Source organism: Alternaria burnsii, assembly GCF_013036055.1.
Source record: "Alternaria burnsii strain CBS107.38 chromosome Unknown 732, whole genome shotgun sequence".
Classification (NCBI taxonomy): domain Eukaryota; kingdom Fungi; phylum Ascomycota; class Dothideomycetes; order Pleosporales; family Pleosporaceae; genus Alternaria; species Alternaria burnsii.
Window position 1 is genome coordinate 1 of NW_024066113.1, and position 891,764 is coordinate 891,764.

At 50.8% G+C, this 891,764-nt stretch overlaps 311 protein-coding genes across 311 annotated transcripts; 155 read left to right on the plus strand and 156 right to left on the minus strand.

Moving 5' to 3' along the window:
• Window positions 1-3,904: 3,904 nt before the first annotated feature.
• Window positions 3,905-5,020, plus strand: GT037_005458 (uncharacterized protein; the record flags this gene model as incomplete). The annotated part of the gene is made up of 2 exons (XM_038930505.1): window positions 3,905-4,041; window positions 4,114-5,020. The coding sequence occupies 2 exons, from the start codon at window positions 3,905-3,907 to the stop codon at window positions 5,018-5,020; spliced, it is 1,044 nt and encodes a 347-aa protein (XP_038786194.1).
• Window positions 5,021-5,530: 510 nt separating this feature from the next.
• On the minus strand, window positions 5,531-6,466 carry GT037_005459 (uncharacterized protein; the record flags this gene model as incomplete). Its single annotated transcript, XM_038930506.1, has 1 exon — window positions 5,531-6,466. One exon carries the CDS (start codon window positions 6,464-6,466, stop codon window positions 5,531-5,533), a length of 936 nt encoding a protein of 311 aa, XP_038786195.1.
• A 105-nt stretch (window positions 6,467-6,571) lies between these two features.
• Window positions 6,572-8,997, plus strand: GT037_005460 (uncharacterized protein; the record flags this gene model as incomplete). Its single annotated transcript, XM_038930507.1, has 3 exons — window positions 6,572-6,833; window positions 6,888-7,035; window positions 7,095-8,997. 3 exons carry the CDS (start codon window positions 6,572-6,574, stop codon window positions 8,995-8,997), a joined length of 2,313 nt encoding a protein of 770 aa, XP_038786196.1.
• A 363-nt stretch (window positions 8,998-9,360) lies between these two features.
• GT037_005461 (uncharacterized protein) lies at window positions 9,361-10,587 on the minus strand (the record flags this gene model as incomplete). Its single annotated transcript, XM_038930508.1, has 2 exons — window positions 9,361-9,560; window positions 10,386-10,587. Coding segments are annotated over 2 exons (402 nt in total), but the record flags the coding sequence as incomplete, so codon positions are not given.
• Window positions 10,588-12,261: 1,674 nt separating this feature from the next.
• On the plus strand, window positions 12,262-12,777 carry GT037_005462 (n-acetyltransferase; the record flags this gene model as incomplete). The annotated part of the gene is made up of 1 exon (XM_038930509.1): window positions 12,262-12,777. One exon carries the CDS (start codon window positions 12,262-12,264, stop codon window positions 12,775-12,777), a length of 516 nt encoding a protein of 171 aa, XP_038786198.1.
• A 543-nt stretch (window positions 12,778-13,320) lies between these two features.
• Window positions 13,321-15,963, minus strand: GT037_005463 (uncharacterized protein; the record flags this gene model as incomplete). Its single annotated transcript, XM_038930510.1, has 3 exons — window positions 13,321-14,678; window positions 15,403-15,811; window positions 15,880-15,963. 3 exons carry the CDS (start codon window positions 15,961-15,963, stop codon window positions 13,321-13,323), a joined length of 1,851 nt encoding a protein of 616 aa, XP_038786199.1.
• Window positions 15,964-16,823: 860 nt separating this feature from the next.
• Window positions 16,824-17,598, plus strand: GT037_005464 (uncharacterized protein; the record flags this gene model as incomplete). Its single annotated transcript, XM_038930511.1, has 2 exons — window positions 16,824-17,533; window positions 17,592-17,598. The coding sequence occupies 2 exons, from the start codon at window positions 16,824-16,826 to the stop codon at window positions 17,596-17,598; spliced, it is 717 nt and encodes a 238-aa protein (XP_038786200.1).
• A 994-nt stretch (window positions 17,599-18,592) lies between these two features.
• On the plus strand, window positions 18,593-19,090 carry GT037_005465 (uncharacterized protein; the record flags this gene model as incomplete). Its single annotated transcript, XM_038930512.1, has 1 exon — window positions 18,593-19,090. One exon carries the CDS (start codon window positions 18,593-18,595, stop codon window positions 19,088-19,090), a length of 498 nt encoding a protein of 165 aa, XP_038786201.1.
• A 1,201-nt stretch (window positions 19,091-20,291) lies between these two features.
• On the plus strand, window positions 20,292-22,578 carry GT037_005466 (uncharacterized protein; the record flags this gene model as incomplete). The annotated part of the gene is made up of 3 exons (XM_038930513.1): window positions 20,292-20,418; window positions 20,477-22,034; window positions 22,080-22,578. 3 exons carry the CDS (start codon window positions 20,292-20,294, stop codon window positions 22,576-22,578), a joined length of 2,184 nt encoding a protein of 727 aa, XP_038786202.1.
• Window positions 22,579-23,296: 718 nt separating this feature from the next.
• Window positions 23,297-31,838, plus strand: GT037_005467 (histidine kinase hhk19p; the record flags this gene model as incomplete). The annotated part of the gene is made up of 10 exons (XM_038930514.1): window positions 23,297-24,513; window positions 24,565-24,613; window positions 24,669-25,435; window positions 25,482-25,506; window positions 25,559-26,881; window positions 28,413-28,701; window positions 29,306-29,602; window positions 29,656-30,570; window positions 30,633-30,796; window positions 31,554-31,838. The coding sequence occupies 10 exons, from the start codon at window positions 23,297-23,299 to the stop codon at window positions 31,836-31,838; spliced, it is 5,331 nt and encodes a 1,776-aa protein (XP_038786203.1).
• Window positions 31,839-32,675: 837 nt separating this feature from the next.
• GT037_005468 (uncharacterized protein) lies at window positions 32,676-33,686 on the plus strand (the record flags this gene model as incomplete). Its single annotated transcript, XM_038930515.1, has 3 exons — window positions 32,676-32,878; window positions 33,327-33,520; window positions 33,571-33,686. The coding sequence occupies 3 exons, from the start codon at window positions 32,676-32,678 to the stop codon at window positions 33,684-33,686; spliced, it is 513 nt and encodes a 170-aa protein (XP_038786204.1).
• Window positions 33,687-34,183: 497 nt separating this feature from the next.
• On the minus strand, window positions 34,184-35,128 carry GT037_005469 (uncharacterized protein; the record flags this gene model as incomplete). Its single annotated transcript, XM_038930516.1, has 1 exon — window positions 34,184-35,128. The coding sequence occupies one exon, from the start codon at window positions 35,126-35,128 to the stop codon at window positions 34,184-34,186; it is 945 nt and encodes a 314-aa protein (XP_038786205.1).
• A 1,130-nt stretch (window positions 35,129-36,258) lies between these two features.
• GT037_005470 (uncharacterized protein) lies at window positions 36,259-37,326 on the minus strand (the record flags this gene model as incomplete). The annotated part of the gene is made up of 5 exons (XM_038930517.1): window positions 36,259-36,324; window positions 36,372-36,499; window positions 36,556-37,018; window positions 37,077-37,136; window positions 37,189-37,326. The coding sequence occupies 5 exons, from the start codon at window positions 37,324-37,326 to the stop codon at window positions 36,259-36,261; spliced, it is 855 nt and encodes a 284-aa protein (XP_038786206.1).
• A 2,146-nt stretch (window positions 37,327-39,472) lies between these two features.
• Window positions 39,473-40,437, plus strand: GT037_005471 (sterigmatocystin biosynthesis peroxidase-like protein; the record flags this gene model as incomplete). The annotated part of the gene is made up of 4 exons (XM_038930518.1): window positions 39,473-39,602; window positions 39,673-39,913; window positions 39,969-40,240; window positions 40,304-40,437. The coding sequence occupies 4 exons, from the start codon at window positions 39,473-39,475 to the stop codon at window positions 40,435-40,437; spliced, it is 777 nt and encodes a 258-aa protein (XP_038786207.1).
• Window positions 40,438-41,268: 831 nt separating this feature from the next.
• Window positions 41,269-42,807, minus strand: GT037_005472 (uncharacterized protein; the record flags this gene model as incomplete). Its single annotated transcript, XM_038930519.1, has 1 exon — window positions 41,269-42,807. One exon carries the CDS (start codon window positions 42,805-42,807, stop codon window positions 41,269-41,271), a length of 1,539 nt encoding a protein of 512 aa, XP_038786208.1.
• Window positions 42,808-44,618: 1,811 nt separating this feature from the next.
• Window positions 44,619-45,052, minus strand: GT037_005473 (uncharacterized protein; the record flags this gene model as incomplete). Its single annotated transcript, XM_038930520.1, has 2 exons — window positions 44,619-44,806; window positions 44,869-45,052. The coding sequence occupies 2 exons, from the start codon at window positions 45,050-45,052 to the stop codon at window positions 44,619-44,621; spliced, it is 372 nt and encodes a 123-aa protein (XP_038786209.1).
• Window positions 45,053-47,720: 2,668 nt separating this feature from the next.
• GT037_005474 (uncharacterized protein) lies at window positions 47,721-53,387 on the plus strand (the record flags this gene model as incomplete). The annotated part of the gene is made up of 3 exons (XM_038930521.1): window positions 47,721-48,304; window positions 50,929-51,670; window positions 52,539-53,387. The coding sequence occupies 3 exons, from the start codon at window positions 47,721-47,723 to the stop codon at window positions 53,385-53,387; spliced, it is 2,175 nt and encodes a 724-aa protein (XP_038786210.1).
• A 1,809-nt stretch (window positions 53,388-55,196) lies between these two features.
• GT037_005475 (uncharacterized protein) lies at window positions 55,197-56,119 on the minus strand (the record flags this gene model as incomplete). The annotated part of the gene is made up of 4 exons (XM_038930522.1): window positions 55,197-55,268; window positions 55,319-55,433; window positions 55,483-56,017; window positions 56,077-56,119. The coding sequence occupies 4 exons, from the start codon at window positions 56,117-56,119 to the stop codon at window positions 55,197-55,199; spliced, it is 765 nt and encodes a 254-aa protein (XP_038786211.1).
• A 3,651-nt stretch (window positions 56,120-59,770) lies between these two features.
• GT037_005476 (uncharacterized protein) lies at window positions 59,771-62,191 on the plus strand (the record flags this gene model as incomplete). The annotated part of the gene is made up of 3 exons (XM_038930523.1): window positions 59,771-61,139; window positions 61,704-61,857; window positions 61,918-62,191. 3 exons carry the CDS (start codon window positions 59,771-59,773, stop codon window positions 62,189-62,191), a joined length of 1,797 nt encoding a protein of 598 aa, XP_038786212.1.
• Window positions 62,192-62,318: 127 nt separating this feature from the next.
• On the minus strand, window positions 62,319-63,338 carry GT037_005477 (uncharacterized protein; the record flags this gene model as incomplete). The annotated part of the gene is made up of 1 exon (XM_038930524.1): window positions 62,319-63,338. One exon carries the CDS (start codon window positions 63,336-63,338, stop codon window positions 62,319-62,321), a length of 1,020 nt encoding a protein of 339 aa, XP_038786213.1.
• An 829-nt stretch (window positions 63,339-64,167) lies between these two features.
• On the plus strand, window positions 64,168-65,016 carry GT037_005478 (uncharacterized protein; the record flags this gene model as incomplete). Its single annotated transcript, XM_038930525.1, has 2 exons — window positions 64,168-64,754; window positions 64,830-65,016. 2 exons carry the CDS (start codon window positions 64,168-64,170, stop codon window positions 65,014-65,016), a joined length of 774 nt encoding a protein of 257 aa, XP_038786214.1.
• Window positions 65,017-65,996: 980 nt separating this feature from the next.
• Window positions 65,997-72,633, minus strand: GT037_005479 (rap guanine nucleotide exchange factor 4; the record flags this gene model as incomplete). The annotated part of the gene is made up of 13 exons (XM_038930526.1): window positions 65,997-66,080; window positions 66,138-67,897; window positions 67,976-68,188; window positions 68,251-68,972; window positions 70,263-70,349; window positions 70,414-70,488; window positions 70,548-70,705; window positions 70,764-71,201; window positions 71,252-71,761; window positions 71,864-71,892; window positions 71,956-72,222; window positions 72,326-72,547; window positions 72,606-72,633. The coding sequence occupies 13 exons, from the start codon at window positions 72,631-72,633 to the stop codon at window positions 65,997-65,999; spliced, it is 4,593 nt and encodes a 1,530-aa protein (XP_038786215.1).
• A 21-nt stretch (window positions 72,634-72,654) lies between these two features.
• On the plus strand, window positions 72,655-74,237 carry GT037_005480 (uncharacterized protein; the record flags this gene model as incomplete). The annotated part of the gene is made up of 9 exons (XM_038930527.1): window positions 72,655-72,800; window positions 72,851-72,936; window positions 72,988-73,030; window positions 73,083-73,149; window positions 73,216-73,243; window positions 73,294-73,337; window positions 73,394-73,572; window positions 73,650-74,069; window positions 74,183-74,237. The coding sequence occupies 9 exons, from the start codon at window positions 72,655-72,657 to the stop codon at window positions 74,235-74,237; spliced, it is 1,068 nt and encodes a 355-aa protein (XP_038786216.1).
• A 2,173-nt stretch (window positions 74,238-76,410) lies between these two features.
• On the plus strand, window positions 76,411-77,850 carry GT037_005481 (salicylate hydroxylase; the record flags this gene model as incomplete). Its single annotated transcript, XM_038930528.1, has 2 exons — window positions 76,411-76,830; window positions 76,900-77,850. 2 exons carry the CDS (start codon window positions 76,411-76,413, stop codon window positions 77,848-77,850), a joined length of 1,371 nt encoding a protein of 456 aa, XP_038786217.1.
• Window positions 77,851-78,204: 354 nt separating this feature from the next.
• GT037_005482 (uncharacterized protein) lies at window positions 78,205-80,161 on the minus strand (the record flags this gene model as incomplete). The annotated part of the gene is made up of 4 exons (XM_038930529.1): window positions 78,205-78,628; window positions 78,695-78,773; window positions 78,817-78,912; window positions 79,132-80,161. Coding segments are annotated over 4 exons (1,629 nt in total), but the record flags the coding sequence as incomplete, so codon positions are not given.
• A 692-nt stretch (window positions 80,162-80,853) lies between these two features.
• GT037_005483 (fad linked oxidase-like protein) lies at window positions 80,854-87,944 on the plus strand (the record flags this gene model as incomplete). The annotated part of the gene is made up of 10 exons (XM_038930530.1): window positions 80,854-81,020; window positions 81,079-81,475; window positions 81,523-81,613; window positions 81,665-81,995; window positions 82,046-82,468; window positions 86,010-86,420; window positions 86,485-86,975; window positions 87,025-87,361; window positions 87,414-87,619; window positions 87,670-87,944. 10 exons carry the CDS (start codon window positions 80,854-80,856, stop codon window positions 87,942-87,944), a joined length of 3,129 nt encoding a protein of 1,042 aa, XP_038786219.1.
• GT037_005484 (uncharacterized protein) lies at window positions 82,582-85,496 on the minus strand (the record flags this gene model as incomplete). Its single annotated transcript, XM_038930531.1, has 6 exons — window positions 82,582-82,916; window positions 82,968-83,044; window positions 83,092-83,480; window positions 83,533-83,640; window positions 83,688-83,863; window positions 84,623-85,496. 6 exons carry the CDS (start codon window positions 85,494-85,496, stop codon window positions 82,582-82,584), a joined length of 1,959 nt encoding a protein of 652 aa, XP_038786220.1.
• Window positions 87,945-88,507: 563 nt separating the features above from the next.
• Window positions 88,508-89,434, minus strand: GT037_005485 (uncharacterized protein; the record flags this gene model as incomplete). The annotated part of the gene is made up of 1 exon (XM_038930532.1): window positions 88,508-89,434. The coding sequence occupies one exon, from the start codon at window positions 89,432-89,434 to the stop codon at window positions 88,508-88,510; it is 927 nt and encodes a 308-aa protein (XP_038786221.1).
• A 470-nt stretch (window positions 89,435-89,904) lies between these two features.
• Window positions 89,905-90,680, minus strand: GT037_005486 (uncharacterized protein; the record flags this gene model as incomplete). Its single annotated transcript, XM_038930533.1, has 2 exons — window positions 89,905-89,933; window positions 90,200-90,680. The coding sequence occupies 2 exons, from the start codon at window positions 90,678-90,680 to the stop codon at window positions 89,905-89,907; spliced, it is 510 nt and encodes a 169-aa protein (XP_038786222.1).
• Window positions 90,681-91,546: 866 nt separating this feature from the next.
• GT037_005487 (uncharacterized protein) lies at window positions 91,547-93,063 on the minus strand (the record flags this gene model as incomplete). The annotated part of the gene is made up of 4 exons (XM_038930534.1): window positions 91,547-91,716; window positions 91,870-92,371; window positions 92,579-92,643; window positions 92,706-93,063. 4 exons carry the CDS (start codon window positions 93,061-93,063, stop codon window positions 91,547-91,549), a joined length of 1,095 nt encoding a protein of 364 aa, XP_038786223.1.
• A 796-nt stretch (window positions 93,064-93,859) lies between these two features.
• Window positions 93,860-95,353, plus strand: GT037_005488 (uncharacterized protein; the record flags this gene model as incomplete). Its single annotated transcript, XM_038930535.1, has 2 exons — window positions 93,860-93,966; window positions 94,168-95,353. The coding sequence occupies 2 exons, from the start codon at window positions 93,860-93,862 to the stop codon at window positions 95,351-95,353; spliced, it is 1,293 nt and encodes a 430-aa protein (XP_038786224.1).
• Window positions 95,354-95,593: 240 nt separating this feature from the next.
• On the minus strand, window positions 95,594-97,684 carry GT037_005489 (uncharacterized protein; the record flags this gene model as incomplete). The annotated part of the gene is made up of 1 exon (XM_038930536.1): window positions 95,594-97,684. The coding sequence occupies one exon, from the start codon at window positions 97,682-97,684 to the stop codon at window positions 95,594-95,596; it is 2,091 nt and encodes a 696-aa protein (XP_038786225.1).
• Window positions 97,685-98,313: 629 nt separating this feature from the next.
• On the plus strand, window positions 98,314-99,622 carry GT037_005490 (uncharacterized protein; the record flags this gene model as incomplete). Its single annotated transcript, XM_038930537.1, has 3 exons — window positions 98,314-98,581; window positions 98,635-98,764; window positions 98,836-99,622. The coding sequence occupies 3 exons, from the start codon at window positions 98,314-98,316 to the stop codon at window positions 99,620-99,622; spliced, it is 1,185 nt and encodes a 394-aa protein (XP_038786226.1).
• A 1,203-nt stretch (window positions 99,623-100,825) lies between these two features.
• Window positions 100,826-101,092, minus strand: GT037_005491 (uncharacterized protein; the record flags this gene model as incomplete). Its single annotated transcript, XM_038930538.1, has 2 exons — window positions 100,826-100,993; window positions 101,060-101,092. 2 exons carry the CDS (start codon window positions 101,090-101,092, stop codon window positions 100,826-100,828), a joined length of 201 nt encoding a protein of 66 aa, XP_038786227.1.
• Window positions 101,093-103,238: 2,146 nt separating this feature from the next.
• GT037_005492 (trp-domain-containing protein) lies at window positions 103,239-105,839 on the minus strand (the record flags this gene model as incomplete). Its single annotated transcript, XM_038930539.1, has 1 exon — window positions 103,239-105,839. One exon carries the CDS (start codon window positions 105,837-105,839, stop codon window positions 103,239-103,241), a length of 2,601 nt encoding a protein of 866 aa, XP_038786228.1.
• Window positions 105,840-106,932: 1,093 nt separating this feature from the next.
• Window positions 106,933-111,995, minus strand: GT037_005493 (serine threonine-protein kinase gin4; the record flags this gene model as incomplete). The annotated part of the gene is made up of 7 exons (XM_038930540.1): window positions 106,933-107,091; window positions 107,759-107,777; window positions 107,830-108,043; window positions 108,204-108,485; window positions 108,540-110,515; window positions 110,567-111,313; window positions 111,367-111,995. 7 exons carry the CDS (start codon window positions 111,993-111,995, stop codon window positions 106,933-106,935), a joined length of 4,026 nt encoding a protein of 1,341 aa, XP_038786229.1.
• Window positions 111,996-112,828: 833 nt separating this feature from the next.
• GT037_005494 (uncharacterized protein) lies at window positions 112,829-116,081 on the minus strand (the record flags this gene model as incomplete). The annotated part of the gene is made up of 2 exons (XM_038930541.1): window positions 112,829-115,433; window positions 115,486-116,081. 2 exons carry the CDS (start codon window positions 116,079-116,081, stop codon window positions 112,829-112,831), a joined length of 3,201 nt encoding a protein of 1,066 aa, XP_038786230.1.
• Window positions 116,082-117,533: 1,452 nt separating this feature from the next.
• Window positions 117,534-118,864, minus strand: GT037_005495 (uncharacterized protein; the record flags this gene model as incomplete). The annotated part of the gene is made up of 2 exons (XM_038930542.1): window positions 117,534-117,632; window positions 117,689-118,864. 2 exons carry the CDS (start codon window positions 118,862-118,864, stop codon window positions 117,534-117,536), a joined length of 1,275 nt encoding a protein of 424 aa, XP_038786231.1.
• Window positions 118,865-121,558: 2,694 nt separating this feature from the next.
• Window positions 121,559-121,858, minus strand: GT037_005496 (uncharacterized protein; the record flags this gene model as incomplete). Its single annotated transcript, XM_038930543.1, has 1 exon — window positions 121,559-121,858. The coding sequence occupies one exon, from the start codon at window positions 121,856-121,858 to the stop codon at window positions 121,559-121,561; it is 300 nt and encodes a 99-aa protein (XP_038786232.1).
• Window positions 121,859-122,017: 159 nt separating this feature from the next.
• On the minus strand, window positions 122,018-122,248 carry GT037_005497 (uncharacterized protein; the record flags this gene model as incomplete). Its single annotated transcript, XM_038930544.1, has 1 exon — window positions 122,018-122,248. The coding sequence occupies one exon, from the start codon at window positions 122,246-122,248 to the stop codon at window positions 122,018-122,020; it is 231 nt and encodes a 76-aa protein (XP_038786233.1).
• Window positions 122,249-122,710: 462 nt separating this feature from the next.
• GT037_005498 (uncharacterized protein) lies at window positions 122,711-122,908 on the plus strand (the record flags this gene model as incomplete). The annotated part of the gene is made up of 1 exon (XM_038930545.1): window positions 122,711-122,908. One exon carries the CDS (start codon window positions 122,711-122,713, stop codon window positions 122,906-122,908), a length of 198 nt encoding a protein of 65 aa, XP_038786234.1.
• A 6,181-nt stretch (window positions 122,909-129,089) lies between these two features.
• Window positions 129,090-129,571, minus strand: GT037_005499 (uncharacterized protein; the record flags this gene model as incomplete). The annotated part of the gene is made up of 2 exons (XM_038930546.1): window positions 129,090-129,158; window positions 129,212-129,571. The coding sequence occupies 2 exons, from the start codon at window positions 129,569-129,571 to the stop codon at window positions 129,090-129,092; spliced, it is 429 nt and encodes a 142-aa protein (XP_038786235.1).
• Window positions 129,572-130,424: 853 nt separating this feature from the next.
• On the plus strand, window positions 130,425-131,451 carry GT037_005500 (uncharacterized protein; the record flags this gene model as incomplete). The annotated part of the gene is made up of 2 exons (XM_038930547.1): window positions 130,425-131,082; window positions 131,147-131,451. 2 exons carry the CDS (start codon window positions 130,425-130,427, stop codon window positions 131,449-131,451), a joined length of 963 nt encoding a protein of 320 aa, XP_038786236.1.
• A 626-nt stretch (window positions 131,452-132,077) lies between these two features.
• Window positions 132,078-133,074, plus strand: GT037_005501 (uncharacterized protein; the record flags this gene model as incomplete). Its single annotated transcript, XM_038930548.1, has 3 exons — window positions 132,078-132,687; window positions 132,746-132,890; window positions 132,954-133,074. The coding sequence occupies 3 exons, from the start codon at window positions 132,078-132,080 to the stop codon at window positions 133,072-133,074; spliced, it is 876 nt and encodes a 291-aa protein (XP_038786237.1).
• A 486-nt stretch (window positions 133,075-133,560) lies between these two features.
• Window positions 133,561-134,357, plus strand: GT037_005502 (uncharacterized protein; the record flags this gene model as incomplete). Its single annotated transcript, XM_038930549.1, has 2 exons — window positions 133,561-134,266; window positions 134,317-134,357. The coding sequence occupies 2 exons, from the start codon at window positions 133,561-133,563 to the stop codon at window positions 134,355-134,357; spliced, it is 747 nt and encodes a 248-aa protein (XP_038786238.1).
• Window positions 134,358-134,496: 139 nt separating this feature from the next.
• Window positions 134,497-134,930, minus strand: GT037_005503 (uncharacterized protein; the record flags this gene model as incomplete). Its single annotated transcript, XM_038930550.1, has 3 exons — window positions 134,497-134,652; window positions 134,701-134,811; window positions 134,865-134,930. 3 exons carry the CDS (start codon window positions 134,928-134,930, stop codon window positions 134,497-134,499), a joined length of 333 nt encoding a protein of 110 aa, XP_038786239.1.
• A 326-nt stretch (window positions 134,931-135,256) lies between these two features.
• GT037_005504 (uncharacterized protein) lies at window positions 135,257-136,324 on the plus strand (the record flags this gene model as incomplete). Its single annotated transcript, XM_038930551.1, has 1 exon — window positions 135,257-136,324. One exon carries the CDS (start codon window positions 135,257-135,259, stop codon window positions 136,322-136,324), a length of 1,068 nt encoding a protein of 355 aa, XP_038786240.1.
• A 317-nt stretch (window positions 136,325-136,641) lies between these two features.
• On the minus strand, window positions 136,642-138,258 carry GT037_005505 (arginase deacetylase; the record flags this gene model as incomplete). The annotated part of the gene is made up of 6 exons (XM_038930552.1): window positions 136,642-136,892; window positions 137,019-137,329; window positions 137,417-137,638; window positions 137,718-137,801; window positions 137,876-138,060; window positions 138,118-138,258. 6 exons carry the CDS (start codon window positions 138,256-138,258, stop codon window positions 136,642-136,644), a joined length of 1,194 nt encoding a protein of 397 aa, XP_038786241.1.
• Window positions 138,259-139,503: 1,245 nt separating this feature from the next.
• On the minus strand, window positions 139,504-141,119 carry GT037_005506 (mate efflux family protein; the record flags this gene model as incomplete). Its single annotated transcript, XM_038930553.1, has 2 exons — window positions 139,504-140,435; window positions 140,486-141,119. 2 exons carry the CDS (start codon window positions 141,117-141,119, stop codon window positions 139,504-139,506), a joined length of 1,566 nt encoding a protein of 521 aa, XP_038786242.1.
• A 1,276-nt stretch (window positions 141,120-142,395) lies between these two features.
• Window positions 142,396-143,502, minus strand: GT037_005507 (glycoside hydrolase family 76 protein; the record flags this gene model as incomplete). The annotated part of the gene is made up of 2 exons (XM_038930554.1): window positions 142,396-143,320; window positions 143,369-143,502. 2 exons carry the CDS (start codon window positions 143,500-143,502, stop codon window positions 142,396-142,398), a joined length of 1,059 nt encoding a protein of 352 aa, XP_038786243.1.
• Window positions 143,503-145,350: 1,848 nt separating this feature from the next.
• GT037_005508 (uncharacterized protein) lies at window positions 145,351-145,607 on the minus strand (the record flags this gene model as incomplete). Its single annotated transcript, XM_038930555.1, has 2 exons — window positions 145,351-145,431; window positions 145,485-145,607. The coding sequence occupies 2 exons, from the start codon at window positions 145,605-145,607 to the stop codon at window positions 145,351-145,353; spliced, it is 204 nt and encodes a 67-aa protein (XP_038786244.1).
• Window positions 145,608-145,887: 280 nt separating this feature from the next.
• On the plus strand, window positions 145,888-146,311 carry GT037_005509 (chaperone heat shock protein hsp12; the record flags this gene model as incomplete). The annotated part of the gene is made up of 3 exons (XM_038930556.1): window positions 145,888-145,936; window positions 145,996-146,085; window positions 146,145-146,311. 3 exons carry the CDS (start codon window positions 145,888-145,890, stop codon window positions 146,309-146,311), a joined length of 306 nt encoding a protein of 101 aa, XP_038786245.1.
• A 426-nt stretch (window positions 146,312-146,737) lies between these two features.
• On the minus strand, window positions 146,738-147,742 carry GT037_005510 (uncharacterized protein; the record flags this gene model as incomplete). The annotated part of the gene is made up of 1 exon (XM_038930557.1): window positions 146,738-147,742. One exon carries the CDS (start codon window positions 147,740-147,742, stop codon window positions 146,738-146,740), a length of 1,005 nt encoding a protein of 334 aa, XP_038786246.1.
• Window positions 147,743-147,925: 183 nt separating this feature from the next.
• Window positions 147,926-149,054, plus strand: GT037_005511 (uncharacterized protein; the record flags this gene model as incomplete). Its single annotated transcript, XM_038930558.1, has 2 exons — window positions 147,926-148,256; window positions 148,306-149,054. 2 exons carry the CDS (start codon window positions 147,926-147,928, stop codon window positions 149,052-149,054), a joined length of 1,080 nt encoding a protein of 359 aa, XP_038786247.1.
• Window positions 149,055-149,528: 474 nt separating this feature from the next.
• Window positions 149,529-151,525, plus strand: GT037_005512 (4-coumarate-ligase-like protein; the record flags this gene model as incomplete). Its single annotated transcript, XM_038930559.1, has 4 exons — window positions 149,529-149,625; window positions 149,705-150,409; window positions 150,505-151,133; window positions 151,223-151,525. The coding sequence occupies 4 exons, from the start codon at window positions 149,529-149,531 to the stop codon at window positions 151,523-151,525; spliced, it is 1,734 nt and encodes a 577-aa protein (XP_038786248.1).
• A 975-nt stretch (window positions 151,526-152,500) lies between these two features.
• Window positions 152,501-153,594, plus strand: GT037_005513 (uncharacterized protein; the record flags this gene model as incomplete). Its single annotated transcript, XM_038930560.1, has 2 exons — window positions 152,501-153,393; window positions 153,438-153,594. Coding segments are annotated over 2 exons (1,050 nt in total), but the record flags the coding sequence as incomplete, so codon positions are not given.
• A 77-nt stretch (window positions 153,595-153,671) lies between these two features.
• On the minus strand, window positions 153,672-154,202 carry GT037_005514 (uncharacterized protein; the record flags this gene model as incomplete). The annotated part of the gene is made up of 1 exon (XM_038930561.1): window positions 153,672-154,202. The coding sequence occupies one exon, from the start codon at window positions 154,200-154,202 to the stop codon at window positions 153,672-153,674; it is 531 nt and encodes a 176-aa protein (XP_038786250.1).
• Window positions 154,203-155,003: 801 nt separating this feature from the next.
• On the minus strand, window positions 155,004-156,311 carry GT037_005515 (uncharacterized protein; the record flags this gene model as incomplete). Its single annotated transcript, XM_038930562.1, has 1 exon — window positions 155,004-156,311. The coding sequence occupies one exon, from the start codon at window positions 156,309-156,311 to the stop codon at window positions 155,004-155,006; it is 1,308 nt and encodes a 435-aa protein (XP_038786251.1).
• A 790-nt stretch (window positions 156,312-157,101) lies between these two features.
• Window positions 157,102-157,884, plus strand: GT037_005516 (60s ribosomal protein l24; the record flags this gene model as incomplete). Its single annotated transcript, XM_038930563.1, has 3 exons — window positions 157,102-157,152; window positions 157,284-157,427; window positions 157,486-157,884. The coding sequence occupies 3 exons, from the start codon at window positions 157,102-157,104 to the stop codon at window positions 157,882-157,884; spliced, it is 594 nt and encodes a 197-aa protein (XP_038786252.1).
• A 1,133-nt stretch (window positions 157,885-159,017) lies between these two features.
• GT037_005517 (uncharacterized protein) lies at window positions 159,018-162,324 on the minus strand (the record flags this gene model as incomplete). The annotated part of the gene is made up of 2 exons (XM_038930564.1): window positions 159,018-161,912; window positions 161,962-162,324. 2 exons carry the CDS (start codon window positions 162,322-162,324, stop codon window positions 159,018-159,020), a joined length of 3,258 nt encoding a protein of 1,085 aa, XP_038786253.1.
• Window positions 162,325-165,300: 2,976 nt separating this feature from the next.
• Window positions 165,301-165,818, plus strand: GT037_005518 (uncharacterized protein; the record flags this gene model as incomplete). The annotated part of the gene is made up of 3 exons (XM_038930565.1): window positions 165,301-165,347; window positions 165,397-165,528; window positions 165,587-165,818. The coding sequence occupies 3 exons, from the start codon at window positions 165,301-165,303 to the stop codon at window positions 165,816-165,818; spliced, it is 411 nt and encodes a 136-aa protein (XP_038786254.1).
• A 667-nt stretch (window positions 165,819-166,485) lies between these two features.
• Window positions 166,486-166,974, minus strand: GT037_005519 (uncharacterized protein; the record flags this gene model as incomplete). Its single annotated transcript, XM_038930566.1, has 1 exon — window positions 166,486-166,974. One exon carries the CDS (start codon window positions 166,972-166,974, stop codon window positions 166,486-166,488), a length of 489 nt encoding a protein of 162 aa, XP_038786255.1.
• Window positions 166,975-168,229: 1,255 nt separating this feature from the next.
• Window positions 168,230-169,875, minus strand: GT037_005520 (uncharacterized protein; the record flags this gene model as incomplete). The annotated part of the gene is made up of 3 exons (XM_038930567.1): window positions 168,230-169,596; window positions 169,657-169,719; window positions 169,779-169,875. 3 exons carry the CDS (start codon window positions 169,873-169,875, stop codon window positions 168,230-168,232), a joined length of 1,527 nt encoding a protein of 508 aa, XP_038786256.1.
• A 2,194-nt stretch (window positions 169,876-172,069) lies between these two features.
• Window positions 172,070-172,778, plus strand: GT037_005521 (40s ribosomal protein s8-b; the record flags this gene model as incomplete). Its single annotated transcript, XM_038930568.1, has 3 exons — window positions 172,070-172,074; window positions 172,127-172,195; window positions 172,244-172,778. 3 exons carry the CDS (start codon window positions 172,070-172,072, stop codon window positions 172,776-172,778), a joined length of 609 nt encoding a protein of 202 aa, XP_038786257.1.
• Window positions 172,779-173,608: 830 nt separating this feature from the next.
• GT037_005522 (malate synthase) lies at window positions 173,609-175,421 on the minus strand (the record flags this gene model as incomplete). Its single annotated transcript, XM_038930569.1, has 4 exons — window positions 173,609-173,666; window positions 173,749-174,533; window positions 174,584-175,008; window positions 175,058-175,421. The coding sequence occupies 4 exons, from the start codon at window positions 175,419-175,421 to the stop codon at window positions 173,609-173,611; spliced, it is 1,632 nt and encodes a 543-aa protein (XP_038786258.1).
• Window positions 175,422-176,520: 1,099 nt separating this feature from the next.
• GT037_005523 (uncharacterized protein) lies at window positions 176,521-177,151 on the minus strand (the record flags this gene model as incomplete). Its single annotated transcript, XM_038930570.1, has 2 exons — window positions 176,521-176,838; window positions 176,894-177,151. The coding sequence occupies 2 exons, from the start codon at window positions 177,149-177,151 to the stop codon at window positions 176,521-176,523; spliced, it is 576 nt and encodes a 191-aa protein (XP_038786259.1).
• A 1,735-nt stretch (window positions 177,152-178,886) lies between these two features.
• Window positions 178,887-179,177, minus strand: GT037_005524 (uncharacterized protein; the record flags this gene model as incomplete). The annotated part of the gene is made up of 1 exon (XM_038930571.1): window positions 178,887-179,177. The coding sequence occupies one exon, from the start codon at window positions 179,175-179,177 to the stop codon at window positions 178,887-178,889; it is 291 nt and encodes a 96-aa protein (XP_038786260.1).
• A 2,822-nt stretch (window positions 179,178-181,999) lies between these two features.
• On the minus strand, window positions 182,000-182,310 carry GT037_005525 (uncharacterized protein; the record flags this gene model as incomplete). Its single annotated transcript, XM_038930572.1, has 2 exons — window positions 182,000-182,074; window positions 182,176-182,310. The coding sequence occupies 2 exons, from the start codon at window positions 182,308-182,310 to the stop codon at window positions 182,000-182,002; spliced, it is 210 nt and encodes a 69-aa protein (XP_038786261.1).
• Window positions 182,311-183,844: 1,534 nt separating this feature from the next.
• GT037_005526 (uncharacterized protein) lies at window positions 183,845-184,330 on the minus strand (the record flags this gene model as incomplete). The annotated part of the gene is made up of 2 exons (XM_038930573.1): window positions 183,845-183,987; window positions 184,051-184,330. The coding sequence occupies 2 exons, from the start codon at window positions 184,328-184,330 to the stop codon at window positions 183,845-183,847; spliced, it is 423 nt and encodes a 140-aa protein (XP_038786262.1).
• A 1,009-nt stretch (window positions 184,331-185,339) lies between these two features.
• GT037_005527 (uncharacterized protein) lies at window positions 185,340-186,213 on the plus strand (the record flags this gene model as incomplete). Its single annotated transcript, XM_038930574.1, has 2 exons — window positions 185,340-185,624; window positions 185,674-186,213. The coding sequence occupies 2 exons, from the start codon at window positions 185,340-185,342 to the stop codon at window positions 186,211-186,213; spliced, it is 825 nt and encodes a 274-aa protein (XP_038786263.1).
• A 593-nt stretch (window positions 186,214-186,806) lies between these two features.
• GT037_005528 (uncharacterized protein) lies at window positions 186,807-188,666 on the minus strand (the record flags this gene model as incomplete). Its single annotated transcript, XM_038930575.1, has 2 exons — window positions 186,807-187,082; window positions 187,131-188,666. 2 exons carry the CDS (start codon window positions 188,664-188,666, stop codon window positions 186,807-186,809), a joined length of 1,812 nt encoding a protein of 603 aa, XP_038786264.1.
• Window positions 188,667-189,308: 642 nt separating this feature from the next.
• GT037_005529 (amidase family protein) lies at window positions 189,309-191,348 on the plus strand (the record flags this gene model as incomplete). Its single annotated transcript, XM_038930576.1, has 1 exon — window positions 189,309-191,348. The coding sequence occupies one exon, from the start codon at window positions 189,309-189,311 to the stop codon at window positions 191,346-191,348; it is 2,040 nt and encodes a 679-aa protein (XP_038786265.1).
• A 759-nt stretch (window positions 191,349-192,107) lies between these two features.
• GT037_005530 (nudix family protein) lies at window positions 192,108-192,696 on the minus strand (the record flags this gene model as incomplete). Its single annotated transcript, XM_038930577.1, has 2 exons — window positions 192,108-192,538; window positions 192,642-192,696. The coding sequence occupies 2 exons, from the start codon at window positions 192,694-192,696 to the stop codon at window positions 192,108-192,110; spliced, it is 486 nt and encodes a 161-aa protein (XP_038786266.1).
• Window positions 192,697-194,023: 1,327 nt separating this feature from the next.
• GT037_005531 (synaptic glycoprotein sc2) lies at window positions 194,024-197,101 on the plus strand (the record flags this gene model as incomplete). The annotated part of the gene is made up of 8 exons (XM_038930578.1): window positions 194,024-194,039; window positions 194,351-194,426; window positions 194,499-194,561; window positions 194,610-194,732; window positions 194,779-195,616; window positions 195,667-195,727; window positions 196,175-196,390; window positions 196,440-197,101. The coding sequence occupies 8 exons, from the start codon at window positions 194,024-194,026 to the stop codon at window positions 197,099-197,101; spliced, it is 2,055 nt and encodes a 684-aa protein (XP_038786267.1).
• A 1,678-nt stretch (window positions 197,102-198,779) lies between these two features.
• On the plus strand, window positions 198,780-202,233 carry GT037_005532 (heme peroxidase; the record flags this gene model as incomplete). The annotated part of the gene is made up of 2 exons (XM_038930579.1): window positions 198,780-202,122; window positions 202,208-202,233. The coding sequence occupies 2 exons, from the start codon at window positions 198,780-198,782 to the stop codon at window positions 202,231-202,233; spliced, it is 3,369 nt and encodes a 1,122-aa protein (XP_038786268.1).
• Window positions 202,234-202,981: 748 nt separating this feature from the next.
• Window positions 202,982-205,096, minus strand: GT037_005533 (uncharacterized protein; the record flags this gene model as incomplete). The annotated part of the gene is made up of 5 exons (XM_038930580.1): window positions 202,982-203,539; window positions 203,591-204,073; window positions 204,129-204,655; window positions 204,711-204,907; window positions 204,957-205,096. 5 exons carry the CDS (start codon window positions 205,094-205,096, stop codon window positions 202,982-202,984), a joined length of 1,905 nt encoding a protein of 634 aa, XP_038786269.1.
• A 930-nt stretch (window positions 205,097-206,026) lies between these two features.
• Window positions 206,027-206,964, plus strand: GT037_005534 (uncharacterized protein; the record flags this gene model as incomplete). The annotated part of the gene is made up of 2 exons (XM_038930581.1): window positions 206,027-206,480; window positions 206,546-206,964. The coding sequence occupies 2 exons, from the start codon at window positions 206,027-206,029 to the stop codon at window positions 206,962-206,964; spliced, it is 873 nt and encodes a 290-aa protein (XP_038786270.1).
• A 1,006-nt stretch (window positions 206,965-207,970) lies between these two features.
• On the minus strand, window positions 207,971-208,951 carry GT037_005535 (flavoprotein; the record flags this gene model as incomplete). Its single annotated transcript, XM_038930582.1, has 1 exon — window positions 207,971-208,951. The coding sequence occupies one exon, from the start codon at window positions 208,949-208,951 to the stop codon at window positions 207,971-207,973; it is 981 nt and encodes a 326-aa protein (XP_038786271.1).
• Window positions 208,952-209,499: 548 nt separating this feature from the next.
• On the minus strand, window positions 209,500-210,126 carry GT037_005536 (uncharacterized protein; the record flags this gene model as incomplete). Its single annotated transcript, XM_038930583.1, has 1 exon — window positions 209,500-210,126. The coding sequence occupies one exon, from the start codon at window positions 210,124-210,126 to the stop codon at window positions 209,500-209,502; it is 627 nt and encodes a 208-aa protein (XP_038786272.1).
• A 1,060-nt stretch (window positions 210,127-211,186) lies between these two features.
• Window positions 211,187-212,268, plus strand: GT037_005537 (tetraspanin tsp3; the record flags this gene model as incomplete). Its single annotated transcript, XM_038930584.1, has 4 exons — window positions 211,187-211,231; window positions 211,287-211,315; window positions 211,373-211,901; window positions 211,957-212,268. The coding sequence occupies 4 exons, from the start codon at window positions 211,187-211,189 to the stop codon at window positions 212,266-212,268; spliced, it is 915 nt and encodes a 304-aa protein (XP_038786273.1).
• A 674-nt stretch (window positions 212,269-212,942) lies between these two features.
• Window positions 212,943-213,242, plus strand: GT037_005538 (uncharacterized protein; the record flags this gene model as incomplete). Its single annotated transcript, XM_038930585.1, has 1 exon — window positions 212,943-213,242. One exon carries the CDS (start codon window positions 212,943-212,945, stop codon window positions 213,240-213,242), a length of 300 nt encoding a protein of 99 aa, XP_038786274.1.
• Window positions 213,243-213,423: 181 nt separating this feature from the next.
• Window positions 213,424-215,439, minus strand: GT037_005539 (uncharacterized protein; the record flags this gene model as incomplete). The annotated part of the gene is made up of 2 exons (XM_038930586.1): window positions 213,424-215,030; window positions 215,076-215,439. 2 exons carry the CDS (start codon window positions 215,437-215,439, stop codon window positions 213,424-213,426), a joined length of 1,971 nt encoding a protein of 656 aa, XP_038786275.1.
• Window positions 215,440-216,219: 780 nt separating this feature from the next.
• GT037_005540 (uncharacterized protein) lies at window positions 216,220-218,328 on the minus strand (the record flags this gene model as incomplete). Its single annotated transcript, XM_038930587.1, has 1 exon — window positions 216,220-218,328. One exon carries the CDS (start codon window positions 218,326-218,328, stop codon window positions 216,220-216,222), a length of 2,109 nt encoding a protein of 702 aa, XP_038786276.1.
• A 1,833-nt stretch (window positions 218,329-220,161) lies between these two features.
• On the plus strand, window positions 220,162-220,389 carry GT037_005541 (uncharacterized protein; the record flags this gene model as incomplete). Its single annotated transcript, XM_038930588.1, has 1 exon — window positions 220,162-220,389. A coding segment is annotated over one exon (228 nt), but the record flags the coding sequence as incomplete, so codon positions are not given.
• A 7,613-nt stretch (window positions 220,390-228,002) lies between these two features.
• On the plus strand, window positions 228,003-238,077 carry GT037_005542 (uncharacterized protein; the record flags this gene model as incomplete). Its single annotated transcript, XM_038930589.1, has 13 exons — window positions 228,003-228,210; window positions 228,269-228,425; window positions 231,591-231,688; window positions 231,756-232,593; window positions 232,640-234,100; window positions 234,155-234,521; window positions 234,585-234,845; window positions 234,901-234,981; window positions 235,036-235,065; window positions 235,114-235,236; window positions 235,660-235,694; window positions 236,965-237,452; window positions 237,509-238,077. 13 exons carry the CDS (start codon window positions 228,003-228,005, stop codon window positions 238,075-238,077), a joined length of 4,716 nt encoding a protein of 1,571 aa, XP_038786278.1.
• Window positions 238,078-238,930: 853 nt separating this feature from the next.
• On the plus strand, window positions 238,931-239,403 carry GT037_005543 (uncharacterized protein; the record flags this gene model as incomplete). The annotated part of the gene is made up of 2 exons (XM_038930590.1): window positions 238,931-239,192; window positions 239,249-239,403. 2 exons carry the CDS (start codon window positions 238,931-238,933, stop codon window positions 239,401-239,403), a joined length of 417 nt encoding a protein of 138 aa, XP_038786279.1.
• Window positions 239,404-240,640: 1,237 nt separating this feature from the next.
• Window positions 240,641-241,050, plus strand: GT037_005544 (uncharacterized protein; the record flags this gene model as incomplete). The annotated part of the gene is made up of 2 exons (XM_038930591.1): window positions 240,641-240,821; window positions 240,863-241,050. The coding sequence occupies 2 exons, from the start codon at window positions 240,641-240,643 to the stop codon at window positions 241,048-241,050; spliced, it is 369 nt and encodes a 122-aa protein (XP_038786280.1).
• Window positions 241,051-241,406: 356 nt separating this feature from the next.
• GT037_005545 (caleosin-domain-containing protein) lies at window positions 241,407-242,326 on the minus strand (the record flags this gene model as incomplete). The annotated part of the gene is made up of 4 exons (XM_038930592.1): window positions 241,407-241,528; window positions 241,580-241,792; window positions 241,855-242,121; window positions 242,173-242,326. 4 exons carry the CDS (start codon window positions 242,324-242,326, stop codon window positions 241,407-241,409), a joined length of 756 nt encoding a protein of 251 aa, XP_038786281.1.
• A 1,620-nt stretch (window positions 242,327-243,946) lies between these two features.
• On the plus strand, window positions 243,947-244,456 carry GT037_005546 (uncharacterized protein; the record flags this gene model as incomplete). Its single annotated transcript, XM_038930593.1, has 2 exons — window positions 243,947-244,229; window positions 244,284-244,456. 2 exons carry the CDS (start codon window positions 243,947-243,949, stop codon window positions 244,454-244,456), a joined length of 456 nt encoding a protein of 151 aa, XP_038786282.1.
• A 354-nt stretch (window positions 244,457-244,810) lies between these two features.
• GT037_005547 (uncharacterized protein) lies at window positions 244,811-249,962 on the minus strand (the record flags this gene model as incomplete). Its single annotated transcript, XM_038930594.1, has 9 exons — window positions 244,811-245,091; window positions 245,157-245,236; window positions 245,286-245,566; window positions 245,630-245,791; window positions 245,843-246,668; window positions 246,892-246,923; window positions 248,029-248,998; window positions 249,050-249,446; window positions 249,500-249,962. 9 exons carry the CDS (start codon window positions 249,960-249,962, stop codon window positions 244,811-244,813), a joined length of 3,492 nt encoding a protein of 1,163 aa, XP_038786283.1.
• Window positions 249,963-250,477: 515 nt separating this feature from the next.
• GT037_005548 (uncharacterized protein) lies at window positions 250,478-252,159 on the minus strand (the record flags this gene model as incomplete). The annotated part of the gene is made up of 3 exons (XM_038930595.1): window positions 250,478-250,483; window positions 250,737-250,807; window positions 250,857-252,159. The coding sequence occupies 3 exons, from the start codon at window positions 252,157-252,159 to the stop codon at window positions 250,478-250,480; spliced, it is 1,380 nt and encodes a 459-aa protein (XP_038786284.1).
• A 375-nt stretch (window positions 252,160-252,534) lies between these two features.
• GT037_005549 (uncharacterized protein) lies at window positions 252,535-253,380 on the minus strand (the record flags this gene model as incomplete). The annotated part of the gene is made up of 1 exon (XM_038930596.1): window positions 252,535-253,380. One exon carries the CDS (start codon window positions 253,378-253,380, stop codon window positions 252,535-252,537), a length of 846 nt encoding a protein of 281 aa, XP_038786285.1.
• A 625-nt stretch (window positions 253,381-254,005) lies between these two features.
• On the minus strand, window positions 254,006-256,679 carry GT037_005550 (uncharacterized protein; the record flags this gene model as incomplete). Its single annotated transcript, XM_038930597.1, has 5 exons — window positions 254,006-254,691; window positions 254,753-254,844; window positions 254,894-255,137; window positions 255,225-255,880; window positions 255,928-256,679. Coding segments are annotated over 5 exons (2,430 nt in total), but the record flags the coding sequence as incomplete, so codon positions are not given.
• Window positions 256,680-258,059: 1,380 nt separating this feature from the next.
• On the minus strand, window positions 258,060-258,986 carry GT037_005551 (uncharacterized protein; the record flags this gene model as incomplete). Its single annotated transcript, XM_038930598.1, has 1 exon — window positions 258,060-258,986. The coding sequence occupies one exon, from the start codon at window positions 258,984-258,986 to the stop codon at window positions 258,060-258,062; it is 927 nt and encodes a 308-aa protein (XP_038786287.1).
• Window positions 258,987-259,741: 755 nt separating this feature from the next.
• Window positions 259,742-261,540, plus strand: GT037_005552 (t-complex protein 1 subunit gamma; the record flags this gene model as incomplete). Its single annotated transcript, XM_038930599.1, has 4 exons — window positions 259,742-259,766; window positions 259,819-260,100; window positions 260,152-260,742; window positions 260,792-261,540. 4 exons carry the CDS (start codon window positions 259,742-259,744, stop codon window positions 261,538-261,540), a joined length of 1,647 nt encoding a protein of 548 aa, XP_038786288.1.
• A 664-nt stretch (window positions 261,541-262,204) lies between these two features.
• GT037_005553 (dna repair protein rad7) lies at window positions 262,205-266,089 on the plus strand (the record flags this gene model as incomplete). Its single annotated transcript, XM_038930600.1, has 6 exons — window positions 262,205-262,254; window positions 262,363-262,771; window positions 262,846-263,259; window positions 263,356-263,455; window positions 264,121-264,206; window positions 264,245-266,089. The coding sequence occupies 6 exons, from the start codon at window positions 262,205-262,207 to the stop codon at window positions 266,087-266,089; spliced, it is 2,904 nt and encodes a 967-aa protein (XP_038786289.1).
• Window positions 266,090-266,548: 459 nt separating this feature from the next.
• Window positions 266,549-267,686, minus strand: GT037_005554 (protein transport protein yif1; the record flags this gene model as incomplete). The annotated part of the gene is made up of 3 exons (XM_038930601.1): window positions 266,549-267,262; window positions 267,329-267,576; window positions 267,638-267,686. The coding sequence occupies 3 exons, from the start codon at window positions 267,684-267,686 to the stop codon at window positions 266,549-266,551; spliced, it is 1,011 nt and encodes a 336-aa protein (XP_038786290.1).
• Window positions 267,687-267,966: 280 nt separating this feature from the next.
• GT037_005555 (signal recognition particle receptor subunit alpha) lies at window positions 267,967-272,772 on the plus strand (the record flags this gene model as incomplete). The annotated part of the gene is made up of 6 exons (XM_038930602.1): window positions 267,967-268,188; window positions 268,281-269,235; window positions 269,289-269,966; window positions 270,496-271,210; window positions 271,259-271,333; window positions 271,398-272,772. 6 exons carry the CDS (start codon window positions 267,967-267,969, stop codon window positions 272,770-272,772), a joined length of 4,020 nt encoding a protein of 1,339 aa, XP_038786291.1.
• Window positions 272,773-272,879: 107 nt separating this feature from the next.
• On the minus strand, window positions 272,880-274,450 carry GT037_005556 (mfs general substrate transporter; the record flags this gene model as incomplete). Its single annotated transcript, XM_038930603.1, has 3 exons — window positions 272,880-273,711; window positions 273,765-273,888; window positions 273,949-274,450. The coding sequence occupies 3 exons, from the start codon at window positions 274,448-274,450 to the stop codon at window positions 272,880-272,882; spliced, it is 1,458 nt and encodes a 485-aa protein (XP_038786292.1).
• Window positions 274,451-276,171: 1,721 nt separating this feature from the next.
• Window positions 276,172-278,876, plus strand: GT037_005557 (duf-domain-containing protein; the record flags this gene model as incomplete). The annotated part of the gene is made up of 3 exons (XM_038930604.1): window positions 276,172-276,347; window positions 276,399-277,552; window positions 277,603-278,876. The coding sequence occupies 3 exons, from the start codon at window positions 276,172-276,174 to the stop codon at window positions 278,874-278,876; spliced, it is 2,604 nt and encodes an 867-aa protein (XP_038786293.1).
• Window positions 278,877-279,386: 510 nt separating this feature from the next.
• Window positions 279,387-280,216, plus strand: GT037_005558 (uncharacterized protein; the record flags this gene model as incomplete). Its single annotated transcript, XM_038930605.1, has 3 exons — window positions 279,387-279,464; window positions 279,521-279,578; window positions 279,633-280,216. 3 exons carry the CDS (start codon window positions 279,387-279,389, stop codon window positions 280,214-280,216), a joined length of 720 nt encoding a protein of 239 aa, XP_038786294.1.
• A 145-nt stretch (window positions 280,217-280,361) lies between these two features.
• GT037_005559 (carboxypeptidase-like protein s1) lies at window positions 280,362-284,155 on the minus strand (the record flags this gene model as incomplete). Its single annotated transcript, XM_038930606.1, has 3 exons — window positions 280,362-282,224; window positions 282,277-282,488; window positions 283,471-284,155. The coding sequence occupies 3 exons, from the start codon at window positions 284,153-284,155 to the stop codon at window positions 280,362-280,364; spliced, it is 2,760 nt and encodes a 919-aa protein (XP_038786295.1).
• A 2,447-nt stretch (window positions 284,156-286,602) lies between these two features.
• On the plus strand, window positions 286,603-287,895 carry GT037_005560 (uncharacterized protein; the record flags this gene model as incomplete). The annotated part of the gene is made up of 3 exons (XM_038930607.1): window positions 286,603-287,086; window positions 287,133-287,157; window positions 287,202-287,895. The coding sequence occupies 3 exons, from the start codon at window positions 286,603-286,605 to the stop codon at window positions 287,893-287,895; spliced, it is 1,203 nt and encodes a 400-aa protein (XP_038786296.1).
• Window positions 287,896-289,048: 1,153 nt separating this feature from the next.
• Window positions 289,049-289,444, plus strand: GT037_005561 (uncharacterized protein; the record flags this gene model as incomplete). The annotated part of the gene is made up of 1 exon (XM_038930608.1): window positions 289,049-289,444. One exon carries the CDS (start codon window positions 289,049-289,051, stop codon window positions 289,442-289,444), a length of 396 nt encoding a protein of 131 aa, XP_038786297.1.
• A 3,086-nt stretch (window positions 289,445-292,530) lies between these two features.
• On the minus strand, window positions 292,531-294,513 carry GT037_005562 (uncharacterized protein; the record flags this gene model as incomplete). Its single annotated transcript, XM_038930609.1, has 1 exon — window positions 292,531-294,513. The coding sequence occupies one exon, from the start codon at window positions 294,511-294,513 to the stop codon at window positions 292,531-292,533; it is 1,983 nt and encodes a 660-aa protein (XP_038786298.1).
• A 1,406-nt stretch (window positions 294,514-295,919) lies between these two features.
• Window positions 295,920-296,231, plus strand: GT037_005563 (alpha beta-hydrolase; the record flags this gene model as incomplete). The annotated part of the gene is made up of 1 exon (XM_038930610.1): window positions 295,920-296,231. One exon carries the CDS (start codon window positions 295,920-295,922, stop codon window positions 296,229-296,231), a length of 312 nt encoding a protein of 103 aa, XP_038786299.1.
• A 249-nt stretch (window positions 296,232-296,480) lies between these two features.
• GT037_005564 (uncharacterized protein) lies at window positions 296,481-296,966 on the plus strand (the record flags this gene model as incomplete). Its single annotated transcript, XM_038930611.1, has 1 exon — window positions 296,481-296,966. The coding sequence occupies one exon, from the start codon at window positions 296,481-296,483 to the stop codon at window positions 296,964-296,966; it is 486 nt and encodes a 161-aa protein (XP_038786300.1).
• A 1,876-nt stretch (window positions 296,967-298,842) lies between these two features.
• On the plus strand, window positions 298,843-304,799 carry GT037_005565 (tryptophan synthase; the record flags this gene model as incomplete). The annotated part of the gene is made up of 10 exons (XM_038930612.1): window positions 298,843-298,890; window positions 298,941-299,028; window positions 299,090-299,160; window positions 299,221-299,453; window positions 299,501-301,258; window positions 301,311-301,337; window positions 301,803-301,846; window positions 302,043-303,430; window positions 303,481-303,825; window positions 303,876-304,799. 10 exons carry the CDS (start codon window positions 298,843-298,845, stop codon window positions 304,797-304,799), a joined length of 4,926 nt encoding a protein of 1,641 aa, XP_038786301.1.
• Window positions 304,800-305,372: 573 nt separating this feature from the next.
• GT037_005566 (uncharacterized protein) lies at window positions 305,373-305,757 on the minus strand (the record flags this gene model as incomplete). The annotated part of the gene is made up of 2 exons (XM_038930613.1): window positions 305,373-305,375; window positions 305,428-305,757. The coding sequence occupies 2 exons, from the start codon at window positions 305,755-305,757 to the stop codon at window positions 305,373-305,375; spliced, it is 333 nt and encodes a 110-aa protein (XP_038786302.1).
• Window positions 305,758-307,195: 1,438 nt separating this feature from the next.
• Window positions 307,196-309,591, plus strand: GT037_005567 (uncharacterized protein; the record flags this gene model as incomplete). Its single annotated transcript, XM_038930614.1, has 4 exons — window positions 307,196-307,505; window positions 307,555-308,155; window positions 308,200-309,002; window positions 309,053-309,591. The coding sequence occupies 4 exons, from the start codon at window positions 307,196-307,198 to the stop codon at window positions 309,589-309,591; spliced, it is 2,253 nt and encodes a 750-aa protein (XP_038786303.1).
• Window positions 309,592-310,030: 439 nt separating this feature from the next.
• On the minus strand, window positions 310,031-311,999 carry GT037_005568 (uncharacterized protein; the record flags this gene model as incomplete). Its single annotated transcript, XM_038930615.1, has 4 exons — window positions 310,031-310,288; window positions 310,570-311,235; window positions 311,299-311,433; window positions 311,487-311,999. Coding segments are annotated over 4 exons (1,572 nt in total), but the record flags the coding sequence as incomplete, so codon positions are not given.
• Window positions 312,000-312,825: 826 nt separating this feature from the next.
• Window positions 312,826-313,821, plus strand: GT037_005569 (uncharacterized protein; the record flags this gene model as incomplete). The annotated part of the gene is made up of 1 exon (XM_038930616.1): window positions 312,826-313,821. The coding sequence occupies one exon, from the start codon at window positions 312,826-312,828 to the stop codon at window positions 313,819-313,821; it is 996 nt and encodes a 331-aa protein (XP_038786305.1).
• A 1,209-nt stretch (window positions 313,822-315,030) lies between these two features.
• Window positions 315,031-315,990, plus strand: GT037_005570 (uncharacterized protein; the record flags this gene model as incomplete). The annotated part of the gene is made up of 1 exon (XM_038930617.1): window positions 315,031-315,990. One exon carries the CDS (start codon window positions 315,031-315,033, stop codon window positions 315,988-315,990), a length of 960 nt encoding a protein of 319 aa, XP_038786306.1.
• Window positions 315,991-316,808: 818 nt separating this feature from the next.
• GT037_005571 (uncharacterized protein) lies at window positions 316,809-320,565 on the minus strand (the record flags this gene model as incomplete). The annotated part of the gene is made up of 4 exons (XM_038930618.1): window positions 316,809-318,523; window positions 318,639-318,953; window positions 319,529-320,040; window positions 320,384-320,565. The coding sequence occupies 4 exons, from the start codon at window positions 320,563-320,565 to the stop codon at window positions 316,809-316,811; spliced, it is 2,724 nt and encodes a 907-aa protein (XP_038786307.1).
• A 643-nt stretch (window positions 320,566-321,208) lies between these two features.
• GT037_005572 (phospholipase d1) lies at window positions 321,209-328,647 on the minus strand (the record flags this gene model as incomplete). Its single annotated transcript, XM_038930619.1, has 2 exons — window positions 321,209-321,459; window positions 322,950-328,647. The coding sequence occupies 2 exons, from the start codon at window positions 328,645-328,647 to the stop codon at window positions 321,209-321,211; spliced, it is 5,949 nt and encodes a 1,982-aa protein (XP_038786308.1).
• An 869-nt stretch (window positions 328,648-329,516) lies between these two features.
• On the plus strand, window positions 329,517-331,275 carry GT037_005573 (uncharacterized protein; the record flags this gene model as incomplete). Its single annotated transcript, XM_038930620.1, has 2 exons — window positions 329,517-330,571; window positions 330,693-331,275. 2 exons carry the CDS (start codon window positions 329,517-329,519, stop codon window positions 331,273-331,275), a joined length of 1,638 nt encoding a protein of 545 aa, XP_038786309.1.
• Window positions 331,276-332,283: 1,008 nt separating this feature from the next.
• On the plus strand, window positions 332,284-335,076 carry GT037_005574 (uncharacterized protein; the record flags this gene model as incomplete). The annotated part of the gene is made up of 7 exons (XM_038930621.1): window positions 332,284-332,360; window positions 332,417-332,689; window positions 332,754-333,025; window positions 333,053-333,084; window positions 333,168-333,533; window positions 333,585-333,725; window positions 333,772-335,076. 7 exons carry the CDS (start codon window positions 332,284-332,286, stop codon window positions 335,074-335,076), a joined length of 2,466 nt encoding a protein of 821 aa, XP_038786310.1.
• A 1,201-nt stretch (window positions 335,077-336,277) lies between these two features.
• On the plus strand, window positions 336,278-336,490 carry GT037_005575 (uncharacterized protein; the record flags this gene model as incomplete). Its single annotated transcript, XM_038930622.1, has 1 exon — window positions 336,278-336,490. The coding sequence occupies one exon, from the start codon at window positions 336,278-336,280 to the stop codon at window positions 336,488-336,490; it is 213 nt and encodes a 70-aa protein (XP_038786311.1).
• Window positions 336,491-337,650: 1,160 nt separating this feature from the next.
• Window positions 337,651-338,920, minus strand: GT037_005576 (uncharacterized protein; the record flags this gene model as incomplete). Its single annotated transcript, XM_038930623.1, has 4 exons — window positions 337,651-338,168; window positions 338,306-338,384; window positions 338,518-338,771; window positions 338,830-338,920. 4 exons carry the CDS (start codon window positions 338,918-338,920, stop codon window positions 337,651-337,653), a joined length of 942 nt encoding a protein of 313 aa, XP_038786312.1.
• A 2,882-nt stretch (window positions 338,921-341,802) lies between these two features.
• GT037_005577 (uncharacterized protein) lies at window positions 341,803-343,537 on the plus strand (the record flags this gene model as incomplete). Its single annotated transcript, XM_038930624.1, has 3 exons — window positions 341,803-342,007; window positions 342,073-342,204; window positions 342,258-343,537. The coding sequence occupies 3 exons, from the start codon at window positions 341,803-341,805 to the stop codon at window positions 343,535-343,537; spliced, it is 1,617 nt and encodes a 538-aa protein (XP_038786313.1).
• Window positions 343,538-344,419: 882 nt separating this feature from the next.
• On the minus strand, window positions 344,420-345,175 carry GT037_005578 (uncharacterized protein; the record flags this gene model as incomplete). Its single annotated transcript, XM_038930625.1, has 1 exon — window positions 344,420-345,175. The coding sequence occupies one exon, from the start codon at window positions 345,173-345,175 to the stop codon at window positions 344,420-344,422; it is 756 nt and encodes a 251-aa protein (XP_038786314.1).
• Window positions 345,176-345,637: 462 nt separating this feature from the next.
• Window positions 345,638-349,015, minus strand: GT037_005579 (uncharacterized protein; the record flags this gene model as incomplete). Its single annotated transcript, XM_038930626.1, has 1 exon — window positions 345,638-349,015. The coding sequence occupies one exon, from the start codon at window positions 349,013-349,015 to the stop codon at window positions 345,638-345,640; it is 3,378 nt and encodes a 1,125-aa protein (XP_038786315.1).
• A 670-nt stretch (window positions 349,016-349,685) lies between these two features.
• GT037_005580 (uncharacterized protein) lies at window positions 349,686-349,901 on the minus strand (the record flags this gene model as incomplete). Its single annotated transcript, XM_038930627.1, has 1 exon — window positions 349,686-349,901. One exon carries the CDS (start codon window positions 349,899-349,901, stop codon window positions 349,686-349,688), a length of 216 nt encoding a protein of 71 aa, XP_038786316.1.
• A 706-nt stretch (window positions 349,902-350,607) lies between these two features.
• GT037_005581 (uncharacterized protein) lies at window positions 350,608-351,246 on the minus strand (the record flags this gene model as incomplete). Its single annotated transcript, XM_038930628.1, has 1 exon — window positions 350,608-351,246. The coding sequence occupies one exon, from the start codon at window positions 351,244-351,246 to the stop codon at window positions 350,608-350,610; it is 639 nt and encodes a 212-aa protein (XP_038786317.1).
• Window positions 351,247-352,094: 848 nt separating this feature from the next.
• GT037_005582 (uncharacterized protein) lies at window positions 352,095-352,461 on the plus strand (the record flags this gene model as incomplete). Its single annotated transcript, XM_038930629.1, has 2 exons — window positions 352,095-352,117; window positions 352,170-352,461. The coding sequence occupies 2 exons, from the start codon at window positions 352,095-352,097 to the stop codon at window positions 352,459-352,461; spliced, it is 315 nt and encodes a 104-aa protein (XP_038786318.1).
• Window positions 352,462-353,045: 584 nt separating this feature from the next.
• GT037_005583 (pseudouridylate synthase 3) lies at window positions 353,046-354,854 on the plus strand (the record flags this gene model as incomplete). Its single annotated transcript, XM_038930630.1, has 1 exon — window positions 353,046-354,854. The coding sequence occupies one exon, from the start codon at window positions 353,046-353,048 to the stop codon at window positions 354,852-354,854; it is 1,809 nt and encodes a 602-aa protein (XP_038786319.1).
• A 209-nt stretch (window positions 354,855-355,063) lies between these two features.
• Window positions 355,064-355,690, minus strand: GT037_005584 (uncharacterized protein; the record flags this gene model as incomplete). The annotated part of the gene is made up of 1 exon (XM_038930631.1): window positions 355,064-355,690. The coding sequence occupies one exon, from the start codon at window positions 355,688-355,690 to the stop codon at window positions 355,064-355,066; it is 627 nt and encodes a 208-aa protein (XP_038786320.1).
• A 211-nt stretch (window positions 355,691-355,901) lies between these two features.
• GT037_005585 (gpi15 protein) lies at window positions 355,902-356,657 on the plus strand (the record flags this gene model as incomplete). The annotated part of the gene is made up of 2 exons (XM_038930632.1): window positions 355,902-356,265; window positions 356,320-356,657. 2 exons carry the CDS (start codon window positions 355,902-355,904, stop codon window positions 356,655-356,657), a joined length of 702 nt encoding a protein of 233 aa, XP_038786321.1.
• A 313-nt stretch (window positions 356,658-356,970) lies between these two features.
• Window positions 356,971-364,468, minus strand: GT037_005586 (mfs general substrate transporter; the record flags this gene model as incomplete). Its single annotated transcript, XM_038930633.1, has 8 exons — window positions 356,971-357,594; window positions 359,962-359,998; window positions 361,178-361,786; window positions 361,842-362,284; window positions 362,337-362,590; window positions 362,642-362,892; window positions 363,744-364,289; window positions 364,389-364,468. Coding segments are annotated over 8 exons (2,844 nt in total), but the record flags the coding sequence as incomplete, so codon positions are not given.
• Window positions 359,764-360,418, plus strand: GT037_005587 (uncharacterized protein; the record flags this gene model as incomplete). Its single annotated transcript, XM_038930634.1, has 4 exons — window positions 359,764-359,876; window positions 359,931-360,064; window positions 360,123-360,213; window positions 360,274-360,418. 4 exons carry the CDS (start codon window positions 359,764-359,766, stop codon window positions 360,416-360,418), a joined length of 483 nt encoding a protein of 160 aa, XP_038786323.1.
• Window positions 364,469-365,346: 878 nt separating the features above from the next.
• GT037_005588 (zinc carboxypeptidase a 1 precursor) lies at window positions 365,347-366,865 on the plus strand (the record flags this gene model as incomplete). The annotated part of the gene is made up of 2 exons (XM_038930635.1): window positions 365,347-365,905; window positions 365,958-366,865. The coding sequence occupies 2 exons, from the start codon at window positions 365,347-365,349 to the stop codon at window positions 366,863-366,865; spliced, it is 1,467 nt and encodes a 488-aa protein (XP_038786324.1).
• A 267-nt stretch (window positions 366,866-367,132) lies between these two features.
• GT037_005589 (uncharacterized protein) lies at window positions 367,133-368,221 on the minus strand (the record flags this gene model as incomplete). The annotated part of the gene is made up of 1 exon (XM_038930636.1): window positions 367,133-368,221. One exon carries the CDS (start codon window positions 368,219-368,221, stop codon window positions 367,133-367,135), a length of 1,089 nt encoding a protein of 362 aa, XP_038786325.1.
• Window positions 368,222-369,225: 1,004 nt separating this feature from the next.
• GT037_005590 (isocitrate dehydrogenase) lies at window positions 369,226-374,920 on the plus strand (the record flags this gene model as incomplete). The annotated part of the gene is made up of 7 exons (XM_038930637.1): window positions 369,226-369,293; window positions 369,363-370,234; window positions 371,038-371,176; window positions 371,275-372,141; window positions 373,544-373,897; window positions 373,950-374,449; window positions 374,496-374,920. The coding sequence occupies 7 exons, from the start codon at window positions 369,226-369,228 to the stop codon at window positions 374,918-374,920; spliced, it is 3,225 nt and encodes a 1,074-aa protein (XP_038786326.1).
• Window positions 374,921-375,419: 499 nt separating this feature from the next.
• On the plus strand, window positions 375,420-378,461 carry GT037_005591 (uncharacterized protein; the record flags this gene model as incomplete). Its single annotated transcript, XM_038930638.1, has 1 exon — window positions 375,420-378,461. One exon carries the CDS (start codon window positions 375,420-375,422, stop codon window positions 378,459-378,461), a length of 3,042 nt encoding a protein of 1,013 aa, XP_038786327.1.
• Window positions 378,462-378,768: 307 nt separating this feature from the next.
• Window positions 378,769-381,873, minus strand: GT037_005592 (uncharacterized protein; the record flags this gene model as incomplete). Its single annotated transcript, XM_038930639.1, has 4 exons — window positions 378,769-379,646; window positions 379,700-379,774; window positions 380,228-381,244; window positions 381,291-381,873. Coding segments are annotated over 4 exons (2,553 nt in total), but the record flags the coding sequence as incomplete, so codon positions are not given.
• Window positions 381,874-382,363: 490 nt separating this feature from the next.
• GT037_005593 (pentafunctional protein) lies at window positions 382,364-387,193 on the minus strand (the record flags this gene model as incomplete). Its single annotated transcript, XM_038930640.1, has 2 exons — window positions 382,364-382,390; window positions 382,442-387,193. 2 exons carry the CDS (start codon window positions 387,191-387,193, stop codon window positions 382,364-382,366), a joined length of 4,779 nt encoding a protein of 1,592 aa, XP_038786329.1.
• A 641-nt stretch (window positions 387,194-387,834) lies between these two features.
• On the plus strand, window positions 387,835-388,598 carry GT037_005594 (uncharacterized protein; the record flags this gene model as incomplete). The annotated part of the gene is made up of 2 exons (XM_038930641.1): window positions 387,835-387,873; window positions 387,924-388,598. 2 exons carry the CDS (start codon window positions 387,835-387,837, stop codon window positions 388,596-388,598), a joined length of 714 nt encoding a protein of 237 aa, XP_038786330.1.
• A 1,663-nt stretch (window positions 388,599-390,261) lies between these two features.
• Window positions 390,262-393,981, plus strand: GT037_005595 (mfs general substrate transporter; the record flags this gene model as incomplete). Its single annotated transcript, XM_038930642.1, has 8 exons — window positions 390,262-390,484; window positions 390,532-390,911; window positions 390,959-391,014; window positions 391,080-391,554; window positions 391,607-391,980; window positions 392,809-393,266; window positions 393,618-393,889; window positions 393,940-393,981. The coding sequence occupies 8 exons, from the start codon at window positions 390,262-390,264 to the stop codon at window positions 393,979-393,981; spliced, it is 2,280 nt and encodes a 759-aa protein (XP_038786331.1).
• A 1,620-nt stretch (window positions 393,982-395,601) lies between these two features.
• Window positions 395,602-397,014, plus strand: GT037_005596 (ribose-phosphate pyrophosphokinase; the record flags this gene model as incomplete). The annotated part of the gene is made up of 1 exon (XM_038930643.1): window positions 395,602-397,014. One exon carries the CDS (start codon window positions 395,602-395,604, stop codon window positions 397,012-397,014), a length of 1,413 nt encoding a protein of 470 aa, XP_038786332.1.
• Window positions 397,015-397,757: 743 nt separating this feature from the next.
• On the minus strand, window positions 397,758-399,454 carry GT037_005597 (ribose-phosphate pyrophosphokinase; the record flags this gene model as incomplete). The annotated part of the gene is made up of 6 exons (XM_038930644.1): window positions 397,758-397,814; window positions 397,872-398,386; window positions 398,437-399,023; window positions 399,075-399,093; window positions 399,221-399,357; window positions 399,405-399,454. 6 exons carry the CDS (start codon window positions 399,452-399,454, stop codon window positions 397,758-397,760), a joined length of 1,365 nt encoding a protein of 454 aa, XP_038786333.1.
• Window positions 399,455-400,998: 1,544 nt separating this feature from the next.
• On the minus strand, window positions 400,999-403,605 carry GT037_005598 (zn-dependent exopeptidase; the record flags this gene model as incomplete). The annotated part of the gene is made up of 4 exons (XM_038930645.1): window positions 400,999-401,074; window positions 401,128-401,298; window positions 402,019-403,427; window positions 403,483-403,605. The coding sequence occupies 4 exons, from the start codon at window positions 403,603-403,605 to the stop codon at window positions 400,999-401,001; spliced, it is 1,779 nt and encodes a 592-aa protein (XP_038786334.1).
• A 2,815-nt stretch (window positions 403,606-406,420) lies between these two features.
• Window positions 406,421-411,449, minus strand: GT037_005599 (isocitrate lyase; the record flags this gene model as incomplete). Its single annotated transcript, XM_038930646.1, has 8 exons — window positions 406,421-406,778; window positions 406,829-407,381; window positions 407,437-407,779; window positions 407,831-407,986; window positions 408,035-408,306; window positions 408,537-408,749; window positions 409,532-410,064; window positions 410,110-411,449. The coding sequence occupies 8 exons, from the start codon at window positions 411,447-411,449 to the stop codon at window positions 406,421-406,423; spliced, it is 3,768 nt and encodes a 1,255-aa protein (XP_038786335.1).
• Window positions 411,450-412,869: 1,420 nt separating this feature from the next.
• Window positions 412,870-413,859, plus strand: GT037_005600 (uncharacterized protein; the record flags this gene model as incomplete). Its single annotated transcript, XM_038930647.1, has 2 exons — window positions 412,870-412,920; window positions 413,236-413,859. Coding segments are annotated over 2 exons (675 nt in total), but the record flags the coding sequence as incomplete, so codon positions are not given.
• A 2,222-nt stretch (window positions 413,860-416,081) lies between these two features.
• Window positions 416,082-416,890, minus strand: GT037_005601 (d-tyrosyl-trna deacylase; the record flags this gene model as incomplete). The annotated part of the gene is made up of 5 exons (XM_038930648.1): window positions 416,082-416,162; window positions 416,266-416,459; window positions 416,552-416,594; window positions 416,642-416,829; window positions 416,884-416,890. The coding sequence occupies 5 exons, from the start codon at window positions 416,888-416,890 to the stop codon at window positions 416,082-416,084; spliced, it is 513 nt and encodes a 170-aa protein (XP_038786337.1).
• A 417-nt stretch (window positions 416,891-417,307) lies between these two features.
• Window positions 417,308-419,352, plus strand: GT037_005602 (ccr4-not transcription complex; the record flags this gene model as incomplete). The annotated part of the gene is made up of 3 exons (XM_038930649.1): window positions 417,308-417,562; window positions 417,612-419,185; window positions 419,292-419,352. 3 exons carry the CDS (start codon window positions 417,308-417,310, stop codon window positions 419,350-419,352), a joined length of 1,890 nt encoding a protein of 629 aa, XP_038786338.1.
• Window positions 419,353-420,918: 1,566 nt separating this feature from the next.
• Window positions 420,919-422,563, plus strand: GT037_005603 (uncharacterized protein; the record flags this gene model as incomplete). The annotated part of the gene is made up of 5 exons (XM_038930650.1): window positions 420,919-420,989; window positions 421,159-421,695; window positions 421,747-421,764; window positions 421,822-422,100; window positions 422,317-422,563. The coding sequence occupies 5 exons, from the start codon at window positions 420,919-420,921 to the stop codon at window positions 422,561-422,563; spliced, it is 1,152 nt and encodes a 383-aa protein (XP_038786339.1).
• A 2,342-nt stretch (window positions 422,564-424,905) lies between these two features.
• Window positions 424,906-426,413, plus strand: GT037_005604 (ifrd domain-containing protein; the record flags this gene model as incomplete). The annotated part of the gene is made up of 3 exons (XM_038930651.1): window positions 424,906-425,102; window positions 425,214-425,488; window positions 425,536-426,413. The coding sequence occupies 3 exons, from the start codon at window positions 424,906-424,908 to the stop codon at window positions 426,411-426,413; spliced, it is 1,350 nt and encodes a 449-aa protein (XP_038786340.1).
• Window positions 426,414-427,222: 809 nt separating this feature from the next.
• On the plus strand, window positions 427,223-428,503 carry GT037_005605 (peptidyl-prolyl cis-trans isomerase d; the record flags this gene model as incomplete). The annotated part of the gene is made up of 3 exons (XM_038930652.1): window positions 427,223-427,235; window positions 427,316-427,383; window positions 427,457-428,503. The coding sequence occupies 3 exons, from the start codon at window positions 427,223-427,225 to the stop codon at window positions 428,501-428,503; spliced, it is 1,128 nt and encodes a 375-aa protein (XP_038786341.1).
• Window positions 428,504-429,220: 717 nt separating this feature from the next.
• GT037_005606 (rho gtpase activation protein) lies at window positions 429,221-434,209 on the minus strand (the record flags this gene model as incomplete). The annotated part of the gene is made up of 3 exons (XM_038930653.1): window positions 429,221-430,692; window positions 430,742-433,784; window positions 434,165-434,209. 3 exons carry the CDS (start codon window positions 434,207-434,209, stop codon window positions 429,221-429,223), a joined length of 4,560 nt encoding a protein of 1,519 aa, XP_038786342.1.
• Window positions 434,210-434,269: 60 nt separating this feature from the next.
• GT037_005607 (uncharacterized protein) lies at window positions 434,270-435,343 on the minus strand (the record flags this gene model as incomplete). The annotated part of the gene is made up of 1 exon (XM_038930654.1): window positions 434,270-435,343. One exon carries the CDS (start codon window positions 435,341-435,343, stop codon window positions 434,270-434,272), a length of 1,074 nt encoding a protein of 357 aa, XP_038786343.1.
• Window positions 435,344-437,411: 2,068 nt separating this feature from the next.
• On the plus strand, window positions 437,412-438,829 carry GT037_005608 (uncharacterized protein; the record flags this gene model as incomplete). Its single annotated transcript, XM_038930655.1, has 6 exons — window positions 437,412-437,426; window positions 437,482-437,568; window positions 437,632-437,692; window positions 437,741-437,803; window positions 438,007-438,286; window positions 438,415-438,829. 6 exons carry the CDS (start codon window positions 437,412-437,414, stop codon window positions 438,827-438,829), a joined length of 921 nt encoding a protein of 306 aa, XP_038786344.1.
• An 833-nt stretch (window positions 438,830-439,662) lies between these two features.
• On the plus strand, window positions 439,663-441,616 carry GT037_005609 (heme peroxidase; the record flags this gene model as incomplete). The annotated part of the gene is made up of 2 exons (XM_038930656.1): window positions 439,663-441,496; window positions 441,552-441,616. 2 exons carry the CDS (start codon window positions 439,663-439,665, stop codon window positions 441,614-441,616), a joined length of 1,899 nt encoding a protein of 632 aa, XP_038786345.1.
• Window positions 441,617-443,340: 1,724 nt separating this feature from the next.
• On the plus strand, window positions 443,341-447,302 carry GT037_005610 (leptomycin b resistance protein pmd1; the record flags this gene model as incomplete). Its single annotated transcript, XM_038930657.1, has 3 exons — window positions 443,341-443,613; window positions 443,666-446,947; window positions 447,000-447,302. 3 exons carry the CDS (start codon window positions 443,341-443,343, stop codon window positions 447,300-447,302), a joined length of 3,858 nt encoding a protein of 1,285 aa, XP_038786346.1.
• A 561-nt stretch (window positions 447,303-447,863) lies between these two features.
• Window positions 447,864-450,094, plus strand: GT037_005611 (uncharacterized protein; the record flags this gene model as incomplete). Its single annotated transcript, XM_038930658.1, has 3 exons — window positions 447,864-448,790; window positions 448,854-448,937; window positions 449,027-450,094. 3 exons carry the CDS (start codon window positions 447,864-447,866, stop codon window positions 450,092-450,094), a joined length of 2,079 nt encoding a protein of 692 aa, XP_038786347.1.
• A 560-nt stretch (window positions 450,095-450,654) lies between these two features.
• Window positions 450,655-451,368, minus strand: GT037_005612 (uncharacterized protein; the record flags this gene model as incomplete). The annotated part of the gene is made up of 3 exons (XM_038930659.1): window positions 450,655-450,827; window positions 450,885-451,059; window positions 451,114-451,368. The coding sequence occupies 3 exons, from the start codon at window positions 451,366-451,368 to the stop codon at window positions 450,655-450,657; spliced, it is 603 nt and encodes a 200-aa protein (XP_038786348.1).
• A 908-nt stretch (window positions 451,369-452,276) lies between these two features.
• On the minus strand, window positions 452,277-452,978 carry GT037_005613 (uncharacterized protein; the record flags this gene model as incomplete). Its single annotated transcript, XM_038930660.1, has 1 exon — window positions 452,277-452,978. The coding sequence occupies one exon, from the start codon at window positions 452,976-452,978 to the stop codon at window positions 452,277-452,279; it is 702 nt and encodes a 233-aa protein (XP_038786349.1).
• A 505-nt stretch (window positions 452,979-453,483) lies between these two features.
• Window positions 453,484-454,108, minus strand: GT037_005614 (uncharacterized protein; the record flags this gene model as incomplete). Its single annotated transcript, XM_038930661.1, has 2 exons — window positions 453,484-453,698; window positions 453,751-454,108. The coding sequence occupies 2 exons, from the start codon at window positions 454,106-454,108 to the stop codon at window positions 453,484-453,486; spliced, it is 573 nt and encodes a 190-aa protein (XP_038786350.1).
• Window positions 454,109-455,768: 1,660 nt separating this feature from the next.
• GT037_005615 (uncharacterized protein) lies at window positions 455,769-457,631 on the plus strand (the record flags this gene model as incomplete). The annotated part of the gene is made up of 3 exons (XM_038930662.1): window positions 455,769-456,365; window positions 457,079-457,136; window positions 457,189-457,631. 3 exons carry the CDS (start codon window positions 455,769-455,771, stop codon window positions 457,629-457,631), a joined length of 1,098 nt encoding a protein of 365 aa, XP_038786351.1.
• A 435-nt stretch (window positions 457,632-458,066) lies between these two features.
• Window positions 458,067-459,149, minus strand: GT037_005616 (uncharacterized protein; the record flags this gene model as incomplete). The annotated part of the gene is made up of 1 exon (XM_038930663.1): window positions 458,067-459,149. One exon carries the CDS (start codon window positions 459,147-459,149, stop codon window positions 458,067-458,069), a length of 1,083 nt encoding a protein of 360 aa, XP_038786352.1.
• A 315-nt stretch (window positions 459,150-459,464) lies between these two features.
• GT037_005617 (actin actin-like protein) lies at window positions 459,465-460,967 on the plus strand (the record flags this gene model as incomplete). The annotated part of the gene is made up of 4 exons (XM_038930664.1): window positions 459,465-459,956; window positions 460,030-460,485; window positions 460,533-460,847; window positions 460,905-460,967. Coding segments are annotated over 4 exons (1,326 nt in total), but the record flags the coding sequence as incomplete, so codon positions are not given.
• Window positions 460,968-462,812: 1,845 nt separating this feature from the next.
• On the plus strand, window positions 462,813-463,280 carry GT037_005618 (uncharacterized protein; the record flags this gene model as incomplete). The annotated part of the gene is made up of 1 exon (XM_038930665.1): window positions 462,813-463,280. One exon carries the CDS (start codon window positions 462,813-462,815, stop codon window positions 463,278-463,280), a length of 468 nt encoding a protein of 155 aa, XP_038786354.1.
• A 1,293-nt stretch (window positions 463,281-464,573) lies between these two features.
• On the minus strand, window positions 464,574-468,959 carry GT037_005619 (transcription elongation factor spt6; the record flags this gene model as incomplete). Its single annotated transcript, XM_038930666.1, has 4 exons — window positions 464,574-464,833; window positions 464,894-468,527; window positions 468,575-468,739; window positions 468,780-468,959. 4 exons carry the CDS (start codon window positions 468,957-468,959, stop codon window positions 464,574-464,576), a joined length of 4,239 nt encoding a protein of 1,412 aa, XP_038786355.1.
• A 1,228-nt stretch (window positions 468,960-470,187) lies between these two features.
• Window positions 470,188-471,699, plus strand: GT037_005620 (dual specificity mitogen-activated protein kinase kinase 2; the record flags this gene model as incomplete). Its single annotated transcript, XM_038930667.1, has 4 exons — window positions 470,188-470,469; window positions 470,522-470,679; window positions 470,734-471,262; window positions 471,313-471,699. The coding sequence occupies 4 exons, from the start codon at window positions 470,188-470,190 to the stop codon at window positions 471,697-471,699; spliced, it is 1,356 nt and encodes a 451-aa protein (XP_038786356.1).
• A 648-nt stretch (window positions 471,700-472,347) lies between these two features.
• GT037_005621 (uncharacterized protein) lies at window positions 472,348-473,343 on the minus strand (the record flags this gene model as incomplete). Its single annotated transcript, XM_038930668.1, has 2 exons — window positions 472,348-473,254; window positions 473,303-473,343. The coding sequence occupies 2 exons, from the start codon at window positions 473,341-473,343 to the stop codon at window positions 472,348-472,350; spliced, it is 948 nt and encodes a 315-aa protein (XP_038786357.1).
• A 528-nt stretch (window positions 473,344-473,871) lies between these two features.
• GT037_005622 (uncharacterized protein) lies at window positions 473,872-475,098 on the minus strand (the record flags this gene model as incomplete). The annotated part of the gene is made up of 3 exons (XM_038930669.1): window positions 473,872-474,231; window positions 474,293-474,568; window positions 474,622-475,098. The coding sequence occupies 3 exons, from the start codon at window positions 475,096-475,098 to the stop codon at window positions 473,872-473,874; spliced, it is 1,113 nt and encodes a 370-aa protein (XP_038786358.1).
• A 944-nt stretch (window positions 475,099-476,042) lies between these two features.
• On the plus strand, window positions 476,043-477,710 carry GT037_005623 (u3 snornp-associated protein utp7; the record flags this gene model as incomplete). Its single annotated transcript, XM_038930670.1, has 1 exon — window positions 476,043-477,710. The coding sequence occupies one exon, from the start codon at window positions 476,043-476,045 to the stop codon at window positions 477,708-477,710; it is 1,668 nt and encodes a 555-aa protein (XP_038786359.1).
• Window positions 477,711-477,932: 222 nt separating this feature from the next.
• On the minus strand, window positions 477,933-480,487 carry GT037_005624 (duf-domain-containing protein; the record flags this gene model as incomplete). The annotated part of the gene is made up of 3 exons (XM_038930671.1): window positions 477,933-478,469; window positions 478,521-480,325; window positions 480,376-480,487. The coding sequence occupies 3 exons, from the start codon at window positions 480,485-480,487 to the stop codon at window positions 477,933-477,935; spliced, it is 2,454 nt and encodes an 817-aa protein (XP_038786360.1).
• A 768-nt stretch (window positions 480,488-481,255) lies between these two features.
• Window positions 481,256-482,545, plus strand: GT037_005625 (uncharacterized protein; the record flags this gene model as incomplete). The annotated part of the gene is made up of 1 exon (XM_038930672.1): window positions 481,256-482,545. One exon carries the CDS (start codon window positions 481,256-481,258, stop codon window positions 482,543-482,545), a length of 1,290 nt encoding a protein of 429 aa, XP_038786361.1.
• Window positions 482,493-487,068, minus strand: GT037_005626 (argininosuccinate lyase; the record flags this gene model as incomplete). Its single annotated transcript, XM_038930673.1, has 7 exons — window positions 482,493-482,603; window positions 482,770-483,322; window positions 483,401-483,764; window positions 484,054-485,343; window positions 485,413-485,467; window positions 485,793-486,208; window positions 486,663-487,068. 7 exons carry the CDS (start codon window positions 487,066-487,068, stop codon window positions 482,493-482,495), a joined length of 3,195 nt encoding a protein of 1,064 aa, XP_038786362.1.
• A 1,003-nt stretch (window positions 487,069-488,071) lies between these two features.
• On the minus strand, window positions 488,072-489,671 carry GT037_005627 (polyamine transporter; the record flags this gene model as incomplete). Its single annotated transcript, XM_038930674.1, has 3 exons — window positions 488,072-488,355; window positions 488,410-489,106; window positions 489,171-489,671. 3 exons carry the CDS (start codon window positions 489,669-489,671, stop codon window positions 488,072-488,074), a joined length of 1,482 nt encoding a protein of 493 aa, XP_038786363.1.
• A 1,075-nt stretch (window positions 489,672-490,746) lies between these two features.
• Window positions 490,747-491,227, minus strand: GT037_005628 (uncharacterized protein; the record flags this gene model as incomplete). Its single annotated transcript, XM_038930675.1, has 2 exons — window positions 490,747-490,756; window positions 490,818-491,227. 2 exons carry the CDS (start codon window positions 491,225-491,227, stop codon window positions 490,747-490,749), a joined length of 420 nt encoding a protein of 139 aa, XP_038786364.1.
• A 682-nt stretch (window positions 491,228-491,909) lies between these two features.
• Window positions 491,910-493,947, plus strand: GT037_005629 (polysaccharide lyase-like protein family 4; the record flags this gene model as incomplete). The annotated part of the gene is made up of 2 exons (XM_038930676.1): window positions 491,910-493,687; window positions 493,740-493,947. The coding sequence occupies 2 exons, from the start codon at window positions 491,910-491,912 to the stop codon at window positions 493,945-493,947; spliced, it is 1,986 nt and encodes a 661-aa protein (XP_038786365.1).
• Window positions 493,948-494,083: 136 nt separating this feature from the next.
• Window positions 494,084-496,976, minus strand: GT037_005630 (nad-binding protein; the record flags this gene model as incomplete). Its single annotated transcript, XM_038930677.1, has 5 exons — window positions 494,084-494,353; window positions 494,408-495,290; window positions 495,611-495,729; window positions 496,048-496,893; window positions 496,944-496,976. 5 exons carry the CDS (start codon window positions 496,974-496,976, stop codon window positions 494,084-494,086), a joined length of 2,151 nt encoding a protein of 716 aa, XP_038786366.1.
• A 948-nt stretch (window positions 496,977-497,924) lies between these two features.
• On the minus strand, window positions 497,925-499,650 carry GT037_005631 (uncharacterized protein; the record flags this gene model as incomplete). Its single annotated transcript, XM_038930678.1, has 3 exons — window positions 497,925-498,097; window positions 498,162-498,263; window positions 498,348-499,650. The coding sequence occupies 3 exons, from the start codon at window positions 499,648-499,650 to the stop codon at window positions 497,925-497,927; spliced, it is 1,578 nt and encodes a 525-aa protein (XP_038786367.1).
• Window positions 499,651-502,335: 2,685 nt separating this feature from the next.
• GT037_005632 (uncharacterized protein) lies at window positions 502,336-502,857 on the plus strand (the record flags this gene model as incomplete). The annotated part of the gene is made up of 1 exon (XM_038930679.1): window positions 502,336-502,857. One exon carries the CDS (start codon window positions 502,336-502,338, stop codon window positions 502,855-502,857), a length of 522 nt encoding a protein of 173 aa, XP_038786368.1.
• Window positions 502,858-503,016: 159 nt separating this feature from the next.
• Window positions 503,017-505,004, minus strand: GT037_005633 (uncharacterized protein; the record flags this gene model as incomplete). The annotated part of the gene is made up of 4 exons (XM_038930680.1): window positions 503,017-503,985; window positions 504,296-504,781; window positions 504,837-504,906; window positions 504,958-505,004. The coding sequence occupies 4 exons, from the start codon at window positions 505,002-505,004 to the stop codon at window positions 503,017-503,019; spliced, it is 1,572 nt and encodes a 523-aa protein (XP_038786369.1).
• A 396-nt stretch (window positions 505,005-505,400) lies between these two features.
• GT037_005634 (hit finger domain-containing protein) lies at window positions 505,401-506,049 on the plus strand (the record flags this gene model as incomplete). The annotated part of the gene is made up of 2 exons (XM_038930681.1): window positions 505,401-505,474; window positions 505,527-506,049. The coding sequence occupies 2 exons, from the start codon at window positions 505,401-505,403 to the stop codon at window positions 506,047-506,049; spliced, it is 597 nt and encodes a 198-aa protein (XP_038786370.1).
• A 229-nt stretch (window positions 506,050-506,278) lies between these two features.
• On the minus strand, window positions 506,279-510,111 carry GT037_005635 (glutamine synthetase guanido kinase; the record flags this gene model as incomplete). Its single annotated transcript, XM_038930682.1, has 6 exons — window positions 506,279-507,659; window positions 507,727-507,913; window positions 507,977-508,064; window positions 508,532-509,299; window positions 509,351-509,607; window positions 509,676-510,111. The coding sequence occupies 6 exons, from the start codon at window positions 510,109-510,111 to the stop codon at window positions 506,279-506,281; spliced, it is 3,117 nt and encodes a 1,038-aa protein (XP_038786371.1).
• A 930-nt stretch (window positions 510,112-511,041) lies between these two features.
• Window positions 511,042-512,099, plus strand: GT037_005636 (bacilysin biosynthesis oxidoreductase bacc; the record flags this gene model as incomplete). Its single annotated transcript, XM_038930683.1, has 3 exons — window positions 511,042-511,088; window positions 511,269-511,808; window positions 511,859-512,099. The coding sequence occupies 3 exons, from the start codon at window positions 511,042-511,044 to the stop codon at window positions 512,097-512,099; spliced, it is 828 nt and encodes a 275-aa protein (XP_038786372.1).
• Window positions 512,100-512,868: 769 nt separating this feature from the next.
• Window positions 512,869-514,771, plus strand: GT037_005637 (aldedh-domain-containing protein; the record flags this gene model as incomplete). Its single annotated transcript, XM_038930684.1, has 3 exons — window positions 512,869-513,063; window positions 513,113-513,531; window positions 513,583-514,771. The coding sequence occupies 3 exons, from the start codon at window positions 512,869-512,871 to the stop codon at window positions 514,769-514,771; spliced, it is 1,803 nt and encodes a 600-aa protein (XP_038786373.1).
• An 863-nt stretch (window positions 514,772-515,634) lies between these two features.
• On the minus strand, window positions 515,635-516,174 carry GT037_005638 (uncharacterized protein; the record flags this gene model as incomplete). Its single annotated transcript, XM_038930685.1, has 1 exon — window positions 515,635-516,174. One exon carries the CDS (start codon window positions 516,172-516,174, stop codon window positions 515,635-515,637), a length of 540 nt encoding a protein of 179 aa, XP_038786374.1.
• Window positions 516,175-516,595: 421 nt separating this feature from the next.
• Window positions 516,596-518,436, plus strand: GT037_005639 (atp-dependent rna helicase sub2; the record flags this gene model as incomplete). Its single annotated transcript, XM_038930686.1, has 4 exons — window positions 516,596-516,827; window positions 517,253-517,669; window positions 517,718-518,078; window positions 518,130-518,436. The coding sequence occupies 4 exons, from the start codon at window positions 516,596-516,598 to the stop codon at window positions 518,434-518,436; spliced, it is 1,317 nt and encodes a 438-aa protein (XP_038786375.1).
• Window positions 518,437-523,514: 5,078 nt separating this feature from the next.
• Window positions 523,515-526,219, plus strand: GT037_005640 (meiotically up-regulated 72 protein; the record flags this gene model as incomplete). The annotated part of the gene is made up of 5 exons (XM_038930687.1): window positions 523,515-523,551; window positions 523,722-523,842; window positions 523,895-523,935; window positions 523,989-524,421; window positions 524,470-526,219. The coding sequence occupies 5 exons, from the start codon at window positions 523,515-523,517 to the stop codon at window positions 526,217-526,219; spliced, it is 2,382 nt and encodes a 793-aa protein (XP_038786376.1).
• A 1,168-nt stretch (window positions 526,220-527,387) lies between these two features.
• On the plus strand, window positions 527,388-529,380 carry GT037_005641 (glucokinase glk1; the record flags this gene model as incomplete). Its single annotated transcript, XM_038930688.1, has 3 exons — window positions 527,388-527,811; window positions 527,860-527,939; window positions 527,989-529,380. The coding sequence occupies 3 exons, from the start codon at window positions 527,388-527,390 to the stop codon at window positions 529,378-529,380; spliced, it is 1,896 nt and encodes a 631-aa protein (XP_038786377.1).
• Window positions 529,381-530,166: 786 nt separating this feature from the next.
• Window positions 530,167-530,889, minus strand: GT037_005642 (uncharacterized protein; the record flags this gene model as incomplete). The annotated part of the gene is made up of 1 exon (XM_038930689.1): window positions 530,167-530,889. The coding sequence occupies one exon, from the start codon at window positions 530,887-530,889 to the stop codon at window positions 530,167-530,169; it is 723 nt and encodes a 240-aa protein (XP_038786378.1).
• A 739-nt stretch (window positions 530,890-531,628) lies between these two features.
• Window positions 531,629-532,021, minus strand: GT037_005643 (uncharacterized protein; the record flags this gene model as incomplete). Its single annotated transcript, XM_038930690.1, has 1 exon — window positions 531,629-532,021. One exon carries the CDS (start codon window positions 532,019-532,021, stop codon window positions 531,629-531,631), a length of 393 nt encoding a protein of 130 aa, XP_038786379.1.
• Window positions 532,022-532,157: 136 nt separating this feature from the next.
• Window positions 532,158-534,122, plus strand: GT037_005644 (inner membrane magnesium transporter mitochondrial precursor; the record flags this gene model as incomplete). The annotated part of the gene is made up of 3 exons (XM_038930691.1): window positions 532,158-532,868; window positions 532,921-533,549; window positions 533,606-534,122. Coding segments are annotated over 3 exons (1,857 nt in total), but the record flags the coding sequence as incomplete, so codon positions are not given.
• A 307-nt stretch (window positions 534,123-534,429) lies between these two features.
• Window positions 534,430-536,407, minus strand: GT037_005645 (replication factor c subunit 5; the record flags this gene model as incomplete). The annotated part of the gene is made up of 6 exons (XM_038930692.1): window positions 534,430-534,542; window positions 534,597-534,758; window positions 534,821-534,922; window positions 535,151-535,590; window positions 535,639-536,261; window positions 536,321-536,407. 6 exons carry the CDS (start codon window positions 536,405-536,407, stop codon window positions 534,430-534,432), a joined length of 1,527 nt encoding a protein of 508 aa, XP_038786381.1.
• Window positions 536,408-537,244: 837 nt separating this feature from the next.
• Window positions 537,245-538,159, plus strand: GT037_005646 (uncharacterized protein; the record flags this gene model as incomplete). Its single annotated transcript, XM_038930693.1, has 1 exon — window positions 537,245-538,159. One exon carries the CDS (start codon window positions 537,245-537,247, stop codon window positions 538,157-538,159), a length of 915 nt encoding a protein of 304 aa, XP_038786382.1.
• Window positions 538,160-538,844: 685 nt separating this feature from the next.
• On the minus strand, window positions 538,845-540,704 carry GT037_005647 (fructose facilitator; the record flags this gene model as incomplete). Its single annotated transcript, XM_038930694.1, has 1 exon — window positions 538,845-540,704. The coding sequence occupies one exon, from the start codon at window positions 540,702-540,704 to the stop codon at window positions 538,845-538,847; it is 1,860 nt and encodes a 619-aa protein (XP_038786383.1).
• A 104-nt stretch (window positions 540,705-540,808) lies between these two features.
• GT037_005648 (uncharacterized protein) lies at window positions 540,809-540,997 on the plus strand (the record flags this gene model as incomplete). Its single annotated transcript, XM_038930695.1, has 1 exon — window positions 540,809-540,997. One exon carries the CDS (start codon window positions 540,809-540,811, stop codon window positions 540,995-540,997), a length of 189 nt encoding a protein of 62 aa, XP_038786384.1.
• Window positions 540,998-542,228: 1,231 nt separating this feature from the next.
• Window positions 542,229-542,715, minus strand: GT037_005649 (ribosomal protein l37ae; the record flags this gene model as incomplete). The annotated part of the gene is made up of 4 exons (XM_038930696.1): window positions 542,229-542,292; window positions 542,387-542,511; window positions 542,575-542,654; window positions 542,706-542,715. The coding sequence occupies 4 exons, from the start codon at window positions 542,713-542,715 to the stop codon at window positions 542,229-542,231; spliced, it is 279 nt and encodes a 92-aa protein (XP_038786385.1).
• A 960-nt stretch (window positions 542,716-543,675) lies between these two features.
• On the plus strand, window positions 543,676-544,680 carry GT037_005650 (uncharacterized protein; the record flags this gene model as incomplete). The annotated part of the gene is made up of 2 exons (XM_038930697.1): window positions 543,676-543,865; window positions 543,914-544,680. The coding sequence occupies 2 exons, from the start codon at window positions 543,676-543,678 to the stop codon at window positions 544,678-544,680; spliced, it is 957 nt and encodes a 318-aa protein (XP_038786386.1).
• Window positions 544,681-544,913: 233 nt separating this feature from the next.
• GT037_005651 (uncharacterized protein) lies at window positions 544,914-545,847 on the minus strand (the record flags this gene model as incomplete). The annotated part of the gene is made up of 2 exons (XM_038930698.1): window positions 544,914-545,716; window positions 545,769-545,847. 2 exons carry the CDS (start codon window positions 545,845-545,847, stop codon window positions 544,914-544,916), a joined length of 882 nt encoding a protein of 293 aa, XP_038786387.1.
• A 337-nt stretch (window positions 545,848-546,184) lies between these two features.
• GT037_005652 (nad-binding protein) lies at window positions 546,185-547,175 on the plus strand (the record flags this gene model as incomplete). Its single annotated transcript, XM_038930699.1, has 3 exons — window positions 546,185-546,225; window positions 546,294-546,346; window positions 546,397-547,175. The coding sequence occupies 3 exons, from the start codon at window positions 546,185-546,187 to the stop codon at window positions 547,173-547,175; spliced, it is 873 nt and encodes a 290-aa protein (XP_038786388.1).
• Window positions 547,176-547,852: 677 nt separating this feature from the next.
• On the plus strand, window positions 547,853-549,103 carry GT037_005653 (uncharacterized protein; the record flags this gene model as incomplete). Its single annotated transcript, XM_038930700.1, has 1 exon — window positions 547,853-549,103. The coding sequence occupies one exon, from the start codon at window positions 547,853-547,855 to the stop codon at window positions 549,101-549,103; it is 1,251 nt and encodes a 416-aa protein (XP_038786389.1).
• A 1,302-nt stretch (window positions 549,104-550,405) lies between these two features.
• Window positions 550,406-554,776, minus strand: GT037_005654 (2-methylcitrate dehydratase; the record flags this gene model as incomplete). Its single annotated transcript, XM_038930701.1, has 11 exons — window positions 550,406-550,782; window positions 550,836-551,110; window positions 551,159-551,280; window positions 551,334-551,391; window positions 551,448-551,579; window positions 551,631-551,719; window positions 551,771-552,506; window positions 553,145-553,542; window positions 553,591-553,775; window positions 553,832-554,609; window positions 554,663-554,776. 11 exons carry the CDS (start codon window positions 554,774-554,776, stop codon window positions 550,406-550,408), a joined length of 3,264 nt encoding a protein of 1,087 aa, XP_038786390.1.
• Window positions 554,777-555,572: 796 nt separating this feature from the next.
• GT037_005655 (uncharacterized protein) lies at window positions 555,573-556,415 on the minus strand (the record flags this gene model as incomplete). Its single annotated transcript, XM_038930702.1, has 3 exons — window positions 555,573-555,575; window positions 555,646-556,103; window positions 556,157-556,415. The coding sequence occupies 3 exons, from the start codon at window positions 556,413-556,415 to the stop codon at window positions 555,573-555,575; spliced, it is 720 nt and encodes a 239-aa protein (XP_038786391.1).
• A 305-nt stretch (window positions 556,416-556,720) lies between these two features.
• On the plus strand, window positions 556,721-557,058 carry GT037_005656 (uncharacterized protein; the record flags this gene model as incomplete). The annotated part of the gene is made up of 2 exons (XM_038930703.1): window positions 556,721-556,942; window positions 557,011-557,058. The coding sequence occupies 2 exons, from the start codon at window positions 556,721-556,723 to the stop codon at window positions 557,056-557,058; spliced, it is 270 nt and encodes an 89-aa protein (XP_038786392.1).
• A 245-nt stretch (window positions 557,059-557,303) lies between these two features.
• GT037_005657 (uncharacterized protein) lies at window positions 557,304-557,546 on the plus strand (the record flags this gene model as incomplete). Its single annotated transcript, XM_038930704.1, has 1 exon — window positions 557,304-557,546. One exon carries the CDS (start codon window positions 557,304-557,306, stop codon window positions 557,544-557,546), a length of 243 nt encoding a protein of 80 aa, XP_038786393.1.
• Window positions 557,547-557,805: 259 nt separating this feature from the next.
• GT037_005658 (wh1-domain-containing protein) lies at window positions 557,806-559,808 on the minus strand (the record flags this gene model as incomplete). Its single annotated transcript, XM_038930705.1, has 3 exons — window positions 557,806-557,834; window positions 557,887-559,549; window positions 559,599-559,808. 3 exons carry the CDS (start codon window positions 559,806-559,808, stop codon window positions 557,806-557,808), a joined length of 1,902 nt encoding a protein of 633 aa, XP_038786394.1.
• An 810-nt stretch (window positions 559,809-560,618) lies between these two features.
• On the plus strand, window positions 560,619-563,482 carry GT037_005659 (uncharacterized protein; the record flags this gene model as incomplete). The annotated part of the gene is made up of 7 exons (XM_038930706.1): window positions 560,619-560,794; window positions 560,845-560,953; window positions 561,004-561,049; window positions 561,156-561,319; window positions 561,375-562,469; window positions 562,702-562,777; window positions 563,238-563,482. 7 exons carry the CDS (start codon window positions 560,619-560,621, stop codon window positions 563,480-563,482), a joined length of 1,911 nt encoding a protein of 636 aa, XP_038786395.1.
• An 87-nt stretch (window positions 563,483-563,569) lies between these two features.
• GT037_005660 (glycosyltransferase family 15 protein) lies at window positions 563,570-564,956 on the minus strand (the record flags this gene model as incomplete). The annotated part of the gene is made up of 5 exons (XM_038930707.1): window positions 563,570-563,573; window positions 563,641-563,721; window positions 563,766-564,198; window positions 564,263-564,348; window positions 564,406-564,956. 5 exons carry the CDS (start codon window positions 564,954-564,956, stop codon window positions 563,570-563,572), a joined length of 1,155 nt encoding a protein of 384 aa, XP_038786396.1.
• Window positions 564,957-566,702: 1,746 nt separating this feature from the next.
• GT037_005661 (uncharacterized protein) lies at window positions 566,703-567,192 on the minus strand (the record flags this gene model as incomplete). Its single annotated transcript, XM_038930708.1, has 2 exons — window positions 566,703-566,909; window positions 566,977-567,192. The coding sequence occupies 2 exons, from the start codon at window positions 567,190-567,192 to the stop codon at window positions 566,703-566,705; spliced, it is 423 nt and encodes a 140-aa protein (XP_038786397.1).
• A 1,141-nt stretch (window positions 567,193-568,333) lies between these two features.
• Window positions 568,334-570,901, minus strand: GT037_005662 (fre ferric reductase-like transmembrane component; the record flags this gene model as incomplete). The annotated part of the gene is made up of 2 exons (XM_038930709.1): window positions 568,334-569,925; window positions 569,974-570,901. 2 exons carry the CDS (start codon window positions 570,899-570,901, stop codon window positions 568,334-568,336), a joined length of 2,520 nt encoding a protein of 839 aa, XP_038786398.1.
• Window positions 570,902-573,997: 3,096 nt separating this feature from the next.
• GT037_005663 (mfs transporter-like protein) lies at window positions 573,998-575,792 on the minus strand (the record flags this gene model as incomplete). The annotated part of the gene is made up of 3 exons (XM_038930710.1): window positions 573,998-575,159; window positions 575,207-575,566; window positions 575,632-575,792. 3 exons carry the CDS (start codon window positions 575,790-575,792, stop codon window positions 573,998-574,000), a joined length of 1,683 nt encoding a protein of 560 aa, XP_038786399.1.
• Window positions 575,793-577,894: 2,102 nt separating this feature from the next.
• On the plus strand, window positions 577,895-579,982 carry GT037_005664 (uncharacterized protein; the record flags this gene model as incomplete). Its single annotated transcript, XM_038930711.1, has 1 exon — window positions 577,895-579,982. One exon carries the CDS (start codon window positions 577,895-577,897, stop codon window positions 579,980-579,982), a length of 2,088 nt encoding a protein of 695 aa, XP_038786400.1.
• Window positions 579,983-580,083: 101 nt separating this feature from the next.
• On the minus strand, window positions 580,084-580,911 carry GT037_005665 (phosphoglycerate mutase family protein; the record flags this gene model as incomplete). The annotated part of the gene is made up of 2 exons (XM_038930712.1): window positions 580,084-580,663; window positions 580,733-580,911. The coding sequence occupies 2 exons, from the start codon at window positions 580,909-580,911 to the stop codon at window positions 580,084-580,086; spliced, it is 759 nt and encodes a 252-aa protein (XP_038786401.1).
• Window positions 580,912-581,462: 551 nt separating this feature from the next.
• GT037_005666 (uncharacterized protein) lies at window positions 581,463-582,184 on the minus strand (the record flags this gene model as incomplete). Its single annotated transcript, XM_038930713.1, has 4 exons — window positions 581,463-581,527; window positions 581,583-581,766; window positions 581,794-582,078; window positions 582,128-582,184. The coding sequence occupies 4 exons, from the start codon at window positions 582,182-582,184 to the stop codon at window positions 581,463-581,465; spliced, it is 591 nt and encodes a 196-aa protein (XP_038786402.1).
• Window positions 582,185-583,144: 960 nt separating this feature from the next.
• Window positions 583,145-584,050, minus strand: GT037_005667 (uncharacterized protein; the record flags this gene model as incomplete). The annotated part of the gene is made up of 1 exon (XM_038930714.1): window positions 583,145-584,050. The coding sequence occupies one exon, from the start codon at window positions 584,048-584,050 to the stop codon at window positions 583,145-583,147; it is 906 nt and encodes a 301-aa protein (XP_038786403.1).
• Window positions 584,051-584,360: 310 nt separating this feature from the next.
• On the plus strand, window positions 584,361-585,058 carry GT037_005668 (uncharacterized protein; the record flags this gene model as incomplete). The annotated part of the gene is made up of 3 exons (XM_038930715.1): window positions 584,361-584,416; window positions 584,507-584,564; window positions 584,612-585,058. 3 exons carry the CDS (start codon window positions 584,361-584,363, stop codon window positions 585,056-585,058), a joined length of 561 nt encoding a protein of 186 aa, XP_038786404.1.
• A 505-nt stretch (window positions 585,059-585,563) lies between these two features.
• GT037_005669 (c-5 cytosine methyltransferase) lies at window positions 585,564-587,611 on the plus strand (the record flags this gene model as incomplete). Its single annotated transcript, XM_038930716.1, has 2 exons — window positions 585,564-585,984; window positions 586,029-587,611. The coding sequence occupies 2 exons, from the start codon at window positions 585,564-585,566 to the stop codon at window positions 587,609-587,611; spliced, it is 2,004 nt and encodes a 667-aa protein (XP_038786405.1).
• Window positions 587,612-590,886: 3,275 nt separating this feature from the next.
• GT037_005670 (uncharacterized protein) lies at window positions 590,887-591,771 on the plus strand (the record flags this gene model as incomplete). Its single annotated transcript, XM_038930717.1, has 1 exon — window positions 590,887-591,771. One exon carries the CDS (start codon window positions 590,887-590,889, stop codon window positions 591,769-591,771), a length of 885 nt encoding a protein of 294 aa, XP_038786406.1.
• A 466-nt stretch (window positions 591,772-592,237) lies between these two features.
• On the minus strand, window positions 592,238-594,021 carry GT037_005671 (uncharacterized protein; the record flags this gene model as incomplete). Its single annotated transcript, XM_038930718.1, has 3 exons — window positions 592,238-592,541; window positions 592,595-592,643; window positions 592,707-594,021. The coding sequence occupies 3 exons, from the start codon at window positions 594,019-594,021 to the stop codon at window positions 592,238-592,240; spliced, it is 1,668 nt and encodes a 555-aa protein (XP_038786407.1).
• Window positions 594,022-595,186: 1,165 nt separating this feature from the next.
• On the minus strand, window positions 595,187-596,368 carry GT037_005672 (saicar synthase-like protein; the record flags this gene model as incomplete). The annotated part of the gene is made up of 2 exons (XM_038930719.1): window positions 595,187-596,032; window positions 596,081-596,368. The coding sequence occupies 2 exons, from the start codon at window positions 596,366-596,368 to the stop codon at window positions 595,187-595,189; spliced, it is 1,134 nt and encodes a 377-aa protein (XP_038786408.1).
• Window positions 596,369-598,013: 1,645 nt separating this feature from the next.
• Window positions 598,014-599,045, plus strand: GT037_005673 (uncharacterized protein; the record flags this gene model as incomplete). Its single annotated transcript, XM_038930720.1, has 2 exons — window positions 598,014-598,173; window positions 598,240-599,045. The coding sequence occupies 2 exons, from the start codon at window positions 598,014-598,016 to the stop codon at window positions 599,043-599,045; spliced, it is 966 nt and encodes a 321-aa protein (XP_038786409.1).
• Window positions 599,046-600,514: 1,469 nt separating this feature from the next.
• Window positions 600,515-603,606, minus strand: GT037_005674 (uncharacterized protein; the record flags this gene model as incomplete). Its single annotated transcript, XM_038930721.1, has 7 exons — window positions 600,515-600,627; window positions 600,841-601,748; window positions 601,797-602,367; window positions 602,431-602,634; window positions 602,695-603,021; window positions 603,072-603,270; window positions 603,322-603,606. The coding sequence occupies 7 exons, from the start codon at window positions 603,604-603,606 to the stop codon at window positions 600,515-600,517; spliced, it is 2,607 nt and encodes an 868-aa protein (XP_038786410.1).
• Window positions 603,607-604,008: 402 nt separating this feature from the next.
• On the plus strand, window positions 604,009-605,643 carry GT037_005675 (uncharacterized protein; the record flags this gene model as incomplete). Its single annotated transcript, XM_038930722.1, has 1 exon — window positions 604,009-605,643. One exon carries the CDS (start codon window positions 604,009-604,011, stop codon window positions 605,641-605,643), a length of 1,635 nt encoding a protein of 544 aa, XP_038786411.1.
• A 536-nt stretch (window positions 605,644-606,179) lies between these two features.
• GT037_005676 (uncharacterized protein) lies at window positions 606,180-607,243 on the plus strand (the record flags this gene model as incomplete). Its single annotated transcript, XM_038930723.1, has 5 exons — window positions 606,180-606,530; window positions 606,578-606,665; window positions 606,719-606,809; window positions 606,854-607,089; window positions 607,140-607,243. 5 exons carry the CDS (start codon window positions 606,180-606,182, stop codon window positions 607,241-607,243), a joined length of 870 nt encoding a protein of 289 aa, XP_038786412.1.
• Window positions 607,244-613,309: 6,066 nt separating this feature from the next.
• Window positions 613,310-615,406, plus strand: GT037_005677 (phosphoglycerate mutase family protein; the record flags this gene model as incomplete). Its single annotated transcript, XM_038930724.1, has 2 exons — window positions 613,310-613,760; window positions 613,818-615,406. 2 exons carry the CDS (start codon window positions 613,310-613,312, stop codon window positions 615,404-615,406), a joined length of 2,040 nt encoding a protein of 679 aa, XP_038786413.1.
• A 659-nt stretch (window positions 615,407-616,065) lies between these two features.
• Window positions 616,066-617,038, minus strand: GT037_005678 (pyrroline-5-carboxylate reductase; the record flags this gene model as incomplete). Its single annotated transcript, XM_038930725.1, has 2 exons — window positions 616,066-616,943; window positions 617,005-617,038. 2 exons carry the CDS (start codon window positions 617,036-617,038, stop codon window positions 616,066-616,068), a joined length of 912 nt encoding a protein of 303 aa, XP_038786414.1.
• Window positions 617,039-617,520: 482 nt separating this feature from the next.
• On the minus strand, window positions 617,521-620,608 carry GT037_005679 (fad-linked oxidoreductase; the record flags this gene model as incomplete). Its single annotated transcript, XM_038930726.1, has 4 exons — window positions 617,521-618,325; window positions 618,388-618,596; window positions 619,670-620,423; window positions 620,472-620,608. 4 exons carry the CDS (start codon window positions 620,606-620,608, stop codon window positions 617,521-617,523), a joined length of 1,905 nt encoding a protein of 634 aa, XP_038786415.1.
• Window positions 620,609-621,286: 678 nt separating this feature from the next.
• GT037_005680 (nucleotide-binding domain-containing protein) lies at window positions 621,287-622,677 on the plus strand (the record flags this gene model as incomplete). Its single annotated transcript, XM_038930727.1, has 2 exons — window positions 621,287-621,496; window positions 621,565-622,677. The coding sequence occupies 2 exons, from the start codon at window positions 621,287-621,289 to the stop codon at window positions 622,675-622,677; spliced, it is 1,323 nt and encodes a 440-aa protein (XP_038786416.1).
• A 52-nt stretch (window positions 622,678-622,729) lies between these two features.
• Window positions 622,730-625,215, minus strand: GT037_005681 (uncharacterized protein; the record flags this gene model as incomplete). Its single annotated transcript, XM_038930728.1, has 5 exons — window positions 622,730-622,828; window positions 622,877-623,238; window positions 624,289-624,603; window positions 624,653-624,930; window positions 625,166-625,215. 5 exons carry the CDS (start codon window positions 625,213-625,215, stop codon window positions 622,730-622,732), a joined length of 1,104 nt encoding a protein of 367 aa, XP_038786417.1.
• A 1,096-nt stretch (window positions 625,216-626,311) lies between these two features.
• GT037_005682 (uncharacterized protein) lies at window positions 626,312-628,104 on the plus strand (the record flags this gene model as incomplete). Its single annotated transcript, XM_038930729.1, has 2 exons — window positions 626,312-627,881; window positions 627,932-628,104. 2 exons carry the CDS (start codon window positions 626,312-626,314, stop codon window positions 628,102-628,104), a joined length of 1,743 nt encoding a protein of 580 aa, XP_038786418.1.
• Window positions 628,105-628,579: 475 nt separating this feature from the next.
• On the minus strand, window positions 628,580-630,924 carry GT037_005683 (uncharacterized protein; the record flags this gene model as incomplete). The annotated part of the gene is made up of 3 exons (XM_038930730.1): window positions 628,580-629,824; window positions 629,871-630,432; window positions 630,482-630,924. 3 exons carry the CDS (start codon window positions 630,922-630,924, stop codon window positions 628,580-628,582), a joined length of 2,250 nt encoding a protein of 749 aa, XP_038786419.1.
• A 635-nt stretch (window positions 630,925-631,559) lies between these two features.
• Window positions 631,560-634,122, plus strand: GT037_005684 (uncharacterized protein; the record flags this gene model as incomplete). The annotated part of the gene is made up of 3 exons (XM_038930731.1): window positions 631,560-632,073; window positions 632,121-633,182; window positions 633,230-634,122. The coding sequence occupies 3 exons, from the start codon at window positions 631,560-631,562 to the stop codon at window positions 634,120-634,122; spliced, it is 2,469 nt and encodes an 822-aa protein (XP_038786420.1).
• Window positions 634,123-635,307: 1,185 nt separating this feature from the next.
• On the minus strand, window positions 635,308-635,830 carry GT037_005685 (uncharacterized protein; the record flags this gene model as incomplete). The annotated part of the gene is made up of 2 exons (XM_038930732.1): window positions 635,308-635,591; window positions 635,737-635,830. The coding sequence occupies 2 exons, from the start codon at window positions 635,828-635,830 to the stop codon at window positions 635,308-635,310; spliced, it is 378 nt and encodes a 125-aa protein (XP_038786421.1).
• Window positions 635,831-637,048: 1,218 nt separating this feature from the next.
• On the minus strand, window positions 637,049-638,845 carry GT037_005686 (acid protease; the record flags this gene model as incomplete). The annotated part of the gene is made up of 1 exon (XM_038930733.1): window positions 637,049-638,845. The coding sequence occupies one exon, from the start codon at window positions 638,843-638,845 to the stop codon at window positions 637,049-637,051; it is 1,797 nt and encodes a 598-aa protein (XP_038786422.1).
• A 1,240-nt stretch (window positions 638,846-640,085) lies between these two features.
• Window positions 640,086-642,864, plus strand: GT037_005687 (uncharacterized protein; the record flags this gene model as incomplete). Its single annotated transcript, XM_038930734.1, has 3 exons — window positions 640,086-640,161; window positions 640,209-640,223; window positions 640,274-642,864. 3 exons carry the CDS (start codon window positions 640,086-640,088, stop codon window positions 642,862-642,864), a joined length of 2,682 nt encoding a protein of 893 aa, XP_038786423.1.
• A 375-nt stretch (window positions 642,865-643,239) lies between these two features.
• GT037_005688 (uncharacterized protein) lies at window positions 643,240-644,430 on the minus strand (the record flags this gene model as incomplete). The annotated part of the gene is made up of 1 exon (XM_038930735.1): window positions 643,240-644,430. The coding sequence occupies one exon, from the start codon at window positions 644,428-644,430 to the stop codon at window positions 643,240-643,242; it is 1,191 nt and encodes a 396-aa protein (XP_038786424.1).
• A 601-nt stretch (window positions 644,431-645,031) lies between these two features.
• On the plus strand, window positions 645,032-645,910 carry GT037_005689 (atp synthase subunit mitochondrial precursor; the record flags this gene model as incomplete). The annotated part of the gene is made up of 3 exons (XM_038930736.1): window positions 645,032-645,205; window positions 645,304-645,621; window positions 645,704-645,910. The coding sequence occupies 3 exons, from the start codon at window positions 645,032-645,034 to the stop codon at window positions 645,908-645,910; spliced, it is 699 nt and encodes a 232-aa protein (XP_038786425.1).
• Window positions 645,911-646,786: 876 nt separating this feature from the next.
• On the minus strand, window positions 646,787-650,974 carry GT037_005690 (batten s disease protein cln3; the record flags this gene model as incomplete). Its single annotated transcript, XM_038930737.1, has 7 exons — window positions 646,787-646,916; window positions 647,368-647,864; window positions 648,495-648,845; window positions 648,997-649,281; window positions 649,564-650,014; window positions 650,063-650,798; window positions 650,857-650,974. Coding segments are annotated over 7 exons (2,568 nt in total), but the record flags the coding sequence as incomplete, so codon positions are not given.
• Window positions 650,975-651,448: 474 nt separating this feature from the next.
• On the plus strand, window positions 651,449-655,181 carry GT037_005691 (uncharacterized protein; the record flags this gene model as incomplete). The annotated part of the gene is made up of 4 exons (XM_038930738.1): window positions 651,449-651,866; window positions 652,390-652,539; window positions 652,601-654,188; window positions 654,233-655,181. 4 exons carry the CDS (start codon window positions 651,449-651,451, stop codon window positions 655,179-655,181), a joined length of 3,105 nt encoding a protein of 1,034 aa, XP_038786427.1.
• A 1,455-nt stretch (window positions 655,182-656,636) lies between these two features.
• GT037_005692 (fructose--bisphosphatase) lies at window positions 656,637-658,116 on the plus strand (the record flags this gene model as incomplete). Its single annotated transcript, XM_038930739.1, has 3 exons — window positions 656,637-656,808; window positions 656,860-657,446; window positions 657,493-658,116. 3 exons carry the CDS (start codon window positions 656,637-656,639, stop codon window positions 658,114-658,116), a joined length of 1,383 nt encoding a protein of 460 aa, XP_038786428.1.
• Window positions 658,117-658,721: 605 nt separating this feature from the next.
• GT037_005693 (uncharacterized protein) lies at window positions 658,722-659,575 on the plus strand (the record flags this gene model as incomplete). The annotated part of the gene is made up of 2 exons (XM_038930740.1): window positions 658,722-659,273; window positions 659,348-659,575. The coding sequence occupies 2 exons, from the start codon at window positions 658,722-658,724 to the stop codon at window positions 659,573-659,575; spliced, it is 780 nt and encodes a 259-aa protein (XP_038786429.1).
• Window positions 659,576-660,192: 617 nt separating this feature from the next.
• On the minus strand, window positions 660,193-661,734 carry GT037_005694 (alpha-ketoacid dehydrogenase kinase; the record flags this gene model as incomplete). Its single annotated transcript, XM_038930741.1, has 5 exons — window positions 660,193-660,256; window positions 660,310-661,325; window positions 661,374-661,570; window positions 661,616-661,644; window positions 661,685-661,734. 5 exons carry the CDS (start codon window positions 661,732-661,734, stop codon window positions 660,193-660,195), a joined length of 1,356 nt encoding a protein of 451 aa, XP_038786430.1.
• Window positions 661,735-662,855: 1,121 nt separating this feature from the next.
• Window positions 662,856-663,499, minus strand: GT037_005695 (cytochrome c; the record flags this gene model as incomplete). The annotated part of the gene is made up of 3 exons (XM_038930742.1): window positions 662,856-662,975; window positions 663,032-663,222; window positions 663,484-663,499. The coding sequence occupies 3 exons, from the start codon at window positions 663,497-663,499 to the stop codon at window positions 662,856-662,858; spliced, it is 327 nt and encodes a 108-aa protein (XP_038786431.1).
• An 884-nt stretch (window positions 663,500-664,383) lies between these two features.
• On the plus strand, window positions 664,384-665,408 carry GT037_005696 (uncharacterized protein; the record flags this gene model as incomplete). The annotated part of the gene is made up of 4 exons (XM_038930743.1): window positions 664,384-664,626; window positions 664,689-664,772; window positions 664,825-664,838; window positions 664,955-665,408. The coding sequence occupies 4 exons, from the start codon at window positions 664,384-664,386 to the stop codon at window positions 665,406-665,408; spliced, it is 795 nt and encodes a 264-aa protein (XP_038786432.1).
• A 262-nt stretch (window positions 665,409-665,670) lies between these two features.
• GT037_005697 (uncharacterized protein) lies at window positions 665,671-669,283 on the minus strand (the record flags this gene model as incomplete). Its single annotated transcript, XM_038930744.1, has 5 exons — window positions 665,671-666,194; window positions 666,595-667,850; window positions 668,196-668,236; window positions 668,597-668,703; window positions 668,758-669,283. The coding sequence occupies 5 exons, from the start codon at window positions 669,281-669,283 to the stop codon at window positions 665,671-665,673; spliced, it is 2,454 nt and encodes an 817-aa protein (XP_038786433.1).
• A 1,083-nt stretch (window positions 669,284-670,366) lies between these two features.
• GT037_005698 (required for respiratory growth protein mitochondrial) lies at window positions 670,367-671,119 on the plus strand (the record flags this gene model as incomplete). The annotated part of the gene is made up of 1 exon (XM_038930745.1): window positions 670,367-671,119. The coding sequence occupies one exon, from the start codon at window positions 670,367-670,369 to the stop codon at window positions 671,117-671,119; it is 753 nt and encodes a 250-aa protein (XP_038786434.1).
• Window positions 671,120-671,989: 870 nt separating this feature from the next.
• Window positions 671,990-677,413, minus strand: GT037_005699 (mapkkk protein ste11; the record flags this gene model as incomplete). The annotated part of the gene is made up of 5 exons (XM_038930746.1): window positions 671,990-672,703; window positions 672,755-673,117; window positions 673,653-673,786; window positions 674,507-677,166; window positions 677,217-677,413. The coding sequence occupies 5 exons, from the start codon at window positions 677,411-677,413 to the stop codon at window positions 671,990-671,992; spliced, it is 4,068 nt and encodes a 1,355-aa protein (XP_038786435.1).
• Window positions 677,414-679,396: 1,983 nt separating this feature from the next.
• GT037_005700 (uncharacterized protein) lies at window positions 679,397-681,265 on the plus strand (the record flags this gene model as incomplete). Its single annotated transcript, XM_038930747.1, has 3 exons — window positions 679,397-680,128; window positions 680,176-680,278; window positions 680,328-681,265. 3 exons carry the CDS (start codon window positions 679,397-679,399, stop codon window positions 681,263-681,265), a joined length of 1,773 nt encoding a protein of 590 aa, XP_038786436.1.
• A 490-nt stretch (window positions 681,266-681,755) lies between these two features.
• On the minus strand, window positions 681,756-683,723 carry GT037_005701 (uncharacterized protein; the record flags this gene model as incomplete). Its single annotated transcript, XM_038930748.1, has 3 exons — window positions 681,756-682,247; window positions 682,476-683,021; window positions 683,079-683,723. 3 exons carry the CDS (start codon window positions 683,721-683,723, stop codon window positions 681,756-681,758), a joined length of 1,683 nt encoding a protein of 560 aa, XP_038786437.1.
• Window positions 683,724-684,539: 816 nt separating this feature from the next.
• GT037_005702 (non-specific serine threonine protein kinase) lies at window positions 684,540-686,165 on the minus strand (the record flags this gene model as incomplete). Its single annotated transcript, XM_038930749.1, has 3 exons — window positions 684,540-685,737; window positions 685,789-685,959; window positions 686,014-686,165. 3 exons carry the CDS (start codon window positions 686,163-686,165, stop codon window positions 684,540-684,542), a joined length of 1,521 nt encoding a protein of 506 aa, XP_038786438.1.
• Window positions 686,166-689,165: 3,000 nt separating this feature from the next.
• Window positions 689,166-692,722, plus strand: GT037_005703 (uncharacterized protein; the record flags this gene model as incomplete). Its single annotated transcript, XM_038930750.1, has 2 exons — window positions 689,166-691,473; window positions 691,521-692,722. The coding sequence occupies 2 exons, from the start codon at window positions 689,166-689,168 to the stop codon at window positions 692,720-692,722; spliced, it is 3,510 nt and encodes a 1,169-aa protein (XP_038786439.1).
• A 560-nt stretch (window positions 692,723-693,282) lies between these two features.
• GT037_005704 (uncharacterized protein) lies at window positions 693,283-694,361 on the plus strand (the record flags this gene model as incomplete). Its single annotated transcript, XM_038930751.1, has 2 exons — window positions 693,283-694,221; window positions 694,281-694,361. 2 exons carry the CDS (start codon window positions 693,283-693,285, stop codon window positions 694,359-694,361), a joined length of 1,020 nt encoding a protein of 339 aa, XP_038786440.1.
• A 128-nt stretch (window positions 694,362-694,489) lies between these two features.
• GT037_005705 (uncharacterized protein) lies at window positions 694,490-695,267 on the minus strand (the record flags this gene model as incomplete). The annotated part of the gene is made up of 2 exons (XM_038930752.1): window positions 694,490-694,716; window positions 694,772-695,267. 2 exons carry the CDS (start codon window positions 695,265-695,267, stop codon window positions 694,490-694,492), a joined length of 723 nt encoding a protein of 240 aa, XP_038786441.1.
• A 906-nt stretch (window positions 695,268-696,173) lies between these two features.
• Window positions 696,174-699,201, plus strand: GT037_005706 (uncharacterized protein; the record flags this gene model as incomplete). The annotated part of the gene is made up of 2 exons (XM_038930753.1): window positions 696,174-696,293; window positions 696,352-699,201. 2 exons carry the CDS (start codon window positions 696,174-696,176, stop codon window positions 699,199-699,201), a joined length of 2,970 nt encoding a protein of 989 aa, XP_038786442.1.
• A 1,956-nt stretch (window positions 699,202-701,157) lies between these two features.
• On the plus strand, window positions 701,158-701,877 carry GT037_005707 (uncharacterized protein; the record flags this gene model as incomplete). Its single annotated transcript, XM_038930754.1, has 1 exon — window positions 701,158-701,877. One exon carries the CDS (start codon window positions 701,158-701,160, stop codon window positions 701,875-701,877), a length of 720 nt encoding a protein of 239 aa, XP_038786443.1.
• A 620-nt stretch (window positions 701,878-702,497) lies between these two features.
• On the minus strand, window positions 702,498-703,094 carry GT037_005708 (upf0041-domain-containing protein; the record flags this gene model as incomplete). The annotated part of the gene is made up of 2 exons (XM_038930755.1): window positions 702,498-702,822; window positions 702,937-703,094. 2 exons carry the CDS (start codon window positions 703,092-703,094, stop codon window positions 702,498-702,500), a joined length of 483 nt encoding a protein of 160 aa, XP_038786444.1.
• Window positions 703,095-703,386: 292 nt separating this feature from the next.
• Window positions 703,387-705,457, plus strand: GT037_005709 (uncharacterized protein; the record flags this gene model as incomplete). The annotated part of the gene is made up of 6 exons (XM_038930756.1): window positions 703,387-703,469; window positions 703,544-703,650; window positions 703,706-703,779; window positions 704,106-704,201; window positions 704,263-704,495; window positions 704,986-705,457. The coding sequence occupies 6 exons, from the start codon at window positions 703,387-703,389 to the stop codon at window positions 705,455-705,457; spliced, it is 1,065 nt and encodes a 354-aa protein (XP_038786445.1).
• Window positions 705,458-705,493: 36 nt separating this feature from the next.
• GT037_005710 (uncharacterized protein) lies at window positions 705,494-705,754 on the plus strand (the record flags this gene model as incomplete). Its single annotated transcript, XM_038930757.1, has 1 exon — window positions 705,494-705,754. The coding sequence occupies one exon, from the start codon at window positions 705,494-705,496 to the stop codon at window positions 705,752-705,754; it is 261 nt and encodes an 86-aa protein (XP_038786446.1).
• A 2,067-nt stretch (window positions 705,755-707,821) lies between these two features.
• GT037_005711 (c6 finger domain-containing protein) lies at window positions 707,822-710,264 on the minus strand (the record flags this gene model as incomplete). Its single annotated transcript, XM_038930758.1, has 3 exons — window positions 707,822-709,788; window positions 709,834-710,001; window positions 710,093-710,264. The coding sequence occupies 3 exons, from the start codon at window positions 710,262-710,264 to the stop codon at window positions 707,822-707,824; spliced, it is 2,307 nt and encodes a 768-aa protein (XP_038786447.1).
• Window positions 710,265-711,472: 1,208 nt separating this feature from the next.
• Window positions 711,473-716,317, minus strand: GT037_005712 (uncharacterized protein; the record flags this gene model as incomplete). Its single annotated transcript, XM_038930759.1, has 1 exon — window positions 711,473-716,317. The coding sequence occupies one exon, from the start codon at window positions 716,315-716,317 to the stop codon at window positions 711,473-711,475; it is 4,845 nt and encodes a 1,614-aa protein (XP_038786448.1).
• A 335-nt stretch (window positions 716,318-716,652) lies between these two features.
• On the plus strand, window positions 716,653-717,259 carry GT037_005713 (ubiquitin-conjugating enzyme; the record flags this gene model as incomplete). Its single annotated transcript, XM_038930760.1, has 3 exons — window positions 716,653-716,705; window positions 716,763-717,034; window positions 717,084-717,259. The coding sequence occupies 3 exons, from the start codon at window positions 716,653-716,655 to the stop codon at window positions 717,257-717,259; spliced, it is 501 nt and encodes a 166-aa protein (XP_038786449.1).
• A 6,675-nt stretch (window positions 717,260-723,934) lies between these two features.
• On the minus strand, window positions 723,935-724,227 carry GT037_005714 (uncharacterized protein; the record flags this gene model as incomplete). The annotated part of the gene is made up of 2 exons (XM_038930761.1): window positions 723,935-724,045; window positions 724,108-724,227. The coding sequence occupies 2 exons, from the start codon at window positions 724,225-724,227 to the stop codon at window positions 723,935-723,937; spliced, it is 231 nt and encodes a 76-aa protein (XP_038786450.1).
• Window positions 724,228-725,106: 879 nt separating this feature from the next.
• On the minus strand, window positions 725,107-729,006 carry GT037_005715 (general substrate transporter; the record flags this gene model as incomplete). Its single annotated transcript, XM_038930762.1, has 4 exons — window positions 725,107-726,555; window positions 726,611-726,744; window positions 727,419-728,040; window positions 728,101-729,006. 4 exons carry the CDS (start codon window positions 729,004-729,006, stop codon window positions 725,107-725,109), a joined length of 3,111 nt encoding a protein of 1,036 aa, XP_038786451.1.
• Window positions 729,007-729,890: 884 nt separating this feature from the next.
• Window positions 729,891-736,012, minus strand: GT037_005716 (elongation factor 3; the record flags this gene model as incomplete). The annotated part of the gene is made up of 9 exons (XM_038930763.1): window positions 729,891-730,318; window positions 730,383-730,653; window positions 731,103-731,248; window positions 731,310-731,518; window positions 731,576-731,679; window positions 732,488-732,503; window positions 732,564-732,601; window positions 732,663-735,293; window positions 735,344-736,012. The coding sequence occupies 9 exons, from the start codon at window positions 736,010-736,012 to the stop codon at window positions 729,891-729,893; spliced, it is 4,512 nt and encodes a 1,503-aa protein (XP_038786452.1).
• A 1,702-nt stretch (window positions 736,013-737,714) lies between these two features.
• Window positions 737,715-739,109, plus strand: GT037_005717 (uncharacterized protein; the record flags this gene model as incomplete). The annotated part of the gene is made up of 2 exons (XM_038930764.1): window positions 737,715-738,103; window positions 738,251-739,109. The coding sequence occupies 2 exons, from the start codon at window positions 737,715-737,717 to the stop codon at window positions 739,107-739,109; spliced, it is 1,248 nt and encodes a 415-aa protein (XP_038786453.1).
• A 4,576-nt stretch (window positions 739,110-743,685) lies between these two features.
• Window positions 743,686-745,019, minus strand: GT037_005718 (uncharacterized protein; the record flags this gene model as incomplete). The annotated part of the gene is made up of 3 exons (XM_038930765.1): window positions 743,686-743,886; window positions 744,760-744,820; window positions 744,862-745,019. Coding segments are annotated over 3 exons (420 nt in total), but the record flags the coding sequence as incomplete, so codon positions are not given.
• Window positions 745,020-745,558: 539 nt separating this feature from the next.
• GT037_005719 (uncharacterized protein) lies at window positions 745,559-745,788 on the minus strand (the record flags this gene model as incomplete). The annotated part of the gene is made up of 2 exons (XM_038930766.1): window positions 745,559-745,593; window positions 745,650-745,788. The coding sequence occupies 2 exons, from the start codon at window positions 745,786-745,788 to the stop codon at window positions 745,559-745,561; spliced, it is 174 nt and encodes a 57-aa protein (XP_038786455.1).
• Window positions 745,789-746,079: 291 nt separating this feature from the next.
• On the plus strand, window positions 746,080-746,400 carry GT037_005720 (uncharacterized protein; the record flags this gene model as incomplete). Its single annotated transcript, XM_038930767.1, has 1 exon — window positions 746,080-746,400. A coding segment is annotated over one exon (321 nt), but the record flags the coding sequence as incomplete, so codon positions are not given.
• A 1,336-nt stretch (window positions 746,401-747,736) lies between these two features.
• Window positions 747,737-748,994, plus strand: GT037_005721 (c2h2 conidiation transcription factor; the record flags this gene model as incomplete). The annotated part of the gene is made up of 2 exons (XM_038930768.1): window positions 747,737-748,139; window positions 748,195-748,994. 2 exons carry the CDS (start codon window positions 747,737-747,739, stop codon window positions 748,992-748,994), a joined length of 1,203 nt encoding a protein of 400 aa, XP_038786457.1.
• A 6,409-nt stretch (window positions 748,995-755,403) lies between these two features.
• Window positions 755,404-756,658, minus strand: GT037_005722 (uncharacterized protein; the record flags this gene model as incomplete). Its single annotated transcript, XM_038930769.1, has 3 exons — window positions 755,404-755,820; window positions 755,883-756,014; window positions 756,077-756,658. 3 exons carry the CDS (start codon window positions 756,656-756,658, stop codon window positions 755,404-755,406), a joined length of 1,131 nt encoding a protein of 376 aa, XP_038786458.1.
• Window positions 756,659-757,251: 593 nt separating this feature from the next.
• Window positions 757,252-758,013, minus strand: GT037_005723 (fmn-binding split barrel-related protein; the record flags this gene model as incomplete). Its single annotated transcript, XM_038930770.1, has 1 exon — window positions 757,252-758,013. One exon carries the CDS (start codon window positions 758,011-758,013, stop codon window positions 757,252-757,254), a length of 762 nt encoding a protein of 253 aa, XP_038786459.1.
• Window positions 758,014-758,862: 849 nt separating this feature from the next.
• GT037_005724 (40s ribosomal protein s30) lies at window positions 758,863-759,287 on the plus strand (the record flags this gene model as incomplete). The annotated part of the gene is made up of 4 exons (XM_038930771.1): window positions 758,863-758,914; window positions 758,968-758,975; window positions 759,108-759,212; window positions 759,264-759,287. The coding sequence occupies 4 exons, from the start codon at window positions 758,863-758,865 to the stop codon at window positions 759,285-759,287; spliced, it is 189 nt and encodes a 62-aa protein (XP_038786460.1).
• A 722-nt stretch (window positions 759,288-760,009) lies between these two features.
• GT037_005725 (uncharacterized protein) lies at window positions 760,010-760,561 on the plus strand (the record flags this gene model as incomplete). Its single annotated transcript, XM_038930772.1, has 3 exons — window positions 760,010-760,033; window positions 760,084-760,441; window positions 760,491-760,561. The coding sequence occupies 3 exons, from the start codon at window positions 760,010-760,012 to the stop codon at window positions 760,559-760,561; spliced, it is 453 nt and encodes a 150-aa protein (XP_038786461.1).
• A 752-nt stretch (window positions 760,562-761,313) lies between these two features.
• Window positions 761,314-766,010, plus strand: GT037_005726 (uncharacterized protein; the record flags this gene model as incomplete). Its single annotated transcript, XM_038930773.1, has 7 exons — window positions 761,314-761,618; window positions 761,667-762,127; window positions 762,185-763,310; window positions 763,357-764,360; window positions 764,411-764,763; window positions 764,828-765,458; window positions 765,517-766,010. 7 exons carry the CDS (start codon window positions 761,314-761,316, stop codon window positions 766,008-766,010), a joined length of 4,374 nt encoding a protein of 1,457 aa, XP_038786462.1.
• A 509-nt stretch (window positions 766,011-766,519) lies between these two features.
• Window positions 766,520-767,472, minus strand: GT037_005727 (urease accessory protein ureg; the record flags this gene model as incomplete). The annotated part of the gene is made up of 3 exons (XM_038930774.1): window positions 766,520-766,997; window positions 767,055-767,195; window positions 767,306-767,472. The coding sequence occupies 3 exons, from the start codon at window positions 767,470-767,472 to the stop codon at window positions 766,520-766,522; spliced, it is 786 nt and encodes a 261-aa protein (XP_038786463.1).
• A 941-nt stretch (window positions 767,473-768,413) lies between these two features.
• On the plus strand, window positions 768,414-769,460 carry GT037_005728 (uncharacterized protein; the record flags this gene model as incomplete). The annotated part of the gene is made up of 2 exons (XM_038930775.1): window positions 768,414-768,675; window positions 768,724-769,460. 2 exons carry the CDS (start codon window positions 768,414-768,416, stop codon window positions 769,458-769,460), a joined length of 999 nt encoding a protein of 332 aa, XP_038786464.1.
• Window positions 769,461-771,523: 2,063 nt separating this feature from the next.
• On the minus strand, window positions 771,524-772,503 carry GT037_005729 (uncharacterized protein; the record flags this gene model as incomplete). Its single annotated transcript, XM_038930776.1, has 2 exons — window positions 771,524-771,946; window positions 772,000-772,503. The coding sequence occupies 2 exons, from the start codon at window positions 772,501-772,503 to the stop codon at window positions 771,524-771,526; spliced, it is 927 nt and encodes a 308-aa protein (XP_038786465.1).
• A 1,630-nt stretch (window positions 772,504-774,133) lies between these two features.
• On the minus strand, window positions 774,134-777,767 carry GT037_005730 (l-aminoadipate-semialdehyde dehydrogenase; the record flags this gene model as incomplete). Its single annotated transcript, XM_038930777.1, has 3 exons — window positions 774,134-776,067; window positions 776,115-777,385; window positions 777,433-777,767. 3 exons carry the CDS (start codon window positions 777,765-777,767, stop codon window positions 774,134-774,136), a joined length of 3,540 nt encoding a protein of 1,179 aa, XP_038786466.1.
• A 622-nt stretch (window positions 777,768-778,389) lies between these two features.
• GT037_005731 (uncharacterized protein) lies at window positions 778,390-780,324 on the plus strand (the record flags this gene model as incomplete). Its single annotated transcript, XM_038930778.1, has 1 exon — window positions 778,390-780,324. The coding sequence occupies one exon, from the start codon at window positions 778,390-778,392 to the stop codon at window positions 780,322-780,324; it is 1,935 nt and encodes a 644-aa protein (XP_038786467.1).
• Window positions 780,325-780,418: 94 nt separating this feature from the next.
• Window positions 780,419-781,509, minus strand: GT037_005732 (uncharacterized protein; the record flags this gene model as incomplete). The annotated part of the gene is made up of 4 exons (XM_038930779.1): window positions 780,419-780,852; window positions 780,900-780,947; window positions 780,999-781,395; window positions 781,438-781,509. The coding sequence occupies 4 exons, from the start codon at window positions 781,507-781,509 to the stop codon at window positions 780,419-780,421; spliced, it is 951 nt and encodes a 316-aa protein (XP_038786468.1).
• A 1,035-nt stretch (window positions 781,510-782,544) lies between these two features.
• GT037_005733 (uncharacterized protein) lies at window positions 782,545-782,832 on the plus strand (the record flags this gene model as incomplete). The annotated part of the gene is made up of 1 exon (XM_038930780.1): window positions 782,545-782,832. One exon carries the CDS (start codon window positions 782,545-782,547, stop codon window positions 782,830-782,832), a length of 288 nt encoding a protein of 95 aa, XP_038786469.1.
• A 2,746-nt stretch (window positions 782,833-785,578) lies between these two features.
• On the minus strand, window positions 785,579-787,083 carry GT037_005734 (uncharacterized protein; the record flags this gene model as incomplete). The annotated part of the gene is made up of 4 exons (XM_038930781.1): window positions 785,579-785,882; window positions 785,936-786,737; window positions 786,786-786,921; window positions 786,982-787,083. 4 exons carry the CDS (start codon window positions 787,081-787,083, stop codon window positions 785,579-785,581), a joined length of 1,344 nt encoding a protein of 447 aa, XP_038786470.1.
• Window positions 787,084-788,222: 1,139 nt separating this feature from the next.
• GT037_005735 (fad binding domain-containing protein) lies at window positions 788,223-790,087 on the plus strand (the record flags this gene model as incomplete). Its single annotated transcript, XM_038930782.1, has 3 exons — window positions 788,223-788,530; window positions 788,586-789,075; window positions 789,131-790,087. The coding sequence occupies 3 exons, from the start codon at window positions 788,223-788,225 to the stop codon at window positions 790,085-790,087; spliced, it is 1,755 nt and encodes a 584-aa protein (XP_038786471.1).
• Window positions 790,088-791,160: 1,073 nt separating this feature from the next.
• Window positions 791,161-792,917, plus strand: GT037_005736 (ring finger domain containing protein; the record flags this gene model as incomplete). The annotated part of the gene is made up of 2 exons (XM_038930783.1): window positions 791,161-791,417; window positions 791,468-792,917. 2 exons carry the CDS (start codon window positions 791,161-791,163, stop codon window positions 792,915-792,917), a joined length of 1,707 nt encoding a protein of 568 aa, XP_038786472.1.
• Window positions 792,918-793,206: 289 nt separating this feature from the next.
• On the minus strand, window positions 793,207-794,455 carry GT037_005737 (arginine n-methyltransferase 2; the record flags this gene model as incomplete). Its single annotated transcript, XM_038930784.1, has 2 exons — window positions 793,207-793,365; window positions 793,421-794,455. The coding sequence occupies 2 exons, from the start codon at window positions 794,453-794,455 to the stop codon at window positions 793,207-793,209; spliced, it is 1,194 nt and encodes a 397-aa protein (XP_038786473.1).
• A 688-nt stretch (window positions 794,456-795,143) lies between these two features.
• On the minus strand, window positions 795,144-803,032 carry GT037_005738 (uncharacterized protein; the record flags this gene model as incomplete). Its single annotated transcript, XM_038930785.1, has 10 exons — window positions 795,144-795,206; window positions 795,263-796,204; window positions 796,254-797,527; window positions 797,696-798,065; window positions 798,145-798,222; window positions 799,231-800,326; window positions 801,235-801,925; window positions 802,595-802,756; window positions 802,816-802,939; window positions 802,994-803,032. 10 exons carry the CDS (start codon window positions 803,030-803,032, stop codon window positions 795,144-795,146), a joined length of 4,839 nt encoding a protein of 1,612 aa, XP_038786474.1.
• A 348-nt stretch (window positions 803,033-803,380) lies between these two features.
• GT037_005739 (uncharacterized protein) lies at window positions 803,381-803,973 on the plus strand (the record flags this gene model as incomplete). Its single annotated transcript, XM_038930786.1, has 2 exons — window positions 803,381-803,624; window positions 803,798-803,973. 2 exons carry the CDS (start codon window positions 803,381-803,383, stop codon window positions 803,971-803,973), a joined length of 420 nt encoding a protein of 139 aa, XP_038786475.1.
• A 553-nt stretch (window positions 803,974-804,526) lies between these two features.
• GT037_005740 (uncharacterized protein) lies at window positions 804,527-805,060 on the plus strand (the record flags this gene model as incomplete). The annotated part of the gene is made up of 1 exon (XM_038930787.1): window positions 804,527-805,060. The coding sequence occupies one exon, from the start codon at window positions 804,527-804,529 to the stop codon at window positions 805,058-805,060; it is 534 nt and encodes a 177-aa protein (XP_038786476.1).
• A 680-nt stretch (window positions 805,061-805,740) lies between these two features.
• On the plus strand, window positions 805,741-808,313 carry GT037_005741 (uncharacterized protein; the record flags this gene model as incomplete). The annotated part of the gene is made up of 3 exons (XM_038930788.1): window positions 805,741-805,964; window positions 806,003-808,149; window positions 808,201-808,313. The coding sequence occupies 3 exons, from the start codon at window positions 805,741-805,743 to the stop codon at window positions 808,311-808,313; spliced, it is 2,484 nt and encodes an 827-aa protein (XP_038786477.1).
• A 559-nt stretch (window positions 808,314-808,872) lies between these two features.
• GT037_005742 (uncharacterized protein) lies at window positions 808,873-811,097 on the plus strand (the record flags this gene model as incomplete). Its single annotated transcript, XM_038930789.1, has 5 exons — window positions 808,873-809,217; window positions 809,268-809,665; window positions 809,716-809,723; window positions 810,277-810,355; window positions 810,626-811,097. 5 exons carry the CDS (start codon window positions 808,873-808,875, stop codon window positions 811,095-811,097), a joined length of 1,302 nt encoding a protein of 433 aa, XP_038786478.1.
• A 437-nt stretch (window positions 811,098-811,534) lies between these two features.
• Window positions 811,535-814,140, plus strand: GT037_005743 (dna binding protein sart-1; the record flags this gene model as incomplete). The annotated part of the gene is made up of 2 exons (XM_038930790.1): window positions 811,535-811,654; window positions 811,957-814,140. Coding segments are annotated over 2 exons (2,304 nt in total), but the record flags the coding sequence as incomplete, so codon positions are not given.
• Window positions 814,141-815,246: 1,106 nt separating this feature from the next.
• GT037_005744 (uncharacterized protein) lies at window positions 815,247-817,107 on the minus strand (the record flags this gene model as incomplete). Its single annotated transcript, XM_038930791.1, has 3 exons — window positions 815,247-815,573; window positions 816,338-816,553; window positions 816,607-817,107. 3 exons carry the CDS (start codon window positions 817,105-817,107, stop codon window positions 815,247-815,249), a joined length of 1,044 nt encoding a protein of 347 aa, XP_038786480.1.
• A 1,404-nt stretch (window positions 817,108-818,511) lies between these two features.
• Window positions 818,512-820,362, plus strand: GT037_005745 (mfs general substrate transporter; the record flags this gene model as incomplete). The annotated part of the gene is made up of 3 exons (XM_038930792.1): window positions 818,512-818,557; window positions 818,620-819,989; window positions 820,042-820,362. 3 exons carry the CDS (start codon window positions 818,512-818,514, stop codon window positions 820,360-820,362), a joined length of 1,737 nt encoding a protein of 578 aa, XP_038786481.1.
• Window positions 820,363-821,835: 1,473 nt separating this feature from the next.
• On the plus strand, window positions 821,836-827,685 carry GT037_005746 (low temperature requirement a protein; the record flags this gene model as incomplete). Its single annotated transcript, XM_038930793.1, has 7 exons — window positions 821,836-822,261; window positions 822,309-822,775; window positions 822,830-823,990; window positions 824,049-824,133; window positions 824,258-824,358; window positions 824,930-826,031; window positions 826,966-827,685. 7 exons carry the CDS (start codon window positions 821,836-821,838, stop codon window positions 827,683-827,685), a joined length of 4,062 nt encoding a protein of 1,353 aa, XP_038786482.1.
• Window positions 827,686-827,868: 183 nt separating this feature from the next.
• On the minus strand, window positions 827,869-830,214 carry GT037_005747 (uncharacterized protein; the record flags this gene model as incomplete). The annotated part of the gene is made up of 5 exons (XM_038930794.1): window positions 827,869-829,334; window positions 829,383-829,751; window positions 829,826-829,885; window positions 829,939-829,977; window positions 830,025-830,214. The coding sequence occupies 5 exons, from the start codon at window positions 830,212-830,214 to the stop codon at window positions 827,869-827,871; spliced, it is 2,124 nt and encodes a 707-aa protein (XP_038786483.1).
• Window positions 830,215-831,276: 1,062 nt separating this feature from the next.
• On the plus strand, window positions 831,277-834,210 carry GT037_005748 (uncharacterized protein; the record flags this gene model as incomplete). The annotated part of the gene is made up of 1 exon (XM_038930795.1): window positions 831,277-834,210. The coding sequence occupies one exon, from the start codon at window positions 831,277-831,279 to the stop codon at window positions 834,208-834,210; it is 2,934 nt and encodes a 977-aa protein (XP_038786484.1).
• Window positions 834,211-834,900: 690 nt separating this feature from the next.
• On the minus strand, window positions 834,901-835,899 carry GT037_005749 (ring finger domain containing protein; the record flags this gene model as incomplete). Its single annotated transcript, XM_038930796.1, has 3 exons — window positions 834,901-835,002; window positions 835,052-835,398; window positions 835,452-835,899. The coding sequence occupies 3 exons, from the start codon at window positions 835,897-835,899 to the stop codon at window positions 834,901-834,903; spliced, it is 897 nt and encodes a 298-aa protein (XP_038786485.1).
• Window positions 835,900-836,372: 473 nt separating this feature from the next.
• Window positions 836,373-842,473, plus strand: GT037_005750 (p-loop containing nucleoside triphosphate hydrolase protein; the record flags this gene model as incomplete). The annotated part of the gene is made up of 13 exons (XM_038930797.1): window positions 836,373-836,416; window positions 836,469-836,488; window positions 836,555-836,605; window positions 836,656-837,376; window positions 837,562-837,636; window positions 837,685-837,897; window positions 837,947-837,995; window positions 838,060-838,241; window positions 838,299-838,369; window positions 838,420-838,453; window positions 838,512-838,628; window positions 838,675-839,769; window positions 839,860-842,473. 13 exons carry the CDS (start codon window positions 836,373-836,375, stop codon window positions 842,471-842,473), a joined length of 5,286 nt encoding a protein of 1,761 aa, XP_038786486.1.
• Window positions 842,474-844,939: 2,466 nt separating this feature from the next.
• GT037_005751 (uncharacterized protein) lies at window positions 844,940-845,174 on the plus strand (the record flags this gene model as incomplete). Its single annotated transcript, XM_038930798.1, has 2 exons — window positions 844,940-845,104; window positions 845,154-845,174. The coding sequence occupies 2 exons, from the start codon at window positions 844,940-844,942 to the stop codon at window positions 845,172-845,174; spliced, it is 186 nt and encodes a 61-aa protein (XP_038786487.1).
• Window positions 845,175-848,812: 3,638 nt separating this feature from the next.
• GT037_005752 (uncharacterized protein) lies at window positions 848,813-852,677 on the minus strand (the record flags this gene model as incomplete). Its single annotated transcript, XM_038930799.1, has 4 exons — window positions 848,813-848,823; window positions 848,878-851,881; window positions 851,932-852,306; window positions 852,354-852,677. The coding sequence occupies 4 exons, from the start codon at window positions 852,675-852,677 to the stop codon at window positions 848,813-848,815; spliced, it is 3,714 nt and encodes a 1,237-aa protein (XP_038786488.1).
• A 577-nt stretch (window positions 852,678-853,254) lies between these two features.
• On the plus strand, window positions 853,255-855,505 carry GT037_005753 (carbohydrate esterase family 9 protein; the record flags this gene model as incomplete). Its single annotated transcript, XM_038930800.1, has 3 exons — window positions 853,255-853,587; window positions 853,680-854,583; window positions 854,796-855,505. 3 exons carry the CDS (start codon window positions 853,255-853,257, stop codon window positions 855,503-855,505), a joined length of 1,947 nt encoding a protein of 648 aa, XP_038786489.1.
• A 492-nt stretch (window positions 855,506-855,997) lies between these two features.
• Window positions 855,998-857,787, plus strand: GT037_005754 (rab proteins geranylgeranyltransferase component a; the record flags this gene model as incomplete). Its single annotated transcript, XM_038930801.1, has 4 exons — window positions 855,998-856,071; window positions 856,130-856,248; window positions 856,298-857,284; window positions 857,459-857,787. The coding sequence occupies 4 exons, from the start codon at window positions 855,998-856,000 to the stop codon at window positions 857,785-857,787; spliced, it is 1,509 nt and encodes a 502-aa protein (XP_038786490.1).
• Window positions 857,788-858,981: 1,194 nt separating this feature from the next.
• On the minus strand, window positions 858,982-860,316 carry GT037_005755 (plp-dependent transferase; the record flags this gene model as incomplete). The annotated part of the gene is made up of 2 exons (XM_038930802.1): window positions 858,982-860,197; window positions 860,243-860,316. The coding sequence occupies 2 exons, from the start codon at window positions 860,314-860,316 to the stop codon at window positions 858,982-858,984; spliced, it is 1,290 nt and encodes a 429-aa protein (XP_038786491.1).
• Window positions 860,317-860,609: 293 nt separating this feature from the next.
• Window positions 860,610-862,284, plus strand: GT037_005756 (dna-dependent atpase mgs1; the record flags this gene model as incomplete). Its single annotated transcript, XM_038930803.1, has 2 exons — window positions 860,610-861,114; window positions 861,170-862,284. 2 exons carry the CDS (start codon window positions 860,610-860,612, stop codon window positions 862,282-862,284), a joined length of 1,620 nt encoding a protein of 539 aa, XP_038786492.1.
• Window positions 862,285-863,078: 794 nt separating this feature from the next.
• GT037_005757 (uncharacterized protein) lies at window positions 863,079-864,443 on the minus strand (the record flags this gene model as incomplete). The annotated part of the gene is made up of 1 exon (XM_038930804.1): window positions 863,079-864,443. The coding sequence occupies one exon, from the start codon at window positions 864,441-864,443 to the stop codon at window positions 863,079-863,081; it is 1,365 nt and encodes a 454-aa protein (XP_038786493.1).
• Window positions 864,444-864,996: 553 nt separating this feature from the next.
• Window positions 864,997-867,859, minus strand: GT037_005758 (diphthamide biosynthesis protein 1; the record flags this gene model as incomplete). The annotated part of the gene is made up of 5 exons (XM_038930805.1): window positions 864,997-866,243; window positions 866,302-866,562; window positions 866,915-867,334; window positions 867,384-867,474; window positions 867,572-867,859. The coding sequence occupies 5 exons, from the start codon at window positions 867,857-867,859 to the stop codon at window positions 864,997-864,999; spliced, it is 2,307 nt and encodes a 768-aa protein (XP_038786494.1).
• Window positions 867,860-868,990: 1,131 nt separating this feature from the next.
• Window positions 868,991-869,491, minus strand: GT037_005759 (uncharacterized protein; the record flags this gene model as incomplete). The annotated part of the gene is made up of 1 exon (XM_038930806.1): window positions 868,991-869,491. One exon carries the CDS (start codon window positions 869,489-869,491, stop codon window positions 868,991-868,993), a length of 501 nt encoding a protein of 166 aa, XP_038786495.1.
• Window positions 869,492-870,461: 970 nt separating this feature from the next.
• Window positions 870,462-872,244, minus strand: GT037_005760 (uncharacterized protein; the record flags this gene model as incomplete). Its single annotated transcript, XM_038930807.1, has 4 exons — window positions 870,462-871,533; window positions 871,585-872,012; window positions 872,071-872,178; window positions 872,230-872,244. 4 exons carry the CDS (start codon window positions 872,242-872,244, stop codon window positions 870,462-870,464), a joined length of 1,623 nt encoding a protein of 540 aa, XP_038786496.1.
• Window positions 872,245-872,584: 340 nt separating this feature from the next.
• Window positions 872,585-873,199, plus strand: GT037_005761 (duf-domain-containing protein; the record flags this gene model as incomplete). Its single annotated transcript, XM_038930808.1, has 1 exon — window positions 872,585-873,199. One exon carries the CDS (start codon window positions 872,585-872,587, stop codon window positions 873,197-873,199), a length of 615 nt encoding a protein of 204 aa, XP_038786497.1.
• Window positions 873,200-874,839: 1,640 nt separating this feature from the next.
• On the plus strand, window positions 874,840-875,315 carry GT037_005762 (uncharacterized protein; the record flags this gene model as incomplete). The annotated part of the gene is made up of 3 exons (XM_038930809.1): window positions 874,840-874,874; window positions 874,923-875,227; window positions 875,281-875,315. The coding sequence occupies 3 exons, from the start codon at window positions 874,840-874,842 to the stop codon at window positions 875,313-875,315; spliced, it is 375 nt and encodes a 124-aa protein (XP_038786498.1).
• A 1,884-nt stretch (window positions 875,316-877,199) lies between these two features.
• Window positions 877,200-877,598, plus strand: GT037_005763 (uncharacterized protein; the record flags this gene model as incomplete). Its single annotated transcript, XM_038930810.1, has 1 exon — window positions 877,200-877,598. One exon carries the CDS (start codon window positions 877,200-877,202, stop codon window positions 877,596-877,598), a length of 399 nt encoding a protein of 132 aa, XP_038786499.1.
• A 335-nt stretch (window positions 877,599-877,933) lies between these two features.
• On the minus strand, window positions 877,934-880,072 carry GT037_005764 (uncharacterized protein; the record flags this gene model as incomplete). The annotated part of the gene is made up of 2 exons (XM_038930811.1): window positions 877,934-879,914; window positions 879,960-880,072. 2 exons carry the CDS (start codon window positions 880,070-880,072, stop codon window positions 877,934-877,936), a joined length of 2,094 nt encoding a protein of 697 aa, XP_038786500.1.
• A 979-nt stretch (window positions 880,073-881,051) lies between these two features.
• Window positions 881,052-881,871, minus strand: GT037_005765 (polysaccharide lyase family 3 protein; the record flags this gene model as incomplete). The annotated part of the gene is made up of 3 exons (XM_038930812.1): window positions 881,052-881,252; window positions 881,312-881,545; window positions 881,596-881,871. The coding sequence occupies 3 exons, from the start codon at window positions 881,869-881,871 to the stop codon at window positions 881,052-881,054; spliced, it is 711 nt and encodes a 236-aa protein (XP_038786501.1).
• A 3,000-nt stretch (window positions 881,872-884,871) lies between these two features.
• On the plus strand, window positions 884,872-886,031 carry GT037_005766 (uncharacterized protein; the record flags this gene model as incomplete). Its single annotated transcript, XM_038930813.1, has 2 exons — window positions 884,872-884,903; window positions 884,954-886,031. The coding sequence occupies 2 exons, from the start codon at window positions 884,872-884,874 to the stop codon at window positions 886,029-886,031; spliced, it is 1,110 nt and encodes a 369-aa protein (XP_038786502.1).
• Window positions 886,032-886,827: 796 nt separating this feature from the next.
• On the plus strand, window positions 886,828-888,255 carry GT037_005767 (uncharacterized protein; the record flags this gene model as incomplete). The annotated part of the gene is made up of 1 exon (XM_038930814.1): window positions 886,828-888,255. One exon carries the CDS (start codon window positions 886,828-886,830, stop codon window positions 888,253-888,255), a length of 1,428 nt encoding a protein of 475 aa, XP_038786503.1.
• A 914-nt stretch (window positions 888,256-889,169) lies between these two features.
• On the minus strand, window positions 889,170-891,108 carry GT037_005768 (bzip transcription factor; the record flags this gene model as incomplete). Its single annotated transcript, XM_038930815.1, has 4 exons — window positions 889,170-889,557; window positions 889,606-890,776; window positions 890,860-890,898; window positions 891,054-891,108. 4 exons carry the CDS (start codon window positions 891,106-891,108, stop codon window positions 889,170-889,172), a joined length of 1,653 nt encoding a protein of 550 aa, XP_038786504.1.
• Window positions 891,109-891,764: the final 656 nt, after the last annotated feature.

Genomic DNA, 891,764 nt, shown 5'->3' on the forward strand with positions numbered 1-891,764 from the left:
CTAACCCTAACCCTAACCCTAACCCTAACCCTAACCCTAACCCTAACCCTAACCCTAACCCTAACCCTAACCCTAACCCTAACCCTAAAGAAATACAATATTAATAAAGATATTACTATTCTTCCTTTAGTATAGCTATAAAGTAGAGCTTCTATAGCTTAAGATAAGTAATAAAAGAGGACTATAAAAGCCTGCTAAACAGCTTTTAAATAAATAAAAAGTAGTAGAGATTGCGCTTAAGCTATAATAAGCTGTAGAGCTAGCCTAAGTAGAAATAGTAGTCGCCTAGTAAAAATAAGAGAGATAGGCGAATAAGACTTAGAAGGAAGCACAGCGCTACTAAGTAAGTAACAAAGTATAGCTAAAGCTTAATTAGTAATATAGTATAGAGCAAAGCTTAAAGAAGCTTAACTAGAAGAACACTAAGTATATAGTAGTAAAGGTAATTAATAGTTACTTAGTTAAACTAGATACGCTCCTAGGCCTATACCCTATCTTTTACATTAATTAGTTAAAACTTACTAGTAGCAACCTGCTCCTAAATTAGGTTTAGAATAATTATTAACTACAGCCGCTATAAGTAGAGGGAGAAAATAAATAGAAAGTAGAAGATATTATAGTAGAAGAAGTACGCCGCTGTAGAAGAAGGCGTAAGCTATATTATAAAGTAAAGTAGAAAGAGTTCTACTAAATAACGCTTAAACTAGCAGAGCTACTTAAGGACGCTAAGGTAGTAGATTATTAGGAAGCATTTATAGAGGCTAAATAGGATAGCAAGGGCTGCCTCCTAGAAGGGTTTTAGAGAGGTAATATAGTATTACTATAAGAAAGGGGGTATTATAACAGGCTAAACGCCCTTTAGACAGCTCCTTAATAGAATTTTAGTCTACTTATAAAACTTAGGTGCTACTTTAAGCACCTAGATTCTCTGTATATTATCTAAATATTACTTAGATAATAGCCGCAGGACCTAGAAGCTATCTCGTGCACCTAGACTATACTAGCCTAATTATTACTTAGGCAACTAGCTTATATATAGATAACTACGTAGCTAGGAGCTTAGTTCTCTATTAAATACAACTTCTTATATACCTCGCGATTGCTCTACAAAGCGCAGCTCTTTATAGGGAATAGGCCTATATCCTGCAAAAATCTTAATAATAAAAACAAAACTAGCATATTTGCTAATGCACAGTATATACTTAGAAGAATTAGGGCGACAATTGTATTAATCTACTACCTAGGCTATAAAGGCACGCCTAACGTTAACAGTTTTCTAACTACAGTTATTAATAACATTAGCGCGCAATAGAGGCTTTCCTAGCAAATTTACAACGTTAACTATCCTAATAATTAGATAGCGATTAGCGATTTTTAGTTTAAATAGGTAAAAGACTTCTTTATTAATTTTGTTACTAAGAATGCTAAGGACCTTTGCTAGGAAGCAATTGATCTTGTCTGCAAAACATAGACAAATAGTGTAGATACTAGTGTACAGGAAATTCTTAACGCTCTAACAAGCTTAGAGACCTAGATAAGTAAGATAACTATTAATATATCTTTATAGTTTTGATTGCATTAGACTATTATACAAGGAGTTAAGAATATACAATGCTAGCTATTGTTATATCTATATACCTTTATCCTATAACTAAATTATAATAAATAAAAGTTAATAAATATTGCAACTGCTCTGTTAAAAGGACTAAGACTTTAATTTCTTTTTTATACTTGTCTCTAGCACAAAGATATAGTTAATTATTTATATTTATATAGATCCTAAAGTTTCTCTAGCTATACCTAATTAACAATCTACTCTTATATAAACCTGTCTATCTAGTTGTAAAAATCTAAAACAGCTGTTATTAGAATAGTTAGCTATCTAAAGTTCTGCTATAGACTAGACTAAGTATTCCTAGGTATAGTAGTAACTAGGTTATATCTTACGTCCGCAACTTTTAGCAGGCGGAGGTTAGGATCTTATAGCACTTAAGCATCCGCTAATAGAAAGATAAAAGTACTCTAGTTGCAACGTTAAGTCCCCCTTATTAGCTAACCCCTACTCCCTTCTAGATATACATACTAGACGTCTTCTATTATTAATCTATCTAAAGTAGTAAGATCTAAACGCGTATTAAGTTAAAACTAATCCTATACTTTTGTAATAGCAGCAGGCTCTTTATCTACCTCCTTTAGTTTAGTAAGGCCTTTTCTTACGCTATTAGTAATATTTTTAAGCAGCTTTAACTACTATCTATTAGACCTAAGGCTATAATATATTCTATAAATCGTGTAGCTCTAATACACTAGGAACTGTTCTTAATCCTCTTCTAGTCCCGCGATCCTATCTTTAGGCTACTTGTAGAGGTAGTTAAGAAATTCTATAATAGTTTCTATAGCAGCGCAGAAAATAGAGATAGAGAGTAGCTTATATAAGTATATACGTATAAGTAAGTATTAAGTTGTAATTAGCTTTCTAGAAAGGCTAGATAAGCAAAGGCAAAAAGATTAAGAAAAGCGACTTTTCCTGTATATTAAGATAATAACGTAAGAGATACCTGTGCTGCTCTGCGCTAGCACTAAAATAATTCCCTACCCTACCTAAGAGGATGTGCGCGATCTAAGTAGGATCGCGCTTATTTTAGTAACAGGTGTATTATAATTATATCGCAAGTTATATATAGTATAGACATTTATTAAATTCTAATGCCTAAAACTACAATCTAGACAAACAGACTTATAAGAAGGCCCTTCGCTATAGTTAAGTAGGTTAGGCCGCAGTTAGATTCTTATAATTTGCGGCTAAAGGCGCAGGCGCAGGCGCAGCCGCGAAAGAGGCAGACTAAGGCTATGCTATGCAAGCTAGCGCGCAACTCGTTTTTACCTAATTAATATATTTAACGCAATCTGATATAAAGACTCTAAAGCTAAGGATTAGAATGTTGTACTACTGTTAGCTAACCTTTCTTTTTTTGCGACTTGTAGAGGTATTTATACCCTAGTAGTATCTGCTCGAAAGACAGGCGTACACAGAGCAATGCAGCATTATGGAGCTCAAGCGAGTTATGCATGTACCTAGCTACTAGTCGGGCGGCTTCCCCCTAGTGCGATGGTTTTGGTGGCGATCGTGTGGTATTCCTATCTATGCCTGATGCTAAGGTACATAGGATGACCGGGGCCGCGCCTTTGTAGGACTAGCCTGCTAAGGCTAGTTATGTGACACCTAGCAACTCTTACAGCACAAAGATCCTACATCAGCGTTGACGTGATGAGGCTATGCTTTTTGCGCGTCCTTGGTTCAATTCACAACTAGCATCCCTACACTATAGTGCAGTTGCTCTAGTTGCTAGTCGCCTGCTCTACACACAGCGTGCGTCACGATTCAATCTCACACCCGGCTTCTCTGGAAGCAGCCAGATCTCGAATGAGCTGTAGGCCTCCATCGCTATTTGCCGTTGCCTCCCTAACCACATGTTAGTTGTCAGTCATTATAGGTGTCCTCTAGTAAATGCATCCAAAGCACTAAGGATATACTCCTCTGTATTGAATAAGCACTTCGTACACCAGTACAATATAAGCAGTGCTAGTAGCGAAGGCATTAGTAGTGTTTGCGCGGGTATTAGTGTTGGGACTGTGATAGGTAACTCTTGTAAGTCCTGCCCCCACCCTTGGCACGACTTCTCATTACCTCGGTCTAATCTTCGGCTTCACTCTCCCGCTGCAATCATAATCACTGCCATGTCCACAATGCGATTATCGGCCGTCTCCACAACGCGATCATCCCAAATCAAGGTTAGATGGACGTCCTAGAAAATGTCTGCGCTCCTATCGGGAGGCTCTCGAATTGTCCTCAAAACTCTGTTCCCTTTGCACGCGCCTGGCGAGCGAATCGCGAAAGGAAACTATGCTCGTTAATAACGTCTTCTCTCCAAAGCGCATGCTTCGCTATGCATTAGGCTACCTCGCATGTTACACATTCGGTGCACAGGCGGACTGTACCACGCACCTGATTGTTGATACCGACATCTTCAGCGACGTAGAGTACGTCTTGATCGCCACAGTTTCCCTCGCGACGAAGTCAAAAGAATCTGCCATTTAACATATCTGCAATAGTGACGTCGCAGCCCTCCTTCTCGCCGCCACCCTTCCCAACGTCTCCCTCCTTGCCGTCAACGTGAACTATCCCTCCGCGTATTCCCCGCTTGCGGCTTCCGCCGTCCTGAACTTCTACGGCCACCCAAATACATCCATTGGCATGCGCCGCCCTTACGCCAATGAGAGCTTCTTCGACGATTGGGCGTACGAACTGGGCGAGTACACGTCGAAAGTGGCATATCATTTTTCGGGCGGGTCGTTGCCGTGGTTCAAGCCTGAAAGGTCATGGGAGCCCGTGGATCTATATCGCAAGAGCCTGGCGGAGAGTGCGGACTCGAGCGTAACGATCGCTTCTATTGGCTTCTTTGACAACCTCTCCGGGCTGCTGAACTCGACTGGTGATGCGTACTCCTTGCTTTCTGGACCTGAACTCATAGCCAAGAAGGTCAGGAAGCTGGCTGTCATGGGCGGCGGTTATCCCTCTGGTCACGAATACAACTTCTGGGGAGATAATCCGCTCACCACGGCACATGTAGTGAATAATTGGCCCCGTACTGTACCTGTCACGTTCTTGGGCACTGAGGTTGGGGATAACGTCCTGAGTGGGGCCAAATTGACAACCGAGGGGACCAAGGGCGATTTGGTGACGGCGGCATACGGATGGTACGTGGGATACAATACCACGCGAATGTCTTGGGATCCATTGACTGTTATGTATGCGGTCACGGGATTGGGGTCGTTGTTCGAGTACGGGAACACTGCTGGATACAACCACGTTTTTCCGAACGGGTCGAATGTGTGGGTTGTTGACGAAGGTGTCACGAATCAGCATTACCTGCAGTTAGCTATAGATAATGTGACAGTGGCAGATAAGCTTGACGGCTTGTATTTGGACGCGGTGCGGCGGTTCAGTAAAGAGATTTGAGGGTTCTTAGATGCTAAGAAAGTAGACTTCGCAACAAGACCTGTCGAACGTGTTGTCCAATCTTTACGCAGAGCGAGGTCGCGAAGGAGTTCGCGAACGCTCAATATCCGGGGTTTCTCACCCGTAGTCCACTCCATACACCTGCTGTTGAACTCATCAGACACGCCCAACAAGGACACTGTGCAAAGGTGACACCGAATCGTTGAGCGTTCGGGCCGGGGCACAATTTGAATCAGCCGTAGTTGCTGTTCTTCGAGTGGATATTAAAGCCGGGTGCAACTTGCGTGACAACGTGTTGTCCTTCTGAACATACACATTACTCTCTTGTGCGGCTGAGCACCTTTGGGCTGATTTCAAGGGTTGGGTCTGAAAGGTGTTGCGCTGAGCAGAGTTGAGTGAGGGCAAACCAAGGAAGGCTAGGATGACCCGCTACTTGCCTGCAGGCCCCCCACTTATATCTCTAGAGAGCTAGACTGCCACAAAGTCAAGCTGTAGTATTGTTGCTCACTTCTACTGACTAACGTCGCGCCCTTCTCTGAAGTCAAAGTTGACTGTACCCCCTGTAACGTGTGTTCCTGGTACTACATAGCGACCCGATATAGGTCCGTAAAATACAGGTCCATTGTAGGCATGTGTAACGTGGCCATGGCTTTGCGACATATCGTTATGAGATGGAGAAGAATGCGCATCACTAGAAGCTCTGTGGATCTCCCTTTGCAACCGGGCAAACGCCTTCCTCCGACCTTCTCCATATATGAGCGGCATATGCACGTCGAAGATGCCCAGCAGTGAGTACGCTGCATCCTCTTCGCGCTTTGTCTTGCGTTGCCCTATCCAAGACATGCGTTCGTCAACGCTGAGTTGATCTAGACGGCGGCTTCCCTGGAGAGCCTCAACGCTGATCCCAGTAACACTGTGAAGTTCCTGCACCAGCGAGTATTTGTTGCCGAGCCGCTCGCCCTCAGCCGAAAAGAACTCAACTGACACTGGGGCGACTAGCTCCTGAAGCGTCCAGCCTCGTGTGAACCATTTGCTCTGCTGGAACGCAAGGTTCCAGTGTTGTTGGGCAGGCGTGCTGCTGGTGAGGCTACTGTTGAGGCTGCTGGTCGGAACGTCGGATAAGTACACGTAGCATCGGGTAGCGTCGCGATACCAGGCAAACATGGAGTTAATAGCCTCAGTCAGCTCTGCGCTGCTCGACTTATCGATGCAGCAAGTGTCGACCCAAAAGTAGCAGAGGCCGTCCTTAGCAGCCTGGTCTGCGCAGAATTGAAGTTTCCGGTAGCCGGTCTTGGTCGTGCCTGCATCTTGCTCTAGATCTGCAAAGGTGACCTCTTCCTGGTCTGGGCCCCAGGTGTGAGATAAGATGGCATAATCTGGGATGGTATCACCCACAAACTCCGTTAGGCTGTAGTTACCGCCGTCCTTGCGCTGCAGAAGACGCATGGTGCGTGGGCGACGTCAGAAGTTCAGCTCCAGACGATGCGTTCCCTTGATCAGAGGGGAAGAAACGACGATATGAGGCGTTGACAAGCACGAAGATGCTCATGAATGGCAGGATTTGAAGCGCCCAAGGCTGAGGCTGAGGCGCCCTTGGCATCCTACCAGCATGAGCAGCTGCAGGCCTTCTCTGCGATCTGTATCACATTCACCCCAATTCTACAAGATCACAAAGTTTCACGCAACCACCGTCTTGCGCCAGCCATGGCCAGCACGTTTCATGGAGCTATCGGCGCTCACGTCGCCATTCCCGCTCCACACTGCGGGCCTGGTGGGACGATGAACTTCAACTTTGGGCCTGGCCGAGCCGATGGTACCCTACCTTGGGATCGCGTCGCCATACTACCACCAGGCTAACACTCGTCAGGGCAAAAGCAGAAACCTGAACCTTTCTCAACGGTGCCGTTTGCACCGGACCCTGACCTTGTCGACCGGCCTGCGATCGCCGCCTGGGTGCGCGACAAGTGCGCGGGACCGGGCGCGCGGGCAGCGCTGGTGGGTCTCGGCGGCGTAGGGTACGTCGACGTCGCTGTACCGACTACACGCACGCTACAACACGACTAACAGACGACAGCAAGTCGCAGCTCGCCCTCCAGTACGCCCACAGCATTCGCGATGTCGCGCCACAGACGTTTGTGTTCTGGGTGCACGCCAGCACCCGGGCCCGGTTCGAGGAAGCGTACAAAGGCATCGCCACCCGGCTGGAGCTGCCGGGGAGGGACGATCCGAAGGCGAACGTGTTGCGGCTGGTGCACGACTGGCTGCGCGACGAGGCGAACGGACGGTGGGTGATGGTCGTCGACAACGTGGACGATGTAGAGACCTTCTTCCCGTCGCGGAAGCGCCAACGCCAGGGAGACGAGGGCGATGCTTGCGCCCAGATACCGCTGGCCACCTTCCTTCCGCAGAGCCGCAACGGGGCGATACTAGTCACGTCACGGAGTCAGGACGCAGCCGCCAGGCTAGTGGGAGGCTACAACAGGACTAAGGGAGTGCTTGCGATGGACGAAGGTGAAGGCCTGCAACTGCTTCGCAACAAGCTGCAGCACCCGCCAGTCGAAGAGAGCGCTGTAGACCTGCTGCGCGCGCTCGACTACATACCTCTCGCCGTCGTCCAGGCGGCCGCGTACATCAACCGACGCGGGCGCATGACAGTCGCTGGCTATCTAGCTGAGTTTCAGAAGGACAGCAAAAAGCGCGAGAGACTGCTCAAATGGGACGCGGGCGAGCTGCGCCGTGACGAGAGCGCGTCCAACTCGGTGGTGACAACGTGGCAGATGTCGTTTGAGCAGATCCAGCGGGAGCGGCAGTCAGCAGCCGATCTGCTGTCACTTATGAGCTTCTTCAACCCGCAGGGCATACCTGAATCCGCGTTGAGGAGACACAGCAGAGAGGCCACGAGGGGAGCGGGGTCGGAGGATCAAGAAGACCTGGACAGCGCGCTTGACGACGATCTGGCTACCCTGCGAGCATACTCATTGGTGTCGATGACAGCAGATAGTGACGTTTTCGAGATGCACGCTCTGGTGCAGTTCTGTACACGAGTCTGGTTATCGTCGTCTAGCGATGCTGAACAGTGGGAGAGGCGGTTCGTAGAGCTAATGGCGCAAGAGCTGCCTAACGGGGACTATGAGAATTGGGCCAAGTGCCAGCAGCTGCTTCCGCACGTCGAACCGCTCTTTAGCACTCAGCCAGCCAGCGAAGAAGCGTTGAAGGCATGGGCGCAGGTGCTTTACAACGTAGCATGGTATCTTAGTGCGATAGGAAGCTATAGTGTAGCGCATCAGTTAGCAGCAAAGGCAGTTGCCGCCAACGAGAAAGCATTAGGGCAAGAGAACCAGCTGACACTGAACAGCCTAAATACACTAGCGATTGTGCTGCACTTTCAGGGCAAGTACGAGGAGGCAGAAACGCTTCACCGGCGGGTGCTAGAAGTAGAAGAGACGCATCTAGGTGACAACCACCCCGACACGTTGATAAGCATGAACAACCTAGCAATAGATCTCCATTGCCAGGGCAGGTACGAAGAGGCAGAGACGCTTAATCGGCGAGCCCTAGAAGGGAAGGAGAAGAAGCTAGGCCAGGATCACCCCAACACGCTGAATAGCGTGAGTAACCTGGCATTAGTCCTCCAGGATCAGGGCAGATACGAAGAGGCAGAGATGCTGTACCAGCGAGTGATAGAAGGGTCAGAGAAGAAGCTAGGCCAGGATCACCCCGACACGCTGACATCTGTCTACAACCTCGCTATTCTCTTGGGCAAACTGCGCCGGTACCCAGAAGCGGCCGAGCTTTACCAACGAGCGTGCGATGGGTCCACTAAACAGCTTGGTTCTCAGCATCCATCTACTATCGTGTTTCGCGACAGCTTTGCAGCTATGCAGCAAGAGGCAATTGGAGCTGAATTAGCGCAAGGCGAAGGGCGGAATCGTGGAACAGTCGACGAACGCTCGACGCCTAGGAGTCCCCATTCTTAGTCCGCTCTATTCACTTGCTGTTAAAGTTCTCGCACACGCCAGATAAGAATATGTAGGCGATATCAGATCGTTATGCCTTTGGAATAGGGTACTCCTATCACTTGGGCCTCAAGCAATTCCAGCTGCAAGCCAACGTTGGAAATTGTCAGCGTTAGGTCTGGGAAGCTAGACTAAGAGCTGTATATACTTCACGTGTAATTCATATCAGAGTAGAAGTAAACGATATAACTTTGCTCTTGCTGTCCAAGTGACGAAATCTGCATAGAAGGATGAGTAGTGCACGTAAGAGGCATGTGTGTTATCACGAAAAAAAGGAGCTGACCACCGAGCTGTAGTGAAGATGATCTATGTGCAAGTGGTCTCTTAGACCTCCACACCTCGCACGACTCCCTCTTTAGCTAGTTTCTCTAGGTAGAACTCTGTTGCTGCGTTAACATCCTCTCTGAGACGTCTCCTATTGTTTAGAACCGTCTCTACATAGTCGATCGTAAGCTTAATCTCTTTGGCTACCCTACCAGCTGTCGTTGCCTCTTTTGTTGCGACGCTGATAGCGCTAAGCAGGGCTGTGTGTGCGCATTAGTTCAGATAATACTGTCACTTTACAGGTAGCCTTTGATGTTTCTAGTCTCTCGTCCATTCAAACGAAACTTATTATCCTCGTCACTCGAATCAGCGGAGAAGCGAAGCTTTCTCTCGTCCTCAATCGTTATTCGAGGCTGCAAAACCTTACCTGCTTAGCCTGCACTGCCGATAAGGCCCGCAATAACGAGATTGCCTCCAGAATTATTAACTGTGTATCGTCCATCTTAGTCTGCTTCTAGTTTCCTAAAGAGTGCTTTCTATATGTCTCGACGCGTATCAAGATTAGCGCGAGAATATAGGATTGCTAAGTGTATACGCGATACGTCCGCTTCGTCGAACATGCCGATTACATTCGTTGTCTGTGTATTATTTTAGCTCTCTCGTTCAATCTTTACAACGTTTGCTATGCCTAATATAGATAGCAGACCAGAAAAGTACTCCAGTGTACTCAGGAACGCTATCTTGCTCAGCAACCAATCCTGCGCAGCAACGAAGGGCAGCTGACATACCTGAGACTAAAGCATTATAGACGAAAGTTCCAGCTTTCCTCTGCTAGAGGTACACTTCAGCTTCGCCCAATAGTACGATTAACCCCACATATACGCTAGATCAAGATAGTAGGCAATTCGCTTCTAGATCTAGACCTCTTCAGTTCCAGGTCAGGAGTGATGATGGAGAGAAGAGGTCGACTAGTCTTTCTTGCGATACATTCAGCCGTGAACGTCTTGCCAGTTCCGGGTGCTCCTATATCGCGTGTCAGCCAAAGTGTTGTGCAACGAGACTGAACACGTGTTGTTAGCGCCTACCATGGAGTAGAACCACCCTGCCTCGGCCTTTTCCCCCAACGAAGTCGGCGTTCCATCCTGTGACCCATAATTCGACAATTGTTCCTCGAAGAGGCTGGTCTGCTGCCGCAAGCAGCAACGTCTTGTAGTAATCAATTATGATTAGCTCCGCCATAGGATCGTCCTCCTCTGACGCCAGAACGACACAGGTCATATTGAAGATGCCTATTGCTCATCAGCATATCGCGACTGTGCCGGAAGGACTATTCAACCTTACCCCACCGCCTTTTATTGTCAAGAGCAAAGACCAGCACGCGACTGGGTAGTTGGTGGTACTAGATATCGTCCAGCTGACATGAAGAAGTACACACCATGTCATTGAACATCGAACACAGAGGTTCTCCACAAGTGTTGACAGGCTCCTTGCCTGACGTCTTGAGAGATGTCAACAAGCTCTCTTTTGTTGATTCCAGATACTGTTCGTGATCAACGATGATCCCTTCTTCGTACTACACAAGTTAAGCGTGCTATCAAGTAGGCCAGAGATGGCAAGCCACTTACATGGAATGAGACGCCGTCATACTAGATTTCTTCGGCGGGGTACTCAGTGGATCAGAGATGATCGAAGTCATACGAGGGATGATGCCTCGTTGGTAGGCCTGCTTTTCACCTTCCTTTTGTTATACCAATAGCTATGCTCTTCGCACATCATTGATCATAGCGTCCACGGTCGATGAGGGTCGATCTGACGTTATTGGGATCATCTACAACTTGTATCGGTACAACAGGTAATTCTGAGATCGCTCTCATTCCTTTATATCTCTTGATGAAAAAGGGGTGCCTTTGTATGGTTGACTGGCCGTCGCTGTAGCTGAGATTCTACAACGACCACTCCTACTTGTCCGCAGAGGTCGCTCTATTAGAGCTCGAAGACGCCTTACCCTTACGCAAATAGTTCATTCGCTCTACAACATACCCTGGAAATTGTCCTCGTTCTTTGGGATCGTCATGCCTAAGCACAATCGTGCTAGGTCGGTAGAGGAGCCACAAGTAGTCGAACCTTGCACACTTCTGCGCATGCGTCTCAACCTCGGATTGAAACGATTCTGAAATAGAACGCCCGAACTGGGGGTGCATTCAGGAAAACCCATAGATGTTCACCAATCGCTCTGATGCATTGCACATTGCTCTGCCAGCTAGTTTGGGAGTCAATAGATGATATTGACGGATTTTCACCCTCACATGCGGCCAGAACCCGCTGTAAATCGTCACAGATGTGGAATACAATTGAGTACGGATGACCGAGAACGACTTCTTTTCCCCAGAGATCTTGCGCTGAGTAGTAAGGTGCTATGTTCGTAAACATGACAAGCAATTCTGGCGACAAACTTCTGATGGCGGGACGGGCCGTCCCGTTCACTCTATAATCGCGAACGAGCTTGGATACGTCGGAATCCCTGACGCCTTCGCATCCAAAGTTTTTACGGTTTTGATTGAGTCGTTGGGTCAGCGCTGTCCCCCACACCTGAGTTTTGACATCGATCGTAGCTAATTGTCGCCGTTCTACAAAGTTTTGTTCAAGCCCATCAAATGCTTCCCAGGCGTACCTCGCGATTCGTCTGACGGTGGAGTGGTTTCGATACCGCTGTGGTGAAGAGCGCTTTCAAGAAGAATGACATCAAAGAGAAGAAGTAGCCACCGGAATGATACGCCGTTGTTCCAGCGATTCGATATTCGCTCTGCAATCGATTTTGATCGAATCCATGAACTACATAATGCGCATAGTCCAAGCCAAGCAACTAAGATGACGCTTTACCATTTCCTGCCTAGCCTCGCCAAATCTCCAGATTTTGTTGGTCGAACGACGTGTCACTATGCATACACTTTACTTTACACCATGCCGCATCCCTCCGGTAGCCGACAAACAACTTCGCCATGGACGATCCAACCAGTCCCACCTCAGGCAGTCAACGAAATTATCAAGTTCATCAACGAAGGTCGCAAGGTCATGTTTTCCGGTCGTTCGTTACCACCAGACACTACATCCCTATTCAGTGACGGTAGCTGCTTTCTCGAAGCGCGGGACGGCAAGGATTTGATAGCCGTTATAGGCTACGTACGCTACGACAACCGGCATCCTCAACTCGACTACCACGCCGTGCGGACACTCGAAGTCGTGCGATTGTTCGTGCAGCCCCAGTATCGGCGCTGTGGACTCGCGGCTGAATTGTTCCTGAAACTCTATGAGAGAGCTGTCGAGGAGGATGTCGAATGTCTTTATCTGCATTCGCATCCGTTTTTGGACGGTGCGATTAGGTTTTGGCAGAAGCGAGGATTTGAGATTGTTCTTGTGGATGATGATCCGAAGTGGCAGACTACGCATATGGAGATGGCGCTGAAAAGGAGGGAGTGAATAGAGGGGCACTAAGCGGGTTTGTGGCATGAGATGGGAGACTGGAGGACGATCGACCTAGAACCGTGGGCGATGCTTGGCCACGAAGGACTTCGCAAAAGCTGGCTTAATATATCGCGCATAGTTGCAGGCAATGATCGCTCAAATGATTCATCGAGTCATTATCCATAGATATTACTAATCAATACAATTTAGATACAAGAATCGAGAATGATACTAATAGGCTAGAGTCGGGCTGACACTACAGCGGTTTTTGCGACCTCTGAAACTATCTGAAGTAACACACGCTAACTTCATAGAATCAGCACCCCGAAAACCTCTGGTTGCAGTCCGTGTCAGGTGCATACAAGGCACACGTATCTTGCTGTGAGCATTTCCCACCATTATCCGCCGCTAGCATCACTTTCTCATGTGAAGCTATGATGAATGTGCCTTGGTAAGAATGCCAGTCACTTTTACGTGACTCTCGGGGAAGCTCAATTGAATTACTGCTGCTCTAGCAGCTTACACCCTAGTATAACCTACACTCACATAGACGCGAAATCAGCCCAGTAAGTCCTGGGGCACTAAGCTGTTCGTCGTGTGCGCTTCAGCTGCCGTAAATCCCTCAGGCGTTGCGTACTCAGGCGGCGGCTGTTCCCAAACCTGATCATAACTCGGGGGTATCATCGGCACCGGCTCGTCTTGATCACCTCGGTCATGCTGCCCAGTCACTGTCCGAGACGTGGTTAAAGGACAAACAATGGTGTACGCCATCTCATCCATCTTCCTGTTTACCAGATTACCCGATGCTTCATCAAACACGTCTTCTCCGATGCGCAGCCAAATGTGCAGTCCACACTCAAGATAGACTGCGAACCTCCACTGTAGCTCATTCAGGTCACTATTGGATTCGTCAAGGATGGCATGTAAAATGTGTCCGCCTGCTACTGAAAGTGCAGTGCTGGCGTCAAGGGAGAGATCTTTTGGTCCCGAGACAGTGAGTGGGACCGAAAATCCGGAGCCATCGGAATGCATGCTAACAGGCGTATTTCCACGCCGCGTGAATGGGTATCTGAGCTTCAATTTCTCTCTCCCGGTTGCGAGTTTGCGCCTCTTCAGGATGCGTTGCGCGCTGGACATGGGCAGGTGACCGGTCGTATCTGGGCAGCCGGTGACAATCACAGCGGTCTCCTCCAGTACCCAGCGGATTTCGCGGGGCACGAGCCAACGCGTTTCAGTGAAGCGCATAGAATTTGTGATGGGCAAACTGAGGCCATAGAGCTGCAATGTCGTTGAGATTGTGGTATTCTTGGAGCTGAAGGTGGGGGGATCGAAGTTGGCGCGCACAGCGAAGGATGTGTCTGGGAAATACACTGTTCGTGATGGTTCCAGCCGTATTGGCTCAACAGTTTCGCGGACGATGCGTAGATCCTGGCTTGTCTGCAAGACCTTCCTATCCGGGAGAATGCAAGTTGCAAAGATAGCATAGGAGATGTTGACGGATGGAAGCATTGCCGTCGCAGGAAGGTATGACGGAATGTGCAGACTGAACTCGCACTTCGCTGTCTTTGATCCAGAGCTCTCTTGCGGTGGACCAACGGAACAAACACACAACTTCTCAGCAGTCTCGTAGTCGAATTGCTCCCGTTTCTGCTCTTTCTGCGATCCTATGAGGCCAAGCTCGCCCATCAGCGTCCTTGAGGCACTATCAGGTTTCATCTTTTTGCCCTTCTCCAATCGTCCAACTCTTGCGAGCGCAATTTGAAAATCGCATTGTGTTGGCACATTGCTGAATGACAGCGATCCGTGAAGGAGGGAATCTGATGCGCCGTCCGCGAAGACGACGATTGTGTATTCTACCGGAACTTGTAGCGCAAGTTTCGGTTTGCCCATAACGTTGATCTGAAACTGGGGTTGGTCTATCGCCCAGAAGTGACATGGGCTCGCACATCTGGGGAAAAGGATTGATCTCGCATGCGAGATTCAATCTTTCCTCGACTCAACAAGCGAGAACGTGAGTGCTGCATATGCCTCGGGCGCCTTCCGGGCCGCTTCCGCAAGAGGCAGCCAAGACTCACTGACTATGCTCCTTAGGACTAGCGTCAGCCATCCTAATCAGATGCGCACCTTCCATCGCTCGACGAGGCGCGCTATCTAACTTGTCTATTGAGTAGTTGACTCTCAAGTTGCGGCGGGCTGCTTACTAATGCTTAAGGTTGATAGTCCAAACAACGTCTAGGTAAGTTCCGGATTGCAGCCCAGAAGGTTGACGCCATACATCAAGGTACGGGTCATGTAGTGGATATCCTGAACGCGGAGCGAGATACTGGGGTGACTAAGTCCTCACTTGTGAAGGGAAAAATCCACGGTCAAATACTATACGAAGCTAGCACTACCGTACATAGTGAGTTGTAAACACCAAGGCTACATTCAGTGGGTTCGTTCCACTTCCCTAGTGCTTCTTCGCATCCTTTTCTCTCCTCTTTTCTTCAATTAGCGCATTGAGCCTGGAGAACGATGTGAATCCTTCAATAAAACACGTTCCCACCCATTTCCACCATACAGCGTCCATGAACGTGCATCCGTGTTTAGCCAGTTTCCTCGCCATGATGACTACTTCGACAGCGTGGATGGGTAACATACACACGAAGACAATCCAGCCAATTCGAGCAACAAAGCTTGCGAAGCCTGGCACGAGATATAACATGTTATCATAGAGGAGAGAGCCAGGCTGCCAGTTCGCCTGCCGCGGTAGTAAAACCATGGCCAACACACACTGCGTAAAGTTCCACAGATGCGCAGGGTGTGTGTATGCTGGGACAAATTTCGTGATAGGTATGTCGCTTCGTCCCAGTGTCTGGAGAGCATCCTTGTCCAGCTGTACAAGTCGCTCGCGGGCCTCGCGCATAGCCTTCATGGGTGGATCGAAGGCGATGACGGCTTGTTGACCGCCACAGCTGAAGACCATTTGATTTAAATCAATATCGACCATCTGCGCTGAGCGGCTGTGGAACATGGATTTGGAAGCGTAGGCCTCGACGTATCGGCGAATCTGCGGTCAATATCAGGATCGAAATTCGGACTTGACATCAGTGTTACCTGGGTGTGAGTGGCGCATACGGAGTCGTGATGGTCTGCATTCATGTGCTTTATGATTCGCTGCTTGGCGGCCACATCTGCGGCTGCGGAGTCTGGGGTAGTCATGTTGGCGATTTTGACGGTCTGATCAAGTGCGCTCGAAGTTCAGTCACTTGTTCGCTAACCGAAGTGTTGGAGGTGCTATAGACGCAAACGCCATACGGTGACTGCGAGATCGGCGCTTGTCGGCCCGGCGGTCGTCGGGGAAGAACTGGCGCGCCCCGCGATTGCGTCTTCCCAACGATGGTTAGCACAACGCTCATGATATTGAATCCATCGTGGGGTTCTCTTGAGGTTGCGCTACCTGAGGACTATTGTGCGCGCTACGAAGGCGCATTGGAAGTCTCACGCCAACACTAAGCGACCATTCCCGCACTCCATGGGTCAACGTTCCGCCTGGCCTACCGTTGGGCCACGGATCTTGTCAGCTCCATGTTCCGAGCTACGAGATGTCCCAAAGCGTTGATGTCAAGCGCGTTTGGCTGACGCGTTGCTCAATCCATCGCTTCTATGCTTGGTGAGCGCGCCAATGACGAGCAAGCAAGGCAGAGGCAAAAGAGCTTGCAACGCATCGGGCTGGACGCGACAGCCAGACCGGCGCAAGCACGAATTCAGGCCTAAAAGAATCCGGTTGGCAGCGCGCAGGGATGGGGTCAAGTTTTGGGACGACTCGTGGTGGGGTGGATGTGGGTGCCACATGGTGCGTCAGACTGCATGACGGGTGGCTCGAGCTGGCAGGGGTAGCAGGTACCTTGAAGCTCCAAACCGGTTCCTGTTCCCAAGCCGCTTTTCTCTTATTAACAAATTGCGCCGTGGCCCTAGGCTTCTAACAATTTCCGAAGCACATTCAATTCGGCACATACACACGCCAGTACTCTAACTTGCACTCCATTCCTCCACCCCAAGAACCCACACAGCAAGCAACAATGGCGGACACAGTCGAGGAGAGCAAGCAGTCTATCTCGGGAGAGGGAAACGCAGATGCCAACGCCTCGATAGGCGCAAAGGGCAGCGCGGAATCATCGAGTAAGAAAACCGAAAGGAAGACGCCGAAGAAGCTGGGCGGAAAGAAGCCTCAACAGCAGCCCACTCCTGACGCCACTCCTGCCCCCGAAAGCGATGGCGAAGGGAAAGCTGAGAACGAGGACGCAGAATCCAAGAAGCAAACCAACGGCGGCGACGCCGACAACGAATCCGACGCGGAACCCCAACAAGAGAAGAGCAAGTCGCAATCGAGACGCCGCCAGTCGCGTGGCCGTGGCCGACGAGGCGCAGACTCCGGTGCCGAATCTGATGCGCGATCCGATGTCTCGCAGTCTGGAGGCCGTCGCAACCGCCAGCGCCAAAAGAAGGGCGGCAAGGGCGGAGGTCCCCTAGACGACATCACCGAGAACGTGCCTGGAGCCGACGCCCTCAGTGGAGCCGGCGACATGGTCCAAAACACTGCTGGTAACGCCGTCAACTCGGTCGGTAACACTGCTGGAAAGGCCCTTGGTGGTCTCACTGGCGGCGGCGGCGGTGAAGAGGAGGGCGGAAAGGACGGAGGTGAACAGCTGAGACTGCGATTGGAGCTCAACCTCGACATTGAGATTCAGTTGAAGGCCAAGATTCACGGTGATCTTACGCTTGGATTGCTGTAAGTTGATTCTTCTAGTTATCCGTACGTTTGGAGCGCAATGCTAACTCGTTGATAGTAACTAGATATCGCACGAGGACGAATGCACGAAACGCATCGAATGTTATAATGGGATATCACCGTCGGCGTTTGCTTTGGAGTTTTGCATGTAATGTCATGACATGTATTGTAGTGCATACAACACAACAAATAACTTGCATCAACACAGTGTTCAACCCGTCGTGCTTGTTTTGATCGTGAAAGTCCCACACGATGCGCGTTGGTGCTCATTGCAATGTCGCATTCTTGGTATGACGTTTACCGAGCACTACTCCTGGTTATATCAGGACCAGGTTGTGTAATAATAGCTCTAAAGGGCCGAGAACATTGTAACGTCAAGTGCTATCGCAAGATGTACGGACTTGAAAACATCAACTACTGTGCTCTAGAAATCTCATGAGCCGAGTATTGCACAGCTACCTCGAGCTAGATCGCGTGAGCGGGCGAGAGCAGCCCCGCGATAAGCGACTAACGGTCAGCCTAGCCGCTCTTGCAGCCAGGAAACCGGCTACACTTTCGCCATGTTCGCGCGCGTCGTCAGCTTGTCTTGAAATGTCGGTCGAGTTGCAGTGCCAGCGCGCTTCACATTTTTCCTATACGTCATACAGCGGCTGTCAACCCGATATGGATGTCCGTCGCTCTATGTGGGTCTGACGTCAGTCATCAGCGATGCTGCGCGATCCGAAACGGTGAGACGGGTGGGCGGAACAGGGGTACGAGCTTGTAATGGCGGCTGCTGGCGTCCTTGCTTTTGGAGCTACAGAAGAACCCAGGCCGTTGCGAGTAATCTTGTTTTCGGAGTGGAGTCTGCAGGTGCTAGGTCGTGGCGTGCGTGGGTGTGTGGTAACCTCCGCCCTCTCTTGCTTGACCTTGGCTTGACTTCACATCTTGCTCGTTGTTGCTTTCGTACACCTCAGCTCAGCGCAATTCCCCTCTCTTCTCCAACAACAACACTCTTGAGCCGGATTTGCCTCCCACCACAACCCGAAGCCTTGCATGATAGCAAGGATACCCGACGACATGGCAGACAAAGACGGCTCCGACTATGAGAACCAGCCGCACGAGCGGTCGACGATGCAGCAGGAGAAGGCTGTGAACGTGTCGAAGAAGAACAAGCGCGAAGCCGGCCTCCAATCCGCGCGATCGCGGTCCTCATCGCGCCGCGCCCGCCGCCAACGCATCGAAGAAGACAAGAAGAATGGAAAGTACATGCACACGGCCTCTCTCGAGGCCCTCGAAGAAGCCGACGCAAACGGCGATCTCCAAAAGATGGGCATGTTCGAGCGTATCGGCCCGGACAGCACATCCATGGACGGTCCCGTCACATATGCGCGCGCAATGCGAGGCGAGATCCCACTGCGCAGCACCCACCCCGACGAGCCGTACCGCATGGAGCCACAACAAAAGGGCAGCGAGTTGAAAGACCAGGATGGATTGAAGTTGACGCTGGAGGCGAATTTGGAAATTGAGATTGAACTCAAAGCGAGTATTCGTGGTGATTTGACGTTGAGCTTGTAGTAAGTACACACCCGCCCTTCGCCCCTTTCGCTTACATCGAGCCAAAATGACTGTAACGTGCGAGCGAAAGCGACGAAGGTGTCTTTGAAGAAAAGAGATGAGCATGGACGAGTGCTAATTGGCATCACGCAGCCAATAACACAATTGTCGTTATCCTGTTCCTTGTTCGAAAAGGCATCTTCCGTTCGCTCGCTCTCGCTTCTCTCGCGCCGTGCAGTCTAGGCTCCGCATTCCCTCCGTCCCACACACTCTTCTCTTCATTTTCCATGTCTTTCCTTGCGCCAGCGTCCTGGCGGGTACACGTAGTAACTGAACTTAACAGCGAATAGTGCTTGATCCATGTCGCATTCCTCCTTCCACGACGTTACGAACCCACCCCGACCCGGCACCTACCGCGACATCGGGAAGCGTATGTGGAGGATACTATTGGAGCGTTCCGGAGTTCTTTTTGGCTGGGTTTGCGTGGGATTGAATAGCATATGAGAGATAAAAGAATGGATAATGACCACCATTTTACTGGTTCAGTGGGCTTCTGTGACCCTTTGCATATCACGAGTTTCCCTGGTACCGAGATACTGCTCCAGGATGTGTGATGTGGTGTTTGTGGTGGCCTGCAGCAATGCGGGGAAGTCGGATCTATCGCGACAGCATGACATGCGCAGGGTGGAGGGTCCAATGATGATCGCAATGTTGCCGATTACTAACTGATGGCAGGCCTGATGTTGTGCTCCATGCGATGAAATCTTCCGCATCCCTCCAGCCTCGCATCCATTCACTCCGTGCCGTAGGGTTGCAAAGGTTGTGGTTCGTAGTTTATGGATCACTACGCAGATACCGTCAGCATGCGCGATAGTCATTATCTCAGCAGGCGATGGCATAGCTTGTACCCTTTGAGTCGTTGGAGTTGTAAGCGCTTCGTTGGAGATGGACCCTCGTTACCAGCCATACACGAAGGTAGCCAGTGAGCAGCTGTGCAAAGTATCTCCACTCCACCATGTTCCTTCATTCACATCTTGGTAACGAATGACGAGGCCACAACGATAATGTACGCTTGTTTGTGCGGAATGCAGTATTCTCGACTGGCGGCTTGAGCGAACATTTTCCCTCCTCTGTACTGGATACTAGAGTCGCCTTCATTCTATCAGTCTCGTCGCAACTTCAGTACTACCGTCCGGACCACAGCATCATCGTTCCCGACTCCATGCGGAAATCTATAGACACCGCGAGAAGTGGTTTGGGCGCTTTTGTGACACGCAGAAAAGATCCAGAGGGCGCTGAGATCGTCGGCACACGGAAGTCTCGTGGGCGTATTAACACAGTCGCAGCTGGTAAGTCAAATGCTGACATACCAATGTTATAAACACCTTGGTCCTGATTCTGCGGTAGCAAGGAGACTCTGGAGTCGTGTCTTCAAGAGCGAGAAACGAACGAGCGAGGCAGGTCCGTCTGTATCGAGCGTCGTTCCGAGCGTCAACTCTGCTCTGGGTGTGACAGCGCAGATGATGGATCCTGTAACAGTACCTACATGTGATATCAACGCCTTGGCTGAAGATTGGAATGTCGGCTTGTTCCCAGGTTCCTTTCCTTCTGACGAGACTCTTCAAGATTTAGTCGTCAGCTCTTCCGACCAAGCTTCTGCCGACGACGCTGCCATGGTATCTCTTCCTCTACAGTTCGCTGAAGAGATGCAGCAGCTCGAAAGGAAGTCATCCCCTCGCACCGTTACCGATCCCAGCCCCTACTCAGAGTCCGACCTTTCTTGCGAAACCGCGTCTCCTCCCGGTAACACAGCCGTCAGCACCATTCACCGCTCGCTGTCACTCTTTCCTCGCACCTCTTCCTCACGCGCACACTCACCCGACTGGATACCCGCTCCTGATAACCCTCGCCGCTCGCTCGACACTCTCGCCATCAAATCCCGGCCAGGTTCGGAGGTGACCTCTAAACCTCACAGCGACATCGACTTACTAGTCAACAGTATCGAGCGATTCAGATTCACCACGCTCGTAAAATCCACAATCATCGACAACGTGCAGGACACACGGGATACCGTCTACATGACTAGCGCGAACCTGCTCAACATTGGATGGGACATGAAAAGGCTACTCGTTATCTGGTCAAGGATCACCTCGAACGCACCAGGCGTCGGCGTGCTGCGTGCTCTCCAACCATGGGTGCGTGTGCCCAGGAAAGCTATCGCAAAAGCCTGTGGGTTGATGCAAAACGGTCTGCAGACCTATCGGGATTGGAAAGTCATCTCGGATCACGCTTTGATGATTGCGCAACAGCATCATACGATTAGTGACGGGTGGTGGGCGATGCATCATAAAAGGTTCCAGGAGCTCGATGCTGTTGACCAACTGGACTTTGACGATGCTTTTGCACAGGTGGAGCTCGTTATGGAGAAGTATCTAGGATTCGAGAAGGAAGTTGCGGTCATGCGCAAGCCCGCTCCTGGCAGACGCGAACGTATGACCAATGCCACGTTTCCGTCTAGCGCGGTTTCCGTTTTCGACACAGCATCTCCTTCCACGGATGATAGCCAACCAGCTTCGTCGAGCGAAAGTCAGCGGCAAAGTTCAGGTTCGTCAACAAGGGACTGGGCTACCACTGCAAATCAAGCAGCCTATACCAGTGATGAATCAAGGTTTCCACAATCGGTATCGCGATGCCCAAAGACCAGGCAAGCTGCCGCGCCTTCCTCATTGTCATCAGCTTCATCGTCACCCAAGTCTGGAAAGGAAAAGAGAGAGGGACCACGATACACAACGTCCCACCGACTATCGTCACCTGTATCGTCGGTAGCAGGCCCTTCGTCACTAACGTCTTCGATTAAACATGGTCCGCGGTATCCAAAGATCCAGCAAGCATCGAAACCTATCGCAGTGTCACCAGCTCCATTCTCACCGAAATCATCAATGAAAGATGGGAAGCAATTGAACAAGTAAGGAGCAACTTTGCCCAACAATGATCGGTCAACTAGAGCCAGTGCAGAGACAAGCCGGACTACAAAGACTTTGCCAAGCTACATGCGACCTACGAAAGCGACTCGAAGAGCATACACCCCGCCTGTCAAATCTGCCACCAATACAACGCCAGCTACTCGATCGAGCCGTCTAGAGTTTGCCATTCGCGGCGAGCAGGCGAAGCGACCACCGACTGGCACGAGTACACGGCTTGTAGAAATCAAAGCTTCTTCAACACTGCCTGAACGCGCACCATTTATACTCTCCAAGTCGGCAAAGAGACTGGAGCCAAAAGACCTTCCCAAGCTAGACATGATCGATCACTCAGGCCCAATCCACGGACTGTATGTTCTCAGAGGTACTGCCCCGTGCTGCCCCTCTCAGCTGTGGACTAGCAGCCCACCGACTCGCTCCTCGACAGACGCGCCGCTGGAGGTCGGTCTTTCGGACTCCCCGAGATTTCCTCCAACTGATGACAAGGGGGATGCGCATGGTGTCGGTAAGATGGAGCTTATTAGGTAGAAGTTTCCAACAAAAGAAAAGGAGCAGTACACAAAGCACTAGGCGATACAGTGCAAGGCGTAGAAAGGGCATCTAAAGAGGTGGTTAATAAGTTCTCTGAAGTAGATAGACTTAGAGTAGAGTAGAGATTTAGCCTGAACGTTATCCAAACGAGTACTGTTGCGCACGCTGCGCATTTGTCCTTTAAGCTAACCTTAATCGCGCAAGCGCCTGCTATCAGTCATGTCAAGCTAGGAGGCTAGAACGTGGGGGATCGCTTTTTCGACTAGTGTAGATGCAGGCGATATGCTTAACCTGGGGTTTAAGAGCCTGAAACATCAACTGTGCAAAGTTGACGCATCAGCGCCACTTAGCTTAACAATCTTCGTTTAGAATGTGGTCACCATTCTGAGCGTTGGAAGCTCAGCACATCTCCGATAAGAAGAACACAAGTGGCGTGTCAAATCAGATTTGGAGGGCCTGGTATTGATACCATCCCGTGCATGATGGACTGGTGGCGTTGTTACATATATCCGGGCCTAGAACATGCTCTGCAGACCATTCGGGCCGACGTCCATCTTGCAATTCGAAGTCTAGAATGTTTGCCTCACCAGGCTTGAAACGCTTGCGCCACCACACTAGTGTGGTATAAGCGATGGATGCTATCCCCTCATCGAGATTTCACGATCGGGGATCGCTCACGCACTTCGTGCGTTTATCCAGCATTCTCGTCGTCAGCATGCATGAACCTGGCTCATCAACTTATTCCGCGTTTCTGACCCGCCCCACTGGCGACATCGATATCGACAACGACCTTCGGTACATTCGTAACCTGGATTGGGACGAATCAGGCATCGGACCTATCTCGACATGGCCAAATGAGTTATTGGTGCTCGTTAATCTTGCAATACATTCACCACAACCGCAGCTGTTTCTGCTAGGCCATGACTCGCGAATCCTTTACAACACAGCATACGGTCGACTACTCCGCGACCACCATCCGACCTATCAAGGAAGACCTATTCAGTTGAATACTGCGTTGATAGCGCAGGCACCAGCGATAGATCGAATCGTACAAAGCGCAAAAACCAAGTCTAAGCCTGCAAATGAAAACGATGTCCCATTCTTCTTTCTCAACCAAAATCAACTCGAGGAAGTCTTTCTTTCGGCCACGATGGTTCACTTGCCGCTTTCATTGGACGGATATCATGCCACTACATACGACACCACTGCGGCGGTTCTACATTCGCGCAGAGAACATTCTTTGTATTATATCCGGCATATCTGCGAGAAAGCTACGGATCTTGAATCATTTTGGTCGTCACTTCGCGATGGTATTTCTGCAGCCAATATGGATATAGCTTTCGCCGCAATCTACCATGCGGAATCGAGGGTCCTGTGTGACAAGAATACGGGGTACATATCCAAACGGATTGAAACAGGAACATTCAAGCTTGGAGGCACTGTTGGCTCTTTTCAAGGTCAGCCTCAAGCAAGCTTAGAGCGTTCCGATGGTCACTCTTGGATCAAGAAGATATTCAAAGCCGCCGACTTCAAGAATTTTGAGTTGATGAGTGCCGAGGACGGCACTTTGCCATCAGAAATGTGTCAAGCCTCAAGGGATCGATGCTACGGCGACGACTGTCGAACTGCTGTGGTTGTACCAAGTACCTCGGAGAAGGACACAATCCCCGCTGTCTTGATTCTTGGATTAGCACCGCGGCGGCCGTACGACCAGGCGTACCAGGTTTGGATAGAGACTATACATCATACCTTTGCCTACCATGTTGCTAGACTCTCTATGCTGGAGGAGAAGGCAATCGCGAAAGCAAACGATGAGAAAAGAGAATCACGAGCCAAGGAGATCATGGCCAAGGAGTTATTACTCAAAGAGCAGGAAGCCGCTTTGGCAACGGGTAAGGTTCAACGAATGCTGAAGATTATGGAAGCCGCCAGGTAAGCAAACACACTTTCCCATACCGATTAGATACTGATTCTCAATCATAGCGTTGGTGTCTTCGAATGCGACTCGTCGGGTACAGTCACACAGTATAACGTACGTGCCTGCAAACAGCTTTCAACGGATATCCCAAAATATTGATATTGCGTAGGAAGCTTTCCGCATGATGAGCGATCATGGTAATCGCCTTCAAACAAGTCTCCCGACTAGGCTACAAGACCTTTGTCAGCCAAGAGACCGGTGCATGTTTGATGACCAGTTTCGTGTTCTAGTTGCTGGTCACCCAACCACATTTTCAGTGCGGTTTCGAGGTGTAAACAAAGACTGTTGTCAATGGGTACTAATTGCATGCATTCCGGAGCTGAACGAAGTTGGCGATTTTATCGGCGTCTCTGGTTGTATGACGAATATAGACGCACAGAAGGAAGTAGAATACGAGGCGAGACGGAATCGGGCGGGAGCTCTGCGGCAGCTTCGTTTAACCGAGACAAGGCTGTCAAATTTCATCAGGAATGTTCCATTCGGTATTCTGATCATGGATCAAACTGGATTGACGTCGTTCATCAACGAGACCTGGTTACAACTCACTGGACATCCCAACGTACCCGTCCACGAGGTCGATATCCGTTCAGTCGTTCACCCTGAAGACCTGCCAAAAGTGGACGAATGTCTCAAAAAGGTGTCAAACAATGGACGTTTCGAAACTTTACAGATACGGTTGAACCAGTTGTGGGCTGGTGGAACCAAAGGCGTTATCAGGCACACATGGGTACAATTCACAGCATATGTTGAGACGGAAGATGGAAAGCACGGTCAGATTACCACGACTTTGACTGACGTCAGTGGCTTCAAGTTTTCTGAAGCTTTGCATCAGGCAAGATTGGAAGAAGCTGTACAAGCCAGGCGACAACAAGAGAAGTTGGTCAATCTCACTCCCGCACGTACACTCTCTAACATCTCACAGCTTCGTGGATATGATAAGTCATGAAGTATGGGAATTCCCAGAATTCATGTAGTTTGAATGCTGATCTGGCTTTGTAGATTCGGAATCCTTTGAGCGCGGTATTGCATTCCATTGATGCTCTATTCGGTCTCGTTTCAGAGTCCAAGTCGCTACTTGACCAAACTCCTTTGTATGAGCAGCCCTTCCGTCAGCTGCGAGTATGGAACAACGACATGCTGGAATTCGTGGACACTATTCGCTCTTGTAACACACATCAGAGGCGGATCACAGACGACATCCTGGTTCTTTCCAAGTTAGACTCGGAATTGTTTCTGATCTCGCCTACAGTATTTCACCTGGAAACCTTTGTACGACAAATTGAGAAAACGTTCGGTCCTGAAGCCAAAGAGGCCAAGATCGACTTCACAGTTAGCATTGACGATTCTGCCCAGAGTCTCGGAATCGAGTGGGTCAAAGCCGATTCCGGAAGATTCATGCAAGTCTTAACAAGTTTGGTTGCCAATGCCATTAAATTCACGAGGGACCAAAATGGGCTAAGAGACATCGATATCCGCCTTGGTGCAAGTTTGTCTCCAGACCTTCCGGCTTTCATCAACCTCAATATGGTCGAAGACACGACATGCGAAGATTCTACCGACAACATCCTACATGAAGACGAACTGTACCTATGGTGTAGCGTCAGAGACACAGGCTGTGGTATGGATACCAAAGGAATGACAAGGATATTATCTCAAGCCTCCCCCAAAACGTACAACAGGTACGGGGGATCAGGATTTGGGTTAGTCGTCAGTCGAAAGCTAGTGAAATTACAGGCTGGCCGGATCGGTTTCATATCAGATCAGGGTGCAGGCTCAACCTTCGTCTTCTCTGCCAAAGCGACAAGGACTTCATCGAACGAGCTCCAACTATCCCAGGGAATGGAGAAGAAGCTTTCTTCGGCCGCACATCGCTCCAAACCATCGCTGATCGGCCCTAATGAGAAGCCTCCTCAGTACAATATTCTTCTGGTAGAAGACAATCTCATCAACCAGAAAGTATTGAAGAATTCGTTACTGCGCCATGGCTTCTCCGTTCAGGTATCGAACAACGGTCTCGAGGCTATAACATTCCTCAAGACTACTAAGTGTTGGAATAGTTGCAACATGCAGTCTGAAACTCAGCCGGCTGTTGATCTCATTCTAATGGATATCGAGATGCCTGTAATGGATGGACTAGAATGTGCAAAGGCTATACGCGCAGCTCAAGCTGACGGAACACTCGGCAGACACATTCCTATTGTTGCGGTTACTGCTAATGCTAGACCAGCGCAGCTCGAAGCCGCGCTAGATGCTGGCATGGACGATACTATCGTTAAACCGTTTCGTATCACAGACCTAGAGCCGATTCTACATCGTTTCTTAGTAATGTAAAGCTAATAGATAGAGTTTAGGGTAGAAGTAAGTTGTAAGAGGCTAGACCTAAGTACTAAAACATGCTATGCTAAAAACCCTATACTTGTCTATCTTTATAATCGTTGAATGCAGCTCTGTACTACTACTCTCGGCAACTAAAAAAGTAAGTATAATTAGCGAACTACTAATTATAGTGCAGGATAGGATGTATCGTTAACTAGACCTGATATCTAGTAATAGCCCCTTACAAACAGCACTATTTAATTGAAGAATAACTCTGTAAAAAATAGCTGCTAAAGACTTTTTTCTAGTACCTTAGACAGCTAACGCTACGTGCTTAACCTCCTACTTAGAATGCTACTCTAAAATTTTCTTACCGCTGCTTATAGGCCTTACTAAAATAAGAGTCTTATTAAAAAAAACAGTGCAGTCGCTTGAGTGTAGGCATGTCATAGTATAGAGTTTGGCCGCGGCGAGGATGCCTCTTACAATATCACGATTAATGTAGAAACCTGCAATTACAGCCTTAAGCTAAAGACTATCTATGTTCTTATGTAAGCATTACCGCTCCCAGACTTCTTTCCCTCAAAGTCGGAACACGTAGCAGTTAAGAGACCATAGTGCAAAGCTAGCTAGGTGATGTTTCAACGATGTTCAAGTCTTTGACATGCGACGCCTCCAGAAAGGTTGAGAAGGCTTACGATGTTACGTAACAGGTGCTTCTGAGAGCAAGCTTAATGAAAAATCCTTTCATTACTGCTTCAATGACCTGTGTGCCCTTCCCATGTATATGCATAAGTGCTTGATCTAGCCTGATGATGGTAGTGGCTGCTGAGACGGTGATTACCACCCTCATGGAGCATCCTATATACTGACGTGGCTTGGCATATTTTGTCCGATGGAGATGGGAATTTGAGGCGATCATCCGTGCCGTTAGTAGAAGTTAAAGCTGATCTGGCAATTTAGGAAGGAAAACGGGGATTTTTGGAGCAAAGCAGCGACTGGTACGACGCTTCGGAAGTGAGCGCCAAAGACGAGTGTCCGTGACGCGAACACCTCTCGGCTTGCCGATATCGCGCTCCAGTCATCGATCACGCCCTGGCGTCTAGCGGTATCAGCGTGCAGGCGCAGGATGTTCCGGCGAGCTGCGTCGTTTTTGGGGTCCCCTCAATAGTTCACCAGCTTGGCTGGGAAGACCCGCACCTCTTCCGAGCTCTGCGTGTCACTGTCGTTGTTGTTATTGTGACATCACCACCAGTGCGCACTCGTACCTCACTCTTTGAGCATACAGCGATATTTAAGTTCCTAGATCAGATAGTGGACATTTCTTCTACATGCTTAGACTCGCAAACAGTATTTGAAATTAACTTAGCACGATATGCATCACAGATCACAGAAGCTTATCTCCTTAGTCAGGTCCTCAATGAGTCATCAGTACGCCCATAGTATGGGTACAGACCACCTCAGGCGCTCCGAACTCCAATTCTACCAGCAACTTACCGGGCTGAAGAAACTCCAATCTGACACTGATAGTAAACAGCGAGCCCTCGCTCCCATGTGTTATAGTCTCAGCCTTCTGCCTGCCGTGCTGCAGGGCAACACCAACGCCCCCGTATCTGACGCTCGTAGGCGAACTCAGACAATGCTGACCGGCCTGCTCTGGGATACACTGGAAGACATACGTAGTAGGTACTGGGAAATCAGCAGAGTATGGATCGTACTCGTCGCCGCAGCTCTTTTGGAAAAATTTGGGAGAGATCATGCCGAGGTGCGCGTAGATGAAGACGGTGTCACTGTTTTCTTCTTCGGCGGTGTGCTTCAACGCGAGGGTGACTGAAGTTGCAGCGTGCTTAGCGTAAGCAGGCACCCTGAAGTGTCCAGGTTTCTTGAGCGTCAAATCGTCGAGGTAGACATTCGTAGACTCTTCTCCAGCGGCAAATATATCAAGAATGCGTGTTCCCGTTGCACTACCTCTACGCTGCTATCAAACAAGCACACGGTCAATAACATAGAATAGGTTAATCAACAAACAGCTAAAGGCTTGAAGCTAACGTTCGGAAGGCGCGGAACGGCGCCTTGGCCTCGGTCCGACTTTTGAGCGAATGTCAGTTCCTTTCTAAGCATGAACTTTAATCTATTCCTGCTCTACTAGGAACTTCAATCTTAAATTCATCGGGTGTTTAGATATTCTTTCTCACCGCGGACATCTGGGGGCGCGGGGCCCGCGGATTTCGCGTATGTCCACTGTGCTCAACACCCGATTGGAGATTATAAAGTGAACTATAATGATACATCATGTACAATAAAGAGTATCTCAGTACTTCGTTCAATCTACTAAGATATTCGTTTGTCCCTGTCTCCTGAACACAAAAGACTGTTCATCATTCAGAATGCATAATCCCCACCTTACCACTCTTTTGCTATCTCTTCTAGCACCGTCTATCACGACAGCAGCATTGCTACCTAGGGCAAAGGCTGAACTCCAATCGTGTATTGCTTCGGCTGTTGGTGGAGACGCAACGCGCGCCCAATTTCCAGAGGAAGCCAACTTTGTTTCCAAAGACCTCAAGTACTTCAACTTGAACTATCAACACAAGCCTTTCGCTGTGACATACCCTCAGAGCGCGAGAGAAGTTTCCGAAATAGTCAAGTGTGCGAGTCAACATGACCGCAAGGTTCAAGCTCGAAGTGGGGGAAGAGATTTCCTCAACAGATGTATAGTCTTTCTGAGTTCTTTACAAATCTTAGCTGCTAAGAAAAACGGTTACTAACACATGCTTCAGGCCTCGGAGGTGCTGACGACGCAATTGTTATCGACTTGAAGAATTTCAACAAACTGAGTGTTGATGACAATACTGGCATCGCTACCATTGGTCCAGGCAACCTTCTGGAAGATCTCGTCCGAGGTCTCAATGATAAAGGACGCTACATGCCCCATGGTTCCTCTGCAACCGTCGGCGTTGGTGGGCACATCATGGTTGGTGGAATCGGTTACACGTCTCGCGACCTCGGTCTGTCCATTGACGTTCTCCGCGAGCTCGAGGTAGTACTGGCCAACGGAACAGTCGTACGTGCGAACAAGGACCAACACCAGGACTTGTTTTGGGCAATGCGCGGCGCAGGCGCAAGCTTCGGGATCGCGACAGAATTCAGGTTCCAAACGAAGCCCAACCCGTCCGAGATTGTAACATTCAGCTATAACTACACGACGGAGGATTTATCCATTCTTTCGAATGCGGTCAAGAAGTTCCAACAGATGATGGCGGATGAATCCATGCCCCGTAAGCTTACCGCTTCTGCTACTGTAACCAGGAATTCCGTTTACATTAGCGGCGCGTTTTTCGGTTCTAAGAAGGATTTTGACTCGATTGGACTGAACGATCGCTTTCCCGAGCCAAAGGAAAAGAAGTTGAAAGAAGGGGTGGCGTGGATCGACTATATGGAAAACCTTTTTCAAAGCGCCGGAGCGATTCCAAATCAGGCTTATCTATACGCGCGCGACACAGCCGTGGCCGACAACACATTTCCATCCGAGAAGGCTCTTGAGAAGTGGATGCAGCATCTAATGGCCAACAAAGAGAATTGGATGTTCATCCTCGATTGGTATGGCGGTGCTGTTAATGATGTTGCAGTAGCAGCGACACCATACCCACATCGCAATCTGGCGTATTTTGTCACATCTTTTCTCACAACAGAGAGTAAGTTGCGCATTGGACTGATCGCTACAAGATCATATTTGCTGACCTGATCACTCTTGTAGGCAAAACTAGCGAGGATTCTATGAAGTTCATTGATAATGCGTTTCTAACCCTGCAGGATAACATGCCGGAAAGGTACTTGTCTTATTCTGGTGTACCTAACGCGCGCCTGGATGGGACACCACAACAAAAGTACTGGGGGTCAAACCTATCGAGTCTCGAGAAGGTAAAAAAGGTTATCGATCCTAGAGACGTATTTTCTACTCCTCAGAATATTAAGCCAAGCAAAGAATAGCGCCAAGGTACTACCTAGCGGGTGGAAGCTAGGACTAGAGCTAGGGCTAAAGCTAGGGCTATGTAGAGCAGACTTCACGCACAGAGAGGCAGGCCAGTCAGTTATTGATGCTCGTTAATTCTGCAATACTTTCTCCCCAACCGCAGCTATTTCTGCTAGGCTATAATTCAAAAATCCTTTACAACACAGCATACGCTCAACTACTCCGCGATCACTGTCTATGCGCCCTCTCGGCAGAGCTAATCTGAAACAGTGCCACGAGTGGCTTGAGTCACTAAGGGATATATTCGGTTTCCTGCAGCTCATAGAGAGCCATGATATCGGGTCTGATCTGCTCTTAAGCGTCTCCGGAATAATGCATTCCTATCTTGTGGCCTGTCACGAGTTTACATGCATCTCATGGCTTATCGTGGTGCAGAACAGGTTCTGTAGGCATATAGTGATACTCATGTGCACCTAAGCACTTTCATATAGTGATCCTTCGCACGGACTGACAGGCTTCGTTTGCTTGAATGACCAAATTCGTCGTTCTACATGCCTCTCCAAAAGCGTCACCCCGAAGGTCAATCCCCTCAACACCAGCTTCCATCCACGCGCTAACGGTTACCCGAAAGATGCCGAGCTCTACACATAATCAGCGAACTCAGTGTCACGGATGCTACGTCCCCTGACTCAAACTATCTCATAGGGGGCTGCAAAGGTCGCCGCTAGACCAGATACGTCACTCAAAAGCGATGTCGGATGTTGCGAAGGCCAGGAACAGACGCAACTTACTCCAGCATGTATCGAACCCACAACACCCGCAAGGAAAGGCTGCTCGTACGGCGACTCTGGCCTGTTCTCAGATCAAACTCCGACTTATCGTTCTCTTCATGATTGCGACATGAGGAATGATGAGCTACACTGGAACTCCAAACGAGTAAAGGTCAGATCTCAGCGCGAAGATGCAGGTACAGTACAAGGCCGTCCCTGAAAGCTCTCGCAGAACGTGGCCCAAGATGGCAGCTATCCGACCATACCGCGAATGGTGGTGCACTCTACCTCTTGACCAAGTCTCCGATCATATTTCAATCACCAGTACTTGCCCATCGACAGCCACTTTCTGAGTAAATTGTCCTCTTCACCTTGGTCCAAGGGTAAGTTCGATCGTCGACCTAGCCTAGGACCATTAGGCAATCATCCTGGTTGTTGGTCGTATGGGGGCCAGCCCGCTGAGGGATCTGTCTTAGATATCAGTCAACACCAGATTCACAATACCATTGTACGGTGGTCAAAATCTGACCTCTTCTCTAATTCGCCTTCGACGGCAAATGTATCCTTGCCATTAGCAGCCGCATCACTACCATCAATGCAGCAGCACTATCCAATGCCTACCCAACATTTTGGAAGTGGCGCGCGATCGATCACGATGATTCATATACGGCCGATTTCGACTATAAGCGCATCATCACTGCCTTTGATACGCATCGATCATGTCGAACTGTCACAGCAGCTTCAGAGAAAGCGGCTGTCTCGCGCAGCTCAGCGAAAATGTCAAGGTGACATCTAAAGACCGCGTTCAGAGTCGCTAGCTGCGCTTACCGCTGCACATCCCGGGTCGTACCGTCATCGACGCGTCTCACCTCTCAGCCTCAACGAGCCGCACCAAACCAGTGCATTTCCATCGCAACATCATCTTACATCCCTGCGGAATTGCTCGCACCCGAATAGACACCTCAAACCGCCGCCACAAAATGATCCACTGCTATCTTCCACTTACAATGGAACGACCCCTCAACACTACGTTTCGCTCTGATTTGAACATCGTGCAATGCTCAAACGCGAACGCATCACGCAATGGAAGGCTGAGAGGGAAGAAGCGGGGTCAATACCGGATGGCATGCGCCGCGCGGACATCAAGCTCAAAGTGCGACGTGCGAACGAGACGGAGTCGGAGAAGGAAAAAGACTTTGTGGAGAACGGTAAGAGTGATGGTGGAAGGGCGATTGCGAAGACCCGGAATGCTTTGTTGGGGTATTGCAGCGCCTATTGAGGGTGAAAGGATGATGGCGACTACCAGTGAGGAGCTTGGAGTGGGGCTGAGTCGTGAACAAATCCAGAATGTGAACAGAGATCCATGATAACAACCACAATATACGTTCAGATTCGATCAAATTTTGGGGCTTCCCATATCCTACATACCCTGTCTATGTCTTATTGGACAATTCGGCGATGCGTGCGAAACATGGCAAGGACAGTGGCTGAGAGCAATATGATTGGACTCAGCCAGGCGCAAGCCACATCTACTGACGAGAGCGTGCGCTGGCTTCCGGTTACTGCCATGTAAAGTTTTTATACGCGGCCCTCGGGTCGTTTTCTTCGTCTGCACTTGAACTCATCTAACTGAATCATCACGCGATTCCTGTCGTATAATGTTCTCTCAACTCGTGAATCTTGCATCATTTGTGTTCTCCATTCACAGCGTTATCGCGCATTCCATCTCTGACGATTCGGGCTCGGAGAAGCTACAAGAGTCGTCTGCATTGGTTCAAAACAACAGATCCTGGTCCAAAGAGGCTATAATCTCCCTAGTTGGCGTCTTCGCAGCAGTCATCAGCTTCGTCATCGGTCTCGCATGGCCGAGAATAAGCAGATGGATGCGCAACATCAGCGGAAGTGAGTGTTGTTGTTGAGACTTTGCAAGAATACCTTCACTAATCGTATAGGTATGCGTGACGGTAGTGCGCGACGCAGGATGAGGAATTTGGAAGACGAAGCGAGGAGATACAATGAGTGGCTGGAGTTCAACGAGTGGCGTGAGATTAGGCGCACGGGTGCATAACTTACTGGATGATTTGAATGACGATGTTGAAATGTTGGGGGAATTTGTTCTTGAATTCATGCGTTTGGTATTAGCATCGTTCATAGAAAGTACAGAGCTGTAATCGAGGAAATGTTTCGCCTACGGGGTGCCTTAGCTGACGGAGCTCTCTTGACCGGTCCTCATGCATGCGCACGACGATCTTTGCAATAAAAGAAAATGCATCATTGGACGAGGAGCTTATTTCAAACATGGACCAGCAGAGATTTGTAAAACTTGTTGCAGCGTCCGAAGTGACACTAAAGCCTGCGAGATTGCTCTTTTCCAGTAATTCGTCCAATAACCACCGCGAGGCTGAAGCAACGCGCAAGAAAAAGAAACCGGCAGACGCAGCGGTCACGAAGAATGAATAATGGAAAATCAATGCTCTTGCATAGAGCACTTTTGATCATGTAGAAGGATATCGCTATGCCAATCCTTATTGTCATCTATTATTTTCACTTCGTCGCTACCTTGGTCTACTTTAGTAACTGCTCGAGAACACTGGCTGGAGTAATTTTCGGTGGTGCAAAGTCAAGAATCTCCTGACTCGTTGGTACAGTCGGAAGGGGGGAGTCGAATGTCTCATCTGCTGCTTCCTTCATCGTGGCGAGAAGATGTTTCAGCTGTGGGGATGCCGCTGCAAAATCATCCAGCATAGAGTTGTCCCTGAAAACAACGTTGTCAACTCTCGCTGCGATGCGATCCTCCACCATCGCCACAATTTGAGCGCCAGTAATACTTTCTGGGCCATTCAGTACGTATTTTGCTTTGTTGTGCTTTGCAGTGTCGTTCTCAAGTAATAGCTTCGCTGCAACCACGCTGATGTCCATGGGTTCTATGGCGCCGATAGGTTTGTCTTTGTTAGCCATAAGTCGGAGTGTGTCCTGTTTTCCTTCCCCATTTTGCACTTTCTTTATCATCTCCGCGGCGGACGACAACCACATTCCGAGAAAGGCGTTAGGTTGGAGAGAGGTCCAGTGCAATTTGTCGTAAGCCGAAGACTCGAGCATCTTTTCGATAGCCCAGTGTTGACGTGGATAATATGCTGGACAATCCGGACGTACGTTTGAAGCTGTTGTAGAGATTCGCACAACATACTGGACTCCAGCTTTAAGAGCTGCATAGAAGAAACCCGACTCCTCAGCGAATTGGTTGGGTTGGTTATGCGAGGCGATGAACACCCTTTCTACTTCATGTTCGCGGAGCCATTGAGATGTAATTGTAGGCCAGTTGAGCTCTACAACTTCGACGTTGGATAGCTTCGCGAACTCCTTAGCAGTAGAGCTGTTGGCTGAGCGTGTCTGAGCGATGATGCGATGTTTAGAGAAGGTTGAGCTGGCTCGAATGGTGTCTGATAAGAGTTCCACCACCCCACGACCCGTGTTTCCTGTTGCACCAACAATGAGAAAGGACGGCGACATAGCTGGAACGATTGTGTATTGAACGATAGATGAGACGAGAGAAGATAGCTTATTGGAATCTGCATTGTTGCGACTTTCGATGCAACTTCAATATGAAGAGTTCCGAGACCTCAAATGTTCGAGTGCCGCCGCAATTTGTCCGATTACTACTTTGCTCTTGGGAGCGGAGTGAGAGCAACTACTCAAGCGGCGAAATAGCGCCATCTCTCTGCAAACGGACGGCCGTGCCCGCGGAGCGGGGCGATCCTCCGATATTAGGCCGGACGAACATCTGCTAATCACTGACTACACGATCCCACACGTGCGATACGGCCATCAAAACCTGGTTTGAACGACATTAGGAATGACAACCAAGAACTTCGACCTTTTTGTCATAAACACAAATGATGCAATCAAACTGGGTTGTACATTGCAGCGCGATCGTAGCCAGGGTGATCGAAGTCTCAGGAGTGCTCTAATTCCAATACTGTCGTTGCACGCATTACATCCTATTTTTTTCAACTTGGGCTCGCTCCCGAGCTGCTGCAAGACCGACGGGTGCTGGCAGTCCTCTCTTGATAAACATTTGAAGAGACGACTATTGCGGATACATGCATCTGTTTATTGGAGTGATATTCCCTGGGGATGTCGTGGGGAGTGGTGCGAAGGTGCAGAGAGATCAATGGTATCGCGAGTCGGAACGTGGTGCCGTTAATATTCGCCGCAGGAGTCCTGCTGGGGCAGCCCACCAATGTCGGCGGCCGCTACCGCCGATAGCCTCGGAGTGCTTCAACACACGCAGTCGCGCATCTCAGTCCACGACGCGCTTTGTCTTCGACACGCTCCGAGGACCGATGAGAGACATGCGAAGTTCCCGTGAATTCGAGTGCATCCATCTGACAGAGAAGTAGACTTTGGTAGATGTCGACGCAATGCCTCGCGATGGATTACGACTAGCAATGGCCATACGAGCAGGTTGCGTCGCTGGCCGAGCTCACGTACACGGCCTACCATTCTGCATCACATCTCCATGAACACGACGGGAACACCAACATCAACACCAGCATCCATGCCTGCTACCGCAAATACTACATACGCCGGTCGCAGACAACTGGTTCCATACCAGTCACCATCGTCTTACCACGATAAAATCATCGCATAGGCATCGTTACAGGGTTGACGCAACTCTGCCATGTCGAGTTATTGGATTTGGACACCTGGAGGTTTCGTCAGCGTAGCCTCTCATCTTCCCGTTGATACTCACGTTGAAAGCCGTCGCATACGGGTCCCAACTAGGATCTAGGTGCGGCGCATACTCAATCACATTGAGCATGTAATTCAGCGGCTGCGCGCCGTAAAGTCTGCTGAATAGGGCATATGTAGCATCGAGACCTACGCCGTCAGCGAATGCGCCTTCACCGCTATACGAGCTTCTCCGCCAAACGTACCAGACGCCGTTCCGGACGTAGTCCAGATATTGCCATCCTCGACCCAGCGTGCCTGCGGCACCCACGTAACGTTCGGACCGCGCTCTGTTATCCACGTCCACCCAGACTTGTTCGTCGTCGCTCGCTTGCCGTCCAGAACACCAGAGCGCGCCAGAGTCGCACCGCCGAAGCTCACGCCGACCAGGTACTCGAGGGACGCATATCGCAACTTGACGAAGTCTTCCACGCTAGTGTTGTTCGTCTGCTCTAACGTCACGACACCGAGGCCACCGGGCACGAACAAGATATCAAGCGCCGGAGCGTTCTTAAAGTTGTGGGTAGCCTCGACGCGAGGCGCGATGACGTGTCCGAAGTCGGTTGGCGGCGCGCTGAAGTCGTCAGGGCCGTAGGGCTGCATACCAGCAGGAACCAGGCCAGTTTCTTCGGCGATGACGGAAAGGGTCATCTTGTTGAAGGCCGAGAGCTGTATCGACCATGTCAGCACTGAGCATCAAGCATATCGAGTGTCCTAGGCTTCATACTACGGTGAGAATCTCCATGGGACCAAAGACATCGAGAAGCTCAAATCCGGGAAAAATGACCTAATCATAGTAAGTGCATGATAAAAATTGTGACTTATTGAGGCAACTATACGAATCCCACGGAGAGAGTGCGCATGGAATTGAGCTCCGGCGTGAAGACGGGCATGGAGCTATTTCCTTCCTGACACATCATTGAAGGAATCAGCCCGGAAAAGAGCGCAACGCCAATCTTGAGAGCCTTGAAATGCATAGTGGACGGTGTTTGCGGTCCAAACAGTGATTGACAGTGGTCGCGATTGTCGCTGTTCTTATAGCAATACTCCCATGGAATGCAAGGGATAAGTTACCTCAAAAGTCATCTTATGCCGTCAACTTGCGCGATGCCGCCACCGCAATCCAGCCCTGCATTCCTTCCATCTCATTGCCCAATTGGCTCGACGCGAGCGATCGTTGCCGCTAGGCAAACCTGGTCTTGGCCCTTTCAGGTAACGACTATGGGGAGGAGCCCTCGGTCTGTGCCTGGCAGAATGAGCGAAACGGGAGCAGGCTTGCAGCAACTTGCTCATTCGGCGGAAGGAAGCACTTGTATGGGGGCCTGATGCTCAAAGTAAGCCTTTGACAGTATGCGTGAATTTGAGCACATTTGCGGAACGCGTGCGCATGTATCCTGTATGGCGGCCTTCAGTAATGATCCACCCATTCGATTAGACGCGCGACAGACCTGCGACGATGGTCACGTATATGTTTGCTTCCTCTGGCATTCATCTTGTGCTTGGGAACCTGAGGTTGCGGCGCTAGTAGCTTCGCCTAGCCTAACAATTCGTAAGCGGGATATTACACAGTATCCGGGTCACTGACTGTAGCTTCCTCTTCTATCTAGGTGGCATGCTTTCGGATCTGCTGGGGGTCGCACTCGGTAGGGGTCCCAGTACGTCAGTATTAAAGCATCGATTGTGAAGCTTCACGTGTCTGCGCAACAATCCTTGCAGGCGTCGATAGGTAGAAGTTCACGAGTCACGTGAAGTCAGGCGATATGCACCACTCGCTGGCCGGCTAAGATACTGGAGAGGCTTCTTGGAAATATCTCTAGCTGTACTGGCCACTGCTTTGCTCCACTTATCATCATCTTCTTGCTCAGACGGCGAGATCAACGTCAAATCCCAGCAACGGTATGGGTGATCGCCTTGGATTCATTTTCGTATTGCACGACATATTCCCGTTGACCCGGACTTGTTCATGGACATCCGCTCACCACTCAGCACACCCTCGCAAGCATCGCGCTGCCGAGGCCCACGCCAACCGTATCCTAGCCACGCATATCTCAATCCAACGAGATCATCCACACCGGTATCGTTGGCCTTCTTCAGCATCGCGACACCCAAGCCACCGGGCAATAAACATCTCTCGTTTAGTATTGGAGGGCTTGACAGGTCGCGAAACTGCCGAGGTACAAAATTGCGGGGAGAGTGTTTCGCATCAGTCTAGGATGAAATCACAGCTGTTGGATCGGTATCTGCACTATACACCAGCTGACGATACTAAAAGAGATTCGTCGCAATCAATATGGTTGGCCCGGTGCCTTCATATGTTCAGAGCAATTGACAGTTGACTTAGTAGAGAACACTCCAGACCAGGTTAGGCATGCCGCAATTCAGCGACAATACCCAGGCAGATTGTCGCGAATAACTGCAGGCAATATTGCTTTCTGTAAGCTCTCGATGTATGCGAATTGGCTCAACTCGTCGAATGCGGGGCTTCAGTTGTACGGTGGTGAGAGTTTTGAACATTGCGCAGTGCCGAGTCGAGTTTCCCTAGAACATGGCCGACTAAGAAGAACCTGGTACGTCATCTCTCATCCCAACACCTATGGACATGTCCTGTAAAACAGATCAGTGTTACCTGCGCATCAAGAGGTTAAAGCATGCGACCCACTTACTAACGTGTGCCGAGGTCGTTGTAGCGTACGTTAAATGAGTTGTGGCTTGTCGGTTATTAATTCCGAACTGCCAAGTCCTCGAGTGTTTCTTTTGCCTCTCCTCTGCGTCTCTCTCAAGCACATCCCGGCGAACAATCAAAACATTCACGTATCGCATCTCTTCGTCGACTTTGCGAGCCGAGGCACGCAACATGGCGTGGTGTAACGTCGTCGAGCTGTGGGGAACGAAGGCCGGCGATGTCTATCATGAGTTTCACGTCAGGCAACGATGTGTGGCTGCTACTCGAAGCAAGCAGATATATAACTCGACTTTGTGCTCAAAGATATCAAAGATACCAGCAGAGATTACTTCAAAGCAATCACTCTTCAGCGGTCAGACTCTGATATCCTTTCGTTAGCATCCATCTTGAAGACCCCTTCTGATCTCATTGGTCTTTTCATCCTCTCGTTCAAAACCATCATGAAGCTATCATCAGTTATCAGTTTCTCGGCCGTCTTTGCGTCAGCCTTGGCTTTCCCTACCTATGGCAATGTCAACGCCCGCCAGACCTGGCAGCCCAGGAATTGGACGGCTCCGGGTCCAAATGATGGTTAGTCGACTCATCTGACTGTATATCTCTGGTCGTGATGAGAACATCCCACTGATGAATGACTCGACAGCACGCGGTCCATGTCCTGGTCTTAATACTCTCGCCAATCACGGGTACTTGCCGCATAATGGGCGGGAGATCACACGCGATATCCTTGCTGATGCAATGCTCAATGGTTTTAACATCGCCAAGAGCGATGCCATCATCCTCTTCTCACAGGCCGTACGCACCAACCCGAAGCCGTTCGCACGTACGTTCGACCTCGACACATTGGGCCGTGAGGGCGTACTGGAGCATGACTTCAGCCTGAGGTAAACATACTATCCTTCAATTTCTTGACATTTCTGACGTGTCAACCACATATAGTCGATCTGATCGCTTCTTTGCCGACCCTCTCCCATTCAATGAAACTGTCTGGGCCGAGACGGCGTCCTTCTTCAAGACCCCGGAGATTACCATACAACAACTAGCCGACGCTCGCATGGCACGACTCGAAACATCGAAGCGCACTAACCCAGAGCACAAGACATCGTTGTTGGCTGATGGCTTCAGTTGGGGAGAATGCGCGTCTTTCTTTGAAATCATGGCTGATGGTACCACGAGCACTGTGAGGAAAGACTTCATTGAGTACTGGTTGCGTAAGTTTCAACATTCCTTGCGCGGATTCACAGAGATTGGTGACTAACGTGCGTGTGATCTAGGAAACGAGCGCCTGCCTACTGAGATCGGTTGGACTCGCCGTTCGACTGTCATGGAGACTAGCGAGCGTACCAAGTTCACACGTCTTTTGATGGAGGCTGCTGGCCAGGGCACTAGCCTTTCCTCGTTGGCATGAGCCACCTTTGCAGCTTGTAGCTGACTTCTCCTGGCAAGCAGCCACATCGCGCATCCAGCTCTTGAGGTCAGTATCTGAGCATGCAGGCATGTAGATTAGAACATACGCTGGATCAGACGTCAATTAACATGTATACGTGAGTGGAGTCGTATCGTGACCAAATCAAGATTGTATGACAAACCTGCACCATCCCCACTACCTTGATTCGTTTTGTAGCACTTGCCATGCCCCTATGCACTCCACTATTCGTGAAGCCTCTTTCTTGTCTGATGCTGCCTGCGCTATATCTCGCCTTACTTGACTTTGAGACCGTGTTGAGAGACCACCTGCACCTCCTCTAGGCTTGTGTTCCTAGCTTTCGGAGAACGAAAGTAGCTTAGTTATGTAAGGGATACAAGTCGGCATAGCAGAATCGATGCCGCTTACCTCCGCCGGCACTAAGGAGAAGCACTTGTGCAGCACTTGAGAAGGATAAAGTTCGCTTTGCTAAGGAAAAGTGGCTGGCTCACTGGGTTGGTTGACTCAAAAGTAGGATACGTTACATAAAGCTATGCTATACTGCATACTTTCTAGAAATACCCTACGAAAACGTACGTTAAACTAATCATACTTTTACTATAGAGCATTGAATACATTTCTGGACTTTGTACATCCTGAGTAGTGAGCGTCCTCACTAGCTTGTCGAACAGCTGGTCCAGCCGCTGCTATCGTAAGCTTGTGAAAAGAATGCATTCCTCATTGCGCCACTCGCCTGTAACGGATTGAGGCGAGCACTCGTCAAACTTGTCTTCGCCACAGTCCTGGTGAGGTGTCAATTCGTGCAGACCAGCTCTATTGCCACGTCACAGGTGCAAACCTCACAAACTTGACCATCAAGCGATTCGCAAAATCTCCAAACCTCCCCGTAAACCCCAGAAAACAGTCCGTACCCGGCTGCGCCGTCCACGTAGCCCACTGATCCCCTTGGCCAGAGTGGGTCTGGTACTTACCCTGATTCGTGACTATCGTAATCTCCTTGCAAAGCCAGTCGTCTGTTGAGTAGTGCACGCTTACCTCCTGTATCACTTGCGACATGTTCGAGAAATCCCACATGCCATTGTCCATCGAGCCTCCAGGATCATTGGTGAGAAGCGTCTCTGTCAACCCGTCAATTTCATACTGGACCCGCGTGCGAATCGTGTTGATGAAATCGCCCGACCAGACCTCGATGCCGGTGACACGCCTTTGACGCAGGATAGCGTTGCTGGGGACATTGTCGAAAGGATTACCGCCCGAGTTACCGCCAGCGGCGGGGCCGATCATGATGGCGTAAGATGCTGCGGGCAATTGGATGTCGGTCGCCTCAAGAGGTCGCTGGCTATCCTTGGAACTCCAAATCGTAGGCACTGGTGGGTGGGCATGCTCAACGTCGTCCTCAGCATCGTTCTGCCACTTGTCGATGGCGTCTATGTACCCTTTGTACGTGGTCTGACGAGCGTCGAGTGTATTGTCGGCTGCTCTGCAACCATATACGTCATATATAGCACGGACTGTGGCAATGCTGTCCAAGGCATGCTGCGCGGCCACACGGATGGTTCCAAGGCCCTTGGCTGGGTGTATTCGGTTGGCGAAGATTGATCGGAGCTTGTCCACGTTGGTCATTGTTGGACGCCCCTCCACGGTATTGTACGACTGTGTCGTGAACTTGAGGATGACCGGGGCGTCAAGCTCGGCTGTACCAAAGTCCAAGGCGAACTGCCCGATGTTGTTCGCGTCGGGCAGCTTACCATGACTTTGGCCAAAGATCTTTTGAACAAAGGAGTATTTGCTCCCGGTATATGAGCCAGCGTTCGTTATAGTAGTGTCCAACCTTGCTTGGAGGCTAAAGCCAGCAGTATGAGCACTAGCTTTAGCGCTGTTAGCGAGCTGATCGCGCTCCTGAATGGTCTCGGCATCGAACTGGTAGAATGCAATGTATTGGCCTCCGAGCGTGGTCGTTGCAACAAAAGAGTCGCCACCGACAGAGTAGAGGTCGTTGGCAGAGTCCAGAATCCATTTGTGGTCTTCACTGAATTTGGTGCCGGTGATTTCATCTGTTCCGAGGGTTCTGTTTGCCACGACCATGATGAGAACGGAGGTTGTCGACTTGGCGAATGAGCGCGTGTATTGCAATCGATCATCGAAAGAGCCAAACGAGCAGTTGGCTTCAACGCTCGCGTCAATGCTGAGAGCCGAGCATACATCTGTCATGGATGTACAGACTTGGATATTCGCGTCTATTCCCCCTCCGCGTTGTTTCGTATCCACTTTACCCGTGACAACGGTATCGCAGCCCTCATTTCTGAACGAGGAAAAGCCTTGACCGACTGCTGTTACGGCTCTGGCGGACATTTTGTGCGACAAGCGAACGATCTGATTTTGGGAAAGCGAAGAATTCTGAACTTCTTGATAAGCAAACAACAAGGGCCAGGAAGGATGAGTGTCTGTTGGCTTCTTGAGGCCTTCTTCTCGATATCACTGGGCCTTTATACACGTGGGTAATGTGCAGGTTGACCTACCCCGCCAGCGGGAAACAGATCTCAGCCGCACCGTCACTAACAAGAGGACCTTATGAAAGAAGGTTCATTGGGTCCGACGCGATAGCTGCACGACGACGCCAGCTGAGAAGGTGAGAAATGGTCGAAGCCAGACCTAATGCTCTGAAGCGCTTCGGCTATGCTTTGGAATACTAGAACAAGAGTATTAATGCACAGAACTTCTTGGTTTGCTAACACTCCGATGAGCAAAGCAGACCCAGTTCGTAGTTGTACAAAACAACAGTTTCGTCACACTCTTTTCCCCACGTTTTCCTGCAGTTAAGAGATGGGATGAGACCCTAAGGGCTGTGGCTTCTTATTGCGCTAAACTGCAGCCACTATCATGCTTTCAGCTGAGCGCAACGCACTAGTGCGCGGAGAAGGTCTTTCTGTTCTTACGGCTATCAAATCCCAGGAGTGGGCGGAGTATCAGCTTGGGGTGCATAGGCAAACCCAAAGTCTGTGCTAGAAGGCTGAGCGCTGTTATACATACCCTTGCTGCTCAGCCTTGTACAACGGTGAAGATATCATGTCGCGCTGCGAGTTCTCACTTTCCGCGTGCAACGCTTCAATCACGACAGGCTAAATATAATCTCCCTATAAATTGTTAAAGCTGAGTGCAGAAAGAGATTGGCAGAACGAGTAAAGACGATGATCATCGGCACAGCTAGATCACGACGGAGACCTCAGCTGAGCCGCAGGCGGACCAATTGGACCCCACATCTACCGCACCCACTGGGCCGTGAGTGGCGTAAGGCTTAATCTAGCCACGGCTGATAGGCGGTACGTAAGCATGAAGGCGAACGCGGGTAGGGTAGGCCAAAGACATCGCGCACAAAGAAGGACGACAAATCAAGACTTGCTTTTTTAGTATCTCTGAAACTTAGCGTCAACGTGAGCTTAACGCTAGACAGTGCTCGAAAAGATTGCAGCGAGACAGAACCCGCACACGATAGATATATACAGGTAATCTGACCAATGACCAGGCCGATCCCACTCTTCGGGTGGTCAGCGAAGGATGCCACATTCCAGAGACGTGCTGGAAAGCCGCGTGAAAAACATACGCGAAGACAGACCCAGTACCAAGGAAGATCATATCAACGGGAGTTATATGTCCGCGGAAACGAGCGGGAGCTGTCTTGCAATATACACAGTACGGTTTGTGCCTTGAACCATGACACCATCAACCCTACAAGCTGCGGGGTTGCAGATTCGTGTCAACGTGCAACTCGGCGCTCGGATCGACATATCCAGATTTTGGAGCTGCTAGCCTGCGGGAACTTAACTCGACCAGCTCGTGAACGCTACTCATCCAAGCCCCCCATGCCCAACAATACGCCGTGTTTGGAATATCTCGTCCTCAACGAAAATAGTGCCTTAACGCAACCAAGGGCCGAGTCGACTTGAGGCTCTGGAATAGGAAGTTACGATGTAGATGATAGGTAAATAGCTGTTCATGTACGAGAGGAACGAGTGAGTAGGTATTTATTTAAGCGTCATCCAAAAGATCGACTAGATAACGAATGTGTGTGTTTCTTGAAGTTCATGGCGCGCCCAGCATGATACACCGTCACGTAGTGGGCCCTGCCTACAAGTAACAGGTCACTACTATTGCCGTCTCAGCACTCAGAAGCACTCAACAATAAAAGACCCGAAAGTGTAGTTCACCCAGTCTCCCACCTCCGCAAGTCCAATCGCAAAATCCTCGTCGCCATTGCAATCATTGTTAGTGTATAGGCGCACCTCGCAAGTGCCGCCGTTCGTCCTGTCGACGAGCGATATACACGCTGAGTTGCTCGATTGATAGCAGGTAGCTTGAATTGATCATCAGTATCCGTCCTAATAGCACGCTGTCAAGGTACGGTAGGGAACGTACTTTCTTGGCCACGGAGGTGGGAGCCAAGTTGCACTCTAGCGCCACGGCAGCCGCCGCCGCCCTCGTTGCCAGTTCCCGTGTACGACTGGTAACTGGCGCCAGGCGTGCCTTGACGCTTTTCGATCACTCTGGCGCTAGCGATACCGCAGGCGACCAGGGCAATTGCGAAAGTTCTGAAGTTCATATTTAGATGAGTGAAGCGGTTGTGGCTTGTGAATGTGTGTATGTTTAGAGGAAGTGAAGATAGCGTTACTGGGTGGCGATGGGGCTGTACTATATATTCCTTTACCCCAACATCCAGCTTGGCCGAGCAGCAGATCACGATCTCTTCTGATACCTCTCGCAATCAGACGGCTTTAGCCAGCCGAGCACACTAGCAGGTCATGACGTATGAATAGTAGAGGGCAGATATTCGAGCTATCCCGTTGTGGGCCCGAAGGGGCATCTCGATCTCTGAACGACCGCAACTAATACCACCTATGTAGTGTGTCGTCCGGTTAGCTCTCCCTAGGAAACACAGAGATTCTTGGCGCAACTAGCGTTAAGTAGCTGATACGGTGGTCTGAGTAACTAAACTAGTGATCAGTGTGATTAGTGTCATCAGTACGACCAAGCAACTGAGCATGGGTGAGCGCAACGAATTTCCTTAGTATATAGAAACTTGACAATGTCTTTGATATTGACAGTTTGAGTTATTGTTCATAGTTTCTACTTAGGATTGGACCATCTACTTATATAATGCCTGATGCGTTTATCCTCCTTTCTAAGAGATGCAATTGCGATGTTCCGTCCATTCCTAGTATGTATTGTAGATCATCTCTTTGGCGCTACGATATAGCCGACTCTAGTTATATCAATGACGATATTCCATCGTCATGCCATTAGGATACTTGCGGTTTGGTGTTATTGTGGGGTGCGATCATGAGCCCGAGACTTTTACAGATGGGGGCTATGCTGCATCGTTACTTGTGCTAGTTAATGCTGGGCATGAATATTAGTAGTCTCGAACACTGAGCCCGAGCTTAGCTCATGACGGTGATGCAGATGGGAATGTCACGAAGTCTTGCTATTGGATTGCGTTTGCTCCTTGATCGGCATTCTATGTTACGTAGCGGCTACCAAGCCTATGGTGGAGACAGAGTATGCGAGATCATATCGCGGGGAAGTCGCCGGATAGACTTACCCGCCTGATGTCTATCTGCGTTGTTCTCCGCGTACGTTCTAGAAATATACAAGCTTAGCACAGGACTCAAGGCGCTAGAGGGTTAAATACCAAGTCCGAATAGAGCAGCCCTTGTGCTGCAGTATTCCCTAGCGGTGTTCTCCACGTACGTACTCAAACTCGTACAAGATCAGCAAAGAACTTCAAGCACTCGAGAGATTACGTTCTAACTTCAGACCGGCGTAGATGATCAGTGTTGGCGCAAAGGAGCTTGCTGCCAAGTGGAACAACGGACGTCACTAAGGAACGGGCGGTCACATTTGATGTTTTCCAGCAAGTTTTATCGTGTCGGTACCGAATGGAAGACCGGCACATGTTCCTTGGCGAGAATATGCTCTTCCTCTTACGGCAAGCCGAAGGATCGAAACTTGTATACGCGCAGCGTACGCCAAGGAAATGAGAGCGAACTTACTTAGCCAGTAATTGCTCCGGTATTCTTCAACCCTTGCATACCTCGATCTTGGAGGACTCGATACTGTATCGGCTCTATCCCCCGTCCCTCAGGCCCGGAAAACCCCCTGCGCCGGAAAATAAGCGAGGTGCTTCGACTTTAAGCGAGCATCACTGTGCGCACACAGGGAATCTCTAGACAGCCTTCGTAGACAGTGTACAGGGCATTCTTAAAAGTATATCTAGCAGTTCATCTGCAGTACAATACAGTTGCGCGGTCGCTATAACGCCTGTTGCACAGAGGGCCTCATCCGAGAGCAATACAAAGTGCCTTTGATATAGCAACACAGCGAGGATATTACGGCCATTAACATACACCAGGACATTTTGTTCAATCCTAAAAGCCTTAGCCTCAGGCGACATGATCATACCAGCCTCGTGGGTGCTGTGGCGCGCAAGGAAAATACAACGTCGACCCCCTGTTAGAAATAGCGCACGTTCTGGTTTGGGGTTGCTGCATCAGCTGTGAGTGTGGCACTAGTATCGCTCTGGGGAGATGTACCCAAAGCGATAAGTGATTTGACAGCGGATGAGCGGACAGAGTTGATAGACACGGCAGCCTAAGGGGACTCGCCTTCGTCGCTTCGAAATGCATGACTTTGACAGATTTGATGTTAATCGAAGTCCGCCGTTGCCACTCGATGCTAATAATGAGAGCGTATCCTCCTGCCCGGCCGTATAATTATGTGCGAGACTGGCCATTTGGTCCTTGTTGCCTCCGTCGCATTCAAGACTTCCTTCCTTGTTCTTCGATCTAGACCTGACGTGATTTACGCACAGGCTGGCGCACAAAGGCTTTGGACCAACCACAGATGCGATTTCAATCCGTTTGTTCGATATTCTTCGTCATTTGAATGTTTCTGTGCGTATTTTTGATATGTGTTCCCGGAAACACAATTGGTTCGTTGTTCAACAGTCATTGTGGTACCACGGGTTGCAGTGGATAGCAACCACAGAGCACCCTTATGCAACACCATGGAACCCTAACTCTAATTAGCCATCCACAGAATACGATTCCAAAACCTATAAAAGCTTGCCTGGACTTTTCGCTCTTAGATATACAAATATTCTCACCCAAAATCATCTCGAGCGAAAGCGTTCACTAATACAAACAGCGCTGAAGGAAGTCAGGCCCTACGAAGTGCGCCCCCACCAAATGAACGACCATTCTACAGTCACGATGCGAGAAGCATGTGGCTTTAGGTTCATGGACTTGCCGACCGAATTGCGCTGGGACATCTACAACTATCTGCCGGAAATCGCTTACGAGCCCGTTTTCCCCGAGCCCTTTATCTGCAGCTGGAAGGTATATCGAATGCCAACCTCACTGCTTCAAGTCAACAAGACTATATACCAGGATGCGAAGCACCCCTCGGTACAGAAACAGGTACAGAAAGTTAATGACCCGTTTCAACCCAAAATCGTTCTCGGGCCGACGCACAAACAGATATCCCCTGTATACATCGCGCTCTCACGCACCTTCTATCAAGCCGGCAAACGATTGCACACAAATCTAGGTGGGTTTCAAGAGCTTGGTAACGAAATTGAGAATATAAGCCTCGAACTCGCATCTTGGTACAACGATACGTATCTGCATCATGTCTCTTTCCATTGGAAGCAAGGGAGCCAGCAGGAGACACAGGACAGCTTGGACAGGGAGGGGGAGATGTCCGAGGTTTTGACGTATCTGCCCCAGCATATTTCTGGTGGACACGAAGAAACTTTCGAGACCCCGACAGAGTGTAGGCCCGAAAGCCTGCATAGGTTTGTGGGGCAAACTCTAAGGAGAATGGCGATTTGGAAGACATGCGAAATTCGCATTCGGCTTTTGGAAGATCCTTATGGAATACTTCCTAGGCGAGGAGGGAACTCAGGGGAGTTAGAGGACTTGACGGTCGATTATATGATGTACGAAAGATTGGCAGCGATGGACACTGCCCGACAAGCGCTGAGCCCGGGGATGAGCCGCGAACTCACAATAGTGCATTTCGTTTGTTACTCCAAAAGTTACCTGGCGGAAAGAAATAACCATCATCGAAGGTTTGGCCGGAGAATCAAGATGGAAAAGCCGGGTGCGAGCGATTGGGACTTGTTGGACATGGCTTTGTCACTATGCAATTTAGACGAGCGGGTTCTTTTACATGAGAAGATACAAAAACTCAAGGATTATATATCGCGGAACTGAGGATTCTGCCGAAGGGATTCTATGTACCTAACCCCATCAATCTCTAGATAAGTACGAAGAAATGCATTAAATTTTGAGCATTCGACAAAGCACAGCAATATATCTAGAGACACATGCCGTGCATTATGCTTTGAATTCTGTACCGATGCCTATATACTGATTGCGACATTAGAGAGGTATGTGTAGGATAAGCCGGGCTTTTTGCAGTCAGCTCGCGTCCTTGATACGCGAAAGCCCTGGCAAGCATAGCTGCTGATGATGACGCTCGCATCGATCAGCAGATGCGTAACAGGACAGAATATGCCGACCATCGCGGTTTGTATTGCTTACTCAACACGTTGAAAGTTCCTTAATCTATGTGTCGCAATTATGTCTTTCCAGTGGTCGAATGCGCAGGTCTGTGTAAGCCCGACCGGCATTGCAATACCCTTACGTGACTGTCACGAGGTCTATGTTAGTATGAGGGTGAGCTCGAGCTGGAAGGCACCGTGAGTGGACCACCGACTCTGATGACAAACCTGCTCTTACCCCGCGCTATCCTGGACCTTGCATCTTCGCACCAAATACTGCAAACGACTGATCTGCAATTCTACCTGCGCGGGGCGATTCTCACTCGTGCTTTGTTCCGCTGGTGAGACTGATCTTCACCGATGGGGACAGTATCTTTTGTTCTTCTCATTTCTTTTTCTTTTGGCGGAATGTAGTCACGGATGGCGGACACTGTACCACGGCGAAGTCTGCGTCTACAGCCAACCACGCTGTACGCGTCGCAACGCCCTTCACACCTTCACAGGCTCCTATTAGTATACCAAGTAAACGTTACGTTCTGGAAGTCTCAGGCAACATGCTTGCTAGGGCCTTAGCAGAGCGATCGACGGATCCGCTTGTTTGGCCGACTCGCCTCTGGGGTATGTTATCGCGCCAATGCAGGCGCAGCAGGGCGTCTCACGAGGCCAAATCAGACGCGTGCCTGCTTTGAGCCCAATCCAAGGGTGCTCTCACCTTGACCGGAAATTTGAGGCGCAGCAGGGACTCTTGGCCAAGCCATTCCAGCCGCGTGGCTATCTTCAACCTTTGTAAAGAGCCGCTGTCCCAGACCAAGGGTTCGACGTTCCGTAAAGACGTTCATTTCTCATCCTCACACACTATCTTCGTTCTCTTTTCACATGGACTTTGTCGAAGCACCTTTTGGCGGAGAAGGTATCGAGGTACCCCTTGTCACGTCGACGGATATACGACCCGGCGAAGACAATGACATATGGATGTGGTACCACGACCAGAGATCACCTCTACGATACTCCGCGGCTGGAATGAACATCTCCAGCGTGCAGGGGGCCATAGCTACGTTCATCCAAGATTGGCTCTATTTCGGACTCCTCGCGGTTCTTTGCAACACTACCATCAAAGTATATGACTTTTCGACTCCTGGAAAGCACCATGGTCGGGTCGTAAGCTCAGAGTTGGTTCGAAATAAGATTATAAGTTTGCAGCTGAGCGTGCTGAAGGTATCGAAAAACGAGCGCGCGAACATATTAAAACGGCATAAGAGAATACTTCGGCGTGCGAACGAAGCAGCTCATCTGTTTGAGAAGCAGTTCAACGTGCGTGCAAGTTCGAGCGATTCTGTTGACCTGATACTCTTATCAGTCAAGGTATTAATTGGAACCATCTCCCGTTCTTACGATTGGACACGCCTTGAAAATTCCCAGCCTCGGAATGCAATTGGGTTAGACTGGTTCGATGTCGCCCATAGGCAAGGAGATCATCTAAGCCCTGCGGGTCGAGCTATCGAAGCCAAGATGACAGAAAATCGATGGTGTCTACATTAGATAAACAAAGTACTTTCCAATTTTAGCTATCAAGCGGCTTAACAGTTCGCCAAACTTCCACGACCAGGAAGCGCAATACTTACGCATGAGAACTGTTCCAGAGAATCATGCAGGGGCTGGAACTCCGATCCTGATCACAACAGCCCTTGTCATGCTACAGATGCTTGTACATGTCCGACTATCAGCATCTCGTCGGTAGAAGTAGCGAATATAATCCAAGGCGGCCACATTCCACTCATATCTATCGAGGAAGATGTGCATGGGAACCTTTCTCTGGAACTTCACACCCAGCGATGGTATGCATAGCTCTGTTCCATGATCACGACTCTTACGTCAAGAATATGTTGAAAGGACGAAGTCTAACAGCTGTCTAGGTATTCGGAGTATGTCGCTATCTCTCACGTATGGGCTGATGGTCTGGGAAATGCCTTCGAGAATGGTCTGCCAATGTGCCAACTTCGTATGCTCCAAACGTACTTTGTACACATCGCCAAAGACAGACCGACTATGTCCTTATTCAACAAGAGGACGACTAATACCCTCTTTTGGATGGACACATTGTGTATTCCAGTGCAATATACGCCTTCAGGAGTTCCTATGTTCAGCGACATCAAGAGAAAAGCTATCGACAAAATGAGCATTGTCTACTCGTCGAGTAGTCATACACTTGTCCTTGACGCGGAGATGAGGACGATACCCATGGCTGCCAATGACGCGACTAAGCTCGCTTACATCCAGTGTTGCGGGTGGACAACGCGATCCTGGACTCTACAGGAAGGCTGCTTGCCTCCCTCTACGATTTACGCTCTCTCAGACGGCATATTTTCTCATAAGGCTGCACGGCTCGCCATGGCTCAATGCACAATACCTGTCCGTTGTTTCCGTGTTGCGGATCCCGGCTCTGTAGCACGGCAAATTGATTCATCAATACAGCGTGAAATTTGGACATCAGTATCGCTTCGATCTTTCAGCATCTGGGATCCCTTCAAGCCAGAACATCCAAAACTCAAGGATCTCCTAGTGCGCGATAGATTTGCCCGAGTTTGGAATGAGCTACTTGATCGTGTATCGAGTCTACCTGCCGATACGCCTGCAATATTTGCCAATCTGCTTGGTGTAAGTGCTTACGAGGTACTGAAAAGGAATACAGAACAAGAAAGGGTAGCCCTGATCATCCGACAGCAGAATGTGTTGCCTATAGAGCTGCTTTTCAACACGGGGCCACGCCTACGAGGAAGATTGAGTGCGGATATTCCCGAGTCACACACTGGGTCACAAATGCTGCAGTGCGGTACAAGACAAGAAGACAACCCAGCACAATGGATCGAACTGCGAGATATCTCGGAGCCCCAAACGCGATCTTTCAAGAATGGTTGGGTGCCCGCCTCAATACGAGGTGACAAATGTTTACAGCCCCTCGTAGCGAAGTTTTATCTACGGGTTGCCGAACACTGTCTCCAGGTGCACGAAAACGGAATAGAAGCAGTTCCTTTCATGTATATGACTGAGGATCCTCTTCCTCCGATGTTGACCTTCGTGTTGGACTCTCAGTGCAGCATGATCAAAGGCCACATTACGGCACACACGAACCGCACTTTCATCACTATAGACAGAGTAGTCGATGACTCGCTGCGCGATATCGACAATCAGTCACAAGAGAGAGTACTTGGACACTGCTTTATGTATGATCCTGGTTTGATGTGGGCAATGTGTTGTCGCCGTATTGACTACGCTCCCGGATGCCATCTCTTGGTCTTGAGTGAGTCTGATGGACGCTTTACTACACGCTACAGCAGCCCAATCCGACTGAGTCGATACACAGAGCATACACAGGTCACGGAATTGATTCCAACGCTTGAATGCAAATGCACATGTCCTGATTGTCCAGGCACCAAAAACTATGTCGACATACTGTATGGTCAGTCGAACATTCTCATCCGTCAGCTCCTTCTCACCTTCTAAGACTATCTGGCTGACTTACTAGAAAGATGCTGACGACTTGGGGCCATTACTTACCGTCTCTTTGGACCCCCCCGAGCGCCTCATTCAAAAATACTGGTTCAATCCAGTTGCAATCTTTGCAACACATTATAGCATCTGGACTGCTATAGCACCCCATGGTACTAAGACACCGCCATATACCGGTAATACTCGGCTTATTCTCATTATACCTGCGTGGTTCATCATGCCGCTAGTGGTCTATCTCTATCAAAGTGTTATCTTGCAACACGTAGCGAAACGAAGATTCCTTGAGCCACTCAGCTATCGGGGACAACCAAGCTGGCCTTTTAGGTTCGGGGAAAGAAATCTCCGGCATCGTATATATGCTGCTTTGGTCGCTCATTGGCACATCATGCTCTTCGGTCCTGTCCTTGACGGCCTGTTTTGGATCATCCTAGTGAGATCTGGAAGAATGACTTTCAAGGGAACTTTCTTGTCCAGGTTCCAATTGCTCTTAACTCTTCTCATGGTGGCACAGTGGTACCTCTCCCTTGGGACTGAAGATCCAAAAGTCGTTTTAGGGAGAGATGCACAACGATTCTACATTTTTCTCATGGTCGTAGGCTTTGCCAGATTGGTGTACGACGCGTGTACTAACGGACCGAAATGGGATGTGTTTTTGCAGTATGTTGAGATATTTCTCCAATTCACTTGGGGGCAAAGCACTATCCCGTTTGCAATCAGTATGGCAAGGCTTACCGAGTCTGAGGCAGACTGTTATTGGGGCGAGTTTCGCACCAAACTTCAGGTGAAATGGAACGAAATTCGACAACAATGGAACCAAGTTCTCCGCCGTCGAGGAGCAAGAGGGGTTCCACAAGCGCGGCTCTAGATAGCGATGCAAAGATCCGGCTAGCAAATTCAAGCGCTCACTATGTTCTTAATGTTAATCGGTGATTATGCGAGTCTTCGAATGCTCTGTCGCTGTTCACCACTCAAAATGACTAACAGCAAGTCAAGCTTCCTGAACGCGATTGCTGTTGCCTATACAAGCTTGTTCAGGCATCATAGCACACGTTGAAGAACCCATGGTCGCAAAACGCACCTGCATGCCCTTCCAAGTAGCTTAACATCATGGATTTAGCGTGGCTAAAGCTCGATGCTCAAGTCGTATTATCCCGTGCCACTACGACGTGATCATGTCACTGACATTGAGGCGCGCGCATAAGCACGAGAAATATCGTTAGGAAGAATGAAACACAAAGCGAAGAGACGGCATGAGTGGCTAGAGATTGATTGATGATACAGGAATGGGTGCAAAGGCGCTTGATGCTCCTGATCGTTTGAGCTACTGGAAAATGGCACCTTGAGCTTGCTGTTTTGTAAACTTTGGCAACGGAGAACTGATATGGTGAGCAGGCATGAACCTGATGTAATCTCATTTAGTCGTGCGTTCCGCATGTTGACTCAAGTCCCAGCCATCAGCACGACTCTCGTCAATATTCATCATTGTAGCGACTCGACAGGTCTTCCTAGCATCCGGAATTGAGTATCGCTAGTCGGATCAGTTACTGATGCTGCTTATCTTCATGTTATCCCTGTAGCTGTGCTACAGATGTGGACAACATCGCGATCTTGGCATAGCTCCCATACTAATCGCTCAGCGATCCTTCGTCTATACAAACACTTAGAAACACCAGCATTATCATTTTCTATATTGTGCTCTTGTGCTGAACGTTGTCTATCGATATCCTATTTCTCGTAAGGAACGAACCCAGTTTGAATCGGAGCTACCCGAATTCTAGCCCTACGTCGGAATTTTAGCCTACTTGCAAGACAAGGCTTCCCTTGCTTTGATTAGAGAACTCAGGTGACATTTGTAAATGAGAAGCCCATTCATGACGGTCTGACCTCTTGCTGTTCTTATCCCGTTCCTCAAGTTAAAGCAGTTATCATGTCTTGGAGTGAGTCTAGAACCTCCTTGATAAAGTCATCTTCTTTCACAATGCTATGCCCGTCCAAATCAAGGCACCAGGACACCATCTATTCATACCTCTTGCCCATCTTGCAACCTAGTACAGGAAACCACCTTAAAAGGCTTTTTGCCCAACTCGTCGACTCGTCCTCATCTAACCCCTCGACAACGTCTTCTAGTGCTTCCCACAATTCAAATTCAAGCAGCAAGACACCTGCGCTATAGATATTATTTTTCTTTGTATGTCTCAGGCTTGTTTGTCCTGCTAGCCAATCTGGATGCCTACGAACATACGGACACCGGCACCATTACTAGCTTGGCACGTGGCAGGCGGATGTTTGCACTCCCGGGATTGATAAGCCACTATCATCACACAATCCCCCATGCATGCCAAGTCCTGCAGTTCGACATTTTAATGTAGTCATGGTACGGATGGACGAAACTTCGGTCGAACGTCTCGGCAGTATTCTTCGGCGCCTTTCTGCTTGCTATGCCCGTTTCGTCTGAGGCGCAGTGTGCTCATTAGTCGTAGAGGCAGCCAAGTAGCAGTATATCTACATGATTACGTCCTATTGCAGTATGAGGATTGGCTTTCAGTGATTTTCATAGTACAGTAATATCATGTTGACATCCGTGGACCTAGAGTTGTTGTTCGATTCTACCTACCGATGTGGAATTGAATGACCTTATGCTGGCATTGAAACCGTGCCTTTCTCTCCAAGAACTCTACCATGACAGCTCCTCACCATCAGGTCCCAGAAACTTTCCATGCGTAGTCTCCAAGGTGGCATTTTCAGTCTGTCATCGCTTTCTTAGCAGCTGTACAGTATGTGAAAGGCTTTACATACCAATTGCAACAAATCCTGGCAAACTTGTTCCACTGGAAGAGCTAGTGCTGTTAAGTCTGGACCCTGAGATTTCATGTCTTCAATTGCAGCCTTGGCCGTTTCTGTCGCTACCACACTGTATTTCGATCAGCACAAGAACAAGATCAGCGTGTACGTGTACTCACCCGGGATGCTGGGCCCATATCACGACATCCTTTTGCTCAAGGGACAGCCATTTGACAAAGAAATTGCCGAGCGCTTTGCTTGCGCCATATGCCGCTGCTGGAAGCATATTGTCCATAGTCGTCAAGCTCCCAACGATACTGAACATGTACATAAACTTTCCCTTGACAGCCTTCTTCGGTCTTCGCAACAACGGAAACACGGCCCTGAACAATTCCAGCTGACCGTACGCATTGACATCGATGAAGCGTTGGATATCTTGAGTTGCCATCTCGATGAGTTTAGGGCTCTTAATCACCATGCCCGCATTGGCGATAACTATGTCAAGGCTATCCAATTCGTATTCCGCTGTCAGAGATTTGATACCGCGTCTGATAGAATCAAAAGATGCGACATCGATCTCGATGACAATAAGTTGGGAACCAGAAGACTTTGGCAAAGACTTCAAACACTCAGCAGTTGCGACATTACGAACTGCTGCTATAACGGTAGTGTTTGCGCGACCAAGATATGCGCTTACAAGACCCTGGCCAATGCCTGGAGATGTAACGTTAGTATCTCGAAGCAGTTCTCAATGAAGGAAAATTCGGACGAACCGCGGTTTGCGCCTGTGATGAGAACAGTGGTTATGGACGACATCTTTAGATCTATCTAAGGACAATGCGCTGAGGGAAGGGTGAAGATGTCACAGCAGAATAGACATAGAAACATGTACAGAACATCCTTGTTATATACGCCAAACTTTGACACCCGCCTGGTGGTAATTTGTCCGGGTACATGTCGCTGCCTGAGGTTGAGATAGAAGAATCGTCTGAATCATGCCATAACACGGAGTCTAAGGACCAACGACGGAACTTTCTGAGGTCGGTCTCGGGGACACTGTATGACACGCGGTGGTAATGACTCCGGACAAAATCTCGCGAAGTCTAGCAAGGGACAGGAGGAACTAACACGCCGCTAGTAGGGGCTTGTTAGCGAGGCTGGCAGGGATTTGGTAGCCACGGTCCGCTTCTACTCCATGAATTAGCAATTCGACAGCGCACATCGCGGACGAAAATCTTAGGACTTGTATAGAAGTCACACTGTTTGACATAAGATGGTCATCAACCGTTTATTACGGCAAACATAAGCTGTTCTACACGCTACCGTATCCGTGCACGTGCCCTCTACATGTATCTACAATGTGCCAAGATCCCAGCTCACTGTTCAGTGACTTTAGCACGCTCCAGCGCGCCTGAAAGTCCAAAGAAGGGTTCAATATCCTAGTCCAAGAGATTCTGCTGCTCTCGCCCAAGACTCGATATCTTTCCCCTTCGTCTACGGACTAGCTGTAATCACTGCGCTGTTGTGTGCAATAGCATTTCCCTAAGGTTAATACAGCTAAGATTCATTGTCAAAAGGTCTATATTGGTCGATCATGAAACGAAACTTGTTGCCATTAGGGAGCAAGACAGATTCCGCATGCAAATATTCAGGTAGCAAATTCAAGGAGATACGGCAAACCATGCCTTAGACTGCCAATAGTATAGAGTAAGAGATGCGCTTATAGATCAGCCTTATCAGTATCATTTTAAAGCTCAAATCCTGCGCTTCGGGGTGTGTAACACCACGAGGATTATAATCTACAGCGCTTGCACTTGATATGCTTAGAAACGAGGTTTACGGGAAAGTTGAGAGTCTTAGTTAAATTTGGATCTTAAAAGTTTTATCTGCCACAACCTAACCCCGATCCATTTGCGTTGCATGTCCTAGGCATAGCAGAGTTGCACAAGATATGATACAACATCTGGGATACAGTGACAAGCTGGGTGGTGCAGTTATAGGAACGACGTCAATATCATGTTGTGGGCCGCCAAAAAGCTTGGAAATCGTAGGAAAGAGGCGTGTGGTTTCTGCTCTAGACGGTGGCAGGCTGTTGGTGAAGGAGCTGATTGTTCACTTGCAATGTCGCTCGGCTGCCTGATCTGACTAATCAGAGCGTGAGCATGCGCATCTAGACTGCTGCTAGTCGCAATTTGTTCGAATCAAATATGGATTTGGTTGAAGTGCGACGGGGGATGGACGAAAATAGACGATGAGACCGCCGTTACATGTCGTTTGGTGTTCTAAAATTGTTTTTCGCCCCACCTGTAATATTGACGCCACTCTCAGTGGTGCAACGAGGGGCGCATCGCAGGGCATCTGTGAGGCATTCCGTAAAAAGCAATGACTTTTGAGGGTTGATCGGATTCGCGTGCGGCCTCCCCGTTTAATGAGCATATCGCTTGGTACGTTGACATAGCGCGGATGTTCGTATTCGTGTTCAACGTTCTTTGTGCTACCTAAAGTTGGACTTTGTAGATTCACGCTGCCACGTAGTACATCTGCGAAACAGGTGCTAGAATCAAAACGAAATCCTATTTGGCATGCACAGTACATCCGACTATGGTTGTAACGAAGAGCAGGTCATAGGCGGATGGAGCTGATAGCTGCACTGAACTTCAAGTACCGTTGCTATCCATGATTGTCGTCATGCATCATGAATCCGGCAATGGTACCACTTTGCTCATCGTAGCTTGCAAACAAAACCAGGTGTGACAATCCGACAGCGGCACCTCATTGATGTGACGTGCAGGTGAGGAAGGAGCGGCATCACAAAGGATGCTTATGTGAAGCAGAGAGTCGGAGGCGATGCGGCTGAGGCCGAATGAGGCACGCGGCATACATCCCCACATCCGGAAGTCTTGGCACCGTGTGCGGGGAGCTTAGCTCCAGCTAGCGAGAACACCGATCATCTCCACAAGCGCGACGCAACGAGCATCGACACCAATCCTGTTTTGCTTTTGTCTCGCAAAATAGCTCATCACTTCTCTTCGAGTCACTCGCCATTGCTAGAAACATATGGACGCGTTCCGAGTGATTCAATTCGAGGGAATTCGTCCCACGATCGCGATCGCTCACGTGAGCATAACAGTGCACTCGATCCATGGTCGAGAACAGCTTGTATTTGTGAATGTCCTTCAGCTTACTATGTTAGTGTTACTCGCATACTTGATTTGACCGCCTAGTTGCTCCCCTGAAACACAACCTCCACCTATATCGACAAGGCTGTGTCTCGACGCTATGACGTCAAATTTTACGCCTCACCACCCGCATCGACCCGCGCTAGATTGACTGTTGAACTCAGTTGGTACCCTAACTCTCAAGCCGACCCAACGGCTATTCCTGCTCATACTCCTGTTATATCGTCCCGATTTGACCCTGTCGCGAACTCTCGATTTTACACAATCTTTCACTTGTGTGTCACTCCTGACTGCATATACAGGAAACTTTGACAAGGGGTAGGACAATGTTGAAAGGCGGCGCGTGGCGCGTTGCGTCTTATCCGACTTGATGTACGAACGTAATACTTCAATGGTGCACTACCAATACCTTCATCATCACAATCCTTGCGTACAAACCCCCCTATACCTACGATCTGTCGCGCAAGTTTGGTTTCCACAGATCGCACGGAAAGACCAGTTTATTAGTGCTAACAGCGGCTTAAAGTTTGAAGCAGATACGCTAACAACGTCTAGGTTGATCTACTTATCAAAGTATGATCGGACTCTGGTCGACCTTCAACGTAAACATGGTGCATGCTTAGATATTATTGCTAAGTATCTTGGTCTTATAAGAATGGATTTAGAGCCTTGGATTTGTACAAAAAGCAACTATGACGTCGGCGATACGCGATGGGCTATACGGATGTAGCGTGCAGCGGGCCGTTCGCCTCGATCCGCATCCTTGGCTATATATCGAAACACCACGACCCAGACCCGTCCAGAACACGCAATGCTTGAGGCACACAGCCCGAAGTACGCCCGCGGACATAAGCGCTGAACGATGCTTCCACCGAAAGGTCGTGCCTGGGGCGAGTGTATTTGGTGGCTGCAGGAAAAGACTCTTTCCAAGTTGTCTTGGGCCAAGCTGAACTCGGTAGCCTGGTATAAACGGTGAGAAACCCTTTTCGCCATGACTAGCGCTTCCGGAATAATGCTCCGATATGACACCGCTGCTTTGGCATGGTATTGTGTTTAGGCAGCTTCGGAAAAGGAAGCTGAGGCTGGACTTCTTCGGCATGCCCAGCTTGGAGCTTCACGCATGTAGCGGCCCACTTAACTATATATGTGAGACAATACCCCAAGCTTCGGCGACATCTTTTGACTGCAGGTATCCACTCCTGCCTTGGACTGTTTGGTTATCCCATTTCTCCTCTATCTCTTTCAGTTCTTCCTCTCTTCACTCCTGCTCCTTCTCTACTCAACAATCATGGAAGACGCTACCTGGAAAGAGACCCGACCAGGCCGTTGGGAGCGCGCGCAAACATACCTCGAGAGGATAAACATACTTACCCGAAACGTTCCAAACGCCATTGGCCGCGACAACTGGGCCAAGAATGCAGTAGCGAAACTCGAGTTCCATCCCGACATCAAAGATCCTGCGGGCTACCTCCGGACTGCTTGGAAACAAGTTCGCTACAACCATCCGGAGATTGCCGCTTTTCCATACAACGGTCGATATATTTACCGCGTCGGAGACGAACCTTCAATCGCTTTGTGGGTTTCGGCAACATTCTCCGTTGCTGAGGGCAAAACCGTTGACGAACTGCTGGGCCGGATCCCAAGGAACGAACAGATGATGTGCTACTTCCTTCCCGACACATCCGAAGTCATGATCTGGTCCCCTCACTACCGTGTCGACGCTCGCGGCGCCATCTTCTGCCTCAACCACCTCGTTGAGTCTCTGGCTAACATGAACCCCAACCTAGTCTTTGGGGGGTGTGCCAAGAATTTGACCCCGAGCATGGAGTTGACGCTTGGTATCGGGCACGAGGAAACACCAGAACTTGTAGCGCAAGCCGAAAGCCGTCTCGCAGCACTAGAGCCTCACAAGCCAGCTCTAGAACTGACACCCACTATCAAAGCGCAGAGGCCGGGATACACTCAACGGCACTTTATCAAGTTTTCCAAGCGGGATACAAGGACCGTCTTCGATAGTTGCGAGACTTCAGCTCTCGCTATTGACATCGCTCTGCATGCCGCCCTCATCAGCTCCGTTGCAAAACTCGCACAAACAAAGGAAGCGCGAAGCTTCATGGCCTCTTTCCACTCCAACCTCCGCACACTGATTCCAGAAGGCGCAGCTCCTGAGAATTCGCCCACGAGCTATACCAGCGTCATCACTACGGAGGTCATCGTCTCGCCGCAAACCAACTTCGACTCCTACTATTCTCAACTCGCACCCGTCTATGCTGCCGGCTATGCACCGTACTTGCCCTCGTCACCCTTCTTCCACAAGCGCCTCGAAGAAACGCTGCTTGGTTCCAACCACGGCAAGAAAGGCGAGGCGGACGGACAATTGCAGCCGCGCTTTGCATTCCTTGGCGAAGTAGATGAGCAAGTCTCCAAGAACGTCGGCGACGGACTGGTCAAAGTCAAGGACTTCTGGCTAGGTGCCGAGACCCTGACGATGCGCATGATGGTGCACACGTGGATATGGGAGGGCCAACTCGTCCTCAGCGTCTGCTTTAACGAAAGCTATTGGGATAGGGATCAGGCGGCTAGCCTGCTTGGTGGCATGCAAGATGCGTTGATGGAGGTTGCGCTGAGGAAGATATCGAGAGTTGACAGTGTATCAGGTTTAAGAACATCGGCACTAGATGTGGAAGATGCCGTGGCAGGACTAACGATATGATGTACATGCTTTTGTAACGGACCAACCATCGTGTGAGACAAACCTATAGATCCCTTCACTTCGCAGTAATATCACGGTTAGCAGATAGCGTAACAGTTACTTTTGCCTATTCAGATATATACTAAGTTCGACTCTCAATCAATATTTGCCCATCAACATGAAGATCACAGTTGAGTAGACGGCTTCATCGACATCAGTAGTGCCAGTCACCAACATTTCCGCTAGCGCTCTGAAACTCCGCTAGCGTGCTTGGGACCCCACAACCCCTGTCATCCAGACTGCGATCCCCGAAACTTTGCGATATAGCAAGTCCGCCGTCAGCGTCCATCGATGATATGCATGCGGAGTTGTGCGGTCGCTAGTCGGAGTAATTCTAAGAATGAGGAAGGGCAAACCAGCAAGCGGTATAAAATGGGCTTGACATCTGGAGCAGACAAGTCTCATCAACATTCCGCTCGCGATAGCTCTATCTACGTACGTACATCCATTAAACCACGACTGTGAAAAGGTACTTACGATACCAAGCAACGCAAAATGTCGGCACAACAAGAGTCTCTCAGCCACTGGGTCACCAAACTCAACGATACTCTATTCATCCAGCCCAACGATGAACTTGCTCTCGAGGCCATCAACGACCAGGTCGATCAAAGTCTTGTGACCAAGTACGTTGTCACTGAGCTCGTGAGATCAGCCAAGCATGTCTGACGCACCACTACTACTAGAATCAATCACGAAGTTTACAATTACGACCAATTCAAACAAGGCCTACAGTACGTTCGTAGCACTTGTATCTCGATCCAAGACGAGTTCTCCATTGTACTGCAGTGGGAGAACAAGGAGAAGCCAGATGGTGTGGTAGCGGTTCTAAGCAAGTGGAGGACCAAAGACAAGGCGTCGGGCAAGGAGACTACAAAGTCTAATGTGATACTTTGGGAGGTTAAATGGATCGATGGGAAGCGCAAACTTACAGGCCAAACAGAGGTCGAAGTCGCGTGAAAGTAAACCCAAATCTTACGCGGGCGGCTACACTAGCATAGCTTGGTCGAATCGACGCAACTTGCGCAGCGCATTATCTGCCCTACTGTGTTCTTATCGCACGTATACCCTTCGTTGCATGACGTTTCTACATCCCATCTAGCCCAAACCTCGCCACAAATTCCCTACCCAACCACCCCCTCGCCCCCTCAACCCCCCACAACATAACCATGATACAAACCCCCATGTCCTCCAAATCCTCCGGTCTCGCCTTCATAATCGCCTCGTCCCAGCGCTCGACCCATATCTCCAGATTCTCTACATTAGCATCCTCGCGCGCCCAGCGCCATCCGCTCTCACTCTGTGCACCCCACAGCGCTGTTTGCGCGGTAAAAGACACACGAAGATCTGGTGTCGGACCATCATATCCAAGTTTGAGGAAATTGTATATACCGCTGAGGACATGGGTTGTTATAATCGTTCGTCGTATTGATTCGGTAGTGAGCCAGTATAGCCAATTGTCCGACGAGTCGACCGAAATGTCCCTTGAAGAAGGCGAAGGAGAATGATGAAAACCTACTCGTGTAATAGGCGAAGAAGCCGCGCTGTGCCGCATTACCGCACCGCCGTCACGTAGCAGAGTCTTGAGTCGATTCGCCCATTGCAAAGTAACCGATTCATCGGCTTCAGCAAGGGCTCTGAGACGAACATCTCCATCAAAAAGGCGAATCATCTGATACAACAACAAAGCCTGCAGACCCGTAAGAAGCTCGATTTTCGATGCAGATTGCGCATCCGTGCTCGTGACAAGCTGCTGGCATTTGTGCTGCACGTGACCAAAGACCAAAGCCCGATTGGCTTCAGTCTTGATGCTATACAACGCACAAGCACTCATCGCATCTTGTAGAGCACTCGGACATGTATACTGGAAATGCATTCGATGTATAAACATGGTTTGAGCTTGTGAAGCAAAGCGACGTGGGATAGCTGCCAGGCGTTTCGCTACAAACTCTACTCGAGGCCGGATCATCGCTTCCGCTGTGTTGAGCGGTGTGACGGGAGGTTCCATACAAATCTTCGTACTGGGGATTTGTACAGCGACGCTGCTATCATTGCTACTACTGCTGTAGCCAAATTGGAAGGTGTCATCGAACGGCATATCTCCCATGTTGAAAGGATGATTGGGAAACTCGAAAACGGTATCATCTAGATATGAAATTGGTAACGATGCCATGAAAGATGTGTGGTATGGCTGCAGCTGCCAGTTGGCTAGTGGTTGAGCTCCGTCTATCGGCTCTGTCGGGAGAGGAAAGGAGTGATCTGCTTCTCCAGGTTGTATACTCGGCTGTTGCGGAAAGCGATTTCGCCCAATGTATTGGCATTCTGTGTTACTTGCAATGCAGCGTCGACATCTGGGCTGCATTCGGTCACACTTTCGTTTCGTTTGGATGCATTTTAGGCAGGACTTGTGGCGTGAAGCTCTGGTCGACATGCTTTCCGCACGACGTTTCGTTTCTGATATTGGGATGTTTGGCTTGATAGACAGTCGACTAGATCCAATTTCGTACGCGGTCTTGCACGGACAGATCTAACGGTTTGCGACGTGAGTGAGGTTGGTGGAAGAGCGGTGGAGTAGATTCAAGTCCGCTAGCTTATACAGTCTGCGCTAGCACGCGGAGACTAACCTCAAACCCCGCGTGGGCTACAAAGCTTAGCGGACTTTTACGAGGCGTGACATGGACTTTCCCATGACCAACCGTCGTGTGTTGGGCTGCCGAACATTTGTAGCCGACATCGTGCTGGTTGTGGAATGGCAAAGTCCGCATGTACTGATGGGTCCATTGCCTACCCTAATATGCCACGCATATAAACTGATGAGCATCTTCTTTCATCGCATCTTGTTCCACCAGTGTTCTCAAAACGCTCAAAACAATTACCACATCAGCCAGTCTAATATCTTTTCTGTTCAATCTTCGCCATTTTCTTCTCTTTTAGCAATGTCTTCCCCCCTCACAATCCTCATCACAGGCGCAAATCGTGGCATTGGCTTCGGCCTAGTAAATCTTTACCTATCTCGCCCTTCTACAACCGTGATAGCTACAGTCCGCGACCCTGCCACCCCTTCCACCAAAGCCCTCCAGTCTCTTCCCCGCGCACCAGCCTCCCACCTCATCGTCATCACCCTCGATCTCGCATCCACCGGATCCATCAACACCGGCATCCAGTCGTTGACAATAGAACACAATATCCACGCTCTCGATGTTGTAATCGCAAACGCTGGTATCGCAGGCACAACGCCCCCGTTACTCTCTTGTACCACAGCCGACCTGCAAACCTACATCGACGTCAATGCATTTGGCTCGTTGAAGCTGTACAAAGAGGTGCTTCCTCTCTTGCTGAAAAGCAAAGCCCAGCCCAAATTCATCTACATGTCCAGCGCGGGCGGCAGCCTGACCAGCATGAGCACCATCGTGCCGTTAGCGGCATACGGAGCGAGCAAGGCGTTGGGCAACTTTCTCTTCAAGTGGCTTGCGCTCGAACAGGAAGGCGAGGAGAAGGTGGTGGTTTGGTGTCAACATCCTGGGTAAGTCTGCTCATGTCTCCATCGATCTTGTTTTCTTTCCCAGATTTTCCAACGTGCTAACCTCCTCCACCCTAGTATGGTCGCGACAGACATGGGGAAAGCCGGCTTCGAGCTCCTCGCAAAACAAGGAATCGATCTGTCCGCGCACATCATCTCCGTGGAGCAGAGCACGAATGGAATCAAGAACGTGATTGAGAATGCCACTTTGGAGAGTACGAATGGGAAGTTCCTTGGTCCTGATGGTGGGGAGTTGCCTTGGTGAATGTAACTGTTTGGTGTAGACTGGGGCTGCCCGCAGTCAGGCAGCGGCAAGTACAGTACAACCAACGCATAATCTAGAAAGCGAAACTCTCAGATAACAAAACACCAAGGAAACATAAAAGAAGCTGGTATCTCTCCGGTGGGAAAATAGCGACGAATAAGCTTAAGACGACGGACAATATAACAAGACCAATGTATTGAGAAGTGAGAAAAAAAAATATGCTTTGCATTTCCAAAGATGGCGCTATATGATATGTGTGGAAAAGCCTCCATCGACACACGCACGCAAACAAAAGGAAAGAAGCCCCCCGCTACCCCCAACATGAACCGTGTGATAGTTCCCCGTCCTTCCCTCCGATATCCCCGATATATCAAACGCCAGTTCGGATAAAAGAGGTATCGTGCGTATATAACAAAAAAGGCCAAATGGGAGAGAACGAAAAGCCGGAACACACAAAGTGGATGTGGATGGTATCAATGACGATGAGGATGATGATGACGATGACAATCGTAATGCGCAGTAGCGCAACGAAAACAAGCAAAACAAGGGCCGTCGTTATGAGAAATGCTAGTATAACGAAATCCAGTCCCGTTCCAGGACAAATGGGTATATGTAGTGTAGATGGTGTTCAAGACGCAATGAGAGATGGCCCAGTGTGGTGTGTGGAATGGTGGAGTAGATGCGATGCGTAGATGCGATGTGGTGTAAAAGGTTTGAGATGGCCATACGATGTGCTCCGTGGTGTTGGCGCCTCTCTCAGATGCGCACGTAGTTGGTCGTGCTCGCAGCCGCTTGGTAATTCTGCGCCGGGGGCAGGCTCGGCAAAGACGGCAACGAGGGCAGCGACAAGCGCCCGGCTGTGTGAGGACCCTACACTTAGCTTATCTGATCTCAACATGAAAGATGAAGAACAAGAAAAAGCTAGCAGGGCCAAGAAAAGCTCGAATGGGTGGGTGGGTGGACAAGGGAAAGCGGCGGCACTAACGCTCTCGGAACCATCTTGCAATCCTACTCTTCTCATCAGCCCGGCCGGCTTCAAGATGAGTACTGCGCTCGTAGAGTTCCTGCTTCTCGTTAATATACTGCTCCGAACCACAATATCACCAACAGATGAAACTCACCTCATCATCCTTGTTAATTTTGATATCCAATATCAGATTCCTCACCTCTTCGCATCTTTGCCAGTTGGGATACGGCGTCCCTTGCGCCCTTTGTACTCCGACAATAACTTCACCCATAATTTCAAACTTGCGCCAGTTGATCCGCTCTTTACCCACAACACCACTTGGAGGCGGCTCTCTACTATCGCGTTTCCCCACAACACCTTCAAAGACGCTGACGCCAGGGTGCGGGGCCAACGCCGAATCCGTCTTCTTCTTGTCGCCGACAAAGGTGGAATTGCCTTCAGATGCGGAGACGAGATCGCGGCGGTGAAGAGGTATATATGGTATGCGCTCGCCAGAACTATTCTCCCAGGCGAGACGGTACGCAGAATGCGATTTCGTTTGGCCCATAAGGATGTCGAGTTTCCAGAAATCTTGATTGGTAGCCTGGGGCACTAGTTCGCGGGTTGCGACTAACCTCCCAATTGCTGTGCCGTTGATGCCAGCCATGACGGCACCCAGCATGTTGTAGTTGTTCAGCTTTCGAAGCTGTCGTGCAATCTTCATCCACTTCTCCATCATGAGAGCTCTGTGCTTTGGCTTGTCGCGCAGCAGTATGTAATTGGTGACGAGGTAGGCAACGTGGTTGAAGTGCTCGGTCATGCGTGTGACATTTTCGAGGTTCTTGCATCGTTGTTTCTCTTCGGCGTTTAGACTGACGTGGCGTACGAGGTCTCGTGGCCGTACCGAGGAGAACATGATCCAGTCTATCCGGGTAAGTTCCTTTGCGATGGCTTCGTCCGATTCGCCCATGAGCTGATGCCACTGAATCTTGGAGAGAGGTTTGATGGGGTTAGGTTCTAGTTGTCGGGCCAGTCGTTCGTTCTTTTCGACCTGTGTGAGGAGGATTTGCGATGAGCCCATGGAGCCGTTGATAGACGATGCGCCGCCTGTCACGCTGCTCCGAGCCACCGAGTTTCGCGTGGAACTGCTCATCGACATGTGTCCTAGCGCTTTTGAAAACTCGTCCTCATCAGAGTCCTCATCGAGGACATTGTTGTGGAATGTCGGGATATTTTCGTTCTGGTGGCGTTGGCGGTCGCTGCATGCCCAGTCGGTGTCGTCGTCTTCAGCGACCATTTCAAGATCGCGCAGAATTTCAGTTGCAGCGACGGAGAACTCGCGGTTCAACGCTAGCGAGGATGCGAACCTCCGGATTAGTCGACGCGTCGTTGGGTAGGCAAAGTCACCGGGGTAGTAGGCGACCCATTGTTGCAAAATAGACAGGTAGCGGAGCTGTGCAATGATGCGGATCATGGGCAGTTCTTTTTCCTTGTTCTGGATTTCGAAGCGTTTGATAATGGCCTCCAACAGCTGCCCCGGCGTGGCGAACCTCCGATACAAGGCCAGAAACACCGAGACGAATTTGGAGTCATTCTTGGACATGGGTTGGGCGAGAAGTCGGTCGACGAGCTGTTCAAAAGTGTAGCCATTTTCATCCGACGGCTTCACCGACATGATGCTTTGGCCGGCGTCCGAGTCCTGGTCATCGGATTCCTGGGAATCATAGCCGGGCGACTCTTCGGCGTTGAAAAAAGTTTTGTTGGCATCGCTGGGCTTATAACGGTGGCCCTTGACCTCGCTTGAGCCCCGTTGAAACCTCATGGAGATCTCCGAGCTAGCACGCTCGTGCTTGCGGCTCCAAAGGTCCTTTTGGGTGATTGATTTTACCGCGGAAGAGTTGGCCCGCCGCCGCGCCATGGACGCTTGGGACCTGGCTGCATGGGGTCAATGACTTGCACCCTGGTAGGGACATGTACGTCTGCATGTGTTACAAAAGGAAATGAACAACTTACGTCGCTTGGCCGCTATCGCTGCACGAGTGATGACGGACAGGCATCCTCGGTGCGTCTCCGGTGACGACTCGGACGTCTGAAACACGCTCACGTCTCCAATGAAGGACTTTGCTTTCTGCTCCACAACGGCCGGATCGACCTCGCGGTGGGCGGGGTGTTGATCGCACTTGCAGGCTACGAGGATAAAGGGTAATTGTGCCTTGGACAGTGTGCCTGGACTCGGTCAGCATGTCGCGTCAGCAGACGCGCGTGGTACGCGATGGCGGGGTACCGACTCAGCATTTCGGGAACCTTGCCCAGGCTCTCGTGGTTTGTGACGTCGTAGAGGGTGACGGCGGCGTGCATGCGTGGTGTCGCAAAGTCGTGCACCGTCTCGGGCCATTTGATGATGCTGCGGTCGCCCACGTGCACGTCGCTAAAGGCCATTTCGAGGAAGCGCACCATGTAGGGGGTGCCGTCGATTGTCATGCGCCGCGAGCAATTGGCCGTCGTGGTGGCTTCTGGCAGGCCGAGGGCGCGGCGGATGAAGGTCGACTTGCCTGAGCCCCGCGCGCCGATGACGGCGATGTTGAGGTCCTGCACGATGGCAGCTGCCGAGTCGCTGTTGGAAGGCTCCGACGCCGCGTCTTGCGATGGCTGGCGGTCCTTGTGGTGAGTGGGCGACAGCGGCCCCTCGGTGTCTGACGACGACTCGGCACTGCTGCCCTCCTCTTCCTGGGTGGAGAGGATGGGCTGGGGGAAGTGGTATCGCTGGAAGAAGGCATCGTCGGCTATCTCCTCGCCCTCATTGTCCTCGTCTGTGCGGTCGAGCTCGCTGGCGGGCTGGCCGTCGCTCTTGGGGACGTTGGGAGCCGAGTATGCGCGCGTCTTGATGCCGGGCCGCTGCGTCGTGGCGGTCGCACTGCTCTCTCTACGCATGCTGCCCTTGTCAGTCGTCTTTGGTGTGGGCTTCGAGGCCGGTGCGTGGACGGCCCTGCTGCCCCCGGTGGCGGGCATGCTGTGCTGTACGTGGGAAACTATGTACGGGCTGTACGACTACCCGGCGTCACGACAAGCCCCGGGCGCGATACGGACATTGGAGGATGCGAGCCTTAGGGGGGTGGAATGCGCGACGCGTTGGTGGTGTGGGCAAGCAAAGGGGCACCTAGCAGCTGTCCAAGATGGGGTTATGCACGTCGTTGAGGTCGTGTGTATTTCAGCGGGGAGAAGTCCAAGTCCATCAACTCCAACAGGGTCTAGCTCACATGCGCCGGAGGCGAGATGCGCGCCTTGGTCAAACCAGCTTAGCCCCCGCCCAGTGCATCATCCCACCACTCTCCACAACACGACACGCCTCCCCGAATCGGCTGCCTCTTGGCTGATCTCCATGCCTTTTGAGAAATGCACAATCACTATCCTCACTAAGACTGCGCACCTGTTCGGCCAGCGCGGCCCGCCTGTCACCCTTCATCTCGACTGGCCCGCCAATCATCCTCATCTCGACTTCGCGCCAATCATCGGCCCGTCTGCTGCCTCGTCGACTGTTCCGATTGGCGCTCCGATAGTGGTTTGACATATGCAACCTTCATCAACTGAACATGTCCAACACCGTCATCGGCTCCAAGACTTCCGCCGTCCTTGATCGACATGATCGCCAGCTGCTTTTGCATCTCTGACTGTCCGCTTCCCCACAAGCGGGGGGTAGCCACAGACTTTTGCATCTCAGCGTTGTGGTTGGACGACGCGCCCAACTCTGATTGTGACGCGCTATGCCACAGCTAATGCAATCCAATGTCGTGCACCACTGTCGTCGCCTTTCGTGGTCGCTTTTCTCCAACACCTCCAACACCCCCGTTACAGCACAGTCTTCACACGCAATCCTACACACAGACCTGCATTCTGTCATTTCGTGATAAATAAGGGGCGGCACATCACAACCACCCTGTCAACTTCCTAAACCTGATCTGGCAAACTCTTTTCAGAAAGCCCTGTCCCAAGGAGGAACGCGCACACTCCAGCACCTTCCCTTTGCACCTCGGCATGTGACTAGCTCGTACTATATGGATCTACGCCCAGGTGCGATATCTCCGACTGATCGGCGCTCAATTACACGTGTGAAGATTCTGGACAACGGATAGCGGACGGCTAGCAGCACCATTAACGGTCGGTTGATTATCCGTCGTATTATGTATTTCGACCACTGACGCCTTATCGCCCTGCCGAAAAAAAACCCTCCATATTATGTGCTTTGACGACGACGCTACCTCGCATACCCTAAGCAAAACAACCACCATTAAGATCCACCCACTATGCGCTTACAGATCGCATATTCGCCTGTAAATGGTCCTCATGGTAGTGCGGCAAGAACACATCCCGCCAGACCAGCTTCTCAGGTCTGTCCGCCGTCAGTACAGTACATGAAATCGTTCTTCAGATGGAGAAAGTAGACTTGAACTTACAGTTGGCCCTTTGGCTCCAGGTCGAATTTGCGGAAGACGTGACCAAAGCCGAGACGCAGCTCCGCCCAAGCGAGGCTACAAACAACCCGTGTCAGTTTATGAATTTATACCACGCCGACTAGGGCCCGACTCACTTGATTCCCAAGCACATGCGGGGGCCACGCGAAAAAGCGACAAGCCACTTGTCCAACTCTGCCGACTCGTCGAGCCAGCGCTCTGGCATGAACTCGTCGGGCTTGGGGAAGATGTCGGCGTTGAAGTGGACGAAAGTACTACCGCACGATACAATGGTCTAGAATGCAATCAGCCCGCGCATCTCTCTCTCTCCACAAAGAACAACGTGGGCGTACCTGCGGCGGCACCTCATGTCCCGCAATGGTTGCGCCAGTTTTCGGCACGATTCTTAAAAGCCCAGACGTGACGCCCGAACTCATCCTAAGCGACTCCTTGATGACAGCACTCAAATACGGCAGCTTTTCCAAATCGCGTACATTGGGCTCGTTCTCGTTGAGCAATGGCCATGCGCCTGACAGTTCGGCCTTGAGCTTCTGCATCTTCTCAGGATGCTTGAGCAGATGGAAAGCTCCTACCATGAGGGTGTTTCCGACAGTATCTGTGCCACCGAACATGAGCGCCTGGGCTTCTTCATACAGACTACCAGCAGAAGGGATTTTCTTGTCACGATGGGCCTCGGGATCCATCAACCGATGGTAGATGGTCATGTTGTGAGGAAGAAGTTTGAGCTTTTCCGGGTCATCGGTGAGTTCATTGATCTGCGCGGAGAGTAACTACAGTATATAAGTGGACCGCTGGCTGCAAAACAAGTTGGAGGAATTACCTGGTTAAGATCGATCATGCCCGCTGTCAAAGGGCTAAGCTTCTTGGAGAGGTTGGGTGGGCACTTCAAGATGAAGTTTTTGAACAGATCCGAGTACTTGAAGTACATACCCACGGGTGTGGCCGCCTCGAGGGCCACGACAATGGGTGCCTTGAAGTCTGGCTCGTCGACTGCATGGATGGATTTGCCGAAGCAGAATGTCGTTATAACGTCGACGCTCATGCAGCGAAATGCGTAGAACAAATCAACACTTTTGGCATCTTTGCTCCTCTTCTCAATGGCTGCACAGAGCTCTTTGACCTTGTTCACCAATAGCCCCTCTGAGCTCTCGATAGCGGCCAGCGAGAAGGATTTGTTAAGCACATCTTTCCGGTTCTTAGCCTCTGCATACGTGAGAAAACCGAAACTGGATCTGTCCTCGTTGAAACTTTGATAGAGTGTCGCTTCCTTGTCCCAGCGATTCTTGGTGTTGTAGATGTCGTGGTAGGCTTTTGGGTTGGCAAAGTGGAGCTACAACCGTCTCGTCAGTAAACACGTGGCGGCACAGTTTGGCGTAGTGGGGTGGCTGCATATCGCTCGCAGTCCTTGTACACTACACACAACACAACGTACCTCGTTGGGGCCAATACGAACAACATCGCCTATCACGACACAACATCAGCGTCTAAACATTCTTCCATGTGCCCGGTACCGAGTTCACGTACCGTACTGCGCATGCAGCTCAACAAGGAAGTGGCAAAAGGACCGGTTTGCAATACACTCAATGTAGGCTTTCCAGTACGTCGTAGCGCCGGCGAGGGGCGGTCCCGGAAACTTGGCCAGCGGATGGAAGTAGACGTTGTAGGTCACTGCGTAGAGCACGTAGGCAAACAGGGCAGTTGCACCCGCCGACAGCAGTACCGCCGTGGCGGGTAGGGAATGGTCGTCGGCCAGCATTGATTGGCGGAACAGCGTCGCCAGATTGGGCTTGTCTGGGAAGATGGGGTCGTAGTTAGTGGGAAGAAGATGAAGGTCGACCTCTCAGTAGTCGCGCATTTGTCGCTGACCCAAGCACTCGACTACGGCCTCCCCCACCTTCAACTTCACCCAAGGACAACTCTCCTGATTGCCTTGACCATCTGTAGCCAACCGGAGCACTTGGCAGGTAGCGCGCTGGTGCGGGTCGGTCGACGGCCTGCATGCGTGCATTCCGCCGGCGCAGAGCCGGAGGCCACACGGAAGCGGGTGCGCTTGGTGGAGGAGACAGAGAGCGCTGCTGGCCTGAACGGTTGACATCAGTACATAAGGTCACGCTAACTTATGACGCCCGCCGGACCCCGATATTGGATATACTGCCTTTGCCATACTCGCGTACCTCCCCACAACGACGGCGACGACGACATTGCTTTCGCGCAGACTAAGCCATGGCTGATATTGAAGCTCAGGTTGCTGTTGTGCGTCTTTCTCTCCCCCCCAACTCTCGATTTCTTCACTGGCGCATTCACAAACTAATCCGACAACTCCAGGACTCGGATGAAACCGACTCGGCATTTGGCGACGACTCGGCATCGTAAGTCTCTCCCGTGAGACGCGGAGCCGCCTTCTGACACGCTATCAAAGCGAGACCACGTCCCTCAAGTCCGCCGTATACAACTACAAGTACCGCAACGGCCGGCGATACCATGCGTACAAGGAAGGAGCATATTGTTAGCATATCCGCTCGCTGTACATCCAATGCAGTTCCTAAGTGGGCGCAGGGGGTCCGAATGACGAGACACAATCAGATCAGTTGGATATAACGTATGTTCTGCGACCCGTTTGCTTCTACGCCGTGTGTTGACCTGGACGAAAGGCATCATATCTGTCTCCTCTTGCTCGACGGCGAGCTGTTTTTGGCTCCGATCAAGGAACAGCCTATGGTATGTAATGATGTGCATGGGGGGTGCGACATGTTGGTACATGCTGATGGTTGGTCTACGGAATAGCATGTCTTGGATCTGGGAACGGGCACTGGTACGCACACAGTAGTCCGCCTGAGGCAACGCATGAGCTGACACATCCAGGAATCTGGGCTATCGACTTTGCCGATAGATATCCATCAGCCGAGGTCAGTGAACTTTGCAGCAGGCAGTTGAGTGAATATCACTTTATTGATGTGAACAGGTCATAGGAACCGATCTTAGCCCCACCCAACCATCCATGGTCCCACCCAACGTGCGCTTCGAAATCGACGACTTCACTGAGCCGTGGCTATTCAAGAAAGATCATTTCGACTTCATACACATGCGATCACTATATGGGTGTGTAGCGAACTGGGCGACCTTCTATAGAGAAGCACTGGAGTATGTGAAGCCCCCATACATCACCTTGGCTCGCCTGTTAGACATTGCAACAGCTGACCATACGCTTCTGTCATTAGTGCCCTCCAACCCGGCGGCTACGTCGAACAGCTCGAAATCAGCGTTGTACTAAAATCCGACGACGGCACCGTCACCTCCGATTCCATCTTCGACCGCTGGGGCAAGATCTCGCTCGAACTCGGTGACAAATTCGGCAAATCTCTCCGCACAGTCGACGAATCGCGTGCGGGGCTCGAAGCAGCAGGCTTTGTCAACGTGGTAGAACGGCGCTGGAAGTTGCCGGTAGGAGGATGGCCGGCGGATAAGAGGTTCAAGGAGTTGGGCCAGTACAATCGGATTAACTGGGAGCAGGGCATCGAAGGGTGGAGCTTGTACCTGTTGACGACGGTGATGAAGTGGAGTAAGGAGGAGGTTGAGGTTTATCTTGCGCATATGAGGACAGCGCTGAGGGATCGGAGTATCCATGCTTATCAGGAGGTGTAAGTTTATCATGTTTCTTTTGTAATGATGTTGATGATGGGTGGGGGAGCGTGGAATAAGAGGAAATGCAGGTTCAGGTGAGAGATGGCATTTTTTGCTAATTGATGTGCAGATCGCTGGTCTATGGACAGAAGCCGCCGAGGCCAAGGAAGGATGACGATGAGTGAATAGGTCAGCTCTAGAGCAAAGCGAATTATGAAGCAGCAAGTAAAACTCCGTGGTGCGTGTGAATGCCTATATGCTCTTGTGCCTCTTATGCCCCTATATGAATTTGCATTCATTTGAATATGCGTCCCGATGAAGCTTAACATGGCGCGTATATGCTATCTTGCATGCTGATGTGCAGACGCCATCGGCGCCGAGTATATCAGCGTGAGGTACTCGCGGGCGGTTGTCTCGACCATCAATAGCGCAACAGGCAGGGTTGTCAGCAAAGAGAATGCTGAGGGGATTCAGGAGACGCCTGAGAAACAACGACGTGTCGCATAGTTGTGCACATACTCAGCCTTGCTGTTTCCCGACATGTCTCAATTGCCACGCTTACGCCAGACCACTTGGAAACATGTGTTCCGTGGGCTGTGCCGACAGCTTTGTATTGATACACGGAGAGTTGCTAGACATGACTAGCGTGGGGGTTGGGGGTTACAGGCTGTAGTCTGAGCGCGCACCAATACATCGCAGCATGTTTGCAAGCGAGCTAGTGATAGCGTGGCTAAGGAAGCTATAATCGGATCTCGACTCCAATTTCTACTCCAACGCCAAGATTAGCCAAGGACGTGCCGTTTCTCGATTTGTTCTCTACTCTCATACATGGAACATGGAACACAAACATCCTGGAGGAGGGTCAAACAGAAAGCGAAAGATCAGCAAACGCGACGCTCTGACCCGTACAATGTGCACAACCGGAACAATATCCACCATTGAGAAAGTCAAAGATATCAGTAAGTCTTATGCATTGTTCGAGCGCCAGTGAGGCGGGAATCTTGGGTAGTCAGGACTACAACTTCTTTCAACTCCATCTCGAGACTGGCAAGGCGGCAGTAGTTCTGAGTGTGGGAAAAAGACTCGACGGCTGGAAAGTCATGACATTGCATTCGCATCGATTTGGTTACACCCAGAAAGCATTCACACGAATGTTTCTGTTCAGAGCAAACAGGATAGCCTCTGATGTTTTTTCCCTTACCAAGTCAAGAAGCCGCTACCTGGGCCACTTCGTCCTGGACTGTTCTGGCTAGGAATGCTTCCTTCACGTTCGGAATGAATGGCCAAGGAAAGACGGAGATTGAGCTGGAGTATCGAAGCAGCGGAGGGGCAGATGTCTCGTTATGTCGAGGTTCTTATGAAGAAGGAAGTTGGGTGTTGGATGGGGCTGAGACGTGCGCGAAGGTGCAGAAACTTGCCGAGCAATTTCACTAATCTCTCGTGTTTGGGTCGATCGCTAGGCATGGTGAATACAGGATGATCAGAATGGAACATATGGAGTGGTATGGCTCCAGCCTTGCTGCTAGCCAGAGCCATGGAGGAAGCCATCTCATGCCTTCAGGCGACTTTTAGAGAAGGAATGTATACTAAATGTAAACGCTTGTCAGGCCTGTGAACAGGTTATAGACGTGGCTCTTGATATATGGCAAGACGTTTGGTAGAGACAGGCTATCGTATCTGATACCATTTCCCCTCGAGCTGTAACTAGAGGCGCAAAAACTATGGGTGGTGCAGCTGTGACGCGGAGAAAGAGTCGCGAGCCATCTGTCGGAAGTGGTTGTAAGGGAGCTACCGTCCAACCACAATTTGAGCCGCAACCTTGACAACGCCGACGAACAATCTGAGTCTCTGTTTCTCCAAGTCGTCCGCTTGATCATTCCCTTCCGTCAACCAAAGCCACTACTGTACTTCGTCCCATCTGTTTGTTGCGCTGCAACTTGTTGTCTGGTCCTGCATCCGTTCCGATGATAACATCCGATCCGTCGATAAGACTCGTTCCGCAGATAAGGACCCACGACGCGCCACTCACAACTCCCACAACCCATACCATCGCCATACGAACAGGCATCCTCGAATAAAAAAACATTGCAAACATGGCGAGAATCCGTTCCGCAGATAACACTCTCCCAACCGTTTTGATCCGCGCAAGCAAGAGGCAGCCGAGTGGCTCGATCTGCATCGGGATCTAGGATGCTGCATACGCGGACTGAACAAAGTGGTAGATATTTATTAGAAGGTGTTTGAGACCCATAGTCGTTATACACTTTATCCAGATTCCGTTGCAAACTCTTTCACTTCTTGCAACCCAAGCAATTCAGCAACATAACCCCTTATCTGACCAACGCCATCCTTTACAGCATGGGCTCGATAGAGATCGGCTGGAGACGACTCAGCGTGGGCGTCATCGGAGGTGGCATTGGCGGATTATCAACCGCCATCGCGCTGCGCCGAGCAGGCCACCAAGTCACCATCTACGAGCGGAATGACTTCGCCGGAGAAGCAGGAGCATCAGTCTCATGCGCAGCAAATGGTACCCGGTGGCTACACGAGTGGGGAGTCGATGTCCAGAAAGGCGACCCTGTTGTTTTGAAGAAACTCATCAATCGGGACTGGAAGACTGGCGAGCCGGTCAGCGTCTACGATCTAGACGATTATGAGGAGAGGTGGGGATACGTCTACAACATGTTTCATCGCCAGTATATGCACAAGATGCTCATGGACACTGCATTGCAAGAAGAGGGGGATGGTACCCCAGTGCAATTATTGGTGAACCATCCGGTAAGGTTTTGTCCCATGCAATCACGGCATTTCCCTGTGCTACATTACCCTTCTAACATCATTCTGCAGTGCGAGAGTATAGACGTCGAGTCCAGCGAAATCACATTCTCCAACGGCGTCAAGGCACAACACGACCTTATTGTTGGAGCAGACGGCATTGGATCTGTCACACGAAAGCTCATCGGTGTCGTCACAGAAAAGCGACCAGCAGAACAAAGCTGTCTGCACGCAAACGTCATGACAAAAGACGTCCGTAAGCTCGGTCTCACAGACTACTCCCTCAACAGCGCAATAGAGTACTGGGGCGGCCAAGAAGGCAAGTGGGACAAGATCGTCTTGTCCCCTTGCAACGGCGGCGAGCTCCTCTCCTACTACTGCTTCTTCCCCCGCGCCGCTGGAGACTACACAAATCACACCTGGGGCGGTGCCGATCTTCCCGTCGAAGAACTCCTTGCGCCGTACCCTGAGCTCGACGCGCAGGTCAAAGCTCACCTCGCTATTGGTATCGAGGTACGGCCTTGGCGACTCTGGGTGCACCAGCCCTATCCCTACGTTGTCAAGAACGATATCGCGCTTATTGGCGACGCCGCACATCCGATGATGCCGCATCAGAGCCAAGGTGCCTGTATGGCAATTGAAGATGCAGCTGCCTTGGGTATCCTCTTCAACAAAGACTACTTCAATGGAGATGTGAGAGAATCACTCGCTGTTTATCAGCAGATTCGACTGCCTCGCGCGACCAAAGTTCAGGCTTCGGCTGCCAAGGCAGCGTACAATATCAATGAACGGATTGGCTTTTCTAGCAACACGTCAATGTCCAACTACAAGGTCGAGGATGAGGCGAAGAAGCTGACTATCGAGGAGATGAATGGTTACGACATGTACAAGGATATTGACCAGGCTTTTGCGGAAAGGAAGGGAAGGACGTATACGGACAAGTACATCAGGGGTCTTCCTTTTGGGCTGAAGCTGTCGAATGGAATTACAGTTGATGGTAATACAACATTAGCAGCACCGTAGCATGTGTTGGATTATGTTGATTAGAGTAATAATACCCATTGTTTGCCTTGAAGCTCCATACTCTCCCAGAGAACCTCACAGTGCCTTTTCTTCAACTGCGAACCCTTGCTGGAAAGTCGAAGACCTCATACGCTGACATGCCAATTGCCAATCTGTACTCCACTGTCTATAATACGGCTGGTAACCCAAGAGACCCCCAATCCACCTACCCACGACGATTCCTAACATTCGAGCCAACGTCCTCGAGAACGGGATCCAAGTAGGTAGCGATATATATGAGCCACCCGCATCGAACATCTAGTTTCTAATTTAGCGCTTCGTTCAATCCGACCCGAGCCGCAACACCCAACTTACTGACATGACCTGCACCATGCTCAGCGGCTCTCCGTGCACGAACACCGCATCCTGATAGCCGTACCAGTTCTCGAAAAACAGTTCGTCGAGCTTGTACGTCTCCGCCGTATCCTTACCGCTCAGCAAGAAGCGCGTGATCGTTTGCCCATCTCTCTGCGCCGTCGGATATAGCCTGTGATTGGTCCACGGCTGGATCACAAACTCGCCATCAGCTGGGGTGATTGTGTATTCTACGCCGTTACACTCGACTGCCAGATAGCCTTCAGTGACGGTAATGTACTCCTCTTGATAAGGGTGGAAGTGAAGTGGGGGCTTCTCTTTCCCGAGCGAAACGAGCTTGGGATGGTCAAGCAGGAACGTGACGGAGAAGGCGAAACACCGATTCGGCAGGGCGATGGTTACCGTGGAAATAGCACCGTCGAAACTTTGGTAGGGGTGCACTTACTGTCAGTAGAGTTGTCAATCGGCCAAAGGAACGAAGCCAACTTACGCAATGACTGGCGTGCGCTCGGACAGCTGGTGTTCTGGTATGACTGTGTCTTCTTGAGCCATACTCGTTTGTACAATCGCTCGAGATTTTCAGATGGGGTGACGGCTGCTATCAGGACGTACTCGTCATACGCTCAAAATCTGGGCATGAGGGGTTTTGCATCCAACCCTGATTTAGCTCACTTGTGATGACTCCACATTCTAGATGCATAATGACCCCTGTTTTTAATACGTGAGACGAGCTCAATGCATCTGCATTATCTGATCCGGTTTCGGAGCTTGTGCAAAGGTTGAGTATGTCAATTTCGCTCACTACCTAGACATCAATCCCGTGAATCTTCTATACACATCATTTGCAGCTGAACTTGTGTTCCCCTAATCAATATCCGGGGGAGGCTAATCGCCCTCCAAACAATCTTCCGTTTCAGGTAGAAATACCAGCAGTTGCTGCCGAAATGCCTGTCCACTCCAATGTCTTTGCCCAGATTTCTTCCTGCACCGTCTCATTCAAGCTGTCAGGAGAACTAGTGTCTTCCTTCAGTAGAGTAAGAAATCCGCGGTAGCCCGGAGATGCCTCGTTGACCGCTAGTTTGGCGATATCAGTGCCGGCCTCGCTCGAGGTGCGCATGGTTGGGTCCATAAAACGAAGCAGTGGACGCAGCGGCCGAATAATGTACTTTGACATCATCTGGACCATTGCAGGGGTATTCACACGCAGTGCTCGAGAGTCACTCAAGTTGCCAGGATTGATAGCCACGGCAGTAATGTTTGAGAAACGAGGGTTCTTGGAAACAGTCAGATGGATTTCAGATAGGATGGAATCATCACAAACCTTTTGGAGATGTCTATCTAGCGCGTACATCCACATCAGAATAGCCAGTTTCGAGAGAGCGTAGCGATTTTGTCCGTGGGCCATGTGATCTTCTGGCTCATCTGCAGGAGGCTTGGCTAATTCGTCCAAGTTGGCAGGTATCCTTGGCTTTATCTTTTCAAGAGCATTTTTCCCAGGCCAATGAGCGTCACTAGTAAAAAGAACGATACGACCACCGTCTTTAGCAAAGCTACCGAGCAAGCGGAGAACGAGAACAGAGTGGGCGATGTGGTTGACCTGAAATGTCTTCTCATAGCCATCGCCTGTCATCTGCATAGCCGATGCCAGATTCCAATAAAAGGCGTTGGAAATTATGCTCTCTAGCTTCGGTACTTTTCCTCCGGAGACCTCATCGACAAGCCTCTCCGCAAACTCGTGGACGGCAGTAAGGTTTGAGAGATCAAGTGGGCGGACGGAGGAACTTGCGTCTGGATATTCTGCGAGTGCCTCGCGGAGTAAATTGGTATTCGCATCTGCATCGGAAGTGTCTCGAACAGTGAGTATGAGGTGTTTGTCTGGATGATGCTGCAACAAGTAGCGAACTGTCCAGAGAGCTGCGGAGCCATTAGCGCCGGTGAGAACAATAGTACCAGACATGGTGAGCGCGAACTCGAAAATGTCCTGTATGTTAGCGAGTCGGTAGCGGCGGTAGTGACGGTGGAACAGATTAAGAGGATGTGGCTGCGCCGCGTTCACGCATGAATAGAACGTAAGAGTGGAGCACACTAGTCCAGTGGGGCGTCAGGCTGACATGTCGGGGTACCTCCAAGTTTAGGCAAGGTGGCGGCGTTTATGCGACTTCTGGGGTTCGAACAGGAATCGATAAGCTCCCGCGGCTTTTAATCTATGCAGTCCAGCCCATTGACTGGCCCACACTGTGCCTCTCGGTCGACCACCGTTGATGCAACCGTTCGTGGCGAAGTGCAGTTGCGATGCATGTCAACCAACACCAAATCACTATCACGATAAATGATCATCGACCAACTATCGAGTTTGTGGCACAGTAGTGGGTAGGCGGCTAAATGCGTTGAACTCCTGCCGTAATCGCTATTGTGAGACTTTTTGGTCTTGCGATGGCTTCATGTAAACCTGCCCACGATCGGAAAATCTCTACTTGCGCTCCACTCACCGGATATGAACAGTCTTTTTCGGCAAGCGAAGCAACCCTAGCTGGATGTCAGCATTGCTATTTAAAATTTGCATGTTAAACCATGTAGAAACAGACCATATATGATAGTAAGTGTGGGACTTGCGTCTCTTCTCTCGACAGGAAATACCGATCAAATTAGATGATGTTGTGCAATATCCTCGTTCTTCTTCTTGCATGGCCTCCGCTTGTGTTTACCGCATCTTTACGCACCAGGCAGGATGCTTGTGGAGACCTCAAATCTTTGTTGCCTAGGTCGACAGTACTGAGTTCAGATTCGACATTCCACAATCTAAGTACTGAGAACTGGTATGAACAGATAGTCGAAAAACAAACGTGGAAACATGCTGATGATAACCTAATCTAGGTCAGCTACTGCATGGGGAACTCCGTTGTGCATTGTGCAGCCGCCTTCAACGGCTGACGTACAGAAAGCCATCTCGTATCTGAGTTCGTGGCGCGTGAAGTTTGCCATACGATCGGGAGGCCACTCACCATCGCCATTTGCCGCAAACACAGATGACGGCGTTCTGATCGACACCTCGTTACTAAGCACCAAAGAGTATAACGCAAAAGATCAGACGGTAAAAATTGGGACTGGTTTGAAATGGGGAGACGTGTACAGTTACTTAGACCAGTACCAAGTGACAGTCGTTGGCGGCCGGGTCTTAGACGTTGGCGTTGGCGGCTTGATACTTGGAAGCGGACTTTCATATTTGTCAGATCTCTATGGCATGGCTTGTGACAATGTGGTCAACTTTGAGGTAAGTTGACGCGTCTCTCTTTACGGAACAATATCTTACTCTTGTAGGTGGTCCTCGCAAATGGCTCTGCAGTAGACGCAAACGCCACACATCACAAAGATCTTCACAAGGCTTTGAAAGGTGGGGGTAACAATTTCGGTAACTAGAAACCACATCAAATCAAGTCACCATAGTCTGACAGCCATACAGGTCTCGTCACAAGCTTCACTATGCGCACTTACCCCATCTACAAAGTCTGGGGAGGAGTGAAGATGTATGGCCATGAGCAGATTCCGGCACTATACAAGGCGTTAGCTATGTATCAGGCCCAGCCGAGGAAGGATCCATATGCGAACCTCATGCTTCAACCTTTCGGTACCAATGAGAGCCTAGGTGCGATGCTGAATATGGTTTACCTCAAACCTGAGGAGTCGCCAGCCGCTTTTGACTCCTTCTATGATATTCCCACAGTATCAGATGCAACAAAACTGCAGACCCTCAACGACATGATCAGCGGCCAAGTTGTGCCTAACCTTCCACGGTAGGTTTCCGCCGCTTCAATCACTCATTTCTTCAACTAACGAATATCAGATGGGACTGGCACGCTACCAGCTTCACTCCATCCGCTGAAATCTACGAGAAGATTGACTCAATCATATCGACGGCACCTGAAGTCGCCCAACTCAAAGCGTTGACCGGTGGCACACTTGTCCTTGGATTTCAACCAATCTCATCAAGCCTCGTGCAAGCAAGCCGCGACCGAGGCGGTAATGTTTTGGGCCATGACAAAGTGAATCAAACCTGGATGGTGCTTGACATAGGTTGGTGGAGAGAACAAGACGATGCCACTGCTCACAATGCAACACGTGCTCTGTTGCAGAAGATCGAGAAAGTGACCAGGGCGAGTAACTCGTACATTCGTTACATCTTCATGAACGACGCGAGCTGGGATCAGGCAGTCCTTGCCCAATATGGGTCTAATAACGTCGGATACATGCGTCAAGTGCGGGAAAAGTATGATCCTTTATATGCCTTTCACGACCTAGTTGGTGGAGGCTTCAAGCTTTCTCTATCATAGCTTCGAAGTAAAATGCCTATTGATATAGATTCAATTCTCATTCAGAACTCTACAGCCTTCCCGGCCGAGAAGGTGCTATGTCATCCAGCTCAATGTACGACCCGTCATTCGATTGAAGCAATGATTTCTCAGGCGTCTGCCTCCTCGGCTGACAGTCCTGGCTCTCCGGATGACTTCGTGTTCTGGAACCCGAGCTGGCCGTAGATGAAATGGACGAAATGGTCGCCATGACTCTATGCATGGCACCCTGTACCATAGGGTATAGTGCAGGAAGTGCTGCTCCAATAAGAGCAACACTGGGCTCGACCTGGGATGGTATCCAAAACGTTTTGCCGTACTCGTCAAATTGTGGCGGAACAAGAGTGCTCATTTCGTATTGTAGCCCTGGCATTTTGTTACTTTGGGTCTCATGAATACTAGCTGATAAGAGCTTACATCTGGGATCGATCTTGGTGTATCTCTCCATTTGAGTGACAAATATGGCGAGCTTATATGCTGCTGTGACACTTGCGCTAGTGGAATTTTAGCTTGGAAATCGAATTTCAGGAAGGGAGCGTACGCTGCACCGCATATGAAGATTGCAATCACTCCGATACGTTTTTTCACAGTCATTTGAAGTTGAGTGACTGGATGTATCGGGAGAACGAGGAGAATTATATCGAAAGCCATGCTTGTGCTGAACAGTGCCACTTGCGTGTAATAGTAATACCAGTCGTTCATGTATTTGCCTCGCTCTAGCGGCTGCCAGATTTTGTTGAACGGCTTCGCGATGAAAGCCGGAAGGATCATGTACACGATGACATAGACTCCCTGTAAGACTAGCAAAGCCAACACTGTGTAACGGACTGATGTCACCGCTTGGCCAAATATTCGGAGGTAAAACATGAGAATTGATGTACGAATACTGGCTGACATGATCGGATAGAGCAAAGTGGAGCCGACAATTCCCTAGTATGAATCAGCTGCGCGGGGCCATAGGAAGTGAAGAAGCCACACGCACCTTGAACCATACCACAAACTCTCCCAACGTTATCTCCCATAAAGGCTTGCCAACGCCGGCGTTGATGTTTACATAAAGGGCCATGGCTGTCCATCCTGAGTACAGGAGCTGGTGTTGTGAGCATAGATCATGAGACTTGGGCGTGTGCAACTCACCAAAGCTGGAATGATCGCATAGTCGTCGTATCCGATCGTGCGCGAAACATACCGGCACCGCAGTCTTAACAGAGTCAACGCGATGGATACAAAACCAAGCACGGTGATTCCAGCCACAACTCCATAATGCCGATTTTGGTTGTTGACAACGGTGGGTGGCGGTATCATGCCGATAACTCACTACAGGTGCAATTGAGTTGATAGTCTGTCGAAAGAGTGAGACTATACGTCCATAACTGACAGGACGGGGTTCCCGATAATCTCCAGACCTCAGAGCGCGCGTGGCCTCGGGCCTACACCCCCGTGCAAGGCGCGGTCACCGACGCTTCGGTCATTAGCACGAACGGGGACTAGATCTACCAACAGAACGTTCCGAGATTACAGCAATGTTGCACCAAGTTTTCTTTGTTCGGAAGGAGCACAGTGACCGCCCTTGTCGGTCTAGATTACCCGGTAAGCGCATGGGGTCAGCACGGGCAGGCTGGCATAAACGGATGGGACCACCCGCAGAGCGCGCTAACGAAAGTGATTGGCCAGACTGAAGAATCAGCCCATCTGCGGCGCACATGCAGACCTTCAATAAATTGGAGGGCACAATATCTTGCAAGAATGTTATTTTCGTTAGCGGACTCTACACGTGATCAAGCAGAATTGTCGAATTGACACTATATGCCGTCATCTTTCGTATCAGTCTCCGCTTGCATGGCTCTCGAAATCAGCATCTTCCAGACCTTGGGTGATGTGTTTCATTCGCCATGTTGTCGGTAAGCTAGCAACGGCTGAAATTCACTCGAAGCCAGGAGCACGAGCGATCATGGTCACGTACTCGGAGAGTAAGCCACCCGCGATAGAGCCACCAGCATACCAAAAGCCTGTGGAGAACCACCACCAACAGCTTTGAGAACTACGGAGATCAACATAAGCGACCATAAGACTGAGAAAAGCTGTCGTTCCTCCCACACTAATTATGTAGTAAAGGGCGCCCATCCCAGCATAATACCCCATGTTCCCTAAGGCTGCTGCAATCATGGCGACGATGAGCCAGAACACGAGCTTGATATTGTACTGAAACAACACTGCCATGCTGTAGATACCAGCAGCGACGTCGTCTTCCAGATCCTGGAAACCATATACGCTGTCGTAAAGCATCGTCCACAGTGTACTCGCTATGAATAGCAAAAGTAGTGGTATGTCGACTTGGCCGGTCTGGAAAGAGTACGGTTCGACGTCAAGTGCAACTGCGCCGACCACAATACCCCACGAAAGACAAATTCCAAGGACGGTCTGAGTCCAGTACGTGTGCCGCTTTGCGTACGGGTAGTAAAGCCAGGCGAGGAAACCAGGCGCACTGAGAATGGTGTTCTTGGCCACGTCTCCTTTTAGCAGGGGTAAGAATAGGGCGGCGCACACAGCCTGGGACGCACTGAATATCAGCGCTGCACTCGGCGAGACGGCACCACGGGGAATGGGTCGATTGCGCGTGCGCTCAACCTTTGCATCCAGAGGCGCGTCGATCAAGTCATTCCAGATGTGGATAGCGTTGGATACGAAGAAGCTTGCACCAAAGAGTAGAAGGGAGGCGTAAGCCACTTCAAAGGGCTCGGCCCGCTGTCGAATCGCCGCATATAGCAGGCCGAACGAGTGGGGGATGTAGATGAGAAAGAGTCCAACTGGTGGGCTCAGGCGGGCGAGCTGAATGTACGGAAGCCACCGCGCAGGGACATAACCCAACCATCCCGTGCTGTGATTACCGCCGTATTGATAGGCCAGGGATTCTTTGGGGGCCACTTTGAATTTTTCAGAAGACATGCTGACAAGAGAATGACGTGAGATAGTGTGGACAAAGTGAATATACTGCAGAGGGTGTCATGTTTATACTGTGGGCCGAAGCCGACTGCTTGCTTGCTGCATCACTTTTGGAGTACATGCCCGTACCGACAGTGTTGAGGTGCACGATGCAACTGATATGGAAGAATGGAATAATGCGTAGCCTCGGACATCATAGAGTTGCAGCATGCATTGCCGCGACTGGCTTTGCCGTGCTTGGCGGTGGGCCTTAAGCTGCCGCATTCGTAGCCTCCTCCGGCACAATCACGGAAACCAAATTATCTATCCACATTTAGCCTAGCATTAGATACAACGATGCCGCAATGGTGGCGCTATGACAGCCTGGAGAACGCAGGGTCACCACCCTTCACCATGACTCTATCCCACATGTCAGATGTCAGACGGGATTGCCGCATAAGCCACGAATGCGACAGCTGTGCTTACGGCAGATGGTGCCACATATATTACAAACCAGACTCCCGGAACAGTCCTAAGGCTTCTAGCACGGCGCGGTCACTACGATTACGGCGCAGTCAATATCATGGTTACACTTCACTGCATTGGATACTTCATTGGCGCCAGCGTGATAGCAGCTACTTCCGCATCATTTCTGCCTCGTGTCGACTCACCTCGTTCCCAGTTGACAACCGACGCATTAGTCGCTATGAATCATCCCATGCCCAGCCCAATTCCTAGCTTGGTCCACTCTCTCGACCTTCCTGATGGGCAGGCTAACGCCGTTCTAAATGTCTTCAGTGACTACCCTGCCGTCGATGAATTCCTGACTGGAAAATCCGAGGATGGCTCGATGCTGACCAGTGCAGCTTGCGCAGTACTGAAGCTGATCCTAGGAGAGACCAAAGTAAACTCAAAGCCTGTCAACGCCACCTTGACGGACGATAATTGGTTAGTCTCCATCATGCTTGGACTTCTGCCTCTGGACTTTTTGGGTACTTACCTTAGGTTACAGGTCACAAACATGCTGGAAGTCGCCAAGCTGCGTTGTTTTGGCCGAGAGCAAGAAAGATGTTTCTGTGGCTATGATGATTATCAAGTTTTTCAAGCTCAAGTTCGCTACGCGCAGCGGAGGACACTCACCGAACCCCGGATGGTCGTCGATCGGTGAAGACGGCATTCTGATCGATCTCCAGAAATTGAACGCGATCAGTGTCAGTGACGACAAGAAAGTCGCTAGTATAGGACCTGGCCAAAAGTGGGGAAAGGTTTATGAGGCCTTGGACTCGTATGAACTAAGTGTGATTGGAGGACGTATTCCTCAAGTCGGCGTAGGCGGACTGATACTTGGAGGTGGCTTCTTCCATTTTTCTGGAAAATATGGCCTTGCAGCAGACAATGTAAAGGACTTTGAGGTCGTCCTGGCGGATGGATCTGTTGTGAATGCCAACGCCGATTCCAACAGTGATCTGTTCTGGGCTCTCAAAGGCGGAGGACCCAACTTCGGTAAGTCTCTGACTGTTCGTGTAGGATTATTTTGCTCACTGAGAATCAGGCATTGTTACCAAATTCGACATGTACACCGTGCCTGTACATAAGATATGGTATACGGTGTCTGTCTACAGCTCCGATAATGCTGTGGCCTGCATCGACGCCTTTGCCAAGTGGCAGGAAACTGCATCGTCCGACTCCAGAGCCACCGTAGCGATGATCATTGGTCTCGATTCCATCACATTAGGGTTCCTCTACGCCGAACCTGAAGCGCCTCCCGACATCTTTGCTGCCTTTGACAACCTGCCCGCCCCTCTCGCCGTTGCAGTTCCGCCTACGACTGGCACTGTAAACATTCTGTCCCAAATATTAGCATCCACCTCTTCCTCTGAACCTATGCGGTGAGCTTCTCAGACACTAGAACGTGCGTCCATCCTGCTAACCAACCCTCAGTCACGATTACCGGGGCGTTAGCTCGGATGTGGACGCTCAACTTTACAAAGACGTCTACGCCATTTGGAAAGAAAAGGCGACCGCCGTACATGCTGAGACAGGCGCAAACATGACATTCGTGCTGCAACCTATCACCGCAGGCTTAACTGCAGCTAGCAATGCCGCCGGTGGAAATCCCATGGGTATTCCTGAGAAGACGCACCAATGTAGGTCACATCCATACAGCCTCTCTTTTTATGATCTAACAAGATATCAGGGTGGACTACGCTAGTTGACTGGACTGCTGCCGCCGACGATGCGGCAGTGCGCGCCGTGCCCATTGCAGTCACTGATACCATGAAGCAGCTCAGTGAAGAGCGTGGTCTTGACATACCTTTCATCTTCACCAATGACGCATCGCGCGACCAGAACCCGATTGCATCGTATGGTGCGGCCAATGTTCAGAAGCTCAAGGAGGTGGCGGAAAAGTACGATCCTGGAAAAGTTTTCCAGAACCAACAGAGCGGTGGGTTTTTGCTCAAAGATCTATAAGAATGATGATGCTAGGGGCAATGTGATAGAGATGCTAGTATGAGGTAGCGCTATCCATGATAATGGTCATCCAAGACGACTCCCCCCGTTCAATGCATTCATCGGTACTACGGTAGCCTACAGATAAGCAGCTGACCACAAAAGTTCCACCAACCTCGTCTCCTTTCAGTCTTTTTCTTCCCTCTTTGTCTTTTCCTACGATACCCTCATCTTACTCGTATACAGTAGCCATTTCGACAACACCGAAGTCACTCCCACCTCCCTCGAACTCACCCCTAATTGTAGGGAAACCTTTATAAGCTACCTCTGTCTCGTGTCAAATCACCTCGTCCTTAGTTGACTACAGACGTGCTCATAGTTGTGAATCGTCTAATGCTCAGCTTAGTTCGCTCGCTCTCCCGGACTTCCTGACGAGCTGGTTAATACCGCTCTCAATGTCCTCAGTGACTGTTGAGGTGCTCTCAAGAGTCCCCACCTATGCGTAGAGCACGTCCTCACTTGCAAATGCATACTTCCCTCTACGCTGCTGTAGTGTATCTACCTTTTTCCTAGATGATCTCGTATCAGATGATGCAGATCGTATCTTCCTGACTATCCTTGAACCAATTTGCCATCAGTTCGTACCCTCTTGGTCCCTTAGATCTTATTGTTCCCACTCGATAGTATCGCTTTGGCCCATCTGCAGGATGGAGCAACAGAGCTCGTACATCTGGTGCTCTTGTTTCACCGTCAGGCTCAATCTCAAAAAGAAGCATCACAACGAGAAGGTCTAGTCCAGCTTTTCGGTCATTGTGAATCCAGTCCGTGACGATGTAGAGACAATCGAGACCGGGTCCCAGATCTTGGAACCAAGAATTTGACCATTCACCGCAATTGCTGCGTTTATTGTTCATTACCCAAGTTGGCATCGCAGCCAATTTCCCGCGGATCCGGAGAAAGCCCCCAGAGATTTGTCCATATGGATTCTCAGAGTCGGTTTCAACGCCAACATCCACTACAGTTGCTCTGTGCGTTATTCGTCGAAGATATTGATCGGAAGATCTCGTACTTCCCACATCTTGGCACGCTGCCCAAGACCAGGATGGGGCAACATAATTACGTTGTCGAACATTTTGAAGGTAAACATCGAGTCCGCGTGCCATCGTAGGACTAGAGCTGTACCACATCAAGCCTTCCAGTAGATCTCTTCTCCAGAGTCCAGCAAGATATTGATCCTGTAGTGCTTCGCCTACTATGCGAGCCAGCCCGGCAATAGCGGAAAGGCGATCCTTGTCGAATGTTACCGAGCGATGACCGTAATTGTTGATCAAGGAGTCCCAACATTGATAAAGTTCTCTGGCAGAGATACGAGATTCCTTAAACTTGGCTACCTGGTCTAATGTTGTCGATGTCGACATACGCCCGGGGGCTTTGTCTCCCTCTGACCATTGGTATGTGGCACAAGCAAAATGCACCTTGAAGCTTCCGAAAAGTAAGAGTCGAGTTGACATTACTTGTTCCTGATACGTCCAGCATCTATTACTCCACTTAGACGATGAGTAATCCCATCTATACTTGGTGCAACCTAAATCGACATCCGTCCTTGATCGTAGTCGAATTAAGTAAGAACCCTTGACAGCTTTGTTTAAAGTAGACTGAAAGGGAACTGTTACTGCAGGTGCTCTATTGAGGAAGCTTTCGTGACATGAATTCGAGTTGAGGCTGCAGAATGTGACAAATGCGTGGCGATAAACCAGATTCATCTGAGAAGATTCGTGTGACCAGTCATCCTTGTCATCTTGTATGATGCAAAGAGCGTCTATCCAAACGTAACGAAGACCAATTGCTCTTGTGATCGCGATGGCATCATTTGTGGTTGGCGTCATGAGTTCGTTGGGCAGACTTACACACATGTGTTCAAGAGATGCTTTTTCGGTTTTGAACTGCGACTCGGCATCTTCTTCGTCGCCCCAGCAGTAGCTTAGTGCAGCATACTTTGGTTGTTTAGTTCTGCAGATGTCAGAAGAAAGAACCAAACGAGGGACATCAGATGCGTCATGACCGACGTCTATAAGCCTTGTGGGTATGAATGGAGATGGGATCCAAGGGTGGCATTTTGACGTGCAGTGATTGAGAAATCGACGGATTGTGCCGATATTGGTGGGGTCCAAGTACGAATCTACACGCGCAGGTGGAGCTCCTAGCCATTTGTCGCAATCTACAGATCCAACGATTAGTCTGTACGGTCCAGAATTCATCTGGGGAACGTGACTTACTACTGTCTGCTTCAATATGGAAAAAAGCTTGAATTTCTAACCTTTTGTCATGCCAGCTCTGATTGGAACGTGGCGAAGTCGCCTCCACTATCAAGCCTCCGATACCTTCGTCAACTAGCGAAAGATACGCAACCAGATTCAGCGCACCGTCGTGTATGATACCGGTTCTTGCCTCTTTCGCAAATGCGTCCTCTAGTGACCTGAGTAAAGCTTGACAGAATGGACAGCCGAGCTGAGAGGAATGGGATAGACGCGGCATGTCAGGGAGGATGTCCTCGACCTTCCAATCAAGGCGGACCAGTCGGTAAAATGAAAGCTCCGGCGGACAACTCCGAGGGCGTGATTCGATCCGAGATTCAGGGAAACGAAGTCGTGCAATGCCATCTTTGTTTACTACTTCCTGACCCCCAAGTGCAAGATCGTCAAAGCTGAGAAGTCTGCAGCGCTCGCAAAGGGTGCCATTTTTCGTTGAATCACTCATCTGTCCAATAGTCCAGGGCTCGACAGAGGCGACAAGTGATCAAAAAGAAATGGAGTGGAAGACAAACAGGTACAACACAATCGTACTAGAAGAATATTGAGCCAGACGGACTGTATGCGAAGTTGGTCGGAGTATAGTTGTTTGCGACAGTGTTGCCCAAGGGTCTATGGTGGGGCAACTCGGCAGCGAGCTAGCAGTACCGGTGAGATTGTGGCATGGTTAGGCAGCACTTCCACTTTCCACTTTGCTCCAGTAGCCGAACTGGATCAGCCCAGCATCCTCAGCCTGGTCTTGCGGCTCGTATCATCTGCTCCAGACAAAGACGCCTTACTCACGCTCACATGGATACCTTCCCTTCTATTGAAATGAAGCCTTGATTTTCCAAGGCTTAAACAGCTGATATGAAAAATGTCAGCTTCCTCTCCATGGTGAAGGGATATGTCAAAGACAAGTAGACAATCTATCGAAAATCGGGAGACTGGTTTCGACCGTCCCAAGCTACGCCAACATCTTCCCCGGCATCGACCACTTTACCTTCAACCCCGCAAGGCTTCCCTCAGATGATAAGAGCAGTGTATGGACTCGCGGGGCATGCACGAGCCAGCACACCAGAGATGAGATCCTCACATACTGAATCACCAGTAACGAGATGCTAGAACCCAGTAGTCGTGAACAGTAGATATCGATCATCAAGCGCACCAGTGCAAGTCTGCATAACACACGTCTCAACCCGACAGCTCAAACAAGAGCACTATCAGCACCACGACAAACACACGAATACAACACATCACAATCTATTCATCATATCTCCTTCTACTTTCGCTAACAACCTAGCATATCTCCTCCATTCCAACTCCGCATGCCATCTATTTGTTCAACTCCTCAGCCCTCTTCTTAAGCTCCTCCTTGCTCTCAGCCTTGGGCATGCTATCAGGAACAACAGGCCCCTTTGAGTTGTGAGCCTGGATATCAGCGTGGTTCGCGTGCGAAGAGGCGGTCGAGTCGGACGACTCTTTTGCGATCTTATCGGTGAGGCCTGTGTGGGACAATGACTTGGTCAGCGTTGTTTCTAGGGTGAGAAAGGAAGAGGAAGGGCCAGTCAACGTACTGCCAGCGGCACCTTGCTCAACGGGGTGGTCAGGCATGGTGGTTTAGGTTGATGTGAGGTCTTGTTTGTGGGGTGTAGGACCGCCGATGTAGAGAAACTCTTGACAGTACTTGTTGGCCCTGTCTTGTACGTTCTGTTCCTTGACGTCAAGGTTACCAACGTCTTGTTCGAGTGCTTCGATTTCGGTTCTGTCTTCCTGCTCGGTAGTGACAAGGTCCGGTAGACTTTGGTAAAGGGTTTCTAGTCTTTGCTGGTAGGCTTGTAGGACTTGAGGAGAGGGCTGGGCTGGAGACGACATGGTGTGGGTTATGTAGCCGGCTAGAGGTGCGTAGTACGCAGCTGCGTGATCGGTGACGTAGGTGAATGTGGTTGGGAGGGGCGGGGCGAGACAGGTGGGCTGGAGCTGGCTGGAAGGGGCAGCTGGCGTGGGAGAGGTGTTGATGCGGTTAGTGCGGGGGAGGGGCGGGGTCTTGGAACCCTGGTTCTGTTGGACGTAGCAGCGCAGGCGGAACCACACCCAAGACGCCTTGTGGAGACTTGTACCATTGTATTGATGGATAAACAGGTTGCTCTTGATTTCCCACTGATAGTACTGTAAGCGGCCGCGAGGTTATTTAATACGCTGTTTTTCCGCCGGAGGCGTTGGATGTGGCTGTGTCTCCTCGTGATCCTGGGAGCCCGATGTTATCACTCCCGTAAAGACCCCTGTCGCATACGCAGAGAAGAGAAGAGATGAATAGCTATCATTCCGAGTCAACCTTGGGACAAGTATATACGTTGAACTGCTTACTTGACCAACATCCAAATCAGACGAGAAGGGATAGAACTGTGCTCGCAGAAGCGTTGGGAAGCTTGCTGCGCGGTAACTGTTCTCATGCTCAGTAGAAAGGCCACCCAACGTCAAGGCACAAACTTACTATACATCCACATCTTGGTCCAATGAGCCACAGCAACTATTAAACCGATAACGGCGGTGTCCGTAGTCATTGGGCGGACAGTATTTGTCTTCGTCGCTTTACTCGACCCGCGACCCCGAACTAGACTCCAAAGGTAAACCAAGCAAAGCATCGCCTCAAAGCCACTGATGGAAGTAACACCAGCCAGGACGGTATCATTGTCTATCCAAGCTTGCTCGCCGTACAGGTTGTCGATGGCAGCCCACTGGCCCAAAGGCTTGAAAGGAGCATGCCATTTGTGGCCGGGCAGGCTGTGGGGACGAAGGTTGGTGTAATACATGTCGTAATTTATCGAGATAAAGTTCCAGATAAACCACATGGTTATTTCAAGTCGGGGGTCATGAGTGAGTATCATGGTCAAGGATGAGGAACATGTTGTACAAGTCTTGCTTTCAGTCGACGGCGTTGTTCTACATATGCTCATATCGGATATCGGATGGATGGTGGCCATCTCTGCCGTTCTTCCCGAACAGTAGTCATTGCACGCCTAGTTCACGGTGTACTACGAGTGATTGAGAGAGAATAGGCTCATATTCCCCGCACTCTATACAGAATATTGTCGAATCCATCGATGGTCAGCGGTTTTGTGCTCATGGCGTGCCACGCGTACCTATTCCCCGCTGTCAGCTTCACCACCCGCCAGATCACCAACAATAGAAGGACTATTGCGCGCCATGACCACGCTCCATCAACCTTTTTACTCGGATCCTCGATACGCTACAGATACGTCGTAACGGTTACGCTTTATCGCGGGGAATAAGAGGGAAAACGATGCGAAACGAGGATTAGCGGCTAACTCAGCCACCCAACCGCGTAGACAAGGGTGCTTGGCCTTCTCCCGCCCCTTCCAAGCTTCACGGACGTTTCGCCTTGGTTACCCGTCGTCATTCAAGGAGCCGAGTCGACCAATGCACAAACACATGTACAGGCCACCTGCTGTTCACCTCGTCCCTTTCCTGATGCAGTGGGATTTCACAATGACATGAAGCACGTTGTGAACCGACGATCGTTATATCCCCATCTGTAGCCGTTCTACCCCATACCCGGCCTTTGCACTCGCGACTCCCCTTAAACCCGCTGGCCGGAAGGAATCGAATCGAAGACATTACCACGCGATGCCGTCGCTGTTCGCGCATTCGCTGTTTGCGCGCCAGAATCCCCTGGACGAGGCGAGGATCACGCTCAGCTCATGGGACAATTGTATGGCCAAGGCCTACTGCAAGTGCGTTGCATCAGCCCTCTGAAATCCGACAAGCGGACTAATCCCATGCTCACATGCAAACAGATGGCCTGTCATTGTCGCAATCATCGTCGGAAGCCTCATCCTCATATCCGTAATTACCTGCATAGCGCGATGCATATGCTGCGGCGCCGAGTTGGCGTGCTGCTGCTTTCGATGCTGCACCTGCTGCTGCAGTGGCAGTGGCGGAAGAGGACACAAGCGCGTCAAGAGCGACCCAGCAGCCCAGTACCCCACGCCCTATGGTGCGCCTCCTCAGCCGAATCCCTATGCCCAGAACCCGTATGCTCAAGCACACGCCGCTGCGCCGCCCGCTCCGCCCATCGACACCCGCCCAATCAACCAGCAATACCGCTCCAATGCCATGCCGACATTCACTCCGCACGCCGCCGCCCAGCCCGAAAGACCCCAATTTGCCACGTTTGATTCCACGCGCGCTGTTGTCAATGAGGACGCCCTACCTGCTATGCCGACGTGGAAGGACGGACGCGACGTGCACGTCCAAGTAGAGGAACAGCCTGTGCCGCAGAAACAAGGCGATATGGAGCTGGATAGGCTGGACCGTAACGGCAGCGTGACGAGCGGATCCATGGGAGGGGGGATGGTGGCAGCAGCAGCAGTACCAGCGACACGACCATCTCCTGGCCCAGGCAGGTCCCCGGTATCGCCAGTAGATAACTACGGTTACCCTCAAGGTGGCTACCAGAACGAGTCCTTCGTCAGCGAAGGAGCGCCGCTGAACAACCAGGGAGGATATGGTCGACCGTATGCACAACAGGACGAATACAGGAGAGGATCGCCAGCCTACGCTGCTGGTGATGGTTACGGTCAACCACAGCAGCAACCATACGGCCGTCGCTCGCCAGGCGCAGCACAAGCCTACGACTCGCGAGACCAACTGAGTCAATACAACCAGCAAGGCCCAGGCGCATACGGCCAACAGGTCCCGCAAACCTACGACCAGAGAGACTACTACGACGAACACGTCGACCAGCGCTACCAATCCCCCTCACCACCCGCCCCTGCAAACCCTTACAATAACAACAACAACTACAACAACTCCGATCCTTACACTTCCAACCCATCCCCCTCGTACCACTCACACGAAAACGATACCTATACCCCTCCCCAAGCACCAGCTGCCCTTCAGCCAGGCTACCCAGCAAGCCAATCGACAGATCACGCTAGTTTCACGAATGCGGCGCCCGCGTACCCCGGACAGAGGAGTTATACGCCCGTGGGCGGAAGCGTCGCTGGCGCAGGAGGACAGCAACAGCAACAGCAACCGTATCGTGCGTTTTCGCCGTTGGCGACGCAGGGGGATCATGTGCAGAGGAAACCTGTCCAAGGGAGTTTTAGGGAGATTTAGAATTTGATATTTTTCTTTTTTTGCTTTCGTTAAGGACTTGGTATATTTGATGAATTGAGATACCCATTACACATTAACAAACAATGCGAAAATGGGAATGCAGATGAACTGACTGACCTCCATAGAACTTGTAACCTAGCACTTTACATCTCCTAGTCCCCAATCCCATCGTCGCTAAAGAGGCAGAAAATTTGCCACGAACAACGCGCGCGCAACTGCGGCCGGAAAAAACTATGTTGGTCAAACAAACTGCCCAAGAAAAGGATGATTAGGCCAAGTCGCTCCATAATACCCAGCCATCATACCGAAACCATCCAGATCAAAAGAAGCACTCAGGTCATTGAAGCCCATAGTACCATCACCACCACCACCTTCCATAGCACCCACACCGTCATTTTCACCATCACCATCACCTCGTTCCTCACTACCACCACCACCACCACCCGCCGCTCTACTATCCGCCGCCGAAGCAGCAGCAGGCAACCCCAAGCAAAGCACCTTGTCAAACAACTGCGTGATCCACGGACTCGCATCCCAAGTATCCCTCGCAGCATGCAGCGCCATTTTACAATTCATCAGTCCAGACACGCCCGCGCGCGCCACAAGCGCCTTCTGGCCAGTAGTAGTACCATTCGTCTGCATCATGTAAAACACGACGGAGGCGACGAAGAGACCATGGAAGAGCTCATGCGGCGGGAGCTGGCCGTCATCCGTCATGACCACGTTACAAGACACGGAGGCGATTTGCTGAGCTGCGTCGCTGAGCATGTCTTCTTGAAGTACTGCTGTTGTTGCTGTTGCTGTTGCTTGCTGCGAGAATGGAGAAGCTTCAGGAACAGAGATTCCGTGCTCGGGTACAGTGGCGGAGCCAATGGAACTATGCACATAAGCCAAGATGACGTTGTGATTATACAAGATGCGCAGCGTGGATACGAAGACGTTGGAATGGGTACTAATGTGATCCTCCCAGGTGAATTCCCCCGGGAGCTCCCTACGCCACGCAGTCATCATTTCCTGCAGGGAAGCAACCGCAGGAGTACCTGCATCCTGTTTGCGCTTCGGATTGAATCTCACGGCGATGATGTGGCGGAGAAGAAGAGCCAGCTTGGCTGCGTGGATTTGGTAAGCGCCCGATTGCTGCGCAAGAGGACTACGCATGCACTCGACAAGAAGAAGTGACGAGTCGGCATCATCATCGTAGACAAAGTCGTCCCGCGTCAGCGCATCCACATCGCACTGCTCCAGATGTATGCGAAACGGACGGCCGACTATGGACGCGCACATGGCATCCCGGATGACCAAGATCCACCAAAGCCGCTTAATCAGACTGCGGTCCTGGCTCGCGATATTCGCCCCAGCCATGCTCCTATGGAACCCAATCGTCTCGGCAATCGTAACGCCCGTGCAGATCCAGGTATAAAAGTTCCAGTAGTGGCTTGGACCCCCGCCCCAGAAACTCATCATGATGCATACTTGGACGGCGATAATCTTGTTGCCCTCGTAGCTCATGTCGAAGAGGGCCTTGGCTTTGTCGTAGAAGGCGCTTCGTGCGCGGGTGCGGGTGCTGAAGCCCGCGCGGTGGATCATGGCTAGGGGGCAATACGTCGCTGACATGAAGCAGAGGGCGTGGAGGAGGATCCAAGGTATGCGCCGGGTTTTGTGCTGTAGGACGAGCTCAGAAGGGTTGACAATGGGGTAGAGCGGGAAGACGCGCTCGAAGAAGACGCCGATGAGTGCGTCTACAGTCTCATCTGGAGGCGCAGTGAATGCCTGTTTTGCTTCGAGGAAAGCGAGTTCTTCTGGGCGCATGCCAGGTGGATGCGTGAGCTTGGGGCTCTCAGTAGCAGTAGCAGCAGCAGCAGCAGCAGCAACGGCATCTTGGTCGCCGCAGGGAGGGCCCGGGTGGTGCAGTTGGTGGCGATGAGCGCCGCCTTCTCTGAGGTTTTCCAGGACGATGCCTAGAGGAAACGCTTCTCCGATGTAGGTTATGGAATGCTTGTTTAGAACATCTCCGTTGTTGTGGTAGCGTTCGAGAAGATGGTCAAATGTGGCTGCCCAGCTTATCTCACGGTAGGAAGACGCACAGCCTGTACTTGGAGTGCTCGAAACGCCCTCGTCCTCGGGCGGTGAGCGCTCAGCAAACTCAGCGGTACTCGCGGTACCAGCACCAGTACCGGCATCATGTACAACGGTAGGAGAACTACTCGCGGCGGCAGTCGAAGCACTCACAGCGAGGCCAGTACTTCCGGAAACGTCTGTGCAGCCTCCAGCGGTCGGTCCTTGGGGCTTACGCCTCGGCTTGCGGGTATAGATGCCTCTTCTCGATTGCATCAGCGTGCATCCAGGCAATTGTCTTTGCTCGCAACGTGTACAAGGCGTCCCGCGCTCACTGGCGTCACACTTGACGCGCTTCTCGTGACATACTCGACAGGCTTTTGCGGCCCGACACCTGGTAGGAGCGGTAGATCGCGCATGCGGTTGCGGTTGCGATTCCGGCTGCATGCTCATTATCCAACGGAGGCTAGACGCTCTTTTCCAGTCCGGGATTCAGAGATTCCTTTCGCTGGACTCATGATGGTCGTGGTGGAGGTTTGCTTAGCGCCGGTTACTTCGGGTTCTACATACCGGCCTAATCACTAACCGGTCCTGACCTCCGGCATCATGTCGACTTCCGGCTATCCTCAGCATGAGCAAATCCCGGTTGTGGCAGCAAAAAGGCCTCGAGTTGAAGATGCTCTGATGTACGATGTGCATGTCCGTGTTACAAATCAAACCCGAGAAGCTAGCAACTGACAAATCCACCTAATCGGTAAACGTCATGGTTAACCGAGATGCTATCAGAAGTCGATTCGATATCACCTAGCCATCGCTGCACGCAGAACAAGTAACATACATATACGGCTAATAGTTGCAGCAAGTTTACACATCATCGATATCTTGTCTGCTTTTCCAACGAAACCATGTCTCACGCGCTGATCTTTGGAGCCTCTGGGATATCTGGCTGGGCGCTGCTCAACCAAATCACAACGTATCCTACTCTGACTACCTTTTCTCGAATCACTGGTCTTTCAAACAGACCCCTCACTCTAGATCAAGCACAGCTTCCAGCCGACTCGCGACTGAATCTTGTGAGCGGGATCGATCTGACTAAATCGGTCCCTGAGGTTGTGAGGTTGTTAAGGGAAAGGGTCGAAGATGTAGAAAGCATCTCGCATGTTTTCTTCACCGGTAGAATCTTCCCATGGAACCAGACAACGTCACAAGCTAATTCCACTTGGTAGCATACATACAGACTGGGGACTTTGAAAGCCTGAAGAAAGTCAACACAGACCTCCTGAGAGTTGCCATTGAAGCAATAGAACAAGTTTCAACCAAACTCGAATCATTCGTTTTACAGACCGGAGGAAAAGGGTAAGAGAACCCGAGCTTCATACTCCATGCCCATCTTCCCCAGCATCACACTAACACAATCTTCCACAAAGCTACGGCCTGGAATTTCCCGACAAAGTCAACATTCACGTCCCCCTCCGCGAATCCTCACCTCGCATCCCCGAACCCTACGCCAGCAAAATCTTCTACTACACCCAATACGACCTCCTGGCTGAAAAGTCGCGCGGAAAACCCTGGACGTTTACCGAAATCCGACCCGATGGCATCATAGGCTTTACACCCACGTCCAACGCAATGAACCTATCCCAAGGCATCGGTCTATACCTCTCCATCTACAGAGCCGTACACGGCAAACACGCCGTCGTAACCTTCCCAGGCAACGCGCGCGGATACCATTCTACGCACTCTGATACGTTCCAAGACGTGCTTGCCAAGATGGAAATCTACGCTGCGACACACGCCAAAGAGTGCGGCGGTAACGGCCAGGTATTCAACGTTGCTAATGGCGCAGCACCTGTTACCTGGGCGCAGATATGGCCAAAGCTAGCTGAGCACTTTGGTCTCGAGGGCCAAGGTCCTCCTGCTGCGCTTCGTGATACCACTGCTGCGACTACTGTTCCGATGGAGAAGTTTGTCAGGGATCATATCGAGGCGTGGAAGCTGCTTGCGAAGAAGCATGGGCTCAAGGAAGCTGTTGTCGATGAGCAGAATTGGGCGTTTGTGCACTTTATGCTTGTACAGTTTGATTTTGATAGGCAGTATGATTTGAGGAGGAGTCGCGAGGTGGGATTCATCGAGGAGATTGATACGGCGGAAGGGTTTTTCATTTCCTGGGAGAGGATGAGGAAGGCGAAGATTTTACCGCCCGTAGAGGCGTAGATAGACGTGTATACTAGGTTATCGAGATTGCTGTGAACCTTGATTTGTCTACGCGTGTCAATTTTCCGAGGCCATTTTCCTTCACCTTTGTTCCTGTCGATCGCTGGCATTGTAATATATAAGATACAAGGCCATCTTCGCTACTTGGACCCAGTGCTCAGAATGGTGACTACATCTCCATCTGTTCGTCTGTTTACCCTCTTCATACTACCTCGCGACCGTCCACTCACTAGTTTGTACCACTTCTACTCGCGTGAGTCTACGTGAGATACAGCACAACATGCTTCATCGCCACATCTCTCAATATCTATTGACAAGATAGCAACCAACGTCCTAGAGATGATATCCATCTGTTCCGCGAGATGCGACAATAGGAGGTATCGTCGCGCAGGAATCATTGTAGAATGTTAAGGAATGTGGCGCAGACGTATAGAGTTTCTGTAGTGGACCAAGCTCCCGTGGAAGGCGTGATACAAGCGCATGCGCTACCATCCCATGGCGCAGACGCTATCGTTTCCATCATGTGCATCGTCAAGTCCTGCAATGCAACTCTAAAAGCACCCGCGGAGAGGAAATGGGGGCATCTGTATTGAAGAGTAGTACCATAGTTAGACAACATCGGTGAGTGCGCGAACAAAGATTTGCGTACGACTGTCGTGAGATCGTGAGATCGTGAAGGATACGAAGTCCTACGGCCGACATCAACAACAGTATTCACAAAGGTAAAGGTAAACAAGTCGGGTATTATAGTGCATCCATTGAAAGCTGGGGGTATCTATGCGACAGGTCGTGATCGATCAAGAATGATTTCCTCCACGTCCCTAGCACATCCATCTCTCGCAGACGTTACGTCAAAAGACAAAAGGAAAAAAGGTTTCGCTGGGTGGGATAGTCGCTCAAACTCCATGCAGTCCCGTCATTACCACATCCACATCCTTCTCGTACTCGGGGTATAAGGTATAAAACATCCACACAACTCTTCAACAAACAATCTTCGCTTGGTCCGTCACTATCGCTGAGGAAGCCCGGTGTCGATAATGCAATCGCGATATCGTCGTACGACCTTGGCAGTGACGTGCTCGTCCAATCGTCCGTTGTAACAGCAGTCCGTGTTCCATTCAGTAATACCCGAATCTCCTCATGCGCCATCCTGACAAACACGCGTGTTCATCAGTACAACGACAGGTGAGAAACGGGTCCACACTAGACTCTACTAGTGTGCGTGGTCCTTCTCCTGCCGCCGCCGCCACGGCCGCAGGTCAGGCAGCTGATGATGATGCCGAAGAGGGAGACGATGGCGTTGATGATCGCCTTAAGACCAGCAGCGATGGCGTTGACAATGGCCATGATGCAGTTTCCGATGGTGCGGAACTGTTAGGATCGTGTTAGCAACTCGTTTACATGGCAAGGAAGCAAAAGCGAAGGGAATATACGTACAATCGACTTGATGCAAGATACTACGGCACCCATTGTTGCGGTGTTGTTCTTATGTGTGTTTTGGTGATGTTATTGGTACGGGTGGGTGGGAGAAGGTACTTCGAGGTCGAAGGTAGAGTTGATTGTTTGTAGGTTCGTTGTTAGATGGTTGGTGTGTATGTGAGTAGAGAAGGTCGACAAACAACAAAGACCCTCTCACTTATAAGCAGTCGCGGCTACTACTGTGGGCAAACAGCGACTGCCCTTGCATAAAAGCTACGTCACACCGTGTCCGTGCCTTCCCTCACCTCATCTTCGAACACAGGCGCCCTGTGCAGACGAAATTTCCGTTCAAACTCATCCTGCAGGTGACTCTGGTATGGGATCCGCAAACAGCCAAGCGTCGACAACGTCAGTGTGCAAAAAGTCAGGTTTGCTCACAAAGTGCACCCCAAACGGCAAAGATGGACATTCGGCGCGCTCAAAGCAGTCGCGCAAAACAAGGTCATCCCTGGTCGGTACGGTCGCGTGTGGGGCGGGCGCCACAACCTTAAGGAAGCAGCGACGTCACCGTTGGTCCCTGATGCAGTAGCGATCGAAGAATGCCGTGGCTGGGCCATGCAAAACACGCAGCCGCCTCTCACCATCGCGATGCCGCCGCGCTCAAAGAAGGTAGACCGACCTCGATAAGCCGCCTAGATGAATGATTCAGATTGATGCGGCAGGGCTAACTCAACGTTGTGCGTCGCAACAATGTTATCGTGCCAACCACGCGTTACTGCACCCCCCCTTCCCCTCACCTGTAGCCATCATGTACGCATACGCACCCATATTTGATCGTCCAAAATCCCCTACATGCTCTTATCCGGCCTACGGAGCCGTTGCGAGTTGCAAGAACCCGTGTCCTGTGGTCAGCAGAGCAACCGTGACGTAGTTCTGTGGCGCCCTGTGTCCGATTTTACTCCAGTCTCTCCACCTCCACCCGCTGAAGAAGTGACGCCACAGCTCCAGATTTCGCCAACATGGGTCGTGACATGAAGCAATCTCTGTAAACAGGGCAACGGCACACGATTTTTCTAACGCAATGTCTCACCACCTGCAAATCTTGACAAGGGTGGGCCACGGAGCGCAACCTTGTCATAGCCCCCCCTCCCAAATGACCTGGCACTGGGCAGTCTGGACCATGATTCTCTATCAAGATTCTTGGCTCCCGCACAACATCTTGCACGCCATTCTGGAAATAGCACGGCTAACCTGGCATCGGGAACAATACAGAATGCCATGTTGCCTTCTCAAGTCCGATGCCCAGGCGCGTAATCTTGCGTTCAATCTGTGTAGTGCCTGTTCGTCCCTGTCGTGGAGATTAAACAGCGGCAGGCGAGTATCCAGTCCCCCCAACCAGAGCTTCTGCAACAAGATTTGCTAGGCTGGGATGCGAAGAGCGGGAGGAGATTGCCAGCGGCTTGACGCGACATTATCATGATTCCCCAAGAGCGTTTCAGGATTTATTGTTTGTAATGCCGCGAGCCGTCTAGCGCTGGTGTTGCTGTACGCCATCTATGGATCCCGCTGTGGTGTGGTGTGGCTGGTGACGCCGTCGCATGCTCGCGCAACGTCAACGGCGGCCCGCGCCTGGTTCCAACTTTTCTTCTCCGATTTTTCGCACTGGCATCCGGAGTTCTGCGCATAGGTGGAGTCAACCACCACATCACGCACGCATGCATGCACTGACCGCACCAAACCTGCTATGAGCGACGTAATCTTTCATCATTATATCCTTATCATCGTTACTTGGCACATTCGCCTTTGTGTGGCTACCCGCCATCCGGATTTGTCTCGTCATTCGTTGTTCGTTATTCATACGCATCGTAAACATACCATATCCAACCTCTCTAAATCATACACCAGGACCTTTGTCTCGTCACCCAGCCCGACGCAAGACACTGCTGACGCTCTGTCGCTGAAGCAGATGGAAAAGAAGATGTGGCTCGCGTGTTGCTGTCAAAGATTCATGGATGTTCATGTTCAGTGCTGATGCTGTGTCGATGTGGAAAGGGAAGAATCTATCGGGCCCTCCACTCCCGTCGTATCATACTGGGTTAAGCTGATGGAAAGCTGTTTGTTATTTGACGATGTACTCGGCTTGCGATTCTCTGCTGCTGATGTTGGTCGTATGGCTGCTCTGCATGATTTGCTCGTCTTACGCCGAAGAAAGAGTCGGAGTGTCTGGTCGACTTTGGTAGGTACCGAGAGGACTCTGGTGTATATCGATAGTCTTGTTGCTTTCCTTACGAGTTGGAGTCTGAACGTCGCTCAAAGCCCGCTGACGTCCTAGACCCATCGGACCGCTATAATCCTGTCTGCTCCAGCTTGGACGATGCTGACGGGCAGCTCTGGGTAGACTCGAGTACGACGCTTGCGAATGAAGACTTCTCGTTCTGTTGCCTTGGTCTGGTCGAGCTGCATTGTAGCTACAGTCTTGCTGTGGCAGCAGGTGCTCAGAGGCGGAACCAGCGTTGATCTCTCGCATGAACTCGTCATCTTCATCTTCGAGCTTGGCCATTCGCCTTACCTGCTTGACTTTGAAGTATGGCGTCTTGGGTACTTCCGGGGCAGAATGGACCGACACCGCACGTGGTCGAGGGGTATCCTGTTCTGCAAAGTCCATGTGCGCGAAATACTTCTCTCGTGTAGGGGTCAAACACGACGAATTGGTCTCCTCTTGGTTGCGCATGATGGACATGTAGCTTGAGACAACTCCGATCAAGATGAAAATCATCACAGCAATCGTCAGAAATCCCTGGATGACGATAATGACGATGCCAATCACCGTTGTCGAGATGCGGGCGACGCCGAACCGTGTGTCAAAGGCTGCCGAAAGCGCTGTAGTAGCAACCTTACTGAAACCAAGAAGATACATAACCATGACGTTGAGGCGCTGTCCTTCGAAAGGCCGAAGAATAACAAAGTTGGCGAATGCGACAATTTCAACCACAAGGAGTCCAAAGACCTGGACCAAGGGCTGAGTTGATGCGCCGGCGAGGAAGCCTGCTCGAATGAACTCGTAGAAAAGCCAGACAACAAAGAACCACCAGCGGCTTCTCCTATAGCGCGAGGCGAGCCACCCGAATCTTGTAGTGTATTGCTCATCGGCATGGATTGACATGGTATCCGCCATGGCGTGTATCGTCCACCAAGGAATCGTAGCAACATATACCTCGTCTTCAGAGCGCGGAATTTTGCTGTTCCTGGAAATGCTGATCCATGGGACGATCTTGCACACTCTTTGCCTTGCTATGTTCAAGCGGTCGGGTTCAGAGACATATTTCCCGATGCGGAACCTGGAGAAGCAAGCGTAGGCGGCGATGCTGCCGATTCCGAACACCACCGCAACGAAGACGATACAGGCCACTGCAACAGGAGCAGAGAGAGCTAGGTAAGAGAACTGAAACATTGCGAGGAATGTCAACATGTAGAACCCGATGAAGACGGCGCGCAGAACAGATAGCATGGTGAAGGCAAGGTAGTGACTCCTGAAGAATGCTAGGCGCTCCTTCTTGACCACGCGAATTCTACTCAGGCCTTCGAGGACAATTTTCAGGCCGAGTATGGAGACGATAACGCATGCAATCGAGATCAAGAACCAGAGCAGTCCAGTCATGAATGCGTTGCTCGCTGGGATACGCTCCGTCGCAAGAGTACCAGCGAATCCTGAATAGTTGCCTGGAAGTGGAAGCCCAGGTTTGACTGGCAGTCCGTAGTACTGGAACCCGCTGCTCGCTTCGACGGACTGGCGCTTCGATAAAGCAGCTTGAAGATCTAGACCCGGAGGAAGCACACCTCGTTTGTATATCTGATGGATGTCGACGCCGCCCCCAAGATTAGGATTGTCCTCACCCGTACCCGCAGCACCGACCTGCGATGTGTTTCCTTTGTTCGAGCCGATGAAGCCATTGATCATGTTCTGCATTGGCTCAGTGTATATCATACCTCCGGCCCAAGCATAGTTGCTCCAGAAGCCCACGAGGACACTCGGCCAATTCATCGAGAGCGCGCCGCTGTAGAAGATGTGATGCCAAACGGCAAAGACGACTGAAACCGACGGTGAATGTGCGTAATGCTTGCGCATATCGGCGATGTCCGATTCATAGGCAGCCGTGGCGAACGAAGAGAGGATGGCCAGAAGAGTGAAGACTCCTAGCGTTGAGCTTGCAGCGCTCTTCTGCTGGAATGTGTAGCCGTTGGTGATCTGCGCAGCGAAACAGCCAATCTCATTCTGCGTCGAGTTGGAGAACAGCCGAAGGATAGCCTGGCCTTCAAAGTCGGGGATGCTGAGTGCAATTTCTGGGATTCCAGCGGTGTCGTTCTGGTTGATCGGTATGATACCTGCCGCCTCGATATGAACGCCAGCTCTAACGGGACAGGCGCTGTTGATGTTGGCGTTGCAAGGGTCAAAGGTAAGATCAAAGCGACTCTCTCCATACGCATAAACACCAATGTTCATCATTATGTCCTCTCTGCGGAGCCCAGTCTCACCTTCCAAGTGGAAGACGATGGTCATGTTGTCCTTGTAGTAAGCGGCATCAAATCGGGTGACGTTGATAGCGCTCTCGCCTAGGCAGTCGCCGTAATCGGCAGTATAGAGAGATGGCTGCCGGTCATCTTTGACCTTCCATTTCTTGCCATTGACGACACCAATTACCCATTTATCATCCTCGTCTGCAGCTGTAGAGCTTGCCAAGAGGACCAGCAGCAGCAGGTAGACTACCAGGGAACGAAGGGCGAATCCTTGTCTATACATGTTTCATCGATACGTTGGGGCGTGTAGTGTGGTCTCGGTATCTTTCTTCGTGGTTATGCGGGGGGAGGTAGATCTGGACGCGAAGCAATCGACGAGTTTGTCAGTATGTGGCGCAACACTCATCGTTTGCGGAGACCACAATAAGTGCGAGCCAACTGAGGTGAGTGACAGACAGCGGTTTGGGAAGAAAGAGTCTGACGTTGACTGTAAATGGTCGAAGCAGAGTATGCGAGTTCAGTTGTGTAGCATGGTAAGCGGGTGCACCATCGCCGACTTCCAGGCAACAGCAGCAAGAGAGTGTGCGAAGAGTGTGGAGTGCGGAGTGAACACTAGGAGACTCAGTGACTCAAATCATACTGGTCTAACGCGGTAGGCGCTGCAAGTGTAAGAAGGCAAGAGCTATTGGGGACTCGTTAGATACGTCCTATGTCGCAAGCGCAACCTCCCATAATCACAACATGCCTATTATAGCAACAAGTGCTCGGTGCGAAATGAACGATTTCATTCATAAAAGAGGCACTTTGCTTCATTGGACGATGCAGCATTGCGACGCTCAGGTATTGCGTGCTAAGCTTTCCTAGCTGCGTTAGCGTGTGTCTGCCACAGTCTGATAACAGCCGTGGTGACAGTGTCACAGCATCTCGATACTAACAAACTACGAAGCGCCGCAGTATGCAGTGAGAAGCATAGAGCCTACCATGAAATCATCACCGTGATATTACTGATCATGTATAGCCGTCTCGACCACTAAGCAGCATCGCGCCACTTATGTAAGGTGCGGAATTATTCCCTCGACGCCCACTAGCAGAGCACATGAATACACTACACCGCACCAAAGAGTTGAACAACCAAAAAAAAATAAGAAGAACGACAATTACACAGTCGAATACGCAAATACATAATTTGTATATATATATATATATATATGTGTGTACACAACTTCTCCCCAGCGTTCTTCTACCAGCATCAATTCCAGACACCCACCCACTAGTCACAAACTTCACATCTCCCTCAAATCAACAACGTCAAAGCAAACATGTCTCCCATTTCTAATTTGCTGTCCCAACCAACCTGGCGAAACATCGGCCTAGGCCTAACCACCACGTTCTTCGCCCTTGGCGCCCTCTCTCTCATCCGCCCCACCACCGCCGCAGCCGCCCTCGGCGTCTACCCCACCACCCCCGAAGGCCACACCATCAACCAAAAGTCCATGACCTTCCTCGGTATACGCGATGTTACGGTTGCAACCAGTCTGTTTTGGTCAGTAAGGTCACTGTAACGGGATGAAGAGAGACAGGTACTGACTTAATATACCAATTTATAGGCTTTACGCCAGGGGGCAAACGAAAGAGACGGGTGTGCTGATGTGCAGTTGGGTGTTGGTGTGTGTGACGGATACATGGGTTGCAGTAGAAGGATTGAAGGAAAGAGGGGACAAGGGTGGGATTGTAGTGTTGGTTGTTGGGGCAGTGGTTACGGCTGTGACGGGGCTGGGACTGTTGGGATCGTGATCGGAGGATGGTGGAGGTATCTGTGCAAAGCGGAAGCCCATCCAACCACGAGTAGGCGGGGCGATCAACACGGAAGCCCTAAGTAGTGAAGTTTGGAAACAAGTGCAAAAGAGAAAGTATTACCATTACGCATTAAGGTGTTATTCCAGGACGGGTACTCGTGTAGGTAAACCAGTATCAGTCCATCCAATATCTTACAGACATTCACATGTCAAATGAAGAAGCACGTGAAGGATTGTCTATCTGTGTCGTGTGCAGGAAGAATCCCTTGCATCCCTCCTCTTCATTATCCTGCCATGCTCACATTATGCATGTGGTGCGAACGAAATACCCTGATCCAACATACTGATCCTACCCACAACTAGGAAGAAGTATGCTATCTGGTATCCAAGCATCCCCATTCCTTACCTCCTCCTTCACTGAATTCCTTTCCATTACTGTTGTTATCTCCTCGTAGTTTCCTGCTCTTGGTATCCTACTCCAAAACCGCCATCATGGAAGCCTTCTTCTCTTCATCCTCAACCAACATGCAGCGAGCGCGGCAGACGTCTTCGACGATATCGACAACCTTTCGAAAACTGGAGGCTGCGCCGCGGGTCTGCGTGAAGCGTGCGAGGCAAAGATTCGCTCGGCGTCCGTGTTCGAGTACGACGAAGAGCTCGACGACAAAAGTCACGGGCTTGATTTTGAGATCTGTAACACGTGGTTGTTAGCAAGTGTCTTTCAAGTAGCAACACAACAAATGCAGCATTACATCGCCATACGAGCTCAGCTTCCAGCAACTCCACCTCGAATTGCCGATCTCTGAGACACCATGCGCTAAACATGAGACACGCTCGGGGTAGGTACTTACGGTTACTCTTGTCAATGCGAGCGCTGATGGAGTTTACTTCGCGATCCAGCGATACGTCCTGAACGCCGAAGCGCTGCCAGTCGCGCAGCAGATGGACGAGATCCTGACGAACTTTGCCACGGCCGACATGGAAGCAGAGGGTCTTGCTCGCCGGCCTGATGTGGAGAAAGCGTGATAACCAGTTCATCTGGATCTCTGGTGGACCGGCACGAGCATTATCGTTGTTATTGTCGGATCCGATATCAAAGTTGGATGAGATGGAAGATGAGCTGAAGTTGAGTGCTGAGAATATATCAGTATGTGAGATGGAGTCAAAATGATGGCATGTATGCTTACCCCCCAGCTCCATAGGTCTCTTGCCCTTGTCATCCTTCAACTTCTTGCCAAAGAAGGCAAAGAAGCCTTTGCGAACAGACTCGCTCTTCGCAGTGGCTGCACTACTATTGCGCATAGGAAACTCGCTTCCAATACTGCCATCTGACGGCTTGTGGTCATCTTTTGTGTTACCGATGTTCGCAAAGGCCATACGATCATTCCTCTCCTTGCGATCATCGAGACCTTGCCATGCCTCCGGGATCTGGAGTAGCGAATTCGACTGCTTCTTCTTTACTTGGTTCTCTTTTTTCTCCTGCTCGCGCTCCTGTTCTCCGGTGTTGCGACGAAACCATAGCGACTTCTTCTTTTTGAGCACTGTGTTCTGCTTTTCGAGGGCGGGAGGGACGTTTTCCGTAGATAGAGCCTGCAGATCATTCTGTACATGATGGTATGGCTGAAGGATGGGTATCGCAGGCGCTTCCTGTGTAGCTTTCGTCTTCAAGCTTGCACCACTGCGCTTGCGAACGTTCAAAGGGGCAATGCGGATGGGCGATCCATCGACGATACGAATAGTCTGCGGCAGCTCGGTCACCACACGACGGCCTTGGGGCCTAACAGGGTCAGTGACAGCTCGTTGCTTGGGAACGTGAATTTCAAACCCATTTCCATTGTCAGACTTTGCCTCCTCAGGAATCACACGAAGCGACCTAGGCTCCGGAGACCTGACAGGAGCGGATACTATACGCTTGCCACTGACTGCAGGCAGCATCAGACGATCGAGGTTTTCAAGTACGTTGTTGATCCGCGCGGTGCTATTTTCATCCTCGTTCAATAGCTGGGCTATCTCTTCACGAGTCGCCGCCAGCTTTCGCTCCAGGAGAGTATTGGGAGTCTCTGCCGGGATCGGAGGCAGTGGCCGATCTCCAAGAAGCCCCTTGACACCAGGTGTGGCACCCAAAGTACTGCCGCCAGAATCCCGGGTGTTGGAGAATGAAGTCGGAGGGCTGTCATACTGCGAGGCGTCGTGATAAGCATCTGACCGAACGCTAGAGCCAACGGAAGAAGAATTGAAAACCACGTCCATGAATTTGTCCAGATCCTGGCTGAACTTCCGAGCCTCTCCTTCGATGTATTTTGTAGGACTCTCTGGCTTTCTAGGCTTCAGGCGTGGCGTCTCCGAGCTCAGAAGGGTCCTCGGCTTGGGGGCTGAACGGATCGTGCTCGTCTTGCAAGATGGCCTGTATGACCCAATAGACGTGTGGGGTCTATGAGATATATGATCGACAAAAGATTCAACTTCAGTCTGCCAACTGCTAACTGTGGCCGCGGAAGACCGACGATCGCGCAGATGCGAAAAGCTCACACCTCGCTTTCCCATGCCAGCGGAGCGAGCAATGACAGGTGGACTACTAGGCCAATGTGAGCTCGCAAGAGAGGACCGAGACATTGAACTCCTCTGAACCGAAGGGGCACGATGAGAAGAAGGGATGCTCTTATGAGAGGGAATGCTTCGCGTAGAGCGGCGCGACGTTGCAGAGCTATGCTTGGAGTTGTTCCGTAGTGCCTGAACGCGTAATGATTTTCCCTTTTCATGACCCAGAGCAGTGGTAAGACGCGGGTTGCCGCTGCGGCTGCTGTGCCCCCGGTGAACTGTAACATTTTGGTTGAGCGGTGCGTCTTCTGGAATGGGAACGATCGGCTGCCGTGAAGCTCGGTATGGATCGTAGCTAGCTTCAGAGACAGGCGACTCATAGAGGCTGTGCTTCGAGTATAGATGCTCGTTGTTCAATATTGAGTAGGCGGACTGCGAACGCTTGTGGTCGTGATTATTTGTGGGCAGCTCATTCATATCATTGCGTGTGGGCGAACGCCGCGTATTGTGGTGATGGTCGCTGTTGGAATGAGCTACGGCATAATGCGCGCTCGGTTGGTAGTTCTCAAGCTGGTCGGTGTGGTATTTTCTCAACGCAGAGTAGAAATACTTCTCCTGGTTTGCTCTGCTCGACGATTAGCAGATGCACATGTATATTGTGGAAAAAGCTGCTTACTCTTGACTCAATAGCTTCTGGATCAGAACCTCCTCCTTCTCGCTGTGCCAGAGCGTGCGCAGATACCGCAAGATCTCACGATCGACGGTTTTGCGCTCTAGATTTGTCCATTCTGCAATGGCAGGGAGGGGTCCAGTCCAGTGATTAACGTTCGCGTTCTCTCCCATGAAGTTTAGCTCTTGCGAATACTTGCGGAGAAAAGGATGGTTCCAGATCTCATCGATGGAGATGCGACGGTTTGGATCAGCGATCAGAATCCTCCCAATAAGGTCTTGAGCTTCTCTAGAGATGTTGTCCGGCATGATATACTTGGCCGCTGCGATATCGCGAAACAGGTGCTTCAGATCACGATCATCACCAGAGTAGTTGAAGGGAGGCGTGCCGGTGAGGAGGACAAACAAGATGACGCCGCAGCTCCATACATCTGCCTTTCCTCCATCATAAGATGTAGTCTTGATAACCTCCGGTGCAGCGTAATGAGGGCTGCCGCAGGGTGTGGTAAGCTTCTTGCCAATGGGTTGCAATGCAGCCATGCTAAAATCGACAAGCTTGACCGTCATGGTATCTCTGTCCAGCAGAATGTTCTCGGGCTTGAGGTCGCGATGGTGGATATTGATACGATGGCAGTAGATCAGGGCCGCGATAATCTGGCGGAAGATATGGACGGTATGGATCTCAATCAGTCCATGCTGCTCGTGGATATAGCTGAACAGCTCGCCGCCTTCGACAAACTCCATGATGAGGTACCTGCATCACGTTAGACGAATCCATGTGGTATGCGCGGTGTGCGGAGTACTTACAGCTCATCGCGGTTCTCCCAGATATCATAAAGGCGGACGATGTTGGGATGATCCAGCAACTTCATAATGCATATCTCTCGTTCAAGGCCAAATGGAATCACCTTGCCATCAGGGTATAGTGAAGACTCTTTCTCAGCACTCTGAATGAGGTTGGCCAAGCTCAGGGCGCGCACTTTCTCTGCGGTAGCCTTGGAGATGATCTTCGCGGCGCCATATTGTCCTGTGCCGCTGTGCCTGACAAGCCGCACACGCGAGCAGCCACCTCGTCCAATGGTCCTTCCCAACTGCCAAGGACCAATGTGTGTTTTGCGGCGGCGATTTGAATTGGAAGCATTGGTGCTTGCATTGGATATCTCGGAATCGCGCTTCGGATTGTGAGGTCGACCTTCGTGGGCTTGAACAGCGGACAGACGCTTGTTTTCTGGCGAAACGTCCTCGTGCCGAACCGAGAGCGTACCATTTGGAACTATAGACTCGTTGTGAGGAAGCGGTGGAGGCGACGAAGATGCATAACTGTCGCTGCGCTTTTCGTTGCCTCGCTGGGGACGTGGGCCCTCATTTGCGCGATTGGTGCCATCACCGAATGCGCGTCGACGCGTGGGCGGGCGACCAAGGAAGCTGGAATCCATGTTCTGTACAGAAGCTTGCAGTTGTCAAGACGGGCGTCCTCGAGTAGTGCAGCTGTCTTGCTGTGATGAAAAGGTAAGGCGAAGACCAAGATATGAAAGACGGTAAGTTGAGTGTCCAAGCCAAAAAAAGCTCGCAATGCGTTGTTGAGGTAGTCGAGCTCGCTGTAATGGGTGGGATCAGACAAAAGCCATGACTGGGTTCTGTTTGTTGTTGTTTATCGCTATTGACACTGAGGGCGCTCGCTCGATCGTTTGACCGCCAGCGAGTCCGTTGACGAGGCTGGTAAAGGAAAGACGGCTAGATGTGCAATGCCAAGTGAGTCTGCTCTCGCTCCAAGAAGCTAACAGGTAGATGGATGCATACAATGGACTGGCTATGCAAGTGTCGATGTTGGAGAAGAAATGGACGTTGCGAGGGGAGACTTGTGCACAGACTGGTCCGGCAAAGTGCAATCGGATGCAAACGAGGTCGCGGCAGGAGCAACAACAACACCGACTACAGCAGTGGCGACGAACCTCACAATGAGGAAAGCGTATCTTGATTCCTATATCGGATGCGAACAGGACTTTGGAAGTGTGGCGTCATGTAAATGGACCAGTCATTGTGAACGATACCAGTCATCATAATCCCAAAGAAGATGAGATAGGTGAAACATCCGGCCGATAGAAGAGACATGAGATGACGGTCGAGATAGTGGTCTTCTCTCATCTATCATAGCACAGTGTTATTCTAGAACCTTCTCATGCAATTCGTTCGCTTTCCTTGAGACATATTCGATAGCAGCTCTTGACACTGACCGATATGATGCGTCAGATAAACCCCTTAAACCATTTTAACAGATGAAGATGACGTCTACAGCAAAATCTGTTCCGAGAACGTTGGTTGGCATTTCGTCAGTCTCGGAGATGGGTTCTAGATCTGGGAACAGCTCCTGGGCGTCATAATCTGCTGGAGCGTCTCCGATATCCGCACTGTAGAGGCCCTCAGGTCGTTTTTCCAAGTCATCTTCGTCCGAACTATCAAAGCCAGATTCATCACTGCAATCGTTTGCAACCTTGTCGGCCTCCTTTCCAGTATCAATATCACTGGCCTCTTCGGAGGCATGTTCTGAGCTAGAGAAATACCCCTGAAGACCTCTCTGAGAACCAATGTAGCTTGGCTGGCGTGGAAATACATCGGGCTGTACGCATTTCCAGCAAGGATCTGGCCCTAGGATGTGGAAGTTGTAACCCTTCTGCACCGCCAAAGTCGCCGCTGCAAGTCGGGCCATTGGATTTCCAAAAGCACGAAGAACACCAGCTCCAACTGGTGCGTCTAGAAAGGCTCTCCAGCTATCGACGGCCTGCATGTTATTTGGAAGATGGTTCTTCTGCTTCCGTTGCTCGGCATTGTGATGGCAGTTTCCAAAACGCAGCCATGTTCTCTGCGCCTTCATAATGTCAACGTCTCCCACCCATTCGCCACCATCGTACACAGAGACGTTCGTTTCGACGAAGTATGCTTCCGAGTCACGGTTACCGCGGGGTTCGACGTCTAGTGGAAGCTCATATCCGGTAAGAGACAGATGAAGAGACGTGGCCGAGAAACTGTCCACAAGATCCCCATTGAAGGGCTCGTACTCCACAACGTACTTGTTGAAATCATATTTCTGCATACGAGGGTCGTTCGGCGGTATCAATAGCGCGAATCCAGGCCTACCGATATTGCCTGTCAATCGCGTGATGAGGTGCTTCGAACTGAGTTTTGTGGGATCTTCCAACATTTGCGATGCCACAAATATTGAGTTGTTGTGTGATAGTGCTAGTACTCCTTCCAACTTGTGCGGCTCTAGCTGGATCTCTCCAGTCTCAAAGAACGCCACAACAGTGAAGGCGCGAGTTATTGGACTTGGAGGTGGCGTTTTACGTTCAGGTTTTCGGAAAAGAGCGGACCAATGTGACTCCGGTGCGGGTTGCGATGTTACTCGCAAATCGATACAGGCCCCAGGTAAACCGTCGTATATCTCTTCTACAGAACTCAAAGCCTCCAGACTTCTGTAGAAGTGGTCATGGAGGGCTGCCTGAAGTTGTAACCGTCGAGTCAGTCTTGGCACCTTGACGAATCCGTCTTTGTGGAGTTGAAGAAGCCCAGCAAGCGTTATTGTGTTCCGCGAGAGTTGAGGTTTATCGTGTTTGACAGGCCGGTAAAGAGCAGCCCTGAGTTCATCGCCACACACAAACTCGTACTCCTGTTCGCACATGTTTTGATCTGGTGGGAGCTTGACTGTGCCGTGCTCTCGGAGCCCAGGTACTGTTCGAAGCGATGAAGGGTCTAAGAATGTGCCATTCATCTCTGCAGATTCCAGATAATCGAAAGCACTAGCTTGTTCGAGGGATTTGTACTCGTTGTCAGCTGCCCAGATTCGGTGTCCTTGATTGCCAAAGGTGAAGTTCTCGATTCGACGTCTTTTGTGTCCAGATTGCTTGCTGGTGATGAATACAGAAGTGCAAAGGAATCCAGCTAGTGTGATGCTTGGTTCTTCAGCAACATGCCGCATAGGTCTGTATCGAATGACACTCCCCTTGAGGCTGGATCTGTCTGGATGGTTATGAGCCCACCATCTGAGAAAGTCAATTCGGCGCTGTGTCACATCGGTGGTAGGGAAGTTGACCAGATCCATAAGCCACTTCGTGTTTGTTAGGCCGAAGAGAGGAAGCGGATGATTCTCATGGTTTGCCAAAAACTTTGGACAACGGCGAATGCCAAACATGATGAGAGCCATTCCGTGCTTCTTCTCGAACTCGCTCGCTCGTTGGAAACTCTTACAACACTCTGCCAATGAAACTAACCAATTCAACTGGCGTTTAGCTTCCGCCACTCTTTGGGGAGGTCTGTTGGTAATCATAGAATCACCAAGCAGAATGATAAACTGCATCGCAAGATCGAGATCATTCTTCTCAATATCCCACGAAGACAGCACACTCCCAAGTATAACATAACGGAAGTCTGCATAGGAGACTTGAGAATCTTTTAAGCCATGGCGACGCTCTGCGTTGACCGCGTTCCCGTAGAATCGCATATGGGCGAGTGGAAGAGACCAATAGATGGCCTCGTCTGGACATCCTTCCCTGCGCCCCATGCCTACTGTAATCATCCCTCCAGGTGCGATCAATCCGTCCTGCTGAGGCACATGGTAAGTCCGAGTTCCCACCCCTAAGACAGTCATGTCTGGATAGAGGTGCCAGGAAAGAAGACCTAACATTACGTCGCCATCATTGATACGTTGAGGACGTCCGAGGATCAAATCATTCATTGCCTTCATCGCATGCTTCCAGACTGCCATCACGGAGGAATATAGCTCTTTATCTCGGGATACTGGCAGATTCGCCCCATCGATCACCAGTCTCAAATTCGTTTGCTCGACTTTCTTGACACTGTCTGCATATTGAAGCCACGCCCTATGTGGTGGCTTAGCTAGTCAGCCTTTTCCGGAAGAACGTAATTACTCACCTTGCACTGGCGTCCCATTCATCCAGCTGTTTTCTCTCAATATGGATCATAGACGCAGCTAGTTCGTTCGCGTGTAGCATCGTAGATGAAGCCACCTTTTGACTCAGGATGGATTTCCTTTGCTGAACAAGCTCCTGCCAGATGGAGACTGCTTGTGTCCTTTTCCACATGCGGGCCAGCAGGCATGCAAGTAAGTGCATCGTCACAGCCCCATCGCCGGAAGTCGCCGCAGCCAAAATACTTGTACCATCTGCACCAATGTAGTCCGCAAAAGCCCCGTTAGCACTTTCCTTGGAAACAACCGTCTTTTCTGATGTCGCTATCTCACTGGCTCTCTTCCCATATGCTTCAACTAACTCAGGGACAACGGGAATTTCTGATGCAAAAAGGGCGAGTAGTTTCCGAGCTGTGCTGTGTATCATGCCGTCCTCTGCTTCAGCTTTGCGCTTTGGCGAGAGGCTCGAGCACAACCCCATAAATTCCGGGGGAGCTTCGAATCTGAGCATGGAGAAATCCAGATTGATATTGACCAGTGCTGCTGTGTTTTCCTGGGCTATATGCATGATAGCGTTCGTCAATTTGCCAAAACTGGCCATCGTTGCTTCCGAGCCGCTCTCTTTCGCGATTGAGCAGGTATGACAAGATGAGTTGAGTCTATGACAGGATTTCTTATAGATCTCTGGAGCTTGAAGTTCATCGGAGCTCTGGGAAGTCTTGATGAAGGGGTTGCTGAAGCGTGGCTGTGTCAGGCATCAGGCTGAGAGAGCAGTCTCTCGACCCCGCGATATGTGCCAATGATGCTGGCGAATCGTGCGGCAATACCTGCACAAACCTGCAGTAGGCAAATCTATATGCATCATGACCAATTGCATCTTGCTTTCATAGATCTGATGAAAGATCATTCGATTGAGAAGAGAAAGAAGATGAGATGAAAACACGCACCCTGTATTGCGCGTCGTGATGAAGAAGGTGAAAGTGAGGTAAAGTAAATTCGAAGTTCGCAGGTCAACGCGTCGTGCGCCTTCCGCACCGCGCCATGCTGCCCCACGGGTCCGCCGTACCAAACTCGCTGCCAGCCCCCGGAACCTGCCGATAACAACGCTCGCACACAACCGGGCCACCCAGCCACATGGTTCAGTCATTTTTTCCCATGCACTTAACCGTCTTGCGTACCTAGCACATACCAAAACCTTAATGCAGCGACCGCTCGTTCAAGAACATAATGCAGATGTTATATCCCATACTTACTGTGAACGGCAAGATTTTAAGCAACTCACCACAAAATCACACCGCACTTTTGCTTCAAGGTTGACTGCGAAGGGTTTGAGTTTTGCGACAAACGGGATGTAACAAGGCAAAATGGAGGACAGGGTACATGTGAGAACGAATCAGGAGAGAACATGAATAAATCATAATGTGTGTAGTATTGTATAGCGGTATCATCCCCCTTTTTCAAAGAATGCCCAGCGCTCGCTCTCATTCCCACTCTCTTCCGGCAGCAATAGGACAGCTACGGTTCCGCGCTGCGCATGCCGCTTGCCGGAAAAAGCGACTGCAATGGGGAAAAAAGCAACTCTGGCAGCATACAACGGGAGGTTCCTGTTCGTCCGCGAAACATTACACCCGCAGTAGCCCAGACACCAGGTTCCCCTATCACACACAGACCGAACCCAAGCCTGAAACCTCCTGTCCAAAAACAAACAGACAAGTGACGTACATACAACAACAACAACCGAGATGAGCAGGAGCCAGTTCCCCACGTGGTACCTTCATAGATACAACGAAGAACAAACAAAGATAACATAATAGCGACAACAGGTTAAGAGGTATCCGCGATCAAAAACAAAAGTTGGCCCCGTAACTCCCTTCCTTTCCGCGTTCCGTTTGTTCCGTTTCCCAGGGTAGTCCAATCAGAAAGGAAAATAAAGACGTGATAAGACATGCATAAGTTCGTAGCGTATAAGAGGGTTGAGTAAGTAATACAAGAGAAGAAGAAGTGGAGTAGGAGCTGATTGCTTCCAGGTAGGTGACGTCGAGGGTCGATTAGATCAATGTGATTTCGAGTCTTCAATCTTGGGCGACGGGGTTTCGCGTTTTGTGTTGTCGTCCGCGCTGGCCTTCCCACATCCCTTGACGAGGATATGTCGCTACATCAACTGTTAGCATTCATTCCATGCGCAACTTTTGTAAATCGCGGACATACCTTCAAGGCATCCTTCCTCGAGAAGCTCTTATCGCAGTGGTTGCAGGGAAACGGCTTGACGGCGAGATGGATCCGCTTATGCCTCTTCAAGTCATGGTTGCGGTTGAAGCTTTGTGGGCACTGATCGCATTTAAAGGGCCGGTCATTGGCAGCGGGCTGCTGATGTTGCGGGTGACCCATGAAATGCGGCATAGCGGCTGCATGGCCACTGTTGAATCCAGGCATCATGGCTGGATGGCCGCCGACCAAGGCAAGTCCGCCATTGGGGTTTTGAACGTTGGAAAAGACAGGGGCCTGGCCGCCAGCGTATTGAAGCGGTGGTCTTTGTTGGTATTGGTAGGGTGATTGGGAGGGGTTATTGGAGGGGATCGAAGGGATTGAACCTTGAGATACGGCGGGAGACATGCGGGGCATGGAACCGCCAGCGCTGATGGGGCTTTGTTGTTGGCTCAGCGTTGGGGAGGGTCCAGTAGAGTAGGGGAAGTTTGAGTGTTGCGGAGTGCTGGCAGTGTGGTAGCTGTATGTGGGGGTTGGTGGTTGGGGTGGCCTAAAGGAGTCCTGACTGAGGGCTGGTGATTGTTGTGGTGCCGAAGAGGAAACTGGTGTTTGTGCGCCCATCATCTGTTGATGGTGGTGTTGTTGGTGCTGCTGCTGCGTGGATATCGAGGGCATACTCGCTCCGTTGGACGAAGGCGTAAAAGGTGGAAGTTGCTGATTCATCTCATATGGTGGCGGATTCAGCCCTTTTCCCAGTGAGTCTTGTCGTCCGAACTGGCCTTCGCTGCGCGGCGGAGCAAACATACCTCCACGGGCTTGGCCGTATTGGTGCTGCTGTTGGTGATGTGCCGCCGGGTAGCCGTAGTGTGCCGCCGATCCCTGTGCTGGCGGAGAGTAAACATACTGTCCATTGGAGTATGCCATGGCTGTCGAGTACTGAGCGTTGCTTGTGGAGACAGCTGATGAGCCAATCACATCACTGTGAGTTGTGTTTGGCGGAGTCAACAGGTTTCCAATAGTGGTCGGAGCCTGCGATGATTGTGATGTGGTGACGGTATTGGTGAAGGGATATTTGTGCATGGGTGGTGGAGGAAGCTCAAAGCTACCTAGTTGTTGGGCGTGAGGTCTTCGCGTTGCAAAGCTGGGAGGTACACCCATGGGGTCACTCCCAGGATGCATGGAAGACGGATGAGCCACGGCAGCAGCCACGTTGGCGGTTGTGTCTCGGGTAGGTCCTGATGACCTACCTGCTTCGGATGAGGGAGGACTTGGGAGAGATTGCAGCTGTGACGCTGCAAATGGCGAAGTGTATTGAGCACCAGACCAATACGATCCACGTGAAGGCTGAGAATCCACAAAGGGCAACGAGCGGCTCGTAGCTCAAAGGCGTGATGTAAGAGGAAGGGGCCTCTAGTCGAGAGGGACAAAGTGCAGACGATATGCAGGGAGTGGAGGGAAAGGGATTTTGTAAAAGGTCCTCCTAATACACAAATACCCACTTGGTCTATGGATTTGCGACGGTGTTCCCGGTCTACTCTCCCGTCGCGTCAGACGGTAAAGGGCTGCTCCGAGTCTTTTGAAATGTTGCAATCGAACGAACGGCCCCGACAATGGTACCTGCGCTGGTTCAGGCGGACAGTGATACCGATAGACGCACGTATGGCTGTAAGTACTCTAGAGAGTCTCAGTGACTGCGCAGCGTTAGTGGTGCTCGTCGTCGCAAATCGAAAAAGGAGGGCGTACAAGAGATCAAAAGCAGATACTCGTGGAACTGTGGTGTTCTTTTAACACAGACTGTTCGGTAGGGCCCGGATTCCTGGTTGCGCAGACGTGGTGCTACTGAGGCGGTTCCACAGGATGTGTGTGTGATAGCTTAAGGCTAAAGGTAGTGAGTCGTCTACTACGGTGTTGTCGTCCGGCTAAGATGACAATGCTCTGGATTGGCCGTGGTAGTCCTGCTGGTACTCGACCCGAGATGATGGATAGCAGTGTTGCAAGATGTGGTGTTGTATGTTGACGATACGTCCCACTGATCTTTCGGCGGCGGGGGAAGTGAGCCTTGTGAAGTGCTGGTGGTGGAGTTTGAGGCGTGTGGAGCGGCGATCACTCCTTGTTAAGCTCGGGACCTGGGCGCCCTAGAGGAGCGATGGCGGAGAAGGCTGGAACCTGGGTAGACTAAAGGCTTTGTTACCGCGAGTGAGTGGAGAGCGGTAGCCCTCACGTATATGTATGGCGGGCTAAGGATGTCAGGGTAGGTGGGCTCGCGTGGCTGACTGGCGCGCTGGGGCTTCAGGAATATCAAGGGCTCAACCAGGCGATAGGGTCCGTCCAAGCGTTTCGAGGATCTGGATCGGGATGGGAGATGAGAATTAGCACGAAAGCAAGCCTCAGGTGAGCGGGCGGGAGCGCTATCTACAGGCGCACTTTGTCACAATAAGGCAACGCAAACGAGGCACGGCAGAAGCAATGCGACGAATGAATGACAAAACCACACCGTTCAGGTTCAGTTTAGAGAACTAGTCGAGCATGGGGCCGCACACGACAATGCATAACCAGGGGGGGTGAAAGCACCCACCGTAGCCAGACCCTGTCCGCAGACCATCTGTCGGACTCTGCTGGCTTGCGGGACGGCTTGGACCAGCAAAGTGGAGGGCAATCGCTTGCGCCGGCCCGTGGATTCAGGACATCTGATTATCTCATATCACACTCGCTGATGAGCAGCAAGGTGTATGGCCGTAGAGCCCGTCATGTCTTGACCTCTAGCACGTTATGACGATGAGTGGCGCAAAGTGGAAGTCGGGCGGACATGCGGCTCCTCCCCTGACCCAGACTCGCGGCACGACAAGAGACAGGCAAAGGACAAAATGCTTTTGTCTTTCCCAAGTACCAAGGGTTAGGAGCCTACTGACACTCTAACGTGCGTCGGGACTGGCGCCAACAGAACCTGGGAGAGCCTGTTGGTGCACGGACGTGGTCTAGCCCAGACAGTGCCGGGGGAGAGACAAAGCACTTTCAAAGACGACCCTTACCTGGTTTGCCCAAGCTCGCCGTTGATAGAGGCCAATCGCCGTTACTAGCAGCGCTGATCTCAGAAGAAGTCCGGTGAGTACGTAGCAGAAGCGCTATGAGACAGGACGTGAGCGCTTCATTCAGTCGCAAACCCCATCACGCTGCATTGTCGCGAGCCTCAGCGTCAAACATGGTCTCGCGAGAAACAGCGTCCAGCTGGGAAGTGCTTATCCCTGCAGGGATTCCAGTTCGGCGACCATGGCTGCAACCGTGCTTCTACCGCTCCGCGAGTTAGCTGACGACATGGCGCTCTGAACGAGCGGGCTAGCGCTAGCCGAGATGGAGCATGACTGCGAGCTGCACATGACGAAGTGATGGACTACCGTGCGCTTAAGCAGGCGTGTTTCGACGGCGGGATGAAAGAAAAGTGGGAAGTGTGCTAGAGTATCGGATCGACATGGCACCCGTTCCCTGTCGATGGTCATGGCCGGAACCGACCAGTTGCGGAGCAATATCAAGACGGTCGAGGCGTCATTCCGGAAGGCTGCTGTTGGCCCCGAGTGTGTAATCATTGGCCTTTGGGAGGGTGAATTGTCGGGCTAAAATTAGACGTTCTACTATATTGCCTACGGCACGTGTGCATCGCAACAGGCATGGTGCAATAAGCAGAGCATTAGATACCCTGCCCAAGTCAATCTCTCTGACGCCAGTCCCGGCGCACCGTCGTCGTACATTCTACCTAGATGAGTGGATCACCACGTGGAAGTGCATATTCGGTCCATTTTGCGCGCGTCTGGTGCCGTCTTTTGAGTCTTAGAATTTCCGTCGCTGCAAAGCCTGTCGCAGCCAGCGGGCGTCATCCTTTCAGCCTCTGTGGAAGCACAAGGCGCCGGCGGCTCCAAGTGACAGCTGCTGCACAATGGAAAGACCTGATGGAAGCGCTGCAAAGAGGCTTTCAAGGCGTTCAAGATGCATGTGTAGATGCTGTGTCGTTGAAGCCTCTCCCAGCTGCCCGGTTTCGCCTGGTCGCCAGTTGGCCAAGTGGCGGAACGACATGGCGACAAGGAACTGGGGAGACGACTCCGCGGTCGATCGGACTCTCGGTTCGTCTGCAAGCCAGGCCATCTGGTGCCGTGTGGTTGTCGGGCTGATGCCACAGACCATTGTTTTGGGGTAGCCGCTGCGAAGCCATGCCCGTTAAGCTGTGCTGCAGGGCCAAGACAACGCAGAGATCTCGTAACCGCAGCCGATGGCCGGCTCCTTCAGCGCCCTCAGCGCCCTCAGCGCCCAAGACGAACTGAGAGAGGCTGGTTTGGTGGCTTGCTAGGCTTGCTGCTTCTCCCCGTCTCGGGTCGCGGTAGGCGTCACAACGTGGATAGCCCTGGCCATGTGTCTGCTTCCGATGGTGCCAGGATGCCGTATGTTGACAGCTGCTGCGCAACAGAAGGTGCAGAAGGAAGCAGAAGGAAGCTCATCACATTGCATCGGCATGCTCCCTTTCATCTCAGCGTGTTTTGTCGCAAGTGATAGAGTGGGCATTTTCGTGTAATCCATGGCGTCCCGGCCCAATCAGGAGGATCGGTAAGCGAGGCCTCCGCGAAGGGCAGTCGCGATCTGAAGCTGACCGGTGGTGCTTTCCTATTGCGCTTGCATCACACATGGCAGCGTACCTCGAGTAGAAACGTGCGGCATTCCCTCCTCTGGATCTGCGATACGCCAAACTTATTAGAGCAAGCCATGCGCAGACGAAAGCTGGGATCGCTTTCTGGCATTGCTATCCCGGTCCCAGCTGCGAATTATCCCCTCTGCCGGTTCTTTCGCGCTTGGCTGAGTAACGAACTCTCTCTATGCGTGCGTACGGTACCCATCGACCCCACCCCATCGTCATTATCTCAGCCTTGCCAGCTCAATTTGCGTCTAATTACCTGCTAGATGACGCCGGCCGTCATTCTCCCACGGTACGTATCCTCGTGACTATCAACGCCAAACCTGCCCAGGCTACCCTGCACCCCCCCTATGCACTCAGGTGCTTCATGTCTACCAAACATCAGTCCAGACCAGCAACGTCCTCACGGCCGTCACCTCCGCCAGGCTGGCCACGCTAAGATCTCGCCCGTTCAACCTTACAGATCTCTGCACAAGCGTCTCAGACGTTCGGAGTGCCCGTGGCTCCACATCCTTGGCCCCCCTAACACGCGGGCTGCTGAAGTTTAATCGTGGTCCCGACTCGTACTAGCGTCACTCGACATGCCCCCCTTCCCCGTCACGGCCCAGCCCAGTCAACCGACTCTCAACCCTGGGACGGAAGTCTTGTTCCTAGCCGACGACGCCCACCCGCATGCCTGGGATTTTCTTTGCGCACAACCAACAGCGCGATCAAAACTGCCTTTCGCACTCGCTCTCTCTTCCAATTTGTCCTTTGATACCGGGGCGGCGGCCGCTTCTTGAGCCGCATTTAGTCATTGCCCACGCTCTGCGGCACGGTTGCGGCATCAAGTGTTCTGAGCTTCACCAAACCATCTCATAAACGTCCCACACTCCTTGAACGATATCAGGACCGCTATTATGCGCCGTCGTCTTGTGTAAACCCTTTCTACCACACATCCAATACCAGCCGGGGATGCGTTTTTCCGCCAACTTCGGTGACAATCGACCGGTCACCGACGCGCGACTCGCAACATCTTGATCGTGATGAGAAATGACATGTTATGCACCCCACGTTGCTAGAGTTTACAGCTTTGGGCTCGGCACCTTCTCCTGCGTGCTGCAGCCGTCACACCAGCCTACCTAAACTTTACCACGCGCATCCCAGCGCCGCTAGCCTTCGACTCGCCAAACCCTGCCTTACACGGTGTGCTCGACGCGGCCTTGCGTCAAAGCACGTTTGGGCTGCCCCCCATCACAGCGCTCCTTTGTAATTACCAGTTCGTACCATCACAACATGATTTGTCTTCTTCATGTTCCCCGCCTACGCTAAAATCAGAGTTGTTCCATCCCCCAACGCCTGGAGCCTCAGCCGCGTAGACCGCCTGGTTCAACATGACCTCTTCCTCTGCCTCTGTCAATATTCTCCGTTAGCGCTCAATACTGATTTCCCCGAGCATAACACCGCAGTGACTGTTTTGTCAAAGGAACGCGTCTGTGCTGCGGGTATTGAAGCCGTGTTCGGCTCTATGCTCGACCGTACCTGCGTCAGTGATATACAGTCAAACACAAGTCTCTGTGGCGGCGCCATCATCTACACTCCACATCGATGATCCCGTTGATCGTCCCTAGGAGCGTTGTGCTTTGCCTGGATGAGCGCGCCAGACGTCGTGTCCGCTAGTCCCGACGCCCAGCGCCCGCAAAAGCCATCCCGTCTAGAAGAGCGCCACGCATCCATGATGTACGCAGGGTAGACCGTTGTCGAGGTTTTTCTTCTCCGGAGCATGGTCTGCATTCGTCTTGGGGTGCTGCCGTTGAAGGCTCAGGCTCTCAGGCCCCCGAGGGTCCAGCCACCAGAGCAGACTATCCATGACTCGTTCTGGCCGCGCGCTTCTTCATCAAATCCGACGAGCATACGATAAGCTGCTCACGGAAGGATTTGCTGATGCTTTAGGCTATAGCTGCTGACGCCTTTTCGACTGTCAACCAACACCGAACTGCGCGCGTCGCCTGCTATTCGCACTGTCACACAGCCATTGCTTGGATATCGTCACTCGCTGGGATCGATGCGATCCTCCTCGCTTGTTCGCGCGTAAACATTGGTGGAGAACTTCTGATCTGGAGAAGCGCCAATGGGGTGGGTCAATATTTTGCAACTGCGGAAACTGGCTTCCTACACACACCCATTTTTCTTTGCATAATCCAAGCCAATCATGACGGATCCACTTCCAGGATGTTTCATTCTCTCCTACTTTTCTTGAAAGAGGCATAGGTATCTTGATGCTCATATGTGTCCAATGACCTCAATCGCACGTGCAACTCAACGGAGGGCCATCTCGCTTAGCGAACACGAGAAAACATCAGACCATAGTGGCCTTGTGTTACAACACCTTTCTGCATGCAAAGGTGGTTCTCGTACGGCCCAATCACACTGTTGTTTGCTTTTTCTTTCCACTGCTTTTATCGTGTCCTGCAATCTTCCAGCCCTAGGCCCCCTCAACAACTAAACGTTCCTTGTCCAAAGCCACGTAATTCGTCCGATTCACACATGGAGAATATCCTCCTGGGCATCAAGACTGCACGGCATCTGCCTGATAGTTGCCAGAAAAAAAAAGCACTTGGAGGGATCCACCGGCTATCTCAATGCCGGTCGAATGAGATAACCGAGATCTGTCTCCAACACTTGATGGTCACACCGGACGCATGAACATGACAGAATGACCTTCCATCGCACGACGTCAACGTCTCTCAACTACCTAGTCTCTAGTCTCACCATTCACATCGCTTACGCTTACTGCAGCTTACTCCTTCCATGTGCATGGCATTCACACCATCACTATACATAAGCACTCCCGTCTGACATAACAAATCTATGGTACGGCAGTGTGGGAAGTGCGGCTATCTTTGTTTACCTTGCTTAGCTTGATTGTGCTCGAATCTGAATGTGACTGCATTGTATTCGCCGTCAGACATCGACAGCAGGAATCGCCAAGAGACGGCTGGCGATTAGGGAATTGGTTGCTACTGTGGTCTGCGGGGCGTAGTGCGGATTTGGATGAGAGTAGAGGGCGCTTCGGGCATGCAGTCCAATCGAGAGCCTCGGCCTGGCTTGGGACGGTCGCGCTTAAACGTGTTGGTTTTTGTGCAGGGCAAACGAACTACCAGTCGATGTGCTTGTGAGGTAACATATCGAACCATGACCGGCGGCAGGAAACATGAAGATATGTTGGTGAAGATGGCGACGAGAGCCAGTCGCATTTCGTTCCCAGCGTTCTTCGGATGCGGCGCCTCACCCTTCGCCAGGGCCCAGAGACTTTCCACACCGATGAGGCTCTGCTTGCGCTGCTGACGCGACGGCCCATACTGAGACCGTGTTTCTCCTTGTAGACCGGATGCGTAAGTTTCCTTGTTGACCGATTACGCACATCCCCGGGCGCCTCATCCATACGAACGCAACTCCGGCGTTTTATACGAGAAGGCCGCTTCCCACTAATCCTCCTCCATCGCCATCACATTCCATACATGTACTCAGCTTACTCTGCCGGTACGGAGTTCGACAATGCATAAATGTCCTTCATGTTACCGAAAACAGGTAGATGTCTTGGGGCACGAAGTCCATCGAGTGACGGACTTGACTGTCTGACTGCTCTCGTGTTTGGTCGCTACATTCTTACAGGTCACGTCATGTAGCGATCTCCTCGAACGTGGGAAGTCATCGAGATGATGCATTGGATATTTGGTACGGTACGCCACAGGCCCCAACCTCAAGTTTCCGTCGCTTCGGGGGGCGGAGCGTCCCTCCCACCGCCATCACCGTGCTGGCTTACTAGCACGCGCCACAAGTGAGCGGGGTGGCGATTGTGGCAACGTCAGTGCTTGTATCAGTGCGTGTGTACTCCGGAGGAAAACGACCCCTCGGCGCTTGATTACAGGAAGTGGGTTGACAGCTTTTGCAACACATGCAGCGAGCATGATCTCGCATACTGTGGGTTGCGGACAGGTCATGAGTTGTAGAATGTATTTTTTGACCGACCAGTGGATGACTTGGTGTAACAACGGTATTTAGGAAGCTCAGAAGCTAGATGAACACAAGATCTTCTTGGGTTTGAGTTACAAAAATGCGAAAGGTTCTGAGCTCCTACTCAGCGCGTCCGGTAGGTCTTTTTGGAATCGCAGACTAGGTTGCCATATCCAAATACAATAGAATGTAAAGTATGTGGTATTTATGTACGTCAACCCCATGTGTTGAGGCAGAGGTCAGGGTTTTTTTCGTGCCATCTGCACATGGTGTCTTGAAAGGAGACGTGCTGAGACGACATGGCGTAGGTATTGGACTTTTTACAATGTGAAGGAATCGGCGTATGCGATCTCACTCATGAATGCTTGGTCTCGAAATTTGAAAGTTGTTAGAGCATACGAGGCCAGGTATGAAGAGTATCTGTAGTCATGTTCTGGCAATGGCTGAATACAGAGTGTGTAATGGAAAGTTAACAACAACTCAAAACGATAAGTTCCATACTCCATGAACGATCTCGACAACACATGGACCAGTCGACGGAGTGTTTTGAGATATTCTTATAGCATCGAGTGAGGGGCGGAGAGCTCTTCCGATAGCCGTCTGAATGTTTAGGTGGTGATCAACTCGCAAAGTCGTTCCAAGCTTCCATCAGCTTCTGTGTATGATTGAAAGCGTGGTTCGCAGCTTCTTGTTCAGTGGAGGACATAGGCCAGAATTTTCGTGTTTTGAACTCAATTGAAGTGCTTCAGAAACATCCCGGCAACGAGAAGCTGTTTTTGGTTCTCCCTTTTGCAGATTGGAAACATGAGGTTGGGTTTTGTCATTTTTAGAAAATCCGGAAGGAGGAAGAACACAGTAATGTGGTAGGAGATACTTTTGTAAAATGGAAGACGCAGGTGGATGATGAAGAGGAACAGAGGAAGCTTGTTGCTGGATTTTTATATCATAGAAACCACGCTAGCGGCCATGAACATATGCAGCGATAGTTCAAAGGCCACTTGGACAGCACATAGTGCAAAGACTGCGTAGCTTTTGTGACCGTTTCCTCAAATCATCGCCCACTTCATCGCCTGTTTTGGACAATCGAACGGCCGCTGCGTTCTCTTTCGTGACAGATTTGTCTTCATAGAAAGATATTCCAGATGTGGTCGGACCGACACAGGACTCATGAACCGAACCTGGCTTCGTTTTGGCTGACTGGAAAGCGTATTGATAACCGAAACTTCTGAAAGACGAGGAAGAGCATGTTAATTTGCCGTCGGAATTTTGGAAAGAATAAATGTAAACTAAATGGTGTGGAGCAAGAAGATGGAGTGTTCAGCTGGGTTTTATAACGCGTATCAACAGCACTAAGAGTCATGAAAAAAAGCGAGAATAATTTCTGGCGAAGCTGTCAGAATTTACGCTCACATCATTGCAAGGAGAGTCCAATATGGGTAGAGGCTGTCATCCTTTGGATCCTTTTTTCTCAACGCATTTTGTCGCATTATACCTGAGTTTTTGCGTATATTCGGAAAGGTCACAAAGATCATGAGTGTGGACCATCGGCTTTTTGGATGTATCATGGGAGCAATATAGGCTTCCAAAAGCCTGTGCCATTTTATCCATGCTTCATATCTTGTTGACTTAATTGGAAAGCGGAAACACATGTAACAAGTGTCTCAACGTCTAAGACAAATGTTGTAATACTGAGGTGTAAAGAGAACATTTTCCCAGCTTGCGAAGATTGAGTGTTGAGAACACCACGGTATATAGATGCCGGTGGTATGGTTGACCATTGTGTTCGCTCCAGTTTTCTAAAACGGGCATCATACTCGTATCGTCCTATTCACGTTCGTGTCGACAGTAGGCGTATAAGCAATGTCCCTACCTTAGCTTTCCTCGGTGTCAGCGCAAACTACTACGATGCCCTAGACCTTACCACCATCATCACCTAACCCAACTAGTCTCAACCCTTAATCATCTTTCCCAACCTCTCCCCCATACAAATACCGCTCCATACGCTCGGATCTCGGATCTTACTACCAAACTGTCTCATCACAAAGCTTCCTCCATCCAAGGACTTACGACACTCATCTCCGAACCAAGACACCAACCAGAGTCCACGGGGTACCCCTCACACAAGCCCGTTGCCTCATCCCTTCCACCGTGCGACTCCACGCCTGGTGGTCCATGTCTCGTACTACCATATTACCATAAGCCCGCCTCCATGGACGCTCGCACATACTGCCGGACACGGAAAAGTGGCACAAGATCGCTCGTGTAACCATCCATAAGGATCGCTGGGAATGCGATGTGGGAAAAGGCGCTTACGCGGGCTAATGTACCAAAGGTGATGAAACATGCATCTTGTGCATATATGCGAAGGTGGAGGTAATGCAATGTGTGTCGTCACGTCGCTTTTGCTTTTGGAAGAGGCGTTGTGGGAAATTTGTGGAGGGTGGTGTGAAGTATATTGCTTTGTAGGACGAGATTACTGGAGATGATCAGTTGCTGGGCGGCTCGAAGCGCTTCGAGTGGTGATGCAGTTGATGATGTATATGTGGCCTGGTTAATCGGATGCATGATATCTTCTGCACGCTGTGGTTTTGTGATTTACAAGTCTGCGAGATCTCGTTATGCATTCGTAGTGACACCGAGGCGCTCGTATATTGTCTTTAGACCAGGTGTATACCTTTGAAGAATCGATGGGTGAGCTACATGCATCATGATTTTTTGCCAACTTCCCGAGTTTCACGGATTCGGATCTTCAACATGCACAACATCTAGTTCCTCCATTTTAACGCCATGGAACATCCTGATCTGAACAGGTTAGCTCCCGATACTACAGGACCATCTCCACAGTCATCACATACATTCATTCCCAACAAATCCGGTGGCGCATCCCCAAACTCGCCCATCCGTGGATCAAACCAAACCGCACTCCCACAACTGCCACAGAACCTATGCAAATTCCTCTTCCCGCCAAAAGAATAGTCCCTCAATACCTCCTCACCGCTCTTTACCTGTAGCTGCGATCGCTCAGGATACACGAGCAAGTAGCCGTTGCGCGTGCAGATGCTGCAGTTGCACGATACGACCTTCCACTCAGCAAGTGGCGGCGAAAGCAGAACTGAGTACTGCACAACACCGCAATGGCAACTCGCTGGGTAAGTCTGACAGTTGTGTGGGTTGAAGACAGGTAAGGGAGGCTTGGTAGGTGCGGGATCGGTCATGGTTGGAAACGTTGGAAGTGATGGTGGTGCAAAAGGTGGGGTTGACGCAGTAATAGAATAGCTATAGGTACGTTCGCTCTGAGAGTGTGAGGCGAGTGTTACATATACTTTGTTTGCTATGGGCACGAGACGGCGACCGGAAATGGATCTTCATCGTTGCTAGACGGGAGCTATGCAAGAGAAGGGAGGTGGTTAGCAGGAAGAAGTCTCCGGTTCCGAGTCACGGCGAGTATATGTTTCCGAGACCGTTGGTGTCGTGAGGTATACGGGAGATATTGTTAGACGTAAAAAGATGTACTGCCGAGGGCAGCCTTATGTTGTGGTATAGTGATGTTGTAAGACGCGTCGTTGTCTAATAGCTTCTGGGGTGAACAGCGCGGTGCATGTAAAGTGGGAAGAAAACATGTCGATTATTTCATGACATCCTCCACTAGCATGGCGTCAGTTTTGGAAGATCATGCGAAGTTCATACAACACGAGCATTGCCATCTAAAGAAGGACATGTATACCTTCAGGCACACGGTGTTTAACACGCTTGAACGTAGTGTTGGCAGTGTCATATGCAGTGAGTAGACAGCGAACGTATGCATTAGGGCCAATGTGTAGAGGCTTGGGTAGTGTCGGTTGCTTAAAACATCATTGGGCTTGAAAATGAACGCGTCCCAAGGGTATAGAGATGTGGTTGACAAAACGATGCAGAACACGCAATCGAGGTGCCCGCCAATGCCAAGCCACTACTATGCAGCCTCGGTGAAGACATCCCTGCCCTCAATTCGCGTCATCTTCATGATCCAAGTCCACCAGATCTCAAGCTCTCCAATTGCTGCGCCTGGGCCAGCAGCGAATCGCGAGCATGTCTCAAGCGCGCCTTCTCTATAGTCGCACCTTCTTCAACACATCCTACCTAACCTTGCGCCACAACTTCTTCTCCACCAGCTACCATGCGCATCACTCCGTTCCCCTCCCCCTCCAGTCCCGAATCCGCTGGTCCTACTTCTGGTACACCAGCATCCTCGCCCTGGGAATAACAACAGGCCTCGGTGCCCGCCACTTTGCCGCGCCACTCGGTCTCCCTGAACCCGGCTCTCGAGAAGACGAGCTCATCCTCGACTCCCTCCGCCGCGACATTGATGCCATAGAAATAGTGCAATCCCTACGCTCCCAGTCGTACAACCTCCATACCGACACAGCCTTGCGATCGGGGCCAGGCTTGACGTCTTCGCCGCCAGGTTCGAGTCGCAAGATATCGGCGTACAAAGGGTGGCTAGAATTAGATTTAGGTTTCGGGAGGGAGAGTGGGGGCAAGGAGGGGATATTGGGGGTTATGAGTGGGACGAGGGGGTTGGGCGTACAGAGGGCTTTTTGGAATGCCGAGACGAGGGAGATGGTGGCTGTGGTTTGGATAGGGGGCGGATTGGCTGGGTGGCCGGGCGTTGCGCATGGAGGGGCTATTGCGACGGTCATGGAGGAGGTTATGGCGAGGATGGTCAGGGGACCTGAGGGGGTTATTGGTAAGTATACGGCTTTCAACGACTACAATCGTACAGAACAAAGTCGTGCTAATGCAGGAGACAGAACCGGTCCATCGTCCAGACTCCCTCAGTGTAACCTACGCAAAACCGACCTACAGCCTTGATTTCTACATACTCCGCGCGAGCTTCTCGAAACCCGATCTCCCGCAGTCTGAACCGCCACCAGAACCTGAAGCGGAGCCTACAAAGAGCTGGCTGGGCTGGTTGTCGCCTCAAAAGGATCTTACGAAGAAGACTGAGGCTTCAAGATCAAAACAGGAGATCATTGCGACACTGGAAAGTGTGGGTGGGGATCTGTGTGTCAAGGCGAAGGGCACATTCAATGGGGCTAGTCCGTCAATAGCATAGATGGACGACATACGTGAGAAGCCGCGTCAATGTCAAGATGCCCAATAGCAAAAGAGTCAGGTGAAAGTGGATGCCACAATGCGGTGGACTCTTGTTCGTACGTTTGACGACCCGAGGACATTGGACTCTCCAGCAAACTACCGTCAACTTTTCACACCTGCCAGATCGGAATCTGGATTTGAGCCTCACAGCAGCGTCAGACATGTGGAAGATCCTCGTTTTACAGGAGTTCGGATCTGATAATGCTTTCAAATGAGGGAACTCGCAAGTACAAGGCACATACTCGGGTCCAACAAGCCTCGTCCAGTAAGCGCATAGATATTTACTCCGCCGCTTTGCTCCGGTTCCGCTCAATGCCAATGACCGCTTAGGTAGTATCTTGTCGTCGCAAGGGGACGTCTGGACTAAACGCGGACGAGCTATTGGGACACATCGACAAGCAAACCACCAAGTATGGGGTACCTAATCATCAAGAACGTACTCCCAACCTGGGAAAGCCATCCGACTGTAGCAACAAAGATCGCAAAACAATAATTGCCATATCGAAGTCTAACAAATCGGCCTCGTCCCAGCTCATACTTCACTTCTTTCCTACTCTTCCCTTCTCGCCGCACAAACCCAGAAACATGTCCACCACCGTAGCAATCGCTGGCATAAGCAGCCGTCTTGCTCTTCTCGTCACAAAGGCACTGCTGAAACGATCAGACGTCTACATCCGTGGCTCCTGCCGCGATATCAACAAACTTCCCGCCGAGCTTAAAGCCTCCCCCCGTATAGCCCTGATCCAAACCGGACCCTACGACAAAGAGAATCTTCGTGCTTTGATCGGCGGCAGCGACGTGGTAATGTGTGCCTACTTCGCCGACGATGAGACCATGCTCTCCGCGCAAAGACTGTTGATTGATCTATGTGCAGAAGCAGGTATTGCCCGGTACATAGCCAGTGACTACACAGGCGACTATCGGAATCTGGACTGGGGCGATTTAGCGATTAAAGAGCCGATGAAGCATATCGCTGCGTACGTCGAAGAGAAGCAGGGTGTGGAGGGGATCCATATCCTCGTTGGCCTTTTCATGGAGACGTTCCTCGACTACTTTGGCGTTGTGGACAAAGAGGGAAAGAAGATGAGTTACTGGGGCAGCGGAGACGAGAAGTGGGATCTTACGAGTTATGAGACGGCGGCAGAGTATATCGCTGCTGTGGCACTTGATCCCGCCGCTACGGGGTTCTTCAAATGTGGGAAATATAAAGTCGCCATCTTGCAACGCTCACTTTGCTGACAAAGGAATTCTAGTCCGAGGCGAGCGTAAAAGCGCCCGTGAACTAGCCGCCGACGTCGAATCCGTACATGGCATCAACCTCACAATGGAATCACGCGGGCTCTTGACCAATCTGGAGACAAAGTTGGATAGGAAAGGAAATACGGAGAATATACTCGAGTAAGTGCTCTTTCCTTCTTTCCTCTTTCTTCAAGTAATGGCAGCGGTCTGATGGACATTTAGTGCTAGCGTATACTTTATACTGAGCGGAAAGATTGGGTTGGGAGAGGATGTGGATAATGGAAAGTATCCTGAGGTGAGACCTGAACGGTTTTCTGATTTCCTACGGAGATACTCTAGATGATGTGGTTCTGGTATGAAAGACGCGTATTGGACTGGCTGGGGTCCGTGGTCATATGTCGGTCTAGTTGTCCACGACTAGACCGACTTCCGCCAAGTACACAGAAAGTTACTCAGAGCTCCTTTCTGTAACTTGTACAAGTCGAATTCATAATCTTGTACAGCGAAAATATACTCAAACATAGCCGTGAAATACATAAGCATTGTTTGTGGCAGTTTCATGGTAGCGTAAGTGGACTGACTATAGCGTGACTTGCCCTTGTAGCCGACTTGGGATTCCGAAGTTCCGATGCTTCGGGATATTGCCAACCAATCAAGCGCATCTGCTTTATAATTGTGCCATATGCCCCGGAATTTGCCGCGGATGACATATGCTTCGGCGAATTTAGTGACAAGCAGCAGTCTGTCCCTTGCCATCTATTCACGACGCACACCACGCGACTTACCTACTCTCCTCACAGCCCTCTTGGATCCTCGACACACTGCGGCCATGTCACTGCCTCGAACCACGGCCGCCGTCGCGCGCTCCAGCTCAACACTCTTACGATTCGCCGCCCCGTCCTTCGCCCCCCGCAGGTGCCCGCAATGCGCGCGGACGTTTGCCTCATCGATACCGTACCGACAGTCAGCTAAGCGGCAGATGCAGACAGCGACTGCGTATCAGCCTTATTCTCTGCACCCCCAGCCGCCACCACCGAGAAATGCTGGTGTGCCCGACACATCGATAGCGGGTGGAGCAGCCGAGGCAAACAAAGCGAAAACCCCACAACTACCTCCGCAAGAGCACGTCGCAGCGACGCCATCCGAGCAACCGAATGTGAGCATACCCGAGGGCGAGGCACAGAAGTCGCAGCAAGCGCCGGGTTCCAGCAAGCCTTTGCGGCCGCGCCGCTACAACTTCGGTCCGCGGAAAGCGACTATCAAGCTATCGCCCTCGGCGGTGTCGCACCTCCGCGAACTTCTGGAGTTACCGGAGCCAAAGCTTATCCGGATAGGCACAAAGGCAAAGGGCTGCTCAGGACTGGCGTATCACCTCGAGTATGTGGACAAGCCAAGCCCGCTGGACGAGCAGGTGGAGCAGGATGGCGTCAAGGTTTTGATCGACAACAAGGCGCTCCTGAACATTATTGGCAGTGAGATGGACTGGTTGGAGGACAAGCTGAACGAGCGATTCATTTTCAAGAACCCCAACATCAGTACGTCTTACTCTAGCATGATACGAGGAACAGAAGCTGACAAATTTTAGCTGAGCAATGTGGTTGCGGCGAGTCCTTCAGCGTATCATGATACCCTTACGATTCCATCACTATGCATTAGAGGAGCATTACCGGCGTTGCATCTTGGGCGTTACATATACATATGGCATAATTGGATTATCATCATCACAGAGTGTAGTGCGCTTGCTACGTCATTCTCGACACGATATTTACATCCTCCCTGGCTCATAATCAAAGACCTTGACGCCATTCGCCACTCCTCCGGCGAATTTGACGAATTCTTGGTGCGCGGGATCTTTGTACACGTAGTAGTCGCGGTCCTCTTCATTGTCAAACTCGACTACGAAACCGTGGGTCGAATTGCCCTGTGCATGTTAGCAGCTGCAAGGAGGAGCTATGGGAACTGCCTTTACGCTGTGGCCTTCAGGGCTATTGTTCTTGCCACCAGAGAAGGACTTGATGTATGGCTTCTGAGATGTTGGGTGAATGCATTGGTCTTTGAGGCCCAGCATACGATTGCACGCCTATGAAGTGTTAGTATATGTATGATGTATGTTTAGATGAATATAAGAGGTACTTCTGAAATCTGGTCTGGAGAAGCCGTGGGCTTCCATTCGAAAAGTACAACGTGAATGATTGTCATTTTGGAGGTTATTCAGTTGCTTTGATTGAGACAGAATGCTGGACGTAGTGACGCGGTGCATGTGTAAAGAGGGGCACTCGACTTGGTGGGCTATACTTCGGATATAATGACTTCGACGCTGCTAAGCTCCGGGGAGCTGCCGCGTCGATTGCGCGAATAGCACGACCCGAGCGAAACGATCCCCGCCTGAAATACTCAACGACCACAGCATTGCGATTAATGATGCCACGACCTTTATGAAATAACTCGGACCCATATTTACATTCAATCTCTCTCGTCTATGCCCCACCCCCTCAAGCCCGCAGCAGCCTTGTACATCCAACACCATGGTGAACGCGACAGCTCTCCCCGAGCAACTCATATACTTGATTATACGCTTCACAGCGTCCATACCCGACCTCCCCCTCTCAATCCACACACCTCGCACAATCGCAACTCTCAGCCTCAAACAGCTTATACGGCAACACCTCCCGCCCGAACATGCCTCGGCGCGCCTGCGTCTGATCTACGCAGGCAAGGTCCTCGCGGATACGGATCCACTGTCTAAATCGCTGCGCCTCGCGCCGCCACTCGCGCCGCCTCCAAGGAACGCGAAGAACAGCAGCGGAGACGGAGGAGGGGAGGGAAGCAGCCGGGCCAACAAAGGGAAAGAGCCGTTGAGGGAGACACCAGCGGTAGAGTATGGAACCACGACGGAGATGATCCCGCAAGATGCAAAAAAGTACTACATACACTGTTCTCTCGGCGATGCATTATCCGCGTCTGAACTCGCTAGCGAAGCCACACTCGCTCAGAGTACTGACATGGCGTTGAAGTCGCAGCACGCAACCTCATCTACTACCCCTTCTCAGCGACGCGCAAGTAGTAGTAGTGGTGATGCAACAATAGACTATAATGCCCGGCGACGTAGCTCCACTGCTACTACTACCGCAAATACAGCGAATACCGTCCCCGCGGCACAAGGCTTCGACAGACTACTCTCCTCGGGCTTCACGCGCGACGAAGTAGCTTCGCTCCGCGCCACTTTTACCCAAAACCTTTCCTTCACACATACCCCCGACACCATGCCCACGCCCGCGCAAATCCGCGTCTTGGAAGATCGCTGGTTGGACTCGTCCGCCAACGACCCTTCTGCTTCCCTTGCCAATCCTTCGGCAACTGGAGGAGGAGGAGCAGGTGCGGGTGGAGAAACTGGCTGGGGCGCGGGCTTCGCGGTAGAAGAAGGTGGGCTGGACGATATGCTGTATGGGTATCTGACGGGCTTCTTTTTCCCGCTGGGCAGTCTGGTGTGGGGGTTTAGAGAAGAGGGGGTTTGGACGCGCAGGAGGCAGGTTGCTGTCGTCATGGGCGTTTTGCTGAATTGTGTTTTTGGATTTATGAGATGGGGCGGGTAGGTCTCTGCATGCACAAGTCGACGCGTACATGGAAAGGAAGAAGAGTATCAGGAGGATATGGTGTATGCACCAAGGGGGAGGCCTGGTCACTGGGACGATTTATGCTTATTGCTTAGGGTATACCCTGAAAGGCATTGATTCGGTGTCATCGTCATCATCATTGTCGTCATATACATGGCTGATCCAAGTCTGGAACGCTTCTACCACAATCGCGCTCAACGCATCATACCCAACAATTCCTTTCGGTCACCAGCTCCACACTCAACGCCTGATATCTACATCATTGCCCATGCTAGCCTATCCTTCAAGCCCCCACTTTACAACTCGATCGTCTCCTTCTTAGGAGCACCCATGTAGCTCAACGGGCCCTTCTTAACCATCAAAGTCATGACCTCGTAAAGTGTATCCGCAGCAGCCATGGTAGTAAGCTCAGCATTGGTATCGTAAGCAGGAGCCACCTCGACGATATCAGCAGCAATGAGGTTAATACCCTCCAAGCCACGGATGATAGTGCGGAGTTCTCGGGTTGTCCAACCACCCGTCTCAGGCGTGCCAGTAGCAGGAGCGACTGTTGAGCAAAGCGTCAGTCTTTTGTCGGTCGAATCGAGTAGACCAAGCCATGTCCCCACCTCTCAAGTCCCCATCATAATCACAGCCACAATCAACGTCAGACCAACCAACAAATTAAACTTACAAGCAGGATCAAGAGTATCAATGTCGATACTCAGATACACGGGCTTCTCCGTGCCTACCCTGTCCTTGATCTTCTTGACAATGCCATCGATGCCAATCTTGTCGATTTCGCGTGCCTCGACAATTTCAAAGCCGCAGTAGCCGTCGTTTTCGTAGTCGGAAGGGCCCGACAGCGTGGTCCGGATGCCGGCGTGGATGTTGGTGTCGTTGGCGAGCAGGCCTTCTTGTGCGGCGTGGAAGAAGTAGGTGCCGTGGTTTATGCTGGCTTGTTCCGAGGGGGCGCCGCCGAAGACTTTGGGACGCCACGTGTCGCTTGCAGGTGTTAGCTTGTTGTGCTATCGTTGTTGAAGGGGTAGGTGGAAGGGAGTGAGAGAAAGCATAGGGTGGATTGAAGCTTACAGATGGCTGTCAAAGTGGATGACGGTGATGGGACCGTATTCACGGTTGATGGAACGGAGGAGAGGGAGTGTGATGGTGTGGTCGCCTCCGAGGGTGATCAAGCGAGGAAGTGTAGTACCCTTCTTTGAGGGACCGGGCTTGTCGGCATGGGTATATGGTTCGCGGCTCAACAGCAAGTTGTGACCTTGTTCAATCTGCTGAAGCGCATATCCGTTGTCGTACCTGCACACATGACCAAATCAGCATCTGCTCGCTCCCGATCTTACTCGACAAGCTCACGAGATGTGGAAAAGCAACTTACGAAGTCACAGGAATGTCACCACAGTCGATGACCTTGGCCCATGAATTAAAGGGGTTCGCCTCGAGTGGGACGTTGTAGCCACCACTAAATCCAATTCTGCGTGAGCCTTTGATTCACCCCAAAGAAGTAAGCACATGATTGCTTGCAAGGAAACATACTAGAGATTGAGGCGGCGAGAACCTTGTCTGATACCGCTGGGTCCAAAGCGAGCACCCGGGCGGTACGATGTGCCAGTGTCAAAAGGCGCACCGATGAATGCAATGTCAAACTTTGTGTTGCTAGACAGACACGGGTGGTAGGGGAGACGACCGAATGTAGAAATGCCAGAGAAGATGGAGTCGGCCTGAGCTAAGGTCAGTTACTGCTTGGGCGCGTCGTCTCTCGAGTTGGAAGCGCATACTTGAGTTCCACCGTCGCCGGGAAGCGTGTTGTACCACAATCCCTCGTGTGGCCCAGCCAATGGTTCTTGGTCGTGGCCGTGGTCGCCGTGTGCAGCTACAGTAGCCGCGAAGCTCGCAACGATCGCAGGAGTGAACCTCATATTGCCGTTGTTTTCCAAGGTGTTGATGCGGCAGAGAATGGAAGGGGGAGGGAGAGATGCAGAAACAGATCTGGAAAACTGCGGAGAGCTCGCAGTATATAGCTCGAGATTATGGTCGTCTTCTCTATCAGTTCCACCTTGACCAGCTCGCGTTAGGTAAACTGCTTTTAGGTAAATAGCTGTTAGGTAAACAACTTTTTTGGAGCTACCCCTGCTCCATGATGATGTCGTCTGCAGGCATAGCACCGTTGTGCCTCCAATCGGTTAGTAGTTTCTTGGGGAAGCTTCAGGCCTCGAGGTTGGGTTGATGTGTGGTGTAATTCCGGAGCTATCTTGTCTCAGTGCAGAGCTGGAAGGGTATAGAGATGAGCTTCCAACGAAGATGGACCAGATTCTCTTCAGCATACCGCGTCTAGCTTTTTGTGTAGACTTTGAGAACACCGTGATGGTCACATCAACTTTCCTACCTCCCCCTTGTTCGATACATCCGAGCGACCTCATTCTACATTGCCGAGGAGTACATGCACTGGCCGTTGCTGATCGATGTGGATACTCAACCCCGCCATGTACAATGACGAGGATCCCAGATCCATGATTAGAAAAAAGCCGGGGAAATCAGCCAGTAAGCTTCCCCATAGACGATATGTAAGAACAGTATTCAGCGACTCCGATCTCTTGGTATCGCGTCTTATCTCAAGCGAGTCAAGACCTGTATGATCCTACGCTACTAATGCATGCAAGTGCGTCTCCGATGCGTTCGTTACGTAGTCTGCAGCTTTACATGTTCTACGTAAAGGTCTTTCGTAGCTGTTATACAGTGCCTGGATTGGCTCGATAAGAATTGAGGTGACCCGGATGCATCCCAAGTACGATCTCCATGGCAGGTTGGGCGGTCAATTGACGAGGCCCGTCTTTAGTACATGCAGCAAGGCTGGATACGTGATCCGCCCCAAAGTCACGAAAGCGCCTAGATGTTTTATTGAGAGGCAAACTTGCCGTGGGGTACGCAGCAACTGGGTAGCCGTGCGGAGGTGGTGAGGCGATGAGAAGTGAGGTTCAGACGCGGAGACCAGGATTCAGATACCGGCCGCGCTAGCACCGTTCGCTTAACGTATCGAGTAATATTTGGCACTTCTTGCATTAGTCGTACCGGACAGCTATCTATCTCTATTCCGTGCGCAATGTCTAAGGAGCGTTGCTAATACATCCGATGCGATCAACCTCAACCGCCAAAATCTGAGGCGACTACCTGTGTACCGGCGCAGCTTCCTCTGGAGGAACGCCCAACTCTGCCCTGTCATCTGAATCCATTCTTTCGAAAGCTTTCTTGACCTGGTAATCCCAGTTACTCCAAGCAACAATCGCCCATTCTGCAAATCCGACAAGGTACAACGCGATGCATTGACCGACCCACAAACCGCCGAGGCCCCAGCCGTGGAAAGCAAGCCAGATGCCCAATGGCAAAGCTCCGCAGTAGTAGCTAACAATGTTTACCGTTGCTCCAATATGTTGCCTGCCCATGCCTCTGAGAGCTCCGCCACAACTGCCATTGAGTCCGTCTGCGATTTGAAAGAGCGCGACGTAGGGCATTACTTTTGCAGTGAGCTTGATGACTTCCACGTCGTCGTTGAAGATCTTGGCATAGAAGTCTTTGACTCCCATAAGAACGGCCAGCACAAGTGCGCCGAGTAACATGCTGAGGACGGCGGCTGTGTTGGCAGCTCTAGCTGCGCCTTTGGCGTTCCTTGCGCCGAGAAGGTTTCCGACACGCGACGAGGTAGCAACACCAACTCCGAAGGGAATGGTGTTCATGACTTGATCTGTAGTCATGATAACACTCTGCGCAGCCAGTGGTATAGTGCCGAGCTTTCCTGCTACAAGCGCAACAATCTCAAATGCCCACCATTCTGTACCGACGTGTATCACGCCTAGGAGAGCAAGTCGGGAGAAAGTCCAAAGGTTCTGCAGGCACTTGCGATCCCAGCCTCCCCAGCACTGCCACCCGTCAACGAAGCGCGCATATGCGAGCAGCAAAAGGAAGGATGCCCAGTATGCAATGCCGGTTGCAAGTGGAGCGCCGAGTAGTCCCATCTTGAAGGTGTATACGAAGAGGTAATTTAAGCCGGCGCTGAGGGGAGAGGTAATGAGGAGGACATATGTTCCAGGTCTCATGATTTCTGAGTATGTCAGCTTGAGAGTACAGCCAGCGTAGTTGACATGGACTTACCCTGGGCCTGCATGTATTTCTTTAATGCTTCAAAATATATGTAACCAATACCACCTGGAGCGAGCACGGAAAGGAATCTCGCCGAGTCTCGAGCTATGTAGTCTTCTTGACCGAGAGCTTTGAAGAGTGGCTCAGAGCAGAACCACACGATAGCGATCGGTATGTAGAAGAGCAGGAGCATGACGTACGCTCGTTGGAGAATAATACCTAGGTCATGCGGGTTCTTGCTGCCTGTGAAGCTGGCAGACGCCAGTGTGTCGATCGCGGTCGTGCCACCAAGAGCGACGAGCCAACCAGTCGCCATGGCGAACATGTACGAGAAGGCAGCGGTAGCCAATGCCTCTGGTGAGAGGCGGCCGACAATGAGGACAGATACTGTTTGCAGCGAGTTTTGCAGCGCGTATGCTACGACCACTGGCAGTGATCCTTTGAGCAGGATCCAAAACTCTTGGAGGACGAGTTGGGTCTTGGACGCCTGTCCATCCTCGAGCTCGTACGTTTCACCCGTAGACCACTCCTCATGCCGCGAATCCGGAAGAAGTGATGTTCGTTCGTCGGGCGTGGCATCGTCCTGCGTCGACCTTTTGAAAAAGTCTGGTAGCCAGGACCGGTACTTGTTTGCTTCGTAGCCCATGACGAGAGTCGCGTGGATCAATCGAAGATGTGTGAAAAGTGAAGAGGACTTCCAGACAACAACGAGTGATATGTATGCTTCGAATCCCTATGATCTGGCTCCTGATACCCACACGATGCGAAAGGCAAGAGAACAGCAAACCCTACATCATACCTCCGGCCGCAAGCCTCAAATCCTCAGATAGACCGAATATGACAACACTTCTGACGATACACAGACCTCAAAACCGGTGTAACCGCGGGCTTATCCAACCTACCATGGGCTGCCATGAGCTGTAAGACCTGCAGCTGCCACTCATTCTTGCTGTCGCATGTAACTTTTGGGCCTAGTTGGATTGCAGAAAGATCGGGCGTATCTGTGAGTAGGACAGTGCGCTGCAGTACAGTAGTCTTATCGAGTTGCATTGCGCGCCGTTTTGACTAAGGCTCTTCGGTAAAAACGTTTTTACGTGAGGCGAGGACGTCTTCGGTTCACCAATTGGGATAAGTGCACTTGGTGGAGCTGGGAACAACGTTGATACCGAGCTCTTGGGCACACGGCTGGCGGCGCTGGTGGAAGTGCCGGATGACGCCGATGCTTCCCCGCAAGAATACGTGCTGGACGATGAAAACACCGGATATGCATTCTGAAGGGGGTACCCAATGCCAAATGGTTACCGGCAAGAGTACGCAGATTCATCGCGAGAAGTTTCGCAGTGTCTAGGAGCTTTCGGGCGAGGATTTGCTCGAGGTCTAGCGAATGTGCCGTTTACGTGGCGTAGATCATGCAGTCTTATCTTCCTATTGGTCAGCTCTCACAAAAATGCCTCATGTATCCACCAATTATCTTGCGCACACGGGAAAAAAGGGCATAAGAGACGATTTTTATCCCCATCATGCAGATGGTAGTATCTATAACATTATAGCATGAAGTGATTTGCACAGTCCGCATCAATCGATACAAGAGCAATGCATCACCCCCAGCACTGAGCCAAGATCGATGTGATGAGCAGAGCAAAGCATTACTAAATTTAAAGTTCAGAACGAAGTAAAAGAAGCACGCTGCACAGGCACAAGATTTGTAAATAGTCATCATCAAGTTCGTAATTACATTAAACAAAATTCGTGTCCTTTCAACACTCCATCTTTTCCAACCCTCACGATACCATCTAGCGCCAAACAGCCGCTGGCGTGGGAAAACAGCGTTCCAACCGAACCCAAACCAGAACAAAAAACGAAAACGGGGGTATAAAACACAACCAAGAAACCGCAAGACAGTCCCCACCACAGCAGCACACCTACGGGTCACCAGCCAATGCAGCCGCAACCATGATATCAATCCCACTCGCATGCGTACTGGGATTCCCATTCTTACTGGGCCCCTGCCACAAATCCACAATTACACCACCATCAACCCTCGGCTGACTCCTCGCGGCATTCGCGTTCCTGTAGAAGAACTCTTTAACCCCCTGCTGCGGCGCATTCTCATAAAGCGTCGATAATCCCCGCACATACGCGCCTTTGAATTGCGAGCTAACGGGGTCGAGAGGTCCTCCAACAGGTTCAGTGAGAATACCGCTTCCATCGCTGAGTTTGGTCGTCGAGGCCACAGCGAGCTTGTACGCTTCTTCAATGTAGTCGCCGTTGTTTTTCGCGCGGGCAAGTTCAGAGAGGCCGGCTAGGACGATACCTTGGTTGTATGTGAAGGTTGTTCCCTTGGGTTTGCAAGTCGTGGGGTCGATGCCATCGTTGATTAATTCGTCGCTGTTGATCATGCCAGATTGCTTGAACCAGTCCCATTCCATTGAAGCCCAGTTAGTGTAGTCTTCTTTTTGTTGGCCGTCGACACGGTTGGCGATGTGGGCAGCAACGGAGAAAAAGAGCTCATTGGAGATGGCGGCAACATAGTCACGGTCTTTCGACCACCAGAGACCGCCGTTGCAGGGCGTGTTCCACCCTGTGGTCATGTCTTCGAAGATGTCTTTGGCGGCATTGAGGTACTTGACGTCGCCCGTAAGATCGTAGGAGGCAATCCAGCCCATTGCCCACCAGCCTTCGTCGTCGTAGAACTTGTTTCTCCATTGCGTTGCGCCATGCTGGTTTGGGGATTTGGCGAATGTGTTGGAGACGATCATGAGGGCGTACTCTTTGAAGGCAGCATCTTGGATACCAAATCGAGCGATGGCCTCAATAATGTTGCCGGACTGCCACCATAAGTCGTTCCTGATTGAAGTCAGACATGCCGGTCGCGCGAAGTGGAAAGCTACTTACCATAAGCCAGTATCGTAGTTGTACCATTTTTCTTGCAGAAGTTTGATGGCAGTAAAGGCGTCGTCGGCAAAAGTGTCGGCATGCGCAGATATAGAGTAGAGAAGAGGTACCAACAACGCTGCGAAGAACTTCATGGTGGATTAAGCAATAGCGATAATAAGAATTATTGGGCTACTTTGAGTCTTGAAGAAGGATGATTGCCTTATGAGGAAGTGACCATGAGCGGAGACGACCCCGTCTCTGTTTTATGTTCCCAACAACCGCGGTGGCAGCAACGGTAGCGACCTCAGCCTCGAAACTTTAGGCAGATGTATCAAGGAAACGGACTGTATGTTGGCGTGTGAGAGCGATCCCAGTAGCGGCAGCGGCAGTGCCACAACGCCCAGAACTCCAAGAGAGTACTTTATACAAGCAAGACTGTGCGCAGTACTGACGTGCCTATGGCACTGTGTGTAGCATGAAGTCATCCCTGCTCTTACTACCCTCGAGCTATTGTTAGAAGCCTGTGGCACAACCAGCGAGGCGGCCTTGGGATTGTCAGGCATGGAGACTCATGCGGGCGAGGGCCGTGGGCGAGTCGATACATGTGATAGACAGCATGCCCATACACCAAACGGTGAGGTTTGGTACTGTACAGCGGTAAGTAAAATTAGGTTTGTCGGAGCCTGATCGACGTGGACCCTATCATGAAGCGACTATCGTTTAAGAGAAGCGCTAGAGCGGATCTGATCTGAAACACGGGGAAGATAGGATGGAAAACCATTTTGTACGGCAAATAAGGGAGATTGAAGGTTCATTGGGTGTTTATCTGTGATATTGCCTGTTTCGTCAGTTAGCTTGTGGCTTGTGAAGAGTTGCCCAGCCTCACAGACGCCTGCATGCAGGAGCATCGCGTGCGGCAGACGATCCTTTGGTCGAGACTTTGCGCGACGGCGGATGCACTACATATCGGCGATACTTTCGAGCACTGAGGAGTCTCGAGTAGATGCAACCCCAGCAAGACAGTTGTCGAACATTGTTGGTGCTGCTCATCAAACAAGAGCTTCGGGGTATATTGACAGCTAGCACGACACACTCGGTGTTGGCAGTTTGGAGTGCCAGAGACGATCTTCGCCAGGCGCTATCGATGTCTGTTGTGCCGCGTCGCAGGCATTGTCTGAGTTGTGCGCAGATTCATCCCCAAGGATGATCATAGTCGGCCTGGTGAGACGGCCGCATGTACCTCGCCGCACGGCAGCATGGGCAATGGTAAATTCTCCGATCTCAATTCGAGGCATCAACGGCGACCATGAACAGGCCAGTCCTTCATCCTATTGCTACTGCTGTGGGACAGACTCGGTGTTGAGCGCGTGGTGGTTGGCAAGACTCGGCTTTACTGCTGACGCTGTGAGATTAGCCAAGGTCCACAGCAAACAACGCAGAGCTCAACCACGGATAACGGTCCGCTCGTGCAAAGGACAGTCGATCATGATTGTGCGCAGCATGTGCACATGTTCAATCCAGCGGCCAAAGGATGGGTCGTCACATTGACGATGTTGACGAGATGAAAAGTGGGTTCTTCGCGACAAACGTCAAACAAGTTTTCGCTCAGCGGCAAAAGGCCAGAAATAGTAACGACTCTCATGCGCTCCTGCGTGGAGAATCACTTTCCATTTGTGTGGGTGCGAGCGGGATGATAGAGTAGAACCTGGACGCGTCGAGCTCTGTAAGACGACTATACGCGTCTGTTCGGGCTGATGTGGCGTAGCAATGACGCTAGTCACGTGTTGCGTGACTCGTTCGTGCCACCAACCTACGTCAGCGGGGTACTGCCCCATTCAACCTTCCAACTGTTCGCGTACCCGACGTTGGCAAACAACGGCTTCTGCTGCGGAGTATGGCTCCAGGCTAGAAGTAGGGCGAGGGGATAGTCTACCAATATCAAGAAGGTACTGAGGCTAACCTGGCGCTACCAACTATCTATCTACTACGCTACCAACTATTCACTTGAAAAAGCATTCGCAGCTGAGGGGGAACCGCGGCAGCACATGCCCCTCGTTCCAACTTGTCCAGCACATCTTAACCTTTAGCGGGGCAGTAATCCTCCTGCGGCAAACGATCTGGAACATGTATCCACCCTGAGCCGTGGCCGGATGACGCGAATGCCATGCAAAGGCGCCAGATTGCCATCAATCACACAGTGCGGAAGTAGTGATCTACCAATCGTGGCCGTCTGTGGCGCCTGCAAACTGGTATACATCCTGGCAATTCTACCATGTGAAGGAACAAGTAACAGGGCCCACTGAACATTGCGCTGCCCTCTCTCATCCACACCCTTTGCAGCTGCTCGTCTGGAGACATATGACGTACGAGTGTCATGGTGCGTCACTGCAACCTGAACGACGCAGAAAGGTAGCATATAAGAGTGTCTCTGCTGTTTTCTCTTCGAACCTCCATCACACAATCAACTCTTACACTCCAATAAACTACAACTACCACTTCCAAACCTCCAACCAACCAACCAACCACCAACAATCAACATGTCTGACTCCATGCGCAAGGGCCTCGGCGAGCAAGCCTCCGAGAAGAGTAAGCTCACTCCCCATCCAAATATGCAGTCCAGGACAACCATCTGACAGCTATCACAGTCACCCCCGACTCCCAGAAGTCCACCACCCAGAAGGCCAGCGAGAGCCTCACCGGAGCCGGTGACCGCATTGCCGGCGCCGTCCAGCCTGGTACGCTACCTCCCCCTTTCCCTTTCTCACATCGAACACGTACTAACATGATCCACCAGAGGGCCAGAAGTCCACCGGACAGAAGCTCGGCGACGCGACCCGCTCCGGCGGCGACGATGCGTCCAACCAGGGCCAGGGCGTCATGAAGCAAGCCCAGGACATGGCCAGCAACGCCGGCCAGAGCATCTCCGACACCCTCTCCGGCGCCACTGGCCAGAAGAAGTAAAGCACATCTCTTCTTATTTGCCTGGTAGCCACGATGCCTTCTTCCTCTTTCTTGTATGGCATGAAGACCTGAGAATGGACCAACATGGTATTGCGATGGATGGAACGAAACATACCCTTTCGGCGTGAAAGCCGCGTATCTATATACCCTACCAATGAATGAAATAATGACTTGATCAAACATACTGGCACCTTTGCCGTGACTTCTTGTACAATCGTTCTTTGAGCAGGTACATATGAGTGCATGCTTCGATTGTCAACATGTCGCGAGGAAGATGTTCTCTCGAGCATAACAGCGACGTTTGATCTGTAGTGTTGTGCCACGTTCACCATCAGTGCGACACGACGTGAAGCTTCATGAGCATTTTCAAGTCCCATCGTAGGCGCCACCTAGACGTGGACGAGCTTCTTGATCAACTAGCCACGCCTACAAGTCCTCATCTTCCACCTCCTCCATCGACACATGGTTAAGCTTATTCTCCGCCGTCCTCGCTTCCCCAGATATACCCTCCATCTGCCCTTGCGCCTCCGCAGCGATCATCTCATACTCGGCTTCTTGCACCGCAGCCTCGGCCACCTGTTCTGCCGCATCTTTGACACTTGCATTCTGCACGCCCTTCAAGAAGGCGTCTAGTTCTTCCTCGTCGGCCGATTGCGCCGCCGTCCTCTTCTCCGCTTGCTCTTTGCCTGCTGCCGTCGACTTGTTGTCCTCCTCCTTCTTTTTCTCATTCATATACCCCTCGTCCCTCAGCTTGTCAAACTCTTCCGGCTCGAGTAGGCGTCCCTCGCCCTTTGCCAACTTCATCTTCTGCGCCACGGACGCGGGCATGAATTTGGTTGCTTCCTTGCGCAGATCGCGGACTTGGGGCGCGGCTTCGTAGACAATGGTTGGTTTCTTTGGTTCGGGGGCAGCGGCGGCGGTAGCAGCAGAAGCGTCGTCTTGTTCGGGCTGGAGGAAGCGTTTGGGTATTGGCGGTGGTGTGTCGCGTGGCATGGGTATGCGCTTCACGTCGTCGTCTGTGTCACTACTATCCATGTCTTTGCGCTGGCCGTCTCGTGATCTCTTGCCTAGGACGCCGGCGCGCCGGTCTCTCTGCTCTGCGCCCCTCTCTCTGTTATCATCGTTGTTGTTGTTGTATTGTCGCTCTGGTTTGAAGACTGGCGCTTTGTCTCCCAGCGCGGCGCGCGCCTTGTTCACTGCTGCGAGATCCTTCTCCAGCTCCTGTAGCCGCTGTCGCTCATGTGGCCGTATGGTGCCGCTCTGGTCGAGTTCTTTGAGGTTGTCAATGTCGCGCTGTATGCGATGTGGGTTTCGGCGCGCGAGTTTCTCGTTGCGCTGGGTCTGGAGGTTGGCCTTTTGCTTGCGGATCTGCTTCTGCTTCTCGGCCTTTTTGGCTTCTTGGACGGGGTTGTAGTTCTTCTCCTTGGCCATTTTGACGATTCGAGGGTATGTGGAGTAGTAGTAGTAGTAGTAGTGGCAGTAGTAGTAGTAAGTGTCGCATGGAAATTGAGAAACTGGGGACTGACGTAAGGTCCGTGCTTGAGCCGCGGCGCGTCGCGAATGGTGGCCGCAATTGCGCTCGCGAGCATCTGAGTGAGACCAACTACCCTCTCCATGTTTGTCCCAAGAGCGCTGAGGCTCAAAGGGGTCCGCGAAAAGCCGCGACCCAGGCCTGTCAGAGCGCCCGCGGAGAGCGATGGTGATGATGCGCTGGTCGAGGCCATGCAGAAGACAAGTACAAACTCACCTACTTACCAGCCAGAACAGATTGAAGCCAAGGCTGCAAAGCCCGGATCCAGGTTCACTACCAAGCCCGTCACACCGGAGTACATTGGCCAGCTTGCTGCTGGCATCGAGCTGATCTTCACCGACTATGCGCACCAGGAAGAAGAGCGGGCCAAGTGGCTTCAAGACCACTACAGGAAGGTCGACGGGGAAGACAAGTGTACGTAGACCCGCATCTCTGTGTGCTCCATGGCTGACTTGCAGGCCAGACATTCACCTTACCGCCATGCTCGAACACCCCAACATCTCCTCCCTCAAGCCCGAAGCCTCCCAAGTCCTCCTCCAACAGGCTCTCCACGACTATCCTTCAAAGATTCTAGAGACCTCGAGCAACAGCTACTACGTCCGCCGCAAGCCCTCCTCATACCCGCCAAAATACCTACCCCACAACTCATTCCACGTCACCGATGACAATGGCCTGTCGTTCTGGGATCAGCGGACAATATATGTCGAGCCGCATCTCCGCAACATGTGCCCTACACCGGCAAAGGTCGCATACTGGCTGACACAGCATGGAGCGCTACGGTCCAAGTGGCTGCCCATCCAAGCAGTCCACACGCTCTGGAACAGCTGCGCTTTCGTCGTCTTCAGCGGAAGTGTAATGCACGACGACGTCTGGCAAAAGTGGAGAGAGGCAGACAAGCCTGAGAACTGGAAGATCATGACCAAGGTCGAGCATACCAAACGTACTGCCGAATACGTTGCATTGCTCGAGACACAGAATCCGAGAGGCATGCGCAAGAACAAGATTAGTGAGAGCGAGCTGCCTGCAATTGCGCGACCAGCTGTGCTTCCTATGGCGGTGGAGATCGCTCCTGTTGCGGAACAGCGGCCGGCCAAGAGCAAGCGTAAGAGACGAAAACCAAAAAGGTCTGGCAAGCCTACCGGGGAAGATGATGTCGACGCAGACGATGCTGAAGATGCACGCGACGAGCCAAGTGCTAAACGCAGAGGATGAACAGCGCCGTTCAGATCGTACACTTTATATGCACACAGCGCAAGTCCTCGCAGAAGGCGAGCGAAACAAACGGTACATAACGCGAGCGGCGACACGAGCTGGAGCTGGACGTGTCCCAGCTGAATAGCTTCAAAATAACGGGTCCCGATTGGGAGCAGCACCATGATTGTTGATCTACCCCAACTTACCCCGCTTACTCGCTAGTACTGACATCTCAAGTTGCCGAAGCCACCGCATGCATCGTCGACCACTCTAGATATGGGGAGTCCGTGGACCGAGGAAGGCGCTGAGCTATGTGAGGGCCATTTTGCGGCTACTTTAGTAGATGGTATATCTATCCAAATATACCAGTTGACGACAATGGCTGCTCGTGATATCATCGACTATCCCAAGCACCTCTGTCTTTGTCTGTCGGACCTTGTCTAGTGTACTTGTGCCAATCTTGTTCATTTAATAAAGAGCTTTAAAAGTGCCATGACGACCGTTGTGGAAAAAACACCCACTGGCACCATATACCGCGCTGCAAAAGACTACCCAATACCCGACCTCGACGTCTTGACACTTCTTTTCGGTGAGAAAACAACTACCTTTATATCATAAAACTCCGAACCACCCTCCTAGAAAACTAACGATACTCGAAAAAAAATCAGACTCGGAACACAGCTATGCCAAAGCAAACAACACACTCCTGCACGTCTCGGCCGCCAATCCAGACCAGGATGTGCTAGACAAGTCACGCGCCCGCACCCTCACACAAGCGACTTCAGCTGCGCTGCGCAAACACTTTGGCATCGGCGCCCACGGCACGGGCAAAGATGTAGTCTCTGTGATTTCCACGGGACATTACTTGTTGCCTGTGCTGGCGTACGGCGTCATTGGTGCTGGGGGCATCTTCTCTGTCGCATCGGCTGGTAGCACCGTGGTTGAGCTGGCCAGACAGATACAAGGTGCCGGAAGCAAGATACTAGTCACATGCCAAGCTACACTGGAAACGTCCATTAGAGCTGCCGAGGAGGCTGGATGGGGGAAATGCGGTGGGGGAAGGGTACTGCTTATGAGTGAGGAGGGAGAGTGGGGCTTGAGAATCATAGGGACTGGTGATGATGATGGAAAGGCACAAGAGAGTGCGAATCTGATCGACCGGGAAGACAAGTTGCCGTGGATGAGGATCGTGGACAGGAAGGAGTTGGAAGAGAGTCTGGTGGTGCTGATTTATAGTTCGGGGACGACGGGGTTGCCAAAGGGTGTCAAGTTGAGTCATAGGAATTTGGTAAGCCAAGCTGTTACTACGGGGGATATGATGAAGAGCTGGATAAAGGAGAAGAGACTGGATTTCGAGTATAGGACCATTGCTCGTAAGTCATGGCCCATGTTTGAACGAAACAAGGCGGAGAAGAAGAAGATGACCGTGCAAAAACATTTTTACTGACTTTTCGGAATTCCTGATTAGACTTGCCAACCGCCCACATTGCAGGTGTCCAAGGCTACCTAATCAACCCCTTCTACATTGGCGGAACCGTCTACTGGATGCCCAAATTTGACTTTTCCCAATTCCTCGCCTACAACGCACGGTACCGCATAACCTTCTTCTTCACCGTGCCGCCCATCTACCTACTCATCGCCAAGAGCCCCCTCGCAACAACACAATTTGCGACGCTCGAGCTAGCCATCAGCGGCGCCGCCCCACTAGGAAAAGACCTCCAGTACACCGCGAGCCAGAAACTCGGCGGGCCCGACTGCTTCATCGACCAAACGTGGGGCCTGTCCGAGACGACGGGTTCCACGACGATTATGCCCCCGGGCACGCACGACGATACGGGTTCTGTGGCGCCTTTGATACCCAATATGCGCGCGAGACTTGTCGACGATAGTGGTGACGACGTTGAACCCGGAACACCCGGAGAGGTGCTCGTCAAAGGCCCTGTGGTATGTAAAGGCTACTACCAAAACGCCGACGCGGATAAAGACGCTTTTACATCTGATGGCTGGTTCTGCACCGGCGACATTGCCGTGTTTAGGAATGGCCTGTTTTACGTCGTGGACCGGAAAAAGGAACTCATCAAGTATAAGGGATTGCAGGTAAGTTGGGAAGTTCGGACCGTGCAAAACTGCACTGCTGCTACTATTGAACAGACTAAAAAGCTGACTTTGTATACTAATGTTGTTAGGTCGCGCCTGCGGAGTTGGAGGCTTTGTTACTTGGTCATCCTGACATATTGGATGCGGCGGTCATTGGGGTGCCGACGGATGACGGCACCAACGAGGTACCCAGGGCTTACGTTGTCGTTGGGGATAGAGGGAAGACTGGGGCAGACGAGATTGTACAATTCGTCAAGGAGAATGTGGCGGGGTATAAGCAGTTAAGAGGGGGTGTCATTTTTCTAGATGAGATTCCAAAAAGTCCGGCAGGAAAAATCCTGAGAAAAGACTTGAGGGCTCGCGCCGAGAGGGAGAGGGGCGCGAAGTTATAGAGATCGGGGGTTTTTCACGATGAAAGAAGTTGGGATAGGGGTCGTTATATCAAGAAGAGGCTTGGCTGTTATCGGTAGTGCCTATACCAAGACAGAGTAGTGATATTGACTCGTTCATGTGTTGTGAACAAGTGATACTGCAAGGACATTCAGGCTACAATATAGGGTTGTTGTCCAGGTTCTACATGTAAGAGACATGTATTCGGGACTTGTCAAGGTGCCAGTGTGCAATTAGGCGAAGTCCGTTTTCTGGTGATCTTTCCGACATGCGCAGCGTTACAAGATTGCGACACACAAAACCGATCCGCATCTCAATAAACACAGATATGCATCCGAGCTTGCCATGTAATCGTAATATCGCTGTGTACTGTGGTGTCTGTATTGTCAATGTTGTGTGTAACGTAGCCCGCAACCAGGAACACGTTGTGAGGCTGTAGAAGGCACTGAGGGCTAATTTCAGGATCGTGTTCTGGCGGTCCTTGTCTGCCGACAGCTTCGGGCTGATCACACACGCGGTCCGACGATCAGCTTCTCTACCAGTGCTGCTCAACACAATTTCAGCGATCGTTTTCAGGCTTCAAGTCGCTTTCCGAGTACAAAAGACGTGGTGGTTGCTAAGCTCGCCCTGGCAACATGCAACGCACTTCTGACGCCTTCCTGTTACGCGGAGGATCTCCGAGCCTACCAGCGTAGAGTGACCACGCTTCGCCATTTCAGGAAAGAGATGTCTCATAGCGTATCTCGACTGGCCCGGCACAACTTACCAATTACCTTAACAAGGCATACACGTGGTATCAGTAGGGTGAACCGCAGTCCCGCCGCGTATGACATCACCAGAAGTAAACACCGTGTACCTTTTGTGCATTCCTCCCGCCCAAGATCAACACATTCCGATCCACCGATCAAGACCATGGCTCGCATAGCGGTATTTGCTCACCATGACTTCATATGCTTGTGTCTAATACTCTTTTCTAGGAACAAAACCAGAAGATCAAAGAAGTCCTTCCTACGGTCAAAACCGAGGCGGAACAGATCGACCAGATTGCGAAGATAAGAGGATGGTTCCGCCCAAAGGAGGACAGCGCTTACTACCCGTTGATCCAAGAATTCCTCAACGAGCAGATCGACGCAAAGGAAGCGACGTCGCGCATTCTTGTGCCAATCGATGAGAAGATCAAAGACGCCAAACTCGACGATGTAGACTTCATGGACCTTTGGAAAAGCATCATTCACTCGGCAAAGCGATTGACTTTCCGCAATGGCGCACAGGTAAACCACAACATGCTGGTCGACCTGGTCAGCGCTTTCAAGGAGCATTCCATACCGGGCAATGAGCAATACAACTACCTCTACCAGGAGATGACCGACTTCGGCATGGCCTGCCGCGAGGCTCTCAACGACTCTCCAGTAGCCCATGACGGCTACATCGACCGAGAAATCGAAGCCTGGGCGAATATGAACTTTTTCTTCGCCCTAGTGGCAGGCAAACACATCCACGACCTCTCCATGTACGCTCTCTTCGCATTACGAGAAGCACTCGAGACGCCTGCTATCGACGATCCAATGTCGACCGCCAACCAAAAGTACGATGCCAACGTTCCTGCGGCTGCAGCCTGGATACTAGGCTACGGCCACGACCTCTTTCGCATGGAGAAAGACCTCACGCCCTCGGATCGCAAGCAAGGCAACCCAGGCCGTGGCGGCGAACTCTGGAAAGGAAAAGCCGAGTTCAGCAAGGAGAGATGGGCATTCTGGAAAGAACGTTTTGCAGCGATTGCAGACATGGAGGGCGTCAGTGAACAGACCAAGATCGATGCTAGAGATGCGATAGAGGGCATGGAGAGGAGCCAGACGTATGAGCACATAAGGTAACTATCTGTAGAACCTGGCAGTGCTGATGCGTAGCTATTAGATTTATGTTTGCAGAGCAGGTACGAAAGGAAGAAGATATCGAGCGGCTTGGAGGAGGATTTCGTCCGTTGGGACGAGGAGCTAAACGGCAGAAGGGGGAAAGGATAGCGGACTTGAAAGCTAAACACGATGAGATTGTCGTCACATCATCAACATAACTCCAGATACTAGATATAGAACGATAGTCTTTTTAACAGTCCAAATTGATTTCCGATGTATATATCGTCTTCAAAACCTACGCCTTCGTGGTCGCACCTAGCGCCTCCACACCAGCATTCGCAACACTCAAATCCTGCTCCACACTACCTCCACTAACACCCACGCCCCCAATCAAGATACCATCAACGTAAATGGGCAGACCACCCCCAAAGGCAATCAACCCGCCATTCGTATTCTGCACATCATACAGCGGCGCACCAGGCTGCACCGCCGCATACAAGTCCGCACTCGCATACACGCCGTTGAACAAGACAGCCGTCCTTGCCTTCTTCTGGCTAATGTCAATGGAGCCCAGGAACGCGTTGTCCATGCGGTGGAAGGCGACGAGCAGGCCCGAAGGGTCGACTATGGCGATGTTTTCGGGTATCTGGAGCGCCGTTGCGTTGGCGGTGGCGCCTGTGATGATGGTTTGGGCTTGGGCGGCGGAGATGATGTGGCGCTGGGCGGGCGTCGTGCCGAGTCCGTTTGTCGTGTTCATGGTGGCGGCGGCGGAGCTGAGTGTGAGGAGACTTAGGGTAGTACTCAGGATGGTGGTGAGGAAACGCATTTTTGAATGGAAGAGTGGGAGGGTTGTTAAGGACAGGGCTTTGTCTATAGTCGGCAACTTGCAGTTTATTCTTCTGCTAAGGTGTGGGTAAGGGAGACGTGGACAATGGTTGGAGATTTGAAATTCCCGTTCTTTTCTTTCTCTCGAACTTGCTCTGCCGTCCCGTCGTGTCCTTCACTACTTATACTAGGTACGTATACGTACTCTTTCCGATTTGGTCGTCTTCTCCGACCAGAAACCTCTCTACTCCACTCCTGCCGTCTTTCATCTGCAGGTACGCCCCGGACCTCGGTCTCGGATCAGGCCTCCCATGCTGGCTTCCAGATTTTATGAAAAAAATCTCTCTTCCGCTTGCTTGGATTGATTGCTAACAATGGTGCATCCCAGTGTTGCGTGGTCGCGGCGGTCTAGTTCACCGGAGACAAAAGATTTCAGGGTGTAGTGTGCGGGGACATGCTCTCAAGTGGTGGGTCGTTTCCGCTCGTTAGGCTTGTTTGGGCATGGTGATCGAGCATGGCGACCGGGCCGGACGTTTTAGCGTCGGATGCTAGGGACCGATCCGATACTCCTGTCCCTTCGCCGTGGTTGTGCGGGCTGCGATAACTTGACTCGCACTGTGCGACGTGGGGCTCTACAGCATAGTGATAGTGAACGGTGGTGGCGTGAGGTGGGACGGGCTGCTGGTATTTGTGTTCTCTGGTGTCTGCTTGGGACTATCGGCGGGAACGGGGTGTCGAAATCGGGACGCGCGAAAGTAGTGCATTGTGAGCTACAAGTGGTACGGGTATCTCAAATCAAAGCTCAGAAATTGCAATGCACGTCGGTGACGTGCCGGGCCAGCCGGTCATCTGGCGTTTCTCCTGCAGGCATATGCTCGATGCGCACATGACAGAGTCGGCATTCAGGTTTCTTCTTACGCTTTAGCTGCACAAACTCAATCCACACAACTCGAAACATTTCGTCAATCTTCTCTCTTTCCTCTTCATCGTCAATCAACCCCAGCAGCCCACCAATCTTTTCTTGCATATTCTCAATGTCTGTTTCTTTCTTTTGTGCAGTCTTGACCCATTCTCTGCAGATGGCATTCTGTACATTAGCAACTTTGAAGCGCTTGAAGTTGCCCGTCATGATGGTCGAGAAGTGGGTTGCAAGTTCTGCAGCATAGTTCTCGAGATGATTCTGTTGCTCTTCCGCTGAATCCCAGAAGAGATTGAGAGACAGCCAAAGGTCCATGTTCCTTATACGGTACACGTATTGCGCGGCTGTAGCTATGAAGAAGCCGCATGATACTGAGGTTGACGTATTGAATATCATGTGAGACCAGAATGGTGGAAAAAGAAGAGTTTGACCTGGCTTCTGGATGATGAAAATACCATGTTGCAGTTCTGCGAGGATGTCCAGAGCAACACGCGAGGTGTTAGCAGCATGCATCTCCCCATATGCTTTGCGGAGGACGTCTAGGTTTGTCTGCAACGGAGGATACGTAAGCCATACCTTCGAACCGGTCAAGAGCGTTGTGGAGAAATGATGGTCATGATATTCCAGCTCGAAAACCTCACCTGCAGGAGCGACCGTCAAGAGGAAGTCTGATTGACCTAACATACCTTCACTTTCCCATCCCGGCATCCAGCGCCATACCCGGTTGAAGGTAGGTGACTGCATGTGTACGACAGCACCAGGATTAGAGTATGTCGGCATTTGAATATTGTCAAGCAAGTGCATGATGGCAGTTGCGTCGTCGTCTGGTGAGCCGCGTGATGGTGCAAAACGAAAGTGGTTTTCGCCTCCAATATCGTTCTTGATCGCATTCTCTATTGACGCAGGGCTAGGAAGAGAGCTAAAGGTGAATGGTAACTCTATAGACAGATTTGGTGTATCCCATGGGGATGGGCCGAATACACCGTCTTTTTCTTTGCGAAAGTGCTTTAGTTCGTCCTCGTTGAAGGGATGAACAAGTCCGCGTTGGGCCATCTCAAAGGCGAAAGCTGCTCGATGGTCGACTTGATAGCGTTCAAGCTCGGCCATGACGTCAATCAGGTCTTGGTTGTGTAGGTCAGAGCTAGTCGTGGCTGTATCTTCGGATACGCGCTGGGGTGTGGACGTTGTCATGACTTGAAGGCTGCCAGAATTGAAGTTCAAATTGTTGTCTTCTCGCAACTGCAGATGATTAGTGGCAGCCGTGACAGCTACTCTACGCGCAGAGAAATCCATAACAAGTTGAGTCTCGCAAGATGATACCGGTGATCACGATGGAGGGATATCTCTCTTGGAGTGTTGACTGGTATAAGACTGAGCTCTAAAACATGATTGCTTCGGGCCTCACATGACAAGTGAAGGTAGTTGTCGGTCAGCTAGTGCCACAGGTTCTTGGCAAGGTGATTCACTTGTGCCTTTTGTATCAGCGGTGTCGTAGCGGGGTTGCTGCTGCCTTGCGCCAGCCACGTTTGGCTCCTTGCCATTCAACACCATACTCACGTGTAAGGGGGCGATGTCATCGTTTGGATCGTTCTTAGGGTATCAACAGGACGCGTACGTTGATTGTGTTGACCAAACAACGTTGGTATAGAAATGCATGAATATCGTCTGGAACACTGAGGTCCTGACATGACGTGGAAGCGACGAGCTAGCACAGCGACTGAGCTTGTCCAGATACTGCAGGCTTCCTCGATACGATGATAGAAGGGGAGAAACTAATGAAAGTACTTGTGGTGTTCGCGTGGGTGCAGGTCATCTCGATGTCGCTGCGCGCACCAGCCACCAGTCACCGCGCCAAACGCCAAGAGGCTAGCTTGCTCGGGCTTAGCCCGCCCACAGGTCTCAACACGGAGTTGCAATATTGAATTCGCGACCGACGACAACCCCACGACTAACACACAGGTATCACGCCAACACCGCCAACATGCGTACCTACGACGATTCCTTCAGCGGTCAAAAGATCTACCCGGGCAAGGTGCGTTACATTGCCCCTCCACGTCACGGCGCCCGCCCCCCAGATGTCGAAATCCCGCCATCGCGACGGCAACAAGGCGGAGGATGATGGAACATGACAATCGGTCGGACATTTGCTGATGGCATCAACAGGGCAAGCTCTACATCCGTGGTGACAGCAAGATCTTCCGTTTCCAGAACGGAAAGTCCGAGTCCCTGTTCCTCCAGCGCAAGAACCCTCGCAAGATTCACTGGACCACTCTCTACCGAAGGGCGCACAAGAAGGGTATCTCTGAGGTTAGTCGCTGCAGTTCATGTACACGATATGCGCCGCTGGGAATGTTTGGAGAGGCAGCAGACTATGACATCAGTCTACACTGCGGACAGGCTTGACAAACACGCATTCTCAGCGGCCATCTCCTCTCAATTCCATCTCGAGGCGCACTCGCTAACCACCTTCGCCCAACAGGAAGTCGCCAAGAAGCGCACCCGCCGCACAGTCAAGCACCAGCGTGCCATCGTCGGTGCTTCGCTCGACGTGATCAAGGAGCGCCGCAGCCAACGTCCCGAGGCTCGTTCCGCTGCCCGCGCCGCCGCCGTCAAGGAGGGCAAGGAGAAGAAGGCCGCCGCCGAGTCAGCAAAGAAGGCTGAGAAGGCCAAGAACGCCGCCGCATCCGCACGAGGCAACGCCGCCAAGGTCAGCAAGCAGGGTGCCAAGGGTGCCGCACCAAAGGTGCAGGCAAGGACTCGTTAAGCTGGGTTCGATATGGCGTGCATAGTCTGGGTTATGGCTGGTTTTTCGGGATGACTCGGTGTTCTTTTACTCTCTTCCGATAAACATACCTACGGAAAATGGAATGAATGGAATGGCATCATGGCTTCTTCACTGACTCTTTGGCTTCGGTGTGCCGGGCTCTGTCCATGTTAGCGTCTGGCGCCATAGGGCAAATGCAATACCATGTCCTCACGAACACTGCGAAAGAGCTCGAATACCCATGTGTATGTATAGTACGACAAAGGAACCTGGGCCGTCATGGCGAGAGAGTCATGGTTGTGTGGCATAGTCTGGATACATTTGCACATCCAGCCGATACAAAAAGTAATCCGACCACTAAGCATACCTAAGTATCCGAAATGATCTGTTCCGCGTGTACATAGTGCTGCTGATCTCTAGCGTGTTATGAACCTCAGATAGAGAGATGTGGAGTGCCAGTGTTTGCTCACCGTACGTTTGCTTAACTCGGTGTACATCGAATGTTGCAGCCTCCAACTCTTGCGCTCTCCCCTGCCTCACTTCTACAGTATACTACATTCAGTCATCATACCACTTCACGAGCTATCTATATCGTCAGCATGCTTTCAAACAATACCGTAGTACTTGCCGCTATCGCGGCATTACTCATTATCGGTGTTGTCACCATCATCAGGATGCATGACCTGAGCTCTATAGCTTTCGAAGATAAGGCACATGACGGAGGCAGATTCCCTCGAGGTACCAGACACATCATACTATCAGTCAATAATATGCTAACACTTAGTCATTTACAGACGTCACGGCGGATCTAGCTAGTGCGCGTGCTCAAGGTCGCCCTGATCGTGGTAGCCACCAACACATATGTCAAGGGCTTCAGGCGGCTGGAGGATCTGTTCCGGTAGCATTCCCGGTAGTATCGATCTACCACAAGCGTCAAGTACGTGCACATACACTCTGAGGGCTCTCAGATAGACTAATGCGACATAGTAAAACATCGTCACCATTTACGTCAATGGTGAGCCACGATACAGTAAGACAAAGCCTAGGTCAAACAAGAGAGGTAGCATGTAGTAAACGATGTACCTTCTTTTGGAATCCATGTTCTAGAACTCCAATCGGGTCGTCTTTCTCTATCAATTAATCTTCTCTATCATCTTTCCTAGACGATCCATAGCAACACGAAGTGAGTATGACTGCAGCATCTCAACTATGTTCTTGTGTTCTCTTGCAAGATCCCACGCTGTCTCTCTTTCCATGTCAACATGGTTGATGTTAACATCGTTGGTAGCAAGCAGTAGCTCGACTACGTCTTCATGTCCATTTGATGCTGCCATCATCAACGCCGTCTTTCCTTCGTCATCAGCCGCGTTGATGTATGAAGACCTAGTGGCTGGTTCAATGTGTCTATGACTAGGAATCCCCTTCGTAGACTCCTTGAACCAGCTGCTGACGCTTGCATCGTAAGTAGCAAGCAAGAGCTTAACTACATCTTTGTGCCCATTCAACGCTGCCATCATCAACGCCGTCCGGTTCTCAGTATCCGCCTGACCAATATAAACCTTACTATTGCCAAGGAATAGCTGAATAATATCTTTGTCTCCTTGAGATGCCGCTGCCGTCAGTGGCGTCATCCCTCCCATGAGCGTTCCATCAAATCCAGTCCTATCATCGTTGAGCAGTAGTTTGATGATATCATCATCTCTTCTCTTCAGGGCCCATTCGAGCGCTGTACGGCGCTCACTGTCTCTCGCATTAAGGTCAAGTTTGTCGTTCTCGAGGAGTAGCTCCACAATGTCTTTGTCTTTTCTCCTTACCGCTTGGATTAGTGGTGTCAGTGTTGGTTGAATTATTGACTCTTCCGAGAAATCCCAATCTACTCTTGAAAAACCGCCTCCATCGTTGACGTCAATGCCAGCTTTAAGCAGTGTTTCAACAGCATCTCTGTCTCCATGATGTATTGCCCACATCAGTGGCGTATGTAGGGTGTATTGCATTTCTTCGATCTGACCATGAGGTGTCCTGTGTTCTTGATACAGCAGATTGAGAAGTCTCATATTGTGCTTAGCAGCCCTGCGGCATTTCATGCCAGAGAATGTATCCAGAGCTCTCAATTCCGAGCGTCGGGTTTCGATGAGGTTGACAGAGAGCTTGTGAATGCGATGGTCTTTGCCCGAGACATACCAGATATGATCTTGCCAGTATGTCTTCGCATAAGCATAGAACGTAAATACGTGTTCTGGCTTAGCGTTTGAAGAGCCACGCGCTTCTGCGAGAGTTTTGCTCAAATCGAATGTAGGTTGCTTTCTAGATCCAAGAAGCCTCATCGCGAGTTGACGAGTACTCGAAGACCCCATGGTGCTTTGCAGGATCCTTGAAGGTGCTGATCGTGCCATGATAGGACGAATTGCGGTCTTGGTCATCTGAGTTTCGAAGACACCGTATGCAAGATAAGTGATGACAATATCCGCCATAGTTACCTGTGCGTCTTCGATAGTGAACCCAATATGTCTCGCATCGTCAAGGCCGTGCAGGAAGTATTGCTTGACGCTGTGGTGTACAACTCGAACAGTGGATTCTTCCTCATCGACTGTTAGAAGACATCCACAGTAAGCTAGGGCTGAATGAACATTGTTCAATAGTCTAGACGGATCCCAGGTCGTGTCGCTAGGAGTAACACTCAGGGCTTCTCTCAACTCGCCAGTCGTCAAGGGCCGACACGCTGTCAACACCAGCTGTAGCGTCTTTGCTTGAAGGGGTCGGTCAGGACTCCCCGACTTGTACAAGATCCGTGTAAACGTCTCTGAGAGATTCTGAGGTAGGTCCGTCAGTGCTTCACGGATATCGTGATCGGTCTTCATACCACACAACGACCGGATCTGAAGAGCTGCCCAAAGAAACATTCCCTGTGAACCAGCTACAAGCGCATCCTGTATGTCGATGATCAAGGTAGCATCTCCGATTGTTAGCAGCTCTTGGTCCAAGCAACGACGCAGGTCGGCTTCAATGAAGGCGTCAATATCTGGGTTCTTCTCTGGCAACGGAACGATGCGAGTGGACAAGAGATGATGTGTAATCGACTGCAGACCGTTGTTCGGCTCCACGCGAAACGAAGCACAGACCAGGACGTTAAGTTTCCCTTGGATCTCCCCAATTGCTTGCACTAGCACCCTTCTCTCTTCGTCGTCGCATTCATCTAGTCCATCTATGACAAAGTACGCTTTATGATCAGGAGGGTAGCCTTGGAGGATGAGTTCTAGTATCTTGTCGGTGTCACCGGATGTGTGAGTATCTTCGCAGGTATCCAAGAGTATCTCATGATCATCGACAGTCCGTAGCAATTGCCGCGCTAGCGAACCAAGGATAACGCGTGCTTGCAGACTTTCTGGGATATCGTGTCTGCAGAAAAAGTACGTTACCAGGGGTCGCTCTTTCTCAGTAGAGAGGTTGAGGTCGTCTACAATGTTCGCCAGAAGTACGGATTTACCAGATCCCAGCTTGCCTGTACAAATTAATGTGCAAGAATGCGAAGAATCTCTCCACTTTTCGTATTCCACAAAATGTGTATAAAGCGATGTATTTCCGGCCTTTCTTGTCTGCTTCCACACAATTTCGTGGTCGTACGTAGAGCAGAAGTCAAGCACTCGGTTCTTCGTAGCAAACTTCTGCTGATGCGACGCAGATTTGAACATTGACCGAGATAGAGCTCTAAAACCAGAACTCTCTTGGGCTTCGTTAAATTGCATCTCGTTTGTGATCGACAATGCCCATTTGTCGAGATCTGTCCGAAATGCTCTCAAGTCTCCGTCATTCAAAGATGATGTGAACTGTTGAAGAATCGATTTCTGCCCGAAATTGAACAGATAACGGCAAAGTGCGACGACTACAATGAAGTATTCGGAAAGGTACGATTGTAATTTCGTTGATTGAGGATACAACACGCTTATCGCTTGGTGGCGTGGAGTGGATCGTCCGATATCCATGAATATCGACGATAAGCTGTCTACGTAGTTGGACATGCTCACAATCGACTGCACTCAGTTAGCAGTTGATTGCAACTGTGATGTAATAAATACCGACCAACAAGGACATTCGCACCAACGACCATACACCACATGCTATCAGGTTCTGCGAACCTCCAACTACAACATCGCCAAGAGCAGCAAACTGCTGGACTCCTTGCAGGAAGTTTGTGAATCGTGGACCGAAACATTGACCACTGAACTTTTTGGACATGCGACGATCAACTTCGGCCGTCAGCCGCATCACATCGCTCGGAGTAGGTGCCGTCGAAACCGACTGCGATTTCAGCGTGCGAAACGTAGTTTTTTGCTCCTGGGTCAGACTGGCTTCGAACTCGGAGAGTGCCTGAGCGAGGCGGATCTCAGGCTTGAGCGACGAAGCCTTGGCCGAAGCCTTGGCCAGAGCTTTAGACACGACCATCGCGCTCGAGTAAGAGCGAGATGACCATACAACGACTGTGTGTTGCCAAAGCAGCAGGATATCAGAGCAGAAACAGAAGAACAGTCGGAGGTACCATTGAAGGTTCCAGTAGGGCCTGGATTGGATCCATATGACGGCGGTAATATTCTGGATACGAAGCTGTAGCGCAGTCTGATACAAGAATTTCTGCGAAGTCCGACATGAAAGAAGAAGCAGAAAGTGCAGAGATGGAAGCAGGCTGTGATATCAATGACCAGGCTGAACAACAGCGCAGGTGCTGCGCACAAGGCTGAACGTGGCTGCGCATCTTAGCCACAACCCCGCTTTTTTCTCGCATTCGCGTTGTTGACGATATAGGTCACTGTTGACCATCCCACGAGCGTTTTGCTTTCGAAGAAAACGCTGTCAGAGTGAAAATAGATAAAATGCAAGTGAAAAAGTTGATGAGACCATTGAGCTGCTTGTCCCCCATCATGTCAGGCTGAAAGGAGGCTAGCGCAATCACGTGGGGATGACGTGACGACTCTCCCAAAGTCGAATCTTTTGACAGCACGGCACGCGGCGACGGATTATGATGCCTATACTCCTATAGAGTAAATGCAGCCCTATGTATGTAAGCTCGGTGGCTTCGGCGACATAAAAGGTTGTAAAACCTGACTAGCCTACCTAGGTACTCCCACAATAAGCGTCACCTCCACATCGGGCACTACACCCACGTTAGGTAGTACTCTACATTCGGCCATAATCAGAGATCTTCACGCCCTACACCGGTTTGCGCCTTTCTGTGATTGAGGGATCCTTGAGCAAACACCGTGCGTGTAAGCGCCATCTTCGTGGCGTCCGCGGCTTCCGGAAGTACCGCATTTGAGATACTGGCAGTCGTCACACCCAAGAATTCTGCTTAGGTCAGGTCGTTCGACTCTGGTACATCTGGGGAACGGGTAATCTCCGGGAGCATCTGCTGCTCCTGTTGTGAACGGCAAACTAGCCTTGTGCGGTAGTGATGAACTGCTTGTCGTCCCCACATGTGGTACGACGGTCGCCGAAGATTGGGAGGTCAAGTCACCGGCGGTGTAGTACAACGGCCGTCAGCTAGATTATGGTAGCTGCGATCGAGGGAGTCCCCTCAAGGCGATTTACGCGGTAACCGCACGCCGGCGGCCATCACGCTACCCTACAGGTGCTTCTTGGTGGGGACACCGAATCAATCCATACTGACTGTTGGATGCAGGGTCAGACAGAACAAAGTTCAACACACTGTGCAGATCGAATAGGAAGACCATGTTTTTTGCAGGAAACGCGATCTCATCTTTGTTGCGCAACTCTTCCGAGTCGCCATCGGGAAACTCGTGTCGACTTAGGTGACGTTTGCTGACTGTCCGGAAGGCACTGCCTTGCTAGGAACCTTCTCTTTCCAGATCCGTGGTCTTATCCTGTACGTGCGTGCGAGGCCTGGGGCACGTATATCCCGAGGTATCGCCCACTGGTTCAAAGTATTTACGGTCACGATGCAAATAGTACGTGGAAGCAAAAGCTAGTGCCAAAAAGACCTAGGGATTAGTTCTTCGGACCGACCTCCTATGTAATACGCCTTGCCGAGCAAACCTAATTTATGACAAGCATCTGTAGCGCGACGCGGGTACCGTGCTCCCGACCCGCAGCGCCACGAAGAGCCTCAGTTATTGCGTATTATCTCTTATTTCATTTGTGCTCGTACCGGAATGGGTTCGACATGTCGACACCATGGAGACTGGCAAAGCAGAAGAGCTTTGCCACTACACGATCGTTCGATTTTGAACTGATAGTTCAAAGGACTCGTACAGCATCGTGAGTCCAGCTCCGCTCGCTGACATAAAGGAGTTGTCCTCTTCGTTCGAGGGGTGTCGATCATCTCTATTGTTGTTGCAGAAAACTGGAGAAATCTCGACTCATCCGCACCCGTAGCCTGGAATTCGTCCTCTGGTACATGTGGCCCATCAAAATATTATCCCGAGAATCACACGATCAGATAATATGCAGAAGAACTTCACCACGGATTTGAGGTCCAGGAAAGTGATTAACGCCAATGTCCAGCCCAATGATCCAAGCCTCCATGCCCAGAATTTGATCTACAGTATAGTGGCAGTATGCTCGCATATGTTCAAAGGAGTACCAAATGTCTTCACGACATGACTGCCTACTTTATCTGCTTCTCCAACTAGAAATTCTTTCTAGATTACTCATCTCTCCTATCTTTCCTGCTCTAGAAGTGCAGGAGGCTGACTGTCACGCGCCAAGTGGGTTCTGGTGCTCGACTTTCCAGTAAGGCCGCCTAGTGCTTATGGTGGTAAGCGAGGTGAACAAGCCTAGCAACGCAACACTGGTACTCATAGTTAACTCATTTGAGAAATCGAAACGTTCATCTTCCACACCACAATACGAGATGCGGCCGTCAAGTGTCACGTAGTTGTAGTCCTGGCTCGTCTCAAGCAGTACGCATCGATCAGTTTGAGCAATTTACTAGTTACTAGTACGGCTTTGGGCTGGGCAGACAACACTTCATCTCTGGTCGAATAGTCAACCGATTCAAACCAGACTGAGTAGCGAGGTAAGGCTACGCAATTAGGACTCACTCAACTCAAGATACACTCGTGGTGGCGATCGTAAGACACCACGGCGAAATTCCAGTTGGTCTCTCCGCACTGCTTGTAAGAGCGGTGTCAACTCTCTCGTACATCCAGGGTAGGAGCACGATCGTGGAAGTTGAAGGCGATGCTCCGGAAATGGCCACGCACCGCGGTGCTTCAGAATCGGTCCTCTACGCTCGTCAGCTTTCCCTCGATCGAGGTGGCTACGCTGATGGAATGTGTATATAACACCTCACGGTTCACTTCTTTTCAACTCATCACAGCAATCAGCTTCAGTCACTCATTACCACACTCTCTTTACCAAACCCACATTCCTTCAGATCTCTCGATCATCCCAACCATCTTCAAAATGCACTTCAACTTCTCTACCATTGCCGTGGTCCTCGCCGCCATGAGGTATGCAACATTCACACTATCTCACCTACCTCGCTAACCCATCGAATAGCGTCGCCGTCGAGGCTGCCCCCAAGGGAGGACGTGGCCGTGCGAAGGCCAAGCAGGGTGCCAAAGACCACGCCGGCGACGTCGCTGGTGGTGCCGCCACTGCCGCTGGATTCATCCCATCCACCGCTGGCAAGTAAGTTTAATGCCCAACTGCCTCCTCCAGCAATTCTAAAGCTGACCGTACGACTCAGACACGTGGCTCACAACTGCTGCGTCAACGACGGCGGCTGGCAATACAACGCGCGCGCTGCAACACTCACCGAGACTGTATGCAAGCAGTTCTCCAGCGCTCAAATGTACAACAACGCTTGCACTGAGGCTGCAGGATCCGGACCTATCTCTGGCGATGCCTTTTACAATGCTTGCAAGAACGCGGCTCCTGGCGACAATACTGTTGGCGCTGGATACCGCGCTACCTGCTAAGCAGCCAGTATAGCTGTACATTCGCGACGAGCCGCATTGTTCATCGACGGGAGAACTTGAAGAGATGATTCAAGAGATAATGAGGCTGGCGGGTTAACTTTCAAGTCACTCCTTATGCTACTCTATGGAGTGGATATCTATCTTTATCTTTAGTACTTAATACTAGGCGTTGTTTTGGAAAACTTCGAGTCGACTTTTGCATGTGAGTGAATAACTTGGGTGATCATGTGGAGTCAGCTCTATCACATGCTGAATATGAAACATCACCAAAGAGCTGATTGTATTCACAAGACGTGGCCAATACAGTGGCTCCGAGGCAATCAAGTCATCAGTGTTCCGTCTTCTCCTAGCATCTTCTCAAAGCCTCAGCCAGAAGGATCAAAACGATACAAGCAACACAGCCAGAAGAAAGCAGAAGTGTTCAGATATGATCATAGTATTATTGTCCTCCACATTACCCAGTATCTCCCTAATCTCAACTCAAGTCCTATAAAACGCCTCGTAATCCCAGTGGTATATGCGCATCCCAAAAATCACTTTTTGTTTCGCCCTTTCCCGGGGTATCTGCGCATCCTAATATCCCCCAAGAATCACTTTTGTTGACCGATTTCCCAATATTAATATGCTCTGATCTTCTCTCCCCTAGAAAACTTCGCAAAGTCGTTTCCTAGTTGTGGGGAGCACCGTAGGTGTGCTCGTAAGCATTGCTGACGCTCCTGTGGTGCTCAACAATCTTGTTCTTGAGTCCCTTCCAGGCCTTCTGGTAGTTCCTGGGTCCCTCTTGCGCAGCCTCCTTCTCCTCAAAAGTAGCAGGCGCAGCACCGACGCTCTTCCTGGATGCCTCGCCGCTCTGCCTCGGGCTACTCGCAGTAGATGATGAGCGAGATGCGGAGGGAGAGAAGTTGGGGCTGTAGTAGACGGCAAAGGCAGAGTTCATCTCTTGGTGGTGCTTCTTGAGGGCTTTCCAGGCCTTGGAGGCGTTTGTGGGGTTGCGCTGTTGGCTGGAGGTGGTGGAGGCGTTGCGGGAGGTTTGTGTGGAAGATGCGGGGCTGTTGTAGGTGGATACGGAGCCGCCGTAGTAGGCGTTGCAGGCAGCGTTGATGCTCTCGTGGTGGGCCTTTGCGTGAGCCGCGACGGAGGAGAGGAAGTTGGGCATTTTGGTGGTTGTTTGTGTTGGAGTGTTGATCGATGTGATGTTGATGCTTGAGATGCGATCGAAGATTGGTAGTAATGGTAGTAGTAGTTGCTTTGCTTGTAGTATGCTTTACTGTGCTAATGTCCTTCATCCTCACGTACCCACCATCCCCTTTATACTCCCCCAGCCTATCCCCCAGAATATTCTCTATGACACTTGCCAAGCATCACCGGTCACACCTTACATTCAAAACTCTTCGCCAAAATTTTAACAGACCACACCGTTGCGCACGCCCTGCACATGTCGACGAAACGATCGTGAGATTCTGTGGCGTCCGCCGCTCTGATTGGCCACAGGGCTGACAAACCCATAGAATTCCTGTCATCGAACACCTTAACAGGGCGTGAGAGGGTCCGTGCCACGATCATTATGACCACCAGGTGTCCACGCCCTACCATGGTGCGTCTTTTCCGAAGGCGCGCCGGAGCGTTTCCCGTCGGCGGCTAATTTCGTCAGGGCGCATCGTGTGTGTAAAGGCGCGGTGACGAGTTTTCGGTTCGTGTCCTCCAAAGGCAGTCTTCTAGCAGCTAACGGCATGGCGGGGGAAAACTCTGTTATTGGCTGCCACGCTTCGTCGCACCACGCTGTGTACCTGATCCACGCAGGGCCTTTCCCGCCGCCCAGTTGCCCGTCGGATGCCAAGTTTGCTTCTGTGCTTTTGGGCTAGACTCTGCTGTTGCACTGGGAGTGGATGTTTGTACGTAAAGTCGCTGTTTTACCTTGTGCGACATGTCCGTTAACTGTTAGAAGAATGCCTTTGGAGGTTTGGCGACGAAAATTTGATGTTTGGTGAGGGCGCGCCCGCGTGACGACGATGTGGTCGGTGTGGATAGGGGGTGATGATGTGACAGCAGGTGAGTGATTTTCTGCAAGCTCACGATCGTGTTCACAGATCCTTCTCGATGGCACAAGCTGTCATCTGACTGTCGTGATCGTGAGTCTTGCGATGTGCGACAGACGATGACTCTGCGTTCATCAGCTACAATACTACGCGCATTACGCAGCGTCAGCGACCCAGCGCCGTCTACATCAACGTGGAATTGTCGCAAACATCAGCATGATACGAGCTTACGTTTGTCACCGAATGGCCGACCAACGATGCAGCGCAGTTTTCGTATTCTTAGTAGAGACTCGCAAACCAGACGCCACCCAATGCAAAGACAGGTCTATTACGCAAACATCTATAAATTCAATGCGGAGGAATACGCGACCCTGTTCATAGTCGGGTTGTGAGAATCCCCACACCCCACCAGACCAGCAACAGCAAGCCTGCCGGCCAGCTTCCTGCGATCGTACTATGGGCTCGTACCGTACCAGCGATAACCGGGCCTCCTGTGGGGTACAAATAGCCGTTCGACTGCCCGTGATAGCTCCCTCCACTTACACCGCACCCTGTCCCCAACGGATCTGGCTCCCTCGTCAATGTGGCGATTGTAGTAATGGGTTGAAGGGTTCTCGTAGCTCCTTGTACGACTACAGCAGTTCCGCTATGATCTAGGCTCAGCGTCGTGCCGTTTACAGTGACGGGGGCGCCGCCTGGAACAAGAGTTGTACCAGGACCCATCACAATGTAGCCAGCGCGATTTGGCGTGTAGATATGATTTCCGTAAGTTAAAGCAGCTGCAACTGTGGTATATACGTTGCCAAAGATCGGGGTGATACTGGTCGTTCTTCCGTTGACGATGAGCGCTGTTGCGGAAGATGCGAGGGCAAGTGTTGTGCCAGATATCGTAAGTGGTTCGCCTCCAGGAAGAAGGGTTTGACCTGCGATCACGTACTGTGTCTGCGAATTTGGTGCGATGGTTTTGGTACCAATAGTGAGTATTGGTGGAAGTGGTATCGGTGGTTGCGAGACGGGCACATCCGTAGCTGCGGACTGGAAAGGCAGCAACGAGATGATGGTAGTACCAACGACGATCTTGGTCTTGCCATCTGAGGTCTCGATCGCCACAGGTGTGTTTCCAATGGTAACGGTGTCGCCAGGCGTCAGAGTAAGAGAACCCCCTACTACAAAACCACCACCGCTTGGGTCTTGATCGACGACAATGTCGGACGCACCAGCCGATATCGTTACCTGCGGAGGTCTTTCCGTGGTTGCTTGCGCAGGCGCTTCTTGGATAGTAGAGCCATGTTGTTCTCCGACCGGGGTATCAAGCCACCCTGTTGCAGGTATCTCATATACTGGCGAACATCCTCTGCATGGCCGTGTAGAACTGAAGTTGGGCTCAGGAATCTCATGATGGCCATTCGGGTCTCCAACCTCCGTCACGGCTGGTGGGATTGGTCTTAGGCCTTGAACTGTCGATATCATTGGTAGCGTCCCTGTAGCATTTCCTTGAGACGAGGTTGATATGGTTGTCACATCTGTTAGCAATGCGTATGGCGGGTTGAGTGCTACGACTGAGGATGGCAAAGGCGCTGTTGTGACGATAACGGGTGAAGGTACCGTCAGAGCTATGGGCCCTAATGTGGAGGACAGACTGCTGAGGGTAGACTGAATAGGCCGCGAAGGTATCAAGTTAAGAGGGCGTGATCGGACAGCCGGCGGAGGCGCAGCATTTGTTGATGTACCAGAGTTAGAGTCTAAGAGGTAACACACGTTTCGTCAGTCATCGAAAACTGGTGTTCATCAATGCAACTCACTTGGCTCCAATATTATTGAGTTCAGGCTTCCCGCTGCCGCTGCCGATCCATGGTCGGGTAGTTCTTTCTCAGATTAGCACAACAGGTTTTTGTTTTTACGACCACCAACGTCCGGCGCCTACCCGCTGATGGTAGTGCAGATGTAACACCTATCCAAATAGCGCCAAGGCACAACAAATTGTACAATGGGAAATCGATAGCAGAGCAGGTGATGCGCATGGCAGTCCTTGGAGATGGATATCATCGGGTCGTAATGCGGGAATAGTAACCACGAGAAGCAGGAAATCTGCAGCCTTACATTTCATCCAGGTGACAGCCCTTCTCAATACCTGATACGGAATCTAAGCAAGCATAGAAAGAGGATGAATCGTAAATCTCCGCGTTCTACATATACCGAGGAAGTGGCCGGTGACTGAGATAAAGACTAGAACAGTGGTACACAGCATCTACTTAGATTGCTATTGATTAGACTTTCATAGAAGCTGGGGTCGTTATTGTGCCGATTGGAAACGCCCGAGTGTGGAGATGGCTTTACCCGGAGCGGGAACGCGATATTATACGTCAGCTGGACGTTGGCCAGCGGCTGGTTCCTTCTAGGTAGCTTAGCGAACCTTGACCCTTGTCCAACACTCGACTCTGCTGCAAAGCTGACAGCGTTCCCCCATGAACGAACGAGTCGCGATTGCGCAGGTTTTGGTAAATGTCCACAACCAGGTCGAACGGATTCCAGAAGCAGGGATCATGAAGAAACGCCATGTGGCCGACCAGGGCGCCAATCCGTAAGTGATGTATGCTGTCTTCGGTGCGTGCGGCATCTCATGATCATCTCGACATGACAGGAGCTAAGCATACATGGTTAGTCATGTTCCATGGTACTAGTGCGTACCTACGATCTACAGTTTAATGCTTTTTGTGCAAGCTTTCTCGACGACGAACTAAAAGTCCTTTTCAAAACTTAAATGCAGTCAATGGACTTCCAATGCAAACACGACTTGTCGACACAACATTGGGTTTGCGGAGAGACCATGCGAAACGCTCGGGACGGGTGGCGTGAACGACATTCACCCGGATCCATACAGGCGGCAATCCTCCCATGCAAAACCAGACACACATGGTAAAGATGTGTAGAGTATGTTTCCAGGCGCCCGCTAGAAACGTCCCTCGTGGCAACCCACAAATCAGCGGACCTGCATTTGTCGGTGTGCTCTGGGCTTGATACTATCTGGGCACGGAAAGGTCTTTGGAGACTTGATGTTTTGATCATGCGGCTGCTTTCACGGATGATAGCGGAAGGTTCATGCGTGTAGCCGGCGTATGCCTCGCTCCCGATGTCGCTCCGAGCTTTCGCATAAGGAGTTATGTTGGTATGTTGAATCGGGGGGTGTTGTTTGGATCACCGGCGTTAACGTTTCTTTTGCCAAATTCAAATTTCGTATAGCGGGAACAAAGACGATGAAGGGTGTTCATGATTGGCCTTGGGGACCAGAGGCCGCTGATCTGACCTACCTGGAGATGACAGCATCGACAACAGCTCCTTCGAGACGGGTCGGTTGCCGCGTTGCCGTATACAACAAGAAGAATTGGTGAGATCAGCAGCATCAGTAAATATCGAGGAAGATACAACCTTAGCGTGCCACGTGCGGCTAGCAGCTACGACACTCAGAGATCGATGTAGAAAGTTGCAAAGCAGCAATTCGGCATAGCGGTTGATTGTAGAACTCTTCATAATCAAGAAGGTACTGCCCGCCCAGTTGGTGACTCCTGACTGATAGCTAGGTCATTGGGTTGCAGTCTAGTGAGCATCTCAAGCTGCTATCCTGATGCTGTAATCAATGCCACCAACCGTAGGATGCGATGCCGCTCAGTTGACAAGAGATAGAGGTTCCGGTGCCGCAGCTGCATCTTTCTTGATTTTCATCGACGCGGGATCTGTGATGTTGCTGGCAGTAGAAGGTAAGGGCTGGTGATGGTCCGACTTATCGATGGGGGCGGCGGAGCGCGACTGCCCACCACCTGCTCGCTTACTGCTAGCGTCCCTTGGCACCAACGCAGCTGCGAAAATGAGTTTCGCGAATTTCCTCTTCGTCTTCTGACAAGCGCCAACTAACCCTACGACAACACAGATTGCACCAGGAGACCCGACATCAGGTACGCTCTACAGAACACGCTCTATTCGAATACTCGGAGCCGTTCAGCATTGCGACACTCGAAGCTGCCCCGCGACTGGTCCGCCGCCGTCAGACGAAGTGTATGGTCGCACGCGAGCCGTTCGATATCTATCCTTCTACACCTGGCTATACAAGGCGGGGGGCTCTGCGGGCAGTGGGAGCAATGTTGCGGCTTCATTCAACTGCAATCGAGGACAAAGGCTAATTTGATTGTGTCGGACAGCGTCTTCTGAACAACCGCAATCATGGGGTATCTATTCTTCCCTCACCCTCAGTCTTGTACAAGCACTAACACCCGCCAGTATCTCACGAGACTCTCGCCACAAGCGTTCCGCGTCCGGTGCGAAGCGCGCATACTACCGCAAGAAGAGGTATGCATAACCCGATCGCTTCTCTAGTCATGTCTAACATGGCTTCAGGGCTTTCGAGAAGGGCCGCCAGCCTGCCAACACCCGTATTGGCACAAAGCGTGTTCATCTTGTCCGCACCCGTGGCGGCAACCGCAAGTTCCGTGCCCTTCGTCTCGAAGCCGGTAACTTCTCCTGGGGCTCCGAGGGCATCGCCAAGAAGACCCGTGTCATCGGTGTCGTCTACCACCCCTCCAACAACGAGCTCGTCCGTACCAACACCCTGACCCGCTCCGCTATCGTCCAGATCGATGCCGCCCCCTTCCGACAATGGTACGAGGCCCACTACGGCTCTTCGCTCGGCCGCAGGAGGCAGGTCAAGGCCGGTGAGAAGGAGGAGGACAAGAAGAAGTCCAACTCGGTCACCAAGAAGCAGGCCGACCGCTTGAAGAATGGAGGAAAGATTGAGAACGCTGTTGAGAAGCAGTTCGAGGCCGGTCGTCTGTACGCCGCTGTCTCTTCCCGTCCCGGCCAGAGCGGTCGCTGCGACGGCTACGTCCTCGAGGGTGAGGAGCTTGCTTTCTACCAGCGTCTCCTCAGGAAGTAGAGGTGATATTTGGGGCTTCTTCGGTGCATTGGTCAGGTCAAAATGGGTGTTTAGTCATGTATCTGGTCTGCATAGTCGCGGGACACTGAATGCACGAGGCATCATAACGCCACTTCTCTAGATACCACGAGACTACGATGAAATGGGTTTCAAATGTTCATGTGGAGTCTTTTTTTCCTTTACGTCCATTTTGCTACCACTGCACACCATTCATCAGTTCAACATCATGAAGCTGACATACCACATCAACATATGTCCATCACCGTCGCTCCCACGACGTTCAATCCGGTGACCGAGGTAAGAATTTTATACATAGTGCACCATTAATCATCATCATCACTATGCATAACTTCCCAAGGTGATCCCATCGCCCTTTCACATGCCAACCCCTCTTTCTTATCCATGCCAACCACTCTTCACCAAGCCCCATCCCTACCATCCACGCACTCTTTCTACCCGACAACCTGGATCATGCACCTCGGCACACGTTTCGTTTCGTCACATCTACAGCTTCGATGCCGCGACCGGAGAACCGACCTATGGTGGTAGCCGCGTCAGCTTAGATTCACATGCTTGAGGTTTTTTCTACTTTTTTTCTTGTTTCTCAGCGCAGCGGCGGTGTGGGAACGCAAATGTAGTGCAGGTAGTGTTTATGACAACAGCAAACATGATGGTGGAACGCTTCTTTGCATTTCTTGATTTTAAACACAACTCTTTTCTCTTTTTTTTTTCCACTTTAGAAAGGTCTGGAACATTGGTATAAAGGTTTACAAGGATAACAGCAAAGTGGATAAACTCATGATAGTAGAAGAAAAAACCATGACAAAAGACTACAACTTGGAGGCTCCCTTGGGCGGACCTACATTCGTAATCTCATTGTAGAGCAGTCTGGGCATATAGTTAGCACATGAATCCATCTTTTACCATTGGCAGTCCAGCTCATAGGGTGAATGGAGAGAAAGTCACTTACGAAGTCAAAAACTCGGCGTAGTCTTCACCAGTCACCTGTCCCTCAAAGTACTTCGCAGCAAGATGGAACTTGTTGCCCTTTGGCGCCTTATCACTCAACGCCTGCGCCTGCTCCTTCAGCAGCTTGAGGGCGTAGTCCTTGGTCACCTTCTTGCCCTCGGCAGTCTCGACATTATGCCTAGTCCACTGCCACAGTTGTGAGCGTGAGACTTCAGCGGTGGCGGCATCTTCCATGAGGTAGTTGATGGGAACGCAGCCTACGCCACGGATCCAGGCCTCCATGTAGGACAGCCCGATATCGAGGTTCTTGCGGATACCGTCTTCAGTCACTTTGCCGGGGACGTTCATGTTGAGGAGGTCGTTGGCAGTGATGTGGACGTCTTCGCGGCGGACGTGCATCTGGTTGGGAGCAGGCATGTGCTCGTTGAAGACCTCGCTTGCAATGGCTGCGAGGGCCGGGTGGGCGACCCATGTGCCGTCGTGGCCAGCGCGTGCCTCGCGCAGCTTGTCGGCCTTGACCTTGGCCATGGCGGCGTCGTTGGCGGCTTGGTCGTTCTTGATGGGGATCTGGGCTGCCATGCCGCCCATGGCGTGGACACCGCGCCTGTGGCATGTCTTGATGAGGAGCTTGACGTAGGCGTCCATGAAGGGTGAGGTCATGGTGACGGAGTCGCGGTCGGGGAGGACAAAGTTGGGGTTCTGGCGGAAGCGCTTGATGGTACTGAAGATGTAGTCCCAGCGGCCGCAGTTGAGACCGGAGGAGTGGTCGCGGAGCTCGTAGATGATCTGGGAGTAATTAGTCAAAGCATTGGATAGAAGTAAGAAGTGGGACATACCTCGTCCATCTCGAAAGCAGCGGTGATGGTCTCGATCAAGACGGTACCACGGATGGTTCCACGCCTCATGCCGATGTAGTCTTGCGCCAGGTTGAAGACGTCGTTCCACAGCCTGGCCTCAAGATGCGACTCCATCTTGGGCAGGTAGAAGTATGGTCCGGTTCCGCGCTTGACAAGCTCATGTGCGTTGTGGAAGAAGTAGAGGCCAAAGTCGAACAGTCCACCCGAGATGGGCTCGCCATCAACTGTGAAGTGCTTCTCCTCCAGGTGCCAGCCTCGCGCACGAGCGATGAGTGTGGGCAGTGTTCGGTCAGTGCGGAGCTTGTACTCCTTCTCGCCTTGCTTAAAGTCGACTTGCTTGCGGATGGCGTCGTAGAGGTTGAGTTGTCCGTTGATCATGTTATCCCATGTTGGCGCAGATGAATCTTGGAGACGTTAGCTGTCATTCCCTGCTCAAGGCGATGATGTACATACCCTCAAAGTCGGCCATATATGTCCAGACATTCGAGTTCAGGGCATTGACAACCATCTTGCGATCTGTCGGGCCAGTAATCTCGACGCGCCTGTCAACAAGACCCGGCGCTGGTGGTGCGCCTTTCCATGCATCGTTCTCGCGGATGTGCTTGGTCTCTGGGAGGAAGTCGAGAAGGTTGCCCTTGTCGAGCTCAGCTTGTCGGATTACTCGTCGCTGCAACAGCGCTTTCCGGCGCTCATTGAATGTGCGGTGGAGGAGCGCAAGGAAGACACAGGCGTCCTTGCTGAGGATGTGACGGTTCTGGTCGTTGAGGTCGCCGAGGATGTTGACCTCTCGTAGAATACTGTCGGCGCTAGCTGCCATTATGGAATATGTATATGTTCTTGTACAATTGATGAATATCTTCAGGGTACGAGGAGAGGAATGCAATCAAGTATGCAGCGTGCGGAGAGGGCTGGGCGGCCGGTAGATAATATATTCATGATACAAACGTCACCCATCTTGACGTCTGGGCCGAGGATCATCTTGCGTCGGCAGACCGATGCAGGCTAGTCGGCTGGCCGTGAATGGTAAACTCCAGGCCCAGGTTCGGGGGAGGGGAGCTTCGAGCTTGTGACGATGCCAAGTCCCGAGCGAAGATGCGGGGATAACCCAACCCGTTAGCACTAACTCGCCCGATCAGCACAACAAACCCTGACGAACAGTGGGTTAGCAGACGATTAAACGCGATAAATGTCTGCGCGATATCGCCGCAGTAATGATTTTCACGCTGATATGTGGATAGCAGAGGCTGCAGGCGGACTGCACCGGCAATTGACGGAAGTCGCGATGCTGATGCTTGATAGCAATCGCGTTGCCGACAGCTTCGCCGGCCACTTCCGATGGCGCATCCAGGTATGTAATCTTGCGCATTCTTACCACGGCACTTACACAATGATGCTGGAGTCTAGCGACCTTTTTATGATTCTCAGTCCTGATCATTAGCGGTAGGCTGTGTCGATCGCTGAGCGAAGACGTCAATCAGTCGTCATTCGCACATGGCAAGTATAGCGGGAATAACACCAGCCGAGCATCGCAGCACATGCAGAAGAAATGAACTAGAGCGCGTCACACAAGACCATACGATGAGTGCTTTGCCCTCTGGTCCGTGTCAATGAGGAACAGATATAATGCTCTCAGGCGTGGCCGAGGTATGCCTAGCACTCAAAACCTTCACAGTGTTAGACACACATGGTAGAAACGTCAACAGCATGATTGCTGCAGGTTACGTCTTTTTATCATGAACATGTATTTTTTGTAGATCTCATGATAGAGGTATGTCGCATCTTCGATAGACATTGAGCCCATCAGTGCGCTCTTCAGTCGCTTTTAGCTAACCTCTCGTATAGGTAAGCTGGTCACGAAACATACTATGTCCCTTCCTCCATCACCATCAAGCACACAAAAGCCTCGTTGCCATCCTCTACACCTTCGTCACCGCAATCTCGAACGGAGTGTTCGCATCCTTCAAGCCCCAAGAACAAACTCCGCTTCCACCACAGCTTCCAGAAAGGTTCTCCCCAACCGCAAAGTGTCCCTCCGCCTCGAACGACTCCGTGAACGCCTCGCCCCGATACACCAAATCGGCTACGTGCGTAAATTTCAGGTTGAAGTTACCGGTTGCGAAACCACTGCTTCCCTCAAGCACGTTCATGACCCAGTAGCCCTTGGACGTGGCATCGCATGGCCAGGTACGGTCGAGGGGTGACTCGCCCTTGGTGTACCATTGCGCTTTGCAGTTCTAGGCTCGGGTTAGTGGAGGTATTGGCATATTTGGGAGAAGAGGATGAACATACGAGGCCTTGGCTTCCTGCTGGCACGGTTACGTTGCTGCCATCAGACTGTGATGTGCCGAGGTTGATCTCATTGGGGTCGGTCACGGAAGCTGTGATCTGGGCCCATGGATAGCTGCCGGGCCGTCCCGACGGGCTATAGGAACTCACGCTCGTGACTTGGAAGTCTTGAAGCGTACTTTGACGGGCTGCGAGCGGAGATGCCGCGGCCGAAGATGCGATTGCCAGAACGGCTGCGAAGGCGGTTTGTGTGAAGTGCATCTTGATGGTAGGTTTTGAAGTGCTGACCGTGAGTGTCCAGCAAAATGGAGCTTCAGTTTGGCCCTTCTTATACACAATACATTGCTTGAGGCCTCCCAATTTTAAAATCACCATCACCGTACATCCGCCTTCCCGAACGAGTATCCACGATATTCCGTCAACCAGGACCTTGACAGGTTGCCTTGCATTAGTCACCCCACATTTAGGCATCCCGCGCCTAATTTTAGGAAGATCTACGTCAGTGTACCGGAATACGATACTCTCCGCCTCGCGATGCTGGATTACTGATGCTCGTATGATGCTTTGTAGAAAGTGGTACGACATACATGTATTGAGATGTCGAGCGCGATTCTGTCCTTTTGTATGGACGACCGTGGGTAGGTGTATGTCGATACCAATGGTTCCAATGCCTGGTCCATTAGAACTGTGTTGCACAATATCGTACTCGGGAAAAGCAGCATCCACACCGCCTTGGTATCTCGTACCTGTCCGGCCTTACACATCACGTCCTCAACCTTCAGGCAAAACAAGTTACCGTTTGAATTGTGGTCAACGCAGTGCAGCGTACACGAGAGCAGCTACGCAGAGCATATTTTCCAAGAATGCTTGTCTTCTGCGAGGATGAGAGCGCATCTCCTAGGATAGCCAAAGAGACAAACATCATGTTTGTTGTCCGGCAAGTGTTATACACCATTAGTCTTCTTTGAGTCCTTCCTCAAAGTCCGCCACCGCAAACGCCGCTCTTCTGTTTCTACTTACCGCACTGACTTTGAAACACGTCTAGTGGGGTGTCCTTGACGGGACACGGATCGAGCATGAGTGCTGAACGTGTTAAACCGCTACCTCCGCCGCCCGCCGCCCGCCGCCCGCACCGCCCTATGACCCTCCGTATCCTCTCGTAGTGTGATAGAGGAAGCACATCAGAGCAAGTTATCAAGATGACAGCGCAGGGAAGGATCTCTAGCAAGAGTTTGTCTTGCACTCTCGCGTATCCTTTGCTCAGAAGTAATCTACGCAGGATTAACTATAGTGGAGACCAAGTGCATACAAGCTGACCGCGCACAAGCCGCTAGTGCGCAAGATAGCGATACAAAGCTTGCATTCGACCGTTGGCAGGCCTTAATCACTCTTCATCAAACGCTATTACACGAGCATCCCAACCTTTTCTTAGCTTATCAGCAACTTTCTGCCTTGTCTGCTCTACGACGTTCTGCAGCGAACTTTCAGAGAACTTGTTTATTGTATACCAAGCGAGATAACGTTACAAGATGACAGCCCGACAACGTCCTTTCCATCCACCCAAACCGATACCATTGGCACAACGACGATCCCGACTACGACGGTGTCCCTATGCTCCGCCACCTCCAGTTGCCTTGTCTTAAGGAAGAAGGCTACGTTAATATACGTTGCACATGGTTCTTGGGCTGCCTCAAGCGACTTTAAGCCTCTTACTGCCTCCACATCACCATCAGACACACTTTAAACCTGCAGTTTCGAAGCTAGCTTTCTTATGTGTCCCTTCAACGCCCCACCTCTTCCGCTGCCCAGGCAAACCCCGCTTCAACGCCTCTACCTCCTTAACGGCCAACCCCTTCACCTCTACCCCATCAACTCCAAGAACTCGTTGAATCTGAGACAATCTTCGTATCGCTCTTGAAGCCGCCGTCTAGCCTCATCTTGTCGTCGTATTCTTCTACGCCATATCCCAATCACACAGTCTTCAGTACAGGTTAGCTTAGCTTAAGCAGAGTGCATTTTGAGATGGTGTAAACTCACAGTGCAATAGCTTATATAAGAAATTGCGTACGGCAGGTGAAGCAACAAGCACACCAACAAAGATACCGATGACTGCTACGCAAACACTAACTAGAGTGAAGATATCTTGTCGCGACCATCCCGTGGGTACTCGGTCAGATGTTGCAGAACTTTGTTGACTGATGAGGTCCGCACCACGAGCAGCTTGAGTGGGAAAGGCTACAATCAAAGCGACTTGGAGTAAAAGACTCGCAATGACAAGGGGCGTCATGTTGAACTTGAAGTCGATGTCCTGTGTCAAGAAGAATGTCAAACAAGAGGAACGAAGAAAAGGCATCTTTTAAGTCTAGGGCGACTCCGCGACGTTTGAGACCGACCAAAAAGCCAAAATGCGGTAGATGCGCTCTATGAGCGTCATTTTGATTGGATGGCCCCTCACGAAAGCGGGCTCGGTCTCAAAAGCAGGCGCAGCCAACCCCCCTGGAGATCAGCAGTGTTAGTACCCGGTCCCCCAGATGCGGCTGGTCAGCGCTTTATCCTTGGCACATCCATACCTGCAACAGAAAAATAAGGGTGCTTGTGTCGCTGACTCAGTGGCTCAGCGGCTCAGCGCGTCAGATGCCTACTAGAAGTAACTTTCAATGTCTGTATCACTGCCTTGAAGCACAAATTGCGATACTAGATGTAGATGAGTCTACTCATTTTCGCTTCCTCCACACACTCACTCGATCAACCACGCCGCATTCATGATTTGCTTGCCTGCACTTCTCCAAGATCCCTGAGATCACCTACAATCGTATCGTACTCGTCGCGGAATACCTGTCGCGCGTTCAATTTTTGCGATGCTGAATCCAGAAACAGGCACCGCTGACCTTGATCAAGACGACGGCCAAGGTCGAAAGACATTGTTCGAAGAGGGTAACAATGTTCATTTGCTAATGAAAAGCTATAAAGTTACAGAATGCCATGACGCGACCGATGTATGCAATGCGAATTCATTGTTGGGAATCTTCAATGCGAAGATGAGGCAGTTCTTCCAGAAATCAATCGACTACCATTACCAGTTAAGTTTGATTGCCACTGCTCACTCCCCCTCATGGCCCGGAACTCCCTGAAGTTGAGATACTCGATATAGTCTTCTTGCAGACGTCGCCGGGCGTCGTTTGCTTGTCGTTCGGCGTCGTCTTGTTGTCTTCGAACATTGTCTTGCCGTCGCCTGGCGTCTTCTTGCCGTCGCAATCGCCTGCGTCGTAACTGAACTGTACAGTCTTGTGTGAAGAAGAGAGTTAGCTTGAACTAAGTATGCTGTGTTGAGTGCGGATTCAGCTTACGGTGGAAGGGCTTGCACAGCCACCTGCGTAATCCTGGTAAGCCAACCAGCAGACCTACCAGGATGCTCGCTATCGCTACACAGACGCCAATCAAGGTGAAGATATCCTGCCGCGACCAACTTGTTCGGGCTGTGTCGCCCGCGGTTGAAGATTGGCCATCGCGGACAGAAGGTATGGACACCGCTTCATTGCATAGAATGAACCAAAGCGCAAGCACACCAACAATTGATGTCATGACTTTTGCCAAACAATGATATATGTGCTAATCAGAGTAACGTCAGATGCTGGCAATGTTCCCCTCCAAAGCGCCTGGGCGGAACGATGCGTACGAGAAATCAATCAGATTGCGAGTCTGCCTTAGCGAACGAGTTCGCGCAGAGGACTATAGGGGTGATTTAAGGGAGAAGCGATGGAGGAGATCATGTAGATGAATTAGAGGCAAAACGGTAGCAACAGGTGCAAGCGTGTTTGAGTAGATTACCTGTTTTGATGTAAGGTGAATATTGTTCTACGGCTCGCGGATCTATATACGCAACTTTCACGACCAGGTGTGTATGGCATCTTTTGTTCTGTGGCTCGGGTAAGGTGTAGAGCTGGAGGACGCCCGGGCTAATCCTGCACACCCCGGTCGAACAGACTTACCATATCGTCATCCCTAGAGTCTGGGTCTGTGCCTTAAGACTGGTCATTCTCACCTGGCTGTCGGCCCAGCGCCACTGACGGCCGTGCGACCTATCAGCGAACATTTCGTTGGCATCGCAGCTGCTTTAACCACATCTTACTAGCTCGTGCTTGTCGGAATAACCCGCCTAAACATATAAAACCTGCAAGTAAAAAAGAAGACGAAGTCGTTTCCTAGCATTCTGGTATATATAATGCAGAGTTGACCTCATGACGCTCGAGCTTGTGGTTAGCTGATTGTTTACAAAATCCCGTACCGCCACGAACTGTTCTTCGAAGCCAATGGTATCAAGCCATCCGTGACACCGGGGTAACGAAGCCCCGAATTTTTTCATCGTTGCTCATTCGTGGACGGCGGCCCCGCTGCCTCGTGTCGTTTCCCATGAATATAACATTCTTCGAAAACACCCGCCAGATCACACTCACCCAGTCAAATCCAACAAGAACTCACCCAACACTATAGCGTCGTTTTACAAGAAATCTTCATGATTGTATCTAAAATAAGACTCAGAAGCCTCTGCGCGTTGTTAGGAGTTCATTTTATTCGTGTCGCATCTGCCGATGCACCTCTCGACGGTCTCTCCTCTCCCAACCCTCGATGTTAGACGGCCGGTACATGGGCAACTCGTATCCTGGACAACGGCACCAGAAATCTAGCTAGACTGATAGTGAGCGGGAGGAGGGCGATGGATCTTTCGATGAGTGTAGAAATATTCTATTTCGACCAACTTTGTTGATGCGTGTAAAGGACGTTTGTGAAAGTCCAAACCTTCATCGTAGAAGACGAGAAACAAGTTTTCCAGGAAAAAGTCAAAGTTCGTTTTGTCCATAGAATAAGCTGACAAGGTTTTAAGAAACGAAGCAAAGAAGCTCCTCGGTATCTGTACATGCGATGCGGAACCGACCCTCCCTCGTCTTCGCGTAAATGTTCCCGTGAGATTTCGTTCTATCTCCTTCAAGGGCCATCGCCCACACTTCTCTTTTCAAAATCCACGAACCAGCACATTAAATTATCATATCCATGGTCTATTACCCACCACTTCTAGGAACTCGTTGAATCTAACATAATCTTCGTACCGTGCTAGCATTCGTCTTCTAGCTTCGTCTTGCTGTTCTTGCTGCCGTATCCTTCTGCGTCGTACTCGCATCGCGCAATCTTGAGTGAAGAAACAAGAAAGTTAGCTTACGTAGACTAGACAGTATACATGCAGATGTGGTTGGCCTACTGTAAAAGGGCTTGCACAACACCTCGCGTAATTCAGGTGATGCGACTATTACGCCAATGAAGATTCCAACTATTGCTACGCAGACACTAACAAGGGTAAAGATGTCTTGTCGCGACCATTTATTTCGTGTCTGGTTGGGAGTCGGAGGTAGTGAGTCGTGTATCATGTCTCCATGGCGTGGAGGTGGGGCCGAAAAAGCTCCAATAGGGGTTGAGCAAAGGATGAAGGCCGCCACACGCAAACCTGTCATGTTATTATCCGTACAGTAAAGTCCTTAGATTGCGTATATGGTGTAAAACTTGATAATGATCAGAAAGATATCTAGAGATGAACTGCTGCGATAGAGATTACAAGCCGGAAAGTCGCGACCTCGACGTAATTACATACACCTGGAATACCTAGATAGTTATAAGGAACGGAGCGGTAGGGCTTCGGAGGTGGATGGGCGCCATCAAGCCATCGCTAGTAATAGTGTTAGCCTCGCCTCAACCCGCAACTCAATCTTGGGTCGAAATGATACGCGCTTGCACGTGCAGGTAAGCGACATGCATGAGAGTGCCTGTGCCATGGAGTCGGAGAAAACCATGTCAGAACAGGGAAAGTACAATACAATCAATCACCAGAAGCTACTAGCGACAAAGTTGCGACCGGATATGTTCTTTGACTGGGAACAGCGTCGTCTTGTTGACTGAAAAGCTGCTTGCATCTGTCTCATTTGCGGTACGCAACTGTGATCGATATATAGCAAGGGAAAACTACCTCTGGTAGTCATATTGACCAAGACTGTTCGATGCCCAGCCACCATGTAGCGCACTGAGAGAGACTTGCAATCTTAGTGGTTCAGTGATGACGGTCATTTCCATGTTAATTACGATAGAATTCAAGATCTTCTATCGCGACTGATCTTTCTAGTTCTGCAAAGCTAAGGAATCTTCGTGGTAGAATGTCCCTCTAGAATGCGATGAAAATGTCACAGAGATGATTGTAGCCGGACTTTTGGAAAGATGAGGGGAGCTCGTGTGTATGGTAAGGGAGGTAATAATAGTCATAGCTGGCTGCCAAATTAGGGCTTCTAAACCGCAATCCAGCTTCGTTGTAGGAGCGCGTCCTGGGTGCCTGCCCCTTTGTCGTTGTTTCGTACCCAAAGCGACCGTTCTCCCCTCTCTGACACGGCTCTCACTTCCTCCCAACACACGTCCACTTCACGTCTCACTACATTTTGCCCAAGGCGATAGATCGCCCAAACCTAGACATCCTGACATTCTGGAACTCAGGATGCAACAAAAGTAGCGTCCTCCCTCGTCCATTTGGTGATAGACAGTACTTGCTTTGTCTCATGGGGGTATGGGCCATGCGGGAATATTCAACTTTCAGCCTCACAGCGCACACCAAGGGAAGACGCTGCAAAATTATACCATGTCCTCGAGCTATATCGGTTCCAGTCTTCTTGAAAACCTTCCTGATACTGCATCTTCAAGCGCTACGCACCTCTCGATGATGCCTTCGCGATGGCGATCATGCCTAACGCATGTGCGATGCGACGAAGGGTTCAGGGACTGTCTGTCGACTTTGCAGCAATGACTCAGCACAGAGTGATAAATGCTCCATCCAACATGCTTCATGCGCTACGTCCTAAGGTCGCTGAACTCTCAACTCCTCGCTCCCTTGTAATTGTAACCTTGCGACCATAAGCTTAAAACTCAGTATCCTCCCTTCCGCATCTTCAATAACTCATTGTAACGGTCTTGTAGCTGCCGATGAATCTCTCTATGATCCTTCCTCTTCCAATTCTTAATGGTCGAAGGTCGATGTCTCAGCGGCCGTGTCTCGAGATGGTACAATTCTGTTTCTAGTCAGCTTTTATAGTTCCGTTCCTAGGACAGATAAATAAGAGAGAGATCCTTACTAGGCTGCACACATTGCGTGAACCAATCAAATGGTCTGCACAGCCACTCTCGTGTTTTGGGCGACCCGACGAGAACGCCAAACAATCCGATAACGACAGTGACAACACCAACACACACACCGACAAGAGTGAGCACGTCCTGTTTGGACCAACGCTGGTCCATGGCAGGGGTGACGGCCACACTTGGATAGCTTCCGGCAAGGGAACGAATGGCAATTGCCAGTGCATTTATGGGGCAAATCTGGGCGAATAGGACCATAGCGAGTTTAGAGACCTGCATGATACTGAAAATCACGTGGGATGTGCCGTTGGTGGGCAAAGGTTGCTGACTGCCTGTAGCACGTATTGAGAAAATTCTGGATGTTTCGATCTAGAGTGCTTGGGCATCGACCGGATGGTCCGCAAAGTTGCAAAGCAGGCAACCGGGCAACGGGTGCAAAAGAGGGCAACAGGGCAGCTGGGGCTAAGATATGTGGGAACTGAAATGATACAAGAAAGCTATGAAGTGCATAGCAAATATGGAAAGCAGGTGCATATATGTGGCTCTGCTTAGAGCAGGCAGATGGATCCGCAGAATTGAGAGAGCAGGCATATGGGTCCGCAGAATTGCGAGCAGGCAACTAGGCAACCGGAGAGAACCACATAGAGATAGGGTTGCTCGCTTCCTCCCGCAGGGAGCACCATGACTGCTTTAAAACTCCCGGGATAACGTATACTACATTATTCACCTCCTTCTAATCGTTGTAGCACTGTTCGTCGTAGCACACTGTCGGAACAGTACATGTGAATGGATCAGGCACGTGCTAATCACATGATCATCATATGATCAGACCTCTGGTATATAGACCTCTCAGAGCTAATCAACTCCGAGGACAGCTATCTGATCAATAGACTCTATAAACAACGATTTGATCCGGTCTTCTTGCTCCAACACAAACTCAGTCCACAAAGATTCTTTGGCCACTTTTGCAGGATTCACTGAGCTATTCCAAATGCATCACAACCAGTCGGCACCCCGCAACCTTACCGATCAGAGACTTGACATGACATGGATTACGTGGCGACTACCTCAGGTCGCATACTCGATGTCTGAGGCATGAACATCAGGAATACTCACAAGAAGAGATGTAAGCCGTTTTCAACTCTCACTGAAAATTGATTGGCGACACGATTCGGCAAACATTGTTCAATAGTCGTGTATGTTGCGTCGACGTTTATAGGGCTGCATGAGTGTAGGAGTCGTCATTTCGGCCGGCTTTTAGGCTGCACTGCATCAATACAGATTACAGATGATCCGTGAACTGCCCTCGCCCCGTTTTACCGACGTTGTCGCAGCTTTGTACAAACCACAACACCTTCCAAAATCATCAAAAGCTATCATTTGGCACGGCGATATCATTATGCAAAAAACGTTATTTGCAGTGTTGCTTGTCTCGACTGGCGTAGGGTTTGCCTGCGGTTATAGCATTAGCCCAAACTCGCATCTGCTGCTTAACGCAGATCATCTCGCGGCCCCACGCCTCAAGTGGCAGACTCCACTTTCGACGAAGGACGACAGGTCTACCGTGTTGAACGTTCGTGGAATGTTTGAATGCAATGAGAACACGCTAATGTGCTACCCAGTTTGATGACATCTCGACGACTGACGGACAAGCGGCTATTGAACTTTACAACGGTCTTCTCTTCGAGGGACTGACAGTTGTCAATGTGTCCGACAGTAGCCTTCTTGATAACGAGGATAGAGATTGTGCAACATCACACACAAACACCCTAGTCAGCTTTTCATACTCCGAAGGCCAACTTCCTCAGATCAAGATCGGAGCAGCACACCTCAACGACAAAACGTCGTTGCCCATGTTTGATCTCTTGTCCCTCTCCATCAAGCCGCGTCAGAAACGATATTCGGACCCCGTGCTTATCAGATATAAGTTCTGGCAAATACAAGACGGCAAGACCGAGACGACATATATAGACCTGGTCTTTCATGGCGTTGATCACCACGCCATTGCTCACGTTGATTTCGAAAGGTATGGGTATACCATCAGAAACCTCACCGCTTTCGAGATTACTGTAATGGAGAATGATAAGATGGACTTTGCATTTTGTCTGGACGATCTGGGCGTAAGGATCCATAACACGACTGGCGGTAAGGTAACTCAATAAGAGGGGTTGTTGTCATCGATCAGTAGGAAGCAGATACGAATAGTTGACACTCGTAAAGAATACGTCCATACCTGACGCTATCAAGATGTTCTATCGGTAGGAATTGTTAGGTTTTGTGCATATGCGTTCGCTCGATAGTCGCAAGCCTAGTGCTCCGCATGCCAGATATGGCAGTGCGGTAGAAACGACATTCTCGACACAAATACGTGTCAACATAACGAATATGTGTTCTAATATGATCAACATCTTCCAACGAGGCTGTACAGCACTTTTGCAAAGCTCTAAGTAATGTTTTGACCAGATGATTGTCGGAATCGAAGCTTCATTTGCATTTCGCCATCAATGAGAATGCTCGTGAATAGCTATGTTGATGTGTCATTAGCTAAACCAAAAGGTGAATGCATCGAAGCGGTGCTGTACCACCAGTTCCCAGATACCCCAGAAAGGCCTTCATGAAGACATTAGCTTTCTTTTTACCGATATTGATTGATGACAGTATGACCTTTGAATACGTCTCCAGAAGCAAGAGCGTTCCAGTGATTGCTTTGCTCCACTGCAGAAGCGTTATAGCGCAGGGGGATCAGTAGGGGTGCCTATTCGTCAACCCACTCATCGTCATCGTACACATCATTGTACCAACCAGGGAGCTCCTCTTCATCAGCCGTTTGAATCATTGAGATCAACCGCAACATTGGATCCTGAGATGCATCCGTAGGATCCACTCTCCCTACAGATGTTGGGTCCTCCACGCCCCCCATCGCCCTCTCTCGTCCCTCGAGGTTTGGCGCAAGGCTGATGATACGAATCGTCTTTGTTGGGAAGAGACGAACGTTCCTTGCGGTCGTTCCATCACGCCTTTCACCCAGTGTCTGCCGGCTGTTAGTTTTTATGTATTTTTTTCGGGGCCTGATTATTACCGCATAAGTCGACATGATACAATCGTCGTAAAGTGCCATGAAGCTAATTGGACACGCGAGTTGCGGCGCAGAACTATTGAGGTAACAGTACGAGGATGCACGCCCAGTGGCTTGCTCTTCGAGGCTGATGCGATTCTTGCTGTCGAGCGCAACGACGTAGGCTCTGTTCATAATCTCAAACATGATTCGATGGTTGCGAACAGATAGCCAACCACCGAGGTCGAAGCTCGACCCGTCGGAGTCGCACTGTAGGATCTGACTATAACGTGCTAGGTTTTTACTCGCGTCTTCAAGTGCCTTGCGGAAGTCGGAACATACGAAGACACGGCCAAGCCGGGAGAAGCCCACGAAAAGGTTGCTGTCGCGGTCTAGCATGCCAGCACCCCATTCGTCCTCACTGGTATCTCTTCTGTCCTGGTTGGGAAGAGGACCTTTATTGAGTTGGACAGGCTTCAAGCGGGTTTTGCGGGGGTTTGATGCAGGAAAAATCGGTCTCGATGGGCGACCCGTACTCAGTGCGGCCAAAGCTCCGTTAGATCCAGGTCTATCGAGAGGTGGCAAGGGTTCGACGTGGTATATTTCCGTACATTGCGATGGCTGTAGCGTACCCAGAGCCTCTCCGGTCTTCTTGTCGTACACGTGGTAACCACGTGCTCCCATGGAATACACAACCACATCCTCGTTCTGATCGAGGTGCCCTACCGCGTCTTCTTCGATCTTCAAGTGCGTAATCAGCTTTGGCGGGCTTTGCTTCATGTCGTATACGAAGCCCTGGCCCTCTACTGAGACCACAACCAACGTCCAATAAGAAAGCTGGAATCCTCTTGTTTGACAATCGTGATCTAGAACAGCTGCGCGTCGAAACTCTCCTCTTGCTGCACCTTCTTGATCTGTTTGCCAGACTTCCACCGCGTCTCCTTCACGGTCAAATACGGCCATTCCATCTTGATACTCTAGATGCGCATACGGTCTGACGGCATCCTCAGAATTCGAGTCTAGAATTGAAGGCAACTGCCACAGGATGTCGCCAGTGTCCATATCAGTCACATTCAGTCCGCCAGCATGCGATGTCGAGATGAACAGGCGACGTTTGAAGTCGGCTTTAAACCGCCATACCGCATTATTGGTAACCTGCAGGATGGACTCTTGCGTGACAGGTTGCGACGAGGCCCAGTTGCGCGCAAGAAGCGTCTGTCGCTTGCATAGATCTTTCCATGATGTGAGGTTCTCGAAGAACTTGGAGAAGCTGGTGTAATCTTCAACAAACGAGAAGTCGCGTGCGGTGCGGGGTGGCTGAGAAGTCGTATGCGATTGCGACGTCTTAGTTGGAGAAGAGTAGATAGCTTCTTGGTGTGTTTCGTCGATGAAATGGTGCCAGGCGCGTGATACAACGGTAAGAGATGCTAAGGCTGAGACGGGTGTGAAATCGAGGATGCGGAGCACGATCTCCGGCGGGAGGACCGTCAGCGGGTCGGCAACAGGGCCCTTCAAAGCAAGTCCGCGACTCGTGTAGACGGATACAGGGTCCTGATTCATGCTCACAATATTGAAGTTGGAATGCGCTGCTTGTTGTTACGCACGATAATATTCTTGACGGATCAAAGAAATAGCTCTCCGGGATGAAGTCATTGTGGAGCAGTCACGTTCATGTCTCGTGGAACATCGAAAGCTCAATTGAGGACCAACACAACCACAATTACGACGATGGCATCTCGCTGCGGATTGCATCTTCATACGATTGAAGGAGAAGCACACAGGAGCATATGTTCAACTTCATAGTGACTACACGTGGGGTACCGCATCATTTTCGGAACTACATGGAAGCGCCATCGGCGCATCTCAACCGACACGCAAGTCAACATCCCTCCACATATCGGAGAGATTGATAACAAATGCCATACTGATGACTATGAACACCATCCGACATGCGATAAGCAACGAGTCGGCGATTTACATCCGGTTAGGCATCGATTGTGGAGATGCAGCCCGCATTTTGCCAAGTCACTAGCAGCTTCGGCAACAGCGTGGTACTGCTTACCATGAGCGAAAGAGGCATCTCTATATGTCCGGTTATCTTGGATATCATAGCACCAGAAATCTTGATACTGCCGAAGTGTATAAAACAGTCCTAATGGCGATCTGGAAATTCGCAGGTGTGCCGTTCACAATACGCTCACCATGGCGGGCCGTATCATCTTCTCCGGATTGCTGACCGCATCTCTTGCGTCTATCTCCGCCTTGGCCGCTCCGGTTGTTAAGAGAAATCCCTACAACTTTGTTCTCAAAAACCCCTACAGCGATACAATCTTCGAGCTAGGGAATGTCTCATACCTGGCAAATACCAAGTATCCGAAGGCGAGTGCTGGTTGCGCAGTTGCCGGCACATCTACGTCAATTCCGATCACCGTCATCAAAACCAACGAGACCACTATCACAGAGGATGTCCTGACGAGCATCGTATCGTCGTACCTCGAGGGTGACGACGTCTTCAGTCATGACTTCCTGGACGGGCTGTATCTCTCGTCTAGCGTCAAGTCGACCTTGGATGCTTCTGCCATGGAATATCTAGCAACCTTCAACACGAGCATGCTTTTCGTGGACTCTACGGTGACTGCAGACGCCTCAGCGAATAATGTCGTACTCCAAGCGCCCGTTGAGATCCCCGCTGGCCCATACCTCGCATCTGTGGAAGACGGCTCTGTAAGCTTTGCGACTGTGTACCGACTTTACCCAGATACTTACAGGACGTTCCTCTTCGGCGCCTACGATGCGAATGATGGAGAAGACAACTACAACCCGCTTGGCGTTTTCCTGCCCAAATTCTGGGATCCTATGATTCCTGTTCCTTCACGCATTTACTACTGGGATGACGACAGACCCCTCGCAGGCGAGCGTGTCGCGATCAAGGACTTGTACGACCTCAAGGGTCTACAAACCTCTGGCGGCAGTCAAGCATGGGCTTATATCACGCCTATCTCAAACGGCACAGCACCTTCAGTACAGCAGATTCTCGATCTCGGAGGTGTCGTAGTCGGCAAACAGAAGCTCGCTCAATTTGCTTCTGGTGCTAACCCTTGGGAATGGCAAGATGAGCACTACCCATTCAACCCGAGAGGAGATGGATGGCTCACGTGCTCAGCTTCTTCATCCGGTGGTGGCTGCTCCATTGCCGCGTACGACTGGCTAGATTACGCCATTGGGAGCGATACGGGTTCTTCCATGAGACGGCCAGCCGCGGTAGCGGGCGTATACGGCCAACGACCCAGCCAGGGCATGATATCCCTCGAAAGAGTCATTCCCCTAGGAGCCGCAACCGACACCGCCGGCGTCTTCTCCCGCGACCCTTACAAATGGATCAAGTTTGCAAAATCCTGGTACACACCCTCCCTCTACCAAGACGCGTCGATAACTGGACTGTCTCCCCTCTCCGTTCCAGACACCAACGCATTTCCCAAAACAATCTTATACCCCACCGACTACCTACCTCTCAACAACTCCGCCGCAGAACCCATCCTCCAAGACTTCATAGTAAACATGTCTCGAATCTTCAACATGACAGTCAAAGAGTTCAACTTCACCGCCACCGTACAAAACTTCTCCGACCCCATCGCTAGCAACTTTACAACCATGAACGCCGCCACCAGCGTGATAAACACATGGTCCGCGTGGACCGTCGTCGGAAAACCCCTGCTAACAGCTTGGGCCGCCCTCTTCGACGGCCGCTTCCCTCCCATCGATCCCGCACGGAGACCGGGATGGGCAAACTTCAATGAAAGCCGTACAAATCAGACAACTTACGACGCGGCCCTCGTCACCAAGAACACAGCTGTAGAATGGTACGAGCGCGAATTGCAATACTCGACCCCAGAGTCTTGCTCCGAGTCGGTTATGCTCTACGACATTGGCACAGGCGGTCTCCCTTCGTTTCGCGAAAAGGAACTCAATGACTCGCCGGATGCGTCGTATCTAGCTGTTACGCCGCCAACGGCGAAGATAACGGGTGCGGGTATCTGTCCGATTTTTGGGTGTGCGGATTTTACGGTGCCGATTGGGCAGGTGGCGTATCAGAGTAATGTTACGTTCCATGAGGAAATGGTTCCTGTGACGATCAATCTTGTGGTGAAGCGGGGGTGTGATTTTGTGCTTTACAACATGATTGAGAGGTTGGCTGATGAAGGGGTGTTGAAGAGTGTTAAGACAGGGAGAACGGCATTTTGATGGCGAGGGGATAGAAGAATATGATGAGATATGAATGATATGATGCGTCATGCTGAACCCACAGATGATTGATGTTAGATTAAGGGGGGTTTTAGTGCTGCTGTAATGATGTCGCCTCTAATGTCGAAAGGACCAATGCATGATTGGATCAGGTAGTTTCTAATGAAATAATGCAAGCATATTCACACGTTTTCCGTAGCGCGAGCGTGCTCATGGCGGTACTTTCTGTCTCTTCGGGCGTTGCAGTCCTTGAGGCATACTTTCCAGATGTCGCACCAATTGATGATCTCCGATCTGCATGCAGTCGCATAGGTCTGATGGCTGCGTAGATAGCAAGCGGCAGACTCTGCCTCGTTATGTGACCAACTGTTAATCGGCACTGGGCAGCGTTGACAGAAAACATCATACATTGCTTCAAGAGCAGAAACCGGGAAAGAGGACCGCACCAGTAGAGCGGAGATTGTAGCTTGGCAAAGCCAAATTGCATTGTTTGCGAACCAGACTGGTCCGGCGCTCTTGTAGCCCAAGAACGGGAATGCATCGTTCTACCTTTCGAAAAGCGACCACAACGCCAAATGTAGAGCAGACAGTACAATGCCAAATGTCTATGATTTCCCCCAACGCTTTTGAGATGCTGTATTGATGCAGTATTAGAAGAAGAAAAGACATGAACGTCTGCCAGAGGCCTGGGACATGCGTCCAGGATTCCTCGTGGTGGCTGTGTGCGACTTTGCGCACCTACAGGCACCCGTATACCATCTATGATCGATGCATGGTACACCGGTCCAGCGCATCGAGCAACTCGGGCCGTTCCGCCAAGGCCTGTCGCGCCTGGGTATAGCTGAACCAATTTCGATTCCGCTTGTGCTGCTCCGGCCATTGGGCCTCTTGCTTCTCAACGGTCGCCTCGAAGAAGTGGTACGAGGCCTTTGGGGCCTGGGAGGTGAGCTGGTCGGGTCTCCGCTTCTCAGGGATGAGGCCAAGGTCGTAGTTGATCTTGCATATTATGCCAGCCTCTTCCCAGGCTTCGCGTTTGGCGGCGTCCTGGGCCGTTGCCTCGTCCGTCTCCCAGCCGCCTTTTGGGAGCACCCAGCCGTTTCGCTTGGTGGACTGGATGAGGAGGACGTAGTACTTGTCGGCGGAAAGCGGGACAACACCGGCGACTAGCCGCTCGCCTTGGGACCCATAGCCTGCCGCCAATCAGCCGAAAGTTAAAGCGGTGAGTCTGGGGAGATTCGCGGAAGGGATTCAATTTTTCGATGCGAGTTGTGGGGGTCTCGTGAGCAGACTTACGTTGGTTCACGCGACCAGTGCGCGACTGCATCGACAGCTGCTGGGTAGCGGCCATATCGGAATATCGACAAGGGAAGGCGCGGAGATTTGCGTGGCACCGCTTGTATGCGACTCGCTCGACGCGACGGCAGCAGGCCTCAAGAATAGGCTGGGTCGGAAGAGCAGAGGCGAGCCAGGCGGTGAGGATGAATGGAGCCGAGCAAACAGCGAGAGTGTGGCTCAGGAGTGTGTGTGGGTGTGGGTATGTGTGTGTGGCTTCACGGGGGGAGTAGTAGTGTCAAGTGTGAAGGGTGAAGGTGTGGTAGGCAAAAGGGCTGAGCAAGGCTCAGTCCCGCGGATGACGGGGCTGAGGATGTTGAAGGAGCCTGCGAGCAGCAAAGAAGTTCGGCATGGTGGATGGATGTTTTAGTAGGTGGTTCGGGTCAGGGACTTTTTACGTGGAAACTAAGGGCTCGCGGAGCGTCACGCCTGTCGCCAAGGCCCGCCTGCAAGAGGAGCTTTGTCCGGGGTGTCTGCACAGAGCTGCACAAAACTGCAATCAACGGCAGCCAGACAGGGCACTGGCTTCACCTATCGGCGCACGAGACAGGCCGTCTACGGTCCCAGCTCGCAGCTCCAATGCGCTGCATAGGGAGCCGGCGGGGCACGCGAGACCAGCGCGCCGCTTGCAGCTTCTCTGTTGCCTGTCCTCTGGATGACGTACAGGCATTTAAACGGCGAATTGCCCACTAGAAAACGAGCAATTGCCCCCGTGTAGACGCTGATCAGAGTTTCTGGTGCGCGCCCTGCACGCTGTGATACAACAACCTTTGCATTGCTATTGTGTGTCTTGACCCCGCGACCGATCGCCCGTCTCCGCCAGAACATCATTGCCATCCACGCCCTGACCGCCCTGACCGACCCCGACAGTTCCAAGAGCCCTGATCTCTAGCAACCGGGCGTGGACAAGGAGCTATTATTCATTCTGCTACCGCCTGTCATCGCTCGCCGCCGCGACGACGCTCGAATCCGCCTCGGACCACTACCCCCACCAGCTCCCACGCTTATGCTGCCCTCATGCAGTCCAGTGTGACGCCTTTCGGTATGTTCTGCTCCAACCATTTCCCTGGGTTCCGGCTCGTGCCTGTCTGGCTGGACATGAACTATCTCTCAAGCTCCCAGCAATACGGACCTCCCATCTCAGACCCTGGCTATCAACGACTTGCTAACGGTCATTTCCAGGCTACAGTAGTGAGTCGTGCGGGTACTGCAAAGACGCATCGAATGGCAGTAGAACCGCCAACTCTCGTACGTGGATTTTCATAGTCATCCCTATTCGGTCATGGACGGATCGTCATGCCTGCATGCCGCTGTCAGAGCGGTCAAGCCATCTCACACGAACAATGGGCGTCAATGGGTGTCAGTATTGCAGCCGGCGCTTTTCTCGCCTGCATTTGATGTTCCGTTAAGGTTACCTGCCTCACGTGCAGCCCCGCGTCGCATGGAACCTCGGAATCTTGCCCGTCCCCAAGCGGCGCATCACTGCCAAGCATCGTCTATGTCGACTCATTTGCACGTCGGCAGATGTTGTATGATACAGATCTAGATTCTCGAGATTGATTGCATCACAGTGCATGTCCATCTCGATCATGAGCTGTCTGGTGAGCTTGAGCGGGGGAAGTCGGAATGAGGCTGCGAGCCGAGAGCACCGACTGACCTTACTTGATTAGGGGCGAGTTACTACTTCTCGTCGAAAAGCTTGACCGTTGAGGTCTACCAAATCCTCGTGGACCGCGGTTGGAGAAGGTACGACCCACTCATGCACAGCACATTACATACAGCGCTATGCCTACAATAGCAGCTGACAGTGGCTTCTAGATCTGGTACCATCTTTTACAAACCGGATGTGCTGCGACACTGCTGTCCACATTACACTATTCGGTAAGCAGGCTTGCAGTAACATCCTGCTAGAGACTTACCCGAGACTAGTCTACCCGTAGCCTCCTTCAAGCCCTCGAAGGATCAAAGAAAAGCCGTCAATCACTGGAATGACCATGTGCTAGGGGAGTCTTATATGAAAGAGGCTTCCAGGCTCTACCCGATATCCAAAGAGTGTGTCACGATATGGCAGAGTTGTTACTAGGCTGACCATCGCCAGGGAGAAAGCTCGGTTCAAAAACACCTTTGATCTCACTCGTGAGATTCACAAGACCGAATATGAGAATGTCAAACGACCGCCCGAGCCCGCACACCGCTTTGAGGTAACATTGGAGCCAGCAGCGTTCACGCTCGAAAAGTATGAGTTGTTCAAGAACTACCAGCAGAACGTGCACAAAGAGAAACCTCACGAGATCTCTCAAGCAGGCTTCAAACGCTTTCTGTGTGATTCGCCGTTGAAGCAGACTACCAGGACCGTCGAGGGCAAAGAACAGCTGCTCGGATCTTACCACCAGTGCTACCGGCTTGATGGACGGCTCATTGCGATGGGGATACTCGATCTGCTACCCCACTGCGTTAGCGGCGTCTACATGCTCTACCATTCCGACTACGAACAGTGGCAGTTCGGAAAGTTGAGTGCGCTACGAGAAGCTGCGCTGGCTCTTGAGGGCGGCTATCAGTACTACTATATGGGATACTACATTCATTCTTGCGTCAAGATGAAGTACAAGGGCGATTACAAGACTCAGCATGTTCTCGATCCTGAAACATACGAGTGGCATCCCCTCGAAGGTGAAATGCGCGCTCTGCTTGATAAGAAGCCGTATGTCTCCATGTCTAGGGAGCGTCGCAGGAAGGAGATGGGCATCGATGGAGAGCAAGACGATTACTCCGATTATCCCTATCCGACAGCTGCTGAGGCTGGCAAGGCTGTCAACAAGGGCGTGTCCTTGTTTGAGCTTAAGGTACCGGGCCTTATGACTGCTGAAGAGATTGAACAGCAACTCGATCTGGCCACTATGCCTATTCGCGTTGGTGGGAGGATGGCAGAAGCTCAGGTGAGTAAGCTGCTTATATGAAACGCTTACTCTGTATTAACTGCGTATAGGACCTGGTCTCTTGGGACGGCAGCGAGCTGAGGAATCCAAAGTCGATTAGGGGTGTTATTGGTGAGATGGTCGCGTGCATGGGACCGGAAGTTGCATGGCAGGTCGTGGTGCAGTTGGGATGAAGGGTATGAAGGCGCGTGTGGAGATGCATGTGCCGAACACGTATAGATAGTAGCGACCACTTGGCCTGCTCTAGACGAATGTCTGACGTCGAAGGCTTTGATTCATGATCTTACACACGTGCGGTCAATCTCACTCGCATGGTTTCCCCTAATGGCGAAGTGGCTGAACCCTTTGAGCCTAGCCTGAACGGGAGGCCGAGGCTGCCGCTCCGAATACCATCTTGCTAAATGTCCACACACAGCACACGCTGTCGCAGCACGCAACAATGTCCGACCTCACACTCGTCGTGCGCCCTCGTGGTATGCTTGTTCCTTGACCTATTGAGTCGGCTTCGGTCCGATTGAGTGCATCCTGGCGTTTGTTTGTTTGTTAACCCCTCCACAGGCCGTCCGATCAAGAACCTCCCCGAGACCATCACCGTCTCTGCGGATGCCTCGGCCGCCCAGATCTTCGAAGAAATCGCAAAGGCGTCCAGGTTCTCAATCCACCGATTGAGGGTCACCAAGGGCAGCGACGGATCGCCAATCAACAATGTGCGAGACGTGAAGGTTCATGACACGGGCCTGCGGAACAAGAGTGCTGTGGATGTCAAGGATCTAGGTATGCTGCTCTCTACCTCTTCACCAACAGACGACTGACAGTCTCCCAGGTCCCCAGATCTCATGGCGCACCGTCTTCATCGTCGAGTACCTTGGACCCCTCCTCATCCACCCGCTCATCTACTTCGGCCGCTCCCTCATCTACGGCACCTCAGCCCCTCCGTCGCAGCTCCAGAAGCTCACCTTCCTCATGTGCGTCGCTCACTTTGCTAAACGCGAGTTCGAAACCCTCTTCGTCCACCGCTTCTCGTCGGCCACAATGCCTATAATGAACATCTACAAGAACTCTGGCTACTACTGGCTCCTTTCAGGTGTGAACCTGGCGTACTGGAGTTACGGTCCCAACAGCCCAGCTGCTAGACCTTCCAACCCGCTTCTCACATACCTTGGTGTAGCGCTGTTTGCCATCGGCGAGGTTTGCAATTACAGCACGCATCTGACGCTCAAGAACTTGCGCCGCCCCGGCAGCACTGAGCGCGGTATACCCAAGGGACTGGGCTTCGATCTAGTCACTTGCCCCAACTACATGTTCGAGGCAATGGCGTGGATTGGCGTGGCGCTGGTCAACTGGAGCTTGAGCACCGTTCTCTTCATCATCGTGGCTGTGGGACAGATGGGTGTTTGGGCATGGAAGAAGGAGAAGAGGTATCGCAAGGAGTTTGGAGATAAATACAAGAGGAAGAGGTACGCTATTCTGCCTGGTATCTGGTAGGAGATACCTGGTAGAATGACGGTGTCAGGCGACAGGCGTGGGGCTACCAGCAAGATTGGCGCCTGGTGAATGCTTGGTGTTCATGGGCTCAAGCCAATGATGAAAGAGGGATGGTGTGCGGATGGCGGTGGGATTCAACCAGGATTACGGCGAGGCGCACTCGAAGGATGAGGACGTGAAGGCTGTCACACCGGGCTCAGAACGGTAGCACCTCCGCAGGTACCCGTATCTAGCGCGTCGATGCCTATAGGTACTAACCTCACACTAATACATCCCATCGTCCGTATGCTGAAGGGCGTCGTGGTGACGAATGCGTATGTGCGTGTGTGACTACGTTCGCGGATGCCCAGGTCATGTTGCTCTTCAACATCCTTTGTACATCCCAAGTCTGACTTGACGAACCTCGTGATGATGAATATGTGCTTGGCTGTAGCCTTCTGTACCACCATCCATCATGCGTAATTCCATCTTTGCTTTTTCGATTTGAGGCTTATTACATGTGCCCGCAGCGGCCACTCCCATATCGCCCCGGGGAACACCGACTTAGACCCTGCATAAGCGTGGGGAGGACAACACCCACCTGTCCTCTCTCCTTCGGTTTTTCTTCTATTCGCCATCATCTAGTGACGATCCGATTGCAATTACTCCAAGTCTGCAGCCGGATGGCCTGTCCTCTCACCACCTACCTACCATGTCAGAAAAAGGAGCTCACCGACAGTTTTGATCCAGTAAGGCTGAAGCAAGATGCATCGAGGGCCGCTGCCTGCAAAAAGGCTGCGACCGAGGCTGAGACGATACTTGCGGGCCCGCTAATTCTTGCAGCGCACCTCGGATTCCTGCCTACCAGCACGCATATCGGCGGTCAGCCAAACGACTCAGCCCAGCCGTTCGCGATCAGCCTAGCCTAGCTCAACTTCACTTGCCGAATGGGCTAATTGTATGCATTTCAATTGGCCATTTACTGCATCTAGTACAGCGGGCCACGGCTTGGAATGGGGGAGGGACCTCTCAGCTGTTGACGTTCCCGGCGCCGGTGAGAACTAGAGGGATTGCATCGCCGTACAGTAGACTATCCTTCAGCCGCAATTACGAATGCATCCTATCAGAATAATGATGTGGAGGGTATAAGAAGACTGAGGCTGACTGATTGTGCGACAAACCTATTGTCTCAAGCCTCCGTACTTGCCGTGTGAACAACTTGGTTCTTCTTTAGCGTTCGATCGTTGTTGCACATATACCCCTCGCTGCTTTTTTTTTGGTGGCTTACCTACATATAGTTACAAGATCAGACATCGCAAGCTCGCGTGCTATATATCTTGTCTATTATCGCGGTTTCTCGGAGCTTGTGAGGTCGCGTGGTATCTGGATCCTGACTGCAAAAGTCTGAAAGCGGAAATCACGTACGACTGTTTGTACCGGTAGTGGAAGGAAGCCCCACACAGAAGAGATTCAATTCAATGTAAGTACCATTGCATCACGTCTCTTCCTACAACCCTAGTCCAATATCTTTCTTCGGCGTTATAGTCGTTTCCTGTGCAATTCGCCATTCATACACGTATCCTCGAGCAAAGAAACCTGAGATATGACCCACCAAAAGGATCGTCGTCTTGCTTCGAGCGGAGGAACAGAATCAAACCTAGAAAAGTCACTAACGCGAACATCCAGCACATCCATCAACATGTCCGGTCTAGCTGCAGAGGCGAAAGCGGCATGGGATTCCCATGTTGATACCCGCACAGGAGCTGAGCCTCCCAAACCAGCTGACCCATCCGAACTCAGTACTATGAGAAACGCCATTGGTGGATCTTTCAAAGCAGCCGCAGCTCTGATTGGCGCCGCTGCAGCTCCACTTCCTGACCAAACTGGTGATGGCTCCAAGATTGCGCCAGAAGAGAAGGCCAGCCTCTACAAGAAGATTGAAGGCGGTCTTCGAGACATGTCTCATCTTGGCATCGAGAACATCCAGAGCCTGATGGAGATCCAGAAAGAGAAGATGCTTGGTGGATATACCGATGACAAGACATACCTCATGGAGGGCCTTATCCGGACCGCTGCCGCATTACCTGACGGGTCAAAGACAAGAGAGGCAGTGACGGGTCAGTTTCTGACCCAGCTATGGGGTGACTTACAGCACCCGCCGCAGTCATATCTTGGGGCAAAGTACCAGTACCGTGCCGCGGATGGATCGAATAACAGTCTAGTAAACCCGCAAGTCGGCGCGGCAGGAACACCATACGCGAGAACAGTCAAGCCAGACATGATGCAGACTCCTGCCCGTCCAGATCCTGGTGTTGTGTTCGACAGCATCATGACAAGGAAGCATGCTGAACTGCACCCGAACCGTATTTCAAGTATGCTGTTCTATCTGGCATCCATCATCATCCACGACTGCTTCCGCACAAGTCACGAGGATTACTCGATCTCGATGACATCTTCATACCTCGATCTATCACCATTGTATGGCAGTAACCAGGCCGAACAGGATATGATGAGAACTGGACGAGATGGAAAGATCAAGCCTGACTGCTTCTCGGAAGCAAGACTGTTGTTCTTCCCTCCTGGCGTTGGTGCTATGTTGATCATGTTCAACCGTTTCCACAACTACACGGTCGAGAACCTAGCGGCTATCAACGAACAAGGACGTTTCACGAAGCCTTCGAATGAAGTGCCAAAGTCTACCGGTGACGTCGAAGTCGACAAGAAGACAAAGGAAAAGTATGATGCGGCATGGAAGAAGTACGACAATGACCTGTTCCAGACAGGCCGTCTCATTACTTGCGGACTTTACGTCAACATCATCTTGATCGACTACGTCCGCACCATTCTCGATCTTAACCGGACTGACAGCAACTGGCAGCTGAACCCTCGCGCGGAAGTGAAGGATCTACCCATGGGCATTGGCAACCAAGTCTCTGCTGAGTTCAACCTCGTATATCGATGGCACTCTACAGTCTCTGATCGTGACGAGAAATGGACGCAGGAGATGTGGGACGGTCTCTTCGGTGAAGGTCGCGACCCCAAGACTGTCGGCAAATATGAGTTCCTTGGCCGGTTGAATGAAGTCTACAAGAAGACTGATCCTGATCCCTCGAAGCGCAAGTTCGCTGGTCTGGAGCGAGGTGACAACGGCACACTACCCGACCAAGGTCTGGTAGACATCTTGACATCGAGCATCGAAGACTGTGCCAACTCTTTTGGACCGAACAGAGTCCCTGCCGTCTTCCGCGCTATTGAAGTCCTAGGTATCGAACAAGCACGTACCTGGAATCTGGGATCGCTCAACGAGTTCCGGAAGTACTTCAAGCTAGAGCCACATAACACTTTCGAAGACATCACGTCAGACAAATATGTGCAAGAGCAACTCAAGCACCTCTACGATCACCCCGACAAGGTCGAGATCTACCCAGGTATCGTCGTCGAGGACGCAAAGAAGCCGATGGCTCCTGGTTCAGGCCTCTGTCCTTCGTACACCGTCTCCCGTGCTGTTTTGTCGGACGCCGTTGCGCTGGTCCGTGGCGACAGATTCTACACGCACGACTACAACCCACGCACCTTGACCAATTGGGGCTACCGTCAGGCTGAAAGCGATCTCGGCGTCGACAACGGATGTGTGTTCTACAAGCTCTTCCTCCGCGCTTTCCCACAGCACTTCAAGTACAACAGCGTCTACGCCCACTACCCACTGACTATCCCGTCTGCCATGCAAACCGCTCTGAAAGACCTGAAGAAAGACAATCTATACGACTTCAGCAAGCCAGTAGCAACATCACACCCTCAGTTCGTCAAAGAGTACAAGCTGGCCACCGACATCATGAAGGACCAAACAACCTTCAAAGTCGTCTGGGGCAAGGCCATGGAATATATAATGGGCCCTGCATCCGCCGACTTCATGCTTGCCGGTGACGGACCCAAGAACACTGCCTCCCGTCAAATGGTCAGCAAAGCACTCTACATCTCTGAATGGGACAAGGAAGTACGGAACTACTACACTCTCAAGACGCGAGAACTGTTGAAGGAAAAGAGCGCCAAAATCGCCGACTTCAACCAAGTCGACATCATTCGCTCTATCGGAAACCTTGCGCATGTCCACTTCTGCTCCGAGCTCTTCATGCTGCCGTTGAAGACCGCCGCACAACCCCACGGTATCTTCACGGAGGCCGAACTCTACCTTATCATGTCTTCGGTCTTTGCGCTCATCTTCTTCGACGCAGACCCTGCTTCTTCTTTCCCTTTGCATGTCAAAGCAAGAAAGGCAACGCAGCTACTTGGTAACATCGTCGAGAAGAATGTCAAGGCGATTGCAAGTTCGGGCTTCTTGAGCAGTATCATGGCCACCATCTGGCCGCAGGAAACCGTGCTGAAAAGCTATGGCAAGCATATGATTAAGCGGTTGTTAGAGAGTGGGATGTCGCCGGAGACCTTGACTTGGGGCCATATCCTCGGCACGGCGGGAGGCATGGTATCGAACCAGGGTCAACTCTTCGCTCAGACAATCGAATACTACCTCCTCGGTGCCGGCAAGAAACATTGGGCCGAAATCTCCAGGTTGGCTCAAGATGACAGTGAGGAGTCGTTTGAAAAGTTGATGCACTACACCATGGAGGGCGGAAGGTTGAACGGCGAAACAGGCGTCATTCGCGCCGTTGCCAAACCAACCTCCATCACCGAGGCTGGAAAGACGACAGATCTCAAACCCGGCGACGCCGTCTTTGTAAATCTGCGCACCGCCTCACACGATTCGACCATCTTCCCTAACCCCGATGAAGTCGACATCACCCGCCCACTGGATTCTTACATTCACCTCGGATACGGACCGCACCAGTGTCTCGGACTGCCAATGACGCGCATCACGCTTACGACGATGCTGCGAGAAGTTGCGCGACTGAAGAATCTGAGGCCGGCGCTGGGTCCGCAGGGCAAGATTCACAAGGTCGAGAAGAAGATGGGTCCGGGCGAGGAGAAGTATAGCTATCATGCTTATTTGACGGAGAATCAGGATATGTACTTTCCGTTCCCTTGTGGTAAGTCTTTTTTTTGTTTTGTTTTTTTAACTCGAGTACTCTGTTTCTACTTGTTTGATATGACATTTGCTAACTCGACGTGTAGCGCTGAAGGTATGCTGGGATGATTAGATGGTCTGGGATGACGGGGTTTGAATGTGAGGAGTACGATCACAATTCGTAGTGTACAAAGGGTTTTCTAAGTGCTAAAAGATATTCAAGGAGCATGGGAGTGTACTATGGCTTTCTCTTCAGTAATGTCCTTGTTAGCAGTCATATTGGATACCTGCCAGGCGTTTTGGTATCACGGGTAACAGAATGAAAGAAATGGGTGTTTGCCAATGATAGTGTTCGCCCTAGGCTTCCCTCTTCATCCTAATTACGTCGTACCAACCGCAGCACATTTGGCGCCGAGGTCTAGTCCGTGCTGCTTGATGACGTCCAATGTGAGATCGTAGAGCCTGTCGTGAAGACCAGGTGACGGTGAGACATTCACGATGATCAAATTCGACTGTCAGCTGTAAAACCTTTGAAAGAGTAAATGATGGGGAGAGTGGGTAGCTGTAGGTAGAGCAAAGACCAAAGCGACACGCGACATAAGATCCAAGTGCCAAGAATTATTAGAAGTGATCATAGAATGACGGCTACTGTCAATCCACGGTGAAGGTGAACTTGTATGGAGACAATGATCTCCCCATTAGTCTAGTTCTTTGCCTTATTCATCGTCCCAGCTCAATATGGACATTTGCACTCCATGTCTTGTGCATGTTCGTCACTGTCACAATTGACGGTCGTCATAGAAAGACGACACGCTAAAGGTCAAAAGGGACGCCGCATCTTCTTCAAAAGGTTGCTGCCGAACACGGCGATGGTGAGCATCTTAGTACGATCTCTTCATAGGCGGCACGCTCGCCGCCTCCTGCTCATCCAACGTGTTCATATTCACCGCCCTCGTTCCGAACCTGACCTCCTTCCCTACATTACTCTGCCACGTAAGACTATGTTTCATCCACTCTTCATCATCTCGCTCTTTAAAGTCGTCTCTTGCGTGCGCGCCTCTACTCTCCGTCCTTGTTAATGCCGCCTTGCTCGTCTGACTTGCATTGGTAAGAAGATTTCGCAGTTCGAGTGTCTCAATGAGGTCGGAGTTCCAGATCAAGGACCGATCTGTGACGCGTAGGTCGGTGGTGTACTTGTTCTCAATGTCACCGAGTTGTGTGTTGCCTTTGGATAAAGAGTCATGAGTGCGAAACACAGCAGTTGTAGATTGCATGGTGCTTTGCATAGAGTTTCGTAGACTGGATGTTGGCGTGCTGCCGTTGGACTCTAGGAAAGTGTTGATCTCGCTGATGGAATCGAGACCGATGTTGTCAGGAGCTGGGTGATGTGCTTCCGATGGCGAGTGATTGGCAGAGATGTGTAGTGCTGTCGCTCGACCCTAGGTGAATGTCAGCAACTAAGACTGGTCAGATGTGTTCTTAGTGCTTACGAAAACTACGATGTCAAGCAAGGAATTTGCTCCCAATCGATTCGCGCCATGCACGCTTACACATGCAGCCTCGCCAGCTGCATACAACCCTTGAACAACATCTTCTTTGCCACTCTTCGCATCAACATCTAGTACCTGCCCATGGTAGTTGGTTGGTATGCCGCCCATACAGTAATGTACTGTTGGTAATACGGGTATCGGCTCTCTTGTTATATCGATGCCAGCAAAGATACCAGCTGTTTCGGCGATTCCAGGCAATCTTTCCATGATGACGTCCTTTGGTAGGTGCGATAGTTGGAGATGTATGTGGTCCTTGTTTGGTCCACAGCCGCGGCCTTCTAGGATCTCAAGGTTCATAGAGCGTGAGACGACATCACGCGACGCGAGATCTTTCGCAGTGGGAGCATATCGTTCCATGAAGCGTTCGCCTTCGCTGTTGAGAAGATAGCCGCCTTCGCCACGAGCGCCTTCTGTGATCAGGACCTAGACTCGTCGTCAGTCGAGATAAGTCATGCTATCGTCGGTGTTGTGTACGTACGCCTGCGCCGTAGATGCCGGAAGGGTGGAACTGCACGAACTCCATGTCTTGTAGCGGTAGCCCTGCTCTCGAGACCATCGCACTGCCATCGCCCGTGCTTGTATGCGCGCTTGTCGCACTAAAGTATGCTCTTCCGTATCCTCCCGTTGCCAGCACCGTATTTTTGGCGAATATCCTGTGCGTCGTTCCGTCCTCCATGTTCATAGCCGTTATGCCAACGCACTTGCCCTCGCTCATCATCAAGTCCAGCGCAAACCATTCAATGAAGAACTGCACGCCTTCTTTCAGACTCTGCCCATAGAGTGTATGGAGCATTGCATGCCCAGTGCGATCTGCCGCACATGCCGTTCTATAGGCCTGTCCACCCCTGCCATACTTCAATGACTGTCCACCTAATGCTCGCTGATATATCGTTCCTTCGTTTGTCCGACTAAATGGCATGCCATAGTTCTCAAGTTCAACGACCGCTGGGACGGCTTCGCGCGTCATATAGTGGATGGCGTCCTGATCACCGAGCCAGTCCGACCCTGGCAACAGGATCAGTATATATTCCCCATGGCTTTGGTATACTTGCAACCTCACCCTTTATTGTATCGTACATGTGCCAGCGCCAGTCATCTTCTGTCATGTTGCCTAGCGCGGCATTTATTCCACCCTGTGCTGCGACTGTGTGCGATCGGGTAGGAAAGAGTTTCGACACGCATGCAGTCTTGAGTCCAGCTTCCGTGAGTCCTACAGCAGCTCGAAGGCCCGCACCGCCTGCTCCAACAACAATTGCACTGTAACGGAGTCAGCTAGAGGCGACCTGATCGATCGGAAGTTACTCACTCGTAGTGATGGTCAATGACCGTCAAGTTCTTGACATTTGGCCCATTCACTGAGGCGAAATTGCTCCGCTGTCTTGGGCAAATCGACTGCCGACGAGCACTGTACTGGTGGCGCGAGACGGCTCGCGCAAAGGCACGCATCATGAGGAGTGATGTACGAGAAAAGAATTCATTGGACGTTAGCTACAAAAAAGAAGGGACTTGTAGATGTCTAGATAGCAGATGCAAGTGTTAGCACCAGCCGCGCTAGCATGTAGCCATTCGGTATACCCCTCTGAACAGCTCATCCTCGGCTGTATAAGAATCGAAGGCGGAGGTCTGAGATGTAACGCGACTGGGGAAACTTCTATGACGGGTAGCGCCAGATGCTATCAGCTCCTTCCTCTGGATGTAGGAAGTCGGGTATAATGGTTTTATGGCACACTTGCGTTGCGACAAGGCGCGTCGCCCAATAAAGCTCGATGGTTTGCGGGGTAGACGAGTGAAAGCTGGAGATGCCCGACGCGTCGAATGTTCGGTCAGCCAAGCACTCGGAAATAGCGACGCTAGCCAATCGGTGATAATACATTACGCAAGGCAAGAAACCGATCACTTTCGTCGGCTATACGACCTTCTACTAAGACAAGCTCATCAAAAGCTCTGAGCATGCTGCAATGCATACTATCCCCAGAATATGCACCTTGTGGTGCTTGGCTATGGCAATTTATATAGCGCTAGAGTGTGCGCCCTTGGATGACGTCACGCGAGTACGGGCTATACGTAGCCAGAGCGAGGATGTTATGATTGCATACACCCAATCTTGATAAATCGAGAAAAGATCGAATACATGCATACTCGAATGTTCGTTGCTATTTTGTAACAGAATGAACGTAACATTAGTGTGCGTAGACAGCCACCCAGGTTCTGTGGTGGAGAGTTGAGGGCGTAGGAAGGGCTGAAGTGGATGCCACGGATACCTTGAAGCGATGTCTGCCATCTCAGTGTGCTACCGAAGGGCGAATTCTTCAGCTCTTTAAGATCTAGCTCGAGGACTTTACTTTATCTTGCTTCAGCGAGATACCATGGACTGATATGACAACGTCCTCCCTGATAACCGAGTGGGCAAAAGCCTGCCATGCAGACCAACTTGCCAACTATCCGCCTGACAACGTATCTACGCAACTCATCGTCATTATCGACCAAACGCTCTCTTCTCAGACCTCACCGACAGCCTCCGCTGCCGCGACGGCAAACCTAATTCAGTCTGAACACGACATAACCCACGGATTGTCATGCCTGATAGGCCTCTTCCTCTTCGCCGCTGGACAAAACACTAGTCTCGACTCACTAGAGCTCCTCGTATCCTACCTCGTCGAACTAGCCAAACGACCCGATGCCATCAACGAGGGCCCCGAACCCAAGGTATGGGACGAAGGCGGAGGCGTGATGCACGAGATACCATCCGGTGCGCCAATCATTGTGGAAGGAAAGCAGCTATGGGCCGAGTTACCGATGTTAAGTTGGAACATCACTGAATGGTTTCAAGGTATGTCAGATTGAACATTACTCTCTGTTTTCTCATTTGCAACGTCGTGAGTAACTGCAAAGTAGGACCTGAGCTGTGGACTCACAGCCATTGTAATCCAACAACACCAGAGGTTGCGGCGGCTAAATGGGTGGACATGAACAAGCTGATCGCGATCATCGCACGAAATCTTGATGCCCAGGTTCTACCATCACTCGCCGGTTACATTAATCTCTCCCGTATAACTTTGTCCATGGCACTGGAACATAGTCCCAACACACGGCTGGGCAAGAACACGTCGATACATCTACCCGCCGCTGCGTTATGGTTTTCGGTCGCGGGTGAGGAGCTGAAGAGGATGTGTGAGGCCGGCGAGCAGAAGATGGCTGCTGGAGATATTTGGGCAGAAAGAGTAAGGGATAAAGGGAGCGGAGACAGTGAGGTGGTTGATGTGACCAGATTACAGTTCTGGAAAGAGAGGTTGGCAGAGTTACATCAGATGTGAAGAGGTTTTACTGTCCCTTATATGCTATTACTTAGCTGTGTACGTGGCTTCGTCTACAGATATTCGAAGGTTATATCTTCCCTTAATGCCTGGGTACATACCAAATACTTGCTTCAGCTTTCTTCTGACAATCACTACTAAGTTCAACCTCGCAAGCGGTGCTATCGTCATCTAGTTTCCCAATATTTCCCGCTGGTGTTACTGGCGTTAGCGGCGTCTCAGTTACCACAGGTCTTATCCCAACACCTATTCTGCTAAGCTGTGGCTCTAGAGCAGAAAGGGTACTACCCACATTCTTGTTTACAGTAGGCCGTTTAGGCCGATCCTTAACACTTTGTTTCCTGGACAAACGGCGTTGGGGTATTTGAATTGGCATGCCGTTGTTGAACAAAGGAATTAGTTGTGTTGCGACGAAGGAATCTTTGCGTCTACTATCTCTGGGAGGGGACGAGGCGATGGACGTTTCGGTTGTAGAAACAGATGTCGACCTTGCTCGGCTGAAGGCTGATGATTTCGATGAGTCATCTGTGTACCGGGTACATCTCGATGTTGGACGGCTACCAGTCGGTGATTCAAGAGTGTACTTGGTCGCTAGTGAAACCAGACGGCTAGCATGCAGCGTCTCGTTTTCGTCGCACTCGAATAAAGCCAGGGGCGAGGGTTGTAAAGTGCTACGAAGGCTCAAGCAGTTCATCTCGGGTGGCTGTAGCTGAGTGCACAACAAGTGAATGTGTGGTAAATTGCTGAATGCCCAGAAAGCGCTCTACAAAGTGGTTGCCTGCACTTTCACCTTTGCAATCAGTAGGGCATCGAATTCCTTTCAGACAATTCTAGAACTCGCTTCGAGTGTGTTCGAAGGATCTTTATAGGATATTTCAGCACTTCAAACCATCTGTGAACTGCATCGTTGTCGTGAACCGACCACGTATCTGTAAAGTGAGTGAATAGTACGACTTGGCACAAAGCACACAACAATATTTTATCAATTTATCACGCCTTCGGTCTATTAAAGGGCCGCCCTCTGCTGACTAGGCAGAGTCACTTGTGAAACAACAACCTTCTTCCACTCTTCCTGACCCTTTGTGATTTCAGGTTTCCTCGCCTCATACTTTTTGGCCCAACTAACAATATCGTACGAATGCTGCAACTTGCTCGCCCAAGTCAAACAACTCCATTTCGAGTCTTCCTCCCATACCGGAAATATACCGCCGTCCTGGCTGACAGTCAATTTGCCTCTAGTACCACAGGTCGTGCACCCGATTGCATTCTTGCCATGCTCCGGTAGGAATTCGATCTTGGAGAGATGACAATGCGGACATGCGCCTACTTCTTCGTCGCCGAGATATTTTGCTTCGTCGTACGGTTTGCCCAATTCACTTGCGATATTCTGACCCATGCGCTTGGCCCGTGCGATAAGATCATCGTGTAAACACACTGCTCCGGATAATCCCAAATCCTGACCGATGAATTGATCTACAATCTTGGCATGCAGACCATAAAACAGCAAGTGCAGAGTGGGCAGAGCCATGGTAAATTGATCTGGTGTTGAAGAACCTCCCACTGCGATAAAGCCCAATACTCGCGGTTTTGTTAGTCGTGGGTCAAGTTTGCCAGGATTGAATGTTTTGCCAAATGTAACGTCGAGGGATGGTCCGCCAATTCTGTCCATGAGGAGTTTCAATGTTCCTGGAGGTTGGTGGCTGTACGTAGGTGTAGAAACAATGATTGCATCAGCGTCCAGGATAGCTTCGCGGACAGCAGCTCGATCGTCGGGCGCATTGTTAGAGGCGGCATTGAGTTTTGAAGCAAGGTCGAAGCCAACAGGGCTATCCAGAGGTGCTGGATTCGTCGGTATGGAAATGGAAGGAACATGTATCCATGACGTTGTAATGGTAGAGTCAGACTCGGCAGCTGCTGTCAAGGCAGCTTTGAGTAGGATCTCTGAGTTTCCAGACGGTGTGCCGTTTACGAGACCGAGTATATGCATTGTCTGGTTTGCTGGTTCTAGTCGGATAGTTCGACACAAATGGTTATCTGCTATTGATATATATACAGGAAATCGAGAGGGGCCACTGACATACCTCAGATGTGCGGTCCAAATCTAAGTCCGGTTTCGGAATGTGGAGGAAATGTGGTGGGGAAATCCGACCCTGCCCTACTGGTGTTGGCAATCGGCCCTGTTGCTGTAAATTAAGTTAAAGACACTGAGCAGCGTGGAGAAGATAAAAGGCACAATGTGTAAACTCTTTCCAAATAATCCATTGGATACAGTACATTATTGTGTGCCAACAGTTGCTTGACCAGAATGTCAAAAGGCTGGCTAATACCAGTCGAGATTAGAGTAACAGTGATAGCAACGCTCACCCAGGTATTGAACGCCGTCCATATGCAAACGCCAGCGGCTATCCATCCGCCCAGGCCATGCAATCTCGTCCTCATAAACCATAAATCCATAATCATAATACATTGATGTTGTGTCAGTTGCGCCATTTCCATGCCAAAACTCCAATCAATCCCAACTTTTTCATATCGCGGTCATCGTTGCATATACATGCCAGTCGTAACCATGACGTTGCCGTAACGCTCGTTAGCGCGCCACAAGTACTTGAGGAAAACAATAGCTTTCAGGTAAGCTTTCATAATTCGCCTTCGTCGCGCCCGATCGGCTTCAAGGATGCTGCGCAATGCCTTTGATACCGCGAAAGGCGATGCGACTCTTCGGGAAGGCGACTGGATAATTGCCGGCCAGGATGACGCTCGGGTAAGCGTGGGTGGGCACATGCTCGACGCCTCGGGTAAGAAAACATCTGGTGTCTCTGGCGCGTCGTTTAGTGAGACAGGACCGAATTCTGCGTCGAGAGCTTCGTATTCGAAGACTTCTGGAATGCTCCCGAGCGTAGGTGAGAAGGCAGACGATCGCGGAGTGCCGGGCTGGTGTGACATGTCGGTGGTAGACTTTTCTTTTGGCATTTGGTGCCCTTTCCGTGGTGGTGGTGAGGGACGAACAGTCTTCTGTCTGGGTGCGCGTGGTGAGAGAGGAATGGAGGCAGTTGGGGTAGATGGCCAGAGCGGAACCGAGAAACGCCTAAACATTGAACCCGTTTGTTTTGCTGATCCGTGATTGAGAAGAGCGTCGCATCGTGGCGGTGAAAACAGCAGCATGTCGAACAGTGAATACGTGTGACGCGCGGAACGAGTCTTACACGACGAGGCTGAAATCAGGGATGAAGACTGGGAAAACGAAGGAAAGCAGCGAGATGGCGGCAATGTGTAATAAGGCTGGTTCACCAAATTGTTAGTCGCGTATATAAACAGCAGATCCCCGTATCTGCAGGACGGAAAGGGCACTAGGCAATGGGGCCCAATGATATTAGCATACTGATGACGGTGATCGTGTGGACAAACGCGTTTGTTTTCGAGACAACACACTGGCAAGCCGCCTTCCCGCTGTCACACGAGCTGACGACGAGCTGACTCTGAGTGAGGTTGTCAGTCGAAACTGCTTGATATTCTTGGGTGCTTTGGAAAGCGTTCAATTTTACCCCGCGGCGGCATTGTGCGATTGTAAAAGAGGAATGACGTCGCTATGGAAAAGTTTTGGATCGAGAGATCGAGAACTCACATCAACCGGCGCAGAAGCCGCCAACGGTAACGCTAGTGCCTAGTCCAATCACATGCCACACACCCCTTCCCGTCCCCAGTTCCTTCACACCACCATTCACTGCTGTTACACATGGCTCGGGGTGATACGCCCTGCTGTGTAGCCGCCTGATGCAGCAAATCGCAGATTGAACGTGCATATCCTTTCCTACGTCACCGGGTAAGAAGAGCCTTGACATGTCGCTGTCGCTGTCGCTGTCTGGGCAGCTTACATGTACGCCGCGGGCGCTCTTTCCCTGGCCAGCTCCTCACCGATGAGCGCATGTGCTGGCTTTTGCACGTTTCAAGAGAGATGCAATAGGGAAGATTCGCGACAAGCAATCAGCCATCGCACTCTGCGCTCAGAATTATGGAGAAAGAACTGTAGACCCTTGTAGGGTCGGTCGTACCCAACCGCCTGTTTGGGATGCGGAGAAGCTATAGCTATACAGCTCAGAGCTCCTCATCCCACTTGTTGGCCACTTTCACTTTCTGGCTCACGACGAAATCCCTCATCTTTACTCTCCTACGCTGACGCTCTTGAATCTACCGAAACGACGGGGTAAACGTAAACACCAACGGCATGACGTACACTAGGAAGCAGGTCGTGACCTGCCTCAGTGTGCTAGTAAGTCCCACATCGCGATGCCAGCCTTGCACGTGCGCCGATTAACAATGTCCAGTATCTTGTAATTGCGACGGCACTCGCAGGGTAATAAACACCATGTTAACCGACGATGCTAGGCCCGCGCTAACAGTTCTCCACCAGCTACGCTGCCTCCCGCGCGAACGCTCGTTCTGTGCCCATCTCCGACACCTTGACCGGCTTCACTACGGCTCTTCCCATCGTCTCAGGCCTCCTGCTGGAATGCGGCTATGACTTTACGCGTCGACAAGAGCGTCGCCAGCACTTGAGCCGTGGCGAGATTCAGCGCCCGCCGCTTGTCATCATCGCAAACACGCTCATCTTCATCTACTCCACCGTCGTGATTACCCTTGCGGGCACGCATGCTGCGCCGCCTTCTGGCCTGGATTGCGGATTGCATGAGCGCTGGCAGACGCTGTTTAAGAAGAAGGATGCGAGTGCCATCCGCCAGATCCAGGATGCTTTCGAGTGCTGCGGCTTCGTGAATTCGCGGGACATGGCATGGCCGTTTCCAGACAAAACACACAAAGCAGACGCATGCGAAGTTACATATCATGGCAGAATGAACGGATGCCTGAGAGCCTGGAAGGCTGAAGAGCAGGTCATCGCCGGCATACTCATGGTCGTTGTCGGCATGGTCTTCATCTGGCAGGTTAGTCGCGGTGTCTGTAGCGTTGTGGGAAGCCGATACTGACATGTTCTCCTAGTTCGCCATCATCGCTATCCCTACGCAGAAAGAGTCGTGGCTGCATCGCATTGCACCCGAACGCATCTCACGCATGATCGCTGACGAGCGACACGGCGATGCTGACCCGAGACGTGCCATCGACTTCATGCCCGGTTACAGCAGCAATCGCTATTCCGACCGCATCGAGGAGGAGACTGAAGAGGCCACCGAAGACGGCCGGGATAATGTACGTGCGATCGAAGAGGGCAATCGTCGCCTTGACGGCGCCTTGCCGAGACACGTTGGCAGCGATCTGCAGCCCAGTGTTGAGAACGAGTGGGCGAGGAATTAGGGACTTGCGTCTATACGAGAGACGGTGGGATGCGCCTGCGGTCGAGACACTCGAGGAATGACATTGCGAATAAGCCATTTGCGCACGCTCTTGGATGACTTATGGTTCCGCGCATCTCCACAAAGATCGTCTCGTAACGGCGCAAAATCTGGCAGCCATATTACAAACCGTCACCACGAAGGACTGATCCTTTCGGGGCTAATGAATGAGTACAGCATACGCTAAACAGTGCATGATGGCTTCCCGGCATGGTTGCTAGGGAGGCTACACGGTAACAGGAAGTCTGAGATTTTATCCATTCGCTTCTTGTATCTTCCATGTATCATGGACAAGGCAGATTCATATTCTTGAGCAAGCAAGACAACGCAATGTTCAGATGACACCACCACTGGTGAGATTGTCTCGTGCATTGTTAGCCTTCAATACATATATTCCCCCAAGTCAACCCACAATGCATTCTAACACTAGTTTCGCTATATACTCAACACTCAACACAGCACTGTTCCCTTGCGGTATAATAGGCACTATAAACTCACGATACTGGGACTACTGACTACAAAAAACCAACTCTCTGACTAGCAGACTCCCTTCTCATCACACTCATTCTTGCAAACTTACATTCGATCTACCGACGAATTACCAAAACTATACTCAGCACTACATCAATGACGGACATGTCTTCCCCTTCCACTTCCAATCTCTCAGCACCTAGACGTATCCCTACGACTACTTTCGACTCCATCCTACCACCTGAAAAGATCTCCACCTGGGAGATGGAGGACGCGGCCGCGAAGAAGAAGCGCTCCTCCGCGGAGCTTGCTGCCTCGGCAAAGTCTAAGGCTGGTGCTACCGTGAAGTCGGCCTTGACCAAGGCTGATCAGTTGAAGAAGGCAGTAAGCACGGCGAAAGCGAAGCGGGATACTGATAAGCAGATCAGGAAGGCTGAGAAGGAACATCAGAAGGCAAGCGGCTGACGGGACGGCTGCGACGTAGTAGTCTGAGGAAGACTGTGAGAGAAGATGCTTTCCTAGTAATCTGAGTCATTGGTATTTTGTAAGCGAACATACAGCTGTGGGAGGTAGATGAATTTGATAATGACCGTTCTTATTCTGACTTTCGTAAAGGCTAATATAACGAATTCGACTGATACACCTTTCAAACAGCGGGTTCAATATCCTCCAGCATCGAAACCAGCGTCACATGTCCTTTTTCATTCGCGGTAGGAAGCGATGTCAGTCTTGGGTCATCATTCAGAGATTTGATACAAACTGAACCAGGCCACTGCCCTTCTCCCCAAGACTTGATCACTGTCAAAGCATTCGACTGACCCCTAGTAGCATCAGGCTGATCTGGGATTGCTTCAGGATCCATGGCACCGTTTCCAGCAGACATATCTTCTTCTACACGAGACTTTGTGTGGCCTTTTTCGGCGTTGTTATCAGTGTGTCCAACACAAGTAGAACCGAGGTTGGTACTCTGCTCACTGAGAAAACTACTCTCGTCTTCTAGAGCATTCGCGTCAGTTGGTTCGGATGTGACTGCTACCTCCAACGTGCTTCTCCCTTCGCTAGTCAGGTTCGTCGTGTCTGTGACCGCAGCATGCGACTCAAGTGGTGAATCTTCCAAGGGATGCTTCATATCGCTGTCATAGCCGTCAAGTACAGCCTCCGGACAGTCGAAATAATGTTCTGCCTCCAATGGATCCTCTGCTTCATCCTTCTCAGCTCCCTTCTTCTCGCTGGTGAGAGCTGGTTGGATAGAGCCACTGTCGCCAGTCGGAGCGAGTACAGGGAGTACAGGTAGTTGTTCAGCAAGCTCGATATCTTTATAAACACCTTCGGCGGTACCATCTCCCAAATCTCCTTGAACTGTAGGCTCATCATTGAATTTGGCTTCTTCAATTGCTCTCTCTTCCGCTTCTTCCTCTTGTTTGACCGCCTCCCTAGCGGCCTTTTTTCCTTTCTTGGCCTTCTTCGGCTTTTCTTTAGCCGGCTCATAGGTAGCATCAGATTCGGAAGACTTGTCTTCAGATAGAGTAGTGTCAGACCGATCTCTCCATAAAGCCTGAATCGCATCGGTACCGCCAACAAGGCTATCATACAATAGATCTAGGCTTCCGCTCACAGAGATCATGGGTTCTTGATGCTCTTTGACTGTGTTATCTAGCAACGAAGCTTCTTGACGATCCAATTCAGCCCTCTTTTCCGCAAACGTAGTTTTGATTTTGCCCAATTTACGGTTCAGTAAAGCTTTGTCGCTCACCAACTCTTCGATAGCATGCTGAGTCTTCTGTCGTATAGTGGAGATGAGGTTGATGCACCTATCGTCCTGTATGAGTCGCGCCAGTACTACAGCATCGGCAAGACGCTCTAAGAGTTTGTTCGAAGTAAGACGAGCTCGATGAACGGCGTCATGTCGTAGCTGAACAATTGAGTCTAGGAGACTAGGTAAAGGCTTACCAACCTCCTGCGCACTATTCAGACCACACTCTTTCTGGTAAGTAAGTAGGACTTTTGGCCATCGATTGAGTTCCACTGCTTCGGCGCAATCCCAGCCTTCTTTCTGCAAGATACCACCTAGCCGTTCCTGTGCGAAGGTGAAACAGGCCCTTTCAAGGGCGTATTGGACTCGAACAAGAATTCGATGCTGATCCCAGAGCGGTAAGCATACGGTATCGAGCGTCTGTGTAGCTACTTTCTCCCGTGTGTAAGATTGTTGTGTAACTTCCGGTACTGGAGGTGTAGTCTCAACGATCGCTTGAACTTGCATAAATTAGCTTGATCTGAATGATTGGTAAGTCTACATACCAGGTTCGCATGGTTTCTTCTCCACACTCTTGGGAACTTCTACTTTATCCGCTGTAACCTTAGGTACAGATGTGGTTGGTTGATTGATTGGAATTGGGGCCACCTCGAAGAGATCAGGAAACCGCAGTCTTGCCTTCGCGCTTGAACTAAAGATCTGGTCTTCCAACAAGGTCTTGGCCACCTCGCCAACGCTGTTGAGGCCATATTTCATAGTGAGCTCTCTGACTTTGATATCAGGCTTTTGATAATGCTTCTGAATTAGTTTGCGAACGGCTTTCAGTTTGCGAATGTGGGAGTCTTCTCCGACAAAGATGCCTTGAAAAGTCTGGTAGACGAGCTTGTCTGTAAGCGGTGGGTTAACCATCGTATTTTATACACGAATTTGTAGATAAGGACGAAGAAGGATCGCTGGCTGTGAAGTCGCTGTTCCAGCCTTTCTGTTTGGCTGACTATATGTAAAGGCACCCCAACAGCTGCGCCTCAATTCTGCCTAGGTGCAGGTGGGCTTGCGCATGAACAAACAGCAGGAAGCACACCCCACCTAGATCGATTGCCTGACGAATGACCGATTAAACTTAACACCATTCGTGTTGACGAGGCTCCGAGCAACTGACGTGGCTTTCTGCAATGAGAATAAAACAAGCGCTTTACAGATCGAGCACCAGCACGTTGCGCACTCCAGCTTGTACGAGGAGTCGTCACATTCTCATCTCCTCAGGTTCGCTTTGATCGTGCTTCAGGTAATGTTTCTACTGATACGTTGCGTCGCATTGATATGTCGCAGTCATCATCCGATAGTGTTCAATGGAGGAAAGCAGGTGCGGGTGCGGGCCGGCGGCAAGAGCCCTGCTGACTGCTGATCCCCAAAAGGCGCCGCTTCGGCCCCCCAGTGCTGGCGCCCCCTCACCTGATGCGAGCTCACGACATTGGACAACACAACGCGATAATCGCAAAGCGAACAGCACAACCGTGATCGCCTTTTACTCATCTCACAATTCACATATTGTTGTAGGAAAGGAGCGGTATGAGGTACATGCTGAAGGATTGTTTACCGGTATACATATTCTCTTGCATGATCCGGTATCGCACCGCCACAAAGCAGAGCCCAGCGCCTACATAGCCACCCAGTTGATATCATCGACTCCTACGCCGCAACGAACGTCGAGGTATCCCAGCCATAGGCCTTCTTCAAGCGCCGGGAGTAGATCAGAAGAAGTCGTCCCTCAACGCTCGCTTGATGCGGCCGATGAAGTGTTATGTCCCTGCGCACCGACATCTTCGCTGGGGGGACGAACGTGTATATAGAGCCGACTTTCGGATTGATTGAGAATCCCAGATCGATCATGGCGGCTACGAAGGCTTCCCATCGCACTGGACTACGTGCTGCGGATGACCTCGAGAACAGCGATGAAAAGACCTCAGCAGTTGAGGCCTTGACTTTGAAGGTGTCTTTCGACTGAATTGGCTGGTCACCCTTGGTACCTTGCGACGTAATTTCGTAGATTGAACACTGCGCTGGCCGTGTCTTTTCCTTTTGCTTGCGCTGTTGCAAAATTGATGCCGAAGCCTCGGGAGCTATCGGCGTGGTGTACTCAACCTGAGGCTTACTAGCTTTTGTCTTTTGTTGTTCATACTGTCGCTCGATGCTGGACACACAGCTCTCGACTAGATCCTGGTAGAGAAAACCAAGCTTCGTGCCTGTCTTCTCTACAATATACTGGTCGAGCGTGGAGAGGGCGCCTTCAGCCATGCCTGGCTCTAGCAAATTATCAATCGGAATAGCGTAGTCGCCAAGGTCTATGCCGTCCTTCAGTTGCCTCAGCTCCTTATCCAACGAAGCATAACCTGGCACAAACGGCTGACTCTTCTTGTGATTAGGCGCGGGTATCTGCGCGACTGACGAGAGAGACTGGATGAAAATAACGATGATGGCCAAGTCCCCTAGAGAGTCATACTCTCGTTCCGAAAGGTTGTCTTGTTCCAGTGGGTGAGCGCGATGGAGGTCCTCCAATTTTTGAAGCCATTGTGCAGCATTCGACCAGTTTGTCTCATCCTGGCAGAGTCGAAGCATATAATGTAACTGCGGATTCTCTACCGTTAGAGACTCAGGGCTTCGCTTCAGTGAGAGACGTGCGACATCATTATTCGACATCCGCTTGAACCACTTGCTGCCACCCATCCCCACGGCTACGCTCCGTTTGAAACCAGTCTGAGCGCGCAGATACTCCAGATGACAAGTATTTGAAAGCTCCTTGATGATAACGGCTTTGAACTGTTTGTCCGACGAGTCCTTGAACAGGTCCAAGAGGCGGCCAATGTAATCCCATGTGGCAGCCGCCTTGACAGCGCCATGAACCGCCTCAAATACAGAGCCGCTGATATACTTGTCCGTATGTACAGGCAGTATGCGCCCTTTCTCATCGGCAACAAGTTCTGGTCTACTGAAGAAGCAGAAGTTGACTTCATGGGCTAGGACGGTAGGCTCAGTAGAGATCAGGTTGATAAGGCCCTCGCGGGACGATACTTGGTCCTGCACCATGTCCGAAAGGTCTGAAAGGTCTAGTTTCTTTGAAGGTGCGTGTACCGACAGCTTCGCGAGGGCTGCAGTCGCGTCATCAGTTGGCTTCTTCGGCCGCTTGGCCTGGGTTCTCGTGGTGGATGCGGTGTCGAGGATGTCTTCGATGGCGATGTTCAGGAGCTGCAACAGGTTCATCTGTCGCATAAGGATGAGTTCGCCAGTAGCTTGAGGGACTATCATCTGGGCTTGTATAGCTGGCTTCATGTTTGCCAGAACTTCTTCCCGCTTCTCTGCGACAATCTTGACCGATTCGCCATATCCATCCTCTGTCAAGAAGAGTGTGTAACAGTTCTTGTATTGAGAGGCGTTGTTGAGTTTCAAGTCCCTCCTCTGCATCATATCAACTATGTGCGCATGATCTCCTGGTCGTCCGTTGAAGCCAGCCGCATATTGGGTTTGTAGCGGTGAGGTTGCTCGGTGCTTGAGCATGTCAAGGAAGAATTCCGATGACGGTGAAGCTATGTCGCGCAAGTTCCATTCCGGGATGAACTTGTAGACATTCTCTAGGCTTGTGTCTTCAGCATGCTTCAGGACAGCGCCATCGCGAGAGCCGGCCTGCATGATCTTCTTGCGTTGTTCTTGGCCAAGCGAACGCCACATTTCTTCGATTCGCGGGCCATGTTGTCGGTACTTGTTGGCGAGATCACGGTGTAAATCCTTGATTGTTTCGTTCATCTTGGTTCGTGCATGGGTGTTGTTGATAGAAGAATCGATTTGTCGGAGCTGCAATTATGTTTGGTGTTGAGGCAGGAGCAACGCTACAGTGCCCGTGCGCCAGATGATCACCAACGCCAAATAATCACCCCCACCACTACTACAACAAAACTTCAACGCGTTATAACTTAACTAATATAGATCTAATTTAAGAAGTAATTAAAGAAATTAAATTACGTAAACTAGAAGAATATTTCTTATACTAATAACTTACTAAAAAGTATAGCGTTAACTACTATACGCTCGCCTAAAGGTATAAAGGTCTAATAGAGGTATATAGTATAAAGTAGCTCTCTCTCTATCTATAATATAAGACTAAGCTTATATAATATATTAATACGCTTACTAAGCGACGTTTACTACCTATAAGAAAGATAATATAACGCTTTACTTTAGATTTAGCTAGAAAAGTAGTTTTAGAAACCTAGGTTTCTTAGTTCTTTTATTATTATCTAAACTATTTTATCTCTAGCTATAGTAAAAAAATAAGTAGACTTTACTATAAAGCTAATTTAGAAAGTAAGTATAGCTTATATTTTAAGCTTCTAACTAAAAAGATAGTAGAGTATAATTTCTAACTTACTTATATATTTAATATAGATAAAAAGGAGTTTTAACTTAAAAAAATTAGTAGAATAAAGTATATCTTCTCTAAAGTATATTAGAATAGAAAAAGAGTACGCTAACTACTAGAGAATAGCTTAAGTAAGTAGGTTACTATTATAGCTTATATTTATTTAGATAAAAGTATTTTAAGTCCTTCTCTTATTTTTAAAGTAGCTAATAGAGCTATATAAACTAGCTAAGTTAATACTATATAAGTAGAAAACTACTTAGTCTTTACTACGTTATTACTTTTTAGCTAAAGTAATAATAATATTAAATTATACTAGCTTAAAGAGGTATTTAAATAAGAGACTAGATAATACGCTTTAACTAAGTATTATTTATTACTTCTTAATAGCTATAGATTCTATATAACTATAAAGTTTATTAAGTATTACTATAATTATAAGATCTTATTAGCTATAAACCTACTCTACGCTACTTATACGCTTTAACTACTTAATATAGTAATATTTAAACTTCTAGTAAGCGCTTACTTAACTAAGTTAACTTAATACTTTTAAAATAGCTAAAGATTACTTAATATAACTAAAGAAGACTTCTTCTTACTCTTTTAGAGGTCTTAGACTAAAGTTTTTAAACTTTAGCTTATTAAAAAAGCTTTTAAAGCTACTAAAATACACCTACTTAACTTAGTAGTTATACTTAATAAGTTTACTAAGTAGAGGTGTTACAATCTACACCTAGGAGGAGACAGGGGTAAGCGTAATTACTTTAGAGGATTAAGCAGCACAGTTAAAGGATTATAGTACAGCAACTACGCTGTAGTTACGTAACCGCTTAGTAATAAGTATTACGCGCTAGTCTAGAAAGGAATACTTAGTAGTAAGTAAGACTAGTTAGCTAATAACTAAACTAGCACTATATCGCTTAGTAACGAGCACTTACACGCTTAGTACTAAGCGTAACACTTATTAGTATATAGCTTTAACACTAAACTCTTATAGCTTAGTATATTTAACTTAACTTTATATAAGACTCTAGTATTTAATCTAAAGATTATACTTCGTTCTTATACACCCTTATAATATTACATTAATCTACTAATTATACTATTATACTAACCTATCTATCGCAGCTTACTCTATCTCTAAAAACTAACTCTTAAGTTATCTAAAAATAACCTTTACACTTTAAACACCTTTAAGATAAGTAATATTATAATAAATACCCCTACTAATTCCTAGACCTCTAGAGGAACTAACGTTCGCGCTAATAGGCCTAACACCTTTTATAGTAACTGCTATAAGCTTAAAGTATAGCTACTCTAAGTTAACTAATACTTCTACTTTAAAAGAGATAAGATTAAAGATAAGGATAAAGTTATTTAGGCTTCTACCTTCTTCTAAAGAGACGCAGAAAAATAAGCTACTCTATTTATCTAATACTATATAGATACTACTATTATTAATAGAGGAAATATAAACCTTATAGAAGATTAGACTGTATTTAAGGCTAAGATATAAGAAGTATTTTTACCTTTTAAGAAGTCTATAATCGCTAAGCAAAAAATTTAGAAACTACAATAAACCTAATCTACTACTAACTACACAACTAAATTCTAACAGTATAAGACACTAATTAAATAGGACAATAACGCTTTAATATAGATATACTAATAAGGTCTTAAACTAACTATACGTATAGAACTTATAAGAAGTAGATTTAGCCTTAAGACGCTTAATAAACTTATAAATAAAGCTATTTAAGTAGATAATAAACTTTATAAGTTAAAGCTAAAAGAACGCCTATACACTAAGAATCGCGTACTCTAGGATATAAATAATTAAGCACGTTAAAACTCTTAACGCTTATACCCTAACTAAGAACGTTAGCAAAGCTACGTACTCTAAATTCTAAGATAATACAGGACTTATAGACTTAAGCCTATATACCTTAATAATCTTAATAAGAGACCTAGAAAGCTAAAGTTTTAGTATAATAAAAAAAGTAAGAAGAAGTTCTCTTACTACGCTTATAGTAAGGAAGGCTATATAGCATAGGACTACTAAAGCTAAGGCAAAGTAACTAGACAGTTAAATATTATTCGCTAGGCAGTACCTAATAACAATACTAAGAAATAGAATATTATTACTTAACTATATATTAAGTTAGACGTAGAAGATAATAAGATAATTAATAGTCTTAAAGACCTTACTATTACTAAAGTAAAAAGACTATCTTTAAATAAAGACACCTCTAACCTAGAGTCCTTTAAAGACCTAGAAGTTACAGAAATTAACTAAACTAAGTTTAGTAAGATAGCTATATTTAAAGAAGAAAACTAACTTTCTACACCCTATATCCTAGAAGAATAAATAAAGATACTTTTGTCTTAAATTAACAAACTACTCTAATACCTTAATAAGCTACCTATTAAGTATACTTATAAAATACTAAACATTATAGCAGCAATACGCTAGGACTTCTACAACCTATTCTACTAAGTAGAGTATAATAAAGAAAATCTCCCTATAGACATTATAAAATTCCTACTAATACTAGACAAACTTAACTAGATTAACCGCGCTATTAAAGTATAGAACAAACCTACTACTAGTAATAAGATAGAAGTTATTTAGTATCTAGAGGACCTAAACTTTAAGCTAAGCATACTACGCTAGTAACTTAGTAAACTAGAATATAAATACCCTAATACTAAGAACTAATTCTATAATAAATTTAAGAAATTTATAGAGTACTAAAGACTTCTTAAAGAACTTAAGATATAGAGTATCTATAATACTAAAAAACTATTTAGATAGGCATACAAAGCTAAGGCCTTATAGAATAAACCTACGTACTACCTATCTAATAGTAAGAAATAAGAAATCTATAAAGAAATTAAACAGTAGACTAATCCTTACGTAAGCAAACTAATAGAAAAGGAATATAAAACCTACTATTATTTTAGAAATAAAGATTTTAACGCTAAAATAGCTTATTTAACTATATAAATATAAAGACAGGCTAAAAAGCAAGAACGCGCCGCAGCTAAGTAATAATAAAATAACGTACAATAAAAACGTAAAGAAGAAACCTACTACTAGCTTAATTCTAGGAACCTGCTATATAGTAATATAAGCTAAACAGCGTACATATATAACTCTTATACTATCTACTACTCTAATAAATACAGTTTAGAACACTTCCTACATAAATACGCTAGAATACTAGTATATAAGTTTAAATAGTTCAACTGCCCTAGAGACTAATACACTATATACCTATAGAATAAGAGATATTATCTATACTTTTATAGTTACAAAGACCTATAAAAGACCCTATATATATATATTACGTAGTAGAAGACCTTAGAGGACAGAACTAGTATATAAGAGTATAACTAGCCCTTATAGCACACGTGCCTTAATATTAAGTATAAACTATACATCATCGCAAAGAAATTTTACAGTTATAGTATATAGTCTTTTTTAGATAAACGCTTAATACATCTAACTCTAGAAAGAAAATTAATAGTATAAACTTTTTAACACTCTTTACGCTTCCTATAAAGCTTAATAGAAAATAGATATAGGCATTAGTAGACTTAGAATTATAAGTAAACTACTTCTCTACTTAAGTAGTACTCTTAGCTAGACTAAGACTACTAAAGAAAGAAGAAAGCTACCTACTATATATTACTAATAGTTAGCCTATACTAAGTAGAAACTAGATTACACATAAGGTTACTAGAGTAACGCTTAGCATCTAAGACTACTATAAGAAGATTAACCTAGACGTCTTTAGATTAGCTACCTACAATATTATATTAAGACTTCTCTAGTTATAAGAATATAACTTATAAATTAACTAAACGTTAAAAGAGTTCTTATTTAAGTGCTACAGCTTAGACGTATCTATAAGCTAGCCTACATATCTAATAACTATAATAATAGATAAGAGGAAGATTAATAATATTACTAAAAGAAAGTAACTCTTAAATAAGAACAGCTTTAAGAAATAAAGGTTTAACTTAATAGATACTAGTAAGGTACCCCTAAATTACAAAGTTAGAGTACTAGAAAAACGTATAACTCCTAATATTCTAAAAGAGTATAAAGATTTTAAGCACTTCTTTATAGAAGTAGTAGATAATTAAAACCTACTAAAGTATTAACCCTAAGACTATAAGATAGTCTTAGAAGAAGAGAAGACTCTACCCTTTAAGCTAATATATTAACTATTAAAGGCAGAACTTAAGATTCTAAAAGAGAAACTAGAGAAAGATTTAAAAAAAGAATATATTAGACCTTTAAGCTTACTAGTAGGATTTCCTATCCTCTTTATACTAAAGAAAAGTAGACTACTATAAATATACGTTAACTACTAGAAACTTAATAACATTATAATTAAGAACTAATACCTATTACTAAATATTATAGAACTTAGAGATTAGCTATCTTAAGTAAAGATCTTTACAGTAATAGATCTTTAAGACAGATACTACCTTATTAGAATTAAAGAAAGTAAAGAATAAAAGACAGCGTTCTATATAAGATATAGATATTTTAAATATACTATTATGCTGTTTAGGCTTACAAACACCCTAGTAACATTTTAAGAACTTATTAACAACGTATTAAGAGTACACCTAGATATCTTTATTATTATATATCTAGATAATATTCTTATCTACTCTAAAAACAAAGAAGACTATATTAAATATATCTATACAGTACTAAGGTGCCTAGACTAGTACAATCTACGCGTAAAACTAGAAAAGTGTAAGTTCTATAAGAAGGAAGTTAACTTCTTAGAATACGTTATAGAGGTTAATAGAGTATATATAAGTAAAGAAAAAATTAAGGTAGTTAAAGAATAGCTAACACCTAAGATAGTTAAAGATATATAATTCTTCCTAGAATTCCTAAACTTTAACTAATAGTTTATTAAGGACTTCTCTAAGATTACTATTCTACTAACTAAACTTATAAGGAAAGATACTCTGTTTAAGTAGAGTAAAGAAGCTAAAAACGCTTTCTAAAAGCTTAAGAATACAAGTATAAAACTACTATACTTCTATATATTCTAAGTAGGATAACTACTACGCTTTAAGACTAATATCTTAGATCTTATACTAAGTAGATATACTAGTTAGATATATAAAAGCAAATAGTACTTTATTACTTACTACTCTTATAAGTTCTTAGGACTAGAAGAAAACTATAATATCTATAATAAGGAACTACTAGCTATTATTACGTACCTAAAGTATTAGAGAGTATACGCTAAAAGCTACTTAGAACTTATAATATTTATAGATTATAAGAACTTAGTTAACTTTATAACTACTAAGGTACTTAACTAATAATAGGTTTAATAGTCTAAAGAACTTAGATAGTATAAGTTTAAAATTGTATATATACTAAAAAAAGAGAATAGTAAAGCAGACGTACTTAGCTACTAATATAATATTATAGGAATAAAGTTAATTACTAATTCTGTATTACTTAAGTTTAATAAAGATAGATTGCTAAGACTAGCAAAGACGTTAAACTAAATTATAAAAATCGTAAGCAAAGTACTAGAAGAATTATAAGAAGTAATTATCTAATAATACTATAATAATCTAGTATACAGTTACTCTAGTATCGCAAGAACTATAGAACTTATTAAGTAAAACTATAAGTTTCTAAACATAAAGGATAAAGTTACTTCCTTTATTACTAAGTATACAGACTATTAGAAAAATAAATACAGTACCTACGCACCCTACAGAGAAATATAAGCAATAGAGCTACCTAACGCACTATAGTTAGATATCTCTATAGACTTTATTATAGGCTTACTAGTCTTAAGAGACCCTATTATATAAATAGTATATAATATAATTCTCGTAGTAGTTAATTAATTTATAAAGTAAGCTAAGTACATTACTTTTAAAAAAGACTTTACAGCAGTACAGCTAGCATACACTATAAATAATAAGATTATTAGATATTACAGCATCCTAAAGTTAATTATTAGTAATAGAGATAAGCTCTTTACTTTAAACTTTTAGACAATACTACTAGCTACAATTAGAATAAAGAAAAAGCTATTAACAGCTTATTATCTATAGATAGATAGATAGACTAAATAAATAAATTAAATAATAAAAACCTACCTACAGATCTATACTAATTAATAATAAAATAACTAAGTATTACTACTACCTATAGCACAAATAGCATATAATAATAAATTATTAGAATCTATAAAGCAAATACTATTCTACGTAAATTATAAGAGACACCTAAATCTCTTTATAAGAATATTTCCTAGTCTAAAGACAAAAGTAGCTATTACTATTACTAATAAGCTAAAAGAAGTATATAAGTTACTTAAGTAAGTACTTAAGAAGGCTTAACGCTAAAACATTTTATATATTAATAAGAAATAAAAAATAGCACCTTAGCTAAAAAAAGAGGATAAAGTTTACTTACTTATAAAAAATCTTTAGACTAAATAACTAAATAAAGAACTTAATAACATTAAAGTTAGACTATTTTTAATTCTTAACTAGAAGGGACTAGTTACTTATATACTTAACTTTCTAGCTAACGTAAAAATCTACTCTAAATTTTATATTAACATATTAGAACTTATAGATCTAGTAACGCTACTCTAGAAAACCTTTTATTTTAAAATAAAAAAAAACAGCGTCTTTAAAGTTAAAAGAATACTTATATATTAAAATAATAGTAATAGAACTAAATACCTAATTAAATAGTTAGACTATCTAAATAGTAAAAATATATAGGAACTAAATATAAACCTTATAAACTACTAACTACACCTTTAGAAGTACTATAGCTAGTAATAGAAGTATTAATTAATCCTATTATAGCCTATATAGCTAGCGAGAATTCTATACTAATAGAAGAAGTAGGATAATCTATCTCCTGCGCTATTTCTATTTTACTAGCTGCTTCTATGTCTGTAGCTAAACACAGCGTCTTCTTCTACGCCTGCTCTTCTACCTATTTTAGAATCTTCTTATTCTATAATAACTGCGAAATTACTGTTACTAGTAACTTCTTATTATTATCTACTTTCTTTTAATATTTATTACGCGTATAATCTAAAGACTTTTAGAATATATTTATATACGCATACTCTAACTAAGTATACTTAGCATATTTTAGATAAGAATTAGATATAACGTAATAGATCTTACTTTTAAGAAAGTAATAGTTATAAAGCGTTTTAGAAAGATAGTTAGCTTAAATAATCTTAGAGCTAAGGCGTAAGCGACGTTAAGTAGAAAAAGATATAACAATTACCTTACTTATAATATAGGGTAAGCCTTAGTTAATAATAGAAACTATAAATTAGTTATATAATTTAAGAATAAATCTCTATAAGAAAAAGATAGTATTATAATCTATATCTAGAAGAAGATAGGAGTAAGCGTAATTACTTTAGAGGATTAAGTAGCACAGTTAAAGAATTATAGCACAGCAACTACGCTGTAGTTACGTAACTACTTAGTAATAAGTATTACGCGCTAGTCTAGGAAGGAATACTTAGTAGTAAGTAAGACTAGTTAGCTAATAACTAAACTAGCACTATATCGCTTAGTAATAAGCACTTACACGCTTAGTACTAAGCGTAATACTTATTAGTATATAGCTTTAATACTAAACCCTTATAGCTTAGTATATTTAACTTAACTTTGTATAAGACTCTAGTATTTAATCTAAGAATTATACTTCGTTCTTATACACTCTCGTAATATTATATTAATCTACTAATTGTGCTATTACACTAACCTGTCTATCGCAGCCTACTCTATCCCTAAGAACTAACTCTTAGGTTATCTAAGGATAACCTTTACAAGAGGTTAGATTTAGAAGCTAGTTTAACTTCTATACTCTTTAGAGAGGATTAGCTTAAGTTAAAATTAATTATATACTATAAAGTAAAAGATTAGAATAGTAAAAAAGTTAAAAAGCTTTAATAAAGCTTATACTACCTTATAGCTTAAAATATACTCTTTTATAGTAAACTTAAAGGCCTTAAGTAATTTCTAGCTATTAAAAAAAAGTAAGAAACTAAATTTTATATACTATAGCTTAATAATTATCTTAAGTATTATAGGAGAGCTATTTAGTAGTTACTTATAAGCGTTAAATAAGCTCTTAATTATAAAATATAATAATAATAATAAGCTAAGCTTAAAAAGCTTTAAAAAGCTAAAAATACTAAGATTAAAAAAGTAACTTATAATTATAAAGTAAAACTTAAAGCTATAAAGCGTATAGAGTAGGAGAAATAGGTAAAAAAGAAGAAAATAAAGAAAGCTAAAAAGATAGCTAAGAAATAATACTAGAAGCTTATTAATAATACTAAAAAGCTTATAAAACTTTCTAAAAAGAGTAAGTAGAAAGCTTTAATAACTTATACGCTAGCTATAAAGTATTAAAAGCGTAGTAGTATTACTATAGCTATAGTAAGAGCTATATAGGTTATATAAGCTACTCTACTATATAGTTAATAAGATTAAACTATAATACTTTCTAGAAAAATATTTAAATAAGCTAAAAGTTTTATAGGCCTATATATAGTATAAATCTACTTTTATATAATTTTATTATAATTTATAGTAGCTCTATAACCTTATCTTGTTAACGGTATTAAATTGTTAGGGGTGATTATTTGGCGTTAGTGATCATCTGGCGCACGGGCACTGTAGCCAAGTTCCGGACTTTACCACATGTGGACGCACAGGCCCATCGTCCAATGTTGGACAGGAACAGCTTAGCGCTCTAGGTCATTGAATCCTACCTACCAGCATCACCCCTGATGCGCTTTCGACTGATGCAAGCCACGCAGGGCATGCTTGATGTACGGCCCGTTGCAGTCTCTCCTAGTATAGTACGCCTTCTTAAACACCTTGGACTGCAACACCTCTCTGCATGCCTACATGTATTAAGTCACAATCAACAAGAACACTCTCCATGACTACGCAACCATTCACGAAAGTGCTTCCTCGCCTACTTACATCTACGTTTGCACTGGCCATGGCCGTCCGAGCCACTCCTACTCTATCATACAAAAGCCTTCATCAACGGGATGTAACTATCGATACTCAGAATGGAGATCACCAATTATCTACGGAAGCGATCATAGGTGTTGTCGGCGTGGTAGTTGCCGGATTGGGTATTGCATCCACGCTAGTGTGGTCGAAGCGGAGGAAGTCGCGCGGTGGATCCCGCCGCAACTCAGAAGGTATGCAAATGTCGAAATTCCTCCACTTCAAGAAGATTGATCTGATTTGTTCCACCAGAATTGATACCCCCCAACCATCCGACGTACGGCGATGCTTTTACGCCATTGTACCCAATCAATACCTGGGCGCGCACAGCTAGTAATGGCGGCCACAACCCGTCGCACAAATACAATTATCAGATACGTTATGAGCGATTGACGGTGCAGCGCACGATGTAATGATCGAGCATCAACGAGTACTTGTGGTTTGCATCGGTGTTTCGGGGGTTTCGAGCGGTGTCGCGCTCTCAAGGATCTTACATACTGTATCGTTACTACATATTCACCTATCGCATTAGGACATGGACATGGTCTTCCTTGCTGTGAAGTTCCACACGCTCGCAGGTTTCACATTCTCACATCCGCGGCTTTCGTCTTGCTGACATTGCAGTCGTCGTTTCCGATCATGATCTAATGCATGGTGTCTATGTAGAATAAGTATGCTGTCTTGTTTACACTTACACGCGAAATGGACTCTTTGCTTGTATACGCAGACCTCAAATCATCAGGGCCCGTCTAGCCAAAGATCCTGTGGCTGATGCTGGTTTAGCGACGGCAATCTCAGAACCTACCTTTGTTACTCCCATGTTGAGAAAGGGCATGAAGAGACGACAAGCACAAACAGTGTAGATTACCACGAATGCCCACTGTTATATCCATCGAGCTTCCCTGGCTCCATCAAACCTTCGTTGGTTGTTGTATGGGGAGTGTGCTGGGTGTTCTATGGGATATGTAAAAGAGGAGCTAGTGCCTCGCAATTGAGAGCACACAGTGTGCTGGCCATTTGGACCGGTCAACCCTATATTGGTTAGCCCAACGCCTGTTCGAAGCCTCGCGAGCATAAACGGCTTGAGGCCTGGCTATTTGGTTGGCATGTGGCGTAAACAACATATTGGCATACGCGAACAAATCAGCATCATTCGTGGGAAAGCTTGTTTAGCAACGGGCGGGTCATGTCAGATAGCCAAGTCGCTCGGACGCGGGCATTAGATAGCGTTGATGTCTGACTGCGCAGCCACCACCCAATCACATCACGATGCTAATCCCGCATGGCCCAGTACACCATACTTCACCGACCGTTGATGTCCAACTGCGCAGCCACTACCCAATCACATCACGATGCTAATCCTGCACAGCCGAGCACGTAAAACTTCACGAGATGGTCCACCGTGGTGTAAGGAGCAGCAATGGGTCGCTACTTGGTAGCAGCAGTTCCGTCAGGCTCTATAGAATAAATGCTCAGATTTTAGTTTAAAGACGGCAATGGCCGCCAATTTCGGATCGAATCTATCGTTCGAGATCTTTCTAACCATCCTAGTCCACCTTCTTCGCAAAGGTCGCGTAGGATGTCATCCCACCTAGTTGTACTATCAAGTATACTAGTCGTCACCAGCCACGCTATCCCAATATACTCAGACACAAATCTCTGTCGCCGCGATGTAAACAACAGCAACAAAAGTGTAAACGACCGTATGTCTGCAGAAGCGATTATTGGTATTATTGGGGTGGTGGTAGCTCTATTAGGCATCGCGTCATCGTTAGCGTGGTCGAGGGCGCGGGGGAGTTCGCGCGGTCGATCCCGTCCGTCCCTTTCTCTCTCCACCACCGAAGGTATGCTTTCGTGCTAACACGCGCTCGATACATCCAGGAAGCTGACACGAATTTCACGCGCAGATCTACCGTTATCGAATCGTCCTTCGCACGCCTACCCTTTTGCCTCGTCACAACCGATTCAAGCCTGGCCACGCCCAGCGGGCGGCGACAATCGATCACCGCAGCACCAACAGTACTACTATGTGCAGTACGAACGGATAATGGTACATGGGGCGGTTCAATAAAGGGCGTCTGTTATCGGGTTGGGTCGAGGATTCAACGGCTTCCGCAGTGGGCCATCGGTTACATTGATTCCTTGCACTTCTCCGTCTTAGCCAGCGCATATCATTACAATCTAGTTGTTACGGTCTATCTTCTCTCCTTTGACAAGTAGCGCGATACTATTATCTTCTCGCACTCGAAACTCGGGCAATCCTATTGCTCGCAGGATAGCAGAAATGGCGTAAGAATTGACTGTAAGTTCTATGGAAGCATTTTCAGCCGTACACAAGATGTCCTCGAACACCGCTTGCTTCCTTGCTGTATGTTCATCTCTAGTTGCCTAGCATCTATCTGTCCAAAGGCTATCCTTTTCAGACAAATTCGGTTCGACGAGGCATTCTGGATAGTTTTCTTTGATTCAACTTAATATACTTGTTTACCACGATATGCTCCGTCTCTTCACCGCAGTTATTATCTGGTCGATAGTTCGGTGGCTGGCGGTGCAGTAAACACTGAAGGCGGCATGCTTACAGGCGATCATGACGTGCAGTAGATATTGCCATAGATGTCAACTCATAATATGGTTGAAGTTGGTAGTATATGACTGCATGTATCTGTACAACGGATCGAGCAAGGCTCCATACTTCCTACCTCGCACCATGCGCTATACATTGCCTGAGTTTCCGGTGTCTAGAATGAGAACGTAACTTTACTACATTTCATCAGAAGCTCAGCGGATCTGCAAGATCTCCAAACATGTTCAATCGTTGCAGCGTATTGCGGCTTAGCTGACAAGCCTGATGCTTCTTTTTCCTTGTGAAAGACTGACCGGTTTCTCTGATCGACCAATCGGTGCGTCCAGGTAGGTGGCCAGAGACAGCATTAGCGCCCGGGTGGGGTAAAGTCATGCATGTTCCTTAGCATGGTGCATGGATTTGATCCTTGAGAGTGTGCTGAATGTATGTACTGACGTGGCTTTGCGCCTTCGCAGCTGCTCAATCGGTAAGCGCCTGTGCGAGTTCATTTTCGCCGTCGAAGATTATGCGCCTTTTGGACATAACCGCCAATAAGAACTCGTCAAAAGCTTGTGAGCCTAGCTTGACGTAAGTGCGTTTGTGCAGCAATATATAGCCTAATGGTCGCCGATCTTCGTCGCGCATACTAAAGGAATCAGTGCTGCAAGCTTCTCATTCTCAAGAAAACGCATCTCGACTAGCATCACTGAAGCACAAAACAAACAGCTCCAGCCACGAGACTCGTGGACTATATGCATTGTCGCGCGAGCTGAGCAAGACAATATCCCATTCAACATTCAGATACAGTCTACTCTTAATCTATCTCTCAAGAACAACCAATTCTCCTCAGAATAAAAATACCGTCGGCAAGAAGAAGTGAAATTTTCCATGACTGTATCATCATCGGATCGTTGCACCATCTACCATCACATCGTCCTTGCCCGGCCATAGGGTCGCTCATCCAAATTTTACAGCCCTGGTCTTTCTTCAGTCTTGAGAAAGAGTCAAAAGACCATCAGTAATGGAGACAACTGGCAGTAATACGGCTGATCAGACCATGACACACATCACAAACTTGGGTGACCAAGTCGCCGAGCAAGGTCAAGAAGGTAACTATCCAAACTATTCTTCCTTGTCGTACTGGAAAGCAATGCCCCTTTACTAAACCCATTCGAGAGACAGATGAGTCGAAACTTGAACGTTTTCGAGAACAGGTCATGTCATGGCTTGGCTACACCAAGAAGCGAAAAAAGAAAACGGTCTTCGGAACACGAATGGATACGGCAGAAGAAGAGCATTTAAGATTGAGGAAGAAGTATTTGAAGGGTATCGGATGTTGGTTCTTCAAAACCGAACAATACCAGAGGTGGTTGAATGAAAACTGCTCAACCCTGGTCTGCCCAGGTATACCAGGCTCCGGAAAAACCATGCTCGCTTCAGAGGTAGTGGATCGACTCAATGACATGTCAAGCAATCAAGATGTCAAAGGATCAGTAGGTGTTGCTTTCGCGTACCTTGATGCGGAACACGGCGATGTTCGTTCGACTCTCGAGTTTATGACGCAATTAGTTAGCCAACTCGTGGAGAACTGTCCATGGTCAGACGTACTCCAGGATACGGGATCCCGGATACAGTCTACCCCATTAAGCCTTGAGGCCGTCACTGAATTAGCTCATGAAGTGGGCAAATTATACCACCAGGTCTACATAGTCGTAGATGCCGTGGACGAACTTCATTCGGCACATGAAGGTGTAGATGATTTGATCGCATACCTCCAGGATCTACGAGATAACTCCGGAGCAAAGCTCCTCTTCACTCTACGGGATATACCTGATGTTATAAAGCAGCTTTGGAAATATGATCGTATCGATATACAAGCAGACGAGGAGGATGTTTCCAAATTTGTAGATCGTGAACTACAAAATACCGATTTTAGGTGGTCCGTGGAGAAGCTTCATTCACAAACGCTGAAAGATAAGTTGAAGAAAAGCATCATGTTGCTTTCCAAGGACACGTAAGATACCCAGTTCCAATGTTGACTTCTACTGATTGGTAACCAGATTTTCGTTGGCAGAGCAAGCCATACACACATTGTCGACCGCTCCATTGGGAGCAGCTGAAGACTTTGTCAGGTCGCCCTCTACGTCATTCGTTCTCGATACTTTTTACCAACGAGAAGCAGCTCAAATCGTAAAGCAACGTGAAAAGTATGCAGTGTTAGCAGGTCAAGTCCTGTCATTGATTTCTTTCGCGAAAAGAAGTTTGACACTACCGGAGATTCATCAGGCACTTGCTTTTGACGTTAGTGAACAAAGGGAAGGCCTTGCTTCGTTGAATATCCATGAACATGAAGTGGATGATGCCATTGTCTCTTCCTGTCGGGGTTTGATTAAGACCAAATCTGAATCACAGGAGGTCGCTTGGGTGCATGACTCAGCTTCTGTGCTTGTAGGGCCTAAAGCATGGCGCTACTTTCAGTCACAGTCCTTCCAAAACTTCCAAGCAAAGCCCTTTGGAAGCTCTCAAGCAAAGCTCTTTGGAAGCTTTCAAGCACAATCCTTTGGAAGCTTACAAGAACGGCCCTTTCGAGGCTTCCAACTACAACTCGGTACTCCGAGTTTTCTGATCGATAAGCTGCAAAACATGTGTATCACATGTTTATCACACTTCGAGTTCAAGTCTGGGCCGTGCCGCAATGATGCATTGTTGGAAGAGAGGCTTACGAGATACCCATTTTACAGATACGCTTGCAGGTACTGGGCACAGCATGTTTCGCCCCTTGAAGACAAGGAAAAAGAACTCCTTTGGCGATTTCTTGAGGATGACCAAAGCGTAGCTGCGGCCTACCAGGTTTTTCTCGCCACTCAGGAGATGCCACGAAGTACAAGATTCAGCCAAGTCGCTCCACAAGGCATTACTGGCATGCATCTTGCTGCTCACTTCGGTCTTGATGGGATTCTCAATGAATTGGTTAAGAGAAGAGTCGATGATATTGCTGTTAAAGACAGCAATGGCCATACTCCGCTATGGTGGGCAGCTGAAGGCAAGATGAAGGAAACGGCTAAGATACTGATACCCAGAGATTACGAGACAGTCAGCTCGCTCGTTAGATCTGGAGACTTGGATCTTATACTGCTGCTCTTAGATGCAGAATATGATACCAACCGAAGGGGAGCTTGGGGAAGAACTCTACTACACAATGCCATCATGGAAGACAAACCAATCATCGCTCACAAGCTGTTGGAAAAAAATGCGAAATTTGACGAAGCTGACATCAATGGAGACACACCTTTGACACTTGCACTCCAGAAAGGCCAGCACCAGATAGCAGATATCTTACTTGATATGGGTGCATCTACAAAGAGTACCACCCTGGAGCAGTGGCGACAAGCATACAGTAAGCCTGACTGTCGCGTCATGCAGCTTACTAGAACTACGAGGAAGACTTCTCTCAAGTTCCTGGAAGGCGAACCCCAAGATGATATGGAAAGTACGGCCCAGCATCAAGCAATGAACCTATTGTAAGTCGTCATGATCATTCATAACATTACAGATATGTTCTCAAACAAGCTCAGTGTTTTCTCCGCACCTTCGTCTCCGGCATGGTTACAGTCAGATCGTCTGAGCTCATCACTTCAGCATGAAAGTTCTTGGAAAGGCCCAGTGATCACGTATGTGGTCGTATTGAAGTTCCCAGTAGCAACAACGATGGAACAAAAGACAGGATCTTCGTTGTCGCACATGCTGCCAATTGGAATTAGATGGAGCATGATAAAGGATGAAAACGCAAAAGCTGGATTCCGTCGACTGGCTCATTGTCACAACTTGCCGGATACATGGATTGCGGAAGAGATGTTACACATGTATCTCCAGCTTTTGAAGCAGATGAGAATAAGGTGGGAGGTGACATGCAAGGAGGGTGAATTGCACTTGCGGCACTTTGTGAGTTACTACGTACAACATTCCTAATGCGTAAACTTGACTAACTGAATTGCGCGTTTCAAGCGAGAGGAGATCTTGAATGCAAAGGGAGAAGATCTTGAGCTCACAGACCAGCTTCTGAAAGACGCGCAACAATGGATAACACTCCGCAGAGAATTAGCACAACATGTCACCGACGCAACTCAGTTTGTGTCCGAATATAATCGTCTTTACCAAGAAGAGAAAGCTCATGGAGACTGCCAAGAATTCTTGCATAAGTTCCGGTTCGATATAGAACAAGATCTGAACTCGCTTGATACCACGTCACAAAACCTTATTAACATAGTAAGTATAACATCATCTGCGTTTCAGACTCAGTACGACTTAAATTAAGAATCAGGAATTCAATCTCGTGACGATTCGAGAGGCTCGCAAATCAGTAACAATGTCAGCTAGCCTAAAGCGCCTTAGTTGGATTACAGTAAGTGGTCATCCACTTCTACTATTTGGTAAGACGTCGCTGACGCACCGCTAGTTCGTGTTTCTCCCAGCAACGTTCTCCGCCGTACGTGCACCCTAATCTGTATGCTAAATTGAGCTTATCTTATCAAAGAGTTTATTCGGAATGAACGTCGACATACTGAGAGATAACCCGAGCTGGAAATGGTATATACTTGTTGGTGGTGGATGTATGCTGTTGACATTCACAGCATGGCTGCTGTTCAAATTCACTACGGTGAGACCCACATAGCGGAGCTCATGGGGTGTTTGCTTACAACTGTACAGCTTGAGGCCTGGCTAGATCGCATGACGAACAATACGACAGCAAGACTCGACCGAGAGAAGAGAAGACAGAAGAAAGCGCTTCACGCGACTGTTCCATGAATACCTTGCGCTACACGCTGTATTGTTCCAAGATCAAGCTACCACATGGCACATTTGCAACGACAGTGATATTTCGTAGCCAAGATGCGACGGCCGTATCTTAGTGCTCAGGAAATGACTCGAGCGAGGTCTTCAACTCGCTAGATTAAGTCTGTGATCCTGTGGCTGGGTGGCTAGTGGAGACCGGTCATCTCATAGTTCCCGTTACAGTCATTAGGCATCGCAGTAGGCGGTATATCACGATATGTCTCGTATCTAACTAGATTCTCATCAGTTGCATGCGAACTCTCTTGTGCAGTCGAGAAAGATGTATGTTGCATTGACGGCTAATACTTCAATAATCTCGGGAGCCCCGCTGTAGACGTAAGACTAGGCTGCTTGATGCCCGCAAGTTCTCTGGGCGTGCTGGTTCGCGATTGCGCACGGCCTCCCAACACATGGTCGCATGTCAAGCGTAAAACCAGCTTTCACAGTCCTTTGCGCTTCCGTTGCTGATACAGTCGCAACTGATAGATACCGAATTGTCATAAGATGTTTCGATGACACAGGTTGCGATAATGTCTAGTCGCTCTTGTCCCAAACTGGTCAACAGCTATTGGAAGCCGTAAAGTTCGTCTCGGGCGACTATTGTCTGCTGTAACGTATGTGTAAATCCTATGGGGAGTATGGTTCTTTGCTCTTTTGAATTGCTAAACAGTCAACGAGGCCATGGCAAACTTAGCGCTCTTCATTGAAGATCGGTTCCTGGGTCGTAAACGTGCAGGCAATTCGAGACAAGGTATGCGGCAAGCCGACGATCCTAACCGAGGTGTACAACATATGCAGGCCGACATCAGAATTCTGGGATAAGCACCATATTTGACTTTAAGGTACCAAGCGAGCCACGGATACGTATGACGAGGAGCGAAGGACGAACATGAATTTAATGCTGGTCGTTTGTTGGGTCACGTCTACGCCGGTGTCCCTAGACGAAGCAAGCTTCGGCGCTTCTTACCCCGCAGACTATATTGGAAGGCCATATCTGGGGTCGCGGCGTGGAGATAGAGTGAAAAAGAAGCGGTATCGTCTTCTATCCAGTGCCAATACAGTTTAGGGTCAAGCATTCGTGGTCTTGGTGAGAAGGAAACGGGAGAAATTGCCGTGGCGGGATGTTTTGCCATCGTTAAACCTTCTTCCGAGGGTCGCGCACGGCGCTGGTGCCGGTCTTGACTTAGACGCTAGTGTAAATTACAATGCAAAACCTCCTCCGTGCTCCGCTCAGTGCTGTTGGCACCTATCCCAAGCACTCCGCCCGCATGTTCCCCACACCGGCGCGCATAGCATTGCGAAAACCTCCTCCGAACTTCATACGAACGCTATCTGGCCAATCAGCGAGCTCGACGAAGATGCTGAGAACGTTGACAAAAACCTCCTCCGAAGGTGCACGAGAATTAGTGATCTGCCCACAGCCAGTATAAAATGTCTTCCTCGCTGCGCTTCGATGGCTCATTCTGCATTTATCTTACTCCTCCCCCTTTATCCTCTCCATAAAATAGCATTTCCACTCCTCCCGAAATCACTTCAAGATGGCTCCTCACAGACTCCAAGTTGCCGTTGCAGGTCTCGGCCGCATGGGCGCTCGGCACGCCCTCAACATCTTGAACAAGACTCCTCGCGCTGAGCTTGTCGCTGCCTTCTCTCCCGACCAAAATGAGCTCAAATGGGGCAAGGAGCATCTCGAGCCATATGGTGTCACTCTCTACGATGACTACAAGAAGATGCTTGAGCACAAGGGCCTAGAGGCTGTAGTGATCGGCACAGCGACCTCAGTACATGCCGAGGAGACCCTCCAAGCTATCGAGAAGGACCTCCACGTCCTCTGCGAGAAGCCTCTCTCCACCAGCGTCCAGATCTGCCAGGATGTCGTTGACGCAGCTGCGAAGAAGCCACACCTCAAGGTCATGTGCGGTTTCTCAAGGCGTTTCGATGACAGCTACCAAGATGTTGCACGCAAGATTGAAGAAGGTGCCATTGGCCGACCCACAGTTGTCCGATCACAAACTTGCGACAGGCAACATCCCGACCCAGGTACGTAAAACAGTAGTCGATATATCGTGGAATCGGATACTGATTTTTTCGATCAGACTTCTTCGTCCAATATGCTGCATGGTCTGGCGGTGTTTTCGTCGACATGTCCGTGCACGACATTGACCTAACACTTTGGTACTTTGGCTCCAACGTAGTACCCAAGTCCATCTCCGCAAACGGTGTTGTTGCCATTCTACCAGGCCTCAAGCAACACAAGGACTACGACAACGCCGTCGGCATCGTCGAGTTCTGGGACGGCAGGATCGCCCACTACTACGCCTCCCGCATGATGACCCACGGCCAAGAAGATGTGACCGAGATCATCGGTACCGAGGGCAAGCTTACCGTCAACCTCAACCCCCAGAAGAACCTCGTCAACTACTACTCTAAGGCTGGCATTACCCGGGAGGTACCCGCCGATTACTGGGGTCGTTTCGAGCCTGGTTTCGTCAAGGAGGCCAACGAGTTCACAGCCGCGTGCTTGGACAACACACCAGTTCCTCTGGAGTTCCAGAACGCTGTCAAGGCCGTACGGATCGGAGCTTGGTTGCAAGAAGCGCTTGTCAGCGGAAAGCAGATTCGATTCGACGAGAGCGGCAAGCGTATCGATCGTGCGAACTTGTAGATTTCAATTTCAGTTATTACTATGCTGCATGGAAAATTGCAGAGCAAAAGATTTAGATATTCAAGTCAGTATTTATGGCCATGAGACAAAGTGATCAAGTCTCGAATGACATTACATGCCCTCTGGTCTTGGTACCGTCGATTATCATGTCCACGCATTCTAGAATCCCGGACCGAATAACCCATAGTGAAACGTAGATAATGCAGCAGCGATTCGGTCCATCCGAGAACTGATGTTTCTCAATACGACATTCTAGACATACGGCGATCATTCATCCGTTGCGGTCTTTGCAATACATGGTATTTTTTTATTTGTTCACCCTACATCAAGGTCCCGAGCCTTGGATTAATGATTTGCCTAGCTGCCGATGCCCTGGTTGTTTCATTTTCGTCATTGGAGCATTCATCTTTTTACCTGGGTACTGATCACGACGGTCCTGAATTGTTAGTGCCAATCAGGCTCGTGTGATGCAACACTATCCGCGCAACAAAAGCGCCATGTGCTGCGCAGGAGCAAGCATGCACAGCCGAGCTGCTTAGCCAGCCAGCGTCCATAACTTCTGTGAAGGCTAGTCGCAATCGGTTCTTGGGCCGAGCCTGCTGTCATCTTGAACGAATAGCATCATGTGTGCTAGCCGTAATTGAACACTGTCCGCGGAACAAAAGACGCGTTGTGCTGCGCAGGAGCAAGCATGCACCGCCAGGCAGCTGCTTAGGTACGGATTCATGTTCACTTTGAATCAAGATGATCCGGTGCATACAAAACATAAGGGTTCGACTGCGAGCGCATATCTCTCTGGCAACTTTCATTATCACATTCCGCTATCATGAGCTCATCAGTCAGAAACATGGTGATGTTACTCACCTGGACACAGCTATGCGCCCATTTGCCTTCCATCAACGCTGCCCCGACATTGCACATTGTGCGGCAGAACAAATCTCGTGTACTGAACAGTTCAGACGGCCTATCCATAGAGGCACTGCTAACGCTTATCGGCGTTTGCGTAGCCATAGTGGGTGTCGGGTTGACGCCAGTTTTGAAGTGGAATAGCCTGAAGAGGATGTGCTTGGCCCGCCGCTACCATCATCGCACCCGCTCCCGTCGCAATGATCCAGGTGAGTCTTCGTTTACTGTCCATGAGACTTGTCCGAATACTGATGATATGCTGTAGACTCGGCAATACACCTCGTTAGGCTCTCCAGACGTTCACCAGCTCCTCTTTCGTCCATCGACGACGTGAGCGACGATCAGATCGCACGACCATCACGCGTTCAAACTTGCCCTGCCGAACAACAGCGCGTATTGTTGCGCACTCATACACTCTGAAGGGCTTTCTAACGTCGAAGGGCTCGACAATGGATCTTTATATTGCTGGATATAGCGCTCAGGGTTCCCGGCATACTGCGAATACTTCACGACTTTGCGAACGGGTCTTTCGGGCCATGGGGCGAAAGAGCGCACGATATGACGAACAAGCATTTTGGTATCTTGTTTTCATCAACGTTAAAACTAATTATACTATCTTGAAGCATCCTCATGACCATGGGCTTCATGGCAGATTTTTGCGTGGTTCAGTGTGCATTTAGTGATGTATGGAGCTCGACACTCAAGACGGAACAGATACCAGCAATGACGTGATACAACTCCATCTATCTTAACACAGGATAGGTGCACGGGATTGCGGCTAGTGGAAAGTGGCGAAGCCAGAGCCGGCAAACAATGCAGTTTTGATTTTCCTACAGTGTTGTGCCAAATTCGCTTGACACCGTAAGATACGTGCCGCTGTGGGAGTGTGTAGCGATCTGACGATGTATGGAGCTCCACAGTCGAGGGTTCTGGTTTGGATACACTGCCAGCTTAACGCTTTTGTGCTCTCAGCTATTAGCCTACATGCCCCCCACTAGCTCGCTGCTGCTTCTGTGTTATCGTAAATCCCCGGCCTCGCTATATAACCGGCACTGGATGTAATTCTCTATTACATCCAGTGTGTAGCCCTGTTATATCCGGCCCCAGCGAGCCTAAAGGAAGCATCTCTATCGTTGCGTAAGCTGGTCTGCACAGACGTCTCGACAACGAATGGGTCCTTCCGAACACTTGCATGGTTTGGTGTGGGTGGCCTCCACATACGGAGTGCTTGGCGCCCGGTTGCCTGATTGCCTGCTCTCAATTCTGCGGATCCATTAGCCTACACATCTTGTTCTTACATATTGCTTGTGAGCTCACTATAGAAATGCTAAAGATTTTCATTGATATAAGAAAGCACATCGCCGTATCTACAGTGCTTTCAAAAACTATCACACTTGTCATTCTTACCACCGGGACTGCGCCTCACGTAAATACCTGCCAAACACAAAGCGTCGACAGGAGGCACCTCAGAACTGCTTCTACTCTGTCGCATTCCTACCGCATAGAAGACTTCTCTCGTCTTGAGAAAACAGAGATTAAAGACTGGCGAAGTACCTTTATCAAGCTTTCGCTTTTCGACAACATGCTTGTCCAACTTCTTTTCGTTAACTTTGCGTATTGCTTTGGTGTAATATGCGCCCTCCCAATTGAGAGTCCTATGCAACGAGAGCGCATCAAACGTTCGATCATCCAATCACAGAGCCTGTCTGTAGAAGCGGTTGTAGGAGTAATCGCAGTGGTGGTGGCCATATTCGGGATAGCGCTTCCGTTCATCTGGCCCCACTTGAAATCGAGGCTAGATTCCCGCCGCCATTCTCGCTCCCGATCCCGCTCCACAGGTACGTCTTGCCCCATGATTGCACAAAATCTCACAGGACACTGACAAGCCCAGCGAACTCCAACGTCCCACTCGTCGATCACCCATGGCAACACGCAATGCCGCATTCCTCGATCGAATCCCATGCGGCCGCCGGCCTAGGCGAGACTGAAATAAGCCGACCGCAACGCGCGCAATCCGATAATCGCGAACAACAGCGCGGGCTGATAAGGCGTACACTTACGTTCTGAGGGCATGGATATTATATGTATACTTGGGTAGTTCGGGCGCAGTATAGGATGGAGCTGCTTGCGCAAACAACGAGCGGGCACCACTAGTAAGAGAGGATTGGCGTGTATCGCAGGCTGTCCGTTAGCCAGTCGGGAGCCACAACTCACAGGTGCTGTCTTCGTGGGCAAACCTCAACCTTGGATACGTTCTTTTGGCTCTGTTACACAGGTCTTCTATCTCATTTCTTCTAGTATCCACTGAAGCATCGCACCAATGCGATCGATTAATTTAGAGCTTTCTCACGTTCGAACACAACGATCTCTTCTAGACGCAGCTCATAAGTGCGATAACCGGGATAGAACTTCGAGATTCGACTTCACGAAGCCTTCTCTCGTCTCTCAGCGAGTGTATAGAATATGCTTCCGTCGTAGATACCACGGATATCTTCCTTCATCATTCGGCCGTCCTCGGGCCATAGCATAATGTAGGTGGCAATCCCTGTAATCATTAGCAAGAACATTCATAGACAAAGAAACTGGCTCGACTTACATTCGAAGAAGGCACCACCCCAACCAATTGGGTCAGCAATGCATCGTTGTCCTTTGAGCACATTGCTCACGTCCCAGATCGTAAGGTAGTCCCTACCATCCGCGTATTTGGTGAAAATGTCTTCAAACCTCTGCGGCACAAAGCGCCCTTCGTGGTCATACGTCCCAGTGTCACTGCCATGCTTATCCCTGTGTACGTTCTTGAGGAAGATACCTGTTGAGATGGCGTACAAAGTCAGTGTATGTCTCACGTCGTTTGGAGTTGGGAAATCTTACGAAAGAATGGATCGGGCAGCCATCCAGAGCATGTCGGGTACGAAAAGTTGGAGTGGATAACAAACACCGCCACGATAGACAGTATGATACCGTAACCAAGCCGATAGAAGCCAACGAATGTATCCTGCGGCCAAAGGATGCCGTCGTGGTCGCGGTCAAAGAAGTCGCAGTGTTGTTGTAGAACGGTCTGGTGAGAGTGCTTCTCCTTCCAGCCCGGTGTGCCATCAGGGGATTCTGCTGATGGGGCGACATTCGCACGGGCAGTGCCTGCTCATATTAGCAATCTGGCGGTGATATGTGTCGTGGGAGAGCACGTACCTATGTGCTGGAGTTTTGAGTATTCTGAGTTCACGAAAGGTTTTCTCTGCTCAGTGATGGGTACATCGGGGATTGAGACCACCACTCCATCGTTTCCATTCGTGAGACGCTCGGAATGCCTCATGATTTCTGACATGTTTCTATTGTCGGGCATGTTGTCGGTAAATGTAAGATGGTAAAGCTCAGGAGCGAAAACAAGAGGGCAAATGAGAGAAATCACAAATATAATCGTGGTGTTCCGCGCTTGGACATCTGCATGTGAAAGTTACTTAGGTACCGTCATGTTCCGTTATCATGACGTCATGCTAGCAGAAACAGCCTTATCCCAGCCATGGAAGTTTCAAAATACGCTTAACTATGTAATCATGCAATCGTCATCCCAAAAACAATACCTGAAGCACGTCTCTGTGCTCGGAGCAGATTTCGCTGGTCAATGACTAACCGTGTCGCTAGCCAGAGATCAGCGCAATCGACATCTGCAGCAACGGCTCGCGCCGCCATTGTCCCGGCCAGCGAACCGGACAGCCCGCCAATATTGCGCATCGCGATATGCTAGCGGATAGCTACGGCATTGCGCTATTGTGTTGTATAAGACATGAAGTTGGTGATCATCACCTGTAATATTTGTCGTCCGTGTCGGTACATTGAGCACTACTTGCTGAACTCCTCTGCGGCGTGTCCAGGGCTTTCGCCAACTCTCCCAACGTTCCGCTATCTTTATGCGACATGTGCATGTTCCTAGAGAACTTTCCTAACACTGGCTTTGGCGACTGCACTATCTGCGCCAGCTACTGACCTCCGCCTTCTTGCCATGTAGAAAACAGATGGCCTGACGTTCAGCACCAGCATTGCACTTTCTCATGCATGTACACAGACGCCAAACTTTGTGAGCAGTGGGATACTAGATCTTTCGTGTTGGAGAACAATCAAGGCAAATCTTTGACGTTCGTATTGCAGGTTCTGGTGCAATACTTGAACCACCAAGGTCGACGACTATGCCTTAGTAATTAGGCGCAGTGAGAAGAACTTGTCAGGCAGGGCTTTGTCATAGAAGTCACCACCTACTAATAAGACGGAGCTTTGGCAGGTCGTGTTCCGCCATATTGCTTATAAGCTTCCCATGTCTCGACCAAGCCGGTTTGGGTTGTGATGAGTGTAGGCTGAACGACGCCCGTACGCGGTGTTGAAGCTTCGCTGGACTTGCAAATCTCGTTCTTTCTAGCCTTGTGATTCCTTCCTAGGTCAGGATTCTCTGATACTTTTGTAACTCAGCTTGTAGCGTATAACATCCTTAGGCATGTGCTAACGAGCTTGGCATCTTTCTCCTGATGTGAGGAATGTACATGCCCCCATAGGCCAAAATGCTTAATCTAACAAAGTACGTTCGTGCCTCTCATAGCTCGACATCTTGACCGGTCCCCAGTACGAACCGATCGCCAATCAGGAAGCGCGGCAACTTGCTTTTCATAGCGCCTTACTCGCTTCTACCCTGTCGCGACAGCTGTAGTGGTCTGTGACGTTGTTGAACTTTGCACCAATAGCGACAGCTCTATATTACCAATCGTAGTTAGCAGCGAAGTTCGCGAATTACTTCGCTTTCTTGGCGGTCATCCGCGCCACACATCCTCATCTGACGGGCGGTGCTCTGTGGTGTTTAAAAGTCGCCTGGCCTCGATATCCATGATACGATACAGTTGCAACGGTTCCACGAACATTGTTTCGCTTCTAGAAGACTGTTGCTCTTCACAAACTTAGCTCACTTCCGCAAATCGCCATGTCTTCTCTCTTCGCTCTTACACTAGTAATGACCCATTCCAGTTGGACCACCTACGCAGCCGTAATGCCACACGCCGCACGGCGAGACTCTACCGCTGTGCAATCTGTCCAATCACACGGCATGTCTACAGAAGCACTTCTGACGCTTGTCGGTGTTTGCGTAGCTGTTTTCGGCACAGCGCTCACTCTAGTCCTATCATGGCCTAGCCTAGAGGTGAGGTGGGGGCTGTGCACATCTCGACGGCCTCATTCACGCCAGCGTTCTCGTTCACTCTCTACAAGTACGTCTCCAGACATCGATTCGAGACTGGTTCCCCGACATTGATTGTGTATAGCTGGTTCTGCGATCGCCCTGGTCGACGTTCACGAAACGCTTGCTACCCCTGCCCATCCAGCTGAACCTTGGACCCATAGCTCCAACGGCGATGAAATACCACGACCGCAACGCGTTCAGTCGTGCTACACCGAGCACCAACATGCACTGATGCGACGCGCGCACACGTCCTAAGGCGTTTAGAGACTGGGAAGATCCAAAAGCTGTCAGGACTCTGGCGGAGACCCATCGGTAGTCTCAAGGCTTATCGGAGCATTGGTGGGAGCTTTTCAATGGGAAGGTGTATGATCTATCGCACGCAGATTGCGACAATCTTGTACGTTTAGCTGCTAGCTTGGCTAGATGTGCCTGTTCTCTGCTCTTACTCCTTGCCGTCCTTCTGTGCGGAGTAGAGAGACCCTAACCGCTTGGTCATTTGTCTGCCCGTGGTCATCTCAACGTATGCCAGATACATATTGGTCTTGAATAGTGAAATGATATGATCCCAATCACTTTACTTAACCTCCATCCAGGTCTCGAAGTACCTTATCATGCCGGAATGGGTTGATATCGTACTCTTCTCCTCAAGATGTCGAAGGTGTCTGATTCTCTGAAGTGCCAGATAGTCCCTGACAATAGCAACAATGCGATTGCTATTCCTTGTGCGGGAGCAGCGAGTATTCCTCGAACTACCAGAACAAGGCTGATGAGTGTAAATGATAGTGGGATGCCGATGAAGGCTTTGTAAGGTCGATGGAGATGAGGTTGCTTCACACGCATATGAAGAAGGCCCAAAACAGCGAAGAAGAAGAAGACGTACTCCGCTATACCTGTTTTCGAAGATCCGTCAATAACTTTCCATCCACACCAATGCGGTGCAAGCGTTAAAGCTTACCTATGAATGTGACAAGGGCGCTGAAGGTACCAACTAGTATGTATACTATTGTGAGGCAACCATTGAAAAGCATAGCTTTGCTATGGACAGTCAGACTATGTTATGGAAATGGTTGCTCATTGTACTCACATTGGAGTTTGCCAGAAAGGACCCTCTCCGAAAAGACTCAGTAGCTTTGAAGACAGGCTATAATCTCGAGGAGCTTCTTGTAGCTGACGATCTTGAGGTTGCCCATTCTGGCTGTGGCCATGTTCTGCAAGTAATTTCGGAAGATAACCCTTATTCACTGCACTGATTGTGAGTCTCGCACCTGTAAACACGTTGATGTTGATTGACCCTAGGCAAGCAACGGAGACGAGCAAAGCAAAAATTACGGCACCGGACCTGCCCAAAACATTTTGGCCGGCAGTCTGCATAGGCGTATGTTAGATCAGAGGATCATGTGCTGAATGTACAAGTCTCAAGGCACTCACCTCCGCAACTGTGTCGCTGGCTCCAACCACGTTCCATGGTATTAGGATGTAGTAGGACAAGTTGGCGCAAAGGAAGCATACTATGACAGCTGGGACCGCTGTGTGGATCGCGGCAGGTAATTCCTTGGCTGCATCTTGCATCTCACCCGCTACCATGTTTGCCTGCAAGTATTCGTCAGTGCGCGCGATTTGAAAGCCTTTCACAGCTCTCACATTGTCCCATCCGGAATATGCCCAGAGTCCGGCGTAGATCGCCATTGTGATTTCACCAATCTTGCTCCATTGAGAAGCATTATTCCAGTCGATGAGCGAAAAGTCCTCTCCTTCATTGCGATATTGAAACCAATTCTTCGTGATCCAGTCGCGGTTGGGCGTATTTGTCCCTGCGTGAAACCCAAACACGATGAACACAAGACAGCACACCAATAGCAAGGCCACTGTGAGCAACTTGATGATGAGGAAGACGTTCGCAAGACGAGAGGTTGCTCGGGTACTGATTGAATTGAAGAATATCATGACTGCCAGAGCCGATATGGCAATGATTTTGTTTAGCCAAAATAGCTCTTCGTCGTTGGCTGGCAGAAAAACCTCGGTCCAGTACTTCGCGCATATGATGCTCAAGATGGCCATGGAAGACGGCTTGGTGGCAAAGATCCATATCCAAGATGCAAGAAATGCCATGTAAGAGCCGTAAATCTCGTGGAGGTACTCCTGTAGGCCGCCATTCACAGGCATGGCCGCACCTAATTCAGCAAAGGACGCTGCTCCAGCCCACGCAACTGCGCCGCATATCGCCCAGATGATAAGCGATGCGCCCGGCGAAGGAGAGTGATTGTTGACCTGTGATGGAGAGGAGAACACGCCAGATCCAACCTGAAGGCTCACAAGCAAGGTGAAGGCGTCGTAGAATGTGAGCCTTGAGGCTGTGGACGGTGGGTGCTGATCCTCCGATGACCCTGAGTCACCGCTGTCAGAAGAAGCCGTAGTTTCTCTATCGATATCCATTGCGCGGTGGTTTCGACAATTGTGGTTTGTTGTGCTAGATTGCCAACTAGATGGTAGCGTGGAAGGGAACAGCCGCTCGGGGCGGGACGCAAACCGGGGGCGTCCGCGATCGGCCCAGCGGTGCACTCATGCCGCGCTTCATGCGCGTTGTTCGAGCACCAGATTCCCTCGAGCATACTCGCGAATTCATTGCTCATCGCCAACGACAGCATTCCATTTTTTTTCTCACTTGTGAAGCGCTTCCGCGGATGGCTTACCGATTTTGCTCAACTGTTTTAGCTATATTGCCCTGGACCGTTCAGAGTCACCAACGGAGTATCGGCGCAAATGGCGCAGTCACATTAGAAGTTGAGGTGTGCAGCAAGGTTGGCATCGATTTACTTCGCGATGGAGGCAATGCAGCCGACGCAGTAAGTTACTCGTACAGGCGGTACATCGCTGTCTGATTCCAATAGGCCATCGGCACAACGCTGTGTGTCGGTGTTGTAGGTGAGTAGGCGAAAGCTGTGTCGTCTCGTCACTATTGAGTACTAATAGTTGCTGCAGCAATGTACCACAGCGGGTAGGGAACTTCTCTCGCGGTCCAGGAAAGAGGCCGAAGCTGACTCTGATAAGCATTGGAGGGGGTGGGTTTATGAACATTCGTTCATCAAACGGAATCTAAACAATCGTCGATTTCCGTGAGACTGCTTCCGCTGCAGCGTTCCAAGACATGTACAACAACGATACCAAAGCGAGTCTTTTCGGAGGATTAGCTATGTAAGAACTCAGGCCTTCTCTGTGAAAATAATGTTGATATGTGCTTAAAGGTATTCCTGGGAAATTGCGAGCTCTTGGATACCTTCACACAAACCATGGACGCTTGCCCTGGGCATCTTTGTTTCGGCCGTCAATTTTTGAGTAGCATTCCTCGGATTCGCAAATGCTTGATCGTGGTTGTCTTGAGCACTGGTGAGATAGTGAGGCAAGGGCATGGTGGCCGGGTCTCATTGCATCCGATTGGCTCATTGCATGGTAGCGTCAGCACTCAGTCAGAACTGACTGATGGCTCGTCTTCTTGCCATTACCAGGCCAATTGAAAGTTTCTACACCAAGGCAAACCTCTCTACCAAGTCTCCATTACTCATCCACCCACACTCTCCCAAATCTTTCTCACCGAAAGGAATCTTTCCCAACCTCTCATATACATTCTGCCTTCCCTTTACTTCCGCAACAACAATCCCATGATAAGACACGCTCGACTCCCAGACTCCCTTATTCTCTTCTGCACGAACATGCTTCAAAAGCACCGCTACCCACAGAACCCTGCCCTTTGCTCTTTCCGCATGGTCTGCAGAATCAAAAATCAAATGATTGTACCCGCGGCTGTCCCCACTGGCGTTTTGTGTTCGTACCTTGGCTACTTTATAGTTTTTAGGCCATTCCACTCCCTCTTCATCTTTGCTAGCAAAGGGGAAAAGTCGTTCCAGTGGAGCGCTAATATCCAACTGCCCGTCCGTGACCTCGCCGAAAGGGTTCTCTTCGTTCTTCAAGTTGGTCCAAGCATCATGTATTGTGGCAAGACTGACCCAATCCCCCTTGTCGAATCCCATACCAGGACTAAACATGCCGAAAGAACCATCGATGGCGGCCCACGACCAAGATGGGGCGCGGTACGTGTCTGGGACGGTAGGATAACCGGTCGCCTGCCATATGAGTGATTGGAGGAGTGTGGAACGCCAGTGACCGGCGAGATATGTGTCGCCCGTGATGTCTTGGTAGGTGCGAGCGAGACCAGAGAGGGCAGGGAGCTTGTCCGAGGCATTTGTTAGTTGGCGTTTGTTGTAGTTAGATAATACGGAGTTCCATTGACGTTCCATGGGCTCTGGTTCTGTGAAATCGATCTCGTCGGAGCTGGTATCGTTCGGGATTGCTGGAGAAGAGCCGGGAGAAGTGGTTGGGAAGAGCGTATCCTTCCTGCCCTCCATCAAGAAACCGTTTTCACCCTTGAACCCACAGTAACATTCGAAGAACATCTCCTTGCTTCCAAAGTGCAGAATGCGGGGTGCGAGCCAGCGTTCCTGGAGTGCCCAACCTCGTTGGGTCAATGGCTCGTTCTTGAGTAGTTCGTAAGGACCTGACCAGGCAGGGAATCTAGTGACCTCCTTAGAATAGGGAAATACGAGCAGAGTTCCTTTAGTGCCCTCTGTGGAAGTATAGGGAAAGGATGAGTAAGTTGGTGCTGGGCGGGTGGGAGAAAAGATTGATAGACCGGCGTTCGACGAAGCGGAACCTGTTGCTGAGAGCATTATATAGGCGTTGGAGTAGACCGAAGACATCCGGGAGGTCTCGCGGGACCAGTCTGAAGAGTCGTCTTGGCAGATACTGGGGTTGTTAGTTCAATGCTGGCGATACGAAGATAGAAGTCTGACTTACCAGAGTGAGTCAACCCATAAGTATCCGATTCCCATTTCTCGTGCCACAAATATGGCATCCTGGAACGTCTCAGGTAGCCTGTCGATATCGATGCCCTCCTTGTTTGCTTCGATGTTTGCTTTCGTAGTTGTGAACGGGCTTGATTCGCCCCAGACGTAGCTCAGTGCTGCATAACGTCCTAGCTCTCCCTCCGCGGGCTCATGCAAGGATACCTTGTGGGATGCCGAGCTTCTTATATCTAGTACGCGAGCTGGAAGGGGTGCGGCATCAACATGACAGCGGCTATCCGTCCGCTGTTTATCGCAATCGCGCACCCAACTCAGAGCATGCTGAAGCGTGTGCTGAGAGTTGGGGAGAATCTTTCGTCCCCTGATGATGCTGGTGAGCGGGTCCTTATCTGTAAGGCTGTCAGCTTGATTCGACCATGTCACAAGCTTGTACAGAGCTTACAATCAACACAAAACCCGACGGCAGCAACAACCCAGATCTCGAACGGTGCTTTGGTATCAGCCGACACTATCATGAAGCCTCCAGTCTCACCCACACCCCTCACGCCGAACATCCTCCAATCTGGTCCTCCGCTCCTCTCCCTATAAGCACTAGTATCGTTCTTCGCTTCAAAAAACTCAGTTTTGAACTGCGCGACATCGCGTTGTACGACTGTGCAGATTGCGCAGTTGTCCGCGCAAGCGGCTTCTAGTGCCTCGAGGGACTGATGGTAAGGCAGCCCCAGAGGTTCAGAGTCATGTTTCGGATCTTCTCTGTCCTTCTTCCATCCGCCTATACGAAGCTTGTGAATGTTGGAGACCAGGGAAGGATATGTTTTGGAGGTTACAGGGTAGACAGTGTAATTTGGCGACAAGTTTGGGAAGTCGAGGATGTCGAACGACTGGCAAAGATTGCAGAGCGACATCTTGGATTTGATTTATCTCTGTTTCAGAGTTCTTTGATACTTGTGTGATGCTGAGGAGTGTTGGCGTTCTTGTTTCCTCCGCGGGCATCATAACTAGGCAGCCGTGGTGGCGAAAACATAGCAGGAGGCTACGCATGTCCGTTGGATCATCTATGCGCGGCATTTCTATTGGACGCCGAGATCTCGTGTGCGCCACGTTCGATACATGATTGGTGTTATTATGTACGTGACTCTGGCGAAATGGTGTCTTGTGATGGGTCAGTCGATGGAAGTAATCCTTGCTACACTTTTCCATCTTTCGATGCTTGCCTTCTCGGAATCAAGACGCACTCCATCATTCTTGTAGTACCCCAAAGGTCTTCACCGAATCCGATAATTATTGAATACTAAGATTGCTTCAATGCAGCTTGAACTCCTCAACCCTATCCCGGTTGCACATAACATACTCATCACACATGAAGAATGAGTTCTCGAAGTCCCCTGTGGACCTGTAACTCTCTGTGGAGATATGGCAATCACCACTGATAAGTGCCCAACTCCCATCCGACAAAGGCCTTAAAACGCAGGCCGATATGGCTCCCGATAATACACAGATCACATCCCCAACTTTTCCAGCACCCGGCACAATAACCAATTCACCGTTTTCTGTTAGACCTATCCTGCATTGCTGCATCGCATCTCGAAAATATGAGCTCTCAAGAACAACGTCGATTTCGTTATCCTGATAATGCTGAGATCAAAAACCTGTCGCTTGTCGAGAGGGTATAGACGTACCTCTTCCCACTCGGGACCAAAATTGCGGTGAAGGAATTCTACAAGTTGACAGCCCTTCATTGAGGACATAGCTACAACCAAGTTAACAGTGCTTGTATCGTGTGCGGACTCTGAGCTTACCATCCGAGATAGGGTTTCCTAAATGAGCCAACACAGTAGGGTCGTTCCACATACCTTCTGGGCAGACACAGTGCCTGAGAGAGGCGAAGTGGCAAAATAGTCTCTTCATCTGCATCTCGGCGTCATATAAATCATCAAAACAAAATGTTTGGCTTATGTCGATGATGTACCCGTAACGACAACCCTCGGCTGTCAGTGCTAGAAAGGTTTCGTGGCTCTTGTTTGTGAAGGAGTGTATTGCGTACTTTTGACTATAAGAAGCGCCAGGATCGCTCCGTTCCCATCGGAAATAATCTTGGCCTAATGGGAGTGCTTGAGACCAATCTGGAATCCACGAGGGCATCTCCTTGTCATGTGGGTGCCGAACAGCTGTGAGCAGTCGAAGCCCTAACACCGGTAACAAAAAGGTGCCGACGTGAGTATAACACTCCTCTACGCTCTGCGTGTAGTCGATTAGGTGATTCATCTGAGATTTTTTAGAGCCTATCAGGGACTTCAGAGCGAAGATTTTGTCCTTGGGGTCAGTGGCTAGCGATTGCCTGGTCGCGCACAGTCGGTGCCATAAGTTGTACTGCGATGTTGAGAAAGATTCCGGGGGCCAATTGATCCATTCCAAAGCCCGAGGCCAGAGTTCTCTCGTGGTTATGCCCTTGTTGTAACCGAAATACAACTTGAGGAGACTGTGATATGAGAAGCTAGCGGAGCCGCAGATAAACCTGGTATCTGTTTTGGCCCAAACTTCCTGCAAAACCCAAACTCTTGCAAACCACGGGTCTTTAAACAACGCTTCTAATAATTCAATTATGGTATCACTCGGTCGATCTCGATCGCAACGTCCTGTAAGTGAAAGGTCTTCGTCCACTGTCGCTAGTTCCTCGAACAGGGCACTACTATTTGTGTTTGCTTCACTCAAGATGACTATGACATTGGATGCGTAGTCGAAGATTCTGTCCATTATGCGAACCTGGCTGGCTCGTTCTTGAACATCATCCTGATTGATGCAGATAGCGTCGATCCATAGCAAGCGATCTCCACGTGTGCGCCGTAAGCGCCAGAGAGCATTGTAACAATTTTGGCCAACACATAGTTTTGTTGTATCGTGTTGGAAGCAGATGGTCTGCGTCTGAACGGCGCTGCCCCAAGTGTAGGACACTGCTTCGTATTCGAGAGACTCGTCGGAGAGTTGCGCATGTTGAATCGTACATCTGATAGGACCTGCATCCGTACCATCCAGACTTGGATGCAAGACAAGGAGACGTATCGAGTCGTCGTGCTGTAGTGACTGGTATCGATAGGAGCGCATATCAGGGATGAAAAGGTGGAGAGTTCACAAGTATTGAGGCTGAGTTTGGAGAAGTGTCAATGTTTAGGCAACAGCGTTGCCTCGCTAGTGCGCTTGATTGGACTAAACAAAGCTAGCATAATGCTGCATCACGAATGAGCTCGTTGTATCCGCAGTCTGCTCCGCCTCGAAGCTATACGTAGGATCCTCTATGATGATATGCATAGGAATCCCAGATCGTATCTTCCTAGGTTAGGCTCCAGTAACAATAGAGCTCAGGAAGAACCAGCTTCTCAGAATATCAGTCATATTGTAGTGTGTTGTCATTGACTGGATGCATGCTGCAGCAGTGCAGTGTCGCAAATGTCTTTTCAAGTTGCAACTAGTACTGTTCTATTAGGGGTTGGCAGTCAAGTACTCGGCAAGCGTCATCGGCGCGCAGCCAGTAACGGATTGGATTGCGTTGGAGACAGGCGCCATAACGTTGCTCTCAATGGCAACGTACGTGCTGACCCAGGCATCAACCTGCCAGTCCGGTACACCGTAGTTTGCGCGAGACGCATAAGCCTCCTCGATAGTCTCATTGTGGAACCGTACGTCGCGACCGCGAACTGCGCTAATGATCTCAGCGACGTCCGACATGGACAGTGCCTCACGACCAGTGACATCATATGTAACTCCAGCGTGCGGATCTGGGTCGGCGAGCACAGCGGCGGCGAGGCGAGCAACGTCCTCGCGGGCGACGATCGAGACGCGACCGCTGCCTGCCGGGCCGCGAATGACACCGTCCGCGCCGACTAGGGATTCCATAAAGTCGATGTAGGAACTGTCGCGCAGAAAGGTCCAGCGCATGCCGCTGGCCTTGATATATTCCTCCGTTACGTAGTGGTCGCGTGCGAGCGTGAAGACGGCATCTGGTGCAGCGGCTATGTAGGAGGTGTAGACGATATGCTGTACGCCGGCTTTCGCGGCGGCATCGACGAAGGAGCGGTGTTGATTGAGACGTTCTTCGCTCTCGGAGGCTGAGACCATTAACAGCGTGTGCACACCCTTCAGTGCTGCGCTGGCGGCGGCATGGTCGCTGTAGCCGACCTGGTGTACCTCGCTGTGGGGTAGTTTCGGCGCCTTGCTGGGAGTGCGGACCAAGAGCCGCTGAGGGAGCTGGCGGGCGGCGAGGTTGCGCGCAACGAATCCACCAACACCACCACTCGCTCCGGTGACAGCAATGGGGGTGACACTCATGGTGTCTGCCTTTCGCTCGTTTCAAGATAGTGGTAAGCTTGGATTTAAATTCGACAACAGCGAATCTGGCGAGCTCGTCGAGACAAATGAGGGCGTGCGGCTACGGCTGACAGCCATCGTGGTTCATATACGCCCTGTTGTAGTCCAGGTATCACATCCTGTAGCCCTCGTGATAATCACCTGCGGGGTATATCTGGCCGCGAAACATTAAGGTAATCCAGAGATTGATGACCTGTTGGCGCTGAGAAATACATCGAAGGTGAGTTCCGCCCAGATAACCCTGTTTCGTCCAGAGCGGAACCCTGCCGCTGATTGGTCAGGATGAGGCTGCGGTCATGTGCGTCGATATCAATATTGAGCTTCGTCTACGCAGCGCTTCAAAATATGATCATGTTTGTTCTTGAGTCACTGATTTCTTCATGATCCTGAATAAGTTGGGAACTTCAACGGGATATGATTGTGGGGCGTTTGTCGCGTTGCACAGTCAAGTCGCCGTCTCTAGATGTATGGCACGAGTCTCATCACGGCTGATTTTGAGGCAGAGCACACCTGCTGGTGATCGCAACAGGCGGACGTCCGCTGGCTACGATGGGTTGGTTTGCGCCATGCGGTCACGATATCCGAACTATGCAGTGATCCCGCCGTAAAGCTTCCCCTTCACTACTGCTCCCACCTCATCTGCCGAAAAGGCGCAATGGCCTATTTCATCATCGCCAATACTGACTACACCCCACTGCAACATCTTCTCGGCAATGCTTTCGTCACCCTCAACTTGTTCTGTCGGATGACAGGCTGCGCTGATAGCCAAACTACAGGTCCCTGCAAGCGGCATACCACGCTTGTATGGTATGTACCCAAACGCAACCATACTAATAATCATCACTCCGCCTAGAACTAACACGGCGATAATAGCCAGCGGCGAGTAACCCAAAGTCTTGAGATCGCGTCGTGAACTGGATCCGACTCCCAGGTCGCCATTGACATCGTATAATTCGATGGCTACCAAGAATATGCTTTGCGAAACCAGCCAGTGAAGCGTGACACTAAGTACCATGAGGGGAATCCCGAAGCGATATGGCAGTTGAAGGAAGTACGTGGATCGTTGAGCACCGGAAGGTTGACGAGTTACGCGAAGACCTTTGCGGTGTTGTGAATAAGTGACCCATTCATAGCCCATTAGCATTGCGGTAAAGAGGGAATTGTAGGCGTAATAAAGGAGTGAAAGAATGATTTGGGGGGTGTTGGCGGTAAGAACGTTACTGATCAAATCTGTTGACCGATAATTGACAGTTGCGCGAGGGTCAACAGCGCCTGCAAGGGTGCGGGCATCGTTAGCAACGTATTCAAACATGAGGCCTCACTAGCAACGTACCAAATGTGAACTCTTTGAGTGTTGCTCCGGCTGGTAGGTTGTCAATTCCCAGCTTGAGTAGATGGCTAACGACAGCTAAAGCCAGTAAAAACCTGGTCAGCATTGTGAGTAAACAGCAAAAGTATCGACAGCATAACCCACATTGTCAAAGTGATGCATCTTCTCAATTTGCTGGTGACATCTTTCCAACGGTATGCACCACCACTATACTGTCGCGGCCCTACTTTGTAGCCTTTGCCGTTCCTGAAGTCTGCCATTGAAGACAAACACATGTTTTTGGTCTCGACATCCTCTTTATCGAGAAAAGAGGCGACTGCGTCTCCCATCGCCATGAGCGGCTCATCATTGACACGAAAGGCGATGTAAAACATAAGACCAGCTTTGACTAGGGAAACTGTTAGACGATGTACGGCGTTGAGTCAATCTGCGCTGCAATTGCTACATCGAGAAAAAGGCTGGAATTTGGACTTACAAAGATTTAAAACAATGACCACAATCGCAATACCGGGTTCAAAGTGAATTTTGCAACGTGGTTCAGCTGGCTCACTCAGACAGCGTTTCACTGGCGCATCTGAGGAACTGCAGTTTTGGTCGTCGTTGTAGCAGATTTGTCCAACCTTCCACGGTTCGTTCTCAAGATTGTTCCTAATATTTTCGACCATATCTGAGCATGGTGGGCTTTTGTCGTTCAGGTTTTGGCACATCCATTCGAATTTGAGGCTCCGTTTTGAAGAAATAAACCAATCTTGTATCTCGAATTTGTCAGCCCAATATACGTGAGAGCCATTCATGAAGTAGTGATTCGTTGGCGAGGGTAGTCTGTCATCGTCGGAGACGAGGAGTAGATTTCTTCGATTGGACTGTATACTAGTGGCATACTCCTCGATGCATCGGGAAGGCGTGAGCTCTTCAAGGCTGTGCGCATTTGCTTTGCTCCAGAGATTGATGAGTGTGGATGTCACTTCGCTGGTATCGTAATCGTTTGTAGGTTGTCTCAAGGTTCTTGCGACTGGGGTCGGTAAGGGATTTGAACAGTGTGTGCACTGCTCATCAGTGACAAATGTTTCGTCTACAGAGAATACATAGTAACTATTCGTAGATATCGATCCATATACGGCAGAGTTGTAACTGACAAGCGTGAGTAGGAAGTACTTCGTGATGATTTCTGGACTTACACGAGATGTAGTGGTAGAGATGAAAGCCCCAGCAGGAGCCACAGGAAAGTTCTCCGTCCGCTGATATAGCTGAGATTGCGTATGCTCAGTATACCAACATCGAGATGTACGGCAGGCTTGCGGTTGTGAGCAGCGTCAATTTCGCTTCGTGTTGGTGCTGATAAGCACTGCATTGTATAATTACTTCCAGCCAAGATGATAGTACTAAGAATGTTGATGGCGAGATGGAGCCCAGTATTCAAGCGCTTGACGTAGACGCAATCCCCTTCAAAGAATACCCCCTTCTCGTCAGATGGGACAGTGAAACCTGCTATCGTGGCAGCGATGTTTATGAGAAGGACGATTGAAGCCCAAACTGCGAAGCTCAGTACACTAAAACGCCACCCAGAGAAACGAGGCCCTAGGTATCTCTTTGCAGCACGCCCGAGTCGCCCAAATATTGACTGCTTCTTCTTATGGGTGTATGGTAATTCGTGTGAGCTGCTTGAAGGGAGCTTGTCGTTATCGCCCAAGGTAGTAAGCGGTATATGCATCTTGGAACTGCCATCGGATTGCCATCGCGGCTGTATGGTGGGTCTTGTCGTAGTGAGTGATAAGGACGGAACAGGTTCAAACATTGCGTTTAATCGAAGGATGAGGATAGCCACATTTAGATTCAGACGAAGGAAACTCGAGAAATCACTTGCATCATGCAAGAAACATCTTATCTTGCTGTTGTTACGCCACTTTGGGGGCCATTTCTTGGCTACCAATCTGAAATGAATTACGCGCGAATCACAGCAGACACAGATGAAAGATGTAGCTTCTGATACTTTCAAGACTAGAAAGCAACTGTTTTCTTGCAGGCACCTGTGCCAAAAATTATCACAGACCCTTGTAGAGCCCAGTGGCTACCTCAGTCATCACAATGGCCGAATCACGACTTCGATCAACCTGCTGTGCAGCCTTCCAGTAAGCTATAGACGAGGGTCAATTATACCGTGGTGTTCTAGGCGACGATTTGATTTCGCAATATGTTTTCTTCGCAAGCGGGCGAAATACGTAGAAGCACAATGTCAACGACAAGCGCCAAAGAAGGTCCAGCCACTGGCCTAATCTCAATGCGCTCACTGGTCTTCACTGGAGGTCATCGTGTGCTCGCCAGATTTTGGCTGAGCGATTCTCGTAGGTTCTGAGGACCGTGGAGCTGCAAGAAGTTGTCAAGTCGTAAAGCCGCAGAATGAACTAGCTCGAAGGTACGATTTCGTCAATTGCGAAAAACCTCGGGAAAACCGGAAAGAATCCTCCCGAAAGAAGGGTAATCGCGTGTCAGACTTCAGCGGGTGGTGAAACAGGCATCCTTGGTGGTGCGCCAAAGCTCGCATTGCTGACAGCAATGCGCACAGACGGAGGCCAGGTAATTCGAATCATCCACACCGTTCGTACGAGTCAGAATCGTGTTGGGGAGAGGTTGCTGTCCGGGAAACGCGACGCCGCGTCGTCCGCGCGACATGTTCGCGTTGCTGAGGAGCGGTTGTTCCGGCCGACGCTTGGGGCAATCGCTCGGGGCAGTCGCTTCTCTGTGCTCTGGTTGTATCACCGCGGAAGCGCGTTTGATCGTGTTAAACGAGCGTAGATCCGACTGAAAATAGAAGTCTGGAAAATTGCGTGCCTGGCAAGGCTTCCAATAGTGGTGTGTTTACTTTGCGAAGCAAGAATGAGAAGCACTGTAGAGTAGCTTCCCAGATAGCGCCGAAATTACTAGTGGACGTGGTTCGAGTCTTCGGATAGGAGGGAAGTATATGTGTAGTCAGATTTCGGTGGAATCATATTCAGCGCCAGTTTGTGCAGGAAAGTAGGTGAATGATGATCATAGTTTCATTGGTTTATTGCCTGGTAAGTTTAGTGGCACGTGCTAGCAGACGCGATCGAGTATGTCTGATCAAGCATCACGGCGTAGGCATCATAATAATATAGTACATGTCAGAAAGAGTCACTTCCGGTGATCGATCCGATCCCACCACCAACGCCGATTCGCCGTAAAAAGAACCCACATCGAAAACCGTAAATCAATACAGCCGAAATGAAAACCGATTTGTGTTTTGTTGCCGTAAGGAAAATGGGAGGGAAGAGAAAAGAAGAGATGAGACGCGTCACATCTCCATCATGTCGGTGTCTGTAGTCGCCATAGGAATGTCGGCCACTGGTTGAGGAGTGGGTGTGGTAGCGGGTTCCGATGGCGTCAGTTGACGGGCATTGATGCGCTCGCCCTCGACACGCGGGGTTGAACCGAACATGAGGTTGCTGACTGTGCGTTCTAACGACCAGCCGATGAGCTGACACCATTGAAGGTTGTCCGAGAAGAGCCAGTAGCCTTGTACGCCGTGTTGTTTCGCGCGTACCAGATAAGCGTTGAGTGATTCCTTCTCCAGCATAACAAGGACATCGGTGAAATCGAAATGACGCTCAATAACGCGTGAGTATGCGCGCGCTGCGTCGCGTAGCTTGGGGTTTGTCATGACGTTCTTCCAGCCAACCCCGAGGGATGCGATGAGCGTGTTAATGGTGTTGCCTTTGTCGTCAATGAGCTCTTCGGTCTTTTGAGCATCCATGTCATTGAGGGAGGGGACTTCGATGTTGGCGGTTGGGCTCATCCGTACCGACTTGCGCGACACAGCGATAGGGCGGGCGGCGTCAGCCTTCTCTTCTTTTTCGATCTTCTCTTCGTACCAGGTGCCCGATTGCGACTCGGCTGCCATGCTGTAGCCAGGTTCTCCAGGGTAGATGAGCGTCATCCCTGGGCCATAGACAGGCTCGGGCTTGGGCTTTGAAGGCGACTGAGTAACGATTGATCCGGCGGGTAGGTTCTCCTCTGGTTCATCGACGTCGGCGATGGATCGTTTGCGACCAGCGGTGACATTGGAAACGGCGGCTAGATAGTTGAGCGAAGGCGGAGTAGGGTATTTGGGGCGGAAATTACCCATTGGTGATGCGGCGTTCTGGTGATGGGAGAAGTAGCCCTGCGGTTGCTGGGGCGCCAGAACGACGGTCGGCGCAGAAGCGTAGTAGTTAAGACCCATGCTGTGTGTTTAGTAGTTTAGTAACAATAGAGTGTGTGAAGGATACAAAGATCTGTCGTGGTTAAGACAAGACAGTGAGCATGCGACGTTCTAATGAAGTCACCAGGAGGGACAGTGATGGGGGGTAAGATGATGGCGAGATGGTGAGGCGCGATGGAGATGATGGGTGATGGATGTGGTGATGGGGGTGGTAAGATGAAGGAAACCGATTGAGGTGTGGGAGTGTTCAAGTTAAAGAACAGAAGAAAGGCTGTGTGCGGAAGTTTGGCGCAAAAAGAAGTGAGAGGAAGGAAGGAAGGTTTGGAGGGCACCACAGCCGTCTTGTAAGCTGCGCGCAAGTCCCGTGAGAGGCTGGCTGCGACGCGGTGAGCGGCGGCAGAATGTAGGGTAAAATAGTCCGGCGAGAGATCTCCAGGGCAAGTCTAGCGCGTATTGGCCGTCACGCGAGGTCTGGCTACCGCATGCGGCAGGCGCCAAGGCGCTGTGTAAGGCAGGGACGACCAGGGTGTAGGTGGAAGTTGCCGTCGATCGAGCTGGAGAGCATGACTCAGCATTGGCTGCAAACAAGTGGCTCAACTGTGGCTAGTACCGGTCGCAGATAATCCGCGCCGGGATAGTGGCGGCGCTGCGACGCGGTTTTTGGTAGCAAAAGTTAGTGGAGGAGCTGCAAGGCACCAGACGCAAGATACCCCACGCAACTCTGTGTTCGACCCCCTCTTCCTTGTACACCGTGCTTTGAGACGCCTTCCTTCAAGATGCAGGCGCCAGTGGTTGTTATGAGTATGGTTAGCCACCGATCTGAAGCTGCGACAGCCCACTAACACATCAACAGACACCCAGACCCCGGGCGGGGAGCGCCAGTTTGGCCGCAAAGCTCAACTATCCAACATCACAGCAGCTAAGACTGTCGCCGACATTATCAGATCATGCCTCGGTCCCAAGGCCATGTTGAAGATGCTGCTCGATCCCATGGGCGGTATCGTCCTCACCAACGACGGCCACGCTATCCTCCGAGAAATTGAAGTCGCACATCCAGCTGCCAAGAGCATGATTGAGTTGAGCAGGACACAAGATGAGGAGGTCGGCGATGGCACAACCACCGTCATCATATTAGGTGCGTACAAAGTGTGGGAGGAGAGAAGAGGCATGGATTAACAATCAACAGCGGGAGAAATCCTCGCACAAGCTCTGCCCCAGCTTGAGCGCAACATCCACCCCGTCGTCATTATCCAAGCGTTCAAGAAGGCACTCGCCGATGCTCTAGAAATCATCAGCGAGATCGCGGTCGAAGTCGACGTCAACAACGACGAGCAGATGTACAAGATCATCAGCTCTTCGATCGGCACAAAGTTCGTAACGCGGTGGTCGGAACTCATGTGTGGATTGGCTTTGAAGGCGGTGCGGACCGTTTCCCTCGACATTGGCTCTGGCAAGAAGGAGGTCGACATTAAGCGCTACGCACGTATCGAGAAGATCCCCGGAGGTGAGATCGAGGACAGCGAAGTTCTAGACGGAGTCATGGTCAACAAGGACATTACACACCCCAAGATGAGGCGGAGAATCGAGAACCCCAAGGTTTTGCTGTTGGACTGCACACTGGAATACAAGAAGGGAGAGAGTCAGACAAACATTGAGGTTAGCAAAGAGGAGGACTGGAACAGAATCCTTCAAATCGAAGAGGAGCAAGTCAAGCAAATGTGCGATGCCATCATCGCTCTCAAGCCCGATCTTGTCATTACCGAGAAGGGCGTCAGCGGTAAGTCACGCTGGTCATGTTTTGTTGCAATCATGCTAATATGGATTAGATCTCGCACAGCACTACCTCGTCAAAGCCAACATCACCGCCATCCGCCGAGTTCGTAAGACCGACAACAACCGTATCGCTCGTGCGACAGGTGCGACAATCGTAAACTCCGTATTCTCCGCCACCGCTTCGGACATTGGTACAGAGTGTGGTCTTTTCGAGATCTCTAAGATTGGTGACGAATACTTTACCTTCCTCACAAAGTGCAAGAACCCGAAGGCATGCACCATCCTCCTCCGTGGACCCTCAAAAGACATCCTGAACGAGATTGAGCGGAACCTACACGACGCCATGGGTGTTGCCAGGAACGTGATCTGGAACCCTAAGCTCTGCCCCGGTGGTGGTGCAACTGAGATGGCCGTCGCGGTCGGTCTGGGCCAGCGTGGCAAGTTGATTGAGGGTGTCGCACAGTGGCCATACAAGGCCGTCGCCGAAGCCATGGAGGTCATCCCACGCACGCTCATTCAGAACTCAGGAAACAGCCCGATCAAGGTGCTTACCCAACTGCGCGCGAAGCACGCAGAAGGCTACGAAGACGGCAAGCACGGTGGCAGCACATGGGGTATCGACGGTGATGCAGGAAAGGTTGTCGACATGAAGTCATACAACGTATGGGAGCCTCTAGCGGTCAAGGAACAGAGTGTCAAGACTGCTGTTGAGAGCGCTTGCCTACTTCTTAGGGTTGACGATATCGTCGCTGCGAAGTCGGCCAAGCAAGTGAGCGGCCCGATCGGCGGTGGTGATGATTAGATGTAGTCATGGAGGCACGTTCTGCGAATCCCTGCGATATAAGCCAGGAGCAGTCGCTATGGAAATAAAATAATCACACCTGCCATCATATGATGGTTCTAAACACATTCTCAGTGTGAAAGTATAACAAACAGCTACAAAGGTTGATGAAACTCGCTCATGGTATACACAAGCGGAACGCGGCACTTCTCTGAAAATGGGCATTTATTGCTAACAATTTTGAGAAAATGGGTTGAATCCTCCAGTAATCTTCAATACGTACAATAGTAATGCTGAGCCGCTTCAAGATTGGACGGCATAGACGATCCTGCCCTCTCCGGGCTGAGTGCGTCATGACTACCAGTAAAACCAGGCGCTGCGAAGACATTGGAATAAAAGATGCTAGATACTGGTATCGAGGCGAGAGGTCTTTCCATACACCGACACAAGCTCACTGCCGAGATCGCATTATCACATGTCATGTTTGCTTCGGGAGGGCTGCAGCTTCTCTCACTCGTGCCTGCCTTCACCTTATATTTGGCCCAAATCAAACACACACATCAATGGTCTCCATTAAGATACCACAACCTTGTCCTCACATCTGTACAAAGACTCTCGTTGGGATCATCTCAGCTTCAATCTTATCACAACTCCTCATACTCGTCTACAACACCAGTGGCTCACAATGGGAGGCCGCCGCAATATGCACGCCTACAATCAAGACGAGATCGACAGGTACGTACAACCGATCTCAGTGGGCGAGGATCTTCACTGTCACATAGACATTGTAACTGCTCACCGACACTTGCATCTTGACGGATCCGCTACTGACTACTCTCACAGGCTCAAGGGCATCCCGCTCCCCGTCAAGATCAAATGCGGTCGGTGTCACAAGAACCTCCCACAAGCCAAGTACTCTACCAAGCAGCTCACCGATGCGCGTTGGCAAATCAAGAACTCGGCCAAGATTTATAAGGCTATCAACTGTCAGGGATGTACTGGGCAGCAGAAGGTCGAGGTCGAGTGCACCATGTGCGGTAAAACCAAGGGCCTGGAAGAGTTTGCCAAATCGCAGCGTGCAAAGCCCGATACTGCCAAATGTTTCAAGTGTATCGAAGCTCAGCTTGCGGACGAAGCCGTCGACGAAGACCGCTATGAGAACTTGGAGAACGCTTTCCTTCCGGCGGACCACTCTAACGGCCAGTATCCTGAGTACTTCTCCTCGGCCACAACTGACACTTCTTCCAACTACGTGAGTTCCCGCGTGACTTTTATACGGCATCGGCACGTGCCGCTACATAGTGGCTTTTGTACTGACTTCCAAAGGGCGACGATGAATGGCAGACCGTCAATGGTGGAGATCGGCGCCCTAAACACAAAGACATGGCAGACGGAGGTATCGCATTGTCGGCTGACTTTCAAAAGGCTATGTCCATGACTGGCTCAGCAGACGAGAGCCTGATTGAGACCGAGTACACATACGCTGCTGCCGCTGGTCACGGAAAGGGCAACAGCGACGGCGGCTGGAGCGAACAACGCACCAAATCATGGCATACCAAGTCCAATGCAGCTCCCAGCACGAGCTCTGGCTTCAGCCCTAATGCTTACGGTCGTTCCGCTTCTTCAATCGCCGGTTCCGCTCACTCCTTCGCTTCCAGTGTAGCTGAATACTCCGATACTTCTGATGTTCGTCCCAATGGATGGGCTAAGATCCGTGCTGCTCCTCGCGGCCCTCCTATGGTATGTTTATCTCAATCATGCGATATGAAGGGATCCCGTTTTAAGAACGCGAATGACCTTGATGTGTAGCCAACACCCATGCTGACTGTATTATAGATGCCTATGGGTGACATTGCTCGACAGACTGGCTCTGACCTTGGTGCTTGGGATTCTGATGACGATGAAGAGGAGAATGATGAAGATGACGATGATGACAGTGATGACGATACTATCATCTAGTTGAATGATTTCCTTGTGTGAACAGGGAGGCCAGAGATGAAGGATACAAAATCAAGCAAGCGGTCGGATTCGGCAAGGCTTGGGACTTTGGGAATGGGTAGGCGTTGGAAATTTATTTTGTTCTACTGGGGTGACTTGCGACTATATGGCTGGCAAGTTTCCTAATGGAGATTGACGGGGCCGTCGTAGTCTTACAAAAAATTCAACTTTTCAATCGATGGCGTTACAGTTAGCCCCATACCTGCGAGGGTGAAAGTGAGAGACTTGTCAGGGGTAGACTAACCCGGAACAAGCAACCAATTGCCACCACGTGACTGCGCGACTGCGGATGCCCGGACCCCGACGCGCCTTCCTATCGATGTCTCACCCCACTCACCCCAAGCAGACTCAATCAGCACAACTGTTCCTCCGCAAACTTTTCGATCAATTTGCTCTCTTGAAAATCGCAAACCTAACAGGATAAGAATACAGAAATCATGTAAGTCAAGTTTAGGAATTCAAGTGAGCGAGCGCGCAATCCTGACGAGTGGCGACAGGACCGGACGACGACCTAGGGGCGCAGGCAGAGGTGCAGGTATTCGAGGGCCACATTCTGCGCTGACAGACTTTCTGGCGGTGAGTAACTCATATCCTTGCGACCAGGCTATACAGCATCTGCGCTTTGCGATATCAAGGTCGAAGGCGGCTGTGCCAGCGCAATAGCGGTGGCGCAAACTTCATATGAGAAGGTACTTGGAAGGTATATTTGCTAATCAGAAAATTCCAGGCGAACAACATCTCCGCCGCAGAGATCCGTGACTCGTACCAACAACGTGTTCGACAAGCAGAGCAAGACGCCGAGGAAGCAGAAGACAACGGCGAAGGACCGTCGAATGCTGGTGAAGAAGGCGAAGATGTCGAAGAAGACCTGCAAGCAGAGTCCTCTGCAATGGCAGCTGAACGCTCCCGCAAACGTAAACGCAATCAAGAAGAGGCCATAGCGAAGATAAAGAAAGGCAAGGCGGCTAAGAAGGCGTCAAAGAAAAAGAAGAAGGGCTCAGATGATGACTCCGACTTTGAGGACGTCATGGACATGTACAAGAAGGCTAAGCCGCTTCCTGGACAGCTGGAGAACTGCGAGATTTGTAACAAGCGTTTTACCGTCACACCATACAGCAAGGCGGGTCCAGAAGGTGGACTTCTTTGTACACCGTGTGGAAAAGAGATGGTGAAAGATGCAAAGGCAGAGAAGAAGGCAGCTAAGCCCGTCGTGCGCAAGGGCCGAAGGAAGATTGAGAGCAACCGCCTCGATGGTATGACTGTGCGCGGACCCAAGACGCTACAACAGCTGTGCATTGAGAAGCTCGCCAAACATTCCGAAGACATTGACGAATTGGGCGAGATGCCAGAGGGCATCATGAACCGAATCAGTGAGATCTTCTCGAAGAAGCGTGCGATGAACTCCAACACGATGAAGTTGTTCCTCCAGCCCGATATGCAATCGGTTGCAATTCATGAGGCTGCATACCTCGAGACTGAGGATTATGATCAGATCTTTGCAATTTGCCCATACGTTAAGCGTCTATCTCTTCGCAACTGTTGCCAGTTTAAGGACAGTAATATCGACTACATGAACGAAAAGGCGAAGGCGCTTGAAGAGATCCAATTATTGGGAGCTAACCTTGTCTCCAACGACAAATGGGCTGAACTCTTCATCGCCCGAGGCCAAGATTTGAAGACACTCAAGGTGGAATGGTTGGACGCCGCATTCGACGATCAGGTAGTAGAAGCACTTACCACTTTCTGTCCAAACCTTGAGCGTCTGAAGATCGAGCGTTGCAAGAAGATTGGGCCAGACAGCATCGACGCCATAGCTCATTTGAAGCACCTAAAGCATCTCACACTCCGCTTCTACGACCCCATCACCCGCGAGAAGCTCGTCCACTTGGTAAACTCCGTTGGCGCCAACCTCCGCACCCTGTGTTTAGAGCACTTCCTCGACAACACAACAGATCCCACCGACGACGTCTTAGAGACCATCCACAACAAGTGCCACCAACTTAGCAAATTTCGCTTCACTGAAAACAACGAGTGCACCGACGCTGGCTACGTCGATCTCTTTTCTGGCTGGGATAACCCGCCCCTCCACTACATCGACGTAAACTCCACTCGCGACATGGACAACTCTAACCCTGACGGCCCAGAGGATGAACCCATCGGCCTCGCTTCCAACGGCTTCCGCGCGCTGATGGCACATTCCGGCTCGCGCCTCGAGTTCCTAGACATATCTTCCTGCCGCCACATTTCCCACGCGACTTTTACAGAAGTCTTTGACGGCACCAAACAATATCCTCATCTCCGCGAGGTCAACTTGTCTTTCTGTCCCGTGGTTGATACGCAGATTGTTGCTGGTGTCTTCCGGTCGTGTCCTGCGATCAAGAAGGTGGTTACGTTTGGGTGCTTCCAGGTAAACGATGTGGTTGTGCCCAGGGGCATTGTGTTGATTGGAGCACCAAAGGCTCAGGATCAGATTGAGCAGTTTGGAGAGTTGGTGTTGGACTATCAGAAGGAGATTGAGGAGGAGAGGGGCCAGATGAGGGCGGTGGGGAGAATTATTCCTGTTGTTGGGTAGATGGTATGTTTTGAAATTGAGGGTCACTGGCGTGTATGGGCATGGCGTTATGGAAGGGGTGTGGTGTTCATGGTCACACGACTGGGTTTCAGAAGTAGTATTTCGATGATCTTGGGCGTTCTTCGCCTGTCTCAGTCGACATGATTTAGATGCACGTAGACTTCTCAACATGGGCATCTCTTGTAGCCTATTGCATTTGAGTTTCCACTCGCAAGATTTTTTTTGATATTGAGGAAGCAAATGCTGACGCTGAACGCTGATAAATACGTTTACATCGTGTTCCTCATATGCGTCTCTTTTCCTTGCGCAGGCTGTCTGCGTGCTCAGTCCTTTGATATGGGCTATCGCACAAGCGCATGGGTTTGCATGTGCTCTCGAGTCCAACCCGCAATCTGAATACGACATGCCTTGTCGATTCTCTTCCCAGTATAGATATCATCCCTCTTTTGAACACCCCACTCATACCTTGCTCAGCCAAATCATAAACCCAAACTGCACCACATAACTGTAAACGAACAAGAATTGCGTCCTCCGGCTCTTCTGGCTCTTTGAATCCGTGTATCCCGCTGCAGCGGGCGTTCCATAGCTATTCTGGGAGCTGATATCGGGCAACAGCACATATCGCAAGCTCCTAAGCAAGAAGAACGAGTTTGCGCTGAAGCAATACAAGAATATGACCCAGCCGACCCATGAGCTGCCAAACCCGATCCAAGTAGCCAAGTTGGTAAGAAGGAGCGAAACAATGACGTGTACGAATTTATAGCCACTATATGCGACGAGGTCGAGGAGCTGGCTTGAGCTGCTGATAGCGAGAAGGAAGGTGCCAGTTCGGATGATGAGAATTTCGAGCAAAGTCACGGCGATGGCAACGGTAGCCGTTGTGCCTAGGAGTTCGGGGTTGAAAGCGCCGCGCAGACCTGCAATGAAGGTTGAAAGCAGAATGTACGTCACCAGCGCCATGGTGGGGATATACATGTCTGGCGAGTTCACATCTTCGCGCGGGGGCTGGTATAGTAGCGCAGCAGAGGCTGAGGGGTCGGGCGCGTGTCGTTGTTGGCGCGACCAGGGGCGGTGCCACCATGGGATTAGGATGATGCGGAGTTTGGTGAGGACGTAGGAGTTTGTGACGTTGAAGTAGTGCTTGAGTGCGGATACGGAGACGAATCGTCCTAGCTGGGGGGCTGTCAGTACTTTGCCCATGCATCAGTGGGCAGGGTGCTATTGCATGCAGGTACATACGTTCTGTTCCATATAGTGCTGTCCGGCATCGACTGCGCTCTTTCCCATCTGGAAGCCTAATTGGGCAGTGGGGTCGTTGATGAAGCCGCCGAAGGACGGGTGCACGCCATATCCGCCCTGCTGAGGCGGCATGCCTCCTGCTTGCTGTCCGTAGCCATAGCCGCTTTGGGGTTGTGAAGGGGGTTGCGGGGGAGGCGGTGATCGTAGCTGGGGGACTGTGGAAACGTGTTGTGGAACTGGGTGATGTACTAGCGGGAGTCAGTATATGTGATGCGTTGGAGAGGCGAACAAAGACATGACGATACGTACGGGGTGGTGAATGCGCCGGTGGTGGGTTGCCGTAGTTGGGGCGCTGCATGGTTGCGCGTCGCGGTGGCGGTGGTGGTTGATGTAGCGAGTGTGGTTTTCAAGAATGACTACAGGATAAAGGAGACACAGTTTGGAGATGCGCAATTGGACACGTCGCCGTGGTTGTTGTTGAATTTCTGCCTTGAGCTGCGGTGTCGTTGGCACCTCCGAATTCCGACCATCTGGCAAGAGGCGCGCACGGCCGTTCGTCATAAGCCCATCGCCCACATGTGCCCGCCGCACCACCACGTCTCCCTTTCGCAACACTTGCCCCGCCCTTCACCCTCGCCATGTTGGACACTTTTGAGATAGTGACCACTTCGGGTGTCGTCTTGTGGTCGCGCACCTACGTCCCGGTCGGCGCAAACGTCATCAACAGTTTAATACGAGATGTCTTCATCGAGGAGCGCATACAACCCCAGTCCGAGGATGCCGGCTCCAAGCCTACGTACAAGAAGGAGGGATACACGCTGAAGTGGACGGCGGCAAAGGACCTCGGTCTCATCTTTGTGGTATGTCTTGCTGTGCCACGGCCAACAATGCGTGGCAGTCGAGGCACGGCGCATTGCAACATAGAGATGCACAGTGGCTGACTTCTCCACAGGCGGTATACCAAAGCCTGGTTCACCTCACTTGGGTAGATAAACTGCTTGACAATGTGCGCGCGCTCTTCGTCGGCCTCTACGGCGAGCAGCTCCAGACGGAACACAGCAGTGTGGTCAACTGCGACAAATTCGGCACCTACTTTGACCGCCAGATGCACGACCTCGAAGGCGCGAGCGACTCTGGCGCACCAAGCATCAAGCTCACCACTCCCGAATCGAGCACCGACAACGACAGCGCCGACGAAGTTGCACCCAAACCAGCCGCGCTACAGAAACCACAGCAGTCCCTGTACGATACGAGTGCCGATTCCACACCAGTGCCTACGCCAGATACTTCGCGGCCTAGCACACCTGGCCAAAGTCAGCTCCTGACAGGAAAGGCGAGGCCGTTTGGGGGCAAGATGTCACGCAGAGACAAGAAGAAGGCTTCGGCTTTCAGCTCGGCGCCAGTATCGTCGGGCGACGAAGCATCAGCAAAGAAGAAGGGCAAGGGCTCAGCGAAAAAGGGCAGAGTGTGGGGTGAATTTGGCGCAGAAGAGCAGGACGACTCTGTGCTCGACTATTCACAGTCAGATATTCAAGGCGATGCCTCTGGAAACGAAGCGCTCGAGGAGATCAGGCCAGAGACCTGGGGCCACAAGACGAAGAGGGGCGAGTTTGTGCTCAAGGATCTCGACGAAGAAATGGACGAGATCATCGCAGTGCAGAATGCAAAGAAGGAGAAGGAGGCGCCCGCAGCATCTGGTGGACTTGTAGGATCCAGTTTGGGTGCAATTGGTGGACTCTTCAGGAACGTAGTGGGCGGCAAGACACTCACCAAGGAGGCACTGGCAAAGCCCCTGAAAGAAATGGAACAACATCTTCTTCGCAAGAACGTAGCTCTCGAAGCAGCAGTACGATTATGCGAAAGCGTCGAGCGGGATCTCCTCGGCATGAAGACTCCAAGCTTCACCAGTCAGTCGGCACATCTAATTATTACCAAGCACGTATACTGACTACTGCAATAGCAATTGAGACAACCCTCAAAGCCTCCATGGAGAAAGCCCTCACCAAGATGCTTACCCCAACATCCTCCCTCGACCTCCTTCGCGAGATCCAACACACTAACGCCACCACATCCCGCCCCTACGTACTTTCCATTGTCGGAGTAAACGGCGTTGGAAAGTCAACAAACCTGTCCAAGATCGCTTTCTTCCTGCTCCAGAACCACCACCGCGTCCTGATCGCCGCAGCAGACACCTTCCGTTCTGGAGCTGTCGAACAGCTACGTGTCCACGTAGACCGATTAAAAGAGCTCTCACAGAGAGAAGGCGGACAAGTCGACCTCTTCGAGAAGGGCTACGGCAAAGACGCCGCAAACATTGCTGCCGACGCCGTCACCTTTGCTTCAAAGAATAGCTTCAACGTCGTCCTCATCGACACTGCCGGCCGCCGCCACAACGACCAACGCCTCATGTCTTCACTGGAGAAGTTCGGCAAACTGGCCAATCCAGACAAAATCCTCATGGTGGGTGAAGCCCTCGTCGGCACGGATTCTGTAGCCCAAGCAAGAAACTTTAACGCTTCTTTCGGCGCGGGCAGGAACCTCGACGGCTTTGTCATATCAAAATGCGATACTGTGGGAGACATGGTGGGGACGTTGGTGTCAATGGTGCATGCGACGGGTATTCCGGTGGTGTTTCTGGGTACTGGGCAGCATTATAGTGATTTGAGGACGTTGAATGTCGGCGCTGTCACGAGGTTGCTTATGAGCTGAGTGTATAGCGGGGTGATAGAGGCTTGTATTATAGCGAGTGTAATGTCATTAATCGTGGAAGTTTACGCTACGCTATTGAGTGAGATCACTCCCGCAGAACAGTAAATCTTAGCCTATCGGGTTCTCCAGCATACTTTGCACCATTGGAAATGCTGCTCGAGGACCAATGAACACCCCATTCGAAATGTCGATGCCCCTTGCCCCACCATCCACAAGGTCGGAGATGGAGGGAAACTCTACCGCATCGCTTGAACATTGGATGTACCTCTGGTAATTCGTTGAGAAAACATCCGTAGCTCGCCTTGACCTGTTAAAAGCTAAGAGCTACTTGTCCTAAGCTGTTTGTGATCGTAGGTAAGCGAGTGCCTGCATCACCTCGTGATCTTTATCCGTGGGCAGCAGCTGCGCTGCCTCATCGTGCTCATTACCGTACTTCATCACTCAAACACGAGAGGAAGCGAGGATGTCGTCCGACGCTTCCCTATGTCGGATTTGCCGCCGCATCTTTCTACCCGAGATATTCAATGTCGAAGAGGAGTACTCTACTGCTGTGGCTGACTACCTTCGGTCAGACACATTACCAGATCTGCCAGTTTTACATGAAGAAGCCAACAAAGGCTGCCCTTTTTGCACTGAGTTGAAAAAGCGTATCTCAGTACTTGATTGGCCAAAAGATGTTCGCGATGTCACGATTGGGCCTGCGACGTGGCTTCACGAATCGTTCTGGGAGTCAGAGCTCAGCCCGGAGCAGGAGGGCATCGTATTGCTGGAGGTGCAAGTATCCTGTCCAGTGACGCCACCACACACTCTCCACTTCGAGGTCTTTTCTCATGCAGGCTCGTTCGCGAGCACCTATATGAGAGTTAGACGACTACCTCCTTCGACAGACCGTTACTCTTCCGCGTGTATCGAGCGACTCGAGCAGATGATTTCCAAGTGCGCTGGGGTTCATTGGCAATGTGAGTCTGGAAATGAGGACTTTTGGCCGACGCGGGTCATCGACGTTGGTGCAGTAGATGACACGGCTGATCCGAGACTGGTGGTCACCTCCGGGCCTGCTTCTCGATATGTTGCGCTTTCTCATTGCTGGGGCAAGCCTGGGCCTGGTGTTCGGATGCTGAAAACGCTGTCGACTAATATACAGTCGCATATGCTCGGTATCCCATTGGAGAGGTAAGCTTACTACGTGTATCATAGCAAGCTACCACTGACAACGATTAGCATGCCACTGAACTTTCAGCACGCCATATTTGTCACCCGCGCGCTGGGATTGAGGTATATCTGGATAGACAGTTTGTGAGTTATTTCAACCGTAGCCACGGTGTCTGGGATTGTCACTGATGTCACACCTCTATCTTAGGTGCATTTTGCAAGACTCTACTTCAGATTGGGCCAAGGAAGGGGCGCAGATGGATAGGGTGTACAAATCCGCTTTCGTGACCATCGCAGCAACTTCAGCCTCTACAAGCGAGGATGGCTTCCTCGATTACATGCTTGCGGATCGAATTTTTACGATACCGCTACCGCGCCATCTGGATGGAAAATTGGCCGATGGGTTCCCAGGCACCGGAGCGACCGAATCCATTGTTGCGCGGTACACGGAAACGCGCGACACCCAACACATGGAGACTGATGTCGACGGATCGACTTGGAATGAACGCGCATGGACCTTGCAAGAAAGACATCTAGCGAGGAGAGTCATTCATTTCAGTACAAACCAAATATTTTGGGAGTGCCGAAGAGGTTTTGCATCTGAGTGTGGCTATAGAATCATGCGACTACCGGTTTCGCTCACTCGAACATATGGCGCAGATGACTCCTCTGAGGAGATCTCTGACGAGGACGCCGACGACGCAGCTTCCCCCCTTGCAAGATCTGGATCGGAGACCAGTGAGCGTTTGTCAACCTCTGAGGGCAGCGATTCGGAATCGGAGTCATGGGATCACACTCTAGCAACAAGGTCAGCCGTGTATTTCTGGTGGTTCCAAATTCTAGCCGATTACAGTCGGCGAAAGCTCACTTTCGCCTCGGACAAGTTGCCGGCAATCTCAGGTCTTGTAAAAGAACTCAATCATACCCTATTGACACAAGTCACCTATGAAGAGGATCAATATATTGCAGGCTTGTGGCTGGGTGCCCTGGCCGATTCACTTTTATGGGCACCCGAGGGTCCTGAAGCCATGACAGACCCCACGGACCCTGGTACTTATAGAGCCCCGAGCTGGTCGTGGGCTCGTTGGGACGGCGCAACCATTCCTTATTCTCGCGGTGGACGCTGGCCTGATATCCGTCCGGAGGATAGCACGATTGAGTACATTGGCCACGACGTCGAGTTGGACACTTTGAATGAGTACGGTAGTATCAGGCACGCTTCTCTGACACTCCGAGCTGGCATTGCGCAGATCGTACGCCAGAAGCGGTACACCGAAAACGATACGGCGGGCAGGACGATGGGCACCTATCACATTGCTCGGGAAGATGCAGGATGGACCATAGGCTTCATGACTTATGATCGAATCGAGCTCATAGGTTCTGAAGAGGCAGGCGAAGACCTTTATGTTATGCAAGTCAAGGTACATGAGAGTACATCCTCAAGTCCGAGTACTCGCTGCGGTCTTGTGTTGCGACTAGGCACTACTGCTGGCACGTTCGAACGCGTTGGCACTTTTCAGCTGGATGACGAGCATTCGGAGGCGTTCTCAACAATCGAAAGAGAAGTTATCACTCTGGTGTAGACCTAGGTCTCAATCATCGTTCGTTGACTTTAAATGAAGCTGAACGCTTCCAGTGCTAGGCCGGTGTCGGAGGTGTGGTCGCCGCAAACCACCTCTTCTCGAATGCTCTAGATCGTGAAGCGGAAATTAGGGTCCTCCAACAACACTTTCTCCCCTCGATCAGCCTTTGCGTTCTCGCTCCGAAACCATAAAGTCAAGACGCCAACCAACAGAATGACCAAAACATTGCACGCCATACACGCAGCAAACCCCGGTACGTAGGACGGCGCATCTTCCGTCCTGAAGATGAGAGCACCGGCGATGCCGCCAATCCCCCCAATACCCGTCAACGATGCCGAGCAGAATGCGCGTCGCCACTGCCCACGGATGTTGTTCGCTTGGTAAGCCATGACGCTTGGAATCGCGGAGTTGGTGCCCGATACAGTAATGAAAACACCAACGTATTGCGCCCAAGGGTTTGACGCGAAGCCCATGATAGGTAACCCGATGAGTGAAACCAAGCACAAGACCACCAGCACGGGACCTCGCGTCTTGTACTTGTCGCTGAACCACGCCGCACCGTACATTAAGAAGCCACTCGCGGCGTATGGGGGCGCACCGAGACATTGGCTCATCGCTATGCTGAATTTGAGCTTGGTGGACAGAATGATGGGTAAGAAGAAGGCGAAGCCATACGCGATGGTCGTGACGAAGAGCAGGATGAGTGCAAACGCGTAGATGTACCAGTCCTTTGCTGGCTCCAGGAACTTTTTCCAGGAGAATTTCTCTGCCGTCGCGTCGTTTCTATCGGCATTGAGCCGATCGATCACTACGTCAAGCTCATGAGGCTTGAGAAAGCCCCAGGACGGTTTGGCCTTTTCTTCGTCTGGAAATTTCACAATGAATGTGATGGCGAATAGCGCGACGCCGATTGTAATCACACCTTCCATGATGAAGATCCTGCAGAGCTGTCAGTGACGTGTCAAACGATGCTGATGTGCGATAGGACCGACCACCGCCATCCACGGATTCCCTGGACACCTTCCATCTGCTGTAGCCCATATGCAAGAATACCGCTCATTGCCGATGCAATACTACCAACGAAGTAGAAAACGCTGTAGCGCTTTGCGACCTCAACTACCTTTGATCAGCGCTTTGCAGACAAGACTTCAACCAAGCCGCATCATGGAGACTCACACTTCGTGTACCAGCATGACAAAAGGTAAAGACAACCAGGAAAATATCCACTCTCAAGCAACCCCAGCACCAACCTCAACGGAACAAGACTCTGCCAATTATTCGTGAACCCAAAACCAACAATGACCGCACCCCACGCAACGCAGATACCAGGCAAGAACAGCCGCGGCCCGACTTTGCGGCATACGATGATCATAAACGGCTGGCATAGGACGTATGTGATGAAGAAGCACAGGTTGACAAGGTTGTATCCGTATCCACGACTCATGCGCAGGTCGGAAAGCATGCCAGCAATTGCAGCGTTGCTTACGTTCTTGCGATCCATGAGACTGATACCATACATGGCGCCTAGGGCTGGGATTAAACGCCAGTCGACTCGATGGCGCAGCTTGGTTGCGAGCTTTAAGTCAATTGTGTCGGATGAGGTTGATGGTGTGGCGAGACCCTTTTCGAGGTGCTCGATGTGGTCGGCGGACCCGTCTTTGGTGGTGGTATGAGTCATGATGGTTATGGTAGATGGACTTCAAGTGACAAGTCGAAAGGGAGTCGAGTGGGAATTCAGTCTCGTCTAGTAACATGGATTACACCAAGAGACGGCACGTCATGCAGTTATAGACTCCAGAGAATCTCCAGCCTTTGGATGTTAGCATGCAGGTCATACGTTCCGTGCGCATGTACCGCGGCCTTGTTCGAAAGCTACGTCGCATATTCCAAGCATTGTAGTTCATGATTTAAGCCACCGCCAACCCATAGTCGACGTGTGACAGCAGCAGTACGATGATGCCAAGTAAGCCATGAGACCTCCAGCAGCGAAATGTTTTCCGTAGACCCACAACCTCCTAAATCCACGAAAGAGAACTGAATAAATGTGGTAATGATTGCCACAATGTGTAACGTTGTGTGCGAATCTGGGGTAAGCTTGCGGGGAAGATCTTGGTATGTCTTGGGCTGGTCTTGGGAGCGATCGCGAGGAGCGACTCATTTTCTGTGCTTGATGTAGATAACGAGGCTGTTTTGCTGCTGTTTCTAGAGTATCGTTGCCTTCTAACGCATATGAGTAGATATGTAATAGGACCACTTGGGAAAGGAGCAGGCTGTGGGTATTTCTCGAATTCCACCAAGGAGTCCACTTGTCGTTGACGTACTTGGTGGCCAACTGCAAGCGACTCTAGTGTTCTTTCTTTGCGGGCCTCGGTCATCGTCGTCGTGTAGTATATCAAGATAGAAGTCGGTACTAGGATCTGTGATATCAGAACGAATGCTGTTAATTAGAGATGCTGAACAACTGTTCACAGGCCTACATACAAAACCGCAGGCATCAGCGTTCTCCGCGCTCATAAGCGGGCCGCATTGGTTTAAAATAGCCCAGAAGACGTTTTGGCATCATTTGCAGATGTCTGACAAGAGGCTCCGTTGAGGGATTCCCAGGTACTTGCGCTTAGTTTCAACACTACGACAAACGCTCGGGCAACGTCAAGGATTCATGGGTAGGATTTATGATTGTGTAAAGATGCGAAGGAGAACGGGCTGAGGGCGTGGACGAATCGCAAGGAAACTCTGACCCACCTACTCCACGGTGGCGCAAGCCTATTTGTGGCTAAGTGACTGCGCCATAACACTTCGGGCAAATTTTGACTGTGAGGTCCCGCCCCATGACTTTTACTCAACAAACGTCTACCTCCAACAATGACAAACGAGATACCTTCGAAATTGCTCTAGGTTAAACCCATACGGCAAAACGGCAGACTAGATGTAGCGGACCCAATGCCCAGCACCTCTTGTTGAATACACTGCCTTGTTTTGCAGAGATTGCTCGAGTTTCGCAGCAGGACAATGACGACACCAGCGATGGCCCCCGCGTCCATGTTCGAGCTTCATCCCCGCAAGCTTCACGAACCATGCGCTACAGTCTTGGGTCGACGTAACCGGTACGCTAGATCGTCGTCTAACCTCTGACCGTCCTGCGTTCCAGCCTCCGATTTCGCGCGACCTGCCCCTGGTTCATCTCATTTGATCGGCCATGCGACTAGTCGGAACGCATGTGCCGACCATGTACTATGACATTGAATGTTTACGGGAAGAACGCCAAAGTTTGGGTGCTATGATGCAAGCGCCATTGGCAATTGCATTCAATACATGAAGGCAGGATGATCTGCTCGGGGGATGTTTTACGAATTGCATTCTCGCAGCGCAACGTCCCCTAAACGATCGACGTCGCCCGCCATGTCTCAACAGCAGGGAAGCCATCGTACCAGCAGCTCTTCGCTGTCTGCTATGGTATCGACGCTGGTACCATGTTTTGTAGTCGCAGCTGTTCTCGTGGGAGCCTTCTTTCTGCTACGTGCGAAGCAGAAGCGTTTGTATGCGCCACGAACATATCACGATGCGCTGCTCGAAGAGTATGTATTTCGATGACAATATTACCCAAACAATACTGATATTCGCAATAGTGAAAAGACACCATCAGCAGGCTCGAGTTTCTTTGGATGGACTTCGAAGTTTATGCATCTCAGTGACGAATACGTCCTCAACCACCACTCTCTTGATGCCTACCTCTATATGCGCTTCCTCAAAGTACTCACACTGATGGCATTTGTCGGTGCCATCATCACGTGGCCAATACTCTTCCCTGTAAACGCAACTGGTGGCGGCGGTCAGTCGGGCTTGGACATTCTCAGCTTCTCGAACATCGAAAACGAGGTGCGATACTTTGCCCACGCGCTCATGGCCTGGGTTTTCTTCGGATGGGTCTTGTTCCTCATTGGCAGAGAGATGTTGTACCTTGTCAAGGTTCGACAGGCCTACCTCTTGTCCACCTGGAATGCGAGTCGAATCTCGCAACGAACAGTCTTGTTCACCGATGTGCCAGAGAAGGACCTTTCGCTTGAGCGTCTTCACGCCATGTTTCCGGAGGTGGCACAGATTTGGCTGGTCCCAGATGTGAAAGACCTAGAAGATGATGTTGAGGAGCTCGAGAAAACGGTACCCAAACTAGAGGCCAGCGAGATTAAGTATATGGCAGCCGTCACCAAGCAACAGCAGAAAAAGAGCAACGAGAAGAACGAAGCCGACAAAGCATTGCGACCCACACACCGCTTGAAGCCTTTGATCGGGCACAAGGTCGATTCTATCGGCTACTACCGCAACCAGATCAAGGAACTGTTGCCCAAGATCCAGTCAGCACAACAGTCTCACCTCGCTGGCAAGGAGAAACTAGCCAGCGCCATTTTCATCGAGTTCAACACCATGGCAGCTGCCGAAGCTGCCTTCAACGACAACCAGCACCGCAGACCGACCAGTTTCTCCTCTCGACAGATGGGTGTCTTGCCGGACGAAGTCATCTGGAAGAACCTCAACATGGGGTCCAAAAACAGAATGATCCGACATTTCCTTGCAACCATTGCTATCTCAGCCCTCATCATATTCTGGGCCATTCCTGTAGCAGTTGTTGGTATCATCAGCAACGTCAACTATCTCACAGCGAATGTGCCATTCCTAGCCTGGATCGATTCTATTCCGCCTGTTATCCTTGGTGTGGTTACTGGACTTCTGCCAACTGTTCTACTTGCTGTGCTCATGGCATTGGTACCGATCATCTGTCGCTGTAAGCTACCAGTCTCGAAATTATTTCAAACTTCCTGTTGACCCTTATAGTTTTCGCAAAGCTTGCTGGCGCCACTACAGTCTCTGAAGTCGAACAGCAGTGCCAGACATGGTACTTTGCTTTCCAGGTCATCCAAGTTTTCCTCATCACGACCTTTACCTCCAGCGCCTCAGCAGTGGCTAGCCAGATCGTCAGCAACCCGTCATCGGCTATCACTCTGCTATCGAAGAACCTTCCCAAGGCTTCCAACTTCTACATCTCTTACTTCATTCTCTATGGACTTGCCAACGCCTCGCGATATCTCTTCAATCTGATGGGCTTGGTGGGTGTGTTCATTCTGAGCAAGTTTGCAAAGACTCCAAGAAAGAAGTACATGCGCTACGTATCTTTTACTGAGCCGTCGTGGGGAGCGGAATATCCTAAATGGACTAACTTGGGTGTCATCGCCCTATCATACGCGTGTATCGCGCCGCTCGTTTTGGGTTTTGCGACAATTGGAATCGGGTGCATCTACCTTGCGTATCGCTACAACATGATCTACGTTCACGACACCCATATCGACACCAAGGGTGGTTTCTACGCTCGCGCACTTGAGCAACTTATGGTTGGTGTCTATCTTGGAGAGCTTTGTCTTTTAGGTCTTTTCGGAATCGGAATCGGCAACAGCGTCGTTTCTGCTGGACCTACCGTGCTTCAGGTCGTGTTGATCGTAGCGACCGTCATCTTTCACATCATTATGAAACGCAAGATCAAGAAGATGGATCTGCTCGACGACTCCCACCATCCTAGCCAGCGAAATGATGCCGAAGCCGGAAGAAACTCAGAGGGCAATGGCATGCATCCTGGATATAGCAACGTCGGGCGCAATGACAGTAGGCAATCTGAATCGGCACTTGTTTCCACCTTCAGCGACGAAGGCCGCCAACACGTCGGCGCCGAAGCCGTTGGCATGGCACCTCCCTCCGGCGCACCACCGCAACGATCCATGCTCAAAAAGATATTCTCCCCTCACACTGCTTCTGCGAGCGAAATCTCTTCTTCCCTAACTACGCGCTTCCGCCACCCTGTCCCAGCGTACACGAAACAAGACGTTCTTGAGGCTTACCTCCACCCTGCCCTGGCTCAACGCGAAGAAGTCATCTGGCTAGCCAGAGATCAGGCTGGCGTTAGCAAGAATCAGGTTTCTGAGCTGACTGAAAGTCTGGGAAGCTACGGTGTTGAGGTTACGGATGAGGGTGCGGTAATGAATGAGAAGGGTAAGGTTGAGTGGGATGACAATAGTGTGAGGCAGGCGCCTCTCTGGGACCACAAGGTTGTGTATTGAGCTTTTCATTTGTTGGTGTACGATGGGGAACATCATGATGATTATAATGAGTGTGCGACACTGCCAATTTGTATTATACCCTCAGCTAATACTGTAATGAACATTCCATACGAAGGCTCCACATTCCGAAACTAGAAATCGATCTTGAACCCCGAGCGATGACTACACAAAACCTGGAGAACTGGTAATTACCTTCCAATCTAGTGCTGTGCCTGAGAGGCTAGTCAGACACGAAAAGAAGCAAGCCCACTGTATGCATGCCGGACGATCTCCGACACCGCCTAGTGGCCGATTAGTGCCAGCACTTACAATAAACAAAAGCTATGACGTCTTTGAACCAAAGACATAGAACTTGGGGAATGTGCCAACTTTCAAGGTACCTGAAAGCTAGTGCAGGCAGTATATCAAGGTCGCGTGTGATCATGGTGGTGGTTGAACATTCTTGCTACACAGCTTTCTACACTCGGAAACCACACACGTAACTTTTCGTCAACTCGCAAATTAAACATTATGCCTCGCAACGGAGATGGATCTGGTGACAATGGCCCCATCGAGGGTCACGAGCTACTTCATGGTGCTTCAGGCGATGTGTGTGTTTCGGTGTACTGAAAACACAAGTACTCCTGCTGACATGTGACCGACAGAAAACGCTTCAACATACCAAGCATGTAGCACCTATGCCCGAGCAGGAAGCAGGAGATGGTAGGAAACCACACAGATATATCAGCTCCAATCAAAAGCACTGACCTATTCCAGCCCTTCCCGGCATGGGCGCTGGCGGTGCCGCAGCACCCATCGCCGACGACGCGGAGCAATTCGGCGTCAACGAGCCCAAGAAAGACCCTCTCGAAGAGGGAGACGAAGAGCCCACGCCAGACCACCTAAAGACCGACACCTCGTCATCTTCTGCCAACAAGAACTCCAAAAAGCGGGACCAACCGCACCACTCCGCTACTTCCCCTGAGCGCTCTCACCTTGACCAAAAGTTCACCAAGCTGGATAAAGATGAGGTTAACATGTCGACTGCTAGCAGTAAAGGGCAGGAGATGGATGCGCGTGCGCAAAGGGTGGCTGACGCGACGGAGAAAAGCAAAGGAGCTGGGGATGAGATTGTGAAGAAACATGGGGGGCATGCTGACGTGGAGGAATTGCATGGCGCGACTAGTTTGGAGCACGGTGATAAGAGCAAAGACGGTGGTAAGGATAGTGCGAGTGGGAAGAAGGGTGGAGAGAGTGAAAGTGGGAATGGAGGTAAGGGAAGTGAAGGTGGTGAACTCAGCCTTGGAGACAAGGTAGCACGGGAACAGGCTAAGAAATTCGGCGCGAACATTGATGCTTAGGATCAGGAACAAAGAGCAGATAGTAGGGGATGCAATTACGAATCAAGATGTAATGTATGCTTCAGGATGCGGTTTTGGTATTCTACCACGGTTGTGAACACAAGTTGTATACCTAGCATCTATGTTCATGATTGACATTATCGGACTAGAGCGTCAAGCTCACGACGACCGACATGACCAATCCGGACCAGAACGTCCACGCACGTCCTCCGACCCTCGCAGCACCGCCTTCAAATTCTGGCAACGTACTGTTACTATGTTCGCCCGGTGCCGTAGCATTCCCACCACTGCCCGCACGACATTGCGCAATAACCTCTGGGAAAAGTTGCGTAGTGTTGGCGTCGACAACCAGGTACTGGCAAATCTCTGCCGAACCATCCAGAACCGCGTCGACCGTCTCTTCAGTACAAGAACTCAAATCCCAGGTGTAGCAGTACGTCAGTCTCTCGCTAGTGAAGGCGTCAAACTGCACATTAGGATCCGGACGGCCGGTGCTCATGTACGTGCTGCTCTCTTGCGTTCCAGCCGTTGACTCAGTTCCAGTTGCAATATCAAGATTGAACAGCGCACGCGAGAAGATCTTAAACGCGGTTTCTGGCTGGTATGCAGGGATCGCGTGACCAGCTTGGTATGTGCGGATATAACTGAGGTTACCGTATTGACGCACAAGACCCCCAACATAGGAGTCGTTGGTCTGGATCTCAGCATATTGCGCTGACGCGTAGCCGGCAGATCCAGTCCAGTTGATTGCCTTGGCGACAGCGTCACCGCCACCCCAGGGACAAGCGAAGTCCAAGTCTCCGTAGACGAGCGAGACTTTGATACCGTTGTCGAGCAGGAAACCGAGGTCGTCAAGCCAGTTGTCGCGAGGGTAGTCGCCAATGTCGCGGTATGCAGCGGAGGCTTGCGGTGAGCTGCCGGTCCAGTTCAGTGGGACGCCAAGCTCGGCTTGTACCCATTCGCGATTCAAGTATCCTTCGTGGAAAGGAGGGGGGAATGGAGGCGGCGAGGGGGTGGAGATGTCATAATAATCGCGGCCTGCGTACTGGTTGTATGGGGTGACGATGTTGGCGCGACAGTAAGTTTCAGCGTCTTCGCAAATCTCGTTGACACCTGCATCGATACCAAGGTTTTCGGGGTCATCTTGCGCCGCAGCGTCACGGCAGTTCTGAATACGCTCGAGACACTCCGGGACTGATTCGACCATGGCGTTGTATGTCGTTTCATTGACAGCTTCAAACCCGTATCCGTTCCCACGAAAAGCTTGCTCGGGGTAGTAGGGGTACTGAACGTAGCGGTCGACGCATCCTGAGATGAGAAGTAGGGTGTCAAGATGCATGATGTAGCCTTCTTCGCCAAGGGTACCATTCTCGATGCGCTGGTTCTGCTCTTCCCAGAAAGACATCATGGCGGGACCGTAGCGTCCACCATATGATTGAGCTGCGAGACTGATGCGAGTGTCGTTTGGCAAGTAGTGAGGAAATTCTTGGAACCAGGCCTGCGCAAATTCCCATGCTGCGACGGCACCGTTGACACTACCGAAAGCAGTATTATTTGCCTCTCGACTAGGGAAAGTTCCAGTGAGCAAAGTGGTGTTTTGTTCAGGCACGGGTGTAGTCTCGTTGAGAAGTGTGACCTCTCCAGTAACGAGGTCTCGAGTGATGTTTTGTAAGGTGTCATAAGAAAAGCCAACCTGAACTGGTTGGTCGAAATAGAGCATGTTCGAAGCTCTGTTCCAGCTCCACTCTGCCGGTCGAGTGGAGTTTGAGTCTGGGTTCGCATAGCATGGTCCATTCTCTTCCAAGATGCCGTACATGGATGAAGACCCGGGACCTCCATTCAACCAAATCGTAAGTGGCGCATTTGCAGGATCCTCGCGAGCTTCAAAGAACCAGAAGAAGCTGTTGATTGGATAATCCTGCCCTTGTCCCAGGTCTGCAGTTCCTGGAGGCAAGTAGACGTGACCAGAGAAAGACTTCACACCAGGCGTAGTTTCGCAGAGCGAATTCTTGATTTGGTCATTAGATCGGTAGAACTATCATTGTCGAAGATGTACAAACCTCTTTGTAGGTAATCTTTACGCCATCTCCAAAGCGCGATTCTAACACCTTGAGGCCAACTGGTTCCGCAGGAAATTGAGCCAAGACAGGCGCGGCAGATAACAGCAGCACGACGGCTGCGGAAGAAATGGTTGGACGCATGGCAAGCTTGTCAACCTTGAAGCTTGGAAATATTGTAGACCATCGAGGTTTATGTACCGACACGAACCGCACTATCGACGCCAATGACCTCCAAGCTTGACTCCATGTTCGCCAGCCTTGTTATCAGTTTTATTCCGAGTACAACCGGGTATCTTCATGCTACGCATTCTTGGCGATGGCTTGGGGTACCTTCGAAGTGGGCGGGTTGAACTTTGATTGACTACATCGGGAAGGTCGAAGAAGTCGTTGCCAAGTACCAAGTCTCGTTGCGAGCGGGGTGTTGTTGTTACGTGCGGTAGCGCGAGCCGAGCCTCGTCATCGTGCTGTAGCGACGTGATCCCACGAAAACCATCCATTGCTCAATCTCACTACGAAGGGCAACCCCCAACAGTGACCCAGGAAATAGCGATGTTGCTGGTTGACCCTTGAGGCTCGAAAGTGGTTGGAATATGCTTGCTCAAGGTATCGCATCTTTAAACTCTCCCTTCGACTAGAAGTAGCTAAAGAATTCATTTCAGAGCCTGTCTATCCATGTGCTCGATATGGGATTGGAGGACAGCTGAACCTATATCAGAATAGATAGTCTTCAACTTGGACCGCAGGTGGAAAGCTCCAAAACACTTCTTGTGCAAAGTCAGTCCACCATGGTTCTTAAAGGTATCAGCTGTCACACTTGCTGGATCCCAACTGGATCTTCGAACACACATTGCCATTTCCCTATAGTCATGTGATTCGAGGGTCAGAATTTGAGCAGAAGAAGCCAAATCGTAGAGCTTTTGGATGCTGAAGGGGGTTTCAGAAGCCGTGCGACGTGCTGGATAGAGATCATTCTCCAGGAGAAAAGAGATAAAAGAACCCAAAACCGTGGCTCGGCATTTGGGCTCCCATGATTCGTCGACTTGACAAACGAAGACGTGGATGATATCGTCCAAAATGTCATACAGGATATCCAGCATAGCCGAAATCGTTGTTTCCCGGATTTCCATCATGCGTGCTTCGACACTGGTTAGCACGTATTCGTATTTGTCCCGTTGAGATCGTGTTGAATCATACCGAGAAGTCCTGGCGGCATATACTTTGGAAGTTTCTGGCCATCGTCCATAATGGCATTGCCGTCCTCATCTAGTCCAATCTTCTTCACTATGAACCGGGTAAGGCGCTGGAAGCTGTCTTTGTACCCAAAGGTCCAAGCAACGTAGAACCAGGCAGGGTCGCATCGCTCTCCAGCATCCGTGTCAGGATAATGGCATTGGGCCCAGCCGTAAAGGTCCAAGAATGGCCGAACCAGCTTTACAATATCGTATCTGGCACACACGACTGCGAGTTCAAGCAGGGCGTCGATAGTAAGCCCATCCTTCCGAGGTATTTCATGAAAGCGCAGATGAGCTATCCGAAGTGCAATGTACAATGCATCTACTTCATCATCTCGCAGAGGTACCTCGATAGCTCCGTTTGCTTTCCGGTGTTTTTCGAACATGTCTTTCCATACCGGGCTGGCCAGGGTCATAGCCGTCGAAGACACCTGGACCGGCTGAAGAGCAGCTGAATCCGTACCGACCAATAGTGTGGCGTCACCACTATCGTCCAGAACAATCGTCGGCTGCAACTCCGAAATATCGACATGTCTGTCTTCCACAGATACAGCTACATCTTCCGATGTGTCGACCGTGCATTGTACTGCAGGTGCGGGTGTTCTCTCAGGGGTAGGACGCGCCCGGGAAAGGAAGCTAGACCACATAATTCAGCCTCGCGCTTGTACAGCCTAATTGTTGATTCCGTGCTGGCCAAGGTGACGTCTGCACCTGCGTGATTTCGGTTGAAGTGTGAGTGTGGCAAACTGGCTGCGCGTACAATGATGTGCACGCGTCGGTGCGCCCGTGGACGCGTCGGAGCTCGCGAGGCTAAAAGGCGCTACGGTAGCGTGAAGAAGTTTCAGATGTTCGTTCTGCGAGCGCAAACAAATGAAGAACCGACAACACAGATGACAATTACGCCCAACCGGGCTCCGAATCTACCTTCGCGCAATGCCACCGTAATGGAGGCGATGAGATCAATGCCAACCTTGCAGGAGTCAGCCTCGCCGAGTCGCAGCCGAAGTCTGATGCTTCCATAACAGGGCTCAACCCATACACGTACCCCGGATGACAGCATGCACGGCAAGGTACGACCTGCGTACCACCGTGCTCGTGCAACCCAGCCTCATCGCTATGCGACGACAGCCTCCCAACACAATACCTCACAGCTTGCATGAGGATTCCGCTCGATCACGCTTGGAGCCGGCTTTGGCATGACTCTTCGGCGTGAATCGACCTGCAAAACAACGCAAGCCACCTTCTGCTTGCACGCGTTTGACTTTGTGACAGCTTTGCAGCAGTGAATTTGGACAGAATTACGGGCGGGACCTCCGTGGTCAACAATTACTACTTTTACGGGATACTGAACGGATGCAGCTTACTGCAGCATATGGGCAGACTGGCCACAGTTCCTTGATGCAACATGTTACACGACGATAGTCTCTGGCGAAATGCAAGATGATCATCGTTGACCGCCTCACTGCATTGTTGACAACGAATCGTCTAGGAACCCGCTCACGGCAGGGCGATGTCATGACGCTGTTTTACCCGTGCACTGGATTGTTCAGGGAAAGCGAAAGGTATGTTATCAAGCCACTGGAACCTTTTAAAGCTGGGTTCGTGACAGATACGGACAATCGCGCTTGTATGAATCTGATATGCATCACCCTTTACTCAAGACGTCGACGCCAGACGACTCGGCGTTGAAACCACTGCGTACGCATCGCACACGCCACCACCGTGTCCTGCGTACGAATCTGTTTTCACATCTGGAGTCTTCCGTGCATGGAACGCTCGATACTGCATTGTGTCCATGTGCTGTGTGGATTTCAACAGCACGGGGAAGCACATTAAACAGGCGCGATACCTTGGCCAGCATATGGCAAGCCGAAGACGGAGACGCGGGTCCCTTCCGAAAAAGATTCGTCATCGTGTTGGCAAGACCCAAACAAGAAGGATCACACGTCGTCTACCACCTTTGTCTCATGCTTGAGGATCTCTGATGACTGCATTTACCCGTTGTGTCAGAACGACTCACACCCGAAAGAATCCTTCTGTATGTGAGAAAGAGTTGGCGGTAGATACATATCGTCTTTTGGATTGTCGATCGGAACATGGCGTCACGAATGCATTGTCGATCAAGTCCCACTATTTCCTCAAATAGTACTCTGTACACGGTTACACGGTACATATCTACGACAATGAAAGAGAGGTCATGATATGACTGCGTCTCGAAACCGATGCAAACCATGTTGCATCGAGAGGCGGATGAACCGGAACGAGTCAGAGTCTTGGGCTTCATTAGCAAGGACCTGGTGACCGTGCACGATGATCTCCTCATGTTTGGAATGCTCGAAGCGAAACTTTATCTTCTTGCCGTCGAATCATGATGAATTTCAAGCATCCGAAGTTGAGAAGATACATCAGCCTTGTTCAAAACCGCAACAGATTAATTGCAATTAACGAATGGGACCAGCAGTATTTCCTCCAGACAAGCGGTATCCAAGATCTGGTTCAGCTACATAATTCTACGAGCGCCAGCCGGTGGCTTAGCTTCCGCTCTGGCCTGACCAGTTTCTCGGGTCTCACACCTCAAAGTGATCATAGCTGCGGTCTAGCGCAGCCCCATAGCTTTTGATACGATGCACTTGACGTCGCCACGAGTGGTACCCAATCGGCACAGGCATATGGTTGATGTCCATGCCGGTAGCCTAGCGAGCTTGATCAGCGCATCACACCGTCCAGTAACAGTTGAACCGACATATCGGACACATTCTACGCCACAAAAAGCTTCCACGAGTATGGCCATAGCGTCCTAGTCATAGAGCATGCATTCGATTGCATTGGTTGTAACTCCTGCCGCCGGAAATGGCGAAAACCCGCTTCCATCCACTGTCCTTTCTGCATGCCTGCCAATACGATTCACAAAGCTCCAATGACTACTAACCAACGTCCCCCATAATGCTCGGAAACCAACGAAAACGTCAACACCAACGTCATAATAGCTCATACCGGCAGTACCCTGTCACATGAGCCGAGATGCAAGGACGTTGAGCTAACCGCAAAGCAGTGAACGTGGGAGCCCTGACTCTCAGACGTTCGGTACCAGTCTATGGCTTCAGCTTTCGAGTCCCCATTCAAACCCCCACCAATCGTCGAATGCATCTCTGGATCTCATTGTCTCGGCATCGGCAAGAAAATCCACAATACAGACCGGGTTTGTGCTGACTGTCTTCAACGGCACGATCCACAGCAACTGCGCGTGTGGACTAACCCAAACACTGCTGCCTCACTACTTGTCGACGAAGAAGCTACTCGCAAACAAGTCTTGAAACGCAACATCGAAGCTCGCGGTCGCTATCTCTGTGCCTTTGAAGATCCGGATTTCCAACACTGTAGGTGGCGACTATACGACTTGAATCTTCGCGGCACTCGACTGGACTGTCCATCCGTCCGCAAAAAAGGTGCTGCCTGTTCCAGGTGCTGGAGAAGACGTTTACGGAAGATCAGAATCGCACAGTACTTCACGCCGACTGGGCTATGTCATGAAGAAGCGAACAAGTTGGCGATAAGGTCGGCAGGTTCGGAGGAGGGTAGTGAGGGGTCAGACGATGACGTGGAAGGCTACAACACAATAACGAGTTGAACTGCACCAGGAAAAGAACTGGTAAGTTGGATCCTGTAGAGTACCGGCGTCGCTAACGCATGAAGTGTACCGCTATATAGCCTGCTTGTCATGCTAGCACCACCTCCAAAGCCTCACTGCGCGTTCGGTACTGCTTGCGGCTCACGTTCGGGAGGACAAGATCAAGGACCAGATATATGTTCTTGGTGTAAGAACATGAGCTTCGATGCCTTGTATAAGCAAGCCGAAGCACATGCGAACACACGATTGCTCAAGCATCTTATCGACATGTATATGCACCAGCTTGAGCGCGACAGCTCCGAACGCATCAGAAAAGGCTGGGCCTGTCTCTGTGCCTGTAAAGACCCAGAGTATCGCTTCTCAGCATGGCGTTGCGACTTCAATCCCCAGGACTCCCGCCTCTGCGGTACTGTGCGCCATCGTGGCCAGCTATGCGCGCGATGCTACCGCAAAGCACAAGAGCAGGCCTCTCCATGGCTTGTCGAATTTGACGGTGACCGATTTGGGTTTCCATGCGTGTTTGAAGACCCACGACTAAGAAGGCCCATCGACAGCAATTGGAAGATCGGACCTAGGAACCAGCATGGCGAGCCCGATCCAAGCTGGGAAAAGGACCCAAGGAGAGACGGACGCTGCGAAAGAACGCGATTCAAAAACCAGCTTTGCCAAAGATGTTTCAATCGCATGTGCGAGATTCGTGGGTTCGGCCGGTACTTCGATACGGAGTGGGGCATACTCCGTGGCAACTACGGTGTGTGATCGAGACACCGCTATCAACGGCATGATTTGAATGCCATATTTTATTGGTCACTTCTGCTACGTTAACCCTAGATCATCGACCAGGCTACCCTCTTGTCCAAGACCCAACGCATACGCTCATCGACTACGAAGGACCACGATCATCTATGGACACGCGGCTTCATTGGACACACAAGCAGCTTTCCACAAGCTCACTGCCCCAGCATAGGGACAGCGAAAGACATGGACGCTCGAAAGCTCTGCCGCGACAACTCCAGAAGGTATGCAGACGAAGCCGGGAAGAGAAAAAACAAATTGGGCGGGGAAACCTACTACATATGTATGATTAGCGCCGAGAAAAAAGCATTGGTAACTAGACGCACATCCGTGGCTTGCATACTTTCCAGAATGGGCCTAACGACAATATGTGGCGCACAACAACATTCATTTCAACAGGACCACCTGGTTCTTGTCGTAACAGCGATAGAAGCTCTGGATGCGCAGCAAGCGACTAATCATCTCATCGCTCTGGGGGTAGCGTGCAACTACCTGGATGGGTCAAAGTTCGAAAGAACGACTTCTTCGAAGAAAGGCTAGTGGCAATTTCGAGGCTTGCATACGTATTGCAAAGCAGAGAGCTGCGCCCGGAAACTCCCATGCCGCTCACGTTGGGAAGTTACAGTAGTTGGCTTGGAACGTCGCCGAACTGACGAATGTGGAAGAAGACCGACGTGGCGACATCGGAAGGTTCGATTCGAGGGTTCAGAGTTCTTTTTGCAGTTTCGAAATCAGCCAGTAAGCATAGGGCAGGGTTGTTCGCGGGCTGATGGCATGGGATAGGATGGGATGGGAGACGTGTCTGGCGGTGACAGGGCTGCATGTATAGTCCTGGTAGGGCTAACGGCATCTGCAGCAATGACTTTTACCAGCACGATAAACAGGCAGTAATTACAGATACGAACCGCTTCATATTTGCGATGATTCTCATTTGGAAGCGACTTGCGCACATGTGTCATTTAGATTGCTGAAGGGGCTGTTATATTGTCATCGTAAACCGTGGTACTTGGCAACGACCTTCAAAGCTAGCCCGCTGTATGTACACAAGAATGTAGGCAGTATCCTAACACTATGTTTAGTGTTACATCCTTAACCTTTCTTTTTTGTCTACCCTCGGATGAAAGACACTCTTATCTGTCATACTGCGAGGATTTACCGACACGACTTACATAGCCTGCTCAACATAGGGTACCACTTTATTGCCAGGTTCTATGCAGTTATAGCTACTGCAAAACGGCAGCCAACGCCGAAAGTACGCGTGTCACCTACAGCCTCGAGCCTCACATCAGATCAAAGAGCCTGTGTCTATATCCTTTCTGGCATTTTCCTGCTAACCAGTCTTCATTGTCAGGAACGTAATCCGATCGTGAGCAAGTTAGAAATGGTTCCATCTAGAAAACCTTGGGTCTTGTTGTTGTGGGATGAGATGTTGAGAGTGATTACTCGTGCTTGCCCACCTTTTCACCTACACATGCAGCGATTCCGGTGGATGTGGGTGGTTTTGGCTGACTGAGAGGACGTTAAGCAAAGTTTTGGTGGCTGGATTTATTAAAACGCTCTATTTTGACTGATCTATCGCGCAGGCACCTCAAGAAGAGAACACTAAAGCCAGCGATACGATATCGCACGCGGTTGACAATCGACTTTGCTGTAACCAAGCCTGGCGGATATTTCAAGCGAATCGGCTTCTTCGAGGACGAACTTGATTGTGATGCCGTGTAATTAGGAACCTTAACTGCATTCATCTCCTTCTTCTCAATGAGAGGATCTCATCCGTTACTCCAAAACCGAATTGTTTGCCTCGAACTATGAGATCATCCTCACCGGTGAGCTCACCGTATTGTACTCCGAAGCTCCTCAATTCTTCAGACATTTCTTCTATAGTTGACATTCCTTCTTCAACTATTTATTGACTCTTTACTGTATCGCTTCAAATTGCTATCATAACGTAGAAACAACTGCCGTCCGCTGCGGACATGAGATTTGTGCATGACAGTATATATCGTCAGCCAGGCCCGACAGTACTAGAGACGAAACGCTATCGAGCAACAAGCGCGTATTTAAGAACTTATACGAAGCGTTGATTATAGCTACGTATAATATCTAGTATAATACAAGACTTTACGTAAAGAAACATAGTTGCATAGATAAATAGTAAAAACTTTACAATAAGGTCTTTATATAGCTTTATAGCTTAAGAAGCTTAAAAATAGAATGTAAGTACTTTGCTTAGCACTTAGATTCTGTAGTATAATTAGTGTTATAGAAATTATAGTAGTTGCTGTAAAAAGACCTATTTACTATCCTACACTATCTTAGGTCTCTTTGCAGTAGTTACTTATGTATTTAGAGTAAGCATTACCTAATTTGTAAGCTAGTTGACTATATTCTATGTCTTAACTATCTGCTAGGCTTAAGCGTGTGCTTATTACCTAAGATTTCTAAGCTCTTGCAAGAACATAGCCACTTCTAAATCTAGTAGTCTACGCTAGCGCTCTCTCTCTCTCTCTTTCTTTTTCTTATTCCCCGTCTGCTATTTTCTCTACACACCGGATACAAGCTATCATTCAACCAGCCTGCTTCTTTGTGCGTGAAGTCTGCCTTATAGCTCTGCTGTATTAGGATTGTCTTCTAAGTCTGAGTTGGACGTCTTAAGCATCTTGTTGTCTGATAGTCTCTGTGTTAGGGGTCCCAGACCCTAGGCTATATTGTTCAGTGCAACCTTGAGAAATAACATCTTGTACAATGCGAGAGCAAACCGACAACAAGTCGTCGTACAGAACCGCCATCCTTCCAAGCCGCAGGAAAGCAGCGGCTACGACGCTCGCACGTATGGGTTGGTGGCCAATAGCTATCGCCGTCATTGGACATCTCAGTAGAGTCGCAGCGGTTGAAGCAGCAGGGATATGTTAGATAACTGAGCGATAGTATAGTACAAATGAGCCCAGCTCAACATAAAGAATTCTCATCTAACGCTACACCCATTACGGATGAGCTATTCAAAAGAACTGTGGCGCATGTGGTTAGCCTGTGGAAAACTTGCTTCTAGCATTATATCACGATGCTCCAGCTATCGAGTCGAATAAAGCATCCTCACGAAGGTTGGGTCCTCCCATACGGTCTGTCGTAGGATGAAAAGGAGCCTTGTTTTGGATCGCGATAGTGCCACATGATCAACCAAAAAATGGCGCAGACTGCTGTTTGACTGGTCGCAAGACCAGCGCTAATTGAAGAGGCAACCATATTGTGACATATAACCACTGTACAGCGCCTCTAGTGATAGATTAGACCGTAAAAGTGCACGAACTGAAGATTGCAAGGCGTTGTCGTGGCTAGAGATGCTGACGATGCAGGCTACACTACTTTCGGACCGCTATTGGCCTGACAGCGACACCATATCTACATGCTCTGTCGTTCCCAAGCCAGATTACATTATACGAAAAAAGGACAGAGACAGAGCCATCCATCCCGCAATGGCTGTTCGTAGAGCACTGTACAGACGCCCAGAATGCAAAAAGCCAAGTCCGGCTCGACATCATCGGCATGCACACGCTCACTTAGGGCGAGCTTATTGATGATCATATATACAATAAGTATATGACTGCCAAAACTAGGGTTATTCAGGAGTATTAAATAAGTGATCCAGGGTTTAGAAGGGTTATCCGAGCAGCAAGATTCACCGGGTCAGGGTCAGTCAGGGGTCTATATAACCTCCCATAGCGTCTTTCTTCCTCTCTCCCCCTTCTCTTTGTAACTTGATCCTGTAGCTTTGATGCCGGCCGTACACATAGGATGATATGATTGATTTGTAGGAGATGGAGGCATGTCCGACAGGAAGAGAACAGGCTGGAAAAGCAGAACCCCATTCTCATCCTGCATATTCCTACACTTCAGTGTGCCCAGCTTCTATCCCAGATATTTTGACTCGCCCAAGCTACGGGTGGCGAAATCTCTCATATGTCCTATTTCGTATACGATTATCACTAAACTCGCCTTTAGCTCAAATGCGCAACGGCACCATGACCGGGTAGAGAGTGTCGTGGAAGACGTGCTGCACCCAATTTGAATGAGCGACTTGAAGCAAACTTCGCTTCTATAAGCGTTTAGGTAGAGCTGTCGGCGTGTCTAGTGCCACTAAAATCAGGTCCTGGAGACTGTGGACATGCTATTCTCTGTAGGAGGTGACCGAACCCAAATTGGTTTCTGCCGACTGGCACAACCGTTGTCTCACTTGCAGCTATGCCCACTTGTGTCGTTCTCCCATATTCACCCCTACATTTACAGAAGACATGCACGCTGCGACTGTGACCTCAACCGCGACCCGTACCACTAGGCCGGGTCCGTTATTTACATAGCATAGTGTCACAGGCCAAGCGCCGTCGAAAGCCTTGTTACTAATAACACCATCCAATGACTTTTACATAAACTGGGCTACAATGCTACAAACAATGCAATACATGAATTTACACAATCTCCTAACAATTCTATCTACAATACCCGCACCCAACCGTGCGACAGCTGCCGGTGGTAGGGTGTTTGGCGGTACGCGATGCATGCCTAGGCATTGTAACTACAGCAACGTCTTCCTGACCCTAATTCTTAAACAATCTTAATGTCAATACCTTGAAGGTTTCCTTCGGCTCTCCAGCGCTGGAGAGTAGATATGTAATCAGTAATGCCGGCTCCCCAAGTACTGGCCCTTGCCGCCTTAGCCTGAACCTCAGGAGGCGCGTTTCGAACCTTATCCGCCTCGCCCTCCAAGTTGAAATAAGAAGGAGTACAGCCACTCATGCCACTAAGACCACGAGCGTAGTTGACGACCTGCTGAGTCCAGGCCTTCTCTGCTGCTAAAGTAGGCTCAATAATAACCTTCTTCGCGTCATCCAACTTTTCATGTGCCTTGGATATGATGTATGCAACATGTTCGGATGTAGCATCAATGGTGTGTATCAAGTTACCACTAATACCAATCTGAGCCGGGCCCACGAATATGAAGTTCGGGAATCCATGGGTTAAGACTCCGTGTAGGGTGCCCAAGTCATCCTGCCACTTCTCCTTCATGCTTAAGCCATCACGACCGACTGCTGAAAAGCCGCCCAGTGTATCTGGCCCTCCCCTCATTGGCGGCGCATAGCCAGTGCTCCAGACTAGAACGTCGACAGGATACTCTCTGCCTTGGAAGACTATTCCGTCTTTGGTCAATCCATCAACGCCCTTGCCCCCTGTATCGACAAGCGTTACATGCGAATAATTGAATGCTTTGAGGTACTCGTCATGAAAACACGGCCGTTTGCACCAGCTTGGATACCACGGTGTCAACCGCTGTGCAGTTTCCGGGTCTTTCACGGTCTGAGAGACACGTTCACGGATCTTGTTTGCACGTTCCAAATCGATCTTATGGAGCCATTTGACGTACGAGTCCAGAGCTTCCGGTTCTGGTGCTAGATGTTTTACTCGCGGACCACCTGCAAGGGCAGAATACGAGGGCATGGTTGTCCAGCCATCGCCTACCATGTCCTTTGCGCTAGATGTGCTAGGGTCTGCAGAGAGAAAAGCCGCGAAGTTTTCCTGTCTTTCTCGTTGCCACCCTTCCTTGTGTGCTATCTCTTTCTCCCACAAACTCGGATCTGTGGGTCGCTGCCCCCGCTCGCCTACAGCCGAGGGTGTACGCTGGAAGACATACAACTCCTTACACCATTCCGCGAGACGAGGAACCACCTGAACAGCGGTCGCGCCTGTTCCGATGATGCCAACTCGCTTGCCTTCAAGGTTTGTCAGGGATGGCTGTCTCGGTGAGCCACCAGTAATTTTGTAGTTCCAACGAGCCGTATGGAATTGTTCGCCTTGGAACTGCTCCATATTCGGGAGTTGGGGAAGTTTAGGGAAGCTCGCAAGTCCGCCTAACGTCAAGACAAAGTCGCTTCTAATTTTCAACCCAACCTGTTCGTTGGACGGTGACCGTTTCTGTGTCACATCGAGGATCCATTCGTGTTGCTCCTCACTCCAAGTGGCCGATTGAAGAGCGGTTCGAAAGGCTGCCCGATCCTTCAAGTTCCACGTGGCGGCCATCCTGTTTGCGTGCTCTCGCAGCTCATATCCGTAGGCGTATTTATGTTTGGGCATATAGCCAGTCTCCTCGAGTAGCGGCATGTACATGTAGCTTTCAATGTCGCACATGAGTCCTGGATACCGGTTCCAGTACCATGTTCCTCCAAATCCACCCGCAACGTCCACAATCGCAATGTCTTCAGGCTCGAATCCAGCTTGAATGAGACGGATTGCGAACATGAGGCCACCATAGCCGGCACCTAGAACCACGAACTTAAAATGTTGGTTTTCCTGGAGCTGCATTCCGGGAAGAGAGCCTTCCAAGCCATCAAAGATATCATCCACAAAGTGCTTGTACTGCTCTGTTTGATGGAGAGCCATATACTGGGATTGGCCTTCTGATTTGATACGCCTGTTCCGCTCGGCTTCATACTTCTGTTGGATCTGAGAAAGTTGAGCGTCAGAGTCATCGTGGTTGTTATTGCCACCAAAGGAAGAGGTTGTGCCTGTGGCAGCAGACTCAATGGAGGCCATGATAGGGAGGCAAGATATTGATTGAAAGGTCAAAGGGTAATCTTTTATAGAAAGAGATCAAGTGAGGTTGTACAGAGAAGTGATATCTAAAGGGACATAAATACTGATACTGAAGCACCAAAATCGAGGCACAAGTTTATTCTACTTAGCAGTTTCCAGATTGGTCGATAGTTCACCGGGCTGTATAGCTTCCAAGACGACAAACTTTTAGCTGCCCTGGTCTGTCCAGTTACCAGTTCGGCGCGATTATCAGATTCCTGACAAATGCAAAAACTTGCCTGACCTTACAGATGGTAGACTATCTGGTAGGTGATTGCTAATCCGCTCATTGCTATGCGACGTGCCAATGTAATTTAGCATAAGTTGTACGAAGATAAAGGTGCGAGCTTCGTACATAGAGTCTGTCCGGACCAGCTTTCACCAGCTCTTATGCTTACAGCAAAACACAACATAGATTTGTCATTCGCACAACACAAGTTTTTACTAAGTAAAGATCTGCGTTGCTTTCTCATCCTGGTTTCGGTTTCGGTTTCGGTTTCGGACCACCAAAGGAGACGGGCCGATCGCATTCTGCATCGTTCGTGTAAGAGGCTATGTGTAACGAGAACTAAGAAAGTACCTTGTGCTAGAGATTTGGACGCAAGACGCATGCCTTTCCTGAAAGTGCAAGATGCGCTAAACCTGCTTATAAGGTGCGCCTCGCTCGCGAGAAAAAGAACAAGAATTGTTCGCTCCTTACTACCTACGCCTGTGGTACTAATATACAAGCCATCTCTCATTATCTCTTGTAACGTGAGGCAAGTACTGTTGCCTACAGTTACGCCATCACATACAACCTATAGGTATCTTATGGAAAGTGAGTTCTTAATAAGAAGACCCATTTACCAGCCTATGCATAGGCACTGCAGCTGTGTTAATGCGGGTAATGTGACCTTGAGATGCTAATTGGTTGCGTGATACAGCTCTAGAGTCTTTTGTATGGATAAAAATCCTGGATGCTATCTCGCGGACCAATCTTGACGGCCAGCTAAGCCTTTACAGCATAACGTTCGCGCTCGAATATGTCTAGTCTGTTGATAACACTACTTTTAGAACAAAGCACCGCTCCCGCATGTAAGCGTACGAGTCACGGACGAACAAATGCTCTACCTGCTAAATTTCATGAAGTCATGCCAAAGGTTTGTCTCAACGAATGACCCCATTTGGACAAAACAAGACCGTCCCTTGGCATAGAACATCATCACAAGCTTCCGAAAGTTCCGCGAGCACCACGAGCCGTAGGTGCAGATGTATAGTACGCTCCCGATGGATATAAAGTACACATAGCCGCAGCAATTTGAAGTGTGCCTCTTACAACGGCTTTTACCCCTCTTCGTATGTATTTTCAACCACTATCGTACAGCAGAATGATTACGATAGAATCCTTTACCTCCCATGATATCACTCTTAACAATGGTGAGACAACGCACTACGACGAGGCTGGTTCCAAAATCGGAGTTCCTCTGATATTCCTGCATGGCTACCCTGAAATTGCGGAGAGCTGGAAGAACCAAATCCAATACTTCTCAGATCGATCGAAATACCGCTTGGTTGCACTAGACATGCGTGGTTTCGGCTTGTCCTCTGCGCCTACTGACAACCGGGCGTATGCTATGGAAGCATTAGTGACCGAACTCGTCGATTTTGTGGAAAAGCTGGGCATCAAAACGGCTATCTGAGTTGCTCATGATTGGGTTACTGGAGTTGCTAGTGCCCTCGCAGCCCATCACCCTGGGCTGTTTTTCGGGCTCCGCCTCATTTCCATTCCTTATCACTCGGTTGAAATCAGCCGGTTTCATTTGGTATCTTTGGTCAACCGAGACATCTACCCTGAGGACAAGTATAAGTGAGGCCAATGGGAATACAGAACATATCATCAGTAGTATTCAGAAGGGGAAGCCCGTTTGTTGAATGAGAATGCTCCTGTTATGATCAAGTGGAATTACATGAGCAACTTTCTTGTCAAATGGGGGGAACCAGCTATCACAAGTACTTCTCTCCAAATCGGGGGCGTGCTTGGCAACCCCGCACATCTGCCAGATATTCCACTTGAGGAGACTCTCCTTGACGAATCCCACAACAACAACCTCTTAACATGCTTCAAACGGAACGGGTTTTCCAACCCGATTGCGTACTATCTCAATGATACATTGAATGAGGAATATGCCGAGAGGTCAGAGAATAACGGAGTACTGGATTTCCCAATCCTTTTTATCGACACAAAACGCGACACTACGTGTACTCTTTCCATGGCACCGAAAATGGCAGAAGAGCAAGAGAGATATGTGGAGAATCTGACTTTTGAGACGATCGAAGCAGGCCATTGGCCACATTTGGAACGACCAGCTGAGATTAATAAGCTGATAAAGAAATGGTTAGTAACAAAGTTGGGATTTGTACTATTGCAGTTGTAAGGAGCTAACGCTCAGAGGGCTATTACATGTAAAAGGATAAAGCCTGATTAGAAAATCCTTAGGAATATCTTACTTATACGGGCAAGGGTACAGTGCACAATTGTTTGTGTTTAGCTAGGGCTTAGAAGTTCAACCTAAGCATTATATGAAGGTTCACCTAAACTGCTGTTAGTTGACCTTCAGTACTCTACAGATATTACATGGACAAGTTCAGGAGAATTTCTTTGGTACATTGACAGAATTAAAGCGACATACCTCGTCAAATCGGTAGTGCCTACAATACCCGGCGAATTCTCGAATACACAGTGGCGAAAGAAGTACGATAGGTGACTTGAAGAGACATGGTGCCATGTATGGTCGATACAGTTTTGATTGAGCTTACTTTCACAAATGAATTGCCAAATTGGCTAGCTATATCCATGGAAATAGATCAATTTCAGCATTGCACCGTGGTTTCATCTTCCCATGGTTCGTGGTCTACATTGAGACAACAACTTCGAACCACCTTTGCTCTATGGCGTGGTGAGATGGATGATTTGTGAAAACTGAGTAATGCAGGCCACCTAAAGACGCGGCGGGATAAGGCAAAGCTGAGTTACAGTTTGAGATCCTCGGTCGTCCTTCCAGATATGTTCTCCAGAAAGAGACTTGACTTGAGCGACTCGACATGTGTTTGTGTCGAGCGGTAGTGATATGATGGTCGGTGTAAGTGGCAAGGTGTCAGGGCCAGTGTGCCTCAACAGTGGTTGCTGCAATGACTGTTTGCGTCACTGTCTACCAACATAACCTGACTGGTTGTTTAAGCTTGCCGCCTTTGCTTTGGGCTTTTATGAAGCGTTTTGCTAACGAGTGACTGCAGCCAATCGTTGACGTGGATCATACGGTCCTTAGCGCGGGTCTTTCTCTCGAAGATACGATCGGCAGACGACTTCGGAATCTTGAGTATAGATATTGGAAGTATGGCGCAGATCAGGGGTAGTGGCGAAGATGTGTCTTGATCTTTCGGTCTGAACATACAAGCGCGCGAAGAAGATCAGGGACCAGTCTCGTGTTTCCTCTTCAATATGACGAACTCTGCTGCACGTGTCTCCACGCCCATCCCACCGCCATCCATAGCTGGAGAGGCGAACACCCCGAGTTTGGCGACCTCTTTGATTACACAGCCCATATGGGTGAAAAGCCCTGCGCATATATAGTCCGCTGAAAGCAATATGTGAATTCTGCTATGGCGCAGGACGTCATCAGGGTCCCGAGAAAGGACTTCCCTCTTATGTATGTTCCCAAAACGCCGACGTGATTTGGCATGAGAGAATGGAGAAGGCGGATACTGTGTGCGATCGCTGCAGGTCGGTCATGGGCGCAGATTTGTTTTTATGGTGTTTCAACGACGACGGGGTACGGTTAAAGAAGCTGGTGCTGGGGAAAATGAGGCCTTTGGAAATAGGGCGGTGGATGTTGGCTAATGTCAGTGGGGCCAGGTGTAGCTGCCCGGCGTTGCTGCCATGTGCACTGGACTGTGTCTTGTCAGAAGTTCAAGAAGGTCAATAAGATGGGGTTCAACGGTTGATGTTCGGATTGGGGTCGCAATGACGTGTATGAGAAGAAAATAAGGTGGAGTCTGGTAAGACTGGCTTCTAGAAGAAGTGATGTTCGCCCGCCTTCCCCGAACGGGCGACTAAGCCGGAGGAGGGGCATTACGCCGCCTTCGGCCTTCAATAAATTGCGGACACAAGACTCATACCAAACCCCGATTTCTCCGCGAGCCCCTACGACTGTGCATACCGTGACTCACAGTTGCTCTCATCTATAAGGAAGTCAGTTCCTGACTTTGATCTCTTGTCACACACTCCAACCTTTCGATTCGGTTTTCAGCATCATGGACGGCATCAAGAAGACGTTTGCGCAATGCAAGAAGGAGGGCAGGGTACAATGTGCAACCATCAGAAGGAAGATGTAGAGCTAACATGTGTGCAGTCTGCTCTCGTCACCTATGTGACTGCAGGTTTCCCTACCGCAGAGGAGACGCCAGACATCATGATGGCCATGGAGGCGGGAGGCGCTGGTATGTGCAGCGAGCAATTGCTATGCCAGATGGCACGCCAGCAGTCAATTGACACGTCTAGACATCATCGAACTCGGCATGCCCTTCACCGACCCCATCGCAGACGGCCCGGCAATCCAGACCGCGAACACAGTACGTTGACCCATTCGCCACAATGCGTTCGAAACTGTTCCTGACACCATGTGTCTATAGCAAGCCCTCAAGAACGGCGTCAACATTGGCAGCGTCCTCCAGATGATCCGCGATGCGAGGAAGCGGGGTCTCAAGGCACCCGTCCTTCTTATGGGATACTACAACCCCCTGCTCAGCTACGGCGAGGAGAAGATGCTGCAGGATGCAAAGGAGGCCGGAGCCAACGGCTTCATCATGGTCGACCTGCCACCTGAGGAGGCTCTGCGCTTCAGGAACTTCTGCCGCAGCTATGGGTAAGCCTGCTGCCTCGACAAGCATGCGACGAAGACTAACAAGACAGTCTCTCTTACGTTCCGCTTATCGCACCCGCTACGTCCGAGCACCGCATGCGCGTCCTCTGCAAGATCGCCGATTCCTTCATCTACGTCGTGTCTCGCATGGGCGTCACTGGCGCCTCCGGTACCATGAACGCCGCTCTTCCCCAGCTGCTCGAGCGCGTCCACAAATACTCTGGCAACGTCCCGGCTGCCGTCGGTTTTGGTGTCAGCACACGCGACCACTACCTGAGTGTAGGCAAGATTGCTGAGGGTGTCGTCATCGGTAGCCAGATTATCAACACATTGCTCAAGGCTGAACCAGGAACGGGCGCAAAGGCAGTCGAGAAGTACTGCGACGAGATCTGCGGCAAGAGCACCCGCGGTGCGCCTCGGGAGGTCGGTATCATCGAGACATTGAACGAGGCCAAGGAGCCTACCAACGTGCATGTCGACAAGGTTATTACCGACAAGGACACACCGGACGGTCCTGGCCTGGCTGATCAGCTGGAGATGCTCAACACTGATGACGCTAACGGCACCAACGGTACACACGAACAGAATGGATTTGACGAGAAGCACAAGTTCCCCGCACGATTCGGCGAATTCGGTGGTCAATACGTTCCTGAATCGCTTATGGACTGTCTCTCTGAGCTCGAGGAAGGTTTCAATGCAGCCATCGAAGATCCCAAGTTCTGGGAAGAATACCGTTCTTACTACGACTGGATGGGTAGACCAGGTCATCTGCATCTTGCGGAGCGCCTTACTGAGCACGCCGGAGGTGCCAACATCTGGTTGAAGCGAGAGGACTTGAATCACACTGGAAGTCACAAAATCAACAACGCACTCGGACAGGTGCTCATTGCCAGGAGACTTGGAAAGACTGAGATTATTGCCGAGACTGGAGCTGGTCAGCACGGTGTTGCAACGGCCACGGTATGCGCCAAGTTCAACATGAAGTGCACCATCTACATGGGAGCTGAGGATGTCAGGCGCCAAGCCTTGAATGTGTTCCGCATCAAGTTGCTTGGTGCACAGGTTGTTGCTGTCGAGGCTGGTGCTCAAACCCTGCGTGATGCAGTCAACGAGGCAATGCGCGCCTGGGTCGTCCACCTCGACACGACTCACTACATTATCGGATCTGCCATCGGCCCTCATCCTTTCCCCACCATTGTCCGCACTTTCCAGTCCATCATCGGAAACGAGACCAAGGAGCAGATGCAGGCGAAGCGTGGCAAGCTTCCCGATGCCGTAGTCGCTTGTGTTGGTGGTGGCAGCAACGCCGCAGGAATGTTCTACCCCTTCTCCAAGGACCTTTCTGTCAAGCTTCTCGGTGTCGAAGCTGGTGGTGATGGTGTCGACACCGACCGCCACAGCGCGACTCTCTCAGCCGGAAGCAAGGGTGTGCTCCACGGAGTCCGTACTTATGTTATTCAGAACAAGCACGGACAGATTAGCGAGACTCACTCCGTCTCTGCTGGTCTTGACTACCCTGGTGTAGGACCTGAGCTTGCCAGCTGGAAGGACAGCGACCGTGCCAAGTTTATTGCTTGTACAGATGCCGAGGCCTTTATTGGCTTCCGTCTCTTGTCACAGCTCGAGGGTATTATCCCCGCGCTGGAGACATCGCACGCCGTGTTTGGTGCTATTGAGCTGGCAAAGACGATGAACAAGGACCAAGACGTTGTCATTTGTGTGTCTGGACGTGGTGACAAGGACGTGCAGAGTGTTGCTGAGGAGCTGCCCAAGCTGGGACCCAAGATCGGCTGGGATCTGAGGTGTAAGTGACGTTTTTTTTTTTTTTTAACTACTATGAATACTGCTAACGAACTACAGTCTGAACGACGACGTTGTCTGTACGAGGTCATGATTATAGGTGTATATAGGTCGACGGTCAATGCAAAACATTCAAACAAGATTGGCCATGAAAATTGACTACATGGTGTTTGTGAAAAGTGAGGCTCAACAGACGATTCTTTTTCATGTATGATATCACACGTTGTGATTTCTGATTGGCGCAGGCAGAATGCGGGCCAGATATCCGCGACGATGATGCAGGTCGGGTGGTTTTGGGCAAGGATTCGAATGCAGGCAATGATTAGCCGCGGCCAGGAGCGGGCCATGGCGAAGACGTGAAGATATGGCACAGTAGAGAGGATATGAAGACTCATGCTGGGTATGCGTGGGGTAGTCGTGTGATGGGCAACTAAGACACTACCCGTTGCACAACCCGAGAGAGTGGTGAAGCGTGGGCGAGGTGTGGCTGCGGCGGAGGGCTGGAGCGCCAATCATCGGCCCATGTGTCTCCGACTGTGCTCGGGAGTGCAGTGACGAAAGCGCATCCACAATGTCCAGCTACCAGGCCGAGAAAGGTTCCGCGCCAATCCCACACTTGTCGATAGAATCACTCCATGCCGCAGTTTCCACGTGCTGCAAGCCACCTGACCGCCCTGCGAGCACTACGCCCTCTAGTCTGCCTACAGTAGCGTCTTCTCGCTGGAAGACTGCCATCCACCACCCTGGACGTCCTGACGCCTTACCGTGACGCTGCGCCCACCCAAGCTATAGAGCTCCAGGAACTCGACACACGCCCAGAACAGCCGCACAGGGAGAGCAAGAGAGAACAGAAGCGACGGGAGAAGCTCGAGCAGCTTCGCGAGGCCCAAGAGATGAAGTTCTCGCACAGTCTGCAGTTTAATGCTGTGCCCGACTGGAGCAACCACTACATCGCCTATAGCAATCTCAAGAAGCACATCTACAGCCTTGAGACACAGCTCAACCAGAAGCAGGCGCACACCGACGCCGAGTCGTCACCACTCCTCAACGGAGATGCCGACGATCCAGACAAGATCTTTACCAATACCCTCGACACCGAACTAGAGCGCGTCACGTCCTTCTACAAGCTCAAGGAGAATGAAATCTTCGACGAGATGGAGGCCCTGCTCAAGGACGAGGAGTCGTTCGAATACCACCAGGACGAGTACAATGAGGAGAATGAGAATGCGCCGCCGGGCAAGAAGATGCGCAGCGGGAGTGTGTTCAAGGCGATTGGCTTCCACCGACCGCGGGCCATGAGCGGGGCAAGCGGACGGTCAACAGATCACGGCGCAGACGGTGACGCATCCGGCGACGACTCCGAGGACGAAGACGCCGACGAGACTGCGCGGCTTCGCAAGAAGAGCCCAGACGGCCAGCGGCGACGAAGACGGACAATCGACGAAGACATGGCAGCCTCGCACGCCTCCTCGCGACGGAAGACAAGCGTCGCATTCGAAGACTACAACGACATGGCCTTCTCCGCGCTGTACGAAGAAGGCGTATCGCTGAAGAAACGCCTGGTTAGCGTATACGTCCTACTGTGCGAACTCCGCTCCTTCATCCAGCTCAACAAGACGGGATTCGAAAAAGTGCTGAAAAAGTACGACAAGATCATGGACCGCAAGCTCAAGAAGACATATCTGAGCAAATACGTTTACCCCGCCTATCCCTTCCAGCAGAGCACCATGGACGAGCTGACGCGCAATCTCGAGCGCATGGAATCCGCCTACGCGCAAATCGGCACAAAAGGCGACATTGCCGAGGCGAAGCGCGAATTGAGATTACATCTGCGCGAACACGTCGTCTGGGAACGGAATACGGTCTGGCGAGAGATGATTGGAATCGAGCGGAAAGCGCAAGCGGCGAATATCGGTATCAGCCATACACTGCTTGGACGCGATACCACGGGTGGCAAGATACGGCGGCAGGGCGACGACGTCGAGTCGGATATGAAGGAGGTGGATACGCCGATTGGGCGATACCGGTGTCCGCAATGGCTGCTCAGCAGGACGTTTTGGATCCTGCTGAGTTGTATTGCCGTGTTTGTTGTGTTGCTTGTTGTGCCCATTATGGAGGCGCCTGAGCAGCAGAATTGTCTTGCCATGGTCATCTTTGTCAGTTTACTGTGGGCTACAGAGGTACGGATCCTGTTGAGCGATTTTGATCATCGTTTGGCTAATTACCACAGGCTATACCCCTCTTCGTCACGTCCCTTCTGGTTCCTTTCCTTGCTGTGACGTTGAATGTCGTCCGAAGCGATGTCGAACCTCACAAGCGTCTGGAATCAAAGGCCGCAGCGTCATACGTCTTCTCTGCCATGTGGACGCCTGTCATCATGTTGCTGTTGGGTGGGTTTACCATCGCGGCTGCGCTGTCAAAGTATAATATTGCTAAGATGATGGCTACACTTGTTCTTAGCAAGGCTGGAACCAAGCCAAGGACTGTGCTGTTGGTCAACATGTTTGTGGCCATGTTTGCTAGTATGTGGATTAGCAATGTCGCAGCGCCTGTGCTTTGCTTCTCCATCATCCAGGTACGTCAACTTGTCGCAGAAAACGTTCAAGTCAAGCTAACCTTTCGCAGCCTATCCTTCGTAATTTGCCTGCCGACTCCGACATGACCAAAGCCCTCCTCATGGGCATCGCCCTCTCCTCCAACATAGGCGGTGCCGCTTCCCCCATTGCGTCCCCCCAGAACCTAATCGCACTGCAGAACATGCACCCGGAGCCTTCCTGGGGCATATGGTTCTTCGTCGCCTTGCCCGTGTGTATCATTTCCATCCTGCTCATCTGGGTCTTCCTCCTGGCTACTTTCCAACCCGGAAAAGGGCCGTCCATTGTTCCCATCCGGCCGCTCAAGGACAAGTTCACGGGTGTGCAGTGGTTCATTACCATTGTCACCGTCGTGACCATTGTCTTGTGGTGCGTCAGCCACCAGCTTGAAGCTACGTTTGGTGACATGGGCGTCGTAGCCATCATCCCCATTGTCCTCTTCTTCGGCACGGGTATCCTCACTAAAGAAGACTTCAACAACTTCCTCTGGACCATCATCATACTCGCCGCCGGCGGCCTTTCGCTCGGCAAAGCAGTCAACAGCTCCGGTCTCTTACACACCATTGCCCTTTCCATTACCGCTGGCGTGGAAGGAATGAGTCTGTACGGCGTCCTCGTCACGTTTTGTGCCTTAATTCTCGTCGTGGCCACCTTCATCTCGCATACCGTTGCCGCGCTCATCGTGCTGCCCCTTGTGCAGCAGGTGGGGCAGCAGATGCCGGAGCCGCATCCGAATCTACTCGTCATGGGCGCTGTGTTGATGGCGAGTGGGGCCATGGGCTTGCCGACGAGCGGGTTCCCGAATATGACGGCCATTATGATGGAGGATCAGAGGACGGGCCAGAGGTACCTTGCTGTCAAGCATTTTTTGACCAGGGGTGTTCCCGCGAGTATTATGACGTTTGGGGTTATTGTTACGGTGGGGTATGGATTGATGCTTGCGGTTGGGTTTTAAAGTCGAATGGGGGATTTTGTGTTGCGTTTGTAGACTGTTTCTTTCTGTTAATGAAGATCTATGGAGAGCATTTTTAGCGTGGGCTGGGTTGATGAATCGAGGCGTCGCGATCTTTTGATATGTTTGTGTTGTGAATACTATGATATGTTGCTGATTGTGAGGTCGTAGTGAAGATATTTTAGTCATGTAAGGTGTGACTCTTCATCGAATAAGTGATTGTTGGTGTTGGTATTGGTACCGTGCCCTGCACGGATGTGTATACTAATATGTATTATAGGAAATGACTCCATTCCGACCTACCCATTGTATGACTGTCTCTCAAAGGATCGTCGCAATGAAAGTGGCGTGCTATGCACAGATGTCTCTAGGTGACATACAACGCAAGGAAAACCACTACCTCATCCATCGAGCCTCACTTCTTTTCCTTGCGTACCTCGAGAAAATGTTGTATGAACGTCTTTCCATCTGCATAAAAAAGGCTCTTCAGATACGAACTTCCATACTTTTCCTTCGCTTCCAGACAATTGGCGCAGAGATGATCTCGGTCTTCGGCAGGGATACAAGCAATACGATTCACTTCAACGCTAGGGTTCATCTTTTTTAGCTCCATGTTTATCTTCCTCCTTACCTGTAGCATGTCGTCAGCGAACTTGACGTTGTCGCTGAACCGCTTTTGCCGCCACGCGCATGCATGTTCGTCATCTGGTTTGGCCCACAATGCCTCGTAGTCTGCACTGTCTCTCAAGGCTCGTGCGTTAGGGTAGTCTTCTTCTTCTATGCGCGTTTTCACAAGCTCCTCGGTCGTCTTTAATGCGATCATAGGATGAGATACTTGGCAAGCTTCGCAGAGGTCTAATCCTTCCTCTTTCGTGCCTCCATCTAGGACACAGATTGGTGATCCGTGTTTACAGTTAACAAGTGTTGTCATTTGCGTGCCGTAACTTGCTTGTGGTGCCATGGTGTGTACAGATGTGTGTCTTGGGTAGCGGTGAAAGGCCCTTCAATTTCGAAAATTGCTGAGGTTTAGATGCTACGTAAGTTTTGAAGATTTTCTTCGGTATATTGATGTTGAAGTTTCCGACGGCTAGTATGCTTTTCTGCTTTTCATTCTTCGTTATCGTTGTTCGCAGTTCTCTTTATAGCCATGAATATGGTGTGCTATGTATGAGTCTGTTGATGACTATCGAGAGCGGTGGACGACGACACGGTCTGTTGCTATGAGTTTCAGGAGCGAACGTCATACTTCCTTCCAATCAATGGGCTAGGAAAAATTCATGGTGTCGATAACTTAATGACCTTGAGGCAATGGAAGACCTGCGGCTGATCAATGCTTGATATCCAAGGCTCGTCAACGGCTTTTCATATGGGTAGTGACTACAGGTGACACAGAATCGTTGACGAGTATCGTGGTATGAATCATTTAAACACATAGATGATGATGCTACAACGGATATAGGAGAAGAAAGGGTATACGAGCGAGATGACTGCACTAGTCAAAGTTACATCAATGACTGTTAGTCGTTCCCGGGTGCAAGCATGCTTTACATCTCGCACGAGATGTTCATTCTCAGCTCATAGCCATCTACTCGTTTGCTTCTACTAGCGACTTTTCAGTTTCCTCTGGAAGGGTTACCAATCGAGTAGTATCTAGGTAAGATGCGGTTCTATATTGTTTCATAAACCATCAATCTTTTTCATCACTCTGTTCCTCTTTCTCCCTTCGATGCTTTGCTGCAGCGACATAGGACAAACAAGCCACGAACAACCTCCGCAATTCATACCAGATCCAAACGAGAAGGTGCCCTCAAACGGTTGATCCCGCCTGCCTAAGGGTATCTTTGCAGTACTAGTGAACGATATCCCGGATGATGATGTAACGATGGGCAGGCTTGTGTCGTTATCTCTTAATCCATGCGCGCAGTAGGCAGTGCAGACCTGCCACAACCACGATCTATGCAGCGCGAGTCATGAATCAAAGTATGAATTCGTTTTCGCAGTAGCATACTCGGGGTTGGTGTTGCGCAGTCGCGTCAGCCTCGCACGGGCTAGGTATCCAGGCGGGATGTATTTGGATGTCAGCTTACGGCCCCCACGTCAGCGCTACCCAGTGGGAGGTTCCTGCAGCGCCATTTCCGAGCTTTCCTGCTCCTACATGCTACCTAGCCCCCACTAGTTTGGTATAGAGCCAACATCGACATCCAGAATGCTGGAGGATCGTTATGTATTTAGCATCTACCTTGCGGATCTATGCAGGTAGCAATTGGCCAATGATATTGGAAGGTCCAAGTTGGAGCATAACCACGCCGTAAGTTAAAGTGCTTCTTATAAACTGTCTCCTTCTTGATGCTCTCAATTATTCATCCGAGACTACCGGAGAGCTTAATCGATCAATAACCATGGGTAACGGTCCTAGCTCACTACAGACAAATATCAACCATGCAGCGTACTTCTCCAACTTGAGGTCTATAGACCACGACTTGCAAACGATTACAAGTAACAGAAGTAGCTCTTCAGCGCTTGTTAGTATATCTGCAGTCCAGCCAGGACAGCAGACGAAGAGTACGAACTCCAATCCTACAACGCCGTTCAATTCATCAAGCATCTTGCAAGAAGCGAATCGTGTCCAATCTTGTTCGTCGAAGGAATTTATCCGGAGATCCACATTTTGGAAGACTGTGGGAGCCATCGCTGGATTCTTTCTCATAGGTCAGTCTCGTCAATTGCATGTACCAAAGTCTTTATTAATCTCCTCAAGCACTCTTCGCCGCGTTAGGACACTATATGCTAGTCAAGGGTCTAAATGGGACGCCTCTCGAGGCTAGCTTCCTCACCCAGACTCAGTTCTCGGCTGTCTCTATATTGTTAAGCACAATCTTCAAAGCTGCACTGACAGCCAGCATGGGTACGTGTTTCGCACAACACCTCTGGTACGTTTTGCGTGGAAAGGCGATGTCTCTTTCGATGGTCGAGATGCTGTTCGTAATTCGAAACGACTTATTCGCATTGCTCAGTCCACAAGGGATACGGAGAGCGCCTTTGCTGTTTCTTATGGCACTTCTAATCTGGTCTCTTGGGATCGCTGTCATTTATCCACCGGGTGCGCTCACCGTAAGCGTCAGGACTCAAGAGTTTACTGAGTATCACAACATGTCTATAATGAACCCACCCGTTTCACCGCAACTCGACTTTTCCGGAGACGAAAGCTTCCCTACTTTAAGCAGAGGAGACCCACTACACGGGCCTGACAAGGTCTTCTTAAACTTTCCACTAGATCCAGAAGTTCGAAAATCCATATCCATCGACAAGAGTTTATCACAGATCCCTTTGGATGCTGACATCCGACAATTCATATATAGGTCAGTTGAGTACTCCAGTAATCTAACAAAGGCTGAATCTATAGTGGACCTTCGAACCGCCTGGTGTATCTCGCACAGACTATAAAGAACAGCAACCAGATATCTACCTTCCCAAATCACCCAGGAGAGAATTCCACTTACAATTTGCAATTCAGAGGACCTCAATTCAAATGCACCACGTCAGAGTACAACATCACTCTTTCGGCTGAATACGATCCGAAGGAACTCATGGTACCCATCTGGGTATCGTCATGGGACGATCAAAAGCTTATCCATTCGTTGACACAATATGATATCAAAACATTCAATGCCCACTGTAGGTCCAACAATAGCCTAGTCTGGAACGCACATGCTGTGGCGAATGAGCAGGTCTGCAAATCTGTCTCCGTACTCTATAACGTCAGCGTCACATTTCCCGGGGGCGTCCAGACAGTGAACTACTCCATCAGCGATGCAAGAACTCTTCCGCGAAGAGTGGACATATACGATACAATCGACATCTCGGGCGCCTACGATGACCCGAATCTTAATCCGGGCAAATTGTATGGAATACAGCTTAGGCTTCCATCGATACCAGAAGCATTTGAAGAATGGCACCAGAAAGTATCAGAAGCTATTCCTATCTCTAATGAGTGGGCCATCCTGGACTCATTGATGCCCTTTCTTGATAAGACATATTTCCATTCGCAGTATCTGCCCTCAGATGCGTTATCGCCACCAGAGCTTTTGCCTCTGCAGCAGCCAATGGTTTTGGATGGCAATTGTCAACAGAAAGAGGAGTCACCGAATTCTACAGACGATTCTGTACGTGAGAGATGGCCGGGCTACCTCAATTATAGGTCCGATCGTAAGTGTGGTGACTGGCTTGTACGATTTCAAACACTAACCGGAATGAAGCCTACTTGAGAGGTTCCGTTTTCCACAAGTCTCGATACAACGAACACGAAGGACTCGACCCAAGACACGCGTTTAATCTCGCCGAGAACATGCTTAATGGGGTTTTAGCCAATATCACCATGTCTGCTATATCACTCGGCACCTGGTGGGACATGGTGCCCGTAACAAGCACAAGATACAGCAGCACATACACACTTAGTAATCCGCTCAACCTCGTCCTTCCATACAGTATCTGCCTAGCCGCAGCAAGCGTGTTCGTCATCATCTCGATTTGGTCCTTGTGGCGTAATCGCGCGCCTGCAGCCGATGGCGGCTTCCTTCAAATCATGTTAGCGACCGTGGGAAACACGGAGTTGAGTCGAATCATGCTTGAAGAAGGCGTAGCTACGATCAATGATATGTCAGATGAGCTGAAAAGCTCAAGGATCATATATGGAGAGCTGGTCTATGAGGACGAACTGGGGAGAAAAGGTAAACGATATGGATTTGGGACAGCAAGTGAGGTCATTTCGCTGGGAAGAGAAGATGAACGTGTCTGAAGTATGAGATTCTGAGCGTTTTATACAATGTTCGAGAAGTCTTGGAGACAATACGGAGTTTTCACCGTCCTTGCATCGCAAGTGCAGCGAATACAATATCTTCGAATACAACTGAAGTTCCAAGACGCGACGAACACGTAGTCCATGAGTGCGATGTAGACTTTTACCCTTGGCGGATTACCCTCACTGTATCTTGCCGCCCTGTCAAACCCGGTTCGCTTTCATTCTCATCCCGTCTCATCTTAAACCCTTAGCTAGCCATCCACGAACTTATGAACGGGATGATCGCCGCCGCCCCGAAATGCGGCAACGCAAACCCGATCCCGGCATGCTTCATCGTAACTAACCCATCCACGACTCCATCTACTGCCAACATCGTCGCCATCAGTGATACAGCTCTCACGTCCCCTCGCTGCAAGAAGATTGCTGCGATAATACCAAAAGTGAGGTTGCGACCACCCACGCATTGAACGAAACCGGATGCGAATGAGTCAGCTGGGACGGGCATGCCAAAACCGGCAGCGAACGTGGTGGGTGCGAGCAGAGCGAAGAGACCAGTAGATAACAAGAAGCCTGTTACGCCATAGTTGGCGAGGAGCTTGAGTTGTGTGGACATGTTGATTGGGTTTGCAAAGTATTCGTTATTGCTGTTGTGGGTGGTACTGATCTTGATGCATATGATAGCGCGCCAGAGATGCTGCAGAAGCTCGATGAATCAGAAGACAGAATTTAAATGATAGATAATGGACTCGTTCAAGAGGAGGGCAGTCGCAGTAAGGTAGGTACCATCGGGTAAGCAATTTGGACGTGACGTCATGACGCTCGTTCCTTTGCCGGGTCATCTCTTCTCCGACATCCCAATTATTACTCTCAACAAATGTCCACCTTGATTCAATCAGCCTCCAGGCGGTTATCGACGGATACAATGCCCTATGGTGACGGAAAGTGGATGCCAATGCTAGCTAAACGATCGATTACCTGTTGGCAGCGGGAGAGCCGAGACGCGCAGTAAGTCTTCTTGTGTTTGAAGACCTTCATGGCTGTCAAGAACGTGAAAAAAGTGGAGGCAGGTCCATATAGCTTCAATTCCGGTTGCAGGAAGTAGGGCATGCTATCACAGATCTTCTCCGCCAGAATCGAGACCGGATTTTCGTCTTCATCGCTTGCACAGTCGGAGCGCCGAGGAACCGCTTTGACGTTGCAACCTTTGATCTCGGCTATCGACTCTTCAATGTCATCCAGATGTTGTCTTGCGACGATCTCGAAAGCCCAACAATGAGTCAGGCTACTAGCCACCAGAACATTGGCGAACCACAGCGGCTTCCTATCTGAGGACTCTGCCTCTGGAGAATCGGGCTTAGGCCAGACCAGAGAGAATTTGGCCTGCGTTTTGGATGAGAGCTCCCAATCTTTGAGGCTTTTGATCATATACAAGACGTCATCCCGTAGTCGTTGCATCGCGACCACATTGGATGGCTCGGAGCGGTCTCCCAGGCCGTCGAATCTTTCCAGAAGAGCGGGAAGTTGGGTAGCTTTGTTGAGGAGCAGTTGCATGATGGATATGGGTACTGTTTCGAAGGGCGTGGTAACCCAGCCGTCTTGAGCAAGAAATGTCTTTCGTCGGTGGTGGATTGAACTGATCAGCTAAAAGGTTTCAAGGTTTTTATCAACTAACTGTTCTTGCGGAGTGAAATGGCGATGACCTACCAGAAGAGGCCGGAAGCCAACGAAGAGCGTGTGCAGGATACCAGTGCTAAACGGCTTCGGTCCGAGCCGTTCGATCATGGCTCCGACACCCTTTACATGCGTCGCCCAATCAGATCTTGCTTGCGGTATCACAATCTAGTCTAGTCAATACTGGGAAGAGCACAGGTTAGCGTACAGTGGAGACTTACGTTCGTTGCTGATAGGCACAATATCGCGACACAATGTTCATGTTGGAAGACACCCTGGGCTTCTTCGAGCGCTTTGCCCACCCGGCGAAGAGAGTCACCGTACATCAGAAGTATGCGGGATATGTTTCCTCTGGTTACGGATGCATGGGTTCTCAAGGCTGTTGCCATTGTCCTGATCGCGGAATAGAGGAATGGGCTGTTCTTTGCAGGCTCAACGACAAGTGGTAGCATCTCGACCCAGGCACCGCAGATCTGGTTATGATACAGGTTGAACTCAGCCGGTGCCTGGCTACATATGGGCGCAAAATGCTTGATAATAAAATCCACATCGTCTTCGAGCTCGTTTGGACTTGTTTCTGGAGGAGTGGTCGTTTCGTCAAACAAGTTTGACAAGGCACACAAAGCTGGGTGGCTGCCTTTGAGAACGTAGGCACCGAACACCCCTTTGTCGTCGACGCGTGTCTCTTGACATCCGGCACTAAAATCCGTCTGAGGCTTGGTAGGACGTGTCATTGCATTGATGAAAACAATTTCCTGTTCGTAACCACTACACGGAATCCGCCGGCGAATACATTGTAGGCATTCTGGCTGTTTCCCATCACACTTATGGATCTCAAGGGTTAGTATGCCAACATGCAAGGCACCCATTAGTTGTTGGTGGCGGGAACTTACAGCAAGCTTCCGAGATCTGCAATTCTGGCATACGTCTTTCCTTTTAGCCCTCATTGTTGGCTTATTCTAGCATAAAGCGATGTTGTGATTGGACCACGCAAGGTACGCTAGGAAATTATCGCCAGAAGAAGAGAAATGAGATGGCGGGCGCGGTTGAGATCTAAGAGTGGGTAGGGTAATAACCAAATAAGGAATGTTCTCTCGCCAAGGCTCTAATATGTGCTGCTTATGAGAAATAGGGCCGACTGTTTGCTTCCCACTCCGCACGTCTAAATGCTTTAACTAGCATAGCGCGGTGTCTCCAACGCGACAAGGCGAAAGAAGTTTCCTCAATGAGCCTAGGTTAGGTACCAAACATTTATGCATGGAAAAGAGCGGTGATACTAGCAGGGTAAGGCTCCTTACAAACTACACATAGTGTGAAACTCAAGAGATGGTATTTCCAAGCTCCTTACGATATTCGTAGTCTAGTTAGATGTAGAGTAGTTTTCGGAAAGAGGAGTTATGACTTATGGTCAACGGACAACAAGCGCACCGAGTGGAGATGGCCAGGAGACATATAAGTCCAGCAGCTGCTCCAAGATGGTATTCCGTCAAGCACAACATCTTCTACTTCCAAATTTAAAGCATTCCAGCCACTACCAACCCTCCAACAATCACCGTCAACATGACTACCCGATATGTCTCCGCTCATCAATCGCCCAACGGCCCTGGTGATCAACGTCCCACTGCCGATCAGATCGTCAGCGACGAACAACTCCAAGGCAAATGGTGGGACAAGACAGTTCTCATCACCGGTTGCTCCTCCGGGCTCGGAATCGAGACCGCGAAATCCTTGTACGAGACCGGTGCTACCCTCTTTCTCACAGCCCGCGACCTCAACAAAGCAAAGACCGCACTTGGAAGCCTGGTGGAAAGCGAGCGTGTCCACCTCCTAGAGCTCGACCTCAACTCTCTGGTCAGCGTACGCAAGTGTGCCGACACATTCCTGGCTCAGCATGACCGTCTCAACGTCCTCATTGCAAACGCAGGTATAATGGCATGCCCAGAGGGACGCACAGCAGACGGCTTTGAAACCCAGTTTGGCACAAACCATCTTGCTCACTTCCTGTTAATCCAGCTTCTTCTTCCCACTCTCGTCAAGTCGAGCACGGCAGACTCCAAGTCGAGGGTTGTCGTCCTTGCGTCCACCGGCCATCGCATGGGCGGCATCCATCTGGATAACCTCAACCTCGTGGGAGAGTACCACCCTTGGTCAGCCTATGGCCAGAGCAAGACATCCAACATCTACTGTGCGACCGAACTCAACCGTCGATACGCAAGCCAAGGTGTAAACGCATGGTCGGTTCATCCTGGTCTGATCTTCACTGGTCTCATGACACACATCGACAAGGATACGATGGAGGCATGGGATAAGGATCCTAACATCGGCAAAGCACTCAAGAGTCCGCAGCAAGGTGCTGCAACCACAGTCTGGGCAGCTACTGCAAAGGCTTTGGAAGGTCAAAGCGGGAAGTACCTCGAGGATTGCCAGATTTCTAGTGTAGTTAACGCCAATCCTGCGTCGAATGAGCCCGGTTATGCGCCTCATGCGTATGATGAAGAGAAGGAGAGGGCTTTGTGGGAGAAGTCTTTGGAGCTGGTGAAGCCTTTCATGGCTTAGAGAATTGGTTTTCGCTTTCACGTGCGTTAGATAGCTCGTCTTTACTGGATTCAAACACTACAATCCTTTAGCAAATCGCATATCTTATGTTGCTCAAAAAGGTCGCACTTCAGCCTCTATTCGTGCGGGAATACCCTTCCTTTCGCGAATTCTGTACCATAAGTGTCACTCTCTAGTTGAGACTCGGGTTAACAGTAGATGTATATTATAGCGGATCTTCGTTTCCTGGACGTGTTATGTTGTCTGCGCATCGGTGCATGTAAGATTGGCAGAATATGGCGCTGGAATTACGGAATCGCGCCGGTACGTCCGGCTACGGCGCCTGCGCGGGGCTTGGACTGCCCGATGCGACAGGCAGAGTACTTCTGGAGAATTACCTCATCTGGGTTTGCTCGCGACAATTCTCGTCATATGTCTGGGTCATTAAGAAATCATGTGAAGGAAAGTCATGTCGTGAGTGATTGAGTTCTGCAGGGCAATGACGGGTGGGGAGCGCGGGCGGCAGATGAGCAGTGGACCCCAGCGAAGCCACCGCTGAAGCTGTCGGTCCGCGCTTCTAGCCTTCTGCTTCCCCAACACTTCACAACAACCGACTCCTGACTCTCTTCCTCATGCACCGCACTTCCTAATGAAACGTGTTCCGTTTGTTATTGTGATGTCTTTTCGCGGAGTTTGAATGAACGCCGAGAGCACGAGACACTCTCCAATATGGCAGATCAGGCAACCAGCGGGCCTCAATTTACCATACCCTCTGTACTCATCCAGGTGAATTCGCGACGTTATTCAGCAACCTTGGCACGTGCTAGATCCTTGGAGGAAGCGCTAGTAAAAGTTTCCATTATAGGTTAGCTCGGCCGCAGTTTTAGAGGAACGCGTGAGACAAGGCGTACCAAGGCATCCTCCTTCAACATACAACTTGGATTGCTAAGCGGACGAAGAGTACAGCCATGGCTAAGTGTCAAGATTAACAGGTATGGTTGATCCACGATATTGGCGGGATTATGAAGCAAGTAGCAACAAAACGTTCAAGCGTCGCCAAGGCCCAAAAATCAATGCATGGTCGACCGGACTGAAAACAAAAGCACGCTTCCTTTTCTCATCCGGTCAGACAAGTATAAATAAGGAGATGGCTCTTTCATCATGAAATCACCTCAGTCCGACTAAATCAAGGCCTCAATCATCCACCGACAGTCGACTTCACCCGCCAGAATGAAGTATCTTTCCAGTCTCTCAACCCTCATGGCTTCGGCGCTCGCGGCGAATGTGTCGACAGTACACCAGTTCTCTAACGGAGAATGGCTCGAAAATATTGCTGCCATGCACAATGGCTCTCTCCTCGTGTCCACCATCGGCGTTGCTCAGGTTCACATTGTTCACCCACAAACCTCACCAGCAACATTCTCCACCGTCGCCACCTTTCCAAACGCGACTGGTGCTTTTGGCCTCACAGAATTCAAGAAGAATGTATTCGCTGTGATAGTTTCGAGGTCTGCACCAGAAAACCCGCCGACCTTACAGAACTACTCGCTATGGAAGCTTGATCTAAGCCAAAAAGAGAAGACAACGAAGGTCAGCATGATGGCAGAACTACCTGATATGGCTATGCCCAATGGTATGGCCACTTTGAATCAGGAAACACTGCTTTTGGCAGACTCCTGGTATGGAAACATCGCTGCATTCAACATCAAAACTGGAAAGACGGGAGTCGTTCTGGAGGACCCTAGCTTAGCGGCCAACTTCTCTGCACCCGGGCTACAGCTCGGTGCCAACGGAATCAAGGTTCATCACGACTATGTATACTACACCAACACTGCCCAGGCCATCGCTGGCCGCGTTCGTGTCCACCCGTCAACTGGCAAACCCTACGGCTTTTTCGAGACCGCGCGCGACTCTACTCTTACCGGTCCGGATGATATCTCAATCGCAAAGGATGGCAGTATTTATGTCTCTGAACCACTGGCGGCGCCACAAGGTGATAAACTTCAGCACATCATGCTTGATGGCAAGGTTACGACTGTTGCTGAAGGTGACTTGGTGGCAGGCACCACAGCGTCGGCATTTGGAAGAACAAAGAAGGACAGCAGTATCCTTTACTTGTCGACAATGGGCGGCTTTGGAGCAAATGGCCAGGCGAAGGCAGGTGGAAAGATCGTTGCGGTGCAGCTATGATAGCATGGCGCCGACGGAATGCAGTTTGAAACGGGTCTCAATACTTGGAGTAGAAATATGTTGATTATAGGTGTGCTATCATTTAGAGCGTAGTTTCAACATGAATGGAAAGCAGTGTACAGATGAGCTACACACTGACGGGTTGTGATTTGGCGTCGCTGATATGGGTGTAAAAAGGCAACGAACGAGATACTCCGAAACCTGGACGGAGGTTAAGCAAAGCGATTGAGATCATATCATTTCACTATTCAAGACCAATATGTATCTGGCATACGTCGAGATGACCACGGGCGGACAAATGACCAAGCGGTTAGGGTATCTCTACTCAGCACAGCATTCATATCCTACAGTCAACTTTGAGCATTTTCCTCAACACGACACTATCACCCACATCAGAGCTTCTACTTCGATTTTGACCGGGGTGTTGGTACACATGTTCATGACACCCAATATATCGCTATGAATACAATATTCACTACAAGATACTACTTAGATCGCCACGCAGAAACACGATAGCTGGTGAAGGGCCTGCACGCTTGGACCAGTATTGACAACTGTGTGATCTTCGCGGTTCGAATACAACAATTGTTTCTATCTAAAGATCAACCTTCACAACTCTTCCGCCTTGGTCGGAAGGATGACGTTTAGAAATGTATTTGTCTCAATTCGACCAACTATGTATGCATAGCCAGCTAGCCAGACTGCTAATATTGGCAATGCGTATCCTCTCAAATAACACTAAAGTTCTCTTAGAAATCACTATGCTAATCTTCCACCTAGCCTTTCTAGAAATCTAGATAATTTATTCTATCTACTTCTTAAATAATCAGGTTGTTGTCGGAGTTAAGAACCGAGTTGACAGGATTTCCCGAACTTGATGGAATGAAGTCGGAGAGGTATGCTCGTAAGCCGGGATCGCATGCATATACATATGTACCGCGAATGCCCCGTGTCAAAAGCACAGCATATATCTGAGTTATGAACCGCAGCAAGTCGTCATCGGAGTACTTTCTACCAAGTGCACGATTATTCTCCTTGCCCTTTTTGTCAAAGTACGAATCGCGATCGACATAAAGTCGCCTTCGGGCCGGATCGAAACGCAAGTCCAGCCCAATGATGACGCCAACATAGTTCAAATCATAACCCTGCACCGTGTGCACCGACCCTACTTCCTGTAGCGCATTGTCGGACGATACCCAATCTGTTGGCGTACTGTTCCAGCGGAGTCTCGTGTCACCGATCTCAACATCGAACGCCGTCTTGTCCTTTTGCGTCTTCCACTCCCAAGCATAGCCTGCAACCATGCGGGAAAGTCCAGCTTCATCATTTCGTTTGAAAATTTCATCACGCATTTCTTCAACAGTGTCGAAGGCGCGGAAATCGTATTCTCCGAGACTCAATCGTGCTCGCGGGACCGAGAGGGGGTTGGGATCAAAGATCCATCGAATGTAAGACACAAAATCCGAACCCGCTTGTACGCGCATCTGAGTGCGGAGCTGGAAATGCTGGCCTGTTGCACGCGTATCGGAAACGAGATCTGAGAGTAGCTCTTGTGGAAGATCGGCTGGTCGAACGCTCTGCATTGCGTCTAGAAGGAAGATCTGCTGCCTGCTCTTCGCCATAATCCAGTCAAGCTGCGTCTTGCTGAAATCGTCACTGCCAAAAAGCTCCCTTGTAATGGTTGTAAACTTCCCGTTGAGTACCCCTGATGGTTGATTAGCGCGCTGATTGAGTCGGTGGGTCTCGTCGACTATTAGCAAGTCGAAAATGCCGTCTGCTTCTCCTACTTGGAAAGGTGTCATGACCATGTCCGGATGGAGCCCGCGCGTCTTTCGGAAAACATCCTTGATTGTACCGCGTAATGACTGCTGCGGAACAACCAACCCGATTCTGCAATCTTGGAGGAGACGCTGATTAGCTGCAGTGAAAAATTCAAAGAACCGTGAGTCGCTGTTGAGATCGTCAAGCGAGTTGAGGGCTGCAATATCGACAAGAAGTTTGATCAAGTATATAGCCACGACCGTCTTTCCGGTACCTGGGTCGCCTTGTATTACGATCTTGCTTCTCCCGCCCGTCGAAAGATCGACAAAGAATCTGGTAAGGATCTCTTCGACGGAATCTGCTTGATCTTCCGTAAGCGCTTTATAAGGAGAAAGTTTGAAGAGACTGCTGTTCTCGATTTCTGGAATACTTCGAGTAAACACTCCTTCAGACTTGAGTTGTTCGAAGACAGTGCGAAATTCTGCGCGATATGCTCCTCTCTGGTAGTACTGCGCGTCGGTGATGCCGTTGTTTCGATTAAGTACTTGATTCGCGCCGTCACCAGCCATCATCCTGATGAGATAGGACTCCAAATCTAGACAGACTGACTTGTTGTATTTCTCATGCAGGATGATCCTAGCATTTTTCAGGTGTTGTTTAGCTGGTGTTTCGAGGTGTTGTCGTAATCGACTGACAGCGTTGAGCGATTCTCCGACGTAGATATCCCTCAGTACACTGTTTGGATTCCTCCCGCCTGGGTAGCCATAGTTATCTAACACATAAACTACGGGCCAATTCCCGTGTTTCTCATCTTGCGACTTCCACGTGGCAATGGCAGGTCTAGTGAACTCAACCCGAGCTATTTGGAAGCTTGTCATATTTTGTACTAACGCCTCGGGCTTTGTCCACGGGGTACTTCTTGCGGGTGACTTCGAGCTTTTCTAGCACAATCTGATCTGGATCGGCTCCAATGCGAATAGCGAGCAGATGACAATACGTGAGGACGTCTGCAAGTTCCTCGCGCACGCGCTTCGGTTCAGCGTCTGCGCTCCACTGGAAGCACTCGAGCAACTCTGCCGCTTCGATCGATATACTTTTCGCGAGGTTCTCCGGAGTGTGGAATTGCTCCCAATCACGCTCCGCGGCAAATGCCACAAGTGCGTCACGGACTGAGGTTTCGCCCATGTGGTGTGGTACGGGTTCTATGCCATTTGATTAATACACCTGCTAAATACACCAGGTTGTGACTTACGATATGATAGTTCAGCAGCTACTTGAGCGTTGTGTTGTAGTGACGCGCTGATGGAAGAAGCCTCGAGTCGACTATGATACGGTGGTTTTTCAGAAGCAGAGACGCTAGGGAAAGCTCCAGAAAGACAGTTGCGATGAGATAAGGGACAGGAATAAAGAAGGACAGATATGGGCGTATATATACTTCGATTCATGAGCTCAGCTCTTCACCAGAAAAGGCCCGTTATGGCGCTAACATACCCAATTAAACTGAGCCAAGGAGGAAAACCTGCAGCCACATCACACGTTCACATGCGATAGCGAGTAAATAAGTCGCTCAGTCGCTTCTTGCATTATTTATAGATATAGATAAGTACATGAGACACCTGTTACAATGGAAAACTCCGATATACCCCACTGCGACACTTTGTTCCTAACCAGCACCTCCAGCGCTTCTACCCCGTAGAGAGAATGTCAAGTGCTGCTTTCTCGCTACGCATAAACACCGCAAGAACCGGGAATGCACATGGTGCTCGAGAGAACGCACTTGCGTCGACAACACGGAGACCCTCTACGCCACGAACACGGAACTTGGAGTCAAGGACGGCATTTGAATCGTCATCTAGTCCAATAGAGCTGGTACTCGTGGCGTGATGACCACAGTTATTGTCTCGAATGAATTGCTCGTCATTGCCTTTATCTGAGTAACTGCCGTCGGCGCTGACACTGCCCGAACAGGTAGGCCAAATGACCTCATTTGGGCCAACAGGCGCTGCCACATCAGCATGGACTCGTCGGAAAAAGGCTACGGTTTCCTGGATGGCAGCAATATCCTGGTCTGCGCCCTCGTCGGAGAAATGACGGAAGTTGATTTCCGGTTGAGCTGTTGGGTCGGCTAACCGGAGCTTCACATGACCAGCGCTGTTGCTGCCGTGCATATGAACTGTGCGAAATCCAAACGTGTTAGGGAGATCAACGAATGACTGGTTCGGGGTTTGAGGCCAAAAATCCCGAACACCCACAGGTTCAGACCACATCCCGAAATCGCGCTCGCCAGTGCTAGAGTGGTTCGTCTTCAAAAAGAACATGCTTCCCATGATGCTGCCCTCGGCTTATGGGCCTTGTCCTTGTTGCCAGAGATCGTAACACGGGTCATTATGGGCACGAGGTGTGCATTTTGATCGAGGGAATCCCGAACCACCCTCAACACTGATGTTTTGTGCCGCGAGCCCAATAGTGGCAATCTCGTTATGGCGTTGCATGTTACGCCCGACTCCAGGGAGATCCGCCACGACTGATATTAAATGCTTTTCGATCGGCAGCTGCACCGATACCACTCAACAGAAGGAGTTGAGGCGTGTTGAATGTTCCTCCGCTAACGAGGACCTCTTTGCTGGCATACAATTGCTTGGTAGTGGCATCGTTTGATGCATTGTAACTCAGATCGCCTTGATAAATGCTCTTGCCTTCAAGGTACTCGACGTCAACCGCGCGGGGAGCAGTTCCGTTTACGAAATCTTCGAAGAGTACTTTGTTGGCCAAAGAGTTCAATCGAACTGCTAGCGGATATTTCTTCCTTCCCATAGAATCGACTGTCCTTAGAGTAGCGAGGACATGGTTCTAACGCTGTAACGACCCCAAGTTTCATTGGCGTGGAAGACTCCTCCAAAGAGGCCAATGGTTTGATCCCTGTCCGAGCGTAGCTGATTAGGGTCCGTATCGAAGAGTTGTTCCAGCTCATCAGGATTCTGTCGAACTTCGGACACCAAAGATCTGTATCTCTCCGACGACTGTGATGAGGTAGTGAATACCGTTCCATTCCCTTCGTACCATTGTAGGTGACCATCAAATCCATGTCCAGGCGTTCCGTTGGAAGATACGAATTCTTCTCTGTCTTCACGAAGATCTCTCTCATCCGTTCGGGATTAACGTTTACGTCAGAACATCTGTTTCCAAAAGTATTAGGTATTATCATGACTCACTTCCAAGAACAGTCGCCAGTAAGGGCTTCGATCTAACTCCAATTTCGTTCACTGGGAAGAATGATGAACCCTGCATTCACCAGAGTGGAACCTCCCAGGATAGCACCGCGAGGATGTTGGACACCGAGTATTTCTGCGCTAACCGGAGCAGAACTTCCGGGACCAACCCAAAGGTCTCCGTTTGGAAGTCGCCAAGTGAGTCGCTGATACCTCTTGGTTTGCTCGTTGTCATCGTAATGGCGAACCTAGAATGACCAGCCGAGGTTTGCGGGAATGGGCACTTCCGAGAGGACGAGAGCTTGCGTTCGTTTTTCGGCGCTCTCGTCATCGCCAGCTTCAAGCAACAGAGTCTTGAAACCGGCTTTGGCGAGGTTAACAGCCAATGGGCCACCACCTTGGCCACTACCTACAGCAATGTAGTCGTAGGTATCATTTGATCCTTGGGATAAGGCAGTAATAGAGCTAATGGTAGCAATGAAAAGAGCAGCAATAAGGCCTAGCACACCGTGGGTACGATTGGAGAACCGCGTAGTTGCTGCCACAAGCTGAATCGAGGCTTAGAAATGATGTAAGAACAATAGTAGAGATGAGTGATGAAACAGATATGAGAGCAGACGGATGTGGTTCTAGTTAAGCAAAAATCATGCTCTCCTATAATGAGTATTCCACATCTCTGACGACGAGCACCGAGAATACAAACAACGATACGGACGAACCAACACACCGCTACCCAAACACTATTGCACTCCTTAACACCGCTACCTGGGTACTATTGCACTTTCTGCGGGCGGACTTCTGGGTCATTGGACAAGTTTAGACCGTGATTACACAATAAGAGCGATCACTCCACCTGTACAAACAGAGATATAGTTGTCTACTTATTCGATCACAAATCAGAGCACACGTAGGTATACACTCAATGTATGGAACATGCGGATTCTGCTTGATCACGTTGATTCTTGGCGAAAATGAATTCTTTATAGGGATTAGTTCGACGAATACCTACTCGTGGGAACAAAATAGGTAGTTATGACGGATATTTAGTTCTGGGCCAAGCTGCCAAGTGTGACTTTGTGGAACAGTATACTACCGTGCGAGATTGTGGTCATACGATTAGAACAAATTATCCTGTATAAGAGATACCGCTGTGTCTTGTTGGCCTCTCTATGTACTGAGCAATCCACCGTTAACGTGTAAACAACCTTCTTCCAACGATTTGCTTGCGCATTGCGACGCTAACGTACCCACTAAGATCGGCCCTAGTAGACGACACTGTAGCAACATCACAGATTCTTATGCGCCACCAGGTGAAAATGGATCTCGTAGTGTTGGCAGGTTGCAATCGTTCCGTCGTTATCAGACATGTTTTATCCTCAGAGATAGACTATATGTGCAGGCCTAAATTTCCCATCTCAATCATCTTAGACAGTGCAAGAGAGTGCGAGAGACTCCGCTTGACTGTGGACGATACAAGTATGACTTGAGAAGGAGAATCACTTAAACTCGTTCTTGAATCTAGATCTATGAATTATAATTGTTGCCAACCCCCAACTTTCCAAGCAACATGCAAACAATGGTGTAAATATCGACACTAGGAAGAAAAAAGAAAAAGAGAAAGACATGAGGGAAGTTGTGCAAGACAAAAGATTATTGAGAAGGGAAAAGAGATGTATGTATGTATGCAAATGACGGCGCAGTATAATGCTTCCCACCCAACCTACCCCCAACCATGCAACAAACCAGCCATCAAAACTAGAGGAAAACAGTACAGCATGAAAGCGGAAACAAGAGAGAAAAAGAGAAACTAGAATACTCCCACTCAACTCCCATCGCCCACGCACGCTGTAAACAACATCTCGCAGCCACTTTGCGTCTTGCTCTCTCTCTCTCCTCCACACAAACCCGCCTCTGCCCTCGTTTAATTATAAATCTCCAACGGCGCAATCTGATCAACATTATACAACCACCCTCCCCCTCTCTCCTCACTCTCCAACCAATCATACGGCCAAAGCACAATATGTCCCTGCACCAACTCCAACAGACGCTTCGCATCCTCCTTATCCAACATGCTATCCGCATCTGTCGCGTGGAACTGCCTATTCGAGCTCTTCGTCGTCGCGCGACGCCGGGAACGTTTAGTGTTGGAGCGGTTGGGCGTACTGCTGTTTTGGTTGTGGGATTGGTTCCCGGGGAGGGCGGAAGGGTGGATCGGGGGTTCGGAAATGGTGACGCGTTGGGAGCGGTCGCGCATCGAGTGCGATGTTTGCGGTGGTCCGTTTGCGTTTTGAGTCGCAAAGTCCGTGTGGGAGGTGTGGTCGTTCGGGATGGGGGGTGGAGCAGGGAAGGTAAACGTCTTCTCTGGTGGAGCGGGGTTCATAGGCGATACCACCGCATCGTCAGCGGGTTCCGGGGCTAGCTTCTCGTTTAGAGTAGATCCAGATGCTGTTTCGACGTGAAGGCCACCGCGCGTAGTGGGTGGAGGCGGGCTTTGAGATTGCACGCGCTTTTCTTGGTCGTTGGCCCATTGTTCCACTCCACCCATGCTAGAGTGGTGGGTCGTGCTATGTATGCTCTCGCCATTCACTCGGTCCGAGTTGTTGGTCATCCTCTCGGTAAGTTTCTCGCCTAGGGCTCCGACTTGCTTTCCGACAGCACCAGCCCCCGAGGTGAACTTGCTTGTGAGGCCGGTCCCAGGCGGCCCAGTTGTACCTGGTGCATCCTGCTGTTTGTGCATCTGGCTCTTGTCTCCACCTTGAGATTTGGTGAAGCGTTCCGAGAATGCAGCATACTCCTGGTACTCTTTCCAAGTCCGGACCTCGTTATCGGGCATACAGCGGAAAACCTGGCGGAACAGCTTTGTGTTGTTCTCTGCAACTTGATGCCAAGTGTCAAGGAAGAAGGTGTCATTGATGGGGTCACGCATGCAGTCTTCGGTGACGATGGGTCGACGCATCTCCGAGAGAAAGGGATTGATGATTGAGGAGGAACCTTGGCTGACAGTTCGTTGCAGAGCAGGTGGACCACCAATATCGGTATCATCCAGAAGCGGCAAAGCAGGCAGCTGACTGAGTTGTGTCAAGCCTAGCTTCAGCGTATCCATACGGGGTAACTTAGGAGGCGGGAGGCCGGCATAACCGGTTCCGTCAGTTTGTGTGCTAATGGCACTATTCCGCGTACCAGTGGTACCACTACGCTTTCGGGTCTTGAGCGTCGCGCTCTTACGTGGCGTAGCTGCAGCACCTTCCGCAGCAACGTCGGTTACGAGTTTTTCATGGCCATGCTCGTCAATGTACGAGTCCCGGGCTAAGGTCGTGATAGGACGTGTCTCTACAGCTTCACGCATATGGTCAGCGCCCTCTCCACGAACATCCTTCATATGTGCGGAGTTGTGTTGAACGCGAGGATCCGCTGATGGCTTCTTAGTGCTTTGTAGATGGGGATTGTGGTCTTGCGCCCAGTCAAAGTCATGGTTGAAGCTGTGTAGCTTCTCCGCCTTCTGAATAAGCTCATCCTGCATCTTGGAGTGGTTCTCTTCCAGTTTCTCTTCGGTCGCACGCTGGGCTGTTGGCGATCCAGGTCCAGAAGACTCAGTCTGAAAGCCGACACTATCGGCATCAGACATTTGGCTGAGCATCTCCTCTTCAGAGATACAGTCAACGTCAACACCAAGATGCTCTCGCATGAGGCGCATGCGCAACGTGTGCGGGAACTTGCCGACCTTGTATGGCTGGCCGCCCATGTACGAATCGAGTAGCTCAGTATCGCGGATGATAGCGGCAATCTCAGAGTCTCGCGATCCCAGCATAGACCGCTCGTTGATGTTTGCGGAACCAATGATGGCAACTCGATCGTCAACGACCATGATCTTGGCGTGGATATACAACTGCTCTGTAACCAACATTTTGTTCGGTCCGATCTCGCCCCACGATCGGAGTGCGTAGAAGTTAATATAATCTTCCGGCTCGATGCCAGCAGCTCGCAACCGTCCGAAGATGGAGCCTTCGCCACGGCAGATGCTGTGATATTGACAGGTCATGATGAGACGAACACTGCTGCCTTCCTGCTCATCGACAGTGTTTTGGTAACCAGGCATCAGCGGAAGCATGATGCATGCTCTCCAATCCTCATCGTTGGCATGTGCGCGCTTGATGCGGTCGACAATCGCATCGTTAATCTTGTTTTCGATTTTCGTTCCCAGTACATCGCCACTACTGATGTAGAACTGGTTCTCGATATAAACAAAGTGCTCGGAAGTGGCAATCATCTGCACATATGCGTTCATGATGCTGTGCTCGACCTTGTTAGGCGTACCCAGCGACCAAGCGCAAGCAGAACGTAGAATCTGGACTTCGCAAGTTCCATCCAGCCCAAGAGCTTCGATGTCGGCTGGGTTGAAGTCGGGTGGTGGAAGAAGGAAGGGCGTGGGTCGGGAGGGCTTGCGCTGGCGCAACAGGTAATTCCACCGCTGTACAAAATGACGGGTCAGGTCGCGAGCTGGTTGACCCACAATCTGCATACCAACGTCGTGCCATGGCATTCTTGGGACTCTCGAGCGATCGTACATCTCCTCGTAGGGTTTGTCGAGAGCAAAGAAGTCTTGCACACGGGGGTTGGAGTAGTCCTTACCCGGCCACAGCTGGCAGTGGTCGGCATCTTTGGGTGTATCATCGAGTTCGAAGCCCGTAGGCTTGTCGTCAACGACAACGTGTTGTGGTGTATCCCAACGACCGAAACAAAGGTCAACACCTCCGCAGAAAGCAACAGTGTGGTCAATAACGCAAATCTTCTCATGATGAGACCAGAAGAATGTGTTTTGGCGGATCTGGTTTGGCGACCGCTGAACAAAAATGTTCGGGTGGAGATCGAGCAGAGAGAACTTGGAGTACTCAGAGTCAATAGGAATAGCGGCGCCAATGTTGCGGTACATAATCACAAAGATCTTGACACCTTCCTGTGCTTTGCGCTGGAGCAGTCTGTCTAGTCTCCACTTCTGACTAATGGCAGCTGGGCGACGCAGGTAGAGTTCAGGACTGAGCCACCAGTCGTGAATGTAGATGACATCCCGCGCCATACTGATAGCTCGAGACACATTCCACATGTAATCGCGACCGTCTACAAGCCATTGTGCGTAGATCTTCTTGCGCACAGGAGCAAAGCTGTCGAAGCGCTGGCGTTGAGACCATAGTGTGTTCTGTGACATGAAGTTAATGGACTCCTCAAATTGATGGAGCATCCTCTCGTTGCGAGCAAGCAACTTCATCTTGCGTTCAGCGTTGACCAGCTTCAATTGGTGATGACCTGTTGCGGATGCCTTCGCTTCGCTTGCAAGATCTCTGGCTTTCTTGTCTCTTATCCTAGCGGATTTAGTGTCGAGATGGAAGTCTGCGTCGACCAGGAAGACATCATAGACGTTCATCTCCTCGGGTGAATCTACACAGACAACGTAGCTGTGCCTTACCAAGAACCATTTCGGCCAGTGACGGTTCATCATGGCTATCTTAGTCCAGCCTTTCCTATTGTCAACGCCCTTTGAAGACTTGATCATCATGTAACCTTCCTTGCCGTGATAGCCGCCCTCGGCCGCTAGGCGGACACCAAGAGCAGACAGCTCGAGAAACTTGCAAAGGCGATTACTGTCAGGGCGGAAGATGAGATAGGTCATGAGACCTCGCAAGTACTGTTCCAGCTTCTTCCGTTGCCGGTCATGATGGGTCTGCTTCGCCTGTAGAGGCTGACCAGCGGCCCCAGCAAAACTGCCTTGTCTCGCTACGAGGGCACCAACAGCACCCTGGGCCTGGCTTCCACTTACGCTCGACTGCCTACGTCCAAGGAATGATGACTTCCCCCGCTTGGGTCTATTTGGTCGTTCAGTAGCGCTTGCGTCGCCCTCGGGTCCGCTTGCTGCTCCGCCGACTGCAACCTCTTCCTCTTCTTCCTCGCCTTCGTCGTCTAGAATGCCATAGCCGCGGAGTCCCCGAAGGTAGGGCAAGACACTCCTGGGGAAGCGCGGGAGCTTCGTCCGCGGATCTTCTTTTTCTTCCTCCTTTTCATTCTCGCCGTCTTTGGCGGCCTTGTCCTTGATTTCTCGCATACGATTAGCCGGACGGCTGCGGAAGGCGTCCTGCTTCTCCTGGACTTTGAATTTCAGGTGCAGATTTGCAAAGTCGGCAACACTCCTGTAGACTACCCATTTCATCCTAGTCAGACCGCTACCGTATTCCAATTCGATACGCAATGCAGTGTGGCGATCGCCCTCCTTCTTGGCAGGGCGGTCCGTGTCGGTGATGGTGACCTTGAGCTGCTCAAGAAGGACTGGTATTCTTCGGTGACCATGCTCATCGCGCTGGAACATACTCGCAAAGAACAAGGCTGCAGGCGCACCTGCAAGCAATTCGGCCATGAGCTCAGCGGACTTTGCGTGGTCGATCTGGCGTTCTACCTTTTGACGGTTGCCCAGAAGCTTGAGGCTGTTCTTGATCGACTTCCATTTTTGCGCGCTCAAACTTGACGTTCGCTCGCTACGCATGCGCCATGGTGAGGGTTGTCCATTCTCGCCAGCAGCACCCCTGAATGTAGTCAAGCTTCGCAAGTTGCCCGTAGGTCGACTCTGTCCTTCAGATTCTTCGGCGTTAGGGTCGTGTCTCCGGAGACCTCCGTATGAAAGTCCTCTCGCACTGTGCAGTCCGCGTGTCCAGGCGCTCTCCTTTGCGATGCGCGAACGGCCTTCGTCCTCTGAGTAGCCCTGGCGCTCGTTCTCGGGTATGTCATCCATGGTCGATCGGCGTAGGAAGCCCGGACGGGTCGAGGTGGGTGTCATGTTGGGTGAGTCACGCGAGAAGAAGCCACCGGTGGACTGCTTGGGCGTGGTAGGGGCTGTCTGTGTGCCTTCGCCCTCGCCATCAAACCAACGCCGGCTACTCTTCCGCCTCTTCTGTCTCGGTCTTCTCAAAGCACCCTCGCCCGCGCTTGATTCGCCATCAGCGTCAGCCTCGCTATCGTATCGCGGCTCATCGAGCTCGGATGTTGGGGACAGTTGGCCGTGAGGTGAGCCGCCTTCCTGGCCAGAGCCTGTCAGAGCACTCAGACTCCGGCCGTGTCCCTGGATGGGCGCTGCCAGTGCCCTCAGCTTGCCCATGAGGGACGAGCTCTGTGTGCTCCGCTCCTTGCCCTTTCCTTCGCCGTCTTCCACCTCCCATGACTGCTGCCGCGAGTTTGCTGCGGGCGGGTCGGATGTGAATGTGGCCGAACGAGCGAACTGCACGCTCTTGCGTTCTCGCGGGGCGTCGGAGAGCTCGCCCTCGGTGGGGTGTCGGGACATGGGCGCGAAGGGAGGGTAGTAGGAGCTGGAGGAGCCATTGGATATGTGGGACGAGGGTTTCGTGGCGCGGAGGGGAGCTTCAGCGGTTCCGAGCGGGATACTAGCCCCGTTCGCATTTGTTGGCGCATTGAAAGGAAATTCACCGGCTTCTTTGGTGGACAAGGGCGAGCCTGTTGGGGCGGATCGCATGATTTTGGGGGCGCCGTCTGAAGGTGCTGGGTTGTGTATGTCTTGTGTCTCATTCCGGGCCTGGCCTGCTCCAAGAGGAGGGAGCAGTCGACCCGAGTCATCTGTCCTTCCTGAGACTGCCGGCGATCTGGACCGAGGACTGCGTGCCATGGGCGAGGAGCTGGTAGAGCCAGCCATGGTGGTGACGATGATGATGACGGCACGGGGAAACGAAGGGGAATCTGGGGCGTCTTGTTCCGGCGAGGTCGCGTGGGGGAAGGTTGTGGTTGCTCAGCTTGTGGGTGTTTACAGCGCCATGGTGTTGACAGTAAACCTGCTGCCGTCACTCGTGACGATGGGATTGATGGGTATTTTTGGCCACGAGCAGGTGGAAGCGAGTTGGTAGTAATGTTTCTATGTCATCAGCAGTCGGAAGAAAAGAGTACACGCGGCGCAGCTGATCCGTGAACGTCTGGCTGGGTCCTTGCGCGGTTCGAGTAATCTCCCAGGTGCTTTCCCCAGTGAACTGTCTGGATGCGCTAACACTTTTGGCGTCAGGGGCCCTCTTCCGCCTTGCTGACCGCCTGCAATGTGTTGAAGCTCCACCGCACTGCACTCCGCAGCGCCCTGCATGCATATACCTGTAATCGACTCGGGTATATTTGTTATGTCGCTTTTGCATGCACTGCATCTTCCACTGGGGGGCAAAGCAAATTATATGATATCACCCTCGTGCTCTTGACGCCATGGCTGCACCCCGCACCGTACCACCGAGACTCCTAAATACGAGCGTACCGGATTCCCACCCGTACACATGATGGCCTGTCATCCCATACTGCTGTAAAACTCGCGTTATATGCCTACGCGCTATCACCAGCAAACCGCGTGGTTGTCAAGTATGCTAGACAATGATGTAGTTCTGCCGTCAACGGCAGCCTCGGTTCCGGAGGTGCTGCCCCTCCGCTTTCGCATCACAAGATACAAGAGACGAAGAGCCTCACATCTTCTTCCCCGGTTGCGCTAACCGCCCAAGCCCTCTTCATCATATCCATTATTCCCAACTCACCATGGCTGCGACCACGAATCCCCTGCACGGGACACAAAACTCGTCCGACCTCCCCGTCTCCTCCAAGACCATCACAATTGCTGGCATCCTCGTCGACGTCCACGGCCTAGACGAACTACCCGCATCCCCGTCATCAGTCGCATGCCTATGGCTCCTCAATCCGCGCTTACAGACCAAAGAGACCATGGCTCCGATAGCCAGGCGCGTCATCTCAACCTGGAACAAGCGCGTACAAGACGGTCGCGCCGGCATGCGTCCTAAAGGTCTGATCGCCGCTGCCTTTGACCAGCGCAATCACGGATCACGCAAAGTCGACGATCTGCACAATCAGGCTTGGAGAGAAGGAAATGAGACGCATGCACAGGATATGTTTGGCTGTTTCCACGGCACAGCAACCGACACCTCGCAACTCATCAACCATCTCGAATCCTACATCTTCACGGCCAAGGACAGTCCCAAGATCCAACAACACTTCGCTCTTGGTATCTCGCTAGGTGGGCACGCGACCTGGCATTGCTTGCTTGGGGATCCGCGAATCACTGCTGGAGTCGTTGGCATTGGTTGTCCAGACTATACGCGTTTGCTAACCGATCGCGCGCGTCTGTCCAAGCGAAAGACATACAAGGACACTACACCGCCTGGCAGTGCGTTCCTTGGCTCTCCAGACTTCCCACAGGCGCTACAGGATGCCATCGCCCAGTACGATCCTGCAGGTTTACTGTTGCCGGGCATGTTCAATCCTCTAGGAGATGACACGCCGCCTGACCAAGCGCAGCTAACCAGGATGAAAGCGCTAATCAAGGAGAAACTCCAGGGCAAGCGGATTCTAAACCTCAGTGGTCAGGCGGATAAGCTCGTTCCGTATTCGGCTGGTGAGCCTTTCTACAAGATCTTCAAACAGGTATTAGCCGAAGATTCGAGTCTCGACATTGTCTTTGAAGATGTGCTGTTCGAGGGCGTAGAACACGCGTTTCCACAGCCCATGGCTGATAAAGCAGCCGAATGGTTATGTGATATCCTGGCTACAGATGATGGACCTGTGTCCAGTAAGATATAGTGAATGATATACAACGGCGATCGAAGGCGTATTGAATGCCAAACGCGGCAACGTCACAGCATCTTATTGATTCTTCACGATACTTTTCAATTCAGTCATCTTGACACATTTGCTCTCTAGCTCGACTTTTATGTTTCTCCTTCTCTGCTACCAGAGGCCTCATCATCTTGCATTATCTTTCATCTCCATCTTAGTCTCCACTCGACCCGCCATGACGAATACTCCAGCGCCAAAACACAGAATCCCACGCTACCATGCCTTCTCAACCCCCGAAGAACAAGAAGCATTTATTGATATGGCAGACTCTCTCGACACTTCAGACAGCGCCGCTCCACCATCTCCTACCTTGACTGAAATATCACTCTTACATCAGGAAATGAATCCTAAACCCTGGCGCGACATTGAACCAAACGAATGTCCACATGAACCCAACAGCTTGCCTGGACCCAAGCATGACTCCAGCGGCCGACTGACTACCATGTTAACACTGTACGACCTGGCCATGTCATGCGAGGAGATCGAGGAAGCTGACTGGGACGAATACATCACACCTTACGAACCAGATGATCTAGAGATGCTGGAGCGAAGTTTTCCGAGGGAGTGCTGGCCTCCTGAGATAGAAGCATCGTGGCCGAATCTCATTGTTCTTGCGAGGTGGAAAACGTTGTCACAGGGCTCTAAAATCATTGTAGAGCATAGCTGATAGGTGCGACTACAGAACATTTAGGATTTGCTCACTTGTTCGACCAGTTCTGCTTGACCTGTTCCCTACGGTTCATCTGTGTTGCTTATTGATGTGATGGACGTGCTGGTGATGAGACGCAGGTACAACGCTGTTGATTTACACTGTATTGTATCGCGGTAGAAGTGTGTCCCTAAACATTTACTTAGCTTTACAGTATGCAGCTGTATATATACTTATTTATAAATTTTATTGATTGCGACCGAAGCCATTGAACCGTGGCGCTCAACGTCGACATTGGAATCTGTGTTGCTTATGTCCAGTCCGGTGTCGGTTAAGCGTTATGCAGCCTTGTGACGCATGTTACAACACCACCCCTATTGGCTGCAACCAGGCTTTATCGTGGAAAGCAAAAGCGGGGTAGTTTTACTGATACCATATAAGAGGCTATGCGATTTTGCACGTCTCGGAAGATAGAGTTCGTCGAAGAATCTACCCTAACGGTCCTGCCTAGGTAGGATGGCACAACCAACCTTTGTTAGACTTCTATATCTCCTCTTGAGATACATCCGCCTGATCATCCTTTACTTTAAAGATCATCATTTCGGAGGCTTGTTTTATCTACCAAAATTTTGCTGGATTCTGATACCCGGTCTACATGGAAGCGCAGATATTCTGCGGGCTTGCAAGGAGTGGTTCTTGGTAGGCGCGACTGACATAGAGTACCAATCCTTGCCTGGACCCACGTGGATTCGACTGCTAAAGATAGAAGCTGCATCGTCGAGTACTATCATCCGATGCTCTTTACGTCAGGTTGACTTGGATTCTAAGCCAAACTACACAGCGCTTTCGTACACTTGGAACCAAGATACCACCTGGCTTCGCGCAGCATATTTCCTCATCAAAAGCGCTATAAAAGATTACCGACAGGGTAAGGACGTCAAAATCAAACCTACGCAGAACACAAGTGAGCTTAAACGCTCACATATGGTCATTTGCAACGGTAGAGTCACTAAGATCCATCCTAATATGTACAATGCACTGGTCCAATTGAGACGAAGATCTGTAGGTGAATACTGGATCGATGCTATATGTATCAATCAAAGGTACCCTCGAGTCCAAGGAAGATAAGTCCTACGTGAATGCTTGCTGACAAGATTAGCGATCTTGCTGAAAGAGCGTCTCAAGTCCAACTCATGGGTCGAATTTATCGCGAAGCTGAATCAGTGGTAGTATGGCTCGGACAGATGTCAAAGCTCTCGGAAATGTCCATCGCCGTTTTCGCTGGGTCAACAGATCGAGCGTCAATGCCGCCTGCAGAATATTGGAATTGTCGGGAGGATCAGATAATCTCCACAGGTACAACTGCCGGCATACCTGCAAAGTACTATCGTTTCGCGATCCTAGGTGCAGCTACTGTCACTTGGTCTCAATGGTACGCAATATCCATGTCAAGATAAGCTGTTGAACACTATCTGACGTCTCATGTCTAAATTAAGGTTCATACGGACGTGGGTTGTACAGGAGCTTTGCTGGGCCAAGCAGGTTGTTTACCTTATCGGAGAAACAGAGATAAGCGTTGATAGTATCGTCAAGAGCTTCGAGGTGGCTGAGGAGTTTGTCCGTTCGCTAGACCATTCATTTGAAAACCTCATGAGTTCTATACTCGGGCCGCCATTAGCAGATGGAAAAGATGAACATGGAAAGTTCCGGTTTCTGAGGAATTGGGGATCCAAATTCGGTCCAGTCTGGATGCCCCAGATCTTCTACGGTATGTGAACTACTACCAAGACCCCAGAAACATTTGAGTCATCGCTGAAACTGTCTATAGTAAGTCCATCAGTCGACCAAAGTTTACAGTAAACAAGGCCAGTTTTGAAACCTATGTCGAAACATCACTGAATGTTATCTAGGCCCCGATGATGCTACAAGCGCGCGAACATTTTCAGCAAGGCAGAATGTGGACTCTCCTAGAATGGATGCTAGCATGTAGAGGTCGATCAGCCACAGATATTCGAGATCTGGTCTTCGCGGGTTTATCCCTTGTTGATCCCAAGGGCCTCTTGATCGATACGGATATCCTGCTGGAGGAATCCAAGTCAATGACAACGAAACCAGTCCCCGTCCTTACACGCAACAAGTACGATCCACAAACCATACCTCCTTTCGGTGTTAAGGCAATTGATCGATCATTTTACCAACGAAAACCTACTTCATCTATCAAATCGCCTTCCCTAATTCCTAACGGTCTGTGGTCGGCACTACGAGCGGACTACACCGTTGGTAACGCAGAAGTGTTTATAAATACTGCTGCTTGCTTACTAACGCAGTCCGGTACCCGTGAGCTACTCTCGATTGCAGCACGTACGAGCCGTCCTAGCGCGTACGATTCTGACTGGTGGATATCAACAAGCGACCATTCATTCCACGGGGACCTTCCGTCGTGGGCACCCGTGCCCGGGTCATGGACAGTATGTTTCACGTATTCAATCTTGAGAACCATCACTAATCGCTTAGTCTCACGTCAATGAACTTCTCGTGGCACAGAAGAATTCTGATTTCCATGCAGGTGGCGCGAGTAGGCAGCCTCCTAAGATCGCTCATGATGGGAGAATCTTATATCTGGATGTCGAAATTGGTGACCAAGTTGAAGGGTTCATCATTGATGACGACTTCATCGACACTTTCGCGCCACAACAACTGCGGAATCTTTTTGTCACGCTACTGAACCATTCGACGATGCATGGTAAACAAGTGTCTGCTATTAATGCTTTGAGTCGTGTTCTCCTAGGCGGCCAGGAACAACATTACCCCCAACTATATCAGCACGCGCCTTCGTGGCTTTGTCATACTTTGGCATCTGCTGTCTTCATCCAACTACAATTGGAGCGTCAAAAGCAATACGAGAATAGTCCTCGACGCTGCGACTACAAAAGCATGACCAGTGACAGCTTCGCAGATCTTTCGATCAACTATCATGAACAAAGGAACAAGACCATGGAAGACCTGCTCAATCTCTTCGAAGAAGTCCTGGTGACCTTTTCAGACCAGCCATGGCCAGAGTGGTCCAAAACTTCACGTAAGTTTGACATGGACATACACGTAGAATTTCTACATGAAATGTCTGAGGCAAGACAGCTCGATGCTCAGACCACAGGTGCACAGACAAGCACTCGTTTTGAAAGAGCCACCAATGAATTGCACGATGGAATGCAGTTCATGGAACGTTACATGAAGTACATGGAGAGCCCAGAATTTCCCTCTTTACCACCATACACGCCCAGCACAAAACATAAGCTGCAATCCAGGTTGTTCGAGCCTCAAGATCCAGATGTTCACACGCACCTCACAAAATTGGCCAGGTCAGCACTTGCCTGGCGAAAGGTCTTCTTCACAATAGGAGGACGTATAGGTTATGGTCCGAAATGGCTAGTAGGTGGTGAACCCGTACTACTAGTATGCGGTGCAGATATCCCGTACGCCTTCACACTACTGGAAGTAGACCGGCGATCCCGAGCGCGACAGCTCCGACTCGAACTTGATGAGAATGACCAGAGATACTACGAGATAAAGATGAAATTGCAGACAGCAAGGAAGCCGTCTATCTGGGAACCATTCGATGCCCTGTGGTATGGACGTCAACAAGAAAAACTGAAAAGACTCGACGAAAGGAGATTGGAACTACAAGACAAATACGATCAAATATTGAACTCGGTACCAAATTCTAACGGATTCGTGCTACAAGGCGAGGTATATATCGATGGCATCATGCATGGAGAAGATTTGGGAGTCGGCATAAAAGCGAGACTACCGATCGTATAACAACACAGGCTCTCGGTTTGTTTGACCATGAACAAGCAATCGAACAATGCATTCATAAAATGAAGATACATGCGGTCAGGGGGGCGGGCGTGAAAGGAAGGTTGTATGGCGTCCTGGATGTACAGCACATGATGCTTGGCTTCCTCATCAATCCTAGGCCATGTATCATCAGTATAACAGTCACGGAGATAGCAGATAAAGACACAATTTGTCAATTGCAGGGCTACGTAGTAGAACCATGTAATGTGTAGTTAGTACATTGCAAGGTAGATAACTCAACTTCCGGATATAACAGCCTTAAGGTCATCTTCGCTTGTCTTGGCAGATGTGTGGTAGTCAAATGAGTTCTCCACGACTTATCGATATGCAGCTCCTAATATGACCTCAAAGCGGCTGACTATGACTGGCGAGGAAGTTGCTAGACAAGTAACGCAGAAGCAAACGTGTGGAGATTGTTTTGTCCATCACTTAGTTGATACCAGTAGTGAGATTCAAGACTTCGCTTGGTATCTTCATTTTCGATGAGTGTCCTAAGGCAGGCCATCACTTCCAGGCAATTTCATCTGTCATTGGGGTAGGGTGCGAAGTTTCAAAGCTTTGGAAGATGTGGTCTTACGTATGCTCTTGGCATTACCTGTATACAGAATAAGTATAAAAGGAGGATTCACTTCGTCTTATGCAGTTGCATCTGGAACCCTCTATCGTGACGTCGAGAAAACGATGTGTCTTATTTACTTTTCTGCCCAGCACAATGGTCTCCACTATTCCCAATGCCCTGAAGGGTGCGGCGCAAACACAAGTAGTACCAGCTGGGCGTGGTTATGCTTTCACTGTCAAGGCAGGCTCTCACCTTTGCATCATCGATTTGCATGGGAAACAAGTCGTTGACATGATGGCATGGCGAGCTCATTATTCCTCCGATACAAAATGTGGGCATTTCTCGACTTTTTATACCAGATGGTTCTTTGGCAGCCAAGCCCCTCCGGCCGTTGGGCAGTACCTATACACCAATCACGCGAAGAAGATGTTCAAGGTCGTCGAAGATAGGTAGAGTCAAATTGTACGATATACAGTACATGGCCTGCAACCCTGCGCTTTATGCAGAGATTGGGAAAGCTGAGCATAGGAGTTGCGCAGGCAACTTTGCCGAAGCCATGACCACCTATCTCAAGGAAAACGTTGACCCAGACGCGGAATTCGAATGGTTTCAAGTTCACGACCCTTCAACGCTTTCCAGAACACGCCATACTACACAATCAAAGTTTGGAAGGACTCTAGCAAGCCGGGTGACTTCAAAGAGTTGGAGGTTTTGATGGCCACGGTTGTCGCTGTGAGATGCTGCCCGTACGAGGAGGGTGGCTTCAATGGTGGAAAGTCGACTGAGAAAGCAGTGAGCTGGCGGACGGCAGGATGAGCGTAATCAAATTGGTGGATTGGCGAGGGCTTGCGCAAGAGGTACATGGTGTGAAGGAATCGCTTCAGATTGGCCGTAGCTTTTGCTACGTGAATCAGTAGCAGCAAAATACTTGAAGTCTTGAATCCTTGGAACTAGTACATGCGGCCATGAATCACTGAGAACTAGGATACTCGTTCGCTCTGTCATATTTACTGATGCTATGTTGTTGCCAGTTTCCCGAAACAGGGAACAGTTTTCGCAGTTCAGGCATTGCTTAGCTAACCACCTAATCCAGCCTCACAACCATTTTAGCAGCATTTTGAGCTCAAAACACAAGATCGATCCACGTGTCCGTATTACCTTTTGTGGTCATGTCATGGCGAGGACGCCGCCTTTCGTCTCTGGCGACCTCAAACGCATGCAAGTTCAACAGTGTCTGGAACGGATACCCAGAATTGTTTGAAAGCTATAAGGCTTTCCAGTCTTCTAGCATAGAGTGTGGTCCCGCTTTCGTTGTAGAGGCTATATCTTACAGGTAAATTTTGGCAGCTTTGTACTCGAGAACCAGTCGTAACAAAAAATGGGACGGCTAGCGCGTCCGGAAGTGAACTTTTATTGGGAGCTGGATTCAGCACTGTTGCGGGATAGAACCCTGCAACAGGACTAATTACGCCGGATAATGGCATGCGTCCTTGATACGAAACCAGCACCGTGTAGACACTAGGACTAGAGATGCATAGATGAGATCTTGCCATACTTTCTTCTACTATAAAATTGTTAGAAGTAGGTCAAAGAGGGGTTTCAACGCTCACTTCTAACTTTGGCAGTTCATGTTGAATAATGAAGAGATTGCATCGATTTATAGACGGACTTTACTATAAGTCGTTGGGTCTGTTATGTGGTTGGGCTGTTGGTATATGGAATGATGTGGTAGGTAGAAAGGTACCTATGCATTTGACAACGGTAAGAACAGACAGATCTGAGCGAGAAGCAAAAAGACTGACTATCTACACTAAAGCTACGGCAGCTTTAGCGCCACCAAGAGGAATCAGGTCGCCAAACACAACCTTCTGTCATTCACACGATCCCGCCGTGTAAGCCTCGATTGCGTGCAAAACTAGCCAACACTAGCAATATGGTGGCTACACTCCTCCCGGTATGTTTTCAAAACTACTGGATTAAAAGTCTTCGACCTTTGGTGCAGCGGTCCTCAATTCGTTGTCCGGTGCACCCGGCCCAGGCTTTGGGTTGATCCTCCAATCGATCTCATCAATTTTCTTCCCAAACGGCGCATGCAGGCTTCTATCCCAGGCCAAGATAGGCGGTGGCAATGGCTCTCCTGCATACACCTCGTCGGCATTATATCTCCAAATCTTATTAACTTTGCTGTCAGGACCCGTGATAATGCCAGCCTCGACCGCACCCCAATAACTCTGGTCTCGCATCAATGGTTCTTCTTTGTCGCTGAATAGCATGTGCAATTCAGGCTTAGAATCCGCGGCTCGACGAGCCTGAGCAAAGGATAGTGCAAAGTTGGGTATGTGCAACTTGGCAGGGTTCGCCTTCTGATAGTCGGCCCACATCGAGAATGCAGCTGTGCCATGGTATGTATCATGCCAGTCATTCAAGTAGCCTATATTAGAGTCCTCGGCTGCCGAATCCTTGAATTTTTGTCGTTGAGATAAACCGGAGACCACTAGAAGACAAAGGGACGTTAGTCGTATAGCTTTGATGATCGTTCTCGCTCACATGGAAGTAAATCTGACGTTGTTGAGAACAACGAAGAAGGAAAAGAAGAAATGCGAACTGAAGGTGGAGTTCAAATATACTCACGTTCACCTGAATACATTAAGTATCCACCAGAGGCCGGTGGGAGTTGACCCTCCTTGACTTCTATATCAAGAAATTTGTTCTATTGTATTAGAGCATATTAGTTACACTGAGATAACAAACTGCGTAAAAGAGGCAAAAGACGTGCTAAATATGTACGTGCTCTTGGTTTGCACGCAATATGGTTATTTTGAGGGGTGGAGTCGTGTACATACCCATGCCGATAGCTCGGGTTCTTGATCCATTCCATTAGGTGCCGGACCAGTATATTTTGCGGGTGGAGGCATTAGAGGAACATCATCAGATGCTTCGGCGCCATCAGTAGTGTCTTTTTCATCCGAATTTTTCTTCTTTCTCTCCCTAATGGCCTTCAGTTTATCGTCTAACTTCTTCCTGAGGCCCTTCAGCATGCGGGGTTCGATCTCATTGTAGACGCCCGCCGTGTCAGGAAGCTTCGTACTGGAGATACCTGATGAGTGACAGGTTGGTAATCATGTCTAGTATGGTATCTTGAGGTAATAGCTCACCAGATTGAGGTACATCGATTGCTCGCCCGTACGTTAGCGAAGCAAAGTTACTGAGCAGTGCAGCGGCGACCAGTAGCGATTTCAGCTGCATTTTGAAGAAGTGCAAAAGTTCTGATAGGGACTAGAACGGCAAGAAATATCTTTAAGACGACACGAAGTCTACTTCGATGAATAAGAGAACGTGGAAAAGCTTGTCTGAGTGAAAAAAAAAGAAAACGAGGTATGTCCCTGGAATGCGATGCTAGAGAAAAATGGAGGATAGTGAAGGAGGTTGTCTGATGGATATCCACTGCTTGACATGGAGTACTTATACATTTCATAACACGGTATATGTGTTCGTGCTTGTTGATTATGGAAAATCCATGAGCTCGAAATAGAGTCTCATCTGCTTCGCCGCGTGAAGGATGAGGTTCTCAAACGCAGGTGGAAAGAATCGGTCCTGACGATGAGATAGATCACATTCCATCGTTTTTGACCAGATTTGAGATACAGTCATCTCGACCAGAAGGCGGTGTTGCTGGGCGCTAAATCCGAGGTTCCTTGGTATGTTACGGGCGCTGTGTGCGACGATCTTGGAAGTGGAGAGCAGGATCAAAGGAACAATAGCCATCGTCTTGTGGTCCAATGGATGCTGTTGAACTTGTTTCGGGTGTATTAAGTGATCTGACAAGAGCAAGCGCCGTTTTCTAGACCTTGAAACACCTCGCCAGAAGCGTGCATCCGAGGTCTGCAAGGAGGTGGCTAAATTAAGTAAGGCGCGACGCACAGGTCGTACCACACCTGCACCTTGAGGTGATTCCTGCATTTTGGCGCGGTCCCCCCTGTTCTATTGCCCTGTCTCACATCGCCGCTAATTGTGACTCTTTGCCACCATCATCTCTAGTGTGCCGCCCTCACTATCTAATCCGCCGTCGGTTTTCACAACAAGACGACCGTCCTACGTCCCTCTCTCCAATCGCAGAACTGTCTGCTTCACCGATATTGTGTTTTTTGATACTAGCACATCAAATCTACTACCTCTGTCCCTCCGTTCAAGATGGGCTGCGCACTCTCATCCGTCCCGTCACTATGCCGTAAACTTACCAGCAACCGCTCTCATCCCAAGGAAGCGGTCAAATTCAATTCAGCGACATTCGATCAGGAATTCAATCCATTCCCAAGACTCCCATACGAGTAAGATGCCTCCTATCCTCAACAAGCATTCAACATGGCACTGATCGTGGTACCATTCCAGGCTTCGACGACAGATATGGATTGAATGTTTGTTAGAGGAGAGTCCGCGAGTGTACGCTCTAGAACTTGCCATCGATCTTACGAATGAAGACAACGATACCGACATGTATATGCGGCCTACAGATGTCAAATTTGCTCCTGCGAGACCGGTCAATTATGGTATAAACGAACTACGCAATGGTATAAACGAACTACGCAACCTCATCACCGCCACCAATGCAAGTCGCAGGATTGGTTCAACTTGCCGAGAAGCTAGAGACGCCACAGCCTTCATCCTACCAGACGTATTCGAGATGAAAGCCAACGCGAGACAGTGGGCGGCATATTCTCAAAAACCACACATATTGACTGGAAGTTTTCGATTTAACGCTAAGCGAGACATAATCGGAGTGGTCCACGCTTATAGCGAGGAACTAAGGTTTGCTCGGACATGGACACGACGAGGCCACATACTTCCGAACGCCCAGATCATTCGACATTTAGCGCTCGACACATGCATGACTGAAGATTCACGCTTTCATAACATTTGGTTGAAATGCCATTGTGGAAAGCCAGATTGTGTCGTCTGCTCTAGGGACCCATTGCTACAGTTTCTAAGACTGTTTCCGAACCTGATGTCATTTCATATCTTGCAATACTCTACCACCTGCATGGCAGATGAACGGAGTTCCGAGGTGGACGTGGAACCAGTGAGCTTATGCGATTGTAAGAATAGCGGAAAAGGGATCGATCACGACTGGCCCATCTTCAGGGGCATGCCTGATAACTCGTATTTCGTCTCCTACACAGAAGACGGTGGTTGCTCGTATCCCGAGCTACCGCGACTGGCATATGATAGAAACCCATGGGGTTCGCGATGGCCATATTATGATACGCTGAAAGATCTCGACATTCGAATACTCAGGCGCGTGGAATTAAGCGGAACATGATCAATAGTAGCTCCTTCTCGATTTCCAAATGGTCTTACGTCTAGAACACATCAAAATGTCAATGAATTTGTGAGCTTTCGCAGAGCCTTCGCCGCTTCGTTTCATATCGAGAAATAACGATTACCAGCTCAAGAAACTTCAGAATAACATTTTGAATTGAGTCTTGTAGACTAAGCGTTATTTTTAACTTTGAATTTCATGGTGCATGTACCAGTCAGCACTATCTTGAGTACAGAAATGTCAGCATGCACAGTATTGACGCGCGCTTCCAGTTTCACATCAGTGCTTAACAATCCCACGGTACCTGAACCTTGGATTAATTCGGATGACCATACCTCAGATATGTCTTTCTAATCTTCGACTTGGCTGGGTATATTGGAGCAAGAAGGCCAAGAACGTCTGCGGATCCTTCCGGGCCTCAAAAACAATATTGCCTACTACTAAGATTACCGAATTTGAAGACTACGCCGAGGTTGAATCATGTTTCAAGGCCTTTGCAACGCATTCAGAATCTTAGAAATCATGTTTTGATCTCAGACAGCACAGCCCATTTCGCGGATAAGCCACTATTTATCGCTACGCCAAGCACTGCGAAGAGTGCAGAGAGACATCATCAAATTTAAGGCGTGAATATTTAATAGCTTCCTCAGTAGAGGATAGTGTGACAGAACAACACTTTCACAACATCAACAACTTCGGAGCATTCAGTTTCACACTTTCTCATTTCCGGTCGACAATTCTTTGCCTATACTCCGTCTCTTCTTCATTATTGCATCCTCATCAAATCGTTCCTTTTGTTAAGCTATTGATTATGGCCTTCGCAGCTGCTATGGGAGTCGATTTCGCCATCTCGGGCATCACCATGGCTGCTGCATTAGCACCTGTCGAGGAAAAGCCAGTAGCCCGTATAGGTATTGGTTCCACAATGCTTGATGCAACGGAGGATGCTCGTACCAATGGCGTTATGCCGAATCTTTACTTATACGATGTTCATGGCAAAATGTTTGCAAAGCACGGTATGTTTTGATCGGTTCAGCAGTCTACCTCATGGCAATCAGGGCTAATCTAAGGGTCCACACAGAATCAGGAGATCTCATTGAGGACGGAGTGAACAAGCAAAATGACTTCATTATAATAGATGGAGCAGAAAGGACGGCCGAGCCAGAGTACCTTACGATTCAGGCCCGGTCTGACGATGCTACCTGCGTCACTTGTACGTTTCGTCCTCTTTGCTCAATCAGGAGAACTAATCGCCTGACTCTTTAGATGTGACCGTGACAGGTGCTTCGGGCGCCCAGCGAACCTGGCACGCCGGTTATGTGAAAACTTGCCAGGAGCAGGGCGGTGGAGGTTTCTATTATCCTTCACCCAACACGGTCCCTGACACAGATTTTCGACCGGGTTGTGTTTGGCTCAGCAACGACGACCGCTTCATGCAAGCCATTTCCGTTCACCTCCCAAGCTTTGGCTTCCCTGAGGAAAGTCTGGCTGAGCAAACCGCAGAGCAGTTCAAAGATTACCCCCAAACGCTCTGTCAGGCTCCAGGCCGAATGTCTCTCTACAAAACTTTTGACGGCGAGCAACCGCAGTGCATCCCGTACTACGATAAGATCCTGGAAAAGTTCAAGGAGGCTGATGTGGACGAAGAAAAGGGCATAAACGAAGGCTTCGATAAGGACTTCCAGGCTGTGGTAGACGGACATACACTGCCACCACGAAAGTTCTTCTTCAAACCCTCCCGCAAAGCTATTTCCCGTGAACGCACCTGCGACTATTCTAAACACAAGCTGTTTAACCAAGAGATTCAACCTGGCAAATCACCCGTGGAAGATTCGCCCCAAGCTCGCAAAGAAAAAGAAGCAGCAGAGAAGAAGAAACAGGAGGACGCAGCAGCCGCTGACCGAGCAGCAGCGGAAGAACAGGCGCACAAAGACGTGGAAGACCAATTGAACGAGCAAGGACAGAATCCCAATGGAGCACTACCAGGTACCGGCAGTTTTGGCGGCGTTGCGGGATTGATATCAGCTGATCAGGCGGGCAAACCCGTGGATCCAGCGGAGGCAGCGAAGAATTTGGAGGAGTTCAAAGAGGAGCAGGCAGAGAATCCGCCCAAGCCTGCACCAGCAAGTACGGCCCCGACGAGCCAGCCGACCGGTGATCCAACTGCTGAGCCTATCATTGATATTAAGCGCCGGGGCACGCGCTCACTTCAACAGGGGCAGCAAGATGAGGAGATCAAGGAGATGCTGACGAGACGCGAACAGCTTCGCTTCAAGGGAGACTACTGCGTCGATCAGTTGAGGATCAGTCACCATGTGGAGCACAGTGCAAGCGAGTTGTGTGCGATGGATCGCTCATGGGGCCCGGATTTTGTTTCGGTGGTGGAAGGCTTGTATTGCGATACGTGCGAGAGAGATTTGTATCCGCTTTGTGCAAATGAGCATCAGACTAACTGCTTCAATATCGGTGAGAGAACTTTGAGGAGTTCAGAGAGCTCAAGGCAGAGCGTTAAGAAATATGTTAGTGTAGAGGTATGGCGCGTATGAACATGTCGCAGACTAGAAAGGAGGATACAACGCGACTTCTAGAATGTAGGTAGATACAGCAGAGTAGTTTATGCAATGACCATGGAATCTCTGCAGGCGCTCACCAAGCTATCCTTTCCCCACTGTAAATTTGTCAGCAATCCGCGCAAAATCCGCCTGGCCACCCACTCCGCCTCACGATATATTTGTCAACATCGCCATGCAGAGGCAACCCGGGATCACCAAGTTCGTCGACTGCCTGCACAAACTGCCTGAGGGTGGAAGCATAGAGCAATTAAAGCTTGACCGCCAGCATTGTTGTGAGATTGAGCAAAAGCTTGCCGCTCGGCAGTCAGCTCTCTATGTGGCGTCGTCTTATAGTTTTGCAAAAGTCTTCCTACATGCGTAGACGTGTTCCGTGGATGACTTAGTTCTGATTAGGGACGGTTGAAATAACAATTCATTCCCTTTGTGCTGCAGTCGTGCTTGCGCTCTTGTTAGCTGAGCTGTGAGCCAAGTTGGGCCCAAGAATAGTAGAGGTGTGCTAGATAGCGTTTAGATTGCTCTGAGATAACTTCCATTCGAGCACCCTGCATACATACTTTCTGAGTAGCTAGAGAATCACTGTGTGATTGTCTTACCCTCTTCTATTGCCATTCATGCTGAGAGTGCAATATGCGACTTTTCTGCTCAAGGTTATCAGAGACTAAACATCCTCTAATCGCTGGTATCGATACTATCCACACCAGTAGCCTCATACGTCTCCCATGTCCTTGAACCCAACAAGTTCATTGCTCATGACCCACAGCCTCTCCTCGCCCTCAGGGTCATATGTCCATTCTACGTACCCGGATTTCATGGGCCTCCATCCCTCTTGTACTGGCTTACTTATTTGGCAGTTATTCAGATACAAACCTCCCTCCCCTCCCACGCGTGCGCCACAGCTGCCCACACCGTGGTAGCAGCACCCTGCTCTGGAGTTTTTCGCGTGGCGGCCAACACAGGATCCTTGGCATAGGCATGCTCTGGGTGATATTCGCCGTGACGGAGCTGGAAGTTGTCGAACTTGAGGGGAAAATAGCGATGTGCCATTGATGCTACGCTGACTACGCGTGAGTGGAAATTGGGCCTGGTGGAGGCAAGAAGCGCAGGTTTAACGAGCTGGAAGAGCAAAAAGTGCGCGAGGTGGCAGGTGCCCACCTGCAGTTTAAACCCATCTTCAGTGGTGCCTTTAGGGCAGGACATGATACCGGCGTTGTTAATAAGGATGTTGAGTTGGTTGTTACTGGCGGCCAGGAATTCGGCGGCGAATTTGCGAACAGATGCGAGCGAGTTGAGGTTAAGGTGGGAGAGCTCGACCTTTCTAGGCTCAAGGATGTCGCTAAGGGCCTTTTTGCCCTTTTCGAGATCACGGACTGTCGCGAAGATGCGCGCACCAGTCAACTTGAGGGCGCGGACGGTCTCAATCCCTATACCAGAGCTGCAGCCAGTAATCAAAATGGTCTTTTCAATAAGCTTGCCATTGAGACCCTCATCTCTGATAATTTGCTCCGCAGTTGGGCGTGCATCGCCGGGGCCCTTGGGATTTGCGTGGACAGCAGCGTAACGCGTAAACTCGGGAGAGTTGTGTTGAGCTGGGTCAAAAGCTGGGAATGGCATGTTGCTGGGGAGGTGCAAAATCACACAACTTCAGCAATAAGAGATGTTGAGTTTGAATGTAAGAAGTATGATCGGTAGACTTGATATTGCGACTTGAATCGACAGTGAAAGAATGAAGACGTCTTATATAGTACATTAGCTCGGCAGATATTCGGTGGCTGCTGCCATAATGCCATGGCCAAGCGTAGAGTTCAACAAAAGATTCTCGAGTGAGAACGGTTTCAAAACATGTCGATTTCGACCTGGGGATGAGCAGATTCCCGTTCAGATTCTGATTAGATTAATACTTACTTCATCGGACGTGCACTTGATTATTATATGGACCGGAGTTTTTGGAGTTAGGGCGGACTTTTTTGTGCAACAATCGTAGGTAGCCAAGACGTTTGGTTGTCTTAGCTATCCAAAGACCAACCGTCTTCTCGAATGTCCAATGCTCAGTCCACCGGTACCAATTTTCATCTCTCAAACCTTTCTGCCTTGCCTTGCCTTGCCTGCAGTCCTAGTTTTATCTTCCACCACTTTGCTCTCTTCTCTTCGCGCGGTTTTGCTCTGATTTTCCATCGCGGACGCATGACGCGTTTTACGTACAGAAGGCTGGTTTGATGGTCCGGAAGTAGCCGTAGCTACGGAGGTAGACCTTTTGGCCTTGCCTTTAGCTGTGATATCGGATACGAAGGGTAACGCTTCGTCATCTTCATTCATATCCGCCTTTGTGTTATTACAAATGGTCTTCGCTTTACGCTTCGGGAGTACCCTGACCTTCGGGGCGGGTACTGGTTTTGGCACTAGAGGAGTGGGCGCTGCAGAACTGACAGCTGCCTTACACCCCGCCCGTGTTCGTGGTGCTCGTGGGCCTTTTGGACATGGCTTGAAACCGTATTTGTTCCTGGCTAGGGCGGCTTTAGGGGAGGCAACACTAGATGCTGGTGTATCCCTGCGGGAGTTCGTTCGACTGAGCGATTGGTTCCCCAGCATTGAGGCCTTTCTCTCAAGCTGGGGCTTCTTACTAACTGGGACGGAAGTGTCAGAGTAGTCTTCATGAGCTTGATCATCTTTGTAAGGTGTCTCAATGGTCTCTCGTGCGTCTTTGAAGTGGATATTTTGCTCTTCTGAGAGGTCTTCAACGTCTCCAGGCTCGCTAATTCCAGACGATGAGTCATCATCGCGTGAACCACTATGGCTCATAACAGGATCATCTTCGGCCGCCGGCGTGACGTCCCCGTTCTGGTCAACGTTCTGTGTGCTCGTTACTCTGCGAGCGTTCGTGAAGAGTCCTCTTGGAGGCGTGGTAAGTTCTGGTAATGAAGCAGGATTTGCTGTGTCTATCTTGGATGCTGGAGATGACTCTTCTTCTTCCTCTTCCGCTTCCATAGGTTCATTCTTTCGTCTCTTTGCAGGAAGAGCATCGGAACCCTCCATGATAGCCATTGCTAATGCTTTGGAGTTCTCTTGCGTCTCCATCAGCTCTGAAGTAGGTTTCGGCTCTGCCATGGGGGGTTTGACCATCTTCGGGGTACTACCAGTAACACCGCTACCTTCAACAGGAGCGAATGAGTTGTCGTCGTTGCCGTGTATGGCTGGTGATTGTTCAAAAGCGTTCGTACGTAGCCCGAGCTTACCCAGCGTGTCCAGCTTGAACAGCTGACGTGAGATAGGTATTATGTCTCGCTTCGCCTTCGAAGATCGGTCACGGTATTGAGTTGAGCTGAGACCTTGAAGCTCACGGTCGGAGACTTTTTGTCTGGATATTGATGGGCTGGGGGCTTGTTCAACTGGAGGAACGAACTTGCTGGGTGTCACTGGAACCTCAACGTCGCTACAGTGCCCTTTCATATCGGCATCGTTGCCTTCGTGATCAGAGCATCGCATCTCCGTATCACTATTCAAAATCATGCTCTGCGATTCTTCATCCGCCTCGTCCATAAGAGTGATTTCCTTCTCCGAATTGACTGCGCCACGTCTGGTCTTCGCGAACGATGGCGCAGTTTTAAATTCCAGCTCTTTGAGCGCCTTACTCCTCTCCTTGACGGCGTCAGGACGTGGCTCCGCAGGCGTACCTCTCCTCGCCTTCTTCTTCGGTGGGGCATCTGAGTCTGTCTCTGATGCGTTCTTGGTATTGCTTGACGATTTAGAGCGTTTGCGAAGGTGAACGGTCCGACCTTCGGGTGCTGGAGTTGGTGTTGGAGAGCCTGAAAGCAATGTGAATGGCGGTGAAGGATCTATACCCTTGGCCCTGTCTTGATCTTCTATAGACGAACTGCCTTCTACAAGATCATTCTTGGGTATCCGTCCAGCGGTTTCGCTTCGTTCCAAGTCGGGTGTAAACACCTGGTCTTCGGCTCTGGCGTCAAGTGGTTCGACTTTGGATGGAGATGGAAGCTTCGACGGCCTCTGAGCTAGCTGTGTCACAGATGTGTTCTCTTTGCTTGTAGATGCTTCAGCAGTTATGATCTCGAACCTTCCATCACCTAATGCATCATACTGAGACGCGAAAGGTAGTGGCGGCAGAGACGCTCTTTCCTTGGATTGCTGGGCTCGTAATGGGGCCTTCAGCTGTAAACTGTGTCGCATAGATACCTCATCGCTGACGGTCTCCAGGTATGGCTTGACGGAGTGAACGTTGTGATTATGGTATTCCGATGGCAAAAGCTCGGCAAGCCCAACGGGAGATATGTCGTCAGCTGCATCTCGTAACTGCGTTTGCCTGGGTCCATCAACGTTCTCTTCCCTCCGCGATAGTGCCTCAGGAGATTCTGGTGAACCAATCGAATAGCCCTCACTCAGCGCCGAGGAAGTGGCTTGACTGACCATTGTATGTTCAGACCCAATCTCCGGCGCATGAATGATCGGTGTGTCTCTCTTTGGTACGTCAGGAGCCTTGGCAATTTGCGCGGGGTTCACCAAGTCTGATCCGTGCGCAGTGTGGATACCGTGGTATGAAGAAGCTGGCGAGTAAAGAACGGTTGAGGCCTTGACTCCGTTGTTATGGTTTGGGCTGGCACAAGGTTTCATCTCGGTCGCAATGCCACCTGCGAAATGCTTTTCTTGGCAGGCCGCCGGCTCAGGCATCATGACTTTCCCTTGTTGTGCAGTAATCCCGCCTTCAATCGTAGAACTGATATCACCACATCTAGCGGCAGCGGCGATCGATACGCCATCAATGTCCATGTAATCTTGGGCCGCAGCATGTTTGCCATCGTCGATATGCGAATCTAATCCAACATGCTCGGTAGGTGGAAGCGACACAACAGTGTCAGTGACTTCGGCGACAGGCGCTGTATCGTTCGCTGATGGTAGGTCCCTTAACTTGAAAGTTCCATCTCCCGGTCGATCGTGCGGTAAGTGTGTTCGTTCAAGTAGATGCGCAACTTGGCCATTGGAAAGATCACGGTCTTTGTCTTGACCAATTGGGCACAACGTGCCAGCAATACTGTCAAATTCTTCCTCATCATGGATTTTGCTATCCAATATACCAGGTTTCTGCTCGCCCTCTTTATCATTCGACCAATCAAAATCTTCAATTTCCCGCAAGCCTTCCACCCAACTGTCTTCGAGCGGACTGTATGCGAGCGGGCTGTATGCGTAGTAGTCCGGCGGGTGCGTCTGGTCGTTGATTCGGCCATCGGCGTAAACAATCGGCGCGTCGTTTGTGTAACCTAGCCCTTCCAAAGACCAGACTACCACGTCTTTAGTGTCCGGCATCTTGTGACCAATCTTTCGAGGGAAGACTTTATAATCAACTAGCTCACCGAGGAAGTTCGTGCTATAAGCTAAAGTAGAGGGTAGGTTCGGGCTATTAAATGTGGCAAAAGATTCCTCTGAATCGTATTCCAAGTTCATGCTGTGGTGGAGGAGTAGATACGCGCAGCTGTTATGTAGAGAAACTGATCTTAAAGCGACAATCGTGTAAGCGGTGTTTTGTCGACCTGGGACCTCTTGCTCTTTCACGCGTCCAAAACAAGGTATCGCTGCCAGTGGAAACAGGCGCTTCTTTCCGTTATCTTTCCATTATCGATCCGGTCTTCGCATGCGCTCTTGGTTCTGTGACTGTTGAAATAAGTTGAAAGTGCAGCGCTGGACATCTGCAAGGTAATCGTTTGTTGTGAGCGACAAAGAACGTCACAATTCAGCAGTGTGCTATCGCGAGACCTAATTTGGAAAACTCAAAAAGTTTTTCGTTTGTCAACGTTACGTCTCAGAGTGAAGGTGAGTAGGTGAGAGCAACGCGTCCTCACGTGTTGACGTGGTACGGTGTGCCTAGCCGAGCAAACCACGAGAAGTGTATCATGCCTCACCATATATGTCACCAAAAGAAAGTTGAAATCGTGTACGTATATATTAGTTTGGTTAGGTCTCTAATTGCTGGTGGGTATCATGTTCAAGTCCCCAACGCCTCACCAGTCTTCCAACTCTTGCTCGGCCAAAGGTGATATTATGTGCAAAGTAGGTGTTGGAGAAGAATTTGTAGTTTAGGAAAGTCGCACATGCTTTGTTGTGTCGCCTGGGCTCGTCATATAGGTATCGCATTACTGATTGAGTTGCCCGTGTCCACAGGCAGAGCCAATACACTGCTGTGGTCAGTGCTGAATCTACAGATGTGTACGAAAAACTCACCTCTTTCCCGTATCAGTTGCGCAGCAGCAGCAGAGCAGTGACGCAGGCCAACAGAAGATCTAAGAAACATGAATAATTGATCGCGCGCGATTGAGGTGATACCTACAGCCATGCCCACTGTGACTACGAATCCGATAGTAGGTCCAATGACCTTACAATGACATGGGTTTTGGTCACTTTTCGCGTGTCCACTGTTAGCATAACGCGTAAGCTTTGGGCCGGCGAGTTACATACGTTCCGCACTGGAAGCACACGATCGGAAGAGGCACGAAGTCGCACATGTTGACAAAAGAAGAATAGCAAAAAAGATGAGAATAGCCTCTTCTTTCTTAGCAATAGTAGATGCGAGATGAAGTTCTGGACGTTGCCAAGTGAGGAGATGCGGAGTGGAGATAAAGACGTGGGAAGGCTGAAGTTGTGGTGCTTGTTGTCGCGCTAGCCTACGTCATCTCCGGGCGATCGCGAATCGGAGACACGCGTCAGCCACATCGTGCTTCTTCAATTCGATCCTTCGCATTCAACAACGCTTAGACCTGTCTAGCAAATGCAGCTATGTACAAGATGCATTCCCATGAACTTGTTTTCGGACACTTTTCTGACCAATGACTGGCAAGTGCCTGGTCTATATGAAGATCGGGGACAAGAGCGCGGCCAGCTTGTGAGCATGGCCCGCGTGCTCGGGCTTGTTTGGTCTTGTCTCTAAGACCTTTGTTGCGAACGCGCCGAAACGCAGAGCGTGGACGCCAAAATCAGGATCTGACGACTGCTTGCAGCCCGGTTCAAGACTCGCGCAAACCATCGTGAAGCGCTATCAACGATCAACCCTCTATCTCTCCACGTACCAGTTCCAGCTCGACAGTCCTCTGGCCTTCTCGAATCTTGCCCTTCAGGCCATCGTTATACTTGTCGAAACAAAGCCCCCACAGCCCCGGCTCGCCCTCAGTCTCAACTGCAATAAACCCCTCCCAACCCTCGAAAGTATACCGCTTCTCCCCGTTCGAGCAAAACCTGGCATCCCAAGGACCAGCTTGGCCCTCTTCTGCATCAACACGAAGTCCATGGCTAAGCTGGAAGATGTCCGAGTCGGTGTCTAGATATACCCAATTGAGCTGTGGCGGATCATTTGAGATGGTAGATACAATGCCTTCGTAATCCTTCTTTGGGAAAGGCAGATAGTATCCGGTGAATGGGTGATGTGCCGGTCCTTCGTATGTCGATAGCTCAACGTACAGTCGCCCTCCACAAAGTACGATTCGACTATTCTTGAACAACTCTTTGCGGTCTTCTGGCGTCCTCGCAGTCGCTCGGCATCGCATGTGGCACCTCTCGCCCTTCCAGTCGTCATCTTCGTCGGCAGCGGCATCGTTCTTCGCGTTCTCGGTTTGACTCTGTAGGGCGAGAACGGATGTCGCGGTCAAGGGAACTGTTCCCACAAGAGCCAGTAGGCCGAAGACCATCTTTCAAGAGTTACAAATAGTGGAAACAACAAGCTAAAACGATCATGAGGGTTGTGACTTGGTGTATAGTTACCAAGGTATAGCGTGTGCTAGCTGATGAGGCCTCACTGCTTAGGTATCTATCGTAAACCCCACATCACGACGCCAGAAAAAGAAAAGCTACCATACGCACCTAGATCACCTCGCGTAGAAGCCCATGACGAAAATCAAAATACGATTCCAATGTGGCTGCATATATGGAGTGCAGAAGCCAATCAGAGAGCTAGTGAGCGGATGGCTTCCGGTTCCCGCTCCACTTAGCTCCAAGATGATCGACATGATCGATAGTGAATGCCGGGGCCAATGACGAACAACAAACCCCATACGGCTGATCTGTGGAAATTCATGAGTTGCGACGCTGCTTTGGGCGAGACGCGATCACCCTTTTGAGAAATTGTAGTCGAAGCTACAGCATTAGCTGACCACTTTACGCATCTCCTGCATTAGAGCCATGGGTAAACTTGAATCGCATGCAAGCTCATGGCCAATCCAACACTCATACTCGTGAGGATCACCTCGCCGACCCGTAGATCGATGATGCAGCTTCGGCTGGTGGATGCGGGCACTTCGGACCTGTCCGTCTAGTACCTTGCGTCGGGAGGTTTATCAATCAATATATGCTCGCTCAGTGCTTCCAACTTTTCCATTCAAATCCCTCGATACCGAAGACGTGAGAACTGGCGTGGTCAGCACAACTCCCGCATCGCAGGAAAGCGACAATACCGCAATTAACTTTACCCCCACTACAACCGCAACTCACTCCTCCGCAAACCCCTGATAGCGAGATCGCACCGGAATCTGAGTTCAAAATGGCGGACAACCTAACAAAAAAGTGCGTGTTTGACGTTTTCAAAACCCCTTGCCACATTCTAATTCACGACCAGCTTGGGCGACACCGCCTCCAACGCAACCGGCGGCCGTGAGGGAGGACCCGGCGATACAATCGGTAAACTAGGCAACACCGCCACCTCTACAGTATCCCCAAAGAACAAGAAGAAGTCGAAAAAGGGAGGCAACAGCAATGATGAAGAGGATGAAGAAGCGAATGAGGGGTTCGGTCTTGACAATGGATCAGATGTAAAAGGCAGCCTAAAGGTGCATATCAAGTTGGATCTGGAAGCCGACATTAAGGTCTATGCGAGAATTAGGGGAGATATTGCCATTGGGATCTTGTAAGAAAAACATGATACAACAAGTATTGTTCTCGTAGAACTGTGACGCGGATGTTTAGACCTTCGGCTGTGATCGTACACACCGCGCGATTAATACAAGTGGCTATAACTCATAGCGTTGTTTCCTGTGTCAACATGAGGTTGTATCGCGCAGTGTAGACCTGACGATTGCAGTGACAAGACTAAGGCGTAAGTATCGTGGAGTGTAAAAGTGAGCACTCGGCGGGGACAGTGTGGGCAAGCACAACGTCAGTCATTTGGGTCGGTATCTACCCATCGTGAGATGAAGACTGCAAGATCAAGTAAGATCGCAGACGCAGCTGACTGATGAATGTGCGATGCAATGATCTACCCAGCCTTTCCTGCCTCGGCTAGACGCGCTGGACCCTGAACGTCAGGCCGCATACCAAAAATAATGCTGAGAGTCATCCACGATGTGGTCTAACAATGCGCGGGCCGCTACCCCACGCCTTTCCAGAATTCCAACGGTCACTGCATCGATTGTTCTGTTCGCGACGCAGCTTCCACAAGCTTTCGAGAGTTCCACGACGCGTGCAATTTCGGGAAGCGCGTGGGAGAAGAGGGAACATGGCGGGGTATGAAGAATGGTCACAACAGCAGTTGATTGCCAGGATACAAGAGTTGGAGAGGCAGATAGGAGGGGACGCACAAAGAGCTGCTGAACTGAACTCATCCTCGACAAGCGAACCGACGCCCACGCCTACAGAACCGCTCAAGCCATGGGAATTGCGCACAGCCCGCAAGGCATCGCCGAAAGCCTTCGATGCTTCGAAATACAGCACACGGTTAATCGCACTGAAGTTTGCCTACCTAGGACAGAAGTACAACGGCTTCGAGCATCACAAAAACAACACCACACCATTACCTACGATTGAGGAGGAGGTCTGGAAAGCGTTGGTCAAGACGCGTTTGATAAATCCGATACCCACGGGCGGCGACGAAAGAAGATATGAGAGAATTGATAGAAAAACTTTTGCAAAATGGGATAGGGAAGGTGCTGATGTAAACTGGGATGGCTGCGAATACTCCAAATGCGGACGGACGGATCGGGGCGTGAGCGCTTTCGGGCAGGTCATTGGAGTGAGGGTCAGGAGCAACAAGCCATTGCCAAAAGTTTCTGAGCCTGTACGGAATGCCGAAGGAGAAAACGAAGCCGATAACGAAGAATCAGCGTCGTTATCAGACGACGTCCAAGACATCCCACAAAAGCCGTTCAACGACCTTACCGACGAACTCCCATATATCCAGCTTTTGAACCGTGTGCTACCCCCGGACATTCGTGTTTATGCGTGGTGCCCAAACCCGCCAGAAGACTTCAGCGCTCGCTTCTCTTGCAAAGAACGGCGGTACAAGTACTTCTTCACCAATCCTTGCTTCGCACCTGTACCCGGATCCTCTGGGCAATACAAGACCAACACCAACTACAACAACTCCAAACCCGTTGCTACTGAAAACCAAGAGATAATGCGCGAAGGCTGGCTCGACATCGAAGCCATGCGAAAAGCCTGCAAGTCGCTAGTCGGCCTCCACGATTTCCGCAACTTCTGCAAAATCGACGCAAGCAAACAACTCACAAACTTCCAAAGACGCATCTTCCACGCCGACATTGAGGAAGTGTCCTCACTGTCCGTGCCAGGCTTCCTCTCCCACCCCGCTCTCTCTGCGCCCTACACCAACGGAGAGCAACCAAAACTATACTCGTTCACCCTTCACGGCTCCGCTTTCCTCTGGCACCAAGTCCGCTCTTTAGTCGCCATTCTCTTCCTGGTAGGCCAAGGTCTCGAGTCACCATCCCTAGTCCCCCAACTCCTCGACATCGCCGCCAACCCTCAACGACCAAAGTACGAAATGGCATCGGACGCCCCACTCGTTCTCTGGGACTGCATCTTCCCGCACGCGCACGAAGTCCGCAGCACCGAGGAGCGAGAACACGGCTACCAAGACCGACTCGAATGGATCTACATTGGCGACGAAGGGGGCAGCGAGCCAAAAGCCAGAGGAACAGCCAAAGGAGGAGGCCCTGCTACCATTGGTCGCGGAAAATGGGGTCGCGGCGGTGTCATCGACGATGTCTGGGAGGTGTGGCGGGGGAACAAAATCGATGAGACGCTTTCGGGGCTTTTGCTCGATAAGATTGCGAATTTAGGACAGTCGACGCTGGATGCGGAGGTGCCGGCTGAGCAACAGAGTATTGGGATAGCGAGGGGTGGCCCGAGAGTGTTTGATGGAGGGGATCTGGGCAGGGCCAAGGGAAATTATATGCCTGTGTTGCAGAGGGAGAGACAGGAAAGTGTAGAGGTGGTGAATGAGAAATACAGAGTGAGGAAGGGCATTCCTGATCGTATTCAGGCGAAGGATGATGATGGGGATGAATAGATGCTGGAGGGGTGAGACGCACGAGGGATTAGTCGGTATACAGGCCCTGCGGCTGGACTATCCGTATGCCTAATCGAGTAAAAAACACTTTATTGGGTATCATAATCTGTCGCAGTTTTCCCATGTAGCTTTGCGTTATACATGCACCGATACACACTTCGTCCCCAACCTTTTGCATGCCAATACACCCATATGTGGCACCTCCCACCTTAATCCCCGGTATTCAATTCCAAATCAATCTGCACACCGTTGCTAATCGCATAATCCGCACACGTAAGATTATCATGGAACGGCCTCTCCCCCTGCCTCTTCAGCATAATCTCATGCACCGGTCGCCCAATCTTTGCTGCAACCATGGCTTTCAACAGCTTGATGGGATCACTGGGGAGGCAGGGAACTTGTGTCTTGGTGCCTAGACGGTCGTTGATGGTGACGAGAATCATGGGCTCGGAGGGTGCAGCAGGAGCCGCAGCCGCAGCAGCAGCAGCGGATTTCTTTTCTTTTGGTTTGCTGTCGCGGTTCGAGTCGCGTGGTTTGTGGTCGCGCGAGCGGGATCGTCGACGGCGCTCACGGCTCGAGTCTCGTCGTCTGTCGCGCGACGTATCTCGGGGACGGCGATGATCGCGCTCTCGGTCGTCATCGCGTCTTCGATCGCGGTCCGAGTAATCTCGTGGTCGCCTCTCTCGGTCTCGGTCTCGGTCGTCGCGTCGTCTGTCTGGGTCGCGACGCTCGCGGTCGCCTTTGAATTTGAGATTGCTGAAGTTCTTGGGTTTACGTGGACCGGGGGATCTCCGGGGAGAGCGAGAGCGATCGCGGTCTGTTTTAGAAGAGTCCATCGTGATGGGCTTTACTCGAGAGGTTTGTGGTGCAAGGAGGAAGGTGGATTGGAGGTAAGCTCGTGTGAGACAGCTGGGTAGAAAACGTGACGATCTTATCGATAAGAAGCATGCTGAGCGCGTCATCCCGTTCCCCAGGCTTTCTCCCACCCCCACATTCCGCTGTCCATAGTTTCGATCCTCTAGTGACACTTGCTTATATTCCAACACCATGTTGGCACTCATTGACCACTTGACCTCTCCGCCGGCGCAAACATTTCACGTGCTGCAGCCAACGTCGTCAACAATCACATACACTGTCTCGACGCGTCCTGTTCCCAAGACACTACCCGCGCTCGCAAGGTACTATGCAGGGATATTGTTGAGAGTCTCACTAGGCATCATAAGCATACTATCACTATGGTCAAAGTTCTGTGTCACGAACGAAGCTCGATACGACCCAACTCTAAGAATGTGGAAAATGGGACATGGCGTGGAAGCGCACCTCGTCAGGCTCACAGAAGCTTACCAATGGCGATACTTGATACCTACTGCATGTATCATGCTCTTTCTGGTTTTTCGCCGCAACTACACAGGTACCTCGCTCCCCTGATCTCATCTTCTGGTTTCTAAGCTAAGGCAATCTACAGAAGAATCCCTCACCATACTCCGCGGCCTCGGTGTCCAGACCTCGACTACATCTTTGACGTATCTTCAGACGCCCACCACGCGCTTTATACCCACCACGAGCATACAGGACGTTTTTATACACGAGGCGTTCAAGGGATTTGAAGTGAAATTCTATCTTATGGTAGTAGTGGAGGACGAGGAAAAGGTCGTCGTTGTGTTTCCGAGATTGCTACCGAGAAGAGGGACGCTAGAGATCGTTTGGAGGGGCGTAAGAGGAGGATTGTGGGAGGACAGCATCAAAAGTGCAGACCGGGAAACGAACGTTGAGAGCAAAGCAGCGGGGATCGTAGAATCATAACATGAATAAAGCGCTCCAATACATGTCGTAACAACCGCATGATTAAAACCTCGTCTGTGTCCTACACATGCTCTGAGAGTTTGCGTAAGCCTCCTCATTGAGCTGCCGTAACATTGTATCCAAACCTCCAGTTTTGCTACACTTTTACATGCATCAGAGCTCCCCGTTTACAACAATCCGTCTGGTTGTTCCAGCCTCGTGGTATAAATCACGTCTGCTCTAGTCTTTTTGGTATCAATCTCGTCCTATCCAAACCCCAATACGCCATGTATCCAGACCCATACCCGTGCCCATTTTTCTAGTACCTATACCTAGTACTATAGTCCTTCGGCGACACAACCAGACCTCTGCCCTTCTTCGCCCCCCGGTATACCGTCTCAATGATATCAATAAACTCCTGCTTATCCTCCAACACCCAGTTCAGCTTGTTATTGTTTCCCGTCCCAAAATCACACATCATGTGCTTGTTACGGAAGAAGAACATGACAGTGCAAGGATCGTACAGCTCGTACATGGCCTTGAAATCGGGGACTTCGTCGAGGTCGCAGAGGTAGATGGCGCAGAAGTTCTTCACGCGGTCGGCGATCTTGTAGAGTACCTCGTCTTGCGACATGCAGTCGGGGTCCGAGTCCCGGCCGAAGCGGATCAGAACTAGGCGGTCCTCCTCGCTGAGGATGGCTTGGTCGACGTGCCATCCTGTGCGCAGGTGGGGGAGGACTACGGAACCCATGGTGGGTGGGTGCGTATGCGTGCGCGCGTGGAGTTTGGGTTGGAGGTGGGTGACGGTGGAGGATGAGAGGTCAGAGTATGCGGGGTTGACGACTCGATACGGCGCGTAGATTTGTGCTTGGTGCGATCGTAGGATAAGAATGGGCTGTGTGTCAAAGATTTTCGTATTGTTATGTATGCGCAAGTGTCGAATCAATAAATGGGTGTGCTGAAAGAAAGTTGCGTGAGGCAGCTATTGCGCCCGTGATCTAGAAAGTTCGGGACATCCCGAGATCGCCCCACCATCGATCGCGTTGCTCCTCAACCTCGACCTACAGATCTTCACTTCTCAGCTAACTTGTTACTACCCTTTACTTCTGTAGCCTTCTACCAACTAATATCGGACTAATGACATCGCTCTGCCATCGCCTCATCTTGTTGGGTAGCAGCAGACAGTCTTCGTATGCGGAATTGCACAAAAAAGAACATCTAGCATACTTACTGTATGGTGCCACTTTTACGAGGAAGCATGCACGTAAGACGCCTAGTTCACTGTCCTTGGCAGGCGATCATTTCGCCAACGCTTTTTTTTGTGTCTTCGCAACATCGTTCGGATAGCTCTGCCTGTCAGAGAATGAGCTGGCCACCTTAGGAGCGTTGTGCAGAGTTGCTAGTCAATGGACCTAACTGCAAAATGCTCGTCTTCCGGTCCAGCTGCCCGGAGCCCTCAAGTCTGTCCACAAGTGGGGCGCACTCTATCCTGATTGTTGAATTGAAAAGGGGCATTACCCAATCATAGCCCATCTATCCACGATGTGGGTGTGATGCGGGACGCCCCGACCCCCCGCACGGGACCGGTAAGCCTTAGCGGAGTAGGGTCTGTCGACGTGTATACAGATGCAAGCCGCCTCCATCACGCACATGTTGCAGTATTACCGGAGCACAAAAAGATTGAGATCTCTATGCACTGTATTTACAGTACCAGTGACTAGAGTCTGCAGGCGTATGTGTTCAGGATGCACGCCAGCACTTTACCACGATTTGACAAGGCATCACCAATGCTTTACACGACCATCCTAGGTCAGTCGAAAGGGTCTTAGCTTGACGCCAAAAATGTCGTTTAGAAAGATTCGCAGATAACAGTGGGTGGGTGCGTTTGTGCTAATCTAAATGCAGACATCTTCAGGTCAGAAGTGCAGCGCGCCTACTACAGTAATGGGTAGCTGAGGCCATGCATCACACCGAATGCTGATTCGCCCTCGCGGTTTTCGAAACACCCTACCATAGCCTGACTGTATAGCTTGGTTTACCCTTGATGAGCATCGAATAGTACAATGATGACAGCGGCGATACTATTTTACGAAGTTTGTCGTCGGTACTATTTCACGATGTACTCATCGCCTCGTACCCCAGGCTTAGACCATGAAGAGGTTTCATGCCCAATCCGGATAGTCGTACAGTTGCTATTGAGTCGGCTAGAAGCAACCTCAGTCCAACACAGGTCTGGCTACAATGAGCAGCCTTTATCATGTCTCAGTGGTCATATGCTTTCTCAATGATGACAAACGACATGATATTCGCCTGGTACTGCTTCTCGGTCCGATATCGTTTAACACACTGGCGTATGCCCACTGTATAGAAGTGGTTAGATCTATGCCGGTCACTAAGAGCATTGCGCCTTCGGACCGTCAGTGTGCATACCGCGATGGAAATCTAGAGCTGGAGACCCGACTTCACGCATATGAATGGACTTCTTGGTATAACATACGCTACACCGCTCTTCCGCTATATGCGTACTTAGTGCATCTTCTGGTTACACAGGTGATCGGTATCATGCATGTACTCAATAGGCCAGCCTTTTATACGACCACGCTGTAGAAAGCCACGATGACACTGGAAGGGTCCACGGTGCACTAAGTTCTCCCCAGAACTCGCATACGACATGACTGGTCTTGATGGGAACATTCACGATGACCAGGAGGGTGCCGATGGAAGGTATTCGGCGGCAATGATACAGACTTGCATGCAGACCGAAACACTATCCGAAAAGGCTGTCGAACATTTTCCAACGAAGCCTAGAGGTCGAAAACTCAGCCATCTGGCTATCGAAGTAGGCTTGGCGACTGCTTTCATAGGCTCGACTCTTACTTGGCTTTTCAGGCATCCGATCTTAACGAGTGACTTTAAGGGGTCTAGATCAGAATAGCATACTGTAGGACAAGAGATTGTCTAGAACCCTTTGGGAAGAAACGGAGTATGAGGAATTGCTTTTACCACCTTCCAACTCTACAAAAGCCCCCTCCGTTCCTCGAAACCTTTATCATTCTCACCATTATCTATTGAACACTACAATCAAACAACATATCTCACTCAACAACACCTGCCAACCAAAATCAAAATGTCTGACTACACCGGCCCCGGCATGTACGAGATTCTCCCCAAACACGCTCCAGAAATGAGCCTGAATGTCTGGGGTGGTGCAACAACTGCTGGCACGCCCATCAAGCTATAGTACGTTTGCTTCCCACGGCTAAACATCGCCATCTTGGACTGATCAGCTACTAGCCCGAGGACGAAGGAAGCCAAGAACACTCACTTTGAGATTGTATCGGCGGGGGGCTACTACGCTCAGCCTGAGAAAGGCGATCGTGAATATCACATCATTTGCGCAAACTCTGGTTTGTACTTGTGCATGAATGGTAAGCCAGTCACATCTTTCTACAACATATCTGTCCCGTAACACCCACATCTATCTAGATTCTGGTGGCAAAATCACCCAGGAAATCCGCCCTCCCCTTGACAACGCCGTCCGCTGGAACATTAGATACACTGGAAACGGTACCTTTGCGTGAGTTTCCTCCTTCCGCGACCATTTATGGGTAGGGATGTGACCTAACGTGTACTCTAGCATCAACAACGTCAATGGCCAGAAGAAGCAGCAGATCAACGTTCGTGGCGCTGGCAAGGACAGCGGAACAGAAGTGATCTCATACGCCATTACCGATGGTGCTGAGAACGCCCAGTTTATTCTCAAGGCTGTTGTGTACACTTGAGATTTGTCTGGATAGGTAGTGCGGTCGAGTTTGTAGGCCGAGGCCAGTGTTACGAGTGAAGCCAATTTCAGACTCCTCACTCGAGGTGTAACACGTAAGATCTGTCGCTCCTTCATCAAATTGATCCGGTGTACACGTTAGACTACTTTGAAATGACTGTCAAAAGCTATGTATCCCATCCGTGTATTGGTTTTGATAAGAGTGTCTTGCAACTAAATCAGATTGGTTACTCCACCGTATCAAAGTGGAAAAAACAAACTTCCTTTTAAGAATAATCCTTCCTACTACAAAAGAACATATAGAGAGCTATATAGATATAGATTCAAAACTTAGAAGACTACAATATAGTTAATCTTATTAGGTTTTCTTACTAGAAGATAATGTAGGCTGCAAGGTAAAACTTGTTATGTATATACCTGTTTGGGTTTTTCCTGGTATATGGTGACTCTAATTTCCGCTATGCAGGAGTATCTTACCTTTGCCTAAACTCAGAAGAATCAATTGATTAATTGTGTGATCACTGTTAGCTGAAATCTTTCGCAACCTAGCATTGTGCCTAGGTGCTATACTGATCTCTGAAGCTGAATACATTTAGTGCGCCTGATGAAATCACCTAGATTTTGTGAACACCCATCATGTATACATTGTAAAAGAATCTCACTCGATCATCAAAGAAGATATCGCTCCTTCTAATTGCGACATGCAAAAGGATGAAGCTACGCTGAACATCTTCTCGTAGATGCAAATTACAGAGTGTACCGGTAGAAAGGGCTCTTGTCACCCATAAGCAGCAACTCCTGCTCGGAATACCTCGCACGAATAGCGTCTTCACCGTGCTCCGCGATCAGCTCATCCCTCAGTCTATTCTCCTTCGCATACGCCCACCTCAACACGAAAGTCATGAGGATGGCGGTACAGCACATGGCCAAACTAGCCGAAAAGCCTGTCGTGTACTTTGGTGCTTCGCGCGAAAGATAGATATTGCTTCCCATGATACCACCCATGTTTCCCACGGAAATCAAGAGAGCCATACCAACAGCGCGCTTAGAAGATGGTGCAAGGGAGTTGCCAATCCAGGAGACAAGGCAGGTAAAAGGGCAGTATAGACCTCCAGCCACGGGGAAAAGGAAGCCATAGGTGATGCCAGGATAGGCGGGCTTAGGAATGGCCAGTTGAGCGATGAAGCCGCATACGGCAATGGAATAGCCTGCGATGATGTATGGGGAGCGCTTGCGTGTCAGATCGGACGCCCACGCAAAGATGAGGGTAAGGATAGCGGCGAAAACGTAGATCGGGATGGTCATGAGTTGGGCATTGGCACTCGTGTAGCCGAGGCCTTGGATGACAGATGGTACGGTAGCTGTGAATCTGTATAGAAATATCAGACATGAATCGGTAGCACAAATCGTTTTCGTCGACCTACCCATAAACTCCAACGGTGTTTCCCCAGAAAATAACCGTAGCAGCCCAAATCTTCCAGTCGGAAAGACCAGTGAGAATCTGCTCTTTGCTGATCTTATCGCTGTTGGTGGCTTGTCCCTGTCCAGACCCAGAATCGTTGGACAATCGGGAAACCAGCAAGTCGCGCTCTGGTTGGGTAAGGAACTTGGCGGTTTCTGGACTATCAGGGAGAATCTTCCAGATGATGAGCGCGAGCGCCACTGGGATCAATCCCTCTATTAAGAAGATCCACTGCCATCCGGCAAGTCCAGAGCGACCGTCGAGCTTCTCGATACCGTAGGCGAGCAACCCACTGAAAGCACCAGCAAGAGAGGCGGCTACATAGAAAACAGCCATACGACGCTGAAGTTCGAAACGGCGATACCAGAGAGTAAGCAGAAACGTTGCTGCGGGGAAGAAGCCAGACTGCGAGTGTAAGCATATGCTGTCAATTCTGGATAGAGCATTTTCCACCTACCTCTGTCACACCCAAGAAGAAACGTCCGGCAAGTAGCCCACCGTAGCTGGACGTAAGACCCATAAGTGTCATCACGAGACCCCAGCAGAACATCAAGATTGCCATCCAATGACTTGGGCGCATCATCTTGAGCACGATGTTGCTAGGTACTTCGAGTAGCGTGTATGGAACGAAGAATAAGGTGACTGCAGTGTTGTACTGGCTACCGTGCATTTTCAGGTCGTCCGTCATACCAGCAATCTTCGCGTTACCGACTACAACGTGTTAGTAATTCGACATGAATTCGTCCAAGAGCCTGCACTTACTATTGCTTCGATCGATGAACGCGACGAGGTAAAGAAGAGACAGCATTGGAACGAGTCTCATATCCACCTTCCTCAGCACACGGGCAGCCTCCTTCTCCTCAAGATCAATATTCTGCGCTTCGAGCTCACCACTGCCCGATGAAGTCGAGATCTTCTCCGCGACATTCTCGGTCTGCTGGTGCTCCGCGGAGAGCTTGTCGTGATCGAATGCTGTCGCCATGGTGTGATTGCAGGCGATATGGGAGAGAAAACTAGCAAGGCAACGCACGACTTCAACCCCGTGGGGAGCTTCTACCCTTTAATGCATCTCGGTAGAATGCAAAGCCCGAATCATAGCATCACAACGGCATACCTTCTTCGGCAACGTTACCCACCTAGCATGCATGCCTCGCCTCTCCAGGCTCCCCTCAACGCAATTGACCCTCTTGTGTGGAGGCGGATCAAACGTATCTTAGCTTCTGGGGTACCAAGCGGCGCCTTTGCGGGGTAGTTTTGGCGGGATCATCATGCACGGCGTCGGCACGTGCAGCGCGATCTGCATGTCGTTGTGACGTATGGTTCGACCATCTGTCAAGCGGCACAGGATTAACTGGAGATGTGCAGGGGCGCATTTGCCGATCTCATAAGCCGCGGTGTCGGTGTGGGCATTTGTTGAAGGGCCGGTGGTGGATTTGGCGAAGAGTTGCTAAGTGGTTGGTCGGGTGAGTCCCTTCGGCGATAGCCCGATGAAAAAGGAAGTCCTGTCGGTAGCAGCGCCGCCTACGCTACCTTGTATTATGTAGCTAATGGACATATAATGTCCGGAATCTATAACTTGTCGTTGTCTGAATTTAGTCCACACGACATACAAGACATATCGAGGTCTCTGCCAAATGTGTTGGTCGCCCACTACAAAGTGTTATTCGTAACAATTGAGGATAACAGAACCCATATGCGGAAAAGGTTCTGCCTCGAGACGAGGTAGCCACGCGCACAAGCAACCATAAACGCGATACTTGAACCGGTGGCATTTGAGCAATCCGATGCATGCCTGTATTTGACATGTTCAATCGCGCCCACGTTCGAGCCTGCGCAACTTGCGTTTCCAGACATGCCCAATTACATGAGGTTGCACACATCAGCTTGAGTTTTGGCACCGTCCTTGGTCGTTGTCTTTGCACATGTCTTTGCGACATCCTCCAGCACTTGCCTACACAGCTCCCCTGTCAGCGCACTACATTCAGCGTAATGATCGCACAGCATTCTCTGCGCTGTCTGTAATCCCTCATGTGGCATGACGCTCGCGCCCTTGCCCTTCTTGTCCGGGCCATGCTCCGCTAACGTCCATTGTCTCCTCAAATCCCTCTTAAGACCAAGGACCATTACAGGCAAGTTTTCATCGTAATTAAAATGCTTGTTCACTACCGGCAGCCATGTCGAAGAAAGCGACTCGAGCGACGCGCGCGAGGATATGTCGTAGCAAAGAATCACAAATTGTGGGTGCAGAAGCGTATAGTTCTGGGGTGAGGCCGTGTCGTAGAATTGCAGCCTGTACGGCCGGCCATAGAGTGTGATATCGAAGGCATACGGCTGGTCGATATCGCGCAGCTTGGGAAGCTCATAAGGTGGGAGGTCGTCGTTCTGAGGTTGCACGCCGAGTGACAGGCGACTTTGAATCATCAGCAAATGATACAAGACGTCAATCCACACGCTTTCGTCGCCGCTGTCGCAAGTCGCGCCGTACAGCGCGCCGGATGATAGTACTCACGACAAGAACGTCGACTTCCCTACTTCAGAGTCGCCCAGCAGCAGGACGGTAATCTCCGGAGGCAGTGAGTTATATTCCATCGCGAGTCGTAGATGCCCCGCAGGCACAATCAGATATCAAGGTGGTTTCATCTTTGCTTCTAGGAGAGTCATGAGAAGTGACGAACATCTGGGCGCGGAGATAGGCGTTAGCTGCACATGGTCTTGGCAACCAGAAAGCGTCGCTCCATCACTCGCTGCCTCTCCACTCCTTCACACAACCTCGCACATATGTCGCCCGTTCTACGAGACGATCGCCAGCATACTTAGAATTTGTTCGCGCTAACGCGACAGCAGCTAACTGATCAAGAGCGTTCGCAGCTGCTGCTGCGTCGCGCCAGTTTAGCGTGCATACCTGAATTACAAGATTTGGCCACCTGTTTCCGAAGCCGTGGCAACCACCCTGCTATACTATTATTCGACTATGGATATGAAGCGTTTGCGCCTTTCATGTTTGACAGCCTCGGGATAATGCTTATCTATATGACGACCCATACGACTTTGCAGCCACAATTACCTGTGCCTTGCTAACCCGCGTTCAGCAGTCTTGGCAACGCCTTCGACACCATGAACCAGGAGTCTGGATTCTTTAGAGCATTTCCGCATCCTGCTTGCCTACCACCAACATGATATTTTGCGTTAGGCAAAAATCCGTGTGGCCATAGCAGAAGATAACGATTCGGACCTGCTTAGAATTGTAGAGCATGTACGCCAGCCAAGTACGCTTGCTGTCTTGGAGTCTTGGAAACGCCATCCCCGATTACCGAATCAGGAAGCTGGAAGCAATTCTCTCGTCTAAGAGGCTGGCAATAGAAAGTACCAAGCAATCGGCTTTGAATAAATATCAACAGGATGGCGACAGTCTGTGTCTGCACGACTTGCAACTTCTACCCGTCGCAGCATTCTTACCACTGCCCGCCATGAAGGTCTCCACTCTCCTCGGTTTGCTTCCTGGCGCTGTTCTCGCGTCAGATGTCCTGAGCGTTGCGTTCTACGCAAAGGAGAAAAACCAGCTATACGACTTCATCTCGGCCAACAGCGAGATTGATTATGGCTGCCGTCCTGTTGTCATGGCTGCAGGTGGCGAGCACAAGCTGCACGCTGTCATCTCAGAGGACCATTTGGACCACTTCAAGCGAAGTTTGGATCCAGAGCTCGTTCGCGTTGAGCTTTTGCACAACATGAACAAGCGACAGACTGCAACTGCACCTATCGGCAAGGGCGATCGTTTCAAGGGTGGAAAGGTCGCGCCTCGCGGTCTCGGTACCAGGAAGCCCAGCGAGTACGCCCAACTTCAAAATGCCGGTGTTTTCAACATAGACGAAGTCTACACCGCCATGAAGGGTCTAGAGAAGGAATACGGCATGTCGCTCTTCACGACACCGGAAAAGACCTTCGAGGGGCGATCGATCATTGGTGGTGTTGCGAACAAGGCGGAGAAGATCAAGAAGGACAAGCAGTACATTTACTTCACTTCTGGTATGTCTTCGCTCAAAATCACATTTGAAGGATAGACTAACCTCCCGACTAGGAATTCACGCACGTGAGCGCGGTGGACCTGACAATCTGATCTACTTCGTCTCTGATCTGCTCTATGCAAACGAGCACCGCATCGGCCTGACCTACGGCAACAAGAAGTACACCAATAGCCAGGTCAAGAAGGCTCTTGGGGCAGGAATCGTTTTCATTCCTATGCTAAACCCGGATGGTGTGAACCACGACCAGGCAAACAGCAACCTCTGGCGAAAGAACCGCAACCCCGCCTCTTCTACGCCTGGTGTTCCTCTTAGTGTTGGTGTAGATCTCAACAGGAACTTCGACTTCCTCTGGAACTTCACTGAGAAGTTCGACCCCTCCGTTGCCCCTGCTTCAACGAACCCCACTTCGCAGGCTTTCTACGGCACTGCACCGTTCTCTGAGCCAGAATCGAGAGACATGGCTTGGGTGTACGACCAGTACCCCAACATACACTGGTACATTGACGTTCACTCCGCTGCTGGAACGCTGCTCTACTCATGGGGTGACGACGTCGATCAATCCCACGATCCAAAGCAGAACTTGTTCAACTCAGCTTACGATGGAAAGCGCGGTATCGTCGAAGACGAGCTGTACAGAGAGTACATTGACCAAGAAGACTGGGACAACATCCGTATCGCTGCCAACCGTACCACTGATGCCATGATCTCCGTCGGCGGCCGAGAGTATGTTCCCCAACAAGCTGTTGGTCTCTACCCTACTTCTGGTGCTACAGACGACTGGTCGTTCAGCCGCTGGCACAAGAACAAGAAGCTCACCAAAGTGTATGGTTACACCATGGAGTTTGGTTACCCAACCAACTTCTACCCCACAAGCGAGGAGTACATCCAAAATATCATTGATACTAATGCTGGTTTCATGGAGTTTATCCTCACTGCTGACGAGATTGGACTCAAGGCCTAGATCTGTAATGGTAGAACGTGGCTCACGCGGTAGCAGGGATGTGGAAGTGACGACATTATGAGAAACGAGAGACGATTTGTTGTAGCTGTAGCATTAAGAAGAGAGTATTACTCATTAGTCATTAATCAATTCGCTGGTAAAGCACGCCATGAGGGTATCATCGTACAGGATTATCATTGTTGAAAGATCCTAATCCGAAACTTTCACGGCAAACGCATCTTGCGGAAGCTCCGTACAGACGCAATGCCTCTTAAACGTAGCCACCTTCTAACAATTGTCTTTCTTTCGACTGCGTTCTTTTGATGAAGGAGGCTGCGTTTGTCGCGTATTCGTACTTCGGTTGCCGAGCGCTGGGGGTTGTAAGGACGATGGTGAGCGATCTGATCTAGAACTTCTTTGCGGTGTAACGTTCTGATTGGGAATTGAGTCGCGGTAAACAAAAAGCGAGCGTCCACCAATGGCTTTTGGGCCGTTGGAGCCGCGCTCATAGGAAATTCCGGTGTCTCGATCTTCTTCCCCACCTCTTTCGTCGTCTTCCTCAGCATCGGCATAGTCATCTTCCATATCCATGGTCGCAACACCCTCCGTCATTGCTCTTCCCTCCTCCGACCTAGTCTCTTCATCCCTCTTCTTCATCCCTTCAATCATCATCTCCGTCCCCCATCTCCTCCACGTCAACCCCAACCTAAACGGCCTCCTTCCTGCCTCCTTCAGACTTTCATACCAATCTTTGTGCTCCGTATAAGCAAGCCTTCTATCCCACTTCTTCTCCGGCGCCGGCGCCCGCTGCAGACTTGCAACATGCTCAAACAACATGCGCTGTGCATGCGTATTGATGTCCAGCAATTCGAGGATACTATCCTTGACATCTCTGTCGAAGCACAACCACTCTATTGTCGGTGGATGAGAATCAAGCCGAAAGCCGAGTGCTGAGCCGCCTAGGACGAACACGGATGGGAGGTAGCCGACTTCTAGGCAACCCGGAAGTAGCTCGTCGCCTGATGGGTCGGGCTTGGAGGCTAGTGGATCAGGGCCCAGAAGGTAGTTTACATAGCCGTGTTGCTGGCGGGTGAGTAACGAGCGAAAGTCTGAGACGGAGATGAAGGACGCAGCGTAGTGATATATCACGACATCGTATTCGAACTTGTGGTATTGGACTTGCTTTAACTTTGTACCTTTAGGTCCGCGGAGGCCTCTTGGTAACTTTGGAGCTTTGAGGCATTGCGACTGGGCCTTGGGCGGGTTGACTTTGGGGGTTTTGGTTTTGCGGCCTTTGACATGGTGGCGTTCATCATCTTCAGATGAATGGTCTCGCTTTTTCCTCTTCCGTTGTTTTGAGGTGGCTTTGGGCGACATGACATTCAGTAGTCGTTTCACACAAACTAGAGGTTAGTTGATGGTTGTGCGATGTGAAGACTTGCTATCCGGAGAATTGCTTGGATATATGCATAGCGTGGAGAATTAGATTAGCCTCATTGGGAAGGTTCAGGCAGTCTTCAGAGTCTTCTTCACCGTGATGGTGAAATAGCTCAGTAGAGAAAATAGAGGAATGCTGTACGAAGAAGCTAGTCGTTACCAAATTGCACTTTTGATGTAGCCTACCAATCTTAGGTCGCGGTCTGTTAAGAAAGCACCATTGTAACTCTTTGAGGCCGCTTTTGGTACCTAGGGTTGGACTTAGCAGAAGCAAGCTCCATCAAAGAAGCCGGCAAGATTCAGAAGGAGATGCGCCTTTTCGGTGCGCATACGCGTACTGCCCAAGCTCATGTGAGACTTCGGAGGCTGCGCATCTACGCAGCCAAGAGACTGGTGTCAATTGGGAGGGATGAGAGGTGGAATAGTGGGATATTCGTAGCTGTAGAATCAGCTGATCATCTGTATTCACAAAACCTGATACAGCCCATCAACAAGCCCTCTAAGGGGTGCACCACGTGCGTGTCTATTTCGCCACCTTGCTTGGATTACAGGCAATTTGCGTGAAGACTATTGTCATAAGTGATAGCTATAATTGAGAATCTGTGCGTACTTGCATCATGATGCTGTCTAGCGACGATCAACAACCACTAAGATAGTCTTCCAACAAAAAAAAGGTGGCGCTATGTTCAGTTATATCACATTCTTCTAAGGAAGTACGCAGTGCCCATAGGAGTAACCATCTAGGTTGTCTGTCCGAAAAGATTGTGGTCCTCGATATTTGAAGTCTCGGCAGATATTCAGTTCACTTATATCGAGTGAGAGTGGATATAGAGGTAAAAGCTGCACGAGCCAGGCGCGTAGCCTAGCTTAAGCAGATATTTCCATCGTTACTTGTTCGACCTTTCAATCTCCACTGCGACATATCGGAAACAACCATCGAAAGAATGTGGATCACAAGACTCTTCGGGCTGGTTGCCCTCGTCGTCGTTGTCACTGGCGAGATATGTCAAGAGTAGGCATTTGTTCCACAACCCTGGTACCTCTTAGGCTATGTGACACGATGACTGACTCTGATCTGTAGCTGCTTGAATGATGCCCAAATCGCGAGCAACCTCACGATACTGGAGCCATTAGATAAGTTGTTGGTCGCTGGAAAACCACAGCCGCCGCCACCTTCACCACGACCTCCGCCTCCACCGCCACCAGCAAGGGTCCTTCCAGCAGATGACCAAGTTTGGGGAAAATGCAGAGAAAAGGGATGTATGCTCTCATGGGCAATGCGCTACGAAGACAGCCAAGTAGGAACCTATTACGTTCCGCCCCGCCCTACAGCAGCGTCGCCGTACCAGAGTCTGAGTGACCTTGCGAAGTGGTTTTGGTTTCGGTGGCCCCAGGCCAACATAAGGGAGGAATATTTCGACTTGAACCGGGCTTGGGGCATCGGCCATGCACTCGAAGAACTTGGAGTTAATCCGTATGCAGATGAATACGAGGGAGGCGAGAACCGGGTTCACAGTGTTGACCACAAACTACCGCCCGATAACCCCTACTTCGATATTCCTGTCGCTGACCAGAAGTACAAGGTCAACGACAAGACGTACAGGGCCACAGCTGCTAGCTTTTCCTTTTCACTGAATCCGAAAGACGGTGTCATCATTGCTCTGAACCGAGAGAGCCCCAAAGCAACGGGAAAACAACAGGAACCACCAGTTCCAGATGACCAGATGCCGGAACTTACCCAGTTCTCTGATGTGGCGTGGCTGAGTTGGGATGATATGGTCAAAGAACAGAATGGCGATCTCAAAAACATTCGATATCTCATCTCCGTTTTGGTCGTCAATAGGGAGACGGTCTCAGTCGTACTGAGAGCATCGGAAAACAGGGGATGGGGAGTCGACGATTGGCCAGGTCATATATTCGAAGACGGGTCGCCAGAGATGCATGCAATCATGGGTAAGTCGCAATTGTTCCAAGCGCGTCTGTAAGACGACTACACGCCATTTTTTCTGAGCGATTTGCTTGTCATCAAATCTTGTGGAGCGTGCTGGGCTGTTGGTATATGTCTATCAACGTCTGTTACTGTAGCCTGGCTGCCTCGTAGCACAAGAACGTCGCTGCCATGCTCCATGTAGTACGGCGACACCCTCCTGGGCCATTCAAGGCTATCTTGTTCTTGATCTCTTATGAATGCGAAGATCTTCCCGCTGACTCATAACCAGGTACTCCAAATATGTGAGAGATACCCCTGTACGGATTGTATGCGAAACTTGTACTGACTTCGAACGCCCACTTTTAGGCAAGGCTTCGGGTATATGCTGATTCAGCACAAAGCGCAGCTGGGCAATTTGTACGTCAGCAAGATACAGGTCTTCAGATGCGAAACAGTGCACCGCAATCCATGTATTGTTGCACATGTATCGCAACCAGGCTCTGGTTTAGGAGGTGGTCCAGAATTGATCCCAAACGAGGGCGTTGCGGAGCAGTTATCAGTCAGAGGAGTAAGACGTGACGAAGATCATAATTTGGTTCGTACACACAAAATACTCGCGAAGTTATAACGGTGTGGAGAGCTATAACTTCTAGAATAGCCGAGAAGATCTCAGGAGAAAAATGGCCTTCCCTTGCTGGCGGAGAAGCTTCTTCCTCTAAGCTGTTCTCCATCTACGATCTAGTACTTCTTACCTCGAAAACGTAGTCGCTCTTTATCCAGTGAAAGTGAAAGTGATATTATACCACTTGCCTTAAGCGACGCACAGCTAAGTCTCTCTCACTTCCCAACTGTTGGTTCTTTCCTGTAAATACTCTCCAGCAACTATCACTCGAAAATATGCAGATCATAGGGTTCCTTGGGCCGGCTGCCCTCGTTGTTGCCGTCGCCGGCGAAATTTGTCAAAAGTAAGCATTCCCCACTACGCATCTCACCGCTATCAACACATCCCATCACCTCGATGTATGCTTGAGTACATGAAAGGATAACTGACTGCGACTTCTAGATGCTCAAGCGAAGGTGCAGGCTCCGTCGATCTCAAGATACTGGGGGCGCCAGATGCAAATTCATTCGTTATCGCATCGAAGCCAGATGAAGTTTTTGTCGCCGCCGGAAAGGGACCAAAACTAGCGACAGATGAAGTCTGGGATAGTTGCAAACAAAAAGGGTGTATAATCGAATGGTCGATGCACCACGATAGCAACCAAGTTGGACCTCATTTTGTACCCCCACAGATAAATGCAGAATCTCCATTCCAGACCGGGGAAGATCTCAAAACGTGGTATTGGCACGAACGCCCAGATAGCGAGATGGGCAACGAGGATGATAGCCAATTACGCGATGATTGGGGCCTTGACGATGCATTAGACGGGCTTGGACTTTCCTCGTATACGTACCTGCACGAGGGTGGCAAAAATCGAATCCTCAGCATGGCCCACGTCGACCCTCACGGCTGGTCTACAGCCGACCAACAGACATACCAAGTCAACGGCCAAACTTATCGGGCTACCGGTGCTGATTATACGGTGTCGTTTAATACAGGGGAGGGTGTTATCATTGGCTTAAGTCGCGAGGGCCCTGCGAGGGCCGCTCACCGTCGATATCCGGAGATTCCAGCAGCTCAAATGCCCAGACTCCATCAGTTCTCTGACGTGGGCTGGCTCACATGGCAAGAGATGACAAAGAAGGACGGCCATGATGCCAAAAATCTTCGATATCTGTTCTCTGTCTCCATTGAAAACGAAACAACCCTGTCAGTGTGCCACAGAGTATTCGTCAACAACAAGTACAAGAACAAACCCTGGCCAGGGCTTACATTGGAAGCCGGTACGGATGACTTTCACGCCATCTTAGGTACTCCGAACATGCAAGGGTAAGGAATACACCGGTATGAACTGTGTATGGGACGTACACTGACTTCGCACATGAACCTATAGGTACGGATATATGCTGATACAGCACAAAGCGAAACTCGGTAACATGTACATCAGCAAAATCCAAGTTTTTAAGTGCACCACAACCAGCATGGTCTGTATCGTCGCACACGTATCCCAACCACGATCCGCTCCATCGTCGGTCCCGGAACAGGGCGTTGAGGAACTACCATCAGGTATAGTAAGACGCGACGAAGACCACAACTTGGTCCGTACTCACAAGATCTTCGCGAAGTTATGAGGTGAGGGTTTCGCGTGGAAAAGAAGGACAGAAGATACCTGGACTTGTGGCCGTCGGTCGGGTGCGACTGCCCGGGTCAGATTTGGGTGCTGGGTCGCGATTGCCTTAATGAGACATCAGGCAGGCGCGACCCTTACTGGCTGAATTTGGGTCCTTTGCTTTCCAAACTCGATACTTTCTCGATCGTCAGTCCCAATTAATTCCGTCTCTTTTTCGCTTTTGAATATGCTTGATCCAGTCAGACAGCTCGATGCACGCCACATGTTGTAGGCAAAAGTAAATCCATGCTGCTAGCCAATGACACGACCTCTACGCGCATCACGACGAAGCGGATCCGGCAGCCGTGTGCCCGCATGTTGTTATGAGGGGATCCGAACGCAGGGCAGGATACTTACATATACTACAGCAGGCACCGCTGCGCGTCAGACCCAAACTTACATCGCTCAACCACAGAAACTCGCCGTCGATTGAGGATCAGCAGTCATGTTGTGCAGGCGTGCCTGCTTCGGTACGCCAGTACGTCAGACTCGGCCAAACGTCATATGCCACGGTTGCCCCGCGCCGTAGGATGAGGGCGCGCGCATGACAGCTAACGGAGGAACATCTGCCGCCGTCCCAGGCAATCAATTCGCGTCTACACGATGCGACCGTGGGGTATTAGCCGTTCCTCCGAGCGAGGTTCTGGTAACAGTTCCGGGCCATGTTCATCTCGCAGGCTCTGTGACAGCTTAAAGGCTTTTCCCTACCTCCTCGGCTTTCCTTACCCCGCTAGCGACTCAAACGACTAAGCCTGTCGTCCTATCAGCCGAGTATCTTCGCCGCATTGCGCAATCGGAACCGCGGCCGGTAGCGAACGAAACGACTTCTGGACGCCTTTGGATCTGCCTTTCCGAGGTTATACCACACCATCTATTAGCCATGAGGCCTGCGATTACAGCGCCCGCCGCTTTTCGCGCTGCAACCTCCGTTGCACGACTCCCTCGACGACAGACTTGCAGCTTTGCGACGCGTTGCTTAGCTTCCCCGACAGCTGCGAAATCGGCCCAGTTTTCGAGCCCGCGACGAACCACCGTAAACAGCGCCCCAACAGCAGCATCCAGTCTGTATACCCAAGTCGGACAGTACAGGATGGCGTCTCAGGCAGGAATCAAGAAGATCAAGGTCAAGAACCCGGTGGTGGAGCTGGACGGTGATGAGATGACCAGGATCATCTGGCAGGTCATCAAAGACAAATTCATCCACCCATACCTTGACATCGACCTCAAGTACTACGATCTTGGTCTGCCATACCGTGACGAGACCAACGACCAGGTTACCCTCGATGCTGCCGAGGCTATCAAGAAGTACTCTGTCGGTGTAAAATGCGCGACAATTACTCCAGATGAACAGCGCGTCGAGGAGTTCAAGCTCAAGAAGATGTGGCTGTCGCCAAACGGCACCATCCGAAACATCCTGTATGTCGCACATTAGGGCAATGGAAGAAGCATGGCTGACAGCATATTCTAGAGGAGGTACCGTTTTCCGCGCGCCCATTGTCATCCCCACCATCCCTCGTCTTGTTCCCGGCTGGAAGCAGCCCATCATCATCGGCCGTCACGCTTTCGGCGACCAATACCGCGCCAAAGACCGCGTTATCCCCGGCGAAGGCACACTTGAGATGGTCTTCACACCCAAGGGCGGCAAGCCTGAGGTCATCAAGGTCTACGACTTCCCTGCCGAGGGTGGTGTCGCGCAGACCCAGTACAACACTACCGAGTCTATTGCCGGTTTCGCACACGCTTCTTTCAAGATGGCCTTGGACAAGAAGCTACCTCTGTACATGAGCACCAAGAACACCATTCTCAAGGCATACGACGGAAAGTTCAAGGATGTCTTCCAAGAAATCTACGAAAGCCAGTACAAGAAGGACTTTGAGGCCGCCAACATCTGGTACGAGCACCGCTTGATTGACGACATGGTCGCCCAGATGATCAAGAGCGAGGGTGGCTACGTTATGGCCTTGAAGAGTGCGTGCACGTTTTGTAGCTCACGAAACTCCGCTGACATGGTTAGACTACGATGGAGACGTCCAATCCGACATCGTCGCCCAAGGTTTCGGCTCCCTCGGCCTTATGACCTCCACTCTCATCACCCCTGACGGCAAGACATTCGAAGCTGAAGCGGCGCACGGCACCGTCACCCGCCACTTCCGCGAACACCAGAAGGGCAACGAGACCTCCACCAACCCCATCGCCTCCATCTTTGCCTGGACACAAGGTCTGGCCAAGCGCGGTGAGCTAGACAACACACCTGAGCTCGTCGTTTTCGCCGAGCAGCTTGAGAAGGCTTGCGTGGACACTGTGGATGTCGACAAGATCATGACTAAGGATCTGGCCCTTGCGTGCGGAAAGAAGGACCGGGGCTCTTGGGTCACTACCAACGAATACCTTGATGCGGTCGAGAGGAGATTGAAGTCGAGCTTGAAGGAGAAGTTGTAGATGCGTAAAGGAATTGAATAGCTGCTACAAGGTTTGGATCAATATCCATTGGATAACAGCATGATACCTAGCTACCATGCAGACGGAAATCTGCTTACTCTTGGGCAGAAATCGATCATCCTCCAAGTAAATTAGGCCTGTGCATCTCTTCGTTTGCCAGTGAGGCGCGACGCATCTTTTTTTGGTATGGAGCTCGTGCCATGCGGTCTCCACCTGTTCCCGAAGCACGTTTCTTTTGATGAACTGGGTTCACGCTAATTTCCGATGATACCTAACTCCTCAAAAAGAGACGTGCCTCTTGCATGTCTCACTGCAGTATGCATATGCGGGACGATCTGATGTTTGTTTGTTACACAGCTGATTGCAAAACATTTGTCGCAATTGTTCTCTAGAGCTCTCTGTAGTTTTCTTGATTGGTGCATTTTCCAACAGTCCTGCGTTGAGCACTCTTGATCTCTTCAACAGTCGCTGTTCGTCTCATCATAGACGAAATCACATGATGGAGGCGTTCACTGATATCGATAGCGGGATCGTCACGACTGCAGCAGCTATGACCTCTAGTGCGAAGCCGACCACCACGCCAGCCTCCGTACCAAACAAGAACGCCGCATATACAGCCACCAATACCACTCCGCTGTCGTCGCCTAAAAAGCACGGCAGTCCCTCGACTCCTGATCAAACTCCATTGCGTCAACGCTTTCTGCGGGCAGTCTCTATGTCGCCTGCGATACCGTCTCGCCCATCTATGGAGCGCCGCAAGACTTCTGAGAAGGCGCGCGACAGCCCAATCGTAGTCCGCCATACACCCAAGAAGACAAACCAGCCGCCGATGAAGCTCGAAGTTGGCCAGGGTGCGTTCTATTTTTCCATTGAACTACCACCCAGTAAAATCACAAGCAAGAGGAGCGGGACGACGGGTAAGAGTGGGACGCCCAAGGGAGAAGAGTCGCCCACGAGGACGCGGACGCCTAGCCCATTGAAGAATGCGAGTCCGACGAAAGAAGACGCAGCAGGTACGCCCACAAGGACGACACGCAACCCGCTGAAGCGAAGAGAAACAATCCACCAGAGCCCAGCAAGACCCTTGTTTGTTACACCAACGAAGATGACACCCAAGCAAAACCCGGATCCGCAAACTCCAGCCCGGAGAACGCCCAGTCCACAAAAGACGTACAGCTCGGTGGATCAAAGCCCTGCCAGGATAGCTGTAGGGACGCCAAGGAGGAAAGTTCTGGGTGGCACGCCTGGTAGCAACCGACCTGGAAGTCCAGTCAAGCGATCGATCGAGCAGGACGACTCGCCTACAAATCCGATCAAGACATCTTCCATGTTGACGAACAAAGTTCAAACAAACCCGAAAGAAACATCCAGGAAACCGATTAGAGGCCTGACCAGTGTGGATGATGTACATGTTCCAAACGCAAACCTGATCGCGACTGCCTTCACCAGCCCACCACCCCGACATTCTGAATCCACAGAGCAGGCACCACCCCCAAAAACCAGCCCAGAGAACATCGGACAGCTCATGGCAAGCCTGATATGCGACAACAACAGCACTCATGACTGGACGTCTCCCCATCACGATAACGGAATAGTCTCACCCGTACCGACACCCTTGCGTAAGGCTGGAGAGAAGCTCAAACTAGGAGAGTCGCCCTCTTTCCTGCGCATGTCAGCCAATGAGACCACGACCATCACAAGCGATGACCCTGCCGCTGATATCATCAAAAAAAGATCCTTGTTTCGGCATGAACCTGCGTCAACCGAACCACAAGAAGGCCGAAACAAGTCGATTGAACGCCTATCGCCTAGACTTCCGGAGGAGGCCTCGTCATCTTCAATCACAGAAGATCAGGTGGCCAGGCTTGATCATACTGCAACCACGCCACAAGAATTGCAATCTGCCTTTCCATTACGCCAAGCTGATCCGGGATCCCCGAGTGCAATAAACGCGATGCGCAGGTCACCAGCCCCATCACGTCGTTCACTTTCATACTCAAAGCACAGGTCAGAAAGGCACCAGAAAGAATCGTCTCAATGGGAATACCAAGCCAGAGGGCTTGGAATAGACAACAGTCTACCAAAGTCTTTCCTGCCCGTGCCTGCAAGCCATCAGAGACGGGCAGGCACTGATCCAAGCGTGCTTCTGAAGACGCAGAAAGATACGGTAAATTTGGAAGCGACTATGTGCCGTTCGGCAGGAGTTGTCGACCCAGACGTTTGCGGACCTCTGCACCTGAACGAACTTCTTGATATGCCAAAAAGCCTATTCGTGAGAGATCAACAGGACATCGAAAGCCCAGGCACCGATGGCACACCAGAGTCTCTCAGTAGAGCCGACTCTGGCACCTCCTCGCTTCAGGCAGTGCAAGCAGATGGCGAGAAAGGCATTGAAAGACCAACAGCGACACCAAGAGTATCAAGTGCGCCACGCATACCGCGGTGGAAACCTGTTGGTGCAACGCCGGCACTGGCGAAGGATGATCGCGTTGCTACAGCCAAGCGAAAGGACCCTCAGAGTAAAGGTGCAGACAGAACGGTGGCTGCGGGAAGAGCTCGTCCTCGTGCAGGGAGTGCAGTGTCAAGACCAACCAAGTCTGGTACAGTGGCTAGCACGGCTCGTCGAAAGACGCTGGCGACGCCTGTCAAACCGACATTACCTGTTGAAGCTACCAGCCATAGCTCACCACACAGCCGAATACCGTCTCTCACGTCTGCTAATACAAAAAGCCCCATACCACCCGTACCAAAAATTCCACGAAAGCCTCTTCCTGGAACTTCGGGTCCCGGTAAGGCCGTTGCAGCGCTGAAAGAACGTTTACCAAATGTACCATCTGCACCCATCAATCCTCGCCCTGTCCCCACCCGAAAGCCTCTTCGTCCATCCGCTGTAGAACCATACAACCCATCAGCGGACCCGCGACCGTACGAACAGAAGTTCGCCAGTGCGGGAGACATCGCTGATCGCCTCGCGGGATGGCATAACGAAAATCGGAAGAAGGCTGAGGCAGATCGTGCCAAAGTCCCAACTAGGCCACTCAACAAGACTCCTGCGAGAACCCCACTGAGAACCCAGCCAATTGAGTCGACCACACCAGACGGCTCCCCTGACAAGAACCTCATTCTCCTCATGGAGACGCCGGCGTCCACTGAACCGCTCTCTCCCACCAAAGATGCAAAGTCAAGGCTGATCTCGACTAAGCCTCCGCCGCCAACAACACCCAAAGCCAAGACCCGCGCCCCAGCACCGGCACCAAAGACTCCAATCCCCAAAACTCCAGCACTAGGCGCCCGCAAAGCTGCTGTCAATGACCTAAGGCAACCCATCATGGCTGGCGCTCCCAAAACCCCAGTGAATCGCCGTATGACAGTCCTCGATCGTAACGCAACGCGTACACCAAGCAAAGATATCGTGAGCAGCCTAGATGCCGCCATCGACAGGAAGATTGCGGAGGATGCAAGGAGGGGTCTAGAGTTCACTCCTGGTGGAAACAGACTGAGGGATCTGTTGAACGCGAGGGACAGCTACTGTATTGAATGAGCTGCAGGAGTGATGGAGATGACGGTGTATGACTATCTTTCTCAAATGCAATCAGGGATGAATGGTCGGCATTTCATCACTCTAACCGCGGTATATCTTTGAAGGTGTAAATAGCATGTAGGTCCTCTCCTAGGGTGCATGTCAGGATTTCCTTATTCGGCAGTGTTGCAAGAAAGCGATATGCATCCGCAGTTAAACATCAATAGTAAACTAGTAATACATCGGTAATACAGTACATATGCTTAGAGTCCAAGCTATCGATCTGCCGTTGTTCTACCAGAGCTTGATGGCGTACGATATGGAAGATCTATACGCTCGCGTTTCTTGCAGCTTTGTTTGTCTCTTCCTTAGCAGCCAAGATATAGCGACGGCTCTTCGCAGACCAGACCCTACAAGCCTTTTTGACGGGTCCTAAATTCTTGGCGGTAATAGCCTTCCTATTCACACAAGACATACTCAGTCTTCCGCTGATGCACCTAATCTCAACACGCCAATATCCAATAGCTTGTGTCCGATTGACGAAGTTGTGGAAGATGCGGAGTTTCTCGAAATCACTGGCTTCAACATCGACCTTGGCACATAGCTGTAGTTCGATCCAGTCATCATAATGGGTAGAGTATGAACAAAATAATTCAATCCGGAATTCACGAATGTAGTACATCGTAGTGATAGTTTCTTCCCACGATCCGCCGTAGAGAGCGAGATCATGATAAGAGTTTTCCAGGAGCAAAAGAGAAAGCTCACGTCCCCATTTTCTTTGCCCCGGTGGAGCTGAATGAGTGAAAATGGAGAAGGGAAACATACTCAAATCCGTACGTAGGAGAGGAAGAAGATCGATTTTGGCAGTTGGTGTATGTACGTAGATGACGGAAAGGAAATCTCCTAATGAGGTGATTATGGAAGCAGTAAGAACCGGATCAGGGAGAGGGAAGACCTCGAGGTAGTACGAAACGTCTTCTATGTTAACGAGCAGTCGAGGAACTGTCATGTAAAGCGGCATAAACTCGCTGCGAAACATGCGATTTGTTTGGGCAAGGCCGATGTACTGGCGACCAGGATTGCGGTCCATCAGGAATAGGCCATCAAAATCTATCGTTTTCAGGTCCTCAGAATCGAACCAGCGTAAGCAGATCTCTTTAGGTCCTTCATCTTCGTTGATGGCTTCGTATATGCGGTTGCGCAGCTCTGCATACAACGTTAGCAAGATACAATGCTAGCAAACAAGAAGCAACACACACCACCAGGCAGCGCCAGGAAGCGAGAAGCTACGGCTGGCTTCGACGAATCGATCTCAGTCATGTCGGTACCCATGGCTGTACACATAGTCTAGCAGGAGAGCACAGTGTCTGGCTGGAGAAATACAGTTGAAGATAAGGTGATAGAGAAACGAGTCACAAATCTCGGCAGGAAGTGAGGTTACACTAAAGCGGGCACGGACACACGTTGAAGGTACAATCAAACTGTGCAACATTCACCTGGTAACTTAGACCCACTTTTGTTTTCATTATGGTGTAGCCTTGCATTTCTAGGTAACAGCTGGACCCACTTACAACTTTCACAATCATCCGTCAATGTCTAACTCGAGCATCAGAAGCCAAACAAGTCATTCTACACCGAGCTCACTTCCACGTCTTCAGCGCCAACTAGCTCACCCCTCTCATCTCTCTCCCATTCACACACACCCCAATCAGTCGTCTTACAAGGCATGCAGGCACTTCCGTCACCCAAGCTGCGACAAGCATCCACACCCAGCCCCCTAGTCTTACACCTCTTGCAGATAGCAAGCTTCTTCCCCTTCTTGAGCTCATCTCTCCAGTTCTCGTCATCCATGATACGGTAGTTGATGCCGTTGAAGCGCCAAAAGTCGTCGCTGGTGTACATCAGCTCTTCGACAGGAAGCTCTTCACCGTGCATGTATGGCGGGATAAAAGACTTTCCCGATGGAAAAGTCTCTCGCGAAACAAGGAAGTGGGAGTTTGTACTGTAGGATTTGAGCATCGAAGCGATCTTGTAGGTCGCTGCGCGGTCGAAGAAGAGTGCGCTCAGGAGGTGAGCTTGTTCTGTTGCGTCGACAATCTCGAAGAGGCGGAAGAACGAGTGATCCGAGAACTTGAGGTGCAGTGTGAAGTCATCTGCCAGTGTTCTTGGAAGACAGACATCTACAAGTGATGTGAGAGAGCGGAAGGCGATGTCGGATAACGAGCGCAGATCGTGACCAGAGTTGATTGAGATGGCAGAGTCGAGCATCTTGAGGGATCTGAGGGCTGGTGGAAAGCCGCTTTGCCGTAGGTAGTAGTACAGATGTGATTCAAAACCCAACTCGAGGTACTCTAGATCAACGAGGGAGCGTAACTTCTCAGCGCCTTCAGGATCCGTGTCGCGCGGAGTCAGATGGCCGACATGGCCACCGCAGTGTGTCAGACGGCGCAGCGAGTGTGCTTGCTTCTGCAACGCAAGGAGAAATTGACGGGAAGACGTGCGGCGTTCGGGGTCCATAGATGGTTGGCATTCCTGGAACACGTGGAGTCGCTCTCCAATTGACAGCTCCTTGAGAGCTTTAGGTAGGCTCAAGACTTCATCAAGGAACTTTACGTTGACGTTACATTCGATAAGCGTTAGAGACCGGAGAGGCGTCGTCTTGGTTTCCGATGCGGATATTCCAAGTTCTCCGTCAAAGTCCAAACACGACAATGTGATGTTCTGTAAGCTTGGATGTTTAAACATAGCAACGGCGCGGCCTAGTTTATATTTGTTGTCTCCCGAACCGTGTGCGTGTAGGGTCACTGCGTCTTGTTAGCCAGGCTCCTTCGTACCGAAGCTTCAACTTACATGATTGTAGCATCGGCAGCGTCATCGGCATTCCGGAGCGCGGATACACTGATGCTGCAAGCAAGTTTGTATAATCAATCCTTGAGTACCCATCAAAGTAGATGCCGCCGTGTTGCCATTCCACGTTGTTCGGGCAAGGACTCTCAATGTGCAGATGGCGCAGTTTACTCATCAGGCTCAAAAAGTGGTTTAATTCCTCTACGCCATCGCGATATGTATCGTTGTATCGAATAGCCAGATCTTGGATATAGTCCGTCCGGTCATCCCTTTTGTCAAGTGCTGTAGCAATGTTGCGTGCATGATCCCCTGTCAAAACCTCTAATTCCCGCCAGATGTAGGGTTCAACGAGACCTTGGAACCGCGTGCATGTCGCGGAAAGGCTACAAAGAGCGTCCTGGTTGTCGATGTGATCGATAATGTTGAGGAGTAATTCATCGACAAGGCGCAAAAGTCCGTTCTCAGCTGGGCCAAGCATAGTGGCTCCGGGTTCTTGACGTGCCTTTGTGAAGGTAAAACCGGAATGACGCGTCTTGCGTTTTTTGGCTCCTGCAAAAGATATACTTGGCATCCAAATGTTCCTGAACTAGTCCTAAAGTTGGTTAAGAGGAGTGCGCGGGGAGTATGTAGGTTTGATGATGGTCGTGCAGGCGGAGATAAAGTCGGAAGTACTTGCTATTCAGCCAACAGGACCCCGGGATGATGTCAGGCACTAGTACGAATAAGGTCTAAAGCACCACGTGAAAAGAGGCATCTGGGCATCAGCCCGATATCGTCTTTCGCTCTTCTACCACTTCATTCAGCGGATGACATATAATGAAATGCTGCGTGCTGTATAGTATATATACCATAGTGTTGGCCGTCCCAGTAGGTGAAGTAGCCACGTCAATGAACGAGATTGCATAGTCATAGATACATCTTGTGAAAAGCACATTTGCAGCAGTGTCTATCCAGCAAACTAGTACGCATGGATGGAAATACTGGTAATGACATGTGTCTCTTGTTGCATTCGATGCTAAGCCGAATGAACCCCAAATCCTATTGCATCAACCCAGGTGTATGTACATATCAACCGATTAGTCCGTCTGGTTGATTACAGCATCCTACTCACAGTCAGCGTTCGTTCACATTAGAGAATACGCATTCAAACTCACCCTAGCAACTCCATAAAGCGGCTTGACACCAGTCCAGTACTCAAACTGATGCACGCCCTGTCCAACAAGCACCTCCAACCCATTCACTGTCTTCCACCCATTATCCATCGCAAGCTGGATCAATGCTGTGACAGGCGGTTTGTATGCCATCTCCAGCAAAATTCTCTCTGGACCCGGTTCAACATCCTTGACACTCGCCTTACCCTTCTCGAACAACGTGCAGAGTGTTTCGCGGATAGCAGCGTCAATGGGTTGGTCAGCAGGAATAGTTCCGATGGCAACTTGTGGCGTGCTTTTCATGGATTTGACTTCTTCCGGTGAGCTGATCACATGTAAGTTGTATTCAGCGGGGAAAGCGTTCTTCAAAGTCGCCATCTTCGAGGGGTTGCGGCCGAGGAGGTAGATTGGTCCGTAGCCCATTTCCTTGAGTGCGTGGATGGCAGCACGACTTGTGCCACCGCCTCCGATAACAAGGGCGGAACCAATGCCCAAGGCACCTGCGTTACGCAGGATGAGTATCATGCCCAGGTAGTCGGTGTTGCGACCGATGAGGCGGGTGACCTCTTCACCAGTGGTATTGTCGACTGAGATCTCAGGGACGATGGTATTTAGGGCACCGATTGCTTCGACTTCTGGACCCAGGCCATCGAGATGGGGTACAATATCCTGCTTCAAAGGAATCGTGACACTTCCACCACCAAAATCTGGCGAACGGATGATGTCTCGAATGGAGCTTGCATCAGTAGTCTCGTGACGACCGTAGATATGTGGGAGTCCGGTCTCGCGGAACAGTCTGTTGTGCAGACGTGGGCTGGGACTTTGCGCAATCGGTGAACCGAAGATGAAGAACTTCTTTGACGGAATTTCCGCCATCAAAGATAGACCGCGGCGAATGTCCGCTGCTGATAGCTGACCTGGGGCGGCAGCAGAGGGTAGGAGTGGATGCGAGACAGGCGTCATAAAACCGTTGAGTATTCTGCTCAGCTTTCCATGCTCACCCATATTGATGGCGATCAGAGGAACGGGATGCGCAGTGTTTGCCCAACTCTTGAAATCTGCAAGCGCAAAGTTGTCCTGAAGAGAGCTAGCGACGCCAACAAGTTTGATGACAGTACCATACTGCAGCGCACGGTTGTAGTACTGCATCCACGAGCCATTCGTCCAGTTGAGTTCGCCTTTAGGGTCGTGGTGACTAGCGATGATTTCCGAGAATCCACGGGTCTCCGACACCTCGCGCAGGATATCTTCGGGCATAGTCATCTCCAGATCCACAAACTCACAGCCAAGCCGTAATGCTGTCCGGTACAGTACAAGAGCTTCATCGTATGCCTGGTCCGGGAATCTGCCGCCTTGAGCTTTTGTTCGCAATGTGAATATGACGGGTATGGATGTGACAGTCCTTAGTATCGTCAATTGTTCAATAACGAACTCTGGTGTGGGCAGGCCTTCTTGACCTTCAGGGTCCTCCAACAAGTCGACCCTAAGCTCCACAGCATCGGATCCGACAACTATTTCTGGCAACGTCTTGATGTAAGACTCAAGCCGGGGTGCAGATAAGCAGACGAAGAAGGAATGCTTCTTCTTCCTGAGCGCTTTTAAGGTGGTAGCCTTGCCGGTAATAGTGTTCAGGAAACGAGCAATCTCTCCTTGTGTCTGAGCAAGCCCGCGAGATCCCGCGACCTGACTGTGGAAGCGGTAGTTGCTACACTCTGTGTACCAGTCCTTCCTTCGCAGCCACACGCCCATGATATCGTCTACATATGCTGGGCGTGTCTTGTCGATTTGTAGGAAGGCGACTACTGCATTGATGTCTCGTGTGACAAGTAGCACGATGCCGCCACTCTTCTGATAGTCTACGAGGATTTTCCGAGCCTCTGGTGTCTCGACAATTCCACCGCCACAGGCAAAGACGTGTCCGTTGGGCTTCTCTTTGACAGTTTGTGCCAACATCTTCAGTTCCTCGCTTCGGAAGCCTTCCCAGCCCTGTGCCTTGATCAGTTCAGGTATGGTCATGCCAACATGTTCCTCGAGTGCAGTGTCCAGATCAATGAACGGACGGTTGAGCGCACGAGCTGCCCAACCACCAGCGGTTGTCTTTCCGGCGCCGCGCATGCCAATGATGAAGATGGACTTTTGCTCAGTTCTTGATGCAGCCTTGTGTGCGTTTGGTCGCGGCGGCAGCTCTACACCCGAAAGCTCGGTCTTGAAGATCTGATGCAAAGAGTCCCAGTATCCAGGCCATGTCTTGCCCGTACATTCCTTCTCAAGGATGAGAACAGGTGCTGGTGCTACCAATGACAGTACAGCGAAACTCATGGCGACACGATGATCATCATAGCAGTGGATACCAACTTTGGGAGCTTCGAGCTCATAAGCCTTTCCATCAACTTCGATACCATCGTCAAACTGCCTGCAGGTGACACCGAACTTGGCGAGCTCATCTTCCATGGCTTGGATTCGGTTGCACTCTTTGACACGTTGGTTCGCAATGCCATAGATGCGAGTGGTGGTCGTGCTGCCATTTGATGATGCCACTGCTGCTAGTACTGATGCTGTCAGGAAAGCATCCGTCATCGGTTCCATGTCGATTTCCTTGACGGCCTTCAACTCACCACGAGGCGGACCCGTGACGGTTGTGGAAGTCTTGGACTGTTCCACCTTGCAACCCATAGGCTTGAGGACCTCTACAGCAAATCGCGCATCACCTTGCAGGGAGCCAGATCCGATATTTGGCACCGTGCATGTCGTACCTGTGATAGCTGCGATAGCAAGAGGGTAGGTAGCGGAGCTAGCATCGCTTTCCACCTCATATTCAGAGGGGTTGGTGTATGGTTTGTTGGGAATGTGGTAGGTGTTGGGATCATTCTCAGATCTCTCGACCTGCACACCAAAGGAGGCCATCATGGCAATGGTCATATCAATGTATGGTTGAGAGATGACCTTACCGCCGACTAAGCGCAGTGTTACTGGCTTCTTGGAGTATGGCGCGCTCAAGAGGATGGATGATACGTATTGTGACGACACGTTGGCAGTGAGTTCAATCTCTCCTGTAAAGGAATCGGCACCGAAGCCACCACATGCTGAGATACGTAGCGGAAGACTGCCTTCGTTCTCTTGGTAGTCAATCTCCACGCCCATGGTACGGAGAGACTTGACGAGCGGACCAATGGGTCGCTCCTTCATGCGCGCGTTACCAGTGACAACTGTGGATGTGACGCCTTCGACAGGCTGGCAGAGTGCGGTAACGGAAGTCAGAAAACGTGCGGCAGTACCAGCATTGCCAAGGTAAAGCTCGTTACTAGAGGCTTTGAGGTTGCCACCGTTGCCTGTAACTACTAGCTCCTTGCCATCGTTCTCCCATGCGAAGCTAGCACCTTGCATCTTTGCCAATGCGTCCAGCATGACTTGTGTGTCATCCGAGTGCAGTAGATTGGTGATGCGACATGAGCCAGTTCCGAGCGCGGCAAGTACCAGTACGCGATTTGAGATACTCTTGGACCCGGGAGGCCTACATGTCACATTTAGGTCGGAGGGAATGCCGGGATGTACGGAGATGCTCGGTGATAGAGCAATCTTGATGTCGCGATCCTCAACCGAGCTAGCCTTCTTCTCATATGTCCTGCCAATTCCCGACAAAAGCACAATCTTCTTGGTCTTGCCTGCGTTCTTTTTGTCTACAGCCATGATTTTGATGAGCTCGTCTACGGGGCAATGCTTGTTGGCCGACCGTTTCCGCACGGTCTTGTCTGAGAGCGATGTAGGTAATCCGTAGCTCGCAATGCACTTTGTCAAGCGCGCGACTGCAGAGGGGTCTAGTACGCCCAGGTATCTGGCCAACTCAGCCTCCTTTACCATTCCTATCGCGACGCATTCTCCGTGGAGAATCTGGGGTGTAAGGATGGCTTCGTAAGCGTGACCGATCGAGTGTCCGAAATTTAGCAGATTGCGCAGTCCGCCTTCGCGTTCGTCGGCGGAGACGACTTCAGCCTTGACGCGTACAGATCCAAGCACTATGCGCTTCAGTATCGTGGCAATGTTGTCAAAGTTCCTGCGGCCATTGACGGGCTTCTGGTCGATGGCAGCCAGAATGGCATCGGCGTTGCCCTCGAGTGTTGTGAATTCCTCCTCATTCCAAATTGCCGCCGTCTTGACCACTTCGGCCATGCCATTGATGACCTCCCTCTTGGGTAGCGACTCAAGGAATTGCAGGTCGATGTAAATCCTCTCCGGCTGCCAGAAGGCGCCGACCAAGTTCTTGCCCGCAGGCACGTCAATGGCTGTCTTGCCGCCAATGCTCGAATCGACCATGGCCAGCAATGTCGTGGGTACATTGACAAACTTGATGCCGCGCATATACGTTGCCGCGACATAGCCTATCATATCCCCAATGACGCCTCCACCGAGGGCTATTATGACAGTGTCGCGCACACATCCCTGCGACAGCAGCCAGTCTTCTACTGCTGCCTTTGTATTCCGCGACTTGGAAGTCTCACCGGGGGATATTTGGTACGCGAGCAGACGTGGCGACGAGGAGAGCGAGGACGCGGCCGAGGCAAAGGCGCGCTCGAAGACGGGCGTATAGAGAGGGCCGATGTTGGTGTCGGTGATGAGGACGTACGTCGACGAGGGAATGTTGGTCAGCAGATCCTGGGCGATGTAGTTCTGCCAGATGCCGTAATCGACGACTATCGAGTCTTTGCCCAGGATGGTGACCTTGGTGGGCTCACCTTGCGCTCCATTGACGCCTGCCATGGTGGGCTGTCGCGGTGCGAGTCAGACTTCGCACAAAGAGCAGGTGCGGCCGCCAGATGCTAAGTTACAAGAACTGGGTGTACCAGATGGTGCAATGGGTTGTAAGTGAGTATCAAGTTCAGCACATCATGCCAGGGAGATTGTGGGTGTGAGTCAGGCCACGCAGTACACTTTTTGCTGCGTTCCTCGAAATCAAAGTGCACCGCTACCGGACCTGCATGGCCGACATGGGTTCCCCACGTCATCCCCCGACCTATCACTTACTCCCTTATTCTCTCATCCAAACGCCAAAACCCTGCGCCACAAAGCCGATCGGCAGCTGGAGACTACAATGTATCGCGCATCTCGAGAGATACACATGTGCATCGCGACCCTCGTACAGAGTTCCTTCTTGCCGTGACCCAGCGCGCGTCATGCACGTCGCTCGAAGCGCTGCAAAGCTTCACATATCGCATCGACACAGATTCTGAGAACGCCGGTCGCCGATTCCGCCGTCTTACGCTCGGTGCATGTTTTGGTTTGGAACCTGTAAGCCTACGATGAGTCAGAACAAGCAGCAACAACACCATGGAGCTGTTTGCTAGCTACATCCTCATCTAGAAATTGGGTGAACTCCAATTCAGACCTTCCACAGTTCCGCAATGTCGACTCCAGTCAAGGTGCTGGTGACTGGCTTTGGTGTTTGTCGACGTCTTTGATCCGATACGTCGCTCAGCTAACGCACTCTCAGCCGTTCCTTGATATTACGAAGAATCCGTCCTGGGAGATTGCACGGCATCTACCGTCATCCGTTACTGGCCCCAATGGCGAAACCATCACTATCATCGTACCAGCTGAACCCATTCCAGCAGCTTACCACAAGATACTGGCCCAGGTCCCGGTGTTGATCCAGGAACATGCGCCTGATCTGGTTGTGCATATGGGTCTTGATGTCGGCAGCGGACCCGGAGTATTCAAACTCGAACGGAGTGCACTGCGAGACGGCTATCACGATATTCCAGATATCGAAAGGCGCGTCTTTACCAGAGCAGACAACAAGAAACTGTTTGGGAAGGCATCATCGTCTCTAACAACTACTCTCGACATCGATGCAGCAGCCAGGATATTGCAGGAAGCTTGCTTTTCTCTCAGCCTCTCAACTCCGGCAGCTGCGCCAGAGAATGTCAAGGTCAAAGGCAAAGGCAAATCAAGAAAAGCTATCGAAGTAAGACTCAGCGATGATGTGGGCTCGTATGTATGTGGTTTCAACTACTACATCAGCCTACTCGAGATGCAGAAGCGTACCAGCAAGCGGGACGATGTCTTCTTCCATGTGCCTCAACTTGAGTCCAAGGAGCATATTCAAACTGCTGTGAAGGTGACGGAGGAACTAGTCCGAGCGCTGGTGGCAGTACGGAAGCAATAGAGAGTGCCACGTTCCTTTTCCCCTCTTTTCCCTTGTGTCGTTGCCATTCCAACGGGTTCTGTGCAACGGACGCATGGCAGGCAGGGATCTCCACGTGGAGTTGTACCGGTCAATCGGTGCCTTGAGTCTAAGTTGGCAGTCTTGATAGCTTAGTATCGGGTCTCCAGATCGTGGTGTGCCCTACTGCTGTGAAGCCTAGGGTGCAGTGACTAAGCGGATGCGCCTTCCAAGACGCGCTGTCCCTGCCCTCATTTTATCTACCATCAGCTTCGCCTCCACATAATTCATCGCACGCCACCATCGTCATTGTCAGCGGCGCCATACAACTACACATATTCAAGACGCTGGGCACCTGTTCGGCGCTTGGCCATCTTTTGCATCCTTTTGCCCGCTCTGCACACCAAGCGTGCTTCGTTATGAGGATGCGAAAGCGCACCATACCAAGCATCATCTTTCCGCACGAGGCGCAGCACTGCTGCAATGTTCCAATCCTTAACCTCGAATCAACGCGTTGATACGCGAGAGCGACGTACATTATCACCGATGGACCCGGCTGGGCAACGACATTGATGGGCCATCAAAGCGCCTCACGTCGCGCAAGAACTTATCACGAAGTCTCTACAGAGTAATTGGTATATCGCTTGACGCAAACCCGGCGAGCATGCTGGCTATTTTGCTACTGCCTCGCTTCATGAGCAACGTCAAACGCGCAAAGGATCACTCCTCTGTATAGCATACAGCCTGCCAAGGGCATGAACGTAGGCTAAGCACTTGGCGACTTGGAATTCGACATGACAACAACAACAACAACTGCGGAGTAAAGGAACGCAGCATTCGTGTGCGATCTCTCGGACTAGGCACTCTTCACCAAGTTGATAGCGCTCTCCGGTCGAATCATAGCTTGTTCATATCCCGGGCTCCAAGACATGCGGGTCCTCAGCATGTGTACACATGACGATGAGAATCACCGAGGCCGCTCTATCTGTTATTCAGATCCTAACACTCTATGGAAAGGTTCAGTTTATACTGTGATGAAGTAAAACAATTCTTTGGACGTAAAGAGCTTCGACGTGATGGAGAAGCTGTAGGTCAAGGACCTCGTTTTTGTACGTGTAGGCTATGTATAATAGATGCATAACACTAACCAGTATAGTATCCAGGGTTGCGACTACTGTTTGAGTGCACATCAACGGTGTGATGTTGTAACGTAGACGACGCGAATCTATTCCTACCAGGGACCTGGTCGCATTGAAGCGATCCACACTCGTCCTTGCCAAACTCAGTTTAGATCCCAAGAAGTCGAAGATCTTGGTCAACCATCATGATCAAACAAAGCTTGGAAGCACCGCAGCGGGAAGCGTCCAAGCATGCCAGGACGGAAGAACGGTTATCGGCACTTCAGCAATGAGATTTTGAAATGCGCTTCGGTCTTTCTGCCTGATCGATTGTCAACGGCGCGGCTCCGGATGCTAAGATCATGGCACCCCCATAATCCCCATGGGGCCGGCGCGACTTCCCCAAGTGTTCGGATTATAAAGTCCAAGACTGGTTCCAGTTCTTTCGGCACCGTCAACGACGATCGCCGCAACTCTACCTCTCTGTCGGAAGCTACTCTCCACTTCAACTTACAAGCGATAAAGTCGCCGTTTGTTGCATTTGCAGCATGAACAACCACGCCCAAGACTCCGTGGTCAACGGACCAGAGTTCAAGGACGAGAAAGCCTCTGACATATCGCCAACCCCGCCTCTCAAGGTAGAGGATGTCGAACAAAATGGATCAATGGTCGAGATTGATGCAGCCACTGAAGCAAGACTATTGAGAAAGCTGGACATTCGCATCGTACCCATGATCTGCTGGATCTACTTGATGAACTTCATGGACCGAGGTCTGTATACATCACTCATCCTCAGACCTCGACTAACGATCCTGTAGTCAACATTGGCAATGCTCGTCTTTACGAAATGGAGGCAGATCTTGGTATGGACCCAAACACCAACCAATTCCAGATTGCAGTATCTATTCTATTCGTCACCTACGTCATATTTGAGACACCTTCGAACCTCATCTTAAAGCGAATGAAGCCGGCGCGGTACCTAGCCGGTCTGATGTTTATGTGGGGCTTAGTAGCCACATTCTCAGCCTTTGTCACCAACTTTGCTGGGCTCGTAGCTTGTCGCCTTCTCTTAGGCATGTTCGAAGCAGGTCTATTTCCGGGCGTCATTCTCTACTTGAGTATGTTCTACAATCGGCGCAATGTCAGTCTGAGGCAAGCGTGGTTCTATGGCACATCTGCACTAGCAGGTGGATTAGGGGTGAGTGCAGCCTGTTCATATTCAATGAATGAGACTAACGGGCGTAGGGTGTCGTTGCGTATGCTATCGGTGAGATGGATGGCGTAGGTGGTTGGAATGGATGGTAAGAAATGTCCCCGTACGGACTGCATGTGAGACACACACTGACTTCGCACACGTTCGTTTTAGGCGCTGGATCATTGTCATTAATGGTATCCCAACCGTCCTAACCGCCATTGCTGTACCTTTTGTCCTTCCGAACAGCCCAGAGACCGCGAGTTTTTTGACCGAAGAGGACCGACGAAACCTAGTCTTGCTTCGCATGAGGGAGATTGGCCAGACGACAGCCGGTCAAGAGTTACTGAAAGAAGATGTTATGAAGGGTGTAAAAGACTGGAAGGTATACGCCTACGCCGTCGCTCAATTTGTTGGGCTTGGCATGCTTTACAGCTTCTCAGTGTTCCTACCCACTATTATCAATGGCCTTGGAGGCGGGTGGAATCGCCAGGTGGTTCAGGCTTTGACTATTCCTGTATATATTGCCGGGTTCATCACCTACGTCGCAGGGGCCTACTACAGTGATAAGACTCAAAACCGAGGCTTGTTCTGCATCGCCGGGCTTACTGTCAGCATGATTGGATACATCTTCCTCATCGCTAACAAAGTAAGTACCCGAATGCTTCGAGTCTAAACCTATTGTACTAACGGAGGCGTAGGGGCTTGGTCTCAGCTTCGCCGGCTGCTTCATCGTCGCTCTCGGTTTATGGGTAGCCACCGGTATCGCCTTCTCCTGGATCGGCGTGAACAACCCGCGATATGGGAAGCGAGCCTTTGCCAGCGGTATGCAAATTACCATCGGTAACTGCTCAGGTGTTGTGGCGCCTTTCTTGTACGCCGCCGAGGACGCTCCTGAGTTTACTGCTGGCTACGGAGCGACCATCGGACTGCTGGCACTTGGTATCGCCATCTATGTTGCGCTGCATCTCTACTTCCGGATGAAGAACCAACGCAAGCTTTCTGGTAAAGAGGATTGGAGGATCGAGGGGAAGACTGAGGAGGAGATTGCGGAGATGGGCGAGGATAACCCGAGGTATTTGTACACTATCTAGGGTTTTGTTCTGCTTCTTGTCAAGGTATCCAGACCTTGTGTTCGTTTCCTATGCCGAGATAAAGTAGCTAGTCGCGGTATCCGAAATACCTAGTAATTGATGAGAAGATTCCATTTCATGTATTGTTATTGGTGCTTGCTGCATTCACTAGTGTACTGCTTGTATAGAAACATCCTCCGAACCCAACACACTTCTACACAACAGTATTTCACGTCAAGATACCTCTCGCTTCAATTTGTAATCTGTGTCGCACGAGACGATACTATACCGCTTTCCAAAAGTCTTCTGGCACGCTCGACATCGAAGGGTCAAAAAGTAACGTCGCTATGAACACCTGCCTGCCACAAGCCAGTCATCCATCCCTGTGGTAACTCTTCTGGCACCTCTGGTCTCACAATTCGAATCTCGAGTCTTAGACACTGTCTGATCTTGTAATGCTACCTCCGTATATATCGCGCACATTCCATCATCTTCCACGACCAAACAAACGCCTATCGGTTGCCAACACAAACCACAAACAAGCTCCCCATGCTTGAAAAACCAATCCAGAAAGCAAATCAAGATCTACCCCGCAATCTCTTGGAACCCAATATCGCAGCATTCCGTGGCCAGCACAGCACTACCTCGAACTCACCCAAAGCCTTTACAACCTCATCATTTTCACACTTGGCTGTGACAACAAGTATTGTCTAGCAAGTTAAAAGCAAGATACTTGATTGCTCCGCTCTTCTCGTCGCCCAGATCCCCTGGACCAAATCCATTCAAACATCGAGAGCAAAATACATTCCAGTCTTGTGCGAAGACTTCAGCTACACCATAGAACCTACAGAGCACCAAAACGAGCTCTTTGGTGCAACGCACGATACAAAGCTTCGAGGAACAAATTGCGACGAGATGGAGCCAGTAGAACGCAAGTACGACGACTTCAATTCTCTGAATCGCCATAGTAGTAGGCACAGTTCATCGTCAAGCCAAACTACAGTCCTATCAGACAGATCCAGCTCTACACGGGCAGCTGATCAGAAGGAAGAACCGGATCCGCATGACAAACCATCCACCGAAAAGGAGGAGAATACTGAGGTAGATGACACCGAACGTCAGTTTGACAGTGGGTATGAAGGAGGTGAAGAGAGTCAAGGGGAAGGAAGTGAGACGTCTAGTCACACATTAGGACGGTCGGAGGGTTCCAGCTGTACTCTGGGACGAGTCAAGGATGAGGACCATGACATGAAGAGTGGTGAGAATGGGGACGAGCACACGAAAGAAGGTGTGTCTGATGACGAGAGTGACTTATTTGCACAGAGCTATCGGAACGGCAGCAGAAAGTGAGGAACATATCAACGGCCCTGCCAGAATAAATGGTGAGCGCAAACTTGCTCAGGAGCTTGGTGTGCTTGGAAAGTCTGCACATCGACCCGGTGATCTAAGTGGAGTATTGCTACGTATATTTGTGTGTTGATACACGCCGTATACGGTAGAAAACGAACGTTGTGATGTCAATCACTACTCCATAAAAATTCCTACGACATATCGATTACAACACTAAGAAGACGACGGTGACAAATAAGCCGAGCGTAAATGATCAGAGCTCTATATTGATGACGAAGGAAGAACAAAGTGATCATCATCGTCGAAATGGAGGGTATAGACTCTTTCGAAGGTCGCATCGCCAATTTACTTACTATGGCGATAGCAATGGGTGATCACCGCCGCCTTCTGTCTGTAGCCCTCTCCCAGAAGCAATGGCAGTGGACATGCAATCTCTTAGCATCGGAACGTATCTCCGCGCCAATGGTTCATCCCACGGAGCAGAAGCGGAAGCGCGATTTGTTCCTTTCGGGTAGGAAGCATGGCACTGTGACCCAGACGGTGCTTGTGAAGCAGATGACAGTGAGTGTTTGCATTCGTCTCTTTCTGGAATATGTCCTAAGTTCTTCCAGAATGGCTCGGCGGCTACACAGGCCAGTGGAGGGGCCTTCTGACGACGAAATCTTCTAGGCTGAGGCACATCTCGCTCCGTGTGCAAGCTTTGAGTACTCGGACATGCTCGTCATGCATCTCTGTAGTATCTTCAACGTGCACCAGACCGCAATTTCTCGACCACCAAGGTCTGTGCAACTTGTAAATCGTCTCCTGTCTTTTCCGCTTGCTGTTCGCTAACACCGACGCGCCTGACTTCGAGCAAACTGCGACATCAGTTCAAAGTGGCGTTCGTAAGCGAATTCACGGAATAATCCAGAGTGGAGGCGTTTGTTCGGAGGACTGCGTAGCATTCTCATTTGATGGCGTCGCACGGAGCTGTTCCCCGATGCCTTTTCTTATTTAAGGGATCAGACTAGTTGGTGTGTAGGAAGTTGGAAGACGTGAGTTGAACGGTGCGCAGGCGGTTGCGCTACGCTAATGGCGACTTCCCGAGTTCCCGCCTGCAGTTCACTCCTCTTTCCCCGTACAACCACTCGCCCAGGGCCAGCGGCAAATGCAAACATCAACTCAACATTCGCATCGCGTATATGCGCATTAACGCTCATTTACCGCCTTTGACAGCTTCACCCATCTCATTTCACACCAGATTAGCTTTGCACCGCTGACAGTACGTTGTGGCTGTCAGCCTTGGACGTTATGACGCACCTTGCAGGCACAGCCTCAACTCGCGTGTTGCAAGCAGCTTTCACTGCCCGCGTCATCTACAACTGTGATAACTACAACGCATCTACATGGGCATGCCATTTCTGTATGCATCAAAGGGTATACCATGAACGTTCTAGACGTCCGGATGCGCAGTGGCTCAAAGTGTACATGACAGGCGCGCGGAACCCCGCAAAAGTAATACCTAGCCGCAACCTTCACATCCGCCAGGCACAATTGGTCCAAGATGTTACCAGCGCCAAGTATCGGCGACCCCACGCGGGACCTCCAGCAGGCTCAGGCGCGGCAGATACTCCAAGATAAGCCCTGGATTGAGCTGAGGGGCGGCTGACTGCAAACGGAAGACTGCCGTGTGCATCAGCTGCAAGCTATAGAGGTTAGCCTCCAACCTTGTCATTCTATCGCAACATTGTCAGCTTTCTTTTCTTTCCTCCTTGTTTTTTGTCGGTGTGTATCTACACCCTCTTCTCTGTCCACTTCTGTTCCTTGATAATCAACACCCTCTTCCTGCCCTGGATGCGCTTCGATAATCGTGTTCCCATACAACATGACCCTTCGTCGATCTCGCCTTCTAAACCTCAAGCGGCCTAACGGATAGCGACACTGGCGTCAGCGGCTTGACCGCATTGCAACTCGACAATGCCATTACCGTTCAATCAGGAATCATGGATCTGGTATACGTGTGCTGTATGTATGATCGGAGCAAGATTGTGAGTACATCTTCTACGAACAATGCCATTCTTTCACATGCGAGAGGCGTCCTTTGCTATCAAGAACAAGGCTTAGCACGCGATGCGCTGGCGGGCGAGGCTGTGGCGTCCTGGGCGCATTCCTCTCGCCGGTCGCTTCACTCTCTACTTACTCGCGCCTCACGGCTAGCATTATGGGAATTATATTTTCGTTGTAACGTATTAGTCTACTTTCTGACGAAATTGCCATACAGAATTTCACGGAAGATGTTGTTCCGATCTATCAAAGGTCTCCAGTTCGATGACTGGACGATGGGTCTCTTCGTCACAGGTGCTTACACGGTTATGATTGTACTTGCGAACCGATGGCTGAAGGTTCAGTCAAACCTTGAACCCGAGAATTTCGACTTCAGCGCACTCACCGTGGACGAACTATCGAAACGAAGATTCGGGAGCAAGCTCGTGGTTGTTGTAGAGCAGATGCACATCGCTGTGATCTGGGCGTGCAAAGCATGTCTTCTGATCATGTATCATCGCATAACACGGACAGCTCTTCGCAACGAAAACATCGCCATCAAGATTCTCGCCGTTTACACAGCACTCGGATTTGTGGTCATAGAAGTCCTCTACTTTTCAGCCTGGTGTAGACCTTTCTCGGAGTATTATGCAGTGCCGACCAGTTCATTCCAGTGCAATGCCTTGGTTCATCACCGCATCACCAAGGCTGTCTTCAACATATCCTCGGACTTGATCATGTTGTGCATTGCATTGCAAATGCTCATCCGATCGCTCCTTCCTATGAAGAGAAAGATAATCCTGTGCGGCATCTTCTCTCTGGGTCTCTTTGTGGTAGCTGCAAGCATCATGAACAGCTACTACTCTTTCAGCAACCCCTACAAGGCAACTTGGATTTACTGGTATGTTCGAGAGTCGTCAACTGCCATTCTCGTTGCCAATCTACCATTTACTTGGACAATACTGAGGGAACTTTTCGAGCTCGGCAATTTCGACGAAGGAAATCCACCCCCGTGGTCCTATCACTCTCCACGCACAGCAGGAGGTCGGAAGACAGCACAGCTACTTCACCAACAGTCTGCGACAACGGGCGCACGTACCGGGACGAAGCGCTCACCAAACAACACCATTGGAAGTAAGAGCATGACTTTGACCCCCTCAAACATCACGCAAACCAAATCGCCAGCCCTTAGTAATATGTCCGGATTCGCCGACAAAGACCTGCTTGAAGAAGCCATATCACCTCACGACTTTGCCCCTGCAGTTCTACGTACTGCAAATGACGGCATTGTCGACATTGATCTCGAAGCAGGCCATGTGGAAGAAGTAAATGCGCGACCAATCTCTCCTGACCATACTGAGCAACGGAACAAGCTTGCTGCGGTTCCTACCAAAATCACCGAAGATGGCACAGGCGGCTTCTACGTCAACGACCATCCTATTCCACCACCGTCGCGAGTGCATCTCGTACTTTCCATGAATGGAACGCGAGACAGCAGTACAGCGAGCACGCATCGAAGACCAAGCGCTACATCTAGTATGATTAGTGCTTACACAGCAAGTCGGCGCGGAAGTGCATCGACGCAGGGTGCGGCGGCTGGACACACAGTAGGCGGAGGGAGAAGCGCGAGGGACCGGAGGGCTAGGACGAAGCTGAATGAGTAAGGTACTTGATGGACGAAGTGACGAGTGCGATATACCCCTGTTCAGCGTCTAAAGGCTTCTACCTTTTGCAAGCATGCTGCCATTTTGTCATAGTCTCATGATTCTAGCCGTATTAGATATACCCCTATAGGCGAATGCCTTGCTATATGTAGACAAGGACCTGTAATTTAATGTAATATGATGGACTTCGTCTCAACGTGTGTCACATAATCCTGAAAGCAGAGTCTGAAGAGACTACGGTCGTCCAAAATCCTACACGAATGACATACAACAGTAAGGAAGTAAAAGTGATGGCGATGCTAGCACCGCTCTCATGGCACCATCTCCGCATGAATGATGTAAAAACACCAAATGGGCACTCTATTCTGAATGTGATTTGGACTAGGAAAAACACACACAGTCCATAAAACTAGGCAAGTTTCTGTAGTAAAGAACAGCCTACCCACCCAACGCCAGCCCATGCACGTATGCCTATAATGCAACGTTCAGGTACTTGATATACTGCTCCTCAGCAGTCTATAAACAGGACATAAAGAGAATGCAAGAGCAGAAACACCACATCCATATCCGTATCACTTTCGTAATCAACAGAAGGTTGTAGCATCTCTCTAGCAACAGACTAGTCCCATTCGAACCACATTGCCCTATCTCTCACACGGGTTTTCAGTAGCAGGAAGTGAGCGTAGCATAGCGGGACTAATGGTACGGTGTCCGAGGAAACGGATATTCGATGAATACAGATACTAACTGTAATCGAAAAGCACGCTAATGCTCTCACCATGGTGAACACGTCGGATGGCCTAGAAGATCGTTAGCATGTATTTTCAAAGCTATTTTTCATGGGAATTTGATCTTACCTCAGCAAAGACATTGCCGACCTCGAGAACCTCCAGCTTGGGGCACTTGCTCTTGTGGTCCTCCTGGGGCACCGTGTTGGTCACAATGACCTTGTCTAGAGCACTCTGGTTGATACGCTCAATGGCATCTCCGCTCAGGATACCGTGTGTAATGAGGGCAATCACCTGTGTAGCACCTTCTTTCTTCAAGAGCTTCGCCGCGCGGGTAATGGTGTTGGACGTATCCGCCAAATCATCAACCAGGATGGTTGTGCGATCGCGTACATCTCCAACCAACATCATGGTCGCGTTTTGCCGGTCGTTGATCTGTGTGGGGCGGCGCTCCTTGTGAATGAGGGCAAAAGGCATGCCGAGAGCGTCGGCGATGGCGGTTGCGCGCTTCGCACCTCCAGCATCTGGGGAGACTACAACAGCTTGTTGGTAGTTGGGGATGTTGAACTGGATGTATTTGCGGAGGAGGTGACGGCCATAGAGGTTGTCCACGGGAATATCGAAGAAGCCCTGGTACTGTGGATCTGGCAGTCTGTCAGCGCGTTGTCTTGTACTTGGACAACATGTATCCTACCGTGGAGATCCATGGTGATGACGTGGTCAGCGCCAGCGCAGGTCAACAGGTCCGCGATCAAGGTACCGGCTTGAGCAACCCATTGGCGGTATCCGACCTGGGGCTCGAAAGCAGGAGGCTTGGTGGTTGTGGGTGCGCGCGTGAGGAGACCTGGGGTTGGGGCAGCCGTGCCGTTGGCGCCATTGGCTTCCTTGCCAATGTCGAAGTAGGCAGACTTGTCGGATTTGTCCGACTTGCCCGAGTCGACCGTCTCGGAACGCTTGATGCCGTTCTGCTTGACGGGGCTCGTGGGGTTCCCGTTGGCATGGCCGCCGTTGCGCTCGTCCATCTTCATCCTACTGAGCTGGTGGTGCAGCGCTGCAGAGCCATTGGTTATGCCGGCGCTTTCAGCCTGGCCTGGGAAGGGCGTCTGCGGTCGCGAGTCGAACGTGTATGTGCCGGTCCTCGAGCGCCCAGGCACCTTGGAAAGGGGCGCGCCAGTCTTGTTGTATGGAATGTCCGACTGTCGCGAGTAGGGAAAGAGCGGGAGGACGGCGGTGATGCGCTTCGCAGAGGCGGTACGGCAGGCGGAGATGGTAATGAGAAGTCTGTCGGACGGTCAGGCACTTCACTCAACTACACCATGAGGATGGGCCTACTCCATCAGATGGTCGTTGACTGCGCGCAACACGAGCATTAGCGGGGTTCTTGAGAGGTCAAAATGGCACGCGGGCGTCGTGTTCGATCCCAGGTGCGCTGCAGTACCGCTATGGCTACGAGGACAATGCGCCGGAGAGTTTCGTACCTTTACCGCCGCCAGACTGGATGATGAAGACATCCTTTCCTCGCACACTCTCCTCAATCTCAACGCGCGTCTCGCCGCCCTTGAATTTATCAAGAAGCACCTTGGCCTTGGGTATGCCGAGGTGGTTGCAGATAGTCCTATCGCCAGTTAGTCGGGGCCGCAAGCGCGTTCGACTGCGACCTACTCGGTGAGCTGCGGGTGAGAGCTTCCGCCCAGTACCACGATGTTCCTCATGACGACGGCTGGTGGAGGTGGTGGTGTGGGGAGGTGGTCCGTTACTTCGCGGCGGGCAGTATAGCAAGAAGAGATTAGTGAAGGAGGGAGCCTTTGGCGGAGAAATTCCTCTTATCGATAGAGGGAAAAGATTTAGTCGAATTTAAGGTTTCCGCCCTGGTAATGGCTGGGTGGAGCAGTCAGCGCTCAGGAATTGGGCAGCATGATGAAAGATGAATGGTTCTGTCGTCACGGGCCAGAGAGGTTTTCGCTTCTTTCGGCGGTTGCAACTTTTTTTGCCGAACCCATGTTGCTTTTCCCACGCCTCTCACAGCCGCTGGAATGCTTCTAGAGCATGCAATGGCTGCAGTCTGCATTGCATGCCACAGCAAGCACACCGGATGCAATGACTCAGGTTCCACGCGAGCTATACTCGCCTTTATCGCCCACCGTAGCCGTTTCACATGTACTGGTTGGCGGTCAGTAATTGCGCCATCCTCAATGGCCGCTTCCCTGGACCAAGGGAAGGGTCTGGTAGCGCCTACCGAAGTCGGCTCCCTCACGTGCCCACCGGACTACTACCCAGGAAGGCGCTTTCGGATAACCATACTTGGTTCCCAAATCCTCAACTTGCATCCGGTCATCCACGGAATGTGCCCTGCAGCGGTCACCCAATGTGGTACCTTGCGCCCTTCCTTTGTCTTTAGCCGGCACCAAGCGTCCACTATACTCGCAGCTTAGCGAACGTGCCGAAGATAGGTCATCCTGGTCGAATCAAATCCTCAAGATACGTCGTCAGACAAACACCAGGATAGATTATTGCTACACACGGCTATCTAGGAACAATGTTTAACGGCCATTCACATATTTCAGTCTTTCTTCTTTCCCTCATTACAATGCTTATACAAACCAGCTTCATAGCTTTGTCGAGGTCACCATAGCGTAACATGGCGACTACGGCTGCGACCTCGATACTCCTGATGCATCTCATACCACTGGTGTGATACCCTATCAATCCTTCTCAGAGTGTGTCAGGCAAGGTCCGCCGCATGTCCACATGCAAGCGGTTTACCGGTACCCTGGCATCTGTAGCCAAAGCAAGCCATGTCAGGTCGTTGCGCCAATCATCTCCCCTCTAGCATGTGCCTGTCCATACTGCACATACACATCCAAACAAGCACTTTGATTCAGATCAGAAACCATTTCACCTGATTCCATCCTCCCACCTTCCAACTCCACTATCTTTTCTTCCTTCCCTCCCACCCTTCCCATTCTCCTCCTCAGGCGTAAATAATTCTGCACTTAGCACCAGCACAGCAGGAACAACAGCAAGCGCATCGATAGTCCCACTCCTGCCCCTCTTACTCTGGTGCCGTAGATTCATCATCGCGTTTACTTCACGGGACTTTACAATGTCTCGTCGGATCCGCGGCCATTCTTCGCTGTTCCTGGAAGGAGAAAGTGTGGGGGATGTGGGTGAGGATATGGGGTTTGAAGCAGATGAGGAGGAGCGGTGTCGGAAGGGTGAGAGGGAAGAGAGGGTTCGGGAACGTCCTCGTCGTTTCTCAGTTGTCGTATCCGATGTACATGAGGCGGCGGATGTGGATAGGCGTGGTGATGCGGACGAGGTTGTTGGTGGTGCTGGGATGTGGGGGAGTGGAATGTTTATCTCTGTGTAGAGGGGGCCTTCGTACTGGAGGGAGAAGGGCTCGGATATTGTCGCTGTGATGTCTGAAGTTGTGGGTATCGGTGCATCGTGATCGTGCTGTGGGGTTGTGGGGGCGGAATATGTATCGAAGGTTGGAAAGGCCTCGTATGCATGCGATGCGGTATCCATGGCTGCAATCTTCTTCGTCTCTTGTCTCCTTTCAATCGACGGGTCTCGTGATAATGTACGAATTTCGAGATTTGAAGCAGACCAAGATCAGATGTATGCGAGCTCGAAAGCGCGGTAATTTGAAAGGCGTTGCGGCTCGCACAGCCTCGTTCAGGCAACCCTTTGTTTTGGTACGTCGACGCCCAAAACAACTCTCAGAACGACTGATGACCTCAGATTATTGAGCAAGTGACTCACTCGAATTGGTGGAGAATTGCCTCCCTCGTAACCAGTCCTGGTCGTAAATTGAATATGTTTTGTGGCGCGTGGAACGAAGTACTATCAGCTGCTGTGGTTCTCTTCTAAGGGTTCGCGGAACTATCAACCACGACGCGAACGCGTCTCATTCAGGATACATATACCAAACTAGGCGCTCCATTATCTGCACTTCAGCTGATCACAATAAGCCTCATTTCCACACGCGTGCGCTCAGCCGCGGTGTCGCGGTGAGAAGCTTTCGCGAGCCGCTTAGCCGATTCACATGGGGCTGTGCAGAATTCGTCGCGTATGGAATACGCCGCATTGGCGGCTGAGGAAGTAGTAAGCTCAGCCCAACATCAAGATAGTGCCTAGAAAGCCAGCGGGCTAGCACGAATACATCACTCATGATCAACGGGAGGTAAATGTGTGTGATCAAAATATATTATTCGTTTTATCATCGGTATCATCATCATTCACTATATACAAAGTGCAATCACCTTAAGCTTACAAAAGCTTAAGAGTGACCTTTCCGCCCTTGACACCCTTTCGGACGACAGGCTCGCGAACGCTCCTCTTCGCAGTGCCGTTAGCAGGCACACGTTCGGGAATTCCCTCCCAAGAGGTAGCGTAATGAGCGACAGCGGCAGCAATACCGCGGGAGTGTAGAAGCCAAGCCTCCTCGTTAAGGTTGGTGACGTTGTCAGCAGCCTGGTGGTAGTTCTGGTCAAGGATCTCTCCTGCGACGCCACCCCAGATAGCCTGCTCCTCGACAGTCTTGACCTCATCAGCACCGGTGGTTGTGCCTCCAGCAGGAATGTTGGCGTCAAGGAAAGGACCGTAATCAGAACGGCCGTTGAATTCGGTTTCGTTGCTGGGAATGTTGAGATCCTTGAAGTATCCCGCAAAAAAGGCCTCAATATCGTCACTTCCAGCGGGGCCGCTCAGACCGTAAGCACTGCCGTCACCGTCGTAGATCTGATGAACATAGTTGGGAGACGCAATCATGTCGAAGTTGAGGTAAGCGCGGACATCAAGAGCTGCCTCGGGAGACAGGCTTTCGACGAAGAAGGTGGAGCCGAGAAGACCGGACTCCTCGCCAGACCAGAAACCGAAGCTAACGGCGTTGTTGACGTTGTACTTGGCAAGAGACTTGGCGACGTTTAAGATAGCAACAGTTCCGGAGCCATCGTCGTTGATACCAGGACCAGCGCCAACAGAGTCGGTGTGAGCACCGAGCCAGAGCTGGTTGTTCTTGTCACCACACTTGCTGGTGGCCAGAACGTTGTTGGTGGTGATGACTTGGACGTCGGTCAAAACATCCAATGTGCCGGTAACGGTAGCACCGCCAGCGACCTGGGCAACGATGGCCTGACCCTCCTCCAAAGAGAGAGTCACACTTGCAACGTAGTCACCCTCAGGACGGGGAGGAGGACCAAGAGTGGCGCTGATTGTGCCTGCAACATTGTTGTAGATGATGGCACCTACAGCTCCAGCGCTTCCAGCAAGAGCGGACTTCAATCCAAACTCGCAGGTACCACGCGAGATGAGCGCAATGGCACCAGATACCTCGGCAGGGAAGTCAGACGCCTCGCAACCGAGGTTGTTGACGGGGACGATGGGTGCGGTGACGAGACCTGGAGTAGACGCGGAGTACTCGAGAATGGTAGAGTTGATCGCACGTCCATCGATGGTGAATGCGTTGAGGGTACCGTTCAACATGACGTAGTTGGAGAAGGGCTGGAGCGTAACATCGTAGTACGAAGTAGATTCAAGCTCTTTCTTCAGCCATTTGACAGTATCGTTGTGAGCCTGTCCTCCCATGATCCTGTTACGGGCTGGGTAGCTGTAGGCGAAGTCCTCAAGCTGCTGAGCACCCCTCATCAACTTCTTGATGGTGATGTCCTTCTCTAGAGCATCCTACAAAATCATCAGCATACATTCAACGTGACCGTGAAGAACCGGAGCTGCATACCTTAGTAACCAAGGGCTTCTTAGGGCATGGCTTGGAGTTGTGACCATCCTGGCGTTCCCTAAGCTCGGTAGGAATGGCCGAGGCGCCGACGGCGAGAGCTGCAAGACCGAGAGTAACCCTCATATTGACAAAGCTGTTCTATCTCGGGCGGTTGAGATGGTAGAAGCAAGCTGCAGCTGTGTCTTCCATCTGGAGTGCGGATTGCAGCCTTTATACATGTTTGCTGCACCGATCGACCGGTCGTGCGTGTGTAACCATGTACAAATCCCATGGACCTGTTCCCTAACCCGAGAGTGCAGCTATCGCGTGCAATTCTGCAGCAATCGCGTACACTCGCAGTCGTTCCCCCGTCTGCCAAGCATTTCAATATCGGCCATCTCTTATCATTCGCCAACGGCGACTCCACCGTTCATGCTTGATCCAGCAGCTGGTAAAGACAAGCTGCGCCAATGCCTGCTTCATTCTGGTAGATGGTCTGGGCAGCGCCTGGGCGTACCTGATAGTGGCGCTCAATTGCGAGATTACTGGGGCTCGATTGGAGAGCGTACTGATGTGGGTAGATGTCGGCGGAGGCAAGCTCCCTCCTGCCAAGAAGGCCGGATGGGTGCTCTTTAGGAAGGTGGCCACGCCCGGCTATGGGAACGCAGAAGCACAGCTCTCTAGCCTTCTAGAAGCGATTGTGTATCGCGGAACATCCGAAGGCCCTCATGGAGCTCGTCTTGTCGCCTCTTTCTCCAGGATTTCCATGTCGTGCGATTTGAGCAGGTCATCTGGTGTGGAATCGCATGTCGCAGTCGACGGCCAAAAGCACGGCATGCGTCCGCCGAGGTCCCTGGGAAACGGGGGCTTTAGCTGGCGCCGCACGGAGCAGCTGTTTACTGATGACACAAGAGCATCTCATTGCTCTACAACTCAAGAAGACTCAAGAAGAAAAATTCACATCGCGAAGATGCTTCGAAGACGATCGATATGTATGAAGATGATATCTGACGACGGGGAATGCGCGGCATATATATCTCAGAGCACCATGTTGTCCTCTTGGCGGCACCATGGCGGCTTGGGCAAGTACCCAAGATCTCATGGTTCTTGGACATGGCCTTGACGGCCTTGGAAGTGCTGAATAGCAGCGACAGAAGCTAAGCAGGTGCAATGTAAGGTTAATCTTGTGTACTGAACTTCCAGCGCTTCGATCAGAATATTTCACATCAAGGTTACAGGCTTGGTAGAATTCAATCTTGGGGAAAAGATGGTCATACTAGATAGAATATGTCGTGATATAAAACCGTTAAATGAGAAGGGAAAGTGAAACTGAGGCAAAGATATTCGAAGACGTTAAGGAGCAACTCAGCTAGACCAGTTCTACCGCGCATAAAAAGCCATATTATTTCTCCACTGGCTAGCGACATGGCAGAAGTTGTTCCTTGGTTCTTTGTTTACTTCTTTTTCCTCTTCTAGCCATGTCGCATTCATGCCCTCTAGCATCCTACCAACTCGCGGAGTCCAATTGTTCGACTCAATAATTTTCCCTTCCTGGTGCCATGAGTGGCTGAATACCCTGGTGCAGATGATAGCAGCAGGCCCCGTTGGAAAGGTGATGTCGGCTGCAATCGTTCATATTGGCACGTAATGATGCGGGTAGAGCGCGATCAATAGCGTAGAAGGCGTAACAGAGAGATATTGATGCAGCTCTGATACGACGGCTATTGGGAGGTCAAGTCCAGAGAGAAAGATTGCATTTTCAGTGCGGTACGCAGGATCCCAAGTCACGATTGGATAAGGTAGGGCTTGGCAGCTGCAGAGAAGTAGTGGCATACCGTTAGGACAGGTGTCTCAAGATAACGCATGCGAACATGTACTACGCGATTTCTTCCTATGAAATCCCTGAACTGCGTTGCCCAATTCGAAGCGGGCGGGTTTGTCACTCCTCGTGGTTAGAGCGTTTGACTGCCTCCATATGCTGTACCAGAGTCTAGTCTTTGTTACTTGACCGTGACCCTCCTCCGAACCCATCAGATGAAAGCACAGACATCCTTCAGCAAGAGAAAATTGACAATCCGTCCTCTGCTTAAGCGCAAAGCGAGAACCATCAGGCTTCAGTGTCATGGTATCATCCTAAAGAGACCCAACACTTTCCTTCCGATACAGGATATCGTCCGGTGTAAATCTGCCTTCTGTCCATGCAAAACTGTAAGGCGTGTTAAATTGGACTTGAACCCCGCGTAAAGGATGAGCTGGCACACGAAGCTTCCGTCCACCGCTGCTAGGTACATGTGGCACATGTATAGCTTATCCACCCTGGTTCGGCTCACCGTTACAAAATCGCTCGACATGTTTGGCCGCTTACTCCTTATGGAGGCTTCGAATATGTTGATATCTGCAGAAGCGCATCGGCCGTAGAAGTTGAGGTTACTCTCTGTTAGGGTTCTGAGGGATTGGGTTGCTTATGAAGTTTATTTGCGAGATGGGAAGATTATATGGCTTTCGGAAGGTTTTGCCAATTGCGAATCGTTCTCCTGAGGCGGCATCATGCGGTAGCCTCGAGTATGGCTTCTATGCCGTAGGCTGAGAGCCAAAGCTCTGGTCAACTTCGTGGTGGGAAATGTTTGGTAAGTCGTATCTTGTACCCCGGGCAGGAGAATATGACTGCAGCCTTCTTTTGGAATCAATTTTCGAATAGGGAGGGACGGGACGGTTTGTGAGTTGAGAATATAGGATGGCTTTGCAGTATCATATTAGAAAACGGTTTCCAGTGTCTACACCAAGCGGTGAACACTAGTAGGAGAAATATTACACAACATATGCGCGAAGGTAGACTACTGACGTTATCGGGTGTGCTTTGCAACTTAAGAGCAAATGAATACGGTTCGGTTGTAGTGAAAATATCTCAAGACTTTGTATATGTAAATTGCCCTTCTGATTAATGATTCGCCACAAATATTTACTTGAATTGATCTTCGGTAACACCCTTGCCCATAGCCGCCGTCGAACTTACACCGCCGGACACCATCTTCAGAAGATTGTCGACGTAGTTTGCTCCACTCCACTTCTGATGCGTAAGCACATCGACCTTGTTCTCCGCTTCTGGTTCCTGGATGATTTCGCCGTACGCCCGCATTCCCTGCTTAGCATATGCCTTGGAGAATGTGTCGGCCATAAGAGCGCTTTGGTGCAGACCGGCGAGCGTGATGAACTGCCAGCAGTAACCCAGTTTGGCCAGGCGTTGGATGTAGGTTTCTTGCTCGTCACGTGGCATGGCGGCTTTCCAGTTGAAAGAGGGCGAGAGATTATACGCCAGTCTATCAATATTGTTAGCATGGATGATGAAAACAGGAGTGAAGGAACATACTTCTGCTCAGGCCATACGGCATGGACACCGTCGGCAAACTGTTTTGCCTGCGCAAAATCAGGCAGCTTCGACTCCATCCAAATCATGTCGCAGTAGGGTGCATATGCAACGGCGCGGTTGATGGCGCATTCACAGCCACCTTGATATCTGTAGTAACCCTCTCTGGTCCTTGCGGCGTCCCAGTTAAAGTACACATCAACGCCAGTCAGACCTGCGGCGATGGCGCGTGCCTCTGAATTGCTCTTGCCCTTGCTCTTCTCCAGGAACTCGTTGATCATGTTCTGCTTGTCCACATGTACACCAGCATTTATCGTGTCAATCACTGCCTCATGGTAAAGCTTCAGGTTGGCTTCCTTGGTCCATGCATCTTCGATGGCCTGGAGCTCCGCGCCGTTCTTACCAGCTTGCTCTGCGGCATACATGAGCTCGCCCAACGGTTGAAGGGCGGGATTTGTGCAGCCTAGGATGTAATGGTGGTCGCGAGGGTCGATGGTCGATGTGATCAGGGTAGCGGCCTCTGAGTCGGTTCTGGCAACGGCAAGTAGGTCGGTTCCTGTGCAGCAATATGAGCTATGTTTGCAATCAATATTTGGTTGATGTTATCTTACCCATGATGTCTGCCTGTGCCCTTATGGCGACTAGACGGTTGATGTGCTCGCTGATAGGTACCAAGACCTTTCCAGCCATGTGTCCGCACTTCTTCGTTCCTGGTGCTTGATCCTCGATATGTATACCAGCCGCGCCCTTCTCTATGAAAAGCTTGGTGAGCTTCATAATAGCCGTAAGGCCTCCATGTCCGGTATCTGCATCCGCAATAATCGGTCGCAGGTAATCAACGCTTGCGACTTTCGCGCGGTCGGCTTTTGCAGTAGTCAGGCGCTCTTCGCGTTGCTTTCGGTCGTGGAACAATTGCGCCATAAAGAGGTGACCAACTTTGTTGGGTACAGTTGTCTAGGCATGTAAGCTTTCTTTCCCTTCTAGATATCAAAGAACTTGACTCACGTAGGGGTAATCTGCTAGATCAGGACCTGGTTCGTCGGTTGATGAAGCTGTTGACGATGCTTGCCATCCGGATACGTAGACAGTGTCCAAGTATTTCGCCATTTGTGTGACCATGACGGGATCGAGACATCCGTATGTAAAGCTGACATCGTTGTTCTGGATTTGATTAGATCGCATGGCTGGCATCATGAAGGAGTATCATACCTTGAAGCGGCCTTCAACAATTTCCCAAAGCTTCTTCGACTGGTGGTTGCTTGGGTAGGTGATCTTGAGATTGCCTCTCTTTGACACGATGTCTTCTGCCGTAAATGGTCTTTTAGTGAACCTCCATCTCGAATCTGACCACCATTGCTTGACCTCCTGAACTTCCTTTTGGAACTGCGCGTCCTCTGCGTCAATGTTCGACATCGCGATCAGACTTTGCGTTATTGGTAGATGATATATGAAGCTTGTGTCAATTACAAAACGTTGGATTCCTTTGGTCCAGTAAGTAGATAGGTATAAAGATGTGAGAAAGCACGAGGGAAACCTCTCTTTTGATAAATGACCAGCGATGACACAACACAGTCTAGCCTCGGTCTACCGTGCCACAAACCTGGGGAGCCAAGCTTATAAGTGTAGCATCAGCATCTCCCACCATCAAGGTTAGCACAATCCCAGCTCTACCTCTTAGCCCAAGAGCTCGGGGACAACCGGCTGAGCGCACCATTGGCCCGACTGGAGCATCCGAGGAAGCTGGCAAGAAGATCTAGCGTGGCAGTCATGCTAGAGCGTTGTTTGAGTTGCCCTCGGCCCAAGGGGAATTGACGTTCTGAAAGCATGACTGGTGTAGATCGGGTGGGGATGGGACCAGCGGAACCGTGACGGGGATGACGTTTGCCAATTGCTTGGTGAGGATGCGATCTCGTTCCAGACACAGCTGCATCTTCATTATCAACCCCTCTCATAACTCCATCTCGATGGACCTGAGACTTATTACACAACGGCACGCGACCGCCTGCAGCTTCACATGCTGATGTTTGTACTTTGCTTTCGTCTTTTGTGCATGTGAAGGCGCATGCTAAAACCTGGGGTCGCGTGTTGCTAGCGTCGCGCGGGTTTTACCTCGGTTGATCCTATCCGGAAAAGGCCAGAACCGCTATTGATCTGCAACTTTCACGGGCTGGCGTGTTCGCTGATTAGAGGGCTTTTGCTCGGAAACACGTGAGAGTTGTCATTGTTGCGTCTGGGATATTTCGGATAAGCCTCGCTCGGCAGCGACGACGATCCCGGCAAATGGTTGTGACGACGTCGCATACCAATGATCATTGCTGCCGTTACGGGTCATATATCAGTACTCTGACGATAACAATGATGGTTGAGATGAGATGGAAGATCTGCGTGCCTAACTATAACCCTTCAACGACTCGTACGCGTGGCATGAGTACACCAACAAGGCGCTCTTTACCAACCACCACCAACCCAACTGGTGTACTTCGAGTGCATCAGAGTATGCAGACCAATCCCTTCCTGTTACCATGTTTTCTAGGCATTTGGCTGAAAAGAAGCCCGCCGATGACCCACTCCAGCTCTTCAGCTGTTGTGCAGCAGTATAGCACAACACAACCCTGATCACCAAATCCACCAGGCCGACTATCTCCGGAAATCCGAAACAAAACCGATGTGCTAGAAAAAGCTTCGTAACGGTCCTTCTGTACTCACAAGCGTACTGTTGCCCGAAGAAACCCCTGACGTATCTATCCAACTCGGAAAATGGTCTGGCACGGATGTCATCAACGTTCACTGCGGAGCTTTGCGGCGTTACCGAGTATGCAGGGTCAGCTGGCGGACATCTCAACTTTTTCAGCAACCACCACCTCAGCTCGTCAAGATGGCTCCTTCTCGTTGGCGGCGTGTCCTTCTCTTCGAGGCGTATCGACGAGCGCTCTGAAAGCAGCAGAGGTAGAAGCTGCGGGCGACACATCCACAAAGTCCTATTCCGTTCATCGGTGAAGACGCACTCACGATCGATGGCCTCGGAAGTGTACGTGTAGTGAATGAGTCGTGAGTAGAATGCTGGTGTAAGCACGCGGATCTCCATGTTCTTCTTGGGCCGAACTCGACCGGATACATGTGTCGGGCAAACCATATTGGTGGGAACGTCGGGAATCGAGGCTTGGAACGTGATGTTAAAATCTACTTCCGCTTCTTCTACGAGCCGATGCAGGTAGTTCCTGAACACTTTATAAAGTGTGCTTGGTCTGTCAGCCGTGTTCATTCATTAATGCCATCGTACTTACATCTCAGCGGATGTGGGTAGTCGGCCAACGCTCGACGTCAGGACTTCTGGTCTGAACCACACATGCAGTTTTCTCTTGAAGAAGATCTTGAAAGCTTCTCTGATAATCCGCGGGAACGTAACGAACCCTACCCACCACCAGCTTAGGATGAACCGCATAGTTCCGAAGAGGCCCAATTGGTCAGTATCGATAGCCTTTCCGGTGGAGTAAAGGCGTGCTACAAGCTTCCCATGATCCTTGGAGGACTTGAGTGTGATAGTATTATCGATCATAGGGTTCCCGTAATCCACACACGGAAAAGGGTTTTGTGCCTTCAACGCATACGAACCCTTTCTAGAGTTAAACGGCGAGACATGGAAGTCTTTCATCCACACATCGGTAAACTTGGACTTGGCTTCGATAGGTACTTGTGATTCCTGGCCCTCCGAACCAGACGTCTGCTCAGAGTCTGATGTGCGTGGCGGGCTGGGAGGACTTGATCCGTCAAGCAAGTACATGCGCCTTTCGCCGAACGTGTTGTTGACTTCGAGTATCATCTTCTTGAGCTCATGCTCGCGATCGTAGACATACCAGAAGGAGACTGGGTTGAATGCGTAGCCGAAGAAGCGTGGTGCCGTCACCAAGTAGGCATATTCCCACTCGGAATCTTCGACATGTTGGGCTCTCAGGTACGTCCTCAGCTTCCAGTAGAAACCAAAAGCGCCACCGCCTCGCTCCAGATAGTCCTCCGCTCTGACACGTAGCCACCATCTACCCAAAGTTCGATCTTCTCCACTCGGAAACTCTATTCCGTTGTACTTCGTTCCGCTCGAGATGATGGGAAATCCACACTGGAGGTACGAGTATGCGAAGCCATGGCGTTTCGGGAAGATACGAGCATGTGTCGTCTGGCAAGGGAAGATCTTCGGCTTTGGTGTCTCTATTCGAGACCTCCACCGACTGATATCGGGCGGGGTTGCAGTTGTGCTCTTGCTGCTGAGGAAGGTGCGCCATAGGAAGAATGTGAGTATAGTAAGCGGCAATGCGACACTGGAGACTGCGTATATGACAGACGTCCTTTCGGCGCTACGAATCCAGCCCATCCATATGTTCCAACTCTTCAATGATGTCGCAATCAAGTTCTCCTTTGCCAACCAAGCGTATACGATTCCAGACACCACGCAATCCGTTGTGAGCTGGCGATCTTCATGACGCCGTCTAACGGTATACCCTCCGATCCAGATCGCGAGCAGAGGCCACACTCGCCACCCATCAGCAACGGCACATGGTAGCAAGAGAGTCAAAGGCGCGCACCCAAAAAGGGAAGCACCCAGACCGCGACGGCCACGTGCAATCTGCATTAATGGATGTTTCTGTTAGTATTTTCGTAACATTGAGGTGATTACGAAGGAATATTGTGGTGCGATAAATGTCAGATCGAAGGTGGTTTGACGCTAAACCATTCTCATGAAATGTATATGCAGGGTCAGAAAGATACCCGCCGCGAGTATTTCCCCATCTGGCTAATGTCAATACGAGAGCCGCATCTTCCGGGATACCAAATGTGTAGACCGGTTGTGACCACCGTCGCTATTGTTTGTTTGGACGCCGACTTGCAAAGCTCATGGAATAGAAAGGAGAGGAGGACGCCGAACCACTGATGGATGTGGGTCATGGTGCGTCATCAGGGTTAAGTGGGTCAGGAAGAACACCAACATGTGTCGACCGTCATCACTATACTTTTGTCCAACTGTATATTGCATGTTTCAAAATGCGCCAAAACGACCCTCATGGTCCTAGCAAGTCACTCTTTCCCGAGGGTATCCACCAAAGCACGAAAGAGACGTTTTATCTCGAGCGCGACGCGACGCGGACTGTGGACTACGCTAGAACCGGATCCTGGACCGGCGCCATGATTTGGAATATCGTTTCACACACAAAAGCAACAAACATGTAGAGAGAACGTCAGCAGTCTCTCCGAAAGCTCAGAGGCATGCGAAGATTCCGATACGAGAAGCTATTGTAACTATGTCGCCCGCCAAGATACAACTCCAATGGCTAGCATGAAAGAAGGCCAGGTAACAGTCAACTACCCGTAAGACGTCCTTCAAGTGACAGCGTTGCCCACCATTCAAACCCTCTTCACGAACATAACTTCTGTCTCCTCTACACTCGCACACGTCGTACATATAAGACGCCAAGCTGAGTAAAGGACGTTGGCGGGCCGCGTAGTGTAGATGTTACAGAAGAAACACACCCAACCGTCACAACTGGGGTCAGCTCTACTCGTGTTTTGGACAGAGAAACAGGCGCCAGGCTGCATAACGGCTCTTCCAGAAATATGCATCGTAGATGGGCAAGCTACATGTCCACAACGGCACAAGGCTCCTGGTGTGGTGGGACTAGGTCTGTTGTAATGGGAGCAGAGGTGACAGATCCACCCACGCTGTCTAGGATGTTTCGTACGGACATCTTTTACAGCATTGCGTACAACAGATGTTGCATGGTCTCTGGAACTGCTGGATAACCCGAGGATTTCTTGCTCTACATGCGGATTAATTCGAAATGCTCTCCTTCACCAAGAACTGAATGGAGGAACTTACTATTAAATGGCGGGTTCATGTTGCTCTTCTTAGATATGGTAGAGAATGAGGCGAAACGGGATTAGTTCAGAAAGGATCAACCGACCTATCTATAGACAAATATTGTGAACCCGAAACGTCATAATCACGCTCCAGATCTCATTAGAAAGAGAGCAAACACATGTCAAGACATTCCTAGCATGATCTCTACTCTTCCACGTGCTTGTGGTCATGTCTTGCCAGGAACTCTGTAGCTCATGCACATGTATAAGTACTAATAGTTCTTCATAGTCCCGGACTGAGAACGCTAATCAAATTGACAAAAGGGAAGTACTAGCAGGCCATATGGATCTCATGAGAAGTATCTCGCCCGATAGCACCAGTTACTTACATGCTAACTATACGGAAGAAGAAGACATCCTAGCGCTCCCGGAGCTACCTGATCAACGGACTCTAATATTCGCCGTTAAGTAATCTGCAGAAACAGTCCGAGACGTGAATCCCTCTTTCCATAACCCTGCTCCCTTTTTTTATCAAGATGTAGCAGGGCACTAACACCTCGCAGTCCGCCACCCCGCTCCGTGGCTGGGTCTGCCACCTTTGCGCCCACTTCAACACCCCCGGTACCCTGGCCTCTCCCAATGGCCCATGTCAAACATGTAACACACCCGCCTGTGACGCAGAATGCGCTGACGCAATTGTTACATCACGCGACAACCCGTATTGCTTAGGCTTCACTTGCTGGTATTGCAAGTACTTCTGGGTGTGGTCAGACTATGATGATGATGGTAAACCTATACAGGACAAAGTGCTATCGTGTAATGTGTGTGGAATCCTAGAAGAAGAAGAAGTTGTGTTTGTCAAAAGCTGGTTTGAGGAAACGAAGAAGCCGGAGCCAGAGATAGGACAGGGGGAGGAACGACTGTTGGTCTGTGAAGAGACAAAGGATAAAAAGAGCGAGGAACGAGAAGTGGACGATGGTGAAGGCGCATTTACTATAGTCGATAGAAAGACAGCTCGGCCAAAGAAGAAGGTCCGGAATGAGGGATTTGATGATGGCGATAATGTTAGATTTGCTGAAGTTGACCAGAAGAAGGCCAGGCAAAAGAAGAAGATACCGGATAATCTACTGGCAACTGGGGACATTCCGCAATATGCACTCAGAAGACCAGGTCGACCAACCAGGTAGATTGAAAGTCCAATATCAGATCTTTTGTTGGGTGACCAGGAAAAGTTTCCATTTGGATGCTCAGTAAGCGTGTGGAATCTGTTCATATTTGCCGCGGTATGCAGCGCGATACACTAAGCCTCGCACGTTGCAACCCAAATCGGGAAAATGGTAGTCGGGAGCATGCTTCCATCAGCGATGTAATTTTGAAGGGTAGAATCTCATATAAAGGTCTGGTAGCAGCCCCCAATGACTCCGAATTACTTCGGCACATCAATATTACAGGATATCTGCTGCGACCTCAGTCGCAGTGATGAGACACTGTCTTTCAGTGTTGTGCATTTTACGCAATGCCCTGGAACCGATACGGTATTCTGAGCGATTCGCAGCCCTCGGGAGCATGGAAGACGTATGGGAAGGCCGGAGATAGGAGTGTGTTGGTTTGTTGGGATAGACCGAGATCGAACATTTCGTGGGCCCACCAGAAGTATCCAGAGAGCGAGATCCATCCGGCACGATCTGTGAGGATTAGAAATATTGCTTGAACGCAGCGAGCGTTCAAGTACGGTTGATGCGACACTGTTTACCCTACCATATCAGAGCAACACTACCGTGATCTATTGGAGACCTTCAACCCGATCGAATGCGATACTGTCCCATGTTTGCGTATTCGCTATCCAAAGAGGAGGAATGGTGCAGGTATTGATATACATCAGTGGTGTATGTCACAGCATGCTATTTCGATGTCGATTTGCAAGGTCAATCGCGATGTGGTTCGTAAAGAAGCGCGAGAAGAAAACCAGGCTGACGATGAACCGGAAAGAAGCACCGAGGGTTAGACGACGCAAGCATTTCAGATGATAGAAGGGAAAGAAATGCGTAAGATCATAGGAGGACTGGAAGCCGTTCTGCCGAAGAGCGCCACAGATTCGGTGAAGATCGAGCGCACTACGAAGCAGGAGCAAAAATAGAAGTTGGGAAGTACGGATCAGGCGGCCCACTGTCGTGTATGTGTATCAGGCCAAACACGACCTGCAGAACGAACAGAGTCGCTGCATGACAAAGCTGCCAGTGCAGAGTAAGCCAGAGAGCAACCGAGGTGTAAGACAAGATATCAAGAACATTGTGGCCACGGCCCACTCCACGAGTGAAGACGAAGACCATACCGCTTACGACCTATTCATGCGTTCGTACAATCGTCAGCAACGATGCAGGCAATCTAAGGAAGGATATGTTTCAGACGATCCTGGGTGGTGTGTATCCTCTCATTGGAGGTAAGCGCCTGACCATTTAATCGAGATGCGGATATTATTTGGAAGCATCATATTTCGGACGCGTGGCGTTGATCAGAAGGCTCTAGCTTCAGTGGAACCTTTTCTGGCTCCGAGAGATATCGGTCAGCAGACAACGATGATAGTCATTATACTGTTGGTCTCGGAGAACCCGTCAGCCCGGAAAGCTGTACAACGAGCTCGGACGGGGGTGGCGACTAGTAGCCAAGTATCCTCCTGTTGAACAGTCATCAAGGAATGAGCTTTGAGCCCATCTACAAGCTCACCCCACTCGCGTTCGCTACCCGGAACGGCATAGGTATTCACTTGAGCGGCAGGCTATGGTATCATTCGCGGAAGCTGTTGATGGCCGTGATGTCGGGCGTATGCAAGATGCAATCCAACTGCATGTCGGCTAACAAAGCACAATGTGTCAGAATACTATGAACCCCTGTCTCCGGGGTGGAGTTACACCTAAGCCGTCTAGCCGACAGATCTGACATAAGCAGACATTTTGTAGAGTCGGGCAGCTATGCCGGGCAACATGGGTAGACGATGGTTGTATTTACCTGCCGCGTATATTGTGGCTGCTTAAGCAAGTCTCCCGTCAGAGACACGGTAATGGAATGGAGGATCGATCCGAGAAAGCTCGGAAAGGTATTGTGCGAGATTTGATTTGATCTCCGTTGGGTCGAGCCATGTTGACGTCGATCATCGTGGTCACCATGTCGGTAAACATACCAGATGCTGAGTGTATACTTGTAGTGTGGTGTGTCATATCATGCTGTCGGTGGGCGCATGTAGGTGATCTCGAATGTTGATCGTATTGAATTCTACTCAAGGCGTTCCATGGGTATCTGGAATTTATGCGTGACCTTGGTCATGTTGTTGAATGCAGGAAATCGGATATTTTAGTATGTCGTCCAAATGCAAACTGGCATGCTGCTTGCGGTCATTGACGTCTGTCGTCACTTATGTAGCTGCGTTCGGAGCCGAGCCACCTGGAGTTGTATCATCCATCTTTGGCGGATTGGTATCGATTTGAATAGTGACCTAGTCGTGCTTGTTAGCACGCGTAGGCGGCTGCGGCACATACTCAGGGTATGCAGTGCTCAATTTGCACTTGGCCATCTAGAGAGGTGTGGTCTCAACGTACCGGCCCATCATTGACTAAAGCAACGTCCATCATAGCAGCGAAAACGCCGTCTTTTACCCTGCCGGGCTCATATAGGGCTCCCACCTTGTTGTAGAAGGCTTGGTATAGTGTCTTGGCTTTCTCGCCGTTTGCGGATTGGTGGAAGTCAGGCTTGTTGCCTTTCTTCATTGAGGCCAACAGGGTGAATTGGGAAACTGAGACTTCTTAGCATGCCCTCTTTCGTAGCAACAGCGCCGCTACTGGCACCACCATGGCAAACTAAGAGAGTCTCGGCGTTTCAACCTACCACACAAAACCTCGCCATGGATGTCGGCCACGCTGCATTTCCACTTGACAGATCAGTCTTGAATCAAAAGAGGCAAGTCTGGCATCATACACGGCCTGGCGGGTCTTTGGATTCATCGTCCCAGAGCTTGGCCTTTAGTATCTTGCTAGCCATGGCCTCGACATCCTTCTCAGTGTCGTCTTTGGAGACGGCAGCAAGGACCAGCAACCCCTTGCCAATGGAGGAGACCAATTGGCCATCGACTGTGACGGAAGCCGACTTGACCCTTTGCAGCACGGCTAGACAGTGTTAGCATGGTCGTGGTTACGAGTGCATAGTGGCGGGGTCGGTACTCCTCATGATGGCGGGGTAGCAACTGCGCTGTGTGAGGAAGATGGTGGTGCCCCTCGTTGCGCGATAGCCTCAGGGTGATATGTCGAGACGCGTAACGACGTCACACATGGGAATTCGGACATGCAATAGTTGTGAGACGAGGCTGAGAAGACGTGGAACGCGTAGGTGAAACAGCGACGCGTGGGGCGATTGGTGGCTAGTGGCCGCACTCTTGGCAACTACGCTAGGCCAGCCCTGTGGCTTCGCGTTACCTATGCGATACCTCAACCTCCGCACTGAGCCCACGACAAACAATTCGACACTATTGCCGTCGAACGCCTTCATTCGCGCGATTCGACTGTCACACGGCGGCTAGCACCGGCACCGACGCAAACATTGCCGTAACCCTCGCCAAAGCCCTCAGGACGAGGCTCCACCACCGCCATGGCCGCACGGAAACTCCAGCAGGAGATTGACAAATGCTTCAAGAAAGTCGCAGAAGGCGTCGCGACGTTTGAGAACATATACGAGAAGATTATGCAAACGGGCAATCCCTCGCAGAAGGAGAAGCTCGAAGACCAGCTGAAGAAGGAGATCAAGAAGCTGCAGCGGTCGCGGGACCAGATCAAGACGTGGGCTGCCATGTCCGAGATCAAGGACAAGAAGCCGCTGCTGGACCACCGGAAGCTCATCGAGACAGTAGGGTGCCCGCCGTGGCCTGGCATGATGGGATGCTGACATGTGACAGCAAATGGAGCGCTTCAAGGCCGTCGAAAAGGAGATGAAGACGAAAGCATACTCCAAGGAGGGGCTGCAATTAGCGTCCAAGATCGACCCCAAGGACAAGGAGAAGATGGAGATGGTCGAGTTCCTGCAGCAAATGAACGAGGAGCTGGAGCGGCAAATAGAGACCATCGAGGCCGAAATCGAGACGCTGCATGCCAACGTAAAGAAGACGAAGAAGGGCGACAACTCCAAGGCGGAGCGGATAGCAGAGCTGGAAGAGTCGGTCGAGCGAAATAAATGGCATCAGTCCAAGCTGGATCTGCTGCATCGAGCGCTCGAGAACGGCAACGTCGAGACAGAGCAGGTCAAGGGAATCGAAGACGGCATCAAGTACTACGTGGAAAGTAATCAGGACCCTGATTTTGCCGACGACGACACAATGTACGACGACTTCAACCTGCAAGAGGAGGAGGCCATCTTCGGCTTGGGCGAAGGCCTCGACCAGGTCTCATCGCACGAATCGCAGTCGGTAGCAGATAATGACGAGTCGGACATACGACCACCAGCGCCAAAGCCAAAAGCGACAGAAGCTGTGCAACAAGCAGCGAGACGGCCCTCGACACAGATGAAGTCGCCATTACCAGCACTAGCAACGCTGCATACGCCCTTGCCTGGTGCCTCAAATACCACGGGCAACGCCATGAAGCCCGCGCCCATACCCACACGGACGACGGGTGAGCCTCTGAAGTACGCCTCGGCCGCCGCCGCTGCAGCTGCGAGTGATAAAAATGGAGTGGGCATTGCCCCTTTGCCACCACCACCGGGAGCTGCCGCGGCACAGTCAGGCCTTGCTCCTGGCGCACGCGCAAGTGCTACCAGTTCTCCAGCCATAACACATTCCCAACCAGCCGCCCGCACACAGCCAGCCGAATCCGCACAAGCATCACCAGCTCCCGCGGCAAGTATACCCGCTACGCCTGCTGTCGAGAAGGAGACGCTTTCGCGCGCTGCTTCGTCGGAAGATGCTTCAAAGTCCAGCAGAAGAACACCGGCTCCTGAACCTGTAGAAGAAGAAGAGTCCTCGGCTGCTACTCCGCCGTTAACAAATGGTGAATCCCATGCTGAAGACGACGAGGAAGAGTCAGTATATCACCTTCCTTCAAGCTTACAGGATCTCCTGGATTCCTTCGAAGCGACTAAAAATGACATATCCGCCTCTGCAACAAAACCTCCTGATGAGCGCATGCTAGCAGCATCCATGGCTACCGCGCCGGACTCTGCCGACACTGAGGCGCCCCGCCACTACCGTCCCCAGAATCCCTATCCGTTTACGCCCGCGCACTACCCGCAAGAGCCGTTACCAATCTTCGATGATCCTCGCCTATACTCCCGGATTGAGACCGACGCTCTCTTCTATGCCTTCTACTATCGCCAAGGTACATACCAGCAATACCTGGCAGCGAAAGCACTCAAGTCGCAAAGCTGGAGATTCCACAAGCAGTATCAAACATGGTTCCAACGACACGAAGAGCCAAAGGCGATAACAGAAGACTACGAGCAGGGGACGTATAGATTCTTCGACTACGAGTCGACATGGTAAGTACCTAATTCCGTCCACCAGCCTCACGTAGGGCTGTCGTATGACAAAGTCGCGCCACGCGGTGCTATTTCTGCACGTCATACAGAGCTAACCTTATTTCAGGATGAACCGAAGGAAAGCAGACTTCCGATTTGCCTACAAGTTCTTGGAAGATGAGCTATGAGCCGTAGGTTACTTTCTTCTTACCGACCCGCATGCTCGGCTTGGTAGTCGCGTTCTGTATCAAGTATTAGGTAGTCTTGGAATGGGTCCCATCTCGGGCGATATCTGTTTGCTCTTCGGATCCGAAACCTTCTCCTGTCCAGGCTCCGCTGCATACTGACCTTCACCCACAAACATCAGATCGACCATGGGTAGAACCATCTACGGTGAGACATCATGCATGGATCAAGTGGAACTTATTGAGGCTCACCTGCCAAGCGCAGCTCCAGCCCGCTACAATTTGACCCGCCAGGGGTGTCGTAGCGGTCTGAGCGCCGGGCGTAATCTGACATGATGTGGCTAACAGCTGCGGAATGTGCTCAATTGGTCGGCATTGGGTTACGCTGGATTTCGCCCCCAATCGCGTGGAGACTACAGGGCTGCAGGGGGAGGCTGGTCGCTCTCCACTGGCCGCCTTAGCGAGAATCCTTCCGTAACGTTCAAGCTTCCATTACGCCCCGTTACGCCCGGCAGCACTAAGTTGTGCATGAATTTGAGTTGAGCGGTTACAGCGTCAATCATTTTACGGCATTCATGAGCCGGTCAAACTCCACCAGGTTGCGGGTTAATTGACCCACTTACAACGAGCAGCAGGAATGAACGCAGAAAGGACACAAATGGGCGTTTGATGACAGCTAATCCGCTCCGGGACGAGCGGTCAAGCCAAGTTCGAATTCGATCGCATTAGAAGCTTCATCAGGATGGCGCTTGTTCCCGCAATCAGGCTGTCATCTCAAGTGTATTGAGCGTTCCTGTACTAAGACGTGATCAAGAGCCAACCAGAGAAGTGTAAAGCATCTCGAAACTCCCAGGCTCCAGCCCATATCATGCAGCTAGACAGGGGTTGAATCCTTCATCGTGGAACGAAAGTACGGGAGCAAGACACGCATGCACCAACAGTCACACAGCGGCCCATCCACCTACCCGCTTATGTGTTAATCGGTGAACTATGCCCATCATGAATCCCGGCACACAAAGATCAGAATACCAACCTGTATGCATCGGACTATTCTAGCTCTCTGCCTTGCCAAGCAATGACAACGACAAATGAAATAGTTGCTACAGTTCAATTAAAGTTGGATCGGGGCCTAGGGCAGTCGCCCTGCATCGCCATAAGACAGCGGAGACGACACAGATCTACTATTGTCTTCCGTTGTGCTTCCTGCTTCTTCACTTAGATCATTATTTCACCGCCCCGATCTATCCACCACATACCGCAAGATTAGGCCTTTTGATTCAGCTCCTACTTGATTTTCCGGTGTCGGCACGGGCACTAGTCGTTGTCAGCCCTATACCGATAGTCGTGTGGGGTACCACTACACTGGTATCGACTTCGCCTCGCCATCCTACAAATCCACCTCAGCAACCTTGGACTTCTATATTCAAACATTTGGCCTCTGGCGTAGCGTCACTTACACAAAGGAGATCAAATCTTACGAAAGATACGATCGCCACACACACCCGGCCGAATCCGCAACCCGATTTGCTTTCTCGCCTTACCACACTTCTACTTTTGTTCGTCATCACCATGTTGGTGCACTACGGCTCGCATGGAGATGCCTTTGGGCGCCCTGATAGCTCATTCCCTCCGAAGTACCTGTGAGTCTATGCAGTCCCGTTCATAGCATAAGCCGCGGGGTGGCAGTGATCGGTCTCCGTTCAAGAGCAGGAAAAGGGTTATCGCACTTATCTTGATATAAGACTCATGACCGTTCCACGATAGTAGAAGCATCAAAATCATCAATAACATCTAACCAAGGCTTCATAGGTCTCTTGAGCAGGTCCAACTACGGCCTCGAAGACACTCTTCAGTAACTAGCACGAGGAGATCATCCAGACCACAAAAACTACGCATCATCACTTCGCCCGTGGCGCCCGCCTATCGCCCTTCTAGTGCTACCACCCGTACCAAGAAAACAAAGTCGATACGTCCAAAGCAGGAACAACCGCCTTCGCCCGCCATGTCCGGATACAGCGTAAGTGTCACTCCAGTATTTACAGCAATCTTCGGTGTTGACTCGTATGATCAGTACTCCTCGTCCGACCAAGGTAACTACAGCTATCAAGCCTCTTATCCACACTCAGGAGTGCCACAATATACTCAATCTCAAATCAATGCCTATTACGCACAGTATCAACAATATCCACCTCAACCATACCAAATCATCCCAGACTATTATACACAACCGGTAACTGTTACACATACTGCTGGGTATCAACAACCAGTAGCCAGTGGGTATGATGTTGGAAGTTGGCAAAGTCACGGCGACGATCTAGGAATGAACACATCGCAAGGCCCAACTAGGTAAGCACTTTCCCACCAAAATTTCACACTATCATGCTGATATCAAAGCAGAAGTAGTAGCCGCACAAAGTAAAGTTCCTCCATTCGCTTGTGCGTTCATCAACTAATCATGCTCCCATTTCACAGAACATGGACCTGCGATATCCCCGGCTGCTCTTCCTCAGCAAACTTCACCCGCCTCGCGGACCTTCAGCGCCACCAATCCACCGTTCACGGTGTCGGGACTCCAGAATACCCGTGCAACGTGCCCCGCTGTAACCGCGTCGGTGACAAAGGTTTCACGCGAAGAGACCATTTAGTCGAGCATCTACGCAACTTCCATCACATCGACATTCCCAAGCGGAGGCCAGGAGAGAGAAGCGCATTTCCGTTTGGGTGGCCAGAAGGCGCGGGAGGTTCTCATCAGTGAGTCCATCCTTCAAAGACGGAGGAAAACAAAAGGGGGAGATGAGGAAGAGGAGGGCTGATTGGGTGTGCATAGGGATGACAGGGGTAGTACTGGAATTACAGGAGGGGGCGAAGAGACGATGGGGCATGCTACGGGTAGTGCTCAGCGTGTACGAATGCTTGGAGAGGTCGAGGGTGGGACTGTACGAGCATTGCCACAACGATCATCAACAGCAGCGATATCAACAAGAAGCCGTTACGCCGGCATCACACGAGGCAGGATCGCCAAATCACCGTCAAGAAGAGGAGGCAGAGCCGGTGGACGCAGCAGGGGTGGCAGTTCAAGTGCAGGCATCAGTCGTTTAAGCGCATCGTCATTACCGGCATTACCTCTATCAACATCCGCATCAACGTCGTTATCATGGTGGAACGTTCATCAAGAACAAGAATTGCATTCTTCATCAATTCAATTACAGAATGACCCACCACAACCGCAACGGCACCTCACCAACGCGGAACTTGCCGCACAAGATATGCTGCTTGGACTTGAAACAGACACCGGAGACTTATTTGGTGCACCAACCCCCTGGACCGGAGACTTATCCTGAGCGGTAAAGGTAACATTAGGCGAAGGGCAGGGTCTCGCTCGAGGTGGTTGCGGTTCGCATAATTTCCCTATTCTCTCGTTCATCGCATTGTTTTGTGATTTCTTTGATCTTTTGCATAGCATCGCGTGGTCAAGGCGGGGTATAGATCATGATCGGGCTAGCATGGCGGGCCTCGAGGGCGTTTTGGGAGTTCTCCTTGGTCTTGTACTTGCACTTTGTCCATTCGCTTTACAGTAGTACAATATCGAAACTAGTTCATGTATACGACGTGGTTGCAAATCGGACCGTAGTGCGCAAGGTACATTCTATACGAACAGACCAATTGCAATTGCGCATGAATGGAATCCAATATTCATCCGTTTAGGCAGGCACTCCACTCGCTACTTTGGTCGCGCATCAGATGCCTGAATAAAACTAGTTCGGTGGAGCTTGCCTATCGACATCGTGAGGGTCTCAGCAACGTTGGTAGGATCAACATCCTTGTTGACTCTGGTGATCGCTTTCGCGTAATTCGGAGGAACTGGATCCCGTTGATACCTACTCGCTATGGTGTTATATGCCGAGTAGAGATGTGTTGGTGACCGTGCCGCATAAGCCTCGCTTCACAGTCCTCCCCACAACAAGACAATGCGACATTGCGCACATGTGGGCTTTATCAAGCTGCTCGGTGCGGAGTGAATCTGGTAAGGCGTTTGTAAGCCAACAGAGGAGATCATATCAATGATGTGCAGGGTATTCGAGGTAGGCATTGCATTGCTGGTACGTTGACACTGTGCCGCCTAGGCGCATGTTTCTTACTCACTCCACGTTGCGGCGTGTGCCTCTGGTCGCCTTTTACCATGGTGTCGGTGCCGAGTCTGATCGGTTGGCTGGAGGGCGACGAGAAGCTGGGTCGCAATAGGTAACCCATTCGTTGGCGGTGCCCTGGAGTTGGAACATGGGGCTGGACATGGAGTTGGACATGGGTGCGGCACCAACATTGCCGCTGTCACGGATAAGCCGATGACCAGTGGAAGCGACATGCCTATACTCGGATCCAGAATACATGTATACACTTATGCGCGCAAGACACCGAACTTGTGATAAGGTTCTGTGCCGTATGTACTCATCGACGAAGCCCTGCGTCTTGAAACCCCGTGCATGGCCTGCCACATATAGACTAGAACCGAAGCTGAGGTTGAGGTCCAGCAATAGGCCGATTCGCGGGAAACGATCCGCTGGCACAGCTAAGCTCCACGTGGTTGTGCCACTTTCGAAATGCGTGCATTGCATGGGGCATCTGGCCTCGTGATCCTTTCATCTATTCATATCCATCTAGATCCTGCAGTGCGGCGAACGGTCGCGGTGCACGAACGTTGTCTGCGCCGTAGCTATTTCGAACGCTGAGCGGATATACGACCGTCGGGCCGCCATAGTTGAGCCGCATGAGCCTCAAAGATGTCTCGGAGGGCCTGAAGGGCTATTGAGGAATGTCTCGCCAAGGTAGGGCTGGTGAACGGGCTTGAAGAGCAGCCACAAGAGCCAGCAGCTGAACTTCCAGTTGAACTTCCATCTGCATTCCCTTCTCACGGATCAGTTCATCGACAACTTTGCGCCGTTCCGCACGTGTAATTAGTTTTACCGACGCGAGGACTACCGTGCCTTGCCAGCTGCTGTACCCATCCATGCCAAAAGAAGGTAGGTGTACATACGACCAATCAGCGACAGGGCCATCTGGCTTACACTCGACGGATGATAGGTAGGTACTGTCCAGCTGGCGCGTTCGATAGAGAACGATGTGCTTCTGTACACTACGGCAGTAGGAAAAGATACGAAGACAATGATTATGTGATTGCTCGAGCAAGGCAAACTGCAATGACGTAGGTCATGGTTTAGCGCATTTTGGGCAGCCACCGAGTCGGAAAGAGTCGTATGGATGAACATCTGACACCTGAACGTCGCCTCCTGCACACCCTTGGAACCAACGTCGTCCTACTTTTGCAACCTGTAGTTTGGTTGCCTGTTCCTCTGACTCATACTCATGTCTTTCAAACCTCACCTGTATCATTTCACACCTGATTTTACAGACTCTTTGCCGTTGCAATAACTGCGTTTTCACCCTGCGTTCCCCGCAATCTACTGCCAGCACGACTGCATTCCCCGCGGGCTCGAACAACAAAAATACGCCAAACTTGCCTCTCAGCAAGCCCACGCCACCCACAATCTACAAATCACGATGCGCGATCTCCGGAAACAGGCTCTTGAGAGCCACAAGACTATGTCGCGCAAAGCCCGTTCGCGCGTTGCATCTACAACTGCCTCGAAGACAACTTCAGCAGTTGGATCGCCAGCACAGTCACGCGCCGCCAGTCGCGTCCGACATGAACATGACTCGGAGGATGAGGACGACTTCAGCGACGGAACTGCTTGGAGGTGAGTTTGACCACGTCCATGACTTTTTATTCTTCCCCACATCGCGATCGCACCAGTGACATCATCGCTTCGCGACTTTGGTATATGAACACACACTAACATATACAACAGCACAGCATCCATCGACGATGTCCTCAACGGTGAGGACGTGAACATACCTGAAGACGCGTGGAAGTCTGAGCTCAACACGCGCATCGAGCAAATCACCAACCTCAAGCGCAGCAGCACCGAAGGCCGCACCGAAAGCTTAAAAGCATATGCCCACATTCTCAAGGCCCGCTATGCAAGGGATGAGGTCGAGGGGCATGTAGGTGAACTGGTGTCGTCGATGATTAAGAGCATCAGGCAGGAAACCACAGAGGCCGAGGTCGTTGAAGCCCTCAAAGGTATGAGACACGCGCCATAACAGGTAGACTTTACTAACGGTTGTAAGCACTGGCTGTCACCGCCGTAACTCTTGACTCCGATAGCATCTACGATGACGTGGCCGACCAACTCAAGCGATCGATACAGTCCTCTTCTTCCATTGCCATCAAAGTCAATGCGATCCACACCCTTGGCACAACTGCCTTCTTCGCCGGCGCCGGCGACGGTGAGATCTTGGATATCATGAACCTGTTCATCGAGATTGTTGAATCGGACGGCGCATCCATCGATGCACAAGACGAGGGGAACGTTGTGATTGCCGCGTTAGAAGAATGGGGTCTCCTTGCGACTGAGATCGAAGACCTGGAAGAGGAAACAGAAGCTGCAATGGAAGCTTTCGTCGAGCAGCTTGAGAGCGCCGACTCCGGTGTTCAGATCGCAGCAGGCGAGAACATTGCACTCCTTTACGAAAAGTCCCTTACCCCACAAGAAGAAGATGAGGACGCACCAGAAGACGAAGACTCTGACGACCCAGAGCACGTTCGGAACGGCGAGCGATTAGTGAAGCGCTACACCGTTTACCGAAGACAAGACCAGCTTCTACATACGCTCGACGAACTCGCCAACGTCTCCACGCGTCGAATCTCCAAGAAGGACCGCAAGGCACTACACTCGTCCTTTGCAGATATCCGCAACACTGTCGAGAAGCCTAGTCGCGGTCCCGCTTACTCCACGGCTCTACATGAGGAGACTGGCAAGGCCTATGGAGCGGGCAGAATGAAGGTCAAGATCAACAAGAACGTCGAGGTCCGGATCGACAAGTGGTGGAAGTTGCAGAGGCTAAACGCCCTGCGACGGACGCTGCAGGGTGGTTTCACTTACCATTACGACCAGAATGAGATGGTCTCGACGGCTCTTCCTTTCTCTATGTCTGCAAGGCGGTAATGTGGTTAGTTGGGGGTAAATCTTCTTAGTGTTAACGTTGATTTCACTAGTGACTTCTGTTATTGTGCGCGTGGATGGCGTTGTTGGAGCTATTGTTTCGTACTACAGCGAGAGATTGGTGAGGGAAAGAGGTAGACTGGAGCCTGAAGATCTGGGTACGAAGAAGCTTGTTTTATAGAGTTCATCCAGTATTCAAGTCAATCCCAAAGAAATACGCTAGACTTTATGCTAGCACAGTAACAAAACATAATGTGTACCTCGTAGGGTGCAGCATGACTATTATAGAACTTGACAAGAATAAGGCTCTCCGGATAGCAAAACGCATTTTGCATCCGTGACATTACCTGCTTGTTTGGGTAATCTTTGCGAAGTTAATGTTGAGGCTTGCCGTATAGCTTTCGGAAGATACGGCCACAATGGAGTCCGGGCATTGCCCCGCGTTGCCCCTCATCGCGAGCATCGCGTCAATGTTTACAAGATGCAACGAGATTCAAAGAAAGAGTATGAGGAGTGGCTGCGCATTGTAATTGGATAGTAAGAAACTAGCTGTCGTTAGTGATTTAGAAACTGCAATCAACCGGATTTCGGCTCTCCGAAATGTCGTATCGGTGTGTAAATGCGGGCTTGGCGCGGCATGAAGGTGTAGCTGTAGCTTCGTAGAAAGTTCTGGACAGCTTACCACCACCGTGCTTTTCTTCAGTCTTGCACATAAACTCCAACACTTTCAACTCTGTCAATTGCCCCAGTGCCATTCCCCTCGTTCATACTATTTCGAATTCCTCACACATAATCAAAGCGATTCAGCGACCATGGCTGACACTAGTAAGTAAAGTTACTTATGAAGCTCACTTCTGAGCTTTGGTGACCCAGAGAAAATTGGAAAGTATGCTAACAATATCCAGAGCGCCCTCGCGTCTTCTTCGACATCGCCATTGGCGGCGTCAAGGCTGGCCGCGTTGCCTTTGAGCTTGTACGTCGCCCAACTTGTCACGCAAATCCGCGCAATCCAACCAATTTGAACACACCATTAACAATGTGCACAGTACAGCGATATCGTCCCCAAGACCGCCGAAAATTTCCGCGCACTATGCACCGGCGAGAAAGGTGAAGGCGCATCTGGAAAGCCTCTCCACTACAAGAACTCGAGTTTCCACCGCGTCATCAAGGGCTTCATGATCCAAGGCGGTGATTTCACACAGGGCAACGGCACAGGCGGAGAAAGCATATATGGCGAGAAGTTCGAGGATGAGAACTTTGAAAAAGTGCACGACAAGCCGTTCCTGCTGAGCATGGCCAACGCCGGTCCAGGAACCAACGGCTCCCAATTCTTCGTCACCACAGTGCCTACGCCGCATCTCGACAAGAAGCACGTTGTCTTTGGCGAGGTCATCAACGGCAAGAGCATCGTCCGTCAGATTGAGAACCTCAAGACACAGAGCGGCGACAAGCCTTGGCAGGACGCTACTATCATCGACTGTGGTGAGCTTTCTGGCGAAGACTATGACAAAGCCACCGAAAAGATCTCCGACGCAACCGGCGACCCCTACGAGGACTTCCCCGAAGACCAGAAAGCGAACGCAGACGACGAATGGAAAGGCGAGGAGATACTCCAAATCGCTACAAAGCTAAAGGACATGGGCAACGACGCCTTCAAAAAGGGTGATCTTAAACTCGGCATCACAAAATACCAAAAGGGTATCCGCTATCTCCACGAATACCCCGCCCCTCTCGACGACGACCCGGCAGATCTCTGGCCTAAACTCCAGGCATTGAAGATTTCGCTATACAGCAACTCTGCGCTTCTTCAGAACAAGTCGGGCCAATTTGGGGATGCGGCAGAGAATGCGACAAAGGCGCTGGATATCGAGGGCATTACAGACAAAGACAAGGCCAAGGCGTATTTCAGGCGGGCACAGGCCAAGGCGGGCAAGAAGAACGAGGATGAGGCGCTGGCGGACTTGCACGAGGCGGCCAAGTATGCGCCGGGCGATGCGGCCATTGTCAAGGAGTTGGATGTAGTGAAGAAGAGGGTGCAAGCGAGGAAGGAGAAGGAGAAGAAGGCTTACAAGAACGCTTTCAACTTTGACTAGGTGGTTGGTTATGCGTGGAGGAAGTTGCTTCGGCCAAGTTCAAATTATGGACCTTGCGCTCGAGTGTGTAAGGAAATGGGGTGGGTTCAGTAGTAGAGAGAAAGACACATGACAGATACCAGTATACCTACTTACCCATCTATGACTATAATATCATTTAGAAGAAAAAAAAAGCTTTATACAAACCTTTAGTCATTGCGTACAGAGTAAAGTTTAGTGTTAAGCGATCAACATTGATATCTATGCGTAAACAAAACTGCAAATGCTATATACAAAAAAAAAAAGTTCAATAACAACAACGACAACAAAAACGGACTTTCAAGCAAACGTTCCCCCCCGTTTTGCCCGAAGAAAGGAATCAAACCGGTCATCGCTCTAACGCGCCATAACAAGAAAGAAAGGAAAAAAAAACACATCAAATCGTGCAGCCAAACCAATCACCGTGTATGCAAGCTTTGCCGACTTCTAGCCACCAAGAAAAATGGCTACACGTGTAGTAGGAACAAAGCTTTTCAACATCCAGCTTTTGAGTAACCAAGCTTTTTGAATTGCCTGTCCGAAAAAAAAGAGAAACAAAAGTCCATCCCTAGCAGAATGTAATGACATTCGTCACGTCGGACTTGCCTTGTCCAAAAGCTCCCCTGCACTCTTCCTCCTCTTGATCTCCCTCTTGGCCAGCGTCCTCGGACTATCACCTCCAGTAAACCAGCCATGTAGTCAGAACTCAGAGTCATCGCGATGATTGTCACGTTCCTCCCCGCCTCCTCTATCGCGGTCACGGCCTTTTCCTCGTACGCTGCCAAAGTCAACATAACCTTCTCGGCCCAAGGCGCTGGCCCCGCGTTCGGTGCTGCGTTCCCGTTCTCTGTCACGATCCTTGTCTTTGCCTTTATCTTTGCGGTTCTCTTTGTCCTCTTTCTTGTCTTTCTTGTCCTCTTTATCTTTATCTTTGTCTTTGTCTTTACGCTTGCCTTTTCGCTGGAAGGGGAGGACGCCTCGGAAGCCGCGTTCCTTCTTCTCTTTTGTTGCCTTCTCAGAGAAGGCAGGGAGCGCGGTTGTATATTCCTCTTCTGCGATACTGCCACTTTCGCTGCCCTCCATACTCTGACCGCCTGCTGAACGAGGTGGTCTTCCAACGAGGGAATTTGTGGATACAGTGGCAGGTCGCTGTTGTTGGTTGATGTGGGAATTGGGGTTACTGTAGTTAAAGGACTGGGTTGATGTGGATGTAGAGATCGTAGTCGTTGTTGTCGTAGTCAAGGCCTGTGGATAGGAGGGCGCGGGAGCCATGTGAATACCGTCGCTGGATCCTGGAGGTGTATCTTCGTTTGCCGATGCCGATGCGCTTGCGGATGCAGATGCGGACTGTGAGACATTTACCGAATCGTTTCCTGTTGGTGTATATTGACCCGACCATTGCTTCTTGGCGAATGGATTCGTGTAAGATATTGTGGCCGAACTGTTGCTCTTTAAAGAGCTTTGAGAAGCTGAGATACTCGAGTTTTGCTGATGCCGTGTCCGTGGTGGCGGTTGCATTGTTATGGGTGTGCTGGTAGACGAGGAGGAATAGTCGACATCACCATTGTTTGGAGACAATGGAGAATCCTCGATCTCTTCTTCCTGTATTGGCCCACGATTCCTCGTTGCTGCACCTCTAGACGTGTCGATCTGCGCACCTTGTAGCTGCTCGACTAGCTCCTCCCACTTGACACTCAGTGACGATGACGGCCGTTCAGCGGGTTCGGCGCGATTCAGGCAGTCCTTGGTGCGCTCGCTGAGAGACAAGCAGATGTTGTGGAAACGAAGGAGATCACCGTCAGTAGCCTGAATATCAGGCGCGCTTTTCTGGGTGTTGTCCAACCAGAGGTTGACAAGCATTGCGAAATTGCGCGAATGATCGATGAGGTAAGGAAGTGACGGGAATCCCTCTTTGAATGTCGGGGGCAGTCGGTGGAGAATGGCGATCGGGGTACTGTATGAGGGTGGTATCGGCGGTGCGGGTTGCGACGTTGTCGATATCGAGCAGATGTCGTCCAGATACTTCTTGAACTCTTGCCGATGTGAAGTGAGGAAGGTGTTCATTGGCTCCATCCATGCTTCTTTGGTACCGAACGAAGACATGTTTGCCAAACCTTGTAGGGACTTTGCAATGAGAGTGAACGTTCTTCGAGCTTTGACCTTGGGGTGATCTGGATGGACTGTTAGCGTTGGAGCGTGTTATAGACGGGGACTGTGCACCTTTCAAAAGGCCGAAGAGTTTCGGGTTCAACACCGCTGGGACGAAGAAGCGTAAGAACAGGAACCCAGAGACACTGCTGTACTGCACCGTCCGTAGGTAGTCTCCGTACCGATCGTCGGCACACGCTCTAATGTGTCTGAAGATCAACCTCAGTTCTTGCGGGCACCGTGACACGGAGTTGTAGATGGCTCGCCAGACTTCCTCGGTGCAGTTGATCAGCCGCCTCCAGTTCCGCTCCATTTCGTGGGGTGAGGTCACCTTGTTCGGGTCCACCTCACAATCAGGATCCTTGGTGTTGATCTCTCTCAGTTTCTCGCTCAGCGTTTCCTCTAGGTATTCTTTGCCAAGACGCCTCATGTGCAGGTCCAAGGACTTGGTAAGCAAAGTGTTGCCACGGAAGAGTAGGTTGGCCTCCAGCTTGGCATTGTTGCCCATGTCTCGAACGAAGAGCTCACGATCGCTTGCAGAACCAAATTGGTTGGCCATTGAGGACTCATTGGATTCACTTGATCCAAGTCTCTTGCTGAATCGCAAGCGGCTTGCAGGCGACTCTTTCAATGTGCCATCGATCTCTTCCTCAACAAGCGCGCATATCCACTCGCCAGCGGCCCCAGACACCTGGAAGATGTTCAGTAGGTATTCAGACAACCTCCTAAGCTCATTCGGGATCATCTGGGCAATCTGGAGTGTTATGCCGTTGGAAAACCGATGCAGAAGCTCGGAAAGTGGGTAGTAGTCGCGAGCCATGAGGATCGCACACTCCTCGCTGCTGACTTTGACCAATACCTCGCCGACGCTATTTCCATACATGTTGATGAGCGGCCACCACTTTTCCATCTCTTGGTTCGGGCCGAGGTCGTCCAGGTAGATATCCGTCTTTCCTATGGTCTGGTCGAAAGAGATACCAGCGTATCCGCCCTCGGAAACATATGGATCGGAGGCGGTTGCCTCAAACCCGCTCTTTTCGGTACGGTTGTAGCTTGGCGGCCGCTTTTTCAGTAGCAGTGAGGCGGTGTGTAGAGCAGGCAAGTCCAGAAACTCGAATTCCTCCCTCCAGAAAGGATTGTTGCCCTCGTTCTTGACCATGGTCCGCGAACGCGTCTCTCCATCTAATAGTACCTCGACGAGATATCCACCTGGATTGGTTGTGGCGGACGAGGACGGTCGAATCGGGGTTTGCCCATTGCTATCAGCAACCTTGGGACTCACGGGCGGAATCAGTTTTGCTTCGATAACTCTTACAAATAATGACTTCTCCATGCGGAACATGTCTTGGGTGCCGAAAGACGGCGACAGAGTGCCCTCGTCGGTCATGGCGCCGTCCGACTTTGGGCCGTATAGTTGTGGAACAGTAAAAGCACGTAGGAGGACTATCCAAACCTCGTACAGGACTCGTGACTCTAGCGATAGGAATATAGGTCGTAGGATTGTTAATGCAGGAGAAGAAGCAGCGGTGTACTGGGGATATATGGCAATGCAAAACTCGTTATCCAAAACGGAGGGATCCAATCGTTGAACGGCACATCGGGAAAGCTGGGAAAGCTGAACGGTAGAGACTAGGGTGACATCAGTGTCGGAGTAGAGCTTGAGCTCTCCATTTTCACGGAGTGTGCATGACACTCTTCGCCAGCGACGCGAGCCGTGGCTCTGGACTCTGTAAGCCTGGGGCCGTCCGCCAGCACCTGTGCCTTTGGGTGTGCCTGTATTGCTGTATGTCACACTTGTGTCCCAGTATATCATCTTGCCAACCTTGATGATGGGCGCTTCCTTCTTGGGCGAGTCTTTGAGCAGTGACACCTCGGAGTGACGCCTGCTGTCTGGGAGTCGGCGCTCGATCATGACGGGTGCCTGAGGCTTGGCCATTCTGTTTTGTATGCCCTTTGGACGCATGGGCGACCAGCACAGCAAGGCGGCAAACCACGAGTCAAACTCTTCCTGTGTCGGTGGGCGCAGATGGACCTCAAGTTTGGAGTTGTGGACAACGACATGGATGTATGCCGTGTAGGCCTCGCCGTCGTATGCGCTCTTGACATGGCAGCCACGTAGGTCGGGTATCAGGGTGCGGGTGTAGGACGTGTCGTTCTTGGGTTCGTAGACGAGACTGCCGGCCTCGTCGTTGATGTAGCAGTACGACAGCGCCCAGGGGTTCTGCTCACCTCTCCGGAAGGCCAAGAGACCCTGCATCTTGCCGCAGGTCGAGCGCATGAGGGCCTTGAGCTTCTTGGCATCTGAGGCCGGTACGGGCGACACCCACGACTCGGGGGGCACATTGGAGGGGGAGAGGACGGGCGAGGTGGAGCGGTGGGCCTGTTGTTGATGTTGCTGCTGCTGCTGCTGCTGCTGCTGCTGCTTGGAGAGGCGGCTGCGGCTGTTAGTGCTCGAGGTCCGGGGTGGGGGCGGCTGCTGCTGTGGTGGTGGGGAGATAGTGGAGATGTGGCCGATGGAAGTGACGACCGACTCCTCGAGGCTCTGGTAGTTGCTCTGGGAGCTGGCGACGGAGCCTATGCGGTGGCGGGTGGTGCCAAAGACGCTCGAGGGCGAGCGGTCGCGGGTGCTCCTCTCCTCGAGGGTGCGGGTCCGGGGCCGTGTCTGCTCGCGCGCATTGCGGTACTCGGAGTCGCTGGATGCGCGGGCGACGTAGGCTCGCGGGTTGCCGGTGCGCTGGGAGAGCTGGCTGTTGTGGGAGCGGGGGCTGTTGGGCGGGGACTGGAACGTCGTCTGGCTGGGGTAGCCGTCTTCGGGTATCGTCGTCGTGGCCGTCGACGACGTCGTGGGCTGCTGCTGCGGCGTCGGCGTGTCGTCGGGGGTGACGGTGCGTATCGTCTGGGGCTGCTTGCGGTACTCGTCCCGGGCTCTCTCGTGGGCATTCACATTGACATTGTTGTTGTACGGCAAGACTCCCTGTGCGGCCTCGGACGCACTCACCTCCCTCCTGTTCCTTCTCTGCTGGTCCATGGATGCGGACCGCTGCTGTGTCTTGTGCTGTTCATTGACACACGGCAGGCGGCCCAGCTCTTGCAGCAGGTAGCCGTTGCGCTTCGTCTAGGTCGCGGACAACGGTCGGGGGCGCTGCGAGACTGGATGTCGGTTCCGTATGGCGCATCGCATGCCTCGTTGCGCGGGCAAAATGGTCTGTCGTTAGGTAGTAAGAGGCCCACCGCCCAGCCCTAGCGAGCAGACATGGCACCCGGCATGGGCGAAGACTAGGAGACGGCCTTGGCGCTGATATCCATCGCCTAATCACCGCCCCGGCCCCCAGCAGCATACACAGGACCAAGCTGACGTCCACGGCGTCTGTGCCTGATTGCCCTCATCTATCCCACACACATGGCACACCACCAAAGCATGCCCATAGAGCAAACACGTAGATAATAGCATTGGTATCGAATAACTGCTAGAAAAAAAACATCGCCACATCGCACATGGATATCTGACCAACCAATAACCCCTCCCTGAGCTCCCAACATTGTCGAAAATGAAATTAAGAAGTTCGTTTCAGTGCATTCATGCGCAATCTCTCCACACCCTCACTTGAACGGAGGCTTATCAGCCGCACTCTCCTCCACACTCGCTGCGCTCAATGGCTGCGAGCGCGCGCCGCTAAGATCGCCCGAGTGCGTCTTGCGCAGTGCTTGTCGCATCGTTTCAATCTGAACTGGCAGCTCTTCGCCCGATGCTGGGTTGGGGCTACCGAGCACGATAGGGGATGTAGGACTTGCGGGTGACCGCGTGCGCGCCAGGTCCGCATGCTTGGGCGAGGCTGCTCCACTGGTAGTTGGCGGCGAAGACGCGGCAGACCTCACTGGCGAGGGCGATCGGTTCGCCGTCGACGATAGGCTCATAAACTGCAGAGCCTCGTTGGACGTGGCACCCAAGACTTCCTGTCTGTCGTGCTCGACGTGTTCTGCCTGCACCACGTCTGCGAATGAGATGAAGCTCAAGCGACGTGGATCCGCCGTGTCCAGTGAGCCGTACCCAGGCGCTGTCTCCGTCACCTCAGCATGGCTAGAAGCCACCGACTCTGTGTGAGGCAGAGGCGGCGAGTGCACCGAGTCGATTATGCTGCCCGCGACCGCAACAGCGGCTGGCTGATGCGCCGTGTGTGTTATGATCTCTACTTCGTCGGGGTTGAGGTGCGTGTCTGTAATGGCCAAGGATGTCGCATCCAGCGCGGGCGGTATGTGGTCTTCTGTCTTGATGTGTGCAGGCACGTCGGCCGAGGGTTCAGGCTCCTGTACGTTGCGCTCGAAGATGAGCGACGACGCTGGGCTGTGTAGGCCAGGAGAGTTGGAGCGGATGCGACGACTGGGAGATGCGCCGATTGGCAGCATGCGCGGGCTTCCTCGCGGTGACACTCGTTGTTCGGGCGGTGACATTGGGGGCGAGGGCAGCAATGTTGGCGTCGTGGTGGTGGATGCAGTCTCTGTTGGCTGTTTGCCAGCCACGCTCTCCTTCTTCCTGCCCAGGCCAAACAGCTTCTTTCCCTTGCTCAGAATGCTGCCATCGTCGGTAGCCTTGGTTTCGCTCGATGCGGTCGCGACGGATGCGGGCGGGTTGTTGGGCTGCTGAGGGGCTGCGGCTGTGTTGCTGGATGCGCTCATCATGGTCCTTTCTGACAATGTCGCCGTGTTGGAAACGGTGCAAGATGCGAGATGCGCGTCCGATACAAGAGGCTGCGATTCGGGCCTATGGCAAGCAATAAACCTGTCCTTGTGTCGTCACGCGGTGGCTATCGTCGCTTTCAAGGAAGTTGCCGAGTGGGATACACCCTTGACCTGCAATCAAAAACGGCAGTTGGGCGTCTCTTGCTCAACAGCGAACAATCTCAAACCTCCCAGTAGAGTGTTTTGATGGTATATGCACGACCAGGATTTGGATAGAGCTCAGTGTCTTGTAGAGCGTTGACAGTACCCGTGTTGACACTCTACCATCCCTCATACTTTGGGTTGTTGATCGTCACGTGGCGCTGACGTATGCGCACAAGGTTTCAGGGTCCCGAATAGCTCTCCTGTCTCCAGGCACATCCCTTAGTCTAATCTCGCCGTTCCCGCTATCCAATGCCTATCGCCATCTCACCCAACAACGACAGCTTCCAATGTGCGACGAGTCTCGTCCATGTTTCAAGTAGACTGTTCAATCTCACTTCCCTTCCATGACGCGACTTCTATGATACTGTGCAAGCACATCTAGTCGTTGTACGTCTGACTGGCTAAATTTTTGGTCGCTTGCTAGTTCCCTTCATGCGAACACATGCAGACCATTAGACGCTGGACAGACTCTGCGCTCCAGTCACGACCTCCGCCTTTCTTTTTCCATTGTGTCCACTCTATGGTTGAACCAAGTTTTCGTCATCGCTCAGCAGACTCTCGATTACCATGTCAACAAGATCCCCGCTCTCGATCGAGATTTCAGCATTACGTCGACAGGTCCAAAGACCTGACTATAGGGCGTGTCTCGTGAACAACGAGATTTCTCTTGGTCCATGCTGCAATCGTCTTGGCTTTTCCACCCAGTCAGCTCAAGATTCTGGCGCGGGGCAGCTCGCTTGGAAGTGGCTGAACCGCGAAACACCAACATGGACTAGCCGCGGGTAATTATATTCGATGGCATCCTTCCTCCCTTGCATACTTCATCCCTTGCATACACATCACAGGCCATCCTCGCTTCTTTGTACTTGTGGCATCGCTACCAACCTTTCTCGAGCTGACAATGACTTTGTGCGCAGAATCAGGCATTGCCGGTCGTTTCTTTCAGTCCATGAGAGACACGGCCACACGTCTCCGAAACTCGTGAAGATGGTATTTTACCGTACCTCACATTCGAAACCTTGTTGAGATGAAGAGCCGCTATCGACCACGCCGCATCAGCTTTGGTGATTCTGGTTGGCGGCTATTGATCCATCGCTCGGGAGCAGACACTTATCGCCTAGATGATCTGACACACAGGAGTCAGTATACGTCCAAGTCAGCTCAGTAGCATAACCAAACACCGTGCCGTACGGCAATGATAAGTTCCGTAAACGTGGTTACGCAAGGATAACCAGATGATGACAACATACAACGTGATCGGTCTCACAACAACTATGTCCATACTAACAGATTTTCGACACCTTGTACAAAGCTCAGAAACACATCTTTCGCCATCACAGCAACGACTGCATCGTCCGACATAGGTTGATCTGGCATGTGTACAGACCGACGGTGGGCATTAGTCGTAGGATCTGCGGATGCCGAGAAACGCCTTGTTCAACCAGTTTTGCGGAATCCCCATCCGTGGCGTCCTCGTGGCTCACTAGTGCTATCTCGGACGATGGATTCGAGATCAGCTAGCAAGCCTGGACCATGAACGGCTCGTGTACCCTCGTAAGATAAACCCAAGGGCATGTCCCCAGTCTTTCGAATCTGCAGCGTCCATTGCAGTTACTATCTGGACGCTCCATTCACATCTCGATGTTGGGCAATCATGGGTGCCGTCAAGGCCTTCTTTAAACCGTACGATTTACGACCTAAAATCTTGATCACGGAGCTCACTCTTGCGAGTCTTTCAACGATGGTGCTTGCCATTCGGTCCGTTTCCTCTCCATAACGTTTCGCTGACATCCGGCTTATCGATATCAGCTTCTTTACTCGGAAATGTATTGTAGGAAAAATCAGCCTGAGCGACTACATCATGGCGATCGCATTGGTGAGTAAGGAACCTGCTCGGCAATACGCGTTTGCAGGCATCTAATACAATGAAGCTCTTTACATGGGGGCTCTGCGCTTGTAACCATTACCAGCTATTTTTCGGTTCTGGTACGAAGAGTAATCCAAAAGTTCCGCCAACGGTGAGTATAGTGCTTTTGTCCACTGCTATCTCTGGTGTCAACATGCTGAATGAAGATCTGAAGGCCACAAAAGAAGAGACGGATGCATTCTGGGAGTATTGGCTGTTCGGGACTGTGGCATCATGTGAGCAATTGTCCTAGCCTGCAATGGACCGCATTAACCATCGGACAGGGTACGCATACCACATTGGCTACTTGTTCAACATGAGCCTTATAAAGCTCTCAATCTTGTGTTGTAAGTTATACGGCAAGTATATGCGATCAAGGGATGCGTTGACATAGTCACTTCATACTTAGTCTACCTTGGTTTTGCGACCCAGCGAATCTTTCGAAGACTCGTAATCACATCGATAGTGGTTGTTGTCGTAATCGGCATCTTTTGTATCTTCATCGTGGCTTTTCAATGTCTCGAGAACCCATCTGACGCCCTATCCCCTGCAATACTCTCAGGTTGGGGTGATGGTCACTGTTTTGACCTGAGGATCGTTCTCTATTGGCAAGCAGGCTGGAGTCTCGGATCTGATCTTTTCGTTCTGCTTCTCCCAATGCCGATTCTGCTTGCGCTGCGCATGCCAAGAGGCAAGCGTTTGTCCGTTATAGCAATCTTCGCAGTGAGTCTGCTCATTCCGATAGCGTCCGGAATACGACTTTGGAGCCTGTTTCTCCGGGCAAATAGCGGAGATTTTGCTCGGTACTATAGCGCATACATCATCTTCTGGTAAGTGGAGCGTCCCCACCACGTAGATACGAGGCGAATACTGATGCTATGTTGCTGAATATAGGTCCCAAGGTAAATTATACCTCTACGAAATGCATGTGAGACATTCGCTAACTTCGTATCTTCGCCTCTGCAGTCGAGATCAATACTGCAATAATGTGCGCTTCCGCACCATCTATCCAGCCACTCCTCAAACGCATGCTCAACAGAATACCTTGTGGCCGACCATCTCACAGCCCATCGTACTACTACGGCGGGCGTACTTCACTGCCCTGGCTTACTGCTGTGGAGATGGAGAGGAATCTGTGGAGAGACAGCATCGATGTCCTGGAGTCCCCAACTCGGACCTACTGTTCCTCTGGAGGCCATGCAAATGACCAGTATCATGATCAAATGAGCATTTCCCACAACACGGAAGAGGAGGACATTAGAGCTCGGGTTCGCGCGCTTTCATGTCCACAGACCGTATACTTGCGACCCACGTCACTGTCCTCTATATTTTCCCTCCCTTTACAGGCGAACAACAATATACAGGGTGGCTGATAATTTGCACCATGCTCGATGTTTTTGCTCAGGAGTACCTACCTGGACACACGAGATTCTAGCATGGCAACATGTGAAGATTGAGCGTAGAAGAATGCATTTCTAGGCTTTTCTCGCTTGTTTCAATCAGCAAACAAACCCTTTCAACTTTGCAAGTTTGGAAGATCAGCAACGAAACTCGTTCCGGAGCCAGCGGTGTAGGCAACTACTTGATTGCAGTGTGCGCACGTCCGACTCAGCCTTTAGGTGCAACATGAGAGCTGATTTGAACACCTGTCGCATGAGCCCCTGCTTATCCGTCAGCCACCAACCCTGCTCATTCTTGAGGGACCCGGTTCTCGGATGAGGTAAGCCGCCCCCAAGAACGCAGTATCGTGTAGCGTTTGAACATGCGATTGGTCTGGACGGGCCGGCCAATGTACCATTGTTCAAAATCGTCGCAGGCTGAGGTGACGAAATGAGCAGACCGTGAGAACATGCTAGCAAGCTGAATGGTGGAGTAAGATGTATAGTTAGTGGTTTGCAGCTCTTGCTCGTTTGGTTCGTGAGGGTGATCAGCCATTCGAGGGGCTGATACACATATTACACTCTCCCTTGCAAGAGCTGATGACCGATATGAATACCTGAACGCCATTGGCACCTGTTGCATTGGGGCTGATATGAAACCCCAGCCTTGTCGTTCCGATCGTGACGCAGAATGCGCGGCTGTTGTATGCACATACTGTCTTTCCAGCTGAGCTTTCTCGTATATCTTGTGTCTTTCTCTTTCTTGTATCGCATGTCTCCAAAATTCACCAAGCTGTCAGGAACTCATCTCTAATTGTGTTTGAGTCATGGGTGTCTCCAGCCAAAGCAAGCCTAAACCTTACATATACACGCCAGGCCTTCCGCAACGCGCCCTCATAGCAGTATTCCATGGAGTGAATAATATCATACCATGGCATAAGCTGCCTACCTGGATCGGTGTCCTCAACGTCGCCGCCTTCCGCTACGAGCTACGCCAAAAGAACCTGCACGATGTATACCCCTCTCCTAATGATCAAGGTACTCTTGGATGTCCACATCTATCTGATGAGCAGTATTTGCATACTCGCCACTCAGATGGTTTGTTCAACGATCTCTCAGCACCAAAGATGGGATGTACAGGTATGCGATTCGGCCGCAATGTACCTCGCGAACACACCGCAAAGCCAAGCGAGGAGGAACTCATGACACCAAATCCACGACTCATCAGTGAGCAGCTACTGAAGAGGGACAACTTCAAACCTGCAACAAGTCTGAACTTGCTAGCTGCGGCGTGGATCCAGTTCCAAGTCCACGACTGGTTTCAGCATGAGAATTCCGCCTCGGAAACGTACAATGTCCCGCTTCCTGAGGGTGACAAGTGGAGTTCGCCAGACGGCAGGATGAAGATTGAACAGACCCAGCCAGATGCCGCGTTATATAAAACGGACAAAACAGCTTCAGCATACAGAAACGTCAACACACACTGGTGGGACGGCAGTCAAATCTACGGCAGCACAGAACTCCGCACAACCGAACTACGCGGGCAGAGCAAAAACGGCAAACTCACTGTCGATACCCAGAAGATTGCTACCTTCCTCCCCCGCGACTCGAACGAAATTCCTCAAACAGGCTTCATGACAAACTGGTGGCTAGGTTTAGAAATGCTACATACACTCTTTGTCCTCGAGCACAACACCATCTGCGACGCCCTTGTCACTGCCCATCCTTCCTGGAGCAGTGAGCGCATCTTCGACACGGCCCGCCTAGTCAACTGCGCATTGATGGCCAAGATACACACGGTAGAATGGACACCAGCCATCCTCGCGCATCCCGTACTTGAGATAAGCATGAACGCAAACTGGTGGGGCGTCTTAGGCGAGCGACTGTACAAGCTACTCGGCCGTGTATCCGCCACTTCAGAAGCCATTTCTGGAATCCCAGGGTCGAGCGTAGAGCATCATGCTGCTCCGTATGCGCTTACCGAGGAGTTTGTAAGCGTGTATCGTATGCATGCCCTCATACCTGACACGATCGCTTTCTTCAGCTCCAGGACTGGGGAGCACAAGACCACACATCCCATTGGCGATGTCGCCTTCGAGAAAGCCAGAGCGCCTTTGGAGAACGATGCTTTGGATTTCTCAGACGTGTTCTATAGCTTCGGGGTCAACTACCCGGGTGCTATCACGCTGAACAATACACCAGACTTCCTACGCGATTTACACACTCCGGATGGCCGACACATCGATCTTTCTACCATTGATGTCCTCAGGGATAGGGAGAGAGGGGTTCCGCGTTACAACGCTTTTCGTCGGCTTTTCCACTTGGCACCTATGAATTCTTTCCTCGAGCTCACAGGCGGCAACAAAGTTGTTGCAGAGAAGCTGGCGATCATATACGAGGATGATATTGAGAAGGTGGACTTACTGGTTGGTTGTCTTGCGGAGCCATTACCGGCGGGCTTCGGATTCAGCGATACGGCGTTTCGGGTGTTTATCCTCATGGCGAGCAGGAGGTTAAAGAGTGATCGATTCATTGCGGGCGATTGGAATGAAAAGACGTATAGTAAGGTTGGCATGCGGTGGGTACAGAATGGGGGGATGAAGGATGTGTTGGGGAGACATTTCCCAGAATTGGAGAGCGTGCTGGCGAAGAGTGGAAATCGTAAGTTCAACTACATCTTTGAGAAGTGCGGAGAAGACGCTAACATGAGAAATAGCTTTTGCGCCTTGGACAATGAAAGACGCGAGTAAAAAGTATGAGGGAAAAGAGACTAACGCGTAGGCTGGTGGTAAAGGGCTGGGCTGAGAATTGCGTTTCACCAGTAGCCTCCACTCGTATGATCAACCCTTTTCTCGCCAGCAGTGCATGCAACAAAATGCCAGATGTTTCTACAACCAATTCATGACGAGAGCAGGCCCGGGTTGTAACCGTTAGTTGTGTTTCTTCAGTAAAGCGTATGATGAACTGTCTACTTGAGATCTTGCTGCTCTTTGATACATGTTGCTTGTGGGGTGCTGAAGGAGACTGAAATTGCTTTTGTGAATTGGGTGTGGGTGGCGAACCAAGATGATGGGACGGGCTGGACCAAGGGTTAAGTGAGGATTGATCGGTATAGCCATACTTGAGCATCGTCAGGAATGTGCGCCCTTGGTATTGTTCTCGTCTAGCGTCGAGTTACAGGGGCTGCATTTGGTTTTGCTAGGGTCAACATACCCTACCGAGTATGCATATGATGGGACAAAGCCTGCTCAAGCATTCCGTTGTCTGGGCCTGTCCAATCTCTGTGCCTGCAAATTCGGCCCCCTACGGAATTCGCACGAAACCCGCATTCAGCGAATCCCGCCGTCTTACACGCCCGGCGGTGCTGTATGTTGAGGTGTGTTTGATGCCTGAACATCGACGTATTCTCGGTGCCTAGAATTTGAGGTTTCTTGGTGCCTAAACGCCATGGAGTCAAGGATACTCGAAGCGTTGAGCGGTTATAAAGCCATGGCCCGCTAAAGTAATCCTACTTGCGTGGATTGGAAAAATGGAACATGGGTTGTGAACGTGGAACGTTTTGTAGAGGAAACCGCACTCCTATTGTTGTTGATGACGCAATAATGCCCAGCAACCGGCCACCAGTGATGGTTGCGCCGAAACGCGAAAGCATTTGCCATTATATGAGTGGTCAATAGAACAATACGAGGTACGCGAGGCTCAGGACATTTTGTAATCTGCGATTTTGCGCGGGGGATAGGGCAGCCCTGGGCTCAGCACCAAGCTGCTGGCATCGGCGGCATATGGTGCCCGAGCACCGGCCGTCAGTCCCACCCGAGACGCATCTCGCACTCGCACTCGTCGTATCCGGTCAATACTCTTGCAGCCCTGCACGCTCACCGCAACGGAAACTTATGCGTCAAGTCCGACTATGACTTTCGTCCGCTTTAGGCAGACATGTTTACTCCCGAGTACACTCGTATATGTAGTGCGTTTTCTTCTCTCAGCGCCTTCTCGATGTTTCTTCAACGCGAAGAACAGTGGTTGCCATCACTTGCTTAGTATCCATCGTATTCTCATACAGTCACACTATCGCCACTGGCGAACGCGTCATTTGTCCTTTCGGTACATTTAGAAGCCTCAGTAACTCGTTCACTCGTTCGCTCGTTCACGTGTTGGCGTTGCGCAATCACCCATCGTATCAGCCGTATCCAAAACCCCCCGGACGAAACGAGCCGCACGCGTCATACCAATTCGGGTGCGATATCCACCCAGCCGAGAAGCTTAGATCGCGCATTTCACCCCATTCAGCATAGTGTAACCCGGCTCGGACAACGGCTTGGCCTTGCACTACAAGGATCTCTAATCTTCTAGGTCCGTGAGTGGCGCGGTGGAGGATTCTCAAAGGAATTGCGCAGGACAATTGTCCCTTTCCTTTGCGACATCTCCCTAGGACTTCTTGGAGGTACTACCACTGCTGCACGCCAAGTATCAGCAACGACAAGACACGCTCATCGCCTTGAGCAATGGACAACGAGGACTCAGCAACGACGACGGGGACAGCCATCTCCGCGGCTATTGATGAGAAGCATGAGTTGCATGCGGAAAAGGAGGCCAGACCGCCCACGGCTGGTCTCAGTGATCAAGAGAAGGATATTATCGACAAACAGCTAACAGCACCTAACCTCACAGTTGGATATTTCTCACTGTTTCGATATGCAACTGCGAAGGACAAGCTCGTCATGGTTGTGGCGTTGATCGCCAGTATTGCGGCTGGAGCTGTTATGCCCCTCATGACTGTAAGCAGCTACCCGACGACTTGAATATATCACAATTAACTCTGATATCTAGCTTGTGTACGGTAATTTCGCTGGTAGCTTCACCAGCTTTTCAGTCGACGCTGTCGCTGCTGCAAAGTTCCAGCATCAAATCAACACGTATACTCTGTATTTTGTATACCTTGGAATTGGGTCGTTTACCACTTCGTATATCAGTATCTTGGGATTCTCTTATACTGGAGAACGCATCACACGGGCGATTCGAGAGCTTTACCTACGTGCCATTTTCAGACAGAACATCGCCTTCTTCGACTTTCTTGGATCCGGCGAAATCACCACTCGCATTAGCTCCGACATGAACTTGGTGCAAGACGGTATAGGTCAGAAGATCGGTCTCTTCGTGACCGGAGTGTCCATGTTCGTGACTGCCATCATCATCGGTTTTATACGATCGTGGAAGCTTTCCCTTATCATGTTGGCAGCAACAGCAGCACTCATCATGATGATGGGTGTCAATGGCACCCTGATGAAAAAAGCCCAGACACTCTCCATAGACGAATACGCCACAGCTGCCTCCCTTGCTGAGGAAGTCCTATCTTCAGCTCGCAACGTTGCTGCATACGGTACTCAAAAGCGACTCGAGACGAAGTACAAAGCCTTTGTGGACCGCGCAACTGTACATGACTTCAAGGCCAAGTTTTGGCTATCCATGATGATCGCTGGTATGATGGGTGTGCTGAACCTCCAGTACGGTCTTGCATTCTGGCAAGGAAAAAGATTCCTTGACGACGGGGACCTTGGCGTTTCCAACATCCTTACCGTTGTCATGGCACTCATGATTGCTGGCTTTTCCATCGGACAGAACCTACCGCATCTCCAGGCTTTCGGTGGAGCTACTGCAGCCGCTACCAAGGTTTTCAACACGATCGAACGAATTTCCCCCATCGACCCCGAAACAGATGAAGGCATTGTGCCAGACGACTTTGTTGGTAACCTTGAGTTCAGGAATTTGAAGCATGTTTACCCGTCTCGACCAGACACTACAGTGCTATCGGACTTTAACCTAGACGTTCCATCGGGCAAGATGATCGCGCTTGTCGGTGCATCTGGATCTGGAAAATCGACCATTGTTGGACTATTAGAGCGCTTCTACCTCCCGATGGAGGGCCAAATTTTCCTGGACGGTAGAGATATCACAACCTTGAACCTGCGCTGGTTGAGGCAACACATGGCCATTGTGAGCCAAGAGCCCGTCTTGTTCAGTACCACAATCTATGAAAGCATTTTGCATGGTTTGGTCAACACAGAGTATGCAGATGTATCGGATGACAAGAAGATGGAGCTTATCGAGAAGGCTGCCAAAATTGCTAACGCTCACGACTTCATCATGGACCTTCCAGAAAAGTACCAGACCAAGGTTGGAGAACGAGGTGGCTTGCTCTCAGGTGGACAAAAGCAGCGTGTTGCAATCGCTCGTGCGATCGTATCGGATCCCAAGATTCTTCTCCTTGATGAAGCTACTGCAGCCCTCGATACCAAATCCGAGAGCGCGGTCCAGGAGGCTCTTGACCGTGCATCGCAAGGACGTACTACCATCGTTATCGCCCACCGACTCTCGACCATCAAAAGCGCCGACAACATCGTGGTTATGGCCTTGGGCCGAATTGTCGAGCAAGGCACTCACCAAGAGCTTATTGACCGCAAAGCTGTATACGCAAGTTTGGTACAGGCCCAAGAGCTTACCTCTAAGATCAGCCCTGCCAACAGGATGACGCTTCTGGACGACCCTGACAGCAAAACAGAAAGCACTGCCAATGAAGAGAAACTTGCTTTGTTGCGAACCACTACATCCGCCCCTACAGAGTACCAGGCGAACAAGAATGAGAAAGAGAAGGAATACGGTACTTGGGAGTTGATCAAATTTGCATGGGAAATGAACAGAGGCGAGCACACTACCATGACGATTGGACTGGTGTTCAGTTTCCTCGCTGGCTGCAACCCTGCCATCCAAGCCATCTTCCTGGGTAACTCCATCAACTCGCTTCTATCTCCTGGAACGTCTCTCGGCGGACTCAACGTAAATTTCTGGTGTGGCATGTTTCTCATGCTCGGAATCGTCATTGGCTCTTTCTACTACGTGCAGGGTATGACTCTGTCAAGAGGATCGGCCAGGCTTGTTGGTAGCGTGCGAACACGCGCTTTTGGGGCTATGCTTCGTCAGGACATGGAGTTCTTTGACGGAGACACCGTAACTTCTGGCGCGCTCAGCAACTTCCTTTCATCAGAGGCTAATCGTCTTGCTGGTCTCAGTGGCTCTACTCTCGGAACGATTGTCAGCGCTGCTTCTTCCATTCTTGTCGCCATTATCGTCGCATGTTCTTTTGGTTGGAAGCTGGCGCTCGTGTGCTCTGCGACCATCCCACTTGTTATTGGCTGTGGTTACTTCCGCTTTTACGCCCTTACCCGCATGGAAAAACGAACCAAAGAGACGTCTGATGCGGCCAGCTTTGCTTGCGAAGCAGCCTCATCCATCCGTACTGTGGCCTCGCTCTCATTGGAGAAGTACCTTTTGGGTACTTACCACGTCAAACTTGCGGACCAGGGCAAGGGCTACTTCAAGTTCACAAATGTGTCGGCGGTGCTCTATGCAACATCTCAGGGTCTCAGCATGTTCATCTTCGCCCTTGTCTTCTGGTACGGAGGACGTCTATTGTTCAACCAGGAGTACACTGTCTTGCAGTTCTTCATAGTCTACTCGTCCATCATCAACGGTGCTCAGTCAGCTGGTGCAATCTTCTCTTTTGCCCCCGACATGGGCGAAGCTAGGGACGCGGCCAAGCTCTTGAAGTCGTTCCTGAACCGCGTTCCAAAAATTGACCACTGGTCGCCTGAGGGCATCAAGATTGAGAGGTTAAGCGGCAAGGTCGAGCTACAGGACGTACGTTTCACGTACCCCGGCAGACCTGACCATCGTGTCCTGCGCGGTGTCAGCCTGGCAGCCAAACCAGGTCAGTTCATTGCACTTGTCGGTGCCTCTGGCAGTGGAAAGTCAACGGTCATGCAGTTACTTGAAAGGTTCTACGACCCAACAAGTGGTGGCGTGCTCGTCGACGATGTGGACCTGAAAGACTACAACCTCCAAGACTACCGATCGCAATTGGCAATCGTCAGTCAAGAAACAACTCTCTACACTGGTACAATTCGCGAAAATATCCTCGCCGACAAGGAAGATTTGGGCGATGAGGCGGTGATACAAGCGTGCAAAGATGCCAATATCTACGACTTCATTACATCGTTGCCTAATGGGTTCAATACGCTAGTGGGTGCAAAGGGTGCTCTACTATCTGGTGGCCAGGTACGTTCCTCTACTCTCTCTTCTTCTCAACCTTCACTAACATCAGTTTCAGCGCCAACGTATAGCGATTGCCCGCGCTCTTCTCCGTGACCCCAAGGTCTTGCTTCTCGACGAAGCCACATCAGCACTCGACTCCACATCCGAACGCGTTGTACAAGCTGCCCTTGACTCCGCAGCACAAGGGCGCACCACCATTGCGATTGCGCATCGTCTGAGTACGATTCAACACGCTGACGTGATATATGTCTTTGATCAAGGCAAGATCGTAGAGAAGGGCAGACATGACGAACTGGTAGCCAAGAAGGGAGTTTACTTCGAGCTGGCGAAATTGCAGGCCATTGGAGCGCCGCAATAATTCACAAAAGCAGGAGCTTTTCTGCATGAATGGAGTTTGGGTATATATTTGTAATCATTTTCTTAGATCATTAGGCTGGGAACTACATAGATCTCTGGCATATAAAATGCCTGTCTCTCTGCCTATGGTAGAGAATGCTCAATAGCTAATGTTTTCACATCTTCGCTTTCGTGCTGGTGGATGTATTCGTGGGGTAAGTACTCCATCTGACACGTGAACGCGCGCGTCGCGATCTTCAGTTTAAAACGCGACTTCCGATGGCAAGCCATCATCCCATCCATCTGAAATGCAACATTTGCCTTGCGCCGCTGTCACCAAACCGAAGATGCAGTGTGAGCTATGTTGAGATGCATAACTTTGCCAAGCATGGCTCGAACCGAGCCATTCCTTCAGGCGCCCACGCCTCATCGCCTCGACCGCGGCCAGCGAGTCACGATGAATCATCGTTTATCTTGACACAGCGCACCTTTCGCTGAGGGCGCCTGTATCACATCCTCTTCGCAACACACATCGATATATTGTGACTCCGTAAAGGCCGTCCCATAGCGCCAGACCACGAGAATGCGCAACCCCAATGGCTGTCGCGTATTGCTCCTCCTCCTTCCACCCGGTCTCCTCCTTGCCATCGCCGCCCTAACCAATATCCTCGAGAGCATATCCAAGGACAATTTCGAAGACTACCTTGATCGCGATTGGCGCAGCGGTGGTCGCCAACTCATCCTATCACGCCCAGGCGGCACCGCCTCGAACGACACCACCGTGACCATAGACATCAACAACGTGCCCATATACGTCGTATTGGGGTTATGCATACTAGGCTATGGAGTTGGTCTGCTCAGCGCGGCTGGAATATGGCAGTTGAGGAGAACAGAGGGCACCGCGGCACATGAGAGGAAGTGGACTTGGGTTGTCTTCGTGGTCAATATCGTGATGGTGGGCGCGAGCCTGGGTGGCTTTGGTTATGCGACCTCAGTCCAAAGCAGCGAGAAGAACTGGCAGAATTATGAAGACGTTGGACAAGAGGACCAGGAGCATACGAGAGAGACGTGGGCATGCCAGATCAGTAAATTTTATCCTGATAGGGATTGGGCTGGTACTGCTTGCGGGACTACGAAAGCGATGAGGTTCTTGCTGATACCCATGGCTGTTGCTGCGCTATCGATCTTTCTCAGTCTGTGGGTTCTCGTACGTGCGAGGGGAGGAGTGAAGTGGATGTTTGGTGGGAAGGGGAGGTATGCTGGGTTTGCAAATGTTTATGAGATGCGACCACCTGGTCCACCATCGCCTTATGCTGGTCCACCAGGACAGCAATGGGTTCAGCAGCCATGGCCGACACAGTATGGACAGCAATGGGTTGGACAGCCCGTGCAACAGCAGTGGGCGCCGCAACCTTATCAGCCATGGGGCCCGCAGCAGCCTGTGCAGCAATGGGGTCCTCAGCCCGGGGCCCAACAGCCCGTTTCTCAAGTAACAAAGTCAGATGCTGCGGTAGAGCAACGTCCGGTTTTCGGATGAGGTTGCAAGAATGCGAAATCTTAACTCCTACTGCAGCGTTGCATGGCTTTCCCCTTCACTTATGATCTAGACCCGTTTCGCCTTCACCTTGAACCCGCCAAAAAGAGCAAGAGCGCTTCCGTAGGTCACTATTGTTTGGAATTGCGACCGCTGGGAGATCTGCCTAATATACATCTCAGAACTTTTAACATCTTAACGCAACCGTCTAGGCCATAATTGTCATGTCGGCAGGCTCTTCTCACGGTACGGCGCCATCAGCAGGCACTTCAACGTCACTCGACCTCCTTCGTAGGGATTTTGAAAAGCGATTTGGAAAAAGCGCCAATGGCGAGTATGCGAAGGACTTCAAGAACCAAAGTTATGCCACCAGCCTCGATGACCTCGATAGCAACGACGGTAAGCCTGCGCTACCATACGCAGTAGGCGCTACATTTGTTGCTCGCCGTCACGAACCACCTACGCCTTTCGGTCATGGCTACGATACTCCTTGGCCACCTTACAAGCCAAAGTATCTTCGACGACCGCAGATCGACTACTGTCTGATTCGACAGCCACTCGTAGGTCGTACACTTGATGAGTCTCGCGTACTCACGATTACCGGCACGATACGTACTGGTTATTCCTTTGGAGCTCAGGTCGTTTCCGTCAATGAAAATATAGTGGCGAAGATATACGACCCGCTATACGACGCTGGACGTGATTGCTATGACAACAAGCGCGACGTCGTTGTACTAGCTGACGGAGACTACTCACGAGAAGCTGCCGCGTACGAGCAACTGCGACGAAGCCCTAATACGTGGAGTCTGGTTCCGGCGTACTACGGGAGCTGGACAATTGAAGTACCTACGAAAGTGTTCGATCATACATTCACACGACATGTCCGCCTCATACTAATGCAGCATATCAAGGGTACCGTCATGAGTAGTGTCCAGCCTCAGTTGCTCTCTCGACAAATACGTTTGGCGATAATGGAGAAAATCTTAGAAGCTGAATCTCTCATCTTCAACACTGGTGTCCTGCACCGCGACATATCGCCCCGCAATATTATGCTCGTCCCTCTAGCACCAAATCTGTCGTTCAACGATCCAAATCTCCGTGTCGTTATCATCGACTTCAACGTTTCTAATATCATCTGCCTCAGCAACGCTTCCTGCCACGCCTTAAACAACCCCAACCCCGAATTTATACAAAGAAAATGGCCCGGTAAACTCCTTGGTCCAGTAACAAGGTTTTGGAATGCGATGGACGAGTTTAAGTGCATGGAGCGATGGAGATGATGAGGTTGTCTTTAGGGGGCGAGGTTGTAGAAGTTAGGTGAGCTTTTGATCACCGCCTAGGACATAGCACGGAATGTCCACTGGGGTGGCGCCGGGAGAACTGGAAGACGTTCTCGAAACCGAGCCATCGTCTCTCGCATCGACTTGTTGAATGCCAAGCTGATGGCGATGACCTGAAAACATTGGCCATCACAGTGGTGGTTCGCACTGGCTAGGACTAGGGAGCACAATTCATAGTCATGAACAATGACATGGTTACCAAGACATATGATCCGCTTTGTAAGAACGAAGGGCATGAGTACGGCCTCAAAGACGTTGTGTTTGATGCATACTTTGACTACAGCCGCAAGGCTGCTGTCCGTCACATATTGCAAAAGGCGTCAGCGGCACAACAAGCCATACCTAAATCATGTTGACAGTAACGACAAACCTCTATATGACGGATAGACAATGCTCGTATTATTTGATCACTCTTCTATTAGGTACTGTCTTGATGAAAAACGGGTTGCTTCCCACAGATCGAATCTCTACATAGCCATCTCTTTCTTGTCCGCTTACGTCTATTCGCAGCCTGTTTGGTTGAACTTCGAGATTGACGTCGCGTCGGACCCAAAGGCCACAGCGCGATCAATCCAGGCATCAATGCTGGCAGGTGCTGGTTGTCGCTCCCTGCTCAGGATGTAAAGCGTGCTCCAATTCTGCGTCTGCACAATCGCCCAGTCGACAGCGTAATCTGGACATCGACGTTAACATTGATGGAGTCAATATACGGCTCTGATAATTAACTTACCCTGTACAATGTAGTTCGGTCCGGGGCATTCTGGTGCCGAAGATGCGCCAGGGAAGCTGACGACGAAAGCTCCGCCAGCGCCATAAGCAGAGTCTACAGGCGTAGCGGTGCCGATAATATCGACAGTTTGTGGTCCAACAGTTGCGGTGTTCACAACACGCACTGTGCCATTGTCCTAGGTTCGCTGTCAGAAATGCTGGCTAAAGGTCAACATATCTCAAGAACGTACGTTGAGTGAGTAGTTTGCGGTTACGCAGCGTGCGCCTGCTGTGGGACCGAATGGTGTTCCCGCAACTTGGTACCAGGTTCCGAGATACGCTTCTAGATTGAACTTGGAGTCTGGGACGGGGTAGAAGCACGATCCATCATATTGTGCCGCCGCGACATTTGGCGTAGGGGACGTCTCGTTGTGAGAGGCTTGACGAGGGTGTATGAAGCCTGAGGCGGCTGAGGATAGTGCGAGGACGGTACTGGCGACGCGCATCTTGAGTTAATCTTGTGTAGTGTTGAGATTAGAGATTAGGGTATAGGTAGGATGGAGATGTTAATGTTCTCTGTGATGAGGACGTCCCTATGCTTTACTTGAACTGAAAATCCTGTGGCTGGTGTGGAAAACGTTGTTTGGTAAACGTCACCCCCAAGCCACTATACATTACTACGCACTTATCCACAGGCTAGACTTGTATACATGCGTGCAATCGCCGGTAGCTTTCCCGGGCCGACAGGAAAAGTCTTGTACACTCATCGGTAAACATGTGCTGCCAAGCATGCGGACTCTGTCCCTCGGTCAAATTGTGGTTGCGGAGGAGCCCGGCTCTATTTCTCATTACGAGATCTTGCGGATGTCTGCAACCGCAGCGACTGTTGGACATTGAGGTTGGTGATGTGGGTATGCGGACTGGGGTAAGCGATGGAATGGCTGGTGATGACGTATGTGTCGACCTAGGGACTTGGCGATAGAGCCGCATCTGTCGCATATACTTTGCACCATCACATGTCGTTACCGCGTATGGTCGTATCGGAGCCGTGGAGAGTTTCGGCTGGTACCGTCAATCGAGTGACTTGTTGATGTCGAAAGAGTGTCATTCTGGGCAAAACAGGCACAATCGGAACTTATACAACTACCTCATGGAACGCTCCTACTACGGCCTGAATTTTTGCACTTCACATAATGGGGTGTCTCGAAAATGTCGAATTCTCCCTAGCGGCAATATTCACCTGGCCAGATCACTGTCCTTGGCTTGCAATGCCCGAATTATCGTTCGCACTGGCATGAATCTCAAACTCATCACAGATCACAGACACGCGCTGTGGCATCAATTCACCACACTTATCTACCTGTCACACAGGTTTTCCCCGGTATCTGTAAAGCAAGAGAGAATTCTCAGATACCTATAGCGGGCTGCGGCCTGGCTCGCCTATTACCGCATGGCATGCTTCAAGTAGGAAGCCCAAAAACGCCAGACGCATCGAATCCCTTGGAACAGCCGTAACACGGAGCATATGAGGCTCGGAAAATGACCCGAAGTCTAAGAGCACGAGATGTTCGTAGTCGCAAAGAGCAATATACCGGGAGTCCAGCACCTCCGCCTCTTCAACGTAGCGTCGATCAATCACATTGCCTTGGACGATACTGGCCAGTTTGTGCGGACTCAACCATTTGATCATCATGACCGTTTTCGGCGCGTGCGTCCTTGTGAAACTCTCGTAGTATAGCGTTACCAACCCGTCACCTAGGTAGCCGTTGCGTTGCGCTAGTTCGGTAGGGTATCTTATCACGATAGCATGGTCTAGGGAACACTTGAGCCATATCCGAGCGGCGTTGAAGACATCGTCGGCTGTTTTGAGAGGTTTGGAAGGGGCTTCATCAGACTTCGGCGGGGTTGGCAATTTAGGATCTTGGTGGATGGGCGAATTGGGGTCTGCGTATTCGGCTTCGAGAAAGCCAGTGGCGGTATTGACGTAGTCTACAGGCGCACCGGTCGGTAGAATATGGAATATACTACGAGCTCTCCTGGGATCACGGCGCGGGTTGTCGAACCTTATCAGCTCTTTGTTCTCATGGTCAAGTGGGGACCGGTAGTCATGCGCCATGGGATTCGAGGGAGTGATTTGTCAATGAGATGTCGTACTCTGATATTGGAATAGCTTTTAGTTGATATGGAGTAATGTACTTCTTAATCAAGTCGAGTTGCAGTGGAATGTCGATCAATAGCGCAAGTGAATGTACATGCAACCACTAGCAGTGTGGGTGAGAGTGTAACGGGTACCACGCGCTAGCTACTATATCAACGAGAAGCACTTGACAGAGAACCCTCAAACGTTCTGATATGCTCGAATCAGTAAAACTTGATCAGACCGATAGTCGTTGCGCGCTGCGAGAACTTGAGATAAGTGGAGAAAGACACGGCACATCATCTATACGGCTCGATGGCTTGCGAGGTCAAGCGTAATGATCATGTTGTAAGAAGTGATGGAACTGCTACAAATAACGCCTACGCGCACAGCGCTTGACCCATAGCGCCTGTCGTGACCATGAAGCCCACGAATACCCTAAAAATAAAACAAGAAGACAAGAAAACAGGATGGAGTAGCAGACTTAAGCTTCCCTGGTCACGATGGTGACCTTGAACTCCGTGTCAGCCAACGAGCTGTCACCGCCGACCTTGGCACTTCCGATACCAGAACCCACGCCGTTATGACAGCCTTCTGATCCCGACTTCTCGAGCATGCGGGCGAAGTAGCCGTAGCAGTCTTCGACCTTCCAGAAAACACCAGCAGAGTTGTCAGGCTGGGTAGCTGGGGTGACATCGACTAAAGACTCAGTTAGTACTGTAAATACATGACTTGAGGGGTAGAGCCTTACACTTGATGTCCCAACCGCTAATGCTGTTTCCATCTTTGTCAACTACGTTGGCGTGCTGTGTGTTGCTCTTGGGGCCGTCAAGCGGGTAATCGACAGTTGCGGTGCAGACTGTACCCTTAGCGACGCGGTCTTGATAAGCGCAAGGAGGCATCATAGCAGCGCAGGCGTTATCGAGCACGGTATCGAGCTGAGGCCCACGCACGAAGCTGATCGACTTGTCGGATGTGGCGCATGTTGTGGTTGTGTCTGACGCGGGTTGCCAGCTATCATTCCCGCCAGTCTGAGGAGACTGTCGTTGGACAAGCGGTGCCGCAAATGCCGTGGCTAGGAATGTGCTGAAGAGGATGCTGGTGTACATCTTGATTGTTATTCCGGAGTTCAAGGCAAGGTGTTGTAGGAAACTGCCACAGTTTGATATACACCAGTAATCGTATGGTTTGCAAGTCGAGTGACGGGTGGAGCTGGAGCAGGACTTGGGTATATAAGTGAAGGCGTATCCAAATAGTAGGTCTTCACGAATCAATGCGCCAAGCCAATGATGTGTTGGAATTTGTGAATAGTAGCTCGTTCAACTACATCCATGAGGGCGATCGATGTTCTATATTACCTTGTGCTATGTTTTGCGCTAAGAGATAGAGTTGTTAGTGGTTACCGTGGGGTCGGGAGCATGACGGTGCAAAGTGTGGAGATACGAAATGAGGCATCCCCTGGTGGATGACGGATTGTTACAGATATCTCTTTGTTTCTGGTCGGACTTTACTTTGTGCCTTTCTTTTGTGGGCTTGACAGGGGAATGGCCTTGAACCATGTCTGCCTCGGGAACAAGAAACAAGGACGTATAAACAGACCTTGAATCTGTTGAAACAACAGTAGAGTTGTGTGCATAGCTGCGGTCCCTTCCAATCAGTTGTGGGGACGTTTGTGAGTTGAAATGGCCGGAGCGTGGGGTAATCTCTCTTCATCAAACGATCGGCAGATCTACCGTCCGTGCCAAAAAGCATACGCATCTTGCTAAGGATATATCATTCTCAATAGTTCTCAACTGGACCCCTAGTTGAGACGCGACGGTCCTTGCGCTCACCACGAACAGCGTTTGACTCCCAAAGGCGGCTGCGGATATGGCGCGCTCGGAAAGACATCACTGTCACCAACGTCATAGTGTACGGATATCGGCAGAAAGTCGGGGAGATGCTTGTTCGGTGGTATTGATGAAACAATGAGGTGCTAGGCTCTCACGAAGTTCCTCGAGAGTTCCGACCGAGGAAGCGATGTCATGTGTCAAGGCTTTAGTCCGCCCTTCATTTCCCTTGTCATGGGAATCGTCCAGACTCCCAAACACCATGACACTCAGCGCAAACAATGCTACTTGCCCTCACTTCATTTCAGATGCTGCAGGTTCTGATCAGTGGTTGTAAGTCACAGCTTCTGCCCGTGGTGCAAGCTCGAAAGGATACCACAGAGAGAGAGATCTGCACTTGATATCCGGCGAATGAGAAGGCCTATGCAACAGCTTAACAACAGCTCGCGAAGCCACTAGGATGCACAGAACTCTGGTGCCTAGGACACGGTTTATCTACAGAGCTCGTTCCATCTACAGTGTTACAAACAAAATGAATAGGCATTGAACGTTGGATAATCACAACATCCACTTCGACCCACAAATACATCAGCATCGCTATCTCTTCTTTCCGCGCGCAAATAGCTCACGCTCTTGCTGACATACAGAACCTGTAGAATCAAAGATTGAAGCTGTGATGTTATGATTCGTTGGCGTACTCTAGCCGTAAGCAGGATACTGCTTACAACAGCCGGCAGGAGGATTGCCAGCTGATTGGAGCGACATACGTTTAGGCGTACCCCGTTCAGCTTCGTTCGCTCATGAGGAGACGCCATAAGCAACGCCTATCATACATCTGCCTGAAAGGCTTCACTATACCCAGACTTCAATAAGTGCGGGCTATTACTCTGCATCTCTCCTCGATATTCCTTAAACTTATCATTTGTCACAAATTTTCAAAATGGATAACAGGGCTGATTCCAGCCTTTGGGCCGACACGCCCTTCGCCCTTCTCAAGATTCCTGGTCAGCCGGGTGGTCCAGTATGCGTAAATCCTAGTGTTCTCAACGTCGCTATAGAGATGGCAAACGTCCACAACGTCCTACTTCGCCCGCTGAATGCCATTTATCATCAAGCGCCCTTCATTAGCCTCCCTGTAGATGTTGCCGATTTCATGCTGTACGTTACAGCATGGGCAGATACGCTACACCACCATCATTCCCTTGAAGAAAGTTTGTTTTTTCCAATGGTGGAGAAGATAGCAAAAGAAGCGGGGATTGATGATTGTGAAGGTATCATGGGAGGGAACGTGGATCAACATCATGAGTTCGAGCCCAAGATAGCAGAGCTGGTCAAGTGGGCTGAAGAGGTTGTGGCTGGGAAGAAGACATATGACGCTGTGGAACTGAAAAGGCAGATCGATGACTTCGCCCCTATCCTGACACAGCATTTACATGACGAGATCGGTACCTTGGTCAGATTGGAAAACTGCGATGGAGAGAAGATTAAGCAGGCGATGAAAGAAACGGCTGATGAGGGAGCAAAGACAGCCGATCCGGTACGTACTCTAGACTTCTTAGTGATTTCGCTGTTGTAAAGTAGCGCTGACACTCTGTGAATCCAGAACCTTGTCATTCCCTTGGTGCTCGGAAGTATCGATAGAAGCTATCCAGGCAGCGAGAACTTCCCGCCCCTACCATTCTTCGTTCCATATCTCAACGCGTATTGGTTCACGCGAAAGCACAAAGGCTCTTGGCGATTCAACCCAAGTGACCACTGGGGTAATCCGAGGCCGCTGCACTTTCTCCAGTAGGTTGGAGTATTCGAACATATTCTCGCCTAAGCTTGTATGCGGAGTACGTCCTCACAGCTTTACCGCAAGCAAACAAAACTCTGCGTCGTCTTGTCCTATGGAACTCATCTCTTCTCCAGTTCCTTAAAGCGTGGTGGACAGCGACACAGAACATCCGAATGATATCAGGAAGTTGCACAAACATTGTGAAGCTAGAGCGAGGAGGGAGATTGGCTATGTGATTGGACGAAGCGGAGAAGTATTGTGCAAATGCAACGCGAAAGGTACCTAGTGAAATAATCCCGACTTAGACAGATATAAAGCGTTGGATCAGTTCAGCCTGCTAATTTTGTTCACTTCCGCCTCTTTACTTGTTTAGACTCCTTCGAGTTACCTCCTAGTGCTTTTAGATCGCCTGCTCTTTTGCACCCAAATCATTATAATCCAACAATACCTGTCTCAACCACTCAGATCTACAGCAAGTAATCATGCATGACAACTTTGCACCTCCTACCGGCCTCCTCGAGCTTCCTGGAGGTAAGTTCGTCGCAAATTGAGAGCCTAGATCGTTTCTGATACATATCACTAGAGATTCGCAACCGTATCTACGATTTCGCGCAAGAGCCAGATCAAGTCCGTCTTGTATACAAGCCGAGTCGTCACCACGAGCAAGTCAAACAAACTAGTCGACAATTCTTTGGTCTGACCCAAGTCTGTCGCAAGCTCCGACTCGAGCATCTACCTATCTACAATGTGCAAACCATTGTCAGCATTGATTGCTTGCATACAGCCTCCTATGTCGACACATTCATTCTTCCAGCTGGCGTGGAGCCGAAACAAGCACGTGGGAACCTGATCATTCAGGATCGGACCCCAGCGTATCACGTTGAGAGTGTCGAGGAGCAAATCTCTACGCAGGCTATAGCTGACCTCATCGCCCTCAGCAAGAAAAATCCCCAAGTCATGTTCAAATTTGACGACTCCGCTTGGTTCTACCCATTGCTGTGCACACTAATGCTCAGGCTACGGTGAAGGCCTCAAGACTAGTCAAAGGAGATAGGAATATGGGATATAGTCTGGGGACTATGCATAGGCTTTGATTTTGATACTAAGTGGAAAACATATCAGTTGTATCCATGGCTTTATGAAGAAAAAAGAAGACTGCGTGATGCAAGCAGATGCTGCACAATGGTTTCAATAGAAGACTGCTGCTGTTCAAGACGACAGCTTTAACAGAAGTGATGGGTTGTGTTATTACGATTCGAGAAGGTTAATTTTGAGGTCAAGCTTGTCAAGTAACCGCAATAGCGTAGTCGTTAGCTGCAAGGCTGTGGAGTGGAGTGAAGCCGCAAAAGCGTAGCCTGATAACATCTCAACGAATCTCAATACGTATATGGCCGCCTCTCCCATTGCTGCTTTATGACTGCAAGCCTAGATCACTTTGAACGTATGACCAACCTCGTCACTTTATTCGCCTTCGTGTTCTTGTTCCACCAACTGCTCACCTGCAGTGAGAACGAAGTCACACATCACGCCGTAATGATCCGAAACCCAATCCAGCTCTCCAGCCTCCATCATCATTTGTCTATGCTCTTCTGCTGCTTTGACGTCCATGCCGATCCTTCGAAACTTGATTGGATTTAGAGATCCGGTAAAAAAGATCTTATCCATTCTACTGCATCCAAATCTATCTCTCATGGCCTGTGGAACCTGGTAACCCCACGTGTACCCATTGTCACTATCCTCTTCACCAGGGCCGGCTCCTTCGCCGCCAATTAGAAGATAAGCATCGTTGAGATTATTTTCTTCGTGCAGCGTACGATCAAAGGGCTGAATGGCGTTGAGATCACCAGCTAGAATTGCGCTTGAAACACTATCCAGATGAAGGTACTGCTTCGCGGCTTTCATTTGGATGGGGCGGACTGGTGGGTCGGCAACCAGAGATTCCAGATGTGTGTTACATAGCCGCATGGTTTTCTGCGGGCCGTCGGGATGAGCCTGGTTATGGAGGATGATGTCGACGAACAGGCCATCTCGATCGAATTTGCTATACCAGGGAACTCGGAAAACAGAATCTATATACAACCGCCGATCTACAAGGGTTGTAGTCCCGTAATGAGGCCCTAACCAGTTCCGTGAGTCGATATCTGTGAGGTTGAAGCGTTGCTTGACCCAGGCCGAATCTCGTATTTGTTCCATGTCCGACACTCCCATCTCTTGGAAGAATATAATGATTGCGGACTCTGGCTCCGTCAACGATACCACATCATACAGATGATCTAGCGCGGCGCTCATACGCTCTTCTGCGAATGGAACGAGGATGTCAATGTTCCAGGAGATCAGTCGGATCTTTGTGGGGTGTACAGGTGGTTGTGATTCATCTTTCGGAGGAGATTCACCGGATGCCGCTGGTACCCAGTCATCATCTGGCGAGACGCAATAGTAATCCTGTTTTCTCGGCTCGTAGAAGGCGTCTTCACGTTTCTGTATCTTTGCAGAGAAAGCGGCAGCGGCAGCCTGCATGATGGGGTTGGGCTTGATGGAAGACATGTTTCTAGGAACTATGGTAGGTAGTCAGGAAGCAAGAGACGATGATCTGAGGCTGGAGACTGTAGGTCGCAAGCACACGATGCTGACAGAGAGTCGAAGACAGGCACTGCGAGACATGATGCTGATTGTAATCTTGATTAGTGCTGATGCGGGGCGTGAAGCACACGACTGAGGGCGAAGTGAGACTCGAAGATTCGATTACGGGTATGAAGCTGCTTGTAACAAAGCAAGCAGTAGCAGACTGCTGAGCAGAAGCAAAAGCGTGTCGCTGCAGGTTGCAGGTGATGTACAAGCGCCAGCACGTGATGCGGTGAGGGCACCCCTGTCATCAATGCCGAAGCGCGTCGTGAACTTCGCGATTCAGAAGGAGCTCCAAACTGGGGAAGCAGCCACGACCACAGCTCTTCGCCCCGCCAAAACGACCGTCCCTCATCCAACGTCGGCCCAGTCGCCCTTTCCAGTCATCACCCCCCAAGCCCGTCGCTGCCCCAGCCCCCCGCCATGGGCTCCCGATTACACAATGCTCCCATTGTGATAGACAATGGCAGTGGTACGATCAGAGCTGGATTCGCAGGAGAGGATGTGCCAAAATGCTTTTTCCCGTCATACGTAGGACGGCCAAAGCATGTGCGGACAATGGCAGGCGCATTGGAAGGCGATGTATTCATAGGACCACAAGCACAACAATACAGGGGGCTTTTCAAAATCAACTACCCATTGGAGCACGGCATTGTTACAGACTGGGATGACATGGAGCGGATATGGCAGTACGTCTACACCGAAGGCCTCAGGACTGTCAGCGAAGATGTGAGTTGGACCATGGCGGACGGTGCCTTTTGCTGCTGTTGAGGGGCATGGAGCTAACGATTCGTCCTTTCAGCACCCCGTACTCCTTACAGAGCCTCCTCTAAACCCCCGAGAGAACCGCGATACGGCTGCCCAGATCCTGTTCGAGACGTTTAATGTGCCCGCCTTGTATACTTCAGTCCAAGCTGTCCTGTCACTATACGCTTCCGGCAAGACGACTGGTCTTGTTCTAGACTCGGGAGATGGTGTCTCGCACGCAGTACCCGTCTTCCAAGGCTTCGCCATACCCAACAGCATCAGGAGGATAGACGTGGCTGGCAGAGATGTTACAGAACACTTCCAACAACTACTGCGGAAAAGCGGTCGCATCTTCCATACAAGTGCTGAGAAGGAGACAGTCAAGAATATCAAAGAGGCAACAGGATACGTGGCGCTCGACCCGGCCAAGGAAGAAAAGGACTGGTCAGGCTCGTCCAGATCCGAGGGCAAGAGCGTCGACTATACACTACCTGATGGCCAGAAGATAAAGGTAAGGTCAAGCCGATGAAGCATATCGGGTACTAGCTGACAGTGTAGATCGGAGCGGAACGCTTCCGAGCCCCCGAAATACTCTTCAACCCCGAGATCATCGGTCTGGAGTACCCTGGAGTGCACCAGATTGTTGTTGAGGCGATACACAGGACCGACATGGACCTCCGGAAAGCGCTATACGGCAACATTGTACTCTCCGGTGGTTCCACATTGACAAAGGGGTTCGGAAACAGACTGCTCCACGAGGTGCAAAGACTGGCGGTGAAGGACATGAGAATCAAAATCTTAGCACCACCAGAGCGCATCTACACCACGTGGACCGGTGGCAGCATTCTTGCGGGCCTCAGCACTTTCAAGAAGGTGAGTTCCTTATTCCCAGCATGAGGCTTTGGACAGCAGACTGACACGTGCATGCAGATGTGGGTAGAGAAGGACGAATGGCAGGAAAACCCAGACATCATCCACACCAAATTTGCATAAGCACCGACACGTTGCGGTCTGGCAACAGCAATTAGTCCGCACCCGTTTGTTCCGCCTCCGCATCATCTTTCGAGAAGGAGCTACATAGGCGCATCGGTAGCGCTGTTGCAGTTAGTCATGGAAACGAGGTCCCAAGACCTGGGGTCAAGCCAACCATGAGCGAAGAAACCTGGGGGCTGCACGCTTGGTTGGAGGAAAGAAGATCTACGTGTCAGCCGGTAGCCGTAGCTTCTAGACGGGAGAGCTACCGTAGCATGTTCCTTTCCCCGCATTCGAGTGCGTTTCTGTTACTTAAGCGCGAGCATGGTTCGAGAGTGTCGGTTAGGTAAGGGGTACGAGGGGACGAGAACACGTGCATGACAGGCGTTTGTGAGCGCTTTGGAATACCCCTATGATTATGAAGCGTACAGAATACCACAATTAATCCACTTGCGACTGTGCACACGGAGTGCGAAACTGCCATGTCAGTATCAGAAGGTTTGGGCGAATGAGTGTGCCAAGGATCGTGAGGTCTCGTCCAGTCTTGCCAGCCATGGTGTGACCACGGTCAAATCACCGATGCTTCACTCTGGCGCAATTCCACGCAATGTGCAACACATATTACACACAATGGCGAAATGACATGCACAAATGGCATTACCCCGGCCGCAGTCATCGCGTAAGCGCTGCAGGTACCTGATCACAGGGCCGGCCACGACAAGGGGCCACGTACATTTTCGTCACCGCAAGCACAGAGCCACCGCCGCCTAGACTTCACGATGCTCGACGTCATGCACGACGGGGCGTCCGGAGGCTCGGACAAGTGAGCTGATCGTGCGCGGTCACCAGGCAGAGCAAAACAGGGAGAGAGAGGCGGAAGTGGCTATTGCTTTTTTGGAAGACGCCACCAAACGCTCGAGGTTTGCTGTGCCTTGCAGAAGAGTGAATGTCGGTGCAGGCAGTGAGTTGTCAAAAACAGCAACACCAAGATCAAACAGGCAGTATCAGAATCTGCAACCGCTCCACGTCGGTTCTCCTCTATTCCAGGCACGCCCGATGGCAAGCGCAGAGCGTATGCGGCGTATGGATGACGCGAGCCAAACTTGAGACGCGTGAAAACAGCGAAAAAATCTCTTCCCGCCTCCACATTCTCCGCCGGGAAGCGTGTGCTGGCCATCGCGGAAGCTGGCACATGGGGCCCAGTTTGCGATGGCGTCTTTGCGTCAAATTTTCAGCCCATCACCTCAGCATGCTCAGTCACGCTTCGGCAAGCTGCGATGCGCTGCTGCGGTTGCTGCGGAGCCAAGGTCCGGCCTTTCGATAGCGTCATGGGCTCGATCGCTTCGCTCCTTGTCCTCCGCTGCACCTGACCATTTCCCCTGGCAATCTCTTACCCCCGAGAAACTAGATCCACCCAATCAGCGCATTTTGAGGGGGTAATGGTAAACTATTCATGGCGCTGAGAAATTTCCTACACTTGCGTTGTTAGGGGACGCATGATCCATTGACTGCCGTTAACTGCAAAGTGTCGCTCAGACTTCCAAGGCTTCTGAGCTGGCCTCGTGCGCGTTTGGTTCGTTTCGTGGCGCCGAAAAAAAGCTTGCGCGTGAGAGATTTTACCTGCCTTGCATTTGAGTAGTAAGAGGGGATCGTGATCAGTGCGAGGCTGCATGTTATATAAACCCTCTACCCCAGTATGTCTTGTTGTTGAGTACCATCGATCAGCAACCACTACAGATCTTCCCGGAGCCACTTAACATCAACGCTACCCCAGACTTTACCATCGATAGTCGCCACTTGACTTTGCTCCCATTCCATAACACTACAAACAACCTCATACAAGCAACCGCATACCAAACAATCAAAATGGTCAACTTCCACATCAACGAGCCTCACCCATCCGCCGGTGCTTACATGTACTCCGGCCGCGGCGGCGCTGGCAATGCTATGCGCATCAAGGCCACCGAGATCACTCCTGGTCCCACTGCTTCTGGCCCTGCTTCCCGCACCAAGTTGCCTCCCCCACCCAGCAACGCCTTCTACGCTACCGGTCGTGGCGGTGCTGGCAACATGAAGAAGTCTGAACGCGCCATCTTTAGCTTCGACGAGGAACTCCAACAGCAAGAACGCCTGCGCACCCAACAAGCACCCGTCTACCACATCGGTCGCGGCGGTGCTGGAAACCTTGTTGATGAGATGAAGCCCCGATCCCACCGCCAGAACTCCGCCTCTTCAACCACCAGCTCATCGAGCGTAGAGAGCGAGAAGGACGGCGTACGAAGGAGCATCGAAAACACCTGGCAGCGTCTGAGCAGGCAATTCTCTCACCAATAGAGAGAGTGCCGTTCAGTTCTTGCTTCCCGTCTTCACTTCTTCAATTCCTATTATCGGCATGAGAGCTGGTTCTGATTCTCTCATCATCATCTCTCATCAAAGCATTTCCATCAGCACGGCGTTCAAGGAGATTCTGCATCTCCAATTGTATCATACCACCAAAAAGTTCCTTTTACGACATCTTCTCTTTTCTTCCTTTTATAACGACATACCACACAACCATCGAGGAGCCAGGCGCCAACCTCCGGTCATCAACAAAAAGTTTATACCCGGAAATGATCGTCCTGCTCTTGCGAGAGAGGGCTTACTTAGGAGATTTTATACCCCCAAGCCAGTGAGAGGCTGGTGAGGAACAGGACAGTTGTCCAGCCTCAGTCTATAGTTTAATTGACATTTCAAATGTTCATACTTGTGTGCTACTTTGCAAATTGTGACTATTCAATGTAGACGCTGTGTTGTACAATCTTGATGCTACGTAATGCTGTGAAGTGTATATGAACAACAACAATCATCTTACAGCAGCAGCTCTCTTTCTTCAGTCACCTCTCTCACAGATCTTCTTCTTCGACAAGCACACCCTCTCCCCCTAGTTCTCATAACTCCCCACCGTTATGTTCATTAAAAGAAAGCCAACGCTCACCACAACCACGCGTCTCCAGCTAGTCTTCCCCTAGCGACCCAGAAACGCAGACTAACCATCATCCAGATGCCAAGCAGCGGCGGTGCCCCCCGCTCGCGGAATAGTCGCCGTATGGCATATAGCCTATTCCAGCATCTACTTTTGTGGCGTGCAGATCTAGATCGTCCGCCCCGCGACCAGGCCTGCATGCGGGAGCGAAGATCAAAGTCTGCATGCAAGTAGGGCAAGCCCAAGAGGATCCTGTTCACCGGAAACTGGAAAAAAGACCATGTGGAGAATTATGCAGGCGGGATCTGTGGAATGTGTAAACACTCACCGGAGGTATTTAGCGATCTAGCTCGTTCGCAAAACAGAGTGTACAGCAGGACGGTAACAAACATGTCTGTGAAGATAGCGACGATTTGTGATTATGCAATATGGGTACACGTAGCCAATTTCTGATGTCCGTGGAAAACGGGACTCCAAACCCAAGCGCCCTAGTATGAGTAATCTTTTGGTTGGCCCTCAATACAGGCTATGATGCATCCCAGGATGACTTTGCAAAGATGAGAAGGAAAAAAAAGTGACGAAAAGAGTCTACCAATACATGACTTTGAAGCCTTCCAGAACCAAGAGTCAACTCTGACTAGACCATGCAATTATTCTACGTTTGTTCAACGCCTAGGAGGCTGATTCTTGCCAGCCGCAGTGGTGATCAACATCTTGAAACCGTTCTTGAGTGCTACCATGTCAGGATAGACGTTCTTGTGTAGCTCAAACGCGTTCGGTACGACCTTGATAGGCCATGCACCCCTAGGTCCCTTGGCGCTCATCTGGAAGCAGATCCAGAAGTGACCGGGGTACTTGGGCATGCTGCAGAATGCGTACATGGAGCGTGAAGCGTTGGCCTCGCAGTAGACCTCTAGCCATTTTTCTGCATCAATGTTAGCTTTTGTTTGCATGTTCGGTAAGTTGTAAGATGCAATGAACTTACCAGTATCTTCTCGTGTGCCAGGTTGGAACTTCTCGTCTCGTGTAATTTCTGTGACCTTGCGTGCCATTGCCTCGACGTGGTTAACGATTAACTCGTCAAGATCGGAGTATGTGTGCTTCCCAATCTTGAGCTGCTTTCCGAGCGAGAACTGGTTGGGCTTGTTCATTTCAAGAACGTCAAGATGTTGGTACGAATTGTTGGACACTTTCCATGTGACGACGAGATGATCGAAACCCTTGGACGATGGACGGATGACCAGGTCGCCGGTCTCCTTTCCGCCCAGGTACTCCTCGGCTTGCATAGTGTTGAAGGAAAAGAAAAGAGGGTGGTTGACGACACGATTGGGCCGACCAGACGCAACTTCCTTCTCCTTTTCGGCAGCCTTCTTGTCGAGAGCTTCTTGCGCTTCGTCCCACTCGCCAGCTGCGCGATTGTAGGGCTTCTTCTCTGGTTGTCGGATAAGATCGTCCCGAAGCGACAGTTGAGCGGTGAGAGCTTTGCGGTTGAGGTAGACAATTCGTGCGCGTACGATCTGATTGTTTTGGTAGACATGGCGAGGCTCTTGTCCGCCACTGCCAACGCCTTCTGGGAACTCGGACTCGGAGACACCACCTTCGATGCCACATTCGAGCTTGACTTCAATGTGGTCTGGGAATGTGCGCCTGATGGTAACAGGTACAACCATACCCTCATAGAGGGTCTCCTCCGTCTCACCAGTCAACATTGTGAACATCTCGCTGCCAGATAAGAGTGCGAAAATCTGTCGAATTTCCTCGTAAGGGTTGTCGAGCTCAGCACGAATCGTCTCAAGCGTCGCGCGCTTACGCTGACCGAAATTCTTCTCAATTTCATTCGCGTAGTCTTCGAGCGCCAGGTCGTTGACTAGATCGGTAGTCTCTTCCCGCACCATCTTTCTGACGACAGCACTGGGGCCACCCTCGTCGGTCTCAGCCTTGACATCTTCCTCATCCATGTTAAGAGCATCGGCAACCATTTTCCTGGCAAGATCGTAATCTTCTGGATGTACACGGGTGTAGTCCAGGTAATCCGACGACTCCTCTGTTGAATCATAGGGAATATACAGGAAACTGGCGCAGTTCTGGAAGACCTTGGGGCCCATAGCCGCCTTAAGGTCGCGGGACTCAGATACACCAAGTAGATCGAATCGCGACAAGATCTCGTCGCTGTTCGCCTGGATGGCTTTGATCAAACGGTCGGCTTTACGAGGTCCTAGACCGCACACGTAAGGTATCAACTTAGATAGGTACTTGTCGTCGTAGGTCTCCGGTAAGTCGATACCCACAAGATTGACCATGTCTACCATGGCGGTTTCAAGTCGGTCGAGAAGTTTCTCTTGAGGAATCAAGGTTTGGTTCGGAATGAAGGGAATCGAAACGATGTCTTTGCCAAGCGATGCGTATTCTGCCAATGGGTTTTGCAGATATCGGCCAAGAGCAACGCAATACCTCGTTAGTGCGGGATACTTGGGGAACTCAGCGACAGCCCGAGCACTTGTGTGGTAAAGACGAGCGACCTCATCGTTGACCATAATAACTTCCAACGACTCGTACTTCTCTTCACCGGTGTCTTCGTCCTCGTAGGCCGGACCTGTTAGACCTCGCTGACCGATGATCTCTTGTATGTCCTTGTACAGCTTGCGTGTCTCCACCGCGAAGCCACTGACACCAATGACGTCTGGGCGGCGACGCTGTATTACGTCTACCAGCTTCTCGATGTCTTGGCCTTCAGGAATACCACGCTCTGCGTTCCCAAGTCGCATCTCGACTAAGCGGCCGTGCTCAAGAACCCGTCCGTCGTTCTCGACGTAAGCCCACATGATTGCGTCTCCACGTTGACCCTTGCCGTTGGTCAGGCAGAGGACGTTGGGTACTGATCCGAGAGGTGCGCTCTTCAGCTTGTAAGGTGCCTGATCAAGCTTGTTGTAATAGTTTTCTCTGGCTGATGCGGCAAGCTCGTCTTCGCATCGAGCGCGCAGAGTTTCCTTAACACCGTTCGCAATGAGATCCTGTAGCTTGCCTAGAGCAGCACCGAGCAGTTCCTTCCGAAGGTTGTTCCAAGTGTCGGAGATGTCGCTGACACCATCGGAGATGATCTTCTCTTCAAGTCGCGTCTTGAACGTGTTGTAGTTGCCCATGGAAATCTTGACCCGAACGAGACCTTCCGCCTCAGCTTTCAGCATCTTCAAGAAAAGATCTGGTCGACCCTGGAGATCCGAAAATGTCACGCCGCGGAGGTATTTGAACTCATAGTAAGGGTGGTCTTCTGTAATCTTACGCATGCCCTTGTCGGTGCGAATGCAGTCGATCTGAGCATTCTGGTAGAAGCTACCGCGCAAGTATCGGCGCAGACGCGAGCACATCTTCAAATCTTCAACAAACAGAAGCTTGGTGGACCTGAGAAGGGTAGCGCCAGTCTCTGGAGCTTCGGCCATTTGGTCGGCGAGCTCCTCAACCTTGTACGGCGGATCCTCGATAGTATACGCGCCTCGACTGGACCCGTCAACCCTCTTTGCGAAGTCCTCTGGTGTGATGCCGATAGCCTTGACAAATTGATTTGCCTTACCGCCCCGCAGCTTGTCGAAAAAGCTCCGGGCGTTATTGGCACGCTTCTGTGTTCCATTCAATTCTTGTCGTACTTCGTTAATCTCTTGCGAATACTTGTAGTGTAGATAATCCTGAAGTTCCTGGATCTCTTCGATAGTGATGGCTCTGGACGTCAACTCCTCGATCTCGGTATCAGTAATGTCAGAGTATACGCTCTTGAGGTTCTCGTAGTTCTGCCTGAGGGCGTCACGCTTCTCTGCGAAGGCCCTGAACTTGAGATCGAACTCGAAGACTTCCCACAAATCGGCTTGGTTGAGCAGGCGCTCTGGTCGTGCATCCATGGGGGGCGGGTTATCAATATCGTCGTAGTCATCGTTGTCGCTCGGTGCATGGATGAGGTAGTCTTTTCGATGGTTGAAGATAAAGGGAACCTCATAGTCCTCAAGATTGATGAACTCGAGAACCTTACGCACAGCCTTCTCGAAAGGTTGCAAAAAGTAGCGCGGAAGACCCTTCTTTGGCCACAGCATGTTGCTGATCCAGGTAGCTTCCTCAGTCAGGCGTGCTTGCATGTCCTCTGGTGTGAGCTCGATCTCCTTGAAGGATCTCCGGGCCAATTGCAGTCGCTCGGGAATGTCGGTCTCGCGGATAACGTTGTCTTCATCCGTAAGCATGCGCTCCTGCAATTGCGATGGCTCGAAAACATCTTTGAGTTGGAGCTCACGGCCTTCGCCAGCTTGCTCATCCTCTTCAGCCTCTTGCATCTCCAACGCCCAGTCGTAATCTGTGCCATCACCAAAGGCAGCCCTGTAGTCTTCCTCGGCGCCTTCGTCCAGACCAGCAGCTTGCAATCCTTTCGTGATCAAGTTTATGCCTGGTTGCGTGACGTCGCGGTCGTCTTCGATCTCGTCTTCGAACTTGTCGTCCTCAATGAAGTCATCAAATTCGTCGCCTAGGCGCGCGCGGGGCTCGTCGTAGTCTTCGTTTACTTCGTCATCGGAGAAGATGTCATCAACACCTCGAGACTTTACGCGCTCTTTGTGGCCACGCTTGAGACGCTTGAATCTCGACTTTCTCAATGTTAGCGATGTCGACAATTTAACACGGCATGTCTTACCTGTTCTTCCGCCGGGCGTTCAACCTCGACACCGATCAGGTCCAGATCCTCGTCGTCGAGGGCTTCCTCCTCTTCACGGTTCTTCTTCCTCTTTCTGCGCTTGCGCTTGCGCTCCGCGATCTCATCTTCTTCGTCGTCCTCGTCTGCGATGAAGCCTTCGCCTTCCTGGAAACTGGTTAGCACTTCCCGAGAGCCAAGTCAGTACGGGCAAGCTTGCCTGTCGCAGTCGGTCTTCATCGTCGTCGTCTTCCTCCTCGCTGGAGTCGTCGATGCCGTTTGTGCCATTTGTCTTCTTCGGCCTGGATTCACCGGCCTCGCCATCGAAGTCCTCATCCTCCTCTTCGTCGCTGCCTACATCGGCGATTGTGTCGAAGAAGTCCGCCATGGTGTCTTAGAACAAGGAGAACGCGTGAGTTGATGGTACTTTCTCGAAAGTGCGATGGACGATTTCGGCGAGCTCTTGGCTGTAGAGTGGGTATCGTGCTGCGGCGATTCAGCGAGAGGCAGATTCGGGCGCAATGGAGGTAAAGGAGAGAAGAAAGGCAGATGTCGACTCTCAAAGGTTCGCGCAGCCATCGGCCGCGTTAACTTTCGGCCGCACTGACGCTGGTCACGTGACACTGCGATTCGCGCTAGGGGGTAATACCAGCAGCAAAGCTGACCATGCCCAACTTGGCACAGCATGCTACAGCTACGGGCATCAAACACGTGGACTTGGCTAGTCCCGTCCCTTACGTGCATCTAGTCATGTTCTCAGGTAGGGTTTGAGAAGGATGCGAGCTCCAATGTACCAGGCGCTTCAGCAACGACTCAGACGCTGACTACAACACATCAACTGCTATCGCTCTTATGCTTCCGAGTAGTACTGGCAAGCGAACGAATGCGCGTTGCATGTCTTGAAAGCAAACGTAGTGGATAGATTCGCACCTTGTATATGCGATTCGTCTGCTGCGTCAGGCACATGCTCGTATTCAAGATACGCGCCTTGAAGTTCTGCGCTAGAAGCAGGTGAAGCATGGCGATGATGAACCATGCGAGTCTGAAACCTCCTGAACAAGGCATCGTGTAATGTGTATGTACTTATCAAAGGCTCGTTCCTTGTAGGACCCATAGGTTCGACAGCCTTCTTTTTCTCGAAAGCGAAGTTGCATCTTCCATCGCTTGCACTACCCGCAGCCCTGCAGAGTGAGTTGATAGACGTTAGACGCTGCGTGCTTGGAACCCCACCAGCGCGCCCCACTACCTAGCCCTCGAGACTGACACGACGACGACCTCTCCTGACTTGGTTTGCTGCCAACGACGCCTGAGACATTCTCCTTTATACCTGACCTCCGACTTTCCAATCGGTCCCCGCACCCTCTTGCCCGCGCACACTCGCTCGTCAGGCGCCCGAAAAAGGACAAACCAATAGACGCTGTCCTCCTTTGGGCTATTTCTGTGATTGGCGTACCATCGTCGACACAGCGTCGGGCGGCAAACTCGAAACCAGAGCCAGCATACACCCTCTTCTGCACCTGGGCTCCTTGCCTCTGACGACATAGTCCTCACCTTGCAGTCGCTGCACTCCCTCACCTGCACCTGCACCACCACAGCGCCCGGCGCAAACCTTCAAGATGGCTGAGTCGTCCTTCAAGCAGAAGACGATGAAGAGGAAGAACGTCAAGGGCCTAGCACTCAGCGCTCCCCCACCCAAGCCCGCTCCTTCCGCTGGAGATGCCCAAATACCCGGCGCCCGAGCCAACGATGAGAAGCAGGATACCCTTGAGATTGGTGTTGAGTTCCAGCTAGACCTGAAGGCCGAGGATCTGATAGTGCTGCGGGAACTGGGTCACGGAAACGGAGGAACGGTCAGCAAAGTGCAGCACGCTGCTACCAAGGTTATAATGGCGAGGAAGGTTAGTAGCAGGCTAGTAGGGCAGATGCGAGAGAGAAGACTGACAGGGGCAGGTCATACATGTCGAGGCGAAGAACGAAGTGCGGAAACGAATCGTGCGAGAACTCCGAATCATGCACGACTGCAACTCGGATTACATTGTCGACTTTTATGGTGCCTTCCAAAATTCTTCCGGGGACGTGATAATGTGCATGGAGTACATGGACGTGGGGTAGGTTCAGGGCGGTGCAATACGATAAGCTGGAGTTACTGACCGTTATACCAGGTCGCTCGATTGGGTCTCACGAACATTTGGGCCAGTCCGCGTTGACGTACTCGGAAAGATCTCAGAGGCAGTGCTCGGAGGCCTCGCCTACCTCTACAGCGCCCACCGTATCATGCATCGCGATCTCAAGCCCTCGAACATCCTCGTAAACTCAAAGGGAAACATCAAGCTGTGCGACTTCGGTGTCTCAAGTGAGCTGGAGGGATCTATTGCCGAAACATTCGTAGGAACAGGCACATACATGGCGCCAGAGCGGATACAAGGGTCTCCCTACACCGTCAAGTCCGATGTGTGGAGTGTTGGACTCACACTTATGGAATTGGCCATTGGAAAGTTTCCCTTCGCTGGAAGCGGCGATGACGACGAAGCTGGAGGCCCACAGGGTATCCTGGATCTTTTGCAGCAAATCGTTTTGGAACCCTCACCAAAGCTGCCAAAGAGTGATGCTTTCCCGTCAATTCTTGAGGACATGATTGCAAAGTGCTTGATGAAGGACCCAGCGGAGCGACCAACTCCCAAGGAACTATACGTAAGTTTTACAGGATTTTTTCTACGACGTATAGATACTGATCATGGCAGGACCATGACGCTTTCCTCCAAGCCGCAAAGCGCACGCCCGTCGACTTAGAAGCATGGGCCATATCCATGATCGAACACAACAAGCGCAAATCCCACCTCGCCCCTGCCGCACCCGCAGCGACCATCAAAGAGAAGCTCCGCGAGCGATCTCCTCCCCACAAGCGAGACTCCAGCGACCCCAGACAAAGAGTGGCCAACGGCGAACAGGAACCTGCACCCCGACGACCTTCATACCCTACACGGACATCGAGCAGCGGCAATGTTATGAACCTGCCCATGCGACCTGCGCCACCTGTAGACAGCCCAGGAAGTAGACCAGGGAGCAGGGGACCGTCGGCGAATGGGTTACCACCTCAGCCCAGGAGGTGGAACAGCGAAGTGCAATAGCTGGGCAAACTACGTTTGGGTACTAGAAGGCGGATCTGAGCGAGTATATAGAAGATTTCACGGGCATTTTGGATGGTCTCTGCTGGATGTTGGGACTATGTTTATCAAGTACAATGGTCAGGAGATTTCGCCTTGATGGCATGTTAGAAAGGAGCAGGCTCGTTGTTATTGCCATTCGACTAGCATCAAATATCAGTTGTCCATATCCCCATCACAGGTGCCATAATGAGATTATGACTAGCAGTTTAGAGCTGGGCAAGTCACCAACATTCACTTTTCAAGACACAAAGCAGTTTGTGTGCTCATAAGAATTGTCGTCGCATAGACTATGCATAGCCAAAGCGCACTTAGAACTTAAGAAATCGAGAGCTAAAATCACGATTTGAATAATTGCAGATGTGGCTCGCTAGCCTTCTTTCCTCATTTTTACGGATGGTCATAACTATCGAGAATGTTCCGCAGTCCTTGTTCTAACATTTTGCTGGTCACAGAGGGCACATACTCTTGCCAGCATTATCTACTGCGATCTGTGCATCTCCTGTTGCCATCGTAATTGCGTTCTCATCCATACCATGACCCTCAATCCCATTCTACAGTAGTATTGTGTCTACTGCAATTCGTTGCCATAGTAGCCGATGGACTCAGTATTTAGCAGAGCTCATCGAACAGCGCATGGTTTCTGCACTTCCTCCTCCCACTGAATCGTAACCTCTGGTACTTGCGAGTCTTTTCAGTAATATTGGCAAGATCTAATGGAAACCCTGCCTTATTGCGTACAGATTGCATACGGCGAAAATAGGCTTCTGTGCAGCGATCATCGTCTTCTTCCTCAAACGTTTCGGACCATTTGCACCAATACTCGAACAAGGATACGGAAGTGGTGTCATCGCCACAATTTGGGGGGTGACGCAAATTGTTTAGGGACTGTTCTGCGCGATCGCGTACGCGGTCTTTGACTTGGTTACGTGTCTCAATATAGGTAGTGATCCGAAAGAAGTCGTTTAGGAACGCTTTCCAATCGAAGGCAAAGGTCTTTCGGACAGTATCAACCATCAGCCCCGGAAGCTCGGCTTCATTGCAGTATGACCCGAGCGTGGCAGTTTGGCTAGCATAGTATCTTTCTCCGGATCTCTCTTCGAAATCTAGATCTCGAAAGGCCATCAGTCCAACCACAATATCCTTGCAGCAATCGCAATGAACCCATTCGTGATCATCTATGGGTATATCGTCATGATGAAAGTCGAATTGGAACTGCGCGCTGAACTGAGCTCGTGCACTGTCCTCGATAAGATTCTGGAACTGTATGCTCAGCACTCTGCAGTAGTAGTAGAGAAGGCGATCTTGATGCTGGGCGCGCCCACGAGCGAGCCAAGATATATCCAGAGTTGAGAGGCGTTTCAATCCAAACTCGTGTTCAGCTTCCGCTCGAAAGGTTTGGGAGACCTGCCGGCAAATGACCCAAAGCGTGTAGTCGTCGTCCACATGATGAAGGACTCTCGACCAGATCTCAACAGGCAGGTAAGGTTGTATTTGCTGCGCGATCACAGCCGGCCATCTGACGTTCATCAGGATTTGAGTTTGTGTTGGTATGCATCTCACTTACGGTGCATTGGCAGAGCCTGTGTTATCCAGAGAGGAGGTCATCGTGGCCCGGAATCGATCCGACTTGATCGCGGAGTAGGGATGTGTCGAAGAGAAGAGGGATAGAGGCGGCGCCTAGTTAGAGCCCTTAAAAGAGGACTTGGGTAGAAGAGCGCCTGCTGACATGGTCAATGCTGACATGCACTTATGAAAGAGCGACGATCCGTGTAATTATGCACGACGGCAGTGAATCCGCTTACGACTGCCCTGCCCATCATGCAGATACCCATGTACCACGAAGGTCTAGCCCGAGTGATGATTATATTAATGGGGATCTGTGGGCGTGGAGGTACGAAGTTAGTGGATGATTCACATAGTTCTCTTGTAGTCACAACTTACCTGTCCGGAAAGTGGAGCTTCTGTGTTTGCGAGATATGATAGCATCACTTTGATATTGCTAGAAAAGACTTATGAACCATATACAGATATAAATTCCATCGCCGAATGAATTCAAGCGCAGCGGAGCAGGTCGAATTGGATACAAAGGATCATCCTCCCCCATCCACACCGTGCACCTTACTCTAAGAGAGCTCACACAGCGGATCGGCCTTCCCTCTCATCGTCATCTCTAGGTGGGACCATACCAATCCTCATACTGTCCTGTCGCATGATCTGTCTTTGCTGGTCTCTCACCAGTCTCATGGGTCCCCGATAGAACGCCGACAACAGATCCGAGATGTTGAAAGCATCAACGACAGCACTGACCGGCCCTGCAGCAGGACTACCCTGTTGCTTGTATGGTAATGGTGAGAAGGCGAAGAGAAGAAGGACTGCGAAAATGGGCATTTCGCAAGCGAGGATGAGCGAGGCGAGGCCGCTGTTGATATCGTGGAATGTCATGTATTTAGTGGGTTTGAGCGCGCCATGGCCCGCGAGTAGGGAGATGATAAACTAGTAGTGTCGTCAGCATACTATACGCATCTTAGACTAAGCAAAGGAGTGTAGAACTTACCGACTGGAGGAAGTTCAGACCAAGAATACCCTTGAATGTCGCCAGCTTGAGTATGATTCGATGCTCCTTCAACAACTTCTGGTTGAACTTATAGAACCTGAGGGAACTGATGATAGCGACTGTGGTGGTATATGCGACCAGAATCGTGAGCCACAGGTGTGCGAAATGTACATTGTTGGACTGTTTGCAGTAGGTGCCGGTAGCAAGGGTAGCTGCGGTGGCAATCCATATGATGATACTGGTGGGTATGAACTGAAGCACGCCGTACCAAATACGCTGAGAAGTGTCAGATGGAATCCAGTTGTCTTGATGATGGGACAAAAACTTACTTTCAGCCAATTTGGACTGTTTTCTTTGAGAGTACCTTTGGCTCTCGCTCCTTCTCCGAATAAAGCGTCAAAGCCCTCACGATGCGAGAGCACAAGATCGCACATGAACAGCAGGAATGCCGATAGCGCGATGGAACAGCCGAAATCAAGTGAATGTACTAGGTATTCTCCTGCGTCTTCTTGCCAGACGACGAGAAAAGAGAACAGCGCCACCCATGGTACCAGTGACATGATCCGGATGATCTGTCGTTGTTGTATAGGATTCGAGTAGTTGAATGCATGAAGGGCGATGAGAATACCGACGATGATTGTGCTGAGGATGGCACAGGCTCCAGAGAGAATTGTTGCGAATTGGTGGAATGTAAGGTTACCGACGAAGGGCACAATCTCAGGGCCACGGGTATCCTCAATTGGACATGTCTTGGAGTTCTTTCGTCGCTCGAGATGGTTTCTTGCTACCAGTATAAAGGTATCCATAACCTGGCGATGGTACCCCGCTTGATAAGATGCGGGAGAATACAGCAGTAATGCAGAAAAATGTATGGCTTTGGTAGCAACACTGTGGAAGATAAAATAGAAGACTGATGAGGAGAAAAGAACACAATTGTTCCTAACGACTTGAGCAATATATACTTACAGTACAATGTTCATCCCAACCCAGCTGGTATATCCGCATAACGTAGTCACGCTTCAGGCCACCCTCGTGCTGGTGGCTGAGCCATACAAACCATGCCATTCACGACCACCGCTCAGAATGCCAGATAAAGGAAGAGCGACCATTGCAGCTCCTGTAAGCACTACTTGAAGCAGTCCTTGGCGAGGCTTGTACCTATCTCTAAGGTGCTTAGCAGACCCTTGACGCAACCCGGGCATAGCGATGAGGCGCAGTATGGCACAATCCGTATGATTCGCGGATAAGACATTTGCTTGCGTGGCAGGGCGCTGAGTTTGGCTAATGCTATAAGCCCGCAGCCGCCGTTCTCCTGCTGCGCGAAGGGCACCTAAATAGGTATAGTGCTGAGGTCTGCTCCAGGGCTGAGGCTTGCTGAGATACGATTGGTTGACGCAGTGAAGAAGGGGATCATGACGAACTGCATAACACAGCTCGCATTTCATGGAGGCCGAGCGCTACAATCATATCCGAGCGACGTCTTGCAGTTCGAAGAGACCTTTGAGATGGTTGGTAGTGTAGATCATGGATGCAACGCGAGAAGGCGCGGCCATCGCTAGCGTGCCAAGATCCCGAAGCGGTGAACATTGGCAGAAATAATTCTAGGATTGGGGCATGCGCGACCAAGAACGTTTTGCGCGAAAGAACCTCAGCGCATACACCCAGAGATCCCTGCCGTCGCAAGATTAATTGATAGGAAGACATATAACCTATCTCCAGAGAAAGCATCGCCGCTCCTTCTGAGCAGAACATGGCTATGGAACGCGGGCCTAAGCCCAGCACTTCGCAACCGCGACGCAAGTCGCAAAACGCAGCGCCCATCGACGACGAAGACATCCGTGCAGTCAAAGAATTCACCGAGGCAGCCACGAAGCAGTATGGACGCGGCGATCGCATACGACCAAAGTCAGTCAAGGACAAGAAGCTGCGATCCAACATCAAGTCGCTCGAGGCGAAGAACAAGCAGGCAGCGATAGAGGCGAAGAACGTCGAAGTTCTGCTGGAGAACAACCCTGGATTGTTGGAACCCGAAAACGAGCTGGAAAGGACATACAAAGTGCGACAAGATGAAATCAAGCGGGAGGTTGGTGTCGAGACGGCAAAGAAGAGCTTCGAGTTGCGGTTAGAAGGTCTTGGGCCATACGACGTATGCGAATACAGTCGCAATGGTAGAGACTTGTTGATTGCGGGCAGAAAAGGCCATGTCGCAACTTTCGACTGGAGAGACGGAAAACTCGGTTGCGAACTACAACTCAACGAGACGGTACGAGACGCGCGATGGCTACACACGAGTAATCAGAAGAACTTTGCGGTAGCGCAGAAGAACTGTGTCTATATCTACTCGGGCGATGGTGTTGAGATGCACAAGCTCAAGAACCATTCCGAAGCCACACACCTCGAATACCTGCCATATCACTTCCTTCTTGCATCGGTGTCGACGGCGGGTATAGTACGGTATACCGATGTTTCTACCGGACAGTCACTACAGCAGCTTTACACAAAGCTCGGCCCCTCAACCGCTCTCGCACAAAACCCACATAACGCAATTCTACACGTCGGCCATCAAAAAGGTCTCGTCACATTGTGGTCGCCCAACAGCGCTACACCCCTCGTCAAGCTCCTCCCACATCGCGGCCCGGTACGAAGCATCGCGGTAGATAGGTCAGGAACCTACATGGTCAGCACATCACAAGACCGACGCATGTCCGTCTGGGACATCCGCATGTTCAAAGAGATGCATCAACAAACGCTCCGTGTCCCCGGTACCACGCTCTCTATTTCCGACCGCAGCCTCACAGCTGTCGGCTTCGGCACGCAAACCGCCATCTACAAAGACGACCTCTTCCGACGAAACGCCGAGGACCAAACACCACCCATAATGCCGTACATGGGCTGGGGCGGTGAAGGACTAAACATTGGTCGCGTACGCTTCTGCCCCTTTGAAGACGTCCTCGGTATATCCCATGACAAGGGCTTCTCCTCCATCATCGTCCCCGGTTCCGGTGAACCCAACCCTGATACCCTCGAACCGGGCACCAACCCTTACGAGACCTCCAAGCAACGTCGCGAAACAGAAGTCCACGCCCTTCTCGAGAAGATCCAACCCGAGATGATTGCGCTCGACCCCAACTTTGTCGGTAACCTCGATTTGGCGACCAACGAGGAGCGGCAGAGGGAGATCAGGGCGGCGAGAGGAGAGAAGGAACCGGATAAGGTGGATATGCTGAAGAAGAGGGGTAAGGGTAGGAATTCGGCGCTCAGGAGATACCTGAGGAAGAGCGGGACGAAGAATGTGGTTGACGAGGAGAAGGAGAGGGCGAGAGAGGCGCTGAAGAATATGCAAAGGAGACAGATTGAGAGGAAGGAGAGATTGAAGAAGGAGTATGGTCCTGCGCTTGAGAGGTTTGCTAGGAAGTGAGCTCTAAAATGTTCGCTTGTTAAGATACCATACTGGCGTTGGGGGGATGAAAAGCATATTTTTCATCAGCATTTCACGGCGTTTATATTACTGATCTGGTATCCCTTGGTGGTTGATTGAGGCACTACGTTGAGAACGAACAATAAAACTCCATACCCATTTTACCTATCTAAAATGCCTAAAATGCCCATGATATCATAAAAGTCATTGATGCGTATTCTTCTAAGCCACAACAAGCTCAGGCACCTGTTCAGCCGACTGCTCCATCTCTCCCCTCCACGCCCTTGCACTCCTTGGCCACACTCTCTTGTAGAGACTGACAGCAACAGCATCCATAGGGCTGATCTTGCCATCAAAGGTGGCCTTGAAGTATCCATGCGTACCCAAACTCTCCTTGATGAAACCGCTCCTTCCACGCTTCGTCCATAGAGGCAAACTCTTGAACCACTTGACGTCGCCGTCGTTGAAGAACATGTAGCGGACTGTCACAACACGCTTGTTAATCTTGTAGGGGTGGCCGGTCAAGATGATGCGCTTAGCGATGATGCGGTTGGTGGAAGGTGGGAGAGATGTGCCTGTCGCAATCAAGCGGAGTGAAGAGGGATGGTCGGGAGAGGGTGTGTCACGTGTAAAGAAGAGGAGGGGGACATTGCCCCAGGTCAGAGGGCCGATGAAGGACGCAATGGCCGACTGGCCAGGGTGGAGGAAGCGGGAGAATTTGTGCACGTTGTTTGGTGTGTTTCCAGCATGCGAGAATAGCTAAGAAACGGTTAGTACTAAATGGTAAAGTACACGGTCGTAGTAACTTACTGGGTTAATCACTATCCTCCTTGGTCCGCACTGCACAATCATCTCGGTCTTTGACTTGATCGGTGATTCATGCTCGGAGCTGAGCAGAATGCTGTAGTTGCAAGCTGTGCGCTTGTGCTCGTGTCTGAGCAGGGAAAACATGGCCATTGGCCGTGATTGAATTTCCTGGAATTGTAATGGGACGCCGCGAATGTGTACGCTTACCCGAGTTCCAGGCTTGACACCACCAGCCCATGCTTCGCGCATGAACTTGGTCGCTGTGCGCTTGTAGTCAGAGATATCGAGCAACCGTTGCCACTCCTCTGGCTCGTATGGTCGATCCTCTTCTGTTTCCCAGTGGCTGTTCTTCAGACTCTTCAATCCTCGGTAACGGATCAGACGCTCTCGCGCGTTAACATTCGGGTGCAATTCGATCTCATCAGGGAACTCCAGGTCTTCATCCTCTTCGGTTTTCCTGGACCTCCGGTACTCCTCGATCTGTGCAATCTCGTCCTCTGGTGATGGATCTAGGAACATCTCCGACTGCGGGTACTCAGATGGTCCACCCTCTGTCATGGCCTTGCCATCAACATCCATGCCTTCTACACCGTCTGCCGGGTGCGCAGGCTGACTTTGATTGTCTTCAACGTCCATCTCGTCGAAGTCCTCAAGATCAGAACCTGAGTCGGACATGTCGTCAAGATACCATGCAGACTGGTAGTTACTCGTGCCCTTTGGCAAACGCCTCTGTTTCGCAGGGGCGACCTCCTCTTCCTCGTCTGAAAAGTAGTGGTGATCATCGAGTAGAACACCCTTGCGCTCAGAGGGGGCGATGGACGTTGCGTAGTTGGTAACGTCATCCATGAGGGTCTCTTCTGGAGCGAGATCTGCCAGATCATCCTGGTCTTCCGTTGGACGTTCTAGAGTATCATCGCCCTCTGTGTCAACAGCCATCTCTTCCTCTTTGTTCTTCTTTCTCACCTCCAGCGGTGCAGCGACGATCTTGTCGACTTGGAAGTCGCCCCAATCTCCGACCTGTACTAGCCTGTCGGCTTTCAGTCCAAGACCTCGGACAACACCGGTAATGACAACGTCGCCAGTACCGTCCTCACTGGCAGCTGCCTTGCCACCAGGCCAGGCAATATCCTCAATGAACATGTAGCTTCTCTGGTCTCTCCATCGAACACCCTTTGTGGTAGTTGTGCATAGCGATCGAACGAGGTTTGCGCCTTCTTGTCGGTTGTCGAGAGAGTAGACGCGCTCGGTGGAGGGTAGCCAGTGGGTGATGTATGATTTGAGCGAGGAAACGACAGATGGCCTGGCTTTCGCGGGCTCGACCTTGTCCAGTCCTTGAACGACGGTGAAAGTGTTTGAGATACCCTGGCTTTCGACCGACTTCAGTATCAGCTCGCCCTCTGCATCGACCTCTTCATGCGCCGACAGGATGAAGACAACAAAATCAGCGACACGGCAGGCGTCGAGAGCCGCCAAAAGATCTCTCTTGACGATCAGGTATTGCACTTTCTGCTTGAAACGGTCGATGCTTGTGCGCGTCCATCCTGCCTCAGGAACCTCCTCTTCAATGTCCAGGCTGGAGTTCAGGCTGCGCACAGCTGCCGCGGTAGACACGTCTGAACACAGCGGGATAAGAGCGGTGATCCTCGGCGCACCATCCTTTCCGGCGAATACGTTGGAGGACTTTGCGTGCTCGTGGTCCTTGTTGATGCGCATCTGCTTGGCGCGGTTGCGGCGGTCGATCTTGCTCACGACTTGCTGGTGGGGGGTCTTGCGGCTGCCGAATTCGAAGGAGAGGGAGTTGACCTTGCCTATACAACACAGTCAGCAAAGCCCGGCCTGGTGGTGGTGAAGGACGCACCCTTGCTCTGCTCCTTGAGCGCGCCTTTGGTGGCATGGCGAGACTTGAAGCCCTTCTTCTCTTTCTTCGTGGTACTGCGGTGGTGGTGCGATTGCGCAGCGATGGGAGCCATGTTGTTGCCGCTGCCACCTGATTTGAACCGAAAAGGAATGGACGCCACTTTGACTGTTCGGTATCAAAGACAGCGCTACACTGCTTGGTGGTGGAGAGTGGGATGGCGATAATTTTGACCCGTTATCGATAAAGGTGCCTAAGTGGAATAATTTTGGTTCCTCGGCTGTGGCGTCATGCGCAACATCCCTGCATCCCAGCCCTCGCTCTCCTCAACCACTCTTCGCCTCACGTATTACACTCTATGCATTGCCTCTCCAAGCCTGAAAATATACGTTTTGCTTTGAAAGTACATGTCCGATCTGTCATAGCCACAAACACACGCCTTCAAACATGCTATACCTTTGACTTCCGCTGACGAAGCATGTTTTGGCAGCGACCAGCGCATGTAATGGAAGAGCCTGAAAGATGTTCACTGTGCCTAAGCATTACACCTCGATGGCTAAGTCAAGACAAACCCCAGGATCACCGTTGACCCTTGGAGAGAGATGAAAACATGTTCTCAGCACAACGGTGGGTTGCGCAATTATAGCGCCACGAACAGGTTAATCAGGTAACCAAAACCCCTCTTGGACCCTTACAGATCGTAACTTAACGATGTTTACGTTACTTCACGTCATATAGCGGTCGAAAGGTCATGCTGCCGCTCCATGATTCTTAGTGTGCTCTCCTCGTTCCCTTTTGTCGTTTTCACGGACATTTGCGGTGGACGCCTGTGTCGCTTCGACTATTCTCGACAATATTGAGTCTATTGCGGGTGACTCTTGCGATGCCCATACTGTCTCAAGAGGACACAAACGAGCTGGATGCAGGGTCGACAGGGCAGACCTCGAATGCAAGCTGCCAGACTTCCGCTGCGCAACAAACCTACCAGCGCGCCATTCCACGCAACCCAGTCAATCCAAATCCCCCTTCTTCACAAAATGTTCAGCAAACATCCACTCAACGCACTCCAGTCAAGTCAAGTAACGATACCTCCGCCAACGCTCCAGCACCGTATCCCTTCGGACCGGATCAAATTGTGGGCCACCCTACAGGCTTACAATTCCCTCGTGATAGGGCAGATGCAGTCAAAGTTCTCGTTCGCCTTCTCTTCGATATACTGGTATACAGCTATGATGTCGACTTTCACGAGCTCCATTTCGCTCTCGCTGCATCTTCGCCGCATCTGTGCACTGCGAACCTCTCTACTCGAAACACCAGTCTTTTGAATTTCCAGGAGATGCGTGTTGTCCTCGAGTATGCCGATGCCGTTCATAAAGCATGCGAGGCAGTCATCGATAACACCCAGAGTCTACTAAGAGATGAGGACCGCAACGTTATTATCGATCTCATCATGCAGCCAGCACAAACCCTTGGGATCGATGTAGCTTACGTTTTCGAACAGCTATACGCTTTCCGGTCGCACAGATGCGATAGTGGGAATCATAACAAGACACTACTTTATACCAAGACATCATTTTGGACACGACGGCGTGGCCTATTACCTGGCAAACTGGGTATGGACAAGAATCAAAAACTACTTGCACGCCGACTTGTCTCTGACGATATAGCTGTTGCACAGCTCGGCACAAGATCCAACGAGGCGCTCGCACTAGTTCTGGGCAAGGCAATCAAGCAATACAACAAAAGGCATTGCAGATATGGAATGGCCAACATTAAGCGAGATGTATATGCTGAGCCTCCATTTGTGGCGTTGAGAAAAGAGGTCATGTGGTGGGAGCTTCTGCGAGAAAAGTCAGCCCAGGATGGGAGCCAGCCTTCAAACGTAAAGATTCAAGCAGACTGGAGGATGAGTATGCGACCCAAATACGGAATCGCCGAGCGACACAACCGGAAGTTAGACAACCGGTCCTATCATGGGATGGGCGGTCTGCCGACTGCGGCACCGCGTGGGAACAGTCATAATACGCGTAGGCCACGCTCTTTTCATGATCTACAAGCTATACAGGAACAATCTGAAGCACCGACCAGACCACAGTCTGTATGCAACATACGCTCATATATTATGCCTCGACCAGACGCAGCTTGTCGTGGGCTATCGACGAACTTTCAGTAGGTTGCGTCGACGCTGAGGCATCTGGGTGATGAATCGATGGTGCTCTCGCAGTAAGATACTATACACCGTTCGTCAAAGACAGTGAAGGTCCCTAAGCTCATATAACGCGCATGGATCACAACCAGCTCCACTTTCCAAGTCAGATTGCTACAAATACAATACAACCAACACCCTCTATTCCAACCCAAGAATAGTAACTCGAACTCCTATTCCCAGAAACATACAATTCGCGCTTCGATACTTTCCCTCGGTTCCTCTCCCTCAGTCCCCTTGACTCTGAACGCCGTATGTGGACACCTCCATCCCAGCTCCTCCCTCTTCGAGTCCAACCCCTTGAACACGACCATTTCCCACGGCTGCATGTTACTCATATACCACCACTCATGCTTCTGTCTACTGTCTCCATGACTCATAACATAATTCTTACTCTTATTCCCCGTGCGACTAAACTCCCTTAGTCTGACCTGATAGTCGCTGTCTGGAACGGTGGTCGCATCGCACACGGCCAAGGGATCCTTTTTCACTGTTTTCAAGGGGCGCCAGGCGCCGAGGAAACAAAACCGGGAGGATTTGGTGAAGAGGGTATCGATGTGAGGTGGGAAGGAGAGCTCCATGAGAGTACCTGATAGGGCGTCGGGGGAGCCTTCGTAGTCGACGTGTGGGTGGCCCGAGGGGATGTCTTGCCAGCGGCCTTGGGCATCTTGAATGCCTTTTTCTGTGGGGGAAGAGTGGGCACGGATGACATGGTTGAATACGTGGGCTGTTGATGCGCCGGTTCTGTGTTGTTGGTGGTGTTAGCTTCTATTCCTCTTTTGTTTCTTCAGTCCTATAATGAACCATGTACGCGGGTATTACAATTTCTTGGCTACTTCTTCTAGCTCAGGGTAGTATTCTCGCTTGACATCTTCTTCGCTGCTGTTACGTCCTACTCTCTCTTTGCGTGGTAATGTCACGAACGTGAAGCCGTTTACATCCAAGTCGAAGGTCTTATCGGCCTTGCGTACATCTCTGATCAGCATAGGTCGAGTGTATTCATCGTTGTCATCTAGATGTTTCGTTTTCCATGCTGATTTGGGGATTGGCACGCCTGTGGCAGGGAAGTAGTTGATGTTGGCGACGACGTCGGTGCTATGTGGGTCTGGCTGCATTTTGTGGGTGACAGACGTGGTTTTCAGGTCTCGTACAAACGAAAAAGTGTAGTTTGATTTAGTTGAAGACTCTATCAGACATATTCAAGATTGTAAAGTATGCATAGCCCTGTTCGCGGATCCGCGGAATGCATGATGTTACGGGTGAAGTGGGGTAAGCACATGCGCGTCGCTCAGCCCAAGCAACAGGCATCTATCATGACTGAGTGTTCCAAGTCGTATAACAATCGTTTCTCATATCTCATGATCTGAAATTACCACAGATTTTGTCTAAACCGGTTTTTTGGCGTTACTCAAACACATTGCTTCTCTAGAGAATCGCCTTCAGGATGTCGATCTGCTCCATGACAGCACTCTTACTTGTACCACCAGTAGCGTTCTTCAGCTCTACTGCACGCTCATAGTCTAAGCACTCAACCACATCGTCGCCCAATCGCGAGTCGATGCCCTTGAGCTGCTCCAAGCTCAGCTTGTCCATGGGTACATTCTCCTTCTCTGCCAAGGCGACGACACGACCAGAGATATGGTGACCCTCACGGAATGGTACACCCTTTCGGACAAGGTAGTCTGCGAACTCTGTAGCCAGCATCTCTGGGGTGAGCGCGGCATGCATTTTGTCGGCTTGGACCGTCAGGGTTGATAGGACACCGGTGGCGATCTGAATGGAGTCGCTGACCGTCTTGATGTGGTCGATGAGAGGCTCAACAGACTCTTGCAAGTCCTTGTTGTAAGTTGTGGGTAGGCCCTTGATGGTGACATACAATCCTGCCATGTGTCCGAAAGCACGGCCGCTCTTTCCCCGGATCAGTTCCAGGGAGTCTGCGTTCTTCTTCTGCGGCATCAGGGAGCTTCCCGTGGAGTAGGCGTCGGCTAGTCGCACAAAGCCAAACTCCAGACTCGAGTAGATGATCAGATCCTCCGCCCAGCGCGACATCTTAAGCATGAGGCTTGACCCCCATTGCATTGTCTCGAAGACGAAATCGCGATCTCCGACAGCATTGAGGGAGTTTGGAAGCAGGCCTTCAAATCCAAGCTCCTTGGCCATAGCATGACGGTCGATGCCGAAAGGGTTGCCAGCCAGCGCACCACATCCCAGAGGAGAACGGTTCACACGCTTTATGACTTCGCGGAGGCGCTCGAGTTCGGACGCGAAAGCGGTGGTATGTGAGAGGATCCAATGCGACCATCGGATTGGTTGTGCCTTCTGGAGATGTGTGTAGCCGGGCATCAGCACATCGATCTCAGCCTCTGCTCGCTGTACTGATGTCTTTATGAGAAGCTTCAGGTAGCCTTCTAGTGTCTTGAGCTGTTCCCTCAGCCATAACCGTAGATCTGTTGCGACTTGGTCGTTCCTGCTACGCCCTGTGTGGAGCTTTCCTCCAATGTCCTTGCCAATAATCTCGCTGAGTCGTCGCTCGTTGGCGGTGTGAATGTCTTCATCATTGGCCTTAACCTCGAAGGTCTTTGACGCCCACTCCTCCTTGATCTGTGCCAAGCCCTTCTCGATGGCAGCGAACTCATCGGCGGTCAGGATGCCAGTGTTCTTGTTGGCGCGAGCAAACGCGATTGAACCGGCAATATCCTCGGCGTAGAACAGACGGTCGTACGGTAGGGAAGCATTGTACTGCTCCATGACTGGGTCAAGGCCCTCTGTACGCGTCTCAGTATCCAGTCATCGCAAGTGTTTAGCGGTTCAATTGAACCATTGGCTGCACAAACCTGTGAAACGGCCTCCCCAAAGCTTGTTCTCTGCTACCTTCTGTTCTGAAGCCATCTTGAGTATATTAAGAGGATAGGATTTGTGCAATTAGATTGTGACTGTTTGCGCGTTCAAGAAAAAGATGACGCTCCGCATCGGCGGCAGGGGTGCGATAGCGCTAAATGTCGCGGGGAACTTTCCCTTGTCCCCACTTCGGCTGCCCCTCAACCATAGACTCATCACCAGGTTCACATACACAACAATCATGCATTGTCAATTGATGGATAGTTCGATCTCAAGGTATCTTGCCAGTTCATAAGTAGTATACTGGAACATAGAATATACGCTATCGTAAGCACCACAAGAAGACAAATACCCAGTACTACTGTTTGCTTCGAACCTTATCGAAAGCTTGCTTCAGAACATCGTGAGATAAGCGACGCCAGACGGGCTTTCTGGCAGGTGCGTCCTCGCACAACCCAGCTTCTAACAAGCTCAAGCTGTTCGAGTGGTTCGGGTTGTGTTTGAATGGCTGCAAAGCAACATGCAACTTGGTTACAAAAGAAGGCCCCAAAAGCTCAGAGTCTGGGAAATCACGTGTTAATGGTGACACCACGCTATCTTTTCGCTCAGGAACTCCAACGGACGAGCCTCCAGATTCCTCTCGTTCTGCTTTGGCTTCTAGGTTTCGTACAGTGCTAGATGTCGGCGGTGGGCGAGGCGTCGGATGCACAAACCTTTGTTGACGATAATTGACGAACTTTGGTGGATCTAGCACTGGCATCTTGGGCTTCCGGTTGAGCGACTTGCAAAATCCTGCGTTATCATCATGTATGAGAAATTGAAAGATAACTAATATCTATTACAGTTACCATGTGATATAATAAGGATCATAGTAACTGCAACTATACGAGTGATGTGGTTACACAATGTTGTCGAAGTGCATGGTGAGTGTTCAGGCATGAACATATCCTTCATGTTCTTTCTGTAAGTGCAAGGAAGCTGTTCAGACTATTGCACGATAGATTCCGGCGCTGCTACAGTATCTGGTCACTTGAAAGATTGAGTTATGAGGGTTGTCATTATTCATTAGATATGGCGTCAACGCCAGAAAATGCTAAACAGAACAACCGTGGTATATAACTTGATCATGTGAATCGCTCCCTTGTGCTCTCAATGCGCTCTAGAACTGCCATCGCAGCTCACAGTCCTCCCACAACAGCACCAAGAACACTCAGACCGAGCAAGGCTGAGACCATCCAACTCCTACCTCCACTAATCCTCATGCCGGCACTAGCATATCCTGCCTCGTCATCGTTCCTTTTCGCACCAACTGCCTTATCTGTATTGAAGCAGCCAAAAATACCCATACCACTCGCACTGTCCTTCTCGTATTCCTCCATTTTCTGTGCCAAGCAACTCTGGACGATATCTGGAGAGTCGGTGATGCAGTACTGGAAGCAGCCGTCGTTGTCTTCGGAATTGACAATGACCGGTGTTGACGATGTTGAAGGTGATGATGTGGTTGTGTCGGGAGCGGAGTATGTGGCGATGGCGTTGATGTGGCCATTACAGCATGCGTCTAGGATTGAGGAATTGGAGCCACCGACAGGTACCGCGCAGGAGGGGAGTGTGGTGGGTGGTTGGGGAACCGCGGTGAAGGGCTGGCAGGACATTGTTGCGTAGATAGCTAATTTTCGTCGAGCTTGATTGTGGAGAATTTGTGGTATTTGCCCGGAATGAAGTGACAGTGTAAATGCAGCTCGAATTGTTGTTGGTGATAAGACACGACTTGCGCGCTGTTCGAAATGCTCTCGAAATGAGCAGACGAGAAAACTCGAAATCGATGGGAAAACTCCGTCGCTATGCTGGGACTTGACTAAGGAAAGAAGCAAGTGAACTTGTGAATGAAACACTGAGTTGTTCACGGAACACACTCAAAAGAAAATAACCGAATGGAACTGACGGAAGGAAAGAAGACTGTTTGAGGCTGAGATTAAAGAATCATCATCGCAAAGAACAGAGCCTCATATGTACATTGCCATTTTCTAAGAATATCTCAAGTGGGTAGGCGGATGGATAGGCGGGTAGTTGACAGCGCGAGATCTAGCGTTACGCGCCGACCCACCGGCTGCGCGACGCGTTGGTTGGCTCGCAACGTCTGGTCGATTTACGCGCTAGAACCACGGGCAGATCCGAAACGATGTGTTCTGTCGTGTTTGAAACGTTCTTATGCTGGTTTAGGGTAGTCGTCATGCTTTGTTATGTCCAATAAGTGTGTTAATTTGCTGAGTACTCGGGGGTCACGTGTGAAGGATCGAACCATCCATTTCCCTTGCCGCTGCACAAGGCAAATATGGATAGCTAGATGGTGAGCAAGCCTCACTAGTGGCTGGTGAGATCGAACAGAGTTGCGGCTGTGCGGATTGATTACAACTTGGGGTCTGTTCAGTGCCGAAACCCGTTGCCTGGGTATGGGAAGCTAGAGAGACGTGTCCATCTGACTAAACACACCACAGTAAATGGTGCTGGATCAGCCATGTACGCGTAGTCCATACTCGATGAATGCAACAGTCAGATCTTCCAACCCCGAGACCTGAATGTAACATGCCACCAACACCTTCTGAGGCACGGGACAGTATACACCTTCCAGCGTAGGACCAGCTGATACAAGTAGCATTATTCCTGATCGTTTTCATCCTCGTCTTCATGCGCGGCTGCCCATGGGCTTCTCTTGCGTAATGACGCGCCTCTCCTTTCAAGGAAGAATGGTATGGGCGCTAAACAAATTGCGATTGCCATCAGCACAAGGCTTGCGTTCCTGGTGCCTACGTTCAGAAACAGATGTCTTCCGACCAGTGGAAATCCAGCGCCAGCCAGGTTACGGATAAGTCCAATGCCAGCAAGTGCTGATGCTGAGTACGTTTTATACGCGTCTTCGGTGTAAGTAAGGGTCATAAGGACTAGACCGAGCCGTTAGCGTCATATATTTGATACCAAACGCCTGGCTGACTTACTCAGGGTATAGAATGACCATCCCCAAAATGCACTAGCGAGCACTGCGAAGAACGGATGTATGTTCGGCGTTGCGGTGAGTGCAAAGGCCAAAAGGGAAATCGGTAATACGATAGCTGCCGGCTTCGCGTGGTGCACTCGCGCCTCAGGGACATCACGATGGCCAGCCTGGGACACTTGTCGTTGGTAGTACCGTTCTTGGAAGATGTTCGTGATCAAGCCAAACGTGATGCCTGCAACTATCCCTAGGAAAGAGATACCGACGCCGATGGTATCAAAGCCGTATCCATTTGGACCGAAGATCATGTGGAATGCGCCGTTGAAGAGGAAGCTCAGGCCGTAGAGGAATCCGTTGTAAAGTGCACCGAATTGCACGATAGCCTCAGATCCCAAGAAGCGGAATGGGCGTGCGAGCGCTGTGCCGAACAACTGCTTTGGTCCTCGCTGCTTCATCTCATCCGGCACTTCCAGCTCCTCGTCCCCTGTCTGTAGGCGTAACGCGTTCGCTCTTCGTAAGAGAATGACGCTATGTCTAGTCTCTCCAAGACTGTATAATGCAAAGACCATAACAAACCAGAAGCCCAAGCAGATGAAGAATATGATCCGGAATACAGCATGCCACGATCTACCTTTTGCGATAAACGAGAAAAGGACGAATCCAGTAGGACTGCCACCTGTTGCCGCCCAAAGAAACCATGACTGTAGAGATGAAGGTACGAGGTTAGTTGATGTTTCACATGCATTTCGTACAGGCACAACTTACCATGGCTGGCCCAGTGTCATGATGGTGAAAGAGATCTGCGATGGTGCCTCCAAAATTCGAGATAGTCGTAGATGAAAAGTAGCCTGAGAATAGGCGCAGGACTAGGAATGGGCCTAATGTTTCTACGTATGTTGTTCCCAAAAGTAGTAGGAGAAAGATGCCGTAAGACACGATATAAACAGGTCTCCTTCCAAAGTACTCCGAAAGAGGAGCCAAGGTCATAGGCCCAAAAGCCAACCCAAGGACATACATGCTTAATCCCAGAACCGCGACGCTCGGTGAGACGCCCATGTCTTTCGCGAAATCACTCGCAGCAGGACTAAAGCCACTTGCTCCCCAGGAGACACTGAGGTCTATCGGAACAATAGCAGCGACCATCAGCCATTTTCGCGCTTTCGACCAGTTCCGTGGGTCGTCTGGGTCGTCTGGCTCGAATGTTATAACTTTGGTTGGAGGGCTCCGCAGTAGAGGCTCACTCTCCCTCTGGAAGGAACTCATCATTGCACAAAGGGTGGTGTATCCGTACGTCCCCCCGCTGCGAAGCTTGGCTGTGTATTGTATGTTTTGACGCGTGTTGTTGTTGAATCGTGTCACAGCTTGCGGGAACGATTAGTCCGATGATGACGTAATTGAAGATAGTCAGAAGGCCCGGGCCGCTGCTTGACGACTGTCACATGCTCACCATCATCTTCATTTATCGATTTACTTTACTGAGACATGGCCCCGGGATACTAACAACAGCCTGATCGAAAAATAAATGACTACACTTTTTTTGTTCGAAATCGCGAAGCCAGGCTTCTTTTTCCTGCCGACCTCAGGAACAGACGGAAAACACCATATCTATTAAGTTCTACACTGACCATCCATTGCTTGTCACCGAATGCTGTGTAACCACTCCTGACGCACTGCATGTACTGTATCTGGGTAGCCTGCATCGGAGCGCAACATCCGCAGTCATCGAGCCGACCCCGCCCAATTTACCCAGTGCCGCACACAACACCACGTAGGCTATCACAGCTGAGCACGCTGGCTTCTCCCAAAATCAGATGCTATTTACACACCTGAGCATGATATTCATACTGGCAGTCGTCTCCACTGAAACTAAAGCCTGCGATCACGACGATCACGTTTCGTTCTTGTGATATCCCATACCTCGTGTAATCTTGAAAGGCCATGTCTTTCCACTATCCTTTGCTTGGAGATATTCGTCCTGATACCAACTAGCATATACCTCAAATTCTCGCAATTCTTGTACACCTGCAATACTCAACGGTGCCAACAAAACATGCTTATATGCAGCATCAACACACGGTGCCCAGATCACCATGTCTATTCTCAAATGCTCCAGTCCTTCCATTTTCGAGATCTCGGACCACATCAATGACCAGGACGAGGCATTGCAAGGTAGATCGCCCTCAAGGAAGTGACTCATCTCCCATGTCTCTTCGTATGTCCATCTCAGTCTTACGGAACGGATAGTCTAGAATAGACGGGGCGAAAGCAGGCGAAGCAGGCAGAAATATGCTGTAAGGTTGGGAATTCGAAATGTGTTGCATGTGTAAATATATCCTGTCGCCTAGATGTATCTACAACAATTTCAATTAGATGCTGCGAGGAAAGTGATAATCATTGAACATCACTACTTACGCCATCTTACACGACTTTGGAAATCTCAAAAGCTCTTGTGCTTGACCACATCTCATCTGGAACGGGACACGCCTGTCTCCGTCTTCACGAAGCTCAAGCTGAAGTTCTAATCTGTCCATGACATAGGCATATACGAGCCTTCGCAGCTCCAAGGGCAGCCTTCCGAAGAAGAGCGATTGCTGCTGGGGTAATATAATGGCAGTTGAGCCGATGTCGAAGGCATCATCTATCTCTGCTCTTGGGTCGGGGAGACGTGCATGCCACGAAGAACTAGTCTCTGCTCGCAGTCTTCTGAGATGTTCTTCATCCACCCGCCTTTTCTTTGGTATCATTCGTTCATAAGGCACGATGATCACCGTCTCGATGATGTTGTCCTTGAGGGCGCGCATGAGCGCCGAGGTAGATCGCATATCCGTATATATGGAGGTTTCACTACACAGCACCTACGCAGTTTGGATACATCTTGTGCTGGGTGATATCTCATGTAAGGGCTGATGCCTGCGCTAGCCCTGGAGGTGTGGCGTAGCATGCTGCGGATGTTCAGGACGGCTAGAACACGGAACATATTCGACTTACTGTGTCCATCGTAGTAGACCACTCGAGGCAGCCTATGATTACTTGCTTGGAATTGCAGAGAATCAATCGTGTGCATGATAACAAGGCCGTACCGGAAAGTAGCACATTCCTTGGTTCCGTCATGACTCGCCTAAATGAGAGGCTATTCATGGGTACCGCCCACAAACAACGCCCGCCTGCCAGCAATCCTCCACACCTTCTTGTGAAGCCATAACCACTCATAATCGTGTATTTAACATAGTCTGCCCGTGTAAACACATCTTTGGGAAGGCACGAAAGAACATGTGGGCCGGTTCGACTTTCAACAGACCCTGTCCTCGGGCGCTTTCCCACCGAAGGGCCGATTAGCGTCACTACCCCATAGCATTCTGTCCTCCTTTACCCCGGATTATGGCTGGGATCAACGAACTTGGCTTCAATTAATTTTCCCGTGTACCTGGATACGAGGTGTATAAAAATGGGGAGGCAAGTGCTCCCCAGGGCAAGCAGTGCTCGTTGGCACCTTCCATCTACAACATGCGCTCCACCGTAGCAACCGCGGCGGCGCTTTTGCTGCCTTCGACATCATGGGCTTTCCTGAATGCGAGTCAAAACAATCGGAGTCTGACTATCGCCAATGACCGGCTCGTCGCGTCGGTGAGCAAGACAAGAGGATATATTAATGTCCTCACTCTTGACGGCCAGAACCTCCTTGGGACGGAAGACGGCAACACTGGAGTTGGTCCATATCTCGACTGCTACTGCACTCCAAGTGGCTTTTGGACACCCGGCCGGGGCAGCAATGTTCAGTACCAGCTGTTCAGTGGCAATGATTCTACTGGTACCTCATATGGTGGTATCAGCATGGGCGAGACCTACGCTCCAACTGGGCAGAGGTTGGAGCAATACTGGTTTTTGAGAGAAGGGGAGACAGGCCTACACACCTTTAGTCGTGTGGTTTACAACAACAAGACCACTCCGTTCTTGCGCAATCTGCAGGAGTTCCGCACACTATTCAGACCCAACCATGAACCGGCACTTTTCACGCACTTCGTCACCAACGAGAAGTTTGCTGCGCCTCGCCCGGATACCGAGGGTCAGATTACTGTCCAGGACGCTACGTGGTATCTGCCCAACAAAGAGAGTCCTTATGTCGAGGGAGTAGGAGACTACTTCACCAAGTACACTTTCCAAGATACATGGCGCGATCACAAAGCCCACGGTATGTATGCCGACGGTACCGGTAGCGCCAATGGCTCAACTTACGGCGCATGGCTCGTACACAACACCGTCGAGACCTACTTCAACGGTCCCGTTCATTCCGATCTCGTTGTCGATGGCATTGTTTATAACTACATGGTCTCCAACCACCACGGCATTCAAACACCCAACATCACGGATGGCTTCGATCGTACCTTTGGACCCCAGTACTTCCACTTCAACTCTGGCGGTTCGCTCGAAGAGCTTCGGGAGGACGCAGAGCAGTACGGTCTTCGTCCAGAGTGGAATGCCGAATTTTACGATTCCATCGCAAAACACGTACCAAACCTCGTCCCAACATCAGGCCGTGGTACCTTCAATGCAAAGATCAACCTGCCTGCCGGAGCCAAGAATCCCATCGCCGTCCTCACAGAAAGCGGCCACAACTTCCAAGACAACGTCTTTGACACCAAAGCGTACCAGTACTGGGAGGACATTTCCCCAGACGGCGAAGTAACCATTACCCGAGTAAAGGCAGGATACTACCGTCTCACCATCTACGCCGACGGCATCTTTGGCGACTACTACCAGGACGACGTCTCTGTATCCGCTGGAGAGGAGACTTCCGTATCGGCAACATGGATTCCCGAATCCGCAGGCAAAGAACTCTTCCGTATCGGCACCCCTGATAAATCTTCTGGTGAATACCGCCACGGCTACGCTCAATCGCCCACGAAACCTCTCCTCACAGAGGAATACCGTCTCTACTGGGGCGCATACGATTTCGTCGACGAGTTCCCCGAGGGTGTGACGTACAAGGTTGGTCAGGACGATGAATCCCAGGCACTCAACTACGTCCACTGGGCTGTCTATGGTGGCAAGGCGAACTACGAGCGCCCGGTACCTGTGCCCGATCATCCATATAACTGGACTATCTTGTTCGATACACAGGCGAAAGAACTGAGCAACAAGACTACCGCTACTTTCACTGTGCAGCTTGCTGGTGCGAAGACGGCAGCAGGAAATACGGATGTGTTCAACGCAAGTGAACCGTACTCGAATCTACCTTTTACCGTCAATGTGAACGGCAAGGACCTTGAGCCATGGATCATTCCGTCAGTCCCCTTGTCCATTATACCTTGAGGTTGTTACTAATTGAGATTTCAGATACAACCAATCCTCATCTTGCGCTGTCCGCTCTGCAGTCATCTGCTATAATCTCGCACACAAGTTTCTTTTCCCGACTTCTATGCTGAAGGACGGTGAGAACAGTCTGATACTGAGCCTACCGTACAACGGGACAAACTACGAGAGTGCGTTGTTGCCCGAGTCGGTGTATGTACAGTATGATGCGATGAGATTGGAGGTGAAGTAGTTAGATCAGTAGGCAGGAATAATTGTATCATGGTTAGGACGTGTTCTAGAAGCTCAGCAACAATACAACTCCTTAATATGCACCGCTAAATGTACACCTTCTGTTTCTCTTTATCGACGTTGTCCTCAGACTGCCATTAAGCTACCTCCTCAACCATCCTTCCACTGAATGGCTTCTGGGTCCCCTTCTGCATGTCCCCAGCGAATATACTGCCAACGGGAGCCTGAAGCCATTCATTAGGAACAGCGAGCTGAGTTCCCTTGGCATTCTGAATGTAGCGTGTGAAGAGCGGGTTTGCGCGCTCTGGCTCATGTTCCACCTCTTCTCCATCTTCGTCCACGTTCATCATAGATTTGCGGCCACGTTTTGGGGGCTGTTTTTTGAGGAGACGATTGATCGTGTCGAGCTAGAGATGAAGATTAGTAGCTGTTTCTTCAGATAAGTGGGATAGTGGACGAACCTTTTCTTCTTCATTCCTCTTCTCACTGAGATTCTTCCTTCGCCTTGCCATCTCAGCCCTTCGCATGGCGTGTTCTTCAGCTGTGAGGTGCTTCTTCTTCTGTGCCTCGTTGGAGAGTGCCAGGAGTGCGCCATCGCCTTCTTCATTGATGAGAGCGCGTTGTCGCTTCGTCATTTTGGTGACATCAGGTGTCTGGTCGCGGCTGGCATCCTCGTCGCTGTCCATGTCCTCGTCCATATCCCCAGTAGGTGTGACGCCCATGTCGTCGTCTTCCTCGCCCTCGGCATCCTCGTCTTCGCCTTCTGCGTCTTCCTCGTCGAGGTCGGAGTCGGGATCGCTGAGGTCGTCGTCATCGTCGTCGTCCATGGCCATTTCCTTGGCCTCGACTTTGTCCTGTGCTTTTGTGAGTTTTATCGCTGGCGCTGGTTGAACGGGGATTCCTCTGTTCGCGTTTACGGTGATTCGGGGCGCTGGTGTGTCCTCCATATCGTCGTCTTCGTCCCCTTCGGCGTCCATGTCCTCGTCCTCGTCGCCTTCAGCGTCTACCTCGTTCTCGTCCGAGTCGTCGTCCACGTCCATGGCGTCGACCTCCTCGGCGTCGTCGTCGTCGTCGTCGTCTTCGTCCTCATCGTCGCTATCGATTTCCTGCACTACACGACTACTCCGTGAAGCGCGTTTGCCCGCGACTATGTTATTCCTGCTGACGCCTGCCTTTGGCACAGCCCCGCCGGTGGCCTGTCTGATCTTGTTGGGGGATGACTTGACGGTGAGGTGTATCGACTGGCGCGTCTCTTCGGGCGAGGAGCGCTGTATGACGGCAGCAGCAGGCGACTGGTTCGCAGTGCCGCGACGTGGGCGGGTCGAGGAGGCGGTAGGGGTAGCACTGGAGGGTGTTGTTAGAGCTGGAGGTGCGCGCGACCGTAGGCGAGGCATGATTGCAGCGGCGTATGGGGAGGACAGAGCAGGACCGGCAAAAGCGGGAGAAGGCAGATAGGAAGGATTGCGACGGCGTCAGATAGCCCGTTCGTATCTCCGTACCGCTGACGTCGCGCAGGGATGTGCAAGCGGGTGGCACAGAGGTGGTGGTGGTGGTGGTGCAGAGAGGGCCCTCTTGGGTCGCAGTTGCTCTTTGGGGATGATGTACTCGACGCGCTGCCCTTGGCGATGGGTGCAAGTCATTCGCTCGCCTTGTCAGCCACATACCTGGTGCTGTTTCCTCTCGCATCCCATCCGTCGCCCTCGGATTCGTCATATTCGGTGCTTATGCGTCGCATCCGTTTGGCCGCGCGATCTGCCATGTTTATGATTGGCACAGGGATATTCTGGAGTTTTGGTGTTATTCCAATTGGTAGGTGCGACGATTTTACGCGTGTTGGTCTTCGGCCATGTCCTAACCTTCAGATGGAGATTCGCCGGGATCTTCCCCAGGTGTCGGAAAGAAGCTAGCGTTGGCCCGTCCCAAAACATGTGAGACACCAACAGTGCTCTCTCGCCTCATCACATTATCACGTTCACAGCAGTGCATGGGAGAGGCGCGTGTTTCAGGCAAATTTATATAATTATCATCATTATCCTCAATTAGATGGAAGGGCTACCTCGAGACGCTATCCAGACCGACAGTTCCTGGTTTAGCCCCATACAGCCTTGATGGTCTCCTCGAAATCCTCCTTGGGCACACCCAGCTTATCGTTCCACAGACCCGCCGATGAAAGGTCACCTAGTTGATGCTCCTTGGCAAATGTGGCACCCTGGATCAAGTATGGGATACCGCTATAGTCTCCCGACTGAAGCTTAGCACGCCCTTGCTCGATGTGCTCCTTCGCGCTGGCCTTGTTGACGGTCCACTTCGCACCAGTGACCTTCTCTGCCGCAGCCAACACCTCGTTCTGCGTTGTCTGGAATCCACTGACGTATACGTATTGGTTCTTAGTTAGATCTGCGTGCTCGAGTGCCTTCACGGTTGTAAGGCCAATCTGGTGGAGGTTGGTCGCCGAAAAGACAGCCTCACCATCGTCAAAGATGGTCGCAGTCTTAGAGGAGCCGTCAAAGCCTAGGAAAGCGACCCTGAGGCCCCAGTCGAAGAAAGGACCGGTGATGATGCTGGTCCAGCTAATCTCCTTCTCCTTGCTCTTGAGGTAGTTGACTGTGCCAAACTTGGCCTCAAACACGGGCACAATGTCGCGAGTGCGCTTGTCGGGTGTGTTGCTGCCATACTCTGAAGGAAGGAAGCGCTTCACTCCCGCTGCAATGGCGGCATCGATCAACTTGTTCTGATCGCCCAGTGCCATACCACCAACAAGTGAGACAACGGCATCTTGGCCCTGGAATGCCTCCTTTAGGCTGTCGTGGGAATCGTAGTCTGCGCGGATGACCTTGACACCTGAGGGGAAGGTAGACTTTGACCCTTGGCGAGAAAGGACGGTTGTGTTGAAAGAGGACTCTTTGAGGAAAGCGTTCAAGATGGAGGGACCGAGGTTACCACCCGCCTAACGTTGTTAGTCCATGAGTATACGGGCAGTTTGGGAGAGATGCATACTCCAATGATGATGACGTTCTTGATGGCTGCCATGTTGAAGTGTTGGTGTCGATGCGTGGATAGACTCGGTGTGTTATCTGACTATAGAGTGTATAGTAAGTTGAAGAAATGGATATCGCTGAGTTTGTGATCTATTAAGGTGATGAAGACGACCTCTTATATATGTCGCGACGAAGACGTGATTATGCAGTCCTATGATGCAGGTACAAGGCCCCACATCCTCAGTTCCTCACTTTCCGCGTTGCTTTCAAACCCGCGCTTTACAGCCGCTATGCTTTGCTAATGTACGCGTAGACTAATGGCGTACCTGAAGCTTGTCGCAGACAAGGCATCCCTGCATTTGATACTACCGTTGGTCGGTAGTTGGGTAGACACTCGGAGCGACTCGAGTCCTCCGCTACGTCGCTCTTCGACGAGCAAGAATTGTTGCTTTGGAGTCGGACTACTACTAGCTTTCTTTTGCGCTGGTCATTGAGGGTCGGTTTAGTTTGGTGCACAGTATGGTTGGAGCAGCTTTGGAGCATGTCACTCTCCAGAAGCTTCTCTGTAAGCGCAGCACAGCTCGAGACCCTGTCGCTTGACACCGGTGCCGTAGTTACACCGGAGCTATCATGCCACTGAACCAGGTTGGATGCAAGGAAAAGGACGATGTTGTTGGGTGTGCTTAGCATATCGTGCGGAAACTCACCGTCGTGCCAAGACGCTAGCCAACCTTAGACATCCAGTAATCCAAGTTGTCCCTTTTGCTACTTTGCGCCGTCTCCATCAAATCACAAACGCAAAAACCAATTGTGCATTAAACTGCATTGATTACAAAGCTAAGCGTGTTGCAATTTGCCCGATTACTGTGTTTATGCCTCAACAGCCTAGAATGACCGCAAAGTCGGTCTTCAGCATCTAGACTGATTCCCTCGTCGACGCCACTTGCTGAACAAAGTTCTCGCAAACATAACCGCCTATTGGGAGAACAATCAATTCATCTCATGGTAACCAGATGCGACGTAGGAATGCCTTTTCCTGGTCTAATGAAGAGGTTTGTTCAGCCTCTACGGGGAGCAATCCATCGCAAAACCTAGCAGCAGTCCAATATCGACGGGTTTCAGCTGGCTTTTTGGCCCATTTCGGCCGCCGTGGAAGAGCCCATTTAAGATTTTCTTGAGAAGATTAGTATTTGGTAGTAAGATTGGCACAGAAAAGAAAGAGAAAGTGTTTACTTACCGGGTTGTGGTTTTCGAATCTTGCGAAGCTTGAAGGTGAGAAGGACGGCGGCTACATCGACCGGCGCAAATGAGTCGAAGCATTTGCGAGCAATGTGGAGCGCTAGTTCGATATCTCTATCACTCGTTCCCTGCTTTGTTGACTAAGTTTTCCGCAGATCCAGTGCTCGCTTGGGCCATTTCGTACTGCCTTCAGGATCGTCGAATTCTGGATAAAGCTCAGAGAGCCCAGCGTCTTTCAAGCTCTTCAGGGACGTGATGCAAGATCGATTGGCGATGTTCACCGTTCCTTGGGAAAGGTACTCGCCGTTGTAGAAGTCTGGCGTTTCTTGACGGAACTCAAAGAACTTTCGCGCTGGACCTTGTGGTAAGGTTGTCGACTCGATTGCTTCAAATAACCACAGATCTTGCGCAAATTGCCCTTGTGGGAATTCCCTAGTATCCACTACGCAAATCTTGATATCACCAGGCGAGGGCCATTGGCCTCTATAGATTGCGTATTGGATCGCGAAGAGTAACGAGCTTGTCCATGACATGAGGTTGTCGTTTGTAAACACGTCAAAAAGTCCTTTATGTAGATGTGTTTCCAAACAATCCGCTGCGACGGTTCTTTCTAACTGCAATAGATCGATTCGACCGTTTCCCGGCAATTCAACACGGCTGGCCGCGGAGGTTATCACACTGTCGTCGTTCGGTCCAGGGCTAGCCTCAACAAAGGTTCGGAAAAGGTACGTAGGAGCGTCTTCAATTTTGAGGGCCTGACTGTTGGGACTCAACGGTGGGTAAAACAACGTCGGCCCGTCAGGTGATTTGCTCAACACCATGGCCCAGAAATTGACCCAACTCTGCATTTTCATGCTGTCTGCTTGGTTTCCGTGCTCTTCTCCAATATCCATAGAATGAAATTGGCCCACCGAATCGTGATCAAGCAGTGGCTTCTGACCATCCTTTTGAGGGGAGTCGAGATATCTGCTGACATAAAGAGTCCCAGAGCGACTAGTGGCTTGCATGTAGCACTCTTCAGCGACCTTCCACAGTACGTGTTTTTGGCGGATAATACTTCTAATTTCCATTTCGAAATGGGAAAACAGTTCCTCGATTCGAAGTCGCTCGCGAACGGTATTCATGGTTTGCTCGCCAAGTGATCTTAGATGTATAATAATGGAGCTTTCAGTCACTTCCCTAAGCGTGTCGACGGTGGTTCTCAGGTTTTCGGTCATACCTAAAAACTTCTTGGTGCTCTCATGGAGAGAGTAAATCTCCGTGATGGACAGGGTACCAGGCACTGCATCTTCAATCAAGGGCTTGATGCTTTGCGCTCGAATGTTGACAACCTCAGCGGTCTCAGCAAGTTTTTCAACATCATCCTGGAAAGAGACTAGGGAATCGCTTATTGGATAGCCGATTTGGTTGGCAGTGTTCTGAGGCGAGTCTCTAGCAATATTGAGGTTGCCGAAAGAGATTGCGACATCTTCAACTTCGGTCGCCATCGCAGTATTTAAACTGGAAAGTGAGATTACACGATATACTCTTTTGTGTTCGCGAGAGAGAATCAGAGCGGGATTCACGTCCTCGATTTCGATTAAGTTGTGCTATTGGCTTTGGTATATGCAGGGATCGTCTTCGGGTGTTAGCAGTGACGGGATGGATGAGTATTCTGCTCCAACATTAGACCAAAGTCGTGTATAAAGATAAGAATACTTCTTGCCCACAAAGAATGGCGATAGAAAGTATACGTCAAGTTGGCTGCACATCACGTAAGTGCCAGGTCATCAGAAAACATCATACTTTCGATAACCGACGTAGCTGGCTGTCAGTGAAGTTTGTAGATCCGGCCAAACATAGAGAGCAACCCTCTTCCCTAATTCGAGCATATATCGATGCGAACCTCTCTGCCACAATTTTCCTTCTGCAATACTCTCATCAACAAGGCTGAATGACGTAAATGGCCGAGCGCAGCCGGTGAGTACACCGCAAATGCAAGAGTCAAGGCAACAGTTCAACTGAGATATTGACTCATCTTAATTCGTCCGGAATAAAGCGCGTGACATGTATGATTTTGCTTAGTGTGGTTACACAGCATAATCTGACCAGGATATTTATCGTGCAGATCACTGAGAACGGATTAGATGCCAAGAATGAAGGACCTCAGAGGCTTGAAAACCAGCGCTAGTGCTGCAGTGGTATTCGTGCACAAGACAGGGCAACGTTATGGGTGGTTCTTTGGAAACACCTCGGCACATCAAAAGACATCTGGGCTGTCACATATATAAAGTGCCCCTTGCTCTTAGTATGACAACCTTCCCTAGTGTTGAATCTTTACGCTACTAGTAAATCTGCTGATCGTTCGTGCTTGGTTAGGAGGCGTGAACGTCGCCGTGATGGGTGTGGTGAAAGTTGTGCTTGGAGGAAGGCTGGAGATATCGGTACATATGAGATGCCATGGAGGGAAGAAAGAACTTATCGGTAATCGGAGGAAAAATCGCAGTGCGGATAGTACTCCAGGGAAGCTACCAAAAAAGTCGCCAGTGGATCTGATTGAGAGACACATTGTTGAAGCTTCAAGTAGAGAGAGCGACAAGGTTTGTGAGTGTTATGAGCTCCTACAACATTTGCAATTCATTTAGTGGGCCAAAGTCTGGTGCTAAATTACTGCATTTGGTGGTAGATACCTAGGGCTGACGGATGTGACAGTGGTTGGGGAGTCAGGTCCCGACGGCGGGATACTACTGGTAAGTACAGAATGCGGAGGTGGATAGGCGATAAAGGGAATGAATATATTGGATAGGTGGCGCACCTACAGCAGGTACAATTCTGGTTCATGGACTGTAGGTGGGAGGTGGAGGATGCTTGGTCAGTGGGACATGTTCGGTCGGTTCTTGGAATCGCAGTCAATCTGTGTATAGTTTTAGTTTGTTAGATATGCAGGTTACGAAGCATCGACAACATGTCCCTGGCAGTCAGAGTTATAGACTATAGCGTGGCTGAGTGTGTCGAATTTTATTATTTATATATTAGCGCAGGTTTACTAAGAACCCTAGAAGGGTAGTGGTGTATGAAAGAAACCTTTGGTTTCTAAATACAAATCTAAGGCGTCCATTTGCGGAGAGCTGTGATGACGAAATAATGGCAAAGGACTATAATGGAAGGACGAGGAATGTTCATACTGAGCGATTGAGTGATCCAAATGTGCCTAGTGTTGCAAATGACAAGGCCGAGAATATGGCGAAGGCTCAAGTGAAGGCGCCATCTGAATCATTAGCTGGGGACATGATAAAGAAACTCTAATGAAGGATTGTGTCGAGAACGGTAATTAGGATGCCTGAGAGTGAGATCCGTGATTATTGTGATCTAGAAATTTTTGGCGTTAGGCTGCTGCTTTGGATTGGCGGTAGTGATGGAGGCTAATTCATGGCGTAGTAACTGGAGAAGCAAGTTCAGGTATTGGGGGGCAGTCACCATGGGTCTGGGCCCTTCCCGTATACCAATCGCAGTGCTCTCGTCTTTTTACTAGACTGTGTAGGAGTGTCTGCGTGCCAGTGGCGCAACTATGCAGGTGGTTTCAAATAATCTAGTATTCATAAGGTGAAGGCACCATGCCTTTTTGTATATTGAGATGCCTTCTTTTCGATTACAATGGGAAGAATTTGATGGAATTGATAGACTATGACGATTGTTAGCGCTTGAAAACAGACACGAGTGCACCGCAGATTTCACTGTCCCGTCCACTTCCCTCTCGATTCCATTCGTTACCTGGGTATTCCCTCGCCAGACCACTACGTCACATCGAAGAGCACCTTGCAGATAGGCAGCAGGCGTTGGCACGGAACAGGTGAAGTTGCAACAAATGCCCTCGCCCTAGGTGCTGTTCACTGCCTTAAGTTTCTTTCTTCGATACTCCCTCACTTTCTCACAACGACAACAGCAACAGCAACCACAGAAACATTACCCTACTTAGGTACGCGCACTTGGATTAGTGAAGATTGGACTTCGCGTAGCGATCAACATGAAGTAAATATGCCCCGCGACTCAGGACTTTTCTCGTTATCACTAAAACGTATAGCCCGAGCGATACAATTATCCAGCTAGTAGTCGCGCGATGCGTTGGCGATACCGAGCGTCTCAACGTTCACCGTGGCGTTCTTTGCAAAAGCTCAAAATTCTTCCAAAGCGCCATGAAGCCAGAATGGACCGACATGCAAGCGGGACCGAATGTCATTGATCTTTCAGTCGATCCCGTGGACATAGTCAGCGACTACATCAAATGGTTGTACTGCGACACTATACCAAACAAGCAGTACGAAGCAGTCGCAAATACATACGAAGAGAGGGAAAAGGTCTTTGTTGCGCTTGCAAAATCATACGTCTTTGGAGAAAAGATTATCGATGTGAGGTATAAGAACGCAGTGTTGCAGGCGATCTTCACAGCGCAAAGGGCGCTTCATTGGTACATGGGACCGGAGAGCGTTAAGATCGTTTACGAAGGTACCCCTCCACAATCTCCACTTCGACGCTTGATCGCTGAGAACGTTACGTACATGGCGTATGATGACTCAAAAGAAAGTGTTGGCTGGATGCAATTCTTCGACACATGTCCTAGAGAAGCTTTGGTTGATGCACTAAAGACCACGGTGAAGGTCCGCCCCGAAGATCCTGAGTCCAGGCCTGACGTCGGATCGTATCTTGAGAAAGAATAGATTCAAGCTGTCGCTTCTAGAAAGTTGTCGAAAACTCCGGAGTGGCTCAAATAGCGAATTAAACAAGTCCCAATCGGGGAGTGATGAACCGCTGTTATTAAGAAACAAAATCAGAACCTATCGTCAAAAGCGTGCTTACCTAATCCCAGGAACCTCTTTCTAATCTTCACTAGGCAACACACCCCATCGATCGTAGAACCTCCTCTTCACCTCATTACTCAATATATCATTCGCCTGGTTGATTTCTGCCATCTTTTCAGTCGCTTCTTTCTGTTCCTGCTCAGTGCGGCGATCGGGGTGCCATCTCAGACTCAAAGCTCGATGAGCTTTCCTAATTTCAGCCGCTGTAGCGTTTCGGGTAACACCGAGTACAGTGTATAGATCTGTGGTTGGCTGGACGCCTTCTGGTCGTGGAGGGACAGGACGACAAGGTGATGAGGGTCGGGTGTAGGGATACGAGGGAGGTGTTCGGTCACGGGAGGAGTTATTGAATGATTCAAACGCCGAGTAGAACGTAAAGCGGGGTGGTGGTGATGGTGGTGGTGGTTGTCGTCGGGTGTAGAAGACAGAAGGACGAGTACCAGAGCAAAATGAGGGCCGAGAGTCGGTGGTACGCGAATCAGGAGACGCGTAGGGTTCAAAATGGTCTGGTATTGGGGGATATGAAAAGTAAGTCGAGTCCGACGCGTAAGAATCATAGGCTGATGGTGGCTGGCGGCCTTCCGTGGTGTAGTAAGACTCACGAGGTGGATGAGTACGAAGATGGTAGGAAGACTGGCAAGGTGGAGCAGGCCTATTATGGCTTTGAAGGTATTCACAAAACCTATCTTGCAATCCTGTGGCATTATATCGGTAGTCGTAGGGAGAAGGAATGTATTCTGGAGTCGAAGAGTACCGAGGTCGTGATCTACTACTTTGAAATACCTCTTCAAGATATGCTGTAGTGGTCAGAGACATTTTGGCATTGTGGATCTGTATGACGTATTGAAGGCTGCGTTCTGAGGCTTCGTTAATGGTACAGCCTTCATTGCGGCAACAGATGTAGTAGAATTCTCGGAGCTGCTCTTCTTCTGCAGGTGTGACCATGGCTGTTGAGTAAGAGATCAGTCCCTGGAAACTAAAGGTCCGCTGGGTGATTCAAGCTGTCAGACGGGAAGTTTTTGGTTAATGTGTAAAAATCTAACAGTGGACTAGTCTGGCTTCTTATGTGGTCGGCGGTGCATTGTGAGAACCAATGCTGCTTCACACGACAACACCCTCGTGAGTGCTTCGGACGATCATTGTAGTCACACTCGACTTGGCTCAATGCATGGTTCAAGTGAAGGGATCTAACACTCGATGTATCAGCTTCTGCATCATCCTTCGGTGGTAGTATCGTTGTTCTGCATGCGTTGTATACACATATCGTACATGCCTCAATCTCTCCTCACATAGGTACGGGCGTCAAATGCCCATCCTTATCGTACTTCGCCTTGAAGAATGTATAACTCAATGTGACCGTCTCGATACCCTTCATATTGATGTCCTTTGTAAACTCCGGATCGATGTAGAAGAAGACTGGCATATCCACTGTTTCTCCTGCATTCAGTCTCTGCTCCTCAAAGCAAAAACACTGAATCTTGCTAAAGTACGGGGCGACCTGTCCAGGCGTAACAGAATAGGTGGCTACGCCAATGATGTCTTCCGCTGATTTGTTGGTTGCAGTATAGAAGGCGAGGGCAGTTTCGCCTGGGAGTACACGGACTTCGCGTTGTTGGGGAACGAATTTCCAAGGCAGGACGTCAGATACGGAGCCGTTGAACGTTATTCGGATACGTGGGTGGGATTCTACAGGCTTAAGACGTTCGGAGGGATCGACGGACGTATCGCCGCCGTGGGCTGCTGACTTTATGGGCTGGCCTCCCCAGCCAGTCTCCTGGCAGATCTAAGGAGCGAATTAGATTAAGAGATGTAGGCGAGACAATGATCTAAAGCCGCACCATCTTGTAGAACGGCACTGAGCCATAGCTTAGCGCTGTAAAGCCTATTATTACACTGAAGACATAGTTCCTAGACTATCGTCAGCAATTGCGCCCCTATCGAATCAAGGTATACGCATACATGACTGTCCGATTCTTTATCTTATACTGTGCATGCATCTGGTCCATTCTTGGCACAGTGCCATGCTGCCGCGCAGGTTTTGTAGTATTCAACCATCTCTGTGCGGTAAAGGCCGGGTTGCGAGCGCGCGGTATCCTAGTGATCGAGCGAGAGCATGCTAAGCAAGTCCAGGAGCCCAGCGACCGTGAAGGCAATTGTCGGAATGGCGATGCGACAGACATATTGTGTTGTAAGAGTCAATGTTCCAATCGAGGAAACCTCGGTGGAGTGATGAGCAATGGACCCCGAAGTTCGCCGCGGGATTTAGCCCGATTGGGAACGCGTCTCGGAGCGGAAAAGTTACCATCTGAACGCGAACGTCATCTTTGATACTCTCATCGCAAACATTTCTCCTGCAAATACCTGCGTATCAGAGATTCGCGATCCTTACCTGTTAAGACACGATGGCGGAAGTCCTCTGCGGCGTCTGCAACGCAGAGCCCAAGAAGTACAAGTGCCCGACTTGCGCGCTCCCATAGTACGACACCGTCCGCAGCGTCTCAATCATGGACAATTCTAACTACGAACAGCTGCTCACTATCATGTTTCAAGACACATAAAACAACGCATTCTGACACTACCGAGGTCGCCCCGAAACCAGCAGAACCAGTTCTTCCACAACCACCACCACCCGCCCCGATACCACGATATCTAAAGCAGCGCACCGATTTCTCCGTCCTAGCAACAAATCCGAAATTCCAAGCACTACTCAAGACTCACCCGATGTTACTGGCCTCCCTCCAACGCGTCTACGCCAAGACTATACAACCAGATCCTGAGGATGAGAAACGGCGGCGCATGCTGGAACGAAACGCTTTCCGAGGTCGGGGTACACGAGGGAGAGGCCGAGGGGGAAGAGGTGGTTGGAATAGATCGGAAGATAAGCAAGAAAAATGGACTCAGAAGAAGGGCGATAAGGACGCGATGGCCGAATTGAAAGGAATAAGAGACGGGCAGGGGAAAGAGGGAGAACAAGATGCCATAGCTGAGTTTGTTGGTTTAGTTGAAGAGATGTTTGGGAAGCATGAGAAGGATCCGATGGAAGAGGTCTGATGAAGGAGCTGCGGTACCAGGATCTCGCGACACCACACGGACAAAGCAGGCTATACCAACCGCCAGGATACACAATGGATCCCGCTAGCGAAGTGTGGCTTCGATGACAAACTGAATACCGGAAACATTCTTCCTAAAGCTCACGATTCGAACATAACCTGGTATCGATACGTTGGATTTTAGAACCAAAAATTTCCTCGACAGAGGAGCCCTTCTACATGTCCACGAGCTAGCAGGTATACTTGATATCTAATTCCACCTTCGGCACACCCTGGAACTCCTCAGGAACCACATACGAAATGTTGTAAAACAAGTGGTTTCTCAGTGCAGTACCATACGTCACGTTTTGCTTCACCAATCCCTCAGCCTCAACCTCAATCTCTACACACGGCAAATTCTCGAAGCCCATTACCTGTCTTCCAGTACCCAGCGTCCAACTGGGCGGCACGTTTGACAGTGCAAACGTGAAGATATCGCTTCCCTCTTGCGTGCGATTGGGGTAGCTGACGGAAAGGTGGTTCGGTGAGGCGACGGCATGGATCGACGATGCGGATGGATAGAGGGAGAAGAAGGTGTTGAGCGGATAAGGCTTATGCTCCTTATCTCCCGCCCAGTGAACGATAGCAGGAACGAATTGATCCCCTCTGTTTTCCTCCTCATCAAGCTGCTGTCCACCAATCATGAGCTCTTTGCTAATCCAACTCGTCACAACCCTCGCTTCTCCTCCGTCAAGGTCGTCATAAACCGTTCGATTCAGCCATCTTGCTTCCCCCACGAGGTCCCTTGCCGTAAATGCCTCTTCCACACCCGCAGGCAGTAGCGGCTTAACACCGTCGAGAACAAGGGCAATAGCCGCCCCCTGCGCAACATCGAATAACAAATCACTCTCCATCTTCTTCGGTTGCGTAGTCTTCTCCCTCCCCCAAAGTCCCCACAGAACCAACGACAAGACCGCAGAATGTTGCGTGATATCCCTCGTATAAGCCCTATCGTACGGCCCTACGACATTGCCCAAATATCCATTGTAATGCTCCGCCAAATCACCCATCATCCTAGGCAGAATGTAGTGAGCAGCCGTCGTCATACTAGAGTTGCTACCCCCGTATTTTATTTGCGCTCCCAAAGCCCATACATCGATACCATAATACGTTGGCGCATTGTATTCGCTCAACGTTTCTGCTCCTTCTCTCTGAAACAACTCTAATATCTGCCTTCCCTGGTCTTCGGCGAAGGAAGTAAATGTGCTATTCTGCCTCCTCATACCAATGTACTCGCATAGTAGAGCGCGCATCATAGCCGGATTCGTATACCCAATCGTCAGGTTATCGTCTTCAGTGGGATAAGACCCGTTTCTCCGCATGCTACCCACAGCCGCGATTTCGAGGCTATCCTCGATCGAAGTCACCAGTGGAGCGGATAGCAAGTGTGGGAATTCAGAGAGGATTTGGACGAGCTGGGTGCCGATGAAGTCGCGCCAGTTAGGATCGTAGGTCGTGTATATCTTTGGCGGATATAAACCAGAATTGGGTGTTGGATCGGGTTGGTCAGGAGATAGTTTGTATGTTCCGTACCATGGAGCATCGAAGTCGTCTATCATTTGACAAGCCAGTCTGTTGTTGCATTATTAGCCTCCGTTTTTGCTCTCCTTCTCTCTGCACACATATGCAATTTACATACATGTTCCTGATGGAGGCTTCTGCATGCTTTACGTCGTCTCCTTGGTTTCTGTGAAGCAGTCCAGCTACATACCAAGCTGTGAAGCGAACAGACCATGGTCCTTTATCGGAGTATTGGATGAAGTTGTAGGATGCGTCGTAACGATTGTCTTGAATATGCATGGACCAGTCGAAGAGATCTTGAGCATCTGAACAGCAGTTGTTAGTAAAAAGCGTCGAATTGCCGAGCCTGATGGCTTAGTCGAACGCACTTGAAGATAGTGCAGTATTGACGTGCTTTGTTGCTGCAGCACTTGCCTGCGCGGCGAAACATGCCGCTATGAAGCTGACTACCTTCATCTTGGTTTCTATATGATGTAGACACATGCACAAGATTCATAATAACATCTGTTTAAATACTCCCTTGGCTAAATGCACGACCAGACGGATAATTGTACCCGCAAACAAGTACCTCCGCATCGTGAGCGACGATCTACCCCAGACTTCAAGTTTTCGGCGCAGTGCCCGCCGAAGTGTAACTTTGTGTGTTCTAGTGAAGCTTGGAAGGATCGAGTAGTTGCATGTATAGTGTGAGTTCAGGTTGCCGCTAACGACGCAACCGGGAATATCTACCGGTTATATTCCCTTGTGTGTCTAGACTTCCGGGACTAGTATTGAATGCAACTCTTGGAAACGGCATTGATTGATGAGGGAAAATGCGTATCGCGGATAGGATTCTGGTATCTTCATGCTAAGAGTAGGTCACCTTGTCATGGGTCCCATCTCTTCTATCTCTCTTCGATTGTAATCGTGTAGGAAGATTATACCGTCTCGATATATCTTCTGACTTCCCAGTCTGTCACAGCCTCATCCCAGAGCCTAATCTCATGTTGCCTAGTTCCACCAAAGTGGTCCACGAATTGGTCGCCGAAAACCTCTCTTGCAACGCTCTCTTTTCTCATAAATCGTTCAGTCGCTTCTTTCAAGCTCTTCGCCAGTCGTTCACCCTTGTCCGCTTCTCCACCAACGTCTTCGCCCTTGCCCAGAGGCGGTATGCTAATCTCCATCTTCTTCTCAATACCCCGCCAGCCGAGGGCTAGAATTGCAGCAAGAACGAAGTGCGGGTTTGTGTCTGCGCCTGGTACACGGACTTCGAAGCGCGTGGCCTTACCGGATGAGGTAGGGGGAGAGATGAGGCGGATGGAAGCAGCGCGGTGCTCGAGACCCCAGGATACAGTGACGGGTGCCCAGAAGTTTTCTACCAACCGTTTGTAGCTGTTGACATTCGGTGCTAGGATAGGCATGATATCAGGAAGACCGTCGATCAATCCTGCTAGGAAATGTCGGCCAAGGTCTGAAAGATACCGGATGTCTGAGTATGGCGCGTTCTTGTCCTCTTCGCCTCGGTAGAACAGATTCTTGCCCTCTTTATCTACGATGGAGACATGCATATGTCCACTGTTTCCAGGGAGACCCTCGCGCGGTTTAGCCATGAAGCATGGTGTTATGCCGAATTTGGATCCGAGAGACTTGACGACAAGCTTGAACAGCGAGGCTTTGTCTGCCATTGCTTGAATTTCGCCAAATTCGAGAGCCTGTGTCATGTCAGTCGACTTCAGCCGTACCAACTAGTCTGTTATGCCTACCGCTTCGAAGACGCCTGGCCCGGACTCTGTATGCCACCCTTCAATTCCACAGCCGAACTGGGCGCATGTGTTGAAGATGCCGTAGTAGTATTCTTGGTTGTGGACGGGTCGCGTGATGCTATATCCAAACATGCCTTCAGTAAGACTTGGAAGCGAGTTTACAGGGTTCTCGCGCAGGAAGACGGCGGTGCTCGACGTGTTTTTCTCTGAGCCATCGTGGCTCTGAGGTGCGCGGAATTGGTAGAACTCGTACTCAGCTACCCCATGACACATCAGCTTCATTGACGACGCGCAGCACCCGCTCTTGTATTGGCAACAGACTCACCTCCAGCCATGGCACCGTATCCATTCTCCTTCAGCTTATCAACAGCGCGTTTCAACAGGCTTCTTGGGCATGCGCTAAGGGTCCCTTTGGTGTCTGGGTCGTGGAAACTGATGAGGAAGAAGGGTATGTTGTCCTCCCAAGGTATCCTCCGGAACGAGGTCAGGTCTGGTATAGCGAGCAAGTCGCGGTACCCGTTCTCCTTGTTCGAGATGGCCAGTTCCTTGAAGTAGGTCTGGTCATGCATGTCCCATCCGAAGATGACACTGCAGAAGCCGAAGCCGTCGTTGGCTATGCTGAGGAACTTCTTCTTGGCCATGAGCTTTCCACGCAACACGCCGTCGACATCGATACCCGCGACTTTGACCGCGATGTCATTTTTAAGCAGCTCGGGCAGTTGTTCGGCCGTCAGCGTCGAGGCATCGAATTCGGCGGCCATGGTGGTGAGTGCGGGATGTGCAAGGAAAGTATGCTGTTGAAGCTTACGACTGCAGACAAACGAGTGTCTTACAGAGGAACAAGTATGGCCGCGCAATCAGGTTTGGGGCAGATATCGAGCTTAACGGCTCGTGACGGTTCGAGTGCGATAGAGCTTAGGTGGGCCAATGAGGGGCGATCGGAATGCGGGCTGCGACAGATGCATCCAACGACATCATAGCCCTGCTTCCTGCATGCGCTCACAGGCTATATATTGCATAGTCACACGTGGGTTATCTCCCTTACGCTACATCCTCTGTATCTCCCAATGCGACCAAAATATACCCCTATGCGACAACCGTGATGATGCGCCGATATCGAAAAGCAAGGACGCACACACGTCATCCATCATGGCGGGGTAGTCTGCCCTACACTGTCTTTCCGCATGACGGCCGTTTGGGGCATGTATCGTGCACCATGGCTGTTCAAGCGAGGCTGCTATCGTGCACCTGCCCACCGCCCCTTTGCAAATTGCCCGAAGATGACAGCTGCCAACCCGATAGCCCTTATCATGGTCCATCCTATCAATGCAATGGGCCGATTTCGGGACCCTGGATTGTCTGGATGACTACCTTAGCTGTCCGAGACTACCCGTTCATCATCTTCCTCTCTTCGCACTCTGGATCCCGACACGCGCCTCATACGCCCACTCGCACTGAAAAGTCCGATTCATAGGTAAGTGTGGAGACCGATCAGACTGTTTGCGCATTTGGCAAACCTTCCCCATTCACGGACGGAGCGGAGTGCTGTCCTCATGACGCTTTCTCTAGTAAATATTAGTCATATTTCTACAGCTTCCACAAAACTTTGTCTTGCGCTCGATATCCATTGACCCCATCACAGCACCTTTACTACACCTGTACCAGCACAATAACCAGACCAAACATTCAACATGGGTCGTCTTGAAAGCAAGAACTGCATCATCACTGGAGGCGCTGGGTAAGCACCGATCCCGCACGTACCACAGCACATTTTCTATTGGTATTCCATACAACAATCTGTCATGTACCCATGTTCCTTTGAGGGCTTCAACGCCATCTTTCATATTCATTGATCTGGGAGCCAAGAGCATCCACAAAATCATGCTGCGACGGCCAACTGCCAACTAACGACACTTAGCGGCATCGGTCTCGAGACCGCCATCCTCTTTGCTCGGGAGGGCGCCAATGTTCTCCTCTGCGATATCTCCGGCCCGGCGCTGGAGAAGGCTTCGGCCAAGCTGAAAGAGATAGTCCCAGAGGCCAAGAAGGTCGAGACCAAGATTACCGATGTTTCCAAGGAGGCCGATGTAAAGGCCATGGTCGAGCACGTGGACTCATGGGGTGGTCTGGATGTCCTGTTCAACAACGCAGGTATAATGCACGCCGATGATGACGATGCTGTCAACACACCCGAGAAGATCTGGGATCTGACACAAGCTATCAACGTCAAGGGTGTATGGTTCGGCTGCAAGCACGCAGTCAACAGCTTCAGGAAGAACGGCAAGAAGAAGACGAGTGTTATCAACACCGCAAGTGTCGTCGCCTTGGTGGGTAGCGCAACACCGCAGCTTGCATACACAGCCAGCAAGGGTGCCGTATTAGCCATGACACGGGAGTTGGCAATGGTTCACGCACGTGAGGGTTTCAGATTCAATGCGCTGTGCCCGGCACCATTGAAGTACGTTCTTTCCGGAACGACATGGTATCGCAGACCACTAACAGCAATAGCACACCACTCTTGCAGGACTGGCTTGGTGACGACCAAGCTAAGCGTCACCGTCGCGAAGTCCACTTCCCTACTGGCCGCTTTGGTGAGGCCGTCGAGCAGGCCCAGGGTGTTCTCTTCCTCGCCAGCGACGAGAGCAGCTTCGTCAATGGTACCGACTTTGTCATTGACGGTGGTATGACCAGATGCTACACCACACCTGAGGGCGCGCCACTTGAGGCGCCCAAGAACAACGCACGATGAGCGCGTTCAGGGGTTTGGTTTACCGAGGGCAGCGGGAGAGAGACGACTTGTACGGATAGCAAACGGTACTCATGAGGGATGAATGATATATTACATCAGATATGTACGGGGCAAAAAGCGATAGACAATCTTGTGGCTCTTGTCTATCGCTTTTTGCACCGCCCCATTGGCAGCTTGCTCGTGTGGTATATGTGGCTCATTCGCCCGTTCTATGGGCTTTGCCAGTTCAAGGCCACAGAGAGAATCCGAGACACCCATTTTGAGCCTGCCATCAGCAGCCTTCTGGCACTTGCGATACATTTACCCTTGCTGCTAAACATATCGTGATCCACGACAGAACATGCGGTTGATAAGGGGAACAACGATAACACAGCAGCTCTCAGCATCCGATGAAGGCGAAGACTCGGCTCATGCATTTTATCATAGAAGCGTATATGGACGACTACTCAGCGCGCAAGAATGCGCTGAGTGGCTACGGGACTCTTTCCACTATAATCAACGCTTCTTCCAAGTTGCCTAAGAGCGTAAGGAGGAAGAGATATCCAATTCGCTCGGGCATGTCTGACCGGGTCTAGTTGAGGAGAGATGGCTGATTGCATTTATACGGAAAAGTGATTCGTTCGGTGAAGTTTGCCATGGTCGTTTGAAGTAGGAAACCAGGTTTCAGATGACCACGCGCCTTAGCGTTGGATCGCCATTCAGGGTCCAGAGCCAGGATGCGACTTTCTCGGACACGTGAGATCTGGCCGTCAGCCCGTCGTCAGCCAACATGGACCGCATCACAGCACGCGCTGACAACGACTTTGCTGTCGTCTTCTACGGCACGCTCTGGGTAGCTGCGCTCTCTCTCATTTGGTTCACTTGTCGCGCAGATCCCGAGGAGCCTGTCAAGTATGTTATTGACACGCCTGAGCAAACCAAGAAAGGATGGAAGGGCCAGGTGCTCGAGAAGCCTCAATTGAAGGTTTTTATACACCACATCCATTCCAGAGGCGGCAACTGACTTGTAGTAGGTATCAGGCTCATCCTTGATCCAATGCTACGCTCCTGCAACCGGTGAAGCTCTTGGGCGCATCAACCCCTCTACGGCCGACGGTATCGACCGCGCAATCGCCAAAGCCAAAGCTGCGCAGGTACAATGGGCTCAGACAAGCTTCCTCAGACGCCGCAAGGTGCTGCGCACTATGCTCAAGTTTATCCTCGAAAACCAAGAGGAAATTGCGAGAGTGGCATGTCTGGACTCGGGCAAGACTATGGTGGACGCGGCTCTGGGCGAGATACTGGTGACGGTAGAGAAGCTGAGGTGGACAATCAAGCATGGAGAGAAGAGCTTGAAGTCTGAGAGGAGAGATACCAACTTCCTCATGATGTACAAGTGGAACGAGGTCGTATACGAGCCGCTGGGTGTTGTCGCTGCTTGCGTGAGTTGGAAGTGAGTATCAAGCGCTACTGGAATTGATTGGCACGTCTAACATCCTAACAGCTACCCCTTTCACAACCTCATAAGTCCCGTAATCGCCTCTATCTTCGCCGGTAATGCCATTATCGTCAAAGGCTCTGAGGCGACTGCCTGGTCCTCAGCGTACTTCGCCTCGATTGCTACTCGCGCCCTTGAAGCATGCGGCCACTCGCCCGACATTGTCCAATCTGTCGTCTGTTGGCCTGACGTTGCCGACCATCTCACATCACACCCGTCAATATCACACATAACCTTCATCGGATCGCGACCAGTAGCGCACCATGTCTGCGCTTCAGCGGCAAAGGCATTGACACCAGTTTGCGTGGAGCTAGGCGGCAAAGACCCAGCCATAGTCTTGGATGACATCTCCAACAGCGACTTTAGGCGCATAGCCAGCATCCTCATGCGTGGTACCTTCCAGTCTGCAGGTCAGAACTGCATTGGCATTGAGCGCGTCATCGCCCTACCCAAAGTCTACGACCGCTTCATCGAGTATCTCACACCTAAGATCCGCGCGCTCCGCCCAGGATCCATACTCAACGGCTCTCCAGACACACCCATCGATATCGGCGCATCCATATCCGATGCAAGTTACTCCAAGCTCGAAAACCTTATCCAAGACGCCGTCAGCAACGGCGCCCGCCTCCTCGCAGGTGGAAAACGCTACTGCCACCCCGACTATCCCCAAGGCCACTACTTCACCCCTACCTTCATCGCCGACGTCACGCCCTCCATGGCGATTGCCCAAACCGAACTCTTCGCCCCCGTCTTCCTCCTCATGCGCGCCGAATCTGTCGCAGATGCCATCTCCATTGCCAATAGCACCACATATGCTCTCGGCTCCTCGGTTTTCGGCTCTTCGACTCGCGACCTCGAACTCGTTGTTCAATCTCTACAAGCCGGCATGGTTGCTGTAAACGACTTTGCTGTGTACTACATGGTTCAGATGCCGTTTGGGGGTACAAAGGGGAGTGGATACGGGAGGTTTGCCGGCAAGGAAGGACTGAGAAGTCTTTGTAATATGAAGAGTATTACGAGGGACCGGTGGGCTTGGGTAGGGATCAAGACAGGAATCCCACCGCCAATGGATATCCCGTTGCGGGGAGAGGGTGCTGGGGAGAAGGCGTGGAAGATGGCTGAGGGTATTGTTTGGTTGGGTTATGGAAATTTGAGTGGCAAGGTTAGGGGGTTGAGGGGTGTGATAGGTTTGTAGATAGTGACAGTGTAAGATGTGCTTGGACGAAGAGAGTATATAGATAATAGTATGACACCGTCGTTCGACATGAACAGTAAATCATATACATTGAAGTGCAGGGACTGTGTAGTATCGGCTTTAGTCTATAGTTTGATCTTGGAGAAGCTATTCATCAGAAACTAACATAGGGGTATCTAATCTCCTTCTAGGAAGTATTGACTTAGATTATCCAGCAAACACTATCGACATTACAGGCGGACACTACGGTTTTCCCATCGTCTCACCCAAGCCACCTGCTCTTTGAACTGCTGACACAACACCAGCATGCACTGGGCACATTACTTGCAATTACCCCAACGCCTGACCACTTACGGATGTCGTCAGTCACAAGGTCGACGTAGAGCAACAGATTCAGACCAAAGTTGGCGGAAATAGCTGGCAGCCTACGTGACCTTGAACATCTTGAGACTCTTTCCCTCGACGTGCAAATAGTACAGTTCGATATCGATTTCTGGTCGCTTGCTGAGCTTCGTTGCTAGCATCCTTATGCCTCCTATGAGATCTGCCGCCTCATTGTCGTTAGCGTACATAACACGCTTGCTCAGATCAGGTGGCAATATGCCAGCTACGGGATCCAAATAGTGCACTTCAAGTTGCGCCAGAATTGATCGTGCGTGGCGCAACTACGCTTGTAAAAGCAGCAAGAGCAGTTCGGTGTCGTTTACAGCATTATCCACGGTTTGCCGCAATATAGTTCGTGACTTCTCTTGCGGTGAATGAAGCGTGGGAAAGAGCTAAAGGCCGTTTGAAAGATGCTCCGAACCCATAGTTTAGTCGTTCATGTAGCGAATGAGGGATGTGAACCACAACGTGGAGTTGATTCAATCAGTACCCGTGATCAGGGTAGTGTCTGATTGTCGACCATCTTCTGAAGCAGATTTTGACAACGGAATTGCAGAAGTGGTCATCCTTTTAGGCTTCTTGAGTTGTTTTGTTGCGCCTACTGGAAACCGCTTCTTGCCACCGCAAATGAGGCAAGTAACAACAAGAACATCTGCCCAGGGCTTCCTACCACCCTTGCTCGGGTTTTCGAGTGTCTGACTAACAGTACGTCCAGGAATCAGAACGGTGTTACAGGTCTTGCACATGGAGCGCTTCAAGTCGACAGCGAGCCGTAGCTGACCTTTTCGCGATACTTGCTGAAGGTCGGATCCAAGCTCGAGTGCGAGCGGTAAATGTCTTTGGGTCGCGGGCGCATCGTGGGGCGGACTTTCTTTGTCTTGTGCAACATCAATGGCAAACTCGTCTTGGGTGGCCGTTTGCAGAGTCAGGTATGTGGCTGCTTGGTAGAGAAAAGTAGAGCGAGCATGCAGGTGTTTGTTAGGCATGCCCTTTGACTTTGGCGCCTTGACTTTGCTCATGATGATACCCGTGCTACCGTTGGATTCTTGTGCGTGAACTTGTTGTTTCACTGGTGAACAACGAGAGGTACAAGGATATGTAGGTGCTGCTCGCAAACATGGTTCGTGATTCAGCGCGGTCCGTTTGCGGCCTAGTCTAGCGCCCAGCAAGGCACCCCGAGCTTTTTACCTCGACATCAGCGACCAGCGACCGCTCTTGTCCACCGCCCACCACGAACCTCCACCGCCTCAGCAACCTCGTCGAATTCGCGTAACTGTGAACTCGCGAAACACTTGCTGATCTCTTCTTCTCGTAGCTTTTAGTATAATACCGCGCTTCGGCATCCTCACGACTCCACTTTGTTTGGCAGCCTTCCTTGCGACACGCGCAGCCGCCAACTCTACACGACACCAGCACTCTTATCCCAACACATAACTCATCATGTCTCACGAGGAAGATCTCATCGACTACTCCGACGAGGAGATCCAGACGACTGATGCGCCCGCCAACGGCAGCGCAGCTGCCAGCAAGGGCGGCCTCACCGCTGGTGACGCTGCAGGCGACAAGAAGGGCAGCTACGTCGGCATCCACTCAACCGGTTTCCGCGACTTCTTGCTCAAGGACGAGCTCGTACGAGCAATCACGGACTGTGGCTTCGAACATCCTTCCGAGGGTTAGTCTAATAATTCCCCTCAGCCTTATCCACCTACAAGCGTCTGTCCATCTACGAAACGAGCTCTGTCTACAATGCGCCCTGGTCTGTCTATATACGAGCGGAGTGGCGAGGGACCCAGTGCCTTCCGCTACCTACGAGCGTCGACGCGCACTGCATTATGGCGTGCGCAGCGGTATATGCATCAAGAAGCCTAGTGCTGCCCATTGGCTCACTTTCGTGGTCCCGAAGGACTGGTTTCCGAGGAGGAGTGCATGGTGCAGGTGTACAAGAGGAGGCACACCTTGAGCGTATGGGGAGGACAGACAGACTGGCACGCGCGCTAGATGGAATACCTCGGCTGCTCAAGATGGACGGACGCTTCGCTTCCCACGCTTCGTTTCGACCGCTTTAAAGACCTTTCTGACATAACGTGTGCCCTACAGTCCAGCAAGTTACCATTCCCCAGGCCATTCTAGGAAACGATGTCCTCTGCCAGGCCAAGTCCGGTCTCGGAAAGACTGCCGTCTTCGTTCTCGCAACTCTCCAGCAGATGGACGAGAAGCCTGAGCCTGGCGTTGCCACTATCCTGGTCATGTGCCACACTCGCGAGTTGGCCTACCAGATCCGCAACGAGTACAACCGTTTCGCCAAGTTCCTGCCAGACGTCAAGGTTGGTGTCTTCTACGGTGGAACTCCCGTCCAGAAGGACATCGAGCTCCTGAGCAACAAGGACACTCACCCCCACATCATTGTCGGTACCCCCGGTCGTATCAACGCCCTCGTACGCGACAGGCATCTTCGCCTTGCCAACCTGAAGCACTTCGTCCTCGACGAGTGCGACAAGATGTTGGACCAGCCCGGTCAGTGTACATTCTCTATTCCGGCTGATTCTTGCTAACACTTGACAGACATGCGCAATGATGTCCAGGCCATCTTCCGTGCCACTCCCCAGCACAAGCAGGTCATGATGTTCTCGGCCACCCTCAACAAGGACGTCCGCGTTGTCTGCAAGAAGTTCATGCAGAACCCGCTCGAGATCTACGTCGATGACGAGAAGAAGTTGACACTTCACGGTCTCCAGCAATACTACATGAAGCTTGACGAGAAGGAGAAGAACCGCAAGCTCAACGACCTTCTCGACAGCTTGGAGTTCAACCAGGTCATCATCTTCGTCCGTTCGACTCTTCGCTGCTCTGAGCTCGACAAGCTCCTTCGCGAGTGCAACTTCCCCAGCACTGCTGTCCACTCTGGAATTAGTCAAGAAGAGCGGTATGTACTCGACGGTTTTCGCTTGCTAGTTCAACACTAATTCGTATATAGTATCAAGCGCTACAAGGAGTTCAAGGAGTTCCAGACCCGTATCTGTGTCTCCACTGACATCTTCGGTCGTGGTATCGATGTCGAGCGTATCAACGTCGCCATCAACTACGACATGCCCGACAAGGCCGATGCCTACCTTCATCGTGTCGGTCGTGCCGGTCGTTTCGGAACCAAGGGTCTCTCCATCTCGTTCGTGAGCAGCCCCGATGACGAGGCTGTCCTCAAGTCGATCGAAGAGCGCTTCCAGGTCGAGCTCCCCGAGTTCCCGGAGAACGGTGTCGACTCCGGCACTTACATGGACAACTAGTGGTCACTAGGATCAAGTGACGGATGGGTGCGGGAACGGTTTTCTTTTGGACAGAAAGTCACCATTGAACTTCGATAGGTGTCGTTGATCGAAGTAGAACCGCTTTGCAACGATCATGAAAGCAACGGCGCAGGTGGTTCTTGGCTTCAAAGTCTGTTCTGTAATTTAGTTCTCAGAGGCAGCAGAGAAGCTATTGCCTCGCTGGGAGGAAACGAAGAAATTGATATATCATCTCCCGTCCATGATAAGCTCTGTTGTCCGAACATGACTAGTTATATGACCGTTGCTGCTACTTTTTGACAACGCCTGTATAGCTTGCTTACGTGTTCTTCTCAACGAGAAAAATCGACCTTGTGCACAGATGTTGATAACGTGATCTTCACTGGCAGACGTTCTAGCCTTTCCTCGTACGCGTCGGTGTATCTTGTTTTTCTTTGCTTCACACGCGGTGTTTCGGTTGGGCTCCATGGTCTTCGGCTCGGGCGATCGTAAAAGCAAGTGGTGCAGATCTCGTTTCAAGGGCTACTACGGGCGGGAGAAGTAAAGAGGAGAAGGCTAGATAAAATGGTTCATAGCTCTCGCCACCTAATTATAGCGGTATTGCGATTACTTTTGTTCAACAAGTTCACGTTCGAGGTGGAGCGACCGCACCTGCTGTGTTTTGTACTGAGACATTTCAGATGTTTGAGTTTAGAAAAAGTTCAGGTCAGAGAGGAGCTTTGCTTGTTGGGTCCCATCAGAGATAAAGAGTTGGTACGGGCAAAGGGTATGCGTTTTTGTTGAAAACTCGGACAGGCATGATCCCATAGACAGTGGACAACAATGTGTAGGGAGTAGACCCTTAATTTGTTTGTTCTACACATTTGCTACCAAGTCGCGTCTTGGATCATTGGCGAGCAAATGTACGAACTAACAGGATAAGGGTTCGAGTAGTGTTTCTGGGGAGCCACATGGCTTGGTGCCAAAGCGGTATCGACGTGAACCAGCGGTCTGATATCATCAGACTCTTTTTTGACGCAATATGTTATCCAAATGTCGTGATTTTGTCAAACTCAACAACGGTTCTTTACCACAAGAAAGTGTTTCTGAAACTTATGGAAGTAATGAACTTGCGCGCTCTGGCCAGGCTAGATCTTTGCAATTGTCTCTGGTGTACTCTGGTTAGGGCTTTCTAGTCCTATCAAGATTCTAGGGTCACGTTTGCACGAGACTGTAACGTGGCGAGGCAACCGTCTCCAGAGTCACTGGTCATGTCAAGATCTCAAGTCTCTTAATATCCAGCAGTATCAAGCTACGTACTTAATAAACATCAGCTCATGTTACAACCGTTTTGTCCGAAATGGCCAGACGAAAAGCCAGACTCGGAGCTTGTTCGCCATCTTGCCTAAAGGTCCATCCTCCACTTGTTGTATACTAGATAGATCTATATCACAGGCATTTTATAGCTTACCCACTGTGGATATAAGCACAGTAGTTTATCAAGAATTATGCGACGTTGGGTCAGCGATAGAAAGTTGGCAGGATGCCTGCTGGTCCTATATACTGGACCTTCTCACAAGCAAGGCTTGTTACAAAGGCTCATCTCGCTTCTGCATGTCGTGTGAGCATTGGCGGCGTCTCCGTACTTGCATGTAACCTGTCATTAAGATTAGATAGACGTTGGAATATGGTTGCGGAGCACGGCTGCGTAAAATTCCGAGCAAGCGATCAACGCCGCGGACCCCTTTTATACAAGGCGATTGGTGAGTTCGTCCTTTACAGAACATAGCCAGCATAAGGGGACTATTGGCATCCCTTTAGCCGATAACAAGAACTTAGCAAGGTTGGTGAGCGGTGTGCGCTGAGGACAAAGGTGAGAGATGCATGCTGCGTATCGCGACCACAATCCGCAAGGTCGGGCCCAACATTAGGCGAAGATCACCACGTTTCTATTTCGATATTTCTGTTAAGGAAATTCATGATGTGAAGATCGACGGCGGCGACCCAGTCCCTTGTTCGGCAGCCGCGCACATTACCGGCCCGCAGTGGCGCCACATGTCAGGAACAAGACCGAGGTGACTCGCTTGGCGGGGCGGCGTTCAGGAGCACGAGCAAAGGCGTCGGAAACGGTTAGTGATCTCAAAATGAGACATGGGTAGCGAAGTGTCGGAGGGCTGAAGCCGCGAAGATTTATGATTCGATAAGAGGTAACGGGATGCAGAGTCGTGTTTCAATAGATGCAGTGACGATCGTAAGACATGGAGTCAATTTGCGAGGACGTGGCAAGCTTTAGTCGCCTCTGTGCAGCAAGTGAGATTCCGAAGAGATAGCAACGACGCGCGATGAGTATGCGGTTCTATTTTGAGACTTGGGCGAACGTCCCTTCCGAAAGTGGTTTCCTCACCGGATATGATATGGTTTTGCGCTATAGGGCAGGGCTAGAAATCGCAATTCTCATTTCCCATACGCATGCCATCGCATTCAATCGCATTCACGTCGCGTCTCGAGTGTTGTGTTAGCGCGTACATGATTGCTGTGGGGGCGATTGAAACGCCAAACATCCCCGTACCCCGTGTATACGCCGCGTATTATCAGACGCAGCAGCCGTTGGACGAACGGCATGGATCTTAGTCCGACGCAGTTTGTTACGTCCGCGATGTTCTGTTGGCCATCCCAGGAAAACTTTCAACGGCGGGAGGATACGAATACGAGATCCCTTCTTCCAGGCGCCAGGGATGATGCACGAGGCGCGATTGCTTGACTAGGTTAAAACAATAAGCTTTTCAAGGAGATGTTACGGACGAAATGCAACAATTAACCCCCACCTGCTGGTTCCCGCTGTCAGAGTCAACGGTGCTGCATTGCAGCTTCTGTCGAATATCTGGTAGAGCGAGTATAGGAGCAGCCACGTAATTGCATAAAAAGGCTGGCTGTTGACATCTAGGGCGAGTGTGTGATAGCTCTAATGTCATTTGCAACGGAAGTAGCAGGAGTGACTAGGCGGTTGCAACTACAACTGAATGTCGTTAGGAAGTCGCGTGCGGTCATGTCAGAGGGCAGCGCTTCGAGGAAGGAGCGGTCGCGTCTGAAGCGAGATCTCGATCGCTGTGGATCGGGGGTCGACGGCGCAAGAGCGATGGTTTCGCTTGCAGATGAGCCCGCGCAGTGTGAATGTCTGAAGCATATGAATTGCAATTGTGTCGGTACAGATAGTAGCCGCTTCAAGCAGTGATCATTGACTGTGATTCCCGCATGTCTTGGCGAGATGTCCTATACAGGAGCAAGGCGCGGATCTGCTGCATGGTGCGATTTCACAGGTTGATGAGTGCGATTGACGCAGCTGGTGGCGTATTAGGATGTGGCGACAGCGAAAGCTAATGTTGTTTCGTGGATTGATAGGTTGCTCAACCTCAGACACGGCGACTGCTGTGTTGCTCATGTTGTGTTGGCACATGTACCCGACACCATGTCGGCCGCTCCAGCGATGGTCTGATTTTGTAAGCTCAAAGGCGGCTCGGGTGCGGGAAGCAAGTCGAGCCGTGCATTTCCAGTCGGTGGATTAGTCGCTGGTATTGTACAGTAGTGGCTCCGGGCGGAACTGCCGCTGGGTCGCGGTGAGGTCTCGTTGAAAAGACCGACTTCAAGCTACTGATCTGACCCACCGACTGGCTATTTCACTGCGCGAAGACTAGACTCGGAGCAGCAAGCAGCGGGCGTAATCAGGTTCCGAAAGGACCAAACGGCCAGGTGGAAATTAATACAAGGCTCTATCTGGCCGGGGCTGTATCTCGGACAGTGGCAGCCCCTTTTGGAGGATTTTCAGGCTGCCCGTTGAGAAATCAACCAAGGATGGAATTGACAGCGGTCGCACGGTCCCCAGTTCGACGGTGGAATAGGCGTTGGGACTGTCTGTCTTGGCCAGACGTAGCGAACGTCGACGTCAGACGCGCGTGGAGCTTCAGTGACGATTAGTTTGATTAGTGCTAGGACGGTTGGGGGTTGGCGCTGACGGTAGTGAGTTGTGTACCAGACGCGCAAACATGGTTGAGGCAGCGTGGCAGCGTCGTGTACAATGTCGAGGGCTACATAAAACTAGCCACGGCCGGCGCATTCTGGACGCAAGGCGCGAGGTGCAGCAGGTTTTGGTGATAGGCGAAGGCTTCAGATCGTCGAGTGCATGTGGGCGAAGCGGATCTCCATGGGCTGGCCGGGATGATGCCGCGCAAGCATCAATCTGCCAGGGCTGGCGATGTGGGTTTGTTTCTAGAGTTATTTCGCAACACGCGACGCTTGACAGTGTTTGCACTGCGACAAGAGACAATTAACAGCTGCCTCCCGCAGTGCACAACTTCTGCAACTAGGAGTTGGAGGGAGATCTGCCGTCGCAGCATCGCAGCATGGGCACGCCACACCGCGCATATGCCTTTTTATGAAGCAAAAAAACAATGACGACGGGCACGGCCCCGCCCATAATAAATCAGCGATGAATTTGGCGTCGACAGCGATAAGTGCAGGGCCTGTGCCCAAAGCATTCTAGTGGGCACCGGGCAGACAGGCAGGCAGTCAGCGGGATATCAAGCCAGTGCAGCTCTGGGTGGCAGCGCAGGCCAGCAACCTTGTCTACTACCCTCCAAGCCTCTACCCTCCCCCAAACATCTGCTCACTCTACTCTGCATTGCATCTTTGCTGCCTGCGTCCGCTCGCTTTGTCAGAGATTCTGCCGTGGAACCCGCGTCCAGCTGTGCGCTCCTTCTCACGCCGACCCGACTGCAGTAGTCGTGGTAGCTTCCCTCACCCTCCGCCGTCTGCGCCCGTCACGACCCAGTCCGTCTTGTCTTGTCCCGTCCTGCCTCTTACCCGCGCCTCTCACTTAATGTTCTGTTACGAGTCGCCCCAGTGATCCATCTCTCCAGGCCTCCGCACACTCGTTTCCCTTACTATCTTAATCGATAATTTCCTGCCGCTGTCTGTTGTTGCACGCCAATTGCGCTACATCGAAGCGCGCTCCGAACGCCAACTTTTTGGCTCTTCACCCTCACCTCAGCCGCTGCTGTTCTCACACACACCCTCTCCGAACACCCACCTAAGGCGACTTCGATATGGCTCCAGCAGTCCCCCGATTACGCATTCTGTCAGGTGCGTCATCTCCCAGCGGGCGTCGCACTGCAGCCGGGGGCTTCCACCGCCCTCGTCCTCGCACAGGCTCTGCTCGTCCTGTATACGCGGCCTACGCCCACATCTGCTTTTGCACCTTGGGCACTCGGCCGCGTCATCACCGCGACTGAATAATTGCTGACTCTCTGCAGTGGGCGGTAATGCTGTCTCGGCCTTCTTATCATGGCGACTGCAAGCAACAAATGCCTGCGACGTCACCCTCGTATGGAAGTCGGGATACGAGAGCGTTGCCCAGTACGGCATATCCTTCAAGTAGGCCATTCAACCAACCAACCTACTCCAAACCATCTCTGACAACCCATAGATCCCAACTCTACGGCAACGAGCGGTTCAAGCCCCATGCTGGTACGCTCGCCAGGCTACTCCCACCCCCAGATTACAGCTGACACCCCTCGCAGTCGTCCGCACTCCCGAAGATGCCGCGCATTCTTCCAAGCAGCCATTTGACTACGTCCTCCTTTGCGTAAAAGCCCTGCCCGATGTATACGATATTGCCAACATCATTGAGTCGGTCGTCTCTCCTCAGCATACGTGCATCCTTATGAACACTACACATAGCCTTGGCGTTGAATCATATCTCGAGCAGCGTTTCCCTACAAACGTAGTGCTTTCATTGGTATCCGGAGCAGAAATTTCGCAGCTTGGAGCTAGCGAATTTGAACACAAAGGCGCGACCGACATCTGGGTTGGTCCTGCTAACAAGAACGCCAACATCCCGCCGCAGATCCAGTCAGACATGGCTGAGGCTCTGGCCATGACGCTGAGCTCCGGACAAGTCGACTGCAAGGTCTCCTCCAACATACGACAGCAGCAATACGAGCGAATGATAGGGTATGTCATTTATTACATGGTCGCACATCATCAACTAACGTAATACAGTCCAATCGCTTTCCACCCTGCCAGTGTTGTGTTCGAAACACCCAACCACACTGAGTTGATGGAGAAGGTCGGCGTACGGGCCCTTGTCACTGGTGTGCTTGATGAGATGATTGCACTCGCCAAAGCCTCAGACTGCACATTTCCCGCCGACTTCCGGGAAACGACGCTTCAAGAGTTCACCCGCCCGCAAGAAAACAACAGCACTATGTGGATGGACTTCGAAGCAAAGCGGCCTATGGAAGTTGAGACTTACCTTGGATCTCCTTTGAAGCTCGCACAAGAAGCCGGTGTTGCTGTGCCTCGGATCGAGACTCTATACGCCACACTTCATCACCTCAACATCGTCAACCGAACACGCCCGGCTGCTCCAGTAGCTGCCACACAATCTCCTCAGAATGGCATGCAGCCACCTCCCAGACAATCCTCAGCACCAATGCCCCGTGGTCCCCCTGTCAAAGGCCCAATGATGAACGGCAACGGTCCCATGAACGGTGGCCCTCGCCCCGGAAGCCGTGCTCCTTCCATCAACGGAGGTCCTCCAATGATGCGTCGTGGCCCACCTCCAGGCCCCAACGGCTATCCCCCAAGGATGAACGGAGCCCCCAATGGCCAACGACGTCCCTCGTTCGAGGAGAACGGTAACTTGGAGGAGTTCTCGCATCTGATGCTCTATGATGATATGGTTCCTGATGGCGCTGTCAACGGAGGTCCTTACGAGAGCGCCGGAAGCTCTTCCAACAACCTGTCACTTCGCGAGCGAGAACTGATGCTGAGGCAGAGAGAACTGCAGATCAGAGAACAGGAGATGAATATGCGAGGCGGCCCGCCAATGGGTCGCGGTGGTCCTGGCCCAATGGGTCCTCCAATGGGACCCATGGGCCCTATGGGCCGTGGTCGAGGACGGCCTCCGCCACCCCAATCAATGGCCGGTTTCGACGACGATGATGACGACGGCGATGACTACTTTGATCCCATGGGCGGTCGAGGAGGTCCAATGATTGACCCCGACAACTTTGACATGATGAGCGTAACTTCGCGTCGCAACCGCTCAGCTCCTAGTGCTAAGCAGATTCGTAGCAACCCTGAAGGCGCAGGTTTTGGTCCTGGACCCAACAGAGGAGGACGCAATCCATTTGGGCGTCCAGGAATGAACAAGAATCGGAGTAGTGCTCGGTTGATGGCAGACGTTCCTGGTCTCCACGACTCGATCATGAATAACCCCCTTATGGGCTACTCGTCGGATCGCTACGGACACGTCGATCGCGGCGCTATGGGCGCTCAATCCAGAACCAACTCACTGACATCAGCTCGTCTAGATGAGCTCTCAGGTGGCGGAGGCTACGGTGCTTACCCGACGCCGAACAGCCGCCGTATGAGCCAGTCACCTGGCAACCCTCTCAGCCCGGGCCCGCGACCTATGGGCCGACCATCACCGCCAAACGGCTTCAATGGCATGCCTCCTAATGGAATGCCTCCCAACGGGCGGCGGCCATCGCCCCCTGGCATGGGGCAGCCAGTACCAAGACACCCTGGCCAAGGAAACGCGGTGGCGCCACAACAGGTTGAACAACATGCTGGGGTGAGCAATCTATACCCGCCTAAGTCACGTCCCCAAGTTCGCAGTCTGACTGGAAGCGCTTCAAATAGTTCCGCTAGCGCAAAAGCTGAAGATTCGACGGAAAACTCAGCGCACAGCAGCCAAAGCAGCCTCGGACCCCGTCCTCCGGTCGCGGTCCAGCAACAAGAATAATGTTCGACTCAGATTTGGCGGCCATTGGTTTTGAATGTTGATATTTTGCATTGACACTGGTTCAACTTGGGCGACATTGGCGAAATCATCTACTGGTTCTCGATCGACACATCCTTTTTCTTTCAATGACGGTCAGCAGAGCGGGCTGGACGTCTCTTTCATCACCTACTTCCACAAACACGTATACGCACCGAACCATCACCATCGGACGGACCACAATCCCAAGGAAGTCTGGGAGGCTTCATGGACAGCCAGCGGCCCGCTCAGATGGTGGATGTCTAATGACGAATAGAATTGGGCCGGGAAGGGACACATTTTGACGTACACAATCCGGCCTCACACGACTGGAGCCGTTGCTTTCGGGTTTTCTCTTTTGTCTATATCGTACATACTTGTAGAACGCTCTTACGGCGGCGGCGACAGCAGCAGCCTCTCCTTTTCTCCTTCACACACATACAGACTGTGGCAGCCCGCTAATCATGTTTTTCTTGACTGCATGGGTTTTCTGCTCAGTGGAGGTTGGGTTATCTTCCCTTACCACTTGCTTGCTATACTACGGAGTTTTCGATACATGCATATGGATTTTATTTGCTCGTTCTTTGTAACCATTCATTTCTTTTGTTTGCCCGAGGGGCGCAACCTATTCCCCAGTGCTGTGTATAACTACTATAGCTACACGAGCAGTAGCAAGTATCATGTTGGTGGCTGGATGGAGAAGCATTTCGTAGTTGAGCATATGTAGGCCGACGAGCAAAAAAGCAAGCAAGACGTTCCTTTGTTGGGAAACCGCAGCATGACATTGTGAAGAGAGATGCAAAAAACAAAAGCGGTTGAATCTACGAAGCTAGAATTGTGCCGCTGTCCCGAGTCAGCCGCCTACGTAAATCACGGTCAAGTACGTTGGCACGTGCTCAAACTCCTCACTTCACGATGCCGACGGCTAGACGACTGCTCGTTACAATCGCTAGCGCAACCAGCCGTGTGAACGCCTTCCTCAAAGAATGGCAATGTTCTCGTTCCGCCTTTAAACCAATTGCGCCCCCCTAACGTGATCTTGCCTCGTATCCCAACGCGTTGGCATGCAAGTGATGGTGTTCGTGCATGGTAATTGCATGCCCAAGCTTGCCTACCCCTCGTTCTCCGTCATAGCTGGACAACGCGGGGCAGTATGAGCATCAGCTCGCTGTCACGCTCCAATAAAGCCACGCGCCCACTTCAGAGCGCGACACAGAGCGCGTGTCCTGATCGACCAGGACCTACAAGAAGTCTTTTCGCGACCCACACGGTAGCCACCGTTCTCGTCCTGCTACTAGCGCTGGGTACCGGTTTCTTCGCACCCCACCTCCCACACGCCATCTTACGCACTGTTACCAACAAACAGGCTCCTTCCTTCACTCTCCGCAATCCGATCGTCCTACAGGAACCTGCTATCTGCCCGAAGCCCGAACCTCAGGTCGAATTCGTCGGTACTTTCAACACCCAACATAAGCGCAGCATGACACTCGCAGAGCAGGCGAAGCGCGTCGCCGCCGAGTTCGACTTCGACGACAATGCCGTCAACAAGGCCGTCAAGGAGTTTATTCGGGAGATGGGTATGCACGAAGACACAAGTTGGGCAATTGGCTGCTGACGACGCGCAGACGAGGGCCTGGAGAAGACAGGCACCGAAATGAGCCAGATCCCGACATACGTCACTGCTGTTCCCGATGGCACGGAGAAGGTACGGCCTCGATATGCGCGAGTGTTTGCTCCCTTCTGATACTGCACAGGGTCTCTACATGGCCGTCGATCTGGGTGGCACCAACTTCCGCGTGTGCTCCATCGAGCTTCACGGTAACACCACCTTCTCACTCACCCAGAGCAAAGTAGCCATTCCGCGCGAGCTCATGGTCGCAAAGACATCCAAAGAGCTCTTCTCCTTCCTTGCGAAACAGATCGAGGCCTTCCTGAAACTGCATCACGAAGAACACTACGCCGGCACGCTCAGGCGCAGAGAAGGAAAAGAAGGCGAACCACAAGATGAGGAGATCTTCAACCTGGGTTTTACCTTTTCGTTCCCGGTTCACCAGATAGGAATTAACAAGGGTATGCTGATGCGCTGGACAAAAGGTTTTGACATCCAGGATGCGGTCGGCAAGGACGTGTGCGCTCTGCTTCAACAGGAAATTGACGAGCTCCATCTCCCCGTCAAGGTGGCTGCTTTGGTGAACGACACTGTCGGAACTCTCATGGCACGCTCGTACACATCGCCCGGCAAGACCGGTACATTACTCGGTGCAATTTTCGGAACCGGTACTAACGGAGCCTACGTCGAGAAGCTGGACAAAGTCACCAAGCTCACCAAGGACAAGAACGGTGGTGTATACGACAAGTCGACTGGAGAGATGATTGTCAACACTGAGTGGGGCAGCTTCGACAACTCTCTCCGCACTCTGCCCAACAGCCCTTACGATGTTCAGCTTGACAAAGACTCCGTTAACCCCGGAATCCAAATGTTCGAGAAGCGTGTATCAGGCATGTTCCTGGGAGAACTTCTACGTCTTGCTCTGCTTAAACTGATCAAGGACCCTGCTGTTCCTCTTTTCACTGATGACAACTCGTCCTCGAACGATGTTCACAGCACCACACAAATCCACGACAGCAGCCCAATATGGAAGCAGTGGGGTCTTGACACGAGCTTCCTAAGCGTGTGCGCCGGCGACAACAGCCCTGGCTTCCGCATGCTGCGACAGACGCTCGACAAGGACTATGACATCTCCGCTGTCAGCGCTGAGGACGCAGAGGCAGTCCGCTTAATTGCTGGAGCGATCGGTCGCCGTGCTGCCCGTCTTGCTGCTGTTGCCATTGCCGGTACCATCATCAACACTGGTCGTCTGAACAAGTCTTCAGGCTCCGCTACCACGGAGCAGAAATCAGGCATCGAGCCCCCACGTGGAGACGTTGATGCCAGTGCAGGAGATGAGATTGACATTGGTGTCGATGGCTCGCTGGTAGAGTTCTACCCCAACTTTGAGGAGTACATTCGTGAAGCACTACGTGCGATACCCGAGATTGGTGCAAAGGGCGAGAAGAGAGTCAGAATCGGTATTGCGAAGGACGGATCTGGTGTTGGTGCCGCGCTTATCGCTCTTGTCGCTGGAAAGGTTGGTGCGCCGCAGTAGGTAAGGTGGCTTGAATGTTGGACGTATAGTACATGAGTGCTCTTTTTGTGTAAATGAATCTCGGAAATGAAACGACGCAATTTTGACAGCAAACAAGATTCTCTTCTGCCTAGTGCATTGCTACTTGTTATAGCATTCCAGTGCGACGCTTCCATTGTCTTTAGCTAATTATTTTGAAGGCATCCCTTGCCAAAAAAAGTCAATGACGCATGATGTTACATGTGGGCCCATCTAGAAGCGTGACTCCACCTGCCCCACCATCATCCTTTGTGTTGAGCTTCACCTAGTGACTGATTCACCACGCATAGCGGGTCTGTAAGATAAACAAACGACGATATATTTGATATTTGTTTTTAACTGCTCATCAATCAGATCACAGCCCGGCTGGCACAATTGGTTAGCGCGTGAGACTTTTAATCTCAAGGCTCAGGGTTCGGTACGATTATCCAACTATCTCTCTTCGAAACGCGCCACTAACAATAACTAGAGTCCCTGGTCGGGCGAGATATCTTTTTTGTCCACCTACGAACACTACGTCTCTACTCCTCTGCACTCCAATGTAGCCAGATAGAGAATCTTAATCCTTTTTTGCTACAGGAGTTTGGAAGCTTGATCATGTGGCGGCGCGGCAGTTACCTCTACACGCAGTTGTGTTTTGTCTGCACGTTTGATCAATGCCGTTGATTCCAATTACTGTAACGAATAAACAGATTGGTGTCTGTCTTGATGGTCTAGAAAACATGTTTTTGCCTACTATACTACGATTCAACAGTCTAAATAGCTGTCCTATTTTTCATGGTCAAGCATACGATGCTTGATCACCTCTTTCAGCTGATTCGCAGTCTTCTTACCCTGAACTGATAAATTGTCGCAACCTGAGTTGAATTTCTTCATACTTTCGAACGCAACAGCAGACAGGGATCGTGCACGTTGACGCTGCCGTTCCTCATTATCGTCTTGCTGCCAGGTTCGCAGCTGGTGGTATGGCAAAAAGTCCTCAAAGGCGGCATTCAAGCGAGGAGGACATGGGCTATTGTCAGACTCTGAAATTGGTGGTTCGTCATGTTGAATGATGGTTTCGGCTCTTATCTTCTGAAGTATCTCTCGCGCGGATTCTGGAAGTGGCTTGCGAGGGATAAAGAATGCTTTTCCACATGGTGATGATTGAAAACGGATCTCTCTTTCCACGGGAGTAGCCAGCTTAGCAGTTATGCAATTGTGACTAGCCTCTAACGCATGAAGGTTTGCCTTGGTCAGCTTGAGGCTGCCAAACTGTTCGACGAATCGACTTTTCCTCGATATCTTCCTAGGTACTTTCTTAGCTGTAGGAGATATAGTGGCATAGGCAGTACAAAAAGACTGCTCTGTGCCAGAAGACTCAACCTCTGAGTAACCAGACTCGTTTGATATTTCTTCCATCGGCCGATGTGTTCCCAAAGAGCTGGACGAGTGATCACCCCAATGTTCGTATGGTTCTGCCATAACATCCTGAAACATGAGTTTCGACATGGGTATAGCGCTTGTTGTCGTTGCTGCGGAAATTTCTTTCAGTCTCAGTTGAGTCCTCGCAGCCGAGTGTGAAGTTGCTCTCGAGTGACCGAAACATGTTGCAGATTTGTTCCGGACGATGGAGGCTATCATAATATATATTGAACTTCACGAGCTAGGTGATTTCACTGCGAGACAATATGCGATAGCAGCACATAGTCCCCTAGCGTCTGAAGTGACACACATTCTGCATTATCTAGAGTGAAGGCTACTTGTAACATAGCTCCCGGCTGCAAGGCCAGCCAGAATCGTAATATGTGAAGCTTTTTGTTTTAGTGTTCGTACCGAACCCTGAGCCTTGAGATTAAAAGTCTCACGCGCTAACTAAATGTGCTATTCAGACTGTGATTTAATTAGTTTATGTTTAAATGTAAGTGCCTGATTTCTTAAGCTCTTGCCGCCTCGTAAATGTCAACTTAAGCAAGAACCTGCTGTCAGTGTGACATTTCATCTCGCATAGAGTAGAAACTTCTGGAGTCTACAGTGTGTTATTTTCGGACCCAAATGTGCTTACTATCATGTGTAGCTAACCAAAGGTCCCAGAGGGAAGAGAGTGTCAAACGATTATCGTTCTTACTATAACTTCCTCCATTAGGGCAGATTTCGTATATCGACCATCATACCTAGACAGTCGTCTGTTCATCCGGTCGTGAAAGCTAGCGCATACTCGTTGCGCCAGGATGAAAGTATGCGTCGATGATCATAAGCTTGAATCATCCCCAACGTATCCCATACCCTTCCGCCACCAGCCCCAAACACCCATCTTTTGCATGCTAGCCCCGAAATCTTTTACGCTCTCTACTTCTTCCAGTTTTCCATACGTGACACCATCTTTTACTTCTTTTCCTTCAACTTCTTTGCCCGCAGGCTTCTTGACTAGCTGGAAGTCTTTGTAACGTAGCCTCTGTACGTTTGATACCCATTCTCTTACACCGGTCTCAGAACCTTGGCAGTACATGATGCCCGGACAGCCGCCATAACGTAGCAGAGCGTAGATATGACAATTCGATGCCGCAGCTTTGAGCTTGGCAACCTTTTTGCGGGAAGTGATGTGATGGGTTCGGATTAGAGCGTTGTAGATCGGTTGAGACATGCCATCTGTGTAGAGTCATCAAACTCAGAGAGTAGGCTGTATATTTAGACTGGTGTGTTTGACGCATGTTTAGAAGGCGTTCCACTGGTGGACGCGGTTGCACGTGACGTCACTAGCGCTAAACGATTTTCCAAGATCGCGGAATGCTAATGACGTGCAGGCGAGGCCTGAAGGATATTTCGAACGACTTCGACAACGACCGTATGGATTGCTGCCGTATACGGAACCCTGCGTATGGAAAGTTATGAAGCCTATTTTGCTTCATAGAGTCGCCGCCCCATCAACGTCCGTTCTGAGCTTCCTACGAGCTCAAGTCACCAATGCGTTCGAGCGGCCGTTGGCGCAATGCGCCCAGGTAGCCCCGCAACGACGCAGATACGGCACGAAGATCAGGTCACAAACACTGTTGGGAGATGCAGCACGCGGGGCGAACACGCAAGGTTGGAAGAGAGGAGTAGGCGCTGGAAGTAGGACATTCGCAACTTCGCAATGTCTCTCGGGCACGAAGATCTCGCAACCAGTCTTCGAGAATTCACTCGTCGCCCCACAGACCACTGCTCTCCCCGTACGAGATGTTGATTCTCAGGGCCATCGGAGGTTCTCTACAACTTCCACGAACAAAGCGTGGAACATCTTCCGCTCAGCAAAGATGCGAAGATTGGCCCAACTGCAAGCACCGCAACCGCCACCGGATGAATCATCTTCAGGTGCAACGGGGTTTGGAAGTAGCCTGGGACGTATAATGCGACCTACCAACGAACTCAAAATGCGTTGTACGGAACTTGACGAACACGGCAATGTAACGCTCGTTAGTGGAGAGTTCAAGAAGAGCGAACTTATCGCCAAGGTGCGCACGGCATTGGGTCTATCCAGACTATGTAGCTGATCATTGAATATAGTACGGTCTACTTCCTCGTGATCTTCGCAAGATCGATTCCTCGCTCCTCCCGCATATTCTCGTTCGACCTTCGGCGATCCTGATAAACCTCCTGAACCTTCGTGTCCTCCTGAAGCACAACCGCGTCCTTGTATTTGATGCATACGGTACCACCGATTCGAAGTCACAGTCCGTGTTCATGTACGATCTCGATCTCAAACTGCGCCAGAAAGAATCCACAATCAATGGTACCCTCGCCTACGAATTCCGAGCCCTAGAAGCTGTTCTTATAAGCGTAACACTGAGCTTGGAGAAGGAATTCGAAGGCGTCAGTGAACCAGTGGTTCGAGTTCTGCGAGAGCTCGAAGAAGACATCGACAGGGACAAGCTGCGGTACCTGCTCATCTACAGTAAGAAGCTGGGTAGTTTCGAACAAAAGGCAAGATTGGTCAGAAACGCACTGGAGGAATTGCTGGAGGCCGACGACGATCTTAGCGCCATGTATTTGACAGAGAAGGCAGAAGGCAAGACACGGGAAGAAGACGATCATACCGAAGTCGAAATGCTCCTTGAATCCTACCACAAGGTCGCCGACGAAATCGTACAAGCTGCCGAGAACTTGGTATCTAGCATCAGGAACACTGAGGAGATGTACGTTTTTCTACGCCCCTCTCTACCATTCTCCAACCAAACTAATTCTTGTATAGAGTCAAAGCTATTTTGGACGCCAACCGCAATTCCCTTATGCTTCTCGACCTCAAGTTCTCCATTCTTACCCTTGCAATCACTGCCGGAACCTTTGTTGCGGCTCTATACGGCATGAACCTGAAGAACTTTATCGAAGAATCCGATCTTGGTTTCTTCGGCATAAGCGCTTGGTGTACCGTGTTTGGTTTTATCGTCGCTGTATACGGACTTTCAAGGCTTCGTAAGGTGCAACGGGTCAGCATGTATGGTCATGGACCTGGTGCGCTTGTTAGCAGGGAGCCAACTAGACCAACAGTAGCTCCAGGCAATACATGGGGCCTTGGTGCATGGGGTGGCGGTAGTAGGAACGGAGTTAGTCGAGGGGATATGGGTAGTACGATGCCGTCTGGTGCACCAGATCTGGGCGGTATAACGAAGAGGGGTGACACGCTGGCAAGTGTCGTGGAAAGAGAAAGGGCGTTGGCAAGGAAGTTGGCCAAGATGGAACAGAGGGCTGATGACGCTACGAGACGGTAACGTGGGCTCATCTGCTCGTGTGGAAGGCATTTGTGTTTCTCTGATCTGTTTTTGATCTCTGCTCAGATATCCCTCCTCATTTCTTTACGCTTTTTGTGCGAATAACGTATAAGTCTGGCTGCATAGCGATGGCGTTTGGGACGCATGACAAGATGGGCATTCTTAGACTGGATACTCAAGTTGTATCATCATTGTATAGTAGTATGTATGCCCAACCTTGTTTAGGCTACCCTATCAATCAAGCAATTAGCGTGGCTTGTATTCATTTCTCGTGTCTCTTGATTTAGTAACGCGTAGTTTTCAGCTACTATGCGCCAATGTTTCGATCCATATCTTTGTTTCCACCGTATCCCTGTTCTCTCCTCTGCTTGGCCGCATTCTCATCGTCTTCGTTCAACGCTTCTGTACCACCGAATCCACCTGCTTATTGTTAGCTTGCCGTCCAAAAGTCATGGTGATCTGTTATTGGCATACTTTCAGTGTTCGCCTCACCCGTCGAACTTGTTGTCTTGCCGCCTGCCCCACCTTCTTGGATACTTTGTCCGTACCGGATCTTATCTGCCGGTGTGATGCCTTGAGTGTTGGGCGCGCCGGGGTCGGAGGTCTTCTTGTGCATTGAGGTGCCTTCTGAGGGGTCTGCAGGAACAGATGATTAGCAATTGCACAATAGAGGTGGATAAGAGGGGCAAACGCCATACCACCTAATTGACCAGCTTGCTTGGCATGAGGTTCAATGAAGGTGTGCACATCTTCGTATTGGTTTTGGTTCTCGCCGCCGGGCGCAGTGTCCATAAGCTTGTCTGACATATTTGCGAGTATGGTGAATCAACTGGTTTTGTGTGTATGAGAAGGTTGGTATATGACAAGGTACGAGATTGTTTGAATTGGGTGAGATTGTAGTGGAACTGAAGCTCAGAAACTCGAGGTATGGGAAAGCTCCATGCTATGACGTAACCACCAAACGCCGAACGCGAGACGCGCTCTGTAGCGCCAGAACACCCTGGTGACGACACATCAACTACGTTTACCCTGCAATCGAACCAAACATGCGAATTTGCGTTTATGCCGAATCGAAGTCGATACCCATGGCGTAGCTGCGTCAATTGTAAGCTTCAACCCAACTTTATCAAAGTGCAGCACATACCTCTCATACAACCTCATGTACTTTGCGACAAAAGCCTCTAGATGGAAGATCTGCTTGGCGCCCATCTTACACCTATGCTCATAGAATGCTGCCCACTTGATAACCTCAGGCTTTAGTGCGTCCTCGGTCAAGGGTATTAATTTCCAGGTAAGCGTTTTTATGATGGTTGTAGAGTCGATGCAATGCGATAGCAGGTCGTAAAGGGAGGCGCGGACTTGTAGAAGGCGTTGCGGAGATCGCTCCTCGACAATTTGGCGGGCGATTTGCTGGATGAGTGCTTCCCAGTCAGGTGGAGGAATATGTGTTTGGTCGGTGATTTTCTCGCTGGTGCTATGTTAGTATTTATGAGGCTTTTATGGGTCTGAAACATACTTCTGAGCGTGTACTGCTTCGAACATTAAAAGCGCCTTCCTCAAGTTACGTCCACTGTCCTTCGCTATCCTCTGATTCAGACTCTCCACATCTTTCCATCCCTCCTTCTTGCCCACTTTGCTCAGAACATCGCAGATTTCAGTCTCCGTCGGCGCCGCAACTCTCACAAGAAGCGTTCTACTCCTGATGGGTGCGATGATGTTGCTCGTAGAGTTTGCTAGTAGAATCAACCGCAGGTTGGGACTGTACTTCTCCATGGTCCGTCTGAGTGCTGCTTGCGCATCTCTTGTCAAGTGATCTGCCTCGTTGATCACAACCACCTTGAAACGCTGCTTCGCGCTCAAGTCGACCTGTTGTGTTTGCGCCACTTCCTTCAAAAGGTCTTGTACAACTACTCTGTCATAGTTTCCAACATCTGATGGTGTGATTTCGAGGTGGTATACAGACGCGACAATGTTGAACTCGAGCTTGCGGTTTGTGGTGGTTTGGAAAACGCGTGCATCGATCTTAATCTTCTCGACACCGGGTCCATAGAGCTCTTTGAGCGTTGCTACGATGCGTGTCTTCTTGCCTGCGCCAGAAGGACCGTATACGAGGAGATGTGGAAAGTCGCCGCTTTGTGCCTATATAATGTTGCGTTAGTCGCGTTTCGCCTACTGGACCATTTCGATGGTGTCCTTACGAGGGCTCGTAGACGATCTGAAAGCTCGGGGTGATAGCTGAGTGCTTCAAGATTGCGCGGCCGGTGTTTGTCTACTAGTAGCGCCATTGTTTGATTCTGTTGTGGGCGTGTCTGCGAAGTTGCCAAAATTGGTGGAGCGTGAAAGCCAGACGCGTCCCAACAACGCGTAAAGTGGTGGGCTAGCTTGGCAGTCCACACGTCAACGCCTGACCGCGCTCTACACCACCATTCACATACAAGATTTCTTTAACTCCTGAACAAGATGACATTATCTGCTCAAGCAGCTTTCCGAATGCGATATCCATGAACTGGACTGTCCTGTGAGCCAACATGCTGCAATGCCGCCATCGAATATGGCCAAGTGAAGTACGATTCCAAACCCCAGGTGAAGGCGAGCAAACGGACTATCTACAAGGTTCCTAGCGCCAATCAAACGCTGCTCTTTCTCGTGTCGGCACTTACCTGCGGTCAAGCGCGGCACGTCCTGAGACTTCTTTTCTCTTAAACATACAGACCGAGTCGCGCAATCCTGCGCGTAGATACTTAGGTATATATGGTCTTGCTCGTACTGCAACATAACCAGAACGAACAAGAGGACACTCACGTGCTGACAGAGTACCGTATTGGCCGATTCGCGCCTCGGTCACGCAAGTGAGGCGTTTCGTAGCCCCCACTGTCTAAAACACGGCTCTGTAACGCCCGCTGGTGAATTAGGCGACGATCAAGTTACTGACAAGGGCTCGAGCATAAGCTCCAGCATACGCAGCCAAAAGTATACCCAGTCTACTCGGGTAAGACAGGCTTGTATATGGGCATGTTTGGCCAAGAGCTGACCAATATTGTTACAGGAAACCTGAATCTAGGCCTGAATCGTCCAACCAAATGTCTTCAGTCGCGAAGAAAGACTCAGGACAGACGATCGACATGAATATCAACCGTAAACCCGGCTTCCGTCGCATCGAGTACCCCATTCCACCCAGTTCGGACGAAGAAGAACAAGAGGCAACGTCGACTGAGCTGAAGGAAGGAACCGACGCCTATGCAGACACACTTGTGTTACTCCAACGACTCCAGCACTCAGAGCATCGCATGGCTGAGCTCATGGCTTCGATGACCCAATTCATAAATGGCCAACGCGATTTCTACATATTAACCCTAGGAGTTATTGAGAACAACGTCAAAGACATCGAGGGGAAGACTGGGAAAGATCAAACCATCAAAGCCGACTTGAGCAGGTACATCGGTCGATTGATGAGAAGGACAGAGGGATATTCAAGAGAGATGGCAATAAAGGTTTTGCAGTTGAGTGACGCTCTCGGTCCATCAGCTTGTGACGTGGACGCTACACTCGAACGAAACAGTCGAGAGTCGTATGACTGGTGCAAGACAAAAACACTTGGAGAAGACTTCCCAAAAGACAGTCCAGTCATACCTCAAGCAATCGTCATACCAAACGCCAAAGGAGCCAGCTATGGGGTGAGTGATGTCTTCAAGAAAACGCAGGGATATCGGGACTTGGTCAACCAGGAAGACTCCGACGGCGGTTCAGATTCCGTTAGCGACAAGCTTAGCAGCAACATGGGTAGCTCTCCTACAAGCTCGGACGATGAAGCATCTTCGACCAAGTCAACGTCGGTTTCGATGAAGTTGAGGAAGCGGAAACCTTACCGGATCTCTGGTCTGAGTTCAACTATGCAGCCACCCGCACGTCCTGGCAAGAGGCAGAAACGTTCGGCCAACCACAAGATCAACGAAGAAGGAACAAATTCGGATTCCACTCAGTCAGACGATCAACGCGTGGTGCCGCCCAAACGAGCCCGCAAACCATATGCAAGGTAGAGTAAAGGCGGTCTGGCCAGCTTTCCCGACGGGTGCCACTCATTTGTCGGCGGTTGCCATTGCTCATTTGCTCAGCTTGATATATCAAAGAAGGCTCCATAAGGGCAAGACTACGGTATCAACTGGGATCAGATGTCGCAAAGCGAAGGCCATTCGATACTGATGTCACGATTGCCATATTTTGCTGCTGGACTGGTCAAGCCCGAGATGTACTTAGCTAAATGCTTCAGTCTGCAGTCAATTAGGCAAATGGATAAGCTCTATACCATGCTGGTGACAAGCTCGGCTTCTAGTCGTTGTTTCGCGTACGAGCTAAGGATTATAGGAAACCACACCTTATGCCTATTATTGTCACCACTACGCCAAAGAGAGGAACTAAATATCTCATTTGAGCTGAGTACTCTTTCCTACTACAACAAAGCGTATTAGAGCTATGTAGACATCTATAAAGAATCTAGAAGCCTACATTACTATTAATCTCTATAATCTCTCTTGCTAGAAGCTAATGTAAGCTGCAAAGTAGAGCTTGTTATCTCTACCTATTCGATTTTTCTCTTGTATAGGGTGTCACTATAATCATGCGAATTAATCGGAAGCACATCATGAGGGTTGTGATATCAATGTAATGAGAAGATCAATGGCTATGCTACGCTAATGCGCTATCAACTACAAAACTCTCTTCTTTCTAGTATTCCTTCGCCAACTTACTCCTTGCGCGGAGCATATGTCCATACTTGAACATGACGAATGGAATCAAACTCAGAACTGTTCCGAACATTGCAAGGATGAGACCTGCGTACTGACTGCCCACGTTGTGGAAGAATGCGCTCGCAAAAAGTGGCGTAACAGCACCAAGGGTGTTCCTCATCAGTCCCTGACCAGCGATAGCCGAAGATGAGGTCTCGCCGTAACAGTCGGCAGTGTACGAATATGTGCTCTCGAATACGAAGAAGATACCGAATGCGATGGGTGCGAGACCGATGACGGGACCAACCCAGATCAGGTATCCGTATTGCGTGAAAGAGTAGATGAAGAGACCGACAGGGAGCCAGACAGCGCCAAACATGGCACCGTAGAGGCGATGTTCGGGAACGACGCGAACATTAGGGTCTTCCTGTAGCTGGTTGTACTTGCGCATCTGGAGGTGATGGGCGGCCCATCCGAGGAAAGTACCGACGGCGAGGGAGATGTATGGGAGGCCGCTAACACCTTCAGACCAACCACGCTTCTCGGTGAAGGTGATAGGAATGACCGAAAGGAACAGGAAGACTACTGCCCAGCAGAAGGCAATCCACAGACCGAAGGCGAATACGACGGGTTCGGTAACAAGCATGCGGATAGCCTTCACGGATGAAGCCTTAAGCATGGACTTGACGTCGGGAGTGTAGATATCATCTTCTGCGACATAGCGGTCGTCCCCAGTCGCCTTTTGCAGCTGCTTGGCTCGCTTGTGTAGCTTAGCACCGCCACGAGTTTCGGGGAAGGCGACGAAGATGAGAATCAAGAGAGGAATGTTGGCGAGACCCTGAATACCTTCAACCCATCGCCAGCCGAGCGATTGGTCGATGAAGCCGGCGTAGATGGGGGCGGCGACAGTACCGAAGATGGCGACGAAGGCGAACATGGCCATCGGGCGACCACGCTTGTGAGGCTCGTACATGTCGTCGAAGGTTCCACCGACGAGAATGGTGCCGACACAACCGAAGAGACCGAGTAGTAGACGGAGGCCGATGATTGTGGAGATGTTCTTTGCGAGCGCGAGACCGATGAATATGAGCGAGAAGCAAAGGAAAGCACTGGCGTATACGATCTTGCGGCCGACAAGCTCACAGAAGGGAGCTAGCACCATGGGCGCGATGGCACAAGCGATGTTGAAAGTAAACAATCCAAGCTGGCCATAGATTTCGTCAACGCCGAATTCCTCACACATCCTTCCGATTCCTGAACTGTATGCCGTTGTCGCGAGACCGATGAAAAGCGTCATCAAGTTCAGCAATGTGGTAATACTGCGCTTGTACCAAGGATTCCAGTTGAACGGATTTTCTTTGTCGCCAGTAGCAAAGCTAAGGACAATGTACTCCTTGCCTTCATGGTTGACCATCTCAGTCAGCGTAAGAGGCATGTCGATGTCGACTCTCTTGATCTCGCCGCAGGCTGGGTCGATGTCTTCAACATCATCAGTGAGATGCTTGCCGCCCGCAATCCTTCCAATCATGAGTTCACCCTTCTCGTTGCGCAGTATCTCCGAGTTCATTGAAGGAGTTTCCTCCTTTCCGTTGGCTCCATTCTCTAGTTTGCTGTTCACTCTCGAGAGCAACGCGGGTGTTGAAGGACCTGTGTTGGCCGCGGTGTTTGCAGCAGTCTGGTTCGCTGTCGTGCCGGCGATAGTGGCGGCGATGGAAGCATTGCGTGGTGTGGTGATCGAGCCATTTCGAGGCGTGACAGGAGCACTCCGAGCTGCGTAGTATGAGTTCGCTCTTGACGCTGCCAGGGATGGAGGTCTCGAGGACTTGTGATTAAAGGATGGACCGTAGTACCCAGACATGTTGATCAAGATTTAAAGTGGGGAAGTCTTTGGGGAAGCAAAGAAAAGGACGCGGAGTGACGACCGTAATTAGGGACATATATGGTATTTAGGAGCGAAAGCAGATGTGTACATCCTGCTTATCAACACCGGCGAGGTACCGGCATCGTTGGCCACTAGGGGCGGTGTGGGATGGCATTCGCCCTATTCATGGCCTGACCGTAAACACCCGACAGGCTGGCACGAGAATGCTGAGCCGTGGTAAGGGGGTATCCATGTGTTTTCACATTCGACGTCATAGTGCCTGTGCATAACTGCTCAGCAGATTTGCTCGGTGCCGTCAGATAGTGTATCGGACGAGAAAAATCTGCTATCTCTAACGTGTACGGACACTATGCGCTCTAGCGTTCCAAGACTGTGAGAAGAGTTTGGTGTTGAGGCTCTGCGGAACTCCACTTAGTGGGCGGTCCGGCCGGCAGGATGGCGGCATGACGTCGTGTGTGGGTAGCCTTAAGCCAAAATTTGCACACTGCATAATACGTTTTAAGCAAGCCTAGATCTCGGGCTAATCCTCGGCAGCCGCGCGTGTCCGAGCACGCGTGCAACGGCGTTCAGTGGTCTGATCCAAAGGTTCCTCGTGTAAGACTTCAATCATATCGATCATCGTCGTATCGCTACCTCCACTATCTGCCTCACTATCCCACGCGATAGCATTGCGCGGAGGGTCGCTAGTCCTGTATAGTGTCAAACATATAGAACTGTAACACACTATGGATGTACCTTCTGCTCGTACCTGTTTCACTGCTGGGAGAATATCAACTACTGGGACGATAAGCTCTACTACCTCACACCTTCCCTATTATCTCTTTAGCATATCTCTTGGCAGGTATGGAGTTTGAAGAGTGAGACGGGATGACGTGGGACTGGGTGAAGCCGCGGACGAAACATCATGGATGGCTTGTCGAGAATTCAGGTCACATGTGGGTGAGTAGTGGTACGTTTGCATCCGCGCAGGCTAGACTTCTCGCAGTCCAATGACTACCCGTGGCCTATTGAGTCCGAGTGGCGATGCAAGGTATCGTGACCATGTCACTTTGGTTGTATGACCATGTCCCTGGTCAACGACGATCGCCGTTCTTGTAGGTGTCAAGATGATGACACTAACGCAGATCTTTTTAGTGAAGATGGTAAGCATGCCGACCACAACGGTACCGCTGTATACCCCAGGGATGTGATGGACCTGTAAGACTAGTAACATGACTAAGACCGATGAACAGGATATGAGACGACAGGACGAGCCGCAGAAAGACACGTTCGAACCTCTCACCGAATCAGCAGTGCATTCTTCACAACATTGCCGCAGGGCAAGAACAACGACAATATTTGTTTTGTCATGATGGTGCCATTGCTTTGTGTGAATTCCTGATAAACCCATGATCGTTATGAGACCGGCATCCGAATGCTGCAATGAGCCCTTTTATCGGATCATGACTGCCGATGCAGAGAAAACGCTCGAAGAACTCCACCCCAGTGCCCAATGTTCCCTTAAACCTCAGCAATCTCACGGAGACGACGGATCGTTGACCTTGTGGCGGCGGCAGCGGGAGTACTGTGGATGGCGGTTAGCACTGTTCTGTTCTGCACAGACATAGCGAGTCTTTCGACGAAGGCGTAAGACTTCGACGATGTGCGGGGAGTCTTACGAGACGGTGTAGGCTCCTCCGGCGGTGGTCTTGCGGCAGGATCGGCAGTTCCAGATACCGACGGCCTCACGCTTGACAGCGTTCTTTCCGCAGAATTGGCAGACGTAGCGGGCGTGCTGTGTGATCTATCGTGGGTGTGAGCGACTCGTTCTTCTGAGGCTGTACCGGGCTTGTCTGGGTGTGCGCACCTCCATCTTCTTGACCTGCTTACGGAGCGAGGCACCGTAACGGGTACCGTACTTTCCGGTGATGCCGACCTTCTTTGTGCCTGCAATCGCAATCAATAACTATCCATATCCAAGGGCTAAGGGGGTCGTACGCTTCGTCATTTTGGCGGTTGTATGAGTTGACGATGTAGATGGGTCAAGGTGTCGGATTCGTCGAGACTTTGCGTGGGTTGCGCGAAAATGCTAAGCGAGTGTCCACGTGATGTCGGTACCGGAACAACCACCTCCGGGCCTGCCAACACGAGAGCATAGCATTCCATTTGCTTCTCGAAGCGATATATATTGTCTTTACCGCTTTTACAATGAAGGCTAATAGCATGTTAGCATAATATAGCAGTGGTTTCTGTGCTCTGCATCTCTGCCGAATCTCGGATTCTGCTGATTCTGCCAAATCATCCCCACATCTTCACCCCAAAAGGAGCAATGTCCACTCCCACACAAAGAAATGTCAAAATGTCATATTCAGCGACCTAGAGATGGCACCCACAGAAGTCGCCTGACGTCCGCTGTAGATCTTCTCAAAGACTTCATAGCTTCGGCAGCTATACTTCCGCATCAGCTACCTAGGGCAACACGATGTCCCATTTACTCATCACAAACACAGGAGTCAACGAACGATGCGGCGCAGCTGCGCAAGATGCCCAAAGTCAGATTCTTTATGGGAAGCGCCCGGCTGCCTGGATTCCGGATCAAGATGAAACTGAAACAGCTGACAAGCAGCCCCGGGCGCCAACAGACTGCTAAAACCGGAAATACTGCGATCCTGCGCGCTTATCGTCTGGCGATCAACAAATATGTATTGCTGAGCTCTATTTTGGCGTACGGCTTCTAGGAGCAACAGCCTTTGTAGAGTTTGGGGCGCAACGGGTAGTTTGGGGCCGTGTAGGCGGTGCAAATGTCAGTCTTGGACTTGACCTGTGAAGAATGTCAAGATGGTCGAGGATGTATATATCCTGCAGCTACAGCTTACCAGAGAGTAAAGACGGTTGTTGATCGAAACATATCTGAGCCTAATTCTCCCCGTCTATCATCAATACCTTGATATCCCCTAGTCTGCACATCATGGTCATCCATTACCTCAGACATGCAACACTTATCGCTGCTCTCCTTACATTTGCCGTAGCCCAAGATGAGACCATCATACCCGATGATCTTCAATCTGGCTTCCGAACAGACGGCGACGAAGTGCAAGTCTCATTCACAGGTGATGCAGTAAATGGCTTCAAGGATGGAACGGTGTTTGAGAAAGAAGGTTAGTTCTTCATTTCGATATCAGGCTGGAAATCTTACACCTATTCAGCGGTAGCAGAAGAGCCTACATTCGCCCTTGGTGACAGCAGTGGCATCTCTTCTAGCACGCTGTACACGATCATCATGGTCGACACTACGTGTCCAGACTCTCGAAGACTCCACTACGCCCGCGCAAACTTCAAGTACAACTTCGAAATCACCAACATCAATACTACCTCTCCCGCTCTTCTTGACTACATCGCTCCGGGCTCTGTTGAAGAAAAGGGCGACAACCGGCAATATAGTTTCTTGATGTATACGAACCCCGGTAGGAAAGAAATCACGAATCTGCAATTGCCAGGAGATAATGAGGCCTTCGATGTTGCGCAATTTCAGAACGATAATGGATTGGGGGATGCTATGGCTGGGGTTGGTATGGTTGTGAAGCTTGGGGGTGAGGCCGACTGTACAGGCGGCAATGCAGAAGCGTTACCCAGTAACCTGCCTACACCGAGACCTGCGAAAAGTACAGCAGTCGAAGTATCAACGACATTGAGTCCAGAGAACGCGACTGCCAGTGTTGTGCCCACACCCGCGCCAACATCGTCAAGAAGCCTAGCGAACTCGAATACAGCGTTACTAAGCGACCTTCCTTCTTCGGCAGCAGAGTCATCGGCAACTGTCTCAACAATCGTTTTGTCCAGTGTGAATGGGACAATTTCTTCAACGGCTACTACTGCGGCAGAGCAAACGGCAAATGCTGCCCCAGTAACCATACGCTGCCAAAGATGGGGCATGGCTTCCCTATTGCCCATCGTCAGCTTCATATTTGTATAAGTAGTAGGGAAGCATGCAGCAATGGAACAACGTTGATATTAGTGTCCTTTCAGCAACCGCTTCGACGATATTCTTTTCATGAATTTACAGCGATTCTACAATGACCGACTTAGTCTCTTGACCAAGGTTTCAACACGCTCATAATATTCTTACGAATTACACTCTATGTCCGTCTCGCTTTCTGTTTTTGACTGTGAATGAGCCCCCGCCTACAGGATGACCTATCTTTCCAACTACTCCTTAACAGCCTCGGCGTAACTCTTGTCCAGCGACCCGTTCTTCTTAATCAGCTCCCCAACGACGAACGGTATGCAGTCTTTTGGACCATAGTATTTCAGATCAAACTTGTCCCATTCGCCTGCATCCCTCAAGAATTCTGGCGTGTGTCTCTGAAGTTCGCATCCACCCATGAAGAACGGCCAGCCCAGGATCGTATACACGAGTTGCATGAACCGGGCAGCCACTCTGCCTTCGGTCCTCCAAGGATTGGCCACGTGCTCACAGATCACCATCCGGCCGCCAGGCTTGAGAAGATTGTAGAGTCCCTTTATGGTTTGCTCGGGATGTGGAACACCGCAAAGCACGCGAGTGCAGCAAATCTCATCAAACACACCATCTGACGCCAATCCGCCTTTGCCACTGACATCCAGAATCCCGCTCTTATGCAATGCTGGGATTAGACTCTCAGGCTCCGCACCACAGAGCATAGCATGAAACTTGCTGCCGAAGCCCCTCTTCTCTGCGTTTTTTAGTAGTCCCGGATGCAAGTCCTCAGCTGGCTCCGCCCCATAAATAGCAGTGATAAGATCCGGGTTGAATCGCGAAAGCACTTCTCCAGATCCAGGACCTATATCAAGGACCACACCTTTGCATTGGCCCAAAAGAGAGAATGTAGGGCCTGGCATCTCGGCAGACATTGCTTGGCCATTGTTTTTCCAGAGGCGGGCGAAGCCCTTGAAACGGAGTTTAGTGAGATTGAAAAGGGTGAAAGGGCGCCAGTCGTAGAATACAACTTCAAATGCTGCCATGAAGAAATCTGAGTATGAATTAGTATGACCCCTCCGAAAGGCGGGTTTGGCACAACTCACTATATGCTGCAATGCAAAGTAGTATCGTCGGGCGAAGAAGCGTCGGGATGCGTTCGCCCAGCCATTCCGCCGATGTCATGATGCTCTTCTCTGTATATCTCAAGTATTGGTTATAGAATGCTTCAGGAGCGGATCGGCAAGTCGGAATGACCAAGGAGATTTAATGACGGAAGTAGAGGAAAGGAAGAAGAAAGAGGATCCAAGAAGGAACATGCTCAATTAGGCTCGAATGGAACGCTCGGGAACATTGGTTAGTCATGCAGTCAATTCCGTTGGTGGGTTGATACGAGCAGGGACCTGTGTGACGTCGACGCGCTAGCAGCAGAGAGAGCCGAGGCGTGGATCATCAGATTGCGCATCGTGAGCTTGTGAAACCTGCAACGATCGACACGCTGATACATCCACACACACTCGCAATGGCTGAAGGAAAGCGAACACAATTTGCGCTGATCACAGGGTGAGTATTGCTGTCTGGCGCGGCGGTAGGAGGCTTAGGATCTTCTTAGCTCTAACCGACGCGAACAGGTGCACGCCCGGCGGCATTGGACACTATCTCGCGTTAGAATTCGCCGAAAGAGGTGAGGATAGTGTTCGCCTCGACTCTTTGCGGCTGCTAAGTTGTTTGTAGGTTTCCAAGTTCTAGGGACCGTCCGCGATCCGTCCAAGTACACCTCTCCTCACCCTAAGATCACCTATCTGCCCCTCGAACTCCCGCACAAGGAATCGATACGCGAATTGCACAGACGCGTCACTGAGATTACCGGAGGCAAGCTTGACGTATTATACAACAATGCCGGACGTAACTACGTTATCCCAGCGCTGGACTACGACGAGGATGAACTCCAGGAACTCTTCCAGGTAAATGTCTTCTCAGTAATGGAGATGTGCAGAACGTTTGCCCCACTCGTGGTGGAAGCAAAGGGCGCTATCGTGCAGACGGGATCATTAGCTGGTATCATGCCCTATGTTTGGGGTGCGCCATACAATGCTGCCAAAGCAGCACTGCACGCCTACTCGGATACATTACGTGTCGAGCTCGCTCCTCTCGGCGTGCGCGTTATCAACGTCGTGACTGGCGGCGTCAAATCGAATATCGCACGAACACACCGCACTCTGCCACCGGGCTCCTACATGCAACCGCTTGCTGTCGAATACGAGCGAAGACTGGTACATAGTCAGGAGTTGGGTATGGACACGAAGCAGTACGCAAGCAGCTGCGTAAAGCAAGTGCTCGCTGGCGATGGCATCTTCTCCAAGACGAGATGGATATGGGAGGGTAAGATGAGCTGGATTGTATGGTTCGCGTGGACATATCTCCCGACTTCGGTGCTTGATTACTACTTCACCGCAACGTTCAATCTGAACAAGTTAAGGGGGACTGCAGGGCCAGATAAGAAGATTCGATGAGGAAATACAATTGCTTTGAGTGGTTGTACCCAGTCATAACAATTAAGAATAGGCGTTTGACAACACAATACGCTACAAACGAGCAGGGCGTAAATATAACCAGGCCTACATTTCTATGTCTAATGCTCACTGGACTCCAATGTCCTTCAATCGCGAAGTACAGACATGGCTGACTTCGATGTTGTTACAGTTGGCGTAGATACATACGAGTCCAAAGCTAGCGTTACCAATTTCACACGTACCAGGTCTATCTGGCCTCGCAGCTGCAGTGCGCGCTACCTACAAGCCCACTCATCGTGCAATCTTGCGTTACTCGAACAAAGTTTTTATTTGAGAGGTGTGTGTGTGTGTGAAGCAAGTAACGCATCTACCCCCAAACTCCTGGACACAATAGGCTTAGGCGAAGGCGTTGCGATCCCCCCGATCTCCACGTGCTCGCTTACTGGACGACAAAGCCCGCTAGCTGTACGTAACATTTCCAGTCCTACAACAATGTACGAGGATAGCCCACAAAATGCCTGATCAACTCGTAAACAGCCACTCGCCGCTGCTTGTGCTACCCGCTGAAATCCTTCTCATCATCTTTGAATGTTTCTTCGACGCACAGCAACCGCAAATTAGGCTGGAATATTCTGAACGCTGCTACTACAACTACTCTGAGGCTTATTCAACACTCTATGCTCTCAAATGCACATGTCGCAGCCTGCGACCCATCGCAAAGGAAGTCCTTAACACAAAGTGTGTGTGTGTGGGAATTCCGTGAGCCTATTGCAGCTTTTACAGAAGGAACTGGTTCCGAGCCTGTTCGTAGTATCCGACAAAAGGCCAAGCACATTGAGATACTTAGAGATGCAAAGTTATTTCCAAGGGATGACTATCCATGGCGGCCGCGAGAGGAGCTTGAGCAAGAATTAGATACGTGGGGTGACTGGCCCGTCGACGTAGAGACAGCTCTTGATGAAGACCCTGCTCAGTTGGAGCTTGCCTTCCTTGTTGCGAATTCACCCGATCTGCAGACCTTCATTATGGACGGTCACCACAAGGCCAGTGTTTCGAGGTATCGTAACCATTACATACTTCCGGTGTGGCTTTTTCCTATCATCCAAGTCGCCTGGCGGACGCCACTTAAAGGCATGGACGATTCATTCTACCGAAATCTGCAAACTCTCGACATAAATATGCAGTTTGATTTCGGCCCTGGCTTGACCTATCTATTCTTACTACCGACCCTCCGAACGCTTCGTCTGAGTTGTGTGGAATGTTCAGTCCCATTCCAGAACGAAGCAGATTGGCCAATTAAGAGCAGATCGTCGTCGGTTGCTTCGCTCATACTTGATGGCGCCGACATCTCTGGTACTCTAATCAGACTTCTCATTACCTCCTGCAGAAAGCTATCATGCTTTAAGTTCAAGCACGTGCGCGGGAAAGGAAGGCCTTTAAGCTGCTCGGCAGAGATCATGTCTGGTCTTGCGCAGCAGCAAGACTCGCTGCGTACTCTACATTTTGATCCAAGTATACACTTGCCAGACCGAGACGACATGACCTACACGCGTACCGATGATTTTTGGAAACTGCATGCACTAGAGAGACTCTGTACGCCGTTCTCGGCTCTCCTTGGGGAACCTCAATCAACGTACACTGGCGAAGAAAGTTGGCAGTACCCGCAAATGAGAGATGTGCTTCCACATCGACTGCAAGAGCTATCGTTAAACATAGTACCTATGATGTTATCTCAGGAGTACGATGATGGCTACCCTAGCCTCTTCTCTAGTGCCTTACCTTCAGATATGAAAGATCTCCATCTCAAACGGGTCTACGTGAGATACGACCATTTGTTACAGTCCGAACTGTTGCTCTTCGACTTTTGGGACATCAAGAAAGTCTTCCTCGAACAAGGAGTCGATTTTGACTACACTATTCGTGACTGAGCCTTAGATCCAGGTATGTGAGCATTGAATCTCAATAACCATCTCAAAATCGAGTATTCTTCTGGTGCGACGCGTCAAATACCACGGCAAAACGTCGCAAACAGGATTGATCTCTACCAAACGTCAAGTACAATCGCTGTCATTCATATTACTAACATTACCACGTACAGGATCTGTATCAGAAGACAGTCATGTTGATGTAATCACTGCAAACCTCATGAAGTATGGCCTAAAGGCTGTCGAAATGGCTCATCATTTTACGTTTCATTATTCTACAAACGATTGTCTTACATACAATGGAAAGTCAATAGTGCCCAGGGTCCTGTCTAGACTTGGCTACCCTGAAGATTGGACAAGCAGCGAGGAAGGCCGAAAGTATATGGTTACTTCCTAAGCTGTCCATCAGCCAAATAACAGCCAACAATCTCGCCCTTCTTTTGTGATACACCACAACGCAAATCATGACGTCGTGACTCAAGACCCGCACTCTTCACTAGCGGAATCCCGCTCCGACAATACCTCATCGGAAGCGAAATCATCGCAGCCCAACCCCACGATACGATGCGCCACAATTGCCTCAGGTACATGACACTTGTACCTCCGTCCGTCTTCCACCATCGCCGATGGAAAGCGCAGTACGGACCGCATGTGCATTCTACGGGCCTTCGATGCAGCACACTATCTTCACTCATCGCAGCCACCTAATCTATATAAATTGTAGATTGACCCATTAGCGCGGTTCTTGCGGATCAGGTACCTATATCAGCCGGTTGTTATTGCACGTGAGGAAAACTTGACTTGGCGATCGGTGGAACGGCGAGACGGAGTATCCACGAAGTCGGGTGCTGTAAGAATCTTTCATGTGGGGCCAAGAGTACTGCGTGGATGGTACGTGGTAGATAGCATGCAGGCGCTGAGGCGTTGAATCAGGGGCTGGGGTCACTGCTCAGCCTTTTGCTTTTGGTAGATGACTGGTATCACCATGCCAAACCTGCCAGAGCAAATTCTGAGATTTTGCTTTGCTTTCTGTGTGTTTGAACAATTTCCGTGGCTCATAGAGGTCATTACTTGCAAGTTTGATGTTAAAGTTGATGTAATTATGCCTAATGTTTTGCTATTATGCGCATGAGTACAAGGGAAGAAAACGCCCCTCCGTCTACCCAAGCACTTCTATGATAAGCAAAAATGCCATATTAAACTCCATGTGTAAATGCGTAACGCTGATATGCTTCTCCAAAAAATCTCATGCCTCATATCCGGATGCCTACCAGACTTGTGTCCCTCCTTTTGTTATTCCTTTTTCTAAAAGTCCCAAAGGGTACCAAAAGCGTGCATACCCTCCTTAGCACACCCCTGCATCATCTCATCGTTGCCCTGGCTGTTACTCGTGATGAAGATGACTTCCGCGCCGAATCTTTTCCACGTATCTCTTAGTAGCTCCATTGTATCAGGGCGTCCACCTCTCTTCTTGCTGTCCCAGAGAATCATGCGTTCAGGCTCGATGTGCTTGTGAATCAGGCCTGTGACTGTAGGACCGAAAGTGCGCTCTTGGTCGGAACCGATCCAGATGAGAAACCAGTTAGGTGATTGGATGCAAGTGGAGAGTGCAGCACCGATGCCAGTACCGGTACATATGCGAATGCCGCGCTTGAACATTGCGGAGGCGTGACCTACGCCAGCTGCCTCTATGTTAGTAGATGTAGTTGTAATAGGAGTCGGGGAGAATGCATACCAAACTTAAGCTCTCGCGTCCAAACAGTCTTCGGTGGGTTGACGACGAGGTTCTTTGTGAAGTCTCCTTGAACACCGCAGATCATGTAGTGGTGGGTGGCATCGCGTCCCTCGCTGATGATACCAAAGGCGTGGTACTCCATGATGGATGTGCGGCTGATTCGTCCTAAGAGGCCTTGCTGCATGCCACGCTCAAATTTGAGGACAGCGACCTTGGGTGAAGGGATCTCAACTTCGACTGATACCTCCCTAAGGGTAACCCATGGGATGAGGACACTTGAATGGGTCAGCAGAAGAAACCAAACAAGATGTAAGACTTCTTACAAGATAGTCATGAAGACAGCGAACCAGAGCTCCTGTGCGCTGAGTAGGCTGTGAGCGGTGGTCCTCCACTCGCCGCGCTTGATGTCGTAGGTATTGCCCATGATAACAAACACCCACGTCATCTAGAAGATATCAGTAAAAGTTCCGATGAAAGGCCATAAAAGAGATTACATACTGCGAGGCCTAGCCATCCAACAAATCGGTGGTGCTTCTCGAACACGTTGTGATAGGTGCTGACAAGGGCGTAAGTACGGTGCTACAAAGCTGGACATAGATCGGAGCAACTAACTTGCGGACCCAAGGAAAGGCACTCAACACCGAGACGATGATGAAAAAGTTGGTGATGATTCCACTCGCAATCACGGCAGGATGTTGTACGGCACGATATCGAATGATGTCGACACACTTGTAGACGAGCCAGCTAATTCTCACGTCAATACTGTTTCGATCCTGTCCAAGAAGAGTGACTCACGCAGCACCAGACAACGCGCATCCAGAATGTATGCCTCCAACATGTTGTAGGACAGATGTCGCAGCGAGCTTGACGCATACAGGTGCCCACTATTGTGACTGGTCAGCAGACTTCAGGATGAAGGGCAAGCAGGCACGTACTCCCAACCCATATATGGCGACCAAGTATAAGAAACGCATCCATAGTTCATTCCTCATCAGAATAGCACAAAGGAGATTACCCAGTACTAAAGCGCCGAGGTGTTCCTCGGCGTACTTGAAGCGACCGCAGGCGGACAAGATGATTCCCGTGAGGTTGAGCAATGTGACGAACGTGAAGAACTTTCTGTATGTGTTGAACCAAAGATCGAACAGGATCCATCGGCTGATCTTTGGCTTTTGAGGTTTCTCCCCAGCTGGCTTCTTCACGGTGGTGTCTAGTTCAGCGGCATCGGTAGGTTTTCGTCCTGATGGCAGAGACAATGACAGTTCCGGTACACTCGTGCATGGTGTTATGCCTTGGTGGACGGGAGAAGCGGGCAGTAACGATGTAACAATGTGTATCGGCCTTTTTTGCTCCATGTACACGAAGCCTGGTGCCGTCAACTCCAACGTACTATCGTACATGCCCTTTTCCGCATCGTCGAGCGAGTCAGCGCTGTTGCCGCCAGTAAGGGCGGTTCTCGATGTGGTTGACATGTCGTTGATAGGCGATAACTGCACCAGGGTCCAGAGATGTAGGCGCGAAAGACGGGAAGGCAGGGGTGATGGACGGGTGACTTCCGCAGAGGGTTGATAAACGATGTACGAGGGTTCAGCAAAGAAAGATTGGTAATGAGCACAGGCTAGATTAGGAGCTCTCAAGAAGTACTTATTGAGGACACGGCCATGAGGCGCACTGTCGTGTCATCTGGGTCATCAATTCCTGCAACGACACCATCCCACAATTCATCTCTGGAGCATACGGTACCAATGTCCGTAAGCATCGAAGCCAGCGGAGCCTGATGATGGCTCATTGTCCCATACCAGCTTCCGCCGGTCCCGTCCAGACAGGTCTCAGGGCAAACCAAGTGGTAGTCGGCACATCCGCTCCGTGCTCAGCTCGTAAAGGATTCCCCGTGGGGAGCGTAGGAAACCTGGGTCGGCCTATGTCGGTAGTTTCTGCCCAACATTGGGTCAGCGAGACATCCCCACAGCCTCGATATCGATCTGGAGACACTTCTCGGCCGCGACGACGTCGTCATAATGCATCTGATATTACGGTTGTACAGATATGTCGGCAGGCTACGATCACGCGACTTGGTCGGGATATTGCAAGAATATACTACGAGGTCAATGCGGTGTTTTGGTGTGACGCCTGGAAGTGACCTTTGGGGAAAAAGACAGGGATATAGAAAGAAGCAATAATGTGGAAGCGCAATATCATTCGACTGCATCCGGTTGCATTAGCGAGGACGCGATAACGTCAGACGTGCCGAGGCGTCCATCGCGAAGTCACCCAATCTACCTAGGCTTAATCTCTAGTTCTTCACGTACAGATCGACGTATTCGTCGATGTCCATGTTATCGAGCGTCTTGCTGTCTTGCGCCAATGCGACAAGCTTGTCAACGTGTTGCGACGGGTAGTGCGGGCCGAGATGCCTCTTGTACTTGGCGAGGATTTCAGGCTTTGCTTCTTCACGTCGCAACCGGTGGCCAAGAGGAGCCTCAACAACCTCTTCTTCCAGCACGGTTCCATCCTTGAGTGTTACGGTCAGCGCGTTGGAGATGGTGCGCTTCTCAGGGTCGTGGTAGTCCTTGGTGAATTGCGGGTCCTCCACACAGCTAATGCGCTGTCGGAGAGACTCGACGAGTTCCGATGTAGCGGCTTCACTATCATCTGGGTAGTCAGTGGCTTCAAGGCGGTTGAACACAAACATGGTGGAGACCATGTACTACCATGATGTCAGCACGAGCAGGCAACTACGGTGGGTGAGACTTACTTGAACGCAGTGATCGCGGTCAGCAAAGTTCTCCATAGGCTTGAATTGCTTATCGATGATGCGAATGCAGGCCTCGTGGGTACGGTTCACGACACCCTCGATGTCTTTGGCGCTCTTGCCCATTGCGGCCAACTTCTTGTTGAGGCGTTGCGCAGCTTCGACGGCGGTCTGGGAGTGGAACTCAGCTGAACTCGATTAGCATATACGGCGGATCAAGATTGGCTTAAAGGGGCATTATTACCCGGATAAGAGACCTTGAAGAGAACGTTCTCCATGACATAGCTGCCATAACCTCTCTGGAACTGGAAGGGCTTGCCGCCAAAGTTGACGTCGTAGAAGCCCCAAGTAGGCGCTGAGAGAACAGTGGGAAGACCCTGCTCGCCCTTCATAACCTTCAGCACGAGGTTGACGGCCGTCTGGCAAGCATCACCAGCAGCCCAGGACTTGCGCGACATGGTGTTGGGCGAGTGCCTGTAGGTACGCATGGATTGGCCATCAACGAAGGCTTGCGAGATGGCGTCACGTGTCTGAGCCTCACTGAGGCCCATCATCTTGGACACGACAGCTGTGGAAGCCAGCTTGACCAGAATGACGTGGTCCAGACCGACTTTGTTGAACGAGTTCTCTAGAGCCATGCAGCCCTGGATCTCGTGTGCCCTGATCATTGCCTCAAGGACATCTCTGACCTTGAAGATCTTGCCATTGCCGAGATTGCCTCCAGCCTTGTTTGTTCGTGTGATCCAGTCGGCAGTTGCGAGGATCGCCCCCAGGTTGTCTGAGGGGTGGCCCCACTCGGCAGCGAGCCAGCAGTCATTGAAGTCGAGCCATCGGATCATGGCGCCAATGTTGAAGGCACCGTTGACGGGGTCCATCTGATAGTTGGTACCAGGTACCTTGCAGCCATTGGGTACGGTCGTGCCTTCCACAACAGGACCGAGGATCTTCCTGCACTGCTCGAAGCGCAGCCCCTCCAGACCGCAGCCAAGCGTGTCAACGAAGACCCAGCGGGCGGTATCGAACTATATGAAGCTTGATTAGCCGCGAGACTCTCTGAAGGGCAAAGTAATCCTACCGCAAGCTCCGAGTCGACTGGGGTGTTGTGGATATAGCTGGCCATGTCCTTGATCTCAGGGTCGTACTCGCGCTTGCTCAGCGTCTGTGGCACGGAGCTCTTGAGGGACGCCATGGTGGAGAAGGACGATGCAGCTGCTGTTCGCGATGTGATTGGGTTCGAGGGAGCAGTTCGCAGAGCAATTGGCCTTATAGCTCTCGTTACAACGTTGGACCGTGATCGAAGGTTTCGTGAAGCGGTACTGCACAGGTTGCGACTGAAGGCCGACATGTTGATTAGCGTCTGTCGTGCCGGACGACGTCAATGCAGCTGTAGAGAAAAGGGACAGTCGTACTTCGCGCTTTTGAGGGAACTGTTGGTTTTTGAGGAAGTTCTGGGCAAACGATGAGCATCGCTCGGCTCGCAGAATTCGGGAGGATGGATAGCCCGCCTTCAACCGAGGCAGTACATATCCGCCAGCCGCGCAGAATGCCTTGCAGCAACGGCAAAGCAGACTTCACAGAGTAACTGTATCATTGCGCGTGTCTTCTGCGTCTATTACTATACTTCAATGACTGCTGTCGCGCCTGCCATCTCGAGCGCGAATGCCTGCCCGCACTTCACTCAACTTGCTACCCCGCACCATCCCGCAGGTACGCTTCGGCTATAATTGCTGGGGCCCGCTCCCAGATGCCTGCTGCTTAGCTTCCCCAGAGCCGCAGAGCCTCCGAAACTGAACATCAGCGCCACAGATCTCTGATATCCTACAAGATTTGTCTCTCTATTTCCTCCAGCTCTTGGTCAATTTCTCGCTCCCACATATTTGACAATGACGGTTGAGTGATTGCCTCGGCAATTTCCTCATCGGATACAGATTCGTGCGAACCCAGAGTACATGGACCATCAATTACGAATCCGCATACCGGTCTGCTTACTACTACGATGCGACGAGGTATAGCATGTTCCCTGTAGCCAGCCAAGAGTCCTAATATACCAAGCCTCACCATCCACCGCTTCACCTTTGTAAGCTGGTAGCCGTTGGCGACCAGTAGAGAGACTTCGAGAAGAATGTCGCTTTCCCTTGCGAAGCCACCAGGGTTATCGACGCCAAGAACAGGTTCTTTAGGCCCGTATCGGAAGTCGAAGATGTATCTCCTACAACAGTACGATGCTGATGCGGAGGTACAGAATTTTTTGTACAGCTGCTGCTCCTGTTGGGCGTTGTGATCAAACGATAGGTGTTGGGCCACGAGAACACAGTTCTTGATACGATATGCTATGGGATGAATAGCGCTGTTCTCAGAACAACGCTGTGTTTCGCGGTATAGCGCCGATGCAAGAAATGCATTACGAAGGGAAGTATCCGAAGTCTCTATGTTGTATGCCAGGAAAAGATAGTATGGCAATTGGTTCAGGCCCAAGCGCTGATGCAATGCCCGTCGTATCTCCTCGTCGAAAGCACCTACCTCGAACGTCAGTTTGTTGTCTTTATGGCTGGGAAGGCTCACAACGCACGGCATACGAAGCGCAACCTCAGTACCCTGAAAACATCACGACATTGCCGCCTTCTGGGTTGGAAACATAGGTCCAGGACATGGTTGATGATCTGACTCCAAAGCTCCACGGGTAAAGCATGGATGCCATTGAGTCGTGACTCTGGAATATTCCGCAGTTTTTCTCTCGACAGCTCTCTCAAGATGTATCTCAAGCCTTGACCAAGCTCAGCCTTTTTTTGCATATTCTTGTGTGTGCGCATCCTATCCACGGGGCCCATGATGTAAGCGCACATACCACGTGTGAACAAAACAAAGTTCCAGGCACGCCCGAGTATGTCGAATTGAAACATTGGCTGAATGTGAAGTATCCGGAAATGATACTAGGACGGAGAAGCATGTCAAATCCATAGACTTTGCTGGGGCGTAACATGTACCTAGGTAGTGTACAAATCTTGCTGCCTGATTTCCTCGCATTTGACACGCGTCCGTGCTTGGCTGCTAACCTCATCCTGTACACTCTCAGCATAGGTAAACAAATGTTCAGAAGAAGAGTGCAAAGCAACCAGACATCCGGGAGTCGACAATGAACACTGTTCTCGCCCTCAAATCCCTACTGCGAACCCTACCAAAACTCACTTCGCCAGAGAACCATCCACCAATCACGATATCCACATCACAATTCCTGGGCATCACTGCCCTACCTGTCGAACTCTGGAGTTTGGTTGTCGAGTACACAGTCCTACACCGCATCGGCCAAAACGCTCCACCATTCAACGAATGCACAGCAGCGCTAGAATTGCGGCTTGTATGCCGTAAGTAACTCACTATACTAAACCACCAACACGGAACCGTGCTAACTGACATGCCCCTCAGGCATATTCAGCAAAGAGGTGCTACACGCCTTACACACTCACATATTAATCCCACACCTCCCTCAAACATCGTCTACTTCCTTACTACTCTCTTTGTTCCAACTTCCAAATCAGCATGCCCTCTTCAGCTCCGCAATTCTTAACTCTTGCCATGTCACATCCCTCCCAATTGTGTCTTGCAAACTTACTACGCGCATCGTAAACTGTCTTGTAATCTCTAGTAGCCTGTCTAGAAATGGCTATCCCGAGTCACATTGGGACCTTCTCGAGCGCTCTTCATATGTATATCATGCCATGGACATGCTACGCAGGTTGTGTCGGGCAGCTGAACTATCAAACTGTTGTCAAGAGTACATGTGTAAGCCTGATACATTTTACGCCAGACATGGGAAAGATGGGAAACTGCAGGCAGACAAACACCTCGAGATTGCGATCCTTGTTGTTTGTGGGTATGAGATCCAGTCGATTAAAAACTGCATGATTCGGCTTGCGAGAATAGGGAGGCTCATCGGTCATGGAGGTGAGAATGTGGCATGAGGACGATGATTTGGAAGACGAAGAATATACTTTAACATTCTTGGTATCGACTATCGCTAATTCTTCAACCAGCCAAGGGGCTCTTTTCTTGAACTTGTCTTCGCTGCTTTTGCAGCAGTGCGTCACACTGCAACATCTTCTGATAACTCTTTCCCCGATTTCTGCAAGGTATAGCTGGTGTGTCCGTGTCTGAAAAGGGTTTCGATCGACTCGGCGTGTTGGGCTGAGGCTGCTTTGAGCGACTTCAGAATCTGTTCGTTTACCAGTCGTCCTTGTCGGACTCGTCATCTGTAGGAGTGTTAGTATACAATCATTTCAATGTAGATACATCGGAACTTACCACTGTGACTAACTTTAGACTTTCTTGCCGCAAGAGCGCTGGCCAATGCTCCAGCCAAGCCAGCATCTCCAGGTGTAGCTGCGCCAGAGGCTCCACCGGAGGCTCCGCCAGCCGGTTCTGCACCAGGAACTGCCGCCGCACTGCGGTCCTTCTTCTCTGAATCCGAAACCTTCTTCAATTTCGCTCCTCCACGAATATCCGCTAACAAGCCATCTCGTCCCGCCGCGGGCTTGGGCAAAGGTGGGCCGCCACCTGGGGGTGGTGGAGGTCCAGGCGGAGGCGGCGCAACAGCGCTTCGTGAAGGCATTGGCGGCGGGGCGGGTGGCATGGGCGGTGGAGGCGGTGCCGCGCCTGAGGGTGGAGGTGGTGCCGAGCTGTTGGGCATCGGTGGCGGAGGGGGAATCGACCTGTTCGGCATAGGCGGTGGAGGTGGGGGAATGGGCGCTACATTGCTTGTTGGAGGTAGAGGCGGGGGGACTGGTGCTGCGCCTGGAGGTGGAGCAGGACGAGACGAAGACGGTGGTAGTGGTGGGGGTGGTGGTATGCTGTGAATAGGGGGTGGTGTCGGGGCTGCCGATGTCTTCGGGGGCAGTGGTGGAGGCGCGGATGGAGTATCTCTTGCTGGAGGGGGTGGTGGAACTGGTCCACGACTTGGGGGTGGTGGTGGAGCGCCTGAGGGTACGCGGTTGCCCGTGAAGGGCGGTGGCACGCCGAACTTGCCTCCCGCTGGAGCTTCGTCGGGCACTGGCGTCTTCGGTGGGCGTGGTGGCGGCGGGGGCCCTGGGTTGGCAGCGTTGGACGATGCTCGCGCTCTGTTTGGTGGTGCAGGGGGAAGATTTGCAAACTTTCCTGCTTCGGCAATTGGAGGGGGTGCTCTGAAAACAGGCTTAGGTGGTCCTGGAGGGGGAGAAGCTTCGCGTGTCGGCGATGGCGGCGCAGGGCTTCCCGAAGAATTGCGGTTGACGGTTGCGTCTGTCCTTGTTCTCCGCGCTGGCGGGGGTGCTGGCGGAGGTCCTCGTTTGGAACCACCAGTGTTCTGAGGGCTGAGAGATGCGGCTGCAGGCGGCGCACTCGGTGGGGGAGGGGGAGGCGCTCTGGATTTGCGCTGGTTGTTCTCGTCCTTGAGCTTCTCCTCTGTCTTCCTCTGCTCAATGTACAGCTTGATAAAGTCGGCATTTTCTTCGATCTGGTCTTCGGTAATGCCCATGGCCAGCAATTCTTTCAGAAGCGGCTGCCATGATGGGTCGGTTGTGTCGATGGCTGAGTTTCGGGCGCTTGTCGCGTTGGAGTGGGTGCTTTGCACGGGCGATGTAACGTTGGTAGGTGGAATGATGGATGCTGGCGGCGGGCCAGGTGCAGAAGAATGGCGGTGTCCGAAGAGCCCTCCTAGCAGGCCGTGGCCGTGGCCGCCACCGCTCTTGCCGTTGGCGGCAGGCGCGCTGCTCCCTGCGGATGCGCTGAAAGGTTTGTTCTTTGTGTTCTTGTGGGCGTTCTTTTCGCGGTCGTCGAGCTTCTTCTTGAACGTCTTGGCCTCCTTCTCGTCGGCAAAAGACAGGCCGGCGAGACAGTCCTCGAGCTCAAAGGTGTGGAAGAAGACGCGGTCCTGGTTGTAGGAGAAGGTGTCGTAGATCTCCTGGTCCCATATGACACCGCGACTTTGGGGCTGCATCCGTCAGTCGTGTCTCCAGTGCTGTGGCTTCGCGCGCACCTACCGATATGTCCACCATCTTGAGCCAGAACGTGTTGCCGACCAGGTCGTTGGCCAGCACGACGGCGCCCTGCAAGCCCGTGTAGGTCCATCGGCGCGGGTCGGGGTAGGCAATGTACAACTTGGCGACAGCGACGGTGTGGATCTTGTTGGCCGACTTGGGCACGGTGCGCTTCACCGTCTGCTTGTCCTCGTCAGAGAGAATCGACGGCATGGCGGCGGCGTATTTGGCAGGCTCGAGGTAGCAATGCGTGTCGTGGTTCGGGCGAAGATGCTCAAGTGTCCAGCCGTTGGGCTTGGGCGTGGCTGGTGGGGCGTGCTCCTCACTCCACTATTAGGCAGCACATGGGAACAATCGCAATCACTCGGTAAGCCGGTCGAGGCTGCGTGTAAGAGGTGAATGCTAGTAGGGTGCTGCGCCGAGCTCGCCACGGTGTTGGTAACAAGAATGGCGGTGCTTGTCAAGGGGAGACGTCACTTGCGGCTAACATCCCGACTGGGCGGACAACGGAGAAACCCATCGAACGCTCTCTGCCCAGTCAGGTTTGCCGACCCAGCGGCACCACTTTTCCCAGACAACTACCCAAACTCATCTTGACAGTCGCTCCCAAATCTCGCGCGCGGGAAGTCTGACATTGCTTCATGGCTACCAAGATTGCGTTGCTTGGATGCGTTGCGGCCTTCTCACGCGACACCGACTACCCGAGTACTCTCAAGGCCAATACAGGTTTAGTCGCCCTCCGAGAAGGCAAATGCTTTTTTGACTTCCGAGCATCTGTCTCTCGTGTGCTAATAAAGAAGATGTACACGCACCATGAATTAACAGCTTCTCTAGCGGTTCGCGTCTACGTAAGCTCGGATACTGCGCCACTAACGCCGACTTTCAGGCTGGATACCTAGGCCTCCAACTATGACACCTTGACAGCTTGGCGTTATCGTAATCCATGTAACAACACCACCGGTGACATGGTCAATTGCATTTGGCAGTACTATACACATCTCATTACCTGACTTGTTTTCAACCATGGACGATCTGTTTGATGGCTACATGGTGCTAGATGGCATAGGCGACTTTCTTGAGTCCAGTGTTCCGGCCAGCCATCCCAAGACACCTGTAGTTCCGCACACAGAACAGCATACAGAAACATCCAAACAAGCCATAAGGCCCAAAAAAGATAGTCTGGACAGTTCTGACCCATGGTAGTCCCCTCGCACGATCCAAAGTGTTATACCATACTCATATCCAGCAGCACTACTGTATCTAGCGGCGACACGGCGGCACCGGGAGGGTTACGACAGCGACGCGGACACACTAAAAGCCGCCTGGGCTGCATTCCATGCAAGCGGCGCAAGATCAAGGTACTGAATCAGTATCGTTATATGATGCCGTGTTACTAAACTCCGTCAAGTGCCCAGAGACATGGCCATCATGTACAAATTGCGACAAGCGCGGACGTAAGTACAAAATCGTGAACTAAACCCCACATCTCACCAACCGTTCAAGTGGTTTGTAGGTATCCGGATGTATTCAAGCACGCGCGACGAGACTATATACCCCCAGAAACGCCAAGTCCGCGTCAGGTTGTTAAACTTTCGGAAACACCTACCATCTACAGTTCAGATGATATGCAGTTGTTCCATCACTATCTCATCTCGGCACACCCTTGCATTCCGCACGACTGGAATGACATTTGGGTCAGAGATATCCCTGTAAAAGCCAATCAAGTATGTGGCGCCTTCCTTTTCCAATACAAGAAGTCTGTCGTCACTGACTACCCAGTATCCATATCTCATGGATGCTATGCTCGCTTTAGCTGGATCTCATCTTGCTATCCAAGTCGAGAACCCAAAAACTAGTCTCGCACTGCAACACCGACAAAAGGCAATCGTTGGACTCGAGGATTCCTTCTCTCGATGGCCCCCAACTGCTGAAGAATCACATATCATGCTTGCTACATCTTACTTGCTGTGCTTCCAATCCAGCTACATGGAGGACGGCTTTCTGGAGCATTTCCTGTCTTTACGAGGATGCTCGTTTCTTTCCCAGCTAATCTTAGGCGAAGGCTTCCGTGGTCCTTTCTCTGACCAAAAGGCTTTAGGCATGATACGTATGGATACAACATTTTGCAATTTCCCAGTAGTGGACCAGGAACTTCTACGCGAAGCTCTGCTATCAATAAAGGGATTCTCTAGTCTGATGACTGGGCCCATCGCGCATCCCATCGAGAAGGCCATTGTCGGACAGCTCATCGAAACTCTTCAATGCCTTCTGGTCTCGGAAGTGGAGAACCCGGAACTAAGGGACGCATTTGATTCGACCACTGAATATGATGGGGAAAACAACAAAACTTCAATACCAGGTACACATTTAGTACCAGGTTTTACAAAAGCAAGCACTCTACCACAAATGGCTTCGGGTCCCAACTCACCTTCCGATCTCTACGCGTTCGCCAACCCGATTCTACCAGGAGATCTCGGCGTGGTGTTTGACAAGATCGACTGGGAAAATCTCACAACTGCCCCACCAGGTGCTCCATACCCGCTCCAGTCCTTTATTGCTATTATGGCTATCCTCACCATCTTCTCTACGTGGCCGCATGACGGACTCATGCATGTCTTTGATCCCACAAACCAACTCGGCAACGTCGTCATGGCGCACTTTTGCGCCATACGTTTCGTCCTCTCGCCATTATCGGCGCCGAGAAATGCATTGACAACCCCTATAAGGGCGACTGCTCAATGGTCCGCCCGGATCATAGCTGCCATAAATGATGATGAGAGTGGGGAGTGGGCTCAGTACGTGGAATGGCCGAAGAAGATACTTCGGTGTATGGAAGAGTGTATTGAGAAACATAAAGGCTTCACCATGGAGGGTGTACGTGATATGCTCTTGCGCGATCCTGGGGCGTTCAAGGAAGGCAGAGGACGGAACTACTGAGCGTCACAACATCATGACCAGATATGTTGATTACGCATCGCTTTCTCTCGTGGTGAATCAGTGCAAAAATAGAAAGAGACACCCAATTCCGCTTTACACGATATGTCTGCTTCCAGGCGCAGAGATCGTCAGTGAATGTGTATTTGGTGCAGTTCCCGTGAGCTACTAGGTGGTGAGCGCCTTGCGAGCTACCTGCATGTTAGAAACCTGGCTAGATCACGAAAAGGTCCCACGAAACTATTTGCGTAAGTGAAAGGAAGATCGCGCGGTCGGCGCTCGATAGTTAATCTCTGTAATCACCGCCTTCACTTTCTTCGACTGTGACTAATAAGTACTAACTCTCTACTCTCCCTACAAAAACCGAAAGGCCGCAGCAACCGCTTGAATCAACATCGCTCGAAATGCTCGGTATCCACGATGTGCTGGGATATGTGGCGAAAGTCGTTCTTAGTCTTTTCCTATCGCTCTCAGATCTCGTCCTCTATCTCCTCGATTTCTTTTTGAATCTTGAAGACTACTGGTCCAAATCGATGATAGACTTCATCATCTTTGGAGCGTGATTACACTGCTCGCATATATTCGTGACGAGGAGATAATGGAATTCAACAACAAGCTTGCAATCGACAGTGAGCTCAATATTGGGCGCAAAACGACCAAATGTACATATCTTTCGATGGCAAGTGACAAACTACTGACTTATTGTAGTCAATCGCCCATATCTAGATACCTACCGCAAGGGCGTTGTCGTCAGGAGCATTCACGTCATCGGCAAGAGATTTGACATGGTCATCAACGAAATGGAAATTGCTGGTGGACATTCTGATGGGCGCCATCGAGCTCGTGTACAGGGAGCTGAAGAATGGATCACATTTGGGAGCCAGCTTGTTGTCAATATGAACGACATTACCAAGGACGTGGCGAAGGCGGGTGGTAGCGTAGATCTTGAGTAGACTTCAACACCAAAAGAGCTGTAATAGGCCACAATATGTAAGAGCTTGTAGGCATGTTCAACGTTTACTGCTTGCCGTATCTCCAGACTAGCTAGTAGTCAATCCGATCCTATTCAGACAGACCGGTTCCACCACCCTGATCGCATCGTCGCACTTACATCTGCAGCCCGTCTGCTCCCTCCATTCTCCACGAGTCCCCGAGATCTTTGGTACGCTCACCCCTCTCGCTCTCTCCTGCTCTGTAGTCGCATATGTACAAACCTGCAGCCCATCATGCACATACCCCCAATCACCAAAATGATGCAATTCCTCCGGCTTCAACAACATGGCAGCAGCCAATGAATGCACGGGTGCATCACCCCACCTCTCATAATAAAACCCGCCGTCACGGTCTAGATACTCAAAGATGGCACGATACGCATCTCCACGGAAGAAATCCATATCTGCAATCTCAAAGTTCGACCAGAAGTGACACATGTTCCATAAATCTCCCCTCTCATCCCGATTCCACAAGAGCGCTAGTGCACGGCGGAGGGGCCAGGGCATGTAGCTTGCGTCGACCATGGCGGTCCAGAGGCTGGAGGTGGGGAGGCGGTATTTATTCCTGAAGAGGGAGAGCTTGTAGAAGAGGGAAGGGACGGTTTGTCCGCGTTCCCAGAGTGCAGTTGTGTAGCCGTAGCGTTTTTTGTGACGCGTCATCTCAACAAAGGGATCATCTAGCGTACGATGTGCAGAGTGAGCAAATGTATCACCTACAATTCGTGCACGAAGGTTACTTACATGTTATGGCGCATGTGAAGGATACGAAGGGTTCGACGCGCCAGTAGTATTTGTAAGGAAGAAGGGCGGGGTGGTCGAAGAAGAAGCTGTGATATTTTTATCAGTGCGCCATTCCTGAGATGGGGTTGGCTTGTTTGACATACCCAGACTGAAAGCGGCACATGTGGTGATAGCTTTCTTGTCCTCCATACTGTATACCCCGGTTTTTCATGGATTGCATGCTGCTTCTCGCGCGCACTTGGTCGATCCACTCGGGATATCCCCACATCTCTTTTGGAATGACCTCAAACTTTACTTCCGTGTCTTTTCCTACTGCTTTGCCCACCTTAATCTTAAAATCCTCCGTCCACTCTTCGTCGTTCAGAAAAACCCATGGATACCCAAAGTTATCGTTGAACTGTTCTTGGACGCTTCGAATGCTGGAAACTGCGCCCTTGACTTCCGAGTTGCGCGCCAGCATTACGAGAACAGCGGACTCGCGTGCGGTCGTGTTTAGGACGGGGCTCTGACAGCCCGTGTAGAAGGGTGCATCGAGGGGTGTCGACGGGCGAGGAACATCGTAGTTTCGTACATGTACGTATACTTCAATAAACATCAATGACACGATAGCCAGAATCAACTTCCAGTGGGATTGCGCAATGCGCCCCAGCGACCGCAGCGGATTCCTCCTTGGCCGTAGACTGATTTTGTGCATAGCGATGGCGAAAACATGGCGTTTGACAAGAAACGAGGAAGAGCAGTAAAGGCTGTAGGATGCGATGAGAGCCTAGCCAAGTCTTTTTCTACAAGCGCATGGAAGACGGAATCTTGATTGCTGCGCCATTAGGCGTCCCCTTTTGGATCCAGATGAGGTATAAAGTGCCTGAGTACAGGGCGCCTTACTAGGCGCTAGGTCCCCTCGACCCGCAGATCCCCACGGGGCCAAGAGAACGTTCAAGTAGCAAACATACACTAAGGTCCTGTTCCACCAATAGACTACAGGCCAACGATCCTTCTGTCTCTCCTGAGATCTCGAAGCCGAAATGGAATGTACATTATGTTCAACCCCGGGCGAAAACTCGAAGGTTGATGACAAGTAATACATGGGCGCATAGTACAGAGCAGGTACCCACCGGTTCCGAAGGCATGTTAAGCTAGCTTTCTGTTAGACGCGAAATACCCACTCTGCACGTGAAGATGCGACCAGGCCAATAAGAGCTGCGGGAGAGGAATTAGCGTGTTCTGCCGAAACATCGAGGATGGTGGTGTTCTCGCAGGAGCCTGAGATGCATTCGTGCATGTATGACGACGGGCGAATTCTTGTCGGAGTGATGGTGGTTTCTCAGCGTCCAAAGAAACCCGACCGCAATCCCGTAACGTTATCCATCTGCAAGCTTGTCTCGCGGCTGATCAGTCGGGGGCGGTTGATGAACGTGTTGATGCTGCGTATAAATGAACAGGTCGACGTTGTTACCTGCGACAGTGTTGTGCCTCGGCTCACAGTTGAATTAAGAAGGTTAACTGATTCCTGTGACCATCTCCCACCCAACTTGGAAGTCACACATGTCAGGGACCATCTGCAGTTCACGAGTGTACATAGCCATGACCAAGATGTGTACGACAACGGCTAGCATGCAAGGTCTACCTGTAGGCATTCGATCGAGAGGGATATCCATATAGTCAATCGGACAAGGAGCACGAACGTAGTGCTGCGAGGCAGGGTGCAGAAGCCTGGTTAATGAGAAAGGAACCTTGAGCAGGTAAACTTCATACACAGCATCTCGTATTGCGTGCCGCGAGGGGTTTCAGATACCGAAAGCGTTCCAGTGTAACTATGATGCGGGCTGCAGCAGCCAAAGTATGCTAAGATGAAAGTGTAAGGTTTCATTGCCGTTGCGAGGAAGACTTAGTGGTAGTTGGAGACACATCCTACAGCAATAGTTAGGATTCTTTCAGAAGGAATACACTGCAAACATCACTGAGCACGAAAGCAAAGATATGCAAAGGCAGTGTGTTGCAATGCCTTAAACGGGAGGAACATACAGCTTGCGGCTGAACAGGGGATCGGGTCGTGCAGCGTCGATCCACAATGACGTACAGCAGCCCGTTCGCAGCAAGATGTAATAATTTAGAAGAAGTAATTCAAAGTTACACAGATGACGCAAGAAAGGTACCGCAACTCAAGCAAACTGAAATACGGACAAAAGCAGATCTGGGTATTCCCAAAAGCAAAAGTTCCAACAAAACGTAACCAAAACGCCATTAGCCGTGGGGCTTCCCGTTCTCGCAGGTGTCCCCGGGGTTTTCCATGCCGCGAGGCTCTCCAGTCTTAGTAGGTATAGTGTGTGTCTGTGGGGACAAAGTATGTCTTTTCGTGATGGTAAAGGAGTGTAGGTAGATTGGTTCGTGCAAAAGAGGTTGTGACACTGGAGACGCGCCGATCCAATCTACTGGAATGCGTTCATATCCGGCGATCCAGACGGTCGACGCGCGACTTGAATCCTTTGACAATCTCTCCAATGCGACGGACTTTATCGAATTCTACTTGCAGTTCATCGATTTCGTGAAGGATTGCGCGGAAGCGGGCGATTTCAGCATCAGCCATTTGCATGGCATTGCCTGCGCGGTCGTACTGCACTTGGGTTGCTGTTTGTGTCTGCTGGGTGAGCTGGCCATTGTCAGTACTACACCACACAGAATCGAGCCTACTCAAAGACATAGCAAAAGACACTCACATACTGCCAGCGTTGCTGGATAGAGTACATTAGACGGTCAAAGTGGGCGCTGAGCGCCTGCAAACTAGAAGGATCCAGGAGGAGACGGCCTTGGCTGGAGGCGTGAGAGGCAGCACGCGACGAATTGGAGCCTTGCTGTGAGGCGGCGATTTGTTGCTGGAGATATCTGCTCTCGCTCGAGTTGAGGCCCAGTTCAGACACTGGGATGGCGGACATGTGCACATAATTATCTTAAGAACATGGTCGATCGGGAAGTCTGCGCCCTGGCTTCCGCGTGTGCGACGGCTGGATAGGATTTGGGCGTAGCAATTGTTACTAGTTGGCTACGAACGCTAGGAAACGTTACAGCAGGCCTGCGTGGAGGAGGAAGGGGAATATGCAAGTTGATGTCGTTTGAGATGGGTCGGGCGGGCGAGATGCGCCAAGCGGCAATTCCGGCTGCCCAAAAGCATATCACCAAAAAGCAAGGGCATGCGAACGCCCATTATCCCACACCCTCATCTCCCCTTAGCCGACTGCAGCCCTATGTACTGCCGTCCCCATGCGCCAGTACGCAGCCGCCGTTTGGTGTTGCAGTCGCTGCACATGTTTCTATCCGCGACGCAGCGCGTATCGCCATGAGCGAGCAAGCGGTCAGCAAGCCCATCATCTTCCCACCCGCCCACTCCGACATGATGCTGGACCACGACTGTTTGCTTTTGCGTCCGTACGACCATAGCGCTGTGCCGCACTCAACTTCTGGCTCCCATTAGAGCGCGGGATAGTGTCTCCGCACGCACACCCTCTCCACAATCCGCGACAAGGATACGTTGATTGTGCCGCGAGGTTCATGGATGAACAACGACCCCACCAGCTCGCATGCGGAGGGGTAGGGTACTCCTGGTCGACCGTCGGCGAACCATATGCAGAAGGTGACAATGGAATGAGAGCGTGACAAGCATGTGCCGCTGAACGAGTACACCAAGTATCAAGCCTCAATCTCTACGCTGTTGGTAGTCTGGCACGCGGTACATCTCTATGGCGTCGCTGGGTTCCATCATGCCGAGGCAGAAATGCGCAACAAGTTTCACAAGGAGTAAGCATGTCGGAGAATGCCTGCATAATATCTCGTGCAAGCTTGTGTCAGATTCAAGGTTCATCGGAAACACGCTTCCAACATTGGTGTTGAAGTTTACTTCTTCATTGAGATGGAGACTGGTTGATCCAGGCCTTTAGCCAAGCGGCGGAGAAGCGACTGATATTGACATCGTCGATCGTCATATAGATACATGAGTAGAAAAGAATAAAAGGGGTATATACACCAAGCCATCCAACGCTATGCACAGAAACAAAGGGAAAGAAATGTACTACCCACGCCTTATAAGGCGTAGTTCTCGGCGTGGAGAAAAATCTCGTCCCGCCCACTATCACTCCATACACTCCTCTGCATTTGCGCAATCGTCTCACTCACGCTAATGCGCATGGTGGGTGGCCCACAAACAAACACACACGTTCTGCGCCCAAAGTTTTTGCTTAGTCCTTTGAGTAAATACGGTATATCCGGGCGTCCATATTCAGTGCTCCAGCCGTCCTTTTTCTTGACAGCTGCAGGCAGGAATGCAAAACGCATCAGGTTCTTTTGGAACTCAGTGGGTGTTGATGGGAAGCCAAAATCGAAGCCCTGGGCGCCTTCGGTGGGATTGTGGATTATGTCCGGATTTATGGCGCCGGAGCCTGCGGAGACGGCTTGATTGATGTCCAGAGAGAGGTTGCGCTCTTGACGTCGAGCAGCAAGGCCACGTGGCGCAGGCGCTATCATATCCGGGTTCGAGCTGTCTGCTAATTCGGCAGAGTTTCGCCCACTGTTGTAGCTTGAGCGTGGTGGTGCGAGGTGGCCCCTATTGACGGGGACCATGTGCGCCTGAGGAAGTGCCGTAATACTATCTTCATTCTCGCGACGCAGCTCAGACTCCTTTTCAGGATCTCCCTGCGCTTCATCGCGGATGAGAGCGGAGTGTCGCTTTGAGGAGACACCCGAAAGGCGGTGGTCGGCAATGTTCTGGAAAGCATCGTTGACCTTGTCGTGAAAGTACAGCGACACTGGACGAGTAGGTGTTTTCGCGCTGACAAGTCCACCAGCTGGGTTACGTTTCGCAGCGGTGATGTAGAATTGACACTGTACGGCCTCGGGTGGCGCATATTCACGGCAGATGCGCAATTCTTCCTTGAACCACTCCATGGTTTCAGGACGCTTGAGGGCCCATATCACATGGATTTTGCGCGTGACAGCTTTGCCATCGCGCATCTTCTTGATAAGAGAGAGCAGCTGCGAGACAATGGCAGTGATGCCACTACCTCCTGCAATGAGTACGACGTCATCGAAGGCTTCAATGCGCCGTTGCATACCTCCATATGGACCATCGACGAAGGCACGATATGTGTGCCATGGGCCATGGTCGAGAGCGTTCTGAAGAACCTTCTTTGTGAAACCACCGAACGGCCGGAAGACGAGAACCATGTCCCGGTAGCCCTCGCCATATTCAGAAGGAAAGTCCTCACTGCATAGTGAAGCGATGGTGAAGGGGTGGTTTTCAAACACTGAGATACCAGGCATGCGAAGATAAACATACTGTCCTGGTCTCCACCGCATTCGGGTTGGAATAGTGATCTTGATAGCGTTCTCTGGCATAAGCGTCACAGCGGCCTCGTCGCCAATAAGCCATGACAGTTGACCTGGACGAGTCCAATTCAGATAGAACAGCCGCATGAAGTAGGACAGTAGCCAGATGCCTAAAGTGGAAAGCAGGTAGTGCCATGATGTTAGGTAGTTGTTGCAATGCCAGAACATCATTCCGAGGAAGACAATGGCAACGGGCACGTGCAGTGCCACGAACAGTTCGTACATTCGGTGGCGTAGGGGCGCAATCGAATGCGTGCAGAGGAAGCACAAGGGAACGAGTGCTGCGATACCTGAAACTTATCAGTATGTGATCTAGGTCTTAGATGGGAAAGTCATACCAGTGCCGTAGATGTACATTCCGCTCTGTTGATTGAGCAGCTGCTGGAATGCCTGATGTGCACCCTTCTCCCAGACTGGAGTGACGTAGAAGGGTACAGTGTGCAAGATGCTCAACACGAGGCAAATATATGCTGCCCATCTGTGGAACACATTCAATCGCTCGTGGCTGATGCCCGTCACCATTGAGATTAGGTTCGCTTTAGTCGCAAGTGCCACGATCCATGGCATCAGTGCCACAGCCATCATGCCGGAGCGAACTGCCAATGGAGGTGAGCCATAAGCGATACTGTCCCAGAATAGCGGCTGCGGAAGGGTGCAGTAGAGGACTCCCAGGAGCAAGGCTAGAAGTACAATCACAATAACAGCCAAGGATGGGAACACGATTGGCCTCCATCCCTTCTTGACTCTGATCTGTGGAATCGGCCGGTAGAAGATGAACCGGAAAAACGCTATAATGTTGTTGATCGGCCCGAAAGAAGAAACGCTGGATTGTTGTTTTGGCGCACTGGGTAGCGGGCCTTCGCGTGGGAAGAACTTCATGGTGGACTTGTCAGTATCAAGTACCGACATCTCGTAATCTGTGTCGGGAGAGGATGTCGTCGAGGACTGTAATACCTCTTCTTGGTGTAGTGCTGTCCGGATCTTATCCGTGAATAGATGATAGTATCGCATCAGGGCTGCAATGACCAGCAGAGGTATACAAAAGTAGATATATGCGAGCGCATATTTGCCGCTTTTGTTCCATGGATCGACGGTGTTGGCTTCTATCAATCCAGCTGGGCTTGTGCTGCTGAATGGTATGTTCACACGTCGTAGTAATGCTGAGACCGATTCGACAATGTCTCGCTCGGCGTGTGACACTACCACGCCCAGCTGCTCCATGGCCACACCCGTCCGCTCCACGAGAGCTTCCCGAATGACCGGCATTTTCGAGTAGTCGTTGGATTTGCTTTTGCAACAATTGGCGTGATAATCGTGAAACTTCTGCCAGCAGAAGCCGGAATACGGCAGAAATGCGTCCTAGGCCAACGGATCTTGGTTTGGGGTACCAAAGGCTTAATGAACATCCGGGGCTCCGTTCCTACATGGGTACCAAGACGTGGGATTGACTGTGACAATGCGCGCGAAGGTGCAGCGGAAACTCGATCCGGAGGTGTGGTTGTACCGTGGCGCAGAGATCCCTAGGTAGCGAGAACTTATCCACCGCTTAATCCAACACACAATATGATAAGAATGTTCAGTATGAATAGTGGTAGACGGCGCAAGAACAAACAAAAAAGTGTGCAACCGCCGAATGCTTATGTTCAGATACCGTGCGCGAGCAGCAGTCCGGTTCCTTAAGTTCCATGCGCAAGTGGAGTGCGGGTGACTCGCAAGGGTAAGACCCGTCGTATCGTGGCAGCAAATGGAAAATGATATTCAACCGCTCACCAGAACCCACGCTATTGGGCCAAGATGTGATAACGAGTCGAACCAGGGGCCCCAAAAGAGAGATGACGAGCCCAAAGCGCCGTCACATTCGTGGGCTGCAGCAATACACATATTAGATTGTCCGAGGGCTAGTTGCTATCGCCGCACTGCGCACCATGCAGGATCAGCGCTGTGACTGGCGAGTGGCGGTCCGTCAAGGAAGCGGACCGGCCTTGGTCATCCCTTTTGAGCGGGAGGCGCTCTCGGCTGCAGCGGACATCGCCATTCGATCTATGGCCGTTTCTTGCATACTCTTCATCTTGAGATAGCTCTGAGGTTGTTGCACCGCATGAACGTCGCAGCCCTCCTTCATACCGGCCTAACGTCTGATGTCAGACAGTTCGTCATCTTAGTCTCAGAGCATATTCTGCTCATCAGTCTAGCGCTATAGCGTGTTAGCAGAGACACCGAGACATATCTCACAGCCGTATCATAGACTTCAGGGTTCCTGCTCCTCGGTAGCTCGGATCCATCTGGTGGACCAAAGTGGGCTGGCCTTTCGTTCGCATGACCATGGATTGAGCGAATTGGAGGATTGAAGCCCTAATGCCCTGAGACCCTTGCTGGGTAGACTGACAGCCATGCATGGGAAAAAGCAAGATTGTGGAGCGGGGTGCATTGGTGTTGCGAAGCTTTCACTGGCCGTCGATCGAGGTTTTAAGCGCTGACCATCCATAAGAAGCTTAGCCTGCAGTCAAGCTTTTGATGGCCCGCTGAGGATCCCACGCTCGTCCCTCGTTGGTTGGAACAATTCATCCGACACTTCACACCATGAATTGCACTACATCATGTACGAGCGTTGAAGCTCGGTAAATCGCTTGAAAAGTTGATGGAAAAGAGTCGGTCAAGGGTCTAATCGCACGGCCTGGGTCGGTCCACCCTTCTTCCCGTCCCATCTCTAGGCAAGAGTGGATCCTCTCTACCACGATGTCTACCACAGCTCGGTTTTGATCTTGGATTCGCCAAACACGCACGGAGCGGTCACAGTCCTGCAGGTCCGGCGCACTTATCCTGGGAAAAGTGATGATTATCGTGATACAGTCATACCCTCAAACGCAAACTTCTCATCCTGCATGACCCCTATTGCGATCCAAGTCCAGACCAGTCGTGTGTCTCTGTATACAAACACACAAACACAGGTTCCAGCACCTCGCAACTGTTAGGCGCCCAAAGACCGCCCTGGAGGCCGCCCCTCACGTCAACGTACATACGCGATGCGTAACCGCCAGCCCTACGACCCTCAATTTGCCCAATGCGATCAGATTAGTGTGAGTATCGATAACCCAAAGTGCCGGATCTTCAGGTACACTCAATTTCCAGACAGTCTACGCGCTCAAGTACGTGCAGTGGGGGTTGGTGGCTGCAACTCTAATCGAACATGCTAAGTTGCCACGATGTAGTCAGCCCGAGGTCTCGGGTAGTGTGCACATCGAGCGCTTGGATAATGTCTTGGGCGACTTTGTGGGCCTGGCGGCACTTCAAGCGTCTTCGAGAAGGGTGGCGATGTAGATCTTGCTGGGGAGATATTACTTTGCAGCAGACAACGTGGGTTCAGCATACCGAGCGCGCATACCCTCACTGCGGCGCTGTCATCGCCTCTCGAAGCGCCCAGCCAGCATGATCTCAGTTGCCTACTATGTGAAATGCTACTCAGTGATCCATAACCGGCGATATCGGATGGAATCGCATTCGGTATCTCACATGAAAACGTTACCGAAGCGTGCTATAAGTTCCAAATATACCACCCTCGCTCACACTGGTAGGTCTTACCGGCTGAAGATCGATCATGGCATTCCAATCTGAATTAGAACTCGGAACTCACGCGCACGTCGGCTTCGATCAAGCGCGGCAATTTATCCTATCTTACCTGCAGGACACGTTTCGAAACATCCGCCCAATGACAAGGCTCCGTCGGAGCCAGCGAACGCAATGCAACGGCACTGTGTATGCATACTCATATATTTCCAGTTGCTCGGGTCCATATCTCGCTGTTCAGCAGCAGCTCGTAGTCTCATACGGCGATTGTAAATTCCAGTCGACGCTACTGTGCTGTGTCGAGGCCGACATCGCAAGCACATTGGTCTAATCCTGGATATGTACTGCTCTTACTCGACGAATGACTCCACACCACATCCAACCACAATGATGAGCAGTGGCCAGGTAGCTCGGATGTGGGAACTAGAGGACAATGACCTAAGATGAGCACAATTGGTTCCGACACGTGAGAAATTAACGTTCACGATGTACACATATCTCTTTCAGAGGATGTTGAAATGGTCTTGTCTCTTATTGAAGCAATTGGGATGCATTTTGCTGATTGCATTCAAATCAATGGGTGAGTTCAGCATAAGAGTTACGAACTTGGCGGAACAAGCTAAACTCATGGGAATTCTCATCCCTCTATTCACGTTCGCGGGTTTCAAAGCTTCGGGCAGTATGCAGCCAAACATTGCAGGGCTTGAGGACGTTTGGGTAATAGATAAACCATATTGCAAAGCTAATACTACGATAGCATGGCTTCAAATCTCTCTCCAGCTATACGATTCAACCCGTCTACATCTCCGCATGCGTCGCAATACCCCACTTCTGCAACAGATTATGCCTGTGCCAATAGCTTCTGTATACCTTGCCCCAGAAAAAGAACACGGGAGCCGTGATGATCATTGCGCCAGCGATACCGGCAAAGGTATAGAATACAACAGCAGGTCCTTCGCTAGCCGCCCAGTCATTCACAAAATATGAGAAGCCGTAGAACAGGAAGTTCTTGAAAACCATGTTGATGATGAAGACCTCAGAGCTGATATCGCGGAAGGAATCCAGGACATAAGATGAAGCAGAGATTGCGGCTATGACGATTCCGAAGAGGTCCATGCCATGGAAGAAGGCTGTAAGATAATATGATTTGCCCTCCTCGGCGAGATGACCGAACAAGCATAGACCTATGACAATCGTCACGGACGGAATCATAGCAAGTAGACGATACTCTGGCTCGTAGATTCCATTGTTCTTCTTCGCGCACCATTTGATGAGAGGATCGAGTGTCGCGCCAAGGAGGATCGATCCGAGAAGGCCACCCAGAAAAGGTCCCAAAGAGAGGTAGCCAACACCAGCTGCGCTGAGCAGATATGGAGGAGCCATGAAGATCTGAGCCATGACGTATGATTGTGCAACAAAGAAAGCAGTGAGCCCTCCTGTCACTATGACCATCCAGAGTACAGCCATGTTTGCGCAAACTGCAAAAGGCGCAATGACAAGCTGCAGCAAGTTATCATCTGAGTACGTCCCTGTAAAGATCGCGAGTTCCTGTACGTAGGTCTTTTTTGGGCGCAGGGCAGGTGGTGAGCTGGTCGCCGTCTCGATCTTCATCATGTCGTCGCTTCCGGCTTTCTCGCTGTTACCGGCATGTCGCTTCTCGGTCGCTGCAAGGTCTGCGAGGTTGTCGTTGGATAGCTCATCGATATCGTACCGATGATCACGAATGTAGTTGGTTTCTGGAACGAAAAAGAAGAGAAGGATGACTTCGAGAGCCACGAAAGGGATGAGGATGTGGAACAGATAACGCCATCCGAGATTTGTTGCAATAGGTCCGACAATGATAGCAGAGAAGTTCGACGCGGCGCCCAAGATGAATTGGATGAGTGTCATGAATCCGCCACGCTGGTGGACGAAGAAGAGATCACCAATCATGGCGACTACGAGGGACTCGAAAGCAGAGCTGCAGGAAGTTAGCACATGTCATCCTTAGAGTGAGATCATACGCACACGGAACCTCCTTGAATGATACGCCCAGCTAAGAGACCCTCGTAGCTGTTTGCAGCACTGCCGACTACAGTCCCAAGCAGACCAAAGAGCGACGCAATTATAAGTTGGGGACGTTTTCCATACTTCCTAGACAATGCACTGACGATAGGTCCGACGCCTCCAGTCACCAGTAACATATATCCGGAGATGACTGTGATGTCTCCGACACTCCTTCCATAGTCTGCTGCGATAAGTACCAGTGCAGGCGAAAGAAGGGGAGATAGCACGGCAGCGTAGAGTATAGAGCCGTAGGATACGATGATCATAATGACCATCTTCTTGGTGTATGACCAATTCAATGGATCATTGGGGTCTTCGGAACTGCATCGTATCAGTCATGTTGTAGGTACTATAGACTGAACACGCAGCCCTTTAGCAGTACTTACGGTTGAGGTATCAGAATAACGTCTGCGTCTTTGCCAGTGCCACGCTTCAGGCTCGCCGAAGCCACTTCTGAGACATTGAGAGGATTCTGTTCCTCGCTGAGGATGACGGTTGCAGGCACATGCGCAAGATGCTTATCCTCGACGATACCGAGGAAACCCATGGTGACGGTTGTACCCGCACAATACTAAGAAAATTTCCGAAGATATAACGAGGAAGTCAAAAGCAATGTCAGGAATCCCACGAATGGTTCCAGAATACAGGTGTCAACAACGTGGGACAGCGCGCGTTATGAATGATCGGCATCCCCAAGTTTCGTCCAGCTTTGCCGCTACCATCGACCAGGGGTAGCGTGCGCCTCCTGGGGGTTCAGTGTCCAAAATGTGGTCTCTGCGACCCCCGCACAGCTCTCATTCATCTGAAGCCCCACAGGGGGCCGGCAATCCATAGGTTTTTGTGCGCCAATGTTGGGGAATTCCTTGTCGAAAAATGCACGTCTGGACCCGGGACGAAAGAGCTTGCAGCTTATCTCATGTATTAGGGATGCAGGGCCCAAACAGCGCATATTCATGCATCTCAGATGCGTTTAGCCTGATTGCATTGCCAGACAAAGGTGTTGAATGTCATCAAAGCGAACATTTGGATCTAAGGGAAGCGCACAGCTTTAGCAAAGGTGCACTTTCTACTGGTAAGTTTGGCCATCGCACCCTGCGAAGACGGGAGGCAGCCACCAATTTTGCGGAGAGGACGCTAGCTACCCCGCAGAGCCCCACAGCTGAGACTTAGCGCGTGAATTGGCTAGCCGTGGCAAGTCCGATCAGCACCACGAGATTTCGCAGCTTTAGTCTGTTCTCCAACTCTTTGGTATAGTCATCAAGATATCGTAGCTCTCACGGCTGTCGATTCGACCTCGACTTCCGCCATATGCCGTGGGGCAGACGACAGCACTTTGTGATTGCGACTCCCATCAGCCGTGGCGTTGCCCCCGCCGAGTCTAAACAGCATGTATGCGCCCATTGATGTGCGGTACAGCATAGACATGGTCAACCAAGTCGAAACCGAGCTTGCGCACTCTATCTACGACTTCAATCACTCGCTACCAGAGCTTTCACTGGGACGAGCGCTGCTGTCAAAGCATCAACAAAGAGGCTCGATCTTCAATAAAGCTCCAAAATGTGCCGTGAATCTCGAATGCGTCATCTCGTGGCGCAGACGAGTCATCTAAGGTCGCATCGCGAGATGCCGTTCTTGTTTGTTTTACGATAAGCGGAGACTAAAATATTGGGGGGTTTATGGCGCTTCCGACATCTGACGATGACGGGACAGAGTGGCCAGTGCACTTTGAAGGAATGGATCTGGTATTATGCTGTTCAGAAGGCTGAACGCTTGGGTGCAAGTACGACGTATGCATTGTCATGCATGCGGATAGGTAGGATCTTAGGCATTGCGAGGCATTTCTTGGCGAAGACTATGAGCATCTGATGGGGTCACTCACCAATACTTCAATCATTGGGATTGTGTCCCTTATTGCTGCTGCTGCTGCTGCTTGACATCTCCCCAGCTACTTACCATATGCCGAAGCACAAAAGTCTTCGTCTGCATCCCAGACATCAAGCACCCTAAAGGTACTCACTACCCAGGTACACCTGGTCATGAAGACTCATGAGTACTAGGAATACCCTTGAGTATTGCTAGTTTATCAAAGCTATGCGTAGCATGAGCACTTGATTGCGACAGAGCAGCTGTAAACTACCATGTCAGTCTAGGAAGTCATATGGACATGCGACAGCATACTCAAAACACTGAGGAGAAGACCTCAATGGCACCAAGAGGCGCTCATCTCACATATGTTCCTTGTACGCTGCTCTTGACTGACAGGATACGGCAACTCTCACGCCCAAATATCGTCCAACAAATTTGAGCCACAACATATCGCAAAGGCTCTTAGGATCGTGCATCGACTCGGCCTATTTTAACCACACCTGGAACCAGGGAAGTAGACTGAACGTCCAAATTGGGCTCTAGGCAAGACATAGAATTAGCTGCTCACTCACTTACGTAGGCTAGACTGTACAAATAGCGAGGCACTGCTGAGATGAAGGTGAGTCGCAGAAGCTTCCAGTAGCTCACGTAGTATCGCAACAATCAACAGTCTGTGCCCGTCGCGCTTTCCTAACAGTATTTGACCCCGCAAACAGAGGCTAAAAAGACGACTCACCTCACTTGCAACAGACAGGGTAACTTCCGGTTGCTATCTCACCAGCGATGACACGCCGGGGAGGCGGCAAGCCACCATATCACTGCGCGATCTGCGAGCAATCCTTCACCATCAAAGCTGATCTCCGCCAGCACACTACCAATCACAGCGACATAAGCAACAAGAAGCTCATTTGTGCCACTTGTGGGTGGAATTTCGATGACTCCCACGCCCTAGAGCTTCATCGAATCCAGAGTAGCCACGGAGATCCACAGACAGCTCGCCCAAACCCGCGAAACGAAGGCTTCGAGCCCTTCACAGAAGAATCCGAAATGGCAGTCACCTGCAATCGGTGCCAGGAGACCTTCACCAACCAGAAACAACACAATGCCCACCGCAGCAACGTCGCCTCCAACTGTGCCGATTGGAGGCACACTGCCCCAAAGCACTCCGCCACATCTCCCGAAGCTGCCCGGGGTTATGTTGACCTGGACAGACCCAAAGACGGATCGCCAATCGTACCCTTCTATGAGGAGCCCAACGCATCATCATCATCAGAAGCTGATACTGTTGACAGCGACGACGGAGTAAAATGCCACGACTGCAAGCGTGTGTTCCACTCGAGAGGTCACTACAACAACCATATGCTAGGCTGCACGCCCATCTCGTCGTCCAAGAAGCACCGCCAAGTACTGGAAGCCACTAAACAAGGTAGCAATACATGGACAATCACAAACCACGTAAGAGCTAGTCCGCAGCAACGCCAGGCCCCTACAGCAGCACCCGCACCTCGCGCCCAATCTTCGTCGTCCACCTTGTCTGCTCCAATCAATGACTTGAGTAGCTTCGCGTGCAATGTCAAAGGCTGCGGTAGGATATTTAGATCGGAAGCTGGCCTTAATCAACACAAGACTGATGCCCATGGTATTGGTGGTCAGGCACTGAATGCGGTCGGTCGAGCCGTGAGGGAGCAGATGAGGCAAGAAGGCCTACTACTGCAACCTTCCTCCGCGTCGTCTCGCGGTCGTGGTCAGCGAGGTCGCCCTGCCCCACGCGCGTCACCTTCCGCTCCTCGTGGTGCTCCTTCGGCGTCTCGTATGGCACCTCCAGCACCCCAAATGACACCTTCCAAACATCGTACGACGCAGCAAGTATCCTCGCAGCCCCTAACTTTCGCTCGGCCTATGCCAATACAACATCATATGCCGCCTACTCAGCCTGTCCAACTACCCACCAGTACGATCATGAGCGGTGTTGCCGAGCTGGATCAAGCCAAACAAGTCCAAGCGAAGATCCTGCGGCTTCTGATTCAGTCCGACATCTTCATCCAACACGATGGTAAGATGAACGTCTGCGGGATTGACTGGACTCGTATTGGCGTCGCAAAACAGCATGAAGTCGTTGCCATGTTCGATACAATGTGCCATCTCCCGAAGATCCTACAAGGCGAATACGTACCGGCTCCAAAGGCCTTCAAGGACGACTACAACACTGAGTATCCGTTTCGCGACTTTGAGCCCTCTCCCGCTCGTAACCCATCAAAGCCTGCTTTGGATGTTGTCGCCATCTCATGCAGTAAAGTTGCGCTTAAGGGCGGCTTTCAGGAGATTGTAAAAATCGCAGCTGTCGACCTTGCCACCTGCCGAATCCTCATGAATCACCTCGTCTGCACAGATCCGCACGCTGAAGTCTTGGATTGGCGCTCCGCGGTCACCGGCTTGTTCAGCTGGAAGGATATGGAAGCAGCTCGAAAGTCTGGATACAAGGTCTTCAAGGGCTGGATGGCAGCACGGAACGCACTACACAAATTTATCGACAAGGAGACTATCGTGGTCGGCCACAATCTGCGCTCCGATCTCGATTCCCTGCGCATGGTCCACGGACGTGCTGTTGACGCCGCCAAGGTCGTTGAGAAAGCTGCTCAGGGTCCACTCAGCAAGGCGCAGTTAGCATTGGACAGTCTGTGCAAGACTTATTCTGAGATCAATCTTAGGAGTGACCGGGAATATGGTCGGGATAGCCTCATGAACGCCTTTGCAGTACGTGAGTTTGGTCTTTGGGCACTCAAAAATAGGGAGCAGCTCGCCCGGATTGCTAAACAGAAGAGTCTGGACTACCAGGCCGCCATGCCAAGAGCTGCTGTTGTGGGAGCTTGATGAGATTCGCAAATGCGAAGAAGGGTAGACAGGATTACGACAACGAAAGCAACGAACTAAACACACATACCTGCCGCTTGATATGAATTGTGACCTGTGATCTAGCTCTTCTGCTGCTCTTCCTGTTCCTTCTCCACAACATCAACCACGAAAGCACCACCCAGCAATATCGCCGGCTCCTCAAGACTATGATGTTCATAACTCAGTGTCCCCACACCACCGGCCTCTAGAATCAAACTAGGATTCTCCTCCAACTTCTTGCCCACCCACCTAGCCGCAAAAGCTCTCAGAATATGACCATGCGCCACAATCAAGACATCATTGGGTTTACCATCTTTGCCAAATCTACCCTTGTGGTACTTCTCCCTCAACTCCTTGATCAGCGTATCCAGCCTCTCTGTGACATCCTCCGGGCTCTCGCCGTCTTCGCAACCGTCCTTCCAGATATCCCAGTCTGCGCCTAACCCGCGGCTTTCACGATCTTTCTTGATTTCTGAAGTGACGCGGCCTTCGTAGGCGCCGTAGTCCCACTCTCTGACTGCTTCTGTTACTTCTATCTTGGCATTCGTACGGATATCTGGCGTGTGCGGTTTGGAGGAGTCGTGCCAGGGATAGCGTTCTTTGCAGCCTAGGTTGAGGAGCTCAAGAGTGCGTTGGGCACGTGTGCGGGGAGAAACGTAGCTGTCAGGTATCAATGTCAGCCGTGAGGTCTTTGTCTAAAAAGATTCCATGCCGCAATCGAGAACGTACATGTGTGCTAGGTTACTCGGTACAATCAATCTATCGTCGCCTACAAGCGCTTTGCCTGTGGATTTTACACGCTTCTCGCCGTTTTCTGTAAGCGGTATGTCCGAGACTCCTGTGTGGCGTCCGTTGAGCGACCATTCTGTTTCGCCGTGGCGGATTATGAAGACTCGTGGGTCGGGCATTATGTTTATCAAGAGACTTGCTATCGCAGTTGCTGGGAAAGGAAGATGGGAACAACGCGAGGCGAGGCGAAGTGATCGGGCCAATTGACGATCCAGAGATGATGCGCGTTTAGAAGAAGATATTGAGAGAGGTTTGAAGAAGGTAAACTACAGGGAAAGTGTTAGTTGAAGTATGCGCGACAGGTGCGCGGCAGCTAGCGGAGCTCAGTCCGTATGTATGACGTCCGTATGGGAATTGATTAGCAAGGTGGGGCGTGCCAGGGACGTGTTCAAGCTACCCCACCATGTCCGCTTCATGCGCCTTGTCATGCTTCGACGCGCAAAGTAAGCCTTGGTAATCACCTTATCCGGGAAACATGGGTGAGAGATCAGGTTCGTGAAACACCGAGAGCCATTATCTACGCGGAGGAAAGGAGCAGCTGTTGCTACAGTAGAAGAAGAGTGCAAATTGTCTGGACTGACAATGGAACCAGTCTGAAGATGCCCGGGCAGATATAGATGCTTGAATTCACGCAATACTCCTTGAACCAAGTGTGCAAAAGCTACCCATATTACTCTTCCTCTACAGGGCTCTGCTCCAAAAGGCTGTCGTCTGCTACACACTGGGAGTACCATTCTATCAAAGATCAGCTTCATAACGTAGGATGTGGGTCGTATCAATCTCCACATACCATTCTGAACCACACAGGTCGCTCCCTTGACACATACTGTGCAACCTGCCCATGGAACACCACCATCCCAGCCTCCACATTTGTAGTAGAGAGGAACAGGGCATCTAGTGCTGCTCGGGCCAACCTCTTCAGTAGTGGTCTTGGTGGGCTTCACCGTCGATTTTGTTGTCGTTTTGATCGTGGTCTAAGTATGTTAGAAGAAGTCAAGAACAAAATCATGTCGAATCAGTATGCGACTAGCCTTTGTCGGAGTTGGAGTTGTCTCTGGCTTCTTGCTTGATTTGGGCGGCTCCGGCTTCTTCGTTGTGGTCGGCTCCGGCTTCGTGCTTGTCTTGGGCGGTTCAGGTTTCTTGGTGGTTGTAGTTGTGATCTTGCTTGCTGTTGGCTCTGGAACACCCGGCGTAGTGCGGCTAATGTTGTCGGTGCATCCGCCCTTAGTACAAGTTATGATGTAGGTCTGGCGTGGTTCGATGGCGACATGGTTGTTGGCCGGCGCCTGTTGATAAATCAGTACAAGATGTCTAGCTTAACGGCGAGATACATACTGCAAGGCACACTGTCGAGAGGCTTGTCGCTAGAAGCGCAAGTATAGTAAGCTGCATGGTGATGGGTGGATAATGATGCGTCAGTGAATGGAAATGCTGGGTTAGCCGTGGAATTCAGGCTCATGGGATATGGAAAGCATCTTATAGCCACAGACATTTGCTGCTAGTCTAAGGAAGTCAACACCAGGCTCAACAATTGCTTCATGGCTACAGCTCTAGATACCCGCGGCTCCAGTGTAGACAGCAGTCTGACTGGGGCCAAGGTAAAATACGAGGCCATCTCAATCTGCTCGTGCATTCGCCTATATTGTGGCTAGCGAGTTTGTGTGCCATAGTGATGGTACAGGCAATGTAGAGCCTACCGAGAGCTTGTATAGTCAGTCAGTCAGCGAAGGTAAGGCACTCAGAATGGCACATTTGGCGAAGGCTGGCAAGATGAAAAACAGGTTCACCTGGGTATACGCCCGTATTTGGTGTTGTGTATTGTAGGCTGCTTCTCGAATAAGGCTGCCCACGATGCGCGGCTATACCCATATCTCGACTGAACCTGGTCTCGGCCACGAGTTGAAGTTCGGTTGCGTTCCGAGAAGATTCGCGACTGGTTTTGATACTATTCTTGTTCACGACGACTCTTATAGACGGGGATGTGTTTTAGCCGCAAATTGATACCCAGTCGACCCTTGTCCGACCACCAGACTCAGATGCCACTCAAGCTGACCATGACTTGTGCGACTTTCCAGATCGCGCAAGCTTAGATTGTTCGATACAAGCAGTGAGACTGGTAGTCGGAACAGGTTACGAGAAATCCGAGTGACGCTGCGGATGATCGCGGCATCGTACCGTGACCCGGGGGCAGGCGAATGTAAGGCAAGCAAGTGATGCATTACACACTGGGCCAGACCGTGGGCATACACTGTTTAAGCTTGCTCTAGGCAAATGACATTAGCAGTGCGCTTACACGCACATGGGTAAGGATGAATGATGGTCAGTGTCCAGAGCAAAAGGGTCTTGTCCAAATCATTCACTGCCTGCCCCATTTTGCTGAAGGGGACCATTGGCCAGAAGGTCTCCAACGCCGATCCATTTCCTGACAAGGAAAGCACCCTGCGGCCTCAGCTTTCTGTAATAGCCCTCTTCTTTCTCGAGTATCTCAAAGTTCCGCTTCTTGTACCACTCCATGCCTTCCTCGTTGGCCTCCCACACGTGCGCCGTGACACAGCGCACACTGTGAAGTTGGACGGCCTTCTTCACTACAGCCTGTAGAAGATGCATGGCGATGCCGTGGGTGCGGTAGGGAGCCAGGACACCGATGGTAGAAATGTACAATTGCGAGGAAGGTAGTATGCGACATCGAACGGCACCAACGAGGTTTGGCTTCTCTGCAGGCGATGTCGAATTGGCATTGGTGGGCGAAGAGTGCCACACTGCCACAAGGGTAATGCCATGGTGTGGCTCTGTCATAGTCTCTTTGTAGAAGGTCTCCGGATAGGATATAGGAAGAGTGAGGGTGTTCAAGCGCTTGAATGCTGGCAACAAGTCTTCGGTAAGGGGTACGAGTTGGACGTTGGGCGGCAGGGGACGTAGGGCGAAGAGGTGTGGAATGGCGGGTTGCTGAGGGGAGAGGGAAATGGGCGAAGGTATGCGCGAGATGGCAGGCGTGACTGCTCGAGACGGACGAGGGCTTTTCTTGGACCGCGGTCTTGAGGGGGCTTGGAGGAAGTCGTCGGGTATGTCATTCCAGTTCTCCATTGCTGAGGGCGTAGGCGTTGTGTTGGAAGGCACGCGCGTAGGCGCTGAAACTGACTTTGGGGGAGGTGGCGGTCGGTTCGTCCTTGGCGACACAATTGGGGGAGCATTTGGGGGTTGTCCAGGCTGGCTGTCCTGACTTGGCTTCTTCAGCCAATTGTTCAGTGAAGACTGCATCGCGAGAGGAGGGGGGTCGAGTGGGTTGTTGTGACGTAGGCAGTTCGGGATGACAATAATCTATTAACGTGACGGTAAGACCAAGGAGTCGCTCGGCTTCTGTCCTCGCGATAGTCTGTGAATTGCCAAGCAGAGTTGTTTACGGTGGACAAACACAAACCCGAGGGGAAACTTTCTGGTAGTGACGCGCCTCGAGATGGTTTACAGGGATGGTTCTTAGCGTGCTTTCGTCGGCCAAGCCGTCAGCTCCGACTTCCTCGCAGGAAACAGCATCATCGCCCTAAATATCCCCAGTCCCACCACCGCAACCATGGGCGCCGAGAACTCGAAACCCTCGTCAGAGGTCAAGCAGCATGTCTTCTCCTCGTACGTTGCAGTCCCCACCGCCAATGGCTCTAGCCCCTCCCACGAGATGCAGCGAGCAAGTGACGTCGTGTGCTGATAATTTGCGCGCAGAGATCACCCCTACAGCTTCTCCAACGAACTCGTCGGATCGCTACAGAAGAACACTTTCGTAGGTTCCATGGCTCCCATGGGCGAATTGCGGCTAACAGAGCGTAGACAGACTCGGCGCGATCAAGACAGCAGGAACTCCAATACCAGGAACGCCTAACCGCCGAGCTCGAGAAGCTGCGCGAGCAAGAGACGCACAACTTCTCCAAGTTCAGCGAAACCCTCTCCGGAGAGAGCCAACAGTCGGATGAGCCCTCCCTGGTCGAGAAGATCCAAGATGCGACATCCAGCAGTTCATCCCTCGCCGAGAAGCAACGACAAAAGGACATGAGCAGGGACAGTGTCACCAAGGAGATTGAGCAGCTCAAGGCCAAGTTGGAGCAGAGGAAGAAGCTGGAACAGGCCGATGCCGACGTCACAAAGGCAAAGGAGGCTGTCGTCTCATGTCTGAGGACCCACGACCGACGACCGCTGGATTGCTGGAAAGAGGTCGAGACCTTCAAGCACGAGGTCGGCCGGCTGGAGAAGGAGTTTGTACAAAAGACCATCCGATGAGTTGTGCCGAGCAATCGACCTTTTGGGGCTGGGCGGAAGGCGCCCTTGTATAGTTGGGTTTGGTAGGATATAGCATCCTGGGGCATTTCTTATCTTCAAATCCTTACTTTGTCTATTACCGTGCCTTGCGCCTTGCTACGCACACCGCAACTGTACCAATCACTTGGGACTGGGCGGGGTACTCTTACCGCCTTGCTCCTGCCACCACCACAAGCCACGTCTATCCCTACCCACTAGTCCTCACATCTTTCTCCCTCAGCACTTGTCTTACGCATCTAATTTTGCAATTTTTGCTTAGTACTACTGCTTCGCCATTCATCTGTAATGGCTGTTCTTACTCACCTTCACCGCGCGTCTTAATGTGGGAACGCGTTTAGGCGCCTAATTGTCGCAGTAACTTCGCGTCCTCATCTCGCAGGTCCTTCCTCACACAACCCCACACTCCACAGGACTTCCTCTAAACTGGTCAATTTTCAGGCAGCCGATGTACAAAATTGTCTGCATCATGTCCTACCGCCTTGGGAACACCGTCGATGACGATGAGGGTTGGGATGATAATGATAGTGATATCGAGCTCCTCAATTACTACTCAGACACCGAGTCCGACTATGAGATTGTCACGAACAACGCCACTACAGCTCAGACAGTCTCTGGAAATCGACCGAGAACAACACAGGAGCTTGCATCTGATGATGATGTTCATCTCCCGGATATCGCGATACAGAGGTTCAAGATGGCTAAGGGCATCCTCGTGAAACCTGGTGACACGGTAGAGCTTAGGGACCATTCAAGACGAGAACCAGAAGCTCTGCACAGCGGCGACTTCCTCCGCATCAAGACCATCATTATGAACATGCAGACAGATGAAGTCCGATTGAGAGGCTATCGACTGCGGCGCACTAAGTACGTAGGCCAGATTTTTGATTGTAAGTGCAATTGATAGAGTATCAGAAGCCTACTGACCTGGTAGGGAAACTCAACGAACTTGGAATGGTGCTACGTGTCGATGAAGATGACTACCGTTCGCCTCTTGTCGCCGGTATAGAAGATGTGAAGATTGAAGAGGTGCTCCGTCTACGCGAGTGCACGCTCACTAATAAGCCTTACCCTTTTATGAGCTTCCGAACCGACAGCCATACTGCATACCCAAGTGGTATGAGTGAGAAAGATATTAAGCGGCAAATCTTCCACGAGAGTCGGCTGACATGCCGTGTCGTTAATGTACTCTACATCAGCAGAGGCAGGAACAAGCCTTATGGTGGCATCGTGCGTCATCTTTACACCCATGAGGCTGACAAGTCGGAAGACTGCATCCCAAATCCTGGCTACTCGCGCGAGATACCTATCTCCGTAGAAAGCGACATGGAAGACGACGACTGCGTTCTTGTTAGCAGGAAGCGACGCACCCGTGACGAGTCTCCTGACTTCGAGATCCTCGAAGAAAGGCTCCTAAAGCGCAAGACGAGAAATTCGCTGAAGCAATGTCGGCTAACATTCGGGGATGTGTTCTGCGGAGCTGGAGGTGCGTCCCAAGGCGCTGCTCAGGCGGGCTATTATGTCCAGTGGGGACTTGACAATAACGAACGCGCACTGGAGTCATACAGCCTTAATCACCCTGGTGCGTATGCATTTAAGATGAATGCTCACGACTTCCCGCCAGAGGGTACTAGCAAAGAAAATTTGAGGGTTGATGTCCTTCATCTATCGCCCCCGTGTTGCTACTGGAGCCCTGCGCACACCACTGACGGCCCTAACGATCAAGCGAATTATGAGACAATATACACTGTCGGTCCTATCCTAAAGAAGGTGAAGCCTCGGATTGCAACCCTCGAGCAGACATTTGGCCTCGCCACTCACGAGCAGCACAAGCGCAACTTTCTCATGCTGCTATATGACATCGGCCAGGCCGGATATGATGTTCGCTATAAAGTTCAGGATCTATCGCAACACGGTCTTGTGCAAAAACGGAAACGTCTGCTGATCGTTGCTGCAAGACGAGGAACACCTTTACCTCCATTTCCAAAACCCAGCCATGGCCCTCCAGGAAGTGGCCTCAAGCCTTTTGTGTACATCGACGAAGCCCTTACGCATATCACCCGCCAGGGACCACGTGCTATGAACGACCCATACCACAAGCCGAAACTGTACACCAACCCTAGGCCAGCCTACGACCCCCACACATTCCTTAAAGGCTGCATCACTACTGGTGGTACTACCGCGACTCATCCGTCTGGCGAACGTGCGTTCACACCACGCGAACTCTCCCTCTTCCAGAGCTTCCCATATGTGTATGAGTTCACAGGCACTAAGAGCGACGCTACAAAGCAGATAGGCAACGCATTCCCTCCCATAATGGCCCAAGCTATGTACCATATCATAGCTAAGACTCTCGACGCCTTTGACAACGGCCTCATCGGAGCGGAAGATGATCTCTCTGAATTGGACGCTCTGCTGGAACTGAGGGGTGGGAACCATGCACAACAGCGACGTCGCAAACCTAGCATTCCAGGTCAAGATGATGAGATCATCTACGTACCGAGCGACAGCGAATGAAGGTTCGGGATCACTCCTGGACGAAAAGGAAAACGTCACCATGAAGAACATACCCATTTTTCAGGTTTCTAAAGAACAACACGCATCCTCTCTTTGACTTCAGAAAGTGTGCCGCGCTCGATCATCTGATCAGGAGGCAACTGAAATTTTCGAATAATGCACGTTTATCCGAGCGGATTCTTTGGAGAGGTGTGTAGCTCTGTGTCAGCGCTATCCGTTTTACACTCACGTTGTGAGTACCTGTTTATGTACGACCTACCGGAAGAAGCGGGCTTATGTTTTGCCTTCGCTAGTCACGTAACAAAGCCAAGACAGACAGAAAATACAACTCTGTTCACTTCTTGCCTCATGTCTGTGCGTGGCAATATATGTTACCTAACATGTTTCTCTTCTAGGTCTGCTATCTGTTACGGATGTAAAAATGCTCTGTTACAATCACTCCTCTCATTGCTTATATGGCGACACAACACACTAGAAAACTAACGTTCGGTAGAAATCAAGAGTTATGTCCAGAGAAGGTCTTCGCGTCGGATTTAAGCGCAAAGGTATACACACTTACTCAAAACTCATCATTGCATCACTCTACAGCGGGCCAACGTTCGCCAGCCGATCCCTCACATGACTTTTACCCACTCCAACTTCCTATTGCAGGTGCCTAATCGCCGTTCATTTCCAAAAGCTTAATCTCCGCCCCCGCCACTAAGCCCAGGCTTGACACCCTGTCACGGTATGACCCTTTACATGATCTCTCAGAAGACAAAATATCCGCGTAAAATCCGCGTAATGGCGCATACGCCCAGAACACCGACGTCCGCCCGTCTTATGGTAAACATCGTACCATTCTGACCTCATAACGTCAAGGGTCTGGGAGTCAAAGAGTGAGTAAACTTTAGGCCGACAACTCCTGCCCCTTCCGCACCACTGGTCTCACCGGCATCTTGCAGAAACGACGCACAGGCATTACCCATGTGGCTTCCCATCGTCTTACATATGGACATGGTATTCGTTACCCTGCATTCGACTACAAACAGATCTATTCTCTATTCGTGCCCAGCAAGCAATATAATCTTTTCACATGCACATGATAAGGCGAAAAGGAAAAAAAGAAAATTAGAGCGGCGAATTAGAAGGGGTCGGCACGCCTTCCACATCCAGATCGGAATCTGGATAGATTGCTGTCCGTCGGCCAAGTTGATGGATTTAGATTGCAACAAATGCACGAAAATGCATGAAAAGCAATTTTCTCGGTTTTCCTTTCCTTGGAGACGCCCCAAGATCGGACCGTTTGTGATGGTAAGCGCCCTCCTCGTCACGAGAGAATGTGGATTATGCAAGTTGAGAGTGCGGAGTTGTATCCGGTTACACACCGCTATCTTTGTATGGATCAAAGCGTTTCCCCTGAGGTTTGGTTCGTTGGAAAATAGGGTCTGCTTTGCTGCCCGGGCGTCTTGGTAGGCGTCGTTAGGATGGATTATGGTATGTGAGGCGGGTGGAGCAAAGTAAGATTGCGCACAGAGCTCTGGAAGGGTTATGGACAGTGTGCAGGATGGGCGTAGAAGATGTTCAGGGTCCGATTGTATAGTTCGGAGAGAACGCAAAGACATACCATGACACGGGGGTCCATCTTGGCTGGCTTGCCGCATGTCAGATTCACTCCCATGGTTCGTCGTATTCGGTTCTTCATTCGACGCGGGATGTAGTGTCGATGCTGAGGCCCGACAAGCGCGCTTCCGATGAGTGGCGGTAAAGGGAGACTGATCAAAGCCCAAGGCCAGGTCAGACGATGTCTCGACAGTGCATGAGACTGCATGAGTGAGGCACAACGCCCTTTCCGGTTCAATGGAACTAGAGATGGTGTGGAGCCGACCTGAGCAACTCCCTCGTTTATCATTCGCGTGGAAGTGTTCTTCCCGGCCCTCTAGCGCTGATCCTGCTAGCGTGCCATGTGCGTTCCCGTTCTGCCTCTCGTATCTTACATGCCGTGGCTTCGTAGTGCTGCCGATTGTTTGAGCCTTGCGCGGCGTGGCTGGTGCATAGCGCGCTAACGGGTCGCATCTGAGGCGTTGGCTCAAGAGCTAGAAGGATTGCCACGGCGAAATATACCCGTAGTCGACACAGCGGGCTGCAATCTAGGACTTGAGGCTGTTTTGGATTATCTACAAGGGGTGGAGTCGACGTGGACAAGACGGCGCCGTTACTCGGGGGCATCGGAGCTTTCGGCCGAGTCGTCCTGGGGGAGGAGAGAGAGCAGGAACGATTGGAGTCTGCCCGACTAAGTAAAATCGCCCGGCTCCCGGGCTTTTTCAGACCACAGGAACATGCCGATGCGGCAACAAACAAGAAAAAAAATGTAAGTTTACATCTACTTCGAGAACTCCACTTTACACGATGCCGTACTCTCGCCGTGTGGGCCTCATCAACGCTCTTCGTGAGACTTGTATCAAAGGCGTGTGGCTAAAGCTCTTCCGTGCCCGCCCGTCGAAGTACTCTAGAACAAAACTTGCAAACCTAGCGTAGCCGACGTGCCAGGCTATGCTCTTGGAATGTCTGTTCTCAATCGAATAAACCTTCTTTTCAATGTTTCTAGAAACACACCATAGACGCGCTACCGGACTTTCTCCCTGACATGTCGGGGCGGTCGCTGGCAACTGCGACCTAGCCAGCCGCTCGACATGCCCTCCGGAGCCTTGCCGAACCACCTGAGCACCTACCATAGTTTCATCACCTTCTACACCGGTACATTGGGCGCCAGGGTGTCTGCAGCCGAACGCCTCAGTGTTTCCACATGATCCTTGCGAACATCGATGATCTGCACGTCAATCGCGTCTTTGGACGGCAGAGCTAGGAGTATTTGGAAGTGTGCATCGTGAGCGCATGGACGTTTTTCTTGGTAAGGGTCTCCTAAGGCTCTTACCAGTGAAGGGGTTCCTGGCTATATGGCTTCCTAGAATGCTAGGTGGAGCGAGTCAAGTGTAATGAATTCATGGCCTTGCGACAGATGACGATTGTGGACTGGGTCACTTGATACCATGGAACGAGAATAAAGACCAGGGGTTCGCGCGCTGCTGTGGCTGTTGTTTGTTGTTAAAAGTTGACCTCTACAATCGTTTCTCACCGAGTAGTCTCACGATCCATAGGGCTGGCCTTGCGAAGGATCTGAACCTCATTTCTCGATACGACATATCGGCCCATATCCTCTCACCAACTAATCAACCAAGTCAACACATTATAAGTCGACAGAAAAACCCAATTGATTGAGAAGCTATCTATCCATCATGGCGAAAACAACACGTTCACCCTTCCTCGATATCCTCCCACCAGAACTCCGGCTGCACATTTACACACACCTCCTCGTCGCCCCTACATCCATCAAAGGTCCCGTTGCCCGTCATGAGACCAAATACGACCTCCATACCGCCATTCTCCGAACCAACAAGCAAATTTACCACGAAGCCCGCTCTGTATTCTTTGGCAAAAACACTTTCTACATAACTTCCATACCGCCAACCTCATCCAACAGTAACTCCAGTCATGATGTCGCAGAGGAAGAAGAAGAAGGCTCGGGAGCCTTTGAACCCCCTCTCCAACTTACCGACCTTCCTTCAGTCCGCCATCTCGAAGTCGATCTACTCTACTACCCTAACTCCATGACGACAACTCTGGATTCCCGCGACGGCGTCTGGAAACCTGTGTCTATCGGTGCCAGACGCTACACAACTAGCTTATCCTACTTGCTTAGTACCGTCTCGCCAAGTCTGCTCAGCTTGACCCTCTGCGCAGACACACGCCGCTACATCGACAGCACCTCCAGCCAGGACCCTAACCGCGTCAGCACCAAATCCGAAACCGACATCGAGCGACTGCAAGTGCAAAAATTACTTACGGGATTTTACATGGCGGACAGCAACTCTCTTTTGAGGAAAGCAATGAAGGACCTACTCGTTCGGGATGTCGGCCTGCATTTCGATTTCCCGGAAAGTTACTTTGACTTTATGGTTGGTAGAGAGAGGCTCTGTGGACAGAGTCTTGTGGAGTTGGCGGGCCAGGTGTTGGCGGCTAGGAGTGAGATCAGGTTCAAGGCTGCGATGCAAGAGGCGGGTGTAGGAAATGAGTTTGCGGAAGAGGGTACAGTGAATTTGATCCCGTTTCCGTGTTTATAGGGCGCTGGTCAGGGTTGAAAGATGGATGGAGGGATGCTAAAATGTTGTTCGTGTAGGAGCGTTGGCATGATACCACGAGTCGAGAATACGACGAGCATTAGAGGGCGTTTGCTGCATACTTTGGCTTGGGAGTTCGATGTACAGGGAAGTGCACTGGAGTATTTGGAAGCGTTGTGTTTTTGTTTCTCTATTGATATTCTTTCACGATACCAGTAACATGCGAACAAAAAAGACGCTTGAATCAAGGCGCTGAAATCTCGTTCCACAAATATAATGAGTAATTGTCCCATATCGCGTGCTTCGTTACTGTCGTAAATCGTAAACCGTCGTCTCATATCAATACATACATGCCGGAAAAGCAGTCAGGACGGAACATAGATGAAACGCAGAAGACAGGCAAGTAGAGGAAGAAGTATAATAATACAGTCGTGTAGAAACCTACACTTTCTCACGTTCCTGAACGCATCTAGTAGTCCCTCCTTCGGTGTCGCCTCGTCTTGACAGGACTGCCATCACCCTCAGAGTCGCTACTGAAGTAATCGTAATCATCGCGACCATAGTCGTATCCATGGTCTGGACGGCGATCGCGATCGCGCCTATCGTCCTTTCGCGAATCGCGATCGTCGTGGCCGCGGGACTTGGAACGGAAGCGATCGATTACGCTGCGGCTTCTAGCACGCAGGCCAGGACCTTTGCTGCGTTCGCGTTCATGCGCGCGAGTCCGGGATCGGGAGCGAGAACGGGACGTGGAGTGGCGATCGCTTCGGCTTCTGTGTGCATTGTTAGAACTGAAACCAGCCAAGTATGGGGTGGCGTTATTCACCTTGAGCGTGTCGCAATCTGTCTGGCACCCAACGCACCCGCAGCTGCTCCTGCAAGCGTAGTCAGCCTACTTTTACCCAACGACCTGCCCGCAAATCCTCCCGCCAACGCACCTCCCACCGACGCCGCCAGGCTCTTCTCGCGCAGATCCATGCTATCGAATCTATCGCGCACTTTAGCCATGCGCGAATCATCTCGACGGTGGTCTTTGCTAGAGCGGGACTGATGGGAGTGAGAGTCAACGGACCTAGCCCTGTGACGATGTTCACGACGAGGCTTGGTGCTCTCACGGCGAGAGCGAGGTTGGGAGTCGTTGTAAGCGACCACTGGCTGTTCAGCAGACGGGGGGATGTAGGTCGGGTAGACTGCGCTAGGCACTGGCGCAAAAGCAGGCGCAAAAGTAGGCTGAGAGTTGGAGCGCTGACGGCTAAAGGGCGGCGGAGACGGTTGGTAGCCAGCGCCAGTCGCAGGGAACTCGGTATGATGGTAGGGGTTCATAGGAGAATTCGAGCCAACAGGTGGAGGCGGAATGGGCGCGTCTACCGCGGGCGACGGCGCGTATCCAGGGCCAGGAATGTACCTAGAGCTTCTGGGAGCATCGCGCTGGCCATAGTCTAGAGTGACACCACGTGGCTCTGCAGGTGCTGGCTTTGGAGTGTTAGAAAGTGGGCGCTGAAGCAAGGCCGCAAGAGGCGGCTCGTAAGAAGGAGTGAAAGCAGCAGAAACGGGAGAACCACGAGAAAGAGTGCGAAGCAAATGAGGTTGAAAAGAGAAAGGGGTGTACGAGGTCGACGTTGTCCGGCTTCTCAACATGGGCGGACAGCTGTTCGCCGATGTTGGATGCTCGGGCATTGTCGCAAGCGTCGCGCGTCGAATAGATGAGAGATTATTTACCTGAGGAGAGTATCCATAGGCAGGAGTAGCAGATGGGCGGTGATCCTGCACGGGGCTAGGAGCATACTCCTGTGGATTATACGGCTTATACTCGGATGTAGGCGGAGGAGGGAAGTAGGGCTGTCCCTGCTGCGGTTGAGCCATGTCTCTTGGAGGGCTGTGCTGTCCGTCCAAGTCGCTACTATGTCTACCGTGTCGTCCCCGACTCAGACTTCTACTAGCAGTCGTTCCAGTGCTCTTTGCGCGTCGTCGCTCTCTCTTTCGTCGCTCTCGCTCGCGCTCGTAGTCGGTGTCGTCCGTGTAGTAGTCCGAGTACTCAGTCGGCGGGCTGCGCTCTTGTCGTGAGCTGCGCTTGCTAGATCTTTCTTCGCTGTGGTGTCGTTCTCTTTCGTGTCTGTCGCTGCGGTCTTTACGGTTTTTCTTGATTTCCTTCTGTTCTGCGGGTGTGAAGTAGCCTCCGGGGATCTTTTCGAAGAACTTGTCGGGAACCTTCTCTGCGCCGTAGCTGATGGCCTTGAAGGCTAGGGCTGCCATCTTTCAATGGGGCCGCGAAATCCGGATGTCGAGGTGACGTAGGGTTGTCTTGCGAGCAGCGATGTGATTGGAGCGCAATCGACCGGTCCCAGCGATTCGACGAGGGAGCCTTGTTGGTGTGATGGTGTGCAGGAAGGCCGACAAGTGGCAATGGGGCGGACTGCGCAGCGCGGGTTATAGTGTGTAAGCGATATAGATTGTACTGGGAGATGTGCGAGGTGTGTTGCTCGAGGACTTCTTGACAAGAAAAAGCGCGGGCAAGGAGGCCAAGTATAACATGTGCCGCGGCAAGTGACTGTTGACGTACGGCGGCAAGAAGCAATTAGATTTGTTGCAATTGGGCAGGTGCGCTTAAAACACGACAATATAGCTGATTCGACGCATAGTGCGATTCCGTGGCAGGCGCCTCGTCTACATCGTGAAAATGACGTCGTTCGTCATCGACGTGGCTCGTGCGCTACTGTCATTGGAGCCGCAACCCGGGGATCAGCATAGACGTTGTAGATGGATCCTACGATGCAAAAAGCATCCCGATCAACGTTGATCTCGCAGTCATCCTTGCACGATGCAAACACCACAAAGACGCCTCTTTTCATTCCCATATCTGTTCTGGAGATGCTGAGGCGACGCAGGCTTCGCCCACTGTGGCCTTCAGAAGTCGTATTCAACTGTATGCGACGCACGGTTGCCACTGCATCTATTCTCCGCATGCAATCCTACAAAGTTCTGGCCTCATTGCCGGCTGCCGACGGGACCAAGCCTCCTCGGAATACGCATTCCATGTACCCCTTGCTTAAAACCGGGTCGCAATGCCATAAGACGCAAGGCTTCTGCGAGGAATTACCCGGGCGTGGCGGGCGCGGCCTATCGTGAGATGGTTGTGCGTTGGCAAGGCTCGTCAGCGTCGCAGCCTCAACCACTCAGACGCTTGGGGCTATGTGCGATGACGCCATGTTCGAGCTTCTGTGCTCACCGCCATCATGTCATGGGTCACGAAACATGGCTCTCTTGTGTGCATTTGTATGGCTTTCATTGAGGAATGTGATTAGAAACTGGAAGCCCAAATGCGCAGACATGGACCGGGTATCTTGTGTATCAAACTAATCATACGCTGTACCACCAGTGAAGAGGATGGAATGAAGATCATCAGCGGTCATGGCCTGCTTTACACCACTTGATCAGCAGCTACTGGTGCAGGGCTACGTACTTCTCCAGCGGGTCTACCAGCACTGTCTGGAACCTCAACCATGTCCTCAACCATTCCGAGGAATCTTTGTCTATATTCATCGCTCGTGGTAGTAATACTCATGGGGCCGTGGTCTTTCCCAAACTTCAGTGTGTTGAATAGCTTAACCAGTCCCGTCATCGTATGCGCCTGAAGAGCGTCTTTCGACCAAAAGAAGTCGAGAACGATGGCTCGGTAAACCCACTTGCCGTCACGCGATACGACACCTGTGCGCCATGTAGATCCTCGACCGGGGGGCGGCGGCACGTCGCCCGAATTCAGGTCGGCGGGATAACGGACGAGAAACAACGAATAATCCACTGCGTTGTTGCTTTGTAAGATCTTTGAGTCCCGAGAGAGTTGGGCAATGAGCTCCTCCTTCTGATCGATAGTTACTCGGACTTTGTCTTCAAACTCATCAATAAGTCGATCCTTGACACTCTCGGGTGCCAGTCGTCCGTTAGCCACGTCGCGTTCGGGATAGAAGTAATCGTTTGGCTTCAAATCATATGTCTCCCAACGTTTTTGCTGGTCCTTGCTACAACTTGACTTCCCATAGAGGATGTTCTCCATTATGATGTGATGGCTTGGTGCAGCGCCTAGTGCAGCACCGATGGTGGCAGTGGGGCAGTAGAGGAGGTCTGTTATACGGACGAGGAGGGAGTCCTCGTTTAGCTCCATGTGTTCGACATAGGGTTCGAGAAGACGATCGCGAAAGAAGGATTGCTCGAACTGTCGTGGGAGTGACTTGATCAGGTACTTGGAATTAGGCGTTGTAAAGAAAGTCTGCTGCGCATAAGCTGGTTGCTCTCAGATGTCATATTGAGCACGTACTGATCCAGAGTATCCCAGGTCTCCTATAGGGACCAGGTCGGTCCGTTTGCCCTTGCTAGGAGAGCGGAAGCTCTCAATGTATCCTTCTTCTTCAATCTCCCAAGTATCGTTCCTTAATTTCTTAAATAGAGACGCGCGATATCGAGCTAGAGTAAGACTGAAGAGGGCGAAGAAGGCATATATACGCGCGAACAGGCCTAGACGCGCGCTCTCATCTTTCCGAGGCGCGTCAGATCTGAAAATGGCGCGCAAGATAGACGCGCTGATAAGGCGATCTCGGCGTCCCATTTGAAGTTTAGGGAAATGGCAGCTGTTTGCAGGAACAGAAAGGAGGTCTGCGTTGTGGACGCGGGAAGCGATACATTATCGCGGACCGTTCAATATCAGAATGACGTCACCGCGCTAACGATAGGCCTTCATGTGTTACCTGCTCGGGCATGTCTTCACCAGTATACCGAACCTCATCAACGTGGACTTTTAGCTGCTCACATGAAGAATCGGAGTTCCCGCCATGTGGGTGAATTATCTGGATGATCGGCGAGACCTGACGAAGCGGCTCGTAGGCTTCTCGCACGCTGCAGCTAACAGTTAGCACACAGCACAGCCGCCACAACGGCGCCACAGATTGTTTTCATTCGCAGTTGTTGGCCCCCAGATTCATTTTTTCCGGTAAGATATAGATTGACTTGCATTGTACAAAAGGAAACTCGAGGAGTATCATATGTAACACGCAGCTGCAATGGACACTCTTGGCAAGAATGAGTTTGCAACCTTCGACCGCTATGCTGCAATCTGGCAAGAAGCACTACAGAAGGAGATCATCCTTGTACCAAACTCTACAATTGTCCTGATACGCGACCCGTGTTCAGGGCGTCACTAGCTCTACCTCGGGATCTCCGTGTGTTCGGCCTACAACTGTCAGGGAAGCTGCTGGCTACGCGACCTGAGAGTGCTGAAGACCTATTGGCTGCAGCAATAACTCCAGTCCTGGTACATCAAATTTCAGCACTCATCGGAACTTGACTCACGCTTTTTTCGTTACAGAACATTGGTTCTAGAGCTCTTAACCTCGGCCGTGTTGTTTTGCTTGGCAATATCAATGCATCTTGGAACCAGAGTCTCGACTGTGGATCCTGATAACCTCAGATTGGCGAGCTATATGTTGCTCCTTGGGGTCGCGCCCCAACCGATGTCCCGCTCGGCACGTCTTCCGTTGTTTCACCCTGGTCCCTTATGGCGCTCGCACTAAGCGTGCCGCTACAGCGCTACAACGGCGAGAACCAACACGGGTGGGCTTTCGAGTCTTGCAAAACGAAAGCAGAGGTCGGTATGCAATCTGGAGTTGGATATGAAGCCTTGCAATCAAGCCTTGGCGGCTGTTCATCAGTTACACAAAGCTAATGACTATGTACCACCCCAGTACAAATCGATCCAATGTAGACCTTGACACGGTACAACCCGCCCATGTAAGCGTCTAGACATACTCGTCTAATAGACTAGCCCCTTAGGCCCAGGCAGTTCATGCCCGGGCTATCAGTTTGACGGCTGGCACCCCACATTATTTCGCCTCTGTAGCTCGCCTTACAGCTCGAAAGTTCGCCCAGACGCTTCAGCATGCCCTCTCGGAGGTTTTCCATATTCCCGTTCGCAAGCTACTGGATAAATTCTGCGTCTCACAACTGCAGGGTCATCAAGCCACTGCTTACTGGGCCTGTCTGCTATGGGGATTATCCTGACCAAGGGATTACACTCGGCATATAAAGCGCGAGACTCCCTCTTTGGTTTGACAGCATACTCGTACTACCTTAAATTTATAGTATCGTTTGTCATACCAGACTAATAGCAGGCAAAATCGCTCGTCCGCAGTGCCAGTCTTTCATCTTTGTACCCTTTTATCCCGTTCATCACATTCACTCCATAACCCAAACATCCAATGGCAAGTGCAGACGTTCAGCAGCCCCCTGCGCAGGAAGCCGCACCCGCACTACCTGATTACCTCACAAATCCCGATGCTGTCCTTGGAGATAAAGATGCCAAGTGGCGATACGGCAGAGCCCCAGATTACTCAAAAACAAGAAAGGTTTTTGCTGAGAGTGAGTTACTGCACATGGTAGCGAAGCTGCAGGTCAGACGCAGTGCATCTTACTAAAAATGCATAGCAAAGCAAATGACGCATGAAGCCGGATCACTTCCGGAGCTCGTACAAAACCTCGTCAAGAACTGGGAAGTCGAAGCATCCTTCAAGCCTAGCATTGACGACTGGCGTACAATCGATCGTGAGAATTACTCATTTGCCATCAATGGCGGCAAGCCTGAAGGTGCGGAGGCCATGCTCAAGGTTGGCACATACAATGCTATCATCGCGCCCAACGAATACTACTCGCCCGACTACTCTGATTTTGCTTCGTCACACAAGACGTTCAAACGCATGATGCCTACATTCGCATGGGAAGTACTAGAGGTCTACAGCGGTCCACCGACAGTGAGCTTCCGATGGCGACACTGGGGCCAAATGAAGAACGACTATGTCGGCTTCAACAACAAGGGGGAGAAGGTCACAGCCAAAGCACATGGAGGTTCTATCGATATCCAGGGTGTTACTGTCGCCACTGTCAACGAGAAAGTGCAACTACAGGCTGTTCGCACTTGGTTTGATCCCATGGACATGTTCAGACAGATCGCACCCGATGGTGTAGTGAAGAAGGAGGAGAAGCCCAAGGGCATGTCACCAGGCGAAGCTCTTGACGAAGCCCAGGCTGGTGTCAAGGCGCCTGAGGAGCAGGAGCTTCCTGATGAGTTCATTCAGTCTAAGGAGGAAGTCGAGCAGACCATTGCAGCTCTCGATAAAATGACGACTGAAGAAAAGATGTCAGGTTTACAGAGCATGCCCGCTGGTCACCCTGAAGTATCGACGTCTTCTAGCACTGAAGGTGCTTGCCCTTTCATGTCTGGAGGTTCCCGCTGAGGTACATGTCAATGCGAAGTTCACGCGACTGGATGTTTGTAGCCTTTCGGATTATTAGAGATTAAGAGCGCATGATTTACGGGCGAGGAACACTGAGCGAATCCGTATTGTGTCTTATATATACACGATTTTATTGCGACCCACCTATACTTTCTCAAGAGCTCTATGTTTTCACTCTCGTCTTTAGATTTTTGTGTATTGGAGAAGAAACAGTGCAGTGTATCAACCTCGGCCAATCAATCCATCGACCTACTACCAGCGATCAATCCGAGCGCGGCGATCCTATCCGGTGGCATTTCGATAACTCAAATCACAAACTGGTGGCGTTACACTGCGATCGGCGCGAATCCCCCGATCTTTGAGATTGTTTGGTATCATGCACTGTTAGGCATATCTTACGCAATAGCGGCGGCTGGTGAGCCGAATGTTCCAAGCACCCCAGCCCCCATCACTAAAACCTACCCAGCCACCCCAACGACGAAGGAGCACCCAGCCCCATCGACCAGAGCACCATTCTCCCTCGCAACGATCGCCCTATGCTCCTAGTCGTTCGTTTATGCAGTGCTCGTCTCGCCCGTCTTTTTACCCTTCTTTCAACCGCCTGCTCACCTGTTCAGCCGCACCAAGAATCTTCAAGAACCGGGTTTCCAGTCGCATCTAGGTTAGATCTGTGACATAAAGCCCAGTATTTTCTGGTGCCCATGGTAAAGCGCTGACGCTGACTGTACCATGTGGCTATCCGAAAGTAAAACTCCTAGCTCATCGACTCTCCACTCTAGGTACCCAAGCAAAGTAGACCATGTTGGGCAGCAGCGTTGTCAGACATGTGTCATGTCTGGTATACCCTAAAGCATGTTGACCACGGATTTTGCTGGCCTGTAAGTATGAGGATATAATGCGAGGATAAGAATCAGTAAGGGTGGTTGTACTTGAGAAAGTTAGGATGAAGGCCAAACGGAGAGAAGAGATAAGAACGGTCTCATAGCAAATTATCACTGTGTGTGAATTGTTTTCACTTTTCTCCTCCTTGTCAAAGTCAGACTAGAATTGGACTCGCTGAAGCTGCAGCTTCAATCTTCAACGACGATATCAGTTGACCGATGCAGAAACTATGTACCTAGCTAGAAACGCCATCACTTCTCCCTGAGAGATATGTCACTTTACGATTCTATCTAACTCATCTCCGTGAAACATGAGAGTGATGTATCCCGATCTCGTTCTATCAGATCCCAACCATCTAAATAATAGACAAGATCACATGTGTATGATGCGCAATCTTCAAGGGCTGGGGTTTGTTGCATTGCGCCCTCCTTCGTGAAGCTTTCCACTTGACTGCTGAATCCACATTGGCAAAATCCGATCAAATTCTCCGAGCTCTGTCGTTGGCCGGGGATCGAAAAATTCAGGGTATCTTTTCATAATGTCGTTCTTTGCGACTTGAGCTGCTGTCAATTCCCTCTGTGATGCGTCTACCTCACCAAGAGCGAGAAGAACCTGAGAATACCAGTACTGTGCCCTTGTATATCCTTCTTCCGTCCATGTAGCTCTGTGTCGTCGCGCAAGGCATTTCTCAAGGTGATTACTGTTTACATCAGCACGATCCGCCAAATAGGGTTGCGAGAACGAATGTACCGTGCTTCGGCATATCTACCCTTCGCATGTAACAAGATACCAACTGCTTCGTAGCTCTCTAGAGTATACTGTGAGCTCTCTCCACATACGCTTTTCCGTTTTTCTAGAACGTCTTGGTGGCATGAAAGCGACTCGTCAACATCGCCCGCGTTATATAACAAACATGCAAGGTCGTATTTGGTGATGAGAACGGATGAGTCCTCACTACCTGCATGCTGAAGTTCAAGGTTGAGACTCTTGCGAACATAATCTAGAGCTTGCCTTGGCTGGCCCTCCGTCATCAGTATGAATGCGGAGTGGTGGTAGTACTTGCTGTATTCGAATGGGTACTGGTTTTCGGTGCCCCATTTTCGATAATAAACTAGCAATTCCTCCATCAATACCTTAGCTTCGGCATACCGATCTCGTTGGAAGTATGCGCAAGCAAGATCGCCCTTCGCATTGCCCCATCGAATCTCATCGTCAGTAGTCCTTTGATCAACAGGTATACGGTCGAGTTCGTTGTTTCTCAACCGAAGGAGCTCTTCTCGGTGTTGGAGGCTTTCTTTTCGTTTACTGACACCAACGCAATCAGCCACAATACCCGTCACCAGGTATATGTCGCTAATGAGCTCTTCAAACTCTGGTGAGTTCTTGAATTGATCATCTTGCTTGAGAAGGGCGGTTTCAGCTTCTTCCATGGCGATTTCACAGTCACGGAACTGACCAGTGTGCCATAGATATGTTCCGACATTGGATAACATCTTCGCAAACTTCAGATTGAGTTCCAATGGAGGGTCTGGCCATCGCGAGTTAGTCATAACACTGACGACCTGCGGTACAAACTTGTGGTATACCGGCCATATGTCACTCTCATTCTGCTGTAGACGCGATGCAGGCGGTAACTGTTGGTTGATCATGGCGAAGACCTCTTCGAAGATACGTCTGCGCTTGTCGGGATCTTTGTCTTGTTGGAAACCATGGAGAATATTCTTTTGCAGTGACCGATGCACCGAATATTGGACACCATCTGGACTATCGAATCTCTTGAACAGCTGACGGCGGCCCAGATCCCTTCCTATATCCAAAAACCTTATATTGTCAGCCCAATGAAGCAAGGTTCTCTAAACACGAACTTACTCATCTTCGTCATTCAGGAACTCTAAGGTCTTGACCTTCTGGGGCTGTGTAAATAGTTCTTCTGGCGTGCGATCCGGATTCAGAAAAGCCATCAAGTCGATGAAGTGCCTCGCATTTGGCGAAAGTGCTCCTAGAGCGACATTGAAAACAGTAGCTAGTGTTTTCTGATAATTGTGAACAGCATCATCTCCGCGATCAGCCCACACCCTGGAAGAACGCTTCAATCTTGCAAAGACTTTGGAGATTTCCGTTCCCGAAGTTTTAACGTAGCCTCCTATAGTTACCAAGGCTAGAGGTAACCCTCCCACCCATTCAGAGACCTCTCGAGCAACGTATCGATCATCGTCAGACACATGAGGCCTCTCATCGAGAAGTTTGAGCAACAATTCTGCACCGACATCAGGAGACATTTCTTGCAGCTCTATCTTGTGAAAGTTTGCGGTCAATTTTGAGATATGTGCCTTTTGTGTGGTGATGATCGTAGCGCCACATCCTTTTATATTGTCGGGTAGGTAGTACTGCACATGGCGAGCATTCTCAAGGTTGTCGAACACTAGAAGCCATTTCTCGTCTTCAAGCATGCAGTCAGTGTACAGTTCCCGAGAGTAGTAACTTTGCAGCTAGTGTTACTTACTCGTGCTTTCCAACCACTCCCGAGCACATTCGACGGCTCTGCCAATCTCATCTTCAGGGCTTGATTGACCACCAACGATGTCGTAGCCATCTCGCTTTTGTATCTTCTTTCCAATCTCGGCATATGATTTGCGGAGTTCGTGATCGGTCTCGGAATTCAGCCAGAAGCAACCGTCGTAGCTAGAAAGATATCGGTTGACGTAAGCTAAGGCAAGTTGAGATTTTCCTTGTCCACCAAGACCGTGGATCACCACACAGTGCGCACCTCTGCCACTTTGCCGATTTCCGGGATCCAGATGGTCGTGAAGATCCTTCAGCTCGTCTTCGCGACCCACAAACTGTTGATTGAGCAATGTGGGAATAGTATTGAAAGGAAGGTTCGTCTGACTGGTAGTCTGTAACATCTTGGCGCGAATAGCTTGAGACTGTTTGCCCAAGGAAGTAGCGTTATCGATTCCTTGTTGTTGCACAGTCTCACGATCGATCGATTGCAACTCCTTCTGGAATATGTCTTCGTTGCGCTCCATGCTCTTTTTTAAACTAGTCACTTCACTCTTTAATTTCGAGCGGAAGAGTCCCTTGAGAAAGTTCTCTTTATGCCATATTAGCTCGAAACAACAACAATGAGTCTACCAGGCTTACTCAAGGGGCTTTCTGTAACATGTTTCGTGATCAGAATGCAGAATGCTAAGTAATCCCGCAGCAAATCATGTAGAGGAAATGAAAGCGCTTTCGCGTTTGGATAAAGAGCGAGTCCTCGTTGAAAACGAGGAAGGATGGTGTTCACATCCGCGATTATATCGAATATGTCTTCAATAGCATTCGAGTGTTTGCACACGCACTGTCGTGATTAGAACGATTACACGACAGTAGCTTGTCTCGAAGCACATACCTCGATCATGACTTGCAAGGCTCCCCAAGTCAAAGTCGTAGCATCTTGTACTTGGCAAATCGAATTCAAAGCACCACTGAACGATTTCACATGTTCTAGTGTTGGTTGTAGTTTGGCGAGACATTTAGATAGCGGCTTGCGAGAATACTGGGTGGTGAGGTCCTGTAGGACCCGCTGCAGCGAATCAAAGTCGGCCGGATCTTGGGGAAGTGGGGCGACACTTCTAAACTTCCTCCGCCACTCCTGGAACAACATGTCAAAATCTGCACCTCCAGCTTTTGCCATGTTGTCCGCTAGCAGTAATGTTGAAGTCTTTGTTTCAACCTAAGTGACGAAGTTACGGACAGCTTAAGGTCTTACAGGTAGGCTGAGCGACTACTAATAAGGGGTTTTCGTGTTATTGATTTGAGGACAATGACGGCCAATCGCAAGGTACTTGTTGCCGCTGCCTTAAAAGAGGCAAACGCTCATCTCCCACAATCCGAAACCGGTGAGTAATGATACGTGGGGTGCATGGGCTCATGTCAGGAAGGCGGGGTCTAAGAATTATCGCTCAGCTGCATGCCAAGTAGACATACACGTCGGGTTCGCTTGCAGGATGCGCCATCGGATCATACAGCAGCCATAACACTGCGAGGGCCTGTTGAATTTGCAACAGCACTTTCTCCGACTCACTTCTTCAGAATCATGAGTAATCTCAAGTCTCGTCTACAGGATCTCGGTCCTTCAATCACAAGGATTCTTGAGATAGCAGGAGCAGCGGGCGCCTCCATTGGCGTAATACACAATAATGAGACGCTGCACTTTGCGAACTTCGGCTACCGAGACGTCACGTCGAAGGTCTCTCCCGATGAGCATACGATCTACCACGTCGCATCGCTCAGCAAGAGCTTCACTGCCGCAGCAGTAGGCATACTCGTAGACGAAAAGAAGTTGGCTTTCGAACAGCCAGTCTCGTCCGTCCTTGGATCTTTGAAGCACCCCGATCCATCGATACAGGACCATGCGACCATACTCGACTTCCTGTCTCATCGAACAGGACTCGCTACAAAGCAGTCTTTGTGGGCACAGGACGGACAGGAACTACTCCTCAAGAAGAACGATAGCCTTAGTATCGTCTCGTACCTAGAGGTTGTTCAACCTCTAGGAACATGGTATAACTACAATAATTGGGGATATGATGTAGCTGCTGCGATTGTAGAACAGGCATCAGGACAAAGCTGGGGGTCATTTGTATCCGAAAGAGTGCTCGATCCACTCCAACTACGTCGAACATTTGTCGAAGCAAACCCACCCGAGGACAACTATGCCATGGGATATATGCCAGGACCAGATGGATCGCTAACACCTGTTGGAAGACCTACAATCGCTAACGGAACCGTTCAACAAGGAGCAAATGGAATTAAGACGACAGCCTCAGATCTTCTCCAATACTACAAAACGATCCTCCATACCTGGAAGACAGAGGTTTCCACAGGCTCTTCAGACATATCGTCGCCTCTCAAGAACGTGAGGGAGTTGTTGACAGAGCACATATCAATGGATCCTAAGTCCGAGTTCAAGCAGTCGTATGGGGCCGGTTGGGCAATCGTCGATCTGCCCTCACCAGTTGGCGCAATCGGCACCAACGGCATGTTTGTCGCTAACATGCCGGTGCTTGGAAAAGGTACGGAAAAAAAGAAACTATGGTATCACAACGGAAGCTTGGTAGGGTTCTTCAGTTCCGTCCATGTAATTCCGGATACGGATACCATCGTGGTTGTCTTGGTAAACTCAATACCAAAGAACGACGCTCCTGATTGGATTGGCCAGCTTCTTATCGAAGAGATTCTGGGCAATCCCGACAAGAACGATTACATCGCGTATGCAGAAGAAAGCGCGAATTCTTACGTGCGCATGTGGCAAGAGCTGGAGGAGGAATTCAACAAGACCAGGGAGCAATCCAAACACAAAAGACACCTGGATGAGTACGTTGGCAGATATTACAATGTGCCTCGAAACTGGTACATCGAAGTGACGTTGGAAGACGGCAACCTGTTCTTTAGCTTTCAAGGACTTGCTAGTCAGAAACACCAACTCCATCACCACGGAGCGGATTGCTTCAACTGGCCTCTTACCGAAAAGAGGTCGCGAACCCTTGGCCGCTGGCCAGATCTCGATGCCAGTACCTATGAATTCCGTTTCGATACGAACGACGACGATAATATCATCGCGCTGAGATGGGTGCACGATCCTGATATTCCTGACGGCGAACAGTTCCCAAAAGTTACGGATGCCAAGGTTCCTAACGAAGCCACGTATGCGCAGGTGCCTGTTTCGTAGGATAGGCGCTGACTTTCACTCAACAGGCACTTACGTAAACAGCAAGTACACTCAGAGCTTTGAGAAGTGTGGAGCGTTAAAAGGCTGAAATTTTGGCTATCATAAAAGCTATGAATATGAGATTCGTTGTATGATCTTCAATGCACGCGCGATTATGATACCCGTGCTCGGTGAAATGAAGCGCTGGAACAGTTTAACTGGAAGGCCCATGCAATGTATAACATGTATCACATCTGGGCAATACTCGGCGTTCTATTTTTCTTTACAATCAGACCCAGGTGGCGTTAGCCACCGTGGGATGGATAGCAACTGATTCGATTTCTTGGGACGAGGCTGCATACACGTGCATTCAGCCCATACCGAGCTTTAGGGCCTTGTTATGGCTGTTGCGCAGAGCCTTACTTTTCGGGGTCAGAGCTACACCCCACCTTGAATCTTCACGCACTGGAATTTTCCCTTCAGCCTTGTCGCTGGTGCAACCTTCAAACTTTGAGCAAACTCTTTTCATCAGTAGCAATCGAATTTCAACATCCACCATGACGAGTCCTCGCGACGAAGTTGCGCGTTTCAGCTATCTTCAATGGCAACCACTTTACGAAACTGAAAAGCCTTTTCAAGTGTTCTCCAACATCAGTTGTAGTGCTTTAGAACAACGCTCAACCAATCTTCATTTCATAGATGGCGAGCCCCAAACGATACACGATATACGAGGAAGAGAGTCAGAGTTTGGACTCGACAGAAATGGTTTCATGATACGAAAAGACGAGATGCGAGAAGCGGATCTCACCACCGAAGAAGGGTTCCGGAGGGACTATCTACCTCATATTGAAAACATGATGAAGGAACACGTTGCTGATATCGATCATATGGTTTGTTTCGATTGGGGAGTAAGTATCCCTATTAAGTTGTGGCGAGTGTTACTGAGAAACCCAAGTTCAGGAAGAACGTCCCCCTTCGTAAAGATCGGATCAATGTGAACGACAGAATGCAGCTGCTCGAACCAGCTCGGCAAGTTCACTGCGGTAAGCCAATGTCCAGACTAGAAGAAACAATGGTTCTAATAGCGCACCGACAGATCAAAGCCCTGCTGGAGCACTGCAACGTCTGCAGCGCCATGCTCCCGAGTACACAAAGGCAGCTTATGAAGGTCGACTTCGGATCATTAAGTAAGCTTCAACCATTACTTGTAAGAAAACTCTGATGTGTGTAGTGTTTGGCGCCCTTTGAACCATCCGGTAGAGGACAATGCGCTGGCTGTATGCGATGGTCAGACTATTGAAGATCGTGACCTTGTCGAGGCTGATCACATCACACGCCTGTATTTGGGCCGAACCATGTACGGTCTACAGTCTCCACAACATAAGTGGTACTATCTCAACCACCAATGTCCCAATGAGCTCTTGTTTATCAAGATATTCGACTCCGACTCAACCGTACCTGCCCCACGTAAGTCAGTTCGAATGGTTCTACACACACCGACTTATCTATGCCTGCAGGATCACTCCATGCATCGTTTGACCACAGTCAAAAACGGGAGAATGCACCTCCTCGTGAGAGCGTTGAGGTGAGGTTTCTTGTGATCACGGAAGCACGGCAGTGATGCTCCAACACTGTGTTGGGCTATGACGACACACACCTATGCAGGATGCAGCACTTCATTCATGTTCGCGATGAATGCTGGGATAACGATGCAGATATGTTACGAACACGTTTGGAGAATGAACTTGTCGCATTACGTGAAAAAAAAAACACTCCTTCCACCGCTACTGCCTTCTCTATTCCGTAAAGAGTGTCAACCATATCATACGAGACTAGCTAGTTCCTTCAACTTCTTCTCGAATTAACCAGAGATACCTTTCTTGGACACATTGTAGGTTGCAGGATATTCAATCCAGTCTTCTGCGTTGATGTCGCCAGAAACAGGAACACCAAAGTCCGGCACCCAAGGACGTGCGCGTGTCTCTTTTGCGGCTTCTGTTTCGACGCGGTACGCCCAGGAAGTCTCAGGTATCTTGATAGGTTCAGTAGATGCCGAACTGCCCGTAGATGCTTCGCTATTTGATCGTCTACGTGGATGATCCATTATAGAGCTGGAGTTGAATTAGAAACTAGGCTTCAACAGTTTCTTTACTACATACTTTTGAAGAGGATTCTTTTCTAAAGTGATACGGTTGAAAGGTGGTGTGATCTGTTTGGAGATGTACGTGACGCTGTGTAGTGTTCCAGAGATGCCTGAGAAACGCGAAGACCAGTGAGGGCATTGCAACCATTTATGATCCCTTCCCGCGGTCGGCCAAAGCGGGGTTACTAGGGTACCGCAGGGTGGCGTCGTTGTGTTGCATGAGATTGACTTGTATTATCGGCATTGGGCTGTGGGCTGAGTGAGACATTGTGGTATATTACCGGATATGCATGCAAGCGAATAAGGGGCTTTAGTGAAATTTACCTTGATATCAATGGACCGTATGAGTTGGACAAAGTGATTACTCTATAGATATGTATGTGTGGGAGAACCTGATGGGCGTGATATCTTTGCACTGGATATGCGAAGCTTGTAGTTGCCGAGCCGGCTACGAGCGGGTTTTTGGTCTTGTGCAGTATGAAAAGCTTGCACGAGCTCGAATATGTTCGCGGAATGCATGTCGAAGGTGGTGTTAATCTTTGGAAACGCCTGAATAAGGTGGCCTACTGTGATGCGGGATGGCCATCCGCCAGAAGAGTTTCTTGTCGTACCGGTGAAAAGTTGAGTTGTGGCGATAAGAGGAGGCGAGCCATTCCAAGGTTTGCTTGTTCTTCCACCGTTGTACCCTAATTTGCTTCTGCACATCGCAGTAACATTCGGCTGGTTAGAGGTCCTCACAGCAACAGCCTTATCGTGGTGAACTAGCCATCATTCAAACCCGTTGTACACATGTATATCTGCATCCTTTTCGGTGTGGTATATCCTCAGTTGGCTTTGCGAACTTGGCCACCATCTAATCAATCTTGTTCGTCCATTTCAGGGCGGATGTGATTCGTTAGAATGTTCTGAGCTCTTTAGATGGGAATTTACCTACCTGCGCCCCCTTTTGCAAGGCTTCCATTTTCACTTCCAGGACTATTGTTACTAATGGTGGTTAGGTTGGCTGTGGCTGTTGTGTTCTTCGTTTTGTTATGGCACGTGATGATACTGTATATAGGAACGTGCCACCTTCTAAATCGCTTCATTAGATTTTCGGCCAGTGAGGTGCCGTTGAATGGTGCAAAAAGAAAAATATGCTCAGCCAGCCATAGCTGGTGTAGTTCGAACCTAAGAGTTACCTAGGTAGAGACATATTTAATCATGATTCGACTCGCGATCGGCCCCAGGATGTGGCCTTCACATTTGACTCTGTTTCCATCCTTTCAAGAGCAAACATCAATTGGCTTTTGCTTTTTTCTGCTGAGATTAGCCACCTCGCGCATCACTTACCACGATGGCGTCTAACACTACTTACCTGTACAAATTTGCATCCAACATGCAACCAAATAATTCTTCCAGCTTTCCATCCGCATATGGAAAAATCATACACCCCTCTCCCGATGACATCCACGTCAAAGACCACGTATCGGCTGCAGAATTTTGATGGACAGATGTATACCAAGAACTCGTGTAGAGTAGGTGGAAAGATCGAAGAATACCAAAAAGGTCAAAACACAAGGATTACCTGGAAACTCCCAGACATGGGCCAGGTTCTGTAACAGGTGATTGTTTCTTAGTACCCCCACTGGCTAGAGTCATCATAAACACCCTTTCATCCATGAAATGCCATATATCTCTGCGTTTGTAGTAAGGAGCACATAACATCTGATGCTGCTTGGGCCGGCAGACTTGATCATTTTAGTATTGAGGAAGACTAGCCTAAACACCTTAAATGAAGGTAGCCGACTCAATCGTAACGGCAACGTGAAGCGTACGTAGGCTGGCGTAGCTAAAGCGGTAAGAATGTAACGTATCGAATGTATTCGAAGACATGATCGAAGATGGTAATGGTGCTTGAAGTTGGAAGAAGTGAAGGGGATAGCCTCGTTTTCTACGCAAGGAAACGCGAATCGAGAGCCACTTTTGCTAAGTGTATCAGAAGACTACTTCTTTGAGATGCCGATTGACTATCGACTGACTAGGTGCGCCGGCCCTCGAGGGATTATCTAAAAGATAGAAACAGGATGTGTAGAAGAAGCAGAATGCGGTAGCGACAGGTAGAATAGAAAGAGATCTTGAGTACGGATATTACCCAAATCGCATAATGAACTCACACTACAAGAAAAACAAGAAGAAGCTCCTGGAGTCTACTGCAGATGGAAGTATCCAATATCCTGCAACGTGAAAGCCTGGAGACGCCACTACATAGCAGCAGCGCATATGGACTGCTGGCAGTTGTCAAATGAGACAATATACAACGCATGATGGATCTTCTTCCAACGCAAGCTGTAGCAGTCACAGACGGAATGGATTGGCGATATTAGATAAAAGGTATGAGACATGTTCCGGCAATTGCAATCAGGGCCCAACATCAACAGTCAGCTCTAGAATACATGACACATTGACTTTGATAGCCGTTCCCACTTGGACAGCCGTTCCCACTTCGCTTGCGCCACCGAAGCAGCCTGAACTTATGTCTCTCCCGGTAGGCCAACACTTTTCGGGGTTTTGTTCGTGTACAGCGGGTGACACTATCTATCGGAACCTGAATGTACCCTGCATGAACGCATCCACTCTTCTATCGAGAATGTGTTTTCTCTTACTGAAGTAATACAGGTTTAGTGTTTGAAGATTTGGATAGCTGATATTGAATTGGGAAAACAGTCCCGCCACAGCCTTGCCGACCATGGTTGCCTACCCAACCAAGTCAGGCTGGTGTGATTTAAGGATGACCTACTGTAGGCAGCAGTGAGTCATACCTCCTTTACTTCATCATCAACATGGCGTGTGGTCACGGTTTCATGCTAGCTTGTGGCTACGCGCCAGGCTTTTAGACGCGACTGGTGAAGACACGGTATCATGTGTCTTACAGCTTGCACAAGAAGGCTGAAAGCTGGTCACACAGGATTGCGCAAATTTTAGCGGTTGAATGAGGCAATGTGCTGAATGTGTGGCACGCTAGAGGGCATGTCTCGTCTGCCTGCGACGGAGATGGTGAGGTCGCTCTCGTTGGTGTGTCAAGGTGACTCAGCCCGCAAACCAAGGCCTTGTCTTGCCGGATCAACTCGGCATCCGATTTGGTGCGAGGCTAATGGGGGGCGGGCAGCGCCGATGAGTCGTCAGCAGGTCGGTCACTTGGCGCTTCTGGAAGGGGCGACGATGGGAAGATGCAGCCTGCAGCTGCAAACTCTGCTGAGGGCGTGGGAGGCGCGAACCATGGTCATCGCTTGCTTTGGAGAGATGTTCAGAGCGGTCGCTGGTCGGATGAAGAGAGCCGAGGCGATTTGCAGATGGACGCATTTGGACTCGCTTTGGGGAAGAGGTCCGGCGTCATCAACCACTGCGGTGTGCGAGAGTGGAGCAGGGCATAGCAGAGCAAGGCGGCGATGTGTTGGCAGCAGTTCATTGCTGCTTGCGCCTTTTGCGTCATCAATCACGATGGGCTCGTGTGCGACAGGCGATTGCCTTGAGCGATTTTCAGCCATGTTTGCATCGCATCGCATCACGGCATGGACCATCGGATGCGCTGCAAATGAAGGCGTCGCATGCTGAGCAGCTGAGATTACGAGCGTCGCAGCAGCCGTCGAGGGGGTCGGCCGCAAATATAGCCACGAAAAGCACGGTGAAGGCACAAAATGACCCGTCTCGGGATGGCGTCTCTGGTGCGCCCAATGACACAACAGGCAATGTGAAGACGCGTGCTTGGCTCCCAGACGGTCGGTCCCTTCATCTCAACATAGCTGAACGGGGTTTGTGAGGGGGTGTAGCAGGCAGTCTGGGACTCTGGCACTACCATGGCACGGAGCGTTGGAGAGCAAACGCGCCTAGCGGCAAAGGAAAGGAGACGCCGTGTGTCGCAGCAGCTTGTCGCGTCGCAATCAGCGTGAACAGCCTCGTTGCGTGCGCAGGGAATGGGCGGGTTACAGAGGGCCATTTACCGCTGCGCCAGGCATGGCGGCAGGCCGTGTTGGCATGCCTGCCTGTAGCCTAGGAGGAAGCCGCCATGCGTGATGATGGAGCGTCGTCTCGTCTCACGCTCCATGGCATGGTAGCAGCAACGTGTTGAACAACGAGTGTATGAGCAACAACAATAGAGTGGGGGATGGCGATATCGCTGCCCAAGCAACCGCCGCTGCAAATCACGTACTGCCATTTCCGCCTGCGATGGCAAATAAAAAAAGCGCGAGCGATGAGTCTTCCAAGGTCGGGTTGTGTGGCAAAGAGGCAAGCTGGCCATAGCGCCCGGGTGCGATGACTGGACTGGACTGGACTGGGGGCGCTGTAGGTTACGGGGTTCCTATTAGTATCGCCAGCGCCGCCCAGCCCGTCACCCTCATCAAGACAGCAGCAATGGACTTCACGAACATCTACAGCGCCCCCTGCGGCCTAATCTAGGACGCCAACCGCTTAACGTGTTGTTCTGTTCTCTGTCGCCTACCCAACTACTACCCAAACCGCAAACCATCCCATCTTTGTCCAGGTAGCAGCCGACGCTTCGACCTCTGTCGCCGCCACACTGCCGCCTACCGCATAGACTCATCTCGCGCCTCCAGTCATACACGACACGAGACGAGAGAGCCTGTCCTTTTATACTCCTTCTCCCGTACCTGCGTCGCGACCAGCACCCCCTCTGTTCGCGCCTTCCTACCTTTACCGACTCCCCGACCGCCACTTCCTCACACGTCAGGCCTCTACACCACCCACCCGCAAACAGCTCTTATGTACACCACCACCCAATAATAATAAATCAACAAACAAACACTCCCACACAAACACTCCCCAACAACCATCCGCGCTTCCACCGCGAATACACGAAGTCGCTCAGCCTGGTGATCCTTCCTCACGGTAGTCACCATCCTCGAACACTTCCCACATCGCCTGCCATCAACACAATGTGCCATTCGGCCAACACTACTCCAGTCACTCGTCACTCAGAATTCACCACTATTTCCGGAAACAAGGCCTTCATCCGAGGCCTCGCTTGCTAGAAACCCCCCGCATCCCCTCAGACATCCAGTTCTTGCGACAGCGCCCGCTGTTCAATAGCTGCAATATCAGAGTGCTTCGCGGTCGGTCTATCACAACGGTCTTGTTTCGGTGATTCTGCAGTTGACAGTGACTGGAGCCCGCTCTAGTCCGCACCTGGCAGCTTTTCGACCACTTGACACTGCTCGAATCCTACTTCCACCTGCGACTTCGTCAATCCCCTCAACCTCCTACGTATACGTTCCGCCTTCGAAACCTAGCCTCTTCCAGCACACAACAAAGAGAACCGCGTCTCGAAATATACGTCAGAGGTCACAGGGTTGCTCTCTACGGTTTGTCCCATCGGTTAAGTTCTCGGTCACTCCACGACCACCCGATCACGCCTTGCGCCACCCCTCCAGGTCTACCTAACGGTCAGCACTTCGAGACGTAACGACAAAGCCTAATCACCCATCTCCGCTCACTCCTTATTGTCTACATTTCCTTACCAGGTACCGTCCTGTATACCTCTCCTTCATCATGAGTCTTGCTATTCCTCTCCCTAGCCACGGCTACATGGTTGAGACCCACCCTTATGCCGCTCCCCTTTCTTCCTCTGCTTCCTCTTCCACCTCGTCAGTATTCTCAGACGCTGCGTCACAAGCGTCCAGCGCAAGCTCCACATCGTCTCACTCAAACTGGGACTCAGAAGAATGGAGTCGCAACCAAGTAGCACCGCCGACCTCGGTCGACCCTGCAACCTTGTCAGCTTTCCAGCCCATCAGCCGAGTTAGCACATATCCTCAGTATCAATCTGCAGTATGCCGGGAGCCTGCACAGGAGAGGTTACCTTCCCTGCGCACCGAGCTTCTGGCCCCACTGGAGCAACGACAGAATCCTCGTCGATCGTCGGCAGCTGTAAACCAAAAGGCCCCACCCCAATTGGTACGGCAATCCGATCGAAAGGTCAACTTCGTCGATTGCCTCGTCGGTTAGTACACGCTTTACCCCTGGACCATGGTTCCCCCGCTGATTCACCCTTCTCAAGATTCTGCCACCCAGATGGTTGAGGTTATCTGGCAACTTTCTGAGCCCAAGAGCCGCTGTGAGAATGCCTCTGGACGCGGAGTACTTCCCCTCCGCATGTTCATTCAGGAGACACTTCGTCGCTCTCGCACAAGCTACTCTACGCTCCAAGTTGCCTTGTACTACTTGATCCTGATTAAGCCTCATCTGCCTAAGCATGACTTCACCATGTCCCAGCCTGAAGATGCATCCCTTCGTGCGCTGCAGTGTGGTCGTCGCATGTTCCTTGCTGCGCTCATTCTCGCCTCAAAGTATCTGCAGGACCGCAACTACTCGGCTCGCGCATGGAGTAAGATTTCTGGCCTCAAGGTCTGTGAGATCAACACCAACGAGATGGCTTTCCTCGAGGCTGTCAACTGGAAACTCCACATTGTTGACTCGGTATGGGAGAAGTGGCAAGAAGTTGTCTTGAGGCACACTCCTACTCTTCCACCGCCATCACCTGGCGCTCCCATTCCCAACACTTGGAAAGACGTCATCCCTGTCTTGACGCCTGAGTTGGACATCATCCAGGTGACTCGCAAGGCACCCAACACTCCTGTGCGTCCTCCTCTGAGGCCACAGCTGAACGCGTCGCCTTACCGCACTCCGTCGCTCGATGGTTACGGATCCCAGGAGAGCACACCAACTCCGTCGCGCTACCAAGTGCCTCGCTTCTTGGAGCCGAAGCCTGATCTTCCTCACACTCCATCGCTGCCATCACTGGCTCGTTTGGGTCCTTTGCCGACACCGTCTTTGACGCCGCAATCCATTACCAGCAACACTCCTGCAGCGAGTGCCATGGCTTTTGGATCATCGCGACGCACATCAATGTGCTCGGCAATGCAACAGGCACAGTGCTCGTCATTGGCGCGCACCTGTGTCGACCAGTTCAACCCAAGCGTCAGGAATGGATTAGAAGCGTATCACTTCCCAACCCGACGACCTTCCCTGGCTCCCTCCAACTCATCCCTATCATCCTCTCCAGAGTCAATGATCTCGGACAACTCGCGCACTTCTCGTGCTTCGTCAATCTCGTCGGTCTCATCTGCCGGCTGGGCGCCAACTCAAAATCAGGCCAACTTGGCTCGATTGGCGACCTGTCGCAGCGCGAGGCTTCCGTACCCTGTATTGTCCAAGTGCAAAGAGCAGTACGAGTATGCTCCAAGTGAGGCCATGTCCTCACCTGATCTGGACAGCTTCCATATTGATGATTCGGATTCTTCGCCAGGCAAGGTTGAGAGCCCTGCGTTTGTCGCTCCTGCGAGTCGTAAGCGTGGAAGGTCTTCAGTCGACCTCCAGCAGAACGTGCGTCACTTGCTTCACAGCACTCGCTCCGCATTCGACCTCCGTGCTCAGAAGCCTGTGCTCCCTGATAGATCAGTGTCACACTCATTCGCCTTCTCATCGCGCAGTGAACCCAAAGGGCTGCAGTCCCCCAAGAACACTGTTCCTTACTGCTCGCGTCTTCCCATTCAGAAAGACTTTGGCAAGAAGCGATCGTGCTGCAGTACTGAGGTTGCACAAGCCTTCCGCCCACAAGGTCCAGGCATGTGGGCTGGCATCCTCTAGACATGACAACATCGTCTACACAATATTGAAAGCCCAAAGAAGGCTAAACAACAAAGAATGACAAGGAAGTATCAACGCATTTATTCACTGTTCGTATTTTACACACAGTCACACACTCTACACACCCGTGTATATTTTCCTTCTCAACCTCCGAACCAGCCATGTGTGTATTCTCCTTTTGGGCGTCTCAACAGATCTCATTTGCTACTTCAGCTCCGGTATACCTATTTGGGTTACTTTTGGCGTTTCAACTTCACTACCAACTTGGCGTTATATCTATTCACGGAAAGCTCGGTTATGAGCGAAAGGTGGGGGAAATACCTTGATTGCAGTCGGATGCATTAGCATGGGTTCAACGGAATAAGGCGTAGTTTGTGTCCGCACGCACATGCGCCCCTTTGGTTGGGTTGGATGTACGTTTACGCTGCGGTGGGTAAGGTTATATCCAATGAGTAGGTAGTGAGTAGTAAGCAGACGTTGATGATTCTAATACTTCACTTGTCGCTTGTTGTGTATGCCATGGTGATGTAAAGGTCGTGTTGATTTTCTACGACGAAGTTCCCCTTACTATGGATGGTTGAACTGACTGTGTATAGGCACTCGCGCGTCTGCTGTCACATTCGCTCCGTCTATCTCGACCCATGATTCCCAGGCCCAACCTAAATTTTCCTAGTGTCATTAACATGCACCTCCTCCCCTTCCCCGACCTTGCCCATCGCTCTAGAAACTGTAACACTCTCCCTCAATGCTCTTCCTAGAACGCCTCTTACCCCACCTTCCTCCAGCACCATCACCCCCGCAATCGTACACCCCTCCGGACTTGTCCCCATGTCCCTCAATTCCCCCGGCTGTATCCCACTCTGAAGCATCTCCGCACTGCCTCTCATACTCTGGTAGATTTGGTCCTGAGCTATCTTCCGAGGTACCCCCACAGCCACAGCGGCGTCGATGAGGCTGTCAACTATGATGGCCCAGAATGCGGGCGTGGAGCCGCTGACAGCTGTGGTAGCGGGCATAAGACTGGGCGGAACAGGGAGTGATTTACCAATCTGAGAGAATATCGCTGTTGCTAGCGCTGAGTATTCGGCTGGGAAAGAGGGCGAGGGATGGTGTTCGATGGCTGTTAGGGACTGAGAGACAAGCGCTGCTACATTTGGGAGTGTACGCAGAACCCACGTCTTTTTCCCGTCGTCTTTTGCTTCCGGGTCGGCGCCAACAAGTGATTCCAGTGCAGAGCGTGACCAGCCTGCTACGATACTGATTAAGAGTTTCCCCTGCAAGGCCTCTTTGATACCCTCTTCTTGTAATGTTGCTTCGACCTGTGAAGGGTCGACACCGAGGATTATGACCTCTGAAGTTTCGATGGCGGTTGTATTGTCTTTCCTCAAAATACGGACATTTTGATGCTGAGAGAAGAGATCTTGAAGTCGCTTTTCCGAACCCTCACTTTGGACGCAGGCGACAAATTGAGTGATGCCACGGAGAGAGTCCGGAGGGGCGTTGGTGAGACTTTTCAGGATAGGTGTACCGAGATTACCTACAGTAAAAGATGGTTAGCACACTCATTTGTATTCCTATTTGCTTTTGGGGTAACTTACCACATCCCAGTATACAGAGAGTTAGGTCTGGCATGGTAACTTCCTAATGTGCTGATATTTTGGGTGCTTCTTGCCAAAGTTCGGGAAAGGAGAACTTTAGAGCTTGTAATGGACCAAAGTGAACAACTTCGTCATATGCCCAAAGTTCTTGTACAAGGAGACTGCGTGTCAACAGAACCTTATTTTACGATCCTACAAAGGTCTGCATTTCGACTTGTGTAATGGTTCTCGGGAGGGAAACCGGTCCCCACTTTTCTTCATGCGACTATCAGCGGGGAAAGCGACTACGGAGGCCCACTTGTGCACCTACGTCTCTTCAGCGCCCAAACACAATCATGACGAAGATAACGCCCAAGTGCCGATAGTAGCCGCTGATTAACAAGTAGGGAGGTGCTATACTTGGTGTGATGGTGACCCTAAAGCACGAATGATGGAAATTGCACCTTTGACAACAATGTATCCATTGAATCAGTCTACTCCGTTACCATGCACTGCAACCTCGCCGCCCTATGTCAGTTATGCCCAGAAAAACCTCCTCTTAACCTCCTTCCGTAACGCGGTAAACTCATCCTTAGTCCTCAACACAGCATCGCGGTTCTCTACTGCTCTACGAAGCAGATACCCCACACACTCGCCCATACTACCCCAGGTCGTGCACTTCAATACCTCAGGCGCCTTACCACTCTCGCTCTTCTCAGCCAGCAAAGAAAAGCTGACTTCATCAGACATGCCGTGAAGCTGTCCATACGCGACAGGCACGGTTGGTAGACCAGCTTCCAAGCGCTGACGGTAAAGTCTATGGGCTGACAGTACGCTTTCGCGGTTGTGAGAGGCGAGAAAGAGATTTACAGAGGGAAACGGGCGTGCAGAGGGACCGGAAGCACCGAATATACCGATTTGCTGACGAAGAGCACCCTGAGCTATGGTGTTGTAGGCGTTGTCCGTATCTTCTTTGGTGTCGTGGATCAACGAACGGTTATCGGAGAGAATGTATGCGCCTCGAACGAGCTTGAGACCAAGTGTGAAACCGTCTCTCTCTGCCTCGGCCATATGGTATGCGAGTACGTCTGAGGTGTCTTTGAGGTAAGCTTGGTATGTGTTGTAGATAACGGCTTTGCCATCGCGGTTGAACTTCCGCATCAGCTCAAGACTTGTACGAGCGATTCCCTTCTGCCAGTGCTGAGACTCTGCGTCGACGATGATCTGGACGTTGCGCTCTTTGCACTTATTTGCGATCTCGTTAAGGGCGTCAAGCATCTGTTGGGGTGGCAGTTCGCCTTTGCTAAACGCCATTGAGACTGCTGGGCCGCCTCCCGTTGTTCTGCAGTAGTATCAGTAATGATGTAATTTCTTCCTAAGATCCTTTCTTGTTGTTACACATACTTTAGAGCCAGGATATCTCCCTCCGAAATAAGATCAAGAGTCCTCAACGTGCCCGCCCTCCACGCCTCGATATCCGTGTTATGTGCTGGGACAGCCTTTGTATCGACGAACTTGTCTGAGGTATGATGGTTTGCAGATTCATTCTTGTGATCGAATACCATTTCCTTCGCGTATGTCAATATCACTCCTTTGAACCCCAGATCTTTCAGCTGCTTCACACACGCTCGTGTCTCTTGTTCTGTTTCTCCTGCGCAAAATTGATTGTATAGCGTTCTCTTTAGAAGAGCTTTCAATGCGGGATTTCGGTCCACGTTGAAGAGAAGGCTTCGGTTTGGTTTGGCAAAGAAAGATAAAAGCCTCAGTGATGGTATTAAGAGAAACTTGTTAGACGATACTGTGGCAATGAAAAGTGACCGCAGCAACATGTGTGTTGGCATCGCTGATAGCGGATGTTGTGCAAGCGATTGTTGGGGCGTCTGTACGGTCGGTGTTTTGATCCGTGGAAGTGCGGTCGTAGAATTGAACCGGACCTCGAATGTGTTGAAGCCATTAACGAGGCCTTTCCTGCTGGTTGCACAACGAAGCGTTGACCTAGTGAGCCGTTGCTGTAGCATCATGACTTCAGTGTGTGATGTCGAGACGAGAGAGTCGAGCAGAGACAGAATAGTACTACAAGGTACTCATCTGATAAGTGTAGAGCGTTTCTTCAATTCCGCCTCTTCGTCACATACTCTTATCTCAATCTATGTATTACTTAGTGCATGACCCCGCTCGACGTCTCGAACGTGGGGCATTGCTATACTCGTGACTATCGCGTCAATGACCGTCACTCGGACGTGCGGCCGGATCGCGTGGGAAGCCCGGATATGGTTGGCACACTATTGGCAGAATGTAAGAGGCGAAGTGATAAGCATTTCAAGACCAATAATACAAATGAGCGAAAGCGTAATGCTTCTGCAGGTTCGCTAAAGCGGGGTCAATTGATGATGCGGCTTGGATCGGGTTATGCAGGTGACGATATCGGCCTTATAGCGGACGCAAAACACGCTTGAACATTGAGAGGATCGAGCGGGTCTTTCATACCTCGTTCGGGGCAGAATGAATAGTGTAGACAATACAGTACCGCAAAGCCCCAACATCTTGGCGATTCGCTGTCAGATTGATCTGCCATCGAGACTATCGAGAGCTTTTTCATAGTCGAGATCAGGGTGACGCAGTGAGACTACCTCATCCATCAAGAATGCACATTCTAACTTGATTAAGGAGAGTCGTTACCTCTTACCTGCCCGTGAAAGCAATCCCTCAGCCAAGTGTTCATCACCATGCCAACCCCAAAAGCTGGAATGATTCTTGCACATCTTATCGCCGTCGTTGGTAACAAGGCGCTTTTTATTCTCTGCGTCCGCTCCGCACTGCTGCCTTCTGGGCTGGTATAGAAGTCCAAGCCCAGTAGATGTAGAGGAGTTGCCACTACCTGGGAGAGAACTGGCGTAAAGATTTGTATTGCGGCGTTCTTAGTCGACGGATCTGGAACAAGGGGATCTGGTGCTGATACAGCTGAACTCAGCATTGGCGGTAGACTGATGGATCCGAATATGGTAATGGCGTCGCGGAAGAGGAAAGTTGCGGCGACGGTTCGTGAAGACCTAGTTGCTCGCGCTGGGGAGTTGGACCGTGTAGGTGAAGCCACTGGTGTCGTGTTTCCCACCATCTTGCTGAACTTAACTTGCTCTACAGATCTACCATACGTTTGGACGAAGCGCACATCTTTCCATACTCCTAGAGGTACGTTGACAAGACACGTTGAAATGAACGTGATAGAACTGATAAGTATGCGATCCGCTCCCGCTGTAAGTGCGGTGCCTATGCTCTCAACTGCGTTGGCGGTGGTATATGTGGCTGCATAGAGCGTCCACATGTAGAGGAAAGGCTTTGTTGCGAAGAGCAGCCGTGGCCGTCGGACTGAGTTGAGGATGTTGGTTCTCAGGGTAGATAGCAGAGACTGATTGGCTGGTGCGGCATTCTCAACTACGGAACTGGAGTACTGTTAAAAGATGAAGTTCAGAACATGAATCACGACTTACCGGTCAATGACTGTCAAGATAGGACTGATCGCTGTTGCGGAAATGGTCGCTGCGGCGACGTCTCCAGCCAAAACAGCTGCCAGTGCCTGTCCTTTCGCCCAGGTATTCTTCTCACTCTGCATAAGCTGCTGCGACATTGTGTAGTGTTGTGTGAGTCGTTCACCTTGTATGACGCTCACTACACGCGCAAACGCATAGGACCCATATGTACCAATCTACGTATCCGTACACCAAGTTGATTCAAGAATATTTAGATCAGTACCCATAACATTAGGCATCAAGGTCTTGTCGTCTAGCCGCTGTTGTCTCGCAATGCATCCGACAACTAGATCCCTCTAGGCCACGCAAGCGTGACCGGGCGACATCAGTCGGATTGAACATTACGGTTGTCTTCGCACACTGCGAGGCCAACGGAAAGACTCTCGTCATCATCCATAAAAGGGAAAAATGTACGGTCGGATACCTACGTAGTTTCGCTGTTGTGTCATGTCGGGAGGCCATCCGATCGTGCAGGAAAGCGCGACGCGTTATGCGGGTCGATCTTATCGATAACACTAGCGTTCATTCAGATCAGGGGGCTGGGATCACGACAGGGCGATAACGCTCACAACATCTGCGGGGGTTGACAATACGTGCAGCAACGGTCTCGTTCCCGTATTGACAGTATGATGGGGCCTCTGCCGATAGTTCCGTCTGATGATCAGATTTGGCATACGCGTCGCATGAGTAGACAAGCGTATGCAGAACATGTATCATAACCCTCTGAGGTCTCTGTATGAGCAGCCAAACCTTCATTCTCTTATTATCTTACTGCCATGAACGTCTCAAAAAGCGATCCCATAGCCATCGTTGGCGGTGGAGCATTCGGTCTCTCAACAGCTCTCGAGCTCTCAACTAAAGGCTACACAAACATCACGGTCTTTGAGAAAGACGAGGAGATTCCGTCACGATGGTCCGCTGCGAATGATCTGAACAAGATTATGCGAGCAGAATACGAAGATGACTTCTATACAAACTTGGCGGTCGTAAGTTTCCTGGATGACCCAAGCGTTGCCGTGAGAGGATGATGTGCCAATAACTGACGAACCAAAAGGAAGCGACCCACGCCTGGCAAACTCCTCTATATGCGCCTTACTTCCACCGTGTCGGCTTTTTGAACTGCGTTTCAGGTGCCGCACCACAGAAAGCAGTGGACACAATGCTCAAGTTCCAAGCAGCTGCTGATAAACATCCGGAGATGAAGCCTTTCCTCCATTCTATCTCAGGAGCTGAACAAGTACGCAATATAGCTGGGGCATGGCAGTTCACTGGAGAGATGCCTGGTTGGAAAGGGTACTTCTGCAAATACAACGGCTACGTACATTCCGCCAACGCGTTGAGGGGGATATATCGCGAAGCAGTGAAGGCTGGTGTCAGGTTTTTCTTAGGAGAGAAAGCTGGTGCAATAGAGAAGATCGTCTACGAAGACTCAGGAAAGAGCAGGAAGAGTATCGGTATTCAAACCAAAGCCGGCCGATTTCACCCTGCGAAGCTAGTCATCGTTACCGTTGGCGCTGCAGCACATAAGATTGTCCCCGAACTTGGTACCGAAGTGTCTGCCAAATCTTGGTCTGTTGCACACGTCCGCCTCACTGACGACGAAACTGCAGCACTGCGTGGCATCCCCGTTACATACGCTCGTGATCTCGGCTTCTTCTTCGAACCAGATCCAAAGACGAACCTCCTAAAGCTGTGTCCAATGGGTGGTGGCTATATCAATACCAATCCTACCACTGGAGTTTCTGAAGCGCCTGAAGGACTCATGCGCTTTGTGCCCAAAGAAGACGAAAGGAAGATGCGCGAGCTGCTTCGCCAAACGCTGCCCTATCTTGCCAATCGGCCGCTGGTAAAGAAGTTTATATGTTGGTTTGCGGATACGGCGGACTCTGATTTCATCGTCGACTACGTACCCGAGACCTGCTCTTCGGTCATGTTGCTCTCAGGCGACTCTGGCCATGGTTTCAAAATGTTCCCGATAGTCGGAAGGTGGGTGCACAGCTTACTAAACTCGCCCGACAGGACACAAAGCATCTCAAGATGGCGTTGGAGAATACCGAAGCAGAAGGCGCAGGGAGAGAGCTTTGATGATGATGATGTGAGCTGGAGGGTAGGAGATGTTAGAGAGATCCGCGAAGTACAAGAAGAAGCGGCCAAGTCCAAATTGTAGAGCTTCCCGCGTATAACCTGTTCAAAAAGCCTTGTATCACTCTTGTTACATCTCATTGTATACTCGAATCAAGGATCTGGTAGTTATCTAAAGTCGCGAACGATAGCCAATCCGTTCCCTCAATTTCCATAGACTCAGCCACAGCCAGAATCTGCTCAGCTGTCAAATCATCACCAAATCCACTCCCCTCATCACTTACCCCTGTATAGGGAGGTGGCAGCGTGTCCTCTGAATTCAGTAACCCAGCTGTAGATTGATATCCTTCAGGAAAGGAGAGTGGGCGCTGCATGCTTGGACCCGAGCCGATCGTGTTTGGTGACGCAGTAGGTGGCTGTTCCCTGTTTTCGAAGTACTCCGCTAACATTTCTTCAAGTTTGTGGAGCTCCACATTTCTAAATGCCGCGATTCGGTTGCCACTAGATACTATAGTTTCCATAAAGCCGTAGGCTTTATCCAAATGACCTGTTTGGTTGTCCATCAAGCTGAAGTCAACAAAACGGGTTAGGATGAGGACCATAGTCGATACAAAGAGTGCGTCAAGATCCCATGGGAGGAACGTCTCTATAATGTAGTCAGTACGGGAGAAGTCTATATGGCTAGACTCTCGTACCAAGTAATCCTTGATCTTGCAGGCTTTCCAGAATATTCAAGATTTTCTGTGAAGCTTCAAGTGATATGTGCAGTAGATGCCGTATTTTGCGTGATGAGACCAACGGTCGCACTTCTTTTGGTGACTCAAAGACTTTCTTCAAACAGCAGAAAAGCAATGGCCTCGTCACAACAACAATGGTCTAAATATTCGTCAGACTGGTTCTGCGTTCTACAAGGCTTGAGTCTTGCCTGGTAATACGACAAATGTAGATGTGCCGGCATCCTCGAAATGCCTCCGAAGCGTTCGTCAGCATGTAGAGGAAATGATTGTCGGAGCTCTTCCGCCAACGACCCAAGATCGTCCAAAACAGCCTTGATGCTTAGGACAAACTTCTTGCGCAGGCGACCTTTCGAGCCATACACAGCTAGGCATCCAAGTCAGTCATCGATTTTACGAGAGGTTACATCACGTACTTTTAGCTATCTCAGCATGTATACGTGCAAGTCTGATCTGCATGTTCAGCGCTGCAGCTCGCTGAGCGGAGCCTACGAAGTCTGGGGCTTGGCAGGATATATCGTCGTCTTGGATTGATTGAGGCAGCCCCATCAAAGACGTCATTTGGCGATCGAGGATGTAAACTGTCCACCAAATTCGGCGGCATCGCTGAACAAGAGGTTCGCCCAAGTTTTCAACTGGCATATCTGTATGCATTCCTTGAATCATTGAGATGCGCATAGCTTGACCAATCTAACCAACGTCAGCTAATGTGTAAACATGGGGATGATTGCATACTGTTACGTGCGCTGCATTTCTTGAATCCAAGGCTTGCAAGTACAGCGCTATACAGCAGAGTATTTCGACCGCCGTCACAGGCTCGCGGCATAACCGGTTGGTATCTGGGAGTAGCTGAAGGGCTTGTACAAAGAAGTCCGCCCCTGGTGGCCGTGGTGCATTTCCTTTTGCTTGGATAAATGTCTTTCCAAAAGCCAATATTATAAGAAAATGTATATACCACATACTCTCTTTCCATGCGCCAGTCTCAGAGTTCGAATAGAACGCGTGCATGTTCGCCATGAATTCATCCTCGTCGAAAAGATGTACAAGCTGAGCGCAATGGAATTTCACAGCATTGATCAAGAAAATGGCGTAGTCGATACTGGGAATAACCGGAGAAGTGGAATCTGGAAGGCTGCGAGTACCATCCCAGGGTAAATCATATGCTGAGCCGTCAAACAACAAATCGGCACTCGGAAGAGGTGATTTTCGAGTATGCTCGTGCACTAAATTGAGTATCTGTCCATGGAATGACCAGTTCGAGGAGGTACCAAGATAGACTGTGAATAAGATCAATCGAAACTCATCAACGGCGGCTGGCAAGCTTACAAGTTCGTCCAGAAGACGACCAGAATTTGAAGGACTCAATAAGTGGGTTGATTAAGTTCGATTCGTCAGGCTCAGGTCTATGCCCCGGCGAATTTTCTCTCGTACCCCCAATGCTAGATGGATTGACTTGTTGTCGGTCATGGTCCGGTTCTAGTGCGTCTATATCCTCTTCCTGCGCCGTTGTATCATCTGCCGTCGTTTGCACCCGAGATGCTATTGACGCATTGCCTTGGTTTTGCTCTAACCTGGCTACCTTTGCGCGGAGGTCGGAGAGATATCTAAGTAGCATCAGCATCCGCATCAACTTCTTCTCCCACGATTGGAACACGTCAAACTACCCTTGTGTTACTAGAACCTTATTTTCTCGGTCATCGAAGATGCAAGTAAGGTTTCGTCTGCCACAGCTTGAACACGGCTGCTGCCCTGAACATTTAATCTTTTGCCTCCTGCATCGCGAGCAACTGTTCGTAGTTGTTGTTAGTGCACTTTTCCAGCACCATGCGAGTTGCGTACGCGTTTGAGGATCGTTTTGTCACTTTACGATGATCGTTGGAGGTTGTCATCGCGTCTGCCGAGGCTCACTCATGAGAACCTCGCGACCTTGGAAGAATGGTGAAGCGAATCTGGCCGAGTGCTGTGCTCGATCGATATCAACAACACGGAAGACGCGCCAGCGCGCATGCAGAAACCCCACGCTTGTGAGCCAGGGATGTCGAGGGCTGAGTTAGGATAGGTACCGCTATGTGCGGGGACCAATGGAGATCTGAGATCATTGCTCCAACTTGGTCTTCCTTCGCACATGGCTGCCATCTCTGCTCCACCTCGAAGTCGCAGAAGACGGTATAAACGCTAAGCATTATTTCTCCATCTTTGTCTGACTGCGACATAATATTTTTAGTGCTCAGTCAAACTCTGAAATTGCATCTGGAGGTTGGGATGCCTTGCTCGGTTTCCCTAGGTTATCGGGCTGAGGGGCTGGTTTAGCGTATCGCGCACGGAGACGTGCGACGGATGCGCTTCCGACCCTCTTGCAGGAACACTCGTCATCAGGTGTTCTGAACACTGATTCAGGCCAAGGAGAATACTGCGAAACTGAGTTGGCTTAGATGACAATTGCCTTCAGAAGAGCACTTTAGTCAAGGCATGAGAAGTGACATTCCCAGCACGAAATTCCTCAGCGTATTGAATGAGCTCGAAAACCTAGAACACGCAGCAGCAAAGATCATTCTGGGAAACCCAAAGCATATTCTACAGAATGTATAATGAACATGAATGATGATCTCAAAGCAGGATGACCGTGTGCAGAGCCTTTAACGGGTCATTGTCAACTGCTCTGGTGTTCGTTCTCCACCCGAACTGCCACGGGTTTGGTTAGGTATGCATCGGGAGGCCTCCCGATCGACTTCTGAGCTCATGCGAAGTTAGGTCCGGCGTGGTGAGCTTATCGGCCAACCAAAACAACCGTAACGTATGTCGACGACGGGTATTCGCGGGCATGAGAGCTGCAGCGATGTCGCTATGCGTCGCGAGTGATGGTCGGGTCGCGTTGCGGCTATTGACTCTCACAGAGTGATGGATATAGAAAGTGTGGTTCAGCAACGAAGTGCCTATGTGCATCACCTACTCACCCCCCTCCTTACCCCACTATCCTCTCCCAGAATGTCGAACACGCGATCTCTAGTACGACTCTCACATACTAGAAGGCGACCTCTGATAAGTACGTCAAGATGCGCGCCGCTTCATTGTCAACTACGCACAAAAGCAACGGTACCGTTTCGGTTACCTGATGCTCGTAACGAGCCAAACCCTACGTACGAGAAAGGTTCTCCAGAGCGAACTAAGCTGGAGGAGACTTTGAAGCACATGAAGTCGCAAATTCCTATGCAAAGCGAGATTCATTTCAATGGCAAATCACAGCAAGTTCACAGCTCTTGGGATCAGCCATTGCCAGCGGACCACAAGACGACCTTCACGAGTTATCCACTTACAACCAAGGAACAAGTATCAAAAGCTATCGATTCCGCCCTCAAAGCAAAGAAGTCATGGGAAAACACGCCTTTCGTTGATCGAGCGGCAATCTTCCTCAAAGCGGCCGAGCTGGTAGCAACTAAATACCGCTATGAACTGATTGCTGCAACCATGCTTGGCCAAGGCAAGAACATCTGGCAAGGCGAAGTAGACGCTGCTGCTGAGTTGGCAGACTTCTTCCGACTGAACTGCAATTACGCCGCGGAGATTCTAGAGAAACAACCCGAACGAGGCACAGACGGAATGTGGTCTCGCATGGACTACCGCCCAGTAGAGGGGTTCGTCTACGCCGTTTCACCGTTCAACTTTACTGCTATCGGTGGCAACCTCATCTCCGGCCCTGCTATCATGGGTAACGTGGTACTCTGGAAGCCGTCACCTTCAAACATCTACGCAAGCACCATCGTCTACAAGATCCTTCTTGAAGCTGGTCTACCACCGGATGTTATTCAGTTCGTACCTGGTGAGCCTGAGGAGATTAACGATGTCGTGTTCAACCATAGAGACTTCGCTGGGCTCAACTTCGTTGGCTCCTCAGACGTCTTCAGATCTCTCTGTGCTCGCATTGGTCAGGGTATCGGTAACAGTACATACCGCGAATTCCCACGAATGGTCGGAGAGACTAGTGGCAAGAACTTTACTCTACTTCATCCCACAGCAGATGTTCAATCTGCAGTGAATCACGTTGTTCGGGCTTCATTTGAGTATCAGGGTCAAAAGTGCTCGGCAACCTCTCGTCTGTATCTTCCAGAGTCGCGATCAAAGGAATTTATCGATACGCTGGTCGAAGACGTAAAGGGTATTACCCAAGGTAACCCACATGAGAATCTCGCAGCGTTCATGGGTCCAGTGATCCACCGTCGTTCGTTCGAAAAGATCAAGGCTGTCATCAACGAGAGCAATCAGGATTCTTCACTCGAGCTTCTAGTCGGCGGTACTTACGATGACTCCGAAGGCTTTTACGTCAAGCCAACCATCTACCTCGCAGATTCGCCAGACCATAAGCTCTTCAACTATGAGATCTTTGGCCCTGTACTCGCCATATATGTCTATCCTGATGCGGAGTGGAGTCAGATTCTGGAGAAAATTGACCAAGCTGGTGGCAATTTCGCACTAACGGGTGCCGTTTTTGCCAACTCCCGTACTGCAATACGAGAGGCCGAAGATGCTCTCCGCTATTCTGCTGGAAACTTCTACATCAGTAAGTGCTCAACGAACTTGTACTTGACATAGCCGCTAACAAGTCGTCAGACTGCAAGACTACTGCCGCGCTTATCGGCCAGCAGAGCTTCGGTGGAAGTCGTGCAAGTGGTACAAACGATAAGGCTGGCTCTTCAAACCCCATGTTCCGCTTCGTTTCTCCACGCCAAATCAAGGAGGAGTTCTTTCCTGTCTTCGATTACCGATATCCCTCGAACAATTGAGTTACACGTTATTATTGAAGTCACTGTAGCACGCGTATGTGGGGGAACGCCAATCAGCGTTTCGGTCGGCATTTCCAGGACCTTTAGATAATTGAGGGTGCGCTAACCAATTTGAGAAGCGAATTTATGTTAGGAAGAACAAAAGCAGTTTCAGTGAAATCTCAATTGTGCAGTATACTGTGACGTGTTCGCTTTGTGGCGCTCGACTAGTGTCGTGACGTCAATGCACAAGCATTCTAAGGTTGGCCACCTGATATTTTCAGTTCTAGTCTGATGTGATCGAGATAGTCACTGATCCTTTTTGACTGTATAAATCGCTACGACACGAAACATGAGCGACAGGTTTACCAAGATGAGACAGGCAAGGATTCACGAGCATGTATCAGGAAGGTAATTGTCCTTATATAAATGGTGTTCATATTGATACAGCTAATGGCCACAGGCACCTCTTGTGACTCTTTATCATAGAAACTTCCTATTCAAATGAGATAAGATCTTCCAAGTGAGAGTCGTCAGGCAGCAGCATGCCACTTCTTTGAGATGTCCCTTTGTTTGCTCGAATTTCGTACGACATCAAGACTGCACGCAAATCTGATCGGAGATCTCCACCTACAAATGAAGAGAGATTTACCTGCAGGAAGTCTTCGGGACTTAAACGGGAACCGGAAAACCTGACCCACGTTCTCTCTTCAGGGCGTAGGAATGGTTCCATATCCATGAATACATCCGCGCCGTGTTCCAGAAGTACCATAACTACATCTATGCGAAGATGTCTCAATGCTAGAGCGAATGGTTTCGAGAGTAGTTCCTTTTTGTCGTAAGGGTTTTGAGGTTTCTCATCTTCAAGCAGAGTACCACACATGCCATGATTTCCCTCTCTTGCAGCATATTCAAGAGGAGTGAGTCCAAGTACAGGATCATTGAGTGAGATATTTGCTCCGTATCGCAGAAGTATTTCGGCCATATTCTCAAAGTTTGAGGCGACAGCGATAGCCAGTGGTGATGATCCCACAGGATCAAGTGCATTCGGTGAAGCTCCTCTGCCGAGGAGCATGCTGACCATGCGTTCATTATTACGACATACAGCCGCCCCGAGCGGCGAGACGCCATGGACTTCTAATGCGTGCCAAATCCCAGGCTCTTGCGTAAGCATGTCCTCTAACTTCTCTTGTTCTCCGGCCAACACAGCATCCGTAACAGAGATGAATTGGCTAAGGTTGGCATGAGGGGAAGGGTCCAGAAGTTGTTCCATTAACCAATCAGATTGGCGCCCGCTGACGTGTGAATTCCTTGCCAAATATAGTGCCTCTGTGCTTTTGTTTGCTCCATGATCAAGCAGCAGTTGAACGATTTGTCTTGCATCGTGACGTATCCAAGGTGTTTTCCAAATTGAGTCGTAGCTTGTGACTTCGTAAGCAGCAGCTACGGCCTTCATCAAAGGTGTCGTTCCATCGGAAAACTTGGCGTTAACATCCACGCCTTGATCAAGGCACATTCTGACCATTGGGACGTTCCTTGCCGCAATGGGATAGTTGAGGTCCACGTGAATATATGCCATTGATTCCTCACCAGCGCCTACTGTACCACGAGATGCAAACACAGTTCCGGCAGAGGTCTCTCCTGAAGGTTTCGGGTACGGCATGAGCTTCCAAGACTTGATGTCCGTCGTATTGAGCCATATCTCTGTTGTAAAATTGAAACGGAACATGGCCACAAAAGCCTAGTATCTAGTTAAACATACACTAAACACGTCATGACAGACTAACCTTCAATTTCTCTAATATGAGTTCCTTTGCAACCCAAAGGTTGAATTTGGCATTACTTATGTCCTTGAGCTTCTGCTTCTCCTTCTTTGAAGCTGTTCCTAGGCTGGCAACGATGGTTTTGACACTAGCTTCAAGCTCAATCTTGAGCTGTCGGATCTCTTCAGTGAGAACCTCAATCTGTCTTTCCGCTTGTTCTTTGAGACGATTCATTTCTTCTCGGGTTTTATAGTGCTCTACGGTATTCTGATCAATCGACGTCTCGATTGCGGTCCTGGTGTCGATCTGTGCACCTAAAGCTCGATCAGACTGATCACCGGATTGTTGTGAAAGCTTGGTTATTTGAGAAGATAGTTTCTCGTGTTCTTCTTTGTCTTGTTTAGCATGAGCTGTTATGTTCGTCTCTATGCGCGAGTGAAGTGTATCTAGAATGGCGTGTTGTCGCTCGAACCCATTCTGTATCCCGTCGCTAATATGAGCTAGTGATTGAACTACGGACTTTGTCTCATCAGCAAGTGAAGCATAACCTTCTGATTGCTGAAGTGCTACGACATCGATCTTGCTCCTGTCGCCCAGAATTAGACCTGTCTGGTGATAATAGGTGTGGGACGAACCGTAAACCCACGATTATGCGAATATTCAACTCTTCTTTGTACATCTTTACTCTTCGTTCCAGGTTATCGATGTCATCCTTACTCCACACACTCTTCAAAGCTTGTCGGAAACTGCGAAATCTTCCAGGCTTGCCTTGACCTGTGAGCTTCTCAAGAGCCTTTGTAAGCTCCTGCGATACGTCGATGCATCCCTTGCACAGATCACAAAGCGCTTGATCGTCCGCGGTAAGGCTACTACTCGCAGCGGTTGTGGTGAGCGATTCTTGTAGCTTCCTTGAGAGCATTGAAACGTCTCCAGAGACTTTGCTTAGGTCGTCGTATTCAACAAGACTACCGTTAGCTGAGTTGTAGATGGCATGACTCTTTGCCAATATCCTGATGGCGAACTCGACAAACTGAGTGACATTAGCGACAGCCCCAAGCGCTATCAGAGGATCGAGCATGATGCATGGGAATTTCGGGCTCTTGTCGCTCCGCTTCTGTTGGAATGGTAATCGGCAAATGCTAGACGTCAGTCATGGAGAAAAGGCTGGGAGCTTTAGATTGTCGTGGGGTAAGTAGACTGTAGTCGACTGTTGGCACAGCCTGGTGCGCAGCTGAACGCCTGCGTCTGGTATGAACCAATCGTCATACTACATTCTTTCCACATGCTGGATTAAACAGCCTTCACAAGGCTGACTTGGACACGTAGGTGTACTTGGAGGCTGATCGGGGTGCTCTGCCACAGATATCAGGAGAGATGAATGACCGGCCATTGTAACACGGTCGAAGCTCAGATGCAAATGTGGAAGTGTATTTTGGTTGGGTTGCGCTTGGGGTTGGTCACATGCACGAGGAAGAGCTGGCAGGCGGACCGGGGAAGAAGCACAGACCGCGTACCTAGACTAGACCCTGGACATCCCTGTCATGACGGCGCAGCTGTCAGTCGAGATCCGCCATCGTTACCAACCCTCAACTGGAGTCTGTTGCTGTTCTTGTCGTCTTGGGGTTCAATTTCTAGCAGTCGCCATGCCGATTGATCGCCGTACCAGATGAGCTGCTTACGAACCCGCAGCCCGCGCCGCTCAGCCTTCCTACCATGTCCGCGTCGAACATCCGGGTATTTGTACAATGGAAGGACTCTACCGTGTTCGCCGGCGAAGACATAGAATGCACTATTACCTTCAAGAATGTAGCTTCGCCTGAAGGACGCGATGGCTCCCCGGTCCGGAGGCAGAATGGCTTCGCGACGGGCGGGGAGCGACAGCGCAAACTACCGCCAGTTCACTCGTCGACGAGGCCCTCAGTATCCCGCAATTCGTCCTTTGCCTCGCAGCTGCCGCCCTCACATCTTCGTGGACATCGCCCTGCACTGTCATTACATACGCCGTCAACCGCTGGGGGACGCCGATCGCCTGTTCCGCCGAGCGTCATACACGGGAACAACACAGGAACGCCGAAACATGGAAGATCCGTGTCAATCGTGTCCCTAGGGACAGATGCTGGAACCGAAGTCAGCCATGAGAGAGGCATACCCATTAGACGCCCAGCAAGAGGGCATGGAAGATCTGCAAGTCTGCAAGTCGTGCCCGGCAGGCCAAACTCGTATCCAAGTATGAAGGACACACGCGATAGATGCTTCTGGCTGACATGGTAGCAGTTGCTTCACCAGGTCATCGATCAGCTACACATCCCTCCCCATTATCCGGCGAAGCGTCGTCGCCAACAGTCCACAGCCCCGGCGACTTTGCCTTTCCTGCGCGTCAGAACAGGAGACGGCCTGGTGTTACGACCACACCGAGTACCCCAGCTCTTCCTACTACAGGACGGAAACCTTCCAACTCCTTCTCATCCAACTTCAAGTTCCCAGCCGCCCCTCCGCCTGAAGATGCCACACAACCGCAGCCTAGTAGCAGCCCTACAAAGCAACCCACACACGTCCGGCGCAACTCCCCGCAACCGCCATATGACCATCTACGGATATCAGGAAGCTCTAATCTCGAAGTGCTTTCGCCCGTCGCACGGATAATATCTGCGTCGAGCCTCAATGACACTCCTCGTAGCAGTGGAGAGTTCTACTCGATGAGCAACAACTCCAACGAAACACTAGCCTCGGAATATGCAGCTCACCCCTCCGCGCGTCTGCTACAGCGACCGATGCATCACCGACGACTATCGCATTTGGCACCGCCCAATAGACAGGCTCTCCCTGAGTCGATAATGATGGGCTATGCACAGATAATGGGCTCCTTCACGCTGGATGGATCCTTGATCAACCAGGCACCTTTCGAAGAGGTCAAAAGGAAGGGAGTAGTAGGTGGCCAGGGTGGAGGCGGCGTCGTGGGAGTAGAGAAGACAAAGCGCGAGAGCGGGCTCTTTGGCGCGCTAGGCTGGGGCAACATAGGAGAGTCGCTGGGCGGGTTACTGGGCGCATCAGAACCCTCTAGTATCCGGGAGATGAGGGGTGTTGCCAGCTCCAAGACCGTTCCGCTCATCACTACACCCCAGTCCATTCTGTTCGTCGATTTGAGGCTTGCGCCTGGCGAAAGCCGCAGTTACACGTACAGCTTTACAATACCCCGAGGTCTCCCACCTTCACACAAGGGGCGGTCGATGAAGGTAGCATACAATCTCATCATTGGCACGCAACGCGCCGGCTCGACCAAAGAACAGCAAGTGAAGCATGTGGACATTCCGTTCAGGGTTTTTGGCAGCGTGAACAGTATGTTTGCTCGAGTATGGATGCATTGACATGCTAACTCCGGTCAGGCCGTGGCGAGATACTTGGACATGATCTCATGTCTCCGTACATTATATTGCGCGATCAAGCTCGAACAGCCAGCATAGAGCCCTCTTCAGGTGCGAAGCTTTCTCCAACTAAAAAAGGCCCTTCGGGCAAGGCAGAAGAAAACACCTTTGGCGACTTCCTGGAGTACGTGAACAACCTGCTAGATCGACCTAGACACAATTCTAGTATGGGCTTGCTCTCACCTACAGGTACCATGCCTGGGCGGTCATCGATCGCCGAAGAACCTCAAACTATGAAGGAGGCCATCGACACAGCCATTTTGCGCAGCAACTTGACGGGTGCTGCGAACCAGAGCGCCAACCGCTTTGAGATCGCCCGCAGTGGCCGCCGTGTCGCGGTCATCATGTTGGCGCGACCCTCTTACCGACTAGGCGAAACAATGACCGCAGTGATCGACTTTACAGACTCGCGTATTCCCTGCTATTCTATACATATTTCACTAGAAACCTCTGAGAAGGTCGACCCGGCGATAGCACTTCGCTCGAATGCTTCGATATACCGTGTTACGAAGAAAGTGCACGCATCCTTTTCAGAAAACGCGCTGTTTGCGCAAAAGCTGGCCTTCTCGCCCACGATACCCCCCAATGCCACACCGGAGTTCATCACTAGCGGAGTCAGCCTGGAGTGGAAGTTAAGGATCGAGTTCATCACTCCGCGAGTAATGCATGAGGATGGGGAGGAGACGACACAGGACAATCTCTTGGAAGAGATATCCAGCGACGACCGGGGTGTTATATTAGCGGCGGCGCAGCGATTACCAGCTGAGAGTTTTGAAGTCCAAGTACCGATCCGGGTATATGGTGCTGTAAGTGGAGCACCTGAAGCACCTGACGAGCAAGGACTTCCCGTGTGAAGTTGGCCATATAAATGGCAGCCATTCCTATCAGCTCAACTTCGGAATGCGACGCAGCAACGGCGGGTTGCCGCATTGCTCTTCTAGCTCTTGTTACCTAGGTTGTTACACAGCCGGTGACTTCTCTAGAGGCGGCGTTATCTTCTGTACATGATCATGGATGTTTCTTGAAGGATCTAGGGAAAAAAGGGATGTGAGAGAGTGACTTGTAGTATACCAGCTCATTACTGGAGCAAATACGGACCCCATGACATAAGGTCCGAGGTTCACAGTAATATCATCGATTCAAATGCACTTACAGTCCTCGGTTGTATTCTCCAGCATGACTGACATTCCTTAGGCAAACCCAAGTTTCTTTGCCACGGCACCATCAATTTAATTTCATATTCGAATAAATGATCCATCCATTATTCATCACGATTTCATCTGGTAGATCGTCATACTTTCAAACACCTTACAACCTACCTTTCAAGCAAGACAAATGCTACTCGAGATGATATATCTTTCCCTCGTCGACACGAAGCTCAACGATCTAATCAGTAGGCTGAAGATGTGGAAGTAGCAAAGAACACTGTATCAGGGACTATGACAGCAGGCTTGAGTCTCAAGATCGCCAACAAAGGGGGTCGTCAAGTGTACGTCCCTCTTCCTTCCCCACCTTACCCGGCCGAAGCATTGCTCACATACAACTCTCTCCTAGTTTCTTTCTCCCATGCGGTACTTTTATGTCCGGACTCTTGCTTGCGGCAGGAATGGTACACATCTACCGCAGTGAAATCTACACCGTTGCTTGCCGCATGCTCGCTGGATCAACCCTGGCTATCGAAGGGTAGGAACATCATCGTAGAGGAAAGGCGCCCCTGATACGACAGTATGCGCGAGACCAACACAGAAGGTAGCACGGAGCCTTTGTACCATGAAGAAGCACACGCCGTCGAGTTCCAGATAAGGAGGGCGTTGTAAACTCATTCCCATCTCATCACAGTCCAAGATACAGGAAGAAGCTCAGCTGGTATTCATGTCATGTATTCATCATGTCGAGAAAAAGTGTATGTAAATGTAATCACAGTCCATCGCTAAGAAAGCGTTCTTCACAATCCATGTCTGGGAAGTGTTTTACTTCCCCCTTCAAAACTTTGCTGGTCGCTAACATTCCATCATGCCCTTGCACTCGTCGTTATGCGCTTACAATCCACCGGATCCTGCGGCTGAATGTGCGCTGGCACCGGCGCCGGGGCCCATAGTCGCGTGTGTTGCCTCGCGGTGCGCAGCTTCACGCGCCTCGCGCTCCTTGGTCTCTTGGGCAATCTGGTCTTCGGTCTTCTTGTTTCCTCGGGCGATGAGCTTCTCGAGGAGACCGCCCTTCTTTGGCGTGTCGTGCTTGTCTGAGTCTTCGAATTCTTTAAGGTAGGCGACGCGCTCTGAAGGGGGCATCGCGGCGAGTTCAGAGTCGATCGAGTCACGGTTCTCTATTGAGGGTGTTAGTGGCGGGTTCAGTGAGGCTGAAGCATAGCGAGGCGCGTTTTTGGGGGAGGCTATCCGCGACGGACCAACGTGTATTTACTACGACTACTGGACGCGATGCTTGGTATGTCACTTGGAGTTATCACTTACCCTCGATGGTACCGACATTACTGGTGCTGGTGGTGACATCGTTGTCGGCCTTGTTCTTGCTGCCGATGTGAAGCTTCTCCTTGATCTTGTCCATTGTCGGTGGTTTGTTTTAGGTGTTGGTTTAGGGTGTCTGGGGTATAGGTCTGTATTATTTACGTATCTGAATATCGAGGCAGGAGTTTAGGTGTTTGGGATGTTGTCCAGGTTGGAGGAAGCGCGCGCGGGGATGAGGGGTGATAGCTTCAGCCATGCGTCTCACCTACGTCATAGCCTCAGCATAGTCCATCTTCCAGCTGCCCTGTTGGAGGTGGACCTAGTCAAGCGCGGTCCACGCATTCTGCATTCATTTCCAAGTTATGCAGAGAACATCTTTTTGTGGCTTGGAATCGCAATGGGCCTTCCCGCTCGGGTTTGGGTTGCATCCGATTCCTGCTTCAGCCTCACCTGTGGAGTACCTCGCACCCGCACCCAGGAAAGCGCAGCTGATGATTAGGGCTCTAGCACAGTTGTACCTGCATCTTTTTATCTCATCTGCGGGTTAAGGAAATCAGTCATATGGTAGTCAGGAGTTGACAATTTCAGAACCCACATACAGGATGATGGTATGCGATACTTCAGTCAGTAGGCCACCACGGAAGCTCTTCGCGTGACAGCATGACCCACGTGCGCAACCGGCCATCACACACATTGAAGTCATCGTAGTTCACATCCCCACTTTTCCATTTAAAGCTCATGAAGCCCGCGGGCCACATATTCGACTTCGTGCCGCAACCCTTGCTAGAAGTATGCGCATCTGTCAGCCCTACGAGCCGATCACCCGGGTATCTCTTGGCAGGTGCTCTGCCTCGTAGAAACCAGTATTACCATCCTCGGCGTCCTTAGAGATATGCCAGAACTTTGTGACCGCCCTAACTTGGAGCCAACTGTCGTTTCGTGAGATGAGTTTAGATGTTGTCATTCGCACACACAATGCTGTTGGGACCTGAGTGGTGCCTAGGATGATTACTGAATATCTCCAGGCTCTGACAAGAATTCTTAGCCATTCCTCGCAGTCTCGTCAAAAACCTCCTAGCTCTTTATAAGTTCGCACTGTTGTTTTCAAGCTCACTCGTTGTGGGCCATACACATTAAGAAGATGTCGATCTCTGCTGCAAGTCCCATGCCTAGGCCTTTTGCAAAATAATAATCAATATTCTCGCATTCGTGTTGCGTATGCATTAAATCCTGCCCATTTCCTATACATGTGTGGTATCTCTAGAAGTATGACAGACCCAAACGCCTTTGCCGGATTCTGTCCAAAATTAAAAACTATTTATCCATGTTTGCTGCGAGGAAATTGCGGTGAAATTGGCGATACACCAGAGCGGAGTGTAAGTTCGCCAGTCGCGTATCCGTCGTCGCTGGGCACACCGCTCACGCTGTGGCTTGCACTGCTCTCTACGTCCATCTCTTGTTGGAAACGTGGATGTGGTGGTACTTCTTGCCATCTGGGTGTCACCGGCATTATCGAGTCGCCATGCAGCTCTTGTGGTTCGTCTGCCATATCAATGACTGTCTTTTGATCTTGTGGATACGCATGGCCAGGGAACTGGTCGTTCACAGGGGAGGCCAGTTCTGTCAATGGCGTGCCATGAAGTTCCTGCGGGCCCACAGCTTTGTGAGGCAGGCTGCCCGCAAGAACGTTGGAACTAGAATCAATTTCTGATATATGTTTGCTTGCGAGCTCGTATCGCTGTTCTTTTTGGTGTTTGCTGCGATGTTTCCGGAAGAAAAATATACCCAGTGCTAAAAGGAGGAGAGCAGCGATTGCGCCTATAACAATCCCAGCAATGGCACCTCCGCCGAGGCTTGAAGACGAAGTTGAAGTTTGTGTGGAATCGGAGTCACTTGCTGATCTGATCGTGATGACGTTTGACGCGGGCAAAGGATCGGGAAAGACTGCCTGTGCAACCGTGAAGTTTGCCCGTTCATAGTCTACTATCAGATATGCCTCCTGCAGCAACGTCCTGCCAAGTGCATATTGTGTATCGTTGGCGGCGCGCCGAATCGGGAAGTAGTTCGTTGCATTCGGGTAGTACGGATACGAAGCTTGAAGATCGAAGGCTGCATACGGCAGTTCTATGTTGGTGTAGTTCGTGGTTGTATCTCCGAGCGAGTTTACAAGCTTGAACGTGAGAGTCGGGTTGTTTGAGACGAGTTGTTGGTGGATGGTATCGTTAACAAGGTATAGGTCTGTCTCAGGATCGTAGGTCAACCCAAAGGCTGTCTCAAACTGTGCACAAACGTCCGCGGGTAACCACAAATGTGGAACTGTAGAGTCGATGACGGAGAAGTGTGCTCCGGAGGTCAGGGAGTAGGTGCCTTGTAGTGTGTTTGTCGCCATGATTGAGTCGACTCCCACAGTCAGGAGCCGAGAGGGGTCTTGGGAGAAGGTAAACGAGAAGTCGTTCGCACTGGGCTCGAATCGCGTCGCATCGTAGCCTCCCAGAACCAGGTTGCCAAAGACGGATTTCAATCTGTAGGTTGCGCCGGCTGTGTACGCATAGGCGAAACTGGGAATCTTTTTGCTCTCGCGCAGCTGGTAGAGGAAAGAGTCGATGGGCTGGCTCCCACTGTTGAAGCTGGACTTTGCCTGGCCAAGACCAAGGAGTCCCAAGTAGTAGTCTGGATCGGCAACGGCAGCAACGACCTGGCGCGTCAAGGATATAGAGGAGCTGCTATCCGCAGCTGCGCCTAGCGTGACAGTGTCTAGGCCAAACAGTCCTCTCCCTGTGTAGTTGAGTGCGTCCTCCAAATCCACGTCGTATTGTCCAATCGCCGACCATGTTGTCGATGCGTTGACCTGGAAGCCGGTGCTTTGCGTGCTCTGGAAAACCTCTATTCCTCGGAGTTGTGGGCAATTCGTCGGGTCGACTCCCTCCAGACATCCTTCTTCGGCAATGACGTATGTGACGCCTCCCTTTGTGCTCGGCAACACACGAAAGTCTTGCCCTGGTGTTCCAACGCTTATCTTGAAGGTGCTCCAGCTTCCATCCGCGCCGTCAAACTTATCCGAAGGAGGCACGACATACGGCTCCGGGGCCTCGGTAGCTCGCGCTGTGAGGCGCATTGTGTAGCGAGCGAACAGTAGTGAAGGATGGCCGATGTCTCTACATGGACCTGGAAGCGAATGATCGTCGGCTCAGACGGTCTGAAGCAGGTAGCACATGGCGCAGTTGTCTATCGGAAGATTTTGGGACCCCAGGTCGAGTCAGCTCTGATACCGGGAGTGCGGTCCCTGGGCTGTCGGAAGCCCTGGAGTCCAGAGCGGTTCATGGACGTTTTGTCCAAGAACCCACCACAACAGGTGCGGGCGCTGCGTGACGATCGCCCACGCCCTAGTCGTTAGGCCGCCATAAGCTATGCAGCATGATTCGATGACCGCAGCATTGAAGGCATGGCTAGTTTCCAAGGTTCGTCGAGCGCAATACGAGGTCTCATGGGAGAGGCGCATCCGGTGGCATGCTAAGGGGTAGCGCACAGTTTAGTCAGCCTCCCCACCAATGACGGACCTTTGGAACTATTCCCCAGCTCATCGTATCAGCCTCCTTTTGACACTATCCCGGCCCAAGCGGCCACACCTCGACGCCTCCGTCATGCTATGAGATGTTCTCTTTTGATAGCACTCGAGACATGCAGGCAGTCAGCAGTGCCCACTCACCCATCTTGGTTGAGTTGGCTAGATGCGCACGCCTTGTTCCATTCAGAACTATTACCTACAAGCTCGAATTGTGTTCGCCGAGAACCTTAACACCTAGCCTAGCAATCTCTTCACTTGGCCCTAAAGGGCAAACCTAGTAGTTCGTTGCTCCAGTCTACAGCAATCCGACTCAAGATCCGACCGGTCTTGCGGGACAGATCTTTTAGGTCATATAGGGTATACCGATTGACGCCACGAATGTGAAACAAGCCTCGCCCATGACACTACCTAGGTACTGACTACGCCTTCGTCGACCGCCGCAGGTGTTTCCCAGAGCACTGCGGACCATGTCAGCGCGAAGCTTGAATTTAGGCGGATATACATGGTATGTCCAGTTGATCAGCACGGCAGACCGGGGCTGGAAGATGCCCTGGCAGTCATACGCGTCAACGGTATGTGCCTCGTGTTTCCGCTAAGCGTAGCTACCACTAGGGCTGTGCATGGATCGCAAGCTGATCATGCGTACGAATAGCCTTCATCGAATGATTGGAATCTGAACTGTTTTGGGCTGAATCTCGCTATTTTCGCTCTTACAGTGCTCTTTTGCATGTGCGACATCTTGCCTGACCTTTACACTGTCACTCGCTTGGTGTAGAAGGATCATCGCAAGATGCGGAGACTTGTCAGTCTACTGGGGCCTGCGCTGGTTGTGGCGGGCTCAGATACGAACATACACAACAGGAGAGGTACGTCATTTTTGTCAGGCAAGTTTCAGGTGGCTAACAATCCGCAGATGGTATGCAGCAGAGTCCGTCTTGAGACCATCAAAATTGACGTGTTCAGGTAATAACACATCAGTGATGGCGCCGCCAAGTAGCACGGTACTGCTCGACTCAACTACTTTACATGCGCCTATTGCTGTTACTCCAGCGGCCGTACCAGGTCCAGCTTACGATGTGAGCACTTCTTTGCCTGCGCCGTTGGACATAACATCGTCGGTTTACCACAATGTTCCTCCACATCTGCCCACTCCTCCTCGGGTTCCTATCTACACAAATCGCACCAACTCCATCTCTCAAGTGACACCTACGGTTGTCACATACACTGCCTCTGGAAGTGCACCGCCCCTTTCAGATATCACGTCAGTTTTTGCCAATTCTTCGGTACCCAATGGAGCGTGTACCGGGTGTATCATCGCAGGGTATGGTCCTATAACCACGTCCTACGTACCGGGGGAGTTTTACAACCCATGGACTAGCACAGTGGTAACCGAGACCATCGTTACAGAGTACTCGACTTACATGTACAACAATACTGTCGAGACTGTCGTTACAGAGGAGCGTACTGTCAACCAGACAAAGACTGTTACCGGAGCTAATGGCCAATTAATCACACGCGCGACACCGACGTTCACAGTACAACCAACACCAGGGGTAATCGTCCACCTCGACGCAGGTCCAACTTACGTTATATACAACCGACTCTCTGGTGCCTTGGATGATTACCATGAGATTTACTGGCCGGATAGCAATCTGACCCAAGGGTATTGTTCGCCAACAGTCAAGCCCTTAACGAGTTGGCAACCCGCAAGCACAAAAACCAAAGAATGGAGTTACTTCATTGCTACTTACACAGGGAAGGCTCCTGAAAGCACACCCTCGGGCGAACCTGTTCCACTCCCCTCGAAACTAATTGACCATCTAAAGCAAGACCCAGCTATCCAAAGTCAATTCCGCGGCTCAGATATTGCTACTTGTAGCTACAGTAGACCGCCCGAATCGTTCTTGCGTCCTAGACCTACAGGACTCATTCCGCCAGCCGCACCGCCTCCATCGCCATTTCCCATCTTCTTGTCACCTTTGACAGGGACATATATTGCGACCAGCTTTGAGTCCACGTCTGTTCACGTCACGGTTCGAGGTTGTTTAAGGTGTCAAGATACAGCAACAAAGGATGTCGCAGAGCCTACGATGTCAAACAAGATAGCGGATCCCACTCCCACAAATAAACCCGATCCCAATCAGCATGACAACGATGCTCCATCGCCTAGCCAACCTGACAGAATACCCGACGACACGGTCAAGCCGACTCAAGGTGGCGGGAAAACCTCACCGAGTGTTCCAGACGTTGTGAATACATTCAACCACGATAACCCTTCCATTTGGACAAACGGAAATCCAGGAGCGACTACGACTAGAAGCGTGACGATTGGTGGAGTTGTCTTCCCAGTGAACACTCCCAAACCAACCCAGGCCGAGCCGGATGATCAGAATGGACAGAATCATAATCCAGTTCCTCCGATTATCGTGATTGGATCCGAAACGTTGACACAAGGGCAGACGAAGATTATCAACGGCGTGCCTGTGGTGGTGCCCTCGGATGGTGGTGGAACACGAATCGTTGTAGACGGAAGTACGGTTCCTTTCAATCCGGCAACGACGCAAGGCCTGCCTGTTCTTATGGTGGGCGGAGGTGTTATCACGCCAAATTCACGAGGAGAGTATATCCTTGGATCTGCGACACTGCAGCCAGGAGGCCCTGCCATCACCATCAACGGAAACACAGTCAGTATGGAGCCGAACGGTATGGCCATCGTCAATGGTGCTACGCAGACCATTGCAAATGTTCCTGTGGTAACTGGAGCGCCCGTTATTACAGTGGACGATCAAACCGTCTCAGCGACTGTCGTGGGAGGCTCAACAGTCTTCGTTGTAGCACCCGGTCAGACGCTAAGCGCAGGAAGCACGCTCATCGTTGATGGCACGACCTACAGTATGCCTGAGAATGGAAAAGGTTCCACCATCTTGATCAACGGGCAGACATCGGTGTTGGGGGCGGGACAATCTGTTGTGACTCTTGATGGAGGGAGATCCGTTACTGCGCAAGTTGTCAGCGGCACGACAGCCTATGTCATCGCTCCGGACCAAACTCTTACCCCAGGTGGCGTCCTTACTATCTCCGGGACTACATATTCTATGCCCACGAGCGCATCTGGTACCATCATCGTCGTCAACGGCGTTACATCCACTTTGGCAGCACCCGGCTCTGGTATCACCGACGCTCCAGCCTTGACCATCAACGGTGTGACATACACACATACTGTTACAGGCGGAACAACGGAATACGTCCTGAACGACGGAACAACACTCGTACCCGGTTCATCAATCGAGATTGATGGGACAACCTACTCTCTGGACTCGCAAGGAACTGCCCTGATCATCAATGGGCAAACCAGCACCATTCCTAAGCTACCGAAGAGCAGCAGCGCCAGTACGACGCGTTCAAGTTCAGCTTCTACAACACGAAGCCGCGATGCTGGAGACTTGATCGCGAGCGGAATTGGAGAGACTAGTAAGGCACTTGGATCATCTACGCACGTTGGTGGTTTGGATAAATGGATTGAGAGTTTGATCGTTGGCGCTGCGGGGTGGCTCACATTACTACTGTGAGCAACGGGATAAAAGTTTAAATGGGTTAATCACGACTTGATGCATGTAGCGCGGCGCTTGGTATTCGGACAACAATGGACACTGGGATATATAACGACTTGGAAATACGGGAAGGCACTACATTGGACACTGGGAGGATATACTTGGAACTGGAAATGAACAAAACGTTCGCATAGTGTTTTAATGCGTAATGCTTCTAATCTATGTACCTGATAATAAACCAATCCGAAAAGCATAATTGCAAGATCATCCAAAAACTGCTTCCCCATCCAATGTGTTCCGCGATAGCGTACTCTAGTAAGACTTGTGCGCCTTGTTAGACGTCACGATGTGCCCATACCTTGTCAGTCTAATCATAACTCAACTACCTCCCTCCTACTTCGCCCGCTTCTTGAACAACTCCCAAGCCTCTGTCAAACCTTGTCTCATTTCGTCCTGCTTTACCCGCTGCACGTCTCCGACATCGGCAACGGTACCCATTCTCTCATCGTATCCCTCACCCGAGAATAGGATGCGGAGATTCATCCAAGCCGGAACAGTCTTGATGTCTGTGCCCTTGACCTGCGTCTTCTTGGAGAGCTCTTTCGCCACTTCTCCCTGGAGACGCTGAACATAACACTCCCACTTCTCCTCGACGCCCATCCTAGTCCAAGTCTTACCAAAGCCCTTACTCACCGAGTCCATCTCCAAAATCAGGTTGAGAGAAACAAGACCGCGGTAGTGGTTCTTCATGTCGTTGTAACCACCACTTAGCAGCCAATGGAGGTCATAGAAGGAGCGGATCTTAATGTTGAGCTGAGTAACAAGACGCTGACATCCTGTAGGGAAAAGCCTAACACTATAGTCAGGCGGCGGGCAGAGCTCGTTTGTGGGTCTGACGACCTCGAATGCATTCTTGCCATATAGAACAGCTTTGGCTTCGGCGAAAACCTCCTTACTGACACGGAGGATGTTGATATTGGTGCGGCCGACAAGCGCAAAACGAGTCTTGTGTTCGTCAACGTGGAGGTGGACGAGGGCGTATGCAATACCGGGGAGAAACTCGCGGCGCTCGGTGTAGAGGAATGCTGTCTTTTCGTTGTGAAATATAGTGCGCTTCTGACGAACACATATCAGACCCGGGACGACGAGGAGGTGCGCATAGATCTGGTTGCGGATGGAAATAGGGAGGTCCATGAAGCGGAACGGCTCAGTGATAGTGGTAGGTGCATCGATAGTGAAGGCTAAAGAGGCGAACATGCTGTGCTTCTCGAGAGCTGTGGGCTTGGTCTTGGAGAAGCCTGTCGAAGTTGGAGACGGAGGGACGGTGTTGCTTGCTGGTGGAATACTCTCGCTATCGTCGCTACCATTGCTGGTCTCGGTATCAAAAGCTTCCTCGAGCTCTTCGAAAAAGGTATCAGGTGACTCCCCTTCACTAACAGCGTTAGCGCGTGTTGCCTTGCTTTTGAAATCTTCAACATCGCTGAAGCGCACGCGTTTCCTCGGACCGCCGGTGGAAGGTGGCGTAAGGGGATACGAGCATGGAGGTGTTTGCGGTCGCTCAAATGGAGTATCCATTCTGGCCATGGTTCTTTACTTTATACGGAAAGGGTTGTCAAATCGTAGGAGGAGAGTAAGGTAGACTGAAGGCTAGTAACTACGCAGGAAAGAGGATATGTGAAGGTGAGGGAGGACTGCTGCTAGACTCGAAGTGGGGTATCTCCATAGTCCTCGTGACGCAGTGTTCGCAATATACGCCCATGGTGAGGTGAAGGAGTAAGGACCAACGCTCTCCGAGAGAGCTTGGTGTTGTGCCGATAGGCGATGTACCTCGTGGGCAGTGTATATGTTAGACACCACATGCCAAGACCCATCTACACGGTCCTGGAGGGGTCGTCGCGACGAGGTTGTCGCTCGATCATGATGGTGTTCAGTAGTCATGGGGCAAGTTTGTATACCATCGTGAGTTTTGCCTCAGGATGTCACTCGAGCAACGAGTGGGTGCATGCAGATGAAAATTGCCAAAGAATTGTTATGGAGTTGTAGTTGGGGTAGAGAAGCCGCGGCCCAATCGGTGCTAGCCCCAGCCAGTGCCGAGCCGGGCTCAGAAACCTCATCGCAGCATCCTCAACTGCACCCGCGCCCCGAAAGCTGCCCCATCCCGCAATCCATCTCCCCTCTACCGACCATGTCTGCAGCTCGTGCCTTCAGCACCGCTTTCCGGGCTGGTGCGCCCCGCGCCCCAATGGCCGCCCGCTACGCCGCAACCCGAAGCTACGCTGCCGCCGCTGCCCCAACTGGCTCTGCCAACAAGCCCCCGGTTGCCCTCTTCGGCGTTGACGGAACCTACGCGAGTGCTCTGGTACGCCTTCCACGACTTCAATTGGCATATTGGCGATGATACGAGGATGGAATGCGGGCCAATGGCTGGGCAAGAGCTTTGGCTAACAATTGTGGTAGTACACCGCGGCCGCGAAGACCAACGCCCTCGACCCCACCGCGAAGTCGCTCCAGGCTCTCCAGGGTGTTTTCCAAAAGGACGCCAAGCTCAGCCAGATCCTCCACGCTCCCTCGCTCTCCGTCTCCGACAAGCAGCAGATTGTCCAGGAGCTCCAGAAGCACATTGGCAGCGCCGACAAGGACGGCATCGTCAAGAACTTCCTCAGCACACTGGCCGAGAACAACCGATTGGGCGTACTACAGGGTGTCGTAGAGAAGTTCGGTGTGCTCATGGGTGCCCACCGCGGCGAGGTTGAGCTTACCGTTACCAGCGCTGCGGTACGTTGACTCTGACATGGCATGGAACAACACAGCTGGAGGACTCGGCAAGAGAGCTAGAACTATAACTGACACGACGCAGCCTCTCGACAACAAGACCATTTCCCGCCTCGAGAACGCCATCAAGAACTCGCAATACGTCCAGAATGGCCAGACCCTCAAGGTCGTTCCCAAGGTCAACCCCGAGATCCGTGGTGGACTCATCGTCGAGATCGCCGACCGCACCATTGACAAGTCTGTCGCCGCCAAGATGGCCAAGATGAACAAGCTCCTCAAGGATACTTTGTAAATATAGAGCGAGAGCGCATGGCGATGGACGTGAGGGGTAGGCATGTGTATTCTAGATGAGTCTTGGAAAAGAACAATTTACTACCGTCTACCACCTGGCGACGCGCCATGAACGACCGATGATGTGAGCGCTTGGATGTGTCAAGGATGATCTGGAACAACTGATAAACTATAGAGACTATGAACTGATATCGCATTACTGTCCGTCTAACACTGGTAGCAATACGTATTTCACTGGCACATCTGCATGGCAGCTAGTTGAAGGTATATTCGAAATGCCCAGAATGCAACCAGTGCCATCTACGCTCTCCGCCTTGCATCCAGCCCAGTCATAGCCACACCATGTGCCGTACCTGCATGGACCACCCGAGTCTCTGGTCTGTCCGGGGGTCTGACAGGCGTCTCAGGAGCCGATAGAGTTCGCGTCCCAGGAGTAGATAGAGTTCGCGACGTAGGCGTCGAGGCGACTGGTAGTCGTTCCGTATGGGTGTCTACTAAGGGATCGTATGGCTTATGAACTAGCCATTCGTCACTTGCCTCAGGCATTCCTGGGGCGACGTAATAGCCGACTTCGAAGGTTCTTGGTTTCGATTCGATCAATCCACAAGAATGACCATCACATGGTAGTCCCACATCGACTGTTGTAGGAGTATCAGATAGGCGCGCAAGCCTTTTCCTCGCCAGAAAGAGTTCGTACTTTTCCACCAGCCATGCAAGGTGGGTACTGGTCTCCACCAGTTCGATGTCTGGGCATGTCGATGGAGACTCGTAATTCAGCCCAGTCTATGGCAACGTTGGTAAGTTTCATAGAATTCGAGCAAGGAATACCGCTCGGGAATGTTCTTTCATCACATGGGAAGGGCCGTGAGCTACTTACAATCTGCAGAGGGAACCTGACAAGGGCGACAGGTGTTGCTTGGATCTCGCGGATATCAAGGTTCTGCTGGCAAGGCCATGCGGTTTCGATGTATGCTGACATTTTAATAGTTGGAATGACTTTTAGTTGGCTGTTGGAGCGTTAGGTAAATCGTTAGGAAGATAAAGTCTCGAGGGCTCAGGACTGCTGTTCATATACGAAATGAGCAGGGAATTTTCATTAGTTCCTGGCAGAACTATGGTTCTATGGAAATCGAAACTCTGGTCCTTCTTCGTTGCGAACATAGTTGCAGTAGGAGGAAAGCGGGTCCCTGGCAGCCTGGACTATGGTTCATCTTCACTATAGACGCACGGGCGCACCACGTCTTTTTGAAGGTAGCGAAGCGCACACAGTCGAGTCTTTGAGTATGTGCACGATTTACGATTCGAGAGAATACTCTACAGTGACATGAGAGTTCTATTACTCAGGTATGCTTCAGAGCGGAGCGGAAATGCTTCACAAAAATCACACAAAACATAGTCTACTAAGACAAGTCTAAAGAATCTAATTATTGAGATCAGGGAGCCCCAAATCGCCCCTACTATGCACTGTAACACAGACCACCAACATGTTTGAAGAAACTAGACACAAACTTCTTCACCTTATGTACCCCAGTAGTCTTCTTCCTGTACCTTCTCCTCACAGCCATACTCACAGAACGTCCACGGCTAAACACCAAATCTTTCGCCTCGTTTTCAATCTGCGTCAAATCTCGAGCCTCAAGAGTAAGGCCACCTGTGCATACGATTTCTCCATTGACAAAATGCTCGGATAATGGGGTATCATACTCTTCACTTGCCGAAGTTTCCGACGAGGCGGAGGAACTGATACTGATACCATCTATGTCGGTGCAGTACAGTTGAGGGTTCAGTCTCAACGACCCAACCACACTGTCGCTCCGTTGTGGCGACGAAGCCAGTGTAGACGACTTTTGGGATTCATTATCCCGATGCCTGGCGAGAAGGGTATCTAGTTTCTCTTGTGAAGAAACGTGGATCTTGTCCCTGTTGTCATTGGTGGCCTGTTCATGTCTTCTTAGCTACATTCTTCTACTTCTTCGAGTCTGGATCGGAAAGCAGAACTTACAACGTGGATTGGAAAATCAAGGCGACTTGCATCGAAGCCCGGTGCTAGAGTAGCGATATGCCATGTTTTCAGGATATTTGAATGCCGGCGTTGAATTTGTGCAGGCATTTTGGTGTTGTTGTTATAAGTGGCTTGGAAGGCGAGCGTAGTGGTGGTGAAGACAGTTGGAGACAGTGAAGAAGATTAGGATCGGATGACAATTTAATCGAGAGGTTGCTGCCATATATATATTATGGCTTTTCTGTGACTCCTACGCGGCAGTATCGATTGCTGCTCGTTCATAGGCTTGACTGTAGCGAGGCAGAAGGGACGAACCATGGTTTCGAAGCGGGAAGTGGATCATCTGACGATGCTTGCCATAACGTCGCTTTGGTGTACGAATTAGACGACTAACAATTGATGGCAGACTTGAAGAAATTTACCATAGCCAGTATGGTTAGAGAAACAGGCATGGCGATGAGAAAATTTGGTAGATTCAAAGTTGGATTGTTCATTCAAGGATGTAGTGACTGTTAGTAGTGACAGCCCTCTAGTGGCCGTCCTAAACTTGCCAGACATATTGCCTTCCGACACAAGGTCGGACGCCGACCTTCTCGTCAACTTCCGTCTCGGCGTCCTCGTCATCTTCGTAGACAGCGGCATCAGTAGCACCGAGTACGTCTACCTGGACAAAGACGGGCGAAAATACATCTACTTCCTCATCATCGTCCTCGTTCTCACAATCCCCATCCGTTCTACAACCCACGTACTCCTCGAATATGACACCCTGTTGTTTTCCCTCACGACCCAGACCATCGAAGATGTCGAGTGGTTCAAGATCGTCTTTCTCCAGGTGGTTCCCACATCGCCTCCATTTCACATGCATGACCAACTGGTCCAGCCCAACCTGATCCCTCACAACCACAGTGCTCTCTTTCGTGTCTTTTAGTCCCGTCTAGCACTTGTGTTAGTAGGGGTCGTCGAGTCGAAAGCACATCCTACAGACATTCGCGGTATTTTACATGATCAGGTGATGCTGTAATTCACTATCAAACGGTTTGGAATACATCTCAGCTGTCAGTTTGAAATAGAGAATGTAGACGTACAATTCGTATGGGATATTGGGGGATGATATTGCAGGCTGGACTCCATCTCAATTCCACACCGTTGATATGGTACTGTGGCAAACCGGCCTTCATTTCCTGTTGTTGCTGAGCGTCAGAGTGCAGTGTCGAATTATTTGTGTCGAGCTCTGTTGCGTCAGGTGCAGACTGAGGTGGGTTACTGGAATATTTTGAAGCCTCTTGCGGGAGTAGTCTCATTATCCCGCCCGTAGTGTTGTAGATAAGGATCGGTGACATCTTGTAGAAGATCAATGCGAGTTTATGTATCTAGTAGAGAATGCTGATGTATTGCATGCACTAAAGAGTAAAAACTTGCCGGTCCCAAACCGTGGTTATAATTACTGCGATGAAACCACAATTGCTCACACGCGTCAACCTTCTAAACGAGTCGTAGGAGCTTTTCTGATTGGACCGCGAGATCAGAGTCATATGATAAGGATGATTCAAACGGTACGGAACCAAGGTTTTTGATAGTGTATGATATTGTGAATCTCACTGCAATTTGCAGTAATTCCTGCCATGATTAACTTGCCAGCGACACAGACTTACCTCAATGGCCATGCCTAAGAACCCAGCGATGCATATACCTCCAGAATCACTCACACTGGTCGCACCCAGACTAAATTCCCTATCCTCTTTCGGAACGTTATCCGTGATCTCAGCAAAGGTACTGACATAGACCAACCCGCCTAACAGGCCTTCCCAGAATATGATAACGCACACGATGTAGTAGCTCGGGATGAAATTGAACATGGCGTGCAGGGCGAGGATGATGAGGTTGGCCACTTGAAGAAGTGATGGGACGTATAGGTGGTGTATGCGTATGAAGGGTGTGGATGAGCGTGAGATGAAAACACCAACCTGGTAGATGGCGTTGTACGTGCTGTAGAAAGAACGGTATTCGTCGAAGGGGGAGGATTCGAGGGGAAATAGCAGAGTAGGTGCAACGCCTTGGTTGATGGTGTACTCAGCAATGTAGACGAGGAGTAGGGGCAACATGCTACGGTAGGTCAGCCTGGCGTATTCAGAGTGTGTACAATAGACTTACTACGGGAAGAACAATCCTCGCGCCCGGTTGAGGTTCGCCCGGAAGCTACTCAGTGCACTGTTAGCACCCTTGTTATTGACGGAAGTGAAGCTGCGCCCTGAAGCCGAATGCATGGAGGAAGACAGTAGATCGTCTTGTTCATGCGTCTGGGCAACCTCGTCTTCCTCGTCGTCCCCTTGGTCATCGATGGCTTCGTAACCACCTTGTTTCGGAGCGCCAGCACGCAGCGGCCCAAGTGGGAGTATGACGAAAAAACTCAAGACCATGATTAGCGGCAGGAAGGAAAAGACAAGTAGACTTGTGCGAGGGGTAACGCCCAGCGTGTTGGTCGCGATGGCATACGCTCCGGCACCGATTAGACCTGCGCCGCCAGTACCTGAGCCCCAAGAAGCCAGAGCAAAGTGGCCATAGTAATGCGTTAGGCCAAGGAAGCTCAGTTCACCACCTCCACTGCTCAGACTGGCAAGCATCACTCCACACATCTTGATGGCAATGGTCCTCGAGTCTTGCAGCGGAGGGGTGAGGGCGATGATGAGCATGCCGCATGCCGAGAGAGCGACGAATATGAGGATGCGAACAGTGTATGGGATCTTGTGTATGAAGTATGGGGCGCATAGTTTTGTCAGGAACGAAGGGATAACATCGGCTAGAAGTACGGCGCCTTTGGGGACATTTGGACCAACGAGGTCGAGAGCAGCGGAGAGGATGATTACGTAGAGGACATTGTTAATGAGGCCTAGGGCTGTTAGCTGCCGCGGTGCAGCCCCTCATCGAGGGTTCAGGTGCATGCATACCAAACAACCAAAAGGCGGCGCATACGCGTGGATCAGCGCCGTGGAAGACAGCCTTCAAGCGCGCACGATAGACGGCCCAGGAAGAAGCGGGGGAGCCAGGCATGGGGAGGAGCGGCATAGGTTGCAGAGGTGGTGGCACTTCACATATCGTAGTTTTGAGGGTGAAGGCGACTGGCACGTGTCGTGTGCCTCAGACGACGAGGAGTGTTGATGATGGCTGTGGCTGGACCAGTGACATGGATGGGGGCACCTGCCGATCAGGGCTTGGCACCAGGCGGTCAAGGAACGATTCAGGAACGGGCTGCATGGGCGACAAACGGGCGTCAGATGTTCCGAGTCGCATGGCATGCGCGTTCCTTTGTGTGTCTTGAGTGGCAACAGACTGGGCGAGACTGTCAGGCACTGTCGACCAAGTATTGCCAGGTTCCTCTGGTATACGCATCATGATGGCTTTTTGTCGAGCAAACGTCTTGGGGGTGGGTGCAAAGGCCTATCACACATGTCATACCTTGCTCTAGTCGGGCTGCGGGGCTGCGCTATATCCTACAGGGATGCTGGCGCTTGGTCCCATTGCGCCTTCTCGTTTCCTCGCATGCTCGAGGCTTCTTTCCTTCTGCAATACGGCAGCTCGTTGAATACTCTACCATCGACTCAGACTACCTTGCGAGGTCCTGTTCGCCATCCCGATATCTTCCCTCGTCCTCACTACTCAGATGAGCCCAAGTCGACTATGGATCGCCCACCACCCTACCAACGTCCGCCAGACGGCCCTGTGAACTACCACCCGCAGACGACGCAAGCGTATCCAGGCTACCCGCCAGCCTCGCAACCGCAGCAACAGCCGCCCCATGCTGCCTACACCGTCGACCCGTACTCGATGCCCCGTCGCGACCCATTCCTCCCGTCAGGACCACAACATGCTCGAGGCAGTAGTCAAGGACGGTCCGCTGGTAACAAGGCGCCGCAAGGCCAGGCTGAGGGGCAAGGACAGGGTAGTTGGTCAAATACAGGTAGGTCTACATCTTTGCCCATGTCTTCAAGAGCACATCTGCGCAGTGCACAGGCCAGGGACAAAGCATCAGTAGTGTAGTCTGGACTTGTTTGCGCATTTTTGTACCTCTTACCAGTCACAAAGGTGCTCAAGTCACCCAGGCTGCATTTTGACCTGGGTGCTGTCTGGGTGGTGGAAAGACAGGCAAGAGACGGTAGTGGGAAGCCGTTGGCTGCATTGACGTGCGGTATGACACGTCAATTGCGAAAAAGCACTTCACCGCCCCTCTCGTCATATGAATGCAAGCAAATGCAGGCAGTGTTTCCCTACTAGTGTCGCCATAGCATCCCGAGCCACACCAACCGAGCATTTGGATTGCAGAACGGTGCGCGCATTTGTCGGTGGAGTTGGCATGGGTCTGGCGAATTCTATGGCGCACTCCGCAGATGTGGCTCCTAGCTAATGCACGATCCGCGGGCCTCTAAACCTCTTTCGAAAAGTCGCGACTCAATGTCCGAGCTTGTGCTGATCCATGTCTTTAGCGCGACCGATACACTACGAGACTCATCGCTCTCAGACAAACCCTCCACCGCAAATGACGGCCTCCAACAATCCTCAACCGCCTGCGCCCTATAGTTTCGATGCTGCGCGCAACTCTTCGCTGAACGGCGCCAGTCCCCCGACCTCCTATGGTACAGCCCCGCTCCCAAAAGCAATGGTTCAAGCTTTGTCCCAGACTAACTCTCCCTCCAGGCCCGTCTCACGACCCTCCACCTCCACCATCCTTCGCGCGACCCCAAATGCCTCCCCCATCCTCTCCCACGCAGCAGCATCTTCATGCATCCCAGTCGCAGCGTTCACAATACACCTCCAACTTTGGCGCCAACAGAGAGCTTCCTGGCTTAGGGCAGGCGTTGCGACCGGGAAGCAGCATGTCCATCTCCTCTCTCATCGGCGGTGGGGGTGACACAGGGGCCCTTAATCAAACAACACAACCACAGCCCTCACCTCCCACCAACGCCTCATCTGCCAACAGTCACAGCATGCAGCCACCTTCGCCCCGGCGTGCCTTGCCAGCTGGCGCACGATCAGATTTCCCCCCGTTCCGTCGCCAGTCCACTCCAGAGCGCAGCATGTACGCTAGCAATACTTCGCGCTCATCGGAGGGACACGCCTTTTCGGCTGGCTCACCCAGACAGTCCTACAGCAACCAAGGTTCGCCTGATCCAGCCCGCCAGTCGCTACCGCCAAATGCGCAATCCTACAAGCCGTTGAATTTCCCTGGCCATCGTCCATATGCGCACGATGCAGGGCGTCAGCCGTCTGGAAACGTCCCATCTCGACCCAACAGCCAGCCCATGGGTTCTCAAGGAAACACTGAACAAGATGGGAGGTCCATGTACGATGGATTTGCAGGTCGGCGCAGCGCCTTTGGACCACCTGAGGAGCGACGACGCACACTGGGCGAGTCGCATCACGCAAGGCCCAACGCTGCAGAGCTCTTAGCAGGCACAAATCACAGCGCGTCCGAGAGAGATCGGCCTGTGACTGTGCACCCTGTGTCGCAATCTGGCTTCAGTCCGCCTCAACCGCAACGCAATATCTCTGGCTCAGCAGAACCTCCGCGCAGTCTCTGGCGTCAATCAGCACCCACCGGTGCTGCTCGCGAGCCTCCCCAGGATAGTCGCGCAGAGGAGCCTCCACCGATGCATCGCACTTACGGCCCATACCCTCCGCACATGCTAGGTGGTCCTCGCTATGGCCCACCAAGCTCCGACGAAATGCTGCGACGCAGTGTAGACCAGCTGGGCCACCGCGTTGTGGAGCAGTATCACGCTCCTCCTACCTCCGATCCCAACTCTGAGCGACATAGGACTGAGCCACTCGCGCGCTCTTTGTCATCCCGATCCCTATACGACCAGCCTCCCAAGATGGGCGAAGCCATGCAACACTCCAAATCACACATTGGCTTTGGCTTGGAAGCAAGCAGACGGACTGGCAGAGCGTCCCCACTACCACAAGCTGTTCAAGGTGCCCAGGCGCAGCCCTTGTCAATTGGCAAAGATCCTGGTATCAAAAGCGAATTCGGACGCATGTTCTCCGGCCTCGGCAGCGGCTTGGGATCGTCGACTCCGTCGCGGGGAAGTCCCATGCCACAAAACGGTCAGGGCTCATTTGAGTCGGACAACGGCGAAATGATGAGAAGGATCGGCTCCCAGCAAGGCAGAAAGCCGCCGAAACGAGTCAAGGACGAGGAAGGCATTTTCGACATGGAGAACGCTGACGGCAGGGGAACACCTGGCGCTCGTGGGGCTAAGCGGAACAAACACCACCATCATCAGTGAGTCCACTCAGCCTCTGTCGAGGTATTTACTAACAGCATAGTCACCACCATCATCACCACCACAAGCCTGACGAGGACGCGTCCATGCCACCAGCCTCAACTTCGATTAACGGGCGACAAGCGAGCTTACCACAAGCCGGCCCAGGCCAGTCGGTTCATCACCACCATCATATTGGAGCAAATCCACATCACCATCACCACCACCACGCCCCCCGAGTTGCCCACCAGCCGCCGCAACAAGTCACAAAGGTCCTCACTAAGGTCCACGACGTGCAACCTATCCTTGAGGAAGCTGCTAAACGTCCTCGTAAGCATCTTGGATCGCAATTGTACGAAGCTAAGACAGAACTGCCAAAACCCAACTCGTCGCTAGACGATCAATTCGGATATGCCTCGAAACCCCAACGTCTGCCTCGCTTCGATGTTAACCCCATCAATTGCACTTTTACCATCAGAGTACCTAGATACTACCTAAAACCACGACAACGCCAGCATGTTGTGTTGGAGAGACATCTTTGGGGTGCGCGCGTGTACCGCGATGATTCGGACCCTATTGCTGCAGCGATCCATTCTGGGTGGATACGTGGCGAATGGGATGATACCGTTGATGTTGCCATGCTCGATCCACGCATCACCGCGCCCAACGACCCAACCGATGCTGCTGATGTTCTGACCAAGACCCCGGCTGCTCCTGTGACGCCGCCTGCCGACATGGACCTGCAGATTGAGATACTCATCCTACCGCAACTCCAAGAATACACTGGGTCTGTCGAGTATGGCATTTCGAGCAGGAAGAGCAAAGCTCACGAAGGTCTCAGCTTTATGATCAACAAGATCCGATGGGTTGAAGAAGGCATTGGTAGCAGGGGACAGGAAAGGACAGCAGCAGCATTAAAGCGACGGCTTGATGCTAGCGCGACTCTCCTTGCTTTGCAGAGTGGAATCGACGACGCTCACCGGGTCAACGGAATGGCCAAACTACATGCTTGATATTTAGCTGGCTTCATCAGAGGCCATGACACATAACGGCCGTCTGGAGATTGATTTCGCATCGCATTTTGTAGCGCAAGATGATTTTAGCATTGCTAGATACCCGCATCTTTATAGCTTGGACTATGGCGTAGGATTGCACATAGCGTAGGCGAAATTTTGGTATAGGTATATGAAAGACGATGATATAATGAGCATTGTTGAACCCGTTGGGAAAAAATACAAGTCTTTAATATTGGTAATGGCCACACCTTTGGATATGAGTGCTTTTCAAATAGCGGCTGCCAGTCACTATGCATTGTTATCAGGTTGCCTACACGTGGGGAGAATAGTGGTAGCCATGTGAGATAACCAATCCCGCGGCGATCACACACTGCAGTACCAGAGCGATAGCGGTCTGGACGTACCCCGGGCTTGCGTGTACACATCTAGCAGCTTCGAGGAACAATCTACTCCGTTTTCGAGATGTGCATTTAATCCTCCTACCTTCAATACCCAAGCGACAGATTGCTAGACATACAATACTTTGCCAGCCCACTGCCCCGCCACAACAACAGCTTGCGTGACGCCATCATCACAACGCGTACTGATGTCAAAAATGGGTCACACTCGGACCTACTCGATATCAACTGTAAGTTGTCTTTTTTCTTGCGAAGATCTCCAGGGTGCACCATTGTTTTTCGCCGATTTACGACGACTGGCGTGCGACTACTACAACGTAAAGAAATTTCGTACCCATCCATCACGTCTTTCCGGCTTTCGGCGGCTTTAGTATGTATGGCATGGTTCTGGACTACCCCTAGCTATGCTGCTGGAGCCGTTGTCGTCATACCGCAGAAGCATGTGGCATCATGGCACACGACCGGAGAATTCGTAGCAACACGGCGACTGCTTGAAACTGGCCTGATGGCGCCCATTGCTGGAGGCCGAGCCCCAAGGAACACGAATTGGTAGGCGCCAGCGACGACTGTTGTTGCACTGTCACGACTGCCGGTCAAGTGGACACAATCAACTGCAGCCAGAGCATCTGCTATCGAATGAGAATCACCCGTTACATCTGCTCCACCGTGCCCGCTAGCCTGGAGCCGCAATCCGAACGCTTGCTTTCTGGCTTGTGAAAAGAAGGACGCCGTACCGAATGCGGGGGAATCATCGTCAATCAATCCATCTCCTCTCGCTTCTTGACTGCCGGGCCGATCTCACGACTCTGCAACACGACATTCAACGTCCATACACTTATCGCTTCACCTAACAGACGATTCCAGCCCTGCGACTCCTGTGGCTTCTGTTGACCGCTTAGCATCTGTCCTTGCTGCATCTTTGATTAAAAGCCGCATTCTATCGCTGCATATCGGAATACCTTCGGCTAGATTTCCGATCTCATAACTTTTCTCAACTTCTTGTACATTCGCGTCGCCGTTACTGGATTTCAGAGAGCTGGACTCGCGACACACAATGACAGACTCCAATGGGATTTATGCGCCAAATATGCGCGCAGTGCCTGCTGGCGAGTTCGTAAGACCAAGCAGAAAGACTAACGGTGCTGGTGTACAGGCCGAAGACACGCGGATATGCGTTGTCATGGTGGGCTTGCCTGCGCGGGGCAAGAGTCTGATCGCACAGAAAGGTAAGCTTCTCCTACAGGATCCTGTGCAACTGCTAAACCTTTGTCCTGCAGTCGTTCGTTACCTACATTGGTTATCGATCAAATCAAAGACGTTCAACGTTGGACAGTATCGCCGTACTGCAACCCCTAACCCCTCCGCCGAGTTCTTCGACACCTCCAACCCCGAAGGAGAGCGCCTCCGAAAAGCAGCCGCCGAAGCAGCCGTCAATGACATGTGCAAGTGGTTTTCCGAGGGCAGGGGCTTGATCGCAATACTAGACGCCACAAACTCGACCAAGAGCCGTCGCAGGTGGATTCAAGAACGATGTGCTGCGGAGAACATCGAGACGTTGTTCGTTGAGTCAAAATGTGACGATGAGGATCTCATTATGAGCAACATACTAGAAGTAAAGACGACTTCTCCAGACTATGTTGGCCAGGACCCCGAGGAAGCTGCAGCAGATTTCCGCAATCGTATTCGCAACTACGAGAAGGTGTACCAGACAATAGACGAAGACGAGCGCGACCTTACATATGTCAAGCTTATCGACGTGGGTAAGCAGGTCATCATCAACCAGATCCAGGATTATCTCCAGAGTAGAGTGGTGTACTACTTGATGAACCTCCACATCAAGCCGCGTTCGATCTGGTTATCGCGAGTAAGTAATCTTTGCGAGACTACGCTATGAAGGCTAATCGTAGCAGCACGGTGAATCCGAGTACAACCTCACAGGACAAATCGGTGGAGATGCCAACCTCTCAGAGCGAGGCGACGCCTACGCGCATGCGCTTCCCGGCCTGGTTGCGAAATCTGTTGGCGACGGCCGCAAACTTACTGTCTGGACCTCAACCTTGAAGCGGACGATTCAAACCGCACGATTCCTTACATTTGAGAAGTTGGAATGGAAAGCGCTCGACGAACTCGACTCCGGTGTCTGCGATGGCCTTACATACGCTCAAATCGAGCAAAAGTTCCCTGAAGACTTCAAGCAACGCGATGAAGACAAATACAACTACCGCTACTTGGGTGGAGAGTCATATCGCGACGTCGTTATCCGCCTCGAGCCCATCATCATGGAGCTAGAGCGCAGCGAGAACATCTTGATCGTCACACACCAGGCCATTCTCAGGTGTATCTACGCATACTTCATGAACGTACCGCAGGAGCAGAGCCCATGGATGGAAGTCCCACTACACACGTTGATCAAGTTGACGCCCAAGGCGTACTCTACACAAGAAGAGAGACTGAAGGCCGATATCCCGGCAGTCAGCACCTGGCGAGGTAAGGGCAGCAAGGCTGAGCATCAGCCTGCAAATGGCAGCACATAGGCCTAACTCCATCCAGCTCCCGGGGAAATATGCTCGGCGCCGCTTCCCTTGGGAGCGGATGTGGGAAGAATCCTTACGAACTAGCATCGACACTATAGACGGACAAAGAAGGTTATGTGGGGTTTGTGTTTTGATCGGCTCAAGGTTAATCTCTCGGCGTGTGTGTGTTAAGCATTTGGCATAGATTGGCATTTCAGCGTTTTGGTCACATCACTAGACGGCAATATCCCAAAGTCGACGGTCAAAGGGAGGAGGTGTCGACGTTTCAAGGCATGACAGTAGCTACCAGATATCAATGTCAAAGGACATCCTGATATTGAGTCTTTTCTTCAGCAATGCATATGCTCTGACTTTTCGATTAGCTACGATGCAAGTAGTAGATGAAGTACTAATAAACAAGCATATGTGACAGGTCTTAGAACGCTCAATCGTAGTGTCTTGTTGCTGCCACCTTCCCATCTAAGCCTCCCCCGCGGACATTGACCATCAACATCGAGACCCCACTCAGCTTCCAAGCTCTCTTCACATTCATACCCAACGCGCTCCAACAACATCGCACAACACAGACACTGAGCTTGTCGCCAAAATCTTCCAGCAATGCAACAATGACATGGCAACCCCCAACCCCCGCCGGCGCAAACTTCCTTAGCCAACACGACACCGAACAACAACAATACGAACAACTCACAAGCAACATGACCAGTTCATCATCTGCGATCCCCGGTGGCCACGCATCCACTACTAGCGGCGGAATACCTGGAGAATATGAATCCAATACTCCACATAGTGGACATCAAGGACCGACTACACTTACACCCCAACACCTAGCCGGTAGTTCCAGCGCTGGCCCCAGCAACGATGCCAGCGCGGGGTGGTTCGACGCGCCGAGAGTATATCAGCAATCGCCACAGGGACAAGGATCGGGGCACAAACAAGCAGGAGGAGGATTAGGAGGAAGCGGCAGTGGTAGTGGTATAACTCCCAGCAAATCCATGCTGGAAACAAGAAGGAGTCTACAAGCGCGAGGCAAGAACTACCATTTTGGCGCAGCGGGGCCACAGGGAAAGGATTGGGAAGAGAGGCAGAGGAGGGATGAGGCGATTAGTATATTGGAGAGTGAGGAGATGCTTATGTGGATTGCGGGTGTGAGGAATGAGGTATGGCGATCACTCTGCCCTCTCTTATACTTATATCGTGGTGAATGGATACTAACTCTTGATTCATGAGACAGAGTATACCGCAAACGCGCGCACACTATCGGAACGTCGTTCTTGGCCTTACGAAATGGGAGAAAGATGTTGTAGCTTGGCGTGATGAGTGGGAGGTTCAAGGCTCGGCAGGTGGACCCGCAGAAGGGCAGAGTGTGGCAGGTGGAAGTCCGGCGAGAAGTGCGAAGGGCAAGGAGAGGGATCTCGCCAAGATGAGAAAGAGGGTTAGTTCTGGACAAGGGCACGGTTGAAGTGGGGTATTTCAAGGTAAATGTGAATTGATTGCGGCGTTGAATATTGTGGTTTTGGTATATATCGGTCCATGGGAAAGGACAGAGCACGGTTAGCTTTATACCCCTTGGTGTTTCCATATCAAGCATTATATGAGGTTTTTTAGGCAAGACGAACAACGTTACTATTTCGCGTAACTATCTTTCCGCCTCATTCTCATGTGTTTTGAGATCATAACATGGCATTCGCCAAACGCCGTATCGTATCATCATGCCTGGCTCAAAGCATGATACCTTGCAAGGTCGCAGGCACCCGAATCCGCGAGTGCCTCCAGCCACTTGTCTGAATAATTGTTCCAAGTCCAACATCTTACACCTCACATGCCTTCTTCCATACCTACATTCCTCCACCAAGGCTTCTCCCCTTCGCTGCTCGCCTTATCGGCAAACATATCCGCCGCATCGCCCACCTGTCTCCTCTCGCTAATCTCTCTACTCACCTGACCAGACAACTTCAGCTTCATCGCCTTGCTGGCCAGGAAAGGGTTGTACTTTCGCGAACTGTTACCTTGTGCCATTCCTCGGGATGACCGGATGAGTTCGCTCGACGTCCATCCGCCCCTCATGACGGGTAATTGCTATTGCAGAGGTTCTGATGACGAGGAGAGGCGGTTGAGGTGGAGGTAGACGTCGGTGCCATATCTAGATATGAAGTGTTAGTGAATGCGCTATTTTAGGAGTGGGTTCGTGCTTACCCTTCCATGGAAATCAACTTCAAATCTCCTCCAAAGTAGCGTGCGTATAGCCTCGATATAGGTAGTCCATAACCGAATCCAGCCATGGGAGCTTTGAAGTCGCTCTTGTTGAAGTCGGGGTCCAGGCTCGGCGTTTGGTCGACAGTCGTATACATGTACGTCCATACCAGTGGAATGGAGGATCTAGGGATGCCGCCTCCTTCGTCCGAAATCTTGATGGTAATATCCTCCTTGCCCTCTGCAACGATGACCTTGGTCACGGGGAACTCTTGCTTATCTTCACCATGTCTTTCCACCACTGCACGAAGAGAGTTCTTGAGTGTCTCGAAGAGCATATGCGACAAATGCCCGGGCACGTACATGAAGCTGATGTTCGGATTGCATACGAGCTGGACCTTTGGTGCGTCAAAGAGTCCGTAGTGGTCCTCGCAAACGAAGCGCGCATTCTCAATAGCTTCCTGGGCGAGTTCTTGAACATTGGTCTTTGTGCAAATTATTCCGACGTAGTTGGGATCGGTCCGCGAGCGTTGGTCTGTCAGGGCGATGTGCTGGCCGATGAGCATACGAATACCGATACGCGACATGTAGAAACGGTCGAGGAAAGCTTGGATATTGTGATCAATCTGCATCCTTTGTCTCTTGCGTTTCCACTCGAGGATGCCCTGCGCAACGGTCGTCACGACGCTGTCGTGCCGCCTCTTGATCTTCTCCAATGTGTCTGCGAACTTTGTGTTGTATGCGCCCAGCTCTGGTGGCCAGTCTTGTCCGTCGTCAGCCGCAGCATAGTATCTTCGGCTTGCGCCCTTGACTTCCTTTGTGATGCCACCGCCGTTTCCGTTCGAGTTCCCGTTTCCGTTGCCATTCGTCGTCGGCGCGGATCGGTATTGTCCAGTCTTGATGCTAGGGTTCTGGGTCGGCTTGCTCATCAAGTTCTTGTCGCCGCTCTTCTTGGCTGGTTTTAGTAGTCGCTCTTTGATCTCGCTCGAGAGGGTCGGCCGGGGTAATTCGACGAGTTCCTGTTGAATGAGTCAACGCGCTCCAACGAGAACCTCAGCAATACACACTTCAAACGACTGCGCATACCAATCGCGCACTCTTTGTATAGACGGCATCTCATTGAGGCCATCTGGAAGTTCATTGAGTTCTTGCACTCGGTGTGCTAACCGTATGGGCAGTTCCTCGGAGAGGAATTGTGACGCGCGGAAGAGGGTTCCCGTAGATGGCTTCTCTCCAAATTGGACCATTTGCCGTAGAGATACACCTGATAGGACATTAGATGGCTGCTAGGAATGACTACGGGTCCTACATGCCCGTTGCTGGAAAGTTGCTATAGTGCTATCCAAGTGTTAGCGACAACTCGGGCTATGCGACAGACTCGCCTACTTTGATGGTATCCATCAACCTCTCGCTCCGTTTCCACGACATGATGCCAATTGTCGAGGCCGTAACGGCCTTTGTCGCTGCGTCTTCGCCAAAGTGGTGTTGGTGGTGGTGGTGGTGGTGTTCACTGTCGAGCTACCGAAGCCCAGCTCCGCCCCACTATGACGCTAACTGGTCGTGATGGCACAGGCCGAGGTAACGACGCGTTTGTATGCTCGGAAGCGGACTGAGAAAGTCAAGGATGGAGTGGAAGAGAGACACATGTGCTTGTGTGCCCGGTGACACAGACTAGATAGTTGATGTACACGGAGTCTTCCGGCGATGACACCACTGCGACGAGGACCTGCGCTTCCCCCACACTTGAACTGCTTTCGCGTGGAGAAGATGGGCAAAAGGCGCCACGAAACCTCACGCTTAAATCACTGGTATCCCGCACTTGACGAGACCGATTGTGTCAATTTTTGGCTCATCTTTGTTTTTGCTGCCCACGTTGTCCTGCCCAGACCAACACTGTTGTCATTGCAAATGCTCTTCCGCAAGCATCCAAAAGCTCCAGCCACACTACCCTCGGCTAGCTCTCGGAGAAAGCACCGGTAGAGCGCATGTTCCCAGTTCCTGGCTGCATGTTCCTCAGGTCCGAGCAGCGAGCATGTTCGGTGCTCGCGTGAGTCGCACCCTTGTGGCTAGTCCTGAACTATCGTTGTTAGTCTGTACATTTTGTGGAAATATCGCGCAACGTGTCAGAAAATTTGCCATGTATGCCATTGGCTCAGTCTATTGAGGTTTGTAGGCGTGCAATTGACGATTCCGTCAATTCTGCATCTTTAGAAGACGACGCTAAGTTGTTCAAGACTACAGGCACTGCAACCTGTTCACAACATCATATTGAAACTCAGGTATGGTCGGTAGAGGAGATTTGGTATTTCGAAAGTGCCACTAAGTTCCAAACTGGCTCTATGCTGCACCAAAGTCGAAAGACGCCCTGAAATGATACACCCAACATAATCTACATGGAGAAGTAATGCGCTCTACTGCGCTCACCGCCTCCGTCGTTCGTCTATCATCGATGATGGTACAATCCAAACAGATTTTGGGCCGAAAAGGTATTAGAGAAAGGTCATGGCGTGTCGAGAGGATGGGATAAACGTTCGTATGACGAGAGACGCTTATTTGGTCTCCTCAGCAAGGAAGGTGATCAAGTCGTTACGGTCCTTGGGCTTCTTGAGACCACCGAAAGCCATCTTGGTTCCGGGAATGTACTTCTTGGGGTTCTCGAGGTACTCGAACTGTGGTGTGTTAGCCGGTGAGTCTGCCAGATGTGTATTTGTGTGGCGAAACGTACGAGAGTGTCGTTGTTCCACTCGATACCCTTCTGCTTGTTGGCATCGGTGTATGAGAAGCCCTCGACCTGACCGGTCTTACGGCCGAAGAGACCGTGTAGGTTGGGGCCGATCTTGTTGCCCTCACCCTCCTTCAGGGTGTGGCACTGAGCGCAACGGGTCTTGAAGAGGTTGGCACCCTTCTTGGAATCGCCTGTGGAAGATGTTAGCCATGTGCCGTGGACGATTTTTCTTTTACAGCCGAACAATCCGCCACCGTCACCCCTTTGTCGCAAAGCTGCCACCTTGTGCACACCGCTTCTTGAGGTGCACACTACCCAGCCAGTAGGCCGCGGATAGTCTGCTGCTCATGAGGTTCGCATCTCGTTGTGCGCGCGGGCTCAATGGCTGGTGGACGCTCGTGGGCAAAGTGGAAAACGGCCGATGACGTCCGACAGGTGTCAAGAAAACGTACCCTTCTCGAAACCCATTTTGAAGATGTGAGGTTGGTTTTGGTAAGATGAAGTGTTGGTGGAGGTGAAGTGGTAAGAGGTAGTGTGGTCGTGGTCGTAGTTGAGAGTCTGCTTGGGAGAAAAACTGGCGAAGTAGGAGTTGAGAGACTTGTGAGAGTTTTAAGAATCCTGCCGTTAGCCGCGATGAAATGACGGGCCTTGACGCGAGCACGGGTCACGGGATCAGCCAATCAGATGACAACTATAAGTCAGTAGCAAATGTGCTCGGGTGGAACCGGTCCGGGATGGCAAACAGGAATCGCGATGGAATGGCGGTGCAGACGCCGAATCTGGTCTCTGTTCCTCAGCCAACTTGCCGTTAGTACTTTCACGCCACGCCGCCCACTACGACTCCCTAAACTATTTTGCTACAAACTCGGCAATCTCGCATGGAGCTTGTGATGTGATGCCGTCACCAATCTAAGAAATGTTGCCCTGGCTGCTATGGGCAAAATCAGCATTCTCCGTACCGCCAAACATGGGAAAAAGAAATCAGCTTTTCTTTCTCCGGTGGTTGCAATAGAAGCGTCTGGACTATCTGGCCGCCCTGCAGGATGCTTCGTCCCCGTCCCTGCTTTTGGCACCAAATACGAAATGTGAAGCCTGTGCAAGGGTCCGCAAATCGATGTGACATCCACTAACCCGCGCACCTCCACGCTTCTGGTCCCCTAACATAACGGGCCAGGGTCATGAGTATTGTCCTCTGTTATCTGGACAGCAGCACATTACTATTTCAAGTGCCGACCAGGATCGTCACTATTCTACCCTCGTCACAAGCAGCCTTCTAGTGTTGGTCAGTCACTTTTCAGCCCCAGCTGAACGGTTGACATCATCGTTTGCCCCGCCACACCTCGACAGACCGGATGGACCAGATTCCGGGCATTCTATATGCCGACGAGGACTTTACCACATGGCTAATACTCGGCGCCAGCAGAGGCATAGGGCTAGAGTTCGTCAGACAGCTGTTAAATAAGAACGAGCGCATCATCGCTACTGTACGAGAGCCTTGGGCTGGTCATGCCAGTGGCTTGTGGGGACAAGCGGGGAGCGATCATGGCCGATGCCAAATGTATACATGTGACATTCTGTCAGAGCAGAGCATCGAGGTATGCGTGTCTACTAAATGCTACAGTACCATCTGAGATGAACAAAAACTGATCATGTACAGAAATTCGTTGCGCAGCTGGCAATGATACCGAACCTAAAGATAGACTATGTCGTGCTAAACGCAGGTGTTCTAAGGTACCCGAATGTAAGTCCGACATCATCGACAGCATGCAAGGGAGCCGCACTAACCGATGTAGAGGGCCACTGAGCTGTATGTTCTCCATTACCCAACCCGTTGCGCCTTGCTGGTTCTGGCTAAAGCGTGCATTTCCAATAAACTCCAATTGCTCTCAGGCACTTGTAGTATCGAAGGTTAACATCTGGCAGATCGTTCGACGAGTTCGCTTTCCATCTGCACACTAACACAATCGGGCCTATCATCACAGCCCAGAAGCTACTTCAGACGAACATTCCCATCGGCACCATCACATTCATGTCCAGTGATTCGGGCTCCCAAGGTAACTTCCGCGAAATGGAAGATGGCTTCGCTGCATATGCTGCCTCCAAAGCTGCACTCAACATGGCGGTCAGACATATGGCTGCTGAGTTGAAGAGGAAAGACGATGATACCATCATCCTATGCATGCACCCAGGGGAAGTTGCAACAGACATGGCGAACGTCCAACTGCCATGGGAAGTCCAAGGCATAATTACGCCAGAAGAGTCGGTCATGAAGATGATCGAAGTCATCAAAAGCAAAGGCATACAGCACAGTGGTACTTTCTGGACTTATGAGAACAAGGTCAGCACATTAAATCCTCACCCCTGGATTGTTGACTAATTTCGGTTTAGCCATATGTCTGGTGACAACTGGAGACGCTCATGGTGGTTATGGCTCTCATCTCATATTCTTGCATACTCTTCGCAAAACCTCCGCTAGGTAGTACCTATACCCATCTAATAGAATGCATATATACCAGTGTTTCATCGGCAATGAGATATGCATTCCGCATGAACAATCAAGGATTTCAAAGTCCGATATGACAGATGATCACCAGTCGTGTTCGCAAACACTTCCCTATGCCTGTCACCCTAATCCAATTCTAAGCCCTGTATCCTCCACCCTCAATCTCGCCAGCCATTATACGGACTTCGTCTGTATCCCAATCCAACCGCTCAGCATCAGTGGGTAAGACATAGTCGACCAAGATCCGTACCGGCGTGTTCACCTTGGCCTTCTCCTTTACGGCCGCCTTCTCCTGTGCTTGTGTGTTCATCTTTGCGATATCTTGTTTGTCTTCAGGATGCTTTGCAATCAAGACTTTACTATTCGTGTACGTTGAGAGCTTCAATCTCGCAGGAATTAACTCGCCATCTTGACGGAAGAAATTATACTCTCGCTTTTGTCGCTTTCGCTGATGCAAGTCGCTGTCATCCTCAAGCTCTCTGTCAATGACAATAGTATCGGGAGGGAGCTTTGTACTTGGTGTAGACAAGTCCTTGACGTTAGATAGTGGATTGGCCCTAGATCGCCTCCAAAACGAAGGGCAGCCACAGACGCCATCTTGCTTTTTGTTCTGAGGACACTTGCGTTTTCCTATTGTGATAAAGGCTGGTGCTGATACGTCTTGGGTTGCGAAAGTAATTAGTGTATGGGAGAGTCTTCCTGTTGTTGCAGTTGCGCGAAAAACGATCGGGAATAGCGATATGAGGACGTCAAAGTTATAGTTGAGAAAGAATAGATAAGTTATAACTGTTGACGGTGAGGTGTACGGCAAGTAAGAGGTGCCTTCACTTACGCACATATGACAAAATCCCCGAAACTAAGTACGAAGTGTTCAGAATATACAACGCATACCGACATGCAAAGTATCTACACGAAAGCTACCACAATCTCCCAATAACACTCGCTGCAACCTTGGCCGCAACCAGCGTTCCGACAGCCAACACCCCCACTCCAATCCCGAGCGCCTTCAAATTCCTCAGCTCATTGCTGAGAGACACCTTTTTCCTCTCTCCAATATTACCCAGATGTGTCAAGGTATCATATTGTGGCACATACTTGAAATCAAACGATGTTTCCATGCCTGCCAAACCCCACTTCGCCTTCACTATCAACTGCCAGAAGATGTCCTTCGCACGATCTATTCGTCTACGATCCGCATCAGGGAAAAAACGATATGTGTAGCAATAGAAGATGAAAAAGAGACATTGGCCCGCCATGAGCGACCAGTAGTATGCGGAGACGCGCTTTAAACCGAGGCGGTCGCAGAGCGCATTACCATTCAGCCAGCGTGCACTGGCGGTCAGCATGTCTGCTGAGGAGAAAGTTGGAGGCTCTTCTTTGAGGGCGTAGATGATGTTGTTTGCCATTGTTTTGGACATTTCCGAGGGGTCGACCTCGTGGTAGAGAAGTGATTCCATGATGGCCTTTGCCTTTACTGGGGTCGACAGCCATTCATCGGGCGTGCCCATCAGGTATCCGATGTACCGCCACAGGGCTAGGTAGTCGTCAATCTCTTGCTTCCGAAGGAATATGCCTTGGCGAGGGAAACTGAGATAGATGAGTGTAGAGGAGAAAGTACCGATCGTTGCTATCTGATCCATATCGTTAATCGGTATCCCCCATTCTTCGACGTCGAAATAACTGGGTCGCTCCTTAGCGAGCTTCATGATGCGTTGTCGGACTGCGGCGTGCAGGAAGCGGACGCGTATCGACGAGGCGAATCCCTCCCCGCCTGGTTTGAGTCCGTCTAGTGTTCGTGTGCATTGGAGGATATGCTGCGTGGTTTCGAAGAGTCTGCCTCTTGCGACCTTTGTGCTAAAGCCTCCAGTTCGTGCTAATGTCTCGACCACTCGCGCGGCGCCCATTCCTCCTAGTAGCGATTGGAAAGTAAGGCCAGTCAGGGCAGGCCCACCGTAGCGGTAGAACACATCTTGCCCTCTTGCGATCTGGTCCCAGTCTACCCAATCTGGTACAGTCTGTACTTCGCGCCAAAGCTCTGCAAGCTTGGGATCGGAGTCGTGATGCTCTTCCAGTAAAGTGTAGAGGTCCCTCTTAGGTACCGGCAATGGTTCCTTCTTCTCTTCCTCGGTGCCCGGAGCTGACGATAGCGCGGCACGATTACTATCGTTCCTTGGCAAAGCACCCTTGTGCGGTGGCGAGATAGCGTTCAAACGATCAAGACATTCCTCTGCCAGAACATCGTACGAAAACTTCATAGGTTTCATCTGCTCCGGAGTCAGATGTTCAGGCGTCCACTCGAACCGGTAGCCCCAGCAGCTGATAGCGGTTAGTACGTGCGATCAATAGTCTTCCACTTCCGGACATACTCTCTGGTGTTGGCTGTCCGCCTTTGGAACGGATTCGACAAAGCCATGCTTGAGTAAAAAATGAATGCAGGAAAGACAAACTTCGCTGATGATATGCCAAACGCTCAAATCACGGACGAAGCAGAACTGCAGCACAAGTACGGCGAGGATATTCCGTCATATGATACCGAGGCCCTAGCGCGCATGGGTGCGAGGGGATCCACTTCCATTTTGCCGCATTCGCCCCGCGATCGAAATCTTTGGAGGAAACTGCCACCGAAGCGTTGCTATCGAGATAGTGTGAAGAGGCACTGACATATGTTCGTTGATGTCACCACTCACGGTAGACCCGTTCGCCTACTAGTGCGGGGACAATGCCTGAAGGAGGAGCTGATTTGGACGTAGTTTTACCCTAGTACTAGCTTCAATCGAACGCTTTCCGGATACAACCAAGTATTACAACTACATCGTATGAAACTCTTCGACTCTCTGACTATGCAGCTAACTTGTCCTTCAGAAGGTGAACAGCGGAATTCGTTCCACCACCCAGTATGTATAGTAGAGTACCTTTATTCGGTCCGAAGGCGTCCCTATCGTGTTCCTCGTCACAATAGCCATGCCAAAATCACCGAACCAGTAGAGGCCGCAGCTAAGCAGAATAGCTGCAACAGCAAACCCAAATGGTGCAGGTTGCTTAAATAGGCGGAAGATGCATACCAGCATATTGATCAAGGTTGCAAGCCCGGTCAACCCAATATATACAAGCAACACAATAAAGATAGCAGAGCCGATAAGGCTTCCAACTCTGCCATCTTCATCTTCGACTGTGATCCATGAATTAGTCCTGGAATTATACAAGATAAGTTATTGTAACTTACACGGGAATGAGTAAAAAGCAAATATTGAGAAGAACGACACGACCAGAAGTGGGACCGCCCAGAAGCATGCAAAATTACGTCGATCGCTAATCATACAGTGTATATGGATGATGTCCACCAGAACGTGGAGTACGATCTGCATCCCGGCAAGTATTAGTAGTGGGCGAGATCCTCGTGTGCGAGCCATGGTAACGCCTGCAAGGATGACGGAGACGAGCGAGGAGAGTGTGACTACGGTGATATTCCAGCGTTCTTTCTTGAGTGCCATCCACGGAAGCAAAGGCCTCACTCCAAGGAAGTGACAGAGCATAACGTAAAAGGTGAGGGCATGAGAGACAGCGCCTAGAACCCCGTATGGTATACCGTAGACTTCGATGTGCTGCCTGAGGTTTTTTGCGTTTGTGACTTCGAGGGCTCGGGGCTCAGGTCTTGGTGTGTAGGAGTCAGCTGGGAATGCCTCTGTCGAAATGACAAGATAAGCTCCGAAAATTATGATCGTAAAGAACCGGCCAAATCGTGTAGACATCCTGGATATGGTTGACGGCTCGTAATGAATGGAAGATAGTAGTAGTTCAAGATGGAGAGATACCAAACCAATCGACAGGATTTAGGGTATAGGCACACATTTGAAGTGCCGTTGTCGCCCTCTTCGATATGCCGAGTTGATCATCGCCGAACCTCCATTCCTCAATAGAAAGCCTTCCGCCGAAGGCGCTCCGCAAACTGCACAACGTTCTACATTTGGTGATAAGGTCGAGGACGTTGTGGCCCCCATCTACACTAGTCGTGCGCCCTCCGGCTACCAAGAAATAATCCCAACGAACGGAAAACGCCACTGGACCCAGCTGCACTTTCCGACCTTGTCGCAGTATTCGTTATTTGCTCCACAACCGCTCGGTCTGTTATCGGAGGCCTTTGCAATCTCATGTGTACATGGGAAGAAGACGAAATAGGTTCGGATTGACGAGAGTAGGTCGCAGGAAGCGAGGTACCGTCTTGGCTTTCATGGCGCCTAAGCAGTACAACGATGGAGTTGACGTCCAACACATAGGAAACAGAGAAAATCAGTAGCTGAATGCGAAAATGGGCGCCTGAAAAGTATTGGAAATGAGACCAATGATAGGTAAAAATAAAGCCTTATGGCTCTGAAGGAAAGGCAAGACTCAAGCTGTCGAGGATATGCGCAAGATGAGAAGGACCGAGGATACGAACGTAAGGCAAAGATCGTCGAGACTGTCAGGCAAACTCTTGCAGCAAATGCTTCTGATGCTAAGTCGCAAATGGCATATCACCTTGGAGGTTCTCAAGCGAACAGAGCCTGGGTCTCGAGGGGGGCACAAGGGGGTGCTGTATCGCGACAAGATGAGGAGACTACGGAGCTAGCAGTGTCTCGAATGGACATTTATATAGGAAAGGATTGGAGGCACCGCCACATGAGATGGAGACGCATCAAAATATCTTGAACGATGATCCATGTTAGGTTCTGCGGTGATGGTATTAATGGTGGAGTGGATGTTAGTCGCCTGCCTGTGGCAAGAGGTGCAGGTCCGTGCGATAATCTGATGAACTTTGAGAATAGAGCACCGTCGAAGCTCAAACATCGACCATCATGGCTTGCCACAACTGCGCCAGAACGACGCTTAGTCTCTTCATCCGCTCCTTCGTAGATTCCGAGCAACTGTTCCTTGCTCGAAGGCCGATACTACGCCCGCAACAATCGCGGTTTTTGACCGATGCGCGCCGACCGCGCAAAGCGTCTATCATACCCACCGCGGAACCACCAAAAGCGGACCCCGAAATCGAAGTAGAAGATGCTCTCACAGGAGAGTTAGAACGAAAGAATGAGCGTCCGGCATGGGCAGTGCAGAAGGAGGCTCTAAAAGAGAAACTGGGAGGCGAGGCCTGGAATCCGCGCAAGAAGCTGTCGCCCGACACCATGGAAGGCATACGGCACCTGCACAGCACGCAGCCCGATAAATTTACCACACCCGTCCTTGCAGAGCACTTCAAAGTCTCACCCGAAGCCATTCGTCGCATACTCAAGAGCAAGTGGCGACCGTCCGACGAAGAATACGAAGCGAGGATGGAGAGGTGGAATAAGCGCGGAGAGAGGATATGGTCCAACTTAGTTGAAATGGGAATCAAGCCCCCGAAGAAGTGGAGGGAAATGGGTGTGGGTCGGGCAGAGAATGGGGAGATGCCCAGGTGGAAGTCAAGAAATCGAAACCAGGTGGGCGTTAGAGACAGCGTCAACGACAACTTTAAAGACTATGTCCCAGACGAAGATCTCATACCAACTGTAGACAAGTCGGGGAGGTCGAAATCGACGACTAGTCGCGTACCCCTCTCAGAGAGGCTATGAATGAATGAAACGCGTGCAAGGTCCAGCTGCACCCTGTTCGCCCAAAGGAACCGACTTTCGGAACCCATCTTGTTATTCCTGTGAGGTACGTTTATTTTCGACGAACGGTAACGTCCGCCCAAGGCTCACCGGAGTGGATGACACGTGCGCTATGCGGTGGCTTTCCCGGTGAGCTCCCCAGGAAGCATATTAACAAGATTCGCTGCTCTCAATCATGGACAAATCAAGCTATTCGAATACACCTTGTGAAAGGAAGCTTCCAAATGTTTACTACGAGCATGGTTCAATCATATATGTACTTGCTCTTTCTCTTATGTGTAACAATGAGCACAAGTGCTTTGCCGATGTCGCACATCGAGGATACCGACACCAAATCTAAACTCTCGGCTTGATGGTCGAGAGAAGCTGTTCTTACTCTAGCGGGAGTTTGTGTAGTAGCCTTTGGCATCTTGGTTGGCCTTATCTGCATGCCTAACTGCGGCAGTGGCTGTGCAAACCGGTCAGATGTAAGCACTAGTTCCATATGCAGCCTTCCGCTTACCCTGGAATTCTTCTAACGTGTTACACATGGACTATTCGAAAGTGAGACGAATAGAACGCTTGCAGCAACGAGATGAGGCCAGACGCCAGCTGCAGGAACGATACAACGAGTACCTTCGGTTCACCGAATTCCTTGAAATACGTAGAGAAGTTTCAGGAGCTAGTCGTCCTCGATGATGACAAGAAACGGTTTGCAGGGCTCTTTGGGTATCTGGAACGACGAAAGTTTGCTCGTATCTTTCTTAGTTTCAGATGTTTCTCTTTCATATATTCTGCTTTCCACACTATCTTCTGCATTTACATATCAGCTACAATATCAAACACGTTCACTTATTCTGTCATGTCCAACACAACTCTGCCCTGCAGTTTCCCTTCATGCATCTCATTAAATACGTCTGTGAGCTTATCCATCTTCTCCGTTCTAAAATGTGTCTTGACGATTCCGCGTGCCGCAAACTCCATGGTTTCGATAGCCTCCTTTCGCGATCCCACAGCCGATCCAACAATCTGCAAAGACTTGGCGACTAAAACACCAGGGTTCGCGCTCTTGATGGGTACAACATCGCCCTCGGGGATACCAACGCACACTACTCGGCCACCGAATCTAAGTAGATCGACTGATTGAGCGTACGCAGCGTTGTTTTGCGTACATACTACGACGGAGTGTGCGCCGAGGCCGTTTGTAAGGGCTTGGACGGCTTCGACCATGTTCTCTGTGCCGTCTACAGGGATGAAGTGCTCGGCACCGCTCTCCATGATGATATCCTTCTTGGAAGAGTGGTCGATTCCGATTACGCGGTGGCCAATTCCTCGAGCACTGAATTGTACGGCCAAGTGACCCAGTCCACCTCCAGCACCAGCAATCACGACCCAAGCACCCGATTCGGCATTTGTCTTACGGAGTGCGGAGTAGACTGTCACACCAGCGCAGAGGAGGGGCGCAGCGGCTGCGGAATCGAGGCTTTCAGGGATGGGCGTGACGTAGTTTGCCGGAGAGAGGACGTATTGCTGAAATGTACCTGGTGTGTAGTATCCTGATACTTTCTATTACACATGTCAGTTTCGATTTCCAACAAAGCAACGAGCAAAACTTACACCAGAGAAACACGAAGCATCAATTCCCGCTCTACAAGCCTCACACGCCTCGCAAATTCCTGCCATCCACTTGATTCCCACGCGATCTCCAATCTTGACTGCCGAGTTCTCTGTTCCAGGACCCATCTTTACAATCTTTCCTACGCCCTCGTGGCCACCTACTTGCCCTGCCTGAGTGGGGAAAGGCAGTGTTTTCCACGAGTTTGTCATAACGCCTAGATCTGAGTGACACACACCAGAGTGCGTGAGGTTGATCAAGACCTCGCCCGCGCCTGGCTGGGGCATTTCCAGTTCGACAACCTTGGTTGAGATAGAACCGGGCGCATCATAGATGGCGGCTTTGTATTTGGCGGGGAGGGACATCTTGAGCAATTGTATGCCGTGTTGTCAGGCGTAGGAAGTATTGGTAGGATATGATACGTGGGAGGAGGAGGAGGAAGAGTGACTAGAATGGATGAGTAGAAGATGAACCAACGAAAACTGACAGACAACTCCGTACATATATCTTTCCCCGCACCCATCAGCCACCATCCAGACTCCCTCCCTCCGACTAAGCACACTACCCTTACTCTACGTAAGCTACCTACCTTATCTCCACCCACAGCCTGGAGGTAGTCCATCATACAAACCCACTCCCCACTCAAATCACCTACCGGACCAATCACACACACAGCAGATTCGGACCGCTTCACGTAGTCCAAACGGGAGCTCTACGCGTTTACTTACTCTTAAGATTATCATCAGATAACAACCGAAGCCGAGGCAACCAAGTACGCGTGATCAAGGTCAAGTTTACCCCGCAATTGGAGGTAGGAAACGCGCCCAGCGCCGAAACTACGTCAAGCGGGATACGGATGTGGGGTTAGCGACCTTGCCGTTGGGCGATAGTCGGGGGAACATTGATCGCAAAGTCGGATATCTTGGATTCCGTGATGGATTTGATTTCGTCTCCATTCATGGCAGGCATTTCGGAAGCCATGATTGCCCGTAGTTCCAGAGCGCCGAGCTCCACTCTTTGCAGATAGCGGGGACCTGCAGTGGTCGTGATTATACACTTCTGTGCAGCTCAACAGCAGTACGCGAACTCACTGCCAAGATAAAAGATTCGGTTCAGTGGTACGGTGGAAAAGAATAAGGAAACAAATGATGGGATACTATTCAATGCTGCGATACTAACCTCCCGAGATGATAAGCCGGGTGTTGCAATGACGGTTGTAAAACAAGGGTGGATAGAGTCCTAGTGATACATTCGGTGGTTTTGCATTCTGATCTTGACCAAAAGGAAAAACAATGGGACTGTGGATACAACTTGTAGTAATGCGACTGTGGCAGCTTCAGCCACCGAACTTAATCTCGGAGGATACGTCATCGTGGATAGTCATAAAGTTCATGCAATGGCAATTGATTTTGACACATCGGGAAGTCATGGGTGAGGATTGTTATTGTGGAAAGTGTTGAAAATAGATCTTGTAGACAGCTATGATACAAACTGCCTGAATCCATCCAAAGCACCCATTACTGATCAGCAGTATATTAAACATGCTGTGTAGCACCTTCCTTTCCTCCTATCGGAAAAGCGTATTGAAAGTGGTATAGTACAGAATCATTCGCGCATGTAAGCGTTAGGGGCGTTAAAAAGGAAAGAGAACGCCCATGCTAGAACCCCGATGATGCTTCCCCGTCCCATGCTAAAAATGTGTTGTGCGCCGTATGTAAGAAAAGTTTATGCACCCTGATTAGTTATGAAATGACTGGCTAGAAGCTCGTCGGCACTAGGACGCTTCTCGTGGTCGATGAGGAAGGTCTGCGCCAAGAATGTTCGAGCATCGTCGCCAGCGTTGTCAGGAATTGTAGGGCTGGCATCGCCACTGCCACCAATCTTGAAGATGGCTTGGAGTTGAGTGCAGTTGGGATGCGGGTGGCTGCCAGTAAACATCTCTACTACGAGGCAGCCGAGCGACCAGATATCGGCTTTGCGGGTGTAGGCTGTTTGTCGAACAACTTCTGGTGCCATCCAGAAGACGGAACCTTGAAGGGAGACACGCTGGGCTCCCTTCTTACCACCGCCTAATGTCGAGGCTTCAATACGCTTAGAGATACCGAAATCGGAGATCTTGACTGAGCCCTTGTTATCGACAAGGATGTTTGCGCCCTTGATATCTCGGTGGATGATGTCTCGTGAATGGAGGTAAGAAAGACCAGTGAGAATCTGGCGTACGAAGTTCTGAATAAGAGATTCGCCGAGAGGACCGTAGTTGACCAGCATGGTCGCCACGGAGCCACCTGGGACGTATTCGAGGAAAATGTTAAGGTGGCTCTCGTCGGAGTTGGATCCAAGGTACTGCACAATGTTCTTGTGCTTGAGTTCCCGAAGGAGGCCGATCTCGTGTTTCAAGGCTTCGACCATGTTCGTCTTCTTATGATCCATCTGGGAAGCACCTGCTACCGAAGGAAGCTCGACTTGCTTGACGGCCATGAGCTCACCAGTAACGGCATGCAGCGCAAGGTAGACACTTCCAAAAGAACCCTGTCCGATGAGAGCGCCCTTCATGTACTTGACGTTGTCCCAGGAGTCTTGTTCCAGATACTCGGCCAATTCGTCGTCTGATTCTTCGCCATCCTCAGCTATGGCTTCAGAAAGGCGCTTGTTAAGTGAATCGCCGTTTTCAGTGTTGCTGCTACTGCTACCTGCAAGGCTGCTACCGCCGTCGTCAAAGTAGGATTGCAGAGTGGTGTTGCCGTCAGGATCTGTGATGGCAAGAGTATCCGAGCCACTGTCACCACCAAACGAGACGTATGACTTTCGGTTTGGCTCGAGGGGTGACTCTTCATCCAGAGGTTCCAAGACAGAAGACGCCATAGAATCGCGGTAACCAGATTGGTTAGGTAGACCCAACCTCATGACTGAGAGTGGGCGGAGTGGTCGGGCTTGGGCACCTCCCTGAAGCCAAGTGTCGGCGATGGACGGCAGTGGTGGTGCATCCTTCAAGCTGGAGGCAACACTGAAGTTGGATGCCATTGATAGACGCGAAGCCGCGCGGCTGAGTCGATGGGAACGACGTATCGACATGCGGACGGTCTTGTCAATCTCATCTTTTCCGACGTCAGGGAAGTAGGAGGTCAGGTCAGATGTGATCAGTTCGCTGGGAGGTCGAGCACCGTAGAACTGCTTAAGCTTTCGGGCACGAGCATGGAAAATAGGCGACCTCGAAGGGTCGGCAGGCCCCTCCAGATTTTGAGCAGTCGAGTTGATATGACGTTCTCGTTCCCTTGCAGACGTTGGCGACAGAGGGTAGCTGACAGCAGCGAGGGATTCACCCGTCAGCTTCTCGATTTTGATCTGGCTGCGATTGCTGGATGGCACGTAGACGGTGGAGTTTTGCTGGAAGTTCTGTTGTTGGTAGATGCCGGCGGCAGCCTTCAGTTGATCCTCGTCGGGCTCTCCAGCATGGACCTTGCGGAGTATTAACCGACCCCTTTCATGTCGATTCGCATCCTTGACAAGCCTGAAAAGCTCGATGTCACTCAAGCGTTCAGATAGCGAGGGGTCCGGCTCTCCGCTGTTGAGTATGTAGAAACAGTAGTTCTTAACATGGGCAGTGTTGAGATGACCTTTGGTAAGAGTCTTGAGCATCACCTCTTCAGCGGTCTTGCAGCCTTCGATGTTCACAACTGAGGTTCGTCCGCCATCGTAGATGACACGCACGAGAGCCTTGTCATGTGGCAGGATGGCGCTGTTCGTAGCGCTATCTACACTGGGACTGGCGCGAACATGGTGAGCGAAGCGGGCCGTTTGAGGTGTCTCGGTAGGTGTGGTGCGTTGATTACGAGAGTACTGTGAAGTGATGTTGACAGCGCTGCTGGAAGCGCTGAGGGGATGTGCGCCATATGTCTTGTTACCAAGCTCTTTGGGGCTGTTCATTCCACCTTGACGTTGCGAGCGAAGGCTCCGGGTCTCTTGGTCAACAAGAGGAGAGCCAGGACGCGAGGGAGGTTTGGCACCGTATGCGTAGCTGCTGAGGTCGGAGTTCATGATTTGCCTGGACATGCGCTTCTCGGATCGCGAGCTTACGGGGTTGGAGGCGGTCGGAGGAGGATTTGATCGTGCAGAGTGAAGGGGTCGAGGAGAGCCGGAGGACGGTGGAGTATATGCTGCGTTGTCAAGTGTAGCAAGCGATTGCCTGTTTGATGTCCTTCTTGAGGCCTTCTTGTACTCCTTGTTGCGCAATTGCTTTGCCTGTGAGCCGATGCGGACGCGGTCGCCGACTTTCTTGATGCCCATGTCTTTCAGATGGGTCTGGTCCATCTCCATCAAGTTCTCGCCGTTGATGTGGTTGTGCTTGAATAGGTCGACATACTGGGCGCAGTTGATACGCTTCAGCCAGTCGCCAACCTTGTCCTCGTCCCAATGTCTGCACATGTTAGCGGTGTAAGTGAAAGTCAGTCGGCAAGTAGAGCTCACCTAATGGCGTCGGGGGCATCATATATTTCGGAGAACTCTGACTCGGTGGGAGAAGCAAACATTGACTGCTCGGCTCGGGTGTTTGATGCATGGTTGCGGTAGTTGGAGAGGCCAGCATTGTACTGGGCCGAAGATTGTGCAGCGCTGCCACTCATGGAGGGTGCGGGATACGGGGACTTTGCGGCAAGCATGGCCATGTCTTGTCCTGAGTGTGTCGGAGAGAAGTTGTGGGCGGTGAGCTGAGCAGGCGGAGCGGTCGGTCGGTCGGTCGGGCGGGCGGTCGTGTCGGTCTGTCTACTCTTCTATCTCATATATGCATCATGAGAATGCTACGCGTGATAAGATGGTGGGCGCGGTGAAGGTGGGTATGGATGTGGTTGTGGACGTGGTACGGGAGCAGCTTGGATGGTGATACCAAGAGCGTATTAGGCCGGGGGTCGCAACAACGATATAAGACGCTACGAGTGACTGAAAGCGTGCTGGAGGAGCTCAGTGGGGTCACTCAGAAGGGCGGCGTCTGAGGAATGCTGAATGCGGGTGCAAGGCGTCGTGGGATGGGGTGAGGTGGGTTGCAGGCGGACGGCCTTGTCTTTGTGGAATGGGGGTTTCGGCCTTCTTTATTACGGCGTTCGCGTTGCCCCCCGGGAAGATGGGCACGGAACACGTCGATTAGATAGGGAAACAAGACACGGTCTCGAAACAGAGGATGATCCCGTCGTCTTTGCTGGAGCGAGCGCGAGCGCAGAGATACCTTTTGCCATGGCTCGCGGCCGCCGTGAGATCTGAAACGACTAGAGTCTGGGAGCTGTGCCAGCTAAACCTAACCAGGCCGACCGACTGCGGCCCTCCGCCCAATGACTGCGTCGCGGACACGGCTTTGTCTTTGTCAGCGCCCGCAGACAGCACACACATGTCGCGAGCGCCCAGGTAGCTTTTCGCAACCTCATCAAAGACGGCTATTGAACATCATGCAAACGCGTCGTTGTTGATGCGCGGTCGAGTCGTGGAGCTCTGCGGGCGCTATTCAGGGCCAGCACCGTTTTGGCGACTAGCCCATGGCGGCCTCGCGGTTTAATATAATCTTGGCCGCTCAGGGACAGCCTCGTCGGCTTGAAATAGCTACACGGCCCTTTACTCACCCCAGTGCCTGTCGCCGCCTATCTATCTGGGGGATTCGTGATGTGATCGCGTTTCTGTTTGCTGAGTCTGCCTGGCGCGTTACAGCGTGCTGAGCCTGAGCACGCGTACACGTACGGGACAACAGCCAGTCTGGCGCCTACCGAGATGCTGTGTGTCTCACGTCGCCCGCCTCGCCGCCGCTCTGCACATCTGCTCGCATTCCGGTAACCGCCCCGATGCGCATAAGCCGGCCCTGACTGATAGAGCGTTCCCATGCCACCCGCACCCCTTTTGCCCGTGTTTCTCATAAGTTGAGCGGGGATGAATGGGTTGACTGTCATGCTGTAACCCGGGCGCGCAGTGGCCAGCAGCTGGTGGTGCCGTGTGGTTGAAACAAAAGACATGCAAACGGCGGAACCACGCCGCGTCACTGACAGCCGTCGCTACCACCGTCCTGACATGCGCTAGGCATGACGACTGCGTAGACTACTGAACCAAACAAACATAATCACCCTCGTTCCGCGAATCTCGTGTCCCCAGGTCTGCTGCTCCTGATGATCCTGTCCATCCTGCCGCTCGGTTGGAGTTGACTGTCAATAGACGTGATGACGTTCTTCCATTCCCAGGCCTGCGTATGACGCAGACAGCAGGTCGCCTACATCCCAGCCTGCGGCACGCCCATGGCGCCGCACAAAGAAGATGGCTCAGCACAGCCAGTCAAACTTCGCTGAAGATAACGTTGTCCTACCTGCTGCTTGTGAACTCTCCTCCTTCCTCCTCTGTCCAGGGTATCGCTGCCTTAGAAGACGAAAAGCCGGCAATCCACCGGGCTGAGCCGTGTTTGCGACCACAGCCTTTCTTCCAACATCTTCTTCCTTCCGTGCCCACATCTCCGTTTCCCTGTCCTCTCCAGCAACCTGTCACTATCGCGCCTGCATGGGAATTCTGCAATAGCAGCAGCACTTATTCGCTGCGCTCCACAAACGCTCGCCTACTCGACAACTCCCACCTAGCAACGTCATACTGCAGGTGCTCCCGAGCGCCTGCCATTGGGCTCCAGCATGGCCTACCGTGACCAGCCCGACCACCACAACGGCTCCTACGTCTCGCCTTTCGACAAACAATACTACGACCGTGGCAGGAGCCCTGACTATGGCACAAGACCCAAGTCTCGCACTGGCACCGATGCGTCTGACCATCAGCCTCGTGACACCAGTCCGGCCTGGGACCGCCATAGTGTCGACAGTGGCTCCCAGCCAATGCAGCAGCCGTTGAAGAGTGCTATCGGACATGCCTTTGAAAAATCTGATGCCGCCAGAGTCGTCGACCCGGATCTCATTGCTCAAATCACCGAGCAAGTAAAGAAGTCGGTCTTGGATGAGATCAAATCAAGCGGCATGGCTGGTACGACACACGCTCAAGCCGTACCCGTCTCCCCGCAACAATGGAGTCCGCCCTCGCCAATGTCAACATCAAACTCGATTCCACCCCGCGACGTGTATACCCCGCCTTCCCCGAAGCGCACCGACTTTCCAGGCCAACCATCTCCGGAGCGCGACCCCTTATATCGCGACCCGCTGCTGGATGGGAACAACAGTGATATTCCTACCCCACGTCCTGAGAGAAGCGCACCAGTAGAGCGGGAGCGACCGTCTGTGCGACCAAGCCTTGCACCCAGAATGATGACCGAAGATTATACCCCGATTGAAAAGATGTGGCAGCGACTGTTCGAGGCAGACGGTCAGCCTCTACCTCGTCTCGGCCAGCTCTTGCGCGGTTTGGCTCTGCATCTGGTACGTACTCGAGTTCAAACAGTAACAACGTGCTAACCATGGCATAGATTGAAGACTACGAACCAAAGCACAGTTTGGTCATTTCTCCTGCCAAGATGCTCAAGTTTTATGAAGAAGTCAAGCTCAAGGATGAGATTTACCCTTGGTCAAGTAAGACAGGCTGGCGTCTATAGTCCCGCTCTTATGCTAACATATGTAGCAATTTTCGGAGAAGTCTCTTATTCGGCACTGTCAAAGATATACCGCGACATGCGATGCCAGCACCATCTTATTCAGGAACATCCCGCCGAGGCACCTTACATCCCTGCACTTACTCCTACAGGCTTTCAGGAGTGGATGACTACAATGATTCAGGCCTATCCCGATACCGAGTACGAGCGACTGGTGAAAGCAATCTTGGACATGCCCATCAGCAACGCAGACGACCGGAAGGAACGCTTCCCGAAAGAACTTCCCCGCAGGATGTTTCCAACCGTCGAGAACCTACATGCGCAGCAAAGGTGTGCCGCAGCCTTGTCCTCTGAGGGAGTCGGTCCGCTACGTAGGGCGCCCACCTTCCCGCCGCCGCCGCCCAAGACGGCTCCTCCATCAGGGCCTAAACTCGAGCGCGAACGCAGCCCATACTCCGGAAAACCTGAAGTGAGGCCATTTGACTTGGAAGATGAGCCCATGTCTACATCAGTACCCATCGAACGAGAGCGTAAGCCATATTCAGCGGCTCCAGGTGGCGGGAAATCGTACACCGACGACATGAGCTCTAGCACCTACTCTGATGGTGCTGTGAACGAGAGGCGTCAACGCGCACAATCAAGCGCCGGCCAAGGACCATTTGCGCCGCCCCCTTCCGATGCTCACTATCATCAGCAGCCTCGTCACGGCTCGAATGCTCGACCCCGAAGCCCGAGCTTTTCCAGTTACGGTACCCAGTCCGATCCGACGGTGCGAGACATCCCAAATAACTACTACGCTTCTAACATGCACAACGTCGCGGATGACTCTCATCGTTATGGCAGAGACTCTGACACTAAGAGGCACGCTCGCCAGCGGAGTGGTACTGGTGGTATGAACGGATCTTTCGACTCCCAAACCCGATCAGCATACGACGACGATGATTATCTGAGATCAAGGTGGAACTAAAGAAAGATGAAGAATGGACCAGAGGTTTCGACTACCGTCGCTACTAGTCAGTCATGTCACTATATGACGGGCCTCAATCGCCCACCAAATTTATGACTTTACGACATATACCCCGAGTTTCCTGTCGCTGCAGCTGTCTCCTTACTGCTTTCGGTACCTTTGCTTAGTAGAACGGTGTGTCCTTTTTCATCCACACTGGTCTTTGTCACATACCCCGTTTTGTGTTGCTTAGCTTTCCTATCTTGGTTATCCTGTCGGAAATGACGGTCGCTGTACAATATTATCATGTTCATTTGTGAAATTAGTTAACAAGTTCGTTTTCTTCGTTGCGTCCGCACTGCAATTTCAGCAAATTAATGATCAAACACGAAACTGGTAGCCATTCTTCAACATGTTGCTTTTCCTTACATGGAACGCTCGATTTCCAGGACGCTACGCCTACGCATGTCAACGCAATCAACGCACCAACAAAGCTGTGATCTTAACCCATTCAACCCTCCTCAATGCGCTCCCCGGTCCCCTGCTTCGATTTCCCGTCCTTCTCAACACTACTACCACTCTTCTTCAGTCGACCAACGAATCTAGATATTCCCGTACCCATCTTCCTCAATTTCTCCCGATGTGTCTTTGATAGCCTCGCTTCCTCTTCTTTGTCCAGATCAGACATAGATTTCAGTTGTTCTTGTGTCAGCATGTCCACAAAGTTTTGAGCTGGTTTTCTTGGAGATGAAGATGAGTCCTGTAGAGTGACTTGGGTGCCTAGTGCTTGAGGCTGGTTAGGGAAATAGGATTTTTTCGAGTGGGAGTAGGAGGAAGGAAAGCGCGGGACAGGACTACGGTGGGGAGTGGCGCCGAAGTGAACATGAGATTGTGGTGGGGGTGCGAACCTGGGTGAGGACAGAGGAGTGTGGAGTGGGGTGGTAGTGGCAGCGGTAATGTTGGATGGCATCTTGGTGTTGTCTTTGCTCTGGTTCCTACCCGGCTGGTCGCTCTAGTGAGGAGAGAGAAAGAGCAAAAAACCGATAAGCTTTTTCAGGCCTGGTGTGAGCATTCAAAAGGCAATAACACAGTGTATGGAGATAACATGCGTTTACAGTGTTTGCTTAGTCTCAGCTCTGGTTTCGTGAAAGTAACACCCGTGGTTCACGTTCTTTCATCATGCCCAAACTCATCCTTCTCTTTCTATTCGATGCTCTGCTTATCAACGTACCATCTCGAAGCTTATCAGCGCATTGTTTTCTACAGGGTCTAGACACTTGAACTTTTGTCGGCTGTGCAACCAGCTTTCCTTCAAGCCCGTCACAAGATTAGCATTTCCTCTCCAGTAATCCTCTTTCGATCCATGTCCGTTCGTTCTCGATAGCCAGACGACTCTTCGCCTACCTAACCGCCGCAGCAGTACCCCATGAGTCCATGCTATGAACCGAGTGAAGAGCAACACCAAGCCTCGTCTTTCTTTCGTTGGCGCTCTCTCGCGCAACTTTGTGATCATCACTTGAACACAATCCTCGATGACGATGAGGGTAGGCGAGACGCGGTAGATGCGCCAGCCACGCTCCTCAGCCTCGTCGATGAAGAATCCAGAATTCTTCGGGACTGTGATGGCGGCAGGGCCGGAAGCGCCACATAGTGAACCATCCGCGTAACCGATAGTCGTTTTGTAGAGCATGACGGAGAGACGCTGTGAGCTGGAGAAGGAGACGATGCGGTCACGCTCGAGCAAAGGGGGCGCAGTTCGTGGGTTTGGAAAGGCTTTCTATCGGAATGAGCGATGTTCTTGCATTCCGGAAGTGAGTTAATCTTGAGCACTTACGCCTCTGACCATAACATACTCACTGTCGAGGAGTCGTTCCAACATCGTCTGCTGTATATCTGCAGAAGCCGCTGCGATTCTCGCCTTCATGAACACCAACTCAAGGATGGCAATAGACCGAAACACCACGTAGTCTCTGAGTACTATCTTATCAGATGAACCCTTCAAGACTACTGCGACATAGATCAACGTGAAGAAATTCACGAACGGAGTATCGGACCAGATGAATCGACCAGCCCTTCTCAATGCCATGATCGGCATCACTAGGCTTCTCTCTCGACAAGCCACCAATGCTGATGCGAAGAATGTCAAGCCGAATGTCGCTGCGATAAGAGTGTTGAGTACAGTGGCTGGTAGAAGTAGGTTCATCGCGATAGCACAGGCGAGGGAGACGATCAAGAGAATGAACCCAGTGTTGGTAAAGTACAGCTCTGCAAGCTCACCATCGTGATCTTTCGAAAAGACCGAAGTGTAGCCATCGAGCACGATAGATGTCTTGATTCCAGCCTTGTCCCTATGACGGATTGAGAGATGATAGAGTACTGCGAAGCCGTTGCTGATCTCCTTGAGAAAGACAGTGATACAAGAATGCAGCAGCAGTGCACTCCCGAAATTGATTTCCTGCTTCCAAGGAACAGCTGACATGCTGTGAGAAGGTGTTCGAAGGGAGCTGTGACGTTGTGACAGGAGATGAAATCACTCACGAGGCTGAGGAGTGACAGTATGCCTAACCAGGCAGATAGCTGTTTGTATTGGCTGGCATACGCCACTATTTCGCAAACGAAGACATTGTGGGTATTGACGGGATGTGTGGCTCAATTAGAGTATAGCCAGCCCCATGGCTTGCCTGAGTCTAACCTTTCTGAGCCGTTGTCGCTAAAGACAGACGAGGCGTTACAATTATAAACTAATTATAGTCGCTACGATAACGACGAAGAGACCAGTACCAACATGAAAGCCTGGAGTACTAAACCCATTCTTTTCATTCTTTTATCGAGGCGCTGGAACGGTATTGGTTGTTTAGCTCATCTTTGGATAAACTTAGTGACGTGCTTTGAACAACGGCATTTGGTCCCTGCTTCTCTAATGCAACCAAGATGCAGCGGTGGGTGGATTCGAGTAGGCTTTCTATAATCTTACCACCACCTACTCATATGATTCCCTATACTACGGGAATCACGAGCAGATGCTAACGTGTTAGCCAAATCATTTTTTCCGTCGATTCCTGTAAATGTTGCATTAGAGTATGAGAGTAGGGTGGGTAGACTGCTAACTTGATGTAGTCTGCGGTCTGATAGAAGATAGGATGAAGGAAAGAGTGGATAGAAGAGTGGAGGGTGAGAAGACGATCGCTGTTATGTAAGTATGCTTGACGAGAGATAAGTAGAAGGCGAAAAAGCTTATCAGTAGAGGAATGTGTGTATTCAGAATGAGTAAACCTTCCTAGTTCTCGCCGTCACCCTACGAAACCGGAGTAATTGCCACATTGTCAACCTGGACTTCCTTCGCCGACCCAGATCCACCTGAATAGGCGAACTCGATCCTGAGGATAACGCTACTGGCAGTGGTACTGAAATACCCACCGTTGATAGTTGCAACAGACGTGAAAGAGGTGGCTGTGACCACACCACCAGCTAGAGCAACATCGTTGACATAGGCCATTGCAGAAATGGTACCGCTACTAGTTACGCGGCGCGCCTGGAAACCCACTTGATAAGTAGTTCCAGGGCACAGAGTAACGGCCTGGACGAGGCGTTGCGGCAAATTGCTGTTTCCGGCGTTGATCCTTGATCGAACAACGAATGAGCTTGCTGAAACGCTTATTCGTACCACGTCTGCGTCGCCAGCAGTGAGTATACTCCATGTGCCGGGCAGAGAAGTCTCGAAGTCGCCGTTGACAACGGCATTGGCACTTGGAGAACATGGACTAGCACCAGCACTGGGCGTGGCAGTCGCTGTGACGGTGACCGTCGAAGCAGAAATCGTTTCAGTAGTCGTTGCTAGATCGCCAGGGAGGGTGACCGTCTCAGCTGGGAGAGTGACGGGAAGCGTGACAGTAGAATCCTCTCCAGGTAGGGTTACTGTCGTTGGAATTGTGACGGTCGAGGCTTCGCCGGGTACTGTGACAGTAGTGATTTCTCCCGGACCATGAATTGTGAGGGCAGATGTTGTCTCTTCACCAGGGAGTGTGATTGGTACTGTTACAGTCGCGGCAGGAAGTGTGACAGTCGTAGCATCTCCAGGAACGGTCAGTGTAGACGTCTTTTCATCCCCAGGTACGGTGACGGTGGTGACTTCCCCAGCACCAGGAACTGTAAGCGTTGAAGTTGACGGAGGAAGTGTCACCGTTGTCTTTTCTCCGGGGACCGTAACCGTGGTGACTTCTCCCTCTCCTGGGATCGTGATCGTTGTGGTAACCTTGTCACCAGGCAGCGTAACTGTAGTGATAGCACCAGAAACCGTGGTAGCAGACTGGGATGCGGTTACAGTAACCGCAGAGCAGGAAGAAGTACCAACCACGGCGGAAGACGATCCCGGAGGTACGACGACGGAGGTCAATGTTGACCTAGTGGCAGAGGAGGGCGAGGCACCATTACATGAGCCGAAACCTTTCTGGCAAATACTGGCAGCGCAGTATGCGTTTGTGCTTCCACAGTAGCTGTTGCAGCGTATTAGAATGATTTGGTTGGATCGGCACAGCCACTCTTACCTATACTGCGAGCAGCAATCACCGAAGCGCGAACCCGCGCAGGTTTGACCTCCATGTTGTGGACCACAGCGTCCATCCTCTGAAACCTTCGTTGCAGGAGCAGTCGTCGGTATCTTACACTGTCCGTAATTTGCTTGACATCCAGTATTACAATGATCTGCTGTCGTGCCACTTATGCTTGTTAGCGTGGGGAGGAATACATACGGTATACAGCAGCGAACTTACCACCACGACTGCGATGAGCAACAGGGCCCAAAACTTGACCCAGCACAGGTGAGGCCAAAGCTTGCGCCGCAACGGCCGTTCGTCGATACACGTTGAGCATCTACGATGCTGGCAAGTAGAGATGTTACGATGAGCACCGGAAGGGATAACATGACTGCAACTGAAACGACAGACGTCTAAAGGAAGGACTGAGCAAATGTATGAAGTCGGACCAAGCTCCCCGCCCCGAAGCTGGTGATAGCCTTTCCTTATATCCATCATGAGGCTGTTGCATGGGTTGTGCAAATACTGGGGTAGACGAGAAGCTAAGGAAATTGACGGCTGTATGAAATGCTTTTTGTACTATTTGGGCCTGCTTGTCCCATAACGGTCAGGTAAGGTCTCTTCAGGGGTCTGGATCTAGTAAGAAGCATCGGCTGAACCGAAACTACTGACGCAGTATACATTAGGGGAGTGACCCGTAGGCCTGTTGTTCAGAAGATATACTGCAAGGATTGCTGATGGTTGCGCCACGTCTTTTTCGTAAGTACCTACGTAGATAGCCTCGGCCAGGAGAACCACGAAGGATAAGAACGTTGGACATGCCCCTCTTGCAGTACCTATACGAGCTTTGTGAGCACAAGAACGAGACATTAAGGGGTGATGTGGCTGTTGTTCAGCCTTGAAAAGCTAGTCACCATGGCGCCATCGTACCTAGCGTGAGCTCTAGACTGCTTAGCCCCTACCACCACAACAGCCACCACGTGTATTGAAGAGCGATGCGTCTGAATTGACTCACAAGTGACGCATCCCTGATCAAATCGTTGGACACTGGATTTCTAGTCAAGCGAAGTGGAAGAAACATTTTGACTTTGAATAACAGCATGTAACCGATACTCCGTTGGAACAACCGAGATTCAGAGTACCGTTTCCGCAGCACAATCACCTTGCTTGGTCGATGCTAGTCTGCACACTACTGATTTCCCTGTATTTGTCTGAATCTTCACGCTCGCATGTCTGGATACACAGGGTAGGTACCTTTATTGCCAGCAAGGTAATCTCAAAGGAACTCCGTGCGCGGTTCTGCAGCTCGGGCGGACAGCTCTTGAAAACTTTTGATACGATGCACAGTGTAACTGGAGACATGATTCAGTATCGAAGAATCTGTGTTTGCAGCCTAGTTTTGAACTGGAGATCGGGATCGGTGCGTCGAACAGGTCGCAAGCTAGGGAGGCTGGTGATGGAGGGCTCTCAGGCGCGCGTTTAGACCGTTCGGCCAGCTGATATCAGTGTATGGGTCAAAGAGAAAGCAACATTGACAGTGTTACCTCTGTGCTTCTGTTGCTCATGGTGTAGTCGGCTTCGCCCAGCCCGATCGATGACTTTGGTTTCGCCCGCAATTCTGGTAGGTTAGTGAGATCCCGCTCCGGAGGGCTACGTGTATTAGCTGGTTTTTTCAACCTGCTTGAGCGTTCCACTGTGGACATCTCTGGTCGGTGAAAATCTTGAAGAATGTAGAAACATCGGTGTACTTCAGGATTGTCGATCGCCATTGGTTGGTGCAAAGTTTGGCATCATCAGCTTGCCGTGCGATAATACTCTTTTGGTGGACTCGCAATGCTTCACAGTAACGGTATCGCTAAGGCGCGCGAGAAACGATAAAACGACCTTACATCACAAAGACATCGATAGTTGGCAGGTCGTGTCTGCTGTTTGTTACTAGCGCTGGGTACAGAGGGTTTCTTTCGGTGCTGCTAATGCATAGAGTGCTGAGTTTGTCTTATGTCCGATTACAGATATCTTTAGTTAACGCGAGATTCCCTCACGGATTAGCAAGACTGTTCTTCCGCAGTCTTCATTGTTAGCAGCGAAAGGCTTCTGACAATCGCTCATTGTTTTGTAGCCAAGGAGCAAATTACCAATGCAGAGCGTCGTATTGCATGCAAATCTCTGAATGTGGTATCCTCGAGCCTCCGGACGAAAATGATGACTGTTAGGAGAGTCGAGGAAACTGATCATGCGGGCCGAAACCGTCGTCCACGGCTGTTACCGCAACCAAGGCTAGGCAACGTAATCACACATATAGGCCCCTCAGATACTGTATGTGCCGAACGACGATCAATCGGGGTACTTGAAAGAAAGTTGCGAAATCCGTCTGAGTCGGAGAGTATATCTCCGCGCCATGCGCTTGCTCACGTCCGTATGAACGTGCCGTACATGATGGGGCCGGGTGTCCCCAGACACGCCTGATTGTTTCTCTTTGGCCGTGGGAATGTCGTGTAGCCAACAACAGTTACCCTAGTAAGACCAACACAGTTGTATGAAGTGGAACTCAGCGACGTCATGGTTGGGACTAGACAGCCTTGGAGCGCCATCAGTGCTGGGATCAGGGGCATCAGGATTGGGAACTTGAAACGAGTCCGGGAAAGATGCACTGCGCCGTGGGGTTTGGATATTCTTCATATAGGTATGCCTCAGTAAGGCGCAGTGCGTACAGAGTAAACTCAGGCGGACATCGTGAATCCCGACGCGATGGCCCCCAAAATAGCGCGGCAGATGGCTGAGCAAGCAGGTCGTGCCGCAAATAGCACGGCCCCCAGCGTCAATCCGACTCGATCGGTCCTCGCACCCAGCGGGGTCCGACAACCACAACAACCTTGGATGTCTCTGATTGCACCCCGAAACTAACTATGCCTCACAACAACGAATCCTTGTGATAACGTACGTCTCGCAACTGTCAGGCAGGCATGTTTAGCGATCGTACGTCATTGGGCACTCCGAGCGTTGACCAATGCTTCCATGGCCGCCCATACGGAGTCGGCCTCCATCTCACTCAGCTCAGCTTTCGCAGGGCACTGCATGCATCCTCTGTTCGGAACGCCACGGCCGGGCTATTCTGGGGCTCTCTGGCGTCAAGTAGCACCTTAGTCCATGGCTATCTTGGCCTCGGGCGATATACTGTCCATGTCCTGCAATTGTGACCGACTTGTCTATGCAGTGGCGGCTCCGATGGGGGATCCCTTACAAAACTACTCATTCCCAGCGACCTCAAACGCATGCTCATAACAAATTACTGCAGCCTGCTACGTCATTAATTGAATAGCTGAAGTGCGACAGCTCACATGCTCATACCTCTCTTTGATTGAAGCATCTCGTCTGCTGAACGGAAAAGAATGTCAGGTTTACTAAAGAGAAACACGAAGAAGTCAGCCACCATTTTGCGGGCAGTTCCAGCGAGCACGGAAGATGAAGCGGGTCTCCACATTCGTCAGCAAGACACAGCAATGCAAGCTCCGCTGTCTGCAGATGATAGCAACTCACCATTATCAGCCAGCTCTACTGTACCAACCCCTTCAAGATCAGCATCTATCTGGCGTAAGCCGTGCAGAAAGAGGAAGCGCAATCCTTCGCTAGATGCAGGGACGGGAGCCAGTCCTACGGCAGAGAAAACGTCGATATCGAGCCACGCATCGCTTACAGGCGCGATTGGAACTTACAAACACGGGAAGATCCAATGGCGAAGAAAGGATCGCAGCTCCCCCGTCAGCCACAAGAGAAACAACCCAAGCAGAGAGAAGCACCCGAGCCCAAAGCCTAAGATACAAGTAGTAATCCCTTGTGGAAAACCACTTCCCGCTCTTCCATTTTTCGACTCATCCCCCATCGAGCTCGAAGGCAACCACGAAGTATCGCCACCATCAGCAAGCCACAATCGTATGCGGGATTCTATCTTGTCTCCACTTGCGCAGTCGCAAACGCAGTGTATACCAAGATCAGAGCGCCACAACCCAGAGCATCCCAAGAGCAGCTTCGAATCGAATAGCTCGAATAATGAATCGCAAGAAAGCGACGCCTCATCGCTGCATAGCAATCACTCTTCAGAGACCAGCATAGAGAACGATAGTTCTCCCAAGCAAGAAAAGTCATTACAACATTCGGTGTATCTTCCAAGTGGCCAGACTATAGTGCCTGGAGGATCGTTGTATTCTTCCTCGAGGACCACAACAAATTCAGCAGGGGTCAAGTGTCATGCTCCACCGACGGTGCCACCTCGAGCATACATCCACCGATGTTCCAGCGCGGAGGACCTCCTCTTTGAACCGACTTGTGCCCTACATGTTACACAGCGCAAGCCAAGATTGAGCCGAAAGTCCTCCAAACGGAGCGGTCCGCGGGAGAATTCTACCGCGGACGCGGGCATGACCATGGTCAACGAAGCGATCTCCTCCGCATCTGGAGCATTTCCAACACCTCCACGTGCATCTAGCCCTACGCTCAGTGAGGCTGAGTGCGACCTGCACGCTCAATTGGCTTCTTCGTTTGATAGTAATAGCGATCCTCGGACATGTCTCCAAGATCGGATGCCCCTTGCAGAAGGCAACCCTTTCCGGGAGGACATACATGAACTTCTAGCTGAGGGCGGGAAATTGATTGATACTGAGAGCCAGCCCCGGATAGATCCGGTCGATGTCGTACTACCTAACACTCCACCTCCAGTCGTCCCTCGCAAATCCAGCAGGCGACAATCGGCTGCCAAGAAGACAATCGCAGTTGACTGCCTGCCAAATAACCACATCGCTTCGCAGATGATGCAACAGTGCTCCCGATCGAGCACAGCATTGACCCTTATGATTCCGCAGTTTAAAAGATCCAGTGTGGATTTAGTATTCTCCTCGCCTCCTGTTGCAACGCACGACACCCAGCCGACTATTACGCCTGCTGGAGCTGAGGAGATTATACTCAGTATTTTCCAACACCTGGACCACTTCAACGATCTTTTTGCCGCGGCTCTTGTTAATCAAGGCTTCTACCGCGTGTTCAAACGCCATGAACTCGATCTCATCAAATCTACCCTGCGGAAGATGTCGCCGCCAGCCTGGGAGTTCAGGGAGATTGCCTTTCCCGGACACGACCATCTACATGCAGAAGACCTGGAGACGACACGACCTGAAGATGAATATAACCCCGCGTCATATCTCAAGCTTCAGAAGCGAGACATCCAAGTCATACGTGCCATCAAGTCAGAGATCTTGGAGAAGTGCCAGTCCTTCGTTCGACCGGAAATATCGGCTGCGCTCGTGAGTGCATGTCCAGCCGAGTCGGCCAGGGTCGATGACGCTTTGTGGCGTATCTGGACCTTCTGCAAGATATTTGGCTCAGGAAAAGGACGTGAGGAGGATATCGTTGCCCAGATGGACTGGCTCAATGGCGGTATGCTAGCGCACCAAGCGACCTGCACCTTCAGCATAATGAGCACAGATTTCATGAGCGACACATTGGTTGGTGCACCGGAGTGCTTTGGGCAAGGGAATGTAGGTGGTTTGGCCGCCGAACAACTCTTTGACATGATGGAATTATGGACCTGCCTCTCGGTTCTGCTTCAGAATTTCGAGGGGCGCACTGTTCAGGCTCGACAAGCTGGCATCTACGACAACACTGATATTCGAGGTGGCGACATTGATGGCGAAGAGATGATGCTTAGTTCGTCTATCCCTCCAACGTACCACGGAACTTGCTAACCAAACTAGACGAGTGGATCTACTATCTTCTTACCTTCGGCCTTGACACTGTCGTTAGGCTTACTGGCCCATATCACCCCTCGGATTCAAGAGCCTTCACTATTGCAGCTGAGAAAGGATGGGTGAACTGGAAGCCCCCTGTGCTTGATGGTACCCGACAACACTTCCTCAAAGAAGCAGCCCGACGCGTGTACGAAGACAAGATTGCGCACAAGTACGCCAAAATATCTATCCGCGATGTACAGCGCCAGCAGTCTAAGATCCGTATTCAGAAACACATACACGATCTACAGCATCGTAAGAAGAGTGGTGAGCCTCGGCCAATGATTCGTATGTCTCAGGAAAGGCCCATGTCAGAGTGGGATACTGTCATTCGAAATTTGACACGACCGCCACCTCCACCCCAAGGCCCAGGGAATGAGATCATTACGCATGTTCCAGCCCTGAGATCAGCTTCTGCGGAGGAAGTGGCAACATCTGTACCTCTTCCCGCTTCCAGGTCAACGTCCAGCAGAACGTCTTCACCGCCTCGTCGAATTATTGCTCAGCCGCTGCTCCCAACACCTCCACCCTCAACAGTACCTAGTAACCATGATCGACGTAGTGTGACTTCAGATCTACCATCCATTGAAGAGCAACCACCGTTGCCGCCACGCCGGACAGTAGCTCAGCCTCTTCTCCCATCCCCTTCAGCATCAGCGGTACAGAGTAACCGTGATCTGTACACCATGGGCAGTGTATCAAGCGTGGGCTCTCCACCCCGTCGTATGTTTGCTCAACCGCTTCTACCGACACCGTCACCCACAACGGTGCCCAGTAACCGTGACTGGTATCGCTACAGCACGGGCACCTCAATGCCTTCTATTCTTGAAGACCCACTCCACCATCCTCTTTCAGAACCTCCCGGCTCGCCTCACCCCGCGTTCCGACCTCATCCCATGTCATTGCCTTACAACGAGCGCCACATGCGTCAAGGCAGTCAGTCCTCAGGAAGCTTCAGCTCCAGAAGCGTAGCCGTCCAACAACACGAACAACAGCACCACATCTTTGGATCCCGAAATCATGAGAATACGGCCGACAAAGCGATATATCGCATTGTGGAAATGGGGTTCACAGCCGACCAGGCGAGAGAAGCGCTAAGATTGACAGATCTTGGCGACGGATTGAGGGTCGATCGGGCGGTCGAGTTCTTGCTCAGTCGGCAGGCCTGAGCTTGGCATGTGTTTAGAGATCGCAAATCCTCTGCCAAAAAACTGGCACATTCCTTTCGTACGCGACGTAGCATGTTTCCGGTCCTTCATTACCTTAGCGCGAGATACCCATCCCTTCGTTCGATTTTCCTATGCCATGTAGTTTATAGTCTTTCTATGTATCTTTTTCTTTCGCATACACTTTCCGAAGTACGTGCAATTGCTAACCTGGGTACCTGGTCATCCACCGGAAAAAACGGTTGGAGCCGTAGGATCGGCTGTAAATTACCTCAAGGGGACGTGCGGACATTGCGGGATGCCTAAACCACGATGTTCAGCCACTCCTGAGTCGTATAGCCAATTGTAAAATGGAGAACACAGCCCACTGTCCCCAACGCTAATGAAGGGATTATCCACACGTGCAAGGTTGAGTCGTCTCAAACACGATTACATTTAGGTAGGATCTTAGGCGTTTTTCAAGCGTCGGAGTCGCTCGTCTTTATCGCGTCCCTCCCATCTTGCTTTCATCCGTCGTGAAAACACCAAACGTAACCAGTATAACGCCTATCACGATACCCACGATGCTTTCGCAACCATCTATATCCTTACCACTTTTTCTCCTCCTAACCTCGCTCCCGTCCAGCTTAGCAACCTGCTACCTCCCAAACGGCACCGAGCACCTCGACTCTGGAACATCGCGCTGTGCCTCATCGATTGACGACCCGCTCTATTATACATGCTGCCAGTCCGGATGGCCCAATCCACCGGGGGGCGACGTTAAAAATGGCCCTACGGCGGATGAATGCCTGCCGAACGGGCTTTGCCAAAACAGAGGCTTTAGCAGTGTACAAGGACAAGAAGTGCCAGAATGGACACATTTCTACAGGGTGAATTGTGCAAACCAGAACTGGGAAGGATGCATAAATGTTTGCAAAGATGGCGATCTTGCGAATGACAGCGCGCAGATGACGCCTTGTGACGGGACGCCTACATCGGAATTTTGGTGTTGCGGAGATAGCAACGAGTGTTGTAGTTCTTCGACTATATCTACTACTGGTTCGTCGAAGACGAAGAAAATCAGGATTCCAAAACGACTTGGGGAAGATACAGAGGCGAGCTCTTCCGGTGCGGCATCGGCACCGGCTTCTTCAGGTGCATCAATAGGGCCGAGTTACACGGGTACTTCTACGGGTGTTTCTACGAGTGCGGAATCAACGCCGACGTCTGCATCGCCATCTGCATCGACGTCTGCGACGACAGACCAGTCTGGGCAAACCGAAGAAAATGAACCTAGCAAGAAGGAGACGTCGCACACAGGACGCAATGTCGGCGTTGGAGTGGGTGTTGGCGTTGGCGCAGCGGTTTTCTTGGGTCTGATCGCGGCTATGTTGATCCGAAGGAGGCGGAATCGAAACAAGATTGACCCCGAAGACAAGCGGCCGGAAAGCGTTGAGGAGCAGGACGATAAGAAGGACAATGGGAACGTATATGCAGTAGCTGAGATGCAGCATCAAGAACCCGTAAGTGAAGATGTCAATGTGGGATTTTGATATGGAACGCGAAACTGACTTTGATCTAGGTGTACGAGCTTCATGATGGAAGCAGAGCTGATGTAGAATTGGATGGCACAAACAAAGTAGTTGGGACAAGATACGCTTAGTTGGGGATGTATAATGATCGTTTTGCCCGTTGAAGACCATTACTTCCATCGTCCTCAGACGGATTCCTGAGCTGCATGCTGAACAGGTCTTCGTTCTTGATCTTGTTAGATCTTTTTGACATTGCCACTTACTCCGTCTTCTCTTTCTGACACTGCTCGTCTTCCTTCACCGCCTTCAAAAACGCTACGGCTGCGATACCGCACGTGCCGATCGCGATTATGCAACTTGGGCCTACGGCGATTGCTTTGACAATCCCAAGCCCATACCCACCCATTCCGGCACTAGTAAGGATAGCGAAAGCGCTACGTGCAGCGATGGGTCCAGCGACAGCCTGGTATCCAGCAGCCAAAGAGCCTAGATCAAACATCAGAAATTCATCGGGGGATAGGTGTAGGGGACTGATACGTACCCTTCACAACACCAAGAGGTCCAAAGCCCACGAGCCCGAGCATTGTGGGTGTGCCGGCGAAGATGGCAAGGGCCAAGATGACAGATATGATACAGGCCATCAAGGCGTTGAACAGCTCAGAATTGAAAAGGATCCAATCCTTGAGCCTCTCACTGAACCCTGAGAGGTCTTCCTGGCTGAAGTCAATCTCGGGTAAAGTGATCTGGCCAGTATCTTTGAGAAGATCACCACTGTTCATCTTCTGCCAGAAGTCGTCTGCTGTGCTGCTTAACCGCTTCGCCATGTCTTCTCCAAAATCATCGATAAATTTCCAGTCGAAGTCTTTGTGGGGCTTCTCATTGAGGAGTTGAGGTAGACGTTGGTTGGCGTTGTTGAAGGTGGATTGGGCGAGCGACATCGCATGCTTCGAGGCACTGTTGGCAATGGGAGCAGCGTGCTTGCCCACTTTTCTGCCGAGAGTCCCTAAGGTCTTCCTGGAGTTATCGAGGAAACCCATCTTGAAGTTGAGGGTGCAGCTCAAACGGGGTCTCGCATTTGTGGTATCATGAAAAGTGACGTTAAGCGACAACAATCCATTGTTTGCACTAGTGCAGGACTGGTGAACGGTGAAGTGGTGTTGTGTAACCACTGCAACATGCGGGGTCAAGGCATAGATGCCATGGTTGGCAAGACGATAGTCTCAGGGACTGGTATTGTCTGAGCAATCAGAGGCGTGTGGAGATATTCCTGCACAAAATTAATGATTGGGCAGCAGAGGGACAATTCCACAATTCTCAAGTCGCATAGAAAACTCGAGGTGCCGACGTGGACGGTACGCGGTGTTGTTGCTTGGATAGGCGATAAGATTAGGCGTGCGGAAATGAGCGACCTGGTTCCACGTTCTAGAAGCTTGGCACGGGCCAGCTCATAGACTTGGAACCTGGAGGCGAGCGGACCGGTATAGCGTCATAGGCAACGGCGTCTAGAGGGCGTTGGTGATATAGTGCAAACGCGTTGTTTTGACTTTTGGACGCTGCCTTGGTTGTCGTGTAGACTGTGTGGCGTGATTGGGAGAAGAAAGGTTTGGACTGACGAGCTTGCGGCTGCAGCTAGGAGTGGTGCAGGTGGGCTGGCCCCATGCAGGTCGGCGCGATACGCTGGACGTCATTCCAGCTGATCGCCCTGACTGATGCGGGACAGGGACCAGCTGCAACCTCGTACCAACCATCGAGACTCGCGCGCCTGTCATGCAGGGATATCTGCCATGTTTGACGTGCTTGTGTGCATGTGTGCAGCCGTGTGTCGCGCCCAGCCTGCTGAGCTTTGTTGATGTCCCCTTATCCCCTTATAATGTCCGTCGGCATGCCTCGCCTACCCTGCCTTGCTGCAGGCCGCCAGGATGCTGCGAAGACTGCACCACGACATGGTTGACGAGAATGCGGGAACGCTGCTGAGGAAGGGCAGCAAGAGACAGAGGGTCTTGAAGTTCTTCAGGTCCTGGAAGCAAAAGCAATCACAGCGACACGACCAAGTAGCTGCACCCGTACGTCCATGGCTCTTTCCTGACCATGAGGAAGCTAATCGCAAACTTGTTATCACAGATACCGCCCAAGCAAGACAGGCCGACCCCACAGTCCCCGCCCGAGCAAACACACCATGTAGAAACTCAAGAGCAATCGAGCACCCCAGTCGACCATGGCAGCACCATGTCTCCTGTCCAAGAGGCGGAGCAGGACCGCGTACCAACACCGCCGCCGCAAGAAACCATGCAAGACAAGGTCGAACCCCTCACCGAGGGCCAGCTCCGTACCCTCTTCGCCGGAGCCCCTCAGTTTAGCGTCACAAAGACAGACAGCCGCTACATACCAACAGTCTCCTACCCTTGGAACATTGACACTGCTCCAAAAGAAGTTACCGACACAGTGCCTCTAGTCGAGCCTGCCTTTTCAGCTGCGACCCTACACGAGCATCCGTCCAAGACCCGGCCGCTACCAGACACTTCGAAACAGTACAACGGATATCGAGTAGATGTGGTCGAAGTACCAAGCATGCTTAGTGCTCAGGGTGTCGAACCGGGCACTATTGGCTTCTCACATTTCCTCGAGTTGCCCAAGTCTGACACTCTCGCCAATGAATTGGAACAATCTCAATCAAGCAACGACTCCTTCGAGTCAGTTAAGAACAAGGAGGCACTGCAAACATCTCCCGAGCGTCTGGGTATTCGTCCGGTCGAACTGAGCTTGATATACGACCGTTTGATAGAGTTCCAGGACATGTACGAAGCCTTCCAAGATAGTCCCGAGCCCATGACCATTCTGAACAACCAGAGCGCTGGAGACCTCTACGCAAATTTGTTCACCAAGTTTCTTACGCCACCGGGTTACGATGGCTCTACAGATGACCCCACTGGGTTGCAGACGCAAATCGTTGCCCTGCTCAGGGTCTTGGGGCTGAAGGGTGTCTGGTATGACTTCAGCCTTGTCGAGTGGAGGATAAGACTTGGGCAATTGTTGTGGAGTGAGCCTGAGCCAACATCCGAACATGAAACTCAGCCAATGTGGACGGAGCGGGAGATTCTGTTGCTGCAAATCACCTTGGCCTGTGAGCTCTTGCTTCGACTAGATGCCTTCACCAATGCCGATGCGACCGACGCCCAGGTCCGGCTTCAGATTGACGCAAAGGACATTGAAGGATTTCTCAAAATCAAGACGAAAAAGGTTGATTGGGATTTGGTTCTAGCGCGGAGGTTTCTCGACAACATTGTCATCATGAGGGGCAGCGATGCACCAGTTTCACCCAAACCCAAATTGCGCGGACTGCTGTCGCTGCTCGGTCAAGGCGCCCACGCAGAGATACCGCAGTCAGACCTTGTCGTACTTCCACAACATCAATCCCAGCAACTCTCTGGGCTGCTTCACTTCGCGAAGACACTCCAGTGGCCCAACATTGACGCAGTCTCGACGGATCTGGCTCGGAAGCTTGGTGAACAAGACAAGGCGGAGGACGCCACACCATCATCACCCAGTGGAAGAATGCCTGACTTGTCCACTCCTTCTGGTATCAGCGTGTACGGAACGCCGTTGCAAACACCGCTCGCCTCTGGTCATCAGCTAGACAGCTACTTTGGCCATGTTGGGAAGCCTGCCCTGAACCGCAACAACTCTCGCGCATTACGCATGCCACTGTCCCCCATCTCTACAGTCCCCGAGAGCCATGCCAACTCCAACTTTAACATTGGAGGATGGCTCAGTCGGTCATACCTAACTGGTCTTATCCTTCCCGGAGAAGCAATCTCGCATTTTCTTGTATCGACACTGCTTGAGAATGACAGTACTGCTATTGCCAACCTAGGAGAATCGGCGAATCTTTACGGCGGGTTTACCTTTGGTGAGAGAACATTCTGGAGCAAAACTTCTGTCGTCGGGCGTATTTTAGCCTGTGTCAAAGGCTCCACAGAGTGCATGGGCTGGATCTCATGTCCAAAGGTACCCGACAGCCCCAGCGAGCGTTGGTACTCGATATACAGCGAAGTCCTTCCCCACGAAAACCGCTTGCGATTGAGAGATGGTTTGGACGTAGTCGCTCAAGAGTCAGCTACTGTGCCTGTTGACGCTCTGGCTTCAACAAAATCGGAGGACTTTGTGCTCCCTCAAGATCTTGACTCTTCTCCGACTTCTTCCATCGCCTTCTTGCAGTGGGAACTGGTTCCAATCAACACGGACCTCATCGATGGTGACAGCTTGACAGGCCCACCAACTGACAGCGATATCCATGCCCCGTCGATGACATTTGTCTCTGGGGTAGTGAGCCACACTCTCACTCTGGCATACGATGTCCAATTCATCACTTCTTTCCCCTGTACCACTGCAGCATCTGCACCTCCGTCGTTGACTCATCGCCCCAAGGTCATGAGACGTTCGGTTACCGGAAATATTTCGCGATCTTCTTCGAAACACAGCGTGACATTATCACGCCGCAACAGCCATGGCTTCGAGCCACTCCTATCACATCCTCCAGACGCTGCAGATATTACACCGAAGCGCATGTACGAGCCACCTACTGGACCAGAAGCCGAAACGCTCGCAACAAGCAGCAAGCCCATGAACGCGCATCCTCTGCATAAGTCATATACCTACAAGATGGTGCCAGTCACTGATATCCTTGATCCTGACTTCCTGCTGCCATTCGAGCTTCACACGTCCAAGTCTACGGAGCGTTTGCTCGATCTTTCACGAAGCAACGACAGCGAAACAGAAGAGATGATCAAGAATAGTAAGAAATCCGTGCTCGTACTTGATGCTCGGACTTCATCAGATCTTCAGTTGCTCGCACGAGCCTGGTGTGCGGAAAAGGGCCTGCACGCAATCGTGAGCAATGTAGGACGCACCTGTTTGGGTTGCTCCATTCGACAAGCTAGAGGCTTGGGTATCAACATCGTAATCCGGGTGTAGAGAAGCACGATGGTATGCTCGGATCTGCCAAAGCTGGAAAATTTTGTCACCTTTCACAAATTGTTACATTTCCTCCCGCGTGGGGAGATGTGGTTTAGTTTTGCTACTGGCGAGTACTGCGGGCGCATATATAAGATACCCAAATAGTGAATGAATACTACTGTTAATTTACATCGAGCATTCTGCGTTACCAATCACACACCTGTTTGAGGATCCCGCGAGACAGGAATAGCATATACCTACCCTTAAGGCCTATCACAACGAGCCATGACGATCAAAGCGCAAACCCCGAGTTCTGATGCAATCATTGCGCGCAGAGGCTGTGTGGTTTTTCAGGCTGTTCATTCGATCGGCGCGCGCAGCCACGTGCCACTAGCCGATACGGTGGCTGTGTGTCCGTGGGTGGCCTCACGCGAAGCGCGTTTGAACTTCGCGAGTCGAAAATTAAATGTCGTGCATCCCACTCGTATCGCAGTGAACAAAGACTCTACAACGTGTCAAATTCATCTAGATCGGTCGCGATTCCGTTTCTTATTAGCATACATCGTTGTTTCTCCCTTACAAGCTCATCTGTTCTTACATCATCCATCCTACAGGGGGTCTCGTTTAGCACCTACCACCGACTACCAAATTCACCCAAACCCTGAGCCAATCTCACCAATTCCATCCAAGATGAATTACGCCCCAGTCGAAGCCAATACAGAGGAGTTCACAACTGAGCATAATGAACCAAAAGACTGCTGTACACGATGCATTCAGCGGCTCGACTGCACGTTAGCAGGACCTTGGTGCATCGAAGCCATCATTGCTTGTTTTGCCAGTATGGGAGATTGCTTGGGAGATTGTTGTAGTAGTTGTGGGGACGGATGTGGAGACTGCTGTACCGAATGTATCAAGGTTTGTACCTAATGGGAGTCGTCAAAAAGGAGGGGAAGAGTGGGGAGGGGCCTTCATGGGTTCGCGATGTCTCTCATTAGACGAATATGACCCTGTTGAGATATCCTCTGGATTGCGATGGTCATTAGTGGCTCGCCACTTGTCTTTGGGTCATCGTAGAACCAGAGGACGGCAACCGAAGTTCGGCGTTGCGCACACGAGAAAGAGAAGTGGAGTTGGAATAATAATCGGACGGTGCCATAACGATGCACGATAGAGCGGATGCGATTACCTTGAACGTATGACCAAACGACATGGAGCACTTGCCAACACGACTCTCAAGAATGTATAGCACGTGCATGCCGCCATGCTGACGGGCCCGATTCTTGTCTGTCTGTTATATTTCACACAACGACGTTCCACTCAACTTCTACCATATCACTATTACTGCAGCACCTTCGCTACCATCTGCCAGTATCAATTTTCATCTCTACGACTATCAGAGGTATTAGACCATGGCAACGATCTAGAGCTCTGCTAACAAGGCGCAGCGCATTCATTACACTTCAAAGCCGGCCTTAGCGTTCAGGAACGACCACTGTTACTGTTAAGCATTCGCTCGCGACGTTCGCTTTGTAGCTATTGCAGTCGGAGGCGCACCTACCCATTCGCGAAGGGATACACTGTTCCATAAACCATACGTCCATCCGCCCACCCATCATGCCTAGAATATCACGACGCATGAAATATAAACGTATATACTGTTGCTACACAAGAATAGATCGCAGAATCTGTCCCCTCTGCGGAGACGAAGTGACCAAATGGAACTTTCAAGGTAAAATCGAACATTGCTTTCGCTGTCGTAAGGCTCTTGTATGGGACTCTGCAAAAAAGGTCCAGTTGTCAAGGGTCCGAGGTCGGCCAACTTTGAAGTTCTGCGGTCGTGGTTCACCGGCTATGAGCACGGTAGAAGAATGCAATGAATCTGGAGAGGGCCATTCCAGACGGAGTTCGTGGAGCAGTCCCATAGACGACGATCTATGCACCCCGGACAACGATTCACTGCGCTCGTGGATCACGATGACATCCCAAGATATGGGCTCTTCTATCAACGACGATAGTGACGGTGATGCGGTGGTCGCATGCGAGAGCATAGGATCAGATACCAAAGACGACACGGTACCAGCGCGAATGACCAGCTCGACTCTGCCACAAGACGAGCAGTTGACAATGAACGCCTTGGACACAACCAACGAGGATGACACAGTTTCTCTGCTTCCAGCAACTGCTGTACCCGAGCCGATCGCCGACGCTCCACATCCGACATCTCCACGTCCCATATCTCCTCGTATAACGTCCCCAAATCCCATGTCTCCTCGCGCGTCATCTTCGAGTTCATCATCTCCACGCCCATCGCCTCTACGTCTGATACCTAAGAAGAAGACATGTAGATTTAGACAACGATTCAGACGCAAACGACGCGAGCCTATGGAGCCGAGCCCGTCTCTGGAAGACCTCATCAGCATTCCAGAGGTTGTACCCCAACCCCGCGCTGCAGAGCTTCTCAATACCCTTATCCTCGCTAGATCTACTCACGGACGAGGAGTTGCTACAGAGCCTGTCACGGCGTCTTCCGCGCTAGAATCCCGAGCGCCTGATGACATTCTCCAGCAACACGCCGCTGAGCTCGACGATGCTCTTGCACAACTCGAATCGCTCCAAGTTGACGGTAATGACGAGGAAGGGTCTGCATCCTGTAGGCGGTCATCCTTTTGGTCCCAAATCTTTTGTTTTCTGTAGTGCAGAGGGCTCCGGATATTATCGAGGAGGCAGAGAGGATGGAAGAAGTATGAGGTACTGGCTTAGGATAGGCGCGCGTATGCATCCGTGCGTATGGAAATGAAAGGCAGATCGATGTAGGAAATGAAAACCAATTCATGGGTGAAGATGGGCATTAAACCTTTGAAAGCCTAGTGTCCGAGGAACTGCTTCGTCTGGTAGCACAGTGGAGATAGGATCCCCCCTGCATAATTAATGATGAAAGCGTAATATATCTCTTCATGATGTCTCCAAGAACCTTGATGACTAGAGCGCATCATAATCTACGCTGCGTGTACCAGATTTCTGTGTCGTTAGGCCGGTACTTGTGGCGAGGATGTGGGACGGCACATGAAGTCAGGTAGGAAATGGCGTACACGAAAGCTGTGGGGTCTAAAGAACTTGATTGCTGAACTTCTTTACTGGTTGAAGCGAAGAAGTATCATTCACTATATCGCGCCGGTATATATGCTTTGACACAATTCCATGATAGATGTACATGCAGCTCTTGCCGTGCTCGAATCAGCCCACGCTCAACAATCAGCGTTCCGGCTGCAAGCCCACCTCTCACCTCCACCTCGTTATCTTTCCTTGTCCCAGATTTACTTCAGAGCCTTCTCGGCCTTCTGCTCAGCCTTCTCAGCAGTGTGCTTGAGATCCTTCATCTCGCCCTTGGCTTGACCTTCAGTGCCCTTGATAGACTGGTTGTAGGCGTAGATACGGCCAACCTGTGTAGCACCGACGCAGAAGACGAGGAAGTTGACAGCAGCCAAGGCAACGTTCTTGGGGCGGATAACGAAGCACCATCGTGTCCAGATGGCGCCTGTGCACATGAGAGCGAAGTTCTGGGTGAAGGAGAGAGATTCAGCGGGGCGGGAGAAGTCGGAGGCACCGGCGAGGACCATGCCCCATTTCATTACTGGGGCCCTGTGAGAGTGTTAGACTTGTGTGTTCGCTGCTGCGGATGCGGTCCGGACAAAGCGGGGAGCTGCAGCGCATCGCATCGCATAGGAAGATGGAGGTCATGTCGAGGAAGCGTACCAGAAGTGGACAGTCTTGGGTCCGATCGGGCTGTTCCAGAACTTTTGGAAGCCAGCGGGCTCAGCGCCTGCAGCTGTGCCGGCATGTCGGCGGGCATTTGCGCGTTGAAAGAAGGGTCGGAAGGAGCTGAAGATGCGGGAGCCCGGGCGGAACGACATGATGGCCGTCTTTGTCCTTTACTCTCCAAGTTGGCGATGCGAGCAGAAGAGGAATTGAGGCGTCCGGAGTGCAGCTGAGTCCGGGACGATGGTCGTGTGCGTGCGGTCGCGATGTCGGGCTCAAGCCTTGGTGAATGATAAATCCGGAACTACGATGGGGTTGCTCCGGTTCGCCAGGCCGAAACGGGCAAGGCGTGTTCCTGGCAGCTTCCGACCAACATTGAATGTCGCTGCAGCGCGGGTGACGGCAGACACCGATTGATACCCCCACACCACATTAACGGTCCTTACAATGGCGTCAAAAGCATTTGGAAATGGCCTCAAGGAGCTGAGGTTCTTGTTCTGCCAGACTAGCGAGCACAGCGCCGCCACAAGGTATGCGACACCCAAGTGAGGAGCGCAACACGATGCGCAGAGCACCGAACGAGCTGGGCTGATGGAACATACAGGAACTTCCTTACACGAAGCTACCCCGCCATGAAAAAGGCCAACCCCTCCGTTCCCATCATGATCCGCGAAGCCAGCGGCACCCAGCCCACCGTATATGCGCGATTCGGTGCGTCACACCCAAGGAAAAATACAGGAGACATAATGCTAATAATCTGGAACAGACTTTGGAAAGGAGAGGAAGCTGTCGCTAAAGGGTCTGGACGACAAGAGCATCGAACAACAAGTCGCGGACCTTGTACAAAAGGGCGCATGAGTATATAAACAGAAAGAGAACAAGTGAACAAGACAAGAGCCGCAGGTGAAGAAGCAAGGGCATACATCCAGCTCGAGAGAGCGTAGCACAGTAGCTTCGGTATAGCCCAAACTGAACATCCTCGAAGATATCCCCTTTCACCTGAAGTGACATTTCACCATTCACCCATCTCGTCCCATCTCCATACCTATCATATAAGCGTCTCAACCTCCTGTCCTACTGCTGTTTCTCTGTCCTCGCAATACCTCATATACCTGCTACGACAGTCGAACCTCTGCCTCAAACCTGCAAAAATAACAACTCTAAAGACTACACATCTAACAATGTCTTACTCAGCCCCATTCCAGCCAAATCCCGACTACGATGTCGATGCCGCGCTCCTAGACATCCTTGTCTATACTCACGTGAGTACCTCCAAGCATCTCTGTCATTTCCAGGTCAGCACTGACATACTATCTTGTATAGCACCCCGCTGTCTCATCTGGCCCAGCAGCAGATGTGCTTGCGCGCATCGAGAAGAAGTACCAGGACTGCGTCAAGGCCCTGGAGGAGCGCAACGCCGCCCTGGAGGAGCGCAACAACGCCCTGGTGAAAGAGGGAGAGGCTGCGGCCGCCAAGATTGAGCACCTGGAGACGGAAGTCTGCGCGCTGGAGGGGGATGTGGAGACGCAACTGGCGGTCCTCCAGGACAGGGCAGAGTGCGTCTTCGTTCAGACGCATATCGTGCCAGACAAGGTGGTGGTTCTTCGCGTTGGGGAGGACAAGTGGAGTGGAATCTTCAAGGAGGCTTGAAGAGCTTTTGGGTCGTGTCGTGTAGTTGTCTTCCCTGCCCTCTTTTCTCTCTCTTATCTGTCTTTGGTCCGTTGATAGATGTTCCTCTTCGGCAACGGCCTTTGGGCCTAGAATCACATCATGTTCTCTACCGCACTTGAACATCTTCTTAGCTCCAGTGCATGACAATGTCTTATGTTACTGAACTGGTGGACGGACAATGCTCTACATTGTTACTACACACATTCTAAGCATGATACTTATAAGGTTATCCTATTGAGCGACATATACCTTCCATAAAGCTAGAATTAGGCACTTGGTTCAGAGTTTACTGTATCCTCCAAAGTACCGCATATGCCGGTGCTTGACGATCAGTAGCCCAACGTCTCATACCGCAATCACCCTAAAACCTAGCAGCATGTCCGCTAAATTCACCTCTAAACCTCAGCAGCTGAGCTTCTTCGACAAGATACTTCGTCGCAACGACTCCGCAGTGGCTTTGTCATCGGCATCGACCACCTCTTCTATCACTCTCTCATTCGCGTCTCTCTCACAGGAGAACGATCAGCTAGCTCAGGACAATGCTCATCTACAAAGGCGTAATGGAGAGCTGACTCAACAATCTGAGCTCAACCAGAACCTCTTCCAGCAAACCTCCGAAACGCTCGCTGCCAAGGAAAGCGAGATCACTGACTTGGAGGAAGCACTCATTGATAGGGATAGCGAGATCACTGACCTAAAGGGGATTCAGAAGGAGCTCAAGGAGTGTATTCGTCGTAACGACGATGCTAGCAATGAAACAATACACACCCTGAAGCTTCAGCTTGAGGATCTGTCAAAGCAACTAGGGGAAGCACACGATGCGGCTACTAAACGTGACGTTACCTAGACGAAGTCGAAAAATCAGCAGAAGCAACATCTCACAATGTTTGAGGGCGAGCAGCAACAGAGCCAGCAAGGACCCAACGATTTCGTTCTTATACACTGGACTAAGCTTCACGCGAAGGATAAAACAATCGAGTTCTTGCGCTGCCGTCAGTCCAAGTCTGACAAGCGCATCGCTAGACTCAAGGTGCGGCTGGCCGCTGCAGATGAATTGGGTCGAAACTGGGTGCAGACGATCACGCTTGCTAATTCCAAGGTCAAGGTGATTGAGACAAAGCCTCAAGTTGGTACTGAGCATTAGAGACAGACAACGCAAGATGACACCGTAGTAGGAGAAAACAATCGCGCATTAGATCACATCCTGGCAATTACTATTATATATCCCAGAAGGTTTATTCATTAGTCTTTTTCAGACAATGAGACCATTATAAATGCTCGTCCAACTTCAATTTTATTCCACTTTTCCAGGCTGCAATATCTGTAGTACACTCACAGTCACACCCTCGGCAATAGTTTGGTACGGTTCGCAATGCAAGCTCTATGAGATCAGTATTCAAGGTGAAACGTGAGGCGAAGACGCCACCAATGTGTCGATCACATCAGGTGAGAAGGCGTGTATCGTGGTTGAGATTGTTTTTCTCCGGCGCAATACGCCACCAATAGTGCCCCTGAATCAAACACATCTGTGCATCCGTTGAGTCTTTCGACTACGATAGTAGCGTGGTGGACGTGGTTGATGCCTGTTGAATCTGGTGTTCCGTGGTACATATAGTGGGCTGTCAGGCGCCTGTCCTTGATGTGTCATAGTCCATCTCTGGCTTAAAAAATCCAGGAAAGAATGTACCTGCATATCTGATAAATTCAACTATGCAGATTCCCGTCAATTACGTTGTAATTCGGATCGTTACTGAGATGGTGCACGACTTCTTTGAGTTCTGCAGGGTGTCCTGCGCAAAAGGAGATTTAGAACAGAAGGCGGGTACCTGCTGGAGATTTGCCTTCTTTGGTCATCACGAAGAGTTGAAGAATGACGCGTAAATCTGACTTGACAGTGTGACTGAGGGAATTAGCTTGGGTCGTTCGGAATGCTCAGAACCACACTTGGTGCATAATTGTTTTATGTCGATACACAATCGTGACTGAATGATCTGGCGCTCCCGAGACTCTGTGTCTTTTTACGATAACGCAATGCCGTATCTGCAGTCCGGCCTTCTGTCGTATCTGCAATCTGGTGCTTGGAGCTCGGGGCATCTAAGCGAGAATACCGGGACTTGTTAAACGTCCGATTGTGCGAGGCGTTCCTAGTATGCATTGCTACTACTGTAATATGCCACAGGACTCGGCCCTTGCTGCGTATGTTCGTTCAACATGGTCCCGGGGGCATAATAGTTCTGTTGCCCATGCAGATTCATGTTGCACGTCGGATATCTGCAGCTTGCTAGCCTATGTTGGGTAAGAGGCTGACCTGAATGACGACTACGTGGTGTGCAACGCTTGACAGGCATCTTATGATGAGTGTGATAGGTTGCATATTTGACGTAACAGGTCGAATCTGGCTGCCTATGATACGTCTCCAGACTTGATGATCGATCCTTGGAGCACGGCTCATGCGTTCCGTAGCGCTGTGACGCCGTGTCACGGTTGGCTGTTCTTGACAGCGAGTACTGCAGTCAGTGGCTGCGTTCTGACAGCCTGCACCTGTCTGGCGCCGCCACTGTAGTATACAAGAGCGTGTCTTCATTCCGGATTGTCTACAAAGACGTAACCCATCTCGAGACGGGGTGTAGTGTGTCTTGCGCCGGCACGTTAACACTGGGGCCCATGTAGCACATGTGTACCTGAACGATCGCGTCATACCGATCAGCTAAATAAACACATTCTGAAACCAAGAGAGGTCCTTGAATTCTCAGAACAGACTAAACCATTCATTTTCGCCAATCAAACTGGATGGCATAGTATTCGTGCGAACGAGGACCGATTAAGTAGGATCGATATGGTTGCAGCAATATGCTGAGAAGAGCCGGGAAGCTCCAACATTACAATCGGCCTCAAGGCATGATTCCCTGAATCGCGCTTTCTTGGGCGATTTTTTAATAAGCTCCTCCAAGCCTTGGAAAATGCTGAACGACAGTTCCTTATATCGTGATGCAAACTCCCCAAGAGGCAAAGCGAAATGGATGTAACTCCAAAATGCGGACGCGTGTGCTCAACTCAGCGGCTGCAAAACGCTGTGAAACTCAGGCGTGAATCATGATACAGTCGCACCAAAAGTTACTGACTCGCTGACCCGAAAGAAATGCCGCTCCTTGTGATACCGCGTGAAGAGGTAGTGGACGCGGCAGTGAGTAAGTACGAGCCTGGCTGATGTTCATCCGAGCAGGATCTCCCACTGCCATTCTTTCATGACACTCAACCAATGCAGGCGATCCTTGACTGTAACAATCCCGTCTAGGTTCTCCGTATCATTAGGTAACGCCGATTTCCAGTCCGATGTCTCTTGGCAACAGAAGTCGCCGTTCCCGTCAAAGTCACTAGAAAAGACGCTGTCCTCGTGTTCCAAAGCAACGTCTGGCGAGAAACTGTGGCTGCGCATATCATTTAAGTGTAACACACGCTCTGATGCGCGGGCGTCTCGTCGGCTCCAGACCTCTTTTGTAACTTCCAAGCATCGTTCTATAATTCCAAGTTTCATTCTCGAGGACATCAAGCGCCAGCGCTCTGTGACCCATTCGCGCTCGTCCGGCTCAACTGCCTCGCAGCCAGCGGACATCAGTGGGTAAATATGAACGATGATTGAACGGGAGCGCGGGTGTACCGTGGCCAGATCGCAAAGTACTCTCTTTGCGAGCACACTAGGTGACTCCGATGGAATTTCCGGTACAGCTTGATGGAGGTAGAGTAGTGTGGCATTTCGGTAAGCTAGTGCAGTTTTGATCGTGTCATGTGGGCTTGTCGTCTCGTCTTCGGGATCTTCGATGAAAGAAGGGGGAGCCCATTCTTCGAGCTGAGATTTCAACTGCACTGCTTGTGATATGATAGTAGGCCCATTACTGTCAGACTTCCGTACTTTTCTGACCAGGTTTGCTACCCGGCCAATAATCGGGAAAAGTGTATGCGCACAGCCCATCAAAGGGTCAAGCGTAGTTTCTGTCTCGCCAGTAGCATATATACTTTCCTGTATAGTGTCTACATCGTATGCTTCGTCATCATCAGCGGACGTTAAGCGGGCAAGCACGTCCATGTAGATCCATGTGTTGCACAGGAACTTTAGCCGCGTCCATTCCTCGCCATGTTTTGGCTTGTGGCGATGTTGCACGAGGGCCTGGTTGATCAAAATCTTGGCCCCCTTGATGTGGTTTATGCCTGTGCTGATATGTTGATCCCATGATTCGGCAAAAGCCAGTACTAGTGTGGTAGAGATAGCTGCATCAACACGCATATTTTGGAGGCCAGCAGCTAGTGCATGTACAGCATTTCGCATATGATCGATGCCTTGAATACGCAAGGTGGGCATATCTTTCGACTGGTGAAAGGAGGTCATGGATGCGATCGCATGGTAGAGTGCTGGGCAGTCTCGTGTGAGAGGCCAGATAAGAGTTCGCCATGGGTTTTCCGTGGGTCCATCTTTCACTGAGAGTACACCACAAGTATCTCTGTCGTAACGTCGTGTAATTGATTCCGCCGATGTGAGAGATAGTTGTACCTGGGCAGGTATCTTGAAATCGGGAGAATTCGAAGAAGATCCTGAAGAGCTCGATGGTGAGGGAGATGGTAATCGCGTGACGAAATTTGCAAGGTATCCATTACTGTCGCGCACTAGTTCTTCAATCCCGTCTTCCTCCATTGAAGCTGGGGGTGTTAGGCCTGTGGGCTGGTAAAAGGCCTCATGTTGAGACACGAAAGAGGAATACTCCTCTGGTGGTTCGTTGAGATCAGTTCCTGGTTCGAGAAGGTCTAGAAGTCCAGGTGACTGGCCAGGAGATGCACTTGACTCGGTGTTGGCCTTTGTTTGCACAGTGGTCGTGCTCTCGGCCCCCAAGACGCTTTGTGACCCGAATGATCCCGGCGCATATGAACCTGCAGGCGATATGGACATAGGAGGGACGATAAAGGGTGAGGCTGCCGAGACGGCGAAGAGGTTCTCAGTGGGTACAAATGAGGGCTGTGAGAAGGATGTCTGTATAGGTGGGCCATGCATGAAGGGGTACGGATGTTGACGTGGCGGATAGTACGCGTTGTGCGATGTGCTAGTGAAGGCATATTGATGGTCTTGGAAGTTGGAGTGGCCTTGAGATTGCGAGGGTATAGACGTCGTCGGTACTTGGGGACCTGAGCCTGGACTTGTCAGATGTGTATTCAAATCGTGGCCGACGAACTGACCTTGGCGCGACTTGAGGGGTGCTTTGTTTGAGCTGCTTGGCTCCTCAAACGGTCTCCATTTGAAGTCTTTCTTGTAGCCACCGCAGATCACTGCGCGCCTGGCACACTGCTCGCATGTTGGTTTCTTCTCGTCGCACTTCAGGCGCTTTGCTTTGCAGGTAACGCATCCTGTACAGACACGTTAGTACAATGCTTAGCGGAAGTGCCTCAAGTCATGGCTGTCGTGTAGACGGCAAGAGTCGACAGAGAGTGAGCATACCATTACGGCTCTTGGACTGCTTCCTCTTGGTAACGCCAGCAGTGTCGGAAGCCTTCTTGGGTGCTGGACACGAAGCAGACGCCGTCTTTCTAGTGGGTTTGATGTCGATCGGAGCGGATTCCGGAGGATTTAGCACGAACGAGGGTGACGGAACAGCGATAGCCTCAGCCATCTGCCGCGACTGGTGCGAGCGTTGGTTCCCTGGGCAAGCTCGCTGGCAACTGGTGATCTCATATGCAAGAAGAAGGTGGCCTGCTAAGCAAAAACGAGTAGAATCATCGGGGGTTTTGCAGATAAGCAAGAGAGAGACACTATCTAAAGTGGAGAAGAAGCTGGGGAGATGCGCGGCTACTCGCTAGCGCCGTACTTATCGGGTTCGCGAATCACCTGGGCACGCGTGGGGTACGGCCGCAGCATCATCCTTCATCCTGCGCAGTCGGGTAATCCTCCACAAGAACCCTTGTGACCGGTAATGTGCAGCAGTAGTTACTCGAGTCCAGGAACCTGTGCGACGGCAGACTTCTGGAATTAGCCGTTGCTTTGGCTTCACCGGGTTGTGATGCAGGCGTCATCGGCGCCATCCTGTGTTTGGAACCCGTGCAGCTACGCCTGTCACCCGGCGGTGAACCGCTCCACCAACGGCTCAGCCTTGTTTCGGAAGCGACGCGAAGCCGTCGAAGATCCCGCGGAGCACCATCTCAGGAATGCGCTCGTCGCGGCTCGCATACAAGTTCACGTTTCTAATACTGGATTGAGTCTGCCGGAAGCTGATCCCTTTAGCTTGTGCTAGGTACGGAAGATGCAAGACACTACACTAGTAAACCTTGTCCATATCTCTGCCCTATCCCTCGCCAGTCGTAAGCATGCTGTGTTACTCTGACGCGATATGTAGTGCCCCAATGCCTTCACACCCTCCTCAATCTACTCGAGCACACTGTCAGAGTCTACTGAGCTTGTGCTGACGGTTCCGCCCTTCTTTGTCTTCGATCTTGCACGTGACATCATCGATCGTGACCTCCTGGATGCTTTTCGACCCATTGCTTAGTCCTTGCTGCCGCGAGGCTGGTATGTTTCCCAGCCTCTTGACCGAACGCATCCATGTTCTTCCAAGCTTCTCCAAGAGCAGGTCCGATTTTTCTGCCCGCATTTTGTCCGAAAGCGTCGAGATGCAAGCTGTATCAATGTGCATGGATTCTTCTGTTAATTACAGCTTGTAGAATAAAGACGGGATTACATTACCAAAGGCTATTCCAGGTGTCAAACAAATGCCAGATATCATACAAGCGCTGGAATGATGAGAGAATTGGAAACATTAGGTACCGTGAAAGAGAAACAACCAAGGAAAGAATAGGGTATCTCCCAGTGCACAAGTACACGGCTTCAGTAGTAGCTCAATCCCGAAGCCCTAACCTTCTTCTTCCCCTTCTTTTTTGTCTTCGTGGGCGCAGGGCTGACGACGTTACTGCGTCCACCTAACCTCTCCTTCCTTTTCTCTTCGCCGGTGCCTGCCATTTTGCTGACACCGCCCGTCATGAAGTCTCCATATGCACTCTCAGCATACAGGGCAGGAGTCGTGGTTCCACTAGGCAACCACTCACTGCCCTCTTCCCATGCGAAACCTGCAGCATTGGCGGCGCGCACTCCTTCAATGTAAGCTTCCATTCTGCTGCGCTCATCGTCATCCTCAAGGCCACAACCACACCCGCAACCAACTACGCATTCGCCGTCGTCCATACCGATCTCATCGTCCATGCAGTCCATATGTGCGACGTGTCCACATGAAGGGCAGAGGTGGAAAAGACCTGAAACTCGGATCCAGCAGATGCTGCAGCTGTACACAGGTTCTGATTTAGTATATTTTGCAGAAGCAGTGGTGAGGTTCGTGCGCGAGCGGCCATCACGGCCATCGCGCCATGATGAACCGGCGGAAACGTTTGATGTGCCTCGCGATAGGCTCGGCCTGCTCGCTCGACTGGAAGGTGGCTGCAATCTACTTTGACCAGGTGATGTGCCAAGACCAGCAACACTCTCATCTAACTCCCTTGTCGGGGTTGGAACAGGTATCGAAAGACGAAGATACTGCTCAGCAGGAATGAATGCATCAGGATTCGGTACAAACTCTTCCGGTAGGCCGTTGGCAAATGTTCCAGGTTGAAATTCCATTGCTTCTGGGTTGAAAGAGAAGTGGCGTGGTGATGGACCAGGTGAGCGCTTCATTTGCGTCGTGGTGGGAGTTGGAGGCACCAGCGTAGATGAGGCTTGCGACAAGTGCTTCATCGCTTTCTCGTCACCGTCTTCATCTGCGGTCTGCTTGAGGGCGAGAGACACCGAGCCATGCTTTTGTACGGCACGAGGAGTTTCAGTTGGGAAGTACGATACGAGGCCGTTGAATTTCAATACTTCGGCGCGTACACTGACCAGGCCCCAACGACTGAGCATCTCAGCATACTGTTCGCGCCATGCCCGATGCAGCCAGTCTTTGCTTGTGTCTAATAGCGGACGACTGAAGCATGCTTCATCGTCGAACTGGTCTTGATTTTTGAGCGTGACTTTGATAGATCCTTTGGTACTTGTGCCGTCTCGAGGCGGGCCAGGCACGGTATTCTCTCTTGTACCCGTTGTAATGTAAGCCCCGTCGTCATCGACTCTCTCATATTCAGAATCGGAATCGTCGATGTAGTTGACGTTGACTTGTTCAGATTGTCCGAAACTGGCTCGCTTGCCGTGTTTTGAACGTGAGCTTGACATGTTACTCTGGTCATGGGAGTCACTACCATAGAATGTGGTTGTTCCCCAGGTGACAGCACTGGTGGGTGCGGACGTGGAAAGGTCATCCATGCGTGATCTCACTGGCGGTGAAGAAGAAATTGCGTTTGCAAAGGGACGCGACAATGCAGCAACGGCACTTGCAAAATTTGCTGTTGAACTTTTCTTGTGGGCTGTGTGGCTCTGCTCGGGCGATGTCCCGTACGGTGTGTGATTAGTCGTGTGCGCAGTTCTCGTCGTAGACGCCCTGGACAAGACAGGTGGGGTGTTACCGGTAGAGTATGGCGTGGCGGGATCAGAGCTGACATGATCGCTGCCCCATGGACCATTCGAACTTCCATGGCTTCCATATGTGTCGAGGTTCTTTGCCAATCTTTGCCACGAAAACTCGTTGGCTGGTGTCGCAAAGCGCGAATGTGACGGCGTAGACGGCACAGAGATCGTAGGCTTGAACAAACTCCACGCAGCGTCCACAGAGGAGAAGTAGTCTAAGGAGAAGGCCGGTGCCTCCATGGACATAGGAAGCTGAGACTGCCGCAGTTTAGCCATTGCTGAGGTCACACCTTCACGGGCAGCAGGTTCCGCGAAGATACATGACAGCATAGCAAGCATCTGTGTATCTGCTAAACGTTCGAAATGGTCAAAGAGCGAAGGTATCACCCATGTCACAACAATGTGGTGGCCCCATTTTACCCGTGCCTTAAGCCTAGGGTTTTTCACTGTGTCTGCTTCGTCAAACTGAAGATCTAGTCCACTGTCTTTGCGTTTGATCCTCACAAGAGCTCTCCGGGCAAGCACAAGGACTTGATCTCTCCGGTACTTTTGAGGCAAAATCTCCAATGGCACTTCGTTACTCAAAATCAGTTTGCAAAGGATCCAAATATCAGCCAGGTCGTTGTAACCATACTTTCGAGCTACCTCAGAGTTGTGCTCGCATATGAGTGGTCCAGGTCCAAATATTCGGTATTCCTCTGCCAATTCACGCTTACTGGGAACCAAATCCTCTGTAGCCGAAAAGAGTATGGACACTGTAGATCTAGCCTTGACTGCCTGCTTTCCTACGCCGGTCGAAGATGGTAATGAGTTCCGCGACTGAAATCGGGACGCAGACTTCTGCCAAGCCAGTGGTGGTTGAAAATTTCCTATGTGTGCATTCCCTGCATGATCGGTACCGGATGACGATGATGGGGTGGAAGATGTTTCCCACGACCCGACCGATGATGATGGCGATGATCCACCGTCGGAAGCCTCGGGACGTCGAGACGTGAAACGGCCGAACGAGTCAAAGATGTCATTCTTCAGTACACCTTGTCGAAGACTCCTGGTGATTTGGAACCTAAACGTTTCTGAGCCAGGCATTGACTTTGTGGTCGGTATTTTTGCGACTACAAGCGATCCATCTACCGAGAATCGCGCCGTACACTGTATTGGCAGAGGGATATTAGCATTGGTATGAGATGATTGCATCACATCATCAGTGAACTCGCCCTCGTGGTCCTCATCCTCGCTGGAGCTCTCTCCGGGTAGTGGTCCAAGGTCTCCCAATGGGTCATCATCCTCGGCCAGGTCCAGGCTATCGTCTAGTGCTCGTTCACCCAACGCGTACGAGAGTACTGCCTCCAGCGCCTCTCGCTGTTGATCTGCGCAGGTTTCAGCAATGCGATGCATGTTGTTGATCAGTTCCTCTTGGTTGTCCTTGCTGATCGCGGCTGTCGTTCTCTCGGATTCGATGTCCAGTGGGGTCGGTGCCCTGCCAACAATGGTACCTGATTGTTGCTTTTCGATGGCCTTGGGGTATGAGACCGGGAATTTGATGGTGAACCGAAGGAATACAAGCTTAGGCTCATTTGTGGCGGTATCCCAATCACCCCAGGGTCCGTTGAAAGAAACTTTGATGTGGCGTCGCGGAACATCGATTTCTTCAAAAGCAAGCTTCTTGTATTTGTTGCCTACATAAGAAATCTCAGCACCAAGGTCGTTCTGCTCTTGGAATGGCTGCTTCTCAGTGCGATCATAATGATTGGGCCGAGCTTGATCGTTGACATTGTTGTGGCGATCACCTCCAAATTTGACGCCGTTGATCCATTTCATGTGATTAACGACGCGCGGATCATTGCGCCGAATCGGCCGAGCAGTCATAGTCTCTCGGGGAACTGTCTCGGGATGTATCTGAGGAAGCGTTTGGCCATGGAAGCGCGGGGTGTAAGTCTCTTCGTTGAGTGAGTAGTTCTGTAAAAGAGTTGACAGGTTGCCTTTGCGCTGAGCACGAGGGGGGCCAAATTCATCCTGAGTGGTCGCAGTAGTGGTAGGTATAGGCCCATCCCGATAGGAAACGTACGTAGCACCTTTCCGTGTCGTACTGGGCTTGTCCACAAGTGGATCACCTTTACGGTGGCCGACCCATTTCTCTAGATCCTCAGAAGGTAGCTTGTGAAGTACGAGACGTCTGTCAGTACCCCAAGAAACTAACTGAAAATCGCGGTTATCGAATCCGTCATCGGTGGAGCCGCGTGTACGCCAGAGGAATTCGCGAACTTGGGCATCAGGTTCGTGCTGCTGGAAGACATTTGCGTGACTGTTGGTGAACGTCGAGGGGTCGCTATCATTAATGTGCTTGTATAACCAGAGACAGGAATTGCCGCGTTGGGGCATGGCGAGGATACCGTGCGGAAACGGCGTGTGTCGCGCTCGCCATACAGGGTAATGAGTGCGGATGACGCGGCGAGGGACAGTGATGTTGTCTTTTAAGCCTACATTGTTCCAAAACTTGATAGTTGCGTCGAGGGAACAGGTCATAATTTTATTTGCGTCATTGCGATTCCAGTCAATGCCGTAGATCTTCGTGGTGTGAGCGGTGATGGTAGAAAGAGGGTTCGCTCCGTGACGAGTATCCCAGATATGAAGGTATTTGTCGTGAGCACTTGCAATGATCTTGTCGTTCTGGCGGTTCCATTTGACTTGGGTAGCTCCTGCTGTGTAGTCGGCAAGCTTCAATGGCGCTTGCCTGCTGCGAAGATCATGTACGAAGACGAAGCTGTCTACGCCACACGTTGCCAGGAGGTCAGGATGATGTGCAGAGAAGTTGATATCTGTTATAGCCCTATCATGTGCGCGTAATGTGTATTCGATGGGCGCTTTGTTGTTGTTGTAAGGCATGGAGAGATTGTATACAAGCGCAAGCTGGTTTCGCGTCGACGCGATCCACTCGGCGCGTGCTGCAAAAGGGGACCATTGTACATCTGCGACGTCCCATGAAGACTGGTTCGGGATAAACAGGGGCAGAGACCAGATGTTGTCCAGATCGATGATGCGGAGGCCACTTTTGCTGGCGAGCACCACGTCGCGACCTGCTGGGCTTATGCTTGCGGCGCCAATATCGTCGTCAACCTTGATCTCAACATTATCATCAAATGTTGGCGACTTGAATGCCGATGATGGCCCACCCCCTGTGGCCGCCATCTTGGCTTTGGCAAACGCGGCCGAGTTGGGTGAGAGAGATGGTGGTGAGAGTGTTGATGGTGGTGATAGGCCTGGCCCCTTGGCGCGCCTTCCCGCCGAGGGACATGCCACTTACCAGACTAAGCCTTGTTTGGCAACGTCGGTAGGATGCCCGACCGATTACGCAAGATCAAACCTCGTCATGAGAAGATAGAGCCTCGCACCTTCCTACCCAGAGAAAGAACACTGCATCTTCCAGCCCAGCCTCGACGACGATCGCAGATTCCCACACGTAGACAGCATCCTCCGTGACCACCCCTTTGCTACCATCGACGAGTCCTGCCCCACCTTCAGTTATGGCGCTGCCCAAGCGAATCATCAAGGAGACCGAGCGCCTGGTCAACGAGCCGTGAGCATGTCTTCTAGACGAACGTGTAGGGCGTTGCTAATCCAGACGGCGGTACAGTGTGCAAGGCATCAGCGCGACACCCCACGATGACAACCTCCGATACTTCGATGTCACCATCGATGGCCCCAGCCAGTCTCCTTATGAAGGCATATTCTCACACATGGAAGTCTTCAGACCTTTGCTAACAAGCCTGATAGGCGGCGTTTTCAAGCTTGAACTCTTCCTCCCAGACGACTACCCCATGACCCCACCCAAGGTCCGCTTTCTCACCAAGATCTACCACCCAAACATCGACCGTCTGGGGCGCATCTGCCTGGACGTCTTGAAGAGTATGTCCTCCCTTATCTTGCACTTTAGCGACCCAGCTGATGAGTTTAGGCAACTGGTCGCCCGCGCTTCAGATCCGTACCATCCTACTGTCTATCCAGGCTCTCTTGGGCGCGCCCAACCCGGACGATCCTCTCGCGAACGACGTTGCGCAGGCATGGAAGGAGAACCAGGCACAAGCTATTCAGACAGCTCAGGAGTGGACACAGCAGTATGCGAAGCCATGAGCGTCGAGACCAACGAGATCGCTTGTAGGGGAGATATTATGCGGCTAGCAGAAGCAGAACCGTCGTACTCTCTTCGAAAGAAGGAAGTTTGAAATAGCAGAGAAAAAAAATCTGCTGTGGCTGTTTTCTAGCGACCAGTGCTCAATCTGGTCTCATTTCTGTTGGTGATGGACTGGCCCTTCTGATGTTGCCCATTCTTTTTGTACAATACTGGCCATTGATTGTCTTGCAAGCCTGGCGTTGGATGGACGATTTAGAGAGCATGGCCACTATATATCCCACATTGGCAGGACGGAGCTTCTGGTGGCTCCCTTTGCTGGACCCTGGCCAATATGAAGAACATGGAAATGAATAACGAGCCCAATACTTCATGCCCGCCCTGCTTGTTCTCTTGACTTAGTGCACATGGTATTTGTGGATGCGTATCCATCGAAGAGAATAACATGTATCGCGTCTGCTGCACGGTAATGGACTGCGTAATGCTGTTTATGTTATTAGTTTGTATTCGTTCGTAGCTTCCTTCCTGAGCCGTCGTTGGAAGCTTTTCGGTGGGGAGGCTCGCCAACGCTACCTGCCCCCCTTCGTCGCAACGCTGCTCGCCTCCCTCCCGACCACTCTGCTACCACACCCGAAAGACACCCCAAATCTCCTGCTTTATGCTGCTGTCTGCAGTGCGAGCATCTCGATATGTGTATGTTCATCTCGACCTCTCAGCTTGTGTCGTGCTGTCATGACCGCTCCGCAAGCCAACGATACTCAATCGGCTGACAGGCGTCGATGGCCATGATAACTTTCTCGTCACTCTTACATCATGGTCGCTTTCGAGAGAGACGATAATCTCTGGTGTCATAGCACCATCTGCAGCCTCTTTGATGGCTCTGAGGTGGGACGTTTAGTCGCGGGAGACCGCACAAATCCATCCCCACATTAACGCCACCGCCCTCCCTTCACGAAACTACAACGACCCTGATACCCACAAAGCCTCTCCCACAGAGCCCTTCAATAGAGCTTGCTCATCCGACAGACACTGCTCGATCGTGCGCGATGTAGCATATACGGCTCCCACCATTGTAGCGCTTCGTGAAGCTCCCCGAGGGCACACAGGCGCGCCTCCTGTGCATAAGAGATTTTACCCTAAAAGAAGGGCGTCACAAGCACAAAAGCGACAGGATTGGTAATCGCATCTGTCATGCTGATATGTTCAGGCGTCTGCAGCACTCTCCATAGTGTTCGTAGCTTCAGTACCGATAGACTAGGCGGAGGTCCGCCATGGTCGACAGCAGCCTTAGATTGGTACAGCTGTGCATTCCCATACTTCTTTGGCCCTCACACCGATGCACGCTCCTGACCGAAGATCGCTGCAGATCTACGCGGCAGCCATACAGCTCGTTTTGATAAGGACAGAGCTTGCGCGCCCGTGCAGGCGCTTGGGAAGCCACGAAGACGATAGATTTCGCAAAGGCATATCGGACAACGCGCATAGAATCTCCGCTAAGTTCAGGAGATAAGACACTGCATCGCGACCGCCGACAGGGCACTTGCCAGCAACATTGCTACTGAGAGGCGGTGCTGAAAGCCCCTCTCCTACTTCGGTCTTCGCACGGATAGCAAAAGCTTTGTTCAAACTGACGCTTGCGAGCACCTTTCGATCTCATAAGACAATGTCGACGTTCCACTATTTGCCAGAGTCCTCACCGTTCCCTTCGATCCTACAGCATCACGATGCCTGAGCACCATGTCATACAGGGCGAACGACGACGGAGCATAGTTTCAGCATCCGCTTTACTGGCGTTCGCGTAGGAGAAGGAGCAGGCTAGCGACTGATAACTCTGCACCATGCACCAGCCTTGCGCTTGGTGCATGAGAGGAAGCCACAAGGAATGAGACACATCCGGCCTTAGGAGCCCGCGAGGATTGAAATGCGCCCTCTTGGACATGGATTCTTGACCAGCCGTTGCCGCAGCGTAGGTTGTTATAATGCCTACGACATTGGCATTCACATTGACGACTGTGACTATCAGAAGTCTGGGTATCTCTGCGATATGACTCAACGATGATATCATGCTTAAGCGAAGCATCATCAGCGACGCACATACTGTATGCAATCGACGTTGACAGCGGATGCAAAGGTTGAACAGTGCATCACGTATGCCGCTTCTTGCTTGCAGCATGCTCGTAAGATTGCCATGTTAGGAGGTGGACCGCTGGAGGACGTGTCTCAGCGCTATGGTTGAGTCCTTTCTGCATTTCGACAGCGACAAGCACTACGGTCGCTCAGCACAAAGTAGGCACATAGAAGTCTTACAGCTTCGCCTTGGTGCAAATGTCGGAAAAGAGGTGTCGCCGCTAAGCTCATGTCTCCTCTTAGGGGACAATGCGAAGGTGACGATACCACGGTCGATGTTATTGTATGGGAAGCAACGACAACTTATCTGCGTCGATGTCTTCTACATGGTTTGGGGCTTATCTTTCGACGGAAAGATCAAACCCGCGGTTGATATCACTCGCTGTCTCGCTGTCGTCGTTGGATCACTATTGACTGGAGAATCAACTCCAGGGTCCTTGCAAACTTCAGCGACGCAATCCGACGTTCGGCATTTCGCTCGAAGCAAGCAGGGCTCGCACGCTCAATGTCCCGGATTAGCTAAACTGGTTCGAGATGGGAATCAATCTGACTGTCTTGTGTCCTATGGTTACAGGATTCAATGACGCCGGGACACCGTTGCGACATCATCCATCACTACAGCCACCACCATTCCAACTCTGAAATGACAAAGGGTGGACACGTGTTCTACTCCACCTTGTTGAGGTTTGATCGATTGTACCGGCCGTCACTGGTGATGGTTTGGTCTTTTGACTGACGATTGAGTATCATCATGCGCCAGCGAGTATGACTAAGAATCGGAGCACTCGTATACGCATTGCCTTCAATTGGGAATCCCATCTTAGCAGCGCCAGTGACTATAAGTCAGCCAGTAACGGTGACGTTTTGTTACTCTTAGCATGTATCGCGGTGCGTGCCACCGTCGTTGTTATTGGTAGACACCTGGTTGCTGAGATGGCTCTAAGAGATGTGTCGACGATGATAGTCAGTGGCTTATACCCCTCGTTCACGTTACTGGTGTTCTGTTACGTTTCAAAATCGCTACACTGCTACGAAGCAGATGAGGCTTGGAGTGCGTTCTGTGTGTCGGGATGCAGTTACAGCAATCGGTGTAACATCAGATATCGTAGACGACTCGAGATCTTATGTCTGGTCAAAACATCCAGTACTCGAGCGAGTCGTTCCGCCATTTGCCCATGGTCTTGGGAGGTAGCGACAAGGCAGTGATACCTCGTACACTTCGTCAGTATCCCAAGGGCTGAATCGGCGCCTCTCTTTCTTCGGCCAAAGGTATCCATATCATACCAGATCTTCCGTGTCGAGCACTCTCGGCGTCTTCCTTATCAGCCCAGTCATATGGCATGCGCACCTAACAGCAGCCTGTACCTTAGGTGACTGGCTTCTGTCTCCTGGTCGCGCCTTGCGTGAGTGTTACCGGTCTCTGCTGTATCCTCGAGATCGTTTATTATCTTTCGACTCGAACAGGAGTTTTTGTATCGCCGTCGACGCCGGGGGAGATAGAGTTCGAGGGTCGTGGACATCGTGTCGCTTCGTGGCTTCTCAACTCGATTGTGTTGTGTAGGCGTATAGCTAAAGTACGCATTGTGCGGAAGGGGTGCCTGACTCTCCTTGAGTCCTCGAGAAAGGGGCAACGGCCACGCTGTGCACGTTCAATGCCTTCCCCTGAGTACCATCAGTTTTTACGGTTCTGCATCTCTGTCAGATTTGTCTGCTCCATGTCGCACTGGTTGGGGGCAGGCCATTGGGGAGGCACTCTAAGACAAAGAGGTAACAGTTTTTCCGGTATAACCTAAGGTGGGTGTGAATGCCTCTGGTCTTGTTGAATCCCAGTTCTTCTTATTCTGTAATCACTGCCGCAATGGTGGTGTTCTTGTTTACCTCTCAGAAGACTTGGAAATCCCCGCGGAGTTTGTTGTGGCGAATGTGACCTTGAGGCAGCCCTGAGTCGAGTGCTCCCCAAACCGAGGGCTATGACCATCTCGCTGCGGTTGTTGGTGATACTTTCTCGGCCTTCGTGATGGAGGCCGGCTTGTCATCATCGCTGTGCTTGAATGTTGCGCATAGGAGGCCGCTGAAAACCACGACAGAGGTTTCGGCCGCGAGGATCTCGCTCGATGGGCTTTGCCGTAAGCAAGGCGCTGTGACAGACTTCCTGAAGGATTTTCAATCTCGCAAAGCCATCAAAGTTCTGCGCGAGAGGTACCTGCCTCATAGCTGGCTGTTACTTACGAGTTGGTGTGGAAAGTCCGCTGTTGCGCTGGATGTCTACAAGAGGCGCAGGCTAGATGCTCGATACTTCGACTGCATAACCTATCGAGTAGCGTCCTCTTCTCTACTCTCTTGGAGTCGGTTGACATGCTTAAGGCAGTTGCCACTTTGCTGGGTGTTCCGCAAGGTATCGTCGAAGCTATCATCACTCCGAGGTCCGCAATGGAGTCATGTTGGACGCGTATGATATCTCTTCTAATTACGAGAGCTGGATGCTGCAGCTCTCAAGAGTATTAGTATGTTGTTCGGCTGCGCAATGTTGGTGTTGTGGTGGTGTTGTCGCTCTCGAGGGGGGGCAATATCGAGTCAAACTTGCGCCAAGGCTCACCACCGAGCCAGATGAGATGCAACACCATATCAAGCTGTGTTGAGAGTGCTTCGAGCATGTTCCTCATGGCATTGACGACCTTGTCAGCCCAACACTGGTGTAGAGTGATCTATCAGTGGAGATGGACAGGGTTGAGTTTATGGCCGCGGAGGAGGACTCGTTCGGAGAGCAATCACCCCAGCGAAGCTGAGCATCGGATCAGGCGCCACAATGCAAAATCGGTGCTCCTCGTCACCTGGACCCCTTGAAACCTTGTCGTCGCCTACCTTAGCGAAATGCCCACGCTGCCGCCTCTCCCCTCAGACTCCGAAATTCGGTTGGATCAACCCCTCCTTTTAGCTTGCGGTATATATACGCCAGATTTGGTCTCTATTCCATCAACGGCGGGCGTCACCTCGCTCAACAAAATATGGCCCAGTGGGATCCCACTTGGATTCACAGGTAAGTGATGTCTTTCTTTACAACGTGAATTCGACAAGAGGTTCAAGGTAAATGAGGGGTGTGCCTACGTCTGCCCCGGAGGATGTAGGGTACCACAGTATAGTATCTGTGGTACCTGAACCTTTTTGCTCTTCCTTTTGCTAGTTTGTTGTATATGAGTCGACAAAGAGGGTTAGCAAGGGAGCCGAGTTCGATTCATGGGAGTGTGGCTCCCAGCTGGTGTTTGAATGTTTGTCGTTGGTTTGTCCCCTTTTTGCTTTTCCCAAGCTCTGCCACCACGCCTTCTTACCAGAACTGCGCAGTCTTTTGGAATTTCTAGATGGTACCAGAATCTGCATCTCCTTCGCTCTTACGTCCAGCAAGCTGGCCAGACGCTTGTAGAAGAGCTTGCGATGTTGTGGGTAACTATGCAGCTTAGTCTTCAGTAGCACACATCTTGAGTAGCACGGCTGCTACTTCCGCTATCTCGCAGTAGTTTACACAGCTTCTCCGTTGCTGCAAGGACTAAAGAAGAGGTAAATGCGATGTACTGCGCGTAAAGATTCCGTCGCATATTGTGATCACCACAAGTTTGATTGTGGTGTCATACACGAAATGCTGAAGGGGCTCTCCTCTAGAGTGTGATCGTCATGCGTATCACAACCCTTCTACAAGATGATGTGGAAAAATGGCAGAGTACTTACGACTGTTGATGTAGGTGTTAGTGCTATATATCAAAGCAGTCTTTTGGTACTGCTGCGAGACTTCATCAGATGCACGCTGGAAAGTGGCCTTGTTATGAGGCAAGGTCATGCACCTGTGGTTAGAGGCGCGAAGAATGTTGCATCTACACATGTGCAAGATGAAGACTTAGTCATTAGCAAGTGCAAACATTCAGATTTCGAGAACTGATCTTTGAGACGAAGACGCTTCGAATCACCTTGCATAGGAAGTAGAGGGTAGTGACTGATTTGGTAGTTTCATATCACCATAGGCGGTTGCACACATCTATTACCACGGACTTACCGAGCATCAAACATCCGAGACATACCATTACACCAGAAACAATGCGCATGTTGCATCGCAGCAAGATTACGATATCAAATATTTAGTGTTACCAACAACCGAGCTCGAGCCCTTAACCACAGCTCATGACTTCGCACCACTCCAGCGCTTCGAGCGCATGCGCGAAAAACATCCATCCTCTGCTCTCCTTCCCCACGCGACGTCCGCTCCGACCTTGCTCGGCTAATGATCGCCCCGACAGTCGGTCCGATTCACACACCCGTCATGCAAGCACCATGCGCCGGACGCGCAAACATCCCAAAACGTTGCTATTAGCCATGAGTGGGGAAGGTGGTGACGACCCAGGTGGGAACTGTGCCTGGTGCAGAGACCATATACGCCTGTCGTCCTGTCTCGACTCAACAAGGAGTTGAGGTTTTCGGGAAAGTGTTCTCGCGATTCAGTCTAATAGCGTGGTGGCGTTCTCGCCATCACATGTCGTATGATGATCAACGGGTACGAGGGCGCTTCAAGCGCGACGACTCTTGCGACAGTACATTTGAGTGAAATCGGTCTCGAGGATTGCGTGTTCTGGTGAGGAGGGTGTGGGTGGTGAAAGGTGTGCACATGTTTCTGGCATCTGTACATGGAAGATGTTAGTCTCTACTCTTCGTCGTTCTCTACAAGTTGCGAGCAACGTACCGAGCAAGCTGAATCTGAGCGCGGCCTTGGCTGCATGCGTGCCTGTGCTTCGAGAGCGCGCATCTCATAGGTATATGTTATGCGAAGCAGGTCGTGGATAGTGAGGTGTGTAGTCGACATGTTGGGGTTTGATGCTGGGTATCTTCTGATGATGTGATGATACTGAGTATTTATCTTCTTCCAAGACTCTGCGCGTCGGAAATATTGATAGCAAGAGTGACGCAGGACAAGCAAGATCTGTTTATATAATCGGTTTGTCTTGTTACGCCTCTTTTGGTACTTGCTCACAAACACGTATCCTGTGATTGGTCCAAGGATCTTGCTTAGTTGAACAAAGTCTAGATGTGGTCGCAGGAAATGGGCTTTTTCAAGGATGGCAAAGCATGGAAGTCGCAACGTGTTGATGGACGAGAATGATTGAAACAATGGAAAAGATGGAAGCGACAGATTGGGGAGCTTTATATCATGAACCACCCCCTCACACCAACACCTCATGCACATGCTGTGCACATAGACTGGTGGCGCTAATCTTCAAACTGGACTAGTTTCAGCGGACAGCGAACAAGATCCGACATCATGCAGCGGTCGGGGTCTGTGCACGCTACCTCTCGCTGGTTATCACCGGTGGCTGAGAGATGCGCATGTATATCCGAGACCAAAGTCGCGATTTGAACTGTTGCGAAAGGCCGATGTTGGTCGTTATGTTGTTGCCTAGAGCCAGAAGACGAAGGCGATACGGGAGGAGTTGCGGACTTGATGGTTTCGCCCGGAACCGCAATGCTTAAGGCCGAGAGACCCGTGAACATGTCCGAGATCAGCGAATAAGCCCTAGAAAGCCAAGGCAGCAACTTTGAACTCGATTTGAAGGTTGAGGTGAAAGGGACAGTGGACATTCGCGCACATCAAAGCTTTGAACTCTACTTGTGTCGATGATGGATTCACTGCCACTCTGGATGCAGCCTGCACCCATTGCTTTCACTTTCCCTCCATCCGCTTCTGTCACTTCAGACGCTTCCCCAACGCGATCAAACGTCCTTGGCCGTCAACAACAAACACCTTGCGATTGCCAAAAACCGGCCTGCCAAACTTCACAGCACCCTCTACCTTTGGTAACGGCAACTCAACCAGTGTCCCATTGACTGGTACCGCTTTGAACGCCCTCAGCCCGGCCTGTACATCAGTTGCCCATACGATACCTGTACCAGACTGACCGTGACTGCTGGTGATTGTCGGAAGGCCTGCGCCGCCCCAGTGTCCATTTGGTTCAGACGACTTACCAGCGAAACTGAAGAGCGACGATGCGTTCTGAGTAAACGCGTAGGCCGACAAGGCGGTATTACCAGGGTTAACATAAATGTATCCGCCTTCGAGAGGGTAGGATCCTATCGCACCGAAGACCTCGCCTTCCAAGGCGATAGTTTGCAGAATGCCGTCCGTGCCATCTTTCCCTTGCAAATAACCGCCTAAGTTGTCAACTTCCGTAACGTACATTTTCGGGTTCGTCGACGTTGCAACACCAATCCTCTTTCCGTTCATTGTTTTGAAGATACTATTATCGAGGATAGCGAGGCCCCCACTTCCAATGTCCTGTCCAGAGTCGGTCTGCCAGTCCGACGGGCGGAAGAAATCAACGAGTTTAATGCCCGCACCACTCGCCTCATCAAGCGTAATCCTCGCGACCGTTTCCGAAAGAACAGCCAAAGGCTTGCGACCCTCCTTAGGAGTAACATCGAGTGTCGTAGCCGTTGACCCGCCGCCATTGTCAATCGTGAAGAAGACGTCTTTACCATCCGACGAAAGACCCATTCCAGCTTGCCAAATGCCGCCCGCTCCACCACCATGCCAAGCTGTCCAGTCATCGTTATACAGACTTGTGTTTCCGGCTTGCGTCGTCCATGTATACGTACTCTGCGTTGCCAAATTAACAGCGACAACGCTCCCGGTGTAATTGAACGCGTCGCATAGCCCGCCGAATCCTGCGTATAATACATCGCCCAGTAATAGCAATGCTGGCCTCTGCAATACCAAACCGCCCAAGAAGGTCTTGCGTATATCGTTGTCGGAGGGTTGGCCATCGATGATCATTGGGTACTTGTACAAATCCTGTAGCGTGTCGAGATAAACGCCGTAGAGATAATACACTGAGTTCAAAGGAGGAAACGCCCCACCTGGTTCTCTGTAGTTTTCAATGTAGCTCTTGACATAGAAAAATGCAATTTCGTTGCCATCTTCGGGGTAGATCACCGGTGTACCCATTATACCTAGTGTCTTGCTGACGTGTGTTGTACAGAAGGCCTGATCCATTGGCCATGGTGGAGCAACTTGGCGTTCATTCAGTAGCTGGCCGGTTTCTGCATCGAAAGTTCTGATGCGGTTTTCGGTTGAGGCTGTGAAGACGATTTGACGACCCGTCGAAGAGAGGGTATGTATAAGGGGACGCGCCCAGTGCTCCGTGTATGTTAGCGAGGATGACGAATGAGACGCAGAAAGCAGTGGAAGCTACCTTTTCGTCTGCATTGAAGGATGCATTCCAGATTTGTGTAAATTGTGGAAGGTCTGAGGGATCGATGTTGTGTTCACCGCCGAGGTAAGAGGATTGATAGATATCGGAGTCTTGGGGGGAGTCCGATAATGCGCCTGTTCTTTGTGCTGTCGCATAGATCACAGCATGCGTTGCAAAGACGCACAGCGCAAGAGTATGCTTCAATGAAAGCATTATGGAGGTTAGCATAAAAGGTGATTTGTTGCACACACCCCGCGGATGCCACTCATTTTATGAACAGAAGGCATGCAGAACTCGGGATCTGTTAAGCTCGTGGGACACTAATTACGGGCAGAGTTATGACGATGGTATCTAGGGTCTTGATCGCTTTCAATCTAATGGTCGTGGCTCGTGGTCGGTACTTGGGCCATGTAGATGCCGGGTATTCTCCGCGACCAGGATGGCTATATCATGTATATTGGTTTGTGGGGCAATGGTCGAGCGTCAACCGGATATATTCTATTTTTCAGCATACCAAGGTTCCATGAATCTCTTTTGTGATGATTTTATTATTCATTCTAGTGCTAATTGGATAGGATAGTTGCTTGTGAAGAGGTCAGCACAGGGCTCAGCGAACAACCGACTGACGAGGCTTACCTTTTTCGCTACTTTGACAATACCACGGAGCCGAGACATGTCCGTGGTATAGAAGGGACGGTTATCTCTTCTTACTCCTCTCGTTGCCGGCTCGGCTCTCGAGACTGTTCTACACTAGGAACTTGGTCCCCCACCCTCTGCAACAGCGGTACGCGTTCTGCATCTACATTACCCTCTCCCTCAGGATCATCGTACAGCATCTTCTTCCACTCGCCCTTGCGCACCTTTCCGACCCTCCAGGTTCCAGTCTCACCAGCCTCTTTGAAGAAGTCCATGTTCTCGTCGAAAGTCCTTCCTCCAGTCTCCGGAAGATAGAAGTATGTCCACAGACCGGCGAAGGCATTGGTTGCAGCGAACACGAGGAAAATGAAGTAGTCAAGATTGTTGAACAGGACGGGCGTAAGGAATGTGATGGCAAAGTTTGCGAGACCCCAGATGATGACGGAAATAGCAGTACCTTGAGCACGCGCGGTGGTTGGAAAAACTTCTGTGGGGAAGAGCCAGACGGTTGAGAGCCAACCAATTCCAAATGCGCCCGTGGCTACAAACAAGATGACAGTTCCGATGATCCCAGGGATGATGACGGGAATATCAATGGAGTCAGACTTGGCTGCTAGACCACCAAAGACAGCAAGAAGTGCGAACGAAGAAGATAGAACGATAGAACCTTGGATCATCAGTTGGCGCCGGCCAAGAGCATCGATTAGAAGCCAAGCGAGCGTCATGAGGAAGAAGTAGGATGTGTAGTTTCCAAGAGTCAGGTACTCGGAGTTGCGGACAGAAAAGCCAAGGAGCTGTTCTCAATGGTTAGTATTCCTTTAATACGAGATACCCTCGTAACTGTGCTCACTTACCTCAAAGATCTGCGGCCCATATACACTGACTGCGCCATATCCTGTGAGAGCTTGGTTGACTTGGCACATGACTGTGACCATAGTAGGATGGAATTGCTCGTGCCCGGGTGTGAGCATATCCAAATATCCAACTTTCACATCCTTCTCCTTCTCATGCTGTTCGAGCAGCTCATCAAGCTTCTCCTTTCCTTCATCTCCATAGATATCGTTTAGCGCATTCTTCGCATCCTCTTGGCGGTCATGGAAGATGAACCAGCGCGGAGATTCCGGAAGGCGCTCAACAACAGCCATGAGTAGAACAGGGTAGATCTGCATGACGATGATGGGAATGCGCCAAGCCCATTGGTTCTGCTTGCCGAGAAGAATAGTGACGAGTAAGTTGACACCGAAAGCCATGACAAGACCAAAGATATTGGACTGGAACTCCTGGGCCAGCGCTTTGCCACGAGAATCGTCTGAGCTCAACTCGGAAGAGTAGGTCGGAATGACTGCGTCGATACCTCCAACACCCAATCCCATCACTACTCGTCCAGCTAACATGACACCCAATGCGATCTCCGTGCTCTTGCCTAACATGCCCATTCCAGCCACGAACATGATCAAGTTACCTAAGCTCGCCGTCGCCAAACTGGCGAAGATACTCTTTTTCCTTCCCAGCTTATCAGCGAGCATGGAGAAGAGTACAGCGCCAACCGCACAACCGAGGTAGTAGACAGCCACGATAACTCCCACAACTGGTGACTCTTCCTCAAGGCCCATGGTGGAAAGGTAGTCATTGTTCGTATTGATGAGGGACATCATACCCTGATCGTAGCCATAGAGGGCGATAGCCGTGGCCGAAAAGATGACGACATTTGTTTGTTTGTCGGTGACGGCCTGTTTCGCATGTTCGACGATGAACGACATCGTGACTGGTGCCTGGCGGCGAATACGAGCCTGCGAAAAATCAATTGGCAAAAAGAAAAGCTCGCAGAGGTCGTGTAGAGTGAAGGAGAAGCTGACGAGGGGAAAAGTCTAGATCTTCAGCATTTCGCAAGCCAGAACAGCGGTAGGCGTTTGACGCTACTTTGCATGCTTCTTGGTCAGCTGGAAGCACGTACGGGAAGATCCAAGGGTTGTTTTTCGACCTATGACGAGTGTATGCAGGGACGCGATATCGATCTGAGACTAGGTTCTGGGTACGCCCCACCTGTTTTCCCAGGGCCCCTTGTCAGAGATGGCTGCCATCGGCTTTGCTCTACAATTTCCCATTCATGTTTGGTGTTGATAGATGCGTCTGCGCATCTTTTCCTTATCCTTACTTCAAGAACGTGTAGCGATCACTGTAGCTCACAGCTTGGTCGCTGTCGTGCAGCTCTGCTAAGCTTCAGATCCCGCGGCATAAGATGCTTAGCGCCACCAACTATTAGCAACATCGTACTCGATCGATCGCTTACTGCTTCTGCCTCGCGACATCATCGTCAATCCTCCTGTGTATCGCGCTCACTGGGTACTGCTTCGACAGGCTTCGGTCGTTCAATACCATTTTGTTGGCTGGAATTGTTAGTCGCACATGCTCGACGAACCCCACCATGCGATAAGATGGAAAACATAATCAAAGCAGGAGCATCTTGTTCATTACTGAATACTCTTCAAGAAAGAGTTGTTAAGCAGGCGTGAAGCTCTACTGCCAACCACCATCTAAACCCTTCATGCTTTTGAAATCGACACCAACCACTCTCGTCCTCTCATCCCCAGGTTCTTTGCTCCTCTCAGGCCGTTGCTGAGGGGTTAAGACTCCGAAATGCCTTTCAAGCTACGAAGAGAACCTTGTTAAGCACGCAGTGTGCAACGCCACCACCCCATTCGCACTTCATGCCTTGACCACAGTCAGAGGACCACAACCAATGTTTTCCGGACTGATCGCAAACAATGGTCCAATCCGTCATCGTGTCTTTGCTCCACGCGCAGCCAAATTCACCAGGACGGCAAGATGCTGTTGGAGCCAAGTCTGCTGAAACTTCGGACAGTTCATCGCGGCGAGAGACTGAGGCAGGGTTCGCGTTCCACTGATCACCTTTGTTCCAGCAATGAGCCACACCGTCCTCCCTCGCGACACATTTCTGATCACCGCAATCAGACGAGTGCTGCAACTTTTGGTTCCAGCCGCAGACGGTGACCCAGGGAGTATTGGTGGAAGGGTTTAGCACGCAGCCATAGGTGCCAGGCACACATGGACCTAAATGGATGCATGCCAAGTCAGTAAGTGTCTCGCATTCAGATTGTATAAGGACATCTCTTACCTTCCTGGGGTGGGTGGTCAGCACGCGAGGCCAAGTTGACATAGGTCTTCCACTCCTCGCCCGGGTTCCAGCAATGAGCGACGACGTTGTCCGTGATGCAATCTGTTTCGCCACAATCGGATGAGTACTGGTAGGTACCCTTATAATCGCAAACCACGATCCAGGGACTATTCTGCGCGCAGGAATAGGTGCCAGGTACACAGTTGCCACGCGAGACTAGCGTATCGGACGTGGTGACTGGCAGAGCATGGAAGTCGTCGTCGGGTTTGGGCTGTGCAATCCACAAAATTCTGTTAGCAGTGTACAGTCGTTGAGGATGATAGTGCAAACAGGCAAGAAAATCGCAAAGAGAAGTAAGGTAAGAGCATCGCGAGTCTGAGTAGTCACGTCATATATTGACTATCTTCAGATCTCGTTGAGCTCAAGGACAACGTAGAAGAAGGGCACCCGAAAAAAGCTTGTGTCAGTCTAGCATTTGCACTGAACGGCATTTGCGTTGTCGGGTCGGGCCTCGCAGCACCCATCGCCACCAGGACACTTGCCAACCGACCTCCACATGTAATCGGCAATGTCGCAGACCACAATCATGGAGTTGTTCTCTCGACAAGATTGAACTCCCGCTTGAGTCTGCTTACAGGAGCCATACGTGGTGGCTGGGACGATGGGGGAAGAAGTGATAGAAGGAAGTGAAGTAAAAATGTCCTCAGACTGTAAACTAACCTTGGTTGTGTCCACGTCACCGATGTCTCGCTCAAGGACGTCCATGTTCCTACAGCAAGAACACTTGTCATGGCACTTGGTACCCTTCTTGCAGTAGTGATCGGTCTGGCAGAAGCCATACTGGCAGACCAAGACACCAGTGTGGTCTAGATATGGGTATACGAAGTCAGTAGATGTCTCATATACCATTCGTGTAGTAAAACTAACCATTAGAGCACTCGTATGTCTTCTTTGCTTCGGCGTCGACCTTGGTCTCGGTGTCGCGCTTCTCGGATGCCTCGACAGCAACGGTTGAGGAGCCAATGCAGCCAGCGCCTTGGTGATCCGCGAAGCACTTGGTCGAGCAGTGTTCGACGAAAGAGCAGGTGCCAGAAGAAACACAAGAGAGGACGTTCGTATTGCTATCACACTTGTAACTGTTGAAGGTTAGTTGACTGCTTCATGAGAAATCCAGAGAAAGTGAGGTAGCTTACGAGTGGATACCGTTGTTCTTGTACTTGGGGGCCGTAATGGCGGTGGTCTCGACTGGCGAGGCAGCGACAAGCGCTACCAGGCCGAGGAGGGCAAGGAGGAGGAGCTTCATGGAAGCGGTGTTTCAGTCGTTGATGATGTCGTTGTGTGTGATATAATGTTGAAGTGGTTGATCGTGGAGAAGGGTAGAGGAGAAGGTTGAGGAGGAAGAGAAGTCGAAGAATCGAGGGCTTATGACTACCACAGGTGGGACCGTTTGTTTGCTACACCACTAGGCAGAAGCTGGTGGACGGTACTCACCTGGGCAATCCAGGGTCCAAGCTGTGGAGAGAGTGTTTGGTCGGCGCGGAGCGGTGACATTAAGATTGAAATTAGAGGTAGTGAAGGTGGAAGGAGTTACATGCACACTATCCGTGCTCCCGACTAGCATTTTGACCGCCACGTGAATGAACCAGTGAAGGTGCCAGATCATTCGTGGGCTGACAATCTATACGAAGTGAGATACTAAGCAACGAACAATTGGAAAACAATTCAAGTTGAATGGCAGCATGGTGATAAGGATGCAAGCAGCTGTGCTGTGCGCGTCTATACCTCAGATACAAGGTGGAAAAGTACAGCTTAGCATAACAGTCCTCCTCGTGAAATGCAGTCACGTTTGTACGATCCGCTACACCGGGTTAGCGCGTCAAGGATCTCTACATTCCAGGGACCTAACACGTAGCACGAGCACTCATGCGGCACACCGTATCAGACACAAAAGTATACACAGAGGGTTACAGGAAGGAGTGGAAGGAGCACTGTAGTTTGAAGAAGAAGAAATGCTTTTTGATTCATCATAAGGATGCAGCTAGGCGAAGAAGTCATAATCCATCGCTTGATGCAAACGCAATCAGTCATCCAAGCCTCTATAAAACGCCGAGCAATGCAAATCTGCATGGTCTAAGATATCATAACGCGATCGTAATCCGAAACAGCCGTAAAGACACTCACTCGGCCTCGTCATCAGTGTTGGGTGGTTGAGGTGTACCCTGGTCAAACTGTTAGCAAACCGTTCATGATGTTGACAATAATGGAAAAGAGAAAACATACCTTGGGACTGTTCAACCAGTCGATGTACCTCAATCTACGCCTGACCTCCCTGTCTTTGAGTTCCTTCTTGGTCATCTTCTTCTTCTTCCTTGACCTGAACTTCATGTCGTCTTTGTTACCCTCGGCGTCACTCATGACTGGGGTACCAGTTGTTGACGGCGCAGCGGAGCTGACGTTACTGCTAACGTTGCTGGATCCAGGGCGCGAGTCTTCGAAACGGTCCATGTTGACGGCAAGGTGACCCTTGTGAGTTACGCGACCGTCGGCGACGTGCCACTGCTCGGGGCAGAGAGCACCAACGAATTCTTCGTTATGCGAAATCATGATGACACCACCCTTGTAGTCACGAATGGCAACAGCGAGACCACCAAGCGAGTCGCGGTCCAAGAAGTTGGTGGGTTCGTCGAGAACGAGGAGATGCGGGTTGTTCCACATGGCACCTGCAAGCACAACCTTGACCTTCTGTCCTCCGGAAAGACCAGAGATCTCGTTGTGGTTCGCAATCTCGGGGTCCATGCCGAGATCTTCAAAGTGCTTGGAGATGACCTTGGGCTCGAGGACACGGTAACCAAGACCTTCACGGGAGGACTCGTGATCGTCGAACTCCTGGACAAGCTTGCTGAAACCCTTCTCAATAAGAGTCTCACGCGAGATGTGCGTGTTGAACTTGGGCAGCATGTGCAGCCATTTGACTTCGTACTGGAAGGTCTTCTTGTACTTGGAACGACCAATGAGCGCCTCAATCTTGCGGGGGCCCTTGCCGTCGCCCAGATCGATGGGAGTTTCCATCTGCTTCTTGTCTTCCTCAGTGAGCACACGTGTCTGCTTCATGAGCACCTCACGGTCATCACCATTGGCGTATCGCCATTGGAGATACTGGTTGGGCGTCTTCTCCATGTGCATCTCAACGTGCTCGAGAGCGTGCTGCTTGATGTAACCGATACGCAAGTTGGGGTGCTTCTCGACGGTACCTTCTTGAGGAATAGTCTCGCCAGTAAGCATCTTGATGAGAGTAGATTTACCAGCACCGTTGGCGCCAATAATGGCAACTCGAGACGAAAGAGACAAATTGCAAGAAGCATCAACAAGCGATGGCTTGGAAGCGCCAGGGTACGTGTAGGAGCAGTTGGTCATGCGCAGGATAGAGCGAGTGTTCGACTTGACACCAGTGAGAATACCGGGAGGAGGGAACTTGAACTGCACCTGGGTAGCTGAGAGAGTGTAGTAGCTCTTGGCTTCAGGCTTCTGTCGAACGAAATCGGCAAGGTTACCCTTGTAGCAAACCAGCTTCTTTTGCTCGTAGTGGTAGATGTCTGTGCAGACCTCGTCAAGGAAACCGGAGTCGTGAGAGACGATCAAGCTAGTAATCTCAGTGTGAGACTTGAGATACTTTCCGAGCCAGGCAACATTGGCAACATCCAAGTGGTTGGTGGGTTCGTCGAGAAGAAGCACGTCAGCGCGCATAAGCATAGCACGCGCCAAAGCGAGCTTCATCTTCCATCCACCAGACAGAGAGCCGACCTTGTGGGACTGCCTGCCTTCGGGGCCAGCGGTGAAACCGACCTCCTCGAGAACTTCTTCGATACGTTCCCTGCTCTCGTCCGCGAAGCGCGGGTCGCGAACGATGTACTCGAGAATGGAGAGATCGGCATCCTCTCCTTGGTTGTGCTCAACAAAGCAGGTCTTGACTTCGTCTTGAGGAGGGAAACCTTCGAGCTTGCCGCTCGCAATACTGCGCATGAGTGTAGACTTTCCAGCACCGTTACGGCCACAGAGACCATAGCGGTGACCCTTGAGCAGACGAAGATTGGTGTGCGAGAGGAGCAACATACCACCGTAACCGAGGGAGAATACGGCGTTGACAATCTCAACCTCGCCATCGTCCTCCTTGACGGGCTGGCCAAACTTGCGGTGGTCTTCGTCCACGTAGAATTGGTGCACGGCCTCTGCGACCTTGTCGGCGTCTCCAGCATTGACCAGAGGCTCCAAGTAGGGTCCAACGAGCTTTGGGATGCGCTGAAGCTCCCGCTGGTTGACAACTTCGGCAATCATCTCAGAGATGTAGCGCTTAGTGACAGCCAAAACCTCGGCGTCTCCAGGGAAGTCGAGCACCTTGGCAGTAGCGGTGAGCTGCTTCTCAATGACGGTTTGGACTTCTGATGGCTGTACCCTGGCGATGGCGCCGCTGTCGATGTTGTGGTCTGGGTCGGCCATGGCCTTCTCAATAACGTCCAGCGCGCGCTGACCAATCTCACGGACTTCGGGCAGGGAAGCGCGGTCCTTGACGGCCTTGACACCTGGGCGGAGCTTGGGCAAAAAGGCGCGGGCCTCGACGGGGTCGTGGACGAGCTTGGTCAAGTTCTCAACTACGACGACAGTCTGGCGAGTGACCTCCTGAGATGTGGTGGGGGTGTTCAGGGAGCGCTCAAGCAGAGGTGTGACCATAGCAAGAACGGGGGATGTGACGATAGCGACGAAGGTAGTCTGCGAGAGAGCGTGGATAGCCTTCTGCAGACTCTGTGTGGAGGGGTCCTCGATAGCCTTGACAAGGAAGGGTATCCGGGGCGCGATATCGTCGTTCTGGATGAGGGTGGTGAGGCTGTTCATCGTCTTGACAGACTGTTTTGCGACCTGTTCAGAGTTAGCAACCTTTGCTTGTGAGAGTGCGTGTAATATCTTACCTCGGACTTGAGGTCGTGCATGCCGGCTTCGACAATGGGGATGAGACCCTCGAGCTTCTTGCCCATAGCATCACGGAGAACATCCTTCTCCTTCTCCACCTCGAGGCTCTCCATGCCCATCTTGGCCTTGTCAGCCATGCGGCCGATGAGCTCATAGGCGAAAGCAGCACCTTGCCACTTTCCGGACTTCTTGCCCAGGTACTGTGTCAGCACAGGCAAGAGGCCCCAGATCTTGGCCTCGGCACCGAGGTTCTCGAAAAGCGAGTCGAGGGCGTACTTGGCCGACTCCTTGACGGAGGCAGTTTTGTCTGCCAGCAAGTCGAGGGCGAGCGGGACTAGCGCTGCGTCCTGGACGAGGAAGATGACCTCAGTCAGGCGTTGTGTGCGTGGGAGACGCTCGAAGAAGGCACCGAGGGCGTTCATGGCACCCTCTCTCCGCACGGCGTCCTTCTTGTTGGCGGCCGACTTCTTGATCTCGTCGAGTATGCCATAGCCAGTCAGGCCGCGGAAGCCGACCGAGTTCTGGAGGAGGGTAGTGAGGGCGTAGGCGGCGTCGACGGAAGCGTGCGACGTCTTGGCCGTGACGATGCTGCTGATAAAGGCGCTGACGTCCTCCTGCGAGGGCGCGGGGGCGGCGCCGGCCTTGTCGACGACGATAGCAGGAGCCATGGGCGGCGACTCAGAGTGCGGCATCTGCGAGAGAAGCCTGCTGTGCCTGTGTGCTGTGCTGGCTGTGAAATCCGCGACGAGGGATTTCTTTTTTGGAGGGGCTCCTTATCGATAGCTATCGCCTTGTTCGCGGCGGCTGAAGCGTGAGTGGTGCCCAACAGCGCAAAAGGGTGAGGAAACCCGGGTATCAAACGTGTGAATGTAGAGACGCCCCAACGGAAGAGTGGAGAGTCTATACAATACAGGAAAACTGAAAAAAAAGGTGCGAGGACACAGGCGAGGGAGCGTCGAGGGGCCGTCTTGTATATTCGCGCGCTCGACTAAATTATTATTTCACCCACGGGTCAAAGCGCCGCTTGACTGCACGTTTTTCGTTTTGCCCGCCCTAGTCCCCATCGGCTCCCTGCAGGGCTGCTGTTCTCTCCGGATATACCATCCTGCGCCTACACCGTATCTCTGCTTACCAGCTGCACATGCCTAATTGGTCCATCCTGAAACATGGCAAAGCAAACTATCGATGCAACTCTGATGCGACAAACTCAAAAGGTATACGACGTCCGAAACCTCTACGCCAGTATCGCACGCGTCTCATCCTTCAGACTCCTGCGCGTCTGTTGCGTCTGTTCGCTGTACCGCAATGCCGTCTCCATATGCCTCGGGCAGTACTCGTCTAGTCTCGGTATATGGCTACTGCCCAAGGCACGCAAACACTAGCCATGTTAGCGTATGGAATTCTCAACAAAAGGATTTGGAGACTTACCAACCAAGTACCTGTAGCCGAGATTAGCAACCACCGCCCCTACAGGAAACCAGACCGATTTCTGAAGGACGGCGCATCTTAAGATACATTTCAGAGCCCAAAATACAGAGTGTAAATCGCCAACACTCCAACGACGAAGAGAGCGCAGATGGAAAAAGATCCATACGCAGCCGTCAAGCGTCCATGCTACTTTGATGAAAATACACGGCCTGCATGTAGCCGTCAGGATTGATCTTACCAGAATATCAGAACATGTTCAACACCTAGGTGCCCCTTATCCATTGTCAATAGCGGTAGCAAGTCACCCACAGTGTTGATAAAACCATGAGCGCTACATAACTAGTAACGGAAGACAGTCATCCAAAACCCAATTGCTGCGTCTGAACACTGCATATCGGTAGACGGGCAACATGCTCGTAGCATCTGTAGCGACCTAGTGGAGCAAGATATCACCACTTTCTGTCAACGAGACGATTCGTGCAATTCGGGATACATCTCTCGATGTTTCGACGCATAGCATTCAGCTCCAGCTTTAGGACCAGTTACAAGTGATGAGTGCAGCCTATCAGAATGAGCTTTTTCGTACTCGTACTACTGCAAACGCGTCACTAGCAGTTGCACTCCTGACATTACCTCAACGCGCCTTTCTCTTGTGGCTGTATCTCACCAACTACCTAAAGATACAGGGTCAAGCGGCAGCGACATGCCAGTAGAGAGCACTTGCTCACAAACTCACACCGTGTTTACTTCTATCTTCAACCAGATCTCGCACTTCACACCCTACACTACCCAGTCATCAACATCGTTCTGCCAGCACAGAATTGTCTCGCATGCTTAGCATCATTAGCACATCTTTCTGTCCCAATCTTCGACTATCTCTTTCTATCGCTCCGTACATCTCCTTCGACAACAAACCCATCCGCTTCACGAAAATTCACTACAATGGCAGGCGTCTGCCCATATGGGGTGCAGCTAGCATTTTCGGAAATGAATTTCTCAGCTTTGCCTGCAGCTAGCATGTGGGCGGATACATGTCCCATTGACACACAACAATTCCAAGGATCGGCCAACGAAACACTTCCGTCTCAAACAAACGACCCACTTGCAGATCTAATCCACGATGTCGGTCTTGGATTATCAAACAGTTCCCATATAGTTGTGGACATCAAGGCATTCATGAAGTCACTCGGGGACCGACCGTTTTATAGTCGGTCCATGCTTCGCCATGCCGCAGAGCAGCTGATCAGGGCTCGAAATGGTCTCAACATCACACTGACGGATTGTTATGGTGCGACAAGAGTCTATCCAGCTGAAGACATATCTTTTTACAGGTGTGTCCGATTTGTGCTCTACTTACGCGAACGTGAAAGAACACCCTACAAATCTATACTGTAGTCTAGGAGAGCTGCAACGCAGATTAATATACATGTCTTCGAAGTACGTTCATTTCTATGGTTTTGACACTAACACATAGACAGTCAATATTTCCCCCTAGATTTCTTCCTATATTACAACGGACTTCACTTGCTTGCCACCCCACCGCCATGGCAAGACTCCAGTTGCGACGACATGCTCCCAATCTCGGTCGGGTTCCGTAAACAGGTCGAAGAACCTAACAATCCACGCGATCGTATCCTCTTGAAGTTTTATATGCAGCAGGCCGAAAAACTTTGGCAGGTATCAGACGTACACCATGTCTTGTTCAACAGCCTGAACAGCCTGAAGCACACAGCACGGATTACCAATATCGTCTGCATCGGACTGGGCACCCTGCATATGTCAGGTTCAAGGAACGCCAACCCAGCAATGCAGCATATCGTTGCATCTTCTATTGCTCAAGACCTGGAACGGGTTTACAAAGCAGAAGGATTTCCAGTCGACACACCCATCACAATAATTGCGCAAGATCCCGCTTACAATGAACTCGACCGGGTGATACTGTCTGAGCTGCCGGTACCGATTAAGACCGTCTCTGATCCCGAGGGGTTTCTGGCAATCAACGAATCTTCGCTCGTATTCTCCTGCTACCCGGAAGTTCCAGTCAAGCAACTCGTCGCAGATCTCTCAAGCGAAGCACCAGGCGGCAAAGGTCCTGCTGCTCTGTTTTTGAACAGGAATCTCATCGGCAAAGCTCACGTCGATGTCAATCTTGTCAGATACGAGCGGGAACACCCGTTCCGTTACGCTGACCCGCTGACGCGTGATTACCTGAGGATGCTCGAGTCTTATACGCAAGTATTCGATGGTGAGCGGCTATTCGGAGAGGATTTCTATCTATTCATTCCCACTCTCAACACCACTCACAACGAAACAAAGCATATGCCTGGTTACGAGTAGTTTTCGAAAATGGAAATCTGGGCACGTGAGGAGGAGGAGTTGTAATCAGCTGCCCTTGGGGTTTCACACTAGCTTCAACTAATGGCTATTGCTACAGTTTACTCAATAGCATGAATAGACATGGTGCACTCTTCTCCGACGCTGACTAATACAATATGTGACAGATCCTCTCCACTACCGTGTGGTTGGGTGAGATTTCCTGAAGACAAACTTCTTTCACCTTGGATACCTAATGTCGAGGAGCAAACAATATACTCAGCAAAACCAGAGCCACACGGCCAGCAGAAAATTTCAGTCGTTCGCATACACAGCAAAGATTGCTCATATTTGGTGTTCATATGCACATATCACATATCCCCTCGATGCAAGACTTTGACCTTGTGGCATTCTGCTACAATACTGCCACCTCTGGCAAGTCACCTGTCTTTTTTCAAAATGCTCATTCATCCTAACAATTCCTCGCCTTCATTCGATCTACTTGAGGCTCAGCCCTGGGGGTTGGAAAAAGCAATCGCTGAGGAACTTGACGCACAAATCCTTGTTGTCGACAAGCTTAGCATCGTGGTGTGATATCACATCGGACCAATTGCCATTTGAATATCTCTGAAACGACGAGTAAACAGCTCGGCTATGAAGCTTAGCTGTCATTATGGTGTGCAAGACACGCCTAGCTTCGTGAATAGGTTGCAAAGCATAGAATATACTACCGATAGCGCGATGTCAAGCCGTAGGCTAGAGAAAAGAAAGTAGATATAAATGGAGCAGTCGGTGAATAGAGACTGTGATGGCAAAAGTAGAAAAGACGATAGTGAGCGCAAAATGCGTAGTAATCGACAGTCAGTGTAGGCAATACTAGCGGTCTTACCAGACCATACTTACCTCGTGTCGAATGTTCCAAAAATCATGTCTCGTTTGCAAAACAAGCAGAACAAATTTCGACGAGATGTGCTATAGTCGCTCGAGCGCGGTACCCAGCTTCATCCACTAATACGTCAAAGTGCATTACAATTATGAGTATTATTTTGTTTGCCAGGAGAAAGGAATGACGATGGCTGTCACTTGAACCAGCCCAAATAGTATGTCGCACTCACCGCTACAACCATCACATGTTTCTCAGAGGTATGCCGTCACCAGTACTAGCACTGCCATACACCAGCCCTCTACTCAAGCCACACACACACAGCCAACACACCATAACATAATTACGTCGCTGACCTACGTCTCGTTCACGCCCCAGCCCCATCTTTTGCCGATGCAATCACCTCAGATCATAGATCCGCACTAACAACGCATCGCATCATCGTTCGAGGGGAATCCATCTCGCCTACCCTGGACCACGCATACATTACGACAACTTTTCAAAATGCACCAGCACTCATTGGCAGCGGCGGGGAAAATGCACAGTGTGCATCGACGATAGAGGAGCAAACAAGCGAGACGACATGAGACAAAGAAAGGGCGGCAGCATCGACGTGCATCTTGCATAAAGCATACGTGTAGCTTGGTGCGCGTCCAAGCGATTCGTCTAAAAAGTATAGCAAATGTACAGACGGCCTATTTCACGGACTCTATCGAAGTTAACATCGCTAGGCGCACATGATGGCACACGTCATATGTATTATGGATCACAGTAGCCCGGATCAACGGCGCATATGCGGAGAGACGGGGACAAAGAAAATGGGCTTAGCTGGCTTCGGCGTAACCGTGCCCAAGCCTTTTGGCGGAATAGATGTGCTGATGATAAGATTACCCTGTTATAGAGCGAGGATACGTGATGGGATGGGATGGAGGATTGCGGCGGCTCCGAGTTCGGGTAAGCTGGGGGGCTGGCATGGCTGGCTGCAGGATGTGCGGGAGTGAGAGTGATGCGTGCATGTTCGTTACCACCAGGGATGTGGTTTTCCCACGAATGACGCAAAGGTTTGTGCGGCCTGGAGAGTGACAGGTATATTGCTAGACCTGGTTCCTTGCAACAACGTCTTTTTTGAAACCAAGTTATATCTGAAGCATGATGTAGTGATGAACCGCGAGTGGGAAGAAGCATCTTGAACTCGAACCTTGGTGATAGACGTTGTGGGTCGTTAATGTCGTCATACTTGCCTCCGTCACGGCATATCAAGTTTGAAGCAAGCAGACAGGCAGATCCCGCATTGGCTCCGGGTATCGAGCCAGGGACAAGAAACAGGAAGCAGCTAAAGAGACATTGCGATGTACGGTAAATATGGTTAGACTTAGGCGCACCCCCCTTTCATCGGGTGCAGGTAGACGTCGTCGGCGATGTACCAAAGTTTGGAACGGCTACAAAGTGCGGCAGTGACATGCTGCTTTGCTCGCGGAGCATTCCGTTACGCATGCATGCAGACTGGAAAGAAAGAAAACCCATATCATTGAGCGATCGAGATTGCGCTGCGCTTACCAGCACGGGGTAGTGTGAGAGAGACAGACCAAAACCCATGTTATGATCCCCAGGCTGCATAAGCCCGACCGGTATTACATGCCCACCACACGTAAACGTCTTACCCAGTGTTGATGGAGATTAGGTTTCGATAGAGTGGTGTCCACGTATACACTTGACTTGCACGGTACAGCTCCCGACAGCCAGGTTGGTAACGTGGATCTGCTGACAAGTTTCACGTTGTTAAAGGACCGACCGACCGTGAGAGTGATCTTGTGCCCCACACTCTTACCCACGGCAGTCGTCTGCTGCGTAATCTTCGGCGATATGCAATGCAACACACCCAATATTCATTGCAGCAGTAGCTTCGGGGTATACTGTAGCAAGTGCATGCACTGAGGCGTCTCGCTGCCGTCAACAGGGTTGCTATGCTGTCACATCATTGAGCCTTTCGCAGCACTCTCGTATCGTCGTGAGGCCCGATTTCCAAAACCCTGGCGCGGTTCTGCCCCTACATGTGACGAATTTTGCAGGTGGGATAAAGCGGGTGGCCTTCCGAATGCGAGATATGCGCGTGTGCCGATATGAACTCGAGATCCCAGATGGGCACGTTGATCCGTAATCACTAGAAGGGACTTGGGATCTGCCCGCGGCACCGGGTCTCACATGTGCTAGTCATTAGAAGCCGAAGTTCAAACGGAGATCGTGGGTTCATGATTGACGTGTCGTGGGCCCCTCGGGCCAATCTTACGATGCATCCTTCGACTCCCTTGCATCGTCGATGGGCTGCGCATTCGTGTCCCACAAGAAGCTTCCTCCAGATAGACGTTAAGGATGCAAAACAACGGTCACTAACGGCATAGACAAAAGTTGCAGCGTATCACCCCAAGTCTAGAGTTAGGCGCATTGACAGCGGCAAACTGTGAGCTTGGTCCTGCGTTCATTATGCATCTGTGAATCGACCGCCGTGTGAACAAAACTCTCCTTGATTACCCCCTGGCGCTATAATTGCGGATCATGTTGAGCATAGATCGGCGACGATCGCGACTATGTGATCCTTCTGGAGCACTACGCGGTCTGGAGGAATTCCAGTGGTGGAAACCGTTAGGCGGAATACAAGCCATATGCGGATATCGAACCACTTTCAGAAGCAAGCTCTGTGCTGTCGCCCACGGCGTTCCTCAGCAGGTCTCGACTGACTTCGTCTCCCGTCACATTGATGGCTCGAATAAGGAAGGAATGGGGTAGGACTAGAGGCGGCTCCTCGAGATCTGACACATGAAGTAGACCAAATGTGGTGAGAAAGGCCGTGAGCGTGTAGCAGTAGCAGCGATCTCATGGTGTGGCCGGTAGCGTTAGGATGGCGCCGGCAAAACGATACTAACGTCCTGTCACGCAACGTTTACGAATAGCTTCGCAGAGCGTCAGCCACGCGGAGGAGGGTGCGCTAACGATTTCTGCGCAGACAGGGGACTGAGGCAGGCCGACGCGGACGTTGGTGGGTCACGCCGAGTCACTTTGACAGGGCCTAGAAAAAGAATCCTGAGCGTGTCCAGTCATGTCTGGAAGATATCGCATTTCCACAATTTGAATCCACTATAGAGTACTGCCGGCCTCTGATACGCAACTGAACCGGGTCGGGGGGTTACGAGCTTCACATTGCGAACTCCACATACCTTGTTTGATGTGCTCGTGCTTTTGCGACGCCAGAGAAGGTTAGCTGGTGAATGGCTTGGATGTCTTGCAGAAGTGGATCTTGTGTTAGAACGGCTGAAACAGCAGCACTGGACGTGCCGTTCTTCATCTCGAACCAGCTAATAAGTCTTTGGAGGAGGCAGGCGTACCCGCGGCAGGTACCGCCTGCGACCGTTAATGGAAATCGTACCGAACACCATGCTTATGGGGATTCGTCGGCGGCGATACGCAGAGCAGAGGAACAGACGGTTAGACCGAAGGCGAATTAGCCTTCACCCGTGATCCGGCAAAGACGGCATTGGTTGGTATCCCCTCTGATCCGGCTGATCTGAGACTTGGCCGTACTGTATCCTGGTGACTCTCACCGTCAGCCGATCCCACCTCGACGCGGTGATCAAGAATGATCTACGCGATCCCTTGTCGTGGCGTAATGGATCCGGAAAACATGCTCAAAACGGCGGGGAGGGAACAGGGTACGAGACATACAACTGGACCGCTCAATTTCGCCGTTGACCCTTTGGGTTTTCGCTGCCCCATTCGGCCCGCTCGTTGGCCGTTGTTGCTCTTGCTTCCGAACCCCTGCGTGCTGATGAAGAAAAAAGCGACGACACTGAGGACGTTGGAGACAAAGTGTGGTCCACACTCGGAGGTGCCTGAGAATGCAACTCGCTTCTTAGCGCTGTGCGACTGTGACCGAGATGTATTGCTGGTATCGGAAGAGTCCACAAGGGATTCTCGAAAGACAAATTGCGCTGTGGTAACAGTGGCGCAAAGGATCAGATGTGACCGAGTGGGTAGACACCATCCTGAACAGATCCTTGCTTTGAAGCCATCGTGATTGAAGGATCATAGATGCTGAATCCTTTGAGTGGATATAGCAAGATAATTTCCGTTGTACGGGGAGCTTTGTATCTGAGCTGGACGCCTACTACGCCAGGTTCCAATGCAAGGCGGACAAGGCTCGATGGCCGATACAGCTGAGGTGTGGCTCAGAGCAGACCATGTGTTCTTGAGCAATCCTGGGTACTGGGGATTGCTGGTTTGCTCGTGGTATATTTCCAATCAGTCGGTGCCGCCTCATTTTGGTTGGGCTCATTTCTTTGCCTAATTTACACGAGTAAGCGCTTGTAGGAATCAACATACCAGGGTATACCCTTCCAAGGGCAGGACCAAACCCACCGATGTAGGCAGCGAAGACGATGCCGGTGCCAGTTGTCCGGGTAGTTACACAAACTCATGCACAGCGTTCTGTTGCCATCTAGCGATGAAGCAGCTCCCCACTCCGATACAACAAGGGCATCAAGTTCTCGTTGCGAAGGACATACCCACAAGTGGGTCGGCGTGCTTGTTCGTAGTTGCAGGAAACTGCAAAGTCAACAGGAGGTCGTTCCGTGACGTCTAGGATGATCGACGTTGTTGTCGCTGTTAGCGAGAGCGCGTGGCTGCGTCATGGCTTACAGAAGAAGTCCCTAAAGCCCTCATCGAACATCACACGACGTGAACGCAGCGCGGCAGATTAATGGGATATTGTTGTCCGCCAGGGCCAATGAGAAGACTCACGAATAGAACAGCCTTGCCATGTTCGGGCTTGTCCTGCTTTGGGTTTTTAGCCGGAACGACCCTGGAAGACGTCATGCATGGAGCAGACAGCGAACACAATACCAGGGCCAGTGCAAGGCCATTTCTGTTGATCCATGAAACGCCTGGGGTACGTCGAAAACGGTGAATGTTGTGTGTTCATACGGCGCAGAGCTGACGGTGATGTTGAGGTCTGGAATAATACAGTAGTGCTGGAAGCGACGGGTAAGGCTCGGAGTCATGATAGAAGAGATGCCGCTGGAGTGCCGATTCGTGAGAATGAAACGCCGAGACGATCGCTCGGAAGGCACTAGGGAGGCTCCTTGGAGTAAGCGTGATCCCGCTGATGATGGGTCATGATGCGGCCAAGGTATCGGTATCCCTGCCAGTCCCGCGTACCCTGAAGGCCGGACGCAGCATCCCTGGGTGGTGGTCTTCCGGGAGATCATGCACCCTGTCCAACACTTGCACCTGCCATCCAGATGTGCGTGCCAGAGAACTGGAAGAACTTCGGTACACACTGATACTGAAATGCTCAAGACTTTGCAGTCAGCACAATGTGTAATATCGCTTGGAAGATTGAGCTTCATCGGCGTGGACGGCCCGCGTGAAATCCAGGAGGGCGGTATGTGATGCGCGAGACGCCCGGCACTCGCGCAGGCCCAAGCGATTGAAATTCTAAAATTCCATCAACGGAAACCCTGACGTCTGTGCCCGTGACTTTGGGATAGCAGCACGGGCAAAATGCCACGGCCGCACAAGTCCTCGTCGGCGGTCGTACTCACAGCAGCCCTGCAAGCCAGTCCTTCCATTGTTCTAGCGAGGAAGTGAGCCACGAGATGGTGCTGCACCGAGCTGGGAACATGCTGTACGACGCCGGAACGCATCACGCATCACGCATTTAACAACAAGGCAAAGAGGAGATTGCACGGTAACTGCAATGACCCTTTGGGACTCTAGGTACTCGGCTTGGCCTGCTAGATCTACAGCGCTTCTTGCAGGAAAGCACATGAGTAGGCAATGGCAGGCTGCGGTGGCATCCCACTCGCGTGCAGCGTGCTTCTCGAAGGCGCTCCTAAGCAAGGCAGAGAATTGCGTGGTTGGATGGCGGGAGGTCGGCTAGAGTAGTGAGCAGATGGTGACAGCCAACGTGGCCCCCGGGATTAGCTGCATGCGCTTGTCGCTGATCGACCCGCCTCTTTCGACAAGATCCTCCACATACGAACGAGGCCAAGACATGGGATAACGCCGCCATCCCGCCCTGGCGGCGCCGCAGAGACGTCGCCTGCTGGGGTCGGAGACCGTCGCTGCAAAAAGGCAACAGCCGTCGAGCCGTCGTTCTTGACTTCCCGCGCTTGCCTTCTTGCTGAAACCAATCTGTCTCTGGTACGCGGCCTAATCATTAGCTGGAGCAAGCAAACATGCGGTGAGCGTTCTCGGTACAGCGTGCTGAGACAGGTCCTGGAGACGTTGACACGGTGCACACGAGAGAGGTTGGGACGAGTCAGTCCCGTGACCGCCCTTGGAGACGACGTCTGTCATGCCAAAGGCGGTGACACAGTTCTGTGCGACGACGGGTTACCACAACACGACAGAGAATGGAAGGCCGACCGCCTCCAATAATTGCCAACAAATCATCCCGCACGCGATGCTTCGCTTCGCCCAGCGGCTGCAGCCATGTGCATCACTGCATACAGACCCTCTCTAATGGGCAGCAGATTTTTAGGAAATGCGGTTGAATGAATGGTCAAAGGCAGCGCCATGGTGGAGAGCATTAGACAGCTTCTGCTGCACGACGCGCTTGGCTCGCTTCCGAGGTGCCCTCTGGCAAACTCTCACGGGACGACACGGTGCTATAGTCTAGTTGACTGCTATGGCTTGCGACGGTCCCTTTTCACGCAGGCGATATGAGATGGGTGGCTACGGCCGAGGCTTCTTTAAAGTGTGCCAAAGGCGCAGCATCGTATCTGGCTCGTCTCATATTTGTCTCTTTCTGAACCCCAGCATCGGCTGCCGTTCCCAAGCTTCGCCCCCTGCGTAATCCTTCGTCAGCGCGAGCCGTATTGTCTCGACGCCCGCGCGACCAGAGATACAAGCCGCGGTGGATCTTTGGACTTTTCGAGATCAGGTGGGCAGTGTACTCTGGTGTCTAGCAAGACAACCGATCGGTACAGCCCTGGGACCGTGCAGAGAAGACCCTTTGCATCGTCAACACCCCCAAGCGCCGTCGAGGGACAGCTGGCAGGAACCAGCAGTCGGCGACCTACGGCCTGAGTCGTCATCTGGCGGCAGCAGCGTGAGAAGCGTCGGCGAGAGTTGATCCGCGCCGTTGGGAACGTCGCGGACTTTGACTCGATCCCAGCGTGACTGCAGCTTACTTGCTTCCGACCAGCCCACGAGGATTCTCCTCAGGTATCTCCTGGAACGGTCGATCTGCAGTGCAGGGCAGCCTGTCCTGGCACCCTCACCAGGGGCCCTGCCTAGGCTGTCCCAAAAGCGCTGCTGCGCCGGTGCAGCGTCGATTGGCTTGTCTGGGATGCGTGGGCGGATCGCTCGGCCAAGGCATTACTACGGGGCGTGCACATCTTCACTCTAAACCTCGTCCGTCTGTCATCTGCATTGCCGTTGCAAGGGACTGAGCGTCTCGGGCTAACTCGAGTGGGACGTGGGCTTTTTGACAACGGTCCGCCGCCTCATCGCCCGCTCAAACGCAATTTGGACAGGGAACGACAGGCCCACTGACGACGCTACGGTGCGAACGGGCTTCGTGCTGAATCTCGCCAATCCCCTCGACATCGTACTTGAATGCTGCAGGCCCGAATTCCTGGCTCTACATCTGCTTGTACCCGTCGCTCTGACTACTCCTCATCTAGTCATCATCACTTGCTCGCCCTTTCACCCACTCCTCCCTCTTCTTGTTACGCAGCCACTGTTGTGACCCGTGACAACCACCTTCTCCATGGCAATGCATCTCGCCAGTATGGTACACGGCAGCGTTAGGGAGCGCGAGACGTTCCAGCACCCGACCTACTTCCAACAATCGCAGCCTCGCGCATTCCCCATGTCGGGTGTTGCCGCTTCCTCATATCCAGTACACGCTCCTTCACAACCACAGCCACAGCAAGTCGAGCAACAATACCGACAACAGCATCACCACCAACAGCAACAACAACAACAACAACAACAACAACAACAACAACAACAACAACAACAATACACCCACCAAGCACAGCAGCAACAGCAGCAGCAACAACGGCCGCAGTCGCCGCCATCACCACCAGCAGAGGAGAAAAAGCCTTCACTGCCGTCAATCTCAAGTCTCCTCGAGTTCGCCGGCAATGAAAAGGCTGCATCTGAGACGGGTAAGCACTCACCACTGCACCTTCTATCTCTTCATGTCACTAACATACGTTATAGCTTCTCTGAGTCCTCAGTCGCAACACCGCCAGTCATCATCGCCACAACTAAGGCAGGCACAGCAGGGAGGGGCAGCCACCATGCAGCAACCATCACAGACGGTCTTCGCTCAAGTTCCTGCGCCGAGCAACCCAAGGATGACACTGCCTCCCACTCCCCCCATGCATCCAGACGTGGCCCACGACGGCACCCAGTCCCCTTCAGCTGCATCAAACCACTCCGCTGCATCGGCGCCCTACTTCGGCGGCTCGCTCAACAACATGGAGCCTCACCAGCAACGCCAGACCTTTTCGTCAATGCCTCCCATGAAGCGCGACTCGTTGCCATCGCACTCCATGTCTCCTTACAGTACTTCAGTCTATGGCCAGTCTCCCTACCAGTCCTCGCCAGGCGCTGCCTCCTCAACTTCGTTCTACTCGCCTGAGCAGCATTCCTACAACAGCGCTGCCATGTATGCGCAGCGGCCCCTTCCCTCCAACTTCCAGCCGCACACAATACCATTGCCAGCACCTGTACCTAGCCCGGCTGGCAACGGCTCGAACCCGTGGCAACATCACCACTACATCAGCACCTCCAGCCAGTCCCAGTTTCCTCAGTCTCAGGATCGCTACATCTGCTCAACCTGCAACAAGGCTTTCTCGCGCCCAAGCAGCCTGCGCATTCACAGCCACAGCCACACTGGCGAGAAGCCCTACAAATGCCCCCAGCCTGGGTGTGGCAAGGCTTTCAGTGTGCGCAGCAACATGAAGCGACACGAGCGAGGTTGTCACGCAGCTTCCAGCACCACCCTGACGACATAACGAGCTACAAGCCATCACCAACCGTCTCACGCAATCGGCCTTGACAAGCCTAGACCTACCATCTAGTGGTCTACATCCACGACATGCTTTGTTCAGCCATATCTTGCCAACGATACCATTTGCACGCATCGGAGTTCCGGGCGTTTCCCACCGTGTCATGCATTTCACTGGAGTTTTTTCGTATCATCAACGATATCCTATATCGCCATCGATCGCGATAATGTACGCTTATTTCGCAAATCTTAGTTTCTAGTCAGGACAGCATTTCGCTATCGCATCAAGGCGCATGGCATTAGCCCAGTCAGTCGCTTTTATTTTCTTGTATTATAGTAGGGAACCTGCATGAGCAATTCAATGCTCCAAGATGCGCCAAAATCGATCGAATCAATACTGTCTACGAAACCAAGCTGTGTTCATGCAACTGCCTGTGTCGATGAGTATTGGTCTGGCAGGGAAACGATGTTTTGCATTGCATGTCAGCAACCTCCTAAACATAGCGGAAACTGAACACGTCAGAGCTACATGTGACACTCAAACGACAGGTCTTAAGCGCATAGATCGTTCACGACGGGTTACCCATGTCGCAAATTTCACGTAAGAATTATTCCGCATGCGTCAGACACTCACCGTCAGTCTCGACGACTTCGAAGCTGCTTGCCCACGCTTCTACCACCCATGGCAGTCGATACATGCCCCGGTCTACGGCAAGTTCCCCGACTATACAAGCAGCAATAATGAATATTTGGGGTCTCGCGGATCATCATTGTCACTAGCACATCTCCCGCGTTAATCTTATGCTGGACAATGCTTATTGCGGTGTGTTATGATCAGGGCTCAAGTTCAAGCAGACATTCATCCGTCCACGCTTTTCCCAGGCGAGCCGCATTGTTCTGGAAACGATATCCACAGATCTCAAAACGGGTTTTCAGGAGGCCAAGTCTAGACTATTGAGTATTCCCGTGTCGCCACGGTCATTACTGATGATATTAAGTATCTGCTAAGAGGTGCCTCGTCTGGAATCCCACAGAGTGTCGGCAGTCGACCCCTACCTCTTAAGGGAAGGCAAGTGCACCAGGATGATGCGCTGAGTCCAATTGTGGTGCGCCGTTGGTTAGGGGGCGTGGAGACAACATCGTGCCACTGACTCCTGACATGTCGTCCTCGGAATATCAAAACACCTCCTAGGTTGCCGTACTATGTATACTGGGAAACACTGCATCATGTCCTATGTCCAAGGTAAAAAACTTCACATGTCGTCATTTGTTGCTTCTTGTATTCCGAGGCGTCTCGTCATGGTTCAACAAGATAGCTTGGACAACACTCGCATGCATCTCCGATGTCCGGCTCCGGCTCCAGCGCAAAGCGGTCCGAGAAGGTCACATGTGGCTTGCAAATACAATCTGGTCTGGTCAGCTTCCCGCGCATGCGTTCTAGCACATGAACGCATGTGCCTTGAGTGACGATCGTCACTTAACTATTCTCCGAACCCCGGGCCACTCATCTAACCATGTGGGATCACCAAATAACAAACTCGTGCTTTCAATAATGCTGAAACCAGCATTGTGGCAAGCATCGCAACAACAACGGCTTGTTATCCGAACTCGTCGATGGGGTCTCCACCATGAGCCGACGTCAACATTAGAGTGAGCTCGGTTGCATTGGTTCACTGGCTGCCGTCAAAAGGAAAACAAATGGTCTGATTCCAGACTCTTGTGCAATCGTCTATCCGTTTCGCGGAGGAGGAATCCTTCGAATCCTTTACAACGGACACGACACCGCACAGAGCGCTAACAGTCTTTGTCTCCCCACAGAACGGCGGAAAGCAATATGCTCGGTAGAGGCCCTGAAACTCAACAAGCAATTCCAAGCTCTCGTGCGCATTGCGCGTGGAGTAAGTGCTACTTGCCGGGTGTGTGATAGAGTTTAGGCGAAGGCTGCCGCTGGGCTTTCTCACAAAAAGCATTCGCGGGATGGAGATGAAGGAGCGTCACCTCGTTAGCAGTTCCCTTGAGTCGAGCTGGTTCCCGGTTCCTGCCAATCGGGTTCTTGGTACAGGTGGATCGGAGCGCCCCTTCAAGCCCATGGATCGTGCTCGCGAGAGATCTGCGCATCATCTTGGTTTTGCGCAAGTGTCTCAAGTTCTAGCTCCATCTCGCTTGCAATCATGGCGCATCCAGAACAATGTGATTGATGATGCGGACAATACGGGCCATACGATGGCTACCCATTGGGCGCAAAGCCATACTTCTACAAATTTACCAGCCACATGGCATTTCTGTTGCAGCGCACCCGTTTACAGGAACGGTGCGCCGAAGTATGCTGTCACCATGCGTCCATCAATTCCGAGAACCAAGAACCGATGCTCACGCCCAGCGGCGATCAAGGGAACGTATCGTACCATTTTGCCGCCAGGACTGGTGCAGTCAAGTATTGGAGGTACCGAGGGAGGGGTACCTTTGTGGTTGCAGCCACTCAGCGTTCTTTCTCGTCAACGACCATCACCAATCAATGATCTTTTGCATCGGACTCAGGCCCGCGACGGTTATTTGTGGGATGACCGTGTTCTGAAAACAATGCAGTCACTTGCTATACGCGTAGAGTCCCCAGCGCTAACTTTTGCGGCCTTACATCGCACCCCACGCGCAGCTTCGTCGGACGTACGCAATCCTCCTACAGGCAATCTTTCCCTAGATTATGAAATCTGGGCAACCTGCCTGCGAAATTGTCGCGAAATTGTTGCTACTGCCGCCCTACGCGGCCTTGCGCATAACGCTCTGGACTATCAGCCATGATCCTTGTAAACCTGACCTTCGAGAAGGAGGTTTGCACGGAATTATCCATATCACCGACCGTTGCCCCTCCTTCTCTTCTTCACTACTCATGACAACGCAAGCCAAGCAGGGACCTTGGTCTCGCATCCTGCCGTCGACCAGGACCCCTTCTCATCACCGCCAGCTTGCCCGAAATTACCGACACGGTAGAGGAGAGCAGGTGATGTTCGCAAGAAGATTTGCCTAAAGAACCGTGATCGACAGCCGTCCACGCCGTCTTTGTGAGTACTTCAATTGCCGACAGCTATGCCAACAACGGCGGTGGTATTGTGGGTATCCATCGCTTTGGTACTGGCAGCAGGAGCGGTGAGTATCACCCTCCACCATATGCAGCAACAACCCCATACCGATATCTGGTGCCTCGGACATTAATACTAGCCTTCGAGACTTCACGACACAGGTCAAAACGTCGGGGCACCCATAGTGTACCAGCATGCTGCCAGAGTCAGACGCGCACCCGCACCAGCATGACAGCTGTGATCGCCCATTTGCGCTCGCGCGGACGCCCACGCCTACCCTTTGCCCGTTCGCATTGTAAAGCACCACGAACCGCATTCTAGCGCCAGGCGAGTAAATGCTCCGGGGCTAAGGCTTCATGGAGTATGATGCGACTGTGCGGGCGATCTTGAATGGGATAATCCTAGTTGGCAGTGACAGGTAAGGCTTGTCCCTGCACATCCGCATTGTCCAAGTAGACACCTCTCAGTTTCCTCCCCGAATAAAGGAACGCTTGAGTCAAGAACAGCGATGCTATCCTAAGGGCCGAATCATGGAAAGTACCATTGCGCCATGCCGCCATCGCCGGATCATCTTCGTGCTTGCGAGTCGTTCCAAGAGATGATGCTAGCAGCTTGGACGTTGGGCACCGTCGATGATCGCCTCACTATCGCCCTCGCTACCAAATGTTGATTTCGCCGAAAGAGAGTTTGCTGAAGAAGCGATTGAGTTTGGCCATCTTGCGGGAACTAGAATCGCGCATATCGCGCAACTGTTTCGTGTGTCCCATGGTTCGCATATACCTCGCGTAGAAAAGTTTTACTGGCATCATGCCTGCACGCAACGTGATGATGATCAGATGATGGATTACTGGGCTTTCCCTTTCATCTTTAAGCGACGTGAGGCGTCGACGCACTGGGGTTGACCACGTCATCGCTCTAATAAGTATTATATCGTTGTTAAGGCGCTCATAGTAGGTCCTCTTAAGGTAAGAGTGTCCGTACACGTGATTTTGTGAATACGGGGAAAGTCCTTGTCAACGTCAGGCACGCAACGCGACAAACACGACCGAAGTTTAAGAGCTAGGAACGACCTGGTTGCACTCAGGTACACATGCTGCCTAAGGAGCAGATCAACCATGCAATCGGGCAACAATGAAGCTGTCGTCAATATGTAGGGATCACGGGCGCTTGGTAATGGCAAAGTCGAGTTGCCCATAGCGACAACACGTTCCCCATTGTCAAACCAAGGCTGTATTCTCCTATGTCATTCTTCTATCATCATCCCTGCGCTGCAACCACTTTGTGCTTTCGCGTTCGGTTTGGGGGCGATGCGACAACCGTGCAGCCCACGAAAAGAAAGCTACCAGCTAATGCCTAGTACGCTCAACCACCGAGGAGGGATGTACAGGTGGCCTCATAAGGCCATCGATCAGGTTTCCCTAGATTACTAAAAGCATCGAGCATGACACGTGGGCCGCGGCGCGCTTCTGTGAAGCTGCTCGGTAGGTGTACCGACTGTAGCCGCCGAAGGAGGCTCAAAGAAAGTTTGAAGTGGAGAGATCTGAGCGGTATAGTCAATTGACCGAGTCAGAGTGAGCTACAGTTGATCAACATTATGAATTGCGCCATCTAGAGATAATTTCCTGAACGCGAGGCCGATACAACTTCGCAAGACTTGAGCATATCTCAATCTGTTTTCTATGTGATGCCCTACGGACCGAACGTGATATTGCTATCCACATCTCTCGTAGTAGTGCTGATGTCGTTTGTGAGCTGAGTATACGAATACGTCTGGCCATCGTCGTATCAACTTGGAGATCCAGGAATGATATTCCAAAGAAAGCGAGTGACCGCACTTCTCCGAAGACTCATACGCAACGTGTCTTTACTACATATACAAAAGTGCCTCGTGTTTGCAGGTATCGCGAGCCAACCATGTTACGGAAGCGATACAAGCACACAGATACTCAGTGCCACTTAGGTTTGTACTGTAGTGTAGAATGACTCGTATCACAATGGTCAAGTGCTGTGGTTTCTCCGATGTTGCCTACCTTTGATACCCTTCCTACATCGAATACTGCCTATCGTCTTCTGAAGTGGTCGACTGTGAAGTCTGTGGTCGGTTCTTTATTACTTTTGCAACATTGAGAGAGCGTCAGAGTACCTTCAGTCTCAGTAAACTAATCTTTTCACTCACGCTCATATGCAAAACCAGTTTTCACTTATGTCTGCATCTAAGCAAGCAGCATATGATTGACCTCTGCCATTAAGGCATAGCGCAACATCTCAGTCAAATCCATCCCAAGCATCAATTTGTGGGGGAATCAATCATGTTGTGACGGGGAGACTTTGAGGAGAAGACATGCAATGCGCTATCACACACCAACTGAGTAGATCACAGAGTTGCAATGCGAAGGCATGATCAGAGACTGCACAAACGCTGTGAGTGCGTAGAACTTCATTCAGATTTCCACAGCAGAAACAAGACACGTTCTTGTATGCTCGCAACCGTGATGCTTGTTCATTGGTGTACTATCTTCTACCACAATGCCATCATTACATAGGCTAAATTCCTCCCAAGAAAGTTTACTCTTTCCCACCAGTGGGATCTTTTGCTCTTCAATTACTCAAATCTCTGTCCCAGTTCTCTCACCAAAGCAACTGCTCGTTTTTTGCGTCCATAAACTCTGTGGGAGTCGAGCCAGTCTATGCTCATCTGATTCACCAACCCACCTAGGAGACATCCATTCCGAGTTGGGGGAAATAACCTCAACTGCTTCGATGTGAGACCTATCAGGCACACCTAATGCGTATGGTTCCTGTGGTCTCTCTGAATGATCCAGAATGTTGATCTCAAGCACTAGATTGCTTAAATCCTTGCTATCAAGTCCACGCTGCAGCACAGCGCTAGCAGTGACTATGCGGTCGTTTGGCAGGTAGGCGAAGCTGCTCAGAGAACTCGATGGGCCGTAGTCACCATGGGTCAAACTCCAGCTGGGTTCCCGGCTGATTTCTTGAGCCAAGATTGCTTTCTTGTGAAAAACACTTTCATGTATTTTGCGTGCTAGTCGGTATAACTGCTTCTCCCACGGAGCACTTTTATGTTTAGCATCTGTATAGATAACTTTGCATGTATATCGCCCGACACTACTGCATCTCGATGTTGAATAAGATAAGGAGATAAGACTGATCGTGTCCAGTCATGAGTATCGCCCCACGTCGACAACTAGGAGGAAATCTATAGCTGGCGTAGCCTGGTGGAATTGCCCGAGTAACTTCGGCGCTACAGCAGACCATATGGAATGACATCAGGGTATTGTGACTGATAATTGCCAAAAGCCCCAGGCGCTCCTCAACTCTCTACCCGGGCTCTTGCTTCATGAAAACCACTTTGAAAGTGCCCTTCTTGGCCGTGACGGACACCAGGGGTCCATTGTAGCGAGCATCGCGAGCATAGGTATTTGCCTCCGGTGGTCCAAGGCGTATGACAGGCAACCCCAACTGCCTGGATGATGTACTGTGGGTTCCACAATGTAAGATCGCCATCCCGTATGCATCATTGCCTTTGTTTTCAATGGAGAGTTCAATCCTTAGGCCCTTGTTGGTCATCGAATATGGACTTTGGGCATCAGTATCAGGGTCTGGTTGCAGATTGCCGGCTTCCCAAAATTTCGATGGATGTAGAGCCAAAGGTCCGCATATATCATTCTTCATATTCTCAAAGCCAAGTTGCCATGCGAAGAGAGTCTGGTCATCCGGCTGTTTCATAATTTCTTCCTATTAGAAGTGAGCGGAAAGCTGATGCACCAGAAGAGAGGTGAAGGTCATAGTGATCTTACCTGGAGGCGCAGAAATGCTTTTGTTGCCTCTCCATAGAGTAGAGGCATATTGACACCGAACAATCCGAGGAGACAGTATGCCAGGTCCTCGCTCCGAGATGTTTTCCGAGGAGACAGTATGCCAGGTCCTCGCTCCGAGATGTTTCTCGTTCAGAAGCCCAGGACATGCGCTGCGCAACACTACAGCTGCTGACTTCTTGACCACGCAATATATCTCCTTGAATGCTTGTCCTGGCGACAATCAAGTCAAGTAATGTGCTCTTTGAGCCGACCTTTACCCAATTGCCTTGACCATTAACGTAGAACACAACAGAGACTGGGGCTATCAGTTCTTGTAAAGTCCAGCCTCGTGTCCACCATTTGCTTCTCATGATCCTTGAGATGAACCTTCGCGAAAGTGTGACCGGGAGTCCATCGTCGACAGACTTTCGGAAGCTGGACGAAGTCCCCACATCTGATAGATAGACGTAACAGACTTGTGATCGTTGGTACCATTGGTACATCGAATTGATGGCTTCCGATAGTTCTGCACTCGAGGATTTATCGATACAGCATGTATCGACCCATGCAAGTTTTATCTTGACTTCCTGTGCTTGTTGACAGCATTGCTGGATCTTTCCAAATCCAGACTTGCTCTCTATAGCGGCCGTTCGATGCTTGAAGTCTTGATACTTGACTTCTTCGCCTTCCCATCGATGCAAAAGGATGGCATATGGTGGTATGGAGGAGCCTTCGTACTCATGGAATGTCAGATCAGCCGTGCGAAGGAGACGCATACTGTTGTCGGGTGATTGTCTCGCTCTTACGCTGAATGTGGAGCGCGATACCCGAGAGAAAACGCTGCATAAGCGCAAGCACCATCTATAGCGGAAGATTTGCTGGGTAGATGTGTTGTGCAACACTTTCGGTGCGAGCGAAGTATAACCAGGCTGGGCCAATAAGCCATGCAGGCGGGAACCTGCAGGTGACGTCTTATCATCGGGAGGCGCTTGGTGAAGAGCTTGACCATAGTTGTTTTGCGTTTGCAAGACGTTCAGGACATCAACATAAATGATGTTAGACTTTAAGAAGAGATTGCGACCTCTGATAACGATACGATGCAGCCCATGTAATACTGGCATAGGAAAGACAATGAAGGGGCGCTTACGCTCCAGAGTTTCGGTCTTGTATCATGTAACCGTGATGCACACTCAGATAGATCTCGAGTCAGCTAAAGTTTGCAGCATAACTACCTACCGCGCCTTCGTTAAGGGATGTAACATAAGTGAGCATCGGGATTGCTGCCGCTAATTTCAAAGGATATTCCCGTGTCCAGCCAAGCCACCCTGTATGATGCATCTGTAAAAGCTGCGATTCCCACAGCCTCAGCTTAGAGCTCAATCACACCCTGTTCTTGCTGACCCATGCCAAACCAGCTTCCGATGGCGTTCCACGCGCTTTGCTTCTCGCCTGGCAACTGAATGCCATCAATCTCTTCTTGTGTGACGCTGTACCACTCTTCCTTGGGGATCCATCCAATGTAGGCACGATCTCCGAACCCTCCAATCCAGTATATCTCCTCGACGACCAGACGCACCCACTTGCTCTCGTGGACGCCTGAGCCCGGCAACCACCACGCAGCATCGGGGTGTTTCTTGACATAGCAGGCTGTCACACCCAGCTTCTTGATAGCATCCATATCAATATCTTCCAGACGACCGACAAGCGAGAAACGAGGGAGCGCTGCAGGACTGCGCCATTTGTTGTCCTGGGGATGCCATCGCATGCTCAAGGTAATGTTGGAGCCGGCGTCTACGTTCTTGAAGGAAGTAGCGATGGTGATGGCGAGGATAGTAGGGTTCCCTGAGTCTGACTCGCAGTCGCCGAAGTAGTCCATCAAGCCTATGGGCGCGCCTCCAACGTCCGAGGGTCGTTGCTCGGTGGTGTGGGTGTTGGGGAAGATGGTGGACAGGGTGCCAATGTTCTCTAGACGCATGATCCTCCGGGCTTGGACGGCGGACTCGTGAACGGTTGGGATCTTGAAACCGGATCCATCGCTGGAGGACGGGTTCGTGAAGAAGTTCTGTGGTGATGGCACGTTGGACGCTGCAGTAAAGGTGATGAGGCTGGCGATGGCAGCTTGGAGACGCATCTTGCTAATGTCTGGATTTGGGTAGCTTGAAGGTATAGGCAGGTATCTGGAGAGCTAGATAGCTATCACGAGTTGTCAGTGAAGGTGGTGATGGATGGCAGGCAGCGACGCGTTCAAGCGAAGCTACGGGACGCATCATGCGCATCATGCGACCCTAAACAACGGCGGGGATCTCCGACTGGGGCCACGATAAAGTCCATTGCGGGAGGCATGGCTGCAACCGGCGTGAATCCGATTCAATGAAAAGCGACTAGACAATACATGGCTGCGCTGCGTGAGAAAAACTTGAAGATCATCGGGGAAGCTCGCGTGTCTAATCTGTATTCCGTTCCACTTGGTCATGATGGTTCGCATTATCTTATCTGATCATCTCTGTACAGCTGTGGAGGCGAGGCGCCCGTATGCATGTTTGAAATGTCCAGAAGCCAACCCAACTCACACGTCAAACTGCGTCTCAACGATTTTGTTCGTAGATCTGCTGCACAGACTTTTATTAGACAAGATAATCTATGTAAATAGATATGGTTGAGTCACTGCGATCTATGCTCACACTCTTCGATACGCTAGTGTAGCACGTGATCTCGGCTAATCTGGTGAGCCGCTGTCCACAGCCCTGGAGTCATTTTGACCCTCACGTCGCCGCCCAGTCCTCGAACACCCAACGACCGCAACCTGTACGTATTCCGCCCATCCCTACGATTACACCTGCATCAAAAGCGAAGCCTTGCGAAACAAGACTTTTACACTCCGCACCCGACGCTCGAAAGCTATAAGGCAGACCGCTAACTGGACTTTGCCACCACACAGACTACTTCGAACGACTCATCACACCCATCAACAACCGCAAATATGGGAAAGGTTCACGGATCTCTCGCTCGTGCCGGAAAGGTCAAGTCTCAAAGTAAGTCTTGGCCCCTGTGAAATCATCAAAGAACGTCTGCTAACAATGCATAGCCCCCAAGGTAAGCTCATACCCATCGACACATGAACGCCTCTCCGATCGCTAGCGACACGCCGAACCACGACAGCGCGACAAATGCGGAGAAGGATGGAACCGATTTGGACAACGGATAGTTGGCTGACACACGATACAGGTTGAGCCCCAGGAGAAGAAGAAGACCCCCAAGGGCCGCGCCAAGAAGAGGCTCACATACACCCGCCGTTTCGTAAACGTCACCATGACCGGTGGCAAGCGCAAGGTCAGCAGACACCGGAACCCTACGTGATGGACAAGAACTGACATGCCTTAGATGAACCCCAACCCTACCTCATAAGCCAACCATGAGAGGACGGGCGAACGAAACGAGCACGATGAGCTAGAGAACACGGTCATGAATTCGGTTTCCTCAGGATGGCTATGACTCTGGATCAGAGGAAGTGGGAATCACGGACGTCGCTACGGCACGTTCCTCAGTAGCAGCATGATCCCACACTTTGGGATGATGGGGGCATATTCATGGCGTACATGTACATTCTGCTTTTTGCACAGCTGCATCACGAAATCTAGCTGCTTGTGTTCCCAACTTCGCCATTTCCAACGACGTGCTATGCATTATTTCGTGTTGTGTATGGTGACCTTCCATACTCCACTATGGATCTCGATGTTTTGGCTGTCACTCTTGACTGAACTTTTGACCCTTTCGCGCCATGTTTTGGTCTTGCGGTTCTATGCAGTTGCTCCTGTAATGATGTCGCTGTACTTAGAAGTGGCAAAAGCTACTTATGTAAAGGTAGAGGATCGTGCGCTCGTGCCGACAAGTTCAACGTTGCGTCTTTCTATCAATATCAGTACAATCATAGCTAGGATGACTCGAGACGGCTCATCTATACATCGATCTCCAAGCTCTGCATGGTAGATCTCGTGTGGTAAAGCTGCGGCGGGAACGGCAGGTCCGAGCGGCCATCTACGTCACACCCGAACCTTACTCCACTGAAGCTGCAGGAGCACCTTCTAACATCACTTTCCGAGTCATCACCTACAACAACTACAGCAACCATGTTCAAGCGACTATTCGGAGAGGTAGCGGAATGCCCCATTGATTCTGAATCTCAAGTGTTAATTGTCTCCAGCACGGCGCAAAGAACGTCGTAACCCTCTTCCACGCGCCCTCGAACCAAGCTTCCACCCGCGTCCTCACCCTCCTCAAGCAAGCCAACGCACAATCTGTTGCACATGCGACTGAAGACCAGGCCAGCTCTCACAAATCACAGGATAAGGCTGAGCGCACCGAGTTCGAGCTCGATGTCACAGAAGCCCCACCCACAACGGATCAGCTCAAGAACATCTTGGACTACTTGGGCGGATCAGGAGCGGCAGGCAAGGTGATCAGTGGCGCAGAGAATGAGACTGATGCTATGAGGAGACTAAAGGCAGATGGAGGAGCATTCCAGAGACCGCTGGTTGTGGACTGGAATCAAGGAAAAGCTGGTACGTATCTGCGGAGGAGAACAGCGTTTGTCTGTGCTAACATTTACAGTCGCTGGAGATAACGAGAGCGAGATCATGAAGTTGATACGCTCGGTACCAAAGGAGACGGACAAAGTGTAGAGCGCGGAGCGACATAACCTGTAATATACCCACTCCACTCAGCTCGTGATTGCAGGATTCAATTGCTAGACAGGATTGATTAACCTTTGAGATGATCGGCGGGCCCAGCGAGTCCTGGATTTCACCGCTAGTAGCCCAGGTAGAGACATGGTGCTAGGTAACAGGTGGCTGCATCACCAGTAGGACACTGATCCAGTACATGTATATGTAAAACATGTCTCACAAAAGCTCTTTCTCAAATCGTTATAAAGTGTGAGTATCGTTCCATCTCTTCTCATGTCTTCGTGTCTCGACATTTCCAGTATTCTTGGTGACTGATCTCTCTTCCCCTCATTTCTTCCCCAGCGATTCCGCATGCTTGCATCTCGTCCCACAGCTGTATGTGATGGCCAATGGCATTAGTGGAAGGCGGTACACGGAGCTTGCGAACGTTCACCACTCACACTCACCTCCTCTTTCTATAACGCCAAGACCCATTGCTCCTTCCACCTGAAGCAGCGAGGAACCTCTGTTTGTTGAGCTGCTCTCGCTACTTCTGCCACTCTCTCACATCTTCTCAACCTAGTCATTCCTGTTTCTGCAATTGCGCTCCCTTCCGCTGTTGCTTTTGCTACTATTACAGCTGCCATTTCCTCCAAAGATATCCGTCGCCGCTCGACTCCATATTTTTCTGCAAAGGCCGCGTCTCTTTCTCCACGCAAAACCTGAACTACACTTCATATCTTCTCGTTGATCTCAGTGTAAACCCAGCTATGTCAGTGTCTGTCCATCCGGTGGGTACTCCGCCTGCTACAGACACGTCAACCCCGATGACTGCAGGCAAGCAGTCTGCGCTCCTAACCAAATCAAATAATCCTGTTGGCGACCCAGTCAACGATGCAACCAGAGACCCTAAATTTGGCCCAGGCACCGGTCAAGCTTTCTTCTCAACGGGGCTTGGTGCTCGCGCCCCTCGTTCTCTGGGTGACAACTGCCCGCCTGTTATCACACGTAGCGTCCAAAATCCCGCAGTCGTAGCACAGGCAGCATCGTATTGGCAGATCAAGTACAAGAGCCAGTAAGTAGTTTATCGCAAGCTAGCTTGAAATGGTACTGACCCATCTAGATGTCTTTGCATCCTCCCTTCACAAGGATGGACTGTCGAAGATCTTTGGGACGCCGAAGATATCCATGTCGAGGGCAGGAAGTTCTGTGAGGAGATGCTAACCTTCATCTCACGGAGCACCTACTACTGGACGGATAGATTCGCTAGAGACTGGGCGCGAGCACATCCTGATCGAGTCGACTTTACCGGGCTTGAGATGGGGAACGTCTACAACACCAACGATTCACTTGACATTGTTGACAAGATCTTCATCTTTGGGGAGCCCATAGACTTCCCTCGTGTGTTCCTTTGGCACGTCGCTTACATCTTGGTTGGTACCTGGATTGAGATGAACAAGGCCATGGATGCGACGTTGCGTACAAGCCTGATCCCACAAACACATGCCGGGGAACAAAAGATCGCCAGTGGAGAGACAAAGCCTTCGTCTGTCCTTCACAGTATGTCAGACAGGAAGAAAACCAGTAAGAAATTTCGCATAATAACACAATCTCAATCCAGCAAACTGACAATGCCCATAGAGCCTTCGCCTGCTGTTGAAAAGCTACATCTCACAACGATCATGGCTTCCGGAGCGTCAGATCTGCCCGATACCCGCCTTCTCCCTCAGCGCATCCCATCGCAAGGCCCCATACAACCTGGAACCCATTCTGGTCTGATGAGAAGCGGTAACGCGGGTGTCGTCATGGGGTCTCCTAGAGTGTCGCCCAACCTGCATGTGCCACCCTTGGTCATTCCAAGAGCCAACCGCAACATGGGATCTGGGTCTTATGGCCAGCGAGATGGCTGGATTGAGAACAGTAACCGTACTACGTACGGTGCGTACCCACGACAGCCCTCTGTTACTGTACCCAACATGCAATCGCCCTCATTCTTGCCCCCGCAGATGGCAATGGGCCAACAAATCCCACATGCAATGATTCCGGGCTTACCTCCCTACGTTCAGATGACTCCCACTGGGTATGGCTTTCAGCAACCTGATCTTGGGATGATGTCTCGTGCGCACATCAATTACCAGCAAGGCATGATGCAGAATCAGCCCACGAACCCAGCATTTCCCCATTACCCGAACGATCAGAATATCTCTGTGGGCGACATGAGCAACAACATGTACCATACTAATAGCATGATGTATCAACACCAGGACCCTCGCGCGCCGATGCCTCGTCGGGTCAACCAGCGCAATGCCCAAGACCTCTTCGATCCTTACAGCGGCAACAACCCTAAGTTTAATGGTGCACCAGGATACAACAGCGGACCCCGAAAGGGTGGCAATAACAGCTTCGTGCCTCAGCCTGGTCGTGGACGCAAGGTGTCGAACATGAGTGGGCGTGATGCGTATAGCAGATCCAACGCCGATGTCAGTGCCAAAGGACCACCTGGCGGACCTCGCAACCTTGACTTCAACGCTCGACGGCGTCTTTCTGAGGATGATCCGACCATTACTGGCGACTCTGTCTCTGGTTGCGGTCATACATGGATTGGGCCAAAAAACTTGACCGTGAATGAGCTTTGGATCGGAGACTTGCCGCCGGATGTGAGAGAAGATGAGATCATCCAGCTGTTCAAGCAGACTGTTGACGTTACTGCCACTGTAATCTCCCTGCGGAGTAGACTTCCGCAAAATGGTACTCATGCTTTCGCTACGTAAGTCTTCCCGTGGTTGCTGCTCCGAACTAGCTGACGCTCGTAGATTTGCTTCATGCGCGGAAGCTAAGGTAGCTTTGGGCATCACGAAGCTCAATCCTTACCTTCGAGGCGGCCGTCTCACCGTGACAGTACCGAGGCGTTTCTTCCAGAAGGACACACCCTCAACCTCAGGCTACTTTGATCAGTCACTTACCGGGAAGGTAACCGATCACACAAATCGTGATGTTACACGCACCATGACTCAGCAAGAAGAGAAGACTATTAGGGATGCAGATCCAGACCCGACTACGGCGAATGGCAAGGCATTGTACTCTCCCCAGGATGCTAGAAGCGGCCTGTCGAAGCCACCCACAGAGACAGCAATCAAAGACCGCCCGGAGATGGAATGTACTAAACTCGATATGTTCAGACGCCAACAGAAGTCCCCTACGAAGAGGAATAAAGGCAAAGGCAAGCGCGAGTCACCGGTCAAAAACATCAGCTCAGTAGAGAAGATTCCAAAAACATCTGAGAAAATGAACACCGATGATCCGACTATCATCGAAGAGGAAAATTTTAGCACGAAGTTCATAAATACGATTATTGAGCCTACGAAGCTAGAGTACATTGACGGCAGAACTTTGGGCCAAGAACTTTCATTTCCTGTAACTGCTGCTAGTCCAGCTGTTGATCAGCCGGTAGATGCAGCACGCGAATTGACACTACAACTTGCCGAGAATTTCGAAGCGTCCGATATTGAGCATGACGACGAAGAGTTCCTGACGGAACTGAAGCCTGACACCTCGCTTTCCCCTATGCGCATGCAGTCAAAGATCTCGGAAACCACATCTGATACTGTTCCGATTACTGAAATCTGCAAGATCACGAGTGTCGGGATGTTCAACACACTTTCGAAGGAATTGTCCTCGCGAGTAGTAGACGATAGCCTCTCGGAGGACGAAGCCAAGAATGACAATAGCTTCCACTCGGCGCCAGAAGTTCAGCCTGAGTCTGTGCAAGTAGAGCCTCAACCGGGGATTGAAGACAAGGCGATAACCGCGAAGCAAGGTACCGTCGCACTACATCCATATTTGATTTGCAATAGCTTACACATGTAGTTATCTCAGAATCACCGCTTGTAGCTGCTAAGGCTGATGTGCGTGATTTGCAAACATTACAAACTCAGCGCTCTATTACTCAATTCGAAAAGCCTGCATCCGTGCCATTGAAAGAAGTGGTCACGCCCCAAGCTTCAGGTTCGGAAGATTCGCAAGAGCGCGCAATGAGCACTACAAGCGATACTGCGCGCAAATCTGCTCTAGATAGCGCAGCAACTTCGACAACTACAGAAGTCTCACCTACAGATGTGAGCAAGAAAGCTGGCGCTTCGCAAATACAGTCGCTTCACCCATTTGCGAAGAACAAGTTCCAGGCAAAGAAAGAGAGGGAGGCCAAAAAGAAGCAGCAAAAGGTGAATCTGTGAGGTCCTGAATTCATATGAGACATGTGTTGACTGTTTATCTTCGCCTCTGTAGAAAGAAGACGCCGATCGCATCGCCAAGGCAAAGGCTGAGAAGGCCACATCTTCGAATAAGCATAACGAAGGTCTTATCGTTCAGCCTAATGCAGGGTCACTTGAGGACTTCACAGAATCATCCACGACTAGAGATGCGGTTACCAAACTGGGAGTAGCACACTCTAGTCCCAACGGCGATACAACGACAGGTAAAAAGAAGTCTAAAAAGAAGGCAAAGGCGGCAACTTCAGAGACCGGCTCTACAGATCGCGAAAAAAAAGCCAAAAATGAGGAAGAGACTGGTAAGCTCGATGGTATTATCAAAGATTCCAAGGAGATCCCTTCAATAACTCTTAAGGCGGAAAAGGCGAGAGAACACAATACCGATCCAGTCAAGCAGGAATCCTTGGATCGATCTGGGGCAGTATGGGTTGCTGAACCCACTTCCTCACGTGCATCACCTGCCCGTCCAATGACCACCAAAGCACAAACCTCTACCAAAAACATGCCGGCTGAAGTAAATGACCCCCCGAAACTCACTTACAATCAACCTACTCACATTACAGGCCCTCTAGTCCCTCAGAAAGACTCAAATCTAGGTCTCGCTCTTCCGTCTTTTGCTCCGAATGACCACTTTCACTCTCAGCACAGTAAGTCCAAGTATTTTTCCATTCATATCAAGTTCAAGGAAACTGACGCTGCGCGAAGGTACCCCAATTCAAGAGCACATATCTCGCAGCTCTTCCCCTTCCACATTAGTCGGAGACGAGGACGAAATGTCACCGTTTGTTCACTCCATGCCTGCCCCCAAGCTCCCGAAACTCGCGCAGCTCGTTTCTGTTTCTGCTGAAGCACCCTACCCCAATACTTCCATGACTACAACACCCAAAAAGAAAAAGAAGAAGTCCAAAAAGAACAGAAACAGTGCTTCGAATATGCCTAATTCCACACAACCTCACATATCTGGAAACGCCCGTGGATCTGCCGGCCTTGATGAGGACTATCATACCTACGATCCTTTCGCTTCGCAACTGAGCCATATCGATGCCATCCGTCGTGCGGTTACTTATGACACCTCGTCTTACTTTGCACGCACGAATGCACGAATCGAGAAGGAAGCCGAGGAGCGCAAGGAAGCTGGCCAATCTCCCAAAGCGAGTAGATTCTGCTCCACACTAAAGGGAGACGTAGCTAATTTGTAACTACAGATTGAAATAAGGAAGTGAACCGCCCAGTTCGAGGACTGCTGGAGCGAATTTCCTGACGCTGAATCTGAGAGTAAAGATGATCTCGCATTCAAAAAGGTGCTGAAGTCTGGACGGAGAACAAGTCATATCCCAAGTTTACCTGAGCGGCAAGCTGGTGGCATTGAATGACACAGTCTGTTCTTTCGGACATGATCTTATGGCATAGGTTTCCTGTCTTTCCTGAGCGCTGTTAACAGCATCTTCCACTGCTGAGGGTGGCATGATATGGTCGAGATTTGACTATAGGGGACAATGTGAGGAAACCAAATAGAATCCTTGAAAACCCAACCTTGTGTACATGGTGAAGTGAGTAACATTTAAGTCAACACTGTCCTCTGCTTTTGTACGAGCAGGGATGGTCATAACGACGCCGCATAAGAGTGCGCCGGTCTCTGGGATATATGGATAGCATTGAGTAAATCTAAGTGCAAGATTCAACGGATCCTTGGGATCGTCTCTTGACTCTATTCCATCAGCGTAGGCTCGAACTTGTCCTTCCTTGCCTGGCCTGCACCTGAAGCCTTCCATGCAGACAGGATCAAGTCGACAATAGCATCCACACCCTGGTCCCTCTTGACCACAGCGAAGATGGTAGGGCCACCCTCGCGCATTCTTCTGCTATCCCGGTCCATAACATCCAGGTCGGCGCCGACAGCCTCGGCGAGGTCGATCTTGTTCACGACCAGCAGGTCTGATTGCGTGATGCCTGGTCCACCCTTCCTGGGAATCTTGTCACCGCCCGATACATCGATGACATATATGATGAAGTCAGCAAGTTCGCGCGAGTAGTTTGCAGCGAGGTTGTCGCCGCCAGACTCGATGAGGAGGAGGTCGGTGTTGAACTTCTGGTGTAGGTTTGTGAGGGTCATGAGGTTGACGGAGATGTCTTCGCGCACAGCGGCATGGGGGCAACCTCCTGTTTCGACAGCGACAATGCGCTCACTGTTAGGACGTCAGACCTGTACTCACCATGCAGAGATGACGTATGGTTGTTCTTACGCGGGCAAGGCATTGTTCTTGGTCAGAAACTCGCAGTCTTCCCGGGTGAAGATATCGTTTGTTACTGCAGCTATAGAGAATCGCGTTCGGAGGTGTTTGCAGAGGGCTAGCATGAGCGCCGTCTTTCCGGAGCCTACGGGTCTAGGCTGGTCAGTGTCTTGTGCGTATATCTTGCCCTATCAACCCTGCAACTGCCAGACGTCGGCCGAGCAGTATAGGGATGTCTGCATGTCACACGGGGTCCATCGTACCCTCCAATTCCAATGGTGAAAGATCGGTCCTCCCAGTCTCTTCCTTCAATTATGGGCAGCTCGCGCCCCAGGTAGCTTCCTGGTCCATCGAGGATCTCATGTGTATGACCGTGATCTGCGGCGGCATGCGAATGCGACGCGCCTTCATGTGAGTGGCTGTGGGACATTGTTATATTGAACGAGGATTGTGACTGTCGATTGGCAGAGGGTGTGCCAGCAAGCAAGAGGAGAGCTTGAGGTTCTCCATGGTGGGGCAGACGCGACGAGAGACGTGGGGTTCGATTCGGCGCGACCCTGGTAGCGAAGCTTCAATCAATAACACCGATTATAGGCTGACAGTCGACGATACGCCTTTTGCATAAACAAATCTCGACGACCGTATTAAAGACCAACTCAATGCGAAGATGATTGTCATTACCGTAGCGCGCCACGACTCGACGAAGGCGTCCCTGAACCGAGGATACGGGAGTGCTCGGACCATGGCGCGGAGGGATCATTGCTGTTTTTCAGCCTACGTCCCCTTCCTGCCCCTGCATCTTCATCACGATCCTCGGCACCCATCATATGGGTACCAGCTATAGTTTGGTTCTTCGAATTTCACGGACCAGCATGTTCCCACATGGACCTGTCGTTCCTCATCAATACTGCAGCTGAAACTGCGTACGCACTGGCAGTCTGGCATGAAGGATGCTAGGTAACAGCGGAGCAACTTTCGCTTCTTCCATCCTTCAATATCGCCCAGACCCGCCACACAGCCACGACAATGGATAGGCAATTAATTTCCAGAATTGCAAGTCTCCCTATGCGATAGCCCTGGTACCTGCAGGAGACATGACGCACTATCCTGCGCCAACTCACGAGTATGTAAAGCCAGCGCAGCACCCGCAGACCTGTGGACCCTGTTTTCCTCAGAGCCATCGCGTTTTCAGGTTTCCGCGTCTTAATCGAGATCGTGCGAGTTTGGTACACTTCCCAATACGGCCGACCTCATCCTTAATTAAGAATAGTTGTTCTCTTCTGAAACTCACCTTCTGTCGCTCACTTTCCCCTCCTTCTCTTATTTGTTTGTTTGTTTGTTTTCGACGAGTCTATACACGCATACTCCATAATGTCTACGATGGCTGTTTCCTGGGACAAGCCGCAACACACCAATCTTACGCTATGGGATATTGATCGCGAATTTCAAGATGCGCATGAGGCGTACGAGCAATGGCAAGCACGCCACCGTCGCACGCGGTCCAAGTGGGCGTGTTTTGGCACAAAGAACCGAGACGATGCGGTCGGCAAAGCTCTAAGCCTGGGACGGCAGGTCCAGAGGATCATGGAACAAGGCAAAGAACGATTTGGCGCACGGTTCGAGGAAGGCGACAGTAAGTGTGACATTTGATACGGAAGTTGCAGGGACTGACTATCTGCAGCAAAATGCAATACCATCCTCTCTGCGCAACTCCTGCGAATCCAGTACGAAATTAGACAACCACTTTACGAAAGCGTTTTCTCCTCAACACCAATAATACCCATCGACGATATAATCATGATTGCTAAAAGTACCCGCCGCGCCTGTCTTACTGCGCTGCGTGAGCAATACGCACGTCTCGAATCACCGATCCTATCACCTGTTCTGCCTCCCCCACGTTTCAAAGTAGAGTTCTGTCCTTTCGCAGACAAACTTCGGAAAGATCTCAAGCAATCCAAATCGAGTACATTGCGCGCAAAGAGGGCTTTTCCCCACGACAAGTACGATGACCGGGAGATCTGCCCGGAATGCGATGCATGCATCTCCGTCGCTTCTCACTCTGGGCTCCCTGCGTACAGATGTATCCTCTTCACCTCGCATATTGCCTTGGACCCAATGGCGACCGACGACAAAGCAAATTTCGCGTGTAATAGCTGCTACAAAACCTTCGACGATTCATACGCCTTCCTCGACCACTTCTTTCAGAAGCAGATCGGCAGTGAGAGGAGTTGCTTGCGACTGTCCGTACAAAGAAGCTCAAGCTGGTTCCTGAACGAGCAGTTCCTAGAGAGCGATCCTTCAGTCGTTGAGCAGTGTCTGAAGAATTGCATAGCGAGAGAGACAATGCGCGGCAGAGGCCACAAGAAGATGAGGAGTCAGATCACTATACGACAAGTACATTCGAGAGAAGGCGATTGAGACTTTCAGAACGTGATACCACAGAACAACTTACGAACTACACTATGAGTTGCGATACAAAGACGACTACATGCGAGGAACATACACACATCAGCATCACGCGAGGTTACGACACGAACACGCCCATTGCTATTGCCGGCCACATATTCGAGTTTAAACGCCACGATAGAGACCCTACACATAGCGTCTCGCGCCCCGCAAACATGTTCTGCTCAAAAGGCGAAGCCTTTATGAACGCGGATGGCGCTTTGCTTTTCGTACTTTTCTTCTTGTGCTATGCACGCTTTTTCTGTACACACGTCTATACTGACACGTCTAATGTCGTAATGTCTTTTTATAAATACTTCGAGATCGTAGCATAGCACGATACAAACGACCATACATTTGCAGTGCAATGCCAAATATATTGCACATTTACACCATCGTCAAGGAGACCATCATGTCTTCCAAGCCTCAATACTGATTGATGCGCAACTTGAACACCAAAAGCACTTTTCTACCTAAAAATCGCTTCATCGTTAAAATTGAGTGTTGGTCATTCCGTCGCATAAACCACGCACGCCGTGATACCCGTTTGCCCAGACACACGTCAGATCTATCAAGTTTCATATTGGGGGGCCACGATAGTCATCAAGGCATGACTACACAAAAGAAAGAAGAGAAGGACCGAGAAACGTTATCTCCCTCGGGCCTTTTCCTCAGTGTAACATTGTTGTGCCTTGGCTAGATTTGCTATAGCTAGTACTTGTGTTTTCAGGCAATAGTAGCCTCAAGCAAAGTGAGCTAATTACTCACCCTTCAGGTTTTATCACCTACCTGTCCCGAGAAACGGGTGCTGGCAACTGCATACCCGCAACATCCATGATCTACACAAACCCTACCCAGGGGCCCAGGCCAACATGTAGCCGACCTACCCGTCTTGTATCCGTTCATCTTTGTCTTTGCTCAGGAAGATGAACGTGACGCGCAAACTATCTGAAACGATGCTCGGCGAAATCCACAATAACCCGACTTGGCTTCTTACTGTCTGGCAGATCCCTAGGGCGTGATTATTCCGCTCACGTTCCTTTACGAGAAAGAGATTCTCCGCTTACGTCTTGGTTCTGCGGCGTCGACTACTTCGTGACTTTCATGGTTTGCCTGGTTGGAAGGGAGTGTGTGTGTGTGTGTGTGTGTGTGTGTGTGTGCGTATGGCATATCGGACCGGCATAGAATGTACAGCAAATTGTACACAGTTGTCGTACACCGACACCCGGGTTTGATCAGGGTACACGCACTCCGCTTACGACTTCCTCTATCCATGATGAATGCTTTTCCAGAAGCTTTTCTTTTGTACAAACACAAGGCCGAGCGGGGACTGTAGAGGCATGGCACAAAGTTGTCAATCCGCGGCGGAAACTGGGCGGGATTGGCAACGTCTTGGACGGCAGGTTTGCCGCAAGAGTTGAGAGTGCGCGTGTTGCGGTGAAGACGAGCAAGTAAAGTTTGGTTTTCACCGCTCCGCTATTCCGCCATCTCATGTTCTTAGCATGAGATTGGATCGGGCGGTCGGGGTAGAGGGAATTCCGCTGTATGGTGCCCAGGACTATGCCAGTAGCCTTGTGTCCTCGTGTGGCGTTCTTCGAAGCTTCGTGAGAGGGGNNNGGGGGGGGGGCTGAGTATGTATGCGTGTGCGCCAGTCTGGCTCCTTGGATAGTGGCTTGGGAGCGTGGTCTGCCTGCTTGGAAAATTGGACTAGTAAAGTGTCTCGTACGAGGCGCATTCACGTGAATGAGACTACTGCTTGAAACGAACTTTTGCAAAATGGAGAAATCATTGTGTAGGAAGTTTGGTATAATTCGAGTAAAATGGGGTATATCATGTCGAGCTCCAACCGCTCTCCTGCTCTTCGTATAGAGAGGTCCAGTAACGCCGTGCTGTCGTCTCAGATCAGCATTCCCATCATGTCCGTTGCCCTTCAAAACAAAAAGTACGCCATGGTATATGCCGCTTAAACATCGTTCGTGCCGTCATAGGCCGAACGGGAAAAACAAAAACTCGTCGCTGTAGAGATAGCTTCCTCTTCAAACATTGGTCTCGCGTAGTCCCCTCGAGAGCCATCGTTCCCACCAGTTCCGCACACTGACGATAGTCTCTTTACCATCGTTATGCCCGTCGTGACCTCCAGGGTCTCCTAAGATGGACGAGAAAAACCAGAATCCAGCCGCCGTCCATGCAGCTATCGCGACACCGAATGCAACGACTGGCGAAAAGAGATGGACGACGACGAGCATGGGCGCGCTGTAGCCGGTTGTCGAGTCGTGGGAATAGACCAAGTGTAGTTGAAGGTTCAGCGCAGGTGCGAGGAAGGCGGTGATTTGTGCCGAAAATGGTGGGCGGGTAGTGCAGAATCGCAGGGGGGCTAGTACGATCGAGATCAGGAGAGCGAGGATGGTCCAGAGAGCGATGGCGCCGGAGAGAAAGGCACATGGGCCGCAGAGCCAAAACTAGATGTTTGTTAGCCATGCTGTTGACGACCGAGAGACGATGGTTCACATACCAACAACTGCCATGCTTTTTCTTCTGGACCTTTCTCATGGAATGCGCCTTTGTCGTAGACGATCGCGTCGCTGTCCAGTCTTGCCGCAGACGCGCGGTTCGGGGATCGGCCGTCGTGCGACGAACCGTAGCCATGCTTCTCAGGATCAAGATGCGCTTGTTGGGGATATTGTATGTTGTTTTGTTCTATGTCCGATCTGGAATATCGGATCTCGGGTGTTGAGTTGCGTTGTTGACCTATCGAGGAGATGCTGCTGGTTGGGCTTGGCGCAGAGGAGGCCTTTGGCGAGAATGGGTGCGACGAGATGACAGAATCATGGCCGCGGCCAAAACTCGACTTGCTATGACGGTCTGTTCGGATGCTGTGCTGTCGCTGATATGGCTCTTTCTCGTTGTATGCGTAGTTATATTCGTCGGATGAAGCGTTCGTCGAGAGCTGGCGCTGGGGTTGGCTCTGCTGGGGGGATGTGGCCGAACATGGCACCGGCGGACGCTGGGATTCCATTGCAGTTAATTGGTGGGCGGCGTCACTGCTGGACGGGCTTCAGACGACCCTTGGAGACATGCGAAGTCGATGAGGTGCCGGGCATGTTATAGAAGAGGCGGAGGCTTCCCTCAGGAGAGGCAAGACTCTTGTTACATACAATTACGCTCTCAAGACCTTGGGAGAAGGTCTTGGGCTTGGCTTTCATCCCCAAGGCTCGGCATTGCGGCTGGGCAGAGCATCGCAAGACGGGGACGGCCAATCACGGCTCGCATGGGTGACCCAGCGCAACTCCCATCCAGGCGCCTCTGAGGCCGAGGACGGAATTCGCGGCAGCGACCTGTCCTGGTGCTGGAGCCCCAGCTTTCATCCTCATCACCTCTACCTTTTGTCTTGGCCTGCGCCGACGATGCTGAGCAACGCTGAGCAAACGGACCGCCGCATGATGGTGCTCACTGTCTTGTGCAATGTCCTTTGAAAACACGCCAAGCCGGTAACACGCGCTACCACGGTCCGTCTAGGGCGTCCGCTGGCTGCGTGATGATGTGCCTAGGAAATATTGAACCTGCGGATCTTGGGCCTGTGTACCATAGACACGACTCTCGAGATAAATCCAGGACGCTTCTCCAACCTGCCTAGACGCTAGTTGGGGACAGGAAGACGCGGCGGGTTGCGGTCCCGCGGTGCAACGTCGCGAGCACTCTCGTGTTGTACCGCGAGACCAAGTCGGAGGCGGCGGAGTGCATTTGATAGCGCTTGTTGGCGGAAGTAGGTGCATGTTGCTTTGCTGAGTCTGAATCCGGCCTCCAAGCGTGGCTGAAACGAAGTTGGTCTTGCTGATCGTGATCTTGGCGTTGGCACATGAGAAGCTCAGATACTCTGTTGACGGCGCCAGGTGTCCTGGCAGATGCTGGATCGATATCTATCGTGTGATTTGCTTTTGTTTTGGTTAGTCCGTCGCATTCTCGGCATGTTGTTCGCACTTTAATCGTACAACACCAGCGACCGGACTGAACCTACCGTACCTTTGGTATTGCCTACACATGGCAGATTCCGACGGTGAGCTGGAAGTGCTACCAGTGACGTAGATTTGTATGTACAGTTGCATTCATGACATACTCCTTCGCATCGAATACATGAGCCAGGTTGCGATAGGCGTTCTGCTATAGCTGCAGCCACAGCCGGTGGTAATATACGGCATGGCGATCACATCGACGAGTTGCGGAGTCTTTTCCCGCCTCGCGGACGATGCTTGCGACGTGCCGGATATGTTGTTGGTAAGAGATGCGAAACGCAGAGGCAATCGTCGGCTTGCAGTGCGAGGGATGTAAGATAGCGTTTGCGCGAGGTATTGTTGTATCGGCGATGGCTGTGATGTTACTCAATGTGATTGGAAGCCGCGATAGAAGGAACGCATACATCAGCATCAACAAAGAACGGTTCAGTCGCAATGACCTCACTGCGACCAGATATAATACTCCAAGAATTCCAGACTAAATTCTGCAGATAATCTAATGCAGTACTTGTCGGTTAGATAAAATATCTATGTATCTTTGCCTTTTCTAGCATCTGGTAGCGGAGATCGTGGCCCTTACTAGATAGACCCCCAATGCGCAGTGACGCTGCAGTCCAAAATTTTGGTAAAAATGACCTAGACACCCCTCCGACCACCAACCAGTTTCATGCCTTCCCGCATAGCGTCTGTCAACCGACTCATCACCAGTTCTTTGATGCCCTTCTTCTCTGGCTTGGGCATGAAACCCAGCTCGATCAGGTAACTGACATAGACACCTACAGTGTCTTCCATTACTGCACCACCCTGGCTCCAATCTTGACCTGTCCATGTTTGGTCCTTCTTGAGAGCTTCTGTCGCGTTCTTATCGTCAAGCTCAGGTGCCTTAGTATCAGCAGGCAGATCTCCAGTCACAAAATGGTATAACGGTAACAGAGCGTTCTCTTCTTTCGTACCGGAGCGGTCTGAGACATAGGCTTCCATGTTTTGCTTCCACTCTGAGTATGTGACGAGAGGGACATTGTAGCCAAAGTTTTCGAGAGCGCCCAGGAACTCGTTGAAAGTAATACGAGGATGGGAGGTGATTTGCGCAACCCCGAGCGGTGCTATAGGTGGATTGAACGACGACGCTACGACAACGCGCGCGACGTGAGTCACAGGAACCATATTTATAGTGTTTGTGATGTCGGGTCGTGATTTGAGTTGAATGCAGCCCTTGAGAATACGCACGAGGAAGTCGTCCGTATTGGTGGTGCCGTACTCTGGATCTCCCAAAACGTAGCCGGGACGGATGACGCATCCACTCAAACCTTTCTGACCAGCCTTTCGTGTGAGATACTCAGCTGCCCACTTAGATTGACCATAACCGGTTCCTAAGCCCTTGCGGGCACCTTCCAAGTCATCTTCTTCGGGGACACCTGTACCACCGTTCGCCAGACTCTTCTCAGACAACTTCACGAAGTAGTCTGTATCAAGCACTGATGTTGAGCTGACAAGGCCGAAGTTCTTGGGTTTGCCCGCAGCACACATTGAAAGTGCAGTCATAGTGGATATGACGTTGGGCCCTCGGAGACGTGAGTACGGCAATACCCAATGTACCAATGCGCCGTTGTGAATCACAACGTCGACGGAGTCCGCGAGTTTGTTCCACGTGTTTGGTTCAAGGCCGAAATATTCCTTCTCAAGGTCTCCGATGAGTGGCTCCAGGCGCGATTCCCAGCTATCTTCCCAGATACCGTATGCAGAACACGTCTGCCTGACACGTCCAAGTGCAGCGTCAATATCTTTCGCACGTACAAGCACCGTGACCTTTCCAGGTCTAGACAAGATGTCTCGTAGAATGTAGGCTCCCAAGAAACCTGTCGCACCAGTGAGGAAAGTATGTACTTCTTCCTTCGGGTTCAACGGTTCCCTAGTCTTGAATTCAGTCAATTGGTTAGCGAGTTCTCTGGCATCAGCAGAGTATGCTTCGTCTTCTGGGTCGTCGTCGATGGCCTCGGCAGTATCCAGGCGTAGACCGATAGGATCCATTGCCTGGTCGATGTTTGCTGAGAAGCCGCGCAATGTAGGGTATTGGAAAATGGTAGTCATAGGCACATCGATGTCTTTCCACTCTTGTCGGATCTTGAAGAACAGTTGTTGTGCGATGATACTGTGTCCGCCGAGGTCGAAGAACGAATCACTTCCACCGATACCATCGGCCGTTACACCGCGATCGCCAAGGAGCTCTGCCCAGATACTGGCCATCTTCTTCTCAGTTGGCGTCAAAGCTGCACCTAGCTGTGAAGGACGTCTTGCACCAGCAGCTGCTAGATGTGCTGGTTCTGGGAATGGCAACGCTGGTCGGTCGATCTTGCCGTTCGGGTTCAGCGGAAATCGAATGAGTGGAACGATGATCGATGGCACGGCATATGCGGGGAGCTTCTTCTTGAGATGCTCTCGCACGTCATCTCGTAGATACTTGAAGCGCTTCAGCAATGTGACCATGCTAGTGTCGTCGACAGAATCGCTGTCTTTTGCACCACGCTCTTCAAGCCAGTCGTACCAACGCTTCATCTCGGGGACGATGTAGCCTGCGATATTAGCCATGTTCAAAACTGCGGAGAGAGTTGAAACTTACTGACGAGTGTTGGTTCCTCGTAGGCATCGCGTTTCAACAATGTGACGTTTTCGCGCACCAAAGGATGAGCAGAGAGATGTGAGTCAATCTCACCCAATTCAATACGGAAGCCTCGAATCTTCACTTGCGAGTCTACTCGACCTGTGCAGTGCACGTTTCCATCCTCTGAGTAATGGCCCAGGTCGCCAGAGCGGTAGAGCCTGTCTCGTGGGCCTCTGTAGAACTCTCGCCATGGCTCAGCGGCGCCTTGACTCTCTACCTTTTTGTTGTCTTCGTCTATCCACTTCTGTTGGTCTACAAACCAATTGTCGACGAACTTGGCGGCTGTCATGTCAGGCAGACCCAGATATTCCTCGGCCAGACCGCCAGCTCGTACGTAGATTTCACCACTCTCACCAGGCTTGCAAACCTTTGTCCTGTCTTCGCGGTTGACTACCAAAAGCTGGACGTTGTTCATGCCACGACCAGCCGGGATCACCTCACCGATGCTGTCAAGGAATTCGGGTGCTTCAGTACAGCTTGGCAACTCGTAGTAGCTGACGGCTCTTTGTGTTTCTGTGGTTCCGTACATGTTGACGATGCGGACGTTTGGCGCCAAGTTCTGCAACCTCCTGCAATCGCGCTTGATCAACAAGTCACCCACAAAGAATGAGTGGTGCAAGCTAGGGAAGACTGCCGAAGCACCTCCAACGAGAATTTGGCCCATGGCAGGTGTGAGATGTGTGACGGTCGCGCCATACTTGCGCATCCACTCGGCAAGCTTCTCATGCTGGATGTCTTCCTTACTGGGTACGAGTAGTTGTGCACCAAGGAAGAGTGGGGTAAAGATGTCTCGCTGGATTGGGTCGTGAGCAATTCCGGAAAGCATGGTGAACTTGTCGTTCTCAGACAGTCCAAAGGTCTCAGCCATCCACGGGAAGTAGTGCGTCAGCGAAAAGTGACGGCCCTTGACACCCTTGGGCTTTCCTTCGGATCCCGATGTGAATGAAAGTGTGGGTGTCGAGTCTGGACCAACCAGCACGCCCGGGAGCTCGGCCTTGAGCTTCTGCTGCTCCTCCAGCACATCCTTTCCATCCTTTGAGCCTCCGACAAGTGTTCCATCGTCTTTGAGCTCGAGCGCGGGGATCTCGGTCCGGAGTTGTAGGTTATCCTTGACGTAGTTCCTGACTTGCTCTGAAAGGGGACCGGCTTCGCGCGTGGCCTTGTCGATGACTACGAGGGCGCGTGGCTGGGAGACTTCGAGGTAGATACATTGGCGGTCTGGAGGGTATCTAGGCGACGTCAGTATGTAGAGGTGGATCTGGCAAGTTGGACTTACAGCGGATCAAGTACTGAGAAGGTGGCTCCTGCCGCCAGGACAGCCATGATGGCTACTACTAGATCTACACCTCGGTGGGCAAAGATCATGACCACTTCCCCTCTCTGTACGCTATTTTGCACAAGATGATGGGCTAGGACTGCAGTAGCCTCGAATATGTGCTTGTATGTGAAGTTGCGCTCTGGTGTCTTGCTAGTGGCAGTCTCAACCACACATGGCCGCTCTGGGTGCTTGCGAGCATTGGCGGCGAAGATGTCGTGAATTGGTCCTTTGAAGTCAGACCAGTGAAGGTCTGCGGTAGGGTCCGGGATGCTTCCCTTGGTCAGAGAAGCCATTGTCGCGCGTACTTGTTCCTGCATGTCTCAGGGAAATATAGGGCGGGGTCGCGCTGTGAATGTGCGCATGCGCGTAGACAGGTTGAAAATGTCCAATTGGAGTGCAGCCAAAGGGAAGAGAAGTTTGAAATTGGGTCCAGTCTAAGTCGTCGTCGTATGGCCCTGAAGAATGAAGTTGTCAAGAAAACAGCAAGGACTTGTACATCAAAAGTCATGGACGGGTATGACGCATCCAGTCAAAATGCTCGACTCAGGCGATATCGGCTAGGGCGAACCCCCACTAGGGAAGGCTCGACGCGCATGTCTGTCCGGGGGAGCATCATCAGCCCTACGCTAGCCTGGCAAACCGTCCTCGCCAAAATGGAAACATCGGTCTGCCACGACGCGTCATCCAACGTTGTCGAATTATCGTCTGCTTGCAACTGCGGCGCCGTGTTGTGCTTTCTTGTCGCTCGTTTAATCGTTTATCCGCTCCAGAGGCTGATTGGATCCTGTAATACCTGGGAACAGCAACTTCAGGCCCACCACGGATAACGGCTCGCAGTAGCCTGCAAGAGCTCATGTTGCCAGCATCCCCGTAGTTGGCTTTCTGTTCACTTTACCTTCACGTCTCCGTTGCGCCATGCCGATCCAGCACACCTTCATGGGCCGGCCCGTTACGCTGCAGATGCCCCCGCGCCGCTTCCAAGTCATCTTCATCGTCCTGTTCTTCTTCGTTATCAACTTTACCTTTTACGGACCTCCGTCACGCGATAGCATCCCAACCTACGACCAAGTGGCCGATGCTGTAAAGCATCCCCAAGCCCACGTGCCCGATTTGGGCCAGCTGCCAGCTGTACCCAATCCCTTCGGTCCCTCAGCCCACAAGCCTCCGCCTGTCCAGGCCAACAGCACTACCGCGAGTGCCTACGGTGCCATAGAATGGCTTAGTGACTTCAAGTGGCGCAACCCTTTCTCCTATTCGGTAACCCTCGATGAGAATACCGCCCTGCTACCTCCCCTACGCGAACGACCGCCCATTTACACCTACTACGATGTCCCCAAGAAGCAGGACAAAGACGTGTCTGCGGCAGAGCAACGGCTCATACTGGCATGGCGACGAGCATGGTGGGCACAAGGCTTCAAGCCCGTTGTTCTTTCTCGGGCTGAAGCTATGCACCACCCACAATACCAGCTGTTCCAGCGCATGAAGCTGGATGCCAAGATTGAATTCGAGATTATGCGCTGGCTGGCCTGGGGACACATGGGTGGCGGCGTCCTGGTCAATTGGCTCGCATTGCCCATGGCCGAGTATGAAAACCCCATGCTGAGCTTTTTGCGACGGAATGAATACCCCAAGCTGTCAAGAGTTCAATCTTTGGACAACGCCGTCTTCTTCGGAGACCGAATGACTGTCGATGATGCTATCAAGAAGGTCATGGGCAACGATTTGTTGAAGAATGTCACTGCGAGCAAGGACAAGCTCTCCAAGCTAGCGAAAAAAGAGGGTGGGCCAGTCGTCAATCTTCTGTCTACAAAGGACATACAAGTAGACAACAAGGCCAACGGTATCGCATCCTACAGTATGGCCACCATCTCCAGCAAGTACAAGACGGTTGCCGACAAGTTTACCAACACAACCCAAGCCGTGGCCCTTGACTTACTCGCGACTCTCATAAACTCACATCTTCATCTGACCTGGCAAGAGCAACACCCCGAAGGCGTCGCTATTGTGAAGCCAGTACCAGAACATACTACTGCCCTCTTACGCGAGACGACGGATATTGCGCGCAACCTGACACAATGCCCAAGCTCCCCGATGCCCAAATCGTGCCCTCCTAATCGGCCCAAGTGCAAACCTTGCGATGCCAACAAGTCCATGAAGCTTCAGCAATTTCCGGAGTTTGTGAACACAACTAAGTTCTTTACGATTGGAACCGTTCCGCACCCCTACACACTCACTTCATTGCATTACACACGCGACATGATAGACACCAACTTCTTGCGCAATAGCGCTTCGCGCGATCTGTGGATACGGAAACTAACTGATAAATCGATTCCGAGTGAACACACCGAAGAGTTCCGTGTACTCAAGTTCAAAGAGCTAGTAGCAGCAGCTCCAGCGCATACCTTGTGGCTTACAGCCGAACGCATCACGCAAGATGATCTGGACTGGATTTTTGGATTCGGTCTCCCACAGAACGCCTCCACGACCGCTGAGCCCAGTTCACCAAGCAAGGAATCCGAGATCATCATCTTCCCGCGTCCGGAGCCTCCCAAGCCCATCGAGGGTATAGATGTGCCGGACGAGAAATGGATTGAGAAGGAGCAAGAGCGCCTGAAGAAGGCGCGCGACGCTATCAAGAGCAAGGATAGGAACATGAAGTCGGTGGTCGGGGCTGTGGAGCAATGGAACCTAGCAGATACGGAAGCCTGGAGGTTTTCGCGTGCCTACTCAGCAAGGAGACGGCAAGAGCGGAAGAAGTGGGAAGAAGAAGAGGCAAAATTTTCTGGCAGTGAGAAGAAGGCTGGAGTCAGGCCCGGAGAGGGTGGTGGAAGATGGACTGATAGGAGCTAATCCAGATAGCGGCTTTTGAAAATTGCATACAGTTCTGGCGATACTGAGGTATGTACACTAAGAACGCGTCGTGTTTCTATTGACATCGGCTCTCTCAGTTCACAACAATGCATACTTTGCCGATGTGCTGACCAGATACCAAGTACTCGAAAGCTGATACGACGTCTTCCCTTTCAAACCCAAACACCTTCTCCACGGGCACGTTGAGGTTCTCGAAAGTCACAAAACGCGTGACATCTTCTAGTTGTTGCTTAGACCCCACCATGATGCCGCAAACAATCGCACCCTTAGAAAGGGCCAACGCAGCTACATCAGGCATCTTCTCTTGTGGGCATGGGGCAAGGAACCCTATCACGGTAATGTTTCCGCCATAGGCCACTGTTACAATGCTTTGAGCAATCGTCCCGGCTCCACCGTTCTCGAGAATAAAGTCCGCACCGTGGCCGTTGGTGATCTTGAGCACCTCTTGAGACCAGTTCGCATTCGACTTGTAGTTGATGGTGTAGTCGGCACCATACGTCTTTAGGACTGCGCGAGCTTGTCGTCAGATGAAGAGGTGATGATTGTAACAGCACCCGCTACTTTGGCTAAGATTAGACCATTGATCGAGACGCCACCAGTGCCTGCAGATGTTATTAGTGAAGGCTGTGATACACAGAGTGGAGCCTTCTTACCAAGGAAGAGCACCGTCTGTCCAGGTTCTAGAGGATTATTGCCGTAAAGTGCATTCCAAGCGGTGGTGCTCGTACATACCAAAGCCGAAAGTTGAGCGAAGCTGAGCCCGCTGGTCGGTGACACTTTGACGAGCGCAGAGCTAGGTAGTGCGATGTATTCTCGAAGCACTCCATCGTAGCAACCACCCAGGCTATGGTGCCAGCCGGGCATGGCACTATATAACGTCTTCAAGTCAAAGGATGCGATAACCCTGTCTCCCTCGGCGAAGTCGTCCACTTGGTTGCCCACACGTACGACCTCGCCAGACAGGTCAGAGCGGGGCACCACATTGTCTTTGACAGGAAAGGGGTACTTTCCAGTGGTGACGGCGAAGTCGCGGAAGTTGAGAGCAATGCCCTTGATTCAAATCAGGACTTCTTGAGAGGCAGGCTCAGGCACCCTTTCTTCGTTGACCTGGAGGTCTAGAATGGACGTGCGCTGAGGCAGGCGGAACACACGTTGTGTGGTCATAATGGATGGTTTGTGTAGGAACTCGGAACATGAAAGGTATTATGAAGACAATGAGAGAAGCTGAGAGATCGTAGGAAGTGTTGTGCAGTCAGATTGATGATGGTGTTGGTATGCATTTATATCTATCCACCACGGTTGTAGTACGCTTCGGTGCAATCCGCGAAGGTGCAACCGCAACCGCCAGTTCTTTAGTCATCTGGTAGATGAAGACGCGCGGTATGTGGATTATATGCTGGTCCAGAGCTGTATTAGCTACAGGACAGGCCTATGCGAGCAAGGCATGCAGCAGGATGTCTCGCGGCTACCAGATGAGAGCGACAGTACAGACGACGTGTGCTATGCAGCTGAAAAGCTTGCAATTTTGAAGCACCTCGCAAAGATAGAACGTGATACTGGATGGAAAACGTCTAGTAGAGCTGCGGACTTGAGGAGACCCTGGGAACTCGATTAACTGTATACAGCGTTCTTGAAGTATCGAAAAGGCAAAGAACCAAACACTTCATATGGCAGGCAAGACAAATATAATACACAGAGAAAGGCAGGAATGATCCTTGTGCATTGATTCAACTCTGAAATTGCATTCAATTCTGGCATTTCTGAGGTATTACAGTAAGAATACGTTGTGCTTCCAAAGAACTTTCGGCTCCCTTGTTTCACAGCCACACATACCTTGCCGACGTGTTGACTAGATAAAAGGTACTGAAAGGCTGCAACAACGCCTGGTCTTCAGGCATCAACTTCATCTGGGGCTTGAGCCTATCCGAAAGGAGAAGATGCTGCTGTCTAACATCTGTCCAACTGCAGTCGTTAATAACGGGGTCCACCCAACCTTCGCATGCAGGTGACCCTACGACAGACATACTCTACGATATCACAGCAATATACCCAGTCACCGCATCAACTGCATGGCGCAAAGTCGCGACGGATACTTATCTCGTCTCCCCTTGGGCTTTCGGAACTGAATGAGTAAAGACGGCCAAATCACCCTTCCCCCGGCCCAGTCAAGATCAAGGCGCATTTCATCAAGCTGAAATCATGTATGTCATGAATGCGCTGTATACCAACACCGACAAATACACTTTTACAGATTACGATTACTGTCTCGAAGAAGTCATGTCGAGTTACTGGGCTAATTTCATCAAACATCTTAATCCTAATGGTGTTGCTATATCGGCTGCATTTAACTTGACATACTGGGCGCCTAACGATGGCGAGAGCCAGACGGTTGTGCGTGTTGGTGATGGCTTTGGTGCGACGAAGATTGCAGAAAAGCAAAATGTCACTGTGATCATGGAGTGCTTTGCGCAGCAAAGTCCTCACTAGAAGACGTGATTCAACTACTACATACTGTATAAATAAGGACGCTATCTCTGAACGTTTTGATCAATCTTTCCCTACTTGAGTTTCTTCATCTACTCTTTTCACATACCGTCTTCCTTTATGTTGAATTGTAATCATTTCTCTTTTGTGGCGTGTAGACTTGTCGTTCTTTGTCTCTTCCTGGTACATGCACTCTTTCGATCTCGTCTGGCTCGGCTCCAGACTAACAGTAGAAGATCGAGATCAGCAAAAACAAGTACTGGGTATGACTGAACCAAACGCGTTGAAGCAGTCTTTGCAATAAACTAGAAATGAAACGGTAGAACGTCCTTGACCGGAATTAATCTACCCCTCCATCTAACCATAAGCGGGGATAGGAAGCGGGCTTATTTCAGAAATCACCAGACGCCCTTAAGTCTTTGATACCAGGGCTGATGATGCCTCCAACGGATGTATCTTGACAACCATTCTCCCTATAATCACGATATATCTGGCCAAACAAGTCTTGCAGAAGCTCAAGTATTCAAGATATTACTTCCACAATGTTCCGATATGGTCATTAGAACATTGAATTTATTGCACACGAAGACATGGCAGTTGCTCGTCTGGCATGTGTAATCAGCTTACGTCTATTCGCCACTACTCGAGCGACATTGACTTTCCCGCATCCATGACAGTAGTAAGGACGAATGATGAAAGGCTTAGAGCGACGGTGAGAGTGATATATCGCACATAGAATGTTGGGAACATGGTATCGTTGCTAACTAGGTAGACTGGAGGGTGTAGTAGATGCCGCAGAGGAAGGAAGAACGAGAGTGAAACCTCGGTTGTCTTGCACTCGGTATCGTAATTGCGCTCAAGTCTGCATTGTTGAGAGGAGAAACTTGCTCCTGCTTTGGGATGCTCACTGTGCCTCTTCCCGATGGTACTCTGCAGATCAACAGTGACAGCGAGAAGCAGCATAGTCGCTGAATGTCGGACCAAAGGCTATGTTTGATGCACTGAAGGTTGATACCACACACGAATCATTCATCGGCGAAAGTTTGAGTTTGTGGAGAGACGCTTCCACTCTCTTCTTCTTCATTTCGGCAAGAGCCTTGCGCTTTAGGATTGCGTCACGAAAAATGTGAAGCACCGTTGAAGCTTATGGGAGACTTTTGATGCAAATCGGCGACAGTTTTGTCAATGGTGTCGCGAGGCACGGTGATTAGCTTACGAATCCTCACAGTTGTGGTGGATGAAATTACTCGCCAGCTGACGCTGTCAAGAGCTTCAGCCCTTGGTAGCGTTGCATGAGCGACAGGCGTGCTTGTCGATCTTATTTGCGAAAGTGGAAATTTGTCGTCAGTCTTCTTCGAGTGGTACAAAGATATGACAGTGCTAAGAGGGTTTTGGATTACACTTTCAGGACGGATACTACGGGGGAAAACGGCTAGCTTAGCAGCGGGTGATCCACGTTACAGCTGAGCTTAGTAGCCCAGGTGATGTGACCGTGATCGGAGCAGCTTGTGAGAAGTACCGTGGGGAAGCCGAGTCTTGTTTCTGTGGAAGAGACATACTGGACTTCTCTCACTTCGAGCACGTGAAGTGCTGTGCAACATGCGCTGTCTTCTTCCACACTACTGCACCCACGACGGAGCAGTGCACCCTTCTGTTGCAGAGTTTTCGCAAGGCATACTCATCTTTTACCACGAAAGTCAGAGTGCAATGTCGGGACGCGCGTGTTCTTCAACAGCGACACCCTCGAGGTCATTCCCAACCACCGCAATGCAACGACAACGCACGGACGCACAATCACCAGCCACATTTTCTCTAGTTCCTGGATTCTTTCGTCACTGCAATAACGGACATGTGGTGTTGAGTTTGCTGGAGGCCGAGGTTAGTTGGTCAATGGTCATTGGCTGTACTTTTGTCACAAATGACGCTCCATCAAGACGCAACCAATGAGCTTGAAAGAGCGGACTGTCTGGAAAGTCGGCCGATTTAATGGTGCATGTCTAACATAATTTCAGCCTAATCCTGAGTAATGTTCAGCTTTCCAGAAGCGAAGTGCACGTGCTAGCGAAAGTTGGCACCTGTTGGCACCTGTTAGCACCTGTTAGCAGTGTCTACCTGTGGATAGCCGAAACTCGGCTATTCAGACGTCGGCCCCACATCTAGAATTCGTGGCTCGTAAGCTGCCGCAACCAAGAATCATGGCAAACTTGCGATTCATCGGCTTTACTCCACCGTGAGTACGCATCGTATTCCCGTCATGTTCTCTCCTATTGTGGATACATGGTGAATAATGCGATGGCTACAGTAGTATTGAGTATGGTTGCCTGAAAGACGATGATGGAATTCGTTGTCATACCCGGGCGACACCCTGAACTAAAGACGCCATTTGTTCTTCGATTAGTATTCTTCGCAACATCGCTTGCAAAGATCGTCGACATGTGGACCTGTCATACTAGTGTGATTTTCCACGAGGTTCATCGGTGATATTCCGGTGATCTGCGCTACCCTTTGGATGGGTGAACCCAGAAAACGAGAGGTGTGTGCTTCAACGCGTGTCGATCACGGTAGTTACCACCCGGATGGGAAGTTACACTCGGCGGGTAGCTGTTTGAGGATGAAGTACGCCTCAAGAAGGTTTCGGCATGCGCCTGTAGTCATTCAAGTGACATGTGCGTATACGAAGAGTGCTCAGAAGGTGGAAGATATCATTTTGATTCAAACTACATTCGGACGCGCGCGACCAACCTCGGCCCTACTGCCTCTGTGGTCCCTCATGGCTTACTAGGCTCGCTTCATCTGTGTCGCTATGACTATGCTTTACCATGTAGGAGGTCTTAACCCTAATGCCGTCTTCTATCTTATCGTCGAAAGACTCGGTCCGAGGACTCGATATAGCAGCGCTAGTGTTCATGTTGTATGACTTGTGTTTCTGGCTAACGTTCTTGAGTTCGTTGCCACTACCGTAGTTGTAGTACTGTTGACGACTGCGTACTGAGGAGCCGCCAAGGATAGGGAAGAGTTTAACCAGGAGAAGGCGGAGTGTTGGAAGGCAAGCGCTGAAAGATAGATTAGCATGTGCAAAGATGACGGTTGAGACAACACAACTTACCACATGATACCAACGCATATTTCGATCGTGCTCCACACTGAAACGTCGTAGAACTCCCAGCTTACGTTCGAGGAAGCGGCGAAGTGCACCAGAGCCTGCAGACGCAGAATACTGACGACGGTAACGAAAGTGCCGACGCAAAACATAAGTGCTACACCGACCTTCTTTTTCCAGTGTAGCTTCAGCCCCCAAAGCTGCCAGAGAGGTATACCCAAAATCCAGAAGTCCAGAGCAATCGAGATGGCAGCGTTTGATGCGGTGATGGCGTTGATCTCCAGACAAGTGCCCTCATGCATACCGTCCCATTTCGTCCAGAAGTAGTGAATCGGCCGACACTGGAATACCGCAACAATGATAAAGGCCAAGCCCCAGAGTACAGTGAAGATGACAGTACCCCATAACAGTCGCTGGACTTCTTTACTAGGAAACACGCGGATGTAGAAGAACAACAGAGTGAGCTTCAGCAGCGTGAGCTGGAGAAAATACAGCCACGCCATAATGTAAAAGTATTGCAGCATCTGGGTGATCTCCGTTGGAGTCAAGGCCCAAAGGTCTTGACCAAGTCCATTCTTTACAGTACCGAAAACAGTGATGATGGCGCTGGGTATGGCGGCTATAAGCGTCGCCAGGACGCAAAAGTCATCGTAACCAAAGTCGAGTCTCGACACGGTGGCCTTGAAGGCGAAACGGATCACAACGAAGGCAGCGGCGATGCATACCATTGCGTTTGACAACGTCACGTAGTGTTCTCCACGATGTCGCACCGGTGCACCGCAGTTGGTAAGACTGACATTTCGTGTGACTACACTGGTTAGTCGTCGGCCCTCTTCTGTCAAGTTGATGAAAGTACCTAGAGCTTCAGGAATGGTGCAGCTGCTGCTTACACACAATGTTACATTGTTCTGGAAGACTTCGTTGGTGCAGATACAGGCTTGATCTGTTGGCGCGCAAGTGTCTGTGCCGAAAGCTCTTAGAAGGCAGATTTGCTGCAGCGATCAGTAAGAGACTTACAATCAACTTGAGATTCAAAAGCGAAGTTTACTTACAGCGCATTCCGGAAGCTCTGACAGAGCAGTCTGCTGTGCTGCAGTAGCCACGAAGACAGTAGCGAGCCACAGCAGGATGCATTTTCGGAAAAGAGAAATCATGTTGATGCTCCCAGACCCGACTGTTCGGATGACAAGTACAGGGAGATTAAAGCCCGGATCTGTAGCTGGCGCACAAGAATTCGCAGAAAAGTCTCAGGTAAACTGACAGCGGGACATGTATTACCATTTATCCCCCGCCTCGAAACGGAAGGTGTTCCTGGGATATGATGTGCGCAGGGGTTGCTCATGCGGTTTATAGTGCATCGCTTGCAAGGTCTAACACTGAAACCCGCGAGTCGTGTTTATCAAGCTTGCTACCTCTATCGGTATGAACTGCCGGCTGCAGAAGCCTACGCGACCATGGCATTTCGATAGCGCAAACTTTGTTAAGAAGCGCTGGCGCATAATCGGTCGGAAGTTACATCAGCTAAGGTCCGCGGCATGTCATCCAGAAAGGGGTCATGGTAGCGTTCAAGCCGTTCTAGCAGTATGTGGGGAGCGGTCCGGTGTGTCATGGGCTGGTGAACGCCACACACGCCAACCGAAAGCCACTGTAAAAACCGATCTAAGGCGTCCAAGATCCACGGTTAATGAAGAAGAATGCTGGACATGAAAAGTGTGGCCAAAGGGGGGCATGATAAGCATTGCGCAATAATGGAGGCGGGTGAGCACGTGGAGTCGATCAGTGCAACAATCGTTGTTTGGTGCGCACCTGGACAGTTCTGCTCGCTTCACGGCTGCCGAAACGAGCGTTCATCCCGAACGCACCAAGACGCTTGCCAAGATGTGCGCGCGTGTCCGGTTCCTGTCGCTGCACTCCTACCGCTCACATGCGAATCCTATAGTCTCACGCCTCCCAATCCTATCCGGAACCCATGGCTAAGGGTCCACTCTAAGCCTCAGGCCGCCCGGTTGAATCCCCCATTGCTGTGTTGACCCACTATGCCCTGCAGTAGCATCACCGCGTCTGCGGCCATCGATTGCCGCTCGAGGTTTTCGCCGGCTTCCAGCCCAGTGCAAGGCTACACCTTGCAATGCCATCGGCGTGTGGCACAGTGTCTCAAGTGGACTCTGTCGGCGCTGCATCCTACAAGAGGAAGCAGACGTTGGCTAAGGCGTCTTCTTTGAGATGGTCTCCGAGATGAGAAGAATAGTTCGTGGCAATGCGAAGAGAATAGTAAGGGGAGCAATGGGTATATATGAGGCCCAAGTCAAGTCTCTTGGTATCCATCACTACCATCGAGTACTTTCACGACAAGATGAGACTCGTCGACAACGCACCCCTCCTTGGGGCTCTACTTCTCGCTCGTCTTGGGGATGCCAAGCAGTGTTACCGTTTGCCAAGTGATGCTGATTGGCCATCCACTGAGGCATGGTCGACCTTGAACTCGACTGTAAACGGGAAGCTTGTGGCTACTGTTCCTATCGGGTCGCCTTGTCACGATCCGACATACGATGCCGATGCTTGCGACACATTGAAGGCAGAATGGCTGAACCCTCTAACGCAGTAAGTGCAGGAGCTCCGTTCACATGCTTGGACAGAACTCTAAAACTCTTGGCAGCACCCCGTCTTCCCACTCTATCATGCAATCGTACTTCGCCAACCAGAGCTGCGATCCCTTCTCCGATAGGAGCATCCCTTGCACTCTTGGCAACTATGTTTCATACTCTGTCAAAGCCACTGAAGCAGAGGATGTCATCTCTGCTCTTGAGTTTGCGAAAGCTGAGAACATCCGTGTTCTTGTTCGCAACACTGGGCATGATTTCTTGGGACGGTCTACAGGGGCTGGTGCTCTTGCTATCTGGACGCAAAGTTTGAAGAGCATCACCTTCGGTGACTGGTCGGATGAGCACTACACTGGCCCATCGGTCACTGTTGGTGCCGGTGTCATGGGCAACGAGTTGCTTGAGGCAGTAAACAAGCAGGGCATGACAGTTGTGTCTGGTGAATGTGCTACAGTTGGTCTGGCGGGTGGTTTCACCCAAGGCGGTGGCCACAGCGTTCTCAGCACTGCCTTCGGTCTTGGTGCCGACCAAGCCTTGTCCTATGAGGTGAGAAGCTCTATACTATAAGCAACCAAGAGCAACACTAACCATGTCTTTGTAGGTCGTTACTGCTGAAGGCAAGATGCTCACTGCCTCAGCAACCGAGAACACTGACTTGTACTGGGCTCTCAGTGGCGGTGGTGGTGGAACATATGCCGTCGTCCTCTCGTTGACAGTAAAAGCATACCCAGCCAAGCAGGTTGGTGGTGCTGCCATGCAACTCCTAGCATCATCTACTACCCCCGAGAAATACGCAGCAGCAACTGCCAAGCTTATCGAGCTCCTACCAGGCATGATCGATGCCGGTGCCATGGTAGTCTTCCTGGTCAGCACTCAGTACATCGTTATCAAGCCCGTCACGGTTTGGGACTCAACAGCGGCCTACGTCAAGGACGTTGTACTCGCACCTTACGCCAAAGCTCTTACAGATCTTGGCATTACGCCGCCAATTGTCTACAGCGAGCTGTCCTACCGCGACCACTTCGATCGCTACATGGGTCCTCTCCCACGTGGAGCATATGAAGTCAACAGATATCAATTCGGTGGCCGTCTTATCCCCCGAGATGTGGTGGAGAACAACACTGCGGAACTCGTCAGGGTTTACCAGGAGCTTGCTGCCGAAGGTGTCTTGCTTGCTGGTAGCTCAGCTAACTACCAGAAGCCCGAGGGAGCTGCCGACAATGGTGTACTACCAGCATGGAGGAATGCTATGATTCAGCTGCAGCTTATTACCAACTGGGACTCCACTGCTCCTTGGGCCGACATGGAGGCTGCCCAGCAGAAGATGACCAATGTGCTTATGCCCAAAATCGAAAAGATCACGCCAGGCAGTGGCTCATACCTGAATGAAGCCGATTTCCAGCAGCCGAACTGGCAGAGCACATTTTTTGGAGACAACTACAACAAGCTGAAGACTATCAAGAAGAAGTACGACCCCCGGGATGTATTCTACATCCTCAAGGGTGTTGGTAGCGAGGCTTGGAACGTCAGCAAAGATGGACGCATGTGCCGTGCCTAGAAAGAAGGCGTAGCTTTACAAAATTCTTTTGTATATAATATATTACCTTGAACTTTTACCTAAAGAACGTATACAGGCTCACAATAGATTTCTCCAAATATCTTTATGTTCTGCAAACTCGAGCCATTATCGACAACTGGAGCGAACAACTCAGTTTAGAAGTTTCAATACACCGCTCAGTTGAGCGCCCAATAGCTAGCCTTAGCATTGCGCAAAATTTGGATGTGGCGTGGGTGAATTGATGAGGCAGCAGTCAGGAGTCCCAAGCTCGTTGTGCGTCCGTGCACGATCAAGCTGCCCGGAACTCTCGAATGAGGCCGCGAAGCTTCCCTCACCACACATTCATCGCCTTAGCCCTTGAGCGCTCACTCTACATCATTCCGTATGCAAAGTCTGCCTGGCTAGTCTGTAGTCTTGCTATATATGTGTGGACCTAGCCAGGCTGCATACATGGCTTTCCGAGCTAAATATCAAGTCCGGCCGACGGCTGCCTGCGGCCAGCCCGATACAGGTATCTCAAGTACGAACTAGGAAGCACATAACTTCAAGCGTCGCTCAAAGACTCCCCAATATCTGATTCGCATCTCAATTTCGTTTTCATTGACCTTGATTCAATCTCCCCTTCCCTTTCCATCCGCACTCTGATCGAATCCTCTAACTCTCAAACCAGGAGGTGACGGGAAATTTCAACATCACGGTTGGATAATTCTCCCCTAATCCGTTTGCTGTATTCTCACGTGAATCAGTCACCGACTGTGTCTCCACGTGTGGGCAAGCGCGCAAGGGTCTCTTTGATACCACGTCCTAAGCTAAAGAGTAGGACCTTACTCTATGAACACTCACTCCTCATACTCTGTCTTCACAGTGAATATCCCGAGCTAGCACTAGCTGCCTGATAACCACCAATTATCTTCTTCCTACATAACTCCCACACGGCTGTGCTTCTACATCGGTACCGAGCTTGATCTACCGAACATTCAACTCACACACCGTCTTGCACAAGACAATCTCTTCTCTTGCTATCCGTTTCAGTCGCTGGAACTACACACCTTGCAATCTGAATAACAGCCACCATGTCTAAGAGCTGTGTAATCTGCGGGACTGAGGAGAGCGAAGGCGAGCTGCTTCTCGAAGCACCCTGCGGCCGCCATTGGGTCTGCGCTGACGATGTCGGAAGCTTTTTTGAGAATGCGACCAATAACGAGAGCCTTTTCCCGCCACAGTGCTGCCAAACAATGTTCATGTTGGAAGATTACGAGGACTATATTTCGTTCGAAATCGCGTGGGCGTATCAGATGAAGCAGCAGGGCGAGTATTCAATTCTGGCAAAGTAAGTTTACTATATAACCACATGATAAACCCAAGCTAAGAACTAAGCAGATTTCGTGTCTATTGCGCAGACCCAGCCTGCGGAAAATTCTTACACCCCGAATCGCACGTGGAGGACCAAGAGACCAAGATTACATACGCCATCTGCGACTCTGAAGGATGCGGTAAGCTGACTTGCACAAAATGCAAAGCCTTGCTCGTAGACGGTACCCAAAACCATGAGTGCAAACAAACCGAGGACGAGAAAAAGTTCAAGCAGACAGCCAATGAGAAAGGTTACCAAGAGTGCTTTGTCTGTGGCGCAACTGTTGAGTTGGCTGAGGCGTGCAATCACATCACTTGTGAGTGCGGTAGCTCATTCTGCTATATCTGCGGCAAGGATTGGCCTGGTCTCCACGGCTGCCCGCATTACGGTCCCGCCGTCTACGATGAAGAAGGATACAACCAGGACGGTTACCATCGAGAAAATGGTCTCAACCGACAGGGTCTTACTCGCCGTCAAGACATGATTCGTCGTCGTGAAGAAGACGAAGAAGACGAAGAAGACGACGATGAAGAAGGCGAAGACGAAGATGATCAGGTCGAAGATCCTGAGTGGGAAGTCCTGCAACATCTGACACCCGACCAGCGCGCTTTGGTCAACCAGCTTCCTCACGGGCCTCGCGAAGACGCTTTAGATCAGTTCCGCATCACGTTATTCGAGACCCAAGGTATCACGTTCGACCAGTTTGTCCACCCTCCTCCACCTCCACTACAGGAAGACTTTGGCGATGACGGCGACGCTTGGGAGGAAAATGATGATGAAGGTCCCGAAAATGATCAGCGCGACGATCGGGAACTCGCAGGCGGCTTGCCTAATGAAATCGACGGGGAGGTACCTATCATTGCTAATGAAGCAGCTCAGATTGGTACGATATATGATGCTGAACTCGACGACGGTGCAGTACCTGTGGCTCACCACTCCGACGATGAGAGTCACGCCAACTCCTTGGAAGATCAACAAGGCGATCATGCAAACATCAAAGAAGAAGACATCCAGGAAAATACACTGACAGACGACCAACCTGGAGTTTCCGGCTTCGATACTGCTACCCCATCAGCATATCGCAACGGCGAGAGAACAGACCAAGGTGCAGAACCCGTACTGGCAACGAATTCTTCCAGCCAAGACCAACAGGAACCTGGCAGCCGTAGAGTCCCATTGATTACAGGCCTCAATACTGATACCCACCCACAGCCCACTAGCTTCTCCACAGACGGACCACGCACAATTGTCGCTCGTGGTTTCATCTCTGGCACCACGATTGAGGACGTAGAAACTATCATGAGCCCTTATAGCGATCATGACATACTTGGAAGGACTGTTCGGAGCAGCGATCCACTGGTTGTCGAACTGCAATTTGCTACGAAGGATGATGCGGAAAGGGTCATTGCAGCGTTCCATGGACAGAAAGGGGACGGTCAGGTGTTGGATGTGAGGTTTGAAGATGAAGATCTGTAGAAGCACTGCGAATATAGGTCATACATAGCGTTACGAGACGACTTATCCGTTCGACTTGGAATTCCTGTCGTGGAAGTCAAGACCTGCCTCCTATGGCGGTCTGCCACGAAGTGTTTCTATAATATCCGATGATTTGCGATTGCCGTAGCTAGATTCTGCTAGCAAAAATGAATGCATAGATCGTCATTGCCGCATTGTGAGAGTGACACTCTTATCGACGGTATCTCCCTGGCGATCAGGCGTAACATCGCCAAGTATTCAATGCTCTCCTCCTTCTTCGACGTCGCCGTCACTTGACGAAAGTGTTCACAGGCAACCTGTAAATGTCGATTGTCCAGTACGGCCTTCTGGTTCCTTCCCACTGATCACTTCCATGCAGACCCGATGGTACGTTGATCTCCTCCCATTCGGTATCGAAACCCGCCTCGTAGAGGTCCATCTCAGCAACCTGTCCTAACATTAGAAACGGTTCCCATCAAATACCCAACTGTGAAGCGACATACCTTTGTGTAAACATCATAGCAAATCTGGCGATCAGCACCTAGCCCATTGTACCAACCAAACTTGCCATCCTTGGCCAGCAGCGCAACCACATATTCGGCGAAGAACTCCTTGAGCGCCTTGTAATCCTCAGCAAAGGTGTCGTAATAGATGGCATCTAGCACGACGCCCTGCTCTACCAGCTTAGGCAAGATATCTTGCCACCGGCCCTCGTGAATCTTGACATTGGGCTTGTCGTACCAGCCTTGCTCACGGAGACGCTGGTGTACCTGTGGATGCGCCTCGATGATGTGGTGCTCTGCAGGATCGTGCGTAAGAATAGCAGTATCCACGATACCCATTCCGTGGCCTACATTCATAGTACGGAGACCCTTCTTAGGGATCAGAGTCTCGGCATGGCGTTGCATAATTTGCATTTCCCAGTCCATCATAACAGCGTTGTCGGATTCGTCAAGGAGAATGCCGGGTTTGTAGCGGAGTTGACTTCTAAGGTAGGCCTTATTGTCAAGAGAGACATCGTCAAGAACCTTTTCCTCGACAACCTGTTCGATGGCTTTGGCGTCTTCTTCCGAGACCTTTTGCTTCTTGGCGGCAGGTTGCTCTGTGTCTTCTTCCTCATCGGCTTCTTCTTCTACATCATTGTCGCCCATGCCGAGCGCTTCTAGTCGAGCGAAGAGGATTTCAGCACGTACACCGGCTTCAACCATCATCTCGTATATCTTCTTTTGGCCTAAGCGGAGAGCGATGCATCCTGGTGTCTCGTCCTCTTTGTTGAGATCGTTCCAGATGGCGCCATTTTGAAGAAGTGTTTCTACCGTTTGAACCGCGGCATCACTGGCTTCTTTCCCATCCTCAGCTCTGCCACAAGCTGCAATTGCTGCGTGAAGTGGTGATGTTGATACTGTTGCTGTGGGGTCTTGCACGTTTGCCGATCCGTCCTTGAGCAGGATGTTCAACGCTGGCACATCGTGACGCTCCGCTGCCGAAATGATGCGCTTGGCGAGGAGGATATCTTCTTCTGTTGCTTGTTCAGCCATCTTGAAATGTGATTGAATTGTTATTGACATGTGTCGCAGAAACGACTGTGGGGTTGCGTAACTTTTTCTGCAGGGTTCACGATAAGATAAGCGAGTGCTAGTGCTTCACTGCAGCTACCCGATCGGGCATAGAGGAACATCTTGCGCAGCAAAAGGGAAAGACAGCAGCCCAGAGAGTGATAGAAGGCAAAGAATTCATTACTGATGACAATGACCTCACCACATAAGAATACCTATTGCGTCACATCGTACTCTTTTATTGATGGTCTAACCAACTCGACTCCCACCATAAGATGCTACAGGCCAACACAACACAGCGAGAAACTCCTTTCCATGAGTCTATAGAGATAGACGTATGCGATTCAATCACCACCATTCCAAACACCTTGCTCCCATGCCATGCAAGCTATTCAAACTCTGGTCGTATCCAGCCGAAGGTGTCTTTGTCCGTCCTGGCAAGCCACTGGTTTAGATAGTGACGCGAAACTGACGATGCCGAAGCAAGATGCACAACAAAACCCTGCGCAGGATATTCCTATGCAAAGCAGATGTATATATAGACATTAGAAGCGAATTAAAGGGCGATCGACGCGACAGAATAAATCTGATCCCCGACGGGAGGCGGCGCCTGCGTGCTATATGCAAGTCAACCCGACGCCTTGGATGCAGTATGAGCCCACTATTGGGCTTACTTCATCATCTGTGAGATGTTGTTCCATTTTTGCTTGAGTGCTTCGTGCTCTTCGTTGATCTGAAGGGTTGGTTAGCCGTGCTCAACATAACACCAACCGGGAGACTGGAACTTACTGTAGCCCATTGCATCTTGACATCAACCAATTCTTTCTCCATCTCGGCCATCGAGTCTTCCAGATTGCGGTTCTCGTTGTGAACAACGATGTTCTTTTGCATTACAGTCTCCATTTCGTTCTTCAGTCTTGCTTCGACCTCTGCGGGTTGGGTGTCGACGATCTTCTGAAGCTCTTCGACCTTTGTCTTCAATGTTTCGTTCTCGTCGGCGAGATTCTCATTTTCAACCTTAGTTTTAATGAGTTCAGAAGCGACTTGAACATGCTCCATATCCGACTGCTCAGCGCGATGCTCCAGTGATCGGACCTTCTGTTCCAGATGTGTGACTTTATCTTTCAGTCCGTGGAGCTCGGTCTCGCGATCTTTTTCTATGCGCTGCTGTTCTTTCCACTCTGCGGTGTACTGCTTGAGCATTTCTGGCGTGATCTTGACAGAAACGGCGTCTTTCACAAGAGTATCAGCACGATAGATCTCCTTGTCGATGCCAGCAGTCGAGCCAAAGAAGCCATTTTCAAGGATGGAATTGGCCGATGGAGCTTTGTCGATGTACACGTCAAACAATCGCTCCTTGAGGAATGTTGTCAGTGTCGACATGTCCTTCATACCCAGCAATGTTTCAGCGTTCTTTTGCATGAGCACAATACCGAACTTCAAGATCGCAGATTCAAGACCCTCGCTGAGTATGAGGTCATAAATACGCAAGACGAGTTGTAGCGGGAACCGATATGCGAACAATGTAAGGAACCATTGAGTGGCGTAGAGTTGTGGCTTGACCTCTCTCCGGCGGAGATGGCAGTACAGAGCGGGTTCAAACTCTTCCAAAAGGCGTTCAAACTGGTACAGATGCAGGTGGAGTCCAGCCATGTCAGCTACGAAAAGGTCACGAAGGCCATACTTGTTCATCAGTGTCACAAAGAGACTAAACGCCTCTTCCTCGGGCATCTGCCAAAGTTAGTTACAGACGGCGAATATCAGGCAGATGGAAACTTACGTTGAAGAGCAGAGGCATAGCGATGAAGTTCATGCCTTGGGCGTAACCGACTGCATCGTCGTATAAAGCGTATGCTTTGCAGATACCGAAAAGACCGTCCTGTAGCCCAGCTGCCATGACGTACTTGGAGTAGCTCGTGCGCGCTCCCAGATCACGCTTGATGACCTTCTCCAGTTTCGATATTGTGGCGGCGTTCTGTTTCTTTTCCGCCGCAAGCCTTGCCTGTGCCTTGATCGGATCTTCATTTTCCGAAGTGAGAGATGGCGAGCCCAATGGCGCGGTGGTACTAGCAGCTGTTGTGGCCGGGCTCGAGTAGTCGGAGTGCACTGAAGACGAAGACGAAGCGACTGATTCTTTTCCGTTGCCAGTAGTGTTTCCCATGCTGAGGGTGCTCGTTCTGGCGCTGGCGCTGACGCTCATGTACTCCTTGTCTGTTCCACGAGCTACGAGTTCCCTGTACATGCTCTCCAGCTCTTCGCTTTTACTTTGCGCCAACACTTGCCAGATGACACCACGAATGACTTGAGGGATGCCACTTGCGATGGCGCGGTTCAGTTCTTCGGAACTGGTGCGTGCAATTGCTGCTGGCCCTTCGTTGACCACTGACTGCCAAAGGTCCCAATCTACAGGCTCGGCAATGTCTCCCGCCGGACCAGCGGCGAATCCAGATGCTGTTCCCGGAGCCAACTTCGGGTTGATTGTAGGCTGTTTCACAAGAGCTGGAGGACTTCCTGGCTCTTCTCCAGATGTGGGCGGAGGGCTGGCAATGCCGAGCCCGATACCTGGCGATGCTAGCGCCACGGTTGGACTACCATCTATACCTGTCTCATCGCTGAGTGTTATGCCCGCTTCTTCCCTCATTCGCAGAATCTTGAAACGGTCTCGCAGGCTACCCTGACTTGTTCTGTGTTTAGAGCCCATGTCGCCCTCATCTTCGATCCTGCTCAAGGTGAGCTCTGGATTACTGCCGATAGTCGCAATAGACGCCCCAGTATTCCGTCGCTCCGTAGTTGTCGTAGTTGCCGGTGGAGACTCAGGTTTCTTGCTAGAGCTGTTTCTTGACAGCCAAGCGAAAGGACCTGTGAGTTTTCTAGTCGTTGTTGGTGCTGGCGCGGGCGCGGGCTTCTCTTGTACAGCAGGTGGGGCGGGCGGCGGAGGGAATTTGACGGGCGACATTCTGCCAGAGAGGCCTTGTAGTCCGCTCGCGGAATTTGTAGAATCTCGAGAATCTCTTGGTGGTAGCTTGGGGAGTATGCCGGCAGCTTTTGAGCCCTCTGTTAAGCATCAGCTTCAGTTTTGCGATCAACATGCATTCACGCATGCAGACGCGTATGTAGGTGGGGCCAGTGAATGGGTGCAGATGGCTCCTGCTCTGGAAGCATGAACCAGCCTACACGCGCACATCACACAGTTCTTATTCCAAGCCCAGTAGGTATACTCACCGCTGTCTAAAGACACGTCGTCCATGTCCGATGTGACTGACACTCTGTGCCCAGTAAGGAGTGGTGACTTGGCTGCCGGTGTATCTTCGCTAGGCTTCTCGACAGCCTTTGGCTCAGGTTCATTGTCCGACTCATCGCTTTCCTCTTCATCGTCTTCTTCCTCCTCGTCATCGTCATCGTCGTCATCATCGTCGTCGTCGCTCTCCTCTTTGGGTATTTTTGGCACTGCAGGAGCAGGCTCCGCTGGTTTGGCTGCTTGCACTGTTGAAGACGAAGATTCTCGTTGTAGGAGGGACCGTGACCGTGACTGTGATCGTTCGGACTGTGAGTCTGGGCGAGGGGTACTCTCAGCTGCTTCTTCGAAACTGTCCTACACCGCCGCATACATATTAGCAAACATGCACCGCAATGGCTGCCTGCATTTCCCACGGAACATGGGCATCGCTTACGCTATCAGAGCCAGAACTGCCTGAGCTCGTGGGTCTTTCTGGCTTGTCCGCCATGTTTGCAAGGGTTGGCGGTGTAGGCTACTGAGGGTCGCGGGACGGTATCTTGAAAGGCAGGAGCAGTCGACGCGACGCGGCTTGTAGTCTGGGCAAGTGTACAAAATAGAGATTAAAAAGTTAGTATCGTGCGGGTGTCAGAGAAGCAGTCGGGGGCGCAGCGGTGGTTGTTGGTGGTGATGGGGAATTAGGAGCGGGACAGCGACGTGGGTTGGTGAATTAGAGAAGTGGAGCACGACCCTGGCTGCGGCCTTGAACATCGGGGAAGCCACTGAGGAGCCCACAACGACACGTCCTGCTTTGGACCCCCGCCCATGACCAGCAATTGGCCGGCATTGATGCTGAAGTCCGTAGCATCGCGGATGCTGATACTGCGCATGACGTCTGCATGCTGATCGTGCGTATGCAGCCACAAATTCCAGGCCAGCTGTTCACTTGCCCGCCATGGTTGCACAAACAGCCCACCATGGCCTGCAAAACATAAGGTTAATCTGAAACACGCACTAGGCCCGCCACTTGCTGGTCTTCCGCCCGCGCTGCGAATCGAGGCTTACATCGACTATCACACCCCATCACCATTCGGCACTACTTTCGGTATCCGAAGCGATCGTCTTCGACTCCAAAAACAACAAAGACTTGGTTTGGGAAGTGGTCTTCAGGAGCCGTCAGGCCTACCGTGATTATACAAGAAGCAAGGGATGCGCGACTTCTTTGTTCCTTCCTATTCAGCCAACAGCCAGTCCAGCTCCTTCCTTCTGGGCAACGGCTGAGTGTCGGTTGCGTCATCTTCTTCCAGCGTCAGCATGAACGGGCGGGAAAAAGCAGATGCAGCAATGCGACTTGTAACGCAGGGGAGCTTGTTTGAACAAAAGTAATATGGACTAGAATTGCAAAGTCAAGGTATATACATGAACATCAAGAAGGTATCCCCAATCATAGTCTTCCAAATCTCTCCGCCATTATCCTCCAGTCATCCCCTTTCGAAAGCTCCCTCTAGTTGTTGAGGCACTGGGAGTAGAAGTCGTTTTGTACGACGCACTTGGCAGTGCCCTCGCAGGTGGTAGGGCCGGTGTATCCAGCACCACCACACTGGTAGTAGAGCTTAGCAACGCCAGCAGTTCCGGAAGGAACAGCACCAGTAGGGGCAGCGATGCCAGATGAAGGGCGGAGAAGAGTGGCGAAGGTGGTAGGGGCAATGGGAGAAGCGCTGGGGATCGTAGCGTTCATCGAGGGGCGGGCGGGGGCGAGGGTAGGGAGAGCGGCGGAGCTGGTCTCGGCAACAGCAGCGACAGAAGAGACAACGGCGAGGGTAGAGGTGGGCGCAGCGGCAGCAGAGGTAGGAGCCGCGACGGTCGAGTTGGCAGCAGGGGAAGATGGCTTAGCAGCACCGGCACCACCGCATGAAGCGACAGGGCCACCAGGAGCCTTGTAGGTGGTCGCGTCGAAGCCGTTGTAGACGTTGGGGATGTAGATGTTGTCGTCCTCAGCCTTGTAGGCACCGGGAAGCTCAATGGTAGGTCCGCAAGTACCCTCCTTACCGGTACCAGTAATCTTGAGCTGCGCACAGGCAATGTAAAACTGCGCACCACCGACAGTCTGAGCGCCGTGAAGGGCCAACATCTCTGAACGGAGCAGGTACTCGCCGCTGGCAAGACCGGTAGGAAGAGCAAACTCGCGGGTCATGTTGTTGGCGCCCATGATCTCGTTCGCCCACTTTCCGTCAACGTTGTCAAGCTCGTCAATCTTGAACCATCCGGCACCGATACCAGTGGCCTGGGAAGCATCGTCAACGGGTCCGTAAAGCATGTGGGTGATGGGACCTGGGTGGCCGGACTGGTCCCACTGAACCTTGATGGTGTCACCCTCGTTGGCAGCAACGGTCTCAACACCGGAGGGGACCTTGGCACCATTGACGTTGCAGACAATATCGTCGCTGGTTACGTCGGTGACGGGGCTGTTGGAAGGTGGCATCCGGATGCCGACCTGGTAACCAGGAGTAACATCGTTGACCCAGAGCTGGTGCATGTTCTGGTGAGCCGAGACGGCGGAAAGGAGAGCGCTGGTGAAAATGGCCTTGGTGAACATCTTGAAGGTTGAAAGTGTTTTGTCGGTGTGATATGTATAATGACTTGATTTGCAAAGATATGCTAGTGATGCCTGATCACGAAAAATGAATGTAAGGTAAAGAGTGAAGGTGGTAGTAAAAACCGGAACGAATGTGTTCAAAGAAAGGACTGGCCCGTTGGAATGATGAAGTGTGTATGGCAAGGACAACGGCACCTTATAAACTCATCCCATGCCGATCTTTTGCTTGACTTACGCGCCTGGAACAAGATTAATGGTCTCCGGAGATCAGGACGAACCGACTGGAATCCTCCTTGACAGCCGTTCACGCCATCCCAGTCGCTGGGAACGGTACGACATCGTCTTTACAGATGCCAAGGAGCGACACGCCAGCAATAAATCTAGATGAAGGACTAGTTTGCTCTTCTTAGGTATGGTCCGCGATGCTTGTTTATGCGACAGGTGCCATCCGAGATTGGGTGGACATGTTGGTGGAGAAATCAGGAAGCGAACGTTTCCAAAGTGGCTGCTTTGGGTTAGCTATGCCGTTTCGTATGTGCACCCGCATGTTTCAAAACGTCTCTGGGAGCGGTTCGCTGGGAGCACGATCCTGCAGCGAGTCACTACGAACTTCAGAAATTCGGTCTCGTTTCTTCCGAGCCTCGTAGATGTACTTGGAAGGCTTTTCGATATCCGGAAAAATTGGACAAGGCGACCTGGATGTGGCAGACGATCATTTGAGAACAAGGTCGAATGGCATATGCTAGAAAAGGCGTATGAACCATGCGAACGGCTGATATTGCAAAAATAAAGCTATAATCTGCCGCCTTTTCTGAGGCTGCACTCCATGACGCGCTGTCTCAGCGCCTGAAGTGGGGCGGCTTCAATGGGCGTAAAAGTCTTCCTCATGGTCCTCTTCTCGTAATGGTTGCAAAACCCGTAGGCGCTGGCACAGTGCGTCTTTCGCTTGACGTAGAAAGTCTGTCCATGCCCTTGCTCATGTCAGGCAGTGTTTGGCCTATCGGTTCCGTTGGGATCGGAGATTTTGTAGTAATGGTAACATTACTCGTGGGTAAGGCCACGATGTTTGTGGGTATAGAGAGGCTTCCCTGAGGGGCTCCTCCGTCGATATAGAGATGAATCTCCTGCACTGTAGGAGCCGGCGATGTGGTGTGAACAATGGATAGGAACCAGGCGCCAAGCAAGATTGAGGTGAACCATATCGTCACGAGAAAGAAGACGGCAAACAGTACACACGGCACAAGGATGCATTTCCGAGGCATTCGACTTCTTGCGGGAAGTGTGGTTGGGAAGCCTGGTCTAGCAGATCGTGCAAAGTAGGGATGGTTTGTGTCCTGGTAATCGGGCTTGACACGGGCTTCTTCCGCATCCTTTGAAGATGGTCTGGTGCTCGAGTGACGGATCGAGGATGGCGACTCAGGCGTGGTAGGTTGGTAGTAGGGGTTGTTTGATGCGCCGCATTGTGATGTCCCAGAAAGAGTGTCGTGTTGAGGCATGAAAGGAATGACATGCGAAAGGAATGTAGAGCTATACGACGGAGCCGGTGAAAGCATGTCCTTCAGCGGAATCGACGACATGTCCACTGACGGTGCTCGCCTGTGAGTTTCCATGGCAAAGGCAGGTGACTCGATAATGTGTAAAGCTGGTGAGAAAAAGGATCAGCCTCTCGATGCTTGTTACAAAGAATTGACGCGGAATTTGAGGATATTAGCATTTCCTTTATGCAGATGAGAAAGACAAAGGGAATGCATATAGTGGAGCAGCGTGGCAGCCACGAACGAAGAGTTACTTGTATCAACCTAAAGGAGCGATATGCAGATGTTTCATCGCTTTCGTTAGCTTGCGCGTTGTTTCTACTGCTAGGTAGAGCATTTTGATGAATGCAGTGGTGGTGAGAAGTAGCTTGGGAATCTGACGGGTTTGTAAAGCGCGGCCTTGTTGACGGACGATTGGGTCCGGCGCTTTCCTCGCATGCAGGGTCTAGTCGCAGAGCCTTGCTGGCCGCACTGATGGCAGGCTAACAACTACAAGGATACTCAAAGGATATGAGAACTGCATGATTTATAGGCTCTCCAGACGTTCACTGTTGTCCACGTATATAAGATGTGTGCAAAGTGCGCCGTGTCTAGGCTTGCTTGAGGGTATCATACCACAACTCCAAAACTCCCAATGCATCAATGGTTCATGTAAGCCCCAGGCTCAATCTTGCAGCCTTCTCAAGCTTTCGCCTTGCCTTTTCCAGTCCCCGCAGGCCTTCCTCGCTTCTTTCCTGCTGTGGGTGCTGCTGGCGGTGCGCGAGCTGCTGGCTGACCGTCGGCCCGCCTGCCCTCAGCTGCTCTGATGTCCTCGAGCTCCCTCTCTAGCAGGCCTTGCAATTGCTCATTACGTCTTCCGAGGAGCAACACGTCGTCGGGGTTAATTGTGTTGCGACCGGCGTGCTTAGAGAAGACCTCGAGATCGCGGGCTGTGTTTGCTGGGTAACGTTAGCATTTTTCGGGCTAAAGGACATGTCAAGACGCGGATCGATGTTACCGATTTGGGTGTATACAAGCTCAGTCAGGGCACCGATGAACTGTGGCGTTGCATTGAGATCGTTCTCCAACGACTTCTCGTCAACAAACTGGCCGATGGAGTACCACAGGGCTGACTTGAGTCGCTGTGGGTGTTGTCAGCACATGATTATCGACAGCCTGACACATGGGCTTCTGACCTCTTCGCGCTCTGCTTTGGCACCATCATCTGACGCCATGTCGCTCAATAGGTGCAGTCGATCGCGTGTAGGCGTCGACTGGAGAAGTGACGCGACGAGACGCGTCCAAAGCGGGCCGATAGCGGGGCCTCGGTGATAAACGGGAAGGAAGTCACCGCCCAGGTTCTGCCACGCGACGGTCCACGCTTTGAGTGATTTATTATTGTTGCGCGCAATTACTTTCTTCACTAGCATCGCCTTGCACGCGCAAACACATACAAACACACATACACACACACAATACTCGACATAGACGTTAGAAGCCTCTCCGACCACAGCCCCTACAAGCTCATAATCTCATCACCACAAGGACTCTCCTATCACAACCACCCACGTCGCATACTCAAGATGGACTACATACTCGACAACGTGGGCGAGTGGAAGAACCGCTTGGTCAACAACTCCATCAAGTCCTTCGAAGACATGACCGCTCAGCGCTGGGTCCGCATTATCGCTATTGTCGGCGCATACCTCCTCATACGGCCATACCTACTCAACGCCGCTGCCAAGAAGCAGAAACAACAGCTAGAGAAGGAAGCTGAAGATCTGGGCCTGGGCAAGAGCGAGGCACTAGATGCGAACGACTTCAGGGGTAGCGGCGTTCGGGTGAAGAAGGGAGAAGCGAAGAAAAAAGAGTAGTGGCTGCGTACGAGACACGAACACGTGCGGCAATAGGAGATGGTAATACGATTGAATTTTGGGCAAGAATAATGTTGGTGGAGAGTAATACAAGGAGATGGCGGGCCATCTGGCGAGGGAATTTAGACATGCCGTTGCGCTACGCTTTCCTAAGGACCAGAGGCTCGACTGCTGAGCGATTCTTCCCATTTAGTATGGGTGAAGAGCTGAAGATACACTTGAGATTCGTCCAAGGAATTTATGTTCAACGTAGTGCACCCAAAGCATATCATTCTGATACAAGCGAGGAGCTTGTGAACTAAGCCGTTATATCCGCAACAAACTGTGAGCGCCACTAGCAAACCAGTATCAACGTTGCAAAAGACAAGTAGAGTCGTGCTGGTTCTCGTAAGTCTCGTGAATGTCCCACAACTTATGTTTGGTTTTATTGGTCCATATCTAGTATACAGTATGACATCGAGATACCCCACTAGCCTCTGTGATTCGTATGTGCCTAGGCACGCCATGACCTGTTTACTGATCGCTAGCAACATACGGATGGAGGGCTGTCGATCTGCACCGAAAATGACCTCATAATGCAAGCGTTCAATGTCTATGAGCCGCTAAGTGTCACACAATACGTGGATTCGGGAAAGAGGAACGCTTGTACTTAGCGACAACATGAAGAGATGGTTCCTCGTGCGAAAGCGGGGAAACGGGAATACCGGTAGGCTGAAGTGGTATAAGTACAGACCAACACATCATGTCGACCCATCACGAGTACGTCCTGATAACGACATTTAGTTTTCTCTCGAATCTATCCTCCAACTCTAATCACATCGTGTACTTTCCAGCTCGTTAATCTATACTTGAACGATGCCGCAATACATAATCCAACACCACTGTGAGCTCCAAGCATCACAGAAGGACGCCATCGCCATCGCCATCACAAAGCTGCATTGCCAGACATTCAATGCGCCCTCTATCTTCGTGAATGTTCATTTCCACCCTTCACGACCTCACTACATCGCCGGCAAATTGCAAGAAACAAACTCTATCACTGGGATGCTGCGAACACGCGGACCAGAATACAGAGACAAGATGAATACGCTTGTGCTAGACCTCACCGAAATATGGAATAATGTGGTTAGGCCGAATTCCGCAAACGACAAAATTGATGGAAATGTGCCTGGGCGATTGGATGACCCTACAGCGTTGCATCTTTGCGGTATCTCAGAGGGTATTGTTGCTGCCGCAGAGCAAGGATTCCTCCTACCTTCTGCAGGGCAAGACGACAAGTGGCTTGAGAAAAATTTGAAGGCTTTTGAGAAGAGGGCTGCAGATGGAGATGAAGCGATGAAATCGCTTCTTGAAGAAATCAAGACGAAGGGTCTAGGAAGCGCTTCTTGAGGACACACAACGACATCACAAGGACACCATATCAGCAAACCATCTCACAGTCGCTCATTTCTGTCCGGTCATAACTCTAATGCAATCTATCACTGTGGTTCGCAATGCCTCCCACGATGCGACTCTCTTTTCCTACTGCAACAGCAATGCAGAGTGATATAGACCTTGTATATGCCGGACGGGTATCTAGACCTAATCACAGGATCTGTGATTAAGAAGCTGTTCGTTCGCTGCATGTTCAACTCATAACCTCCACATATCCAGTGTGTTTGTGCACCCAACACCCCCTCCGACTATCTTCTACTCCACCAACTCAGCAGAGCCGTCCGTTTGCTACTTCATTGCCTCGTGGCTTCTACATTCACAAACTCTCGCTTCACATCTCTTCTATACATAATCCAATTTACAACCCAACCACCATGTCTTCGCTCACGCATCTTGAGCAATTCCGATGCCAGTGGACGAAGGATACCGCAAGCAAGCTCAAGGAAAAGCTCCAGATCTGATCCCTGGACGTCACGAGCAGCCTGTATTAATACTTGCTGTTGAGGCCGTGGTGGAAGGAATAAAATTGTATCGGAGCTATAAAGAGGAAAAGGCTGCAGAAGAAAAAAAGGAAAGGGGGAGAGGAAATCATAAAAGACATAGGAAGGACAGGCATATGGAAGAAAGTAGGAAATATGGGCATGGAGGTAGCCATGAATCGAGTGGTAAGCGCCGACATCGTCGTCGTCGGTCTAAATCAAGAGACGAAGAGCGTGGGAGACACCGTCGTAGTCCACGAGATGATCGGCATCCAAGATCACAACACAGACGCCGAGATGAAGAGTGTGGGAAGCACTACGAAAGATCCAGGTCTCAGGACCGACGCCCAAGATCCCGTCGACAATATGAGGACAATGATGTTCTCGATCCCATTGTCGAGAACTTACCGAATGACAGTCTAGAGTATCAGATGACGGGCGGTGCAGGACCAGTAGAAACGTTGCGTCATGGGCATCGAAAGCCAGATACACTGTCGCCCAGAGGTGGAGAACGCCGGGGCAGTGTTGCGAGTGGCTACCAAACTTCATGGCGAGACTTGAAAGCAGAGCGAAAGAATGGCCCAGCATCTGGAAGTAGAGTTCCATCACCATATTCCTCAGCGCAAAGACCATCAAAAGGGCTTTCCAGGGTGCGATCTCATTCTCGTGGTCGCAGAGATACATCGCAGTCAGACCGGAAGAGGTCGCACACACCCCGCGGACCTCACCACCGAAAGTCCAGAGAGCGCTCAAGCTCTCATCGGCGTGATATTGAACATAAAAAACAGTCAGATATTCGTTCAGGCCGCATTGGTGCGTCCTACTCTCCAACACGGCGACAAAGAGGACCAGACGGTACACCATTCGGAAGCTTACCTGAACGTAAAAGCAAAGATACTTTTGGAAACCATTTCATGAACACTTATAGGCACATCAAAGCCGAGTACGAGGCTGGTTATCGAAGTAAAGGTAAGCTCGAGAAAGCGCTAGACGAGATGAGGAAGAAAAAGAGAGTCACAAAAGTCAGCAGTGACAGGCAAACGAGTAGGCACAAAATAGAAAGGAAGAAAATACGAAAAAGTGAGCCAGAAAGAATCAGGGGGGTTGAGAGATATCCTGAGAAACCCAGGGGCGCTGAAGGGAAACCTAGGGCTGCTGAGGCAGAGGCGTGGGAGCATCATCGGCGCGAAGAGGAGGAACACAAAAGAAGGAAGGATGATGATAGGAGGGGAGAAAAAGACGCTGACCAGAAAAAGATTCAAAGTTTACCAGTCAAACCTCTCCAGAGTCATCAGATTCAACCGAAGATCACGGTACCACGACAACCACAGTACCGCAGTGACCAGACGACGGCCTCCGGTGAGACAAAGCCAAGGCCAAAGCCAGATTCAGAGCCAGATCCAAAAAAATCTTACCGTAATCAAAGCGCAAGACCAAAGACTGTTGAACTACAGATCCCAGAGACTAATAGCCCCAAGCGCAATATTTCTACTCTACCACCAGTTCCGGAGATACATCTCCAGCCTCCCACATCTGCTAGAGCTCCACGTCGTCAGCCACATCCTGTTGTCCGCGAGTCATCACATCCCCCTACGAACCGTCCAGCTCCACATGTTCCAGAACCATCTCATTGGCAACATCCACTTGCCCAACGGCCTCTGACCATCCGTAAGGAAACGCTTGAGCATGAGGTTTCATCACAACGAGAGTCGGCAGGTCGAGGTGTAGACGGTAAATCCGAAATTGGGTCAGCAGCGAGCTATTACGATCAAGCTCCACGTTCGCCGATGCCAGGAAGGTACGAAGAGGGTGAACAGACAGAATATGAAGAGGATGATCAATCAGAAACTTACGATGAAGTGCCATACCCAGACACACCTCCATCACCTGTTATACCCCCAAATTCGGATACGCTTCCTTCTGCAGTCGGGTCAGAGGACTCCTCAGTTTCGTCGTCACCAATCATGTCCCATACACTACGAGTTGCATCGCCTTCTCCTCGATCCACGTCCACATTCTTGCAGAGTATCCAGATGCCGACTCCTCAGCAATCGGTACCTCCCACTACATCACCACCACCATCATCTCCTCCTCATCCAGCCTCTCCACTACCCGCAGTGCAACCACCTAACAACACTGGGATGGCTGCTCTGTTCGGTGAAATCAACGGGGGTAGGTTCGAGTTGCGCAAAGTAGCGGATTCGGAAAAAAGACATCGTAATAACAACCCGACAGCCGGCAGGGTAGTGTATAATGAGACGGCACACAGTCAAGATGTAGAGGAACGTGAGCGAGCTCAAGCTAGGGAAGCGAACAACCAAACGCCATCTCGAGGAAACAGTGCATGGAGCACTCGCATCTCTATGGACGATGAAGACGATATACAACCAGTACCCAACAGAGCGTTCCAAAGCGACTTGGCGAAAGCTCTGCAGGCGAGGAGATCGGGCTCAGGTACTGACACTTCTACAAGGGGACCTCGGAGAGGTTCTGAGGATAGTTCACTAACTGCAGGCTCTAGAACGTCCATGATTGCCAACGTTTCTGGGAAACTGCGAGACGAGAGTACGTTGATGTATCCTTACGTGTGGTAGGCTCGTACTGACGCAGTAGTAGGTGCACCTGTTCAGCGGCTTTCCAAATCGGAAAGCGACGAGGATCTTATCTTTACTTTGGCGGCACATATCGCGCAGCCAGGTTGGAGCTTTGATGATCTGACTAAGGATTGACGATGATGAAAGTGAAATGAGATGAAACAAGATGAAATGCCCCCGGTGCCGATATCAATAGCACATGCAATGTCTGTCCATAGTTGAATTTTCCTCTTCGAACGCGAGACATGTCGTGCATCTGTGCAAGTGCACCTGGGCTCGCGCGCGTCTACTTTACGACGCGTTGGTTGGCAGAGAAGTGAACGCGTGTGCATTGGACCTGCCAGAGTGAATGGTGTTTACGAACGGTTGGTCCAGGCTTCCCAATTTCGCGGCAGAGCTCTGGACCGCCAAGCTCGTGCAAAGGACACCCGGTTGTTAGTCTCCATCCCTATTCCTCGTGTTATTAGCTGTCTCGACTTGGGAGCTTCCTTGCATTCTTCGCCGAGGGTTCAGTTTACACTTCTGCCACTCATTCACGATTGTTAGTGGTTGCCTCTGACGTTGAGCTGCATCCCCCACATTACTTCAACGTCGCCCCAATTGGACCCTGTGGCATCATCAGGCAGAAGAGCGCAAGCATACCGCCCGCAGCTTTCGCAGTTCAACACCACACTTTTCCCCACACACAACCACAATGCGCTTCTCATCAGGCATTCTTCTCGCTCTCCCAGTGCTTGCTGTCGCTGAGGAGCAGGTTCCTCTCCTCGACAAGGTGAAGGGCTTCTTCAACAAGGCGACTGCTGCCGTCTCCGCATCCATCCCCTCCATGCCATCGGCGCCCGTTGACACGGCAACAAGCAAGGCAGCATCCAATGCCGCCGCAGCAATCCAGTACCCGATCACCCTAGAGAACTGGAAGGAGGTCCTCACGGTTGATCCTACTGCCAGCCCTCCTACCACCCAGGATTGGCTTATCTTCACCACTGGTGGCAACACCACTTGCTTCGGTCTGTGTGGAAACGCAACCAAGGCATGGAATGTACGTGTAGCAGGCGAACATTTTGATGGCATACACTGACACCGACTTAGGCTTCTCTCCCCATCATGGCCGCAAAGACCAATGCGCCCAAGTTCGCGTACCTTGACTGCGAAGCTGAGCCCATTCTCTGCAACGCATGGTCCGTCGGCGCACCAGCGCTCTACTACTTCCAGGTTCCCAAGCCCATGGCCGACCAGTCTGCGCCCGTTCCTACCGTTCGCTACCAGCCTTTGAACCGCACAAGCACCACCACCGAGACCTTCAAGAAGCTGATCGTCGACAACGACATTGAACAGGTCACCCCTTACGAGGGTCCCTTCCACCCCTTCAACGGTGCGCTCCAGCAGTACAACCTTGCCATTCCTTACGGATACGTTACCTGGGGATTCTCCAAGATGCCCTCATGGATGCCTATGATCATCATCTCTTTCCTCAGCAGGTCTTTCATGTAAGCCAAACCACTCCATAAACAGAATCTACATACTGATCATATTGTAGGAGCAAGCGTATGGCGGGACCAACTCCCGCGGAGGCACGCGCCGCCAACGCACAACCCGCTCGGTAGATTAGCATACTCCGGCCTCGTGCTGACTAGAACAGTTGAGAGGAAGAAGGGGGGTGTCGTCCACGATTCTATATCGCTCACACCAGTAGCGATGCGATATATACAATCCTGCAATTGGATTTGTCTTGGAGTGGAATGTATTTGTCTCCAGAGAGTGAGATTGGAGATTTACATGTGTGTAAGACAGAATAATGTAGCTCAGATACCTTTGATGGCGTTCAATCAATGTATTGCGTTCAGTCATATCGTATTCCATCTTGACTGTTTCCAGAGTGAAGGGTCCAAAGACCTCATGGTCGGCCAGTAGCTGCCAAGATGCGACCGCGCTACCGGGCCATGCGCTAAGAATCTCTTGAACTCCGCAACCCCAATTCCACATCACATCATAGCAATCATGGTGCACATACTGAAGCGCATGCGCAAACTACACGAGGCAAGTAGTTGGTTTCCGAAAGCATTGTCTGCTTTCCGCGCATAGCTAACAACTATTACAGAAGGTACGTGCAACCGGCCACCCACAGGCACCTCCGAAAGTTTCGCTGGAGAAGATGATCGCACCAGATCTGTTCCCAAGTTCGTGAAAAACACACGACGCTGACTGTACCGAAAACAGTTATTATGGATACGATGTGGGCCAGGCGCACTTATACTTCCAAAAGAGGTGTCGAAGATCAGTATGGAGTTCAACACAAAGCTCTACGGAGGACATAGAGGGGCAAGGTACGCTTATATTTTTCTTCTATACCGGCTGCGAAGGAAGAGAGAAAAGCCGTGTTCATAGCGGAGACCATTTTGGCAGGCTGGCGATAGTACTCGATGATAGAGTGTGCTCACTACGAACAGGAAATTCTGGCGCAATATGCTGCCCCGGATGAAATACCGTAACCCATCTATCCCGATCGAAATAGCACGACACAACGATCCCGACGGCCCCTCACTCCTTCACGTTTACACAAGCAAAACCCAACCCGCGACTGGGTCCACAAATTCGCCCACAGCCCAGCAGTCAGACTCTTCACCACCGTCCGGCACACCGAACCCACGCAATACTCTTGTGCCTGATACCTCGAAGCCCACATATACAATCGACATCAGAGATCAGTCAGAAAGCGAGATCTTGGAGGCACTAGTACAGAAGACGGGCGCGCAGCAGCTCGAGCCAACTGAACAAGAGCTGGCTGAGATGAAAGAAATCGAAGAGTTTAAGGAGCGGTCTGAGGCGGACAGAGTGCAGGTTAGGGAGAGGTTATTGAAGGAGCGGAGAGAGGCTGAGCTGCTCAAGTTGGCGAGGGGAGAGGTACCGGCTACAAACTAAGCGTGGTCCAGGTATGAGAAACATGTGCAAAGACTATATGGACTTTCACTTGCACTTGGACTATCATGCAGCGGCTTCGAAGCTGAGATTCTGTAACATATGTACATTGAATGACATGCATACGACGTCAACACGAGACTACGTCTAGCGATCATGTCTCTGTGCTCGTTTACAACTCGAACCAATAGTTTTCAACTCGCGATAACAGTCAGACCCGCATTTGCGTCTAACACTCTCTTGCAGACTAAGTGCATGCACATGACTTCGCGAACGATGCGGCGACTCGTAAACGCGTGAACGCGTTCGTCGCGCTTTCACAGCGACTCGTGTGCGAGGTGGTCAAGCATCAAAAGGCATGCATCTACCAGCGCAGTGAAGCCGCGCGGTTGCAAAAACTATCGTTTGCACGAAAAGGCATGTAGCCGACTGGGTTAGTCCCAAGCATCAATGGCCGACGGCCTAGCAAAAGGGAAACGGAATCAGTCTGCCTGACAGACAACCATACACCGAGCTCAAACCCCGTGAAGGGTGAGCTCAGGCTGCCGGAAGCTGCCAAAGTTGTTCTCCGCCACCTGTCGTCCGAAACGCTCTACAAAAGAAAAAGAGTTCCATGGTGGACGAACTGTCAGAATCTCAACCATCACACCCCCCGAAGGACGTGGACGGGAGACGCTGACACAGGTCGTTGTGGTGAGAGAGATGGGTGAGGGCGACGAACTTTTTTTATGTCCCTCGGCTGATTTTCGGCGCGCTAGCAATCTAGTGGCTTGGCGGAAAGATGGACGGAGGTGCGATGTTGCCCGCAGGTCGTGCACGAGTAGGCACCGAACATTGAACTTCACCTTTTGGAAGAGGCTAGACCTGCTTTCACTCTTCGCGACGACTGCTTCTCTGGGCTGCTCAAAGGCGCACTGAAACCAGGGACTACCGGCGCCACCAGCTCTTATTCCAACTCACATCGTCTTCACGTTGCGACATCGACACTACAACCGCATCAATCATGGCGGATCTATCCATCGATGAGGCGAACAAGATTCGTCTGTCTATGGGTCTCTCCGCTCTTCCCGGTGGAAGTACCCCCGCAGCGCCCGCATCGTCATCAGGTCTCGATTTCAAGGCAGCGCAAAACGGCGACGACTCGGACGAAGAGCCTGCGAGCACTATCGAGACGCGCGAGGCTGCCGCTTCGGATAATTGGAAAAAGCTAGAAGAGGAGAGACTGGCTAAGATAAGACGCGAGGAGCGCGCCGCCGCCATCAAGAAGGAGCGCGAAAAGGCGGCGCGCTTTGCGAAGCTCGAGGGCAAGGGGCTGGCAGACGAAGCTGATGTCGACGACGACTTGGCATGGCTGAAGAGCAGCAAGAAGCGTCAGAAGAAGATCGCCAAGGAAGAACAGATGCGTAAGGAGCTTGAAGAGCGCGAGCGCCAGGCACTCGAGGCCATGCAGTACACCGATAAAGACCTTGCGGGTGTCAAAGTCGGACACGAGGTCGATCAATTTGATGATGAGGACCAGATTCTTGTCCTCAGAGACACCGCAGTCGATGCAGAAGAAGATGACGAGCTAGAGGCGGTTTCGCTGAGAGAAAAGGAGCGACTACAAGAACGACTCGATTCGAAAAAGCGGAAGCGCGCATACGATCCCAATGACATGGATGAATCAGGTCAAAAGTCGATACTGGCACAATACGACGAGGAGATCGAGGGCAAGAAGGGCAAGGCTTTCACGCTGGACGGCAAGGGCCGAACTGTTGAAGATGTACAAGCAGAGGTTGCGGGTGCCTCAAAGCCAAAGAAGGTTGCTATCAGTCTAGACATACTCAAAGAAGATGCGCCTACCAACGACTACATGGATATTTCAGAAGTCAAGATGAAGAAGCCTAAGAAGAAGAAGAGCAAGAAGTCCAAGAGAGAACGCGTCGAAGACGAAGACGAACTAGCAGCTATGGTCATGGAAGAACCTGCAGCTGGCGACGACATGGATCTTGATGGCGGTGAAGTCTCAGCACCACAGCAGAAGAAAAAGAAGGTCTTTGATGAATCTTTTGTGGATGACGATGACCTTCAAGCAAATCTCGCAGCACAGCGGCAGAAAGCCCTCAAGAAGCGCAAGAAGATGCGACCGGAAGATCTTGCACGGCAGATGCGTGAGGAAGCATCTACACCTCAGCCAGACGTTATGGAGTCTACTGAAGACGGCGAGGGTGCCCTTGTCATCGACGAAACGACCGAGTTCGTACAAAACCTAGGTGCTGCTGGAGACGCCGACGAAGAGGAGGCCCGCCGGAAGCGTAGGAAGTCAAGCCACATTTCGGAGGGCACCAAGTCTATGGGCGATATCCCCGTTGCTGATGAGGACGGCGATATTGACATGGGACAATCATACGCCGAAGTAGCCGAAGCGGAAGAGGCCCGCAACCGCAGCGTTTCTCGCGCTAGGTCCACTGAGATTACTGAGACGGGTCTTGAGGCTGAGAAGACTGTCGATCAAGGTCTGGGTGCCACACTTGCCTTGCTCAAGCAACGAGGCCTGGTCACACAGACCGACGCCGGAGACAAGAACGCCATGTACCGTGACCGCCAGAAGTTCCTTGCCGACAAGCTCAAGGCCGAAGCCGATGCTGAACGCCAACGTAAGATTGCTCGTGAACGCGAACGAGGCTCCGCCCGCTGGAACAACATGACTCCCCGTGAACGTGAAGAATGGGCACGCAAAAACAACACAAGCGCTGACATGGTTGAGAGCCGTCGTCTTGCTGAGCTCTTTAACAAGGAGTACACACCAAATATCGAGCTCAAATATGTCGATGAACACGGCCGACATATGAACCAGAAAGAAGCGTTCAAGCAGCTCAGTCACCAGTTCCACGGCAAAGGCAGTGGAAACACGAAGACGAAGAAGCAACTTGATAAAATTGCTGCTGAAAACAAGAGGATGGCTGAAAGTTCGCTCGAAGCTAGCCGGAGTGGAGGTGGTGGATTGGGCAATGCTTTCGATGACCAGGCGAAGAAGAAGGGTACTGCTGGTGTTCGTCTGCAGTAGACTCCGGGTGCTCAATTCTCCAAGGGCATATTCGTCGCCAACATCGCGAACGGCTATCGGCAGCTAATGCAAGGTCCCCCAAGGTGTGTGGCGGACATGAAAGGTCAGTAAGTTCCTGAAGCTGTACATTAGAAACTTTGTCATTAATGCGAATCTCTCGAATAGAACGTCCTCGATCGGCAGTGATGATGGTACGCTACCCCTCAGATGTGCAACTTACTAACATGAAGACACTAATTGACCTGATCTCCTCGTTGATACATTACATTTTGTCCTCATCTGAGGGTGTCGCACCTATCGGCACCTTCACCATAAGGCAAAGTCTACAGCTTGTGTTCCACTACCGGTGTAGATCCGTACCTGTAAGGCTATCGGCGCACTAACATCTTGTGTTTATTGCCATCTGAGGTACCGCAGCTACGGCTGTGACTCTAACGACAGCCATTATCTAACCAACTGCATGTAGGAAGAAGTGTCTAAACGTAACATGTAGCTCTCATCATCATCTTTTGACTTATGGGCACTATGCTGTCTTGGTGTTGATATTGATATGTACACCGCAGCCCCTGTCTCCGAACTTAGGGGTAATAAGACCTTACCAGCATAAAAAAGAGATACATATTGTTCACTGCTTTTCCATCTGACCGAGGAAGTCGGTTACAAAAACTGCCCTTTCATGTTCGTTCAACCCAAGATTGAAGGACATCTTTACTTAAACTTGGTTTCCAACGTACCAAGTCATCCATAACAACTTCCAGAGACTTTCTGTAATTAGGCATGATTAAAGGGTCGTGCATGCATGCTCTAGTATCTGAGGCCAGTTGGAGTATAGCAACAAGCTTATCCCGGGGGTCTGAAGCGCAAAAATGAGACATATGTTTAATCAGAGTGTCAATGTCTGGATCCGAAAACCTTCCGTCCATATCGATAAGTGCGTACCACGAGCGATAGACTTCGCTAACAGAGAGAGGACCGTAACCGGGTAGTATCGTCTTAGTATGTAATGTGTCTTGCCAATCCAGTGAACTATCGCCAAGCCTGAACTGGACCTTGCGGCCACCTCCCTCACTCCTTGGGGCCAGGAAACCCTCTTGCAGAATCCATATTCAGCTCCACCATGGTCGATTCAAGACATGGTTGAAGCTGACCCATAGTGCCTTCTTGTATCGGTCAGGCGAGGCCTGGTCCGCATCTTCATCATGGAGACCGAGTTCGAATCGGATGAGAACTTCGTCTTGTGCCACGTTGTTCCACAACGGATGTGTGCTCTCAAAAAGATCGGCATAAAGGCTTCTCATTGCCTCGTCATCGAGAGTGTTTATGAGAGGACGTAAGTGTGCTGTCCATAGTCTCATAAGAAATCGACTGTGTTTATCGTCTGGTCCTAGCCACACCAACACCGATTCAGCCAAGGAGTAGATCTTTCCCATTAACTGAACTTGATGAGTCTTCTCCTGCGGATCTTGTTGATTAATGCACAAGGCATCAACCCACAGATACTGCTTTCTGTCATTTCGCAAGGCCATGAGCGCGACATAGAGGTTTCGTGTGATCCGAAATGGCGCACTGGTTGGCTCTTAATATGCGCTGGGTGATTTCTTCGAGGAGCCATCAAGTACGATCTCAACAGTATCTTCAGCATCCCCCCAACAATAAGATAGCGCAATGTAAGGTATGCGAGTTTCAGTTTCTTTCATGTTGGTATATACGAGCTTGCAGGCGATAGGATCATCCCCAGATCCGGGCAGTAAGATGACGCATCGTATCTCCCTCAAATCAGGATCCAATGGTAGAAATGCTGTATCGTGATTCGCTACACCGCGGGAAGGCAGGTATGAGCGATATGGGAAATCCGAGGAGGACATGGAGAGATAAGTATCGACTTTGTGCGAGGGACCAGGCGAAGAAGGGAAAGGGGATTTGAAGTGTGATTGCAGAGTAGGCTGAAAGTAAGGAGGCTCTGCAGATCAACACAGGTGCAGATGCAGTGCGACTGAATTACCTCATTGGATCTACCCATACGTCACCAAGCCCCATGTCACTGTAAGTCCATCCTTCCAATAAATAAGCGAATCTAACTGGCACCCGGAACATCCCATATCTTACCAAAAGGATCATGATGCGCATCCGTCTCACGGTTATACTCCAAACCCAAGCTCAGGAAATGAGCTACTTCTTCGCCATAAACCCTACTTACAAACGCATACATTCCATCAATGCCTGCCGAGACACCGCTGGTCGAGATAATGTTGCCGTCTTCAACCCAACGTGCAGTGGGAACCCAAGTTACATTGGGACCCTGTTTCACAGCCCATTCCCAGGCCGCCTTGTTTGTCGTTGCTCTGCGGCCATCGAGTATACCCGCGCGGGATAGGATTGTTGCGCCGGTGCAGACGGAGACTATATATTTGAGCTGTAGCATTGTTAGTTGGTGAAAATGGAAAGGTGGACGGGAATAGTGGATACCTTTGGATAAGTTTGCTTGACGAAATCGATTTCTTCAGTCATGTTCCTGCGGGTGCCGCCACCACCAGGGACGATGAGAACATCTATGTCACCCTTGTCTGTCGTAGGAGGCAAATGCATACCATCATGGCTCTGACGCTTGCTCTTCACAACGGCCATGTGGTTGTCTGCACTTTGTTCGCGGCTCGCCAGGTAATCCGAGAATGTTGTGGTAGGCACAATCTCCTGGCCAAAGCCTCCAGTCATCATGGCCGACGTGACGGGGTCCATAGTTTTGCTGAGGACTGAGAATTTTGGCACGATTGTGGAGTTTTGGTAGTACATAAAGAGTGTGTTGAGGAGGTCCATAGGACCAAATATGTCGAGAGCTTGATAATGCGGGAATACGACCAGTCCGAAGTGGGTAGGTAAGGTGGTGGTATTGGTGAACTCGGGTTGTTTCGGTCTCGCAAAAGTCGAGCCGAAGGCCACCAGAGCTGGAAGCAGGGTAGAGTATCGCATGCTTGAAATGGTATACACTCAGAGTGTGAAAGAAAGAAGAGAGGATGGGAGGAGTTCAAAATAACCAGTTGGTGAGGGGTAGTCGAATTAGAAGCTGGCGCAAGAGGCCTTCGAACAAAGGTCACTGTGTATATACGTCTCCGTGCAGACCTACTGACTGTGTGCCCTTCATGTGTAGGATCTTATTGGCTTTATACAGCGGTGAACACTGTATGCCTGAAATCTCCGCAACGGAATCCAGAGTTAGCATTTTGGCATCACGGTAATCTAAGTCGTTTGATTGTATTGGTCCCAATGTGCTCATTAGCCTTGCATAGCAGTGACAAAGACGCAGGGGACCCGTCAAGTGACTCGAAACAAACGGAAGCCGAAGCGATGGAGGCACGGGTGGATGAGTCGGTTGTGCGAAATCCTGCACGTCTGATGTCGAGAAGGAACAAGACATCACCGCGGGTCTGGCGTATGAGAAGGTTTGAGCGACTTCTGGAAACTCTAAGTGCTTAAATTCACCGGGGTTAAGCGACCGACGATGATCCCGAGAGAGTTTGTCTCTACCGATAACTCCTGTGTCCTCAGACAACTTTTGGTGTTCTCGTGTAGCATTGGCGACGGGACGGGGCGTAATAGATTGAGGTTGAGGGGATAATCCTTGGGTTAATTAAATAGAATTGTGGGGAAGCATGCTTAAGGCGTATCGCAGTAAGCACAGGTTGCTGATCTGGGTAGTCACGTCTTGTGTTTGGTCGTTTTGCGCGTAGACAGATTATGGAGCGGCTATTGCACTGTAGCATGCATTCTTATTTTAGACATGGATGATATGGGTCTGCACCAGACGCCGTCAGTGGTTGTTGCGCTAATGTTTTCTTTTGACAGTCGAGCTTTGACTGCCTTGGGCCCTTCGCGTCAGGCTTGACCAGCCTCCACTGGGACCTAGGTAGTCGGCAATGCGATGTATCCGTGTCGCGCTCGCGTTTTCCAAGCTTAGTCTAGCCTGTTCGCATTATGCGAACATAGTTTGATGGTCATGGAGATGGAAAAGGACCATGACATGTGTGTTTGTAAAGCCATGGGGTAGGTCGTTGGATGGTCGCAAACAGCGCAACATGCAGGGACCATACATGCTCAAGGAGGATAGAGCAATGGACGTCTCTCGAGTATGTGAATGAGGCAGTTGTTAGCCGAGTGCGCGATGGTCAGACAGCATCGAGATGCCGCGCCAAGCGAAGCGGGTTCCTGGGATAATGACGTACGTAGCTTGAGCCGCGCGTGATGCCAGCCTGAAATCTTCACAGCAAAGCGCATCCTTCAGCCTCCTGCATCCAAGAATCCCATCACCTGCGCATCCATGCACGCGAAAGCCTATTGTGACAACTCGGCCTCACAGAGGTAGCACATTCGGCGACAATGCCTTCCAGTCGGCCAGCCCTCGATGCGCGCCGGTCAACGCTCCGTATGTAGCTTCGGTATGCGAGGTGCACTGGAGACATGCTAACTGTGTATATTGACACGTAGATTATACTACCTTCCCTACCATTCCCCCCAAATCCCGCGGTCGACCACCATCTGACTCCCCGTCCGGCCAAGATGGCAACCGTTCCGAAGATGGCAGCCACAACCATCACGAGTCGCCCCTGCCGACCAAGCAGCTCATCGTACTAGCTGTCATAGCTCTCGCCGAGCAAACAGCCCTCAACTCGATAAGCCCATATCTACCCGAGATGACAAAGTCGTTCCCTGAAGTCAAGGATGGACAGACAGGTCTATACGTCGGACTCATCGCATCCTCGTTTGCCTTGGCGCAGTTCACGACAAATTTCTTTTGGGGTTGGCTATCCGATAAGATCGGACGGAAGCCAGTCATCATCATGGGCACTTTCTTGACCATGTGCTGCTTCCTGGCTTTTGGTTTCTGCAGAGAACTCTGGCAGGCTATACTCGTCCAGGCCTTGATGGGCTTTGTCAACGGAAACAATGGCGTTGTGTCGACATGTTTGGGCGAGATTACGGACCGAAGCAACCAGTCGCGCGCCTTTACCTACCTGCCCGTAATCTACGGTATCGGTGGCATAACAGGGCCCATCGTGGGAGGACTCTTGGTCCTGTACCAAAACCCCTTCAACAAAAGCCAGTCGAACCCATACCCGTACCTTCTTCCGAACCTCTTCTCGGCCCTCGTCCTCGCTATAGATCTGATAGTGTGCATGCTCTTTCTAGAAGAGAGTTTGGAAGAAGCGAAGAACTTACCGCCTCTCGGAAAGAGATTGGGTAACTTGTTCTCGTGGATGTGGCAGTTCACAAGCTCGACACGACCGACCTACGTACGACGCCTCTTGGGCAACCACAAAAACCACAATTCACAAGACGATACACAAGATGATGTAGATGAAGACGATGCTTCTGATGCCTCTGGAGAGTCTGCACCTACGCTCTTCCCACATAGCAGCGGCGACGAGCTCACGCGGAAAGAGATTCTGAATCGGGATACCGTCCTGCTTCTCATCACATATTTCATATTCCAGCTCGCAAACATATCGTACAACTCTTTATATCCAATCTTTGCGGAAGAGCAGCCACCTACTGGACGAGGCTTGAAGCCTGAAGCCGTCGGACTATCCTTGTCATTCGCTGGTGCTATAACAATACTATTCCAGATAGGTGTATTTGGCAGGCTCAGAGGCAAGCTCGGCAACAAGATGGCATACAGAATCAGCTTAGGATTGTTCATAGCAGCCTTCGGTCTCATGCCATGGGTAGGCTATAAAGAGAGCAAGGGTTACAAGGGTATCGGCTCGGGTGCTGGCTGGCTGTGGTTTGAGCTTGGCGTCGTGTTGGTAATCAAGACGATTGCAGGTGTCGGTGGTCTGACAGCTGCCCTCCTTATGGTGAGTTATCGTGTTGATTATGTAGTGACCTACAGATGCTGACTATGTACAGATCACCAACTCTGCACCCAATCACAATGTGCTTGGTACGCTCAATGGCCTCGCTCAGACGCTCTCTGCCGCTGGTCGTGCGGCTGGTCCATTCCTATCAGGCTCGCTTTTCACGGCTGCTACTAAGTTGAAACCCAAAGGCGAAGCTTTGCCTTTTGGCATCTTCGCTGGTATCGCACTCATTGGATTCCTTCTGAGCTTTGGAATCCGCGGCGAGGGACTGGAAGCTGAAGGATTCAGCGATGACGAAGAGGAAGAGGAAGATGAAGAAGAGGAGATTGGTGAGGGTGTGAACGAGCGTACAGGACTCCTACGGAAGTAGGAGGTGCGAAACTCAGAATATATTGCAGCATGTTTGCACAACTTAGACCCCTAGATCTCGACTATCAGCGCGGCGTTTATGTGGTGGATCTTGAATATATTCATGTGGCTGAGGCGTCAGCCAATGATCAGTTCGATATCAAACGTTCCCTGATCGCTTACTACCAAGGAGCTTGTTTCCTTAGCTCCACCCCAAATACCGGAACCCACCTTCATGGTATGCACTATTGCTTCGTTGGAAGATGTTTACATCTTATCATTGTAGATGTCTTCTAAGGTCTATTATGGGTAGGGTACAATCCAGGGAAACAGGGCTTCTCCTGACAGTCTCGGTTTCCACAGCAGACAAACGAGAAGCCCTTCCGCAGCAGGGGAAAATGATGACCCGAGAGATTGTCTGACTCTGATGGGAACTTGGCATAGTGATACTCACGAAAGCGCTGCGGTAATCTTGCTCGCGGCTCCTCCCGTCCACAAATAGCAGGCCTTCATGTAATCACCTTAGGCGCGCTGTCAGAGAAGAGATGCGAGGAGCATGGGGATGCGCTTCCAGACCACCGGGTAATATCATGTATGACATGACTCGAAATTGCGAGCACATTTGGTGATGAGAGTGCAAGATCGGCAGCGAGAAGGGAGTGATATCTGCGCAACACCGTCTGGATGAGGGTCCACAGTCATGGAGAAGTGATGGTGATCCAGGTTGGTGCCTGATTAGGCGATGCTGAACGCCGAGCTGACCGCCTGCCGTCGGGCAATGCTGAGCTGTGAATGTTACTGCAGCACGTCTACCATGCACACCAGGACGTTTCAATTCAACGCTGCGACAATGTCTTCGTGCTAGGATGAGGCTAGCTGGCGATGGCCCTCCGCCACGAACAAACAAGACGCTTGTCCCGCTAGCGGCCCGTCTACGGATCTCAGGGCTGAGCTGACTCCAACCTCCACGCCGTGTAATTCGACACGGAAGCCTGCCAAGCCTCACGTGCATGTAATGATTGGGTTTAGGCTTGCTGCCGTCGTGAATTTCACCCTCTGTGCTTTCCCGATACACAATAGCGCTGTCAGCATTGCTGTGTTGGCGTACTACTGAGCCTGATCCGCAGCAGCTTGGTTCTCAAAGCTTCCTCCAGCTTAGCATCTTCTAGCCCTTCTGGGTGACCAGCCAGCAAGACCGTGTAACAAGCCACGATGCAGTGCTATTGGCACTGTTGCTAGCGGCCTGGTGGAGATTCCGTGGGTGCTGGCCTGGGCTCACAGGCCTAAGATAGAATATGCGCCATAGCTCGCGGGGCTATCTCGTGTCGCGTGTAGCATGCGAAATGGGATTTGCATAAGAATCTCGGCAGGGCCGAATCGACTTCGTGTTGTTGGTCTTGGTATGCTCCTGTCTATCATTGTTTAAACCTCTTAACTCCTTTTCTCGCCCGTTGTAGTCGTTTCATCGTTATTGACTACACAGGAGATTGGCAATATGGGCTGGAGTTTCCACGGCCACAAGCGAGATGTCGATGCGGAAAAGCATCTCAAACGGCTGCACAAGACAACACCGTTTATCGAATCGCCGCTAGTTGGTGCCGATCACGAAAATCTGGTCTTCTCTCAACGACATGAAGCGAATAGCGTGGAACTTTTCTTCGACTTGTTCTTCGTTGCTAATCTGGCAACCTTTACGGCCTATCACTCTATCACCGACATAGACTATCTACTGGCATACATCGGTTTCTTTGGCATATTATGGTCGTGTTGGTTTCAAATCACACTCCACGATGTTCGATTTGCGCGCGACTCGCTTTATGAGCGCGTGTGCAAGACAATCCAATTCATAGTTTTTGTTGGCCTGGCGCTGGTTGGAAGTCAGTTCAACCCAGCAAACGAGAAGGGCAAAGGAAACAACACGGTAAGTTTGATATCCACATCTTGAATCATGTATACTGAATGATGCAGAATTTCCGTATCCTGTGTTATACACTGGTCATCAGCCGTGGTCTTCTTGCCATTCAATATCTTGTTGTCCTTTACTTCACTTGGAGAGCAAAGTATGGGAAGATCTACCTCCCACTTATGCTCATGTTCGCCATATATGCAGTCAGCATGGGTGCATTCGCCGCTATGACACCTGCATTCAAGAACGAGGCCGACCACAGCAGGCGGCTCGTTTACGTCGTCTGGTATATTGTCATGGTGCTTGAAGGCGTTGGAGTCATTCTTATATCGTGTATTTGGCGCATGATGAGCTTTAAAAAGACCCATCTGATGGAGCGCATGAGCTTGCTGACGATTATTGTTATTGGCGAGGGCGCAATTGGCGTTACCAAGACAGTGAGCAGGATGATGGGGAAGCACGGACTGGAAGTTGAAGGATGCTTTCTGATCATGTGTATCATCGTCGTTCTTGTGCTGATATGGGCTCTGTGAGTATACACAGGTTAAAAAAGTTTGGATTTCCACAACTAACGATACCCCAGCTACTTCGACAACTTTCCCCACGGACACTACGGAACCATCCGGCAGCAAATATGGTCTTTGCTACACTTTCCTCTCCAACTTGCGATTGTTGGTGTTGTCGAAGGCTCTCAGCAGATTGCTTTGGCTCGGTACGTCGCCAGGAATACCGGAAAAGTCACCACCTCCATCCTTCAATATTGCCAAGACGACCACCTTGACGGCCTGAAGCTACAAGACAAGCTGCAGTACCTTTTGGAGTATTTCGAGTTAGACGGCAAGTTTGAAACCAAAAGCTATTATAACCAGGCTGAGTCGGCCATCTGGCTTGTCGGGAACGCCACAGGCATCTGCTCGCCGCAGAATACTACTCAGTATAATATGGGTGATGACGACGAAGATGGTACCTGGCCTGAGGCGCTCAAGAACGTATCTCACCTTCTTACCAATGGTATGTACACTGGACTCGGCATGAAGATTCCAGTCGACAAACTCGAGGACTTTAGTCCCCTCAAGATTGGCCTCAAAGGATTCGAGCTTGTCTACCTTTACTACTGGTCGTCCTTCTGCCTGCTTCTTATATGCCTGATCATATTCCTTTTCTTGATCCGCCGCCACAAGGCTGATCTATTCGACTTCACCTCCGTCATATCGCGCTTTCTTGCCCTTGGCGTTGGTGGTGCAATGTTGGCTCTGATGGCCGACACCAACCGGTTGCACAGGATGGTCGAATCACCATGGCTACTACCCATCTGCGTCATCATCCTATTCGTTATCCTGGTCATCGATAAACTAAGCTCGATATATTGCAACTGGCAAGTTCAGAAGAGCGGAAAGCCATACGCGTTGGAATTTGAAGAGCATGGACATCACGGCCACGGACATAGTCCACACGGATCTGTGCAGGAGACGGGTGCGCTATACGGGCATGTGCCACACGACGCCGGGTTGGAAGAGATGCGCAACACGGCACGGTGGAGCTCGCATCCCGAAGATTTGATGCCACTTACAGCTCAAAGCACCGAATACAAATCGCCACATCAAAGCTACGTTATGGAGCCTTTGACGAGCCCACCACTTGAGAGTCCCCCGGTGTCGGGACACGATTCGCTAGCCAACCAGGGATATGTGGGTCATGCCCCGGCTGGATATGCTCCTGTGAGCACAGGACAGAACTTCGGCGCGTAGGTGGTCGGGGAGTGTGGTATGGTCTGAAACTTTCGCAATACTTTATCATTTTAGCAAGCGTGGCGTTATTGTTTGGCAAGACGGCACTTGCCTTACCCGCACAATACCTAATCCGAAGGCGGACACGGGACAAAGACGGGTATGACCATATGGCGTTATCTATTACAGTAATAATGGAATATTGAGCGGCCAAGTCCGTATCTTCAATGAGATCCTTTCAACCCTTGCGTAACCCTAATCACTACGTTTATTCACAACATCAGATCGACGAAACAAGATCAGCAGCGCAACGTCAGCGCCTCACAAAGATCGTCTACATCGTAACGTCTTCTGAGCTTTCAGAAGGCGTCCTTGAAAAGACATGGTACGTCACAGCGATACGAGGTTCACAGTCGTTGCTGAGGTGGCACCAACCGTGTCGTATCGGCCCCCATTGTAGAGACCGGGCGGCCAACAAACTACAACAAGAACATCCAACTGTATGTGCCATTCTAGATTCTGATGAATCCCCGCTTAATGCCACAACCGGGCCGCCCTTGCCACTTACGGAGAACAGTCATGGCTGATAAGACTCCACTAGTAGCAGCATTGCAGACTGAGCCTTCAACAACCCTCAAATCCGGGTTACCAGTATATACATACATTTATCGTCGCTCCTACACATGTGGCCACGCTCCTGAACTCATCAAGGTCTCAAAATTGGCTAATCAGCAAGGAGTAGTACAAACGATCTTAAGACCAGAGCAGGTCGAGAAGGAGGGTGAAGTCCTCAGGTGGTTCAAGTTTAGGTTAGGGCGGTGCTTGGCGTGTGCAATTAGGTTGCGCGAACACCACGAAAGTATGCAAGAGAATGGGAAAGGGGGAGGTATGAGGCCGGTAGCTGCTTATCAGAGAGAGGGAATACGTCTCGATTGGGTATTCCTTAGGGAAGCCAGGTCAGGCTTTGAGGCGGCGCTGAAGCAACTAGACCGCGTCAGTTGTTGTGGAAGAGAAGGGCAGGAAGAAGAGTGTCCATTGAAGAGGGAGGTGGTTGGTGACGACGACGATTCTATCCGGGTGGTGAATTTTCTAGATGGGCGCCTCAAGGTGGACTCGCCAGCGTCTTCACCTTCACCATTTTCTCATGATTCCAACAACCCATGGTCTCTTCGAGGAGGCGACGACGTCAGTGGCGGTCACGGCGTAGCAGACTGCTCACCATGTGCCGAAGGAATTCATCGTCAGCGAAAGGATAGTGCTTCCGAAGTCCGTCAGAGTGCAGAGCCGAGTTGCGGCAAAGGCGTGCATACAGTAAGGCTAGCAGAAGGAAGAAAACAATATCTCCAAGGCGTTTATCTCGAGGCTCCACGCACACCAATAGCGTTCACTTTGGGACCACGCAGCGATTTAGACTGCATCAGCTTCTTGTATCTGCTACGCAACAACAAGCTAAGCTTTGACGACATTGCGGAGCTCGTATCACGGTATTCGCTTGAGAATAGCGACCCCCTTCTGAACGATGTTGCGCAACAAAGTCTCTCGGTTGACCATCAGTCGAACATACGTGAAAGTACTTTGGAGTCGTCCACAGGTCAACCGGGAGTTGTCGAGTGGGATTGTTCTTCTGATCAGGTAGACAGCCAGGCGTCAATATTGAGAAGTGATAACAGTCGTTACACAGTTGGAGACCCAAGCTGCGGAAAAGAAGATCAGAACTTGAACGACAAGGAGCCATGTTATCATGAGCCAGCTCGAGCACAGAATGCTAAGGGACAAGGAAAGACTGGCAAAGTCGAAGGGCAAGCCATCAGCATGGAGAACGCTCAGGACTTGGGTCAGTCTCATCATGACGGTTACAGCGACGAGCCGAGTGTGGCCCAGTCATGCTTCTCTTCCGATTCATCGGTTGATTCCATCGAATTCTCAAAACCAGGAGTCGATGTTACAGCCAACAGAACAAAGCCAATTGCACTATCCTGGTGGAAGCCCAGAAAGAAGTACCACGGAATCCATGAAGCCACCAGGACTGCGATCATTCCAGATTTCCAAGAGTCTCCAGTAGGGCTCTGGAAAAGGAGAAGCAAAAAGACGTCAGATCGTATGCTTAATAAGAATACAGAGGGTGAGACGGACCGGAAGCTGCAAGCAAAATTGTCCAAGATGGAAGAATCGTCTTTGTCGGCTTCTCGGATGAGAGAGGGTTCTGCCCACCGTGGCAGTCACTATCCTCAGACACACAGAAAGCAGACCACTCCCCCGATTGTCCAGTCAGATGTCTCTACCTCGCCCCACATGCTCAGCGCAATGAGAACCCTCAAAAGCCCTCGCGCAAGCCAAAGTATGACGAGCAACATCACCAAGTCCCAAAGAGGCAACCACAACAGCCCTGCTTGCATTAGCAAATCAAGATGTTCCATCAGCACCCACTTCACCAGAGGTGTCACCCCGCATGGTATCCACCCTGTGCACCGGCCCTATAGACCTAGTCCTTTGAAACACTTCACTCGAGTCACACTGTTAGATGTGAACAAAGGACTTCCGCCTCTTCCACCTGAAGCGCGGCGACTCGCACACCAGGCATCGAAGGGGATTGCATCCGAGAAGCGATAAATGAGTATATAGATAAAATGACAGGAGTATTGGGTGTCGATCGTGATAGAATCGCTCTTCGGTCAAGCTCCTCGTTCCGTGTTCTTGCTTGTGCTGCACGACGTTTTTTTAACCTCGGCGATATCGGAAATCGTAGCTCGTGGCTCGGATTTATACTAACCAGATTCCCGAGCTGGCTGAAGACTCATCCACCCCTCCACGACGCGCTCTCCAATAACGCGGTATGACACTATCAGGCAGATGTATGCGAGACGCGTATACAATACGATGTGGATGACTCCGCGCATGTAGTCGTGTCTATAAAGACGCGTTGAGACGCGCTCTCAAGGCGTATAGCTAACCAAGAATTAACCTCTCCAACTCTTCATACTTAAAGTTGCAGTCCGCAATGGCGCCTCCAGGCTCATCCCACGAAAAAGACGCCCGATGGACAGCAGTAGATACCTACTCGTTCTCTCACTTACATCCGTCTACCGAAACATCGCCCTCTCCGTTCTCTCTTCAACAAGCCCTCGATGCCTCTCAAAAAGCCGGCTTACCTGACATCGCTGTTTCACCCTCCCAAGGCAAATACCTCCAGCTCACCGCCCGCCTCGCACGTGCAAAGAACATCCTCGAAGTAGGCACGTTGGGCGGGTACAGTACCATCTGGCTCGCGACATCTAGTCCGGGCGTCAAAGTAACGTCGCTAGAAATTGATAGTCACCACGCCGACGTTGCGCGAGCGAATATAAAAAATGCCGGGTTGGAAGACAAGGTCGAGGTCAAACTCGGGGCTGGTATGGATGTCCTGCCACAACTTGTACAGGAGGTCAAGGAGGGGAAGAGGGCGCAGTTCGATCTCGTCTTCATCGATGCGGATAAGGAGAATAACTGGAATTATGTGGACTTGGCGCTGCATATGTGTGGCTCAGGTGCGTGTGTCATCGTGGACAATGTGGTGAGGAAGGGTCAATTGGCGGAGGAGACGGATGATCCAAGGGTTGCGGGTGCGAGGAGGGTAGTGGAGAACGTGGGCAAGGATGAGAGATTGGACGGTGTGGTATTGCAGACGGTTGGCGAGAAATCTTATGACGGCTTCTTGTTTGCTGTTGTGAAATGAGCGGAGAGAATGTTGTTCAGCTTTGAAAGAACGAAACGCGAGGAATCCCGCAGCATACATTATCATTATTCTTTCTACTACTGACCACATATTTCTTCTTCACCAAGTTCGTCGGTGGGCTGTCTCCCCCACCCTCTGCCACTACTCAAATGATCGTAACGATGTTTTCTTTTCCTTCAGTCTTTACGTCTTCAAGATACTAGCAGCGACCAAGATCGCAGAGCTAGTCTTCTGCACCCACTCCTGCGCCAAGTCTGCATCTTGATCGAATGTGATGCTCTCAGTAATACCAGGAAAGGTGACCGGAGCATATCCAGTATCACGTCCAGGAGCAAAGATTGTATGCTGATAAAACTCCCTTGTGGGCAAGCCACCCTGCGAGGTAAAGCCTCTGGAGAAATCGCGTGCCTTGTGGTTCTGCACGGTGATAAGCTCAGTATCATTTGCAGCAACAGCTTGATCTCTCAACGTAACAAACTCCTGGGCCGAGGTTTCGAACTGGGCGATTGCAGCAGTAAGGTTCGTAAGGTCAACAGTGAAGTTGCTACCACTGATTTCCGTCTCGAGATCTTCAAGGTACGTGTTGAATTCAGAGACGTAGTCTGCTGGCTCAAGGGGCACGACAGGGTCGGATACCATGTGGTACAAGAGCAGAGTAAGAAACTGTCCCATGGCCTTGTGGGTGATGAAGCCAGGGTCACCAAAGGTAGCCATCCAGTGGTACGAATCGTAATTGCTGTGGTAGGGATAGACCGGGTCGTTTGGACCTCCACCAGCTCCCATGTCGATGGATGCAATACCACGGTGGAGGAAGGCGGTGTAGTCACTTCCACTACCCAGAACACCCACCTCGCCGCTCTCGTGCGACCAGACGTCGTACATGGTAAGGCCAGTATCGTTTCGGTAAGGGTAAACGATCTTCTTCATCAAATTCGTAGCAACGGCGTGGAGGTCTGGAGTTGCGGAAACGTCTGGGATGGGCCCGCTGACCGCGACGTCAATGTTGAGGTAGGACACTGCAGCGTTCTTGAGCCAGGGGATGTACTCTTCCATCCACTCAGTGCTTCCAACGAGGCCGTACTCCTCGGCGTCCCAACTGCAGAGGACAATTGTTCGCAAGGGCTTCCAACCTGTCTCAGCGAGGGCGCCAAATGCCTTGGCCAACTCAATGAGCACGGCAGATCCAGAGTTAGGATCGGCAGCACCGCCAACAATCCAAGCGTCACGATGGTTGCCAACAATGACGACTTCATCCTCAAGCGTACCATTGATGATACCAACGGCGTTCCAGATTGTGCCATACGTGTCGTTCATCACATTACTCATCGATAGAGATGCGCCAGATCCCTCGCCTGTGAAATAACCAACTCCGGGAATGGCACCAACCCAGTTTGTTCTGTTGACTGCAGTGCCGTTGGTTCCAAAGCCGTTGAGTGCCTGAAGTAGAGGCTGGGCTTCAATCCAAGAAATAGGTAATGATGGAATCTGTGGAGTGATGTTGGTGCGATCTGCGCGTGGTGAGTCTGGCTTGGAGACGTAACCAGGAGTAGTCGGGTCTCCTGGATAAGTAGACAAGAACTGGACGGATCCACGTTGGACGGTTGAAGGGTTTCTCGCACCACCATAAGGGTAGGGGGCCACTCCCTTTGCTAAGAGCTGTTAATGAGAAAGTCTGGCAGAAGATCTACTGAGCTCACCTTCCGTCATGTTTCCATCATCGCTAGGGTCACTGAAAATCACAGCACCGATCATACCGTGGTCCTGAGCATTCTTAACCTTGAGGCCACGGAATGGGCCACCATACTTTGCCAGCGCAATCTTGCCCTCAAGATCGACACCAAGCGCCGCGAGGCGGTCAAAGTCAACTTGCTGGCCTCGTCCGACGTAAACGTATTCTGCAGATGCGTTGCCGGTGAAACTGTAGCCGTGGAAGACTGGAACGCTATTGGGATAGCTCGTTGTCTCGTCCTCTGCCAGTACATCTTCCATAAGGGTAGGAGTGTAAGTGCTACCATTGGAATATGTGAGCTGCAGCGAGTTCGATACAGGGTAGTTAAGGAAGACATCTGAGTCATGTCAGTACTTGTCTGCGTCATTCTCGGAATAGATGTTTATGAAGTTGCGGATAGTAGTAACGTACAGTACTCGTCGAGCCTTGAGGTGAATCCGTATTCAGACCATTTGTCGGCAGTCCACTGGGCTGCACTCATGATTAGTCTTCTGCTGTATCGTTTGAGAACGACCTTCGATTACCCATCGACTCATTCTGACCAGCCAAATGTTGGCCATGAGCTACGTTTGGTTAGTTTACTTGTTTTGGCAAGTTTGGTGAAGCATACTGTAGTAGTATGACCATTCGGATATTGATACGGAGTCAAAGGAGTTTAGCAATATCTCTTCATCGGGTGTCAAGGCTGGAGGGAAAACGGATTGCCGCTTGACATGCTTATGTGGGTGATGTAGAAATGCACGTTCACGCTGGCAGGCTTGCGCGCCAATAGCAGCGAGTGCCAAAAGAGTTGCCTTCATGTTGACTGACAAATGCACACTTCACAGAGGCAGAAGGGTGCCGCAGAATGGTACGATGCATGGTACCTTTTATACTTGCAAGCAGCTCGCTCGAGGTTCGGTTCGATAACGTCAATCTTTCCACCTAGAGGATAGCTGCTCCTACCGAGGGCAATCGAGCTTGCCGAATTCCTTGCTCCTACGTGCCATCGTATTGTGACATGGGGTAACTGTAGCTGGATGCAGGCACTGCGTAACGACGAGGTATACAGGTAATTCGCTAACGCACTCGGGAAGGTGAATGAGATAGAGACGCGGGGCGGAGCATTAAGGTGCTTGGCAGAGGAAGATGACGATATACGTAGTGGGGTAGCTTCTGGAATGAGGAAGAGAGTGTGCAGAGAGGTGCGTATCTTCTGCGGTCAAAATCTGACGGTCAGATAGCAGGTCGGAAAGTCGCGCATGCCGACGCTGCTGTTCCGTGCACGTCGTCAGAGACTGACCCGAAAGCCGTCCGAAGAAAAGCAAGCGTAGTGGAAAGTGTGAGCGGATGGTGTAGACGGCACAGAGCACAAGATGGCCGGTTGAAGTTGATTGCGGGGGGAGTGCGGAGAGAATTGCCTTGTTCCGCGACACGCTTGGCAAGGTGGGCATTGCGAAGGCTGATGCATGAAGACAGTAGCTGAAGACACGGGGAGTTTTGCTAGCTATATAGCATTATCGTCCATCAAGGTGCCGTCTCAAGGCGACCAGGCACAGTTGTCGCGAGAGCTTGGGTGTCGAATCCGAAACGGATCTACAGCTAATGTGCTTTTGGCTTAGTAACATGCGGGTGAACGATGCAAGAGCGCACGGCGCAAGATGCTCGGCGAAGACTGCGTCAGTCAATAAACATTCGGGCTGCCGGCAGCGCAACCACTACGGCAACAGGAGGGAGACAGAGGATACTAATTCATGACCATCGCAGTCCCAGCCGCACAGCCACTCGCGACTTGCTGTGTCTGAGACTCGTCGCCTCTCCTTTGTACCTTCCTTGTCGTAACAGTCACCAGTCGCTCTTTCATCCCGACCGCAAACATCGCCATGGACGTCTTCTCCTCACCTCTGCGGATGATTCCGCCCCTGACACCCCGTCGCGTTGCATCGCCAGCCATGTCACCAGCAACCAGAAGAGGCAGGGCGCACGGCAGCTCAGAAGAGAGCCGCCTCCGCGATCTGTCGCCCGAAACCACCCTCCGCGCCTTTACGCAGAAGCCCATGCCCTACGACACCACACGCGACGAATACAGCATCTTCTCCTGCATCGAGACCCTCACCGCCGCCGAGCGGGACCTGGGATCGCGCGTCGCAAAGGCAGCGCAGCGGCTGAAGATATGGTGCGCCGAGATTGAGCAATGGGGCTGGTCGGGCAGCTTCGAGCAGCCGAGCGCCCAGTTCCGCGAACAGAGGAGGAAAAGCATCGAGATGCACATCAGGGAGCACGTGGCCGAATCCGACGGCGCCGATGCCATGCCGCCATTGGAATACTGGGGGTCGATGCTGTCAGTCGAGGTGGAGCAACACGAGGCGCGGCTAGACGACATCGCCGACGAGATGCTGAAGCTAGATGTCGAAGAGCTGAAGGAACATGTGCTGGACATGCACCCAGCAGGCAGGTCGAGACCGTCCTCTGCTGGTTACGAGGCCAACCGCCACCATTACAAGCTCATGGACGACTTCTCCTTTCTCATCACCCAAACCCTCCTGTCCGCCCTACCGCATCACGCCCAGCTGAAAGCCCGCCTGAGCACATGGACTGCCCGCGTCTCCATCCTCCGCGAAGCACCCCGCTACACCGGCGAGCTCGACACTGCGCAAGAAGCTATGCGGTTAGGCTGGGAGGCCATTGAGCCACCAGCAGATACGTCCGATGCCGCTTTCGAGCAGTGGAAGAGTGCCGTAGACACCATCTCTCGGGTGCTTCACCAAAAAGTCAGCGATCTGGGTAGGCAACTGGACAAGATGCTCGATACGCTCGAAGGTCAGGAGGACTGCCTGCCAGACAACTGGATAGACGTCTTTGAGACTACAGAGGCTGACTACGGACGCTGGAAACACGAATCGAGAAGGAGGGTCATCGACCTCGAAGTCCGAAGGCGGGCCGAGGGGTTTCATGTCATTGGCAAGGGCGGTACACACGAGACATTACAACCCTCTGACCTCGCACCTCAGCCCGGGCTACACCCGAACAACAACCCTGTGCAGTCCGCTTCTGCCTCTAGACCAGCCGCTGTCAATGCTCGAATCGATTCTGTAGCGTCTGCTAACGAAGCATCGCCAGAGGAAGCTGCTCCGCAAAATAGCCATCGAGTAACTCCGCATGACTACTTTGGTAGTATACCTCATCGGGAGATGTTCTCCGGGGACTATGCACTCGACGTATCCCACAGCAGCAATTCGACACTCCACACCTCCATCGGCTCCAACAACACACGTCAGGTATCCGGAGAGACTGAGGCTACAGAAGTCGAGTTGCAACAAGGCATCGCGCCATCTGTTGACGAAGACTCGGAGTTTGAGGAAGGCGATACTGTGGTACAATACGAACTCGACGAGAGTCCTGAAGACGTCGCCGCGCAGTCAGAGTCTGAGTCACTTTCATCGGCCCCGACTGGAGTAGATCAACCATCCCAGGCATCTTCACAAAGCCGACCCAAACCTCTGGCCCTTTTTGGTAATCCAACTATCACTAAAAACGATGGCCAGGACAGTCCCATTATGGAGCCGCCTCAAACACCACGTTCGTGGAGAGGTAGTTTGAGTTCGCTGTCAACAGACATCTCACCAGACTCGAGCCCACCTAGTACCGTGGAGGAGTCTCCTTCAGTTCGAAACGCAACCAACCGCTCTATGAGAGCACCGCGTCCCGAGCTCAATGCAGCCATGGCGAAGCGTCGACCTGTACAGACTACTACTACTACTACCACTACTACCGCAGACGATACAGTGAGCGCACCATGGCCGCCAACACATTTCGCTCAGAAATCCACCAGCAGCGCAGAAGAGCTCGAGCGCAAGATCTCCGATATCCTGACAACCATTCCCGGCCGCATTAGACTCAGATCAGGTCCGGGCCCCGATGCACCCGAAGTCAAGCCAGTTCGTGGCCTTCTAGCCAAGGGAAGTCGTGGATACCTGCGCGCAGCTCGCTCAGTCAGTGGCCTCAAGTCTCCCGAGCTCACTCTGTCGCCTGCGAAGAGCGAGTTCGATCTAAACAACACTGCATCCGGACGGAGGTCTGCAGCGGCGGCAAGAGGCGATAATGACATCAAATTGTATCATCTCACGCAACCTGGCAAAGAACAGCCCATCAAGCTGTTCATCCGCCGCGTTGGTGAGAATGGTGAGCGTGTCATGGTCCGCGTTGGTGGTGGTTGGTCTGATTTGGGTGAGTATCTGCGCCAATACGCTGAGCACCACGGTCGCAGGACTGCAAGCGAAGGCAAATTTGAGGTCCTGGGTCTCGAGGTGAAGAACCCCGATGGTTCTCCCACCCGACCAGACAGCAGGGCGAGCAGAATGGAGAGACGAATCAGCGTCGGCTTTCCCTTGGCCAGTCCAAACACGACACCCGTCAAGTCATCTGGTCTGAGCTACTTCACAAGCGACGAAGCGCCTCCACCGATGCCTAGCTTCATCACTGGAACACCAGGCGCTACTGAAGACTCGACTATGCCTTCTTCGACCTCGTCTCGCAACTCTTGGCAAGGCAAAGAAGTCGGGCTCGCTGGCCCGAAAGCGAAGAAGTTGGACCTTAGTGGCGAGAAGCTGGAGTGGATCGAAGGCATGATGAAGCAAGCTCGCACCGTGAGCAGTAATGTCATCACTTCAAGCCATCCACCTTTCGAGCGGACAGATAGCACAAGTGACAGTCGCCCAAGTAGTGCTGTGGCTGGGAAAAAGACCGAGTTTGGTGATCTCGGCAAGGTTGGTGCTACCAAGAGGGTCTTCATGAAGGGTGGCAAGCCTGATCACTAGTTGAGGAAGAGAAGGAGAAGTGGCTTTTAATATTCTACATTGATACCCTGGGCCTATATATATTGTATTGTACGGTTTTCGTTTGTTCTTGGGATTGGTTGGGACTGGTTGGACATATACGGTATTGCGAGGCAAGCATCATCACTTTAGATGGACAAGCTTTGCAGCACCTTTTTGCGGGGTATACACCTACGGCGTTATTTGGGTTTTATGGTAGTGTCACTAGCAGTGACCATGGTGGCGTTTAATCTCGTTTGTGATTCACGATAATAATTCTTTACAAGCTGTCATGCAATTGTTTAGTCCTCTACGTTCACAAGTGATGAATGAAGATGTACCAGAGGCCTGATGTCGTTCATGCCACAAAGGATGCTCCAGGCCCCTATTTGCTTCTTCTTTTGACAGAAGAAACTAGAGGGGCCCCACGAGGGTAGAGCGGGCGAGATAGAACAGAATGAGTGCCAAAGGTGGGTAGCGCCACGTTCCACAAAGCCGGCGAGCACAAAACGCGCAATGCCGATATGGAGGTCGCGGGCTGGTTTGATCTTCGCACGTAGACTAATCGACACAGTATTGAGGAATAACTTGTGGCAATTTAAGAAAGTGCGGACGTTGGAAAGTGTTTGACCAAGTGTTGAGTGAAGATACTGGAAGCAACTGCTCGATGAACCGTCTCCGTTTCAGCCGAAGCTATTCATCATCGTCGTCATTATCGCCTTGAACATCCATGACACGTTCGCCAGCTTTTTCAAGCGTACGGCGACTCCATACACGGACTCCTTTGTAGATTGCCTAAATACTATCAGTAAATGATTATGATGGAAGCGGTTTCTTCACATACCGCTAGAAATGTGCCCACGCCTATCAGGATAATGATCCAGCTAACCTGCTCATATCGGTCTCGACCAGTCGTTCGACCTCGGCCTCCTCCAATTCTGAAATAGGAGAGCGGACTAGCGATGAGAACTTTCAAGAAACCAAGCACACCCATGCTGGCAAAGCCTTTAGCGAAGTGCTCATACCAAGTGGCTGACTCTTCGTCCTCATAGTAGTACGAGTAGTCAGATCCTGAGAAAGGGGACAAGAAGCTCCATGGATCCAGATACAGGTTTATGATAGGATCGGCAACGAAACCAAGGACGAAGATGATGGAAATTAATATGATGGCAGTCAAACCAACCTGAGCACCTGGAACGTGTAAGTCATCGTAAAAAAAAGGAGATATAATGACAAAAACGTACCAATGCTACCTATGAAGCGCCCAACTCCAAGACGCGCAAGTCGGTATTTGAAGCCACAAGTAGGGCATTGCCAGTAGTTCCTACGCCCATAGCTAGGGTCTGCATGCCTCCAAGCCTGTAGACAAGCCTCATGAACATACTTGGATGAACCTTTGCACATACATGGACGGATCAGGCGACCGCTTTCGTCTTCGTAAACCACATTGGAAGACTGTAAGAAGCCGGGGAGGCTTTGTGAGGGAACATTGAATGTTGGCTGAACCGTCTCGAGACATATCCTGCATTGTCGCGGCGGCCAGTGAGTACGTCTAGAGCTGCGCGATTGCGACGAAGCGTTGTCGCTGGTACTGGAGGTGCCTGAAGGTGATGGCTGGGAGGGCTCCGTCTTCGGCGCGTCGTCAGGCCAGTACCAACCCGGCATAGCCTGGAATCCAGAAGACGAAGACATGGCGGATCGAAATGCTGTAAAGGTACAAGGTAGAAGTTAATGCAGCTCTTACCAGTAAAGAAGTATGTGGGTAAGCATAGGATGACAAGGCGATCAATCAGGAAGTCGCGGGGAAGACATTCGCCGACTTAAGTGTCTCGGTAGTGCGGATCATGCTCCGCCACAGCCGCCTTTGCTGTATGACACTAGGGACACGGTGGCAGGATGCAGGTGTCGTAGACGTGGTGGTGATTCAGAGGAGCAGTTCTGGAAGGTCGAAGAAATCAAAGTTGCAGCTTCCTGGAAGCAGACCGGAGGCACGGTTAGGCCGAGCGCCGGTCTTGGCGCCGTCGGCGACGAAGCTCTGGGTAGCCTGGAGCTCTAGCAGATCGCCTCCAGTAACCCGCGTCGTCTATCAACCCCACTGAACCTCTCCCTGCCGCCGACTACACCCTTCCTCACATACCACCTCTCGATCCTGTCAAGCAGTCGCCATGGCGGATAGATACTCCTTCTCCCTCACCACTTTCTCTCCCAGGTAAACACTGCGATGTGGATTACACATGATATGTTTGCTAACATTCGTATAGCGGAAAGCTGGTACAGATCGGTATGCGCCCTGGAAATATCACGAGTCCCGCCATACTGGAGCAGACAACATCTAACACATGAATAGAGTATGCCTTGAACGCCGTCAACCAGGGTGTTACCTCACTAGGAATCAAGGGTACGTCACTCTGCTCATTGGCTTCCAACAGTGCTGACTGGAATTTGCAGCAACCAACGGCATTGTCCTCGCGACCGAGAAGAAGTCGTCATCGCCGCTCATCGACTCGCAATCGTCATCAAAAATTAGTCTCATAACACCCAACATCGGTATGGTCTACTCGGGCATGGGCCCTGACTACCGCGTTCTCGTCGACAAGGCCCGCAAGGTCTCACATACTGGCTACAAGCGCGTCTACAACGAATACCCACCTACGAGGATATTAGTCCAGGACGTGGCGCGAGTGATGCAGGAGGCTACACAGTCTGGTGGTGTTCGACCGTATGGTGTCAGTCTGCTGATTGCAGGATGGGACGACGGTATCGAGCCTGAGGCTGAAGGCAAGAGCGAAGAGCAGACGAGCGAGGAGAAGAAGAAGGTCAGCGGCAAGACTGGTGGCATCCTCAAGGGCGGACCCAGTCTGTACCAGGTCGACCCCAGCGGCAGTTATTTCCCATGGAAGGCAACAGCGATCGGAAAGAGCGCGACAAGCGCCAAGACCTTCTTGGAGAAGCGATACACTGACGGTCTCGAGCTTGAGGACGCTATTCACATTGCTCTGCTCACACTCAAGGAGACCATAGAAGGAGAGATGAATGGAGAGACCGTCGAGATTGGTATCGTCGGACCGCCAGAGGAGAGGCTCCTTGGCGTTGAGGGTGTTGAAGGCGCTGTGGGACCACGGTTCAGGAAGCTGAGCCCGTCTGAGGTTGAGGACTACCTTACGAACTTGTAGAGGTTTATGATGCAGCACCGTCCTGCACTGGGTCGAAATAAATGAACTCGGCGCCAAAGGCATGAAGCGACTTATGTAGCATTTACGAAAATGATGTCTTGAGATGCCCAATGCTTGAACTCATATTGCAGTCACTGGGTGTTGCGCGTTTCGGTCAAATCTAATGGGGTTATTCATGAAGTAAGGACAACAGCCAGGACTTTATGCATGGTTCTGGTCTTCTGCATATCCGCCGCGAGCCAACACAGCTACCCGGGTAGGCTAGCACGCTGCTACCCTTGGACCTCAAGTCCCAACACCAAAGGTTACCACTTCTACACATTCTTTGCTTACTTCGCCTTTTTTTTTTAAGAATACGAATGGATTCGCCAATGCGAGATGACAATCATGGTGGAGTCATTCCGAATGCTTCCAGTGAGACATTTCAGCTGCGAGGCTATCAAGCTGAGATGGTTGCAGAGAGCATGAAAGACAACGTCATTGTCGTCATGGACACAGGCTCGGGAAAGACGCATATGTAGGCTTGCATGTTCTGCCATGACGGGACCATACTGATAAGTTCGCAGAGCCATCGAACGAACACGAGCGGAGTTGGAAACGTGCGAACCCGGCCAGGTACGGATGCCTATACCTGCCACTAGATCCCCACGCTAGACTTGATCTCACACGCCTCTTTCAGGTTATCTGGTTTCTTGCGCCAACAGTTGCACTCTGCGAGCAGCAATATGATGCCTTTCAATCTAATATACCTGGGGTCGGACACCAGCTACTTTGTGGGAGAGATGATGTTGAGCTGTGGACGACCCAGGCAGAGTGGGACCGAGTACTTTTCAATGTTCGCGTGGTCATCTCAACACACGCGTAAGCCCCCAGGTTGAGCGCAACAGACTCCACGCGCACCCACTCATACATGCTCAGGGTACTCCTTGACGCCCTCACGCATGGTTTTGTCAAGTTGAGCAAGCTGGCTTTGCTAATTTTCGACGAGGGTCAGTTCGTCGCGTTAACACAACAACATCTTAGTACTAAAGTCCTGTAGCACACCATTGCACATTGAAACACCCAGCTCACCTGTAGGGTCCTTCATTGTGTACCAAAAGCTTCATGAGCAGAAGGAACTAACAATACCAGTATAATGTCCGATTTCTACATGCCTCAATTGAAGAATGGAGACCGCTCACTACCTAAAGTTCTTGGCTTGAGCGCAAGCCCTGTCATGAAAGCAGCGGCTAGTGCAGAAGGGCTTCAGTAAGTTCGACTTTGTAGAACAGATTCCCCCTCCTGATATCTGTAGGCAAATTGAACAGAACCTGCATGCGGCCATAAAGACACCAAAGCTACACAGGTCCGAGCTGATGCGGTATGCGCATAGACCTCAGCTACTGCAAATCACTTACTCCTCGGACGCCACGGGTCAAGAGCATTCTCACTTGCTCCTTGCGTTGCAGCATCTATACCGCACGTATGATCTTGCGAAAGATCCGTACGTGATCGCATTGTTGGACCAACAAAAGCGTGGTTTCGATGTTTCTCGCCAACTGACCAAATTGTGGAATAGTCAGAAGACATATTGCTACGATCAATTGAAACAGTTGGTATCAAAAGCTGAGGCAATGGCCAAAGAACTTGGGGTCTCTGCTATGGAGTACTACTTACATCAATGCATAGCCAAGTTCGACAACATGACCCGCGGCTCAGACCAGCAGCTGCTGGACCTGACTGCCACCGAGAAGCAATATCTCTTGCAACTACTCCAGGCACTTCCCCTCCAAAGTCCTTCACCCATACCTGCTACCATGATTGAGAATTCGTCTCACAAAGTCCATAAGCTTGTCGATACTTTAGTAGCTGAAGCCAATGGTACCCCGGGTTTTACCGGCCTTGTGTTTATCGAGCAGCGGGTCTGGGTAGCATCGCTCGCAGAGATACTAGTATGCCACCCACATACCAAAGATCTGCTACGGGTAGGGACATTTGTCGGCTCGTCGAAGTCGTCCAAACAAAAGGCAAACATATCTGCTTTGGCAGAACCTAAGAATCAGCAAACCACACTCGATGACTTTCGCGCTGGTATCATCAACCTTGTTCTAGCCACAACGGTACTGGAAGAAGGTATCGATGTATCCAGTTGTCATCTCGTTGTATGTTTCGAGAGACCCAAGAATCTGAAAAGCTTCGTTCAACGACGAGGAAGAGCAAGGAAACAAGAATCGCGTTATCTGATTTTCGTGCCCGATACTGGAGAGGCACGGTCCTCGACGTCCTGGCAGTCGCTTGAGGCTGAAATGAGGAAAGCATATGAGGATGATAAGCGTCGAGTGCATGCAGCGCAGGAAGCGGAACATATAGACGAGGTCGGAGAGCGGTACTTTAGGGTTCCAAATACTGGGTGAGTGGAGATTCTTCTGGGTCGTGTTTGCTCTAGCATCCAGCCACTAAAACTAACTCACCCTGATTATCTATTTACTAACAAAACCAGCGCTCTACTAACTCTGGATAACGCCTCTCAACACCTCCATCATTTCTGCGCTCGTCTTGGGGGTAGCGCTTATGCCGATACGCGACCAGAAGTCGAGTTTACAAACGACCGCGGCCAGATCACCGCTGAGATCACATTGCCGCTCTCAGTTGATCCCAAAGTGAGGAAAACCAAAAGCTTCGAGACGTGGAGGACAGAGCGCATGGCTCAAAAAGATGCTGCCTTTGAAGCATATAAGGCTTTGTATTCGCACGGATTGGTGAACGAAAATCTTCTCCCTGTACAAGACGAAGAAGACGACGCAGCACAGTACCAGATCCGAGACGATCGCCCATCCGTTGTGCCCGTTGCCCCAACTCTCGATCCTTGGTTAAGTGTCGCACAGTCTCATCAGCATGAACCCGATAAATGGTACCGTACTCTGCTTGAGGTAAAGGCGCCAGATGAGGAGCCGATACGTATCATACTGCTGACTCCTGTCGCCATGTACGAAGTCCCTGATATGTTACTACATTGGAACGAATCCAAGCGGTACACAGTTACGAGCTCTTGTCTATATGGTACATCACTGGCCGACATAGATATTGGTCTACTGCGCTCTATTACGTGGAAGATTCTGCATTCAGTCTTTGGAGTTCACATCAAAGAAGGAGTTGACGACTTCCTCTGTCTACTTGCTCCGTGCGATTCATCAGGTTACATGATGACTGAGAGTGAACTCCATGAATGGCATGCGACGACAAACGGCCAACAATCAGCACCCAGACTTCTGATTCAAGGAAATATCAACATAGCAAGCTGGGGTTTGACTATGCAGCAAGGCGACGCTCGGAAATTCATGCCTATGGCTATCACGCCATCAGATTCTCCAGATCTTTCGGGAGGATACGAAACTTTGCTACGAGCTGTGCGGTTGCCTAAGCGTCGAGACTTCTTACATGTTGTCTACCAAAGTGCGGACACGAACGACGCGTACACCAAGGTCGAGAGTCTTTTAGCTTCGACATGTATCGTCGAGAATCTTCCTGCCAGATTTGCCATCTTTGCTTTACTGTTTCCATCAATCCTACACAGGCTTGAGGTATACATGATCGCGGATACGCTTAGAACGACGCTACTAAAGCCAGCCGAATTCGAAACATCGGACCTCCCAATGATCATCACGGCACTCACCTCATCCGCAGTCGATGGATGCAACAACTACCAAAGGATGGAGTTTCTCGGAGACTGCATCTTGAAGTTTATGGCTTCTCTTCATGTGATGGCTGCAAATCTGCTCATGCCAGAGGGTATGCTAACGGGGAAGAAAGGAAAGCTTGTCAGTAACGGATATCTAGCACGGGCCACATTAGCTGCAGGTCTCGACAAATTCATCTTCTACAAGCGTTTCACAGGTGCTAAGTGGAAACCACGATACATTGGTCAGACACTCGCTGGAACCGCGCCGCCAGTCAAGGAGGAGAAGTCGTCAAAACTGATCGCCGACGTTATAGAATCACTCATCGGAGCTTCATACCTTGTTGGTGGGTTTTCAAAAGCTTTTGTGTGCATGAAAGCTCTCCTACCGCTTGAGAAATGGACGCCTATTCCAAGGGCAAATGAGATACTCTATGAAGCAGCTTCTTCTCAAGCCAAAGTAGCGAACTTGGTGTTGCTTGAACAGCTGTTAGGTCATACGTTCAACAAGAAAGAACTTCTACTTGAATCACTCACGCATCCCACGTTCCGGGGCCCTAACGTCCATTGCTCTTACGAGCGTTTCGAGTTTCTGGGTGACGCAGTGCTCGACTACATCATTTCAAAGCGGCTCTATGCTCACAAACCAAGCCTTCCACATTGGAAGATGCATGGTGTCCGAACGGCAATGGTCAATGCTGCATTTCTGTCTTACTGCATGTTCGAGACTACAGTAGCAGAGGAATTGACAAACAAGGCGACCCTCCAGCCAGAGATACATCAGAGAGCTTTATGGCAGTTCCTCCGATCATCGAGTGCGGAACTTATCGCTGCGAGGACTATAGCCTTACAAAAACATGCCGAGACACGGGATTTTATCGCTGCCGCTCTAGCGCAGGACAATCGCTTCCCGTGGCATGCCCTTTCGCTCACTGATCCACCCAAGTTCCTTTCCGATATAGTCGAGAGTGCTATCGGCGCCCTCTATATCGATTCTCATGGCTCTATATCTGTCTGCGAAGATTTCGTCCGTCGTCTTGGTATCTTGCCATGTCTCGAACGTATCTTGCGCGACGGTGTAGACTGCTTGCATCCGAAAGAGCGGATCAATACCCTTGCTGCTAACAAGGGTATCAAGTACGTTCGTATTCCGAGCGACAAAGAAGGTAACAAGAGTGAGACACAAGGTTCTGAACGAGGGTATAGAGTTCAGGTTCGCATTGGTGGGAAAGATGTCGGAGGGAGCGTCGAGGGAATCAAGAGATTGCAGGCTGAGACTATCGCTGCCTGGAAGGTTATCGCGCTACTCGAAAGTAAAGGTGTGGGCGACGCGCCTACAGAACTTGAAGAAGACGAAAGTGATGACGAGTTCTTCGACGCTGAAGACGGCGGCGGAGTCATGCTGGATGTTGGTGACAGAGTGGCAGCGTACAATTAGGAGGACCACATCGTTCAATACAAAATGTCATTGAGCGATAGCGTTATCTAGACCAGCCAATGTCAAGGGGTGTGGAACGACCAAGAATGTTTTGAGTAATTAATGCGAGCAGAATGCTATCGCATAGCGTATGATCACAGGAGGATAATGTGACTACGTTCCCATATTCGCCACTACTATCGTTGGGGTTGTGATTCGCCTCACATTCAAGGTATACACCTATCATGCTTGACGCCAATGGACGCCTAGATCTTCAGGTCACTGGGTGTTGTCTTCGTTCCCCATACAGTGAGACAATCTTCCAAAAACGTTTTTTGGTCATCTGGAGATCACTCGCTGAGCTTGTAGAGGCGTTACTCAAGCTGCGTTTACTTCGTACTAGTACTTTTATATCAACGATGGTAATTCCTCCACTTGAATTGACACTGACTGGTGTGACAATATGCAGAGAGAGAGGCCTTTGCGAGCTTAATCCTTGAAGGAGCGGTCGCCAAGACACAATAAATGGTGTGAGTTCGGCGACAGGGAAGGTGAGTGCTAGAGGAGGGATGCTAAGATCACGGCCTAGATCGGATGGCTTACGCCTGTAATACAAAGCATTGTTCCTGTCTCTGCCCTTTCAGCTCTTCTTCGGGAAACCGTCTTGCTTGTTTTCCTGAATGTAGCGGTGCTTCTTCAGTTTCAAGTCGCTCCTATACTGGTGCTTAATGCTGTATTGTTCTCAGCCAAGCATAGCCCCTCTTCTACGACCAATTTCAAGTCATTCATCGATAGTTGTGTGGTTGGCTAAAGATGCGGCTGGTGAATGTGGTCGACGCAGCGAGCAAGTGATGCGGCACAGTCGTGGAGGCGATTGCTTGAAGCGTGTTTATGCGTTAGATGCACGCCTAGGAAACAAAACGAGACAGGAAACACAGTATGGAGTTTCTGAAGTGACCCTGCACCCTGTGATAGAGCTGCTTGATATGTTTGCTAGTTTGTTCCATGATCCCGCCAGTAGTCGGATCGGTATCGCAGCTTCGAGCGCAGGAGTTACCTGATTTGAGTGGCACTTCTACTGGCTCGTGGATGCTCATCCAGGATACCTACCAGGATGAGTCTGCTTCACGGAATTCAGAATCATGATATGATTTCTTCTCTGGCATGTGTACCCCAAGTTCGGCGTCAGTGGCTTGGGAACTTGCCCACTGGCAGGGCTCTCCTCACGCCACTTGTGTGCTTCACTTCCTGCACATCTTACGCAGTCTTCAATAGTAGCAGTCAGATATCTACGCTTTTGGTCTAGGCGTGATTAACATGGTGTTCACCCGATCGTTTCATGAGCTTGGGCTGTTGGCTACTTGACTGGGAAGCAGATTTACACTGGCGACTGAAGTGGTCCAAGATACGACTAAAAAGGCCATGATCAGTAATGCCGAGGAAATCCTACAATGACTCAACACAGTCTCGATGCACGTACTGCTTGACGATAGTACAACCGGCCTCATGTTCGATAATGCGGCACCAGTCCTCAGCTCTTTCCGGTGAGCCAGCTTGCATGTCTCATCCTGAATATCGGACCGTATACTGTGTTGTTCAAGAACAGCCGTTAACCCGCTGCAGAATCATTGGCAGGGTGTAGGCGCAACGACGCGCCGGCTATGGGAGGTTCGGGTTGATGCCTGGCATCGGTTGAGCACCCTATGATGTAGCAATATTGATCAGCGGCCTATACAGACGTTGAGGATTCCTCAGGAGCTAATCCACTTACCATTAGCGCCTTGTTGGACGGCAAGCACTCGACAGGTAGCACTGTTGCTTCCAGGGGAGGCTATATGTGTGGGTCTGTTGTAAGACATTCGAAAACGCTCGGAGCGAAATACGTAACCTTTTTCTTGTAGACCTACTGATGTGGACCCGATATTAGATGCCTCAGGCTGTCCGATGTTGTTGCAATATGTAATTGGTGTGTGGGGCGCTTGCCAAAAGGGCCGGCTCGGCTGTGCCGAGTCGAAGTGCAGAGCGGAATAGGCATCGCACGATAGGTATTGCGGGAAAATGAATGTTGTCAGAGCGGCTCCGGGATTTCCATACTAGCGTGGCGGAGGCACAGTTGAGGTGGTTTCCTTCTGACGCTCCGTTCTGATGAGGCGTTCATGGTGCCGTGTGGCGTATTCGCTGTTCTCACAAGACTGCCTGACGGCCACCTCCCGGGCCCGAACATCAATGCAATGTGACCGCTCTCGGTAGGGGCGAAATCTACCCAGCTAATGTTGCTCTGTCTAGTGATCTTTGATTGAGGCGCGGAAACCGCATAGAAAGGTTCGATGGTGAAAGATATCTTGTGCAACTATAAAGTGCACAGCATCTTCGATGCGAAGTATATAACCACAGAGCAGCCACAGTCTCCCCATACCTGCATCATACGGTCAAACGAGTTCAACAACAGTTTACAATCGTCTCTACATTCTCTGTTCAGTCACTACAATGCCTTCCCAAAACCAACCCCAACAATCTTCTACTGGCGGCAGGCCTACCGGCGCAACAGGTGGTGGCTACAACAGATATCCGTGCGATAACTGGCAGCAAGAAGGCCATCCACAGAACTACACTTTCGTCGACCAAAAGGGTCGATTGTGCGCCCATTGCATGGTGAGTCCGTCAGTTTCACAGTTTGGCACTGCACTAACTACCTCATCAGTGTGCACCCCGCCAGCGATGAAAGGGAAGCATCTTGAGCACTAGTATCGGTACACTTGGAGGATGCGTCTCTGTCACTTTTGGTCACTTTTGGAGGGCACATTGGAGCTTTTTGTTGGGTGATAGTCGGGATTTACTTCGGTATCCCTTGGTTCAAGCTGCGATTTCTCGAATGTACTGCGATACTTGATTTGAGGCAAATTTTAATGGAATAGAAGTTGGTTGCGCATGTTTCTCTTGCCCACTCTGCATGCTGGAGACGGCCTTCACCCAACAGCTGGATGGACTCACCATGATGCAGGAGATTCGCTTCATACTATCGACAATTTGCTTAGCACCCCATGTTCACGACTCATATCCAATTCTTCGTCTTGCTCCTATTTGAGTGGGGAAGGCGTCGCTTGTGATGGAAGAATCTGACGTCAAAGCGGCAGCAGTCCAAAACGACTTAGACACATTGCGACTACTTCTTTCTCTCGCTTCAGTTGTCCACGCCTCCAACACAACGGACCGAGCCTGATCTCACATGGCTGAAAGTATATGCGGGTGCCCACTTCTAGAAACGGCAGATGGCACGAGAATTGTCAAGAGCGGCGAGAGGTGGACCCCCAACACCAGAACCCACGTTAATCAGCGCCTTAGCTGGTCCCTCATCAGCCGTAATTGATCGACGATAATCGCAGCATGACCAGGTGGGGCTGCAACCGAAGAAAACCTGTTCCCTTTGTTTGGACTACACCACTGCGACGGAAGCGGCGCCCAATCACTCTGGCTAAAATCTCGAAACGAGTAAGTCGAGAAGCCGGTGAAGCCGGACAGTCACCACTATCCTCAGTTCTGACCATGCTTGGAAGACCGTATGCTGTTGCCGTCGCGTGTAACAGGCATAAAGGAATGTCTCAGTCTCGCGCATACACCATGGTGAGCCCATATCTCCCTTTCTGCGCTCTTGAGACCCGCCACCATGTTTGAAACGATCTGTCAACTACGCTATCAGCATAGAGAAGTGACGTTTACGAAGCGGTCAACTTTTTGGTCGATTGCCAACAGCTGCTCACGATGGAATGTACCAATTCCATGCCAGCACGTTCACATCGCTGCAGGGAAAGTGGGCCTCCATGAGGGGCCAGCGCATGATTCGTCGTCTTCATGTTGGATAGGTGATGCTTCAACGAATCATGGGTGAATTATCCTGAATCCGGAAGGGCTTGCCACACTCCGTAGCGCAAGACCATGACAAAGACGCCAAAAGTATGAGCTAGCCTTGTTTCACGCCCAGAATCTAGTCACATTGGGCAAATGATCTCTCATTTGCTCTGGTTGAGGGTCTTTGAGGAGCCTGTCATTGACCATTGAACGAAAAAACGGTAGCTAAGCAGGCGGCAAAAGGGAAAACCAAGATCTACGCCGATCTCAAGCAGACGACATTAAGCGCGCAGAAACGTGGCATGCCGGATTATTGGTAACGCACAGTGGGTCTTCTAGCTCATGAAGGACCCCATGAATTCCTAGTCCCCGCATCAGCAAATGCCACTCTCATTGATTCATTAGCGCGGTAGGTTTCCAACGGCTACCTGGTCTGTCGAATGCTCGTAACCGGTCAAGTGTAGTGTGATCATTGTCCAAGCATCCGGGCAGTGACATCGTACTAACAGGATCTACAGTACTAAGTCTAACACTACTGAGATAGGGAGATCGATGTTCACATCACATTTCAAAGTTTCAAGAAAGATAGTAGAGGCAGTGGCTGATATACTGCACATGTCAATTATCAGAGTAGTACAATCGTTAGACTCAAGCCTTGTCAGTACATATGCTGCTGGTCTTCTTTGCGACGCAACAATCACACTATCGCAGATTCGGAGATAAGCACAGAGAAAAGCAACACATACTACCGGACCCAACATTTGTTGAATGCCCGGGCTTTGGCAGGGTTCAGGCACGTTTTTCTACCGCAACGACCTCTTCTGCGACCACGCTGAGCCTTACGCACACACCAAAAGGCACCTTGATCATCTTCCAACCTATTTTTCCGGAAAGCGGCGAATAGGAGAATACATCTTCACGTCACACACGGCTGGAAATGGCGTGCGACTGTGCCGTCGATACTCTGAGCCAAGAAGCTTCGCAGCTGTGTAGACATTTCTCAGGTATATTATCGAGGCCAACAATTGAAGGGAACTAGGTCATCATGTACCATGTCATGGGTATGGTGTTACCATGGCTGGCGCTACTGGACAAAGAGCCACTGGGTGGAATATTCCAGCATCGGTAGCTGTAGACTAACCTGCCTCAGCTAATGAGGCAATCTCTTCCGAAGTATGAGGTGTGTGCTGGAAACATGTGACCGCAGGCGTATGCATGCAGGTGCAAGAAAAACGGTCACTTGCTCCCCAACAACCGGGCATGCATATGCAGGTTAACCGAATAAACGCATATTTGACGCGGCCAACACGATCTTCAATCTCGTCTCGTCAATCTGGGTTGATACACAACACTCAACAGCAAGTCCACAATATTTCTTATGCTATGGTCTTTAGCTTGATGTGACTGAGAGCGACCCAGCTAGCGACCTAGTAATCTGAGCCTTGAGGGTTTAGGCACCCCGTGGACCGCACAGATGCAACGATAGAAACTCCAAGCGTTTAATCATCGGTAGTCTCTATGCAGCCTTACCATGACTTGCAGTGCCTAAGACCGCCATATGCGGAGGCCGTCCCACAGAAGGATGCCGCGAAACGACCGGCACAGCTCACCATGATCTAGTCAGATTACGATATGAAGTCCATTCGCATGTCTCACTTGTAAACACCCAACATCCAAGGCACGCAAATCGGGCAGGTGAGCAAGGCGTAAAGAATAAAACGTCCCGTCCGTCATCCTTCAGCTCTAAGCGCCCGCCATGCGGCGCAGCCGAGAAACTGGACCTGGACCCATTTTGATCAACGCTAGAGTTCCCCAAATTATATCTAGTTCTGTAAGCAATTGTCAAGCAATTATGTGGCTTACCGTGCCTCATGCAAGCGCCGGCGCGTAAATGGGGTTGAAGCAAAATGGGTCGATCCTGCCTTGAACAACGACTCGACCGACCGCTATCCTGGAATGAGGGCCAAATCCAATGGTTCGATTGTCAATCAACGAGCTGGTATGCTATAATATCATACTGCTGTGGTTCTTCTCAGGCCAGCAATGACACTGGGCAAGGCAGACGTGTAAGTCCGGCGACCTTCGCACTGCGTGCAGGTACTTCGGATACATCTCATCACTGTTTCATGACTACAGTAGCTGTGATTTCTGGACTTCCGCCCGCTTATGTTGGGGTCGTGCTCACTCCGCTGATATGATCGCCAAATATCGGTGTACTAGTCGTGACGACAGTCCTGCCGCAGCCAAGCTCAACGTATCATGACTGTGACCGCCACTACTTGGTGCGGTATTACCGATGAACAAGCTTAGGATCAAGATTCTATTAGCCATTATGATTGCTACGGTTACTTCATCCACTTCGTGACATCATTAAGCTCACAGTCAGCAGCATAATGTACTGCAAAGATCTCCAGACTCCCTCAAGATTACACCCTTTCTTTTTAGGTCATCGCGATGACCACTTTCCTAACAACTCACAAGTCATTTGAACTGATGCCATGCTCACGCACGTACTTATCCAGTTTCTAGAGAAAATGTTAGCATGCCTCTCTTGTATAGGATGGATATATGTAACTCACCAGTCTCAACGCCAGGTTGCCGCCCATCCAATCCTCCAGTGACCTTCTTCTTCAATTTAGCCAGCCCAATTTTGGCCTCGTCCTTCGCAAACTTTGCATTCCGTGCGGGCTTCCACTGCATCAGCCCACGATGTCTCCTCTCTTCAGCTCGCTTGTTTTGCTTGTTAACATCCTTACTGGATGAAGTATCATCTGTCTCAGCCGTGGTGCTTGTATGAACTGTAGACATCGATTGGCGGGGCTGATGATCCTCAGTGGGCGATAAATCGGTCTTCTGTGACTTCAACTGGCCATTAGTTTTGCTCTGGTCACCTCCACCTGTGCCGCCACTCATGTTTTTCGCACTGCCAACTGTATCCGCATCTTCGACACCAATATCAGATGAAGAAGAATCTTCGCCATAGTCATCATCAGAGTCATCATTGTCCTCGTTATCGGATGGATGATAACGGTCGTGTAAGGGTTCTTCGACGCCTGGTTCGCGTCTCTTCTGACGCTTGGTGTTCATGTAGGCTTTAGGGTTATCCCCGAAAGCACCGGACCAGTCTTGCCCGTCCTTTGCGAGCCACTTGCGCTTTTCTTCTTCGCTCGCGTTCTTCAAGATATCGCGACCTGTAGTCAATGATTGCTCATGCAACTCTTGAACGCGATCTGGGATCTCCTTCTCAACTTTGTGGTTTCGCACACCTTCGGTAACACACGACTCCCATGTTTCGAATGTCTCGCGGGTGTCATTGTCGGTGATAAAGGCAGCGTGTGACTCGTCAGTTCCAGCCTTGAATCGCGCCCGGAACTGTAGGCGACCAACTTCCTGAAGATCGTCGAGACCCGGTTCCTTATGGCAGTTTTCTTCAGTAATGTAGTTCTGCGTGAGTCGAGCAGGAGCAGCAGTTTTCCAGATGGGTATGTTGATGTCCGCATCTTCGTTATCTATGAAGTGCTGCAGCCAGATGACTGCGTACGCGTCCGCCTTGCGATGGTTGTTGATATGGAATTCGAAAACAATTGGTGACCTGTAGCGGTGCTTTACTGGTAGTCGGACGTTGTGCTTTCCGTTGCTCTCCTCTAGGTCCCAGTAGTAGCCATCACCTTCTTGGAGCTTATGAGAACCGGTGCGACTCAGCTTGCCGGTGCTGCCGCCAGTTCGCAATTTGATCTTGGGGTGGTGGTTGTAACCCAAAGCCAGGATGCGCTGAGACCGGAACTCAAAGGTACCAACGTCCCAACCAAGCATTTGAGGTGGTAGACGAGTCTCGATGCTGCGGAACAACAGAGAGATTCGTATGCGACCAAAACCGATACCGCCATCGAGAGGATACCAGCGTGTGACTTGAGAGGATGTTTCGAGAATGTCAGATAGCTTCAGTGGCACCACGCCCAGAATAGGGTCATGTTCCCTGTTCCTCTGATCGCGCACTGTAACCGTGATGATAGCCGATCGCCAGTCACGAACGAACCGTTCGGTACCCGCGTTGAAGATTGGCTGAGATGAGACAGCTTTTGCCCGCGTTCGGTAGACTAGCTCGTCGTTGAACAAAATCGTGCAGTAACTGTTCGGGAGGTCTCCGCCAGTCTCTTCTTTACCCTCCCCGTAAGGCTTTGCAGGCTCGTATTCGCGTCCCTTGGGGTTGGTACTACCCTTTACGTTTTCCAGCTCCAAATTCACAATTTGATGACACACCACACTGCAGATACCACTAGGCCAGAGAGGATCCGGTGGAGTGTGCATGACAGCGTCATCGTCCTCAGAGTTTATGACACCCTTCTCGTCTTGTAGTTCGGGCTTGTCCTTTAACTCATCTGGAAGAGATTTGTTCTTGCCATCTGTTCGCATCTCCTTCCTGAACTTTGGCTTGGTGAAATAACCAACTTCCCAGTGAAGTTCGCCAGGCATCTCACTGTCAGCCTCCATACCGGCCAGCTTCGAAGTCTGTGGGTACATTTTGCCTGGATGCTGGATCATCTTCTGCATGGAAATCTCGACCTTTCCGACAATGTCATCAGCGGTATGTCGATCGGAGTCCCAGAGTTCTACACTCAAGTTCTCGTTGGCCTTGATCAGTTCTGGACCAACGAGAACAGCTGCCGTCTCTTCCCAGATTGGATTTAGGTCGTCAGTAATAACTCGGGTACAGTACATGGGCTTGCCGTACTTCGAGAATGCGATCGTTATGTAAGGGTCGCTACCACCGTGCTTTGATCCACGTCGATCTTGCTTGCTCAGACCGACAGCACGGTGAATACGGATCCAGAGTACGCCCAAGGCTTCGGTATCTTTTTGGACGGAGTCGCCTTGAAGGATGGCTCGCATGTCAATAGACATGGACTTCGGCGCGACATACATGCTGGCCGCTGCCTTGATGGCGTAGTTGACAAAGTTGCTAATGAGGGGAAGATTGAGAATGTTCACACCCTTTTCCACCATGGGCGTGCATCCAGCAGTCACCTGTGGCGCGCCCATCAATGTAAAAGTCAAGGTCTTCAAGAATGGAGGTTCGGGGGTCATGTTCAGACGCAGGCGGACTGTACCAACAAGGCCTTGCAGTTCGACAAAGATGGGCAGCGGGACACCGAAGAGACCCTTAATTCCTAAGTAGAATACCAGCTGCATGTGCATGTTCCTTGCTCTCTCGGATACTCGCTTTCCGCTGGGGCTGGCGTGGTAGGCGAAAGAAACTTCCAGGTTGTAGTAATCACCGCCCTCCTCATCTGCTGCTGCTTCTTGAGGATCCTTTGTCTTCTTGTTCTCTTCGTGGATGGATTTTTTCATGTCACCCATGTGTGAATCGGGAAGCGCTCGTAAGCTAAGGATGCGCAACGGGTTGCTTCCCTGGTTAATTTCGGCCACGCGGACGTTTTCAATGACACCAGGTACGGAAGCTTGCATAACGTCCTCAAGCATGTCAGCAACACCCGAGAACATGTCGGGGTTGATGAGGCCCCAGACGATGGCTAGCAAAGTGTTCATCCACTCGACGGATTCTGGCAACAGGTTCAAAGAGGCCTACATGATGGTTAGCTAGTTCTGGCAGGGCATCTTTAGTAGACACGTACCATCTGGCCGCGGACTTGTTCGCTGTCCCATTCGACCTCTCTTCCGCTGCGCACAACCTCCTTCATCCAAAGATATACGCCAGACGCCAGGCACATACCAAGCGGTATAAGGCCCTTGAGGGCACCACCGAACATTTTACCAACGACAACCGTCCCGACGAGTATCCCCGCGCAAAGGTAGTTCGCTCGCGTTTCGAGGGCGGCAAACATGGGCTCGTAGCTAACTGAGGGCGTCGGATGGAAGAGGACGTTTGTCTTCTCACCGTGGATAGGTACGTCGGTCGTGGTGCCTTCGGCGACTGGGTCTGGTGGTGCTGTGACATCCTGGTTGTGCTTGTAGTCTTCGAGCGACTGGGAGGGGTCGGTTTTTATTGGCTACCAGGTGTTAATGAAGGCTGATAGAGTTGGGAAGGGTGCCATACTGTTTGCTTGTCCAGGTTCGCATTGGGTACGACCAAATGCGGGTTCTCGACCTCATCTATCATGTCCTTGTTGACATCGGCAATGACGACCTCCCTGCCAGTCGTAGGGTCTGTGACTGTCTTCTCTGTACCTTTTACTTGTCTTTCAGGCTGCTTGTGTGGTTGCGACTGTTGCTGCGCCTGCTGCTTGGCCTGTTCGTCCAATTTCTTGTCCCGGGCCGCCTTGTCCTTATCCAAGTTCTCCACGAACTGCCTGACGGTAGGGATCGGGTTGTGCCCTGAGTAGTGTCCTCCCGGAGCATGTTGCTGCTGTTGTTCCGCCATTCTGTATATATGTCTCCTTCTGTATGACCGCCCAGGTCGAGGGTGTGGACGTGCGACGAGACTCACCCAGCAATTGCGACTGTTGCGGGAGGATCAATGGATGTCTTGAGAGAGGTTGAGCCTAGCGAAGATCTCCCCACTTAAGAGAAGCGAAAGCAAGGAACAAGCAAAGCAGAAACCATGAAAGAGATGCTGCGCGCGGGGCTGCGAGGCTGCCGATTGCAGTCAATGACGTAGGGCAAGCAGGACCGATACTGGAACTGGGGCAGCCGCGTTACCACTTGCGCACGACGCGTACTCAGCCTTTGCCTGTGCCACGACCAGAAGCTGACAAGAAGCTGTCAAAATCTCCACTGTGGCTGAAATCCTGATAAACATCCTGGCCGTCACATCGCGACTTCCCGCTGTGATCGGCTGATGACGTCAAGGTGCATGCCGATGCGTCGTCGACCAATCAGCGCGTAGCGGGGGCGATCATCCCCTCCAGCTTGGGACGACTCATGATCTGCCTACTCACGCTTGGTAACGGGAGTTACCCGCTACCAGTTTCCAGCACATTATTGGCCAGGTCTGCAATATGTCGGGCTGGTTCACCTTGTTCACCAACTGTCGCTACATCCTCAACGGCGAGCTTGTCGAGGACCATCTCGTAATTTCCGATGAGACTGGACTCATCCTGAAAAGAGAAGGCTACATCGGAGGCGAGGCCATCGATTTGGAAGACAGCATCATAGCCCCCGGCTTTCTGGAATTACATACTAATGGAGCGAATGGCTTTCACTTCACGCATCATGAAGACGAGAAGATGTATGCAAAAAAGGTAGATGAAATCGCGAGGTATTACGCGACTCAGGGGGTCACGGGATTCTGGGCAACCATACCTACCGTAAAGAGTGATGAATTCCACAAGGTAAGACAAATATGATGCGCTGAAGCGCCTTCGCCATGTGCTTGAAACGTTGTCAAGTGCACACAATGTGCAGTCTGCTGACAGTCCTACAGATCCTTCCCTCTCTCAAGCCTCGCCAGATTGCCTCTTCAGCATCTCTTCTTGGAGCTCACACTGAAGGCCCATATCTACATCCTACCAAGAAAGGCGCCCATAACAGCTCCCTTTTCAGTTCTTGTGCAACATCCCCTTCTACCGTCTATGGATCCTCCAACCTGCAATCCACTGTCAAGCTCGTGACCGTTGCACCGGAGCTCCCTGACTCAGCGGCACTTATCAAGACACTGACGTCGCAGGGTATCAAGGTAGCGATGGGTCATTCCTCCGCCACATACGAAGAAGGATTGACTGGGCTCAAGGCTGGAGCAAGTGGCTTGACGCATACCTTGAATGCGATGCCAGCTTGGGCATCGAGAGCCCCTGGGCTGGCTGGATTGATATCGCTACCAGAAGCAGGAAAGATTTCACCTCCATGGTACACAGTCATCGCGGATGGGGAACATCTTCATCCAAATACCGTGTCTCTGCTTCATCGCTCCAACCCGAAGCGGTCAATTCTGATCACCGATAGTATCGAGCTTGCATCCCTCAAGGACGGGACATACCCTGGTCACTCACAGATCCCTTTTGAACAGGTCAAGAGCGGAACACGAGCAACAATCGCAGGAACCGATACGTTGATTGGCGGATGTATTCCACTCCAGCAGAGTGTGAGGAACTTGATGAATTGGTCTGGTTGTGGAATCGCAGAGGCTGTAGGCACAGTGACAGAAAATGTGGCTGCTTTCATGGGTGTTGATGGTGAAGGCGGTAGAGGTATACTGAAGGAGGGCAGGAGGGCAGACTTGACTGTATTGAGTGAGCAAGGCGAAGTACTTCAAACATGGGTCGCTGGACATAAGGTATGGGACAGGGAAGAAGATATTCAAGCATTTGAGGACGATGGTGAAGCGAGAGGTTAGCGCTGACTTTCACTGACGACAATCATGTTGAGACATTTCGCATTGTGACGAGGGAACTAGATATGTGGTAGAACTGCGTAGAAATTTGAACACCGTGCTGATCAAGGGCTTGCGTTGTCAAAGACCGTTGGCGTGAAGTCAAAGAACCTGTGAATCATCTCTGGTACTTACTTGATGTATGAGCCACAGAAAATCCTTTCTCAATAGTCTTAACTATACACTCCAAGAATATGAACAGCGACAAAACTGCCAATCTTCCGATGTATAGCACAGCATCCAAGTCCAGCAAGTCATCCCCACCCCTTGTCATCTACGTGCTCGGCCCACCCTGCGCCGGTAAGTCGACGCTATGCACCACTCTCGTCAATAAATTCAATATGGACCACTTCTCCATCGGCGATGAACTTCGTGATCTGATCTCCTCAGACACAACGGGCCATGCCGCACGTATTAAAAACAAGCTGTCTGTTGCTGAGCTGGAGGACTTCGCCACGAACGTCAAAGCAGGGACATTGGCACCGTCAAACGTGACCCCCAAGTATGTCAAGGAGCGTATATTTCCCGACGGTGTGGTACCACTAAACCTACGAATTCTAATCGATGGATTTCCGAGGGGAGTAGATCGCTGGGAGACGTTCAAGGACAGCGTGAAGGACATATGGCAGCCTGATAGTAGTACCTGGACACTCTTGCTGTGTGTTGACCGGGCAGTGGCTCGACAGCGGTTTTTGAGTCGTGGTAGGGCAGGGGACGTCTTTGACAAGAGGTTTAATGACCACGAAGATTCTATTGACAATATCGTAGCTGCCATGAAGCAAGATGGGGTTAACGTCGTCGAGATTCACCCAGGGCCAGACCGCGACTGGGAGGATGTGCTCAGCTTTCTCCATTGTATTCCTGGGTTGCATGAGGCCTGACGACAGTAGATCGCTATCACGTCACAATGTCCCTTCAATCCAATCGTGTCGCAGCGAGTCAATATGCGGTTTAGGCACGACGGTAGGATCGACATCGCTGGACGAATGACTCTCGTTAGGAGGAGACGAGTTATCACAATGGAATAAAATAACGATTAACGTGCAGGAGTGCTACATGTGATGAAGGCAAAAGCTTCCGAGTGTCTCAAAGTAATGTATCGCCACATTCGAGCCGCTAATTCAGGTGAAATCCAAAGCAGTAGATACCGGACGAGGTGTTCTTCTCACGCGCACAGGTCCAGATCAGTGAAGATCAAGATGCTGTTCGGACATGCCATACATAATGCCGGGATGTCCTAAGCGTGCGCGATGGTGAAGGAAAGCCCCTCGGCAGCGGTCGACAGATTTTGTCACCAGCCCCGCTTAGTCACCCACGCTAAAATGGCGCTACCATCTTCTCCCGACATTTGAATCTTTTCCTACAGCTCCAACATGGAAACTCTCGACAACACCGAGTGGGACGTGCTCATTGTAGGCACCGGCCTGCAGCAGTCTCTTCTCGCTTTGTATGTGCCTTGCTTGCCGGCGAGAGTGGCCGCGATCTGACTGACGCAGCGCTTAAAGAGCTTTGTCGCGCTCGGACAAGAAGATCCTCCATGTCGACGAGAATGACTTCTACGGCGGTGCAGAGGCTGCCTTTAGCTTACAAGAAGCTGAAGAGTGGGCACAGCGGATGAAAGATGGTAAGCAAAGATGACTTGGAGAGATTTGGCTTTCGCTAACGCGTCCAAGACACAGTAGATGCGGTCTTCTCCGATGTTACAATTACCAAGCCTGAGGTTGCTGACGCCGCTCCCGCACTGTCCTTCTCAAGGGCATACAGCCTGTCTCTAAGCCCCCAGGTCATCTACGCGCGCTCATCTATCCTTGGCTGCCTTGTCTCGTCAAGGGTTTATCGTCAGCTTGAGTTTCTTGCTGTCGGTACATGGTGGGTATACTCTACAGGTGCACAGAGCGAAAGCTCGCTGTCGCATGCGAGGCTGCTGAAGGTGCCAAACGGCCGAGAAGATGTTTTCCAGGATCACGACCTCGACTTCAAGGCGAAGCGCGCTTTGATGAAGTTTCTGCGCTTCATCAGCGAATATGAGGAACAGATCGAGGTGTGGGAAGAGCACCGTCAGCGGCCTTTCTCGGACTTCTTGTCAGAGCAGTTCAAGGTTCCAGCAAGTCTCCAAGGACCACTGCTGGCACTCACACTCTCACCGGCCGGGCCTGATCGGACCACTACTGAATACGCTCTACCGAGAATTGCGAGGCACCTACGTTCGATCGGTGTGTTTGGGGCTGGTTTTGGAGCCGTCATCCCGAAATGGGGCGGCTTGTCTGAAATCAGCCAGGTGTCGTGCCGAGCTGGTGCTGTAGGTGGCGGTGTCTATGTCCTTGGAAAAGGCATAGCTCCAGTCACGGAGGGCATCGCGCAGACAACCGAAAACGGTACAAAGCTTCGCCTGAAAGACGGCGAAGTTGTTACTGCGAAGTGGATTGTAGGAGGAAACTCGTCAATTGCGTCTCAAGATACCTACTGCAGGTCGATGACCATTGTGTCGTCGTCTTTGTCACATCTGTTCCCGCCCATCGCAGAGGAAGCACCAGCACCTGCCGCTGCTGTTGTTGTCTTCCCGTCCGGCTCCTTGACACTAAACTCTCAAGCTGAAGAGCTTCCGCCGGTTCATGTTTTCGTGCATTCGAGCGATACCGGCGAATGTCCCTCTGGTCAATGTAAGTTTGCTCTTCTCCTTACTCTTGCTGTTATGATGAACAAACATTACGAATACTTATCTACATTGTCTGAATACCATTGAAGACAATAACTCTGACAACCTGATACAACGGCACATCGTCTACACTTTCAACGCATGTTCTTATTGCTTCATGTTGCTGACTATTCCTTAGGTGTGCTATATGCTTCGACATCGATGCACAATCAAGACGGGTTTGCCCTGCTTCGAAAAGCTATAGAGTCGTTGCTCTCTGCCCAGGACATAGCACCATCGCCTACAATACTGTGGTCTGTTGAGTACCAGCAACGGGCTTCATCTGGATCGGAGGCTCTACCGTCTGACAACGATCATGTCGTTCGATTCCCGCCTACTTCCATGGATCTCGCATTCGACGATGCAGTGCTTGAGAACGTCAAAGACATGTGGCAGAAGATCGTGGGAGATGACGCGGGCGAATTCTTGGTATTCCAAGACCGAGAAGCTTACGACGATGACGAGTAACGAATTATAACTAGAGTAATGAAGCTATGATACTACAATACCTCAGTGCCTTCTCTTGATTGATAAATTTACTCCGAAAGCATGTGCAGACAAAACCCAAGAAGGAGAAACTTATTGGATGTAATGCCTATCTTCATCTTACTCATCGTCGAGAGAGTAAATCCGGCAGTTCTAACTCAGAATTTCATCTTCAGTCTCTATAATCGAGCCCTTGAGATCATCCAGCCCTGGCCATCTGACCGCTATGTGTACACGATTCGTCATGTTGCAGTCCCAATTTGTATACAAGTTACACCTTTGTTGTGCGTCTGGTAAGTCTGCGGGTTGAGAGGTTGTCTCTGTGGCGGAGGAGGGTGGTGGCTTCCTTGGTGTTGGGCGAGAGTAATGTGTCGTCTTTTTTGTCTTCCGTGTCGTCTTCTCGCTTCAGGACTGCCTCAGGTAGATTTATGATAGCAGGGGTGGAGGACGAGTCTTCATTCACTTCCCTTGGAAGCTGTTCTTCACGCTTCGCAATGTTGCTTGGTCCAGGAATCAGAATGCTAGACAGGCGCGGAAGGTCTATAGTTGATGGTTTAGGCCTAAGAGAGGGAAGATTGAGGAAACCGTGCCAGAAACCGGGTGTCTTCTTGAGCTGTGTCGGCGTTGAGGCGCTCTGGGTCACTGTAGCGGCATTGCTTTGCGGCAAGGCTGAAGCAAGAATGATGATCCAAAGCACAATGCGAGCATCTTGTTGTGCATTGTTGTTGGTGTTTGCTCAACGGGTTCGATTGAAGGTGGACGGTTCAAAGAGTTATTGTGCTAAGTTTGTCGGTGGTGAGTCAGATTTGTAACCAGCAACGCGTGTCATATATGTGCGAAACAAGTGCCTTCTAATGGCGGCAGTATATGAGGTGAAGGTGAAGGACTTCAATGTAAAAGTGTGAGTCAGGAGCGTTTGCTGCCATCTTGTAAGTCGGAAGCATGTCACCCTTAGACTTGAAGTATATGATGTGAAAGGGTCGTGATGAAGGTGAGCATGCTGCTAAAGTGATTGATCCTAGCGTGATAGTTTCCAAGGGTGCCCTACAATGTTTATGTCCGGCTACATTCTGTTGTTTGTAACGCGCATGTGCGCCGGCCGATCATGGGGTCGAGTCCAACATGTATCGTCAGAATTTCAGCATCTTTATTTGTAGCTGACATACTATCTAGCATTTATTCCTGAATATACTTCTTGAGACTCCTTAGTCTTTCCATGGCGCTTTCAAGGACGTCATCGTTCTTGCACACGGCAAACCGTAACCAGTCTTCGACAATGTGCGCATTACCTGGAGTAAAGAACTCAGTCGGGGGGATAGCTGCCACGCCAACTTCTTTGATCAAGAACCAACTGAGCTGGAAGTCCCTCGGCCTTTCCGCTACATGAGGGGGGAACTCGTAATCACTTGGTAGTTTGACCTTGGACATGTTCACCAACACGAAGTAACCGCCCTCTGGCTCTGAGTAGGGTAGCTTGAGCTCATCAAAGACGGCGGTGAATTTGTCGATCTTTGCTTTCATTTCCTTCTTTGACTCTTCCCAAAAGTTGTGGGCATCGGCTTGCTCGAAACCAATGGCCGTTGCTTCTTGAAGCGGCGAGACACTGCTGTAGCAGATTCGTGTATGCGCTGCACTGACATACTTGATCAGGTGCTCAGGACCAATCAGCCAGCCAACTCTCCAACCTGTAGCGTAGAAGTTCTTGCCTCCTGAGCCGACAGTCAAGGTGAGCTTGGCGATGTCCGGTGAAAGCGTAGCGACGCGGGTAAAAGGAACATAATATAAGCGATCGTAGACTTCGTCTGAGAGGATGATGATGTTGTGTTTTACGCACACATCGCCAATAGCTTGCAGTTCTTGCTTGGAAAAGACCTTGCCAATAGGGTTGTGGGGAGAGTTGATGACAATCATGCGGGTCTTGGGTGTGATGGCAGCTTCCAGCTCTTTCATATCAAGACTCCATTCAGCTGCAGACGTTGTCTTGGTCGCACCGTCTTTGGGGGGGTGCAGGGGCACGTAGACAACCTTTCCACCTGGCATCTCAATATTGCTAATGTACTGGTCGAAGAAGGGCTCGAAGACGATGACCTCATCTCCTTCTTCCAGAAAGCCCATGAAGGCACTAAGCATGCCTTCGTTTGCGCCGGTTGTGATCGTGACTTCCTTGTCGGGATCTATCTCGCGGCCGAAGAAAGGAGAGTAGGCATTGGCAATGGCCTTCTTTAACCGCGGACGACCTTTGGTGGGCGAGTACTGGTTGCAGTCTACTTGGTCGAGGGCAGCCTTGGCGGCATCGAGGACGAATTTGGGAGGGTTGTAGCCAAAGAAGCCCTGGCCCATGTTGACGATGGGCTGCACAGGCGAGGCGGCCGCAGCTTCATTGACAATGGACCTGTCGCTGTTAGCTGTTGTCGCACGCTGGAGCTTAACAGCCTACCAGACATCCTGCTTCTGCCCAGCGACTCGCTTCGCGGGCTTGAAGGGGTCTTCTCGCCTTGTTGTCGCAGACATGGCTCGTTGTGGGAGGGAGCAGCAGGTGGGGCACTTTGGAGTTGGAGATGGTCTCTTGGTGGCGGTTCGGATGGATGTTGTAGCTCGAGTCACGATACTCCGCATGGCAGTATCATTGGCACATGGAGCGTCAGGTACACGAGAGAGGGTGCTTGTACAAACTAAGTATTGCGTGCTCCAGTCCGTCGTCTGCCGTCATCAAGCGGGGGCATTTCCGAGATAGCGCCGGTCTCGCTCGTCGCGTTACCCCAGAATAATTCGCGTCGCGTGCGTCGAGCCACTCATCTTCGAATATGGTCGACTGCCCCATCTGCGCCAAAGCCGTCAAGGACGCCCGAATCAACGAACACATCGACAGCGGCTGCCAAGACTTTCTTCTTGAAGCAGAACCACAGGGCACGCCGAGTTTGGGAAAGGCCTACAGCTTCTTCACCCCAGGCGCACGCAAACCCCCGGGCGCGACGCAGAAGAATGGACACCCAACCTCATCGCCTCCGCCACCGCCAGCAGCCACGCAGCTGGTAGAGCGGTCCAAGACACCGCCTGCCTCGTCCAAACGGCCTTTTGACGAGGCAGCAGATGCACAGACAAATGGCGAGCCGCATTCGCCATCAGCCCCAAAGCGGGCGCGGAAGCTCAAGGCAGTTGCCGATGCCATGCCGCTGGCTGAGCGTATGAGGCCCATGTCGTTGGACGACGTATATGGCCAAGAGCTCGTCGGCCCTGGCGGCGTTCTTCGAGGCATGGTCGATGAGGGCAGACTGCCATCAATGGTGCTCTGGGGACGACCGGGAACGGGTAATGCTTCCTCTGCATCTTGCACGCTCGACTCGAGAGCTGACTATTTGACAAGGCAAGACTACAATTGCACGCCTAATCGCCAACAAATCAGGCTCGCGCTTCGTCGAGATCAACAGCACAAGCACAAAGCTCGAGGAAGTGCGCAAGATCTTCACAGAAGCCTTCAGAGAGCTGCAGCTGACAGGTCGAAGGACCATCGTCTTCTGCGACGAGCTGCATCGCTTCTCAAAGACACAGCAAGACGCCTTCCTTGGGCCGGTAGAGTCTGGCACAATAACCCTCATAGCGGCAACAACCGAGAACCCATCTTTCAAAGTCATCTCCGCACTGCTCTCAAGATGTCGCACCTTTACCCTCGACGACCTCAAAGAGGACCACCTGGTGCGAATCCTAGAACGCGCAATGGCCTCTGAAAACTACACATCTCCCATCCTTGACAAGTCAATGTTGGACTACTTCGCCCGCTTTTCCGACGGCGACGCCAGAACAGCCCTCAATCTTCTCGAACTAGCTATGAACCTAGCAAAGCAACCTGACATGACCAAAGAGAAGATACAACAGAGCCTCACCAAGACCCTCGTATACGACCGCGCCGGCGACCAACATTACGATACCATATCCGCACTGCACAAGTCCATACGAGGCTCCGATCCAGACGCCGCGTTATATTACCTAGCACGTATGCTAGAATCTGGCGAGGACCCACGATACATAGCCCGTCGCCTCATCGTCGTTGCATCCGAAGACGTTGGACTGGCAGATAACACAATGCTATCCCTTGTGACAGCCACATATTCCGCCTGCGAGAAGATTGGCATGCCCGAGTGTCGCATCAACCTCGCCCACGCCGTCACTGCCCTCTCTCTCTCACCCAAGTCGACGCGCGTATACCGAGGGTTGCACAGTGCCATGGACGCGTTAAAGGAGCCAGGAGTCGCCGCACTGCCCATACCGCACCACATACGCAATGCACCGACAAAGTTGATGAAGGACATGGGCTACGGTGATGGATACAAATACAATCCGGACTACCTAGACGGCAAGGTGAAGCAGGAGTACTTGCCCGAAGCACTGCGAGGCCGTTCTTTCTTAGAAGACACTGATCTAGGAAGCAAAGTTGATCCCGATCTCATCGAAGACGACGAGTTGATGCCAGAGATTGACTGAACGCAAGATTTGGATAGCGTTGACTCGAATTATCTGCATCTACTCAGCATTGTTACGGAGTCTGGCATAGCAAATATGATACCCATCACGCGCTTCATCCTGTGCCGATCATACGCGAGCGGTGAATGTGTTTACTCGACTTACCTACAAATCTTGGATTCTCTAAACAAAACAGCTAGTCGCGATATGCAGAAGGTTTGTTTCTAGGTGCTGTGTGCCTTGACATGCGATACGTGGGCGCCCGCTCGATATGTCTTAGGTCCCTCTGCGAAGGGCGTTTGCTGACAGCAACATCCCTTGTAGTGCTCATCCACCCCTCATCCTCGATTTCAATGCTCTTTCCCATCGTCCACATCGTCTCCATACTGCGATACCACTTCTATCTCTAGGCTAAGCCATACATCCGGATGCGAAATGCGGTAGTCTACTATTCGAAACCACTTGAGTCGATATCTTGCTCGCTCTGTCGAGGCAAGATGGATAACGGTACAATTGGCATCATCATTTTCTTCATTGTTAGCTCTTACCTTGGTCATATCCTTCTTCATCGCGTTATCAAGACCCCGGCGCAGTACGAGAGGCCGAAAGTAGCGACGGTAGATGCCGGAAGTGAATATAGCATGTCATGGATAGAAACAGCGACTATTCAGTGAGATGCAAGGTCTTGGTAAGTTGTTCTAGACAGATAGTAAGACCATCCAGCCACGCCATGAGACGCTACCAAGCATACAATTCTAACGAACTCAGAACAACCAAGGTGACCAACGTACGACACGGTCTCCCAGTCTCTCGGTTTAACTTAATTTCCCCTTCTTCGCCTTTCCCTTCGCCTTTGCGTCACCACGTCCTGCTTTCTTTCCAGATGTCTTTACGGGTGTCTTCCCAGCCAGCGTATTCATACCCCGAGCTTTCTCGTTCTCCCGCTCCCGCGTACACACTTCGCAATACCACTCTTCTTCTTCTGGGATCGCGTTGCGGATGTTAATGCAACGACCATGATACCAGCCGATTGGGCATTGTTCGTTGTCGCAGCAAATCATGAGACTGCCGTCGTCAGGAAGGCGACACGAACAATAGGGATTGGGGTCGTGCGCAGTCTGAACTTGGGTTTTTGGTTGTGATTTACGTTTTTCTGCGGTCTCGGACTTAGCCGGAGCCTTAGGCTTTGCTTGAGGTCTGGTCTTGGGCTGCTTCTGTTTTTTTTCATCGACAGGCGGGATGGGGGTTTGGTGTCGCTGAGATTGACGGCGTATGCTCTGAACAGTTTGTGGTTCGGAAATGATAGGAGCATGAACATTTTCTACAGCTTGTGGCCTACCTTGCACTACAACTTCGGTTACAATTTGCGGAACAGCCGTTTGAGCAGTTGGCGGTTCAGACAACTTCGATGTCTCGGGTATAGGTAGACGGAGGACTGGAACCTTTGAATCGGTACTACCTTGCTCCAAGGGCCAATCTTCTACCCTAAGGAAGCTTCCATTCTCACTCAGCTTACCCTTCTCGATTGTGAAGCGTCGCTGGAGTTGTCCCTTCTCATTCATCACCTCGATGCTCTTTTCGTACAATTTGGTTTCGCCATGGCCGTGGAGGTACATGGCCGCTGATTGCTTCATCGCATGATTGGCTTCACCAAGGCTCTTGAAGCCACCAATGAAGAAATGCTCTGCTTTGTCCCTGGCATCGCAGTGCAGGTCGAGGTACATACCATAATGTACAGGCAGAGCAGGCGATGCGCTGGCACGCTGCCAGATACGATCACCGTTAGCGTCTTGACGGACAGAGGAGACTGCGTCCAACTCGTAGCGCAGAAGAACATGGTTCCTACTGTCCAGTATCTCGTAGAGGTTATTAGTGTTTAGCTCCGTTGTCGCGCCCCAGTGTACGTTTGCCTCAATTTCCCCAGCAGCATGCTTACGCATGGCTTCGTAGGCACTGGTGAAGTCTTCAGACACAGTAATGAGTCGTGACACCGCGCTGCCTGACTTTTTGAGAAGATCGTGCATGTAGATGCCGTAGTGAATGGCAGAATCCGGAGACTCATCAGCGGTAGATGCAAGGGAATCTAGTCGCGCCATCTTCGGAGAGCGCTTAGGAGCGATTGCGAAAGTCACTGATCGCTTTCGCTTCTCAGGAGTAGCGACAGGTGCCATTAGACTCATGTCGGGCTCAGTGATCTCGGTCTCGGAGATGGAAGGAAGAGCTGTTGCAAATGACAGTATTGCGGACCAGGAGATGTTAAGATGTTTCCTTCCAAAATTACAAGACAAATTAAAATTGGGTAAGTGGGGAGTGGTTCATGAACGAATATCAGAGCAAATGTTGACTATAATGCAGTGAGCTACCGAACAAGGCGAGTGCTTAGAAGTGAATTTGTATACGTCCGTGTTTGTCGGTATCACTATAGAAAGATGTTTCTTTGATGATTTTGCGATGAAAGCCCGGAACAAGCGAAAAGCATTCTAGTCCAGTGAGAGCATTGGCTTTGGGCCTCGAGACTTTTAATTGGGACCACTGTTTTGTGTCCGTAATACTTTCACAATATTTCTCAAAATTTTCCCTGCGCCGATTTGCCACGAAGACAACCTGGAAAGCCAAAGGGAAAGATGTGAAAAGTCCCAAAGAATCGCGAAATCTGTAAGCGCCATGCAAAAACATAAATGATATCCATTTGGGCGGAAGCGAAAGCCGTCGTCATATAGAATCAATCAATGTTCATGCTCCAACTGGTACCTCCGTGGCCTTCACATGGTCTATAGTAGTCCGCCCTAGACCCTCTTTGGCGTAAAAGTCCATGGGATAGAGATTCTTCCTCCCCTCCGCTTCAGCTCTCCTCACTGTATCGTCTTCCTCTAGCCATGGCGCGTCTCTCACGCCGAGCGTAACGAGTGCCTCGTAAGGGCTCAACAACGGCCTTGGGAAGGCGTAGCCCCAATCGATGCTCAACCTGGGACATGCAATTTGTACCCAAGCCTCTACATCTGACATCATTGCCAGCTTTCCAGGGAAGATCTCCGACATGAGCAAATTGACACACTTGATACCTTGTCGCGCCAACTCGTTCTCAATGAGCGTCAGAGTGTGTGGGTTTCCCTGTCGGCCTAGCGAGCCAAGAATAACACCCCAGGTGCGTGCTTTCCGGGCTGTGAGGATAGCAGTGCGCCTCAAGTCGTAGAGAGAGTCGTGTTCATAAGTCTCGTGTGTGAGTCGCCTCGAGTATGGATCGTAGCGGTATGCAGGTATATGTGGATTGGCGATCATGGCGCTCTCAAGATGGAAACGTCCATCGCCAAGATATAGTATCATGTCGGGCACGTCCTCCTCTTTGCCTCTCGCATTGAGCTGACCTGGCTTGATGGCCATTGACGGTGACGTGCAGCCGAGAATTTCACCCTTGGACAGAGGTGCAATCTGAGGGACAAATGGGTTATAGCCTTCCTTGCGCAGTATCGGCACGATGCCGTGTATTGTAGCGTTGAACTGAATAGTACCAACCAAAGCAATAGTCTTTCCGGCAGCGAAGTTTTCTGTAATGGTATTTATCAAGTGCTGTGTGTCGATACTGATGGAGACGAAGATGTACAAGGTCGCGATCTTGGTCACTGCTACCGGTATCAGACAACTGTGCGCGTAATGTATCAAAAGGTCGCAGCCGAGCGCTCGCGCTGTGTAGTCGTCTATGCAGCACGCCCCGTATGTGACATCACCCATTATCAACGTCGAAGTACCAGGGCAGAATCGCATCAGAATGTCGGATATGGTGGTTGCGAATAGCAGCAGTCCTTCGGGAAACTGCAAAGCTATCGACTTGGCTCCTGATGTCCGTATGCGGTGTATACATTTGTGGATCTCGAAGTTGTAGTTGGGCGGTAGGAGCGCGATGGCGTCGTTGATTTCTTGGTCGTGCAGAATGTCGTCGGGGATCGCATTCAGGACACGAGCTGTACGCCGAGGCTGGACAACTTGGGTACATGTTAGGTCCTCGGTGCATTAGACAACTCTACGGTGGGCTCCTCACACCTTGTATCGCGCTCGAATCTTCAATATTGGCATTGGGGTCTGCTTGCGCCTCGCCCGCCTTCTCTCCCGCCTTTCTCCCTATGAAGCGCCTTTTCGGCTGTTTCTGGACAGGCACGACCTCTTCTGGCATACCCTGATCCGCATCGGGACCCAGGTTGGTTGCAGCTCTATCGTCCTCCATTGTGTGTGGTTCGTGGTTGAGCGCGTCGCGGGGATCGGGTGGGATGATGTGGCGGGGCGAACATTTTTGGCAGGGCTGAACTTCCAGGGTCCACAAGTGTCACTTCTTCAACTCTAGCCCACCAAGTGGCACGCTAGCGAAAGCGCATAGCTTCCATCCAACTTATAACTATGTCTTTACAATCATCACATTAACATTATATGCTTCAGCATTACTATTTCAGGTCCACAGCCATGAATGAAACAGACATCTATGTTGGGTATCACGTAACACAAATAGCCACGTACTGCACGTACAAGCACCAACCAGTTCATATGTTCAGTTTCCCTCCAAGCCAGAATCCGCCAACCCACAGGGCACCCCAAACTGGCTGAGAGAAAGCTCGAAGCACCGCCGGGCCGGGACACGTTCCCGTCAAGCCCCAACCAATACCAAAAGCCACAGCTCCCATCACGAATCTTTTATCCACATCTTGCAAAGTCTTCGTAGGCAGCGAGAACTTGTCGGCGAACCATGGTGAGCCGTCAAGACCTTTCACCTGATTCTCGATCAGATTGGGTAACACGCCGAAGACTATGATCAGAGCAAGGGATGGATCCCAGTGTTGCAAGTTTGGGAAAGAGAGGAAGGCAGCAACTTTGTCTGGGTGTGCCATTTGCGAGATATGGAGACCAAGAGCAAAGAGCAAACCTGAAAAGGCTTGCGTGGTGACACGCGCAGCAGACTCTTCTTTGGTGTCCTTGGTAGTGGTGGTGGTGGTGGGCGAAACCGTGACTTGAGCCACAATTCCGGGTATCGTTCGAGTAGCGATTATGCTCAACGCTGCCAACACAAGAAGTGACACGGTCGTCTCTGTAGACGGATATACGGGTGCATAGCATGGTGTACTGCTAGGGCATACCGACGTCGATAAACTTGGGTGAGCGAAATGATGGGTTATAACTGCCGTGGGAAAGAACGTAGCGACGGCGACGGCTGAGCGACCACTCAGTCTGGAAAGACCACACAACATGTGTCCGGAAGTGCATCCATTCGACATCTGGTTGTTCGAGTCAGTCCTGTAAGATACCTCTATTGAGAATCTCTCACCTTAGTTCCCCATCCTATGAGGGCACCAGTTGCTACTGTTGCAACGACAACTTGAGAACTGATCTGTAAAACAGGGTACTCAGTGATCAAATGTGGTGCTAATGCCTTCAATGGCACGTAGCTGGCGGCCATGCCAGTAAAGAAGGCGAGCAGTTCTTTCGTGGACGCTGAGAAGAATCTGCGTAGATAGCCGCTGGCACCCAGAATATCTCCATTCTGATAAAGGAGGTTGCTAGTTGCTTGATGCAGCAGCAATGCGCCGATGGTGGTCTCGATAGGCGTGAACATTCTCTTGGTAGGGTACTGTCGTATCGTCGATAGTCTTTACTTTCAAGACTTGACTTTCATCAAGGGGTCTCCCTAACGGATGGTGCAGCAGAACGAAAGTAGCCAAATCAAAGAAAGCCACAGCCAATACAGGCTAGCAAGCCGTTTGTAGACACCTCATTATGAACCCCTAGATACTAATCAGTCCTAGATCTTCCTCGCTAACGGCCCAAAGCGGCACACGTGCCAATCGCCGTGTAAACATCCTCCTAGTCGGCGACCTCGAGATGCAAATGTGGACTTAGCCGAGATGTGGCTATCCTGACGATGGTAATATCGTGGAGGACGGACTAGTGGCGCGCCGGCAGCAAATATGCACATTCCCCTAAATTGCCTAGCGTGGCCCTTAAACGTGGCTCGCGCGTGGCAGGTGCGCGGGTCTTCGGCGACGAGAATGGACCCCAAGGGTAAGACAAGGGAACATTACGCGGGTTATGGCTTGCACGACCGCATGGCAAGGCTGATGGCTTTGAGGACGACGTTTGGTCGAGTCGATGAGACGTTTCACGACTTGACATGTCGTATGATTGCTGCGTCGTAATGACGGATGGAAGTTGTCCCTGTCCAGATGTGTTCGGTGTCTTCAAGAATGGTCGGCGACTTCTTCTTCGCAACACGTAACATCGGGAATACCACGGAGTCACTGCAATAAGGTATGAATTACTAAGATGATCCGAAAGGTACCGGTTGGTGTCTAGAAGGTTTCTAGAAGGACTTTGTGCAATAAGTGGAAGGCGCTGTTGGGCAACAGCCACTGGCGCAACTTCCATCAATCACGTTTACCACAGCCGCGGGTGGCCTCTCTACAAGACGCGTCGCTTGTCTTTCAGTAAACAACCTCAAACACGAGTTCTCGAAATTCTTCACACCGCCGCGGATCGACCGCATATAGGACCCGCTTATCGACATCATTCTCCGTGGTTGATCTGCAAGTCGAAGCGACCTCGCCGACCAGAAGGCCTGTTGTGGAAGCAAAGAAATACTTCTCAAATTTGAGCAAGCATGCCAAATTGCCCAACGATTTGCGATATGCTGTTGACGCCCGCGAGGACATGCTGCGAATATCTTTGCATCCTGGATTAATGCCAGCCTTTAATTACCAAACAACTCCTTGAACCACCCTCTCACCCAATAAACCCTCAACCCATTCCACCCCATCAAGCCCTCCAACCCAACCGCTGCTAGCCACCCATCCATCTTTGCCCGCCTCCTATTCCGTCTGGCCGTACGACTTCGCATCCAAATCTCACCGAACTCTTTCTCGATCTCGATATGCACCTTGACATGTTTCGCGCAAACCCAATCCAAATCAGGATACCCGAACACCTCCCTCACAGCCATGGTAAAGAAGGAGCGCCAAAGCGGGTTCGTGTGTAGAGAGAAGAGGGTTGCGAAGTAGGTGCTGGTATCCAATTGCTCGATGCGCCTCAGCTTCTCGCGCATACACTCAGCATCATCAAACCTGAATAGAAGCTCGGGTTGACGAAGGTGGAGAGCAAGAAGCAGCGCTATTTCAACGCATGATCGATTCGTTCGCCATGCATCCTCACCATCCCAGTTTTGCACTCCGATCACCACGTCGCCGACTGGCATGATAATGCCGCATTTGGTTATATTGAAGTCTTCGACAGCAAGAGCAAAGTTGCGCATGCATAAGTATAGATTCGTGTGTGCTGCATATATAGGGAGGTACTCTGAGCGTACTTGGTGACAAGTTTGTGCGAGGCCTAGGTCCTGACGTTGGAGAAGGTGCCACTCTACGTTATTGTGTTAGCCTTTGATGTGTTTTAGTTTGACTCTCGTATTAGAATTCGAGCATGGTCCGTCTTTTGAACAAGCTGATACGAACAGGTAGATGATATCGCGGAGTTCTAGGGGTCAGTATTAGAGAGCTGGGAAACTGCATAGAGATTTACGATGATGAACGTACCGCCCGGCAGATCCAAGAAACTAATTTTATGGTTGCTTCTGAGCCCAGTGGATACATCAGGTTCTACGCGAATTGATATATCCATCTTGCTGGTTTGCGATACCGTAACGTTTTTCGTCTGGGAGGGTTCGATCACCCAAAGTTTTGGTAAACGGTTACGGTCACAAAAGTCCTGATACAAAAAGACTAAGCAGCATATTCAGAAACATCTTGATGGCATCTTTAACAAAGATTTGGCCTAGTCATGTCTACTGGTATGAGTCTTTCGCACGTAGTGTTGTGCACAGCCACAGCTTACATCCCTAAGATGGATCAGTCCTTGATCGATTGGGTGCAAAGCTGAAAACAAGCTGAACTGAAAACGGAAGTATCAGCCTTATATTCACATACTAGGCCAGTAGTCGAACCACATATACTCAAGGTCTAACCACATGCTCAAGAAATTCAAGACCGATATCTTTGATACCTTGTTTCATCGCTTGTTCCTTCTCAAGTACAATACTTCGGACAGAAATGGAGGTCTACGAGGCCAGCTCGATGAGCAAAGCCCTTTCCGAAACGTCCAAGAGTCTGCGATGCTACAGCAGCATTATTTTCAGGTTCATATTCGACATGTCGTTCTTCCAAGAAGCTTCAATACACCTCACCAAAGCCCTTTCTTTCCGCATCTTGCATCTTGTCAATCTCCGCCTCTCCAATCTTGGTCTCGGTATTACCAAACTCGTCATTTGCTTCTCGCTCCTCCTCGGTCTTCTCGACAATCATGTTACCCTTGAGCGCTTCCACGAGGATCGGTTCTCCTTCCTTCTCCTTGGCGAACGCAGCGTCGTCACTAGTAGCATCCCCGTCACCTAGTCTGTCGGTTCTGGCACCGTTGCCCATGCCTGATTCCTCCTTCCAGCTCTGCTCTGTCTGCTTGCGTTGCAACTTGCGCTCCTTGGACTGCTTGCGCTGTGTTGAACTTGCCCGAAGGAACTTGCGGTGGTGAACCTGTTGCATACCTGGGAAATAGTCTGAATCGTCAGAGAAGCCCTCACCTGGTGTCTTATGGGGCTGCAAGTGGCGAAGGACGGCAGCGGTTCGCGGTTGCGCATGGTTACCCGATCGCGACATGGAAGAAGCTGCTTCCTCGCCCTCACTGCTCGTAGCATCGTTGGACGCATCGTTTGGAGATGCTGGTGTTGGTGGCATTTCCGGGATATTCTTAGTGCTCTGTTTTCGCGATAGCTTCGCCGGTGAGGGTTCGTTGATGATGGGAGCATGTTCAGTCTGCGGCGCTGCGACGGGGTGATCTTCCTGTTCGCTTTCTACTGGCTCCATATGTGTGACTGCAGGGGGAGGCAGCTGGTGGGATGGATGTCCCATGTACTCCATGGTGTTCTTGCGCATTGGTCGGCGGGGGTAGTTGATCTTGTCATGGTCACAGCCGTTGACGCATCCTCCCCATCGGCGCGTAGGTATGGTGGGGGACGATGTGGCCCCTGTTTGGCCTAATCCAGTCAAGGGTGTAGCTCTGCTCGGTGTAGATGAGGTAGCGCTCTTGGTCTCTTCCTTCTCCTTTGCAGCGCGGCGCTTGAGTTCTGACCATGTCCGTAGCTCGTTCTGGAGAATGTATCGGCCGTTGTTCTCGCTTCGCTTCATGATGATGAACTCGCAGTGGTTAACGTTACGGAGGTCTTCGAAATACTCAACCGACCAATGGTACCTGATTGTGTTAGCACTCTGAACGAGGACCTCGAGCTCCAATGCAGCTCACCATTTCATAAGAAAGACACGCGACATTAGCCCGTGAGTAACCAGGACGCAGACACTGGGAAAGTTGTCGTCTTGGAAGGATCTCCACAGGCTCTCGTTGAAGCCACTGACACGATCGTACGCGTCTGCCGCGCTCTCACCATCAGGTATGCGGTAGAAGAAGTGACCATAGTCGGCCCTCTCCTGCCACATGCGCTCCATCTCGGCGGAACATGGCTGGAAGTTGCCAAAGTCCTGTTCTCGTATCCGTGGCTCTTCGAATACGGTTATCTTGTTGCGAGGAAAGGGCGATGGCGTGGGGTCGTCCGAGGTCAGCGTGCGGAGGATGCCTTCTGTCGTTTCGCGCGTTCGGCGGTAAGGTGAAGTGTAGAACTGGAGTGTATCGTCTGGCTTGAGGAGAGAGCGCAGTTGTCGCCCCGCTTCTTCTGCCTATGGTGGCCTGAGTCAGTCATGTCTCGTCCCAAGCTTCGGGGCACAGTGAGCGTACCTGTGTCCAGCCATGCTGGGTCAGTTTCACTCGGTGGTCGGGGATGAACTGGTGGATGTCGCGATTCTTGTTTCCCTCGGATTGGGCATGGCGGATCAATATGATCATCTGCGTAGCAATCAGCCATTGACCTTTGTGGTATTAATAAAGTGGACCTACGCGGGGTTTCCCCATGTTGGAGCAGGTGGGATGTGTGGGTAGTTGCTGCTATGACAAGATACAGAGAGGTTTGCAAGGCACCAAGGAATTATGTACAGAGGTGCAGGGCAAGTGCGATCAAGGGCGTTTCATGTGTTGCTGCAAGCCCGACGATAGCGGCGGATGGCGACTTCGCTGGCGCAAATGGCTCGTTTCGCCGGCCGTAGCGGGCGTTCGCCGCAAATGCTAGCGCGTCATGCCTCGCGATTGCTTCCTAGTTCTAGTCCTCACAACTTTTCTACATTGCGCCAAACTATCTATTTCACGTCGCATCACACTGCGTAATCGCATCTCACTTGGGTACTCAACACCCATCATGTCTGAACCCATCCCCGAGTCGATACCCACATCCGCCGACTCGCGCTCTCATCGCCCGACAAAGAAGCGCGCCCTCACTCCACGCTCAGCACAAGCCTCACAGGTCGAGGCCCTCTTCGCAAAACCCGACCGCGACATCCACATCCCAGGCTCCAGCGCGCTAGCCAAATCCTCTCTGCCCCCAGAAATTGTTGCCAATGTACAAGGATCTAGCGCAGGTGCTGGAAGCGGCGAGTTCCACGTCTACAAGGCGAGTCGGAGACGCGAATACGAGAGGCTGAGGATGATGGATGACCAAGTGAAAAAGGAGGAGGATGAAAAGGAGTTTGCAAAGCGGAAAGAAGAACTAGAGAAGAAGGACAAAGAGAAGACCGAGAAGAACCGACTGAAGAGGGAGAAGGCGCGACAGAGAAAAGAGAAGGCTAAGAAGGGTGGAAAGGGCGGCGAAAGGGACGGCACCCCGACCGCAGAGGACAGTAAGACGAAGAAGAAGTTGGCGCCGAATGCGAACGCACCAAAGACTGGTGCAGAAGAGGACGCGGATACAAACAACCAAGGGGGAGAGGTCAAGAATGCCCAAGAGATTGGCTTGGTCATCGAAGACGACGATTGAGAGACATAGGCGCATAATCATGAAGTGGTTGCCTTGGGGGAAACAATAGTAATTTCAATCCAGCAAAGCTTCGTCAAGAGCTGATGGAGATACCCGTCACATATCTGGACCAGAAGGTGCGGTGACATGTTTTACTCAAGAAATTCAGTGCTGACCTTAGGCGCAAAAAGAGCCCTTACAGTTGCCATCTCATGCCAATAGTCACACTGTCCTCTGCCTTGCGCAATTTCCTGATCAACAGTCGCAACCCCTTCGCAAATTGCTTGGCGACTTGCGTCATCAACTCGTTGCGACTTGCGTCACGCATGAGCAATCAAGGCTCTGTTGCTTTTCAATGATCAGCAGTACGACAGGAGAATTATGCAGGTGCGGCCCGGTAAAGTTGGCGGCTTTTTACACTCCAACCAACCACACCCACTGTCTATCGCAGTACCTTGCTAGCGTCATATATCTGGCTCATTGCAACCTTATTTCATCTACTCTCGACAAGAAACCATTTACTTCATCTTCGATCTGCCAATCGAAGTGACTGCGCCATGAGGGCTGCGTGTTCAAGGCATTACCGCAGTCAAATTCCGATGAGGCGCAAGAATGCCGGGTTAAAAGCCGCCGCTCAAATACCAATTTACCTGGAATTCAACCTTGATTGATACCGGCAGACCTTGTAAAGCTCCTTGTGTCTTGCCCAAGAGGCAAGTTTGTTGGACCTGCATAACACGTATTTTGACAACGCCGACTTGCCGACGCGCCCAGAGCTGCTTACGCCTCAAGACCCACAAAAAGAACTGCTGAGTACTTCATGAGCTCACCACTGGCCATGGCGGAGGAGACCCGAGCCGCAACCAATGCCAGCCTCTAAGCCTTCAGAAGAGCAGATCCCTTGTTGTTTCTGAACCAGAGCAGAGAAGTGGCCGGCTAAACAGCCCAGTAGCTTCTCTCTAAAAGAGACACGTCCACGATCTTGGTACCCAAAGCGGACAATCTGGACGTAGTCCCTATCTGACTTCAAGCAGCATCAGTCGGACCTTGGGTATAGTCACCCACATACTGCCATATCTGCCGACTTTCTGAAACTCCGATTCAATGCGAAGTCGGAGGCTTTAGGCCACACAGTCGATTAGACTATCTCTATTGGATAGTATAGATGAACCGTTTCAAGCCATACCTTTGCAGCGGTTGTACAGATCGTCTGCACCTCCAAAGGAAAGCTTAATTAGACAACAGACCTGGCAACAGCCTGCGATAGATTACCCACTCTCCGCTACAACCTAGCAAAACCCTCCTTGTGTAATACCCACGCAACGTCATCTCTGCTCAACGACATGCCGGCCCCAAAGCTCCGCGAGTGAAAGAATTCTCCGACATCTGGGCTTTGATAGCCGGGCAATCATTGCGTTGCTAACATGTTACATGCGATATTGGGGTTCATCTACGTAGGCTTGTGTTCAGAGGAATGCGCTACAGCGGTAATCTACACTGACGTCTACTAGCCGGGTACGCGTACGCTTTGAGGATATTGAGCCATGGATGATCAGAAGTATAAGATAACCTCATGTCAGAAGTCTAAGTCGACATCAGCAAACAGCATTCACTCCACTCACTGACCAATTCAAACACTTGTACTCGATCTACCACCCATCATGAAGTTCACTGCTATTCTCATTATGGCCGCTGGGTATGCCAACCATGCCTATTCCTCAACAACATAGCTAACACGCTTTAGTGCCTTCGCCGCTCCAATCGTCGAGCGTCAGGTCTCTGGTATACCCCCAGTTGGCATCCCACCCTTCCCTACCGGTCCATTCCCAACGCCTTCTGGAGGCTTCCCGCCGTTGCCTACTGGAGGTTTTCCATCTGGCCCACCACCATTCCCCACTGGTGGTTTTCCAGGCTTTCCTAGTGGAGCACCTCCATTCCCCACCGGCGGATTCCCTGGCATTCCAAGCGGCGCTCCTCCGCTCCCAACTGGAGGTTTCCCTGGTCTTCCCAGCAGCGGTCCACGACCAAGGCCTACTAGACCAGGCTCCGGTAAGTGGCTTACTGTCTCGTGTAGAGGAGAACGTTATGCTGATCTCTAGTAGCACCTGTGCCTACTCCCATTGGTCCTCCAGCCTAGTTCTCCTGATAGCGACAGTAGCTGGGACGGCTCGATCAGACGGGGACGTTTGACGGGGACCTGATATAATACCCACTGTGTATATACTTTGAATGGAACATCTTGGCAGTCCTTGAGATATCTTCTCCTTGTATTAGTCCTTTACTGTGTGCGGCACATCTTGCTGTCATCTCGCAGCGCACGCCAATTACTCCAGCTCGATAGCCTCAATGGTCCATTCGCCGACCTTTTATCTTGGCTAAATACAAAGGCGGCTCCTCTCCTCTAAAGTCGTGTATGTATTCTAATGTCTGATTAGATTCAAAGCTATCGGTATAGCAGTGCGATCAAGAACAATGCGATCGTCCTGTGTGACATCACCCCATATATACCAACAGCGCGATATACTTGAAGTCGCTGTCAACACCTGTCATGACGAGTTTTTCCTGGAAACATTCTGATCATTGACCCGGCTGGAGCTCGAATATGTGGGTGCAGTGGGGTTCGGGAGGTTCATAGTGAAGGCTAAGCAGTGGGTCTGCGCTGACGGGCGAACGAAGCTGGCAATACCTAGGTAGCATCGGCCCTAATCTCCGTGAATCATTCTGCAGAGTCGATAGTGTCGACACGGAAACAGTGTACAATTCCGAGGATATGAGACGGTAGGAAGAGGGTTGTTGAGGCAAGGTCAAACGAAGCCAGGCATGCTAGACAAGGCTGAGGTCTCACATACTCAACAATCGCAAAGTTCTTCGGTGTGATCCGTTTCTTACCAAACACGATGCCCATAAGATTCACGTGAGCGCAAAAAGTAAGGCTTCCAAGGCGTAGAGGTATACTCGTCAGCTTCAACAAGAAACTTCACGCGACAACTAGATGATCCAACAAGCATAGAACTCTCGAAACTTGTCTCACGTCACCTTACCAGTATTACTAGAAACATTTGTGTGTCAGTTACGTTGCGCAGCACATGCTGACCCTGCGAGCAGCATATGCGATCTTAGGTAGTTCAAGCTCAGAAGCAACGTCATTCACAAGCTGCGTTATCATACGAATAGTACGCAGCACGTCTGCATTACAGAAAAAAGAGCCAAGACTCCAAATTAGTCATACCAAATGCGATGGACATGTCAAGTAACATCGGAAGAGTTGCGGCTGAGCACTCAGTCTCGACGTTACCTACGTATTTTCCCCGCAACTTACTAGAGTCTTACCTCACTCCAAACCGGCCCCTATAACTACCGTGTAGGTTGGGCGTAATGCACCCATCACAAAAGCATCAGCATCCAGACGAAAATAGCGATGCGATTTCGGCTCCCTAGCGAATCAATCGCAAGCTGACAGCTGAGGTGGTGGCTGATGCAACCTTCCAAGGTTAGCTCCATCATACTGTCGCTACGCTAAGCGAGAAGCTGGAGAAACCAAGCTCATCGTAGGATGTGACATCGAAGTGCTTATGCTTTGTCATAGCATCGGCTGTTCGCGTGGACGCTTGCCTGACCGCACCTCGAGCCCTTTGCTTCTCGGCGGACGAACCGCCTCCACCAAGCTGAGACCTCACGAGAGAATAGCGGAATCTGCTTCCCAAATTACTTGAGAAAAACAACGTGGGCTGAGCGCAGTACCGTTTCACGGACGCCAGGTCTCCCAAAGCGCACTGGTACGGTGTTACGTGGAGGCATTGCTGAAGGCCATCCATGACAAGCATCGCAAGCTACAATCGCAAGGCTGGAGGATGTTCAGATGTATAAGAACAAGATCTATCTTCACTGTATGGAAGATCATCTCATTACACAACAATAAACCAACAACAATTTTCTACTATCTCCTACTTTCTATCTTCACTTAATCATCTCCTTCCAACACTCACTCAGACAACCTTCCAACAACACACCAATTTTCAATATGAAGGCCTCCATGATCATTGCTTCTGCCGCTGCTCTCTTCACCTCCGCACTTGCGGCTCCAGCCATCGCCCGTGATGCGCCCCTCGTCTTCACCGTCCAGCTCGCCAATGACCAGAGTGGCAAAAACGCCAACGCCGATGTCATCGTCAACAACGCCGCCGTAACTTTCGGGCAGCTCTTCGGTGGTGCCTTCGGCCCCCAGGTCTGGGCCACTTCGCTCCAGGCTGTCAGCCCCGGTGCTGGTGGCAACAACGTACAGTGCGTGGTCAAGGACCCCAACTACCCCGGACAGGCCATTGCGCTCAATGCCTGGAACACTTTCATCGACCTTGATGGAAACGTCAACGTTGCTACTCCCACCGATGTAACCTACTTCACTATTGAGTGCCAGTTGTAAATGGCCATCTAAACGGGTCAACAGGGGAGTGAAGTGAGGGTGGCAGACGGATAGTAATGATTTGCGAGGACGTTCCTTTGATCTTTGGTCCATTTGCATAGCGATTCTGGTGTTCTTCTTTTCTTGTTTACCGTTATACACATTCCTTCGCCCTTGATATGGGAACTAGAGAGGCTTAGTAGCTAATATCACTCCTTTGTGAGTGTGAAATATAACTCACATTCATACATTTCGAATCATCAAAGCATAGATACATTGAGCATGCTTTTCAATTGAATTGCCATGCAAAAACTACCAGAGTCTCAAGGCGCTTCAGATACGACGAGTAAATTGCCTCATCTGCTTGGACCCCGCCCTCGCCCTCTACCTCGCCCTCCCCTGCCGCCTCTAAAGGGTCTCGACATTGCGAAACTTTCAGCTCTTCTCTTTTCGCCAACACGTGGTGTACTAGAGCCTATGGTATCACCCCATCTGTTGCCGTTCTCTAAAAGTGCCAGCTTCTCCTTTGCCTGCTGTATCTCGTGCTGTTTCCACCTTTTCTCTGCCTCTTCGGCAGAGTCCCCAAACTCTGCCGTCACCCTTTCGCAAGCCCTTTTCTGGTGAGGTGCCTCCGCCAGATGGTTGTGAACCTCACACCATCGCTTCCGCACTGCGATATCGCCTCCAGTAGTGAATGGATCACGTATGTAGCAGATTCCATGGAGAAGCTTGGCAAGTGAATGGAACTTTGGCTTCACATCTGGGTTTGTGTTGATAAACACGTCCCATTCACCCTGTGCTTGGGTATCCCAGAGAAAACTGTAAGATATTTCTATCCAACGGCAAAGCGGAGCATGGGTTGGAAGGTGCTCAAAAGCGCGTACGACGGTGTCTATGGTGGGTAGTTGTGTCATCTCCTGGCAATTTGTACTCTGGAAACGAAGCAAAACGACAAAGGCCAAATCGTACTCTTCACGCAGATATGTGAGTATGTAAAGATTGATCAGGTTCTCGTAATACTGAGCGAGAGTTGAGGGATACATTCCGAATGGCTCAACTTTGTTTGTTTCCCTCAAGACTTCGTACATCGAATAGATAACTCTTCTCACCTTGAGATTTGAACTCTCGACGAGTTGGAGCATGTCTGCCAGTTCCAGAATATCCGGAGTATCATTGTTATCATCCTCCTCTTCTCCGGCATCAGGTAGTATTCTATCGGGCGCCGTTATTCTCGATGCCAGGGATCTGGATGTGGTCGTCGTAGGTGGAGTACTGACTGCTTCTCCGTGGTGATGTGTGTTCTGCGTATCAAGCCTGAGCATGCTTGGTGCTCTAGGCGTGTTCGGATGATCTTTCATGGCAGCAGGAAGGTCACATTGTATTTGCCTGAGCCGGCAGTGCTGGCAAGAATGACCAAACGTCATATGAGACAAGTTGCCAAGTTGTGGCAGATAGACTTTACAGTGATAACCATGGGCTTCACAGTAGCCGCATCCTTTGCCATCAACTACCTTGCCGTGATAGTGTTGGATCGCCCGCGCATGGGCAATCTCAAATTTCCGCGAGTACGGAAGACGATCCCAGCCTTCGCCTATGGGATACTTGTAGCCAAACTCGTCCTCAGAGGGTGACTCTATAACGTAAGCGGCGAAGTCTTCGATGTGTTTGACTGGGTCTGGCCTATGTGGTGTCGCAACATTGCTGTCCGTCATCCTTCTCGCACGCTTTCGGGATATGTTTGGACCGGGCCTTGCTTCGATCATCGCCCATGGGTACATCTTCCGAAGGTTGCTTTCTAGCTCCGGGGTTTGGGCAATCTCTGTCTCGTCGAGCTCGATGATCATTTGCTTGATCCCGTCGGGTCTCTCTGTCGTCAGAGCCTTCCAGGCCCTTTCTTTCTCGGTTACTATGCCTGATGATACGATGGTAACACCGGAATAGCTAGACTTCAGTTTTTCGCGGAGTTCTGGAACCAGATCCTCGTCATTGATAGTGAAACTGATTTCCTTAACACAAGGTGGGATATTGGCCTCTCTTATCGCCTCCCACGACGCGGTCTTTCCTCCAGCAGCCTGCTCAGGCGGCAAGTTGTCAGGCGAGTCCTGGGTAGGGGAGTCCTGGGTCTCTGAGCCCAGAACAGAGTCGCAGTCGTCAATGTGAACACCATTGTCGGCCTCAACCCGCGCTTTCTTTTTTTGAACAGGTTTCCCCACTAACTCATTCAGAAACCCGGCTGCTGCGCTGACAAACTCCATCACCATGTTCTCGGGGTTGACCTCACAGCTGCCCAATGAGTCTCCGTCTTGGTCTGTGAGGTGGAGTTCCAGCTTTTGATGTCTGTTCAGGTTAGCTCTGGTGTGAACCGTAATGATAAATACCTACAACGTCATCTGCTTGGTGGGCATGATGCTTCGCTCAACAGCCCGTATAGCTCGTATAATCGCACATTCTTCTGCTGTCAAAGCGAATTGATATGTTGACTCGTTCGCAGCCATGCTGAACGATCGCGCGCTCTAAATATTGGACGATGCAGATCTCATGTGCTGCTTGTTCTAGACGCTGTGGAACTCAGGAGGGATCGCAGATAATCGTTCCCGCACAACCGAGGCACGGCGTCCGATGCAAATCGCCGGTTTCAGTAGCAACTGTGCGACGGGATGAAGCTCTGATGTCGAGTGTTATCTTGTACAAGATAGTGAATGACGTATGTCTCGAGCGAGTGTGACAAGCGTGTGTCCTCAAGCCGCATCTGCAAGTACCGATTGCTTAGTTGCTTCTGCTCGCTTCATGTGCCACTCAGACAAGTCCTTGGGATGGCTGATAACTGATAAACAGAGGAAGGAGTAATGCTACAAATTATTTTTACGAGAATGGTTCAGGTTCCACGACAGCATTGATAGACTGGGTCGACAACGCGTTGGGTGAAATCGTTCGCAAGGGGTCCGAACGCGTTTGGGACGAGGCCGCTGAGCCTAAAAGGGTTTAGCGCGTTCCAATTTGCGTCAACAGCTTGAAGCAAAGTGATCTGCGCTGTTCTTATTCAGATATCGCGTACCCATTCTCCCGCACGAACACCGACTACATTTTTGTACGAGATATTTCTGTTATTAGGCTCCATGAAGAGGTCCACCGCTAAGTGAACGCGTCATGCTAAGCTCTCGACTCAGATGTTTGCGCAAACACGAGATGACGTTAAGGCCTTGCATAGCTACCAGGCAGTAATGCTGGGTTGATTAACGACGAGAAAGCCACCTCAAAGTACAAGCAGTTCACTGAGTCAAAAACAAGCGCCATCTGATAGAGCGGTGCGCAAGAATTTATTTACGATAAAGTGAAGGTATGTACAGAAATTTGCAAAGAAAAATATTCACAAGAAAGTATCATCGCTCTCGCTGTCTCTCATCGGTACTCCCACCCATAGTCGATTCTTAGATCCGGGATCAACTGGACCTACTATTTAACGAGGCCATCAGCTTAACCAGAGCAGGTACCAGCCTTCTTGGGCTCGCAGCCACCAGCGCAGCCAGTGTACATCTGGCACTTGGTCTTCGCATCAGCACAGACGTTCTTGAGTGTGGCAGTGTCCTTGTAGTTGCTGTTGATACCAGCGAGCTCGCCACCGTTGACAGCAGTGACGCCCTCGATGTAAACGTTACGGGCGCATTGCTTGGAGCACTACAGAGTTGGTAAGCGAATATTCTGGCGAGAACCCTATCATAGCATGAATCACTTACGTTTCCGCAGGAGCGGTAGAGCTTGCCGTAATCGTTGACGTAGAAGTTGATGATGTTGACAGTTCCGCAGCCATTGTGCTGGACGACCTTGTCTGAGGCGTGGTAAGCACCGCCACCAATGATCCAGGACTGCTTTCCAGCCTTGTCCTCTTTGATAGAGATAGCGTCCTCGCAGACATCCTCGAACCAGACGAACTCGAGAGTGCAGTGACCCTGGCAGTGTACACCTTCGGCCTAGCATGTCTTTAGTGTTTGTCTCTCGCGTGATCATAACTGATGCTTACCTGGTTCTTGCCAATGATCACATTACGAAGGGTAGCACCCTCCTTGAGTAGGAAGACGGCGTCGGCAGCACCTCCCTCAGACTGACCAGAGCAAGCGCCGCTACCGCGATCAAATCGGTACCACTGACCATCATAGGTCTGGCCAGCAGCGACCTCGATGACCTTGCTGTTGGTCTTAGTACCAACAGCCTTAGGGACACCACCAGTGTAGCCGTTGCATGCAAGAGCAGTAGGAAGGAGGGCCGTGGCGGCAGCGAAAAGTCCAGCGAACTTCATGGTGAAAGATGGTGATCGAGAGCGGAAGATGAAACGGAAGTGATGGTAGAAAGAATGTAATCGAAGGATTGAATATCAGAATGCTCCTGGCTGTTGGATAGAACCTTAACCGGTGGGATATTCAGCCATACTTATAGGGACCTGTACATCCTCTCTCCCACCTCCTTCCCTAGTACGCTCAGGTATCTTTGCCATGCCTCCTGCACTGCTGACCTCGCACCCTCAACTCATCTCATCTTACCGCATTAGGGTTGCCCTCCTTGTTCTTCCTCCTCTCATTCGCGGACCTCGACATAGATCTTGGCGATGGTCTTTCCGCCCGAGTCACAGCAGGGCCAAGAGCTGCTGTGAAAGCTTGGTACTGGAAGGATGCGCCTGAAGGCGAATATCGGACGGTACCATGTGGTTTTGGCATGGTGATAGTACACGTGAAACGCCTAGTAGCCTCCACTGTGTGTTGGCGCTTGTATGTTTAGGAGAGTGACATGCTGTAGCGCAAGGCTTAGCGCTGCAAACCTCCTCTCATTTCCTCTTCGACCATTGCTTCCGCCAACCGGTATTTCGCCGGTTTCTATCCTGTATGCCCGCTCTTGGACTACTCGAATAGTATCGATAGTGGAGACTACACGACTTCGGTTTTTGAGGGGTTGCGCCACGCGCACGGCGATAGAAAGAGTCGGAAGGTAATGCGGAAAGTCCTAGTTGCCGATGCCAGCAAACAGCGATATTCTAGTCTCTGCGCTCAGGTCCTGATGGAGCTGATCGCTAGTCACTGGGTCAGGCACTTAGTGGGCAACTGGCAATGTACCCTACCAGTATCTACATTATCTTGTCTCGTCCAGAAGAAATAAATGCATAGTTAACGTGGCCTGCGTTCTTTCCGCCAAGAAGGGCGACACGGATGCAGCCCATAGAAAAGGATTGGCAGCGGGCATACCGCTTGCGGCGGCCTCACGAAAACTAGGAAATACCGTCTAGAACGGTGTGTCGGTATGCACGAGGCTGCTACAAGAGTCAGTTATGGAGACACTGAGAAGGATCTGGGCTCTCAATAGATTAAAAATACGCTTTTCAATATCGCAGCAGTGACGGCGCCTTTTGCATGCGGCGTGATAATCGAGATATTCTCCGAACCCACCTCACACGAGTGCGACCTGGCGTGTAGCATTATCGTGCGGAATTAGGGTGTGCAGATTGTTCTGCGAGGGTGCAGGACTCAAGTGGATACCACACAATAATGTTTCTCGCCTTGCGGGTACTGATCAGTAAACATAGGTGAAATTCGAGACCAGGAGGTTCATGCGCTACCTAGCCACAGAACACCAAAAGCATAGGAATGATCAATCCAACATTTCATTCAATGGTTCACGTGAAAGCGGCAAGGCACCTCACATGGCAAGGCGGTTGGTACCGTTTTGAGCCAGGTTACAGCTATGCTTTGACTGGTGGAGTGTCTTAAATCCATCAATATGGGGTACATGATGGAGTACATGGTGGCGTGCATGCAGAGTGCGTCGGCAATGCAACGGCTTCAAAACCCCAGATTTCGGAGAAAAGACGGCATCTGTGAGGAAATAAGAGAGTGTATACAAGATTACGGGACAATATAGCAGGCGTTCGTGTCATCAATTCCACGAATCAGCGTTGTGCCCCTCTGCCTTGTACAACACAGCGGTACACCAGTTGTTCTTGGATAGGAACACCTCTACCACGATGCAGAATACGAGCAGACAATGCTTATCTGAGGTGTCCTCGTTCTATTCTTCGGAAATTATGGAATGGGGTGGCACAAAGGCTATAGTGGCTCAGCAAGTGGCGCAGGCGTGCTCTTGGCTAGGGGCTAAACTGGGAAACAATAAATCCCACCAGCATTCTTCTACCTTGGGGTCTCAATACGTGAAGCTGCATCTTCTTATTCCCTTCTTCACAACCAACAAGAGATATGTTGTCGTCGAGATAAAGCCATAATTAAAGCCACGCCAAGTGGAGTGAGGCACACTCGCCTCCACAGCCACGGGCTACGCCACTTTTTATCTCCAGGATGGACTCGAACGTTTCACATCGAAGGATTCTGTCTAAGACCCGGAAACGACGCCGGCACCTGAAAAGGAGGAGATTAGGGGTATGCGTATCAGGCTATCCGTCATGCCCAGCCACGCATTGATTCAAGCGCGAGTATCTGCTATTGGCCTTCTATTTCCGGTCATGTCTCCACTTAAACATGCGTCCACCATGTTATGAGTTGCACGCGGATAGTGTTCGGCATCCAAGCCGGTTTCGATTTCTAGACGGTCATACAGAATATTGACTAATTGCTACGAAGCTAAAGTGTACACCTCATAGTAATGCGTACTTGTGTCAGATCTTGATCAAGAACTGGGGAGAATTTTCGCAAATGTGAATGCGAGCCGGAGATCTAGTGTACTGTACTTATGTTCTGACTTGCTAGATCTAGGCACAGCCAGACTTGATCATGTATTTTGGTTCAGGGTTGAGTGGAGCCATGGAACTGCAAGTACGTCCCGTTGCCCTTCCAATACTTGGGTACCGGTGACCCCGACAATATCGTTGTTGTGGTCTTCACGATCAGCTCGTCGAATTCTCTGTCCTAGTCATCTGCGTGTAGTCGAAAGACTGCGTTCTTCTATGTTGATTGACTCACGACAGTCCAGTCAATCTTTGAGGGGGTCTTACACGGGCTCATATCTACTACAACACGCGTTTGCATGATACAGGGACCAGGACGCGTCGAGAGACCATCAGTTCCATGGTTCGTGATTATTGCGCCTTCTATCGATCACTCGCCAGTCATTGCCAACATTTGTATGTATACACAAACAAGATCCACTCGAGATACCAGCTACAGCGGTCATGACGCGAAGTCTAGCAGCTATAGCAAGAACACTACCCTTCCACAGAGTGACAATTCTTCACACTGGTTATTAGTATCCGTAACGCGGTGCTGCTCTTTCTATATTGGGCGGTTGATAAGTTAAAAGCATGTCAACAAGATCTGTACTATCCTTGTCAGAGTAGGTCTTTATCTACTTCTATAGTCGAACACACCACTGACGTAACTTAGCAATACGAGCCATGCGGTCGGTAGCCTCCAAGCACTCAAACGATCGAACATAGTACCACTCCCCACCGCATCACACGATGAAACGTGCTGCATATGCTTGGATGTATATGGTCCTTCGCACAAAGCCGTCACTGTGCTCATCAAAGACTGCTACCATCGCTTTGGTCAACAATGTCTTGATGACTATCTCAACAGCGATAGTCCTCGTAATAACACATGTCCTCAATGTCGGAGAGAATGGTATACACGACAAGCTGCTTGGATGGCAACAAGGGACATAAGCACAACAGAGAGTTTAATAGCTTTCAGTTTGCCGCGAGAGCCGGCTCGATTCGAGCGACGGGCGAGGACGCATCGAACGCAGCGTACTTGGGCATATGACCGGGCTACAAACAACAGCCTCATCAATAGTCATATGGATGAGATCTTCAGGCGACTTGATTTAATCCAGAACATTAGCGATGAGCGACACACTTCGAGTGCAGATACCCGCGTGCGTCTTCAAGCAGTTGAGCGCCGTGCCCGACGGCTTTACCAGGAGCTTCAAAGAGCATATGAAGACAACGCAGCATATCAGGCGCCTTCAAGTGCAGGGGTGCGTACGCAGGAGCCAACACGAGACCTGGGTACTTCTGGTCAAGACAGTCGTCTAGGAAGGAGACGCTTGATGGAAACAAATTCGCTCGAGCTTGACCATAACCCTTACTCCCCAATGAGCATCGCAAATCACAACACAGATGCAGTGCCACGTGCTACTCTAACGTTGGAACACATTTCAGCGAGAATCAACACCTCTTCAGACAATACCTTCGATATTCATCGGGAATCTCCATCTCCGCCTCCAGAAGATCCGATCAGTCCTGGTCACTATGCAGAGTATCTGCGGTGGGGTGGAGACATGATCTCAAATGATGACCTACCTAGATTACGAGAGTCTTCAGAATCCCCCGCAAATGGTTCGGGTTTCGCGCGTGTATTAGGAGCAAGAGACCGTCAGCATACCTCGGATCATAGGTTCACCGAATGGGACGTCACTACTACCACGACTCGTATTCATACCTCGAATGTTACACCCTAAGAACGCTATAAACATCTGGCCAACTAAGCAGCGCCACAAGACACAATCTCAACTACACGTCTGTATCTCAGCAACGTATTGTTAGTATACACACGCCTACATAGCTGTCTCGAGGTTAGCCCCAACCTCGTATAAGTCTCAATGATGTAATGAGCCAATGAGACTGACCACAGATAACATACCGTACGAGTCTCGGTCCGGGTTGGGAGACTTTTAGTATCTCTTATAGGTTTTGAATGGCTCGATGCGCTGCCTAGAAGGATGTAAAGCCCAGCAAGTGGCTGAAGATGTCTTGTAAATGTTCTCAGAGAAGCAATCCGATTCATTGGTTGAAGTCGGTTTTATCCCAGTTACTTGTTTGCCTCTGGAGCTAGCTGTTGAATTAATGGCTGCGTAACATCAATATGCTGCAGCTCCTTAGATCTTGTTGCATCTTTGTTTTCAAACTCGTGTTCATCGCACTCGTGTGTGATCTATTGAACCCTGAGCTCAACTCACTTTCACTACAGCAACGCATCTGCCTAAGATGACGTACTATACTCACACATTCTCGCGCTCGACATTTAGATTCGGTTCTTCACTACCTAAATCACCCTCATTTGTTACGTTGCCACCACAAAGGAGTATACGCCAATCGCACTTCCCTTCCCCTTCAACTTCACTTACTAAGAATTCTATCACAGCACAAGGCAGGAAGCCTCTACTTGATTCATTTGCTTTGGACTCTACGCTCATCCGACTCTGACCGATCACAAACTACTACACGTCAACCCGTTGTATCCAGTAATCGCACGCAATGAACGCGACTACCTTCGTCCGAAATCATACTACGCATGATAACGACCTCCCACACCAAGATGAATGCCCGATTTGTCTCGATGACTACACTAGTGAGCAATGCTTACGCATCACCAATATTCCTGAATGTAGCCACCATATCGGCGCCAACTGTCTTGACGACATGCTCCGCAGCCATTCCCATGAAGAAAAGCGATGTCCTCTGTGTCGCGCAGTCTGGATCCCTGCACGGTCTCTTACCATTCCTCTAGACGCACAAAACCTAAGCGCATCACAGCGCATGGCAGGTATGTTCGCAGGTCTCGATGGAATCGGCGCGGATATCACCAGTCAGCAACTTGGCACCCGACGCGACTTTGGGAATGACTATGATACACCGCGACAGCACGCCCGACGACTTCGCCGCGAACTCCTAAGCCCCGCTGATCGTTACGGATCGAGGGCCCTAAGGGAGGAGCAGCAACGTGCTCCCATTGTGATTGACTCGGACTCCGATGACGCGGATTACTATACGCACGTTCAGAACTTCGAGGACTTCAGAAGAGATCTCGCTGATATAAGGAACCGGGCTCCGTACAGACAGGTGTCTAGGAGTAGTAGGAGGCGACGGGTGGCAGACAGGACTAATAACAACAGGAACATAAACGGCAGTTCGAACGAGGGTACCAACTCGAACAGTAACAGTGACAATGCCCCTGTTCCTCGTGGTCTCAGGAGGGTGAACACGAGTACTCGAGGAGTTACCGACGTTATCGCTGCAGGTGCGTTCAACCGCTTCCTGAACAATCGACGAGCTCTCAACCCTTTCCGACCTACTACAGAAAACAACATTACCACACCCTCTGCTCTCACTGGCAATACTCTAGCCGGGCGCCGGCGTGAAAACGAACGTGAGGATGAACAATACCGCGAGGACCGGCACCTGCGCACAGCAGGATCTAGTCCACCTCAAGAATTCGCAAACCGGTGCAGACTGACAGAAAAACAACAAGCAAGTAATCAGCAACATACTCCGGGTTTCGAGTCACCGCCGCCCCATCAGCCAAATGCAGGCTCCCGTCGAACAAACATCCCGCACGCCCATCTTTCCGGCCCCAACACTCCAGAGACCCCTATAGACATTGACATGACAGCAGACGAACTCATTGATCTGTCGGCTAACCAACCACTTCCTGCGCATGGAGCGGTCCGTAGCCGGCAACTTGATCTTCGCGAAGGTAATCTGAATCGGCGGGAGCAAGCTATGACCATGCGACAGACGATGCTCGCAAGACGCGAGGTAGACCTCATAGCGCGAGAGACGAGGATTGATGAGCTGATGCGTGTGGTGAGGAGGCATCAGGAGGAGGGAGAGGAATTGCTTAAGAGACACGGGGAAGAGATTGCCGAACTTTTGAACCAAGAAGGCTATGAAGGTAGCGAATGATGCGATAAGGAAGCAGCAAACGAGCAGAGTGAAAGGTACACGATTTTTGAACATGAGAGCCGAACTTGAATACACATATAAATCATTTTTAGACAGCTTTGAATTTGAAGAGGCTTGAATTGCTCGCGGTATACATACATTCCACGGTACATAGCTTCATGCCCAAACACCAACACGTATGCCAAACGTATCAGTTATTCCCATTCCTTTCTCTACGCCATAATCCCTATTGTTACCGTAGACTCGAGAAACAAATGTTGGGATAGAGCTCTTTCTTTCAGAATACACCACCGAGAAGGAAGGAAGGCTAGAAGCCAAAAGACCCGAAAACGCCGAGCGCAACTCTAGACTGGTGCGCTACACTAATTTCAGAAAACAAGAGGAAGTAACATTCCGGTGTATAATCGCCTCTGTAACGCCAGTGAAATGTTACCTGAGCACACCTCCATATATACACGCCAACGATGGACAGATTACTGAAGGAAACGGATGAAGAAAGTCATCACCGACTAGGAAGATTCGTGTTCGCGTGCATGAGGTACGTAGCCAGCCCCATGAATCCCTGCCGTTCCAGCCGTCCGGCCCGAGAAGGAAATGGTAAAATGATGTTTTGGTAGTCCGGTTTGTTGCATTTTCCTTGATGTGAGAAGGATGCAACAATGACGTAACGCCAAGCGCCGTCCATGCGTTGAGAGTGACGACGATGCGTCCTAGGAGAAGGAGAGGAAGGAGAAGATTGGGTAGATAGATTACAAGGTCGTACGAGGTAGCGCATCGTGATCGTCGAAGCTGCTGATGCCCCACGCTTTTGCGTCATTGCCATGATAGAGAGTCATGACACTAGCGGTGTGCACGTGTGGATTGGTCAGGCAGCTTGTTTACTCCCAATTACCTGAAACAAGTGAGCGACTGTCTCAATACTTTGATGGATACCGGCCGTCTTCCTGTTGATCAGGGCTCTGGTTCCTTTGGGATTGGTATACGAACCGGTTCATCATCTGGCCTTGCTGCATCGGCATCATGTGGACGCCATTGGGTTGCAGTTGAGCGATGCCATATGGGTTTTGATGGCTGATGTCGCTTCCGAGGAAATTATTCATGGCAGCTCCATGTAGGCCTTGAGCCTGCGATACGGGGCAGTCCTTGTGAGCAAGAAGCAGTGTTTTGAGGTTGACAATCTCTTCGCGAAGCTGAGTGACAGTGGCAGAGAGCGCGTCGTTCTCTGTACTGAAAAGTTCAACCTTGGCTTGAAGATTTGCCAACCACTGCTTCTTGCGCTGTCGGCACTTGAGGGCAGCGACCCTATACATGTTAGTGATTGGTAGTGTGAATAATAGGAGGCAGACATACCTGTTGCGCTCGAGGAAGTTCTTACGCTTTTCCTCATCGGTCATCTTGCGACCCTTGCTATCGTATTCCTCTTCTTTGATGTTGTTCTCGTCATCGGAGTCGCCGTCGTCCATGTCGTCGCCCATGGACTGGTTGGCGTTGCTCTTCTTTCTTGAGTTCTTGGGGCCGTCTTCGGCTTTGCGCTTGTTTCCGGCAGCTTGTTTGCCGTTAGCGGCACCCTTCTTAGCGCGCGACCGTGTACCAGTCTTATTTTGCTCACTCTGGCCGCTCTCTGAGAAGTCACCGGTCTCTGCAGATTGAACGCTATTAATAGAACCCTTGGTATCACGGCGACCATGGTTGGCGTTGACAGGCTGGACAGGCATATGCCCAGCGTTCATCGGTTGCTGTTGTGGAGCCATGGAGTAAGGTGGTTGGTTGTTGCGTGCAGCACCATTTTGACTGGCAAAGGACAATAGATCGTTAGCTGCACTGCTGACGTCATGGTTTGGATATGGGTCATTCTGGGCGCGCTGTTGTGACTGCTGCACCTGCTGGTAGTTGTTGTTAGGACGATCCATGCCTGCGGTCACGCCTTCTGGCTGCGACGTAGGTGCGTTGGACGTGGACTTGTTGTTGTTAGCAGCTTGGTGTTGAGCAGCTGCACGCAAGGCAGATTGCTGGAAGTCGGCAGTGCCGGGTGTTACGCCAGCGCTCTGGAGGTTGAAGATGGCTTGGGTGTTCGGGCTAGGGGCTGGGAACATGGAACCGCCGCCGCCAGGAGTAAGGCCGGTGCGGAGAGAGGATTCGTTTGGTGTTGGGAAGCCTCGGAATGACTCGCTGAAATAATCTGTCTGTCCAGTCGGGCCGCTCAGCATAGCAGGGCTCAAGGGTCCTGCGCGTAAGCCCTGCCACCCTGGTGTGATGCCCGGTAGGGGTGCCGGTGACGTAATGTTCGCAACGGGTGGAAGAATAGGACGGCCTCCGGGTGTCTGCAAGTTTCCAGACTCGCCGCCAAAGGACTGCTCAAAGACGTTGGGCTCGAGGGAGAATGGGTTGTGTACCGTGTTGAAGTAGTCTGGTGTATCTCCAGTGGTCGCGGGTGCTGGCTTTGGTGGAGGTGCAAGCGGCTGGGCATTTGAGGTTGAGGGCTTTGCTGTGTCTGCGTTGGTGGCCGCTTCCGTGGTCGCAGCTGGCAGTGGGTTAGCATCATAGACTGACGATGGACGAGATGCACAACGACAGTTGACAGTCTCGGGGCAGGGAGCTACTTACGCTGTACCTTGGGAGACGACTCGGACTTTACTGGCTCCGCTGCAGCGTCGTGGTTAGTAATGCTTCGATGCGACGACGCAAAGGGGAGGATGACGACGAAGTATGCGCGCGCAATGCAGGCAGGTAAAGGGGAGACATGGTGACGCAGTAGCGGTGAGGTACCGCGACGACGGCAGCGACGGGGTCATACATACCTTCAGTTTTGGTCACGGTAGGAAGACTACTTTTACTGTCCTTGGGAGAGGACATCTTGGAGGTCGGGGGAGAGGTATGGGCGGTTTGGGTTGCGGCTGCCATACTTTGGGGTGGTGACGTAGGGGTGGTGTCCTGGTCGATCGCTTGTGGTACTCGGGCCTTATCCTCTCTTCGCTCGTTCGCTCACACCCACGCGATCTGGCTTGTCTCGATGTCTCGACCCTCAGGGACGGAAACACTGGCGACTCGAACAGCAATTCACCTGTGTTGGAGGGCGGATATGTCAGCGCACGTAAATTAAAAGTGCAGGCACTCGATGCGACGGGCTGGGAGCAGACAGACACGGGCGCAAAGAGCTGTCGCAGGACGCTGAGAACGTGGCAAAGTCGGCAGCGAGCGATAACAACAGCGCGACGGGCAGCGGCAACGACACAACTACTACGTACCTCAGCAAAAGGAATCGAGGCGAAGGCGGCAGATGCGGGGTACGGCCGTCTCAATCCGATGAATATCGATATTGTTGACCGCCGGCTTTCTGGTCGCGATGCTGGTGTCTGCTTGTCGAAATCCAATAGTGACGTCAAGCCCCTGTGGTGACGCTCGCAGCCGTCGCAATCTCTACACTTACGGTCACGCTGGTCTACACGACTCTTAGGGCAATCCGGTGCTGTGGTTGCGCGTGATGGATGTTCCTGCTTCTCAATGAGGCT